Source organism: Chlorocebus sabaeus, chromosome 10 (assembly GCF_047675955.1).
Source record: "Chlorocebus sabaeus isolate Y175 chromosome 10, mChlSab1.0.hap1, whole genome shotgun sequence".
In the NCBI taxonomy this organism is placed as follows: domain Eukaryota; kingdom Metazoa; phylum Chordata; class Mammalia; order Primates; family Cercopithecidae; genus Chlorocebus; species Chlorocebus sabaeus.
The window spans coordinates 55,246,562-56,399,994 of NC_132913.1; the positions used below are offsets into that span (position 1 = coordinate 55,246,562).

General features: G+C 39.4%; 7 protein-coding genes, 3 long non-coding RNA genes and 1 other non-coding gene across 26 annotated transcripts in view; 5 read left to right on the forward strand and 6 right to left on the reverse strand.

Annotated features, from left to right (window-relative positions):
- Positions 1 to 3,165: 3,165 nt before the first annotated feature.
- On the reverse strand, positions 3,166 to 297,346 carry STK39 (serine/threonine kinase 39). Its single transcript, XM_007965255.3, has 18 exons — positions 296,974 to 297,346; positions 232,538 to 232,650; positions 216,073 to 216,181; positions 212,502 to 212,643; positions 210,653 to 210,708; positions 189,357 to 189,466; positions 188,995 to 189,096; positions 186,793 to 186,926; positions 177,647 to 177,695; positions 177,482 to 177,547; positions 123,456 to 123,578; positions 123,330 to 123,359; positions 113,936 to 113,998; positions 112,123 to 112,193; positions 66,352 to 66,404; positions 61,992 to 62,060; positions 13,954 to 14,018; positions 3,166 to 4,714 (listed from the first exon to the last, which is right to left on the reverse strand). The coding sequence occupies exons 1-18, from the start codon at positions 297,200 to 297,202 to the stop codon at positions 4,640 to 4,642; spliced, it is 1,659 nt and encodes a 552-aa protein (XP_007963446.2). The 5' UTR covers positions 297,203 to 297,346; the 3' UTR covers positions 3,166 to 4,639.
- An 89,664-nt stretch (positions 297,347 to 387,010) lies between these two features.
- LOC119625348 (uncharacterized) lies at positions 387,011 to 519,901 on the reverse strand. Of its 6 annotated transcripts, XR_005241532.2 has the most exons (9): positions 519,670 to 519,901; positions 511,660 to 511,777; positions 510,478 to 510,519; positions 491,684 to 491,865; positions 490,239 to 490,415; positions 404,610 to 404,696; positions 398,801 to 398,961; positions 392,469 to 392,562; positions 387,011 to 391,796 (listed from the first exon to the last, which is right to left on the reverse strand). It is a non-coding gene; the product is annotated as an uncharacterized lncRNA (long non-coding RNA). The 6 variants fall into 6 exon arrangements; XR_005241531.2 differs by lacking the exon at positions 398,801 to 398,961; XR_012094215.1 differs by lacking the exons at positions 398,801 to 398,961; positions 511,660 to 511,777 and adding an exon at positions 516,171 to 516,318.
- CERS6 (ceramide synthase 6) lies at positions 519,892 to 837,649 on the forward strand. Of its 3 annotated transcripts, XM_007965259.3 has the most exons (11): positions 519,892 to 520,392; positions 612,682 to 612,787; positions 626,073 to 626,203; positions 695,840 to 695,897; positions 755,118 to 755,168; positions 759,013 to 759,105; positions 779,338 to 779,466; positions 782,220 to 782,326; positions 828,192 to 828,348; positions 828,937 to 828,960; positions 832,004 to 837,649. In XM_007965259.3, exons 1-11 carry the CDS (start codon positions 520,223 to 520,225, stop codon positions 832,154 to 832,156), a joined length of 1,179 nt encoding a protein of 392 aa, XP_007963450.1. In that variant the 5' UTR covers positions 519,892 to 520,222; the 3' UTR covers positions 832,157 to 837,649. The 3 variants fall into 3 exon arrangements, with proteins under 3 accessions (XP_007963450.1, XP_007963451.1, XP_072875885.1); XM_007965260.3 differs by lacking the exon at positions 828,937 to 828,960; XM_073019784.1 differs by lacking the exons at positions 828,937 to 828,960; positions 832,004 to 837,649 and adding an exon at positions 830,814 to 831,990 and having other exon boundaries at positions 828,192 to 828,362.
- Positions 671,028 to 671,133, reverse strand: LOC119625471 (U6 spliceosomal RNA). Its single transcript, XR_005241664.1, has one exon. It is a non-coding gene; the product is annotated as a U6 spliceosomal RNA (small nuclear RNA).
- An 852-nt stretch (positions 837,650 to 838,501) lies between the features above and the next one.
- LOC119625349 (uncharacterized) lies at positions 838,502 to 849,281 on the reverse strand. The gene is made up of 2 exons (XR_005241533.2): positions 848,968 to 849,281; positions 838,502 to 838,669 (listed from the first exon to the last, which is right to left on the reverse strand). It is a non-coding gene; the product is annotated as an uncharacterized lncRNA (long non-coding RNA).
- Positions 847,847 to 861,321, forward strand: LOC119625350 (uncharacterized). Its single transcript, XR_005241534.2, has 3 exons — positions 847,847 to 848,535; positions 849,314 to 849,501; positions 861,022 to 861,321. It is a non-coding gene; the product is annotated as an uncharacterized lncRNA (long non-coding RNA).
- Positions 861,322 to 862,130: 809 nt separating this feature from the next.
- Positions 862,131 to 925,731, forward strand: NOSTRIN (nitric oxide synthase trafficking). Of its 3 annotated transcripts, XM_007965261.3 has the most exons (16): positions 862,133 to 862,640; positions 871,784 to 871,869; positions 886,754 to 886,837; positions 890,317 to 890,379; positions 890,581 to 890,662; positions 893,665 to 893,727; positions 896,412 to 896,510; positions 904,116 to 904,241; positions 911,835 to 911,933; positions 912,030 to 912,155; positions 916,113 to 916,221; positions 917,440 to 917,528; positions 920,299 to 920,424; positions 921,942 to 922,056; positions 923,089 to 923,178; positions 925,510 to 925,731. In XM_007965261.3, exons 1-16 carry the CDS (start codon positions 862,614 to 862,616, stop codon positions 925,644 to 925,646), a joined length of 1,521 nt encoding a protein of 506 aa, XP_007963452.3. In that variant the 5' UTR covers positions 862,133 to 862,613; the 3' UTR covers positions 925,647 to 925,731. The 3 variants fall into 3 exon arrangements, with proteins under 3 accessions (XP_007963454.3, XP_007963453.3, XP_007963452.3); XM_007965263.3 differs by lacking the exon at positions 923,089 to 923,178 and having other exon boundaries at positions 862,131 to 862,640; XM_007965262.3 differs by lacking the exon at positions 893,665 to 893,727 and having other exon boundaries at positions 862,132 to 862,640.
- SPC25 (SPC25 component of NDC80 kinetochore complex) lies at positions 918,899 to 955,812 on the reverse strand. 7 transcript variants are annotated; one of them, XM_073019786.1, is made up of 8 exons: positions 955,688 to 955,812; positions 954,757 to 954,903; positions 954,596 to 954,661; positions 943,280 to 943,426; positions 941,773 to 941,877; positions 939,283 to 939,381; positions 937,107 to 937,232; positions 918,899 to 919,140 (listed from the first exon to the last, which is right to left on the reverse strand). In XM_073019786.1, exons 2-7 carry the CDS (start codon positions 954,887 to 954,889, stop codon positions 937,108 to 937,110), a joined length of 675 nt encoding a protein of 224 aa, XP_072875887.1. In that variant the 5' UTR covers positions 954,890 to 954,903; positions 955,688 to 955,812; the 3' UTR covers positions 918,899 to 919,140; position 937,107. The 7 variants fall into 7 exon arrangements, with proteins under 7 accessions (XP_072875887.1, XP_072875892.1, XP_072875891.1 ...); XM_073019790.1 differs by lacking the exons at positions 918,899 to 919,140; positions 937,107 to 937,232 and adding exons at positions 922,608 to 926,072; positions 931,866 to 931,974; XM_073019789.1 differs by lacking the exons at positions 918,899 to 919,140; positions 937,107 to 937,232 and adding exons at positions 931,482 to 931,630; positions 931,866 to 931,974.
- An 11,211-nt stretch (positions 955,813 to 967,023) lies between these two features.
- On the forward strand, positions 967,024 to 973,920 carry G6PC2 (glucose-6-phosphatase catalytic subunit 2). Its single transcript, XM_038001965.2, is given in 5 exon segments — positions 967,024 to 967,347; positions 968,233 to 968,342; positions 970,326 to 970,437; positions 972,507 to 972,622; positions 973,409 to 973,920. Coding segments are annotated over 5 exon segments (1,164 nt in total). The 5' UTR covers positions 967,024 to 967,033.
- Positions 973,921 to 985,927: 12,007 nt separating this feature from the next.
- ABCB11 (ATP binding cassette subfamily B member 11) lies at positions 985,928 to 1,086,053 on the reverse strand. Its single transcript, XM_073019793.1, has 27 exons — positions 1,085,978 to 1,086,053; positions 1,084,672 to 1,084,693; positions 1,082,191 to 1,082,242; positions 1,081,160 to 1,081,398; positions 1,063,046 to 1,063,133; positions 1,061,768 to 1,061,901; positions 1,060,151 to 1,060,322; positions 1,057,229 to 1,057,353; positions 1,052,768 to 1,052,942; positions 1,046,727 to 1,046,840; positions 1,043,502 to 1,043,612; positions 1,041,238 to 1,041,363; positions 1,039,369 to 1,039,572; positions 1,037,562 to 1,037,732; positions 1,036,868 to 1,037,069; positions 1,035,931 to 1,035,994; positions 1,031,707 to 1,031,809; positions 1,025,157 to 1,025,321; positions 1,011,876 to 1,011,980; positions 1,011,625 to 1,011,786; positions 1,003,272 to 1,003,475; positions 1,000,851 to 1,001,092; positions 998,384 to 998,540; positions 996,670 to 996,867; positions 993,189 to 993,395; positions 990,710 to 990,856; positions 985,928 to 989,872 (listed from the first exon to the last, which is right to left on the reverse strand). Exons 1-27 carry the CDS (start codon positions 1,086,051 to 1,086,053, stop codon positions 989,672 to 989,674), a joined length of 3,966 nt encoding a protein of 1,321 aa, XP_072875894.1. The 3' UTR covers positions 985,928 to 989,671.
- A 59,200-nt stretch (positions 1,086,054 to 1,145,253) lies between these two features.
- DHRS9 (dehydrogenase/reductase 9) overlaps positions 1,145,254 to 1,153,433 on the forward strand; it is a 26,731-nt gene continuing 18,551 nt past the window's right edge. Inside the window, exon 1 of the mRNA XM_007965274.3 lies at positions 1,145,254 to 1,145,518. The gene's annotated coding sequence lies outside the window, so the exon portion shown is untranslated. The remainder of the gene's footprint in view (positions 1,145,519 to 1,153,433) is intronic.

The following is a 1,153,433-nucleotide window of genomic DNA, read 5'->3' on the forward strand; positions in this document are numbered from 1 at the left end:
CATCTACTCATTCCTTTATAAACTTTTGATGATTGTATCTTTCTAGACCAAAAGAGAGAGTGACTCCTTGGACCATGCTCCTTCAGCTCCTTGCTGACCTGCATTTCTCACCATACAGTTTAACTCTAGGCCCCTATTGAAAGTTCCATAAAAGGAAATTGTTCACAACTTGCTGTATATGTATTGTATGAAGGTTTTGAGAATTTTATAATTTCTGAAAACATAACTTCTACTTCCTAGAAGAGTTTTTAAGCATTTATGCCAGAAAAAGTGTTTCTCCTTTTTTACTTTTTAAAATAAAAATTGCTTATTTTTAAGGTATACAAATGGATGCTTTGATACAGTGAACTGCAGTCAAGCTAATTAACCTATATATTTCTTCAGTCACCATTATGTGTATGGTGAGAACATTACAATTTATTCTCTTAGTAAATTTCAAGTATACATTATTAACTATAGTACCCATGCTGTACATTGGATCTTTAGAACTTATTCATCCTGTATTACTGAAACTTCATACCCTTTGATAAACACCTCCCCATTTCTCCTGTCCTCTTGCCCCTCATAACTACCATTTTCTTAGATTCTACATATGAGATTAGGCAGAAATTTTCTTCTGTATCTGCTTATTTCACTTAGCCTAATGTCCTGCAAGTTCGTCCATGCCATTGCAAGTGATGTTATTTTCTTCTTTCTAAAGGCTGAAGAGTGTATATGTGTGTGTATAAAACAATTTCTTGGCCAGCCTCAGCACTTTGGGAGGCTTAGGTGGGAGGATCGCTTGAGCCCAAGAGTTGAAGACCAGCCTGGGCAACATAGTGAAACCTCGTCTCCACCAAAAAAGAAAAAAAAAAAAAAATTAAAAATTAGCTGGGCCTGGTGACACATACCTGTAGTCCCAACTACTTGGGACGCTGGGGTGGGAGTATTGCTTGATCCTGAGAGGTCAAGGCTGCAGTGAGCTGTGATCATGCCATTGCACTCCAGCCTGGACAACAGAGCGAGACTCTGTCTCTAAACAAAACAACACAATTTCTTTATCCATTCATACATTCATGGACACTTTGGTTGTTTCCACTACCTTGGCTATTGGGCATAATGCTGCAATGAACATGACTGTACAGATATCTCTTCAAGATACTGCTTTTATTTTCTTTGGCTATACACCCAGAAGTGGGAGTGCTGAATTATATGTTCGTTCAATTTTTAATGTTTGAGGAACCTCCATACTGTATTCCATATGGCTGTACCAATTTATATTCCCCCAATAGGCACATAAGTGCTCCCTTTTCTCCCCATCCTTGCCAGCACTTATCTTCAGATGTGAGATGATACCTCACTGTGGTTTTGATTTGCATTTCCCTGATGATTAATGATGTTGAGTACATTTTCACGTGCTTATTGGCCATCTATATGTCTTCTTTGGGAAAATACCTATTCAAGTCCTTTGACTATTTTTAATGTTTTGTTGTTGTTTGCTCTTGAGTTATATGAGTTCTTTACACATTTTGGATATTAGCCCCTTATCAGATACATGGTTTACAAATATTTCCTAAGTCCATAGATTGCTTTTGCACTTTGTCTACTATTTCTTTTGCTGTGCAGAAGCTTTTTAGTGTCATATAATCCCACTTTATTTTTGCTTTTGTTGCCTGTGCCTTTGGTGTCATATCCAAAAAAGTCATTGATAAGACCAATGTCAAGGAGATTTATTCCTGTTTTCTTCTAGAAGTTTTATAGTTTCATGTCTTATAATGTCTTTAATCCATTTTGAGCTGATTTGTGTGTCTGTTGTAAGATAAGGGTCCAATTTCATTGTTTTGCAAGTGGATATACAGTTTTCCCAACAAAATTTGCTGAAGAGACTGTCCTTTTCCCATTGTATATTTTTGGCACTCATGTCAAAAATTGCCATACATGTGTGGGTTTATTTCTGGACTCTATTCTGTTCTACTGGTCTGTTTTCATACCAGTACCATGCTGTTTTTATTACTATAACTTTATAATGTAATTTGAAATCAGGAAGTGTGATGCTTCTAGTTTTGCTCTTTTTCCTCAAGATTGCTTTGGTTATTCAGGGTATTTTGTGGTTCCATACAAATGTTAGGATTATTTTTCATATTTCTGTGGGTAATACAATTTTAAAATTTTGATAAGGATTATACTGAATTCATAGATTGCTCTGTATAGTTGGGAATTAAGGTAGTATGGTGGGTAGGAAGCTCTAGTCCACATTTGTGTATTCTAGCAATTATGTAGGCCCTCGTGGTGATTTTTACGTACTAACTTTATCCTTGCATTCATCTTGTAAGCCAGTTCTTATTGTCCCTTCATCCTAATTTCTTTATGCATTTTTACATCTCTATCCTATTGTATGAATGTATGCAAACTATCTCAAATGCCATTAGGATGGATACGAAAATACGGGTGGAAATTTAATAGACATTAAATGATATTTGTAACCATGTTTAAATACAGATATTAAATGATATAACAATTATGACAAGGCAGTTATAAATAACTTTTCCTTAGTAATATATATTTACTTTTTAAAGTACACTAAAGAGCTACCATATCTAGGGTTAGCTAGGAAAGAGCAACGGCACCATCCCGGGAGTCCACCCCCTTGAAAGATTAGACTCCAATTTTGATTTTTGACTAGTCTCCATGTTGCAAAGTCCTTCAGTTATTCATGTACATTTTATCCTCTTAGAAGATGAGAGTCTTTTCACCCACAAGTTGTACAGAAGAGTGTAAAGAACATGCTCTGAAACCAGGATCCTGGGAAGTTTACCTCTGCAAGTAGTCCTGTGAAGGGCCTTGGACAAGTCATTCAACCACTCTGAGCCTCAGGGACTAACAGCACTAAAATGAATGAAGTGGCTGGAAGGAATTACTCTCTCTTGTCCCCTATAGCCCTATAGGGGTTTTAATTCCAAGACCATCTGTCTACATGGAGTAGAAATGTTTGCCTTTCATTCTCTCCTCATGCTAATTCAAGTTACTTGTCAACCCAATTCTGTACTGGATACATGACGCCTCCTTACTCTGCCTCTAGGGTGCTTTCACTAGTTAACTTTTACTGGGCATTTTATGGAAGTGCTAGATGCCAATGCAGTAATGCAGATTATATCTAAAGGAGGAATGAAACAATGCAAAACAATCTCGTTGTGCAATACACTTTTATTTTCCTTTTACCTTTGCAGTCATCTTTGAGTAATCGTTGTGTAAACAATAGAATGGAATGAAATTACATTAAATTGTATGCAAATGGCTCTAGAACACCTTAACAATTATGACAAGGCAATTATAAATAACTTTTTTTCCTTAGTAATATATATTTGCTTTTTAAAGTACATTAAAGAGCTGCCATATCTAGGGTTAGCTAGGAAAGAGCAATGGTACCATCCTGGGAGCTCACCTCCCTGAAAGATTAGACTCCAATTTTCAAAATCCTAAGGTTTACTAGTTCCATAATATATAGTCAAGCAGAGGCTACTTGGGTTGAAAGTATTTATTCTTGAACCTTAACAGCGTTTTACCTTTTAGTCATTGCACAAAACCCTTTCAATTTTCACTCCAGCTGGGTATTCTGCAAAATTTCAAGTAAAACTCAGATCCTGATATTTTCAAGTTTATCACCTTTAGAATAACAAATCCTATCACTTAAGGAGAGCCAAATCAGAGATGGGTATATAGTTAGCAATCTAACAGAATGGCAACATTTTACATAGGATTCTAAACGGTCCAATGAAGCAAAACGTAACATATGCCACCTTATATAGAGGAAATTTTAGATCTGAGACTATTCCAGAGTAAAGCAGCCTCAGGCACATTCTTAATGTGAAAGTTTGCAAGGCACCTCCCTCTCCCAAGAGACAGTCAGATTGTAAATTGGCTTTTAGGCAAACAAACTAAAAGAATAAGCATCCAAATTCCTAATTCAGTCATTTCAAAATTTAGAAGTTACAAATACTCCAAAGATAGACCCAAAACTTTTTGTTTAAATAACGAGATTAACTGCAAGAAGCATATATTCAAAACCCTTTTTTTCTTATAGCTAAGGTGTGTAATGCATAAATATATGAAAAATAAAATTCACAGTCAGTTTTAAAACTAGAATTCAAGTTTGGCTAATAAATCTTAATTTTATAAGTATATTAATTTCTAAATACAACATAAAAGAGGCAGTATTGTCAGATGTACAATTAAAGTATTATAACAGAAATAACGACAATGAAAGGAGAAATAGGCTTCTGGATAGAAAATTCCTTTTGTTGCCAATAAATAAGACCACCTGAGTGTATTTCAGATTCTTTTCACTTAAGAGATATCCAAATTGATTGCTAAGAATATTAAATAGCCTTTGGAAAAATTAGCAACAGTCGTGCAGCTGTGGCATTTGCTTGTTCTTGTACTGTGGATTGCTAGAGAATAAAGCAGAACTCGGAGTGTTGTAAGTTTTAAAAAATTATTTTTTTATCCAATTTCGTTGAAGCTGGCCTCTTCACAATCTTCTGATTTTGCTGGGAAATGGGAGTGAGGGGGTGGGAAGAAATGGGCAGAAAGAGGGAAGGTTGAAGGGAGTGTGGGGGAGGGGTGGGACATGACAGATCAGGGTGACATCAAGGGACATACATCAGCTGACACTCAACTGAGCAAACCCAATCAGCTTCACTTCATCAGGAATCTCCGACCCATCACAGCCAGACGCCTGGAAAGGGAAAAAGAAAGCCTCAGTGCTGGTTTGCTGCTGCTGCTGCCGGTTGTTAACGTCTTGTTCCTATGACGGCAGATCTAAGCAAAGGCACAGTTGGTATGGGACCATGTGTCCCATTTCTTCCAGAAGAGAGACACCAGCCACTCTCTTGAATGGCTCCTGGAAGCTAAGTGCTGTCAGCATTGTGGCCATATCGTGCTATGAAGTACAGAACAGAGGTGGGAAGGGATTTGTTATCCATTAAAATACCATGCCCAGGCTGGAAGTTTTGGAACAGTCAATGAAACACCACTGCTAAGAAACAAAAAACAAATTTTTCAACAACTAGGTAAAATTATTTTAAATATACTTTCTAACTAAATCACCTTAGTAATCATTCTGAAAACAACATGAAAATAAGCAGAACAGATCTAACAGGTCACTCAGGAGTAATTTAGTTTTTACCAAACTCATCTCTTCTATAAAACTTGCCAGAAAAAAGTCATCACCAAGTACTGGGATGGGCTCATTAGAGAGAACTGCTATATAAATACCAGTGAATAAATTTTACAGGGAAAGGTATTATAACAATTCTTTTCTATAAAAGAATTTTGTTTGTAATATTTTCAGACATATTAATTGCCTAAAATTGGCCAAAATTATGGTGTGTCAAATACTTTATTTTTCTTACTTCAAAATCAGAAAGAACTGGAAAGAAGCCATTGCCCTGGCTGCGCGCGGTGGCTCATGCCTGTAACCCCAGTACTCTGGGAGGCCGAGGCAGGCGGATCATGAGGTCAGGAGATTGAGACCATCCTGGCCAACATGGTGAAACCCCGTCTCTACTAAAATATAAAAAATTAGGCAGGTTTGGTGGCACACGCCTATAGTGCCAGCTACTCGGGAGGCTGAGGGCTGAGGCAGGGGAATCACTTGAATCCAGGAGGCAGAGCTTGCAGTGAGCCGAGATCGCGCCACTGCACTCCAGCCTGGCGACAGAGCGAGACTCCGTCTCAAAAAGAAAGAAGCCATTGCCCTTCAAACCTCTCACTGGTCCTAATTAATAAGTTATTTTCATTTCTTTCTGACCTCTCCCCCTTGCTTTTAGAGAGACACTCTCTCTCCCTCTTTCTCTCTCTCTCTCTCCCCTCAGATCACCATTCTAAGCTGCCTCTCATCCTACAGTACATAAATCAGAATTGGACATTACATAAGAACAACAAGGAGGGGAGAAAAAAGTATGATGAATGACTGGGAATGGGCAATTAATTACCAAAGGATCATACAATCCTTTTCAGAGCCTAATTCCAGCTAAATTATTGTCACAACAATTAGTTTCCCATAGAAAAGTGCGCTTTCCAATCACCACAATTAACCTGCTTAGCGCTGCTTGTATACATTTAGATTACGTACTGTATTGTTTTGTGAACTGTACTGTTCACAGTGTACCAGCATCAACTCTAGCATTTTCTATTAAATAAGCAGCTAACTATAATGTTTGTACCTTGAATATTTTCAAATGATTGTCTTTAAAATAACATTCTATCTATGTAAGTAGTTATGCTTATGTAAAAAAGTCACTAGCCTAAAGGATAAAAATATTAATCAGTATTTAAAGAAAGGAATTTACTTTGTACCTATCCAGTGATATCTCTGGTTTCATTTGACAGATAAGATATTCAGTGAAGTAAAATTGTCATTGTTTGTGTTGACAGTGGCAATGAGGTCTGAAATGCTCTTCTTATCACCTTCAATAAAGTAGTACAGGCATAAAGGGCATTTTGGCTGAGGTATTTCTGGTGGTGTCACACTGACACTGTAATATTCACCTTCCCTATCCATTTTCTCCCTGTGTTATCATTGTTTCTTTATCTACCTTCCTAAATCTTCCCTTCTCTCATGTGTAGCTCTTGTTAACATCATTTACTCAACCCACTGAATAATGGCAGACAACTGTGTAATTAACAGGCAACTGACAAACATCCAAAGACAAATTACGGCTGCTGGTGGCGACAAGAAGGTCAGATTGCCAAATGTGAAATACACCAATATACTTCAAAGCTTCATCAGAAATTTGGCAATGTGAATATCAGGAGGTTAAAATGACTAGAATAAAACTACAGTATCCAATAGTGGTTGAACTGACTAGAAATGAGAATATTAAATCCTTTCTTGTGAAGAGTAATGGAAATGAGAACTTACTAGGGTAGGTGATAAACCAGTGGTTATGGTGAGAACATCACAGAAGGAGTCTCCACAAAGTCCCTATCCACCCTGGGTCCTCAGTGCCTCCCATAGCTACACTGAAATGTCTGTCTCCTGGCCAAGACCTTTGGCTGTTTGCTTCAAGGCGCTCAGCCCTCCTTCCTCTGCTACCTGGGCTCTCACTGCTGAGTCCAGGGCTCTCTCAGCCTGCAAAGCACAAATGAGGGTGATATGCAAACGACTCTGAAATTCAGAGAAAGGAACCAACGACCCTTCAAAACAGCAATGTTCAAACTTTGGGTTCTCAGGCTCTCTTGATACTCTTAAGAATTATTGAGGAGTCCAAAAAGTGTCTGCTTATGTGGGTTATACTCGTTAGACTGACTGGTCTTAGAAATTAAAACTGAGAGATTTAAAAAGTATTTTAAACATATTATTTGAAACTATGTCGATATTAAAGTAATAATATAAACAGTATATTTAAAAACATAAAATAGGTCTACATAGGTTAATTATACTATCTTAAAACTAAAACATTTAAAAAATATTCTTTTACTAATTCATTAAACTTAACAATAATAAACTGATTACATACAAAAATAAATAAAATCTTTATGAAAAATAACCATAGTCCCCCTACCCACTGCAAGAAAACTCAAAGAGTGGCATGACTTTTACATTTCCTTTTTAATGTCTTGCTTAATAAAAGACAGCTGGATTCTCATACCTACTTCTGTATTCAATCTACTGTTTTATGCTGTTTACCTGGAAGTACACGAAAAAAAAAAAAAAAATTCAGCCTGATACAAATATGTATGAAAGAGGGAAGATTATTTTGATAGCTTTTCCAAATAGTTGTGGATATCATTTGTTACTGCACTAGAACTTGCCAAGTGACAGTTTCTTTAATGTAAGTTGCAATGTACACTCTGAAACCACAGTATTTTCATACCCTGTTACCTTAAAATCTATTGGTCTACCTTGCACTTTGAGTGTATCTTTTACCCATGCATGACTTTAAGCATCACTGACTTATGCAGATCTTCTAAATGGTTGACATGTTTCATTATACAATATGAACAATTCATTACACAATGTCAACAAATCATATTCATTAATCACACCCATCACCAATCTCATCAGAAAAGTCTAAATACTGGATTACTGTCAAGCTTACAGTAGCAATACAAGTTTTCCAAAATCCTATTTTTGCTTGAAAGCTTGAATTTATTATCAACAACAAATATTGTCAGATTTGTTTATTTATTTATTTATATTTTTTGAGACAGAGTCTCGCTCTGTCACCCAGGCTGGAGTGCAGTAGTGCGATCTCAACTTACTGCAATGTCTGCCTCCTGGGTTCAAGTGATTCTCCTGCCTCAGCCTCCCGAGCAGCTGGGACTACAGTTGCCCGCCCCCACGCCCAGCTAATTTCTTTTTTTTTTTTTTTAATTTTTAGTAGAGATGAGGTTTCACCATGTTAGCCAGGATGATCTCGATCTCCTGACCTCGTGATCCACCTGCCTCGGCCTCCCAAAGTGCTGGGATAACGTAAAGGCGTGAGCAACCGTGCCCGGCCATCAGTTTTTTTTTTTTTTTTTAAGTGTCAGTCTTACTTTATTCATTTTGAAAAAAAGTCTGCCAAATATCTGAGTCTGAATAACCACAGTTTGTCAGCTATTCTTTCAAGTAAAAATGATGTTTCATGACGAAAGAAAAAGTATGTAGGTAAGCTCAAACCAAACAATCTCACAAGTGCTTTTCCTGGAGACTGTCAATGTACACCCGGATAATGAAGGAGTGATTCCCACTTCATCACGCTGAACGCTGAAAAGATGTGTCCTGTAGCTGAAATTCAATGAAGTCAGTAATGTTTCCTGCCTTGTTAGGAAAATTCTCAAGTGAAACTGGCTTTGCTTTTTCACAGTGAGTGACAGTGCCTGGCTTTGAGGAACACAATGACTATTAGTGCAGTCTGATGTTGCTGCATGTGTGCTGACATTACCAGTTTTACCCACCATGGCTTTACACCAACATCAACACAGGGGAAAAGGCAAGTCACAAAGAGTTTTGACATCCAGGGTCACCTAGAAGGGGCTCAGGGAAACTCAGAAGTTTGAGGCCCATGCTTCAGAACGTGCTATCCCAAAATATGCCACTCTTCTATTTCATTGTCTTGAGTTAAAGACACTTTAAACAACAACAGCGACAGATGCAGGAAGGGCCCTCTGACTTTCCTAAAAGCAGGAGTTAAAACTCCCATGTGGGCCGGGCGCGGTGGCTCAAGCCTGTAATCCCAGCACTTTGGGAGGCCGAGACGGGCGGATCACGAGGTCAGGAGATCGAGACCATCCTGGCTAACCCGGTGAAACCCCGTCTCTACTAAAAAAATACAAAAAACTAGCCGGGCGAGGTGGCGGGTGCCTGTAGTCCCAGCTACTTAGGAGGCTGAGGCAGGAGAATGGCGTGAACCCGGGAGGCGGAGCTTGCAGTGAGCCGAGATCCGGCCACTGCACTCCAGCCTGGGCGACAGAGCGAGACTCCGTCTCAAAAAAAAAAAAAAAAAAAAAAAAAAAACTCCCATGTGGAAGGTTTCCTCCCTGCACCTGGAACGAAGAAAGATATTCTGATCACCAGAGGTGGGGAGCTGAAGTCTCGGACAGACATCTACACAAACCTTGTTAAACTCATCCTCGTGTTCCTAGTCACTTCTTCACAATGAACCCTCACCCCAGACCCCACTGCCTTGCCCCTTTCATCATTTACTGCTTTGTCCAACTCAGTATATGTGCTCAATTCTAACAGGGTCTTCATTTCTTTATGAGGCTTCTCAGGTCATATAAAACTTAGATTAAATAAATATGTATGCTTTTCTCCTGTTAATCTGTTTTATGTCAGTTTACTTCCAGGCTCAGCCAAAAATCCCTAAGGCGGCAGCGGTAACAGTTTGCCCCCCCTACCAAAGGAAAATGTATACATTATCAGGGACCTCGTGTGACAGTGTATGACACCATGCACGCTCTCACTCAGGGTGTATTCTGATTCCTGAACACCCACCTCCTCACCCCTCCTGCCATGACAGCAGGTGTGGCCTGCACCCCACAGAGGAGCTGAAGTTATGGTTGCCTGGCGTCACTGACAAGGAATGCCTCCACCCCAAATGCGGGTGCACTGTGGAATCACCAGAAGAGTCTGAGATGGCCCCCACCATAGAGTCTGAGAACCACTGGTCTATACCAGTGCTTCCCAGTGCGAAACTACAAGTTTCCTTTAAAGCACTGGTTCTCAAACTTCAGCCTGCATCAGAATCACCTGGAGGGCTTGTTAAAACGGATTCCAGTGTCCCACCCCACAAGAGATTCTCATTCCTTAGTCCTGAGATGGGATCCTAGAATTTACGTTGTAATCCAGTTCCCAAGGGAAGCTGACACTGTCAGTCTGGCGGCCACATGTGGACAGCCACTCTTTTAGGCTGGGAGTAGGAGGCACAGAGCTGCCACGTGGATCTTCTGGAACTGGAAGTTTCCTTGAAGATCTTTGTCTCACTTTTCTACCCCTTCAGTAGGAGGAGAAAGTTAAAACTCTTAGGGAGGTTTTACCCCATTTCAGGCTTGACTTTACCTGCACTTTGCAAAATGTTGCCTTAGTCATGCAGCCTCCAATTATGCAGAAGCTGAGAACCTCTAAAAAGAAGTCCCTTTAGTCACTGTGAAAATGCTTATGAAATTTCTATCTGCAATACATATAATACTATTAAACTTCAGTAACTAAAATCTAGAATGCTCATGTTAATGTGTACCAATTAGATGTTAATTACATGTTCTCAAAATTTGTATTCTGTCTTCAAGGGCAAATTAAATGTATCTTATTTCATGTTTTTTCTAATGCAATTTCAAAAATTCCACATTGAAAGCAGGAAGATTCACCTACTTACAAAACTGCCCATTCAAAATGGCTTAAAAATAAAGACCTGTCTGAAGGCTTACAACAATAAAACAGTACTAATACATCAAACTCAAAGCACATAATAGTTGAGCTGAAATGCCCTCTATGCCCAAACCACTTTGTTAAAAGTGAAGAGAAGAATCTGATCTCCCAGCCCCTGGCCATACCAACAATGGAAATCCTACTTATTAATCTCCCTGTGGAATGCTTCTCAGGGTTTGCTGAACACTGGAACCACCATGAAGTCCTTTTAATATTCCCACAGCCCAGACTGCACCAAGAGCAATTAAATCAGAATATCTGTTGTAGGACCCAGACACTAGGTCCTACAACAGGACCCATTTCACATCTTGGGAACGCCAGGCTCTCTGGGGTTAATTTGCCCAGGATCACACAGTGGAAGCTGCAGACTCACCGCTGGTCTAGACTCAAAGCCCATGCTCTCAACAACCATTCATTCCCGGAGGCAGACCCCTGCGGCCTTAGGCATTTAATGTTTAAAGTGTCCCAGCGCTCCCGAGTGAAACCACTGTGCAGGGAGGTAAAGAACCACAGTATCATGACACTGCTGTTCTTTAGACAATTTTCAGGCCCCTGACATTTTCCTTTAAAAAGTAATGAAAGGCACTGAGATTAAAATAATGATAAACAGCTGAGAGATAAAGGGACCATGCGCAGCAGCAGCTTATGAGGAAAAACGCTGCTAAAATGCTTTGATCTTTTATTCCTGAATAAAATAACCAAGTTGATGAATGAGGGTAAATGCATTTGAATCTCTGCAGTTTATCGAGATGTTAGCGTCCTACGCAAGATCAGGCCAAAAACCAGTTCAAATTAGCTCTGTCAAGTCGATCTCAAACCGGCTGGCAGCTGATAGCTACAAAGAAACCCTCCTGGGGCTTAACAAGGGCTGGACAGAAAGTTAAGTGACAGAAATAAGGTCCCTCGTGAGTTTGGTTTTCTTTAACATCTTCATCTTTGGCGAGAATAAACTATCAATTTCCATTTACTGTGAATACCACACTACTACATTTTCAAGCTGTAATGGGAAGGAAAACATATATGGAATTGTTTCTAAAACTCTCCTGTGCCTGACAGGCCACTATTACTCAATCTGCTGAAGGTACAAAGGAGATTCAGTCTCAGCCAATGTAGATTCAGTCCCAGCCAATGTAAATGTACCCAGTCATCCACAAGGAGGAATCTACAAAATGACAGAAAACTGTACAACCCTAAGGCCGCAGGGGTCTACCTCCAAGAATGAATGGCTATTGACAGCATGGGCTTTGAGGCTAGAGCAGGGGTGAGTCTGCAGCTTCCAGACTCAGGATCTGTGTGATCACTGTGTGATTCTGGGCAAATCAACCCCAGAGAGCCTGGGGTTCCTGAGATGTGAAATGGGCCTGCTACCAGAAATAATGGGAAAGCAGGAGAGCTGGAGGGGTGGGGGCAGACCAGGTTTCATTAGCCATGTCCCAGGTATGTGGTTTACAATAGGGCAGAGGACACACTGTGTCTACTACATTTTGGGATTGTAGGAGGATTACTCTGGCTACAGCCACAGGGTGGTAAACAGAGCCAAAAGCTGGCAAATTGGTGGCAGGAAGATCAGTTTCTGAAGATGACAGAATCCTGCTTGGGTGCAGGAAATGGAGATGCAGGGAAGAGGACAGAATCCAGAGAGAATTTAAGAAACATACAAGCCGATTAGGAGATGAGGGAGAGTTTTACATTATTCTTATGGTTTACCTAGAGACTGTACAGCGGCTGTTTTCACAAAATCTTTGGTAGTAGGAAAGGGCCAGGATTACTGTTCCTCTTTCATAACAAAATGAGAAAAGTCCTGCATGAGAGTTTCAGACTCTTATCTCTGTTTGCATATAAGAAATAGGAAAATGTTCTGGAGGTGGTATTAAAAAAATGAATAAAGGGACATACATTGGCTTGAAATACTGACACAGGATGCCATTTTCTTATCAATATACTCTCATATTAAAAAAAAAAAACAAAACACACACACACATTAAGAGGCGACAGTGTCATCCCAGACCAGAAGAGGGATTTTCCCATTTGTTAACCTAGCACTCTACATCTGAATAAAATGTTACTTTCTTATCAAAGCCAAAAGAATTCCTTCAGATATATCTTTTCCGTGAAAATCTTTGTGTTTTTCTTTTATCACACAGCCTAGTTATCTAAAATTAGACGGGAAGCAAGACCCAGAAAGTTAATTACCACTAGGCTCACATTTACTGTAACTAATCATTTAGCATTTTTGGTTACCCACATTTTCCATTTAATTTCACAAATATAAAAAAGATCATCAATATATGTTGTGCACAGCAAAGTGTTGGCCATCTAGATCTAAAATTGCTTCTGGGATTCTGACCAGCCTTTGATAAAATTAACTTGTGATTTTTAAAATGTGCCTTAATGTACTGTTTGCTAAAACTTTTTGGAAAATGGTCACTTTGGACTATCTGGACTTCTCTCCATTTCTGACCACCCAGGATGTCCAGTACTCTGTATCTCTGTGGCCACCTAGTACTTAAGTTTAAAATGTACTAGTGCAGAATAACTGTTGAAATATCTCCTTTCTACAAAAATCTGCTACTGTGATTTGAAATGTGGAAGTAAAATGTTGTGTCTTTGCTCGCCAGCCTTAAGTTGTTCTACAATTGCTTCCAATTACCTAAACCATTTCTACAACAATCAGCCTCTATTTTTAAAAGTTAGAACCACTTGGCTTTTGTCTTAGGAAAGCTTTATTAAGAGTGTTCCTTTGAATTCAGTGTAATTTTGTCTTAATGGTCAAGTTGCGATACAAACTGTAAGCAAAATGATCTAGGCTTCTCACATGGCCACTCTTAGTCAAAGGTGTGATGATAAAAGAAAAAGCTATGCTCATAGAAGAGGAAATTTCCAGTTACAGTCAGAAAACGTTCCTAATGTTGTAGAGTCAAATGTTTCCAAATGCAAACATTGATTCTAAAAGAAAACAACAGCAGCAAAATTACAGAGTAGGTTATTAAACTAGATTATTATTCCCTGCTGGCACAGCATGGCAAAATATTACCTCCTTCTTTCCATAACTTTCCACTTACCAACTTAAATGTCAATGTTTTTAAAGCTTTGGGATCATCTACAATCTTCTGTAAATTAGCAGCCACTGTAAAATACAAACATAGAGAGAAAGTGTTCAAATTATTTCTAGTAACACTGGATTTTCACATCAGTGACTCAGAAAATTTGACTAATGATGCAATAAATTGCAAAATCATTTCTTTCATAAACATTGCAAAGTCCATATAAATGACCAAATTACTCTTACAGATATTTTCTACAACAACTGATATTATTTCAGCAATCTTGTATCTATGCACATCTGAATTAATCACTATATGTCAACTCCGCATTTCATATAATAAAATCCGAAATTACTTTCTAATGGAAAGTAGAAATGATAGCAACCCCCAGTGTTTCTGCCACTTGGCTTCTCTAAATATTCATTACTAAGAAATGTATTAGCCAGGAGAGGGCAGTACAAAACGAAGAGGAGAGGTAGTGGGGAGAAAAAACAAAAAACAAAAAACAAAAAAAACACAAACCTTTCTCTGGAAATAGAAGGTCAGCACATTTGAAGCCCTGTCCTATAAATTCACTCAATTCTCTGAACCCATTTTTATCAAGGCAACAAAATACCGTGGATAACCTCTACAACTAAAGCGCATGTTTTAAGGCTTTCAGAGCACAATGATCTGTCAAACCAGGGAAGTGCCACCTTGAATAATAGCCAAGTTCGCTGAACAGGGTCAAGCACTAGACTAGAGGCTGTCAGGTTGGAGCTCAGTGCTGTAGATATGTTTTCAGTATTAGCTGGATTCACTGGAGATCTGTCCTTGTTCTCCACGATGTAATGATCTATCTGATACCCCAGTAGAGAAGTCAGCTTTTCTTGCTTACTCCACTGGCTCAGGGCACTGCTAATGAACAGAATTATCAAAAGGTAATGTAGATGGAAACTTAAAACTTACTTTTTCCATATCCACACCTGAAGTATAAAGTCCTGAAAGTCAAATAAGGGCTACTGCTTAGGGAAGGAGAAGTTACTGCTGAAGAAATTATGGGAGAATATCCTGTTTGTCATTTTTATTTTTTTTATGAGTAAAATTATCTGCTGCTTCAGTAGTTAGATATTGGAAAGTTATCTGAATTTTTTAAGATAAAAAAATTTAAGATAAAATAGTAAACATATAAGTATTTTGAGAAAAGGGTTTCAAGTAGAAAATTTATAAGTAGAAAGTAGTAAGAAATCTGTGCAAATTTTAATTTTCTCTAAGGTCGACTGACAACAACCTAGATACATGGATTTTCTGCAGATTAGTTTATTTCATTTAATCCATCAGCTGCAGAGGAGAAAAAAGAAAAATTATGTACTCAATATGGCCTATTTCTCTGTATAAACCATAATTGCAAGTATCATTTTATCTTCATTTGTTGCCCTTTTAATACTTCCATTCTGAGTGATCTGCAGTTTCATTTTTACTAACACTCCTCCAACCCGCCTCCTCTTTCTCTCCTCTTTCTTTTGCCCACAAACACAAGCACACACATATCAGGTATACCCCAGGGCACCAATTCCAGAATAGTTATCATGGCAAAGCTTCCTGTGGCTTTTCAACCGTTTTCTGAACATATTTTAGACACTAAAATCATCAAGGGGCATTTATGCAAGAAACATTGGCTCATGGAGTGCAAAGTTCTGCCGTAAAATCCTGTCCACCAAAGCCAGTATTTATCATGTCAGGGCATTCTGACTATATGCAAATCACAGCAAATGAACACAGTACCCATTTTCTTAAAACATAAAAGTGTTCTAATAGTTCCTCTGATTTGGGCTGATTTCATGAGTGGTCATAAATTCTTCGCATAAATTTCAGTCCTTTCATTAGAGTTTCTCGGTTAATGTGGATGATTTACTGCCTTGTTCTGGGTCATCTGTTTCCAGTCCGCTCTCTAATGTTCAGTCAAAAGCAGAGGTCTAGCCTACACTAATTCACAACCCTCTCTCCGGTGTACACGTATATATATGAGGGCCAATTTCCAGGGAATGTGGCAAGCAAGTTGGAGACTGAAGGGCAAGATGGAGCTGCCTGCATCTTAAACAATCATCCCAGAAACCACGCTCCCCAATTGTGAGTCTCACACCTTTGGGACATTAAAAATTCAAATTCTGTCTTCAGCTCAAAGCAAAAATAGCAAAACTGGCCACTTACCTGATTACTTATCCCAGCTGCTAGGCTTATTTTCAATTTGGTTGATTCTAATTTGTTGTAAAGTGCTATAAAACACCTTCATTTAACTGACATCACATAAAATTCAGGGTGATGCTAATTTTTTTTCCAGTAGCAACGCTCATTAAAAAGATGGGTGTCACTGTTTCCTCCCATCTCCTGACTGTGCACCTGGATTTTGAAAATAAAAATACTCCTTACCTGGAACGTGAGCTGAGAAGGAAGGGCTGGGTAGGGCTGGCTGTTGCTTTAGAGCTGCCTGAGCCTGTGCTGAGAACACTGACCTTCGTGTTGTAAGGCACTCGAGTTTCTAGAAAATATGGGGTGTCTGAACCCTGCTTGCTCAGTAGCCACTGACTCATTTCAAATCCCTCTTGGTTTTCCCAAATAAAACTCATGCCCTTTGGTTTCTGCTGCAGACACTGTGCTATCTTCTTTGAACTAGTCCCTCCCTTCCCAGCCCACACTCTTTCTCTGTTATTTGGGCAAACAGGGACACCAACAATATGCACTGAGGCCCTCAGGGACTGTGGCCCTCAAGCCCTGTCACTATGGCTTTACCAACACTCCTCCCACCCACCTGTCACTACAGGGTATCTTTGTGGGAACAATGAATTTTTTTTCTATTTTTTCGTTTCTCTGTATCACACTTTAGGCTTGAATACCTGTCAGGGCTAGAAGTTTCTATTTATTTATTTATTTTTTTTGGAGAACATTTGGCCTAAGGTATGATAAGTATTGTTGTTTATGAAACTGTAACGGTATCATTAACAGCCACATGGAAAAGACGCTGATGCTCAGTACTTCCCTGAATCTAAACAGAGAAGGAAATAAGATCATCCTGGGGGTAATCCACTGGAGGCAAGGCAGCAGAGCCGACACTTTTTTGGCAAACTAAGCCAGGCATTCTCCAGACACTGTTTTCTGTATACATTCCTTGCACTATTCAAATTCTCCACATTTTTAAAATGTAATTTCAATTTTTGTTTCAGCTTCAGGGGTTCATGTGCGGGCTTATTACCTAGGTGTATCGTGTGATGCTGAGGTTTGGGGTATGACTGATCCTGTTACCCAAGTACTGAGCATAGTACCCAGTACTTTTTCAACCCTTGCCTCCCTCTCTCCTTCCCCCTCAAGTAGGCCCTGGTGTCTGTTCCCTTCTTTGTATCCATGTGTACTCAATGTTTAGCTCTCACAAGTGAGAACATGAGGGATTTGGTTTTCTGTCCCTGTGTTAATTCACTTAGGATAATGGCCTCCAGCTGCATCCATGTCGCTGCAAATGTTAAGATTTCATTCTGTTTCATGGGTGTGTGGTATTCTGTGCTGTATATGTACCACATTTTCTTTACCCAATCCACTGCTGATAGGCACCTGGGTTGATTCTATGTCTTTGCTATTGTGAATAGTGCTGTGATGCACATACGCATGTGTGTGTCTTTTTGGTAGAACAATTTATTTTCTTTTGGATACACACCAAGTCATGGGATTGCTGGGTTAAATACTAGTTCCGTTTTAAGTTATTTGAGAAATTATTCACATTTTGACAGTTGGAAAAATAAGTTATATATGACATTTACAGTCTACATCTATATTCTGAGTAATTAGTCAAAAGATACACTTTTTCCTGAGGTACCAGCTTATTTCACACCAACCCCATGTTCTGGTGACAGTGAGTTAATTCACTTAATTTTAGCTGTTTCCAAACACAAGCTATGGGGAAAAGAGAACCAATGAACACGGAGTCTAATGTACTACTTCCAACAGTAAAAAATTTCTAACATTAGACAAAAGCATGGTCTTGGGTTACCTGACAAGGTGATGACTTCAAAATATTGTTTTATCCAAAGAGACACCCTGAATAGATTGATGCAGAAAGGCAGCATGAGATTGCAAAGAAAGAGACAATCCAAGCTCTAAGTAAGGAGAAAAGGAGATGGTATGAGGGTAGGTTTCTTACGGATACTGCTAGAACAGTAATATAAAATTAACATTTTATTTTAATTAGATTTCTTTGAAATACAGCCACACATACAGAAAACTTACTAACTCAGTTTGGGACAAAATAAAAGATTCACCCCATTATTTTCCCTACACCTCCAGGCTCTCATCTTCATGGGATGCACTGTAGCACAGTGTATAAGAACCTGAATTCCTGAGCCAGGGTGCCGGGGTTCAAATCCTCCTCCTGCTCACAGCTGTGTGACCTTCCTGAACAAAGTTCACTCAGCCTCCTCTTTGTGCTCAAGGCCATGCATTGGTCATTGTTGAAATGAAGATATTAATGGTGCCTACCTGATAGGGTTTGTTTTGAGGATTAATTAACACACGTAAAGTGCTTAGAATAATGCTTGATGTATAGCAAGCGGTTAATAAATTATTCCCCTCTGCCCTGGACAATGGCAGTATCTTATCTGGTTTCCTTGCCTTCTGTCTTACCTGCTGAGAGCCCTCTTTCTCACACTCACCAGAGTTACCGGAGAACCTAGATTGAGAACTGGAGTGTGTTACCTCCTTGAGCAATGCTGTTTAACTGTTTCCATCAACTTCAGGATAAAGTCCAAATTTTTAACATGGTCAATGAGAGCCTCCATGGTCTGGCCGTTGCTAACCACTCCAGCTTATCTTTTGCCATTTCCTACCCTGAATCTTCCCAGGAAAGGCTCTATAACTCCATTATCCTCCAGCTCTCTATCCCTGCTCTTATCATCATGTACTGAAATAATCTGTCACAGATCTGATTTCCTCACTAGATTCAAACTCTGAAAACCCAGAAAAAATTGTATTCATCTTTGTAAAACATTCATCTTTGAAATATATCCACATATGCAGAAACCGATGACTTCTTACAACCTCCATTGCTGCTCCCCAAGTGAGACTACCACCAACTTGCCACTAGACTCATCCAGTAGCCTGTGGTCTCACTGCTTCCACCCTGGTTCCTCAATGGCCTAGGCTTCACCCAGAGGGCAGGGGAGGCTTCTAACATGTAGACAAACCATGTTACTTTTCTATTCAAAACCCTCTGTTGCCCTTCCAGCTCTGAGTAAAGCCATGGTCTCTACAATGGTCTATCAAACCCACCTGATCAGGCCTCCTGCTCCATCTCTCCTCTTATCCCTCACCACTCTCTCCCTCCCTGCTCCTGCTCCAGCCACAGAGCCTCCATGCTGACCCTGGAGCATTTAGGGCAGGGGCTCGCCTAGAACCTCTGTACCTGCCATTCCCTCTCCCGGAAATGTTCCTCCTCCACAACTCCATGACTGCCTCCCTCCCTTCCTTTCAGTTTCTCCTCAAATGTCTGTGGCTACCCTATTACCACACCCCACCCCACCCCCCTCACTCTCTCTTTACCTAGAATTTTTCTTTCTCACAGCACTTATCACCTCCTGATATGCTATATATTTATGCATTATTTTTGGATGTGGCCCTTTACCTATTCCACATACCCAGAAAATGAGCTCCAATGAATACAGGAACTGTTTTGTTCACTACTATGTTCCCAGTGCCTGACACAGACGGATATCAATCTGTGTTGAATACATGAATAAATGGAAAAATGAATCTTTGTGACATCAGTGCCCAGTACAATGTCTAGTACACTGTATTTGGTAAATATCCTCAAGGCCTTCTCCCCAGACACAAGCTCACAAAAGTATGTATACAATTTAGAGGATTCTAAGACACTAAGAATCCCACATTGAGACTCTCTGAAAGAAGAATTATTCCTGTTTTGGAAAGTTTCTACAAACATTTGTCTCCTAAGCAATAATCCGATTCATTTGCCCTGTTACGGAAAAGTAAATATGGCCTGAGAAAGACTCTGTACTTCTATATTTGAGTCCTTGTGGATGAACTGCAACCTAACTTACTAAGTAGACAAGATTGAAAACCTAACTTAGGAGTATGAGCCTGTAACAATCGCTGAGTCCTGGCCAATCTCAGCAGCCATACTTCAACGAGTCATACACTGCTGGGTGTTCAAACTGTGTTCCAATAAGGCTAATGCCAAGCTGTAGCCAATCCAGTTGTTTCTGTACCTCACTTCTGATTTCTGTATGTTACTTTACGTTTTTTGTCCATAAATTTGTCTGACCATAAGGCACCCCTGGAGTCTGAATCTGCTATGATTCTAGGGGCTGCCCAATTTGCGAATCATTCATTGCTCAATTAAACTCCTTTAAATTTAATTTGGCTGAAGTTTTTAACAGATGGTGTCAGAAGTGGGATCCGAAAAAGAGCTTCTAATGACCCCAGGAGCAATGAGTGAACATGCAAGGTAACTGCAGGACCCACTTGTATCCACTGATCTTTCGGAGCAGCTGGAGATTGTGGGTAAGTTCTCTCTTAGATTTTGGAGCTCCAATGGATTTGTGTTTTGAGCTCTCTGAGTTTCTTTGAGCAAATTTCTGATCCAAACTGGGTTTGGAAGTCATGACAGAAACTGGACTGGGTCTAGGAATGGATTTAATCTGGTAACTAACTGGCCTGGATCCAGTTAGAAGCCTCTTACATCAGACTAGGTCAGAAAGAAAACTGGTAGCAAATGATAATATTGTAGGGGTGTAAAATTTGTTTCTTAAAAATTTGTGGGGATTTTTGTGTTCTACTGCTTTGTTTCATTTTTCTTGTGCACGTAGGTAGGAAAAAAACTATTGGTTAAGTTTATCAAGGGAACCCTAGAGGAAAGTCAATATTTTAGGTAAAAATGAGATTCTTAATTTCTGAAAAACTGACTTCCTTCACGCTTACACATTAGGCACAGAAAGCAGTGGAGTCTTACAGAAATGGCTCTTACTAAAGTTAACTTACTGTGGAATGTTCCGAATAAACAATGCATGGAAGTGCATTTAAAAATGAAAAGTTAAATCTGCTAATCTTTCAGCTTAGTTACTATCCCAATACAAAGGAAAAAGACTGCAGCACCAATCGGCTGCCTTTGGATAAGTAATGGGGTACATTTTACCTGAGTAAAGGATAGGATTGAGTTGGAGGCCCTCCCCTCAGTAAAGTCCCTCTCGGTTAAAAATGGATTAAAGATGACAGGGCCCCATCAGGGGCAAGTTTGAGCCTTGTCAGTTCAATGTTGAGTGGCTGATGTCTGTGTTTTGTCTCACGTATTTCACTGTGGCCAGAACAAAAAATGTTAATTGGGTTACCCCATGCAACCCCTTGGGCAGCAACTTGCAAAACTGAGAGGCTTTTGCCTGTGGAAACAAACAAACAAAAAAAGACGATTTTCCTTTATGATGTGGCTTAGCCCCAGGGCTACATTGTGGCAAGCAAGGTCAGTAAGGCTGCTCAGGGAAGGGGAACCCAGAACCTGGCATGTTAGCAAAAGGGTGAGAATTTCTTACCAGTCAGACTCTGGCCTCTCTCTGTGCAAACTGGTTAAATGAGTGGTAAAAGTCACCGTTTATCTCTCTGCAAAGTTTTACTTACTACAAAAAAAAAAAAAAAAAAATTCTGAGGTTGACCTTGAGCTATAGTAAATCTGGTGTGTTCTGTGTGTGTTTCTGCCTTGTTCTGCCATAAAGAGGGGTATCTTAGGATAAAATGTGTGCCTAGGACCCCACAAGCCTGCTGTTGTAGACGGCAGAGCAAACTGGTCAGTTAGGTCCTTGGGAGCTTGACCTTGTAACCATGTGGCTTTGCATTCTCTTTTCACAATGGTGGCCTGGGTGCAGGGTTCAATTCCTGGCTTTGGGAATGAGTACTTTCTGGTATGATAACTGGGTGGGCTTTACCATTTGTTTATTCTCTTCCCCTCCATGAACCATCTTAAATTTTCCTTTTCCTGAACACATTGGCCATTTGGCTAGCCAGGGTTGGGTAATACAAGATTTAAAAGGACTTTTTTGTAAAAAAGTGCTATAGTTCAAAGTTAGCTTAATAAAAAGTAGATATTCAAGCTCTAACAGCCTGGGACTCCTTGGGAAAAACAGGAGGTGTCAGAGACCCTATTTGAAAAAAATCTGTTTTCCTCATGGAACCCCAGCAATTAGATATGGATAAATCTCCCTCAAAATCTAAGGGTCTGGTCTTTTTGGGATCCAGGATCTGGTGTAAAAATAGGATCGTTAATTTTTGGGCAGCTGTTTTGCCTTCCAGCTGTGCCAGGTTATTAGGGCCTAGAAACTGCACACTTTCCTAGCCCTGTTCTTCCAAGGACTCTACCCTAAAGCCAGTAATCCAATTTAAAAAATTTAAAACTGGCAAATAAAACATTTATCTGTGTAGTTATATATGTGTTGTGTGTGTAATGTTTATATAAAAGAGCTCTAATTAATTGGCTTTAAGAAAAATAAGTGCTTAAATATTTTGTCAGAAAAGTAAAAACTGTAATGTCTTAGTTCATGTAACTTTAGTAATCTTTGGGAAATAAAAATGGCTTTAAAGATTATTGGTAAAATAAAGACATTTGGACTAAATTAGGCAGGTCAGATACTAGGTTTGCTAAATGCTTTAAGGTCATAAACTGCTTCTTACGCTTTTGAAATTGTTCAGTTTTCCTATTTTGGAGCATTAGATTCTAAATAAGGCCTGGGGACATGCGGAATTAACCACGCCCCCTAGCTATGCAAAGAAGGTTATAAAGAAAATGGATTTTACACAAGAAAGGATCTTGTATGGTAAATTCTTGTCCTAAAGTAAAATAACTGGCTGTTTAAAAAGAGGGATGTTCAGGACAAGTCAAAAAGTCCAAAACATGGTTTGTGTAAGTCGTGAAAAGATTTGTGAAAGAAAATTTATACATCAAAAGTTGCTGAGTTACCATTATAACACGTGATTGAGACTACTGAAAAAACAGTTTTACACGCAAGGTGTGTGAGGAGAATGAAATTAGTTTTTGGTAAAAGATTGTAAGATGGCATAGGAATGTAAATTTTGCCTAATTTAGAGGGTTAAAGGATTGTTTTAAATTAAGTAAGAATAAGCTAAAGGTTTGAACAGTTGTGGAAGGTCTGTAAAAATTAATCATTTTTACAAAATTCTGTGTGTGAACATACTGACTAAATGTAAAGGTGTATTTTCTGTAAATTGAACATTGAAATAAAAGCACAAACAGGATTTTCTTAAAGCACTAATCTGCTCTTTAACAAAAATTTGTAAAGGGTTATAAAAGGTTTATGAGAAACTCACCTTACGGTTAAACTGATGAAGATTGGGAAGGTTTGTCCATAAGGTTTTATTAAAAATTGGGGTGGACATTAATAGTACACTAATGCAAGGGTGAAATCTGGCTTTCTCTCTTAAACAAATTTTCATGTAATAGTAAAAGATGATAAAAGATTTTTGTTTGCCTTTTGAATAACCTACTGGGAAAAAAAGAAGACAAAGACAAGAGACAGACTGTTTGAAAAGCTAAGTCTTCCCTCTATCAACAAGTAAAGGTTTTTGCCTTTAAAATTTTTTTAAGTCATCATTTTGGCTAAATGAATGACTTATGGTAACCTGGAATTCTATTTCATAATACCAAGTGTTTTAAAACTTTAATATATTTGATAACCTTTCCAAAATCAAAATTCAGCTTCAAAATGGTCTTTTCTGACCTCTAACTTTGAGATGCTACAGAGGGCCCCCAAAGCATCTAAAAGAAAGGCGAGCAATTATTTAACATGTTTAGTTACACAGGTAGCATTGTCAAAAATAATAAAAAAGTTTAATCTTCTTCAGCTTATATTTTAGTGAATGATATTAATATATGTTCCAAAATTGTATGGGATTTCTAAAATTTGAATATGTCTGAGTATATGCTATCAATCATAATTTTGGTTATTATGTTGTTATTGTAGACCACAGAAATAACTACATTTGTCAATTGTGTTTTTAACTATAACTGTTTAAAGTCATTTCCATGGTTAAGTGCTTAATGCTGATGCAGTTTCTGAAAACTTCATAAGCATGCAAAATGCTAGAGTATAGTGTCTCTTAGGAGGTTCACAAAAGAATGGAAAGGACCTTAAAAGCACTCTTGAATACAGGTTTCTAATAACTTTACAATCACATCATTCAAACTGGGTAAGAATTCCTGGAATTTTAATGAAAAGACTGGGTTATAAAACTGCTAACTCAAGTAGAACAAAAATTTATTTTCATACTAAATCAGCTGATATTGAAATTGTTTAGATATAAAATTTGAAGGAACTCCATGGTCTAAGTCAAATTACTTACGATAACCCATTAGTTATCAGTACTATTCACCTAATTTGGAGAAACAACTAGTATTCAAAAGTTAGAATGTCTAATGTTAATTAAGCATGGTCTCATGCAGAACCATCATGGCCACCTTCCTGAGTCTTTAAAGCTTTTGTTATTAAAAGTTGTGCACTTCATGACTCATCATGGAAAAGATAAAATGCAAATAAATTACTCTTGGTTCACCTCAATTGAGTATTTGGTATCATATCCTAGGCAAACATGATTTCAAAGGCTGACTATTTTCATTCAGTTTTTTTCAGAGATGACAGTCTAGGCCACCCCAACCACATAAACCACTGAGACTAGCAGAGGAAATCTACAACAGAATGTAGATGATGGGGATAAGGAGTATCAGAGAGGCCTCAAGACCAGGTGTAAGGACTGTAACTCACACTACTAACCTTCCCTCTTACAATTTCCCCCCAGGAAAAGAGATCAACCAATCCAGAAGAACCATTCCCAGGTGGATTCAAGTAGTGCAAAAGGTGGACAGTAGTGGATACTGTGGTGTGCTGCCCAGATCTTCTCTTCAGGAATGAGGCAACTATTCTGCCATCTGCTGGCATTATTGGTGGTTGGTAACCATCCAGTTTAGTTCTTCTTTGGGAATTCTCCATGGCCACAGAAAGCTGTCTCAGCCAAGGTCATGCCCTCTCTTCAAAGGCAGCCTGCATTCATGAATGACTGGTCATGATAGTAAAAAGACCCCAAGGCAGGACAATAGTAAAAATACTAAAAAGTCCAACAGTAAAAAGGCCTCAAGGCAGGACAATGCTAAGGGTCATCTCAGCTTCATTCCTCCCTTTGCTGAAGGAGGCATTTGCTGCAGTTCAAACGCAATTACTCTATCTGCCAAATTCTACTTCCTTTATTCCCTCACAGATGCTGATCTTGAAAGCACTCCTCAAGAACCTACCTGCATACAAATCTATGCCTCTCAGTCTTTTTTCTGGGAACCCTAAAGACTCTGCCTATAGGGAAGGACACAGTATAGTCACCTTAGAAGGTATTTCTCATGATCAAATTTATGGAAGTGCAAATAATAATTAAAAGTAGTGAGTATACTACATGCAGTTTTTCCTGGGATTTCACTTACTAGAATTCTGGATAGTGAGAAAAAACAGTGGTTAGAAAAAATTCTAAAACTGCCTTTCCAAAAATTATTAAGAGGGAGATCTAATCTAGTCAATCTCTCCTCTTGCCTTTAGCTTTCGAGCTGCCTTAATTTTTTCTGGGCTTAGGCCAGCTAACTTTGGAAGATAGTTAGGTTATGTTAATAGTTTAAATGGTAACAGGCCTTCCCAGAAGCTCAACCACCTTTGTAAAGCTAATGAGAGACCACCAGGCTAGGGGGAGGAGAAGAGCCTGAATTCTGGTAAGGTGCAGAAATAAATAATTGCCAGCCATGCCTGTAGATAACATCACTACTGTAGATTGGCCTTTTGAGATTTTCAGGTTTTTTGCATGTCTGACGTCCATGACGCCACCTGGACCCGCCAAACTCTGCTCCTATGGCCCCACTCAGAAGCAAGTGAGCTCAAGAGGACAGCTTTGATCCCCCTATGATTTTATCTCTGCCCCAACCAATCAGTAGCAAGCACCCATTTCTACCCACCTACATCCCTTCCTCCAAACGGCCTTCGAAAAACCCCCTAGCCTACAAGCCTTCAGAGAGACTGGTTTGAGGAACAATTCCTCCCATGTGGCATGGCCAGCCTCATGTCAATTAAACTATTTTTATTATTTTTTTTTTTTTTACTGCAATGCTGTGGTCTTTATTTGTGCAGTGGGCAGGAAGAACCCATTGGGGTGGTTACAATTCTAGGAATGTTACAGGTACTATGGATATGCAGACTTTAAGACTAAAATGTCAAACAGACTTGAGTATTAGTATTATTTACATATAGAAGGGATATATGAGAAATAAAGAAAACATAGAAATACACCTGCCATTCTCCTTACAGTTCAGGTAAGTTCCAGTTTATTAGTATTATTCGGTCATAGTGCAAATGTCTGATTCAGTTTGGCAAAACAAAACTGGCTGATACTGAATCTGTTCTTTAAAACATTACCATAAAATTGGTATTGTGATCCTGAATTTCCTTTAATGTGTTTAAGGTACAGTTTTATGAACTAGCTGACAGCGTGGTAATGGGAAGTGTCCAATAATCATTATGTTATAGGAAGTGTCCAATAATCATTATGTTATTATTGCTCATTTTGAAAGCAATGAAAAGGTGTAATCAATAAAAATGTATCCTAATGTAGCTTACAGAGGTGATGTACTGGTAAGCTTATAGTTTAATTCCTCTTCAGGATAAAGATGAAGAAAGTAGAAATAAAAATACTGTATGAAAAATGGCTAAACTTGAAGTAAAGTCATGTTTACCAAGAATACTCAAAATTCATCTCAGTTGAAGGTAAGAATTAATTTACTTGCTTTGGAAAGAAAAAAGTGAGGGGGGGGGGGAATGTTGACTGGCAGCCACAGCTGTTGAAAAGTACTTTGTTTCTTTGAAAACGATTAAGAATTCTATAGGTGTCTTAACCAGGGGTTTTCAGTCTTGGAACCCTCTGAATTGTAGGCAAAACTTTGTGTGCACATTTCTGGGTAGAGGGTGTGTGGCTCTAACTGCCCAGTGGGTTCACCTTGGCCACTGCCCAGACAAAGCCAATTTATCAAGACCAGGGGAACTGCAGTAGAGAAAAAGTAATTCACAGAGTTGGCTGTGTGGGAGACTGGAGTTTTATTGTTACTCAAACCAGTCTCCTACAAGCATTTCAGGTTGGGGTTTTCAAGGAAAATTCTGAGGAAGGGGCTTGGGAAGTGGGGAGTACTGACTGGTTGGTGTGGAGATGGAATCACTGGGGGTTGAAGTGAGGTTGCTGTCTTCTGTCCCTGGGTGGGATCACAGAACTCATTGAGCCAGATTACTAGTCTGGGTGCTGCCAGCTGCTGCACTGAGTGCAGGGGCTGCAAAATCTCTCAAGCGCTGATCTTAGGTTTTACAATAGTGATGTTATTCCCAGGAGGAATTTGGGGTGGTTCAGACTCTTGGCAGCCAGAGGCTGCAGGGCCCCTAAACCATTAATTTCTAATCTTGTAGCTAATGTGTTAATCCTATAAAGGCAGACTGTTTCCTAGGCAAGAGGTGGTTTTTTGGGAGGTGCGGGGGAGAGGGCTTTAACTCTTAAACAAAATTTTCAGAGTTAAACTATAAACTAAACTCCTCCCAAGGTTAATGGCCTACTCCCAGGAATGAACAAGGACAGCTTAAAGGTTAGAAGCAAGATGGAGTCAAGTCTGATCTCTTCCACGGTCATAATTTCCACAAAAGTGGTTTCAGGGCATTTACTAGATTATCAGTGGGGCCATGTCCTTTGAAATCTTAACAATTACTTTCCTAAATACTTCCTAACATCTTTTCTTATACTAATGTAAGCAGCTTAGGGGTGAGGCTTTTTGTCTGTTTGCTTAATAGCCTTAACTGAAGTATAACTAACCTATCTAGAGCTACATGTTTTTCCAGTGTGAGTTTGAACATGTGTACACACTCATGAAACCATCACCACAATCAAGATAATGAATACGTCCATCAGTTTTCCTGTGTCCCTTTGTAATTCCTCCCACCTTCCTCTTCCTGATCCTCTGCCGTCTCCAGGAAACTACTGATCTGTTTTCTGTCACTATAGATTAGTTTACGTTTTCTAAATGTTACACAAGCAGAATCATCTAGTACCTACTCATTTTATCTAGCTTCTCTCACATAATTATTTTACTTAGCAATAAAAAGGAATGAATTATTGATCATGATTATTTTTTATTCATCAATAAAAAATATGATCATGATCCATGATGGAACATGATCAATAATTCATTCCTTTTTATTGCTAAGTAGTATTCCACTGTATGCTATACCAGTTTGTTTACATAGTCACCTCTTGATGAATATCTGGGTATTTCTGAGTTCTGCTTTTACAAACACAGCTGTTATTAACAATCATGTACAAATCTTTGTATAGATACACATTTTCTTTTTGCTTGGGTAGATACCTAGGAGTAAAATGGCTGGATCACATGAGAGAAGTATTTTTAATTTTTTAAGAAACTACCAAAATATTTTCCAGAGTGATTGTACCATTTTTACATTCCCACCAGCAGTGTATGAGAGTTCTAGACATTAGAACTTACACACTTGCTAACACTTGGTATGGTCAGTCTTTAATTTTAGCCATTCTAATAACTCTGTCGTGGTATCCTGTAATAATTTTACTCTGCATTTCTCTATCTTTTCATGTGCATATTTGGTGAAGTCTTTTTAGGGCTACTTTCTGACAATAAAGGTCTTAAACATTCCCATAAATACAAGTATAGTTTTGCGGAATTAGGCAGAAGGCTCTTTCTAAAAAGAAACAGAAGTCTTTATTAGGAAAACATAGGTGTTTCTTAATCCGAGAGGTAAAACGTTCTAAGAGTGCCTATCAGGCATTCTTGCAGGTCATCCAGTAGATGAATAAAACATACATAGAGGCATCAGGCATAGCTCAAGCAGCATCATTCTGCATCTTGCAAAGTGTGCTAGAGCTTCTTGTACAGTTCAGAAACCTGGACTCTCTTCTACGGATTTTAAAAGTATTGGTCATGAGTTTGAATATAATTAAACAAAGGAGAAGAGGAAATGATCACATCATGGAGGGAAGAAGTGATATGACACAGGGAATCCATTTAACTTTGATTTCTAGAGGCACAAAGCAAAGTCTTCCCAGGTCTCTTGTAGCAAGAAGGTTTTATTTACTTATGCTACTACATGTCTGGATGCCAAGAGTCTTATATCCAGCAGCACATTCTGGAAATATTAACAAGACGATACGCATATAAGTCAAAATACTCTAGGACTCTAATGACAATCTCACAACCACTGTTGAGGGGAAGGTTCACATGTAGCTAGTACTACAAATTAAAACAGTGAAACAGTGGGCCAAATGTTCTGCAATATAGTCTATGTATAAGACCAGAAATAATTTATGTCTCTTTCAATGCATATAATCACTTGATTAAAAAACAAACGCTTACAGAAATAAGCTTCAAGTTCTCTTTATGATCTTGTCACATGAACCATGTGAATTCCAGAAAAGTTCTAATCAGTCACAAGAAATATGCCAAAGGAAAAGAAAAGGCAACACATAACTTCACAGGATCAACTTCTTTGTACAGTCACTCTCACTTTACTTTGATCTGTTTTATAGAGAGGTGCTTTGATAGTCACCTATTAATAGGACACACACAGCTTGAGTAGTGGCTTCTGGACTGGGAAGAGCTTTGGAAAAGTTAAAATTAATGAGATAGTAAATCTACGGATATCAGGAACACTACCTAAATTACGGGCCAACGCAGCCAACTGAGGCAGAGCCATCTGGTGTAAGCACAAAGCCCAGGGAGACCGCAAGGACTCTGAGCCCAGCACGTGGTGGCAGTCTTCCAAGCAGAGGCTCTCTCACACATGTGGCCAGTCATGTGGAGGAGGAGGGAGCTAAGCCTCTGTTTATATTATGCGGCACTGCTCTGGGGAAGGACATCCACTTCATTTCTTGTTTTTTTTTTTTTTTATGTGTAGTAATTTCCAAAACCTTTAAAGTAAAGGTTTTATCTTCATTACTTCTTTTTCTTCTTCTTTTAATGTGTAGTAATTTCCAAAACCTTTAAAGGTTTTATCTTCATTACTACTACTACTTCTTTTTTTAATGTGTAGTAATTTCCAAAATCTTTAAAGTAAAGGTTTAACAGCTAGTCAAAGGTGCAGAGTAACAGAGAATAATTCACTTCTTGAATAATAAGAAATCAAATCAATTCATGGATGTGAACTAAGACCTCACTCTAGGTTAGGCCACAGAGTTTAAAAAAAAAAAAAAAAAAAAAAAAAGGAAAGACTTGAAATCTAATCCTGTTCATAGTATTTAATATGAGACTTTAGAAAATCACCTTCTTTGTGCCTTAGATCAGTGAAAACTCAAAGTAGCCAGTTGCCAAAACATTCGTTGCAGGTCCACATGAGGTATGGAGTGTGCACCAGAACGTAAGTCAACCATTGCTTCCTTCATTGAGAAAGTCTTGCTACCAAGAAAAAAAGTCAGCTGAATTGTACAACGTGCTTAATAATGTAGCTGGTTGACAGTGTGGCTCAAGCCAGTACATGGATCACACTGTTTAAGTGGCACTGCTCTAGACTTTTCCCCAAGTAATATTATCCTGCTCTTCTTCCTTCTACCATTCTTAATGGATTGGTTTGGATCAAGTATAAGAAAACTGACTGAATATTTTATATAGTTTCTCTAACAAAGTAAAATGTTTAAAGGGAACTTTTTGCAGAAACTTCACAATCAGTGGTAGAAGAAGAGAAGAATTCTAGGAAAGTGAAAAGAACTTACGGAATACAAAAAAATCAAATGCTTCATTAAAAAGTTTCTTGTCCCAGTGTCATATTCAATTTAACATTTGTTTTATATTTTAAATTTTGCAACAAATTATTATTAACTGCTGCAAGAAAATAAGCTGGGATGGGTTTGGCTGACTTTTACTTTGTACGTCCAGCTTCAAATCTTATTTCCCCGTGCAAAGGTCTCATTTTAACACATGATTAAATCTGAAAGATCATCCCAATAACCTTCTCCTTCCTCCACCCCTCCTACAGCCACTGCCATCATCCTTCTCCTCTGATCCAAGGTAAGTCACACCTCTCCTTGAAAGACAACATACAGAGATCTTGCAGATGACATAAGGGGTGGCATGGGCAGCTAACTGTTTCTAGTTAGGGTGCTGGTGGCAGAAATATTCAGTGCTGATGTCCTTGCCAGAAAGTTGAGGTACTGGCTAGTAGAGCTGAGACCCACTGGGCAGCCTGCAAGATACAGTTGGTGAAGTCATTGTGAATTGAGAGGTTAGTCAACATGAAATCTGTATACTAAGTTTAAAGCCTAACAGTCCTGCCACAGGACACAGAGAAGTTGGCTTGCACATTCTTGTTATAGGCATCCCAATATTTGTTGTATGGTGTAAGTCTACAACTATTTATTTATTTTTTTTAATTAGTCATCCTTTTAGTTTGCATTAAACCCTTGTGACACCCATGAGCTTTCAAAAAGTGCATTCAAATAAAAAAAAATTAAGTGCTGAATTTATTTTCTCCAGAAAGGCATGTAACTCACATAAAATGTCTGTCAATATTTTCCACCCATCTTGGAGGCTACAGTTATAGCACTGATCCCTCCAAAAACAAGAGACACAAGTTGGCAGACGAAGCATCAGAATCTCCTTCAAGAGGCAGCACTACTTTTGATAGGTTATTCCTTAAGAAGGCGATGTAACAGGCACAGCTGCAGGAGGTATGTTTATATCACTCTGCAAGAGGTGCCTTTTTTATTCTACACTCTCAGAAATGCCCTAGTTTGGATGATAAATTGATGTGGTCACTCTCCTTACAAGGGAGCTGGACTGAGGCTCCTTCACAGTAGACTCATCTGTCACCTCTAGATTCTCAGTCATTACCCAACACCGAGCTGCCATCTAATAGGCACTAATGAATTAACAAATGAAAGACCTGGGAGTAGCTGGTAGCCAAGAATAGGAAGTACTTCTTCAGAAGCTGCTATTTTCCCCCCACAAAGATGAAGATAGGTAGAGCTGATCAGGGTGAAGTTATAAAAGCTTGTCTTCAGATCTCCAGCTTTCACTTTATGTTACCCCATCTCACAGAAGTAATCTTCCTAACTTTATTAGATGCTTAAAAAATTCTTTCCCTTCTTAAACTAGTAAAGGCCAACGTAGCACGAGGACAGACACGATCCATTTGACTCACTGCTGTACACCCGATATTGAGCACAGTATCTAGCTCTTAGGAGGTGTACATAAATAATTATGGAATGGATGAATGAAAATAACCTAGCAGCATATTTTTGTTGAGGATAATATGTTAACTCTTCCAGGCATCTGCAATTAAACTTAAGCCTTAAACTTTCATTATGGATAGAAGAATGTATTCCATAGCATAGAAATGATAGGAAATAGGCCAGGTGCAGCGGCTCGTGACTGTAATTTCAGCACTTTGGGAGGCTGAGGCGGGTGGATCACCTGAGGTCAGGAGCTTGAGACTAGCCTGACCAACATGGTGAAACCCCGTCTCTACTAAAAATATGAAATTAGCTGGGTGTGGTGGTGCATGTCCATAATCCCAGCTACCTGGGAGGCTGAGGCAGGAGAATCGTTTGAACCCAGGAGGCAGAGGTTGCAGAGAGCCGAGATTGCGTCATTGCACTCCAGCCTGGGCGACAAGAGTGAAACTCCATCAAAAAAGAAAAACAAAAAAGTTAAAAGAAAAAGAAAAGGAAGAAAGGAAAGAAAGAAATTATAGGACATAGATAATAGTGGTGATGAAATTATTCTCCTTTATTGGGGAAAGGAGGGATGGAGCCTCTCTCAGTTCCTAAAATTTGACTATTAAGAGTTTAGGCATGCTAGTGTGCCTTCTGATCCAGGTGCACTGAACTGGAGACATCCTCACCCCTCCCTTCTGCAGTCTGTCTCTCTGACACTGGACGCTGGGGATGTAGCAGCACTCTCTGTAATAGATCACTCCTATCCTGACAGCAGGCCCCGGTCTTTCCCCCTAAACTGAAACACGGATTTAAGGTAGGTCATCCTACCTTTCTGTGCCTGCTCCCATTCCAACTTGAATACACAAAGCCTTCTGGATCCTAATTCCTGCTATTTCCAACTCTCCAACGGAGGCAGGCAGTAGTACTTATTCAGGATCTTCAGATTATACATTTTATCATGAGAAAGCTTGTGAGGAAACGACAGAGAACGTGGCCCCTCTGTGCTGGGGGTTAATGCTGGGGAGGTGAGCAGGATGGCATGGTGAGCGGTTGCATAGGAGAAAATTCAAGCTGTTGCCTATTAAGATCCACGACTTACTTTTTAAGCAGGTGTGTGTTCTAATATGTGGACTATGGTTATTCATTTATTAAATGAATTCCTATAAGTATATGCCATAAACTGGTGTTCCTGTTAGATGCTGGGGAGATATAAGCAGAAGTAATGCAAATCTTGCCTTGCATCTCATACAGGCAGATTCATACACAAATGATTACAACACATTCTCATGAGTGCTGTTGAAGGGGAAGGAACAAGGTGCAACATCAGCACAGAGGCAAACCACCTGAGAGTTCTGGGTAGAATTCTAGGAGGAGGCAACACTTGATCTATGTCTTAAACGAGGAATGGGAGCTTGCTGGGCGAGTGGGAGCATTCCACACAGCCAAAGAGCACGTAAGACACAGAGCAAGTCTGAGAGCTGCACTGAAGCAGTCCAGCGTACAGGAGCGAGGCTGAAGCTCAGGATCAGGGACAGAGATGAGGATGCTGGTGGAGGCCAATCATCTAGCCCTTGTCCACCTAAAAGCACAGACATTCTATCATAGAAAAGGAGTTTTAATAGGACACTAGTTAGTAATGACGTTTATACGTGCTAAAAAATGTTAGTGTTTATATCAAAGTTTGGGGAGGAAAATATAAAATTTTGGTATGGCTTTGTAAAAACATAAAATATTTTTAACAGTTGTGTGATTTGCTGATTGGGACTGAACATATTAATAAGTCAAATTAACTTTAAAAAATACATTTAAAACAATAAAGTTTTGTATTATATCATTTAGAATGTTAAATAATATTATAATAGGTCAAATTAACTTTTAAAACACATTTTCAAATGAAAAGCTTTATGCACATACAGCCAGTCTTCATGAACACCAACCATAAAAAATGATGTTCTCACATAGAATGTAAAAAAATTAATGAAGTACATTGACAGGATTAAGACAAATTAAAGTGGACATTACAGTACCTGGCTTTAGTACTCTCATGTAGGCAGCTCTGCCACATATATTCTAAGACAGTTGCCTGCATGGGGTATGGGTTTGAATGCAACTAACCATATGTAGAGCTTTTTCTCTAGATGATTCATTAATTGAGAAATCACCATATCTCACTACATTAGTTGTGCTAATTGAACAGATAAGAAATACTCTATCATGGAATTCATTTTTCTTCCCTGATATTGTTCTCTTACCACCAGGGTAATGAAGAAGGAAGAGCTATTATTGCAAAGAAGATCAACAAACAACACTGGAAAAAACCTTTCTTCAGGGGAAGAACTTCTGAATTTGTTGTTTGTGCACCTGTTTGTTTCACACAACACTGCATGAATAAAATTGGCAGTGGAAAAGCAGCTTGTAATGTGTCCTGATGTTAGAAGGGTCATGCTAGGGTTCCGAACTCCATCCTTTCTTCACCAAGCAGGATATATACACATCATCTGAGATCAAGAGGAAGTTGTTCATCCTACATTTGAGACTGTCTACAGAAGGAAGTTCCAATCTTCCTTTACCACCTATTTCCATAGTACACTGGCTACAGCTTCATTACCTGGCAGTGCATCTTAATGAAACCACTAGCTTTACTGAATTTGGTGGACACATGACATTATTTTAGGGGAAAGGTGGTTATTTATACAGTAAGACACAGCCTCAAAGACTCAACATATCCATTACTATTACTAATATTAAATAACAAATTAATATTAATTTGCATGCATTAGGAAATCAAAACATTGATTCAACACCTACCACAAGTCGTAAGAAGGCATTTTAAGGAAATAAATATCCTAAAAGTTCAATAGCTTTAACAACAACCTTATACTTAAAACTCTTAGCAGCCCAAGACTGGCTGTTGTAATGGGCCTGCATGTCTATCTTATTCATTAAACAAAACACGGTATTTTGGGAAGAAAGGAAATTCCGAATATGCCAAATATTTGTATCATAGTGTCCATAGTCACAGTTTTTCTAAGTCTCTGCTAATATTTCTCTAGGTTGGAATTCACCTGTTATATGTACATGGCCAGCACCACCAACTTGTACAACACAGTGATTTATCAGAAATTCTAATCTTACTTGGGGTGGGGGAAGCAGAGACAATCTTAAACATACACTCAGGAATACTGACTGCCCTTAATGCCAATTGCAATTGTGATGATTTTCAAAAAGTTTTTTTGGTTGCTGTTATCAGAAATTATTGGAAAGAATGACAGGAGAAATAAGACAACCTGCAGTGAGGATGTACTGGGCTCTAAGGACTGGAGGGGAATTAAATCATGCTGAAAATTTTTGATCCAAAGCAATCCAGGGAATGGCTACTACGATTTTTGCTGGTCCTTTTGCAATGATAGTAAAACTTCTAAACTTACAGATTACCAAACTCTCAGGAATATTATATATTTATAAAAGGGTCACATACCACAAGTTCCTCACGTGCATATGAAACATAAAAAAACTGTTTGACTTTCAGATTTCCATTCCTTCCCTCTTAGATAAAGAGAGAGGATACCAATTTACTGTCCTTCAGCCTTAGATACCCGAGCACCAGAAATGGATTTAGACTTTTAAGATAGGTAACAGGTAAAAATGAGTGAAATCGATGTCAGGTTGATTTGGGAAATAAAAAACAGAAGGAGACAAACCAAACACTTCTGGTAAGAAAGCAGACAAGAAAGGAACACCGTGAGGTCATTATGAGCTGCAGGTAGCTTCCCACCCACGTAAATAAAGCTGTTGGTTATCTTAGGGAAGGGAGCCATTTGTAGGAGGATGTGGAGAAGGCCTCATGCAGTGTCCTGTAATGAGGCTGAGTACGAAGACGAGTTACAAGCAATCAAAAGACAGAAGAGGAGCCAGAAAAGAGTGCTGACTTAGGGATGATCATCAATAATGCACTAAGGAGTAAAAATCAGAAGAATGTTTGACAGCGATGAAAAGGGCCAACAAGACTGGGCTGTGTGTGTAGTCTCCAAGAGAGCAAGTCAGCACTGCTTATTCCAATGTTATTTAAGGCAGCAAGATCTCATTAACTGTGGGCAGGTCTGGCTTTTCCCTCCCATTGGAAGAAATCGAATGAAAAGCTGTGATTTCTAACTACAGTCAATTTATAGTCAAAAGACTGGGCACGAGCAAAGACAAGGCAGTGCCAGCCCCACTGTAGTTTCCCTACAAAACTGCCGCCTCCCTTCCCCTTCCCCTTTTCTCTGGCTTATCATAATCCTATACTTTTAGAGTGTTAAGAAGAGGATTTACAGATTTAGGTTAGCCAACTGTAAGAAAAGCGAGGATGCATATACTCAGAAGCTTTTTAAAACTCTGTGATAGCATCACCCCTCTTCGTAGAAACCTCTATGGCAGCAGAGTATACTTAGAAAAGTCAACTATGGAAGGCTGTAGAGTCTTCATGAAAAAATAGGATATACTAATGCTGGGACAAAAAAAAAGTAATACTCTCCTTCTCACTGATGTATTCTGTTCATGGCTGTCCAATCATTTAATAAGACAGATCATTAAGGAGATGATCCTTGAAATTCTAATCAGATCCTAGGAAGGGCATGGAAGAGGAAACCCCAGCTGGCAAAACCCTAATGTTTTAACAAAGACCATACTGTGCTAAGTTCAAAGACCAGTCCTGTACTAAGCCACCCAAGGAAGAGCAAAACCTCCAAATAACCCCAAAATAACCCCGTCTTTCTGTGCTTCTTTTAATGAGATTTTAATTTCACTATTGAGCAAGTCCCTGAGTTGATAGTTCCTCATTTTGACTTTGAGAAATCCTACAAACTAGAGTAATAAAGCAGTTCAGAATAAATAAAACTATTATTAATGATGAATGGTAACATATTTACTGAGATTTATTACGCAATTTATGTATCAAATTTTAATCCTTACAGCCACTCTGAGGTTGGAACTAGTATTTGCTCCATTTTGCAGAGGAAATGGAGGCACAGAGAGATGAAGCAACTTGTTCAAGCTCACACAGCTTGGGAGGGACTGAGGCAAGATTTGAATGCAGGAAGTTTGGCTCTCTGGTGCTTGTATACACAACTACAGTGCCTTCTACCTCTCAGATAGCATTTACCTCCTTAAAATAGATTATTACTGCTTTTAAGGCAGGTGCTTAAAATAAGAATTAGGACTAGAGAGGCACTGCTGGTGCCCCTTATGTATAGAACCTCCTCCCCTATATCAGACAGCAGGGGCCAGTGTGACTTCTATCGCAGGGGCCAGTGTGACTTCTATCGCAGGGGCCAGTGTGACTTCTATCTCATGTAAAAGCTGATTTTTTCCCTGCAAAGAAGTCACAGGCATATATGAAGATCTCTTTGGGGACCCAAATAGTGAACCGAGAGAGAATGAAACCCACATCAAAAAGCTCTCCATGTTTTCCAGCATGACCATTTTAGAAAGAACTGGGACTAATGCTTCCCAACATGAAATCCCATCATCTTTCTGATCTTAGTGCCTTTCAGCCAAGGTTTTTCAAACACCTCAACAGTCAAGAATTTCACAGCTGGTCCCAGTTAAAGCCGTAGAAAAGTAAAGCTGTTTTGAGGATTATTTTGTTGTGGATGCTTCCATGTCTTTTATCCTGCTTTAAGAAAAAAAAAAAAATCCTTCTTCCATAGGTGAAGGCTTTATCTTGTTAACATGAGAAAAAAAAAAGTGTTTCTGGAATAAAAGGTGGTGACAGAGCTTATTTAGTTTACATTATATGTTCAGTTTAGAAATTAACATGTAAAATTCCTGAGATCATTACCACAGTTAAACCACCTTTTAAAAATGACTATATTTGAGTATATTCAGAAACATGCCTCTAGAAGGCATATGGAACAAAGAGGACTGAGAAGACTGGCAGCTTATCTGCCTGCTCAGAGTCATGCTTTATGGGAAGGGCAGCAACAATGACAGATCGGCAGCAATCAGTGACTGAGAGCTTCAACCAAGAGAGGTGTTGAAGGCATCCTCAAGCCCCAGACCAGAGTGCTCAGCCCCCACAGAACAAGGGTGAGCGGCATTCCCAGCTTACATCTCTTGCTGTTATTTTTCTTTCTCCATATAGATGGCCATTTGTTGGTACAGATAAAAGATTAGGCCAGGGTAGGGATGAGGTGGGTGATCAATGTTCCATCATTTATCAGCTGCTTCAGGGCTTTAAACCCATTTCCAGTGGTCTGTAGGATGACCACCTGAGGCATCGTTTAAGCAATAATGCTAGTCATTCCCCAAAACAAAGAATAATAAACTGTGGTGAATGGGGGACCACACGTGGTGGCTTCTAAAAGTCCAGCACTTAGTAAGAACATCACAAAGTAGATCCTTAGGATGAACTGTCATGAAAATTCACTAAATAGCTATTCTCAGATGGAGTCCATTGTCTCCAAAGACCCAGCTGTACCTGGTTCAGGAATTTCATTTCATTTGTATGCAAGAACAAGATAAATGAAATCAAGATTTTAAATATTCAACCAGGACTGGAAGAGAGCTGGTAAATTTGGCACCTGAGGGTTCCCAGGTGAGGACAGCCAGACAGCAGTGGTGATGGAGTTAGCCGGGCCAAGCTGATGACTTAGACTCTAAGTGCAGAATAACCGGGAAATTTAATAAGAACATTAGGTTTGTAAGTCTTCATCCCTATTTACATATCCAGAAAACAGGGCTGTTTTTCCTAGAAAAGTAAAAATGAAATATCACTTAGTCCAATTAAGTGCTATTTATGTTATACACATTATAGACAGGAAATTTTTTAAATTGCAGGAAATTCTGAACTAAAAAAAGAAAACACATCAATCACCCAGTAGAAGCATAGCGAAGCCAACAGTGATAAGCAGTAAAAAAAATCATGATTAAAGTTGTCTACCCATATGTAAAAGTGAACGTATTTTTAAGCTTAGTAATGATAGATTAAAATTTGGCATCAAATTTTAATGCCAAAAATTAAAACGGCATCAGAAGAGAACTTAATGTAAGCTATAACACAGGGGCTAAAACAACCAATAGGTTAGAATCTTAGAAATACAGTTAAACACCAATCAAATGGTTATTAGAAACTAAATTGTTAAAAAAAAAAAAAAAAACAAAAAACAAAAAACTTCCTGACTCAACAGATAATTCAATAAGGTGAGAATGAAGTTCATGACACAGGTAAGGAAGACAATGATATTTTTTCACAAATCCACATTATCAAAGATGCAGCTGCCTGGAAGAACAAAAGAACAGCAGAAATGCCTGCAGTGGCCTGGCACCTGATACACAGGCTCTCCTATGACAAATGAAGGGCCCTGTTCGCAACCAAATGACATTTTGGCAAGATTATGCAGAGGATTTATTTCTGGTTGGCTGGAGGTCAGTCAAATATATATATTTTCTATTTCCGAAGAGTCAATCTGCCATAGGTCCACAGTGTGCTGTTCAAACAGACATCCAATTCTTCGTTTAGCAGAAGCTGAAATTTGGCACTGTTCTGTACAAGATATTGGCATTAGGCTTTTAACGAGAAATGGTGAAATAAAAATGATGAATTAATTCTTACCTGGGTAATGTAGTAAAAAATGATTGCACATCCAGCTTCTGGTTTCTGAGACATAACTCTAGAAGACAGAAACCTCTGGAATGCCCATCCTGCTTAATCTATAAATCTGAACAGTGCAAATGCAAAACCCCAATTTTTGCTGCTAATAAAGGCCAGCAATTTGATTAAAACCCAATAGGAAAAAGAACCCCATATATCTTTATAATATGTACAACGGTGTGTTTTAAGTGGTCAACAATTCATTCACTCAATAATATTTATTGGATGTCTACTAGGTGCTAGTCATTATTCTAGTGCTCTAGGATTCACTGGTCAACAAAGCAGGCAAAAACCCCTTCGTACATGGAGCTTAGTCCTGTGATAAGTGAACTCTGTCTCAGCAAAGTCACTGAATGACCAGTATTTTCCCAAAGTTACATTTCACCAGGCATTACTAGCCACAGTGCTCAAACAGAGCCCAAAGTGACAAAGACACACTAGGAACCTGGACTTCAATGGCATGTCACCGTAAAATGGTGTAAATAGCTTCAATTTTAGGGACAATACAGATTACCCAGTTAGGCAAAATAACGAACACCCAATACATCGGAATATTTGGCAAATACAAACACTTTTCAAAGCTTGCTAGTCTGCAAAATCCTATTCATCACAAAAATGTTATAATGGCCAACCAAGTCACTATTGAAAGCACACATGTGTTTTCTTTCAATTACACCCTTCCCCAGTGATAGGACTGGTCATGATAAACATCTAAATCACACTGGAAAAACCAAGCCAAGAAGAGAACATTAAGTTGTATGCCTGTGATTGCCATTAACACTGGAATACCAGCCCTGGCCAGCACCCTGGTATTTAAAGGGGGATGGAAGGTGACCTCAGGAGTCTGCCCAAATTGAAGAGTAAAGGCACATGAGTTAGAGCTGTAAAATGAGTTTGTCTGATGGGGGTGGAAGAGGTCCTAGAGTTGGGTTAATGGGAATATTCAAGAGCAATAAGGGGACATTAAGATGACACTATAATTATCTTTGAGCAAGAACACCCTGTGATGTTGCTGCTGTTTTATTATCCAGTCCTATGAATACAGTATGTAAGTTAATGCTGCAATTGTACATTTTAGGAAGGGAGCACATACTGACTGAGTTTAGTATTAATAAGGACTATCAGTAAAGTCTTAACAAATGACCAGGGAATCCACATTAGAGACTGAATACCAGCAGGAATGACCCTCACAGTGGGCATGGAGTCAATCCTTCTGGATATATGACTTCCCCTCCCTCAGAGGAAATGGGTTAGGACTTTATACCCTAATGGTCTTATATTAAACCTTTACCAAAACTGGACAATTAGGCGCACAATGAATTCTTCTGCTGGTCCAAGTTCTTGTCTAAGGATGCTGGTGATTCCAATGAATTATCAGGAAGACAGAAATCTTTAAAAAGTTGTAGAGCCTTACATCTACAGCCTGATAGGCTCAAACAATCATATTTGTCTTTTTGCTTACAGAAATATTCTTAAACTGCTTTAATCTAGGTCTGTGCAGATGACATGCTCTGTTTACAGGAAGAAGAGAGGATGACACCAGTTAGCACTAATGCACTCTACAGGAGTCTGAAGTTCAAAAGTCTTCAGGGGCCTGGGAGATAACACAACTCAGTTGGAGAAGAGGGGACAGAATTTCTGCCATTCAGGATTTTATGCCAAAAATTGTTTTCAGATCTTTGGATTTTTCCAAGACAAGCCAGAACTGGATTCTTATGTCAACTCTCCCACTTTTCAACTGTTGTCAGCTAAACTACAAATTTTGTTCAGAACACCCCCCTCCTAAAAAAAAAAAGAAGAAAAAAAAAAAGAAAAACAAAAACCATTTGCAGGCAAGATGAGAGCTGTAGGCCACCAGGTTGTAAGCTCTGCACTATAGCAAAAACCTGAAGAAACTGTCTGGAACTGGGGTCAGAGCAGGAAGAAGGATGTGGGATGAATTATTGACTAATGCGTTTCAGAGGCTTTGTGGTAAAACTTGAAGCTCAACAAACTTCAATTTTGGTATGCCAAGAGAGAAAAAGAATTCCACAGGCAAAGGGGCACTCAATTACAAGTGCCTAGGTTCATTCCTTAAGAACTGTGTTAAATTAAGACTCGAGATAGACAACATGGGCTGAAGTAATTTTAAAACTCAGTTTTTCACAATTTGAGATTTATCTTAACATATTCAAACAAAAGGAGTCATGGTTTAGTCAAAGAAAAACCTATAATATAAAATTAAGGTTGAATTTCTGCATACCAAATAGAGTTAAGAAAATGGAACAAAACAACATCATCAGTAATGACGCACCAAGGGTACACCAACTATCAAAGACCATTTGTCTATTAAAAATAAGCACATATAGCATACATAAGCCAAAGGAAAACCCATAAACAATCTAGATTTTGCTTTCCTGTTAAGTATGAGACACTCACCAATGACATGCACGCACCAATGAAAGCAAACTTTGGTTTCTTCTCCTCTTTAATATTCCTAGCTCTTGAAAATGGGCTGCAAATAGCACATCTCAACAGCACATTTGGAAGATATGCTACACTGCAGTGACGTAATATAAAAGAAACATAATAAGTTTTCTGAAGAATCATCTGTACCCAGAATGAGTGATTTATGTGAGACATTTAAAAAGTTCTAAGACTATTTAATGAGGGTATTATAGAGCTGGCAGTGTGCATTACAGCTGAAGCCCCACAATGGGCTCATGGAGACTCAACTTTCCACCCCAGTGTGCCTGTTTAGCGATGGGCATAAGCCAGTACGGACCAATCACAGGGGAGGGGAAGATTGTTGGATACTTCCGAGACAGAAACTTTCTTGCTCCTTATTAAGAATCACTAAAGCCAAATGTGAATTAGGAAACAAGCAGTTGGCTGGGTGGGGTGGCTCGTGCCTGTAATCCCAGCGATTTGGGAAGCCTAAAGGGGAGGATCGCTTGAGGCCAGGAGTTCAAGGAAACATGCAGCACTGTTAAGACTATGAAGGGAATGAGCCTCAGGATAAAATCAACACTGTGGAGAGCTAGGCTAAGAGAAGAAAGGTTTTGGCTGATACCACTGAGATGCTAAACAACCCTGAAACCTTCCTTTCCTTTGGATATCCAGTACCTGAGCTAAAGTCCTTGTTTAAACCATTTTGAACAGAGTTTTCTGTTACTTGTAGCTTAAACTACTCTAATTGAAAGTACAGTTTCTCCTGGAGAATCATTCAAATTCTTCAAAATGTTAAGGGTCAAGTTTTACACAGTATGGTTTTCTGGTAGGCATTGATTGCATTCATATAAAAACATACAGAATTGAAAGAAAAGATTCTCTTTGTCTTCTTAAGTTTCATAAAATACTGTCACATACTAGCAATGATATATTCCATTTTGAAAGGGATGTTAATAGGCTAACTGCAAACGGAGCAATTTTTACAACTGGGTCCAAGAGACATGGAGTCTCCTTAAAGGAAAACTTTCTGGGTTTGCTCCAACCACTTTCATATGTCATTCTGGAATACAGTTTTATACCAACCAGTGAGCAGTTTAAGTAATGGAAAGGAAGTACATATCGGTACCCAAGACACTACTACTGAGTTACAGAATTTTTCATTGTTATGAGTAAATGAAACCACCGTCTCAAATATAATAGAAACTGGATTGGCTCTTAATACAAAATTTATCTATAAGGATTGTTCCACCATTAATTACCATCTTCCTGGCTTCAAAGAAGTAGTAGTACTTCAAACTGAGTATACAGAAAATAATACTCATGATGAAATACCAGTGAAAAAGAAAAAAAATCAATAATACTGATTTCAATATGTATACACAACCCTACAATGCACACATTTAAATATCATTTCATAGAATTTGTTTTTTTTGTGGAGAAGAAATTCATATAACATAATTCATATAATATAAAATTTGTAAAACATAAAATTAACTCTTTTAAGTGAACAATTTAGTAACATTTAGCATATTCAAAATGTTGTGCAACCACTACCTCTAGTTAGTTCTAAAAGATTTTCATCACCTAAAAGGAAAACTCTGTACCCAGTAAGCAGTCACTCCCTGACTCCCACCTCCTCCCAGCTCCCAGCAACCACAAATCTACTTTCTGTCTCTACGGATTTAACCATTGTGGATATTTCATGTAAATGGAATCATATAATACGTGACCTTTTGTGTCTGGCTTCTTTCGCTTAGCATAATGCTTTCGAGGTTCATTTCATAGAATTTTAATAAACTTAAAAATTATGCCAGAAAGAGTGGGTTTTAGTTTTAGGGCTCCCTGGAGAGAAGTCTCTAGTACAGCTACAGAGACTCTGGATGGGCCCAAACAAAGTTAAATCCTTCAGGTCACGAAAATCAACTATATAAATACAGAATAACAGTAAATCGAGTGATGGAAAAATATTTTCAGAGGAGTTGCAAAGACAATGGGAGAGGTATTAAGCAACAATGAAATCTCAATGATAAGTGCATGAAGTCTACAGTATTTTACACTTTTCTATATATCTGATTTCATCATTAAAACATTTAAAATATATATAATAGTATATTATATATATAATAGTGCATATATATACATAGTTTTGTTTTGTTTTTCGTTTTTGAGACGGAGTCTTACTCAGAGTCAGGCTGGAGTGCAGTGGTGCGATCTCGGCTCACTGCAACCTCTGCCTCCCAGGTTCAAGCGATTCTCCTGCCTCAGCCTGCCAAGTAGCCAGGACTACAGGTGCACCACCACGCCCAGCTAATTTTTGTATTTTTAGTAGAGACGGGGTTTCACCATGTGGGCCAGGATGGTCTCCATCTCTTGACCTCATGATCCACCTGCCTCAGCCTCCCAAAGTGCTGGGATTATAGGCATGAGCCACTGCGCCCCACCAAAACATTTAAAATATTTTAAACAGAGTAAGTGATTTTAAGTTCAGAACAAAACAGTGTATCTAAAATTCCAATATAGTATTTTCATGAGGAGTCCCCAAGCTTTCAAACTCCCATACCACATTAGGAATTTGGAATTTATACATAATAATGTGAGGCACTGCCTATCAGAAGGATACAGAAAAAACAGAGTGTCACGAGAGAGAAGATGGAGATGGTTTTAGAAACTATACTACCACCCAAAAAAGTACCTTAAGAAGAAGAGATTAAGTGAAGCTTTGGGATTAGGTATGTTCTACATCAGAGAGCAGAAATTAAAGAAGAATGGATTCAGGCTCAGTATAAAGCCCCTCCAAGCAGTAATTCAACAATGAGCAGGGGTCTCTTACAAGGGGAAACTCTTTGGCACCAGAAATTATCAGAGAGCTGGGTGACATGTGAAACTACCTTTCCTTCCCAGTCCTTTTGTCTGTTGCTGGTGCCAGCTTCATGGCCTGCAGCCCGTGCAGACACATGGGGCCCAGGCTCAGAGGTGCTGGGCTTGCTTTAATGCTCTGTTGTTACCGTATTGAAATTCTTAATTTTTGAAGAAAGGAATCTGTATTTTCATCTTGCACTGGGCCCTGCAAATTATGTAGCTGGTCCTGTAAATATGTACAGAAGAAATACTCTTATCTGATGAAGTAGGAGTGGCATTTGCTTGGGTAAAAGACACAGGCAGTTTAAGCAGGGAAACATAAAACTGTGATACAAATAAAGCTTAAATTTAATGTTTTAAATTTACTGTCCACTCTTGTGATGTTGGGCCAAGAACATTTAAAAAATCCTAGATTTAAAAAATGTCTCTATTTTCTCACAGTATCCTTCCAATATCTTAGCAACAGTTTTTAACAATTTGCCTTTATCAAGATTTTCTAAAGCATCCCACTTGTTTTTTGCAGACACAACTCACTTTCTGAACTCATATTTTATCAGTTTATTAAATGACACCATTATAATAAGTCTGTACAAACGAGTTCATTAAACTTAGAACCTACCTGGCAGGGGCAGCCATGGGGCCATGAAGGAGTATGCAGTAACATGTCATCTCTCACAGCTCAGCGTCCAGCCCGCCCCCAGCACCACGGGTGCATTCTACACAGGTCATTTAGAACATCACCTAATTCAGTGGGTCAAGTTCATGGTGGTTGGCTAGTCCTCTGAAGAAATAGCAGGCTTATTGCATTGTCTCCTGTCTGGGTTGTCCTGTTGAGGCCTATAAGCGCGGCTGCCCTCCCATGGGAAAGAAGTGTGAGTTTACTTGAGGTAGTGTAGACTCCCCCTGAAACTGGTGGAGATAGTTGTTATCAAGTATCAAAGAGGTAAGTGTTTGGCAAAGAAACTGGAACTCAAAGAGGCAGACCACTGACTAAGGAACTCAGTGCAAAGGGAGGCCCTGAGGAGGACAAGGGGATTTGCATTTCTCTCTCAGACTCTCCCCTTAGGTCTAGACTTTGAGGCTGGACGGTCCTCCCAGGCAGTAAGAAAGGGTCACTTCAGTTACAGGGAAGCAGACAGAAAACTAAACCAGGAGGTATCCCTAGAGTTACCTCCAGGCTCACTACAAGTGAACTATTTGGTTAGACCAATTTATCTAGTTGCCTACTCCCTTCTGAGTGTCTGTATTCATTTTGTTATTATCACACCACTTTCCAGCTCTCTTTGGGCCAGAGGAGTAATGGGAGAAGGTTTTCCCACTGCTAGAGTGGAGGTGGCAGAGGTAAACACAGTGAGTCTTGTGGACTATAAGTAGGACAGCAGTGGTTCAGTCGTTCTTCCCTACGTGGAATTTCTACCCCATTCCCTGCCAGGAGTCTGGGTCTCACTGTATTTGAGGAAACTGCAGGGTTGCTTTGTATTCTCTGACTGATATGGTATTTTGCAAAAGAAGCTTGATGTTCGATAGGAGGCCAGGTGACTTGACTTCAAAATGGAAAGAGGGAAGAACTGCCACCTACTGAGTGCCTCCTGGAGGCCAGGCATCCCACTAACCCCTTCATGTAATCCAGTAATTCTCATATGCATTCCATGAGTTAAGTGGGTCACTCTAGGGTAAGGAGGAAACTGAAGGCCTAGAGAGATGAACTAACTTCCCAAACTCACATATCTTCACTGACAGAGCTGGGAGTTGAACCTGCAGCCATCTGATTTTAAAACCTGTGTTCCTTCCCTACACCACATGAGCTCTACAGCAGTTTCAGATCCTAAAAATCTAAGAAATAAGATGGGGATATTTTAAAAAGTTAATCACAAAAAGGAGTATGCAATATGGAGAGTCATACAGCACCTCAAAAGAGACATAGAAAAACTGATTTTACTAACATTCATCCATAACCAACCAATCTGAAACCAGAGATTTAAAGAATTGTGGGGGGAGGTATTTAATCGAGACTGCAATGCTGTATGATAATTTCTATGCCATGAGACATAGAAAAACTGATTTTACTAAAATTCAACCATAACAAACCAATCTGAAACCAACAATTTAAAGAATTGTGGGGATGGTATTTAACGGAGGCTGCAGTGCTGTATAATAATTTCTACACCATTCTGTTTTTGTTACCTCTATTCCTCAGAAGATTGCAAAACTCTTTCCCTTAAAAGAAAGTATGACATAGAGGATAAACCCAATTAAAGGGAGGGCTAAAAAAAAATGAAGGAATGACCAGAACTACCAGATGGCTTTACCAATGCATAAACACTCCCACTCCAGAAATCACCACTGTGGGAGACACTGTTCCAGACCTGTATCCGGTTCACCAGGACAAAGGTTAGCTAAACAAGAACTTACTTTACTGCACCTGCATTCTCAACTTGAAGCCCCTTGAATGTTCACTTTAATTTAGATAATTAGAATGTTAGTCCCTGAAAAAATATTCACTAATTCGACTGCAATTAATGGACTTGAAATGGCAGGTTTGCTTTAGTCCAATGAACATGAATATTTTATGTATTCTGTACTCTATTATAATGATAATAGTTCTACTGTGTGTGTAGTGCTACGTTAGCCCACACCATAATTTGTGTGAGAATAAGGCAATATTATGAAATAGAAATATATTTCATCTGTTTTGGGAATATACATGAAGTGAAGGCCCTTTGGTTACCGATTAATATAAACAAGATGCCTGTGATTAATGCCTAAGTTGTTTTTTTGTTTTTTTCCTTTTCTAGGAATCCTAATTTCCTTTTGATAAAATAATTGGATTCAGAATTACTGGAAGGTATCTCTGCAGTCCTCCTGGTCCCCAAACATTAAATTACAAATCACTTTTCAATGTCCTTGCACATAAATGAACCCAGAACACTGGGACATCATCTCAGCTTTTATTTCTCAAGTCCTCCAGGACTATTTTCTTGTCTCTCTGTGGTTCCTACTCACCTCAGTCAAAGGAAAATCAAATTCAGGCAGCAAAGTAGTCTAATGAAATGTGTCTGAAGGAAAGCATTTATTTACCCTCTTGGAGAGGAAAAAGGCTAGCGGCACAAGATTTATACTTTATCTACAAAGGGACCCAATCAAGTTGAAAGACTAGGATTCAGTTTGTGCAAGTCATTATGGCTAATGGCTCTTTACAAGGTCCTTTGTGATCTGGCCCCTGCCCCCTCCCCATCCTTATGCCCAATCCCCCCTCCTCATTCACCTGTTCTAGCCATACTGGTCAGCTTTTACAAAATCCATTGTTTCTGCACATGCCCAGCATGGATACACCTATCTACAACTTCATTCAAATGTCTCCCTCAGAGGGGCTTCCCTTGCTCTTGAATTAGATGAAGATCCCATGTTTTCTCATTATTGTCTTTCTTTACAGCACACCATTTTTCCTTCAGAATGCTTCTCATAATTTGTAATTTCACTGACACCTGTATACTGACTTGTCTAAGGTCTGCCTTTAGAGTTGGACTGCAAGCTTCCTGAGGGCAAGGACCCCGTTTTGTTAATCAGGTGTACACAGCACGCAGTAGATGAGATGCTTTATTTATTTTATTTTATTTTTATTTTTTTTTGAGATGGAGTCTCGCTCTGTGGCCCAGGCTGGGGTGCAGTTGTGCGATCTCGGCTCACTGCAAGCTCCGCCTCCTGGGTTCACATCATTCTCCTGCCTCAGCCACCCGAGTAGTTGGGACTACAGGCGCCTGCCACCACGCCTGGCTAATTTTTTTGTATTTTTAGTAGAGACAGGGTTTCACGGTGTTCGCCAGGATGGTCTCAATCTCCTGACCTCGAGATCCACCCACCTCGGCCTCCCAAAGTGCTGGGATTACAGGCGTGAACCACTGTGCCCGGCCTGAGATGCTTTATTTATTGAATGAATGAATGAAGTACAGTTGCTTAAGGGCCTGGATGACAAACAGTGGTAGAAGGCTCCTCCCCCTACTTCTGCATGGAAGCAGGTACCACTCTGGCGCCACACAGGTAGTGCCCTGTGACCTTCTGGAAGCAGCACTCCCCTTGCGGGCACTGGTGTCCTCACACTGGCTGGTGATACAGGTCAGCCTTCTTCAAGTAGTCTTTTGGGCAAGGAGCTAGTGAGACCACCACATAGTAACCAGCACTGACAAAGTCATTTAAGGACCCCTGGGACATCCCTTGGAGGACTCTTAATAATATCCCAGGGGAATACGTGTTATTACTGGCTAGTAACTATTTAGCCTGCAAACGGTTGAATTGTATGGATATTTCAGATTTTGCCTATAAGATTAAACTTACATTTAATTATTGCTAATTGAACACCTAAAGCCACTGTTCAGAGTTACTCTAAGTGCAGAGTTCTCTATTTTGACATAAAAAGTTCATTGTGAAAAAATATCAAAAATTAATTTCTCATCATTCCTTATCTAATAAAAATTTTCATGAGCACTAAAGAAAAGAGCCAACTTTTCTTTTTCTTTTTAAAAGAAATCTTGAGAGCTCCAGCAAGTGTACAGTGCCAGAGGCTGAGAAGCCCATTAGTCAGAATAACCAATAGCATTTTTATGCTTCCCTGGAGTAATGCTGTCCAAATCATGTCTTCTAACCTGTATACTACCTTTCTATTAGACACTGAATTCCCACTGTATGCCACTCTCATCTTATTACTCAATACCATGAACAAATACAAGAATTAGAGGCAAAATAGTTAGAACGATATGTGAGGAATTGATAGTCAACCCTGGAAAAGTCAGGGCAGTGGTTAAGCAATTCAGATGTCCTTTCTTGTCCTTTTGACCCTACATATCACAGAAAGACAAGAAAGTACAGAGCTCTGACAGCACAATCTTGACCCCAGATCTATTCATCCAATGAAGAAATGAGCCATGAGCATACTGACTTTCTAAAAATCCAGTCAACAATCACAAACTGGTAAGGAGTCTCAGAAACTGTAATAAATTAGCCCTCCAAGGGGTATATTACTGAAAAGATGCTTTGAATCTGATGGTCTGATTTTGAGTAACAAACCTCTCATCACTGACCAAATTCTACAAGAATAAAAATTAAGGCATTAAATATATTTCTCAAGTTTAATGGACAGCTCCTTCTTTACTTGTGTCAGAAGGGTACACTGGCCAGGCCCATGCGTTTGCACCTATAGCTGTTCAGATGGTTTCCTGACTAAGAATTCCTGCTATCTGGTTCTATAGCTCAGCAGACACAGAATCTGGCAAGAAAATTTTCTTTTGTGGAATGGTTACCGTGGGTTATGCAGTATAGTGGTTGATTCTGAAAAACATAGCCCCAGAACAAAACTGGAAAGTATCACATGTATCCCTCAAATATGTGCAACTATGATATATCCATTTGAAAAGACACCAAAAAAAAAAAAAAAAAAAAGACAGCGAGAACAAAATTGGGCACAAATGTTGACAATACAATGGGGACGGTATAAACCTGATGACAAAGACAAGTTTCTAAATCTATCAGCAGGTGACCAGTCAAGATCTCTCCTTGTTTTAAAATGAATCTGGGGTAAACGTATTTTTACACAACCTTTTGGATGCTAAACTTAAGCAGTGCAAGATTAAGAACTAGGCTTTCTTGGGATTGGCAAGAAAGTCCTCTTTTTTTTTTAAAAAAAATAAATAACCAAATATAAGATGCAGGATCAAATTTAAGATTATAACTAGACATGGAGCCAAAATAGTTATTATAAGCCCACAATAATTAAAAAAATATTGATTTAGTTTTTTTCCTTAGCTTTCACATTTTTTTGATTGGGCAAACAAGAGCGGTATTACCTGTTATATAAGAAATCAAGAGGCAGTGACTTCTCTTTTATTTTAACCAATGAAGTAAAAAAACAGCAGAGAGATTTCATCTGGGACTGGGAGACTTGTCTGTCAGGCTATTAACAAGTAGACTGTTCAACAAAAGAGCCATTTAATTTAAATCCTACACACTTGGTAATGTTAGAAAAATGTAAGTCATCACAAAGACTAGGTTTCCTGCACCAAAGTAAGCCTACTTTACTTCCACTAGATATATATTTCTGTCATAAGTAGGGACTGATCAGAAAGTGTGGCGAGACTGAGTGTAATCTTCAAGCATATTTGATTCCGGAGTTAAAGGACAGATTAACATAAATTAAAACAGGGCAATCTAAAGTAATTGAAAAAAGCAAGACTCTACTGACTTAGTAGATATCTACGACTAATCCACTGGCAAGCTCTTGTTTCACCAAGTGAAGTTAAGTACAGGTCTTAATTGGATTCTATCTCTGTACTAGTGGTTTTAAAGAGGATATACAACTCCTAACTAAACACAAAGCAACAAAGTTAATTAGAAAATCAGGGCTTACAGAGTGGTTTACTGCTGCAATGAATCATAATCATGTGACACAGAAACTGAGAACGTCTTTGGGGAAATTACAGATGTCATTTTATGCTAGAACTTCTTGGAAATAACATTTGCCCACATTTTGAAAGGGACTTTTCAATCCCTCCTTTCCCCTATCCCCAAATCAGAAGTTCTTTACAAATGACAGGTCTTTCCTGGATAGCTGGTCATTCTGTGTTAGAATCTGCAGATAGATAAGCACAGGGAGTGGCTGGGCTGGCAGAGGATTCAATCCTATGAGTGGACATCACAGCTTAAGCTTCTGATTTAGTTTTCTAGGAATTCTTTCTTCCACTTAATTCTTTTGAATTTGGCGCAGAGAAGGATGGGCACTTTCTTGTGCTTTTATCAGATTTAAAAAAATGATATTCTGTCAAAGCAAGAATTCTATGCATTTTTACTTTAGTCTGTCTTTCTCTTGTTCTTAAACTTCAAAAAATACATAGTAACCCATAGGTATGTGATCAAACTAGTGCTGAATCTGTGTGCTCAGTCTGTGCTTATGTTTGTGTTTGTGTGTGTGTGCACATGTGTTCTCACTGCACATTGATTCGCGCCTGGTTCCCAGCATTTTGCAGAGCAAACAGCTCTTTGGATGTTTAAAGCAACACTGTGATTCTACCACCTCTCAAGAGTTCAATTCCTGAATATCTTTTTTTTTTTTTTTTTTTTTTTGAGACGGAGTCTCACTCTGTCGCCCAGGCTGGAGTGCAGTGGCACAATCTTGGCTCACTGCAACCTCCGCCTCCCGGGTTCAAGTGATTCTGCTGCCTCAGTCTCCTGAGTAGCTGGGATTACAGGCATGCACCACCAGCTAATTTTTGTATTTTTAGTAGAGACGGGGTTTCACCATGTTGGTCAGGCTGGTCTTGAACTCCTGTGCAACTATGATATGTTAATATATATCATAGTTGATCCACCTGCCACGGGCTCCCAAAGTGCTGGGATTACAGGCTTGAGCCACCACGTCTGGCCCAACTGCTGAATATCTTATCTCATCTAGAAATGGTAGTTATTCATCTGAATGGAATTAAAATTATTATACAACATGGATGATACTTTTATATTAGATAGTCCAGCCTATCATTTGTGAATATTCAAAATATAATTTTGCCAGTTTTTAATATTAATGTCCAATTTTTCTATTTGGGAATAAATATTATACCTCAATAAAGATTTCTTTTTAAAGAAAGGAAAGATAACTGCGAAACCAAGAGCAATGAGCTACAATCAAACAGGCAGTGGTGCCTTTTTGAAAACAGAAACCTTACATCATATCTAACGGGTCAACATTTATGTCTGGTAAAAATATATAAGAAAAGTAATCAGCACAGCACCCCCAAAGTACTCATAGTCTTCATTCCCTAAGATATTAAACTTAACACATAGACAACTTTCAATCAGGAATCACTCAGCTGTATTTATTCACATCATTCAACTAACCACAAGCCTGTCTAAATCCAGAAAGGGCTTAAGGAGTTTTCTTCCTTTATTACCTGTCACCATTTCTAAATCATAGTACAGTTGTGTAATAAAGACACTATTTTAATAATGAATGTTTTTCTTCACTGAAAGTCAGTATCAGTGAATATCACAGCATAATCACTGAAATGAATATGAGATGAAATATGTTCACTGTTTTCCAAGACTGTTGTCGTGAAAGTGAACTGCTGCTCAGTAAATTGTGGATCACTCATAACAGACTTAAATATCCCTGACTATAGCAGGAAGAACAGAGCACTTCGCACATCTAACCATATGCTCATGACTGAGCAGAGAGATTCTGTTGCTCCCATACTTGAGAGCCTAAGCATACTTTGCCATTTTGTAGAGAAATAAAAGCTGAAGGCCATCTGGAGGATCCACTGCCTCCTGAGCAGCAATGTTAGTTTTAATCAAAACTGTAACTACTCATTTTGGTAAAAATTTATACCAATGCCATATATGTGGCATCTACACCATTCATACACATAAACACGATTTTTGAAAGTTAACTGGCACAGTTTTAAAACAGACTCCTAAAGACAGCAGAGAATCAAATAAGGCAGAAAAGCAAAGGAGATTAGTGAGACTGGGAAAAAGGTATAGATGATGAAATGAGCTAAAGGTATCTCCAAAGATTACTATAAGCATAAAATAAAGTGACTATGGGCCGGGCGCGGTGACTCACGCCTGTAATTCCAGCACTTTGGGAGGCCGAGGCGGGTGGATCACGAAATCAGGAGATCGAGACCATCCTGGCTAACACGGTGAAACCCCGTCTCTACTAAAAATACAAAAAAATTAGCTGGGCGTGGTGGCGGGCATCTGTAGTCCCAGCTACTAAGGAGGTTGAGGCAGGAGAAAGGTGTGAACCCGGGAGGTGGAGCTTGCAGTGAGGTGAGATTGCGCCACTGTACTCCAGCCTGGGCGACAGAGTGAGACTCCGTCTCAAAAATAAAAAAATAAATAAAGTGACTATGAAATTCCAGTGTGTATGAGAATCACTTGGGATACCTGCTGAAAACAGATTTTTTTTCCACACTCTGCCCAAAGACAGCTGATGCTGTATCTCTGGGCTGGAACTCAGAAACGTGCATTTTTAGTAAGCATCCCAGATAAGACAGGCAACTTACAGCTCATACTTTGAGAGACACTCAGAATACTTAACCTTAGCAAGCACTAGGGGACAGAAGGCCCTGTCTCTCTCTCTCTCTCTATATATTTTTTTGAGACAGAGACTCGCTCTGTCACCCAGGCTGGAGTGCAGTGGCGCAATCTCAGCTCACTGCAATCTCTGCCTCCCGGGTTCAAGCAATTATCCTGCCTCAGCCTCCTACGTAGCTGGGTTTACAGGTGTGCCCTGCCACATCCAGCTAATTTTTGTATTTTCAGTAGAGACAAAGTTTCTCCATGTTGGCCTGGCTGGTCTCAAACTCCTGACATCAAGTGATCCACTTGCCTCAGCCTCACAAAGTGCTAGGATTACAGGTGTGAGCTACCATGCCTGACCAGAAGGCTGTCGAGACAAAACATATTCTTTTCCCAAGAGACCAGACTCAAAAGTCATGTGACAAGTCAATTTCTAAGAGAAAGGAAAGGAACATGGGAAAAAGCAGGGAGGGAAAAAAATCAATCACAGTGAATTACTATTTCTTTTTTGGAAGATACAACAATATTTACATTATCCAAATCATCAATTCATGCAATAATCCAGTACTGAATTTGCAAATGGTATACAATGCATTCATTTATCCGGCATATTTATTAAATGCCTATGTGTGTCAACAATGCTAGTGATGCAATAACATAGAAGACAAGCGTTGCCCTAAAGGTGTCTTCAGCCTCCACACAACGGAAGGCAAGCATGCTGCAGTACAGCAGGATGAAAGCCATATGTCTTGAGTTGGTAAAAATATGGTTCTCTGGCATTCTAGACAAGGAAAAGCTGTCCTCCAAACTGTGCAAGGAGTGGGGTGTCAGGCAGCAGAGAGGCTTCATGATGGTGACATGTATGGTAAGTCTTGCAGGCAGACAGGTTTTAAACATGATTCTTCATGTGCAGGAAAAGAGCATCCCATGGGGCATGAACAATAGGTCTAAGTCTACTGAGAGGGCTTTGGGAACATCTATCACTAAAGTAAGTTTTCCTTCCAGTGACAACTAGTCAGTGATGCTCAAAATCCGTCAAAGGAAAACTGTAGAAGTGAATGCAGGCAGACAGCTCCCTTCTCAGGAAACAGAAATTCCAACATCTGGTTCTAAACTTCACTTAAAGAAATAGACATATGTTGCTACAAGGCTAGAAAAAGGATGGTATAAAAACGCAGCAAAGGGCAGTCAGTGGGCACCTTTCTGGAAGGCATCTGACAAGCACCTTCTCTTCCTGTGTATACACACAGTCAAACCCTGGCCTCTGTACTGAGCCGTGCAGATTGGAGTTCAGCAGCTTTGTAGGAGTTGGTAAGCAGGACACATAACTGCTTAGCCTAACATACCCACTGGTGTTCCTTCTTCCATAGCTGAGGGTTAAAACTTACTAAACTAATTCCTCAAAAATTTATATCACAAAGTCTGGAGAGAACTTAGAGCTTCTGTTTTCTTTTGTGCATATGAATTTTGTGTTTTGCATTTTTCCCCCTGTGCTTCCATTTCAGAGAAAACTTACTTCTGGCCGGCTGTTTTTTTCACCAGGAAGCAAAGGAAACAATGAGTTTCTCTGCTGTCTCATTATCACTCATCCTTGGGAATCCTCTGAAACAACTAGAATAGGCACTCAGATTTGGTCTCTTTCCATTTGTCAGCCAACCCAGCCAGGCAAGATAAGCAAATTTATGCATGCATGTCCTCTAGTTTTTCATCTTGAAAACGATTTTAAACCAACACCCACCCAGGAGGCCTTGCCAATCTTATCAACGGCTATTTACCCAGCCAGGCAAGATAAGCAAATTTATGCATGCATGTCCTCTAGTTTTTCATCTTGAAAACGATTTTAAACCAACACCCACCCAGGAGGCCTTGCCAATCTTATCAACGGCTATTTACACAAAGCCTAAGAATGTTTCCTGTTTCTTGCCTAAGGTAGTGCTGAGTTTAAGCACAAGTGAAGTGGGTTTATGATTTCAGTCTACAAACAGCACATTTAATTTCTGCACTGCTTTGCTTCTGCTCGAAAGCAATCACTTCATGTCACTATACTGGCCCTTCTTCAATCCAGACTCTGCTTTGCAAAGGCTGGCACACTAAAGGCAGGCTACCCTGAAGCTAGGTATTCAAGACTTTTTGTAACCTGTGTTTGCCATATTCTAGTAAAACTCATAACATTCACTGCTCCATAACATATGCTACTGCTTTTTCAGCCTTTTCACAATGTTGTAAGCATTTACTCCAATTCGAAAGAATATGCCGATAAGAAAGAAACAGATTTTTAATCTATTTAAATGTTGGTTATTTTATATTATAGAAGCTGAAAAAATACACATGTAAGAAATCATTCAAACCTCAATGTAAACTGGACACAGCTTTACACAGCTTTCTTTACACAGCTTTCCTGAGGTGAAGTTATTTCATATTTGCAAATACTTTGAATTTTGCAACCTTGAAAGCAAAATTCTTAAAACACTAGAATCCTATAACTCAAAGTATCCTTTGTTTCTGAAGTAAATGTTATGATATATCTGTATATATCAAAATGGGATTTGTTTATCTCTAACAAATGTTTATGAAGGGCCTACTATGTGAAATGCAGTTTGGGGCACTGGGAATGTGGCAGTTAACAAGAGAGATTAAAATTCTGGCCTTAAAAAACTGATGCTCAAGGGGAAGTCCTATATAGCTGACAAAATAAATAAATGAAACATACAGGCTATTGAATAGGGAGAGATTAGGTAGAATAACGAAATAAGAAAGAGGGTAGAGAGTTGGGGATGGTGTGTGATTTTAATAAGGCTGCTCAGGGACACCCTTTTGTGAGGCAATATTTAAGCACCGGGGGGTGGGCATATAAGGCCCTAAAGAAGGAGTGTACTGGAAGAAAAGCAAGTTCAACAGCTGGGGTGGCTGGGGTGGGCTGAGCAAGGGGAAGAGCAGGAGAGGAGACATCCGAGAAGTGAGAGGGGACATAGTGCAGAGGACTGGAGGCCGTGGCGATTGTGGGTGGAGAGCCACTGCAGAGTTCTGATTGAACTCTGAACGCAATCTGGCTTACTTTTTAAAAATTGAACTAAAAGTCACATATTATAAAGTTCGCCCCTTTAAAATGCACGATTCAGTGGTTTTTAGTAAAGTCACAAGGTTGTGTAGCCATTACTACTCCTAATTCCAGAACATTTTCACCACCCCAAAAAGAAATGCCACACTTAGTAGTCACTCCCCTGCCCCACTCATTACCGGCCCCTGGCAACCACTCTTCTGCTTTCTGACTCTATGGATTTGCCCACTCTGGACATTTCATATAAATGGAATCACACCATATGTGGCCTTTTGCATGTGATTACTTTACCTGGATTTCTGGCTGCTGAGATGAGAGCAGGCTGAAGGGAGGCAAGGACAGAAGCTGGGATGGCGGCAAAGGGATGAATACAAGAACTCAAGTGGGAGCTGAGAGGGGCTTGAAACAGGATGGGATGTGAGATGGTAAGCAAAGGGAAGATCCTGGGCACATTCGGATGGGTTGGATGTGAAGTACGAGAGAAAGAAAAGTCAAGGACAATGCCCAGGGTTTTGGCCTAAGCACCTGGAAAGTTGGAGATGATGCCTATGAAGAGTCTAAGATTCCTGGAGGGGCCGGCTGGGAAGAAATACCAGGGGCTGGATTTTGAAACTGTGGACTAAATCTTGGATGTCTATTACCTTACCAAGTGAAGATGCTAAAAGGGGAGCTGAATATCAGTCTGGAATTCAAAAGAAAAGTCTGGATCAAAGATATAAATTTGGGAGTTGAAGAGTGGAAGGTATTTAATACCATGAAACCTGATAAGATCAGCAAAGGAGCAAGTAGAGAAAGAGAAGAGATCTAAGGAAAGGGTCCTTGGACACATCAAGATTTATAGGTTAGAGAGATGAGGAGGAACCAACAAAAAAGACAGAAGGAAATACCAGTAAGACGGGAGAACTAGGAGAGGGTGGAGTCTTAACACCAAGTGAAAAAGCTTATCATGGAGAAGGGCATTGTCAACTATGCCCAGTACTGCCAACAGGTCAAGCATGATAAGGACTGAGGATGAGCCTCAGGTTTAGGAACATGGCAGCCATTCACAGAACACGTGTCCTTTACCATCCTTCTTTCTCCCCTCACTCCAGCCACGCCTACCTGTGCATCTGCCACTCCTTTTTTGCAGGTGTGTTTTCCCCAGGTGCAGCTTTGAAAAGAACAGTTTGAGTGGAGTAGGGGGGTCAAAAGTCTGACTGAGGTGAATTTAAGAGACAGTGATAAGAAAGGAATCAAAGCCAGGGCAATTGTCTTTGATAAGTTTAGCTGCAAGAGAGAAATAGCTGTAATGGGAGGTGGGGTAAAGACAGGGCTTTCTGAAGATAAGAGAAATAAAAACATATTCATACGCTCGTGGGACATACCCAGTAAAGAGGGAAATAGATGATGAGGGAGGGAGTACAGATTTGCTAGCATTGGTTAGAGGGAACAAGATCAAATAAATTAGTTTGTCAAATAATCAGCAATTAAAACAGAAAACATCCACTGGTCCGTGGAAAAACAAATAAGGAAAAGCTATTTTTCTCCCAGGAGACACAAGAACCACCATCATTTAAAATTACCTGGATCCACTTTTTAAGGGTGAAGGTATAAATTATATGCAAAGTGTCAACACTGGGGAGTCAACAAGACCCAAGCTCAAGGACCATTACCAGTTGCAACAGTCTAGACACTTCTTTGGACTTCAGTTTTCAGTCTGCAACGTAGTGATTAAAACAACCTGTCCTCTTTACCTTATAGAATTGATGTGATGATCAAATGAAATACATAAACCTTGTCTGTAAACACTTAAGTGTGATGTACATGTAAGGCATTTTTAAGTGCTACTATATCAAAAAGAGTTAGATATGCCTGTTCTTACTCCAACACTTTCTACATAGAAATAATTTAGCTCCAAGAAGTGGAAAAAAGGCAAGCTGAAGAGTTTTTAGAAGAATAATTAACTAAGGCATAGAAAAAGAGAAGCTTTCTGGTTATATATTGTATTGAAAACACACTTAATAAGTTGTACATGAACTCTGCCTTAATTTCCTAATTTCCTCCTTTTAAAAATTCAACAACAACAATAAAACCTTAACTTTAGCTGAGCCTGGGGCAAAAAAAAGAAGTACATTAAACTTGACTGCAGGTCTGAAGCAAGGACCATGCTTAAAAGAAGACGTGACCTAACGCCTTTCCATGAAGCTCTCTTATTTTCTGTGTTCCTAGCCACCTGCCAGGATCAACTCCAGTAAAAGAACAATCTGATCCTCGGCTTCTTGCCCAATAGGAAACATTAGTAGGTGTTTCAAAGAAGTTTCTGATTATCAATTTTCACTTGATTAATTTTCTATTCTGGATGCTTAGCATATGGACCATAGCCCTCTTCAAGGAAAATATATTTTGCAGGGTCTCCTGATCTAGCCATTAACTGTTCTATTTCTTCTGGTAAACTAAGACACAAAAGTGTGTACTTATGTTTTCTAATGAAAGAGAGTATTCATCTTCATCAAGGAATTGGTAGGTTAACATAATGAATTCTTAGACGGAATTTAAAGTAGACACCAAAGTTGAATCAATCTTTTTTCTCAGCTTCCCTCTCACATTTGATTAGAAAACTTAGGTGAGAACTTAGCTGGCCTTAAACCTCACAAGATTGTAAAGGAAAATGTGAAAGACAAGATATATAAGGGAATACACACTCACACCACATAAATGCATGTTAAGTCCACTTTCCTTTAAAATATATCTGTGTCCCCTCATGTATGGAGCCACTTGGCAAAGGAGTTACAGCTTCATTGTGAAATCAATGTGAACACTTGATGTAAAATCAATAGGGAAAAAACTTATTTTTTACATTTTTTTCTAATTATAAAGGTATCTTTGTATCTGCATTTATGACATATCAATTGTATATAAAGAACATATTGGATATTGTGTCTTTAGTCAGAATTCTAATCTCCCACTATAAACTCAATTCTTCTTATTTACATAAAATGATTCACTTTATAATGATTTACATTCTAAAGTTACTAGGAACAAATTATTCTGATAGGTGAGTGTATCTACCTTAAACTCCCCCTCAGTCACATACTCCAGCATTATTGGGGAAGGACTTACTTTGAATAAGTTATTTTTTTAAATTAAAACATATCATTTAAGGGGCTGGGAGCGGTGGCTCACACCTGTAATCCCAGCACTCTGGGAGGCCAAGGCAGGTGGATCACTTGAGGTCAGGAGTTCAAAACCAGCCCGGCCAACATGGCGAAACCCTGTCTCTACTAAAAATACAAAAATCAGCCGGGAATGGTGGTACGTGCCTGTAGTCCCAAGCTACTCGGGAGGCTGAGGCATGAGAATTGCCTGGACCTGGAGGCGGAGGTTGCAGTGGGCCGAGAATACACCACTGCATTCCAGCCTGGGTGACAGAGTGAGACCCTGTTTCAAAAGAACAAAAACAAAAACAAACATAAACCATATCATTTCAGGGGAGCATGTCATTTCAAACATCAGTTTTGAGTTGAATATTTTTTAATAAGGCATTATCATAATACATAGTCCCCTAAATAATGTTATTAGAGTTAATAATATAATATATTAACATAATTATTAATATGCTAACTAACCTTGATTAGTTAGGGATCATAAAATCTCTACAAAGTCAGAATTTGCTGAAGAGCATGGAGCACTCACCCTCACTCTAGGTGGAACCAGGCTACACATTTTCTCAGATGGCTGTCTGCCTCTTAGAACTTTCCCGCCTCCTTTGCTTTGTCAGGAGGTCTATGGGTGGCTGCTTGCTCCTATCAGCAGTCTATGTTGAGCAGGCTCTCCTATCTCTGTACAGCTATCTTATGATTCTAAAGGAGGCAGAAAGACCCACAAAGTGAAATCGTTCTGCCACGTCCCAGCTGCATGGTTCTGGACACACCACGGAACCTCTTTAGGAATTCATTTCCTTATCTATACAGTGAAAGAACTGGCCTGAATGATCTTTAAGTTCCCATCCAAACCTGAGATTTTACAATGAATATTGCTGAGAGCTAAAAAAACAAATTCTAAGTTTATTAGAACTGTGTCCAAAGAAAGAATATAGAAACTCTGAGTAAGGGTTTCAAAGGTTCCTATGCTTTAGTGAACAGAATTTATAGCATCTTATTTTTGTTACATCATGGACTTTTGGGTCTTCTGAGTTCTTTGGTATATTTCCAATAAATGAGGCTCCTCATTGGATAAATCATGTCTAGATACATGAGACAGGATTACATTAAGAGCTTTTGAAAAAAAGAAAATTAAATATGATCCTTTTTTTTTTTTTTTTTTGAGACGGAGTTTCACTTTTGTTGTGCAATGGTACGATCTCAGCTCACTGCAACTTCCGCCTCCCAGGTTCAAGAGATTCTCCTGCCCCAGCTTCCCGAGTAGCTGAGACTACGGACATGCACCACCCATGCCCAGCTAATTTTGTATTTTCAGTAGAGGCGGGGTTTCACCAAATAGGTCAGGCTGGTCTCTAACTCCTGACCTCAGGTGATCCACCTACCTTGGCCTCCCAGAGTGCTGGGATTATAGGCATGAGCCATGGCACCCGTCCAAACAAGATTCTTAAATATACTTCTACATAAAAGATAAGAATTCAAGAAGAATTCTTCAAGTATTCAGAGTGAATTATTCCTTAATGAACACTTTTGCTTCCAAACACATTTCCATTTTATATACCAACAAAATGACAGTGCATACTAAAAAACAATTTACCTATAACTACATCGTGACCATCCACCAAGCCAGCAGAGAAGAGCTCCTGAGATACACCATCTGCTGTATCTGTCCAAATGTGAAATGAATATGTATTAGTAACTATAACATAAAAATCAACAACCCAGTACAATGTAAAATATATATATTTCATTTACGAAAATCATCCATGAGTTTTAATTCAACAATTCAGACTCTTATCAAGAGAAAATCAGAAGCAACATGAAATACATTTTGCCACGTGCCATCTGCATCTTGCTATTTATTCAACAGAAGTTACACAAAATTATGTTTTCCATTTTTGGTGAAATAAAACACTTGTGCCCTCTGGCTACTATCTGAATTAATCTTCAAATGTGCCTCCGGAAGTTATAACTGTTCCCTATCACACTGTTTCTCTTTCCTGCCAAGGTTAATCCCACCCACCATTATCAATCCTTTTCTATCATTAGTAGCTATGCAGTGAATTTACAGCAAAGGTTGAATGGGTAGCATCTGATATAACCTTGCATGTTGTACAAACAGCCTATGAGCTTGCTGGACTATTAAGACGAGTTATTTAAATGTATGCTATTAAGAAACTCCTTTAACACGACATTGATCATTTGATAGCAACAGATACACTGTCTTAGAAAAATGTGGCTGAATAAAATACCGTACTTTCTCAATGATAAGTGACAGGAGTTCGCAATCTCCTAAGGATGGGACTAAAGAGGCCGTGGCAAGTGAATACAGCTGGAATTACTTAATTGAAAGGTTACGAATGAACATGATAACACTGTAACCTTCTATTTGAAGGCTTTGTAAAGAGAAACTGATAAATTGCAATGTGCTCAGGAGAACTGTTAGAAACCCCCACGTTTTCACAAGGGAGCTCACTTGGTTCAAGGGAGCTGACTTGGTCCCCAGGGATTTCAGATATTCTCACAAATATTTAGAACTGTAGCTTGATAAGAAGAAACTGGCTCAGCAGGCTGTAACACTCTCGATGGGGGTTTGACAGAAATGTCTTCCAAAGTCAGGGGGCACCTGAAAGTACAGCTGCTAAATCAGATGAGCATCTAAACAGAATTGCGGTTTGTGACACCAAAAGCTGCCCTAAACATAAACCGCGTTTCATTACTTCATCTGTGCTTCAGATGTGGTGACTATGTAACTGGGCCGGTGTGTGCGTGTGTGTTTGTGTGTATCTGTGTTTGCATGTGTGCATATACATGTGAGTGTGCAGCTGGAGGTACATTTGTGTTTCACAATTCTCGGGGTTTAAAGAGCTTGCCCAGTGTCTGACACATAGTAAATACTCAATAAACGGTAACTATGATGATGATGCAGCAGCCAAAGATCATTTGAAACACACCTTACACTTTATACCTCCAGAGAAAATGCGGTATTCTGCCATTTTACTGATTCCATTTCATAATGAAGTCATAATGAAATGGAATAAAATGAAGTAAATGGCAAAGAAATATATAGGAATCTTACTAAACTATAAAGTTCCATATAAGATGAGCTTGTCTTAGGCTTTGTCCTTTTTGCTAGCAGTACAAAAAAACACTTTGGCCCAGTGCAACAGCTCATATCTGTAATTCCAGCACTTTAGGAGGCCAAGGCGAGATGATTGCTTGAGACCAGGAGTTACAGACCAGTCTGGGCAACATAGGGAGACCCCGTCTCTACAAAGCATAAAAAATTAGCTGGGCATGGTGGCATGTACCTGTGGTCCCAGCTACTTGGGAGGCTGACTGGAAGGATCACTTGAGCCTGGGAGGTCAAGGCTGCAGTGAGCTCCAGCCAGGGTGACAGAGTGAAACCCTGTCTATTTTTAAAAAGGAAAAGAAAAAAAATAAACACCTTATAAAGTCTCTTCATGATAAAATGATCCCATAATCATGGAAGTTAGGGTAGCATAATGAGAGGCGCTACTCTGAACATGATGTAGCTTTCTGAAGCTGCTAGAACATTCAGCCTCATAACTGGCATCTTCTTGGATGTTACCCAAATCTTTATGGAAATAAGTGAACTGAATTAAAGAACCTAACACCTAGTAGGCATTGGGCAGATAGCAGGCAGTCATTCATTATATTTCTACTGAATGGTCATCTGCTGAAGCATTTGGATGTGTTACCCATCATTTCTAAAGTATCAGTAAGATCTTACACTTAAGTAAAGAGCTATAATCACAGAAGGTAGCCAAAAATGAAATAATCAAAGCTGCATTGAGGGATAGCACTAAAACAGTACCAAAATGACTGACATTCCCAAATGATTAAAGCATACGGCATGTTCTACTGTTTTCAGGACTCCTGGGCACCAGATGAGTCATGCCAAAATGGCAAACAGGTACCGCTGGCTGATCCAAATGGGAAATATTCCATATCTGCATGTGTGCCATTAGGCATTTTGTATGCATGGAAGTAAGATACCAGTAATAGTTCAGAACAGAAATGTGAAATAACTTATTTCATGTTTCATTAGCAATGTATTTTTCTTTAAGCTGTTTAACATCCCTGGTGCCTAAACAGGATAAATATTCATGTATTAATTTCTGGTTTCCAGAGCACATGGGACACACTACACAAAGGGCTTGTCCTCAAGTGAGGAAAGAGCATATTTTATGCGTTTACGTTATACATTTTGTGCCATATATACTTACGTGTATATACAGCACAAGCATAATGCATGTGGACTGCACACAGATTTACTGCAAGCAAAGTCTGAAATACAGACAGCATCAATAGTCACAGAAGTGCAGTGATATATGCATAGCGCTTCCTTCAATAATGGGCCTGTGCTCTGCCGCCCAGTGAAGGCTGGCTGTCATTAGGCAGACAATGCTATGGGTTCTGTCTGTGCAACAGAAGCAGGGACTGTTAATCTAAATGTGGCAAAGGCAGCTGCCAAAGCCAGTGCCAATGGCCCAATATTGCTGACAGGGCCATGTTACCCACAAAAGTCCTGAGCTCATATTCACTTCTTTGTTACCTCTTAAAATTAAAATTGATTTTCATTGCCATAGTCAATTTTAAACAATCAGATGTAAAGAAACAACCTAAAAATAAGAATCTGTTCTTTCTACTTGCTGTACTTGAAACATTTATTATATAATTACTAGATTTTATCACAGCATGGCCTGGTCAATATTTTTATATTATGACAAAATAGATAGCTTTTTGATAATACTACCTGGTGCTGTACAATTTCATAAACCAACTCTAAATTGTCAAAGATGGATATCTCCGGAAAGATCAATTAGCAAATCCACTACGGCCTTATGTCCATTTATTCATTGAGACAGAGTCTTGCTCTGTCGCCCGGGCTGGAGTGCAGTGGCACAATCTTGGCTCACTGCACCCTCTGCCTCCCAGGTTCAAGTGATTCTCTTGCCTCAGCCTCCCAAGTAGCTGAGACTAGAGCTGTGCACCATCACACCCAGCTGGTTTTTGTATTTTCAGTATATAGGGGGTTTCACCATGTTGGCCAGGCTGGTCTCACACTCCTAGCCTCAACTGATCCCCCGCCTCAGCCTCCCAAAGTGCTGAGATTACAGGTGTGAGCCACCATGCCTGGCCTGTACATTTATTTTAAAAAGATACTTCATATTTTAGTTTAATTCAAATATACCAGGAATCCTGAAATCTTTGCATGTATAGAAGACTAGCAATCAGGGACCAGTAAGCCTATGGCCAAGCATTGCCCAGGAATATTTTGTTTAGCTAGTGGCGTTTGTAAAAAAAAAAAAACAACTACTGAACATGAGTGAAATTAGATAGGAGATCCTCCAGTTTCCTGAAGTGCACACTATTCACTTTGGTTTCTGTGGACATCTGAGTTTGTGTCTTCCTGTAGATAATAACCACAGGGTGTCAAAGAGTTTACTGATGGACCACCTAATAAGCTAGAAAGTTCTTGTACTTTGGAGTTTTCAAAATTTTAGTAAACACTCCCCAACGGAGGCTTCATGTAATCTGAACTGAGATCACAGAAGCAAAGTATGTTACCTTTTTGTATGACCCCACTGTTTGCTGCTCATCCCTCATTAGGATTATGGTATGCTTCTCATTACATTCATCTTTAGGGCCTGCATTACCATAGTAATACTTATTTTCACGGTTGAGCTAATATATCTAACTTATATTTGTATGTATACTGTGCCGCATGTGTCACTGAGATTCAAGTAGTCAGTCATGATTTGGTTTGGAATCCTTAGAAGTATCAAAAGTCCTTCCTTCCATCTATCTCTCCTTCCTTCCTTCATTATTAAACAAAGCAGTTTTAAATAGCAAATTATAACCACATGCTTGTAATCAATTTCTGTAATGCTCTTTGAGGCAATAAAATAATAACTTCAATTAAAACTTACCTCTTCCTGGAGTAAACTCAAATCGTATGTCATTAAGTTCCTTTCTGGAGTTTCTGAAATACATAACATATAATACATTAAAGTCTAGCGAAGCAGAGTTTAGTCGAACTTACATGTATTCAGATTTTCACAAGATGCTACTAACATGTGGATAACATTTTACAGTTTGAGGTTACCCCCAAGTATTTTGTTAACTGGGAAAGATAGTTATGACAATAATAATGAAGAGATTTGTTTAATTTGAATGAATTTACCTTATATAAACATGCTTATATCACAAAATTCCAAAAACAAAATGTTCATCTTATAAAATCTGCACTAAACAGGAAACCTTGAATATAATTTCTTTTTTTTTTTTTTTTTTTTGAGACAGAGTTTCACTCTTGTTGCCCAGGCTGGAGTGCAATGGTGCAATCTCACTGCAACCTCTGTCTCCCAGGTTCAGCCTCCCGAGTAGCTGGAATTACAGGCATGTGCCAACACGCCCGGCTAATTTTTTGTATTTTTAGTAGAGATGGGGTTTTTCCATGTTGGTCAGGCTGGTCTCAAACTCCTGACCTCAGGTGATCCCCCCAGCCTCGGCCTCCCAAAGTGCTGGGATCACAGGCATGAGCCACCACACCCGGCCAATATAATTTCATTAAAATTTTCAGAAGCCTTTAGTCTAAAATAAATGGTATGCACTGCATTTTTCATATTTTTTCTTGAAAAATAATATTTTATTAAATCATTTTTAAAAGTGAAACAAACAGGCAAGATGGTCTCAGTGACAGAATTCAAGAAGCACTACACATTAAATCATGTAGCACAACACCAAGAAAAAGGTACACACTTAGTAGTTTAAAATTTTATCTAAATTTAAAATTTTATATATTCAGTAGGCAATTTTGCCAAGTTTTGCCCCAGGAATATATAAAACTTTAAGTAACTGTAAAGGCTTACATAAAACTGAAAAATATATATGTATATGCAATTTAAACATTAAATGGCACAGGGAGATATGAAATACATAAATATCTGAGACACAAGTTTTCCATTCAAATTAATTTTAAGAAATGATAATAAGGGGCAGTGAGCTATAATTAGAATAGTTTCAAATTCTTGTAAGAACACTAAAATATTATAAGTATCAACAGATGCTGTAAGTAAGGTTAACAAAAACATCTTAAGAAATTGCAGTAGAAGCCGGGCACGGTGGCTCACGCCTGTAATCCCAGCACTTTGAGAGGCTGAGGCGGACGGATCACTTGAGGTTAGGAGTTTGAGACCAGCCTGGCCTACATGGTGAAACCCCATTTCTACTAAAAATACAAAAATTAGCTGGGAGTGGTGGCACATCCCTATAATCCCAGCTACTCAGGAAGCTGCGGCAGGAGAACTGAAACCCTGGAGGTGGAAGTTGCAGTTAGCCGAGATCACACCACTGCACTATGGGCGACAGAGCAAGAGTTTGTCTCATTAAGAAAGAAAGGAGAGAGAGAGACAGAGAGAGAGTGAGAGAGAGAAAGTTGCAGTAGGAAACACGAACTAGTATTAGCTCAGCCTCTGAAAATGTCTAAGACAGAGTCAGAGACAGCCTGAATACCCATCCCGGAACATCGGGAAATTGAGCATTTGCACTCTCAAGCTCTGTGTGAAACCTCCCGGTCTCTGTGAACCATGCCCAAACCACAGCGAAGTTTGTCTCTGGGCCCTTTTTGGTCCACAGCCTGATTTTGGTTCTTTATGTCTTACCACATCCAACCACACTAAGAGTGAGGGAGCCCACAATGATGCACAGGGCATGGCACTCGCTGAAAGAATGCCCTTTTCCTCAGTGTCTAGAAAGTCAGCCTGTCTCCCACTTTTCCATAAACAAAACAGGGAGAAGTAAAGGGCCAAGAACTCAAGACATGTCCAAGCCCACACCCAGATATGAGAGCCTTGAACCTTGAACTTTGCATCTCCCCTCAGGTTTCCCCAACCTTGACTTTATCACTACTCCCCTCAGGGCTAAAATGGGACCAGGGATATAACTGTGCTTCTTTTAGGACCTATGGAAATCTGAAAACTGTAAAAATTGTGGATCCTCACCCTAAAAGAAAGTAGATACAGCAGTCCCCCTTTATCTTTGGTTTCATGTTCCATGGTTTCGGTTACCCATGTCAGCACAGTAAAATATTCTGAGAGAGAGACCACATTCACATATCCTTTATGACACTATATTGTTGTAATTGTTCTATTTTATTATTATTTCTTGCTGTTAATCTCTTACTGTGCCTAATTAAGCTTTATCATAAGTAAGTATGTATAGGGAAAAACATACTGCATAGATGGTTCAGTACTACCTTTGGCTTCAGTTATCCACAGCAGTTTTGAAACATACCCTTGCAAAGATACAGAGGGACTACCACACATAACTTAATGCGTAAAATTTTAGATAACTACAGAGGATTCAGAAATCATCTTGGACCCCAGACTAAAGAACCCTGCCTTGGAGGTGGAGTGTACCACTCACAACAGTGCCTACAGTGGGAGGATGGTTTGCGTGCTGCATTGTTTAAACAGCTTAAACTTTCTTTTCATTTATTTATTTTTTTGAGATGGAGTTTTGCTCTGTCGCCTGTCACCCAGGCTGGAATGCAGTGGCAAGATCTTTGCTCACTGCAACCTCTGCCTCCCAGGTTCTAGCTAGCAATTTTCCTGCCTCAGCCTCCCAAGCAGCTGGGAATACAGGAGTGTGCCACCAAGCCCAGCTAATTTTTTGTATTTTCAGTAGAGATGGGGTTTCACCATGTTGGTCAGGCTGGTCTTGAACTCCTGACCTCAAGTGATCCGCCTGCCTTGGCCTCCCAAAGTGCTGGGATTACAGGCATAAGCCACTGCGCCTGGCAAAGTTTCTTAATAAACCACCAATGTCACCACTGCACATTTACTTAGTGCTTTCATATATATCAGCAGTTCTCAAACTTTTTGGTCTTAGAACACTTTTATGTTCTTAAAAAGTACTGAGGACCCCTAAAGAGATTTTGTTTATATGGACTATATCTATCAAAGTTTACTGTATTAGAAATTAAAATTGATAATTAAAAAATATTAATTTATTTGAAAATGACAATAACCCATTATATATTAACGTAAATTTTATACGAAAAATTACTTTCCTTTTCAAAATGAAAACAAGTCAGTGAAAAAGAGCCCATTGTTTCACATTTTTGTAAACCTCTATAATATCGGGCTTAGGATAGCTCGAATCTTACAATTGTTTCTGCAATCTGTTGCAATGTCGAATGTTATAGAGACAGGAATTGAAAAATTCCACTGAACATGTGTGAAAGAGTGAAAAAGGCAAGTAATTTCTTGCTATCATTATAAAAATTGTTTTGACCTCATGGGCTCCCTGAAAGGGTCTCAAGGACTCCCAGGGTCACTGGACTACATTTTAAGTAACACTAATATATAAATGTATACACATACATATGTATGTACACTATAATTAAATGAGATATGATATATAATATATATCATACATAATCTCATTTAATTTCAATAATTAACCTTTGAGATATGCAAAGAGGTATTATTTGTTTTCCATTTTTTCCATGATTGTGTTCAACAGCTTCTCCAAGTTTACAAATTTAATGAATGGCAGAGTGAAGGCCAATAATTCCATACTGAGGGTACCAAATACAAACAGAAATGCTCAATTCCTTTAAGATAAAGCAATATTATTCTCCAAGATTTTGCATGTTCCCATAAAACAATTACCAAGCATTCATTTCCTTAATAGTCTTGGTTTTGTGTGCTGTATATGAGCAATGATTCACTTCAAACTAAAGTAGTCCAATAAGAAAACAACCATGAGGAAAGCAAGCATTTATAATGTATTTAATAATAAAATGACAGGAAAAAAATGATGAATTTGATTGGACATTAATTTGTGTCATTGTTCATTTCCTCTCTTCTTTTCCATCGGTCTTATTTAAAGAAATTTATTCTAGTAAGGTCATGAGAGGTGTAAGAACTGTACCCAGAATATCATTATGCATATCCTGATGCTTCAAATATTAATAACACAAAAAGTAATATCCAACACTCATAATTTCTGTCTATATCAACTGTGGTTCAAGTTATGGAGGCTGCATAGTCAAGTCATTCTTTTATGACTCTGAACCTAAAATACTCGCCTTTGAAAAGATCACAGTGATTGATTATGAGTAGTAGACTTGTCCCATCAAGATGAAATATAGTTGGAAAAATGCCTAATTGGAGCGAACTACTGAAGGTCATCCTTTTATAAAGAATTAATCTTTTCAGACTCATACTTAACACCTTTAATTGAAAGTACATTTACTTTAATTGATATGGCACAGGACACTCTTGATTTCAGGGAAGCTGAAAATAGGTATGATTTAAGGCCAGAAACTAAGTCTGTGCAACTTTATAGAGGAAATGATAAAAACTTGAGAGTAACAGTTTCAACACTCAGGCTGCCTTTGATAATTTTTATTAAAAATCCTTTTAACCCTAAAATAAAAACTCTTAAATTTGGTAAGGTACAGCCCCTTATAGCTCATTGCACTGAAAATGCAAATGTATACAGAACTCAGACAGGACATTTACTTTTTTTTTAAGTAGCTGATACAATTATATGGCTTAAAAATTAAAAGGTACAATAGGGCATTAAATATTCTGTGAAAATTGGCCCTCTCACTCCTGTCACCCAACTACCTGGTTGCCCTTCCAGGGGCAATCAGTGTTTTACGAATTTGGTGTATACTTCTTGATGTTTTATGCACGTACTAGCAAATATACACACATACTGAATACAAATGATAGCACAGTATATCCACTGTTTTATATCTTGCCTCTCTTTTAACATAATACCATCTTGGAATTTCTCCATATTAGTTTGTAGAGAGTTTTCTCATTCTTTTCTTTATAACTACATAGTCTTCTCTGGGATGCTACAGCCTTTTTCCACCAGTTCCCATTCTATGAACAGATTGTTTCCAATCTTTCACTATTATAAAGAGTGCTTCAATAAATAACCTTATTCTTATGTCATTTTGCATAAGTAGGAATATAAAAATAAATGTCTAGAGGTGAATTGTTTGGTCAAAGGATATATGCATTCGTAATTTGACACATACTATGAAATTCCCCTTCATTTAAGTTGTGCCCATTTATGCTCTTACCCACCAGTTGTAAGCACTATTGCAGAACTTTGAATAAATCAGAATGTATTAATAACTAGGGAGATGTGGGGACTGTGCCAGCTGGAAAGTTTCTTCCCCATCTAAAAGGGACAACCACTATTCAGTGCCTGCAGGTTATGGCCAGACAGGATTGGACTCAATGTTGCTCAATATTCAGATTTGTCAGAGAAGAAAGAAATTTGAAATTTTACATGACATTCCATAGTTTTAATTGTTGATACTAACTTTAAAATGCTCACACTAATGTGTGGGCCAGATTCAGTCTATTACCATTCATTAGTGAGGTCAAATATAACTTCTGCTGATAGTAATACACAAACCGATTTCTGGGGATGAAGCTTTCTGAAATGGTAAACTTCAAAGTTCTTTTTAAGGATCTACTAAAAAGAGTCATATAAATGATTACACTGACCCACAGACTGAACGCATGGGAGAAATTAATCATGGGAAAGAAAAATAAAGCCACAGAAACCTAACCAAAAGAAAATAATAATTCATAAACTTATAAAACTGAAATTCATTTTCTTCATTGCTTGGATTCTTTCAGAGACAAGGTCTCACTCGGTTGCCCAGGTAGTACAGTGGCACACTTGTTGCTCACTGCAGCCTTGAACTCTCGGGCTCAAGCAATTCTCCTTCCTCAGCCTCCTGCGCAGCTTGAACTATGGGCATGTGCCACCATGCCTGGTTAATTTTTAAATTTTTTGTAGAGAAAAGTGTCTTGCTATTTTGCTGAGGCTGGTGTTGAACTCTGGACTCATGTGATCTCCCTACCTCGGGATCCCAAAGTGCCGGGACTACAGGTGTGAGCCACGATGCCCAGTCTGATTTTTTAAAAATGTTTAGTAATTGATGTTCAGTGCTGACAAACTTTTTTTTTTTCTATGTCTACTTAATGTGAGAAGTTCAGAGATACAGATTGGCATGCATAAAGTTTTTCTTCTTCTTCTTTCAATTCATCTTCAAGTGACACAATGAACAATCAAATGAGGCAGCTGGCTAAGAGGCTGGTAACGCAGAACACGAGTGAACACCCATCCCTTCCCGGTGGTGGAGGTGCAGAAGGCAGGTGCGATTGAAGTATATATTTTACAGGATGTAGCTTTTATCTGCACCTCTTAATGTACCGTGTCAGGACAATCTGACAGAGTTATTGCTCCTGGAGGGCTCCAAAGTCAAAATGCCAGCTCAGAACTATTTGCATCCTTCAGCCTCACATTACTGTCTCTTAGCCCATGCCAGCAGCAGTATGAGGGCACTCACACTCTAAGACCCAGAAGTGATTAAAGCGGTAGAAATCCAAAGACCACTCATTGTCAAAGAGCATCAGAAACAGTAACTGTCACTGGCATTGTGTACCCTCCACCACAGGGATGCTCTCAAATGAGGATGAAAGGCAACTATTTCCCCGAGCTTTGAGGTTGGCAACACCACTAAGGGTATCTGTAAGAGTGCCAGGGATAGTGCTTCCCAGGGACCCAGGAGCAGTCGCTCCCTCTTAAGCAGCAGAGGATTTCTCAGACAATAGCCCTCTTCTTCCTTACTTTTGCCTGAAATTCCAGGTGAAGGTGTAGCTGTTAGTGTCCGGGGAATTTCAAAAGGATTCCCACATACTCTATTCCTAGACTATCTCCCTGCTATCAGGAGTAGGATGGGGGCCTTTTAAACAGGCTGAGCCAGGAATTGGTCAGGACATCATTTTCAGTTCAGTCTGCCTCTTGTCCTACTCTGGGCACTGAACCAAAGTCCATCCCCGCAGTCTCAGGAGGAGAAATGGACTGTGGCTCCCAGTGACCTGGGCAGATACTTCTGCTTCAGACAAGGAGGCCGCCTGGGGCAGGATGAGGAGATAATGTGACTTGTGCAGATGGGGATCTGAGTTCAAAACCACAAACTACTTATTTGGCCCTTCTGTAACTTGTTTCCTCAACTGTGAGAGGGGGAAATAATAATTCATAGCTGCTATGGTTTGAATGTCTCCCCGAAAAGGGATGTGTTGGAAACTTCATCCCTGATGTGACTATGTTGAGAGGCAGGGCCTAATGAGAGCTGTTTAGGTCATGAGAGCGCCACCCTCACAAATGGATTAATGCCAATTCTAAAAGCGCTTGAGGCTGTGAGTTTAATCTTTTGCTCTCTCTCACACCCTCTCTTTGCCCTTCTGCCATGGGATGACACAGCAAGAAGACCTTAAGATGGCGCACCCCTCAACCTTAGACTTCCCAGCCTCCAGAACCAAGAGCCAATATATTTCTGGTCATTATAAATTACCCAGTCTATGGTATTTTGTTATATCAGCACAGAATGGACTAAGACGACAGCATTTCCCATCTGCTGGGACATGCTTGATGTTTTACATATGTTATCTCATTCCAAACTCAAAGCAACTCTTAAAGCAGGAACTGCTCTTATCCTTTATTATTTCAGAGACAAGGAAACTGAGGCTTAGAAAGGATAAAGAATAGATCCAACATTACAGTCTGAACAACAGAGCTGAACTAAAGCTGGAACTTTAAAAAAGTCACCCATTATCTTCACCAGTGCACATCCCTTCCCCGCCTACTGGGTACACAGATAGTATTTGTTGAATAGATGAATGAATGCAGAGTTTACAAGTCTGGCTTTTATAAAGTGCCTCTCCCTGGCTTCTGTAACACCACCTCCTTCTGGTCTCCTCCAGTTCCCCAGCTGCCCTTTCTCTCTGTGCCCCAAACACTCCTCTACCTCTGTATGGCTGTCTCTTCAATGTTAATGTTCCATCCTTCACCATTTCCCCTTCTCATTCTCTCCCTTGATGATTAATTCCAAATTCGTAACTCAATCTCAGGTACCGCCCCAGAGCTGAAAATTGCTTATCAATTACCTATATGGTATCTCTCAATGCAATGTCCAAAAAGACATCAAAAGGCACAGCATCTCCAAAACAGAATGTATCACTTTTCCTCTCAGATACACTTCCCTTTCCTAGCTCCTTCCGGCAGGAAGTGATGGTGATGGCCCACTATCGAGACCTGTGGGCTATACCTCCATAAGAGTTGTCATATCATCCCTTTCTCTCAAACTTCACTGCTACTGACCAAGGTCAGGCCACCATCATCTGCCACAGATGAGAAGAAATGATTGAATAAGTAAAGAGTATTTCACATGCACTCACATATATGCATGTATACATGGCTGTCGCTATGGCTAAATCATACAACAGAAGGAAAAAGGGCTGTAAAAGGTTGAGGGAGCTGCTGTTCAGGGAATAATCCTTGGCAGATGAATGTGTAGCCCTGAGGGAAAACTGTTGTATTTAATGAGGCATGAAAAGATTAGGCAATATGAGGATACACTGAAGGAACCTACAACCGAAGGCCAGAAATAAAAGAGCCACAAAGTGAAAGGGGCAGCTTCCTGTGGTCAAGCTGACGGCTGCTCTGAAGCAGCGTTCCTGCTCATCCCAGGGCCTTCCTACAGCAGAGTCTTTACGTCAGAACTAGAGACTCCACTGGGAATAGAAGACTAGTCAGGTGAGCCCAATTTGGAGTTGATCCACTTACCAGCAACGATGCTCAGTAAGCCACTTCACCTCTGCAACATTCAGTTTCCTCTGCAGTAAAAAGGGGAAAGAACGCTTCCCTCGCAGATTTAACAAGCTGTGTGAAAACACTGTATGAACTCTGAGCTACTGCTATAAGCCATTATTAGGCCTTATATTTTGAGGCACATAGAAATAGGGAAAAAAAGTCATAGTTCCGGTCCTTAACAAGTTTATGATCTTTGCAGAAAATGATGGTCAGTCTATGCAAACTACAGGGAAAAACAACGTAAGTAAGTGCTTAAAAAATACTAGTAGCAAAGGAAATCTTGAACTAATTCAGAGAAAGGTGTATTCCCCTCTCTTGGCTCTCACTCTGATCCATCCTTCACACTCCTGTCAAATTAATCTTCCTCTGAGGTAAAGGTCCAATCACAGAATCATATAATTTTACAACCGAAAGAGGCCTTAGAGGTCACCTAATCCATTTTTCTGATTCTTTAGGTGAAGAAACTGAAGCCAAGGAGATTAAGTGGCTTGCCTAAGATAGCACAGCTGGTTAATTCATGCCATTCTCCATAAATCATTACTGTTCACCTACTAGGTGTCAGGTTTGTGCCAGGAGCCATTTAATGGCAGAAATGACAACAGAACCTGGGACTCAGGACCTCTAGACCACTGCTCTTTACTCTAGACTGCTGGCTCTCAAACTGCAGGCAGGGTGAGAGGAGCTGCAATCTCTGAAAGGAAGGCTTTCTCCCAGTTATATCCCTGCCTTCAGTTAAGAATTGCTGCATGCAGTGAGAGGCACTATAGATGGGAAAGTGTTTTCCATGATTGATATGATGGCAGAAATTAAAATTTATATAATCAGATCTGTAGTCAATATGACAGAATGTTACCATTTAAAATATTCTAGGTCAGACCCAGTGGCTCATGCCTGTAACCCAAGCACTTTGAGAAGCTGAGGATGGAAGATCACTTGGGCCCAGGACACCAGCCTGGGACACACAGTGAGTTCTGATCTCTGCATACACATACAAAATTCTAGATGGTAGACACATGTGTATTGATTACTCTTTGCACATTCCTGTATGTTGAAATGTGTTTTATAATTTTTGAAAGTACTATATACTAGAGGAGAAAAGAACCACTAAGTTTGCTGAGGCTGGAGGGTGGGTAAGGTAGGGGAAAAGAAACAGTTTGTGCCCTCTACCTGTGGCTCTAAAGGTTGAGAACCACTGCTGAACCTATCAGCACTGCGGCCCACAGCCTTGCCTGAAATCGAAGCTCTCCTGGATGTGTGGATCTCCAGCTACCATGGGCCATATGCTCCAAGGCTGTGAGAATAATAACTAAACCACATACTCTCCCCTCCTCTCCAAACTATTGCCCTTACATGTGACTTGCTGCAAAGGTGTCTTTTGGATCAGTGAGTCTTCTAAAAAGTGAAAATTCCTTTCAGCGTGCACCTCCAAACACGCAGAAATATGCCCTTGGCCTGGAAAATGTAGTCAGTAGCATCTGGAATTCTAGTCTACATCAAGCCATGCAGCATCACACAGCCCCAAATCAATGTCAAATAGATCAGAAAGTCACACTGTTCCCTTTAACAACAAAAGCAGTGACTAAGTGATATACATACATGCATGTACACATACACATATATGCACACACACGTACATGTACACATATGTGCATGAGCACACACATACACAAACATGCACAAGCTTTTCTTCAAATAAGATATCTCTACATATTTTAAAGAATTTGGCCTCACACACTGGTTGTCTGCAGGTTTCTTCTGCAACTGGAACCTCAGGCTTGGGACTCTGACAGTTCCCACTGGCTACCTGACAGCCTGAAGGACCCTTTTAGGTTTGCAGTCTCCAGAGAGAAAGCAGTCTGGCTGCACAGGGTTTCACATGGCTGACCCCGACATTAGTGGTGCACACGCAAGCCTTTCATGGAGAGATTTCTGATCCTCAGTCCAGGGCTGAAACATGCATACGTCGCATGCAGAAATATAAATAACAGACTTCTTCCCCGGCTACGAAAAAGAGTTTTCAGCTAGAAGCAATCCAAACTAAGTTAAGGTGATTTTCTTTGACAGAATCCTCTGGAAAATCTCCATGCCCGCCAGGTGAAGGGCATGGCTGTTTCCTCTCCCTAACCTTACCCGCTCTTCAACCCAAACCACCAGGGTGGACTCTTTTTTCCTCTATTATATACTAGTTTCAAAAATTATGGAAAACATTTCAACATACAGGAACACGCAAAGAGTAATACAATGAATACACATGTGCCTACCATCCAGAATTTTTAAAATGGTAATATTTTGTCATATTTACTTCAGAGCTGAATACATAAAATTTTAATAATGTTTCACCTACACAGCACAAAGTCACTTGTGTTACATCCCAGCTGTGGTAAATCAGGAGAGAACAGGGCATTACATAAGGGTGCTGCTTCCTGCCAAGATTATGGAACTATATTGTCACGTGTAGCAAGCAGTCCTTTTCAGCATTTAGGATGTCCAGTGAATATATTTATTCAACTTATTTCCACCTATGGGGCAAAAGGGAAAAGGAGTAATCATATAAAAACTAGACTCATGTTAATGGCAGCTAGGAGCAGAAACATGATAGTCTGGTCAAAGTTCAAACTTTTCTTGTAGCAGGAAAAAATGTTAATCACGCTTACTATGTAAGGGTCTCTGTAGATCACTGTTCTTTTCAATCAACTGATACAGAACCAGTCTTCATTAACATCATTTGTGCCTTTAAGTTTAGGGTGTGGTGGGTTTTACTGCAGAGAACTCACAGACTCACCATTGTTTCCATGATGGATACCTCTCTCCCATGCATGAGGCTCCCAAACCAACATGCTAAGTCCTTTACAACAGGAATGTAAAGGCATCTATAAGACATGAACCTAATATGTGTCCATTTGGGACCTAGATATCATGTCTTAGTAGGTGTATTTATACAAACTGAACAGTATATGGTGAGGTGGGTGGAGCTGCACACATTGGTACATTCTGAGATAAATACATTTTTAAGACAATAGAAGTTTATATCTTTAAGGCACAAACTGTTACAAACTCCTAAGTATTAAGGACAATTATGGTTTTTTGCCAACTAGTTATTTGGTTTAATTCTTGCAAGAAGGATGTTAAATAGTTTCAAAATTAAACTAAATATATAACTGAACATTTTGTTATTAAAAATAACAGAAATTAATTAAAGGGAATACAGAAAGAGACATTAGTACATACTTAAGATGTCAGTTACTCCAACTGAGCACTGGACTTAGCTTTATTTGCCTGCAACTAAGGCAGAAAAGGGAAACTGTTCATAGTATAGTTCTCACTTCATCAAAAAAGAAACATGGAAGGCAGATTTTGTTTATCTTGGCATTAATTTCAAGGAGAATTTTATTATGGAAGACCCTTTATAAGGGACACCAAGTAATGTCTTCAACTTATGTTACAAAAGACAGAAACTCTTTTCATATCAATGTCTTCAACCATATGGTGCAAAGGATGAAAGTTTTTTTCTCCCAGGTGCTGAAGGCACAATATTAAATCTTGCCTGAGTGATGGCATTTCTGCTGGGAGCTGAAATAATACATCGGAAGTACATTGTTTACTGATGATTTACCTCAACAGAGGGAGCTCAAAGAACCTGGAGAAATGGATGGTCTATACACACTTCTTCCTGAGGCCCCAAAAGTGTCTTGTCAAGTGCTACAAAGGGCGATTTCATGACTGCTTTCTCCGACGGGTATTTGAAGGGGTCTGAAAGTCAATGTACTGATTAGACATAGATCTCTCCCCTTAGCTAAACCATCTGTAGGAAGCAGAAGTAACATTTTGCCATGAACATGTAGGAGACTGGCTTATGTCCTCTCTTGGAAAGCTGGTGGCTAACACCTAAGAGATTGGGTTGCAGGGTGTAGCAACTTCCAAAGGAAGCTCTGTGTCTGGCCAACACCTTGGGCATGTACTCAGCTAAACCTCCCAATTCTGTTGCTTCAGAATAGGGAAGAAATAACTTTTTTTGCTTAAAAGTTTTAAAGAGTGTGTGTGACTAATCAAGTGAGTTAGCCATAGAGAACCAGCATAAATCACAAAAAATATAAAGTGAGCAGCCAATGCATTCTTTAAACTTTAGCCAGGAAATCACAGAAATAGAAGCATACTTTAATTTTCCTATTACTGTAATTTTGCTATTAATGTATATGTGTAATCGAATCCAGGGGAAATTATATCAAAGATTAGCAAATTCAAAAGGAAAATGATCACTCATCAAAGGAAAAAACTGTGAAGAACTAATTAATAAGAAGTGTTAATGCCAGTGTCCTGCAGGGCAGAAATGTAAGCAGAATCCCCCTGACTTTTCCACAGGTGGTGTTTCAAGATAATTAAATTTAATGATGAATGAGATGGAGCAAGTATTTCCCCTTTTGATCCACTTCAGGTAAAAGGCCTGTAAGTAACTGCATTTACAGTCTAGGATGAATGACCCTTGGGCAAAGCCACTATAAATCCTCAAGTTTGAGTTTTCTGAAATTACTTCAGCAAATGATTATTTATAAAATATATAGTTGCACAGAAAGTAACATTGCTCCTAGGCATTTGCTAGGTTGTTAATGTATATCAGAAGGAAACATCCACACACGAGAATACATCAGGGCACACTTGCCAAGAGACTGGATGAGGACAGGACTTTTCAGGTAGAATGTCTAAACAAACCAAAAATCCAAAGATTCTCTCAAGGCAAAAAGAAAAAATGCATCTGCTTGTTTCTGGAGGTTGGGGTTATGTGGTTCTCCAATGACTAACATTCAAAGGACTGAAACTCCTCTGGCCTGCCCTGGAGAAGAGCGGGTGGGTGCCTGAGAGCTGAGAGTGGAGCTTGGAAAGCCCCTTTTAGGGTAACATCTCCCAGAAGGGCAAGGATACCAGAAGGGGTATGATTTGCATGATAGCATTTAAAGAGAAGACAAATACCTGACACCATTTCCAGCTCAGTTTTTACAAAATCTATTTTCTTTTTAAATCTGAAGATTCCCTCAAGTGAGAGAAGGGAAATCTGAAGCTCAGCCTGATCTGCTTTCCAGGGATGCCCCTTCTTAAGCCCCACTGCTGTTCTGCCTGCACAACTCTTATTAACACAGAGTGGCCTGAAAAGTGGCCACCACATGAAGCCTTCTCCCTTCTCATTTGTTATGGGCTGAACACACAGTTCAGATTCATGTTGAAAGCCTAACAGCCAGTACCTCAGAATGTGACTGTATTTGGGGACAGGGTCTTCAAAGAGGTAATTAAAGTTAAGTGAGATCATTAGGGTAGGCCCTAATCCAACAGGACAGGTGTCATTATAAGAAGAGATTAGGACACAGACATGTGCCCGCACAGAGGAAAGATCATGTAAGAACAGCAAGAAGGCCTTCTACAAGCCACAGAGAGAGACTTCAGGAGAAACTAAACCTTTGGGCACCTTCATCTTAGACTTCCAGGAGCCAGAACTATGAGAAAATAAACTCCTATTGTTTAATAGACCCAGTTTGTGGTTCTTTGTTAAGGCAGCCCTAGCAAACTAATATACTATCTGATTCTGACAAATATTTAAAAGTCAACATTTGTCCCTTTGGTAAAAAACCAAATTTGTTCTCCGCCTCTGGAGCACTAACTTATAACACTCCTTATTACAATGATTTGGAAAGAAATCATCCCTTCAACAGCTCCAAATAAAGTAAATAAAATGACATCAATCACTTGGCATAGATACCAGCCACCCTAATTGGAAATTTCCAAGCACCTGAAGTTTGCCAAAAGTAGAAAAATGCTTGAGCTTATTCATGAAATATAGTCTTCAATGGTGCAATGTCAACACCACCATGAAAGACATATCCAAGGACAAGACTTCAAAGCAGATGGGTATAATATGTAATCTTATTTCAAACGCTCAAAACATTTTCCTCAGTGTTTTAACACATGCTGTGTGATTGTCAAATAATAAAGCTGATTTTTGTGTATGAGTCACGGAATCCGTATGATTAGAGCCGTAACTCACATTTGGATGATTTGAAAAACTTGTTTTTTGAGAATGTTGAATAAGCAACTCCCAGGGGTGCAACTGTACCACCAAGTTAAGGATTTACCAAGACTGTGGGAGTAACGTGTTTTCCATACCTAAGAATAACTAACGAAAAAGACACACCCAACAATTTCCTTCATCATGGTTTCTTCAATGACTGCCCTTTACCTAAACTGTTGACTTCTGACAATTTTTTAAGACTAACTTATCTTTCCTGACCTCTTGACTGAAGTAAAAATTTAATAAAGGATGTCAGGCTGGATAAAGAAGAGTTCTCACTCTTCAAAAGTGTATATACAGTGCATCCTGCAAACAACCTGCTATTTGCCTCTTCATAGTAAAGTGACAGATGTGCTTTTCAGAAAGGAGGTACAAAAAAACAAAAAATAAAAAACAAAAAACAAAAAACAAAAAAAAAAAACAAAGCAAAACAAAAGGCTAAAAAACAGTGCCCCTGGGACTGGAGAGAGGAAAGAAGCTCTGAAGGAAAAGATAAGAGGGCCCTTTCCCAGATGGGTAACATACAGGAGCGCTTTCCTCTATGTCTGAGGCAAAATAAAATAACCGTTGATTCTCTGTCAACTTTAAAAGAATTATTTGGTTTAAGAAAAAGTGAGTTGCTGAATGTTCATCTGAAAAATAAAGGGCTGGTAAAGGTGAACAATTATAAGCCTTTTGGTAAATACACAGAATTCAAGAGATGGGTCAGAGGAGCTAAGATGTTGGGTAGTCTCTCTCCCCTAAAGAGCCTGGCACAGGGTCTGCCAACTAAGTACATTTCCAATAAATACTCATGAAGTTGAACTGAATCAAGGGATAGAATAGTCCTCCTTACCTGCTGCATGACAGTATATTAAATGTAAGTATACTTGACAACATTTCTAGGTATGGAAGTCAGCAACCCTTAATAAATACCCAAATACCACCATCAAAAAGAAAAAAAAAAGGTTCTGGGCTGAGAGCATTTAAGGTGCTTGGCAGATCAGAGCTACGCTCAACAGAGGAAATTTCGCATTAGGACGAAATCTAAGAAAGGCAAAGGGTTCCGTTACATTGAAGAGACTTCCAGCTAAGAAACTATTCCTCCTGAGCAGTGAGCCAGCAGTCAACATTTGGGATGGCGGGTTCAGCTCAGACAAGACTCAATATGCAGAAGCTGTGGCCTAGTCTGGCCTTGGTATATGTAGCAGAGCTCTGGGTGGCTACAAAAGCTTTACATTTATGGCTCTAAAACACTGTTCCTGAGCCAACTGTGCACTGAGCTTCAGGCTGTTCTAACGTGCACGATACACTTATTTTATTTGAACAGAGAAGGCAGGGGAGCATAACTCCCTATAATAGCCTCTTCTCTGCCTCCTTTCCTATCCTTTCATCAAGAGGGGTCAAAGGAGAGCACAAAGTACTTGGTTGCTTAGGCCGACTCTGCCTGTCCTACTTTGGTTTCTAGAGATAACATTCTGGAGTTTAAATAGGGATTGTAACACTGATGAGCTATGAGACCTTGGGGCAATTTACTTAACTTTCCAAGTCTTTCTCTCTTCATCTATAAAATAAGGTAGTGACACGAACTACTTCATGGCATAACTAAGAGGAGAAGGCATGGATAGTGCCTTCTGCAAGCACTCAGTATTAAGGAAAAAACATCAACAACAATACATATAATCTTTAGGTGTTGTGTTCTACAAGTCCAATCTGAGTCCCTGCCCTGAGATCTTTCTGTCTCATCCCTTCACGTATCCTAAACAAAAGTGTAAGTATCAAATCCTCCACTGATTCCTATAGCAGCTTCTAACCATAAGCCCAACATATATAACAAGATTTGGGGGAGGCAGGCCCCTGCATGTCCTCAAGTGGCCCAGCATTGCTTGAGTAAACAGGCCCTGACCACGTGGGGGTGGAGACTGACATTCTGGCTCGGGGTTTGAAACAAAGAGACTGATCACTGGGATTGACTTACCTTGATAATTGTCAGGGAGTGAAATAAGCCCATGAGAACCTGAGAACTTTTCTGATAATCCATCTTATAACTGTTGCCCTTATAAAAAAAATTTAAAGTAATGGCTTTGTTTGGTGAAATCAAACAGCTTAGTTTATGTGAAGTTAGAAGATACAGCAGAAGACTGAAACATGCTTAAGGTGTGTGATCCTGTCAAATTAGAGGAAGTCTCTGAGGAAAAAAGGGATGGAAAAAAAGCACCCATTTCGCCAGTGGCTGGTCAGCATTTCTGGTAACTCTCTTCCTCTGCACCAGAAGACAGAGCACACATGGCACTGATGTTACACACTCTCCACCATTCAGGAACTCACTGGACTAACGGATACCTGAAGGAACAGTGCTCTAAACACAGGGTGCTATTTAATTGTGGCTCTCATCATCGCTGTTATTACGGATCGGTCACTCAGAAACGCTCCTGGCGACCAGTGACAGCACAGAGCATTATGAAGATGATCCTGCCATGTTTTGTATTCTGAACATTAAAAATCAGTTTGGCTCAACAAATGAGCAGCGGGTGCCATGCTAATTATGTAACTTCTTAGAGCACTAATAGGATTTCCCACTGAGCCAACTGGGAGAAAAAAAAAAACCACAATACTCATTTTTATCTGCATCTCAGCATAGTGACCTCCTTCAGCCTGTTGATGTGATCATTAATAAAACATTTAAAAATGACCTGAACAGAGAAATGAAAAGGCTTTTTACAAAATAGAGTTTGTATCTGGCTGCCAAACAGTCACGTATTTGAAAGACTTGGAACCAGTATCAAAGTTGGTCGTTAATGATTTGAGGTTGGCCTGGGGACCTCCTGTATCCAGAAGAGTTGTTCATGCTTTTGACTGGTTATGAATGAAAAAAGATTTCTGCCTTTGAGGGGTTTTACAAGATGGAAATAATGATGCCTGTGATGGTGCTCTTGCTTTGCTTGGGACATAAAAGATGATTCAATTTCACTTCAGCACCTGACAAGTCACCACCAACAGGCTTGCTTACAAGTTCGTTTCAATTTTAGAATAATAATTGAAACCAAATATATAGCTACTATTTCAATTCTAAAATATCCCAAAGGGTAGTTATTAAAAGCAAATCAAAGAATTTTATCTTCTTTTAGTTTTTCCTTCCCTTTCTCTAACGAAAATAACATAAGTAAAAATATACACAAACTATACCTTTTTTAACTTCAGCAGAATGTCTAACAGGACATTTAACTAGGTAGACGTGATCACGTCCATCTAGAAAGTAAGATGTGTTACACTGATGGGTGAGTTAAAAATGAAAGAAGAAGAAAAACCATTCGGCTCAGATAGATACAGGGCAAATACTTAGCACAAGGCAATGTGTTAAGACTCCAAAAGAGAAACCATGTAGAAATGAAGTACTATACTGACTGTGCTCAGTAAACTTATGAGCAATCGCGGCATTGAGAGCTGGAAAGAAACTTTGTGGGTGAGCAGGATAAGGTGAGCAAAGGTGTCTAATGGGCTGTCCTTAAGATAATTCTCATCTCGGTGTTGAAACCATGAATGCCTCTTTATTTACCTACAAAATCCCTACACCATCACACCCTGCCACTCTCCTTCAATTCAGCACCCTCTCCTCGAACATAACACACTGTAAGCACAAAGGAACAACTTATACTATAAAGCGAGCAAGAAGAGAACCACTTCCCAGCCTTCACATTTCCTAAAATTAACGGGCAAATAAATGTGTAACACAGCGAATATGTGAGTCTGTCAAAGATGGAGGGGAGAGGAATGACTGAGGAATTTCAATGTTACTTTGCAGATTTCTTACATTAAGTCAGACATAGCCAGATTTACCAAAGAACAATGCATAACTCAAAATATTTTTCTCTGGGATTAGCCCAAATCGGTGTAGCTACTTTGCCAATACCAACACCACAGTACTGTGAGTTCATACAGCGAAAAAAAAAAAACCTTGCTGCCATTGTTGAAAGATGAGAACACTGGTGAAGGCGGCTCAGGCAGTGGGCTCCTGATCCCCACTCATTCTATTCATTTTTAACCTTTGGGAGGTTATACTACAATGACTCCATCAGAGTCAGAAACATGTCATGATGTGCCTTTGGAGGAAAACAGGTGCCACATTACTGACTGCTGCCTGGCATAAAATAAACCTAACTTATCTTCATTCTGGCCCTAGGGATGAGAAAACGGTAGTAGTTCAACTGCTCTTGTAAGCTCTCTCTAGAAATGGGCTTACTTTTCCTGGGTAAGATTAAAAATGTGTGTCCATATAATTAGACAATAGGTTCAGGAGTCGAGATTTTAGAGGGAGAAGGCAACAGAGAGCTTCAGACTTGCCTAGATATCTCTGCCTGGAAGAGGTTCAGAGGAGCAGGACCCATTGTATGCTCAGAAGTCAAGGGCTTCACTCAGACACCTGCTTCTGCTTTCTAAAAGCCAGCAAGGAAACTTAGCAACAGGATTGCTAGAGCTTCATGACAGAGCAAGGGTGAGGGTAGGAGCATGCTCCAAGTCTTTCCAGGGAGAGGCTGGGAAAGGAGAAGAGACAGAGAGACTTGTCTGAAGAGGCTGCTCCTCAGTGTTTCATTATAAAGGGATAATTTGAGAGTTACTTGAAAAATGAAATAATCACCACTGGACTTCAGCAGGTAATCATTAAGAACAAATACATTCAGAATAACCTAATTTATTTCTTTGCTATTATAATAAATATTTTCATTTCCAGGGAAAGCCTTAGGCTTGCTTTGTTAAGACTAATGAACATTTTGGGATATGGTGTGAATTCTTTTAGAGTAAAAATAGAAAAATCAGTGTCTTTTTAGATAAGAGTGAGTTATTTTATTGGGCATGGAAACCCTGCAACTACCAAAAGGTCTTTCTGTGCTCTCCTTCACTTTGTCTACCTGGGTATTTTGAGATTTGGCTCTGCAAAGATGCAAAATACAAAATTCAATCACTACTTTCTAATCTACCAATTTAAATTAGCAAAGATTACAAAATGATAAGAGGAAACCAAACGATAGCAAGAATTCAGTCTGTTAGAGCTTCCTTCACTGCCATCAAGAGTATAAATTGACACTAGCTTTTGAGAGAGTTGTTTGGAAATGTTTCCAAATTTTTAAGAGGGTTATACCTACCCATTGACCTAACAATTCAACATCAATGATCTATCATGTGAAATAAATTAGAAATCTGACAGTTTTCTGTATAAGACCAGTTTTTAGAGCATTGTTTATGGTGGCAAAAATCTGGAACCAAATCAAATCTCCAGTGATAGGAAGACACATAAATAAACTACAGTAAAATAACCACAAGATGCAATCCTAAGTATAAAAATAACCACAAGATACAATCATCTTAAGTAAAATAACCATAAGATGCAATCTTAAGTGTAAAAATTATGGCACAAAACTGCATATATAGTATAATGGGAACAATAAAAAATATATGCAAAGCAAAAGAAATGGAAGGAAATATGCCAAAATGTTAATTATGCTTATTCCTGAGTGATGGTCTGATGGGTAATCATTTTCTTCTTTATAACTTTCTGTATTTTCAAATTTCCTCTAATGAACATATATTACTTTTATAATGAGGGGGAGAGAGTTCCTTTAATAAGATCCACTAATATTTGAAAGAGAAGCTGTGCTGTAATGACTCATCATCATTTGCGCAAAAGACTTAAAAGAAAAGGCAGAGAATTGAACTAAAAGTTACACCATGTAAATGTGTTTTGTCAGTGATTCAGACAAACAAAGGCACAGAAGGAAATAGGTGTGGTTTAGTTGAAAAGCTGAAACATTTGGAGAAAAGTTACCTATTGTTAGACTAGGATACAAAGCCGAGTCTACAGTATAATTAAAAACACACAGGTAAACTTGGAGAAAGTGCTTGGAAGAAAGAACAAAATGTTAATACATGTATTGCTTAGGTGGGAGACTACCTCTGCGTTTATTTTTTGCATCCCCACAAGTCCAAGAAAAAGTGTTTCTTTATTATGACAATCAAACTTATTACAAATGTGGGGTTGGCAAAAGTATGTATTTGGAAGGAAACAAAAAAACACTGACCTTTGCCTTACACTACTGCACAAAAAGTACTTAAAATATCCATAGACCTAAATGTAAAGGCTAAAATGATTAAAAAGAAAAACTCTCAGAAGAAAACATAGGAAAAAAAACAAAGAAAATCTTCGCAACCTAGAGATAGGTAAACATTTCTTAAATAGTATACAAGAAAATACAAATCATAAAAAGATACTTTAAATTTTTTATCAATATTGAAAACTTTTATTCTTTAAAAGATACCATTAAGAAATCAAAATGCAAGCCACAGAGTGAGAAAAAATATTTCTTATCCATATGTATCTGGCAAAGGACTTACATTCAGATTATATGAAGAATTCATGCCATTCAGTAATAAGACAATCCAGTAAAATAGTGACACAAAATCTGAACAGAAGACATACATGGCTAAGAAACACATGAGAAAGGGTCAGTGTTACTAATCAGAGAAATGAAAGTTAAAACTATAATAAGAGACCACTACACACCTATTTAAATGGCTAAAATTAAAGAGACTGACCATATCAAGTACTAACAAGGATGTAGAGGAACTAGAATTCTCATACACTGCTGGTGGGGCTGTAAAATGGAAAATCCACTTTGCAAAACTCCTTAAAAAGTTAAACCCACACCTACCACCTCACCCAGCCATTGTACTAGAAATTTTTCTAAAAGAAATCAAAATATAGATCACTTAAAGACTATACATGAATGTTCATAGCAGCATTATTCGTAACAGTAAAAACTGAAAAAAAAAAAAAAAACCAAATGTCTATCAACAGGTAAGTAAACAAAATGTGGTATATCCATATTCCTCATTAATCAAAGGAAATGCAACAACACAGATCTCAAAACAGTTGAGTGAAAGAAGACCGACACAAATGAATACATATAAAAGTCTATAAAATTCAAGCTGATGTACAGCTTGAAAAAAGCAGATCAGTGACTGCCTTTGCCAGGGGTGGAGGGAAAAATGGATTGCAAAAGGGACACAAGGAAACTTCTCAGGGAGAAGGAAATGTTCTGTATCTTGATGACTGTGATAGCTTCATGGGTGTACACCGCTGTCAAAATTCATCAAACGTACTGTACTAAGTGGATGCAATTTATTATATATAAATTATACTGCAATTAAGTTTATTTTAAAAATCAGAAGGCTGAAAGAAAGGTAAGAAATCTATTATTCACCACCCAGAAATTTATTTTTAGATAAAAGTATTACTGATACATTATACAACCAAATAAGAAATGTCCCATTCAGGCATCGCCTCCCTTGGGAAGCCTCCCCGAGCCTCTCTATCCCTACCTCAGACTCCCTACCCTTTTCTAGGTAGAGCTCAGTACCATCCTTGTGCTCTGGCCCTCAATCATCGCGTATATTACAATGCCTGTCACACTGCACTGTGACCTACAAATTACTTAATGACCTTCTCACAGTGAGCTCATTGTGTGCCGTGGTTTTTGCCTTGTTCATCTTTAGATTACTAATATCGATAATAAAACTGTTGCTCAATATATATATATATATATAGGATAAATGTACAGGTGGACAAATAGAATAAATAAAGGAAGAAAAAACTAACCAAAAAAGGGCTGAAAGAATCAACAAGGATGCCAAAAAAATTTTAATAGGTTCCAAGTATTTCTTTGTACATAAAAAAGGAAAATATAAACCCTTAAGTTGAAAAGGGTCATAGTAGATAAATCACAAAAATTAGGTAGCTCTTGCCCTGAATAATGGGCTCCAACAAATGCTTTTCGCTAAGTTCTCAAGTGTAATCTTCTTCGTGTGGATGAAAAATGTAATATATACCTTCTTCAAAATGGGATAACTTTAGGAACTCCCTACTGAAGAAAATTACTGCCATATAACCTCACTGGACAAAACATAAAATCCTTCCCAATAAATTTTTTATCCAGATTTCTTCACCTAGAATTTTAAGTGAAATACAGACTTTAAGTAATAATTATACAGTTTTTCATAAGAAAGTAATACAAGCATATGGCATCTTCATACCTTTAACTGACAAAATGTTTATATTTTTGAAACCCTAGGATTATCAAGGACTTAGCCCATCACATTGAAACTATCTCTGTATATGTTTAGCTTCTCTCCAAAGCTAAGGGTTATTTTCCCTTGGCACTTAATACAGCACTGCCTTGTTATAGAGTAAGCACTTAAAAAAATAGTCACTGTATTACATAACTTGACGTTGCTCTCTTGTTTAGTACATGGAACTGTTAACCCATAAAGTTACACAGGTCCCATACTCATGCCTCTTAAAATTTTATGCACTATGGGAATCGAGGGTAGTGTGCGAGGCATGGAGCATAGAGAAGTAAACAAAATAGACCTGGTCCTTGCCCACTTGGAGCTTACCGCCTAGGGAGAAGATCACGGGCTCTGAACTCAGTAGGTGTGTCCACGAGAAGCTGTGTTTTGAACAAGTTTAATATTAATATGCTAAAACTAATATTATTGCTGGTGAGAAATATTTGCTATAATTAAAAAATATGGAATCCTTCTAACTCCTAAAGTCCAACTCTTGGAGAGGTATTAATAATATTCTATTTATTATTATAAAATATTATATTATTTAAAATAGTAAAAGTTCCAAAGGAAACACCAGGTTTACGGGAAAGGAAGCCATTGATCACACCTACTTGAAAAGTAATTTGCCCAGGCTAATATCACTTCTTCTATACTGTATGGTTTAGAAGTGTGCTGTCCACTGTATATCTGGGGAAATAATTATTGGCTCTTTAAAAAAAAAAATGCATGATCTATCCCCACAGTTCCTTGTCTACAGTATGTCTGCAAATGGAGGTTCATCTGTCAAGGTGACATCAAAATCAGATTTCTGAATTTTCCAATGAGAATGGTAACGCTAGTTATTCATCTGATCTCTAAACCTAAGAATTCCCTTCAGTCGACATACAGCAAATGTGTACTCTAGATGGTGGTCAGAACTCCTAACTTGGATTAACTGCTATCCTTTCCCTGCTAAAAGCATTTCCTTAACTTTAAGCTCAAGATCTTCTCTCAGAATTGATCAGTGGAAAGAAAACAGACCTGAACTTGGTTTAGGCTCTGAAGAAATAACTTTATGTTGTATGCTGTAATTCAATGATGACAAGCCCTTGACTTCTAAGGAGTGTCAATCTAAGAAAGAATAACTCAAGAACATTTTTGCAACAGTAGGTCAGGCTCTGTGCCATGTTATCCAAGGTTCTTTATAGAAAGAACCAAGAGATAAATTCCACTTGAATTTGGTTTCAAGCAAAAGGTTGCCTCTCTCTATAGTCTTTTAATCCTGTAGGTCTACTTTTGTCAGGAGAGGAGGACTATATAGACAACTATAATTTCCTGGTTGCTAACAAGCTGAAGGCTAAATTTACTTCTCAGTGATTGTAATTATATCACTCTGAGTTCCTGGCCCAATTCTCTTTCCACTCTCAAGACATTTTTAAAATCTCATTTTAGCTTCATTTTACTTCACCTACTTTATGCTTTCATACTGTAAGTCACCTTAAATCTTCTCTGGAACAAGGCAAGGTAAAAATAAATCATTCATTTATATCACGTGGTTACATCAATGCTTACTCAACTTTCAGTTCCTCTAAATATTTCTAGGATATCTCTATGTCTATCTATGGAAAAGCCCTCCCTTTAAAAATCATCTTCACACTTAACCTAAATTTCTACTGTTACTTTTGTATATTAAAAACAACAAAGAGATAGGTTATGGCATAATTCCTATTTGAGTCGGGTTAGCCCAGTTCAAAGGTAGGGGTCACAATGGAGTCTGGGCATTCCTGGAAAAACAATAACAACAGGTTTGAAGGATCTTAATTCTATCTCCCTTCCTTCTTTTTTTTTTTCTTGAGATGGAGTCTCACTCTGTTGCCCAGGCTAGATTGAAGGGGTGTGATCTTGGCTTACTACAACCTTTGCCTCTCGAGTGCAAGTAATTCTCTGCCTCAGCCTCCCGAGCAGCTGGGATTACAGGTGCCCACCACCATGCTTGGCTAATTTTTGTATTTTTAGTAGAGACGGGGTTTCACCATCTTGGCCAGGCTGGTCTTGAACTCCTGACCTTGTGATCAGTGGGTTTCACACATCTTGGCCTCCCAAAGTACTGGGATTACAGGCATGAGCCACTGCACCCGGCCACTTTCCTTAGAATTTAGGAGCTCTGCAGGGTTTTGGGGATCAGTACACCTATCTAAACCACTTGCAAAATACTATGTAAATGTTAAATATGTATTTGGTGGGGGCAGGAGGGGGAAGCTACAGCCTTAATCTGAGTTTTTAGGTCCCTAACACCCACGGTTAAGAACCATTATCTACCTGGCCCCTCCGTCCCCACTGCCCAACTTTACCCAGTCAGTCTTCAACTACCTGACTGATGGCTATGAATACAAAATACAGTTCAAAGCCCACCTTTACTCAGAAACCAGATTATGTTTTCCTTTATCATTTAACTTGGTTTATTCATTTTATACCCCCAGAACAGTGTATGACATAACGGTGGGCACCAAAAAAAGGTCAATTGACCAAATAGAATTAATCAATCTGAGGCATTCTATTTATTAGTCATTGATGGCAAAAAAAAAAATCACTCATCAATAACTAATAGAGGCAACTAATCTGGAGGGTGATGATTCCTAATTTTTAAATTGAAAATAAATACAAACCCCAGTAACAGAATCAATTAAGTGTGTATATACAGCAAAAAGGCAAACAATCAACCCCCCAAATGTAGTTAAACGATATTTCCCTACTTGATTAAATCATGTTGCAGCTGCTTCTAAATTTTAAAACACAGAAGCAATGCAAATATGAATTTTCTCTGCAGATTCTCCTTGCAGGAGTGACACAGCAAAAAGGAATATAATAGCTTACAACTAAGTCAAAAGTACAACAGAGGCACAATTTCTGACCACCAACAAAGGTGTAGGCTGCTGCTAACACAACCACAGCCCTTTCTCAATTCTTATGGTTTCTGACCCAAACTTTGTCATTGGCACATATTATTCTGTGAAGATTTTGATCGTCTCACAATTTCTGACTTCGTACTTGCAGCAGCCTTATTATGTATGCTTTAAAGCTAGAGGATTTTAATTTCCATTTTTTATTTGCACTCAGGAGGCTTCAGATTATCCAGTATAGAAATTCCCTAGAGTGAGAATCTCTTTATATAAAATGATTCCCTACACTCGCAATTCTTTGTAGCAGAACAATAATAGATGTAGGCATTATTATTGAGGATTTAGCTAGTGGAAAGCAACCTCTCAAATAGAACAGCACTTCATCAAAATAATTATTATTCCTTTCTCTGGGGAGGTTGTGTGAAAGCTCTTGTTCAACTCTGCAACATGCTAAAATGTATCATTTTTACATGGCTCCTTTTTTTCATGAAGTAGGCAGGAGCACAAGTAAATAACAATAGCTGACTTTTGAGAGAAAGGGGAAAGATCCTTGCAATACTGTTGAGTATATCACGGGTACTGTCACTTTAACAGCAGAGATAACCTCCCTTTAAGGTAACCTTAGACTTAATGGACCTTTCTACAGTTTCAACACCAATAACATAGTAGAGATTAGGATGGAAAAATATATATATATATGTCCTTTCCTTATCACTCAGTATGCAACTTGAAGTCCAAGGCCACTATGATAACTTTGGGGTCCTTAAACACGGTGATTTACTGAACATCATAAAGTCAATTCTAGCCTAAGAGAAGTTACTGGGCATCAGCTTGATTTGTCCTTAAAGTAAGCTTGATAAAATACTGAAATACGACCCAAAGGCTGTTTATAAGAAAGATGCTAACACTGAAGAGATCGGCCTCTAAGAATTCTCTAAGAAAAAGGAAGGAAAGTATAAAAGGACTAGGAGTTTAGAAAAAGAGAAGAAAGAAGAAGATTAAAATATACACTGCACCAAATCTTCAAATACCCGAATTCATACACTTTGTTGCACTGTGGTGAGGCAAACCCAAGGGAACCAGTGACAGCTATTTGGGAAGGTGAGTGAAGGCCTGTCTGCCTGCAGTGGAAGGAGAGGCCAACTGCACACTGGGCACGGGTCACAGAAGACAAATAAGATCGGGGAAGGAGACGGAGAATGCAAACCAACAAACCATGTCTATGGGCCAAACAGGTAATAATTCCAACAGACCCACTGCCAAGGTTAATTACATTCTCCTTTCAGGTAAGTACAGGAAAAAGTGAGTAACTACACTGAAGAGGAATCAACCTGCTAACAGAGAAGAGAAAGAAAAGCATTCAGTGAACAGCAAGCTCCTTACAACTTCTGCTGAAAGGCACAAGTAAAAAACAAACACACAAAAAAACATTGCTCATTTGCATCTTACGAGTGACCAAAAAAAAGTTATAAACAAGAATAGAATGATGTTATTTCAAAATTCAATCTGGTTAAAAAAAAAAAATCAAGTTAGTCCTAAACCTGTGTGTTGGCACCTTTTCATATTTCTCCTTCCATTCCTCCCACATCCTGGGTGTTTCCTCTCCTTTTAATCTGCAGAGCACAGCTAGAAGCTACACAGCAGAGCTGGAAGGCAGCCTCTAGAACAGAAACACTCAGGCCCCCTGCCTCACCCACCTGCACATCCCCCACAGCAGGCCAGAGGCAGTCTTAGCTGTCTACCCCAGTTGACACTGATATTTGAAAAACGACACCATTATTCTCAATTTATTTGAACAATTCTTCACATGTTGCCTTATATGGTTATTCAATATTTTCTCTGTTTATATCCTTATTTTCTTAAACCAAAATATAAGATCTTTCAAGGACGAGGTTTATGTTTTAGAATATTCCCATGGTAACTTGCCTAGCAGGAGTTCAAGAGATGTATAGATGAATGACTGCGACAGTGGATATTAGGTGAATCTTTTCCTGTCACCCTAGCACTGTTTCTAGGATGCTAAGCTAAAAATAACCAGGCATCAGCTACCCCATATTCTAAAGACTGATGCAAATATCATACTACTCCTTTAAGGCTTATTAACAATTGGCCAAAATGGCTATGCTAGCCCCAACCACGACCTCTGACTCCTCCAACCCCTACCTTTATAAAGAAAATATGGGGAAGGGGTTAAGAATGACAGGGAACCCTCTATTGGTCTAGGGTATGTGCTGAGCTCCCCACTACCAATACAACTGCAGGAGTCCCCCAGAGAGGCACTCCACAGGTCAAGGGAGTGGGCAAGGAGGGAAGGCTGGCATCTCATTCCCCAGATCAATACCTGCTTAGGGAGCAGACATATCCATCAACCCTACCCCTAGTTCCTGAGCAAGGAAAAGAAAACTAGCAAGATGGCTGGGCGTGGAGGCTCACACCTGTAATCCCAGCACTTTGGGAGGCTGAGGCAGGTGGATCAGATCTGAGGTCAGGAGATCGAGACCAGCCTGGCCAACATGGTGAAACCCCATCTCTACTAAAATACAAAAAATTAGCCGGGCATGGTGGCATGCGCCTGTAGTTCCAGCTACATGGGAGGCTGAGGAAGGGGAATTGCTTGAACCTGAGAGGTGGAGGCTGCAGTAAGCCAAGGTCATGCCACGGCACTCCAGCATGGCGACGGAGGGATATTCCTCTGTCTCAAAAACAAAACAAACAAATAAAAGAAAACCAGTGAGACACAGCAGAGTACAGAGAAGGAGCAGCCATTCAGCATGCACACACACCTACCCGTGTGTCTGGGTGTGGCGAGGGGGTCACCTAGAAGGTAGGCCACATCAAGCCATCTTGCCATCACCCCACGCCTCCCAAGTGGAGGTGAGCGGAAGCAGAGCTGGCTTTCATCTCTTCAGAGAGTCCCACCAGGGTCATCACTGAAGAGCTGGCCTTTGGACACCTGCCTCAGAAGATACTGGCAGCCAGTTAGTTTTAGAGAAGCAGTGGCAACCAAGAGGAAAAAGCAGCCCAAAAAGGGAGGAAAGGGCTAACTCTGTTCCCTCCTCAGGGAGAGGTGTCAGGTGGATGATGGGAGGAGATAAAGGTGAAATTGCATACAAAAATGGAAGTTTAAACTAAATTTTTTTATATTCCAAGTAACAGGAAAATTATGGCCTAACGCCAAAGATGCCATTAAAAGATGGGAAGGGAAGATCTGACAACTCTTTAAAGGCAGTGACTAAAGAAACATAAAACTTTTGTTTTTTTACCCAGCGAGTATAGATTGTACAATAAACTGATTACAAAAGAATGAAGAAAAAACAACTAAAAAAAAAAAGGAAAAAAAAGAATGAAGCATTTTTTAAGTTCCCCATTTTCTTTTAGATGTTGGAGAAAAGAGGTAAAAGAGACAGAATGTTTTTAAGAAATAAAAGAAAAGATTCTTCTTAGCTACTTGGATATTGCTAAAAATACTCTATAAGCAAACAATACACTTCCTGCAGCAGAACAGTTAGGCTAATGCAGTTAAAAGGCCAATCTGATGAGCATCCTTGGTGTGATTTACAATGTTAGAGTTTAAAAGGGTATAGCCATGCTGTGGTAATAAACATTCATTTTAAGTGCTTTAGAGGCCTAATAATTCATCTGAACATTCTCAGAGAAAGCCTTCTCTTTCGGGGGAGGGGGCAAAATGGTGCAATCAAACCATAAAAAGAGAATGGATCAAAAGACAAAAACCCCATCAGCTTTTTGACTGAGCTGACCTTCTATCTGCTCCACAGCAAGAAACTCTAGAACCAGTTCCAGACAAATGTACAAAGTTTGGTTTTACAAAATCCCCAGAGCTTCTCCATTAAGACAACAAAGGCCATCGGTGGGCATGCTGGCAAATTCCCCATGTAGGGATTGAAAAGTCATCTTCAAGTAGCCACTGCAGCATGCTCCGAGGTACAGGATTAGTGTAAACTTATGGGGACGGGAGACCAAACCTTCTCCCCGGGGCCCTCTGTGTCAGAAAGGTGGTTTGCCTTCTTACCTAGGGCAGAAGCCCTCCAATGCTTTTTTGAAACAAGACGCATCTCTGCAAATAAAAATGAGTCAAAGAGTTTTAAAAGAGGACTTACATAAATACTTTGTGGCCAGGCATGCTTGATAGCATCTTCCATATCCAAATTCATTAAAAACTCAACCAAAACTCATATTTTCTTTCGGAGATTAAAGTTACTTAACTACTTACCTCACTGGGGAAACTCACTGAGCTAAGCAGATTACCAGAGGACAGCGTGGAGTTTTATTTTCTGAAAAATTTTTAAAAGAGTAGTTCTTATATTTGATAGTCCCATTTCTACGTGGTCCAGAGGCTGAAAGCTCAGGAGATAATCTCTAGTTACTCCATGCAGCCAAATTCTGATTAAACTAAGATCCTTATCAAGTGATGAGTTTTATTTTGCCATAGTTCCCTAAAATACAGTTATTTTCTACCTCCTTCTTGGCCTATGTTTTTTTTTTTTTAAATTTTGAGATGGAGTCTCACTCTGTCGCCCAGGCTGGAGTACAATGGCACAATCTGGGCTCACTGCAACCTCCGCCTCCAGGGTTCATGCCATTCTCCTGCCTCAGCCTCCCGAGTAGCTGGGACTACAGGCGACCACTGCCACGCCCTGCTGATTTTTTGTATTTTTAGTACAGACGGGGTTTCACCATGTTAGCCAGGATGGTCTCGATCTCCTGACCTTGTGATCTGCCAGCCTTGGCCTTGGCCTCCCAAAGTGCTGGGAGCCACCATTACAGGCATGAGCCACCTCACCGGCCCAGCCTATACTTTTTAAGTTCAGGTAAATTCATGTCCTTGTCTCTCATGAACATTGGGCCAAACTGGGCCACTTCTAAGAGGTCATCTGCAGGCCCCAGGCACAGTACAGGACCTGTGTAAATGACACCTCCTAGAAAACACTACCAGAACCACTCAAGCCTCCAGTAATTGGTTCTTGCTTTATACTTTCCACCTCCTTTGTTGTTGACTCTTCAGGTTCTCTAGCTACCTTCTGTAATTAGCACTCCCACCACCTGACTACCAGCTACTGGCATCTAAGCTAGGCGCCATATCCAGATGCTCATATCGTCTCTTTCCCCTAGCTCTGCAATGCCTCTGATGTGACCCCAGACCTTCCTTTACCCATGTAATACCCTCAACAGCATCACACAGACTAAATGTGGTCAGCTCTGGCAAATGCCTAATGCATCATGTTATTGACAACACGGTTTTCATCACCGTTTGCAAAAGGAACAAGTGATAGCCCTGATAACCAGCGGCCACTGAGTCCCTTGTAAAACCACCAGCCCTTTGCCCAGATGCTCTGGATTGTCAGTTGATGTAACAGCCAAAGAAAAACAGTGTGAAATAAGCACTACACAAGACTCAGGATCTCTGAGAGTGAAATGAAGAAGATGAAGACTCCCCTGAGTTAATCAATTCTCTCCCAGCTACCACCTAACATCCGGAACACACGGCTAATGCTGGATAATGACAAGAATGGAAGCAGAGAGATAGATAAGCTCCAATTTCTGAGTGAACAGAAGTCCTGGTAATTTTCTTACCATGTTGCCTCCTGTCACCCAAAAGATATTTTTATTACTTTCCATTGCCTACCAAACAAAATCCCAATTCCCTAACACAAAATCCTTAACTAAGTACCTGCCAATCTATATTTCTGGCCTTTTCTTTCATTGGCAGCTATCTAGGGCAGCATTTAAATGAGGGCCCACCAGGATCAGATAACACAAGTTAGAATTCCTGCTCAGGTACTAAACAGGAGTGTTTAACTCTCTAGGCAAGTAAATTAACTTTTGTGCTTCGGTTGTTTTTCATCTGTAAATGAGAATAATACTAGTATCTATTTCACAGTGTTGTCAGAAGTAAAAGAAACAAGGCAGGGGGCATTTAACACATTGCCTTGCATATGAGTAGCAAGCAGTAAATGCTATCCATAATAGTAACTATGACTCCAGTCACCAACTGAGAACTAGCAGTTCTCCTTGCCCGTGACCTACGCTTGGCTGACTTGTGTCTGTGTTCACACTCTTCCTTGGGAAATAACCAGATGTGTGTAAGGTGGCATTGTTTGTAATAGTGAAGCGTTGGAAACACACTACTCATGTACATCAGGAGAGAACTGGGTGTCTGATTCTAAAGGAGGGGACTACATGGGAACTACAGATTCCAGATCTCTACTTGAAAGATTTCATAGGAGGGCACACCTTCCAAATTACCTTGTACTTTTAAGCAATCCCTCTCATCAGCTGAAAGGGATAATATGCAATTTCATACTTCCATATGATTGTCTCAAAACACAGAAGAAAGTAAGTTCACACACACGTATATCTTCTTTGTGGCATTTGGCATACACTGGGCACTTCAAAGGTGCTCCATAATGATAATCCAAGCTCATGAAAGTTCAGTGCCTTTTCTCAGGGAAACCTGAATGTTAGGAATGTGGCAGGCACTGCATCAGGCCCTGTAATACCAAGAAATGTGGGACCAGGAAGAAAGCATAATAAAAATTAGAAATTATATACCACGAATAAAGAGAGATACTTAAAATCTTTCTTTAGTTTCAGAATAATAGCTCCCAAATATGTCCACAGCCAAATCTCAGGAACCTGTGAATAAGTTACTCTTCATGGTAAAAAGGGATTTGGTAGATGTAATTAAATTAAGGACCTTGTGATGAAAGATTATTTTGGATTATCCTGGTGAGACCATTCTAATCACAAGGGTCCTTAAAAGCAGAGAACCCTCCTGGTGGTCAGAGAAAGAGATCTTGCTTCTGTGTTAACAGAAGCAAGGACAGAGAGATGTTAAGCTGCTGGCTTTGCAGATGGCAGAGGGAGGCGAGGGATGCAGGCTACCTCTACAAGCTGGAAAAAGTAAGGAAACAGACTTTCCCCAGGAGCGTCCAGAAAGGAATGCAGCCCTGTAGACACCTTGAGTTTACTCCACTGAGACTCATGTTGAACTTCTGAACTTCAGACTGGAATACAATACACCTGTGCTGCTTTAAGCCAATAAGTATATGGTAATCTGTTATAGCAGTGATAGAAAACTAATACAAAGGCCAACCAATGAAATTCACTGGACAGGAGAGATTTCCCACAATACCATCAGTTAACAACAGCATGAATTTTACCAAGGAGAACAAAGTTTTCTAGCACTTTGGGGATTGCAAAATAAAGTTTAAATTACATTCCAAGAAGTCTGGTTTCAACAGGGAAAGAAAAGTTAATGCAAAGAAAGCCCCCAAACTGAAATATACTTGTTACCTTTCCAAGACTCAGCATCTCAAGGAAGAAATCTTACCACTCATTATCTCCAGGGATATGGTAACGGAGAACTGAAATAACTCTGCAAACAGTCTCCAGAATTATTCATCTCTGATCAAGAGGACAAGTCCTAAGAGACAACCTTCCCTGATAAAACTGGAGAGGAGAATTTTTAGAATGCTAAGAGCAGCAGGTTACCTCAGCAGCAGCCAGGAAAGGTGGAATATAAAAAAGGATGAGGGAGACAGGCTCTGCACAGCGATAGGAAGGATAACATAAAATACAAAGTCATGTGTTAAAATTTCAGGCTACTACCAGGCAAGGTATCAGGTAATTAACATTGGCTTAAATGCCACCAAACAAAGCTGTTTAAGGCACTATTTTTAAGACATTTTCTCTTCATGCCTATCTGTGCAATAACATTAAAAGGCTCATGAGAAAGAAACAATAGTTCACAGAAGACACGAGAGTCCCCAAAACATGACCAAGCAATTGGTCTACCCTGTAAGACTGCCTCCTGGTCATGGGGCTGTGGAACTTAGGATGAGAGGAGAGCAAGGACGCCCTCCACTCTACTCTTTTTTAATTTTTTGAGGCTGGTCTCAAATGCCTAGGCTCAAGCGATCCTCCTGCCTTGGTCTCCCAAAGTGCTGCCATTACAGGCACAAGCCACAGCGCCCGGCCCCCTCTGCTCTAGTCTTAAGGTTGACATTGGCGTCTGACTCCTGGGGCTGACATTGACTGGTCACGTGACATGGCACAATTCACCCCACTTCTCTGAGCTGAGAGCTCCCCTGAAAATGCCCTGCCTCAGAGAGACAGCCATGGCAAGCTCCACGGAGGCATGCCAACTTCCATCCTCTAGCTGCCAACAGGTGTTTGGTTTCACTCTTTTTTTAGTGGGGAAAAAAAAAAGAAAGAGGAAGACTTTTTTCTTCTTTAACTAGGAAACTTTCTACCAAAGAAGGCTCTGTGGGAAGAAACACAGCACATCCACACTTTCAAATGTGAGCGATGAGAGTTGGTCCTGAGACCTAGAGATGGGAACTGCCAGTAGATACTGTGCTAAGCTGATGGGAGGTAACACAGCTGGGTCTCAATGGAGGGCAGGGAATGCTCACGCAAGGTCCTTGTTTAGCATCCCTTCTTTTATTCTCTGACACACAACCTGCCTTGCAGTTCTTGCCTGCTGGACTAATCATTTGGGTTATATTTCCAGGACTCTCCACACCTTCTATGAACTTTTGTTCCATTCTCATCAATCTTTTCATGTCTTTATATAGATAAGCATGCAGAGAAAATGTCTTTAAAATAGTAGGTACCTTAAAAAGTCCATTTTTGTCTCAACATAAAAGTATTTAAAAGAACAAAATATAGGAGATTATGTCAAAAGGAATAATTTGCCTTGGAATTTTTGTAGATGAAATCTAGCAGGCTGGTGCAGTGACTCACGCCTGTAATCCCAACATTTTGGGAGGCCAAGGTGGGTGGATCACCTGAGGTCAGGAATTCGAGACCAGCCTGACCAACATGGAGAAACCCCATCTCTACTAAAAACAGAAAAATCAGCTGGGCATGGTGGCACATGTCTGTCATCCCAGCTACTTGGGAGGCTGAGGCAGGAGAATCGGCTTGAACCTGGGAAGTGGAGGTTGCAGTGAGCTGACTGCACTTCAGCCTCCAGCCAAGGTGACAAGAGTGAGATTCAGTCTCAAAAAAAAAAAAAAGCAATCTAGCAAAGGAGTATTTTCTGTTTACATTTCCACTATAATGTCAAAAATAAAGAGCTGCAAATAGCATCTTGATATTATTATTTGTAAAATATGCCTTTCACTAAAAAACATTCAGTAGGCACCTGCGAAGTACCTATTTATTCAGAATCTGTAACATGCTAGCCATTGTGTAAGGCTCGCAGAGCATAAAGGTGATCTCGTCTCCTCCAACTGTTATGTCCAACACAGGCTACTTCCTCTAACTCCTGGGTGCTCACAGCAAGCAGCTAAGGGAGGATTCTTTAAAGAATAAGCTTTCGAAGGAAGTATCCAAAAGAACCGCTTCAAAATGGAACCCTGTTACATTAAGAAATCATTCAGTTTTGCAGCTTCTCAGTCCAGGGACCTTGTTAAAACCCTGCTGTAAAAACTCAGCACCAACACAGAGTGAGGAAGCGCTGTCTGCCGCTACACAGATGATGACAACCTCTGCTGACCCAAGAGCCAGAACCAGCTCCTAAGTAATCCCCATGTGCTTTGATACTGGGCTTACTCAGTTCTGTGTCTTCAGGCTTCTCAAAGTCTAAGAGCATTTCACTAAGGTCAAAATTCAAAGCTAAAAGAGATTTTCCTACTGGGCAGTTTTCAAACATCATTCTTGTACATTTAACCTTTTATATGCTACAATACTGAAAGACTGGGAACTCCCTCAATATCAAATAATACTTTTTCAGTAATGTAAGTTTTGGTGCATTCAATCCAAATACAAGGAAGCCATTAAAAAGGATTCTATAGATTTGTATTCATCGATGTGAAAGGGTATCCAGGACATACTACCAAAATAAACAAAGCAGATTAGAAAACAACATGTGTTGTTTTATAATAAAATAGAAAGTTCATACAACATTTTAAAAATTAAAAATCTACGTTAACATGTATGTAGAAAAAAGTCTAGAAGAATATTTACCAAGAGGCTAATAATTATTTCTGGGTGGTGAGATTATGGATGATGTTATTTCTTTGATTTTTGACTTTCTGAATTTCTAAGATGACCATTTATGGCTTGAAAATAAAGAATAACTATCATTAAAGAATTCTATGCATCCTCTATTGCTGAAAGTATTTGTACTCACAATGTCCTCTTGCTCAATTGTCAAGGAAAAAAACAATATTATCACAGAATGAATCGTTTTTCATTCTTCTATTTTGCTTCCCTTATACCAATTTTTTCCGAATATAAACCTTCTTTCCTTTAGCATGTTTACCAGCAGAAGGATTTTGTATATGCCAAAGGTAACACCTCACACGACCCTCTATCACCTATATGTATACTATTTCCCTATACCATATCATCAATAACATTGAATTAGTGTCAGAAGACCCAGATGCCAGCCAGCTGAAGAATTACAGCTGTGACTGCAGGAAAGCCACTTAACATCTCCAATCTTTCTGTTTCATCTGTCAGCAGCAAATGTAGGATGAAAGGAAAAACTAAATCAAGCAAGTGACGTGACAGTGCTTGAAAAATTATTAAAACACAATAAATGCCAGTTGCTATTTGCAGCAGCATCTTTAGTATCTCCTCCAAGAAAAATATTTTCTGATATTCCTGTCATAACATTTAATGATGAGCTTTTTTGGAAAACATTGTTAAAAGAATCTTTACGTGAAATGTTAATGGGAAGATAGGTAAATGTAACAATCCCTAAAGTACAGGAGTTTCTTACCACATTCAAAACAGGACTGAATAGAGCAAGGCCACAGGGTCCGGGAAGAAGAACAAGGACCAATATGTTAAACTGACCTAGGTTCAAGACCCATCTCTGCTTCTAGTGAGCTTTACGGTGTTACAAATTATTTCATGACTTTAAACCTTAATCTCTTACATGTGAAATGCTGGTAACAACAGGATGGATGCTATGGTGGTTTTATGATGATTAAACAAGACAAAGCAAATAATGTGCTTATCACCATGCCTAGCACATAGTAGGCATTTCATCTTTTTGAAGGATACCACCAATAAAGCCAAGCTATACATCAGGGACTCAAATTCTCAAAGGAAAGAAAATAACCAAAAAATGAAGTAAAATGCCAGATACTTTTTGGATCAAAGCACTGTATTTCTATTAATTTGGTACCTACGTAATAACATATACCGCTCTACTGAAAAATAAATGTGGTCTTCTCAGAAATAAGTTAAGATGGGTAAACCCCTTACCAAAGACCACAGCCTGATACTGCCCCTGGATTCGTCCTATCCATTACTCTTCTCAAAATCTGATTGTCGAAAAAAACAAAACAAAACAAAAACAAAAAACAAAACCACTGGTTACTATGGGAACAAGCACACCAAAGATAACATCTAAACAAAAGGGCTTTCACCTTCCTCTAACTACCCATAGCTCTTAGTTTTATGTCTCTTCTTACTGCATTTATCACCTTCTACCTTATATTATGGTCACTTGTGCGGGATCTGATCTCTCCGCCTACATGGTAAGCTCTCTGAGTGCAGAAACCTTGCTTTATTCATTTTTGAATTTTCTACAAAGCCTTGCACAAAGAAAGCAGTAAATAAGTAGTTTGCTGTGGAGGGAAAAAAGAACATGTACTAAAAAAGCATTGCATAACTGAACACTATGCCTACACTATTTGACCTCTCAGGGAAAAAATTAATCAAACCTCCCAGCCACTTGACTGGTAAGAATTATACAATTAACCCTATTTTACAGGCTGGAGAACAGTTTAAGAATTCTAATTCCTGCTGAATAATGATGGAGTTAGAATTCTGGCATACTCATGCTAAAATAATGGTCAACAAAGTTTCTAACAGATTTAGCTTTCTTTATGAAATCATAATTTACTAAGTCTATTCTTTACAAATAGCTAAGTGCATCTTTTAATAATGAAACTAAAACAATAAATTGAATTAGGCAATAATTGTCATGCTGAATTAAAATAAGTATCCCATGCTACAGATCATTTTTCCCTACCAGCAGGAAGCCACTGTGCTGATCCGGGGTCTTTACCTGGTCCCTCAAGGTCCAATGATACTGCTGCATAATAACAAGGTAAATTCATGATGAGCAAGTTGATGGGACATACCATACCAGCGTATCTATGTATAGCAATTGGCAGGGCTGCCTTCAGCAAAACTGTAAACCCCATCCATAGGGCTGAGCTGTCAAAGTACGAACAGCATCTAATACAAAGGAATTAATAATTTAATTGATAGATTTATCATTTTCCAAGTCACTGAGCTTGATTCTAATAAACATGTTTTGTGTCAAATGCACAACTATTTTATTTGATGAAAGATAGACTAACGGAAAAATATTTGTATAATGTTTGACTCAAATCAGAAACCGTATTACCATCTACTGACAGTATATAAATTACAAAGTGGTCCACTTGGTATTTTTCTCCTGAGATTAGCATTTAGGAGGATTTCCTTATCTTGTACTGGCTTTAAGATAAATCAATTTTTTTTTTATATCATAGATGACAATATTTTTTGATATCATAGATGCAAATATTGAAAACACATAAAAGAAAAAGACAAATCTGCATTTTAACTATCTCCAGCATCTAACGTTGAGCCTTAAGGTCTAATCCTATTCTCCAATATTGCATATAACAGCAAATTAAAGCAACAATATATTTTTTTCGAGGAAGAAACTACCCTTTTGTCTCCTCAGACTTTTGTCTATGATCTCCAGGAATAAATAAATAGTGGAGAAATACACTACCTGTAGCCACAATGTATTTGTCTTTTCTCCTGGAGTGTGACATTTTGAAAAGGAAAATATTTCCCAGTTTCCTACTTACAGAATAAAGGTGAGCTTCCGGGGGGAGGGGTGTGCAATGAGGAAGGAAGCCACGTTCCCAGCAGGTAGGGCTGTAAAATGCTATGTCAAAAAGAAAGTCACAGTGACCTTTCCAAGAGGTGGAGAGGGCAGCCACCCACACAGCATTAGTTAAGGACTGATGACGGGCTGGCCTGAACTAAAGTCTCTTACCCACTAGCCTGTGGAGCATAACACACATAAATGTCAAGCTCAGATAGGCTCAGGGGATAAGAAACACAAGCGTACTGCTTCCCAATACCCAACAGCCATGCATCACATTGAGGAGTGATTCACAAAGAGAGTGAGGGCATATACAAATATATGTGCATGTGTACATATGCAGGCATATATGTATGTGTGTGTACATGGAGATATGTATATGTACAAATACACTCACAAGTATCAGAGCCTTGAATGGAGACGGAAACAAATGAGGAAGGTGCAAAAGAGGGCATGGATTTTTAAAAATCTGATCAACACCAGCCAAGAGCAGCCTTCCAGCTCCCTATCACACAGGATGGTTTAGGGAATAGCTTGTTCAGGCCCAGAGATGATGCAAATGATCTAAAGTAGATTTCAAATGGGGAATGGGTATGAACAAATTGTGTGGCAGGGAACAACAATGGATAGTGGGTTTTTGATACTCAAAGAACTTATAACTTCGAAGGCTATAAAAGAAGGAAGTCAGACCTCTGAGGGGTGCTGGGGTGAGAGAAGAGGGCAGGGGACTGCCACCTTGCACACAAGAGATCAGCTTGACAGCAATTCTATGATTCATATTTACTTATGACTTAAACAGTGTTTTTAAGATGGGGGCCCATGGCTATGCTCACAGAATCCTCTACGAATGTTTTATTTATTTACTTACTTTTTTGAGACAGAGTCTTGCTCTGTCACCCAGGCTAGAGTGCAGTGGCATAATTTCTGCTCACTGCAACCTCCACCTCCTGGGTTCTAGCAATTCTCATGCCTCAGACTCCTGAGTAGCTGGGATTACAGGCATGCGCCACCAGATTCAACTAATTTTTGTATTTTTGGTAGAGACAGAGTTTCATCATGTTGGCCAGGCTGATCTCAACCTCCTGGCCTCAAGTGATCTGCCTGCCTTGGCCTCCCAAAGTGCTGCAATTACAGGCATGAGCCACCTCACCTGGCCCTCTATGAATGTTTTTAAATGTTGTGTTTCCTTAATTATAATCACACGTGCATACACACACACACACACACACACACACACACAGACACTTACATGCTGGGTCATTATTAGCCTCCAGCCTCTTAATCCTTCCGCATTTCCCTAGAAAATGGACTCTCCTGCTCTCCTACACAATTATTCGCCTCTCTTCTAAAACCTCCATCACCTTCTTTTCCTTCCTCACTCTCAACTAATGACATTTCCTGTTTTACTGAGAAAATAGAAACAGAAGACTTCCACGCAAGGTACAGTGTCCTTGCACCTCTACCTGCCTCTGCTGTCTGCCTTCCCCTGATGGTAGCAGCACCATCCATGAGGTGACCTCTCCTTTCTCCTATCTAACAGATGTCTGGGGATCATCCCTGTTAACCCATTTGAGGACATCAGTCTGGCACTGTCCCCTCCCTCATTCACTTTTCCCTTCTCTATTGAATCTTTCCCATTCACCTGTAAACATGCTTTTTTAAAAAAATCCTTTACCCAACATTCTCATTGAGCTATCACTCCACAGTTTTGATCCCTTGTGTTGGGAATTTCTCTCAAGAGTTATCTTTACTAACAAGTTATATATCCTTGTTATCTCCTGTTCTCTCCTGCCAATCTCTTGAACCCAGTTGGACCAGGCTTTTGTCTCCATCACTCCACTGAAAACATTCTTGCCAAGGTCAAGCATGTGCTTCATTTTGCAAATATGCTTGATCTATTGATAGCATTTGATGCAGCTTTTCACTCCTCCTTTCTTCAAACACTTCCTCTATTTGTTTTTTAGGAACTTCTCTCTTCTACCTCATCAGCCTCTTCTTCTCAATCAGTGGATGCTTATCTATACAACACCTGTGACAGTACCAGCCCTTCTCTTCTCTACCTTCACTTACTCCCTAGATGATTCCACTCATTTCATAACTTTAAATGCCATGGGCACCAACTGTTCCCAAATTTACATCTCTAGCTCAGACATCTTTGAAATCTTGTATCCAAATCCCTACCTGATACGTCCTCACAGACAACACAAGCTTAACATGTACAAAACTGAGTTCTTTATTCCATCCCAACCTGCAACTCAAACTCTCTTTTCCACCTCAGAAAATAGTAACTCCATTCCTCCATACTTTCAGGCCAAAACCTTGAGTAATCAAGTTCTTTCTCCCAAACCCGGAATTCAATAACCGCTTACCACTTCCACTAGTCCTCACTCTGGTCCAAGTCACATCACCTTCACTATGTCATGGCAGTAGCCTGCCAAGGGACTCTCACAGCCATCTTATAAGCTCTCTATATGGTCTGTTCTCTACAGATCAATTGCAGTTCTCTGTTTAAAATTTTATTCAGATCATATCACTCTTCTGCTCACAGGCCTCCTGGTTTTCTGCCCTCTAACAGTAAAACCCAAAGTCTTCACCACAGGCTACGCAGCCCTATGTGATTTGGCCCCTGCTAACTCTCTGTGCCCATGACCTTGGCTCTGCCTGCACTGGTTTCCTGGCTGTTTTTCCAATTGCTTATAACACGCTTCCTGCTTCAAACATTTGCAAGTGCTGTTTGCTTTGGTCTGTTCAAATATTACTTAATTTGGAGAGCCTTCTGTGGTAGACAGAATTCTAAGATGACCCCAATAAACCCATTCCCTAGTGAACCTGCGCTGCATCATCCTCTCCCTTTGAGTATGAACAGGACCTGTAACTACGATGGGACGTCACTCCTGCGATTAAGTTACGTCGCATGGCAAAGGTGAAGATGTAATTAAAGTTCCAGATCAGTTGATTCTGAGTTCATCAAAAGAGAGATTATCCTAAGTGAGGCCTGCTTAATCAGGTAAAAAACCTTGAACAGAAAGACTGAGGCCTCGGGGGTGAGGGTGGAGTAGGGGAGATGGTCCACAGCTGCTCCTGAAAGGGCAACAGTCATGTTGTAAACTGTTCGTGGCCTATAGGAGCTCAGGGTCTCAATCCACAACTGCAAGGAGCTAAATTCTGCCAGCAGCCCAGAAAGGCTTGGGAGAGGACCATGAGCTCCGAAGTGCATGCCTTAATTTCAGCCAGAGAGACACTGAGCAAACTACCCCGCTCAACTGTACCCGGACTTCCAACCTACAGAAACTGAGATAATTAATGGGTGCTGTTCTAAGTTGCTAAGTTTGTGGTAGCTTTTCACACAGCAACAGAAATCTAATATACCTTCTATAATATAGAATACCATCCCCCTTACTTTCTATCCTCCTGACATACATTTTCCTTCAGACAACTTGGTATATCATACTTGCAATTTGAATATTTGAATTTTTCCTCTCCCCGGCTCTAGGAAGTAAGCTCCTTTAGGGCAAGAAGTATGCCTTTTCTTTTTTCTACTGATACATTACAGCACCTGGAACAATGCCATGCACATAGTAAGTGCTCAATAAATATTTATAGAATGAATGAATGTATTTACCGTTTTCATTTACTTTAGAACACAGAGATCTCAAAAAAGTTTAATACTGTTTAACTTACAACTTCCAAAGGCTATTTCTCAAACTGAAGTACAAGGACATCCCCCCGCTTTCCACCCCACTCCAACAATTTCTGAGAGATTCATGAGTTCACAAATATGAAAAGTAATAGTCTACATAACTAGCTTGTAAATATTTAGTGAAAACAAACGTATACCAACTGCTATGTACTGAATCGTGGCCCACCCTGAAAAAAAATTCATATGCTGAAGTCCTAACCCTCCATGTGATGGTATTTAGAGATGGAGCCTTTGGGAGGTAATTATGTTTAGGTGAGCTCATGAGAGTGGAACCCAAGAGACACCAGAGAGCTTGCCCTCACTCCCTCTCCACCACGTGGGGACTCAGTAAGCAGATAGATAGCTGCAAGCCAAGAAGACAGCCCTCACCAGAAACTAGCCACGCTGACATCCTGATCTCCACAACTATGAGAAAATACATTTCTGTTGTTTCAGCCACCTAGTCTATGGTATTTTTTTTTTATGGCAACCTAAGTAGACAAATGTACCAACAATTAGGTATCAACAAGTGTTCACTGAAAATAAGTCATACTAAAATACATTTCTATTATTAGAAAGTGTTTCTATGTCATTAGATTCAGGAAAATGTCATTAATGTGGTACGTGTTAACTTCAGCAACATATATAATAGATCCCTTTATGATATCCGTCTGAATAATTGGGTTAGATGTCCACTAAAAGGCACTGCATTTGTTACTGGTTGAACAACTGTACCAAAGAACACTAGTCCATTATTGAAAGTCACTCCAACAGTGAATGGTTTCTAACAGATGTCAGGAGACTCTTCTCCCTCAAACTTCTAAACACCTTAATCAATGTTTCAGATAAAGATTAAAATGCAGGTTAATCAGATTGGCAATGGACATACATCTAAACACTGGAATATGACACACTGATGATCATGACTGAAGTATACAGTGGACAAGAAACAAATCAAAACTATCAGGTTGATTATTAGTGATAAATGATAAGTTGTATCTAGAGTTGCAGTTCAGAATTAGGCTTGTAGCCCTTTAAAAAAAAAATCAGCTGTTTTGCTTGGCTGCTGAGTCATGCTGAACATGTCACCAATGTGCATGGACATTTCAAAAGGCAATGAAAACCCGGGCTGAGAAATATAAAGTGTGGATAAAAAAAAAAAAACACATGTTCTTAATACTGTATTCCAGCCTGCTCAGACCACACCTGGAATCCTGTATTTAAATATGGGCACTACATACAAGAGGAACACAAAATAGCCACATAAAAAGAGTTATAAGGTCAAACAGGTTTTAGATTAAAGAAAGTTCAACAAATTCCCTTCTTATAGAACTTCTTAAAATATTTAATATGTTAATATTCGTTGTGATTTCCAAAAAAAAAAAAAAAGTGTATGTGCATGTGCACAGACTGATGAATAGTGTACGTTGTTTTTTAACTTATTTGAACATAGAACCCTTTCTTGCTGGAGCATCATGTAGGACTAGTGATCTAAGCTACAAACTTATGAAAACAACCTACACCCACATGAGAAAATATAAGAAAGGCAGATGTAGACTAAATATTAATAAAGGTGAGCAACTAGGATTGCAAGAGCAATATACAAACTGTATCATGAGAAAAAGGCTAAAGATTCCTACAGTATTTTGTCTAAGAAAAGAGAAGAACATTCCTTGCAAATTTACAAATGGCTCTCAGAAAAATAAGGGAATACATTTGTCTTATATTGCTCTAGTACCCAGGACGAAATAATATCTAAAGTTAAGGCTCAGCGGTACGTGTTTTAACACATTTTCCAGGAGACTTTTATCCAGACAGTCTGATATTTGCACTAACGGGGATTACAGCCCACAGGAGCCCAGAAAAGAAAAGTCAGTTTAATCTTCAGAAGGAGGAAGAACCATCCAACAATTAAGGTTTTTGTTAGTATTAAAGGGGCCATCATGAAGAAAATGTGAGTTTTAGTATGCACAGAAGCTAGGTAAACATCCAGCAGGGACACTCAAAAAAAGATTCCCGCATATATAAAGTGGGCAACTGGACTGTTGGATTCTAAAGGTCACTTCCAACACTGCAGTGTGCTAGACTAAAACCTTGGTAGTCTTGCTCACCATTGCACCTCAATGACAAACATGAGCCTGGCACAGAGCTCCTGGTGCAGTGGGCTCCTCGTAAATATGGGCTGAATTAATGAATAACTGAACAAGTAAAATATAAATGAAAGAAGTACCTCGTTCGAAAGTCAGACAAAAAGGAAATGGACTATCTCATTCTTTAGTGACTGCTAAATTCATGAACTGTGAATAATAATCAACGCTACTGTCAAATATAAGGACAACAGCCTTGTAATAATTTCACTTCTTGACTGGGAAATTAACTCTGAATTGAATCACACCAAGGGTTACTGTCAGGTTCCCTTGATAAATATGTGAAAATGCAGACTATAAATGACCATCAGAAGTGGGGGTGATTATGGTGCCAACGGTCTACTTAGATGGACTATGATAACTCAGAGGGGTGGAAACTAACCTTGAGGATGAACCCACTTTTTGTAGCTACAACTCTGAAAATCCCTAGTGGCCAGAAATGAAACTTGATGATGAACCCGCTTTTTGTAGCTACAACTCTGAAAATGCCTAGTATATGCACGTGCTTTATTTGTTTAATGGTCAGAAGAACATACGTATAACTTCTTTTAAAACATCTTCAAAGATGTGACACTATTCTGATGGAACTGGTAAACTAAGCTGTTTATAATTCAGTTTAAACTGTTCTGTCTTGAGATATTAAATTCTTAGCAACGAATATCACAAGGAAGAACCTTTAAAAAATAAAAAAATAAAAAATAAAATCCTTAAAACGGAAAACGCTTTCATTCACTCGACTGCAGACAAAGACCGTACTGTCAGGCACCATATTTGTATTCATTTCCTAGAAGACTGAGATTTCTTTCAAAATATATCTGTCATTTTTCCACAGTGGCTGATCAAACTTGCCACTGAAAAATGTTCTGAACAGGCAACCTGTAGTACAAGCATGGTTTATTTCTGTCAGAGACCGACTGCTGAAGTGTGAAAGAAACTCATTAAAAATCTCTTACTGTGATCTTACATTGTAAAAAAAAAAAAGAAAAAGAAAAAAAAAAAAACCTAAGAAAGAAAAGGCAAGGAAAAAAAACATAATGAAAGGTACACTGAGCCTGCAGACACACTCATACGGTGCTTTTCTTTCTTACTCTTCTTTAGCAAGCAATTAGAAGAGCACAATTAGCCCTGGGAATACAGCATACACGCGTGGTTCGGGGAAATCAAATAAGCTAACGATTTTATTTTATGCTAATATTATGAAAAGTTAACGAAGGAGATTTAAAAAATTGTACTATGCGAAAAACAATGCAGAATAAACAACAGCATTATTTACCTTAATCTCAAAACGAGGTTCACAGCGCAAGAAGCAGCTTCTCTGTAGTCTTCATTAGCATTGGGTGGACTCTTTAAAAGGAAAACAGCCAACAGCGTTATAAACTGCATCAGGAAAGGAATGAATAAAATCACAATATCGCTCGATTCATAGAGCCACTTCTTTCTGGAAATTTCAAAACTAGATCTTTACACACGCAGGCCTTGTTTGACATTGTAACACCTCCATGTAAAGGTTGTCATGGTGCCTAATTCCCATCACAAATGTGGATATGAATGTTTCCTATGGAAAGCCTCAGTCATAGGAATGGCATCATGAACAACTTGTATAAGCTGTGGTAAGTCCAGCTACCTAAAATGGCACCTCACAAGCCACGCCATGGACGGTTACCATTGAAACTTGGGGACCACGAAGGCTGGGCACCTTAAACCCTGCAATGCAGAGGAAGGAGGGGCCCAGAAGATTCAGCCACTGTTTATCTTTCCTGCCTTTCTCACCTAGAGCCCATTTTCCTGAATACTGATTATTAACCACGAATGTCTCCAACACACAGCCTCTCCCTGTTCTCAGGGAATCCTGGGACATGAGTAGACCTTACTGTTGGAGTAGAAAAAATAAGGCATTTCAGGTCAAGACTTGGCTCTGCCACTGACCTGAAATGCAACCATGAGCAAGCCATTCTCTGAATACTGCCCACCGTAAAAGGCTGCAGGGAGAATAAAATGATATATATGAAAGTGAGTCATAAAATGCTCTACAGTACTAGTTATCCTAATCTCTGTTCCTGTTTCCTTTACTCTCTTTGCCCTCTGATCCATTATTATTCTTAACTTGCCTTTTATCATTCAACCAATCCCTACAGTTTATCTCAAAGTCTCTTACTGAGTTGCCTGATACAGTGCAAAGACCTAAACCAAATCCTGACTTGGCCTCTAACCAGTGGTGTGACTGTGGGGGAGCCACTTCACCTCTGTAAGTCTTCACTCCCTCAGCTATAAAATAAGGGCCCAGCATTAGCTATCTGACCTCAAACAGGCTTCCTGAAGCCAACAAAATCACTCTAATTATCCCCCCAACATATGGTTAATTTTATAAAACACAGACCAAGTAAAACAGAAATGAATTTAAATTGAATACGCAGAGTTTGAAAGAAAGAAAATTATGATCCTGACAGTGGTAATGCTTTATAGTACAACCACTATGAGAACAAAAGGGCTTGCCTGTTAATTATACAGTAGAACCAGAATGCAGGCCTGGGCTCTGGTTCTATGCCCCTAGGTCTTTCCCTGGATTGCTCAGCATCCCTCATCATCTCCCACCATGACTCACAGCACACATCTTCTGTCCCATAATTTTAATAAATATGCATTATAAATGTATGTCACAGTTACTGGACTATTATTTTTACAAGGCAAGTTGTAGAGATGAATTGGCCCATAAAATTCAATGATAACAGAATTATGAAAACAGGTTACAGAAATCCAACCAGGAGCAAAAAATAAAAGTATCAATTAACCACAATGTTCTGTGGCTGGAATATAACAGAATGGTGTCATTTTCTTTCCTTTTCTTCTTTTCCACAGTACCAGCAATTTGAGGAGCAGTCTGGTAATCAATTCTCACTCCTGAGCCTATCATTTAAAGGTTGGAGGTCCCACAAAGCACAGTCAATAGCAACCTATTTAAAAAGAGAGCTTATAAGCCCTTAATTTGGAGGCACTACCTTGAAATTGTCCATCTTTCTAAAACGCTGGTTTTTTAAAAGATCTGTCTACAAAGCATCTCAAACGGAATGACTGGCAGAGAAACATACCTGAGAGTCGTGCACAGACAGGGACTGTATTTGTTCAGAGATGGTGCTGGCGTTCACTGCAATCTGTTATGAGAGCCATCGTTACAGCATTCAAGAAAGCCAAAAGGAGACACAGTGAGCGTGGTTACGTTAAGTCCCAATTATCACACCCAATAATTTCCAAACGATCATAAAGCAATGTTTACCAAACTATGGCTCTTTGACTACCTGTGTTGGAATCACCTAGGACAAGTGTTAAAGACCCCTAGGACGCTCCCGGCCTATGACTCAGAATTCCACAGAGATGGAAGAGAAACTGTGTCTTTACCAAGTTCCCCAAACAACCCTCATTATACTGTTAAAGAACCACTAAGCTAAAGTGAAAAGGCATCAATTATTTGATATTTTAAACTTGATAACCAAAAGATGTCGTAGGATAATTTTTTCTCATTGGACAATTTCATCTAAGCTTAACAGACTCTCAATGAAAGAATGTTAGGGTTAATAAAACCTACCCCTTTAATTGTAACTAGGAGCAATTATTCACTGTATTTCAAAAATATATAAGGATAGTTGCATTTTTAAAAGACATTTACCCAAGAGAAATGCTAAAGTGATTGACAGGTTATACTCTTCTCTCAAAGTTAGAAACCCAACTCTAAGGTTACACCCAAATTATTTTTGCCTGGAGCTCTACTTTTGTGAACTCTGCCCTAGAGCAAAACTTGAAAGACAAAAAAGAAAAAGAAAAAGAAAAAACTCAAAGAGAAACAGCAATGAAAATGAACAAAAAGGATCTCCTATTTCTAACTTTACTATCAATTCTAAATCAGAAATCATCAAAAATTATTTGTGGGAAGAGCCTTCTAAAGTTTAAAAGCATAAAATTCTTACTCTCCATGCTTCTTCCAAAATAACTATGGTGGTAGTGAAGTAATAAGGAGAAGTATATTGATGTCTGCAATTTACTTTGAAACGCATCAAAAAGTTAAGATGGACTGAAGGATGAATAGATGGATATATATGTGACAGAGCAAATACAGTAATGATGATACCTAGATTATAGGTATATGGGGTTCACTATACAATGTTTTAATGTTGCTATATTTATTTTTACAATAAGATGTTAGGGGAAAATGACTATGTTAGAAGAACAAACTACCTGTATTCATTAACCAGCCAGAGGATCTGGGCCTACTTCAAATGGTTTCTTGTAAAGAACCTTTCAGGGTGATTCCACAATCTTAACTTAAATTTGTGGTACAACCAAAGGCCACATCAGTACTTATAAACAGCACTGTGACTTCCTTTAGTCAAAGAACTACTGTAACCTGAAAAACCTTAGTGGCATTTACTAAGAGGTAAAAACTTCTCCTTCCCCTGGGGAGACCCATCTTCTGCCCTGCACAATCATCAGGATGGAGGGCTAATCAACTAAGTGGGGGGCTGGAACCCCACACACACCCTGCAACCTCACTGTGTAGGTGTAACCCTGAATACAATGAGGGGACCAGCCTCCACTCTGATGTACAAGCAATATGGTAATTCCTCAGAAAATGTGCAGAGATGCACAGGAGAGCTGGACAGGGAGGTAATATAGTTTGGGTATTTGTTCCCACCCAAATCTCATGTTCGTGGTGGCTCATGCTTCTAATCTCAGCACTTTGAGAGGATGAGATGGGTGGATCACTTGAGGCCATGAGTTCGAGGCTAGCCTGGGCAACATGGCGAAACCCCTTCTCTACTAAATATACAAAAATTAGCCAGGTGTGGTGCTTTGCGCCTGTAGTCCCAGCTACTTGAGAGGCTGAGGCACGAGAATCACTGGAACCCAGGAGGCGGAGATTGCAGTGAGCTGTGATCGTGCCACTGCACTCTAGCCTGAGTGACAAAGTGAGACTCTGTCTCAAAAACAAAGAAAAAAAAATGTCATCTCCAATGTTGGAGGTGGGGCCTGATGGCAGGTGTTTGGATCATGGGAGTGGACCCCTCATGAATAGCTTGGGCCATTCCCTTGGTGATAAGTGAGTTCTCACTCTGAGTTCACACGAGATTTGGTCATTTAAAAGTGTATGGCACCTCCTCCCCACTCTCTATGTTGCTCCTGCTTTCACCAAATTATGTGCCTGTTCTCACTTCGCCTTCCGCCATGAGCAAAAGCTCCCTGAGGCTTTCCCAGAAGCTGAGCAGATGCCAGCATCAATGCTTATACAGCCTGCAGAACCGTGAGTCAATTAAATCTTTTCTTTCTAAATAATACACTCTCAGGTAGCAATGCAAGGATGGCCTAATACAGGAAGCCTCTGTACAAAACATCTTCCTTGACAACAAACTGTATTCCTCCAGATGTCACTACTACAGATCCATTCTATGGGATTAGGGCACGGTCTTTTGGGTATACTCTTCTAAGTGTAAAAACTTGTAAGAAAGCTAACACATTATGCAGCTGTCAATTTATCAGGGTTTTTCTTTTCCTTTTAAACAATTTGCTATAGGATGGACATTTGAGAGAATGAGTGTTTTGATGGGAAGGTGTATTAGTCCGCTTTCATATTGCTATGAATAAATACCCGAGACTGGATAATTTATAAAGAAAAAGGGGGTTAATGGACTCGCAGGTCCACATGGCTGGGAAGGCCTCACAATCACGGCAGAATGTGCAGGAGGAGCAAAGGCACATCTTACATGGTAGTAGGCAAGAGAGTGTGTGCAGTAGAACTACCCTTTATAAAACCCTCAGATCTCATGAGACTTATACACCATCATGAGAACAGCATGGGAAAACCTGCCGCCATGATTCAATTACCTCTCACCGGGTCCCTCCCATGACATGTAGGGATTATGAAAGTTACAATTCAAGATGAGATTTGGGTGGGGACACAGTCAAACCATATCAGAGGAGGAGGCAAAAACAATGAATTAATGTTGAACATCACCATGGCAATAGACTTTGATGGGGATTTAGAACAGGATAAGAGAGGAAAAGATCTCACGATGGAAACAAGAAAGAGACAACATCTGCTTTCCAATTTTTCATAGAGCTCTGCCTAACGAACTCCTTTTCTGCTTTTGCAAATATTATAGCTAAATGCAATGTGCTATCCTGGATAGGATCCTGGCAAAAACGAGGGGCATTAGTAGGCAAACTAGTGACATTGGAATAAATTCTGGGGCTTAGTTAACAGTCACACAGCAGTGCTGGTTTCTGAGTTGTAACAAATTTGTCAGGATTACATAAGAAATCAACAGTGGGGGAGACTGTATTAAGAGTATATGGGAACTCTGCATTGTCTCGGCAACGTTTCACACGAAAATTATTCCAAAATCGGAAGTTCACTTTCAGATATACTGCAGATTTCTGGATTTCTGGTAACATATCTACCTTTCCTCACAACTACTCAGAAGGGCAGTCACCTGCAATAACCACATCTTTTAGAAAGTGGTATCATGAAAATATCAGGTTAAAGCAGTCTGTGATGACTAAGGATAACCATAATAAAAGTGGAGGGAGAAATCAAATCTCTCTGTCCATCTCCATATGGGTATAGAACAAACATGTTTGACAGCATACGGGCATTTGGAAAACATGTTTTCATAGAAATAATACACACACACACACACACACACACACATATATATATATATATATATATTTTTTTTTTTTTTTTTTTTTCCTGAGACAGAGTTTCATTCAGTCGCCTAGGCTGGAATGCAGTGGCGTGTATCAGCTCACTGCAACTTCCGCCTCCTGGGTTCAAGGGATTCCCCTGCCTCAGCCTGCTGAGTAGCTAGGATTACAGGTACATGCCACCGCGCCCAGATAATTTTTTGTATTTTTAGTAGAGACAGCGTTTCACCATGTTGGCCAGGCTGGTCTCGAACTCCTGGCCTTGGGTGATCCACCCGCGTCAGACTCCAAGTGCTGGGATTACAGGCATGAGCCACCACGCCTGGCCCATAAAAATAATTTTTAAAAGCTAACAGCAGTCTTAAATAAAATGTGACAGTAGCAATAAGTAATATAAGGGAAAAATTAGTTTTCACATTGCAACTCATTTCTAATAAAATTAACTCAATTTAAATACCAAATGTATTTTCTCCTCAGAGCAAACTCCCAGAGTTAGGAAACAGAAACATTTCCATAATTAGCCAAGTCTAGAGTCTTGATAACAAAACTTTTCAATGTACCTTTTGTGAACCCTACTGGGCTTCAGCCAGAAACCTTTCCCACCTGCTTCATTACCCTTGATTAAATGAAGACAACTTTTCCAAGGGATTTCTGAAACATTTTCTTTTTTCTTATTTTTATTTTGGAAATTTCTGACAGACATTTAAAACAAATCTTCAGGAATTTTGAGCACACCAGTTTCCTGGATTCCAGTCTGGACTTCCAGATTCCGAGGGATTTGTGCAGTTTTCCTAGCCAGTCCTTGATCCTAGCTGTGAATCAGAATCCTGTGAGCAGCTTTTTAAAAACCAAGAGTTGCCTGGACATCACCCCAAATTACCAAATCAGAATCTGTGGGTTGAGTCTAGACACTGCATTTTTAAAGGTTTCCAGTCAGGGTTGTGAATTGTTTATTTTCATGTCACCTAACTGAGATGCTACTATAAAAAAGAATGCAACTTTAATGGAAGCCTTAGCAAATGCCCTCCTCAGTTAAATGAACCCAAATGAAACTACAAATTTAAAAATAAAGTCAATTTCACTTTTTATGTGGAAAATAAGGATATAATGCAAAATTGACAAAAAGTCATAAAACATGTACTTATTATTTTTGACAAAAACATAATGGGATAATAGTTGAAAAGTTTTATGTAACTAAGAAACACTACCTAAGGAAACTGTCCTTGCAAATACCACCCCTTCCCCTGACCCCCAAAGAGATGAAAAGTGTCCAGCTAGTGGGCTCCCTTTGCTTTTATGAAATTCCCACATTGCCTAACACAGTTCCACGTGGAAATCAGGCACAGATTAAACATCTGTTTAATTAATTGTTAATAATATTAGCATTATTATTAACCTTTAGTCTTCACTGGCTTCCATCAACCAAGTAGAATATGATGATAAATAAATGAAATGAGGATGAGCTATCTACTTACTATAAATTATTAAGTACTAGTGGTTGACTAATACTTTGATATTTCTTTTTTTATTATTATTATACTTTAAGTTCTAGGGTACATGTGCATAACACGCAGGTTTGTTACATAGGTATATATGTGCTATGTTGGTTTGCTGCACCCATTAACTCGTCATTTACATTAGGTATATCTCCTAATGCTATCCCTCCCCCTGCCCCCCACCCCACGACAGGCCCCGGTGTGTGACGTTCCCCTCCCTGTGTCCAAGTGATCTCATTGTTAATTTCCACCTATGAGTGAGAACATGTGGTGTTTGGTTTTCTGTCCTTGCAGTAGTTTGCTCAGAACAATGGTTTCCAGCCTCATCTATGTCCCTACAAACGACACGAACTCACCTTTTTTAAACACTCTGATATTTCTAAAGTATCAGTATAAAGTGTTAGGAACACAGGGCCAATTTTTCAACGTGGATGGCTATGAATCTCAAGCCAGATCTGAATCCCAAGATAAGTACTGCAACTCTAAAATCTTACAGATTATACTAGAAATTCTCTCGGTAAACTTAGGAGGATCTCCAAATATGGCCCAGGATAAGGTGGATCTTCTCAATGTCCCTCTGACTGACAAACATCCCACTCTGGCCTTCTCAGTCTTCTCCGATTAATACTGTAATACTTGGACATTCTACCTCACACTTACTGGGAGGACAAACAGCCCCTCACTCATTAAGCATTCCTAAAATATCCCTAGTTCATTGTAGCACCTTACTCTGTCTAAACATGGTACTAACAAAGCTACTTTTCTGAACTTCACCTCAATCATATGTCTTCTGATCCCTCGGGTCACTTCTGACCTACTCATAAATACTACATGCCTACTCATGCACCTGTTTAATAATTGACTTGCAGTGCATACCCAATTCATGCCATCAGTGAACATGTATAGAGTCTACCAGACGCAAAAGAAACACAAACTTTCATGTTTTTCATTTTTTTCATAAAATACTATCTCAATCTTCTGGTGGCGTATAGTCGAAAAACAACTGAATTGCAATGTAATGACAAACATGAAAAAGCTTATTAAAATGTAAATACTCTGGCATTTAAATGTGTTATTTGGCACAGATAAGCACTTTCGCTCTCAAATATGTTGACAGGTATAAGGGGCTCTGTCAGAAGCCGTATATATCGATTGGTACAGCTATTGATAGCAACTACACAAATTCAAAATCAGCAGACACAGAAACAAAGCAATCACAATCGAAGTACCTATGATTTACTTATCTATGTGCCCCCTGAAATACATACACAAAAAAGTTAAGGGAATGATGTTTGTAATAGCAGCCTAAGTGCTCACCAAGAAGGAAATGGTTAAATAAACAATTTTCATTCATCTAATACAATACTGTGTGTCAGTAAATAAAAAGAGGCAGATCGATAGTTCCTAAGGTGGAAAGATTGCCAAAACAATCAAACAAGTTGCAAAAATATTTTCTAGTTTTTATAATTCCATTCGTGTTTTTAAAATGACATGCTAGATTTTTTTAATGAACATATTAGTACGGAAAGAAACAGAAAAGGTCTGGAAGAAAACTGTTCAAACGGATGACTTCTGTGGAACGAAGTGACAGTCACAGGAGTGAAAAGGGGAGCAGTATAAAAGTAGTCTTTCAGTTTTTATTCTATGTCATTCTCCTATGATTTTCAAATAATTATTCTTTGTCTCTTCTCAGTAAGGCCTATCCTGACCAAGTCATCTAAAATTGTAACCTCCCACCACACTCCCTGAAGCCGCCATCCCATTGTTTCTTTCTATCACTCCTATTCCATTGTAATAAACCACATAATTTACTTCCTTATTAAGGCTACTATATAGTTTACCTACTCCCAATAAGAATGTGAGCTCCACAAGGACAGGGATTTTGCTCTGTATTTCTCACTGATGTATCCCTTAAACCTACTAAGACAGGGCACATAGTAGGGACATAATACATATTTGCTGAGTATTTACATATTTAACACTTTTTAATTTCCTTTATAATAGATAAATACTTCATGCTTTGCTTACAGAAAGCAGTTTGGGGTAGTTGGCAAAGGGATACTTTAATTAAAAGCTGAAAGGACACAGGAAGCATCACTGTAGTATCTCTTAATACAGCTCAAGATAATCAAATGTCAAGGCTGTCAAAGGAACAGGTATCGAAAATCTAGCCTGAGAAGCTGTACAATAACAGGTAGGGCTTGTTATTCCTAAAATTTGGTGGAAGTGTTTACATGCAAACACATGTATCCTTTCAATGAAATAAGAGGTCTATTCATATGCTTCTTTAATTATAAATCAATACATTAAGAGACATATGGCGCTGAGAAATCAAATGAGTCTAGATGCAGTAAACCACCTATGACTTTCACATCCCACTTAAGAAGGTCAGAACTGATGCCTGAAGATCAACTCACAGCATGCTACATAGTCTTTCCCTTCCTGTCTGTGCAGAAAATATTCTTGCCAAAAAGATACTGCTATTCTCCAAATAACAAATCAGCTTTCAGAGCAATTTCAACAAGCACACAGTGAGAGATTATCTTAAATCCTTATGACCTGTACCCACCAGCCTTACTAGCAAGGCAGGATCCAATGGATATCGTCCAATGAAGATTTCTTGCAGTGAATAACACATGCTTTGTGAGTCGATGATGCTACTTTAACCATGTTATTTTGTTCTATTTCTCAGCAGAACTGACACTTTTAGTAAGAGATACTCTTAGAAACAGCAGAAAAGCCTAGACTCTGTACCTTAGATAAAATGAGAGAAAGGAAGGAGAAACACAGTTCATGATACGTGGTTAAGATCATTCTGAAAATAGCACAACATCGGTGTAGCCAATGTGTTCTATGTGGGGCTCATCACCACTGCTCCTAACAAATGGCGATGAGGTCTCTGATCAAAGCTTTTATATATATATATATATATATATATATATATATATATACTTTTTCTGAAACGGAGTCTGGCTCTGTCACCCAGGTTGGATTGCAGTGGCACAATTTCAGCTCACTGCAACCTCCACCCCCCAGGTTCGAGCGATTCTCATAATCCCAAGTAGCTGGGATTACAGGCGCCTGCCACCATGCCCAGCTAATTTTTGTATTTTTAGTAGAGACAGGATTTCGCCATGTTAGCCAGGCTGGTCTCGAATTCCTGACCTCAAGTGATCCGCCCGACTGGGCCTCCCAAAGTGCTGGGATTACAGGAGTGAGCCACCGCACCTTGCCAAAGTTTTTATTTTATGTATGAAATGGAGAGGTGAATTAAATGATAAACAGAAGAGAAAACAAAATCTGAAGGAGAGCTACCATGGGGAGGCAGGCAAGCTGGAAAATGCCTAGGAAAGACCTATCCATATGGCATGAAAGATGGAGACAGAAGGGTGAGAGGAAAGAAAAGGAGAAGAAAGGGTGGCCTGTGGCTCTGCTGCCCTCTTCCTTACAAGACCCAGCTGGCCACTGCCACTTCAAACTCAATGATGAGAGGTACTACATTTAATCAAAAGGAAATGTCTGCTAATTAAAAAAAATTGGGATGGATATCATTTATAGCCCAAAGTTTTTTTTGTTTTCTTAATGAGAATTTATTAAGGTATGCATTAATTACTAGGTCTGTAAAATATTTGGAGCTATTTAAATATGCTCAAATTTCCTCTAGAAGAATTAGCAAGTTTTGTGAACTACAGTTATCATTAGTCATTAGGCATTAGGATAATTAACCAGATGGAGGAAGTAAATCAAATATGATCTCTTAATCAAAAGATGACCAGGCCTCAAAGGGAAGCTGTTAAAATTTTCTGAGTGCTCCTTAACCTACTAAGGTATCATTCAGAAGATTTAAAAACCAAGACCAACAGATTCAACCAAGAGTTTCTAACCATTTTAATATCTACTTCATTGCAAACAAAAACCATGGAAGACATTTTGCCCGTATGCTTACTATGTTTTCTAAAGGCAGTAATCCTAAGAGTTAAAATTAATTGATTACCTAGTCTGTGTCAAGGATTCCAGGGAGGGTTTTGTGTACGTGATTGCTAATCCTCATGGCAACTGGGATCATCCTCATCTGACAGATGAGGAAACAGGCTCAGAAAGCAAAGTAATTTGCCCGGATTTATTCAGCCCAAAGTAAGTCAGACAGAATCAAGAGCTGCAAAGTCCACGTGCCTTTCCTCTTTCTTTCTACTCTGTGAGATTTTGAAGCATCTCCCCTAAATGGATCAGACTCTGATACCCCAAGAAAGAAATTAAATGGCAAAATAATAGATAAATAGCCACAGCTCACCTCTGGATTTTCTTCTTTTACTCTTCGTGACTGTAAAACAATTACGTATCCATTAATATATATAACATACACGATCACAAAAATAAAATTTACACAGATGAGCTCATCATCAACAATGTCATTTACCTTTTCCTGAGAAAAAGCTGCTTTCCCTTCTTCGCTCTTCTCATCCATCTCATCGTCACTCCACTCCCAGTCCCCATCTTCGGTTTTATGAAGGTGACCACTTGACCCAGGAACTCTTCTTACCTGAACCAAAACAAGCCCACACAATTCTTCACTAGTCGAATGTGAACCATTTCACTGGTGCTGCAACTTGGGTTATACAGCATACACACCAACCTGAAAATAACCTGAGTGGCTGTGAATCCAGGGATAGCTAGAGGTCAAGATCCAAAAAGACTACACAGCCTCCGACTCCCCAACTCATCCTCTTTCCAAAAATGCTGTGTTTTTTGAAATGCATTACTATATACATGAAAAACAAAATATTTTGGAAGAACATTGCACACATAAGCAATTAAGGATCAAGCTTATTTTTCACGTTTACTTCAGTTAACACTGTATTAGTTGCCATATATAAAATGCCATGTGGTAGGCTTCGAATTGCCTAAGGAAGTGCATGCAAGCAATGTCCTGCTGACTGAGCAAAGGCAGAGAAATCAGGAAGCCTAATGAAGCGTACTAGACTACGGGTATGGGCGATCTAAAAACCTAAGACAACAAAGCAAACACCCTCCTATTGCCACCTCACTCTCTTGCAGAACCTGACATTATGCTTATTTCCCCAGGATTCTGCTCAACCTATTTGAACAAAACAAAACAGCACCAGACCATTCTTAACACACTTTGTAGCACTTATGAGACTTGTGAGATTGCTAGGAACACAGCTTGATAATCAGCAGCCATGCTAGTGTCTAGATTATAATCAGTCTTCTCCATTATTTCAAATTGTTTTGAGCTAGGGTAGAGATGTAATCCATAGGGCAAGCTTTCCAAATGTCTTTGTGGTTGGAAAAGCAAAACTTTTAAAACGACAGGATGACTGAGAATGAGCCTGTGAGACCAAAGTAATTTGCTTAAAAAATGTACTGAGATGTAATTAAACAAAGCACTGTAGCAGATGAACATGATGTGAACGTTAACAGCCGTGGTCCAAGGATTCAGAGAAACTTCAAGTGGAAAGGGAGCTTCCAGACAATCGAGAGCAATCTCTTCATTTTACAGATGAGAAGATGAAGGCCCAGAATGTGACCCCAGATCACGCAGTAATGAAGGCAAAGCAAGGCGAGAAACAAAGCCTCAGACTCCCACTCAAATGTGACTCTCCTTATGCCACTGAATGATAACCGCCAGCAAGAAGTTATCGAAAAATGCCCTTTGAAGACTGAAAGACTACGATGTGAAGAAAGTCTACTTTTTATAATAGACACTATTTAGTTGTATCACAGGAGCTTCAGTGAAACCAAGGGAAACAGCACAGAACTTACATTTAAATATTTAAGTTTAGTATACACGTCAGACCAGCGTGAAGTCATAAAAAATGCATGCTGGGGTTGGCTTTGATTTGAGGGCCTTACCATCTAGAACCTGTAAAAGTAATCCCGACCAGTTGGTCTAGAAGATTTGAGCTCCAACACAGAAAGCCAGAAAGAAAGTGCAAAGTACTTTTTCGTAATTGCAAATAGTTATGCTATTTTTTTTAAAAAAAGCTTTTTTTTCCCACCCCCCAAAATTTTTTTTAACTAATTTATCTTTGAAATAGTACTTAGTAAAACCCCTTCTGGTCTTGGCATCAGATATTTCTTCCACTTGCATTTTGAGTTGTTCTAAAAGTCTTTTCTAATGATGGTGATTTTAATGGTGCTTATAGATGTTGGCAAAGTACTATAGAAAAAATGCCAAAATGCACTTCAGGATTTGCAGAACAGATTGCTCATTTTAATGCCTGCAGAAATCGCTAAAGAAAAATAATTTTCTGTTGACATATACAATAAAATGAATTATTTTCTTAGCAACGCTGATCATGGTGGTAGCAACATAGAGAAACATATGTTAATGACTACATTTAAAAGGAAGAATTTAAAGCCACGTCTATTACAGAACATACTGTCAACTAAGAAGTGAAAAGTAAAATTATCTATCAGACACAGAATAAAACTCTATCTTTACTAAAATTAGAACCCAAGGATAGTTGGTGAATTAGTATTCTTTAAGTACTCACCCAAGAGATTATACTAAGGAAATACTCTTTTCCAGAGAGAGTCCAGATTAACATCCTAAAATTTAGTTTACGTCCTTTCCCCCTCTGGCTCTATGTTTATAAGCTCTGTCAGTTTCATTTCCACAAGCAGAATCCAACTATAAACAATAAAATGCCCATCCGCTTCCATTTTTATTTTAGTTTAGAGCCCTGGCTGTCCCTCTGTTTGTTTTATTTGCTGGAAGAGAGAAAGATAAAACAAAATGTCTAGGACGATAGCTCTAGACATTGAAATAAATGGCGGGATGTGCCTTTAAGCAATAAACATTGGTTGAACAAATAAATATACAAATGTTGACCAAATTAAGAGAAAGAACATTCAAAAACCGATGTATGGAATAGTATTGGTAAAATTGTCACTAGAATAAGAATACTAACTTGCCTTTGAGAATGTCCCCTCAGCTTACTCCTAGGAATAAACTTGCAGCATAATTTGAAACCCAGGTTTCATGGTGGATTTATGTGACATTGATGTCTACCAAAGAGACCAGAAATCAATTTTACAAAGTTACATCCTTGTAGGGAATTTGTAGGGATGATGAGAAACAAGTTTTATCTTTTAGAGCCAACTAAGTTTCACACAGTTTAGCAAATGGTCTTATTCGGGAACTGAATAATACCTTGCAAAGTTAAAACTTCAAAAAAAAAGAAAAGTGTAGAAAAGCTTCCATCTTCCCCTCACCCACTACAATGACGAGAATGGAGATTATTTGCCCTTGGAATTCTAATTTCATTGGTTATTATACTGCTCTTGTTCCACTAAATGATTTGCTCATTTAGTAAAGCCAAGAGGTGGTAGAATGAATTTATTCTCTATTTTCTCTGACAGGGATTTTTAAAAATCCATTGCTTCTCAGAGAAACAAGCTCAATTTAAGTGATACCTACAGGAATTCATAATCTCACAAATTCTTCAGGTCACAGTTGGCAGTAGTGAGGTTAGAAAACGTTTTATATTTTCTTCTCTTTATCTAAATGTGATTTTTAATGACAACCCATTAAATAAATGCACTCAAGTTCTGATTCCCACAAGAAAAGAAGGCAGGCTCAGCCAGATGAACAAAGGAGAAGCATGGTTCCTGGCCACTGCTGGTGGCCAACAGGCAAGATGTAGGTGGCCACTGGGCAGGGTTAGGACGAGCAGCCACAGAGAGGAGATGGCAGGAATGTAGACAACAGTCTCTAAAGCGGTCTGACCCGTCACTCCAGTGCTGCACCTCTAAACGAGAGCTGTCTGTAAATACAGTTGTACCATTCCCATGCAACTCAAAGGAGGCACCTGGCCCCGACACAGGAATTGGGAGGAAGGATATGAAGAACCAGCAGGTAAAGTTTCTATAAGAGCATGCTAAATATGTCAGAAATGCAGGCGTGTGACTCTAACACTCTACTGAACAAAGGAGGAATGTGACCCAAAGAAATACTGACCAAAACTTAGTAGAATTTGTCTCAATCTGGCATGTCCATCTGTCCAAAAAAAAAAAAAAAAAAAAAGCACCCACTAGCCTCTCCCACTGCCACATTAACTTCTCCCTGGAAATGGGACTTGGGAATCTCCTTGGAGTGATTTTTACCCCTTCGGTGGGAATCCTGCACTCACAGCCTCTCCTCCACCTGCTGAACATACGACACGCTGACTACAGTTGAAACTCAAGTGATCCAGGGAGCCCACTAGCCTCAGGTCCACCTATCAAGAACCTACTGCACCAGCAGAAAGCAACACATAGTGACATTCCTGTTACCAGGCATACTACTGATGAAAAGTATAAAAAATGTTTCTAATTAATTGCTGTTTATCATGTACTTGAGGCACTGCCAAGAAAACAAAAAGCCTTCTAAGTCATGAAACATTAACAAAATGTGACTCAGTAAGACTTTAGCAGTAAGTATTTTACTGTCTCCATAGTTTATACACTGACACTGCTCCTCTCTGGCCATCACCTCTCTCGGCATCTCCATCCTATACCTACTGCCTGGCCTCACTGTCTTCTCCTGCCCTTCCACCAGCCCCCTCCTGGCTCCTACTCCTCAGCATGCAAGGCCTGGCACCCACAGCTGACTCCAGATGCTGCAACTGCTAGTACTCAATGTCTCCATGTCTCCTGGCCAGATGAACCTTCCTATCCAATCCACACTTGAGAAGCAAACCCTGGGGTCAGCCCCAACATGTACTCTCTAGTCCTGAACTACAGCCAAGAAGAACACCAGTCAAGTGTGCGTGATGCCATTACAGATGACCACCAGGCACTCCCAGATGGGCCATCAGTGCTGCTACAACCCTGCTCCTCCAAGTGAAGCCCATAGATGGGGCAACAGCAGCACCGGGGAGGGAGCTTGTTAGAAATGCAGAATCTTGGGCCCCACCTAGACCCACAAAATCAGAATCTTCCTTTTTAGCAAGATCCCCCAGGGGTCATATTCTCATTCACTGTGCGTTTGAGAAGCACTTTCATATTCTCATTCACTGTGCGTTTGAGAAGCACTGTGCATTTGAGAAGCACTTTCCCTCATTGCCAGCCTAGCCTCTTGCTCCTAGTTGGTATTTATACCATGTTAGGTACTATGTTCTACAGATTTTACATGTATTAACTAATTTAATCTTCACAGTAGCTTGTGAGCTCAGAATCATTGTACTGCCCCATTTTTCAGAGGTAAAACTGTGATACAGGGAAAGTTAAACCACGGCCCAAGCTCATACAGCTGGGAGGTGACAATAGTAGGAGATACAAGAGCAGGAGTCAGACCCCCAACTCTCCTTTCCTCTCTCTGCTACTGCAGCTTACAGTAGGGCCTCCAATCATTTAAAATAACTTCCTCTGCTACCCTGAGAGCATCAAGTCCATCCACTGGAGCACAGGTGACTCGTTATGTTTCAGTAAAGAGACTGGTGGCATTTTGGCCCTAGAGATTTGTGGAACTTTGAACTTGAGAGAGATGATTTACGGTATTTGGTGGAAGAAATTTCTAAGCAGCAAAGCATTCAAGAGGTGACCTGGGTACTGTTAAAGGCATTCAGTTTTAAAAGGGAAATACAGCATAAAAGTTCAGAAAATTTGCAGCCTGACAATGTGATAGAAAAGAAAATCCTGGCTGGGAACAGTGGCTCACACCTGTAATCCCAGCACTTTGGGAGGCTGAGGCAGGCAGATCACAAGGTCAGGAGATGGAGACCATCCTGGCTAACACGGTGAAACCCCATCTCTACTAAAAATACAAAAAGTTAGCCAGGCGTGGTGGTGGCCTGTAGTCCCAGCTACTCGGAAGGCTGAGGGAGGAGAATGGCGTGAACCTGGGAGGCAGAGCTTGCAGTGAGCCAAGATGGCGCCACTGCACTCTGGCCTGGGTGACAGAATGAGATTCTGTCCCCAGAAAAAAAATTAATCACCAAGACAATGGGGAAAACATCTCCAGGGCATGACAGAGAACTTTGTGGCAGCCCTTCCCCTCACAGGGCTGGAAGTTTAGGAGGAAAAAAATGGTTTCATGGGCTGGGCCCAGGGTCCCTCTGCTATATGCAGTCTAGGGACTTGGTGCCTGGCATCCCAGCTGCTCTAGCCATGACTAAAAGGAGCCAAGGTACACCTCAGGCCATAGCTTCAGAGGGTGCAAGTCCCAAGCCTTGGCAGCTTCCACATGATGTTGAGCCTATAGGTGCACAGAAGTCAAGAACTGGGAACCTCTGCCTAGATTTAGAAGGATATATGGAAACACCTGGATATCAAGGCAGCAATTTGCTGCAGGGGTAGAGCTCTCATGAAGAACCTCTGCTTGGCCAGTGCAGAAGGGAAATGTGGGGTCAGAGGCCCCACACAGAGTCCCTATTGGGGCACTGCCTAGTGGAGCTATGATAAGAGGGCTGATGTCCTCCAGACCTCAGAATGGTAGATCCACCTACAGCTTGCTCCGTGGGCCTGGAAAAGCCACAGACACTCAACGCCAGCCCATGAAAGCATCTGGGAGGGAGGCTGTACCCTACAAAGTCACAGGGACAGAGGTGCACAAGACCATGGGAAACCACCTCTTGCACCAGTGTGACCTGGATGTGAGACATGGAGTCACAGGAGATCATTTTGGAGCTTTAAGATTTGACTGCCTCACTGGATTTCAGATTTGCATGGGGCCTGTAGGCCCCTTTGTTTTGGCCAATTTCTCCCATTTAGAACAGCTGTATTTACCCAATTCCTGTACCCTCACTGTATCTAGGAAGTAACTAACTTGCTTTTGATTTTACAGGATCATAGATGGAAGGGACTTGCCTTGTCTCAGATGAGACATTGGACTGTGGACTTTTGAGTTAATGCTGAAATGAGTTCTGACTTTTGGGAAGGCATGGTTGATTCTGAAATGTGAGGACATGACATCTGGGAGGGGCCGGGGGCAGAATTATATGGTTTGGCTGTGTCCGCACCCAAATCTCATCTTGAATTGTAACTCCCACAGTTCCCACATGTCATGGGAGGAACCCGGTGGGAGGTAACTGAATTATGGGGACAAGTCTTTCCTGCACTGTTCTCATAATAGTGAATAGATCTCACAAGATCTGATGGTTTTAAAAAGTGGAGTTCCCCTGCACAAGCTCTCTCTTTGCCTGCTGACATCCATGTAAGATGTGACTTGCTCCTCCTTGCCTTCAGACATGATTGTGAGGCCTCCCTAGCCACATGGAACTTATATAAGCCCATTAAACCTCTCTTTCTTTTGTAAATTGCCTAGTCTCGGGTATGTCTTTATCAGCAGCACAAAAACATACTAATACATACTCACAGCCTCTATCTTCCTAATAAACTTCACACTCTCACCCTCTTTTCCTGTGGTGTACAAAGACAGCAGAGTCCTTCTCTTCACAAGACCAATGCCTCTGGGAGCACTCCTCATGTATCTACTCACTTATTCCTTCCTTCAAGACACTTACAGCCAGGCCCTGACTCCTCTACATCCATCTGTAAATATGCTTAAGTCTCTCTTATACTTCTACTAAAAGAACCCCAGGGACCCCACTGATTTTCATTCTTCCTTAAGAATTACTCCATCACTCTTCTCTTTCACTGTCAACGTTTTGCTAAAGATAGTCTCCAATAATGGCCCTCACTTCCTATCTTATCCTCACACTTTAATACTGTGCAAAATGATATCTGTCCCCACTAGGCCACCAAAACTACTCTCTCTCCCTTTGAGATTTAATGACTTCCTAATAGTGTAATTCAATGCTCTTCCCTGTGGCCATAACACTATCTTGTAGACATTGCTGAACTCCATTCTTCCCCTTTAAGCTCTTTCCAAATCTGTGTTCATAATGTTTCTCCTCCTACCTCTCTTGTCCTTCTGTGTCTCCAACTGTTCTTTGTTCTGTCTCCACGATGAATGTGACTGCTCCCAGCCCAGTACACGTTCTCAGCTCACTAGACGCTGTTGCCCTTAGTGAACACACACCTTCTCCATGGGCTCCCTGCCCTCATCTAAGTTGATATCCTTGGAAACTGCATTTCTTAGTCTTGTTTTCCAAGTGTTCTGTTGGATATAAACACCTTATCAACTTTTCAAAGCTGAGTTTGCCACCCCTGACCCATTTGTTAATCCTCCATCTCCAGCCTCATTCTGACAATTCACCAGTGTTGTCTTAGTTAATGCCTTTGAATCTCAGCCTAATCCCCATTGCCATCATGTTCACCAGGGGCATGGTCATATAAAGCTCCTAATATGATGCCTGCCACATAATAAACACTCAAGACATGACAGGTGCTATTATCATGAATATCCTCAATGCTTCTCCCAACCCAAATCTATTCATCTATTTATAATCCAGCCCAAAATTGTTTGTTTATATATTTTCTACCACATCCCTTTAGATACCCTACAATCCAGTTATGTACAAGTTACATATTTTTGTGACTCTACCATTTCCCGTATGTATTAGCTATATCCTTGGCCTGATCTGCCCTTCCACATTCTCCTTTTTTTTTTTTTAAGCTAAGAAGCTTTTGTCAATCCTCCCAATTGAAATTTTGCCTGTACCTTTATGTCATTCTACTTTCGTGTTACATTGGACAGATAACATATCAAACCATATACTCCTTCAGGGCAGAGAGCTTGCTTTAGCCATTTTTTAAAAACCACTTCTTAATTCATTTGGTCAACAAAGTTTTATTGACTAACTACCTTCGTCTACCAAGTTCTAAACCAAAGATGAATAAAACAAAAGCTTACACCTTGGAGTAGTTCACAGTCCAGACAGGTGCACACACATTTAAGCTAGAAATGTTTTAAAAAAGACATGAATACTATAAAAAAGATATAAATCATGGGAATCTGCAGAAGAGAGGATGACTATCTATATCAAGGGACAGTATGGAAGGGTAGCTGCTACAGCATTAGCCCAGCATGCAGAGAAAGCAAAAACTTAGCACGTTCTACTGATTCATGTAATGTGGCAAGCAAAAAATGCAAAGGAAAAGCTGGCCAAGTGAGGACTGGGGTGACCTGAGGAGCACCTGTCCCACCATAAGAAGGCACCCAGCATTGACTGACGGCTGCCACAGGGAGACAGCCCCAGCATATCCAGATCTTCTGATTCTTCTAGAGAAGTGTATAATTTGGATTTTTATGTGATGCTCTTGACTTATTTTAATGTTAACATATCAAGTTAAAAAAAAAAACTTTCTCTAGACAGTCTAAAAATTAATGTCTTTGGGACAAATTCGGCCTGTGAGTTCACATCCCTGTTTTACACCAGTCAGAGGGTTAGAAATCAGACAATGGGAAAACATGGAAAGCTTTCATGTGGGCACGGTGGGGGGAAGGGAGAATGAGCAAATCTGGATTTCTGAAAGCAGAGCAGAGGATGTGCTAGGACTTGAGGATAACAAAAGCCAGAAAGAAATCAGCATGTTAATCACTCCAGTCACTACTGACATGTAACTAATCACCCCAAAACTGAGTGACTTCAAACAACAACAATTAGCCCTATGACAATCAGACTTGCTTCCAACATGGCTGACAGAAAGCATGAGAGACCCCAAGTCAGGACAAGCCCTTTCTGAATTCCTGACACATAGTAACAGTGCGAGATAATGAAATGACTGTTGTTGTTTTAAGAAGGTTGTCAGTGAGGGCTTAAAGAAAAGTGAGGGAAATGTTCCTGGAAGCTAGAGGAAAGGAGGACCCTGTTGTGCAGTGACAGAGAGTTTAGCAACACTGACATCTACGGTAAAGTGGGAAGTGGAAATTCACCTAATGAACTCAATGATCTAGCTAAAGAGATTTCCAGGCAGCCACTTCAAGTGACACCTGGGTTCTGCTCACTACCTATGATAAGATGTGAGCAGAGAGAGATGAGCTAAAGAATAAACTGTTAAATATAAACCTGTTTCTCATTCCCAATCTCTCCAGACATCAAACAATTCTCAAGCCAAGAAATGGTTTCAGAGCAAAAATCAAACCCAGGGTGAAACTGTACAACCTTTTAAGAATTCAGAAAGATCTAAGGTGGTGCCTTGCAGACACCTTCAAACATCCATAACGCCTTCTGAGGATCTTAAGAGCTTGCGTTGCAGAACCTCTGCATTAAATAACAGGGATTCCAAGAATCACAGAGTACTGCCCCTTAGGCGTCTCACAGGGAGCCCATGGTAGACAAAGCATCTTGTGGTCATGGATCTTCTCTAATGGAGTGAACCCAACAAGATTCACAGAAAACCCACTACCTTTTTTGACATTGTACTACAAAATACTGCCAGGTTAGACAAAAAGAAACAGAATACAAAATAAAAAGAGGCCTTCAGATCCTAAACTTTTGCTGGCAGGAAGCAGTCTGAGACGGCTCCTTAGCTGCAAATGCTGATTCTTTCTTGTGTAAAAAGAAGGATGATTTAAAAATCAGAACTTGAGAGGGGAGCCAAGAGCCTCAGAAAACAGCAAAACTGGACAGAGCCCTGATCAAGGAGCTGGCCCCACATGCCTGGCTTGACTCCAGAACTGCCATGGACCTGTGTGCTCCCGTTTCCCCCCTTTTGGGCAAATCTTTAAGATGTGTATCTTCCTGCCGCATCCTGAGTGTGAGTCCAACGGATATTTGTCTCTTTAGTTCACAGGCCTTAAGACTGAAAAATCAAGGAGCTGTACCCATGGCACCAGTCCTGAGGAGCCTCCTCTGTACCCAGATCTGATTCAGAGGACAAGGTCATGATTTTGAGCCTGAGCCTGAGCCTGAGCCTGAGCCTGAGGCTGAGCCTGGAGCTGCCACAGGATGAAACTTTTGGAGAGTCTTAAAAGCTCAAAAGCATATTTTAGACATGGAAGAGATATAAGTTGTTGTGGTCAGAGGGTAGAGAGAGAGAGCAAATTGTTTTTTCCAAATATGCGTGTGACAATATCTCCTGCCCCACGTGTTCAAGAATCTTGCTACTTCACTACCAACAGAGAGAGTCCAATGCTCTCTCCTTGAATCTGGGTGGATTTGTGTCTTACCTATAACCAACAGAAACGAGGCAGAAGTGAGGCCAGGTCGGAAAAGGTGATGTAACGTCTATCTTGCTCACTGGAATACTCATTGGAAGTCTTTAGGTGTCATGAAGCATTCCAACTGCCTTCAGATCCCTATGCTGTGAGGTAGCCCAGGCTAGTCCCCAGATGGCCTGACCATCTGATGCAGTGTCATGACATGAGAAGCTGAACAGTCTGAATCCCAGACCCACAGAAACTGGGAGACTTACTGAAGGACTGCTGGGGTCTTCAGCCATTTAGTCTAGGGCGATTTGTTACACAGAAATGGATGATCAAGGTAACGATGGCGATACGGGATTTACTGAATTTGTTTTCACTTTGTACACCTAGTGATGCTTTGAAAATTAGAAGGTCATATTTGACAGCCCTTGTCATACCAGATAACAGACCCTACCACACACTTTAGGTCATGTTTTCTAATTGTGTATACTCCAGGCCTCTGAACATTCAGATTTTAATTTATACTTACAAAATATCCCATCTGACTATGTTATTATACACTAAAGTATACCAAGAGGAAAAATGCCCGTTTCTATTAATCACAGGCAAATGGCAAGAGCTAAATCTTGGACCTTTTAGTCAGTGATTCCCATTAACTTTTTTTTTCTTGGCTTCTTGGAATTTAAAGCTCTACTAGTTCTGCTAACATTTGGCATACCCTTTTTCTATAATATAAACGGGTAGAACAAAGGAAGAGGATATGAAAAAGTTAATTAGAAAAAAATTCTAGAGAAACAAAGACTTTATAATTTAATAATAATAATGAAAAACACTTGGCTAGCTTGGTGAAAGACACACTTATAGCAACTTCCTTATCATGCCTGAATATTTTCTAATGGGAAGAGAAGCAAATTTGACAAACGTTGCTCTTCAGATAATGAGAATGGAATATTGTAACTTTGGAAATCCAACATGAAAGGGCAGTGTCTTGAAAGAGAATGTTCTGGAAGTTGGAAAGGAACTATTCTGAGGAGGCAGCACAAAGCACAGAGAAGCAATTCGATTTCTTATTCTGCGTCAGTCCTATCAAACCTCCAATATGGCATTTCCCCAAGCGAGGGCAACAAAGAACAATGGCAACAGCTAAGAGCCACGAAAGCAGAGTCCGATTTTGCAACTATTGTCTTTGAAAACTAAAGCTCCTGCTGGAAAGGGTGCCAAGCTGATCTGTAACTTTAGCTAATAAAGAAAACAATAGGAACACTCTGTCCTGGTAAGACAAATAGCACAGAAGAGAAAACACACATCATGTAAGACCAAAGGAAAATGCAGAAACCAAATGTTTGGCTCCACAGCAGAGTCGAGGTTGCTTTGGATACAGCAGTAAGTTAAGAGTTAGCTTACTTGTAGGAGAAAGAAGGGTGGCGAAGAGAAACAGAAGCACACAGCCAACTAAATATGGCTCCAGGCAGGGCTGGAACCAGAAGATTTCTGACAAGCAACAGAGAAGCACACTGCGATGGTCAGTTTTAGTTGTCAGCTTGGCTGTGCTACTGTCCACAGTTACTCCCTCCAACACTAAGCTAGGCATTGCTGTGAAGGCATTCAGTAGATGTGATTAAGTCCATAATTGACTTTAAGCAAAGGGAAATTATCCTTGATAATCTGGGTGGGCCTGATTCAATACGTGGAAAAGCTTTCAGAGCTGAGCTAAGGCTTCTCTGAAGAAATTCCATCTAGGGACAACAGCTTTAGCTGTGCCCTAGAGTTCCAGCTTGCCCTTCCTGACAGCCTACCCTGCGAATGTTAGGCTTGCCTAGACCGCCCCCATAATCAAACAAGCCAAGTCCTTGCAATATATCTCTTTATAGGTCTCTCCTACTGGTTCTGCTTCTCCTGTTGAAGCCTGACTGATACACTAAAATCCAGCAGGCTAGCTATTGGTATTTATAAACAAAAGGCAAATTAGCTAGCAGAAGAGCAGTACTAATAATAGCATCCACTGGTTTTTGATCATGGAATATGTTAATGTCTCTAAGTGAAATACTAAGAGAAACTGAACTAAAAGGACAACAAAATGAAAACTAAGATGATATGAATTACCATAACTTAACAGAGAGTAAATTCTTACCCTACAAAGACACCTGAAATAAAGATCAGGGGTTAGTTACTGGTTAAACATCATTTATGTTAAATCTAAGAAATGTAATCACCACCACCACCTTGGAAAACCTCCTGTCAAGAACTACATCTGCTTAGGGATTAATGACCTGAGAAAAAACCTGGAAAGACACTCAAATGCATTGATTTTTGTGGAATGGAAACTCCATTCAGACTCACAAGATATAATACAGAAATATTCCTAATATTCTAATTTCACTAAGATATCTGATTTTTTTTCAACATACAAATGTATGCAAACATTTCAGAATAACTTTTAAATGTCACTACCAAGGGGGTTTCTTCATAAAAATGATTACTAACTGCCCTAAAGATACATTTGGTCTATTACTCAGCTTACAGTTTCTGGATAAATGGCAGCAACAGGCTTTCTGAAAAAGTAGGTCAATACATAGTCAATTTTCAGTGTGGTCTCCATTATCAAGGACCAACTCAAGTCTACCACCTGCATAGAGAGAGAGATATATGATATGCCTCTTCCATGTGAAAAAGAAGGTACAGAAATCAGTTGCCATCCTGTCCCCCAGCAGCAGAACTTCACAGTTCCTCACTGTTTATCAGAGTGTGAGTTTCAAATAGAAGCATGTTTTTATTCTTCCTGGTTATAAAATTAATTCAAATCCCTATTATGGAATAGTATGCAGCCAGTAACAAGCATCAGAGACCATCAAAATATAGTAAGTAGAAAAGGCTAATAGAGAACAGCATCCACCACTGTGTAAAAGAAAATGAGGAGAGGCACACATACACATTTCTAGATACGTTTGTACATGCACAGAGCATTTCGGGAAGCATTTACAGGATGTGGTAATGCCTACTGGGTTGAAAGTGGGACTTTTTCACTATGTTGTACACTTCAAGGAGGCCCAATAAATAACCCTCTCTCCTCCTCCCTATCGCTAAAATAATTTAGAAATAAGATCAATAAGCATAAAAGGACCAAAAATCACCCTTATTACTTATAAAGGTGACATCTGAGATTGTGGCTTAAGTCTTTCTTTCTCAGTTGAGGAACTGATCTCTAGATTTTGAAGAGACTTCCCTAGAGCTCCCAGCAATGTTAATCAGCACATTCCTCCCTCACACAGGCGGTCCTCAGTGACCAAGGGCACCTCCCTGGGTGAGCAGGCCAGCTCCAGGAGAAAGTGAGGAAGAAGGGGTGGGCCACACTTTTGTGCCTGATGTTTCCCTCCAAATTCATTAATCAGATAAGTCCCTAGGCAAAGAGTGTCCAAGAATGTTTTGCTAAAGGAATATCAGGAGTGTAAAAGCAACATTCTCCCTGCCTTCTTCGTCTAGTAAAGGTTTTGCATCATTTGAATTTTTATCATTATGAGTTACACTGTCAGTCAAAACAGAAGTATCTAAAAATTAAAAACATACTTCTTTTAAAAAATGTAAACAACATAAAAGTATATACAACAGAAAGTATAAGTAACAACTTCCTGTTTCTAAACAAGGTACAAAGATGTGACTTTCAATGGAAAGGTAAGTTGCCTAAGAACTTTTTAAGAACTAAAAAATGAAAAATATTTCTAAAACCTTAACATGACAATACGGTCAAATCAAGAACATCAACTTATTTTCACCTGCGTTTATTGCAATACATGTAACAACTTAGGATTTCTAACATTTTTAATATATGTATTTTTTGAGACAGAGTTTCGCTCTTGTTGCCCAGGCTGGAGGGCAATAGTGCAATCTCAGCTCACCACAACCTTCGCCTCCCAGGTTCTAGCAATTCTCCTGCCTCAGCCTCCCGAGTAGCTGGGATTACAGGCGCCCGCCACCACACCCAGCTAATTTTGTATTTTTAGCAGAGACAGGGTTTTTCCATGTTGGTCAGGCTGGTCTCAAACTCCTGACCTCACGTGATACACCTGCCTCGGCCTCCCAAAGTGCTGGGATTATAGGCATGAGCCACCACGCCTGGCCTAATATTTTATTTTTATGCAACAAATTCTGGAATGGAGACTCACTTTTATAACAAGCTATTTGGTTCAGTCAACGAAACCGTCCTCAAGGTTTTGAATGCATAGTAACGTAAAGATATGAGTTCACATTTATTAATACTCTGCTTTTCCATTCCTCTAAGAGGTAGCTGAGTTTGTGTTCTTCTGCATTCTATCCACAGAATAATAGATACTGTTGTTTTTGTTAAGGTGGCATTTGCTACAAATTTCCAAAGATATTGAGAAAATGTTCTAGCATATAAGAAAATTAAGAAGTGGGAAAGCATGTGCCCTGAAAGTAAGATACAGTTACATTTAGAGAGAGATGTCAGGAGCTAGTGACACCATATCCTAGAACCGTTGAAGGGATATGAAGAAAACAAAAAGTAAAGAGGACTCCATTAGTTTCCGAAACCTTTGGTTCCCCAGATCCAATATAACTGAAACTCAGGGCAGTCAACAGAAAACCTTGCTCTGAAACCGTTCACCTCTGCAAACCAGCACTCAACACAGACACTACTAGTGCACAACAGATACTGTAGAAATATTAGTTGAACAAGTCAATGAATAAATACCCTAGGCTAAAACATAACACACAGGAACACTGTGGGCCAAGAGTCTCACCCTGAGACTCAAAGGCATTTTACCATGTCCTCAGAAAACAACCATCTTTTGCCATCATTGGCCTTTTCGCTGTGGGGATGTGGTTAACAGTGATGAGTACAGGGAGGCTGAGGGGCTTAATTTATTCCATCTGCTTAAGCAAAGCAGCAGCCGGTGCCAAGAAAACTCTGGGCCTTCCTCTAAGTATCTTGAAGATCCTGTGAGGCAAGGCATGGTTCTGAACGCCAAATAATGACAGAGCTGATGATCAAAATAGATGCGCCCATCTGCCTCTGAGATGACATATTAACATCTTATCGTGCTGGGAATAATTCAAAGAAGCAAACAGACCCATGTTGGTTCACTAAAATCATTTTCCCCTTGTAATCAACTCATTTCACTATCATGCTGTCTGCAAAGGGCAGAGACTTCAGATGTGAGGTTAGAAACACACACACAACACACACACACACACACACACACAATACAGCACAGACTTACACTTTGGTTTGAAAGACTGAAGAGTCTGATTCCAGCACAAGTTTAAACTGATAGGAAAGAGCCAATGGCTGCCATCACAAGGTCTCTATGCAGAAACATGCCCCACATTTAAACCTCTACCCTCTCCAACTCCATCTCTAAAGCTCACTCCACCCAAGTTATCTTCTCATGTTTCTCATATTCAAAAATCACAAAAATATAAGGAGACAAGGAATCCCCTGAATTCCCATTTCCACTGAAGGCTAGAGCCTCTGAGGCAGATGAGACAGGCACGGCCAGAAAGCTGCCCCAAGTCCTGGTGGGACAGTGTTGTCATCACACAAACTGTTTAGCTGTGGTGTCAGATTCCTCAGTTATTGGGTCAGAAAGGCAGAACAATTTTCACCCTATGTACAGAAAGACTTGACAGGCGTGCCACAGGAAGTGTCAAAATGAGAGAGAAATGGGCCTTCAACTTTCTCTTCTTCGTGGCTACTATATTCATTTTTGTTACCTTGTTTTAATGGAAGTGTTCATAAATGCATAAGGTGAAAATAGTGTAACAAACCTCTTTTACTCACCTTCAACATTATCAACATTCTGCCAATCTGATTTTATCTATACATTCCAACTCTTTTGCTTCAGTATTTTTAAACTAAATCCCAAACATCGTATCATTTTACCTGCAACTACTTCGGTATGCTTCTCTGATAAGGACATTTAAAAACATGATCACAATATCATTTTCCCAAAGAACAAAATTACCTATAATTCCTTAGAATCTAATATCAGTGTATGTTCAATTTTGTCCTACTGTCTCAAAAATGACTTTTTCAGTTTACTTTTATTCAAAACAGGATACCCCTAAAATCCACATGTGGTCCACACTCTGAAATCTATAACCATTCTTGTCAGGGTCTCTCTTAGAGCCATCATATCCACTTAAACAAGCTCTGATTTAGATGCTGCTGTTTCAGCCAAAAGGACAGAGTAGGAACGTCTATGTTTTCCTATTGCTAACAGAAAACACCATCTTCACAGGGATCAGACACCTGTTCCTTACATCACCAGGACAATTCTCAGTCCTCAAGGAAAGCAATGTTGGAAGCTCCACTGTAAAAATGCTCCAGACAGGAGTTTTATTTCAGGGGCAATGTCTCAACTGTGATCCAATTCAATATTGAAAAGGGCCATAAATTCTATCTTGTTAATTCACTTCATATTAACAGGAGACTGCCAGAGCAGCAAAATAAATAACATAGATTTACCTGTAAATGGCTCTGAAAGACCATGTATTCTAATTCATATATTTTCCTAATAAGGGCCAGCCACCGATTTTAAAAACAAACAAGAAATGACATAGTTGTATATTCTCACATGGTGAATAAAGATAAAATACAGTTTAAAAAATTCAAGCTTCAGAATCCATGGTAAGATAGAGGAGAACAGGTTTTGACAGAAACTAAGTGTCACAAGTAACCCAGGTCACACTGCAGGACCCAAGCTTCTTTATCTAAGGATCCAATCCTCTTATCATATCTGCTCATCATTAGTAAAACTAAGTATATTTGAGTACCATCATTTTTTTTTTTCTTTCCCTGCCTAATCCCAATAAGAGTCCAATGGCCGCATTGTAGATGGCTAAAAGCAGAAGGGCAAAAAGGCACTCAGAAAATTCAGAGTATGGAGGAGAATCTGTTCTTGAGTCAAGAGGCTGTGTGCAGGCTACAGACTCCCAGGGTACAGAATCTCTTGCACACAATGTTCTCAGCTGTCCCTCCCGTGGTTGGACACACATATTTCTCTCTCCAGATCATACTCTCCCGTGATTTGCAGACATGCATATTGGTCTCCTGTGCATCTCCCCTTGGAAGCCCTGCAAGCATCTCCAGCTCAACACATTCAGAATGTTCAGCATCTTTCCCAGGAAATGTTTCTCCCACCTTTCAAACAGTCTCTAAGTCAGAAAGCAGGGAGTCAACACCGAGCTTTTCCATAAAGCTCTCCTTATCCTTCACCATCTTCTCAAACTCCCATTCCCATGAAAATCTTTCAAGACCTAAGTTGTACTAGTCCATTCTCATACTGCCATGAAGAAATACCCGAGACTGGGTAATTTATAAAGAAAAGGAGGTTTAATGGACTCCCAGTTTCACATGGCTAGGGAGCCCTCACAATCATGGCAGAAGGCGTGGGAGAAGCTAAAGCAACATCTTACATGGCAGCAGGCAAAAGAGCATGTGCAAGGGAACTGCCCTTTATAAAACCATCAGATCTCATAAGACTTAATCACTGTCACAAGAACAGCATGGGAAAACCCGCCCCCATGATTCAGCTACCTCCCACTAGGTCCCTCCCACGACATGTGGGGATTATGGGAGCTACAATTCAAGATAAGATTTGGGTGGGGACACAGCCAAACATAAGTCATGTCAACCCCGCCTCGTAAATCTCTCTTCTACCTATTCTTTGCCTGCTCTGCCTTTGTTCCCATCTATCCTCACTTGCACAGCAAAGTCTGCCAACTACTAGTCCACCGACCCGATCCCTGCTTCCAGTCTTGTCCCTCTAAACCACAACACACTGCCACACTGCTGTCTCGGAGCTCTTTCTAAAGGCAAACTGGTCGCTGCATATCTCTGCTGAAATTCTTATCACAGTTCCTGATTTGTAGGTGGTGGGGGAAAGCTCAAGCTCCTCATCAAGACAGAGACACTTTTTGCTCTGGCTCCTGCCCACCTCTGCATATCTTCCCTCTATTTAAATCACACAAACAATTACTCTCCAACACATTTGCAAGTACTTGCCCATGCCGGTCCCTCCACCTGAGATGAGCCTCCTTGCCTATAGGGAAGGAAGACCACCACCTATCTTACACAGGACAACTACAGGACCAAGTCCTTCACAGGGTCCTCCCCAGCCCTCCCCAGATGCTGTGTGCCATTCCAATCCAGCATTCATCCTGATGCTCAGGGGTTGTTTCCAGGCCAAGTCCTCCCTGATCTGTGGGGGCCACTACCCTCCCAGTCATCCAGGCTCAAATCCACACTGTCAACTTTCATTCTTCTCTTGCGTTACTTACAGATTAAGAGTGAGTCTTATCTCTGTAGCCTCGACACAGTCCTGATACTTGATATATGAACAATAAATGTGCACCAAATGAAAAGCTGTCTTTGTGAACCACTGCCCTCAGAATCCTTCATGACTCATATCCTCCTTGTGCATTTTCAATATTTTTCTCCCCCTCCACACTAAGCTTTTGAATAGACACAGGACTCCACTGACCTCAGAAGCCTCTGCACATCCCAAGCTATGTGTGTCCTCCTGCCCTTTACAACCAAACTTTGAAAAATCACCCACTTGCACTTCTTCATCACCCCTTCACTCATTAATTCTAACTGTCCAGCTTTTTCTCTTACTGTGAAAACCAAGCTAGACCCAATGTCTTTTTGTAAGTCCTTATTTTCCTTCACCTCTCTGCAGCATTCAGAACTGCTGACCACCTCCACCTTCCTGGTTCCTGGGACAGCACTTTCTTTTCCTCCTCTCACAGTTCTCTGCATCCTCCACTTGTTCCTGTAACTGCTCCCCCAGGATTCCCCAGGGCTCCTTTGTTCTCTCTGTCACGTCCTCCGTCCTCCGTGGCAATCTCATCTTATCACACAGCTTCCACAATCACCTCCATTGAGAAGACACCTTCAAACAGAAATTCCAATGGAACTTCAAACCCACATGCATCCTAATGAACTCCTGATCTTCCCTCCACAACAGGCCCCTTCCAGTTCCCACCAGTTTCCGTAAAGGTACTACCATCCTTCTGTCCACACAGCCTCCAACCCTTCCAGCTGTCTTTCCCCCTTCTGTTTTCCCTCCCATGTCCCATCACTTACTAGGTTCTGCCAAGTCTAGCACTTCAATGTCACTTGTCCCCTGCCCTATGCCTCTGTCACAGTTCTAGTTCAGATCCCCATCACCCCAGGCCTAGATGTCTTTAACAGCTTCTGCCAGCCTGACCTCCTCCTTCAGACTGTCTTCTACTGCCCACTCCTGAGCCAACTTCTACAGTTGCTTCTCTGCTTACAGGGCACCTGTCATGGCTCCTTACGGCTCACAGCACCACACCCCAACCCCATGGCTTAAGATCTAAGCTTCCACATTCTGGACTCGATCCAGCTTTACAACCTCACTTCCTACTGCATTTTTTCATGTAAGCTTTATTCTAGCCCAGTTCTCAAATATGCCTGATCATAAAATTCACTTAGGTCATGTGTTAAAAATACAGATTTCTGAGTTCTACTCAACACTCACTAAGGCAAGACCTCTAAAGAGGTCTAAAGAACAATCTTCAATTCGCTGATTCAATGATCTACAATTAGTCTCCCAGAACACTTTTTTCCCCTTCAATCACAAATAAAATTGTGTCATTGAAGGGGAAAAGAACACTCAAATCCCCACTATCATCAAAAGCCTGTGCTGAATCTGCTAGCCACTCGTGTATCTCTTTCTTTAATCACCGAACTTCCTAAAAAATCACCCATGACCTTCCTATATACATAAATGTCTACCAAGATGAAGACTATGCTTTGCTTTGCTTTTGTTAAAAGACAAATCCCTAATTATGTTGACAATGAAATAAGAAAATCAATTTAGAATCTGGGACTAAGGAAGTTAAATCAATAGGTGTTATTTTCCCAAGAAAAATAACTGAAGCAGAAACCTTAATATCTATATGTCTATTGCATTTTAAAAAGCATGGATTATAGTATCTATTTAATTGCTAAACATAGGGTTACAGTGTTCAGGTTCATGTAGTTTTATATTTTCATACCACACACACAAATACATGTTTTTGTAATCTAACTGCATTACCCATTTTAAGTTATATTGGCTGAGATTTTTTTCAATTTAAAACTGATTCGTGTTTATTATAGAGAATTTAGAAAATAAAGACGAGAACAAGGATGTGATTAGAATCCTTCTACTGGGTGACAGTATGGCACAGTGGTTACCAGCAAAAGGCCCCTGCATCAGACTTTGACACTAAGTTCCAAACTGACCGCTTGCTAGTCATCATGACTTAACCACGAAGTCTCAGTCTCTTCACCTGTAACGCAGAGTGACAATACCTACCTCATCAGGTTATTATGCAGATAAATGAGATCATGTGGGTGAAACAGTTAGTTCAGTATCCACAACTGCTGATTTGTACTGAATTCTACCCTGGAAAACAAAACCTGGGTGTGTCCTCAGCTTCCAAAACTCTCAGGGAATGAATCCCTGTGTCCTACATCCAAGTATGCAGAATTTAAAAACCTGCTGTGGATATATCTATTTTCTTAGAAATATGCAGCTGAATATAACCATTTTTGGATATTTGAGATCATTATGTACACTGATGACAAGTGAATGGATGAAGACATCAGACCACAATTTTTCTCTAAGCTCTCCATACAGGAAGAAAAATGTAGCATTCAGGTTATAATGGTATAATGAGATTTAAAGTATTAATGATATAATGTCTGAGTTAAAGATAAACTTCCTTATGAGACTTGTTCTATATTTATATTCTGAATTATACTTATAAATAGATAGGCTAAATCAATAAGCATAGAACAACCACCACCACCACCACCACCACCACCACCACCACCACCACCCTGCAATAGGTATAAATGTGCCCAAAATACTCTAGGGGAGAGAGAAGGAAACACTATTAACTTACTGTTCTATGGCCCTTTCTTAACACATACTACTACGGGTCCTTGTCCTACTAAACTTCATTTCCTAGCACAACCCAGGGTTAAAGTTGGCAAGTACCACCAAGTGCACCACTTTTACCAACTCTCTGAAACAACTCAGGCAATACATCACACTTGGAGATGACTTATTTGAAAATGCCAGAGTTCTACTATATCACGGCTGGTTTTAGTCACTCAAATCCTTTACTACTTCAGACAGATGTGGTATGCAAAGTGACCCTTCTGAAAATGCACAGTTGATTGTATTTGTTCATGTATCCAATGTACCGTTTTACCAAGTCTTAGGCATTGCCACACCTTTTTCATGGAGGAGTCCACCTCACGTCGGTTCTACAGGGCAGGACTTTATTGACTTGCTCATCCCTGAATCCCCAGCACCTGGCTCACTAACTGGCACATTCCAAGTGTTCAATTGAGACTAGTGGAATGGCTGGGCATGGTGGTTCACACCTGTAATCCCAGTACTTTGGGAGGATGAGGCAGGAGAATCACTTGAGGCCAGGAGATCGAGACACGCCTGGGCAACACAGTCAGACCTCATCTTCCCCCAGTCCTCTCCCCTACACACATAATTAGCCATGCATGATGGCGCATGCCTGTAGTCCCAGCTACTCAGGAGGCTCAGGTGGGAGGATCCCTTGAGGCTAGGAGCGCAAGCTTCAGTGCGCTATGATCATGCCACTGCATTCCAGCTTGGGTGACAGAGCAAAATCCTGTCTCCAAAAAAAAAAAAAAAAAAAAAAAAAGACGACGACGACGACGACTAGTGGAATAAATGGATACAACTATTACATGCTTGAATTTACCCAAGTATGTCATGTGATTCTGTTATAGAACATTTGACTGAATCACAGTCTTTAAAGGAACTAAAGGTAAAAATATTTAGCACTTATTAAATACTTTCTGTGTGCTATTAATTTTACAAGAGCCATGCCACTAACCCTTTCTTAGAAATCATATGGGGTAAGTGAAACAACTGTGTAAAACAATACTAAGTAATCACTAGGTTTACTCTTCTTTATTATTCTTTAGACAAATATGCAACCTGGAATAGTGCCTAGCTAGTGCCTAGCATATTTTAGGCACCCAATAAATACTTGAGGATTTTTAAAAATCAAGTGCACGTGTACTTTTACTAATCAAGTATCTGTTGCATGGGAAGGGGGTGACAGAAGACAACTGCAAGGGCCCATTTTCTCCTTCAAGGTCAGCACAATCATTTTGTACTAGCATCCTTTACTTCCCTCTAAAGGAAGATTAGAAATCCGTATCACAAGGTGGTTTTATACCTATTGCACTTTACCATACGCTACCCTGGCCAGCTTCTTACAGCAACTAAAGAGTAGCCCCACTGCCTCCCAGATGCTGAACATGATCAGTTAATGCACCACATATGCCTGACTGGGATACTGTCAAAGGCACAATGTTAAGTGCAGCCCAATAAGCATCAGGGATACCCTACTGACAGGGGCTGCTTATCCTGCCTCTCCCACACCCCCAACTGAACTGTGCTCTCCCCTGCTTTTATTTTCTGCTCCCATTTTTGCCATCTGCAGCTGGCTGCTGTCACTCCACTACCAAACCCTGGGTCTCCCTTCCTCCTTTCTTTTCTTGTCTCCTATTCCTAATGTTACCTTTAAGTCAAAAAGTGACTGCATAAGATTGTGTTTTTAAAACTAATAATAAAAAAAAAAGATATCCCATCTCACAGACTCTTCCAACAATGTATGAATATCAGTGACACTCTACTACGGATACGCAGAATCTACTGTTCCCTCCCCGCCAATCTGGGGAAGCCTGTAATGACACCAGAAGTGGAGCTACATGGCTTCCAAGACTCTGTCATACCAGGCCATAGAGCACTGCCTGGACTCCTTGGGAAGCTCACTCTTGGAATCCAGTGACTACACTGTGAGGAGGAGAGATCACGTGGAGAGGTCAGGTGTAGGTGTCCAGCTGACATCTCAGTTGAGGTCCCAGCAAATGGCTGTCTACAATTGCCTCCAGCCATGTGACCGGGAAGCCACCAGTCGCTCGCAGGTGCAACGCCATGAGAGGGCCCATGGAAAGGCTGCCCAGCTCAGCCCAGTCAAGCCCCGGAACCAAGAGAGACAATAATAAAATGGCTGTTGCTGAGCTAAGCCACAAAGTGATGGGGTGATTCGTTATATAGCAATAGATAACGATCATCAATAGTGATCTAATACATCAGAGTGTTTCTTAACTAGAAACTAGATGTAGAGAGCGAAATCACCAATCCAAACACCAAAGGGGTTGTTAGCTTGAAGAGTTAACATCTTTGTTAGTTTTTTGTTAATGTTTATTACCAAGTGGCTACTTTTATGGTCCCAAGAAGAGTCCTATCACTTCATTCCCTAACTACTTCTAAGAAGAGAAAGCTATTCTGGAAACCTGGGTATTCCTGATACCTAATTATCAGAAGGTTTAAATTTTACCATAGTATTTGTCAATAACCTCAGCTGTACCTGTAGGGGACTAAGGTTTTGACAAGGAAAATTAAACATACATGTTTTTCAGGTTGTGACAATTCATACGTTTCTTAACATCAGTCTATAGAAAATTAATATAATTCAAGTTACACAAAATCTTGTCAGTTTCACTGAATTGAGAATACCAGGTTGACACTGACCTTCATAATTTCTTCATGTCACAATAACTTGGCAATGCCCATGTGCAGTGAACAAAAAAGCATGTTTTTAGCAGCGTAACAAAAACATACCAGGAAAAAAACATAATAGGAGACCCAAATTTCACTTCATAGCAACAATGCAATTTCAAAAAGTTATGCCAGGCTTGCTACTGAGAAAACTCAAGAGACAAGACTCTCCATTGCTTTTGAAATGGAGACCCACCTGTCCAGCCTATTTCAATTGGAAAAATTTGAAAGTCACAGGGCCAAAGACAGGCCACATGGGAAAAAAAGGAAAAAAGCAAAATGCCTGGGTAACTCTTAGACAGGCTAATAAGTATCAGAAAAGTCAATAGCAGGCAGGGCCACGAATCAATTTTTCGTACAGTTTATCATGGCTAATTACAAGTTTTGCAGACTATTTCAAGGTTTATATTGCACTCACAATTGAAACTTGAAAATCATTACAGCAGAAAGACTCAAGACCAAAGGAAGGCCAATCAAAGTCAAAACGACTGAGGGTCACATTAGAAAAAAAAGCAGGCGCCCTGCCAGCCTTTGTAACCGTGCTGCTGGGGGAGAGCACGCAGATTCAGACTGTAGGGGAACTGGGTTCTAGTGTAGCCAAAGGTAATCACATGATCAGGATATGTCATTTTACCTCTCTGAGCCTCGGTTTCTTCATTTATTTATTTAGTTAGTTAGTTTTAAAGATGAGGCCTGGGCTATGTTACCCAGGCTGGTCTCGAACTCCTGGGCTCAAGTGATCCTCCCGCCATGGCCTCCCAAGTGTGGGGGTTACAGGTGTGAGTCACCTCACTCAGGCTCTTCATTTGTCTAACGAAACTAAAGAGCTTCTGCGTGGCAAAAGAAACTAGCATCAGAGTGAACAGGCAATCTACAGAACAGGAGAAAACTTTTGTAATCTATCCATCTGACAAAGGGCCAATATTCAGAATCTACAAAAAACTTAATGCTGGAGAGGATATGGAGAAATAGGAACGCTTTTACACTGTTGGTGGGAGTATAAATTAGTTCAACCATTGTGGAAGACAGTGTGTCAATTCCTCAAGGATCTAGAACCAGAAATACTATTTGACCCAGCAATCCCATTACTGGGTATATACCCAAAGTATTATAAATCATACTACTATAAAGACACATGCACACGTATGTTTATTGCAGCACTATTCACAATAGTAAAGACTTGGAACCAACCCAAAGGCCCATCAATGATAGACTGGATAAAGAAAATGTGCCACATATACACCATGGAATACTATGCAGCCATAAAAAGGAATGAGTTCATGTCCTTTGCAGGGACATGGATGAAGTTGGAAACCATCATTCTCAGCAAACTAACACAGGAACAGAAAACCGAACACCATAGGTTCTCACTCATAGGTGGTAGCTGAACAATGAGAACACACGGACACAGGGAGGGGAACGTCACACACCACAGCTTGTCGGGGGCTTGGGGGCAGGGGAGGGAGAGCATTAGGAGAAATACCTAATGTAGATGATGGGTTGATGGGTGCAGCAAACCACCATGGCACATGCATACCTATGTAACAAATATGCACGCTCTGCACATGTATCCCAGAACTTAAAGCGTAATAAAAAGAAAAACAAAAAGCCTACATTTGAGAGCTTACCTGGTACACTACTTACTGCACTACACTAAGAATTGTGCTATGTTTTTAAAAAATATATACATTGGCCAGGCGCCTTGGCTCACGCCTGTAATCCCAGCACTTTGGGAGGCCGAGGCAAGTGGATCACTTGAGGCCAGGAGTTCGAGACCAGACTGGCCAACATGGTGAAACCCCATCTCTACTAAACATACAAAAATCAGCCAGGCATGTTGGCATGCACCTATAGTCCCAGCCACTCTGGAGGCTGAGACACAATAATTGCTTGAACCTGGGAGGCAGAGGCTGCAGGGAGCCAAGATCATGCCACTGCACTCCAGCCTGGGCAACCGAGCAAGACTCTGTCTCAAAAAAAAAAAAAAAAAAAAAAATTAAAAATTAAAATTATATACATTTTTGTTGAGATATAATCCGCCATAAAACTCAACTATGTAAAATGTGAATGTCAATTATTAGTATATTCACAGAACTGTGCAACCATCACCACAATCAATTTTAGAACATTGTTGTCACCCAAAAAAGAAACTCCTATCTCCATTAGCAGTTATTCCCTAATTTCCCCCTACGCACCAGCCATAGGCAACCACTAATCTACTTCTGTCTCTATGGATTTGCCTGTTTTGAATATTTCATATAAACGGAATCATCCAAAATGGATCTTTCCACGTTGATGACAGTTGGATTATGTCCACTTTGGGTTACTATGGATAATACTGCCATGAACATTCATGTACACTTTTTTTTTTTAAATGAACATACCTTCTCATTTCTCTTCCATTTGTACCTAGAAGTGGAATTTCTGGGCCATATGCTAACCTTCTGAGGAAATGCCAGACTAATTTCCAAAGCGGCTGTACCATTTTATACTCCCACTAGCACGGGAGGGCTCCAGTTCCTCCACATCCTTGGCAACACTTGCTATTGTCTATCTTTTTTATTAGTGCCATCCTACTGGGTATGAGGTAGTATCCTGTTGCGATTTTCATTTGCATTTCCTCCCTTGCATTATCTTATGAAGTAAAAACCAATCCATATTCCTGTTTGGTATACAAGGAAACTGGATTGGAAAGGTTCAGTGACTGATTAAAGATAAAAGTCATGCAGATTCTGTACTCCCCAGAGCCCATTTCAACGCACAACTATAAGGTCTCACACAATTCTGAGAAGGCTGTACAAGCCAGCCCTTCGAGATTCTTCTAGCTATGATATTCTGGGACCATGAATTTATACTGTTTAAAAATCTCTTCTCGGCCTGGCGCAGTGGCTCACGCCTGTAATCCCAGCACTTTGGGAGGCCAAGGTGGGCAGATCACGAGGTCAGGAGATCGAGACCATCCTGGCTAACATGGTGAAACCCTGTCTCTACTAAAAATACAAAAAATTAGCCGGGTGTGGTGGTGGGCACTTGTAGTCTCAGCTACTTGGGAGGCTGAGGCAGGAGAATGGCGTGAAACTGGGAGGCGGAGTTTGCAGTGAGCCAAGATCACACCACTGCACTCCAGCCTGGGCAACAGAGCAAGACTCTGTCTCAAAAAAAAAAATCTCTTCTCTGGGTGAATTTTCTCTTTAACTTCAATATGAGGACTATCTGGACTCCTTCTGTGTAGGAGGTTTGTGTTCCAATCACAGCAATGATGAGGCTACATCCCTGTCACACTGGCTCAGGGTCAAATCTGAGGTCTACCTTCAGCAGGCACACTGAACTTAATATTTTGGCTGCACCAGACAAAATCACCCATATTCAACCATTCTGGACTGCTGCTGCTGATGATTTCATGTTTCATGTGTATTTTGTAAACTAATCTCACTCCTGGCTATTTACTTTCTTATTGTTATGTTCCTTTACCTTCTTTTTTGCATTTATCGTATAAATTTTACCCAGCTACACTGTTTGCATCTTTGTAAGACATCTCAAATCTTTTCTGAAATAGAGTAGTAAAGAAATAAACACATCAAAATGTTTTCAAGTAGGCTTCAAAATAGCCCACAGCTGCGGGCCCTTTCATTAGACTGTGTACTTTCCTAAGCAAACTATTCTCCAAGAAACGGGAAACACCGCCCTTCTTTGTACCTTAGTAGGAGGGAAAATGCTTTTATGATATTCTAAATTACACAAGCGTTTCAAAATAATTTGGGGAGAGAGAAAGATAGTTAGGGCCCAGCAGGATAAAGGAAGAAAGCAATGATTCTTTGCACCTTCATGATACATGGAAAGGCTATTTCTCTCAGACTATCTCTTTAATATTTTTTTTCTTTTATATATGCCTAAGATTTCTCAACACTTTTTGATGGCTGAGTGGTGGTACCGGAGGCCATGAATACCAATTTGAATTTGACAGCTTCCTAAGAAAAAGGCCCAACATTTCTGTAAACTTTCTTCTCTTTCACAATTACTTATTTAGATCTCACAATCTGTGTATCCACACTTTAAAACAGTTCTTTCATTTCTAAGACTTTAACTTACCTAAAGAGTTAGGCACTAATGCCAAAAGTTGTACTCACCCAGACAGAAAACTCTAAACCACAAATGTCAACCAGTTCAGCACTGGTTGAACTATGGTATGTGCATAGAAACAGCTACCATATAGCCATTAAGAATTATATAAAACCACACCAGCTGACATGCAGAAAGGTCTAAGAAAAGCAAGGTACCCGATAGTCACAATAGTATAAGGTCACGTGTAAAACTGTGCACACCTATCTGGGGATAGATACGTACATATATTCAAAAAGAGATGGCTGAAAGGATGTGTAATGAAACACTAAGAGTAATTATTCCTGGATGGCAGTATTTGAGGGAAGGTTTACATATCTGAGCACTTTTATTTACCAATTGATTTTTTTCTCATAATAAGTATTATTTTTACCAGAAGAATAAATCTATTTTCCTATAATCATTAGGAAAAAAAAATCCCACAACATGCAAAGCACTGGCCTAGTCATCAAGCAGGAACTTAAAATGGGAAAAAGACACTGCCAAAGAAACCACTATTGCAAGTAGTATAAGACTGTCAAAGTGAGTACAGTGTGAACACATCACAAAAATTCAGAAAAGCAACAGGAACTATGAAGGTGTGAGCCCACAGTGGGAGTGACATGTGTGTATGTATGAGTGTGTGTTCACCTGCACATGCTTAGGGGTGGGTAGGACAGAAGGTATAGAATGGAATGGAAGGAAGTAATATTTTCAGAAAATGAGTGTAGGGGTAAAAATCTACATCATGTTTTCCAAGGCCACTAATTAGGGTTTCATTGTAGCTGAAGCTTAGCATTCTGATTGCTGAGTAGTAAGAGACGAGGGTTTTAAAAACCATGACATTCTGGAAGACAGTTTGCCAGTATCTACCCAAATTACAAACGTATATACCCTTTGACCTTGAATTTCCAGCTTGAAAAAACTAAAGACATGCAAAATCACACACACACAAGAACAATTAATGAAGTAATGTTTGTAATTGCAAACATTTGGGAACACCTAGATGTCCAACAAGGGACAGATTAAATAAATTATAGTATATCCTACCCAGGAGTATGTTAGGTAGTAATACAAAGGAATGAGGAAATCATGTACAGATGTGGAAATACAATCAGTGGGGAAAAAAAAAACAAGACAAAGAACTGCATAACACATTACCCTTTGGAGTTAAAATGAATAAACACTAACACTGTGTGTTCATATTTGAGCAGATAAATAACATGTGAAGAACAATTTCAAAAAGGTGATCCTGACAGCAGTTAGGCAGGTTGAATTCTCAAAGCACTTCTTTTTTTATAACCTCTAGTTTTTGCCTGAAAGTTTGTTAGTATGAGAATGAAAGAGAACTCAGTCCACCCTACTCAGTCTGATGAACTTCACAGCTTCTCCACACTCTCCTCCAACCTAATCTTCATTGGGAACAAAAGGACCGTGCTCTCTTATGGACGAAATAACTCTGATCAACAAACAGAACCAGCTCCAGACCATGCAGGTAACTGGAAGTCATTTGATAAAACAACAAAGTCTGTAGATCAGACACAATCTGAAAGGCAGGCTTCCTTGTTTCAGGGGGCCCACTTTAGAAAATGCCCACAGTGTGATGTTATCTAATTGGCATAGGAAGAAAGGGTCTTGTGAAAGGGAACCTGGGCTTGAAAGCCAATTTCAAATGCAAGCTCAGGCAGACAAGGTGCAGCTGTAAACCCTGGAAAATTAAAGGGAAAATGTTAAATAAGCAAACACCATTTCTTAAAGAAGCTTCTATCCACAGGAAATACCAATCGTGTCTTTTAGAAGGATTGCATGCACATTTAATTGAGATTTTTAAAGCCAGAGTTTCAGGATTAATAACCAAAAGGGCAAGACCTTGTGTGAGAAATGACTCCAGTTCTGGCAGAATTGAAATTGGCTGTGCCCTACTGAAGGGCTATATTTATTCCAGAGCTTCACTTTAGCACTGAAATTCAAGATAAGAACTCGGTGTTCCTTAAAGAACAATGAGGGTTTCATTTAAGGCAGGGTTACCTTGCAGTCCTAGTGTACAAACCCTGAGAACAGGAATACATCATGACTCCTATATACATATTTTGAGATGGAGTCTCACTCTGTTGCCAGGCTGGAGTGCAGTGGTGCAATCTCGGCTCACTGCAACCTCCGCCTCCTGGGTTCAAGCCATTCTCCTGCCTCAGCCTCCTGAGTAGCTGGGACTAAGGTATATACCACCACCCCCAGTTAATTGACTCCAAAATGTTTTTAAAGTAACGATACTCAGTCAGGAGGCAAGACTGCATAATACTTAAAAACACTAGCTTTGGAGTCAGACTGCCTCTGTACAAATCTCTGCTCTAACACTTACCAGATGTGAGCCTCTGCATAAATTACTTACATTTTATGCACCTCAGTTTTCTCATCTGCAATTTTGAGATGTAACAGTACCTGCCTCATAAGGATTCTGTGATGATTCAATGAGAACATGTCAATCAAGCACTTAGCACAATTTTTGACTTAAACTCAATAATTATTGTTATTTCTTGTGTTACTGTTATGGTTATTATTAATACTTCTTGGCTATATATACACATATTAAAACTAAAATTTAAAAGAACAGACTATATACTAGATTAGTTACATGTGGGGTAAAACTTAAAATACAGTCCAGGTTAGGCACAGTGGCTCATGCCTATAATCCCAGCACTTTGGGAGGCCGAGGCAGGAGGATCACTCGAGCTCAGTAGTTGGCGACCAGACTGGGCAACAGAGAGAAACCCCATCTCTACAAAATGTACCGAAAAATTAGCTTGGCATGGTGATGTGCATCTGTAGTCTCAGCTACTCTGGAGGCTGAGGTGGAAGGATGGTTTGAGTCCAGGAAGTCAAGGCTGCATGAGCCATGTTTACACCATTACACTCCAGCCTGGGTTACAAAGTGAGACCCTGTCTCAAAGAAAAAACATTTATGCATACATACATATATGTATCCATACATATGTAATACATGATAATACATGTATAATATAATATATTACATAATATAAAATGTATAATACATGATATTATATATAATATAAATGATATTTATATTTACATAATATAATATAATATAATATTGATGCATGGTACATGATAATATAATGATACATGATAATATAAAACTCAAGCAAAACTTGTTAATCAAAAAATGTTTTGAATTAACTATTTTTATAGCAGATTAGTCACCTGGAGAAGGGTGGTTGCTCCATATCACATAATTTCAAATTTAAAAATCATCTCAGTTGGTTACTTTACTACAAACGTCTATTTAGCATTAATGGCACTGCTTACAAAATACTTCCTGCTTTTAAAATCATTAGTTAACTTCATAGCTATTAAACTGAAAGTCAGAGGGTGACTGCGATTTTTATCCTCAGGTGTTATTCTCAAATATTCTCAACTTCGCTTTCTTCTGACTCTAATTCCCATATGAATAACTTCACAACATGATGAATGGGTCTTATAAAAACCCTGTAGTCTTGAATTAGAGGGCTTTTCTGTAACACACCTTGATGTAGGGAAATACTTTGAAAGGTTTGGGAATCTGGAGTTTCCCAGAAGGATGTCTAACCTCACTTGTCATGTGCCTTCTTGAAAGAAGAAAATATCCGTCCTAAAAGACATTAGGGTAATTATATTTAGCGCATGACAAGCACCATTTCTGTTTGTCATCCTCTGTAAAGCACTTAAATATGGAATTAGCTCAAGTACCTCTTATCAGGGAATTGCCATCAAATAAAGGAAGTCTGGACTGACCTACTACTTGACCTTAAAAATATCATTTCACACCTATTTAACTTTGTAAGATACAGACCACCCCATAAATAGCCAGCCTTTTCTCTGCTTCACAGGTACACTGAAGAGTAAAATGAAAATGCATGGGAATATAACCCAAACTCTAGGACATTATTGGAAAATTTACTCATTTTCACATTTCCTATTAATTCACCAAGTGGTAATAGCTACTGTAACACTGTTCATAGTGACTGTGTCCTCTGACAACACATATGAAAAACGTTAATATTGTCCTAAACTTTGGGTAAAAAGCTCAAGAATCACTCACTTTATAGAGACACCTGCTTTCGCATCACTAATGGCATTATCGAGGAATCCAGTTAGTGATTCTCAACATGTACGGTCAAATCATTTCCAAGCCAACCAAATTTTAAATGTTCTCACCCTAATTCCAAAACAACTGTTTAAAAAACCCTGGCATAATCCCATTTACTAAAGAATTCATATGACATTTTAAATTATACACTGGAACAACAAGTTTTCTAAAATGTTTTCTGGGGTTATTAAGCCTAAATTATAACTGCTGTAATTGTGATTAACTCTATGTCAAGAGCAGAGTTTGGGAGATGTCTTGACCCGATGGTATAACAACTTGTGACAAACTTCTGAAAAACTGCCTTTCTCCAGTGTTCTCTCACTGCAGGCAAGAAACAACATAGGCTGGGTGCAGTGACTGATGCCTGTAATTCCAGCACTTGGAGTGGGAAGATCGCTAGAGCTCAGGAGTTCAAGACCAGCCTGGGCAACACGGCAAAACCCTGTTTCTACAAAAAATACAAAAATTAGCCAGGCGTGGTGGCACGCACCTGTAGTCCTAGCTACTTGGGAGGCTGAGTTGGCAGGATCACTTGAGACTGGGAGGTCAAGAGTGCAGTGAGCCATGACTGCACCACTGCACTCCAGCCTGAGTGACAGAGTGAGACCCTGTCTCAAAATTAAAAAAAGAAAAGAAAGGAAAAAAAGAAAAGAAAAGAAAAGAAAAAAAAAGAAACGATGGGGTACTTTTGCTAATGCTCCAGAATTTCACAGACTTAGAGTCCATAAAGGTTATTTCTCCCTTCAGCAGGCCCCTTCTTTGGTCTGTCATAGGTAACAAATCTGTACTAAACTCATTAACCCTTCTCAATGAATCGATAAGCAATATTCACGCGTATTTCAATTCATCTTGCCAACACCTCATTTCTATTGTATCATCAGTTTAGAAGTGTATTTTGCACAGGAGCACTATATACTTTAATTCTAAGGGAAGTACAAACCATCACACACCATGCTTTAGGAAAAAGATAAAAGCTAAATTTGCTGCACTGTAAATGTAGTGTATTAGGCACTAACTTAATTCCTGTGGAGTGTCCCATTTAATAGTCATAACAACTCAATGTGTAGGCACTGTTACCATACTACTTTTCAGTTGAGGAAACTGAGCTTTGAAGAGGTTAGGTACCTTGCCCTTTGTTGAACCTCTATTGAACAGAGTGCCATGACTGGAACCTTGGAAGTCTGACTCTTCATGTTGTTGCGATGTAAAATTCAATATATACAAACAACATACATTTATATATGTAAATAATGAACTGGAACAATAACACTGCTACATGGCACGTACCCTCGCCTCAGTCATTACCATGAATTTTGTGTTTAACATTTACCTGCTTTTAAAAAATATTATCTCAAGTGTATATCCTAAAATATGACATCACTTAGTGTTGCTTATATTTTAGCTTTACAAAATGGTATCACTCTGGTTCTTTTTCATTCAGTATTACATTTCTGAAACTCATCTATGCTGTTCATTTTCACTGCTGTATGATACTCTAATGTGTGGATAGACAGCATTTACTCATTCTCATCTGGGCTATTTTCTTGAGTTTATACATTATTGTTTTGAAAATCCTTGCAAATATCTGCTGGCATGGTGTGCAAAAGTTTCTCTGGGTATGGAATTCTCAAAGTGTAAAATATGGGGGCTACAGGATATAGAAATACCTTTTACAGGAAGGTGCCACATTCTTGTCCAAATTGGTTGTGCCAGTTTTGCCAGTTTTCACTGCTACTAGCTGTTATAAGAGATGTGACAAGTCTACACCCCGACTAAAATATGGTATTACCAGGTCTCTTAACTTCTGCTGATCAATTAGGGGTAAAATGGAACCTCATGTTTTCTGATATATTTTCTTAAATACTAATGATGCTGCACATCCTTTGATATAATCCTGAGCCATTCGTATTTCTTCCTCAGGGAGGTACCTGTTTTTTGTGTGTTTATGTTCATTTTTCTACTGATTTGAAGAAGTTCTTTGTTTTAGATGCCAATCTTTTGCTGGCTGTATGTCTTAAAAATGTCTTTTCCCAGTTTGAGGTTTGTCTTTCTATTACATTAACGGCATGCTCTGATGAACAGTTGTCCTTCATTTCAATGCAGGTCACTTTAACAGTCTTCTCTTTTATAGATAGACTCTTTGACTCTTATTTTAAAAAACCTGAGCTCCAAAGCAATAGGTTTTCTTTATCTAAAAGATTTAAAGTTTTGCCTGTTACATTGAGTTTCTAATTTGTTAGGAATGAAGTTATATGTATGCATGGTGTGAGACTAAAATATTTATTTATTTTTATTTATTTTTGAAAGACAGCTCTTGCTCTGTTACCTAGGCTGCAGTGTAGTGGTGCGATCAGATCTTACCACAACCTAAAACTCCTGGGCTCAAGCGATCCTCCTGCCTCAGCCTTCCCAGCAGCTAGGACATAAGGACATGCCACCATGCCCAGCTAATTTTTTATTTTTATTTTTTGTAGACAGGGGTCTCGCAATGTTGCCCAGGGTAGTTTTGAACTCCTGGCCTCAAGAGATCCTCCTGCCTCAGCCTCCCAAAGTGCTAGGACTACAGGCATGAGTCACTGTGCCTTACTTTTCATAGAGATGTATATAATTTTTCATACAGATGTATATCTCATCCCAGAACTATTACTTAATAGAATAGTCCCTCCTTTCCACACAGATCTATAATACATCCCTGTCATACATCAAGTTTTCCTTATACCTGAGGGTCTACTTCTGGGTTCTTTATTTTATTCCCTTTATCATTTGTCTATCCCTAATATCTCAATGTTTCATTGAGTTACATTTTATACTCTTGAGCCTAAAAATCTTCAAATAAATTTTAGAATCAGCTTGTCAAGTTTCTCAAAAATCTTTGTGGAAAGTCTAATTTGGAACAGTAGTGACTCTATCAATCAATTTGGGGATAAAGTCTTCCTATCCATGAGCACAGTTTTTCTGTTATTTATTAGGTTTTCTTCAGTGTCTTCCAATAAATTTTATACTTTTTCAACCTAAAATTCTTATATACCTTTTGTTAGATTTATTTAATACAAACTACAAACAATAAAAACCTGGTCTTATAGGACTACTCATCTTTCTATTTTTTCACTTATCAGTTTTGGTAAGTTATATTTTTCTTAAAATTTATCCATCCTGTCTAGATATTTGGCATACAGTAATTCATAGTTTATTACAGGGTTCTAAAAATCTCTGTTGAAGCTATAATTTATTTGTAATATCCTTTTGGTTGTTGTTTAAAATTTCACTAATTTTTGTTCATACCTTTATCAATTTCCTTCCACTTTCTTCAGATTAACATCGTTCTTTTCTAATTCAAGTTAGATGTTCAGCTTGTTAATTTTCATTTGCCATCTTCCTGAAAGTTGTTTTAATACAGGCCCATTAAATATAAATTTTCTCAGTTTTATTAATCTGAAAATGTCTTTTCACTATCCTCATGCTTGAAAATTTTATTTTTTTCCCAATACTTTGAGGATATCAAGTTATTGCTCTGTTTTCAGTCACTGGTTGTTGCTACTGAGATACCTGCTGTCAGTCTAGTTATTATTACCCGATAGGTGATCTGTTTTACTTCTCTAGCTGATTTTAGCATCTTCTCTTTATTCCTGTGCTGTTGATAAAATAACCCAACTTATTTTACTTCTCACATGTATAGAGTGAGGGAAAAAATATTCTAAAACAAGCAAAATTCATTACAAATACAGCAATTTTCTCCTTATAAATTCAAAGAGAAGTTTTCAATATCAATTTGCATACCACTTTTCAATTCCTCTGTACTTCCTAAGACTCTTGGAAGCTTAAATGTGATATGCAATGTAAGAGCTTTTGCTATTCTCAATTTCAACAAAAAAACCTGCCCACCCTCCATCCAAATACTGATAAACACAAAAACCTCACTGGAATTTTATTGGAGTAAGCTTGAAACACATCTGGCCCAACCTCCCAGTATGGACAAAATAAGTCCCATCACAGTCATTTTACCTGACCTACAACTACTCAGCAACTATTTTGGCATACACCATTCTAAGCACTGAGGAGAGAGGCCCAATTGGGATGGTCCCCGCTCTTTGATTAACTTACAATCCATTAATTCTTATTTTTATCATCTAGTTTCAGCTTAAGCAACATTTTAAGAAATAACACAAACAAACAAACAAAAAAAAAACACTGAACAAGGAGCCAAAAGTGGAAATCCAGATATTAGTCCCCTACTAAGAATCCATTCAATCTCCACAGAACTCAGTGTCTCCTCTTTACTCCAAGAGGACAGGTTCAGAGCAGTGGTCTCCACACTGGACTCTTGCGACTCTTAAAGTTCTTCAAAAACCCCTGATGTGGTTTGGCTCTGTGGCCCCCTCAAATTTCATCTTGAATTGTAATCCCCTGGGTCAGGGGAGGGGCCTGGTCTAGGGGTGATTGGATCATGAGGGAGGTTCCCCCATGCTGTTCTCAGGATAGAGTTCTCACAAGATCTAGTTGTTTGATGAAGTGTGTAGCTCTTCCCCTTTCTCTCTCTCTCTCCTGCTGCCACGTAAGACACGTCTTGCTTCCCCTTCACCTTTCACACAATTTTAAGTTTCCTGAGGCCTCCCCAGCCATGCAGAACTGTGAGTCGATTAAACCTCTTTTCTTTATAAATTACCCAGTCTCAGGTAGTTCTTTACAGCAGTATGAAAACAAACTAATACAACCCCTATATTCAAAATGTTGAACTTCCAGTAAGATTTTTTTCATGGTTCACAGAATTTTAGTACCAGTGGTTTGGACCACTGTTTTACAACCTTTGTCTATCTCACGGCACACACAGAAAATGATGATATCTTTACAGCATCCTAGAATCAAATGATGAAGTGATTCACAGCAACTGGCCCCAGAATGTCATTCATCCTAGGCCTCATCCAGCTGCCCTGAAGGATGAGGGGATTACTCTCCTGGCTCACTATACCTACTTACCGTCCACCAGTGTGCTCTGGCCACTGGGTGGGAAGCTCTGGTTGAAAGGACAAATAGGGTATCTTCCAGTTGTAGAGATCCTTTATGACTGTAATTCCAGTTTATTTCATCTTTGCCCAGCTTCCATGACTAGAAACTCTCCTATAAAATGAGCCCTACACTGCTTCCCAGCCCTCTTCTTCATTGTCTAAATAGAAACTCTCCACACCATTCCATGTCCATACCAGGATATGTCAAAGGCTCATTCATCCATTTTGTTTCCTCCACAAGCTAGAATGTCCCCGCATTATACATCAAAGAAAGGAGCATGATGTCGACGGTAAATGAGTGCCTACATTAATAATGCTAGTAAAGTCAGGGCACTCTGGAGACAGATATGCCCACTTTAATAATGAATACAAGAGCTATCAAACAATACCAAAAGAGGCCATGGTTTAAGGAGATATTGCAGCTCTGTTTCACATGGTGTAACCCAGCGAAGACACATAGAATTTTACCAGATAAGATACATATTACATGCAACAACTAGGAAGGGCTGCTCCAGTGACATTCAGAGTGAAAAAGGAGAATTATAAATGACAGTGAGGTGGGCCAGTGGGCAAAGAGAGGAAAGTAGCTTGTGAAATATAGGCATTTTTGTTAAAGCTATATAATTACATGGCAGGAATACCAACTTTTTATTTTGTAAAGTGAACTTAGCAATATGGCTTCCTCTCCAACCAGAAGACAAAATAAAGAGGCTGCCTCAGTCACTCACCACTCTCACTGGCTTGCTTATTAAAAATGCAGAGTCCTGGATCCTGTCCCCAGACCTACAGAATGTGAATCTCTGGTTACAGGGCCCAGGTATCTCACGCTTAGTTTCAGAACCACTGAACTAGGTATGACGCTTCTGTCAGAAAAAGGGGGACAGGCAAATATCTCTTGAGAAGGTAAAGAGAAAAGCAGGAGAGACCCCACAGAAATAACATCACATCACAGAAAACTTCAGAGGAAGAGGAGTTGATTCAGATGTCATTCGTTACCCAATAGGTTTACTTTGTTCAAACAGATGCATTCATTGTAACTTTTTAAAAAATACACTCAACAGTGAAACTTTCTAATTACAACTTAAAAATTCATCAGTAAATTAAGAAATTAGAAATCATATAATTAAAGCAAAAATAAATGGTAGAGTTCCAAGTAAGCTTCAGTAATTCAGAGTCCTTAAAGAAACTTCTAGGACTGCGTATGTTGGCAAAAGAGCAAGAACAATTTTATCTAAAGCACAAGCTTGTAGCTGTTGGGTTATTGTGCTCTACAGAGACAGGAAGGAAGAATGAAAGAGCAGAATGAAATTCACTAACCTTAGACAATAATTTCCTTAAGAAAATAAAAGACAATTCTCACATGACATTTAAATACTTCCTTATGCTCACTTGTATAATACACAACTCCTTCCTTGCAAAACATTCCCTGACGCACAATGAGGGAAGGGAGAAGGCGGCAAAAAAGCATTTCTGGAATCTCTGTTATAATCTGCATAAGTGTTTTATATAAACTGTCACATTTCAGCGTCATAAAAACCACTGGAGGTTGAGAAGGTGGGGAAATTGAGGCTCAGAGACGCCATGTAATTACATGAGGTTCAAAATCAGCCCAGGGCCAGTGAGGCTGTAATCTCAAGGTTACATGTTCTTTTTAAAAATAATGCAATGATTCAGGAAAAAAGAAAAATAGGGTTCTCAACTCTAAAAGTTATGAATGGTTAAAATCATGGGATTATGGAAACTGCAGTGCTGTCCTTGAGCGTAGGCACTGGTCATGACCAACACCTGGCACCGCATGAATGGCTGACATCGGACCTCATAACAAGCATCTACAACCAGAAGCCAGGGGATGATGAAAATGGCTTGGTCTTACTTTCAGGCAAGCAGCTGGTTTATCATTTGTTTGTTCTGGACAGAAGTGATTACAGTGACAGAGTAATGGGCAAAACACCTTGTAACACTGCACACTCGGTCTGTGTCCAAGAACAGACTGCAGGAACAAAAGGACTTCCATAGGTTTTACTACCAATGGCTCTCTCCTAACTAACTTTAATGGCCCCAAGAGTTCAGGACCCTAAGCTGGGACCTACATAATAGGCTCTATGCCAATTAGCTTGAAGTACCTGGTATAGTCTAATCTCTCCTAAAGTACTGAAAGTCTCAAGGTTGCAGAACCGCCAGAAGATCTGGAATCCTCTCTACAAAACAGCTAACTGCAGATCTAGGAAAAAAATGAAATAAAATAAGTGTTCATGGATAACATTTTGATGCCAAAAATATAATATTAAATACCATACGCTAGGTACTGAATTAACCATATATACACGTGCACCCATATGCCTGGGTGTATACGTAAGTAATATATTATTCTACAGATGAGGGACCTGAGACTTAGGCTGGGATTTGAAAAATAATACTTCCCACTTTAAACATCTATAAGGTGGTATGTGTCAATAATTATAAACCGTATACTCTGACCAAGAATCCTGTTCCTAGGTAATGTACTAACAAAATAGGTAACATTTATGTAATAATGCAAGTACAGGGCTGTTCATCCCAGCGTGGTTAATAATTTTAGAATTGGCAACAATTCAGTATTTATCAAGAAAAAAATTGATTCTTAATTATAGTCATTCTTGCAGAATTTCATGCAGCCATTAAAAGTGATTATGCTAATCTGTTTGTTGACACAAAAAGATGTCCAAAGATATTATATCTTAAATGAAATCACAGGTAGATTGCAGGACAATAAATACGGCATGATTCCAATTTTGTTTTCTGGAGAAATGACTCTTTGAGCTGAAACTGAGGTCTGCTCAGGATGAGAAGAGATGACACTTCCAGGGGGAAGAGCAGCGTGGACAAGGGCTATGGGCAAGAGGACAACAGAGAACTGAGGGTGGAGAATGCAAGACAAAGCTGAAGAGCGAGGCAGGGACTAGACCATGCCAAGCACTGGAACTCCGGTTAAAGATTTTAGTTTTCACCCAAGAAGTATGAGAAGCCACTGAACAGTCTCCATGTCACAGACAAGGCACTGGGGAGCTCAGCTGCCATTCAAGGTTACCCCATGGGTGGGTGGTAGAGCCAGGGCTGGCTGGAGTCTGTCTCAAGAGCCAAAGCTTGGTCTTAACCTTCAAGCATAGATTTTATGGTCCTAGCTTCCTGACCAAGAGCTACTCCTGAGCCTTTCTCTCCTTCATCTGCCTCTTACAGCTTTCCACTAAGTCACAGAGAAGGCCCACCCCTCACCCAAAACAACTTCAACTGGCCTTTTCAATCTGGGTTAAATTAAAGGCCACTGTTTGCATTTCCTAGTTCTATGATTGCTGTGAAAGTTGTACAAGGGTGCCTTTATTTTGTATATGTCTATATGTGAAGAAAAAATTAAAAGTCATTAGACACTGGGTATCTGAATGTGTCAGAAGTAATTTAATGGAAAGCTTAGAAAATCCTGTATCAAACTGCAACCTTATTCCAGTCCCTTGAATTTTAATTTGTTTTAAAACTACTGGATTTCAAAGTTAAAAAAAAAAAAATTATTAAAAAGATATTTGTGGCCTTTTAAAATAGAGCCCTGAATCTTGGTTAAGTCAATCAAGTTAGATTAGCCTAAAACAAGCAGACTCCCAACCCCCAACAATGACATCTCACACATATGGACCGCCTGCTGGCTTCTCCACATTCCCTGTGATTGAACGGCCACAACCTCAGAGGCCAGGGCAGACGGGCAAACATGTGCCTTCCTCCCACAGATGACAGGCCCCTTCCTTTCGCCATGATGCATGAAAGTTCCATTACTTTCCATTTCCTTCACCTTCCCTACTCCAAAACATCTTACTCATTTTAAGGACTTACAGGATCATGACATAAAAAGTTTAAGTTATTTCTCCTAAGCGAGGAGATAAGTAACAGGTAATCCAAAAGTGGAGCGTACTAAAACCTAATTTAAAGCTAGTTTTGGAATATCTTCCTAATTAAATGCAGCCTCATTTAACAGGAAAACGTATGTGCATCCTGGCTCAGAGAAGAAAATGAAAATAGACAATATATGCTAAGTGGTAGGGACTACATTTTTGTTGTCAAATAATGCAAAGTGCATAATTCACAATTATTACATAATAAAATCTAACCATTCTATTCTATGATCATGTGGCAAAGGTGAATCAAGTTAATGGCTCACCCAAGACCCTCAATGAGTTGGTGCTAACAAAGTTGATTTTAAATTTAGGGTTGGCTAAACCCCGAGTCCTAGACTTCAAATACAAGAATACAGCACCAGCTGAAAAATATCTTAACTATTCTTCTTTAAAACTAAAAGCACATTTCCTCTACCTCCCCTTGCACTCTCACACCAGCTCCCATGAAGGCGATCCTCATCACCATCTTGCTTGCTAAACTGCAATTTGAAAAATAGTTACTAATTGACCAGAATACTATGTTGGGTACTGAGAACGCAGAGAGTAAAAGGACACCATTCATGCTCCACAATAATTGATAGTAGGCTACAGAAGGCAAAAGTATCAGGAAATATGCTATAAATGATACCAAGCACAACTACAGAATTAAGCTCAAGGTAAGGAGTAGTACAGAGAACAGACTGATGAACCTCCTGGGGTGTGGAGACGGTAGTATCAGAAAGCTTCACAGAAATGGTGCTAGGCTGGGAGAGATACAAGTGTAGGGAGAGGCCTTCAAAACAGAAGGACTGTACATGCCCTTTCATGGTGCATGTGGGGATTTCAGGAGTGTATCGGCAGAAAAGTACAATGACCGAACATACCTAATTTGGTAAAGGTGTGTCGAAGGCCGAGTGGCCCATGGCTGAGAGAAAGCCTGGAGGCGCAGATCATGGGACCCTGGAGTGATCCCTTACCTCCAAGTGGTGTGGACCTCATCTTATAAGTGGTGGGAACTAGTATCTTATCCTATCAACAACAAGAAGCCATTGAGTTTTCAATCAGGGAGAAACGACAGTACAACCATAGCAGAGTTTTGACAAGATCAAAAGGGCATTTGCTGACAACATTTTATACTAGTTTTTCTGCAACTCTAGGCAAATTCTTTTCCTTTCGGAAGAAAAGGAAATAAACAGTACGCTAGGATTAGAGGTAGCTGAGAGGCTGAATAAAGGCCACCTACCGTAGGGGCAGTCAGCACCCAGTAGGTTACAGGATGCTCCGGGAGCACTGCATGGACAAGTGGAGGAGGAGGAGGCAGTCGGGAGCTTCTCTTAGCACATAATATGCCATTTCAGTTCCAGAAAAGCTAGCTCACGCACACAAGCTTTTGGGAAAAGTTAGCAAATTTCCCAAAGGCAAAAAGGAAGCACATAATATATCTGAAGACTATGCAGACCTCACAAATCTAACTGGACGTGATTTCCAGTAACAATTAGTTTTCCACAAACTAAAATTTGTAGAGACAGTATCTGTAATTTCAGAGTATGTGTCATTATTTCTAAATATCCAAAACTGGACCTCCAAGTCTATAAAAGCTTACACAGCTCACTGTCTTTTAAGATCCATCTAAAAGTAAAGACATTCTCCCTAAATGGGGATCAGCAAATTACAATTTCCAGAGGGGATCCTCTCAGCTCCCAGTCAAAGGCAACCAGAAAGGGGTCACTTTCCCAGAACATAGGCTTTTAAAAAACAAAACAACAACAACAAAAAACCTCAGTTCATCAAATGCATTGAAAGTAATTCTGTATGATGCTTTTCCCCCTTGCTCTTTCCTCTACCCTCACCTCTGCCTAATTCACCCCCAGCAAAAACACCAGTCAAGCCACAGACAGAGAGCAAAAGGAAGAAATCTACGGCTTCCTGTCCAGATTCTTCGTCAATGAACTGTTCTAATAGCACCCCCTAGTGACCAAAAGCACTTTTCTGACCAAAGGAACTCTCAGTTCTCAAATGACTAAAAAGCAATGCATTTAAAATAAAAAAGCAGTGAAAACATCAAAAAGCTCACACTCCGCGAACGCCTGTCCCTTTAACAGCCCCAGTGAAATCAGTAACTTCAACCTCTCTGGCCTACAGTTCTCTCAGCTCTGAAATAGGAAAAATAACATCCTCAACCACCCTTGTCCTCCTCCCTGTGAGCATGTGAGTTCCTCAGTGAGATTTATTCCCAAGGCACATAGTCGGTTTTAAGCAAGAGGATGGGAAAAGGGAAACACAAAGTGGGGAGAGGACATGCACTCAGGCCTACGTGGATCACCGGGAGTATTTTATATCAAACCCACAATATGCACGGGAACTGCAGGAGTTGGTCCACTTCTCCTTCATTGTTGTTATTGTACACGTTGACTCTTCTCTACCCGTATTTACCAAGCTCTAAGGAGAACCGCAGAAACCAAAGAATTTTCTAAAAATAGCTTGAGACCACAAAATACTGGAGGCTCTCCAAACCCATCTTCAAAATTGAGATGTTTGTTTCTGACATGAATTACATAAAATGCAAATGTCAGGTTGCTTTGATTTGCTAATAGAAAATGTAACTTAAAAACAGTGACAGTGAAAAGTCATTAAATCTCCTTCAGTCTCCTGCCTAGTAAAATAACAACCCAACTGACTAAGGTGTCTCGTGTTCATGGCTCAGCAGGGACGTAAACACCGCTTTGACCCCTCAACTCCAAGTCTGAGACCTTCGGCAAAGCCAAAACTTGTGCTGTTAGCTTTACACGGCACAGACTTAAAACCCATTGCTGCCCTCTACCGGGGAAACTTGGAACAAAACTAACATCAGCCCATCGAGCATTTGAAATCACCCTTCTCCGCTTTAATGATAATGCATAACTTTCGATATTTTGTAAGTTAATTGTAAGATTCTAGGATGGGAAGAAAGCAATTCTGTAGAAACTCAGAGTAATTTTCCCTCTTTATCGACTAAAAGAAGAAACTAAATGGTAGAAAACTGGGATACTGGCTTCGGACTCTGTGAGGACATGATGCAGTTGTGGTTAAGGCTCAACCTTAGGCTTTAATTTTCAGGCTTGTACACAGAAGCATGGCAAACCAGGAGATATTTATGGTTCTTCTCAATTTTAAAATCCTGTAACCCTTTAGGGATAGCTTAACTCACTTTTAATAGTTGGTTTTTCCTTTTCTGCTGATATTTCAAAATATTTATAGCTTTTTAAAAATCGTTCTTAATAGTCTTAACATATCTTATCCTCTGGCCTATCCTATTTAACATATCTTATACTCAGGACTTTCCTGATTGTTGTATGGCTAAAGTAATGGAGATCAATATGAAGGAAGCATCTAGCCAGATGCATAAAGGTGCACAATAAATACTATTTTTCTCTCTTCCCCCTTCGCATGTCCCCCATCTACCAGCTTCATGACCTTTCCCATAGCTGTAGCACAGATGCTATGCCCACACACTAAAGCACTTATTCTCTATCACTCTTTGAATTTTGCGTGTCTTGTGACGTTTGTGCGTTCTTCACAGAAAGGTGAGTTTCATGGTGTATGTTATGTCCTTGTATCACGTGCACTTGAGTGCCCACTGCTGGTAGCAGTGGTTGTAATGGAAGCAGCTGTTCTAGCAGCAGCAGAAATGGGAACAGCAGCAGTGGTGCCCACAGCTGTGGCAACAATCATAAATGTTACAAAAACAATACTGACTATAACAATTATAGTAATAAAAGCAATATATGTGATTATAAAACATTTTGCTATAACCTGTGCCATTTATTTTGTCCCAACCACTATATTATGTATTACCTAATTTAGTCCTCCCAAACATAGCTATTATTACCTTTGCCACTTTATGAGTGAGAAGCTGAGCTTCTGACAGCATCTAACAACTGTCAATGCTAACCAAACTTTCACCAGCCATCTCTCTCTCCAACAGAATCTCCAAAGCCTTTTTGTCACCTCCTTCCCTCTACACTTGCTAGAACCCTGGCAAACCTCCCAGATTCCTGCAACGATGCCTGCAGCATCTCCTAGTGCCTGTGAATAGCACAGACATCCTCCTCGTACTAATGGTGGCCGGCTCACTCTGAGAATGACAAATGCGCTCCCATTTGCCTGCATATGCCATTTAACTCTGTCTACCCTCTCCACCTACATTTCCTTCCTGTCCTTTCCCTTCTCTTCTTCTTCGTTCTGAGGTACGATTTGGTGGAAAGAGCACAGATTGAGAATAAGAACTGGAGTTCACTCCTGCTTATTGGCCATGTGACTTTGGGCAGGTCCTTTTTCACCTCTCACACTTCCATCTGTAAAGTGTGACAGTAACTCCTGCTCTACCTGTCTTCAAGAACAACTGTTTGGAACAAATATGGAAGCATATATGAAAGTGATCTGAAAGCTGTGAAAGAATATTGGCTGTGTTTGTATTTAATTCCTGCTACTCTTAGGCTCTCCACACACACACACACACACACACCCCTCCTCAGGGCAGGGAGGGTTTGCTGTAGCGAAAGAAAGCCCTGGTTCTCACCCACTGCCAGCACCTTGATGGATCAGAAAAGAAAACATGGAGACAGGTGAACAGGCAATGGCAATGAACTAACTACTGTAATTCTTTTCCTTCTTTCTGTAGGCATCCATAGGTTTTTCCTCCATTTCATCCAAAGCAACAGCAATGCAGAAACCACCTTCAATACCCATCTGCACCCCACCCCACCTACAGGACGCTCTCTTCACTCCCGATTTCACTACATACTTCTAAATCGTCCAGTCTTCTGTAGCCACAATAATCATTCTCCTTATTTACATGACAATCACCCTGCCACTGTTGAATGAGCACCCACTACGTGTCAAACACAGCCCCAGACATCCTGCACAGACCATCTCTCATCCTCACGGCAACACAATGTAAGGATTGTCAGCTCTGCCTTATAGGTTAGGCTCAGAGAGATTAGGCAGCTCACCCAGTAAAAGATATAGATACAGCTCTTGCTGCTTCCAGACCAGGGGCAGCAGGTGCACCTCCACTTCCTGCCTACATCTGCTAGCAAAGTGGTTTGTATTGTTTTGGTTTTCGTAAAACTTTTATTTTAGTTTTAGGGGCACAAGTGCAGGTTTGTTATACAGGTAGATTACATGTTGTGGGGGTTTGGTGTACAGATTATTTCATCACCCAGATAATAAGTGTGGTGCCCAGTAAGTTGTTTTTCGATTTCACCCTCCTGCTATCCTCCACCCTTAAGTAGGCCCTCATGTCTATTGTTCCCTTCTTTGTGTCCATGTTTACTCAGTGCTTAGTTCCTACTTACAAGTGAGAACACATGGCATTTGGGTTTTCTGTTCCTGTGTTAGTTTGCTTACGATAATGGTCTCCAACTCCATCCATGTTGCTGCAAAGGACATGATCTTGTTCTTTTTTATGGCTGTGTAGTATTCCACAGTGTATATGTACCACATTTTCTTTATCCAGTCTACTGTCATTTGGGGTTTGATTTTGTTTGAGATAGGGTCTTGCTCTGTTACCCAGGCTGGAGTACAGTGGTGTGATCATGGCTTACTGCAATTTCAACTTCCCGGGCTCAATCAATCCTCCCACCTCAGCCTCCTGTGTAACTGGGACCACAGGTACACACCACCATGCCCAGCTAAATACTTTTTTTTGTAGACACAGAATCGTGCTATGTTGCACAGGCTGGTGTTAAACTCCTGGGCTCTAGCAATCCTCCCATCTTGGCCTCCCTAAGTGCTGGGATTACAAGTGTGAGCCACCACACCCAGCCAACAAGGTGTTTTTATACACAAGATTTCTATCATTCCATCTATTAATAAAATTCCTCATTAATAGCCTATGAATGTACAGCCATAACGACATAAAGTATAAATGTTTCCTTGAAAAAAGATTAATGATTCAATACAGTAAATATATTCACTTTATCTCTTAATGTTTAATGTAATCAATGAATGTAAATAAATCCATCCTATTAAGAAGTAGCACTTGTGTTTACAATAAAGAAACTGGCAGGTCCCACCTTATGCATATAATCAAAGGGAATATCACCAGTAAAAGAATAAATCAATACCATGTGCCTCTTAATATGATACACTGAGAAGAATCCAACATCACTTCTGAGGTATGTCTATCAGAGTGCATAAACTGAATCTGATCATTCAGAAATATCACACAGACCCAAACTGAGGGACATTCTATAAAATAACTGGCCTATACTCTTCAAAGGAGTCCCAGTTGGGAAAAGAAACACTGTTCTAGATTAAAAGACACTACAGGAGATGTAACAACTCAGTAATTCTGAACTGAATCCTGGACCAGATAAATGACATGAATGGGAAAATTGGCAAATGTAGCAAAATTCAAATAAGATCTTAAAAATAATAGCATTACATCGATGTTCTTTTTTCTAATGTTGAAAACTGTATTGTTGTTGGGTAAGAGAGTGTCCTTGATTTTAGGAAACATACAGTGAAGTATATTTAGAGGTAAAGGGCATTCTGTCTGCAACCTACTGTGGAATGTTTCAAAATAGAGAGTAAGAGAAAACATATATGAAAATTCTTGGCACAATTTTTCTAACTTTTTTGTAAGTCCGAAATTATTTCATAATAAAAAGTAAAAACAGGCCAGGCACCAATGGCTCGTGCCTGTAATCCCAGCACTTTTAGAGGCCCAGATCAGAGGATCACTTAAGGTCAGGAGTTCAAGACCAGCCTGGCCAACATGGTGAAACCTCGTCTCTTCTAAAACAACAAAAATTAGCCGGGCATGGTGGTGGGCACCTGTAATCCCAGCTACTCAGGAAGCTGAGGCAGGAGAACTGCTTGAACCTGGGAGGTGGAGGTTGCAGTGAGCGGAGATCGCACCATTGCACTTCATCCAGCCTGGGCAAAAAAGCGAGACCCCATCTCAAAAAAAAAAGGTAAAAACAAACAGGACAAGTTCTCAACACTTGTAAGTATTAAATAAATGTGAATTGAAATATTCCTACCCACTGATACCTAAGCAAATCGGTGGATCCAATGGGGCCAAGGGCCTTGGGTCCTTGGCATGAAACCCATCTTATAGCCTGATATTAGAAATTCTGGGACCTGCAAACAACATCCCAGTCTTCCTACTTCACAGTGGTTCTACCCAGAGACAGCAGTGATGTGATACCCTTTACCTCTTTCTGATAATGATTAAACATTGTACTGTTTAGTTAATTGCTTACTTAATTTCATGATTAAGAAAGTACAAGCAATAATCTTCCAGTAAATCTACATCCAGTGAAAACACAGGCAACCATAGGGAAAGAACTGCCTATTACATTTTTCCTCCTCATTCCCTCCTATGGCCAGTATGTTTTTTGGCTGAGCAGTAAGCATTCAGACATTTGCATACAAGCCCCTTGCCCTCTGTCCTGCCATATGTGGGTTTTATTTTTTATTTTTATTTTTTTGAGATGGAGTCTCAATCTGTCGCCCAGGCTGGAGTGCAGTGGCACGATCCTGGCTCTCTGCAACCTCTGCCTCCCGGGTTCAGGTGATTCTCCTGCTCAGCCTCCCGAGTAGCTGGGATTACAGACAAGTGTCACCACGTCTGGCTAATTTTGTATTTTTAGCAAATAAAGGGTTTCACCATGTTGGCCAGGCTGGTCTTGAACTCCTGACCTCAAAGGATCCTTCCGCCTCGGCTTCCCAAAGTGCTGGGATTATAGGTGTGAGCCACTGCATCCAACCCATATGTTGGTTTTAGAAAGCCACAGAAAGCACATGAATATGAGTTTGAGTGTGGTGCCTCAAGTATGTTATCACTAACGTAAAACTTAGACATCAGCCAACTCTGAGGGTTAAATGTTCCTGTAGAAGATGCACACAGATTATGAGACCATCATTCTCAGCAAACTGACACAGGAACAAAAAACCAAACACCGCATGTTCTCACTCATGAGTGGGAGTTGAACAATGAGAACACCTGGACACAGGGAGGGTAACATCACATAGTGGGGGTCTGTAGGTGGATGGGGAACTAGGGAAGGGATAGCGTTAGAAGAAATACCTAATGCAGACGATGGGTTGATGGGTGCAGTAAACCATCATGGCACGTGTATACCTATGTGACAAACCTGCACATTCTGCACATGTATCCCAGAACTTAAAGTATAATAATAAAAAAAAAGAGTTGATGTGAAACACGGGTAAAAATAGCAAGATACTGTCTTTAGTACAAAGAAAAGGATATAATAATAACTCATTTTGATAATCAAAAAAAAAAAAAGAAGATGCACACAGCCCTAAATATCTACATTCAATTTTAAACAAGCCATTGACTCCCTTCCTCACCTAGTGAACTCAGCACAATAAAAGATGGAACACTACATGGTTAAGCTTTCAAACTCCAAAATATGGCTGGAGACAGGCCCCTCAGAAAGTCATAGGAGAGGCAGTGATGGCTACGAAGCCTTTTCTTCTCATGCACGAAGACAGTGAAAAGTTTAAAAAAAAAAAGTTATACAGCTGCACTTAGCTCTGTTCTCACGGGTCATTATTAGCATGTTCTCATTTAGAATATATAGAGTGTCTTGAGGTCCAGGAACATCCAATCTTATATTACCCTCTACCACACGCCTGCAGTCAGACAGAATTGCTGTTTCATGGACAGAAAAATTAGAGCCAAAGAAAATCAAGATGATCCCCAAATAACAATCAGCAAAAGAACCCAGAATGGACCAAATATTCTGCCTGTAGGAAGAAAATAAATATCCTCAGTTTCTACAATTACCACACACACCAAAAAAATTGTTTTGCATAATAAATTACCAAAGAAGCCATATCGAACTTTTTCCATTTTCTATTTTTTCATAATTTAGAGGAGTCAATCCGGATGAAGAAAAGATCACCTACCCTCGTGGAATTATGTAGATCGCAACAAAAACATCACATTTTGACCAAACATGAGTGTGATGGGCCTATGCTTCTCTCCTGCTAAAGCATGGCACTGGTGGGCTCCATGGGGCTTTCTACGAACAGCCAGCCACAATACCAGCCCCTCTTCTCCTTTAAATATGAAAATTGTTCATATTAAAGAAAAATGCACCCTGAAAATTATCTCTTAACGTTGGTGACCAGAAGAGAGGAGAAGAGAATGCTGTTTATGACAGCAAATTTCTAATCAACATGGTTGCCTCTGTGCCCAAGAGCCCTGCCCACAGGCCCAGGTGTCATTTAAACACTCATGTATCAATGGACTGTCTGTTTCTCTTCGAAAAACAGCAAACTGATAAGACAAAAATCAATGGATCAACATCAACGAGTAGCCTCTGAGGAGCAATCTCTACCACAGAAACCAGAGCAAGATCAACTGGGAGGCGCCATAGTGAACAGGAGAATGGCTGAGATCTCAATCAAGACAGTCTAAGAACAAATAAACTAACAATTCCCCTGAACCAAGTTTTAAACATAAGTTACGTAAACACTGGAACAACCTAAGACAAGCAGAGAATCCTACAATAAAGGTTTTCATTTCAGTGCAAAGGGTGATTCAAATAACATTTGCTTTCTAGCAGCCATGTCTGCACGAAGTTTCCCATAAGGACGATCATGGTTGTTTACCAGAATCACAAGCCAGAGCAGGGGCTGCTGGGAGACTGCCCACTATTAAAAGGAATCCTAGGAATACATGTATGCCAAGCATTCTAGGGGTTCAAATGAGTGGAAAACAGTTTCAAAGGGCTTTTCCTTGGCACGTGATCATTCGGTCAGTAAACATTTGTGGGCACTTACTATGAATGAGAAATGCACCATGATCTATGCTGTCCTGGGCAGTGTATGCCCAAGAACCCACAGGTGAGGGGTGGAGGGTAGATGATAACCCAATTGCTCATTAAAATTAGAATTATGATGGGAAAACAGCCAATATTATGAAACTAGAGAGCTAGGATAACATCAAAACAGGCCACTCTCTTTTCTCTAGGATGCTTACAGAACTGATTTGCATTCTCCCTTTACTCCTGTGTGACACTGAGCTGTGCGGCCACCTTGCATTTGAAGGGATGGATGATGGAACAAGACCTGAGGTTCATCTAAAAGCAAAGAGCAAGTAAACAGCAGAAGACATGGTTGAAAAATCACATCTCATAGAACTCTAGTTGCTTATTAAGATAGATGCAAACTGGGGTTCAGAACGCACAGCACACTAATATGTAATAAGTTTTTGTTGTTGTTTTTTGTGGTTGTTTTGAGACAGAGTCTTGCTCTGTCACCAGGCTGGAGTGCAACAGCGCAATCTCGGCTCACTGCAAGCTCCGACTCCCTGGTTCAATGATTCTCCTGCCTCAGCCTCCAAAGTAGCTGGGACTACAGGCGCCAGCAACCACGCCCAGCTAATTTTTGCATTTTTAGTAGAGATAGGGTTTCACCATGTTAGCCGGGATGGTCTCGATCTCCCGACCTTGTGATTCGCCTGCCTCAGCCTCCTAAAGTGCTAGGATTACAGGTGGGAGCCACCATGACTGGCGAAGTAAGTTTTTTTGTTTTTGATTTTGTTTTTTTAAAAAAAGAAAGAAATGAAGGTTACAGCCTGAACAGATTCGTCATTTTTTTCAAATTTCAAAAACCTCCAAAGGAAAGTATGGGTTACACAGTGGGAACCACAGATGGCTCAGTTTGGCTGGAGGTTAGAATGTAAGACTGGAAGTTGAAATAGTGCCATAAATTTAAGGCTAAGGATCTTGGTCTTTATTAGACAGGAACTATTTTTTAAATTTCTATTTTTTCATTTATTTGCTCTTCTGGTTGTTTTTGTTTAATTTTGGAAACCACTTTTGAGCAATTAAGTGATGTGACCAGAAAGTTAATCTTGTAGAAATGCCTAAGAAAGAACAGAAAGGAAGAATGGAACAGTTAGAAATTTATTTCAATTGTCCAGTTAAAAATAGTGGAGAAAAAGGTTTCAACCAAAATTGCAGAGGAATCGTAGAGAAGATGTGGAGAGCGGTTAGATGGGGAAGACAGGGTAGGGGAAGAGGGCTCACATACAGTCCCAGGGTTCTGAGGCTGGGGGGCCTGGAAAGAAATACAGAGCACAGGAAGATTAGGCTTGGGAGGGAAGGTGGGCCCTGTGGAGTCACCGCGATAGGGAGGCTGGCAGGCCACTCAGCAAGGAGCTGGAGTGTGAGGCCAAAGCTGCAGAGAGAAAGGGGCCTGGAAAACACCTCTCAGGGACCAGCTAACAGGATAGGATCACATGACACTTCCAGCAAAAGAAGTGTGGACCCAAAAATAAGAAAAAAGTCCTTTGAGGACATGTACTATATAAGCTAATGGCTTTCAAATGGCGTTTTCAACTCTGGCTGACATTTTAAATACTTGATCAAAAGACCCCATGCTAGACTCCAACACTCCTGGGAATCTCCCCAGGCATCTCCTCCAGACTTCTGATAGGAGTCCTCAAACTCCGGTGGCCTCAAACGAAAGCTTTAGGTTTTCTGTCCTTCCCCTTCAGATATTCCACTCTGATGGACCACCTGCTCAGCACTCCCTGTCCCCTCAGAGACCAACTGGGCTCTTATCTCCAAAGTCAACACATCAGTCCTCCCCAACCACAGTCCAGAAACCAGCCCACCCCACAGAATTCTTCTGGTCCAGGAAAGAAGTTCAGATACCTTCACAGAGTGGGACATTTCTTAAAATCCACTTGAAAATCCGTTTAAAACAATTCTAAAGCATCAGCTAATGCATTTTCTACAGAATATTTTAGAAAAGGCAATATCTGGAATTTAACATTCAGTTATGTATACCTTGGCAAGATGATATAAAATCCCTAAAGCACATTTCTTTCCCATTTTTATTTACAGCACAGACAACACAGATTCATGTCAGCTTTCTCTGTAACTGTAAATGGGGGAAAAGAACCTCCTTTTTAAAATATGTTACTATATACATATTTTTAATTATAAATATCTAATATAATTTAAAAACCAAACTAAACCAAACCAAAGGTTAAATTGTATTAGGTTTCAATCACGATGAAATCTGTAATTACAAGTAAGTAAGTTTCTGGAAAACTACATAAATACATACATACATACATACATACATACATACATGCCATTCTAAAAATCTAAAACCTAGAATGCAAAATGTTTCAGCTAATCATTACCATAATTTAGTTAACATAAAGTAAACTAAAAAAGGGACCATAGGTCTTTTATGAGGAAAGAATGCCATCTCACAGCTATTCAAACCATGAAAACTTGTGCTTTTTATCTTCATCGTTACAAACTGTATCTAAAAAGTGATCATGCCTCTTCTGTAAAACCCAAAGGAAAGACATTCAAGGATATTTTACCTCTCCGGTATTTAAACCTCATCACATCCCCTCCTTTCTGACCTTCTTTAAGCAAAGCTGATAAAGGGAAAAATGAAATTATTTGAGATTCAAATTGTTTCCACACCCAAATGTACAACAACTAGCTGAGATAACCAAAAGGCAAATACAGCTATCTGAGTAATCACTAATGAGTTAGCCTCTGAATAGCATATCCTGCATATGTGGAAATCTTTTTCCAATTTTTCTATGGGTTTCATTTCCCTGGGGACTGGTTCCCACAGGGTCATGAAGGCTAATGGCACTTACCTTTTTGGCTCTTTGGGCTATGTCTGGTGTTCTTGTAAGCAGCTTCTCAATCAGGTACTCTCTGTTCTGCAAAACAAATATTCCCAACAGTTTAACATCAAATACGATACATATAAATTCACAGTGATTTCAAAATAGCTTTACTTGGGTTTTTAAGCATGTTACCTTGGCCTTCTGGAAGAATTTGCATTTTAAAAGTTCTGCTGCTGTGGGCCTGAAAGATCAATAATAAATTAGAGTTGAAACAATGACCACTTAATAAATGCACTGCCTTGATGAAACAACTTAACCTTAAGAGTATTTCTGGAAGACCAATTTCAGGAATAGCAAAACTCGGAACCAAATTCATCATAGGCTGGCACCAAATTAAATTGTGCCAATTTTCTAGTTCTTTCCAAATACCTCTACTGCCAAACAGATAAACTTCTGTATGTAAAGTGCTTGGGGCAGAATCAATTTTCCATCCTTCATCCTTACACTTAACTAAGTGAATTCAGTGTTTCTAAAAGGTGGCAGACTGACACATCTGTGAGCTAAATTTCTACATTTATTAAGAAACCATACAAGCTACAATATGACCCTGTCAAAGAAAGCATACTCTACTGTGCTCTGTGCTTCCCCAAGAGCAGCAGGTACTGCAAGCGGTTCACACATCATGTCCACGCTCTGTTTGCCTGCTCAATAAACCTGTCTCATGTGTCTGAAAAAATGCTCATCATCACTGGCCATCAGAGAAATGCAAATCAAAACCACAATGAGATACCATCTCACACCAGTTAGAATGGCGATCATTCAAAAGTCAGGAAACAACAGGTGCTGGAGAGGATGTGGAGAAATAGGAACACTTTTACACTGTTGGTGGGATTGTAAACTAGTTCAACCATTATGGAAAACAGTATGGCAATTCCTCAAGGATCTAGAACTAGATGTACCATATGACCCAGCCATCCCATTACTGGGTATATACCCAAAGAATTATAAATCATGCTGCTATAAAGACACATGCACACGTATGTTTATTGCGGCACTATTCACAATAGCAAAGACTTGGAATCAACCCAAATGTCCATCAGTGACAGACTGGATTAAGAAAATGTGGCACATATACACCATGGAATACTATGCAGCCATAAAAAAGGATGAGTTTGTGTCCTTTGTAGGGACATGGATGCAGCTGGAAACCATCATTCTTAGCAAACTATCACAAGAACAGAAAACCAAACACCGCATGTTCTCACTCATAGGTGGGAACTGAACAATAAGACCACTTGGACTCGGGAAGGGGAACATCACACACCGGGACCTATCATGGGGAGGGGGGAGGGGGGAGGGATTGCATTGGGAGTTATACCTTATGTAAATGACGAGTTGATGGGTGCAGCACACCAACATAGCACAAGTATACATATGTAACAAACCTGCACGTTATGCACATGTACCCTAGAACTCAAACTATAATAATAAAAATAAATAAATAAACCTGTCTCAAGTACATATGGACTGCTGCTTGCCAGGTGAAGGTAAATGTGATCGTGATTAATAAAATGCAAATTCATTTAGAAGCATTACTAGATGGTGTGATTATTTCCTCATGGTGTCATTCAAGTTGCTTCTCTAGCCCGTATTTCCTGTAAACTCTAAGTTAGGTCTGAAGGCTTGAAGAGATTTAATTAAGCATTCGGGGCAAGAATACTTCACAGATGATGGCACACACTTCTTACAGCAGCACCTCAGAGGCAGGTCCTGTTAGGTCACTCCACTGTTAGTGATGCTAAATTTAACCATCAGTCCCCCCAGGCACCTAATCTCTCCATTGCAAAGGTCATGTTTTCCCCCACTGCAATTAGCAAGTGTTCTGTTGGGTAATACTTTGACATTTTATGAATATCCTGTTCCTGAAAACCTTTCTGCTAATTGTGTTCATATCTTTGCCTTCAATAATTATTTCATAGGAAGTAGTAGAATACTGAGTTCCTACTTCTATCTTCCTTGTTTACTGACTGACATTCTTACACAAAGAATAGCTTCCTTCATCAATAGATCCTTCCAAAAACGCAGCCATGAGAAAGAATCAAATAACCAGAGAGTAGGGTGCTGAGCAAGACGACTGGTCTGATTTCTTTCAGGGAGATTGAAGGAACTGTTCTAGACTCAACAGACTTTACAAAACATTAAAACCGAATGCAACACACAGCCCTGGAATGGATTCTGGGCTTGAGAAAGAAGATGCAGAAGCTACAAAGGACATTTGGGAATAATTAGAGATGTGTGAATATGCTAAATATTAGATAATTTTAGGAACGTACTCTTCATTTCCTTAGGTGTGGAAAAGTACTGTGGTTGTGTAGGAACATGTCCTTGTTTATAAGAAATCCAAGCCAAAGTATTAAGTCTCTTACTTTCAGAGTTCAGCAAATAAAACATAAATATCACAATTATAGAAAATGTTAATAATTGTTTAATCTAGGTGATGGTATAGAAGTAAACAATGCACTACTTTTTCATCTTTTCCATATGTTTTAAGTGTTTCATAATAAGATAATGGGAGAGAAAGGAGGAGGGATGCATTATTGAATATTACTAGGTATTATCTTAGGCAACAATTACCAAACGCACAAAGAATATTGTAGCGGGGGTGGGGTGGGGCAAGTTTAAAAGGAATCCTCATGCTTGAAACAATTGGAAACTGCTGCTTTGAAATCAGGAAGCTCCACTAAAATATTCCCAGGGATCAAACTCAAGCATAGAAAGAATTAGAAAACGTCATCAAGTGCATCAGTACACAAACTGTGTAAGTCTACAGGGGCCCCAGAAACTATTTCTGTGCCAAGAAATTTTCTGTTTAAATCCTTACTGCTTTTTTCCTCGGATTTCAAGTGGAGCACTCGTTGCAGGTAGGCACCTGACAAAGAACTCTGGATCTCCATATCTACCAGCTAATTGCTTTGAGTAACTAAGGGTCTAAACAACAGGTAGGCCATGAATCTGCACCTGTTAAACAGGTCTTAGAACTAAACACTATAGCATAACTCTTTCACATGATTCAACTTTGGTTGTTATTTTAATGTATACTTTTCCTGATCACCAGCAGATGTTTTTGCCTCTAGCTACTCCAAATTCATCCTTTCATTCTCTCAGTAAATATTTACTAAGCACCCACAGTTTGTCAGGCATTATGCTAGGTGGTAGGCCTACTATAGTGAAGATGGCAGACATAAATAATACCTCCAACAAGTCACAATCTAGCAGGTAAGAGCAGAGTGTGCTGCTCGACGGCAAGAGGGGCAGCAGCACATTCAAACACCTTGGAGGAAGGAGAAGGGCTCCTGAGGGAACATGTAGTAGAACTACTTTACAGTGGACTCCGAAATGGACCAAAATATCATGTTTGGGAACCTCACAACATCAAACAACATTTTAAAAACTAAGAAGCATACAAAATAACTTGGATTTAATTTTTTAAATGTGAAAAGAACCCTATGAAAATCACAATGATGAAAAAAACTCAAGGCCACTGTTCTGTTCAAAGCCCTCATCACCTCTGACTAATATAGTTAAATAAAATAGAGCCCCCAGCTAGTGGCTCACTACTTCTCCCTTGCTACTTCCAACCCATCATCCATCATCCCCACTGCTTCCCAAATTAGCATCTTTTAAAAAAAAAAAAAAAATCTGATCCTCTTTTACCTATCCTGATGCATTTCAGTGGCCTGAGACAGAAGCAAGTCTTCTAGGCCCTGACTTCTCCATCCTCATCACCCCACAACCCCAAGAGATGCCACCCTTCAACTGCAACGATGTTCTCACTCATCTCTTGCTCTTTCATGACAAAGCACACACTGCTTTTCTTGCTTCCAAATTTTTCATAACCAACTGGCACACCCTCGCTCATCAGTCAAGAGCCAATTTAAATGTCATCTTCAAAGACACCTCTCCTAGCTCCTGCAAGCAGAAGGCACTGCTCCCTAACTGGCACTCATGCTCCATGCTACCCACATTCCCATCATGTATTTATCAGTTCTTATGTCTCCCCGCTTCACTCCACTAGGATACGAGTCCTTCCAAGGCAGGGACCTCATAGGATTCCTTTGTATGTTTCCAATACCTAGCACAGAACAGAAATTGCTAAAGCTCAATTTGATACTATAATCAAATATGGGGGAAAGTGATGCTGCTACACATTTGGACGCAGCACTACAACTCCTGGAGCTAGATTCAGTTAGCACCAAAATCTAAGCATCTGTTCAATACAGTGGGGAACAGGAGAAAGACTTAATAAAAATGAGACCCGCGTTAGCAAAAAAAGAGGACAGAGGAAATGCCAACGTAAGGAAGCAAAGTGCCTCCCTGTCTCCTCTGCACCATACCCCCACCAAAAATCCTCCTCCCCACACACGAAGGGTCAAGTGTAGGATGATACAGAGAGAAAGCTGGGAAGTACCAGGGATACCTTGAGATACAGGGCTGGGAAAATACTTTGCCTTCTCCAGCAAGGTCATTGCCATGGTAACCAACAATGTAAAAGGGAAAAGCATGCTACAAAGGAAACTCCTTTCTCTGCACTCCACTCCACTCTTAGCCTTCATCAGTAAGTACAAAAACACAATCAGGTAACAAAACAGAATAGGTTTAAACAAGCTGCCTTCTTTTTTTATAGGCTTGTTAAGTAATAGGTAATTCCAACTTTATATAGAGAATAACTAAATAGCAGATCAGAGGTTTCTCTTTGCTCAAATCAGCTGAAGTGTTTATCACTTTGGGATAAACTGGAAGAAATTAAGAAAATGACAGAGGGGCCAGGCACGGTGGCTCACACCTGTAATCCCAGCACTTTGGGAGGCCGGATCACTCGAGGTCAGGAGTTCAAGACCAGCCTGGCCAACATGGTGAAACCCCATCTCTATTAAAAATACAAAAATAAGCCGGGTGTGATGGTGGGTGCATGTAATCCCAGATACTCAGGAGGCTGAGGCAGGAGAATCACTAGAACCCAGGAGACAGAGGTTGCAGTGAGCCGAGATCATCACAACATTCCATTCTAGCCTGGGTGACAAAGCAAGACTCTGTCTCAAAAAAAAAAAAAAGAAAATGACAGAGGGAAGACAGTGAAAGAAAGTGTGAGAAAAGCAGAGGTGCCTGCTGCCCATTTGATTTCAGGGTTTTTTGTTTTTTATTTTCCTCATTTATCTATTTTTATTTTATGCCATAGTGACTACCAATGCCTGGCTAATGTGGAACCACCAGTGCCACCTACCTTTTAGCTGAGTACTACAGGAGAAAATTCTGCAAGCACAGTCACATCTTACATGGCCACTAGCAAACATCAAACAATTCAGCACAATGTAAGTACCAACAGTTTTATGAGAAATGCTAAAATGTTACCAGTAACCAAAACAATGGTCCAGCCTTTGAATGATGATTCAATTTTAAATCCTTAAAAACAATGCAGCAGTCTGCAAGTAACAACATTCTCAGAAGAAAATCTCTTAAAGGATTCAGCTAATACATATGGATGAACCAAAGTCCACTGAGACTTAAAATAATTTTCAAAAGACTCTAGATGAATATGATATAGTTTAAATAGTTCTAACAATTTGCATTAATAAGTTCCAACAGCCCTTTGACCTCAAACAGAGCTGCTTTCCTCCCCACACCACTCCCCACAAAAGAAATATTCAAGTCATATTCCTTTCTTAAGGATTTATCAATGCAACATCATCCCCCTTGTTGCTAAAAAAAAAAAAAAAAAAAAAAAGTTGGTTCTTTTTACAGTTGCTAGCCACACAAAGCCTGTAGTCTACAAGATTAAAGTTCTTTTATTTTTAAGAAATAGCAAGATGTTCTGGTATGCAAATATAAGCAACTCTCTGTCTACGCCAATGCAGAACACAGACTCAGACGACCCAAAGGGCTGCAACACCCCAGCTCTCTTTTATGAGGAAAGTCCCATGAGCTCTCAAGGTTGACAAAAAAAAACCACAGCCTATTCTCAGCGGCCTGAGAGTTGATGCATATGAGTGAATCTGTACTGGTCACTGTTTTCTTGCAATATTTTTTCACTCACTGCTCGTAAGGTACTCAGCAACACCAGGGCTTTGGCACAAGTAAATTGCTTTCAGATTACAGGTAGATGATCTACAATTAGGCAACAGAAATAATAAAAACTGGCAAAAATTTTGCATTCACTCTTCAACCTACTCAAATCTGATTTCTGTTTATTAAACACTCTTCAATGGGTCCAAATCACCCCCAAATTGCAAGCTCCCAATCATCTCTAGTTGTTCAAGAAATGGTACTGAGCATGTAATACAGACCAGACACTGGATATAAAGATAAGCAGCACGAGTTCTCCTAAAAAACTTACAAACTTTTGAGGAATTGGGGTGTATAAATCAATAAGAGTACACAGTGTAATAAGTGCTACAAAAGATATATTTTCGATATACTGTAGTTATTGCATAAAAGTTTCAACAACTCCACTTGGTCAGGAAAAAAAAGGCAGATAATGAATGGCAATCTTAACCTCATGAGTACTTAAGAGACTCCCTGGGTACTGTGCTATGTGTTTGAAGTGCATTCTCTCTTCCCATCCTCATAGCGATCCCATGAAGTGGGTATTTTAAGGCCCATTGTACAGACAAGAAAGCTAAGTCATACAGATCTTGATAAAGTAGAGCTACGAATCCCAGGTACCTAACTTTAGGACGATGTAGCATCTGAATCAAGCATAAAAAGAGGGATAGAAAGGGGACAGAGAAACAGCAAGAACTCTTGAATGACAAAAGCAAAGGTAGAAAATATTCCTGGTTTCTTTTATTATTGTGTAGGAATTCAAGGTTTACTTATCAAATTAGTCATGGATTCATATGTTGAAATTGCAACCTATCTAAAAAGAAATTCAACAATGTTGCTTTTTTCCATTCTTACAGGTCACAGATTTTGCCCCCCCCACCCCCCAACTCAACCTATGTATCTTTTCATTGTAAGAAAGGGCTACCTAGGAAGGTGGTGTGCCACTAACAGTCTACAGCTGTTTGGTATAGAGAACAATTGCACAATAGTGAGAACAGATTAAGTTACAGAGAAAATATCTAAAAGAAGACCTTAAACAATTAATGCTTTGTACATCAACAATGTTTTTAAGAGGGTAGTCTCTGAATGAAAGATTTGAAGATTTTGAACATATGATATACGACTCTCCTCTAAAGACTATAGATATATATATTTTTTTTTCTGGTGGAGTAGAAGGAACCTGATATTTAAACTCATATAATGAATAAAATCCAGAAAGACTTTCAAGACTATCAAGAAATAAAAATGGGCTGAGTGCGGTGGCTCACGTCTGTAATCCCAGCACTTTGGGAGGCCGAGGCAGGCAAATCACGAGGTCAGGAGATCGAGGTCATCTTGGCCAACACGGTGAAACCCTGTCTCTACTAAAATACAAAAAAATTAGCCAGGCGTGGAGGCGTGCACCTGTAGTCCCAGCTACTTGGGAGGGTGAGGCAGGGTAATCACTTGAACCTGGGAGACGGAGGCTGCAGTGAGCCAAGATCACGTCACTGCACTCTATCCTGGTGACAGAGCAAGACTCCGTCTCAAAAAAAAAAAAAGAAAAAAAGAAAATAAATAAAAACGTTTTGTTAAATATAATGTATGTCGATCTAATTTGTTTTGACCAAATCACATACAAATCTCCTAAAGAAATATACTATTATATCATTAAGTACACTAACAATTCTACCCTAAAGAACAATTTTCTTAAAAAGCTGGAATTGTATGACATTACAAATCACAACCACTAGGTGGAATCTCAATTACTGTCGTTCAAGAATCAGGAAGACCATCAGTAATAATCTAGTACTAACTGGAAAGACAAGAACTTCGCTTGCTGGGCTATGAAGGATCAAATTCTGTTTTCTTGAAGATGTCAAAAAATTTTACTGAAGATGACACCAGATTCAAGGGGAAGATAAGCAAATGTTGGAAAACAAAATTAGAATCTAAGAGCATTTCACCCAAATGGAGGTTGAAGAAATAATCTCAACGAAAGATCAAAAAATTGTGGAAGAAAAACAAGTCCTACAAATCAAATATAAATGACAAATGAGATGTTTACATAGAAACACTACATAGGTATGACAAAGTAATCATCCCTTTTACAATAAATAATTCAAGATGGCTAATAGCAGTCTTCATTCCTGGCTCCATGAGAAAAGTGACTGATACGGAAAAAATTCAAGGCAAATTCAGTAAATGTAAAGGAATGAAGTGAGCAGCTACAAACAATGGGTACAATTATGGAAACTGTTTAATCTAGAGAAGGCTTGCCTACTCAAACAGTAAGTTACTGTGTAAAGGCTTAACAAGTTTCATAAAAATTTAAGATCAAAATAAAGGAATCACTTCTAACAGCAAAGTCCTTCCCTGAAAAAGAAGTTTCAGAAGAGAAGTCAGTTATTACATTTTAAAATATAAGGAACAAATTGGATCCTCAGGTGGATTAGGATAGACAGGAACTTCTCAGAGGCCTCTCATGGTCTGTGCCACATACAACCAAATACCCGCACAGGGACCTTACCCAGGCAAGGCCGTTCACATAATTAACAATCTCGTCTAGGTGACAAAGAACAGAGGGCTCCATGATCACTAACCAGGATATTTCAAAGTCACAGAAATTAAGAAGGAAGCAAGGAAATCAGAAAGCAGACACAGTACAGTGCAGGGCAATAACCCAAGAATAAATAGGAAACACTAATGTTAATTTAAAGCCATTTGCTTCTGTTTACATGATTAATCTTTTTAAGGTAAAAAAAATCTCCTTAATCTTCTTTACCGATAATCTTTTAAACAGCACCAACAACTTGTTCTGCAACTAACAGGAAGCTCATGCAAAATTCAACAGCTCTGCCTAGTTTAGACTGGAGCTAGCAGGATATTCAAATCCTGAGAGGTCAGCTCAACCTACACAGTGCAGAATATTAGCTCAGCTTCTGAATGCAGCACTGCCAGTTTCTTTTGATTTCTGTTTTACTTCATTTCCTTTGATGACAGAGCCCACACCTAACAAGCACAGTGAATCTTACTAACACCACAATTCTTCCTCTGCCTCTCCTTCATTCTTCACCCACTTCTTTCCCCCTTGGACCCACACTGTCTTCCACTAACAGGTTGGAAATCTGGGGACCAGAGCAGGTTTCCCAGACAAGAAATACCTTTCCAGTGTCCTCACAAAGCCTTTCCCCATCTACAAACAAAGCTTTGTCATGGCTCAAACCAGGTCATTAACTCATCCACTAAGTTTCACTTACCTTTTGGAAGGATCTTTCTGAAGACACAGTGAAAGTAATTTTCTAAAGGACTTGCCGTACTTTTTCATCATTTCTTTATCCTCTACCCCTGTTTCCAACGTGGGTGGATCATTTTGCAAAGTCAACATTAACACCTGCAGCAGAAACACACATGAAGACAGAATCTCAGTACAGCAATTGCTACAATCTAGTTTTGAATTTTTCATAGAAGTGTAAAAAACCATCCTTGATTAGATACAAAGTGCTTTCCCATGATTTTAACTTTGCAGAAACTGTGTATTGAAAGTATCCATTGCCACTGCAAATCTGTTCATGCCCCCTTTAACCTTTTTGCTATTCCATTGACAGAATTTACAAAATTTGCTCTATGTGTTGAGAATGATCCCAGACAGAGCTTCCTGGGAACTGGCTCATGTACCGCCTCGAGGAGCACGTAGCTCCAGCACAGGCTGGTTGGGAAAGCGGGTGGAGGAGAGAGAGCCAGAGAGGCATGATTGTTCATGTGTACAGGTCATTCATAAGTAAGGAACTGCCTGTACTCAAGGCTTCTGTAACACATTACTGGCCCTAAAAATAAAACCGCAACATCCCAGGAGGTAACATGATTTTCTTTAAAAAAAAAAAAAAAAAAAAGAGAGAGAGAGAAAACATACAGAAAATTGCTAAAAGACTTGGCAAAACTGAGAGCAAGACACTGAAGGATAGCCAGAATATAACTGAGTGGCTAAAAACTGTCATCAAATCCAAAGTCCTTGCTGCTTTTGGAGGGGTACAAAACAAAATAAAAATACAACTTTAAATCAAAAAGGTAAAAATTCCACTCTTTCATACTAACTTCAAAATTATTTGCTTTTAAAAAAAAAAAAGTGGAGGGTGTAGAAAACTACTAGCCTGTACGATGAATAAACCTCATTAATGCATAATTCAGCCTTAATTTATGCAAATGCTATACATGTCAAGCCTCTTTTCAAACACTTTCACATGTGTGAATAGATGAAGCGTGAAAGTGACGGCTTATTGTTTGTGGAGGATAATAGCCCACAGGAGAAAGTAGGGGACTGGGAACTCTGAAGAAATTCCTAGAGGACTTCAGGCTAGGAGTGCGACTTTGAATTCAGGTGGGAAACACTAACAAGAGGCGAAAGAAAGAAAATGAAGAAGGAAAAACTGAATGAAAGAAAAAATCCTTCAGCATTACTTCAGTGCTTTTTCTTCAAAAGGTCACTTCAATTGTTTATACTTCAATTTTAAATTTTCTGCTAACTAAATCCGGTATATGTATCCACACACACATTTACACTAAAATCCTAACTATGTTAAACATATATATATAGAGAGAGAGAAAACAATAAAATGAATTACACTAAAACCTTAGTAGAGATTGTCTGTGGTTGATGAGATGACAGATGATTGTTTTTCTTCTTTAGTATGACTTGCACATCCAAACTTTCTACAATATATTACTTCTTTTAATCAGTAAAACTCACTTTTTATTCTTGGGTTTTTAAAATAAATCCTCCCAAATTTTTCCAATAACCATGAAACAATCATAGACCATACTCTATGTAAAACAGCATTATAATTTCACTAAACTATTTCAGCCTCAAAACAAAATCCAGTTGGGTAAATTAGCCCTGATACCACTATCTCAGAACTAAGAACAACAACGAGGTATAAGCCAGTTAAAAGAACGGCAGAAACGGCAGCATCCTAAAAACACTGTGGCTCTCTTATATCAGATGAGTTGCCAACATTACACTAGACAGCAGGGGTAAAAATGTTATAGTCCACTTAAAAAGCAAAAAAAAAAAAAAAAAAAGCCCTGAAAATCTGGGAAATCCATTTGCAGAGATGACATCACCCTAATCTATTTTGAGATTTTCTTTGGGAACCTAGCGTTGTTCTGCTATCAAAAGAGTAATGACCAGCATTTGTCATAGCTATCAACCTCCACTGACCAATCTGATCACATTATTTTCTCAACTCTGTGCTGAGACTATAAAGCAAGCTTCAAAGCTGGGAATTATGCTACTTTTGTCCTGTTCTGTCCACTGAGAAAATCAGACAATGTTCAACTTGGCTGTGTTCCTCCATTAATTCTCCTTGGGTCTAAGAGAAGGATGAAGATGTTGAAGAGAATTAGAAAACTGATTCCATCCAATCACATTTCAACCCCGACATAGTATTTCCAATTGTAATTACTTTCATGGGAGGATATTTGTGATAAGGCGCTGCTCCTGTTGCTAATTCAATGGCAGTTATCCCAAAACTCCACATGTCAGCCTTGAAGTCATAGCCTCTCACCTAAGAAAGAAAGCAGGAAAAAAAAACACAATCATACGGCAGGCATGTTACACATCATCAAGTCCATACCATGTCAGAAATCCACAGCTGTTGATGTATAACTTTTACATTAGTTTGCTAATTAACTAGGAATCAAGAATTAAATCCTAGTTACATGATGCATTCTACTAAAATGCTAGATACAAATGAAATGTTAGGGTATTAATGATCTATATGATTGTACTATGTCCATCAAAAAGTCACTTTATTGTTTTTTTTACCTGTTCCATGACTTCAGGGGCCATCCAACATGGGGTGCCAACGAATGTTTTTCTTACTTTATTTCGGGTAACATCACCCCCTGTTGCTAGGAACGCACTTACCCCAAAATCTGAAAGGGGAAAAAAAATCATCTTTATTTTATGTAAGACATTATTGCTTATAAATTGTGATTTTTTTGAGCATGTCTCTTCTATGTGAACTTTACAGTGGTGATGAACTGTTCCGAACATGTCTACGGCACTCTCTCAGGAAAAAAAAGGCAGGCCTGCCTTCTGTCATCCCCTACACCTTGGGGAACACCATCACTGGTAATGGGCCACAAGCCCGCCAGTCCAAAAGCTCAGTATACCAAATTAAATATAAAGGGTCTTAGCTTTTAGCTGAGGTATATAAAGATAAGATATATAAAACCAACATGCCCGAGTTTGTCTGTATGCAAAAAACCTTAGTCAGCAAAGACTGATTTTCTGGACAATTTTCATAAGTACAGATGAAATGGATTGTAGAAGTAAATAGTATTTTTCTTAACACTCATTATATACTAGAAGTTAATTTTATGAGAAGATGAATTAATTAGGCATACTGTACAGGTTGAGCATCCCGAAATGCCAGCGACCAGAAATGTTTTAGATTTTGGATTTTTTCTCATTTAAAAATACTTGCATTATATACTAAGTTAGTTAAGTGCCCTCATTCAAAAACCAGAAATCTGAAACGTCCCAATGAACATTTCCTTTGAATGTCACCTCACATTCAAAAAGTTTCAGAATTTGGAGCATTTGGGATTTCAAATTTTCTGATTTAGGGATACTCAACTTATATATACATACGGGCACATGTGCAAAAATTCTATTTGTATATACAGTACAGCAGGGAATGCCTGGCAATTATTAATGCACTATTCTTGCTTTCATTTTTACACAATGGTTAAAAGTAGTTAATAAGTTAAAGTACCAATTACTCAAGACTAGTGTACCTATCAATGACAGCCAAGTCAAGGACTGCTTGATAGTGAGCTGGTGGGTAGTAATAAAAACAGGTAGTCAACACCTCAAAATACCACAGCACACTGTGCAGTCTGAGCCTCCGCAAATCGTTCTCATGTACTTTTCCTTCGCTGGTCCCCTTTGTTGGCTGTCAGGGTGACAGCAATTACCAAAAAACAACCTCAAGTACAAACCAAGGTCAAAATGTATTAGCATTTGCTGTAGGCCTATAAGGTTAGCTTATGCAATTGTGACTTAATAACATTGTAACCAGTTTCCTGAGTAGAAATATATTGAATGTTGGATTTTATTTATATTTAAATTTACTAGTACTCCCAACAGGATTTCAATTACAAATAAAAGGAATGAAAATTGACAAATGGAGTCTTTGTTCCAACTGCTACTCTCATGTTCATATTGAATAAAAGTATATATTTTTAAACTGCTATATAATTTAATATGCATATATGTTTCCAATTCTAAAGCCCTTTTAATTCTTATACTGCAGCCAGAACACCGAAGTCTTGTGAAAAGAAATCTCTGTAACCACTCAGTCTCCTGTGGGTGGGAGAAGATACAATTCATTCTCTTAGAGAAGAGTTAGGTGAATTGAAATATGTGTAAGCATCTACTATATCTGCTGGAAAAAATATATATATGATAAAGCTTTTAAAGCTACTCATTTCAACTTAATTTGTATTTCTAAAAAGAAGTTCAACGATGAATCCAACATTTCATTTTTGTTAAAATGATTTTATAATACGATAATATGAAATAAATACATATCATCTATAAATCAAGAATACAGGTAAAAGCTGCTTTAAGGAAAAATTGATTCTTTTAAATGCAATTGAAGCAACTCTGCGCCCTAACGTCTCTTCCTAAAAGATATAATCCAGGTAAAAATCCATAGTTAACATTAGATATATTTTCACTTCCTTAAAAATACTACCTACTTATATTACACATTTTAAAAAGTTAGACAAACAGCTGAAAAAGATGTATAGTAGCAATTTATTACTGACAATACCCTTTCAATATATCTGTCATGATTCATATATTTATTCAGAGCCTCCACTTTGAACACTCACTTTAAAGTCTCAAACAGATGGTTAAATGTCTTTAAAACTCAGAACAAAAATTTCAGGAGCAGAAAACACCAATCCTAACATCTACTCCCTCTATGACTACAGAATAAATACACAGTTTGCTCCTATGTATGGCTGATGTGTATATAGATTATATGCACTCAGTAACAGAACATTTTGAGTAAAGCACATAGCGTGCTTATGTTATATAAACAAAAAATTGGTATATTCTGTTGAGATAGCTTGCATATGACAGTTAGAACGAGGTGGCAGAACAGTAACAGTGAAAAGCCGTCCTTGTTTCCTAAGGGTACATCTATACAGCCAAAGGGAATGCAGCCAGATTCACTTGGGTCCAAAACCATGGACATTTCTCAGGCAACACGGAATCAAAGGCTACACATAAGGTTAGCCAGTCCATCTCCTGACTGCAGGAATAACTGGAGGATATGGGTAAAAGCTACTTTAAGAAAAACAACAACAACAGCAGCAACAAAGAATGCTGTCATCCTAATAACAAAAAGGCTCTAACACCTTCTGAATCCATCCACTTCTTTGCTTCTCCACAGCCACTGCCTTCATTTAATCCACCATTACTTCTTGCCAAGACTTCTGCGACAGCCTCCTAAGTTCCCATCTCCCTTCCTTCCCCAGATCCAGGCTCCAGCGACCAGGCCTTTCTATGTCACAGGACTGAGCCCTCCTTAAAAGTCTTTCAGGCTGGGCGTGGTGGCTCACGCCTGTAACCCCAGCACTTTGGGAGGCCAGGGCAGGTGGATCACGAAGTCAGGAGTTCAAGACTATCCTGGCCAACATGATGAAACCCCATCTCTACTAAAGACACACAAAAAATTAGCTGGGCATGGTAGCTCATGCTTGTAGTCCCGGCAACTCTAGAGGCTGAGGCAGGGGAACCGCCTGAACCCAGGAGGCAGAGGTTGCAGTGAGCTGAGATCATGCCACTGCACTCTAGCCTGGTGACAGAGCAAGACTCTGTCTCGAAAAAAAAAAAAAAAAAAAAATTCTTTCAAGGCTCCCTGTCCCCTCAGGAAAAAGTCAAAATCCTTCAGCATAACAGGTAAACCTGACTGCCCTTTCCTCTTCTACCCTACCTATATCACTACTCTCAGATTCAGATGGTTAAGCTCCCTACTGAATGACTTACTTTTTATTCCCTGATCCCATCACCTCCTTGGCCTCACCAGCACTGCCCTTGCACATGATGCTTTGTCGTCTAGGTACATCAACCCTCCATGCTAAACAGGTGCACCAGCAGAGGGCTTTCTGCATGGCCTTGTTAATGACACAGCATCTCCAGCACCCTGGCTCTTGGTGAGTAGTTTGATGTGCATTCATCACCTTTGCATAATTTGGCACAGGCGATTTCAGTAACATCAGTCATGGTCTTATTTTGAGGTGTGAATGCTACTAAGCCTTGAGGAGGATCTGCAGGTATGGTTATCTGATTTGGAGAGTGGCAGATCTACTAGGAAACATCACAGGACTAATGGGCAAGATCTGAGTGTTAACAGTGATTAGGCCTAAGGCTAGACTATTACCCAACTGTATGACTCCAGAAAGGGACTTAAACTTTCTGGTTGGGCCTTATTGGCCTTCTTATTTAGACCTATTTTTATTTATGTATTTATTTTTTTCCAGATAGAGTCTCGCTCTGTCGCCCAAGGTGGAGCACAGTGGCATGATCATGGCTCACCGCAGCCTCAACCTCCCATGCTCAAGCGATCCTCCTACCTCAGCCTCCCAAGTAGCTATGATTACAGGCATGTGCTACCATGCCCATCTAATCTATTTTTATTTTTTGTAGATACGTGGTCTCTCTATGTTGCCCAAGCTGGTCTCAAACTCTTGGGCTCAAGCAAAGCTCCTGTCTCAGCCTCCCAATGTGCTAGAATTATAAGCATGAGCCACCATGCCCAGCATCTATTTTTATATTACTTTCATATTTATAAAGACTCATATTTTTCACCATGTATGAATATACTTTACAACAACTGTTAGGTAGATCAATAAGCTACTCACTGCCTTTTCATAAGCAAGGCAAGAAGGTTGCAGGGATAAGCATAAACATTTTACAGTGGCAGAGATAAAATAGGAGAAGACATGTTTCTTGACTTTAACAATATTTGTCAGGCATGATGGTTCATTAGGTAGGTGCGGTAGCATGCAACTGTAATTTCACCTACTCAGGAGGATGAAATGGGAGAATCACTTGAGCCCAGGAGGTCGAGGATGCAGTGAGCCATGATTGTACCACTGCACTCCAGTCTGGGCAACAGAATGAAACCGTCTCAAAAAAAAAAAAAAAAAAAAAGAATATTCACACCTAAGTAGGATAACATATGAAAACAATAAACAATAAAACAACATGCAAAATCAAATGCAATGTATAAAATCAAATACCACATTGTCTGTATAAAAGCAGAGGAGCTATAACCATAATGGTCATGGAAGACTATCTCCAAAGTGGGCCTTGGAGCCAGCCTTGAAGATGAGGTGAAGACTTGGATGAGGAAGCCCAACAGGAAACAAATTCTAGACAAAGAAATGGCATGAGCAAAGCACAAGTGTGGAGCCAAGAAGAAAAACTGACAGCTGCAAGGGTCAAAAACTCAAAACACCTACAGCAGCCAGGCAGGAATACAATAAAGAAAAGAGGGTCCTGAAAACCAACAGCTACAGTCTCAGTGACAAGGGCTCTTGATATTCAGTCTCTGTGACAGGAGACTTTAGGAGTGCTGGGCCCTGTGTGAAGCCCTGGAGCCCACTGTCAGCACCCTCCAACCAAGGTCCAAGGCAGGCCCCTGTTGCTTGGCACCAGGAGAAAGTTGCCATAAAGAAATGCAGACCCAGGATTGCTGGATATCCCAGTTTTCCCAGGGAAGCCAAACATTGGAATCTTTATGAAAAAACTCCCTTTCTCACTGTAGTTGGCAACAAATTCATTTCTAAAAAACTGGAAAAGAGATTTCTCCTGCCTAATTTAGTCCGCAAAACTAAAGTCTGCCAACTGTGTGGTTATGATGTCTAAAATTTACCTAAAATACTTCAACATATGCCATGTGATACCACAACTTAGGTGGTCAGCTGGCATTCTAACCAAGAATGTCCAGTGCTAGGGGGTTCAGATAGCACTCGACTCAGCATGCCAGAGGCAGCTGCTGGAAGTATTTCTATTATCCAAATCTAAATATAGATGAGTATAAGCCAGGTGACTGACTGTCGAAAGGAGTTACTATTAAGGAAAACAGTGACCTGTTGAGAGGTATGATACATGTTAGAAATGGACTTTCACTGCTGAAAATAAAGGTTCTTAGCACACAGAGAGTGGCTAAAATATTTCAGATATACTCCTCACTCTTCCATGAACAGAATAAAACAATCCAGTCCAGCCCAACTGTAGACTATACCCCAGCCAGTTCTGTGGATGGTTGGATTCCTAATAGCAAGCATAAGGATAAAACAAAAACTGCATCTGGAATCTTGGCATATCTGACTCTAATGAATTTTTCATTCACCTATGAGGAAAAAGAACTGGGATTTCCTTGAGCTTACAGAACAAATTGTGAGAACTGTTTAGGGGCTCGCTTGCTAACGAAGGGCAAAATTTGGTCTGAAAGTTGATTTCTCTAAAACCTGTAAGGGAGGCTGTGGGTGAGTACCCAAGCCTCACCTACCTCAAACTTCTGCAGTATCTGCTATTCTCTTTGAAAAGGAACCCGAGTTGTGCTTGAACAACATTGACTTAGGTCACTTCAACCTTTGATCACAGAGTAACAGGATCAATGTTTGAGAGTTCAGAGCTTCCTAAAATGTAGCTACAATGAGTTAAAAGAGACATTGATGCTTAAGTGGCTGAGTGGGAGTCTGGAGCAGCAGGAGCCCCCACAGCTTCAGGGGACCCTGAAAGTTCTTTCCTACTAGCAGCTTCTTTTCCATGGAGGCAATGATTTTTAAAAGCAGGGAAGCAATAGGTGAATTGTTGAGGGGCCCAACCAACCACAGAGTCTGAGTACCAGGTAAAGGAACTTATACCTGATTCAATTAACAGCTGTCGTTCCCTCTCTCGTTAGAGAAGAAGAACATTTGGAAAAAGTGACCATGCAGGGATGTTCAGCAAAGGAAAAAGGCTAGAAGCAGGGAAGACCACAACCATAGCCCAGGAGCAAAATCAACAGAGCCTGTATATGAATAGAGAGGTTGGAAATGGAGAGGATTAGACCAATTCTTAAGAAAATATGATGATTTAGTAGATATTGGAATTAAGAAAAGAGGAAGGAATAAAAAAGATTAGATGACTTGCCAAGGAACACAGAGCAAGTTATTGAGGGTCTGAATAAAATTCATAGTCCTTCAGAAACGAGTCAGCTACTTAGCCCTAGTCTCCTTTTCTGGAAAGTTCAATATATTTTTCTTTATTGAGCAGGAAATGCAAAATGCAATAATGGGGTTAAGATTCCACAACTCCTAAGCTCTTTCTCTGAGTAAAGATCAAGTTGTGATTACCCAACACAGAAAAACTGGTTTGAGGTTCACTGGTTAATCCTAAATGTCATATTTATATCAAAACCAATCCCTTTATAATTTGGTTTGAGTCCCAGTTGTTGTTTTTTTCTCATGAGAGACTCTCAAGACTTGACTGACAAAATTGAAATGTTCTTCTAAACACTCAGGAACATTTTCAGGGCTGCCAGCATCCGGCCTTCCCGAGTCCCACAGGTTTCCTTAAAATGTTATACCACCAACGTTGGATGATTAAAGAAGTACATTGTGACTTCAATTATGCAAACTGTATAATAATGAGTAGAAAACAGAAGCAAATATTTTCCTAATTCTGTTGGGAACAGACTAAAGAGAGCTTTTTTTAAAACCATGTAGTTCCTTATTTTCTTATTATTTTTGTACTAGGATGTGTGTCAGTTGTACAGCATCCACTTATGCCCGGTACACATGGCTGTGCACAATTGTGTACATGCACCGTGTGGGTTTGGACACCATGGGCTAACAAAGCTTTGATTTAGACACAATTCTGGCCTTTTAGTGAGAGCTAACATGGGGGAATATATTAACTTAAATAGAATGACTATGACATGACCTAAACAACATAAATACAAGAAACATGCTAATGGGCCCAGTATACTACACTCAGCACTGAAGGCACCATCCTCTGCTGCTAATTCCCAGGGCCCTTTTGCCTGATTTTCTTGGTGAGAGAAGAAAAACACAGACCAGGGAAAGTCAGGGCTTTAGCAGTTAGCAGTTACAGAATCAGAAGCATGCCTCTTCCAACTGCAGTCCAGACTTACTTATTACATCCAGATTAATCTTCCTGAAGTGCAGTTTCTGATCATAGCAGTCTCTGGTCAAAATCTTTCTCCCTCCAGGGCATTTGAGAATAACAGGAAAGTTCATCCTAGGCCATAATTCAGCATTTATATGGAAGCCAACAGGATTCTAGTATTGTTTCCTTCTGATTGCAATGCTTATTCAATTATCGTGTACTTTAGCAAAGTGCTTTCGCTCCTTTAACTGACCAAATCACCACTTCTGCTTTATGTTTATGTATAATTAAATCCAGCCTTTGGATACTAATTCTTCTGTTTGTTTTCTTTTTGTTTATAGAGGAAACGGGCGCAACTTTTCACTTTCCTGGAGCCCGACCATCATCAGAATGTCACCAGACCTCTGGGCACTGAAAGCCAAGTCTGAGTGCAAACTGGGAGGGCCACCCTCTCCCTCCAACCTACACTAGGAAACCCTGCAACCCGGAGCAGGAGAAAGCTTTCTACTGTCCTGACTCAAAGGAGGCAGAAGGATAACTTAAATCTTCCGGGTGGGTGTTGCACTTCTGGGCACCTGCGCTGTGTTCAGCAGAATGCAGCATAGCTCAGGGCAAGAAGCAGAGTAGAAAGCCCAGCGGGCCACGTCAAGATGCAACAAGACCCGGAGCAGCAGCCACCCACACTCACTGAGCTGGCTTCCTTCTTGAAATCATGCCACTTTGCACATAGGTGTAGTTTTCCTTCTATTATTATAGTGGTATTCCAGCACACCCACAGCCAAAAAGGCCAGATAGCAATGTGTGTGATGTAACATATGTGGCCCCTATTCAGAGGCATACTGTGGGATCCTGATTCTAGTAAGTCTGCCATCAACAATCCCTAAAACTAACAGAAAGAAGACAGGCAGCAAGGGAAGACACAGTGCACACAAAGGAGCCATGTTTCCACTCCAAAGAGGTGCTTTAAAATTGAACAGGCCTAGCCTAAATGTTAAGTCCCAATGACACTGCCTGCTCATTTCCTTCTTTGAGCAACAGGTCCTCAAGCTTTACAACGAGAAGCTTAGAATATGATTGGTTCTCAGTATCAGTTCCTGGAGCACACACTGTTGGTTGACTGCCCAACATCCATATCCTGTTCTGTTCTACCAGAATCTTGATTTTGTTTGCCAGGCCTTGGGAGATTCATCTTATTGATCTAAGCCAATAATGGCATATCATTCTTTTTCAGCAGTGAATGGTCAGTGGCTCTGCCCTAGTCCTGACCTATAAGATCCTAAGATAATACAGTACAGATTCTTGCAGGGAAGTTTTTCTCCTGAATAAAAGAACCATCCTACAAGGCTCCTTTGCTCCCCAATCTCCTTCCTGTTTGAGAATGGTCATATGAAGAGGTGATGCTAGTAATGACGACAGCCCATGAAGACAGCCCATGAAGATGTGGCGTAAGGGAGTGATACAACCCATGCCGGCAGGTGCTGCCCAACCCCCACTGGCAGCACAGAAGGGAAAGTAGGAAAGAGTCCATGACCTCTGTGACATCTCTAGGCCCCTGCACCGACTCTGAAACCAAATGCCCAGACTTCTTGCTAAGTGAGATAATTAATGTTTCTGCTGCTTAATCTCCTTTCAGACCAGTGCTCTGTTATTTGTACCCAAAGGCTTCTTAACTCTTACAGTCTCCTGCCTTTCCTCAGTCTAGCCACAATGATTCGTACTTCCTGACTGCTAAGGGTTAACCATTGCATCAGAGGCCAAAGTCACTGCAATCCCCAAAAGGACTTGGTAAACAATTAGCAAGAAAACAGTTTAGCACACAGTGCAATTTTGGATTTTAAAACAGCTCCAGTATCAAGCATGGCTTTTAATGCCAGAAGCACAAATTAAAACAAGTAAATGCAGAGGCATCTCAAGGGGGAAGAAAATACACTGCAAGAAGAATCTAATTCACTTTTTTGCCAATAGTTGCAGTTGGGGCTATACTTACATAAACCTACAACAAAGAAAATAGCACACTTCTAGGAAAATAGGAGACAGAAGTAAGTTTGACATCCTAGTCTAGACCCTTGTCACTCAAAGTGGGGTCCATAAACCAGACCAGCATTACCTGTGAGGCTTTAAATGCAGAATCTTGAGTCCCACTCTAGACCTACTGAATCAGAATCTGGACTGGAGCAAGATTCCCAGCTGACTGAATGCACATCGAAGAAGAGAAGCACTGCTCTAGATTACTGTCTTCCCAGCAGGCACTATGGCATGATTCAGTGGGACTGGAAGATCTCAATGCACAGCCAACTCCACAGGTTCCTCTTTCACCTCTCAGATGAAGAGAACCATGGCAGGGGAGAAAGAGGAGCAGGAAAAAAGTATTTATGTGTGCATATTCATGTATCTTATGACACCGTAAGTTCAAGGGCAATTCTAAAAACATAAATGATATCCCACACAGAACGATCTAACCCAGTGATTCTCAACTGTGTCACATATGTCCAGTAGAATAAATTCATAGACATGGCACACCTCTTTGGGAATACACAGATTTTTTGAAATCTTTTTTAAGTGCATGAAAATAATTTATAATCACAAATCTTACTAATGGTTTATCAGTAACAGCTGCTCACTGCAGGTGTGATGGTACTGGGAGACAGGCTATAGGTAAACATCATTCTTAGCACAGATTTATGTGGCACTACTCCTTTCTCTCTCATTTGTGAAAACCTCTGATGAATTGCGTAAGGGTGATATCAGGTTGGTGCAAAGGTAATTGCAGTTTTAAATTAAAAGCAATGGCAGTAACTGCATTACCTTTGCACCAACCTGATATCATATTATTAGAGTGATAACCCTGAATTGCTTATCTTTTAAGCAAGTCAATAAATATGTTGGCACTTTACTATTAGTAATCAGTTATTCACATACCACTACATATTGGGACACACCACCCATCTTGCTTGGGAGAGAACCTGGTACCCCAAGAGGAACCAGGTAAAATCAAAGAGGTTCTTCTGACACCCTCACTCCCACCCAATCCCTTCCCCTCACCCCACATCAGCCTCCTGGTTTTCATTTCTATTTATTCCTTCTTGAAAGCAAATGGTGTTCAATGGCTTTGTTTGGCTCTATACGCATGGTCCCAACCATGGCATGGTGTCCAAGTCATTCACAGTCAAAAAACATAATCCTACAGTATTTCCTGAGTCTGGGCCCTAGAGAGTCACTTATCAACTGCTCTAGACAAATCCATCTTCCCTGCCTATTAATGAGGGAGCAATAGTCATGACCTTCTTTGAAACATCAGAGAATGACAATTTCACAGCCTTTCCTGACAGCAAAAGAAGAAATCATAAGACAGTCCATAAAGGTAGAGTTTCATCTTTTAAAATAAACACAAAGAAGCAAGCCTTCCCATGACTGGGGTCTCATATGTAGAATCTTGACATTGCCATCAACCAGTTTCCTTCAAATAGGCTACATCCTTTGCACCTTCTACAAGGAAATCAAATCAATTCTCGACAGACAAATTGAAAGAAAAATTCAGGCCAGGCACGGTGGCTCACACCTGTAATTCCAGCACTTTGGGAGGCCAAGGCAGGTGGATCACGAAGTCAGGAGATCAAGACTATCCTGGCTAACATGGTGAAACCCCATCTCTACTAAAAATACAAAAAATTAGCCGGGCGTGGTGGCACACGCCTGTAGTCCCAGCTACAGGAGAATCGCTTGAACCCAGGAGGCAGAGGGTGCAGTGAGCCGAGACCATGCCACTGCACTCCAGCCTGGGTGACAGAGCAAGATTGTCTCAAAAAAAAAAAAAAAAAAAAAAAAAAATTCAACGGGATGATTCTTGGTAAAAACACAGAGGCCGCTACTCCTTCCCCAATTCCTCAGCCATTCTCTCAATCAAGGCAACACAGGCTTAAAAGGGACAAAAAGAATAAGTGGTGGTCAATGCCAATTATATTTGGCTCAAAGTTCAGTTGACGGATACAGTCAATTAGCCACAGCAGTGGAGAGCAACAGTTGAACAAAATGGCAAACCACAGATAATCTGCCCATCTATGTCAGAGCTACACCCTTGCCCCAAAGCAGGTGAGTTTTCAGTAAGAAGTGGAGTCAGTGGTCACACCTGGAGCAGCAACATAAGGGAAGGCTGAAGCAGGAGTCTCAGCCCAGCAGTGCTGAAGGTCCCAGGCCAAGAGACAGCTTTTTCAAGTCCAATGATACACATGACCAAGAGCTCACTAGTGGTCAACTTTCTATTAAATAAGATAATTACACTGAACAAAGGCAAAACACAGATAATTCCCACACCACATAACCATTCTTCCCTGGATCCCCAGTGTGGGGTGGGAGGACTATTTTTAAAGATGCTCTGGTAAAAGCAGCCACAGGACAGAGCCTTGGCTTACTCTCCTCTCTATGTCTAAGATAATCCTCTGATTTGAATTCTTTAAAATAGTACTGAGAATGTCTTTAGTGACTGCAGCTAATGAAGGGTTATTTGAACATTTTATGCAAGATAGGTCCTTGGAGAACATCTTGTCAACTTTCCTTACTTTACAACGGAAGGAACTGAGCCCTGGGGCTGCTGAACTGTCCAAAGGCATAGAGTTAAGAAATATATTGGTGGGGTAGGGGCAAAACCTAATGGCAAGAAGTGAAGTGAAGTCTGAGGAGATCTGAGAGTGAAATGCTTTTATGACTTTCAGAATGACCTTAAACAAGTCCACAATTGCTCAGCAGTCCTCAGATGCTTCATCTGAAGGAACTATTGTGCTGAACCGACAGAGTTGTTGTAAGGAGAGCACCAGGTAAGTATATTATACAGGTATTACTGTTTCCCAAGCCAAAGGCAAGCTTCCCAAGTGAGGGAGGGCTCCTGGCCGGCCATATTCGCAGAGACAGGCACGAACAACTTAGATCAAATATTAATAAGTCTAAATTTCCAATACAATATTCATATACCTGCAGGTGATCTTTTTTATACAAATCTCCACTCAACTAGCCCTACTATCAGAAGCCTCCATTAAGCCACAATAGCCCATCTGTATATGTTAAAGATATGATCCCTATGGGAGATTAAAATAACACAACTCCAGTTGCTACAAGTATTTAAGGAAACAATGCACACCATTTTTTTACAAAGTTTTCAGAAAGATTAGTTGAATCATCAAAGAATCTGCAGATTTCCAAATCTGTGATAAAAGAAAACCTCACACTGAAAAATCCTAACATTGAAGAGTCACTGAACTACTGCTCAATATTCTTTTAATCTAAATTTACTATATAGTCAGATGTTTATTAATTCATTTGACAACTGTTTGCCAAGATCTTACTAAGTGCCACTTCCAGTTCTAAGTACTGGGACTGTAGACCAGAAACCCCTGCTCTCACAGAGCTGACTTTTAAGTTGGGGCAAGGGTAAGGGGGAGAAGTCAATACAGATAAAAGTTAAATTACAAAACATAATACATAGCAGTAGTTCTCAGACTTCAGCTTGTTTCAGAACCCTTAGAGGGCTTCTTAAAACACAGATTGCTGGGCCCTACCTCTAGAATTTCCGATTCAGAAGTCTAGGGTGGAAGAGCCTAAGAGTTTGCATTTTTATCAAGTTTATGCTGCTGCTGCTGCTCTAGGAGCACACCTTAAGAGAGCCACTGATAGAGAGTACGCTGATGTGTACAATAAAAAAAATAGAGAAGGGCAAGGAATACAAAATATGGGGTAGGGGGGTTGCAACATGAGGCCTGGAAGTCTCAATGATGTGACACTTGAGCCAATATCTGAAGGAGGTAAGGAAAAGAGTATTCCGGAAAGAAGGAACAGCCCATGCAAAGATCCTGAGGCAGCAGCATGCAAGGTAAGGAGGCCAGTTTGACTGAAGAGGAAGATGTTAAGAGCTGAGATCAATGACATAATGAGGGGCCAGATCTTATAAGGCCTCACGAGGCACCTTAAGGATTTTGATTTTCACTCTGAAATGAGAAGGGGTTGGACGGTTTTGAGGAAAGGCATAATACAAGTCAACTTAGTAACAGCAGTACTCTGGATGCCGTGTAGAGAACAGACCACAAAGGCAGAAGAAGAGGTCCTTTTAGGAGACTGCCATAATAATCCAAACAAGAACTGATGGGTCTGTGGACCAGGATGACAGCAGGGGGCTGATGAAATATGGTCAACCATAGGATTTACTAACATATTGGACAGGGTGTAGAGTCCAAGAGAAAGACAAGGATCGAGGAACATCAAGATTTCTGGCCTACTCAATAGAAGAATGGGAAAGAATTAAAAGAATTGGGAAAGACTATGAGAAGCGCAGTTCTGCAGCACAGGGGTCACAGAGTTCTCTATTGAAGGTATCCATTTGTTAGAGTTGAAAGGGAATTTGAGAACCTAAGCACATCATTTTACAGCTGATACAAACTATGGCCAGCAAAGGGTAAGGACAGTAAGTTAACCACCACGGGGGGCCTAGATTGGCTACTGTGTCCTCAAGTATACTACATACAATCAAGTGTTAAATCATATTCCATACAACGTAAACACAGGTTAACGTTATTTAAATTTCCTAAAAAATCTATGATCAACATATGATACATGCAATAATTTACAAGATGTTATTGACCAAAACCTATTCCCATTTATAATACATATTTAAGATTTATCCCCATTACAACCTATTCAACTAGTCCTAAAGTGGCTAAAGTTACCCAGATATATGCATTCCCTTCACACTTAACACATTTTTTAAATTTATATAGTTAACTGTTTAATGTCTGTGTCTCCTAAACTATAAACTCCATGACAGTAGACACAATGTCTCCATTGCTTACCACTGTGTCAGCTCAGAGGACTGTGCCTAGAAAATAGCAAATGCTCAATAAATACCTGTCAACTAACCACTGAGGATACACTGAAACCAAACACCTAACGTTTACCTTTTCCCCCACAGAAGGAGCAGGCTATACAAATGGAGGTTCTGGGAAAAAGAAAAATAAACAAAAAAATAAGCAAAGGACTGAAATGCTCGGCTTTCAAGTCTAAAAACTCTTATTTTAGCCAGACCTCTGTAGCTTTTAGTAATAGGTGAAATTTAATTTAATAATGATATTGCAAGCCCTTACACGAAGGAAAAAAGAGAGGGAAGGAGGGAGACTGGGTCCCATCTGCCTCATGCCCCCCTAGACACTCTTCTGTGAAGCTCAACCGTGTCCCCCCTGTAGCTAAACGTGCACAGCTGAGCAAAAATTCCAGCAGGGGAGTAGAGCAAAGTGGTTCTCCTCCATCGGAGGTTCACCCAGTAACATTTCCTTAAGTTGTTGCTCAAACAACTGCTAGCAGCTGTTAAAGCATGAGAAGCTGCTTACAATCTCCTCAAGTATTTCTCACTGATGGTGTACAGCTGGAACGAAAACCTCAGTTTCCAGAACTGACTACATTCTTGGTTCATTCTAGAGTTTTTAACAAATGTTACCATTTGTCGAGACACCAAAAATCAGGGAGCCACATTAACTTACTGTCCTTATTCACTTATGCCAAAAAAAAAAAAAAAAAGTTCATGTATGAGAATTTTGTTGTAATTCATCAAACCATAATTCACATAAACTGTTCCTGAAATGCAAAACAAATATTTTGGCTCACTATAGAACACTTAAACACCCCCCAACAGATTTTAATTTTCATGTGTATTCTGTTTTCTGAGTATAACCAGTGCCTCTTCATTCACGTTCTCTGCTTCACTCTTAACTTTATCATTTCATTGCTTGCTGGCTAGGGCAGTGCTTGTCCAATATCAGAAGTGATATCGCTCATTAAAAACTATTTACAGCCTTTAAAATATGCAGTAGTATACATACCTAAAATACTTAAAATATTTCTGCCTCCCTCCCTGGTAAACTGATATATTCTTACTCATTTGAACTCTCAGCTATGCCTCACATCTGCTCCCTCTGCCACCGACAGGCACATGTACTTGCATGACCTGCCGCTGAGACAGGGTGTCTCGCGTGCCTCGAGGCAGACTGCACTGACCCAAAGTTCAGGCACACCTGCCATGTGTCAGGTACTATCTGGGGATGCTGCGATGAACAACACAGAGTTTCTCCCTCTGGGAAGTATCCAGTCTGAAGGGAAGACAGTAAAGTAGAGGCCCAATTTCAGTGCTGTGTCATAGGCCAGCTAGAGGATGGACAGAACCCTTTCAAACCACCAGGGTAAGGCGCTTAGCCCAGTGCAGGTGGGCATGGTGGAGGAAATGATCAGGAAAGGCTTCTCAAGGAAAGAATTCTTCATGAATGAGTCATGAAAAGAAGTCACTCAAGTAAGAAAGGGGAACCCTGAACAAGAAGCTATAAGCATTTCAAGTCATAGCAGAAAGCACTTGCAGACAAGACTAGAGGCAGGTCCCTCATCTGCCACTATTAGGAAGCTGGAGCTTTATTCCAACAACAATGCTTATAAACTTTATGCAAGAGGAAGATACGGTCAGATCTATACTGCAGATTCTTCACTCTGGTGATACTGAGGAAATTGATGGGACAAAGAGAAGAGAAGAGCAAAACAATATGGCAGGAGGTCAGATGGAGTGCCTAAGGCCTTGCCTCCCTAGCACTGTGAGCTTACCATACCCTAAGTAATTAGAGGACACCATCCCAATTTCAATACAAAAGCAATGAGTTAGCAAATTCTAAAATAAAATGTGTTTTAACTCCTTTAATGCTGTAGTATATTTTCATTACACAAATGTACAAAATGAGGCATAGAGAAGCTAAATAAATTGGTTACACAGCTAGAAGAAGCAATGCCAGGATTGAACCATGGCTGTCTGGTGTCAGAGCCCTTGCTCTGTGCCAAGGTGCTCATAAATGTGATGACATCATTTCCTGACTAGATGCCTCGGGGACTTTCGGAGCTTTCCCATACTAATCAGAAGCTGACTCCAGGGCTGCTCGGATGCCCATATTACCTTGCTCAAAGCAGCAACCTCTCATCCCTACAACACAAAAAAATGACTCTTCAACCCCCACCCTCTGCATCAAAGTGCACTTTATGAGGGCCAAAGAGCACAGAAGGAAAATGAAAGAACCCAGCAGCTATGGGTGTAAAAACTCAACCACCTTGCACACCTTCCTCTGGCTCCTTATGGATAACGTCGAAGTGACAAAAGCAAGTTAAGTTTCGTTGCATGTTTTCCCGGCACTTTTAGTCATGGGGTTTTCAGTGTTCAAGATGCAGACTTACACTGAAGATGCATTCAAGGCTGATAAGGATATAATCTCCCTCCCAGTAAATAAGAGATGCTACCCAAAGTTCTACCAATGTACTTTGGGCAGTGAAAAACCCAGGGCATAAGCTTGATTTGAATGGATGTGCATACTTGAGGCAGTCTGATGGTAACTTTCTAGAGTTCCAGGTTGCTTTTGCTCAGTAGCGATTTTTATTTCTGTTACGTAAAACCAGGAAAGGGAAATTCACATTCACACACATAAGCACTGTCTTTGTGTATTGGGCCTACTGTAACAAAATACCTTAGACTGGGTGACTTAAAAATAACAAAATCTTATTTACCACAGTTCTTCCGGCTGGGAAGTCCAAGATCATAGCACCAGCAGATTCACTATCTGGTAAGGACCCACCCTTCTTGTTTATAGATGGTGCCATCTCTTTGTGTCCTCACATGGTAGAAGGGCACGGCAGCTCTCTGGGGCCTCTTTATAAAGGCACTGGTCCCACTCATGAGGGTTTAACCCTCATGATCTTATCACCTCCCAAAGGTCCCACCTCCTAACACCATCACATTGGTGATCGGGATTTAACATATGCATCTGGAGGGCACACAAAATTCAAACCATAGCACACACACCTCAAAGGCAAAAGTAAGTGAAAATGAGCATGAGATCTAGCTTACATAATGTAGTAGTAAGTGTCTACAAAGCTCTTTATATATCAAATGTGCTCTTTATATATCAAATGTGCTGAAATCAACATTTTTATACAACATTAAGAGGAGCCACTTTTTTTTTTTAAATCTTAGATTAAATAGATTTGCAGAAACCACCCCAAAGTGATCCGTTTCATATGAATTTCTGTTTGCTCAAAATAGTGACTCTCATTAATTCTGTACAAACAGGCTTAGTCATTTGCCAAAGCACTAAGCTCTTCCCGACAATATGACAGGGCATCAAACTGGAAAATAAAATGCTATGCCGTGGGAAGAACATGATTTTCAAGTAGCCACTCCCCCTTCTATCACACAGTGAGCACAGCAAAACCTATTACATTGTCCAAGGCATCCAAGTTGATTATCAGGAAGTTACACACACTGGACCTCTAAGCATAGAAGGTACAGTAAGAAGGAAAGCATTTTCTCTTAAACCCTGAGTAAGCAGTCCTCAGGTTCTAGTTCACTATATCAAACCTGAAGTTTTCCAGTCTGAAAAGTGTGGTGTCACTACTGAGCTTAATTCTATACCAAATGATGCTTAGATGGTTGCTTCTCCTATCCACTGAAACCTTACCAGGGACACCCCTGTGTTTCAACCTGAAGGAGCAAGGAGGAAGGAGGTGCTGAATATGTTCCCTGGTCCAAAGGGGAATCGACTTATGCAGAGACATAGAAGAGATGGTGACCGCTGTGGTATATTCCATCTCAAAGTGAGGCCATTTAAATCCAGATTTAAGGTCCTCCTCCTGGAAATCCCACTGATGTGAGTTGGCAGTTTCTAGAATCAGACTGCCCAAACCCAAAGTGTGGATACGCCGCTTATTCTACGTGTGGCCTGGGCAACTGACTTCCCCACTGTAACTTAGTTGCTCGTAGTAAAATGGATGCAATAGTACCTTCCCCATGGAGTTGTGCTAAGGACTGAACGAGACTCAAAGCATTCAGAACCTAAAACCTGGCCTGACACACAGGAAGCACTCGAGACACGTTAGTTCCTGATTTTATACCCACGTTCAATAGAAATGTACATTCTTCCCAGAGAATTTGGACTGTGTTAAACAGAACCAGGCACATTATCCTATCCACCACACTTCTAGCTGCATAATAAAGTGAGGTTTTCTCATGGTCTAAATCAGGCCCTTTAATCTGTTTTCTGATAAAAAGTTCTGAAAAGGGGAATTTACACATATGTAAAAGTCAGTGTTTCCCCTAAAAAAACAAAATCATTAGGTTTTCTATTAGGATAGCAAAAATGCCCTTTCTGAAAAACAATGCACACAATAATACTCTCAAGGTGGGCAATGCATATTATACTCAAAGAAATAAATACAAACTTAACTTCTCCCCTTCTTAACTTTTATTTCAAACTACAAGTGCCCCACCTCCCCTCCCTCAAACCTTACTTTCCCCTCAGAGACATAAATATACAAGGGAAAAGAGCAAAAACAGTCTGGATAAAAGCAATGTATTATTTGTCCAAGTAGCAACAAAAAGGGACTATCTCACTCCTGCCAGTGATGAGTCTCCACGTTCTACTCTTCCCCGCACCTCCTCTATCTCACCCACCGACAAGGATGCCAGCAAAAGATCCAGAGACTCCTGGTCCTCGTTTTTGTTCAGGCAGTGACCAAGTGCCTGACCAAGAAAGTCAATCCCCTATAAAATGAGGACAGCAGTAACATCTACCTTTCCAAGGACACATTAAAAATGCTTTAAGGCAATAAGCTTATGTTACAGTTAACAATTTAAAAATGTCAAACTTTAAATACTGTGTTAGTTCGATGTTATGATCAGGTCAGAGAATATGGGGGAAATTAAATGTGAATTCCAGAAAGCAATAGTTCCAGAGATGCTAAATCTGTACATTTAGGTGCCTGTCAGGCAGCCCCCATATATCTGGAAAATGGCCATTCCAATTTCTGTTATTACACAAGCATGAAGTTGCATACTCAAAAAGATACCAAGGATGCCCCGGATGACTGGAACACAAAGTCCTCAGCACATGCCAGGCACAGAAAAGGCATAGCCCTCTCTACACTTCAATTCACTCAATTCCCACAACCACCCCGCGCAGGGGCTTCCTGCCTGAGCCCTTCTGAACTCAGCAGCCCCCGCAGTGCAGGCATGTACTGGGTCACAACAGACACCTTGGCAGTGAGGAAAAACCCAAAGGCCTGTGACGGAGGGAAAAAGTCAGGAGATCTTACCTCGGGGATTCCTACTGGGAAAAAGAAAAGGACAGTGTGTTCCAGAAGGCTCAGGAAGAGGCTCAGATCATTAATCTGACAAGAATAATGGGATGAGATGACTGGCAGAGGACCAAGTAACAGAATAAGGCAGGGGTTGACCAGCCTTCACATTTTAAAGGCAGTTCACTATCTTGACCCTTTTTGTGAGAAATCATCATTTCATCATAAAACAGAAAATTAGTTGTACTTCCTTATCAGCTTAGAGCAAGATTAATCGCAAGTTAGCTTCCAAATTCCATAATTAATAAGTATCACCTTTTGATAAGTCATAAACTCTCCTCAGACCTGAAGCTCTTGCAGGACAATTCCAGGTTCACATGATCTCCAGTCAGTGCAAGGGAGTATCAGTGTGATCCTGTTAGTCATAGTAACAGAAGTAACAGTAGTAACAGTAGCAACAGTAGTAGCAACAGCAGCCATGGTAAAACAGTAGTTACTGATATTTGCTGCATGCCTATTATGTGTCAGCCACTGTTGAGATCACTGGACCTTGATTTCACCAAAGAAGATGAAGTAGTTTATATTTTTACCCCTCTTTACGGAAACTGAGTCTTAAGAAGGTTTGGTAACTTGCCCAAGGTGGCAGAGCTACTAAGTGGTGGCCTCAGAATTTTGACCAAGTCAGCTGACACCAGAGCCTGCGCTCTGAACAACTAGTTAGTTTGGAAAGTTTGAAATTTTGGGGACTGGAGAGTTTGACATTTTTGCCCACAGATGTTTTTCAGCTGTTACTTGTTTAACTGAAGTACTTTTTCAAACTGTCCCTAGCCTGTGGGATAAAGTCCACTTGTGAGGACAAGATATGCACACACAAAGCACTAACTCAGATGGCTCAAGAACAAAATCCAGCACCCACGATGAGGAGAGGCACCAGAGTCGGGGCGCTGTGGGGGGCGGAGCAGCAGATGAATCAAGAATTGCCAAAGACTGATCATTAGTGAAACTGGGTGATGGGTACAAGTGGGCTCATCTTACTCTTCTCTGCAATGACAGGCTCAGTCCAGTATAGGGAAGGACTGTCTAGCCAAAAAATGCCAAGAACACCCCCTAAAGAAACCATGAAAGCTAAAAGGATTGCTGAGACAGACTTTCAACAACATGGGTAAAGCAAGAGTTAATATGGACGTGGCTACATTTTATCTCAGGCCTTTAAGGTTACTCTAGGGCCAATAACAAAATAGAGGCTTTGAACACGGAAGGTGCTCACCTGATATTGCGTGTTCATGTAACATTCATTCATTGCATCCCCAGCCTACCAGCTTTGTCAAGAATAGTCATGTTGGGTCAGAGTTAAGAACAAAACATGGCCCAGATTTTTAATGTTCCCAATTCTTTCAGATACCTCTTAAGAAATAAATTAGTTTTTAATTGATGTGTATGATGTTTTAAATTTTCAAACCTATCGAAAAACGTTTTTACAAGTGCATTTCTTGAAGTTATATGAGTATTACCATTATAAAATGTGAAAGGCAGAAAACATAGTAAAATTGAAAGTAAAATTGTTCTTTATCAAAAAGCTATGTACTAAAATGGTATTTTTCACAGGATGATCTAATGACTTATCAAAACAATAAGGAAAACATGTTATCCTTCGGACCCAAACATTCTGTAAATATCATTCTTAAAAGAGATTACATGCATTTATTCATTTCTCAGGAACGATTCGACATGCCTTGAAACTGTAACACTTCTGTAATCAAGTAAAAAAATTTTCTATTTATCAGTTTTACCTGCTATTTGTACTGAACCATCCTCACCCAGAAGAATATTACCAGCTTTCAAATCCCTATTAGGAAAAAAAAAAAAAAATAGAAAATAAATTGTAGGGTACAGACTTTATAGTGTATTGATTCACTCAGGAAGATTTTAAAACATATCATACAATGTAGTTCTTTAACATAATAATTTCATAAACATTAAGATTATATCACAGATTTTAAAAGTTAAAAGGATAGGCTGGGCATAGTGGTTCACACCTGTAATCCCAGCACTTTGGGAGGCCAAGGCGGGTGGAGCACCTAAGGTCAGGAGTTTGAGACCAGCCTGGCCAACATGGTGGAACCCCATCTCTACTAAAAACACAAAAATTAGTTGGGCGTGGTGGCAGGTGGCTGTAATCCCAGCTACTTGGGAGGCTCAGGCAGGAGAATCACTTGAACCCGGGAGGTGGAGGTTGCAGTGAGCCAAGACCATGCCACTGCACTCCAGCCCAGGCAACAAGAGTGAAACTCGGTCTCAAAAAAAAAAAAAAAAAAAAAAAAAAAGGTATAAGGATTCAACTGTCATTTTATAGTTTACTCCTGGGGGAGAGTTAGGATTTTAGAAAGAAATATTTTCTATGAAATAATTATCCAAATTTAATTAAATCATCAGTAAGTAGACTCTCTATTTTATGCTTCAGAGTTAGAGACTGCCCAGAAACTCACACTACTGTCATTCTATCAAGTATTAAAGCCCAGTCTATGTAAAGCTCCTCCACTTCCACTTCAATTTGGGGTGCAATTCCAAGTTAATTCTCTTTCTGAAAAATGAACTTCTCTCCTCTGGTGAGAGACTGATTATAAATACTAATTATTATATAGTATATTTCTTCACCATATAAAACCTGTGTAATCTTAGTACTTTGAAAAACGACAATTTGCAATTTATAAGTTTGATTTCTAAAGTAATTTTTTTCTAATTATTGAAAAATATAGGCCAGCTACAGTGGCTCACGCCTGTAATCCCAGCACTTTGGGAGGCCGAGGCGGGCAGATCACCTGAGGTCAAGAGTGGGAGTCCAGCCTGGCCAACATAGTGAAACCCCATCTCTACTAAAAATATGAAAATTAGCCAAGCATGGTGGCAGGTGCCTGTAATCCCAGCTACTCGGGAGGCTGAGTCAGGAGAATCACTTGAACTCAGGAGGCAGAGGTTGCAGTGAGCCGAGATCATGCCACTGCACTCCAGCCTGGGCAACAGAGCAAGACTTTGTCTCAAAAAAAAAAAAAAAAGAAAAATATAGTAGAAATAATTAAATATAAATTTCAGGGTAGGAGAATTACATTATTAGTATTATGGGTAGATGGCTATTTACTTGCAATAATTCCTAAGAGCCCAAGTAGCACTAACTCACTTGAAACATCAAGTACTCCTATTCTATGTGATTTGACTATATAAAGAATTAACATTTTATGTCACAAAAGATGTGTGCCTCCTCCTTCCCTCTCACCACCACATCAAAAATAATTCACATATTATAATGTTTGGATAGTCTTGCTTGTATTAGAAAGATAGAGGTGCTATCGAGTTCAATTAGTGTAATTCAAGAGTAGTTACCAAGACTAATTTTTTAAAATGAGTCCATGTAGTCCTTTTTATATTCCACTCTTATTTCAGTGAAAGCCACTGAAGCAATCCTTAAGGATACCAATATAATTCATCAAAATGTATTCACTTGTTTCTTTCTTAAGTATTTTAGCCTAAGTTAGCCTAAGTTAATGTCAATACCTGCCTGCAACATGTGTTTCCTTAACATTCTTTACAAACTAGGGCTGAAGATATGAACAGCTCATTTAAACATTTCTGCAGGGGTCATACCTGTGAATCTGACCATTTCTGTGTAGATAGTCTAAGCCTTCCAAAACCTCTTTAAGAATTGTTGCTATTATTGCCTCTTCCAGAACTCCGTTCTTGTGTTCTCCTCGGTTGACAATGTATTTTATGATATCCAACATTGAACCTAAGTAGACAAACAGAAGAATTATCACCTTCATCACCTTTTCAGAACAAGACTCCATTATGTATAAAATGTAATGGAAACATCAAAATATGGGCTTTGTTTATTTAATGCAAATATTCCCAAGGCAAACAAACAATTGAATGACAGCCCCATGACCAAAAACACTAAATCCAAGTTTGTAAGAGCACTTTCAGTGTGAATTTAATGAGAAGGATTCTGGGTCAGGAACCAGAAGGCTGTTCATGGCCATTCCATGGTTGTTTCCTTTTCCCTAGAAATACTGGTTACAGCATTTCTCACAAAAATTCCTAAGAGCAACCCTCCAAAGAGGGTGCAAAAAGTCTGAACTGACAAAGAAAGGAGTATGAGGCCAGGAGAAAAGGCAGAAGCGAACTGCTGAGAGAAAAAACCCCACTCTCTGAGGACCTAAATCATAGTTGGGAGGGGGAAAGAAGGATGTTTTTCTAGACCTCTGCTTATAACTAGAAGGTTCCTTCCTGTGAGACTGCATGATCTTTATTTTCTCTCCTTCTTTTTCTTTTTTCATTTGAGACAGAGTCTGCCTCTGTCATGTAAGCTGGAGTGCAGTGGAGCAATCACAGCTCACTGCAGCCTCAACTTCCCAGGCTCAAGCGATCCTCCCACCTCAGGCTCCCAAGCAGCTGGGACTACAAGTACATGCCACCACGTCTGGCTAATTTTTGTATTTTTTGCAGAGATGGGGTTTCACCATGTTGCCCATGATGGTCTTGAACTTCTGGGCTTGAGAGATCTGCCCACCTCAGCCTCTCAAAGTGCTGGGCTTATAGGCATAAGCCACTGCACCCGGCTGATCTTTATTTCATTTACCTTATATATTTGAGGCACTAACACTTACAGTAAACAAACAAATACCTAGTACTTTGTTACCATATACAGATTAGTATCCTTGGCACTGTGAATTCATGTTTCAACACATATTAATTAGTATTCCAAACCCCTGGGTCAGTTTAAAAGCCAAAATTACCTGGGGGTTTGACATTTCTGAAGAATTAACAAACGGCTTACCTCAGGACCTGAATTTGGCTCTAGGCTCTTTATAATTAACTAAGAGGATTGAGTTTCCCCATCAGATATAGCTGCCTGCCCCTCATTAAGAGATTCAATGTAATGAAATAGAAGAAAACAAATGCATATTTTTCCCCAGAGGGGGGGAAAAAAAACTCTGTTTATTTGTTGACTCTTAGATTTTTGTGTCATTTAAAAAATGATAATTGTAAAAACATTTTCTTTTTATTGTATAACGATATACCATACCAGGCATGCATGCATTTCTGCCCTGCTGAAAGAAAAATGAGTAAGAGTCCACATCTGCCCATATCCTTACCTGTAGAAACCTGTTTAAAACCTGTTCTTACCTAAAGCTCAGAGATGTTAAATTGGACTCTTAAAAAGACAAAGACATTTTCTGTCAGATCCTCCTTAGAAAACAGAAGATTCTCAGCTTCATAAAAGCAAAAGGTAAAATCTTCAGCTTGAGCAGAGCACTTGGGACTATTCAGCATCTCAAGTCACCAGAATTTCTCATTTCGTCAGAGTTGGTAGAACCCCACAAAAAGAGAATGGCTTAAGATCATCTTGTTGGCAAAGCACAAGTCCCTCTGCTGAATGAAGGGGCAGTCCTAGCACTCAACACTGCAGTCCAGCTCTGGCAGGCTTCCTTTTTCTTTTCCTTTTTTTTTTCTTTTTAATTAAAAACTGAAGTAGGCACTCAAGGAAACAATGACTAATAAGATTGAGGAAGACTGAAAACAGAACAGAACTAAGCTCTCCAGGGCTCCCCACCGAGACCTACACAAGCAGACCCAAGCCAATTACAATGCCTTCATCACCTCATTTCTGGGCCTCTGCTTGATCCAAGAGAGTTTCTTTTTAAAAAGAGGAAAACATTAAGACACCTCCTTCGACATCTGCAGATTAAAATGGGCTCTGTCATATAAATTCTGCTATGCTAGTTTTGGGTTGTCCAGGCACAGCAAAATGTTCTCCTCTGATCCTAAACCATACTTCATGTCTCAGAAAGATACACAGGGAATGAAGCCCTCAAAAGAGAACATACCAGAGATGTGGGTATGCTGGGTGTTCCCAAGGAAATCACTTGGGCTTTCTAAGCTTCAGTGTCCATGTGTGCAAAACAAAAGTGTAAATACTTGCAGCACCACATACTAATTTTTAAGTCAACCGATTTTAGAGTCACAAATTCCAGCACCAACATTTACTATGTGTGTGACCTTGGGCAAGTTGCTAAACTCCCTTGAGATTTGGTGTAATTTCTGAAAAACAGGGATGGTGACACGGGCCATTCACAGATATTGTCAAGATTAAATGTGGTAAGGTCAGTAAATTGCCTTGGACAGGATCTAGCCACAGAGTCTAAGTGTTCAAAAAAGGGAACGGTTATCATTATCGTTCCCTCTCTGATAGTGATGTTAGAAGATTAAAAGAAATAAAATACAGGATGTGAAAGCACCTTATAAATTAAATTGTCAATGGCTTGCATCACTGCAGGGATCTGAAGCTAGAGAAAGGAAGTGACTTTCCCTTCCCAAATGCAACAATAGGATGAGAATAGTGCCACTTCTGATCAACACTGCAAGTGAGTATGTAGCACACATTTCTCCCCATGTTAACTGAAACCACATTTAGTGAACACCTACTAGGCGCCAAGTTCAATGAATTCAAAGTGCATTAGACAATCTTCACGAAGTTCACAATCTAAATATGCACTGTCCAATACTGGAGCCGTACAAGGTGATTTAAATGTAAGTTAATTAAAATGGAACACTCAGTCCCGCAGTCACACCAGCCACATGTCAAGTGTGTAAGAGTCACACAGGATTAGTAAAAAGTAGATAGCAGCACCTCAGAACATTTCCATCATCACAGAACATTCTAATAAATGGCACTGAGATAATTCAGCAAACTGCAATGTGTTAAGGACCTGAATAATGTTAAAAAGAAAGGACTCAAGGAGAAAGGACTGGCTAACTTTTAAAAAAAAAAATGAGCGGTGACTGTGGAGAGGATGTGACCTTTTAGGCCTGAGAACATGGAAAAGAAAGGAGAGATGCAAGGCTGAGAAAGAGGACAGGTCAGGGGCAAAGGCATGAGAGCACATAATACATTCCAAGGGCTGCCTCTCAACCTAGAAGGTCGAGCATTTCATAACTGGAGAAGACGACACACATATTCTCGGAAGTTAAGTGAAATTATGAAAAGCTTTGAGGTCAATGCGAAGCAATCTGGATGTTATCCTCTAGGCAATGAGAAATCAAACAAACTTTCAAACACAGGAGAGAAAGGATTCAATCTAAAGTCTTCTCCAATATGCTGGTTCCAACAAAAGGAGAGAAAACAAGCAAACAAATAACAACAACAAAATCCACTTACCTCCGCTTAGTAATTTCATGACCAGCCAAAGTTCATCTTTGACCACAAAAGAGGTGTAATAGGTCACTACGTTGGGATGGCTGCACTGACTCATGGCTTGAATTTCTTTCTACAAAAAGAGCAAAACATGACATAGTACCATGGGGTGAAAGGTGGCAAGCAAACACAAGTGAATCACAGTTGAGTACCTGGGTAACTTTCCTACTCGAAAGCCTACCTGAGGGGCTGCCTAAGCCACTACTTCAAAGAAGGTACATAAGGACCAACTCTCTCACCGCATTATCAACTCAGATTAGAAAGTTCTCTACAGGAGACCACAAAGCCCTGTGGGCCAGCCACTGGACATAGGAACTTCAGATCACTGTTATCACCCAGATGACCCCCCAACTCTGCCAGCAGAGAGCCCTGCCATGTAGGACTAAGAGCCTCATACCTGAACTGAAGGCTTGGCAGGGAGATAAAAGACTGGGGAAGTTACTAGGATACCTGCATCCTGGTGCCAGCCTGAACTCTGGTGGATCTTAGCTCCTCCCTCATCCAAAAAACGACAACAAAACTGTCTCTGTTTCTCAGGACTGCTGTGATGGTAAATGAGAAAATACATTTGAAAATGCTACAGTATTATTTCCCAGCTATCTGCCATAGTAGATATTCCATTAAGTGGAAAAAAAGGAGGTGGCAGGGAAGAGTGCAGCAGACGAAGTAAAATAAGCTTGGGAAATATCAGATACTACATCTCATTCCAAAAAATCACAGGGAGTATTAGTACTGTCAAAGGCTCTGAGAAGTCCTGCAGTACATAAACTGCCACAGTTTAATCCATATTAACAAAGCAGGAAAAGGATGCTTTGTAGGTCACATCTTGGAAACACTGCTACAGAGAATAAAAGTTTTATATAAAGACATAAAACAACAAAGCTGGGAAATAAAACAAATGGAAACTTTCAATAAACCACATTTTTCGGGAATATTCAGTTTCATATTGATTTCAGTTTGTCCTTTTAAGTTATTGTCAGATGACTCCATAAAAGCTTCAGTCTAATGTAACTCTCAATCAAAGGTACCAGACCAGTGTAACTCACTTTCAAGGTACTATCCAAAAAGGACAAGAAGAACCTAAATGATCAAAGAAAACTCATTTTTGCTATTATGTATTAATGATGAAAGAAGAGTACTTTATGCATCCTATGAATATATTCAATAATGAGCTTTGCATTAACTCAAAGTTACCCAAGTAGAACATCTCAATTTGGGCTGTTATCTTTGCATGTCCAGTACTGCCTAATCCTCATACTACTAAAAAGATCCTACATATCCAACAACTTGGCCAAAATTCTGTAACATGTAACACTTACATACGTTCCTTAATATATATGTTTATTTAAAGTGTTTTTGACCGGGAGCAGCAGCTCACACCTGTAATCCCAACACTTTGGGAGGCAGAGGCAGATGGATCACCTGAGGTCAGGAGTTCAAGACCAGCTTGGCCAACATGAGGAAACACTGTCTCTACAAAAAATTAGCTGAGTGTGGTGATGTGCGCCTGTAGTCCCAGTGACTGAGGAAGCTGAGGCACGAGAATCACTCGAACCTGGGAAGTGGAGGTTGCAGTGAGCTGAGATCGTGCCACTGGACTCCAGCCTGAGTGACAAAGCAAGACTCTGTCTCAAAAAAATAAAAAAATAATAAAAATGAAGTGTTTTTAACCAAAGATAATTTTCTATTTTCTTTTAGAATATAACCATGTTTTTCCTTCATCATTCCCCTCATCCATTGGACTGATTACAGGTTTTCTAGATCTGACACTTTTCAATTCAGCAACTCTTTTCCTTTGAATAACATCTGAAACCTGAGGTCCAGTTTCCATCTGTTTCCGGTATTAGGTTCTGATGCCATAAGACACTTCTGAAGGAGAAATGGAACACTGCCCCGGCCACTCCTATTTCAAGTCAATAGCATCTGCTCAGTGGGGGGATGGCCCACATTGAAGGTCTGCAGCATTAGGTAGGGTCCAGTTTAAACAGATGCCTAGTGTTCAAAGAAATGTCTCTTAATGCAGCTGTGCTCTAAATGTAAGTGAACGCCTTTCTAGTGCTGTAACTCCAAACTTTTAAATCATTTATCAAAATGCACAAAACAACTAACGGTCATACAAAAGGAAATTCTTTTGCATTGAAGGCAAGGTTGAGTCAGTCTAGAAAAACCACTTTTTAGTCCTCTGCATTTAGATGGCCAGTATCACTTCCCACCCAGAGTATCAGGTTCTCTGACTTTGAAGTGAGCGTGTGTGTGTGTGTGTGTGTGTGTGTGTGTGTGTGTGTGTAACTCCTTTAGAAAACCTATAGATATAACTTAGCAAATTATATTTCTTCAAAACTCTGAGTCTTAGAGACACCATCTGGACATTAAAAGGTTCCAGAATTTAAATGAGTTGGGGATAAGGGGTCACAGATACCGCCGTACCAACACAACCACAGGAGTAATATAAGGACAGGTAAAAGAAGGGGCAGGGGGCCTGAGGGTGGCTTTGCATCAGTTTGATCACTCAACCTCACATTCTTCTTCCATGCAGCTGAGCCGTCCCTCTTCACTTCTTGGCTAGGGGGTCCATGTCCCCAACTCCTGCACCAACCATTGTCCTGCACAGCAGCTTTGCCACAAGCATCAGTGCTTAAGGACAGGAGAAACTTGCCTTAGGGAGAAACACCTGTCGCTCTGTCCTGGGATATGACCTGTGCTATCGCTGATCCCCAGGATAAGTAATATTTCCACGTAGAAGAAAGTAAAAGCCCCAAAACTAGAAATCTTTCCACAAAACTATCCCCTCCATTTCTTTTCAAAACAATCATGGGTGTTATTTGAATGCTCCCTTGGTAACAATCTATCAGTTAAATTATCTAAGCTTTTCCTAATGCCCTAACCTCATTCATGTGGTTAGGAAAAAATATTTATCCCCAAACATATCTGTTTGTCCCTATCCCTAAAAATGACAAAACTACAGACTAAAGATGAACAATGTGAAAATATAAAAATATTTTAGCTGATTCTTTCGACTGAATGAATGGGTTCTAACATCCTAGTCTCTTAATTAGGTCACAACCCAAAGGAGGAGTATGAGTTAAAGTGGTGCTTCTCTAATTTGGATGGGCATGCAGATCACCTCAGCAATTGGCTAAGATACAGATTCCCATTCGGAAGGGCTGTGGTGCCGCCTGAGAATCTGTATTTCTAGCAGGCTTCCATGTGATGCTGATGCTGTGGGCCCAGAAACCAGACTCCGAGTGGCAAAGCGATAGACTGAGCTTTGAAAGAAGGCAGAGAGGAAGGTTGGGGGATGTGAGAGGAGGGACACAGATGACTGCAATGAAGCCCACAGTGTCAAAAGTGCCCAGCAGGGGGTCTGGCCAACAGCACTGCCTGGCTGAGTCTAACTGGAGGAGAGTCTAACTGGAGGAGAGTCTAACTGGAGGAGAGTCTAACTGGAGGAGAGTCTAACTGGAGGAGAGGGGTAAGAAGCAAAGCTGGAAATAAGGGAGATTGTTGTACTAAAGTGGTGTGAATTTCGCAAGGCCAGAAAAGGGTAAAAACTACATTGAGATTTAAAAAAGAAACGCAAGCAAACAAACAAAAAAACCCATGAGGTCAAAGTTGGGAGAAATTACAGAACTCTGAAATCCAGGCAAAACATTTGCCAAAAATATAGCCAAGGAATCGAACACAGTGGCTCCCTTGGAAAACTAGGAGATGAGACTCAGACATGTCACAAGCACCAAACCAAGCCATGGCACAGTAGTTAATCTTCTCTGAGGCGGACAGAGCTGTTCCTGCAGCTCCATCCGAAATGCATCACAAGTGAAATTTCACAAGAGTGGGAAGACCAACCTTAAAATGGGGTAGCATGGAAGATCCCCTATCCATCTGCTAGAACTGAAGTGGCAGCCACAGCAGTACCCCTCTGCAGGGAGCTATGTGCAAGAAAGACATATCAAAGAAGGACACCCACACACTGCTGTTATGCCAGCCCTGCAAAATTTGCCAAACCAGACATTATGTGTGACATGCTAGGTGTGGTGAGGAATAAAAAATATATAAAGTATCCTACCCTACAAATATGAGGTGTTGGGAGGAAAAAAAACTTCCCCTTCCCCCAAAAAATAACAGAACTAAAAAAAAAAAAAAGGAAAAAAAAACTTAATTTTTTTTTTTAGACAATCTCGTTCTATTGTCCAGGCTGGAGTGCAATGGCGCAATCATAGCTCACAGAAGCTTCGACCTTCCTGGCTCCAGCAATCTTCACACCTCAAGTTTCCTGAGTAGCAGGGGTGATGGGCACATGCTATCACAACCAGCTAATTTTAAAAAATTTTTTGTAGAGACAGGGTCTCACTGTGTTGCCCAGGCTGGTCTCGAGCTCCCCGGCTCAAGCAATCCTCGTCCTTGGTCTCCCAAGGTGCTGAAATGACAGCTGTGAGCCACTGTACCCTGCCATAACTAAATATAATAAGAGATTTTCTCATATTGCTATATGGCCTTTCGTCTCCCCACAAAAAAAAAAAAAAAAAAAAAGATTTCCTCCTACAAATAGTACTGAGGCCAATCAGGAACTGTGATTAGCAAGGATCTGATCCCCCAGGATCTACTACAGAAGGGCTGCACTCTATGTCACAGCTGGCTTGAAAGCCTGGCTTTGCCATTTACTGGCTTGATTACTTAGGCAGGTTATCCAACATCTTTGAGCCTGTTTCCTTTTCTGTAAAAGGAGATTACTACCATCTACATGAGATTATTGTGAGGCAGGGGAAATGAGATGTATAAAACTCCTTGCAGAATGCCTAGGACGTAACACAAATGTTCAAAGTTAATTCAATCTGTTCAATGTCTCATTTTCTTCTTTGCGTGTGAGCATCCCCCTAATTTCAAGTGTCCCAATTCCTGACTTAAGCCTCAAAGGCACAGAGACAGACCATGACAGCAGCCCTCACTTTTTCCAATAGAAATGTCACATGACACATCTGTTGGCCCCACTGGCTCAAGGAGTTTGCTGTAATACATGGATAGGTCATTTGGTAATGAATTTTTAACCTCTACATTGTTCCAATCCATGGTTTTCCTAATTCGCCTTGTATTTAATTTATACCACCTTGTCATACTTCATGTATCCTGGTAAACTGCCTCAAACTCTTTTGGAATAAGGCATCTAAACAGATACTTATGTAAAGGGTTCAGAACAAAGAGAAATAGTACAAGTTTAAATATATAAGAATTAGGAAAAAGTTAAAACCTGATTTCTTTTGTTCCTCAGACCGTAAGATTCATAAAGCACTAAAAGGAAAGAGATTTTGTTACTGAAAGGGAAGAGTTAAATAATTCTGAATTCAAAATATTAAACTATACTTAACCAAATTTGCATATTTTACAACTTACGTAAATCCTAAATAAATTCTTCTTTATCTGATAATGATGGCAAAATATCCTACTCAAGCACTTAGTTAAGAAATCAAACCTACTCAAGCTCCAAAATTGTTTGCAGTTAAATCTGAGGAGATACTTCTAACTTTATTCTAAAGCAATGGATCGCAACCTTGGCTACATATTGAAATCACCTGGGGAGCTTTGAAAAACACCCACGCCTGAGTCCTGGCCCCAGGAGGCTGCTGTAAATTGGTTTATGAGACAGCCTGGGAATGAAATTTTTCAGAAGCTCCCAGGTGGTTCTAATGTGCAGCCGAAGCTTAGAATCCCTACTTGCAAGTTAAGTGCTGAAATGTATTTTTCTTTCAATGAAATGGTGGGAGAAACATCTAGCTCCCAGGCACATTTCCCCACTGCAACATAATCTACAAAGGAAATCTATATATGATGTACAAATACTACCAAATAAAACATCTACTTCCAAATGCAAGAGATGACCAAATACATCTGTAAAATGTATGCAATACCCTCAAAACATTTAAAGAATTCTTTAAATGGTATAGGAGTAATCTTGTTAAATAAAAACACTTTTCAGAAAGTCATTCTCCAGCATGCACTTCTTTTAGCAGCATTATGAAAGGTAACCTAATCAATATTCACAAATAACCAAATACTGTAAGTAGCAGGTTTAACCAAAAACAAATTTCAATGATTTCAAATGTCAACTAAGACATGGAAGAACAGGATTAACAAAGCTCTTAGAAGAGCAATGTATTTTTCTGGACTGTCATTTTCAATCATGAATATGTCATTGCGAATTTATTTATTTATTTTATTTATTTATTTTGAGATGGAGTTTTGCTCGTTGCCCAGGCTAGAGTGCAATGGCGCAATCTTGGCTCACTGCAACCTCTGCTTCCTGGGTTCAAGCAATCCTCCTGCCTCAGCCTCCCAAGTAGCTGGAATTACAGGTGTGCACCACCTAATTTTTGCATTTTTAGTAGAGATGGGGTTTCACCATGTTGGCCAGGCTGGTCTTGAACTCCTGACCTCAGGTGATTCACCTGCCTCAGCCTCCCAAAGTGCTGGGATTACAGACGTGAGCCACCGTGCCCAGTCATGAATTTTTTTAATTGTAAAAAATGATATACCATTTATACAGCAAACTCTTGCCTCCTTTATAAGAAAAGTACCAGCAGAGAAAAACCTATTCAAGGAAGAGTCGGCAAACATTTTGTCTTGTACCATTTACAAATCAAGCAACGAATATCCTTTGCCACTTAACTTTACAATTATTTTCATGTGATTTGGTATCTGAGTTTAACCAAGTATAGTCCAATGGAAGGCAGTTTACAAATGAGAACTAGGTATTTCGAAGAAAGAGAAACACTTTTAAGAAATCAGGAAAAGGGAAGCATAAATTTTGTGATAGCCTTAACTGGTGTTTGTAGAGAAGTTTTTAAAACTAGGGAGGAGCAGTTATAGAAGTGTGAAGTGTCAGGGCAACTGGAGGTCTGGAAAATCTCTCAGAAGTAGCAGAGCAATCCCGATGGGCAAACATCTACTTGCTAACAGAACAGAATGAATATCCCAAGGCCTACTTGCTTCGTTACAGTATCATGAAATTGGGTGCTCTGCAAAAACTGTCTTAAAAAACTAAACAAATTTGCTTGGAAATGTAGAAGTCACACGTATAGTTATTTTTTCAAATGAAACAAGGGGGAGAAAGCAAAAAATACAATAGTGATATTGAAATACTACATGAAAACTCAATAGGAAGGTGCCATTTTCTTTTACAGTTAGCTAAAAAAGTTATTCAACGAACAATAATGATGTTTTTTGGGCTCTAAAAGTGCTGAGGGTGCCACAGTGGAATCAGAATCAGACTCAGGTATGAACAACCCCTTTTTTTTTTTTTTTTTTTTTTTTTTTTGAGACAGAGTCTCGCTCTGTCGCCCAGGCTGGAGGGCAGTGGCGGGATCTCAGCTCACTGCAAGCTCCGCCTCCCGGGTTCACGCCATTCTCCTGCCTCAGCCTCTGGAGTAGCTGGGACTACAGGCGCCCGCCACCTCGCCCGGCTAGTTTTTTGCATTTCCTTTATTATTATTATTATACTTTAAGTTCTAGGGTACATGTGCATAACGTGCAGGTTTGTTACATATGTATACTTGTGCCATGTTGGTGTGCTGCACCCATCAACTCGTCAGCACCCATCAACTCATCATTTACATCAGGTATAACTCCCAATGCAATCCCTCCCCCCTCCCCCTCCCCGTGATAGGCCCCAGTGTGTGATGTTCCCCTTCCCGAGTCCAAGTGATCTCATTGTTCAGTTCCCACCTATGAGTGAGAACACGTGGTGTTTGGTTTTCTGTTCTTGCGATAGTTTGCTGAGAACGATGGTTTCCAGCTGCATCCATGTCCCTACAAAGGACAAAAACTCATCCTTTTTATGGCTGCATAGTATTCCATGGTGTATATGTGCCACATTTTCTTAATCCAGTCTGTCACTGATGAACATTTGGGTTGATTCCAAGTCTTTGCTATTGTGAATAGTGCCGCAATAAACATACGTGTGCATGTGTCTTTATAGCAGCATGATTTATAATCCTTTGGGTATATTACAAGAAAAAAACAAACAACCCCATCAAAAAGTGGGCAAAGGATATGAACAGACATTTCTCAAAAGAGGACATTCATACAGCCGACACATGAAAAAAGGCTCATCATCACTGGCCATCAGAGAAATGCAAATCAAACCCACAATGAGATACCATCTCACACCAGTTAGAATGGCAATCATTAAAAAGTCAGGAAACAACAGGTGCTGGAGAGGATGTGGAGAAATAGGAACACTTTTATACTGTTGGTGGGATTGTAAACTAGTTCAACCATTATGGAAAACAGTATGGCGATTCCTCAAGGATCTACAACTAGAAGTACCATATGACCCAGCCATCCCAGTTTTTTGTATTTCTTAGTAGAGACGGGGTTTCACAGTGTTAGCCAGGATGGTCTCTATCTCCTGACCTCGTGATCCGCCCGTGTCAGCCTCCCAAAGTGCTGGGATTACAGGCTTGAGCCACCACGCCCGGCGAACAATCGCTTTTTGACCATGAAATTGTGACTAGGAATACTGAAAAAATTCAAGTTGAAGATGTCATTAAAAACAGAAATAGATGGTCAGCCTGGCAGCATGCACCTGTAATCACAGCTACTCAACAAGCTGAGGTGCGAGGATCACTTGAGCCCAGGAGTTGGAGGGCAGCCTGGGCAACATAGCCAGATTCTATCTCTTAAAAAACAAACAAACAAACAAATAAATACATAAATAAACAAACAGAAACAGGAACTGGAAGAACTTTTCTTGTCAGTCAAATTGTACTGCTGGAAATCTGGAGGCCAACTTTTACCACTGCTGCTGTATTTGGGTTCACCACCACACAGTGACAACGTAGGGTGTAATGTGTCTTCTTTTTGTGGTATCCTCTGTGGCACCCTGGATACTGTGTGCCATCTGGGGTTCTGCCAGGGAACAACCCTCCTGCAAAAGCGGCACAGACTCCTTTTAATACTCTCCAACCTCCCCCCTGAGGATTCCACAGCCCTCCTTCTTCAGCAACAGCTTAATTAATTATGGAAATAACCAAACCAAAATAAGAACGACGATAACAGAGGAAAGAACTAAAGCATTTGTCTCAACCTAAGCAACATTTTCCTGAAGTCTAGGAGGATGGCAAAGGTGAGATATTCAAAAAGTGAGATGTAACTAAAATTATATTCAATCTGGGCATGTCTTCCCCATTTTCTCCTACTCTGAAAATGAGCATGTGCTAGGTCCCTGTTACTGAAAACATATAAACCCCAAAATGTAAGTGTTTTTGCAATGTAAATTTTTGCTTACTTTTTGAAAAAATAGCATGAGATGTTAGACATTTTAATGAGCTATTTCTAACAAATGTAGAAAACACTTAAAAGTAAATTCAACTAGTATATTTAATTAGTATCTGAATAAGCTACATTATAACTTTTAAACTTGATTTTCCAAAAATAAAACATTTTCTCCAACCAGAATATACGTTCCTAAGCTAATATAACTTTAGTGCTCTAAAAATGTTAGTTTTCATATACAGTATAGTATGTATTCTCTAATTCCTTAAGAATGTTTTTGTGCTTTCAAAATATCTGAAAATTTTCTATTTCCAATCCTGCCCTCATTTGGACTATACTTGGATAAACATAAACAACAAATTATGTGAAAGTAGTTACAAAGCTAAGTTGCAATAGACAGATAACAGTACAAAATTTAATGGCGAAGACTTGAAATGCTCCAAATAGTACTGTAAATTATATTAAAATAATTACAAAACTAAGTGGTAAGAGACAGATGACAGAACAAAACTTAATGATTGAAACCTGAAATGCTCAAAACAATACTATATTCAGTGAAGTAGGCTTGCATGTTAATGCTATATTCTTAATGTAAAAAACTCTACAGCAAATAGCCAAATGCAATTTGTTACCACATATGATGAAGAATGAGCTGGGATATGAATTATTAAATGACTAATTAGAAAATTCTTAACTTCAAAAAGAATGGAAACATACTTTCGTAGATGCAATAAAGAAAACACACACATACAAAATTATACTGTTTCAGGGTCAACTTAAAAAGATGGAAGTTTTTTAATCACTTCTTTCTAGAATAAACAAGATTTGCAAAAGTATTAACATAATTCCATAAATTTGCCAAAAAACACTGCAAACAAGGTTTTGACAGTCAACCCCCCCCCCCCGCCCCGCCCCGCCCCGCTTAAACCTCAATTAAAAGGAAGAGAAAAAAAAAACTTCTCACTGGAGGAACTGCTCAGAGGTCACCAAATCTTTTAATTTAAAAAAACTTCCCACTAGAGGAACTGCTCAGAGGTCACCAAATCTTTTAATTTAAAAAGGATGAGAGCAGCCTGCATCAGATAATGGTTAGGGATAACAGCTCCTCTCAAATGATCATCAAGCCATGAAGATATCTGGAGCTTCATTCTCCAATAACCCACAAATCATTGCTAACTCATTTTTCTAAGGAGAGGGAGGGAAGGAGGGAGGGGAGGAGGGAGGGAGTGAGACAGGGAGGGGAGGAGGGAGGGAGGGAGAGAAGAGTAGATGAAGAGAAAGGAGAAACAATAAAACAACACTACAGCAGAAAGCAAAATGAGGGCAGTGGCTTTGTTCTGAGGGAAAAGTTCTTGATTTTATCTATAAATATTGTCAGTGAGATAGACCAAAATCCCTAGAGAAAGATGATACAGGAAGAAAAAAGCAGATGACAGTTGAAGACTATTGAATGACAGAGAAACTCATTATGTTCATAAGAGAAAAAATGATACACTGTGTACCAAAATCTATGAATTTACAGTAGATTTCTGCTATCATACCGTAATGCTAAAGTGACTTAACTCTATCCTGAATTATCGTGCATGATTTGCTAGTAATTAGTATTTTTAAGTGAATTGAAAAGGGGGTTTTGTTAAAAGAATATACTTTTAAATAAACAGATTCACAGCACTTGGGTAATAAAAACAAAATTTTGCCAGAATTTCTCATCACACAAATAAGGACCAGTGGTGAAACTGATTTTTCCAAAATGAGCAGTTCTGCAGGGGAGTCAAGTAAAGAAAGCAAGTCCCCTGACCCAGGGAGTTCCTTTCCTTCTATCACAAGGATCAACATTCATTACTTTTCTGTAGCCAGTGTTTTCTTGAAATGACTTTGTTCACATATTTTTAATGAGCATTACATAATTTCATAATGTAATCACTTAACTATTTCTTTCCTTTTATTTTTATTTATTTTTTGAGACAGAGTTTCGCTCTTGTTGCCCAACCTGGAGTGCAATGGCACGATCTCGGCTCACTGCAACCTCCGCCTCCTGGGTTCAAGCAATTCTCCTGTATCAGCCTCCCGAGTAGCTGGGATTACAGGCATGCGCCACCACCCTGGCTAATTTTGTATTTTTAGTAGAGACGGCGTTTCTCCATGTTGGTCAGGCTGGTCTTGAACTCCCGACCTCAGGTGATCAGCCCACCTCAGCCTCCCAAAGTGCTGGGATTACAGGCGTGAACCACCCGTGCCCGGCCTCCTTTTATTTTTTTAATGACACAAATGCTTTGCCTGGTCCCTGGGCCATTTCTCCTATGGCTCTCTTGCCCTTGAGAATTAAACTGTCAATTTTGATGGCATTGATATATGTGCAGGAATGAGCAAATAAGGCTGAATTTTCTGTGTATGGGTACCAAAGGCAGACTAGAAATATGAGAACTTGAGGCAATAGGTAAAAATTGAAAGGCATCTATTTAAAGTCAAAAAGTCAAATAAGGTTATGAACCAAAATGTTCATCAATCTCTGGGTAAGGTAGAGTAACCTGAACATCACAAAAAGTAGGGTTAGGGTAAATAGAAGAAAGGACTATTACATTTACGGAGTTCATTTTGTCACACTAGAAGAAAGGACTGTTATATTTATAGAGTTCATTTTTTCACCGGGTGACAGAGGCTGAAAAGACACATGACTTCAAGAAAAAGCACTCATGTAATGGATTTTAAGGGAAGTCAAGAGTGGCCCAGCACAGCATCCCTAGCCTTAGAGGTTGACCACAAACCAGAGAACCAAGCTTTTGCAGGAAACCTCAAGGCCATCTTCACACAGAATATACTAGTCTGCAAGACAATGGGTCAGACCCATTGAGCAAGTCTTAAATTCCTATTGGAAAGCAGGAACTCCCTCAAGGGAATACATATTAGAGAAAAGTAAACTGTCTGGTCATCTGCTAAACCATTTCTGGGCAAATAAAGACAAAAGGTCCAGAAAGACATCCCTTAGTTCAAAAATCTCACCAACCCAAAACAAAAATGAAAAGACTCACTCACTAGTCTATGGTCTCCCCCTAAAATAGGAATCCACTCTGTTTTCCCATCACCTAAGTCAGTGCCTAGCATCTAATGGGGTTTGATAATTCTGGTGTTAACAAGTTCTGCTCTAAAACTGTAAGTATCTCCTAGAGAGCATTAAACTAATTATAATCAGTCATTTACACCACCATGGGCTTGACAAATCTGGAGTTAACCACAAATGTGGGGTTAACAAATTTCAGAAATTATCAAAGCATCTATGTTGGCACAGTAAGGAATACAGAACAAACCAGAACATATCCTTGGCTCCTGGAAAACTAAACACTAAGATAATTATACCTTCAGAGATCAGAATACAGTTAAAGGCCAAACTCCAAAACATACATGAAAATTCAAAAGAATACATAAAAAAGGATTAGATTGATTGCTATTAATATCATACCAAGAAAAACATTTATTTGGGAGTGTTCTTTTTTTTTTTTTTTTTTTTTTTGAGACGGAGTCTCACTCTGTCGCCCAGGTTGGAGTGCAGTGGGGCGATCTTGGCTCACTGAAAGCTCCACATCCTGGGTTCACACCATTCTCCTGCCTCAGCCTCCCGAGTAGCTGGGACTATAGGTGCCCGCTACCACGCCCAGCTAACTTGGGAGTGTTCTAATCTAATTGCTGTTAAACTAAAATTAATTTTTAGTAGGCATAAAGCCTTGTACTCTCATATACACACCCAAAAGCCATCCTTTTGATGGGCTTAAGCATAATACAGAAACTCAGTAAGTATTTACCAAATAAATAAATGCCTATTTGATCTGTAACTAACTTTACAGAATATTACAGTACTCATTTCAACAGTATAAATTTGAAACATCAATTATTTAGCACCAATGATCTCATCTAACACTTCTTTTCCTCTCCTCATTCACAGAGAAGCTGACACCGTAATTAGCACTTCCCTTCAGAAATGATGACCGCTTGACTCCTTCTTCAGCAAACCCTGGATCCAGCTCCATGACCTACGGGAAACTCAACTGACAGACCCTACCACATAAAGAAGTCGAGTTCAGGCCCAGTGGTCTAAAACTGTTGTGTGCCATCGTTTCTGACCTGTGTGTGTAAATCCCACTTTATTATGGGACAAAGGGAGTGGGGACAGGAAGGGGACAGGTAGTAGATGGGGGCTGAGCTGGGAGTGGGGGTCAGGAGGTGATACAGTTTCATCAAGAGAAAAACACGTCCCAGTGGCCAAAACATAGTTGATAATTGTGACTTCTATGACATAACACTCTCACAAGAAAAGATCCCAGTGGCCATTGTTTCTTCTAAGAACAATGGTTTCCAGTTAACACATGGCCAGTCTGTGAGATGATGCAGTGCACTGACCTGTGTATAATACACACTCATGGAATTAAAGGATTATTAGGATACCGGATGTCCAAACACTGCCACAATGTGAGCCCTCTGAAATAATAAAACTGCAAGCAACAGCAGTATTAGACATTGAAAAGATGACAGCAACTCTGCTCCACACAATCTCATGTGCCAATAACTGGGCCACAAAAGCCTGGCAAAATCAGGCAGCCTATACTCTGTAAATTCTACTTATTTTTGTTTGAAAAGAACCTGGGAGTTGTACATCCTAAAGAACTATAGCCATTTCCCCCCCCCCCCCGCAAATATATCAACACACCAAAAGGTCAAAGGTTCAAGGGTAGGAAAGATCAAAGCAATAAATCAATATAAAATGAAAAATAAACAATGCAAATGTATTATATTCTATTGCAACATGGGCATTAAGGAAAGAAAATAAGAATGAGAAAATGAATTAACTGCTAATAAGCAAACTCATAAATCCTAAGACCTCAGACGAATGAAGCAAAGCACAAAGCCACAAAAGCACCAGTCCTTTAGATAGACAGCTCTACCTAAGTTACAAGTAGCTCCAAATGACACTGCTATGCTTATTGGTTCCAGGAAAAAAAAGTAAAGAAATCGGAATGACCAGCCTCCCTGCTGACCTCCACCCAGACGCTTACACAGTTACCATCACTGGACACTGACTATGGAAGAAACGCCAGCAGAGGGAAACGTGAAGGCTATGGGAAACTGAGGGCTTGGTAGAGACCAGAGACCAACCCATCAAACCAGAAGGCAGGCTCCAGGACTGTCAGGCACAAGTACACACAAGCCTTACATATATTCTCTATCAATATTCTGCTAATGGCAAAAAATGGCTGAGATGTCTAATAGAACACCACAATCAAAGTATCAGCCGGGCACGGTGGCTTATATCTGTAATCCCAGCACTTTGGGAGGCCAAGGTGGATGGCTCACCTGAGGTCAGGGGTTCAAGACCAGCCTGGCCAACATGGCGAAACCCTGTCTCTACTAAAAATACAAAAATCAGCCAGGCATGGTGGTGCATGCCTGTAATCCCAGCTACTCGAGAGGCTAAAGCAGGAGAATCACTTGAACCCAGGAGGCGGAGGTTGCAGTGGCCGAAACCGCGTCACTACACTCCAGCCTGGGCAACAGAGTGAGACTCCGTCTCAAAACAAAAACAAAAACAAAAACGTAAGTATCATAGGCAAATTCTTGAGTGATACATCCAAACAGTACATACATTTAAATGTGTACTCCAAAATTTTTTTTAAATGTTAAAGTACACTTATGCATGGTCACAGAATTTCAGGATTCCTAAAGGGATCTTAGAAGAAAACTTCCAATTCAACTCTTTTTAAATCGCACAGAGCTGTTGTGTAACTCTACTAAAGCCAAAACAAGTTTAGTGGCAGAAGCAGGACCCAACTCTCCCCACAGTTTATAAAATGCTTTTTCCAACTCAGAGAAAGTGACCTTGAAAACTGGTTGGGTGACAAAGGCACAATATTACTGGTCACTAAGATAGCAAGCAACAGACAAGTAGCATGCAGTAGGAATTTCAGTAAGAGCAAAGAACAGCTGAAATTTCAAGGCGGGTAAAAGCCTTACATGTATGCAAATTTCAAAAATTAACATTAAATTGTGGTAGCCCTGGTTTTCTTCTGAGTTTTAACGGGCAATCCATTGCTTCAATAAAACCCAACGAAATCTATGCATTGTGTAGCCTAATTTAAAATGTAAGGCCAAACAGATCTGGAAAAGTACAGCTTTATCCTTGAACTTAATTTATACTATAGTGTACCGTAATTAAGCCTAAAATAAAAGCTATATTCTGAGTAAAGACAAAAAGCTCTTGTTAATGACATTCCATTCTCAATGTAGACTGTAACAAAAGGCTTCTTCATTTGCAGCCAACTGTCATTATACTTTGTAGCTTGTATGGAGCTACTGGACTAATATTTGTACTGGGATTAGTGTGGGGATAACCAATCAGTTAACTCCTCCACTGCGGTTTTCTATTATCCTCAAATAAATGGCCAAAAGGGAAAAAAAGAAAATTGGCCGGTAGAACAACAACGATATTTATGAGATTAAACCCTCAAACCCTTCACAGTTTGCCGGGCAACTAATAACCATTTGCCAAGCTGTTCATTTAATAATGAGTCAGCTAAGCCAAAAGCAAATGTTCCTTCAACCAACCATTGCTACTATAGTCATATCCACACTGACAAGCTCCAATTATTTATATGAGGTACTCATTTAGAATAAGTACAAATTGCCGTGTTAAGAAAAACAAACTCCTCTCATTAGCCAAATGCAAGCTACAGAGCATTTTTAAAAAATAACTCAAATTTGTGTGATGCTATAATTTATGAAAGCTAAAATGACCAACAAATAGTTTGGGGGGCAACTTCCATTTGTGTCACACATTCTAGACGGAGGGCCAGAAGCTCGGTAATCCTGACATGGTAGGTTATGCCACAGTGTGTCCCCTTGATACAGCAAGTGGAGTGCCAACGCTGAGGCCATTCTCACCTTGGGATTATTTGAACTGAGCAAAATACTGTTTCTCAAAGCAAAGGAAGGTGTTCATTATCCGACACAATCACAAAGTACAGTCTCATTAATCTGGGGAGCAGGAAGTGGTAGGGGCTGCTTTCCAAGAAATGCATATGTCAAAATAGGAGACTAACACCTTTCTCCAAACCATCTCCATATACCCATAGGTTTAAAAAAGCAACCAGCAGGTATTCCCTGCACTGTTACTTACTAATAGTTCATCCATACTGGTCTGGCATTTTTCCAAGTTGATCCGTTTTATTGCTACACGTTCTTGCCTGGGTTTGCATAGGGCTGCTTGAACCACAGCAGTAGCTCCACTGCCTGCAATGAAATAAAAACATCAGCGATCAAATGGCACATTGTGAGGTTACCATCTGTAACTATTTTCCTAAAGATCAATTTTTTTAAACTCTTCTATTGAGAGTACTCAGAACATTACCATTTGACATCTTTTTTTTTTTTAAAAGAGTTTCTTAAATCCTAAAATAATTATCTGGAGGAGAAAAAAAAAAAAACAAAAAACACTGCATTTTCCAGACAACGTATGTCTGAGGACACAGGGGACAAGGGACATGAGCATCTACATACAACCTTGCATGAAAGCCATTTCCATCCTCAGTTCCTGGTATTTTCTAGCTTGAGTGCCTTTAAAATATCTCAAGCTCTTCTTCCACCTCAGTCCAAACCAAACCACTCTGGTCTGAGCTCCTTCAGGGCTTTCATGAGAAGCTGAGATAATTGATCTGTCTGAACACTCTTTGAGCTTATTTCTTCAGAGATTTCTCCACAATGAGAAAAACAAGAATCAACCCTAGTATTTTCATGTTGAAAGCACAACTTCCAAGGATGCCACGCAAAATGATGCAAATATGTAATTACAAAAGCTCCTGACATTCACATAAATTTTCTATTTCTAAGGTTTAATGATCATTAGCTAATGCACTCAGACTCCTAAGAGACAGTCATGTCATTATCCATATTTTATAAGAGTGAAATGTAGATGTGTAATGATTTGCAGCAGAGCACAAACAGCTCCTAATCGGTTTTATATTCCATAGGGGCAAAAAGGTCTTCAGGTTAAGGCATCTCAATTCTGCAAATAATACCAAAAATGCCATTCTCATCACATAAATCCTCCAGCACTGCAAGACAGCCAACAAGAGAAACAGCCTGCACTCAGGGTTGTGCAAAGGTGGTCAGAGGTGACAATCTTTCTCCCTAAAGTTTTTCTTTGGTAATACTTCTCAAATGATTCATCAAATAGCATTACAAAAGGGAAAGCCGGGGAGTATCTGGCAACAAGAGAGATCAGTATTAGCTTTCCTAATATATGTGATAGAAAGGCATGACATTTCTAGTGCGAATCAGGGCTTTCCCACCCCAAGGAAGGGTCAAAATGGGTGTTTATAGGGCTGGAGCTCTGCCCTATCTTCTGCCCTGTGGCCTCATCATCAGCTCTGGCCCCCTGACTTGGCGACCCCAGCAGATCACCCTACTCCTCCAAACCCAGGTCTCCAACTTAAAGATTACCATTCCAGGGAAGCCCAATTTGTGTTCATTGGGAAAGAAAATCCACACACACATACTGACCACCCACTGCACAGTAGGCACTTGACTCCTTACGAGCCTGTACATTTTTATTACTAGCCTCATTTTACATGTGAGAACACTGGGACTCAGAAAATTTGCCCAAGGTCACATAGAGCTAGTAAGTCCCTGAGCCAGGATCAGCATCAGGTCTGCCAGACTCCGAGATCTGTGCTTTTGTTCTATTTCCCACAAGCCAGAGCACACCCTTCCCTTCCTCACTTGTTCTCGCCTTGCTAGGAAAAAACTTTCTTCCATCCTATATGGTTCAACAGAAGACAAACAACCTAGAGGAGGGTCTGCATGAGCCTCACTTGCTAGAGCTCAGTCTGGGAAGAGAGTGCTATGGACAGGTGGCTTGAAAGGGCCTTCCTCTTCCTAATCTCACTGTTCATCCTACCCCATTGGCTGCTACTCCAGGTCCCACTAGGTTGGCTTCACTGGCCCTGCAGATCACAGCCCACTGGGTTCAATCCAGAATGGTCCAGATGGCAGAACCAAACACCAAAAAAAGTCTGCTGATAGCAAAGTATATTTTTCAGTCTCCAGAACAAGACACTATCACTGAAGGGAGTCACAGAGAAAGTGCTATGCAGCTGGTTAGCACTGGGCCTGGTACCCATCAGAGAAATCAACAAACATCTTTAGCTGCTGATGGGAAACCATCCTCAGCTCTACCTGCAAAAAAATCTCCCCCCAGCTCAACTTCTCCAACCTTAATCCACATTCCAGAACATTCTCACATCAAGGAGTTTCAAAAACAGGAAAGAATAAATTAATTCCCAGAAAGGACAAAACAAGCATATGTAATACAGGGATACCTCTCATAGTCAGTTAAGTCCTTGACAGTGAAAGTCTCCTAACCTCCAAGGAACAAAAAGCAAGAATTCTAAAAACAGGGAGAGGTAGATGGTGAGAAAAATCTTTTATTGAGCTTTACAACTACAGAATTATTACTGCTTTACAACCACAGCTGACTAAGGAACAACTGGCTACTTCTCATCTCTAAACAGAATAATTAGGAAGCTTTGTGACCTGAGATCACTGTCACAACATGAATGGATTTAATCATTCATTAAACCATTTGGGAGATTCTACTCTAAATCCAAAGATTTACCTTCTGTAGAAGAGACCAAGAACAAAGTTAAAGGTGGAAAGTCCAACCCCCTCACCTTATGAATGAGAAAACAGGGTCTTGTGAAGGATAGGGATGCGCTTCCTGCAGCAACTGGAAAACACAGGATTAGGACCCCAGGCATCCTTATTCCTCATCTACCATTCTGTGCACCAGGTTGGTGTTTTTTCCAATTGCCAGTGAGGATCCAGCCCTGGTCCAATAGGATTAGTATCCTTACAAGAAGAGACAACAGAGAGCTTACTTTCCCTCTCTGCCATATGAGGACACAGCGAGATGGCAACCGTTTATAAGCCAGCAAGACAGCCCACCAGAAACTGAATTGTCAGCACATTGATCAGGACTTCCTAGCCTCCAGAACCGTGAGAAATACGTTTCTGTTGTTTAAGCCACTCAGTGTATGGTATTTTGTTACAATAGCCCAAGCAGACTAATACAAAAGCCTTGAAATGTCTGTTCAAAGTCATTCTTCCCACTAACACCTATGGCAGAGAATGCCATACTAATTAGAAGTTCTTAGAAACTGCCTAATGAAGTCAACAGCAAATGGCAAGATTCAACTGAAAGGCCTCTGGTAGCTCATTGTAGTTCCCATCTTAGGTTAGTAGGAGCCTTGAAAAGAAGGTGAAACAGGGATTCTATCCAAGCATAGTATTGATTCCCTCTGTGACGAAATCAACTTACTGGTTGGAGGCCAGCATTGTTTAAAGGAAGCATTAGAATGTACTAGGGGTAAAAACTGCTTTATGAAACTTTTGTTTCACTTATGCCCAAGCTTTAGTATGACATGTTTTACTGTAAGTGATGATCAAAAGTTTGAAGTCTGTTAGTACTAGATGAGGATTCCCAGGATCAGAGTAAATCCGTGCTTTGAAAGGAAAGGAGGTAACCTAACTGCATAATTCTAAAGGACATTTAGAAATAATACCAAGGCTGTCTTGCTTTAAGGGTTTTTATGCACTTTGCTGATTAGTTTAAGAGGAGGCTAAAAAATGTGGGGCTTGTATACACAGGAATTGGACAAGGGTTAGCAACATCAAATAAAATAGGAGCAATGAATATGCTGAACAGCACTTTGTATTTATTTTGAACAATATATGATATTGACACGACTCATTAACATTAGTAGCATATTTTCAGTGAAGTATCATGCACCGCTTTGGGAATAAGAGTTCTTAACATTTCAGGAATTTCTCATTTTATTCCTGACTCCTATTTCAAGTGCAATAAATCATTCTATAGGATTACGGCCTGTATGCACATATGCACAAGTTAAGTGAGCGTGGCTTTACATCTTTTCAGTTCACTCTTTTAAGTCACTCTGTCTCAATTCACTGTTACTAAGTAATTCCCGACTAAGAACAGCTACTTGGAAGTTTTAGATAGTGATTATGTCAATGGCAATCAGAGGTAAGAGATTCCTCACGTTCACTACCATGACGCAGATTTTTCCTTTAGTTGACACCTCTTCTCATTTTCCCCTCCATACTGCTGCTGGTATTAAGGTAAATAACCAGAACACTACATACCTGCATTTTATACTTTCAGCTATCCAAAAAAATATTTCATGGAAATATAATTTAGTATTATATCTCTGCATTTCACTAAGGTCTATATGAAATTAACATGAAAAACTTCGGTGTTTCTTTTGCAAAAATCACTACTATTGCCAAATGCAGTCTCAACAGTATGTTCAAAGTCCCTGCTCCTATGACTCACACAATAACTTCCTCTTTGCATTTAGTGCTAGGGTAAAAATGTCTTCCTCCCAAGTAACTTAACAGATAATAATAAATATGTCACATCATATTTTCCTTTTTTGTCCTGTCAGAAAGCTCAAACCTAAATTTTCTGTTAAAACAGCAACTCTCCTTAACCCAGGTTTCCTGTGACTTCTTCTCCTTGCCCTCTCCATTACATGGCACCTATTCCTTTACGCTTAATTTAGTGGTACCTCCAACACATGACACAACGTTCCTAGAGTCTACCAAAGCAAAACCTCCTTGAAACATCACTACCTGATCACCAAATGTGAAAGAATGTGCTTAACAGCTCCAAGAAAACTTTAGGCACAAAAAAAAAAGCTGCAAAAAGATATTTGCTTATATTAATTCATCAACAAACAGCAATTAAATCCCTACTATGTAGCAGGCAGTTCACTGGATAATAAAGTGCCAAAGGTGACCATTCCTGTTTCAAGTGGAATAAATCCTTCTATAGGATGACTTCCTCTGCAGAGGTTAACAGGGATGACTGAAATGCTGTTGTGGACTGAATGTGTGTTCCCGTAAAATGTCTATGTTGAAGCCCTAATCCCCAATGTGACTATATTTAGAGATACAGCTACAGATAATTACCACCTTTATGGAGGTAATTAAAGGTTAAATGAGGTCATCAGGACACAGCCCTGGTCCAATAGGATTAGTATCCTTACAAGAAGAGACAACAGAGAGCTTACTTTCCCTCTCTGCCACATGAGGACACAGCGAGAAGGTTACCGTTTACAAGCCAGCAAGACAGCCCACCAGAAACTGAATTGTCAGCACATTGATCAGGACTTCCTAGCCTCCAGAACCGTGAGAAATACGTTTCTGTTGTTTAAGCCACTCAGTGTATGGTATTTTGTTACAACAGCCCAAGCAGACTAAATACAAAAGCCTTGAAATGTCTGTTCAAAGTCATTCTTCCACTAACACCTATGGCAGAGAATGCCATACTAATTAGAAGTTCTTAGAAACTGCCTAATGAAGTCAACAGCAAATGGCAAGATTCAACTGAAAGGCCTCTGGTAGCTCACTGTAGTTCCCATCTTAGGTTAGTAGGAGCCTTGAAAAGAAGGTGAAACAGGGATTCTATCCAAGCATAGTATTGATTCCCTCTGTGACTTTAGACCTAACTGCTGTATCTAGACTTCAGCTTCCTTAATGGGCATAATAAAATACACCTCTAAGGCTCATAACATGTTTTACATCCCTGAAAACATCAACTCAATAAATGTTTGGCTCTCTCTCTGGGACTCATTTCTCCATCTGTGACATGAAGGAGGTAAACTATATCTACTGTTTATATGGCACCCAAGGGAAAAGAGGGCAAAGTGGCTCAGGGTCAGAACTGAGTTTCATTGTGCTTAGCACCAGGAAGATTCAATTGGTTTAAAAGAGAGGATAGGAGAGCTAAATTTGGAAACCAAAGAACCAAATGATTTCTAAAGTCTGATACAGCACGATGAGCATAAGAGTTTAAAATATAAGAGATAATACAATTCAGAAACAGCTGTGAATTAATATTCCATAGCAAAGATTGTCATGTATAACGCATGATATATCTAACCTTAAAAAGTTATTTTAAGGCCAGGCACGGTGGCTCATGCCTGTAATCCTAGCACTTTGGGAGGCTGAGGCAGGCGGATCACAAGGTCAGGAGTTTGAGACCAGCCTGACCAGCATGGTGAAACCCCGTCTCTACTAAAAATACAATTAGCTGGGCATGGTGGCGCGCACCTGTAATCCCAGCTACTCAGGAGGCTGAGGCGAGAGAATCAGTTGAACCCGGGAGGTGGAGGCTGCAGTGAGCCAAGATCGTGCCACTGCATTCCAGCTTGGGCGACAGAGTAAGACTTCATCTCAAAAAAAAAAAAAAAGTTATTTTAAAATATCTGTGTCAATCCAGTTGCATGGGTTCACATCCTAGCCCTGCCACATACTAACTGCTTATGCTTGGATGACTTGCCTAACTTCTTCATGCCTCAGTTTCCTCATTGGTAAGTTGGCCATAATGCTACCTCACTCATAGAGTGGTTGTGAGGATTAAATGCGTTAACACACAAAAAGCCTTTGAAACTGTGTCTAGCACATAGTAAGCACTAATTAAATCTGAGCTAGCGTTGCTCCTTAGGGAAATCCCTCCAGGTCAGTTGGTGTCCTGTCAATCTGTCATTTTAACACCACATAATATTTCATAGTATTAATGTACCATAATTTATTCAGCCCCCCTCCTGTTGATGAGTATCCCCTTTATTTCTAGTTTTCATCTCCATATGAACAATGTAGCAATAAACATCTAGTACTTTAAAAAAAAATTAGTCCATAAGAACTTTTCTTTTTTTTTTTTTTGAGACGGAGTCTTGCTCTGTAGCCCGGGCTGGAGTGCAGTGGCCGGATCTCAGCTCACTGCAAGCTCTGCCTCCTGGGTTTACGCCATTCTCCTGCCTCAGCCTCCGGAGTAGCTGGGACTACAGGCGCCCGCCACCTCGCCCGGCTAGTTTTTTGTATTTTTAGTAGAGACGGGGTTTCACCGTGTTAGCCAGGATGGTCTCGATCTCCTGACCTCGTGATCCGCCCGTCTCGGCCTCCCAAAGTGCTGGGATTACAGGCTTGAGCCACCACGCCCGGCCAAGAACTTTTCTTTATGTTAAAGTTAAGATGTCAATTGTCCAGTAACCCCTTCCCATAAATGGCAAGATTTTTTTCAAGGCATCACATTAGCTTCTAACATTAGTTATGGTCCCTGGAAGGAAGTTCTAATCACCATATTATACTTAAATGAGAAGCACAAAGTCCAAACTTTAATAAGAGTTTGACCATCTCTTAGCATGTGCAAGGACTCCTTAATTACGCTTAGCTGTCCTTTACCAGTGAACAGAGTCAAGAGTGGGCTCAGGCTTTCTTTTTAGAGGTGCTAGCTGGTGATGGATAGTAAACAAAACAAATGGCTTTGGTTCAGCTGATTTATTCTAATCCTGCCTTTCCCCAGCTTACTCTTTGAGCTCTATTTATATCATGTGTCCAACCTCAAAGCCCACAGGTCAGTCAGTCACATGAGGACCAGAAGCTGGCCAGGGGAGGACTTGAACGAATGGACACTCATGTGAGCTCTACAGGGGCACAACTGCCACTCTGCCTCAGTTAACTGCCACCATCTGAGATCGTGGACCTAGCATAGCAAGACAGTCAGAATTTTCCAGAAAGGCTGAAAATCCAGAATTCTGCGTAACATCTCCTAATATAATAAGGTTGACGATAAATTTTTTTAATATAAAAGCATTGTAAGTCTAATAAAAGTTCACCACAGGCTGTTATTTTGCCTGGGTGTGTTACTGCTACTCGCCTTCAAAGGTACACCCTTCCTTACCTGATGCTCCGAATTTTAAATTATTAGATTGCACCTGTGAAACTGCCATTTTTCTAGATCAAAAATGGTCACGTCATACAGTTCAACATAGTATGAGCATGTACTCGGGACACTGACCCAAACTGATCTACTACATGTCACCATCCTCCTCGTCTTACTATTTCACACAGAAAGAAAACCTTATCACAGCGACTCTTCTGTCATCTGGTGCATTCTATGTGGCAGGAACATGTGCACAGCGCAATCTCAAGTCAAAGACAAACAACAGTCATGGTGAGATACACACAACTTGCCCTACACATTAATTTAGAAAACAGACACTCTTGCTGGCCTGTCTGGGTAACAGTGCACAAACCGCTCGCCTCCACTGAGCCCAGCGCAGCACGACTATGTTTCTCAAGGCAGCTACAAACTGGTGACCCTCCTAAATGACCTGGTTTGTGTCACCACCACGCTGACTAGTTTTGTCCTTCTGCCTCCATCAAAAGAACAAGTTAGTAGAACCTCCTTCCAGGGTTGCTGGAAAAGATTTAGAGCTTACCAAAAATAAAAAATAAAATAAAACATAAAAAGCAAAGAGTAGGATTAGGTGGATTAATGGCCACTCAGTGAAATGTACTTAACTTACATTTCACCACAGACCTGGATAAAGTACCTTGCCTGGGAAAGCCTGTTAAAACATTTAGAGATCACAGACCTCACTGAAGAAAAGCAGCCCTTGTATATAACTCATCAAGAACCATCTGATAATACCACAGAAAAATAAATAGTAGTCCTCGGTTCTGATTTTAAGAGAGATAGAGGAATCAAACCAGAAGAAATGTAAATAAACTCACCTTGGACCACAAGTTACATCTCAGGCAACAACTAAAAAAAAAAACAAAAAACAAAAAACTCTATAGTGAGTACAATTACTGAACACACAGAAAGTATATGGATTGGGATACCTAATATAAAGAAATTCAATAATTTACTAATTTTAATAATTTTCAAAGATAATGAAAATTATTATTAGGGAGTCTAGGTAAATTCAAGCCAGCCACCAGATGAGTCGTATGTGTGAGATAAGGAGCTAAAAAAGAACAGACTCTAATTTCCATCTAATTCAATGTGATTAATACTGGAATTCACTTCTAGGCATTTTTGTTTTCTTAATGAAACACAGTAGATTTTTTAAAAGTCACTCTGGGAATATGATTGCTTCCTGGTTTAAAAAAAAAAAAAAAAAAAAAAAAACAACACTTAACATTAGTCTCAAGAGCACTTACTCAGAGGTTCAGCCCCTCAAAGCAGAAACTCTACTGTAGGATTTTCGTCCTAATATTGATACTGACAAACATGCAACCTGGAGTAAAACACATAACCTTTCTGCCACTGAAGCTGTTTACCTTTTAAGATTACTTCATTTTGATGGGGAGTATAGGGAGAAGAGCCCGCCCAAGCTACGAATGAATCACTTGAGATGTTACCTTCTTGAACAACCCCAAGGAGAATTAGTCACTTCCTCACAGTTCCCAGACAGGGACTCTCTGCATACCTCATCCTAGCACTTCCATGCTTGTGAAGTGGTCTCCTCCAGTCTTATTATTCCTAGAATCAGCCCTTCCACCTAGACCACTGCCTGGAACACAGGAGGCCTCCGTAAGTGTTGGCTGAGTGAATGGAATGCACATCAGCCGATCACTGGGGAGGACACCTGCAGACAAGGGAGGTGAAGCTGTGCTCCAAGCCGGGTCTACACAGAAGACAGCAGGCACTGGTGGGCTATATAACCTAAAGCAAAGGGAAGAGCACTTTTACTGGATTTGTCATCTCTGGACTGCTTACCATGTGTGTGTTTTTAAGTAGGTCACTGGGGGGGATGTGGCACTTAACTTCAAGGCACAAGCCTAGGGAGGCTCTCTGCCTTCAGGCATTTCTGATTTGCAGAACATCCAGTTCAATTCTAAAGTCAGGTCTCATAAGAGAGCTCATTCTGAAGAGGAATGTTCCATCTGAATTTCAATTTTTAAAAACTGAATCCACTGGCCCCTGTTCAGCATGTAGAAGCCACACAAAACATGGCAGGCTACTATAAACTAGGGCCTTCAATAATTCTATGTGAGCATACAGAGATGATATAAAACACTGAACAACAACATGAAGAACAGACAAGAGCCCACAACAGCCCTCGAAATCCATGTCAGGGAACACTGCATCAGGCACTAGACTGTAGGCAGGACACATTCCTACAGAGAAAATCTGACTTTTATATTCAGTAAAAGGTCACTTTGAAGTCCTTGCCCCCTGCAAATTCAAAGTCCAATGATCTGGCAATACTGAAAAACTTCCTGTTCTGCTTGGAGGGGATAATCCAACTCCTCCCAGCAAAACCCACTTGTTTTACTGATTAAATCAACAAAATGGAAGCCAACATTCCACAAAGAAATGTCTATTGCTATTCACCAGATACACCCACTGGCAAGGCCAAAAGGCACAAGTGTCCTGGTTTGAATATGTATGGTGTGGTGGTGGCTTCTGATTCCTTACTGCTCCAACCTCAAGCCACCTGTAAATGGGACGGGCTCTAAATGCAAAAAGAAGAGCCAGTCCCTACTTCCAGGTCAGTACCACTCCATTCCCTCTCTGCAGCTATAGGCATGTTGGCTTTGCATAAATAAGAAAAAGGAATCCCTCTGACTGAACACAACGGGGTGCAGGGCCTGACATGTGGACAATACTCAGTAAGGGGGAAAAGCTCTTTTCTCCCAGCTAATTGCATCAGAGCTTGTGGGCTAAACAAGGGTTGGATTTTCAGCCTCCAGGCGCAACATACAAAGTTGGTGGCCTTCGATCAAAGGTTATTAGCATATCCACCGCCCATGCCCTCTTAAAAAAAAAAACAAAAATTAAAGTTGGTGTCTAAGCCCCAGTACAACAACTCCAGAGCCAAGAAGTAACCCCATGGGAAGGCCCTGGATTTGGGCAGATTTTTTCGAAGCCTCAGGAAGAGGATAACTACATCAGCCACACCTAAGATGTCTGTTTAAAAAGCAGATTCTTAACCCTATATCCAATCTATTGAATCGCAATTATTGCAACTGGAGGCCTGAAATCTGCATATTTAATTAGTTTCTCTAGCAATTCACCCACATCCTTAGATTTGAGAACCATGGCTCCCTCCTGGGTATCAGCTTCTCTCACCACACCTCTGCCAGGATTCTAGGGTTTGGGGAAATTAATCAGTCAGGGGCTATTAGGAAAATAGAAGCACTACTATGTAACACAACAGATATTATTTAATACGAAGATCTCATTCAACAGGTGCTAGAGAATGGAAAAGACTGAGTGACATAGAGTTACTCAGGAAGCAGTAGGAAGCAGCTACCACTCCTGGGGTAGGACTGCAGGAAACAAAGGGAGGAGGTGGGGGTTATTAGAATCCACACATTTAGGAGGAAACCGGCAGGGCTGGGACCCTGATCTCTGAAGAGGAGCCCTTTCTGAAGGTCCACATGGGACTGGGATAGCATCTCAGGGGGTGCCAGGAGGCTGGCTCCAAGAGGTAGAAGGAAACTGGAAATGGAAACCAACTACTGCTGGCAGAGGGAAAGACCCTTTCCGAAGCTAAGCTGACAAGAACAGTAACAGGATGAAGTGTGTCCCTTCTCCCTCCTGCAGTCTTCCAGAATTCCCCTGGTGCCCCCACTAGCAGAGCTTAACAGGGAAACAGCAGGCAAAGAAGGAACGTGGAAAGTGGTCTGCTGACGACCAACCCAACACCCCAAGCAGATTCTAGGAAGGTCTGTCTGGGGCTTAGAGGAAATCGCTTAATAAGGAGTCAAGGGAGTGTGACCTCCGCCAGCTCCAAAAAGAGGCTGGGGCTTTTCTAAGCTCCATTAACAATGGCCAGGCTTTTGTAAAAATTCTCATTTCACTCTATTTTTCAACACAATTACTAAAATGATCCTTTTTAACATCTAACACTTTCCAAATGTTTATTCTGTACTTCTAAACCCTGCCCCATTCCACCCCAATCTACTTCCTCTGGATCCAGTGGTGGTTATGACTGAGGGTCTGGGGTCACACACCCCAAGTTATGTGACCTTGGACAAACTGCCTGTGTGCTTTGTGCGCACATTCCCCAATCATAAAAAGCTAATGAAAATAGCATCTACCTCACAGGAGGGCTCTAACTATTAAATGAGACTATACATGTAAACATAATAATATAAATGTACCTGTCTGGCACTGAAGTGTTTAATAATGTTTTGACTGTTGGGGTTAACAGTATCCACATGATTATCCCAGATACCTGGATAGAAACTAGAACTAGGTCCACTACACCTTTTGAGAAAATGCCTGCTCATCCCCACCTCCCTATGATCAGCTCTGCTCCCACTCAGCCCCAGTTCCTACCAGCTACCTATCAACTCCCCCTCTTCAAATCCCACTCCTGAGGGCCAGCACTGACAACTTTTATATGGTAATGATTGGGCGCAGAGAAAATTATGCCAGGAAAGTGATTCATTGTTCAAGATACAATTAGCCCCACTTCTCAGGTAATTAAACAGCAGCTACCACATCCATGATGCAGCAAGTAACTAAAACATTTCTCCTACTCAAGGACACAGGAAAATAAAGTCCACTCACTTTAATGCCACCTCTCCATCTGATCTGATTGCACTTATAATCCAACTCCTGCTTATCCTGTCTCCTCTGACAACCTGAGGTCCTCCCCTACGTTACAATTGCGGAACAGGAAGTTAAGATCACCCTCTGCATGGTAGAAGCCTTCCTTCCCCTTCTCTTGACATACTTTCACCCAGAAGCAGGGGCATGATGCCACAGTCTGAAATGATGGCAGAAAATAAGAGCCACGAAGGAAGAGGATATCAACTGCAGGAACACAAATGTCCAGTGCAGTGAAAAGCAGTGTCTTGGCAACCCAGGAGGCCCTGAGAGCATCATTGAGTGAGAAGGAAAATTAAAAGACACATCCTCATGAAGGGCATGGAACACCTGCTAAGCCCCAGTGGAAGCAGCGGCATGCTGCAGTCTCTGCCTCCAGCAGCCCCAACCCAGAGTTCCTCCTAAGCGAGGCCACCTGCAGATCCTACACTACCATGAGTCGGAGCCTGGCAGGACATCAGGAGAATGTTCCCTCCTTTAGTCTTGGGGCTGGGGGCTAAAGTGTTAGGACCGTGTCATATTGAAAGATGTGGAGACAACTGGGTGTGCTGCGAAAACGTCGCTGCTCCTAGTTAGTATGGGATGGGGGTGAGTTCTACATTTCTCAAGCTCCCAGGTGATGTGATGCTGCTGGTCCATGGGCCACATTTTCAGTTGCTACCATGTAGGTGGCATAGCTTCCCTAAATTATCCCCAAAGGGGCCAGGTACCCACCTCTTAACAAGGGAATAGAGTTTAGGCCCCTATGGAAGGAACTGGAAAGGAGTCCTGAGGCATGGAAAAGCAGATGCCTCAGCATCAGGGACAAGAGGTGCCAGTCTGGGAAGGGTCTCGCCTGCCTACAAGCATCCAGAAGGAGCAGATCCACTCCAAAGAATCATAATTAAGGAATTTATGTGTATTGAGCTATTCAAAAATGAATATTCAGTTGAGCATGGTGGCTCATGCCTGTAATCCCAACATTTTGAGAGGCTGAGGTAGGCAGATCACTTGAGGTCAGGCGTTCAAGGCCAGCCTGGCCAATACGGCGAAACCCCTTCTCTATTTAAAAAAATAAAAAAACAAAAATAAAAATTAGCTGGGCATGGAGGTACAGGCCTGTAGTCTCAGCTACTCGGAAGGCAGAGGTGGGAGAATAGCTTGAACTTGGCTGGCAGAGGTTGCAGTGAGCCAAGGTCACGCAACTGCACTCCAGCCTGGGCAACAGAGCGAGACTCTGTCTCAAAATAAATTAATTAATTAAAGTAAAATAAAAACAAAAATGAAGATTCAACATTCCCTCCATCCCATAACATGTAAGTTTACTATTTTATTGTTTGGGTGCGTTTTTCAGAAATTCACTACAAATGAAAGATGACGACAACTCCTGCCATAGTAGAAATTAGTGGAAAAGGCATAATTAAATTTCAGAATTATTTCCAGCACGTATGGTTGAAATTAAGTTGGACTTTATCTGGAAATTAATTTTATTAATCCAGAAAACATGATACCTCAAACATTATGGGTAAAGATATAAACAAAACTAAACAGTCAGCTGATTGCATCTGTTTTTATTCAACTTATGTTGAGCCTCCAGTCACACTCACATTAAATAAATTTGATAACACTACGTCTAAATTCAACCTATACAAGTTACTGAGTATGATATTACAAGAAAGAAAATCATTACAAGTATTGATTTTTTTTTTTTTTTTTAATTGAAACTACTTTCTTACAGCCTGAGGCCCAGGTCCCCGGATGTATGACACATCTCTAACTAGAAGCAGATGGAGAGCTGCTTAGGATAGCCTGAGTTTCAATATGACTTACAGTCACACATTTACTTTTTTTTTTTTTTTTTTTTTTACAGCTAGGCCGATTAGATTGATAAGTACTTGTTAAACTGACATTTTCACAGATGAACTTTATTTCCTCTCTCTTTCATTTACTCAAATGATAGGAAGTATTTAGTTTTACATCCTCATTGTCAAGTTTTTGTAACTAACATTTCTACCTTGAACTCTAAGCTCTCAGAAAACATAACCTGGGCAACATAATGAGACCCAGTCCCTACAAAAATTTTTTTAAAAATTAGCCAGACATGCTGGCACATACCTGTAGTCCTAGCTAGGGAGGCTGTGGTGGGAGGATCGCTTGAGCAGAGGAAGTTGAGGTTGCAGTGAGCCACGATGGCACCACTGCACTCCAGCCTGGGCAACAGAGCAAGACCGTGTCTCAAAACAAAACTGCCAAAAGAGAGTTACCCACCACTGATTTGCCTCATTTGCTGCCAAGATAACTCTTCTGCACATAATTTAATAAAGTCCAGTCAGTGGCCATGCTCTTCAGTTTGGACTCCAAGCTGTAGCCTACTAGCTACAGTATGTGAACAAAAATCCTGTAAAAGCCCAAAATTCAGATTCAATCTCTGTAGAAGTCCAAGATTCAGATTCAATCTCCTGATGTGTCAATTAGTTGCCCTTTGTTAGCTGCCAAAAATAATACTTAAGTCCATCCAGTAAGAGTAACAAGAACAAAATGAATGGATGAGTGTAAGAATTCCACCACTACGGGCTGGGCACAGTGGCTTACGCCTGTAATCCCAGCACTTTGGGAGGCCTAGGTGGGTAGATCACCTGAGGTCAAGAGTTCAAGACCAGCCTGGCCAACATGGTAAAACCCCATCTCTACTAAAAATCCAAAAATTAGCTGGGCATGGTGGTGGGCACCTGTAACCCCAGCTGCTCAGGAGGCTGAGGCAGGAGAATCACTTGAACCTGGGAGGTGGAGGCTGCAGTGGGCCAAGATCGTGCCATTGCACTCCAGCCTGGGTTACAAGAGCGAAACTCCGTTTCAAAGGGAAAAGAAAAGAATTCCACCACTATAAATGGGAATGGGGTGGGAAGAAGTTATCAAATACATATGATCTACTCATTATGCATAATAATTATAATAATGCCTTCTTCACACTAAGAATAATAGCATCTTGGAGTTACAAAGAACCTCAATTTATGGTTTATATGATCACCTCCAACTTACATATTATACAATAATGAAGAATATGTACTTGTTTATTCATCCAACATATTTCACTGAGCTTCTAGTATGTGCCACATCCTATTTAGGGTGGTAGAAAGGAAGCTCAGAGCAAAAAGTATCTGTCTTCCTAGAGTTTACATTTTATGTGAGAGGGGATGTGGATTTAAAAGCATCATAAACGGCTGGGTGTGGTGGCTCACGCCTGCAATCCCAACACTTTGGGAGGCCAAGGAAGGTAGATCACCTGAGGTCAGGAGTTCAAGACCAGGCTGGCCAACATAGTGAAACGTCATCTCTACTAAAAATACAAAAAATTAGCTGGGCAGGCACCTGTAATCCCAGCCACTCAGGAGGCTGAGGCAGGAGAATTGCTTGAACCTGGGAGGCGGAGGTTGCAGTGAGTTGTGATCATGCCACTGCACTCCAGAGCAAGACTCTGTCTCAAAAAAAAAAAAAAAAAGTATAATATAAATAAGATAATTTCAGATTGCAATAAGTGCTATGACAAAAATAAAATTGGTGGGGACAATACTTGGGCTATGGTGGTTAGAGAAGCCTCTCTCAGGTGGTGACATCTGGGCTGATGAGAAGGGGCTGGCCATGCAAAGATCTGAGCATTCTAAGACGAAGGGCAGCATGGGCAAAAGGCCTCAGATAGGGATCAGTTTGGAGAGGTTGAGGGACAAAGACAGAGGCAGTGTGGCTGGTGCTTGTCAACTAAGAGGCAGGTGGAAAAGAGGTGGTAGGACAGGTTGGCAGGAGACTAAACACAGGGAGAGAGTCCTTAGACCAAGGTGAGTACTTTAAAGGATTTTGAAAAAAAGAATTACAGAATCTGGCTTACATTGTACAAAGGTCACTCTGGCTGCTATGTGTAGATAAGATTGTATGTAGGGCAAGAGGAGGCACAGAATGGTTGTTTAGGGTGTTACTGTAGATGTGCGGGCATGAGTCAACAACAGCAAGTGCTAGGATAGACAAAGTAGAGAAGAAGAAAAGTAAAGTGGTTGGATTTGAGAATATATTTGGACATAGAGCCACAGGACTTGCTGATAGATTGGAAGTTAAATGCAGAGGAGGAGACGTTTAGGTACTAAAACTAAATATGTAATCACCTCTACTATAATCATCACTCCATTTTATAAAGAATGGCCTTGATTCTCTCTTCACCCATCCCAAAACCCTGCCAACGCTGGCCCATCCACCGGAATATGTTCTGCATGCTCCAGATGTCAATTTGAAAGGCTTAGGCTGCCACTATTGTTCAATGAACCTCCAACATCAAGAACAAGGAAGAGTGAGGATGCAGGAGAAGGAACAATAAAAACCGAGAAGGGGATGTGCTTCCCATGTTCAAGAGATATTTCGGGGGAAAGAACCGTCCAATCACATCTTACAAATGGGTATTCATGTGTACTGCTCTCCTATAAAGAAATGCTACACAAAACCAAAAAATATGTATGTAAATATCCAGCATTTGTAGGTATTTTTTCCATCCAACTCTTTTTCTTGTAAAGGCTTAAAAGAAACAGTTAACTTGTTCATTAAAATTAAACCATATTGGCCGGGTACAGTGGCTCACGTCTGTAATCCCAGCACTTTGGGAGGCCGAGGTGGCCAGATCACCTGAGGTCAGGAGTTCGAGACCACCCTGGCCAAGATGGTAAAATCCTGTCTCTACTGAAAATACAAAAAAATTAGCCGGGCGTGGTGTAATCCCAGCTACTTGGGAGGCTGAGGCAGGAGAATCGCTTGAACCCGAGAGGCAGAGGTTGCAGTGAGCCTGGACTACGCCATTGCACTCCAGCCTGGGCAAAAAGAACAAAACTCAGCCTCAAAAAAAAAAAGTAAAAATAAAACCATACTAACAATGACAACGAGTGCATTAAAAAGCCCATTGCCCAAACACAACTATTTTCGTGATTGCATATTCCACTGCAATCTTTACTCACACACACACGCACATGATGTACTCACATTTATAGCCACAATAATTATGACTTTCAATTGTGCTATTGTCATTGAGAATTAGATCCCAAACACTTTTCATGTTTCTAAAACCTACTAATAATTATATTAATTGTGGTACAACATCCCAACATGTTATTGAACCATAAACTATTGCCTGTAGCCCTAAGACTAAGCACTTGAATTCTCCTTTATCTCAGTGTTGTGTAATAATTTCAAAGGGATAACCCACCTTTGGTACAAATAAAAGCTAAAACGATGTCAAGTTTGTAAGCTTCAAGTCTCTTGAAAAGTTGCTGTATTTGGTAATTCATTACATTGCTTATAGAATCATTCACCTGTCAATGACTTCCCAAACCAAGTAAGTAAAAAGAAATAGATTTCAGTTAGGAATTATTTACTGATGATACTAGAATAACTCACAAAGCACAACAGGAAATTGTCTGAATCTGATCTAAACTAGAGTGTGTGCATTTCTCCTCACTGGCGAATCAAATATGGACTTGGCACATCGTACTCACCAGCACTGTAACTTCACGAAGTCTCAGCGTTCACTAGGTGACTAAGTGCTATTGGCAAGAGTCCACAGATGAAACGCTTCAAGAGACACTCTCTGAATGTTTTAAGGATAGTTTTACATTAAAATAGTTTACTATATTTAAACATGTTTGAGTAAATTTAGAACTGTATATATAACATACAGATAAATGTTACAGAGAGAAATTACTATACTGTATTCTAAAGGTGTCTTTCATTTAAGGCTTGCTAACTCCTCAATGCACATCTTAAAAAGTTTCACATGCTTATGCAATTGCTAGTTTCCCAGCTGTCCCCAGATTCTTTGCTGTAGCATCATATTTTGGGCAATGCTAAAAGTAGCAGGGGGCAGGGGAAACTTCAGGGACTTTAGGCTTCAGGCAATGTTTAAAAGAAAAATCCTATATTCCTTATACCCTGATACTTAGGGGGTTATACCATTCAGTGGACATGAGTTAATAAAACCACTGAAGTTTGTTCTCAGCTTCAAAAGAAAGCCAGCAGCAGCCTCTCTATGAAAACTCTCAAACAGCCCTGGAGACCAGCATGTCACCTCTTCCCTGTTTTTATTTGTTAACCTTAACTTGGGAGTCCCACCCTTTTAGGAGAACATCTGAAGAAGAAAAAGAAGTGGCTATCTACAGATAAGACACCATCACAGGAGAAACTGGACCCCATCCTGGAAAACTGGGAAAATTGTTCCATTTTACAAAATTGTATTATATGTCAAAGCCACAGATGAAGAAGTGCCACTTCAAGGAATTCCATGATAATTTACTTTGTAAAAGGAAATGGTAATCCTGTATTTTAACTTTTTTTTTTTTTTTTTAAGACAGTGTCTCACTCTGTCGCTGAGGCTGGATTGCAGTGGTGTGATCTCGGCTCACTGTGACTTCTGCCTCCCAGATTCACACGATTCTCCTGCCTCAGCCTCCTGAGTAGCTGGGATTACATGTACAAGCCACCATGCGCAGCTAATTTTTGTGTTTTTGGTAGAGACGGGGTTTCATCATGTTGGTCAGGCTGGTCTCGAACTCCTAACCTTGTGATTCACCCGCCTCAGCCTCCCAAAGTGCTGAGATTACAGGCATGAGCCACCATGCCTGGCCATATTTTAACATTTATATTAATGCAGATTTTCACAATTTCTGGCAAGGCTTACACTGAAAAAAGAGCCCAAAAGGACATCCAAATTCTTTGGACAACGCGTATTCAGCCATATCAAATATTGCTTGAAATAATTAAGCTGTCAGCAAAGCCTTGGAAATATTTGGGCTATAAGAGTATCTGGAACTCATATTTGATTTCACGATAGTATCTGACCTGAATCACAATCTCTCACATTCTCCAGCAACAACCGAAATGACCCAACAGGGCCAACAAAATAACGTTTCATTTTCCATTCACCTTCACTTCTCTATTGAATGTTAAAGTAACATTTTCGTGAACTTTTAAAATCTATGCATGAAAAACTATACATCAAAACACATGAGAAGTGGGAAAGGCTATGAGTGATTAGACAAAAACATCCATGGAAATATTAAATGCCATGGAATTAGCCTTAGGGATCAGCACACGTTAAACTTACAAGACACATACATGCCAAACTACTATCTTACTTCATTCTCAACCCTAAAACAAGCATATTCCAAGGAAACCACCAGTTAAAATGGAAACTTAGGCTGAGCATGGTGACTCACAACTCTAATCCCAGCACTTTGGGAGGCTGAGGCAGGTGGATTGCTTGAAGCCAGGAGTTCAAGACCAGCCTAGTCAACATGGTGAAACCCCATCTCTACTAAAAATACAAAAAAAAAAAAATTAGCCAGGTATGGTGGCATGCGCCTGTAATCCCAGCTACTTGGGAGGCTGAGGCACCAGAATCATCTGAATCCGGGAGGCAGAGGTTGCAGTGAGCCAAGATCATACCACTGTACTGCAGTCTGGAAAACAGAGAAGACTCTGTCTCAAACCATAAAAATAAATAAAATAAAATGGAACTTAAAAATCTATTCTGTTAAACACATTCTCATTTTTCACTACCATTTAACCATTACATGTTTACCTTTTATTTTTGTATCAGTTTGTAAATAATTTTATAGACTTTAGTTTTATTTTTATGAAATCCACAGAAATGTCTACCTGCCAACGGGCTCAGGGGCCCATCATCATCAGACAAAACTCAGGTAAATTAAGACTTATTTGACAGACATCTTAAATGCGGCAGTGGAAAAATTAGCAACCCAGAACAACCTAGCTCCTGGGTTCAAATTTTTCATCTAAGATTCACATTCACAGCTTTGAACTCAATAAATTCAACCGCCAGGACCTGAAAGGGAGTTCTCGTGGCAGAAAATTACCAACAAGGAGTTCAAACTTTTTAAGGTATATCTCATATAGTTTACATTTTCCAACTGCACTCCCCAGTGGACTTTTAATTTCTACCTCACACTTTCATTTATTAAATATATGATGAGAAATTCCTTCCGAGGTTTTCTTTTTAACTATTTTGGATTCACAGCCCACGCTGCAGAGGCCAAACCATAGCTGGCAGCGAGACACTATGTCCAGCAGAAAGGTGTGGGTGGAGCATGGCCCACAGAAAGAGACCTCTGAGAACACATGCAAACCCCGCATTCCAGCACACAGAAGCACTGATGCATATTTATGGGCAGGCCGGGGCCATTTATTTTGTCCCTATGTCAGGAAATTACAAACATTCGTTTCAGGAGCTAGCAAGCTCTGGCCATCATGAGTCCACTCAGTGAGCTGGCCTCACACCCCTCAAACCACAGCTGCCAAAAGAAACTCCTTAAAATCACAAAGCAGTCAATATTATAGATTGCCAGGCATAATTCAATGAAAGAAGAGATAAACTAGACACAAATAATTTACAAGTAGAAGGAATGTGGTCACGTTTCATCCCATTCCTAAAGGAATTCAGTTTAGAGCTAGGAGGAATCCCGTCCATGTTTCACTTCTGGTTCCCAAACCCTTCCAAGAGTCACTGAGAATCAAAACCACCCCCCTTCTAATCTGCCCTTCCTCAGCCCAAGTCACAATTCCCTCAGCCAATGAACAAGGAGATTTCTCTACCCTGAGTTCCTAAGCTGGTTCCCAAAAGACTTCTTAGGACACTGAGTCAAAATAATGTTCAAGGAGACAATCCAATAAAAAGATATCTCTAGCTGTCATTAGAAGCAAGAACAAAGAACAGCTTTGTCCTGCTTGAAAGAGCTCTGAAAGATTATTCTCTGTCAGTGAGCCCAGAGAAACAGAAAACAACTAGCCAGAGATGGAGCTTCCTGAGAAGTTTGGGGCCCCCTACATGGTCACCTGGTTGCCATAAAGGCCAGGATTTCTCCTAATGTTATCTGTGGACCACCTGCATCAGAAACAACTGCATTACTGCGACAAAGACAAATTCCCAGACTCAGCCAAACTTCCTAAACAGAATGTCCAGGGATGCAACCTGAGGACCAACATGTATAACAAGCTCCCAGGAACTCTTCTGCACAGTAACATTTGAAAAACCATCATCAAATTCAAACTATACTTTTATATTTCCCAGAGTTCTCACTATTTTCTCCAACAGAAATCATGGCTACAGTACAGTAAAACACAAAGTCCCTTCTTACAAGTGCTACTTATCATTAGTACAGACACATTTACTTATACTACTGACAACCCTATGAAGTATTTTAAGCCCATTTTATGTCTGAGAAAACTGAGGCCCCAGTCACACTTTTCTTAAGTGGCAGAAGAAAGATCTGTACCCAGGTCTCTCTGACATGAAAAAGTTTTACTCCCACATGACTCCCTCTAACAAGCAGGAGACATAACTGCTTCTTGCTTTCCTAGTGGTCATTTACACATGGTTGGCCATGACGTTCTGTCCAACCCCAGCCCAAAGGTAACTACTTCCATCATTTGCATCAGCGACCAAACTGCTAGAATGCCGCATCTGGATCAGGTCACTACAACTTCAGAAACATAATATGTGAAGCATCTGGGAAATATCTAGAGAGATTTAAAAAAAAAAAAAAAAGAGTAAACAGGCTGTAAAACAATAAATTTTAAAAGTGAACTGAGACGAAGCTGGGCAAGTATGATCATATGCAGAGTATGGTGAGCGTGCATTTCCACTTCCCCTTAAGAGCAACAAACTGAAGCATGCAGGACTCAAGTCAGATATACTGACGAGTACAATAGTGGCATGGAGGTTATAGGATGCTATTGACGGGAAGATTTTCAACAGAGGACCTCTATCAGTAGAACAGCGTTTCTCCACCTTGGCAATATGGACATTTTGAGCAGGATAATGCTTTGTTGTGGGGTACTGTCCTGTGTCCTGCAGATATTTAGCAGCATCCCTGGCCACAGCATTTCCCCACCTCTCCCCAGGTGCAATAACCAAAAATATATCCAGACACTGGCTCAGGGGAGAGAGGGCACAATCTCCCTCAGCTGAGGACCATTAGAGGGGTTCTTCCTGAAAGAAGAAAGAGAAAAGGGAGTGGGGAAAAGGAAGAACCAGACATCCTTTCAACACATTAAGGTCCTAGCTAGCTCAGTTGTGGAGAACTAAAACTTCCTGAAGGAAACATGGAGGAACTATGGATTATCCAAAAACAGAATAATCTGCCTGAGATGTCCAAGAATAAACTGCCCTCAGGAAAAGAACAAAAAGAAAAGATGAAGACAAAAGAAAAGAAACAGGATCATTTTGCCTTGGTCATATAAAGTTGGGGCTCCACAGACACCCACTCCTGGGAAGGTGCTTTATCCAACGTAGAGTTTACGAGAAAGAACATATCAGAGCTGTCACCAGTGTCAGAGTTCAGTCTTCTCTGTTTTTTTTGAGATGGAGTCTCACTCTGTCACCCAGGCTGGAGTACAGCAGTACGATCTTGGCTCTCTGCAACCTCCAACTCCTGGGTTCAAGCAATTCTCCTGTCTCAGCCTCCCAAGTAGCTGGGACTACAGGAGCCCACCACCATGCCCAGCTAATTTTTGTATTTTTAATAGAGAGGGGGTTTCGCCATATTAATCAGGCTGGTCTTGAACTCTTGACCTCAGGTGATCCACCAACCTCAGCCTCCCAAAGTGCTGGAATTAACAGGCATGAGCCACCGTGCCCAGCCAGAGTTGAGTCGTCTTACCACTTAAAATGGTGTTGACGTGATAGTGAGACTAAACATCCTGGAATGTGAAACATGGGAAAAGAAAGGGGGAAAAACACAGAGGCTGCTCTATCTCAAGGGCCCAGCCACTCGAAAACACAGTAAGATTATAAGGTTTGTTAAGAATGGATATGTGTTCTTGAAATGTTTGTGAAAGGCACCAGGTGCTAGCTGGCAAAGTAGAACAACTAGGAATTCTGAAGGTTTAACAGGGTCTACATGTCAAGGGACATGTCAAGGTCTACATGTCAAGGGACATTTACTAAATGCCTAAATACACAAGGTGCTATGCTGGGAATTGTACATAAAGCGAGGTCACCATACCTTGCCTCACCCCTTGAGATAGGCACCTTAAGGCAACTTTAAAAGGAGGCAGTAGAGAGATACAAGCAGGAGTTTCCTCAGCCCACCAAGGATATCCCACCACCTCGCTCCCCATCCTCCACCAACCATTGCCAATACAAAGCAAACAACCTATCGTTCAAATAGGAAGATCTAGCGGGAAACCTAGCCACATCAGAAACAACAGTCAAGTTACAGAAGAGACCAACAGTCCCTCAACCCCCTGCCCAGGGAAGACAAGACCTGGATCCACAGCACATTTAGGACTCAACTGTCCCACTGGTAGGCTGGAGGAAACCATTCTGAAGTGCTTTTCCTGCCAACAAGTCAATCCAGGTTCACAACCTACTAAGCATTGATGTCTCTAACAGTGAGAAAAGCTACAGAAAGTATCAGCCTCTCTAAAGATTGTCCTTGTTCCCATGCTACAGTCTGAATTAGGCAAAACAGCAGGTAAAAAGGAGATGATCGTTTTTAATGGTTATTTTGTGTTACCTCAAATGCTAATAATGCATACAATAAACTCTATTCCAAGGCAAATTTTTAAATCCCTGGAAGTCCTTTTTCACTACACCCAACAAAATTATCTCACAAGTTCCCTGGGCTTTCAGTTGTATATGCTCAGAGAATACGAATTCCTTTGTATACTGGTGTAAACCAAAAACAATTAAGAAGGCAAACCAGCTTGGTTAAATGTAATAAACTGCATTAAAATTTACTTTGAAATGTATGGAAAAAGAAACAAGATGGATCAATGGATGAATAAAGGGGGTGGAGAGATGAACAGATAAGTGATAAAGCAAGTATGGTAAATATGAATGGGAGAATATAGGTATGGAGAGATGGGTATTCAGTATCAATTTTAACTTTGTTGCATGTTTGAAAATTTGTAATGAAAATATTGAAAGCAATTTTTCAATAACACTGCATTTATTTTAGAATAGAAGGGGAAAATGAATAATATATTAAATAAAAACCAGTTATAAAACATTATATACAACTTAATTGCAAATTTGTGAGTATATAGAAAACACCAAAATATTAATTGTGATTATCTTTTGAAGATACCATTATGAGTGACTTTTCCTTTCTTCTTGGTCCTTTTCTGTATTTTCCAATTTTTCTTCAATGAGCATATACTGAATTGCAATAAAAAATTACTTTACAAAATTAAATCTTAAAAAAATAAAATTTCTGAAGCCAAATCTAAATTACTTGCTATGGAAAATTATTTTATATATGGGCTGGGCATGGTGGCTCATATCCATAATCCTTTCAGAGGCTGAGGAAAGGGGAGCGGGGAGGGACGGGGATTGCTTGAGGGCAGGAGTTCAAGACCAGCCTAGTCAGTATAGCAAGACCCCAACTCTACAAAAACTAAAATTAGCCGGGTGTGGTGGCACATCCCTGTAATCTCAGGTACTCGAGATGCTAAGGTGGCAGAATAGCTTGAGCCCAAGAGTTCAAGGCTGCAGTAAGCCATGATGGTACACTCCAACCCGGGCAAGATGGCAAGACCCTGTCTCAACAAAATAAAAAATAATTTAAAAATAAAGAAAATTATGTCAATTATAATACATTTTCTTATAACAAATTTTTTGTATATGCATTCAACTCCCTTAGCGGCAAATTTTTGAAAAAGTGTCTCAGTAGAACACAATCCTATAATCCCTTATCTTGCCAATTAAGGCAACAAAAACAAGGAAATGTGTTTTAGCAATCAGTTCCCTTTAAAGAGATTTTCAAATCAAAGCCCCCAATTCACATAACTCTACTAGTCCCATAATATTCATCTGGTCTACCACCAAGGCACAGCATACTCTCTGTAGTTACCACAATCACTGACAGCAATGTCCTCATGGGGGCCTCCTTTTGCCTCCACATAGGCCCACAGCTGGCATATCTATCCACATCCAGTGCATACAGCCCAACTCCTACCTTTCTGGCACAAGCACAAAAAAACACCTGATGAGTCAAGTGTTGCAGCAGAAACGAGATGTGGACTCTTTTTTTTTTTTTTTTTTTTGCTTTTCTTTTCTTTTCTTTTTTTTTTTTTTTTTTTTTGAGACGGAGTCTGGCTCTGTCACCCAGGCTGGAGTACAGTGGCCGGATCTCTGCTCACCGCAAGCTCCTCCTCCCGGGTTTACGCCATTCTCCTGCCTCAGCCTCCGGAGTAGCTGGGACTACAGGCGCCCGCCACCTCGCCCGGCTAGTTTTTTGTACTTTTTAGTAGAGACGGGGTTTCACCGTGTTAGCCAGGATGGTCTCGATCTCCTGACCTCATGATCCGCCCGTCTCGGCCTCCCAAAGTGCTGGGATTACAGGCTTGAGCCACCGCGCCCGGCCTTTTTTTTTTTTTTTTTTTTTGAGATGGAGTTTCGCTCTTGCTGCCCAGGCTGGAATGCAATGGCATGATCTCCACTCATCGCAACCTCCGCCTCCCGGGTTCAAGTGATTCTCCTGCCTCAGCCTCCCAAGTCACTGGGATTACAGGCATCCACCACCACGCTCAGCTAATTTTCATTATTTTTAGTAGAGATAGGGTTTTGCCATGTTGGCCGGGCTGGTCTCCAACTCCCGAGCTCAGGTGATCCACCCACCTCAACCTCCCAAAGTGCTGGGATTACAGGCATGAGCCACTGTGCTCGGCCGAAATCTAGACTCTTGATTCCCTGTGTGACTTTGGGCAGATCACATAATCCCTAAATATAAAATGAAACATTTTATGGTGTTACGGATCTACAAAACAGACACCCAATATTCCACTCATTTCTGGCACAGAATTAAAGAAATGAAAAAATAAGGACTTCTTAAAAGGGTATCTTTAAGGGTCCAGTATTCAAAGACAGTGATCAATCTCAAGTGATTAAGAAAGAGAAAGCTCACACACATCTTCATGCTTCTTATAGTATCCTGAGAACAGAGGCAGGAAGACTAATGGAAACCTCCATTAAGACAAGCTGGGTCTACAATATGAGCACAACTCCAGGTAAACCCATTCACGGTACAAGACTCCAATTTCAGGGGAGATTCATTTACACCCCTCTTTTGCCTTACCAGGCATAGCTTTACATATGCAGAAACAATCCTAAAGTTGTGAACCTTGGAAGCAGCTGAGCATAAAGATATGAAAGCCACCTTCTCAGCTGTATAAATGACCAAGATCACACTAAGGTCTCCTCTGAGTTCTGGTACACTGCTACCCTATGATAGCGATCGTCTTTTACACCATTTGCATTATTTTTATCATTTCTTTAAATCTCCTTTTATGTTGTTGCATTACAGTTTCAATTACATAAACATTGAGAAACATACACACACCCTAACTAGGGAAGTAACTGAATACTATTCCAAGGGTAGTTATATTTCCAGCTTATGAGAATTCACTCAACCAGGTGGACTGCCTCATAAATATAGAATAGGCCTCTCGCCTTATGTCTCATTTTGACTCCATTCGACCTTACGTACCTATCATCTGCACCACCTAAATGAAGGCAATGCAGAAGATACGGCAATGAGGAAAGGATACCCACTGCCCTAAGGGATGTACGCAAGTATATTCACACACAAAGAATACGAAATGTCAGAGGAGATATAAAATGCTTTCTGAGCTCCATGGAGTAAATCATCTCCATAGGCCTGGTGAAATATAAAAAAATTTTTAAAGCTATCATGAAAAAATTATTTGAGATGAGCCTTGAAATGAATATGACAACGATACTATTGGTTAATTAAAACCTACTGAGCAATAAAAACATACCAGGTACCGTGTCTGGTGTTTTTGCATAAATTACAAATATTTAGCCTCATGTTACAGGTAAGGACACTGAGGTTTGGACAGTGATTTGTCCAATGTCAAAAAGCTGGTCACAGGAATGAGATCCCAACTGAGGCTGGCCTACTCCCAAAGTCCACACCTTAAACCTTAACAAACGACAGTGGAGGGAAGAGTAAACTGAGAAGGAAGAACAGTAGTGCAAAAGGCAAGATCAGAGAGGAAGAACCAGGGCAGTAAAACCGACAGAAACTGGCTCATCATTTGACCCAGCTGCCTCCTTCTCAGGAGACATTCTGGGGATAGGAGCAGAAATATGGTCATACATTCCAATGTCAAAGTCAAGTAATGAACACTCTTGAGAAAAAACGTAATAGAAAGCCAGTGTCCTCATAATGTTTAATATGTATAAGAAGATATACAAACTCTCTCCTAATTCCATTGAGATTTAAAAATTAGGCATTTTCACCAGCTTACCACCTAAGCTCTGGCCAATACAACCTGTCACCAACAAGATTTAAGGATCTGCTAACCTATTGGCCTGTATAATCCTAAAATGATCAAGTGAAAGTACACTTTTGGAAGCAGACAACATCCACATAGCACACAAATCAACAACAGAACCAACAGAAACTTTCTGACTTTTCTGACAGTGGCTACAACTATCCTTATATTTTTAGTCTAGGGTAGCATATTGCTTGGGTTGTGAATAAAGATACATGTAGAGACACCATCATGGAAAACTGTACCCTCTGTAATTATGAGCTTTCCCTTATGAATCCACTCCACCCATTTTCTTTCCTGTATATGACATCTTTCACATTCTCATTTCTAGTTCCAATTTCTTCTCCAAGATCCCAATTCTCATTTAGACACATGTGATAGACATTAATAGGACTTACAAATGTCTCCTTCTTGAGTACAAAAGCACTGCACTACTCTGCAATAGGCAGGACCACGTGACTCGTTCTGACCAATGAAATGTGTGCAATGATGAGCACCTCTCCGTCACTGAGGCGGGAAAGCCCCTGAGCAGTGCTCCCATGACTCTTCCCCTCCTGCTGCTAGAGGTAACAGAGGATGGAGCCACAAGATTGAAGCTGACTGAGTTGCTGCAGGAAGGACAGCTGACCTAACGTATCTCCCAGGGACATACAGGGAACTGCAAGAGCAAGAAATATACTTGTGTTGTGCTAATCTCTGCTGATGTGGGGTTGTTTGCTACCATACCACAGCGCAGCCCAGCCTGACTGGTAGAACAAGCTCAGTGGCTACCCCGAGGATAGCACAATACCACTCAGAATCACATTCTCCACCTTCTTCCAACTAAATTCAGAGAAGCCTACAAACCTTCGATTTTGGTTAACCCCAGAATCTTAGATTCTACCCCTTTCCTTTGCACCCCTAGGCCCGTAGGAAGCAAATGCACAGAAGCAGTCTCATAAATTTTTACTGATGATGATGAAAGTCTTCAGCAAAAGTCAAATTACTTTTAATAAGTTAGATTTTTTTTAAGTGATGGAAATACAGAGACCACCAGAAAAACACGTATTTTTGGGGAAAAACTCACCTATCAAGGTAGATGTATTCTTAGATATATATAACTTTGAAACCTTTTTCTTACTATAAGAAACTAATGTAAGGCCTGGCATGGTGGCTCATGCCTGTAATCCTAGCACTTTGGGAGGCCAAGGCGGGTGGATCACCTGAGGTCAGGAGTTTGAGACCAGCCCGACAAACATGGAGAAACCCCGACTCTACTAAAAATACAAAATTAGCTGGGCGTGGTGGTACACGCCTGTAATCTCAGCTACTCACTTGGTTGGCTGAGGCAGAAGAATCACTTGAACCCAGGAGGCAGAGGTTGGAGTGAGCCAAGATCGCGCCACTGCACTCCAGCCTGGGCAACAAGAGCGAAACTCCGTCTCAAAAACAAAAGACGAGAAAGAAACTAATGTAATTAGGCTGGGCGTGGAGGCTCACGCCTGTAATCCCAACAGTTTGGGAGGTCAAGACGGGCAGATTACTTGAGGTCAGGAGTTGGAGACCTGCCTGGCCAACATGATGAAATCCAGTCTCTACTAAAAATACAAAAACTAATCAGGTATGGTGGCAGGCACCTGTAATCCCAGCTACCCAGGAGGCTGAAGCAAGAGATCTTCCTTGAGCCTGGGAGGCAGAGGTTGCAACGAGCCAAGATCACCATTACATTCCAGCCTGGGTGACAAAGCGAGACTATATCTCAAAAAAAAAAAAAAAAGAAAAGAAAAGAAAGAAAAAAGAAAAGAAAAGAAAAGCTCATGTAATTAGAAAACTCTCAATTCTCACCCATGCTGCAAAAATGGCATACCAACTCTGAAGACATCAGTTGATAAAATGGGCAAATATATGCACTTACTTCTTTTAAGGGTCATACTACCACTACTGTGAACATACTGGAAACTGACACTTTTCACAAGTATCACCTGCAATTTTAAAAATTAAAAGTGTAAACCCAAAGAATTGCAATGCAAATATCAAAAGTTCACCTCAAAGGTCATTTATCACCATTTTTTTCCCAGCCCTTCTTGAAATGCTGGCTCAGAGAATTGCTATGAAAGGAAATATGTTGTGGTTTCATTAAAATTTCTAGCTTAGAGATGTTGCAAACTTATCAGTTCCTGGATCATACAAGCTACACACACATCAAGGCACACTACTCCCACTGGTTAAGCAAACTATCAAACTTTGTGGTTTTGTTTTGTTTTGAGACGGAGTCTTGCTCTACTATCCAGGCAAGAGTGCAGTGGCATCATCTCGGCTCACTGCAACCTCTGCCTCCAGCGTTCAAGGAATTCTCCTGCCTTAGCCTCCCGAGGAACTGGGACCACAGGCACCTGCCACCACACCTGGCTAATTTTTATATTTTAGTAGAGATGTGGTTTTGCCAAGTCAGCCAGGCTGGTCTCAAACTCCTGAACTTAAATGATCCTCTCAGCCTCCCTAACTGCTAAGATCACAGATATGAGCCACCACACCCAGCCGCAAACTTTGAATAACGGATAAAAAATCTGAACTTGTGAAAATCTTTAATCTCCTCTTTGTTTTCAGCAGGAACACTACAGAAAAGACAATCTACACAAAATAATATACAATTTAATTATAATTTCACTTGTCTTTCTCTGAAATAAAGCAAAAAAATGCTCATCAAAATTTCAGCGGTGAGTAGTCATTATACAGTTAAAAAGAGAAAGTACAATGTATTCGCCCATTTTCTCTATTTACCTAATCACAATGAACAAACAGAAAGTTCAGTTCCTCTAAATCCAACTTTTAAATCTTGCACCCTCAATATTCTAGGGCAAAAAAATTATTAACTAGCTATAAATCTAGACGATAAAAATATTTTAACTTAGATTCACCCAAAAGGCAAAGAATGACTGTTATCTCTCCCACCTCATCTATCTCAAGAGTGTTACTAAATATGGGTGTATTGCCCAACTTCCCTGCTCCACACAAGTATAGACTGCAATTAGAGTGACTGTCCTTCATTTCAAACACATGAGTCAAGAGGAAGTAGTATTAATTATTTATTGGTCAGCACACATTCATCAGGTACTCACCACATATGTGCACCTGTTATAAGGGTCAGAAAATTTCTATTCTAGAGTTTACCAGAGTTCACCAACCTTGTGAGGAGACAAGCCAGGAGTTCAGCCTTCTCAACCATGCTTTGTGCCTTCAACCTCCAAACCAGTGAGTTCTGGGTAATATTTGATGGTAGGAAGTATTCCTGCCTTAAAGATGGGACTTTATATCTGCATCTGCCTTCCAATTTATTCTTATATTTTAATTTTTCTTGGTTGTGAGTAGCAAACATATCATCTACTTGATAAAGCATCATCAACACCCTGTCCTACATCTCTGAGGAGCTCATGAGAGAAATCTGTACCAGTCACTGTGAAAGAGTGGAAAATAACCTATCGGTGTAGCTGTGTGCAAACACCACCTCTTTCTGCACAGGGCGTTCATGTATAAATTCCTATGCCTGGTTCTGAAAGTAAAATTCTGACACAAACACTCACTGGTTCTCTTATCAACTAAGTCTATACCATAATCAGGGTGTGGGTAAGGTGCTGGGAACTCTTGGAGAGGTGGTAGCTAACTGCCCCACGCTGTCACAGTTACTTTCAAAAATGACTTATTGATCATTATCCATTTTAGTTTCAGAGAAAGAATGAGACATCTCAGTTGGAACTAATATCCAAAAGGAACCTGAATGGCACCTTTAAAAAATATCACACCCAGTCATCCAGAACCTTTGCTTCTCTCACTTTAGAAGAGGTGAAAGAAGAAAGCTTGAGTCGTAAATTGAAGGCCTTCCTGTTACCTTCCTTTACAGAAACAAAAGCAGCTTGTCAGGCAAAGACTATCTGAATACCTCATGCTTAGTAAACAGACCAGATGGGGATTCAGTGGAGTGTTTGCATAAGGAAGCTATGGAAGCTTACTGTTCTTAAGAGTGTTTCCTCCCCATCTCACCTGCAGGGAAAAAGCACCGACTTCCTCCCCAACCTTAAGTACAGATCAACAAGCCCTCCTGAATGAAGCTGCCTGTTCTGACCCACCTCTCCACATTGCCGTGGCCAACCCTCCTGACCCTGTGCTCCTGGGAAAATTACTCAACCTCTCTGAGCCATCTGAGATGTGAGAAACGTCAGTTAAATGTCTGAAGAGGGCTCACTGGTGTAACCTGGTAACTGTTTAGAGCATGCCTCAAAGAGCACTAAGCTGCAAAGAACTCATTCCATGCTCCATGACTAACCTTAACCCAGGCATTCACAATTTGAAATGTGTTCATAGCATAGCCCTGTAAACTTCAGGTAAAGGTCACATTTCAGACCTTTTCTTTAAAACAGTAAATTATGTAATAGTAAGTTACACGTGAAGACACTGCTTACAACACATCCATATCATGACCAATACAGCCTAAGGGTCCTCCGATCATCCTCTCCCTCTTGGGTTCCTTGTAAATGTTCCCACTGTTACTGGTTTGGTATATCTCTTTCTAGTCCTTTTTCCTAGCCATTTATACATATATCCTTGAAACAACAAAAAAGATAAAGCATAAGAGTGTAGACTCCAGGACAGTCATTTTGGAGGAGAATCCGCCTCTGCCAATATTTAGTCATATTAAATACATAAATACCCCATGATCCATTCATCCTGTTGCGTGAAGTGTCTCCCAGTGACTCGGCCCACAGATCCATGAGGGCATGTTCACAGATGTTCCCTGCAACACTGTGTGTGGAAACTGGGAGTTGCAAGAAGAGATAAGGAAACCCATGGTGACAGCAAATGTCTAGATACACACAGCAAGGTAGATGCATGGATTAATCACAAGAATATAGCGCTGAATTTAAAAAGTGAGAAATACTAAGTGCTAGAGCACAAAACTATTTGCATAGATTTTAAAATACACAAATCTCATCTGCCATAATAACCACATACCTCAAATGATTGCCATGAAATAGGGTAAAACATGAAAACAGTCCCTGTCATGTGTTAAGCACTTAGTAAATATTCACTATTATTAGATAAAAATATGTTCACAGTATACTATAAACTTTCTATTACAAAACTTCATTTATCACATCATCCTTTCTCCTCAAGCGCTTTCTTCCTATTAAAAAAAATACAGAGAACCAGCCTGGGCAAAATGGCAAAACCCTGTCTCTACAAAACACACAAAAATTAGCCGGTAATGGTGATGTGTGCCTGTAGTCCCAGCCACTCGGGAGGCTGAGGTGGGAGGATCACCTGAGCCCAGGTGGTGGAGGTTGCAGTGAGCCAAGATCACACCTCTGCACTCCAGCCTGGCCTGGGTGACAGAGCCAGACCCTATCTCAAAAAAAAAAAAAAGTATAAGACAAATTGGAACACCATGTGAAAAACTGCATAGAGCAGTTAACTTTGGGGGGAATGTTTATATGTTTTTAGCTTATTTTCCTTGCTTGCTCATATTTCTATAAAGAATATATATGACTTTAGAATTTTCTTTAATCCTTAAATTTCCTTTCAATATGGTTCATGACTGAAAATTAGAAACATCCTAAAAATCCATCAATGGCTAAGCAGTTCAATGTGGTATATACAAATAGTAGAATATTCTATAGCCACTTTTTGTCAACCTGATAAATAGTATAATGTTGTATGGGAAAAGGCAGGCTCTGAAATCACCCACGTGAAGACCTGAGGGGCCAGTGGACAACAGTGGTGGAGCAGCATGGACTCTAGAGCCAGCGTGCCCACCTCCACATCCTACCCTGCCACGCAATCCCAGGCAAGTCACTTGGTGTCCCTGAGCCTCAAGCCTCATCTGCAGAACAGGGTGATGACAGTATCTGTCTCATGGGGTTGCTGTAAGCAAATGTGAAAGATGTCATAAATAACAACCGCAACAACAAAAACACAAGGTCCACTAAAAAGTGGGTCCATTTTATCTACATAAATTAAATCTCAACAAAGACTGATTTGAAAATGCACGCACGCATGCAAAAGATCACAGATTGTTTAATTCCATTTATACTCTGGATAGTATCTGGAAAGATCACATATTGTTTAATTCCATTTATATTCTGGATAGTATATCCAGAATAGGTAAATCTTAGAAACAGGTGGCTGCCAGGGGTTGGGAGAAGGGAAAATGGAGAGTAACTGTTTCATGGTATGGGGAACGGTGGAAATGTTTTGGAACTAGACACAGGTGGTGGCTAAACAACATTGTGAATGTACTAAATGCCACTGAATTGTTCATCTTAAAGGGATAATTTTATGTTATGTGGATTTCACCTCAGAAAAAGAAGCATGTAAAACAGTAACATGTTTTACAAGATATATACAAAGGATATACATAAATATTCAAAAGGTTGACTACAGGGGAAAGGAATGAGTAAGGGAATAAGGATAAAAGAAAGTCAAGAAATAATGTTACACAGGGTAATTCTGAAAAATGTCCTGCCCAGACCACTAAAAACTGTGTGCCGCGAACTGAGGTAAGATTTTCCTCTACACTGGAAATCCAAAAGACTGTATTGGTTTGCTGCCCCTTTTTGGCAGCCACTCCATTCTTCTTTTCATCATTTGCTGTTTTTACCCAGTAGTATATATCTTGGAGCTCTCTTCATATTAGTACATACCATCTTTTATCAGTCTCTTTTACAGCTCTAAGGATGTACCATGATCCACATGTTTTCAACACAGTATTTGCACTGACCTTATATAATATGCCAATGAATGAAGGTGTCACAATGAAGGATCAAAAATGGCTTGCAACGGTGTGTGCCCAAAACAAAAGCCCTATTCTGAAATAAGTTAAAATTGTAGAGTTATTTTTTATGCATCCTTCATAGTCAGACTGCTCCCACAAACCACTGGCATTACCAAACGGCCAAGACTCCAATCATACCCTCCCCCCATTTCCACATCCTCCAAACTGAGGTTGATTTAATTTGATTTTACAGGGGAGAAAAAAAAAGTTAGCTGGATAAGAGTTCATTGTATGGTTCTTTGCTCCAAGATGACCCTTCCATAAGCCCCGTGACCACCTGGCCTGGCTGTTTGGTATTAAGTTTAAAGGCCTGGAATTAGTTCAGAGAATACACAGGGCGTTAGTAATATATAAGTTCAGGAAGCTCACCTTGGACCTTCCGACTCCTCCAACTACCATGCTAAAAACTCTACTTTTGCTGGATCTGTTTCCCAAATCCCAAACATCAACATGTCACCTGCTCAAATAGAGTGTATCTAACAGAGTTCTCTGAGACTTTGTTTTCATCAAAATAAACTAAAAGGCTGCCCTTTTTAATAATTAGTCACGAATGTCAGTTGCCTCAAGGTGACACAGGAGAAACAAACCTGACATTTGTAAAGGAACAGCAGCTGGAAAGAATCAGACAAGAGGAAAGGGGGAAAATGGAAACATTCCTGCCTGGGGTAGGTAAGGAATTGTATTTTAGAAAACCTAAAATAGCCTTTTATCAGAGGTGGGATAAAGGTTATCACCATGGACTATGGTACTGGGGTAGAGGACAAAGCCACCTCTGAAGTGCACCTCACCCTGCTCTCTAGGGACCGGCCAGAGAGTGGGGTCTGTGAAGGTGCCAAGGGTGATCTAGCATCTCTAAGGACTGGGCAGTTATGCAATACAATTATGTTTTTACACAGCATCCCTCCCACAGGGCATTCCAATAAGCTTGACAAAGGAAATCATTCACGCATTGGGTAAAAGCAATGTGAGGAGAAACCTCATACTGGTGGAAGAGAGACAGGAAACAGAGTTCAGATATGGACAGGTCTCCCAGGCGCTTCCTCCTTAGGCCTGCAAATCCCAACCCAATATAAGGGGCAATGGGAGAAATGGGCAAGGTGACTTGACCAGAGGTACATGGAAGGTAAGGACTGAGTTAAATCAGAGGGAGACAGACGAAGGCTTCCTGTCTCCCAGAGAAGGTATGTCTTCACTCTTGGCAAAGACAGAATCATCTTCTGTCAATCGACTTGAGGTCGGTTTGGGATTTTTTGTTTTGTTTGAGGCCAGCTATTTACTCTACTTGTTAAATAAGAAACACAAGTAGCAAAATATTTTCCTAATTTACGACTTAGCAGCCTAATTTATTTTGACAGAAAGAGAAGCATGCCTGCACACCAAGGCAAAAGTTGTGTTTGGCTGTTTGAAGATCTCCTTGGCATTCCTGCAAGAAATTCCTAGGTTTGGACAGTCCAGGAGAAGGGACTAAATGTCTTTTTTTAGTGACGTGAGTCATCTAATGAAGTGGCAAATCGCCATCCTCAGCTTGAGCAAACCTGACAGAAATACGAGTTTTTAGGCAGAGAAACGTTGTTATAAGCCACCTTCAAAAGAAGACATTATTCGTGTGCTTTCAACTTTCTAAAGCCAAGGCTAATGCCACCGCCACACCTCTTAGGCACGGATGATCTCATGAACAGCAGCGGACTTTCATCTCCTGAGAGGTCTTGGTTACTGGCTCTGCGCCAGGCACTCCCCAGCTTGGTGACGACCTGCATACCTGCCCCTTTCCCATACCAGGAAGCTTTACCCAACCAACCTGCTAGGACCAAGGCTTTTTTAAAAGTCAGCCCAGGAGCCCAGAGAGGTGCTGGTTGGAATATGGTGAGCTCTAGTCCTAGGTTCTCAGCAGAAGCAGACACGTTCTGTTGGGAAAAGGAGACTTTCCTCAGACCTGTCAGGGTTGTATTTCCACAAGCCAGTATCTTATGGACACGAATAAACTAACAAAACCAAAATCAGTGATTATGTGTTTCCCTGCAGCTCTACCTGTGTCTTCAAAAGCATCCCACTCTCCCATGTTATTGAAGAACCTTCTACAAAGGGTGCCTAGAAAGTAATGAGTCTGAATTCCTTAAGTCACACAGGGAACGTGTTCCATTACAGCTCCTATGGACCTTCATTATTGGAAGAAGAGATTCATATTCAGCATGAATTAGAAAACCCCAATTTCTATCAATCAGAAAAAGGCCAGTCTCTGGATGCAGGAAGGGGAATACTCTGTTTACTTATCATAACCTTTATTACCTTCCTATACCACAGAAATATAGATCTGGAAAAATCAAAGCATCATATAAACTGATATTTCAGAATATTTTTATTATGTGAGGATCACAGATTTTCCTATCCTTGGCCCCACTTCCCACAAAAGAAAAAATATATACAGTTGCCCCTCAGTATCCGTACGGGATTGGTACCAAAATCCATGGATGCTCAAGAACCTTGTATAAAATGATGTAGTATTTGCATATGGCCTATGCATATCTTCATGTATACTTTAATCATGTCTAGAGTAATACCTAAGACAATGTAAATGCTATGTAAATAGTTGTTACACTATAACGTTTAGGAAATAACGGCAAGAAAAAAAGTGTGTACATGTTCAGTACAGATGCAATCATCCATTTTTTTCCCAAATATTTTCAATCTACAGTTAACTGAATCCACAAATGCAGAAGCCATGGACATGGAGGACTGACTGTATATGTATTTAATAGTCAAAGCCAGCCCTAGAAACATAATGTCCTATGGAGGGAAGGAAGAAAAAAGCATAACTACTAATTCTAAGATCACATCCATGTTATCATGATTTAGACAGAAATAGCCTCCTAGCAGTAAATCACTAAAAGTCTCTATTTTGAAAGTACTAAGATATGTAGGAATCATATAAACTTCTTTTAATACCATGTCACCATTAAGGAGGCAATAAATGGAAATTACTGGCATGACTTTTGCTAACAGGAATTGTAATGGAGAAAGAATTTAAACAGAACTAAACCACATAAATTGGAAGAGTGTTCCCAGATAACCCTGTGCTCTAACAAAGCTTCTCTACTCTGAAACATTGGCACTGCAGCTGTCACTTGCCAAGGCCCATGGGACAGCAGAGGAGAATGTACAAATTAGACAAGTAAGTTGTAAAGAACCACAAAAGCTCAGAAAATTCCCCAAAAGAATATGTTGGGAAAGTTCACTTTCGCAGTGTTCAACATGTATCATCTTTTCCGCAAAGCTGACTGGACAAAGTCCTACCATCAAAAATAGTGACCATGGGGCACAGCACCACGCATACGAGAGTCATGTCATAGGACAGCGGTATTTGCGTCAATTACTCTCCCACTTCTCCAAGCCAAACACTCAACCAAGGCGGGTTTGCTACAGCAAAGGCACCTAAAGAACATGACTGTACTGAGAGAAACTCCTGTGATTTTGCCTCTGAGTAGAAAGGCTCAGAGAGAAAATCGAAACAGTGTCACATCTTTCCAAAAGTAATTCCAGCCATAGAGACCAAAGAGAAGAACACAGAATACACTCCTCCCTCACCCCCCAAAAAATCAAGTGTAAGAAATAAAAGTAGATTCCAAAAGGTCTAAACTCTGAAAAAGGCATGGGGAAGCCTGAATTAAACACAGAGAAAGCTATTAGGAGAGTCAAAAGATTGACAGAAGTTCATGCAGCCATTCAACAGATTAACAACCAGCTCCTAACAAGTGGTATGAACCGTGTTAAATCTTACTCATGACATAAAACTCAGGACAGGAATGCTTCTTATTCTTCAGGAACTTAAAAAGCTACCACAGGAAACAAGCTATAATTATGCGCAAGCTGCTGCATTACACAGCTACAGGTGATTTTCCCTAAGAATCATATGAATCAAGAATTTGGGGTGGGCATTTAGATTGAACCTTGAAAGAGTCACATAATTTGTACATTAAGGAAGAAAAAGTGAGACGATAGCACTCTAAAAAAGTAGGCAGGGGGCCGGGCACGGTGGCTCACACCTATAATCTCAGCACTTTGGGAGGCCAAGGCGGGTGGATCTCAAGGTCAGGAGTTCAAGACCAGCCTGGCCAGCATGTGAAACCCCATCTCTACTAAAAATACAAAAATTAGCCAGGTGTGGTGGTGGGCACCTGTAATCCCAGCTACTCGGGAGGCTGAGGCAGGAGAATCGCCTGAACTCAGGAGGTGGAGGTTGCAGTGAGCCAAGATCGCGCCACTGCATTCCAGCCTGGGTGACAGAGTGAGACTATGTTTCAAAAAAAAAAAAAAAATCTTTAGATATTTTTGGTGTGTTCAGATACTTCCCACATACACTTAACTCTCGATTTGTTGCTCAAAAACCTAGCAGAATACAGATAAGTCAGGTACTATGGGGACTTTCTACCCTGGACAGAAGAGGTCTCTCTCTCTGTCCACTTCCTCAGGGAAAGGGAGGCTTTTCTGTGACTTCTTTTACTTCCTTCCCTCCTACTAAATCACAAAGAGTTGTGTGTAGGTCTCCTCTATCCCTCTATTGTCCAAACCTAATGCCAGTCAGACAGATGCCCTTAGCTAAAGAAAGAGAAAACATATCTAACCCATTTCTGACCTTCTCTCCAAGTGGTCTGGGGCAAGCAAGCACACCTCTCAATGCAACAAAACTCTGGTCTCACAACTGCTCTCCTACCAATCTCAGTGTTGCCTGATGGTCCAGGTTTAGGAACTTAAAAAGCAAATGAACATTTAAACAGATGAGACTGTGTTCACAACTTCATAGATGCCTTCCAGGCCCTCACAAGTTACCTCGATATTAAAAAGGAGACATCAAATTCCTTTCACCTACTTTTCTTGCTTTCATCTATTTTTTTTTTTTTTTTTTGCAAATTTTGATTTACAAGTTTACTTTAAACTTTATCATCCAAGCATTATTTGCTCATCTTACTATAGAATGCACCTTGAAACATAATGGCAAGTTGTGAGGTATTGTACAACGAAAGAGATGAAGAGCCTTCCTTTGCTTGAGTATTTGAATAACGATGATAATCAAAGTTGTTCTTTGTTAATAAATTTTAATGTGAATAATATATACATTTATAAATAGAGACAAGGGTCTCACTATGCTGCCTAGGCTGGTCTCAAACAGCTGACCTCAAGCGATTCTCCTGCCTCAGCCTCCAAAGTGCTGAGATCACCAGCATGTGCCAATAATGAAAGGAAACTAAACAACACAGTTAGCAACAGCAACAAATGCCCACCAAAGCTGGGAACTTCTCTGCTGAGAAGTGACACACATGTACTGAATATGCTGTTGGTTTATCTGTTGAGAGTTCTCCTGGGGCAAAGAGAAAACCACTCTAAGCAGCACAGCATAATGGTTAAGAGCGGACTTAGGGACTCCGGAGAGAGAGGATCTCGATTTGACCCTAGCAAATATTTTAAATCTTCAGCTTCATTTTCTTCATTGGCTTGATATCAGTATTAAATGAAATGTGCATGTAAAAAGTACTTGGCAGAGCAGCGATTAATACAGCACTGATAGGTGGAAGAGATGACTAACAACATGGATACAGCTCCCTTCTCCCAAAGAGATACGTATAGTCAACTCCAAAAGAGATGTCAAAATCAAAGGCAAGTCATTTCAATTGCATCAAGAAAAATATTCCATAAAATCAAAGGCAATATTTCCAGGGAAATTTTGGTTCCTAACAGTTCTCCATTAAATGCTTGCTTAGTTTCTTCTAGATGAAATAAAAAACTTTTTGTCAAAGAAAATATAATTGAACATGTGTCCAAATGAGGAGATTAAGATTATACACACTGCCCTCACTTTCAGTTAAATACCACTTTCAATTAAATCTAGACTGCATTGCAGGGGTCACTTTTTAAAGGTGAGTCACTTCATTTAGTATTTTTCCAGTAAAAGGTAGAAATCTTTGGCTTCAAATGCTGATCTAGGAGACACAGTCAGAAATAATGGTGATTCCTTTTGTTTCCTGGGTCAGTTTATTTTGCATTGCCGTAATTCATTTACTTGGTAAGTCATACTGAACTGCTGGTGATTTCAGAACAGGAAGGCAAGTGAACACATGAGCAGGATGATGGGAAGTAAAAAATTCCACTATAACCAGGATACCTTTGTTCAAAGGCACAATTCGATTAAATTCACATCCTGTGGTCATTTGTTAAGTTCTTAGAACAATGGTAAATTTAGTTACTGGATACAACAAAAAAACCATTGTTTCTTTTCGTTCTCTTCCTTGTTGAAAGTTTAAACATTGTCTCAGAGTCCAGAGTTTACATACAAGCTAGAACATGATGTTAATACATGCATATCAAAAAACAAATACACACACACTTACATGTATATTCAGTTAGTGTTAGCATTTAACCCATGTTTGTATAGGCAGCACTAAACTTCAAAAACTTTTTATGAACAAAATTGTGAAGTTTCAGGAAAACATTAGTCCTGTCTCTCACTACTAGTCTATCTTGGAACAAGACAACTAGTCTGCAAGACAGAGTGGATGGCTAGAATTTCCAAGTTGGAAGTGAAATCCCTTCTTTTAGGATCAACAGTACAGCTATATAACATGCTATTGATGAAAGACAGAAGGACTTTGGAGATGGAACGATGAGTTACACACCTCCACCAGAGGACTGCCTCACAGGGGATAATCATTTCCCTGTCTGTTTCTCTCCTGCAGACTTTCCAAGTTCCTCAAGGTGAGACCACAAAGGGCGCTGCTTCTTTGGATCACCAAGATGTAGTGATGCCGGCACTCACCGGAGCGCAAGAAAGACCAAATAAAGAGATAGAGGATAATTAACTCATCATCTAGTTAAGAAAAAGCAGGGAGATTCAAATTCTGACCTTCAGCCAGCTCACAGTTGCTCAGGTCTTTCTAAAGAAAAGACTCTCCACTCTTTCGACCCTGTTTCACGATTTAACAAGTATGGATCCGCTTTCTCTAACATGGAAGGAAGAACTTTCCTAACCCACACAGCGCCTTGCACTACCAGCCAGGAGATGACAGGCATGTTTACAGAGTAGTGTATTTGCATCGTTTTTCCTTCTTTTAAATGTCTAACAGTCTGCTGTTTTGGCTGAATATTCTAGTCTGGTTTCAATGGTGGGAAGCACATGAGCGAAACCCTATGGTGTTTTCACTTGGTGTAGGAATCTCTCTCCCCACTATAATGAACTGTGAGTCCACTGCCAGAATGCTTCTGTGCTCTTTTCAGCTGTCAGCACTTTAGCATTAATGCTAATAACTTTTCTAAACCTCCCAATGTCCCCAGCATTGCTCGGGAGAGACGACAGGCCATGAGGATTGCTGCTTTATGCAACTTATTTTATCAATTGCATTTGTAGGTACTTTGTGTGATAGAAGAAAGAATGAGAGGAGTAGCAGAGGGTATTTTTAGAAGATACCTCATCTCCTCATATCTTCTGAGCCTTTTTACCAATGTAGTAGCATTAATTATTTTGAAGAGACATAAAAAGTGGTTTGGAATGTAAGCATTTCCGTTCATGATTTCCCTGTATGTGAAATGTTTAAGTGCTTAAGCTACCATAAGATTAATCCTTTTTTAAACCACAAAACCAGTTAGAGGATAAATATGTAAAAAGTAATCATTAAAATATAAGGTTTGAAAAGAGAACTTTTATCTATCTTAATTATCCTATAGGAGGTGCTTAATTAATGTTTATTGCATGACAGTGAATTCTCTAGTCAGTGAATTCTCAATTAGCCATACCAATGGAAGGGTACACTGATGTGGAAAATATAAATAACAAGAGCCTTCACACACTGAGTACTTTCCACGTAAAACAGGGACAATAACACCTGTCCATTGGGTTGTTGTATGGACTACATGAGCTAACTGTGAAATGCATTTAGCCTAGGAGCTGACAAGTAATAACAACTCCTCAGTGCTAACCACTATTATCATAATCATCATTGTCATTTTCTATGTATTACACATTCATGATCTTTAATCCTTAAAACAACTCTGCAAGGCCAATATGATGATCCAGATTTGGTCCTGAAACACCACAAAGCACAATGAGGCCACTAAGTAACTGATCTCAGTCACAAATCTAGCAAATGATGCCACTGGGTTCTGAACCAGGGTCTGACTAGAGTTGCCTCCAATTGCCAGGTGATGCTACTTTAAAAATAGGGACCTTTTTTCTAGAAATTCACTTCTTGGCCAGGTGTGGTGGCTCACACCTGTAATCTCAACACTTTGGGGGGCCGAGGGAGGCAGATCACTTGAGGTCGGGAGTTCAAGACCAGCCTGGCCAACATGGTGAAACCCCGTCTCTACTAAAGATACTAAAAAATTAGCCAGGTGTGGTGGTGTGCACCTGTAATCCCAGCTAATCAGGAGGCTGAGGCAGGAGAATCACTTGAACCCAGGAGGCGGAAGTTGCAGTGAGCCGAGATTGCACCACTGCACTCCAGCCTGGGTGACAGAGTGAGACTCTGTCACAAAAAAAAAAAAAAAAAGAGAAAAGAAATTCACTTCTTGTCCTGAAGTTTGAGAATTGTAAACCTAGGTCAGACAGCAAAAGCAGAGGAGGCAAAGAGGACCATGGTGAGGGCTTTGCCAACAGCCACGACTAGGTTCAGATCCAGCTACATGACCTTCAACAGACTGTGATCATCCAAGTCTCTGCCTCCTGATTTGTAAAAATGAGATAATCACACCAACCCTCGCAGGAATGATGAAAGGATCATGCGTAAAGTATGCTGAGTAATTGGTCCAGTCCTTGGCACACAGCAGGTGCTCCGTAAGTGTTTGTATCAGAATTATCTGGTCGACCTGAATTGCTTTTAAAAGTCATCGTGGTATGGAGGAAAAAACCCCTCCCAGAATTTTGACTTTGAATATTTTTTCTAAAGCTTACTCTACCTCAAAATATAAAGTAAAATTCTCCCCCAGACTCAAATAACTTCTATTACACATAATTTTTCTTTTGTCATGTATTACTTTACACACATAAACACAGAAAAATATATTTTGCCTCTGTAAACACAAAGAAAAAAATTATAAATAGTCATATGTTCTATATAGAATCATATTCACATAAACTTTGGCACTTACAAGGGGAGAAAGAAAAGAGTATAATGAAAATTAAACCAAAATATAAAAGAATAGGAAATTCTTTAAAAAAATCGCTCTCTCGGAGCACTGTTATGCTACAAGATAACTGATGAAGAGGCTCTATACATACATATGTACTGATAATGATGCTGATAATAATGCCGATAAAGACCTATCAGCATTAAAAAAAAAAAAAAGGATAAACAAGGGGACACAGTCAAAGGGAATACGGTTCAACTGATTATTTAAATCTGGTAATCAGACAAACCATCAAATCTATAATAACATAACAGTAGGAAAATTCACTTCATTATTGCATGAAATGAAAAGTAAAAGAAAGCGCATTTACAAACGCACACTAAGCCAGGCTTTAGGTGATTTTCAACTCTCCACCAAAGCAATCAAATAGAGATTAACATGCCTGTCAGCTGAAACCAGGCTGTCAAAATGAAAGCCTTAAATTACACATGTCCTTACCAAAAAGGATTTAAAAGATTTTTCTCCTAAATAATAAGGAGCACTCCATAGTTTTTAATAAAATAATAATGTTTAATTTTGCATATGTACTAAAAAGGCATTTTTAAGGAGATTAAAATGCAGATTCAAGACCACCAGAAGAAACTTGCCAACACGAAATCAGACCATTTGGTCATCTCTTCCAAATATGTTGTTCATTTGTCTTTTACCCAGCAACAATTCCTGCAAAATGATAATCAAAACCGCCTTTTGGTAAACAGGAGCTTAAACACTGCCTCTCAAATCAGATTGCATTTCAAGTGATCTGAAACCAAACTAAGAAAGCACTTTGTGAACATCGTTTTCATTTTAAAAAGTCACAGGGAAACTGCCCTTTGAGGTTCTGAGGGACACAGACACCAAAGTTTAGGACTCAGCAGTTCATGATCACTGACACATCCAACCCTCTAGCCATCATTTTGAAAGTGAAGCAGAACAGGTTCAGGAGGAAGAGAACAAGGGAAAAAGGGATACTTAATAGTGACTCTCAAGAGGAAAACAAAGCAACCGTGAGAAATCTTCCAGAGGATATTAACAAACTTTCATCTCTGAAACACTGGATCACCAAATACATCATAAAATTTGGGAGGATCAGATTCTCTTCTCCATATCCATGGAGAAGATACTGCTGATAAAACTATTGACATAGGAAAATTAGTTCCTCAAAGAGTATGAGGTTCCAAGTATATTTTTCAGAATTTTTTCACCATTACATAAACAGGATGAGCTACTTCATAGTACTCAAAATCCAGCAGAAAAGGCAAGAACAGACCATATCTCAGGATTCAGGTATCATTATTTCAGAATTTAAGACAATTTACAACTGAAACTGGGCATAAGATTTCCCGATTTACAATCCATAAGGAAAAAGGGAGGTTCTTCCTAGGGAAGAAAGTTATTTATTGACTCAAAATAATAAACTGCTCTTTAAACACATTGTAAGTATATATTTTAACAAAGAAAGTACATTAGATCAGGATTACATTTTGCTGATTGGGGTGATATGTCGTCTCTGTCTCTTTCTTTCCTTTTAAAGTCAAGTGTCATCTTAGGTGACCAGTTACTTACCTAAGAGTAACATTACATAAAACACTCACTAGTGGTGCCTGCCACACTTGTGATTCCTTCCCAGACAGGAACTTCAGGCTACACCCTTATCCAAAGAGGGTGCCTGAGTTTAGGGCAGTCAGGAGTTCTATGAAGGGACTCGCTAAAAACTAGATTCTCAATCTTTGGGGTTAAGATTGGGAAATAAAGACAGAATCCAACAATTAGCAGCCACAGTTGTGGCTAACAGGGAAAGAAGAGAGAGGGAGCTATGAATGAGCCAAAATTCTGACTAAGTAGAAACGACATGACAGAGAAGACATGCACAGAGAGTAGATAAGAAAGCCAAGTAAAAACAGCCAGAGAAGCAGGTAGGCATGAACAAAGCAAACACACGCTGACTGGCTGGTTACACTAAGGTTAGAGGATCCAGAATAGTGAGGACCCAAAATTTCCTGCTGCTGAGGCCTTATCCACTTCCCAGTCCATACATAGACATTTCACTGCAATTCCCAAGACCGAGATCCTCAACTTTTCCAGGGATGCTAGAAAACCCAGGATTAGGGATGAGATTCCTGTCCCCCTATTCCCACATCTATCTTTATAAAGAATGCCTCATTATTTGGGTTATTTTAGTGAGTCCCTGTCCCTTATAACCTAAAGGGTAGATTAACCAATTTTGTTATATTCTATGATCCAGACTTCTCATCAATTCAAAAATATTTTCCATAAATTTGCTCATATGAATAAACTTCATCACACCTCATTTTTTAGACCATAAGTGATGCAACTTTCGTTCCCTAAACTGAGGCGATAATTTTTTTCTTTTCCAATTCACAATTACCCAACCATCCCACCCCACCCACCATTTTCTCCTAACCTTAGATATTTTAGGTCTGGGTCAAATCGGGAATAAGACAAGATACCTTCTCACTCTAACTCCCTGTTACCTTTAAGGTCAGTAATGGGAGCAACTAAGCTAGCATTTAATTAGTACAACTGGAAGAAATTTTCACAGTATCTATCAAAAGTATAAATGCAATACCACTGGCCCTAGCCATCTGAAATTCTGGACATCTATCCCACAGAAATAATAAAAACTTGGAAATAATCAATAAGTTCATCAAGAAAGGAATTAGTTAAGTAAATTAAGCTGTACTCATACAACAGAAATGGATCCAGAATAGGTATTTTTAAAGGAGGTGGATCTATGAGAAATGGCCTGGAATGATAGCTGTGAATATTTATAATGTATACACTTTACTAAAAATATTTACAGAAAATATACAGAAGTAAAATACCCAAGTAATATATATATTACTTTGAAGAAGTAAAATTTACAGGTTGCAGAACATTATGTATAGTTTCCACATTACATGTAAAATTATTACATTTTGGAAAAATCTTTATATAGATGTATACATAGAAAAACATCTGCAAGGATACACACTAAACTGGCTATACAGCCCATCTCTGGGCAATGAAAGTTGGGAGCTATTTTCATCTACTTCATTCACAAATATTACACATTTATAACTTAAAAAACTTTTTAAATAAAGACTAGTCATGCCAAAAGCTATTTTGTCCTTTTGTTCTAAATACTATAAAATCATTAAAATTTAGAAGACCACAAAATTCAACATTCATATCATCAAATTAAATTCCTATTCATTTCTCCCACACCCGTATGAAATCATTTAGCTAGTTCTACAAAAAGATACCACATATTTAACTCATCTAGAAAATCCTCACACTGCCAGCTCTAGGTTTGATACGAAGTCACTATGAAATCCAAAAGTCACTACTCTGTTCAAACATATCCACAAACAGTAAGAAAGTTACTGACTCTTAACTTCTCTGTGGCAGAACTTTTTGTAAAACAATTTTTTTTTTTGAGATGATGTAACAGTACATCTCCCTTCCTTCTATTATTTCTAAACTAAAAAAAAAAAAAAAAAAAAAAAAAAAACTAAAACAGTCTGCTGTGTCGCCCAGACTGGAGTGCAGTGGCGCGATCTTGGCTCACTGCAAGCTCCGCCTCCCGGGTTCACACCATTCTCCTGCCTCAGCCTCCTGAGTAGCTGTGACCACAGTTGCCTGCCACCATGTCTGGCTAATTTTTTGTATTTTTAGTAGAGATGGGGTTTCACCGTGTTAGCCAGGATGGTCTCAATCTCCTGACCTCGTGATCTGCCTGCCTTGGCCTCCCAAACTGCTGGGATTACAGGTGTGAGCCACCGCGCCTGGCCAAAACAATTTTTCTACCAATCGACGTGCCAAATATCAGAATAAGGTGATCCAATAGTATCTGGAAGACAAAAGGCAAAGTATAATAGATACTCCTAAAAAATCTAAATTATAACACAGACATTAAGATTAGATTGTATTAGATATATTCTGTGATTCTGAAAACATTTAAGTATGAGAAAAAATACACTTATACACTTTGCAGTAATCATAAGGCATGCTTGCCTATCAGTGTATGCCAAAATCTAAAGAAACAAAATCACTTTTGCCAAGCAAGTATTAATCTAAGACTAGTTTATTTTACTTGCTCTGACAAATTAAATGTGAAAGTACTGGGAATACAAAAAAAGTAGACATTTCCAAAAACATCAATTTACGCTTTTTTTTTTTAAAGTCCTATGCTAAGTAAATATATACTCCTACATCAAAATTCAAACAGTATCTAGCCTTGGGTGATGAGGTTACTTTTCCTGCTTTTCACTTATCAGTGTTATATAAATTTTCTACAATGACCATATATTATTGTTTGTATAATATTTGAGAAGTTTAAAATAGGGCCAGGCTCAGCGGCTCACACCTGTAATCCCAGTACTTTGGGAGGCTGAGGTGAATAGATCACCTGAGGTCAGGGGTTTGAGACCAGCCTGACCAACATGGTGAAACCCCATCTCTATTAAAAATACAAAATTAGCCTAGTGTGGTGACACATGCCTGTAGTCTCAGCTACTTGGGAGGCTGAGGCAGGAGAATCGCTTGAACCAGGAGGCAGAAGTTGCAGTGAGCCAAGATCGCGCCATTGCACTCCAGCCTGGACAAGAGCGAAACTCCATCTCAAATAAATAAATTAATTAATTTAATTTAATTTAATAAGCTTGGAATTTTTAATAACCTCAGAGATCCAGATACCATCTTTTTCTCAGTGCTTCTTCCTTACATGAGAAAGGAACCCAGGTCAGCCACAGGAAGGACACGCTACAATTCTAATTCCACGTCCAGACCTGTCTTCCAATGTAATAAACAGGTCACTAAGCCTTTAAATCTCTAACTTTATAAAGATAACACTTAGCCCTCTTCCCACATCTAAAAGCGTATAACATTTTATGATAAGGGCTTTTACCAGAAAGACTTTACAACTTAATAAAAGGTAAAATAGGCCAGGCGCGGTGGCTCACACCTGCAAACCAACACTTTGGGAGGCCAAGGTGGGTGGATCACGAGGTCAGGAGTTTGAGACCAGCCTGGCCAAGACACCAGCCTGGCCAAAATGGTGAAACCCCGTGTCTACTAAAAATACAAAAATTAGCTAGGCGTAGTGGCAGGCGCCTTATAATCCCAGCTACTCCACAGGCTGAGGCAGGAGAATTGCTTGAACCCAGGAGGCGGAGGTTGCAGTGAGCTGAGATCACACCACTGCATTCCAGCCTGGGCGACAGAGCAAGACTCCAACTCAAAAAATAAATAAATAAAAGGTAAACAGTACATCTCCCTTCCATTATTTCTAAACTAAAAAAAAAAAAAAAAAAATGAAAAGGAGCAAACTCTGTAATTCTGTCAATAACTGTTATTAAGCTTCTAATATTTCTATCCTAATAGGACAGCAATTCTTCTTGAAAAACTGTGAAACATGGAATAAAATATTGCTGGACTGACTTCAAAGTAAAGAAAGTTCCTTAATTATCTAAGCAACAATCTACCTTTACATTGAGTGATACACAGACAATGTGTTATTTTTCCGGCTGTGACAAATCTAGCTCATGACTTGTAGGTGGCAGGAGAAACAAATACATATGCATGCAAACAATCTATATTTTTAATGTGGTGTTGAGTTTTAAGAAACTCAGTCTGGAATAAAACACCTCAAGGCTAAAAAAGGATCAGCATTACACACACACACCCTCCCTCACCCTTCAAATATCACATTGGAATCAACATTTTTAGATTGTTTAGCAAGCGACACACTCCCGAAGTCACTTCCATAGCAAAAATCACTCTGATGCTTAGTTCATACAGCAATGAAACCTATAGTCCATGAAACCTATAAACCATGGCACTATAACAATGAGAGTATAGACAAGGTTGTTGGGTAATAATTTCCCCTAACACATGTGAAAAACAAAAGTTAGATGAATGACAAACATTGTATATTCATCTTCCTTGCGCTAAATTAAGCTGCTGTGGCAAGGAATCTGCAAAATGGCAATAAGAATTCCTACCATCCTTGTATACACATCCCTCTGCCATGTGATTTTACCACTCCTCCCAAAAAGTAGAAAAATCTATTTCCTTTCCCTTTGAATTTGAGCTGGCCTTGTGATGTGCTTTAACCCACAGAATGTGGCAGAGTGGCATTGTGTGACTTTCCAAGACTAGGCCTCAAGAGTCCTTGCAGCTTCCATTCTCACTCTCTTAGAACACTGCTGCAGTCAAGAAACAAAGTTCAGGCAAGTTTCTTTCAGGATGAGAAATCAGTGAAAAGTGAGGGCCAGTCAACAGCCACCACCAACCACCCCACACACAAGTGAGACCATTTGAAAACAGAGCCCCAGCCAAGCTGACCATGGGTCTGACCCCAAACTGAAGAATTGCCCAGCCCAGCCAAACCCAAATTGCTAACTTGTATTATAAGCAAGTAAAATGGTCCTTACTTTAAGCCACTAAGTTTTGGGGTGGTTTGTTATACAGCTATAGATAGCTGATACAGTGAATTTCAGAATCCCATGATGAGAGAACCGAGCCTTTCAGTCTGTCAGAGGCACCCTTGATGGCAAAACTTCAAAAGAGGTTTACCTACCTCGACAAGAGGCTGCTGCTGAATCATCCTTGGAAAAATTACACTCTCCCTGCCAATTTCCTTGCCTTGACCCCTTGTCAAGTCCTGCAAATTGTAAACTTGGAAATGCCCCCAAGCTTTTATTCTCCCCCTTTCTCAGACCTGCTCAGGTCTGAGGTCTCTTGAGGTCTCTTGAGGTCTCTTGCTGCTGTGTACTAGTCTTTGCCTCGGAATGAGTCCATCCATTTTCTCCCTGGCTTCGCAGACCTGACTGTAGAATCCAATCCACCACCCTACCAAACTCCTCTCAGCCACCATCAGCTTTTACTTTTGCAATCCCTACCTCTGTGCCAACAGCTCACTGTAATCTCCAACCAAGTCCTAGTCTTATCACTTCTGTGAAATAGTGATCCAGAATTTATTACAAATAATAGTAAACAAAACTGACAGTAAACAACTAACAGCACTGTCATGCTAAAGAGTCATTCTGTAAGGTTACATACTTATTCCAATACAAATACCACTGCTTAAAACATTTTTGGAAGTATTTTAAAAGCAAATTAATGTTACCTTAGAAAATTAGTCTCATTTCTTCATAGGAGGACTGATAGAAATGGCTAATTTTGTTGTGTTGTTGTTGTTGTTTACCAGAAAATAAACACCACCTTTATCAAAATAACAACAACAGAAAGGATTTTCCATTTCTCAGAAGGAAAATAACATGACACCAGCACAAGTGTTAAAAGAGTAAATGGCTACATTTCTTATTCTGATAGCTTCCCACCACACACCAAAGGTTCCTCAAGGACAGCTGCCACCAGAGCTGCTGCAAGAACATACTTTTCACTGGGCGTAGCTTCACAGTCAACTCCTCAAGCAAAGACTAAAATATTATTTCTTTTTAGAAGATCTTGGTTGAGGGAGAACATATCAATATGGAGAACAGATCTTTGCTTCTCGAATTCAAGAAAAACCATTAACTAATCTATCAATTTTTCTCCAATACAGTGTGCCAGAGTGCTCTGTGAAGAATCCTTTTCCATCCCTACCATGTGTCTAGGTGAAGGGAGAGGAGGGGGTGGCAAAGTGCCAGTACACTAGCAGACACTCCTGGTGATGCTCTGGGCTCCGCTCCCTTTCTGCTGGTAGTAGTAGGCATCTTTTCTGGCAGCTGTAGCAGCTTGATGTGGGGGGAGGAAGGGGCCACCCACCAATCACCTCTTCTTGAAGTCCTATTTTTTGCGTTCATAGAAGAGATCTTAGAGCTCCTCAAATTGACAATCTTTGGGCAGCCATCTCCTGGATGGTGCACTCCTTACAATAATAGGCACCAGAGACTCCAAGACCTCCACGGATCACACGGTGCGCCTGGTAAGATCCACAGTTACACTCATCACATCATCAGAGTGCAGGGACACACACAGGAGTCACAAATCACACACTCGCCATCACATTTTTCACCCAGTCTTCCGATGGCAACATCAGCCAGCTTGTGGCAAAAGATCTAAGTTTTCATTTAAAAAAATGTAGCTATAAAGTAAAAATGGACACCCTCCCACACATCCCCCTGAAGGAAAGAACACTTTCTGTATATAACAATTCTGATATGATTAATTTAAAGTCAGTCATACCTCATAAAGATCATCTTTCCTATTTTTGTCACTCCCTTTCTTCCAGGTAGCTCCAAAAGACAAGGAAATATTTAGTTTTAAACAACTACATATGGCTAAAAATAATTTCATTTTTTAACATGATAGATGAACAAAACGAGCATCCAACTGTAAGTTTTACCTGTCCTAGTCACTGGAACTTCAACTATCCCCCTTTTCCATAAAGGCTGTTTAAGCAAAAATATAAGTTACAAAGCTGCCTATATTATCTATTTCCAATGGGCTTTAAAGAACAGGACATGAAGGCCAGGTGCAGTGGCTCACGCCTGTAGTCCCAGCACTTTGGGAGGCTGAGGTGGGCAAATCACGAGGTCAAGAGTTTCAGACCAGCCTGTCCAACATGGTGAAACCCTGTCTCTACTAAAAGTACAAAAAAATATTAGCTAGACGTAGTTGCAGGTGCCTATAATCCCAGCTACTCGGGAGGTTAAGGCAGGAGAATCGCTTGAAGCCGGGAGGCGGAGGTTGCAGTGAGCCGAGATCGTGCCACTGCACTCCAGCCCAGGCAACAGAGTAAGACTCCGTCTCAAAAAAAAGAAAAAAGAAAAAAGAAAAAAGAACAGGATATGAAATTATAGCCTTCAGAAAGTCTTGTAGCATTTATGAAGACAATCAGAAAAATGGCTACAGATGAACTGAGAGGCTCAGCACCTCCTGGCCCTAGAGATCAGAGATCGTCACTTGTTAAACAACTGGTGGGTATTTACTTTATTAAAGACAAACACTCTAGCCCCGATCTTGACTTATGCCAAAAATATTACTATTCTTAAGTTCATCCTAATGATCACAATTTGAAACTACACAGAAACACTTTCCCTAGTCCTATTTCAGCCACCCCCGACTACCCAGGAAAGGTGCCATATTAAAAATGTTTCCACAACAACTCGTGTTTAAGGTCAGGCACTGGGTTTAAGACTTCAGAAACTTGAAAGGGCATACACAAGGAAAAATTTTAAAGGGATTACATAGTAAAACATTCTCCGCTACAGCTCCGGTCACTCAAGGGACACTAAATGTGAGAAAGCACACACTGTTCCTGAATTGCCCAAAATTAAACCCACTTAATCCCCTTATACAGATTTTTTTCCCACCCCTCAGTCATTAATTCCTTCTCCCAAAAGAGCAGGTACCCTACCCAAATAGTGCTTGCTGAGTTTGAATTTCTATTAAGGTACTGGCTTAAATGATGTTTTACTTGCTTTGTAAGGATAAACTATTAATCCTTGAATCACTCAAATACCAAAATGTTTCTAACTCAAAGGAAAAGAAGGGACTACGATTCAAATGCACCGTTTAAGTGACTAAAATTAATTTTGGTATTATTTTTCCTAATTAGGGTTAATTTCAGAATTTCTCTGTAATTTCATTTTTTAAACCTATATAATCAGTCCCTTCTTCATAACATAAGACAAACCGAAGTGATTTCTGACTACGATATCCAACCCAAAGACTCTAAAATGATCTTTTAAAAGAAATGTAACATTTAGATATTTCTGAAAGTATTGGGTTTCATTTGGACAGAATCTGTGTTTAGCCATCACAAGAACATTTCCAAAATGATGTAAGTCAGTAAGATAAAAACTTATACTTCAAAACTATCCTCCTGAGTCAACAGGGGTATCTGTTTCACCACACACAAGAATACTCTTCCTCTGAAAAGATGAATTGACTAGCTTGCAAATAGGCAGAGTGAAAACAAAAGATTTTTTAAAAATCAGGTGATGCATGTCTCCTTTTTGTACTAAGTCAGTGGCAATACCTTTGCATGTTATAAAAAGGTGGCCTCATACTACTTACAGCCATTATAGTAGTATTTGGCCAGTCTTTGAACACTTCCAAGAAATTACCATTCAGCACCATCCCATACAACTTTCTGTGAGGAGGGAAACAGTCTGTATCTGCACTATCCAAAAAGGCAGTCGTAGCCACAGTTCATTAGTGAGCACTTGAAATGTGGCTAGTGCAACCAAAGGACTATATCCTATTTCTTTAATTTTACTTAATTAATTTCAATGTAAATAGCCACATGTGGTTAGTGGCTACCAAGCTGGACAGTGTGGTGCTAGCCCCTTTCTTCTGGGAACACTGCTGCTGCTCTGTTACAAAATACCAGCCCCGCCTAAGGGACCACCTCCCTCCAACTAATGATCCGTCATGCAGTATGTCTATTTCATGTACTTTTTGTCAACCCTCAACTTCCTGCTCCTCAGCCTTACCTTACAACACACACCCACCTCCACCTCACTGACAGATGATCACCCAAGATTAAAAATACAATCTACTGTAATAGGCCAGGCAAAAGGTGATGGCTGAAATGAAGACACTGTATGTTTACATATAACCTGGTTACATGTTAAATAAACATGCCCTGATGAATAAATATAGGTAAATAAAAATCATTTTAATGCCCCTAAGAAGGCATAGATTTTTACTGATTCCTACATGATAAATATGTTCTCAGATATATTTTTACTCTATTAAAATTGAGTCATAGGCCAGGTGCAGTGGCTCATGCCTGTAGTCCCAGCACTTTGGGGAGGCCAAGGCAGGAGAATCACTTGAGGTCAGGAGTTTGAGAACAGTCTGGGCAACATAGTAAGATTCCATCTCTACCAAAAAAAAAAAAAAAGTTTTAATAGTTTAAAATTTATTGAGTCAATAATCTTTTTTTTTTTTTTTTTTTTTTTGAGACGGAGTCTCGCTCTGTCGTTGCCCAGGTTGGAGTGTAGTGGCGCGATCTCGGCTCACTGCAACCTCCGCCTACCAGGTTCAGGCAATTCTTCTGTTTCAGCCTCCCAAGTAGCTGGGATTACAGGCATGTGCCACCACACCCAGCTAATGATTTTGTATTTTTAGTAGAGACGGAGTTTCACCATATTGGCCAGGCTGGTCTTGAACTCCTGACCTTGTGATCTGCCTGTCTTGGCCTCCCGAAGTGCTAGGACTACAGGCATGAGCCACCGCAGCTGGCCCAAGTCAATAACATTTCTAACATCTGTCTTTACACCAACAAGGAAACAATGTGATATAAGTGGAAGAAAATATTGAATTAGGGCAGAATCATGAGTCTGGGATCCTAAGGACTTTGTGGCCATAGGCAAGTTTCTTCAACTTTGGCCATTAGAGAGTTTTCAGTTACAAGACAAAGCAGCTGGGATGGATTTTTTTTTCCTTTGGTCTCTTCTAAAATTAAATTCCCTAATTCTCTCTATATTCTTGTGCCACTTCTCACCTAGGAACTTACTTATAAAAGCCAGCAATGACCTGCCATTCTTTCCCCAGGAACCCCCATCTGCTGCTCCTCTTCCTCTGCTTTCTTGAGTCACCCCATAATTAAACAAAGAGAGATAGTGACATTGCCAGAGAGAAAGAAACAGAACCAGATGATTCAAATTAAAATCTAAGCTACACAGGATAGGTCAATAGGCACCAACCCCCCAAAATATAACTCTTTTTCAATCCCCAGACTAAACAGAGTAGGAAATAAGCAGTTGGAATACCCTTAGTACAAACTATGGTTCAAATTGATGCAACCAGTTCAAAACAAAATCATTGATTCTTCTAAGAATTAATCCACAGAATGATTATGAGAAGTCTCACAACTATCACAGGTCACTGGCTTCCAAAATACTCCCTGAATGAAGATCTATCATAGAGGTCATCCACCTCTACTTTCCATCTAGTTTTTCTGACAAATAGCTCCAGTGGTAACTAAAGGTTAGAAACCTAAACCCATAAATGTCAATAAAATGTGTATTTTTACCTAAGGGAAGAATTGCACGAGCACCCCCAATACTAGGCTTCTGAGAATTATACTAAATGCCACTTACCTGGAAGAGGTTTCAAAATAAAATCAGGGATAATAGGTAGAGGTCTCCACCATTTCTATCTTAAAATGTTTTCCCATATATCGAAATACACAATCAGTTTAAAAGGTCAATTCATCTCAATCCTCAATGTCCAAGAAGTTTCTTAAAGCTAAGCCAGAGTTTATTCTCAAATGACTGTTTGGCAAGTGAGAAGAAATTTGAAATATATCATTTACTCACAACAGATTCCAAAGTATTTATCTAAATCAACTCTAGAAATAAAGTACTGCCAATCCATTCTCTAAAGGATTTTTATTTCTCTTCTGCTTTTCAGTTAAGCCAAGTCTGAAATGCCTTTTTAATTAATATATTGAATTCTTGTCTAGTATCAAAAACTTGGCCAATTAATGGCAGATAGGGAAAAGAGAAACACTTGAATCACTTCGACTAAGAGCTGTTTTGGTATAATCTAAACAAAACTATCCTAGAGGAGAATGTATGACTTCACACGATTACATGGGGAATTATATTTAAATAGGAAAAAAAATTTTCCCAAAAAGTACACTGTAAAGGAATTATAATATCTATTAGATCGGTTTTGACTTAAAAAGAATGGCCTGGTTCTATGGTCTTAGCAGGTACCACACCCACCCTATCCTGTCAGTCCCTTATAATTTATAAAAATAGAACTCCTGCCATCATAACAACCTTTGAAAGCCACTTGTTCTGCAATTCTGCTCCTGTGTTTCACCTATATCCCTGATGGTCTCCAGCAGTCCTGATTCCTACACAGGAAGACATTCCACAGAACTTCAAGGTGAGTGTTATATATAAATACATGAACAGCAAGAGACAGAGATCACTGGTATACTCAAGAAAAGAAAGCTCTAGAGCTTTTGAAGGGCAGAGCGGGACTTCCCCACTCCACCCTACAATGTCTACGGATGCCAGAACTGTGGCAGGGAGCTCTGGGTCCTTTCATCCAGCCAGAAAGGCCACCTCTCAGTCCTATGACCTCAGGAGAGCCAGGCCTCTGCATGCCCACCTCCACAACACATGCAGGTGGATGCACTCAAAGTGCTTACTCTTCATCTATGAGGATTAATGAGCTAATTTCTACAGAGTCCTTTAAGCTGATTGGCCCAAACACAACTAAATAAGCACCATCATTAACCACAGGCAAGATCAAATCCTCAGGATCCAGCGAGGCAAATTTTTAGATGTCAGGCAACGTTCCTCTTCCACAAGGTGGGGAGGGAGTATTTATCCCCAAAACTCAGACCTTCATCCAGAAAACATTTATTAAATATCTATTATGACATGCGGGGTATGGAGATGAGAGACCCTGTCCTCAAAGAAGACTTAACAGTCTACAGCCAGGCTGGCAAGGAAGAAACAATTTGCAGACAGTATGAGAACTGCCAGGGAGCGAAAGACCCAACAGAGCCTGAAGGGCAAGTGGGGAGGGGGGCTCTAGAGGCAGAGATTATTTGTGTGACAAGAAACCACCTGTTCAAGGTATGAGAAGGGAGGCCCAGTCAGGGTGCTGGTTACATGGTGTGTTCGATTCATAAACATGCACCAAGATATACATTTTTCATATGTATACTTTTCCACATGCATATTATACTTCAATAAGGGCAATATTTAAAAGAAGAGACAGAGCTCTTTGCTACATAGATGAAAATGGAAGGAAGGATCTTGGAATAAGGGTCTTGGAATGGTGTTCCAAGCAGAGGGAAATCTTGCCTAGAAGAGGCATTTCAGCAACTGCAAAACATTCCCATTGGCTGGAGAGTCTGTCCTGAGACTGGAAATGACAAGATGTGGCTGAAAAGGGAGGCAAGAGACAATTCCCAAAAGACCTTAAGCACTGCGCTTCAAATTAGTCTTGAGGATGATGGGAGAGTTACTAAAGGCGTTTCAGCCTGGGAGAAACGTGATAAAGAATTTTGATATAGCAGTATCATTCTGGTAGCAATGCACACTACAGCCAGAAACAAGAATGGAAAAAAGGAACCTGATTAGGAAATTATTACAATCATCCAAATAAGAATCGATAAGGGCCTGAACTAAACCAGTGGTGGCCGACATGAAGAGTCAGAGTCAAACCAAAGAAGATTTCAAGGAGGTGGAGTATTTAGGACTGGGTGACCAAACAGATGTGAGAGATGGACGAAGACAGGAAAGTACAGGATGGCCAGCCTCTCAAGAAGATGAATATAGAAGGAACCAGATTAGGACTGAGGCAAGGGTGGAGAGACAATGAGTTTAACTGCATGAAGTCGCTGTGAAACATTCAAACGAAGACATTCAAAAGGTAGTCCAAACCCTGGTCTATAGTCAGGAAGATCCTCGGCATTTGAGGTGGTAGTTGAAGCCTCAAACAGATAGAGATGTGGATCCTGCATCCGAGGCAGGCAGCGGAGTACAGGAAGTCCAGAAGGAAGGCATGGCATGGAAGCTCAAGCAAATGCCTTTCCAAAAGGAGAATGAAAGATGGCACCTAACCCTGCAGAGAGCAGAGAGAAGGACTGCAGTGTCCACTGGCTCTACCCACAGAAGAGTCACAGTGATTTCAGAGAGAGTAACTTGGGTTTCTCAGGGAAAGGGCAGAAGCCAGACTGCAGTGGGCAGAGAGGGAATGGGAGGTTCCTTGAAACAGTTTAGCAGTGAAAGGAAGAAATGAGATAAGGGAGTAGCCAGAGGAGAAAGAAACAGGGAGAGTGTTTTTGTTTTGTTCTCTTTTGTCATTTAAAGATAAGAGACAGGCTTGAGAATATTTATAAACTGAGGGAAAAGCAGAGAGGGAAAGAAGGAGACAGGGAAGCAATGGTGATGACTTTACCTGAAAATGAAGGCCTCTGTCCTCACACTGGCTGGGACACACAGGGAGCGTTTCTTTTAGTCAGCAGCATTTCCTGCCAGCATGGCAGCCTCCAGGCAAACTCAGAGGTGGAGGAAAGTGCAGTCTTAGCAGGTTGTTCTCGGAGCCCTCTCATAATGGGCTGCTCCTCTTCAGCAACCTTCCCGCAGGATGCTCTCATCACTTGTCAGAGGGCCATTTGGCACCTAAACCCCTGAGCTGTCCAAATCGCCAGGAGCTCCACAGGTCTCTTCAGTTTCCTCCCACAGCAGTGGAGGTGCAAGGAGAAGCCAGATCCCCAGGGGCCTCTCCCCTTATAAGCCCCTTCCAGCAGCCCAGCAGAAGAGTGGGACTAGGGAACAACCTCTCCTTCCTACTTCCTCCCTGCTAGAAGCATAGCAGAGAAACTCTTCAAGCCACTCCAGAATCTTGCCAAAGATAGGACTGTGTTCTCTCCTGATAACTTGCATCTGATTAGCAAATGAAGTCTATAGAAGTTATGGCTAAGACTAATTGAAAGCATGCTGTGTGCCAGGCACGATTCTCAGTGCTTTACATTCTCTCATTCCTCACAACCCTATTTTTATCATCTCTATGTTACCAATGAGGAAACTGAGTGCAGGCACATCTAAGTCATTTGCTCAAGGTCGCAGCGTCAGTGACTGCCATTGCAGGACATGAAACAGACCAGGCTGTCAGACTCCAGGGCTGGCACCGCTGCAACTTATTTTCAAACACCGTCAGTAAACGTAATATACAATAAACCATAAAAGTCAGGGAAGAATTCATAATATCATTAGTTAAAAATCAAATGCATATATAAAGGATTGCAGTCACTTTACCATAGTTTCTTTTTACCTTGAGATCTCCACCCAGCCCCATGACAGCACATTTAAAAGAGTATTTATCTTGTAAATATAATTAACTCTACTGAATTGCACACTTTAAGAATGGTTAAAATGGTACAATTTTTGTTGTGTATATTTTACCACAATAAAAACAATACAAAAGAGGCCGGGCACAGTGACTCACACCTATAATCCTAGCAATTTGGGAGGCTGAGGCACGCGGGTTACTTGAGGCCAAGACTTCGTGACCAGCCTGGCCAACATGGTGAAACCCCGTTTCTAACAAAAAATACAAAAATTAGCCGGGCCTGTAATACTAGCTACTTGGGAGGCTGAGGCAGGACAACTGTTTGAACCTAGGAGGCGGAGGTTGCAGTAAGCTGAGATGGTGCCACTGCAGTCCAGCCCAGGCAACAGAGCAAGGCTCTGTCTTACCAAAAAAAAAAGGAAAGAAAAATTATATATATAAAGAGGCCAGGCACACACTTGTAATCCCAACACATTGGGAAGCCACGGCAGGAGTATCGCTTAGCTCAGGAGTTCAAGACCAGCTTGGGCAACATAGTGAGACCCCCAACACTTTAAAAAAAAAATAGGCAGGCATGATGGTTTGCATCTGTAGTGCCAGCTACTCATGAGGCTCACGTGGGAAGATCACTTGAGTCCAAGAGTTCCAGGCTACAGTGAGGTATGATTGCACCACTGCACTCTACCCTGGGTGACAGAGTGAGACCCTGTATCAAAAAAAATAATAAAAAATACAAAAGAACATTTCTATATACATTTTTCTACTTATAAAAAATAAGTGAAATGAAATTAAGATCAAAGCCCTGTCTTCTTTGAGACAAAGCATCTCAGGCATCATTTAGTATTTTAAAAACAACAACAAACTAACCAAGGTCAAAGAACGCACTGCAGCACCAAGGCAGCCTAGTGTAAAGGTCTGGGAGATCAGAACACACACTCAGTGCTCCGGTTCCCTTACCCCAGTGCCAGCGAAGTTACCACTGTCCTCAGACTGCCTCTAGGATATCTATAAAAACCAGTTCTAATCCCCAAACCATTTAAATCCACAGAAACTCTGAGAGCACAGAGCGAAGTGGGAATGCCCGAGGCTATTTACAATCTCATTTTACGAGAGGCTTAAAGACCTGGCCATATGCACTATTACCTGGACCTGAGGAAAACACACCTCAATGGATAAACAAAGCCTCATAGGAGAGAAATAAAGCATTCAAAGGAACCCTCTGTCAAACCACGTCCAGGATTCTAGAACTCAAACTCTTCGTGTTGACTAAGATGGCAATTTGTTACTTTTAGGTCATTCTAAATGACCACCCAGGACAAAAGTGAAGCAATACTGAGAAATCTAGTATAAAACTACATAAAGAAAGGTGCATCCTGCAAAAAAAAAAAAAAAAAAAAAAAAAAAAAACCTAAGAAAATCAAACATATACGTTGAAGCAGGAGTCTAGTGTTTCTCAGAAGAAATTCAGCAAAGATAACAACACTGCTGGAATCATCTGATTCAAATACAGAAACTGGTACTTCAGTGACTACAACTCTTTGAATGAGAAGCTCCATTCCATTACACACGGCCAAGTAAACACTTATATGATTCACTTTCATTCCCTGTTTAGCAGATCTAGGTAATATTATTAATACCACCAACAAATAAACTAAGTTTTCAACTGGCATAGCTTTAAGTGCCCCTTATACTTCTAAAGGTAGGGGTACCTACCTTTGGGGGCTCAACTCACCCCCAAATTCCTTCTTTAGAGAGGTACGGAACAAAGATTAACAAGGCTGAAGAGTATAAACAGATCGGAAAGCCTCCAAAAAGACAGAAATATTTGAAATCTACTAAGACAAGGATATCAATGGCTAGAAGAAGGAATTTAATAATTTCCAACATTTTTAACCCCTCTGTAAATACAAAACTCCCTCCAATCGATTTTACATCATTTCCAGGTCATGAATAAACTTCTGAACCAGAATACTCCTAAGAGCATTACAGTTTCTCCACCGACCTTTTAAAACACAAGAACAACAATACAATAAAGAGAAAACTTTATTTTTAGGCTTGCAAAATCCTGTGTTTATTTTTCTAAAACAGAAGTCAAACAACTGAACGTGCTTTGTTTGGATTTTAGGAAACTTATTCTCTCCTAATCCTGGGGGCCCCAAACTCTGCCCAGAAGGAAATAAAGAAAAAGTCCTCCGTGCCCGTGCCGTGCTGGAAAGTTAAAACACGGTGCCTCCTTTGGCTTTCTGCTCAGGCGCATCTGAGCCTCCTGCTGCTGGTCATGGTTCACACTGCTGGAGTCATATCATATGACACCTGCCGTATGGCGGGTGGAAGCAAAGGCTGTCAACTGGCATTCATGTTGAAACTGGTTCAGTGTTTGAACTGCTAACTTCTGCATGTAATGTTTAAGCAAAAGTGCTTAACCACAAGTTCAGTCTTAATCGCTCAACTAGCATTAAACCCTAAATGGAAACAGGTTTGTAATTCCCTATAAACATGAAGCCCTTGCGAAAAACCTATTCCAGCAATTTGATTTTTCAATAACAGGGCCCCCACACAGGCCATCTCTTTCTCTTTTAGTTGGGAAAATATGAGATAAACTTCATATTTTTCATAGAAAAGCCCTTCCCACAATGCAAATGTGCAAAAGTCAGGGTAGAATAAGCAGGTGTTTTTGTTCTCAAACTCTGTTTGAGAGGAGTTTGAGAACAACAAAAAAAAAAAATTTCTTTTTTTCCACTAAATTGACCACCATAATTAACACCGCTGGGACTGCAAACTGAAAGAAGTTCTGCCATTAATCCCACTCAACTTAAACTCAGATTTTATTAGTTCACCAAAAAAATACTATTTTCAAAAGGCAACGTCTGTATTTTAACCCTAATAATTAACCAAGTAGGTATATAAATTGATTATAAGTTCTACCAATCCTGTGAACTCTATGGAAAATTATGTGGCAGATACCATTATTCAACTTTTATGCCCCACCTCTTCCTATGAGAAACAAAGTTCACAGCTGGTTACTGAAGGTAACAGTGGAAATAATTAAGCACCTTACAAACTCAGACCTAAAACCTAGCTCAAATATGACCTCTACTAAGAAATACTCTGCTTCCTTCTCTCTCCTGGCAGTCACTCCCTCCTTTGGGCTCTCCCAGCACTTACTCATCACATCCTATAGGATCCTTTCCCTATGTCTCCTAACAACTTAGGGCAGGGATCTTTTGTTAATTTCTATATTGCTAGCAACTGGGACATAGCAGGCCTTCAGATCTTGTTGCACAAATAACAACTATGAGGTTACATGCTATAAAGTCTGTAAAAAGAGGGGCAGAAGAAACCACAGCATTTTGCCTTGAAAGCAGAGGGCCTCTCAAAGAATATTCACACTCACCTTGGAAGCAGAGTGAGATTTAGTACACAAAGATGGGCACTCACAGAAGGGAAGAGCCTCTGCAAGGCAGCAAAGAATGGAAGACCAGATGTGCGGAAGACAGCGGTGTATTCAGGAAGCAATCAGTGAGAGGAGACAATGGGAAGAGGCAGGCAGGTTGAGGGTACAGGGCTTATATGCCAGGTTAAAGAGGTTTCCATGGAATATTCCAGGCTTTGAGAAGCCCCTGAAGCTATTTATTTCAGGCAGTGACATGAAGACTCACCCCATGAGAGTCTTTGGTCAAAAATTATGGAAGATCTGGGTTTTCAAAGAATTTTGTCTACAGATGCCTATTATAGGTTATCTGAAGCTTGTATATATCCTAGGTTACTGACCTGCCCAACATTTTCTCACGTATTTCTACCCATATACTGATATATATATTTCCATCTATGCTATGTTTTATTCCACAACAGCAGGTGATAAAGGCTCATTTAAACACCTAATGAAATTTTTGTAGCTGTTTTGTTTTAAAGGGAGGTGACGAATTTTTTTAAGTGAAAGTTAGAAAAAATACTTAAGATAAATATCCTGAACTCCTTTTTCATCGCTGTACTTACATACCAAGATTCTGGGAAGGCAACATCCCATGCCTGCGTCAGTAAGGTTAGACGCTGAGGGCCCACTTTACCTGGAGGCTTCCCTAAGTGACAAGACTCTCAAACTGGATGATCCAATAGGTGAAGGGACAAAACAAATCTCCTGGCCCTTCATGTGCTTGGCCCAAGAAAAAGTAACGCCGAGCCCTGCGACTCTGCCAGGTATTTAAAAATGTAAGATAAGGTGGTATTTGTGAGCCGGCCAGAAGGCATCGAAAGGCAGGGAGCAGATCACCGGCAGCCTCGGGTTTCACTTTTGTAGCTCGGCCTGGACCAGAGGGAAGCATCGGCCCGGTGCAGGGCAGGAGGCCAGGGCACCCGCTTTTCCCGGGGGGCCGGACTGGGCGGCAGGCGGCGCACCCTGGCACGGAGGGAGGCGGGTACCCGGGCGCTTCGAGTGGCCCAGAGAGCCGGGCTGCAAGGCGGGCGTGGAGTGGCGGCTGTCAGGGAGAGAGGCCAGCATCCTCCCCGGCCTCGAGAAAGCACTGGGGCCTCCGCGGCTTCTACGTGGCCCCGTTACCCACGGCGAGAGGGTAACGACGTGAGGCAGAGGAGCGGCTGCGCCCGCAGAGTCCCCCAGGACGCGGCCCCCGGGGCACTGGAAGTCCAGGGCGGCGTCCCCGCAACCCCACCCCACCCGTGGCTGCCTGTCCGCGTGGCCATGGGCCACGGGCTGCGGCCCCGGCACGCGGGGGGAGGGAGATGCGGCGGCGCCGCCGGGTCCCCCGCTCCACCGCCCCGGCGATCCGGGAGATAAAAGTTTGCAGCATGCGGCTCGTCTGCAGTGCGAGTCACATCCGCCGCGCCGCCTCCTGCAGCACCAGCGCTCAGAGAACGAACAAATACATTTAAAAAATAAAAAAACTGTTGAAGCCGGTAGGCCTGAAGCTGGCCGCTCTGCCTCCAGGGCGTGCATACAGACGAGCCCAGCATCCCGCGCCTCCCCTCCGCCCGCGGCCGCGCCTCCCGCCCGGCCTCGGCGCCCGGCCTGTGCCGGCCCCGCCGCGCCCGCAGCACTGACCGATAACCTCCTGCAGCTCGTACGCGTCCCTGCAGATGGGCCAGCCGACAGCCTGTGCCGCCGGGGCTGGGGCTGGGGCCGGGGCCGGGGCCGGGGCCGGGGCCGGGGCCGCGGGAGCTGCCGGGGCCGGCGCTGCTGTCGCGGCCGCTGGGGCCGCCGCCGCTGCTGTCACCGGGGCCGCCTGCTGGGGAAGCTGGACGTGCACGGGCGAGCCGCTCGGCTCCGCCATGATGCTGCGGAGGAGAGCAGGAGGACGCGCCGGCGGGTGGACGACCTTCCACTTGAAACTTCCTTTGCCTCGCCGCCGACACCTCTCGGCCGGCGCACGCCCTCCCCGTCCGCCGCCGCCGAAGCCAGCCAGGAGGGGAGGGAGTAAGAGAGGCCGAGCCGCGCGGAGGGAGGAGGCAGCGCCGGCGGAGGCGGGGAAGGGAGGAGGCGGCGGCCGCTGCGCTCGCCGCGCGCCCCGAGCCTAGCGCGCGCTGTTCTCCGCCTCGGCGAAGGGAACCGCCGCCCCGCCGCCCCCTCCCGTTCCCGCTCCGCTGGCGGCCGGGGAAGTTCCCACCAAAGGAGAGTCAGGCCGCTTTGTGTGTGTTTTCGGGGCCGGCGGCCCTGGTTCTCCTCCTCCCTCGCTGCTAGCCCTGTGCCTTCGCCCCAGACAATCAGGCTCGCCAGAGGACGCCCCCTGGGGACCCCGAGGGCGGGGTCGTTGAACGGCCGCCAGGTTCTCACATTCAGAATTCTCCTGCCACCAAAGAGAACGTGAAGTTCATTTACAAGTTAGCGAGCGGGATACCTACACGGTGTCCCTTTGCAAGACGCCGGTTAGAAAATAACCCAAGTTGTAACTTTCTGGCGCTTTACCTGCCAGTATCCCTTTCCCACCTTGCCTAATCTAATCGCAGTCCTTCTAGTTTTTCTTAGTAAATGAAACTTGATTCCTTAGGTCCCTGGCTGTTCAGACTTTCTTCATTTTTTCCAAGCCGCTTGGATCCCAGGGAGGCGATTTAAGGGGCTGTGGAATTAGAGTAAGACATGCAGGAGAGGTTTAGAAAGTTTGCTCAAATTCTACACGCTTAATAATTGCCACATTAGCCCGTGAGGACACTGAGGCCAGACATTAGGTGTTTCTTTAGAGTATACTTGGTAGGGAAATAATTTATTGAGGCATGAATAAACTGTGTTGGAACTTTTAATTGCTGCTTTTTCAACACCCCAAAAATAACCTCATCTGTAAAACTGCTATGGTAAAACCATAGGTTTTCCTGATTATAGGTATCATATTTTAACAGTGAATGTTCTCTGTGTTCCCTCCGTGGAGGTGACGAGGATCCACCATTCTTGTCTCCAACTGAAACGGGGCAGTAAACCAATAGCATTGGTCGTTTGGCCAAGATGATCTTGTCTGGTGCTCATTGCCAGGACTACTGAAGAAATAGGTAAGAATAATGAGGATGTAATAAAAACTCCAGGGAAATCATGATTTTGTCTCCCGAGTGTATGTACAGAAATCTCCCTAAAATTTTTGAAAGATTATTCAGAAGAAGCCCAGAAATTTATTAGAAAAGTTAGTTGTCTAATCAAAACTTTGATGTCCACTGAAGATGAGGGCACTTAATCTCTTGGAGCATTACGAAAGTTGGAGTAAAGCAGCTACCTCGCTCTGGTCTGGAAGCAGAAGTTCATGCTGAAGTAAGTGTACACTCTTCGATGCAGAGGAGTTCAAAAACTGTGTCTTGTCATGTCTGTCAAGAAACAGAGCGCTTCATAAACAAATTCCAGGCCTCTGAGGAACAGGGGAGCTCTTTATACCAAGCCATGGCTGCTGACCTCTTCAAGTGCTGCCTCCACCCTACCCCAAAGAACTTTTAAGGACTGTTTTTAAAGGAAAAGAAAAATGATCAAATGAATGTGACTTCCATTTTGTCATATGAATTTCTATTTTTGACTTTCAAACCATGAGGTGGGATTATGAAGGCCAGGAATGTTCTTGGGACTTAGTAGGAAAACATGATGCTCTCGAGATCAGTATCACAGAATTGAATCAAACACAGATCAGTCAGTCTCCCAGAAAAAGCAACTGTTCCACAGTCACAGACTACATGTCGGTCTCTAGTCAACTGCTTTCCAAAGGGCTACCAGGATGAAGACTTGCTTGAGTGGATGACTCAGTGCAGATCCATCACTTCTATAGTCAATCAGTTTAGAGAAGAACATCCCCTGGCATTGCTCTTTGGCATCATTTTTATAAACGAAGAACAGAATATGAATAATATTTTAAAATTATACAAAAGCATTAGAGTTAATATTTCTGTAAACAGTTGGGTAAAATGGTACTTAAAACTTAGAAATATATGTTTTGTAAAAGTGTTCAACTGATATGCACTTTTCCCGGAAAATCCATTACTAAATTTAAGTTGAAATGTGGGGATGGAGGCGGGTGCCTTTAAAATATAAACAAGGTTTATTTCAATGCATAAAGAGTACATTCAGCGAGCGATGTTAAAAATAGAAAGGAAAAATAAGGGTCTAAATGTTTTTAAAATGTATCCAACTGCCTCATGATGTGTCAGGGTTTCTCAATCTCAGTGCTGTTTTGTGCCAGATAGTTCCCTTCGTTGTAGAGGTCTGTTTTCCTGTGGTGTGGTCTGAATGTTTCTGTCCTCCCAAAATTCATATGTTGACACTTAATCAGCAGTGTAATAGTATTAAAAGCCTTTAGCAGGAGATGGGGTCATGAGGACAGAGCCCTCCTGAGTTAGATTAGTAGTGCCCTTATCAATGAGACTGGAAGGAGCTTGATGACTCCTTCCACCGAATGAGGATGCAGCTAGAGACACTAGCAATGAAGTACAGTGCAAGTCCTCAGTAAATATCTAATTTGCTGGCACCTTGATCTTGGACTTTCAGCCTCCAGAACTGTAAAAATGAATTTCTGTTGTTTGTCAGCTACCCACTCTAAGGTATTTTGTTATACCAGTCATAGCAGATGAAGGCACGCTGGCCTCTACGCACTAGATGCCAGTAGCACCACTGCTGCTGACATCGTGACTATCAACAGTGCCTCCAGACGTTGCCAAATGTCCCCTGGAGGGCAAACCGTGCTTTAGGTGAAGTAAGTATATCACATTTTCATTTTATAAACAGATTATTGCAGTGGTTATTTGTATTACAAAGAGCTTCCATAGAGTTCCATTATTTATTCATAAACCCTTTGAACATCTAAGACAGGATGTGTAGTGAAGTGGCCAATGTCTTGAAGAAAGAAAGTGCTGGATTCAAATCTTGCCTTCGATGTTTTGTTTTGTTTTGTTTTTTGAAACAGAGTCTTGCTCTTATCACCCATGCTGGAATACAGTGGCACAGTCTTTGGCTCACTGCAACCTCCGCCTCCCTGGTTCAAGCAATTCTCTTGCCTCAGCTTCCTCAGTAGCTGCGACTACAGGCGTCTGCCACCACGCCCAGCTAATTTTTGTGTTTTTAGTAGAGACAGGGTTTTGTGTTGTATTTCTTTGAGACAGAGTCTTACTCTTGTCACCCAGGCTGGAGTGCAATGGCACGATCTCGGCCCACTGCAACCTCTGCCTCCAGGGTTCAAGGGATTCTCCTGCCTCAGCCTCCTGAATAGCTGAGATTACAGGCATGTGCCACCACACCAGCTAATTTTGTGTGTTTAGTAAAGACTGGGTTTCACCATGTTGGCCAGGTTGGTCTCAGACTCCTGATGTCAGGTGATCCACCCAACTTGGCTTCCCAAAGTGCTTGGATTACAGGCGTGAGCCACTGTGCCCAGCTCAACAGTTTTTCTAGAGACAAAGTCTTGCTCTGTCACCCAAGCTGGAGTGCAGTGGCATGATCATGGCTCACCGCAGCCTCTAGCTCCTGGGCACAAGCAATCCACCTTCCTCAGCCTCCCAAGTACCTAGAATTACAGGTGTGCGCCACCATGCCCAGCTAATTTTTATTTAATTTTGGAGAAGTAGGGTTTTGCTATGTTGCCCAGGATGGTCTTGAACTTCCTGGTCTCAAGTGATCCACCTCAGCCTTCCAAGGTGCCGAGATTATAGTGTGAGCCACCATTCCTAGCCTCATTTTTTTAAGTCTCTGCCTTTGGACTTACTTCACTGTCTGAGTCTCAGTTTTCTCCTGTGAAAAAAATCACTACAATAATAGCTACCACATGGGTTGTTATAATGGCTTAGGATAATGGATGACACATAATAGAAGTTTAACAAAATGGAAACCACCACCACCATCATCATCATTATTCCTGTCTGCTAAGATTTGTAGCAAAATATGTAGTGCAAAGATATATAATTACAAGAATGAACTTTGCAGAATATAAGCTCCCCGAGGGCAGGATTTTTTGTTCCTTTGGGTTACTGCTGTATCCCAGTACCTAGAAAAACACCTGGCACAGAGTACACTCCGTAAATATTTGTTAAATGTTAATATAACACTTTTTAAATACATAAAACATGCTTTTAACATGGTGGATTGTATGGGAGGAAACTGGAGGCAGAGAGACCTATTGGAAGCCATTGCAATAGTCAAGTTAGAGAAATGTAAATATTAGCTATTATATTGAGGATAATGATGAGGAAAGTGACTTTAAAAATTATTTAAGGAGCAGAGAAATAGAACTTGACAACAGATAAGATTCTTTTAAAAGTCAAATTGCCCCAATGCATTAAAAAACTGGATATGCACAAATGCAATTTATAAAATGTTTTAGAAATGCATCCATGGGAGAAGTGAGAGGTTCTCTTGACAGATGATCATTTTCCTATGGCTAAAATGTAATCTAACACAAAAGTACCATCATTGCATGGTGGAAAATAGTCAGATATTCTAAGGTCTGGAGAAAATTGATCACCAGTATTTGTCCTGGCCAAGTCTCTCATAACCACTCTTTTGGTAACTCTGTTTGAGTGAAAAGTTGTGAAAGAGCTGGACTTGGGTTATAATAATTGCTTCCAAAGCCAAAGGTCAAACTTTTTTTGAATGAGGTTAATGGTAGGGCATGGTGGAAAGGGCATGGCTGAATTGAAATCCTTGTTCTACACTTTCTAGCTGGCAGTCTAAATTTTCTGAGCCTCTGTTTTCTTAAAATTGGGACAATTAGCCCAGGACTATAGGAGCTATGTAAGAATTAAATGAGCTGGTACGTGCAACATGCCTGACCCACACACACACGGTAGTGGTATAGTGGATGGCTCTGGAATTTCTGACTGGGAGGGCCCAGAGGTAGCAGTCTCAGGGGAAGGTAGGTATTAAGGTTGAGTCATGTCCCCTAGAAGGGTTGAAGTCCTAAGCCCAGGTAGTTGGGCATGTGAACTTATTTGGAAACAGAGCCTTTGCAGAGGCAATCAAGTTAAGATGAGGTCATACTGGATTAGTCTGGGCCCTAATACAGTGACTGGTATCCTTATAATAAAAGAAGAAATTTAGACACAGAGACAAATAGACAGAAACACACACACACACACACACAGGGAGAATGCCATGTGATGATGGAGGCAAAGATTGGAGTGATGTGTCTACAAGTCAAGAATGCCAAAAATAGCAGGCAATCACCAGAAGCTAGGAAAGAAGCAAGGAACAGATTTTCCCTCAGAGCCTCCCATAGAAAATCAACCCTGCCAAAGGGTTGATTTTGGACAGCTAGCCTCCAGATTGTGAAAGAATAAACTTCTGTTGTTTTAAGCCCTCCAATATGTGTATTGGTTACAGCAGCCTGTCAACCTAAACAACAAACAGAGAAGGAGACTCTGAAAGAAAATGGTGCTTATTTTGGAATAGGTGTTCATGTACATAGTAAACTCTGTGGGTATTCAGGGAGATAAAGGAAGACAAAGGTTTTTTGTTTGTTTGTTTGTTTTAAAATGAGGATTCAATAATTGTTTTCAGATCCTTGGCTACAAGGATCAATAACAGGAGTAATACCAGTCTGAGGTTGGACAGGCAGTTGTTGGACAGATGTCCTCACAGAAGTATTGTGTGCCTATATGTGTGTGTATAAAGTTGCAATGGCCTTTTTGCAAGATTGTGGTTTTTGCAGCCTTTTGTGCATGAGAGCCCTCCCTTCCTGTCCTCCTCAGTTCTGCTTGTCAGGGTTTTTGCCACAACCCCATTTTGATTCTGACAACTTTCAGAAGCCCTAGGAAACTAGACAGTGGAATTATGGGATTTGCTCTTTAGCCAGTTGCATTTTATTTGGACTGGCTTTAGCAGTGAGCACTAATGAAAATTAGCCACTGCTGCCTGGGTGAAGTGGCTCATGCCTATAATCCCAGTACTTTGGGAGGCCGAGGCGGGCGGATCACCTGAGGTCAGGAGTTTCAGACCAGCCTGGCCAACATGGCGAAAACCCATCTCTACTAAAAATTAAAAAATTAGCCGGGCATGGTGGCGGGCACCTATAGTCTAGCTACTCGAGAGGCTGAGGCAGGAGAATCACTTGAACCCAGGAGGTGGAGGTTGCAGTGAGCCGAAATCATGCCACTGCACTCCAGCCTGGGCAACAGAGTGAGACTATCTCAAAAAAAAAGAAAGAAAGAAAAGAAAATCAGCCACTTTTTACCAAAGCCCTAGACTTTACAGCTCGCTTTTAATATTATTGTAAATGAGAAGAAAACTGCAGACATAGTAACTATCTGAATGAATTCTCAGCAGTGACAGCAAATGTCCATCTGAAAAATGCATTTGAGAATGTATGACCCTTTCCAACTTTGAAGACCAAACCATCTCACACTGAACATAATGACAGAAGTGTCATGTGCCTTCCACTGACACAACTAATGCTATTACCCAAAGTCCAGAGCTGGTGTAACTCAAGTTTATTAGGATTAGCACAATTTAGTGTTCAGGTGTCATTACTACCTATTTCCAAACAATAAACAGAAAGAGGATTTATTTTAGATTGAATTATTGCAGAGACATTGCATTGTAAATTCATCACGTGTGATTTAATGGGTTAAATTTATAAGAATTATAACTTCCAGACGTGTTTTCATTTATTTCCTAACCAGCTATTGAAACTGACTTTCTATTGCATTTTATATTACACACAAAATAGCTCTGGTGATAGTTAATGTGTTTTTATTAATTCAGAAGTTTCTGACCCTGATGTGGGTACTGATAGAGTACTCACTAGAAGCCCTACTATCTCTACCCATAGGGGAAGACTTCCATATTTAGCAAGGATTGCCCTTGGCTAAAACACCAGAAGGCATTATAGTCATCTGTATGGCATACATATTTCTTTCATGCTGTCATCTGTCTAAAGCTTGATAGTCCCGACCTAGGCAGAATGACATAAAAATGTAATTTAAAGCAATTGATTTTTTAGTGCAATCTCTGTTGAAGAACCACTTCAAGAGGAATCCATTCATTACACATGAAACAGCACTTTCTGAAAATATTTTGTTTATCCCTCTCACCTTCAGATTCTTACAAATACCGAGGATATCTGAAAGCCTTTTACTTCTTTTCTATTCAAAAAACTTCCCATCAAAACCACCATAAGCCCTAAACACTCTTCTGTCTCTGCTCTGTGCCTCCCCTGCCAGGCTCAGATCTTTATCTGGAGAGACATCTTGGGTTACATGTATTCTGAAAAATAAAGGAGGGCCAGGGACTGGCCTGGCTTATTAAAAAGGATGTATGTAATAAAACACAATTTAACTCATCAATATTCATTCATTCTGTAAATACATTCTTAAGGATTAAGTGTGTGGCACTTTGCCAACTGCTGTGGGTAAAATAGATAGAAGAATCTCAGCCCTTAAGAACTGTATAACCTAGTGAAAGTCCACTTTATCCAGTGTCCAGCCTTCTGGAGCTCCAAAACGTGAACAACACTTAAACTAGCGAGAATGGGCCAGGTGAGGTGGCTCACGCCTGTAATCTTAGCACTTTGGGAGGCCGAAGCAGGCGGATCACTTGAGGTCAGGAGTTCGAGACCAGCCTGGCCAACATGGCGAAACTCCATCTCTACTAAAAATACAAAAATTAGCCAGAAATCTCTTGAACCTGGGAGGCGGAAGTTGCAGTGAGCTGAGATCATGTCATTGCACTCCAGCCTGGGCAACAGAATGAGACTCCGTCTCAAAAAAAAGAAAAAAAAAAGAAAGAAAAGAAAACAAAAATAAAAATAAAAACAAAACTAGAGAGAATGGTCCAAACTAGAGGTCACAGATGTATTAAGATGGGTCAGGTTTACTGGTCAAAATAACTTCTTTTACTATGGATGGACAAAGTCTTTAAAACAAACCCAGGTCCTTCTGGTACTAAAGTCAAGAAAAGAAATGGCAGGGCATGGCAAGAAAATAAAAATGAAAACCAGAGAAAAGAGAGAGCAGAAGGAGAGGCAGCGAGAGATACAGTGAGAGGCAGACACCTTTGGCATTCAGCACTTAGGAGAGGACAGCAGAAATGGCCTTGAGGAGAGAAAAGAATTGGAATGGAAGGAAGTTCAGTATCAGGGGCCAGATCCGCATCAAAGGAGACACAGTCCAGGTGCGTGTGCATATGTCTACACAGTGTGACTAGTGGGACCATGTCACACCAAAGAGCCTTGGCGCAGTAAGGCACGTTGTCCTGCCAGAAAGCTAGTCCCGCATTGCCAGACCTTCCTATTGTTTCAAGAGAAGCCAACAAATCGGATTTCATGTGAAATGTCTCACTTTTAAAATATTGGCCCAACTTTATAAAATACTGTACAGAATCTGTACCGTATACTTAATGCTAAAAACAAGAGAACACTAAATACAGTCTTTGAATACATATTTAGTGAAAAATGATTGGAACGATAAATTCCAAATCCAGTTGTTACCCCTGGAGAGGGAGGGAGAGAAGGAATGAAGGGAAAAGGTACACGAAGGGCTTCTATTACATCTATGAAGTTTTATTACTTTAATAAAAATATGTAATAAATAGAGCAAAATAATAAGATTTGTTAGACTGGACAGTAGGTGTGTGAGTTTTTATCACATTATTATCCCTACTGTTCTGTAGGTTTGAAATATTTCACATTTTAAAAACAATAATACTTTGCAGGACAAACAAAACATGTGTAGTCCACATCAGACCTGTGGAGCACTATTTGCAGACTTTGCACAGCATGTTTTAATGGGCATAGAGCCCATGCTTACATCAGACCAGGAAGAACAGCCTTTTGCTTATCCCCAGAGTAAGGCACAGGTGATCCAGGTGTTCTTCAGTCTGGCTGAGTATCAAAGTCACCTGTGCAACTTGTCAACAATTCTCATTCCTATGTCTCACCTGCATTCTACTAAATCACAGTCTGCAGGTAGAAGTCAGGCATCCAGATAACTCAAAAGTGTAGCCACAGTTGAAAATATCTATGGTAGCCCTGAGAACATCATTGTGACACAAGAAAGCCACACCAACTAGGAAAGCACAGGGGTCAAACAGCTCCCAACAGGGTGACAACTTTAAAAAGCTCAGTGGTCATGGTGACTTTCCTGAATCAGACATGACAAACGACAATTAAAGCAACATGACAAAAAGAAGTAAACCTGTGATGGTTAATACTGAGTGTCAACTTGACTGGATTGAAGGATACAAAGTGTTGATCCTGGGTTTGTCTGTGAGGGTGTTGCCAAAGGAGATTAACATTTAAGTCAATGGGCTAGGAAGGGCAGACCCACCCTTAATCTAGGTGGGCACAATCTAACCAGCTGCCAGTGAGGCTAAAATATAACAGGCAGAAAAATGTGAAATGAGAGACTGGCCTAGCCTCCCAGCCCACATCTTTCTCCCATGCTGCATGCTTCCTGCCCGCGAACATCGGACTCCAAGTTCTTAAATTTTCGGACTTAGATTGGCTCTCCTTGGTCCTCAGCCTGCAGATGGCCTATTGTGGAACCTTGTGATCATGTGAATTAATACTTAATAAACTCCCCTTTATATATATACATACACACACACACTATATGTATGTATGTATGTGTGTGTGTGTGTGTATATATATATATCTCATTGGCTCTGTCCCTCTAGAGAACCCTAATACAGATGTTGATACCAGGAGTGGTTCTAGAGGAAGAGAATATTGACGATGGAGTTCTTTCATTGGATTTTGGGTTTCTGGAGTTGGCTGCTTAATATGATTAGACCCCAAAATGCTAAGGACTCTACTTCTTATAGTATGGAGAACACTGATAGTCCTTGGTGTGAACTGTTTAGAGAGTTATGCAAAATAAATGCATTTGACACTCCTGTTCATGGGCTCATGAGAGGCAAGGAGTCTAATGACTCTTTATGTAATACCTTTGACCATATGTGGTGAACCAAGGAACATAATGAAGCTGGTTGGTTGCTTCTAAGTCAGTGGACAAAGTGAATGATGAAAGAAAATGATGAACTCATGGATTCTATCTCCCAGCTTCAGAAGCAGATACTGAGCCTCAAATCTGCTAAGATCACCCTGAGTGAGAGTCTTATCTTCTCTAGAGAAAGAGCTGAAATTGTGGAAAAACAGACATAAGAGCCCTTATCATGCAAGTAGCTAACTTGGAATGAAAGTTGCATGCACAGCCTCACTTGGTGTCTACTGTTAAAGTGAGGGCATTGATCAGAAAATAATGGGACCCTACAACTTGGAATGGGAACATGTGGGAAGATCCTGATGAAGCTGGGGATGCTGACTTTGAGTTTGAACCTTTTAATTTTTTTTTTTTTTTTTTTTTGAGACCGAGTCTTACTCTGTCACCCAGGCTGGAGTGCAATGCCATGATCTTGGCTCACTGCAACCTCTGCCTCCCAGGTTCATGTGATTCTCCTGCCTCAGCCTCCTGGGTAGCTGGGATCATAGGCGCCCACCACCATGCCTGGCTAATTTTTGTATTGTTAGTAGAGACAGGGTTTCACCATGTTGTCCAGGCTGGTCTTGAACTCCTGACCTCAAATGATCCACCTGCCTCGGCCCCCCAAAGTGCTGGGATTACAGGCATGAGCCACCGCACCTGGCCTGATGAACCTTTTTTTGCCAGAAGGAAGAGCTTCCCTATCCCCAGTAGTGGCAGCATCCCCTTCGCCACCCATTCTGCCATCAGCCTTTCCACCTTTCTCTGAGGAGACAAACCCTGCACTGCCTGAGGCAACAGTGATGGCCTCCCCTGAGGCAGTTGCCAGGCAAGATAATGTTGATTCTTCTCAGGAGCCACCCCCAACACTCCTGTTTGCTTCTAGACCTATAACCAGACTAAAGCCCTGGTGGGCCCCTAGAGGTGAGGTTGAGAGTGTGACCCATGAGGAGGTGTGCTACACTCAAAAAGAAAGGCTTAAATTTTCTAATTTATATAAACAGAAATCTGGAGAACAGGCATGGGACTGGATATTAAGGGTGTGGTATAATGGTGGAAGGAACGTAGAGTTGGATCAGGCTGAATTTATTGATTTGGGCCCACTAAGTAGAGACTACATTTAATGTTGCAGCTTGGGGAGTTAAAAAAGGTTCTAACAGTTTATTTGCTTGGCTAGCTAAAATATGGATTAAAAGATGGCCCACTGTGAGCGAGCTGGAAATGCATGACCTCCCTTGGTTTGATGTAGAGGAAGGGATCCAAAGGCTTAGGGAGATTGGCATGGTGGAGTGGATTAGTCACTTTAGACCTACTCATCCCAGCTGGGAGGGTCCAGAAGATATACTCATGACCAATACCTTGTGAAATAGAATTGTGAGGGCAGCACCTGCATCTCTGAAGAGCCCTGTAATTGCTCTTCTCTGTATGATAGATCTAACAGTGGGAACCACAGTCACTCAAATACAAAATTTAAATACAATGAGAACGATTGGATCCAGAGGTGGCAGGGGCCAAGTGGAGACACTCAACCATCAAAGGCAAGGTGGGCATAGCTACCAAAATGGACAGCAGAGGCAAAGCAGCCATCAGAATAGTCTGAGTTGTGTAGAGCTCTGGCATTGGCTAATTAATCACAGTATACCTATAAGTGAAATTGATAGGAAGCGTACTTCATTCCTACTAAATTTATGTAAGCAGAAAACTTCTAGGTTGAATGGACAAAAGACTAATTTGAATTTTAAAAACAGAGAATGATGGCCCCTCAATCAATTTCCAGACTTGAGCCAGTTTACAGACCCAGAACCTCTTGACTGAAGGGGAGGCTGGGCCCCCTTGAGGAAGGACCCCACTATATTACCAACAATTTATGCAGTGAATCTTTCTCCCATCCTCCCACAGGTAGACCTCTGGCCTTTTACCAGGGTAACTGTGCACTGGGGAAAGGGAAATGATCAGACATTTCGGAGGCTACTAGACACTGGCTCTGAACTAACATTGATTCCAGGGGACCCAAAATGTCACTGTGGTCCTACAGTTAAAGTAGGGGCTTGTGGAGGTCAGGTAATTAATGGAGTTTTAGCTCAGGTCCGACTTACAGTGTGTCCATTGGGTCCCTGCACTCATCCTGTGGTCATTTCCCCAGTGCCAGAATACATAATTGACAGAGACATACAAAGCAGCTGGCAGAACCCCCACATTGGCTCCATGACTGGTAGGGCAAGGGCTATTATGGTGGGCTGCTTCCCTGGAGAGATTGCAGAGATTAGTGTCACCAGCAAGGACTTGAAAGATGCAGGGGTGGTGATTCCCACCACATCCCCATTCAACTGTCCCATTTGGCCTGTGCAGAAGACAGATGGATCTTGGAGAATGATAGTGGCTTATCATAAGCTTAACCAAGAGGTTACTCCAATTGCAGCTGCTGTACCAGATGTGGTTTCATTGCTTGAGTAAATTAACACATCTCCTGGTACCTGGTATGCAGCCATTGACTTGGAAAATGCCTTTTTCTCTATTCCTCTCCAGAAGGCCCACCAGAAGCAATTTGCCTTCAGCTGGCAAGGCCAGCAATATACCTTTACTACCCTACCTCAGGGGTTTATCAACTCTCCAACTTTGTGTCATAATCTTATTTGGAGAGACATTGACCACTTTTCGCTTCTGCAAGATATCACACTGGTCCATTACATGGATGATATTATGCTGATTGGATCCAGTGAGCAAGAAGTAGCAAACACACTGGACTTATTGGTGAGACATTTGCATGCAAGAGGATGGGAAATAAATCCAACTAGAATTCAGGGAACTTCTACCTCAGTAAAATTCCTAGGGGTCCAGTGGTGGGGGGCCAGTTGAGACATTCCTTCTAAGGTGAAGGATAAGTTGCTGCATCTGGCCCCTCCTACAACCAAGAAAGAGGCACAATGCCTAGTGGGCCTGTTTGGATTTTGGAGGCAACACATTCCTCATTTGAGTGTGTTACTCTGGCCCATTTATTGAGTGACCTGAAAGGCTGCTAGTTTTCAGTGGGGTCCAGAACAGGAGGATGCTCTACTACAGGTCCAGGCTACCGTGCAATCTGCTCTGCCACTTGGGCCATATGACCCACCAGATCCAGTGGTGCTTGAGGTGTCAGTGGCAGATAGGAATGCTGTTTGGAGCCTTTGGCAAGCTCCCATAGGTGAATCACAGCAGAGGCCTCTAGGATTTTAGAGCAAGACCCTGCCATCTTCTGCAGATAACTACTCTCCTTTTGAGAGACAGCTCTGCCTGTTACTGGGCTTTGGTGGACACGGAATGTTTGACTACGAGTCATCAAGTCACCATTGGTCCTGAACTGCTTATCATGAAATGGGTGCTTTTCGACCCATCTAGCCATAAAGTGGGTCACACACTTTATGTGTGTGCAGCATTCCATCATCAAATGGAAGTGGTGTATACGTGATCAGGCTCGAGCAGGTCCTGAAGGCACAAGTAAGTTACATGAGGAAGTGACTCAAATGCCTATGGTCTCTACTCCTGCCACCCTGCCTTCTCTCCCCCAGCCTGCACAGATGGCCTCATGAGGAGTTCCCTATGATCAATTGACAGAGGAAGAGAAGACTAAGGCCTGGTTCACAGATGGTTCTGCACAATACGTAGGCACCACCCAAAAGTGGACAGCTGCAGCATTACAGCCCCTTTCTAGGACATTCCTGAAGGACAGTGGTAAAGGGAACTCCTCCCAGTGGGCAGAACTTCAAGCAGTACACCTGGCTGTGCACTTTGTATGGAAGGAGAAATGGCCAGATGTGCGATTACATACTGATTCATGGGCTGTAGCCAATGGTTTGACTGGATGGTCAGGGACTTGGAAGAAGCATGATTGGAATATTAGTGACAAAGAAATTCGGGGAAAAGTTATGTGGATGGACCTCTCTGAGTGGTCAAAAACTGTGAAGATATTGTATCGCATGTGAGTACTCACCAAAGGGTGACCTCAGCAGAGGAGAATTTTAATAATCAAGTGGATAGGATGACCTATTTGGTGGACACCTCTCAGCCTCTTTTCCCAGCCACCCCTGTCATCTCTCAGTGGGCCCATGAACAGAATGGCCATGGTGGCAGGGATGGAGGTTACACATGAGCTCAGCAACATGGACTTCCACTCACCAAGGCTGAGCTGGCTATGGCCACTGCTGAGTGCCCAATTTGCCAGCAGCAGAGACCAACACCGAGCCCTCCACATGGCACCATTCCTCAAGGTGATCAGCCAACTACCTGGTTGGAAAGGGCAGAGTTTTGTCCTCACTGGAATAGACACTTACTCTGGATATGAGTTTGCCTATCCTGCACACAAAGCTTCTGCCAAGACCACCACCCCTGGACTCACGGAATGCCTTATCCACCATCATGGTATTCCACAAAGCATTGCCTCTGACCAAGGCACTCACTTTACGGCTAAAGAAGTGAGGCAGTGAGCTCATGCTCATGGAATTGACTGGTCTTACCATGTTCCCCATAATCCTGAACCCACTGGATTGACCTTTTGAAGTCACAATTACAATGCCAACTAGGTGACACTACTTTGCAGGGCTGGGGCAAAGTTCTCCAGAAGGTCAGTATGCTCTGAATCAGCGTCCAGTATATGGTACTGTTTCTCCCATAGCCAGGATTCACAGGTCCAGGAATCAAGGGGTGGAAGTGGAAGTGGCACCAACTCACCGTCACCCCTAGTGACCCACTAGCAACATTTTTGCTTTCTGTTCCCATGACACTACATTCTGCTGGCTTAGAGGTCTTTGTTCCAGAGGGAGGAATACTGCCACCAGCAGACGCAACAATAATTCCATTAAACTGGAAATTAAGATTGCCACCTGGACACTTTGGGCTCCTCCTACCTTAAAGTCAACAGGCTAAGAAGGGAGTTACAGCATTGGCTGGGGTGATTGACCTAGACAATCAAGATGAAATCAGTCTACTACTCTATAACAAAGGTAAGGAAGAGTATGCATGGAATACAGGAGATCCATTAGAGCATCTCTTGGTATTACCATTCCCTGCGATTAAGGTCAATGGGAAACTATAACAGCCCAATCCAGGCAGGACTACAAATGTCCCTGACCCTTCAGGAATGAAGGTTTGGGTCACTCCACTAGGAGAAAAACCACGACCTGCTGAGGTGCTTGCTGAGGGCAAAGGGAATACAGAATGGTTAGTAGAAGAAAGTAGTCATCAGTACCAGCTATGACCACGTGACAAGCTACAGAACAAAGGACTGTAATTGTCATGAGTATTTCCTCCTTCTTTTTTTAAAAACATGTTTGTGCGTGTATACACTTGTACCAAAAAAAAAAAAGTTCATTTTATTTCCTTTTTCCTTTATCATGTGACACAAGATTTATTGACTTCATGTCAGCATTTAAGTACTGTTAACTTCATGTAATAGTATTTGGGTTGGGGACTGGTGCGTTGTACGAAGCATAATTGTATTATGTTAGCCATAATTATGACCTTATTATTGTCTTTATTTGAAGATTATGTATGATCTCAGGAGATGTGTATGGGTTCAGTTGACATGGGGTAGACTTGTGTTGGTTAATACTGAGTGTCAACTTGGTTGGATCGAAGGATACAAAGTATTGATCCTGGGTGTGTCTGTGAGGGTGTTGCCAAAAGAGATTAACATCTGAGTTTGTGGGCTGGGAAAGGCAGACCCACCCTTAACCTGGTGGGCACAATCTAAGCAGCTGCCAGCATGGCTAGGATACAAGCAGACAGAAAAATGTGAAATGAGAGACTAGCCTAGCCTCCCAGCCTGCATCTTTCTGCCATGCTGGATGCTTCCTGCCCTCGAGCATCAGACTCTAAGTCTTGAACATCAGACTCTAAGTCTTCAGTTTTGGAACTCGGACTGGTTCTCCTTGGTCCTCAGCCTGCAGATGGCCTATTGTGGGACATTGTGATCATGGGAGTTAATAAACTCCCCTTTATATATATACATACACATATATATCCCATTAGTTCTGTCCCTCTAGAGAACCCTGACTAATACAAAGCCTTTTTGAAATAATGTGAAATAACCATTTGTTTAAAAGACTTTCCTTTTTTTAGAGCAGTCTCAGTTTCACAGCAAAATTGAGAGGAGGGCACAGAGAGAACCCGTATCTCCCCTGCCCTGAAACATGTACAACCTCCCCCATTATCAACATTTCCCACCTGAGTGGTAGGTTTGTTACAATCAATGAACTTACATCACATTGTTATCATCCAAAGTGAAAATTCTGCATATGAGACTATAATGGTGGCTACATTTCATTATACATTTATTTAAACTCATAGAATGTACAATACCAAGAGGAAACCCTAATGTAAACTATTTTTTATTTTTATTAAATTAGATTTTTGTTTTTTTGAGACAGAGTCTGGCTCTGTTGCCCAGGCTGGAGTGCAGTGGTGCGCTCTCGGCTCACTGCAACCTCCGCCTCCTGGGTTCAAACAATTCTCCTGCCTCAGCCTCCCAAGTAGCTGGGATTACAGGCACCAGCCACCATGCCTGGTTAATTTTTTGTATTTTTAATAGAGATAGGTTTCACTATGTTGGCCAGGGTGGTCTCGAACTCCTGACCTCGTGATCTGCCCACTTCAGCCTCCCAAAGTGCTGGAGTCACAGGCATGAGCCACCGTGCCTGGCCTAATGTAAACTAATTTTTTCATCAAAATGGTTAGGATGAAATAATATTTAGTGCATTATATCAGAGAAACAAACTCTTCACCTACCAACTACCATGTGTAAGCTTTCTGCATGGGAGTGGAAAATGATGGAAAAATGAATGAGACAGTGTCCCTACCCTCAAAGGAGCTTAACGTCTAATGGGGAAAACAGTCATGTATACAAATGATTTGTGTCCTGGGGATAAGAAAAAAATTGTGATGTGCAAAAGATTATCGTTTTGTTTTGAAGACTCCAACACTAGAAATTCAAGTTATTTGGCCAAAAGGTCCTATTTCAACCATTCTCTGATGGCCTGGGCTGGGTAAAAAGACCACTGAAGCCAGCAGAGAAGACCAGACTGGGATGGAAGAGCCACTGAAAACAGTTTAGACTTCATACAGTGTTAATCTAAGAAGGATTCTAAAATGATGCATTTTTGGGAGAATGTTCTTGCCTTAATCAGCTTTATCCACAAAAATTAAGCTTTTTTTTATGTTTAAAGATTTTGTTTTCTTTTAAAGGAGCCATCAATGTGACTTTGTCTTTGGGAACCCCACAGGTGAATGAATCACCGAATGAATGAATGAAATTTTAATCCTCATAACAAAGATAAGGTTGGATCCTAATATATTGCTTTAGGGTGATTTTCAGGAAGCTCTGTAATTCCAAGCATTTCCTCTACAATAATTTAATAAAAATAGCTAGAGTTTATGGAGACATTATGGTAAGTATTTTAGATATGTTGTCTCACTGGATACTCACCTACAACCAGACGATGTAGATTACATGATGTGTATTTTTAACAGACGGAGAAAATGAATTTCACAATCGGTTAAGTTATTTAAACAGAACCTTAATGTTGGTTCACCTGTAGCAGAGCCAGGATTCAAATCTGCTCTAACTCTGCACAGCACTTCTCTTCACAAAGGCATTGCATTTGTTATTTTAAATTAAAAATTTTTAACCAAATTGTATTAATTTAATTAAATTATTAAAATGACTACTGATGCACTATGCAGTTCAATGCCATCAAAAGCCAGGAAGTAAGGCTACAGATAGCCAGAAAACAATCTCCAAGAATGAAGTATTCTTTCTTAAAACAACAATTTGTTGGTGATTGTCAGTTTAGAGATAAATGTTCCATATGTGCCTCTGTTTCTCCATCCAAATGTTTTAAAAGTTAGCTACAAAATTACCTTTATACACCCTTAACAATACTCTGTGAACCATAGTCACTGTTAATCTGTGCTTGAAAAGTGCTAAAGTAACTGTTAATTTGAATAATCAATATAAATAATGTATTAGTTTGCCCCCCAAATCAAGAACAAGCTACATGACAGTATTTCATGGTTCATTAGCTCAATGGAACAGTTACTTCAGTCAAATAGTGAATAATTTTTAAATCAAGTATTCTTCAAATACAAAGGATAGTGGTGTATGTAAGCATTCAAGAAAACGGAAAAGGCCAGGTAATACTATAGAACTTTGAGATAGATTTCAATAGATAACCCAACAATTTTTTCGTATTTATTAACTTAGATTTTAAAAAATTACATAAAAACATGAAAGTAAATTTTGAAAAAAGTTTTTCTGTGTCATTTTTCTGTTATTTTTAAGTCATGAATGCACACATTATTTGCATATTGACAATCATAGCAGGCTTACCATTTTGTGTTCCTATGGCAGGGCAGTTAAAGCAGACCAGTCACTGCCTTATCTAGCTGTATGCATAAAGAAAGAACATTATTTAGTCATCTCTCATGAAAATTTTTGGCCCATCTTCTATTTCTCATGGATGTTGTATGAATTTAACTCTGCATGTGAAATATTTGCTGTACTCAAAGAAAGACTTACGGAGGTAAACTCATGTGAACAAAAAGAAATTTTGGGCACAATTTTTTATTGTTGTTTTGTTTGGTTTTTGAGGCAGGGTCTCACTCTGTCACCCCAGCTGGAGTGTAGTAGTGCAATCACAGCTCACTGCAGCCTCAACATCCAAGGATCAAGTGATCCTCCCACCTCAGCCTCCCAAGTAGCTGGGTCTACAGCTGAATGTCACCATGCCTGGCTAATTTATTTTATTTATTTATTTCTTTTGAGATGGAGTCTTGCTCTGTCACCAGTCTGAAGTGCAGTGACACAATCACTGCAACCTCTGACTCCCTGGTTCAAGCAATTCTCCTGCCTCAGCCTCCCGAGTAGCTGGGATTACAGGCATGCGCCACCACGCATGCCTGTGATTTTTATATTTTTATATTTTTAGTAGAGATGGGGTTTCACTATGTTGGTCAGGTTGGTCTCAACCTCCTCACCTCATGATCTGCCTGCCTCAGCCTCCCAAAGTCCTAGGATTACAGGCGTGAGCCACCGTACCCTGCCCATTTATTTTATTTTTTGTAGAGAGAGGGTCTCACCATGTTAGCCAGTCTGGTCTCCAACCCCTCAGCTCAATTTATCCTCTTGCCTTGGCCTCCCAAAGTGCTGGGATTATAGGCATGACCCACTGTGCCTGGACTATCTTTTAAAATATAGAAAGAACATTTACTATGAGGTGGAAGGCAGTAGGCCAGTAGTCCAAAGGATTGATAATCTACTGAAAGAATTAGAGATTTGTTTTTTCAAATAACCCATTAACCATGGGAATACTGGCTAATGACAAATTTAGAATAAGAGTTTTGTGGGGTTTTTTTTGTTGTTTTTGTTTTTTGAGACAGAGTCTCACTCTGTTGCCAGGCTGGAGTACAGTGGTGTGATCTTGGCTCACTGCAACCTCTGCCTCCTGGTTTCAAGCGATTCTCCTGCCTCAGTCTCCCAAGCAGCTGGGACCACAGGCGCGCGCCACCACACCCAGTTAATTTTTTGTATTTTTAGTAGAGACGGGGTTTCTCCGTGTTACCCAGGATGGTATCAATCTCCTGACCTTGTGATCTGCCCACCTCAGCCTCCCAAAGTGCTGGGATTAGAGACCTGAGCCACCGTGCTCAGCCAAGTTTCATTTTTAAAAATTACTTTGCTTTTAAGTATTTATTACATGTACTGTAATAAAAATTAAAGGTAGAAAAGAATATAGGGTAAAAATTAATAATCTCTCCTCATCCCTTATCTTCCAGCCTCCTGGTTCTTTTTCCTGGAAGTAACTACTATTACGCTGTTCTGGCATCCTTCAAGAGATATTCTATGAATATATGATTATGTTCATATTTTTTTCTATACTAATAGTAATATATTATACATACTGATATATAGCCCATTTTTTTTTACATGATTATTGTCTTTAAAAAGGTTTCATGGAGTCTATGTTTTTTAACCCAATTCTACACTGTCTATGTTTCATTTTTTTTAAAACTGAGGTATGATTTGCTTTCACTAGCATCCCAGATCCAGTTTGATATAGTTTGACAAGTGAATACACAGGTGTAACCAATGTCTAAAGCAAGATATAGAACATTTCAGAACTTTCTATTATTTTAAGAGCTAATTAATATTCCATTTATTTAGCCAGATCTCTTTTAATGGACTCTTGCTGTTACAAACAGGGTTGCAATGAATACGTACACATATGATATTGAGAATGTCTAAGTATACCTATGGGAAAATTCCTAGTGGCAGGATTGCTGGATCAAAGAGCATGTGCATTTTTAATTTAGAAGGATAGTGGCAAATGTCTTACTATAGGGGTTGTACTAATTTACACTCCTATCAATTTACAAAGGTTTCTTTTACAGCATACCACAGTTTTTAATCTTCTTGACTGTTGCCCATTTGGGAGGAGGAAAAAAATGTGTAGCTTGATTTTTGTTTGTCTCATTCAGAGGGAAGCTGAGAATCTTTTCTTGTGTTTAAAAGCCATGAAGCAACTTCATTTTGAAAGAAAATTTGAGCAAAAGCAAAGGTATTATGAAGACTGTGAGGTGCATGTGGAGCAATGAGCAGAAAGAGAGATGACTTGACATTTATTCTAAACTTTCAAGAGAAACTGGACAAAGTAATATGGTTTTGAGTACAATAGAAACCCGGGGAAACTTGATATTTTCAGCATGACCTGAAAAGATTCCAAAATCTTGAATAAAAATTTCCTCCAAGAACCTAAAGATCTCAGGAAGTATGCCTATCCAAATCTCAAGGGAAGGCAATATTAATTTGTTTCTTCAACATAAATGGTATTGTCCATGCTAAATTAATCCATAAGGTCAAATCGTCAGGCTCATTATGCAGGAATTCCAAAAACATTTGTGGGATTGTGTGCATCACAAATGATTACTTGATTATTCATTTTATTCACTGCAGACCTTTTAGCCCTCTCCAAAATCTGAAAGTCCTTTAATCTCCTGTAATAATAAATACGTCCCCTTTTAACTAGCCAGAATAGATCCTGTTCTTTGCAAAACTCCAACAATATATTTTATACACTTTTTCCTTGAGTATTAAATTTCAGATTTTGCTTTTTATCATGGGTATTGGTAAAACAAAATGCTTCCCAATGTAAAACATACATCTTCCCAATGTAAAACATACATCTTTCTTAACCAGTAATTCTGAAAACAGTTTTGTTTCCAGTTGCTACTTCTGGGTCTATCAACAAAGCCCTAATTAGACATAGCTGTGGGGAAGAGAGCTAACAGTTATTGAAAAACTACTATATATAATTAGATATAGCTGGGGGAAGAGAGCTACTATTTATTGAAAAACTATATGTCTGTGACTTTATTAATTAGGGAAGTACAACATGTTATCTGCATTTAACAGGTTAGAAAGCTGAGGCCCAGAAAAGAGGGATAACTTTAGCAATATTTTGTAGCTAATAAGTGAGAGTCTAATCAGTTTAACAGTAATGTTCTTTCCATTGTTCTATTGTTCCATGAAATACTCTATTGGAGTGGGAGAGGGTAGTTGAAAGATTTTAAGTATCCCTGATTGACAGATTAACATGGTATAAATGATGTAATTATCCAGCAATGAAACTCAATTTAAAATAAAAACTTCAAAATCTAAGGGAGTATTGTTCTATTTAAGTAAGTCACATTGGGAGCTAGGTAGTTATTTTAAGTATTGCCCCAAGTATTTTGAATCTTTTCTGTCAGAATTGCCCTTAGAACTGGAGTCACACTCTTGAATATCCTCAATGGTGAGTTTTCTTTTCTTTTCCAGTTGCTTTTTTTCTTTTAGAAAATCAGAATGGCTCTGATTTTAAGGACCAGTCCAAAGTCGTTCACAGCAAAGTGTAGTGAATAAAATGGGTAATCAAGCAATTATTTATGCTGCACCCAATCTCAGAAATGTTTTAGAATTTTTGCGTAGTTGGGGGTGGGGGGTGAGGGGAGGGAACTCAGAGGACAGGTCAATAGGTGCAGAAAACTACCATGGCACACGTATACCTATGTAACAAACCTGCACATTCTGCACATGTATCCCTTTTTTTTTTTTTTGAAGAAAAAAAGAAATAAAAAATTTTGCATAATAAGTTGGACTGTTTGACCTTGTGGATTAATTCAGCACGAACAACATATGATTTCTGTTGAGAAGATGAATTGGTTAATCTTAAATCACATCCAGAACCCTAGCTGTAAGACAGCCTGGGAAGTGTAGTTGTTAGTTACTAGTTTTCCAGCCTTGTCAGGTTCATGATTATGCCAAATGTCATGTCCAGGGTCAGGTTCCAGCCCATGCTGAGGTTCAAGGGAGTGGGTAGATGAGCAGAAAGAACACTCGGGGTCGTGGGCAGGTGAAAGATGATTTATTCGGCAGCAACTCTCATCAACAGATTTATCACACTGTCCGCCCTGTCTCGGCTACTTAGTCCAGTGGCCCCCACACATAGCTGCACAGCTGGCTCTCCCTGGCCTTTAGGGTCAGCAGCTTAACTCTTTCTCTGGGTACAAGTGACCTGAGCTTGTCCTGGCTACCCTCTGTCCATCTGCAAAGATGGACAGCTTTGGTTCTCTCTCTCTCTCTCTCTCTCTCCGGGCACCAGTGTACCTGCACAGTATCGAGAGGGCAATTATACCTTTTACAGACAATAGTGGCTTAGGCCAAGTGGTAGCCTTCCCATGTATGGCAACATGGCTGTGTTAACAAGTGGAGTTATATGCCTGCATTTCAAACTCGCTGAGTCATGCAGGATGTAAACATCCTACCTTGGTCTATCCTTGACCAAAGCACGACCATGTTCCTTACAAGCCTCCACAGTACAGGAAGATGGGATAGATAGGAAGCACGAATCTACCGTATCTACTATAGATTGTTCTTGAAATTCTTCCTTTTATTCAGAAATTACCATTTTAGATTTATTAAATCTCTTAATTTCCTCAACCCCAGGTGTCACATCTGTATAAAACTATGATTGTATGTGATCTCCAAGATACACTCTAGATTTAAAATTCTGGATTTTTCAATCATTTTAACCATGTATAAACCTGTACAATCATATTTTTCTACATAGATGTATCCACATAGTTTTCTAGGCATTCTCGAGAAAGGATACTAGTTTAGAATTCTACAGCATTTCTATGCTAACATTTTCAATTGGCTAGAGTTTAAAGATGTGCATAGAGTATATTAACTCTTTGGAAGGGGAGAATTTGTGTAGAGATGTGTGGTGTGTGTGTATATATGCCCATGTGTGTAAATGTATTGTGCATGTAAATCATTCAGTCAGCTAAATTTTCTAATGACCAGAATTCCACATGACTAGGGAAAAATAAACTGGCAGAAATTCAATACAAATATTAGAGACTGACAATGAATTGGACTATACTTGAAGTTTTTGTTTGGTTTTGAATTCTTACATTTGCTTCCTACATTTCTTTTTTTCTAAAATGAATCAGGCCCATTAAACTTCACATGACTAAGGTTTTCCAGATCTAAAAATGAAATACTAAGTTGTGCCTTGCCGTGTTGAATAACTATTATAAAAGTATGCATTTGTGGGCTGGGCGCAGTGGTTCATGGGAGGCTGAGGCAGGCAGGTCACGAGGTCAAGAGATCGAGACCATCTGGCCAACATGGTGAAGCCTTGTCTTTACTAAAAATTTAAAAAATTAGCTGGGTGTGGTGGCATGTGCCTGTAGTCCCAGCTACTTAGGAGGCTGAGGCAGCAGAATCGCTTGAACCCGGCAGGCGGAGGTTGCAGTGAGCCAAGATCGCACCACTGCACTCTAGCCTGGCAACAAGAGTGAGACTCCGTCTCAAAAAAAAAAATGTACATTTGTATTATTAGCTTTATAAGTAATTATATATAAATTGGTTGATTACTTATAATTTTACCACTAGTTTTATTTTTATACCAGGCAGGGATCTTTGCATACAATTCATTTCCTTAATATTTGGCATATTATCTGTCTATAAAATAAGAACTAGTGTTCGATGTAATGGATTTGCAAAAATGGCCACAAATTTTTCCATACTCCATATCCAACTCTTTTCATGATGTAACTTTTCATCTCCTCCCATTAATAGGTGGAGTTTCTTTTCTTGCTACTGGAATCTAGACTAGTCCTGTGACTTGCTTTGGCTAATGGAATGTTACAGAAACAATTCCTGCCAGTTTCAAGTCTGAACTTCAAGAGTCCTTGCACATGTCCCCTAGCTCTTTCGTAAACTTGATGAGTGACAATGTGCACAGACCAGGGCTAGCCTGCTAGAGATCAGAAACAACATAGAAGAGTGCCAAGACACTTTAGCCAACAATGAGCCATTCCTACTCAACCTAGAAGCTGATCACAGTCATGTACATTAGCCCAGCTGAGACCAGAAGAACCACCCAGCTCAGCCTGGGCCATATTACTGACCCCTAGAATCATGAATTAAATAAATGGCTATTATTTTAAAGACTATGTATTGGGGTAACTTGTTATACAGCTAACTACTATTCTCAGTTAACTTTCTCTAAATTTTCCGACTCCTTCAAAAATTTGAGTTATTTACTTTCAAGAATAGCACTCTATTTTCTATTCAAAATTAACATATGTTAATTATAGAAAATTTGAATAGTACTGAAATGCAAGAAGAGGAATAAAAATAGTATATGATATAGGACTATAAAATAACCTTAATAAAATTTTAGTTTATCTCTTACCAGTACATTTTCTAAATATAGAAACATTTTCATACCATTTGATATATTTGCTTGCTTTCTTTTTTTTATTATTATTTCTTTTCTTTTCTTTTCTTTTTTTTTTTTTTTTTGAGACAGCTTCTTACTCTAGCACCCAGGCTGGAGTGAAGTGGCATGATCTCTGTTCACTGCAACCTCTGCCTCCCAGGCTGAAGCGACTCTCATGCCTCAGCCTCCCCAGTAGCTGGGATTCCAGGCGCATGCCACTGCACCTGGCTAATTTAAAATTTTTTTTAAGTAGAGACAGGGTTTCAGCATGTTGACCAGGCTGGTCTCAAACTCCTGGCCTCAAGTGATCTGTCTGCCACCATGACCTCCCAAAGTGCTGGGATTATAGGTGTGAGCCACTGTGCCGGGTCAATTTGAGGTATTCACTTTCTAAATAAATTTTTATTTTTTAAAACATCCCTGAACACATTTCCTTGCAATTGATGTTCTACAATTTTAAAAATGTTTGCTTCGTATTCCATCTTACATTAATTAACTTTAAAATACTGTCAATTTAAAAAATCAATTCCAATTAATTGATATTATGAATGACATAATAAACATATTTGCACATTAACATTCCCATTAATAAGTGTGTAACAGTGCCCATTTCACTGAGTCCTAGCCACTACTATATATTTACATTGAAAACAAACCAACTTTCCTGCCCTGATAGGTTAAAAAAAGTTAACTGTGCATGCATATAATTAATTAAGTTCAATATTTAAGATTTTTAAGGTGAAATTTACAATGAATGCCCAAATCTTAAGTGTATCATTCCATAAGTTTTTAACATGTAAACCCAAACCTCTATTAATGTATAAAACATTACCATGAACCCCAGAAAATGCCTTCCTTCCCTTCTCAGTCAACACTAACCCTGCCTTTCAGAAGCAACCACTCTTCTACTTTTCTCCATCACGGATTTTACCTGTTCTAGAAATTTATGAAAATGGAATTATATGTAGTCTTTTGTTAAAAATGTCTTTCACTCGGCATAGTGTTTTTGAAATTTATCCATACTGTTGCATCTATGAGTAGCTTCTTTCATTTTTTTACCAAGTAGTTTCCATTGTATGAATATACCACAGTAGGTTCAGCCATTCTTTTGCTGATGAACACCTGGACTGTTTCTAGTTTTTGGCTATTGCAAATAAAGCTGTTATGAATGTTCTTGTACAATTGTCTTTTTTTGTTGACATATACTTTCATTTCTCTTAGGTAAACACCTAGGAGTAAAATTATTAGGCGCTTGGGTGGGTATATGTTTAGTTTCATAGAAAATTGCCAGGACTTTTTAAAGTGGTTGTACAATTTTACAGTCCCACCAAGAGTACCTGAGAATTATGGTTACTCCACATCTTAGCCAGCATTTGACACTGTCAGTCTTTTTAATTTTAGCCATTGTGGAGATGCATAGCCAGTCTACTTTTTAATTAATGAATATTGGGAATGGTTAACATAATAATTTGTATATAGCTCAAAATTTGAAAAGTGCTAAAGACTATACAAGTAAAATGTAAGTCTCTGTCTTAGCCATTACTTTACCACCCAGTTCTTGTGTATAGTTCTAGAGATAGTCTACGCATGTTAAAGAACGTACAAGTATGAATTCCTTTTAAAGATATTTTCACACAAAACCGTATCTTGTTTTTTAACGTAAAAATATTTCAGTTATTATTTCATCTCAGTATACCAGTATTCAACCAGCTCTGTTTCCCTACACTTAGATTGTTCCTAGTCTTTTGTTATCATAAAAAATGCTGCAAATGATTTTCCATATGTGTGTGTAAATACAACATTTTACATGTGCAGGTATATCTTTAGTGTAAACTCTTAAAAATGAAGATTGGCAAGTGTGATAGTTTTGTATGTCACTTGGCTGGGCTATGGTATCTGGTTATTTAATCAAATCTAGGTATTGCTATCAAGATATTACAGTTAATATTTACAATCAGTTGACTTTAAGCAAAGATTACCGTAAAAAATATGGACGGTTCTCATCTAATCAGTTGAAGGCCTTAATAGCAAACACTAAGGTTTTCAGAAAAAGGATGACTTCTTCCCTAACACTGCAGCATTAACTCCTGCCTGAGTTCTCAGCCTGCTGGCCTGCCCTACATATTTTAGATTTGCCAGCCCCCACAATCATCTGCACCAATCCCTTAAAATGACACTCTTTATACATGTATTCCATTGAGTCTGTGGGAGAATGCTGACTGATAGCAGTGAATTGAAGAGGATGAGTGTTTTAAATTTTTATGGATATTGCCATATAGTCTTATGGAGGACTATTTATACATTACAAACAATATTTAAAAGTTTCTGTTCCTTCTACACATTCACAAGCATAGTGTGATACCAAACTTTCTCTCATCTGATAAGTTTAAGACAGTATCTTATTTTAACTTTAATTTACATTTTCATCCATTAAATAATTGAATTAGTTTTAGTTTTTTATTTTGTATGATAGGAGACAGGAACATAATTTTATTTCTCACATAATAGATAATATAATCCATTATCCCTGTGCCATGGAGTCAGTGAATGATATTTTTTCTCACTCTAAAATGCCACCATTGTCACGTACTTAAAATATATGTATGACTATTTGGGATATCCCTTTATACACATATTCCTGGGTCAAAGCATATGAAGAGTGTCAAGGTATGAACCCCATTTATTGACTAGGCTGTTCATTCCCTACTAGTTTGAAATGCTTCTTTTTTCATCCATTAAATTATATATATGTATATATCTGATTCCATATATTTGTATATACACTATTGTATGTTAAATATTGTATTCTATATACTGTATATATTTTCCATTTTGTTCTATTGTTTTGCCCTCCTATTCTGGTTTGATTACTGCAATGTTTTATTTTCCTTCTCTTTTTTTGTGCATATATGGTAAACCAAGATCTCAGTTTTCTCCCCAAAATTTTCATAGCTATTTTTGCTCATAGATGAACTTTAAGATAGTTTTGTTTTATGTAGTTTTTTTAATTAAGTTTTAGTTCAATGTCACTAATTACCTAGATTGGGCTTTGGAAAACTGGCATATATGTATAACATGTATGCATGTTAACATAGCACATATGTATGCTATGTTAGTGCTAGGTTTCTACCGTTTTCACATTTTTTTTTTTTTTTTCTGTTTGAGACAAGGTCTCATTCTGTCACCCAGGCTTGAGTACAGTGGCATATTCACAGATCACTGCAGCCTCGACCTCCCAGGCTCAAGTGATCCTCCCACCACAGCCTACTAAGTAGTTCAGACTTCAGGCGTCTGCCACTACACATGGCTAATTTTTGTGTTTTCTTTGTTGTTGTTTGTTTGTTTGTTGTTTTGTGTTTCATAGAAACAGGATTTCCTCATGTTGCTCAGACTGGTCTTGAACTCCTGAGCTCAAGAGATCTGCCCACCTCAGCCTCCTTTGGGACAGGATTACAGGTGTGAGCCATCGTGTCCAGCCTTACATGATTCTTTAAGCAAGTTTATTTCTCTAAAAATTAGACAATCAGGCTGGGCGTGGTGGCTCACGCCTGTAATCCCAGCACTTTGGGAGGCCGAGACGGGTGGATCACGAGGTCAGGAGATCGAGACCATCCTGACTAACACGGTGAAACCCCGTCTCTACTAAAAATACAAAAATTAGCCGGGCGCGGTGGCGGGCGCCTGTAGTCCCAGCCACACGGGAGGCTGAGGCAGGAGAATGGCATGAACCCGGGAGGCGGAGCTTGCAGTGAGTGGAGATCGGGCCACCGCACTCCAGCCTGGGCGACAGAGTGAGACTCCGTCTCAAAAAAAAAAAAAAAAAAAAAAAAAAAAAAAATTAGACAATCATATCATTTATAAATAATGATAAATTTATACCATCCTTTCTAGTATTTATCATATTTATTTTGATTTGGAGACAAATTGCGTTGGCTAACTCTGAAAAGACAATAGTAAAAAATAACAATTGCGTTGATATCTTGCTTGTGATTTAATGAGAATGTGTCTAATTTTTCCATATCAAGCATAATGTCAGTTGGTAGTTATGAATAAACAAATACTTCTATGTATGGGGATATAGGAAAGAATTTATTCTTAAATATGTAAGAAAGTTTTAATTTCATAAATATATAAATATTCCATTTTATTTTACTAATTCTGACTTCTGTATTCAGCTCTAATGTTTTCTTATATACAAGGATTATGAGGGAAGCAACATGGATTTTTAAAACTTAGTTTATTTACATTGTTCAAGCCCATCTACTACAATGATGCTTCTTTTAGCACTTAAAAATCACGCAGAGTGCTTATTAGAACATAGAGTCCTGTCCCCTCACCTCCTGAAATTCTTGTTCGTTAGGTCTGGCTCAAGTGTTGCATTTCAGACAAACTTTCAGGTGATGGTGCTGCTACTGGTCTATAGACAAACTTAAAATAGCACTGTACTAATTAACAGGTGACTCACTCAACATGCTCTTGAGCAAGCAGGCCCAGAATGTCTGTATGACTTGCCGTCTAAGCCTTCCTCATCTCATTTCACCTGCTGCTGTATTCAAAAGCCTCCTACATTTCACTAAAATCCTCTGTCTCAGTGAATCCTTCCATATGACACATAATTAGCACTTATATCATGCACATATACTTTTTTTCATTTTAATGTGTTACATGGATAAAACCCTCCTTGATCAGCAGTAGTAGGATCTTCTTGGTTGTTCTAATCACTGGTATTCAGGCAGCAAGTATCAGTGCCCTAGGGGTACCTCAACATGCCTTCTCTTTTTCTTTCACAATAATAAAATATTTGGCTGAGTCCATGGAAGTCAGAAATAAATAGAACATTTTTGAGCCTCCATTGCAGCCAAGATTAGTTCTGTCATCAATGGGATTTAGGAGGAGGTAGAGTATGGCACTTTCCGGGAACCTTCCTTACCAGACAGCTCCCAAACACCCATTTCTCCCATTCTCCCTTTCCTCCATTTGGTGGCCTGGCATGAGTTAGCATACCTGGCACCATAAAGTTAAGGCCACACACAAGAAGCAAGTAGAAGGAGTCCAGGTCCCTGTCACCATGGAAAGCCGTGCCCTGGACCACCTGTCTAGAGCTCTACAAGAAAGAAGTACTCATTTCTCTCCTGTTTAGGTGATTGTTAGTTTGGGTTTTCTGTCATTTGCAGCTGAACCTAATCTTTTGTTTGTTTGTTTTGTTTTGTTTGTTTGAGGCTGGAAAGCAGTGGCTCAATCGATCTCAGCTCACTGCAACCTCCGCCTTCCAGATACCAGCGATTCTCCTGCCTCAGCCTCCCGAGTAGTTGGAACTACAGGCATGCATCACCATGCCTGGCTAATTTTTTTTGTATCTTTAGTAGGGACAGGGTTTCCCCATGTTGGTCAGGCTGGTCTCCAACTCCTGACCTCAAATGATCCACCCGCCTCAGCCTTCTAAAGTACTGGGATTACAGGCGTGAGCTGCCTCGCCCAGCCAGCTGAACCTAATCTTAACTAAATCACTGGGGCAATTAGAAGAGGTATCTAAAAACTTAAGTCTTAGCAAAGGAACCCTTTGTTCTAACCTGACGAACTCCACCTGTCTCGTTTTTGTGGTTACAGGATTGTAAACATTCAGATCCTGTCAATGCCTTCAAACATCTAATTGACCAAGACATGCTCTCATAAATACACTAATTTAGTACATTCTGTTTCTGCTGCCACATGGTACCTAATATGCTTGTGTACATAATTACATAATTATATGCTTATAAACCCTCTAAGCAAATACATTTATGTACTTATCATTAACCTAAAACATTTCTCTCCTGATAGGTATTACTCATCATTTCCACATCTGTTACATGATTCTTTTTAAATTTCTTCTCCTACCATATGCCTTCTCCACCAAAAACTAAAACAATCATGTAGACATTGATAGCCATATTTCTATATATTTAAGTTCAATCTCATCATGTCCTCTCTCAATTTTTTCACAATTTGTGATTATTAAGTAACATATTAACCAAGAATTCATGTTCAAAGGAAATGAATCCTCATTAAAGTATAATTGCGTGTGTGTGTGTGTGTGAATAAAAAAATGATAGACTTCAGGTTACAATTTGATCAGAAGCTTTGATAAGGGAATAATCTGTAGATATAAGTACTTAAGTGATAAGTTGAAATTGTTCTTTTTTTTTTTTCCATTTTGGTGACCACGGAGATACTACAAGCAAAAGAACACCATCAGAGATTAGCTAGGGGTAGCAGTGATATTATTTGGTCTTAAATCTACATATTCTCTATTTTTTCTTAGCATTATAATCAATTTCTGTTTTTATGTTTCATGATAAAGGCAAGTGGATTTTTGTAATATTTAACTATTTATAATAAAGTTTTTGCTGTGTCTCCTGAGACTGGACCATTCATCCATGAAGCTTGAGTGACTAGAAGATTTGTTAGACTTGTTCATTATAGGAACATGTGCTTGCTCACTTGTCATTAAATGTGTTAGTTGTGTGCCAAAGCCTACTCACACCAGCCTGCAAAAGTCAGTGAGGAATATATCTTCCCAACCCTGCTTTCAGTGACGTCATGTTATTAGCTTGAAATCAGCCAGAGTAGGAATATTATTGACACCACCAAAATAGGCAAATGCTAAAAATCACAGCTCTTTTCTTACCCTAGAGAGCTGGTTGTAAAATATTTACCAGTACACTACTAAAATATTTGTTTTAAGAAATTTAATTTGCCACTTAAGCTGTAAATGAACTCCCTAAATTTGTGTTAATTAATTTACTGTTCTACCTACTATGTATTTCTTATTAAGCATGGAACATTTTGATTCACTCTTATACATATGGAAAAATTGAACTCTGGCAGAGTTTATTCAAAAATTTGTCTTTGTACTTGCTTTTTCAGTTTCCCTATTTCCTTAATTTAATTTTTGTCCACTTGATATATAAAAACAGATGGACGTATGTTTAAATATTCCCACTAATGGTTTTGTCAGTTTCGTGTTTTAAAGGTATATCATTTAGCTTATAGAAATTATTAATACTATATTTCTGTTGTGTATTCTACCCTTAATCAATATAAAATGATTCTTCCATTTAATGATTTTTCTTCTCAATTTCTACTTTGATACTAATAATGCCACTTTTCCTTTGTTTTACTCTCACACATAACTTTTTTTTCACCTTTTTATTAACAAGTTGTATTTGGACGTGATTTTTTGACTCAATATGAAGATCTTTATCATTTAAATTCAAGTTACTTGTATGTATTAAGGAATGGATATACATGGTTTTCCTTTTTTTGTATATATTTTATGCTTTCTTGCTGTTTTTTAAAAAATTATTTACTATGTTGTGTTAGAATCCTTGCTTTTTTCCCCTTTTGGTGATTTGACATTTTTTATTTTGTTAATGGTTAAACTACACTGTCCATATTTTAATTTTTTGTATTATGGACCAATCTTTGATTGCCTAGAATAATTTTAAGAAGTATACGTGATAAACTAGAAAATTTTTTGCAGCTAACACTCCAAAATATGATTCCCTCTCCATTATAGGGTTGCCAGCAATTAGGAAGCAAAACACTCACAGCCCAATTAATAAACAGGCATAGGGTATGAACAGAAAGAAATACAAATGATCTTTAAACACATGAAAACATATTTACCTTTCTTTTTTTGCTTTTTGAGACAGGGTCTTGCTATGTTGCCTAGGCTGGAGTGCCATGGATATTCACAGGTGTGATCATAGCGCACTATCACCTCCAACTCCTGGCTTTAAGTGATCCTCTCACCTTACCTTCCTGAGTAGCTAGGACTACAAGCAGGTGCAACTGCTCCGGTGTCTAACCATTTTTGTTTGTTTTTTTCTTCATCATTTTGAATTTCTTTGTCTTTTTAAGTTCTGGGAAAATTTCTTGAACATGTTTCCTAATTCCCTGAATCAATGTTTTATCATATTTCATTTGCTTTTATTATTTCTTCTTATTGTTTATAATTTAGCAGCTGTGATTTGCATTTCCAAGAACTCTTTCCTACTCTCAATTATTTTCCTTTTCATGGTTATGTGTCATAGTTTTATCAATGTATTGTCTTTATCAATCTTGTTGAAAGCATACATTAGAATTTTCCAAACTTCTTATTTCTTCAGGAACAACTTATTGTGATGATTCAGATTGGCTGCAGCTGTTCAAAATGTTATATCTGCTTCTATATCTGATTTTCTCTGATCATCCTAAAGAAGAGGTCCTAGTTATACTGCTAATAATAATAGCTAGTGTTTATTGTGCATTTATTATAAGACAAGATTTGTGCTAAAGGATTCACACATGCCATTTAAGTAATCTTCACAACAGCTGAATGCTAAATATTACTATCCTCATGTCCTATGACTACTACAAGTTCTCCACCCTTTCACGAGAATAAGGTTACTTCACAGAGTATTCTGGGCACATCCCAATCTACCTCCCTGCAAGAAACGAGCTACTGAACTGAAAGGAGAGTGCTTCATTCCTTGCACGTGGGTAGACTGTTATGTGCATTTCCCCCACCTGTGTAGAAGATCTATTTTCCCAGCTACTACCTCCAAGTCAAAAGTGTTCTGGTATCCACAGCTATACTCCAGTTAGCTTTAGTTTTGCTGACAATTAGCTTGGTAGTTCTACTTTGGTCTTCCAGATAATCCCAGCCACAGTAAGTAACTTTTACATGTCCTTCATAGACTTATGTTTAAAAGGCAATACTACATGTTTACCAAAATTAAGCTGTAAATGAACTCCCTAAATTTGTGTTAATTAATTTACCGTTCTATCTGCTATGTATTTCTTATTAAGCATGGAACATTTTGATTCACTCTTACACATGTTTACCAAACTTATATGAGCTCTATAAATAATTCACATCACTCAAGTGTTGGAACCAATTCTCCCTTGCCTCTCTACGTGGATTTCTGTTGCAAAGTCTTAGATCTAGAACAAGTAATGTTACAGTCATTGTGTTTTTCACATGGCTTAGAGGTCCAAATTCCCTGGAAATATAGTGATACAGAGGGAGCTATGGCAGGATATTTGTATACTATGTCCCTGTAGCAGCATGAAGGTAGCTGGGCCATTATCCCATTTCTTTGCCTCACACAGTTGCCCTCATTAGCAGTAAGCCATAGTGGGGTCCCTACTCTTTTCCTGACACTGCTGTCCTTACCATGTGTAAACCTAAATGTAAGCCAGATTGGGGGATGAACCAGCTGGGCAGGTGTTTGAGCTACCAATATATAAGCGGGTTATATTAGTTACCCACCACTGCATAACAGATCACCCCAAAACTTAGTGGCTAAAAATCATAGTTATTTACGATTATTTATGTGCCTTCTGGGTAATGGGGATGGCATCTACGTGGGGTTAGATGGCTGGCTCTGTTCATCTTGGCTGGGTTTGCCTTAAGTCTGTGGATCAGCTGACGGGGCAACTCTGCTCCACTTGTTTTTTATTCTCTTAGGCCCAGTGGGCTAGCAGGGTGAAGGCAGAAATGCAAAAGGAAATGCAGAAAGATTCATGGTCTCCTATGGCCTAAGCTCAGAACAGGCACACTGTACTCTGCCCAAGTATCACTGGCCACGAGTCCTATAATTAGTTCAAAATCAAGGGAAGGGAAGACAGTCCACTAACATCGAGGGCTTGAAAAGAATGTAGTTGCAGGAAGTGATAAGGAATTCGGATCAATAATACAACCTAATCCAGGAAATGTATTACCAAGACCTCCTTTAAAAGGAGTACTGTATGTGTTTGGAAGGAATTCTTTGTTAAGAAACTTAAAGTTTGAGATAAAACCCCCAAAGGATTTGTATGCTTAAAACCAGTTGATCACGGGCAGAACGCGGTGGCTCATGCCTATAATCCAGCACTTTGGGAGGCCGAGGCAGGTGGATTACGAGGTCAGGAGTTCAAGACCAGCCTGGCCAAGATGGTGAAACCCCATCTCTACTGAAAATACAAAAAAAAAAAAAAAAATTAGCCGGGCGTGGTGGCAGGCACCTGTAATCCCAGCTACTTGGTAGGTTGAGGCAGGAGAATCCCTTCAACCCAGGCAGAAGAGGTTGCAGTGAGCTGAGATCTCGCCACTGCACTCCAGCCTGGGCGACAGAGTGAGACTCTGTCTCAAACAACAACAACAACAAAAACTAATTGATCACCAAACTACTGTTCAAGAAATAATGTTAGGTTAACCAAGGCACTTTGTTTTAGAGCAGGATATGTGAGTTTGGACCAGAGCCAAATGCTTGGAAGGAGAGAAAAGAGACTGTGCTGCTACCATTCTCTGTCTTTTATTCATGGGGTGTTTACTCTCTTCTATAAATAGATGCTTAATAGAAATTCAGTTTAATGGGGCAGAATATTTCCGCACAGTCAAGGGCACCTGCATATTCTGTTCCAGCCCTAGCTAGAGGAAGCCTCCCTGTAGAAAGTGCTGGACTCATCTGGGCCCACATAGACTTCCTGGAACCCGTCTTGCCTCCAGCCCTTCCTGCGTGAAGGGGAGAATATCAGTGTTGTTCTTGAAGGATACACTCTTATTTACTTTCAAGTTAAACTTGTTTTTCACATGTGGTGTGCGTTAAGTTGGGATAGCCCTCCCCACAATTGTGTGGCACCTGCAGTCTATTTTTGGAAATTTCTCAAAGTTTGTACAACAGATAGGTTTTTTGTTTTGCTCTATAATCCATGTGGCAACCGATGTTTCAGCCAATGTTTAACCTGGAAAGAGAAACCTCCTGAATATGTAGACTAGGGCATCTTTAATGCAGAGAATTGGCTACCCACAGAAATAAAAAAGCTAAGACGTCAAAATGTGGCCATTAAAGCAACCTAAATATTAGCAACATCAGGAAGCCTCTACCATGCTCAAGCTGGAGGGACCGAAGGAGGAGAAGGTAGCATAAGGGCACAAGGTCACCAGAGGGTGCCTGCTGTCACGCTGTGCCTGATTACCTGGATCCCTCCTTCCCCTCCCGCTGCAGCTGCTGGAAGAACACTTCCCAAGCAGAGGGAGCCTGGCTTCTCTAGCGCCCCCGACTGGCTGAACCCAGCTGTCAACAGCAGCCATGGAGCCTGGGAAATTGGATTTATAGCCAGCCCCAGTCAGTACCCAAAAAGAGTAGGAAGAGGTTAAAGGAAGGACTGGCAGGCAAACAGGCCCACAGCTGGCAAGCTCCTTCTCCCCATCTGAAGCACTTTTAAAAGCCTAGTGCTCTCCCCAAGATTTATATGAATGAGGAGACTGGTTTGGCTCCAAACTCCCTTCCACTGAATATGTCAGGTTTAAGGATCATCTCAGCATCATAAAGGTGCTATTCTTATTAACCCAGATAAAAACTTTTCTTAATTTTCACTAAACAAAACAAAAAAGAAAAGTTACAAGACATTCATGAACCTATCTGACTCTATGAAGGTATACAGGAACAAAGAGATTTGCATTAAGAGTAATACAAAAACTTTTCAAATGCCATCAGACAATCTTGTGCTTAAAAAAAAAAAAGTCCCACTGTCATTTCTGCAGATTGGGCTCTTATTTTCTTCCATCTCATTCAACCTTCATCTCTATTCTCGTTCTCTCTCTTTTTCTTCATCTTCACTTTGCTGCATTCCTCACAACGTCAAAAAATTAAAAAACAAAACAACAGCCATACTTACTGCCTCCCCTGACCCCTGGTCTTTGTGTGTTTGTGTGTGTGTTTTAGCTCTCTTAAATCTCTCTTCCCAACTGAGTCCCCAGACTTACCTTTGCACATCCAAGGTCTTGGGCTGAAGTTTTGAATATGATATTGGAAGGTTCTCATAAGGGCAGAATGGATAGGGGGTTCCTCTGTCCCCACTTGCCCTGGAGAGCCGTATCCTGCCTGATTTAACATTTATCTCTGATTTTTCATTTTAAACGAAGCATTTTTACTAAAGTTGCATGATAATAAGCCAGGACAGGGTTGGTAGATGCTTATCATGCACATCCAACTTCTACATGAGAGTTACATGTACAGTAAGCAGAGTTCTCACTTCACTGTGTGGTTAAATCTGAAAGATGACTAGTAATAATCTTCCAGACCCTTCCCGCAGGCAGTGTAACAACCACCTCCTTTAAACAACAACATGCTGTGTGCTTGCTGATACAATGAAGCTTATCCTGACATAAGTGGCTAGTACAAGAAGCTAATTGCTCCTTTCCTCTAGTGGACATGAGAGAACTGTCCAAAACTGCAATCAGTTACCTGGTGTTACAACTGGTTGCACTGTCTGCCACTTGCCAGATGCATAAGCTATGAGGAGATTAGCTGGTGGGACTGGTAGGAAATAGAGGAAATTATGATTTAGGTGTACATGAAATATTTGTGGGAAATCGAGGCTGAGCATTCTTACTGTAGATGTCGTAGGTAATCTGAACACTCTTTCTCTAGTATAACCCTTTGTTTTATTGTTTCATAATCCTTTTTATTTTGCAATAAAAGCTTTCAGGCTGGGCATGGTGGCTCACACCTGTAATCCCAGCATTTTGGAAGGCCAAGGTGGGCGTATCACCTGAGGTCAGGAGTTCAAGACCAGCCTGGCCAACATGGTGAAACCATGTCTCTACTAAAAATACAAAAATTAGCCAGGTGTGGTGGTGCATGCTTGTAATCCCAGCTATTCAGGAGACTGAGGCAGGAGAATCGTTGAACCCTGGAGGGGGAGGTTGCAGTGAGCCGAGATCACACCACTGCTCTCCAGCCTGGGTGACAAGAGCAAAACTCTGTCTCAAAAAAAAAAAAAAGCTTTCAATAGCAATGACATTTTAAAAATGAATATGTATGTTTTGGATAATTTTACTTAACATTTCTCCTCTCTTTCTTTTTTTTTTTTTTTTTTCTTTGAGACAGAGTCTCACTCTGTCACCCAGGCTAGAGCGCAATGGAGCAATCTCTGCTCACTGCAACCTCTGCCTCCCGGGTTCAAGCGATTCTCCTGCCTCAGCATCCTGAGTAGCTGGGACTACAGGCGCCCATCACCACGCCTGGCTAAGTTTTATATTTTTGGTAGAGAAGAGGTTTCACCATATTGGCTGGTCTTGAATTCCTGACTTTGTGATCTGCCTGCCTTGGCCTCCCCAGTTCCTGGGATTAGAGACGTGAGCCACTGCGCCTGGCCTCCTCCCTTTCTTTACATTCTCCCTTTCTTCACAAATTATCTCCAAAAATAATTTTTTTTTTTTTTAAGTCTATCTAGTTGTGTTTTGGCTTTATTATTTAGCTACAGGCAGTGAGGAGTGTTAATTAATCAAAAGAGCCTCCTCCCTTGAGTTTGCTCAGCAAATCTAGAGCCATACAGTGTTAAGCAACTACAACTATGTGACGCCAGCAAATTTCTGCCAGACATTTTTGCAAGTCATTATAGATTTGTAAAGGCCTGTATTATTTGCTTTTCTATTCTAAGGCTAGAAAACCAAGTTCGTGAAACTCTCCAATGCACCCAAACTATAGTTTGGGTGAATTCCTCTTTGCTCAAGAACCCCCAAATTTGACAGCTCCTGGCCTGCTAAGGAGTAAGCTTGCTTACTACCTGAGGCTGGGATTTTGAAAGCCATAGAATAAGACCAAGCCAGTTTTCCTGTAAGGGCTTTTTCAGCATTGATTCTACATGAAAGTACAACTCTGGTTCCTTAATAGTGAACTTGTTATGCTTGAATGCAGAGAATTAGTCACAAGTATGGTACATCAGGTTTAGCCTTAGTTGCACAAATAATGTTCCATTTTTTCTCTAGTAAAGGCAAGAGATATTCTCGCTGAACATATGCAAATAATCATATCACCATGAAAAATAAGAACACTCAGTAAAAGTATTTGCCTCTTTTGAATATGCTTTCTTATTTAGACAAGCAGAAAGTTACAGATAAAATAAAAAGAAAGAAAAGGGGCTTCCATGTATACATATGAGCAGAATATAGAATATACATATAATGCCAATAACATTTCCAATAAACCCAGTACAAGTAAACATCTCTTATCAGTTCGTGTTATTCTAGGTAATTAATTCTTAGACCCCTGGATTTTGAATCATTAGTCTGTCACCTGTTTCTGAGCTAAAAAGAGTCCTGAAAATCTCAGTTCAGTCCTAGGGTATAGTCTGAAAGTTGTCTGTGTTGTCAGCTCAAAAGCCAGCAGCCACAGGCTCATCGTTAAAGGGTGTGGCCCTTCACATGAGGTTCGACACTGCTTTATGGAAGTCGCAATTTTCATCTCATAGCTTATAACAGAACCTTCAGGAAAGCATTAGAGGACAAGAGAACTACTTGTAATGACACAACTAATTGGCTGTTGTTAATTTATTACAATAACCAATACAATTAGAGTGAAGGAGAATTATGTCCTTTATTGTGGTTACTGTTACTATTTCATAAGGAAGTGATCACTATGTCTCCTGAAGATAAAAATATATCATAGACAGTGAAGGTATTGATAATTTTCCAGGGCTTTCTTTTCCATTCTGGAAAGTGCACAATCTCTGAAACATTGGTATTAAATACGTTTTACCAATATTAAGTATCCTCTGATTTGACAACTCTTTTCATGAAATTCTTAGGGCAATTTTGAGCTAATTAAGAAACACGGCCAGGCATGGTGGTGCACACCTATAGTCTCAGCTATTTAGGAGGATGGAAGGATCATTTGAACCTAGGAATCTGAATCCAGCTTTGGCAACATAGCGAGACCCCATCTCTTGCGGGGTGGGGAGAGAAATAAAAGCAACAGAAGAGAAATATGGAGTATAAAATGAGCCTAAATATTGACAATATTCTTCTTTTCATAAGATGAAAACACAAATCTTTGTGATTTTCCACAGTCCCTTCTTTGGAAGATCTCAAAGATAGTTTTATATGAAAAAAAATGTGCAGTTTCTTGATTTGACGACTCTTTTTTGACAACTTGATTTGACAACAAAAGCCATGTTTTTGTTTTCTGAGGTTTTTTTATTTTATTTTTCAATTTTCTTTGAGACAGAGTCTCTCTGTTGCCCAGGCTGGAGAGCAGTGGCACGATCTCAGCTCACTGCAACCTCTGCTTCGTGGGTTCAAGTGATTCCTGTGCCTCAGCCTCCCAAGTGGCTGGGACTAGAGGTGTGTGCTACCATGCCCAGCTAAATTTTTTGTACTTCTGGTAGAAATGGGGTTTCACCATGTTGGCCGGGCTGGTCTTGAACTCCTGGCCTCAAGCGATCTGCCAGCCTCAGCCTCCCAAAGTGCTGAGATTATAGGTGTGAGCCACTATACCCAGCCTGTTTTCTGAGTTTAGAGTCTGATCTTGGGAAGACAAAAATCAAAAGAGTTATAAACTTGGTCACTTGACTTACCTAAGATCATGGGAGCCTGAGAACAATAGCTTGAAACTGCAGCCCACCCCAGGAGTCCCACTCTGTCGCCCAGGCTGGAGTGCAGTGGTGGGATCTTGGCTCACCGCAACCTCTACCTCCCGGGTTCAAGTGATTTTTCTGCCTCAGCCTCCCGAGTAGCTGGAATTACAGGCACCCACCACCACGTCTGGCTCAGTTTTTTTGTACTTTTCGTAGAAACGGGGTTTCACCATGTTGGCCAGGCTGGTCTCGAACTCCTGATCTCAGGTAATTCACCTGCCTTGGCCTCCCAAACTGCTAGGATTACAGGAGTGAGCCACCACACCTGGCTAAAAGCACAGTTTTTAACTACTAAAGTACAAAATAGAGCTTTTAAAAAATTCATCAGCACACTTCACATGAACATGCGTATAAGGATCTTGAAAGAAAATTGACAAGAATTGAGGAAAAGTGGATGGATAGTGGAAGGCAATGAAGAGGAATGTCCCTGGGATTGAGTGAGTGTGACGAGTATCTGTTACATTTATGTAGCACTCCCCCCAGTCCCCTAAATAATTGCAAGTCTCCAGTCATGTGAGTTTTCTAATTTTCTACATTTAATCATTTCTAAAACAAGGTGCTATTCTTATACGATGCTACCTTCCTGGTCAAGTTTGGTCTGGAGTAGGCACCTGGTCAAAGCTGCCTCAATTATAATATCCTGTCCATTTGGGCACAGGTAACTGGACCAGGTCCCAAAGTCCTCAAGAATTTCCAGTTAAAACTCAGAGAGCTTTAAGATTGTATTTCCATGGTGGAAGACACAAGATATAATATTAGGGAAACTGCGAGGCACTTTTCCTCTAATGGAGAGAAAGTCAGTGCTTACATCAGAGAATAAAACCAACACTCAGAGAAGCAGAAATGGATGACAAAGTGTCTTGGTGGGGGGACTTCCTTGTACATTTGTTCCTGAGGCCCAGCTACATCAGTGAATATCATGTGTTTGTGCTGGTTTAAACCTCCTTTAGGTTTCATGAACCAATAATTTCCCCTTTGAGCTTAAACTAGGTTTTTGTCACTTGCAAAGAACTACAAAAGGCACACTCCCTATTTGACAGATTACGTAGGATCACCTTGTTTAAAAATTTCAGTTTCAGGCCACACACAGTGGCTCACGTCTATAATCCCAGCACTTTGGGAGGCCGAGGTGTGTGGGTCGATCACCTGAGGTCAGGAGTTTGAGGCCAGCCTGGCCAACATAATGAAACCTCGTCTCTACTAAAAATACAAAAATTAGCCAGGTGTGGTGGCCTGCGCCTGTAGTCCCAGCTACTCGGGAGGCTGAGGCAGGAGAATCACTTGAACCTAGGAGGCAGGGGTTGCAGTGAGCCAAGATCACGCCACTGCATTCCAGCCTGGGTGATAGAGCAAGACTCCATCTCAAAAGAAAAAAAAAAAAATTGAGTTTCAATTATTGTTACACAATTTAGGCATCTCAGCTCCTCTTTATGACCTGCATGTTTCTAAAAGTCATACCTTTTAATTAGAATGCTATTGCTGTTAAATGGCTATCATGTTTGTGAAAAAGCTTATTTAAAAATTCATTGGAAATTTAAAAATCAAATAGTGAAGTGGCTTATGGCATTCTTGCTCCCTCACATGAAAGATTCAGAGAATGTGTGTCATCACACAACTACCATAAAAACGGGCTATGCTGGGTTATAAAACAATGTTGTCAACACTTTAAGTCAGGTTTTCATGTCAGAGTGTCTGTCAGTGGAAAATCCTATACATATTTTTCATAGGTAATTACTTCTAAGGACATCTCTGTTAAAATATTTTTCTTCTTGTTTATTCACTTGATTTTCTTTATCATCACGATTCCTTATTTAAGGATAGGTGACAGGACTTCATGAAGACTTGTTAAGAGAATATTATCTCGGTAGGTGGGGAAGAATATATGATATTTGGAATAGAGGGTGTCTGTGAAGGGCAACTTTAGAATTTGGCTTAAAGAGTTTAAGGAGATGCACCCTTTTGAATTTCTAAATTTGAATTCCTCAGGCTCTTGGGTACTCTGTGAAGCTAATTTATTATGAATGATGGACAGAGCTCCCATTTCCAGTTGCTCTCTTCACGGCAGTGACCAGGGAAGAACATAAATGGTCAGACAGTGCTGCTAAGATGAGGTTGCAGCACAAAAAGGCCCATTCCTCAGGCTGGCTCTGAGTCAACTCCAGCAATAGAGATGAGTTCTAAGGGTTCCTGCATGGTCCCCAGCCAGTAAGCTTTTGCCAGGACTTTCCTAAAGATGCTGTGAGTTTTTTGGACACTGAGTAAATAATAAAGAGTAAAGAAATAACTTATTAAATAAGGATGATTGCATTCCTATTACAGGCCTAATGTTAAATCGGAATTGGAGAAAATCATGTTGGCAGATAGAAAACTTTAAAATCTATTTCATTCCTGTTTTCCCTTTTTCTTTTTCTTTCTTTTTTTTTCTTTTTTTCTGCTCACTGCAAACTCCACCTCCTGGGTTCATGCCATTCTCCTGCCAGCCTCCCAAGTAGCTGGGACTACAGGCTTCTGCCACTACGCTGGCTAATTTTTTGTATTTTTAGTAGAGACGGGGTTTCACCGTGTCAGCCAGGATGGTCTCCATCTCCTGACCTCGTGATCCGCCTACCTCAGCCTCCCAAAGTGCTGGGATTACAGGTGTCAGCCACCACGCCTGGCCCCCTTTTTCTTTGTCCTAACTAAAGATTTGCAGAATCCCTGACAGACTGTAACTACCTATAGCTCTTCTCCCCCTATTAATATTTTTTTAATCTAAAACCAGGGAACCATGGGATATTTGAAGTGGTTGGAGTGACCTCATTGACAGAACTGTGCATCCCTGAGTTCCATAAAAATGCTTAGGGTCCCCAGAAAATCAGTCATCACCAGCTTTCCCCTCCCTCTATTATTCATGATGAGATTTAGGGTGATAAGCTGACTGGTTTCGGAAGGAGCCTGAAGAAAATATGGTGCTATTTGGTAGGCACTCATCTATAACATTGTTATAGAAGCATTCACTTTTGAGTCAGGCTTGGTATGCTCTTTGGGTCAGTAACATTTCAACAACCTTGTATGAGTACGAGAAATGCCCAACATCTCTCTCTTCGGTTTCCAGGGTCTCTGAAAGATCATGACCTCAGGGCAAGGGACCATGATGTTGGTAATATCTTTAGTGCCTAAACCGAAACTTGTATATTTAATCTTTAATAGTTGGGACCCTATGTGTTCTTACACATTCGATGAAATGTCTTATTATTAAGAAATATCTGTCATATTTGTTCCAAATAGAAGCAATCTAAATGTAAAATATGATAAATATTAGCTTTCATAACTAAACTTCCATAAGTAAAACTTACTGTTGTTTTGGAGGTAAGAATTACCGTATTGGCATATTGGTAGCTTTTAAATCAGGATTTTAGTGTTTGTCACTGTTTTTATTATTATTATTATTATACTTTAAGTTCTGGGATACATGTGCAGAACATGCAGGTTTGTTACATAGGTATACATGTGCCATGGTGGTTTGCTGCACCCATCAACCCGTCATATACATTAGGTATTTCTCCTAATGCTATCCCTCCCCAGTCCCCCATCCCCCTACAGGCCCTGGTGTGTGATGTTCCCCTCCCTATGTCCACGTGTTCTCATTGTTCAACTCCCACTTATGAGTGAGAACATGTAGTGTTTGGTTTTCTGTTCCTGTTTTAGTTTGCTGAGAATGATGGTTTCCAGCTTCATCCATGTCCCTGCAAAGGACATGATCTCATTCTTTTTTATGGCTGCATAGTATTCCATGGTATATATGTGCCACATTTTCTTTATCCAGTCTATCACTGATGTCATTTGGGTTGGTTTCAAGTCTTTGCTATTGTGAATAGTGCTGCAATAAACATACGTGTGCATGTGTCTTTATAGCAGAATGACTATAATCCTTTGGGTATATACCCAGTAATGGGTTTGCTGGGTCAAATGGTATTTCTGGTTCTAGATCCTTGATGAATCGCCACACTGTCTTCCACAATGGTTGAACAAATTTACACTCCCACCAACATGTCACTGTTATTTTTAATCAACTCAATACTACAATTATGCATTGTATCCCTTCTACATTTAAGACAGTTTGTTTCATGGTGAGATTATTGTTTTGATCCTTAGTATTATCCTTAACCCAAACAGAAGTGACTTCTGAGTGTTCTGTTGTTTTCAATTTTCTGATTAACAGAAAAATACCATACAAGTATTATCTTTTGGCTTTCACTTCTATGCATTCATGTGTTTAGTTAACTTGTTATGCTTTAATGGCAGGACATCAGAGGGTTTCACATGTGCGTTGATATAAGGGTTGCATTTCACATTAAGAAGCCAAGTTCAATAAATACAAATTAAGTTTCAGTGGATTCAACGTCATTTTCGGATTGAAAAATAAACAAATGAATAGTCTGTAAGAAAAGAGGTAACTACAGTTCAAAAGATTAGAAAAAATATGTTCTATGTTAAAACATTTCTGGAGATGATTTTAATTATCTCTGTGGGTTCCTTTTGACCCCCAGAATCTTGTCTTCAGGGACATCAACATTTCCTGCCAATGTGCAGTACTATGGATGTGGAAAGTATAGCTGGCTTTTTAGGTCTTTGTTGTTTCTCAGTTAATTAGAAATAATTTTCTTGTATCTTTCACCTAAAATGAAGGTTCTAAAAAGCTGTCACAGTGAAAAGGCCTGAGATGTCCTGATTTTTTTCAATAAAATGATATCAGCTTATTTGTTGTTTCTTTTTCATAAAATTAGAAGAAATAAGATATAGACAACTTACAATCTGCTATTTAGCCTTTTAGATGTTAGAATTTTGGGTGTATAGATGTTTCATTTAATTGTGTGTTATATTAAAACATTTTACTAAATTTTCTCTTTTCCTTTTCAATTCACTCTGCTTATAAATCCAAGGTATTTATTATAGAAGGCCTCAAATATCCCGAAAGCAAATAAAAATATAAGAAAACATGTGGTATCACTTTATTATCATTTCTTATAGGATTATTTGCCTGTAATCATTATTAAGAAATATGAGTTATTTCTTTAAGTAATTACATCATTCATTCTAAAATGGCATCCCCTTTGTTTGCATAACAAACTATCTCAAAATTTTATGGCTTAAAACAAAAACTTTCATTACATCTTATGATTTTGGGGGTCACAAACTTCAGCAGTTTGGCTGGGTGATTCTTCTGTTCCACATGGCGTCAATGAAGGTCACTCAGTGGTGTTGAGTTGATGGTCTGAGGGTCCTTGACTGCTTCACTTATATAACTGGTGTCTTGGCTCACCTGGAACTGTTGACCAGAGTACCTATGTGTAGCCTTGCCAACGCAGTGGCCTCAGCATAGTTGGTCTTTACTCATGGCTGCTCTGAGAGCAAGTGTTCCATTGATCAAGACAGAAGCTCTGAGACTTCATGACTTGGCATTGGAAGTCACACAGCCTCACATCTGACTTGTATTGGTTGAAGTAGTTACAAGCTCATTCAGATTCAAGTGGAAGGGACACAGATGCCATTACTCCATGGAAGGGGTGTCCAATAATTTGCAGTCATGTTTTGAAATGGCCAAACCCTTCCCTCTAATGTCTAAAATATTTTTTCTCTTTCCATGTAGACTCCTAGAAATGGTGCAGTTCTCTGAAATCATTTGGCTTTAAATTCACTTATGGTGGAGTTTATAATTTCATGACATATATATTTTCCCCTAGTATTTCTTGCCTGAAATAAGAGTGCCAGTATCTGTGTTTATAATATATAAAGCTGGAAATAATAAGAACTGTCTTCAGAGGGAAATAACTCATCCAATAGTGGACTTTATGTTCTATTTCCATGATAAAATACAGATTTCCTTTAAAAGCCAAAACATATAAAAATATAATTCCCGCTTATTAAATGTAATAGCCTAAGAAAAACATAGAAGTAGAATATCCTCACAGTCCTGGTTTTTAATTTTATTGCAAATATAAATATTTTCTACTCGAAAACATTTCCTCTCAGCATCTCTCTACAAATAACCAAGCAAGCATTGATTGACAGATTAGGCTTACTAATATTGCCTTCCCTTTTCCTAAGTGAGCTGTTCTTCTTACGTTTTTGACAGTTGAAAATGACTGCTTGCCAACATTGTCAATGATAATGTTGAGTAAGAAATTGTGTTCTTCTCTATCATTTTCTAACCTCCCATTTTTCTTCTTTTCTTTTTCTCTTCACATCCATCATTCTTACTGAGATGAAATGATCAAAAATGATTAGAAATTGTTTTCCCTCGATCAGGTCCATTTATCCTGCGCTTAGTTTTTCTCAATTTATTTTTTTAAGAATATAAAAGATGGTATGACTCTGCTTGCCAATTCCCACCATGACACTGTACTTTCCAATCTAATCAACTCTGCCAGTGACAATCCCACCCATTCCACAGGGCCTGAGTCCCATTCACCCTTACTCTATTTGGAAGAAGAGCCATAGAACATCATCACGACATTCTGGCAACAGAGAACTAGGTGGCCCTCTGGGACATGACACAGGATTCCAAATGCTGAATTATAGCAGAGTATTGTGGTAGAGTGAACCCTGGACTGGAATCCAAGATGCTTGGCTTATCATCCTGAGAAAATACCTGAAGATAACATTACTCCTATGTCTCAATCCCTGTGGTTCAGGGGGGACTGGAGTCATTCATCTCTTAGATCCAGAGCTAGGCACTTGGCCCTGGCTTGGCTAAGCAGCATATCTCATGCCCCTAGCACAGTTCAAGGGTGAGCATATCCCCAGTAAATATAATAAAAATTAGACTTTGGACTTTCGCTACAGCTACATGAAAAGAAGTAATTTCTCTCTACTGAGATTGTTAAACAAAACAAATCTTGAGCTTCTGGTGGCCATATTTGCCATCACTAAAGAAAACCTGCTGTGAATTAAGTCAGTTAGAAGAAGGCAGAGGTAACAAAAAGATATATTCTTCATTCAATTGAGCACTGCCTGAATTCAGAACTACTCCCCTGACTTTTCAGTTGTAATCTATACTTGTACCCTTTGATTCCATTTGTAAGTAATTCTTAAACAGGCAAAACTCACTCATAGTGATAGGAATTAGATCAGTGTTTGCCAGAAATAGTGAGAGGTTATTGACAGAAAAGATGTACAGCACGATTTTATTAAAAAAACCAGTTGACTGCACACATGTAGGTCTGATTCTGGACTCTCTATTCCATCCAAAGGATCTATATATCTATCCTTACCTCAATACTATACTACCTTGATTATTGTAGCTCTAAAATGTCTTGAAATTATTTTGGCAATTCTAGGTGCTTTGGATTTCTGTAAAAATTTTAGAATTAGCTTGTCAATTTGGACAGAATTGACTTCTTCTTTTTTTTTTTTTTTTCCCAGATGGAGTCTTGCTCTGTTACCCAGGCCAGGCTGGAGTGCAGTGGCATGATCTCGGCTCACTGAAACCTCTGCCTCCCAGATTCAAGCAATTCTTGTGCCTCTTCTTCCCTAGTAGCTGGGATTACAGGCATATGCCACCACACCTGGCTAATTTTTGTGATTTTAATAGAGACAGGGTTTCCCCATGTTGGCCAGGCTGGTCTTGAACTCCTGGCCTCAAGTGATCCGCCTGCCTTGGCTTCCCAAGGTGCTGGGATTATAGACTTGAGCCACCCTGCCTAGCCTGAAGAGAACTGATATCCTAGCAATATTGAGTCTTCCAATCCATAACCCATAGTATTACCTCTCCATTTATTTAGTCTTTAATTTCTTTTGGCAATATTTTATAGTTTTCAGTACACTGATCTTGAACATATTTTTAGTAAATGCACTCCAAGTATTTTAGGGTTTTGATGCTACTGTAAATGATACCTCGTAAAATTTCTTTTTTTTTTTTTTTTTGTTGAGACAGAGTCTCGCTTTGTCACCCAGGCTGGAGTGCAGTGGCCGGATCTCAGCTCACTGCAAGCTCCGCCTCCCGGGTTCACGCCATTCTCCTGCCTCAGCCTCCCGAGTAGCTGGGACTACAGGTGCCCACCACCTCGCCCGGCTAGTTTTTTGTATTTTTTAGTAGAGACGGAGTTTCACCATGTTAGCCAGGATGGTCTCCATCTCCTGACCTTGTGATCCGCCCGTCTCGGCCTCCCAAAGTGCTGGGATTACAGGCTTGAGCCACCGCGCCCGACCGATACCTTGTAAAATTTCAAATTTCAGGTGTTTGTTGCCAGTATATAGAAACACAGTTGATTTTCTTATATTCATATTGTCCTACAACAAGGCTGATTTCATTTATTAATGCTATCTGTGATAAAGATACTCTTCTTTATTTTAATATGTATGTTTTTAAATTTTTCTTGACTTCAGTACAACACTGAATACAAATAGTAAGGACAGACATATTTGCCTTGTTCTTGATCCTAGGAGGAAAGTGTTCAGTATTTCACCATTAATTATGTCGTTAGCTGTAGAGTTTTCAGATACCTTTTATTAAATTGAGGAAAATTCCTCTTATTCCTGGTTTGCAAAGAATTTTTGGGTTTTGTTGTTGTTGTTTTATCATGTTTTGTTTTATTTTATCATAAGTGGGTATTGAATTTTATCAAGTACCTTTCCTGGATATGTTGAGATAAACATATAGTTTTTCTTCTTTATGTGTCAATATGGTGGCTTACATTGGTTTTTTAAAATGTCTAAATACTAAATTATACATTTTATTACATATTTAATAATTCTACATTATATATTTTCTTAAAACAAGGACATTATAACTATAGTACAGTTAGCAAAATTAGGAAACTAATATCGATAATACATCTAATTTACATGCCTTTTTGTATTTAAATGTTTGTGTTGTCCTTTTCTGTGTCTGGGATTCAATCCAAGATTACATTTTTGTGTTGACCATTATATCTCTTTAGTCTCCTTTAACCTCTAATAGTTCTATAGTCTTTTTTTTTTTTTTGTCTTTGATACTTTCAAAGAGTATTGAGCATTATTAGTCAGTTATTTTTAAAAATGTCCCTCAATTTGGATTTGTCTGATGTTTTCTCTTGATTTGCTCAGTAAGCATTTTTGGCAGAATGTCAAAAAAGGAATGTTATGTCTGTCTCAGTCATTGTTTCAGGAGGTACATGTCAATTTGTCCTATTAATGGCGATACCCCTGATCACTGCTAGGTTTCTCCACTCTAAAGTTATGGCTTCCCCTATGTGATTAATTTGTGTCTTATAGGGAAGGTAATCTGAGACTCTGTAAATATCCTGTTTCTCACCATGCTTTTGCCCACAAATTTTATCATCCATTGATAATTTTTGCCTGAAAAAATTATTACTGTGATGGCTGCCAATTGATTATTTTCTAATTTACACGATTCCTTCTACATTTATTGCAGTGTTTGGTATTCTACCATAAGAGAGAGCTTTCCCTTCTCTCCTGTTTTTATTTTTTAATTCATACATACATATATCAAATATAATATCTTATTTGGATAGTTTCCATTGCCCTGTCTTCAAGTTTACTTATTCTTTTCTTTTTCTGCAGCATCCAATATATAATAGTAAATCCATCTGGTGAGTTTTTCATTTTGGATATTTTAACCTTCAACTTTAGAAATTTGACCAGGCTAATTTTTATAGTGTCCATGTCTTTCCTTATCCTATAGATGCACTTCTTAAATTTTGAATTATGATAATTAGAGCTGATTTGAAGTCACTTTCTATTCATTTCATTGTCTCTGTTATATCTGGGTCTGATTCTATTAACTGATTATCTCCTGATTATGGGCCACATTTTCCTGCTTCCTTACAGTTCCTAATAAATTTTTATCTTATACCTTCTACTATGAATGTCATCTTATTGAGTGTAAGAATTTTCTCTTTGTTTGAGGAAGGTTAGGTTTTCATCCTTATGAATAGTTAATTTATTGCAGAGTCTCTTGATCTTTTATTTTATTTTTTTTTTAAGAGACAGAGTCTCACTATGTTGCCCACACTAGACTTGAACTCCTGAGCTCAAGTGGTCATCCTACCACAGCCTCCTGATCCCTTGATCCTTTTTTGTGTGTTTCTGCTTTTGTTTTTGTTTTGAGATGGAGTCTCACTCTGTAGCCCAGGCTGGAGTGCAGTGGCGTGATCTCGGCTCACTGCAACCTCCACCTCCCGGGTTAAAGCAGTTCTCCCTGCCTCAGCCTCCCGAGTAGCTGTGATTACAGGCACCTGCCAACACAACCGGCTAATTTTTTTGTATTATTTAGTAGAGACAGGGTTTTACCATGTTGGCCAAGACCACCATGTTGGTCTTGAACTCCTGACCTCAGGTGATCCGCCCGCCTTGGCCTCCCAAAGTACTGGAATTATAGGCATCAGCCACTGTGCCCTGCCTCTCTTGATCCTTTTGAGGTCTGTTTTAAAGCTTTGGTAGGGCAAGTGTACAGTAACCTATACTGTAGTGGTTATTTCCTCCGGTCTTAAAGCAAGGCCTTTCTGGAGTCTCTACTAAATGCCCAGTTGTTCAAGGAGGTCTCTTCAGTCTGGCTCAAGCACAGATCTTGAATGTCTTTCAGTTCTGTGGAAAGTTTAGTGGTTTTTCAGTTTAAAGTTCCCTGGTAGTTCTCTTTGCCTGGCCTCAGTGAGTCTCATTGTATGCATGGACACATTAATGTTCAACCAAGATTCAAAGGGACTGCTCTGAAGCTGGAGTTTTTATTCAGTGTAGTTGCATGCCACAAATTCCAGCCACTTCAGCCTCCCTGTCCTTTTAGCTCAGTGAGACGCTGTGCTTTGCTTGGGTTTGCACTCTCTGTAAGAGGGCCTGGAGGGTGCCTCTATGTGACAAATCTAGGTAATGTAGGGTTTACCTTGCTTATTTACCTTCTTTCAGGGATACTGGTCCTGTACTGCCTGTAGTCCAGTATCTGAAGACAGTTGTTTCAGATCCTTTCCCCAGTTTTCTAGTGTTTTACCACAGGAGAACTAGTCCAGTACCGATACTCCATCATGGCAAAAGCATAAATTCTAAGGTTTTTAATTTTTAAAACAGGAATAATTTTTCCAAGAGATGTCTTCTAACTTAAAAGAGTATTTTAAAATGATTTTTAGATTACCAAAGGGATATTGAGGTAAACAAAAAATATATGTTAGAAATCTCCAAGGTATTTAAGTGCGGCTACCTTCATGCAGGTCAATGAAAAACAAAACTAAGACCCGAGTAGTAATTATGAGCTCATATCAACATTTTTCATTGTATGTCTCTTCATTTTTTTTTTTTTTTTTTTTTGAGACGGAGTCTAGCTCTGTCGCCCAGGCTGGAGTGCAGTGGCCGGATCTCAGCTCACTGTAAGCTCCACCTCCCGGGTTTACGCCATTCTCCTGCCTCAGCCTCCCGAGTAGCTGGGACTACAGGCGCCCGCCACCACGCCCGGCTAGTTTTTTTGTATTTTTTAGTAGAGACGGGGTTTCACCGTGTTAGCCAGGATGGTCTTGATCTCCTGACCTCGTGATCCGCCCGTCTCGGCCTCCCAAAGTGCTGGGATTACAGGCTTGAGCCACCGCGCCCAGCCCATTTTTTTTTTTTTTAAGATGGAGTCTTGCCCTGTCACCCATGCAATCTCAGTTCACAGCCACCTTCGCCTCCCGGGTTCAAGCAATTCTCCTGCCTCAGCCTCCTGAGTAGCTGAGATTATAGGCACCCACCACCATCCCCAGCTAATTTTTTTTGTATTTTTAGTGGAGAGGGGGTTTCGCCATGTTGGCCAGGCTAGTCTCGAAGTCCTGACCTCAGGTGATCCACCCACCTTGGCCTCCCAAAGCGCTGGGATTACAGGCGTGGGCCGCCGAGCCCAGCCTGTCTCTCCCATTTTTAGGTCTACCTTCATCCTCCAAAGATAAGACATTCATCTGCAAAATATTTTTCTTCTAAAAATAAATTATTCCTTGAAGGGGTTTATATTTGATTAGTTATTTGGAAAATGTTTAAATATACAAAATATGTCTTTCAAAATTCCTTAAGTGGAAATTGTATTAGCTAGATTATCACGTGAGTTCAAATAAATGTAAAATCTTTTCATCTTCACTCTATCAATCTAATAATACTAGCAATAGTAATCATAATAATACCTAATACTTATATAGACTCTACCTGTGCCAGGGAGCCAAAATGCCTTACAAATGTTAACTTGTTTAGTAAATGATATCATTTGGCTCTGTGTCCCCACCCAAATCTCATCTCAAATCGTAATTCCCGCTTGTGGAGGGAGGCACCTGGTGGGAAGTGATTGTACCATGGGGGCAATTTCTCCCATGCTGTTCTGATAGTAAGGGAGATCTGATGGTTTAAAAGTGGCAGATTCCCCTGTGTACTTCCGCTCTCCTGCCGCTATGTAACACGTGCCTTGCTTCCCCTTTGCCTTGCACCATGATTGTAAGTTTCCTGAGGCCTCCCCAGACATGTGGAACTGTGAGTCAGTTAAACCTTCCTTTCTTTGTAAATTACCTAGTCTCAGGTGGTATCTTGATTGCAGTGTGAGAACAGACTAACACAATACACCCATGAGGTAGATATTATAATTTATTCACTCTACAGATAAAGAAACAGAGCTGCAGAAAGATTAAGTAATTTTCCCAAGGTCACACAGCTAGAATGACTCTAATGTATTCGGAATAAATTTTGAAGAAGGTGCCTCTGTCCTAGCCAAAAATAAGACTTTATTAGATGATGTAATCATTTAAATTTACAATCCCTTTTGATTGCTGGCTCAAGTCCCAAACTCATAATCATATGTAAGGAAAATCTTGCCAGATAAAGTCAACTGAATCATTGCCTGCATTCATTGTATAAGACTCATAGCATAAATATCTTGTAACCGAGACCAGAATTTAGGAGGAAAGTGGCCATTCACATCCCTGGTGTTACTTGGATTGAAAAACTCTTTGTCTCTCTTGCCAGCATCACAATAGTTTCATTTAAGACCTTGTTCTTGTCTATTTAAATAAAACCAACAGTCTGGGTTGTTTTGCTAAAAGAGATTTTATGTATTTTTTATAGGGTTGAAGGTTGAGAGACTTGGAAAGTGACTATGTTTTGAACTCTTGGTGGAAGACAGAACTTTCTTTCAGCACATAAAATCAATCATAGAATTTGATGTATGTGGCCAGGCGCGGTGGCTCACGCCTGTAATCCCAGCACTTTGGGAAGCCGAGGCAGGTGGATCACGAGATCAGGAGTTCGACATCAGCCTGGTCAATATGGTCAAACCCCGTCTCTACTAAAAATACAAAAATCAGCCAGGCGTGGCGGCGCGCGCCTGTAGTCGCAGCTACTCAGGAGACTGAGGCAGAAGAATTGCTTGAACCTGGGAGGCAGAGGTTGCAGTGAGCCAAGATCATGCCATTGCACTCCAGCCTGGGTGACAGAGCAAGACTCTGTCTCAAAAAAAGAAAAAAAAAGAATTTGATGTGTGTTAAAAGTCCACAGAGGACAATTGCTCATTTTATTTGGTTGAGAATCTACTGATGAAGATAGAAAGTAGCAACTAACAGAGGAGAAGAAAGTGTCCATTGAAACACAGGCATGCTAGTTGGAAAAAAGGGTGACCCAGTGTACTCACACCTTCCTCAGTTGGTGCAGCCTGAGTGGGTGAAATCCCTTAGGAGCCGAGCTGTGGTACATTAGAAAGATCTATGAATTCTTCCAGCAACAGCAGAGATACTACAGACCTGATTTGTTAGGAATACCTAAGGGCATCTCTATAGTGGCCTGAAACCCAGGGGTATGTATGGGTTAGTCAGCACTACTTCCTCAGGAATTCTCTTTCCTCTGAGTCCCTGGCTGGCATGGCTCACAACATACATTGATTACATCAGAACTGAAATGCACTATTGCCTGAGCAACATGGCCTAAAATGATGGCACAATTATATCTCCTCTGGGTGGGATGATCTCCACTAAGCTCGTCTCTTTTAGAACCTCTAAGCATTGAAAACAAATTGGTACCCTTTTTCCAACACATATGTCTAAAAATAAAAACGATATTAAGCCAGAACATACAAATTTTACATTTAGGGGAAAATAAATGATTTCTTTCTGGATTTTAAGATGGCAATGTTCTGATAAATTCATTGAAGTGGAACCTAGCTTCCACTCTCTCTCTCTCTCTCTCTGACGCCCCATGCATGCATTTAGTCTGCCCATTCAGTGATCCAGCAAACTCAACAGCCAGTTCAAGTATGCAAAGTTTCTTCATATCTCATCTTTATTTTAGTTTTGAATTTACTTACCAGAGATTCTCAACAGTACACAAAATTGAATTGTTGTATGAATATGTAGATATAGCTGAGATAATAACATTTACTTTTGTAAATTCTAGGGGAAAAACTTAAGATTTAAAAGAATTTCTGTAGCTGTTTTAGCTTTTATCTTCATCAATGTCCTGTGACCGAAACCAGGATTTAGATGTCAGAGCAATAACAGGGTGGGGTTGAGTGAGGCTTAGCACACCTGACCTGAAAACATATTTTGATAAGCATTTCTTCTGGGAAACCAGAGAATTGAACAGTTCAAATTTTTGATATGGCAATGGGGAGGAAAATATCTAGTAGTGACTCATAATAGGTAGGTTACAGAGAACTGGAAAACATTACAGTAGAAGAGTGAGGAAGTAGTAAAACATTATTCATATTATATAAATCTGATGCATTTGTAAATTGTGACATGATTTATCTCTATGCAGAAATGAACATAATTTTATAATTATAAAATAAAGGAGTTACATTTCTAAGAAGAGCAAGCAAATTGAAATGAGTCAAATATTTCAGAACACTATCATTTAAGAAGTCATTTTGTGACAATAATGAAAATATTTTAAATTAACAGTACTATTTCCAAAAATCTAAGTCAAGAAAAAAAATTCTCTTTGCAATTTTGAAGGTGGGTTAACTCATTTGAAAGTGGAACTATTTTTTGCCATGAATGTTAACACATATACCAAGTCTGTTACGCATAGAACCATGTAGAGAAATCAGTTATTTGCAATGCAAATCAAACCTACCTAAATGAACTGAAAAACCTCATTTAGAATTTGGTAAACAAAAAAGTCAATATTTACAAATGTGCTGTTTATGTTAAGATCTTATAGGTGTGAAAATTGCTAATAAAAAGTATGACTTACTGGAATTTAAATATATCTTTAAAATTTTACTGCTTACTCAAAGTGTTTTAAAGTTACCTGGACTCTTTTAATCCCTGAATAAAATTTTCTTTCCTGGGCGTAGTGGCTCACGCCTGTAATACCAGCACTTTGGGAGGCCGAGGTGTGTGGATCACTTGAGGTCAGGAGTTTGAGACCAGCCTGGCCGACACAGTGAAACCCCACCTCTACCAAAAATACAAAAATTACTGGGCAACGGAGCAAGACTCCATCTCAAAAAAAAAAAAATTATCTGGGTGTGGTGGTGGGCACCTGTAATCCCAGCTACTTGGGAGGCTGAGGTAGGAGAATCACCTGAACCTGGGAGGCAGAGGTTGCCGTGAGCCGAGATTGTGCCACTGCACTCCAGCTTGGGTGACAGAGCGAGACTCTGTCTCAAAAAAAAAAAAAAAATTTCTTGGCAGGTGGACAGGTCCCATCTGCTAATTTACCAGTTAATTGGGTGTCTTGCCAATTGGAGTATTTTTTTTAAATTTTTAATTTTAGTGGATACATAGTAGATGCATATATTTATGGGGTACATAAAATATTTTGATATGGGCAAGCAGTGTGTAATAATCACAGCATGAAAAATGGTTAACCCATCCCCTCAAGCATTTATCCTTTGTGTTACAAACAATCCAATTATACCCTTTTAGTTATTTTTAAATTTACACTTAAATCATATTGACTACTCACCCCACTGTGCTATTGAATACTAGGTCTTATTCATTCTTTCTAATTATTATATATATATTTTACCCATTAGCCATCCCCGTCTCCTTTTCACTTCCCCACTTCCCTCCCCAGCCTCTGGTAACCATCCTTCTACTCTCTAGCTCCATGAGTTCAACTGTTTTGATTTTTAGCTCTCCCGAATAAATGAGAATGTGTGATATTTATCTTTCTGTGTTTGGCTCATTTCACTTAACATAACGACCTTGAGTTCAACCCATGTTGTTGCAAATGACAGGATCTCATTCTTTTTATGGCTGAATATTACTCCATTGTGTATATTACCACACTTAAAAATCCTCTCATCTGTTGATGAACACTTAGGTTGCTTCCAAATGTTGTCTGTTGTGAACAGTGCTGTAGCAAACATGGGAGTGCAGATATCTCTTCGATATGCTCATTTCCCTCATTTGGGGGTATACCCAGCAGCAGGATTGCTAGATCATGTGATAGCTCTATTTTTAGTTTTTGGAGGAACCTCCAAACTCTTCTCCATAGTGGTTGTGCTAATTTATGTCACCACAGTGTATGAAGATTCCCTTTTCTCCACATCCTCGCCAGCCTTTGTTATTGTCTGTCTTTTGGATACAAGCTATTTTATTTGGGGTGAGATGATATCTCACTGTAGTTTTGATTTGCATTTCTCTGATCATGTTGAGCACCTTTTCATATGTTTGTCATTTGTATGTCTTCTTTTGAGAGATGTCTATTCAAATCTTTGGCCCATTTTAAAAATCAGATTATTATACTTTTTCCTATAGAGTTGTTTTAGCTCCTTATATATTCTGGTTGTTAATCCCTTGTGAAATGCGTGGTTTGCAAATATTTTCTCGCATTCTGTGGGTTGTCTCTTTACTTCGTTGATTGTTTCCTTCGCTGTGCAGAAGTTTTTTAACTTGATGTGATCCCATTTGTCCATTTTGCTTTGGTTGCCTGTGCATGTTGGGAATTACTTCAGCATTTTTTTCCTAGTCCAATGTCCTGGAGAGTTTCTGAAATGTTTTCTTGTAGCAGTTTCATAGTTTGAGGTATTAGAGTTAAGTCTTTGTGATGGTTAATATTGAGTGTCAACTTGATTGGATTGAAAGATGCAAAGTATTATTACTGGGTGTGTCTGTCAGGGTGTTGCCACAGGAAATTAACATTTGAGTTAGTGGACTGGGAGAGGCAGACTCACCCTCAGTATGGGTGGACATCATCTAATCAGCTGCCAGAGCAGCTAGAATAAAGCAGGCAGGAGAAGATGGAAGAGCAGGCTTGCTCAGTTTTCTGGCCTTCACATTTCTCTCATGCTGGATGGTTCCTGCCCTCAAACATCAGACTCCAAGTTCTTCAGCTTTTGGACTCTTAGACTTACACCAGTGATTTGTTAGTGGCTTTCGGGCCTTCGGCCACAGTCTGAAGGCTGGACTGTCAGCTTTCCTACTTGTGAGGTTTTGGAACTTGGACTGATCCACCACTGGCTTCCTTGCTCCTCAACTCACAGACAGCCTATTTATTGTGAGACTTTACCTTGTGATCGTGTGAGTCGATTCTCCTTAATAAACTCCCTTTCACATATGCATGTATCCTATTCTGTCTCTCTAGAGAACCCTAATACAGTTATTAATCCACTTTGATTTGATTTTTGTATATTTTGAGAGATAGGGGCCTAGTGTTTTCATACTTTTTCATATGGATGTCCAGTTTTCCCAGCACCATTTATTGAAGAGATTGTCCTTTTCCCAGTGTATGTTCTTGGCACCTTTATTGAAAATGAGTTCACCGTAGGGGTGTGGATTTTTTATCCAGATTCAGCATTCTGTTCCATTGGTCCATGTGTCTGTTTTATGCCAATACCATGCTGTTTTGTTTACTATATAGCTCTGTAGTATAATCTGAAGTCAGGTAATGTGATTCCCCCAGTTTGTTCTTTGTGCTTAGGGTAACTTTGGCTATCCGGGGTCTTTTGTGGTTCCACATAAATTTTAGGATTTTTTTTTTTTCTATTTCTTTGAAGAATGTCTTTGGTATTTTGCTAGGGATTGCATTGAATCTGTAGATTGCTTTGCGTAGTATGAACATTTAACAATAGTCATACTTCTAATTCATCGACATGGAATATCTTTTCAAGGTCCTCTTCAATTTATTTCATCAGAGTTTTATAGGTTTCATTGTGGAGAACTTTCACTTCTTTGGTTAATTCCTAAGTATTGTATTTTATTTGTAGCTATTATAAATGGGATTACCATCTTGATTTCTTTTTCAGATTGTTCACTATTGGCATATAGAAATGCTATGGATTTTTGTATGTTGATTTTGTATTCTTCAACTTTATTGAATTTGATGATCAGTTCTAAGAGATTTTTGGTAGAGTCTTCAGGTTTTTCCAAATATGAGATTATATCATCTGCAAACAAAGATAATTTGACTTCTTCCTTTCCAATTTGAATGCTTTTTTTTTTTTTTTTTGCTCTGTCACCCAGGTGATCTCCATTCATTGCAACCTCTGCCTCCTGGGTTCAAGTGATTCTCCTGCCTCAGCCTTCTCAGTAGCTGGGATTACAGGCATGTGCCACCACACCTGGCTAATTTTTGTACTTGGATGCTCTTTATTTCTTTTTCTTGTCTAATTTCTCTAGCTAGGACTTCCAGTACTATGTTGAATAACACTGGTAAAAGTGGGCAACCTTGCTGTATTCCTGATTTTAGAAGAGAAGCTTTCAGTTTTTCCTCATTCAATGTGATACTAGCTGTGGGTTTGTTGTATATGGTTTCTGTTATGTTGAGGTATGTTCCATCTATACTCAGATTTTTGAGGGGTTTTATCATGAAGGGGTGTTGAATTTTATCAAACGCTTTTTCAGCATGAATTGAGATGATTATATTGATTTGTCCTTCATTCTGTTGATATGATGTATCACACTGATTGCTTTGCATATGTTGAACCAATTTTATCTCTGGGATAAATCCCACTTGGTCATGATGAATGATGTTTTCAATGTATTATTGAATTTGGTTGCGGTATTTTGTTGAAGATTTCTGCATCAATATTCATCAAATGTATTGGCCTGTAGTTTTCTTTTCTTGATGTGGTATCAGGGTAATACTGTCTTCATAGAATGAGCTTGGAAGTATTCTCTTCTCTATTTTTCAGAAAAGTTTGAATAGGATTGATATGAGTTCTTCATTAAATGTTTGGTAGAATTCAGTAGTGAAGCCATCAGGTCTTGGGGCTTTTCTTTACTGGAACACTTTTAATTATGGCTTTGATCTTGTTACTTGTTATTGGTCTGTTTGGGTTTTGGATTTCTTCATGGTTCAATCTCAGTAGGTTGTATGCATCTAGGAATTTATCCATTTCCTCTAGATTTTCCAATTTATTGGCATATAGTTCCTCATAGTAGCCACTAATGATACTTTAAATTTCTACAGTATCAGTTGTAATGTCTCCCTTTTCATCTCTGATTTTATTTATTTGAGACTTCTGTGTGTTTTTTTTTCTTTGTTAGTCTGGCTAAAGATTTGTCAATTTTATCTTTTCAAAAAAATTGCTTTTTGTTTCATTAATCTTTTATATTGTTTCTTCATTTCAAATTCATTTATTTCTACTCTGATCTTTATTATTTTTTACATAATTTTTGGTTTTGTTTGCTCTTGCTTTTCTAGTTCTTTAATATGCACCATTAGGTTGTTTATTTAAATTTCTTCTTCTTTTTTGATGTAGGTGCTTAGAACTGTAAATGTTTCTCTTAGCACTGCTTTTGCTGTATCCCATAGGTTTTAGTATGTTGTGTTTCCATTATTATTTGTTTCAAGAAATTTTTCCACTTCCTTCTTAATTTCTTCAGGAGCATATTGTTTAATTTCCATGTGTTTACATAGTTTCAAAAATTCCTGTTGTTGTTGATTTCCAGTTTCATTCCATTGTGGCCAGCAAAGAGGCTTGACATTATTTCAATTTTTTGAATGTTTTACGACTTGTTTTGTGACCTAATATATGGTCTGTTCTTGAGACTAATCCATGTGCTGAGGAGAAGAATGTGTATTCTCCAACTATTGGCTGAAATATTCTGTAAATATCTATTAGGTCTATTTGTTCTATAGTGCATATTAAGTCTGATGTTTCTTTGTTGATTTTTCTGTCTTAAAGAGCTGTCTAATGCTGAAAGTGGGGTGTTAAAGTCTCCAGCTTTTATTGTATTGAGGTCTATTTCTTTAGCTGTAATAATATTTGCTTTATGTATCTGGGAACTCCAGTGCTGAGTGCATGCATATTTAACAATTGTTATCTCCTCTTGCTGGATCGACCCTTTTATCATTATATAATGACATTCTTTGTCTCTTCTTACTGTTTTGGTTTTGAAATCTATTTTATCTGATATAAGTATAGCTACTGCTGCCTCTTTTTTTGGTTTCTATTGACATGGACTTTTTTTTCATCCATTTATTTTCAGTCTATGTGTATCTTTATAGATGAAGTGTGTTTCTTGTAGGCAACAGATCATAGGGTCTTTTTCTCATTCAGTCATTCTGTGTCTTTTAGTTGGACAGTTTAGTCCATTTACATTCAATGTTATTATTGATAAGTAGGGACCTACTTCTGTCATTTTGTTATTTGTTTTCTGATTGTTTTGTGGTCTTTTCTTTCTTCTTCCCTTCCTTCTTGTCTTCCTTTTAGTGAAGGTGATATTCTCTAGTGACAGGATTTAACTTCTTGCTTTTTTATGTGTGTATCCATTGTACAGTTTTCAGCCTTAGGTTGCCATGAGACTTGCAAATACTATCTTATAACCCATTATTTTAAACTGATGGCAACTTAACATTCATTGTATAAACAAATAAGAAAAAATCAAAACAAAACAAAAGAGAAACTCTGTACTTTAACTTCATCCCCCCACCTTTTAGTTCTTTCCTGTTTCTCTTTAGGTCTTCTTACATCTTGAAAACTTGTCATAGTTATTATTTTTTATTGGTTCATCATTTAGTCTTTCTACTTAGGAGTAGTTTATACACAATTACAGTGTTATAATATTCTGTATTTTTCTTTTTTCTTTTTTTTTTCTTTTTTTTTTTTTTTTTTTTTGAGACAGAGACTTGCTCTGTCACAGAGGCTGGAGTGCAGTGGTGTGATCTCAGCTCACTGCAACCTCCACCTCCTGGGTTCAAGCAATTCTCCTGCTTCAGCCTCTTGAGTAGCTGGGACTAGAGGCGTGTGCCACCACACCCAGCTAATTTTTTTGGTTTTTTAGTAGACACAGGGTTTCACCATTTTAGCCAGGGTAGTCTCGATCTCCTGACCTTGTGATCTGCCTGCCTTGGCCTGCCAAAGTGTTGGGATTACAGGCATGAGCTACCACGCTTGGTCTGTATTTTTCTTTAAGCTTAATATTACCAGTACGTTTTGTACCTTCAGATTTTGTTTGTTTGTTTGTTTGCTTGTTTTGAGACAGGGTCTCACTCTGTCACCCAGGCTTGAGTGCAGTGGTGTGATTACAGTTCACTGCAGCCTTGCCCTGCTAGGCTTGAGTGATCTTCCCACCTCAGCCTCTTGAGTAGCTGGGACCACAGGCACACACCACCACACCCAGCTAATTTTTGTATTTCTTGAAGAGATCGGGTTTTGTCATATTGCCCAGGCTGGTCTCAAACTCCTGTTCTCAAGCAATCCACCCACTTTGGCCTCCCAAAGTGTTGGGACCATAAGTATGAGCCACTGTGCCTTGCCCAGATGATTTCTTATTGCTCATTGACTTTTTTTTTTTTTTTTTTTTCACATTGAAGACCTCCCTTTACCATTTCTTATAGGATAGTTCTGGTGTTGATGAAATCCTTCAGGTTTTGTTTGTCTGGTAAGGTCTTTATTTCTCCTTTATGTTTGAAGGATATTTCCCCCAAATATACTATTCTAAGGTAAAAGGTTTTTTTCTTTAGTGCTTTAAGTATGTTATGCCACTCTTTCCTGGCCTATAAAGTTTTCACTGGAAAGTCTGATGCCAGATGTATTGGAGCCCCATTGTATATTGATTCTTTTCTCTTGCTGCTTTTAGGATCCTTTCTTTATTCTTGACTTTGGGCGTTTGATTATTAAATGCCTCAAAGTAGTCTTCTTTGGGTCAGATCTACTTGGTGTTTTATAACCTTCTTATATTTGAATGTTGGTATGTTTCTCTAGGTTTAGGAAGTTCTTATTCCTTTGAATAAATTTTCTATCCCTTCCTCTTTCTCTACCTCCTCTTTAAGCCCAATAACTCTTAGATTTATCCTTTTGAGGCTATTTTCTAGATCTTGTAGGCATGCTTCATTCTTTTTTATTCTTTTTTTCTTTTGTCTCCTCTGACTATGTATTTTCAAGTGATCTGCCTTCAAGTTCACTAATTCTTTCTTCTTCTTGATCAATTCTGCTATTAAAAGACCTGATGCATCCTTCAGTATGTCAATTGCATTTTTCAGCTCCAGAATTTCTGCTTGATTCTTTTTAATCTCTTTGTTAAATTTATCTGATAGAATTCTGAATTCCTTCTCTGTTATCTTGAATATCATTGCATTTCTCCAAAATAGAAATTTTGAACTATCTGAAAGGCCACATATCTTTGATTCTCCAGAATTGGTTCCTGGTGCCTTATTTAGTTTGTTTGGTGAGGTCCTATTTTCCTGGACGGTCTTGATGCTTGTGGATGTTTGTCAGTGTCAGTTAGGTATTTACTGTAGTCTTCACAGTCTGGGCTTGTTTGTGTCTGTCTTCTTGGCAAGGCTTTCCAGGTACTCCAAGCAAGTTAGGCCCCAACCCCAATAACACTATGGTTCCTGCAGACTCACAGAGGTACCACCTTGGTGACTTTGGATAAAATTCAGAAGAATAATCTGGATTACCATGCAGAGACTTTTGTTTTCTTCCCTGACTCTTTCCCAAACAAATGGAGTCTCTCTCTCTCTCTCTGTGCTGAGCCACTTGAAACTGCGGGTGTGGTGATATAAGCACCCCTGTTGCTACCACTGCTGGGACTGTACTTCATCAGACCTGAAGCCAGCACAGCACTGAGTCTTGCCCAAGGCCCACTGTAACCACTGCCTGGCTACCACCTACGTTCACTCAAGGCCCCAGGGCTCTGTAATCAGCAGGTGGTAAAGCCAGCCAGGTTTGTGCCCTTCCCTTAAAGGCAACAAGTTCCCTAAGGCCCTGGGCAGGTCCAGAGATGCTGTCTGAGAGCCAGAGATTGGAGTCAAGAACCTTAGGATTTTGCCTGATGTTCTTTTGTACTGCAGCTAAGCTGACACTCAAACCAGAAAAAATCCTTCTTGCTCTTCCTTCCCCTTTCCACAGGCAGAGGAGCATCTCCCTGTGGCCACTGCCACCATGGGTCCAGAGGTGGGGAGTGTATTCTGCCACACCACTGCACATGTTCACTTAAAGCCCAAGGGCTCTTCAGTTAGTTTGTAGTGAATGCTACAAGGGCCAGGACTCACCCTTCAGGGTGATAGGCTACCCTCATGCCCTGGGCAGGCCCTGAAATGCTGTCCAAGAGCCTAAACCTGGACTCGAGGACTGCAAGAGCCTGCTTGTTTCTCTATCCAGCTCTGGCTGTGCTGGTACCCAAGGTACAAGACAAAGTTCCCTTTACTTTCCCTCTGCTTTTCTCAAATGGAAGGAGTCTAAAGGAGTTTTTTACTGTAGCTACCACACCTGGAAATGTGCCAGGCCACACCTGAACTCAGCACATTTTCAAGAAAGCCCAAGGCCCACAGCGTGCTACTCCAGTGTTGTTGCTGGTTATTCAGGACCCAAGGGCTCTTTAGTCAGCAGGTGATGAATCCTTCCGGGACTGAGTCCTTCCCTTCAAGGCAATGGGTTCCCATTTTTCCAGTGGGTTCCCAGAGTGTGTCTATAAATGCCACAATCTAGGGTCTGGAATCGGGGGGTGCCTCACAACTCTGCCCAGTGCTCTATCCTACTGTGGCTGAGCTGGTATCCAAGACACAAGATGAAGTCCTGTTTACTCTTTTATTTCCTCCCCTTAAGCAAAAGGAAGGAGTTACTTTCATTGCTGTGAGCTGCACTGCTTAGGGTTGAAGAAAGAGTGGCACAAGCACTCTTTTAGCTGTTCCAGCTGGTGATGTGCCAGGTCACCCTAGTCCTCTGCTCTGAGCCCAGCTCAACAGTAGGAGTTGCTTAGGAATTGCAGGCCTCGTGTCCTAGACTGTCTTTCAAGTTTACCTAAGACCCAGGAGCACTTTGGCCTATGGTGGCAAGGCTTGTCAAGAAACTCAAGTTCTGACCATCATGATGGGCAGTTCCCCTCTGGCTAGGTCTGGTCCAAATGTCCTATCCTTGAACTGGTGCTGGCTGAACCCAGCATGGACTTTTTTCCTTCTATGACAGGGCAGCAGTGAGTTCAATGTAAAGTCCTCCAGTTGCTGCGCTCTCCCTTCTCCAAGTGCACAGACTGTCCCCCCTGCACAGCTGCTGCCCGGGGATGGGGGAGGGGTGGTATTGGTGATTCAAGACTGTCTCTCCAACTCTCTTTAATGCCTCTTTTAGTGATATGAAATTAAAACCAGGTACTATGATTCCTCACCTTATTTTTGGCTCTTGTGATGGTGCTTTTCTGTGTGCAGATAGCTGTTAAAATTTGGTGTTCCTGCAGAGGAGACAAAGGGCATAGGCTTCTATTCTGCCAGCTTGTTCTGCCTCCTGGAGTATTTCTAAATGTGAGCTATTTATACAAAAGCTCAAGGGTGAGCTATTAGACTGTAGCTGCCTATGTTCTTTATCTGTGCTGTTTAATATGGTAGCCACTAGCCACATGTGTTGAACACTTGAAATGTGGCACATGCAACTGAGAAACTGAAAATTTAATTTTACTTAATTTTAAGTAATTTTAATTCTAGTTAATTTTAAATAATTTAAATTTAAATAGCACATGTGACTAGTAGCTACTGTATTGGGGCGATACAGCATTGGTCTTAATTATTCCTTATGAAATAAATTAACCAAACTTCATTTCTAGAGTGAATATTTTTTCCTGAACTCTGAGTTTAAATGTCAATTTAATAGATTCCTCTTTAAAAAAAAAAAAAAAAAAAAGCAAAACACTCCATCTGGCATTTTTTAAAAAAAAACCTAAAAAGATGTGTTTTTGTTCTTTTATCAAAACAAAAGCTTGCTATAAACTTGAGAACCAGATATTTTTGCTGGATGAGCCTAACCCTTCAGCCATTCCCTCTTCCACAGTGTGGCTTTTATAAGTTAAACATTTGCAGTGGTAACATAAATAATTTCTCTCCAAAATTAACACACACTGAATTTTGAGTGCAGAGAGACAGTCTCCACACTCTACCCCTCCTCAACCCATCTTTCTGTCAACATGACCTGTCTCACAGAGCTGTTCTATGAATTGATTCATTTATGAAATGTGCTTTTCTGCTCTTAAAAAGACCTTACTGTGTAGAGAAATTGAAAATTAAAAATAAATGTGAACTCATATGATTTCTTTAGACTATCTCTTTGATAACTTGCCTTCAACTAAAACAGGACTGAGTTTGGTTAATAGTCTTATCCAACAGACTCCAGTTTTTGTCTCATCCCAAAAGCTAAATATATATATAAAGCTCAATCATCTTTATAGGAGATATTTTAATTTACCGCAGAGCCGCAGTTTTACCCACAGTTATTTTTAGCAGCACGTTCATATTGGGCAATTGTATTCTCTGCCACAAGAACTAAAGTTAGGTGCCAAAGATTCATTTCTCTTCTCTGACACTCACTGGGCACCCATTCTCTAAAATTAGTTTTTGAATGTCTGACCACTCAGAAATAAATCCAATGGCCAAATATAATTTTGAGGTAATTGAAGTGAATCTGCAAAGAAAAATGATTCATTTTTGATTCTGTGATAAAAAGGCTAAGATATTTCATTTGGAAAATACCATATTTAGAAAGTCTAATTTGTACAACTTGTGATCAAAAGGTCTTTTAATAAACTATTGACATACCTGGGTTTTAGTAAACATACTTTAAAAACTGAGTCTGGAAGAACGTGTTTGAGAAGAATTACAATTCAAATTTAGTTAGTGGTTTGTACAATGAAGTATTTTCCACTCCGATGAAAACTTGGCTGCTAGCTTAAAAAAGAATATGATATTTTCCCCCAAACTCTCTAATACAGTAGTTTGAGAGATGTGCCATGACTATAATAATAATTTATTCAAGAATACAAAGCTATGCAAGTCTATATACAGTCTAGAAAAGTATCATGCAAAATCATGTTTAATTTAAAATGCCTGCTACTGAAGAAGGAAAGTCATATATCAGAAATGTACCAAGGGGATATGTGAGTAAACAAACGCTATGAAATTCAGGCTGATGCCTTAGGAGTTTTCTCCAGTGGGTTTGAATATTAAAAAGAATTATGCACTGAAGGAAGTATATTTGTTCCAAAAGTTAATAACAGTGCATCACTGGCTTGGTTTCTAAGTCCAAAATGAGATTGATTAAATCTTTCATCCATACAATATGGTAAGGACAAGTGCATGAGAAACACATAGATATACATTATTTATTTCTATTGTACTTAGCACAGTGGGATCTGTGCCCTTTAAAAATTAACTACTTAGACACTGAGATGGGTAATTTGAAGTCAGTGATGGATTTCTTATACAGTATGTTTCCTGTCTTCACCAAAGAAGTGATAGGAATAAAGGGACTCAAATAATAGCAAGAATTTTGCCTTAGGGGTAAAATAAGCTTCCTAAATGAAGGAATGAGGTGTGAAAACAATTCCCTGATAATTAGTACAATCTCTGTTCCTAAAATATTTTTAAAATAGGATATTCCTCATTTATCTGGTAGTGGTGCCTTAAATGTAGCTTCTTTGGAAATAGGGTCCGTACCTCAACTAAGGCTGTGAGTTGCGTGCATGTGCCCGTAAGTCTGGGATGCAGCTGTTTCTTTCTATCCATGCATATTAGTACTGTGTACCTTGCTTTGCAACTGAGCCAAAAGAGCTCCATATTCATTCGTTGGATCAAATGAATGAATGCAGAAACAAAGAAGTTAGTTTTTATTGCTACATAACAAAAATACCCCATATTTAGCAGCTTAAAACACAGACATTTACTATCTCATAGTTTGTCCGGGTCAGTAATTCAGGAGTGGCTTAGCTGGGTGGTTCTAGCTGAAGGTACATCATGACATTGTAGTCAAGGTGTTGGGCTGTGGTCATCTGAAGGCTTGACTGGGGCTCTAGGATCAGCTTCAAGATGGCACACTCATGTGGCTCTAGGCAGGAGGCCTCAGTCTCTTCTGGTAATTGGCAGGAAATTTCATTCACGAGCATCCTCACCACATGTATCAAGCTTCCTCTAGAACAAGTGATCCACAAAAGCAACTTAGAAGACATAATGTGTTTTATGACCTAGTCTTGGAAGTCATGCTCTGTCATTATGTAACATTCTTTTGGTTATGCAAGTAAGCCCTGTTCATTGTGGGAGTAGACTGACTACACAACGGGCATGAATACCAGGAGGCGGGGATCTTTAGTTTTATTGGAGTCTGGCTGCCATAGAAGGGTTATTGGAACAACCAATAAAGTTATATGTTATAGGTCTATAGTGAATCTCAGCTTGAAAGTGAGTTATAAGTTGTGTGCTTATCTGTTAGATGAATCCTTTCCCACCCACTATCCTGGCTGCCCTTCCTTTTCCATTCTGGATGTGGCTCTAGGCAAATTTGTGAGGTTGCTACTCAGTATCTTCCTTTACATACTTTAATTTGGCATACACATCCCTTTCTCCCCCATCACTGAAGGCATTCCATGGCAACGCTCCTCTTATAGATTATTTCTACCAAAATGTACTTGTTCTTTCATTTTTCAAGGCAGCTAATCAAATCTCAATTTCTGATTAATGGGTACCAATAAGCTAATGTGCTACACCATTCAGTAACAGAAGAGCCATTTTAAGGAATGTCATGAGGATGGACTGTGAAATTAGGCTATCTGAGTTCAAATGACCTCTCTAGCTGTATAGTTGCTATGTCCTTCATGCAAGTTTCTTAAATTATTTTTGCCTTGTCTGTAAAATAGAGGTGACCATAGAAGCTATATGGTAGGCTCTGACCAAGCCTATTGCATTGAAACCTCAAGTAAACCCAGTGATATAGTAAGAAACAGAACACAGGAGTGTGTAAATGTGGCCCAATAAGAATTTTCTCCAATAGTGATGAAGTGGGCCCTGGAGAGCTGATAGGGCCACAGCTGAAATGGTATGAAGGTAGTGAGCCTATAATTCTGGGTCTCTCTGACCTTGTGGAGTTTTTACATTGTTCAAACTGAATGTACTTCTTTATTCTAGAAACAAACAAAAAAAAATGTACCACAAAGCCAAGTCCACTTATGTCCTCTGCATGCCTTTTTGGTGGGTTGATTCCTATTTTATCTTTGTGGATAGAGCCTTGTTTCTAGTCCTTGATAATTCCATGGGCTGAGCAATGCTCATAAATGTCATAACACACATGGAGTGATGAAGGTCATAGTTGTAGAGGGGGTAGAGCAATGTCCAGAGATTTATCTTGGGAGCATGCAAATCTCTAAAGAATCTCAGTGGAGCAAGACCCCCTGTGCATGACTGGCTATGAAAAGGGCCTCAAGAGGCATTGAGGTAGTTGGAAGCATAGACTAAGGCCTTTCAACTGTAGGAGTGTGGGAACCACAGGGACACTTATTAAGGAGCAGGAGGTAAACACAATGAAGAAAGAGGTGGAGATCTCAAAATGAGATGTACCTGGAATTAAGCCAGAGGAAGTGGAACTGTGTGAGGAAAAAATGAGAGGGAGTCAGAATGCCAGAGTAGAGGAGTAAAGGGTGAGCCCAGAAGCAAATGGATCATGCTTAGAACATGAACTTGTCCTTAGAACAAGGAAGGCAGGAGGGCAGATCACGGGGTGAGGAAAGAAACCATGTTGCCAAGTGCCAGCCAGAGTAGCCAAATGTGGACTTTCTGCTGCTCAAAGTGACTGTCCTTGCTCAAGCCAGGTAATAAGGAGGGTGTAACAGATGGGATAGGTGGAGGAGTTGTAGGAGGAAGTTTAGAAGAGGAGGATCTTTTTTACCCTGAAGGCAGCCCTCTGTAGATAGTTGACTACTCATCCTGGTATAGTTTTGGCCCTGTTTCTTCCTTGCATTTCCATTAAGCATTACTTCAGTCCAGCTACTGCCCTTGCCAGAGTCTCAGATATGACATCATGTTACTGCTTCTGTCACCATGGGATTCTGAAAATATTTATTTGCAGCCCTCAGAGATGGAACATAAAATCAATAAACATTAGGCTCCATTACAGCCTCTGAAATATGTCACCATAAGAAATATGTGAAGAATTTGCTTTTTATTAAAGACAATGGAGAAAGTTAGACTACAGACTGGGTATTCGATAATATTAAGTAATAATTATTCATCTTTTTAGGTATGACAACGATATTGTGGTTACCTTGGAAAATATTATTTGTGCTAAAGTTCTAGAGGCCTAGTCTAGTGTCTGGATGCAATTTCACTAGAAGATCCCCATTTTGTAATTGTATTAGTCTGAAAACAGTCTGCTACTATAATTGAATAGCACAGACTGGGTAATTTATAAAGAAAAGAAGCTTATTAGACTCCCAGTTCTGGCAGATAGGAAGTCCAAGATGAAGGGTCTCCATCCAGTGAGGGCTTTCTTGCTGCCTCGTAACATGGTGGAAAGGCAAGCAAGCACATCGAAGACAGGGAGTGTGAGCGGGGGCTGCACTGATCCTTTCATCACGAGCCCATTTCTATGATACGTAACCCACTCCTGCAATAATAGCATTAACCCTTTCACGAGGGCAGAATCCTCCTGACCTAATCACCTCTCAAAGGCCTCACCTCTCACTACTGTTACAATGCCAATCACATTTCAACTGGAGTTTTGGTGGGGACAAGAAAACCATAGCATAATGATCTTTGTCTGCAAATTCTTTCCCATGGAGGTGACACCGTATGTTTGACACCCTCATACCAGCATCGCCCTCATCCGTATCCACTTATCTTGTCCTGCCTCACCCTCTAACTATCAAGATCTTGCCAATCTTCTAACTTCTGATGCTATTATCTGATGATGGCCTTGTTTCACTCCTTAGACCTGAAATTGGGCACTATATTTCTGGCTTCAACAATTTTCTTCCTTCCTCAACGATAATATAAACTCCCCTTCTGCCTAAATGACATGTTTTACTAACACATTATCTTTGGATCTCATATCTTGGTTGTGTGTGTGTGTGGTGTCCTTGATGGATTTGTCACTAACATGAGATTAGATCTTCATGTTGATTACCATATTGCCTTCCCTGAAATCTGTCTGAAACTTATTAGCTTCTTTTTTCTTATTTCAAAGTCCATGTCTCTCTTTGGACCATTCACTATGTTTGTTTTCTGTCCGAAGGATGCTTCCTATACTTATTGGTTGAGTAGAAATGACTGACGTGCACTGAATCCAGTGAATGACCAAACTTATGCTGGCTTGGAAGGTCAGCCCCATTCCTATCTCTTAAACAACTTGTCAGTCACGTTACCTCAGATTCCCACTTGTATATTCTGGCTTTGTATATTATCAAATTATGCCATAACTCCTGCCAAATGTTTGTTATAGTTTACTGTCTAATAGAGTGTACTTCATGGAGTACCTGGTTTGGTAAACTTTTGATCCTTATAAATCCATGACTTAAACTTCCAAATTCCAACATAAAATTCAAGGAGTTATCTAAATCAATCACTTACATCAAATGTAGCAAATCCTTCATCTTGTTATTAAACAGCGTCAGGGCTCAAGCATGATACCCCCCCAAAGTGTGGCACCTTAGTATGCTGAGTACTTTGAACTGAAGGATGCTGGAAGGACCTCAGAAACAAGGTCTGTTTGACCTTCTGCCATCCTCCTGTTTTCCACCCTTCTTTCTCCCTGGAAGCGAGACATAGAAACCAGATTCCTCTTCCCCAGTGTAGGTCATGGAAACTAGAATTCTCCTTCCCCAAAGCAAGCCATAAAGCTTAGAAAGGTCACTCTCTCCCTTCTCCTTTCTCTTTCTCTCTCTCTCTTTTTTTTTTTTTTTTTTTTTTTGAGACAGAGTCTTGCTCTATCACTCAGGCTGGAGTGCAGTGGCACTATCTCCGCTCACTGCAACCTCCACCTTCTGGTCTCAAGCAATTCTCCTGCCTCGGCATCCTGAGTAGCTGGGATTACAGGCACACGCCACCGTGTCTGGCTAGTTTTTATATTTTTAGTAGAGACAGGGTTTCACTATGTTTTCCTGGCTTGTCTTGAACTCCTGACCTCAAGTGATCTGCCCGTCTGGGCCTCCCAAAGTGCTGGGATTACATGCATGAGCTACAGCACCCAGCCCCTTCCTTCTCTCTGGAAGACCCTCATTCCAGAGGGCTTCTGCCCCATTCCCAGGAGGAAGGAATGCTACACAGAGAGGCCAAGATGAATTTGGACAGGTCTTGCTGGGTTTACCCTCTCAGTCTGTTACCATTAGATCACATCCTTCTCTCCAACCACATTTCTACAAGGCTGTCCATCCTTCATCATCAAACCTATGCATAAAAACAGACAGTTTTTCCTGGGTCTTTGGGTCTTCATTTTGGAAGTTTCCCATGTCATATAAAACATTAATGAAATAAGTTTGTTATGCTTTTCTCTTGTTAACCTGTGTTTTCTTATAGGAGTGTCGGCCTTGACCCTTACGATGGGTGAGGAAGGTATCACACCTTTCTACCTCTACAGTAGAAAACTCAGAAAACACAACAGCATTTTGGAGTAAGTAGTGACATTTCTAGGAGTCGATATAATTTATATTGACAACTTGCATTTGTTCTTCATTTGGCCAGATCTCAAGCAGTACCTGTGGTTTCATTCAATTCCAGGCTCACCCTTATGTTGTATCCTGGGTCTTCGTGGTTCAGTGAATAGTGATCTTTGGAGTAACACAAATAGAGGCCCAGGGAAAAAGAAAACTCGTACTCATTGTTAGGAACCCAGGAAATGGCTTATATTTGACCCTAATTGAATTCAATTACAAATATTTACCAAGTTTATTTGGTCCGTAACTCACTTTACTAGATGCTGGAATACTGGAAGATATTTTTTTAAATATGAGAAACCGTCTTTATCCTCAGAGAGCTTTCACTTAATAAAAACTTACACATATAATTATAGCACAACAGAGAAAGGTAAGAGGTCTAAAAGAGCCCAAAAAGGCCCCAAGGGGTTTGAAGACAGGAGACATTTAGGCAGCTGAGTAGGAGAAGGATGGTGTGAAGCTGTGTTTTTAGCATAGGCCTACAATAGTAAATGCAATTTTAATGGCAGCACCAGGAGAGGGAAGCGTGTTTTCTAGGCCAGGTATTGGCAAACTTTTTCTGTAAAGAGCCAGATAATAAATATTTTAAGGTCTATGGCTCACATTCAGTCTCTGTTGCATATTCTTATTTTGCTGCTCTTCTACCTCTTCCACTTTTTCATCTTTTAAACAGGTAAAAACCATTCATAGCCTATGGGTTGTACAAGAACAGTCTGCAGATCAAATCCACTGGACATAGTTTGCTAACCCCTGTTTTAGGCAGTATGAGCAAAAATGAGGATGTGGAAAGCTCTAGTGTGTTTCCTTTGGCTGAAGGTAGTGAAAGTTTTGGGGGAGTGTGCTGGGGATAAGACTGGAAAAAATGGCTAAAGCTCAATTATGCAGATACCAGTGTAAGTATATCAGGCAAGAGAAAGTAGTTGAAGATTTCTAAGCAAGAAAATATGACAGCTTCAATTTAGGAAGATTAATTTGATGAGCATATGTAAGATGGAATATATGGGACATGCTGGTGGGGGCAGTACACAGGGAAAAACAAAAATGGTCTGAAGGCTAGGCACAGTGGCTTATGCTTATAATCCCAGGACTTTGTGAGACCAAGGTGGGTGGATCACTTGAGGTCAGGAGTTCAATACCAGACTGGCCAACATCGTGAAGCCCTGTCTCTACTAAAACTACAATTATTAGCTGGGTGTGGTGGCATGCGCCTGTATTCCCAGCTACTCGGGAGGCAGAGGCAGGAGAATCGCTTGAACCTGGGAGATGGAAGTTGCCATGAATGGAGACCGTGCCACTGTACTCCAGCCTGGGCAACAGAGCAAGACTCCATCTCAAAAAAAAAAAAAAAAAAAAATGGTCTAAGTTAGAATGATTGTTATGGTAATTGAAAGGTAGAGACAGGGAAAGGGACCAGATGCCTTCTTATTAATATTAAAGAAAGAAGTAAGCATATTGTAATGAAAAGTACATTTGAATTTGCAAAGCAGGGCACATGAATGCAAGGAACCAAATGAATCACTGATATAGTCATTAGTAAAACAAGATTTCACAATGTCACTGTCAAGTTTTAACTTCACAAACTGGAATTACGATTCTCAGGCTACTGAATGCAGCAAGTTGACACCTGGCCCAGTAAGAGTCTCTCTGAATCTTCCTATTTGATGATCAACCCAGGATTTATTACAGGGCTATTTGTCATGAGAGATGGCCGTCTCAAGGAAAAAGCAGATAAGAATGATGTATGAAAAAAGATTTGGAGGGAGAAAGAAATTCAAATTATTTCTTAAATAGGAAAAAGAAAACAATTCAAGTTAACATTATTGGAATTAATTCACAACGTTAACAAACTTATGTTCTCTTTTACAAAACTGCATAGAAAGAATACAAATTGAGAAAGAATACAAATTGTAAGAAGGTCTGATATCTTCAAAGGACAATCTAGCAATCCCAGTGTTCTTGGAGTCATCCGTTTTCCCTTCTAGAAGGAAAAGAAACCAGTGCCAATGCTGTTCTGTTATCACCTGTGTTGGGGTAGAGAGAGCATACCTCAAAGTTTGAAGCTTTGGCATGCTGACTAATTTGAATGAAAAGGAATTGGAAGGCCTTAGAAGCTGCCTTAGAACCAAAAAACTTTTTAATCTTCTCGTTTCCTCCCCTACCCCAAGCACAGGGAGAGGCTCTCTCTGGAATTTTTTTAATCTAAGGAAATTTCTTTCCAAAATAAATGCAATTGTCTTAAGACCCTCTCCCTAGTAACCTTGTCAAATAACCAGGAAAAATTCGCCACCAGAGAAGAGAAGAAACTATTAATAACAGTTGTTTGCACACCCTGGCAGACTTTTCATTAATTTTTCTGAGAGAAGGTTTGAAAGATTATCTGGGAGACTTTATCTATATAATAAGACACCTTTTTCACAGTGCAGTTCTGCCCCCCACCTTCCCATAACTTGCTAGTCTCATTTAGTTTATTAGGAGAATCATTTACAAGATAACATCTGCCTCTTGAGTCCATTCATTCTTTCTAAAAGTTATTTATTACCTTTTAAAATTGCCACATTTCCCCCTTTTCTCTATCTTCTATTGTGATTACCCAATGGGTACTTTTTGCCTGCTGCACAGAGAGATAGAGTCAAATTACTGAAGAAGCAATATTGCTTCAGAGAAAGAGTTTAATGCAGGGTCAGCCATGTGGAAGACGGAAGTTTATTATACAATTCGGCTTCCCTGAAAATTCACAGGCTAGGGTTTTTTAAGGATAGTTTGGTGGGTAGGGGTCTAGGGGGTAGGAAATGATGATTGGTTGCGTTGGGGATGGAATTATAGGAGGCTGAAGCTCTCTTCTTGCACTGAGTCAATTCCTGGGTGGGATCAGAAGACCAAATAAGCAAGTTTCTTGGTATGGGTTATCAGTATGGGTGGCGAAAGCTGGTCCATCAGAATGCAGTGTCTGAAAAATACCTCAAACACCAATTTTAGGTTTTACAATAGTGATGCTATCTACAGGAACAGTTGGGGAGGTTACAAATCTTGTGACTTCTGGCAACAATGGCTGGTTATCCTTTAACTACAACCACATTTTAGCAGAGTTAAGGCCATTCCCATAATCCTAGTCTTGTAGCCTTTCGTTGGTTTTATAAAGTTGGTTTTGGTCCTCAAACAAGGAGGGAGCAGTTTTGGGAAGGGCTATTATCATCCGTGCTTTAAGTTTAAACTAAAGACAAAATCTTTCCCCAAGTTAGCTTGATCTACGCCCCGGAATGAATAAGAACAGCTTGGAGGTTAGAAGCCAGATGGAGTTAGCTATGTCAGATTTCTCTGTCACAATATTGCGAAGGCGGTGACAATACGAGGAGGGTATTTAAGCCTCAATAATCTGGCCCTTCTCTGAGTCTCATATTTGCAAGGCCTCTGTGTCCATGTACATCCACAAATTCGTATTTAAAATTATGCTACACTTTTTTTTCTTTGATACATGACAGGAAGCTGTTTTCACTAAATGAAACTCCAAACTACTCAGTCCAGGTTTTTTTCCTGTTAATCTGCCTGTTTTGAGTTCATTTTCAGTAAACCTTCAGAAGGCAGAGGAGACGCTTTCCCTTGACCCCTACATCTGCAATAAACACCCATGGACCCTCCTTTGTACAACTCCAAACTTGACTTTGAATCAGACAGCTCCCCAGGCAGAATACTCCCCATCAATAGCAGAAAGAACTTCAAGAGAATATTGGGGTGGGTGGGGAGGGTGAAAGAAGAGCCTTAAAGTGATATAAATATAATTATAAAAATAGTTACATTAAAAAGATCAACAGAAACTAGTAAGTGGTCTGAATATTCTAGTGTACACTTGGCACCTTTTTCTAGAAGCTAGAAATTAGTTTTCAGGAACATAAACCAAAGTAGTTTCCTAGAAGGTTCCACATGATTATTGGTGGTTGTGATCACAGTTTGAAAACACTGGGAGATTATCCTCCTCATGAGAATCTTGGCCAGAAGATTTGAAACATTTTCTTAGACTAAAAAGTTCCCTGCCCCCCACCCCCTGCACTTAGTCGTGAATTTCATTTAGTGAACAGCTTCCTTTCATACATCAAAGAAAAACATTGTAGCATAATTTTAAATATGATTGCCTTTTCATTTAGCATACATAGCTAAAAATAGCCAACTTTAAAAAACAAACATGCTTTTCCTATCACTGTTTGCAGCCTTCAAATTTGCAGCAACACTATAAACTCATCCCAAATACAGAGATCTCAAAGAATTATGTCTTTTTAAAAGAATAATAATACTCACTTTCAATACTGAACATATTGGAAATTATATATAATGATTGATGGAGGAAAATTTGTGCTTGTAGCCCAAAGGGTAAAATTTTCCAGAGTCTTCCCAATTCTACTGTTTCCATTCAAAGAAACTCACTGCAAATGTATATTCATTATTCTCTATTGAGTACACTTAGCCACCAATTACATGAAAATGTATTATAAAAAATAATTGCTTTTCATCCTCATTAACCAACTATTAGGAAAAAAAAGGATGGAAAATCATTCAACATTTCATTAATTCTAAACAGTATTTCTAATGAATCATCTTATCGAGTTATGTGTAGAAAAGCATTTCCCTCCCTGTTTGCCAGTGAATTAGGCAGCATTTGAACATAAAGATAGATATTCTCATTACGAACACATTACAGCATTCCCTATGGGATACGGAGACTCTTCAGCATCTGGGGGAAAAATGAAATCTCACTTTCCCACTGTTTCTTCTCACAGGCTTTGTAGCAAGTCTAACTGAACCTAGCCAATCCTCCTACACGAAATCTACTACTTACTCCTTTTTGAGTCATCGCAAGGAAGCTGCACCATCGTTTTAGATTATGTGTCATAAAGCTTGAAAGGAAAGGGAGGTGCTCCCAGACATCTCCATAAACCCACAGGGAATGCGCCAAAGAACAAAAGGCTCGCACCTGTGTTTTTGTTCTCTCCCTTTCCCTCTGGTGGATGCAGAGGCACCACCTTACTCCTTATCTGTTGCTACAGCTGAGCCTCACTCATTTCCTGAAATGAACATTCATCTGGGTGCTACCTAATTGACTTTCACACCATTTCACACTATCCCCCTTTGGTTCGGGGCTGGTAAATCACGGTTGCATTTCTGTCGGAAGTGTCTTGTTATCCTTATCGATAACTTGGGAGTATATTAAAAATATGGAGCTTCAGCAGGTCTGAAGGGACCAGGGCTATAGTTTGAGTTCCTTAGCTGCCTTTTAAATCCAGTAGAGGTAAATCAAATCTACTTAGATCAATAAAGTTTAGTCGTTACCAGTTATGTGCAAGACACAGAGTGCAGGATAAATGGCCAAATGGCTCATAGAAAAGGGACCATCCGGCTGGGCACAGTAGCTCATGTCTGTAATCCCAGCACTTTGGGAGGCTAAGGTGGGAGAATTGCTTGAACTCAGGAGTTTGAGACCAACATAGTATCAGCCTGTCTCTACAAAAATTAAAAAAAAAATAGATGGGTGTGGTGGTACATGCCTGTACTCCCAGCTAGTTGGGAGGCTGAGGTTAGAGGATTGCTAAAGCCCAGGAAGCTGAGGCTACAGTGAGTGTGTCACTGCACCCCAGCCTGGCTGATAGAGTGAGACCTTGTCTCAAAAAAAACGGTAGGGGGACGTATCTGTGTCCAAAGCTGGGAAAAGGATTTCTAACAGGAAATTGTGCAGTGGCTGTATGAGTAAGGTAGCAAATGACTTGGGGCTTGCAAGGTTTCTAATTAAATAGATCCGCTTTTTTTTTTTTTTTTTTTTTTTTTTTTTTTTTTTTTTTTTTTTTTTTTTTTTTGAGACAGAGCCTGGCTCTGTGGCCCAGGCTGGAGTGCAATGGTGTGATCTTGGCTCACTGCAACCTCTGCCTCCCAGGTTCAAGTGATTCTCCTGCCTCAGCCTCCTGAGTAGCTGGGATTACAGGCGCCCACCACCATGTCCAGCTAATTTTTCGTATTTTTAGTAGAGACAGGGTTTCGCCATGTTGGCTGGGCTGGTCTCAAACTCCGGACCTCGTGGTCTTCCTGCCTCAACCTCCCAAAGTCCTGGGATTAGAGGCGTGAGTCACTGTGCCTGGCTGGGTCTGCATTTCTAACAGACCATACTTTGAGAACCCTAGGCAAGAATGTAGCATTTCTAGGAAAATGAGACTGAGAAGATGAATGGAGCCTCATGGTGAATAGCTCTGAAAGTTATGCTAAAGAGTTTTGGTTTTATTGTTTAGGCTGTGAAAACTGCAGAATGGATTTTAAAGAAGGTGGAGTAGATTTGAAAAATGAGAGAGGTGTTTTAGGGAGGGTACTCTGACCCTGGTGCTGAGAATAACCTGGAAAAGGAAAAGATTCATCAAAGGAGATTTTGTAGTGGGCAAAACCCAAGATTTTAGATCCTTAACATGGATGTGGAAAAAGGACTAGCCAAAGGAAAAAAAAAAAGGTGCGAAACCCTACTCATTTTATTCTAAAATAAATTTAAACATATATCTACATATGATTTAATAAAACAATTAACTAGCAAAGCCTCTAAACTAGTGGTTATCAGTATTTAGGGCAAGAAGCTTACTAGAGAAGCTTGTTAAAAATGTGCAATGCCTTCTAGGTTTATACCCCAAATAAATGAAAAGGATGCTAACAGATATTTGTACACTCATGTTCACAGCAGCATTATTCACAATAGCCAACATGTGGAGATAACCTGAATGTCCATTGATGGATGAACGGATAAATACAACGTGGTATATGCATACAATGGAATATTATTCAGCCTTGCAAAGGAAGAAAAATTTGACACATGCTACAATTTGGATGAGCCTTAAAAACATTATGTTAAGTGAAATAAACTAGACATAAAAGAACAAATAGTGTATGAGTGGCATGGTGGCTCATGTCTGCAATCCCAGAACTTTGGGAGGCTGAGGTGGGAGGATCACTTGAGCTTAGGACTTTGAGACCAGCCTGGGCAATATAGTGAGACCTCATCTCTACAAAAAAAATTAAAAATTAGCTGAAGGTGGTGGTGTGCACCTGTAGTCCAGTGACAGGTGACAACATGCTAGCAGCCCTCGCTCTTGGTGCTTCCTTGGCCTCAGCATCCACTCTGGCAGTGCTTGAGGAGCCCTTCAGCCCACCAGGGCACTGTGGGAGCCCCTCTCTGGGCTGGCCTAGGCGGGAGCCGGCTCCCTCTGCTTGCTGGAGGGAGAGGCGTGGGCAGGAACCTGGACTGCGTCCTGCGCTCACGGGCCAGAGCGAGTTCCGGGTGGGCACAGGCTTGACAGATGGTTCACTTGAAGCGGGTGGCCTGTGCTGCCAGTCCCAGGCAGTGAGGGGCTTAGCACTGGGGCCAGCAGCTGCGGGGAGGGTGCACCAGGTCCTCCAGCACTGCCGGCCCACCAAGGCCTTGCTCGAATTCTCATGGGGCCGCCTCCCCTCAGGGCAGGGCTTGGGACCTGCAGCCTGCCATGCCCGAGTCCCCCGACCCCTGCCACTACCCCTTAGTGGCTATCAGTATTTAGGGCCCCCGCCCCCCCACTCCGTGGGCTCCAGTGCAGCCCGGGCCTCCCAGATGGGCAACACCACCTGCTCCATGGCACAGGGTGCCATCAACTGCCCAAGGACTGAGAAGGGCCTGTGCACGGCATGAGACTGATGGGGTGCAGTCCCAGGCAGCTCCCCCTGCGCGGGGTGCGGCATCCACTAGGGAAGCCAGCTAGTCTCCTGAGTTGGGTGGGGACTAGGAGAACTTTTATGTCTAGCTGGAGGATTGTAAATGCACCAGTCAGCACTTTGTGTCTAGCTCAAGGATTGTAAATGCACCAATCACCACCCTGTGTCTAGCTCAAGGTTTGTAAAGGCACCAAGCAGGGCTCTGTGTCTAGCTAATCTACTGGGGACTTGGAGAACTTTTGTGTCTAGCTACACGATTGTAAATGCACCAATCAGCACTCTGTGTCTAGCTCAGGGATTGTAAACGCACCTCTCAGCACTCTGTCAAAATGGACCAATCAGCAGGGTGTGGTTGAGGTCAGATACCGGTAGAAAAGCAGGCTGCTGGAGCCAGCAGTGGCAACCCGCTGGGGTTTCCCTCCACGCTGTGGAAGCTCTGTTTGTTTGCTCTTTACAATAAATCTTGCTGCCGCTCACTCTTTGGGTCCATGCTGCCTTTATGAGCTGTAACACTCACCGCAAAGGTCTGCAGCTTCACTCCTGAAGCCAGCGAGACCACAAACCTACCAGGAAGAATGAACAGCTCCAGACACACCACCTTTAAGAGCTGTAACACTCACGGGGAAGGTCTGCAGCTTCAGTCCTGAAGTCAGCGAGACCAGGAAACCACCAGAAGGAAGAAACTGCGGACACATCTGAACTTCTGAAGGAAAAAATTCCGGACACACCATCTTTAAGAACTGTAACACTCACTGCGAGGGTCCACGGCTTCATTCTTGAAGTCAGCAACACCAAGAACCCATCAATTCTGGAAACACCAGCTACTAGGGAGGCTGAGGTGGGAGGATCCCTTGAGCCTAGTGGATGGAGATAGCAGTGAGATGAGATCACGCCACTGCCACTCTAGCCTGGGTGACAGAGTGAGACTCCATCTCAAGAAAAAAAAAATGGTAAATTTTATGTTATGTATACTTTACCACAATAAAAAGAAAAGCAAATTCTTGAAGCAGCCCTCCAGCTAGAGAATGCAATTCAGTTGGTCTAGGTGGGGTCCAGGGATCTGCACTTTAATATCTAGCCCAGGGCATTCCAAAGAAGATGTTAGAGGACAAACAACTCTATCTCAGCTCTAGGGAAAAATAGCCCTCTGAAGTAGAGTCTTTTGTGAGAGAGGAAATAAGATTTTGCTTAATAGGAGAGTTTTCCAGGTACCACTTAGATCAGTACCTACCTAAGACCATATGTTCATGACATTGCTGTAACTGCAAGAAGGCCTAACAGAAGCCTTCATCTACATGAGAGAGTCTACTCTCCTGCAATTCTTGCATTGGATGTTTTCTGTAATAATTACTAGAAGCAGAAGTAGAAAGAGCAACTTAAACACAGAAAATGAACTTTGCGTTCTTGAAGCAGAATGCCTGAATTTTATGGCTTGAACTTTGTGCAGTTATTGACTGACTAAGAGCTCTCTACAGTAAGTATTAATTAATGTGAAGCAGGAAATAGTCCTGCAGAAAACAAAAGGGAATAGAGATGAGGATAATGGGGGTTGAAGAGGTGGAAACAGGATAACAAATGTGAACAAGGGTCTGCATTAGGACCCTAACTGGAGATATCATGTCAACTGCTCTCTGATGGTTTAACCTTGGAGACCATAGAGGTTATTCCTCCAGAGCCTAAACTTGTGTATTACATAATTCTAGTATATTTATTTCTGTGAACTCTTTTGGAACTGAGAATTATAGGATCAAGTATATGTGACTCTCTAGTCCCTCCAAGTAGGAATTTAGGGAGAATGCTCCAACCTCTAATGAAACCAGAAAGGTAGGAATAAAAACAAAAAAGCACTTAGTATGCAAATTATTAATACATGGCAATAAAATAAAATGAGTTTTAAGGTATTTTTAAAACTAGGAATGTGATATAGAGGTAGTGGGATAGTAAATTTTATGTGTCAACAGGGCTGGACCATGGGGAACCCAGATATTTGGTCAAACATTCTTCTGAGTATTTCTGTGAGGGTTTTTGGATGAAATTAACATTTACATTGCTGGACTTTGATTGTAATAGGTTGTGGGTGGGCTTTATCCAGTAAGTTGAAGTCCTGAGTGGAACCAAAAAATGGCCTTCCTGAGCAAGACTCTTCCTTTGGACTTCATGTACTTCCTGGTTCTACAGGAAGTAGATTGGACTTCATCTACATCAGCTCTTTCTTGGTTCTACAGCAGCTTACTGTCCTTTGCATTTGAACTGAATACAGGTTCTCCTGGATCTCCAACCTGCCAACCACTTTGCCGATATTGAACTTGCCAGTCTCCATAACCACATGACCCAATTCCTTATAATAAATCCCTTTCTCTCTCTCTCTCTCTCTCTATATATATATATATGTGTATATATATATATATATAGACACATGCTATTGGCTTTGTTTTTCTTGAGCATCCTGACTAATATAGGTGGTAGATGAGAGCTTTAAATGTTTAAGTAGGGGGAGGAAAAACATATGATCATAGTGATTTTCAAACAGGTTACAGATTTGTTGACATTCTTCTTATCAAAAGGTGACAAGTATGTCACCACCTATTGAATCTTGGTGGGCTTGTGACTGCTTGGATCAAAAAGTATGACAGAAGTGGGACTATGAAACTTCTGAGGCTATATCATAAAAGTCATATAGCTTTCACCTTGTTCAATGAACACAGGTTCAATGAACAGGGCTCTTGGAGCCCTTAGGGGCCATGTATAAATTCTGAATACAGTGCTCTTTCTGGAGGGGCCATGTATAAATTCTGAATACAGTGCTCTTTCTGGAGGGGCTCAAAGATGGCTGACTAGAGACATTTTATACTAACCTCTTCTAAGAAGAACCAAAATTTTGAGATAATTACACTTGGAATAGATCATCCAAGAGAGAACACTAGAATTCAATGGAAAAGTGACAGGAACTACCTAAAGCAAGAAAGATGAAAGTGAAGCAATCTGCTGGACTGGAATTGGCTAGAAGCTGAGAGAGACTCCTTAATGTAGGGAAGGGTTAAGTGAAAGATTCTCAGTGGTCTACATTTCTGCTGTGAACTTTTGCAATCCTAGCCATGGGAAATCCCCTAGACTCTTGTGAGTCCTGAAAATAACATAGGGAGCTGCCAGGAGACTGTATGATGGCATTGCTCCTGGCTCCTGAATCAGGGTGGGGGTGCTTGCATTGGGTCCCACACACTCTCTGAGACATAAGCAGCTCCAGCAAGGTGTCATTTTAGAGCCCAACCTCCAGTGGGCTGTGTACTATCCTGGGGCCCAACAGCGCTAGTCTGAGGAACAAGTGAAGCATGGGCTGCTGCCCTCGAGGCCTAGGCATAAGCAACTGCAAGCTACAACACCCACAACTGAGGTGTGAGTGAGGCGCTGGCTTCTGCAGCAGTGTCGAGATGCAGGCACTCCTGGCATGAATTGTGTGTGCATTCTCCACCTGCTGGCCTACGCTACTTGCTACTGAAGGTAGCACCACCCTCCCCAGTGGCAGGGCAGCAGTGCAGTCACTTGTGGTCCATACCAGAGCATTCCACCAGTGGCCTGGACATTGCCCTGCCCCAGCCTACCATGGCTGGTGCCTGCACACACCATCAGAGAGCCTGAGGAAAAGCCCATCTGGCTCAGCTTAGACCCCCCAACCCATTGTGCCAGAGCACACAGTCCAGGGGCCAGGGTATTGTCCATGCCAGTCCACACCACTGGAACAAGAACACTCCTCACCAAACCCTGAGTTTGGACCTACTCACTGAGCCACTAACACCATAGCTGGCACCTACCTGCATGTGCTAACTGTGGGCCCAAAGACTGGTCTACCCAGCCCATCTCAGCCACTGACAACACTATCACACACAGCTTGGGACCCAGTGGTCATCATACCACTGCCACTGCCATTGTCACACCATGCTGGCTGCCAAAGGGCTGAAGAACCACCCCCACCTGCCTGGTCCACTACTACCACTACCAGCATCAAAATAAGCCACCTGGAGGCCAAAAATTGGGCTGCCTTGGTCCACTAATATCAGTGCTGGTATATGCAGCCCTGGAATCCAGGCACAGGTGAACTCAGCCCACCACTGCCACCCCTGGGGCTCAAAGACTGGCCTACCTGTTGTCCCAGGCCCCAGCAAAACTTTACCACAGCCTCCAGTAATAACTGCACCTGAAGCCATGGAGGAAATTACAGATACTACTAACATTGTTTACAGCTGAAGAAATCATACAGTGACTAAACTACTGCACACACCAAGAATCAAAGACAGTGTCTTACCCAACCAACATCATGGATACATCTTCAGGAAAAAGTCCTCCCCCATGAAAGCAAATTCAAAAAAATTGGAAGAAGCAATTGTTACACCAAATGTGCAGATATCAATATAAGGATACAGGAACCAAAAAGCAAGAAAATATGACACTTCCAAAGGAACACAATAATTCTTCAGCAACAGATCCCAATCAAAAAGAAATTAATGAATCCCAGAAAAAGAATTTAAATTATTGATTCTAAAGAAGGTCAGTGAGATACAAGAGAATGCTGAAAAACAATACAAAAAAATCAGAAAAAGAATTCAGGATATAAATGAGAAATTAACCAAAGAGATCATAAAAAAAGAACCAAACAGAAATTCTTGGCCACTCATCGTGGCTCACACCTATAATCCCAGTACTTTTGGAGGCTGAGGTAGGCAGATCTGTTGAGCCCAAGAGTTTGAGACCAGTCTGGGCAACATAGTGAAACCACATCTCTATAAAAAATACAAAAATTAGCTGGGCATGGTGGCACACACCTGTGGTCCCAGGTGCGCTACTTGGGAGACTGAGGTGGGTGGATCACTGGAGCCTGGGATGTTGAAGCTGTAGTGAGCTGTGACCATGCCACTGCACTCCAGCTAGGGCAACAGAGCGAGACCTTGTTTCGAAAAATGAAAATAAAAAATAAAAAACCTAATTTTGTAACTGCGAAATTCATTGAATAAAATACAAAATATGTTTGAAAGTTTTGACAATAGACCAGATCAAGCAGAATAAAGAATCTCAGAACTTAAAGACAAGTCTTTTGAAATGACCCAGTCATACACACACACACAAATAAAAAAATAAACAAAACCTCATGACATATCGGACACAATAAAGCAACCAAATATTCTAATCATCAGGGTTCCAGAATTTGAAGAGAGAATTAAAGACTAGAAAACCTACTTAATTAAGTGAAAAGTTCCTAAGCCTAGCAAAAGATTTAGATATCCAGATACAGAAGGCTCTGAGATCCCTAAACAGATGCAATGCAAAAAGTAATCTCCACAGCACATTATAGTCAAACTGTTTAAAGTCAATGACAAAGAGAACATTTTAAAAAATGGCAGGAGAAAAAAGCATCTGGTCACCCATAAAGGAACCCCCATCAGACTAACAGTGAATTTCTCGGCAGAAACTATACAGGCCAGGAGAGAATAGGATAATACATTCAAAGTACTGAAAGAAAAAAACTGCCAGCCAAAGATACTATATCCAGCAAATTTATCCTTCATAAATGAAGGAAAAATACAGTCTTTCTCAGACAAGCAAAAGCTAAGGGAATTCGTTGCCACCAGCCTGGCCCTAAAAGAAATGTTCAAAGACAGTGCTAAACCTGTGAGTGAAAGACTGATATTTACCATCATGAAAAAATATGAAAGTATAAAACTCACTGGTAAAGCAAACACACATATAAGGAAGATAACGGACTCAAATGGTGTACCACTACAGAAAACCACTAAATCACAATGGCAATAAGAGAAAAAGAAAGTTAACACAGAATATATAAAGCAACCAGAAAATAATTAACAATATGATAGGAACAAAACCTCATATCTCAATAATAACCATAAGTATAAATGGATTAAATTCCTCACTTAAAAGATATAGACAGCTGAGTGGATTTTTTTTTAAAGATGTGACTACATGCTGCCTACAAGAAACACACTTTACTTGTAAAGAGACATACAGACTGAAAGTAAAGGGATGGAAAAACAGATTCTGTGCAAATGGAAACTAAAAGCGAGCAGGAGTAGCTATACTTATACCAAAGAAAACAGACTTTAAGTCAAGAAGGTTTAAAAAAACAAAGAAGCTTATTGTATAATGATCAAGGGATCAATACGGAGGATATAACAATTCTAAATAAATACATATCCAACACTGGAGTACCCAGATTCATACCCTACTCTCAGCAATAAACGGATCATCTAGACAGAAAACAAAGAAATACTGAATTTAAAATAGACTTGAGGCAAAATGGACCTAACAGACATTTACAGAACATCCTATTTAGCAACCACAGAATATATATTCTTTTCATCAGCACATTAAATATTCATCAGGATAGACTATATGTTAGGCCCAAAAATACGTCTCCACAAATTTTTAAAAATTGAAATCATATCAAGTGTCTTTTCAGACCACAACAGAATAAAAGCAAAACTTAGCTGGCTGCAGTGGCTCACGCCTGTAATCCCAGCACTTTGGGAGGCCGAGGCAGGCAGATCACGAAGTCAGGAGATCAAGACCATCCTGGCTAACACGGTGAAACCCCGTCTCTACTAAAAAAAATACAAAAAGTTAGCCGGGTGTGGTGGCGGGCACCTGTAGTCCCAGGTACTTGGGAGACTGAGGCAGGAGAATGGCGTGAACCCAGGAGGCGGAGCTTGCAGTGAGCCAAGATTGTGGAGACATAGCCAGACTCTGTCTCAAAAACAAAACAAAACAAAAACTATAATACCACGAGGAACTCTAGAAATTTTACAAACACATGGAAATTAAATAACATGTTGCTGAATGACCATCGGGTTGATGAAGATACTAAGATGGAAATTAAAAAATTTATTGAAACAAATGCAAATGTTTGGTATGAAACACTACATACCCAAATCTATGGGATGCAGTAAAAGCAGTACTTAGAAGGAAGTTTAGGCCAGGCACGGTGGCTCACACCTGTAATCCCAGCACTTTGGGAGGCCAAGGCAGGCAGATCACGAGGTCAAGCACTCAAGACAAGCCTGGCCAATATGGTGAAGCCCCGACTCTACTAAAAATACAAAAATTAGCTGGGTATGGTGGCGCTTGCCTGTAGTCCCAGCTACTCGGGAGGCTGAGGCAGGAGAATCACTTGAACCCAGGAGGCAGAGGTTGCAGTGAGCCAAGATTGCACCGTTGCACTCCAGCCTGTGCCATAGAGCCAGACTCTGTCTCAAAAAAAAAAAAAAAAGTTATAGCATAAACACCTACATCAAAAAAGTAGAAAGATCACAAGTTAATAACCTGATAATACAGCTTAAGGAACTAGAAAAGAAAGAACAAACCAAACTCTAAATTAGCAGAAGAAAGGAAATAATAAAGATAATAAAGATCACAGCAAAACCAAATAAAATAGAGACTGAAAAAAAAAAATCAAATGATCAATGAAATGAAAAGGTGGTCCTTCGAAAAGATAAAATTGATAAACCAGTAGCTTAACCAAAAAAAGAAGAAAGAAGATCCAAATAAACAAAATCAGTAATGAAACAGGAGACATTACGACAGATATCACAAGGATACAAAGGATCATCAGAGACAATTATGAACATCTATATGCTAACAAACGGGAAAACCTAGAGGAAATTGATAAATTCCTGGAAACATGCAAGTTACTAAGACTGAATCAGGAAGAAATAGAAAACCGGAACATACCAATAATGAGTAGTGAGCTTGAATCAGTAATAAAAAGTCTCCCAACAAAGAAAAGCCCAGGACCAAATGGATTCATAGTTGAATTCTATCAAACATATAAATAACTAATACTACTAATCCTGATACTATTCCAAAAAATTAAAGCAGAGGGAATTCTCTCTAACTTATTCTATGAGGTCAGTATCACTGTGATGCCAAAATGAGACAAGGACACAACAAAAAAAGAAAACTACAAACCAATATCCCTGATGAACATAGATTCAAAAATCCTCAAAAAAATGCTAGCAAACTAAATCTTAAAATAGACCAGGTGTTGTAGCTCACACCATAATTCTAACCCTTTGGGAGGGTTGGCTTGCAATCAGGAGTTCATCCTGGCTGAGATGCCATATGTGAGAGTGAACAGGCTTGTGGATGATTCCAGCTCCCCGTTATAAGAGTCTTTTTAGCCGACGCAACAGACATTGCAAAGAGGGAAAAGTTATCCTTGCTGAACGCTTTTTGAATTTCTAATCTGCAGAATTCCTGAACTTCACAAAATCGCTTAAAACTTTAAAATCAAATTCTTTCTTATTTGCAGTGACTTTTCTACCTTAGGAATATAAGGATATAATCATTGCAGAGGAGGAGAGAAACTTAATCTCTAATATATATTTGTTAGTTTTTAGTAAATTCTATATAGTTAATTTCAAAGAATGCATTTTTGTTTTTCCTCAACTTTTGCTTTTGTTGTATTTATAAAACACAGAATTTTAAGAATTCATGCAATTACTACCAAGGAGAACTAGCTGAACTATTGTGGACCTTAACTGTATTTGAAAGTATGATCAAATACTATTGCTTATTTATCTGACTGGGTGGAAGAAGTGAGCATATATTTTTAGTGGGGTTTTATAAACCCCAATGATCGAAGTACTACTCTCAGCTAACAAGAAAAATCATTAATATTGTTCAGTGCAAGAATTATTAAATCACATTTTATGCAGTTATGTGGCTCAAAATAAGAGAAAAAAATACTCTTTAAAAGCATATTTTAGAGGCTGGGTGCGGTGGCTCACGCCTGTATTCTAGCACTTTGGGAGGCCAAGGTGGACAGATTGCCTGAGCTTAGGAATTCAAGACCAGCCTGGGCAACACTGCAAAACCACGTCTCTACTAAAACACAAAAAATTAGCCAGAGGTGGCAGCGTGCGCCTGTGGTCCCAGCTACTTGGGAGGCTGAGGCAGGAGAATTGCTTGAACCCGGCATGCAGAGGTTGCAGTGAGCTAAGATCACACCACTGCACTCCAGCCTGGGTGACAAGCAAGACTCTGTCTCAAAATAAATAAAAATAAATAAGTTTTTAAAAATCATATTTTAGCTACTGTAATAAAGTATAGTTACATAACAATCAGTGATTTATAAAGGATTTCCTTGAAATTTAGTCAATTCAACCATATTAATGAAGTTTTCATAGTGTCTTTTACTCTACTAGGTCATGTGATGAACATCTAAAAAGTTAATGTATATACAGCCTGACTTTGTGAATCGTCTAGTCTCATAAACATAGTAATATTTGCTCACTTGAAATAACTAGGTAGTAGTACTTGGTGGGAAAGGTACATTCACATGAGAATCCAGGAGAATTACCCCTAAGTCTCCAGAGTCTTTAGGCTGGAAATAAATAATTCCCTAAGGGTGAGATATGCATGATTTCGTTTCTTTTTCTAAGGAGTTCTAATGCTTTAAATTTGGCAAGCTCTTTGCTCTATTTTCAACTTGGTTTGTAACAAAACAAAGCGAAACAAAACAAAAACCAGATTCTTCACAGAACTGGCATGTATTGGATCTGGAATCTTGGACTGGCTAATTTTGTATTACTTTTAAATATTATTAAACTTGTGTCTTGCTATAATTAAACATTTTATGAAAACGACTATAGCAGATTAGTAAACAAAATAATCTAGGCTGGCTGCACAAAAACTTTTATTTTTTCTTAGTTCCATTTAATACCGTGAACTAAACTAGTCTTTCTCCCTTCTCGCTCTTCGTATAAATAACTTGATCCCTTGAGACCTCAGTGGCCTGCAGTTCTCTGTTTCATGTCTCACACACTGCTGAGACTTTCATAAGCAAGGGGATGCTCAGAGAGGACAAAAGAAATTTGGATTTTGGTAACAAAACCACATTAAACTTTGTAACATATGAACTCTACCTTGTGAAGGATATAAAAAGACTAAGTATAACTGTTGCCTTCAATACACTAGTAATTTAAAAGAATTAGTAGTAATATATAAATATTCCAAGTCTAATAAAGATAAATTATTTATTTATTTATTTATTTATTTTGAGACAGAGTCTTGCTCTGTCCCCCAAACTGGAGTGCAATGGCATGATCTTGGCTCACTGCAACCTCCACCTCCTGGGTTCAAGCGATTCTCCTGCCTCAGCCTACTGAGTAGCTGGGATTACAGGTGCCCCCCACCCGCCTCACTACTCCTGGCTAATTTATTTTAATAAGCTTATTGGAACTCACAACTCTTAATATTGTTCCCCTAATCTTTATACAATGCCTCATGCCTATACGCTCTTGTGCTCGCTCGTGTTCTCTCTCTGCCTCCCTCCTCCTACCCACTCCATGCTGGCATCCTGATTGGTTCTACCTTGAGCTGAGCTCAGTCTCTAACAGTTCCTCACCTGCACAGCCAGGAAGTGCAGCAACTGGCTTAGCCCTACCTTCTGGCGGGCTTGTGTTAACTGCATATCCAGAGTCTGGGGAAATGCCAGTGCCAAGTAACCCTGAGTCATCTTTTTAGCTTTTTCCTCCTTAGTGGACAGCCTGATAATTTACCTAAAAGACCAATCTCCATTTAGGTCTATAGCACTTCCTGAACCTCACCAGCCTTATCAAAGCAGGATTGGGCTTGGATTCCTCTCTCTTGCCAGTTAACTACTGTTTTAATTATCTATTGCTGCATAACCTATTACCCCCAAATGCAGTGGTTTCATATAACTATGGTTTCTTCACTTGCATATATATCCATTACCTTGGTGTCCCTTGGCTCCTCTCCTTCTTACTCTCTCAACCTAGGTTCATCTTTCAGGGCCTAGTCACAGCATTGTGGCTTGGTCTCATGCATGAAGGTCTCAGAGTAGGTGGATTTCTTACATGGACCCTGGCTTCTTCAGGGGATGTTCTAAGAGACAGAATTTGGAAGTTGTGAGTCTTGTAAGGCCTGGGCTCAGAAACTGACAACAACACTCCTGAAAAATTCTATTGGTCACAGAGTCTGCCACAGTTTCAAGGGGAGGGGACAAAGACTCCATCTCTTCATGGGAAGATTGTCAGAGTTTGAGGCCATCTCTAATGTGCAGTTACTCCTTTTCCTAAAGTCCCTGTGAGTTCAACCACTGGTGAGACTTCAACCACACATCCTGCTGTGGTTGACTGAAACACTAGGAGCAACTTGATGTAACTGAACCTGATCCATTTGTGTTCATGCTGCAGCATCTACCAGATCATACACCAGTGCCGACGACTGCTGAAACCTTTCTCATGAGCTTCTGCTTTTGGGCACTGAGCTTGACCTTCACAAATGCTGGGAGTAGCATCTGTAACCAGCTGTAGTAGTCAGGGTTCTCCAGAGAAAAAAAACCAATTTTGTGTGTGTGTGTGTGTGTGTGTGTGTGTATTTGTATGTATATTATGATAATTTATAAAGATTTGGCTCATGTGATTATGGTGGCAGTCAAGTCTCAAGATCTGCATGGCGGGTCAGCTAGAAGTCCAGGAGAGCTGGTAGTCTAGTTCCAGTCCACATCTGAAGGCCTGAGAATCAGGACAGCACATAGTGGACTTTCTGTCAAAGGCCAGCAGGCTTGAGAGTCAAGAGGAGCCAATGCTTCTGTTCAAGTCCAAAGGCAGGACTTGTTGAAAGGGACTCAGGCAGGAGGATTTCTGTCTTACTCAGGACAGGGTCAGTCTTCTGTTCTATTCAAGCCATCACCTGATTGTAAGAAGCCATCTTAGGGAAGGCAACCTGCTTTATTCTCTCTACTGATTTAATCTCATCTCAAAACACCCTCACAGAAATACTTAGAATTGTATTTGACAAAATATCTGGGCACACTGTGGCCCAGTCACATTGACACATAAAATTAACCATCTCCAGTTCAGTTTCCCCAGCCCTGCATCCTTTCAAGAATTTCAAGAATTCTTTGCTTGCCTCACTCTCTCGTGACAAGGCCTACTCCGTAACAAGAGCTGCAGTGTCTGAGTTCTAAGAGAGCCATTTCCTTAAAATGTGTCACTTCTTCAAACGGTGGTGTTATTGCTGTATGGCTTGTAATTTGTTTATGAGGACAATTAATAGGTAAACCAGGCACATAACAGGTGACAGAAGCACGGGTGTCTCCAAGTGTAGATATGCGTTAGATGGCTGTGCAGGGAACCACTGTGGTGTTTGCAGGAAAAAGAACTATGAGATTTCAATGACCACAAAATGCAAACATGTGTCTAGTGTTTTATAATCTACAAACAACTTTCGTATACTTTACCCCTATAGTCCTTGTGATCCTTATAGTTGGTATTATTATTATAAATGCTGCTTTGGAAAAGATAATATTAATAATACAGTGCTAATGATTGGCCTGCACAGTCTCCTTTATTTGTACAACTATTATTCATTTATTTATGTTCATGTATTCCACAAATATCTATTGAGTGCTGTGTGCTGGATATAAACTGGTGAGAGAAAACAGATGTGTCTGCTCTCATGGAACACATGGTCTATTATAGAAGAATGCTGTTAATTAAATAATCTCACAAATCAACATAAATTTGGAACTGTGATCAGTGCCCTGAAAGTGAAGTACGTAGTGGCATGAAAGGGACATTTGGCCTCATCACTGAGGAAGTGTCAACTTAATTGATCAAGGGCATTCACCAGAGCAGAGGATGGAGGAAGGGCCCCATGTTCCATGGGGAGGGAACAGCTCTTTTGCAAGAGCCCTGTGGTAGGAGAGGACGCTTCTAAGAACTGAAAGAAGGCCGGTGTGCCTGCAGCACAAGCCCAATGGGGTAGGCTCTGTTATTTGCACGCATCTAATTTTGCAGATGAAGAAAATGAAGAGTAGGTTTCTGGTCTTTGCTTGTCTGGTAATACAGCCAGGCAGCAGCTAACCAGACCTTGAACAGATTCCTCCTCATTCCTCAGCTCCTGTTCCTCCCTAGATGGTTTGCTGTTGGAGACGGATCATTTTTAGCATTGTTTTCAAGGAGGATAAAAATGGAGCATGACCAGGGGAGGAAAAATATATCTAGGCAAAGGGTATCACTGTTGCAGTAGTCATAAAAAGACATGAGCTGGGAATGTTAAGTAAGGGAGCTGAACTCCTGTGGAGAGTTTGAAGAAGGGGTGGCTAAGATCAAAGCAGCCAAAAATAAGGGAGGTGGTTGTATTCTGTGATTAGGATTCCGGGTTTGAAATAATTGTGGGTCAATCAGTTAATTAATACAACCACAGCAAAAGATGATGCTAGTGTTTGAGCAGTCTCGTTGTCACCCTTTTCTTCCCTAGTGGTCTTTAGAAATAAGATCAATGTTCACCTGAATAAAGCAGTTTCACTTTTATCCTCTCTGGAGGGTAGGGTTGAATGGACTCAGTGACTTCTCGAATTCCTAGTGATTCATAAAGGAGTAGGTCTCCTAAGTGTGTGGTGAAATACAGTGCTGGGCAGAGTGAGACTAAACTCGAAGGTTCTTTGCCTCTCAGATGGAAGAGAATGTTTTGCACCAAACACTTTCCAGAAATCCCTACAGGCTAAGGAATGGCTTTGGTCAGGGGGAAGTACTAGTGTGTGCAAGAAGGATGTGAAATGAAGAATGCTGATATTTTAAGGCGAAAGACAAATCTCAGGAAATGAATATATTTGGAAGCTTTATATTAGGATTTTATTACATAAATGTGCCCAGTAGACACAAAACCCAGGTCACGCTTATACTCAGGTAAAACTAGGGAGACACGTTGTGCCCCTAGCAGAAAATCTGAAATGTCAAAGCAGATGCTCTGGACACTTTCGTAAAAAGAATGTGGAATGAATGACTGAGAGAAGTCTTATCGCTGCTACTATTTGAAGACCTAGCTCAGAGCATCAGAACAATGGTGTGTGCCCAGTATAGAGGAGAAACAGGCACTTCAATGAGCAGAATCTACAAAGTGTCATCTGTAAAAGGAAACAGGTGGTTTCCTGGGGAGTCATTCTGACTTGAGCTGAGTTTTAGACCTATTAAGTCTACAAAGAGACTGACTTTCATTCTCTAGGTTCTTAAGGATTTAGGAAATGGGAAGAACTAACAAGAGGAATACAGCTCCTAAAAGTGCTGCTTAAGCTGCATATCTCCAGACTCTATTCCAATCCCACTGGATGGAGTCCCTGGAAACAGAGACAGCCTGAAAATATGAATTCTTTTTTTTTTTTGAGATGGAGTCTCGCTCTGTCACCCAGGCTGGAGTGCAGTGGCCGGATCTCAGCTCACTACAAGCTCCGCCTCCCAGGTTCATGCCATTCTCCTGAGTTGCTGGGACTACAGGCCTGCCACCCCGCTCCGCTAATTTTTTGTATTTTTAGTAGAGACGGGATTTCACCGTGTTAGCCAGGATGGTCTCGATCTCCTGATCTCGTGATCCACCCGCTTCGGCCTCCCAAAGTGCTGGGATTACAGGCGTGAGCCACTGCGCCTGGCCAAAAATATGAATTTTTAATAATGTATTTCCCAGGGGCCAGTAAAGGATCTAGGCAGTGAATAAAAATTAAAAGAAAAATGCCCACATCTGACTGCAATCATATATCACCCCAAGTGAGATCCACCCTGCTAAACCCAGTCAATTCACAGAATTTATAGGGATTATAATAAATTATTGTTTTAATCCACTAAATTTGGAGTTGTTTGTTATGCAGGAATATGAGAATTAAAACACATCCTCAAAGTTCAAAAAGGGTGTTCCTGATTGGCAGGCAGCTCTTTTAAAACTGGATCCAGGTGCCTTCCATCTGTGGCTTCACTATCTTCAATACACGGTTTCCAAGATCACTGTGGAAAAGAAAAGAACATAAAGGATAATGCATGGGAGGTCTGTGTGTATCAGGTCAGGAAATGGGATCTACCACTTCTATTCACATTTTATTGGTCAGAATCCATTCACATGGTTACACCTAACTGCAAGGAAGGCTGGAAAATGTAGTCCAGCTGTGAGTTTAATGAACAGCCAGTTAGTCTCATGAACTAATGTTCCTCTTAGGACTCTTTCTTACTGGGTGTCGGGTAGAAACAATGAAACTGGACAAATATCAATATGTCAGTCTCTTCTGATTCAAACAGTCCTTTCACATTCTATTCCCTTTCCTTTCTCCTGTTCCTAACCAAAATGGTATCTGGGTGTTCGGAGCAAGGGAATAGATAACACTGTGGCTTGAGAATAACGGTGTCTTGGATAAGCACATGTGGGTTCTAGGGAGACTTCCTGTTTTACACCTGATTTTCTGATTCTTATTCCCTGCAATGTCCTGTTTGGCATTTAGGGATGCCATGTCTCAACCTCAGCTGAAGTAGATGGCTTGGCCCGTCTCTGCCTTTGGCAGCCTCATAGTACCTGGTATCTCTTGGTACCTGGCAGTTCAGTGACCCTTTTGGGACTTCTGTGTCCCCTCAGTGGGGACACAATGGAACTTCTTCCTCCCCACACCACACCAGCATTCTGCTTACAGGCTTTGGAGAATATGGAGTCCTTTGGTTTGGATCCATTAGCTTGAACCTGATATATGAAGAACAGTGCAGACCAGTATGGCTTAGGAGGAAACTGAAAAGAAATAAAAGCATAAGCCATTAGATCTCAGTCCTTTTCCTTCAAGCAGCCAGCATGGTTAAGTCACCGAGGAGAGTGTCTCCTTTCCTATGGATCCTATCACACTACTTGGAACTAGTATGTAATATTTACATAATCAGAATACATTTTTTGAGATTGGGTTTTACATTTTTTGAAAATTTAAATTTAAATTTTTTGACAAAGCACATAAGACATTTTGTCAAAAATTTAAATTTTTTGACAAATCACACAAGACATAGCTAAAGAAAAGTACAAATTTACACTGAATAACTTAAAAATTATAAATATGACTAACATTTAAAAGAAAGAGGTAGAGATAGCATAAGTATGATAAACTTGGCCAGGCGTGGTGGCTCACGCCTGTAATCCCAGCAATTTGGTAGGCTGAGGCGGGTGGATCACCTGAGGTCAGGAGTTTGAGATCAGCCTGGCCAACATGGTGAAACGCTGTCTCTACTAAAAATACAAAAACTAGCTGGACATGGTGGTGGGCGCCTATAATATCAGCTACTTGGGAGGCTGAGGCAGGAGAATCGCTTGAACCTGGGAGGCGGAGGGTGCAGTGAGCTGGGATCATGGCACTGCACTCCAGCCTGGGTAACAGAGAGAGACTCCCTCTCAAAAAAAAAAAAAAAAAAAAAAAAGTATAGTAAACTCAGTTGTCATTGAGGCAAGACAACAGATACTTTCTAAAACAGATAAATCAAGAACTATAGTATTTAAAGTTAAAATGTTAAGTACTAGAAGAAAAACACAAAACAACAGCAACAGCACAACTCTGGGGAATGGAGGTTGGAATGGAGGGTGAGAGAAAAGGATACTTAAACTTCCATTTCAGAATTCCTGTGCTTTGCATTTGAGTAAATTTTAAAACTCAGATACAGATAATACTTTAGTATTAAATACTGCACTAATATTAAACCTTAAAACAAAACAGAGACATCCTCATCAATAAGAAAATACTTACATAATATATATTTATGAAATTTCATATAGATCTTAGAAAAATGAAGTAAATGTAAAGATGTGGACATTATGGAAGAATATCCATGATGTAGCATTAGGTGACAGAAGTGATTTATAGAGCAATATGGTTAGAATGCCCTTTTATGTCAAAATTTTCATGTTCACATATACAGTTATATGTCACATATGTAGGTACACATTTGTGTATGCAAGGGAAAACTGCATAGGGATGTGCCCCCAAACACTTTGGAATGTAGAGAAGGAAAGACTTTTGTTTCACACTTACGTACTTTTTTTTTTAACTTTCAAAAAAAGCAGCATGCATGTTCGTTATTAATGATATAATTTAGAATGTGAGTTTGCATTATGGCACTTTGTCTTATCAGCTGTGTAATAAGGGGAGAGTCATGCTACCTACCCTTTTGTACCTCAGTTTCCCCATCGTTACACAAAAGAACTCCCACCCATTGCACAGTGGTATGTGTAGATGAAACGTTCCAATCGAAATGTACGAATGTATCCTAGCAGCTTGTAGGGATTTGATACAAATTATATCCTTTCCTCTTTCTCCTTTCAGGGTGAGAAATGGCAGTCAGGGTGACTCAGGAAGAGGGTTGGGTGGAGGGTGGAAAGTGAAGGGTGGAGGGCGGAGGAGTGATTCAGACAGACACTATTTAAAAACAGCCCTCAGATGCACAAGGATGAAGCCATCTCTAGCTCCAGGATAACAACCCTCCCCTTTCCTACAATTTTCTTCCAGCTCCCACCCCCATCCTTTCTCTCCTAGATCCTAGACACCTCTTAATATTTGTTTTAACCCAGCTTTATCCATATAAAATGTTTGGAGGTTATTAAAATGTTCCAAGATAGAAATAGCCTCCTTTTTTCCTGCCCCTAAGTCATCACACTTAGTTGTGATGCACTTAATGTTGAGTACCCGATGCACTAAGTTCCTGAAGAGTAGAGTTCTGGCCAGGTGTGGTGGCTCACACCTGTAATCCCAGCAGTTTGGGAGGCCAAGGCGGGCGGATTACCTGAGGTCAGGAGTTCGAGACCACACTGACCAAAATGGCAAAACCCTGTCTTTACTAAAAATACAGAAACACCTGTAGTCCCAGCTACTTGGAAGGCTGGGGCAGGAGAATCGCTTGAATCCAGTAGGCAGAGGTTGTGGTGAGCTGGGATGGCACTACTGCACTCCAGCCTGGGCAACAGGGTGAGACTGCATCTCAAAAAAAGAAAAAAAAAAAAAAAGTAGAGGTCTGTTTTGTGATTTTTTTCCTCCAGGGCCTAACACAATGACTGACACATGGTACTTACTCAATGTGTACTGAATAACTCCAGAAAAACCTTTCTTGGTTCTTTCCGTGACATTCCCATTGCTCTTATGCCAGGATCATAGCTAATTAATTAATTAGATTAATTTATCCCCACACCAAAAAAAAAAAACAAAACACATTTTCAGGGAAGTAATACATGTAAAATAGCTGATATTTATTTGCTTACTAACACAAATGCACCCCTGATTGGTGAAAGTTCAGATTGAGGTACTGGTTTAGTGGAAGGAGGAAAACAAAATACTTCCAGTCACTGAATTTTTCTTTCTCTAAGTATGGGCTACTTTAGGTCAAACTACTCAGATGTCTAGGATCTGGCTTTTGTTGACTGTTCTGAGGGGTCTTTGTTAGTTGTACATCAGTGGAAAAGAGACTGAGATGATAGTATTTAGTTGGGATGCAGCAGTCTCAACAACCCAATCCAGTGCTACCTCAACCACGTGTCACACTCCCAGCCGCAGCTGCCCATGGAACAGAGAGCAAAGCCACGCCATTGCATGCATTTTATTGCCATGAGGATTTCATCGCCATCCTCAACACAGATCCCGGCTGAGCTATTCTGGACCATGTTGATGACGCTTTGTGCCAAGGGTAGACACAGACTGAAGGAGGCATGCACCATGGAAAGTAAGCTGGCAACTTCTTCCTAAAACAGTTTCCAATTCTCTGTGCTCCAGATTTCACCAATCTAGTGTTGAGGAACAGACAGCCTTTCAAGCAAACGCAGCCCTTCCGCCACAACCCACCATCCTCAGGACTCCTCCTCTTTGGAGAAGCAGCGAGGGAAGAGGCAGGGCAAGGAGAGTGGTCAGGAGTAGCTAGAGGCTCACAGCTTCTTAGCTGGGACCTCCGGAGTCCTCCTGGACGATGGTTGCTAGAGAAGTGAGCGGCAAGGGGAGGACTTAGTCTCCTGGTTTTTAAATCCCAGGTCCTTCCGAGGAACCCCAGAACAATTTCCTGCTGTCTCTAATTCCTCCTGCCTACAGCTGACTTTGGAATTGCTTGGCTTGGCTTTGTTGACATGATAATAATTATAGTCATTTTCATTAATTGCTCCCTATTTGAGCCTAATTGCTATGGAGTACAATAAAATTATGCACATCATTCAATGTGCCATATTAACTTCAGATTTTATACCATTGTAACAGTAGATTTGGTTCACTTTTACATATTATTGCTCACACGACTTAGTGTTATACCCCCCCTTTTTTTTTTTTGATAGACAAAAACAAACCTATTTCAAGTAGCCAAATCAGCGTAACCAGCAGGGGAGCCTCAGGAGGGACTGGGACTAAGAAAAGGGAAGTTGTCTTTTTGGCTTTTTCCTATGCTTCCCCTTTGTTCTTTTCTCTTTCTCCTGGGTGTCTTTTTCTGCTTCTCCATGGCAGCAGATGCTCTTCCACAGTAGGCTCCTGATGTTCGATGACCTCCATTCAAGTGACCAGCCTAGACTGATGGCTATTTTCATTCTGCTTCCAAATTCCCAGGAGAAAGTATCCAAGTAACTCAGCTTGGTCGATTATTTCTGATTCAGTCGAGTGTGGTCAATAGATGGCATGACAGTTCAAGAATTTCAGGGGCTCCCAACCTATGGGTGGTTGGGTGTGTGAGGGTGGTGGTAGAGAAGCTCTCCAGTTTGCAGGGGTCCCCGTGGCCGCGGACCTGTACCAGTCCGTGGCCTGTTAGGAACGGGATCATACAGCAGTAGGTGAGTGGCTGGTGAGAGTCAGCATTACTGCCTGAGCTCCGCCTCCTGTCAGATCAGCAAGTGACATTAGGTTCTTATAGGAGCGTGAACCCTATTGTGAACTGTGCATGCGAGGGATCTAGGTTGCACACTCCTTATAAGAATCTAATGCCTAATGATCTGAGATGGAACAGTTTCATCCTGAAACCACCCCCGCCCAATCCCCCACCTGGTCCGTGGAAAAATTGTCTTCCACAAAGATAGTCCTTGGTGCCAAAAAAAGTTGGGGACTGCTGCTTCAAGGCTTTCTGTAAGGTGGGGGTAATAATGCAGAGAACCTGTCTCTTGGGGTGGTGGTGAGTGCTGCAATTGGCATTGTTCACAGGGTACTTTGCACAGTCCTGGCACATAGAAATCACTGAATATAATGTTTATCATTATTGCTGTTATTATTATCTCTTTGGGTCCTTAAAACATTTTTTCAGGATTTTTAGGTGGGTATGATTTCAAAATCCATAAAATCCACCTAAAGATTTATATGAGAATAATCCAAAAATCTCAGGGAAATCATATGAAAAAGATTATTTATTTATTTTCCTCAAATCTCTGAATAACAGTTTAAACGTTTTCACACACTAGATCTCATTTTGGAGAGCTTGGAGACGTGGCCTGTAAGGTTTCACTAATCCAGGAGGGGGCAGGCTTCCCAAACACAAATGCCCTCAGCTGCGGAGCCGCGGCTCCGGGAGAAACAGGCGCGTCAGTGAGAGCCGTTTCAGAAATCTAGTATTACGTTCAAAAAAATGTAAGAAATCAAAAGCAACTGAAAATTTGCATGGCCTAGAAGAATCCCTGGCTGTGTCATCCATAGGCACCTTGTCACTTGCCAGAGCGGGTCGGCTGTAAGCTTGTGAAGTAAGCAAAATAAATTTCCCGTGTCCCCACCCGGTCCTATCTTTGCCTTTGTTTCTGGTCCTCTGCCCCCTTCCTGCCTGTACCATCCTCCTTCGTCTTTGTTCCCCTCTCCCATGGCAATCTATCTTTGGGAAAAATAACTGTGATTTAAATGTTTAAAGAAATAAGGATCCTAGGGATATTAGGTCGCTTCAAACACTTTCAAGAGCGTGATAGTCACTAACAAGGGAACTTGCGTGTGGATGCCCTACCAGGTAAGAGAGGTGGAGGATTCGTGACTTAAAGCAAGGGCATTGAAGGTAGATAGGGCTGGTTTAAATCCTGGCTTTGGTGATAACACATTGCCACTCTGTGACCACTTCCCAGCTCCATTACCCCGAGTAAGTTACTAAGCCTCTCTCTCCTCATCTGTAGAAGGAGGGTAGTGTTAGAACCCATCCCAGGGTTTCCTGAAGATTAAAAAGGACAGTGCATGTCTAGTACATAGTATTTGGCACATAAGACATACTCAACTGTAGCTGTTATTATGATAAAAGTTTTATTATAGGGATATGACGTTAATAAATTATAGTAATATAATTTTTTATTACTTTGTTTTTTTTTTTTTAATCATGGTCCTATTTTATACCACACATTAGACAATTTCTGGTGTATTACCTATAGGTCTGAACTGGAGGAAAAGGATACATTTTAAATGAAACATGACATATTAGAGACAACACAGAAAAAAATGAGCAGGATGAAGTTTCTGGAAACTCCTATAAAAATCTGTTGAAAGAGTTGTGGTCATTGGAACTGAAAAGTATGAGAATAAGAGCTTAAGAGCAATGCATCTTCAAATGCAGGAATGGCTGGAGGGAATCCCAAGGGGCCTGGACAACCCTAATCCTCTAGATCAGGAAGGTTTTGCCCTTGTTTCTGTTAGCTGCCCAAGGGGAATTACCGCCTGCATCTCAGTTTATGTTAATTTCTCAGTTTGGAGGTTCTCAGAACCAATGGAATGACAGACCCATGGTTACAAACTCTCAAGGGAAACTTGTCCCCTAGAACCCAGACTACTGAGATAGAATATCACCTTTATTGTCTCCCTGAGCCCACGGGTGCATTTCCTGATTCATTCCCTCACTCTGAGTATAGCCCTTCTGAGGACCAGGATTTCTACAGGGGTTGCAGTTCCAACACCCAGCATTCTGCATCTCCAGGCCTCACATTCTGCCCTGGCCTGAGCATACTAATCCAAGCCTCTAGGTGCCTGAGCCCGGCAACTCCCACCCTGAGTGGCTCTAGCATACATGCACGTACTCACTGCTCTCATTTTTCCTTCTCACTTCATTTTTGACTCCAGGAACTTTTTGTACTTTCTTCCAGCATTCAGCCGTGTCTTAAAGGAGACTTGTTTTACTGGATCCAGAATTTCTGATTATTGTGGAGCTACATGGTTTTTGGATTGTTTAGTTTACCATACACCTAGAGGCAGAAATTAGTTTAAAAAATAATTAAATACTTAAATACAAAATTTAATCACATTTAGAGGGAAGTTGGGAGTTCCCAAGGGGCAGATTTAAGCTCTCTATTAAAGGAAGCTGCTAAAGAGAGTTGTGGAATGGTGAGATCCAGGCAGCGTGGGCATTGGTTGACTCTACGATGCCATCATGACGATTGTCACATTAAATAATTCTGAAGTTGAAAGAATTTAAGGGAATGTTTGACCTGCCCCACAGTACCTGTATTTAAGACTTAATAGGCCATGGGGAAAGTCAGTAAACGTTCAGGAGAGTCTTTTTCTGAAAAAATGTTCCCACCTAAGGGATTAAGGACCTCCTGTAAGGAAAGCTGGGCTCAGTGAACTACTCCACAGCCTTCAATCTGTTTCTTTGTGCTTGTGGGGCAAGAATAAGCTAAGAGCACCAGGGTTGTCAATATACTTATTGTAGGAAATAAAGAGGTTTGTTAAAACAACAACAACAACAACAACTACTACTCATGACTTTGGAAGCAGTCATGTGATAAAGACGTGAATTCCAAGATCTCAGTCATTTTCTCTCAGTGAAACATTTATCAGAGACAAACAGAAAATCAATAAAAGATTTCAGTCTCATAGAGTTTGTGTAAATATTGCAGAAATGACTTTCACAAGGGTGATAAGCACAGCCTTATCACATTTAATTCAGCTGAGAAGTCCAACTAAAACATAAAACTCTACCCCCTCTGATGGCAAGACGTTTTATAACAATGAAAGTAGCTGGATTTATACTGTATAAGCCAGCACTTGAGCACTCATCCATGCAGCCTCGCCACCTCAACAGGTTGCCAGCGCCTGCCTTCCCACTCCTCTGATGCCAAGTAAAATTGTAAAGTTTGCCTGTGATGCTCCCAGATTCCTGAATTCATCCCTATTCTCAAAGAAAACTTTTCCATTCCCATTCAGACACTTCTCAGCTCTCAAAAAAGACAAGGAAACTAATTTCTACTGAAGTATGAAACTAGTGATAGTTTAACATGCACCTCTTTATTTCACATGCACCCCTTTATTTTTCCTATAAGAGTTGCAATTTAACAGGAATCAAGATTCTAACCTACAAGGAAGCAGAACTGTGTTTACTGTGTGCTATCTTTTGGTTAAGGAACTATATACTTGTATTTGCTTATATTTTCAAAAATAAACCATGAAAGGATGAGATCAAATCTGACGAAAACAATTACCTCTCATATAGGGAGGGAGGAAATGGGATAGAAAGCACATGAAAGCAATCCTTTTCTGGATTTACTTTGTTTTGTGGTTTTTACTTTGAAACAGAGGTGTGTGCTAAAGCCAGTTTATACCAGCTAGCAAGAGCCAGTTAAATTTTCAGGAATTTTGTGAGCCAGCTATGAAACAGCTATTATCAAAGATTAAATTATGTAACTTAATATGAAATAAATTGTATTTAAAAAGATAAACACTTAAAACTCATGTTTTAATTATTTTTATACATTTTACAATTATCTGTGCTACTGAGCTTTATATGTGTCATATATGCATGGTACAACTCCTATATAATGGTGTACTACCAAATTCTTCCAAATTCTGCATTAACTGTTATAACATTGATAACTCAAAATCAGTCATGGTGGTAATATGTATACCATAAAAATTGACAAAATCCAGTCTTTTATTTATAAACATTTACCAGCATAATGCTACTTTGGAACTGTGTTAATATTTCACATCATTTAAAAGTTAATATTTTACACAATTTAAAATTCTTAAAGAGTAAATCACTAAAAATAAAAAAAAAAAAACTGAAATAAACAAACATCAAATGTGTATCACTTAGTACTCATAACAATATGAAGACAAATTATTTCAAGTGACTTTAAAGCATAGTATTTTGACTGTAACTTTCTACTACCATATATTCTAGAAGGGGGAAAATGCAAAGAATTCTTAATCTGCATTAAGTAGTATTATTGCTAGTAGTAATAATTATATTGTTACTTTAGAACTATTAATACATACACATATGTGTGTATGCAAATAATTTACTATTAGGAGCCAAGATTTTTTTTCAGTATAAAAAAATACATAAAATATAAACCCCAAAATGTTAAGTAAAACTTAATAATCTGAAATTCAAATTATATTGGTATGAATACATGATTTCTTTTAGGCATGTGATATACTAAGGAATAAAGATAACAGTAATTTTCTCATTGGGCATAGGACAAACAGAAAGACCATGGAGTAATGTCTTTAAAGTATTGAAAGAAAAAAAGTCAACCTAGAATTCTATACCTGGCTAAAATATTTTTTAAAAATGAAGATAAAAACTGAAGACTTCTTAGACAAAAAAAACTAAAAACAATTCATTACCAGCAGGCCCACACTGTAAGAAATGTTAAACTCCTTTAGGCAGAAGGAGTAATTCCAGATGAAAATGTGGATCTTCACAATGGAATGAAAAGCACCGTCAATGGTAACTACATGAATTTCTTTTATCACATTATTCAAATGTATTTATAAAATAATTGACTGGTTAAACAAAACTTATAGCAATATAAGGTAGAGTTTACAGTATGTCAAAGTAAATTATATGAAAACAAAGGCTTGGCCAGGCGCAGTGGCTCATGCCTATAATCCCAGCACTTTGGGAGGCTGAGGCAGTTCACCTGAGCTTGGGATCACCTGAGGTCAGGAGTTCAAGACGAGCCTGATGAACACGGAGAAACCCCATCTCTACTAAAAATACAAAATTAGCAGGGCGTGGTGGCGCATGGCTATAATCCCAGCTACTTGGGAGGCTGAGGTAGGAGAATGGCTTGAACCTGGGAGGTGGAGGTTGCAGTAAGTTGAGATCACGCCACTGCACTCCAGCCTGGGCAACAAAAGTGAAACTCCATCTCAAAAAAAAAAGCTCAAAAGCTAGGAGAAGACAAGTGGAAGTATACTACTGTAAGTTTCTTATGCTATACATGAGGTAGTATAATACCAGTTGAAGGTAGACTATGTAATTTAAAGATGTGTACGATGAATGTTAAAGCAACCACTAAAATAATGAAACATAGAGTTACAGCTAGTAAGCCAACACAAGAGATAAAATGGAATAATATCACCAGGCATAAGAAAGGTAATTTCCTAATAAAAAATTAGACAATTTATCAGGAGGCCTAACAATCTTAAACATTCATACCCCTAACAACAGAGTTCCAAATTATATGAAGCAAAAACTGAGAGAAGTGCAAACAGAAGTATATGTATCCACAATATAGCCAGAAATTTTGATACTGTTCTCCTGATAATTTATAGAGCAAGTAGAGAGAAAATCAATAATAATATAGAAGAGCAACAGTCAACCAACTTGACCTAATTGACACGTATAGAAAACTCCACTTAATGAGAGCAAACGACACCTTCTTTTCAATTGCCCAAAGAATATTTGCAGAGACAGATCATATTCTGGGCCATGAAACCAGTCTCAATACATTTAAAAGGTTCAAATCATACAAAATGTATTAACTGATGTTAATGGAATTAAATGAGAAACAAAAAACAGAAAGACCTCTGGAAAACACCCAAATATATGGAAACTAAATAACATACTTTTAAGTAACCCATGGGTCAAAGAAGAAATCAAAAAGGAAATTAGAAAGCATTTTGATCCCAGTACTTTGGGAGGCTGAGGGGGGCAGATCATGAGGTCAGGAGATCAAGACCATCCTAGCTAACACGATGAAACCTTGTCTCTACTAAACAAAATTAGCTGGGTGTGGTGGTGGGCTCCTGTAGTCCCAGCTACTGGGGAGGCTGAGGCAAGAGAATGGCGTGAACCTGGGAGGTGGAGGTTGCAGTGAGTCGAGACTGCGCCACTGCACTCCAGCCTGGGCGACAGAGCAAGACTCTGTCTCAAAAAAAAAAAAAAAAAAAAAAAAAAAAAAAAAAAAAAAAAGACAGTTTGAATGAATAAAAATAAAAATAAAAATATTTCAAACTTTATGAGATACCACAAAAGCAAAAAGTCCATATTATCAAAGAAGAGAGGTCTAGAATCATTGACTTCAGCTTCTAACTTCAAAAACTAGAAAAGATAAAATCCAAAGTGGACAGAAGAAAGGAAATAATAAAATCTTAGATGAAGTCAATGAAATAGAAAATAGAAAAAAAAATCAATGAAAACAGAAGCTAATTCTTTAAGAAGATCAATAAAATTGCCAAACCTTCAGCAGATTGATAAGAAACAAAAAAGAAAGAAGAAATCAAGTCAGGAGTTAGAGAGGTGACATAACTGCAGATTCTACAGATACTAAAAGGACAATGTGGGAGTATTATTAACAACTTTATGCTAGTATCTTCACCAACTTGAATGAAATGGAAAAACTGCCTAAAATTACAAACTACCAAAACTCTCTCAGGATGGATCAGATAATCTGAATAGCCCTAAATCTATGAATGAAATTGAAGTTTTAGTTAAAAATTTTCCCACGAAGAAAATTCCAGGCCCACGTGGCTTCAGTGGTATATTCTATTAAATATTTAAGGACATAAAAACTACCCATTCTACACAAACATTCTGAGAAAATGGAAGAGGAGGAAATTCATTCTATAACATATGATGATTCTAGAACCTAGGATATTACAAGACAAAAAAATTACAGACTCATAACCCTCATGAACATAGATGCAAAAATCCTAAATAAAACTTTGGGAATCATATGTAATAATTTAGAAAAAGGAGACTACAGCATGACCACATGCTATTTATCTGAGGAATCCAAGAATTTAACATTTGAAAATCAACTTAATGTAATTCACCATATAAACAGACCAAATAGGCACAGAAAAACATTTGACAAAACATGACATCTGTTTCGCATTAAAAATCTCTCAGCAAATTTGGATAAGAAGGGAATGTCTTTAACCTGATAAAGGGAATCTATGAAATAAACTATAGCATACATCATACTTAGTGATGAAATACTGAATACTCTCCCACTAAGGTCAGGACCAACACAAGAATGTCTGCTCTCACCACTTCTATTTAACAGTGTGCTTGAGATTCTAGCTTGGGCAATAATGAAAAAATAAATAAATAAAAGAATAAAAGATGTTCAGATTGGAAAGGAAGAAGTAAAACTCCCTTTATTCCCAGATAATGTGATAGCTTACATAGGAAATCTGAGCAAATCTTGAAAAGCTCCTAAAACTAATAAATGAGCAAGGTTGCTGGATACAGGATCGGCAAGCAAGAATCAGTTGTGTTTCTATGTACTTGCAACCAACTATCAGAAATTTAAATAAAACAGTGCTGCTTACAGTAGCATAAAAATATGATACATAGATGTAAATTTGACAAGATATGTGCAAGACCTATATGCTGAAAGGTACAAAACATTGCCAAAATAAATTAAAGCAGATCTAAATAAATAAAGATATCATGGTATCGAAGACTTGATATTGCTAAGTTAAAGTTCTCCCCAAATTGATCTATAGATTAAACACAATCTCAATCAAAATCTTCACACACTTTTTGGGTACAAATTTACAAGCTGATTCTGACATTTATATGGCTATGCCAAGGACCTAGACTAGTTAAAACAATTTTGAAAAGAAGGAAAAAGTTGAGAACACTAAACATTACCTGATTTCAAAGTGTATAAAGCTGCAGCAAGACACTGTGGTACTGGAGTCAAGTTAGACAAGTAGACCAAGGGAACAGAAGAGAGTCCTGAAACAGACCCAAACATAAATGAAAACTTGGTTGTTGACAAAGTTTAAAGCCCAGTTCTTGGACAAAAATGTAGCCTTTCAACAAATGGTTCTGGAAAAAGGGAATATCCATGTGCAAAATAAATGAACTTTGATCCACATGTTGTACCATATACAAAAATTAACTTAAAGTGAACAGTGGACCTAAGTGTAAAATCCCAAAACTATAATACTTCTAGAAGAAAACATAGGATAAAATTTTTGCAGCCTTGGGTTAAGCAAAGATTTCTTGCACAAAATACCAAAAGCACATACTGGGTGAAAATATTTGCAAATCATGTATCTGATAAATAACTCATATCAAAAATATCTAAAAACTCTCAAAATTCGACAATAAGAGAAAAAACAACCAAATAAAAAAAGGAAAAAAAATTAAATAGACACTTCACCAAAGAAAATATATTGGTAGCAAATAAGCACAGGAAAAGATGCTCAACATCTGTAGTTATTATGGAAATGCAAATTCAAACTGTCACGGATATCACCACATATCTATTAAATTGACAAAATTAGAAAGACCACACCAAATACTGAGGAGGATGTGGAGAAACCCAAACTCTCATATACTGCAAGTACTTAAAATGTAAAATTTGCTTTTTATTCACTGACTAGTATTCACTTTTTTACAACTTGTATCAAAACAAATGATCTTTGTTTTTGTCACAGGCAAAAACAGGTTGACACTGGTGGGTTGGCTTTATTAATTTTTTTCTATTAGGTTTTCTTTAATAATGTTACATTTCTAAATTATAGCATATGTTTTAGTTAATTATGAAATCAGTTACTTCATTTGTTAATTTATCCCTTGTATCATGAATATTGTTTTTTAAATGTTCTATACAAATTTGCATCACTTTTTTTCTTACAGCTTTTGCAGTTAATATATTCTAAACTTGAAAATGTGGTATCAATCAGTAGCATGTCTAAGTCACGGAAAAGGTCCCCCCAACTAGTAAGATGCCAAATAGGGTAGTGACTCCCTAGCCTAAGTGACAACAAAGGTCTAAACATTTACAAGTAAGTTTTCCTATTAAAACATAACTTTTATGCAACCAGCACATTACTGAGATTAAATCCATCTAATTTAAATTGCCACAGAGGTCATTTAAAGCAATCACAATCATCTGTGAAAATATTCAAGAAGAGTTCTTCCTTTTCTCCAAGAAAAGGCTAAAACATTAGTCATCTCTACTTTCCAAGCTACTGGAAACAGAATAACATACATTAAAAAATACAAAGGAAAACTCCCTCCAATAAAGATCTGCTAGAGGTAGAAATTTAAAGCAGCATATACTGTTTAAGCTCCATCCATCAGGGAACAAAATTGGCATTAATCTGAAATTACATGATGGCTGCTGCTTACAATATTGAAGACACAGACCATGGGCAGTAATTTATCCCTGAATTTCATAATCAAAATTCCCCACATTAATACTATTATGACAGTTTTTCCTAGTATATAATTGTTTTAATGAAAAAAGTGCTTGCTTTCATAATCCAGATAATCTAAAGAAAAGACATTATTGTAAACATCACACTGTCAAACTCTGTATTCATTTAGAGTCTGAAAATCATATATTTCAAATGGGTAAATTTTATTCTTATTTTCTCTGTTTCCTAGCACTACTTTTAATAAAGGCTTTTTATTTCTCACTTTGAAAAAAAAAACGTAAAATTTGAAAAATTTTGACTTATGCATACACTCACAAAATTGTCACAACAATCAAGATGGTGAACACATCTGTCATTCCCAAAAGTTTACTCATAACCCCATTTGTGATTCTCCCCTCCCACCATTTCCTGTTGCCCCCTTTCCCTTAGTCCCCAGGCAACCATAGAAGCCACAGATCCTTTCTCTGTTACTATAGTTTAGTTTTTTATACCTTTACAGAAATAAAATGGTATAGTATGTATGCTTTTTGTCTTGCCTATTTCACTGGTGATACATTTTTGAGATTCATCCAAGTTGTTGTGTGTATGACTAGTTCAGTTCTTTTCATTGCTGAGTAATATTCCATTGTATGGATATACCACAATTTGTTTATTCATTCCATGTTGATGAACATTTGAGTAATTTCTACCTTTGGCTATTACAAATAAAGCTACCATGAACATTCTTATATGACTTATGCCTGTCTTTCTTTGAATAAACACCTGGGAGTAGAAAGTCTTCATCATTATGGTAGGGATATATTTAATGTTTTGTGGAACTTGAAGCTACTTGAAAACCTTATCAAAGACCTTTTGAGGTAAGGATTATTTATCTTAGAGATGAGGAAATTTGAGTCTCAGAAAAGTCATATTGATTTACCCAGTGTGTCTCTGCTAGTAAGTAGTACAACCAAGTGCAACTAAGTTTGGAATAAACTTAATTCTTCTGATTCTACACCCAGGAGATGCTTCCATCAGCCCATAGACATTCCTAAAAACCTAGTCTCACCACTAATATTGCCAGCATTTATACACTGTTACTACAGAAATAGGAACTTGGAGACCTCCTGTTTAAAGAGTGCTTCAAAAACTAATTCTATGAAACATTAATCTTACAAGATGATGTGTGACACAAGTGTTTGATGGTCAAGGAAACCTGGGAGGGCTACACCCATTAGCCCCCTTGTATAAGTACATCATGTTAAAATATGACAGATATGAGAAATTCCATAGCAACAAATTCACTTATATTTGTCTAATCAAGTACATCCTAACCATATTTGAACTTAGAACTTGTTTTTTCACCTACAACTTTTTACTAGATACTATAAACTTTATAATAAAAATGTGTTAAGTGTGTAGTAAACTTTAATGAAATTTGAATTAAGACTTGTCAGGTCAGGATAACAGCACAGCCTCCTTTTACTTTGCTTTCTCAGCATCATGAAAGATACAAATAGAACGACAAGTATTTAAAAAGTAAAACTTTGCACCAGGCATCAAACTGTGACTCTTTATAGATTGTCTATATATCAGAATAAAATCATTTAATTCTTATATTGAAGCAAAACCTACTGGGGCTTATTCATTTCAAGCTGAGTTATTCTTTGACATATTGAAATTCACTGCAAGAAAAAACAATCTTTATTCTAAGCCTTTTCAAAGTTGATGAACAAAGAAAGCCACATCCAAGTTGTAAGTACATCTCTTCTCTTCAGCTGTGTAGATAATGCGGCCTCATGCAATTAAGTTAAGTGGAAGTAGTTAAGAACAATTTGTTGATCTTCATGGCCTTTTGTCTGTAGGAAACCGATTCTGTTCAAAACCATATGTCTAGACCACATTTATGCTTTAGAAACAAGGCACCACATTTTGATCCAGACTGCCTAGGTTACCTCTTGAACCTACTGATATCTTTATTTTGAGTGTAAATTTTTCCCCTTTAGTAGAGCAGTGTGCCGCAAATCAAAATGGTGAGTGTTGCAAATTCTAGAAAGCATAGGTTGCCAAGTCTTCCTTTCCACTCACACTGTCAATGACTGTTCAGCATGATGAAGAGGCAGGAATAAGAATGGGAGAAGGCAATGCAGAAACTCCCTAAGCAGGTTATTCTCCATCTTCAAATACATTCTCTGTATTTGAATGGCCCTCCATCTCTTCAGGGCCTATGGAGGCTCCATCACTCTGGTTCTCTTTCCCTCTGGCTTCTGATTGGGATTAGCCAGTGGTGAGCACCATGAGGTCCTGAATCTTGCCCCTCTTCCACTACCCCTTGCACCCTCTTTGCCTGTCCGTTCTTGGCTAGGGCTGCCTTCCTCTGCTCTCAGCCGTGGCTCCAGTCAGGCAACCCCTCCCTCCCACAGCTCTGCAGCTGTGCTCAAGATCTGCTCAATTCTCCTCCCCTGCTCCCTTGAGGTCTCATGATGGTGATGGCTGCCCAGTGCTGCCAATCCAGGGTGCTTCACTCCCCTTGTTTTCCTCTTGACTCTGTTCCCACCTCTGTGAATAGTCCCTTTGTTAAACGTCTACTCATTACCCCTTTGAGTGTGCCAGCTGTTCCCTGCCAATATCGTCACATGTACCCGTGTTCTAATGTTAAAATTCCTACCAAATCACTTAATTTATATTACAGTTAAAAGTTGTGATATGAGTTTTTCAAATTAGATGTCTTGCTTTGAAAGGGGAAATTTTTAGAAAATGTATTTTAAAATGAGTGAGGGTATTTTATACTAAAATGGTGAATCCTAACTTTTTTCTCAGTAGGTTGAGGAAAGCATTTTAGCTACTTAAGACTGGCTGACAAAAGTGTGTCTTCTCTCCTTTTTCCTTTTCACACTCACAAGAAGTTCTAGGACATGCTGGCCCCAACTGAGGCCATCTCCTCACCCCACACCCAGACTGGTGACTCCTCTGGATAAAGGACAAAGTTGATTTGCTTTCCTTGTTTTTAAACCATAGCTGCTAAATTGAGGGAAGTCAAATGATCTGGTATTCTAACATTCCACATCTCCTTCCAAATTCTTTTTCTTTTTTACCCCCTATTTTCTTCCCCACCTTGTTCCATTTCCTACAAAATGGCTTTTGTTTCTTTCCCCCTTCTTTCCCATTGTTATGTGATGGCCCATGTCCCAAGACTGACCCTCAGCCACTTGTGAGGTGTGTCACAGTGACGTATAACTGATAGGAGCCAGAGTTCTTAAGCTTGCAAATATTTTACTTAAAAAAATAGATGCAAATGGATTCAAGGTTACTCTGCAGAATAACATAACTCTCAATAATCTAAAATCCATAGTGCTTGGCCGGGTGTGGTGGTTCACTCTTGTAATCCCAGCACTTTGGGAAGCTGAGGTGGGAAGATTGCTTGAGCCCAGGAGTTTGAGACCAGCCTGGGCAACATGGGGAGGCCCCGTCTCTACAAAAAAATTAAAAAAAAAAAAAAAAGCTGGATATGGTGGCATGTGCCTGTAGTCCCAGCTGCTTGTGGGATTGAGGTGGGAAGATCGCTTGAGTTGGGGAGGTCAAGACTGCAGTGAACTGTGATCCCACCACTGAACCCCAGCCTAGGCAACAGACTGACCCTATGTCAAATAATAATAACAATAATAATAATAATAAAACCCATAACACTTTCTTGAGTGGGAGAAAAAAATGTGGAATGATCGCTAATGTATCAGAAATCACACATAGCTGATAGTCTTGCCTTTCTATTACTGATCTACATTTAATAGCTCCGGCCATTAAAAATCATTGTAGCACTTTATTTCTGCACACACAAATTGTTTTTGACTCATTAAAATCTGGACATGCCTGTGGGAGTGTTGCAGATTTAAATATCATTCATCAAGTAAGCTGTCATACAAAAAAAGTCTAGCACAGCTGCTTCAGGGAAAAACTAAAAGAAACCGCATTACTGTGGGGAAATCCCCAATGGAAGTCCTATATGGCTTGAGAAAGAAACCCTCAATTGTAATAATTACATTATTATATTTGTGGATCTTGAATGAGTCTTTTCTGTTAAAAGATTGCTTCCCCCTTCAGCATCATTTTTTATTAAAAATTTTTCCCAGCATCTTCTTTTTTTTTTTTGAGACAGGGTCTCGCTTTGTTGCCCAGGCTAGAGTGCCATAGTGCAATCATGGCTTACTGCAGCCTTGAACTTCTGGGATCAAGAGGTCTTCCCGCCTCAGCCTCCTGAATATTTGGGATTACAGGCATGAGCCACCACGCCCAGCCCAATTTGTCTTTTAACAACAAATTTAGAGAATATTAAAAATGTCTTTTTCACAGGCAGAACTATTCTCAATGTGTTCAAGCAGAACTCTAAGTCCTAAGTTAAAGACAGTCACATAACTGGGTTCCAAACTGCAGCATATGATTCTGTTTTCAGCACAAGATGACACCAGGTGTTGCAGTTTTGAAAAGAGATTTGTCAGGGCCTGGCTTGACCGGCTGCAGCAGGGGCCTGGGAGGAGTTGGCTCTGCAAGGAAGGGCCTTACTGGGGAGAGTCAGCAGGGTCAGCTCCATTGAGCAGCAGACTCTGGGAAGGGGTCTCCTGTGGCAGGCAGAATCCCGTGTCCAGTGGGCCACATTACAGATTGGAGGGCGTTGTTGAGAACAGCAATTTACATCAGAGAGGACCAGCAGAGTACATCCCCACAGGAGCACTGCTATGGGAAATTGGAAACAGGCTGCTGGGAAGCTAATGGCAGCTGGCAGTACAGGGCATACTGTCTTCCAGCAGCTGAGCCTCAGGTACAAATGCCACATCTGGGAGCATCTGGTAAGGAAAAGGCAGGGCCGGTCCTAAAGGTACTGACACCAGGCAAGTCAATCAGGTGCAAGAATGGGAAGATACTCATTTGCAGAACTGGGTGAAAAATGAGAATCAAGGCTCAGAAAATGACCCTTTATTGAGGCATTAACCAAAAAAAAATAAAAAAAATTTTTTAGTAGAAATGAAGTCTCATTATGTTGCCGAGGCCAGTGTCAAACTCCTGAGCTCAAGAGATCCTGCCTTGGCCTCACACAGTGCTGGGATTACAGGCATGGGCCACCACACCTAGCTTGAACCCTTTTGTGAAAGTGAAACGTGAGTGCAGAGTCAGAGAAGCAGTAGAGCTGGCAATGCAAGATCCAGAGTTTTAGAATAGAGTTTGTTAATCCCTTATACTTAAACACTTACCTGACTTTTTTAAAATGTGGGCTGGATCTTCAGCTTACAGAAACCTCTCTCTCAGCACTCAAAAGAGAGAGAGAGAGAAAGTAAAAAAAAATATATACACATATATATATATATATATAGGTTCCCTGAACTTGTCTATGACACATAGTGTTAGTCAAGATTCTTGGGGGCAAATGGCAGAAATCCAATTAAAATTAGTTTTAAGAAACTACAGTGAAAGGAATTTACTTGCTCATGTAACTGGAAAGTACAAGGGTGGAGCTGCCAATTACAAAAAGGGCTCAAATGCTGTTCCCTGGGCTCTTTACTCATCTTTCTCTTTACTGTTTTCTACTTTTGTTGGGTTGGTAAGTGTTTAACAACTAAGTCTCTGGGGAAAAAATGTATGTGCGTACATACATACACAAAGTTATTATAAATTTTACTAATATAAGGAATGTATAGCACAATTTACAAAGAATAATATCTAATATTCTTTTTTTTTTTTTTTTTTTTTTTTGAGACGGAGTCTCGCTCTGTCGCCCAGGCTGGAGCGCAGTGGCCGAATCTCATCTCACTGCAAGCTCCGCCTCCCGGGTTTATGCCATTCTCCTGCCTCAGCCTCCCAAGTAGCTAGGACTACAGGCGCCCACCACCTCGCCCGGCTAGTTTTTGGTATTTTTAGTAGAGACGGGGTTTCACCGTGTTAGCCAGGATGGTCTCAATCTCCTGACCTCGTGATCCGCCCGTCTCAGCCTCCCAAAGTGTTGGGATTACAGGCTTGAGTCACCGTGCCCGGCCTAATATTCTTTATGTAAATTTGATACAGCTAACTTATTCTCATAGGATACGTTTGTTTATTTTTGTTAAACTCTTGTATCTGTAAACAAATATGGTTGTTTTTGAAGAACCAGTATAATTCTGACTTGAATGCTAGTGGATATTTTCATTTACAAGAAAGACAATGCTATGTACTAAACTGTGTCCTCCTCGAATTTATTTGTTGAAGCCCTAACCCCTAAGGAGACTGTATTTGTAGATAGGGCCTATAAGGAGGTAATTAAGTTAAAGGAAGTCATGAAAATGGGGCCCTAATCTGATAGAACTGGTGGCCTTAAAAGAAGAGGAAGAGGGAGAGAATTCTCAGACTCGAAGAAGTCATCTAAGCACACAGTGAGATGGAGACCACCTCCAATCCAAGACAGAAGACCTTAGAATGAAACCTACCTTTCTGCACCGTGATCTTGGACTTCTAGGCTCCAGAACCATGAGAAATAAATTTCTGTGGTTTAGGCCATCCGGTCTATGGTATTTTGTTATGGCCCACAGAGACTCACACAGATAAAAAAGAAAGTGAAACAATAAAGACATATATGGGAACTTTACGTTTTTTGCAAAGACTAACAACTTTGCTCAACCAGATAATAGTTTTTGGATAATAGAATATTTTATTTCTTTTTTGTTCTGTTTATGTAGCGTCTTTAGAGATGACACATTTTAAAGTTTAATCTGCATTACTAACAATTTTTCCATCACTGTTAACTTTAGATAGGGGATTGGCAAAATGCCCTGTGGTCCTAATCTGGCCTGCTGTCTGTTTGTTGTAAATGAAGTTTTTTGGAACACAGCCACACTGACTTTGTTTACATATTGTCTATAGCTGCCTTTGCACTGCAATGGCACAGTTGAGGAGTTCTGACAGAGACTGTATGACCTGCAAACCCTGAAATGTTTATTGTCTGGTCTTTTACAAAAAAAAAACTTTTGAACTTTGGTTTAGAAAACCAACAAAATAATAAGTTAAGCCTTGTAGGGTTTGAAATTTTTCATGGTATAAATATTCCCACTATGGGTAATTTCAAGCTGCCAATGTAAATGTCACTGAACACAGAATTGAAAAAAAATGTGCAGTAAAACACCATTATGTAGCATTTCCACCAAAATACTATATAAGTTCCAAAAAAACCTTATTTTTTTTGTTTTATAACAAAAGGCATAACTAACCCCAGGAACATAGATAATAATAAAATGCAGTCAAATAGTTAGGAAATGAGTTTTGAATATGTACTATCTTTGCTTTTACTATAATTTATTTAATTGTAAGTTTATATAATTTGCTTTTTAATCATGACTGTCTTTAATGACTGGCTCACAAAATCTCCTGAAAATTTAACAGTTGATGCTTATGAGCCAATATGAGCTGACTCCAGCATACCACCATCTTGGCTTCTCCAGGCATGTTGACCTAACTCTCCTCTGCTGGCAACAGGCTCCTTATGGCCAGAAAGTTTGTGGCTGGCTGCCCCAAGCCTATATCTTATAGCCTCTGATAACAATGATGAAAAACTCTGGAGCCTTTAATATCCATAAGTCACATTCAGTGCCTGGAGCAATCATTCTGGCTAGAGTGAGTACAATGACAGATAATCTCACCAGGACTACATTGAATGGGAGAGGGGCTGTTCCTTTCTTATAGAGTGACTGTGGGTATATAAAAATTGCCTAAATTAGTTCCTAGCAATCCTACTTGCCCAACTCTAAATGCTTGTCAATGTTGAAATGAGGTACAAAGAATTCAATACAACACCCCAATGAGTTGTGATCATGGTAAAGCACAGTTGAGACAAGTACTTCCCTGGATGTGGATATCAGGTATGCCATTAATGTACTTTTCAAGTGCATTGATCCCCTCTCACTGCAAATAAAATGTATTGATCTTTTTAATCTCATCCATGTTGACATTCTAGCCAATGTAAACACCTAGCATTTTTTCATGAGATCTGCTCTTAAGACATTTTTACATGATCTAGATTTGAAAAAAATGTATTTTTTTTCTAGCCTCAATGTGAGAATTTGTTTTTTTCTCAGTTGTTTTTTATTTCAGCCCACTTTACCAATCAGTTGAGACATTTTAATATTTTGATTCTACTGTCTGCAATATTGTCTATTCCCACCAGCTTTATTTTGCTTGTATATTACAGTTATTTATGATTTCCATGTTTTTATCCCAGTCATTGTTAAACTTAAAAAAAAAAGAATAAATTCCTTTGAGATACCACTAGAAGATTCTTTTCACATTGGCATCCAACCATTAAGTGGCATCCAACCATTAAGTGATTGCACAGTGAAACTGGTGCAAATCCAGCCCATGTGTAATTATTGCACATGAGCTCTGTTTTCTGTGTGAAGGAAGGATCAATGTCTTCCGCCAATTATACTTCATTCTTTGAACAATACTCTAGAGAAACTATTATGCAATTAATATGATTAGGGTTTTATTTTTTGGGAAAAGCAAATAACATCAATTTATGATGTTAACTATTGTTCTAAAGTAGGTCATAGTAAGATCTGTAAACCCCTTTTCCAGAAGATAAACATCCATCTCTTGCAAAAATAGAAGAGATTGTGTAATGATTGCCACATTTCTGTGAGACATTCCTTTGTCTAGAATTTATGCTGATTTGTGGTTTAATAAAGCACAGTGAGGGACCTTCCCATTGAAACTATCTAAAATGAGTTGTGATATCTCTATAGCCCATCATTTCTGCCCTCTGCCTCTTAATAGAAGAGTTCAAACACCTTGATTTCTTGCACAGTCACTTCACCATGGCCATGGAGTTCTTGTGTGTTTGTGTGTGGTGGGGGAGGAGTTGGGAGTGGAGATGCAATCTGGAAGACCACTCCCTACCCATTTCCAACTCTCCCCCTCACCACACACAGGAATTTCTCACAGAAATATGGCAATCAGTATATAGGGTCTGAGGGTATCTCTCATCTTGACCAAGCTCTAAAACAATGTAGGCCCCAGGCTAGGACTAATTTTTCTCCTGGTTGTATGCTGTGTTCAATGTTGAGATGGCAGGTGCCTTGTGTCTAGCTTGCTGTTAAGGGAGGAGTACAAGACAACAATTATGGGGATTGGGGGGTTGAGGTGGGGAGACACCAGAGTTAAAGTATTGAATTGGTATCTTGCCCCATCAGATCGTAGGCTGATTCTTGCTTCCCTATCAAGATTGTGTCACTTTTTGGTGTCCTTCGTTTTGTGTCCCTCCTTGCATTTTTTTTCAGATAGCTTGTCAAAAACAGAACTCCTCAGAGTACCTATGTACCTGCATCGGTCTCTATATTGGCTTTCCATTTTCTTTCTACTTGAGATCATTTATGATGATCTTGTCAATATTTTGCTTTGTAGAACCTCCAATTTTTCTTTAGCCATATTCCTTCTTAGTCTCAGACAATGGATCATGCCTCCATTTCTTTTAAACATCCTTTGAGCTACTTCCTCAGGGAAGTCCAGGGAAATATCTACCCACTCAAAATTCCTCCCCCTTCCTCAACACTATGTGACAGGGTCATTTTTCCTCATGACTGCTGTCTCTTCCATACCCCCAGCCAGTCTTTTAGGTTGATCAGAACCATGTTTGGCATAGCTGTTTTTCTCATTGTTTTCCTTACTTTAATGGAGGATGAATTGTCAATAAACCAAGCCAAGGATTTACTAGATACTCCCCTGGGAAGAATGGCACTTCTAGCAGAAGTATGAATTGCCAACCCTCCATTACTAAATATAACCTTGCCACAATGTCCTTCTGAATTTCACACAGGGTTTTATACCTTCTTGACATAAGTCTTCCATTAGATTGACTTTCTGACCTAGATTTGCCTTCTAATGGCCCATTCCACTTGACAGTTCTATCCTTTGGGGACTCCGTAACACCAATAGTATCATACATACTTTTCTCCATGGAAAGGTCAAGCTCATTTTCCTTGTTTATCCAGGTGGATTCTATGAAGCTTATTTATTTCTACATGTCCAGCATTAACGAAGTACCTAGCACATGATAAATAGTCAATAAACACAGGTTGAATAAAAATAAGCTGGTATAAATGCATATGAAAACCTAAATATTTTTGAAAACTCTTCCCCTAGCTGTATTTTCTTGAGAATAATTGGGCTCCTTTTTTGCTATTGTTCTTTTCTCTGTATGTCACAGACTTATGTTTAATGGGTTTTAGATCCTAGAACTTGAGTTTACAGGCTGAATATGTGCTATGGGCTTACTAGGGTAAGCCCTTCTTGCTCTCTCTCAAAGAGCAATATAGAATCATCTTCTTGCTCTCTCTCAAAGAGCAATATAGCATTGAGACTTGGTAAGCCATAAATAGAAAGCAAAGGGTGAAATTTCATTGTAAAACAGCAAAAAGGATCAGAATTCCCTTTATTCTTTTAGGGCAAAAGATCACTTCTTGCATTATTTGAAGGTGTCACATGAGAGACTTGCCTGCTTTTCAGAGGGCAGTATTGCATATTTGGGGCTGAAAGAAACAGGAGAGCAGAGGGGAAAGATAAGTTTTGAAAGCTCAGAGGTTTTATTCTAAGGTATAAGCAAGCCACTGTGGACAGTGTTCCTAAGAGAAACCCTCAAATAGCTTTTATAGGCAAACCAAGAAAAACTTAATTGAACATCCTAGAGAGTTGATTTTCCCTACCTACAGAGATAAAAATGATATTGCAATGCAGAGGGTAGGGCAACTCTTGGTATAGGTTACAAAGGAGTAGTTAAGTCTTAAGAGAAAGGTCATATTTTAAAATAGGTTGAAGAATAAAAGAAAGACTGAAAAAAATAATGGAAATATGGCAAGCACTTGGGCAGATGAACATGTTAAGAATACAGTCTGTGGAGGGGGCACACTACTTCTTTCTTGCTCCTCATTAGCAAATGGTGGGATCAGGTGTCCTGGAGAGTGACATAGTTTTGCAGACCAATTTTCCAGGAAAGCATTTGGTTTCAGTGCAAATAAATTAGTGAATAAACTACCGGAAATACTGAAAAGGAAATCTCATGTGATTCAGAGTGAACTTAGGGATTCCTAAATGAAGAAACATCACCATTGTGCCCATGCCAAAAGGGTGATAAGGATTATTCCTCTTTCTTCACCAATTTCTCTTTCACTTCCTGATTTCAGTGGGCATTGGCAGGGCGCAGTCTTTGCTTGTTGCTCTTCTCTCTTAACACACTTTATTTATTTATTTGATTTTTGATTTTTTTTTGTAAAGACAGGATCTCACTATGTTCCCAGTGATGGTCTCAAACTCCTGGCCTCAAGTGATCCTCCCACCTCGGCCTCCCAAAGCACTGGGATTAGAGGCATGAGTCACCATGCCCAGATAACACTTAATTTTAGAAGGCTCATTGTTGCCCATAAACTTCAGCACCCCCCTCTCTCTGTATAGATGACACCCAAGTCATTAACTCTAGTCAAGACTCACTCTCACCACTTCCATCCCCATCACTGGATAATTCCACTTCAACATTGTGCCATGATGTCAGACTCCTCCACCAAAGTCACCATGTGCTCAGAGCACATCCTGCCATATGAGCTTGCTCTCTGGCGGGTAGGGGAGACATCTAGAAGTAAATTGGCACATGAGGGACAGAGAGAAGACTTTGCCAGTTGCAGGCAGGGATGTGTGTGACACATGCAAGAATCTTCCTTTCTGCCTGGGAACAACTGCCTGTTCTGGCCTCTAATCCTGAGCCTTGGTGCAATTTCACCTTCCTGACTCTGACCTACTGGTTTCCCTCCTTACTTTGAGGACTGAATTCTGCCCTGTGTCCCTAGAATTAGTCCATTAGTCTGGCTCCTAATCCACATTTCGCTCATAAATCAGTAAGCTACCATTTGTATGAAAAAAAGAGTATACATGACTATAATTATAGGACACTTGTAGAAGGAGACACAAGACATTAGTAAAAGTTGTTGCTTCTGAAGAAATAAATTAGGTAGCTGGGGGCAAGGGGAGAGAGACTTACCTGTCAAGCAAATCTTACTACATGTATGTGTATATATAGATGTATATACACACACACACATATATATACACACACACATATATAAATTTTAAATTTTCATTTAAAAATTAAATTAAAAAGTATATGCCCTATGGTCAGCTGATCATCCTATGTTCTGTCAAAAAATATTTATTGATTGTCTACATGCCAAACACTGTTTTTTTGTTTTTTTTTTTTTTTTTTTTTGAGACGGAGTCTCGCTCTGTCGCCCAGGCTGGAGTGCAGTGGCCAGATCTCAGCTCACTGCAAGCTCCGCCTCCCGGGTTTACGCCATTCTCCTGCCTCAGCCTCCCGAGTAGCTGGGACTACAGGCGCCAGCAACCTCGCCCGGCTAGTTTTTTGTATTTTTTAGTAGAGACGGGGTTTCACCGGGTTAGCCAGGATGGTCTCGATCTCCTGACCTTGTGATCCACCCGTCTCGGCCTCCCAAAGTGCTGGGATTACAGGCTTGAGCCACCGCGCCCGGCCGCCAAACACTGTTGAATAAATAATGCTCTGCTAGTTTTTATTCTAGTAAATAGAAATAGTTGATAAACAAATAGATGAGAAGCTAATTTCACCACCTCACACTCATCAGGATGGCTATTAATAAAAAAAAAATACAGAACAAAATAAATGTTGGGAAGGATGTGGAGAAACCAAAACCGTAATGCACTGATGGGAATGTAAAATGTTGCAGTAGTGTGAAGTTTCCTCAAAACATTAAAAATAGAATTACCATATGATCCAACAATTCAACATCTGAGTATTACTCAAAAGAATTGAAAGTAGAGACTCAAAGGGATATTTGTACACCCATGTTTATGGCAGCATTATTCACAATAGCCAAAGGTGAAAGCAGCCCAAATGTTTATTGGCGGGTGAATGGACAAACAAAACGTGGTCCATACATACAACGGAACACAATCCAGTCTTGAAGGGAATTCTGGCACATGCTGCAACATGGTGCACCTCAAGGACATCATGCTAAGTGAAGTAAGCCAGTCACAAAAAGAAAAATATCACATGATTCCACATATATAAGGTACCTAGAGCAGCCAAATCCATAAAAACAAAAAGCATAGGAGTGGTTGCTAGGGGCTAGAAGGATTGGGAAATGGGGAGTTTTTGTTTAACGGGCACACAATTTTGCAAGATGAAGAGTTCTAGAGAGGGATGGTGGTGATGGATGCATAATGATGTGAATGTACTTATTGCCACTGAACTGTACACTCATTTTTTCTTTCAGAGACAGGGTCTCGCTCTGTTGCTCAGACTGGGATGCAGAGGCACAATCATGACTGACTGCAGCCTCGACCTCCTACGCGCAAGCCATCCTCCTACCTCAGCTACCTCAGCCTCCTGAACAGCTGGGCTCACAGGTGCATGCCACTGTGCTTGGCTAATATAAAAAACAAGTTTTTTTTTTTTTGTATAGATGGCCTCTTGCCGTGTTACTCAGGCTGGTCTTGAACTCTTGGGCTCAAGCAGTCCACCTGCTTCGACCTCCCAAAGTGCTGGGATTACAGGTGTGAGCTACCGCTGGCTTGAACTGTACTCTTAAAAATGGTTAAGATGGTATATTCTAAAAAAAGGAATAAGCTAATTTTAAAGACAGTAAGTAGTTTGAGGAGAATAAATGAAGGGGACAGGACAGAGTATAATGGTCTGGGCTCTACAGAGTGGACAGAAGAGGCATCCTGAGGAGCTGGCATCTGAATGGGACCAGGAATAATGGGAATGAGCTGGCAAGGAGAAGGTTCCAGGATCCAGAGGGCACGGCCATGTGAAGACCCCCTAGGTGGGAAAGAGCTTTCATGTGCTGCAGGGACAAAAGAAGATCCATGCAGCTGACATGTGCTGAAGGAGGCAGGGGAGGCAGAGCGTGTCCTTGTACGGGGGCAGAAAGCAGCAGTGCCACTCTACAGTTCAAGTCAGCCAGCCATTGGTGTGAGCAGACCACACTGTCTTTACTCTTTCTTATGACAGAATTCTAATTACTCTTCTAATTATTCTTATTACCCTACCCTCTCTTTTAAGAGCCAAGATTGAAGTTTCTTTCAGATGAGATTTCTCAAGAGTGTCAAAGTAGGAAAAATGGATGCCTGAGGCCTGGGATGATCCCAAATGTCCAGAAATGCAGGCATGGACACCAATCCAACTCGGTTCTGATATCAGAAAACCAGCTTTGGAGTTTAGGCCCAGTCAGATCTGACTTTGAAGATCCTTCACATCTTTGAAGCTCAGTTTCTCCATCTGTCAGATGGGAATCATGAGAATATATTCCTCACCATGTCACTGTGAAAATCAAGTTAGTCGTGGATAACTAACTGTAAACTAGTGTTATTTACACATTAGTTGTTACTGTGACACTGATTTTCTGGCTCTGTGGTGCTGCACTTTCCCGTGGTTCTAGCTATCTCGGGGATTACCAAAATAAAATTCAGGGCCTGGCATGGGTCTCACACCTGTAATCTCAGGACTTTGGGAAGCCAACGCAGGCAGATTGCTTGAGCCCAGGAATACAAGACCAGTCTGGGCAACATGGTAAAAGCCTGTTTCTACACAGAACACAAAAATTAGCCAGGGATGGTGGCACATACTTGTAGTTCCAACTACTCAGGAGGCTGAGTTAGGAGGATCACCTAAGCCTGGGAAGTCAAGGCTGGAGTGAGCCATGATTGCACTACCACACTCCAGCCTGGGTGGCAGAGTGAGGCCTTGTCTCAAAAAAGAAAAGAAAAATTAAGGAACATTTTTGAAACAAAAGATGCAATGTGTGGGTTTGGAGAGTCCATGGAGAGGAGGAATGGCATGACGTAAAATACTGACTCTGAAAACTCTAGAAAGATGCAGTGCTTGGACCTTCCTAGAGCAGGAGAGTCTCCCTGGAGCAGACCCTGGGAGCACACACAGCAGCTATGATGAAAGCCAGTGTGCCTGCCTGGTACAGCATCCTGAGATCATAGTGTATGAAAATCTGGGTCTCCACTTTTCTATTATTGTTGGTGACAGAGAAGACAAAGGCTTAAAAGAAAACAGCTGTTGAGGTGGCTTGAGTTCATTCAGAGAATAAATTTTAAATGTCCCAAAGAACCTCACAGATGAACTGAACTGAGAAATATTAAGTAGGATGAATAGAAAACTCCCTTTACTCATGAACATTTTGACCATAGAATCATAATGTCCTTTGAGATTGGGCCATGCTTTGGCAATCTTTCAAATGATGTTCTCGAATGCTGTCTTTTCCCCTACTTAGGTAGTTGTTTGAACTTTGTACAGCATGAGCAAGTTATCATAAGACACATCTAAAATATTATCTGTGGAAAAATTTTCTTTGAGTAAAGTGTGGTTGGATACAGGGAGAACTTGTGCAAAGGATCCTTTCAAACAATGTGTGTGGCTGCACATAGCTGATTCCTAATTAGAATGTAAATTCTACGAGGCAGGGACCATGTCTAGTTGGTCACATTGTATCTCCAGGGCTTGTCAAGTGTCTGGCGTATAGCAAGTTATCAATATTTTTGAAATAATACATGAGTGAATAAATTAATGTTGTGGGTCTATCAGCAATTTCTCATCTTTGCCAACTTTAACGAAGAGTGATTTTTCTTTCCAAAATGGTAGTTCCAATCATTAATCTATTGAATACACTGAATCATTTCAAAGGATGTTTGTTACTTTAATAACCCTTCATCAGGAAGCCGCCTCAGGGATTGTTGGGATGCAAGGGAGAGGCCGAGTGCTGTGGGGAGGAGTAATAATCTGATATTCCAACCCTCTTCCATCGGAAGAGCTGTTTTCAACTGCTTTGCACACTGGGAATCTCTTCAACTTTTAACTTAAAAGATTTTGACCACTAAAATAAAAATGTGAAAAACTGCTTTAGGTCACTGACACCAAATGATTTAATAGGACCATAAGCATATAAATACTTAATAAGAGCCCTTGTAAGATGATGCATACATATATTTATATGGGAAACTGTGCAGCATTTTCTAAAACTTTCCAGCATCCCCGTTTTTTAAAAGGAACTTCGAACCACCAAATACCTGATTGCACTCTGCTGACCCCAGGGAATTTTCTGGACTTTCCTCTATCACTTCCCCCAATAGGTCCTTTCCATCAAAAAATAACCTGTCATGAGTTCTCATTCCCTTACGAGCTACTCTTTATCTGGTAACCATGAATAGTAATAGGTTTAACTAGTCCCACTAAATGTGCTAGTGGTCCAAAAACAACATCTTTACCAGAAAGCCTGTAAGAAGCAGTTCTTTTAAACCTGAGTCAGAGAAATATTTGGGGCCAGTAGCTTTTCAGAGCTCTGAAATCATTCCAGTTGGTCAGTTGCTCAGAGTACACAGGGATAGCCTAAACTATGAACCAATAATCTTCAAGAAATTACACTTCTATACATACCTGACCCCTCTAACTACTCTACCATTAGAAGGAAAATGTTCTAATTGGAAATCTTTTGTACAAGTACATTCTTTCCTGTGGATTAAACCATTCCCTACATTTCTTTCTAAGATAAGCAGACCCACCTGCTAACATGATGATTATTTCTGCCAAGATTATATAGTTCAGAAAAGGGTCTTCATAAAGTTTCCCAGGAAACTAGAATGTTGGCGAGATATCATTGGGAACAACGTGAAAATGGTAGGCGGTGGGAGGAGGTGGAGAGAGAATTTTTAACAGGTTTTCAATGTACTCAAAATAATACCCACTATGCAGCTAAGGTTTTGTGAAGGCTGAAAAATAATCCACACCAGATAAAAGGTTACAAACACACAAGGTGAAGGCAAATGCAAAATACTGCCAAGCAAAGGAGGCTGGCTGAGCCCAGAAAACAGTAACACACAGACTCTAAGATATGAACCAGTGGAGCTAAATAGTAATTAGTGACTGGATATTGTGCAAAGACTTAATTAATATTCCCATATTACAAAAGAGCACCTGCAAGGCATTGCACACTCAACCCACTAATGAGCATGAATTCATGTTTGCCTAGTAAAGGAGTAAGAGAAATTGCTTCTGTCATTTGCTTTTAAGGTGGGTTGACAAATGAATGCTATGTTGTCTTTTTTTTTTTCTAGCTGGGTGATTTCCCAGGCCTGTTAATCACAGTCAGCCTTGTAGGTAGCATCTCTGACTCTAGAGGTTATCATCAGTATTTTTCTGTGAAGTATTTTACAAATCAGGGCAAGTAGATTTAATATTATTTCATACAACAAAAAAAACCTGAGGATCCTTTTACAGTGCAGGAAAAATTTCCTGACAATTAACATTTATAGGTAGTTGAACAAAAATGCATTGATCATGAATTTCTGTTTTCAAATAAAAGACACTTGAACTAGAAATCATCCTTTTATTTATCAATGGTTTCAAGGTTTAAAGGCATCAAAAGCCATGTATATTTAATGCAAACATTAATTTTTTAAAAATTAGACTACAGAGTTGATTCAGATTTTACTACTTTTTCCATCTATGTCTGTTCCAGGATCCCATCCAGGTTACCACATTGCATTTAGTCATCATGCCTCCTTTGAATCCTCCAATCTGCTATAGTTTCTCAGCTTTTTCTTATTTTTATTTAATGCACATACTAAAATATTTTGGTAAATTATCATTAAAAAGTGATCACCTTTGTTATTTTTAATGGGCTTTGTTGGCATATGTTTAGCTACACTTAGCATAGTGTCTATTTTTAACAAGTGAGAGAATGGGTTAAATGTCAACTATAACTGTATCAAACAACATTTTGTCAAATAAAAAAAAAAAAGTAACTATTGTAGAAAAAGGCCATGATGGTGAAAAGAAAGGAGATACAGAGGACTATAAATCCCCTTATTCTAAAAATTAGCTAGGATTTGAAATAAACATTGTTTTTGTTAAAAAAAAAAAAAAAGGCAACAAAAAATAATCATCTAATGTACTTGGCTTAAACATTGCACTCTGAACCTTTGTGGGAATTATTTTGCCTATAAATAAGCTATTAAACCATTAAGAACAAGGACTTCAGCCGGGCATGGTGGCTCATGCCTGTAATCCCAGCGCTTTGAGAGGTTGAGGTGGGCTGATCACGAGGTCAGGAGTTTGAGACCAGCCTGGTCAACACGGTGAAACCCTGTCTCTACTAAAAACACAAAAAATTAACCAGGTGTGGTGGCAGGCACCTGTAGTCCCAACTACTCGGGAGACTGAGGCAGGAGAATCGCTTGAACCTGGGAGGCAGAGGTTGTAGTGAACCAAGACCACACCACTGCACTCCAGGCTGGGCAACAGAGCAAGACTCCATCTCAAAAATTAAAAAAAAAAAGAACAAGGAGTTCTAGTAGTAAAACTATATTCTTAATAATGTTGTTTTTCAGATAGTGTGGCAGACAGAACAATGGCCTTCCAAAGATGGCTATGTGCTAATCTCTAGAATCTGTGACTATGTCACCTTTCATGGAAAAAGGGACTTTGGAGATATTATTTAATTAAGAGTCATGAGATGGGGAGGTTATCCTCCATCATCCAGGTGAGCCCAGTGCAATCTCAAGGGTTACTGAAATAGAGAGGCAAGAAGATCCCAGTCAGAAAAAGGGAGGTGATGACAGAAGCAGAGGTTAGAGTCACGCATTCTGAAGAGGGAGTAAGGGGTCATGATCCTAGGATTGCAGGTGGCCTCTAGAGGCTGGACAAGGCAAGGAAGCAGAGTTTCCCCTGCAGCTTCTAGGAGAAACACAACCCTGACCTTGATTTTAACCCAGTAAGACTCGTTTTGGACTTCTGAACTCCAGAATCATAAGAGAATATGTTTGTATTGTTTTAAGGCACTAAATTTGTGGCAAATTTTACAGCAGCATTAGGAAACACACAGCTTATGAGAAACAAAAGTTATCTCCTGAGAGAGGGGTAGAGCAAGATGGCAGAATAGATGGCTTCACCGATCATGCCCCCGCTGCAAGGACACCAACTTAACAATGATCTACACAAAAAACTACCTTCATAAGAACCAAAAATCAGGTACCAGGTGAGTCACAGTGGGACAGAGCACCAAACAGTTCCTTGGGGTTCCCCAGTTCCAGGCCTTGGCTCTTGGACAGCATTTCTGGATCTGCTCTGGTACAGAGGGGAGCCCACTGCCCCAAAGGGTGAGTCCCAGGCAGCATTCAACATAAATTGACTGAAGAGCCCTTGGGCCTTAAAGGACCATCTGCAGTAGCCTGGCAGTACTCTCGTGGGCCTGTGGTGGTGATGGCCATGGGGTGAGGCACCTCTGCCTGTGAAAAGCAGAAGGAAGAACAAAAAGGACTGCATCTCATGGTTTGAGTGCCAGCTTAGCCATAGTACAATAGAACACCAGGTAGACTTCTAAGTCTTTTGACTCCAGTCCCTGGCTCTCTGACAGCACGTCTGGACCTACCCGGGGCCTAAGGGAATTTGCCACTCTGAAGAGAGAGAGCTGGTTGGCTTGTTACTTGTTACTTGCTAATTGTAGAGCCCTAGGGCCTTGAGAGAAAATGGGCAGTAGCCAGGTAGTGGTTACAGTGCACCTTGGGTAAGACCTAGTACTGTGCTGGCTTCGGGTCTAACCCAGCACAGTCCCAGTGGTAGTGACCACAAGTGTGCTTGTGTCACCCCACCCCAGCTCCAGAACAGAGAAAGAGAGACTGTTTGTTTGGGAGAAAGTAACGGAAGAGAACAAAAGTCTCTGCCTGGTAATTCAGAGCATTTTTCTGTTTTTTGTCCAAGATGATCAAGGTAGTACCTTAATGAGTCTGCAAGAACCACAGCATTTTTGAGCTTGGGGTGCCCTCAAGTGCAGATATGGCTTCGATCATAACACCGTTTGAGCTGTGGAAAGCCTTCTCAGGAAAGACAGGCCCAAACAAGCCCAGACTGTGAAGACTATAATAAATATCTAACTCTTCAATGCCCAGGCACAGACAAACATCTATAAGGATCAAGACAATCCAGGAAATCATGACCTTACCAAATGAACTAAATAAGACACCAGGGACTAATCCTGGAGAAACAGAGATATGTGACCTTTCAGGCAGATAATTCAAAATAATTGTTTTGAGGAAACTCAAATTCAAGGTAACACAGACAAGGAAATTCAGAATTCTATGAGATAAACTTAACAAAGAGCTTGACATAATTTAAAAGAATTATTCAGAAGTTATGGAGTTGAAGAATGCAATTGACATACTGAAGAATGCATAGAGTCTTTTAATAGCAGAATTGATCAAGCAGAAGAAAGAATTAGTGAACTTGAAGACAGGCTATTTGAAAATACACAACCAGAGGAGACAAAAGAAAAAAGAGTGAAAAATAATAAAGCATGCCTACAAGATCTAGAAAACAGCTTCAAAAGGGCAAATCTAAGAGTTATTGACTTTGAAGAGGAGATAGAGAGATGGGTAGAAAGTTTATTCAAAGAGGTAATATCAGAGAACATCCCAAATCTAGAGAAAAATATCAATATCAAAGTACAAATAGGTTATAGAATACCAAGCAGATTTAACCCAGAAAAGATTACCTTAAGGTATTTAATAATCAAACTCCCAAAGGTAAAAGATAAATAAAGGATGCTAAAAGCAGCAAAAGAAAAGACATAACATACAATGGAGCTCTAACACATCTGGCCCCAGACTTTTCAGTGGAAACTTTACAGGACAGGAGAGAGTGGCATAACATATTTAAAGTGCTGAAGGAAAAAAAACTTTTACCCTGTAATAGTATATTTGGTGAAAATATCCTTCAAATATGAAGGAGAGATAAAGACCTTACCACACAAACAAAAGCTGAGGGATTTTATCAACATCAGAGCTATCATACAGGAAATGCCAAAGGGAGTACTTGAATCAGAAAGAAAAGGACATTAATGAGCAATAAGAAATCATCTGAAGGTGCAAAACTCACTGGTAATAGTAAGCGCACAGAACATCACAGAATATTATAACACTGTAACTGTGGTGTGTAAGCTTATCTTAAGTAGAAAGACTAAATGATGATATAATCAAAAATAGTAACTACAACTACTTATCAACACATGGATAGTACAATAAGATATCAATAGAAATAACAAAAAGTTTAATAAAAGTGGGAGGACAAAGTTAAGGTGTAGAGTTTTTATTAGATTTCTTTTTACTTGTTTGTTTATGCACAGTGTTAAGTTGTTATATCAGCTTATAATGGGTTATAAGAGTATCTGCAAGCCTTGTGGTAACCTCAAATCAAAAAACATAAAATGGGTACAAAAAAATAAAAAGCAACATATTAAATCACACCAAGAGAGAAAATCATTTTCACTGAAAAGAAGACAGGAAGAAAGGAAAGAAGGAAGAGAAGACCACAAAACAACAAGAAAACTAATAAAAAATGGCAGGAACAAGTTCTTACCTATCAATGATAACACTGAATGTAAATGGACTAATTTCTCCAATCAAAAGACACAGAAGGATTGAATGGATTAAAAAACAAGACCCAGTGATCTGTTCCCTACAAGAAACACACTTCACCTATAAAGACACATATAGACTGAAAATAAAAGCATATAAAAAAATATATTCCATGCCAATGGAAACAAAAAAAGATAGAGGAAGCTATAATTAGACAAAATAGCTGTCAAGACAAAAACTATAGGAGACAAAGAAGGTCATTATATAATGATAAAGGGGTCAATTTAACAAGAGGCTATAACAGTTGTAAACATATATGCACTAAATACAGAAGCACACAGTTATATAAAGCAAATATTGTTAGAGCTAAAGAGAGACCTTAAGACAATAATAGCTGGAGATATCAACACCCCACTTTCAGTGTTGGACAGATCTGCTAGACAGAATAGCAACAAAGAAACATCTGATTTAATGTGTGCTAGGGACCAAATGGACCTACTACATATTTACAGACATTTCACCCAACAGCTGCAGAATACACCTCCTCCTCAGCAAATGGATTACTCTCAAGGATAGACGATATGTTAGGTCACAAAACAAGTCTTAAAACATTTTAAAAATTAAATTAGTTCAACCATTGTGGAAGACAGTTGTTGTGATTACTCAATGATCTAGAACTAGAAATAGCATTTGACCCAGTGATCCCATTACTGGGTATATACCCAAAGGATTATAAATCATGCTACTATAAAGACACACGCACATGTATGTATATTGTGGCACTATTCACAATAGCAAAGACTTGGAACCAACCCAAATGTCCATCAATGATAGAGTGGATTAAGAAAATGTGGCACATATATACCATGGAATACTATGCAGCCATAAAAAAGGATGAGTTCATGTCCTTTGCAGGGACATAGATGAAGGTGGGAAACATCGTTCTCAGTAAACTATCACAAGGACAGAAAACCAAACACTGCATGTTTTCATTAATAGGTGGGAGTTGAACAATGAGAACACATGGACACAGGGCGGGGAACATCACACACTGGGGCCTATCAGGGGATGGTGGGTTGGGGGAGGGATAGCATTAGGAGAAATACCTAATGTAAATGACGAGTTGAGGGGTGCAGCAAACCAACATAGCACACGTATACCTATGTAACAAACCTGCATGTCGTGCACATGTACCCTAGAACTTAAAGTATTAAAAAATGTTTTAATTGAAATAATATCAATTATCTTCTCTGGCCACAATGGAATGAAACTAGAAATCAAGAGGAATTTTGGAAACTGTACAAACACACGGAAATTAAACAATATACTCCTGAATGACCAGTGGGATAATAAAGAAATTAAGAAGGAAATTGAAAAATTTCTTGGAAAAAAAATGATAATGGAAACACAACATATTAAAAGATAAATTTATAACTATAGGCACCTACATCAAAAAAGAAGAACTTCAAATAAACAACCTAACAATGCATATTAAGGAACTAGAAAAGCAAGGGCAAACAAAACCAAGAATTAGTAGAAGAAAAGAAATAATAAAGATCAAAGTAGAAATAAATGAATTTGAAATGAAGAAACAACACAAAAGGTCAGTGAAAAAAAAAACCTGGGTTTTTGAAAAGATAAACAAAATCGACAAACATTTAGCCAGAATAACAAAGAAAAAAAAAAAACAGAGAAGACTCAAATAAACAAAATCAGAGATGAAAAAGGAGACATTACAACCAATACTGCAGAAATTCAAAGGACCATTAGAGGCTACTACTATGAGCAACTATATGCCAATAAATTGGAAAATCTAGATGAAATGGTTAAGTTCCTAGACACATACAACCTACCAAGATTGAACCATGAAGATATCCAAAACCTGAAAAGACCAATAACAAGTAATAAGATTGAAGCCATGATAAAAATTCTCCCATAAAGAAAATCCCAAGATCCAGTGACTTCACTATTGAATTCTACCAAACATTTAAAGAACTAATACCAATCCTACTCACACTATTTGAAAAGTAGAAGAAGAGAGAATACTTTCAAACTCATTTATGAAGATAGTATTAGCCTGATACCAAAACCAGACAGAGACACACCAAAAAAGAAATCAATAAGCCAATATCACTGATTAATACTGACACAAAAATCCTCACTAAAATGCTATCAAATTGAATTCAACAACACGTTGAAAAGATCATTCACCATAACCAAGTGTGATTTATCCCTGGGATGCAAGGATTATTTAATACATGCAAATCAGTCAATGTGATACACCATAGCAACAGAATGAAGGGAAAAAACCATTTGATTATTTTAATTTATGCTGAAAAAGCATTTGATAAAATTCAACATTCCTTCGTGATAAAAACCCTCAAAAAACTGGTTATAGATGGAACATGTCTCAACATAATAAAAGCCATATACAACACACCCATAGCTAGTAGCATACTGAAGTGGGGAAGAGGGACTGAAAGTCTTTCCTCTAAGATTGAAAACATGACAAGAATCCCCACTTTCACCACTGTGACTCAACATAGTACTGGAAATCTTAGCTAGACAATAAAGAGCATTGAAACTGGAAAAGAAGAAGTCAAATTATCCTTGTTTTCAGATAATATGACATATTTGGAAAAACCTAAAAGCTCCACCACAAAATTGTTAGAACTGATAAACAAATACAAAATAAACATACAAAAATCTATAGCATTTCTATATACTAACAGTGAACAACCTGAAAAAGAAATCAAGAAAGCAATCCCATTTAAAATAGCCGCAAATAAAATACAATACCTAGAGATTAACCAAAGAAATAAAAGATATCTACAATGAAAACTATAAAATGCTGGTGCAAGAAATTGAAGAACACACACACAAAATGGAAAGATACTTCATATTCATGGATTAGAAGAATCAATATTGATAAAATGTCCATACTACCCAAAGCAATCTGCAGATTCAATGCAATCCCTATCAAAATACTAATGACACTCTTCACAGAAGTAGAAAAAGAAATCCTAAAATTTATATGGAACCAGAAAAGACCCAGAATAGGCAAAGCTATCCTAAGTAAAAAGAATAAAACTGGAGGAATCACATTACCTCACTTCAAATTATACTACAGAGCGACAACAGCCAAAACAGCATGGCACTGGCATAAAAACAAACACATGGACCAGTGGAACAGAATAAAGAACCCAATAAATTCATTCATCTACAGTTAACTCAGTTTTTACAAAGTTGCTAAGAATATACATTAGGGAAAGGACAGTTTCTTCAACAAATGGTGCTGGTGCTGGGAAAACAGGATATCCATATATAAAAGAATGAAATGAGGCTCCTGTCTCTCAACGTATACAAAAAATCAAATCAAAATCAGTTAAAGGTTTAACTCTAATACCTGAAATTATAAAACTACTATAAGAAAACACTGAAGAAACTCTCCAGGACATTGAACTGGGCAAAGATTTCTTGAGTAATACCCCATAAGCACAGGCAACCAAAGCAAAAATGGACAAATGAGATTACATCAAATTAAAGCTTCTGCACAGCAAAGGAAATGATCAACAAAGGGAAGAGAGAAAATATTTGCAAACTACCTATCTGACAAGGGCTAAGTAACCAGGCTATACAAGGAGCTCAAATAACTCTACAAGAGAAAATCTAATAATCCAATTGCAAAAGATCTGAATAGATATTTCTCAAAAGAAGACATACAAATGCCAATAGGTATATGAAAAGGTGCTCAACATTTTTGATCATCAGAGAAATACAAATCAAAACTACAATGAGATATTATCTCATCCCAGTTAAAATGACTTTTACCTAAAAGTCAGGCAATAACGAAAGCTAGCGAGAATGTGGAGAAAAGGGAACCTTTGTACACTGCTGGTATGAATGTAAATTGGTACAATCACCATGGAGAACAGGTTGGAGGTTCCTCAAGAAACTAAAAATAGAGCTACCATATGATCCAGCAATCCTACTCCTAGGTATATACCCAAAAAAAGGGAAATCAATATATCAAAGAGATATCTGCACTCCCATATTTGTTGCAGCACTATTCACAAGAGTTAAGTTTTTGAAGCAACTTAACTGTCTACCAGTAGATAAACGGATAAAGAATGTGTGGTGCATATACACAATGGAGTACCATTCAGCTATTAAAAAATGAGATCCTGTCATTTGCAAAAACATGGATGGAACTGGAGGTCACTATGTTAAGTGAAATAAGCCAGGCATAGAAAGACAAACATTGCATGTTCTCACTTTTTTGTGGGAGCTAAAAATTAAAGTAATTGAACTCCTGGAGATAGAGACTAGAAGGATGGTTACCAGAGGCTGGGAAAGGTAGTGGAGTTTTGTTGGGAAAGACCAGAGGGGATGATTGATGGATACGAAAAACAAAGAATGAATAAGATGTAATATTTGCTAGAACAATAGGGTTACTATAGTCAACAATAATCTAATTGTACATTTCAAATAACTAAAAGATTATAATTGGATTGTTTGTAACACAAGGAAAAAATATTTGATGTGATGGATACCTATTTACCCTGATGTGATTATTACACATTGCATGCCCATATCAAAATATCTCATGTATAAATATATTGTATTTATCATTCTATAAATATATATACGTACTAAGTAACCACAAAAATTAAAAAATGAAAAAACAAAACCAAACAAATTATCTCCTTATTCTCACCACCGCCCCCGCCACTGAGAGTCAACAGCAAATTCTGCTGTGTTCTTATTTATATACATATTCGCAAAAACACAACTTGCAGCAATGGGGCTACCTTTTGGACTACTGTTCTCTCTAACTTGATTTTTTTTTTTTTTTTTTTTTTTACTTAACATTATGTCGTTGACAATTTTCTAAAGACTGAATATGAATTTTCACCTTTAACTTTTGTGGCGATGAGGACAGGTATTGTTGCATAGTTTGTTTTAATGTAGTCAATCCAACTGGTGATATTTAAGGTGACCTTTTCCCCATTTTTTAAACTATGTAGTCAATGTTTGATGAACATCCTTACACATCAACAATGCCATGAACCAAAAAATTCAAGTGAAATGTAGTGGAAAAACCTTATGGCCTCGTTAAAAATGTTCTGTGACTATTCAGACTGCTACTGTGATGTGTTTGTACTGACTTTTTGTTGGTGACCTTTGAGTAATTTTTGGCCTTCTCTTTATTTATTCTTTAATATGTTTTAGGGTGCCTTTGAGATGATGCCTTAAAATTTTGCATAAACTCCCAAGTGTATCTGTTAGGATTCTTGATAGAAAAAACATAAACTTACTGGTTATATGGAAAATAATTTAGTCACAGGATACTGGATAGCTTAAAGAATGGCCAGCTGAGCTGAAAAGCCTACTGGGAAACCACTCAGCTAGCACCCAGCCATAATCAAAACTGGTCCCTCATTGACTTCATTGCTGAGCACTCATCACTAGTCTATACACTGACATCGAACTCACACCATTGCCACTTTCTGCCCCCAAGTCTTCCTCTCTGCTTTCTCCAGTCCCACCTCCAAGAAATGGGCAAAGTTGCCAGAGCCACTGCCTCCACAGCAAGCCTTCTCTGTTTCCACTTTTTTGGGTCACCCACTCCCCTTTTAAAATCTAGGGGAGGGTTGGGGGAAGTGGCCCATGCCCATTGCATTAGTCCATTCTCACACTTCTATACAGATACTACCTGAGACTGGGTAACTTATAAAGAAAGGAAGTTTAATTGGCTCACAGTTCCACATGGCTGGGGAGGCCTCAGAAAACTTACAATCATGGCAGAAGGTGAAGGGGAAGCAAAGCACATTTTACATGGCAGCAAGTGAGAGAGAGAGTGTGAAGGGGAAAAGTCACACACTTATCAAACAATCAGATCTTGTGAAAATCCTTTTTCTTTTTCTTTTTTCAGATGGGGATTCACTCTTTCGCCCAGGCTGGAATGAAGTGGCACAATCTCAGCCCACTGCAACCTCTGCCTACCAGGTTCAAGCGATTCTCCTGCCTCAGCCTCCCAAGTAGCTGGGATTATAGGAGCCTGACACCACTCCTGGCTAATTTTATTATTTTTTTTTTTTTGGTAGTTTTAGTAGAGATGGGGTTTTGCCATGTTGGCCAGGCTGGTCTGGAGCTCCTGGCCTCAGGTGATCCACCCGCCTCAGCCTCCCAAAGTTGTGAGATTACAGACATGAGCAACCACACCTGGCTGAGGTCTCATGAAAGTTTTATCACAAGAACAGCAAAGGGGAAGTCTACCCCATTATTCAAACATGTCCCACCAGGCCAGTCCCCCAATATGTGGGGATTACGATTCAAGATGAGATTTGGGTGGGGACTCAGAGCCCAACCACATCACCTGTTAATCTCAGCACTTTGTGGGAGGCTGAGCTGTGAGGATTGCTTGAGCCCAGGAGTTTGAGACCAGGCTGTGCAACGTTGTGAGATCCCATCTGTAAAAAAGATTAAAAAGAAAAAATTAGCCAGGCATAGTGGTGGATGCCTGTAGTCCCAGCTACACATGAGGCTGAAATGGGAGGATCACTCGAGTTTAGGTGATCTAGGCTGCAGTGAGCCATGATCACACCACTGAACTCCAACCTGGGTGGCAGAGTGAGACTCTTTCTCAAAAAATAAAATAAATATAAAAATAAAATCTGGAGCAGGTGTGTCTCAGTGGTTAACCCTCAATTATGGCCATGGCCCTACATACAAGGGAGCTGGGAACAAGAGTCTTCTGCATTTTCAGCTCCTACAGTAGGAAACAGACTCTGTCTTCCATGGACCCTCAAAAGGAAGAAGTCTCCAATGACAGAAACGGGTATTCATATGACAGGCAAACAAAAATAATTATATATGTCCACTACATCGGATAGTGAATTTTTAGTTTTTTAACTTTTTCTCCAATAAACTACTGGGTAGGCTTGGTTGAAACTGTCCTTATTTTTCTTGGACTAACATTAGAAGCTATGGTGAGTCAAGGGATCCAGGAAACACATTTAAATACAAAAGAGACCACCAGTACTTTTAAAAATGTTAGTTTACGCATGTTTCAGATGACAACTCTAAATTTAAGAAAAAATTGTGTATTCACAGATGAGATGAAATGCTGTCTTAAGTTGGATTCACAATTATATGGAAGGGTATTAAGAAGGTGAGGTATAAATAAAACAAGATTGGCCATGCATTGATAGTGGTTGAAGCTGGACAATGAGTTCTGAGGGTTAAAGTACTCTCTCTAATTTTGAATTTATTTGAAAATTTCCATAAGAGAATGAAGAAGAAATTGTATAAAGTCATATTTATTCAGGAATATCTCTCAATAATTTCATACCTTTAGGAAAGCAAAGAAATTTCAAATGGTTTCCAATGAAGAGTTCAGCCAGATCATCTCCATAGGCATCTTGCCTGTCATGACTAAGGAACCATTTTGCTTCCACTTAGCAAATGATTCAATGAGCTTGGTTACTCCCTGTGCCTGGTTTTCTATATAATTAAAAAAGAAAATGTACCTTCAGCTTCTGAAGGAAACAAATACCACAGATAAACTTTCTGTCATTTATATCATCAATCTCAAAAATTTGGTCAACGTAGTTAAGTCTTTTCAGTTTTGTTTTAAAGTAAAATTTCCTTCAAAAACTGTACTCACAATACAACAAAGACTATTCTAAAAGGGAAGTCTGTAGCAACAAATGCTTACATCATAGCAGAAGGAAGTCCTCAAATAAAAAAAATCTAACATTGCACCTCAAGGAACAAGAAAAACAAATGAAAAATAAACTCAAAATGAATAGAAGGAAGGAAATAATGAAGATAAGTGAGGAAATAAATGAAATAGAGATTAAAAAATACAAAAGAGCAATGAAATGAAGAATTTTTTAATATAAAATCTACAAATATTTAGCTAGATTTGTAGGGGAAAAGTGAGAAGACTCAAATCAATAAATCAGAGATGAAAATGGAGATGTTATAACTCTTGCCACAGAAACACAAAGGATCATAAGAGAGTAAAACGAACAATTACATGCCAACAAATAGGATAACCTACAAAAAATGGGTAAGTTTCTGAACACATACAACCTACAAAGATTAAACCATGAAGAAGTAAAAAATCTGAACAGGCCAATAACAAGTAATAATATTGAATCAGTAATAGTCTCTCATCAAAGAAAAGCCCAGGAGCTGATGGCTTCACTGCTGAATTTTACCAAACATTTAAAGAACTAATACCAATTCTACTCAAACTATTCCAAAAAATTAAAGCAGAAGAAATACTTCCAAACTCATTCTGTGGGCCAGCATTACCCTGATAACAAAACCAGATAAGGATACAACAAGAAAGTAAAACTATAGGTTAATATTCCCGATGAATATAGATGTGAAAATCCTCAACAAAATACTAGCAAACCAAATTCAATAGCATGTTTAAAAGATTATTCACCATGATCAAGTGGGATTCATCCCAGGGATGCAATGATAGTTCAACATGTGAAAATCAATAAATACGACACATCACATTAACAGAATGAAAGACAAAAACCAAAAAATAAAATATAAAATAAAAACCATATAAAATAAAAACCATATGATCATTTCAATAGATGCAGAAAAAGCATCTAACAAAATTCGACATCACTCCATGATGAAAATGCTCAACAAATTAGGTATGGGAGGAATGTATCTCAACACAATAAAAGTCATACATGACAAACACACAACTAATATACTGAATGGAGGAAAGTTGAAAGGTTTTCCTCAAAGATCTGTAGCAAGACAAGGATGTCCACTTGTGCCACTTCTATTCAACGTAGTCCTGGATGTCCTGGTCAGAGCAATCAGGCAAGAGAAAGAAATATAAGGCATCCAAATTGAAAAGGAAGAAGTTAAATTGTCCCTGTTTGCAGACAACATAATATTATACACCGAAAACCCTAAAGCCCCATTAAAATCTATTAGAAATAATCAATTTAGTAGAGTTGTTGGATACAAAGTCAACATAAAAAATCAGTACCATTTCTATACTCTAATAGTGAACTCTCTGAAAAAGAAATCAAGAAAGCAATCCCACTTACAATAGCCAAAAAAGTAAAATACTTAGGAATAAATTTACCCAAGGAGGTAAAATATCTACACACTGAAAACTGTAAACTATTGATGAAATAAATTGAAAAAGACACAAGTAAATGGAAAAGTATTTTATCTTCATGGAAGAATTACTATCATTAAAATGTTCACACTACTCAAAGCAATCTACAGTTTCAAGGCAATCCCTATCAAAATAGCAATAATATTCTTCACAGAAATAGAATGAAAAATCCCAAAATTCCTACAGAACCACAAAAATCCTGTAATAAGCAAGGCAATCTTAAGCAAAAAGAACAAACCTGGATGCCTTACACTACCTGACTTCAAGATATACTACAAAGCTATCATAACCAAAAATAGCATGGTACTAGCAAAAAAACAAAACAAAACAAAACAAAACAAAAAACAGTCACATTGACCAATGGAATGAATAGAGTGCCCAGAAATAAATCTGTGCATCTACATCCAACTCATCTTTGACAAATGTGCCAAGAACACACAATGAAGAAAAGGACACTCTTTTCAATAGGGTTGGGAAAACTGGATATTTACATGCAGAAGAATGTTACTTCTCACCATATGCAAAAATCAACTCAAAATGAACTACAGACTTAAATTTAAGACACAAACCTATGAAACTTCTAGAAGAAAATGTAGGGGAGAATCTCCATGACATAGGTCTGGGCAAAGACTTTTTGGTTAAGACCTCAAAAGTACAAGCAAGATGTGCAGCTCTGACTCGGCTGGACAGAGTAGCGTGTGGAGGCTCGCATCATGGTTTTTCTCTCAAACGACTGCAGGAATAAATCAGGAAATGTGACAGGACCCACAGACCCTCTGAAAGAAGTGGATTGCTCTTGAAGGACCCGGGAGACACCCCAAACATTGTACTGGTATCCATGGCTGAGAGACCTACGGACAGTTCACATCACAGGATTCTGCAGACAATCCCCAGTACCAGAACAGAGCCTGGTAGACTTGCTGGGTGGCTAGATCCAGAAGAGAGATAACAATCACTATAGCTCAGCTCTCAGGAAGCCACATCCATAGTAAAAGGGGGAGAGTACTACGCCAAGGGAGCACCCCATGGGACAAAATAATCTGAACAACAGCCTTCAACCTTAGACCTTCCCTCTGACAGAGCCTACCCAAATGAGAAGGAACCAGAAAACCAACTCTAGTAATATGACAAAACAAGGTACTTAAACAGCCCCCCAAAATCACACTAGCTCACCAGCAGTGGACCCAAACCAAGAAGTCCCTGACTGACCTGAAAAGAATTCAGGAGGTTAGTTATTAAACTAATCATGGAAGCTCCAGAGAAAAGTGAAGCCCAGTGTAAGGAAATTTAAAAAAGATACAAGAAATGAAGGAATAAATATTCAAGGAAATAGACAGCATAAATAAGAAACAATCAAAACTTCAGGGAACAATGGACACACTTATAGAAATGCAAAATGCTTTGGAAAGTCTCAGCAATAAAATCGAACAATTAGAAGAAAGAATAAAAGAGCTTGAAGACAAGGCCCTTGAGTTATCCCAGTCCAACAAAGACAAAGAAAAAAGAATAAGAAAGTATGAACAAAGCCTCCAAGAATTCTGGGGTTATGTTAAACAACCAAACCTAAGAATAATCAGTGTTCTAAGGAAGAAGAGAAATCTAAAAGTTTGGAAAACATATTTAGGGGAATAATTGAGGAAAACTTCCCCAGCCTTGCTAGAGACCTAGTCATCCAAATACAAAAAGCACAAAGAACACCTGGGAAATGCATAGCAAAAAGATCATCACCTAGGCACACTGTCATCAGGTTATTCAAACTTAAGACAAAGGAAAGAATCTTAAGAGCTGTAAGACACAAGCACCAGGTAACCTATAAAGGAAAACCTATCAGATTAACAGCAGATGTCTCAGTAGAAACCCTAAAAGCTAGAAGGAATTTGGGCCCTATCTTCAGCCTCCTCAAACAAAACAATTATCAGCCAAGAATTTTGTATCCAGTGAAACTAAGCATCATATATGAAGGAAAGATACAACTTTTTTCAGACAAACAATGATGAGAAAATTCTCCACTATTAAGCTACCACTACAAGAACTGCTAAAAGGAGCTCTGAATCTTGAAACAAATCCTAGAAACACATCAAAACAGAACCTCTTTAAAGCATAAATCTCACAGGAGTTATAAAATGAAAATACAATTAAAAAACAGAAAAAGAAAAACCAAGGTATACAGGCAACAAATTGCATGATGAATGGAATGGTACCTCACATCTCAATACTAACATTGAATGTAAATGGCCTTATGCTCCACTTAAAATATACAGAATTGCAGAATGGATAAGAATTCACCAACCAACTAAATGCTGCATTCAACAGACTCACGTAACACAAAAGGACTCATATAAACTTAAGGTAAAGGAGTGAAAAAAGACATTTCACACAAAGGGGCACCAAAAGTGCATCAGGAGTAGCAATTCTTATATCAGACAAAACAAACTTTAAAGCAACAGCAGTTAAAAAAGACAAAGAAGGACATTATATAATGATAAAAGGCCTTGTCCAACAGGAAAATATCACAATCCCAAACACACATGCATCTTACACTGGAGCTCCCAAATTTATAAAACAATTACTAACAGAACGAAGAAATGAGACAGACAGCAACACAATAATAGTGGGAGACTTCAGTACTCCACTGATAGCACTAGACAGATCATCAAGACAGAATGTCAATAAAGAAACAATGGATTTAAAATATTTCCAGGAACAAATGGATTTAACAGATACATATGGAACATTCCATCAAAGAACCACAGAGTATACATTCTGTTCAACAGCACATGGAATTTTATCCAAGATAGACCATATGATAGGCCACACAACAAGCCTCAATAAGTTTAAGAAAATTGAAATTATATCAAGTATTCTCTCAGACCACAGTGGAATAAAACTGGAAATCAACTCCAAAGGGAACCTTCGAAACCGTACAAATACATGGAAATTAAATAACCTGCTCCTGAATGATCATTGGGTCAAAAATGAAATCAAGATGGGAATTTAAAAATTATTCAAACTGAATGACAATGGTGACTCAACCTATCAAAACCTCTGGGATACAGCAAAGGCCATACTAAGAGGAAAGTTCATAGCCCTAAATGCCTACATCAAAAAGTCTGAAAGAGCACAAACAGACAAACTAAGGTCACACCCCAAGGAACTGGAGGAACAAGAATGAACAAAATTCAAATCCAGCAGAAGAAAAGAAATAACCAAGACTGGAGCATAAATACATGAAATTGAAACAAAAAAAAGATAAATGAAATAAAAAGCTGGTTGTTTGAAAAGATTAATAAAATTGATAGACCATTAGCAAGATTAACTAAGAAAAGAAGAGAGAAAATCCAAATAAGCTCAATTAGAAACAAAACGGGAGATATTACAACTGACATCACAGAAAAACAAAAGATCATTCAAGGCTACTATGAACACCTTTATGCGCATAAGCTAGAAAATCTAGAAGAGATGGATAAATTCCTGGAAAGATACAACCCTTCTAGCTTAAATCAGGAAGAATTAAATAACCTGAACAGACCAGCAGTGAGATTGAAATGGTAATTTTAAAATTACCAACAAAAAAAGTCCAGGACCAGGTGGATTCACAGTGGAATTCTACCACACATTAAAAAAAGAATTGGTACCAATCCTATTGACACTATCCACAAGATAAAGAAGAGGGATCCCTCCCGAAATCATTGTGTGAAGCCAGTATTACCCTCCTAATACCTAAACCAGGAAAGGGCATAACCAAAAAAGAAAACTACAGAGCAATATCCCTGATGAATGCAGACGCTAAAATCCTTAACAAAATACGAGTTAACTGAATCCAACAACATATTAAAAAGATAATCCACCATGATCAAGTGGGTTTCATACCAGGGATGCAGGGATGGTTTAACATATGCAAGTCTATAAAAGTGATACACCACATAAACAGAATTAAAAACAAAAGTTACATGGTCATATCAATAGATGCAGAAAAAGCATTCAATAAAATCCAGCATCCCTTTATGATTAAAACTCACAGCAAAATCGGCCATACAAGGGACATAACCTCAGTGCAATAAAAGCCATCTATGACAAACCCACAGCCAACATAATACTGAATGGGGAAATGTTGAAAGCATTCCCTCTGAGAACTGGAACAAGACAAGGATGTCCACTCTCATGACTCCTCTTCAACACAGTTCTGGAAGTCCTAGCCAGAGCAATCAGACAAGAGAAATAAATAAAGGGCATCCAAATCAGTAAAGAGGAAGTCAGACTGTCGCTGTTTGCTGAAAATGTGATTGTTTGCCTAGAAAACCCTGAAGATTCCTCCAGAAAGATCATAGATCTGATACAAGAATTCAGCAAAGTTTCTGGATACAAAATTAATGCATACAAATCCGTAGCTCTTCTATACACCAATAGCGACCAAGCTGAGAATCAAATCAAGAACTCCACCCCTTTTACAATAGCTGCAAAATAATAATAATAATAATAATAATAATAATAATAATCAATACTTAGGAGTATACCTAACCAAGGAGGGAAAGGAAAACTACAAAACACTGCTGAAAGAAATCATAGATGATGCAAACAAATGGAAACACATCCTATGCTCATGGATGGGTAGAATCAGTATTGTAAAAATGACCATACTGCCAAAAGCAATCTACATCTTCAACACAATCCCCATCAAAATACCACCATCATTCTTCACAGAGTTAGAAAAAACAATCCTAAAATTCATATGGAACCAAAAAAGGGCCTGCATAGCCAAGTAAGACTCAGCAAAAAGAACAAATCTGGAGGCATCACATTACCTGATTTCATACTATACTATAAGGCCATAGTCACCAAAACAGCATCATAGTGGTACAAAAATAGGCACATAGACCAATGGAACAGAATAGAGAACCCAGAAATAAACTCAAATACTTACAGCCAACTGATCTTCGACAAAGCAAACAAAAACATGAAGTAGGGAAAGGACACCCTTTTCAACAAATGGTGCTGGGATAATTGGCTAGTCACATGTAGGGGAAAGAAAGTTGATCCTCCTCCCTCACCTTATAAAAAAATCAACTCAAGATGGATTAAAGACTTAAATCTAAGACCTGAAACTATAAAAATTCTAGAAGATAACATTGGAAAAACCCTTTTAGACATTGGCTTAGGCAAGGATTTCATGACCAAGAACCCAAAAGTAAATGCAATAAAAACAAAGATAAATAGTTGGGGCTTAATTCAACTAAAAAGCTTTCATCTGGCAAAAGGAACAGTCAACAAAGTAAACAGACGACCCACAGAGCGGGAGAAAATCTTCACAATCTATACATCTGACAAAGGACTAATATCCAGAATCTACGACAAACTCAAATGAATCAGCAAGAAAAAAGCAAACAATTCCATCAAAGCGTGAGCCAAGGACATGAATAGACAATTCTTAAAAGAAGATATCTAAATGGCCAACAAACATATGAAAAAATGCTCAACATCACTAATAATCAGAGAAATCTAAATCAAAACCAAAAAACTGTAGAGATTCCTTAAAGAACTAAAAGTAGAACTACCATTTGATCCAGCAATCCCACTACTGGGTATCTACCCAGAGGAAAAAAAGTCATTATATGGAAAAGATACTTGCACACACATGTTTATAGCAGCACAATTCGCAATTGCAAAAACATGGAACTAGCCCAAATTCCCATCAATCAATAGGTGGATAAAGAAACCATGGTGTGTGTGTGTGTGTGTGTGTGTGTATGATGGAATACTACTCAGCCATAAAAGGAATGAATGAATGGCATTAAAGAGACATAGATGAGATCGGAGACCATTATTCTAAGTGAAGTAACTCAGGAATGGAAAACAAAACATCATATGTTCTCACTCACAGTGGGAGCTAAGCCATAAGGATGTATGCAAAGGCATAAGAATGACACAATGGACTCTGGGGACTCAGGGGGAAAGGGTGAGAAGGGGGTGAGGGATAAAAGATTACAAATGGGGTTCAGTGTGTACTGCTCGAGTGATAGGTGCACCAAAATCTCACAAATCACCACTAAAGAATTTACTCATGTAACCAAACAATACCTGTTCCCCAATAACCTATGGAAATATATTTTTTAAGTAGGGGTAATAAAAGCAAAAATAGACAAATGGGATTACATTGGACTACAAAGCTCCTGCATGGCAAAGGAATGATCAACAGAGTGAAGAGACAACCCATGATTGGGAGAATATATTTGTAAATCCTACATCTAATAAGAGGCTCATATCCAAAATATATAAGGAACTCAAGTTACTCAACAAGAAGAAGACAAATAATCCTATTTAAAAAATAGGCAAAGAACTTGAAGAGATGTCTTTCAAAATAAGACACACAAATGGCCAATAGACAAATAAAAAATGCTCAACATCCCTAATTATGAGAGAAGTGAAAATTGGGACTACAATGAGCTAATACCTCACACCTGTTAGACTGGCTATCATCAAAAAGAGGAAAGATAGCACGTGTTGCCAAGAATATGGAGAAACGGGAACCTTTGTACACTGTTGGTCAGAATTAAATTAGTACATCCATTTTGGAAAACAGTAGGAAAGCTCCTTAAGGAACTAAAAATAAAATTACCATATGATCCAGCAACTCCACCACTGAGTATATATTCAAAAGAACTGAAATTAGTATGCCATAGTGATGTCTGCACTCCCATGTTTATTGTGGCACTATTCACAATAGCCAAGATATGGAAACAACCTAAGTGTATATCAACGGATGAATGAATTTTAGAAATGTGGCATACATACAAAATAGAAGATTATTCATCCATAAAATAACCAGGAAATTCTATCATTTGTAGACAACATAGATGAAACTAGAGGCCATTAAGTGAAATAAACTAGGCACTGAAAGACAAATACCATGTTATCTCTTATGGTATGAGTTCACACTCGTATTATGTGAACTCTAACAAAAGCTAAACTCATGGAAGTCAAGATTAGAACAGTGGTTACCAGAGGCTAGGAGGGAGGGTTAAAAAAATGAAATAGGAGATGTTGGTCAAGGGGTACAAAGTTTCTACTACACAGGAGGAATAAGACATGGTGTTCTATTGCACAGTACAGTGACTATAGGTAATAACAATGTATTATGTATTTCAAAATAGCTAGAAGATAGGATTTTGAATATTTTCACTAGAAAGAAGTGATAAATCTTAGGCTGCGTGCAGGGGCTCATGCCTTTAATCCCACAATTTGGGAGACCAAGGTGGGCGGATCACCTGAGGTCAGGAGTTGGAGACCACCTGACCAACTTGGAAAAGTCTCTACTAAAAATACAAAATTGACCAGGCATGGTGGTGCACACCTGTAATCCCAGCTACTCAGGAGGCTGAAGCAGGAGAATCACTTGAACCTGGGGGGCGGAGGTTGTGGTGAGCCGAGATCAACCATTACACTCCAGCCTGGGCAACAAGAGTGAAACTCCGTCTCGAAAAAAAAAAAAAAAGATAAATCTTTGGGATGATAAATATACTAATTACCTAATTTGATCATTACAAAATGTATATATGTATCAAAACATCACATGGTAGCCCATAAATACGTACAATTATTATTTATCAATTAATTAAAAATAAAATTAAACTTAAAAAAACAGTATTCCTGAAACACAGTTTTCTCTACTCTTATCTATTTCAATGCCCATTCCAACAATACCTGTACCTGGATAACTACTAATTTTAAGTATTCTTTATGGAGAAAATATCCAAGTTTTCTACTCTTTTCTCTGTTTCAGTTCAGATACGATTGCAAAAGAATTAATTTATTTCTTGTAATGATTCTTATCTTTCTAGTTCAGAGATTCTATAACCTGCTAGAGAAATGAACATTCTGTCTTTCTGGTTTTGGTTTGAAATTTGACATACACTTTTGCCAGAAGAAAATCTTTTATACATGTCAAAGGAGGAAAAGAAGTAGATCAATCCTCCTGTGTTTTATTTGAAGAGAGAAGGAAATGGTTTAATGTGGACAGGTATGATGCTCATAGAAATTCTGATAAAAGAATTCCTCAGTGGAGAGAAAGTGAACACACTTTTAAAATTACAGTACTGTTTCTTGGCTTCATTATTAATAGACTTTGCATTTGGTTAAGAAGAGGATACGCAGAGTTAAGAATGTAAAATTTTTGATGTAACACTGTGAAAGGGTGAAGTGAATCCTCAAAACTGCATTTTGTTAAAGGAGGAAGGAAAAGGAATATACCAAAATAACTTACAAAAATGATGTCTCCATGTATGGTTGTCCAAAAATGTCCTATATTATAAATATTTCAAAAGGCTCCAGCTTACATCAGTTGTTCTGGAGGAAGAAGGCTAGAAATTTGGTTGTTCTCTGGTATGTAGATTTTCCCTTGAGTACAAAGATTGATTTGTACTCAAAGGCAGAGCTGGTAAAATAATGGGAAATTAAAATGGGAAAGAAGAGGAGAGAATCCAGAAATGTTGCAAGGTGGTAAAGGGGACATGGAAAACCCCTGCCAATATTTTAAGCTCCGAATTTAGTTTAAAATGAATCTAAAGGTATTTTTAAAATTAAAAGAAGTCACAACAAAAAAATAAGCAGTTTGGACAGATGGGAAACAGAATTGAGCTAATCCCATTTTGACCTCCACGACAGCAAAGATATAGTGACAAAGAGATAAGCCCTAGAATCAGACATATCTGACTCCAACAGTTGCTGGCTGTGTAATCTTGTGCAAATTATTCAACCATTTAAAATTTTTGATTTACTTACCTATAAAATGGAGAGAATAACTTTGCCTATGTTATGTGACTTTTTTGAAGATTATATGTAATAATGCTTAGGTTTGTTAAAGTGCTTAGAAGAATGCTCAGAGTAAAGGCTCAAGAGAGATTAGCTACTTCATTTATATATAATTATTCTTTCTAGCCTGTGCACTGATTTCTTATTGTTCCTTGCACAAGCCAGATATACTTCTGCCTTGGTATTTGTACAGTATGTTCCCTCTGTAATTTTTCCCCCCCACCAGATGTTCCTGTGGTTCACTCTCTCAGAACCCTCACATTCTTATTCAAATGTCACCTGACTATCCTATTTAAAAATGCAAACATACTATTCTCTTTTCTCACTCTACTTTCTCCTCACTAGAAGTATGTCCACCAGGGCAAGGATTTTTATCTGATTAAATTTGTTGATGTATGCCTAGCATCTGAAACAAAGCCTAGCACATAGAAGGTGTTTGATAAATTATTATTAATAGAGTGGTCAACTTTGTCAAATAATGCTATCATCAAAATGAAATACTGCTTCACTGGCTTTTCCCATTCCATTGGCTTTTGGAGACTTAATATTCCTCCAAGTTTGCTTTTTTTTTTTTTTTTTTTGAGATGGAGTCTCACTCTGTCACCAGGCTGGAGTGCAGTGGTGCCATCTTGAGAGGTGAAGCCAGCTGGGCTTCTGGGTCAGGTGGGGACTTGGAGAATTTTTCTGTCTAGCTAAAGGATTGTAAATGTACCAATCAACCCTCTGTGTCTAGTTAAAGGTTTGTAAACGCACCAATCAGTATTCTGTCAAAACGGACCAATCAGCACTCTGCAAAATGGACCAATCATCTCTCTGTAAAATGGACCAATCAGCAAGATGTGGGTGGGGCCAAATAAGGGAATAAAAGCAGGCCACCCAGAGCCAGCAGTGGCAATACGTTGGAGTTCCCTTCCACGCTGTGGAAGGTTTGTTCTTTTGCTCTTCTAATAAATCCTGCTGCTGCTCACTCTTTGGGTCCACGCTACCTTTATGAGCTGTAACACTCACTGTGAACATCTGCAGCTTCACTCTTGAAGTCAGCGAGACCACAAACCCACCAGAAGGAAGAAACTCCAGACACGTCCGAACATCAGAAGGAACAAACTCCAGACACACCATCTTTAAGAACTGTAACACTCACCACAAAGGTCTGTGGGTACATTCTTGAAGTCAGCGAGACCAAGAACCCACCAATTCTGGACACATTTTGGCGACCACGAAGGGACTATTGCCATGGTACTCACAAGCAGTGAGTACCATCAGACCCCTTTTGCTTGCTATTCTGTCCTATTTTTCCTTAGAATTGCTTAGAATTCAGGGGTTAACTACCAGGCACCTGCTGGTGACTAGTGTGACCGCTGGACTAAAGACGTGGGTGTCAGGCTTTCTGAGAAAGAGCTCTCTAACAACCCCCGACTCTTCAGAGTTGGGAGTGTTTGTTTGCCTAGAACCAGCTTCCGCTTTTCCTGTATTTTTGGGCTGAGCCAAGGGTCGACAGAGAGGAAAGCCATTCAGCTCCAGGGTCCTGATAACAAGTTGGTTGACCCTGTGGCCATGAGTGGAACTCTCAAAGTCATGTTGCCCAAGTGAGACTCACCCATCTATTCTATCTACCCTGACCCTTGCCTCCTGGGTCCTAATGCCTGTCAGACAAACTTCCTTTTGCCTCTCTTCTCCAAGGCTAGTCCCACTTCTATAAACCACTCCCTGTCTCTGGTGCTTTTCTAGTTTCTCCTATAAAAATGATTTCTAGTATAAACTTCAGGACTCTGTTGCCTTCTTTAGGCACCTGGGCTCACCAATCAGAAAGACATAATTTTTGCCCAAAACCCTGTCGTAGGGGAGACTATCTGGAATTTTAGGATCCCTCCTCAAACCAGCAGGCCTAACAAAAGCTATTCCTGAAGCTAGGATATGGGGAGCCACAGAAATTGTATCTTTCCAATTCATATAAATGAGGACAAAAGATGTCACTCTTCCAACCCTGAAGATCCCTTCCCTCCCTCAGGGTAAGGCCCTCCACTTCATTTTTGGGGCATAACATCTTTATAGGACATGGGTTAAGTCCCAATACTAACAGGAGAATGCTTAGGACTCTAACAGGTTTTTGAGAATGCGTCAGTAAGGGCCACTAACTCTGATTTTTCTCAGTCCTCTTTGTGGTCTAGGAGGACAGGAAAGGGTGCAGGTTTTTGAGAATGTGTCAGTAAGGGCCACTAAATCTGACCTTCCTCGGTCCTCCTTGTGGTCTGGGAGGAAGACTATTGTTTCTGCTGCTGCGTTGGTGAGTGCAACTATTCCGATCAGCAGGATCCAGGGACCGTTGTGGGTTCTTGGGCAGGGGTTATTTCTGCTGCTGCATTGGTGAGCGCAACTATTCTGATCAGCAGGGTCCAGGGACCATTGTGGGTTCTTGGGCAGGAGGAGAAACAAAACAAACCAAAACCATGGGTGGTTTTGTTTTTCAGATGGGAAACACTCAGGCATCAACAGGCTCACCCTTGAAATACATCCTAAGTCATTGGGGCCAATTTGACCCGCAAACCCTGAAAAAGAGGCAGCTCATTTTTTTCTGCACTATAGCCTGGCCCCAATACTCTCTCTCTCTGGTGGGGAGAAATGGCCACATGAGGGAAGTACAAATTACAATACTATCCTGCATCTTGACCTTTTCTGTAAGAGGGAAAGCAAATGGAGTGAAATACCTTATGTCCAAGCTTTCTTTTCTTTGAAGGAGAATACACAACCATGCAAAGCTTGCAATTTACATCCCACAGGAGGATCTCTCAGTTTACTCCCATATTCTAGCCTCCCTACAGCTCCCCTTCCTATTAATGACAAGCCTCCTCTAATCTCCCCTGCCCAGAAGGAAATAAGCAAAGAAATCTCCAAAGGACCACAAACCTCCCTGGGCTATTGGTTATGTTCCCTTCAAGCTGTAGGGGGAGGAGAATTTGGCCCAACCCCACTACATGTCCCCTTCACCCTCTCTGATTTAAAGCAGATCAAGGCAGACCTGGAGAAGTTTTCAGATGATCCTGATAGGTACACAGATGTCCTACAGGGTCTAGGGCAAACCTTCGGTCTCACTTGGAGAGATGTCATGCTATTGTTAGATCAAACCCTGGCCTTTAATGAAAAGAATGCAACTTTAGCTGCAGCCCGAGAGTTTGGAGATACCTGGTATCTTAGTCAAGTACATGATAGAATGAGAGCTGAAGAAAGTGATAAATTCCCTACCAGTCAGCAAGCTGTCCCCAGGATGGATCCCCACTGGGACCTTGACTCAGATCATGGGGACTGGAGTCGTAAACATCTGTTGACCTGTGTTCTAGAAGGACTAAGGAGAATTAGGAAAAAGCGCATGAATTATTCAATGATGTCTACCATAACTCAGGGAAAGGAAGAAAATCTTTCTGCCTTCCTCAGCGGCTATGGGAGGCTTTAAGAAAATATACTCTCCCGTCACCCGACTCACTTGAGGGTCAATTGATACTAAAAGATAAGCTGCGGATATCAGGAGAAAGCTCTAAAAGTGTTCAGGAGCCTTGGGTCCTGAAGAAAATCTGGAGGCATTATTAAACCTGTCAACTTTGGTGTTCTATAATAGGAACCAAAAGGAACAAGCCCAAAAGGAAAAGTGAAATCAGAGAAAGGCCGCAGCCTTAGTCACGGCTCTCAGACAAACCAACCTTGGTGGTTCAGAGAGCACAGAAAATGGAGCAGGACAATCACCCGGTAGGGCTTGTTACCAGTGCAGTCTGCAAGGACACTTTAAAAAAGATTGTCCAATGAGAAACAAGCCACCCTCTCGTCCATGCCCGCTATGCCAAGGCAATCACTGGACGGTGCACTGCCCCAGATGACAAAGGCTCTCTGGGTCAGAAGCCCCCAACCAGATGATTCAACAACAGGACTGAGGGTGCCCGGGGCAAGTGCCAGCTCATGTCATCACCCTCAGTGAGCCCCGGGTACCTTTAACTCTTGAGGGCCAGGAAATTGACTTCCTCCTGGACACTGCTGCAGCTTTCTCAGTATTAATCTCCAGTCCTAGATGACTGTCCTCAAGGTCCGTTACCATCTGGGGAATCCTGGGACAGCCTGTAACCAGGTATTTCTCCTACCGCCTCAGTTGTAATCTGAGAGACTTTGCTCTTTTCACATGCCTTTCTTGTTATGCCTGAAAGTCCCATACCCTTATTAGGGAGGGATATATTAGCCAAAGCTGGAGCCATTATCTACATGAATATGGGGAACAAGTTACCCATTTGTTGTCCCCTACTTGAGGAGGGAATCAACCCTGAAGTCTGGGCATTGGAAGGACAATTTGGAAAGGCAAAAAATGTCCGCCAAGTTCAAATCAGGGTAAAAGATCCCACCACTTTTCCTTATCAAAGGCAATTTCCCTTAAGACCTGAAGCTCATAAAAGATTACAGGATATTGTTAAACATTTAAAAGCTCAAGGCTTAGTAAGGAAATGCAGCAGTCCCTGCAACACCCCAATTCTAGGAGTATGAAAACCAGATTGTCAGTGGAAACTAGTGCAAGATCTTAGACTCATCAATGAGGCAGTAATTCCTCTATATCCAGTTGTACCAAACCCCTATACCCTGCTTTCTCAAATAACAGAGGAAGCAGAATGATTCATTGTTCTGCACCTCAAGGATGCCTTCTTCTGTATTCCCCTGCACTCTGACTCCCAGTTTCTCTTTGTCTTTGAGAATCCCACAGACCACACGTCCCAACTTATATGGATGGTCTTGCCACAAGGGTTTAGGGATAGCCCTCACCTGTTTGGTCAGGCACTGGCCCAAGATCTAGGCCACTTCTCAAGTCTAGGCACTCTGGTCCTTCAGTATGTGGATAATTTATTTTTGGCTACCAGTTTGGAAGCCTTGTGCCAGCAGGCTACTCTAGATCTCTTGAACTTTCTAGCTAATCAAGGGTACAAGGCATCTATGTTGAAGGCCCAGCTTTGCCTACAGCAGTTCAAATATCTAGGCCTAATCTTAGTCAGAGGGACCAGGGCCTTCAGTGAGGAATGAATACAGACTATACTGGCTTATCATCACCCTCAGACATTAAAACAGTTGCAGGGGTTCCTTGGAATCACTGGCTTTTGCTAACTATGGATCCCCGGATACAGTGAGATAGTCAGGCCCCTCTATACTCTAATCAAGGAGACCCAGAGGGCAAATACTCATCTAGTAGAATGGGAACCAGGGGCAGAAACAGCCTTCAAAACCTTATAGCAGGCCCTAGTACAAGCTCCAGCTTTAAGCCTTCCCACAGGACAAAACTTCTCTTTATAAATCACAGAGAGAAAAGGGATAGCCCTTGGAGTCCTTGCTCAGACTTGTGGGACAACCCCACAACCAGTGGCATACCTAACTAAGGAAATTGATGTAGTAGCAAAAGGCTGGCCTCACTGGCCTCACAAGGGTAGTTGTGGCGGTGGCTATCTTAGTGTCAGAGGCTATCAAACTAATGCAAGGAAAGGATCTCACTGTCTGGACTACTCATGATGTAAATGGCATACTAGGTGCCAAAGGAAGTTTATGGCTATCAGACAACTGTCTGCTTAGATACCAGGCACTACTCCTTGAGGGACTGGTGCTTCAAGTGTGTACGTGTGCAGCCCTCAGCCCTGCCACTTTTCTCCTAGAGGATGGGGAGCCGGTTGAGCATGGCTGCCAACAGGTTGTAGTCCAGACTTATGCCACCCGAGATGATCTCTTAGAAGTCCCCTTAGCTAATCCTGACCTTAACCTATATACCAATGGAAGTTCATTTGTGGAAAATAGGATACGAAGGGCAGGTTATGCCAGTTAGTGATGTAACCGTACTTGAAAGTACGCCTCTTTCCCCAGGGGCCAGCACCCAGTTAGCAGAACTAGTGGCACTTACCCGAGCCTTAGAACTGGGAAAGGGAAGAAGAATAAATGTGTATACAGAGAGTAAATATGCTTATCTAATCCTACATGCCCATGCTGTAATATGGAAAGAAAGAGAGTTCATAACCTCTGGGGGAACCCCCATTAAATAGCACAAGGAAATCAAGGAGTTACTGCATGCAGTGCAAAAACCCAAGGAGGTGGCAGTCTTACACTGCCCAAGCCATCAAAAAGCGGGAGGAAAGGGGAGAACAGCAGGACAAATGGCTGGCAGAGGCAGGGAAAGACCAGCAGAAAGGAAAGAGAGAAAGAGAAAGTCAGAGAGAGAGAAAGGAAGAGACAGACAGACAAAGAGAGAAAGAAACAAAGAGAAAGACAGGAAGTCAAAGAAAAGGAGACAGAAAGAGACAGAGACAAAGAGGGAGTCAGAAAGAAAGAGAGGAAGAGACAAAGGAGTCAAAGAGAAAAAAAGAGAGATGGAAGTAGTAAAGAAAAAACAGTGTACCCTATTCCTTTAAAAGCCAGGGTAAATTTAAAACCTATAATTGATAATTGAAGGTCTTTCTGTAACCCTATAACACTCCAATACCACCTTATTGTCCATGTAGACAAGGGCATAGCCCGAAAGCACTGAGGCCACTGACAACCCATAGCCTTCCTATCAAAAATCCTTAACCCAGCAGGTTTTCTAACAGGGGATCTAAATCTTAATTGATTAGCATACAAAGGTCCCACCAGATCAGGGAGGAACTCCCTTCAGGACAGGATGATACATGTTCCCTCCTGGGCAATCAAGGGAAAAAGACACAATGTGTATTCACTAAGTGATAAGGAAACTCTTGTAGAAGCAGAGTTAGGAAAATTGCCCAATAATTGGTCTGCTCAAACATGCAAGCCGTTTGCACTCAGCCAAACCTTAAAATACTTACAGAATCAGGAAGGAGCCATCTATATCAATTTTAGGTTAATATGGACTGAACGAGGTCTTATTAATAGCGAAGAACACTTGAAATCCCAAACTTACAAGGTTTTCAACAAAAGTAAAGTTTGCTAAAATTTAACAGTGTAAACATATATTATCCTAACTTCTAATGTTATGGAAATCAGACCCTATCAGTACTCCTCAAAGCTTAAGTCCATCAGTGCAAAGCCATACAACTAATACCCCTACTTATAGGGTTAGGAATGGCTACTGCTACAGGAACTGGAATAGCCAGTTTATCTACTTCATTATCCTACTACCACAAACACTCAAAGGATTTCTCAGACAGTTTGCAAGAAATAACAAAATCTATCCTTACTCTACAATCCCAAATAGACTCTTTAGCAACAGTGCCTCTCTAAAACCGCCGAGGCCTAGACCTCCTCACTGCTGAGAAAGGAGGACTCTGTGCCTTCATAGGGGAAGAGTGTTGTTTTTACACTAACCAGTCAGCGGTAGTATGAGATGCCACCCGGCATTTACAAGAAAAGGCTTCTAAAATCAGACAATGCCTTTCAAAACTCTTATACTAACCTCTAGAGTTGGGCAACATGGCTTCTCCCCTTTCTAGGTCCCATGGCAGCTATCTTGCTGTTACTTGCCTTTGGGCCCTATATTTTTAACCTTCTTATCAAATTTGTTTCCTCTAGAATTGAGGATATTAAGCTACAGATGGTCTTACAAATGGAACCCCAAATGAGTTAACAACTTCTACCGAAGTTGTTAGTTGACATTGACCGACCCACTGGCCCTTCCAGTGGCCTAAAGAGTTCCCCTCTGGAGGACACTACAACTGCAGGGCCCCTTCTTCGCCCCATCCAGCAGGAAGTAGCTAGAGTGGTCATCTGCCAAATTTCCAACAGCAGTTGGGGTGTCCTGTTTAGAGGGGAGATTGAGAGGTGAAGCCAGCTGGGCTTCTGGGTCAGGTGGGGACATGGAGAACTTTTCTGTCTAGCTAAAGGATTGTAAATGCACCAATCAGTACTCTGTGTCTAGCTAAAGCTTTGTAAATGCACCAATCAGCATTCTGTCAAAACGGACCAATCAGCACTCTGTAAAACCGACCAGTCAGCTCTCTGTAAAATGGACCAATCAGCAGGATGTGGGTGGGGCCAAATAAGGGAATAAAAGCAGGCCCACCCAAGCCAGCAGTGGCAACCCATTCAGGTCCCCTTCTACACTATGGAAGATTTGTTATTTTGCTCTTCGCAATAAATCTTGCTGCTGCTTACTCTTTGAGTCCACGCTACCTTTATGAGCTGTAACACTCACCATGAATGTCTGCAGCTTCACTCCTGAAGTCAGCGAGATCACGAACCCACTGGGAGGAACGAACAACTCCAGATGTGCCACCTTTATGAGCTGTGACACTGACTATGTAGGTCTGCAGCTTCACTCCTGAAGTCAGCAAGACCACGAACCCACCAGAAGAAAGAAACTCTGGACACGTCTGAACATCAGAAGGAACAAACTCCGGACACACCATCTTTAAGAACTGTAACACTCACCACGAGGGTCCACGCTTTCATTCTTGAAGTCAGCGAGACCAAGAACCCACCAATTCCAGACACAATCTGGGCTCACTGCCACCTCAACCTCCAGTGTTCAAGCAATTCCCCTGCCTCAGCCTCCCAAGTAGCTGGAACTACAGGCACGTGCCACCACGCCCAGCGAATTTTTTTTTTTTTTTGTATTTTAGTAGAGACAGGGTTTCACCATGTTGGTCAGGATGGTCTCGATCTCCTGACCTCGTGATCTGCCCACCTCGGCCTCCCAAAGTGCTGGGATTACAGACATAAGCCATCGTGCCCGGCCTCAAGTTTGCTTTTAATGTTTATTTTAGCTTTGTTGTATTGGTATTTTCTCACAAATTAGTGCAAAATATGCTATTCATCTTCTTAAGTCATCGTACCTCATTCATCCCCTAGTAGGCTGCCATTTTTCAATAACCATTCATTAACTTTGTTGAGCTTCTTAATTGATTACTAAGCAAAAACAGTTGTTGCTTTTCTATGGCAAGAGAATTAAGATAAGCCAAATCAGGCCAGGCATGGTGGTTTATACCTGTAATCTCAGCTTTTTGGGAGGCTGAGACAGGAGGATTACTTGAAGCTAGGAGTTCAAGACCAGCCTGGGCAACATAGTGAGTCCCCACCTCTACAAAAACGTCAAAAAATTAGCCAGGCATGGTTGTATGCATGTGTAGTTCTAGCTACCTGGGTGGTTGAGGTGAAAGGATAGCTTAAGCCCAGGAGTTCAGGACTGCATGAGCTATGATTACGTCACTGCTCTCCAGCCTAAACAACACAGTAAGACCCTGTCAATTAAAAAAAAAAAGAAAAAAAAGATAAGCAAGTCAACGGGAATCTTTCTGTCCATTGCCACCCTCTCTTTGCTGCCAAGAGAAACCCAACTTTCTAATTGTACAATTCAAGAAACAGGCAACATAGAGAAAACACATCCATTAAAAAAACTGGATTAGAGAAAAGGGCGAAAAGGATGGGGGAAGGGGACAAGGTGTAATTATAATAGGACAATCACAATTGTCAACCATATTCTGATTATTTATGTCCCAGAAATCATACCTAACACTTAAAATACATTACATTATTTTATTTAAAAATCTTCACAACAGTACATTTTAAAATAAAGACTGTAATTGTATTGTTTGTAACTCAAAGCATAAATGCTTGAAGGAATGGATACCCCATTCTCCATGATGTGTTTATTTTACATTGCATGCCTTTATCAAAACATCTCATGTACCCCAAAATATATACACCTACTGTGTATCCACAAAAATTAAAAATAAAAAAGTAAAAAAAAATCACAACACTATGATAGGGTACTATTATTACCATTTGATGGATAAAGTGGTGAAGCCTGGAAAATTTGAGGAACTTGTTTAAGGTCATATGGCTGGCAAGATGGAGAATCAGGATGCAAACCCTAAGCTCTCTAACCCCTGAACCCATGGCCAACCACCATGCTATCCTAATGCCTTGCAAGATGGAAATGGAAAGGTGAGAATGAGCTATCCTGAAGGGGAGAGCTAGGAGAAGGTATTACTCCACCTCAGACAATTTTATTTCAGCAAAAGCGCTAGTAGTTTTACAATCCGTCCATCATTAAGTGTTTTATGGAGATTCTACAAAGTATAAGGCAGTGAGAAGGGCTCTGAATGGGCACAAAAGCATATTAGACATGGTTCTTGTCCTCAAATTGGAGAAATAAAACACAGACAATAAACGATGACGATTGAAAAGAAATATTAACAGTTTAATTCATTAGAGCAAGAGTTGGGGAACTTTTTCTATAAGCAGCCAGATAGTAAATATTTTTGGCTTTGTGGTCATATAGTCTGTGTCACAATGACTCACCTCTGCCATTGAAGCACAAATGCAGCTATAGACAAAACATAAAGAATGTGGCTGTGTTCCAAGAAAACTTTATTTATAAAAACAGTTAATAGGCTGCATGCCATGGTTTGCCAACCCTTTTTTTAAGTAAAAACTCTGAGACAATATATGGTGTATTTCTGAATTAGATTTTGGGATATTAGGTGCACTGGGAAGTTAAGAGGTAGGAGAAGAAAGTGGAGTCAAGGAAGAAGTAAAGAGGAGGGGACAAGGAAGGAGAAGGAGAAGCAGAAGAAAGTAGCGTCATGGAAACCTAAGAAAAGGGATGGTGTGATTATGAAGGTTCCAAGGATGGTGAAGACTTCAGGTGGGCCTCAAAGGACAAGTAGGATTTTTGGAAACTGGGAAAATTATAAGAAAGACACCACTTAGGTTTAGGACCCATCGGGGATCAAGGTTTTTTTGATGAATCTGGAAAATAAAGATTTATGGAGAGGCGGATGGTTTTGTGTGGAAGCAAAGCTGGCACTAGAAATTCTGCATTTGAAAGCGATTAGGGCAAATACTTGCAGCTACAATGCCTCTTCCTCCAAGATGGCACAAGATCTTTCCTATTGCTCCAACTCAGGCATGCCTGACTCTTTTCTCCACCCCATCTAACCTTGTGTGCAGCTTTCTTCGCCCTGCTTCCTTAGATTAAGTGACAAACATTCCTCTCTCTTCATTTTCCATATCTTAGAGCAGTCAACTTTACTTAGGCTATATTTTAGACAAATTCATGTTTCTTACTAGCCAGTGGATTTTTTTGCCCCCAGTTTTTTTATTCCTTTGATTTTTCAATTTCTCTGAAGGAAAACACAGCCAAAATAAATTATACTCTTCAGTTTCTGCTTTTTGTGGTTATTTCATTCACAAGCAATAATTTGATACAATTACAGAATGTTAGCCCATGGAAGGTTTCTAAGATCATTTAGTTTAACTCATTCATCTTACAGTAAAAATTAAAAATGAGGCTCAGAGCAGAAGAAGGGACTTTCCAAAGCCTCATAATTCTTACCATTTACAACAGTCTTTTAAGAAACTTTTTAATTAACTTTTTTTATTGGAAAATGTAACACAATTACATATTCTAATAAAACAAAGGTAAGCATAATAATTACTGACCAGACTGAACATCACTAGAGCAAAAATAGAGTAAAGCTAGGCCCTTTCCAAATTACTCCCAACTTCCTGAAGCAAACATGGGCTTGACTTTTTTAAACTGTGGTAAAATATATATAACATCAACTTTACCATTTTAACCACTTTTAAGTGTACAATTCAGTAGCATTAAGTGTATTCACGTGGTTGTGCAGGCATCACCCATTCACCTCCAGGGCTTTTTCATCATCCCAAACTGAAGCTTTGCACCCATTAAACTCTAACTCTTCAGATATTCTTGATTAAGAACTTCCCAGATGTTTTAGATTTCTGGTCTTTCCAAAGATTAAAAAAAAATGTTTAAAGCAAGGTAGTGATTTGTGCATGTATTAGTTGAAGGGAAAAGGGTGAGAATAGAAAGAAGCTACTTGATAATGCTTTATAATTGCAAAAACCGCAATTACTTTTGCACCAACCTAATAATATTTAGAGGCTTTTGAACAGCTATGGCAGCCTTACAAGAGAATTAGGGCTGAAACTGATAACCATTTTCATGTTAAAAGACAAAGAAAATAACCTAAATGCCTAGCATTTGGAAGTGCCAATAAAGTCCCTTGTCAGGAACTCTCTAGAATCAGAGCATGTGCTACAGAACACATTCTATCAGACCCTAAGGCTTCCTCTCTGGGACCCAAAGTCAAGAGCCATAATCCCTCGGTAACTGATTCCAAACAAACTACAGAATAATATATTTTACAATTTAAAAACATGACTTGTAGCCCTAGCCTTTCAATATTTTATTACTCTTAGTAATGGAATGTTCACAGCTCCCTCATCTGAGTAGCTTCTCATCACAGATAATAATTGCTATTTTTCTCTTGCCAACTACATAAATAATGGAATTTTTTTTTCTACTTACAGAGTTCAGGAGCAGAGAAGGGCCCAGACATGTTAAGGAGAATTTCAGGAGGTGCAAGGTGGGAGAGGAAGTAGGTAGAGGCTGGCAGCAAATACCATCCTTCTCTCACCCCGTTCCTCCTCCAGAACATGTGCCTTCAGGGGAAACCAAATTATAAAGGAATACTCTGAGCAGAGAGAATACCCAAGTGCATGATCATATTCGTATACTACTATTTGTCTTAGACATAATTGCATGTGTGCTCAAGTGAATACGAAGATTCAAAGTACCAGTGATGCTATTATCAAGACAACTCCATTCTGAGTTGCATTAATTAAACCAGGGCCACAAGCATGACAAAAAAATGAAAAGTCAAAGCCAATTAAAAGCCACTCCTATCCTGCCTTAAGGGACTATGTCCCTGTGTTTCCTCTATTCTGAAAAATACAGCCTTCTCCTTCTCAGGTATCTGAGGTTTCAGTAATTCTCCAGGCTGCAGTTTGACTGCATTTGAATGCCTAAGAAAATAGAAATTAGCTATATTTTTAAAGGAGTCTCCATTCTTTTGTTGACCTCCAGAAAACACTTGGAGTTAGCACCTTCTTTATTAGTAACATTACATTTGAAATTGTTTTGAAATAAAAAACATCTCTTCCATTCTCCTCAGTTTCACCCTTATCATCATCCCTGAGACATATTCCTCCTATACTGCTCATGTTCTGTCAGACTTCAAGTCATATTGCCTTTACTTCTTTTTTTTTTCTCTCTCAACTTTGATTTTAGGTTTAGGGATTACATGTGCAGGTTTGTTACATGCAGATTTCATGTCAATGAGATTTGGTGTATGAATAATCCTGTCACCTGAGTAGTGAGCATAGCAGTCAAGAGGTAGTTTTTCAACCCATGCCCTTCTCCTATTCTTCTACCTCAAGTATTCCCCAGTGTCCCTATTGTTGTCATCTTTGTGTCCATGTGTATTCATTGTGCACCTTCTGTTTATAAGTGAGAACATGTAGTATTTGGTTTTCTCTTCCTGCATTAGTTTACTTAGGATAATGGCCTCCAGCTGCATCCACGTTGCTGCAGGGACATGATTTCGTTTTTATAATTGCATAGGATTCCATTGTACATATGTATCACATATGCTTTATCCAGTCCACTGTTGATGGGCATCTAGGTTGATTCCATGTCTTTGCTATTGTGAATAGTGCTGCAATGAATATACGGGTGCATGTGTCTTTTTAGTAGAACAACTTATATTCCTTTGGGTATATACCCAGTAGTGGGATTGCTGGGTCAAATGGTAGTTCTAAGTTCTTTGAGGAATCTCAATACTGCTTTCCACAGTACCTGAACAAATTGACTTTCCCACCAACAATGTGTAAGTGTTCCTTTTCTCCACAAGCTTGCCAACATCTGTTGTTTTCTGACTTTTTAATCATAGCCATTCTGACTCATCTGAGATGGTATCTCATTATGGTTTTGATTTGTATTTTTCTAATGATTAGTGGTAATGAGTATATTTTCATATGTATTTAGTTCCATGTATATCTTTTGAGAAGTGACTGTTCATGTCCTTTGCCCATTTTAAAATTGGATTATTTGCTTTTTGTTTGTTGAATTGAGTCCCTTCTAGATTTTGGATATTAGACCTTTGTCAGATGTATAGTTTGTGACTATTTTCTCCCATTCTGTACGTTGTCTGTTTACTCTGTTGATAGTTTCTTTTGCTGTGCCAAAGTTCTTTGGTTTAATTAGGGCCTCCTTGTCAATTTCTGTTTTTGTTACAATTGCTTTTGGCATCTTCATCATGAAACCTTTGCCAGGACCTATGTCCAGATGGTATTTCCTAGGTTTTCTTTTAGGGCTTTTGTAGTTGAAAAGGTCTTACATTTGAATCTTTAATCTATCTTAATTTTTATACATGATAAAAAGAATGGGTCCAGTTTCAGTCTTCTGTATATGACTAACCAGTTATCCCAGCAGCATTTATTGAATAGGGAATCATTTCCCCAGTGCTTGTTATTGTCAACTTTGTCGAAGATCAGGTGGTTATAGGTGTGTGTTTCCAGGTTCTCTATTCTGTTCCATTGGTCTATGTGTCTGTTTTTGTGCCAGTATACTGCTGTTTTGATTAATGTATAGTTCTAAGTCAGGTAGTATGATGCCTCTTAGCCTTTTTTTTTTTTTTTTTTTTTTGCTTAGGATTGCTTTGGTGATTCAGGCTCTTTTTTGGTTTACATGAATTTTAGAATAGTTTTTTCTAAATCTATGAAAAATGACATTAGTAGCTTGTTAGGAATAGCATTAAATCTGTAAATTTCCTTGAGCAGTATGTCCATTTCAACAATATTGATTTTTCCTATCCATGAGCATGGAATGATTCTCTATTTTGTGTTATCGTTGATTTATTTTGTATGTTATTTCAGTCATTTCAGCCCTGATTTTGGACATTTATTTTCTTCTGCTAGCTTTGGGGTTTGTTTTCTCTTGTTTTTGTAGTTCCTCTAGGTGTAATGTTAGGTCGTTAATTTTAGATCTTTCTAAATTCTTGATGTGGGTGCTTAGTGCTATAAATTTTCCAATTAACATTGTTTTAGCCATGTCCCAAAAATTCCAGCATGTTTTATCTCCGTTTTCATTAAAGAATTTTTTGATTTCTGCCTTAATTTTGTTCCTTACCCAAAAGTCATTGAGAAGCAGGTTGTTTAACTTCCATGTGATCGTGTGGTTTTGAGAACTCTTCTTGGTATTGATTTCTATTTTTATTCACCTATGTTTCCAGAAAGTGGTTGGCATGATTTCAATTTTTTTAAATTTATTAAGATGTACTTTATGGCTGAGCATGTGGTCAACCTTAGAGTATGTGCCATGTGCAGATAAGAAAAATCTTTATTCTATTGTTGGATGGAGTGTTCTGTAGATGTTTATTATGTTCAATTGGTCAAGTGTCAAGTTTAAGTCCAGGGTATCTTTGTTAGATTTTTGCCTCAATGATCTAATACTATCAGTGGGGTATTGAAGTATCCCACTATTCTTGTGCAGTTATCTAAATCTCTTAGTAGATATCTATGACATTATTTTATGAATCTGGGTGTTCCAGTGTTGGATGCATATATATTTAGGTTAATTAAGTGTTCTTGTTGAACATTTTATAATAATGTCATGCCTTTTTTGGGGTCCTTTTTTGACCACTGTTGGTTTAAAGTCTATTTTATCTGATAGAATGGCAACTCCTGCTCCTTTTGGTTATCCATTTGCCAGATAAATCTTTCTTCATTGCTTTACTTTGAGTCTCTGGATGTTGTTACTTGTGAGATGGGTCTCTTGGAGACAGCAGATAGTTAGGTCTTGCTTCCTTCTCCATTTTGCCACTCTATGCTTTTTAAGTAGGGCATGTGGCCCATTTACATTCAAGGTCAATATTTATATGTGAGGATTTGATCCTGTCATTGTGTTGTTAACTGGTTGTTATGTAGACTTGATTGTATAATTGTTTTACAGTAACAATGGGCTATGTATTTAGTTGTGTTTTCACGGTAGCAGGTATCATTCTTTCATTTCCATGTTTAACATTCCCTTTAGGACCTCTTCTAAGGCAGGTCTAGTGATCACGAATTCCCATAGCATTTGCTTGTCTGAAAAGGATTTTACTTCTTCTCTTATAAAGGTTAGTTTGGTGGGATATGTAATTCTTTATTGGGATTTCTTTTCTTTAAAAATGCTGAAAATAGGCCCCCAATCTCTTCTGGATTGTAAGGTTTCTGCTGAAAGCTTCATTGTTAGCCCTGATAGAGTTCCCTTAAGTGACCTGCCTCTTCTCTCTAACTGCCTTTAGGATTTTTTTTTTCTTTCATGTTAACTTTGGAGAATCTGATGACTATGTGTCTCACAGGGGTTCTCTGAATTTCTTGAATTTGCATGTTGACTTGTCTAGCAAGATTGGGGAAAATTTTGTGGATTATATCCTCAAATATGTTTACCAAGTGGCTTGGTCTTCTTTTTCAGGAATGCCAATGAGTCATAGATTTGGTCTCTACATAATCCCATATTTCTTGGATGTTTTGTTCATTTTTAAAAATTATTTTTCTTTGTTTTTGTCTGCCTGAGTTGCTTCAAAGGAGCAGTTTTTAAGCTCTGAGATTCCTTCCTCTGCTTGGTATATTCTATTGTTAATGCTTCCAGTTGTATTATAAAATTTCTATAGTGAAGTTTTCATGTCCAGAAGCTCAGTTTGGTTCTTTATTAAAATGGCTATGTTGTCTTTCAACTCTTGAATCATTTACTGTTTTCCTTGGATTGGCTTTCAACTTTCTCTTCTATCTCATTAGGCTTCCTTGCCATCCATATTCTGAATTCTATGTCTGACATTTTAATCTGCTTAAGAACCATTTCTGGGGAGCTAGTGTGATCATTTGGAGGTAAGAAGAAACTCTGGCTTTTAGAGTTTCTGGAGTTCTCACACTAGTTCTTTCTCCTCTGTGAGGGTTGATGTTCCTTTATCCTTTGAAGTTGTTATCATTTGGATGGTGCTTTCTATTTTTGTGATCTTTATTACCCTTGAGGGTGAAAATGGTGCAAGTCAGGTATAGTGAAAAGGCTTCATTTCTGGATGCCTTTAGAGACCCAAAGCTCAGCTTTGCATTCCTGGTCTGTGTAGTTTAACACAATGGGGCTGGAACTGAGCCTATGGCTTTGTCTTTTGGCTCCTTGAGGTCAAGCACTAGCTGTGCTGGAGTGGGCTAAGGTACTCCCAGACTGCTGGCAACAGTGCTCTGTTGGGGACTGCAGTCAGATGCACTCCCGTGGGACAGTGTGGGGGTTATGAGTGAACATACTCTGGCAGGGGGTTGTCAGCAAAAGTGCTGTGGAAGGGCAGCAGGGGCTGCTGGCAACAGTGCTCAGCACGATGACTGAATCTATGCTGTGAGCTAGCACAGCCTGGCAGGCACTCTAGGAGTGACCAGCAGACAGGGGGGCATGCAAATCAGACTCAGCCCATTCCCACAGGAAAGACAGCCCTGCTCTCTTCAGGTCTAGCACATAATAAAGGCCAAGGCCACTCAGAGGAGTTTGGAGAACCGTGGGGGATGGGAATCTATGGCCATGTTCTACTGCAGCTGTCCCTGCACCAAACCACCTGGGCTTCATGTAGATTCAAGCTCAGTCTCTGCTTACTCTCCAGGCAGTGCCCCCTGCCAACTCAAATGTCCACTGGGGTCATGGGATATCCTGTAGCTAGGATCCCAGAGGTCTGTGGAGTCAGGGGGATGCCCCACATTTATTTCACTTGCCCCTTCTTTGGGAGTTGCTGAGGGTCAGGAACAAGTCCTGGTGCTCAGCAACCCCATGCAGAATTCCCAGCTTCCTCCGGCTTCAACCCTGGTGTCTGTGTCATTTCTCTCTCCACTCTTAGTATGTTGTCTCTGAAGATCTATTTGGAGTATGTCAGTCGGCTTGATATTCTGATCTCTCTCAATGGGAGAAGTTCTTCCTGGCTGTGTCTAGATGGCCACCTTGTCCCAAGTGTCACCTTTACTTCTTAAAAGACTCTTGCATTTTCTCTACTTTTTATTTCCAGTGCCACAACTCTTTTACTCATTTGTCCCACTGTAATAACCTCCTGCTTCTTATCTCTTTATTTTTCCGTCCTTATCAGACTTTATTATCAGTTTTCTTCCCTTGGGAAAACCAAATAATCTAAACTCATAATCGTGTTTCCTTTAAGCCTTTCCACTTGTGAAACTTGTTCTTAAGCCAGTCTTTTCTTACCAATTCCAGATTCTATCATTATCATTATTATCATCATCATCATCACCACCCTTGTTAATTTTTCTTTGTGTGACTCAGTTTTTGGCCACTTAAACTAGCAAAGAATCAATTTGTAATATAGTTTTCAAACTTGATACTGATAAATTATGGCCCCAAACCCCTTTCTGAGACGGAAAAACACATATAAGAAAAATCTAAAGTGCAATAGAGGTTATGAAAAGCATCTACATTGTGAGAATCAGATTTATTTTTCTTGCAGGCACAATAATCAGCATGTGGCTAACTCAAGATCTGATGGAAAGAGACAGATCCAGTGATACTTGAAAAGAGGTCTGTTAGAATGAGATTCCCATTTTTTTTTTTTTTTAACATGGGTTCAGATAACCTTCTCCTTTTAATTCATTGTTGTAGTCAGAATCTTGAAATTGTAGTTTGCCTTCCTTGTTTCAAAATCTCCGACTTTGCCAGAAGAGTGAAAGTGAAAGGCATCTATGATATGACAATATGATTCATCAAGAATCACAACTAAGCCACCATCCTTCACACATTTGGTGATCAGACTTGGAGTATTCTGGGGCTGGGTCTTTATTTTCCTGCATGTTGTGAGCTTTTGACATGTATGTAATTTTTATTTCAAGAGGCAGAGAAATGCTGAATTTTACAGAAAATTCATTAATTCTCAATGAATTTTCTTTTTCATTATAGAAAATGCTTAATTCTCAATGGTCTTAAATTTCAAATATATGTGATTATTTTCTCTATACAGCAAGAGTAATCTTTTAAAAACAGAAACCTGTTCCTGTCAAATCCTGTCAAATCCCCTTTGATTGAAGCCTCAAGACCTAGAACTACAGGAACCCAGTGGCCTGGGCCTTCTTTAATACATGCTGCCTTCTTCTCCTTACCCTAGCTACTGTGATACTCTTTTACTTCCCCCAAAGGGGCAGCCCCAGAGCTCTTGCACACACCATTCCTCCTGTATAACTCATGACTTAGCTAATGTCTACTTAAACTCAGCTAAAATATTACTCCTTCAAAGTGTCTTCCCTGACACGCTCTTTCCAAATCTAAATTAAAGCACTATATCCATATTGTCTCATTTTAGCTTATACTCTTTCTTCAAATCCCTTAACAAACTTGGTAATTGTATAGTACACTGTATGATTCTTCGATCAAGTCTATCTCCTTGTATCAGATTTGATCAGAGAGGTAGAACCACCCTACTCTCTTGATCTATATCTAGAGATTATAGGGATTAAACCTTATACCACTGTGTGTGCTGGTGAAGAAATCTATGGAAGGCTGTTGCCTTGCCTCTGGTGGTAAGCCTGAGGTATCCATGGGTCAGCAGAACTGGCAGTCAGGAGGAAATTTAGGCATGAAGTTGGGGAAACCAAGGGCAAGCAGGAACCCAGGAGGAGACTGAAACCCACACCTATCTCTCACTACCTGCAACCTTGACGGGAAAAATCTGCAGAAGATTCAGGTAGCCTTCACCATGGAAATGCATATATGTCTACCCTGGGACTAAGAGAAGCTGAAGGAGGAAATCAGGCAGAAACTGAAGGGGATGCTGGCCAGCTTCCCCACTACCGAGGTGAGCCAGCAGCTCAGTGACAACGTGTATGAGCTGCAGCAGCCCCTGGTACCCATGACTGACTTTCAGAGCTGTTGCTTCCCTTCCCTTTACCTTCCAAATCTCAAACTGATGTATCTTGTGATCAACACAAAACCAAAATTATACGTGAAAGTTCTGAGAAACATGGTTTCATCTTAGCTAAGATAACACAGTACAAAACTATCCCTTTCCTTCTTAGTCTCTCAATTCCATGATGGCAGGGAATATATTGTCTTTATGTTTTTATATGCCCAGCACCTAGAATAGTTTTCAACACATTGTAAGTCCTCTACAAGTTGTAACTCAAAGGACGAATTTTTTAATAAACAAATTCTCTTTTTTTTAAGAGACAGTCTCACTCTGTTCCCCAGGCTGGAGTGCAGTGTTGTAATAATAGCTTACTACAGCCTCAAACTCACGGGTTCAAGGGATCCTCCTGTCTCAGACTCCTGAATAGCTGCATTTAAAGGCATGAGCCACTGTGCCCAGTTCACATTCTATTTTTGCCTGTGAACAAAGTTAATTTATTCATTAAAAATTATCCTTTGAATGAAAACTTACTGAACACTTGATTATAAATTCTAAATTGTAAAATTGACAAACTTTGAATATGATACTATATTATCAGTGCATTTTATAGATTTAACCACTGTTGGTTAAATCTTATAATAAAGCCTTATTATAAAGCCTTATAATAATTGGTGTAAACAATTTTGCAAGTACCTTATTTTTGAATATAAATACAGTAAAGTAAAATTAATTAATTTTAAAATGTCACTATAGGCAAAATGTAATTGTTCCTTTTCTTGATTATGAGATATATATTTTTAAGAAATCAGAAAAATATGTCTTGAAAATTCCTTGGAAACTTTTTTAAAACGATGTAATTGATGGCAAATAATGAGATTACCTTTAGTCACCTGTTAAACACTGGAATTTGCCTAAGCTTCAGCAACTGTGTTGAAAGTTAAGAACCTTTGGTGGGAAAGGAGAATCAGAAAAACAGGAATTGTTCACTCCTGTTCATAGAGTTTCTTGGCCCTTCCAAAGAGCTGGGATGTGAAAAGTCAACTGCCTTCCTATAATTGATTATGGAAATCCCCAGGGAACTGGAGTTCCCCACCCAGAACTGACCTTCAGCATGTCTTATCTTTGGTTTTGAAAAGTTGGCATTTGGCAGCTCTCGGGTAACAAACTGTTGCCTCACAGGGCAAATAAATCAGCAGATTACAAATGAATCAAAAGATTACAAATGAATACTTTTAAGAAGTGATAAGATGATGTTGAAGATAAAGTGCACGATGGCAGACTATCCACATCAATCTACAAAAAAAAGATCTTGTCCATGACCTAGGTGAAGAGAGCCAACAATTATTAGAAACAATAGCCAACATTATAGGCATCTCAACTTGTTCAGCTTACACAATTCTGACTGAAAAATTAGAGTTGAGCCAACTTTCCACCTGATGAGTGCCAAAATCATTGCATCCAGATTAGCTGCAGACAAGAGTAAAACTTTCAAAGGAAATTTTAGACAAGTGGGATCAATATCTTGAAGCATTTATTTGAAGAATTGTAATGGGATGGAACATGGCTTTACCAGTATAATCCTGAAGAAAAAGCACAATCAGAGCAATGGCTACTAAGCGGTAGAAGTGGTTCAGTCAAAGCAAAAGTGGACCAGTTAAGATTAAAGGTCATGGCAAAAGTTTTTTTAATGTTCAAGGCATTTTGCTTATTGACTTTCTAAAGTGCTAATGAACAACAACATCTGCTAATTATGAGAGTGTTTTGAGAAAGTTAGCCATACTTTAGCAGAAAAATGCCTGGAAAGTTTCACTGTAGAGTCCTTGCCCACTACAATAATGCTCCTACTTACTCCTCTCATTAAACATACACAATTTTAACATAGCTTCAATGGGAAATCATTAGGCATCCACCTTACAGTCCTGATTTGGCTCCTTCAAACTTCATTTTATTATCAAGTCTTTAAAAGGCCCATTTCTCTTCAGTTAATAATGTATTAAACTTGATGAAACTTATGTTGACAAATGAAGTTTATATTTTTAATTTAATTTAATTTATTTATTTTATTTTATTTTGAGATAAGATCTCACTCTGTCACCCAGGCTGGAGTGCAGTGATGCAAACATGGCCCACTGTAATCTCAACCACTTGAATTTAAGTGATCCTCCTACCTTAGCCTCCTAAATAGCTGGGACCACAAGCATGCACCATCACATTTGGCTAATTTTTTTTTTAATTATACTTTAAGTTCCGGGATACATGTGCAGAACATGCAGATTTGTTACATAGGTATACAAGTGCCATGGTGGTTTGCTGCACCCATCAACCTATCATCTACGTTAGGTATTTCTCCTAATGCTATCCTTCCTCTACCTCCCACCCCCTGACAGACCCCAGTGTGTGATGTTCCCCTCCCTGTGTCCATGTGTTTTCATTGTTCAACTCCCACTTATGAGTGAGAACATGCAGTGTTTGGTTTTCTGTTCCTGTGTTAGTTTGCTGAGAATGATGGTTTCCAGCTTCATCCATGTCCCTGCAAAAGATATGAAGTCATCCTTTTTTATGGCTGCATGGTATTCTATAGTGTATATGTGCCAGATTTTCTTTATACAGTTTATCACTGATGGTCATTTGGGTTGTTCCAACTCTTTTCTATTGTAAATAGTACTGCAATAAACATACGTGTGCATGTGTCTTTATAGTAGAATGATTTATAATCCTTTGCGTATATATCCAGAAATGGGATTGCTGGGTCAAATGGTATTTCTAGTTCTAGATCCTTGAGGAATCACCATACTGTCTTCTACAATGGTTGAACTAATTTACATTCCCACCAACAGTGTAAAAGCGTTCCTATTTCTCCATATCCTCTCCAGCATGTGTTGTTTCCTGACTTTTTTTCTTTTGTGGAGACGGAGTTTTGCTCTGTTGCCCAGGCTGGAGTGCAGTGGCACGATCTTGGCTCATTGCAACTTCTGCCTCCCAGGTTCAAGTGATTCTCCTGCCTCAGCCTCCTGAGTAGCTAGGACTACAAATGCATGCTGCCATGCCCAGGTAATTTTTTGTAATTTAGTAGAGATGAGGTTTCACCATGTTTCCCAGGCTGGTCTCAAGCTCATGAGCTCAGGCAATCCACCTGTCTCGGTCTCCTAACATGCTAGGTTTACAGGTGTGAGACACCATGCCTGGCCTGTTTCCTGACATTTTAATGATGGCCATTCTAAGTGGTGTGAGATGGTATCTCATTGTGGTTTTGATTTGCATGTCTCTAATGACCAGTGATGATGAGCTTTTTTTCATATGTTTGTTGACCTCATAAATGTCTTCTTTTGAAAAGTGTCTGTTCATATACTTTGCCCACTTTTTGATGGGGTTGTTTATTTCTTGTAAATTTAAGTTTCTTGTAGATTCTGGATATTAGCCCTTTGTCAGATGGACAGATTGTAAAAATTTTCTCCCATTCTGTAGGTTGCCTGTTCACTATGATGATAGTGTCTTTTGTTGTGCAGAAGCTCTTTAGTTTAATTAGATCCCATTTGTCACTTTTAGTTTTTGTTGCCATTGCTTTTGGTGTTTTAGTCATGAAGTCTTTGGACATGCCTGTGTACTGAAGGTATTGCCTGTTTTCTTCTAGGGTGTTTATGGTTTTAGGTTTTATGCCTAAGTCTTTAAACCAACTTCAGTTCATTTTTGTATAAGGTATAAGGAAGGGGTCCAGTTTTAGTGTTATGCCTATGGTTAGCCAGTTTTCCCCACAACATTTATTAAATAGAGAATCATTTCCCCATTGCTTGTTTTTGTCAGGTTTGTCAAAGATCAGATGGTTGTATATGTGTGGTGTTATTTCTGAGGCCTCTGTTCTGTTCCATTGGTCTATATATCTGTTTTGGTATCAATACCATGCTGTTTTGGTTACTGTAGCCTTGTAGTATAGTTTGAAGTCAGGTAGCATGATATCTCCAGCATTGTACTTTTTGCTTAGGACTGTCTTGGCTATGTGGGCTCCTTTTTGGTTCCATATGAACTTTAATGTAGTTTTTCTAATTCTGTGAAGAAAGTAAATGGGAGCTTGATGAGGATAGCATTGAATCTGTAAATTACTTTGGGCAGTGTCCATTTTCACAATATTGATCCTTCCTAACCATGAGTATGGAATATTTTTCCATTTGCTTGTGTCCTCTCTTATTTCCTTGAGCAGTGGTTTGTAGTTCTCCTCGAAGAGGTCCTTCCACATCCCTTTTAAGTTGGATTCCTAGGTATTTTATTCTCTTTGTAGCATTTGTGAATGGGAGTTCACTCATGATTTGGCTTTCTGTCTATTATTGGTGTATAGGAATGCTTGTGATTTATGCACATTGATTTTGTATCCTGAGACTTTGCTGAAAGTGCTTATCAGCTTAAAGATTTTGGGCTGAGACGATAGGGTTTTCTAAATATACAATCATGTCTTCTGCAAACAGACAATTTGACTTCCTCTGTTCCTATTTGAATACCCTTTATTTCTTTCTCTTGCCTGATTGCCCTGGCCAGAATTTCCAATACTATGTTGAATGGGAGTGGTGAGACAGGGCATCCTTGTCTTGTGCCAGTTTTCAAAGAGAATGCTTCCAGCTTTTGCCCATTCTGTATGATATTGGCTGTGGGTTTGTTATAAATAGCTCTGAATATTTTGAGATATGTTCCATCCATACCTAGTTTATTGAGAGTTCTTATCATGAAGGGGTGTTGAATTTTATTGAAGGCCTTTTCTGCATCTAGTAAGACAATCTTGTGGTTTTCGTTATTGGTTCTGTTTATGTGATGGATTACATTTATTGATTTGCATATGTTAAACCAGCCTTGCACCCCAAGGATGAAGCTGACTTGATCGTGGTGGATAAGCTTTTTGATGTGCTGCAGGATTAGGTTTGCCAGTATTTTATTGAGGATTTTCACATCGATGTTCATCAGGGATATTGGCCTGAAATTTTCTTTTGTTGTGTCTCTGCCAGGTATTGGTATCAAGATGATGCTGGCCTCATAAAATGAGTTAGGGAGGAGTCCCTCTTTTTCTATTGTTTGGAATAGTTTCAGAAGGAATGGTACCAGCTCCTCTTTGTACCTCTGGTGGAATTTGGCTGTGAATCTGTCTGATCCTGGGCCTTTTTTGGTTGGTAGGCTATTAATTACTGTCTCAATTTCAGAACTTGTTATTGATCTATTCAGGGATTTGACTTCTTCCTGGTTTAGTCTTGGAGGGTCTATGTGTCTGAGAATTTATCAATTTCTTCTAGATTTTCTAGTTTTATTTTGCATAGAGGTATTCATAGTATTCTCTGTAGTATTCTTTGTAGTTTGTATTACTGTGGGATCAGTGGTGATATCCCCTCTATCAGTTTTTATTGTGCCTATTTGATTCTTCTCTCTTTTCTTCTTTATTAGTCTGGCTAGCAATCTATCCATTTTGTTATTCTTTTCAAAAAATCAGCTCCTGGATTCATTGATTTTTTGAAGGGTTTTTCGTGTCTCTATCTCCTTCAGTTCTGCTCTGATCTTAGTTATTTCTTGTCTTCTGCTAGCTTTTTAATTTGTTTGCTCTTCTCTAGTTCTTTTAAATTATTTTTTAATAATTTTAAAATTATATTTAAAAAATATTTTAAATTACTTTCAATTATGTGGTCAATTTTAGAATAAGTGTGATGTGGTGTTAAGAAGAAAGTATATTCTGTTGATTTGGGGTGTTCCGTAGATGTCCATTAGGTCCACTTGATCCAGAGCTGAGTTCATGTCCTGAATACCCTTGTTAATTTTCTTTGATGTGTCTAATATTGACAGTGGGGTGTTAAAGTTGCCCACTATTATCGTGTGAGAGTCTAAATCTCTTTGTAGGTCTCTAAGAACTTGCTTTATGAATTTGGGTGCTCCTGTATTAGGTGCATATATTTAGGATAGTTAGCTCTTCTTGTTGAATTGATCCCTTTACCATTATGTAATGCCCTTTTTTGTGTTTTTTGATCTTTGTTGGTTTAAAATCTGTTTTATGAGAGACTAGGATTGCAACCCCTGCTTTTTTTTTTTTTTTTTTCCCATTTTCTTGGTAAATATTCCTTCATCCCTTTATTCTGATCCTATGTATGTCTTTGCACATGAGATGGGTTTTCTGAAAACAGCACACCGATGGGTCTTGGCTCTTTATCCAAGTTGACAATCTCTGGCATTTAGCCCATTTACATTTAAGGTTAATTTTATTATGTGTTAATTTGATCCTGTCATTATGATGCTAGCTAATTATTTTGCCCATTAGTTGATGTAGTTTCTTCATACTGTCGATGGTCTTTACAATTTTGTATGTTTTTGCAGTGGCTGGTACCAGTTTTCACTTTCCATGTTTAGTGCTTCCTTCAGGAGCTCTTGTAAGGCAGGCTTGGTAGTGACAAAATCTCTCAGCATTTGCTTGTCTATACAGGATTTTATTTCTCCTTCACTTGTGAAGCTTAATTTGGCTGGATATGAAATTCTGGGTTGAAAATTCTTTTAAGAATGTTGAATATTAGCCCCCACTCTCTTCTCACTTGTAGGGTTTCTGTAGATAGACCCACTGTTAGTCTGATGGGCTTCCCTTTGTGAGTAACCTGACCTTTCTCTCTGGCTGCCCTTAACATTTTTTCCTTTATTTCAATCCTGGTGAATCTGATGATTATGTGTCTTGGAGTTGCTCTTCTTGACGAGTATCTTTGGTGTTCTCTGTATTTCCTGAATTTGAATGTTGGCCTGTCTTGCTAGGTTGGGGATGTTCTCCTGGATAATATCCTGAAGAGTGTTTTCCAACTTGGTTCCATTTGCCCCATCACTTTCTGGTACACTAATCAAATGTAGGTTTGGTCTTTTCACATACTACCATATTTCTTGGAGGCTTTGTTTGTTCCTTTTCATTCGTTTTTCTCTAATCTTGTCTTCATGCTTTATTTCATTAATTTGATCTTCAAACTCTGATATCCTTTCTTCCACTTGATCGATTCAGCTATAATACTTGTGTATGCTTCACGAAGTTCTCGTGCTTTTTTTTTCCAGCTCCATCAGGTCATTTATGTTATTCTCTAAACTGGTTATTCTAGTTAGCAATTCCTCTAACCTTTTTTCAATGTTCTTAGCTTGCTTGCATTGTATTAGAATATGCTCCTTTTGCTTGGAGTTTGTTATTACACACCTTCTGAAGTCTACTTCTGTCAATTTGTCAAACTCATTCTCAGTTCAGTTTTGTTCCCTTGCTGGTAAGGAGTTGTGATTCTTTGGAGGAGAAGAGGCATTTTGGTTTTTGGAATTTTCTGCCTTTTTGCACTGGTTTTTCCCCATCTTTGTGGATTTACCTACCTTTGGTCTTTGACATTAGTGATGTGCAGATGGGGTTTTTGTTTGGATGTCCTTTTTGTGGATGTTGATGCTATTCTTTTCTGTTTGTTAGTTTTCCTTCTAACTGTCAGGCCCCTCTGCTGCAGGTCAGCTGGAGTTTGCTGGAGGTCCACTCCAGACCATGTTTGCCTGGGTATCACCAGTGGAGGTTGCAGAACAGCAAAGATTGCTGCCCATTCCTTCCTCTGGAAGCTTTGTCCCAGAGGGGCACCCACCAGATGCCAGCCAGAGTGCTCCTGAATGAGCTTTCTGTCGACCCCTGCTGGGAGGTGTCTCCCAGTCAGGATGCACGGGGGTCAGGGACCCACTTGAAGAGGCAGTCTGTCCCTTAGCAGCGCTTGAGCACTTTGCTGGGAGATTTGTTGCTCTCTTCAGAGCCAGCAGGCAGGAACGTTTAAGTCTGCTGAAGCTGTGCCCACAGCTGCCCCTTCCCCCTAGGTGCTCTGTCCCAGGGAGATAGGAGTTTTATTTATTAGCCCCTGACCGGGGCTTCTGACTTTCTTTCAGAGATGCCCTGCCCAGAGAGGAGGAATCTAGAGAGGCAGTCCGGCTACAGTGGCTTTGCTGAGCTGTGGTGGGCTGTTCCCAGTTCAAATTTCCCAGTGACTTTGTTTACACTGTAGTGGGGAAACCACCTTCTCAAGCCTCAGTAATGGCAGGCGCCCCTCCCCCAACTAAGCTCAAGTATCCCAGGTTGACTTCAGATTGCTGTGCTGGCAGTGAGAATTTCAACCCCATGGATCTTAGTTGCTGGGCTTTGTTGGGGTGGGATCTGCAAAACTAGAACAGTTGGCTCCCTGGCTTCAGCCCCCTTTCCAGTGGAGTGAACGGTTCTGTCTCACTGGTTCTGTCTCATAACCCAGAAGCAGTGCCACTGGGTTATGAAAAAAAACTCCTGCAGCTAGCTCAGTGTCTGCCTAAATGGCCACCCAGTTTTGTGGTTGAAACTCAGGGCCCTGGTGGTGTAGGCACCTGAGGGAATCTCCTGGTCTACAGGCTGTGAAAACTGTGGGAAAAGCATAGTATCTGGGCTAGAATGCACTGTTCCTCACAGCACAGTCCCTCACGACTTCCCTTGGCTAGAGGAGGAAGTTCCCCAACTCCTTGCACTTCCTGTGTGAGGCAATGCCCCACCCTGCTTCTGCTCACCCTCCATGGGCTACAACCACTGTCTAATCAGTCCCAGTGAGATGAACTGGATACCTCAGTTGAAAATGGTGAAATCACCCACCTTCTGTGTTGATCTTGCTGGGAGCTGCAGACTGGAGCTGTTCCTATTTGGCCATTTTGCCCAGATCTACTTTTAATTCAATTTTTCTAGAAATTTCAATTTGAAATTTCCTCATACTGTTAACAGGTTAGGCACTAAGATTATAGCAGTGAATTAAACAGATGGAATCCCCTACTGTTATGAAACTTAAAGCTTAGTTGATAACTCAGCCAATAAACAACTTTCCAGATAACTGTATAATTACAATACAGGGTGCTATGACAGGGCTAAAAAGGGATCTAATTTAGGCTGGAGTTTGGGGAAGTTCTCCTTGAAGAAATGATATTTTATTTGTTTTCTTAGATCCTTAATAAGTCAAAGTAGCAAAATTAAAGGCAAATATTTAAATGGAACACAGACAAGCACTGCTTTTAATTCTGTAATAAACAAACAAATAAGACCAATGCAAACTTTCTAAATAAATCATAAGCAAATTGAATCTAATATGTACTAATGATAAAGTAGTATATATTCCAGAAATAAAATGATCAGTAGCAGAAATCTATGTCTTATCAATATTGTTCAGGAAATTAGTCAATTTTTCAAATGACATTTCAATGGCTACAGAAAAAACATTTTATGAAGCACACTATATTAGTCTGTTCTGATGCTGCTAATAAAGATGTATCAGAGACTGGGTAATTTATAAAGCAAAAGAGGTTTAATGTACTCACAGTTCCACATGGCTAGGGAGGCCTCATAATCATGGCAGAAGGCAAAGTAGGAGCAAAGGCACATCTTACATGGTGGCAGGCAAGAGAGCATGTGCAGGGGAACTGCCCTTTTTAAAACCATCAGATCTCATGAGACTCATTTACTATCATGAGAATAGCTCAGGAAAAACCTGTCCCCATGATTAAATTACCTCTTGCTGGGTCCCTGCCACAGCACATGGGGATTATGGGAGCTATTTTTAAAGATGAGATTTGGGTGGGGATACAGCCAAACCATATCATTTTGCCCCTGATCCCTCCCAAATCTCGTATGCTTACATTTCAAAACCAACCATGCCTTCACAACAGTACCCCAAAGTCTTAACTCATTTCAGATTAACTCATAAGTCCAAGTCCAAAGTCTCATCTAAGACAAGGCAAGTCCTTTTTACTTGTGAGCCTGTAAAATCAAAAGCAAGTTAATTACTTCCTAGATACAATGGGGGTTTAAGCACTGGGCAAATATACCTGCTCCAAATGGGATAAACTGGCCAAAACAAAGGGGCCACAGGCCCCATGCAAGTCCAAAACCCAATAGGGCAGTCATTAAACCTTAAAGTTCCAAAATGATCTAATGTCCTTTGACTCCATGTCTCACATCCAGGTCACACTGATGCAAGAGGTGGGCTCCAATGGCCTTGGGCATCTCTGCCCTTGTGGCTTTGCCACAGACCCCCCTCCCAGCTGCTTTCAGGGACTGGTGTTGAGTGTCTGTAGCTTTTCCAGGCATACAGTGCAAGCTGTTGGTGGATCTACCATTTTGGGGTCTGAGGATGGTGGCCCTCTTTTCACAGGTCCACTAGGTAGTGCTCCAGTAGGGACTCTGTGTGGAGGCTCTGACGCCACATTTTCCTTCCACACTGCCCTAGCAGAGGTTCTCCATGAGGGCTCCACTCCTGCAGCACACCTCTGCCTGGACATCCAGGCATTTCCATACACTTTCTGAAATTAAGGCAGAGATTCCCAAACCTCAATTCTTGGATTCTTTATACTTGCAGGCTCAACACCATGTGGAAGCTACCAAGACCTGGGGCTTACATCCTCTGAACCCATGGCCTGAGCTGTGCCTTGGCCCCTTTTAGCCAGAGCTGGAGTGGCTAGGATTCAGGGCATCAAGTCCCAAGGCTGCACATAGCAAGGGGGCCCTGGACTTGGCCCAAGTAACCATTTTTTCCTCCTAAACCTCTGGGCCTGTGATGAGAGGGGTTGCTGCAAAGTTCTTTGACATGTGCTGGACCTTTATTCCACTTCCCAACAATTTCCTCATCTCTATCTGAGAGCACCTTAGCCTGGACTTTATTGTTTGTATCCCTATCAGTACTTTGGTCAAAGCCATTCAACAAGGCCTCTAGGAAGTTCCAAACTTTTTCACATCTTCCTGTCTTCTGAGCCCTCCAAGTATCTAAGAAGTTATAAACTTTCCCACATTTTCCTATCTTCTTCTGAGCCCTCCAAATTGTTCCAACCTCTGCCTGTAACCCAGTTCCAAAGTCACTTCCACATTTTTGGGTATCTTTACAGCAGCACCCCACTCTACTGGTACCAATTTACTGTATTAGTCTGTTCTCACACTGCTAATAAATACATAGCAGAGTCTAGGTAATTTATAAAGGGAACAGGCTTAATGGACTCACCATTTCACATGGCTGGGGAGGCCTCATAATTGTGACAGAAGGTAAAAGTAGAGCAAAGGCATGTCTTACATGGCTGCAGGCAAAAGAGCATGTCCCCTTTATAAAACCATCAGATCTTGTGAGACTTATTCACTATCATGAGAACTGCTGGGGAAAAACCTGTCCCCATGAATTAAGTACTTCCCACCTGGTCCCTCCCAGGACATGTGGGGATTATGGGAGCTAAAATTTAAGATAAGATTTGGGTGGACATAGCCAAACCATATCACAGACTTACTCATGAAAAGATTTTTCTTTTTTTAGTAGATTAAGAAAATAAGAAAATCCCTTAACCTAATAAGAAAAGAATACTTTTTAAAAATCCTTCAGCAAATAGATTAAATGATAAAACTTTTAAAATATTTCCATTAGAGTCAGGAGACCATAACTTTTCAATAGTGTCCTAGAAGTCCTAGTCAATACAGAAAATAAGCAGTAAAAAATATTAGAGAATGTATCAATTAGACTAAGCATTATTCAATTTATTGTGGTTTAGAAATTTAAAAGTTAACCACATTGTTCATTTCTGAAAGAGACAAAGTTGTCATTATGTGCAAATGATATAATCTTATCAAGATTCAGGACAAGAAGTGGAAAAACTATTTTAATGAATAAGATAATTCAGCAAAATTTTCTCAGTGAGGCCAGATGTGGTGACTCATGCCTATAATCTCAGCACTTTGGAAGGCCAAAGTGGGAGGATCACTTGAGCTCAGAACTTCAAGACCAACCTGGGCAACATAGTAAGATCCCATCTCTAAAAAAAAAAAAAAAAAGAAAGAAAGAAATTTTAATTAGCCAGGCACGTTGGTAAGCACCAGAGGTCCCAGCTACTTGGAAGGCTGAAGTGGGAGGATCCTTTAAGCCCAGAAGGTTGAGGCTGCTGTGAGCCATAATTTTGCCACTGTACTCCAGCCTGGGTGAGAGAGTGAGACCCTGACTCAAAACTTAAAACATAAAAAATAAATTTTTTTAAAAAATAGTATTTTTATACCAATTTCTTTACACCAAATCATTCTCAAGAGCAGTACAAAGTATAAAATGCCAAGAAATTAATTTTTCAAAAGTTGGATTTTTATAGGATAATTATAAACTTTTTAAAGGACATATTAAGACAATTTGAATAAATAAAAATGCAAGAACATATTATTATTAAAAATATCTTCTCAATTTAATCAATATATTCAATAAGCTCCAATAAAAATTACAAAATAATTTTTCAGAAATTTTGATAAGCGAATTCCAGAATTCATAAAGAAGAGTCAAAGTACATGAATAGTGAAGGCAATTTTTGAAAAAGAAATATAACAGCTACGTATTTCTTAAATAAAACAAAAACCATCAATCAAAAGGAAAAATATATGATAAATTGGACTATGTTAAAGTTAAAACATCCACATAGTCAGACACTATGAAAAAAGTTGAAAGAAAAGCAAATGACTGGAAAAGTTTTTAGCACAATAATTAGCAAAGGATTAATATTCACGTCATGTATATAGAAATCTGACAGATTAATTTTAAAAGGACAACTCAATAGAAACTGGAGCAGAAACTGGTATGACACTCTGGAAAATGACATGGTAGCATCTAGTAAATGCTTTGGAAAATGACATGGTAGCATCTAGTAAACTTGAAAATATACATATCCTATAATCCATTAATTCTATGTCTCAGTACACTCTCTAGAAAAACACAGATATTACAAAAAGGAGAAACATCAAGGATATTCATGGAAGCACTGTTAACAGTAAATAAGTGGAAAACCTTAATGCCCATCAACAAGGGAATGAAGGGATGAAATGTATGATATCCATGCAATTTAATACTCAGTGGTAGTTTAAAAATCTTTATAAACATTAATATGAATAGACATCAAAAGCCATGCTGAAAAAGAAAGGCAAGATAGAGACTGATACATAGAAGATGATGCTGCTTATGTATATTAACCATATATAAAAGAAAATAAGACCGGGCATGGTGGCTCACACCTGTAATCCCAGCACTTTGAGGCCGAGGCAGTTGGATCACTTGAGGTCAGGAGTTAGAGACCAGCCTGGCCAACATGGCGAAACCCTGTCTCTACTAAAAATACAAAAATTAGTCAGGCATGGTGGCAGGCCCCTGTAATCCCAGCTACCTGGGGGGCTGAGGCAGGAGAACTGTTTGAATCTGGGGGGCGGATGTTGCAGTGAGCCAAGACTGCATCACTGCACTCCAGCCTGGCTACACAGCAAGACTCCATCTCAAAAAAAGAAAAAAAAAGAAAATATTACATGTATTTTTATCTTTTACATATGCATAGCATTAAAATGCAGACATAGTATATATGTGTACATAAGTATAGGTACACACATCTATATTTAGATATATGTAAAACTACATGGAGATTAATGTAATTCTCTTCCAGAATAGACTGGAAGAAAACAGACAACACTTCAAACACACCAGAAGAGGAGGGTGTGGCAAGTGGGGAGGGAGTAATCCTGGGGATAGGGTTTAAAGAACACTGATCTATATCTGTAGTGTGTTATTTCTTAAATAAATAAAAGATTAAGAGCCAATGAGACAACATATTGATTGATTGGTTTATAGAGACAGGGTCTTGCTTCATTACCCAGGCTGGAGTACAGTGGTGCAATCATAGCTCACTGCAGTCTTATACTCCTGTATTCAAGTAATCCTCCAACTTCAGCCTCCCAAAGTGCTGGGATTATAGGCGTGAGGTACCACGCCAGGTCCCAAGACAAAATATTTAAAATGTGTAATTCAAAATAGCCAAATAAGACATCTGTTGTACTGCTCTTTGTAACTTTTTCCCTTTGAATCTCTCACAGTTAAGCACTTTTAAAAAGGGACTTATAAATTGCTTTCATACAATGTAAATATGCAGATCAAATGCCCAAAGTGTCTTTAGAATTTTCTTTTCAAAAATGTCTCTGATTAGAATAATCAGATCATTTTTCTGAACAGGACTGGTTAGGTATGGAAAGAAAAACAGAAGAGAGGGTCCGAAAGCCAAGTTCGTTGTGGGGAATTCTTTGAGTTCTTTTAGCAAGACTTGATTCTGGTTGTGGTGGGGGTGCAAGGGTGGGTAGGAGAGAGGATAGAGAAAATTTACCCCGAGACTCCTTCCTGCAACTCCTCAGACTCTTCCAGCTAACAGAACATGGGCATGATACATTAATGAGCCGAGAGTAAATAACAAATGAAGCAGAGGTGCCAGTTCCCTTGAGGCTTAGGTAAGATGTCAGTGGTAAGAAAATACTACATTCTTTTTGTGTAAGAGGCCAAAAAGGTGAAAATCTCTGGTAAGGCATAATAACAGTAGAAGAGAGAAAGACTAAAGTCTACCCCTCCTGAAATTTATCTTGTTATGCCAGTCCAAGCTAACTTCAAATTCTGAGTAGCAACAGAACTCATCATATACTGTCATATTATTATAGAGCCTCTTAGAAGACAAGAGAAATTTGGGCTGCTTCTTTTTTTTTTTTTTTTTTCTGAGGCTCTAGCATATTAAAAATGATGAAATACCAAAAAAAGACCTACAATGATTATATATTGTTTACAATTAACAATAGGCCTTTGATACAAATTGTAATAAAAGTAAGTATGCTAGTCATCACAGCTACAAATCATGAAAGATACAAAATCAGAGTATACATATGAAAGACAAAAATGTAAATTTCTATGATGAATATGTTGGTCTTTTAATCCTGTCATTATCTTTGTGGTTGTATGTAATGCCACAATAAAAAATCAGGCTAAAAATCTATAATGAGTCCATTTGTGAATAAGAAGTCAGGGCCAAATTGTCTTCGTTTGCCATCTCCCCTGCCCTCCTTGTTTTAAGTTCTGCTCATGGGGGTTTCCAAGCAGACTGTAGCCCAGTTTAAAGGAATGACTGTGTCTTATGAGTTGTGGGGCAAGAGGTTGAGGGGAACAAGAGTGGGACTTTGACTGGATCTGTAGTGGAATGGCACATACTACAAGTCAACAGGATGGAAGAGGCAAGTTCAGAGAGGATGACATAAAGCAGGGAAGGGTAGAAAGATGCCATAAGTTCAGGCAGATGCTCAGAGCAGACCCTTGTACCTGGTCTATCCACCCTGGAGTGAGCCTGGCAGCCCACAGAACTGAGATAGGAATTGGCAGTCATAGTCTCCAAGACAACAGGCCACATGACCCCACCGATAACACAGGAGATAGTAAACAACAGGTCACAAGTTCCTGCTGCTAAGAGGATAACAATAAAGAAACCAGGCTGGGGGCAGTGGCTCATGCCTGTAATCTCAGCACATTGGGAGGCTGAGGTAGGCAGATCACGAGGTCAGGAGTTCAAGACCAGCCTGACCAACACGGTGAAACCTCATCTCTATTAAAAATACAAAAATTAGCCAGGTGTGGTGGTGCACACCTGCAGTCCCAGCTATTCGGGATGTTGAGGCAGGAGAATCACTTGAACCTGGGAGGCGGAGGTTGCAATGAGTCAAGATCTCACCACTGCACTCCAGCCTGGGTGACAGAGCGAGACTCTGTCTCAAAGTAAATAAATAAATAAATAAATAAACAAAACCATCTAGAACCAAGGTGGAATGAAAGTGACCTTCACTATTCATTAGCATGCTAAAAAACATGTCAGGGCCATGACAGTGTACAATTGCCATGGCCACTCTCAGAAGTTACCCTGAATGGTCTAAACCGAGAGAAAACCCCAGTTCTGGGAGTTCTCTGCCCCTTTTTACAAAAAACTTATGCATAATCCATCCCTTATTCAGCATATAATCAAGAAACAACCACAAATATAACCAGTGAGCAGCCCACAGCGCTATTCTGCCTATGGGGTAGCCCTACGTTGCTTATGGAGCAGTCTTCCCTTTGTTCCTTTATTTCATTCATCTTCCTCTTACTTTTTTCTATCAGATCGCTTTTGACTTCTTTCTTGTGTGAAGCCAAGCACACAAGGTCCCCCAGACTGAACCCCACTTTTGGATGTGCAGAAGGGATGGGTTGGCTGAACTTTTCTACTCCCTTCTCTATGCAATTCATGATCTCATCGCCAAGTTTCATTCTCGTATTTCACTTTTTTTAAGGGCTTTTCTACTAAGTCTTAACAATCATTATGTTTTTGAATTTTTTTTTAGATTATTGTACTTTAAGTTCTAGGGTACATGTGCACAACATGCAGGTTTGTTACATATGTATACATGTGCCATGTTGGTGTGCTGCACCCATTAACTCGTCATTTACATTAGGTATATCTCCTAATGCTATCCCTCCCCCCTCCCCCCTCCCCCCTCCCCACAATAGGCCCTGGTGTGTGATGTTCCCCTTCCTGTGTCCAAGTGATCTCATTGTTCAATTCCCACCTATGAGTGAGAACATGTGGTGTTTGGTTTTCTGTTCTTGCGATAGTTTGCTGAGAATGATGGTTTCCAGATGCATCCATGTCCCTACAAAGGACACGAACTCATCCTTTTTTATGGCTGCATATATTCCATGGTGTATATGTGCCACATTTTCTTAATCCAGTCTGTCACTGATGGACATTTGGGTTGATTCCAAGTCTTTGCTATTGTGAATAGTTCTGCAATAAACATATGTGTGTATGTGTCTTTATAGCAGCATGGCTTATAATCCTTTGGGTATATCCCCAGTAATGGGATGGCTGGGTCAAATGGTATTTCTAGTTCTAGATCCTTGATTAATTTAAAATGGATTAGAGACTTAATGTTGGACCTAAAACCATAAAAACTCTAGAAGAAAACCTAGGTAATACCATTCAGGACATAGGCATGGGCAAGGACTTCATGTCTAAAACACCAAAAGCAACAGCAACAAAAGCCAAAATTGACAAATGGGATCTCATTAAACTAAAGAGATTCTGCACAGCAAAAGAAACTACCATCAGAGTGAACAGGCAACCTACAGAATGGGAGAAAATTTTTGCAATCTACTCATCTGACAAAGGGCTAATATCTAGAATCTATAAAGAACTCAAACAAATTTACAAGAAAACAAACAAACCACCCCATCAAAAAGTGGGCAAAGGATATGAACAGACACTTCTCAAAAGAAGACATTTATACAGCCAATAGACACATGAAAAAATGCCCATCATCACTCGCCATCAGAGAAATGCAAATCAAAACCACAATGAGATACCATCTCATACCAGTTAGAATGGCAATCATTAAAAAGTCAGGAAACAACAGGTGCTGGAGAGGATGTGGAGAAATAGGAACACTTTTACACTGTTGGTGGGACTGTAAACTAGTCCAACTGTTGTGGAAAACAATCATTATGTTAACATATACTTTGAGAAACTGTTGGAGTAAGTGCCATTTGGGGGGAATATGTTCAGAGAGAGTGGTGGCTTCCCCCATGACCCTTCCACCCCTGGAAACACACACCCTGCCATCAAACTGAGCTTCTGACTTAAAGTCTGGGGAAGGCAGGTGACAGGGATCTGGTACTTAAATTGATAGAGGAGGACCTAGAATGTGGGAAGAGTGAAGGAATTTGGAGTTCTGGACAAGTAGAGACAAAATCCCAAGCCATAGAATTCTGTGAACAACGGAATGAGGGTCTAGGCAAGGGCACCAGCAGGGGAGGGTGCAGCTTGACACTTAGCAGGGTTTCCCTGCATCCCTACAGCTCAGTCCAGAGGTGATCTGGATGTGATGCAGGTGGAACAATCATATAATTCCCATAATATATACATGTCTTATGAACTCATCCCAATCAGAAAATACTCCACCTGCCTGATTGTAGGTGCTCTATAAAGGAAAAAAAGTGTCATTAAAAGTATTACAAAACTCTAAAAGGTCAGAGCCTACAGTCTCTGTGCATAAGCAAAACCATTAGATAATCTGGGTGAGAGATCTTTATGGCCATTTGTCATTTGATGATATTTTCTTCACCTGTAAACCCAGAATGATACACTGTTACTAAGAGAGGATGAAACAGAAAGGCCTGGAACATTCCATTCCCAAGAGATAATTTATCTAAGTTAAAACAAAGAGAAAGAAAATCAAAGCTTAAAATGTTCTCCAGTTTTGGTCTTTTGCACAGTCAACAGAAGCGTTACATACTCACTACTTTGTTATTAAAAATAGAGGCTACTCTCCTCCCAGTGTCCCAAGTGAGAAGAGGAAAGTTGTAACTGGATGTCATCAACAGGTTGAGAGACCAGTCACATCAAGGAAGAGAAGAGGGACCAATTTATGTTGACAACATTTAACTTTGATGAACCTCTTTTTATCAGCCTTTTCTAACTTGGGGAGGTGGGAGAAGGGAAGAGAGAAAGAAGTGAAGTGGGGGAAGGTCGTCTAGAAATCTAGAAGAGAAAAAGTTTACCTGTAAAAAGAAAGCCAATGTGGATTATAATTTAACATAATCTTAAAAAGAAAATAAAGAGACTTCGACAAAAGTCAAAGCAAACCATTTTAATCACTTTGAACCCCAGGAGGAAGAGGGTAGTTTCCCTTGACCTTTGGCTAAAAAGCCCACTTAAAAAGCTGGTAGTCCACGGGTGCCTGTAATCCCAGCTACTCAGGAGGCTGAGGCAGGAGAATCATTTGAGCCCGGGAGGCAGAGGTTGCAGTGAGCTGAGATCACGCTATTGCACTCCAGCCTGGGCGAAAGGGCGAGACTCTGTCTCAAAAAAAAAAAAAAAGCTGGTAGTCCAAAAGGAAGGCTATGTTAGCAGGGAACACTGCTGCACAATCAGAGGAGTTAGTTTTTAGTCAGAGTTTACCAGAAAATCCCCAGGAAGTTTGAAGTTTCTTCCTCTGTGTCATTTTGAGTTGCTGTTGTCTGTCCCTAACCCCATTCAGATTAGTCAGTGTGAAAGTATTTGAAGGTATTTCTGCCATTAATTTTAATTCATTTCTAATTTTTTTTAAAAATTAATAAACTAAAAATAATAGCAAGTCCAATGATATTAAAAGCTTAATTTTTTTTCTCATATGATGATTCCTTATAATAGGAAAAATTCCTTAAAGAGCTATGTTTAAGAATTCATGAGATCTGCTGATCTTTTATCAAGTCACACATTTGTTTCTATCAAGCCATTAAGACCATGTGTAATATCAAAATCATTGAATTATTGTGGAAACTCTTCTCCACATTATTTTATTATTTATTATTATTTCTACAAATTATTGTGTAAACTGTCCATCCAAAGTGACTATGGACAAAAAGGAAGTGGATGTGATAAAATATCAATGTATTGATACATTGAATTTAAAGTCAGAGAGGGTTCTAGATGGAAAGGACTGCATAAATCAATGAGACCTGTGGTTCTCAACTCTGGTTGCATAATAGAATCACCTCTATAAAGGTATTCCAGTCTTATGTTTCAACTCAGTGTTTTAAGGATATATTCTTGATTATTTATTCTATTTCAAATCTTCTCATCTACACCTCCCATTTTACCACCATTGCCAAATTTAGCCATGGGACACCTATACTTCTTATGAGTGATTTTTATTCTCCCTCTTGTTTGAGATCAATTTTTCTCCAATCTCTTTATCTTTCCATTTGAACACCTACAGAATTTTTCAAGACTCTTCTCGACTTCATGAATTTGAATGCTATAATATTCATGGTTTCTAATGCAGAATGTAATTAAAAACAGTCTACATTTGTCTTCTTTTTAAAGGTTAATATGTTTGTTATAAAATAATTTAAAATATTAAAACATGATAAGTATAAAAACCATAATAATACACAGAATAGGAAATATATTTATCACACATATAAGAAAATGTTGAAGAAAGTGCAAAATTATTTAAATATATTCTTGTGTATCAAGGTTTAAGGACTTTTAAATGTATCATACCTAATGAAATGAAATAAACATTTTCAAGACTTTTGGGAAGGACTGTAGATTATTATCACACTTTGAAATATAATTTGATAATGTATATCAAAGCCTTAAATATTTTCATTTCTAAAACCTGGCATTAAGAAAAAAGTCAGCCATCTCTATGTGTCTCTGTCTTTCCTTTATGAATTTCTGCTCCTTTGTCCTAACACCAATGACTTTGGGTATCTGTATTAGTCTGTTCTCATGCTGCTAGTAAAGACATATCCAAGACTGGGTAATTTACAAAGGAAAGAGATTTAATTGACTTGCAGTTCAGCATGGCTGAGGAGGCCTCAGGAAACTGACAGTCACGGAGGAAGGGGAAGAAAACACATCCTTCTTCATACGGCAGCAGCAAGGAGAAGTGCTGAGCAAAAGGGAGAAAGTCCCTTATAAAACCATCAGATCTCATGAGAACTCACTATCATGAGAATAGTATGGGGAAAACCACCCCTATAATTCAGTTATCTCCACCTGGTCCTGCCCTTGACACGCGGGGATTATTACAATTCAAGGTGAGACTTTTGTGGGGACACAGAGCCAAACCTTAGCAGAATCCTATTTAGGATTCCATTATATGTTTTATAATATTTTTTGAGTTTCCATATTAAATCACTTTTGAAAGTACATATATCTTCCGACTTTTCATCAAAGACGAATCCCTACTTCCATAGGCTTCAAAGTGAGGATCATAACAATACCTTCTTCACAGTATTATGTAAATTAAATACATTTTCATGTGAAGGCTGGGATTGACTAAGTGTTGGAAGATCTCTGGAGTTCTTTCTGTAATTGAAGCCAAGCTCTTGATTGCCTGTGAGGCTGGTAGGATGTGGGTGATCACATTACATTTCTGGTCTGTTTCTCAAATTTCATCACATTGCTGTGAAAAGTTATCATGGATATGTCAGGTTTTGAGCATGCTGTGATGCTGGGAGCTTGGTGGAGACCTTCTGGAGAAGAGAAAATGGAGGAAGGTCAAAGTGAAAAGCTAATTTCCCCATTTCCGGCCATTTTTGCTAGGAATGGATGCCAGCCTCACAAGGTAGCCAACTGAACTGGAGCAGTTACTCACTCTTCCATTTGGGGGCTGGTGTTGTGAAGATCATCCTAGGCAAGAAGGAACTGCTGAACTGTGAACTTCACTATCTTCTACAAATCATCAAAATGTTTAGGTCTTATTTGCCTTACCCCATGCCTTGCTAGTGTTCTAGGTCAAGACGGATTTGTTTCATCACAAAGAACCTATAGAGACATAATGTTTCTTTTCATCTATGCCAGGTTAGCACGTTTTAACTTACTTCAGTTGACATAGAGTTATTTTTAAGAAGAAACTTCAATTGGCAACTAGGAGGGAAAAAAATAAAAACAGAACAGACTGGTTTACAGTTTCTTTTAAGATACATTCCCTCCTTTCCTAACTTTCTTCCTTCCTCTTTTTCTTCCTTTAATTTTTTTTTCTGATTCTTTCTTTATTTAATAAATTTCTTGAGCACTGTGCTGGTCAGTGGGGAGTCAAGGATAAATAAAATGCATGATTTTCTTCCTCTAATTTAGCTATAATTGAGCCAAGCAGCAGTTTAGCTGCTGCAGCTCATAGAACACCAAATCCTAGATGCATTTTCCAGCTTCAATACTAGGTATGCCAATTCCCATTTGAGCTCATTTTAGTCTAAGCCTCTGTTTGAGGTTCTCAGAATCTGATATTCTACGTACCTTACTTTTCTGTGGCACTTGTGTTGTTGCAAGGCAATGGACTTGCATTATTCTTAACTGCCATCAGATGGTGCCTAATGCTGGTGCCCATAATTTACAAATATTATTTATTTTAAATAAATTTCTGATGAAGTTAATTTTGCTTTCACTATAAAAACATATCCCTAAAATATAATCATGCACTGCATATTTCAGTCAACGATGGATCACGTATATGACAGTGGTCCCATAAGATTGTAATACTCTATCTTTACCTTTTCTATGTTCAGATACGTTGAGATGCACAAATACTTACCATTGTATTCTAATTGCCTACAGTATTCAGTAAAGTAACATGCTATACAAGTTTTTTTGTTTTGTTTTATTTTGTTTTGTTTTGTTTTGTTTGAGACAAAGTCTTGCTCTGTCGCCCAGACTGGAGTGCAGTGGTGCGATCTCGGCTCACTGCAACCTCTGCCTCCCAGTTCATGCCATTCTCCTGCCTCAGCCTCCTGATTAGCTGGGACTACAGGCCCCTGCCACCACGCCCAGCTAAGTTTTTGTATTTTTAGTAGAGACAGGGTTTCACCGTGTTAGCCAGGATGGTCTTGATCTCCTGACCTCGTGATCCGCCTGCCTCGGCCTCCCAAAGTGCTGGGATTACAGGCGTGAGCCACTGCGCCCGGCCACATGCTATACAAGTTTGTAGCCTAGGAGTAATAGGGTAGACCATATAGCCTCCATTTACACTGGGTTATACCATCTAGCTTTGTGTAGGTATACTCTATGATGTTCATACAATGACAAAAATCACCTAAGGATGCAGTGCAGTTCTTATAATGTATTCCAGTCGTTAAGTAATAAGTGACTGTATAAAGCATTTAACCATTTGCTAATCACTAAATTTTGCATACTCACAACCAATATTTGCATTCTGCTTTATAATTTGCTATTAAATATGTTCACATTATTAAAATATTTCTTTTGAGTTCCCCATAGGTCTTTGAGGTTAGTAGGGCAAGTGTCTTTATTTGCCTCATTTTACAGATGACAGAAAGGTCATCTGTAAAATGATATGGCCAAGGTCACCCAAGTACTAAGCAGTAGCATAGGGATATAAGGCCCAGTCCTCTGATTTTATATTTAAGCAAACTGTTTAATACCATGCCGTAACAACACAAATAAAGAAGAAATACCAAGTTACAAGTCCAGTAAAAGTTGATCTAAAGACCCTGTATTATAAATCTTTACTCAACTAGTTTTCTCCTTGTTGCTTTCAGAAAACTGTTGAAGTTATGTTCCACATTTGATATCCACATTTTCCAGGTATTGAATGACTGAGACCCACATAGCACTCACTTGTCTACTATGAAGTGTTAATTGCCATCGTAACCTTCACTTTCTCTCTGAGATCAATACTTTTCCTTTTTTGTTTTATATTATACAATGAGAGACGTCCCCTCTTACTTTATATTCCTTGAACAATAAGGACCCCTTAACATTACACATCTAAAATGATATATTAACACAGGATTTTTTTTAGTAAAGAAAAAAAACAATTTCCCTAGTAACTAGGTTGCTATAGTCTCTTAGGAAGTTCAGCTATTATTGCTGAATGCTCAAATCTGTCTTATTCTTCTTAAAGTATCCAAGCCATTTTTTTCAGTATGAGCAATTTAATGATGCTCTAAAAATAATTTTTAAAAATAGCTAACCAGCAGGGCATGGTGGTGTGTGCCTGTAGTCCCAACAACACAGGAGGCTGAGGTGGGAGAATCTCTTGAGCCCAGGAGCTGGAGGTCAGCCCGAGCAACATAGTAAGCCTCAAACTCCTAGAAGCCTCAAACTCCTGGGCTCAATCAATCCTCCCACCTCAGCCTCCTGAGTAGCTGGTACTACAGTTGTGTGCCACCACGCCAGGCTAATTTTTAAATATTTTGTAGAGACAGAATTTCACTGTTTAATGGTTTTTCTTTTTAAAGTCTTGGTGCCACCAGGCCTGGGGCACTCCATGCTCCAGCAATCCTAGGTTGGTAAGAAATTAATCTATTGGTTACACTTGCCTCAGTGTATTGTTCTGTCAAGCCTCCAGCCTGCTCACCGCCACAAGCTTTATCAGCAGTTGACTGGGTCTCTGCCTCCTCTTTGGGCATCAGGTTTCAGGTGTATGGCTTGAAATGATTCTTAATAAATCACCCTTCTTCTCATTGACACCTCACCCTAGCTCCAGAACTTGCTCTCCCCTGTGACCTGCCCCACTACTGATAAGCTCTTTGCTGGCACTAACTTTAGGTCATTCTCCAGGCCATATGGACATGGCATTCCAGGAAAAGGGGAGGTGTGAACTGGGGGCACGTGAATGTGGACTAGCACAGTGTGTCTGGGTAATGGCAGTGATTAGTGTGATTGGAGCTAAGGTCTGTGCAGGGGGCATAGGAGGACACCAGGCTAAGAAGGGAAGTTTGGCCTAGATTGAATAGGGCCTTCTCATTACATTAGACTTGATCCAGTACTCAGTGCAGAGCCGCTAACAGTTTTGGGGCAGGAGAGTGAGTTAATCCTATTCCTGTTTTAGGAAGAGGACTTCAGTGTCAGCATGGAGGGGGACTGGAGGATGAGACTGCAGGAGACAGGGAAGCTCTTTACAGGAGGTTTGCCTTGATCCAACATAAAATAGTAAAGGGTGGATTCTGAGATCTGGCAGTGGAATGAAGAGATAAAGAAGATGGGATAGATTGTTTCAGAAATAAAACTGATACAACATTTTGATTAATTGAATATAAGTTAGAAGGAGCAGGGAAAGTCAAAGGAGTGGTCTTCTTAAACATATATGTAGAAGTTTGTGCCAGTAACTGAGTGAGAAATAGAAAAGGTAAAGCAGGTTGGGGAGAAGAAGACAGGTTCTGTTCTAAATATGCTGTTTGAGGCCTGAAAGGAGAAGCTAAATGTGTATCAGATAGACAGGGGACACTCTGGGAGTCAGTCATAGAATTTACAGGAAACATCAAGAGTTGTTGCAGATTGGTCCAAGTCAAACCAAAGAGGAAACTGAACTCAGAGATTGAGTGACAGGTAGCAGGACTTAAGGATATGTGATAAATAACTGGCTTTCAACATTCACTGAACATTTAAGGCACTTGGGAGGCTTTAGAGTATTAGTAATTTCATTGAGATACAATTTACATAGCATAGAATTCATCTGTTTAAACTTTAGAATTCACTAGTTTTTAGTATATTCAATATTGTGCAACCACCACCACCACTTAATTTTAGAACATTTTGTCACCCCAAAAAGAAACCCTATGTCCATTAGCCATCACTCCCTACTCCCTGCAATGAACTTAAAAAAGAAGGTTGCTACTGGAAGGGTATGGTAAAGCTCACAGTCTCACAAAGGGCTGAATTACCAGACCTTAGGAAGAGCAGAAAATACTCCAGCTCTTGGATTCCCAGGAGAAGAAACTGAGAGGCTTTTTCTTCCCAGGGATGCTGACTGATGACTCAGCATTCACATCTTCTCTCCTATGTGTCTCTGCTCAGTGGCCAAATTTCAGAGAAGGAAATTCAAAACGACCTCTGGTCAGGGAAGCTAGTCAGAGAAATCAAACAACAACAATGAAAAACCAGATGTCTAACCACATCGTTGGTCTGGAGAAAGCTGCATGTACGAAGACTCTATATTGCCTCCAGTTGAGAGTGAATGTGAGGTGAGGAAACAGTACATGAAACTTTACTCTTCAACAAGTCTATACCAAGGGAAAAAGAAATAAAGCGATTGTGCACAGTGACCTCCTGGGCTGAAATATTTCTCCCACCCCAGCCTTCTGAGTAGTTAGAACTACAGGTACACACCACCACACCTGGCTAATTTTTAAAAATATATATTTTTTGTAGAGATAGGGTCTCCCTATGTTTCCCAGGCTGGTCTTGAACACCTGGATTCAAGTGATCCTCCTGCCTTGACCTCTCAAAGTGCTGGGATTAGAGGTGTGAGCCATTGTGCCTGGTCTTTGTTTAAGATATGATGTCCTCGAATATGTTTATAGGCTGGGAGACTTGGGGGAGAGGGGAGGTAATTAATGAAGCAAGTTACAGAAGAAGGCAGGTAGGGCTGATATTAGGGGCACAGGAGGAGGGATTAGCTTTGGAATGTAGGAGGCACACTTTTCCAAATAGATGGAGATTTGCAGGGTAAGGGGAAAGGAGAGATCTGCAAACTGATGGCCTATATTTCTCAGGGAAACAAAAGACAAAGTGATGTGTAGATTGAGGGTCTAGGGAGTGAGGACTTGAGGTGAGTGGTGGGTCTGTGACTCCTGCTGCGGGGTCAGGTTCACTAAGGGCAGCAGAGCAGGGGAGACGTCCAGTCAAGTTTGACACCATGGATTGCTTTTTGTTCCTTTTTCCTTCCAATACTGCTTTTTTTTTTTTTTTTTTTTTAACATTTTAATGTTTATTTACCCCTCTCTCAGAGTGAACTTGAAATGTTAAAGGTTAGACTGAATGGACCACATCATAAAGTTTCTGCTCAAGTTTTGGTGGTGTGAGGATGAAGTGGGCACAAAAGTAGCTTGTTATTATTGGACTTCACTTACCCTTGTTTCTCCATCATAACCCCTGGCCCACAGATGTTGGTTTGTCTTACTATTCTTGAGGACTTGGAGCCCTTGGTTCAGAAGATGAGGCAAGAGTGCGGTGGATCCCCTCAGGTGTAACTTTATTGCGCAAGGGTGCACTAAATAGGCAGCACCTGAGTACCAAGTACCACCAAGGTTGTTTTGAGGAAGGTAGTTTATATCACTTCAAGGTAGGGTTGTTGGGACAACCAAGCAAAAGTGGCATAAAGACTATACTTACCTTCCATAACTGCAAGAGGCATCAGTGGCGAACAAAAAGATCTCTCAATTGAAGACCAGGTGACCCCAGATGAGATGTCAATCAAGATCTGCCCCCTCTGAGTTCTTTAAAAATGGAAGCTCCATTCTTGACTTCATAATGGCTTGATTGCAAACATCACAGGCCTTCCTGTTAGCACAGCCCTAAAAAAGAACATCATTTCAGACTGCATTCTGATTGGGAGAAACAATCAGGAATGAGATTGGCGGACCTGAGTTAGAACCCCTATCCCACCACTTCCTAACTGTGTGCCATTGGGCAAATTACTTACTCTCTCAGATCCTATGTCTTTACATATAAAAAGATAATTTTAAGATGATATTAAATATCCTGGTGAAAGCATTAAATAAGGAGTCTGGCACATGTTAGGTGGGCAACAAGTACCGGAAATGATGGATCATGATATTTAATTTAAAGTTGTAGGTTTGGGGGTCTTTGTTAAAATAATGTAAAAGATACTTGTGAAATTTCTCTGTGGATACAATGTAATACAAATTCAAAGTGAAAAGGAGTTAGTCCCATTACCAGAAAGAATACAAAAACAAGCAGCAACAAAAGCAACAAACAAAAAACAAAAAGACTCCTGGTAATCATAAACACAGATGTGTTCTCTTAAAGACTGAGATTCAAATTGCCAAGGACATTATTTTTTGATAAAGCAGTGCAAGTGCAAAGATATATAAGTACCCCTGTCAAGCAGCTCACGGCTACCTCCTAGCACTGTTGTCAAACCCTCAGTAACTCCCCAGTGCTGTTCCTGTCCTTTCCAGTCTCGTCTTTCGCCGACTCCCTTGACCTTTCAGCGCTGGTGAACTTGGATTCCTAGCCCTGCATTTGTTTTCCCCAGTTCAGCATTCTTACTGTTGTCATTCCATTTGTGTCTCTCGAAATCCTTCTCCTATCCCTACCCATAACCCTACGAATTTTCTCATCCTTCAAAACTTGATCAAATCTCCCCTCCTCTAAAGCCTCCTCAGAATCATCACTTTCTGCTCCAAAATCCCATGGTACTTCTCTTCTGTAGAACTAATTTGGCCAGCTAATTAGAGTGGGCATGTGTCATTCTTTTAGGCTGCTCCGCATCTGAAGCCCTTTCCTAAGTTTGAGGGAAGTAGCGCCTGCCTATGGAAGTTGAAGATGCTTGAACATTTTCCTAGCCTCCCTTGCAGTTAAGACAAGGGCACGTGACAGAGGCTGAGCCAATCAGATGCATTCACTCCACTTGGCTGAGGAAGCCAGGGATGTGGAGAAGCAGAGACCCTGCAGTTCTGAAGCAGTTGAGGGTGATGCCTGTGGAGACAGCTGCGTTTGGTTTCCTGAGTCAATGATGGCAGAAAGTCTAGCAGTAGTGGCAAATAGGCACACTGATTGGTCTGTACTCTGTGGTAGGAGTGGCAAAGTCTTCACCAAACCTCATGGCATGATATGGGCATTGCTTTTGGCTACTTATCTCCAAGACTGATTCTCCAGCTTTGCTGAAGGTTTAGGGCCAAAAACAGGAGATTTCAGCATAGTAACTGCTTAAAGTGCAATACAAGGCCACTCTGGGAATTTCTTACTGCTTGTCTTTTTAGAAACTTGCCTCCAGCCGTGGTTAGTGGGCCTTCTTTCTTCTTAGGCCGTGCCCACAGAGGAATTTATAGCAATATTTTTGGATGTTGCAATGTTTTGGGGTCAATGCTGACATTTGGGAGAGGGCAGAGATGCTAGTTTTCCTGCAATGTGCAGGAGAGTCACACACAATGAAAAAGTATCTGTCATCTCCTGTCCTTTTCAAATGTCCCCAGGTTAAAAAAAAAAAAAAACACTGTTTATAATTATCTGAGTCTAGAATCTGACTCTGTTTTACATACAAAAACAAAATATTTGGGACTTTTTGAGGGAAGACTGCATTTGGTTTGGAACTTCCCCAAGGGTCTTTGCTATTTAGAGATGTCACATCTTTAAAGATGGCAACAGTGCATGTGGTGTTGTCAAGGCGACACCTGAGGTTCAGAGCTCGAGCATCACCCCCTGCACTTCCTAGATTCTGTGGGTCCCACTAGCATCTTACTCCTTCATTGTGTATTTTGTAGTGTCCTCCTGGCCAAGCACTTGTATATTGTAGACATATTTTTATGTATTCCTTAAATTGCTTCCCTTTATTTCTCCTTTATATTACCATTAGGAAAGTATATTCAATTTTTTAAGTTCATTTAAATTTTATTTCAAGATAGTCATGGTGGCATTCTAAATTACTTGTTATAAAAATGAACAAGTACCATGACCATGACCCTAAAGCCCTCTCTTATTTTCCCACAGTCTTTCAGCCTATCCCCTCCCAAACATGTTTGTTACTAAAGATCCATCAGGGTGGAATTTTCAACGTTATTCAATTTTTTTTAAGATAACATACTTTCCTTCCTGTTAGTTATATATATAAATGCCCTCAGAAAATGACTCTATTCTTACAACCATAACATCTTGGGTTAAGATTGATTGAAGATTCAATGGCACATTTCAAATGCTGATGGGAGGGGGCTTTAAAACATCAACTCTCAGGCTCCTAGGAGCTCAGTTTCTCTCTAAGCTTTATTGGGTATAAAAAGCACATAGTGACCCAATCCACACTCTGCTTTTAATGGCCATGTGAGGGAAGAAAGCTTTGCTTTATCTCTCTGAATGCTTAGAAAGATTTAAATATAAATTAGCACAAGCTTTGAAAAACAGAAAAGAAGTACCATCATATTCTATTTTTCAGTCACCAATCATCAAATTACAGTTGGTGAACTTTTGGGCAGACTGAGCTACTTGGCCTCATGGTGAGAACACAAAAAGTCTCCCCAGGACAAGGTGTCCTCAGCCAGCTCAAGTGCAGGTTGCAGATGGAGCCTCAGTGCCCAGACAACAGTGCCCAAAGGCTTTCTTACCGGTTTCAAGTCTCCTCTTGAATGACAATCATTCTGAGGATGACATTTTGGGGTTAGAATGCTCCTTGACTTTAAAAAACAAACAAACAAACAAACTGAACCTTATCATATTTTACTAGTGGTCATTGGCTGTTGACAACCTGTGTACAATATGTTTTTGCTGGAAATCAAAGTGTGTTCGTCAAATGCCCTTTCAGAACCCTATTATCTCAGCATGCAAAGCCAGCATCTGAGGATTTTCCACATAGAATCGACCGGTGTGTACTAAAAGACGTATGTATAGAAAAGGGGAGCTATGGTTTTAAAGAAGACTGAGTTTTCATCATTTTGAAACTGTATAAATTAACATGAGTTTCAAATCAACAGTCTGCAATTTTGATTTTATCAACTCAAGAAGCCTTGATCCATGGGAGTGACATAAAATGTTCTGGAGATTTTAATCAAGATGAGATAATGCATATAAAAGTGAACAGTGAGGTCCCACACAAAGTATTTTAGGATATGCTACTAATTTTCGTAGTCTCCAGGGTAATGTTTAATACAAATTTGCAAACAATGCAATAAATATACTCTGAAGTTGGATTCTTGTAGTTTAACAGCTACTCATTGCAAAAAAGAAAAAACTGAAAATAATGAGCAACTTTTTAGAACATTCATTAATGACTTTTCTTTTAAAAAATGGATTTTACCTGTTTTATTTTGTGTCAACCAGATATAACCTGAATGACCAAAAAGAATAGTATGTTTTTTTCAAATATGTCACCTTTATATGCTGGAAATATTTGCTCAAGATGTGATTCAACTGTGTCTGCCACACTGGAGAGCTTTAAAGAATCCTTTTACATTGAAGTGTCAATTATTTCTCTATTCTTTTCAGGCAGGTGAGTACCCTCTCATCATTGTCAGTTCATCTCATTTTCATTTTCAAAGTGCTAACCTAGAAAGTGGCCAGGTGCTTTGTCTCTGTCTCCTTGTTTTCACAGCCCCCAGCGCAGTCTTTCTTTTTTGTCCTTGTCAGTTTCATAACTTTGACCTCAAGGATGTTTTTCAGCCCACAGAGTAACTTGCAGCTTCCCAGGCTCTGCTGTGCAAAGATGCTTTTCATTTTGTGAGAACTACCTGTGCCTTGATGTGGTAGAGATACTTCCCTTCTACAAATTCAGCAAGGCACGATAACTTGTTTTCTTGATTTTCACACTGACTCAAACATTTATTAGGCATAGTACTCTAGCAATGTTGGGAAATACATAGAAGAGTCCCCCCATTTCTTGACCTTAAGAACCATACATAAAATAAGATGGAAATAACATGTGCTGAATGCAATAGAACTGCTCCATCCAATAGAATAATTGCCAGTTAATTGGTTACTGAGCATTTGAAATGTGGTCTGAATTGAGATGCACCATTAATTGTAAAATACACATTGGATTTCAAAGATTTACTGAAAAAATGCAAAGCATCTCAATTTTTAAATACTGATTACATGTTAATGTGATAATATTTTGGATATGTTGGGTTAAGTAAAACATATATTAAAATTAATTTAACCTGTTTCATTTTACCTTTTTTCACGTGGCTACTAGAAAACTCAAAATTGCATCTTTGGCTCACATTATTTCTATTCAGCAGTGTTGTTATAGAAGTTTACAGAGGAGTAGGGGAGTATGTCCTATATATGTGGTAGGGTAGACACAGAGAGCCATGGTGAACAGAAAGCTATCTGAGAGGAGGTGACACTGGAGCTAAGTCTTGAATGGTGGCAGACTCTAGACACACAGAGTGGAGAAGGGATCTCAGCCAGCAGCAGAGAGGCAATGCTGTGTAATGGGCAAGGCAGGCTTTGGATGACATCTCAACTCCCTCTTATGATAAATTAGTACAGTGCCTAGAACAAGAAAAAGCACTTAATAAGCGGTATCTAATTTTACCAGGATGTGAATGTTAGCAAGGTTAAAGGATGATTTAAAGGATGTTAAAATGACTTCTAACCTAAAAGTCATTTCCTTCGCTACCATGCCAGAGACACCACCACTAAAGCCTTGCCTCTCCTTTCACATCGCTGCTTATAAAATAATGGCTTATAATCTGAATGAATCCCAAATTCTACACAGTACATATTCATGAACAGAGGAAAAAAGCGATACTTCCCAATTGACTTTCATTGTCCTTCTTCCATAAGTGACTTTCTAACATTTGATAACCTTTTTTTATTTTTTGCATGTGGAAATAAAAGGTTAGAAGTAAAAATGGACCATTATCTTTCCTTTTCTGATTGAAATCCTTAATCATTGTGAACCTCCCCAAAATATTAAATGGTCCACATGTATCCACATCAAAATTATGGATGGCTCTGGAAACTAGACCAAACTCTGAGGATGACAGAGTGGCAATTACCAAGTGACACAAGACAAGCTTGGCATATGGCCAAGTTCCCTGGCATTTGGCCAATTTCCCGTTAACGCCATATGGATTTACAGAAGGGCTTTATGGCATGCTGATATCTTACTGAAATATTCCAAGAAACTAATATTAGATCAGCACCTGATAGGTTACTTGGAGGATAATTGACTGGAGAGATCATTATAATTTCATACAGAAGTGAGCTTCTGTTAAGGACTGGTGCTTGCCACCGGATGGTGGGCTAAGAGTTGTGAGGTCCTCAGATATGACAGTGGCCCCAAACAAATATATTCTGTCTTCTATCCCGAGGTTCTGGCTGCAGCAGCTTTAAGAGGACCTTTTCTAGAGGAATGAAAACAAAGTCTACACATGACTGTTGATTCAAGCACAAACCCCACAGGCAACTATCTTCTAACTTGGTTCCCCTTGCATTTCAACTTCTCTTTCCCCCAGTTATCTGTTAAGAGAGCCAGAAAAGGGTGTATATTGAGAGCCCCCATTCACTTCCAAGTTTTACCTCTAGTAGCTGCCTTTATGATAATAATAATAATAATAATAATATCTAACATTACTGAGCACTTACTGTAGTATACTATTTGTTCAATCCTCATAATACCACCACACATTAGATATGGTTTAATTTATTAAATTATTTACTAAATATAAATTTATTTATTAATTTATTAGCTCTTACGGTTTCTGTGAGTCAGGAATTCAGACGAAACATAATAAGTATAATTTATCTCTGCCCCATGAGGTCTGGCTCAGCTGGGGGACTTGGAGACTGCAAAGTTCTAAAGGCTCATTCACTCGCGTCTGGTGGTTGACGCTGGCTGTCAGCTATGGGTCTAGGTGGGGATATCAGTTGGAACACCCACATGTGGCCTCTCCATGTGGCTTGGGCTTCCTCATATCATAGTGACTGGGTTTCAATGACAAGTGTATATGAGTGTGTGTGGGTGTGTGAGAGAGAGAGAGAAAGAGAAAGAGAGAGAGCAAGAGAGAGAGAGAGAAAGTGCCAGGCAGAGGCCCTGGCTGAAGTCACATCACTTCTGCCACATTCTTTTATTGAGCCAGTTTCAAAGTTCAGCCCAGATTCAAGGGAAAGGAATACAGACCCCATCTCTTGATGAAGGAATATCAACATCACTTCACGAGACTAGCATGTGGGATGAAATATATATTGGTGCAGCTGTCTTTTGGAAAATATAAACTGCCACACACTTGTGTTTTATAGATGATACACCAGAGGTTTAAAGAGGATAAATAAATTGCTTGTGATTATACAACTGGTAAAAAGAAAAGCCAAGATAGAAATCTACTGGTTTCCAGAATCCATGCTTAAAAAAAAATCAGTGTTACACTATATCCCAACCCAAATTCTTTCCAGCTTTAAATTTTTAAAGAAACAATAAATTTAAAATAATGGATTTCAATTTCTATTATAAAAAGTATGCCACAGACTTCATAAACCTGGAGTCAGGGTGGTAATACAAGATCACAATTATTTTAACGTCCAAATTATAAGAGCTGAAGCCTCTAATAATTCAAGTCCTTGATCTTACTGTTTTCCCTAAAATTTCTTTCTCGCTATTTCTATAGCTCCTAAAGAGGTATGTCTTATGTGCCTACAAACCTGTCTGTCCTCCGCGAGACAGATACCCTGACTTTGTTTCCTCTGCCAACAGTGGGACTTCTGAGAACATCGGTGACAAGGGAGCTGGGTCTTCTCTCTACAGGAGCAGCTGGGGGAGCCAGAGGAGAACTGGTTTTGCACAAAGGTAGGAACAAAGACACACATACCAACTCCGAGCCACATTTTGTCTTGTCACCTAGGCAAAGAAGTAGCATAGCCTTTCCCAGAGACTGACAGGGTCCATGAAAGCTGATCCTTCCATTTCATTTCCACATCATTCTCATTCCCTTTCACTGATGCTAATCCTTCCTTCCTTCCTTCCTTCCTTCCTTCCTTCCTTCCTTCCTTCCTTCCTTCCTTCCTTCCTTCCTTCCTTCCTTCTTTCCTTCCTTCCTTTTTTTTTTTTAAAAAAAAAAAAAGCAGCTGCAGGATGCCTGTAATCCCAGCACTTTGGGAGGCCGAGGCGGGCAGATCACGAGGTCAGAAGATGGAGACCATCCTGGTTAACACAGTGAAACCCTGTCTCTACTAAAAATACAAAAAACTAGCTGGGCATGGTGGCTGGCGCCTGTAGTCAGGCGAATGGCCTGAACCCGGGAGGCGGAGCTTGCAGTGAGCTGAGATCCTGCCACTGCACTCCTGCCTGGGTGACAGAGCGAGACTCTGTTTCAAAAAAAATAAAAGCAAAAGAATCCACCCCATCCTATCCTTATGCTATCTAGGGCAGGCCGTAATTCAGCCTGGGTGTCCAAACTTACTTCTACAAGGGTTAGGAAGACTTACGTTTTTCCTTTCCACCAAAAAACTGCAACAAAGTCTACTGGAAAAGCTCAGCTCATAACAAAAGAACTTATGTACCAAACATAACCTCTGACTTCTAGGGCTAAACATGAATCTTCTGGTTATAGGTGACCTCACGTGGCTGCCAAAACAATGGGTGCATGTTTCCTTTTCATTTGGATGTCTCAAAGAACAGTGAGGTAGTTTTCCCTAAACAAAAGAGGAGTTAACTCAAAAACAAATTCTCTTTTTGTACACTGCTCAAAGCTGTGAAAAAAAGTTTTCCCAGGCTTCTTTCTACTTTAGCAAGATATCAAGGCCACAGCTTTAGAACTCTTTGCAAGAAGAAAAATTCCTGCTAAGATGTAGCTCAAATATGGGAGCCCAGCTGTGGGGCAGGTAGCAGAAGGCTCTATATTCCACAGCGGGCCTTTCCCTCATGGGATTAGGATACTACTAGTAATAGTAGTGGTAGTAATAATGAGGAGGAGGAGAAGAAGGAGGGGAAAAGGGAGAAGGAGAAGGTGCAGGAGGAGAGAAGTAACATGCTTTGAATTCTTTCTAAGTGCTGAACACAGTGCTAAATGCTTTCATTTAGTTGAAACAGCTAGATGAGGTAGACACTGTTAGGTATGTGTATGAAAAGATGCCATTTTTTTTCAGATGAGGAAACTCAGGTTTAAAGATGTTCAGAGTTGAGAGTTGTCCAAGTCCACACAGCTTCTAAGAGGTGAAGCTGGGATTTATTAATAGACCCAAGTATTTTTACTCCTTAACTTGTCCATAGTTTACGTCAACAGCTAACTAGCTGTTAGGTGTTGTTTTCCTAAGAAATCCAGTTAGTCCAAATTTTATTAAACACTCACTGTGTGCACAAATCCATGCTAGGTCCTGGGATGACAGACATGGAATAAGATCCTGTTCCTGCCTGAGGAAGCCAGGGGTTCAATAGGGAAGACAACATGCACAGTAGGAAAGGCTCTTAGGGTCCTCTGGGATCACCAAGTAGGGAGGGATTAGTTTTAACCCTGATGTGATCTAGAGAAAATTCTAGAATGTGGTTTTTGCAATGGAAATTAGCTTATAAATACAATTTTGATAGGTAGAAAAGAAAGAAAGGGAAAGACATTCTAAACGAGGAAATCATATTAAGAAAAAAGAAGATAAATGGTCTGTTAAAATGCATGGTGTGGAGAAAGGAAGGTTGAATTGTCAGGAGATGGATAGAAAGTTAGGTGGTTTGGGTGAGAGCCTCAAAAGATGGATCAGGAAAGAGAGAAGGGAAGTCAGTTGTGGTAGGCCTTGCTTGTCCACAAAGGAGTTTGGAATTGTCCTGTGGACAGGGAGAGCCATTCAGAGGCTTTTGTGCAGAGGAGTGGCAAAATTATCTAGGTGTTTTCAATACTAGGTAGCTTCTGTAACTCCTCTAATGGACAGAATTTTTGGATCCACCTTGCATACTTTCAAGCTGGTTGGGGTATTCCGAAGGGAGAGCCAGACTCATCTTTCATCTCCAGGGCTCTATTTTGTTTCCTTGGGTTGGATTTTTAGTGGCATTGCCTTTCATGTGGCTTTCAAGTTACTTAGATGCATTCCAACAGTGGGGGGAAAGGCTGGGATTTGTGCTTAAATTCTCAACCAGAGGCCAATGACTGGCAGTCATTCCCAGGGAGGGCAAAGGTTTGCAAGAGGGGAGAATGTGTGTAGGAGAAAAGCAAATCCACTACAGTCCTGAAAGTGAACTGGGAGAGGGAAGGGCAGGAGGAAGGGTTACTTCACAGTTACAGCCTTTTCCTGGGCCTCTGCAATTACATGTGTTCATCTTTGCATTTTTAGCCTTGCACAATTAAAATAATTTCTCTTTATGGAAAGCCTAAGACATGACAATTTTCGAAATGATTTGTTATTCCTTTTTGATACCGTAGAGGTCTTCTTCACTGAGATCTATGAGGAGACTCATCCTTGTTAAGTAGCCTTTGTGAGAATGATCTGGAGTCCACAAAAGTAATTGCTACAATGCCCATATAATCTCTACCTTGACTAACCTTGTAAAGCCTGAGCAGACACCTCTGTCTGTGCTGCTGGCTAGATTAGAGTAGGTGGAATCAGATATTGTGAGAAAATAAAGCAGGCTTTCTGCCTCAGTGAAAATTTCTCTTTTCAAACTGACAACAGCTTATAAACTGTCTAATTCCATGTGGGCTGCCATGCTTACCCTCAGGCACTGAGTAGCTCTGGTGTTCAGCTTAAAAGTTAGTCCACCGGTCAAAACAGTTATTGGTTGGCCACTGAATTAGGAGTGGTATAGAAGGCACAGAAACCATATCCTCATGTTTAAGTAAAGAGATAATACCCACATGCAAACTTATGCAAACTGTTCACCAGGCCTGTAGAAGAAACTCTTTGACATTGTTTGGAAGAATGGAGTAACTGAGTGCAGCTATGACTTCTGTACGTTAGGAGTCAGGTCAGCCCAGAGGCCAGGGTGGGGGCCTGCACAGGGCATTTGGCCTAGACTTCCTAAGCTTATCATGTGCCTCAGATGTAGACATTTGACCGTACCAATGTAGGTCAAAATGGGATGAGTCCTAGAACTCGCGAGAGTCACTGACAGCTCTAGAGGGAGAGGACATTCCTCATCAGCCTGAAGTGTATGTGCTAGTCTATACTACCCATTGTGCTCTATAATTCAAGTGTTTTAAATAGATTTCATAATTGTCTGATGACGGCACAATTATATTGCATTGTGTTTGTGCGTGTTAATGTTAATTAGGAAGTTTCTAAAATGGCCAGTCTTGTAAGTCTGTAGAGCCATTTTGTTATTATTTATTTTAACATACCAGGAGCCTCAAAGAATTGAAGTATGTTACCACCAGCGAATCCGTACAGGTCTGCAGCAACCTCTATTCTTGCCTCCTCAGAAGAAAGAATTTAACTGAAGGGCATAAGGCAGAAGGAGTGAACAAGGCAAGTTAGGCCGAGCGCGGTGGCTCACGCCTGTAATCCCGACACTTTGGCAGGCCAAGGCAGGCGGATCACGAGGTCAGGAGATTGAGACCATCCTGGCTAACATGGTGAAAACCCGTCTCCACTAAAAACACAAAAAATTCTCCGGGTGTAGTGGCAGGCGCCTGTAGTCCCAGCTACTCGGGAGGCTGAGGCAGGAGAATGGCGTGAACCTGGGAGGCGGAGGTTGCAGTGAGCGGAGATCAGGCCACTGCACTCCAGCCTGGGCCACAGCGCGAGACTCCGTCTCAAAAAAATAAAACAAAAAACAAGGCAAGTTTTAGACCAGGATTGAAAATTTATTTTAAAAATTAGAGCAGGAATGAGAGGAAGTAAAGCACATTTGGAAGAGGGCCAAACCGGTGACTGGAGAGATCAAGTGTGTACTTTGACCTTTGACTCGGGGTTTTATATGTTGGCATGCTTCCGGGGTCTTGCATTCCTTTTCCTGTGATTCTTCCCTTGAGGTGGGCTGTCTGCGTGTGCAGTGGCCTGCTAGCACTTAGGAGAGGAGCATGTGCAGTGTTGGGGTTGTACACATGTCCACTTGAGGTGTTCTTCCCCTGCCAGCCAAATGTCCCTAGGAGATCAAATGCCAGCTAAACTCTACCATTTTGCCTCTTAATGAGCATGCTTCAGCCCTCTGGCCCAACTCCGGAGATCTTACTGGGAAGCTGCTGATCATCAGTTTCAGGTTTTTTCTACCTATTAGGAGATTGCCTTTCCCTGGTACTGGCTGCAACCAATTATTATTTTAGAGAAACAGTGTAACCACCACCTGACCATAACCTGATGGCTGCCTGGCATTCCTGGTGGTAGTAGGGAGCCTTCTCTTGCCCTGCTCATGCCTGACTAGGTACCTACAAATGGAGCCTCACTTGACCTCCCTGCACTCTGAATATGGGGAAGTTATGGAGCTTTGTCACTTGTCTCCTGAGTCTCAGCCATAGAGGAAAACAGCTCCAGGTTTGGAAAACTGGTGTGCATTAACATGAATTATATGTGTGTCAGTACTTAAGCTTGCCCATTTTAGGTCCTGCTGACTGAGCTGTCCATCTTCCCTGAAGCAGTCTATAGCATTTTTTCTTTTTTTTTATAATAAAAATTTAAAATATTTATTAAAGAGACAGGTCTTGCTATGTTGTCCAGGATGTAGTGCAGTAGCTATTCACAGGCACAATCCCACTGCTGATCAGCCCGTGTATTAGTCCATTCCTGCACTGCTACAAAGACATACCTGAGACTGGGTAATTTATAAAGAAAACAGGTTAATTGGCTCATGGTTCTGCAGGTTGTACAGGTTTCTCCTTCTGGGAGGGCCTCAGGAAACTTACAATCATGGTGCAAGGTGAAGGGGAAGCAAGCACATCTTACATGGCAGGAGCAGGAGGAAGATAGACAGTGAGAGGTGCTACATGGTTTTAAACAACCAGATTTTATGATAACTCCATCACAAGACAGCACTAGGGGGATGATGCTAAACCATTAGAAACCGCCCCCATGATTCAATCACCTCCCACCAGGCCCCACCTCCGACACTGGGGATTACAATTTGACATGAGATTTGGGTGGGAATTCAGAGCCAAACCATATCAGCAGAGGAGTTTTGACCTGCTGTATTTCCAGCCTGGGCCAGTTCACCCCTCCTTTGGGTACCTGGTGGTCCCCCAGTCCAGGGAGTTTACCATATTGGAAGCAAGCTTAATGCAGACAACTGATCAGCATAGCACCCTACATCCCAGGACTCCTGGGCTCAACTAATCCTCCTGCCTCGGCCTCCTGAGTAGCTGGGGCTACAGTTGCATACCACCAAGCCCAGCTTTGTAGCATTTTCTTGTTCTCAAAGCATTTAAGGGGTAGTCTATGAGGACTTGTTAAATCTACCAAAAATGAGAACCTGGAGATTCTGTGTGGAGACAGCACACGTGAGGGTTGAGCTGAGAAGATTCCAGCCTAGGAAAATGAGTAACACTGCAAATGTTGTTAGCTAACCCTGCCACGTGCTCAACTTGAACTACACTTTGACTGATTTTGGCCAAACTCACCTAAGATGGCCAGTTTTAGTGTGAAGGTTTGCGTCCACACACAGTTATTCTGATTAAATACCTGGGGCCCGTGTTGCCTACACAGGATATCCAGCCACTGTCCTAGCTCAGCTTCCAGAATAAATCTTTATTGATTGTTAGAAAAAAGTAAGTTTGACGTACAAAAACCCTCAATAACCCTGCATTTCACTCGTTTAACAATGATTTACTGAACAGCCCCAGCTGCCAAGGGCTGCCCAAGGCATGGGGTAGAACAGTGACCAGGACAGGCCCTGCTGTCCCCAAGCCCACATGCTGTGGTGGGAAGACAAGAACAAACAAGTAAATAACTAAACCCACAAGAAGATTTCTCATAGCATGTGAAGAAAATAACATGGGGTGATTTGATAGATTAGGTAGCAACTTTAGATTATATGGTCAGACTTCACTGCCAGAGGAAGTGATGTTTGAGCCCATAACTTGTACCTACATTTAGAGCTGAACATTTAGAGCTTTTTATTGTGCCCCGTAACTATATAGAGCTCCCTGATGCAAGAATTCCACAAGAAACAATAGTTACCTGGATAACACTCAAGTCTCTTACTTAAGGTAGTCTCATATATGCTTAATTATCTCTGAGTCCAACCAATATCCTCTGAGAACGTTTGATTTTTACTTTTGTGGACAGGGCAGGCTACTTGCTTGTGGGGAAGTGTCAGAGTTGGTTGGCTGCTCCTGCTGGTTGGAGATTAGTTAGAATTGCCTGGTGTTATTTACAACTTTTTCCTTCCCTTCATTTTTATTGCTATAAAGATTTTTTTTTTCTGGAAGGTTCTTTTATTTGAGGTATGATGATATCAATGAAACGAATTTTGCAAACCACCAATGGAGATTTGTCTTACTGTTTTATTGTAACATCTAAAGTCTTTTTCTCTTTTGCCACTGCCCTATAGTCAATGAGCGGAAGAAATACTTTCGAAGTGGCTGCTGACTCAGTATCAATGTGTGGTCCACTGGTACTTAAAGATGCAGGGCATTTCCAAGCTTTCCATAAGGGAATAATTAAACCACCGCAGGTAACAAAGAATTAATTTTGAAGGATATTAAGCACCCTTAATTAGCACATTTGAGTTTCGTTTCCCCACAGGGAAAATATTCTCATGGCAACTTGCCATGTCAGAGCTTCTAAAACTTCTCCCTAAACTTATAGCTGAAGCCAGTTTTACTATGCAAATGAGGACTGCAAAAGTCTTTTAAGCCAACTCATTCATAAGCATTTAAGAAGCTCCAGGGCCTCTGGATTTTGTTAATAATTCTGTGGCAATCACTGGGGAAGTCTTCTGAATATATAGCTGGTAAATTCAGAGTGCCTAAACCTAATAACCCACATCTGTGCAGATTTTTGAAAGCTTGTTTTTCCCCTAAATCCTGATTATGCTGTATTTTAACTGCATTTTAAAGTTTAAGTGAAATCAGAGATCATAAAAATGCCAGACAAATAGATACATCTCAGCTTAGACACATCCATCACAAGGAGTTGATCGTTTACAACATCACATGCAATTAGGGCAGCACAAGGTATCACAGTTTATGGGTCTCAGATTCAATTAAATGAGATCAATTAATTCTCTGGCATATTTACGATATGATTCTCCTATTAAAGTATCTATGCCACATTGAATTTAACAATGAAAGTGGGCTAATCTGTTTGGCTATTATGTAGATTAATACATTTTTTAATTTTAGGGGAAGACTTTAAAAATTATATGTCTTTTCAAATATGACCACGTAGAGATTACTTTCATATATGTTAATGATTGCCAAGTAATGATTAGTTTAGACTTAGATATGAACATCTACCCAAGATGTACTTCTGAAGGCAACATTAATGATGAACAATTACTGCAAGGGAAGGTTACCTTTGAGATTCTACTCTCTTGGATCCACACATGAGAATGACCTTGAACTCTATCAGCCATTGAGGGAAAGGAAGAATATAGTCTTTTGATTTAGCATCATTGATTCTCAGATTGTGCAGAGTGATTTCTGATGTTGAACTTCTTACAATTAAAAACAGCACAGAAATGTTCAAAGTGCAAGGAAGGGAAGCTGGCAAGTAACAGGTACTGCCAATACAACTATATGGCCTGAACCCTTTGCTTTTTTCTTCCCCACTGAGATCCTGTAGGCAGCTGGGAACATATTATGATATGGTCTTTTGGATGCTTTTAGGACTTGATGTAGGATGAAGAAAAAAGTGATTTATTTCTTTGGCTTTTAAAATTTCTCTAACTTTTGAGCATGCTTCTGTCTGACAGTAACTGCCTCCTGCTTTGTCTTTTCTTTCTCCATTTCGTTTCATTCCTTGTTTCATCTGCCCTCTGAGAGAGGAGAAATACAGGACAGAAGATGTCCTAAAGTATTAGCGCATTGCCCAGTTTGTGTTATTGGAGATTTGTGTTATTGGATATTTTTGGATAGCAGCAGAACAAGGTAGAACAGGGCAGGAGGCTAAGACATGTGTGCAAAGCCAAGAAGTGTGATGCTATGGGGATCTAGGCTTATAAGCAAACCTCCCACTAGGTAGAGTCAGTAGGCAGTAAAGGCTCTGGAATGCCAGGGTAAGCCTTTGGTATGATTATATAAGCAATCAGAGTGCCAGAGGCAGACATATGTAAGGCAAGATGGTTTAAGCATGAAACAGTAGACAGTGCCCTGATGAAGACACCTTAGAAATGGGGATACTTTTGCCTCAGCTACGTATCTTTCTATAGAATTTCGGTTGGACTGTACAATCTAAAACAGCAGACACTGTGTCTCTTTTGCTCAGTATTATATGTTTAACTCTTGGCATTGAGCTTCGTAAATATTTGTTGAATGAATGAATGAATTCTGAGACTGAAGTCCATCCTAGTACTGCAGCCCAGGATCTGTAGGTGAAACACAACTCCTCCTCCTCTTCCTCTGCATCTTCCTTTTTCCTCCTCCTTCTCATCATCAAAATGACTGAAGCCACTTTTTACTGAACACTGACCACGTGCCAGGTGTTACACTGTGTGCTTTACATTCATTATCTTATTTGAAACTTACAACAATTCTATGGGGTAGGTGCTGTTTTCTTTGAACCTCTTTAAAAGGGATTGAGGCATAGAGATTTTTACCTACCAATGGTCACATAACTAGTGACTAGAGGCCCTTACTCCAAACACAGGCATTTGATTTGAGAACCCATGCTTTCAACTGTTAAATTATACTGTGTTCTCTGTTAGCCACAGCATCAAGTTATGAATCCATTTAAATTGAGGTTTCTCAGTAGCTGTTTTGAACATCCATGTCGCACTTTGAAGTTAGACCTGGCCATGTTAATTGCTTTCGCCAATAAAATGTGAACAGGAGAAGCAACGTCACTTACGGGTAGAAGCTTTAAGCACCAGTACATGATTTATCATGCTTCTTGTTCCTACAATGGTAATCATGAAAGTGCATCTTGAGATGATAGAGTTTTTGGTACCCCAAATCTCTGATTAAAATGAGACCCCTGATGATCCACATTGGACACATAGTATGAATGAGAAACAACCTTTTCATGCATCAAGCCAGAGAAAGTTTATTTTTTTCAATTCTGTGGCACAGCAGTGCTTATTCTGATATAGATGTTCCTCATTTTTGCCCCATTCAAATAATCTAAATTTGTTCCAGAGTTGCCTACTCAAGGATATTAGTCATTCTCTAAGGATATACATGTGTGTTGAAAGAATTTGTTTAAAATTACTCAAAGATCCCATATGAACATGTGAATTAAGGCACTATATGATGCTATCACATAAAGGTATAAAATAATCTTAAAAATATAATTTTAATGTCATTAAAATAATCCATTTTGGTTACCTTCAAATGATAGATCAATAATAGTTTAAAAGTATTTCTTTGTACTGCTTCCTGTATCTCCCTTTTTTTTTATTTGCTCCATTGTTTATTAGAGACCTAACATTCATTCTAAAACAGAGGTATTTTAGTGAAACGCAGTCAGCCTTAATTATACTGGCACTCCTCGGAGATAGACGGAAGTACTGGTGAATTTTTCTGAGTTGTAATTCTATACTTGAAAGCATATCTTAATTTTAGACATCCTTTTTTTTTTTTTTAAATTATACTTTAAGTTCTAGGGTACATGTGGATAATGTGTAGGTTTGTTACATATGTATACTTGTGCCATGTTGGCGTGCTGCACCCATCAACTCGTCATTTACATCAGGTATAACTCCCAATGCAATCCCTCCCCCCGCCCCATGATAGGCCCCGGTGTGTGATGTTCCCCTTCCCGAGTCCAAGTGATCTCATTGTTCAGTTCCCACCTATGAGTGAGAACATGCGGTGTTTGATTTTCTGTTCTTGCGATAGTTTGCTGAGAATGATGGTTTCCAGCTGCATCCATGTCCCTACAAAGGACACAAATTCATCCTTTTTTACGGCTGCATAGTATTCCATGGTGTATATGTGCCACATTTTCTTAATCCAATCTGTCACTGATGGACATTTGGGTTGATTCCAAGTCTTTGCTATTGTGAATAGTGCCGCAATAAACATACGTGTGCATGTGTCTTTATAGCAGCACGATTCATGTATCTCCCTTTTTATTGTACTTTCTTGCATACTTTTATTTTTCTTTTAGGCTTTTAATCTCCTCCCTTTCGAGATGGTTAATGAAAAGTCTCTGAGGATGAGAAAAATATCCCTAGAATAAAACTGCTGAACAGGATCAACTTCAAAAGCATGCAGATTAAAATTTCCACATCATGGGCACATGAAAAAGGAAATTATTAGGGTCCATGTCTTCCTCCCAACAGAAGTACTTCCAGATTCTGTTTTGTATTCCTGCCATCCTTTCCATGGTGGTTTTTTTTTTTTTTTTTTTTTTTTTTTTTGAGATGGAATCTTGCTCTGTCGCCCAGGCTGGAGTGCAATGGCACAATCTTGGCTCACTGCAAACTCCGCCTCCTGGGTTCACACCATTCTCCTGCCTCAGCCTCCCGAGTAGCTGGGACTACAGGCACGTGCCACCACGCCCGGCTAATTTTTTGTATTTTTAGTAGAGACAGGGTTTCACTGTGTTAGCCAGGACGGTCTCAATCTCTTGATCTCGTGATTTGCCTGCCTCGTCCTCCCAAAGTGCTGGGATTATAGGCGTGAGCCACCACGTCTGGTCTCCATGGTGTTTTACATTAACTCCAAAATATTAAAGAGCACTTAGATGACTTCTATTTCCAAGTCACACTTACACAGGAATACCTCTTCCCCCACATGTCTAACAGTTAAACCTCTACCTCAACACTTCACATGACAGGACATTTACTGGTTGATGTAGCTGCTGACTAATTTTTGGCCAGTTGTGTGCATTTCTTCTGTGAAGACACAGTTAGCCTCTTAGTTACATCAGCAAATTGTCCTAAAGTCTGCCCTCTCCACCTATAGAGACCAAGTAAAATCGCACCCTTGACAGCCCTTCCAATATTGGAACACACATATCAGGTCTCCCAACAATCTTTTATTCTCTAGTTTCTTCCATGGTTCCCAGGATAACTGGAACACAGCTGTCCCTGTGGATCCCACCTGTTCCTTACACATGGCTCAAATTCAGTTTCTTGGTCCCCTGAGATTCAAAATCCAACTCTATAATTTTTCTAATTTTCTTCAGGTTACATTCTCTAATTTGCTTGTTTGTATAAACTGCCAATATCAAAACCCAGTCTCTTTACAGGTTTCCACAAAATGACACTGGATCTAAGCAGTTTGTGTTTAAGATGTTTATAATAGCTTTGTGGCAAAAACATCCTGAGGAATCGCACAGTAGATGCATTGGGCTTCTGAATCCTCCCTCCCTCCCTTTATCGCTCCCTTCCTTGCTTCGTTCCTCATTTTCTCTGCCCAGCAAAAGCTAATTCTTCTATTCATCTCAGAAATAGCAGTCACTCATTCACAGATTTAAAAGGCTCAGCCTACCTTAAAGGTAGATTACTTCAACAAAGTCCGGGTCTTCTTTTCCTAAAACAATGAAATGTTCACCAACTTGTTACAATACACAATAACAACAACTTCCTCCTTTTAAATGTTAAACATGTTACATTATCTCATTTAAATCTTACTTTAAGCCTAGGTGGTAGACAATATGATTCCCTTTGTACATGTAAAGAAACAGGTTTCAAGAGCTCGAGTCGTTTTTATAAGGAAAAATACATTACTGCTGGCAAAATCCAGCCCTTAAACGCACATTTGCTTTTTAACTCCAAAGTTGGTACTCTTAACATGGTTACTAAACATCTCCTCAGGATTTCCATATCCCTCACTATTGTGATTGTTATTCGTTGGATAAATTCCATTTAAAAAAAAGTGTTCCTTTAAAAATATGGCCTCCTAAATGAATACAGTCCTTTAGGCATGAAGACAAGGAAGTAACTGAAGATTGCAAACACTGGCCAATAGATAAAAAGAAGGAAGAAGAAAGGAGAATTTGAATCCCTGTAAAGTCTTCAGTTCACTAATATTTTCTTTTACCTGGCCTGTTTGGTTAATTTTGTGTCCTGTCTGGCTCCTGAAGTCATCTGAGTTTTAATCCCTACTTTTAAATAACATGGCACATTCTTGGCTTCCAAGGATTTGATAGTTACAGCTGTAATCCTTCCTAAGCAACTCAGTAGGTCTATGACTTCTGGTAACTTCTAACCTTGCTGTGGAATGAATATGAATTGCCTGTCCTCTAAAACTACTGTTTGGCAGAAAGTAATTCAGCAAATGAGTGCACCTAGAAAACTACCCAGCTTCTACATATGACAGGACCTTTCTATTCTCTATTTGTCTTTACATTTTTTATTCTATACAGAAAACTATACGCTATAAGGTCATTCATGTTCTGTAGAATTCGTGAAGATCTTAGACTTTAAACCTCAGAAGTTTCCATTTTTCTCTGAATCAACACTGCTGATTGATGATTTCTATGATGCCTATCTGTTAAAAAATTTTTCAAGGCTGGGAGCAGTGGCTCACACCTGTAATTCCAGCACTTTGGGAAGCCAAGGCAGGCATATTACCTGAGATCAGGAGTTTGAGACCAGGCTGGTCAACATGGTAAAACCCCATCTCTACTAAAAATGCAAAAATTAGCTGGGCATGGTGGCAGGCACCTACCTGTAACCGCAGCTAGTTGGGAGGCTGAGGCAGGAGAACTGCTTGAACCTGGGAGGCAGAGGTTGCAGTGAGCCGAAATTCCATCACTGCACTCCAGCTTGGGCAACAGAGCAAGACTCTGTCTCAAAAAAAAAAAAAAAAAAAAAAAAAATTCAAGTATAACCAACCTAAAATAGCACAAAATTCATCTGAACTCACTAGGCAAATGGTTGATAATCCTGCAGGCAAGTTAGACTTTTGTTGTTGTTGCTGTTGTTCAGAGGCAAGGAATCCCTGGGTGACATGGAGTATAACTCAGAGATACTCCTAATGTCTTCGTGTAGAAGTGATTAGTCAAATACATAGTGCTGTGATTTGTTCAAGGTGATGATACTAGACGTGAATCCTGTCCTTGAATTCTAGATCCATCTATCCAACACAAAAATACGATTCCTATTTTAGAAGTGTGAAAACTAAGATGATTTTTCTGGGCTTCACAAGATCATGTCTTTATTAACGGATTTTCTCAGAGTCACAGGTGTGTCAAAATAGAATGGGTCATTCTGTGAGGTAGTGAGCTTCTTGCCATCAGAGATGTTTAGTCATAGCTCAGATGATCACAAAAGATGAATTGTGCTCATTGGTATATAAGGTCCCTTCCAGTCCTGAAATTCTGTTTCTATATAAAGTCAATAATTTCAAGCAATATTTCAGGTTATTTACTCCTCCCACAAATTGGCCAGATAATTGCTTGATTTTCTGTTTCTCTTTGATTATAAAACCCTTTGCACAATGGAAAGTAGAACTTAGCTATTCTGGCTCATAAATCTAAATGTGTCCCCAAAAGTTTGTGTGTTGGAAATTTCATTACCATTGTGACAGTATTAACAGCTGGAGCTTTAAGAGATGAACAGGCCATGAGGGCTCTGCCCTCAATTGGATTAATGCTGTTATCTTGGGCGTGGATTAGTTATTGCCAAAAGTGGATTCCTGATTTTAAAAAGAGATAAGTTCAGCCCCATTCATCTCTCTCTGTCTTCATGTGTGCTTGTCATGTGATCCCTTCTGCCATGGGATGACCTTCACCAGATGCCAGTGTCATGCTCTTGGATTTCCTAGCTTCCAGAACCATGAGCCAAATAAACTTCTTTTCTTGATAAATTACCCAGTCTTTGGTATTATGTTACAGCAGCAGAAAACAGAAAAAGACACCTGCTCCCTAAATGCTAATTACCTATATGTATATGCAGAAAATGCCATAATTGCTGATTATGTCTAGCAGGTGGTTGAATGTATGCATAAAGTTACAGATATGTAACTAGGTGAATTCAATCTCTAACTGGACAGCCCACAGTCAGATCAACCTAGCTGTTTCTCACTTTTCTTTGGTAGTGTTGCAACACATTTGGCCTGGTTAAAATTTTAATGGGATTCTAACACAACATTAGTAGGCTGAAGAAAGTTGCAAGGGGAACATTAACATTTAAATAGATTTTGATTATTAGAGAGAAGTCAGAAAATCTAGCTAGTGATTTGGTTTAGCTAGGAATACCAGAGTAATTGATGGTTGTCAATATTAGAAAAGATTTTCCAGAGGTAGAAACCGTCAAGACAAAGGAGGGAGGAGAAAGATCTTCAACATCTGACATGGTTGTATGAAAGAATGCGAGCATAGGAGGGAGCCAGTCCTGCTGGACAACTTCCAGCAATAACGTGTACTCAATTCCCGTCTGGGTTACAGACCTTAACTCAACCTAACTCCAATGCTGTGAGTTAAATACTCATTTCCTTATCTTAAAATGGCAGGAGATGCTGCGTTTTCTGCACTGCTATGGGGGATCTTCATATTGTGAGGCTAAATCCTGCTTATTTCTTGCCTAAACTCATCCTCCCCATCTCCCATTCAATATTGTATAAATGAAAACTCAAGAGATTAGTACATGGACCACAAAAAATGTGTAGATTTAAGACAGTTTTGCCAACCACAGCAAGGAGGTTTTACATTTATGAAAAACAACTGTACAAATAAAATTTAGCAATATTTCCATATTATTCTCAGTGAAAACCAGGCTCCTTTAAAATCAATGAATTGTGTGTTTAAACTGAGCGCCTACCTTTAGTACTCTCCTGTGTTTTAAGCAACAAATAACTTTTATTTGTTTATATTTTTAAAACCTACAATAGTTGGGTGTGTATTGTGTACCAGGCATCATGGTTATTGCTATGATCTGAGATAAAACACAGTTCTCACTAAATAAACAGAAGTATTCCTTTGCCTCATCCTAAAGGCCATTTGGAATCTGGAGTGCCAGCAATGTTTTGTTTATTGTCCCTCAGCAAATCTTCCTCACTTTCTATCTTTGATCACGCCTTTTCAAATCTTACTCATTCTTTAAAGTCTGATTCCATTTTTGTGTCTTCCTTGAAGTTCCCTTGATCTCTTCAAAACAGAATGTCTTCCTCCTTTGAGCAGGAAGCGCTTGTTGTCTGCAGTACTTGCACACTTGTCACATACTGTTGAGGGCCATCTTCAGTGGTGTTGGCATGTATTGTTATCTAGCTTTTCATGTGAGCACATCCTGCTCCCCAAATAGCTTTCATGTTCTTTTTGTAGAACAAGTACTATATAAATTCATGTTATGTAACCCATAGTGGAAGTTCATCTAAACTTCTGGCTGTTCTCCTGCATCTAAAAAGTGGAGATTGCAGCTGGGCGCGGTGGCTCACGCCTGTAATCTTGGCACTTTGGGAGGCCAAGGTGGGCAGATCACGAGGTCAGGAGTTTGAGACCAGCCTGACCAACATGGTGAAACCCTGTCTCTACTAAATATGCAAAAATTAGCCAGGTGTGGTGGCATGCGCCTGTAATTCCAGCTATTTGGGAGGCTGAGGCAGGAGAAGCACTTGAACCGGGGAGGTGGAGGTTGCAGTGAGCCAAGATCGCACCACTGCACTCCAGCCTGGGCGACAGAGCCAGACTGTGTCTCAAAACAAAACAAAACAAAACAAAACAAGTGGAAATTGCTTACAATGTGAACTCAAATTAAGACCTGGGTATGGACCTGAGAATGAGAGAGAAAGCTCAGCCTTGTTGATATTTTCCAGTTGCTTGGAAATCAGGGTGTATTCTCAGTTGATGTTTTCTATTCAGAAAACAAAGCATGCTTTCCTAATATGCATTGTAACTGTGTCACTTCCCCTGAACACATTTTTTTCTCCCCTTTCCTCTTGCCTTGTCCCTTCTATTTACCAACCAGCTACTTACTTTCTCACTGGGCTACATATTAGTCTGATGCATAAATTGTATTTTGGTTTCCTGGGGCAACAATTAGAAGTCTTTCTTGTATATTTACAACGTAGCTTTCTTGGGAGGTATGCTGTGCTATCCCCCTCCTGTGACTAACTTCCCTAAGGCCTCAGCTGGGCTCAGGATAGTGTTAAAGACGTGTACTCTCGCTGTGCACACTGGTATGCACCTGTGGTCAAGCTGTTTGGGAAGGAGGCTGAGGCAGGATGACTGCCTGAGCCCAGGAGGACTGCCTGAGCCCAGGAGTTCTGGGCTACAGTGCACTATGCCAAACGGGTGTCTGCACTAAGTTCAGAATCAATATGGTGACCTCCCAGGAGCAGGGGATTACCAGGTTGCCTAAGGAGGGGTGAACTGGCCCAGATTGGAAACTGATCAGGTCAAAACTCCCATGCTGATCAGTAGTGGGACTGCACTCCAGCCTGGGCAACATAGTGAGACCCCATCATTTAAAAAAAAAAAAAAGACATGTGCTCTTAATGTCTTGGATAGTGGGTCTTTTGCGAATTGAAATAGCAGCAACTCAACCCAAAAGTGGAATTATCGAGATATGAGGCTGTTTCACAGAACTTAAGGATGAGAAGACAGTTGGCCCCTAGGTATTAAATGGAACCTGGAGCTCCAATGCCAACAGGACTCCCTGTGTGTCTCTTACCTTTAACTCTACAGGTCTTAACTCTACAGGTCTGCTTTATTTTTTTCTCTTGTTATAGACTAGCTTCTGCTTTTTCTAGCTGTGTAATGAAGCAAGGGGGCCAAGAGCTTCTGAGTTTGAATCCTTGAATCTAAGCGTCCAGAGAAAGACTGTCTTGACCCGACTCACAACACCTGAAAAAGGACTTTTATTGCCATGTTGGGCCAACTGTCCATCCCTGGACCAATAAAATATGATCATATTTGGAATGATATTTTACTCTATTATGTTTCTGGGTTAACCATTTAGATGCAGAGTGGTAGGAAGGAGCCATTGGCTGGAGGAGTTCTACTAGACAGATAAGGAGTAGGTGTTTGTTGAACCGTACATGGATATAGAGAGGAATAGTTTACAAGCCCTTTCTCACATGTTATCTCATATGAGCCTAATGACAGTCAGTGACAGTCAAGACAGGTACTGTTGATGCACAAATCACACAGGAGGGTATTGACATGTTCTTAGAAACAAAGGAACTTATGGAAGATTCATAGAAAGTACTAAATCCTCTTTTTACTGTCCAACGAAACTCACCCTTCAAAATGTTCCTGAAATCCCACCACCTCCTCAGAGTTGACGAATGGGAGAGCCACATTATCTTTTCCTCTCCTATTAGTTTAGCTTCTAAGTTTCAGGGAAGTGTAGTTTCAGGGAAGCAGGAATGAGAGAAAAGGAGAGTGAGCTGAGAAAGAGGAGACAACATATAAGGGAGTGAATAACCAAGTGGGTCACAACCTTGAAATAAAATGATGAGTTTGTATCAGGGGGTGAGTTACTGAGTGGGTCACAACCTTGCAATAAAATGACGGGGATATTTTCAGAGAGGCTGTTTGAAGCCATTGGGTGTGTCCAAGGGGTGAGGAGGAAAGGAATTAAAATGTACTCACTGTCTTCATTGCCCATGATCAAAGTCAGATCTCAGGGCATTAACTCACCAACACTATTATACATGCTTGGGGACATAGAAGGAGCTGCCGGAGAGCACATAAGCCATGGAGTAGGAGGCAAGGTACTATCAGGTCATACAGACGGGAGTGATATGAGAAACCTGGGGTAGTCACAGAGGAAGTCTGACTGGCCCACAAGGCTAGGCTCCACCATGACATGACTTTTGGACACAAAGACGGTGAGAGGTCTTAACAAACCTCTGCCTATGGCCTACGAGAATGCAGTTGGTGCCAGCGCATATTCCAGTGTTACTAAGAAGCTGGCCGCATGGTCTGGAGTGGTGATGGCAACTTCTACTCCTGAATGAAGACTCACTTCAATGACACCTCACCTCCCTCACCCCTGGATTGACCAATCCCTTCTTTATGCCCACACTATTCTTCACACGAGTCTAACATGGATATATACACATTTAACACAATTATTCAGATTTTTTTCTTCTCATTGAGAAGACTTTTTGGGGTTAGAGTAATGTTGATTCATTTATTCAATAGTTTATTGAGTATCTACCATGTGCCAGGCAGTTTTTTTTAAGTGCTAGGAATAGAACACTTGATAACATAAATGCAAATCTTTTAACTTTCTGAAGCTTACATTTTAGTGCATGTGTGTGTGGGTGATTGATGAAGATATAGGTACAGTGTATCTTGTGTTGATGGTGGTAAGTGCCTTGGAGGAAAACAAAGCAGGATAGGAGGAGGGGTGGTGGGGAGTGAGGGATGTAGATTAACTAGGGTGGCCAGGGAAGGCTTCAGGGAGAAAATGACATCAGGAGAAAACAAACATGCATATTTGTGTGAAAAGAGTTCCAGGGACAGAGAAAAGCAAGCACAAAGGCTCTAAGGCATGGCTGGTGTGTCCCAGGAAGGGCAGGGTGACCAGAGTGGACTCAGGCAGAGTGAGGGAGAGGGAAGAGTAAATAAGTCAGAGTTAATATGGAGCCAAATATCACAGGCCATTGGAATAATTTGGCTTTCACTTGGGAGGGATGGGGAAGAAGCAGGGTTTTCACCCAGGGGTGATCTGACAAATTTCCATAGGACCACACTGGCTGAGAATAGACTGTAGAGGGGCAAAGGGTGAAACTGGGAGTTGGGAGGTTACTGGAGTAACGTGGATTAGAACTATTGGTTGTTTGGACCAAGATGCTAGCAGGGGAGGTGGTGAAAGATGGTGAGATTATGGTTTTAAAATGGTGCTGACAGGATTTGGGATGGACTAGAAAGGAGGTATGAGAGAAAGAGAGAAGGGGAAAAAATGACTCCACATTTTTGGCTTGAGCCAAGACTACAGGAGGAAGAGATTTTAAGGGGAAGATTAATAGTTTGGCCATGAGATGGCTTTTAGACATCTGAGTGGTGTTGTTGAATTGACAGTGGATTTAAGAGTCAGAAGGTCAGGAAAAAGTTCATGGCTAGACATATAAATACAGGTGCTATTGGCATGACATTGGAGGTCATACAGATGTCATTAAAAGCCACAAGACTGGATAAAATCACCAAATGAATACATTCAGATAGAAAAGTGAAGAGGACAAAAGACTGACTCCTAGGCCACTCGAACTTCTAAGGGTTAGAAAAGTGAGGAGTAACCAGGAAGGAGACTGAGAAGAAATGGCCATGAGGGAGGAAGAAATCCAGAAAAGTGTGTTTCTGGAAGCCAAATCAAGAATGTTTCAATATACAGGACCTGACATCTGGGCCAAATACTACTGACAGAGGTGTTGTGAACTGCTATGAACTGAATGTCTGTGTCCCCCAAAATTCATATGCTGAAATCCTAGTTCCCAATGTGATAGAATTCAGAGATAGAGCCTTTGGGAGGTAATTAGCTAATGAGGGTAGAACCTTCATGAATGGGATTAGTGCCCTTATAAGAAGATAAGTCACTGATCTGTGCTTCCTCTTTCTGTGCTCTCTGCCATGTGAGAATACACAAGAAAACAGCTGTTTTCAAACTAGGAAGAGGATCCTTGCCAGACACTGGATCTGCCTGCACGTTGATCTTGGACTTCCCTGCCTCCAGAACCGTGAGGAATAAATTCTGCTGTTTAAGCCACCTAGTCTAAGCAGAATGAACTAAGATAAGAACTGACCTTTGTGTTTAGCAGCATAAAGATCACAGGTGACCTTGAGCAGTTTCAGTGCAGCAGAGGAGACACATGTCCAAATGGAAGTCCAAAAGAAAATGAGGGCAGAGAAATTGGAAGTACCAGTATAGGCCATTCTTCAGTTTCACTTTCAAGAGATAGAGTGGAAAGAGGAGTAAATCTCTCTCTCTCTCTCTCTCTCTCTCTCTCTCTCTCTCTCTGTGTGTGTGTGTGTGTGTGTATGCAGTTATATGCCCATTGGAAAGGTTCAGTATAGCTTACTGGCAGCACCAGGCAGAAAATGAATGTGAGAAAAATGAACAAAAATGTCCCAGAACCAGGAATACATGGGCCATGGAACAAATTCACACATGGCTCCTGTACCAATGGGGAAATGCATTGCGGGAGGGAAGGTGCCTGCGTTAGGCCTCACAGGCCTAATGCCTTAAAGGTTTCAGATTCAAAAGGCAGAAATAACGAGCCTGCCAAGTAGCACAGTGGAGGTTCTCATGATCTGTGAGGTCAAAATGTGGTCTAGCAGCCTTTTCAGAGAGGTTAGTTGAAAGGGGTGGTTTTACAGAACGCTGCAGTTGCTATCACCATCATCATCATCATCGTCATCAAGTAGCAATAATCAAATAGCAATTAAGTGCCTAATTTTTTGTACCACCTCATAAATCCATGTAGGGGGGCTTGTTCCCTGGGGGAGCTACTTTGATGAGAAGCAGCAGTATAAGAGGCCGGAAAGTCAAAGACTGGGGAAAGGCAGGCGTGGGGCAGAGGCAGAAGGCTCTTGCCAAACCATTCTGCCTCAGTTCCTGATTTTTCACCCTGCCTCTCCAAGCGCGGGAGTGGAGGATCCTTTCCCTCCTACTTCCTCCTTTGCTCTTTGCTCCCCCCCCCCGTCCCCCACACCCCTCCCTCCCCCCGCCCTCGTTCTCCTTTTGCTTTCCTCCTGGAGCAGGGCTGATTCTGAAGCTTGGCCGCAGCCCCTACCTGCCGACCCACCGCCTCCGGGTGCACTGGAAGAGGACTGAGAGCCCTGAAACCCCAGCGGGGCAGGAGCCAGCGTTCTGAGCATGTGCGAGCAAGCCAGGGGGCTAGGGCGGATTTGGGGGGCTGACTTCAGGTCGTCGCCCTAAGCACAAAGCGAGAGAGCGGTGAGAACAGGGGCGGGCGACACTGCCCGGAGAGGTGCCCCTGCGCCCAGGGCGCAGCGACTGCGCCCTGCCCTCCGGGCGTGGGCGAGTTGGCCGCGTGTGTGCCTCGCTGTTTGACGCGAAGACTAGCCAATCAGGGCGGGCGGCCCAAGCTGCCATGTGACGGGCGAGGCGGCCCCTTTCCCCAGCGCGGCCAGAGGGAGGAGAGAACCGGGGCTCGCCGCGAGCCTTCGAGAGCAGCGGCCGCGGAGGAGGCGGCGGCGGCGGCAGGCGAGAGCGGCGGCGGCGGCACAGGCTCGGGGCCAGCTGGGCGCGCATCCCCGGGCGCCCTGCGCGGTGGAGAGCTTGGCGGGCTGCGGGTGCCGCAGGACAGGAGTGGACAAAGCAAGATGGCAGGGATCTTAGCCTGGTTCTGGAACGAGAGGTTTTGGCTCCCGCACAATGTCACCTGGGCGGACCTGAAGAACACGGAGGAGGCCACCTTCCCGCAGGCTGAGGACCTCTATCTCGCTTTTCCCCTGGCCTTCTGCATCTTCATGGTGCGGCTCATCTTCGAGAGGTAAGAAGGGCTGAAGCCCCTCCTCCCCTCCCCCTGCACACACACACACGCGCGCACACGCACACTCGCGTGCTCTCTGGCGCACGCCCCCGCGCCCCCAACGCTCGCGTTCACGCTTCCCAACCTTTGTGTTTGGGGAGGGGTTGCTGACCCCCCTGCCCAGCTGGCTTTCTGGGAGCCAGAAAGGGTCTGGCTTGCCACGGATTTCCTCCCGGGCGCCGGGGAGGAGCCGCGGATCGTTAGGGTCGCCCCCTGTCCTCCTGGGCCCTGCTGTGTCCTCCTCCCGGCGAGGGCAGGCGAACAAAGGTGAGCGGTGGTCTGGCTGGGGACTCGCGGCACTCCGCGGGGCTCGCTCCTGTCCGCCGGCGCGCCACGCAAGGCTGCCAGGCAGGGCTTCCCGCCGGGGCCCCCGCCACCCACCTGACAACCAGGAACGTTCCGGACAAGCGGCCCGGAGGGAGGAGGAACCGCGCACACTTCAATCTTTACGCTCCGGCACATGGATTGTAGGGGTTGTGCTTCAAAAGAATTCGCTAGGGACTTCTTGGCTTCTGGTCGCTGTTTGGTTTTTATCCGTGACACTATCAGGCCCACAGTCCTGGCAAATAGGGGATAATAGCATTTCAGGTCATTAGCGGTTTCTTTAAAATAGGATATGACAGGACGGGTGCACATCCTGCAAATGGTCATTTTAAACTGATAACCCTGTCCTATGAATAATTATAAACTTCTTTTTTGGCATTCGAAGGCACTTAAAATTTTGAGGAATTGTCATACAATTGTATAGTTTCTCGGTTTGGTTGGATATCTCCATTGTGTCACATACAAACTTGTGTTATTCTCATGGAATCCGTTTTCATCACGAAACGAGATTGTGCCTGCCATGCATTCTCTGGGTGCTGCTACTGAAAGAAAACCGGGACAGCAGCACACTTTTTTTTTTCTTCGTAACAGAAAATACTGTCTTCCCCTTTCTTGTACCCTCCCCTTCCTCTGCCCAATTCATCAGTAAAGGCTGAATTTCTTAGATCACAAAGTAGAGTTTAGATTGCATTTCTCGCTTCCACTCCGCCTTTCTTCCCCGCCTTCAACTCACCTTGGTTTTGTTCCTTAAGCTTTTGCTGGTACCTCATTTGCTGTTCCTCTTTGCCTGAAAACCGCTATTGAGGATGGCAGAACACGTCTTTTGAGTCATTTGCTGCTAGAAGAGGCAACAAAGCTTCATGAGGACAAAAAGTATCTTTTGTTTCAGAAAGGTGTATTTTTCACTGGACAATATTGCTGCTTGAAAACGAAGCCAGCTGTTCGCCTGCAGAAATTGACATGCACAAAGCAACAGACTTAAAGACCTATGTTTAAATTGTTGGAATCTAATACACGTGTGTCATTGATCCTATTAAAAAAAAGAATCAAGAAAGTCACAGCAGTGCTGTGACTTACTTTAAAAAAGTGGGTGTGTTTGCAGGTGTAGAGTTACTTCTAGAGCAAATGTTTGGTTACAGAAAATATGGACTCTATACAGTTCTGCAGTCTCTCCAAAAACAAGCAGACTCAGGGATAGCAGGTTGCTCTATGTTGGCACATAGTAGGGGATCTACACACAATTGCTGAATTCTGATAAATTGTGTCTGATAAATTCTGGCTGGGCTCACTTTTAGATAGCTAATGCATTTGAAAGAGATGTGCAGTCTTATGTGTTGGAGAACGAAAGCATGATCTGTGCACAAAAAGCTGAATTTTCCTGACATCCTCCTTCTCTATGCTGATTCCAGGCTGTTCACTGTGTTTAAAAAAATTAATTTGTTAGAATGGAGATGGCTTGGTACTTAGATTGTCTCTACTTTTAAAAAGATAAACACTAATGTAATAGTTGAAAATCGGAAGTACATTTTTCCTCTTTCTAAACATTTTTTATTTTCTTTCTTTTTTTCCATAATCCTATGACTCGACTTACAGTTTACATAGAGGGGTGAGCTGCTTTCAATTGTCAGTCACAGCAAATGTCCTCATATTGATATAAAGTGAGTTGGTCAGTTTCCTTCAGGCCATTGATCTAAGTAGAAGAGATTTAATGGCCTGTATGGAAAGTGAAAGTTTATGGTTAATGTTCAGAATAATAATCAAATATGGCACATATGTCACAGAATGCTACTGACTTTTGGAAGACTGTCTACTTTGTTTCTTCCTATGACAGCTCTGTCTTTAACCCTTCAGACCTTTTCAATTCTCTGAAAATCCACAATTTAGTTGTATCTACAGTTAGAAGTTCTGCATGTTTCTCCTTTTCTCAAACCTAAATGACATATTGTGGGATCCAACCTGTGACCTTCATCTCAGTAGCAACCATCAAGGGCCTGAATCAATAAAACAGAACCATTCAATATTATCACTGCTACAACTCACTTTCAATAGCCTTCTAGCATATTGAATATACATCCTTTTCTTTTGCAGCATTCTGTAATGTATATGATAATTTTAAAAGCCTGTTGTGAATCCCTTTGTAGAATGAAATGCTTTTGTAATAGGAATAATTCTTTCAAGATTCTTCTCCTTTTATGCTTTGTCATTTATTTCAAAGCTGAGACCATACCTAAGAAATACCTGTTTATCCAAGTTTTTATTTTACATTAAGTGAAGTCAGTAATGTCCTTGTTGAGGCTAAAATCATGAATTTGAATGCCTTCTTCTCAGTCTTAGGTATTTCTCTCTATGAAGAGAAATATCAAAGAATTGACTGAATTGGACTTTGCCCAGTTAAACAGTCCTGTCTTTTTTTTTCATCCTGGCTGTTGGGGTGTTGATAGTGGAGGCATTGGTAGCTAGAACATGTCGCTTTATGACAGCATATGGACAGCAATATGGAAGCCCAGCATGGTTGGTAAAAAATGGGGCAGCCTAAGGTCAATGACTTTTGGCTGAGTCTGTGAAGATCTCAAAGCTTGGTGGTTTTTAGCATAGCCTTTACATCATACTTAACTCTGGCTAAGGACCAGAAGGACCACTGTAGCAACCAGTTGATTGACAGAGTAAAGTATGTGTGTGTGTGTGTGTTTTTTTTTTTTTTTTTTTCCCCAACTGGGCTGTTTCTCTTAGAATAAAAATTGTATACTGTTATATTATGTTGTTAATTTGATCACAAAGAACAAAATGTTATTTATTAATAATATACCATTGTCATCTGTTTGATTTATTTTTGATTTAATGCTTGTTTAGATTCAGTAAGCCATCCTCAGGAACTATAATAAATGCTTCTTCCAACTTCACTTTTTCAAAAATGTGTTTTGCTATGGTATTTATAAATGTGGAAATCGTGCTGATTCTCTGTTTAGAAATAAAAATTTTTTGAGTTGTTGTTACAAATGTTAACTTTAATGCTGTGGATTTAGGAGAGATGCAGAAAGTGTAGATGGGGAATCAGAACACTCAAATTCTAGTCAAAACTTACACTGGGGCAGCCTCCTAATTTATCTCTGTTTATTTTCTCATTTATGTGTAGAGGCAAATGGCCTTTGTAACTTGTTGTTTTCACCCTTCTGATTCTTTGATTCCTGTGGATCTTCTGTGCTTGAAGATTACTAATTATTATCTGATGAAACTTTGAAGTGGCTGAATGTCTTTTTTTTTTTTTTGAGACGTGTTCTCCCTTCATCAACAAGGTTGGAGTGCAGTGGCATGATCACGGCTCACTGCAACCTCCACCTCCTGGGCTCAAGCAATCCTCTCACCTCAGCCTTTTGAGTAGCTAGGACCACAGGTGCATGCCACCATGCCTAGCTAATTTTTTGTTATTTTTTGTAGAGATGGGGTCTCCCTATGTTTCCCAGGCTTGTCTCAAACTCCTGGGCTCAAGCAACTTGCCCACCTCGGCCTCCCAAAGTGCTGGGATTATAGGTGTGAGCCCCTGCACCTGGCCAAGAGATTTTTTTTTTTTTCCCACAGAAATATTGTAGTCAATGGTTTTGTTTCTTGTATTTTTCAGTTGTATTTTGAGTCAAAAGAATAATTTGGGCTGTTATCATTTATGCTCCAAAAAGCTACAGTATTTCAGAATAACCAACAAAGATTCTACAGAGAAAGCAATTGTTGGTTTCCTTAGACCTTTTTTAGGTAGAACCCAGAGTAGGCCTGGCACCTCTTGTGGTGACTGGGTAAGAAGGAGAAGCTAATTCCTGCCAGATTGGCTCTCAAAATGCTGGGCTATTTGAGGAGTGTCATCCTTCGCGAGGCTGACAGCAAAGTCTGGCTTCACTCACTCAGCCCAAGAATGATCTGCTGTCCGAAACCTTCAAGAAACGACAGGGTCTCAGTTGTGTCTGAGGGAATGTCTGGCCAGCAGGCTTTTTCTTTTAGATTTATTGTCCACTAGCCTTGGGTGAGGCCTTTGAGGATAGTTGCAAGAGAGAGAGAGAATGAATGAGAATGTGTATGTGTGTGTCTATGAGAGAGAGAGAGAGAGAGAATGAATGAGAATGTGTATGTGTGTGTCTATGAGAGAGAGAGAGAGAGAATGAATGAATGAATGAGAATGTGTGAGAGCATGTTCTTGGCTGCTGATACTTAGGGGGAAAGGAAGGGCGTGTGTGAATGACTGCCAGGAAACAGTGGGGTATCAGGTGAGGTTCATTACTGAAGGAATTTGTTCCTCAGTGTTCCTATAGTGTACCTTGTAATGAAGAGACTGATCTGATATATTTTTAAAGAGTGTTTGAGAACAACTTGTATACAACCATGGTTTTCTCATGCAATCAGTGCTGGATATTCAACCCTATGAGTGTTCCTTATTTAGCTTGTTAAGTTATATGGCATGATTCACATTGAAACTATGGATACCTGCTTTGCCAGAGACTAGTGTGTGAGGCAAGAGTGGGCTTCAGGCCGGGTGCGGTGGCCTGAGGCTGCAGTGAGCTGTGATTGTGCTACTACACGCTCCAACCTGGGCAACAGAGTGAGACTCTGTCTCAAAAAAACAAAACCAAAAAAAGTGGGCTGCAGACATACATAGCTTCTCATACTTTCTGAGTGGGATAGGAAGGTTGAATGACAGTGGATGTTTTGTTGGAAAACAACCTGAAATCAGAGGGTTGGCATTCTTTGCAGAACTTAGTACAGTTTTCTCATCTAGTAAAATAAAAAGTTTTGAATTTACACAGTGCAGTAGTTTGGCTATTTGTTATAGGTTAATTTGTGGATAAAAGGCATAACGTTACTGTCAAGGGGCAGTGCCTTAGAGTGGTGGAGGAGGTAGGTGAGATAATTTTAAATTACCGCAATGATCTAATGTCATCTAGGATTATGAAATTAATACCCTGCGTTCACTTATGACTTCTCTGTTGCAAATATTTGAATTCTCTATGGACAGGGCTAATTTTCTCTTGGATTCCTAGTTGTAAAGTGTTTCAGAAGTGGTTGCTCTTCTGTGATGGGGAAGGACAGGTGGCAGCAGAGGGAAAATGGGGTTTCAGGTGAGTTTCTTCCATCAGCATACCAGTCAGACATTGCTGCACTGCACTATCCTCAGGCTGCCCTCTTGTATTTTACTAACCTGATTGAACCTTGGTGCTGAACACCAGAACCGAGGCCCGTGTTGTATATTAAAAGTTTCAAATGTTATTGCATCCACTTACATTTCTTCCTCTTATCACCAGGTGAAACCAGATTTTTTATTTATTTCTTACATAGTCGGGACTCTCAAAATTTTAGTTTTTTCCTCGCTCATCTTCTTTTGATTACTTTCTTAAACACCCTTGAGTCAGAATACTGGGGTTCCAGATTGTATGTCTAGTTGTGTCACTTAATTTTTCTTAGAAACCATTTTTCATTTCTTTTTTTTTTTTTTTTTAAGGTAAACAGGATTGCCTCGTATAGCACAGTGATCCTTTCATATTAGCAATGCCTTGAGAATCTTTATTCTTAAGATTTTATTCTTTGGTTTCTTCCTCCTGGCCACCTTTTAAAAATGATTTCATAAGCTTTTTTTGGTCTCTCTTTCCTGACACCATAATCTTTATTGACACCTATACTGTGGCATGATTGAACGCAAAAGGGTGATTATTTATTTACTTGTTTTTTGGGACAGGGCCTCACTCTGTTGTCCAGGCTTGAGCGCAGTGCCATAATCTTAGCTCACTATAGCCTTGAGGCTCAAACAACTCTCCTACCTCATCCTCCCCGTAGCTAGGACTACAGGTGGGCACCACCATGCCTGACTAATTTTTAATTTGTTTTCGGTAGAGATGGTGTCTTGCTTTGTTGTCCAGGCTAGTCTCCTGGCCTCAAGTGATCCTCCCATTTCGACCTCCCAAAGCACTGGGATTGCTGGTGTGAGTCACTGCAGCGGGTCAGGGGGATTCTTACAATGTCTTTTTGGGGTTTCTTGTTACTAATGCTGTGGATATTTGGGTGCATGGTCTGAAGCTATGACTTGGTGCTTACCATTTATTTTGTTTGATGTTTGACTATTTTGAATGACTGCCATTTTTAATGAACAACTTTTAAAGTTTTGGAAACAATAGTAACAACTAATATTTATTCCTTAATGAGTTTATTACTTTACATGGTTTACTTTATTTAATCCCCTGTCAGGCCCTGTAAGGTGGATACTAATTTTTCCCCATTTTATGGATGAAATTTAGGATTGAGAATTTAGGAAATACACTTAACTTTATATAACTTAAAATAGCAATGTAGGAATTTGGAACTAGGTTTCTTGATCTAACAATTTTGGTGATCTCCTATTTTAAAGTAAATATCATGAAATCATGCTGTATATATATGTTTTTATATGTAGCCTTTTGCCATTTAATGATATAATCTGAATACTTTCCATGTAATTGAACTTGCTTAAAAATATTTTTAATGACTATATACTATTGTATACTATAGTTATACCAGAATTTACTTAAGCAGTGTTCATATTTTTGTTGGGTATTTAGTCCATTTCCAGTTTATTTGTATGTCTTTTAATTCTTGATGATATCCTAAGGGATGTTTCCTAGAGGTGGCATTTCTGAGCCCAAAAGGATAAATATTTTAGTGTTCTTGATGGATACAAATTGCCAAATTGTTGTCCAGAAAGATTATACCCATTCGTATTTCCTTATCAGAATATAGGTTATTATCATTGGAAAAAAATCTGGGGGCTGAGTACCGTGTCTCATGCCTGTAATCCCAGCACTTTGGGAGGCTGAGGAGTTTGGATTGCTTGAGTCCAGGAGTTTGAGACCAGCTCGGGCAACATGGCAAAACCCCGTCTCTACAAAAAAAAATACAAAAATTTACTAGATGTGGTGTTGCTCACCTGTAGTCCTAGCTACTTGGGAGGCTGAGGTGGGAGGATCACTTGAGCTTGGGAAGTGGAGGTTGTAGTGAGCCGAGATCACGCCACTGCACTCCAATCTGGGCGCCAGACCGTGATCCTGTCTCAAAACAAAAAAATTTTTTTTGCTTTGAATTGAAAACAATGTTACTGTTATAATGTGTGTTCTTATATTGCTGATGATAAACTTATTTCAAATATTTATTAATAATTGGTATTTCATTTTCTGTGAATTCAGGTATGTTTTCCTATGGGGATGAGGAGATGTAGTTTTTATCTTTTTTCTGTAAGAAATTGATGGCCTTCAGGTTTTTTCTTTCTTTTTAATGCAGAGTGGTCTTATCTCAGTCTATTTCTCTGATCACATATTTATACTTTTTTTTTTTTTTTTTTTTTTTTTTGTGACAAGGGTCTCACTCTGTTCCCCAGGCTGGAGTACAGTGGTGAGATCTCAGCTGCTGCAACCTTTGCCTCCCAGGTTCAAGAGATTCTCATGCCTCAGCCCCTCAAGTAGCTGGGATTACATATTTTTAATAGAGATGGGGCTTCACCATGTTGGCCAGGCTAGTTTCCAACTCTTGATCTCAACTGACCTGCTTACCTTGGCCTCCCAAAGTGCTGGGATTACAGGCATAAGGCACTGCGTCTGGCCTTATACTCTTTTATTTATTTCTTCCTCCCGACTCTTCCCCACATGCTAAGTCACCATCATCAGGAAGGGAGCTTCTCAGATTTTAGATAGTGGAAGGAATACACTCAAGAGGATGATGAAGTAACTGGTAGTGATACTTCATTATGGAGAGTGAGGCAGAGAAAAAGGGCTGGGAGGAAGACTGAGGCATCAAGAATGAACGGGTCTTTATGAGGGAAAGAGGGATAGAGCCTAAATTAAAAAAAAAAAAAAACAAAAACTCCTGTAATAGATTATCTAAATTCTGTGTGAGTGAGACCCCATGTCAAAATAAACAAACAAACAAACAAAAAAAGACTTACTATTATTAGACTAATCACTAGGGAACTACAAATCAAAACCACTATGAGATAACGATTAGGAAGGCTGCTATCAAAACAAAAAAAACAAACAGTAACAAGTGTTGGCTAGGGTAAGGACAAATTGGATCTGTTGTGCACTGTTGGTGGGAATGTAAAATGGTGCAACTGCTATGGAGGTTCCTCAAAAAATTAAAAATAGAATTGCCATATGATACAGCAATGCTATCTCTAGGGATATACACCCAAAAGATTTGAAGTCAGGGTCCCAAAGATATATTTGTATACCCGTGTTCATCATTCACAATAACCAAAAGGCAGAAGCAACCCAAGTGTCTACTGATGTATGAACAGCGAAACAAAATGTGGCATATACATATGTCTCAATTTGTTTGGGCTGGTGCAACAAAATACTGTAGACTGGATAATTCATAAGCAAGAGAAATTTATTGCTCACAGTTTTGGAGGCTGGGGAGTCTAAGACCAAGGTGTGAGCAGATTTACCATCTGGTTAGGGCCCACTTTCTGGGTCACAGATGGCACCTTCTCACTGTATTCTCACATCACAGAAGGGGCAAGGTGGCTCTGGGGCCACTTCTCTAAGGTCACCCATCCCATTCATGAGGGTTCAACCCTTGTGACCTAATCACCTCCCATAGGCCCCACCTCCTAACACCATCACACTTAGTTATTAGGTTTCAACATGAATTTTGGGGGGACACAAACATTCAGACCATAGCAACATACAATAGAATATTATTCATCTTTAAAAATGAAGGAAATTCTACTACAGCATGAATGAGCTTTGAAGACATTATGCTTAGTGAAATAAAGTAGTCACAAAAAGACAAATACTGTAGGATCCTACTTATCTAAAGTACCTAGAGTAGTCAGACTCGTAGACACAGGTAGTGGAGTGATGGTTGCCAGGTGCTGGAGGGCAGTGCAGAGTTTCAGTTTTGCAAGATGGAAAGAGTTCTGGATGGTGGTCTTGGTTGCACAACAATCTGAATGTACTTAATGACATAGAACATGCACTTAAAAATGGTTAAGATGGTAAGTGTTAATGCTATGTGTATTTTACCACAATTAAAAAAAAAAATCGAAGATTTGCTGACTTTAAAGGTCACTAGAAATTACTGCCTTCATTTTCTTAGCTTGACATTTTTCTAGTTAGGAACAAACATCCCAGTTCTGTTGATCTCAGTTCATCAAGCACTGCTTTTTTTTTTTTTTTTAATACTGCTTAATTCCCTTCAAATCTAGGAGAGCGCCTCTTCTTTCCAGAATTGTCTGGCATGGGTGGGTGGGAGGTGAGGGCTGATAGAAGGAAGGTTTTAAACCCAGAGAGCTCTTAAGTATCCTGTTTTTTTTAGAAGGCACTTGAACTGAACATATCATTTCAAGTCCATTTGTTAATATGACAACTTAATAATAGTAAACTGGCTGCATGTATAGAAGAGGAGAGCAAAGTGTCTTTAGAAAAGCACATTGCATAGTTTCAGAGGAGCCTAGGATTAAAGCCAAGTCACCTGGTAAGTACACAATCCATTTAAAGCAAACCAGGATAATGAGATAAAACTCTCCTTAGCAGCCTAGGCCACAGGTATATCCTATGGAAGCTCTGGGTGAGTGAAGATCAGATTTCATCTTCCTCCCTAGCTTTCAGTTTAATTTTCCATGCATTTTACAAGCAAATGATTCAAACACTTGAATACTTAAATGTGATGTTTCTCAAATGCTGCGTGTTATAAAAACAATCTGATTGGAAGCAGTCAGGTACATGTTATTGAACAGTAGTTTTTGAAGTTTATTCTAATGTTTGATCATTGTACAAAATACCGCTTTCCGTAATTCATCTGTAAGAATGTTTTGGGCAGTGCTGTTTTTCTTTTCTCTTCTTTTAAAGGAGAACTTCCTTTATCTCTCTACTGGTCTTCAAAGTGGACTTCTCTTGGACCACTTGTGCCTTCTATTCCTACTTTTGCTTTTATTACTATAATTTAGAATTGGATTGTGGGGCTTGTTTTTGACAAGCCTGAGGTTAGAGATACACAAATGGTTTTTAATTGCAGGAGAGATGCATTCCTTTACTAGGTAACCTTTTTCACACAGTGACCTAAGAATAATATTTGTTTGTGACTTGCCATTGTCTACATAAATGTCACATCTTATCTTTGAGATTTTCAGATTACAAAGCTACTGTTGCTCTCCTGAAGCTGTGACTAAGATTGTATTTTCTTTCTTTCTTTTCCTGGATTCCTCCCCCACCCTCCTTCCCTCTCTTCTTTCTTTGTCACTTCCTCTCTTCTTTCTTGTTATTACTGGTACAGACCCTTTATTAAAGACACAGGGAAGTCTTTGAGAGAAGAGGAGCAGCGTAGAGTTAAGAGTGGGGGAGGGTGTTTAGAAAACTATCTAAAATCTTGTCCAGGGACAGTTTGGCAAGTATCAGAGTAAAAGCTGCCAGCTGGTCTAAGTGGCCCTGTAGATCTTGTTTTAATAGCTCACCATTTCAAAGCAGTATAAAGTAACTTGGTGGTTTAAGCAGAGTGGCAGTTTTGGACACAATAGCTTGAGTGAAGAAAAACTGAGAATAAGGCAATCGGTCATTTGAGCTTTATGGAAAATGGGAGACGAAAAGGGCTTTGTATGTCAGAGGGTGTGTGTACATCTTTGACTGCATGGATAGACTTGATAATAGTATATTTCAATTATGTTGCTATTTTGTTTATCTATTGCAATTAATAGACATGTATATTTCTAGCTATAATTGAAAGGAAAATGGGTGGGATATCAGAAAGATTACGGAATTCAGGTTTAAATTCAAACAGTGCTGTTTATCACCTGTGCAGTAATAGACAACGTATTCTCTCTAATTTGGTGTCCTCTTGTAAAATGGAGAGTATGCCCCTTTGCAGTATTGAGCACTCTCTGCAAAAGTGTACATAAGGGGATTCAGTGAAACCTGGTTCTTAAAAATACACACTGTGTAGAAAATAATTGATACCAGAGTACAGTATTTAATATCTGCTTGAGAAATACTGCTCTGTAATTTGATTTTCTAAAACAAAATAAATGGGTACATGTGTGGGGGCCCAAGGACATGGGGTCAGGGTACAGCTTGTGGAAGCAGTAGGGCCTGTTTACATTTTTGATGCTGGACCTGGAGGATTTACTTGTTCTATTGAAGAGTAAATATTTAGAGTTTTAGACAGTCCGTGAAACCCCAATCTTTTCAGCACTGTACCAGTTTAGGGAGGAGGATGCTTTTAAGCCTTTTCTTAACAGTTAATGATGTGGATTGTATACTGGGAACCTGTGGAAAACCATTTCTAATGGTGGAGTATTAAACAAGTGGGGGGCCTCTGTGTGCCACTGAGAGCCTAGCCTCTGCTCTGGCTTCTGTGCCTTTGGAGAGAGACCCCCATTCCCAAAGATGGTCTCCCTCTGGGTGGAGTTTTCTCTGGAAGCTGCCTTTCAGTGATATGCAGATATCTCCACCTACTTACTGCCCCTGGTCTAGCCCCGATGATAGTTGTTTATTGCACACAGTCTCAAGGGAAAATTGATTGGGTATTTGACCACTAGTAATGGCGCACATCAAGTTTGGCATTTATATTGACTTAAGACCTAGGCTGTGTTTTGGTCCTGCCACTTGCTAGCTGCTGGTCTAGGGACAAATTCATCTCTGCAAGCTCAGTTTTCATCTGAAACTCATAGGGTTGCTGTGAGGATTAAATGAGATAATACATGCATTGTGTTTAGGGCAGTGCCTAGCTCAGTGAAGCAGTGCTTACTTGTTCTTCAGGTTTATTCACACACATACAGAATCACTTTCTGAGTGTTTGTTGGAACTCTTATTTCCAGAAATGGGACTTCACTGGCCTTATCTTTACATCGTAGACGTTTACCATAGACCTCATTTCTGTATAGATCCCCATTTTCCCCAGTTAGGGCTGTCTGTGTACAGAGTTTTACTTTCCCTATTCTCTGTTCCCTTCTCTCTCTTTTTTTCCTGAGGAAGATTTTATTTCTTCTTCTTGTAGCTGGCAGAAAACACCCCTAGCAGTTTAGTGAAGAATGGGGCTGTGTCCACTTCACACTCATGTAATGCACTTTGCTGAGGGTGTACATTACTATTTAGACAGCTCAGAAACATTTTTCCTAATAAGAGCCTCCCAGAAATAGGATAGCCTCAAGACAGACTTTTATTGATTTATTTCAGAATTTTAAGCCTAGTGGATTATCTTATTTTGATCCTTAAGAAAAGAAAAAAAGAAATTTAGTCTACTGACATTGGGATCAAATTTATGAAAATAGAAACATTCAAAATTAGCTGAAAGTAATATATGTATGTATTTTTTTTTGTTTGTTTAAGAGAAATAAACCCACACCCCCAAATTGGAACTTCCATTGGCGTGAATGTGGCGAACCTAGCCTGACTAAATTAGTTCAGAAGGAATTTGCACCTGCTTTCAACTATAGGCACTTTTCCAGCTCTGCATAGTTTAAATATAATTTGTAAGTAGTTAGCCATGTAAATAATTTAACAAACCTGCTCATTTCTTAAGGCTTTGTTAGAGACATCTTAGGGTGATGAAAGAGGACATTTGTGGTGGGTTGTCTATTAAATGAGGAAGTAAGGCAAAGATGAAACCACAATGCTGTATAACGACAAATTACTAAAAATTGCCCGTTTTAATTCAGTCATCATTTAGGGTCGTAGACTTTCTACTGAAAATGGAAATTGAAACTTACTCGTTCAGAGATCTATAAGTCCATTGTGGGTTAGACAACAGTGGTGTCCTGAAGTGGGGAATGGTGGGTTTGATCTGCTTTGGGTACATGCAGTAAGCGATGTATTAGCTGTAGAGAATTTTTAAAAATTGGTTGACAGTTAGTCTTTTTATTGGCACCATGTGAAGCCAATTATAAACACAGAATTGATAGAAGTGATAAAATACTCCTCCCCACCAGGGCACACTGTTCCTACCCGCCCCCACAATTGCAATACTGCTGTCAGACACTGTTTTATGGCACAGGTGACCAGAAGACCACACTTTGAGAAATACTGGCAGAGATAAAAATACTACTCCACCTCCCACTTTAGATATGAAGATACCCAGCCTGAAGAGATGAATGAAGTGACTTGTGCTCTGCCACTCACTCAGGTCCTGGCAGAGCCTGGCTGACGTGGAACCCTGGCAGTGCCGTTATAGAGTTACCATCTCATTCTGATTTGTTTGAGACTGTCTCAGGAAATGCCAGTCCAGGGAAAATTGAAACAGCTGGTCACTCTACCTGACTGCTCAGCCTATTAAACCCATCCTGAGGTCAGGGCAGTAACTCATGCCTGTAATCCCAGCACTTTGGGAGGATCGCTTGAGCCTGGGAGTTTGAGACCAGCCTGAGCAACCTGGTGAGACCCTGCCAACTCTACTGAAAAAAAAAAATTAGCTGGGCATGGTGGTATGCACTTGGAGCCCCAGCTACCCCAGTGGCTGAGATGGGAGGATCGCTTGAGCTCAGGAGGTCCAGGCTGCAGTGAACTATGATTGCACCATAAGAAATGACTTCTCTGTCTTGCCCTAAGGGTGACTTAGAGTGTTTGTGGAAAGAAGCTTCGTTGGTGACTGAGGGGTGTTGCCTGCCCCCACTGTCCCTGTGCCACATTTTGTGGCTTTTTAAAAAGGTGACTAAAAGGCTCCCCATTAAGTATGGGTTGGAGCTCCTGAGGGCAGAACTGTCTACAGATAGCCAGGGTCAGTTCTTGGTGTGCTAATTCCTCCTTTGCATGCCTGTGTTACCGAGACCATAAACTTTTTTGTTTTCCTTCTACTTTCACCCAGTGTGTGTTAAGTCTTGCTTGTTAAGCTCCCACACTTAAATGGCTGCTTGCAGAATTGTAAAGGGACCAGGGAGAGAACAAAAACATATGCAGGTGGTGGTTGTTAACCAGACAGGATTTCTAAGGAGGGTTCAGGCAGTCAAGTGGTTTTGTGTATGTGTTTTATGTTCATAGTTTTGAGTTTTACAACGTGTGAAGCTTACTTTTGGCTAGCATTAGGTAGAGTTTATTTGAAGGAATGAGGCTCCTGAAATAAACATGCAGTAAACTATAACTTAAGAGTTTAATGAGAACAGTGCCAGGAAATTCCAGCTCCTCCCCAGGTTGCCTCCCTCAGAGGCAGGCGTTAGCTATGGGTCTCTAAGCAAGCAAACAGGCTTACCAGTGTCAATACCTGTGGTGTCCCTAGGGGCCCCAGGCTGTCCACACCTGGTGTAGTGTCAAGCCATATAAGATTGGGCAGAGGGCAAGTAGTAACCAATTTAGGACCATGGCTTACCACTTATTTGACTGCTGGATCCTATTTGCCTAGTGTCTTCACATCTTCTTACCTTCCAGTCTTTCCCAGAACCTGCTCTGTCTTAAAAGTGTCCTGGGTAAAAGGAATCTCCTCATTGGGAAGGGGATCCCTTTTACCTTTTGGCCCTGAGCCCTAGTTACCAGATGGTCTGTTGTTCTCACATTTCCCAGGGTAATAATGAGTTTGGGGCAAATCCACTTGAATAGTTAATAAGAGCTTTCACCTCAACTTTTGTGAAACTTTTAATGTTATTTGTGACATACTACTTTTTAGTTTTTTGGCATTTAAAACTGTAATAAATAGCATAAAATAAATGTTCTTTCTGTTCTCAAAGATAACGTCATGGTTTTAGGCTGTTTCTCTGATTTCTAAAAAGGAAATAAATTTGAGTTATTGTGTTCTACAACTTTAAAACAACTGTTTATTTTTTGGTAAGCTGTTTCCCCCCTTTTCAGAGTTAAAGATGAGACAAAAATATTGCATTTAAAGCAGAACCAGACCTGGGTAGCCGCTCTTCGCATCAACTGCCATTCCACTTTCCAGCCAATAACTAATCCTTTACTCAGGGATCAAATATAAGGAATTTCTGTCCTTTCAGATTGTCTAAAGCTTTTCTAAATTGAATGCACTTAGCTGCTAGAAACTTCCTACCACCTTACTTTAAAAGCCAATCTAAAAGAGTCCGGCTGCTGCTCTGAATGAGAACTACTAAAGTAAATAGTGTATGATTATATATTTTGGATGTTGAGAACAGGTTATACTTACTTTTGCAGGTAAAGTTGAACACAGTCTTTTTGTTTCTGAGGTCCAGTTCAAATCTGTGGAGAGAGGAAGTGGTGAAGATGAGAGTGTGAGTGCAGATCCTGACTGACCCTCTGCCATGTGTGCACAATGAAAGGGAGCATAGATTCCTGAGTTGGGCTTAAAATTCCATCTTGGAGAAACGCTGATTCAGTCACCGTTATACCCTAGTGGGTGTTAGCTCTAAACCCCAACACTCAAATGTGTAATCACTTGCTTAGCAAATGTTCATATGGCATTGTTAGAAAAATGCTATGTTTTTTTCTAAAGTAGACTTTTTATTCTCCCTGTATAGCATTCATACTGAAACATGAACAAAAGTATACTTTCTTGTACAGCTCATTGAATTATCACAACAAAGTGGATACACCATGTGTTCGTTAATCAGAACCGAGATCAAGGATCAGAACATTACTAGTACCCCAGAAGCTAGTACCCCATTTGCAGTATGAAAATGAAAGGCCTAATTTATGCAGCAAAACTCACTATTCCACTTAAGGAATAGTAGGTTCCTTATGGAGGAAAACATGAGCTCTGGTACTTGCCTTTACCAATAGAACTTTCTTTTTTCTCTTTGTGTTAAGTCTGTGCACATGCTTGGATATGTGTGTGTGTGTATGTATACACAATCTGATTAGTATTTAGCCATCAAATTTAATAAATTACGGAAAAAGGAATGGGAAGAGGATGTGAGAATGTGAGAAAGAGAAAGGCCATAGTCAGAACATCCATTTTCTTTTCCACCTTATTTGATTAATGATACTGTTTTATAAGGATATATGCTGGTAACGAGACAAAAATACAGTATCTTTACATCTTTTTTAAAAAAAACAAATTAAGGATGTTAAATGGGATAGGTGTATAAGTTTGTTGACAAACGTCTGGATCTTGTTCCTTGAATATAGATGGTCTTACTCATTTGTCAATTGAGACAATGGAATCAAAACTATCCGATATTTTGGATTTGAAAAAGCCGGATATTTTGAACACAAAGTATTGGTTTGTGATATTGGAATACTTTGTTTTGAAAATAATGTCTTTAAAACTTGCAGTGCTTGCATCTGAAAAATTATGCTCACCTTAAAAACATGTATCTTTTCATCTCGATTTTTCTAATTTAAGCTTTTTATTCTGTCTTTGGATCTATCTTTAGTTCCTTTTATCCTCTTCTTCAGGAATATCAGTTATACATATGTTAGATTTCCTTTATCTGCCTTTAGTGTCTATCATCTTGTCTATAATCATTTTAATATTATTAGTTTTTTATGGGATTTTATTAATTTTTTTCACACATGCCTGCCATGTATCTTTTCACTCATGTTTGTGTTTTCTTTTGTTCTTAATGTTTCTATAATCTTAAAAAAATTTACCCTTTTATTGTGCTGCCATCTCTGCATTTTTTTCAATTTCATAATCACTTTACTAAGTCCTAGTATTTGTGCAAAGAGGGCACAACAACGTTCTTCCAAATTATTCATGTTTGAGATGATTGTTTTTTCGGGCTAGTTTTCAATGGAACTTCTGAATTCTTTTCAGTTTTCTTAGAAATGTAATGACACAATATATATAATAAATTTTAGTGCATTATTGTGTCAGCAGTAATCATTTGTTAGTTTCTAGGGCATTACTTTTAATTTGTGGATTAAAAATGTTTCAATATCTAACATGATTAATAATGCTACAAAATTGTATTTGAAATATTTAGAATATGATACCTCTTGACTTAACAGTTATTTTAAAAATTACTAATGATGTGTATGTACTCTCATTGGGAAACTCCCAATACAGAAAACAAAACAAAAAAACACAAAAAAAACCACACAGCCAATTCTCCATTTTCACTGTTTCTTCTATCTCACTTTCTTCCCTGATGTGTCCAGTATTAGTAGTTGATATATATGTCCTTTTGGACCTTTTTCAATTATTTACCTACATATATATGTATATGGAAAGATAAAGTTAGTTTAAAACATGAATGATTCCAGATGTGGTGGCACACACCTGTAGTCCCAGCTACTCTGGAGGCTGAGGCGGGAGGACTGTTTGAGGCCAGGAGTTGAAAGCTGCAGTAAGCTATGATTGCACCTGTGAATCTGTACTCCAGCTTAATCAACATAGCGAGATCTTGTCTTTCAAAAAGCAAAAGAAAATATGAATAGTATACTCTGAGTCTTGCTCTGAAACTTACTTGTCTTTTTTTAATTTAAGGCCATGTCTTGGGAATTTTCCAATGTTGGTGAATGTAGAGCCATTTTCTTTTTAATGTGATGGCACAGCATCCCATTATGTGGGTGTTTCCTAGTTGATTTAACTGCTTCTCCATAAATGCTATAGGAAACAATGCAGTAACTTCATTCTTATGCAGACTTCTTTGTATTTAGGTATTTTTGTCTAAACTTACATAAAGAAGTAGAATTGCTGGATCAGAGGATGTGCAGAGTTAAAATTTTGATAAATGCGTTGAAAATCTTTCAAGAAAAATTATACCAATTGACATCCCTACCAATGCAGTATGAGGAAACCCATTCCTCGTGTCCTCCCAACCATGACTTATCCTGCAGCAAACATAATGTAATTTTGGTAAACTTAATCTATAAAGATTAAGTTCATGTTAAAACAACTATTTTAACATGATGACTTTTCCAAAGAACAGAAGGTTGGGATGCTGGTTAGGAAGGCAATTTAATAATATCGTAACAAGACATTTTGCCACTCTTTCTTTAAAGAAATGGGAATGATAATCATAAAATACAATGAGAAATTCAAGTTTATGCTTTTGAACTTGGTGACATCTATTGCAAACATTTAACAAACATATTTCACCCTTCCCAATTCATTGTCTTAGGGTTACTTAGCTGACAGGAATGGTGAGTGTTGTGTTATATTCTTTTACAACAAATGAAAGTCAACCGTAAGTTACCTTGAACAAGAAATCACGAATGAAGAATATCTGTGCTGGTATGGGGCTTCCTAATAATTTATTATCAGAAGAGTTACCTTATGATTAAGCTATTCTGATGGTAGAAACATTTTCATTCAGCAAGTAAACAAGCAACAAGTAACCAAGATTCAACAACTAAGAATTAAGAACTCAAAAACACTTTAAATCTAGAACTAGGTTGTTCTTCAGTACAGTTGATTGCCTGTCCCACCCTACCTTTTAGTCATCGTATTATCTCATCGTGCTTGTCTACTTGGGAAAAGTTTTTTTTTATACCAATAGGATGGCATGTATTAACATTTTTTGACTTTTATGAAAATGTTCAAATATAGAGAAAAGCTAAAAAAAGTGCCATGAACACTCATATTCTTGCCACCAGAATTCAATGATTATTAACATTTTATCATATTTTTTCTGTAGCATGCAAAGTAAATCGCAGCTATGACACATCGCCAGTGAGTAGCTGAGCATGGATCTTTAAAAAGCCATCCTAGAATGTCTCTGAGAAGAAAGACATTCTAGGATGGCTTTTTAAAAGTAACTTTTTTAAAAGCAATTTTATATCATGGGATTTTTTTTTTCTCTTAAAAATGTATAGCTTCAAAGAACTTACTGTGTATGGATTTGGTAAAATGACAAGGTAGAGGAAGACCATAAATGTAGAATCAATGATTAAATTTAATGGATGTATAAACAGTAAGGCTAGCAGCAATATTTTAGTGAAAAATGAGTGATTATATATAATATTTTGATGAGTATTTTATGGAAGTTGTATCCAAGGGTTTGAATTGGGAAACCAAAAGTTTACTAGAAGTAGCTAACTAGTTTCTTAATGATATTTTTGGTTTTAGAAAATTGATATAAAGCACATTGGCTCATAGATCAGGCTGTTAGACTTAGTTACAGCAGGCAAACTTTCTCAAGATTATTGGTTCCTGCCCCAATGTGGTAGTGTTTGTGCTTCTGTGGGTCGTGTTTGGTCTTGCAACATGGTGGTTTCGAGGCTTAGAATCAGACATTTGTTAATGTTGAATACAACTACCCTCTGACATGCAAGTCTGGACTCACTATTTTGGTTAGCTAGGTAAGCCTAAGGCACTAAGTTGGAAAAGGTTCAAATATATGACATATGTTTATGAAATAAATGATCACAATTGATGTAGGGTTCAAAATTATAAAGTAAAATAAACTTGTGTGTTATTACTGTTGTTTCTATTTCTGAGGTACAGAGAAAGAGTTGCAAAAGAAGTTAGCCTATCTCCTCAAACCAATTTTTGGACAGAACAAGGAATGGCAGCATCCAGCCAGTGCATTAATTATGCTCCTCTCTGGCATCTTCTGTTCTTTTGTTTTTTTTTTTTTTAAATCATCATTGTATCACCTTGCTCTTTGTAATTCTCGGAGAAGGAAGCTAATAAAGAAAAAAATCAATGCATGCATATTGCAAAAAAGTGTTAAACAATAAAATAGGGTATACCATGAAAAATAAAACTCTCTCCTCAGAGACAACCATTTGTAACTGCCTTCTGGAATGTTTTCTATGCATGTTCAAGTATATATGTCTTAGGGCTGTGTCTCCAGAGAAACTGATAGGATGGATGGATGGATAGATAGATGATAGACAGATAAATATGTTACTTAGATAGATTAGATAGGAGATTTATTGGGGGAATTGGCTCACATGACCTTAGTGGCTGAGATGTCCCACAATAGGCTATCTGTAAGCTGGAGTCCCTGCAGCATCAGTACCTTGGCTCAGTCCAAGTGAAAAGGCCTGAGAACTTAGCGGGGACTGCTGATGTAAGTCCTGGAGCCCCAAGGCTGGAGAACGTGGGGTCCTGATGTCCAGAGGTGGGAGGAAAAGAGTGTGTCCTGGCTCTGGGAGAGACAGGAAATCCTTTTTCTCTGTTTTTTTCTTTTTTCTATCCAAGTCCCCAGGCAATTGGATAGTGTCTGCCCACATTGAGGGCAGATCTTCCCCATTTAATTTACTCAGAGTCACGTGCTAATCTATGGAAACACACTCATATACATACCCCAAAATAATGCTTTACCAATTCTCTAGGTATACCTTAATCCAGTGAAGTTGACACCCAAAATTAACCATCGCAGGTTGCTATGACAAAATACCATAGACTGGTGGCTTAAACAACAGAAATTTATTTTTCATGGTTCTGGAGACAAACCTAAGATCAAGGCACCAGCAGATGCAGTGTCTGGTGAGGCACCTCTTCCTGTTTGCAGAGGCTCTTTGTCTTTTTTCTGTATACTCATATGGTAGAGCAAGGGAGGAAAGGAATGAGAGAGAGAGAGTCTCAAAGGGCACTAATTCCATTCATGGTGGTTCCACCTTCGTAATTGCTTCTCAAGGCCCCACACCCTAGTTCCATCACATTGGGGTTGTAGACCTCAACATACAAATTTTGGGAGACATAAACATTCAGTCCATAGCAATGTATCTCTCTACATTTTAACGCAACTATATATGCTCATTTGCACTTTGTTTTTCACTTACTATATCTTGAACATCTTTTTATGGAAATGTTGAAAAGTCAACTTTTTTCTAGTAAATGTTTGTGTAGTTTTTTTTTTTTTTTTTTTTTTTTTTAGACAGAGTCTTGCTCTGTGGCCCAGGCTGGAGTGCCTGGGCCACAGAGGCACCTGGGCCACAGTGGAACAATCTCCGCTCACTGCAAGCTCTGCCTCCCAGGTTCACACCATTCTCCTGCCTCAGCCTCCCAAGTAGCTGAGACTACAGGTGCCCACCACCAAGCCTGGCTAATTTTTTTGTGTATCTTTAGTAGAGACGGGGTTTCACCATGTTAGCCAGGATGATCCTGATCTCCTGACCTTGTGATACACCTGCCTCAGCCTCCCAAAGTGCTGGGATTACAGGCGTGAGCCACTGCGCCCGGCTATGGTTGTATAGAATTTCTAACGTTTTATATAGCATACATAATGCATATATTTATTATAATTTAACCACTCCCGTATCAGTGCTTCTTGAGATCATTTCCAATCGTACGCTATTAAAAGCAATGTCACAGTGGCAACTTTTGTACATCTTTCTTTCTTTCCATGTGAATTACCTTAAATTTCTATTAGTGTGAAGTGGCTGGGTCTGTTTGAATTTTGATAGATATTGGAGAATTGTCCCCTTAGGGGATTGCACTTGTTTATATATTTCTGCTAACTGAAGGAAAGTTTCTAACAGTATGATTGAACTTGCAAATGCTTGCCAATGGACTGTGTGAAAAATGGTATTATTTTAACTTGCCCTTTTAAAAGTGAAGTTAAGCACATTTTTATGTGTTTTAAAGCCACTTGTATTTAGTTTTCCATGAATTACTTAATGTTTTTGTCTTTTTTGGGAATGTTTATTGTTTTATAAAGGCTTTCTATACAAACCGAAAGAAATTTGCTCTTTTTCATGTGTACTGAGAATATTTGCTTATGTGCTTTATTTGTCTTTTGACTTTATGATATTTTTCCTTGGCTGAAGATTTCAAGTTTTATGTAATCTGATCATTCAGGGTTTTGTTTGCTTGTTTGTTTTGTTTTTTCCTTAGAGTACTTTCTTTTGAACTAGTCAGTTTCCCCAGAGAACAGCTTTTCTCTAGCCTGCTTGATGGTTATAAGCCTGCCGCCACTGTTCTGAGAGCTGAGCAGTGAGATGAAGATTTATCTTAGTCCTGTTTTGGTCACTGTACTCAGTGTCCCAAAAGCCAGGTCCTTTGTGATTCAACCTCCCCAGGAGTAAACCACCCCTTTCTGCTGGGCCTGGGGAGAGCAGTCACCTGGTTTCGGGGACCCGATCTGGAGGTGTTCATGTTCCTTATGCAGACTTTGGACCAGTACCCTTTTCCAGCTGAACTTTGCACCCTGACCTCCAGAGGTATCTGGTGCCTACAGTTGTCAAACATTTCTGGCATTCTCTAGTCTAAAGCCTCTCTACTCAAAGTGTGAACCCTAGACCATCAGCCTCTACCCCATCACTAGGGAGCTTGTTAGAAATGCAGCACTTGAGGTTCCACCCTAGATCTGTTGACTTGGAATCTGGGCATCACCAGGTGATTCTTGTGCGTATGAAAGTGTAAGACGTCTTTCTTTGATTTCCATCCCTGGAGACTTTTATCACTGGAGCTGGTTAGGCTTCAGCTGTCTCCACTTGGCTTAATCAGCTACCCTGGCCCTTCTGCCTTGGGTAACATCTCTTATTTGTTATCATCATCATTAGTCCTTTTAGAATTTTACCCTGTTTAATTTAATCTTTAGTGATTTTATTGGGTCTCAAGAGGTCTTGGAGATAAAAACATTTACTTTATTTGTTATGTTTAACAAAAATTCTCTCTTTGAATATTTCATTGTGTTTTTTGTTTAAATTTTTGAGCCATCTTGAATTAATTTTGGTGTGAGAGACAAGAATTTCGTTAATTTTGGTGTCAGAAATGGGAACTCCAGATTTAGTTTTCTTCCGCCAGTTGGCCGGCAAATAGTCCTAACATGATTTATTAAATAATCCGTATTTTTTCCTCTGATTTGCAGTACTACCTCGATCATATTCTAAATTTCTACCGTATGATGACAATTTTAATTATTGTAACTTTAGAATTTATCTTACTAGTTAGTACTAATTTCTATTCATTTTTAGAGACAGTTTAAAACTCTGAGTTAAAATAAATGACTTCTGTATTTCCCATTTATTTTCATCTGTATTTTTATTTATTCCATTTTGTGTTTACTTATTCAAAATGATAGTCATTAACATATCTTCATTTCTAACTCTATTTTTAAATATAGCAAGTAGATATGCATGTGTGTGTGTATATATAATGTTTAAATTATAGACTTTATTTTCTTTTTTCACATATGACAAATTTGAAGCCATTCCTGGGAGAATCTGTTTCTATCTTTTGGGAAGGGCACAATGTAAGTACTGTTAAATGCAATAGAAAGTTTAATGCATGCTTATGGTATGGCAGGCAGGTTGAGTGTTGCGATCACTTGTGCCCAAGCCTGAGATGTTAAATACCCTTTCTTTTTTGTTTTGTTTTGTTTTTTGAGACAGAGTTTCGCTCTTGTTGCCCAGGCACTGCAACTTCCTCCTCCTGTGTTTAAGCAATTCTCTTGCCTCAGCCTCCCGAGTAGCTGGGATTACAGGCATGCACCACTATGCCCAGCTAATTTTGTATTTTTAGTAGAGATAGGGTCTCTCCATGTTGGTCAGGCTGGTCTTGAACTTCCGACCTAAGGTGATCCGCTTGCCTCGGCCTCCCAAAGTTCTGAGATTACAGGCATGAGCCACCAATCCTGGCCTTAATATCTTTTCTGATCTTTACTAGTATGCCTGTCCTAAGCAGAGGTCTTACATTTGAATTCTCCCACCACCATTTATTAGAGCTGTGATGCTGAGTAAGCTAAAGAACCACTCTGATCCTGTGAAATGGTGATCATTTTTTTCCTTTCAAATAGTGAAGATTGGAATTGATGCAGTAAAGTGCTTAACTGGATGCCTGGCCCATATTAGATAGCAGTCAATGGGTTTTGCTTCTTTAAACTTGTGAGAGAAAAGGATGTGGATGAGTCTTCGAGTCTTTTAATGAGCGGGGCACTAAGTTGTTCATCCAGATATGCCAGTGGAGTAAAAGTATAGGGAATCTTCTCCAGTGTCTTTGCCTTAGCATACATAATTGACTTTCAATCGTCCACACTAATGGAGAGGAGAAATGACAGAGTAAATAACAATAGATAATGTGTTAAACCTTTAAATATATGTCTAGGAATTAATCTGACAATTACTTTTGCAGAATATAATAATAAAATTTCATAGCTGGAAGAGAACTTTGAAATTATAAAATCTTTTAATGTTAGAGATGAAAAAAACAGACTCATCCAAGATAATACAGTGGTGTGATCTTAGTGACAGAGCTAGCAGCAGAAACACATATGTTAATTCCAAGTTCCGGGTTCTTTATTTACCCTTTAAGGTTATATTTGCTTTAAGTGCATATCTAGGGCCACTAATGTGTCTGAGAACTGACATCTGGGACCTCAGCCTAGTGTAGGATAAAGGACATATGAGCTTGGAGGAATAGAAATGCTTTTGAACTTCTGCTGAGTTTTTTTGAAGCCAGATATTAGAGTTTGAGCCATTAAATTTAGGGTGAAAAGCTAGAACTGGGGAAAATTATGTGTAATAGAGTAGACATGTATCTAAGTCAGAATAAAAAGGAAATGTTGGAACCCTCAGACAAGCCAGAGTCTGTTGAGGACATAAATTGTGGATAGAAGTCCTCAGTAGGGTGTGGAGTTCATGTTAGAAAGGTAGCCGAGAATTAGGGGCATGCTTCTATCATGGGCAAGAGCAAGTGGCTAGAAGTCCAGGCTTACTGGTGCTATGTAGAAAAAGCATGCAGGAAATGAAACGTTACTCTGCAAGTTGGGCTTGACTCAACAGAGAGGCACCTGCACTGAGGATCCTTGAGGAGCTTGTGGTTTGAAAGAGGGATAGTTGGCCGGGTGCAGTGGCTCACACCTGTAATTCCCACACTTTGGGAGGCCGAGGTGGGTGGATCACAAGGTCAGGAGATGGAGACCATCCTGTCTAACACGGTGAAACCCCGTCTCTACTAAAAATACAAAAAATTAGCCAGGCGTGGTAGCGAGTGCCTGTAGTCCCAGCTACTCGGGAGGCTGAGGCAGGAGAATGGCATGAACCTGGGAGGTGGAACTTGCAGTGAGCCAAGATTGTGTCACTGCACTCCAGCCTGGGCGACAGAGGAAGACTCCGTCTCAAAAAAAAAAAAAAAAAAAAAAAAAAAAGGACAGTTGCAAGTAATCAGAAGCAAGCTGACTTTGCAGCTGAGCAACCTTTTTTTACCTGTGCTCAGAAAGTTTTTGATTTCATGGTCAAGTCGGATCAATTGCAGCTGATTGAGCCTTCTAGGTGTAAACACTGAATAGAGTGAATAAAGTAGTTCCTGGGTAATTCCTGACCCATCTTCGTTAGCTCCAGATCTGAAGCTGGCCTTTAGAATATCATAAAGCTCTTCAATGCCCCATGTTTCTTTTGACTTTCATATTGAGAAATAAATGCGTAATCTGTTATGTAAGTAGGAATAACACTGAAATCATGGCTTAGCTGAAAGACCAGTTGTTTCTCCCAAATGTGGGTTTACTTATTGAGCTAAGAAATCATTCCTATGTAGATACGAACATCTATTATCCTCTTGTGTCTTTATTAACTTGAAATAGTACCAGCATGAATACATTTAATTTAGGAATAGTTTTGGTTTAGAAGTTATTTCCCTTTAGAAAACAGCAATTTAAGCTTAGGTTGAGTTTTTGAATAACTTCAGAGGAAATCTTTAAAAACATTTTTCAAAGACTTTCAGAAATTCTGTTATGGAAGCCTTAGAAATCCAGTCAATATGAACAATTTTGATTTGTAGAATTTGTAGTGAGAGCACAAGTGCTGAAATAATAAAGTATGGCATTTAAACTTGAATCATAGGCCTTTAGGGAAAAAATTAAATGAGGTTTTAAATTTGAACTTGGACGAATCTTGAATGATGATGGTTAGTGGACCTTAGAAACTAAAATAGCTTTTCTAGAGTTTATCTTGATTTAATTGAAATGAATTTAAATGCATGCTAATTTCCCATTTACTAACTGGATTAAAATCAGTTATGGTGGACTAGATCAATGGACTTGGACCTTAGTGGAACAAAGCCACTGAAAGACAAGTGAGTGAGTCTGTGCAGTTGTTGAAGCCATTAGCTCTTGTGGGTTTTGTAGCCACAGAAGCTAAAGTAACCTCTCACCATGTGCCTCTCACCTAGTTCAGGAATGTTGGCTTCCCAGAAAATGCACAGTACAAGTTGTGCCTTCAGCTTTCTCACACAATGAGTCATATTATGAGTGGTCTTGCTTCTGTTCTGCTGTAGTGCATAATTCATGCAAAAAATTTGATTTCAACTGCGTCAACTTCAAAAAGGCTGCAATCAGGCATCTATCTGGAAGGATTTGCTAAGAGAAAAGTTTCTGTTTTTTGTTTATACAACTGGGGACTCTCACTACTTTTGATCAATGCGTGGCACAGAGCTGAAGGCAGTTTTTCAGTTTGCAGGCTTATTTTTAAGCCTTTTGTTTTCCTTGCATTTCCAGAAGCTCTCCAGGATGAAGGCTGTGTACATTTGACAGAATTATTGGGTTTATCTTTGCAAGAGCTCATCTCTAAATCGAAATAAAAAGTAAGTGTCTAATGATTGAAATAGCTGCTAATAAAATAGCCATCTCTTAAGTATTGGTGGTTTAATCTCTTGTAAATTCCAGCATAGCCCAAAAGATGATGAGTTCATGTCTCTTGCATGTGATAGTCTGGACAGTATAAAAAGTCTAAAGGCAGGAGTAAAGAGAAACAGTAGTAGGTTTAAAAATGCCCAGTTCATAATTGCAGTAGTGTTTTAATAGCTGTAGTGGTGGTGGTGTCAGTATCAAAGATTATGGTTAACATTTATTGTAGCTGTGCTACTATCACTCACTATTCTTAGAGCCTTACATAGATTATCTCATTTAATCCTCACATAAAGTCTGTGAAGTAGGTACTATGTTTACTTCTTTTTTTATAGATGTGGAGATTAGGCTCTTGGGGGTATAATAACTCGTCCAAGATTACATAGCTAATTTTTTTCTGAAGACGCTTACACCACTTTGCTTGCAGTGTAGAGTGGAAGCTCTCTGTGCTTATTGGTTGACTCATCTTGGACTGGATACTGTTTACTGATTACTCAAATTTCCCTGTGTTTCAGCTTTCTTCTGTGCAAAATGGGAGGTTGAGGGAGGGCCAATCTCTTTCTAGAGGGAGTCTTTGATTTTTTTTTTTTTTTTTTTACCGAGAAAGCAGAGTTGGTTCTGAGTCCGCATCAAATATGTGTCTTTCTCCTGACTTAAAGGAACACTTGAATGTCCTACCTTTGCGTGGTAGGGAAGCAGGGATTAAGAGATGAGATACTTAACCAGCTATTCTAATATCATGAGCATGAGGAACTCCCTGGAGCCAGACTTCACCAAAGATTGAGTCCAGTCAACTTTGAATCCCTGGGGATTGAAGTAACGCTTCATATTCTCTCACAGTGGAATAGAATGCACCTTCTTTGTGAAAATAAATGAATAATTAGGCATATTGGAAGTTAATGAGAAAATATGAACATCTAGAACAGTGGCTGTTAAATTTCACTGGGCGTCAGAGTCACCTGGAGAGCTCACGAGAACAGAAGGCTGGGTCCCACCTCCAGAATTTCTGAATCAGTCGATCTGGATTTGAATTGCATTTTTAACAAGTTCCCTGTTTATGCTGATGTTGCTAGTCCAGGGACCACACTTTGAGAACTACTGGTATAGAATATCTCTATATATTCAAAATATTGTACCAGTATGTTCAAAGCTAAAAGGCAGTCTGTGCTTATTTTATAAAAGCACAATCAGGAGAAAGTTCTACATGCCACTGAGTACAACAAAAATGCTGTTTTTAGTACCTATTTCTTTTTATTTATTTTTTTTTAAGATGGAGCTTCAATCTTATTGCCTAGGCTGGAGTGCAGTGGCGTGATTTCAGCTCAGCATAGCCTCTGCCTCCTGGGTTCAAGTAATTCTCCTGCCCCAGCCTCCCAAGTAGCTGGGATTACAGGCATGTGCCACCACGCCCGGCTAATTTTGTATTTTTAGTAGAGACGAGGTTTCTCCATGTTGGTCAGGCTGGTCTTGAACCCCCGACCTCAGGTGATCCACTTGCTTTGGCCTCCCAAAGTACTGGGATTACAGGCGTTGAGCCACTGCACCTGGCTTTCTTTTTTTTTTTTTTTTTTTTTTTTCCTTCCAGATCTTGAGGAGGGAAGAAAGTAACTGTCCACTGTAACCACACTGGTAAGGTGACATGTACCTTCATAGACACATAATCATTTAGTGTCCTGAGCTGAGTGCTCTTCCTCTTTAATAGCTGGAAATGCTGAACTACTTGTTGATGGTGTTTTGTGGGGAGAATTTATGCTCACTTGTGTTTTAATATAAGTATGCGTGGTTTTTTCCCCTTCAGATTAGAACAGAGGCTTTAGTGTCTTTTCATTCCAAATTTTTCTCATTAGAGGCATTTAGCATTTAAGTCCTGATCCTGATATGTTGGTATTTTCAGCCTTGTGAATACTCATTGGAAACTGCCCTAGGTCCAGCTTTAAGGGGATGTGAAGCGGGCTGTTTCCACAGATAAATCCCTGGGGACTGAAATAATGCTTCATATTCTCTCATAGTGGAATAGAATGTACCTTCTTTATGAAAATAAACAAATGAATAACTAGGCATATTGGAAGTTAATGAGAAAAGAAGGCGTAGAAAATGTAGGCAGGCTCTCATTAGGTGGTTTTCTATTTCAGCTGTTTGCCTCATAATACAGTTCAGGCTTATGAAATTGGAGAAGATGAAAATGTCATTTGGTGCCATTTAAAAATCTTAACTCTTAAGTAAAACACGAAAACACAAAAGATGACACACTGCCTTGCTTTTTTTTTTTTTTTTTAAAGAATTAATAGACTATTGTTTTAATCAGTTGTAGGTTTATAGGAATATGAATGGCAAGTACAGAGTTTCCACATTACTCCCCTACACTCACATTTTCTGTATTATTAACGTCTTTTATTAGTGTGGTACTTTTGTTGCAGTTGATGAGCCAAGTGGATACATTATTATTAACTAAAGTTCATAGTTTACATTAGTATTCACTCTTTGTGTTGTACATTCTATGAGTTTTGCAAATGTATAGTGAGGTATATCCATCATTACACTATGAGAATAGTTCTACTGCCCTAAAAACCTTCTGTTCTCCATCTGTTTATCCCTTTCTGACTCCCTCCGCACTGAACTTTTGGAACTACTGATCTTTTTACTGTGTCTATGATTTTGTCTTTTCCAGAATTTCATTTACTTGGAATCATACAGTGTGTAACCTTTTCAGATTTGCTTCTTTCACTTAGCAATATATATTTAAGGTTCTCCCATGTTTTTTCATCCATTGATAATTCATTTTCTATGGCTGAGTAATATTCTACCTTATGGATAAACAAATCACAGTTTATTCACCTGTTGAAGGACATCTTGGTTGTGTCCAAGTTTTGGCAATTATGAATGAAGCTGCTATAAATATTTGTGTGTAGGTTTTTGTGAACGTAAGTTTTCAACCCATTTGGGTTAATATCTAGCATGATTTGGCAGTCATGCAACTTGATTGCCAGATCATATGATAAGAGTGTGTTTAGTCTCATAAGAAACTGCAAAACTGTTTTCCAAACTGGTTATACCATTTTGTATTTCCACCAACAATGCGTGTTTCCATTGCTCATCATTGTCATCAGCTTTTTTTGTTTTTGTGTTTTAGATCTTAGCTTATTAGGTGTGCAGTGGTGTCTCATCAATTTAATTTGCATTTTCTTAATGACATATGATATTGAACATCTTTTCATATGCTTACCATTTGTATGTCCTTTTTGGTAAGGTGTCTGTTTAGAGTTTTTGCCCATTCTTTCTTTAATTAGGTTGTTTTCTTATTGTTAAGAGTTCTTTGAATATTTTGGATACCAGGTAGTCTTTTATCAGGTACATGTTTTGCAAAGATTTTCTCTCTTGTCCTTTTATTCTCTTTTGCATAACAAAGGTTTTAAATTTTAATGAAGATCAGCTTACTGATTTTTTTTCTTTCTTGGATTATGCTTTTGGTCTTGTATATTTTAAATAGTCAAAGCCAAACTCTGGGTCATGTAGATTTTCTATGTTATTTTCCAGGAGTTTTATAGTTTTTGCATTGTATGTTTGCATCTGTGATCCATTTTGAGCTAATTTTTGTTAAAGGTGTCTAGATTATTATTATTATTTTTTTTTGTATATGGCTGTTTAATTGTTGCAGAACCATTTGTTGAAAAGACAGTCGTTTTTCCACTGAATTGCCTTTGCTCTTTGGTCAAAGATCAGTTGACTGTATTTGTGTGAGTCTGTTTCTAGACTCTCTACTGCCTTACTTTTTAACTGCAAATTTGTAGCACTTGCTTTGGGTTCCTCCTGTGTTGATCCCGCTTATCTTAATAATATAGGTCAGTGCTTATACCCATGATTACAGAAGGTCTCTGCTTGTTTGTGTAGTCATTTCACTCCTCCAAACATTCCTTGTGACACAGTGAAAGGAAGGACCAGCATTTCTCATCTCCTTCCAGCATTTCACATCTTCTTGTCCTCATCCACTTATTCATTGCTGGCTTTCGCTGCTAATGTCAAACCTATTTTAGTAAATGAATTTACTGAATTCCATATAGTCCACTTAAAGATTTTTTTTTCCAGTGTGATTTCCAAGAATGAACTGCATCATAAAAGTGAGGGGTGCTATATTGATAGAGCACTTTTTGTTTGTCTGTTGCCTCATTTGTAAAATAGAAATAATATTCCTCTTACCTACAGCAGAGTGATACTGTTTTTGTTTTTAAATCACAACACAACATGTATGTTAAAACACAGAAGGTGAGAAAGGGTATTGATTATTCACTTGTACTACAGGGTTCAGTTCCTTTCTTTGTCTTCATTTTATTCTTCTTATTTATCTATTCCTCTAGTTTTAACTATAACTGCGGTTTTCATTGAAGACTCTGATCCATGGGTCTTAGGCAACTGATGAATTTCCATTGTAGAATTTTCCTTCCGTTGCCTAATCTCCTTCGGTCTCTCTCCTCTACTATTTTAAAGAAATGACTGGCAGAGAGGTGGAGTGCCTCCAAGGCTGCAATTTCATAGAGAGAATATTTGGGTCAAAATATTAATTGGAAGGACATCTGTCAGGTATAACCCCCAAAACATTATTTTCATCAAGGTGTAAGATGCAGTGATTCATTTAATGCTATTGCTAATCTTTATAAGTCTCATACAATTTTAAGAGGCTTATCTGTATACTATATAACCTTATGCTTACTTTAGGCATGCTTACTCAAAATCTACATTTAATTGCTTCTGAAAATATATTTTTTCTTAAGCTACTTTTATGTGTTTTCCTTAGTATTCTCTAAACCACATAAGCTATAACTTTTAATTTTTTAATTTTAATTTTTATTAAGGGTCAGGGTCTCCTTCTGTCACCCAGGCTGGAGCACAATCATAGCTCAGCCAATCCTCCTACCTCAAACTCCTGGGTTAAACCAATCCTCCTGCCTCAGCCTCCAGGTAGCTGGGACGACATGTGTGTGCCATGACATCCAGTTAATTTTTTAATTTTTTTTTTTTTTGTAGAGACAGGGGCTTGCCGTGTTGCCCAGGCTGGTCTTGAACTCCTGGCCTCAAGTGATCTTCCCACCTTGGCCTCCCAAAGTGCTGGGATTACAGGCATTAACCACCGCCCTGGCCCAGTTGAAACTGTTAGTGAGGATGTCATGCCATTCCTAGAGCTTATATAATCCTGTGTATATAGGAACTCAGCACCTCTGTCAGACATGCAGTCTTTTAGATCTATTTGCTGTATTTTGCTTTCATTTTTAAAATAACTGTTGCATTAATATTGTCTTAGATGGTAAGTTCATAAAGTGAAGGGATATGTTGATATATTTTATAAATTGTTGATGAACACAGCTTAATACTCTGGTAATGCTTTTCTGAGTAAAGAGGGAATACTCACTATGTATGAATTTGTTAGCATAGAGGAATTAAAAATTGGGAGAAACAAGAATAGGATTTTGGATGAAATTAATATAGCCAATCTATATGTTAATATATTAATAGATTTTGATTATTATATGACAATTTACTTCATCCTTTACTTTTAATCTATGTAGGACTCGTAGTTAAAATGGGTTTCTTGTAGTTAGCATATAGTTGATTCTTGTTATTTAGAAACATCTTTTTTCATGGGTGTGTTTAGATCATTTTCGTTTAATATAGTGAGTGACATGATTGGATTTAGACACACCATTTTGTTGTTTGTTTTCCGTGTATTCCCTCAGTTATTTGTTTCTTCCCCCTTTTTCTGTCTTTTGGGTTATTTGAATCTTTTTAGTATTCCATCTTAATATTCCATATTAGCTGTTTTGCTATCTTTAAAAAAATTTTTTTGGTGGATGCTCTAGGAATTACAATATAACACACCAAAACTGTCACAGCCTACTCAAGAGTTAATGTTGTTTTCTTTAAGTAACATGTAGAATCCTTATGATAGTTTCCTTTATCCTTTCCCACTCACCTGTAGGTTATTGAAAACCTCACCACTGTTACACATTTTGCTTTCAATAAAGAACTTAAGGGAAAGTAGTCTTCTATATTTACTGAGGTATTTATTATTTCTGTTTTTTGTGAAGATTCTGATTTCTTTCTGGGCTTATTTCCCTTAAGCCTAAAGCTTGCTCTTTAGCTTTTTGTAGAGCAAGTCTGCTGAAAATATTTTTAATTTTCCTCCGTCTAAAAATACCATTATTTAGCTTTCTTTCCTGAAGGATGTTATTGATGGATATGGAATTTTGGTTGGTGGATTTTTTTCCTTGAGCATTTTAAAGATGTTTTTCTATTGATTTCTTGCCTGCTTGGTTTCAGATGAGAAGTTTTCAGTAATTCAAACCATTCTTCTTCTGTAATAATGTGTAACTTTAGCCATTGTGAATACTTTCTTTTTGCTTTTAAGCAGTTGACTAAGTGTGACTTTTTTCGAGCTTATTCTGTTTGGGGTTTGTGAACTTCTTGCATTTGTAAATTTGTGTCTTTTAATAATTGGGAAGTTTTGGGCTATTATTTCTTCCAATAGTTTCTCTACCAATTGTTTTTTTCTAGATAATCAGTGACATGAATGCTAGAACTTTTTGATATTTTCCTGCAGGTCTTTGAGGCTCAGCTCATTTGTCTCAACAATTTTGTTTTTATTGTTCTTCATATTGGATCATTTCACTGACTCTTCAAGTTCACTTACTCTTTCTTCTGCTATATATATGTATTTTGACTTGAGCTATCCCATGAATATATTTCAGATATTTTTATTTCCACAATATGCACTTGCTTTTCTAGTTTTAATTTTTCTTTTTTTTTAATTTTAATTTTTATTTTTTTGAGACGGAGTCTCGCTCTGTCACCCAGGCTGGAGATGGAGTGCAGTGGCGCGATCTCGGCTCACTGCAAGCTCCGCCTCCCGGGTTCACGGTATTCTCCTGCCCTAGCCTCCCGAGTAGCTGGGACTACAGGTGCCCACCACCACGCCCGGCTAATTTTGTTTTGTATTTTTTAGTAGAGACGGGGTTTCACAGTGTTAGCCAGGATGGCCTGAATCTCCTGACCTCGTGATCCGCCCGCCTCAGCCTCTCAAAGTGCTGGGATTACAGGCGGGAGCCACTGCGCCGGGCCTAGTTTTAATTTTTCTGTTGAGAACTTCTGTCTTTCCATTCATTCCATATCACCATGGAGGATATTTATAATATTTGTCCTTTAGGTTTCTCAGAGTTGGAATCTGATTGCTTTTTTCCCTAAGAACTGATCATATTTTCCTAGTTCTTTGTATGTGGAATGATGTTGGATTGTATCCTGGACATTGTGTATGTTGTGTGGTATAGATTCTGGGTCCTGTTCTAATCTTCTGAATAATGTTGATCTTTTAAAATGTCTTTTAGCAGGGAGTAAACCCAGCTAGATTCAGGCTGCATTTCTGTCTCACCTTTTTGTGGCTAGCGGTACTATTCTCAGTTCAGGTTTCAAAGTCTTTGTGATGCGACTCTAGGTCTGTCTCATGTGTGCCTCTCAGGGGCAGTGGTTTCTAGACTTAGTTCACTTCTTACAGCTGTTGCTATACTGTTCTAGATCTGTGTCATGCATGCACAGCTTAGGGTGAAGCCAGGAATTGTGCTGATTCATGTTCAGAATTAGGGGATTCCCTTCTCCATTTTCTTTCTCTCCGTGATTCCCCCATCCTCTTTGGCCTGTGAGGGCTTCTTTTCCAGATTCCTGTGGTCATAAAGACTGGGTTTCCTGGAGCACGAGTGGCTCAGGCTGCTGCCCTGCTGTTCTCCTGTATAGTGGAGCTCTGTGACTGGGTCCTGCTCCAAGTCATAGCTGTCAGAATAAAAGAAAAAACAAAACAAAACTGGAAACTTACCTCCTTGTAGATCATTTCTTTAAATTTGTCTCCTCCAGAATTCACCTTGTTAACATTTCAGTCCTCAGTTGTTGCTCTTTGTATTATTTTGGTAACTGTTGAGTAGCACATGCTTCTGCTAAGTTTACAGGACATGACTTTTCTTACTCAGGTCACAACCCATATTTCCCTTTGTTGCTCATCTCTGTCCCAGGCCCTCAGCTATTTTTGTGTCCAGAGCTTTTAGTTGTAAAAAGCAAGAGAGAGAGAGAGAGAGAGAGAGAGAGAGGCTCTAGTGGGCTTACTATCAGAGAGAAACCGGGGCTCCCTACTGTTCTTTTGTTTCTGCTTTACAAAGGACATCTATACCTCAAAGGAGAGAATACATGATGATAGTGTGTGTGATGTCAACAGACCTTCCCACAGAGTTTGCAAAGAAGATCCATATTTTGCTACCAGGTGACACTTTGACATCAGGCTAACTTAGAACAGCAATTTTCTTTCTTTCACTGTTTTGTGAGATGCAGTTTGTATTCATGCTTTGGGGAGGCAGGTAACATTTTCTGAGGGGAAAAACAAAAGTCCCAAAAGAACTGGGAAGCCTAGAAGCAAGGAGGGCCAAAGAGGTGAGGGAAGAGCCTCATTGTCTGTAGGCAGTTGACAGTCATGCTGAGGATGGAGTCTGTGACCTGGCTCCAGCAAATTGCCATTGTCAGCTTCTCTTTCCAAATGACTGTTTGAAAGAAAACAGGGTTACCACATCTGAAAAAGAAGAATATGAGGAAGGAAAGAGAATTAGGTTAAAAATACTTAAAACTCGGGAGTGCTTCTTCCTTTGTTCATATAGGGCTTTGTGCGCACGTTTGGCTGTTTTTCATTAAAAGCAGAATTATAGGTTTTACTTTGAACTTAATCATTTCCAAGTGCCAATTGTGGCTTCTTTATATTTGACTTCATATTTAGGTGTTGGCAAAACAACTATAATCCTACCACTTATCGTATTAGTATATTTTCTCTACTATTTGTTCTTTTCTAATCTTTGGTTTTTTCCAGTAATGAAAGTGATCAATGCTTATTATAAATACTTTAAACAATAGGAAAGTAGACAAAGAAAGAAAGTAGAAACTGACTCCTTAGGGTTAACTATGGAACTATGGTTAATAGTGTTCAAGTTTTCTAGTTTCTGTTTTTTAAAAAAATTATACTTTAAGTTCTGGGATACATGTGCAGAACATGCAGGTTTGTTACATAGGTATACACGTGCCATGGTGGTTTGCTGCACCCATCAACCTGTCATCTACATTAGGTATTTCTCCTAATGCTGTCCCTTCCCTAGTCCCTCACCCACCAACAGGCCCAGTGTGTGATGTTCCCTTTCCTGTGTCCATGTGTTCTCATTGTTCAACTGCCACTTATGAGTGAGAACACGTGGTGTTCGGTTTTCTGTTCCTGTGTTAGTTAGCTGAGAATGATGGTTTCCAGCTTCATCCATGTCCCTACAAAGGACATGAACTTATCCTTCTTTATGGCTGCATAGTATTCCATGGTGTATATGTGCCACATTTTCTTTATCCATTCTATCATTGATGAGCATTTGGGTTGGTTCCAAGTCTTTGCTATTGTGAACAGTGCTGCAGTAAACATATGTGTGTGTGTGTGTCTTGATCGTAGAATGATTTGTAATCTTTTGGGTATATACCAACTAATGGGACTGCTGGGTCAAATGGTATTTCTAGTTCTAGATCCTTGAGGAATCGCCACACTGTCTTCCACAATGGTTGAGCTAGTTTGTATTCCCACCAACAGTGTAAAAGCTTTCCTGTTTGTCCACATCCTCTCCAGCATCTGTTGTTTCCTGACTTTTTAATGATTGCCATTCTAACTGGCATGAGATGGTATCTATCTCATTGCGGTTTTGATTTGCATTTCTCTGATGACAGTGATGATGAGCTTTTTTTCAAGTTTGTTGGCCACATAAATGTCTTCTTTTGAGAAGTATCTGTTCGTATCCTTTGCCCACTTTTTGATGGTTTTTTTTTTTTTTTTTTTTTTTTTTTTTTTGTATATTTGTTTAAGTTTTTTTTTGTAGATTCTGGATGTTAGCTGTTTGTCAGCTGAATAGATTACAAACATTTTCTCCCATTCTGTAGGTTGCCTGTTTACTCTGATGATAGTTTATTTTGCAGTGCAGAAGCTCTTTAGTTTAATTAGATCCCATTTGTCAATTTTGGCTTTTGTTTCCATTGGTTTTGGTGTTTTAGTCATGAAGTCTTTGGCCATGCCTGTGTCCTGAATGGTATTGCCTAGGTTTTCTAGGATTTTTGTGGTTTTTGGTCTTACGTTTAAGTTTTCTAGTTTCTTTTATTGGGAGAGGAATATGTAGTTAAAATTATTTTGTATTAAAAAATTTGTCCTGTCACAGTAACTTTATAGTTTAAGCATTTTTGCCATTTTTATACATAAAGACACTAAATGTAATTTTGTTTTAATTTTTTAAAAACTATGTATAGGAAACAATTGAGTGATATACAATGTGTGTTAAAATTTCCTCTTAATCATCTTATTTTTACTTCGTAATGGGATCCATTAGTACTATTACTTGTTTGTAGAATGTATACTTCTGCCATTCTTTACTCTTTCTCTGAATATGTGAAGATTATTAGAATATCAGTTTTTCTCCATTTGTTACAAACTCCTTGCAAACATAATTTTTTATGCTAGATTTCTGTTCTTTTGAAACTGGATGTTTTGTTTGCATTCCATTTTCCTTATTGTACTTTTAAAATGAAAAAAAAAATTTTTTTCTTTGAAATCAGCCCCAGTAGCCTCTCAGATCCATCTTATCTGAAACATCTGATCTCTCCTAGCCACTTAAATAAAGTAACTTGTGAAAACACCTGACAGCCTCTTGGAATGAAGTCATAAGATGTATGTTTATTCTTCTGCCTCCTGTCTCCTCACTCTTTTAACTCCTCAGCTACCAAGATAGGGCAGCTTCAGATCAACAATGATAGGAGTCAATTTTAGATGAACACCAGTAACCCATATATATTACAGTCTTATTGTGGGCAGAGTACTTGGTATTAGGTGGTTATTGTCAAAGTGATAAGACCAGGCTTCTGCATTTGGTTAGACACCCAAATAATACAAATACCTAAACTTTTCATAATGTAACATACAGATTAACATAATATATTGATATAATATACATTAATATATCAATATATTACATATAACATATATAATGCAATAAGGTGACAATGACAGCAGGTGGAAGTGATCTAGGAGAAAGTTTTTTCTAACTGGTGTCAAGACTGCACAGACTGAGGATGAATTCTGCCACTGTCTTTCACCTCTTCTTACTAAGCCAGAATAGCCTCCTTTCTACAATGAGAATATTATTCGTTATTTTCCAGTGTTGTAGGAGGAATCGTCGGGGGCTCAGGGAATGTTTTTCTCGTCCTTCACCCTTCTGTTTGTGCAGCTGCCCCATCACTTTTCCACTGTGGCATTCTGGCAGTTGTAATTACATTTTTAATATGACTTGCTCTTTACCAGTCCTTCCTGGCTAGCAGGTGAGGTCCAGAGAGGACAGAGATGGGGTCTGTCTTGCTCCCTGGCAGATTCCCAGTGCTTAGCTCTGTGCCTTTTATAGAGCGCCGTGGTTAAGAACCTGAACTCTGGACTCAGACTGCCTCAGCTTCCGTGTTTATTAGCTCTTCGACCCTGGTCTAGTTAACCTTTCTATGCTTCAGTTTCCTCGTCCGTGAAATGAGGATAAAAATGGTGTGTATCTCTTTGGGTTATAATGAGGATCAAATAAATTAGTATTTAAATTAAAACATGTGCCTAACACTTTGTAAATGCTTGTTAAATAAAATAACAGTTTCTCAATATCTGTCAAAGGAAAAAATAAATGGGTCTTTGTCAGCCCTTTCCAGTGAGCTGAGTGTGTCCTGCTGGCCCCCTATCGACTTCAATAGGGATGGCATCATGTTCAAGAGACCCAAGAAGAGACCCAGAGCCAGCGAACGAGTCATAGGGTTTATTGAGGGGACTTACATACAGGGTGTTCTGGTGGTGGCAGGCTAGATGGGAGAACCAGTACCCTTTGTAAAAAGCATGGAGTATTGGTAACTTTTTCACTTAGCATTCTCCCCGTAGTGACCTCCACCTGGCAACCTTCATTTAACCCAACACAAAGGGCTTTGATTCCCTGTATGGCTTGCATTCTGTGGGGTGGGCCAGGGGTTCAGATGTTCCTTATAGATAAGGAAGGAATCTCTGGGTTGGCTACTCCTGGATTCCTTACTTTGGAACTCTGAACACACATTATTTTTAGACCATAGGGTCATTCTGAGGGTGTATTTAAGTTATTGCTGTCAGGTGCATCTGCCGTGCAGGGTAGAATATTGCAGTCCTTTGCTTAGATTTGGCTGCTGCTGTGACATATAATTTGGCCCATGGGATGGCTGAACTCCCGTAAACAAAATTGTCCTCATTGGGAACATATTAACCAAGAAACATAGCCTTATACTTGTGGTAGTCTGACTCTCATGTACATTACACCAAGCAGGGTGGCCAGGGATACATATTCAGCAGGTTATTGGGGAGCTATGAATATTCACGAGACGGCGGCATGCACATGCGCAGTAGGCTAATGTGTATGCAGCATGCATCCCATGTTCACCTGGGGGTGGAGACTTAACATGTAAATGTGTTTCAGTTAGGGTCTTTGTATCAAAAGATAAAACAGAGGACACAATAGCCATTTGTGTGCATCCTCCATAGACTGGCCAGAACCACGCCATGACTGGTGGTCTCTTACCAGGAAGGAGTGCTGGTCAGTCCTTGCGCTAAAACTGCAGAAGGGATGGGCAGTGTCAGGTGGTTGGTCCATATCAGTGGGTGTGTCTTTTGAAAGGGCTGGTTTCTATTTAGCCCTTAGGGAGGGAAGAAGGCCTAATTGTGGTTAGTGGTTAGTGAAAGAAGGGGTATAATGAGGTGTGTCTGACCTGCCCCCACATCTCGTTATGACCATGAACTCAGTTTTCAAGGTTACTCTGGGGTCCCCTTGGCCAAGTGGAGGTCCATTCAGTAGGGTGGTGGCTTAGAATTTTATCTTAGGTTTACGTTCTCCCCCTTTTGGCTGAGATTTGTCAGAGGTAACAGTGATAGCCAAACTTATTTTGTCCCATAACATTGCCAGAGTGATGCGACTACCTGCCCCAGGTCCTGTCCCTTGATGGGACCCCTGTGATCAAGGGACTTAGAGCCAAGAGACCTACACCCAATTAAGTATTCTAGGCCAGACTGGAATGGAGGTGGGCAGGCACTCAGTAACCCTTAAAGCCTTTTGAGCAATATAAGAGCTGAAACCAAAGCCAAAGGCAAGGTTACAAAATGGACTTATTTATATGTTTTTCATGTTGAGCCACCATAAACTTGGTTTTAGGTACAGACTTGCAATAATTAGTTACATAGAACACGAGCATTGTGATAATCAGAAAAAGGAACAAAGTAGTGAGTTACGACACTACCACATAACCCTGTTATGACAAGAGTTTGCAAGGTGGATCCAAACCAATCTCCAAATCTGTAGTGAGCCAGCTGTAAGATCATTGAAGGGGTCCATAGTCTGTAGTTTGTACTTCTTGTAACCATTTGGTTTGTTGGGAAATTTTTTCTGGACGGGTTTATACCTCACCTGGTGTTGATGTCAGTACAACAGGTGGTTTGAGCCACTGCACAGACTCCTTGTTTGGCTAGAAGAAAATCTCATGCAGCTTGATGATCTAAAACCACTTGAGTTAAATTTCTTGACTCAATTTTTGTGGTGCTGCAATACGTTTTGTGGTTTCGTTGGCAATTTTTCCTAGGGTGGCCAATAGATTTTTTATCATGTCTCTATTTGCATAAACCCCATAACTGGGAACTGTTGTACCCAAAGAGGCTCTGCCCCCAAGTGTTTTGATATCCTCCTGGTAACTCAGTTTTTAGTCTGTGGAAAGCAGGATACCTCTCATCATTGGACTGGATGGAGAAGGGGGCTATTCAGTGTCTCAACAAACAAGAACCTTGTGCAGGCTGTCAGAGCAGCAGTGTGCTACCCTAGTGTGGGTGGGTCAGATCCTATGCCACTTATAAACACATAACCTGGGGGAACACAAGTGATACCCCCAAGAGTATGTTCTTTGATGGACTCATCAAAGAGCAGACGATACTAAATTGAAAAATGGGTCACTTCTCTCAAAAGCTTTCCAAAATCCATTCATATGACGTTTTAAATATAAGTATTGTTGGCATAATAGAGATGAAGTTTTACATTATTTCCTTGATCTAGACTGCATTTGTCTACCCAGTACTTCATAGATTGAGAGAGTCTCACGGTATAGAATGAATGTACACCATTAGTAACAGGAGACAAATTAAAACAAGGGGTGGTCATATTTGGCTGTGCAAGCAATTGTACCCAGAAAGTTGACAAGGAATGGAATTGGTCCAGGTAACTGGTGACATCGGGGAAACTGGAAATGGATATTATTAATGGCAGATGTTTATTGTGAATGGATTTAGGAAGCTGTGGACACATCCAACAATCTGATGTTTCCTCTGGTGGCAACACTTTGGGACAATTTTACCAGAGAATTATCATGCTATTTCATATATTGGGATAGGAGGACAATTACAAGGAGGAGGGAGAAGGCTGTTAATGCCATAAGAGCAAAGGAAGAAAGGGAAACAAACGTTAAAACTATTTAAAGTATTTAAACTAAGGGAGAAACCACAGGTTCCATACAATCTCAAGGGAACTGTCGGACAAGCTTTGGGGAATTATCTTTGAAGTAAAAGAGCACCTGACTTACAAAAATGAAATAACAGTGTCCTCAGAGAAAAGGGTCATGAGTCCTGTCTAATTTTGACATTGTGTGTGTTGGGGGGAGTTTATAAATATTTTAACTAACTATGGGTATCTAAATGTTGGAATTTATGGGGTTGCCACAATGTGGCCTAGCATATATAGAATTCCTTTATAACAATTAAAGCGATTATAATGTAGGTGTATGGCTAGGCATTTAGAAGATGGTGGTGGGTATTTCCCCATTTACATAAGGCAACAGGAATTGTGAAAATTCCTAAACCTAAAACACCAAGTGTGATAGCCAATAGAAGGTGAGTATAAGTGTTTATCTGAATATAGGCCTGGCCACAGTCTGTGAAGGCAGTTCACTGTGGTTGTTGCCTTTTCTTTGAGCCCAAGGATGAGGCTTTGGTTAACTTGAGTTTGGTGTTAGATACCAGCATCAATATCCATGATTCAGCAGGGATAGGTGCCATTTTCAGATTAGATATGTTTACCCAGGAGTCAACTCCCTTTAAATTAACAGCACAAGGATTAGTCAAGAATATTTGATAAGGCTGTTTCCAGTGGGGCTGGGGGGAGTCTTTTAACTGATGTCTTTTCAAGTATACATAGTCAATAGGTTGGAGGTGGTGATGCTGCAGTTTTTGACCTGAATGGAAGCTGGAAGAAGATTCTACCACCTTGTGGTGGTTGATTCTTATAGCTTTTATGAGCCCCTGGCAATAAGCCAGGAGTTCCCCCTATAATTGGGTTGAAGAAATATTCCTTGGTCACAGGGAATGGACCAACCAGTAACAATTTCAAAAGAAGAAAGTCATTGTTCTCTGGTAGGAGTGGACTGCAAAATCAGTAGTACCAGTGAAACGGCTTTAGGCCAGGACAAAATTAAAAGTTTTTGTGACTTTTGCCAGACCAGCTGTTTTTTAATGATTTCATCAGTCCGCTCAACTAGCCCGGAGGATTGGGAGTGTGAAAATGCTGTAGAATGGGCCAGATTTTTCAAACTCTTTCCAGTACCTGGCTGGTTAAATAAGTTCCCCTATCACTGCGAAGTTCAAACACACCAGATAGGAATGATTTTCTCAGGTGGTATTTTGACCACCCCCAGAACTGTGACTTATTTGCAATGGAAAGCTGCAACCCAATGAAAATACATGTCAACAATTGCAAGCACATATTTGTTTTCATACCACTGTGGGATGATGGTAGCTGAATGAAATCAAGTTGCCAGATAGCAAATGTCCCATTGGGGAGTGAGAATTGGCCTGGAGTGGGCTTTAGGGACTTACCTGGGTTGTACTGGGGCAACACATTGCAAAGTTTGTATACCTGAGACATGACACTTGGGCAAAGTCTCCAATAGTATTGTCTACGCCGTTGGATCATTTTGTCTGGATTCCAATGGGTCAGATTAAAATCTGTCTTTGCAGAGTGCTGGCTAAAATTGGATGTTCGTTTGGACCTTCCCATAATTTTATTTTGGGAGTTGAAAGAATTGTTTTGTTTTATTCACCTCCCTCTTTCAGACTCTGAAACTGTCTTTCGTGAGACAGAGTATGGAAAGGAGATCTTCAGATAAGGAAGAGAATAAGGGAGAGGAGGAATAGAGGTAAAAGGAGAGGTAAAGGGTCAAGCAGCCACAAGGGGAGAAGAAGTCACTTGCAGGGTGATAGCTTTGGCTGCTTCATCTGCAGCGTGGTTGTCTTTGTTGTCCTTTGTCTTGTCAAGGGAATGTCCCTAGACTTTGATAATGGCTAGGGCTCAAGGAGTCTGAATGGCATCCAAGAAGGCCAAAACAAAATCTTTGTTTCTAATAGACTGTCCAGAGGAAGTTAAAAATCGTCTGTCTCCAGAGCATGCCAAAATCATGGGCAACTCCAAAGGCACATCTCCTGTCTATATAAATATTAGCCATTTTATCATTGGCCAGTAGGCAGGCCCAAGTGAGGGCATATAGTTCCCCCTGTTGGGCAGATCTGGCCCCTGGTATGGGGCCTAATTCAGTGGTCTTTATCACAGAGACCACCACATAGCCTGCCCAGTAGGAACCAGCACAGTTTCTCAGAAAAAAGATCCATCAGTGTACCAGATAAAATCTGGATTGCATAAGGGAGTCTTTTAAGAGTCCACGCAGGGTGCCGGGCGCGGTGGCTCACGCCTGTAATCCCAGCACTCTGGGAGGCCGAGGTGGGCAGATCACAAGGTCAAGGCATCGAGACCATCCTGGCTAACATGGTGAAACCCCATCTCTACTAAAAATACAAAAAAAATAGCCAGGCGTGGTGGCGGGCACCTGTGGTCGCAGCTACTGGGGAGGCTGAGGTGGGAGAATGATGTGAAACCAGGAGGTGGAGCTTGCAGTGAACTGAGATCACGCCACTACACTCCAGTCTGGGTGACAGAGTGAGACTCTGTCTCAAAAATAAATAAATAAATAATAAATAAATACAATGAAATAAAAGTTCACACAGGGTGAGAGAAGGGTGTCTTATATGGTTTGGCTCTGTGTCCCCACCCAAATCTCATCTTGAATTGTAATCCCCATAATCTCCACATGTTGAGGGAGTGACCTGGTGGGAGGGGATTGGATCATGAGAGTGATTTCCCGCATGCTTTTCTCATGGTAGTGAGTGAGTTCTCATGAGATCTAATGGTTTTATAAGAGGCTCTTTCTCCTTTGCTCTTGCTTCTCTCTCTCGCCTGCCACCATATAAGACATGCCTACTTACCCTTCCACCATGATTGTAAATTTCCTGAGGCCTCCCCAGCCACTGTGGAACTATGAGTGAATTAAACCTCTTTCTTTATAAATTACCCAGCCTCAGGGAAGTTCTTTATCACAGTGTGAAAATGGACTAATACAGTGTCTGTGAAAGCAGAAGAGTCATGGGAGATACCCTCTTCAGGTAAAGGCAAGAGGATGGGAGGGTTAAGGAGGCTGCAACAAACTGTGGTTGGGTTATAAGAGGCGGAGAAGAAAAGTATCTCCTAGGAGGTTAGTTGACTGGCTGAAAGATGCTGAGTGTGGTGAGAGGTAGGAATGTGGAACATACAGTGAGAGGGGATTCCGTTATTAATGTTTTGATAGCTTTAGTGAGGGTGGAAATGGCAGCAATTGCCCTCAAACAGTTGGCAGTCCTTGAGCTATGGAGTCTGCTTGTTGACTGTAATACCCACTTGGCCACTTGCTGTTCCCATGGGACTGAGTTAGGACTCCCATGGTGTTTCCTTCTGGATTATGGACAGGAAGGGAAAAGAGGAGATCATAATTTGGCTGTCCTAGAGTGGGAGGTGAGGTGAGTTGACCTTTTAGGTCTTTGAAGGCCTTTTTAGTTTTTGGGGTCCAAATAAGGGAGTCAGGGGAGGAAACTTTAAACAAAGGATATAGATGTTGTGCCATCAAAGACAAGTTGGGGACCCAAGTTCTGCAGTATCCTGCAAGTCCGAGAAACCCTCTAAGCTGTTTCTTAGGGGTCCGGAGAGGAAAGGAAAAGAGAAGGATCGGTACTTAAGCCTAAAGGGGTTAATGGGTGTCCAAGAAACTTAATTGAATCCAGACAAAACTGCAGTTTGTCTTTAGAGACTTGTGTCCCTTAAGGGCTAGCTGGTAGATCAAGTGAAGTATGTCAGTAAGACGAGTGTCTTGTGAGGCATAAAAGTAAATTATCAGGCTGGGCATGGTGGCTCATGCCTGTAATCCCAGCACTTTGGGAGGCCAGGGCAGGCGGATTGCTCAAGCTCAAGAGTTGAAGACCAGCCTGGGAAACACAGGGAGACCCCATCTCTACAAAAATTTGCTGGGTCTTATGGTGTGCACCTATCGTCCCAGCTACTTGGGAGGCTGAGACTGCAGTGAGCCAAGATTGCACCACTGCACTTCAGCCTGGGTGACAGAGTGAGATCCCATTTAAACAAAAAAAGGAAATCATCAATGCATTGTAACAGGGTAGAGTTGTGGGGGAAGATCATGTCCTTTAAATCAGCTTGTAAAATGTGAGAAAAACAAGTGAGGCACTCTATCGCTGGAAAAGGACTGTGCAAGTGAACTGTTGGCCTTTCCATGTGAAAGCAAAGAGAAACTGACTTCCTGGGTTGACAGGGATGCTGAAAGAGGTACCACCAAGATCAATAGCTGAGAAACATCGAGTGTCAAAAGGTGTGTTAGGATTGTATGTGGGTCTGGCATAGTGGGGTGCTGAGGTATAACAGTATTGTTGATGACCCTCAGGTCTTGAGCAGACCTCCATCCCTTTCCATATGGTTTCTGGACAGCAGTATGGGCATGCTGCAGGGGCTAGTGCAAGGGACTGAGACCCTTGAAGAGGATGTCATTAATAATAGGCTCTCTACCAGCCAAAGCTTCAGGATCAAGGAGACATTGCCTTACATTAGGCAGAGGTTTGTTGGGGTCTAAATGTATGGTAATAGACTCACATCAGTGTTAGATTTAGCCAAGTGTATCAGGCAGTTCTCTTAAAGCCAGGTGCTCAGTGGCAACTGAGTAATTAGCGACAGACAAGGGAAAGACATGAGTAAGGTCAATTGACAAGGTTTCTGAAGGAGAGACCTGCAGAATGGTGTCTCCCTAATGAGAAAAAGAAACATGAGCCTGGTCAGATGCGGTGGCTCACACCTGTAATCCCAGCACTTTGGGAGGCCAAACGGGCTGTTCTCTTGAGCCCAGGATTTAGGAGAGAGAAGCCTGGGCAACATGGCAAAACTCTGTCTCTACAAAAAATGCAAAAAAATTAACTGGGCATAGTGTCATGTACCTGTAGTCCCAGTTATTTGGGAGGCTGAGGTGGGAGGATTGATTGAGCCTGGGATTTCAAGGCTGCAGTGAGCTGTGACTGTGTCACTGCACTGCAACTTGGGCAGCAAAGCGAGACCCTGTCTCCAAAAAAAAAAAAAAAAAAGGAACTATGAGCCTGATGCTTCTCAAGGAAATCTCTCCCTATCAGATAGATAAAAGCAGAGAGAACAAGCCAAGCAAGATATTGTGATGCTTGTAAGAGGACCCAGCAGATCAGTGATCAGTGCTGACTTCAAAGCGGTCATAGGTTGATGAGTGACCCTGACTGTTTATATGGTTTGGTTACTCCTGGGTGGCGATTTCTAAAAGAGTTGGAGTTAAGTACTGAAAGCATGGCCCCCAGTATCTATTAGGGCTTGAACTGTTCAATTATTAAAGATCAATTTCTCCCAATTAAATTAATTTGTTAGGAGAGGGAAAATTCCCCCTGTCTCCCCACGGTACCCCTGTTCTTGTAATGAAGGAAGGAACTGCTCTGGTGTCAGTCTGCTTTGGGGAAATAATTGGTTTCTTCTAGCTCAATCAGGATTATTCTTTAGGAGCTGTTTTTTGTATTTATTACAATCCCATTTGAAGTGACCAACTTCCTTGCAAAAATAATAAAGAGCATTCTTTTGTATCAGGCACTGTTGTGTCTTTTGCCCCTTAGATTGGGCCTGCTATTTGGCAGAAGGCCCCTGAGCTGCTTAACATGTAGGGCCATGAGTTTTGCAAGTTCTTCCTGACATTTGAATGTCCTCGCTGCCTGAGTATCTTTCTCTTTTTCTATTCTTTTTCAGAGGCGGTCAGATACAGGTGCCAAATTCATGAGGCCTTCTAGAGGTCCAGTCAGCATCTTGTTGAACTAGAGTTCTAAGGGTCTCTTTGAGCCTTGAAAGAAAAAGCAAATGGAAACGCTTGGCTATGATTGTTTAAATCCTTGATGCCTGAATTCTGTCTGACAGTTTTTTTCAAATCAATTGCCAAAATCAAAGACTGGCTCATCCCTTTTCTGAATACATCTTTGAATAGACTTCCAGTTGACCTGATGTGGCAAAATTAACTGGGATAGTCTTAATCAGCTCTGTAATCACTTCCTCAGCCTTTTTAGGAGCCTCTTCTGTAAACACAAGATCAGTGTCCAGGTGTGTCTGACCCACCTGATTCATCCATTCTTTAGCTCAAATGTTTCCCACCAGCAGTAAAATGAGCCAGTAAACATTGGGAAGGTCTGGCTGATAGACATTTATAATTAAACTAAAATATTGTTCAGATTCAAGTGAGTTTGTCTTGGAGTTTGGGAAGTTTTTGCTAATAGATAAGAGATCAGTTTTAGACCGAGGATGAAGGGAATAGGTCTCCCCTTTCCCCCAGCTTTGGTATTTTGTGCAGCTTGAAAGGGAGCAATAACAAATTTCAAGGGAGGGTAAAAGGAATGGGCTGCTCGGGGATAGAAGATGAAAGAAAGGAAGTTCAGAAAGGGTGGAAGACAGCAGAGCAGGAGAGAATGTGGCCAGCCTAGAAGGGGCAGTAGCAGGGGAAGATAGGAGATGAGACATCTTTCTGTCTCATGGTTAGAATCTAACTCTCTCAAGTTTTTGAATACACTGGTCAGGTTTCAGATTGGATTCTTTGAGCTTTCAGTTTGTCTCCTTGAAGGAGGCTATCAGAGTCCTGACTTCCTTTAGAGCTCTTGTAATACCAATTTAAAAAGGCCTTCCACTGCTTCTGAGAGGTTTAGAACTCTCTCTGTTCTGATTGTGCTCACAAATAAACTATCTTAGGCATGTCAGACTTTCCCCACTGTGACCAACAAAGATTTAAATCCTCCTCTCTCCCTCCTTTCCTTCTCTTCCTCCATCCCTCCCTTCTTTCCTTCCTCTCTCCCTCCCTCCCTCCCTTACTTTCTTCCCTAAAGGCTAAACAGAAACCAGCCCTTTCAAAAGACTCTACCACTGAATGTCAACCAACCACTGAGAACTCAGTTTTCAAGGTTACTCTGGGGTCCCTTTGGCCGTCAGTAGGTTCACTCAGTGGTTAGGGGCTTAGAATTTTATCTTAGGTTCACAGTGTTCACCCAGATTATGCCCACCACCCTTTGCCCTTCTTTTTAAGCACATCTTCTTTTGGTGAATTTGTTACTCCTTTGGTTTAAACCATCCTTTGGTGTGGGTCACAGATCCTTACCTCTAGCTTGACGTGCCTATTCTATGTTGGTTTATATTTTCTTAAAACTAGCTCCCTGTCCCTATTTATCTTATTAGTGCTCTCATTCTTCTTGTCTCAAAATAAAATCCATCCTGACACATTTTTCTGTTTCATTTTTTTCCCAACCTGTTTCAAAATTCTTATAGATCCTTTTTTGGAAGGCATCTTTTAGGTTGGTACTTTCTTCTCTCTTATAACAGATATTCTACATCCTCAGCGCTGCTGTCTTGTTCTTGGATTCTAGCCATAGCCTAAGATTGGCTAACTCTGGTTCCAGCCTCTCTGAACTCCAGTCCTTCTGGCATAACAGAAATCTATGCAGCATATGTTTACTGAATGCTTATTATATGCCAGGCACTGTAGTAGGCACTGGGGAGTCAAACAGGCAGCTGCCTGCCTCCTCGGGAGCTTACGTTCTAGGAAAGCGGACAGCGAACTAAATAAGTATAGAGAAATATCTATGTTTGGTGTTAGCGAAAAAAAAAATGCAGAGGAGGAATAATGGTAAGAAGTGCTAGATTGGAAAGAAGTTAGGGAGAAAGTCTGCAATTTAAAATGAAGTAGTTAGGAAGAGCTCATAAAAAGGTGACATCTTTTAACTTTTTTTAATTGAGGTAAGAATACATAACATAAACTTACCATTTTAACCAGTTTTGAGTGTAAAATTAGGTGATATTAAGTACATTGAAAATGTTGTGTGGCTGGATGCAGTGACTTACACCTGTAATCCTAGCATTTAGGGAGGCTGAGGCTGGTAAATCACTTGAGGTCAGGAGTTTGCGACCAGCCTGGCCAACATGGTGAAACCCTATCTCTACTAAAAATACAAAAAAATTCCAGGGTGTGGTGGCATGTGCCTGTAATCCCAGCTACTCCGGCGGCTGAGGCAGGAGAATCGCTTGAACCCAGGAGGCAGAGGTTGCAGTGAGCCAAGAATATGCCACTGCACTCCAGCCTGGGTGACAGAGCAAGAATCTGTCACAGAAAAAAACAAAATCAATACAAACTGTGGAACCACATCATCACTGTCCCCACTCCAGAACCTTTTCAGCATCCCAAACTTGAACCCTGTACCCATTAAACAATGATTCCCCATTTCTCCCACCCAGCAGCTCCTGATAAGCACCATTCTGCTTTCTTCATCTATGAATTTGGCTATTCTAGATAGCTCATATAAGTGGAATCTTACAATATTTGTCTTTCTGTGATTGGTTTATGTCATTTAGCATACTGTCCTTAATGTTCATCTGTGTTATATCATATATCCAGAATTTTTTTCCTTTTTTAGATGGAATAATATTCCATTGTATGTATGTGCCACATTTTGTTTATCCATTCGTTTTGTTGGACATGTGAGTTGCTTCCAGTGTTAGTCTATTGAGAAGAATGCTGCTATAAACATGGATGTGCAAGCATCTGTTCTTTTGGGTATATAACTGGAATTGGAATTGCTGGATTACATAGTAATTCTATGACTTTGATTTTACCCTCAGTGATGTGGTGAGCCCTTAGAAAGTTGTATTATCCTACTTTCCTACTATCATCAGGTCAAACCCTATCTTCAAGTCAAACCCCATCTTAAAAACCAAAGACTTACCATATGCTTAGCATTTGGTCCAAACTCTATAGTTCTGCCTGTCCAACCATGTATCCCATCGTGTCCCATAAACTTGCTTGTGTGTATCAGGCTCAACTTCTGTCTTCTATCACTTGTATTCATTTCTGCCTCTGTATATGGCTTCTATGCTTTGTGCTATCTGGAATTTCCTCATTGTCTTCTCTGCCAGTTTTCTCTCATCTATGTTTCCACTATGAACTTTTTCTTTACTTAATTGCTGGTTGCCCTTATAATCACTGTTGTCACTTAGCACACAATTATTTTTATGTGTTTTTAATCTCTCCAAGTAAGTGAAGTATTAGTCTGCTTTGTGGTGTTAAAACAGAATACCTGAGACTGGGTAATTTATAATGAACAGAAATTTATTGGCTCACAGTTCTAGAGGCTGGGAATTCTAATATCAAGGTGCTGGCATCTGGGAAGGGCCTTCTTGCTGTGTTATCACATGGCAGAAGGCAGAAGGACAATAGAGAGAGCAAGTGGGGTGGTCAAACTTGCCTTTTTTAAATAGCACCAATCCCACCCCTGAGGGTGGAGCCCTCATGACCTATTTACTTCTCAATGGTTCCCACCTGTTAATACTTATACAGTGGCAATAAAATTTCAACATCAGTTTTGGAGAGGACAAACATTCAAGCCATAGCAGGTGATAAGATCCTAGGTCAAGGATCATTTATTATAGTGCTTTAAGTCCCCTGTAGTAATAAGATAGTGATAGGTGATTATTTATATAAACCTGTGCCTTCCAATAAAGGATAAGCTGGGGTGGCCACATAGCACTTGCACCATACGTGCTTATGGATAGGTTGATTCTGTACTTGGTGAGTGTAGTGTGGTAGTTTATGTAGGTAATAAAATTAAGTAGGTGCCAATCATGCCTCTGGAGTGTCTAAATTAGCATTTTAAGGCTAAAATCTAGAGGGCTGTCTTTATGTTTGCTGGACAGTTTTAACAATTAGCTTGCCATTGTGGAGACCGAAGCATGCCAATTACTTATTCAATATTTTTCAGAAAAAAGCAGTGGATGAGTAATGTTTCATTTTAATTTTATAAATTACTTTGAAAAAGTTAACAGTTTGCAAAGTTTCAGATCATTTAATAGAATTACATTCATTAAAAAGTCTCACATCAGACACTGCAGGAACTGAATTCTCAAGGTGAAGTTTCTGCTAGCTCATGTCAGTTCACAGTTTTTAACTCTACAGTCAGGACTAACTTTAGACCCTAGGCATGTACCATTATTTTTTGTTAAATCACATAGCCTGGAAACAATTCAGTAGGTTCTTGTTATGAGTAAGCCCCTTTGTAACAACATAATTACATAACAAGCATCTTGTACCCCATCCAGAGTAAAAAATCACTAATATTTTGCTACTTTAGGTCTGTTTATTTGTTTATTTATTTAGGAAATGAAACATTACAGATCAAATTTACTTGGTCCATTTCCAGTGTGATTCCCCACTTCTGTTCTACATTCAAATACTCATAATGGATTCAGTGCCTTTCCTTCTAGTCTATTTCTTATACTTCTGCCTATTATTCTATTCATGAATTAAATATAGTATTGTTTTATTAGCATTTTTAACATTCACATAAATGATGTATATTGTATCATTGTGTAGCTTGCTTTTCTCATCCTTTGATATGGGTGAAAGTTATTTGTTTTAACTGCTATAGAGTAGTTCTGTTTTATGATTATGATGTTTTATTTGTTCATTTACTTATTGTTAAATGAATATTTTGTACATCTTTTTGAACATGTATTAAGGACTTTCTATAAGGAATAGTAGCCCCCTTTGGTATTTGACTATTGGTAGCATTCTATTTACAGAGTACTTTACAATTGAGTAAGACACATCAGGATATAACAGCACAGAGACTGGGAACAACTTCCTGCCCTTGCAAAGCTCTGAATCCCATTGGTGAGAGACTCACAGGTTTTTAGAATAGACTTCATAGGGACTCTATGATAACCTGTTCCCACTTTTGCTGCTTCTGATGCTATTAATCAAATGACTCTTTTTGTCTTCATTCAAACTTCTCAAGAAAGAGAATCTGGCAGGCCAGAGATATAGTAACTTTCACAAGGAGTAAAGCATTGTGTCGTTTAAAACAGATTTGTAGCAAGTAGATTGCTAACTTTCCATATTATTAAATGTTCGTAGCTTAAAAAATTTGGCCAGTTTTCATATTGACATCCTTCTCTTCAATTAAATATATGGCATAGGTTATAATAACATATATTTTCCCAGTGGATTAATTTTTTAAATAATTTCAAAATGATTTCAAACACGGAAAAGTTGTCAAGTTGAACAAAGTATTCCTGTATTCCCAGGTTCCCGGTTGTCAATATTTTACTGTATTTGTCCCATGTGTGCACTGTGTGTGTGTGTATGCGTGTGTGTGTGTGTGTGTGTGATCTTTAGTCTGCTCCTTAACCCTATGAGAGCAAGCTGCAGACATCATGTCCCATCACTTCTAAGTGGTTCAGTATGCTTTTTTCCCCTAACAAGGATATTCTTCTATATAACCAGTATATACAACACTCCAAATCAGGAAACAAGCATTGGTACATCGCTGCCATTCAGTTTATAATGTCATCATTGTGAACTCAACAATAGGCCTTTTTCCTGTCTTGTCCAAGATCTTGCCCAAGAATATATATTGCATTTAATTTTTGTGTCTTTTTGAACTTCTTCATTCTGGAAAAGTTCCTTAGTCTTTCCCTGTCTTTTGTATCCTTGACAATTTTGAAGTGCCTTGATAGGCTTTAATTGAAGTAGGATGTGGGATCTTTCTGGTGTTTCCTCATGACTGGGCTCAGTTAATGCATTCTTCATGGAATGCACAAAAATGATGCTGTGTTCCTCTCAGAGCATTGCATTGAAGGCACAAGATGCTGACTCGTCCTGCCAATTGGTGGTGATAATCTGGATCACCTGGTCATGTTCGTGTATGCCAGGTTTACACATGTTAGATTTACTATTTCCCTCTTTGTAATTGATTAGTATTTTGGGGGGAGGTTTTTCAAGATTTTGCCAACATCTTGTTCCTTATCAAATCTCTCTCCACCGACATCCAATGACAACTTCCACCTGAATCAACTACCTCTATGATGATAGCAAAATGATGCTTTCTACTATTTTCATCATTCTTTTTACATTTATTACTTGACATTCTTTTCTGAGAAAGATGTTTTTTTCCTTTTCTCTCCCTCCCTTCCTCATTCTGTTTCTTCTCTGGGAAAGTTTTAAAGATTTATAGCTGTTAGATATTTCAGGTTGCTCACTGTGCCTTAAACATAGGTAATAGTATATTGAACACATACATTAAAAATGAGCTGATATGGGAGGCGTGCCGTCTATTCTTAGACAGTTACCTATTTAAAGTTGTATTGCTGAGCATAAAGGGAGTTCGTCATTTTTTATTTGCTTTTGTCTGTCCATAGTCTATGGTTGATCCTGATTCACTGTGTTCTGATTGTACAGTGGAAAAGGACAATGCTGTAAGCTGGTAAATCCTTTCTCAGTAACTGATGGCCAGAGTTTGGAAAACATTGATTTACAATAGGATTGTCTGCCTCGGTGTTTGAATAAATTTATAACTTCAGGGCACTTACTGTTGCTTCCCTGAAACAATCAGCAAAATCTGGATGAAATAGCAAAGCCTGCTGCGTTGAAACAGTTGGGTTGGGTTAAGTTAAAAATTGATGAATGATCTGTAAAAAGTTGGGTTAATTGCATCCTTAGGCCAACATATTCTCTTAAGTCAAGTTCACTTTCTCCCTAGATAAGGCTTGAGTGAACACTTTTAACTCTGCCTTGGAGCCACTGCCTCTCCTTTTAGTCTTCCATCCTTTGTTAAGCACCTTCAGTGCACCCCTTCTTAAAATATTTTAGTGTCTAAAAAACGGTGAATTCATGTCCTTTACAGGGACATGGATGAAGCTGGAAACCATCATTCTCAGCAAACTAACACAGGAACAGAAAACCAAACACTGCATGTTCTTACTCATAAGTGGCAGTTGAACAATGAGAACACATGGGCACAGGGAGGGGAACATCACACACTGGGGCCTGTCGGGGGGTGGGGGATGGGGGAGGGATAGCATTAGGAGAAATATCTAATGTAGATGACAGGTTGATGGGTGCAGCAAACCACCATGGCACGTGTATACCTATGTAACAAACCCGCACGTTCTGCACATGTATCCCAGAACTTAAAGTAATAAAAATAAATAAATAAAACTAAATTTTAAAAAGTATCTTAGTGTCTGAAATCAGATTACTGTTAAGTGTTTCTAGATTTGGGGGCCAATTTGTCCTTTAGGTGACATTTTATGTCTCTTACCTATCTTGAGTTAATTGTGGGAATTTTACTTTTTAGATGGTAATTTAAGTGGTAATTCCATTTTCTCTATTGCCATTGTTTTTGTGCACTCATACTGGCTACAGAAGAGTTCAGACTAATTCATTCTTGGCAGAGTCTCTCTTCTTCTTTAAGGATTGATTCTATACCCGCAGTTGGCTTCTTGCTGATTTGACCAAATGCTCCATTTATTGGACACAAATTCAAACATTCTTAACAGTGTCACCCCAAGTGATGTATCCTGAATTACTTTTCATAAGATGACAACAGCAGTAAAACCCATGAAGAGCAATAACCATTTTCTTCCTTTTTATTGTAAAATTACCTAAGCTACAAATCACCTTGAAGTTAATGCCATCAAGACAACCAGTTTCATTGTTGAGCACATTGTGAATATTTACAGCTCTAATTTTAAATTTCCACACATTTATTCCAGTTTTTATGGTGAAAAGCAATGGGTCTATGAACCAGGTGACATTTAGGAAAGATAGTGGTGGACAGACCTGCATTCTGACCCTGCCTCCATCATTCAGTAGCTCTGGCACTGGGAGAAACTTGTGTTCTAGTTCTCAGTCTTCATCAATGAATGGGAATGTCGGGTTAATCATGTCTGAGGTCTAGCTCTTGTGGTCTGTATATTCTAAATAATGGATGAAATTATATAATAGATGGTGAATCTCAGTATTTGTAGAGTACTTGGTGTACTGATACAGTTTAACATAAAGAAAGAACTACATTGAGGCCAGACCAGCAGCTTTCTTTCAGAAGACAACACTAGGGTCAGATGCAGTGGCTCACGCCTGTGATCCCAGCACTGGGATGTTGAGGTAGGAGGATCACTTGAGGCTAGGAGTTTGAGATGACCCTGATCAACACAGTCAGACTCTGTCTCTACAAACAAACAAACAAACACAGAAGACAGCTATGTTTAGATTTGTGTTGTTTTAGTTTCCAAACTGTTTATCTCTTTATTTCCTTATATATAAAAAGTGGGTAACAATAACATGCCCAAAAAATATAATCACAAGAAAAATTTTAAAAATCAGTAATAGGTATAGTACTCAATATTTTATAATAATTGGTAACAAAACAAAACACAAGTTATCTGATACATAGGATTAGATTCTGGCAAAGCCTAGAGTCCGATCCCATGTAGTTTTTTAAAAAAGCATTATTTTTATTCCTCCATAAGGATTAAGTGGTTTAGACAGTAGTTTTAGTCCATACATTTCAGTTAACAGAATCCAGAGGCTTATTAGAAGATGATTTGCTGATAAAACAGCAGAGCAACTTGCAGTCCTGCAAGCTCCATTCATGGTAAGTGCCCTATAAACAGATGTACCATCTTTTATGTTTTATAAACAGATATTTTACCATACATGTTCTATATTCAGATGTGTTTAGATGCACAGATACCATTGTGTTCCAGTTTCCTGCAGTATTCAGTACAGTAATGTGCTGTGCAGGTTTTGTGTTCTAGGAGTAATAGGGCAGACCACATAGCCTAGACATGTAGTGGTCGATACCTTCCAGGTTTGTGTGAGTACACCCTGTGATGTTTGCACGACAACATTGCCTAACAGTGCATTTCTCAGAGCATGCCCTGATCGTTAAGTGAAGTGTGACTGTATTGTCATCAATAAGTACTTGTTCTATAAAACCAAGAGCTATGATTACATTTCCTTTCTTGTTCAGTGTTTTTTTATTTTTCCTGGAGTCTGTGAGTTTTTAAAATTTATATTGTTTGCTTTCTGCAGCATTATCATTACTATCATCTTGGCCAACTTTTATTAAGGGCCCAGTGTGCTGGGTAATTTCTAACTGTTTTACATGCATTAACTAACTTACAACAAAATAAAGATAAAATAAAATTTTATAAAAGGTAAAACAAAATAAAATTTTATAAAAGGTAAAACAAAATAAAATAAGGCCTTACAATAACCTTAGATGAGAAGATTGAGAAATAGAGACAAGCTAAGCAAATTGTCCATGGCTATACAAACACTAAGTGGTAGAGCTGGGATTTGAACCTGTGTTGTGTGGATATAGCGCCCATGCTGTTTACCAGTTTGCCATAGTATCACTCTCCACAGATTCAGAATGCTAAATTTCTCAAATCTCCTTTATTCTTGCTGCCTCTTTCCATCCTCCTGTCCCAATCTAGAGTAATTGATTTTCTGCATATGCTACACAGCCATCTTCTTAAGTCTCCATTTCTCCTTGGTTGGATCCATTGTTTCCTCCATCCTGTACCTTCTCCTTTCATGGTTTAATTCTACTGTTAGAGCACATCTTTAAATAACTTCCTGGAAAAGAAAGTTTAAACAATAAATGTTCTGGGTTTTTATATTTTTTCTTTTTATTTACTTTTCTTATCCATCATCTCCCATTAAATTGACAGTTTGGCTAATTGGAAGATTCTGGGCTGAAAATTATCCTCCTTCCTTTGAAACTTTAAAGCCATTGCTGTATTGTCTTTTTGCTTCCTCTGTGGCTGAGGAGAAGTTTTCTTGCCTGTGTGATTCTCTTTCCTGTGTGTCTTATTGGTGTTCTGAAGTTTCACAGTGTTGGACAAGAGTTGGTTTTGTTTTCCATTGTGCTGAGTGTTTGTGGGCCTTTTCAGGCTGAGGACTTAGAAACCTCAGCTTTGGGCTCTATTCTGGTGTTACTTCTTTGAAAATGTCTTGATAATCTCTGTTCTTTTTTCTGCAAATGGACTCTCTCTAGTTTATTGGAACTTCTCAATTAATCCTAGTTTTCTTAGTTTTCCTTCTATATTTAAAGTTTTAAAAATTTGGAGTATAATTTACATACAGTTATTCATTTTAGTGTACAGTTTTATAAGTTTTGACAAATGCATTTAGTAGTGTAACCACCACTATAATTAAGATAAAGGATTCACAGTAGCGAAAAGGTAGAAGCAACCCACGTTATCTATCAGTGGATGGATGGGTATACAAAATGTGAGATATACATAACCATATGCGCATGCGTGCACGCGCGTGCACACACACACACACACAGTGAAATATCATTCAACCATAAAAAGGAAGGGGATTGGAATACATGCTACAACAAGGGTTGAACCCTTAGGACGTTAGGCTAAGTGAAATAAGTCAGTCATAAAAGAAAAACTGCTGTATGATTCCACTCATATAAGGTACCTAGAAGAGTCAGATTCATAGAGACAGAGAGCAGAATGCTGGGTGCCAGGAGCTAGGAGGAGAGGAAAATGGTCAGTTTCTATTTACAGAGTAAATAGTAACAGAGTTTTCAGTTTTGCAAGGTGAAAAGAGTTTGGAGATGGATGGTGGTGATGGTTGCTCAATAGTGTCAATATTCTTAATACCACGGAACTGTATAATTAAAAATGGTTAATACAGTAAATTTTTTGTTGTATATATTTTACCACAGTTAAAAAAAAAAAAGGACAGTCTCATCACATATACCCCTAAATTATTTTCCTTTCATATTTTTAAAACCACTTCATCATCTTTTTGTATATCCTGAGATTTTTCTTTATTTTCCAAACCTATTGGTTTCTTGTAACATGTCAATCATCATAATCTTTTTTAAAACTTCAAAGTGTTCTAATGTATTCTGATTGTTCCTTTTTCAAAGATCCTTGCTCATCTGTCATGGATACAGTATCTTCTTGAGTCTCTATGAGAGTACCAATTAATGATTTTTTTCCTACAGCTATTTTCTTTTCTTTCTTGTCTTTTTTTTTGTTTGTTTGTTTGACAGAGTCTTCTTGCTCTGTCACCCAGGCTGGAGTGCAATAGTGTGGTCTTGGCTCACTGCAACCTCCGCCTCCCGGGTTCAAGTGATTCTCTTGCCTCAGCCTCCAAGGTAGCTGGGACTACAGATGCCTGCCACCATGCCCAGCTAATTTTTGTATTTTTAGTAGAGATGGGGTTTCACCATGTTGACCAGGCTGGTCTTGAACTGCTGACCTCATGGTCCTCCCACCTCGGCCTCCCAGAATGCTGGGATTACAGGCATGAGCCACCGTACCCGGCCTCTACAGTTATTTTCTTCTGGAGGTCATTTTATTGTTGGTTTATACTTTTCTGTCATTTTTAATTCTGCAGTCTCTCCTCAAATGTGTAGTTCTCCTTGGTTACCCCATATATTTGGGATTGGGGCACTAAAATGTTCATTGTAAGCTATATGTACAAGAATGAGGTCTGTTGAGTTTTTTTAGAAAACTTAGTTTTAGAATAGTTTTAGATTTATAGAAAATTTGTAACATTAGCACAGAGTTCCCATTTATCCTTCTAATTATTTCCTGTATTGTTAACATCTTACGTTAGTATAGCCCATGTTACAATTTATGAACCAATATTGATGCACTGTTATTAAATAACTTTCATACTTCATTCAGAATTTCTTAGTTTTTACCAGATGTCTTTTTTTCTGTTCCAGGGTCCCATTCAGGATACTACATTACATTTAGTCACATCTTCTTAGGCTCCTCTTGGCTGTGACAGTGTCTCAAACTTTTCTTGTTTATGACTTGAGCAGTTTTGAAGAGTACTGGTCAGGTATTTTGTAGAATGTCCCTAAATTGGGGTTTGTCTGATGTTTTCCCCATGATTGGAGTCAGGTCATGGGTTTGGGGAGGAAGACCACAGAGGTGACATGCCATTATCACCCCATCATGTCAAGGGCATATACCACGGTGGATGTTGACCCCGCTCACCTGGCTGATGTGGTGTTTGCCAGGTTTCTCTGCGCTAAAGTTAGCACCCCTGCTTTCTATACTACAGTCTTTGGGAAGAAATCACTACAGCAGCTGACACTTAAGGAATGGTTTCTCTTCCTTACCGTCCTTTGTCTCCTGCTCTTTCTGTCTGTTTTCCCTTTTATCGTTGTTCCTGAGGCCATTGGAACTGGTTGGAGGTGGAGCCGGACCAGAGCTAGGGAGAGAGAGAAGCACTTATTCTTCCAGATCTCGCCACCTCCCCTCAGCTTTGCCTTCTCTTCGTCCCTGTTCTGCGGCTGTCTAAGAAGTGTTATGCCCAAAATACAAAGTGAAAAAAACCCTGTGCTTGACACTACCTTGTTATGCTCAAGTGCGATTTCTAAAAGTTATGGAGAAAAGGGAAGTGATAGAATTTACAGTGTTGTTATTTGCCATTTTCATTCTTGACCACTTCATTTGAGGAGTCTGGAAAAAATTAAATGTTTTTCTGAAAGCTTTTTGACAGTTTAGTTACGAACAGTCAGAGTCTGTCAGGCCAAATTTTAAACCCTTCTTTGCTCCCCCTTGCCTTAAAAATTACCCAAAGAAGTATAGTCATTTGAGTACTGCTGGAAAGATAGATCTGTCCCCTCATGCCAACTCCTTTCCTTAGTGTGTCTCTGTTCCTTCTACATTGCTGTCAGCTTCACCTCTAATATGACTTGTTTTTCCTGGATTTAACTGGATCCAACCATCTATAATAGCCATTTATCAATTACAAGTAGTTCAGGATAGGGCCAAGAAAAAGGCACAGGTGAGATACATGCTCTTCAGTCCTAGGAGACCCCCCCCCCACACACCCCAAAACGTTCCCTTTTTAAACCTTAGAATATGGGTTTAAATATGATTAAAATATGATTACAAATTCAAGTGGCTTTAGGGAAGATTTACTTATTATCAAGAGTTGATTGCTTGCCAAATGTGCTCCTCCAAACCACTAAATCAGATGTTATAGATGGAGGAGAAGAACCTGCCTCCCTTGGGTTAGACATACTTCTTTGGGGTGTTTTTTCTCTAGAAAACAACTGCTCAGATAAAGAGGAGCAATGAGCAGTAGAAAGTGAAAATGAGTCCATTGCTAGTAGAAATTAATTTCTTTGGTGAAGATAGAGAACTTTCAAGAATGACTATAGAATTAGAAGGGACCTGTGAGATCATCCAGTACCTTATTTTCACAGTTGAAGAAGTTGAATCATATAGTTCACTCAGCCAGCATAACAAGACTGACTTTGCAGCACCATCTGAAACAGAGCTCACCTGAGTCTTAGTTCTGAGCTACTTCCACCATGATAAGTGGATGCCAGTAATGTATGTGTCCACACACGCATATGTGTGTAATGAGAAAATAATTTCTTTGTAATTGGTTTCTGATATTGGAAGCTAGATAATAGGAATAAAATGAAATTTTAGTATTTTAGACTTTCTCCTTAAATAGCCTTTAAAATTGTTATTGCCATGAACATGGACTCATGTAATTATTTTACTGAATAGTTCAGTTGTCTAAGAATTGCAGGAGAATATATTCCACAATTTAATAGTTAAGAATGAACAATTACGTATTTTTTGCCAGTTACATTTTAATACACAGAAACATAACTGGATTGCTCAAATTAATCCCCCATGTCCAAGCCCAGCATATAAATTAAGAAAGTAACTTTTGACCTTTTTCTTAAGTGTAATTTTTGATAATTTAACCATGTAGTCACTGTGGGAAAAAACTTTATAAAACAAAAATTCTTTAAACTTTAAAGATGGTCCTGGTCCAGAATCTTTGACAACATTCGAATTCTCATCACAAAGTCGGGAGGGGAGTTGATGTGGAAAGTGGGGGCCACTTTAAGTTCATTGCTAAACATGCCAGCAAGATCATGATCCATTCATTTTCCTAGGCTTCTGGTTCTCAGGCTTTTGTCTCAGGAGAAAAGTAATTGGCCCTGTTAAAAGGAGACTTTGACAAGTAATTTTAAGAGACATATTTTGAGCATTACTAGCAACAGAAGGAATGCGGTATTTTAGAAGTCAGGATCAGTGGGTTCCAACTTGCTTGTGAAATTGGGCTACTATTTTTGAAAGTACATGTTGTGCCAAGAAGAGAATCTGTAACAAGGCAATTCTGTTGGAGAAATTATCTGTACTGTAGCTGACACTACTCTCTAGCTTTCTGGGATCCTATCCCTGGTGACTTTTTTGAGAAGCATCGGCTCATAGAGATGTCTGTCCCTTGCAGTATAAAAGAATGGAAAAGAAAGAACTCAAACCCCTTCTGTTGGACATTCTCCAAATGGAGGTGGAACCTCAGAATTCAGCAAATGTTTGTATTGACAGCTTAAGCTGCATCTTGAAATTTGGAACAATGGACCAAGGCTTCCATTTTCAATAGTTTGGTCTCCTTCTTGCAGGTAGTTTCCAGAATGTTCAAAACCACCTGCATTTTCCTTGGGTAAAGGTTTGCCACGTGGTAATGGGATTGATGGGGCCTCGCTTGAAGAACGTAGAGCTAAGATGTCATAACATCTTCCTTTGCAGTTCCAAGAACCAGACTGACCCACCATGGAACCCAGTCATAGAGTAGAAAAGAACCCTAGAGATCGCTCAGGGGAGTTTCCAACTTCTGCTGGAACATGGCCAGCATCAGGCAGCTTAATAACGATTTAATTTTGTATACTATATAATATCATATAATAAATAATAATATTGTTATTTTATGTCAGTAATAATAAATTACAATAGCAGCGGCAATTTTTTGAGTGACTGTGTAATGATTAAGGGAACACATTCTAGAGCCAGACTGAATGAATATCAGTGCCATATTTCTTTGCCATACGACTTTGAAATCAAGTTGTTCAGTCTCTCTCTGCCACAGTGCCCTCATTGATAAAATGAGAAATGTTGTCATCAGTACCTGCCTTTTAGAGTTATTTTGGGGATTAAATGAGTTTTGCTAGGTGTAAGTTTCTTGGCAGAGTGGCTGGCCCGGAGCTGTTATGGTGAATATTCCCATATTAGAAATAAAGCAAGCTAAGCATTGTTATTTGATATGTGACTTTAGGCCTGGAAAGAGCTGGAACTGAAAGCCAAACCCACCCATGTGTGAAGCCTCTAGCTTTTCTTTTGCTTTCAACATGTTGCCTCTTTGTATCACAGCAGCCCATTTTGTTTCTGAACAATTCTTGTGGAAGTCTCTTTTTCTATTCAGTTGAATTCTGGCATCTTTTAGTTTTGCACTCTTGATCACAAGTCTGTCCAAATATAGGGCCTTGTCATAAAATGGACAATAAAAAGTATACATTGAAACTTTCTCCTCCCCTCGTTAATGTTAGGATAATGAGTCAAATGTTTAATAGGTGTTGTTTGGACTCTGTAAATCTTATGGTTTGGAGAAAAGAGGAACACCTGGTTTGGAAGGGTCTCATAGGAACCCAAATGGACCAGAACTGGGTCTCTTGTTGAAACAGTTTATTTTCTCAGGGAAGGTTACTCTCAGGAGGATGGACTCTTGGGGTCAGGAGGATGATTATAAAAACAAGCGGAGGCCGGGCACAGTGGCTCATGCCTGTAATCCCAAAACTTTGGGAGGCAGAGTTGGGCTGATCACCTGAGGTCAGAAGTTCGACACCAGCCTGACCAACATGGAGAAACCCCATCTCTACTAAAAATACAAAAAATTAACTGGGCATGATGGTGCGTGCCTGTAATCCCAGCTACTTGGGAGGCTGAGGCAGAAGAATCGCTTGAACCCAGGAGGTAGAGGTTGCAGTGAGCCGAAATTGCACCACTGCACTCCAGCCTGGGCGATAGAGCAAGACTCTGTCTCAAAAATAAATAAATAAATAAATAATAAAAAAAAAAAAGTAAAAACAAGTGGATGGTGTAGTTGTGGAACTAAAGCTGTCTCTACTGTTTTAAAAGGGCTGTCGAGGCCTTTAATGCCTCTTGGTTTTGGCTAGTGGGGCAAAAGTAGCCTCAACTTCCATGGAAAAAAAGAGACATAGGCATCCTGTCTTTTTTAACTTAAAAATCCTGCAAAATTTTTTCTTGGAACTGGAATTAATTTTAAAAAACCATAAAAATAAACTGCAGGGATCCTGAGAGTGTAAGAGATTACCCCCTTTTTGATTATTTGTTGCAAGATAACCTCTAAAATTTTGGAGGGGAAAGTATTCCTTTCATATTTTATTTGGCAGATACATACAGATGGCACATTCCTTTTAGACTGGAGAAAAAATTAAGATGCATGCCCTTAATCATTGAAATGGCACAATAGTGTACGATGGTGATGTAGCAGAGTTTTTTCTCATGACTAATTCTGCAGTGAGTGACTATTGGTGCTTTGCGTTAAAGGACATTAAAGGATGTATCATGGTTTAGTCATTGTTGTTTATGTTGTTATCTTTCACTTATTCTTCATTGGGAATCTAGTTTAGGGCCCAAATCTGAAAGTAAGTTTTATTTTTCTTTCTCTGTGCTGTAAAACCAAACTGGCTCCATCACACAACCTAACATTTGATTATAAATTGTCTTTTGGTTGTTTTGACTTGGAACTCTATAAATTCCTGGAAGGTGGGGAATACTTTTTTGTTCCCCTCTTAACAATAACATAGGCTCAGTATCTTCTGAAATTGTATTTGAACTACTTATATAGGAAGATAGTCATTAAAGAGACTTCACCCAAGCATAGGAAAATAGCTTTGCCTATGTGTAAGAAATGATTCTTGAAATCTATGGGATTTCTGAATATTTCATAGCTAATGCTTAAATGACTTACTTCATACTTTGCTAGAAATCTCTATGTATATGTTTGTCTTGTTCTCTTCCTGCCTCCTGCCTCTCCTTCCTCCCACTCGCTAAATTTTCCTGCCCTTATATGACTGGCGTCTCCCCAGGCTCAGTTCTGGGTACTCATACAGAGCTCTCCAAGCTCTCTGATATAATCCCTTGGTTTCAACCAATACTCCTCTGCCTAGTGTTCCTACAGTTATGTCTCTAGGACCTTTGACCACTTAGTCTTTTTGCAGCCACCACAGTTCCAGCTATCACTAATACTGACGCGTTGAAAACCGATCTGTTTCTCTCCCTGCAAAGCTGATGTCTTTCTAAGTTGCATTTCTCTGTCAACAGATGGGTGCATCTCTGAGGCTGACCATTGGTATTCTCTTCCTCCTTCATGCATCTCTACCAAGTATCTTTGTTCCCCATGGCCCTTCTCCCACCCACCTTCTTAGCATTTTGTACAGTCAGCGTTCCCAACCTGGCTGCACACTAGAATTGCCCAGGGAGTGCCTGACAAAGTCAGTGCCCTGGTCCCACTCGAATTGAGTCATAGTATGTTTCAAAATGCTCCTGGAGATTGTGTTGTGGAGCAGCGTTGAGGATCACTGCTGTAGATATGCAATAAGGATTTTTAACTAATTGAACAGTAATTTTATGTACATCATAAATATGGGTTAATGTTTTGGTGCTAGTTGATATTCCTTAGAATGCTGGCCTTGGTAGCATTTTTCAAATAGTTTTCCTGACCATGTATCATCAATTATATTGGTTCTTGGCAATATTCTGCCATATATAGAAAAATATACTGGGAAGTAGGAGATTCCTTTTTCAAGGGATATGGTCTTAAATAAAAAAGCAATAGACATTTATGATATAATTTTCTTTTTAAAATTTTTTTAAAATCTTAGATTCAAGGGGTACATGTGCAGGTTTGTTGCATGGGTCTGTTGTGTGATGCTGCGGTTTGGGCTTCTAATGATTTGTCACCCAAGTAGTGAACATAGTACTTGATAAGTCATTTTTCAACCCTTGCCCTCCTCCCCGCTTTCCCCTTTTGGAATTCCCAGTGTTTATGGTTCCCATCTTTGTGTTTGCGTGTACCCAATGTTTAACTCTCACTTGCAATATTTGGGTTTCTGAGAACATGCAGTATTTGGTTTTCTTAGTTCACTTAGGATAATGCCCTCCAGTTGCATCCATGTTGCTGCAAAGGACATAATTTCATTCTTTTTTATGGCTGTGTAGTATTCCATGGTGTATATGTATTAGGTTGGTGCAAAAGTAATTGTAGATTTTGCCGTTACTTTTAATGCCATATTTTCTTTTTCCAATCCACTGTTGATGGGCATCTGGGTTGATTTGTCTTTGCTATTTGACTAGTGCTGTGATGAACATACAAGTGCAGTTGTCTTTTTGGTAGATGATTTATTTTCTTTTGGGTATCTACCCAGTTATAGAATTGCTGGGTCAAATGATAATTCTGTTTTTAGTTCTTTGAGAAATTTTCCACAGGGACTTTTCACATGGACTAAGCTAATTTGCATCCCCAGCAATAGTGTATAAGCATTCTATTTGCTCTGCAACCTCACTAACGTCTGTTAGTTTTTGACTTTTTAATGGTAGCCATTGTATCTGGTGTGAGATCTTATCTCACTGTGGTTTTTGACTTGCATTTCTCTGATGATTAGTGATGTTGAACGTTTTTCATATGTTTGTTGTTGCCCATTTGTATGTCTTTTGAGAAATGTCTGTTTACGTCCTTTGCCCACTTTTTAATAGGGTTGTTGTATTTTCTTGATTCGTTGAAGTTCCTTATAGATTCTGGATATTACTCCTTTGTTGGGTGCATAGTTTGCAAATGCTTTCTCCCATTCTGTAGGTTGTCTGTTTACTCTATTGATAGTTTCTTTTGCTGTGCAGAAGCTCTTTAGTTTAATTAGATCCCACTTGTCAATTTTTATTTTTGTTGTGTTTGCTTTTGAAGACTTAGTTGTAAATTATTTGCCTAGACCAATGCCTTGGAAGACTTTTTCCTAGGTTTTCTTCTAGGATTTTTATAGTTTAAATTCTTACATTTAAGTCTTTAACATTTACAATATACTGGTTTTTTTTTTTTTTTTTTTGAGAAACAGTTTCACTTTGTTGCCTAGCCTAGAGTGCAGTGGTGCACCCTTAGCTCCCTGCAACCTCCGCCTCCTGGGCTCAAGCAATTCTTGTGCCTCAGCCTCGCTAGTAGCTGGGATTATAGGCGTGCACCAACACACCCAGCTAATTTTTGTATTATTAATAGAGAAGGTGTTTCACCATGTTGGCCAGGCTGGTCTCGAACTCCTGACCTCATGTGATCTGCCCGCCTCAGCCTCCCAAAGTGCTGGGATTACAGTCATGAGCCACCCTGCCCAACTGGTATACTTTGAATTAAATCTGTAAGTAAATTTTGGAAAGACTTCTATACTCTTCTTTTCCTGCAGCATTATTTATTTGCTGATGTTTATGAAAGCATGAAAATGCTGTATTCTATCTCTTATAGATATATAGATTTCTATTTTTGATAGATTACTAAGTCAAGTTTGGTAGAATTGGTTTAATGATTCTACCTTCAGAGAATAAATCTGAACTGATAGAATTTGAGACTGACAACGCCGTACAGTGATAATACTGGAAAGTAACAGAAGGTACTCCAGATGGTTTCCAAAGCTGGGGTCAGGACCAGCCTAATAAAGCCTGATAGAGTTATGCTCTGTAAGCAAAACGTTACAGTTTAATGGTCAATATGGGGCAATGGGGAAACCAGATCCCTTTTTTTGTTCCTGTTGATCTGACTTTTCAAATTTGGACTGCATTTTTCTCCTCTCTAACAGAGAGATAACGCCTACCCTGTGAGCTTGATAGATTTGTCATGAAGATCCCATGCGATAAAGGGTGTGTCCCTGGCTTTGAAGAACTGGCCGAGTTCCAGGTGGAAGAAGAAGTGGAGGAGGAGGAGGAGGAGGAGGGGAGGGAGGGGGCGGAGCAGGAGATGATGATAGTAACAGAGCTGTGCCAGGCAGTTCAGTGAGTTCCTAATGCAGCTTCTAGGGTGCATTTGAAATGAAGCCCTTCCAGACAGATGTCTTGGGTTCTTCTCACTGAGTCAGAGGTGAAAGATGAGAAGTTGTCACGTTAAACTAATAAGTGACATTAGTAAGGCCAGAAGTTGAAAATAATCCTGCCAGTAGCTTGGGAGCTTCCCCTGCAAAGATTTCCAAGGTCTGCGAGCCAAGAGAGATCCTTCATTTCTGACAGGAACAGTGGAAAGATCTAAATTAAAAAATGGAATAGCCTTTAGAAACCTTTAGGCCCTGAGGGGCTTCACTGAGCATAATTTTCTTTGAATGGAAATATAAGTTTATATATAATTTGTCAGAAGCAATTGTTCAAAAGTAAAATAGAGGCATGTAGAGGTTTTTATTGCCTTTCCACCTCCATCATTGAAAGCCTATTTTTGTAAATGTGTTATCTTTAAGGTTCCTGTTCCTGGATAGTGATTGACTTGAGAACACAGTTGGAAAATGTATTGTGCAAATGATATGTTTTTGCAACTTTGTTTGGTTTTGATTCCTGGAAAATTTTGCCAAACTATATGTCTGGATATAGTTTTATAGCATTGGCCTTGAATATGGAAAATGAGTCACAAACCTATGGAAATTATAATTTACACAGATTTGGGGATCTGTGTAGTAGGCACAGGTGGTAGAGAACTGGGTGGATACAGGTAGAGAACTGAAGAACTACAGGTTTTTATGTGGTTTCTGATATAGCCCAGCTACTTCATTTAGGATGAACTATTGGCTATTTTGTAATACATAAACTACCTTTTAAAGCAGGGCTCACGTAGTACTGAATATTAAAATTTTTTTTTCTCTTTGTTACTGCAAGTGTAATTTCTTCTGAACAAACATTTCCCTGCTATTTAAAAAATAATAATTTAGTTAGTATGCTAAAAGTGTTAGCATTCATTGAAGTTAGAAATTGGCTCTTCCCTGTAACTTAGGTGATTTTTTTTTTTTAGACAGGGTCTTGCTCTGTTGTGCAGGCTAGAGTGCAGTGGTGCGATCGAGGCTGCAGTGATCCTCCAATTTCATTCCCCTCCCCGAGTAGCTGCGACTGCTGGTGTGTACCACCACAACTGGCTAATTTTTAAATAATTGTTACTTTTTTGTAGAAACGGGGTCTCACTATGTTGCCCAGGCTGGACTCGGTGGTCCTCATGCCTTGCCTCCCAAAGTGCTGGGATTACAGGTGCGAACCACTGTGCCTGGCCCCTGAAATGTTGAATAAAGGGGGAGAAAATGGCGGCAATGAGATACCAAGAACTTTTGTGTGTTTTCTAGCTATTCAAATAGATGAAACTCAATTAGATAGTTATATCTGAATAAATATTCAAGCATTTGTTACGTGCCAGCAGTGATACTATTGATAGCTGTATTAGTAATGCTTTTGGCTGAAAGTAACAATACCTGATGGATATTGGCTAGATGAAAACTGATGATCTCGCATAACAAGAAGCGTGTAGGTCAGTTGTTCTGGTTTTGCTGCACTAGCTGCTTTACAACGCCATAGAGACCTAGAGCCTTTCTGCCTCTCTGCTCTACCATTTTGGATTTTGTCCTTTAGCTTGTCACCTCTTGATCCCATTATGGCTGTCCCTGCTTCAAACAACTTTTATAGCAAGGGAGGAAGCAGAAGTTAAAGGCTGAGTGGAAAAATGAACAGTTGTTCTCTTATCAGGGAAGAAGGTTTTTTTCAGTCCTTTCTAGAACCCCTAGTAAACTTCTCCATAGCTGCTAGGGAAACAGAGAAAACAGATATTTAGAGAGTAAGAATCTGATTTTCATGATTGTCTGAGATGAATCGTAATTCGTAATTACCCTTTCCAAATAAAAGGGGTGTTTTGTTTGTATGAATGAAGGAGGGGTGGTCGTTGGGTGGAAGAAGCATACTGTGTACCACAGTGGCATGTTTCTCACTTTTAGAGTAGAAAGAGCAAGCCCTGGCCATCAGGGACCGCACTACCTGCTGGTGGAGAGAAGGCCAATAACCAAATGACTGTAGTGATCTGTGGAATAACGACAGTGTCAAGGAGGTAACAAATAAAACACTATTACAGGAAGATTTGGAGAGAGGTGTAGAGGTTCAAGAAAATCTTGGAGAAGATATTATTTGTGATATTCACTGGCATTTTCAATAGGTGTCGATGGACAGACAGTGGCCTTTAGACCTCTGCAAAGACTAAAGCCCTGGGTTTGTATAGCAGGTGTCCTAGGAGAGTAATCAGTGGGCATATTGGGAAGTATTTGCAGCCCACACATGCCATGGTGGTTGCTGCAATGCTGCATTAGACAGCAATAGATGGATGAAATATAACTTAGTGTCCTCTGCAGGCATGTCTGTTCTGTACCAGTTGCAGTGCTGGATGCTCCTGCAAATAGACTTACCTTCCCCAGTAGACATGCTAATGTTTTCCCCCTTCATGTTCCACCCATTCAAGGGCCACCCCGGACTGCATTTCAAGTTGAATGTTGAGTTCGTGTGTGTGTCTGACGTCTGCTGTTTGTAACCTATAGAAGCAGGTAGCATGTTTTATGCAAATGGAAGTCTCAAAGGACCTTGAGTCACAGCTCCAACTTTCTTAGTGTGATGTGATAATATCATGCAGTTTAATGAACTGTGGTAGGCTTAGAATGCTCATAACTTACATTAGTTTCATTTTGAATGATGTTTGATAAGCCATGCCAAGTTATTTTCCATACAATTGGAGAAGTCATTGAGCTAATTTTGCTATATGGGAAGAAATTAAGGAAAAAGACGTGGTGATTGTGAAAGGAATGGAGCTAAGTCTCAGTCTTCTCTGAAGTCTCTATCCAGATAGCTCAGTGCTGCTCCATGCTGGGGTCAAGCTGAAATGAGAATGGAGACTCAGACAGAGGCAGAACCGAGACACCCAGTCACCTTTCAAAGAGTGGAAAGAAAAAAAAAAATCCATGTAACAAAATGATAAACAATAATATTATTGTTGCTGTAGTGCTCAGGGGGTTGGGATGAGATAAGCCCAGTGAATGATGTGGCTGCTAAAAACTTAGTGTCTGTAGCTCTGGTTGTTGATATTTGACTTCTAAAATGAGATAGATGATCATTTTACTCTTCTTTTAGTAAATATGGGGTTTTATGTATGTGGTATGTACTTACACGTGTCTCTTTAAAGACGATTTGTTTCACACAGTGACTATGCCATTATAATACTAATAAAATTAATTGTAGTATATGTTAATATAATGTTAATGTATATTTTAACTATATTCCTTGTGTATTATGTATCTAAACTATATATCTGTGTCTATGTCTGTATCTCTAGCTATGTGGACATTTTGCCTGAAGAGAAAAAGATGCATAATATCATAGCTATTTTTGGATGTTGTAGGATTGTCATGTGGAAGAAAGTTTGTCTTTATTCCTCTTGGTAGGAAAGGCCCAGTTGGCAGAGTTATGGAGAGACATTTAGGTTCAGTTCTAGGGAAGAATTTCCTTAGGGTGCTGCCCACAGGTGCAGTGTGGGCTGCTTTAGAGAATTCCTTCATTCCTTAAGACCAGTCTGCTCAAGTCCAGGCCAATGCCGTGGTTCTCAAGCGTCAGGACGCTTCCGGATTACCTGGAGGGCTTGTTAAACCGAGGTTCCTAGGCCCCACGCCCAGAATTGTTGATTTAGTAGGGCTGGGACATGTCCCTAGAATTTGTATTTTTATCTACTTCTCAGGTGAGGCTGAGGCTGTTGGTCTGGAGACCATACCTTAAGAAACACTGGACGAAGTACAACATACTTCTCAAACTACATTGTGCATGGCAGTTATTTGAGGATTTTTGTTAAAACACAGAATCTGATTTGAGTTGGCCTAGAATTGGGCCTGAGAGTCTGCATTTTAAATATCTCCCAGATAATGCCAATGCTCATGGTTCTTGGGCCACACTTCGTGTAACAGGGGGTAAAGAACCCCTCGTCAGTGATGATGAGGCTTGAGGAAATTTAAACATTCAATGGGCTGTTGGGCCAGAGGATATTCAAAGTCCTATACAATGCTGAGCCCCTGTGAAATGATTCTATTTTGGTAAGTCCCTAATGGGGACAAAGAAAAAGTTGACTTTTGCCTTTCAAAAAAATTTTTGTGGTAAAATGCCCTTTTCTTACAATTACCACACCATCATTACTAGCATTTTATGACTCTTCTCTGCAGGTCTTTAAATAAGAACTCATTTAAGTCACTCTATGAGCTGTTGCCCCTTAGGAAAATGCCTCATTGATTGAGTCTACCACTGAGCTTTAAATGGAAATGACCTTCATTTTTTAAGTTTAATTGAGCTCTGATATTTACTTGCACATTTGGTTATTTCTCATAAATGCTCCTATCAAAGAATTTTGAGAGTTTAATACCATTATGTCCACTCAGTGTGCTTTCTAATGATACCCCTAGGGTTGTGGCCATGGAAGGATTACAATAAATCAAGAGAATACTAATTTTTTAAAAAATAATGTGGACCTGTATCCATTGTTTGGGTAATGCAAGTTTACATTAGGAAAACAAAATGTCCCCCAAGAGGAAATGCATGTTTCCTTATTAAGAGCCAAGTGAATATTTCATTCTGTTTTCTCCTATTTGCTCCTTATGAGTAAGCTGTGTTTTGCCTTTGTTAGCTTCAGAGTTTGCTCTCTAAGACTTCTTATTTGAGCTTCTCTTTGATTTTAATCCTGTGAGTTTCCATTGCTGTTTAGGTTTTCTGGCACTGAGGGGATATTCTCCTAGAAGCACAAGCAGTTCATAGACCAACTGGAAATACAAGATGAAGAGCTCAAAAAAGAAAAGCTGATTATTAATAGCTCTTACTAACTTATTATTGATATGTTACTTTTCTCATACAAAGAGAAGAAAACCAGCATGTGCCTGTATATATGCCAGGCACTTTACACCAGTGTATCATTTAATTATTTAAAAAGCCATATAGTCCAGGTGATATAACTGTATTACAGAAAAACTGACTCAGGGAAGTAAACTAACCTAATATCTCACAGCTAGTAAGTGATCAAATCAGGATTTGAACCTATGACAGCTTGCCTTTAAAGCTGTTTAGCTGCTTTTTATACAGTGAGGTTTCTTAATGCAAATAGTAAATTGTTTGGAAGGCAGATGTTTCCACACCCTGTGCGAGTGGCCTGACAGCAGAAGGTTTTGAATGGGAGAGGGAGAAAATAAATGTCCTGGTCAGTTAGTATCTCTTTAGTTTCTTATCCAGCAGCCATCAACACATTCTGTATTAGCCTGTGCTATAAAAAGCAAGTGAAGATAGATGCCCAGTTGGCAGGAGCATCCCCAGATTGAAGAATTTGAATACGTGAAGAACACTCTGTGCTGGTTATTAAGCCATCATCTCCTAGCTCCAAATCCACCCTTCATATTTTGTTTCTGACATTGGGGCTGAGGCTCTAAAACCATGTTTCTCCTTTGCCAGCTTTTTCCCTATAGTCTCTGTCAACAGGAGGTTCTAGAGGGAGGCTGCTTGGCTAGAAGAAGAAGACTGGACATGCTTATCCTGTTTGCCTCCTTTCCTGAAAGTGGCCCCTTAGCATCAGTGGATTTTTCTTCTTTATTTAAAAATAGTCTTTATTTCTAAGAGCAGTTTTAGGTTCACATCAGGATTGAATTAGAAAGTACAGAGATTTCCCATATCCCTGTCCCTACACATGCATAGACTCTCTTGATATTAACATCTCCCAGCAGTGAGTACATTTGTTGCAATCGATTAACCTATGTCGTATTATTATCACCCAAAGTCCATGGTTTACTTTAGGGTTCCTTCTTGGTGTTGTACATTCTGTAGGTTTATACAAATTTATAATGCCATGTGTCCTAGTCCATTTTATGCTGCTGTAATAAAATACTTCACACTGGGTAATTTGCAAAGAATTAAAATTTATTTCTCACAGTTCTAGAAGCTGGGAAGTCTAAGATCAGGCACTGGCAGGTTTGGTGGCTAGTAAGGGCCAAGTCTCTGCTTCCAAGATGGCACCTTGAAGGCTGCATCCTTTGGAGTGGAAGAATGCCATTCTCCATGACAGAAGAACAGAAGAGCAAGAGGGAGTGAACTCATTTCCTTGAGGGCCCCCTGCCATCCATTTTTTTGGATTTAGAGTTTGGCTCTATTGCCCAGGCTAGAGTTAAGTAGCATGATCTCAGCTCACTGTACCCTCTGCCGCCCAGGCTCAAGCGATCCTCCCACCTCAGCCTCCCAGGTAGCTGGGACTACAGGTGTGCACCACCACACCTGGCTAATTTTTGCATTTTTTATAGAGACAGGATTTTGCCATGTTGCCCAGCCTGGTCTCGAACTCCTGAGCTCAAGTGATCTGCCCACCTAGATCTTCCAAAAATGCTGGGATTGCAGGTGTGAGCCATCATGCCCAGCCTCCATGAGCCCTTTTTACATGACATTAACCCATTCATGAAGGTGGTGCCCTTATGACCTAAACACCTCCTGTTAGTCCCCACCTTCGAACACTGTTGCATTGGGGATTCTGTTTTCAGCACATTAATTTTGAGGGATACATTCAAACCATAGCACCATGTTATTTACCATTATAGTATTACAGAAGGTGATTTCACTGCCCTAAAAGTTCATCAGCATCTGTTTTACACCCAGCAGGAGTGTTTTGTTTTCAGTGGTTGATTCTGGTTTCTGCCTTTTCCCTAGCATTCCCTCTTAAAGGCATCTCCAGTTGAGGGCTGCCCCCTCATCAGGGGTCTCATTCTTCCCCAATCTCTACTCTTCCTCCCAGCCCTAGGGCTGGTGGCTGTTCCTACCTCCTCTGTGACATCTCAGGGTTTCCTTTGTGTCTTTTAGTACTCTAATATCAATTTAACTATTTCTTATTTTAAATTCTGTCTGTTAAAATAATTCATGGTTTCTGTTTTCCTGACTAGATCCTGAGCAATACTCTTTGGGAGAGTAACCTCTAAGCTACATTGAAGCATGAACTGTGAACACATATTGCCCAGTGCTGACATAAGGGAGTTAGGCAGAAGTTGTAGAACTAGAGGAATTTGCAAACAAATTTGTTAGGTTCTTAGTTTTACAGCATGAGTCACTGCTGGGATAGCATGTCAAATATGAGGAAAACAAACAAAAACCAGGAGAAAGCAGCCAAATGACAGAAGCTATGTGTTCTAGCATCAGCTTTTCTTATACGTTTGGGAGTGCTACTTTCTCTGGACCTCAGTTTCCTCACCTTTAAATCTTAGGTACTACTGATTGTGAAGTTAAATGAAATTAAGAGAATTGAAAGTACTTGTAAAAAGTATATGGCCTTGAATTCAAATAAACAATTGTGACAATGAAATAACATTGTAATGCCATCATCAGACTTGATCTCTGTCTATATAAAGGAGTTTGCTGGGACTATAGGGGTCGTTAAGTGATAATAGGGTGAGGGGTTATGGAGACCAAGTCATCATGAGGGCCACTCTGTCCTGGTATTCATTGTGCCAGCAGCATGTGCTGTCTCATTAAACTTTACCATTTTATAGTGGACAAAACTAGTTTGTTGACGTTGAGAATCAGCTTTCTTAATTATTCTCCATTTCTGTCAGTGTGAAGGGTTCTACCTTCATTGTCTCATTCTTTCTGTTGTTCTCAGTCATCCTCGATTGTGAAACAGGCACATGGCAAGTAGTGGTGTTAGGCTGTCAGATTCTTCTGGGGGGAATTTAGCATACCAAGAGACCATGAGTTTTAATGAATACCTTTATGAAATTGCTGACTCTGTTTCTTGAAAGTCTATAAAGTCATTGTGTTATCAGTAATCTACCAGAAACATAAAGGTCATCATCCTCATTAAACCCTACATAAAACCGTAAGTCTTCTGTAGTAGATCAGGAGTAAAACCAGGCACCGATCATTGATAACCAAATTTTGTGGGCTTTAAGGCACCAATGGATAATCCCTTGTAGTATTAATATCTAGGCCAAAAGGAATGTTCACAGACTCATAAACGTGTGTCACCAATTCAACAAAGTCAGAAATGTTAGAGGGCTCAGTCCTTGGAGCAAAATGACAGGAATCTCTATTGGCATTCACCTCTTCAGTTTTTAGTTCAAGTTACTGAAACACTAGAGTCTTTTCCTCGTTTGTGAAGCGGTGATAATATTTATTTGCTTATTCCTCAGGGACATTTTGACAGTTGACTGAGATCAAGTGTGAAGGGGTTTGGTGGATTGTAAGGCACCTCGAAAATGTAATGGAATTAAAGGATGAATGCATTACAGGAAGGCTTGGGAATCCCACCCCCACCCCCAAGACCTGACATTTAGTTTCAGGGGCAATTTGGGGATTTCTGGACAAATCCACCAGTCACTGGGACCTGCAAGACAGTCTGTGTACAGGTGCTGAAGGCCTGCTTCTCGCAGCTATGTATTGGTCATCCGAGGAAGATGAATGATAAGGGAGGCCCAGGCCCCCACACAGGGTGAGCTGCCTGAGGGCAGTGACAGGGAAGTGTCTGTAAGAGTGCCGAGGGGTATGGTTAAAGGGAATTTTGAGGCACTCTGGCAGAGCTCTCGATTTCTGTGACATGTCAAAAGCTGACAGGCTGTGCTGGAAGCAGCAGTTAGAGATAGAGTTGCCAAATCGCATTCAGTGAGGTACAGTGGCATGGCTGACAGTAACATTCTGTGAGGGTACAGTTATATCCCTCCATGAGAGGGGCAGACAGCATCATTCTCCATGTGCAGAGAAGATACTGCTTTACTCATACATTATAGATTCCCAAAAGATTCATTGACAATTACTGTAATTTTATAAGCACCACAATACTGTGCAAACACTGGCTAACACATAATGGTAATGTCTTAAAGACTTTCTCGAGAAGGGTATTTTCATATATAAATACATACCGTGAAATTGTTGTCTACTATTTGATGTTTTTTATATCTGGTTTTATGCAAAATACAAACGTGTTTCATTGTTTAAGATGAAGACATAATTTGTTTGAATTTTAGGAGCTTCATCCTTTAACAGCTAGAGTCTGTGTTTCTTTAATAGTTGAAGTGAACTCATGATGAAATATCTTAAGTTTAGGGTACTTTTTCCTAGAATCCTGGAAATGTGTAGCAAGGAGCAGCAGTTTTGACATTTCTCACATTACCTTGGACTTTCCAAGGATCCCAGCTCTTAGGTTTTGAACACGATGGCCTTTCGGTCTCTGATCTGAAGTGGTCAACTCCTCAAATGAGGTTGGTATGGACTAGACTGACGGATCGGTTTATTACTGCTATTTAAGATTGAGCTATAATTTTGAAAAAGTTTCTTGTGAATCGTTTTTAACTACTACCACAAAAAGCCTTTGCCAATGGTTATTTTAAAAAGCAACCACTGTCTAAGGGGCTTTTCCACTTTTTAAAAATGTTAAAATGAAGATAGATTCAGAAAACAATCCTTAATGAAAATAAATTAAAGTTAGAAAAGAAAAAGATGGATGAGGAAAGGTTTCTAGGATTCAGGCTGTTTATTCTGGAAGAGAGAAGAATGCAAGATGATTTAATCTGTGTTTTGAAGTATTTGAGGAGGTTATAGACTGCACCATCTCTCTAGAGGACTGAGAAAAGAGGAAATGGGTTTACATTTCAGCAAGAAGGAATGACACAGGAAGAATATTTTGAGTATGATGAAAAACTAAAATAGGACACTTAGGGAAGATTAAAAAACAACTTTTTATTTTGAAATAATTATAGATTTCACAGGAAATTGCAAAGAAACATAAAGGGAGAGTTCATGCCTAAAGGAAGTTTTTGAATGCTCTCTCTAGAGACAAATCTGGCTTGGAGAAAGGTGGCTGGACCAAATGACATAGCAAGCTGGAAGTTTTCTGGCTCTTTCACAAATCTGTGCATCTTACGCTCTTCCCATAATATGTTTCCCATTAAAAGTCACTGAACAGCTGGGCGCGGTGGATCACGCCTGTAATCCCAGCACTGTGGGAGGCTGAGGCGGGTGGATCACCTGAGGTCGGGAGTTTGAGACCAGCGTGACCAATATGGTGAAACCCCGTCTCTACTAAAAATACAAAAGTTAGCCAAGCCTGGTGGCGGGCACCTATAATTCCAGTTACTTGGGAGGCTGAGGCAGGAAAATCGCTTGAACCTGGGAAGTGGAGGTTGCAGTGAGCCAGGATCGCTCCACTGCACTCCAGCCTGGGCAACAGAGCGAGACTCTGTCTCAAAAAACAAACAAACAAACAAAAAAAGTCACTGACCACCACAGATGAGGGCACCTTCTGATATGTGAAAGTATTCTTCTTGTCATCAAAATTTAAGGAGAACCAGCACTTGCTGAATATTTTCCAAATTTGGGCTCTGTTGTGAGAGGTTTATATTCACGTTGTCAGTGCTTAGACAAAATTTGCCAGGTAGATTTTATTGTCTTCATTTTGTAAACATAGTAACTAGGGTTCAGAAATATTAAACTGCTTTCCAACAATCTAGGCTCAGTAGGTGCACCTGGGATATGAGTTTGCACTAAAGGAATTGTTCGTTCTACTATATGATGCTACTAGAGAACAATTGATATTTTTCCTGAGAAGAAAATTGTCTTCTTACTGCACACTACTCTTCACGCCATCCTCCCCTATCTCTGTCCCCAGTTGCTCCCAAGGTGCCAGTGACTTAGAAAATCCCAACATGAAACAGAGTGTAATTATGATTTTTGTTATGTAGATGAGAAAATAGAGAAGTTCTGTGGTATCTCCAGGCACCGGAAGAAGCAGTTTCTTTTCTGGTGGCATCAGAGATTCTCTTAACTATATTTATTTAGTGCTGATAACACTTTTTTTGGAGTAATTTCATCCAGTTGCATAGTTTCATGTCTTTTGGTGTTCTCATTGCCTTGAATGCCATCTTTTTTTTCTATCTGAACAGGTACTAAAATGGCCTTTTAGTTTTATTCCATTTGTGTTCTCCTTTGTCTCAGTCACAGTGGAGCCCTTTGCTAGAAGAGCCCTGTGGAATTAGCTAAATTGTAGCTGTCTCAGGGCTTTCCATGTTAGATTTTTGTATCATTGAGTTTTGAGTCTTACCTGGGATACAGACCATCTTGTTCATCTCTATTTTTAACAATACTTACTTTTAATTTTTGGCATTAAAAATTTGAATTCTCATTTTAAGATGTTGAAAAATATAGAAAAACATTTTTTAAAGAATATTAAAGTAAGCCATAATCCCATTGTTTGGCAATAAATACAGGTAACCTTTTAATATATTTTCAATTTCTTTTATATGGCAGAAATTTATATGTAAACAGTGACCAGATAGTCATTGTTTTCTCTTGTTTCTGAGCATTTTTTTATGTTACTAAATATTCATTGAAAGCATTTATTTATCTTTAAATATAAAGTGGACATAAGCACAAATGTAAAACAGTACAGAAAAGTATGAAATACATATTGTCTTAACCCTAAAGGGTTATTGCCATTAACAATTTCTCACTACTCTTCCTGATAACAAATTTTAAAAGTAACAACACAAGTGGAATATTATATTTGTTGTATATCTTGCATTTTATACTTGTTGTATATCTTGCATCGATTTTTGCATTGATGTTCATCAGGGATATTGGCCTGAAATTTTCTTTTTTTGTTGTGTCTCTGCCAGGTTTTGGTATCAGGATTATGCTGGCCTCATAAAATGTGTTAGGGAGGAGTCCCTCTTTTTCTGTTGTTTGGAACAGATTGGAATAGTTTGGAATAGATTGGAATAGTTTGGAATCGTTTGGAATAGGTTGGAATCGTTTGGAATAGATTGGAATTGTTTGACTTCCTCTTTTCCTATTTGAATACCCTTTCTTTCTTTCTTTTGCCTAATTGCCCTGGCCAGAATTTCTAATATTATGTTGAATAGGAGTGGTGAGAGAGGGCATCCTTGTCTTGTGCCCAAAGGGAATGCTTCCAGCTTTTGCCCATTCAGTATGATGAGTTTCTGCTGAAAACTCTGCTGTTAATCGGGTGAGCTTCCTTTTATAGGTGACCTGGCCTTTCTCATTTGACTGCCCTTAACATTTTTTCCTTCATTTTGACCTTGGAGAGTCTGACAATTATGTGTCTTGGGGTTGATCTTCTCGTGAAGTATCTTAGTGGTGTTCTGTTTATTTCCTGAATTTGCATGTTGGACTGTCTTGCTAGGTTGGGGAAGTTCTCCTGGATAATATCCAGAAGTGTGTTTTCCAGCTTGTTTCCATTCTCCCCATGTCCTTCAGGTACCCCAGTCAATCATTGGTTCGGTCTTTTTACGAAATCCCATATTTCTTAGAGGCTTTGTTAATTCCTTTTCATTCTTTTTTTCTCGAGTCTTGTCTGCATGCCTTATTTCAGTAAGGCAGTCTTCAGACTCTGATATGCTTTCTCCCGCTTGGTTGATTTGGCTATTGATACTTGTGTATGCTTCACGAAGTTCTCGTGCTGTTTTTTTCAGCTCCATCAGGTCATTTATGTTCCTCTCTAAACTGGTTATTCTAGGTAGCAGCTCCTCTCACCTTTTATCAAAGTTCTTAGCTTCTTTCCACTGGGTTAGAACACGCTCCTTCAGCTCAGTGTAGTTTTTTATTACCCATCTTCTGAAGCCTACTTCTGTCAATTTGTCCATCTCATCCTCCATCTAGTTCTGCACCCTTGCTGGGGCGACATTGTGATCATTTGGAGGAGAAGAGTCATTCTGGCTTTTTGGGTTGTCACAGTTTTTTCGTTGATTCTTTTTCATCTTATGAATTTGTCTAGTTTTGATCTTTGAACCTGCTAACCCTGGGATGGGGTTTTTATGGGGCTTTTTTTGTTGTTGTTTTTTTAAATTGTTGATGCTGTTGTCGTTGCTTTCTGTTTATTTTTCTTTCAATGGTCAGGTCCATTTTCTGTAGGGCTGCTGCTGTTCTCTGGGGGTTCACTTCAGGCCCTGTTCATCTGGTTCGCTTCCGCATCTGGAGATGTCACTCAAGGAGGCTGGAGAACGGCAAAGATGGGTGCCTGCTCCTTCTTCTGGTATCTCTGACCTCGAGGGGCACCAACCTCACGCCAGTAGGATCACTCCTGAATTGGGTGTCTGACAACCCCTGTTGGAGGATTTCACCCAGTTGGGTGGCATGGGGAACAACAGGACCCGTTTAAGAAAGCACTTTGACTGTCACTTGGTGGGGGAGGGGGTGCGCCTCACTGTGGGGAAACACACTTATCTGGGCTGCCCAGATTCCTCAGAACTACCAGGAGGAAAGGCTAAGTCTGCTGGTCCACAGAGACTGCGACCACCCCTCCCGCTAGGGGATCGGGTCCAGGGAGATCCCTGTTCTGTCCCTGAGCCTCTGGCTAGAGTTACTGGAGTTCCTACAGGGAAGCCCCGCCCAGTGAGGATCAGGCCTGAAGAGGCACTCTGGCTGCGTCTGCCACAGCCGGTGTGTTGGGCTGTCAGGGACACGTCTTGGGACCAAGCTGTCCAGCCTCCCTGGCTCCAGCAGGGGAAAAGCATGTCCTGGAGCTGTAGTGTTAGACGCTGCCTTTCTCCCGCCCAGGGAGCTTAGCATGTTAAGCAGTGTGAGTCCCGGTGCTGGCTGCTGCCCCTCCCCTAAGGAACTCATATGACTTAGACAGCAGGCAGCCGCAGCTGTGGTGTTGGTCACCCTTCCTCCTGGGAACTCAGTAGTTTTAAGGAGATGCCAGCTGAAAGGCTGTTGAGAATCCGTGTGGCTCTGGGGTTGGGACGCTAGGCCCCGGTGGAGTGCCTTCGCGAGTAGGATCTTCTGATCCATGGGTTGCACCATTCCGTGGAAAAAGCACAGATTTCCTGGCTGGGTAGCATGTTCACTTACTGCTTCCCTTGCTTCGGGGGAGAGGGTTCTCCTGCCACGTGTGGCTCTCAGGTGGGCCTCCATACCACACTGCTCTTCCTTCCTCTCCGTGGATCATGCCAGCCTCTTAGTAAGTTCTGATGAGAGAAGCTGGATACCTTGGTTACCGGTGAAGGATCCACACGCTTACTATCATTCTTTTTGATTGGCGCCTCAGATCGCCACTGTTTCTAGTCGGCCATCTTGGCCCCACCCAACAATGTTTAGATACCAATTTTTATTTTTTTTGGGTGAGGATGACCATCTTTTCATATGTCTATTGGTCATTTGTTACTTATTTCTGTATACTACCTTTTTATATCTCATGTGCATTTTTAATTAAACTTCCACATTAGAAATTTATTTTTATTTCTCCAAATCCTTGGCTGTATTTCACATTATAAAACTCAGCCTGATGGGCATGAAGTGGTCTTGGTCCATTTTCCTGATGTGGCTGAATATCTTGTTGTATGTTTATTGATATTTCCATTTGTTCTTTTGAAAATTGCCTATTTAACATCTTTTGCCCATTTTTCTATGGATCATCAAAAATCTTTAAAAATGTGAAAATCTAGGATATAGAAGAGTCTGGAAATTTTCATCTTCAAAACTTTATGGTTGATTTCTTGAAGCTTTAGCTAGCAAAAGTGATCCTAAATTCAAGTGGCAGAGATAATGCAGATGGAAGAATGGATAGTTATCCTATGATGACAGAGTATTTTAGTGGTCAACCTAAATAATTTAATTCTTCAAATTCACTTTTGCTTGTATCTTTGATATCATAACAACATGGTGGGACTTTGATCAGAGTTCTGTACTGTCAGAAAGGGCCCAGTGGCTATTTTCTTAGAGAATATTCCCAGCAGCAAGAAGTAAGAACAACAGTATAGTATGAACACACCTAGAGATCTAATGTGCAATGAGGCCTGAGTTAACAACATTGTATTGTTTTAGAGATTTTTTTAATAAAATAAATAAACCTATTTATTTTAAATAAGTAGATACTAGCTGCTTTGGTCGCACACACACAAGTAACTGATGTGAGATGATAGATATATTAATTTGCTTCACTATAGTAGCCATTTTACTATATAGGTATCCTATAATGTGTTGCACACCTCAAATATACACAACAAAATTTGTAAAACAAAAAAGAACAACAGTATAAGTCTTTGTAACCATTAAATACCATGCCCTACAAGGATATGTAATTTTCTGAGGGAAATATTCACAGTAGGAAAGTAAAGCAAATTATAAACACATAATTTATATGTATTTGCAATACATATAATTGCAATACATAAATAATTGCAAAGTGATGCAATTTTGTTTAATAAAAACATGGTAAGCAAAGTATAAAGAAAGAGCAAAGTGTAAAGCAAAGTATAAAGAGCAGGGCTGATACATAATAGATGCTCACTGAGTTATTTTGTAGTTACTCATTAAGCTATTTAGCGTTTTCCCTATGCAGATAATTGTGCGTGAAAATCTTTACATCTGTGGCCTTTCTTCTTTGTCTGACTGTCTTAGATAAATACCTAAAAGTGGGATTACTGAGCAGAGTGTATGACCATATCACAAATATTTTAACACTGCCTCTTTAATTTACTTTTCTTATTTTAGGGAGAGTGGCTAATTTCCTCCGGTACAGCAAGTGTTGTTTTTCAGATTTTATTCTATCACATACTTTATTTTATAGTTTTTATAAAATAGCCTGCTTTAAAGAAATCAATGTATTATAGATTTTCATGTTTTGCATATTTTATGTAAATATCCTTTTTAGTAGCTACATAATATTTCAGGGGTTTCTTTGTACTCGGATATTAAACACTGGAGTCACCTTAGGGTTTATTTCTTGAATCTCCTCCTGTATTTATTTATACTCATTTCCCAGGTGATTTCCTTGTTCTTGTGGCTTTATATGTCATCTGTATGTTGATGAAAATAAATTTGTATCCCTTGCCCAAGCCTAAACTTCATACTAGCATATCCAGCTGCCTACTGGACATCTCCGTTTGTAAGCCTGGTAGCCTGATAAGCATTACCTCAGTCTTACCAGGCCTCACGCTGAAGTCATGAACTTCAGCCCAACCCCCATGCCAGGACAAAACCTTGTTGTTACCTGTTATTCCTCTCTTGCCTCATCCCATCCATGTTCAGTCTGTCAGTGGATCCTGTGAGCCCAGTCTTCAGGATACTTCCAGGATCTGATCACTTCTCACTGCCTCTTTTGCTGCCATCACCTCTGACCTGGATAATTGCAGCACCCTTCCGGTTAGCCTTGCTGTCTCCATCCTTGTTCCCCTTCTGTCTGCTCTCAACAGAGGAGCTAGTGATCCTCTTAGGACAGAATAAATCATTTAGGTTTTCTTCACATGGTCCCGAAGAAGCTTCCTACCTTACTGTGTGTAAAAACAAAAACAAAAAGTCCCAAAATGGCCTAGAAGGCACTGTGTGTGGCTGCCTGCTGCTCTCTAACCCCTCTTCATTCCTCCTGTGCTTACTAACTCTGTCCTAGTCTCTCTAGCCTTCTGGATATGCCTTCAGCATCTCAGTCAGACTCCTTCTCAGAGCCTTCAGCCTTGGCTGCTGTTCCTTCTAGAATGTCCTTCCGCCACTTATCTTTCTAGTTTCTTTCCTTACTTCCTTCAGGATTCTGTGTACCTTCTCAATGGGGTCTTCCCTGGCCAATCTGTTTTAAATGACAGCCCCACCTGGGTAGCCCTGTCTTTATTAGCACGCTTTATTTTTCTCTCTAGCACTTCTCACCATCTGGCATAGCATACACTGCTTGGTTTATTTTTAATCTCCCTCTGCTAGAATGTAAGCTCCGTAAAAATGGGATTTTGTTCACTGCAGCATCCCCAACACCTGTAACAGGGCTGATACATAATAGATGCTCACCGAGTCATTTTGTAGTGACTCATTAAGCTATTTACCATTTCCCCTCTGCAGATAATTGTGTGTGAAAATCTTTACATCTTTGCCTTTCTTCTTTGTCTGACAGATTGTTTTAGATAAATACCTAAAAGTGGGATTACTGAGCAGAGTGTATGACCATATCACAAATATTTTAACAATGCCTCTTTAATTTACTTTTCTTATTTTAGGGAGAGTGGAAAACATTGTTTTTATTAATAGATTATGTTATGATTGATTGGGTCTAAATTTTGTCTAAGGTGTTTAACTACCTTTAAGACCTTGGGCACCCTCATTAACTCCTTTGAGCTTTAGTTTATATTTCTGTTAAATGAAATAAATATTTAATTCAAAGAGTTATTGTTGATCTAAAAAAGAATTAAACATTCAGAGCTTTTGGCATATAGTATCTGTCAATAAATAGCAGTCCCCTTTCTCCATCCTGGCCTTCATTCCACTAGATATTTGTTTTCCTGAAACAGTTTTGTCTTATGTAGGATTTAACAATATACAGTCATGCACATATGCCTGCTCACTCAGGCACATGCACGTGTGTTTGTCTAAATATGCACCTTCATATTAGCTTTCAAAGTCTAGTTTATATTGTTCTGGTCAGTTTTAAACTGATAATACTTACTCGGATAGTAGCCACAGCACACCATTCCTGACAAATATTGCTATCCAAGGAAGTGTTAGTAGTTAAGCAATGCATTGACTCAATTACCTCTCCTCACTTCTCCTTTATTGAATTTTTACTTATATATAGGTTTCTTTCTGGCACAGTTTGGGGTGGAATATGTTATTTCTCCTAACTGGATTTAACTATTTCATCTGTTATTAGTTGGTTGTGATTAATTTCAAAGACCTTGCAAGCACTTTTGTATTTACCAATATATTTGTCATTTCTGATGCCCTGTTCATTTGTAAAGATCTAAGTTTCCATCTGGTTGTGTTGCCTTTCAACCTAAAGAAGAACTTCCTTTAGCATATTTGAAATGGGAATCTGGAGGCCACAAATACCCTTAGTTTCCTTTTCACTTTCATTCTTTGAAGGATATTTTGCTGAACATGGAATTTCCAGCTGACAGTTTTTTTTTTTTCTTTTCCTGCTTCCAGTATTGTCATGAGCTGCATGACAACATTTCAGTTAATTATGGGGGGTGGAGGGTTGGAGGGGACTCCATATATACAATAGTGGTCCTATAAGATTCTGATTACTGTACTTTTTCTATGTTTATTTATTTATAAAGGAAATAGGTTTAATTGACTCACAGTTTTGCATTGCTGGGGAGGCCTCAGGAAACTTAACAATCATGGCTGAAGGCAAAGAAGAAGCAGGCACCTTCTTCACAGGACAACAGGACAGATGAAGTCCTTTTCTGTGTTTAAATATGTTTAGATACACAAATACCATTCTGTTTTAATTGCCCATTCACTACAGTAATGGTAATGTCCTGTACAGGTTTGTAGCCTTGGAGCAATAGGCAATACTATATATCTTAGGTGTGTAGTAGGCTATACCATCTAGGTTTGTGTAAGGACACTATGATACTCACACAAAGACAAAACCACCTAATGATGTAATTCTCAGAATGTATCCCTATTGTTAAGTGATGCATAACCGTACTTTAAAGATGTTTTTGCGCTGTCATTGAGCCTTCATAATTTCCGACGAGAAGAGCGTTGCATTTCAAATTATTTTCCCCTGTATATAGTGAGCCATTTTTGTCTGGTAAATTACAGTAGTTTCTTTTTGTCTTTGATTTTCATCTATTTGACTGTATTTTGTGTAGGTTTTCTTCTTTTCCAATTTACCTCTCTGTAGGGTTCTTGAGCTCCTTGAATCTGTATGTCTTAGCCTGTTTTGTGTTTCTCCAAAGGAATATCTGAAAGGACTGGGCAGTTTATAAAGAAACTGTTTATTTAGTGCATGATTCCGATGACTGAAAAGTTCAAGATTAGGCATCTGTATCTAGTGAGGGCCTCAGGCTGCTTCCACTCATGATGGAAGGTGAAGGGGAGCCGGCATGTGCAGAGATCACATGGCAAGAGAGGAAGCAAGAGAGGCAGGGAGAGGTGCCAGGCTCTTTTTATTAAACCAGCTCTTGTGGAAACTAGTAGAGCTAGAGCTCATCTGCCCCCATGACCCAAACACCTTCCAGTAGGCCCCACCTTTCACATTGGTGATCAAATTTCAACGTGAGGTTTGGTGGGGACAGAACACCCAAAGTATAACAGCATGTTTATATCTTTTACCAGATTTTGGAAGTTACAGGCTATTATTTCTTCTAATATTGTTCCCCCTAATTTGTCTCCTTTTCCCCTGTGACTCTAATTACCCACATGTTAGACTCTGAAAAATTGTTCTACAGGTCTTTAAAATCTGTTTATTTCTCCATTTTTTCTTTCTTTCTTTTTTTTTTTTTCCAGATTGTATGTTTCAGGTTCACTGAATTTTTCCTTTGCATGTCTTTTCCCCTTAGAGTGGAACATATTTTACTTGCTCTTCATCTACCTATTAGATTGTGTATCCTGGGCATGGTGAAAGTTATTTTGTGGAGATTGTGGATTTTTTTACATTGCTTTAAAAAATGTTGATGTTTTGTTAATAGGCAGTTTACTTAGACTCAAATTGTAGCCTCTCATGCTTGCAGTGGACAGTGGGTTTAATCTCAGATAAATTCTTTAAACCTTAGCTCCTGTCTATATTCAGTTTACCTTGTATATTCATGGTTCAGAAGTCAGCTAGAATCATGCTTAGTTTATATACAGAATTAGGATTTGCTTCTTTGGCATTGTCTCTTCTGTGGTTCTCTAGTCATTCGCTGATTTCCCCAGGCTTTTCCCCCTGGTTCCTGCAGCTATGAAGGGGATGTGTTTTTCTATCAAAATTTTGCTTGCTGCTGTGACTGTGTCTGATCGCAGGGTAGAGCTGCAGAATAAATATATAAATGAAGAGACAGAGAGGTCACTCTTTACTGGTTGCTTGTCCAACTTTGACACTTCCCCAAAGTCAGTTTCCTTTTTTTCAGTCTCCAGAGCCCTCAGGTGGTGTTTGTTTGTTTTTGTTTGGGAGGGAGAGTGTGGTGGTCATAAGTTGTGAAATCCATTTACTCATTCCTCCACAACAAAAAGAGAATGTCCCTTTCAATTATTTTTAATTGAAATCCTTACTGAGATAGTTGTAGATTCAAATACAGTTCTAAGAAATAATACAATGAGATCTCATGAACTCTTTACCCAGTTACCTACAATGGTAACATTTTATAAATCTCTAGTATGGTATCAGAACCAGCCTTTTGACCTTGATACCATCTTCCAATCTTAATCAGATTTCCCCAGTTTTATTAACACTTGTACTCATTTATGTGTGTGTGAGGTTTAATTCTATACAATTTTATCACATGTGTAGGCTTGTATAGCCACCATCACAGCATCCCAACTATTTTTGGAAAGTATAAGAAGTGCTACAGTTTGAAAGAAATAAAAGTCTCTGGCCATGCTACCCACTGGAGATGATTAAGTATTTTAAAGTAATTAGAACAATGACATATACCCTGTAAATGTTTATTTTTTTATAACCTCCTTTTGCAGATTGTGAACTTCATTGAGTGCAAGGTTCATTTCATGGTTTTCTTTTTTGGGGGGGGGGGTGTTATTTTTTTTCTTTTGAGATGAAGTCGTACTATTGGCAAGGCTAGAGTGCAGTGGCACAATATTGGCCCACTGCAGCCTCTGCCTCCCGGGTTCAAGCGATTCTCCTGCCTCAGCCTCCAGAGTAGCTGGGATTACAGGCACGCACCACCACACCTGGCTAATTTTGGTATTTTTAGTAAAGATGGGGTTTCACCATGTTGGCCAGGCTGGTCTTGAACTCCTGGCCTCATGTGATCTGCCTGCCTCAGCCTCCCAAAGTGCTGGGATTACAGGCATGAGCCACTGCATCTGGCCCATTTTGCGTTTTGACTATATCTCTCACCACAACACAGCCCCGTGCTTTCTTCAGTACTTTGTGCGGAGATGTTTACCTCATGTTTAAAATACAAATACATGTTGCCAAATAGAATTGAAAAGTAGCAATGTCTTAGATATTTTCTCTGCTTTTTAACAGAGCCTAGTATTTTTCAAAGTTTACATCCTTATTATATTTACTTTCAAATATAGTACATGAAAGTACTTTATAGATGTTTGATCTTTTGAAGGTGGTGGTGCACCTTTGATAAAAGAAGTAATTAGGTGAGCATTTCCTTATAGAGGTAATCATCAAAGCTTGAAAGCACATATTTCCTTTCAACTATTACATTTGTCGATGTGTTACCCCCATCCCCCATCAATCTGCTTCTCTTTCTGACTCTATCTCTTTCTCTCAAAATGTTATGAAAGACGGCTTTTGTGAACTTATTTATGTTAGAGCCAGCATTAAAAAAAAAAAATCCAGCTTTTTACATGGTGTAATGGGCCATGATAGTCAGTGACAAAATTATAGTAGTTGTGTAATGGATCTTGTTTGGTATCCAAATAGGCTCTCTGAAAAAAAAAAATATGATTCACACATTTTTTTTGGAGAATAAACACAAAATTTCTATATTTTCATATAATCAGTAATACCTGTTTGATAATAATTATATGCTCTTCTTTTTTCTTCTTTCATTTGAGGTTCACTTTTTCTGCCTATCTTATACAATTTTTTAAAAATCTTGGAAATTAAGTGTTTGGATCTCAGTATGAGTTATGTTGAAAAGAGCGTTCCTAGTGAGGTGTTGGTAGAGCCTGCACAAGCTCTTTCTAGGCAGCTTTCACATCCTAGGGACAATGAATATTAAAGAAGTGGCTTCTTGAGTTGGAGTGGTCAGTCTCCTACCTTCTGGGTCCCAGATGACCCTGAGTAGATGTGGATATTCAAGGAAATTAAAATGCACAGCCCCTTTGGAAAAGATAGTAAGGATACCTGCCATTGTATTTTACTTGATTGTTTTATTCATTCATTCATCCATCAAATACTCATTGAGTGCCCACAGTGTGCCAGGCATATAAATAAAAAGATCCTGTGACGTTGTTCAAAGAACGATGATTTATGCACATGCCTACCATGGGTCATTTAAACTTTAATGGACTTCAACATTTAAATTGAGTTAAATTCTATTAAGTTTGTCTGTTGTTCTCTCTCTCTCTCACTGTCTATCTGTCTCTACATCCTCAGATTTGGGAGCTTAGCCTGTCCAGTGAATCAGAATGGGGAGCTGATTATAACAGTGACCCTTCTGGGAAAGAAATATACTGTCTTCTGCTTCCATTTCCCTGGAAGTGGAGGCCACTGACGTCTCTGGTCCTCTCTGCAAAGTGGGGATGATGGTAATCCCGCTTCATCTGGTTGAGGGAGGATTAAATGAGATTGTGAACAGGGCTCTGGAGATGTGGACTTCACTGAGGCCTGGTCCTGCTCTCTTGGGGGCCCCACACACAGGATAGGGATGCACATGTTATATACAGGAGAGTTATACCAACACTTAACTCTCCTGTGGGAAGTGTGGCCACAGCACCCTGGAGGGCCATTGGATTGAATAGGGGAGCTGGAAAGGTTTGGGCCCTTAGAGAAGGCCAGGTGTGGATGAGCTCAGACCCCGATCGCACTGCTGGTGTGGACTCACTGTGGACCTGCACCAGGCCTGGGGTTTGAGGATAAGAGTCACCACAATTTAATGTCCATATGGGACCCTATGCTTTTCCTTTTAACTATGGCAAAATACCACATGGGGACACTTCTGTCAGTGCACGTGGTGCTGAGAACACTTGGACAGAGGGTAAACTGGGGCAAGTGGTTACTCGACCAGATGTCCCTGGTTTCTTTCAGTGCCTATCCTGACATCTGGTCTCTTTTTTCTGCTTCTGCTTGGTATAATACTTTTACAACTTGAATACACATGGCTTGGTTCAGTGTAGCTGAGGCTGGTGACCCGCTGGGCCCAGGAAAGGCATGGTTTGTAAATGCTATTATGTGAAACCTTACCCATGGCTCCTGTCAAACATTTTAGGCAAAGAAACTCTATGATATGATTTGTAATACATACATGTATTTGTAGAAACACATACGTGTACATATATAATTATAATAATTTTTTCACATATAAGGAGATTGAGGCAGAGAGAGATTAATTTCTGTAGCTAAGTCTCCATAGCCAGATAGCAGCAGAAATAATTCCCACCCTATCCTTCGGACATTGCTTTAAAAATATGTTAACAGCATCATATTTATTTGATAATTTTGATTATTGAAATTTGATAAGTTGTTGATTAAGTGGTACACTGTTGCCTTCATTCTTGGAATTTAAAGAAAATAGAGTTTTTAAAGTGGTTTGAAACTTAAGAGAAGGAGAAATTTATACATTATGTTGTATAACAAATACTAAAATTTTTTTTTTTTTTTTTTTTTTTTGGGCGGATAACGGAGGTGAGGAAGTTGCTATTGAAGAGATGGTGTTGAGTAAATTTCTTGACTCCCCTACTGCCTGCCCATGCATTGTTACAGGGCACACAGAGAATGTCAACTTGTCAGCAGCACTCAACACCATGGTAGCAACAACAAAACATATTTACTGAAGATAACCAGTTGATTAAATGTCTTGACCCCCTCCTGTGTATGCACAGGCATTGTCACAGGGCATACAAAGAGGAAATGATCAGCTTCTGCATTGAGACTCTGTGCTAGTTAGATGAAGAAAGAAGACTGTTCTGGAACAGCAGACTGCTACAAAGATGATAATGACAAAGTCCGAAGGGAATTTGAACACAGTTTGTCAGAGGTGTGGGAAGGGGAGGCTGAGGGAGGGCGGGGGAGGAGTCCAACTGGAAAGACTAGAAGGAAACCATTGGAATAGTTGTGTCCTTCACACCAAATGCATTTTGTGGTCTTACCTTATCATTTGCTTTTGCTGGACCACATGTCTTTTCACCCCGCTCTTTGTACCTTATGATGAGGGGCGAATAACCACAAAGCAGGAAACCTTGTCAAGGAAACAAGTTCTAGACTCTTTCTTGTGGTCATTGCCTACTAAGTTCCTTCTTTCATCACTACAGCCATAGCCCCATGATTATCATTTATAAAAAGGGGCCAGAGTCGTTAGGAAAAGGTTATACTTATTGCCAAGAAGGTAGGGATGTAGGTAATACCGCTCAGAAAATTTTACATTAAACAGAATTGAGAATGTAGAAATTTGGGGAAAACTCCATTATCTAGAGGATTTGTATATCGGGAAAGGGTGATTCTTCTTCCTTCCCAACTTTGTCCCAGAGAGCCCAGTGTACCAAGTATTACGGTGCATTTTCTGTGTCTGTCTTTCCTGGTTTAGGCTTGTACATGTACAGTGTTCTATTTTCCTGTTTAAATAAATTTCTTCACTTTTACTTGTAATAGGACCCAGTAGGATATTATGTGGTACTTTGTATATAAGTTTCATTGGCCCTGCTTTAAAAACAAAAACCTTTGTCTACTGTTCTTTAATCTCATCAACTGTCATTAAGGAAGCTTCATCTAAGATTTACTCCTGGTCTGTTTTGCATATTTATCAATTGTTGCCTTTGACCAACAGTGAATTAATTTGGGTAATACTTTCACATGATATAAAATTGTTCTGTATTTGTAGAAAATGTTCAATGTTACTACTGAAAATGAGTATTTACAGAGTTTTATTTCTTGAGCATTTAGTCTAAAACAACTTTTAATTTTTTTAACACAGTTTTATTAGCGATGTCCCCACATCTTTGGGGCCCCATGCACTTCACCTGCTCCCTTTCAGCACCTCATTCACATAGAAAATGAGACCAGAAAGAAGGCTCAGTCCTCTCATTCCTCTTGACATAGGCATTGGCTTAGGATAAAAACAGTTTTGTGGATGTTCATACATAAACACTTACGACTTTTCATCTTGTCTGGGACATCATGCCTTTTGACATCCTTCATTACTCTTTATGAGAAAAAAGCAAATAACCACAAAGCAGAGAATTTTAAGAAGCCATAAGGGATTGGGGCTGAATTTAGCACACTTTGATTATAGAGACAAAAATTGCCAAGTTTATGACTAGGGGTGATCAAAGCGCTTTCTCTGCATGCATAATTAGATGCTTAGTAAACGTTTTCTCACAGTGAAAATATAGCATGACTATTGCTCTGTGTAAGAACAGTATAAGTTATCTCGTTTTGAAATCATTGTTTTATTTCTATCTTATACACTTATATTTTCATCTGATAGTCTTTCTAGCTTTGTCTCATTAGAAGTTGAGGATTGGAGGGTTTAAATGTTTTAAAAGGATTTCTTTTTTAATGGTACTGCTGGGGGCCAATGGAGAGAAAAATGGTTAAGTCGGCCTTACAGTTACTGACGGGAGTGTTGACAATGTACACCCATGAAATCCTACCAACACTTTATTGGGATAATTGAGTTATGTGTAACTGGTGGCATTAAGAATCACATAGAAAGAATAAATTCTGACCATCTACTTTTTTCTTTTTGTAATTTTTAGATTTGTAGCCAAACCATGTGCCATAGCCCTCAACATTCAGGCCAGTGGACCACAGATTGCTCCTCCCAATGCCATTCTGGAAAAGGTCTTCACTGCAATTACGAAGGTATGATTTTCCTTTCCTGGGGTATGAATTGTCCCCGGTCACCATTCTCAGCCTGCTGTCATTCAGTTCCTCCCCTTCTGGGTTTGGAGAATCAACTTTTGCCTAACCTCATGCTGGAGAACATGTTGTCAGAAGGAATGTAAGCGTAGTAGAAGTAGAATGAAGATGGGCTTGTCTTAGACCTGGTAGTTTACGCTCAGGTTGATTTTTAGTAGCTTGCCTCAGAAGAGTCTTGATTAAATAACAATTAGTCTAATTCTGTGACTCTTTTAATCACATGTGACCTGAAGCAAGATTTGACTTGAAGCAAGATGAGGGCTGGGAGGGACTTTGTGGAGGTGACTGGGTAGAGCTGAAGAGTGTGATTTATGTGTGTGTGAAAAAAAGGACCTCTTGGCTTGTAGCATTGTCCATAGATTCTAGGAGCTGTGATAAGTAGACAAATGTAAACAAAAACAAGAAGAAGGCATAATTGCAGGATAAAAGATTGTACCATAAATGTATGAAGAAGGAGGGTCAGGAGAGTCTTAAGTGAAGAGATAGGTTCACTGTGGAGAATAAAAGGGAGGAGATACACAGGTGGGAGATGAAGCCCAAACTAGGAGTGGGAAAGAGGGAGCAGAAAAGAAGCGGGGAGAAGAGACCATGTCTCCTGCCTCCACCCCATCCCAAGTTCAGATCTCCTTCAGAACAAAGAGGGAGGAGAATGCCGAAGTCAGAAACCCTCAGTTGAGGCCATAGGAAAATAAAGCAAATTACAGAGTTTTTATATATCTTACCTTATTCTTGTCTGGACAAGAAAAAGGAAAAGATCAGGAGAAATACAGTGTTCTATGAGAAGTATTGTGTGTTCATATATTAAATGGCTCATTTTCTCTCTTTCGTTTTTCTGGGAGAATTACCCAGGCTTCCAAGATGTGATTTGATAGAATTAAGCAAATTCTATTTCTTTTCTTGATATTTGTGTTTCTAGCCATTTGTACTAGCTATCTCGTCTTACAACTATTAATTCAGATATCCAAATACTTTCGCCTATTTTATGGTCTTCATTTCTTCCAAAATTCTCTAGAATTTTTCCCTCTGTCCTTTAAAAAAATTTTTTTTCCTCAAAAAATTAAGAAACTACCAGGTGTTTTTCATATCCCTGCTAGGAAGAAGAGAAGAATGAATGGAATTTTAGGAAAAGCTCTTTTGGTGGTTTTTATGGGGTAATTTCAGATTGCCAAGTTCCTGTCTGAAGGGACACATATCTTATGGTATTTAAAAGAAGAAAATATATTTTTTAAAAAAAGCTTGCATTTTCATTTAGTGTATCAAATTACTTGAGTGAAACAACTTTTTCCCTCTTAAAAAAACAGGTGTGTAGGGACATCTCAGGTTCATTTGTGAGTGTGATTATAACGTATTTGGAGTCTCTTTGTGAACTACTCTAAGTACATTAAACATATAGTATTCTAAATGAATAATAAAATGAGAGTTTTTTGTTTTTTAAATTTTCCCCAAATTTGATGCCTCTCCTTAGAAATCCTGCAGTGGATGTTTCACTTCCCTTGCCTTATGTTTTTTACAGTTAGTGGAGAAATTTCCTCCATAAAGGTAATAAAAAGATTTTGCAGCCAGATTGGCTGCTCTAAAGAATACTTGCTTGGCTAGGCATGGTGGCTCACGCTTAGAATCCCAGCACTTTGGGAGACCGAGGAGGGCGGATCATGAGGTCAAGAGATTGAGACCACCCTGGCCAACATGGTGAGACCCCATCTCTACTAAAAATACAAAAATTAGCTGGACATAGTGGCGTGCACCTGTAGTCCCAACTACTTGGGAGGCTGAGGCAGAAGAATGGCTTGAACCCAAGAGGCGGAGGTTGCAGTGAACCGAGATTGCGCCACTGCATTCCAGCCTGGCGATGGATCAAGACTCCGTCTCAAAACAAACATACAAAAAAAAAAAAAAAAAAAAGAATACTTCCTTCTACTTAATTTGAATGAGCATATCTTTTAGTTTCCAAGGTGATTCCTTTGGAGGTTTTTACATGATTAAAACAGAAGCGTCATGTGTGAAATATAAATGCAGCAAAAGTTGGAACCATTTTCCCTTGTATTCTTTGTAGTTCTCCGATCTTATTTGTGATATGAAATATAACCAGTCAGTTGACTGGAATAGGAGGGGCAGGACTTGGGACAGCTGGAACCAAGTGTGCATTTGTATATGTGTGTGAATGATCATCCAGTATCCTGGCCTCACTACAGTTCAGCTGCCTTTTTGTAGAAGGGCATGATTATAATCCTTCAAGTGTGAGAGATGAACCCTTAAAATTTCTGTATATGACCGGCTACATAGTTTGTGGGGCCCAGTACAGAATGAAAATGTGGGACCCCTTGTTCAGAAAGCACGAAAAAAAGTGCCATTAAGAGTACAAAAATATAAAACTTTTTTCTTCCTCCCTTAGTCTCTCTCTACTTGTCAAGGTGTTTTTTTGTTTGTTGTTTTTGGTTTTGAGACAAGGTCTCACTCTGTTCCCAAGGCTGGAGTCTAGTGGCATAATCGTAGCACACTGCAGCCTCAAACTCTGGGCTCAAATGATCCTCTTGCTTCAGCTTCTCAAGTAGCTGGAACTACAGGTGTGGGCCACCACACCTGGCTAATTAAAAAAATTTTTTTGTACAGATAGTGTCTCACTATGTTGCCCAGGCTGGTCTTGAACTCCTGGCTTTAAGCAATCCTCTTGCCTCAGCCTCCCAAAGTATTGGGATTATAGCTGTGAGCCACCATACCTGGTCAAAGTGTTTTTTATTTGCTGTGTAATATCGTGTTCCCTAATGGCATGGGGAGACTCTTGGGGAAAGTATAGACCCTCACAGGTACCTGGGGGGTACACCCTGTGACTTAGTGTGCACATGACCCACCAGCTGCCAGGTTTCCCTTTTTTCCAGCAACTGGCTGACACACTGTACCTTGGTTCAGGGGAGCAGAGAAATAGAGTCAGGCCTCTCTCCAGGCCCACTGCCCCAACCCATGGGTGATGAGTGACCTTCAAGTGCATTGCAACCTCTATGCCCAGATCCAGGGGTACACAAGAGGCTTAGCCATAGCGAGTCACCAACCACATGCACTGGGGTAGCTGCCTCCATCCTCTCTGAAACTCGACCCCCGACTCTCTGTGCTTGCACTCGTCCTTCTACTGGGGGCTGAAGGCAGCAGCAGTCACTAGGAGGTGGGAAGACAGGGAGGCTGGTGGGTGCTACAAGCCAGGGGATGAGGAACTGGGCGACCACACACACATCTGGCGGAAGTGGTGGGACTGTGTATGAGCCAAAAATCCAAGCTTCTGGCACCTGCTCCTTTGCCCCATTGGGCTTCATTTATAAAGCACAAATTCCATGATAGAACTGTTAAGAATTTCAAGATGGTGACTACAGGGTTTCCAACCCCAAATGTGGACCTTTCTGAATGTGTTTTTTCCTGTGTGACAGCACAGGTCACATGCCCTGACTATCTGGTTCTCCTTTGTGAAATTATTAATAGCTGAAAAATTTGAACCCTTATATATTCTCTAGCAGTCTTTCCTTTTGAAGTAACACCTGTCTGCCTGTTGCCTATCTCTCTCTCCTCCCCCATCCCCTATCTAACATTTTGTAAACATTTTATAGAAACTACTCCTATTGTAAAATAATTAGAAGCCTTGGTGTTTGAGCCAGCCACACCTGGATATTTGTGTTGGAACCTCAGCTCTGCTGTGTCTGTCATTGTGGCCTTAGGTGAGTTTCTTAACCTCCCTAGGCTGCAGATAAGCTCATTTGTAAAAATCTTTGACTAAGCATCTCACAGGCATTCATGAGGGTTAAATAATCTTGTAAATCATTCAGTAAATGATATGGCATCTTTTGTCCCATTGGTTCCCATATTTTGATTTGCATTTAGGATCACCTGAGGGTTAAAATGCAGAGTGTTGCATCATGTTTCTAGAGATTCTCATCAATAGTATTGGAATGGGACCAGAACATCTACAATTGTGCATTGTCAGACCCATTCAAATGAACAGAATGATTATTTGTTTAGTGAATATTTTTGAGCTCCTGTTTCTTAACTGGTTTTGTTGTTTCTTAACTGGTTATATTCAGAATTTTCTGGATAAATATGCTTTTAACTTTTGGGGATTCTCCTACCATATTATTTGTACATACCTGTGATGCTAACTACCTCACTTTTCTAATCAAATCAGTGCTTAAGCCATGGGGGTGAGAATATATGTCAGGTATAAAGCCAGGTTTTATGATCCAGGGAAATAATAAAATTTGCTTTTGGTATGTTAGACTAAATTTTAAAGTGAAAGGCAGATTTCCTATAATTTGTTTTTCCTAATTCTCCTCAATAACCTATTTCCTTTCATTTTATTTTATACTTTCCTTCTTCCCCTCCTAGTACTGGTTAAGATTAATGTTTTTAAGATTAACCTAGGTGTTTGTAATATATAAATGTTTATGTGAGTCACCATTATTCATTTCTTTGCCTGTAAATCTTTCAAAAAAACTTATGGAGAATAATAAGGAAAGAACAATAAGAAACCCCCACCCCACATACAGTGTATACACACACACACACACACACACACACACACACACACACACAAACACACAGAAAGAAAGAAAAAAATGAAAGAAAATCTCACAGATGTTTTATTTGGCAAATTAGGAGAGGCATATCTCTAGATTTCAAAACATATATAAAGGCTAACTAGATTGGGCAGAAACCAAGTATGAGGAAGTGAAAAGCGTGAAGTGTGTCTGGAGGGCCCTGTGGGGGTGGATTACAGGAAAACCAGCACAAAGGCAGTTCTCAAGAGTTGAGCAGACAAAAGCCCCACCCACTATTTGCAACAGTAGGTGCAGGAACAGGTGAGCCAGGCTGGCAGGAGTGGAGGAGGGACACATAAAGCCACCTGAAGGGTATGTTTTCAGGAGGCCATCTCCCTTCTTGGCAGCCAGACTGGAAGAGCATCCTTCCTGCTCCGCATACTGGAAGTAGCAGGTCAAGAAAATTCAACTAATTTAAAGATGATTAGTAAAGAAGCAACTCACACAACATCAAAGACAATGAAAGGAAAGTATAGCAACTCCTGTTAACAAAGTTTTCACTAGAATAAAGAGGCTAAAGAGGCAAATGAAAATTGTGATTAAATATTTTACCATAAATTTAAAAAAATGAAGCAGTAACTCTGTGAAGGAAGATCACAAAGAAGAACTATAAGAACTAAAGAAAGAAATAGTTGGTCAACAAGAGGAGGTGGAATGTGAGCTGGTAGAGTTCAGAGAAAAGTACCAAATCCATCACAGGAAAAAAGTCAAAATTGAGAAGAAGGCAGGAAACACTAGTCACTGCAGGAAACTCAGCAAAGACTATGGAAGATAGAAAGAATAAAACTGAATTAAATGAAACAAACCAAAAAGAGCTAAAAAATGGACATATAGGCAAATAGATCGAGCATTTCTGTAATAGGAATCCCTTAAGGAAAAGCAAAATAAAACAATGAATTAAAACAACTTCTGAGATATAATTCAAGATTTTTTCCTGAAATAAATGGAGGTTTGTTTTAATATGTTAACAAAAATGTAGTGAAAATGGACCCAGAAAGTTCAACACTAAGACTTACATTATTAAAGTAGCTGGACTTGATAAGTAAAGAAATACTTCACTGAGCAGCTGGGTAAAAAATCAGATCTCATTTTTTAGGGAAAATGTTATGTGATTGTAGGCTTTTCTCTAGTAACATTTTCAATATTCCCAAGGAAAATGTGAACTAAGAATTTTATATCTAGCCAAATTGTTTTTACTCTGTAAAGGTTATAGACATCATGTTAGACATCTTTGAACATGAAAAAATTTAGGGATATTATTACATGAGTCTTTCTTGAAGAGACTTTATTAAATCATTAATTTTCGCTGACCAAGAGATCACTGGGAATGTTTGTAAGTTTTGAATATATTTAAACTGTAGTACTAAAAAAGAAATATGAGGAATGGTGACAGACAGAATGTTAATGTTCTAGGTTCTCACAGTGTAGAAATGATACAGCAGTAACTGAGTAGAGGGGAAGAAGGTGGGAGGCAGAATCAGTTCACTGATTGCATGATCTCTAAGAGTTGGGAGTCAAAGCATATCAGTTAAAGCTGGCAAATCATTAGAGGTATATGCATATTTAATAGTACAAGAGTAAACACTAAGAAAGATAATATTATTGACTATTGTAGTATTGGGTGGTGGAGGAGAAGGAAATAAGGCTACTTTAATAAGGTGAAGGAAATAAGGTTACTTTAAATATTGCTCGTTTGACTTATTAGAGATGGAAAAGAGAGTCATATGGATAACCATCAGAACAGAAATTACTCCCAAAAGGAAAAAAAAAAAAAAGCCATGTAGTAAAATATTTTTAAAAATCATCAAAATGGAAAATAGAACATAATTAAAGTAGAGAGCTATAAACAAACTTATAATCATATTAACACATAAATGGACTTAATTTATATATTAAAAACTAATTCAGGCTTTGGTTATTGGTGTGGGTCGAAATATTTTCCTCCCCAAAATGTATACATTGAAATCTTGACCCCTAGTACCTCGTAATGTAACCTTATTTGGAGATAGGATCTTTACAAAGGTAAATTAGTTAAAGTGGGATTATTATGGTGGGTCCTAATCCAATATGCCGACTGTCCTTATACAAAGGGGATAGCTGGACACAGAGATAGGCATGAGGGAAGATGCTGTGAAGAAACACAGGGAAAAGACAGCCATCTACAAGCCAAGGAGAGAGGCCTGCTACAGATTTTTCCCTTACATCCTTCAGAAGGAGCAAACGATTCAACACCTTCATCTGGGACTTAACAGCCTCCGGAACCAGGAGGCTATACACTTCTGTTGTTTAGGGAGCTTTGTTAACAGCAGCCGTAGAAAGATAATGCAGTCAAGGAAAAAAAAGTATATATGTGAGGGGCACCTTAAGACAAAGTAGTAACAAATGTTGAAAAGAAGAGCATAGGTGAAGGTATCTAGGCACATATAAATAACAAAGTAGGATTTCTAAAAGCATTCAACGAAAGGAAGAATTGACTTTTTATTGTCAGGGGTTACAATTCACGGTGAAGATCAAATAGTTATGAATCATATATGTATTAAATATTAGTGTGTCTATATATTCATAAAAAGGAATTGAAGAAAAGATAGAAACACAACAGAAAGAAATTCTGATTTACCTCTGAGGCATGATAGAGTCAGTGAGAAAATATGAAATAGAATGTAGAAATTCTAAGGAACATAATTAGGAAGATCTAAGGGGGGGGTACATTTACAATCCTATATTCTGAATGTAGAGACTGTACTTTCTGTTCAAGTAGCTATTAAATACTTATAAAATTGATGCTGTGTTATGTTTTAAAAAACTGATTTTAAAAAATTAGGCATGATTTAATACTAGAAATTAGAAAACAGAAAAATCAGAAAAGAAAACCTCTTCATCCTAAAAATTTATAAATACTGTCTTATTAACTCTTGGGTAAAATTGAAATTTCAGAATATTTGGAAAACATTGGTAATGAAAGCACTACCTTTATGTGCTATGCTGCAGCAGTGCTCATTGAAAACTCATACAGATATCAAAAAAATAGCCATTTGGTTAAACATTAGAACAAGAACAACAAAATGAATGGAGATAAGCAGAAGGAAGAAAGTAATAATGATAACACTAAAATCAATGAGTTAGCAAAACTATAGAATTTAAAAAAAAATCCCCAAATCCTTTATTTATTTATGTATTTGTTTATTTTTGTTTTACCAAAAGGCTGCTAACTCGACTAAGAAAAAAAGCAAGCACAAATAATGTTAAGGTCGATAACCACAGAAACAGGAGAATTAAGAGAATGGGGCAAATGTAATAGAAAAACTTGAATACAAAATTTATTCTAGCAATATAATTTACTCTGTCTCTGTGTGTGTGTGGTTGTGTGTGCGCATGCGTGTGTGTGTGTGTGTGTGTGTGTGTGTGTGTGTATGTAAAGATCAAATTAAAGGAACTAAACTACAAAAAAGTACCAGGCTCAGATGCTCTCACAAAAGATTTTGTTTTTCATTAACCCAAAGCATTTATTGAACATGTAGGCATATTTTATTTCCTTTGCTCAGGTGATTAGCATTTTAAAGATATGAAGGCCTAAACTCATACCTATAATATCAAAAATTATATGTCCTCTGTCTCCTTGTTTATTGTGAATATTTAAGATGTGCACTATAATGTTTCAGTATACTTACACATGGTGACATGGTTACTGTAGTCAAGCGAATCAATACATCCATCTCACAGAAAATTCTAACATACCCTTAACAGGAGATAATTCTCTTAAACTGTATCATAGAAAATTAAGAAAGCCATCCAGCTCTCTTTTAATATAACAATAAGACATTAACATCAATGCCTGACAAAAATTTCACTAAAAAACAAAAGCAAGACTAGAGACCAAATTTTATTGTTAATATTGATAAGGAAATCCTAAATAAAAAATTAGTGAACTGAACCTAGTAACACATTAAAAGAATTATTTATAATTTGATATAAAAATCTATATAATTCAGTTTATGAGTAAATCTAATGAGAAAAATACATCACACTCCATGGATGCTGAAACCTGACATCTTTTTGATTAAAATAAATTGTTTAAGTGGGGATAGGTGGTTTCTGCTACATGACAAATATATTTGTATCATAGTCCTAAACCTGGCCCCTTATTTTCTATATCTATATTTCTATATTGTGCCAAATTTTACATTAAACTAGCAAGTAAGAGAAAGAAAATAAAGTCATAAAAATTGGAAAGTAGTTGACAAAACTATGGCTATTGTGAAGAATTATTCATACATAAAGAAGTATTTATTGAGTCTTGTTATAATCTTGCTCTCTCTCTATATAAAAGCAAACAATAAGCATTAAAAGATCTAAGAGGTTGGGCATGGTGGTTCACACCTGTAATCTCAGCACTTCCGGAGACTGAGGTGGGAAGACTGCTTGAGCCGAGGAGTTTGAGACCAGCCCGGGCAACATGGTGAAACCTTGTCTCTACAAAAAATAAACATAAAAATAGGCGTGTTGGTGCACACCTGTAGTTCCAGCTACCTGGAAGGCTAAGATGGGAGGATCACCTGAGCATGGGGATATCCTGGCTGCAGTGAGCCGTGATGGCGCCACTGCACCCCAACCTGGGCAAGAGAGTTAGACCCTATCTCAAAAAATAAAATAAATAATAAAAGATTAAGAAAGTACCTTATTCTCAGTAGAAACCTAAAAGAATAATATAGCTAGGAATAAGCATAGCAAGGTATGTGCAAGATCTGAATGAGGAAAATTTTCAAACACTGTTGAAGGACACAAAAGACAAATAAAGATGTGAATTCACCCTATATTATGATTTTATTGAAATAGTATGATCTTATTGAAAATACTAACAGGGTTCCTTGTGTGACCATTTGTTTATTTTGAAAATAGATAAGCTAATTCTGAAATTCACATAGAAAATGTATAAAGATTTCTGAGAAAAGTAACTGTGTAGTACTGGTACTGGCACATGAATAAATAGACCAATGGAAGAAAAGATTTGGATTTTTGATGGGGGAAAAGATGAATGGTATATAAGTAGCCATCTGGAAACAAACAAAGTTAGATTCGTTCCTCATACTGAATACCAATGTGTATTCCAAATGTACTAAAGATTTGAATAGAAAAATCAAAACCCTACATTTATTGAAAGGAAACCTGGGAGAATCTTTTGAACGTGGGGAATGAAGGAGGCTTTGCTAATTATGACTCCAAATGTAAAAACTATAACAGAAAAGACTGATAAATTCAAATATATTTTTATCAAATTTCTTGAAGTAAAACAAGCAAAAAACATCATAAGCAAATTCTAAAATGCAAATGACATACTGGAAAAAAGTATGCAGCTTCTGGTACAGAGAAGGGTTTAATCACCCTAACAAATGAAGATGCCTTACAAATCAACAAGGAGAATACCAAGGAATCATGAAAAAATAGGCAATAGACATGAATATGCTCTTCATAAAAAATAGAAATACAGTCGATTTTTGAAACGCATGATAAAATGCTTCTCATAAAAAGGAAACTGAAACTGAGATCCTGTTTTATGTATTAGACTGGAAACAATGAATATGTCTGATATCATAGTCTATCGAAGAGGCTTTGGAAAATGGGCACTCTTGCTTGTGAGAGTATAAATTGGTAAAATCACTAGTGAGAATAACTTTTCAATTTCAAAATTAATTACGAATGCATAGACCCCTTTGATTTACAACTTTCACTTTCAGGAACTTATCTCAGAGAGAAACATATATAAAATGGCCCAAGTAAGGTTATTTATTGTAGCATTGTCTGTAGAACAAGCTCAGAAGCTACTAAATGTCCATTAATAGTAGAATGGATAAGTAAATTATGGTATATCTCTACTGTTCTACAAAAGAGTGAGAGTGTTCTATATATAGTGAAAAGGAAATATTTCAATATACGTTGTAAGGTAAAAAACCCAAAGCCCAGAAAAATGTCTGTAGTATGCAACTATTTTTGTGACAAGGGGAGATATAATAATATATATTCAAGTTTGCTTATATTTGCATAAATATTGGAAAGAAACTGATTTACTCCGGGCGCCATGGCTCACGCCTGTAATCCCTGCACTTTGGGAGGCCGAGGTGGGCGGGTCACAAGGTCAGGAGATCGAGACCATCCTGACTAAGATGGTGAAACTCCGGCTCTACCAAAATACAAAAAATCAGCAGGGCATGGTGGCGGGTGCCTGTGGTCCAGCTACTCGGGAGGCTGAGGCAGGAGAATGGCGTGAACCCAGGAGGCGGAGCTTACAGTGAGCTGAGATTGTACCACTGTACTCCAGCCTGGGCAACAGAGCAAGACTCTGTCTCAAAAAGAAAAAAGAAACTGATTTAATAATAACTGTGGTTATCTGATAAGAAGGGGAGAATAGGAATTGAAAGAGAACAAAGTTGGAAGGTGAAACTTTGGATAATTTTAAATTTTTGCACCGTATGAATTTTTTCTTTATTAATAAACTTAGAAAATAAATTGAAATTAAAAATGAATTCCATTAGGATAATGATATAGCCAAGGTATATTGTAGGCAATGATTTTTCTTCTTTCCGTATTGTTGATTAAGAGACATCAAAGGTGAGTGTAGATGGTGTCATTACTACTACTAAAAAAAACAAAAAAACAAAAACCCAAAAATCCTCAAAATACATACTTAACCGAAAGTTGGCAAATAACATTTATAGGCACAAGGTCAGCACATTTTGTACCCTAAAGCGATTTTGACTATGTTTTCTGGGTGTGTGTCTGTTCTAGTCAGTTCTGATTGCTATAACAGAATACCATCAACTGGGTGGCTTAAACAACAAGTATTTATTTCTCACAGTTCTGGAGACTAGAAGTCTGAAATCAGCATGCAGATGTGGCTGAGCCCTTGGTGAAGGTCCTCTTCCTGGTTGGCACATGGCCGTCTTCTCTTGTATCCTCACATTGAACACATTGAGAGAGAGAACATGCAAGCATGGGCAAGCTCTCTAGTGTCTCTTCTAATAACTTCTAATCTAATCCAAGAGCTCCCCCCTCATGATCTCATCGCTTCTCAAAGGCTCCACCTTCTAATACCATCACAATGGGCACGGGGTTTCAACATACAATATTTTGGGAGGCACAGGCATTCCCTCCATAGCACTGACCCCTAGAGCTGCTTGAGCTGCTTTTAGAAAGGTATTGTGTGTATATGTATATATGTTTCACCCTTATAACTTGAAGGCTGGCCAGTGTGCCTTCTCCTTACCCCTTTTTTGGTTATTTTTCCCCATCACTTGCATTAAAGCGTTAATATCAAATCAAAGAAAGATTAAATAAACATAGTTAATATTAAGCAAAGATATAATAAAGGAATGGAGCTCACATGGCTTGGTATTGTTGTGTAGTATGTCACCCTCATGTGATTGTTGGCTAGACATTCTCCAACACATTGAAGAGAGGGGAGGGATAGTGTATTAGTCCATTTTCACACTGCTGAGAAAGACATACCTGAGAGTGGACAATTTACAACAAGAAGGAAATGGACTTACAGTTCCACGTGGCTGGCGAGACTTTACAATCATAGTGGAAGGTGAAAGGCACATCCCATATGGTGGCAGACAAAAGAGAACTTGTGCAGGGAAGTTGCACTTTTTAAAACCATCAGATCTTATGAGACTTATTCACAATCACAAGAACAGCACAGGAAAGACCTGCCCCCATGATTCAGTACCTCCCCCGCTGGGTCCCGTGGGAATTCAAGATGAGATTTGGGTGGGGACATAGCCAAACCATATCAGATGGGAAAGAGGAAAATTAACATTTGCTGAGTTTTACATACAGTTTCATATTTGGTTCTTGTTGCAGTATAATTTAGGTTGGTAAACAACCTTTTCTTTTTTACAGATGAGGAAACTGAGGCTCAGAGAGGTCAGTGGAGTGAGGAATTGAACAAGTGCCTATCATTTCAGGGCTATCTCTTGCCGCTTCACCAAGTTTACTTTTTTCAAGTAATGCATAGTCTTAGTAAAAGACTTGATGTGGGATACAGTTACAAAGGGAAGACCAAGAAAAGGAATAGAGAGGAATGTGTCAAAAATGGGAACAAAGGGTATGAGAAGGGAAAGAAAGATAAACTGTGTTTGGTAGAAATGGTACCTTAGGCTTAAGTGAGGCATTTTGGGATTTTTTTCCATGCTTTTTGTCTCTACTACATTATCTTGATATGTGATCATTGGGTATAGCATTTTTGTTGTTGTTGTTGAGAAAGTGAGATATTTGAATGATACCTCTTTACAAAGTTACCTTCAATGGACTCCCTTCCTTTGAAGGTTGATGGGGTTGACTCAGCTAGTTGGATGTTCCACTGAGTCTTTGTTGCCCTTTGGGAAGCACATTGCTGATGAGGAGAACTGCAAGCATTAGAGCAAGATTCATGTTTTTAAATGTTGTTTCATGAGTAACTACTTTTGTCCTAGTGGTTATTTTTGTTCATGCTGCTGGTGGAAGGCCTCGGTCCTCAGTGGTAAATAGAAATCTCAGTAGCAGATAGTAAACAATAGGGGGAAGAAAAAACCCCTCAGATATAGACAAGGGCAGACCTGTTTATGGTGAAAATGAAAATGGATTGAAAATTATTTTTCTGGTACCTTGTTTCCTAGCATCCTGATGAAAAGAGATTGGAAGGCCTCTCCAAGCAACTGGACTGGGATGTTCGAAGCATTCAGCGCTGGTTTCGACAGAGACGCAATCAGGAGAAGCCAAGCACGCTGACGAGGTTCTGTGAGAGCATGTAAGCTGCTGTTTCTCTTTTTGAAAGAAAAGACCTAAGTACTCATGCCAACCCTGAGGTGAAAAATACAGATCTGTGCAGGCTTCAGCAGCCCTTAAAAAGCTGCAGTCAGGTGGGAAAATAGTTCAGGAAAAACACAGGAAGCAGTAGTTGCTAAGAATTTGTGATTTCTACTTTGGATACAGTAAATAAAGTTCACTTCTTAATGGAGTTTCTACAAAGTAAGCATATTATAAAAGGATCTACAATGGTCTTTTCAGTCAGTCATCTTTGAAATATAGCATTAAAAGTCGTTAGTTTTATAGATGTGGATAGTTTGAATTTTAATAAAGGCAACTTAGGTTCTTCCTACTAATAAAAACTGAGATATTAGGATATATTATCAGAGGGTCGTGGCAATCTTCTGTATTCCTGGAGATTTAAGAAATGGCTATATTATATTTCTGGGTGAGTTTAATGAAGCATTGCTTGAAAGTGGGGGATGGAATGGAAGTCTCTTCCATCTCTGAAATGTGAACTTTATATAGTGTATAAATTATATATCAATAAAGCTGTTAAAAATATTAAAAGACCCACAGAGAGCTCTTCCAGCACAGTGATATTTTGAAGTGGCGATACTTCATGCACTTACCTATAGGAAAAAAAGGAAAATACATTGAAACATTGAGAACATCCCCAACAAAGGGAAGAGCTGCCCAGAGAGGCATTACCCTATGTGGTCTTCCATCTTTAGGGTGTTACTGTTCCTGTGTCTTCTAATAGTTTCTCCATTTCTTCTTTCGGGAGCTTTTTCCTGACACCTGGTCATTTAAACAATAGTGCTTTCAGCGTAGCTCTCTTAGTTGCAGGCCCTTTCTGTTTGGGGTTGAAGTTGCATTTTCAGCTTTGGCTTTCAATTATGTCCAAAAAGTATTTCAGTAATTGTATCCTTAGAGGGAAACCTAATGTTATAGGAGAAATGAATGGAAGACAGAAAAATATCACAAATTCCTAGGGATGGGGAAATATGGAGAACATGAACAGGGTCTTTCGGAGGTTAGAATATTTATAAAGTCGGGAAAAACAACCTGGTAGATACAGTCAGCAAAGCCCTCTCAGTAAATGAACTTAGTGGCAGTCTGTGAGAGAAGGATTTATGTATCTGGGCTCCTGGTCAAAAGCCAAAATTGCTTCCCAGCTTGGCCCTGCCATACATCCAAAGGGCCTGGGCTCTGTCTTTGAGCCACAAGTCCGAGTAAGGGTGAAGTTGGGTCTCAGCACATGTCTGCGTGCTGAACATCATGTGCCATCTTTCCCTCCTCTGACTAACTTCTTTGGTAACTTGGTGCCAGCCCCTACTATGCTGAGTCTACACCAGTTTCTCTCAAATACCAGTGTATTTGAGATTTTAAGATAAGCATCAGTCACCTGAGGATCATGTTAAAATGCAGAATCTGATTTACTTGGTCTGGGATGGCAGCATTTTTAACAAGTTTCCACGGGATGCTGGTGCCATTGGTCTAGAGATCACACTTTGTGTAGCAAGTACTAACTCTAGACCAGTGTCTATGTCTTCTCCATGAATTGCGCAGGTCATTATGTGCATACCACAATAAATAAGACAGTCATAGTTATAATCAATTAAAAATGCTTCTAAATGATTGCTAGTGGTATGGTAATGTGGAAGCACCATGATGGGGAAGAGATGGTGCATAAAATAACATCATTTCTTCCATCAAGAAACTTGTAATAGTGTTGTGGAAGTAAGACATAATATCTTAGTATGTGTAGGTCGAAGATAGATATTAGAAAATAAGCAGATATGGGGCCAGGTGCAGTGGCTCACGCCTGTAATCCCAGCACTTTGGGAGGCCAAGGCGGGCAGATTACGAGGTCAGGAGATCGAGACCATCCTGGCTAACATGGTGAAACCCCGTCTCTACTAAAAATACAAAAAGTTAGCCAGACCTGGTGGCGGGCGCCTGTAGTCTCAGCTACTCGGGAGGCTGAGGCAGGAGAATGGCGTAAACCTGGGAGGCGGAGTTTGCAGTGAGCTGAGATTGCACCACTGCACTCCTGCCTGGGCAACAGAGCGAGACTCCATCTCAAAAAAAAAAAATAACCAGATATGTGTGTTATAGGATTGATATGGATAGTCAGTAAAGATTAAAGGGAAAAGATCAACTGTAGGTTGGGGTACACAGGGGGTTTGCCGGGATTAGAACTGGGTCAGTGTCAGTGGCCTTTCATCTTTCTGTTGTATGATATAGTATTGATGAAGTTTTGTTTTGAAACTCTCTTCTTCCTTGGTTTGTGAGTTGCCACTAGATTCTCTTGCCTTTCCAAGGTCTTTTGTTTGCATCATTTATTCTGTGTTTGCTCCGTGGTCTTTAATGTGTTAATGACACTCCAGATTTAGTCTTCAATCTCATATTTTCCTTACCCTACCTTCCATTCTATGTGTTAAAATCATTTCCTCTCACCAGCTTCTTCCAAAGCCATGTGTACAGTGCAGATGTTTCTTCTAAGGCATCATTCTGCCAGCTCCAGCTAGCAATTCTAATTTGCTTCCACTCCTGACTTTACTTTTCCTATTGTTTTTATGCTTCCGTTTTGTCATAGGCTGGAAACTCAAGTCGATCAGCCGCTGAGTTCTATTAACTCTTTGTAAATTCACCGTTATAGCCTAAAATGCTTTCATATGTCTCCTTATTTTTTTTTTTTATCTTGCATACACATAGACATTTTGTTTGCTACCAAAAAATCCCAAATTATTTTTCTAAAATACTACTGTCCCTATGTTCTGATGCTTTAAAACTTTGATGATTTTAAGACAACTATAGGATAAATATTAGGTCCCTGAGCCTGATAACTAGAGTCTATCTTTTGCTTGTTTAATGTCCGTCACCCAAATGACATCTTCCTTCTAGAGGGTTGTGTTTTCACTGTCTGTGCCTTTTTCCTTCCTGCCTTGTATATGGTGTTCCAGGCCAGGAACTTCCTCTGCCTTACCTACTTATCCCCTCACCATTCTTCAAATCCTAGGCCCTCTGTGAAGGGTGGCCTGACTATTGGGACTGGAGTGAGCACAGCTTCCCCTACATCCTTAGAGTACTAGGAATTTAACCCTGAATCACATACTGCCTTATATGGTTACTTAACTTGTTTAACTATTTCAGTTCCAGTTCTGTGTTGCTTGAAGACCACAGGGTCACATCTTGTTCTTTCATTCCTCTCAGTCTTTACCCTAACAGACAGACTCTGCCAAATAAATAATTTGTTATGACTGTGTGTTAAAATGGCGTTGTTTTGGAAAGAGTTGCTGACCTCATTTGTCACTTTGCTCCTATAAATGAGTGCCTAATATATACTGCCTTAACATAAAATTTGTCTAGGAAAATTACCTGACTATGGAAAGCTCCATGACAATTTTGAAGGCAGAAATTCAGAGGAAAGAATGGAATGGCAAAGGAGAACATTTAGAGAACACCATGAGGGATAAAGTAGAATTATAGTGGTCTCTGTATGCAAATGTGTGTGTCATACTTACTTACCTATATAAAAAAAGATCTAGAATAGTTGTTCTTAACTAAGGATGCATTTCACAGTCACCTAGTGATGTTTTCAAAATACACGTGCCCGAGCCCCGTCCCAGGGTATCAGGATGATGACTCAGGTACAGTCTGAACATGTATATCATGGAAAAAAATGCCCCAAGTGCTTATAACACACATCCCTGGTTAAGAAGAAAGATAATTGCTGCTCAGAAATACTAAAAATCAAATGAGAAAACAAGAGAACACAAATTTGGAGCTTGTCACCTGAGGGTCAAAATGTAAAGAATCTATAATTTTTCTGTTATATAAGTTTCTATTTTCCAAAATATAGAATTCCTTCAGGATAATTGTATTTCATCTTTCAGCAGTGTGGAATAGCACCAACATGCAAGCCAAACTGTGCTTGTAAGCATATGCAGGCATGTCCAATTTCTGGCACATCCATTACATGTAGATGGACTGAGTAGAAGCTGTTCAGCGAGTAAAATGCTAATACATTGACGTGATTTCTTTTTCTCTTGCTTTATGTCAGTCATTCACAGTCATGTTAGTTTTGACAAATACTTCTTGCAAAAGCGTTGAAATTCTTATTGGCAACTTAAATAGAGAATTTCAAGAGAGAGTGAAGAATTTATAAAAATGAGATGTCATTTGAGACGTTTTAGAAGCAACTGGTTCCTAATGGAAGCAGGCGCCGGTTGGGATTATGCCTTTGGGCTGGTGAAGCTGTATCATCCTTCTCTGACAGTTGCATCCAAGTGGGTTTTTATCACTCAGGATAATATAAAATAAATAATGTATTAAAATATTTGCTGGATATAACAGGAAGAAGCGGAGATAAGATATCAGAATAAATGGCATGCCTTTCATTTGGACCCTACCTGTGCTCATCATTTTTGAGTATCGTGCAGTACATTTCATAGCACAGGTCTGGGAGGACATATAATATAGGGCTTTTATTTAAGCAGTCTCAAAGATTGGAAAGATGAATCTCCCATATGTAATCTGAAAATCTATGGCAAGGAATATTCACACTAATACTCAGCGATTTGAATTGGAGCTTACTCCATATGCTGCTGAAGTTACGGAGTTTGTTGAGTAAGGTGACAGCTCAAGATTCCCTTTTCTTTAGGAATTCCATTTTAGAATTGATACTGATTAAAACTATCCCCCAATCCTTCCATATTTGTATGTTTCTGTATAGTGGCAGCAGACTCATCAAAACCTGGGATCCTTTCGAAATTGTGACTATTTCTGCAAAGAAGCCCTGTGATTTTTCTTAGTTTATGATTCCATTGAACGTGAGCTAATTCATCATTGAAAAATGAATGGGTTAACCAATTGCCTACATGCTTCTAACGTGGTCACCTTGAATCTAAATAGCAGTTTTTACAGCTGTTTATAAATTATCAGCGCTATCTTGTGACCTTCATAGAAAGTGGAGCCTAATAATTGATGACAGGGGAAGGGAAGTGAGGTCGTATCGGAAACAAGTAGTTGAGTCTCTCATATTCCTTTATTTCAGATCAGTCTTTTATCTGAGGAAATAGTATGGAGAATATGTTCAACATGTTTTCATAAACAGCCACCTACTTGCAAAAAAATAAAATAAATAAAACCCTGAATGTTTGTAAACCATTTCCATATATTTCATACTCTGGCGATGGACAAAGTTTTGCCAGAGAGAAAATTCCATTTTGATTATTTTCTCTCTTAGACCATGACAGGAGCGTCAATTACAAAATTTACTGCCAAAATTCTCCTCATAATGAATGCAATTTTGAAGGGGGAAATAAGAAACTATTATCTTCTAGAGAAACGGTATCTTTGTTTTTTCAGTCCTGGGATACATGATCAGCAATGTGTAGATGCTGATTATAAGTCTGGGAGAAAAATCATAAAATTGCTGGACAGTCTCTAGTTCTTGAAAAGTACAGGGTTGAGCTGTTTTGTTTATGTTATGGTGATAGTTGTGGTTATTTTCCATTAATACAAAACAGTCCCTGGTTTGGAGAGCAACTTCTGTCATCCAGAGTACATTGTTGTAGTCCGAGTTATTGCTCAGTGAATGTCTTGGTGTGCAAGACTATTACCTTAAACAGTTTTATATCTGCGCGTTGTATTCAGGTCAGTTTTAGCTTTGGGACAGAGGTCAGCAAACTTTTCTTACAAATGGTCCCAAAATAAATATTTTAGATCATATGGACCTTGTTGTAGTTACAATTCTGCTGCAGCATAAAAGCAGCCAGAGACGATGCAAATGTGCATGGCTGTGTTCCAGTGAAAGTGTATTTATGGATACTGAAATTTGAATATGTCATTTTCATGTGTCGTAAAGTATTATTCTTTAAAAAATACATTACAAAAAATAAAAGCTATTCTTAACCCATGGGCCATACAAAAACAGATGGCAGGCTGGATTTGGCCCTCTAGCCATAGTTTGCAGAACCCTGCTTTAGGGTTATGATACTATTTGTAGTTCTTTCAGAGTTTCAAGGAAGAGAATATAGTCTCCTAGTGCTAGGCACAGTCATCTATTTCTCAGAGTTTTGCCATTTAATAGAAAAATTTGAATAGTTCTGTAATTGGTATGCCTATCTCCAGTATTCCTGGGATATGGTGCCTTGATGGAGTGCAGTTTCATTTAGCCTAGCCAGGCACTCCTCAAATCTGTTAGTATCCTCAAGGCAGCATTGCTTTCATTACAGAAATTCTGAAGATCGATGAACTGTACTATGGACAGTCTGCTCTTTTGCCTGGAATAAGCCTAAACCTTGCCCCCCTCGTTCTATTCTAGACTTACCATCTGTGGCCGGTGAACTCAGGTTTTCCATTTAGAACAAGCCTCACACATTCCTTGATGGCATATGGCTAGGCCTCTAATGCATGTGTGTTGGCTAATTAAGGAAAAGAGATTTTTGCTAAAAATATAAGACAGGCCATACCTTGGTCAGGCTGGCTGCATATTAACTACTGCTGTGCCCTGCCTACATTTGAGTGGTCAGTTTTCATTTAAGGCCTAAATTTCTAAAGGCTTTTTAAATAATTTTTTTTTCAATAATTTTTGTTCAACATGGAATTGGATGGTAATAAAGAGGACACAATGTAGAGGAATAACTGAATTTATTAAGGCCTCATATTATTATTTAACCCTGTTATTTTTGAACCTATGTGCTATTTTTTGTTGTTGTGTAATGTATTTTAAAAGTTGTTATTTGTTTCTGATTTAGAGCAGAATCATGCAAATCCTTATAATTGATTTTGATTGTAGAGGATTTATAAAAGTCTACATAATATTCATACAGAACTGTAGGGGGAAAGACTTCAAAGCATACCATCCAGAAATAAATCCTTTTTCATTTACTGCTTATACAGTGTCATATTTTATACATGTGCCCACACCAATGTTTATACATCATGTGTGTCTGTACTTGGCACCTACCCTTCTTGAAATGTTTTTAATAGAACCAGTCTCATCAGAGTGCCTGAAGACGACTGTAGAAAGGTTATGTTTTATGCTTCATCTTCAGGATCTGTAAGTCATTGACCTGTGGGCAGTAGTATAGTCACTTGTGCTGTCATAGGACATATGCATTCCTAAAAATGGCCACACCATGCAAAATCGCACAACAAAACAAAATAACTTAGGGTTTGTGAGAAGAATGGGTTAGGGACACAACGCTGGGAAATTTCATCAGTGACACTTTGAAAATAAGCTAGGAACCTAATAAAAACAGGAGCAGTTTTATACACATTAAATGGTTAAGAAATACATAGCTACTACAATAAATATGGCACTTGACCTTGAAATAGACCTAACATTTGCTTGTAGTGGCTGTTGCTGTGTTATCTCAGACTGTCATAACAAAATACCACAGACTGTGTGGCTTAACAGAAATGTATTTTCTCACAGTTCTGGAGGCTGAAAGTCCCAGGTGACATAGGTTTGGTTTTTCCAGGGGCTTCTTTCCCTGGCCTTTCCACTGTGTGTGCACATCCCTGGTGTCTCTTCCTCTTCTTATAAGGACACCAATAATATTGGAGTAGAATCCTACCCTTATGACCTGATTTAACCTGAATTACCTTATTAACAGCCTCATCTCCCAAGACAGTCACATTGGGAGGTAGGGCTTCAACGTATGTATTATGGGGGCACACAGTTCAGTCCATAACAATGTCAGAAGGGTGGCAGTAAGTTATTGTGAAGTGCTGGAAGGAGGAAGACCTGAAATCAGAGGGAAAGTTGCAATACCAGATGGGTGTGGCTCATAGCTAGTGTGACTAAGGTAGCTTGAACATATTTGAAGAAAGTGTGTGTGTGTGCATATACGCTCCTAGGCCATTCAGTTCAGCCTGGTTCAGTTTTCTGTGTTCACCTAGTGTGTCTGGCAGACAAAATCAGATATAAGCAAATATGAGATCCGTGTTAGGCTCACATTAGAAGATATGCACGCTTTTACCACAAGCCTGGCAGCAGGAGCAGTGGGTCGGTGTGGTGGTGAAGGCAGTGGGCTGTGGAGCTCGGGAGTCTACATTTGAGTCTTCTTTCTGATAAACACCTCTGGGGTATTTGGGAGGGTTACTGGCCACCCTCTTTGTAAAATGGGCACATTAAGAGTGTTCTTCATAGGGTTGTTGTGAATACTGGATGAATTAATATATATAAATGAGGTGTTTAGAAAGGTGTCTTGCACATGGTACGGGGGTAGTGAGTCTCAGCTGCCTGAAGGTCGTCCGTTTCTGTTGTTACTCAAGTTGGGGTACCAGGAGCCACAGCAAACAGCTATTAGTCTGTCACAGCCATGCCCTGGCCACATGGCTTCCTCAGAGCCACAAGCATGCTACCTAAGAGCGGTGGCTCTGATGTCATCATTTTGAGGAGAAGAGATCCAAGAAGATGCAAGGAGAGCAGATTCTCCATTTAGGATGAAGCTCTTTCATTCTGTGGAACCCCAAGGAGGCAGAATCCATGTGGATTCACAGGACTATCGACTTGGGCATTACTCACGCACAAGAAAAAGATGAAACACCAATGCGAGTGTGGAGCCTCGGCACCTTTGGCTTGCTGTTGTGTAGCAATGTGACAGAAGTGGATGAAGAAAGGTGTCCTATTTCACTAGGGAGTGATGCCCACTGTGCCTCCAGAAGCCAAGGCTTTTGAGGCACCACATGAGAAATGTCAGAGTACACAGTGAATGTCTTTGAACTTCAGAGATTTTAAATTTACCCAGGTGATTCTGAAGAGGACACAGCTTGCCTCTACCAGGAGGGATAGAGGAACAAAGCCTGGTCCTCTGTGGTGCTGGCTTTAGTAAAGCCGCCTCTGCTGGGGCCTGGACAGTCTGATCAGCCTTAGGAGGTCAGCGTGACTTCTGGGTACAGGAGCTTGCTCTTAAATGTAATATTTATTGGTTACCTCCTGTGTGCAGGAGAAGTACAAGAGGCAACTGATCTTGAAGAAATCTGAGAGTGGGAATCGAATCTACCTGGATCATGGTCTGGCTCAAGCTCTGTTCCCCCTAGCAAGTCCTTTAATGTTACCAAGCCCCAGATTTTTCTTCTGTGAAAAGAGAATAATAACTACTATTTATAAAGTCATTTGGGATTAAGTGAGGGGGTGTTTGTCTAATGTGCATCTCTCAGTGCTTGGTTCCCTTTCAAATGTGGTTGCAAAGTTGAGTAAGCAACAATTTCTGACCTTGCAGAACTCACAGGGACAATTGATTCTGTGCATTGGTAAAGTTATTTAAGACCTTACAGGGAGCCATCAGTTGTAATACTCAAGCAAAGTGGTTCCCTTCTAGGGCCCCTTCCTTATGGCTCCAGTTATGGGTTATTCTGGGCCTTGTATCTTACTTTGCTATCAAGAGAATGACATTTTAGGTTGTCGAAAAAGAAGCACTCTGTTGCTTCCTCTTGGAAATCCCATCTGGCTTGCCCTCTCTTGCTCTCCTTCTCTTTCATGCTTCCTTCCTCCCTCCTTTGCAGTCACTTCCCGTTGTCATAGGCGTAGGTGCCTTCTGCTTGGAGCCGGAGTGTTTGATTTCCTCCTGGCTATTCGCCTTGCCGTTATTAGCTCATGGTAACCACATCCTGGCAAGGATTAAAAGAATCTTCAACCATTACTAATTTGTCTGTTTGTCCTAAAAGTTGGCACATTGCATATGGCTCCTGATATTTGAATATAACACCTAGGAATGTAAGGGTGAAGGAGTTTGTGCATAAGATGGTGGTGGTTGAGGATGGGCATTTGGACTAAGTAACAGGGCATCAAGCTGCTTCTCAAGTTGGAATGATTTGAGCAGATTCCAAATGACTATTGGAAGTAGGTTTGTGAGGTTTATTTATAGGCCTTCTCACATCCAAATTCATAATAAGCCCTACCCATGATAGGAAACTTAACTAAAAGCAATTGGAGCCAACTATTTTTATTCTATTTGATTTTTAAAATTTTTGTAGATACATAAATGGGTATATGTATTTATGGGGTATGTGAGATATTTTGGGGTATGTATTTATGGGGTATGTGAGATATTTTGGGGTATGTATTTATGGGGTATGTGAGATATTTTGACATAGGCATGCAGCATGTAATAATCACATCACAGAGTAAATGGGGTATCCATCACCTCAAGCATTTATCCTTTGTGTTACAAACAATCCAATTATACTCTTTTAATTATTTTTAAATTTACAATTCAGTTATTATTGACTGCAAGGTGAGCTGCTGGCAGATTACTGTAGATTTCGGCACTATTTCTTATATTGGCCATTTACAGTGTCCTAGCAGTGGACAAGGGAGGCTGTTTACTGCTTTTAAGGTTCAACTGTGTAGAAAAGCTGGTGTACTGTTCCATGGAAGATATACTGTGAGGGAATGTTGCAGCATTAAACACTTGGTGCACCGGCCAAGGTTAACAGCAGAATTGGCATTAGAGGCCCAAGTCTTGGCCATATTCCATAATTCTGCAAAGTTCTCTAACTCCTGTACTGCCTTTAGCCACAGTTGTAATAAAATTGCATATTTTCAGCTTACATATTAGTATATAATAGGTTTTCTTGCAGATGTAGTGGGCATTAATGCTGGCAGGAGACTTAGACCCTGACAAGAGAGGGGAAAGAGGTATTTCTTGAGGTATTTATACAGTTCAGATGCTGTGACGGAGCCTTTACATTTAAACAACAATCTTTTGTAATATGTTAGATATTAAAAGTTCTTCTCACCCACGAATAAAGAGAAGTAAAGAGAGGTGGAATAACTGACCCAACACCATACAGCTACTAAGCATCAGAGTTGGGATTTGTACCCAGCTGAAGAGAAATGTTAGAGAAATTCAGTTATATATTATTTTACTGCCTGCAAAGCAAACATAGAAAGGGGGCAGTTTGGTCTTTTATTTACACATGACAGCCTCCTTTCTCTTTCCTTTCCACCTCTAACTTATGAAGGGCTGCAGTTAAATTTGTTGCTTTTTCCTTGCCGCCCATATTACGCTTTTAGTTGTTCTCTACTAGAGCACTTGGAGACTTGCCGTGTTCACTGTTTGCATCTATCTTTGCTGTTTGGCCATCAATACCTTGAGTTCTGGGACTGTGTCTTATTTATCTTTTCACCCCCACCACTCAGCACAATGTCTGGTGCTTTGTAAGGCCCCCAGAAATGTCCAGTGAATGAGTCAATTAACTGAACTTCAGGGATTGGAGTGAATCTCTAGGGACTAGAGGCCTGACTGTAATTAGAGAAAACTTGAGTTTATTCTTTCAAATAGTCCTAGGGAAGACTGAAAAGGGGAAGGAGGGGGCAGGAAAGGGTTTCTGGAGGAGGTGACACTGCTGAATTTTCAAGGATGGTTACATGGACCAAATGGAGAAAAAGAAAAGGAGTGACTAGAGCCCCAAAATCTCACAGATCACCACTAAAGAACATAGTCATGTACCCAAACACCACCTGTACTCTAATAACCTGTGGGGGAAAAAGGATAAAATCACTGTTTTCTGGTGCTTAGAGTTTAAAGGGGAATCAGGCACAATAATTTAGCAGACAGACAGCAACAGGAGCATCTAGTTCTCCCTGGGGACAGGGCTAAGTCATCATATTGTAAATGAGTGAGTACTTGTTGGGTAGCAAACCAGATTTGAAATCAACAAATCTAAGAATTGGTCAATATAGAGAGCTTCTTGTGAATAAATTTTATGATAGATTTGGGGGACAGAATTACTATTGAAGTATATAGGCTAAGTGGGTTATATCACAATTTATATTATTTTTATTTTTCAAAGGAAAAGTATTTATCTAGTGATACCCATGGAACAACAAGTGACCATCCTGTAGTAGGATTCTGCCAGACATTCCAACTTTGGCACATATACCATTAAGCCTCGCCGTGTTTATCATTGTTCTAGGTGCTGGGAGTCACTGAGATTGGAAATGCTTTATTTAGGACCTTTGGTGCTCCTTGTCAGTGGAACCCAGCTTTCTTGCAGATCCGTCATGGAACTTTCTCTCAGTTCTCCTTTCCTTTTCTGTGGGTGAGTGGGGGTGGAGCAGGAGTAGGTGAGGGGTTGGAACAGGCCCAAATAGTAGGAGCGGTTTTGGCTTGTATCAGGTCCCACTAAGTGATCTGAAGCCTGGGATACGGTTTGCAGAAAAATGGAAACTGAGTGAGACATTCTCAGTGTTTGAGGAATGTAGGCCATGTAGTATTTTACGAGAAGGTAGGAAGGGATTAAAACTGCACCTGTATCTCTAGTTGATAGGCCCAAACAGATCTCCAGAAGAAGCCAAATGCAGAATTTCTTCTAACGTTGTCCTTTAGATGTACTTTTCAGTGGACACTCGTATTTCCCTTCCATTATTCGTTGAGATAATATTGCTCTACTGTTTTCTCTCCCATTTTAGTCAGGGAAGTGTGTCCAACTTGAACTGATTTCAGTTCTTATTGATTCCAGTTCTGAAATAAGACTTGAACTTGTGTGCATCACTTCCATTGAATTGATTTAAAAATAAAATACTGTCTTATCTGGAACTATGAAGCGTTTACATGAATCCCTGGCTAAATCTTTGGTGTATTAAAACCTAAAAGCTTCTCTCACTCCATGACAGTTAAGTTGTCCTTTCTGGTTCTTTCCAATACTTATGTGGCTCAATAAGCTTTGTATTTTTGTTTGTTTGTTTTTGTTTTTGTTTTTTGTAAAGCATTTACTATCTTCTGGGTTCTGTATTTGCTGCTAGATGAAAAAACAGGATCTCTTCCCTTGATACATAAATGGTAATATCTCTTTATTTTATCATCATCCTTAGGATGAACAAACAATCCTTCATTTCGTTATCCATAAAACAAGGCAATAACCTTAAAAACCTGATAAAGTTGTTATTTAATATAGTGATTAAATAAAATGATTCATATAAAGCACCTACAATATTGCCAAACACATAGAGCTCAAGAAAACTGATTAATTTTGATCAATTCAATTAGTATTAAGGGCTGCCAAAATGAATTGAATTCACCTACCTAATCAAATAATACCATTCTAAGCTTGCTTAATGCTTTTGGGTATACATTAGTACCATGCACCTTTTATCTGGGCTTTGTTTCTATTAAATCCTCAAATGTTTGAAGGTATAATTATTTGGCAGATTTGATATGATGTTTTTTTTGGAGAAGTTAAATCTCATGGTTTTATTTTCTTGTTTTCCTTCTTCAAAGAAAAGCTGCTTGTTGAGAACATGATTTTCTGGCTTTCTGACTTTTAAAGTGGCATGTAATTTGAAACCATGGTTCCTTACTTGTCTAAACAGTAGGGTGAGGTCCTTGTGGTAGAACTGGGAGGTTTCTATCTTAGGCCAAGAGGACAGCTCTGACTGCCAGTGCTACCTGCCTGTCTCTAGCACTGACCAGCTTCCTCAGCCTCGATTTCTTGAAACTTAACCTGAGTCAAAATAGTACCTTGAATTTAAAATGGGGCCATTAGAATTGTTCAAAACACATAGAGCACTGGTGCCTTATGTGTTAGTCCGTTTCCAGACTGCTATAAAGGTACTACCAGAGACTAGGAGGTTTAATTGACTTACAGTTTCTCATGGCTGGGGAGGCCTTAGGAAACTTACAATCATGGCAGAAGACAAGGGGAAGCAAGGCAGGCACGTCTTACATGGTGGCAGGGGAGAGTGAGAGTGAGGAAGTACCACTTCCTCACTCTCTATAAAACTATCAGCTTTCGTGAGAACTCACTCACTATCAAGGAACTGCCCCCATGGTCCAATCATCTCCCACCAGGTCCCTCCCTTAACATGTGGGGATTATATTTCAAGATGAGATGTAGATGGGGACACAGAACCAAACCATATCACTTTGTAAGCGCATAATAAATGTTAGCTAGTATACTAATGATAGCACTATAGTAGCACTGTGATTGCCTCTGAAGCAAAGAAGGGCCTTCTCTGTATGGACTCCCTTCTTGAACAAGTTTTTTATTCTTTTCCTAAGAATTTTATGAGAATTTTAACAATCCGTTTCTCTCTGGCTTGTGCTATGAGGTGAGGGTGCCATGCTTCTTCCCACCCGTTGGCCTTTGCTCAAGTTCTGCCCACCTGCCCCAACCTAGGATGCCCTTCCCCTGCTGTGACAAATACCTGCTCCTCCATTAAGACTCAGTTCACCTTCATTTAGGAAACCATGGATATTTACTGGGTGATGACTCAATGCCAGGAACGGTACTTAGTGTCTAGTGAAGTTGCCTTAGAGAGGAGCACAGATCGTTCATTTGTGGTAACAGGAGGGAAGTCTAGGCAGGGACATAGGGAGGTAGAGTCAGGTAAGTCTCTTCTGGCTGTCTCCATCATCCCAGTGAAATAGGAAACGGGCATCAGAGGAGAGTGAAGAAGGAGGAGGAAGTATTGGCATTTTGAGGAGTGGGGAGAAAGTGTGAAACAATTTTCTGAAGATGTGTTGATTAATTTCTTTGTTTGGCATGTCTGTCTGCATGTGGGTGGCAGATAGTGAGGGCGAGGGATACGAGTACATTGTCGTTTCTAGGGAGTAAGAGGTGTAGGTGCCAGTAGGGTGCAGTCACTCACAAGTCACTGTGTCCCAGTTCAAAAAGCCCAGGAGTGGGGTGGAACCTTCACAGGATAATGAATCACTATGGAATGGGAAACTAGGTTGAAAGCAGGGTTGGGAGGTTTGGAGCCCTCGCTCAGATATTTGGTGCAGATTAGCTCTAGGCATTTATCAGGCCCGACTGTGGAACCAGTAAACATTTATTTTTTATCATTTTCACATTGTTTACAAGAAGAGAGAGGGCAAGTCTCTTATGTCCCTCAGTCAGTCTGTAGCTTTTGAAGATACTGAGGATATAAAACCAACCTATGGAGCCTACTTTGCATTTTATTACCTTGAAGGAAAACGTTACCATGTTCGTAAAGTACTTTTGTGTCTTTTAGTTCATTATCCAGTAAGCTGCTGAGGTAGTAAATTTTTGTTAAATTGGATGATGTTCCATTCTAAACTCCCTTCTCTCCTAAGAAATTCTGTGCCACATACTGAAGATGCTTAAGCTGCCACATGGATTTCTCTTGAGTTTTAGATGATTTGATACATTAGACGTTTTTGTTTAATTTATGCTTTTAATTTCAGGAAACACATCCAGATATGCCTGCAGCCAACCAGACAGTTTTCTAAAGCTGTATAAAAATAAGAGAGAAAGGAGAGAAAAGAAAAAAAGCAGCATGTTTTTATTTCTTTTCTAGTTTTTTCTCTTTATACTTTCCATATTATATCCTCATTAGGTGTTTTAGATCAAGGTTTCTTGCTTTTAAAAAAAGGTTTTTACTTGGAAGACAACCAAATAGCAAATAAAGAACCATAAGGGATGCATTGTAAAATCCTATGGGTGTAAATTTTCTTGGTGCTTAAAAAGTAATCCTCGGCCTTTGATAATTATCTCAAAATTTTTCTCCTAACATTATTAAATGTCTCTGTTTTTACAAGATATGATTTCATGGCTGAACTCAAATCAGAGATTTATATGTAAATATAATAACGTTTTAATCTGAACAGGAACAAAATAACAGTTCCTTTGGTTAAATATAATAAAGTTTTAATCTGAACAGGAACAAAATAACAATTCCTTTGGTTATTTTTATTATGAAAATTTTGATATGCCCAAGAGGAGAGAGAATAGTATAATGAATTCCCATGTATCCATCATACAGCTTTGACAGTGGTACACATTCTGCCATCTTCTTACGATATTAATTCTTAAAGGGAAAGTTGTAAAAATTATTTTAAAGACTTTGGTATAGTGTATATTTCTTTGGAGGAAAAGTGGTGGTGTGATTGTCAAGGAGCCCATGGAGTTGGCGGGGGGGCACTGGAGAACAACCCTCACTTTTTTTAATAGATAAAACATTAATACGGGATGTAGATTCAAGGTAATGTATTTAATATGGGTTGGGGCTTCCAAATTAGAGACCTAGAGCTTGCAAATGTGTTTTTTAAAAAATCCTTCTCTTAGTTCTCCATGGCCTCAAGTCCACCAGAGTCACCAATACTTCTCTAATTCCTTCCTTGCGTGCCATGCTCTAATAAGAATGAACTGCTCAGAGTTCTCTGTGCATTCCGTCCCAGGGACCTCCACACCCCCTTTTCTTCTACGTTTGATTCTTATTCATTTCCTTGAAGTCTAGCTTAGGCACCCTTTCTCCTCTGAGATTTCTACGCATCACCCCAACCCTTGCCTGGCACAGGTATACCCACCTGGTGCTCCCATGAGAGCCCTCCCCATCTCTGCTGTGCTCTGGATTAAGATCTAAACTGGGAACCCTGCAGGACCTGCAGGGCTCTGCATGGTCCAGATCTGGGCTGTGGACCTCCCTGACTTCATCTCTCCCAGCTCCTCTCGCTGCGCTTCAGTGATGTCGAGGTGCTCTCTGCTTGCTGGGCTCGTTCCTGCCTCTTGGCCTTTGCGCTTGCTTTCCCATCGTCCTGGAACGTTCTGCTCCACATTTTCGACTTTCTTCAGCTCCCTAGTGCCCCCCAATCCATAGGACCCTTGATAATCACAATACCACTTTTCCGCCCAAGAAATATACTCTATACCAACTTCTGCGCTAATCATTGTCTTAGTTTGACTCACATCCTTGCCATTTAACAAGTATTCCCAAACACCATAATTTAGTTTTGCCTATTTAAAAACCTAATACAAGTGGAATGTGCTTAGATGTGTTTCTTATAGATAACATATGGTGGGATTTTGTTTTATTCAGTCCGGACACATTTGTTCTTTTTCCCACCAGAGCTTATTTCATATGTGCTTAATATAATCATTTTTACATGCTTTTACAGCTTCATCTTGTTTTGTGCTTTCTATTTTTGCCTATTTTATGTTTCTTTTTCTCCCTTTTCTTGACTTGATTCCATTTTCCCTTTTAGTTTTGAAATTATGCACTCAATTTTTAGTTATTTTGGGGGTTATCCTACAAATTACAATGGGTATACCTAAGTTATCAAAATGCAATGTTGACCCCTCTTTTACCCTCCTAGAAAATCCAAGGTGTTTAGAATATTTTATTTCCGTGTTCCCTCTTCTGACTTGAGTTACTTTTGTCATGGCTTTTATTCCATGTTTTTAATCTTAGAGACATTATTAACCTTAAACAACAGAGACTTTTTTTTTTTTTAAGATTTGCACACATATTTACCACTTTCTTTGTTTTTAATTCCTTTGTATACCCAGACCTTCCATTTGGAATCACTGAATTTTTGTCTGAAGATCCTTGAGGCCTGCTACAGATGAAATCTCTTGTTTTTTTGTTGTTTGAAAATGAGTTTATGTCTCCCTCATTCTTGAAGGTTTTTCTCTCAGTATAGAATTCTAGTCTAGCAGTTATTTCCTTTCAGTATAATGATTATATCATTGCACTTTCTTCTTGCTTACATGCTTGCCACAGAGAAGATGATAGTCACCCTGTCATTCCTTTGAAGATAGTGCCCTTTTTCTCTCTATAGGCTTGAAGATTTTCCCGTTAGTCTTGTCTTTCTGTATTGCAATTAGAATATATATATATATTCCTCTCAAGATTCTCTGGGCTTTCTTAAATCTATGAATCTATGGATTGCTATCTTTTTTTTTTTTGAGAGGGACAGGCTGGAGTGCAGTGGTACAATCTTGGCTCACTGCAACCTCTGCCTCCCAGGCTCAAGCAGTTCTCCTGCCTGAGCTTCCCAAGTAGCTGGGATTACAGATGAGTGCCACCACACCTGGCTAACTTTTATATTTTTAGTAGAGATAGTGTTTCACCATGTTGGCCATGCTGGTTTTGAACTGCTGACCTGTGGTGATCACCTGCTTCAGCCTCCTGAAGTGCTGGGATTATAGGCGTGAGCCACCATGCCTGGCCCAAATGCTATCTTTATCAGTTCTGGAAATTTCTCAGTCATTACTTCTTTAAATATTGCTGCTTCTCTACTCTCACTATTTTCTTCTTCTGTAATTATAGTTAAATGTATTTTAGATACTCTCACTACCCTCATGAGTTCTAACTTCCTTCTATGTTGTTCATTGTTTCTGTTTCTCTGGCCATATGTTAGATGTCATCTGACATATCTTTCAAATTACAAATTCCCTTTTAACTATTTCTGTTTATCTTCTCCTTCTAGTTTTTAATTTGGTTAGTATATATTTTTATTTATAAAAGTTATATTTAATCTTTTAAAAACCTGCTTGGTTGGTTTTCATAGATTCCTGTTCTTTTCAGATACTTTTTTTGTGGTCTTTTATTTTTTTTTACATAGGGAAGCATAGTTGTTTTACAATCTGTATTTAACAGTTCCAATATTTGTGGGTGTGTTTCTGATTCTAATTCATGGAACCTGTTTTTCCTTGTGTGCTTAGTTGTGTACTACTCTTTGTTCTTAGGAAATATTAAGGAGGGAGAATCTTGAGGCCTAGGAAGTTGATGATTCTCTCAGAGAGTTTACGCTTATGCTCCTGTCCGGCGTGGACGATACCCCAGCCCAGGATCACCCCAGACCAAGCACATGACTTACCATGACTCCCAGGTCCACCTGGGCTAACTCCCCATGACCGTAACCACCTTGGTCATGGTCACAGTGTGGGTCTGTTACTACAACTTCTCATTGTGTTATTTTCCTTTCCCTTTTTCCCTTCTGCTTAGAGCCGAGGTGACCATCTCTGAAGTTTCCCAGAATTCAGGGTAGAGGTGGGGTTTATGTATGGCACACACTCATCCTATGAATGTTATATCTTGGGGTCCCAGCTTAATATGTCCAGTGGCAGTATCTTCTATAATATCCTCCACATTAGGTGGGCACTGGGCCTAGATTCTTCCCCCTTTCCTCCAGGGGCTGCCAAAACAGAAACCCAGATTAACTCATGGTAGAGATGCCTTTGGGCCAGAAAGAACTATGGTGTTCTACTTAGGTCTCTGGGTTCCTAGTTTCCCTTAGATTTTTATTCTGAGAGCTTCTTACTATCTTGTCACCTCTGATACTTTTAAGGATATTTTTTAAATTGAGAATTTAGTTGTTTTTAATAGAGAGCAAGGGGTTTGTCTGACTAGCCTAGACTGCTGTGTCTGGGAAAGGAAGTATTAATAAGACCTTAAATCATTTAATAACTATTATCTAGTACTGAAAAAAAAATGTGTACTATGCAATCATAAGGTTTCAAATGTGGTCAGTCAGGATTTGAAAACTAGAATTTTCATACACCTTTATTTTATGTGATGCATTATTTTAATATTGATGTGAAGTTAAACAAGGTCAGTTTGGCCTTGTGTCCAGTGCAATTCCCAACTTTGACTGCAACAGTTTCCTGAAATTGCATGTATACCACAGCTTTAGATGCTTGAATTCACAGTGAGCTAGTGAAATAGCTGGTGATTTCTTAGTGAGCCAGTGAAATAGCCATCCTTTCCAAGCACCCACAGTGTACAGTTATGGTATAGAGGGGCCTTGATAGGCATGGCCTTTGAAAGACATGAAAGCTATAGATTAGCCTATATTGTTGTCTGGTATGTAGTAGGTAATAACTGACAAACAGATGATTGCCTAACGTGCCAGAAAGCAACGCAGGCAAGGCTTGCGGTTACAAAATATGCATAGACAAATGTACATTTAATCAGATTTGGCTGGCTTGAGGGAATGGTGGATATACACAGCACAGACTGATCAATTTGGTAGTGTTAAGCAGAAAATTGCTCTTATAGGACAAGCATCTTGTAAAATTTTGAACCTTAGAAATATGCACTAATGATAGTGTAGTGTAGGAATAGATAGAGATGGGGGCAGCGTCGAGACAGGTACAAATAAGTAGTGTGTGTGGATTGACGGGCATGTCCTTTTGGCAGAGAGACACTCCACCAAGAAAGTGATTGGGAAATGAACCAGTTAAGAAAAGTGTGAGAGAAGAAAACACTTTAGTTCTGACATTCAAGAAACAGCCCCACTCCGATTTGGATAGGGGCAAAGCCTAACTGCAGATGGTTTTTCAGCCAACTACAGAATCTTTTTAGTTTTCCTTGCTTCGTTTTCATTTGCTTTCTCTTTCGAATTTGAGGAGTAGGTTGCAGTTTAACCACATGGCAATGAGTTGAGGCCTCTTGGGTGGCCTCCCTGGGTCTTAGACCAAACCAGTCATTAGGCTTTTAGAGAATAATTTTAAAATGCCATCCCTTAATATTATCAGGGTTGTTTGAACTATGAGAAGAAGATAATGAGCGTGAAGCAGGACCTTTAGAGGACTAGGTTGTCTGGAGTTTGTAGTTAGTTGAAAGGCTACAGGGTCCATTTATTCCTGTAATTTTATTTGCCTTCCTGCTCTCATGTATCATTATTTGTCATCCATGGATATGGAATTCATTCTATCATTCAATAAAATGAATGCTGACTCTGTGCTGGCTGCTTTTCGAGGCCTTGTGAATATTCTCTGTTTGGTGATTATCGTAATGGCCTTTTGCCATCATGACCTGGCCTTTTGCCATCATGACAGCATCTGACACGTACTGAATACTTAGAATGTACCAAGATCGCTTCCTTAGTCATCTTATTTAATCCTTCCAACACTCTCATTGGGTAGATGGTTTTACCCTAATTTTAAAAAGGTTAAGCAGTTTACCCATGATATGTAATGAAGAGTCAGGATCTGTTTGTGACTGGCCCTAATGCCTACGCTTCCTAAGTAATTTCCTAAGTAATCAAAGCTGCTTTTAAGATTAGCTTTCTCCAGAGATGCAGGTACTGCTCATTCCTTTTTTATGGCTGAGTCACAGACATAATGAATACTGCCAGTGAGCTGCAGTGAAACTGTATCTTTACAAGAAAAATGTTTTTTAGGTTTCTCAACTCCCATGTTTTTGCTGTTTGCCTGATACCCTTCTGTGGAAATTAATAAACCTTTTCCAGTTGGTTTTTCAGTAATATCTATCTATATAGAAAAACTTCACAGTGGAATCTGTATGTGTAATATGTGTGAGAGAGAAAGACATAATGCTGTCATGATTATTAAGCCATGACCAAACTGTACCTGCACATACACACAGCTTCTGTGGGTCTCACTGAGACTAAATTTGGCCACACATTCCCTAATTTCTTTTTACACAATTTCCCCATTTCACTAGACCTTTTCCCTAACATGGGTTTATCCCAACAACTCTTTCAAAACAGGTAATGGTGGGGCACTAATCACTTGGAGTTTAGATAACACTGTTTGAATTAAAGTCTGTTCACATACTTCAGAATATTCTTCCACTGAAATTGAGAAGTGCTCATTGGCAACTTGATATGGAGAATTTGCCATAAAAGTTTTGCCATAAAAAAGGGCAAATCCCTTTTTTAACTCTAGACACCAACAAACAAAAATGGCTGCAAGAAATTGTGGGTTTTTTGTTTGATTTTTGTTTTATGACACAGAGTAATTAAGAGCAATGCTTGGATTATTTTCCTGTGAAATGGTTGGAGGAAGTATCAAATATGTAAGTCAATATTATCTCTAGATTTATGGCTGCACTCAGTGTCAGTTTTGGAGCTCTCAGTGAAAGAGATGGCAGAAAGAGTTAGCAGGATTTCATGTCCTGTCTTAAGAATTTAACAAAAAGAAATGCCAACTCCATATTTGCTGAGCAATAAGAGGTAGTTGAAGTGGTACTGAGTGTGCAAATGGTTTGTGTTCCTTGACCCATGTCAGGAAACACATGACTCACTGATTCTCTGGGGCCCAGCCATTAATAGCAATGGAGATTCATGCTTACAGGACGCTGAATGAACAGCGCCTGTCTGTGTCCAGATAGAAGGCATTTAAGACCAGATTCTTGGTCACTCTCCTTCCTTCACTCATTCATCTAACAGTATTTATCAAGCACATATATGCTGAGCAATAGGTGCAGGAGACAGTGATGGACAAGGCGTGGTGTCATTCCCCAAGGAGCTCATGTTCTACGTTCTTCTGCTATCCTTGTCTCTCCCCTGAAAAGTATGGTCTAATGGTTAAATGCTCAGGCTACGAAGTCAGACAGATCTGAACTAAAGCCTTCTGCTTACCAGATGTGTGATGTTGGCCAAGCCAATTCTGCCTCAGTAAGACTCCCTTTCTTCATGTACAACATAGGTGGAAGGAAGGCAGATCGTATAGGGAAAGGTCTTTTCACCATGCCTGTGGTGTGGCAGATGCTCCATGGATGTCACCTAGCATCACTGAAGTTTTCTAATTGTTATAATTACATTCTGGCCCTAGGGTTTGAGGAAAAAAGAAAAGTGTTTGAAATAAATGGGAAGAATGTGGATCATGGATATACCAGAAGGAAGAACCAGAGGCTCATAAAGACAGAGTAGAAGCCCATCAGGAAAATATGTGGGCTGGTCCTTCACAAATCTGGGGCCACATGTCTCCCTATGTGACATCTTTCCCCTTCCAGGCATCATTTCAACCTGATTTAAGTTCAAATGTTACACAACTAGGGAGGGAAATGTTGTGCAACTAGGGCATTTAGATTCTACAATATAAGTTATCTTGAGTGCCATCCTTGCTAATGGCAGGTTAAGATACTTTATTTTTTTGAGACAGGGTCTTACTCTGTCACCCCAGCTGGAGTACAGTGGCATGATCACGGCTCACTGCACCCTTGACTTCCTGGGCTCAGGTGATCCTCCCATCTCAGCCTCCCAGTTAGTTAGGACTACAGGCTTCCACCACCACACCTGGCTAATTTTTGTATTTTTTTGTAGAGATGGAGTTTTGTGATGTTGCCCAGGCTGTTAAGATACCATTAAAAAAAAAAAAAAAAAAAAAAAAGGAAAAAGGAACCTTACCATGTGTAGAGCTATCTTTTAGATAGTCAAAGATGACACTTTGACTTGGAACTAAAGAAAATCAGGACTAAAACAACATTTCTTTCCTTTGCCCATTATAAAACACCCTTTGAAAGCATTTGTGTAAAATAGCCCTCATTTATTTATTAGGTGGAAGATATTTTATTTTCAGTGGAAATGAAGATAATTGCAAATTAGATTTTGCCCAAGTATATAGAAGAGGTGTACATTTTATTGTTTTTCCTTCTTTACTTGTGTACCTCAAGGGAAGGTTCAAAGGGCTGTTCGATCTTCAAAAATAGCCAAGATTGTGTTTATTGGAAATATTTTAACTGTGGAGTTACCCAACACTAGACACATAGATAAAACGATTGTTTGGGTCCATTTCATTTTTTTTATTATTATTATTATTATACTTTAAGTTCGAGGGTACACGTACACAACGTGCAGGTTTGTTACATATGTATACATGTGCCATGTTGGTGTGCTGCACCCATTAACTCGTCATTTACATTAGGTATATCTCCTAATGTTATCCCTCCCCCCTCCCCACAATAGGACCCGGTGTGTGATGATCCACTTCCTGTGTCCAAGTGATCTCATTGTTCAGTTCCCACCTATGATTGAGAACATGTGGTATTTGGTTTTCTGTTCTTGAGATAGTTTGCTGAGAATGGTGGTTTCCAGCTGCATCCATGTCCCTACAAAGGACACGAACTCATCCTTTTTTATGGCTGCATAGTATTCCATGGTGTATATGTGCCATATTTTCTTAATCCAGTCTGTCACTGATGGACATTTGGGTTGATTCCAAGTCTTTACTGTTGTGAATAGTGCCACAATAAACATACGTGTGCATGTGTCTTTATAGCAGCATGACTTATAATCCTTTGGGTATATCCCCAGTAATGGGATGGCTGGGTCAAATGGTATTTCTAGTTCTAGATCCTTGAGGAATCGCCACACTATTTTCCACAATGGTTGAACTAGTTTACAGTCCCACCAACAGTATAAAAGTGTTCCTATTTCTCCACATCCTCTCCAGCACCTGTTGTTTCCTGATTTTTTAATGATTACCATTCTAACTGGTGTGAGATGTTATCTCATTGTGGTTTTGATTTGCATTTCTCTGATGGCGAGTGATGATGAGCATTTTTTCATGTGTCTTTTGGCTGTATGAATGTCTTCTTTTGAGAAGTGTCTGTTCATATCCTTTGCCCACTTTTTGATGGGGTTGTTTTTTTCTTGTAAATTTGATTGAGTTCTTTATAGGTTCTGGATATTAGCCCTTTGTCAGATGAGTAGATTGCAAAAATTTTCTCCCATTCTGCAGGTTGCCTGTTCACTCTGATGGTAGTTTCTTTTGCTGTGCAGAAGCTCTTTAGTTTAATTAGATCCCATTTGTCAATTTTGACTTTCATTGCCGTTGCTTTTGGTGTTTTAGACATGAAGTCCTTGCCCATGCCTATGTCCTGAATGGTATTACCTAGGTTTTCTTCTAGGGTTTTTATGGTTTTAGGTCTAACATTTAAGTCTCTAATTCATCTTGAATTAATTTTCATATAAGGAGTAAGGAAAGGATCCAGTTTCAGCTTTCTACTTATGGCTAGCCAATTTTCCCAGCACCATTTATTAAATAGAGAATCCTTTCCCTATTTCTTGTTTTTGTCAGATTTGTCAAAGATCAGATGACTGTAGATGTGTGGTATTATTTCTGAGGGCTCTGTTCTGTTCCATTGTTCTATATATCTGTTTTGGTACCAGTACCATAACTATACTACAAGGCTACAGTAACCATTTCATTTTTTCATTTTCTTGTCCATAAGTTTCACACGTCATTGGTTTTATGGTTCTGAAATTCAGGTTTGAATTCTGCCTGTACCCCTGATAAGCACAAGTCCCCAGGAAATCCCTTAATTTTTGAGCATATTTCCTATCTTGAAAAATGAGAAGAATGTTACATATTTCAGAGGGCCATTGTAAGATTTAAATAATATAAAGTGTTAAATTTCTTGGCACATTCCTTGATATACTAGGGGTTCTTAATAAATGTTTATTGAGGCCGCGCACGGTGACTCACGCCTGTAATTCCAGCACTTTGGGATGCTGAGGTAGGCGGATTACCTGAGGTCGGGAGTTTGAGACCAGCCTGGCCAACATGGTGAAACCCTGTTTCTTCTAAAAATACAAAAATTAGCTGGGCATGTTGGTGTGCTGTGCGCCTATAGTCCCAGCTATGCAGTGGGCAAGGGAGCTGAGGCACAAGAATCACTTGAAGCCAGGAGGCGGAGATTACAATGAGCCGAGATCCTGCCAGTACACTCTAACCTGAGCGATAGAGCAAGACTCTGTCTCAAAACTAAATAAATATAAAATATAATATAAAATAAAATAGAAGTTTATTGAAACTGAATCATTATGTCTGGTTTCTTCATTCTCAGATGCGTATTACACTTCGAGATGCGCCCCTCTGTGAGTTTCTTGAAATTGTGTTACAAATGACCAGGGCTGACCTGAGGAGGTTATATCCTATGGTAGTTTCTGAATAGGGTGGCATACCACGTGGTATGACATGATTATTTTGATGATGTATTGGTCACACCAATTCAGGAGCCAGAGATGGAGTTGAAAATAAGCGCAGAGCAGTGCTGCTCCTTGCCAAGGGCCTTTGTGTAATGAAGGTTTTCTTGGCCTCTGCCTCAATGTCAAGTCATGATTGTGTTAAATGCTTTTTCTTCTCTGTTTCCTTTGGCCAGAGGTAGTTGCTAAGTGTCAGCTCCTGGCTGTGAAAAACCCTCTTTGCCTTTCTGGAAGGAGTAGTTTGAGAAAAAAATGCTTCAGTGAAGGCATATAGTATACAGGCAAAGTTAGTGTGATTAATATATAATATGATTAACATATAAATATTAATATATAATATGATATAATATAAGTTTTTAAAGAAGTTGAGGGCTTTTCATTTTAATGTATGGTTTTCTTAAATTGCATTTTAACAAGTTGGACATCATAATGATATAGTAGTATAACATTATTATTCTTGCCAAAATTTATTGAGCTCCTACTTGGGCAAGTACTGCTCTAGGTGCTTTATTACTTTATTATATTTTAGAGACAGTGTCTCACTCTTGTTGCCCAGGCTGGAGTGCAGTGGCGCAGTTACAGCTCACTGCAGCCTTGACCTTCTGGGCTCAGTGATCCTTGGCCTCAGCTCAAACTGAAGATGTATGCCCCCATGCCTGGCTAATTTTAATTTTTTTTTGGTCGAGGTGGGATCTCTATATGTTGCCCAGGCTGGTATTGACCTCCTGGCCTTAAGTGTTCCTTCTGTCTCAGCCTTGCAAAATGTTGGGATTACAGGCATGAGCCACCGCACCTGGCCTATTTTATTTTTAATTGTGGCAAAATAGACATAGCATAAAACTTACCATCTTAACCATTTTTAAGTGTACAATTCAGTGGCTTCTAAGTACATTCACAGTGTTGTACAATGCAACCATCACCACCATCCATCTCTGTAACTTTGTCTTGCAAAACTGAAATTTTATACCCATTAAACACTTACTTTCCCATTTTTTCCCTCTCCCAGATCCCTCACAACCCCCATTCTACTTTGTTTCTATGAATTTAATGACCATAAGTACTTGAGATAAGTGGAATCACACAGTTTTTGTCCTTTTGTAACTGCCTTACTTCACTTAGCATAATGTCCTCAAGGTTCACCCATGTTTTGGTGTCAGAATTTCCTTCTTATAGGCTGAATAATATTCCGTTGTATGTGTATACCACATTTTGTTTATCCATTTATTTGTTGATGGGCACTTGGGTTGCTTCCACCTCTTGGCTACTGTGAATAATCCTCTTATGAACCTGGATGTACGAATATTTGTTCAAGTTTTTGAGACAGAGTCTTGCTCTGTTGTGAAATGGTGGGATCTCACTTACTGCAACCTCCACCTCCTGGTTTCAAGCAATTCTTGTGCCTCAGCCTCCTGAGGAGCTGGGACTATAGGCATGTGCCACCACGTCTGGCCTATTTTTTCTATCTTTAGTAGAGACAGGGTTTTGCCATGTTGCCCAGGCTGGTCTCCAACTCCTGAGCTCAGGCAGTCTGCCTGCCTTGGCCTCCCAAAGTGCTAGGACTACAGGTATGAGCCACCACGCACAGCCCCTGCTTTCAGTTCTTTTGGGTATATACCGAGAAGTGGGATTGCTGCATTATATGGAAATTCTATTTAACTTTTTCAGGAACCACCATATTTTTCATAGAAGCTGCACCATTTTGCATTCGCAGCAACAGTAAACAAGGGTTCCAATTTCTTTACATTCTTGCCCATACCTTTTACTTTGTTTTTTTTTCCTTCCTTCCTTCTCTCTTTCTTTTATAATAGACATCCTAATAGGTATGAGTTTCGGGCTTTATTTTAAATGTACTCGTTTATTTAATCTGTTAAAATATTAGAGGCAGGTAGGTCATGTTATCTCCATTTGAAAGAAGAGGAAACAGGTATAAAGGTGTTGGCTGCTAAGAATTGGAGCTGGTATGTGAGTCAGGTAGCATGGTTCTGGGATCTGAACTCCTAGTACCCTGCTCTGACTGCCTCCCTCATTATATAACGATGCAGCAAGTTCAAACAATAAAGAAATGTTTGTGAAAGCACGTGATCTTTTTTACCCAGTTCCAATACCGTGCATGCCTTCTAATTAATCTCTGAAAATGGTGTCTTTCCTTCCAAATATTGGGTGTATTTCTATGTTTTTACGTGTATTTTTTAATATATTTTTAAAGTGTTCGTGCTTTACATTTTTTTCTAATACTACTTTTTCTACTCTGCTTAATTTATTAAAGACGTCATTCTAGTCCACTACATACAGATGTACCTCATTCTAACTTATGATGGCATTTGACAGAAATTTAACTTGCTAATTATTGCTTTATTGGTATAACCGTTAGAAAGAGGGCTTCAAGGAACATTCTTATGTGCATATTTTATAGTTCCTTTTTCAGAATAAATTCCAAGAAATGGAATTCCTGGGTAAAAAGGCAATAAACTTCTTTTATGTTTGAGCCTAGACTGAAAAGCTGACTCACACAGACCATGAGTTAATGAAGACCTAGCTAGACAAAAGTCCTTGGCTGCCTCAAATTTGTTAAACAAGTACAGTACCTGGGAGAAGATTCCAGAACTGCTCAGTTGACTGATAAGAGAGGTTTCAGCTGGGCATAGCCTGCTTCAGGGAACCCAACATATCAGCTAGATGTTTGACCCACTGCATTTGTCCAAATTACCAAGTGTATTCTTGCTGTGAAATTCCTTTCACCTGGGCAACTAGAAGAGGATATGGTCGTAGCTAAAAGAAATAGAAGAGTGAAGCCTGTCCTTTGGTTTGAAGGCTATGCTTTAATTTGATCTTTTGGCCATTTTAAACTTAGGTTCAGTAACAAATTTAAATTAGGCTATAATATAAACAATGTTATCAGAGAAAAATTACTACTGAATAAAAACGATATTTGAAATAAACTGTCACACTTATATACACATATGTATGTATGTATGTATGTATGCATATACATTGTGGGTAATTCTAGTGTATAGCAGGGATATGATATTCCTATTAAAGTAAGCCACTTGGAAGTGAAGTTTCAAAGTAAAATTGCTTTTTTACCACCATTATGTAAGAGTATATAAAAGAGAATTTTAGAAAATAAAGTTAAATAAGACTATTTTAATATAATTAGTGAAAACATTTTTCAGTGTATAATTTTGTATTTTTTAATATCGTTGTGGGATCATGTTACGTATACAATTTTCTCTCCTGTAAAGCACTATACTTAAATGTATACTATTAGTGGTGGACATTGGATTAAGCATCCTATTAATACATTGATTAACTTGTGTGATCTTTACAATGCCCATCTGTGGTAGGTTCTGTTTTTGTTCTCATTTTATAGGCAAGGAAACTCAGACATAGAGAACTGGAATAACTTGCCCAAAGCCCATAACTAGGAAGGTCAATTACCACAAACACTGAATCCAGATAATTTGTCATGTTATCTACTTATGGAGAGACAGGTGGGATTTGCATCTTGCTGCCTCATGTGGCATTAACAGCCCATGTTACTGCCATCTTTTTATTATATATGCTTGCTTCAATAGCTATATAATATTGCAGCTATTGGATGGTCCCAAGGTTTATTTAACTATTATAATATTATCTAGGACTAGTCTTAATATGTCTTTTATTATTATAAATGTCATAGGGCCGTAAACACCTCTGTGTATATTTTTCCCCTGTATTCTGGACTACCCTTGTAATAGAGTCCAAGTAATTTAATTACTGGATTAAAATAACTGCTTAAAAAGATAAAGATGACTTTTAAATTATTCAAAATTCTCTACATAGTATTGTTAGTGCTATTTCTCTTTGTCTCTAGAAGATATCCCAAATGGCTTCACCATCCACATCATGAAATTTCATGTTGTCACTAGACGGTTAGCTGCAGAAAATGACTGACAGAATGAGAATTTGATACCCAAATTGAGATTACTGGCATTTAAATCAAATCATACTTTTAAATAACTTGGGTTAATAGTGCTATCTAGTATACAATGTGTGTCTCATCCTTGAAATACTGAGTGACTTAATGTTTACACAGTCATTAGTTTTAACATTAGACTTAATTTTCAAGTCAACATTATTCACTAAAAACTTCATTGAATAAAATTTATTTTTTTCATAGTAGAGCTTCCTTTTTCTCTGACATTTAAATTTTATCATTTTAACTATTCGTTCTTGCAGTGCCCTAGCAAAAGACTTTCTTTCCCCTTCAGCATGTTCCTTGGTTTAATTTGATTGTTATAAAGATGCATAAAAACAGATTCTAGAAATATTTTAAAGTACAGAATGCTTGATTTCTGAGGAGTATAATTCAAAAGGAAGAGTAACCTGGACCTTCTCAAACTTCCTTAGATTTTAGAGAAGGGGACTGTGGAGGGAGAAGTACAAGCCCTTTCTAATGGAATAGAGTGAATCTCCGCATGGACCCCCAATGCTGGAATACCAAATAGATCAGAGCAGGAATACCAGGATTGAGGCATTCTTTTAATAATTGGGCTGCAGGGTGCCCAACTCTTCACTTTGTTGTGTTGCCAACTTTCAACGGAGTGTCAAAGAATTGCATATAAGACAATTCTGATGGAACTTTGGATTTAGGAGCGGGGATGAGATGAGAAGAAAATAAATGCCCCAAATGGGAGGAATGTGTATTATTACATGTACTTGACTCACCAAAAGCCATAGGGCTTCAAATGAGGTAAGTGAAAAATGTTTTTAAGGATATGTGAGCTTAGTGGAGGAGGTGGTGGTTCAGAAAGACTGGAGAGAATGGACTGCATTTTGAGTAGCAGAAAATGGAGAATGGAAAGCCTATTCCAGCTGTGGGCAGAGGCACAGCCCAGGAAAGCACTGGAGAGCCTGAGCTGCCCCACTGGCTGGAGCTCAGGCCGTGGGAAAGGGAGGTGAGGCTGGAGAAGCAGATGGGGCCGAGGTGGGAGGACTCTGGAAGCCAGCAGCAGAACCTTAACCAGGGCAGCAATGGCAGTCATTGAGGGGTTTGAGCAGGAATGGTATTTGATAGGAGATTAAATCAAGCAGGTTAACCAGCAGCATGCAGCGTGGGGTGAAGGCAGGCTGTTGGTGTGTGAAGGCAGTGGGTAGGAGCGATCTCAGGAACAGTGGAAACTCACTGTGCCCAGTAACTAGTTGGCATTTACCTCTGTGCAGCAGGGTGGAGGGATGGGTTTTCCTCAGCTGTTATGCTGCTGTGAGTTGGAAGAACTAGGAGACCATCAATATTATGACAAAAAATACCCATTCCTCTAACAACAGCTTCAGAAAAGTGAAGCTGTTATTTTCGGGTGTTATTATGTATATTAGTTCCTACTGCTGTAACAACAAATGACTACAAACGTAGTGGCTTAAAATAACACAAATATATTATCTTACCATTCTAGGAGCCAGGAGTCCAAGTGGTTTCACTGGGATAAACTCAGGGTGTCAACATAGCTGTGTTACTTCCGCAGAAGCTGTATTACTTTAGAGGAGAATTTGTTCCCTGGCCTCTTCTAGTTTAATCTAGAGTCCACCTGGACTTTTTGACCCTTCCTCCACTTTGAAAGCTAGCAGCATAACATCTTCCAATCTTTTTCTCTCTCTGACACTCCTATTTCCTCTAACCCTGTTGCCTCCTTTTTTCCCTTATAAGAACTTCTGTGATTACATTGGGTTCACCCGGAACACCGTGATAATATCGCATCTCAAAATTTTAAATTTAATCACACCAGCAAAGCCTCTTTGACCGTGTGAGGTAATATGCTTACAGGTTCTGGAGATTAGGATGTGGATATATTGGGGCCATTACTCTGCCTGCCACATCATTTGACCACAGCTTTTTTGTCATGAATACCTGGTGGGAATTAAAATGTCCAGTCTGCAAGTACTCTCAATTTGGAACCCCCAAAAAACCCTCCGGAGGATTAAGAGGCAAGGCTCAAGCAATCCTCCGGCTTCAGCCTCTCCAGAGTAGCCGGGACTACAGGCAGGCGCCATCACGCACAGCCAATTTTTTTTTTTTTTTTAACATTTTTAGAGAAAGAGATCTTGCTGTGTTGCCCAGGCTGGTCTGGAACTCCCTGGGTTCAATTGATCCTGCTGCCTTGGCCTCCTGAGTAGCTGGGATCACAAGCAGGAGCCACCGTGCCCAGCTCCTCCAGCTCTCTCTTGATGGAGGTGTCTTCCCCTCTGCCGTCCAATGTGTTTGGACCATCTGCATCCTTAAAGCAGACAGACCTTCACTTGTACTTGCCAGATCAAGTACCCCCAGTTTTCTTAATGAATCCCATAAGTGGCAAAATGACTTAAATAAGGGGATAAAAGAGGCATCATGTACCTGCTCTCATGAACATCATTTGCCTCTTTCCAACTTTTGAGTTTCTGTGTATTTCGTTTGTTTCGTTTTCTCCCTGTTAAGGTAGTAGTCTTTCTTTGCACATAATAGAAGGTATTAGCCCATTCTCTGTCACTTGTTATAAGCCGTTTAACTGTGAAGAATTTATGACAGGTCAGGAGATTCTGGAAATGTCTTCCCCCTTTTTTAATAGTATAAAACTTTATAAAACATCTTAACTTTTTCAAAGGTTCTATTTCCCTTTTGGAACCTAATAAAACATTTTTCCTAGGATAATCTGTATTTCTCTCCTAAGTTTGCATAAAGTTTCTAGTGTTTCGTAGGAACCCTAAACGAAGTCTCCTTTGTCTTGGTACAGTAATGCCTGTTGCCAGGCAAACTTGAACCAGCCTTAACCATGACCATGAATACCCTGTTACTCTATTTTGTGTGACAACAAGCACCAAGAATGGTATTGCTACATTGGTTTTGGTTGTACTTTCAACTTTTACCAACTATGTGATGTTTTTGTTTTATTTAAAAACTTTCAAAATTGTTTCAGATCTTGTATCTTTGGGCTTATGTTAATATTCGTGATGATTTCATTTCATATACAGATAACATTGTGAATACTTTCCCATTAACAGTAAGTATGCTTTGTGAAAATACTATTATTATACTTATAAGAGTTATTTCTAAAGCAGAGTTTATAAAATTTCCCGAGTCCTTTGTTATTAGTATCTTGTGTAAATTACTCGGTGCCTGCTTGCTTTGTTGAGTAACACATTCATCAAATGAAGATACTTGTTATAATAGTTAAATTCATTCATGGCAGGTGCAGTGGTTTATGCCTGTAATCCCAGCACTTTGGGAGGCTAAGGCAGGAGGATTGCTTGAGCCCAGCAGTTTCAGGCTAGCCTGTGAAACATAGGGAGACTACTGTCTCTATGAAAAACAAATAAATTAGCTGGGCGTGGTGGCTTCTGTCTGTGGTCACAGTTACTTGGGAGACTGAGGCAGGAGGATTGGTTGAGCCTGGGAGGTTGAGGTTGCGGTGAGCTGTGATCATGCCACTGCACTTCAGCCTCAGTGACAGAGTGAGACCCTGTCTCAAAAAAAACCTTCATTTAAAAAATATTTACTACATGCCTGCCTGCCCCAAGCATTGTCTAGTCTCTGGGATGCCTCCTTTCCACCCCAATGTAAGTCCTACTTACCCTTCAAAGCCCAACTCAAGTCATGTTATTACCATGAGCCCTTTCTACTATTCTTTCTCACGTGAATCTCTCCAGAGGTTCTTTCCTGAGCCCCTGTGGAACTAATAATGAGCACTGCTAATTTTAGCCATTAGCCAGTCTTTAGAATTATTCTCTACTTGTTTCATGTATCTTAGTGTTTGTTTTCGCCCCAGCTGGATTGCCTGTGTATTCAGGCTATGTTCAGTGAATATATGGTGGTTTGCTGATTGATTCAAAGTGAATCTGAGGAATACACTTCCTTTTTTTGAGATTAAGAGAATTGCCAGTGCTGTTTTGGGGCTGTTAGGATGCAGGTGCAATAGCTTGCAGCTGACTCTCAGGTTCAGCAAGGCATCATGAAGGAAAGTGACCATTGCCCTCTATTGGAGTTTAGCCCTCTGGCTTGCAGAGACAGAAGCACCCTAACACTCAAAGCATTTCATCGTTGTTTTTTAAAAAGTTTGCAGGGCCCAATTTCTGTGGCTTTTACTGGGGGAAGCATTACATAAGAGGACAAGGAGCACATGTATCCTATGCATTGTTTTGGAGTAATTCCACTCCCAGCTCCTGACTTGTCAGATGGTGAGATGTTTGGGAGAATATTTTCAGTCTGAAGAAGATAATTATTTATTGTTTAGTCTGAGCTTTTAGCCCACACTTCCCTTTCATGTGGTTTTTGCTTGAGAGTTCTTGGACCAAGGTTAGATTGAATGTTGAGACACTATGGGGAGTGTAAAAATCAATGGATGAAAGAAAAGGTATAAATACCACAATTGCATTCATTCCTTTCTCTCTTTACTCTCTTTTTTTAATCCTGAATCTCCCTACATTGGATTATGTATAATACCAATTTTAATTGACCGATTTTAGTGACAGCATTAAAATGTAAACTTAAATGTAAGGCTGATGGTACTTATGAAGAGTATCTCTCATTGAACATTTCATTATAGATTCAGATATATTGCAGCAAATGAATTGTAATGGTTTAAATTGATACCATCTTTACCTTGTCTTTATACAGGCATCAAATAACATATAATGTTTGACTCACATGAATATTACCTTATAATTGAAAAAAAGTTATATTGCTGCTTACATAGTTATTTAAGATTTGTGGAGATCAAAAAGAAGAATTGTATGTTTTTTTCTTTTTGGCAGACCTTTTTGTTCAGTGTAAGTAGACTTAAGTGGACTTCATGTTTTCTTCCAGATGTAAAGGAAAGGTGCCCAAATTGGCAAGACGTTAAAAATTATCATTAGGCCAGGCGTGGTGACTCACACCTGTAATTCCTACACTTTGGGAGGCCAAGGCAGGAGGATCATGTGAGCCTGGGAGTTCAAGACCAGCCTGGGCAACAAAGCAAGACCCTGTCTCAAAAAAAAAAAAAAAAAAGATAAAAATTATCATTAAGCTGCCAAAATTCAACATTTGTTTGTAAATGTTTATGCATCTAGCTAGTAGACTTGGATCCTAGTCATGAGCCACAAAGAGAAGAGGTTCTGTGGTTATAAGATGAGTGGCTTTGGTTTTGGATCTTACTGAGGGTACCAAGTTTGTTGCTGATCACAGGGTCATGTGAAATGGGACCTCAATAGTATGGAGACCAGATTATGTGTGTGGGTGGGGGGTTGGGGGGAGGGGTTGTCATCTTGTTGGTGCAGTTTTTACTGGACTTCCAGCCTCCTTCCAGAAATTGTTCAGGGAAATGTAGATGAATGACTTTGGCAGAACGTAACATGAGTGGGAAAATGTAAGATGAAAGGAAAAGCTTATTTTCAGTACAGTGGCTTTTTTACTTGCCTTCATTCATTAAATCATTGTTTCAGGGCCCCATCCCTTTTTTTTTGAGACAGAGTCTCACTCTGTCATCCAGAATGGAGTACAGTCATGCAATCTCGGCTCACTACAACCTCCACCTCCCTGGTTCAAGTGATTCTCCTGCCTCAGCTTCCCGAGTAGCTGGGATTATAGGTGTGTGCCACCACGCCCGGCAAATTTTTTGGTATTTTTAATAGAGACAGGGTTTCACCGTGTTGGCCAGGCTGGTCGTGAACACTTGGCCTCAAGTGATGCACCCACCTTGGCCTCCCAAAGTGCTGGAATTATAGGTATGAACCACCATGCCCGGCCCCCATCCCTTTGTCGATGCACAAAAGTTAGAGTTAAGAGCAAATGCTCTTAGAGTTTGTGCAACTTTTTGTTTGCTCTAATATAAACTGAGTGCAAGAATTCTTTTACTGTAGCAAACGTTCATATACTCCACCTATTCTCTCTAAAATACAATGCTCTGTTCGTGGCGTCTTTCCTGCTTCTTGAACTCCAGTTGGTGAACATGGAAGTCAATATTCTGACTGATCTCTGACTCACTTTCACACTGCTGTGAGTTTAGCTTTGTCGCGCCAGGCCCTATTGACTTCAGTAGGGATGGCGCCAGGTTTGAGAGGCTGAAGAAGAGACCTGGAGCCAGTGAACAAGACACAGGTTTTTATTGGAGGGAACTGACATACAGGGACAGTCTAGTGGCAGCAGGCTTGACAGTAGAGCATTATTTATTATATAAATTGCATGCTTGTAAAAAGTATACAATTTATATAATATTTATGGCTACTCTCTCTAACAACCTCTGCCTGGCAACCTTCACTTAATTCAAAACAAAGAGTATCTTTCCCCTGCATAACTGCATTCCATGGACAGGCCAGGGGATCAGATGTTCCACATAAATAAGTAATGAATCTGTCGGATGGCCACTCCCGGATTCCTTAGCTCAGAACGCTGAAGACACATTCAGGTGTGTCTGCCTTACAGGGTCATTCTCAGGGTATACTTAAGATGTTGCCGTCAGGTGCATCTGCCATACAAACTTCTACTTTTTTCAATTCCCAGATGCCATAGATGGTTGAAGGTAGGATGCCCTTAGCTATAAGACACGTCTCCAGTTTCCCGATGATACAAAATATTCTGGGGCCACCTTGAATATGTAAAGTTTTAGAGATGAAACAATTGATATGTACATTCATAACATTAATATGTTTATTTAGATATAATGCTTTTCCTATTCACTTTCATGAAATAATTTATTCAGAGCCTGTATTTGCATCTTTGACATCATGTGTTTGTCAGCGAAGCTACTTCAGAGTCATCTAGGACAATGTGCCAGAGTGCCTTCTCTTCCCTTCCATCTAAATTGCATAGACTTCAATGTGTTTGGAATCCATGTAAGAAGTTTTTTCTATAAATGTTAACCCAGGCCTTAGCACTCTTTCAGACATTTTTTTGTCCTTTATCTGTAGGTGTATATTGAGGATCTCCCACATGTAACTCTCTTCTGTCCTCCCTTTACGAGGGATCTTTGAAAGGTTTGTTAACAGTGACATCTAATACAAACAGTTATGAAGTCACCACCTTAGAGATAATGACTTAAGTATTTGTTAAATTTCTTTGCTCTCTTAGAATAGCTGTTTCCATCAGCTGACCTTCTTGAGCATCTCAGACTGGCTTTGATTGAAGTTGTTTCAGATTTGAGTGTCTTCAAAGAATACTTCTTTGTTCTAAATAAAGCGCTTGAGACAGTAGTCTATAAATAAGAGACTGTAATGGCTTGAATATATGACAGCCTCTTTTTGGGGGGGAAGAGAAAACATATCTTCAGTTTGTACGTGGCATAGTAATTAACCAGAGGGTTTTCTTTTTTTTTTTTCCTTTTCCACATCTACTGGCCACATTGTTTATTTCCTTGTTTTACATTCCTATGTATTTTTGATGGTTAAAAAAAAAATAATGGCAAGGGGCAAAAAAAAAGTGGTTTACTGGAATATGGGAAATTTAAATAGGCTAATGATTATCACATGGTACTCGTAAACCCTAAATAATTAATGTGTGGCAATCTAAGAATATAATGCTATCATAGCAAATAAAACTACAGAATTAATGAAAAAAAGGTCCCAATTCCCCAACCAGTACAGAAAGAAAATTGAATAACCTAGCTTGTAAGATTGTCTTCAATCTTCACTTCTGCAATATAGAACTATCCCTTAATCTTTTTTTAATCTTAATTTCTGTTTAAAGTGGTGTCACATATTGCAGTGATACAACATAGAACAAGTAATATGAACATTTTCTTTTTAGAATCTGGTAAGTCTGGGAAGAGCAGGTATAGAAGAATCTTACTGGAACATGGTCACAACTAATTCACCTCTCTCGAGATCTTTACCGCCTCTCTAGCAAGAGAAACACATGTCAGAAGAGGCTCGGGAGAGGAAGCAGGCTGTGGTAATAACACCACTTGACAGTTTTCTAGCTCTGTGATTTTCAAGGAACTTTGTGAGCATTGTTTAATTCCATCTTCACAAGAACTCTGAGATGTAGACTAGGGCATTAGAGGCATACCCTACTCTTCTGCCTCCTCTGTTTTCTTTTCAACATTTAAGGAAATGTTGCTTTGAAAGGTTAAGCAAATTGACTCAGGTTACCTTGTAGAGCGTGGGAAAACAGGCTGCTTCTCTGGGTGGAGGAAAAATCTTGGTACAGTTGTGCTCTCTGTGGTTCTTTTCTCCCCCCAATCCTCTCAAATCTTATTTCTCACTCCTGTTCCTTCCAGGGACGTGTAAAACATAGTTATGAATGTGTTTTTGAAGTGATTATCCTAGAAGTGCTTCAACCATGTCTTGTTTCTTTTTGAAGAAGGGCAGTAAATTCTTATCCTTTCTATATTTTTCTCTTTGCATTTTTTCTCTTGCCCAAAATAAGAATGCAGGTACACTTAACAAACAAAGGAAATATCAGTTCATTTTAAAACGAACGTTGTCAGACTAAATTCAACTGTGAGTGCTAGGGTTTATTATCTTGTCCTGAAAGACTTCTGAATTTAAGTAGGTTAGTAATCCCTGCCTCCCACTAAATCTTTTTAGATTAGAAAACATTGTTCTTGAGAGATAACTTCAGGAAAGAGATCATTTACTGACATTCATTTGAGATCTGTGTAACGTTTATTTGAGACCTTTATGTTGGTTTTATATATGCTTGAGGTTGTATATATAGTTTGAGGACCATGTATCAACGCTTCCAGGTTATAAAGTATCTAATTTATTAAGAATATTGTCTTGAGCCTCACATGTGGACATTTAAATGTCACAAATATTTATGGAATTCTGAATATAAAGAGGAAGTAGGGCTGGTGATGTAGAGATGAACTCTTTTCCTTCAAGGAGGTTGATACACTAGTAGTAAGCATAAGACCAGAATGGGTTTTGAAGTCAGAATCACCTGGGGGTAAAATCTGACTTCCCCTTGATAAACCTAAAAATCATTAGACTGATGATGTGGTTACAGTGATACAGTGATGCTTCCCTCCTTGGGTTCTTACAGCATTTGTAGCTTGCATACTGAAGGCTTTAATACATCCTGGTTTCCCTCCCCCTTCCTCCTCTCCTTTCTCTCCATAAACATTATAGGTGACAGTAGTATCTGCTTAGTTATGGGTAAACTATCCAACTTATTCTGCAATAAACTACCATAGTTCTCTGTCTCTCTCTCTTTTTTTTTTTTTTTGGGTTTTTTTTTTTTTTTTTTTTTTTTTTTTTTGAGGCAGAGTCTGGCTCTGTCGCCCAGGCTGGGGTGCAGTGGCGCGATCTTGGCTCACTGCAAGCTCCCGCTCCTGGGTTCATGCCATTCTCCAGCCTCAGCCTCCTGAGTAGCTGTGACTACAGGTGCCCACCATCACACCTGGCTAATTTTTTGTATTTTTTAGTAGAGACAGGGTTTCACCGTGTTAGCCAGGATGGTCTCAATCTCCTGACCTCGTGATCTGCCCTCCATGGCCTCCCAAAGTGCTGGCATTACAGGCGTGAGCCACCGCCCCCGACCTACCATACTTATCTTAAAGCAAGAAGAAAATCCCTGAAAATCTATGTCCTTGCCCCAGGCCCTTTTCATATATCCCCTCAACCTAGAAGTGTTTCTGCAGTTCAACCCCTTGGCATCTCACTCACTCTGAAACCTAAAGGCATCTTGATAATATTTACCTTGTGTGTTTTCCTGAGTTGTGGTTATTTGTATATTTATTCCATCTCATTTCTTGACTGGAGGTTCTAGACTGTAAACATTCCTTAAAGGCATCTTTCCATTTCCTATGGTACCTAATGCAATGACTTGTACTCATTAAATCTTAGGATTGAATTAAATTGATCTAATAGTGCCTTGGTAATGGTCACATGTAAGTGGTAGCCAAGTCTAGTTCCTACTTTTCTGTGGTATTGAGCAAAGTTAACCATCACCTGATTTCTATTTACCAATAAACTACAAAATATTTTCGGTGTATCTAGAAGTATTAGATCCTAACAGATCTCATGGGTTGATGTCCACTACCCTCTAGAGCCAATGCAAAATGATTGCCATAGAATCCAAGGCTTCTCTATCAGTTTCCTCACACTCCCCACCTCTCAGTACTTATTACACTTCAGCCTACGCCCTGTGATTCAACCAGGCAAATTGGATAGATGTACACCCTTTCACAAAAGTAGATAAAAATATACATCGTCAGCTGACATAACAGGTGGCTTTCTTTTACCACCTAGAGTTCCATTAAAAATGTTGACACAGTCTCCCACATAAGGTCACGGCCTAATCTGGGAAACAATTTTGAACCTATCTCTGTATAATTGTGACTCTCAGTACAACAGATCTGTTTCACTCCATGATGTTAACTTGTGATTTAAATTAAACTTAATTTGCATTTATCAATAGTATTGTATACTCATCTGCTGGTTGCTTGTGGACCTCTGCTTTCTGAAGACAAAGACCAATGATGAATTCTGATTGAACAGTTTCTAGCAGTATTGGTCTCATAGTCCAGCCATCTCATTTCATAGAGGAGAATGTTGAACATTCTCAGGTGGACGCCAGTTTCTTGGCCTTATCTTTCTTTATTTTTATTTTTATTTTTTGAGACAGTCTCGCTCTGTCGCCCAGGCTGGAGTGCAGTGGTGTGATCTTGGTTCACTGCAACATCCACCTCTCGGGTTCAAGCAATTTTTCTGCCTCAGTCTCTCAGTCTCCCTGGGACTACAGGCGTGTGCCACCATGCCCGGCTAATTTTTGTATTTTTAGTAGAGATAGGGTTTCGCCATGTTGGCCATGTTGTTCTTGAACTCCTGACCTCAGGTGATCCGCCCACCCCAGCCTCCCATAGTGCTGAGATTACAGGCATGAGTCACCTCACTCAGCCCTCTTGGCCTTATCTTGATACCCTTAAAAAACAAATTTTATTCATAGATCTTATATTTGCATGCAATGTTGAGCTTGAAAATACAGAAGTAGAATATTTTTAAATGACTTCTAGAAAAGGAAGCACAGATGAAGTAAAATTTACTGCCGTTTGAAACCACAAAAATCATAATAAACACCTTAAATGAAACGCCAAGTCAATAAAGTTAATTTAGACAGGGTTCTGAGACGCAGTCACTGTGGTATACACATATTTCAGCAGTAACAGAAGAAGTGGGAGTTGCAGATAGCAAGGGTATTGCACAGTATAAGCATTGGCCGATTCTTTTTTCTATTTCTCTCATTTAGAAAATATAAGGGAATTGATTTTCAGCATTTTTTTCAGATCAAGTGATATTAAAAATCAGTTTAGCCAAAATTAAGGAACATAGAAGTATTTAAAAAATATATCTGAGTACAACTAAGATAAAGATACATGAATTATTTGCCTGGTGTAAGACTTTCTCTATAATTTTAGTGCTTTTGCTAAATGTATAAGTACTTAAATGATGTTGGCCCATTGATAGAAGCAATAGCTTTAATTTGATCCAAGTCTTTATAGCCTTAATAAATTTTAAAAAATCACCCAGATCTTCCTACCTATGTGGATGGACTTTTTACAAAGGAACATGTAGCTAAATAACATTTTTGATCACCCAGAGTTATGCAGTATTAGTATTCAGAGAGTTTAAATTAGTAATGTAGATATGTAGTTTACTCCCAGGGAAAAAGAAGAATAAGTATCTATGCATGCAGAGTGGTCAGTGGGTATAAATGAACTTGAATTCATTAACCTCATGATTTGACATCAAAAATGGAAAAATCTGATCAAGTGAAGTTCAGGGTGGTGGTTATTTGTGTGTGCATAAAGGAATGGGGTTTGGGGTTTGACCTGGGTAGCCACTCTTTGGTTCTTGGACAGTATTTTATTCCCAGCCCCAGCCTCTCAGTCCTGAACAGGTCACCATTCAAAAATACAGGTTCCTGTAGTGCCATCATTTCAGGAGAATTCTTTGGGGGCACTGATGAGTCTCCAAACCAGCATGAAATATGTTGCAGCTAATTTATTCCGTGAACTTAGCATTTTGTGAAATGTATACATTATCTACCTCTACATAGTTCAATTCATCCCGTCCTCCACTTGAGTATCTCCATGTAGTGAGCCTGTAACAATGATCTTTCATTCTATAGAAGGAGAAACAGAAGCTCAGAGTTCTTGATTTCCTTATTACTCAGTTGCTGCTCCTTGGGTTTGCCCCTTAAATGTCAGTTGATGTTTGTAGCACCATGATATTTTTACTGAGTATCTCATTTTGAAAAAAGAGAAGTAGTATGTGCCCCAAGGCCTCATTGGGGATGGGAAGAAATGGGGCTCTCCTTTCATATTCGAACATTTCCCTTTCCAGCAGCCCCATGGAATCACCCTGAGTGACTTGGATGGCTACTTGTGTAGTGAGGGAGGTACGTGAGGGATCTGAAAGAGCTGCTAGATAACCCAATGAATATTTGCAGCCTTTATGGGAAATAACTACAGAGAATGAATATCAATCGGTATGTAGATAGATGAACATCTGGGCATTGATTCTGAAACAATTGAAAAATCAAAGGATGATTTAGCTTAATAGTGCCTTGATTTTACAAGAGATTTTAATGTTCATGATTAAACTGGCTGTACCGGATTTTACCGAAGCCCATTTATTGTGCATTGGCTGTAGCCTTCCCAGCAGGCATTCCAATGCTCTTGTAACATCTTTCAGATGTGGCTACAGGTGTAGCTCAGCCTCCTGGAAGGTCCTGTTCTCTCACAGCTGCCAATGGGAGACCTGATTGTAATTATAGCTTCCGTGATGGAATGTCTTTAAAACCTAAATCTAGGTTACAGTTGTTGGCCTGATGCCTGAAGAACCGTGGCTGTTAGGAGCTTGAAGAGTCTCATGAGGAGCCCCTTAGTCCTAAAGCCACGTTTGTGTAAGAAATGGAGTTAGGCAGTTGAGCCTAGTTTGTGGGCTGATTATGTTCTCTCGAGTCCGTGGTCTATATCCAAGTCTATCTCTAGCTCTGAATCTCTGCATCTTATTGACCTAGAGCCTGAGATCAGTAGTGAAACAATAAAAATTTTTGGTTTACTTCTGCAGTGGAATTATGAAGAACTGTTACTAGATATGATTTGATATTAAAATGAAAACGCGTTAGAAGTAAAAATGTGTTTGAGGGAGTCATTCTGAATCTGTCAGAGAAGACGAAACAAAGATTTAAATATTTTTACATTCCTTGAAGCTATCCTTAATTAAGATATACTTGATTTTAGTCCTTTTCCCTTAACCCTATTTCCTGGCTGACTTGAAAATTATAAGCAATTTCCGCTGTAGGTTTTGGCTACTTGAAAGGTTATGCTTTTCAAAAACACAACTTTTGCAAGGGTTTAATTCCACATTGCCACAGGAAAGTGTGTTCAAACATATTTGTAGGGTGGGGTATGTGTGTGACAGAGACAGATTGAAGTTGAGCAGTTGTATACGTGTGTGTGTTTGAAGTGCGTGTAGGTCAGGGGTTGGTAAACCAGGGTCAGTCGACCACATCTGGCCTGCTGCCAGTTTTTGTATGACTTGTGAAATAAGAAGGGCGATGTGGTTTGGATCTATGTCCCCAGCCACATCTCTTGTTGAAATGCAATTCTCAATGCTGGAGGTGGGGCCTGGAGAGGTGACTGAATCCTGGGGAGTTTCTTATGGTTTAACATCATCCCTCCTTGGTACCTCATTGCAACATTGAGTTCTCATGAGATCTGGTTGTTTAAAAGTATATGGCACCTCCCTTTTCTCTCTCTTGCTCCTGCTTTGGCCATGTAAGATGTGCCTGCTTCCCCTTCGCCTTCTGCCCTGATAGTATGTTTTTTGAGGTCTCCCCAGAAGCAGCAGCCACTGTGCTTCCTGTACAGCCTGTAGAACCATGAGTCAATTAAACCTCTTTTCTTTATAAATTACTCAGTCTCAGGTATTTCTTTATAGCAATGTGAGAACAGACTAATACAGAAAATTGGTACTGAGAGTGGGGTATTGATATAAAAATTACCTGAAAATGTGGAAGCAGCTTTGGAATTGGGTAATGGGCTTCTCAGAAGAAGCCCTCCAAACTGTTCCAATGTCTGCCCATTACCCAGTTCAACAAGTCACAGGAAGAAGAGGGAAAGTTTGGAATTTCCTAGAGTTTTGTTGAATGGTTGTGATCCAAATGCTGATAGTGATATGGACAGAGATGGCCAAACTGATGAGGTCTCAGATGGATATGAGGAACTTATTGGGAACTGGAGCAAAGGTCACTTTCGTTATGCTTTAGCAAAGAACTTTGAGGCATTGTGACCCTGCCCTGGGCATCTGTGGAACTTTGAACTTGAGAATGATGATTTAGGGTATGTGGTGGAAGAAATTTCTAAGCAGCAAAACATTCAAGATGTAGCCTGGCTGCTTCTAACATCCTATGCTCGTATGTGTGAGCAAAGAAATGATATCCAACTGGAACTTGCATAATATTATTTAAAAGGGGAGCAGAGGATAGAAGTTTGGAAAATTTGCAGCCTGGCCATGTGGCAGAAAAGAAAAGCCTGTATTCAGGGAAGGGATTCAAGCAAGCTGCAGAAATTTGCATAGATGAAGAGGAGCCAAGTGCTAACAGCCAAGACAATGGGGAGAAGGCCTCAAAGGCATTCATAGCACCCCGTGCCATCACAGACCAAGAGTCCTAGGAGGGAAGAATGGTCTCCTGGGCTAGGCCCAGGACCCTGCTGCCCTGCCTTGGGACACTGCTCGCTACATCCCAGCTGCTCCAACTCCAGCCATGGCTCAAAGGGACCCAGGTACAGCTTGAGATGCTGCTTCAGGACTGCCAGTCATAAGCCTTGGTGGCTTCCTCATGGTGTTAAGCCTGCAGGTGCACAGAGTATACGAATTGAGGCTTGGAGCCTCCACCTAGATTTCAGAGGATGTAAGGAAAAGCCTGTAAGTCCAGGCAGAAGCCTGCTGCAGGGACAGAGCCCTCATGGAGAACCTGTACTAGGGCAGTGCAGAGGGGAAATGTGGGATTAGAGCCACCACATAGAGTCCCACTGGGGCACTGCCTAGCATTGCTGAGAAGAGGGCCACTGTCCTCCAGACCCCAAAATGGTAGATCCACCAGCAGCTTGGACACTGCACCTGGAAAAGCTGCAGGTGCTCATTGCTAGTCCTTGAGATCAACTATGGGAACTGAGCCCTGCAAAGCCACAGGGGTGGAGCTGTCCAAGGAAGGCCTGGGGAACCACCACCTTGCAGCAGTATGCCCTGGATGTGAGACATGGAGTCAAAGGAGATTATTTTGGAGCTTCAGGATTTAGTGACTGCCCTGCTGGGTTTCAGACTTGCATGGGGCCTGTAGCCCCTTTCTTTTGGCTAATTTTTCCCTTTTGGAATGGGAGTATTTATCCAATGCATATACCCCATTGTATCTTAGAAGTAACTAACTTATTGTTGTTGTTGTTGGTTTTAAATATGGAATGGTTCAAGAATTTGTGTCTCATCCTTGTGCCAGAGCCATGCTAATGTTCTTTGGATCCTCCTGTTTTAGTGTATGTGCTGCCAAAGTGAGCATACTAGGTTGTTTTTTATTTTACAGGCTCATAGGGAGAAGGAACTAGGCTTGTCTCAGATGAGACTTTGTACTGTGGTCTTGAGTTAATGATGAAATGAATTAAGACTTTGAGGGACTGTTGGGAAGGTATGATTTTATTTTGAAATGTGAGGAAAACATGAGATTTGGGAGGGGGCCGGGGCAGATTGATATGGTTTGGATCTGTGTACCCACCCAAATCTCATACTGATATGTAATCCCCATGCTGGAGGTGGGACATGGTAGAAGGTGATTGGAAAATCATGAGGTTTGTTTCTCTTGGTTTAACATCATCCCCCTTGGTGCTGTCATCACGATAGTGAGTTCTTATGAGATCTGGTTGTTTAAAAGTGTGTGGCACCTTCCCTGTCTCTCTCTTGCTCCTCCTCTGGCCATGAAAGACGTGCCTGCATCCCCTTTGCCTTCTGGCATGATTGTAAGTTTCCTGAGGCCTCTCTAGAAGCAGATGCTGCTGTGGTTCCTGTACAGCCTGTAGAACCATGAGCCAATTAAACCTCTTCTCTTTATAAATTACCCAGCCTCAGTCATTTCTTTATAGCAATGCAAGAATGGACTAATACAAAGGGTTTTTACATTTTTAAATGGTTATATTTTACATTTTAAATGGTTTTTACATTTTTAAATGGTTATATAAATACTTACACAATATCCTTAGTTTTTCTTCTTAGTGCACAAATCCTAAAACATTTACTAACTGGCCTTCCAGAAAAAATGTACTAACTCTTGGTCTAGGGAATGATGTTGTAACATCTTTCCTTATTTTGATTATAAGAGATAATTCATTACTTTTTTAAAAAACTCTTTTAAATTACTCTTTCCAGTAATCAAAACTAGTATATCTTTTTTTTTTTTTTCTTGAGATGGAGTTGCTGTGTTGCCAGGCTGGAGTGCAGTGGCATGATCTCGGTTCATTGCAACCTCCAACTCCCTGGTTCAAGCGATTCTCCTGCCTCAGCCTCCCAAGTAGCTGGGATTACAGGCATATGCCACTATGCCCAGCTAAGTTTTGTATTTTTAATTGAGACGGGGTTTCACCATGTTGGCCAGGATGGTCTCAATCTTTCCTGATACCATGATCTGCCTGCCTCGGCCTTCCAAAGTGCTGGGATTACAGATGTGAGCCACTGCACCAGGTCAAAACTAGTATATCTTAATAGAAATGTCTTATGTTTTTGCAGTCTTTTCAGGGGTTAATGCAAAAAGTAGAAAAGGTTTGCTGCAAAATTTTAAATCCATCAGTAGTCATTATAATATATTTTGGAAGCATACAAAGAGAAGAGAATTATAGAATGCCCCCCTCCCCATATGAAGGAGTTGGCTCTGGGCTCACATGGAATGGAACATTATTACCTCAGTGTTTGCTTCCGTCATGAAATACCTTGGGTACCAGTTATCTCTTCCTTAATGTATGTTTCATCCTTCTGAATGCATCAGAGAGAGAACCTCTGTTGTGAGCTGACTTCCCTGTGGAGCAAGCAGAGCAACTGTGGATAGCCTGTTTGCTTTCACTCCTTTGTACTCCCAGCCCCAGGCAACCACCACTAATCTATTTTCTGTGGCAATAGATTTGCCTTTTCAGAACATTTCATATAAATGGAATCACCCAATATGTGGTATTTGTGGCTAACTTCTTCCACTTGGCATAATGCTTTTGAGTTTCATACAGCTTAGAGAATATATCAATACTTCATTTGAATGGATATACCTCACTTTGTTTATCCATTCACCATTGAGTGGGTATTTAATTGTCTTTGCCTTTTGGCTACTATGAATAATGCTGCTGTGAACATTCAGATAGAAGCCTTTGCCTGGACATGTCTTCATTTCTCTTGGGTAGCTACCTAAAAGAGAAATTGCTTACTGAGTTATATGATAAATTCACATTTAGAGATATGAAATGTGAACATGAATATCTAAGAAATTATGAAACTTTCTAAGATGCACCATTTCGTCTTCCCACCAGCAGTGTGTTCAGGTTCCAGTTCCGCTACATCCTCAAAAACATTGCTATTATCTCTTCAATTATAGCCATTCTAGTGGCGTGTGAAGTGATCTCTCACTTTAACTTTTGTTTCCCTTGTGAATAATGATGTGGCATTATGTGATTATTGGTCATTTATGTATTGGTAGATATCTGTTTAGATCTTTTGCACATTTTAAAGTTGTGGTTTTTTTTTTTTACTATTGAGTTTTAAGAGTTCTTTATACAAATCCTTTGTGGCCTTAATGACTTGCAAACATTTTCTCCTAGTCTATGGCTTGTCTTTTATTTATGGTTATCTTTTGAAGGGCAGTGCATTTTGAAACATGAGTTAAGAATTCATAACAGAGAAGAGATTTCCAATATTTTTTTCTCATGTTGATTATTTTATTCCAAAGCTGAGATTTGTAGGAGTTTGTGGAACTCCTCCAAAGAGTCAGTGCCAGGGTTGGTCACCTCTTTAGGTAGTTTGAATATTTTGGATACCCACACAATGCTAGAGCTCTAGGCAGCACCGGGTTTACCTACAGCCTATATCTGTTGAATTCATTTTCCATTTAGGGTGCATCTGTCAAAGGTGACTTCAAGGACATCAGTAGGGAGAGGTTATCTTGGATGGTTGGTTCTATCTCAAGTCTAGCCTGAGGGTTTCATCCTGTCTGGACCACCAAGGCCAAGAAGTGGGAGTGCTCCTTTTTCATTTCTGTTTCCCCTACTCTCCATACATACCACTCATCCCTTTAAATGACTTCCTTTTATAATGCAAAAAGGATGATAAGGAATATAGGGGGAGAAGTTGAACAGAAGAGCTAGTATAAAAATCTGAAAACAGCTAGGCAGCACTATCAGAAGATACTGTATACTGCTTAAGGGCACATACTCTGCCACTTACAAGACATGGAGTTCAGGCAAATTGCTTGATCTTTCTGTGTCTCCTTCCATAGCTCTAAAATGAGAGTAATAACAGTATTAACCTTGCAAAGTTTTTGTGAGGATTAATGAATTAGAACATGTCAGGTGTTTAGAAGCATATCTGCTGGTAATTATTTGGTAGATTTTAACTATTATTTTTGTTGTTGTTAAACGATAGGTAGAGTGCTGCTGTACAAAAAGCACAGGCTTTCATATCAGACATCCCTGGTGTCATCTTGAGTTTGGGTCCCCACTCCTGTATTTACTAGCTGTTGACTTCAGACAAGCCATGTTGACGTGTTGCTGTGATGGATGAAACAGAATTACATATTTGATTGCACTTAACAGTGGCTGGAAGATAGTAGGTAGTCAATAGATGTATTTTTGTTGTTGATTGTTTGGTTTTGATGTTAAGGAGGCATGATTGGCAATGCAAAAGAATCCTGTGACCCCTTTCTGAGGGAGAGCACCACAGAAGTTGAAGGAAGAGGGAAGTCTTGCAGAAGAAATGATGGGTGGGGGCCCTCTCTGGGAGATTTGTTTTTGACAGATGATGAAGGTTGGTCAAGGCAGCAGCAGGCCCAGAGCTGATGTTTCAGGAGACACACACATTGGGCTAGTAGAGACCAAGACCCAGAGTCTAAAGGTGGGATTTAATTATTGAAAGCCTTGAGGCTCAGTTTCTAAGTGTCTTCAGAATTGTTCTTTTAGGAACCTCAATCTGGCTATAAATGGACAAAGTCCTGGAGTCAGAAACCACGTTCAGGAACACTGCAGGTGTTAATTATTGACCCCGTTAGAAAGCAGTCCTAATCTCTAGGCTTGGTTCTGAGAATATCTGCATGCTGTTCCTTCATTGAAGTCAATTTGCTCTCTACCTATGTCTTTTCTTGTCAGTGCTTTCCTGGTTACCCTGAGGTTCTACATGAAAGAGGTTTTATAGCACTAGGAATAATGTTACTCTAAAGCATGCAATGGAACAAAGAATGTGTGTTTGTTACCTTAGCCAGTATATTCCAAATATGTACAGGTGATTACAAGAACCACTTGAGAATCAATTTTCTATATGATAGTCTATCTCTGCCTTGAATTACCTAGTATATTCTAGGAAAAGTGTAAATAATTTTATTTTTGTAATTTGAAATGTTCATTTTGTAATTTAAGTTGTTATCATTCATGAGATGCTTGGAATGACCTATTTACTGTAGTAACTCTAGCTGGAAATTTCTTACTGATTGCCTTCCCACCTACCCACTACAGTCTTAAACTCTTGGACTTAAGGGATCCTCCCACCTCAGCCTCCCAAGTAGCTGGGACTGTGAGTAGTCACCACCCCGGCCTCCCTTCTTTTGTACATTTTCAAACTTTAAAAAAATCTTATGATGAAATCTTTGACAGTGGGGTGGATTACATTTCCTTTTTGTTGTTTCTTGAAGTATGAACATTGATTTGCCTTTATTGTGCTTTTTACTAGAAGAGGAAAGATAAATATAAGAATATAGTTCATTCTTGATAAATGTTTCATAATGTCAAGAATCTTTTCGCTCCAAGTCCTTTTTAGGCTCAGAACAATACCAGAAAGGACCTGGCCACCCTCAGCTCCTATGAGCTCCTCCTCCACTACCATGGAGTAGGGACCTTCATAGCTTTAATGACAGCCCCCTGTTGAGAGCCACTGAAGCCTTGTCCATTTTTCCCTGCTCTATGTGACCCTAAAGTCTTGAGAGGATTTGGACATTGGGAAAACTACTTAGCTCACAGGAACTTTCTTTGAGGTTTCTATTCTGCCTTGTCTTCTGCCTCTCTACTCAACCACTCTTTCCTTGCCACTTACCCAGAGAAGGGATGAGAAGGGACACCATCTCTATTTTAACCGGGCTTAACCGGTTTGATGTGGAAAGACTGAGTTCTCCAGGCATTTTTTCCCAGTGACACTAGGGCAGGATGACCCTGAGAATAGAGGTAACTCTCCAAATATTGTCACAAGCTGGGAGTGAAGACAAAAATGCGACTGATTATTTTAGAATAGGTAAGGCTTCCTTAGATTTACAGCTGTTGCCTGTCCGTCAGGAAGCAGCTTTGGAGATTAGCTTGTCAGCCCCTGAGGGAAGGACTTTGACTTAATTCATATTTATATTCCCAGCACCTAGTTGTATGTCTTGGTATTTAGTAAATCCTTGATATATCTTATGAATGGCCATATCTGGTTGTTAGCATAATAACAAATAGAGTTTATTTGATTCGATTTCATTTTTACTTGGTAGACATTTTCCAAGAACTGAGCAAAAGTTCATTAGATTAGTATTTAGTAATCTAATGCAAGAGGGAACTTTCCCTATGAAAATTCTATGCTTCAGGAAAGCAGACTTTCATTCTATATGGAATATAGTTTAGAGTGTAAGAAGAGTAGATCATCCCACCCATCTCTGCCACATACTATAGTTATACTATTAAAGAGTTTAAAGCACAGGTTGTGAACTGGTAGCCCCAAGTTGAATCTAGCCTGCACGATTTGGCCTGTATGATTTTTATTATTTATTTATTTATTTATTTTTTGAGACAGAGTCACCCTCTGTCACCTAGGCTGGAGTGCAGTGGCTCACTGCAACCTCCGCCTCCCAGGTTCAAGCAATTCTCATGCTTCAGCCTCCAGAGTAACTGGGACTATAGGCTCATACCACCATGCCTGGCTACTTTTTTGTATTTTTAGTAGCGCCGAGGTTTCACCATGTTGGCCAGGCTGGTCTCGATCTCCTGACCTCAGATGATATGCCTGCCTCAGCCTCTCAAAGTGCTGGGATTACAGACATGAGTCCCTGCGCCTGGCCTGATTTTTATTTTTAATAGAATTAATCACCAGCATTTACAAAGTCTGACATCTTATAAAATATCAGATTTTCAGCTTTCTATGAAAAAATGGGGAAAATCTGACAACACTTGAGTTTGCATTCTTTCTTGACATTTGACCGGCCCTTATTTCAGTGGGGTATTGAAATAGCCACATTACCCAGCATTGCCAGCATAGAAACTGTGTGCCAATAACTATTCATCTCAGTACTCTGAGAGCTAAGTTTAACCAGCTCCTCAATTGCCTTAACCTGCCTAGTCCCTGTAGAGATTTAAGTTTGCAACTTTTTGTTTAGAGACTTAGTTTAAAGGTCTTACCTGATGACCTTGAAGGTTAGATTATTTAATTTTGTGGCTAAAAATACCAGAATACAAAAGGATTTTAAAACCCATGAATAAACATACTTATTTTGTTCATCTGTACATCTTCATTGGTCGATTTATCCATGTATCATGTCTTATTTATAACACCACATTGCCATGGAAATTCACTGCTGTACTTTTCACTTTCCAACCCTACTAAATTTTACACTTAACATTTTCAGAGCTGCTTGTACAAAGTACAGATTTAGGGTAGTAGCAATCTCAAGTGGTTTTATAACATTAAATATTAAATAACCTTAAAAATGCAAACAAGGGAAAAGTAAGAAGTCAGCCAAATCCTGACACATAAATTTAACAAAAAAGCAACACAGAGTCTCTTATTTACATGTCCTACTGCTTAACCACTTTGTAAGAATGAAGCCCTCCTTCATTCTACACTTGTGTCTTCTTCAAATCTAGTAGACGATGTCTGTCCTAAAGTCATATTGTAGTTGATAGTTTGTCTAGCCATTGGCACTGGCCCATACTCATGAAACTTGAAGTCATTTATTGGGTGCACGTCATATACCAGCTATATAAAAATAGTAATAATAGTTAAGAGTTACAGAGCCCTTGCCATGTGTTGAATGCTATTCTCTATACAAGTATTGCCTCATTTAATCCTCATTCTAACCCTTTGAAGTAGGTGGTTTTATTTTCATTTTGTGGATGAGAAAGAGGCATAGGGAGTGCCCAGGATCAAACAGACTGTGTGAAAATTGTGGAGGAAGTCTTCATGCCCAGGCTGAGTGAACATAGCTTCCTGAGAGCTAGTCCTGCATAGAAGATTTAAGACAGATCTTTCACTCAGAGTTGAAAATATCCAAATGATTGTAGGTCACTTAAAGGATGACTAATGACATACGTTATTTAATGTTAGAATAGTATCTTATGGGGATAAACACTTCCTGGGAGGTGGAGACCAGAGAAAACTGCAGGAGGATCATGAAAGGTTGATTTGGACGAAGAAGAAAACTCAGGGTTAAGGCTTTTTTGTGTTGTTTTGTTTAATTCACATGTGGTGAAACAAGAATGAAATTTGTCTAGACTCCCTAAAGAAGTTATCCCAGGCTAGGCCAGAGCAACAGTTGATTAGCTTTACCCAACTAAGAAAACGGTGGAGGCACAGAGACATCATATGGATTGCCTATTGCAGAGATTTTGATATTCAGGTTGGCTGAGAATATTAAAGCACTGGGGGATTAGGAGTGTTGGCCGCGGGATATGTAAGACTTGCTCTTTGGTGACGGTACCTTAAGCTGTCTGTCTGAGCAGCACTTCTTAAGATCTCAAACTCCTCTTGTTCTTTTTCTGTGTTTTGCAAGCAACCTCCTGTGTAGATATTTCTGCAGGGGGAGTAACTCTCATTCATATCAAAGAAAATATTCTGGACTTTGTGACTGTTCTCTTTGTCATGATTAATCAGTTGACAGCCTGGCTTGCGCGTCTGGCTGTGGCACTCAGCTAATGCCAGCCTACCTCTTGAAGAAAGATGAAGACTAAGTGTGTTGGGCTAGGGAAGAGACTGAGGGAATGGAGCAAAGGAAGTAAATGAAAGGGATATTTCCAATGCAGAACTTTGAGGGTTGATGCCTGGGATAAAGGGGGTTGAAGGCGAAGGAGGACTCAAGGACCTGGGACATTGGGTGGAGAATAGTGTCCTTGACAGAAATGGAAGGAAGACACAGTGGATTCCTGGGAGAAAGATAATATGTTTTGTTTGTTTGTTTTTGGATTTTGAACCTCAGGTGCCGATGTTTGTGTGTCCAAATGACATTGGGTGTCCAGGGATATAGAGATGGTTAGGGACAGTGATTGCCCAGCATACAGGGAGTGGGTGAGTTCACCTAGCAGGAGCACATGGTGTGAAAAGAAGGCTGAGGATGGAACCCCATGTGTCACTGGCATTGACAGACCAAGGGTAGTCTGTGCCTGTGCACAAGGCAAGAGAAGCAGAGGATTGGACAAAAAGGGAATGAACAGAGCAGTACTGATTCAAACAAGTTGGAATGGCCAGTTGTGCCAAATATTGCAGGATCAGGATACAAGACTTAACTAATATAGGACTTGGACTCAAAATATAAGAGTTCAAGAGAACTTAACGGTCTGATTGTTTCTCCAGAAGAGACATTTAAACTTGCCCAGGATCAGCCTATGAGTATCATAGGTGTAAACACTGTTACTACAGTGTTTCCTGCTTGGCAACCTCATGATCTCATGTTCACCCATTGTTTCATGCTGCTCATTTCTAAGTATAGCTTTACAGTCAATATATAATACCTTGTAATAGCTGCTAGGACCAGAAATCACGATGCTTGGTTCAAGTGGGCAGCTCAGTCTCACATGCTCCTAGTGAAAAAAGGGCCCTTGTTATTTAGAACATAAAGTGCTGCAGTATGAATATAGCTGATGTGTAACTCATAACTCTTCCAATCAGCATGCAGCTCATATGGCATCAGCAGTCAGCTAAGAACTTCATTTTGTACGTTGTAACGGAGTTGGGTTTTGTGAAATGGCTTATTTTCTTCTGCGGGAGTGCAAATTCACTGGCATTTATTGGAAAAATCTAAGACAGATTGTTAGGCTGATTATGGTCCCTTCTCTGAGTGAGGAAGGAGCAAGAGCATCTTCTCGAATAGAAAATATAAATTATTAGTCAGAAGTCTGTGCACCTACATTTGTTTTCAGTTGGATGGGAGATCCTTGACATACATGAATTTAACTTTCATACATATGTGCATACAAACGTAGGTGTACATACACATATTTTCATAATATACATATGCATATGTGTGAACATATACAATACATAAACATCTGTGTCTACACATACAGGTATTTTCTTTACAAACAACTTAAAACTCCAGGAGATGAGGCATGATTTCTAAATGTCTGCATCGTGTGACTGGTATGTCAGGGCAATGAAAAGAGCCCAGCTTGCTTTCACAGTTGGGAGCCTGGTAGCCTGGGGCAAATTCTCAGTCCTGCTTGCCCACTGCCTGGAAACAAACTTGGTGCTGTTGCTGGGGTGCATGGTGGGAGTGACAGCGGCCTTTTGGGTTGTGTGGAAGCTGAGTGATGCCTATAATTGCTGGCTTTCCCCAGTTCCCTGACCAACCTGCATGACACAGCAGAGGCAGCCATAATCTTCCTGGGAACATAACTCCATTGACCTGGGAACCACATCCCCATCCCCCACAGCAGCTGCAGCAACTCCTGCCTAAGGAGAGTCTGAGCTCAGACATGCCTAGCCTTGCCCCCACCTGATGGTCCTTCCTGGCTCACTCTAATAGCTGAAGACAAGAGGCATATACTGTTGGTAGTTCTAGGTCCTCCCCTCCCACTGCCTGATCCTCCCTATACTACCATAGTTGATGCTGTCTTCAAAGCGCCACCTCCTGGTAGGAGGCCAGTCAGCACAAAAGTAGTTCATTAACCAAAACTAAGGAACCTCACAGAGTCCATTTCACCCCCTTGCCACCTCCTCTGGCACTGGTATCCATAGCTGAGAGGTCTGCAGACGGTTCACATCATAGGACCCAGTGTAGACAACTCCCATCACCAGCCCAGAGCCTGGTAGACCTGCTGGTTGGCTAGATCCACAAGAGAGAGGACAATCACTACAACTCGGCTCTCCGGAAGCCACATCCCTAGGAAAAGAGGGAGAGTACTACATCAAGGGAACACCTCATGGGACAAAAGAATCTGAACAGCAGCCTTGAACCCCAGACCTTCCCTCTGACATAGCCCACTCAAATGAGAAGGAACCAGAAAATCAATTCTGGTAATATGACGAAACAAGTTTCTTCAACAGCCCCCAAAAATCACACCAGCTCATCAGCAATGGATCCAAACCAAGAAGAAATCCCTGATTGACCTGAAAAAGAATCCAGAAGGTCAGTTATTAAGCTAATCAAGGAGGCACCCAAGAAAGGTGAAGTCCAATTTAACGAAATAAAAAAAAAAAATAATAGAAGAAAGGAGGGAAGAAATCTTTAGTGAATAAACAGCATAAATAAAATACAGTCAAAACTTTAGGAAATACTGGATGCACTAAGAGAAATGCAAAATGCTCTGAAAAGTCTCAGCAATAGAATCGAACAAGCAGAAGAAAGAGCTTCAGAGCTTGAAGACAAGGTTTTTGAATTAACACAATCCAACAGAGACAAAGAAAAAAGAATAAGAAGAAATGAGCAAAGCCTCCAAGAAGTCTGGAATTACATTAAATGACCAAACCAAAGAATAATTGGTGTTCCTGAGGAAGAAGAGAAATCTAAAAGCTTGGAAAACATATTGGGGGGAATAATCGAGGAAGACTTCCTTGGCCTTGCCAGAGCCCTAGACATCCAAATACAAGAAGCACAAAGAACATCTGGGAAAAATAAACAGAATAAAAACAAAAATCACATGATCATCTCAATAGACCCAGAAAAGCATTTGACAAAATCCAACATGCCTTTATGTTTAAAACCCTTAGCAAAATTGGAATTCAACAGGCATACCTCAATGTAAGAAAAGCCATCTATGATAAACCCACAGCCAAAATAATACTGAATGGGGAAAAGTTGAAAGCATTCCCTCTGAAAACTGGAACAAGACAAGGATGCCCACTTCACCACTTATCTTCAAACATAGTACTGGAATCCTAGCCAGAGCCATCAGACAAGAGAAAGAAATAAAAGGCATCCAAATCAGTAACAAGGAAGTCAAACTGTTGCTGTTTGCTGCTGATATGATTATATACCTGGAAAACCCTAAAGACTCCTCCAAAAAGCTCCTAGAACTGATAAAAAAAAATTCAGCAAAGCTTCTGGATACAAAATTAATGTACACAAATCAGTAACTCTCCTATACACCAACGGCGACCAAGCGGAGAATCAAATGAAGGACTCAACGCCTTTTACAATAGCTACAAAAAGAATAAAATACTTAGGAATATATCTAACCAAGAATGTGAAAGACCTCTACAAGGAGAACTGCAAAACATTGCTGAAATAAATCATAGATGACACAAACAAATGGAAACACATTTCATGCTCATGGATGGGTAGAATCAATATTGTGAAAATGGCCATACTGCCAAAAGCAATCTACAAATTCAGTGCAATTTCCATTAAAATACTATAATAATTCTTCACAGAACTAGATAAGTAATCCTAAAATGTATATGGAACCAAAAAAGAGCCCACATAGCCAAAGCAAGACTATGCAAAAGAACGAATCTGGAGACTTCAAACTATACTATAAGGCTATAGTCACCAAAACAGCATGATACTGGTATAAAAATAGACACATAGACCAGTGGAACAGAATAAAGAACCAGAAATAAAGCCTGGTTTATACTTACAGCCAACTTATCTTCAACAAAGGAAACAACAATGTAAAATGGGGAAAGGACACCCTGTTCAACAAATAGTGCTGGAATAATTGGGAAGCCACATGTAGGAGAATGAAACTGGATCCTCATCTCTCATCTATAAAACTCAATTCAAAATGGATGAAGGACTTAAATTTAAGACCTGAAACTATAAAAATTCCAGAAGATAACATTGGAAAAACCCTTCTAGACATTGGCTTAAGCAAGGATTTCATGACCAAGAACCTAAAAGAACCAAAAACCTAAATGCAGAAAAAACAAGGAGAAATAGCTGGGACTTAACTAAACTAAAGAGCTTTTGCATGGCAAAAGGAACAGTCAGCAGAGTAAATAGAGCACCCACAGAGTGGGAGAAAATCTTTGCAATCTATACATCTGACAAAGGACTAATATTGAGAATCTAAAAAGAACTCAAATCAGCAAGAAAAAAAAATCAATCATTAATAGACAATTCTCAAAAGAAGATATACAAATGGCCAACAAACAGGAAAAAAAGCTCAACATCACTAATGATCAGGGAAACACAAATCAAAACCACAATGTGATACCACCTTACTCCTGCAAGAATGGCCATAATAAAATCAAAAAGTAATAGATGTTGAGATGGATGCAGTGAACAGGAAACACCTCTACACTGCTAGTGGAAATGTAAACTATTACAACCACTATGGTAAAGAACTAAAAGTAGAACCATTTGATCCAGCAATCCCACTACTGGGTATCTACCCAGAGGAAAAGAAGTCCTTATATGTAAAAGATACTTGCACACACGTTTATAGCTGCACAATTCACAATTGTGAAAATGTGGAACTAGCCCAAATGCCCATCAATCATCAAGTGGACAGTTTCTTTATCCGCTCGTTGATTGATGGGCATTTGGACTGGCTCCACATTCCATATATATAATACATATATACACACACATACACACATCTATTTACATATATGATAGAATACTACTCAGCCATAAAAAGAAATGAAGTAATGACATTCACAGCAACCTGGATGAGATTGGAGACTATTATTCTAAGTGAAGTAACTCAGGAATGGAAAACCAAACATCGTATGTTCTCACTCATAAGTGGAAACTATGAGGATACAAAGGCATAAGAATGGCACAATAGATTTTGGGGATTCAGAGAAAGAATGGGAAGGGGGTGAGGGATAAAAGACTACAAATTGGGTTCAGTGTCTACTGCTTGGGTGATGGGTGCAGCAAAGTCTCACAGATTACCACTAAAGAACTTGCACATGTAACCACATAACACCTATTCCCCCAAAAACCTATGGAAACAAAAATTAAAAAAAAAAAAAAAAAGGTAGAATGAGCCTCCTCAGCCAACTAGGATCCATTCCTGTTCGTCTTAATTTAATTTTTCCCTTCTCATCCCTAACAACCTTAATAATTAGGTATTTTAGTCCCCATTTTCAGATAAAGAAACTAAAGACATTTTACTCTATTGTTAATAGGTATGGATTTAGTAATAAGTGATGGATTTCCACCTTATCCCTGTGAAAGTTCTATTACTCAGTCTCGTGTTTTGTTATGAGACGTGTAGTAGAGCCTGCAGCAGAAAACCGACACCAAACACAGTAATAGAGAAGGGCAAATTCACTTTTTTTTTTTTTTTTTTTTAAAAGACAGGGCCTTGCTCTCTTGCCCAGGCTGGATTGCAGTGGTGTTGAGAGGTGACAATGTGCTAGCAGCCCTCACTCTCAGCACCTCCTCAGCCTCCGGCCTCGGCGTCCACTCTGGCGGCGCTTGAGGAGCCCTTCAGCCCGCCAAGGCACCGTGGGAGCCCCTCTCTAGGCTGGCTGAGGCTGGCGCCTCCTCCCTCTGCTTGCCAGGAGGTGTTGTGGGGAGAGGCGCCAGCGGGAACCGGGGCTGCGCCCTGCGCTGGCAGGCCAGTGCGACTTCTGGCAGGCGCGGGCTTGGGGGGCCCCGCACACGGAGCAGCCAGTGGCACCGCCAGCCCAGGGCAGTGAGGGGCTTAGCACCCAGGCCAGCAGCTGGGGAGGTTGTACCGGGTCCCTCAGCAGTGCCGGCCTGCAGGGGTTGCACTCAAATTCTCGCCAGGCCCTAGCTGCCTCCTTGCGGGGCAGGGCTGGGGATCTGCAGCCCGCCATGTCTGAGCTCCTCCTCCTGCTGCGGGCTCCCCAGCGGCCTGAGCCTCCCCGACGGGAGCCGCCCCCTGCTCCGTGGTGCCCAGTCCCATCCACAGCCCAAGGGCTGAGGCGTGCAGGCGCGGCTGGGGATTGTTGGGCAGCTGGGGACTGGCGGGCAGCTGGGCCTGCAGCCCTGGTGCAGGATCCACTGGGTGAAGCCAGCTGGGCTCCTGACCTCGATGGGGACTTGGAGAACTTTTATATCTAGCGGGAGGATCGTATGTGCACCAATCAGCACTCTGTGTCTAGCTCTGGGTTTGTAAATACACCAATCAGCACTCTGTGTCTAGCTCAGGGTTTGTGAATACACCAGTGGGTACTCTGTATCTAGCTAACCTAGTGGGAACTGGGGCTGTGCCCCATGCTCGAGGGCCAGTGTGAGTTCCAGCGGGCATGGGCTTGGGGGGACCCGGCACATGGAGTGGCTGGCCGGCACTGCTGGCCCAGGGCAGTGAGGGACTTAGCACCTGGGCCAGCAGCTGTGGAGGTTGTGCCGGGTACACCAGCAGTGGAGACTTAGAGGACTAGCACTCTGTGACTCTGTGTCTAGCTCAAGGATTGTAAATGCACCAATCAGCACTCTCTGTCTAGCTCAAGGTTTGTGAACACACCAATTGGTACTCTGTATCTAGCTAACTTTGTATCTAGCTAACTAGCACTCTGTGACTCTGTGTCTAGCTCAAGGATTGTAAACACACCAGTCAGCACTCTGTCAAAACGGACCAATCAGCTCTCTGTAAAATGGACCAATCAGCTCTCTGTAAAATGGACCAATGAGCAGGGCCAGATAAGGAAATAAAAGCAGGCTGCCCGAGCCCGCAGTAATAACCTGCTTGGGTCGCCTTCCACACGGTGGAAGCTTTGTTTTTTGCTCTTTGTAGTGAATTTTACTGCTGCTTGCTTGGGCCACGCTGGTGTTGGTGTTGTGAATTGTTAACATTCACCGTGAAGGTCTACGACTTCACTCCTCAAGCCAACGGGAGTATGAACCCACCGGGAAGAACGAACAACTCCAGACGCACTGCCTTTAAAAGCTGTAATACTCACCACGAAGGTCTGCAGCTTCACTCCTGACAGCGAGACCACAAACCCACCAGAAGGAAGAAGTTCCAGACACATCTGAACATCTGAAGGAACAAACTCCAGACACACCATCTTTAAGAACTGTTAACACTCAGCGCGAGGGTCCATAGCTTCATTCTTGAAGTCAGTGACACCAAGAACCCACTAATTCTAGACACAGTGTGATCACAGCTCACTGCAGCCTTGACCAGCTGTACTCAAGTGATCCACCCACCGCAGCCTCCCCAGTAGCTGGGAATACAAGCTCGTGTCACCAAGCCCGGCTAATTTTTCTATTTTTTGCAGAGATGGTGTCTCAGTATGTTGCCCAGGCTAGTCTTGAACTCCTGGGCTCAAGCCATCTGCCCAGCTGGGGAAATTCACTTCTTAAAATCAAAGGTACATGCATTTTGAAAACTTGAGAATTTTGGCTTTAGTTTTCTCTTTTCCTTAGCAATCCGCAGTATCAGTGCTGAAGAAGTGACTTTTTGTCTTCAATATGCTTTCAGACAAGAAAAAAATTACATAGAGGCTTGATGTTCAAGGGATACATGACATTAGTTTGACTCTAAATAATAATAAACCTTTGGCTACTTTTGTTTGAACCACACACTAAAGAATTGTGACCTTTGCCAGTGCATGCTCCAAAGTCATATTGACTGAATTTAATTTTGGCCACAAGAGATCAATATTTTATTCCCTTTTTTATCCTTACACTAGACAATGGTTAGTTGGAAAATTCTTGCTTGTTTTGATTCCCACAAATTATGGTCATTCAAATGAGTGTAAATAGACTTTAAGCTGACAATTATAAGATTAGTGTATATTCAGGGGAATTCTAGAAGTAATGAGAGGTATTTTATAGGTAGAATTTCACCTAATAGAATGACATTGAATTTTTTGCAGATGTATTTCGAATAGATTGTAGGGACTAGGACTGATGTTGGGAAGACTAATGGGAAAGGACAGATACCAGTGGTGCTGAATTCTACCTTGATGGGTGCTTGACAAGGGTACTCAACTTCGAGAGAAAAGAATGGGTCCCAATAAAGAACAATATGGGCTAGCTGTTAATGGAGCCTATGACCAAATCACTAAAAAACGAAATCAAAGTTAAATGTGTGAAATAGAACATAGTGGATTTAGAATTATATATGCATACAATAGCTGATACACTTCCAATTGCAATTTTAGCCCTGAAAACATGAATACAATGACAGGAAAACAGAAAAAGTAATTACGATGCTTAGAAAAGGATGGTTGAATGATGGCATAAAGAACAAGTCATATGACATTTCTAAGTGTGAGAAGGAAAAGACATAGTCATTTAATACTTTCTGAGCGTAATTCTTGTGTACAGAATCTTTTAATAATGAAATATAATACAGAGAAAATGTAACAAGCACAGAGACTAATATAATAAAAACCCACCCAGTTATATTTGATGCTGTTTTGAAGGATGGAAATATTACAGAATCAGCTAAAGCTCCCCTTATGCCCCAGGAATGTCCAGTCTTTTGGCTTCCCTGGGCCACACTGAGAGAAGAATTGTCTTGAGCCACACATAAAATACACTAACAATAAGGATGGTCATTGAGCTAACAAAAAATCACGAAAAATCTAATACTGTTTTAAGAATGTTTACAAATTTGTGTTGGGCCACATTCAAAGCCGTCCTGGGCTGCATGTGGCCTACAGGCTGTGGTTTGGACCAGCTTGCTGTATACCTTCTGTGTTCTTTACTCTTCAAAAGTACTGTCTATCCTGAATTTGATGTTTATATTTTCTTTTGTTTTTACTACATATATGTGTGTTTTTATATATGCATATATATGAGAGACATATAGCATTCCTTTGCAAATCATCAGACTTTCCATAAGTGCCTAATATATTTTTTGAATCAATGATTTAATGACTCTTCTGCCCAAATTAAGTTCACCTTTGACTGGAGAATGAAAAGTGAATAGGTGAATGGGTTTGACTTACCTCCAACCTCAAGGACTTTGCAGTGATAATTCTGTTCCTTTTCAAACAGAAAGAGCTGAGCCTTAAGCAAACGAAGAAAACTATTTAGAGTTACAGTTAATTATTGATGGAGGTGAAAATAGTTTCAGGAAATGTTTGTCTTAAAGCAAGAACTGAAGTCTGCATAACCTGTCCATCGGATGAGTAACATCTTTTCCCCTAGCTATCATATTTCTTTGGACGTTAGTTTCTTTAAACTAATGAAAGCTTGAAAGCTACTCTAGAAATTTAGATTTTATGTCAGAGGAATCTTTCATCTCACCTTTATTTTATTGTTTAAGACATATGGGATGTTTTTCAGACTACAATTTGCTTCCTCCCTAGTTGATGAACATCTCCATTGAACTCAAGTAATAAAGTCAGTGTCTCAGTAACAGCTTGAAAAGGAGACTACTGACCTAAAAATCATGTGACAACTTTTTAACGATGTTTACAGATGAAACCAATCAGTTAACCAAGAGTTCAAACCAATTCCTCAACTTCAGAATATGGTGTCAGTTGAACTCATGGAAACAGTAGAATAGTGACTACCAGGGATAGGGTTGGGGGAAAGAGGGAGATGTTGGTTGAAAGATAACAAACTTTCAGTTGTAAGATAAATACATTCCAGGGATCTAATATATAGCATGGTAAGGTGACCCAGCTTTAAAACTAACTAGATTATGGGAATCATTTCGCAAAGTATCTGTGTATGAATTATCATGTTGTACACCTTCACGTCATACAATTTTCTCTTTCAGTTATACCTCAGTAAAGCAGGAAAAAAATGCCGTGTTTAGACACTTTGGCTAAAAGCCCATGGGACAAGAAAGAATTTTGTATCTGAATCATTAGCGTGCTTGAATATGTCTGATGGCTTTGTTTGACTTATTAAATGCAAAATAATTGAAGGACCTTATTTTGTTCCACAAATCAAAAATTTACCAATCTACCCAAACAAAGGCTGATGCTGGTGACTTTTAAGAACTTTAGATGTCAGTTTAATCTGTAAAATGTGATGTTTATACACTAAAGAGCACTATACTACCTTCTCAGAAAATAGGCAGTATATCAGGTATCTGAGTCTTTTTCTGACACTTGTGGCATAGTTATCCATTTCTAGTCTTGACTTTAAGGTCACAGGACCCCAAAATGTTGATGGAGACCTGGTGTGAAAAATGGGGACACTTGTTTTCTTTCACAAAGTTAAATTGTTAAATGTAGAAAAGTTTACAATTCCATGGGTCCTCCATCTGTAGAATAAGGTCATAGATGGGCTCTTAGGGACCCTGCCTAGCTGTTAAAAACAATGTCTGCTTCAAGAAAATTTAAGAATGCAGGATTAGATGCCTCTGATTTATGTGGACAAAAATGTACTGATGTTCCTATAAAACACCTGTAAGACCGAATTGTTGCATTCAGTGAACTGTTTTTCTGCTAGTATACATTCATGACACCAACTCTGAATAGGATTTTAGCTAAGTCATTTCACATTGAGTGTGTGCTTCATAATAGAGAAGTGAAGAGTAGACAAAGTCTTATTTGCCCTCCTACCTTAGAATAGAAAAGGAGCTGAAACAGAGATGGTAGCAGCAGAGTAATGGTATTTATAGTAAAAATAAGATTTTAATGTATGTGCTAAAATTTTCAATATTTCATAGTAAAAATCATGATCTCTGGAGTCAAATTGCTTGGATTTGAATCCCAAATTTACCATGTACTTTGGCAAGTAATTTAAACTTGCCATCCATCTTATAGTACGATGGGAATGATAGTGACACAGTGTATCTATCCCATAGGGTTCTTACAAAATGTAGGTGAGTTAATATATGTAAGACTCTTGTGATGGTATCAGGTATAAAGTAAGTACCCATGCAATGCCAGCTTTTACTGTTTTGTAAAAATAGGTGACCCCCCTGCCAAGAGAACCTTCTATAAGTAAAAGGACTTCACAAAGATGACTATTTCTATCAAACTTGAATCCACAATTACTTCATGTCAAAACTTTGTGGAAGTGAATGTGTCACATATAATACAGAAACCTTATTGGAAGGTTTTTATAATTCCATTGTACTTGACAGGAAAACTGATAAAAATGAGTGCAATATCGTATCTCATGAAAGTTATCAGCTGTGAGTTTTGAGTGGAAAAATAGACAATCTACTTTGTTCTTAGAGGTAAAGTGATTTATGTATTTTAAAGTAACACTAGATTGAAGTCTATATTTGTTCCTAAATATATTCTGCTCATTTATCCAACTATATAAGTTCACTTCATTTGTAGTAATTTGTAAGATACAGCACAATGATTTATATTATGTTAAATTTTATGAAAGAAAAATTTTAATGTCATAGGTATAAGCTATACTTCACCTCTCTTCATGGATTTGATAATAAATGAGTTAATCTTTTTATTTAGATGATGGAAAAGCTGAAATGAGAAATGTCTCAATAAAATCAATTTCAGAATCAAAAGAACCATATACTGATTTTTTGGTGCTCTAGCAATGTATCTTAGTTTTACATACAATAACAGTATTTTTCATTAGCTAGACCATTCCAGAGTTGACTACCATTTTATTCCAAATTTTTATCAGATTGATCACTTTAAAAATTGGATTGGCAATATATGTCATCTCTCTCCCCTTTTTTATTCATACTTGCACCGTTCCTGGAAATAGTTGATAAATTATTTGACCTATTGTGGTTTAAATATACTTAAAAGTCAGTAAATGAAAGGAGCACTGATACCCTTAATAAAAATTCAGTTGTCAATTTAGGAACTGTTCTTTGCAAGCCACTGTTTGTGGTCAGAAATGCAAAGATAAATAAAACTCAGTCTTACTCTACTTGGAACTCACAAGCAATTCAAAGGCTTGTGGCTATAATCAAAGAGAAGGAAAGGAGGTAAAGAACAAGTCAGAATTACAGTGTTTTCCATGTTGCAGCATCCAGAAAAGGTGGCTTTATGGAACAACTAGAATTTGACATAAATCCTGAAGGAGCCACAGTGGCTCAGCAGGTAGAGAGAGATGAGTGAGTAGGACAAAGAAAAACTCTCTGGGTAATAATTGTCAATAAGCTTAATATTATTTTAGCTACCCTGGTATTGAAAAGAAGCGTCTTTTCAGTCCTCTTCTATCCCCAGATTTGCAAGCAGTCAGTTGCCGTTCCTCAGGATAGAGACTATTCTCAATTATACAGCACCCACTAATATCCACTAGGTTAGAAACATCATTTTAGCTGAATACATTGTCTTCAATTTTTAGGTATAAAATGAGGAAGAAGTAGCATAGCTTAATGGTTAAGAGTTTGGATGCTGGAACCAAACAGCCTAATTTCCAATCCCGACTTTCTTACTAGCTATGTGGCCTTCAGCAAGTAATTAAACCCACTCTGTGCTCATTTCCTCATCAGTGGAAAAAAAAAAAATAAAGATGTTGATAATAGTGCCTACCTTGTTGTGTGGAACAGTTTCATTAAATGACTTCCTATTTGTAAAGTGCTTAGAAGAACTCAGGGGATAGAGGAAGTACTATGTTACAGTTGTAAATCAAATGGCCCTCGTATGCGGGCCCTGGTCTTCCTAGAACATGTGCTGAGTTGCGAAGGGTGGTGGGGGGTGGTGGCTGCTCCGGATGATTCCCCTGCTTCTCCTGCCTCTGTAGTTTACAATCCCTTGCCTTTTGGGTGACGCCTGGTAACAAGACCTGGGACCTCAATGCTCTAGTTTCCTGCTTCAAATGCACATTTTAGTAGTCTTGATTTTAACAAAGAGCCCTGTTCAACCTTGTTGTGTAAGGACAATAAACCAGATTCAGTGGGTGGTAGTTTTTACTAGCTTCCTATTCTAATTTTCAGGTTTGAAAGATATAAAAGGCTTCCATATCCAAGCAAATGTAGTGGAACACATTGACGTCTCTAGGCAAAGCAGTATGCTTTAATTCTGTAGAATTTGAGACAGGGCTTTAGAGTCACTGCTAGGTTTGTGTCCCAGTTTTTCCACTTACCAAGTGTCTGGCTTTGGACAGGCTAATCCTTAGGCTTCTTTTTCCAATACTGGTCTTACAAAGTTGTTTCCTTATTTGGAGTCTTTCTGGAAATTGGTGGTCCTTCCGAGCATCCTCCACAGATAGTTTAGAATTCAACTTCTGGTTCCACTAGCTAAGCTAACATTCCTGCCCTGCAGCTTTCCAGGCCCTGAAACAGGGTGGTTGTCCTCACTCCAGTTTTGTGTCCCTGGGAGTTTATGCTTTACTAAACATAATCCCTCTTTTGCCCGTTTAGTGCATTCACAAAGACACAGAGGTAAATTTATGTGTTTAATTTACCTTGTTTAACCAAGAGTAATCTTTAAATTTTTAAAGAAATAGGCTTAGTCTATTTCTGTCATCAAAAGAAGTCTTTTGAAATGTTCCTGTAAGAATGAATTTAATGCTTCATTTCCTTGTTTTCATTAATCGAAGAATTCATCCCTTGATTATTGTTGCTAAATATTTTGTATTAAACTATCCCTTAAAAACAGCATTTAATTTGGCGATGAAGTTTAGGGCAATGGTTTATGTTGCTAACCATAGTCTTTTCATGCTGGAATTCTACTTTTTGAAATCTTATTTTTTATTTGTATATTGCTGGGTCAGAATAGGCTGAAGTAATTTTTTCATAAAGGTTAATGAATAATGTATTTTCAGAGCCTCTGAATATATGAGAATACTTTTCATATATTCCTCTGCAAATGAGAGGCAGTTTGCCTGGCAATAGCTTTCTTTGATTGAGTCTTCCCTTTCTTTTGGCACTTAGTAATACAGCAGAGTTGTAAGACCAACTGGGTATTTGTTCCTTTGATGGTGATTTGTTTTCCTTTGATTTATGTGTGTCAACTTGTTGTTTTTATGCTTGAACACTGAAATTTTTTTTTTTTAATTTTAAACCTAGGATTCAACATTTTTGTCAGAAATTGCTTTGAATTGATATTGTTTGGAATGCAATTTAGTTGTCTGTCTTTTTTTTCAGTTCATATTTTTTTAGTCTTTTTGCCTTTGAGTATTACTTCTATTTCAGTTCTTGTATTTCCTCAGAAACAACTGTAATTAGATTTATTTTCTAGTCTTCCAGATCTAGGATCTTTTTTCATCTTTGGTTCTTTGCTCTGACCTTACAGGGGTATTTACCCTCTATGTAAATGACTTAATTTTATACCATATGTATCTATGTTCCTCCCCTCCAGTGGATAATAATGCTGCACTTCGTTTTTCAGACTCTGTACAATGCTTCTTTATTCCACCTATAACTTACCCAGCAGTCTTTTATTGACTTACAACTTTCTGTTTTGTTTCAAGGGATCATATCTTGTGTTATATTGGCAATGCCTAAAACTTTCCTAAAAATTACTAATGATTCCTCTAGGAAGTCATTTTTAGGAGACTGTTCTTCCTTTGAATCTTTAACATGCCCTTTTCTTTCCACATTTATTACTACTTAGTAGAACTATGCTGACATCAAGCTGTTATTTTCATTCCCAAATTTAGAGATATTCATCTAGACCTGCTAACAGAGGGGATGTATGGATTGCCCTCAGCCCCACTCTCTCTCCTCCTGTTTTGTTAGTCAAAGTCCTCTTTTAGATCTCTGACCTTGTAGCAGGTTGACGTCTATAGAGTCGGACCCATTTTCAGTGAAAGTTTCATATAAAGCAGCTATCTCCAATGCCTTGTTCTTTGTTGCTTTATATATGGATTATGTAAGAACGCCAACTTCCAGAATGCAATACCTTCATAGGTCATCTTGTCCCTAAATCTGCCTTTCTGTCGCTGAAACTGCCAGGTTTCACAGTGCATCTCCTTCTTCCAGTTGGCTTTTGAAAGTAACTATCACTAACATATGGGGTAGGGGATTCTCTTGCTGCCTCAAGAAACGTACATAATCACTTGTGGCAAAGGGCAACGTTTCCGACTGACACAGATTTTTGCATTTCTATACAATATGGCAGAAAGTGGAGACAGGGTGATATGCAGATGAAGATTTCCCTGCTTCCTTCAAGGCTTGTGACTTTTCACTGCTAATCACATTGTTTACAACTAATTTCATTCTTTTTCCGTTATAAGAATTCTTCACTGCTTCTAGCAGTAGGTTGAAGGTCACATCTTCCTTTTCATCGTTGCATGAAGTTTGTTATTTATCTCTTTTACAGGTATCTTAGTAGAAGATTGGGGGGGACTATATCAGGGACTGGTAGCTAGCATTTAAAACTATAACATATGAAACTCTACAACTTAAAGAAGTACTTTTTCAAGTTGCAAGATGCTTGGAAATTTTGCTTTCTGCAGATATTTTGTGGAAATAAACTCTGCCTTGTAAATATTCATCACAAGTTGCTATTCAAATGATGGAGGCATCAGTGCTCCTATAATAGAATCTATGTGTTATGAAAACTGGGTCATTTTAGTGATGAAATAAAATGTAGATACATAAGTGATGGTAGGAATTCCAATGACTTCTGTAAAACTTTTTTATACATAAAAACTGCCTGATCACTACCTACTAACAAGGGTCTTAGACTTGAAACAGCTGTTATAAATAATTTAATCTCAGAGTTGCAAATTAATTTGCCTCCAGGGGCCAGACAAGGCAAATGCATGAAGTAGGCTAGTTCCATACAAGAAGGATTTGGAGGGACAAGAGAGAAGTAGAGATAATACTTGTGCTACCAAATCCTTACGGCATCCTTATAGCACAAACCCACTCGCCCATTATAGAGATGGAACTGAGATCAAAGGATATTAACAAATTTGCCCAAAATTAGTTGAGTCTGTCTTGACCAGAACTGGGTACATAATTTGCAGAATCCAATGGGAAATAAGATGCTGGGTCCCTTGTTCAACAACTGTTAAGAATTTCAAGATGGTAACACCAAAGCATTAAATCAAGCATGAAGTCTTATATGACTGCCTAAATCACACACCCGTGAAGACAGCGCTGGTTTTAATTTTTGATCTAGAATTTGTACAACCAACAGAAACTTGTTATCACTCTCACCCACAACCACTGAGAGATTGTTAATGGAGATGGAGTTAAATTAAGTTCTTGACTTTTATACTGCAATCAGTTAATTGTCTTCACTTACAAGATAACTTTTTTTAATGACATCAGGAATGCCATTTAGTGACATCCAGCCAGCTTTTAAAGGCATAGCTATTCATACTCAGAAGTACAAGAAATAAAATTGGGAATTTAGTACTAGAGTAAGAGTTTTTTGTAATAAGTATATATATATACACACACACACGTATATATATACACACACACACGTATATATCTTATATTTTAAAAGACTTAAAACATTTCCATCATTTAAAATCAAAAGAAAACTTAAAAATTTTTCTTCATTAAAAGTGAAAGTCATAACTAGACCATAAGTTTGGCATGGTATACGATTGTCATTTATAGTTGTAATTTGATTTTTTTAGATTCTATATGCCTTCCTTTAGCAACATCCACAAAGATGTTGATATAGTTGTTAAAAGACAAAGTGAAATTCTTACCTGATTTTAAAATATTCAGTCTTTTAAAACAAATATGAACTTCATTTAACTCAAGTTGTTGGTTTTGAATTATTTGTCTGATTGAGATATTATACCTTCATGTTACTGAATCATATCCCTTCATGAGTGATAAACAAGAAGTTCATATGTTAGAGAGTGCGAAGATGAGCAGTTGGGCAAATATTGCAGTTAACAATGAAAAAATTAAGTTATCAATATAATACTCAAAATATTTTCTGTAAGCCATGTATACCAGTGTATGGCTTCAGCTAGCACTGAAATTGCTCATTAAGTTTAATCCCTAGTTGAGGGAGGGGGACAAATTTAATGAACTCTTTTCCCTCCTTTACTTGTTTCAGTATATGCTGCGAATATATAAACTGAATGTCACAAAATTTTTTTTAACCTTCTACAGGTGGAGATTTTCATTTTACCTTTATGTATTTACCTACGGAGTGAGATTCCTGAAAAAGGTAGGAGCTCTCAAAATATTTTACATAATTCTTATGTAAGTGTATGTCTATATCTCAGTGTTTTTTAAAGTATGACTGTAATAATATTTTAGATAATCATAACAGGCTTCCTAAGAATTATTTGTGCATTTTCATTTGACTTACAAAAATATTTTGGATGTTGCTAAGTCGCATATTCACTCCAGTGGGTTATTCATTACTTTTCAGGCATTAGGAAGCTTATAAAATCCATCTGATGTTTTGAAAGAAGTTAGAGTTTCTACATCACACAATTTGAAAACATGAATTGTTGCAGCATGTATTACCACTGTACTCTTCACCAGTAGAAATAACTATATATAATATAGTATGTACATTATATATACTATATAATTATTGTAATACATACTATATAATATATATTATATTATATAATTATATGATATAGTATAAATGTTATATAATTATAATTATATATTGTAATGTATCATAATTATATGAATATTATAATATATATTATAAGATATAATATGTAATCTCTCTCTCTCTCTCTGTCTCTCTTGCATAGTTACTAACAGGGCAGCACTAACTGCTGGTGAAAAATTTCATTTCTTTCATAGATTGTTTCCCCTGCTATTGATTTTACTATAATCCTGCATGAACTGAGGGACCGAAATCTATGAAAGTAATGCCTTGTGGCTGCTATAGTCTTTTTCCAGGTTATTTCAGTTCTTACTGGAACTACTATCGGGTTAGACTCGTTAAATAAAACCCTGTGAAGACCTATCTTCTCATAGTCATTCACATGTTAACAATAGTGGTTTGGCATAACGTGGGGAATTATTTTTAAAAGTTCTCTATAGTATTAGCCTTCAAAGTGATATCAGTATTATCTTTATTAATTACAGAATTTTTGTTAAAATTGGGAATGCATCAAATGTCATGCCTTATTAATCTTGTAAATATTGACATGGAAATTTTAAATACATTTAAGATTTTAAAATCTGGGTTATCAAATATTGTCTGCCTGCGGTGAATTCTATATTAAATAGTGGTTGTTTCCCATTATCATATTTTTTAGAGGATTATTTTTTACTTGTAGTCTTCTCTTTTGGTAACTGCACTTATTTTCACTTAATAAGACCATATGGCCCAGAGGCCGTTTGAATCGATTTAAAAGGATGAGTTTTACTCTGTGGGGTTTCTGTGTATGAAGAAATTCTCAACTGGAGTAAATTAACATGGTTTAAATGGCTTATTTTGGAATTCTGTTCTAGTTTTCAGATTTACTTATCTAGAAAAAATAGAATGGCTGTAGAGCTTTTGTGCTTATAACTTTACTACCTTGGAAGAGGAAATAGATTTGGATGGAATTTCAGCTGATGTGGAGGAGGTGTGCTTCATGGGAAGGTCAAGTTGTTAACTAAGGTCAAGGTTTGGAATTCATGCCTGGTTCTGTTGGTGAGGGGCTTTGTTGGTGAGAAAGGAAAGAGAGTATGAGCACGTTTTTGCCCTTTTCTTTTAGGCCTGCTGGATATAACCTCTTTAGCTCTCATATGGCAACGTGGTTATCTGTCATCAGAACAGGAAACACTTTGACACTTCGCTCTGGTTCACTCTGTCCCTAAACAAACGGAATGGAATGAGAATAATTTTTATCCACCAGTCCTCAGTGAGTCTGCACAAGGCAGTAAGAGGAACTGTCAGTAGATTGTTACCTTGGAAATTATTTTTTCTTAAACTAGATCAGTTTTATGCCAGTTTCCTTTCAACTGCCTCTGGTTATAACAAATGCTTTTTTTTTTTTTTAAAGTAAAAAGGAAAGGAAAGAAGAACTAGACGTTGTTCTTCTTGTTGAATTAATTTGTGTGGGAATTTCTTTCTTTAATTCCATCCAAGCAGCACTCAATTTTTGATGAGCTGTGTGGTTTAGTCTTAATCATAATGTGAAGTAGAAATGCATACATAGAATTCATCTGACTGAAATAGCTTTGGAGGACTTCATAAGCCATCTTGTCCAACCCTCTCATTTCACAGCTGAGGAAGCAGAAATCCAGAAGAGGGTAGGTGGCATTCGGAAGGTCACACAGTTTATTAAAGGCTGAACCTGACAAGAAACACATGCTCCTCCTTCTTATTCCAGAGCTCTCTCCGGTTGGTGAGCCCGCCCTAACCGCCCTGACCTCAGCATGATTTCCAAGTGACTTCCTTCTTTGGGTAGTAGACTTGACCTAGCCGAATCATTTTTGCTTATTTATAGAACTTTAAATACTTCTTTTGATGCACGTTTTAAAAATATTTGTATTAACTTTCTTGGCATGGACAATATATTTGCCCATCTAAACTGAGAGAAAAAAATTAGGGATGCAGCGTCAGAAATAATCAAAACATGGTAATTCAAATTTGTATAATGCCTTAAATTTTAGAAAATAAGCACAAAGTTCTATCCATACAGCATAAATTTGTCTTTGTGTTCAGATTCTTCCAAAAAGTACAGTAGGAAAATCCTCATAATACCAGCATAGTGGATCCATTTTAAGAGGTGAGAGGCTACTTACTTCTAGAATCAAAAATGTGAATTATTACATGTGCTGTTTGTTAGAAAAATCCCTGACATCTTGCACTGGTCGATTTTCTTCTGTCTTTAGGTCAGATGAGCCTGTTGTATCTCATTTTCTACGGTGGTTTAGTAAGCACCCATTCTACCCTAAAAAGTAGGGAAGTAGATACTACAGAACAACCTTACAGACATGTTAGTGAACTATTCAGTAAAGTTACTGCTGTGTTGGTAGGAAATACTTAAGCAGTTGAAAGTAAGCCTGACTTAATATAGTCTGCTTCTATAATTGCTGTATATAAGAGAGTCTGCTCATAATTATAACTGCCAGAGTCAAATACTTTTGTTAAAGAAGACCTAGAAATACTTCAAGTGTTCTGAAGTCCTAGCAGACAATGTAGGCATACAAATTAACACATTTTCCTAGGTTCTATTTTTTCTTATAAACTACATGTCTGACCATGTGGAGTTTTTTGTTGTTTGTTTGTTTGTTTGAGATGGAGTCTCACTCTGCCGCCCAGGCTGGAGTGCAGTGGTGCGATCTTGGCCCACTGCAACCTCCCCTTCCTGGGTTCAAGCGATTCTTGTGCCTCAACCTCCCAAGTAGCTGGGATTACATGTGTGTGCCACCATGACAGGCTAATTTTTGTATTTTTAGTAGAGTTGGGGTTTCACCATGTTGGCCAGGCTATTCTCGAACTCCTGACCTCAGGTGATCCACCTGCCTCAGCCTCCCAAAGTGCTGGGATTATGGGTGTGAGCCACTGCGCCCAACCCATGTGGTACATTTTGTACACAATTCATGTTGCACACATGCATGTATGTAAAAGAAAAGTTACTCAAGATATACCTAAGTCTAATTTCAATATCAGTCAGGGGTCCATTGGAGATAGAAACCACAGAAGTTAATTTTAGGAGTGACTGTAATATAAAGAATCATTAACATAAAGAATCATTAACCAGAGGGAACCATCAAGACTGTGTTGCTCAAAGTAAATTGGTCTGCTGTTTACTTCCAGTCTGCAGTGAGATAAGAAGCTTGCACCTGAATGTAAAGCAGCTCCTCCTGATTTTTGAAAAAGTCTCTCTATGAAGAAAAGTTAGCTGAAAACAGTGTGCTTAGTGATCTAGTTAATTTACCTCTGGTGTAAGCTCCTTATGTTGTTGTGGACCTGTAACAGACATTTCAAGGACTGGCCTTCACCCATTGGCGCCGCATTGAGATATAGTGAAGGTAGTAATAGCAGGAAGGCTCTGCCACTGTGAGGACAAGGGGATTCCAGAACATAGAGGCTCAAAGGAAGAGCCATGGAGCCAGAGAAGACTTCTGACAAGGGGACACTGACCAGCTGGTGTCCCTGAGGGAACAGGATGGGCTTGACTCTGGGAATATGGAGAAACTACAAACTGGAACCAGCTGCTGCCACTGGAATGAACTGCCACTGCTGGAGTGAAGACGCACTGCTGAGTGGGTGTGGAGGCAGGGGACGAATGTGATGACAAGAACTAGAAGCAAAACAGAAAGGAGCAAGTCCCATCTTCCTCTTGCAGCCTTCCAGCCTTCCTCAAGTGCTTCTAAGAAGCTAAACTTGGCGAGGCACCAACTCCTTAAAGCCAATAGAAGTGTGGCTTGCACAGTCTCCGCTCTGAGACCGGCAGCAGTATCTCAATAACTAGCCCAATTGTCTCATATTGCTGCATTCTGAAATGTACTCTGATAAATCTTATTATAACTTACTTTATTACATTTTTAAAACATGAAGGTTGCCCCCGTTACATTGACTTCACGACTAACTGCTGGGTGAAAACTTGCGGTTGAGAGTGCCCTGTCAGACTGAGTCCTTTGCCCACTCCCTTAGACTTTCTGAATCCAACCTGAACTAAGGTGCAGCCTTTCATTGTTCATGCGGTGTTCTCGAATTCAACACACAAAGCCATGAAGTGTTCCCTGGTTTCATATTTTGAGACGTTCTCTTTTGCTTATTGCTTAGTTTGGAATCTTTCTGACATGGAAACAAGACTGTAATTGTTTTGCCTATTTTGAGACTGAAAATAGAATTTGTCTAGCCATTAGAATATGAGTCCATTTAAGATTTTGTTCTTTGTGTCGTTTAAAAAATCTTAAAATTGCTTGGACTATGTTGCTGTTTAAGGAGGCTTTAAATTTGGTTTTAATGAAAATGACCCCCATAAAATACTTCTATAAGAAGTGTACATGATATATAATACTAACATTGGGAAGGGACCCTAAAGATCACCTATCCCAAGTTTCCCATTTCAGAAAACAAAAACCAATTTCAGAAAGATGAATTGACTCGTCCGAAGCCAAACCGGAAGCCTGTTTTGCTGTCTTTAGACTGTCTAGGTTAAAAACAATAACAACAACAACTTAGATAAGTTTTAAAAAGCTAGCAGTTTAACTTTTTTTAGTAAATTTACCTTACTAATGAAAGCTAAAAGTCACATCAGTATAGAATGATAAATTGGAAGTCAAGATTGAGATTTCAGTCTTGACCCTGCTCATTATACTTAATGGAACCTTTGCTCTCTGGAACCTCGTTTCTCTCATCTGTAAGATGGGAAAAGAGAGGTGGTCTCTGCTGGGAATTATTTGTGTAAGTCCATTGTCATCCCTTCACCTGAAAAATACTGTACTGTTGCTACCTCCTACTTGGTAAGACCTGTTGTCCTGGCTATGCTTTGATGCTTGCAAATAGGTAAACATCTGCAACAAAAACAATCTTGAATAACCAAAGGAAATTCTTCAGTGCTGCTTGCTGCTTATTGCATTTTCCTTTCCCTCTTCTACCTACATCTACCCTCTTGCATATGTTCTGATTCTCCTCATCCCTTTCATTTACCCTACCTCATTTTCCTTCTGTGTTGGCTTGTGGCTGGCATTCTGTCTGAGGAGGGCATGCCAAGGCCAGTGAGAAACCAAGGATAATGTGACTGTGAGGCCCTGCAGAGGCAGTCAGAACGCCTGGGTTTGTTATTGAATTCTGCCATTAATCAGCTTTATGACCTTTACGCAAGCCTCTTAATCTCTCTTGGATTTTATTGCTTCATCTCTAAAATCAGTAATGTAGACTATCCTGACTAACAGCTTTCAGCTCATATCCCATAATTGAGTAAAGAATTTGAAGTTGCTGATAAGTATGGTGAGCAGGTTCCACCTCCTTGAAGGTGGCATGATGATGCATAATAATCTTAAATATCTTCCCATATTTTGACCTGGCAATCCAACTCCGATTAACTTATCCTTAAGAAAAAATTGCCGGGCACGGTGGCTCATGCCTGTAATCCCAGCACTTTGGGAGGCCGAGACAGGTAGATCACGAAGTCAGGAGTTCAAGACCAGCCTGGCCAACATGGTGAAACCCTGTCACTACTAAAAATACAAAAAAAAAAAAAAAAAATTAGCCCGGTGTGGTGGCACACGCCTGTAGTCCCAGCTACTCAGGAGACTGAGGCAGGAGAATTGCTTGAGCCCAGTAGGCGGAGGTTGCAGTGAGCTGAGATCGTGCCACTGCACTCCAGCCTGGGGCAACAGAGTGAGACTCCATCTGAAAAAAAAAAAAAGAGAGAAAAAATTACACAGGAACACAAAATATGGATGTGTGAATGTGGGAAGTTGCTTATTACAACTTGGGATAATGTGGAGGTGATGGATATTCACTAAATGTATATGAATATATACACATATATAAAATAGCAAATCTAAAGCAGAACTTAATGTCTCATATTAGAAGAATATTTTAATTAAATTATCGAAGTGACAAAATGGCATGCAATTTTTTTTTTTTTTTTTTTTTTTTTTGAGACGGAGTCTCGCTCTGTCGCCCAGGCTGGAGTGCGGTGGCCAGATCTTGGCTCACTGCAAGCTCCGCCTCCCGGGTTCACGCCATTCTCCTGCCTCAGCCTCCCGAGTAGCTGGGACTGCAGGCGCCCGCCACCTCGCCCGGCTAGTTTTGTTTTGTTTTGTTTTTTTTTTTTTTTGTATTTTTTTAGTAGAGACAGGATTTCACCGTGTTAGCCAGGATGGTCTCGATCTCCTGACCTTGTGATCCACCCGCCTCAGCCTCCCAAAGTGCTGGGATTACAGGCTTGAGCCACCAGGCATGCAATCTTTTTAAGAAAAACTATAAAGAAACTATTCTTAAAATGTTTACTAGAATGTTACATGAAAGTAACAATCTCATGTATATGTTTTACTGTGGCAGTCATGTAGTGGATAAATCACAACAGTAGGTAAAAATGAAGACTCCTTTTAGAGGTAGAAATTTGGAGGGTGTTTTTCAATATATCTTTAATACTTTATTTTCTATTAAATAAAATTAACTCTGAAATGTAGGAATTGGAATGGAAGAGACTATGCGTAGGATTAGGTATACCTGGGTCATAAAAGAATATGAGGTTGTGAATTTTAAAGAGGACGAAATAAAAATTAAAAGTTGAATTGCATTTAAATGGCGAAGAAATAGAAATGTGTGGTCCAAAACAAAACAAAAATTCAGCTGTTTATGTTTGCCTAGTTCTCACTGTTTTGCTTTATTTATCTACTACTTTCAGCTGAACTCATACTAGCAAAGCTGAGAATCTGCAGTTGCTGCATTCTTGATAGTTTGGATCTCATCAGAAATCATCTCCTAATTTTCAGACTGGGTATAGAAAATCCTTTTTATACAAGTTGATATCATTCCACAGAACAATTTTTTCTCTCCTTCTATGTTATGAATTTATTTTCTACAGTGTAACTAGCAGACCATCTATATACTATTCATATTAAGAAACTGGTTGCACTAAGAAAAATGTTTGAGGTGATGAATATCCCAGGTACCCTGATTTGAACATTACACCTCGTATACAGGTATCAAAAAAAAAAACACACAGACATTACCCCCAAAATAAGTACCACTACTACATATCAATTAAAATATGTAAACAAAAATTCACTTCAGGGATTTTTTTAAAAGCTAGTTTGACCAACGTCGTATTTTGACGTTTCGGGAAATATACTTTGAAATTGTCCACTGCCTAGGATAAATTAAAAACTTTTTCAGATGATAAAGGTATTTCATCAGCACTGAGATTATAGCTTATAGCTTCTTGTTTAATGGTATGCAGTACTTTGATTTTGGTTTTATAAAATTTTCTGTCAAGAGCGTTGAGAAGCCTTTCTTCATGTTGTCTCTGCATTGTGTTCAGGCTGTGTCTGGATGTAATGGCGTTTCAGACTGGCAGCTTTCTTCAGGCTGTGAGATATACAGACTTTAGAACTTAATACCGCTGAAATATAGATTTGTGGGGGAGATTTTGGGGATTCCTTGAACTCCAAGAGCAAATGGTGGCTGCTGCCTTCTGAGTACTTGCTCTTCTGGAGTTATACAAGAGTTTCTGGATTTGGTGTTTTATAAAACCATACATCTTATTATTTCAGCTCACTTGATAACATAGCAACTTTGCAGAAACTTTAGAAATAAAAAAAAAAAAAGCACATGTCAAAGTCTACCAACACTCACTTAAATATGATTTTCATTATTAGACAGTCCCCTAAAGGCATAGACTTCTACTCAAAAGTTTAGAGTTGAACTTGACTATGGAAAACATTGGTCTAATTTATATGCTATGACAAAACTAGCTTTACAGGCTTCCTTTGGCTGGAGGCAGTGCCTGAGAAGGGAATTGCATTAGTATTCATCTCCTGTTTCTACCATGGGAAATAGAAAACTAGTAACTCCCAGAAGATTCAGGTAATTTGATATGAAGTATCGATCCATGTATCAAAATCTGTACCGGCACATTCACTCTGCATTAGCTAAAAGAAAGAAAAATCATTTACTGAATTCAGCAAGGAAAGCATTACTCAAGTGTGTTTTTTATAAAATCTGAGAGCTAATGGCGTTCACATACAATGATCACCATAATAGAACATTTTCCTCATCAACAACAATAATGAAACAAACCAGATGTTCTTTGCTTAAGAACAGCTTTCTGGGGGAAGTAATGAGATGTTCTACTTCTGCTTGTGAAACCGATGTTCTTTCTCAGCAGGGAAGGGCCTCATCTTGTCTGGGTGTGTTTGGGACGGGGGTGGGTTGCTTAGGACAAGTACTTGATGTGGAGCAGAGCAGCAGGAATTCCGATCGGACCAGCTCATGCTCTGATTATAGCTCTGTGTGTGGTTCCAGGGGAACTCTAGTTCAGGGAGTATCTGGTACTGGGTCTGCTGTCAGGTGGGACAAATGGCTTAGTGTTTGTGCTTTCTTTTGTTTATGTTTGTCTCTCTTCTCATTTATTAATGCACATGAGAATAGGCCTGCCTGACAGGGGCCATTGCTGTCATTGCTTAGGATTTATTAATCAAAAATCTGTTGATACTAGACACCTTGGGATGACTATTCCAAAGCACAGAGAAGATGACCATTTTGTGCCCAAGAAATGTAGGCTTCCACAAGGAAGTGAAGAGTGAAAAGGATAAAATAACTTTTTCTCTGATAGAAATTAATCTATATTGATAGAGGTAGTTTTACCTGAGTGGGGGTAGGGGGGCCCAAGAGCACCTGCTGGAGTGAGTGCTGGCAATGTTCTCGATATGGATAGTGATGTCAGTATTTACATATCTAGACATGCATCAAGTTTCTGTGCCCTTAGGACCGTGTACTTTACCTTGACAACTTAATAGCTTCTGTTAATCCTACAGCTGCCGGACAAAGCAGTCCCTGCATGTTGCTGAGTGGAAATGTGGGCATAAAGCATTCAAGTAGAAAAAGCTGGGATTTAAAGGGTGTTCCATTCATGGCTACTTTCAAAGAGCTTCTGTTCATACTGGTGGGAGATACTGATCTCTGTTCATTTGTTCATTCTTTCTTTAAGTATCTATTGAGCACCCATCCTATGACAGCAGTGATTGTGGGCACCATGCATGAAACGGTCTGAGACACTCACCTTGTGGTGCCAAGGCTATTATCACTCTTCTTTTCCCTGGTGTCATCAGTAACATGGGAGCCTAATTCAATTTAGGTGACATTTATTAAGCATCTATGCACAAGGCATGGTGTCAGATGCAGGAAGGTATGGCTCCTGCCTTCAGGGATTTTGTAATCTAGCAGAGAAGTTAAGCTTTGTCTAAAAATACTTACACAACATGAGGCTTTTTGATAAGTGGAATGTTGCATTAAGGAGATGGGACTTTTTAGCCAAAGAAGGCTTAGTTTTCCTGCTTGTTCTCATTGTAAAAGATACCTGGTGTTTGTGTGGAAAGGGCTTCCTCACTTTCCTTCTCCCTGACCTTAATCTATAGTCTCTCATCTTATTAACTCGTTCTCTACCACTAACCCATGTCTCCTCTGTATTCTCTTCCCATCTTCCTCCATATACCCAGAGTGGTGACTGAGTGGAGTTGGAAACTAAAGATGACGGTGGAGAGTCATTTCAGAGCTTTCCTCCATCCCTCGGCCCAATCCACGCATAGATTGCTGTAAAATTACATCCTTAATCCTGGCCAGAAGAGCTTAACCACCAGATGTTGATGTCACTATTCCTTCATTACCATTTAACCCTTTCACAGGCGACATGCTTGCTCAGACCACTTGTCCTTCCCTAGCCGCCCCATTTCACCCTTCTCTGCACCATTTGCCTTGCTTTCAAATACCAGATGAGTATTACTGTGCTGGAAATGTCATTTTCTTTTAGACATGTCTTTCATTGTAATCAGTTTAACTGATTTGTTCTTGAGATTTCTTCCCTGGCTTCCCATAGAAACTGCACTGAACAAAGTCTCCAGCTTTTCCTCTGGACATTAGCAACTTTGACAAAGGCAAATGAAGCATAAAACTGTCACCTAGTCTTTAGACTTTCCACTGCCCCACACATTCCTGTCCCAGGCAGATGGATGCATGGCTTCCTCAGGGTTTGCTTATGTACATAGAATGACCATCCTCACCTTTACCTAAAACCTACCAGCCCAGGTTCTTTGTGGATCCCCTCACCATTGAACACCTATAATGTTAAGCCCTTTAAAGCTCTAGTGTATAGGTTGGAAGGTTGTATTGCATATATGTAAAGCACCTTGTTTCATCCCTGAGCCATAAGAGGTGTTCATTCATAAATTCGTAAATAGGAATTATCATTATTATACAATATCATTCAGTACTTAAGTTTGAAGTATCATGTCTGAGTGCTTTCATCTCAAATTTATTTCCATCCAGTTTTGTAAGCTGCTCGCAGCAGGGCCTCATACCCGACATGAATCTCCTATAGCGCTTGATATCCAGCCAGGTAGATGGTTCATAGAAACTTGAGTAACAAAATTTTTTTAAAATGCCACTTTGCTATTTTGTAATAATTTTGTTAAAAATTTTTTGGGGAAAAGAACTTTAATGACTAAAATCAAGTATGCTATAGTAATTAGGTGAGAATTCTCATTAACTCTTGTTACCCTATTTCCCATTAGTAATGTGCGTGGAATTAGCAGTAAAAATGATCGACCGTAGGCCAGGGCAGTGGCACACACCTATAATCCCAGGACTTTGGGAGGCCGAGGCAGGCATATCACTTGAGCCCAGGAATTCGAGACCAACCTGGGCAATGTGACAAAACCCCGTCTCTACAAAAAAATATAAAAATTAGCCAAGCATTGTGGCTGAGGCGAGCAGGTCTGTTGAGCCCAGAAGGTTGAGGCAGCAGTGAGCACTAATCGTGCCACGACACTCCAGCCTGGGAGACAGAATGAGACCCTGTCTCAAAAACACAAAAAAGATCTACACTTAGAATGTTAGTTCTGAATAGTTGGTCGGTTGGCAGTTTTCCAGTAGTTTTGTCTTGTGTTTAAAGGAGAGTGTGTGTGTCCACACACACATGCATGTGTGATCTGGTTAGTGATGCTATGGTGGCTGATAGCCAGGGTCCCACCACTAAGAAGTGACTGAAGGATGCTTCATGATGTCTCTGTTACTACAGTTTTAACAGAGTAATCAGGGAGCATCAAACTGACTCTTGGGTCCTCAAAATGGAAGATCAGGTATTCTTGCCTCTCCCTGGCACAGTACGAGGTTTCCTGGTAGTCTAATGAAAAAGTTGCAGAATGGAATATAACCATTTTAGCATTTCACTTGCCCTCTCTTTCCAGAGTACAGGAAAGGCCCATATTGCTTAGGAGCACTAATTGATAATATTCTAGGAATTGTGCCTATAATGACTTGCATACTGAGGACACTTAGTAACCACAGCATAAGTAAACATACTCTGTTTCCACAACTAATAGCCTTGTTGTGAATTGTCAGGATCTCCTTTGTGGATGAATGTTCTTCTCCATAGCAGACCCTTGATTAGGGGGTTAAGAGTAAATGATGTGCTATCATAACATAGTTTCTTAACAGGATGCATGTTGTTCAGTATTGGCAGAAGAGTTATATTTTGGCACTAGCTATTTGATCCCAATGGGCAGAGGTAATAACTATACCGCATTGTTCTGCCCACGTGTGTGTATGTGCACGCATCATTGCTATCAGAAGCATGAAGCAAGAACTAGCTCTGTTTACTTTGTTCCTAATCACAGCCCCTTCCATCCTCACCTCAATTTTTACTTAAGCTAGTACTTGAAGCTGTAAAGAAATTGATAAAGTGATACTTTGCTAATTAGTTTGATTTCATGTGAATTATTTAAAAAACTGTAAAGACAAAATTACCAAATGCTATGGGATACAACTTGAGTGAGGCCCTATAGACCTAATTTATAATATTTCCTGTTGTTGTTGGGTGGGGCTAGGCAGGAAATGATTCACCACTTACCTTTTCTTATTAGCCAGTTGTTTGACTTTAGAGAATGGACTCCTCTAGTTGATTTCTATGTAGTACAAGAAGTATTGATAGCGTGATGTTTTGTCAAAGACTAGCAAGATTCTGATTACTGAATGCTACCACCAAAAATGCACCATTCTATGCATCATTTATTATAACTACTGTAGCCCTTTAGATGGGAGTGTAGAAACTAAAAATAGAGTTTAGGTCTTGATACCAGTTGATCATTATTGTCATCTCCCTCAGGAGGGGGAATTCCTTGCCTTGCCTTTTTTGGCTCACAGTGGCTGCCTGTATTCCTTGGCTCATGGCAGCTTCTTCCATCTTCAAAATCCATCACTATAATCTCTGCTTCTGTCATCAGATCACCTTCTCTTTTGTAGTCAAACCTCCCTCTGTCTCCTTTCTATACACCAGGATAATTTCTTCATCTCAAGGTCCATAATCACATCTGCAGTTTCTTTTGCCATATAAAGTGACATTCACAAGTTCCAGGATTTAAGATGTGGATATCTTTGGGTGCCATTATTCAGCCTATCATACCATGCCGGTTCCCTACTGGTGTCTCCTGATCTCTGAGAAGGCATTCACTAGTATATCCAGAGGGAAATGCCATTTTGTGAAGAACTGATATAGCATAAAAATCTTTCTGTGGAAAGGTCACATATTCTTTATCCTTAAACAGCTTACAGGCTAATAGATATGACTTGCTTGCAAGTATTTTAAAATGACATCAGGCAGCACATGATAAGTAGTATAGTGATGATGAAAACAGATGTCTAGGATTACAGAAGGGGAGGGAGGATTTCAGATAGGGTGCTCAGAGAAGTCTGAACTGAGCATGTGACAGTGAGGATGAAGGAAGCTTCCGCTCAGGAAGATGAAGAAAGGAGGTGAAGGGGAAGAATAGAGAGTGGTAAGTCTGGAATGTGGGAAGGGTTGTGTTTGGGGATGGGGAAGAGAGGAGGCAGCAGGTATGGCAATGATGAGAGGCAGAAGAACAAAGGTTGGGTCAAGCATTCAGCTTCTGTTTATTAGTGAAAGCATAAAGAAGTGACAGATGATTGAGCTGGAGAAAGGAAAGCTGGTCACGGTGTGCAGAATGAATTAAAACTCACAAAGACTGGAGGCAAGGAGACCTGTGTGAGCCACTGCAGCAGTTGTGTTCCTTGTTTTCCCTGGCATTGGTCCACATGCAGGGGAAACAGCCTCTTGGGTATCACTTGCGGATTTTGTTAGGCATACCCAAGAAAACTCAACTGACAGCCAATTTCAGGCAAGTAAACTGTTTCCTGCTTGTTAGGAAGACTTACCAGGCACTGAAGAGGTAAGACTGAACTTAGAAAGAAGAGATAAGCAGAATGTTCTCAACATATTAAAAGTAACTTCTAGGCTGGGCACGGTGACTCATGCCTGTAATCCTAGCACTTTGGGAGGCCGAGACAGGCGGATCACGAAGTCAGGAGTTCAAGACCAGCCTGACCACCATGGTGAAACCCTGTCTCTACTAAAAATACAAAAATTAGCCAGGCATGGTGGTGCACACTTGTAATCCCAGGTACTCAGGAGGCTGAGGCAGGAGAATTGCTTGAACCCGGGGGTGGAGGTTGCAGTGAACCGAGATCATACCACTGCACTCCAGCCTGGGTGACAGAGTGAGACTACATCTCAAAAAAAAAAAAAAAATATATATATATATATATATAGTAACTTCTAAAAGGGGAGAAAAGACAGAGGGAGTTTTTTTAAAGATTTATTCTATTCTCCCCCCATCCCACCTTACCCAAGAGAATGATTACTCACTAACTGGCAAAACTGTGGGTTTTTTTGTGATTTCCTTTTTCCACAGAGATGAGAAAGCACTTTTTCACTTAGAGTCTCTAGCTTAGCAGGAGAGGGGCAAAAAAAGGTACGTCCATATTTCAGTGAAGATAATATAATTTTTTGAGTTTGTTTTTGGAGAAGGGGAAAAAACCCTGTTCCTTATTTTGCCTTTTTAAAAAAGTTATGCTTAGTATAAAATACAAATAATTTTATTTTAAAAAATCTTTTAACTTGTATTTTAGGTTCGGGGGTACATGTGAAGTTTTGTTACATAAGTAAACTCATATCACAGGGATTTGTTTTACAGATTATTTCATCACCCAGGTATTAAGCCCAGTACCCAATAGTTATCTTTTCTGCTCCTCTCCCTCCTCCCACCCTCCTCCTTCAAGGAGGCCCCAGTGTCTGTTGTTTCCTTCCTTGTGTTCATAAGTTGTCATCACTTAGCTTCCACTTGTAAGTGAGAAGATGTGGTATTTGGTTTTCTGTTTCTGTGTTAGTTTGCTAAAGATAATGGTATCCAGGTCCATCCATGTTCACACAAAAGATGTGCTCTTATTCTTTTTTCTGGCTGCATTATATTCCATGGTGTGTACAAACCACATTTTCTTTATCCAGTCTGTCATTGATGGCCATTTTGGTTGGTTCCATGTCTTTGCTATTGTGAATAGTGCTGCAATGAACATTCACATGCATGTGTCTTTATGGTGGAATGATTTATATTCCTCTGGTTATATACCCAGTAATGGGATTGCTGGGCTAAATGGTAGTTCTTCTTCTAGCTCTTTGAGGTATTGCCATACTGCTTTCCACAACGGTTTAACTAATTTGCACTCCCATCAACAGTGTGTAAGTGTTCCCTTTTCTCTGAAATTCTGCCAACATCTGTTACTTGTTGACTTTTTAATAATAGCTATTCTGATGGGTGTGAGGTGGTACCTCATCATGGTTTTTATTTGCATTTCTCTAACCATCAGCAATATTGAGCTTTTTTTCATATGCTCTTTGGCCACATGTATGTCTTCTTTTGAAAGGTGTCTGTTGATTTCCTTTGCCCACTTTTTAATGGGGTTGCTTTTCTCTTGTAAATTTGTTTAGTTCCTTATAGATCCTGCATATTAGACCTTTGTCAGATGCATAGTTTGCAAATATTTTCTCCCATTCTATAGGTTGTTTACTCTGCTAATATTTTCTTTTGCTGTGCAGAAGCTCTTAAGTTAGTTAGATCCCACTTGTCAAGTTTTGCTTTTGTTGCGACTGCTTTTGGTATCTTTGTCATGAAATCTTTGTGTGTTCCTGTGTCCAGGATGGTGTCATCTATGTTGTTTTCCAGGGTTTTTATAGTTTTGTGTTTTACATTTAAGTCTTTAATCTATCTTCAGTTGATTTTTGTATATGATGTAAGGAAGGGGTCCAGCTTCAGGCTTGTCTGCATATGGCTAGCCAGTTATCCCAGCACCATTTATTGAATAGGGAATCTTTTCCCCATTGCTTGTTTTTGTCAAAGATCAGATGGTTGTAGGTGTGTGGCCTTATTTCCGGGCTCTCTATTCTGTTCCACTGGTCTATGTACCTGTTTTTGTACCAGTGCCATGATATTTTGGTTACTGTAGCCTTGTAGTATAGTTTGAAATCAGGTAACATGATGTCTCCTGCTTTGTTCTTTTTGCTTAGGACTGCCTTAGGACTATTCAGGCTCTTTTTTAGTTCCATATGAATTTTAAAATAACTTTTTCTAGTTCTGTGAAGAATGTCATTGGTAGTTTGATAGGAATGGTATTGAATCGGTAAATTGATTTGGGCAGTGCAACCATTTTAATTATATTGATTCTTCCTATCCATGAGCATAGGGTGTTTTGTTATTTGTTTGTGTCTTTGCTGACTTCTTTGAGCAGTGTTTTCTAGTTATCATTGTAGAGATCTTTTACCTTCCTGGTTAACTGTATTCCTCGGTGTTTTATTCTTTTTATAGCAGTTGTGAATAGTATTGCTTTTTTGATTTGGCTCTGGGCTTGACTGTTGTTGGTGTATAGGAATAGTAGTGATTTTTGTCATTGATTTTGTATTGTGAAACTTCGCTGAAGTTATCAGCTGAAAGAGCTTTTGGGCCAAGCTTTTGGGTTTTCTAGATACAGAATCATGTTGTCTGCAAACAGAGATACTTTGATGTCCTCTCTTCCTATTTGGATGCCTTTTATTTCTTTGTCTGATTGCTCTTGCTAGGAATTCTAATACTGTGTTGAATAGGAGTGGTGAGAGAGATCCTTGTCTTTTGCCAGTTTTCAAGGGGAATGCTTCCAGCTTTTGCCCATTCAGTATAATGTTGGCTGTGGGTTTGTCATAGATGGCTCTTATTATTTTTAGGTATGTTCCTTCAACACCTAGTTTACTGAGAATTTTTAACATGAAGGGTGTTGAATATTATCAGAAGCCTTTTCTGCTTCTATTTACATAATCATGTTGCTTTTGTCTTTAGTTCTGTTTATGTGATGGATCACATTTATTGATTCAGGTATGTTGAACCAACTTTGCATCCCTGGGATGAAGCCTACTTGATGATGATGGATTAGCGTTTTGAGGTGCTGCTGGTTTTGATTTGCAAGTATTTTGTTGAGGATTTTTGTGTTGATGTTTATAAAGAATATTGGCCTGAAATTTTCTTTTGTTGTTGTGTCTCTGCCAGGTTTTGGTATCAGGGTGATTTCAGGCCTCACAGAATGACTTGGGGAAGAGTTTCTCCTCCTCATTTTTTGGAATGGTTTCTGTAGGAATGGTACCAACTCTTCTTTGTAATCTGGTAGAATTCGGCTGTGAATCCATCAGGTCCTGGGCTTTTTGTTGTTGTTGGTAGGCTATTTATTACTGATTCCACTTCAGAGCTCATTATTGGTCTGTTCAGGAAATGTGTTTCTTTCTAGTTCAGTCTTAGAGGGTGTATGTGTCCAGGAATTTATCCATATCTTCTCGGTTTTCTAGTTTGTGTGCATAGAGGTGTTCCTAGTAGTTTCTGATGGTTATTTTTATTTCTGCGGGTGTCAGTGGTAACATCCCCTTTGTCATTTCCAATTGCGTTTATTTGGATTTTCTCTTTTTTTCTCTCTCTTTTTTTTTTTTGTGGAGGAGGAAGGACAGAGAGGAGGGGAAGAGGGAGAGAGAGAGTGAGTGAGAGAGACAGAGAGAAAGAAGAGAGAGAGAGAGAGTACAGAGAGAGAGAGACGTGGGGGCTCTTCTCTTTTTGTTCTTTATTAGTCTAGCTGGTGGCCTGTGTATCTTATGAATTTTTTCCAAAAAAAACAACTCTGGATTTGTTGATCTTTTGAATCATTTTTCATGTCTTGATTTCCTTTAGTTCAGCTCTGATTTTGGTTATCTCTTGTCTTCTGCTACCTTTGGGGTTCATTTGTTCTTGTTCCTTTAATTCTTTCAGTTATGATGTTAGGTTGTTCATTTTAGATCTTTCCAACTTTTTGATGTGGGCATTTAGTGCTATGAATTTCTCTCTTAACAGTGCCTTAGCAGTGTCTCAGAGATTCTGGTATGTTTTATCTTTGTTCTCATTCATTTCAAATAACTTCCTGATTTCTGCCTTAATTTCTTTATTTCTGTGTAATTGCATGTTTTTGAGCACTTTTCTTAGTCTTGACTTCTATTTTTATTGCACTGTGATCCAAGAGTGTGTTTGGTATGATTTCAGTTCTTTTGCATTTAGTGAGGATTGTTTTATGACCAATTATATGGTCAATTTTAGAGTATGTGCTATGTGATGATGAGGAGAATGTATATTCTGTTGTTTTGGGGTGAAGAGTTCTGTAGAACTCTGTCAGATTCATTTGGTCCAATGTTGAGTTTAAGCCCTGAATATCCTAATACAAATAATTTTAAATGTACTTTAGTTGTATGGTACTTAGGGGAGAGAAGGAAACTGATTTTAGAGAAAGATGAGTCGTTCGCTGCAGCAGCCATGGGCTTCCTCAGCCTACTGCCTCAAGCTGTACTGTGCTACATCCTCAAGTGTGGTGTTTCGTTGATCCTCTCCCTGGCCCTCCGACATCTGTGTTATTACTCCACTTAAAACAGAAGGAAACAGTCTCAGAGAGGTGAAGTAACTTTAAGTGACAGATCTGGCATCAGCCCCAGGTCGTGGGCTTCCTTCTCCACGTTCATCACTGTTACATGGCCTCTCTTGGTAAAAATACTCCATCTCAGTGTGAAGTCAGCCCCTAAAAAACAAACCAATTCCGTGATATTGTATTATGTCTTAATATGGATAATTTATGGCAGGAAATGGGAAAGAAATTATTTTAAAAATATTTTTAGCCTTTAAAGTATTTAATTTCTACTAAAATTATGTAGTATGCAGTGTCCAGAAATTCTATTTCTGTATTTTTTTAACCAAGAAAAGCTTTGGCTGTACCAGAAAGAATAATATTTCACTTTGTTATGGGAAAGGTTTGCTTTATTCCCCGGTAGCAGTTCTGTTTTGCCACTGGTAGACCTAAGTGCTATCACCCCTTCCTACCTTGGCTTACCCCTCTGATTACACAAGTCTTTGTTCACATTCCATCCTCCTTTCCCTTCCCTTCCCTCCTCCCTCTGGGCTATCCCAAGTCCCTGCCCTCCCCGACCCCATCACACTCTTTCACCCCATGAAGAGTATGTGACTGTCCTTGTCACAGTGCTCCCTGTTTGCTTCCCCAAACTTACTGTAAGCCCCTCAAGGATGGTTCCTGGACATGAATACTCTATAAATAGTTGAACTAGATTCGCTTTTTGTCCAGGAGGTATATGAGATTAAACCGATGGCATGTTAAATAAGGTATATTGAGAATTGAGACAAATTTAACAGAGAAGGGGGAAAAAGAAATAGGTAAGTGAGACTTAAACACACACACACACACACACACACACACACAAAGGAGGAGCTGCGGTTCCACGTAGCAGTGCTTTACCTGTAGCTGCTCACTTGCTCCAGGTTTAATTCTGACATCAGGAGAATAGACAGCTGAAGCCAAAGAAACCTCTGTTTTGGTAGGGTCCGGTATATCCTGTTTTTTCTGTTTGCTTTCTTGTAGACATTGGAGTTGGTGTCTCATGAGAGGAGGGGAAGGACAGGAATCACAAATGCCAGAATGTCCAACAGTCCCAATAGGGAGCTGGAGGGAAAGGTGGCTCCACTCTATTACTGTCTGTCCATTCACCAGCACATCATTGACAGAGCTTGGGAATTTATTACTACAGCCTTCCCTCCTGCTCTGAACACTGAGAGTGACTCATCAATTGTTAAATCCTTTACATTTCTTTGGCCCTACCAACCAATACTGAATCCTTCTTTGAATGAAATAGCCCAACTCCTGAAGCCTCTAAATCACAACCAAATTAATTCATAGTGAGATCTTGGTGCAACCTGAAGTACTCTCCCAGTACTTTGTCTATTTATTACACTCCAGAGGCAGTATCTGAATGCTTTTATCTATCTTATCTGACTTCTGGTGAATTTTTTTTTAATGAAATTTGCCAGAAGTCTGCTAGATCTGTGCTGGTGGCAGCTACATGGTGCATTCGTATACCCCTTCAATTATTATTAAAATGTTTCACAGTATTTCTCTGCAATTTTGAATATGCATTTTGTTTTTCCTACTGTCATATAATATTGCCTTTATAAAAGCATCAACAATTATTTGTTGTCTCATATCTCATTTTTATCAGCATCACTCTTCTTGAACAATATAGAAGTAAAAAATTTTCCTTCTGCTTTTAGGATTGTGGAAATTCTGTCACTTGGAGAGTGGGCAGGAGTGTGAGAGGTAGCTTTGAGGAGACTGGGTGGTGAGAAAAAGGGAAGTCAGGAGAGCAAGTTTCTAGTTGTAAATGAATGAAGAGGTTTTCTTGAGACAAACAGTAAATCTGTGTTGAAATTTTTCTTAAATGGTGATAGTTAGATTTTCTAACTTTTTATATATAGGAACACTTGAGATTACAAAGGGATGTGCAGTAACGCATGCTACAGTGGGCAGTTTGGCATAGCAATCCTAGCTCCGCTTTTACCTAGGTTTTCATGTCTTGTGAAGGTCGCAGTTCCTACTCCTTTTCTCATTTAGTCACTAAAGAAGGATGAACTATTAGAACCAAGCCATATGTTTATTTTCCAAAGTAGTCATTTATGTTCATATTAACTGTATCCTCTGTAGCCTTTGGGACAATTATATTACACATTTATTCTGTGAATTAAAGCAAAGGGGAAATAGAAGATTTTTTAAGTGACTCTATTAGTCTGTTTTCATATTTGCTGTAAAGAACTACATGAGACTGGGTAATTTATGAAGAAAAGATGTTTAATTGACTCACGGTTCCACATGGATGGGGAGGCCTCAGGAAACATACAATTATGGTTGAAGGCAAAGGGGAAGTAAGGCACATTTTACATGGTTCAGGAGAGGTGTCAGGGGGAACCGCCAGACACTTTGAAAGCTTAAGATCTCATGAGAATTCACTCACTATCATGAGAACAGCATGGGAGAAACTGCCCCCATGATCCAATCACTTCCCACTATTCCCTCCTTTGACATATGGGGATTACAATTTGAGATGAGATTTGGGTGGGGACGCAGAACCAAACCATATCAGTAACTTTAATCTGAGCCAGGCCTACCATATCTAAGTCTTCGTCCCTTTTTCCAACTATGTATCTTTTGAAAGCGTGGCTAATACCTCAGTTGCCAGGCAGTTCATAAGACTGTTACAGTAGTGATTGATAATTTATTAGCTGGTAAAGCACATCTGTGCTGTGTGGTGTTGTTTACAAATCTCTTTTTCATACGTTATCGCTTTCTGTCACTGCCCCCTAACCCCCTTTTTTTGGCAGCTTCACAACAACCCTTACATAATTAGACCTTAAGAATTAAAAAAAAAAAAAAAAAAAAAAAAAAAAAAAAAAAACTTGTCAGTATTATAAATTGCAGTCACATTTGCTCATGGGCTGTGATGACTCTAATCAAATAAGCGAACTTAGTTCAAGGAAATCAATCGTTAGGGTCACTAGTGGGTCTGTGGCCAGAAGCTTCACTAATTTCATAATTTTCCCTCCCTGCAGCCAGTTGACCTCCGAATTTTTGCCTCTGTTCAAGTTGGTAATCAAAACATTGCCTCTAAAAATGGAATACCAGCTAATGATGGGAACAAGTTTATGAATAACTCTGAGTTTAATTTGAAGAGCTAAATGTTAGTTCAGTTACTAATTTATTGCTTGATCTTAGGGGTTAAGCCACATAGCCAACACCTGAGCTGTGTTCCTTTGTTTTCAATCTGGAAGCGCAAACATAAACCACATAATTCATTAATGGTTTCTAAGTCCAAGCCCTTAGCTGCTAAATAAATAGGTAGTTCTTTTTAAAACCAAGGGGAAAAAGTATTAAAAAAGAAAAAATTAATGAATTGTTGTTTTTTTAACCTTTTCTTATATTACTTGTATTTAAAGCTTAATCTGATTTGATCGTTTGCAAGTAGGAAAAATAAGAGACAAGAATAAACCAATTTATTGCTACATAGTAACAACAAAAACATCCTGGGAAATCTGGCCCTTTCCCCACTAAGGAGCCTCTTGCTTCTGTCTTAAAAAAAAAATCACGTTCTTCCTCATGCACATCTGGAAGCCTCACCAATGCACAGACACATGCTCTTTCACATTCATTCAGTTTCATTCCTTGTAAAAGTAAATGAAGAGTCATGTTGAAGAGATAACTAGGACACCCATTTTAATTCTATGGCAAGTTGTTGACTGTATTCTTTTTCCATAGATATATTTGCCCAACAATCAGCCTTTATACATGTCATGTATTCAGGTACGTGAAGTGAATAATATGCACTTAAAGTCTGGCTTCTCTAAAGGTAGCTGGGCAATACTCTTATCAGGTCATTGGGAGTACAGTAAATATGAAGCAAAAGTTTCTGTTGTTGTTTTTACCAGTATTGTCATGAGTATTAAAATCACTGAAAGGTCTGCAAGTCCCTCAGAAGAAAAATAGAATGTGCTGACACTGTGTTTGTAAATGACTGTTTTTCCAATTGAAACCCTGAAGGGAAGAGATTTAAACTCAGGCTGCACCCCAGTGGGCTCTCCACAGCTACCATTTCCAATGGCTGCTCCACTTTTCATGATGGGAGTCATTTTTCAACTAGATGGCTCTGACACTGATAATGGCCATCTTGATTGCATCAGGGAACTATTCATAAAACAAGGACATTCAGGCGTACCTAGAATTCTTTTTTTCCTGCAACACAATGAAGGATTCTAGTTCTCCTTTGAAAGATATTTAAGATTTAAATACCTTATGTTAAAATTATATGACCTGAGGACATTTTCTGGTGTGCTATGTCTGTTTAATTATCTTAGATATGTGTGTTATTGTTTTCAATTATCTCTTCCATCCTTAGGTTTATCAGCTCCACATGACTGCCTTTAAATCTTCATTTCTATTATTTGGCTCCCTCCATTTTTATTGCTAATCTAGGACATCTCTTCTATGGACTGCTGCAGCAGAGAAATGGTATCTGCTGCCAGCAACGCTAACAACTGTGACAGTAAAATTCTGCCAAAACCAATAATGAATTGGAACTTACTAATACCTGTCTTAGCAATGTGCCCTGGGACATGGAAAATATTTCTCTTTAATAAATAGTTAGAAAATCATCTGCTTGAAAGTGCTAGTCAGATGGCCCTTTTTGGCACCATATTAATATTGGAAAGAAAGGACCTTGGGCTGAGATGATGCTGATTATCAGCCATTCTGTAATGCGTCTCCCTCAATATATAATCTTCCTAATGAATTTCAAAGTTGAAACTTTTGGTTTTAGATTACTAAGCACTTAAACTGATAAACTCAGATTCCTCATGCATCTCAGGAATCAAAAGACATCAGCACTTAGGAAAAGAAATAATAAGTTGATATGGTGATATCCTATAAAATATTTGGTAAAATGACTTAGATTTTGTTTTTAGTTATTAAAAATAGGTGTTGCTGAAGTCAAGGCTATAGGTAGTGTCTGTCATGAGGTCCTGTGAACCACCTGTACATTTTTTTTTAATGTGTACTGTAGGCCTGGAGTGGTGGCTGATGCCTGTAATCCCAACAATTTGGGAGGCCAAGGTGGGTGGATCACCTCAGGAGTTTGAGAGCAGCCTAGCCAACATGGTGAAACCCCATCTCTACTAAAAATGCAATTTTAACTGGGTGTGGTGGTGTGCACCTGTGATCCCAACTACTTGGGAGGCTGAGGCATGAGAATCACTTGAACCAGGGAGGTGGAGGATGAAGTGAGCCAAGATCACACCACTGCACTCCAGCCTGGGTGACAAGAATGAAACTCTGTCTCAAGAAAACAAAACAAAAAAACCAAAAACCCAAAAATGTATGCTGTAATTCACAAGGTAAGACCTACAGAAGCATACAGGATCTTGTTGGCCGTGTTGAATCACGTTGGCCACACTAGTGCAAAACCTGCTCTAAATATTCTCTGGCCATCAGTTAATTAGTAGAATTCTGTACAAAAGTAATATATCATTACTATTCAAGTCCTGTTACTTGAAGATAAATGATGATCCCAATGCTTATCTCATGGTTTTATAGAACACTTAACTTTTACAACGAGGCAATATTGTCTTATTGATAATCTCAAGAACACTATAGTAGATTTAGTACCTGAAGACCAGGAAGTTTGTTTTGACCAAGGTCTCTTCTTTATACATCTCATGTACAACCAGGACTTTAACCTAAGCCTTCTTATCCTAAGTTAGTTGCTATAGGCCAGTAGAGTACAGTCATGCAAAAAGGCTTTATAAATAAGGACAGTACTTACAACTCAACAGCAAGAAAACAAATAGCCTGATTTTTAAAAGTGGGCAAAGGACCCAAACAGACATTTATCCAAAGAAGACATAAAAATGGCCAACCGACATATGAAAAGGTGCTCAATATCACTAATCAGGGAAATACAAATTAAAAGCACTGTGAGATACCACCTCATACCTCTTATGATGGCTTTTATCAAAAAGAAGAGAGATAAATGTTGGTGAGGGTATGGAGAAAAGGGAGTTCTAATACACTGGTTTGGGAATGTAGATTGGTACAGCCGTTGTAGAAAATAGTATGAAGTTTCCTAAAGAAATTAAAAATTTAAAAAAAAAAAAGAAATTAAAAATTAAACTTCCCTATGACCCAGCAATCCCTCTTCTAGGTATATATCCAAAGTAGATGAAATCACCACCTCATAAAGATACCTGCACTCCCATGCTCCTTGCAGCATTATTTACGGTAGCCAAGATATGAAAACAACCTCAGTGTCCATCAGTGGATAGATAAGGAAATGTGTATGTATACACAGTGGAATATTATTCAGCTTTAAAAAGGTGATCCTGCAATTTGCCACAGCATGACTGGACCTGGAGGGCATTATCCTAAATGAAATAAGCCAAACACAGAAAGAAAAATATTGCATGATCTCACTTATGTGAAATTTTAAAATAGCTCAAATATGCAAATATAGAGAATAAAAGAGCAGGGGGTAGGTGAGTAGGAGGAGGAAAATAGGGAGAGGTAAGTCAAAGGATACAAAATAGCAGATATGTAGAATGAACCAGTCTAGAGACCTAATGTACAGCATGAGGACTATAGTTATTAATAGTGTATTAGGGATTTTTGTTAAATAAGTAGATCTTAGCTGCTTTTATGCACAAAGAAGGAACTGTGTGAGATGATAAATATGTTAATCTGTTTCATTGTAGTAACTATTTTACTGTCTATATGTATCCCATAACATCATGTTGTAAACCTCAAATATTACATGATAAAATTTATGAAAAATAAATACGGATAGTATGCATTTTGACCTTCAGGAGGAAAGCCCACATCTTTCTTTGTGGGCTTGTTGCTCTTTAGTCTTCTCAAGGCTTTCCTCCTAAATAGGTCCTAGAGGGTTAAGAAGAGATTCTGCCTGGATGGTGGCAGCCACTTATTCCAAAGAAGTCATTGATCCAATGATGTGGAACAGGCATTCTTTTATAGGAGGTTAATATGTTATTATCTAGAAGGGGCTTAAACTAAACCTTGTCAGAAAGCAAGGCTGTTCTGTAGTAAGCTTTATAAATTTTTTGGTGAAAGTTTTGTAACTTTTAACTGATGTGGTATGTGATGTAATACAATATAGTAATTAAGATAGTGAGCCAAGCCAGTGTGCTGGACTTGAGTCTTGGTTCTGTCGTTTACTAGATGTGTGACATGTTGCAAATTACCTAAACTTCTCTGTGCCTCAGTTTCCTTATCTGTAAAATTAGATAGTAATTGGATCTACCTAAGAGCTTTATTGTTCAAAATTCAGTGAGCAATGCCTAGTCCTAGTTTATACGCAATATAAATAATAATGTAAACATAATATCAGTAACTTTATACAACAGGTTTTCGCTTTTACAGTCCTTGACGCAATCCCAAGGAAGTAGATTTTGGCTCCCCTGCCTGGTCAAACTTTGAGGCCTCTGTTGCCTTTGCATTGTTATTATAGAACACATTCAGAGCACTAGTCTGAAATACTCTGGCTTTGTCGTGATTACTCCATTATTCTCTTTAGATTGTAGGAGATCCTCTAGTCTCTGCTCTCTGCTAGGCTCCTGAGCCTCCACAGAAGAGGGAACTCTTTGCAGAGGCATGGGAGTCTGCACCTAGCCAGCAAAGACCATAGTCATCCACAGTATCAGGCGTGCTTAATGCCCGAGTAAAGCCTCAGATGACAGAAAAGTCAAGCATAATTGTGTAAATAGCTATCATGGATTGAGTGTTTGCCTCTTTGGCAGTGTGCTAAAATTTGTGTATGTATTAATTCATTTATTTCTCACCAAACCCTAAGGCACAGATAAGGAAACTGAGACAGAAAAAAAGTCAAGTAATTTGCCTAAGTTCTTACAACACATTATGTGGTGGGGCCATCATTTGAACTCAGGTGGTCTGGTTCCAGAGCCATGCTATTAAACAGGATGTCTCAGTCTTTTACATTAGACGGGCCCCCTCAGAAATGCTTCTGTGAGTTACATTTGGCATGGTGCCATCAGCTTCTGTTGGGAGTAATTATGGGAAGAAGTCTTGTGAAACCTGTCACTGGATATCGTGAGACTATCAGGATACCCTGTATCACACAGTATCCTCTTTGTGAGTACTTCTAGAAGAAATTTTTCTCAGCTCTGAATGACAAGAGTAGGTAAATTCCCTGAGCAAATTGCTCTGCTTTTATTTCCTAGACGTTATGAATTTTCTTCTTTACAGTTGACCACTAGAAAGCTAATAATCATTGTATCCCACCCTTGGTTTGTAACTTTATACAACAGGTTTTCTCTTTTAGGGTCCTTGACGCAATCCCAAGGAAGTAGATTTTGCCTCCCCTGCCTAGTCAAGCTTTGAGGCCTCTGTTGCCTTTGCGTTGTTGTGATAGCACACATTCAGAGCACTAGTCTGAAATACCCTGGCTTTGTCGTGATTACTCCATTATTCTCTTTAGATTGTAGGTGATACTGTAGTCACCTACTTGGTTTGTTATGGTTTTATCAGCCTTGCCTTCAGTTTGTCACTACCTTCACTTTTCTTTTGATTTAATTCCATATTTTAAAAGTCATTTTTAAGTTAAAGTTATTAATGCATGTGGGAAAATGTTAAAATAGTTCAAAAGAGCATAAAAATAACAAAAATCTCCTTTTCTTTCCCTCACACCATTTCCTACACCTAGTATTTTCTCTCTAGAAATCTAAGTACTTCTTAGGTGTATAGAAATGTTTTATGCATAAACAAATATATGTATGTTATTTTAAATAATGGAATCATGCTATTACACATTGTTCATCAGATTACTTTTTTATTTTTAAATTTCTACTTTAGCTAGGTAAATTATCACAAGATGTAGAAAGAAAAGAAAGGTTAAGACTAATCCCCAACCATCATTTCCCGTCTCTTCAGTGTATTCAATGTTAACACTTCCCTTGTATATTTCCATGGTACCTTATCTTAGTTGTAATGCCTGTTTGATCATATTGTCTGGGTTTTTTTTTTTAATCGTCTAAGCTATGAACTCTTTGTAAAGCTGGATGGTGGCTTGGTCATTACAGTGACCCTGGTGCCTGACACACTGACTAGCACACAGCAGGCATTCAGTATAAAATTAAGACAATCACCCAGATGGAAGAACACATAGATAAAGAAATTAATGCCATTTTCTTTGTAGGAAATATTTCATTAAAAAGCTAAAATTTATCCTGAGTATTTCACTATGATGCAAAATCAAGAAAACAGATTATTTTATACTAAAGAGAGGAGAAAATTCAAATGGAATACAAACGTGGAAATGTGCCTGGAGTAAGTGTATGCTTTCTGTTGCCAGTATAACAGCAAGGGACATGGATCCTTAAGTGACTGTGGAATGTAATTGAAAATTCTCTACATGTTTACATGGCTGGCTGAGAAATTTACTCAGCACAACATTCAACAGATATCTATTGAGAGGCCTCTATGTAGGGGCACTGGGTTGAGCTCTATGGGCACTGCCATCAAGTTATGCTTTCTGCCCTTAACCTTTCAAATATAAGAGAATCTGAAACCTAGCTTTACCCATAATCCTCTGCCCTTTCCACCTCTCCAAATAAAGGAGATTCTAGAGAAACTTCTAACCTTGTTTACTATGCCATGCCTAGCTAATTATTACCTAATGAGGCTTTGTTTTTTCCTGCTTTCTAACAGTCTCTCTTTTTTTATAAGGGCCCTGGTAATGTTTTCACCTAGAAGTTGTAATGCTTTGTCACGTGATGCTTTGCTTTTTCCCAAGGGCTGAAGTAGAAAAATGTTTTCACACTCTTCTAAACTCTGTAAGAAATATAAAACAAACATTATAGTAAGAAAAAATTTGTTCCAGATATATTTTGACCACTACGTGTGACTTTTTAAATATGTTCACTGGAATTAAAAGAAAAAATCTTGAATAACATGTCTTCTTCATGAGAAAAGCAATAGCAGTGCCGTCATTATCTTTGGATATCCATTTTTCTCTAAAAATTTTACACTTTTTTTTTGCTATCACATAGTCTATTATTTTCTTTTGGCTTCAGTTTGGTTTTGAATCCTTTTGAAAGGAAAATTTGTGTCTCTTGTTTTAAAGGTAAATTTGTTGCACGATGGAAAGAAAATGTTTGCCCCAGAAGCAATTTCCAAATTGACCATCTCTTTCCTAGAGTATACTTCGGATACATTGAAATGTGATGTTTAAACATAGAGGCATGATAATGAGAAATGCCTCCTGGTTTTAATGTAACAGAACAAAGAAGTGTGCATTTTATGTGCAGACAACAAATCCGTAGGATTATTCAGACAGCAAATCTGTAGAGATTATTATCTGGAGTGGCAGCCGGGAGCAGAGGGGCGGGAGGGGATGGGGCGGTTCATACACAGCCTGGATTATCTGAGTTGCTTCTTAGCATCAGAGTGTAGCAGTATCTGTGTCCCAGGAGGATGTACATGTGACTCAAGAAAAGGGAAAAAGAGAAGCCAAACGAAATCCGAGTATAGTTGTATCCTAAGAATGAACATGTTAGGAAAAGGCTTATTTAAACTCACTATCATTAATGTTCCTAATTATATTTTTAAATGGTATGAAGATTAGGAAATCATTTCAATTAGGCATGTAAGATTACCTGCTAGACTAGCAGTTAGAGAATTATGAGGCCTATTAATTATAAAGAATTTCCCAAGTACCAAATGTACCATTCGTAGACAGGCTGTAATTTATGAGTTATAGGCAATAAGTGGAAAGGAGCACAGTGATTCACATAATCACGTTTTTCATCTCCGACAAAACCTTTCTCCCCATTTAAGGTTATGGGAAGACACTTTACATTTCTTATCTTCTGCTTGTATTTCCTCCAGTGGCTCATTAGAGGGATATTGTTTTCCTAGAGCAAATTTAATCCCTGACATTTTCGCTCAAGATTGAGAATTAGATTTTTGTCTTTCTCTCATGCATTCAGGGTAAGCAATGTAAAGTTGACAGGGGTATTTAGCTAAGAATCACTAGCACCTTTGAAAACTAGGATCCCTGGGGAGAGTCAGATACACAAAGTGACAAGATACAGAAGCATTAAAGCTGCCTGGCTGCCGGGCTCCCCACTGGGATGCAGTGCAAATGTCTGCCAGGAATGCTGCTTGCAGCTGTACTGGATGGAAATGATACATGGGTAGTGCATTTTGATAGTCAGAAAAGATTCTTTCTTGTATTGTATTGCTAAGAATCAAAGGATAGTTTTTAGACAATTTATACCAAAAGATTTATGAAAATAGATTGGCTTACAGACATATTGTAGTCTCTTTTAAATAAGAATATTCTGTGCTCTAATAGATGGTCGACAGCATCAGGACAGACTATTACAATACTGAGTGTTCGGTCATAATTATCTTCAACTGAGACCTTTGAGCCCTGGTATACCATTCAAGGCTGTCTCTCTCTCTCTCTCTCTTTTTTTTTTTTTTTTCCAAATTTTGTAGTTTCCCATTCCTATAAACCTAGTATTTGATTTGATTTTTGCTAATTGGAATATACTTTTTCTAACCAACTTAAACACCATTTTGGAGGAAATACATTTCACATACTTTGTTATATTTTATATTAAACAATTTCTGGATTCCATACAGTGGTCTTTTTTGCCTAGTACAATTGCAGAGTCAAAATGGAGAGAGTAGGGATCGCTGTAAAAGGAAGAGTATCACTGGTGAGAGCTGGAGACAGGCAGTATCTGAAGGGAACAGCTGTACCTACAAAGACCCTGGAAAGGGCTAGGCGCAGTGGCTCACACCTATAATCCCAGCACTTTGGGAGGCTAAGGTGGGTGGATCACCTGAGGTCAGGAGTTCAAGACCAGCCTGGCCAACATGGTGAAACCCCATCTCAACTAAAAATACAAAAAAAATTAGCTGGGCATGGTGGCGGGCGGCTGTAATCCCAGCTACTTTGGGAGACTGAGGCAGGAAAATCACTTGAACCCGGGAGGCAGAGGTTGCAGTGAGTTAAGATTGCGCCATTGCACTGAAGCCTGGGCAACAAGAGCGAAACTCTGTCTCAAAAAAAAAAAAAAAAAGACCTTGGAAAGAAAGCTAGACCCAGAGAGCTGGGGTCCCACAGCCCAGCTTCCCACAGCGTACAGTACGTGGTATAAAGTCTTTGTAGCTTCCTGCCAAACATCTTGCTGGCATGTAGTAAATACTTAGTAGCTATTAAAATGATTCATCTTTGCCATGAAGAGAAGTCAGGCATAACCAAAAATATCAAAACAAGGCTGAAGATTTTTCTTTTTATCTTATCCCAGTCATAAATGAAAGCCTGGAATCCAGTGTGAATGGAGCCTATTGTTCGACCTTTAGTATCTTGGTAATGCTAGGACCCACTTGAGTTCAGATCTTTAGGAGGTTTATGTTGTTTTGTATTCTTTTAGCACCATGTGGTTCGCTTCCTTTGAGAACCTGATGCTTTTGAGTTACTGATTTTTCATTCTTGTTTCCAAATCACCATCCAGTTAAACACAGTGTGTGTATTTTTTTCTTTTTCCAAACTTAAAAATGATAGTACTTTAAAAATGCATTATTAGTTCAGTTGATGATTCATGCCTTTTACACTTTTGAAATTATATATGATTAAAGATTATAAATTTAAAATACACCAAAGATCATAGGAAAATATAAAGGCAGTCAAGCAGTTCAGAACTACTACTGGAATTCAGAATTTTAAAAAACAATTATAATTTTATTTTTTATTTTTTGTAAAGAGGGGTCTCACTATGTTGCCCAGGTTGGTCTTGAACTCTTGGCCTCAAGTGATCCTCTGGCCTCAGCCTCCCAAAGTTATAGGCATGAGCCACAGAGCCCAGCCCCTATAATTTTAAATTCACATTTTCTATATAGAGATTTGGAAAACTAAAATTAGGTTGATTTCTTTACTATCATTCATATACGTATGTTGTGTAGTTCACATTATATTGTACCTTGCCTTTTCACTTATTATATAGTATTTGAAAATATTTTTCAACAGTTACATTAAAAAAATTATGTAGATTCACCATAGGCATTCTTGTAGTGTTATATATAATATATGCTTTTTTAAAAATCTCTAAATTTTTCTTCAGTCTTAAAATCTATTGGAATTGGTTATGGGTGGTTTGTTTTTGTCTGTTTTTTGCTTTGTTTTTTGGTCTTTGGTAGAATTTGGATCCGTTAAAAAAAAAAAAAAAAAAAAAAAGGCTGCTCTTCACTGATTTTCAGTAATATTTCAGCAACTACCATCAATTCCCTTTTCTCCCAGCAACTATATAAAAATCTTGCAAACAGAAAGTCTCCTTCTGCATTTCCATTGGAGTCCTGGGTGCTCCATTCAGCCAGATAAGTGGGATGGCCGTGTGTTTCACCCTTCTGAACAGCTGCTGTTACCCCTCAGAGCCCATTCTCCTTGTTTCTTAGCTGCACACACAGCTGCCAACTCAACAACCCCTGCCTTACTTGCAGCCAAGGGCTAGGATATTTTGGTGGTTAATAACATACATGAAAAGCATTGTGGGGAAGGCCTTCTGGGTAGTCTCCTCAGAGGCAAGCAGGAGGCCCTTCCTTATCTCTTCCTGTGCCTTCCACACAGTTGTGATGGCACCAGCAGCTTCCTTGGATGTTAGGGACTAAGTCTACACCTTAAGAGTGGCAGAGCAGTGAGCTAGCAGTGTTAACAAAAAAGGGATCCCATTCGAGACCCCAAGAGAGTATTCTTGGATCTTGTGCAAGAAAGAATTCAGGGTGAGTTCACAGTGTAATGTGAAAGCAAGTTTATTAAGAATGTAAAGGAATAAAAGAATGGCTACTCGGCTGCTGGTTGCCCATTTTTATGGTTATTTCTTGGTGATATGCTAAACAAGAGGTGGATTATTCGTGGTTCCCCCTTTTAGACCATATAGGGTAACCTCCTGATGTTGCCATGGCATTTGTAAACTGTCATGGTGTTGGTGGGAGTGTAACAGTGAAGATGACCAGAGGTCACTCTCATCACCATTTTGGTTTTGGGGGGATTTGACCAGCTCCTTTACTGCAAACTGTTTTATCAGCAACGTCTTTATGACCTATATCTTGTGCTGACCTCCTATCTCATCCTGTGACCTAGAATGCCTTAACCATCTGGGAATGCAGCCCAGTAGGTTTCAGCCTCATTTTACCCAGCTCCTATTTAAGATGGAGTTACTCTGGTTCACATGCCTCTGACGGGGAACCCAGGTCCCTGATGATATCATGGTACCATGATGCCCTGGATCACCGTCTCCAGACATTTTACAAAACAAACGAATGCCTATCTTGTCTTAAGCCTCTGTTTCTTTGAGTTTTTGTGTTCTTTGCAGCCAAACATAACCTACACAAACACAGTTGCCACATCTTTTCTATGATCAACAATCATATATGAGATTTCTTGGCAGAAGTGAATAGAAAGGTAAATGAAAAGATGGTTTTTACTGGTAAACAGCCACAAATTCTACAAGTGTTCATTTTTCCTGAAGTGTATGAGTCTCTTAAGGTGTTTAAATTTTACACTTCCCATGATACTAGCTTCTGCTCTGGCATTTTATGGGAAAAAAAAAAATAGGGAATTGAAATACGGTAGGTATAACATAAGTTATTTAAACATTTGCTACCAATTACTTAAGTTTTTTCTTAGCAATAATTGTAGTAAGAGGCCACCTTTGCTGACTGAGCCAGGTAAGTGTTATTTGTGGAAGCTCGTCCCATGGAAGATCTCATGGAACACAGCACCCTCAGATGGTGGAAACTATTGTATCTCTCATTAATAGATGAGGAAATACTCCCCAGCCCTCCCTCGTAACCTAATCTCCCCCTTAACCTGCTCTCCGTTTTCATTTTTCCAACATGCTCATCACCTTCTCTCTTACTGTATTTACTTTATCTGTTGATTTATTTTTGCCTGTCTCTGCACAGTAAAATATAAGCTCTGTGAGGCCAAGGATCTTTACGTGTTCACTGCTGTATACCACATACCTACAACAGTGTCTGACATACAGTAGTCAGTAAATTCTCACTGAAATAAAACAAGATTATGCAAATTATGCAACTAGTAAGTGAACGAACAACAATTTGAGCCCAGGAGGTCTAACTCAAGAAGTTACATACTCTGAATTATTATGGCATATTATCTTCCAAGCTGCTTGCATTTTCTGTTGACAAAGTGATGTCATTAAATAACTTGGAGGTTTTAAGAATTTTTTTAAAAAATTAGTAGACTGTGTATTTGTGTGTGTGTGTGTGTGTGTGTGTGTGTGTGTGTATAGTTTTAGGTTTAGAGAAAAATTAAATGGAAAATACAGAGTATTCCCATATACCCTTCACCCTGCCATCATCACCCCCCGACCCCCACACTTCCCAGTTTTCCCTTTTATTAACATCTTGCATTATTAGTGGTACTGTTGTTACAGTTGGTGAGCCAATATTACAACACTATTGTTGGCTAAAGTCCATAGTTTACATTAAGGTTCACTCTTAGTGTTGTATATTCTATGGATCTGGACCAATATATAATGACATGCATCCACCATTACACTGTCATAGAGAGTAGCATCGTTGCCTTAAAAATTTTCTTCTCTGCTTGTTCATCCCTTCCTACCTCCCTAGACCTGGCAACCACTGATCTTACTTTCTCCAAAGTTTTGCCTTTTACAGAATGTCATGTAGTTGGAATCATACAATATGTAGCCTTTTCAGATTGGCCTCTTTCACTTAGCAGTACGCATTTCAGCTTATTCCATGTCTGTTTTGTGGCTTGATGGCTCACTTCTTTTCTTTTTATCTCTGAATAATATTCCGTTGTGCGGATATACCACAGTGTATTCATCTGACAGACATCTTGGTTGCTTCCATGTTTTGGTATAAACATTTGTGTGAATGTTTTCATGTGGGTCTAAGTCTTCAGCTTATTTGAATAAATACCAAGGAAGGTGATTGCTAGGTCAAACAATATTCATTTTCATTGTGTCTTTATAAAGGGCCTGCACTGAGAACCCACAATGAGAAGCAGTTAAAATTTGAGTGAGGCATACGTGAGTGGTGCCACGTTTCCTTTTTCAGGTTCTCCTCTCTTGGAGTCTTCTAAAACCATATTCCAATGCTGTGTATAAAAGGCCTGAGATATACATAAACTAAGAAGACACTGTTTCTCAAGGGTTCAAACAAGTTCTCATGCTGTCAGCACTTCATAATATTATAATGCATATCTTGTGTTATATTGTACTGTATCATGCCAATTAAAAGGTAATCTACATACATTTGATCATCTTTGTTAATTCTCACCAAAAATAAGATACATGTCACAAAAAGCTGGCAAAAGTTTTCACATATAACATGGATAAGGCTCCTCTTTTTTCTACACTATAGCTTGTCATTATTTTATTTTTTCTTTTCATTATAAATTAGAGAAGCTAAGCAATGTATTTCGGATTGGGATTTTCTGTGTTTTTAACAAGTGGATGATCCATGCTAACCTAGTGACATTTAGAAAACTTTTAAGCAGGAAAACCCCAGATCTTATCGGCCCGTGCACTTTGTCAGTTTCTTGCACAGGCGAGGGTGAGCAGGTAGCACAGCATCTCAGTTCTGTTTTATAGGTAAAGTGGCCATTGTGTTCTGGGGGCTTGGAGAGGTTTCCTGTAGTGCTTTTCTTTATCCACCCCAGCCCAGCCCTGCCTCTTGACCCTTCTTCCATGTCACGCTCTCCTGCCTGCCTTTACTGAATGTGAGCTATCAGTTCTGCACTCGATGTGTTTTGTCACAGGAAATAGAAGTTATCAGAGACTTGAGTGTGTGTGTTCCTCTTTTCTTGTATAAAGCTCTCTGCTTCTGTTAGCTATTTGGCAGTTTTTTTCTATCTTTTTTTTAATATATTCTCTCTAATGGATGACACTACTGCATTATTCCCCCAGCCCTGACATCCAGAGTCATCACTGATTCCTTTCTGTGTTCCAGATAAATGAGGAAGCAAAAATACAGGCATCAGGTGTGAGCCTCTGTTAACTAAGTATTGGTGTGCTTATCAGTTTTAATGTACTACATCCAAGATAATAGGCTAGGCCTTCAAATAGTTCTGTCTAGTATGGGAGGCAGACAGGTAAACAGATATCTCAAGTAAAATGGATACGTGTTGTGAAAGAAATATGCATGGAGGGACCTTCTGTGAAGCTTGTTTGGGGGAACCTCTGAAGAGTCATCTGTGACTTAAGCATAATATTTGTATTTGGTGGGGCCTTGTAGGCAGACAGCGATGTTAACGACAGATCTGAAAAAGTAGGTGGAGGGCAGATTTTAAGTTGTAAATTGATTTCAGGTTGAAATCATGATAAGCAGCCCAGGCTTTATTGAGTAATTGGTGTGGAATCATCAGATGTTTTTAAAATGCAGAACAAGTAAACCTGAATTACCAGCCTCTTTTCTAACGTTCTTCTTTGCATTGTATCCCATAGATAATGTGAAATGTTCTTCAAGGGCAAAAACAAACTCATTCTCTTTCCTTCCCCATTATTCCTACTTTGATTTTCCTCGTCTTATTTATGGGTCTCGCCATCTGCAGCAGTCACCCAAGCTAGAGGCCTTGGGATCATATCTACCTCCTCTTTATCCATTATTCCATGGTCAACAAGAGTGCATGTCCTAAGGAGTCCTTCTGTGGAGCTTTAGTTCATTGCTTACACTCCATTTCCAACTCAATCTTTTTTTTTTTTTGGAGACAGAGTCTGATTCTGTCACCCAGGCTGGAGTTCAGTGGCACGGTCTGGTCTCACTGCAGCCTCTGCCTCGTGAGATCAAGTGATTCTCCTGCCTCAGTCTCATGTGTAGCTGAGATTACAGGTGCCCGCCACCATGCCCAGCTAGTTCTTTTCCTTAATTTTTCTTAGTAGAGATGGGGTTTCGCCATGTTGGCCAGGCTGGTCCCAAACTCCTGACTTCAGGTGACCTGCTCACCTCGGCCTCCCAAAGTGCTGGGATTACAGCTGTGAGCCACTGCACCAGGCTGCAACTCTAATCTTTTATCAATTTAGAACTATTAAACTATGCTAATTATTCTTTAGTATACAGAACTCAGGTGAATTATTTTACTTTATTGCTTCAGCATATGGGGCTGAAATGCTATTAGATCTTTTTATATGCTTAGACTTATACATATGCATGACTTGAGATATTGGGGGAAAATGTCAGTACATTAGAAATTCACAGGATGGGTACTGTAAACCATTGAAATCTTTCTCCGACTTTGTGTGTCCCTTGCTGTTCCTCTCTAGTATATTAGTTAGGATTAGGTTTGGAACATGTAATAGTCAATCAGTCATAGTGGCTTAAACAAGAAAAAAGTTTATTTCTCATGTCAAAGAAGTCTGAAGTCTGATATGATGGTTCCATTATGTTATTAAGGATATGGGGACTTTCTGTCTTTATGCTCTACCATACCGGTACACGGCTTCTATCTTCCCGATTATTCCCTGGTGCAAGATGGCTGCTGGAACTCCAGCCATCACATCAATGAAACAATTCCCCAAAAGAAGGAAAAGGTAGATAGCTAAAAAGTTGTTCTCCAGCTAAGTCATCTCTTATTAAACAGCCTTTATAGACATTCCACACACCATTTTCACTTCATAGATCAGAACTGAGTCACAGGGCCCTACCTAACTGCAAGAAAGCTAAGAATTGTCATCTTTGCTTTTTCGGGAGACAGTATGTTCACCTTAATGTTGGGGTTCTATAATTACGGAAGAGAAGGGAGAATGATGTTGGTGTAGGCAATTAGAGGAGGAGGACAAGCAGCTCTGCTCAAGATAGATAAAGCCACCCTCTTCATACTGAGCAAAATAAACCTGTTATTACTGGTATTATTGGGTGTCTCATGTCTCTGATACCCAGGAACTTGTAAGTTAAAAAAAGTAAAAATGATCTTCATATGACACCTTAGTTGAAAATCGTTGCCCTTGTGAATTTATAGCATTTGATCAAATGTTTTCCAGAAATAACAACCACTGCATAAAGTTATATACTCGTGGGTTACTCTGAGACATAAATTAGGAGATTGTCATAAGAACTCATATATCTTAACATACACGACAGTGTCAGAAGAATGTGTTGTATAAGAACAGCAGATTTTCTTGAAAGACTAGAATGATTAGACACACTGGTCAAACGTGTTGAAGAATTAGGTGTTTATCATATGGGTCTTGGATGTAAAAACAGCTTCAGAATCCTGATTATATTATCAGTATAATCCATCAGATTCATTTTTATATTACTTACTTTGTGGTCTTTTGTTATCAAAACATGTTGCAATTGGGATCATCTAAGGAACAAAATCAATGACATCTATTCCTACAGTGTTTTTACTTTTAAAATTCTTGCTCTTTTTGACTTCATAAAACTTCATGGATAATCACCTTGGCTATCTTATAGAGCAGAGAATTGAAACAGAAAATCACACTATTTTTAAGCCGATATGATGTCAGTTTAAATAAAGGAGCAGTTAAGGGGTTCATGCAGAAAAACAGTCAATTTGTCTGCATTTTTTCCCTTTCATTTTCCAACTTGCTAGAGAATACCAGCCTCCTGAGAAATCTGAATTCTAGTCACATTCCCTTCCCCCACCACCTAGGTCTAATTATCCCCATCTCAGAGCTCTTTCCAGGACCCATCAATTAGCAAAGACTGCACCTGAGGATGTAACGTAGCACTCACAAGGTGACACACAAACTTAGAAATGAAGAAAGCAGTGGTGAACTTTTTGCCAGTTAAAAGCCAAGTTTACCTTTTTTATTCATGCCTTCTTTCCTCTGTGTGGATGGCTTATTTCTATATAAATAAAGGTAGAAACTAGAAAACGACATAGTCAAAACAGAAAAGTGAAAGTTACAATGACAGTGATTTCCTTCAGGCTTTTGCTCTAAGGTCACTACTTCAGTGATGCTTTCCTGGCTGTGCTATCAATATCATCTTCCCTGCACACCCTCTGACATTTCATATGCCCCTTTCCTGCTACCTGCTCTCCTCCTTCGCCTTCATTGTGTTGTAAAATACTGTGTATTTTCGCTTATTTCTCTTGTTTACCAGCAGTTTCCTCCACTAGAAGATAAGTTCTGGGAGAACAATGATTTTCTGTCTGGTTTTGTTCACTCCTAAATAAACAGTAAATAAGGATGTGCTGTTTATTTGAAGGACATAGTTTGACCAGTTGTCTTATTAGTATTGAGTAATGATAAGCCAAATTATGATTTCCTTCTGAAATTTAGCACCTGTAAAGCTGGCACAGAGCAGGTACTTGATACATGCTTTTTTTTTTTTTTTTTTTTTTCCAGACGGAATCTCTCTCTGTTGCCAGGCTGGAGTGCAGTGGCACAATCTCAGTTTACCACAACCTCCGCCTCCTGGGTTCAAGCGATTCTCCTGTCTCAGCCTCCCAAGTAGCTGGGACTACAGGTGCATGCCACCATGCCTAGCTAATTTTTTTTTTTTTTTTTTTTTAGTAGAGACAGGGTTTCACCATGTTGGCCAGGATGGTCTCCATCTCCTGACCTCGTGATCCACCTGCCTCGGCCTCCCAAAGTGCTGAGATTACAGGCATGAGCCACCGCGCCCAGCCACATGCATATTCTTGAATGAATAAGTGAGGATACATTAGGGACTTAATTGTCCCAGCGTTCAGTTTGATTATTTTTATAGCACTTGTTAAAGTGGCATCATTTAAATAAATATAATCTGAAGCTTAAGGAAATCCGTGGTACAGCTAGTTACATCTTGTTACTATTGGAGCTTGTTATAGATGCCAATTTTCCCTATATTTAGACAGTTTTTGATTACTTCCTGTTTAGACTAATTGTAATTTTCCTCTTCTTGGGTGTCCTCTTAGTTTTTCCAGGCACAAAATTACAGTGAATTGTGAGTCTCATTATAAAACACTTTAATATTACAATGAGTGGATTTATTTCTATCTTTGATTAAAATTTGTTTGCTGGCACAGTAGCTACTTATAATACAATCCTATTACACTGTTATATAAAAGATATCTGTTATTTCTATTTGCAACTCATGATATATGAAAATGGGGTCATTCTTTCAGGATATATGTCCTAGACTCAGAAGCTAAATTGATACATTTTCACCCAGTTTACATTATAAAATATGTATTTATTGAATTGGTGACTAGTAATATTTAAGCACTCCAAACTGGGCTATTTCTATACAGTTGAAAATATTTTTATGGTGGCAAAACCCCTTCAATTAGAGTATCTTAGAAATGCTAGTTGAAGGTCTAAAACAGCATTGTCATTTAACTCAATGATGCATCTATTAAGTGAAATTACACCTTAGCTTCATGTAAGTTTTCTAGATAATACTTCTCAAAGTTGATGGAACAGTGTGTCTTCTCAGCTCAATTACTAAAGTTATTTCAGTTGGAGTACAGTGTCATTGTCTCTTGCCTGTTTCCCATTTTAATGGTTGCCTCATGGATACATTCTGAGTCATAGCCCTTGGAAGTATAGATTGGAGTTTTGAAGTCATTTGTATACCTTGGCCTAAAGGCTGATGCCTCCAGCTTGTTTCAACTTCACGTCCTTTTCCAACATTGCCAGTTTCTAGTACAGTAATAATCTTGTTTTTCAGTTGTTTGCACAGGCAGATTCTGAAAAGGATAGTACATATACCTGAAGAATCGGGTATTTGGCAAGTAATAAGTGAAACCCCATGAGAGTATGAGCCTAACTACAAGAAGGTACACATTGATGGGCTAATATTGTAAACATCAGTGAAGTTAGAAGTTTATTAGGTGTTGGGGTAAACAAAACAAAAAAGCATTCCAAAAATACAACAGAAGATAAAGAAAGGCCTAGTTCTACTTAGTGTATTCTACTTGCATAGATACAGGTTGGTCAGTGGTGGACTGTGGCTACTTGGCCATCTAGTTTTTGTTTCCAAGTAAATGGAGAGATAACTTGAGATCACATTTTCAATATCCTAGTTTCATTAATCACCAAGGCTTTCTGTCTCGTTGTTTTTAAGAGCTCTCTTGATTCATTCAGAGAGAAGCTTTATCTTATATTCAGCAGATCTCTTCTGTATTGCTGGTTCAGCCTCTTGACATAGTTCAATTGCATTAATCTATCCTACTTGTATCTTGCAACTCCTCCCCCCAAAAATGATTACACAATTTTGGAAGATGAGAAGCTGGGAAAACAGCAAAACAAGCTTGATTAAAATCAGAAACTGATTATCAAAGCATAACTGCCTAGAGATCAATTCCTTCCTTGTAATTAACTGAGCAACTCAAAGGATAACTTCTCTATCCTAAATCAGGAGATAAACAATAAATAAGGATGTGCTGTTTATTTGAAGGACATAGATTGACCAGTTATCTTATTAGTATTGAGTAATGATAAGCCAAATTATTATTTCCTTCTGAATTCTAATGTATGAAAGTAGCTATGAAGAAAAGAGGGTGAGTGTTAATTTCCTAAATCATTACCATCAAATTTTCATCAGTGTTTAATTTAGAAAATTTTAATTTTTAATACCAAGCATAATATAAAACTTGAGCCTCACAGAGGACACATTGAGAAGCAATTACTCACTTTATGAGTTTTACTCAAACATTATAAAATTGCACAAAATGAGCTTTTTATTGTCCTGATTACTAATAATTCCCTGATTATGTTTAATAAAAGTGGCTTAATATTATCAGCGATTCAAAAAGTCTAAATTACACTGGATAAATTGGGTCATTACGAAAAGAAGGAAAAGGGAGGACTCCCTATGATGTCAAGTTTCCATTCGCGGGGTCGGTCAGCACCATGGTCAGCATGACACACTAGGATTTGTCTTTGGGAGAAAAAAGGTGGTGGTGAAATTTAGGGCTTGAAGTAATTCTAGAAATTATTTGGTCCAGCCTCTAATTTTATACATGAGCAGCCAGATGGGAGAATTGGCTTGCTCAGTGTCACCCAGCTGGCCGATGGCAGAGTAAGGCCTGAGAGTGGGGCTCCTGGGTCCTTTCTAGTTTGCTCCTTTGTATTCCCTGCTTTTTCAGAATTTGCAGGGATTGGGAAATTAAGGAGCTTTTGTCTCTCTACTCTGGATTCCCCTGCCATTCATACAAGAGGTGTTCACTGCTTAAATAATTTAATGTTACCAGTATTTGGCTGCTTTGCAAGTGTCTGAATTTTGTATTTTCCTGCGGCATTCTCAAATAATGACAGCACAACATTTTTTCTTTTAATATATTCACTCATGTAAAATATGTCTTCCATGGCCATATGCAATCATTTCTAGACAGAAGATGACTGGGAGTTTCTCCTAAGGTATGAGTTTGGGAAATAGAGAACTTTTTATACTTAATATGTTTGGAGTCATGATTCATATACTGTGACCTGTTACGTGTAGGTTTTCAGATGTAGTAACCAGGCATGATGACAAAATAACATTTTAAAAAGCAAGTCAATTTTCATATGCAAGAAAAGTCAAGCTGAGAGTGTCTAATATGTTTAAGAGAGAGAGTGTGTTGGCTTTTCAACCTTTTCTTATATAATTGCTTCGAAGTGTCCTCAGGAGGATGATTTTTTAAAATAGCTAGACCTTAACTCAACATAAATTCATTTTTAGAAATAGATGACTTGTGAAAATCCTGAAGGTTGATTAGGCTGTATTATCTCAAAGGCCATCCCTTTTCCTCTTCCACAGCTAAGGATTGTCTAATTAAACTTCTATATTGCTAACCTTAACAAAAAGAGTCTTCCCACACTCAACTTGATTTGACTGGTTTTTGGCTTCTTGATACTAATTTTGGCTTTCGGCTAGGAAGTTTGAGGGAGGGTGTACATTAATTGGATATCAGATACTATTGATGTGACATTGCATATTCTGAATATTATTTATTTGGCAAATGTATTTGAAGGAACTTACATCTTGAGAACTGGAGTTCTTGCTATATGTACCTTGAATTGGTCAGGATGAAGCAGTAATGTAGCAAAGAAACTTAGCGGCACAGTGGCTTAAAGGACAGAGAAGTTCATTTCTGCTTCACGTCACAACCCCGCACTGAATGGCCTAGCCCAGCAGAGCAGCTCTGCTCCACGTGATATTCAGAGACGGGTCTTTTTCTTTTGTTGATTTGCCATCGTTGGGGCAGTGGTTCTCAGACTTTTTGGTATCAGGACCTTTACTCTTGTAACAATTATATAGGATCTTAAACAGCTTTTGTTTATGTTATTGATATTAGCTATTTGTCATATCTATTGGTATTTATTGTATAAACAATTAAAATTGAGGAATTTACATTACTTTATTTATTTATTTATTTATTTATTTATTTATTTATTTATTTATTTTGAGATGGAGTCTCGCACTGTCACCAGGCTGGAGTGCAGTGGCGTGATCTTGGCTCACTACAACCTCCACCTCCTGGGTTCAAGCTATTCCGCTGCCTCAGCCTCCCAAGTAGTTGGGACTATAGTCACACACCACCACACCCAGCTAATTTTTTGTATTTTAGTAGAGACGGGGTTTCACCAGGTTGGCCAAGATGGTCTTGATCTCCTGACCTCATGATCCACCCACCTCGGCCTCCCAAAGTACTGGGATTACAGGTGTGAGCCCCCGCACGTGGCTTACGTTACCTTATTGAAAAATAACAATAGGCCAGGCACGGTGACTCGTGCCTGTAATCCCAGCACTTTGGGAGGCCGAGGCAGTTAAATTACTTGAGCTCACAAGTTCAAGACCAGACTGAGCAACATGATGAAACCCTGCCTCTACAAAAAAACACAAAAAATTAGCTGGGCATGGTGGCATGCACCTGTAGTTCCAGCTACTTGGGGGGCTGAGGCAGGAGGATGGCTTGAGCCCAGGAGGCCGAGACTGCAGTCAGCCAAGATCATGCACTGCATTGCAGCCTGGGTGACAGAGCGAGACCCTGTCTCAAAACAAAACAAAAAACAAGAACAACAACAACAACAAAATAATAATAATAAATGCTTTACAAGGTAACATAAATGACATTTGGAAAAAATAACTATTTTCTTTTTCTTTTTTTTGGAGAGAAACAAAGTCTCTCTCTGTTGCCAGGCTGGAGTGCAGTGGCATGATCTTGGCTCACTGCCAACCTCCACCTCCTGGGTTCAAGCAATTCTCTTGCCTCAGCCTCCCAAGTAGCGGGGAATACAGACACATGCCACCATGCCCAGCTAACTTTTGTATTTTTAGTAGAGACAGGGTTTCACCATGTTGGCCAGGATCATCTCGATCTCTTGACCTTGTGATCTGCCCGCCTCAGCCTCCTAAAGTGCTGGGATTACAGGCGTGAGCCACTGCACTCGGCCAAAATAACCATAAAAAAACAAAAAATTAGAAATTTTTGCAGTTCTCCTTAATATATGGTTTAGTAGAAGACAGCTGGATTCTCATTCCTATTTCTGCATTCAATCTGTTGTGATGTGTTGTTTTGGTTGAAGTATGTGAAGAAAACCTGAACTTAAAGATATGTAGTTGGGAAAGTTAGGTATATCTTAATGTGTTTTCCAGAAAACTGTAAATATTCTTATTTGATCCTATAGCAAAACTCAACAAATAGTCTTTTTTTAATGTTAGTGGACTTTTTATACACAGTTAATGTTAACATCTATTAATCTATCTTTCCTTTGAATGGCTGTTTCACCCATACATGGTTTTTTAGCATGCATTGGTCATTTGGAAATTACTGGTCCACTGAGGTATGGCGATCTTACAAGTGTTTACACATGTCATTATGGAATATTAAAAACTCACATTTGTTAATGTTTTTATTGATCCCCTCAGAAAAATTTTTAGCTATTGGGAAGATTTAAGGTTCATAGTGGACTATACATGTTTTCCAAAATACTAACAATATTCACTTAAAAGCTTGAATTTTATCATTGGCAGCACATACTGTCATTTGATTTTGTTTAAGTGACAGGCTCTCTTTGTCCATTTTTGAGAAAATGTCTACAAGTACTTAATTCAGAATAACTACACCTTGTCAGTCATACTTTTGTATCAAAATGGCCCTCTATGAAAAAGTGCCTAGTTCAGCCTGCAACTCATATAAGAATCACACAAGTTTCTTCCCTGTTTTTTGCCCCAGAAGTGCTTCATGTGTACTTCTCGTTCCAACATCTGGATGTTTACTCGAGAGTAGAGGTTTAATGAAGTTAATGACTTTTATGCTTCATCAAAGATAGTCTTTAGTGAAACTGTTTCCTTCTAATCCCAGCTGTCTACTAGTGAAGAAGACAGTATCCACTAGTAGAGTTTGGTGCTACTGTCTTGTTTCCTGCTAAGCCTCCGGCAGTTTTACGCATCATTGCTTTGTTTTTTGGGGGGATTTTTTGGAGATTTTTTTTTTTTTTTTAATTATACTTTAAATTCTGGGATACATGTGCAGAATGTGCAGGTTTCTTACATAGGTATATATGTGCATGGTGGTTTGCTGCACCCATCAACCCGTCATCTACATTAGGTATTTCTCCTAATGCTGTCCCTCCCCTTGTCCCTCCACCTCCCGATAGGCCCTGGTGTGTGATGTTCCCCTCCCTGTGCCCATATGTTCTCATTGTTCAACTCCCACTTATGAGTGAGAACATGCAGTGTTTGGTTTTCTGTTCCTGTGTTAGTTTGCTGAGAATGATGGTTTCCAGCTTCATCCATGTCCCTGCAAAGGACATGAACTCACTCTTTTATACTGCATAGTATTCCATGGTATATATGTGCCAGATTTTCTTTATCCAGTCTAACATTGATGGGCATTAGGGTTAGCTCCAAGGCTTTGCTATTGTGAATAGTGCTGCAGTAAACATATGTGTGCATATGTCTTTATTTATTTATTTTTATTTTTATTTTTTTTTAACAAGAGTTTCGCTCTTGTTGCCCAGGCTGGAGTGCAGTGGTGCGATCTCGGCTCACCGCAACCTCCGCCTCCCAGGTTCAAGTGATTCTCCTACCTCAGCCTCCCAAGTAGCTGAGATTATAGGCATGCACCACCATGGCTGGCTAATTTTTGTATTTTTAGTAGAGACAGGGTTTCTCTGTGTTGGTCAGGCTAGTATCAAACTCCTGACCTCAGGTGTTCACCCATCTTGGCCTCCCAAAGTGCTGGGATTACAGGCATGAGCAACCACGCCCGGCCATGTGTCTTTATAGTGGAATGATGTATAATCCTTTGGGTATATTTACAAGAAAAAAACAAACAACCCCATCTATGAACAGACACTTTTCAAAAGAAGACATTTATGCAGCCAACAAACATATGAAAAAAAGCTCATCATCACTAATCATCAGAGAAGTACAAATCAAAACCACAATGAGATACCATCTCACGTCAGTTAGGATGGCAATCATTGAAAAGTGAGGAAACAACAGATGCTGGAGAGGATGTGGAGAAATAGGAATGCTTTTACACTGTTGGTGGGAGTGTAAATTAGTTCAACCATTGTGGAAGACAGTGTGACGGCACCATTGCTTTTTTACCATCAGTACAAAGATCAACACAGTGACAAAGGCAAATGTCTTACTATTGTTATGAAGAGAGTTTTGACTTCATACTATCCTAAATTGGATTCAGAGAGCCTCAAAAATCTGCAGATGGCCCTTCGTGAATCGCTGCCTGAGGTACTGTCAGGCCTACTGGGAGCAAGATTCCTGCCTCATCTGAGCTCCCACTGGTTGGAAAGGGAAATGTGGAGGAAGCAAGCCTGCTTCCTAGTGCAAGGGGGCTGAGAAGCACTGTCTGGCTGGATCGTCAGACTTCCAGCTGAAAAACCCATTACCTTGGAACAAGGGAAGAGCAAGATTTTGGTTTATTGTTTTAAGTCCATTGTCTTATTTTCACATGTCCTCTACCTTCATAATATGTTACTTTCCCCCCTGAGTAGTTGTTCATATGGGAATGAGAAGACCTGTCTGTACATGGTAATTACACTTTTATTACCAGCTCTTCATCCTTGGTGGGAGTTGGGAGCCTTGAGGAGGTGGCATGGCTCCAGAAGCCCTCGTAAATCCCTGGGAGGAACACATAGGCTCTTTAGACAGACGTTTGTATTAGTCACTAATTGGAATGACAATATGCATCAACTCCTTGGAATAACAGATGTTTTCATAGGATTAAAAGTAAAGAGATCCTATGATCCAGCAATCCCACTACTGGGTATATATTCAAAGGGAAGGAAATCAGTATGTCAAAGAGATATCTGCACTCCCATGTTTATTGCAACAACATTCAAAATAGCCAAAACATGGAATTAACCTCAGTGTCCATTGAATGAACGGATAAAAGAAAATGTGGCATATATACACAATGGAATACTATTTGGCCGTGAAAAAGAATAAAATCCTGTCATTTGTAGCAAGGTGGATGAACCTGGAGGACATCATGTTAAGTGAAATACACCAAATACAGAAAGACAAATTCTGTATGATCTTATTCGTGTGGCATCGATTTTAAAAAGTTATCATAGGAGCAGAGATTACAACAGTAGTTACCAGAGACTGGGGAGGGAGGGTGGGGAGATGTTTGTCAACAGGTATAAAGTTACAGTTAGATGGGGGAATAAGGTCTGGGGCTTTATTGCAAAGTAGAGCAACTATACTTAACAGTATGATATTGTATATTACAAAATAGGAGAGAGGCTTTTGAATGGTTTCACCACAAAGAAATGATTACATGCATGAGGTAATGGATATGTGAACTACCCTAATTTGGTCATTATCCAATATCTACATGTGTTAAAACATCAAATTGTATTCCGTAAGTATGTACAATTACAATGTGTCAATTAAAAACTAAAGACACTGAATGTATATCCAGATGTGTCTATTAGGGGATGTTAAAATAGAAATCCCCATCTTTTCTCTCTTTCTCATCTATGACTTCCACTCGTAATCTCTTTTTCTGTTTGACAAAACTGTATCTTAGTCATGAAAAACAGTTTATTTGAAAATATTGGGCCGGGCGCGGTGGCTGAAGCCTGTAATCCCAGCACTTTGGGAGGCCGAGACGGGCGGATCATGAGGTCAGGAGATCGAGACCATCCTGGCTAACATGGTGAAACCCCGTCTCCACTAAAAACTACAAAAAACTAGTCGGGCGAGGGGGCGGGTGCCTGTAGTCCCAGCTACTCGGGAGGCTGAGGCAGGAGAATGGCGTAAACCTGTGAGGCGGAGCTTGCAGTGAGCTGAGATCCGGCCACTGCACTCCAGCCTGGGCAACAGAGCAAGACTCCGTCTCAAAAAAAAAAAAAGAAAATACTGTTTAGGGGGATTAGTACCTCACTCATACACAGATAGGACATGGTTCAGAGAGGCTTGGATTCAGGTCGTTGGCCATTGCTGTCAATTCTCTATTTTATAGTGTTTATGAGGTTCACAATGAGCATCTCATACAGCAATGCCTGAAACTACAAGTGGGACTTATGTTGTGCCTGATATCAGGAAAGGGGCCAATGAATATTAGTTTACTCTTTCATTACTTGCCTCTTTCCACTGATCCACGTTGTTCTTATTTATGAGCAATATCCGATAGCCTGCAGCCTTCTATGTGCTTAGAAGTCTTTTTAAATGTGGATGATTGATTCAGAAATCAATACCTAAGAGGATGAAACCACAGGGAAACATGATAGGCACTTCTTAAACATTGAAAGTAATTTATGAACTACGGCATTTTCAAAGAGTCTGGAGTTCTATGCAGAGAAAGACTCACTAATGCTTAAAAACATTTTTGGAAGCAGAAAGCCAGCAAACTAGAGCCTGGAAGATTGGGCAGCAGGCAGAAAGACAGAGGGGTCCGAGTAGTTCTGGCGAGGAGATAGGAATGAATAGAACACAAGGAAGTTGGCCTGGGGAGGGCAGGGGTTGCTGGCTGAGAAGAGTGGACTTAGTCATGCATGGTCACAGTGGTCTGCCAAGCAGGCAGGAGCCTGGAAAACCAGGCACAGTCATCTCACCTTCTAAGCTGGAAATGGGGAGGAGGCATTTGAACTTTTTTCATCTGGAGAATAATGCAAGGAAAGGGATGATAAGGAAAAATGGTGATGTTGGAGATACGACTTGGTCCATAAGCTATAAGAAAGCACAGGTTCTTCCCTCCATCTTGCAGTTCCCTTCCTCCATCTGCTCACTGACTACATTCTGTGTGTCCTCTGTCTATAACTACCGGGCCCCTCCTCATGGAGCCTTCCCCTCCGACCCACCCTCCAAGGCTGCTGTGATTTGAATGTGTCCCCTCCAGAGTTCAGGTGGTGCCACATGATAATATTAAGAGGTGGGACCTGCAAGAAGAGATTAGACCATGAGGGCTCCTTCCTCCTTAATGGGATTTAGGTCCTTATAAAAGAGGCTTCCCACAGCCTTTGGGTAGCTTGCCCATCAGCATTCTGTCATGTGAGGATACTGCAAGAAGGCCCTCACAAGACCAAATCCCAATTAAGGGATCTTGGACAACAGCCTCCAGAACTATGAGGAATAAATTTCTGTTCTTTATAATTTAGTCTGTGGTATTCTGTTATAGTAGCACAAAGTGGACCAAGTGTCTTTTTATGTACTATGTCCTTACCACTTCTGTTTATTCCTGCTGTAACACGTAATGTAATTGTTTTGGTTACCCAGGAGATGGTAAGTTCCCTGAGAATGGAGAGCTTGTCCATTGCATCTTCATGCCCAGCCCAGTGCCTGATGCATGGCAGGCACTCAGTTAATACTTGAAACAATGTGTGAATGAGAAGCGTGCAGTAATAGCACAAACAGATTAAGGCCTAGGCAAATGGGTTGAGAAGTAGTAAGGAAGGGACTGATGGGGATCTTGGAAGGTGAGAGCAAGTTGGGTGGGTGGCAGAATGGTTGATTATCACTGTAATGAGTGCAAGGTTTTATTCTATGCTATTTGCTCGTCTTATTTATCTCATTCTACTTTCTCTTAATTGGGAATTTAGAATTATTAATGACTTGTTTGTACTTGAAATATCACTGTGAACATATAAATACTCTAAAGGCAGCTATATCCTGTACTAGCTATTAAAATTAATTAGAATTATTGAATAATTTGAGGGTGGTAATGTATTATTAATACTATTAATGTTGTTTATAAATATAGAGCAAAGTTGGGTTTTTTAAACTATGTTCATTCTCGCTTTTATTATTTTTAATTGACATATATTTTTACATATTTTTGGGGTACGGTGTGATAGTTCAGTACATGTGTACAATGCATAAAGATGAAACTAGGGTAATTAGCACATGTGTCACCTCAGACATGCATTATTTATTTGTGTTGGGAGCATTCAAAACCCACTCTTCCAGCTATTTGAAAATACACAATAAATTGTTAGCTATAGGTGCCTGACCATGCTGTAGAGCACTAGGACTGTCCTTCCTTTCTAGCTATATTTTGTTATAGCTAACAAGCTTCTGGCTAACCCCCTCCCCCTACCCTGCCCATCCCCTAGTATCATTATTCTACTCTCTACTTCTATGAAATCAACTTGTTTAGCTTCTACATATGAGTGAGAACCTGAGGTACTTGTCTTTCTGTGCCTGGCTTATTTCACTTAAAAGTAATGTCCTCCAAATTCATTCATATTGCTACAAATGGCAAGATTTCATTCCTTTATATGGCTGAATAGTATTTCATTGTGTATACAAACCATTTTTAAAATCTATTCATCTGTTGAATTCCATATCTTGGCTATTGTGAATAGTGCTGCAATAAACATGGGAAGGCAGATATCTCTTTAACATACTGATTTTCTCTCCTTTGGATGCATACCCAGTAGTTGGGTTGCTGGATCATATGGTAGTTCTGTTTTTAGTTTGCCAGTGTGTTTTTTGAAATAAGACTTGTTAAAACTACATAAACTTGGCTTTTTATTATCCAGATAAGACTTGGTCATTGTAGAAAAATCATAACTATGACAATATGTAATTTAATAGTAATATATGAACATAAGAAAAAAATTAAAAGCCCCTGAAATAATTATTACTCAATAATTATTAAGCAATTTTGGGTAAATATATTGCCAGGCATTTTTAGTGGGTGTGTCTAAATATATATCTACTTTAAACGTAAAGTACACTCTATACCTTCTTGTAACTGGATCTTAACTTAAAACATGAAAGTGCCTGTTAACATTTCCGTAGCTCATCTGGTTTTAGCACAGCAGTAGTGAGCAGTGACATGCACCCTTGACAGTATGCCACATGACATACAAGCTGGACCATATTTCTGCTCTTTCTCCAGAGCTGCGAAGGTCACTGAGACACAGGAAGATACAACCTAGAAAAATAGGGGAGTTAATACTACAACTCTCACAATGAGGGGTGGGAGTTGGTGGATAATGCCGCAGCATCCCTGTCCCATGTTGAGACAGTTACAAGATCCATGCTGAGTGGTTCTGCAGGGGCTCCCTATGCAGTTGCCTGCAGCAGTAACCAGCTCATTCCTGAAATTTGTATTGGTTTTTCAGCTTTGTCTTACTTTCTCCAAAGCAGCTTGCATCCGGGTCTTTATCTCTGCCTCTTTCCAGAGAATCCCAAAGTAAAAAAATGTCAACCCTGTATTATTGAACAATCCGATCTATTTTAATTTTTGTTATAAAAAGAATTATAATGGATATCTATGTATAAATGCCTTTACATATGGGTCTAGTTAATTATTTTTTAAATAATAAGTGCTAGGTCAAGGATATGTTTTAAATTTTTATTGTAAATAGAATTACAATAGATATCTATCAATACCTTTGCATATGGGTCTGGTTGATTTGTTACAATAAATGCTGGGTCAAAGATATGTACTTTTTAAAGACTCTTGATATATGTTACCGAATAACTTTAGAAAGGTTATTCCAGTTTGCAGAGTATTGGTTTTCTATAAGTATATAAGTGACCTTTGGGTATGAACCTTTTTAAATATTTGCCAGACTCTCAGATAAAAAATTCTGTCTAGTTTTAATCTGTAATTTTTACATGTGCTTTTGGTCACATGTTTTTGTTTGATGTATTGCCTGTTTGTATCCATTTTTCTCATTGGATATTTAAATGTTTTAATCACTTTTTATGAGCTCTTTACATATTAGAAATAGTAATCCTTTGTCTCATGTTATCAACCATTTCTCTAAAATATCCTTTGACTAATTTTGTGCTTCTTAATAGCCACTTTCACTGGCTTTGCTCTCAAATTCTACATTGGCCTGCACATCTCTCTCCCCGTGTGTTGACATTCTCACCATTTCCCTCCCTCTAGGTCTTTCTATCTCATTTTCATTCATCTTCTCTTTTCTATAACTGGTCTCTTTCTCCCTAATTCCTGTTCTAAACATGGAATTGATTGGTCTTTTCTACTTGGCAGTGATTCTTGCTGGGTGAAGAAGAGAGTCCACATCAGAACAAATGGGAGAGGTGGTCTTTCAAGTGCCATATACCCAGACTCTTGAGAACCATGGCGTTCTTACCCTGAGCTGTAGTGTGCATAGTGTGCCGTGGTGACTGTTAGATGTGTGTGGAGCCCCTCAGCTGAACAGAAGCAGAAGTTGAGAACTGTTGGCTGAAAGGCTAAAGAAGCCATGGAAATGCCACTCACATTTTCCATCTACTTGTTTCTATGATAGAACTCTCTTGGAAATCCTGTGACCTCAGTGCTTATCTCCAAAAACCTCTTTCTACCTGTATGTACTTCACAGATCTGAAAGTTACTTACTAAATTGATTGCAGAATGTGGTAAAGGCACATGCTAGACCGGGTCTAGAGGACTAGCATCCTTTTTAAAGTCTGATCAATATGAAAGGCTATCTTTATGTAATGCCATGGGGTCAAGTCCAAATTACATTTCCACATCAGGAGAGCTTTCAAGGCTAATGCAGATGCCACAGGCCTCTAGGGAGGAGTTACTGCTGTGCTTGGTAGATTTATAGTAACACGTCTACTGTCCTAGGAAAGGAGGAAAGGGCACCTCTTGCATTCTGGGAGTACTCTCGGCTGCTCACCACTAATCAGGAATTTCTTCAGGCTGAGAGACTTCTGGCTTCATTCTTTTCATCCCAAACACAATTTATTTATATCTTTGTAAACTCACAAAATGTGAAATATTTCTTTGTATTCTGAGTTATTTTATAATGTGTATTCAATTAAAATTGTAGATTATCATCTCAAATTGATTTGATTTACATTCATTTAAATTAATTACACAGTTGTTTCTTAAAAGAATCTTCAATATTTAGGTAACAAATTATCAATATAGATATTGAACATTTAAAATTACACATGAAAAGAGAAATAAGCAAGGATGTTGAGAGGCAATCACAGGTCATACTTGCTATGACTGAGCTTTAGAATTAGATCTCAGCTTTTCAAAACCAGGGTGGAAAGGTATTAATAACAATGGGGAAACATAATTATCACTTGGCACAAAGGAACATGCTAAGCATTAACAGAAAGGAAGTATTTCATCTTGCCTTGGACTAAATTTTGAAGCAAAAATGTCCTGTGGAACTTACACATTGGACTTAGGGTGAATGTTTCCAGTATAAATTCATGGAAGCATTTTTCTTTTGTTTGTTTCTTACAGTAAATCCTCAATGTAAGCAAAAGCTGTAAGGTTTGAATATAACTCAGTAAGTGTTTTCTCAGAGTAGTTTTAGTGAAAGTAGTGTCCAAGTAGTTTAAGAATCTAGATTTTTGGTAGTTTTAAACATAATCCAACTACATAGAGAACAAATGTCTCTTAGACTATGTTCCTTGACTCCTAGTTGCATCAGCTGGGCTTTGTGAAAGCTAGGTAAGAGTTTTTATGGAAAGAGCAAAAGATGAAATTTGCCTCAATGTGCTGACTTCGAGTAAATACCCACACACCTTTTACGTTTTTGTTGAGGCAACAAAATGTTTTTAATATGTTTTATGATTCATATTCTTTTGTTAAATCAAAATAGTTATTAATTCAAAGAAACTACTGTTTCTTCAGCTGCAGATACCTACTGATTCTTGGAGGGAAAAAAGCATATATATATGTATATATGTGTATTTATGTTTCTGTTTAACCACTGACCACTTGCCTGGTTAATCAGTTATCCTTTTCTCTGGTCCTTGCTTCAAAATCTTTATTTCTTTAGGCTTGCACTAACGTGATAATTGCAGATGGTAAAGTAAAGTTTCAGACCTTACCTGTTTTTCTGGCTTCTATTCACAATGAAACTTCTGTAGTGCAGCCAGTAAAAGGAGAAACTGGATGAAAGAGCAGATTTACTGACCCTTAAAGATGCTTCTTTACCCTTCTCTTTAAAAAAATCACAGAATAAATGGCACTCAATTCTTGTGTGTATGCTCAAAATGTCGATGAAGGCTTGACCTGCACCAGTGCTTCTGACTCCTATCCTGGTGCCAGGATCAGGTTTGCTCAGGGTAAGAACAGCCACAGATGCCTCCCAAGGGAATCTGTTATTGATGGATATGCTTGCTGCTGAGTTATGTCTCAATTGATGCGTCTGGGAGAAGAGGCACATTTTAATCTAATGAAAAATCCCATTATACATTGTGGCTTAGATTGAGAGAGTTAGAGGTAATTTCTCTTCCACTATGATATGGCCTGTCTTAGCCTTATTCAGACATTTTATAAGTCTTCTTAAATTGAAATTAGTTGACGTGTAATTTAATGGCTAGTAAGCACATTTATGAGGACTTCTGTTATGATGCTATGTTAGCTCAGACTACTGTAACAAAATACCATATACTAGATGGCTTGAACAACAGAAATTTATTTCTCATAGTTCTGGAGACTGGAAGTTCCAGATAAGGTCTGGTAAGGATTGGTGTCTAGTGAGTGCACTCTTCTTAGTATGCAGAGAGCAACCTTCTCACTGCGGTTTTCACATGGTCTTGTTTCTGAGCACACGTGTGGATAGGGAGAAATCTCTCTTCCTCTTCCTCTCCTTGTAACGCCACCAACCCTATTGGTTTAAGACTCTAACCTTATGACCTCATTTTATGTTAATTACCTTCCAAAGACCTTATCTTCAAATACAGTCATGTTAGTGATTAGGGCAGATGCAATAAGTAAATAAATAAATGCAATTTCTGTTGACCAAGGCAAAAAAAAAAAAAAAGCAGGAAAGAAGGAAGCCTAAGGGATCTTGTCAGTGAGATAACCATTGAGTTATTCAATAGTAAGAAGAACTCGTTACCCATCTGGACCTGTGGATTGTTCTGTAGATTACAGGACTTGGAGGTCCTTTCTAAACCTAAAATTCAGTGTTTCTAGGTAATAGCTCATTTGGGGGAATCTATTCCAAATGCCTGTGATGTTTTTCTTTCATTATTCATACTTCGTCACCCAGAGTACCCAGCAGAAGGCACAGTGGAAGAGCCCAGCTGGCCTAGGTTTGATTTCCACTTTCTCTACTTAGCAGCTGTGTAGCCTTTAATTAATTACTGTTCCTCTCTGAGACTGTTTCTTTGTCTACAAAATAATTGATACTTGCCTTGATGCAGATATTAATATTAGAATACAGGCTATGCTACTGTATATAAAAGTAAGCAAAACACACTAGCTTAGATATGAGAGAAATGATAGGAATTTATTTATCTCATACATACAATCCAGAGGGAAGCAGATCAGGGCTGGTGGGAGACTTCTGATACCGGACTCCATAGAAACTTCCATTTCAGGGCCAGTGGTGACTGCTTCAGTTTTCATTATCTCCCTTCAGTGGGAATGGAGAAAGGCTGAGAGGAACTCATTCACACTGACCTTTTAGGGGCACCATCCCCAAGTGGCACACACAAACTTTGCTTCCACCAGAGCTTCCACCAGAATTGTGCCAGCCAAGGAGGCTGGATGAGAAGCATATCCTTAGCTATTGCTTTAGTAGCGGTGGGTCTTCGGCTTCAAATGATTCTCGCAAAGATTAGAAATAATTCATTAATTCATTTATCTATATTGAATTGTGAAATATCATAACAAAGTGTTTAGCAAGGTGCCTCACACATGGTAAATACCAAAAAGATGGAATCACCCTTCTTACTTTTCCCTAGTACCTTACTATTGGCAAAATGTGGTCCATGGCCTAAAAGCATCATCATCAACGGAGAGCTTTAGAAATGCAGAATTTCATCCCCAAGCCCAGACCTCAGTCTGCATTTTAACAGTTGGTGAAGCTCTGAGCTGGCATGTTCTTTGTAAATCTTTAATGGTATCTGCTGGCCTCTACTGGTGATGTTATCTTGATTGCTTACAATGTTGTTGTCAGAATTAAATGAGATGACACGTATAAAATACTTTAAATCTGTGAAATGTTTTATAACATGATTTAAGTGTACATAAGTGAGAAGGAATAATGTGAACCATAGGTTATTGTAACAACATTTATTTTCTGAGACAGGATCTCATTCTGTTGCCCAGGCTCCAATGCCTGGCACAATCATGGCTTATTGCAGCCTTGGCCCCCACCAGGCTCAAGCAATCCTCCTACCTCAGCCTTCTGAGTAGCTGGGACTATAGGCACATGCTACTAGGCCCAACTAATTTTCATATTATTTGTAGAGATGAGGTCCCACTGTGTTGCCCAGGCCAGTCTTGAGCTCCTGGGCTCAAGCAGTTCTCCCACCTCATCCTCCCAAAGTGTTGGAATTACAGGTGTGAGCCACCACGACTGACCCAAAATTTGATTTCAGATTTTCCAACCTTGATAACCTTCCTTGATGTTGTAACATCATGTGAAAAAGGCATTCTGTTTCTGGAAAATGTGCTTAACTTGCCATGCAACCTCCTAGGTACAGAGTTTTTATTATTAGTTAGGGAGATGCTAGGCCTAACTTTCTAAATTGAGGGTTTTAGTGTATTTTTAATCACCATTCCTCTATGATGTCTAAATATTTCATCTTTTTAAGTTCTTAATTACATTACTGTCCTACAATTTGTGTGATAGAATATATGGATTTTGACATCAAATGAATGTGGAAATGATTCTAAAAAACTGGAAAATTTTTATCAATGGAGAAAGTAGATAAATGTCAACTTTATAGTATCAACTTAAAGAAGTTATGCCTAAATTGGGTCCAGGTGCAGTGGCTCACGCCTGTAATCCCAGCACTTTGGGAGGCCGAGGCAGGTGGATCACCTGAGATCAGGGGTATGAGACCAGCCTGGCCAACATGGTAAAACCTATCACTACTAAAAATACAAAAATTAGCTGGGCATGGTGGTGCACACCTGTTGTCCCAGCCACTCGGGAGGCTGAGGCAGGAGAATCATTTGAACACAGGAGGTAGAGGTTGCAGTGAGCTGAGATCGCACCACTGTACTCCAGCCTGGTGACAGAATGAGACTCCATCAAAAAAAAAAGAAGGAGAAGTTATGCCTAAATTATAAACAGCCAATCCAGATTCATACACCAGTGTTGAGCTATAAGAAATCAGGAGAATCAACTCATAGAGTTCAGTTTTCTTATCTATAAATTGGGAAAGGTGTTTGTTCTACTGGCTCACCGTGTTTGGGGGGTATAACTTAAGATCCTAGAAAAATGTACTGTGCATATAGAAGGTGATATTAATACCTGATGTTGTCAGAGTGAGGGGTGTATGTGAACATGCATTCGTGTGAAAGAGTATATTCTTAAATGATTGGCCAGAAAACTTATGAGCTGACCTTGGGCCCTGGTAGCTTCATCAGATTCATGGTATCCAGGCCTGTGCCCCTGCCTCCAGTGCATAGGAGCCCGAAGAGAGGCAGACACTTATTCGCTGTTTCTGCAGTTCGGTCAGGCGTTGGGCATGCAGTGAAAACAGGTCTAGGGGATGCACATCTGATTCACACAGAGAAAAGCCTGGGTTTTAGAAGACTGATCAGCCAAGAAGCTCACAAAGGAAGGGAAGTTCTGAACGACAGATTTTTCTGGATCATTGTGAGTTATACCTTGCCCTCCTGCCTGTCACTAGAAAGGATGGCCACAGTGGCAGAGATGACTGCTGCATCCTTAGGGGCAAGCACACACATGCCCAGTGGTCTTGGGACTGATAAATTTAGATGAACATGAGGCCTTGCCTTTCCATTCTGTATTCCTTTTCATTAGCATTCAGTAGATGAGTGCTGAACTGTGAACTTGGAAGTCTATGGTGAGAGGATAAACATGCATATGACATAACTTTCCTTCAAGGACTTTCAGTTGAGGAGATAACTTTATCAGAGAGAATGGCAATAACTAATATTTGTACTTTAAAATAGATGTTGCTGTGTTGTACCCACATTTTTTAAAACCTGCATGTATATGGGTATTTAAAAGTAAATTGATCTGTATCATGTTTATAACTATATTACACAGGAACAAAAGATCAAAAATGGGTCATACATCAAAATGTTAATGGTGATGAAAATTTAAATTATTTTTACTTTTTATTCTTTACTTTTTACATGTTCCTAAATGGGTACATATTGCTGACTTAACAACACAGTAAGCCTTCCAGGTAGTTTTATGCACACTACCTCGTTTGATCTTCACAATCACTCTGTGAGGTCAATAATGAACATCGATGTTATAGATGAGAGAAATGGAGGAGACAGGCAGACAACTCAGACACTCAGGAAGTTAAGTGCAGTGAGATTACATGATACAGTGTTGAACAGGGAGCAAAAGGCAAAATCAGGAGCCGAGTTAAGATCTCGGAAAGAAAATGAATAGTGCTTGAATGAAAGGGAAATGTAAAGATTCTGAAACGTAGTTAGGTTTAGGGCAGTGCATGGCTTTGTATAGGAATCTGGTTCCCTCCTTTGAGATCGGGTTTAGTTTGATCAGACTCAGAGACAGGGTGCACAGTGTTATGTTTGGGTTTGGGATCAGAGAGTCTGAGTTTGATTTTCACCTTTGGCACTGCCTAGCTATTGAACCTAGGTAGTTATTCACAGACTTGGGGCCTCCATTTACCTATCTATAAAATAAGAAAAATACTAGTAGCCACTATAAGGATTAAATGAGTTAATATGTGTAGGAGCCTTTAAAAGTATATAGGACATAAGGAGGACTCAGCAGATATTAGCCACCTGAAGCTAATTGTCCTCATTCCTATGACACAGGGCTGATGAAGATGTTAGCAGATTAATTGTAAGAAACAGATAGATGTATATCAAATGTATATAGATGTATATCAGAAAGTGCTGACAGCGGTGGATAAGGGATGTAAAAGAATTATAACGTTAATACTTTTTTTGAAATTATTTTGAAACCCTGAGAAAGTTTGTGCTGGTCTTATTGGATAATTCAGCTGTCTGTCTGAATTCCTACCAACCCCTCCTTGATTATTACAAATGTTTGGAATCTGTGTGTACACTTAGATTTTCCTAATTATACTGTGTCATAAGGCAAGTAATTGCCCTCAAATTAAGAATGATTATTTTGTCATAAAAAGACCTGGATCACAGGTCTGGAGTTGGCATGGGTGTGAGGGTTAGTATTAAGTGTCCTTCTGAAATAAGAAGTATACCTGCATGTCACTGAACCCTGGTCAAGGCATGAATAATGTCGCTTGGTAAACATTGAGTCTGAGGAGTTTCGGGGCAGTTTATGCTAACTGTCATCAATGTTTATAGAATAAGAGTGAGATGGAGGATTTACATCTGGTTTCTGTGAGACCCTGCAGGGCCCTGCTGTTGAGGCTGGTTATGTAGCAGGAATATGTCTTAAGTGACCAGCAAAATAGAAAAAAATACCAGCTGAGACTGCATCCCAGAAGCAGCCTAAAATACTACCAGTTGAGTTTAGATTACCAAGAGAGAATATATTGTATACTAATTGCTTTAATATCCTATGCCTAGCTGCTTTAAAGTTCTTCAATTCCCACACAGGTAAATTATTGAAATCCAAAAATATTAGAGCAAGAGCCTATTGTAAACCTTTTTTATGCTCTTATCCGTGTTCTAAAATATGTAAAATATTTTTTGTCATTTTTTTTCAGACCCCCTGGTTGTGGAATACGAGGCACTGCTGGTACAACTACCCCTATCAGGTAAGGAGGCATTATTGTCTGGGTTTTTACACACATAAAGTATCTACCTTAGGTCAATTTCATGGTCTCAGGCAGGCCCCAACAGGTTGGGCAACCCCCTTCATTCTTGGCCCCACTGCCGCTGATCAGTGCTGGACATAATCTAGTGAGGATAGTAATTTGTGCACTATTCTTAGTGAAGTTCAGAATCAAGGCCCGATTGCCCTAGCAGATGGAGTCAGCTTGGAAAGTACATTTACAAAGGAATAGGATCAATCAGTTCAACAGGTGGAAAATTCCTGCTCCTAACAGCTATCTGCTTCTAATCACTGAGGTAAGTCTGGAGTCCTGTTGACATAGCACAGACCTGCCTCAACAGCAAGTGGGAAAGATCAAGTGTGAGGCTGGAGCAGGTACACTGAGTTCAGTTCACTTTGTGGCTTAGAAGCAGCCTCCAAATATGTAAATCAAGCACCGTTTCCCTGAATGCAGAAAAATGGGCTTGTACTATGACGTGTGGAAGGATTATTTCTGAAACTGAAAACAGCATCATTGAAAGTGAGATTAAAATCATATTCCAGAAAGGAAGCATTTTAGATCTCTGCCCACTGGCACACTTTTGCATCTTTCCATGAATTCAGTGATATAAGCATGTGTTGTTGTGGTCCCTAGATCAGTTAACAAAGCTGGGACTTGTGTAAAAGTTTCTAGCTGGGAAATTTCTATAACTCCGTGTTCAGTTGGGATGTTATGTAAGAGAAGCAAATGCAGCTAGGTATTTTGAAGAGACATATTATACATTATAATGAGCAACTTCAGGTTTTTTGTTTGGAGTTTCTTTGGGTTGTCTGTTGAGGTATTTGGTCTTTGGGGCATGCACAGGCTTATGGGGAGCAGGCCTGCCCTGTGTCTGTGTCTTCTTTGTTACACACAGTGTCACGGCAGAGGGTGGGGACTGGCACTGGATACTCCTTGAGCTAGTTCAACGTTAAGGACACATTGAAATTGAATTCCAGTTGGCATTTTCATCTCTTTCGAGTGGTTTATTCACATTAGAAAACACTATAAATAAACAATAGAACATGGCAAGAAAGCTGAACATTCAGAGGATATTTGATAGAGACTAAAGCAATGGTGAAACCAATAGCTTATTTTACACAATTGTAATTCTAAGGCCCAACTGCTGTTTACCGTACTTGGAACATTGTCACATAAGGCTCTTTGTGTCCTGTAATGGTATAGTGAGTGGCAAAATCCATGTATGTCTACATTTCTGTTTATAAAAGTACATACAAATGCCAAATGAAATGTAATCCCTACTCTTCTTTCTAACTATAATTTAGTCCAGAATAACTGTCATGTTCATGGCTGGAGCTGAGAAATTGCTTATTTCTGAGAAATGAGTTGCTAGAGCTATGGCCTATACTGTGGCTGCAGAGGGTTTCACAGCACTGTAGATTCAACATGAAAGTTTGAGGGTCTGGGAGATAGTAATTTTTTAAAAAACAGGAAACACCACTAGTATGGAAGGCAAGATGCCATGTGTGAGGACTCAGATCAAGATTGTTTTCTGTATGATTCAGCATATAGTCCCCAGAATGCAGGACAAATTCACGGTCTCTCATGGGAATGGTACATCTTTGAAAATGCCATATAGTAATAAAGAATATTAGCTGATTTCTTTGTGTGTGGTGGGGGTGGAATTAAACAACATACAATTATTATGTATGCAATTATAGTACTTTGTGTGTAAGCATGTCTATGTAAATATATAGATTGGTGTTCCAAGTCAGTCGCTATCCTTAAGGGCACTTTTAAAGACATACTTATGAAACGTATTTATTATATCTTTAGCATATATGTTAAATAGATAATTGAACAGACATTTAGGTGAAAAAGTAGTGGTCTACTTCAGTTTTATTAAGGATACACTTACTTTATATAAGTACGCATGTTATTTGTTACATATTAAATAATTTCATATACATGTGTATATTATAAGTTTAAAATAATGTGAAGCTGCATTCAGTTGAACCTTGTCCAGCTTGGCATAAGAAGCACAAGTTGGACATGAGATACCCTAGTTTGTGGTCATGGGGCCTCACTAGCTATGAGACCTAGCCTTAGCCTCTTAACCTGAATTAACTGACAGCAATTTCCTGTCAACTATATAATCTAGGTCTAGAATTATAGTACTAATTTTATAGGATTTTTATGAGAACCAAAGAAATTAACATGTGAGTGAGCACTGTCAACTGCAAAGCACTCCTTGGACATAGTAATTATTACAATGGGACGCTCTCTGTGAACTCCGGTTTCCAGATGCTCTCTGACTTGCCCTTATAATTCCTCTAGGCCTTTCCCCAGGTGGTGGAAGTAAGAGAATCTCATTAAAACTAAAATTTACCCTTGGCTCAAAGGGTCCTGAACCAGAGTCCGATTTTCTAAACTTTATTGCAGCCATCCATCTGCCCTGAATATCCATCCTTCATCATTAATGCCTTCAAGTTTTACAAGGACAGTTCAGTGGGAAATGGATTCTCTTCAGGGAGATGCTGAATTGATGCTTGTCTCCGTTCAGGCTGCTAGAAGAGAATACGCTAAGAGATCATGTCCCTTCTTATAAGGGCATTAACCCTATTCGTGAGGGATCCACTCTGATGACCTAATTACCTCCCAAAGGCCCTGCCTCCAAATACTGTCACACTGGGATTAGGCTTCATCATATGAATGTTAGGGGGAACACAAACTTTCAGCCCACAGCAGGGCTCATTGTCATTTAGACTTTAGGATTGCTGGTTGGAGTATCCTGTCCCATTGTGTATTTTGTTGTCAAAGACCTATGCAGGACAACTTTTCCGTGATTCCCGTGCATAGAGTGGGTGAGTGCCAGCTTCTGATTGTCATTCATTATGCTACTATTGGTGTACAAAACATTTACCTTTCAATTATATTTACCATATATGGTATCGTCTTGTGTATGGGGGTATGGACTTGTTTGTGTGATGGATTTTAAATGTTTTTCATTCATTTTGATAAAGCAAGACATATCATTATAACTCAATATAGCAATTAAAAACAACTCATCAAAAATGTTTTTTGAAAACTCTCTTGTTTTTAGTGGGATTGTGTGCAAAATAAATATTCCTGAATTCCATTGCCTCTCTGAGCCTCCCCCCAACCCTGAGCCTCTGAGCAGTTAAAGCAGGTATCACTAAACTAAGACCCAAGTTTTATACCTGCTAAGCTGTGGAGCTGAGACGTGATCAGATATCCCGGCTGGGTGCCTAGTCTGGTATCTGCTGGCAGCCTTCCTGTCCCTCTGATCTTTCAGTAAATATTTTTGAATAATTCTTTTTGATATTTGAAATGTACTGAACATTTTCTAATAACAAAAAAAAAAAACAAGACTTTCTGATTAATGCGAAACTTAAATCTACGCCTCAGTGACCTGTATAGTATTCCAGTTCCTATCACCTACTGTCTTGTCCCTATACTCGCAGCAGTTGTCCAGGGTTATTCTTTGTCTATATTAGAATTTTTTTTCAGGTTGCTTAAGGAATATTGCAGATACTTGTGACAAAGAATCATAAATACTATTGTTAAGCTGAATAATGAATGGAGTCCCAAATGTTCATACTAATTAATGCTTTTCGAGTCGGAGATGAAATGAGAGTAATATCATCAAGCTGTGGATGAAAGTTATCCTCAAAGCTCCATCATCTACAAAGAGAACAGGGCAGAAACTGCCTTTGTGCAGGTGCAAGACCATGTTACTTTTGAGCAGTGAACTTGAGATGTCTGGGATACAAATTGGGTTCCCTATTAACTATTAATCATTCCTTTTTTTTTCTTTCACCTTCAGCCACTCACAACTGACCTTCACTACTATTACATCCTGGAGCTCTCATTTTATTGGTCTTTAATGTTTTCGCAGTTCACTGATATCAAAAGAAAGGTAAGAGCAGTTATGTCGTAAAGTGCTTGCAAACATGCATCTTTAATGGCCCTTAGCAGGTGGGTGTAGACTCTCAAAGGCACTCACACCTGTTCTCCTGGCAGCCCTAGGTTAGTATGACCTGCTGCATTATTACAGGAAGTTCTCTATTTTTGCTTGTGCTGTTTTGTATTTTGTTTCTATTATTTCTTCACTCATCCCCTAAAACTCAGCCTTCTTTTCTCCATGTAGTAATGTAGCAGTGAATCCCCATAGAAATAATTTTCTCTCAGTCTAATTCCCAAGTCCTCTGTTCTCCAAATTAAATAAAAAGCAAAAATTCTATTTGTAGCTCCTGGGAGAGAGTAAAGTCTCAGTGTTTCAACCCTACGGAATTAATTCCCCAATTGCAGGGTTATCCAGTGTCAAAATATATCTCGGAAATGCAGCATTCCTCAGTGAACTGTGATCTGGTTTCCACCTATTCCCTCCACTGGAATTGCTTTTGTGTGACCCCCTAAGTGTTAAATCCACTTATTCTGGCTTTCATCCTACCAGCTTCTGGGCAAAATTGGCACTTCTAGCTCTTTACTACTTATTTTTCTGTGACACCATATTTGGATCAATCCTTCAAAGTCATCTTGCTGTCCTTTGTCTTAATGCCCCGTGCCCTACATATTTGGGTGCACCAGAGTTCTGGACCTTAATTACAGGATGCCATCTCCCTGGATGATTGAGTTTATACTTCCTGACACTTCCAACCATAACCTACATCCCACTAATTCTGAAATGTTTCTCTTCTGCCCCACATTATCTCTGGGTCCATACTTCGACATCTGTAGTCACAGATGATAGTACTGGTTGAACAACCCTAAATCTGAAAATCCAAAAGGCTCTGAAATTTGATACTTTTTGAGTGTTAACATGATGCTTAAAGTAAATAAATGCTCATTGGAGCATTTTGCATTTCAGATTTTTATATTAGGGATGCAAATCTGTAAGTATAATGCAAACATTCCAAAATCCAAAGAAATCCAAAGTTCAAAACACTTCTAATCCCAAGCGTTTGGGGTAAGGGATACACAACGTACATTGTGTTATTTTTGTACATTTTATCATTTAGTCCTGGTAACAAATCAAAGGTCTAGTTTGATTATTTTATTATTTATGCTTATTTTATGAATGAGGAAATTAAGCCTTACATGCACAGTGCTCCTGACTGAAAACATGGTCTTCTAGTCTTGTTCTTCCTCCAGTAACCCTTAGAACCAACAGTCATGTCAGCCAGGACGTTTTCCTTTGCTCTTGTTTTTGCCACTCCGTGTACCTTCTTCCTTAATATCACTGACAAACGTACAGTTCCCTCTCCTTTTGCCCACTCTGTTATGTAGTCTCTTAAACAGTCTTCCTATCTAAGTAGTCATTCTTGTTTATCTGCTGCCTAAGAATTATATTTCTAAAACCTTCAAAGTTCAAATACTTGGAGGATAAAACGCAATGTCTTAATCCAATTGAGCTAATATAACAAAATGCCAGATTGACTGAGTAGCTTATAAAATCTATTTCTCACAGTTCTGGAAGGTGAGATGCCCAAGATCAAAGCACCAGCAGATTCAGTGTCTAGCAACAACCCACTTTCTCATAGATGGCAACCTTCTCACGCTGTCCTCTCATGGTGGAAGGGGCAAGACAGCTCTTTGAGGCCTCCTTGATAAGGGCATGAGTCCCATTCACAAGGGCTTCTGCCAAAAGGCCCCATGTCCTAATACTATCACTTTGGGGGTTAGCGTTTCAATATATATATATTTGAGGAGGACACAAGCATTTAGTCCCCAGCAAGCAAGATATGTTCACCTTTGCACCCCCACGACTATCAGTGTAGCTGCTCATCGTGGGGATCAGTAAGTTGAGGGTAAATGAATAAGCGAAATCAGTTCCTTTACGTTATGATGGAGCACAGTACTACAATGTGTCATTTCTTGGTTAAATCAGTAATCTGCTAAGTTGCAAACTGGTATCCAAGTGGCAGCTGAAAAGCGTTTTAAGAGTCTATGGGCCTACTACCCAAGTCCCCTTCCCCACATATGCTCCTTCCGCCATCCTACAGCAGTGGCTTACTTGGCTGGCAAAAAGCTGTCTTTTCTGAGTGTATGGCTACAAGGCCCTTAATATGGTATATACCAACTGATTCTCAGAAGAAGTAGGTGGCCCCTGTCAAGGTGAGCTTGAGCATAACAGATGACTCTTTGACACCCATAATTTGTGGTTCCTTTACTCATTGTACCCAATACTCCGAGTTGGTTTCTGAAATCATTTACAGACTCTTTAGTGATGGTATGTCAAGTGAGTCTCTTCTGTCCTACATGAGGGAGTCTTCTTTGGTCACGTAGTGCCAATACATGTAGACTGATTATTTTCTATGTGCCAGGTACTATGCAAGGCTCATGTTGCATTTTATTTTCTTTTTTGAGGAGACCTTTTGTCCAGGTAGTCACATAAAACACTTATATAACAGAGAGCTAGAACGTTCTTCTTCTTCTTCTTTTTTTTTTTCGGGAAAATTGATGCACAGAGTGAGTTTATGTACGTTTCTCAGGGCCATGTAATATGGGAATGAATTGCAGGCTAGGCTTACCAAGCAGAGCCTTGTGATTCACTCTTGGATTAGACACGTGCATAATCCTTGCCTTGCCATGCTCCTGACGTTACAGGTAGTAAGCCTTTCACAGCTCTTTGCCATTTTATCGGTCCTTCTCTTGCTTAGTGAGAACTAGAGGTGCCATCCAGAGTCAAAAAGCAGGAATAGCTGTCCTTGGCTTCCAGAAGCCTAGTCCTAGTAAGACATTGCTGTACCAAAAGTTACCAAGTCCCTCCACTAGCTTGAGCTTTCTCATCACATGGGGAACATGGCTTTGCAATGAGCCAGCAGGGCTCAAGAAGCCTTTATTGCTGTATTAGTTTGTTTTCACACTGCTGTGAAGAAGTACCTGTGGCTGGGCATGGTGGCTCATGCCTATAATCCCAGCACATCAGGAGGCCAAGATGGATGGGTGGATCACTTGAGCTGACGAGTTCAAGACCAGCCTGAGCAACATGGCGAAACCCTATCTCTACAAAAAATACAAAATTTAGCCAGACGTGGTGTTGTGCACCAAGTGAGCCAACATGGCACCACTGCACTCCAGCCTGCGTGATAGAGCCAGACCTTGTCTCAAAGGAAAAAAAAAAAAGAAAGAAACACCTGAGACTGGGTAAATTATAAAGAAAAGTTTAAGAGATTTAATTGGCTCGCGGTTCCATAGGCTGTGCAGGAAGCATGATACTGGGATTTGCTCGGCTTCTGGGGAGGCCACAGGAAACTTACAATCATGGCAGAAGGTGAAGGAGAAGCAAGGCATGTCTTACATGGTGGAGCAAAAGAGAGGGAGAGGTGCCACACACTTTTGAACAACTAGATCTTATGAGAACTCTCAATCCCGATGACAGCACCAATGGGGGATGGTATTAAATGTTGAGAAACCACACCCAGGATCCAATCATATTTGGGGATTACATTTCAACATGAGATTTGGGAAGGGACACAGATCCAAACCGTATAAATTACTTTAAGCCAAATGACTGTTATCTCAATACTTTTCATAGGTAAATTATTTTGGGGGATTGAAATGTATCATTTTGTATTACTTTAACATATATAGCATCAGTGGAAAACACCTGTAAAAGGGATAATTTTGTAGTAAAGTTTGTGGAATTGATCCTAGGCCTGTATATATTGTCAGTGTTTAGAAATCGAGTGTATATTTTTTGCTAGTCAACACCAATAGCTTGTTTTAGATAGGTAGCGCCTCTGTCTTCTCCTGGTCAGATTACATTTGTACATTCCTGATGCAGCTGGTTTATTCTTGTTTCTTGCACAAAAATGGGAATTTGGCCACTACCAGACGTGCTTATTCCCTGGCACAGGTTTTAATTAGGAAGGCCTTTTCCTCTGCTGCCATCTCTCATTAGGGAGCCTCAGTGCTTGCTTTTCCCCTTTGCATCTTGCTGAATGGCCCCATGGGTCCTTGGCAGTTTCATCCTTATTACGCCCCCACTTGGAGGACCTGCTGTTCTAGCCATCAGTGAAGATTTATGGCACGTTCTGTCTGCCAGATGCACTCTCCATATTCTGTATTGGAACTATTAACTGAAGCCTCTAAAAGCAGCCTGCTTCTTTATGATGGGATAGGGATGTTTGAAGACACCCATTGGCAATACAGTATGGAAATCAACTTCAGAAGACTGTTCATGACTTTGTTAACAGAAGGGTTATCACAATGTTTCTTTGGCTCCCATATTAAATGACAAAGAGTGTCAATGGCCATTTTCAAACAGGGACCAGGATTTATAAACACTGGCTCCAAATGCATGCTTCAAACTTTTAGAATCAGTACTTTAAATAGGTTTAACAATCACTTATTTTGATTTATTGGGTTCACGAATTTTTCTAAAATGGCTTTTGTACTCATAAACTCTTCTTTTTTGGCATCTTTTTTTTTTTAATTGCTCTATTTCCACATAGAATCTGAAGTTTAAAAATGAGGGGAGAACTTTTCATCTTCATGGTGACAGAACACATTGCCTCACTTTTAATCATTTCCAGAGTTGGTACTTATTTGGTCAGTGATGAGAAATACTATTATCTTCCCAAAGGGAAGATTAGATGAAAAATAAAAGATGTTTAAATTATCTTCTATTTCCCAAGGCTTAATTTTTATCAAAATTTTATCCTTTAGCACCTGTTCACAATGAACATTTCTCCTGCCATCTAAAATATCCAAAGGAAGCTCATAAATATTTTCGCGTTGGAGCTCAGAACAGCTTGCTTATGTCTAAATCCTATGTCCCTTTTAACTAAGCTGCTGTTTGGCTTGAAGGCTTGGGCCTTCGGCCAATGAGTTCTGCTCGTGTTCAGAGTCCTTCTCAGGAAAGCATCCCTGGCAGAGTTCCAGGGCCCAGCTGGTGAAATCAACTTGTTGCTCTTTTGGTCTTGAAACCGAGAGAAACACTACATCTTGTAAAAGATTCCTGACAGAGAGGTATGATTAAGTCTAGCAAGAAACTTATTGATGAGCTTGTGTAAGCTCTCTACTAACATTTTGTGGAGAATAACTGGAGCCCATTATTGTAAGTGCTTTAGATGCCTTTGGAGGTCGTATCATGCTCCAGATCTTGCCTGCTGCAGTTAGTTTTAGGGGAAAGGAAAATGCATGTTTTAATCTTCTTACAAGGAAGCAGCATGGAATAGAATGACATAAAGTAATGTATGTAAAACTATGTAGTACAGTACTTGACAAATAGAGCTTAGACAGTACCTGGAACATAATAACCCAGTAAGGAAAGTCAAAAAGCACCTACCATTAACACCATTGATTCATAAAGGAAAGGGCATTTTAACATAAAAGAAAGGAAGAAAGGACATATTGTAATAAAGGACAATCCTTTAAATTTATCATTAAGTAAAAGTCCTTATTTTTCTCATTTTGTCCTAGACTGGGGAAAACATTGTTATGGGTACAATATGGCTTAGAGGTTAAAGGCGTGGGCTCTGGAATTTGTCTACCTGCCCAGCACCACTCCTAATTCGATGTGACCTTGAGCAAGTTACTTTACCTTTCTGTACGTTAGTTTTCTGATCCAAAGAATGGAGTTCACATAACCTACCTCATGGGTGTGTTGTAAATGTAAATAAGTTAGTAAGTAGTACATGTACTTAGAACAGTGCCTGGCACATCATAAATGCTCAATAAATGTAGCCTTTCCTTGTAGTCATTAAGGCACTTGCCAGATACTGCCAGCTTTTCACCCTCAGGCACACCCAGGATTGTGCTTCTCAGCCAGCCTCCCATTTTGTGATTGGGTGGGGCCCTATGACTAGTGGGCTGTGAACAGTATTGATTGGAGCCGCTTCTGAGCTAGAGTATTATAGTTGCTGGCATGAGACTCTCTAGAACTCCCACTTCTAGCACAGTGATTAGTAACACTGGAGATAGGGGCTGCTCCGTCAGCCTGCGTTTCTTAGTGCCTCAGGCAAGCAGAGTCCCCTGGCCCCCAACAAATGATAACATGTAATGAGTAAGAAATAAGGCTTTTTTTTAAACCCCTGAGGTTTTAAGGTCTTTGTAATCGCTGCATATCTTAGCTTATCCTGACTGGCGCAGATGTTAATAATAATATGGCTAGTTATCATTTCCTAGGACAGTATTTGGAAATAATTTGTCGAAATCAGTACCTCTCGAAATGTGCTGTTTGAATCCCTGACGATCCCTGAGACCCTTTCAGGAGGCCTGCAAGGGCAAAACTGTTTGTATGATAGTGCTAAGATGTCATTTGCCTTTCTCACGGTGTTGACATTTTCACTGAGAATTCAAAAGTAATCATGGGCAAAATTGCTGGTGGTGGCACCAAACTGCTACTAATAGTAGTCATTGTACCCTTCATGCCACACTCTTGCAGAAAGAAAAACAAATGTCAGTTTCACCTGAGAATGCTCTTGATGAAGCAGTAAAAACTATAGTTGTCCCTCAGTATCCATGGGGAATTGGTTCCAGGACCACCACCCCCCACCCCCGAGGATACCAGAATTCATGGATGCTCAAGTCTTTTATATAAAATGGTGTAGTATTTGGCCAGTTGCGGTAGCTCACACCTGTAATCGCAGCCCTTTGGGAGGCTGAGGTGGGCAGATTGCTTAAGCCCAGGAGTTTAAGACCAGCCTGGGCAACATAGCAAGACCCTATTGCTAAAAAATAAAATAAAAATAATTAAAAATAAAATAAAATTGTATATTTGTGTACAACCTATGCACATCCTCCCATATACTTTAAATCATCTCTAGATTACATAATACCTAATGTCATGTAAATGCGATGTTAATAGTTATACTGTATTTCTTAGGGAATAATGACAAGAAAAAAAGTCTATACATTCTATACATGTGCACAACTATCCACTTTTCTTATTCAGACACAACCATCTGTTTTTTTATATAGATACAACCGTCCATTTTTTTTTAAGTTTTCAATTCATGGTTGAATCCATGAATGCAGGACCTATGGGTAATGGAGGGCCAACAGTATTAATTTTATTAAACCTCTCTCCTTGAGTATATATTGAAAAAGAGTATTGTGTGTGATGAAATTGGAAATAGGTATGCAATGGTGTCTGTCTTAAGAAAAATGCAGTTATTTTACTTTTGAACTGAACTTTTTTTCGTAGAACCCCATTTTTACTTAATGATAAACTGTAGTTATTCCAACTTGTGTATTTGACAGACATTGTCTTGAAAATGCACAAAATGAGCTTGTCGCGTTGTTTCAAAGAAAGCAACTGACATTATTTGTGGTCAGTGATAAAACTCAAGCTTTCAAGCAAAAATTAGATTTTTGGAAAGCTTATGTGTACCCGCAAAAACTTGACAGCCTGTCAATCCTTGACATTTCTGATGAGATTGGTAGTGATATTAACAAATGTGATTTTCAAAAATATTTTACTTAAAAAATCACTACTCAGCGAATCAATATTTTCCAGATAACTAATGCATGATGTTATAAAATCATGCATGAGTAAAAGATCCATTCACAGACCAATGGATTTTAATGTAACAGAATATAAAAAGTTTATTGATATGGTTTTAGATTCCATATTACAACCAACTTTTAAGAGTATCTGACTTGACAAATTTTAGTACAGTGCCAAAGAAGAATATCCATAACTATCTGAAAGTACTGTTAAGGTACTTCTTCCTTTTCCAGCTATCTATCTTCGTGATACTGGGTTTTCACCAAATACTTCAACCCAAACAACATCTGGCAACAGATTAAATGTATACACACTTACGAGAATCCAACTCTCTAGTATTAAACAGATATTAAAGAGATTTGCAATAATGGAAAACAAAGCCATTCTTCACCAATTTTTTTTTGAAAAAGTAATTTTTAGTAAAAATTTGTTAAAATGTAATAGAGTTTGTTTAAAATAAATTAATAAATGTGTTTTAAATATTTTTTTAAATGTCTCAGTTCTAACAGTGGGTATGTTAAATACTGATAGATATAGCCCTCATAAACAAATACTCTTTGGTGTTCTCAATAATTTTTAAGACTATGAAGGGGAGACCGAAATGTGTGAGAACGGCTGGTCTGGAATATTCTTAAGTCTTTCCTAAAAATATGACTTCCAGATCAGTTTGTGTGGCTCATGCCTGTAATCCCAGCACTTTGGGAGGACGAGGCAGGTGGATCACTTGAGGTCAGGAGTTCAAGACCAGCCTGGCCAACATGGTGAAAGCCCATCTCTACTAAAAGTACAAAAAATTAGCTGGGCATGGTGGTGCGCACCTGTTCTCCCAGCTACTCAGGAGGCTGAGGCAGGAGAATCACTTGAACCCGAGAGGCAGAGGTTACAATGAGCCAAGATCACGCCACTGCACTCCAGCCTAGGAGACAAAGCCAGACTCCATCTCAAAAAAAAAAAAAAAAAAAAGTGACTCCTAGGTAGTGCCTCACATTGCATCAGCATGTTCTTTCTTTTCTTGAAAAGCTAAAATCATACCAGATGACATCAGATCACCCTAGCAGGGATGGGGATTGATGTAGACTTCTCTCCTTGTAACCTCACTCCTGCTACCTGTAGACACAATCAGGAGGGCCGCTTCACCTCTCTTTCACAAAGGTGGGAAGTTGCTCTTTTATGCAACTTCTCATGATTGGAATTGCAGTATTCTGCCCTTGAAGTTCAGTTTCCTCTGAGACAGATATTCCCAAGTCTTAGGCCTGTGTTCTGTTTCTTTCTCACTGCTGTGTCTTCAGAATGTAAGCAGGGAAAAGGAGCAGCTCATTTTAATAAACTACCATTTGTGATCAAAGCATTGCAACCCAGCACCATGTGCAGACTGGTGGAAGAACAATAGAACTATTGTCTGGAAAAGAAGTGTTTCATGGGGCAGTTTTTATGGGATTTTATTCAAAGGCTGCCTTCAGTAGTGGCTTACGCTGGCAATCAAGCATCGAAGTGCCTTGTCAAAGGAGAGGCTCTTAGACATCTTTAGGTCTCATGGTCAGATAACCAGCCACTGGTTCTCATAGACTCAGGCACATACTGCAATTCAGGGTGCAGGAGGGTGATGACCAGGAGCCTCTTCTTCCAGTGTGCTGCAGAGGGCTGCAGCATTACAGAGAGCCACACAGTGCTACTGGTCTCGGGCTCTGGGCTCATAAGTTCGGGTCCTCAGGAGTCCCACCTCTCTCAGGAGGTCTTGCTGGCTCTTGGGATGTTTGGTCATTCAGCTTCTTCTGGGGAGTTTCTCTCAAGTCAATTTTAGGGGCCTTGGGAAAACACCCACTTTGGCTGCTTATGGCTCTGTCTCTCTCCCTGAAGTCATGAACACCTTCACTTTCCATCCCCATAAATATAAACAAACCCATTCATCTGTCTTTCCCTTTGGCCTCCTGAGAAGAGGTACACCTTCCACTCAAGGCTTGCCTTTGCACCTTTGTTCTTTTTGTTTGTTTGTTTTTGGAGACAAGTCTCGCTTTGTCACCCAGGCTGGAGTGCAGTGGTGTGATCTTGGCTCCCTGCAACCTCCACCTCCCAAGTTCAAGCAATTCTTCTGCCTCAGCCTCCCAGTAGCTGGGACTGTAGGCGCCCGCCACCACACCCAGCTAATTTCTTGCATTTTTAGTAGAGACAGGCAATTTCACCATGTTAACGAGGATGGTCTCGATCTCCTGACCTCGTGATCCACCTCTTCAGCCTCCCAAACTGCTGAGATTACAGGCATGAGCCACTGTGCTCGGCCGCATCTTTGTTCTTGATCCCCATCTCTTCCTGTCTTCTAGGAGTAGACCTTGTTCTGTTTGTTAGTCTCTCACTTATATGTGTTTTCCAGAGTGTCCTCTCTTTCCTGCCTCCTTCCTCAGAGACATTTTCCTCACACATCCATTTCTGAGAAGCAACCTGCTATGGTAGTTAGATACCTGAGCTCTGGAGTCACACAGAACTGGATTCAGAGCTGGCTTAGCCCGTCCTCACTGTGTGACAAGGGAAAATGATGTGGCATTCTCGTGCCTCAGTTTCTATGTAAAATAGAGTTTCAAAGTCACACTTGCTTTATGGGGTTGTTGTTAAGAATAAATGACAATATCAGACAGAAGAGCCTTTGGCACATGAGAATTAGGCAAATCAGAGGGTAAGTAGGAATTCACCAGGTAGTCAAGGTGGGATGGGGCCAGGAGCCAAAAGAGGAGAAAACACAAGCATCACAGCCAGAAGAAAAAAAAAAAAAAAAACCTGTGTGGCCAGAGGTCTGCATAGAGAGAAGCAGCAGCTTCCAGGAAATTCTGCAGCTAGAATTCTGTATGTTTGTGAGGAGTCAGGAGTGGGTAGCTCAGGCAGCTGAAGAAAGAGGAGTTAGAATGTGGAGGATAAGGTTGAGGATGATGAGAGTTCCCCAAACCCCTCCTGACAATTTACATGCCATCCCAACCTGGTTGACCTGAGGGAGACTTTTTCCATCTTCTGTCTAAAGCACAAAATTGAGTCCCTGGTTACCCATTGTCAATTTAGGCCTCAAGACCTTTATAGTAAATGGACGATGGCTTTTGAGTCCTGGGATGTTTCTGATTTTAGTAGAACACAATCTGCCCCCTACTGATCATTCTGGATGTTTTCAGCCCAAATGGGTTTGTTTGATATCATAAAGGGTTACCATTATCTCTGTTCCAGGGATTATTGCAAAAAAAAAAAAAGAGTTAATTCTGTTAACCCTTGTATTACTTAAGACTGTTAGGTTGAGTATGTTTTAAATGTCTCAGAAGTGACCTTTCCCCCATTAAAAGCTGTGCAAACTAGTGTGACTGAGCCAAGGGTAATTTAAACAGAACCCAGAAGGTGTAGTACAAGACCTTCATCTCCAGGCACTTGTGATTTAGCAAGGCTCATAGTAATAGAGAGCTTCTGAGGATCTAAAGTTCAATGAATAAAAAGACATGTATAATTAAGAAAACTATCTACATCACTTGAAAGCAGAGTGCATTTGGAGAGTGTGCTTTTGATCAGGAGAGGAAGGAAGGCGTGAAGGAGGACTCCAAGGCATTGGAAATCAAGCTCCATGCTCTGGCCAGGCCCATCAGAAGCTAATCAACAGCACTATCTTACTGTTTTCTATTGTGCAAATAAAATTTTATTGTGTCCTTTTCCATGGTGATAAAATCAATTAAAGATTAAATATTAACTAAATAATTCACAGTAGACAAGATTATGAGTTCTTGATCTTGAAATGGGACCATAAATGTTGCACGGGAGAAAGATTGGGTAAACTCTGCTTATACAATGGTTATTTCATTTATATATGTTTCTAGAAGCCATAAAGTAACGGCACATCTAGCAGTAGAGAAAACAATACTGAATCCAAACAAGCATCTTACTTTTGAAAGCTTGTGAAGTCTCCTTGGTTTTCAAATTGTTTAAAAGCTGTGGTTATACTTGATCATGAGAATCTTTTTGGTTCTCTTTCTTTATAGTTTATCTGAATGTTAAGAGTAATATTTAATGGATTACATCAGGACAGCTATGAAAATTAAATCTCTTACACATTTTTTGGTCTGACAAAAATGTGGTGAAGTTAGCCATGAGCCTATGCAGTTGCCACATCTTAGATAATATGACTTTTCCAATATGATGCTTTCCCGTATGTCCTTTGATGTGACTCTAAGGCAAGTCACAAAGCTTTTCTGTGAAGAACCAGGTAATATTTTAATTTGGGGGGACATGTAATCTCTGTTGCAACTTCTCAACTCTGCCACTATAGCAAGACAACTGCCATAGACAGTAAGTAAACAAATGGGCATGGCTGTGTTCCAATAAAACCTTATTTACAAACCCAAATCTGGCCATCTGGCCCTTTGCCTGTCTTTGCTGTAAAGTAGAATAACCTGTTGTGTATATTTGATGGACAGTGGGGATATCAGATTTGAGAATGGTTAGTGGAGATATTTAAATCACATCAGTATACATTATAAAAACATTTTGATAGTAACCATAGTAAATTCAACATCTTTAAACCAATTAATTTCATGGCACTTGGTGTTTTTAAAATGAAGTCTGTGTGTTACAGTTATCCCCCTCAAGGACCTAAATGTATATACATTTAGTCCAAAAGGAGAAAAATCTATAATCTATTGGGAAAAAAGTGTTGAAATAGATTCAACTCTAGATCTAATGTGAATGAAATTTTATTCACAGACTGAATTTTGGAGAAGGGAATAATTGATTCATTCCTGCCAGGACTCCTCCACTTTATAATGGAACAAACGTTTCCCAAATAAGTCACAGTTCTTCATTCCTTTCCACATTTTCCTGGAGATATTTACCTTAGGGTGCATAGGCTATACATAAGAAAAAAGTGAGTTCTAGTTGGAGTTTTGAAGAGCCTTATGTGAAATATCTTTCTTTAAATGGTCCATTTAACCAACTCTCTTATTTAGAGTGAGCCAAAATTCAAAGCCAGTCGAAACAGAACAACCAAATAAATTGTGGGAGATTACGTGAACTCTTCACATCATGAGTTGGTAAAAGAAGGTTATGATTCTCCTCAAATTATCTAATGGGGAGAGACCCAGAATCAACTGATTTCTATAAATCACCCCAAATATATTTTTACTATTTAGCCATTGTCTAAAAATCCTACACAATTTTTTAGTCTTTTATTTCTTTGTTTTGTTTTTTAACCAAATTATTAAAGCTTTAGAAGTTGTACTGCTATTTATTCTGGAACCCACCGTAAGACAGGACAAAGCAGCTAATTATTCTGATGTGAATTTCTGGTACTGTGTTTCATTTTTGCCTTAAGGACGTATTTTGTGATTTATTTGCACACATTAGCTTTAATATTAAGATTTGTTAGTATACTATTTGGGGGTTTTGGTATTCTTTAAGAGGTTTTTTATATATTCATCCTGATCATCAGGACTTTACCCATCTCCAAAGGCTGAAAAGCTATTATATCTTTATATTCCCTTAATGGAAAAGCTGCTTATGATTATTCTTGATGTGTGTAAATTTTGTCTGAAATCCTCACCGTCTCCATCTGTTTATTCATTCTAAAATGGAGATGAAGACTGAGTAGCTGCTCTCTTTAGCACGTTGCCAAGTTACATGCTTAAAGTCCACTTCTACCCCCAGCATTCTGAGTTTTATGCCAAGGCAGGAAAATCATAAGAGAGAAAGGAAAACTGTTTATTATTATCCCTAAAAAGAAAAACATGTTACTTTGTAAAAAGTCATATAAATTTCTATGTGCCTTGGAGTTTCAAATAAGAGAACTATTTTTTGTTTGTTTGTTTGTTTGTTTGTTTTTTAATGAGGGGTTTCTATTATTACTGTAGTTGCCATAAAATGAAATCAGCTTTAAACTATGCTGCTGTTCTTCTGTTTCCTAGAGAGTCTGAAAATCGGTTCATTGAGTAACCTGGTGCTATTACCTGACTTCAATTCATATTAGTTAGATTACAGATTTATTAATTTTATTAAATTCAGGAAAGCTCATATGCGTCATTTGCATCTGAGGGAGAAGAGCCTTTTTCTTGCACTTCAGAAGTATTTCATATTCCTCATGTCTGTGCACATCTAAATCAGCCTTTAATCAAAATCTTGATCTTCTAAATTCCCTTTATAAAGAGGTTCACTAATATTTTTTCTTAATCAGTTGCAGAAATTATTCCCAAAAGAGATTGCATAAAATTAACATATTATCCAGCCAATGAGAATTTAGGGAACAGTTCCTGTTTATAGTATGTGTATGTATTATTTTTAATGAAAAATGGGTGAATTTTGTTTTTGTAAAGGCATGTACATCAAGATGAATTTGTAGTGCCTCCTGAAAACAATATTATTTCAGAGATTCTCTACAGCTTGATCATTGTGAAGGGAGCTGCGTTATATAAACTTTCAGATCTGTGTCTCAATGAGAGGTAGATCCCTCTGGATGTTTGGTGCTAATATTTTACTGTACATAAAATTCCCCTAGAGAACTGAATTAAAGATGCTGATTTTCATTCTAACAGTTGGGGATGGAGCCCAGGTAGCTGGAATTTTACCTGTACCCAGGAATTTCTGATGTGAAAGCTACACAGAACAGACTAGGAAAGTTTTCTAGGTTCCCTAAATGCTATTTGAAAATGTAATGAGGAAAAAACAGCATTATCTTACCAGCTTTTAATACTAAAATGGATGACTCTTCCTTGAATTCTTTTATTTCAGACTTCTAATTAAGTTTGAGTGACGACCATGTTTGATTTTCTCCCCCTTGTCTCTGATAATTAACATAGGCAAAGCTACTGAAGTAAAGGTCAACATTAGGGTAAATATCAAGCAGGGAACATAGAAGGAGCCCTTGATAATGGCTGTGAAAATGTCAAGAAACAATATGGCCGAATAGCAGGAGATTGAGGACACAAGTAAAGCATGTGTCCAGGCCAGTCTGTTTTGAATAAAGGCTTTGGCATCAGTCTTCAGTCTGAAGACCAGTAAGAAATCACAGTCTCTCTCCTTAATTGCAGTTATGAAAAATGCAGGAAAACATTTCAACCTAAAATGCTAATGTTCTTTCGGCCATGACTGTGTCTGTGTGTGCACTAATCACTTTCAGCAGTTGCAAATATAAGGATGGAAGTTTTCCACCCTGCATTGATAAAATCCAAATTGGCAATTTGTTTAAAATGGTTATTTGGACCAGATTCAGTGCCTGCTCAAAAAAATGTGTTGGGTCAGGAGGACGTGAGTAACACATAAAATAATGATTGCATGGCCTTTATTAAGGGTATTTTATTATGTATAATGCATTCTGAAGCAGAAATGTAAAAGAAGACAAATCCATTATTCATTCTTTTTTCATATTCATACAGATAAGACTGTAATGAAAATTGGTCTTCTGCCATGGGCATACTGTGAATCCTTCAGTAATAAAACAAATGTTTTCTAGGACCAGGTGATTTGTATGCAAAAAACATCTTTACAAAGCAAATTTTGTCTAAAAAACAAGGCTCTTATTTTTAAAGGAGCTGTGCTGTATTGGCAAGGCCATTGGGTTGTTTATTGACGTTATATTAGATACATCTCAGGAAACTTCATTATAAAATGGTACTAATCCTCCATAAGTATTTTAATCAATTTATATTTATTCATTTTTTAAATTAAATAGAGAAAATCCCTTGTTCTCTTTCAGTGAGCCAAGAGCAATCATTTGGAGCTGAACAATAGAAAATGTGGAAAGTAGTGTTCTTTTTAGGTATTCAGCTGGTTAAACTTTGAAATCTGTGTATTAAGCATAGCAAATATAAACTCATTGAATTTCTGAATTAAGCAGTGTGTGTTTTCATTTGATTATGTTTAGCAAACAGTTTAAAATATTAGTTGATAGGTAAGCTCTACTTTAATGGATCCATTGTTTTGAAGTAGTTATTATCTGGTAGAATACTATACTCCACATGATGGAATGTAGTAAGTAACAGCTTGGAGAGAACAGATTTTATCTTTCAGTGGAAAATGTTATCAGTGCAATTTTTATTGTATGTCTAAGGCATTTTGGTATTGTCTAACTTTAATGATTTAAGAAAACCTTAGGTACTAACTGCAAAGACAGCAGAATTTCAGAAGGAGGTAAAACTGGTAAGTTGCACCTGTACATAATCACTTGTTAAACTCAGAGTATGGTCATCATTTCTCTTCTGCCTGAGCTGAGAACTAGATGTAAATGTGAGTCTAGATGAAGGAATATAGTGGTAGGTCAGCCACTGCATTCTCAATGCTCAGTTCTGTCGTGGGCAGTTAGAATTAACTGTTGGAAGACGCATGATTCTCCTGACAGTGGAATCTACCATCCATGTGTCATGCTGTTTGGAGACTAGGTTAATTGAAAATAAGAGAAATTGTTGCACTTCATTTCTTAAATTATCTGACCTCATTTAACAAACTAATATACTGTTCATCCTAGTAATAAATCAATATGTATGGTTGTCCATAAATGTTAGGCACTTTCCAGGGAAGAAAATAACCTCTGGACATGTTCACTAAACTGTAGACAGAATCATTTAAGCAATTAAAGTTGTTGAAGTTGACTTTTCAGACCCTAACCTGTAGTGACATCAACAGCTACTCAGCTGCTAAATAAAGAGGGTGCATGTGTGAGCTCTCCCACACTCTCTCCCCGCCACATATACACAAATATGAAATTAGTAAAGACTTCAAATATTATGTAATCACCATAACTATGAAGCCTAGAATTATAGAATTGACAGCATAAAAATAACCTGATCCAGTCTCTTAATTGTATAGATAGCCAGACTCAGTGGCTCACACCTGTAATCCTAGCACTTTGGGAGGCTGAGGCAGGTGGATCACTTGAGGTCAGGTGTTCGAGACCAGACTGGCCAACATGGTGAAACCCATCTTTACTAAAAATACAAAAATTAGCTGGACGTGGTGGCGCACACCTGTAATCCCAGCTACTTGGGTGGCTGAGGCATGAGAATGGCTTGAACCTAGGAGGCGGAGGTTGCAGTGAGCTGAGATTGCACCATTGTACTCCAGCCTGAGTGACAGAGCAAGACTCTGTCTCAAAAAAAAAAAGAAAAAAAAGAAAAAAAAATTATATAGATAGGCAATTACCCTACCAACAATTACAAAAGTGATGAGTTGGATTACAAATTGGCTCTTATGAAATAGGTGCTCCATAATTGTTCAAGACACCTACATTTTTCAGGAGTCTGGTCCTGTCGATAAGACCCTGGTTTTAACTTTCTTGCACTTATGTTTAACTTAGAAGTTGCCTTAACCACAGAAAAATCAAACAATAATAACTGAACTGAATTGGAGAATATAAGTTAGAGACAGAGGCCTCTCTGAGTTGTGGAAAGGTGGATAGGTAAGTGAGGGTCCAGGATAGGTAAGTGGGGGTCCAGAAGAAAGTGGCTCTGTCACCCAGTGAATCAGGAACCAGGGCAGAAGCCATGAGAGCTAAAGGGTCACAGAGGAAAAGTACAAGGCAATTTAGAAAAAGAGACAGCACTAGGGCCTCCTCTTTCCCCTTGGGTAGAAGATTAAGTGGAATTCACGAGGAACCGAGGAGTCTACCTAATCTAGTTGCTGTTGCCTTTGTAAACCAGATGTTCAGCTTGGCAGAACATCCACCAACCTTAGCACTGTCGCCCACACTGATTCTCAGAACAAACGAGAATACTCACAAGGGAATGTTGTAGGAAGGAGTTTATGAAAACATCTGTAAGAATAAAAACCTAGTCCTGTTTCGTGTTCATGACGAGTAGTATTAGAGAGTATTTATAAGTGCTTTGTACCTATTCCAATGTGATAGATAAAATTAAGTCCTTACAACCTCAGAAATAATTTTATTCTTGACCCTTAACCTCCCAATTTAGATCTGAATACAAATGATACGTAGAACAGTTACATATCAGGGATTAAATAGTAGAGTGATTACTTTCTATTCAACAAAGTTAAAATATCTTTTTAAAATAGTGGTAATAGACAAAAAGAAGCTACTAATTTTTAAAATCTATAATCTATAATGTTGCTGCTCTGGCTTCTACACGTCTCTCCTTCTTACTTGACTCCAGCCACACTCACCTCCTCACTATTCCTTGAACACATCAGGATAGAAAGACCGTGATGGATAATGCCTTTGCCTTGGTTGTTTTCTCTGGCTTGAATATTTTCTCCCCATCTATCTATAAGACTAGCTTCCTCATCATCTTTAAGTCACCTTCTTAGAGAGACCTGCCCTGGCCTGGCCCCTCTGGGTACTATTATAATGTATCTCCCCCAGCAACCAGGACTCCTCACCCTTCTTATCATGATTGCTTCTTTTCCCCCATACCACAATTTTACCTTCTACTATAAGAGATCATTTACTTATATTTTTTGTCTGTTCTCCCTTACTAGAATATACAAGTTCCACAAGGGCAAAAGTATTTGTCTAGTTTTCTTACTTATTTTTCCTCAAAGCCTAGAACTGTCTAGAGCATAGTAAATGCTCAGTCACTATTTTTAATGAATAAATGACCATATGAATATTGACTTTTCAAGATAAAAATTTGGGTTTATTCCCGTAGATTTAACCTACATGCTGTGCTTTTTCATAATCAGGATCTACTCATACGTCAGTTTTCAGATATGCTTTTCATTTTCATGCTCTCTCCCTTAGAGAGAGAGATTCAAATAAATCTACCCTAGATGAGTGGTCTATGGGGAATAGTCCTCTTCCTCCAGAGGCTTCAAATAGAGCAACATTAGGGTCAGTCTTGGCATTTAAGTCTCAAAGAAATTCAGACTTACTCTGAGAGAGGTATATAGATTAGATAAAAGTATGAATAAAAGACTATATTTCTAAGCAACAGAAATTCCATTTCACAACAAACCATGTCCAGATAGTCAAGAGATAATATCAGAAAAAAAAAATCTTCACTGAGGCCAAGATGAGGTTCCCTTGAAGCTGACCAAAATAAGGATGGTCAATTTACTATTATTGCTGCAAGATATATTTTTTTCTAATGTCTATGGACAGATAATGATTAAAATTCAGGGCATCAATCCCCACGAGTATGCAGTATACCTAAGTAACAAGCATGCATATGTACCCCCCTGAATCTAACATAAAACAATTTTTAAAAATTCAGGGCTTGTTTGTGTAGGTCCTATCAGAAAAGCCAACATGGTAGGATTCTTATTTTAGTATCCCAACAGGCATATTCTGGGAGAAGGATGCTAACACTGAGATGCACATTCCAAGAAATCTGAGATAACAGAAAACCATCACCCCCGTCTTAATCCATTTGAGCTGCTGTGGCAAAATACTGTAGATTGGGAGTCCTGTAAACAATAGACATTGATTTCTTATACTTCCAGAGGCTGGGAAGTCCAAGATCAAGGCTCTGGCAGATTTGGTGTCTGATGAGGGCCCATTTCCTGGTTCATAGATGGTGCCTTCTAACTGTGTCTTCATCTGGTGAAAGGGACAAAGCAGCTCTCTGGGGTCCCTTTTACAAGGACACTAATCCTATTCATGAGGGTTCTGGTCTCATGCCCTAATTACCTCCCAAATGCCCCATCTCCTAACATTATCACCTTGGGCATTACGATTTTAACATGAATTTGGTGGGCACACAAATATTTAGACCACAGCACCACCGTTAACCTTACTATGTGGCCCTTCTGTAGGCAGTGGGCCGTCCGGGCTGGGAGCCATACAATGCCCTTTTCCTCTGACCTTAACCTGCTGTCCCTTCATAGATGCCACACACTGTTCAAAGGCACAACCAGTACCTTCTGAAGCCCCAACCATTTAGTAGTCAGAGAAGTGGTCCAGTTAAACCTGTACAGTTGCCCAAAAGATCTTCCTAAAGTTCAAATGCACCAGGCGCAGTGGCTCATCACGCCTGTTATCTCAGCACTTTGGGAGGCCGAGGCGGGCAGATCACAAGGTTAGGAGATCAAGACTATCCTGGCTAACACAGTGAAACCCTGTCTCTACTAAAAATAACAAAAAAAAATTTTTAACCGGGCGTGGTGGCGGGCGCCTGTAGTCCCAGCTACTCGGGAGGCTGAGGCAGGAGAATGGCGTGAACCTGGGAGGTGGAGCTTGCAGTGAGCTGAGATCATGCCACTGCACTCCAGCCTGGGCGACAGAGCAAAAATAAAATAAAATAAAATAAAAAATTTTAAAAAGGTTCAAATGCAAGTAGGACCCTTCTTTTCTTGAAATTCTGTAGTGATTTCTCCCAAAACTTCAAATTATTTGGCTTGCTACAGAGCATTCTTTATGATATGGTCTTTGTCCTGGCTTGATCGCATTCTTGGTAATCACTGATTTCCTCCTATCTCCTGTGGCCCTAAATAAGTGCTTTGCCCCTTTTGCCATATGATGACACAGCTAGAAGTCACCATCTATGAACAAGGAAGTGGGCCCTCTCCAGATACCAAATCTGCCAGAGCCTTGATCTTGGGCTTCCACCGATCTCCTATGTGTCTCTCCCAATACGTGATGGACTCCCACAGGATAAGAGTTATACCTTATTCATACCTTATTCATCCTCAGTGCTAGGCTTGTGGAGGTTCTCAGTAAGTACTGGTTCAGTGGCTGAATGGCTAAATGGAAATGTGATGTTGCTAAACTCTAATATGGTTGTTTTTTCTTTCCTCAAGGACTTTGGCATTATGTTCCTGCACCACCTTGTATGTATTTTCTTGATTACCTTTTCATATGTCAACAATATGGCCCGAGTAGGAACGCTGGTCCTTTGTCTTCATGATTCGGCTGATGCTCTTCTGGAGGTAAAAGTTTTCTTTCATCTTTAAGAATACAAAATCCAGAATTTAGGAAGTCCCTAATCTCATTAGCTCTTCAGTGTTATGCTAGATGGTGCTTGGGTACAATAGTAAACAACTGCTTGAAACTGCAGTGTTTCTTTGTGGGTTAAACTGGTGAAAATGAGATTTTAAATTAGTATGTAAACTTTTATACAAAAAAATTGTTAATAAAATGCTGAAAACCTTTACTAATCCATACTTAAGAAATGAATGATTTTACAAAGGAAAATCATTATTTGATTAGGTTTTGTTTGGTGTGTTGTAACTTTTACCCTGATTTATTGGGAAATTTTGTAAAACTCAGTTTGGGTACTGATGGAAGCTATACATCCCCGTAAAATTAAATAGGGATCATCATTTTTATTGCCAATACACATTTTCCTAATGTTTTTACAGTGAAAAGTGCATACGAATTGCAAATTTTATGTAGAAACTATGTTTTCTATATATGAAAGTTAAAGAATATCTGTGGAAATATTGGTTATATATGAATTGGTTACTATTAGTTAGAATTGTTAAAGTGGTAAAATAAATGAAAATGTTCTAGCATATTTCAAAAGGTAAAATCCCAAGGAAAATTGTGATGTGATATTTACTTTTAACTATGGCTCCTGTGAAGAGTCATACTCAATAATGTTAATCATTAAAGTCTTTGCATTTTATATTAAGAAATTAATATAACTGGTCAGAATTACCTTATAAGAGTACAAAGCCTATGTAGAAATGGTTCTTACAATCTGATCTGAATTCTGATTTTTTTTTCCTTTAGGCCCACCATTTTGCTTTAAGTGCTTTGTTTTGCCACCTTTGAAGCAATTATTGTACTGTGAATGTAGACTAGACATACCCTCAAATAATGACCTGTCATTGCAATATAAGCAGAATTCTATGCTATAAAATTTGAATCTATTATAAAGGCAATTAAGGTTTGAGGTATATACAGCACTTTGTTAAAAAAAAAAACTCTGGTCCTTTCATGTTATGAAATAGAAAAATAGACCTAATGGGCTAGATAAGTCAAATGATAATTTGTTGCTATGATTTTTAAGTGATTCAGGCTAACCTCTATTCAACATATTTTTAATAGGAGAAATATAATTAGTATAAAGAAATACAAGTATAATCAATAATATAGATTGCTTATATTGCAATCCCCTGGAAATGAGTTACAATTTGGTTAAATCTTAAGTTTGCTTGAATGTAGAAATTTATGCTGCAACCTAAGGCTGTACAATCAGTCCTGTACAATTAGCCAACTGCATTGCCTGTGGAAATGGCTGGCATGATGCTTGGTAGTGCCATGGGGTAGATTCAGAAAATTTCTAATCAAGTTCCACTTGTATCCAGAAAAAAAAATCCAGAAATCTCAGTCATGTGGCTTAAAAACAAATGTTCTTCATCACCTAGATTCTCTTTAACATTATACAAATAAATAACACTTAGAGTATTCAATTAATGAGATAGGTCACCTGTCAGCTCCTCAACATGTTATCTTATGGCCTAGACATTTCTGAAAAGTTTGTGTTTAAAGCTTATTTATTGAATACTGGTGAAAAAATATAAAAGAAAAATTTCATGATTTACCTAGCCAGAAGAAGGTAAAAGGTACCTTTTAACATAATTTATGGTGTTACCCGTAAAGTGTTCATGAAATTAAAAGCTTATAATCCTAACTTCCACCCAGTTAATAGATATTTCCCCTTAGGAATACATTCCTCTCATAGCTTTGTGCTTTATTTAAATCTTTTAAATTATAGCTTCTGTGGATGATGTCAACAATCTTTTCAAATCTGACTCAGTTAATTTAAGTTTCCAAGAAGTAGAAAATAACGTTATAAATTCAGAAGACATCATCACTTTATAACCCTGTGTGTAGGTGCTGTGAATTCTGTGTAAAAATGTAAAAAGAGATGATTAAGCAAAATTATGTTTTCAGTCTCACCTGTTTTTAGAATCATTTGTAAAAAAGTCGATGGTAGAGAAAGGGATGTGATTTTTTCCCTGATTTATAATATAAAAAGTCTTCACTTAAATCACTGTCATAAATTATGAGAATACTTTTCACAGACCCTTTGAGCATTAGTGGCTTTCATCTAAAAATGACCCATTCATGTAACTTTGAAAATTCTGCCTAAATGGATTAGTTGAAATGACATGATCTTGACACTTTCTTCATTTCTAAGTTTGTGAGAATAAGCCAGAAAAGCATCTCCCAGAGTATTCCTTGTGCCTGTTTAGAAAAAACCTATAATTTTAAGGAGAAAGGAGGAAAAACGCAGAAGGCTCCACATATTCTATATAAAGTTTGTGGCCTCAGTATTTGAGATTCATAAAAAGCTTTAAAGGATTATCCAGCACTTCTGTTTGAACTGTTATACCAGATTTCTGTTTTGGTGTCTCTGGCTTGCTAGTATCATCCATGATGTAAGAATTTCTTATTTTTCTCCCTGTTTTTCTGAAATCAACCATACAATTGAATTTTTCAGGTTGCTGAATATTTTATTAAATCTGTAACAGTCAGGAATTCTACTTACGGCTAATGCTGCCTCTCACTCAGCTTGTGGGTAATTTATAAATACTGATGCATGATGTCTGACATTTCAGTTGCAGGCAATTTTATGCATCTGGTAAAGTATATCTTAGACTCATGCATATGGAAAGAAACTTTTTATTATCAGTTTAACTACATTAATGTGTCACATTCCTTTCTTTCATAGGCTGCCAAAATGGCAAATTATGCCAAGTTTCAGAAAATGTGTGATCTCCTGTTTGTTATGTTTGCCGTGGTTTTTATCACCACACGACTGGGTATATTTCCTCTCTGGTGAGTATGCCAGTCTTCTTCCTGATAGAGCCACCCTTTCCAAATAAGCTTTCTGAACCATTTTCCTTTTGAATTTTACCATAAGTATTTAGAGGTTTAAATATATTGGGGGAGGGGAATACCTCAAGAAACTGCTTGATTTCTTCTTCCAGAAGAGGGTGGCACTCTTTACTAATGATTTCCACAGAATAGTTGGAAAAGGATGTGGCTTGCATGGGTTCTGAAGTCACAGAAAGCCATCAGTCATAGAAGGCACTAGTCTAGAATATGACTCAGGAACCTCAGCCATGAAGGTTGGAATTAAGAAAGAAACTGTAGTGTTGCAAACAAGTATATAACAGGAATCTCCTGTACCACGGGTTCACAAAGGGTTGTCCCTGGATTAGTAGCAACAGCATCACCTGAGAACCTGTTAGAAATGCACATTCTTGACCCCACCCAAGACCCACTGAGTGAGAAACTCTGGAGATGAGTCCTGGCAATGTGTTTTAATAAGCCTTCCTGATGATTCTACTGCATGTTAAAGTTTGAAAACCACTATCCTAGATAATTTTCATTAGCTATATACCATTCTAACCAAATAGTCTTTGAATTCTATCCAAAGTCTCTTCCAGCTTTGTGTTACTTGGCAAATATGCCTTTCATGTTTCTTCCAACTTACTGAAGAAAAATATTGACCAAGAGGGATTCCTGGTCCACCCCCGAAGAATTTCTTTAGCTTGACCTCAGTCACCCAAACACCAGTCTTCCTGTATGATTTTTCTACTCATTACTAAGCCTTCTAACTGTTAGATTGTCATGCCTGCTATTTCCCCACCTTGGTTAAGGTATATAAAAGAGTTTTGTCAAAGGTCTTAAGGAATTCAGGATTTATTCTCTTGAGTCACTCCCTGCACAGATAGAGGCAGAGTCAGGAAAAGAATGTGAAGTTGGATTTTAGAAAACCTTTGCTGACTCCTGGGTCTTCATTCTAAGTACTTGCCCCCATCTGTGTGATTAGCCATCTACAACAGTAAGCTTACCAGTCTAGAATATCCATTCTTTGTGTTTTCCATATTGTTTAGGCGTGGACTTTAAACTTCCAAGAACTACCATTTTCTGTGTATTTAGTGAAAATTTACTGGGCATTTGCTGCGTTATCAACACTGGGATGGTACTGGTAATGCTGATAATTCGGTCAGACATAGGGCTGCCTTAGGGTACTTGCAGTTGAATTCCTAGAGGTCCTTTTAATATTCTGGTTTATAATTTGAGGTATGGAGTGGGGGAGGCCAGAGATTATAAATTTTTTTTCCAAGCCTTCACTGGACATAGGTAACATCGATGGATTATCAATATTTAAATAGTTTTGTTACATTTACTGAGCAACTCTGTTGGCTAAATTATACATTTTAGCAAATAGAGTATTTGTGTGAAATAGTGACTCACCTTTGGAGGGTAAGGTGTAATGGAGGTAGATTAGGCTTTAGTTTTAAGAAGCATTTCATAGACCTATTTCTCCTTCAAAGACTGTGCTTTAGGTAGAAGAAACAAAATTATTTCCCCTGCCCTATATTCGTTTTTGTTTTCAACCCATTTCTTTGTATTCACCAACAATATCTTCCAGGTTTCTCTTGACTATATTTGAATTCATCATGAGTCATCAGAATATTGGTAGTTGATGGGTTTAGTAACAGTTGGCTTATTGTCTGTTGTATAATCAATCCATGGTCCTCAAAGACAGCATACACCATGATTAGCCTTTTAAGAACCATGCACTGCTCCTCTAGACTTCTCTTCCAGTCACAATATATCCTTCTAGAGCAACCCTGTCCAACACAAATATAATGCAGGCTTTATAGTAACACAGTATTTTCTAGTAGCCATACTAAAAGTTTTTTTTTAAAGATGAAAGGTGATATTCCCTTAAATAACATATTTAACTCGGTATATTCAAAATAGTATTTTTTTTTAAGACAGAGTCTTAAAAAAACGTGCCCTATCACCCAGATTGGAGTGCAGTGGCACAATCTCGGCTCACTGCAATCTCTGCCTCCCAGGTTCAGGTGGTTCTTCGGCCTCAAGTAGCTGAGACTATAGCACGTGCCACCACGCCCGGTTTAATTTTTTTTTTTTTTTTTTTTAGAGAAACAGGGTTTCACCATGTTGGCCAGGCTGGTCTCAAACTCCTGACCTCAAGTGATCCACCCGCCTTGGCCTCCCAAAGTGTTGGGATTACAGGCATAAGCCACCATACCTGGCCCAAAATACTATTTAACATTATCAACACATTAATATTAAAATGTTTTAAGTATCTACATTCTTTTAATTTATATTAAATCTTTGAAATTCAGTGTATATTTCACATTACCACACATCTAGATTTAGTTTAACTACATTTCAATTGCTCAGGAGCCACATGTGGCTCGCTTATTGGACAGTGCAGTTCCAGAAAAGAACACCTACAGTGACCAGATTGTACACATTTTCTGGGGTCTGAGTATCTTGGTTGACATTCTTAAGTTTGCTGTTTGCTACATCTGTACGAGTCAGGAGAGTATACTGGTTAGCTGGGACATGTGGACCAGTGTGTGTAGGTTCAAATCCTGCCTCCACTGCTTAACACCTTTGTGCTGAAGTTTCCTCATCTCTTAAATAGAAATGATGATGATGCCCAATCACAGCATTGTTGTAAATATTAAGTGATTTTATGTCTCTATAGAGCTAAGAAACATGTCAGGTTCATAGTAATTGTTATGTAAGTATTGGCTTGTTAAGTGAGATTATTTATTTAACATGAAAAGAGAGATTTCTTAGGAAATGAGTAAAAAAAAAAAAAAAGAACAATAACTCAATAGAAGTATTTGGAGTGGCTCTGAACTGGCACAGTTCAGAAAAATAAAAATGACAAAATTATAGAAAGATTTAACCTCATCATAAGTAAAGAAAGCGAATTGTAGCTTCTGGAAATACAGTCATATACCATATAGCTACGCTTCATGGCCAATGATGGACCACATATATGACAGTGATCCTACAAGATTATAATGGACCTAAAAAGTTTCTATGACAACATCATAGCGCAGTGCATTCATTACTGATGTATTTGTGTTGATGCTGCTGTAAACAAACCTATTGCACTGCCAGTCACTCCTCATTTTTCCCTCCTACAATCCCCTGGCTATCACTAACCTGCTTTCTGTCTCTGTGAACTTACATTTTGTGGTCATTTTATATAAATGGTTTCATGCAATATGTGATCTTTTGTAACTGAGTTCTTTCCGTTTCCTGATGTTTTCACGGTTTATCCATGTTGTAGCATTTATCAGTACTTCATTCTTTCTTATTGGTGAATAATATTTTATTGTATGGATATACCACATTTTATTTATCTGTTTATCAGGTGACAGACTTCAGGATTGTTTCCACTGTTTGGCTATTGTTAATAATGCTGCTATTAATGTTTGCATACAAGATGTTGTGTGAGCACACATTTTCAGTTTTCATAGGCATATGCTTAGGAATGGAATTGCTGGATTACATTGTAACTCTTTTTGAAGAACTACCAAATGTTCTTTTTCTTTAGAACTAGAACAAAAAGTTTTTAAAAAAAAAAAAACAGGGTCTTGCTCTGTTGGCCTGGCTGGGCTGCAATGGTGCCATCATAGCTCATTGCAGCCTTGAACTCCTAAGCTCAAGTGATTCTCCTGCCTCAGATTCTCGAGTATCTAGGACTACAGGTACGTGCCACAATACCTAGCTGATTTATTTATTTGTAGAGACAGGGTCTCACTACATTGCCTAGGCTAGACTTGAACTCCTGGCCTCAAGCAATCCTCCAGCCTAGGCTTCCTAAAGTGCTGGTATTACAGGTATGAGCCACTGCACCCCGCCCACCAAACTCTTTTACAAAGTTACAGCACCATTTGACATCTGACCAGCAATGTATGAAAGTTCTACTTTCTCCACTTCCTTGCCAACACTTATTATTTTTTGTATTGTATTCATTTTAGTGAGTAGTAAATGGTATCTTATTGTAGTTTTAATTTGCATTTCAAATTATTTACCCATTTGTAATTTGGTTATTTGTCTTTTTATTGTTGTCAAAGTTTATGTATGATTATATATCTGAATGATGAATATAATAATGTATATGATATATAAAGGACTTACCCAATATATGATTTGCAAATGCTTTCTCCCTTACTGAGGGTTGTCTTTCACTTCCTTGGTGATGTCCTTTGAAGCACAAAAGGTTTTAGGTTTAATAAAGTTTATCTGTTTTTTTCTTTTGTCACCCATGTTTTTGACGTCATAAGAAACCATTGTCAAATCCAAGGTCATGAAGATTTACTCCTATTTTTTTTTCCTAGGAGTTTTCTAGTTTTAACTCTTCCATTTAGGCCTATGCTCTGTTTTGGGGTGATTTTTGTGTATGGTGGAAGGTAGGTATCCAAGTTCATTCTTGTGTATGTGGATATTCAGTCATCCCCACACCATTTCTCAATTGACTATTGATTTTATTATGATCATCTTCAGCACATAACTCTAACGAAGCGAACTTGTGTTTGTCACATTCCTCATTTACTGCCCTTTACTGGCTTTAATTCATTTCCACCTCTTAGCGTCACACTATATTTTATCTGTGGCCTGCTTCCTAGGTTGACTCATTCGTCCTGCCTGGGAACTCTTCATCCTGTCTAATAAGCCAAGAGGTGAGACACATTTGCACAGCCCTTTCCTCTTCTCTCCAAGCTGGGATGCTATCCAAGGGAGTGTTGATTATTTCTGTCCAGAGGACATCTGGGATGCAACCCTCCCACACACAGGCCACCAAAACTGATCTCTCCACTGTTCCTTCCTGATGATATCACTGTCCTCTGTGGTCTCCCTGTGTAGATGGTTCCAGCCAATGCCTGGCCTTGCTGTTCCTAGGACATGACTTACCCCAGAAAGTGCAATTTTTATATCCACTCTGTGCTGCTGTTGGCCCTGCTGATCTGTTTAATGACCCTATTTTGGAGGGGAGGATAAAGAAAGTAGCAACTCCTCCTCTAGCCCATCACTACACTGCCCACAGCCTCACTACAGAATCCCTTGCTTTGCTTTTTCTTGTTCACAGTCTTTCCTGGATTGTGAGATAAGTAGAATATGATGTGGGAAGAGACCTTTATTGTCAGATAATTCAGCCACCACATGAATAATTTCAGTGGAAGGAAACCCTGCACCTCTAAAGACAGTCCCTTCCAGTTGCACAGTGGCCATTATTAGAGAGTTCTGCCCCAGGCTGTCACAGTTTATCTCCCAATACTTTCTGCATGTTTTTGTCCTAGTTCTGACCCTGGACCTATATACAGTGTCTAATTCCTGTTCTGTACCTCAGCCCAGCAAATATTTGAAAAAAAAAAAAAAATTCTTACTCCCCCCTTTCCTGTTATCTTCATCAAGATAAACATTGTAAATTCCTTCAGTCACCTTTTTCTCTGGCTTTCATGCTGGTCTTTTCTGATTCTGAATTTTATTGTATCAAATCATCTGGGAACATTACATCAGTTCTTCAAAATGTAGTTTTCTCCACTATTTGTCTTAATAATACCTTGTTATTTTGAATCACTATTTGTATGATTATATCATATAATGACTGTGAAATAATCTTGCTAATACTGTTATGGGTTTCCTCCAGGTACATGTGATGATAATCTTTGTAGAAGCGTCATCTTCTCACATTTTGCTAACATATGAAACTCTGAAATTGTAACTTCATAATATGACCATCCTGGAAGCCAAGATAATGTGTCTTTATTTCCTGTTCTCGGTAACAACATTCTTCTTCCATAATTACATACCTTTTTGCTAAAACCTGAACAAACATATGAATAGGTTTACTGTATCAAGAGTTTTACTGCTTTACCAGTTTTATCAAATAATCAAATATTTAGTGGGTCGCTCAGAATTTATCTGGTAGGAATTCTTTCCTAACACATCCTTAGATAATTTGATTGTTCTTTTATTAAATGACATCTGAGGAATCAGGTAGTTTCATTGTTGATATAATTAACAGCAGACTTTCTTATCAGTATCTCCTTCAAATACATACTTATTTTTCCCAGATGGTGCTGTATATAGTCAAGATCAAATTTTAGCCAAGTCTTTATTTATCATATGTTTTTAAAGATTTGGGTTTGCAGTCAGTATTTAAAAGCCTCAATAATATATATTGGATACTTGTTGCACTACTATTACCAAACAAGCAATCACTGGTGCCCCACCTACTTGCCATCACTCAAAGTGTTAAAAGTTTAAATATTTTCTCTTGTATTTAAATTTCTGGAAAGTCGTGTCTAGTTAGCTCCCCTCAAGTCAAAAATCTATGCATTTTAGCCTTCACTTTGTAGTCACACAGTCAATGATCTGATCCTTTTTGAGAGTAAATCTACGCATCATTGTAAGCTGTTACAATTTTCATTGATCTGCAACTCTCTCTTGTAGTCCACTTATATGTATTCTCTACGTTCCTAACAATTTCCCGTAAAAGCTGTGGTTTTAATATGGCATAGATTGTACTCAAACTCATAACATCCATCAACAGTGCCTTACAGTGCCCACTCAGTAAGTATTTGTTGAGTGAATTAGGTACTCTTTAATTATAAACGGTCTCATGTCCATTTTCTTAGTTGATTTCCTTAAATCTTTGTTAAGTAAGATAGGTGCGATTTCTCCCTTAATACACAGAGAAAGCAGATTCATCTAGTCAATGATTCACGGGGCTCTCTGGACTCTGGTCTCCTAATATCAGTTCAATTCAGCAAGTACTTAGTATGTTCCATTTGTTCTTTCTACAATGCAATATTCTCTTCTTTAAGGCCATAAAGCGTTTGATAAGATACATATTTGGTGGTAGTTCAATAAAAAAAAGAGTCATTTAAAAATGATTGCCTCTGTCATTCTGCCCCAGTCAAGATAACATATTGCAAACATCGTCATCTATCAGCGATATGTTAGAATCCAGTAAAGAAAGGAGCAAATTCGCAAAGATGCTGAAAGAGAAGTGGCATGGTACAGTGGCTAGAAAGGCTGCTTGTTTTGAGTCAGATTTCTCCTCCCACACTGTCTGAAGACCAGATGTGTGATTTCTCTGCACCTATGTCCTCATCGGTAAAATAATGGTAAATAGTCTACCTACCCTATGTCCTCATCGGTAAAATAATGGTAAATAGTCTACCTACCTTACCAGAAATATTAAGGATCAAGTGTAATAGTATTTTACGAACTATAAAATACTTCATAAATATTAGGCATTTTTCAAAATATGCTGTTACTGTTAAATATGTAAATTCCCATTATAGCCAAGTGGTCAGAAGGTTTTATTACATTTTATAGCTTCCCACTAGTCTGTATTAAGGAATCATGACCATAGATACATCTGAAATAAAATTCTAAAATGGTTTATCCAATTATGAGACTTAAACTGTCTCTGTTTAGTGGCTTCTGTTCTCAGTAGTCAGTGAGCATGTAATATTGAAACTGTACTAGTTTACCGTATTCTCACAAATCCCAAGTGAATGGGCATACCACTATCTCCAGCACCTCTTTCCGTGGCCAGATAATGATTTTCCACATCTCCAGTCATGTCCCATGAAGTGCCAGGGCCTTGGCTACAGGAGGGTTAGAGTCAAATATGTACCTTTACTGGTCAGCTACTGTTCGGACAGAAGCATCTGCCTTCTCAGAATGTTGCTTTCTGTTGATCGCTTCACTGAAAAGTAGGGGAATTATGTGTGAATTTGTTCTCTCCGAAGATTTCTCCTAAAAAAAAAAAAAAAAAAAAAAAAGTTGACCAGGCCTGGTGACTCACGCCTATAATCCCAGGACTTTGGGAGGCCAAGGTGGGCGGATCACGAGGTCAGGAGTTCGAGACCAGCCTGACCAACATGGTGAAACCCCATCTCTACTAAAAATACAAAAATTAGCCGGGTGTGATTAGCCGGGTGTGGTGGCATGCACCTTGTAATCCCAGCTACTCAGGAGGCTGAGGCAGGAGAATCGCTTGAACCTGGGAGGTGGAGGTTGCAGTGAGCCGAGATCGTGCCATTGCACTCTAGCCTGGCAACAGAGTGAGACTGTCTCAAAAAAAACAAAAAAACAAAACAAAAAAGTTACAGAGGAGACTCAATCATCCTTTTACCATTTTCCATGATAAGATTTGAAATTCATATAGACATGTAGGAGAAGATTTTTTTTTATCTGATTTATTTTTCAAGATGTATTTTACCAAAGTGGCATGGCTTATATGCTTTTCTGAATTGTTGATAAGGAACAGATTAGTCGCAGACTTCACACATTTGAAAAACCTGACTTTTTTTTCATGCAATCCCTCAACAAATTTGCTCTGAAATTTGCCTTGGTGCTGGTCTATGTTAAATATATTAGAAAGATTTGAAGGATGAAACCTGGTATCTTTTGGACATAAGGTATTTTGGTGTGTTTTTCGTAATTCTTACATCTATCAGCATTGGTTAACACCTTTACAGGATGTGGAAGAGTTAGATGGAAATAATGTGTGTTGAGATGTCTCTTTCAGATGAACATAAAAATTTTAATGTAATTTTAGGATTGAAAGTCTGGACCAGAGGTCAACAAAGTATGGCCTGTAGGACAAAGCAGCCCACTGCCTGTTTGTATCAGTAAAGTTTTACTGGAACACAGCCTTGCCATCTATTAATATTGTCTTTGGCTGCTTTCTGCTACAGTGGCATGGCTGAGTAGTTGTGACAGGGTTATGGCACATAAAGCCTAAAGTATTTGCTCTCTGGTCCTTTGCAGAAGAGACTTGCCAACTTTCTGGCTAGGCCATTAAAAATTAGTCTCGTGAGTAATAATAAGGCAGTGGGTGGAGTGAAGTACTAAATGCATTCAGCCTTGGAATAGTCTTTAAAACTGTTGTCCACTTTAGGCAAAAAAAACAAAAACAAAAAAAAAAAACATGCAATTACTCTTTTTGTTTTCTTTTTTTTTAGATGGAGTCTTGCTCTGTCACCCAGGCTGGAGTGCAATGGCGCAATCTCGGCTCACTGCAACCTCCGCCTCCTGAGTTCAAGTGATTCTCCTGCATCAGCCTCTCGAGTAGCTGGGATTACAGGCACCCGCCACCACACCCAGCTAATTGTTGTATTTTTAGTAGAGATGGGATTTCACCAGGTTGACCAGGCTGGTCTTGAACTCCTGACCTCAGGCAATTACTCCTAATATTGGGAAGGGAGAACAGAATATGCTCTTGATTAAGTAGGCTTTTTCCTTTTGTGACTTGAATTAACAAAAAAATGCATTGTCACCGGCCAGGCGTGGTGGCTCATGTCTGTAATCCCAGCACTTTGGGAGGCTGAGGAGGGCAGATTACCTGAGGTCAGGAGTTCGAGACTGGCCTGGCCAACATGGTGAAACCCCATCTCTACTAAAATTACAAAAATAAGCTGGGTGTGGTGGCACATGCCTATAATCCCAGCTACTCTAGAGGCTGAGGCAGGATAATTGCCAGAACCCGGGAGGCAGAGGTTGCAGTGAGCCAAGATCGTGCCACTGCATTCCAGCCTGGCCAACAGAGCAAGATGCTGTCTCAAAAAAAAAAAAAAAAAAAAAAAAAAAGGTGCATTGTCCTAGTAATGCTTTCTGTAGAGAATTAATATATTAAGTGTTCCTTCCCTCCTTCCCAATCCCTGCAGAGAAGCCTTTACTGGGGGAAGAGAAAAAAATAAAAAGATTGTTTGCTCAAGGTATTATAAGATGTGTTTATCATCTAGGGAGAAAATTCAGTATGACCATTTGCTCTGTTTTAAAAATATCTGAGTGTTGTAATAAAGTCTCATGCTAGGACCAGAGATTTGAAAATTGTGTATTTGACCAGGCATCTCACTTACTTGAGAGAACTGATGCTTTATGGAAAATCCTAGAGCAGATGAAGAACCATCGTCAACTATGTTTCTATTTGCTTAGGCTGTTATATAGCACAGTTATGTACAGGGCTAGTGCTCTCCATCCTCACTTCCCATCACCTCCCTGACTTTAGTCTTGGGTCTCTCCTGCCAACTTTCCACTCCCATCCATGCTGAGCTCCTTCTCAACTGTCCTAAGCTCAGCCTTGGACTGCCGTGTGCCTGCCCTTTGCCTTCTTGCCTGTGTGGTGGACCAGTACCATAACCATCCCAGAAACCTTCCCTGCAGAATCCCAGAGCGCAGGGCTCTGTGGTGCTGTCAGAGCAGGCCACCCTGGCCGTGTCCTTGCATTGGCAGAACCTCTTCCATGCCTCTGGTGGCAGTGTTGCCAAGGAGACAGAACCACAGGATCATTGGCATCCCTAGAATCCTTCTGTTCCTTGTGAGGCTGTGTCTTATCATGTGTTACCATTTAACTTTTCATGTCTTTGTGTCTTGTTTCCCAGATAAGAGAGCAAACACTTCACAAATTCCTCATAGACAAAGAATCATTTCTTCTTTATCGATCTGTTTATCGCACGTGACTGTGAGCCTGCTGTGCATCAGGCACAGTGTGGGTGTTGGGGATGTAGATATAGATTAGGTTATGTGCCCAGGAACAGCTAGCACTAAAAAACCATCAATAAATATTTGTTTAATGGAGAATGAAATTTTAGAGTTTCCCCTGCAGTTTGGCATAATCACGACTGAGATGTTGCAGCCCACGTGCAGCTTTCCTTATGATGCGGAATCGGCCCAGCCGAAGAAGACGAAGACAACAGTGACTTAGTAGCTTTCAAAAGCAGAAGCATCCCAGCCACTGAATTGCTTTGATCAGATAGAAACAGATCAGATGGAGACAGTACTGCTTTTAGTAAGTTTAGTAAGTCCTGCCTTTATCCACAACTGGTCATAAAACGGAAATGCTCAGTTGATAAAGTGGATTGTCAGTGAATTGGAAATACATTTGTCAAATGTATGTAAAGAAAAGCACAAAACTCTAAGTAGGTCTACTAAAATGCAAACTCCGACTAGCTGTGACCAGCAGCCAGGTCTGAGGTTTTGATGATGGTGTGTTGTATGTTGGCTCCTGAGTGAAGCAAAGAGAGAGGGCAGCATGGAAAGGGAAGGACAAAGGAGAAGTAGCAGGGGATGGGAAATTATCTTGCCCCTTCCATGCAGTCATCCGAGGAAGAATTCTGGCATAACGATTTTAAATTCTGTATGAGGGACCTGGTGAGTCGTCCCCAGCCACCCTTGGGGATTTCTCATCAAGCTTGTTGTCAATTAGGTGCCCAACCTCAAATTCGTAACAAACTCCATGTCTCTCAGGGCAAGTTGCAGCCACCAAATATAACTATCTTAAGTCCTTTTTTGAATGGACAACGTGTAAACCCACATATAATTTTCACAAACAGTTGTGTCTTAGACTACTTTGTATTCTGTGTAGTCTGAGGCCAAGCATTAAAGAGACTTGTTGCAAAATAAATATTTAGTTTGATTTGTTTGCTGACTAATACATTGTGTTACGATCTATGAGTTATTCCGAAGTTATGAAGAAATGTAGAATCCAGGACTCATGAAAATATTTATTAAAATTGTTCAAAAAGGCCATTGGAAACATGTTCAAAGACATGATTCTGCGTACATTCCGTTTAAGAATGACCAGACTGGGCCGGGCGCGGTGGCTCAAGCCTGTAATCCCAGCACTTTGGAAGGCCGAGACAGGTGGATCACGAGGTCAGGAGATCGAGACCATCCTGGCTAACCCGGTGAAACCCCATCTCTACTAAAAAATACAAAAAAAAAAACTAGCCAGGAGAGGTGGCGGGCGCCTGTAGTCCCAGCTGCTGGGGAGGCTGAGGCAGGAGAATGGCGTAAACCCGGGAGGTGGAGCTTGCAGTGAGCTGAGATCCGGCCACTGCACTCCAGCCTAGGCGACAGAGCGAGACTCCGTCTCAAGAAAAAAAAAAAAGAATGACCAGACTGAAACAATTCCAAATGCTTTTAAATTCTGAGCGATACAGAAGTACTGTTTTAATCACTTAATATTTTAGATGGTCTTTATAATTGAAATATAAATATAGCAAAATGCATCTAATGAAATGGAATTGTCTATTAGCTGTAATTCTACTACCCAGTAGTGCATGCTAATTAAGTAGGGAAGTATTTGGCATTGTTTCCCAAAATAACATCCAGAAAGTGCCCTGAGTCACTTCTGTTCCAAACAAGCCTCCTACCTGCTAATTCTTTCATGATCTGCAGTCATAACTGATGTTAATCTGAAGCAGCACAAGATTGTGAACCATCAAATAACAGTAAAATATTTTCAGTGGCTTTTTATTATACCTTTTAACTAACAATAAATGAACAAAACAAAATAAGGAAAAATGTCTAGTTATCACTAAGTTAACCAGAGTATTTCCATTAATCAAGACTTTAGTACACCAAATTTCCTAGTTTTTATCCTGTGGAAATATAAGGGTATTTTATCTTTTGTATGCTACTGAAGGACAAACATCATCATACAGCAATGAATACTTTAAAGTGATGTTCAAGTATCATTTGACCATGGGAAGGGAAGGGCAAAGGAGAAATAGCAGGGGGTGGGAAATTATCTTGCCCCTTCCATGCAGTCATCCAAAGAAGAGTTCTGGCGTAACGATTTTAAATTCTGTATGAGGGACCTGGTGAGTTGTCCCCGCCAGCCACCCTTAAGGATTTCTCATCAGGCTTACTGTGTTGTCAACTAGGTGCCCGGTCTCAAATACGTAACAAACTCCATGTCTCTTAGTGAATTCAGAAGATATGTGAAGCACTGAAGGAATTTTTCTTTGTGTACAAGTTCCTTAAATTACGTCCCTTTCCTAGAATACTACATTATGTTAGGAGCACAATTTGCCAAGTCAGCATGTCATGAAAAATGGTCAGAACCCTTTCTTATACACTGTCTACAATATATTGGAGAAATAAGTCAGTTGCTTCACAAAATAGGTTAAAGCTGCCGTGAAGAGGTAGGGAAGAAACAGAACTTGAATGTCTGTCTGAGCAATGAATTATTCATGGAACTTGACCCCCTTCTTCTTTCCTAGCCATATGATTGCATTTATTTCAAATTGTATCTCCCCCATCCCATTAAAAAATTGAAGTAGATGTTAAATTCCCTACTCTCAGTAGCAGTCACATGGCATTTTCCTGAAGCACTGTTATAATGGAATTGTTTGGTAATCATTCTTTCCTTGTCACTTTTCTCCACTCAAGAGTGAGTTCCAACAGGGCTAGGACCACATCTCATTCTCCCTTTATGTGCTCAGTCCCTTGCACCTGGTGCTGGTGCATCTTGCAGTTCATCTCTGTGATTTATTCTGCATCTTAATTTGGAATTCACCTTCATAAATGGCCCTCCCCAGACCGGTAGCTTGTTTACTTAATTCAGTGTAATATAATATAAACCTTTTTACTTTTTTCTCCCCAAATCAAGGAAAAATATTCTGAATGCCATAATAATACTTATTTAACTTCTCTCTCCTCCTTAGCATACATATTCTACCTAATTCTCCATTCTATTATTTTCTCACCCCACATGCTGTCCCTGACAGCTGTTGTCTGGGTTGAACTCTCTTTCTGGCGTAGTATGTAGGGGACTGGCCATTGGGCAGCCCACACCAGACATAACTGACTTGTGGCTTTTCTCACTCTTTCTCTCTCCCTTTTTTAAAAACTTGCTCTCTATCCATCCTTCAAAGATTTGGGGAAGATGATGAAAGGTTGCTTTATTTTGAAAATAACTACATACACAAGTAGGGTCATTGTTTATTTTTATCTTTGACCTGCTTTTTTTCCAGAAAGAAATCAAGTAAAGTGATACTTGGCTGTGTGTTTACAATACAAAGAGATAGATAAATATATATATCAAATAGGTAGATTTACATATGTAAATAAAAATATGCGGTGATGCTGAGTTGTGCTTATTATGATCTACATCAGATAAGTATCACACCAGTGGCTTCCATGAGTTCATGGGGCTCCTTTTCGTAATTACATTTGGAGAGACTATCACTTGCTTCCTGCTGCAAAACAATAAAAGGAATAAAAGGGAATATGTTTATCACATAAATGAGGGCCTTAATGGTTTTGAGATTTCAGACAAAACAACTTCATTGCATTTACATGAAAACCCAACGGTTTCATTGAAACTATATTTTGCTGGTACTTTTTGTGCTTATACAGTCTTGGTACAACAAATGGGCCTTAAAACTCTCATGTTATCATTTATAACTAGAATCAGGATACGCTTCTCTGGACTATTATCTTGAGAACCTTGAAAAACAGCTAAGTAGATTTCCACATCACCTGAGAACAGATGGAGATTGTTTTCCCCTTAGCGAAGAGGAACGAGAGTTAATTTTCCTTCATGTTAACACTGTTCCCAGTAACCTGTGACAACTTGCCGCTCCTTATTGCTTCTGCATCTGAAAACTTCTTGGCAGTACAAAGTAATGCACTTTTGTTGGAGAAAAGGGAGAAAAATTTGACAGTAAGGTATGTCAGTTACTAGAACCGTCATTTAACCAAATGCATATCTTACAGTAGAAGAATATATAAAGTTAAGAGACAAGCAGCTCAACTCCAGCATAGGAGGAAGACTGAATACACTTCTAGGGAGTTTTTCCAGTTGTAACAAAAGCCTCTGACAATCCTGGAAACATGATGGTGGTGGAGGAGCAGGTAAAGGTTGACAAGGGTCTCGCCCAAGAATCTGAATTGCAGTGGACACATGTTCTAGTAATCATTTCCCATGCCTAATGTAGCTTATCGTCAGGAAAGTTTCGCAGGCCTTCTCTTGAACCCATTAGGGGGAAAAATCAGATTGCCGATACTTTATTTTAAAATGGAGGGGTTAGCAGTATCAAATACTGCAGGGCAGATCAAGGCAAATGAAATTACCAGTCACTGTGAAATTGTACACGTTCTCTTCTTCATCCATAAAATGGGAGAATTGGAATAAATCTCAGTTGCTAAAAGTTTTAGAGCTAAAAGCTCTGAAAGTTTTATGACGTTATGCTTTGGCAATGATGAGGGGGTTGGTGACCTTCTAGTTAAAAAAAAATGTGTAGAATTATGCATGCAAGGGTTTCTGGTATAGGAGGTGTGGGCGGTAAGCAAGAAGAGACAGTGGACATAGACTACTTGTTTAAAAAGTCTGCAGTGTATAGAAAGAGAACAAAATAAGCTGACCATCAGTTATTGACTGGGATATGCCCACGAAAAACATGCCTTGGCTCACACCCTGGGGCAGATTCTGAGGGCACTGCTGCTGGAGGCTGTCAGCTAACTGTGCCCCTCACAGCTGAGTGATAAAATGTCTTGCAGGGAGATCTGAGTGGCACACGTCCTTGGTATAATTTATGCCACTATAAATAGGAAGCTAACACTGAACCATTATGCCACTATAAATAGGAAGCTACCACTGAACCTGATGAACGAATCCATCAGGAACAAAAGATAGACAGACACACACACGCACACACACATCAGCATGGCTGTGTTTGGCCATCTATCAGTAGTCAACAGGGTTTATCAGACTGTATATTGGGAATATACATTACTTTGTTTCCTTACAGACTTAAATTTGAAGAACAGTGATGATGAACTCATTCTATATCACTTTGGTTTAAAAGTTGCTTAGCGATGGGACAAAAACAAAAGCAAGTAGGTTTATATTTAGTGCTGTATCTATATGCATCTGGAGCACATTTCGGAAATAATTCAAAAAGGCCAATTCATTTCATGCCTTCTGCTACGAAATGAATGTGGGAGTCAAGCTGCTATTTTCACAGTGCAAGACATTTATTGTTGACTTAAAAAAACTCTCCCACTTGCACATAATCACTATCCTGACAAATGACACTGCAGAGTTTCAGCTCCTTAAGCATAAGGTAGAACAATCTTTAAGAAATAAATACTAGGCCACAGGAGTTAAAAAATAAAGTATCATCCAACCACAGAGTCAAAGCATTTAAACACATACATTGTTCTCAAGTGGACCAGTTCTTCACTGAGTGTATGTTCTTTAGGGTTACAAGACTGATCTTATGCCTCCTCAGTTGAACAGTACGGCACTTTGATTCTTCAGTCAGTGTAGGACCTTTTAACTCCGTGCCAGGCTCATTTGCAGCTATCAGTGCTGGTACAACTTCATGCCATGTAATACTTTTAACAGATTACTTCCACACCCCTGCAAAAAAAAAAAAAAAAAAGTTAATAAGGAACTGATCAATTAAGGTTAATGGTAGATTTAGGCCTATAAATTGTACCCATCTTAGTCATTTCTGCTTCCTAAAAATTTATACAAGGACAGTTTTTTTCTGGGGTAAGAGGGCGTGATTGACACCCTAATTCTGTTTAGATTGTGGTAATATAATCAGACTGTTTCAGGGCTCCATGAGTGTGATCCTTGGACATGAAACAGTTTCTGAGTACAGAGTATGAAATGCTGGTGAGATTTTGTCACCAACAGCACAGTATTTTGGCCAGGTGCAGTGGCTCATGCCTATGATCCCAGCACTTTGGGAGGCTGAAGAGGCAGGATGATTGCTTGAACTCAGGAGTTCAAGACCAGCCTGGGCAACATAATGAGGCCCCGTCTCTACTAAAAATTAAAAAAAAAAAAATCAGCCAGGCATGATGCCACATACCTGTAGTCCCTGCTACTTGGGAGGCTAAGGCAGGAGGATCACTTGAGCCTGGATGATTGAGGCTGCAGTGAGCTGTGATTGTACCACTGCACTCCAGCCTAGGAGACGGAAGGAGACCCTGTCTCAAAAAAAAAAAAAAAAGAAAAGAAAAGAAAAAAAGAAAGAAAAATATTTTTCTAGGCAACTGGGTGAGGCGGCTGACACCTGTAATCCCAGCACTTTGGGAGGCCGAGGCGAAAGGATTGCTTGAGGCCCGGAGTTTAAGAGTAGCTGGGTAATAATGCGAGACCCCATGACCCCATCTCTATGAAAAATTGTAAAAATTAACCAGGCATGGTGGTGGTTTGATTTTGACATCAATTTACTCTTAGTAAACTTGATCAAATCAGCACTCTTCTCCTACTTTTGTTACCATCACCGTAAGTAAGTGTAATAAGGCCTTCCTTGGTAAAGAGTTTTTGTGTATATTAAGTAAAAATGCACATGAAAGCATCTCAAGGTTTAAAGCACTGTATAGTGCTATGTCTATTTCATTTGAAAACGATGGTTGATATATGGACACAATGAGGACCTTATCAGACCCAAGTGGGCTTTTTTTTTTTAAGAGACAGAGCCTTGCTCTGTTGCCCAGGCTGGAGTACAATGGCACAATCATAGCTCACTGCAGCCTCAAACTCCTGGACTCCTGCCTCTGCCTCCCAAGCACGGGCACTACAGGCGTGTCCACCGTGCCCAGCGAATTAAAAAAACAAATGTTTTGTAGCAACAGGATCTCACCATGATGTCCAGCCTGGTCTCGGATTTGCAGCCTCAAGGATCCTCCCGCCTCAGCCTCCTGTGCCTGGCCATAGGTGGGCCTTAGATGAGGGTACCTAGGTAGAGGAAGATTCTTGGAGGGAAAAAGGCTTAAATTGAGAAACGTCTGACTGTTCAAATTAGAACAGGGAAAGTGAAGAATAATCCAGCTGCAACATTTAGTCAGAGAGAATCGTGTGGTGGTTAGCATTTTCCTTCCAGGTTCTCAGATGGAACTGACGCATGTGTAGGGACAGCCCTGGCATGGCAGGCAGTGCACGACAGGCTTGCTGGCAGCACGTCTCTCATGACTGCCCTTCCCCTTTACTCTCGCCCTTCCTCGCCCTCACAGACTATGACGAAAGTCTCTTATGCTCTCTCACCTCTGGTCCCTGTCTGATAAATGTGTGGATCTGACTCTATATTTCGGTGGATTTGCCTAGAATTTGTGCTAAGGGGATCCGTTGGTGGCTGTACCACCTCTTTCTGCCCACTACTTTTTATCCGTTCCTGTGAAGAGCTATTGCTTCCTGCTTCTGTCTACCTTGACCTCTTCCTGATAGCATGCCAGCCTTTTAAGAGGCACAAGCAATTGTGACAGAGGCCAGACTGAGGAATAGGATGACAGCATCTTCCATTAGAGCTGTACTCACTACAGTTGAATCTGTAATACATAAGAGGGTCTCAGGAAAAACACAATGAAAACCTTTCAAGACTGATTCAATTAAGTGCCTCCCAAGAGAGACTGAGCCACCAACAATGGAAAATCCAATATTGGCTCGCAGAAAGACACTTTGTCACATAAATGTCCTTTTCCTCTAACGTGTAAGGAAAAAATTTTGCAACACCCTTTTGTAAATCTGACATTTGCTTTTTTTAAAAAGTGCTACCTCTTTCAAATTCTTTAATACCAGTATTCATAGGAAATTCATTAAGGGTGGTGTGAAATTATAAAATGAAGGGCTGCAGTGTCTAAAACCTTTTGTTCCGATACACATTTTAAATCCTGCATGAAATTATCCATGTTTATGACTCTAGGCAGCGACCAAAAAGAATAGTGGCTGTTGAGCTTGAAATGAGAGTGTGGATGCAAAGGATTTTACTCTATGTCTTGTATGTGAATAAAGAAATATAATGTGCATCTTCTTTTCAAAAACTGAATTCAATATCAAGCAGCATTCAGGGAATGAGCAGTTTTCTTTTGTCCTAAAAGTGCCGTTGTAATAGTTGAACTTCATATGAACAGTTTATAAACAGCTTTTGAGCTATTTATTGGGAAATATTTAGTGACAGCCATTTCTGCAGCAGGTTCACGATGGCATCAACAGGTGAATGTGAATTATTGTTACCGTCTTTAGGTGTGATAATAGCATTATGGTGAGCATTTTTTAAGAGTTTGAGATACGTATAGATTAGATAATGTGTCAAAGATTCGTTTCCAAATAATCCAAGGTAGGCAGGGGGAGAGAGGTCAGTGTTGACCATGAGTTGATTATTATTAAAGCTGCTGAAGAATGTGTATTCAATGGGTTGATTGTTATTCTATTTTCTATTTGTGGATATATTTGAAATTTTCAATTATGAAAGTTACGTACTTAAATGAAATATAGTTTTATTTTATATACAGGGTAAGAGACTCAAATTATGAGTTAGGATTCCCTCTGTGACAAATGACGCTGGGCATGGTAGTCCAGGCCTTGCTTTCTGCTTGCATCTATCACCACAGAGCTTGTTACATGTGACCGACAGGAAGAGGTGTGAATCAGCTTTGCTCTGCCATTCAATGTTGGTGGATGGTGTGAAGATTTTAAATGACAGATGATGGTGACTATTAAATGATAAATAATGGCAACTTATCAGGAACCAAACAGAAAATAGTCACTTTATGCTTCCAGTATGCATCTAATTGTTCTTATTACATAATGACTTTTTTAACACTGTTGTAGATGAATAGTGCTTAAGACTATGGAAGTTTAGAACTTTAGAGAATTTAAAACTCTTTCGTTTTGTTACCTCTCATTCCTCTGATTAGAATTTAAATAAATTAAGTAAATAGTCTGTTGAGGGATGGACTTCAAAATAAGCATAAAATGGAACGTTATAACTTGGAGTTTGCATCACAGATTTTTTATAAGTTATTGGTCGAAGAAAATGTCATGATTTTTTGAAGTACCAAATGTAAATCATAAAAAGCTTAGGCACAGGGCTAACCACCAGGGATACAAAATGAATGTGGTACCCTTGCTCCAGGAGCTTGCAATTCAGTTGTAACATTGGGCAGCCAACTGTAACCCACAGCAGACAGCCAGAAGTGGTAAACAGCGGTAGAAAATTTTACAGTAGAAGTTTTTTGTTTGTTTGTTTGTTTGTTTGGAGGGGGGAGTTTTGAGATAGAGTCTCACTCTGTCGCCAGGCTGGCATACAGTGGCACTATCTTGGCTCACTACAACCTCCGCCTCCTGGGTTCAAGCAATTCTCCTGCCTCAGCCTCCCGAGTAGCTGGGACTACAGGCACACGCTGCCACGCCCGGCTCATTTTTTTTATTTTTATTTTTATTTTTTTGTATTTTAGTAGAGACGGGGTTTCACCATGTTGCCCAGGCTGGTCTTGAACTCCTGAGCTCGGGTAATCCACCCGCCTCGGCCTCCCAAAGTGCTAGGATTACAGGCGTGAGCCACTGCACCCAGCCTACACTAGAAGTTTTGATGAATTCAGTGATGATGGTCTAACTGAGAAAATGATATTTGACCTGGGCCTTGAAGAATGAATAAGTAGTAAATGGAAGGAAGGACTTCTACCTTAAGCTCACACCATAAGCAAAAGCAGAGAGGGAAGAACAGCATACAGTGTAGAACAAATTCTTACTCAGGGAATAGAGTCTAAGGTTCGTCATGTGGTAAAAATGAGTATATTAAAATTTCCATGAAAATTCCTAAATTTACCATGTGTGCAACTAGGTGGTCTCACTAAGAAAGGTAAGCAGGTCAGAACTGGGAAGGGCCAACGGTGCGGAAGATTCATGGCCCCTATTTCAAGGGAATTAAGAGGAGCAGCAGATGGTGTCTCCCGCATTACATTTATTTTTTATTTACTCTTGTTGTTTTATGCTATTATTTTATTCCATTTTATTTTTTGCTAAGCATAAATAGTGGAATCCTCAATAATGACATGATGCAACTGACTCCACTGTCTTCTGTGGTATAAAGAAGAAAGGAACTTTTTTTTTTTTTTGAGACAGAGTCTCACTCTGTTACTCAGGCTGGAGTACAATGGCACCATCTCAGCTCACTGCAACCTCTGCCTCCCAAGTTCAAGTGATTCTCCTGCCTCAGCCCCCCCAAGTAGCTGGGATTACAGGTGCCCGCCTAATTTTTGTATTTTTAGTAGAGACAGGGTTTCACCAGGTTGGCGAGGCTGGTCTTGAACTACTGACCTCAGGTGATCCACCCGCCTCAGTCTCCCAAGTGCTGGGATTACAAGCATGAGCCACTGCACCCGACCTGGAAAGGAACATTTAAGGGGATGTTCCTTGAGCTCTCCAGGTCCAATTAGGAGCTGATGTTGTCAAGTTCAGTATGGCAAAAAAAAAAAAAAAAGAGCAAGGGAAACATTAGTGCTGAGTCTTTTCCAGAATTGATGCATATTTGGTGCATAATGAGAGAAAATTCCACGGATTTTTTTCTTTAGATACATGTTGTTTAACAGCACTTCACATAAAGTTGTTACACAGCAGGTGAAGATAAATATTCACCAAGCACAATATGAAAAAAAAATAGGAAAGAGATGACTTTACTTTCTTAACTTTTTCTGTATAACTACATGCTATGTATTATCTTCGGAGTTAGAAAATATTAAGGCCATTTGAATTATAGAAAAGTTTCATTTATCCTACAAATATTTGAAAACTCACTATTTGCCAAACACTACTGGGTAATTGAGACCAGGATGGGAAAGGCACACATTTCAGTCCTTGCCCTGATGAAGCTTTCTATCTAGGAGGGCAGAGACATGAATGACATGGCTACAGTGTGGTGAGCATTATGCAAACATATCAACTGCTGTTAACATCCAGCCTTTTCTGAGGTTCAGGCAATGCTTCTTCCCTGATGAATGACTTTGGAGCTGCCATCTGAAGAATGAGCCTGGGTTAACTCAGCCTCTGGGGCATCGCAGATCTTCAGGAATTAAGAAAGGATTCTGAAATTGTTCACAGTAGTAGTCTAATTTCTTTAAATACACATATTCTAGATTATCTGGATGACCACCTTCTGACAAAATACTGCCACATGATTTCATTGCTCATGTTGTCATTTTGTTTATGATCACTTTGAAACAAGGTCTAAGTGGGGACTAGAAGCCTATGGCAGTTACTGCCTAAGTAGGAGTTGGTCATTATTTAGAGGAGAGTGGTGGTAGTGGTGGTAGACAGAAGTAAATGGCTTCCAGAGGAATTCAGGAGATGGACAGGGCATGTAGCCACATTGGTTATGGAGGGGATGGGTAAAGGAGATAGAGGTAGAAAGAGTGATGCCACAGTTTTGACTTAAGTAACTCAGTGAGGGCTGAAGCCATGGACTGTGGTAAGGAGATGGTGGTTGACAACATGGACTCTGGATAAACCCTGTATGTGTTCAAATTCTGGTTCTATCACTCCATCTATATATTGGATGAATTATCTACTCTAACCTCTTACTGAGCTGCAAAATTGAGGAATAAAAGCAACAGTGTATCTCTGGAGCTATGATGATTAATAAAAGCAGTGATAGTGGTGTTATATTGAATAGGGTTGATGGGAAATTGAGTTTGATTTTGGAGTTCCCTCATAAATATCCAAGAGGAGGCACCAAGCGGGCAGTTATATGTATGGATTTGGAGAATTAAAAAAAAAAAAAAAAAAAGACCAACTGAGCTAGAAAACCAGTTAGACCAGGGGTGTCCAATCTTTTGGCTTCCCTCGGCCGCTTTGAAAGAAGAGTTGTCTTGGGCCACACAAGAAATAGACTAACACTAACAATAGCTGATGAGCTTTTAAAAAAAGAATCTCGCAATGTTTTAAGAAAGTTTACGAATTTGTGTTGGGCTGCATTCAGAGCAGCCCATGGGCGACAGGTTGGACAAGCTTGAGTTAGAGAATCATGAGCATGATGTTGACTGTGTGATTAAGCATGCTGGTAATGAGACCAGAGTTCATATATTTAATAAATAAGGAAAATGTTCATTTCAGAGCCACAGGGCCTAGCTCAGGCAGGCATGCTGTAAAGATGTGTTGCTATTCACATGGAAAGACCATAGATGTTACTGTCCACATGTGGAGAGCAGCAACAATAGTATTGTGAGCATTGATTCCTTGGTGCAAGAAGCATGGAAATAACAGAAGTCCCAAGGTTATGCAGGTGGCATCTGAAAACATCAGTTTCAGTATAGTATTCATTTCAAGAAATGAGCATGTCACTGGCAGCTCTACGGTCACTGAGGGCCCAGCCAACTTCAGTCAGAGTATTCAGGGGAAAAGGTTTGAGCTTTGACGTGACTGGCGTTTGTCTTACTCTGCAGAGAAAAAACAAGTCACAGTGAATGATGATAAAAACACATAGTGTTAACATTTCACTGGTGTTGGAGTTCGCTTCAATTCTGCATGTTATGTTGTTCACTTTAAATGGCTTCTAAAGTCACTTTGTATAAGTCTCAATGTGATGTTTCATCCCCTTTTTTGCCTTTCTAATAACTTTATTTTCAGGAGCCTAATGTCCTCCTTCTTTTTTTCTGTTGCATGTCTAAGGTTTTTGCTAAAACTAAAGTCTTGGTAGTGAACAGGCCAAATAAAATTATCATAGAACGGTGTACTGAAAAATTATGCCTATGGGTATAAATATTACAAGAGAAATGTGAGGAGTAGCCCTGTTTGGTCTATACTTGTCAATTGGTATGGCCACCAGGGACACTCTGGGCTGCTGAAGTGGGCTCCGCCGGCTGTCCGTTTGCTTGGAATGGGAATCCTCCATTATCAGCACCTATTATTTGATAAAGAGTACATAAGTGCCTTGGCAGATCCAAAGCAGGTCAAATGCATGTGATCATTGTACTTATGCTTTAAAGTGGGAGGCAGTAAGATTGTGCGCAAGTATCTAAAATGAAATAGACACACAATAAAGGACAATAAAGAGGCCAGGCAGAGGGAACCACTAATACCAACACCCACAGGTGGGAATGGCCTTGGTCTAGCCCTAGAACAGAAAGATCGATAGACAGGAGGGGCATTGAGACTGGGGAAGTAGAAGAGGGAGCAGATTAGGGACTGTGTTGTGGGTCTTTGTGTAACGTATTTAGGTTTTTATTCTAATTGCAGTGGGTGGTCATTAGAAGACTTAAGTTAGAAGAATTGATTCTAATGATTAGGAGTGTCCCTGAAATTTTTCAGCATCGCTAAACAGTAGAACCACTCCCTGCTGTCTTTCGATATTTATCTCCTTGGGATGATTGCTTATTTGGAATTTTGGTTGCCTTTCCACATGGACTGATTTTTCACTTGAGTCGATATCTTAGGGAAGGAAGGTATAGTTTGCTCCAGAGCCTCACACTACTTGGGGCCAGCCCTAATGCTCCCAGTTAAAGAGTGATTAAGATGGGAGATTACTGTCTATATTCATACATATATACACACACCTGTTGGAAGAGGCAGCTTGAGGCAAAGTGACAATGAATTAGTAGTTGGAGCTTTATATGAGAGTTGTTTGGCTGGGCGCAGTGCTCATGCTTGTAATCCCACCACTTTGGGAGGCTGAAGCAGGCTGATCACTTGAGCCTAGGCATTCAAGACCAGCCTGAGCAACATGGTGAAACCCTATCTCTACAAAAAATATGAAAAATTAGCCAGGTGTGTGGCACATGCCTGTAGTCCCAGCTACTTGGGAAGCTGAGGCGAGACTCCATCTCAAAATAATAAGAAAGGGTTGCTTTTTAAACACTTGACATGAAAATATTTTATATAACCTTCTCTAGTGTTTTAAATATAATAAGCCTGATGCTACATCTTAGGAAACTTGATGGTATTGACTGAATCTAAAGGGGAATATTTTTGTTAAGTAAAAGTCTGTAATGAACATTGCTCTCTCTTTAACAACATGGATGTTAAATGACCCAAATCATTGTAACTGAATTATGAATCACATTCACTCACTCGGTATCCAGCGCAGGATCTTACTGAGTGTGCGCTTAGAACATACAGTGGGCCACAAAATTTTTTAAATATTTTTACATTTGAATAGAAATTTACTTGATTGCCCACATTCTGCCCCTCCCCTCCCCCCACCACCAAAAAAAGAGAATTTTTAGAAAGTGTCTTGTCTTGTTATTGTTTTCTGGTTAGGAATCATTCTTTATATGAACTACATGTGAACTACATGTAGGAATCATTCTTTACATGAAAGAATGATTAGGAATCATTCTTTAGATGAAAGAATGATTAGGAATCATTCTTTATATGAACTACAAAAAAAAAAGGACACCTTTTTTTTTTTTTCAGGCTATCAGATCCTCCGAGCACACTGCCTCCATTTTATTGGGCTTTACTTACTGTCTGAAGGAGTTTACAAATGCATGCTTCAGACCCTCGCTTCAAAAGACAATGTCTGCAAAATCCTGGGAGGATAAGCATAAGCTTTGAGCAGCTCTCAGTAAAGGAGGGTGCGGAAAGAGTGGTCCCTGAAGTATCTATGAGTTCGGACAGTTTGGCAACCTCAAAAGTTGGGGATTCTAAAGCTCGAGGCTGTGCTGTCCTCAATAAAGTGGTTAGGGGAGGAGGACAAAATTTCAAACATTGGATTTTGCCTGGTAAATATCATTCAGGCACACACAATCATAAATGACCCATAGTCATCATGTCTGTCCTGAGAGCAGGAATGGATCAATAGAAAGTTCCTCAGAATTGTTATTCAAAGTTAGGGATTTTTTTTAAAAATGAGTACTGATGGAAAATAGAGAACAAAAGGGGGAAAAGCTTACAGAAGTGGTTCCCCAACTTGTTTACCACTGAAATCATCTGGGGATTGTTTAAAAATTCCAATGCCCAGGCTCCACCCCAGAATAATTAAATTCTAATCTGTGGAGATATGCAGCAAGCGGCATTGCTTTTGAAGCTCCCCAGTTGATTTAAGTGAGCAGGCAGGTTGGGAACCATCAGCCTATTGAACAGGCTCTTTGAAGCATATGGGACACAGGTGGGAAGTGGAGAAGCCAGATTTCTGAATTATTCAGATAAAGGGAAATGAGTTTTGCAATGGAAAGCACCATTATGAATAAAAGTTGATTTTTTAATCATCTCAGTAGGCATGTCTTATGTATGTACATGTTCCAAAATCTCATGTATGTTTATCAGTTTAAAAATATTTTTTAAAATGTCAAACACCAGCTTACATGCTTCACTGCAGACCTTCAACCCTAGCATTGGAGGTCCAGGATAAGAGAACAAATGGAAACCCACAGACTGCATGTCTAAATGTTTGTGTTACAATTCAAACTTAACAACTATTAAATCAAGTATATTCAGACCTGGACAAATGTACCTATATAATGATCCAGAAGTCTGGGTTCAGTGTAGAATGTCCATCTCCCCAGAGTCCTCCCCAGAATGTGGCGCGTCAGGGAGAGTGGGCGTCCAGCCCCTGGCAGGCAGCCTCTCCCTTTCTCCTCCTGCCTTTGACGTCATCAAGCGCTGTGAGGGGCTGATACTCACCTGTGGGGATGCCACATTCCCCTCTTAGATCAGCTGGCCTCTGGATCACCTCCCAGCCCCATCAGTGTAAAAAATGAACCAGATGTTGTGCATACCCGCATCTGGTCCTCAGAGAAGAGGCAAATGCAAACCCAGAAAGTGGGCTCAGGAATCCCCAGATTCCCATCGCCAGAGCCTGGTAGAAGGGTTGAGTGGGCTCCCAGTGGCACCTCCTCTTGACCTCACATGCCCCTCACCGCATGGGAGCTATGTGCCCTGAGAAAGTCCAGAGCTGCTCCCTCTCGCCTCGGCCCATGGAGGCCCCACCCAGCACCTTGCAGAAACACATAGAAGTAGGTTTTAGCAACCTGACTTATAGCCAGAGACTGGAGCAGGCATGAGGTTTAGAATAATAGAATCTAAAGAATTTGGGTTCTTTATGAAAGGGGTTTTCTTTTAGAACTTTATTGCTACTTATCATCAACTACTTATTTGATAAGTTTATTATTTTACTTTATTGCCCTTGATCATACAAGAAGATGTGTAGTCTCCACTAATAGACCTTCAGAAAAGCACACATCCCACCCCTCTGCCATCAAGTTCCAAGTGTGGTCTCCTCATCTAAGGAAGACTGGGGCGAAGGGATATGATGAGTCTCTTCTGATGTCTGGTGTTTCTCTGCTTGACTTTGTTTCTTTGTTACTATCTGAGTGCCACACTAAGGATACTTACACATAGGAATGTTAACACCAAAACTAACAACAGGCTCAAATTCTGTTTTATCCCCTCGGTACACCTTGTGCAATCCTAAAGATGTTCAGCCCTGGCACTGAAGCAGCTTCACCTCTTCTGCACCTGAGAGTTGAACACAAATAGCTATTTTCAAACTGATTTAAAAGGGTAAAGGGTTCTATATATATATATATATAAAATCATCTTTGAAAAAATGATTATATGCATTTATATACATTTAAAGTATGTTATTTTCTCTAATTATAAGAATACATACTCATTAGAGAACATTTGGAAAGTGTAGAAAACATTTTAAATCCCTGAAATAAGAAGTACCTAGTGTTAATTACCATTTTGGCATATGTTCATTTAATTACTCTTTAAATCATATTTTATACATATGTGTGTAAAATGTCTAAAGGAAAATTAGAGATTATACTGTATGTAATTTTTAATCTAGCCTAGGCAACATAGCAAGACCTCGTCTCTTTTTTAAAAAAAAAAATTTTTTTTAATTTTTAAAAAAATTAACCGGGCATGATGGCACATGCCTTTGCTCCCAGCTACTCAGGAGGCTGAGGCTGGATGATCTCTTGAGCCCAGGAGGTAGAGGATTCAGTGAGCGATGATTGCACCACTACACTCCAGCCTGGGCAATGGAGTGAGACCCTGTCTCAAAAAAATTTTTTTTTAATCTTTTGTCACTTTTCATTAAGTCGTGAGAATATTCTTATGTCACTAGATAAAAGACATGATTTTAATGTATGAATAATGTTCTACCATTATAGATACGGATTTTTAATCATTTTTTAAAAACATTAGAAATAGTATGGAGAAAGCATTCTTGAACTTAAATCTTTGTTGGTAACCTTTATTTCTTAAAAGATAGATAACTGTAAAAATGACTTTGAAGGTAGAGAATTATTCTAAGATATTCTGGATATGTATAACCAAATTATTTTCTATGAAGATTTCACCTACTTGTACCCTGACAAACTATGTACTTGAGTGGTTTTACTTTATTTTTTGATAACATAATGTTTTCTTTTTTCTATATACATTTGATCATATAGTTTAAATATTTTAATTATTAGTTTCAACATTTTCAAACCCACAGAAATTTTGAAAAAATACAGTAAATATGCATATACCCCCAGTTGCTCTCACCAACTGTTAGCCCTTATACCAATAGCGCTTCCTACACATGCTCGCACATACACACACACACGCACACACACATTTGCCAAATTATCTGAAATTAGGCTGCAGATACCATGATAGTTCAGCCCAAAGGCTGAAATACATGTATCCTGTTTTACTTTGTATTTATTGGATTATTAATACGGCAGAACATTTTGTTCATGTTTTCTTGGCCATTATATTTTCTTGGCCATTGTATTTCTTCTGTGAACTGTGTTCATATTCTTTGCCCACTTTTCTCTTTGAATTTGTTGCGATTTTCTCATCAACATCCATGATATCTGTGAGTGAAAGCTGCATCAGATGCTACCCAGATGCCACGTAACCTTCTGACAAGGAGCTAGGCCCTGTACACTCAGATGGCCAATGGTGTGTAGGATAAATTTCCTCTCTGCTTTAAGGTATGGATTCGGCTATTGCTCTTTCTGTAGTGAGAGTAGAAGTCTGACCTTCAGCTTGTTGACTGTAACCATTTTATTTGTGATCAGAGACTACGGAAATAAGTAATTAACATTGAATGGATAAGCACAGTTAAACTCAGTATAACTGGTGGAAACACAAGAGTGCCTTGTCGTGTTAGTTAAATAATTTTTTAAAATTTATTTTTAGATGAAACCTCCTGAGACTCTGTATACTGTCTTTTGAGTATTGGAAAAATATTTTTTGCTAAATAAAACCACCATCTCTAAAGCCACGACTTGGAAGTGTTTGCAGTGATTTCTGCAAAAGAACTCATTGTGGTCCTACTCCTGAACCTGCACTCCCCCGCTGAATGACTGACCTGGGGACTGCTTCAGTCAAATTGTGTTTGTATTTCTCTCTTCCTCAGTAAAGTGTTGTCTGTGCCTGTGCAAAGCTTGCCAGCAAATTGATCACATCAGGCAGATTTCCAGCCTGGCAGTTACAAGTGGAAAAGGCTTTCAGATCTCAGGCTCTGAGTTTTGCACAGAGACTTCCCTCTCCTAAGGTCTACGGCACAACTATTTGTCTTTTTATTAGTATAATGTTTAATCCCAGAAATTGGGGGGCAGGTATTAAATGCCACCCTGAGTTTGTGCAAGGCCTGCTCTTGATTCACAGTATAGGCACCTGCAGTGCCCCAGGGAAGCAGATCTCTTGGGTCCTTTCTGTCTGCCCTTTTCCTACCCCCGATTCCTGCCTCCCCCATCTTTTCCTCCCCCTCTCTCTTACCATTTCCTCCTTCCCCAAAAGGCAAGATTTGAGGGATTGTACCCATCGTTTCCAGAAGCACTCCCTCTCCTGTATCTTCCAAAATCATGACATGAGAAAGTAACAGAAAAGTGCAGAACCCAGGCAGGTTTCACAGTCCCTAGGCAGCTATTAAGCTCTAAATATTAGGCACCTTGACAAAGACAGCTCCAAGCCTGCCAACAAACCCACATTCCAGGGGCAAAGGATATCAAATGTGCAACTATTTGTTTAAGTTGATCCCTCTTCACTATCTGAATCCCTACACTCATAACCTGGATGAATCTGAGTACTGCTTCTTTTGTTCAGATGGAATTTAAAAATCTGTTTTAGAGTGAGAAATGCACAAGCCCATCCCAGATAGGCAGGTCCTTTTTCCCCACAGGTACGCCCTCCTTTTCCCTGGCCTCCTCTCTTCTCAGCACTCCCAGGGAGCCAAATGCTTGCTGAGAACTGTCTCCACCCTGTATTCAATGCACATAAAACTTGACAGTCTGAGCAGAGGGGGAAAGTGGAGTTTTTCCGGCAACTGTCTCCTTTTCTGGAGCAGGAAGCTGGGACTCTGGCTAGAGTGAGGCTGCCCTCCTGCAGCTCTGAGACAGGAGAGGTGGCTGTCTGGAAACTCATCTGATGCAGGGCAGGTGAGCCCCAAACTGGTGCTTAGTCCACAAGGCTTCTTGGCTTTGCCCAAGAAAAAATTCAAGGGCAAGCCGGAGGCAGAAGAAAACAGCTTTATTGAAGAGGCAGTGCTGTAGCTCTGTGTGTGCTCCTGCAGAGCAGGGTTACCCACTAGGCAGAGAGTAGCAGCTCAGGGCAGTTTTGCAGTCATATTTACACCCACTTTCAATTACATTCAGATTAAGGGGCAGTTAATGCAGAAATTTCTAGGGAAGGCATAGTAACTTGGGTCTTCAGGTCATGGAGAGGGGCAATTAACTCCCAGGTGCTGGCTTGGCAATGGCAATGGCGAACTGACATGGCACACTGGTGGGCGTGTCCTATGGAAAGCTGCTTCTGACCTTGCCCTGTTTTAGCTAGTTCTCAGTGTTCTCTGGTGTCTGAGCTCCACCTTCTACCTTACATCCAGCCCTGTGAAAATCTGTTGCACTCTTTGTCCCAGTTAAGACCTCTATTGGCTTTTGTTAATGCTTGGCTGTATATTATCATTCTCATGTGGCTTCCTCAAATTTTAATTTAAGCAAATATTTATATGACTACATACATGTTAATTATAGTTAAATACTCATTGTAGAAATTTTGTAGAAAAATTGAAACCACAAAGAAGAAGAAAAAATTTCAATCCTATAGCTCTGAGATAACCACTGTTCATTGTTTGATACCTTTGTTTCTAACATTTTATGTGTTTAAAATTACATATTTTTTCTTTACCAAAGTAAGATCATCCTGCACATACTGCTTTTATGGCTTTGCTTTTCTAATTTAACATTGTATTCTGAGCATTTTTCCATTTCATTTAATGTTCTTCTATAATATAATTTCATTGGCTACAGAGTATCTGCCATATGAAAAAGTCATTATTTGGTGCACTATTTTAGGGCATTAATTAGGATGTTTCCAGTGGCTTGCTATTATAAATAATATTGAAATAAACATCTTCATGGACAAATCTTCTCACGGATTCCTGATTACTTCCTTAGGACAGATGTTTGCAGAGAGGATCACGGCTCATTAGATGTGCACATTTTGACACATATTGTAACATTATCAGCCAAATAGTATGCCAATTTTTATTCCAACCCCAGTTCCTCAAATAGAGAGTAAGTTCTTTGAGGTTCACTAGTATATATCCTCCATAGTTCCTGGCAGTGTTGGGCATACAGTACAAACTTAATAAAAATAAAGTTAATTCCACTTAACTTTCTTGATTACCAGATATTTAACCAATCTCCCTTTTGCTACCTTCACTTGCTTTCATGCTATAGATGCAAAAGATAAGTGTGGTCACTGAGCTAAATATTGATGATAGCAGTGACTTTGATCAAAAGCCATGTTACCTCAAAACTGATCCTAAACACAAGTAAGAGGTTATAGCAGGAAGTGTCAGGTTAAAAGAATCTGGGGGCTAGAATATGGCTGGAAACTTATTTACTGCAGTACTAACAACCGGTTGTGCGAATGAGTTGATACCTTTTCTAAAGAGAAAAGAGATTGAGGATGTGGTTTGGGGTGTGGGGTGCATCAGGTACTTTGTTATGACCCAAATATGGTACCAGAAGATAGAGCACTACTGGATGAGGGGGAGGTGGGTGCATACTCTGCTATGGGAGCCCGTGCCACTTCAGTAAATAAATCAAGCTTTCTTCTCTCTTGAGGAATCTCATTCTTCCTGTTAATACTTCTCTCTCACTGCTCCACACTTCTGTGGAGTACTTGTTTCCATGAAGTATAATAATCACTGAGCAGTATTTTTTTGTTTAAGAGCAGCTGTGTTTCTCAAGCCTTGCTCTTGTTTTTAGGATCCTCATGTCCTCTTGCCAAGATATGTGCAGTGGCCTCTATGCAGCATCCTCGCGCCTCCACTCTCCCCTGATGGAAACCATCTCACAGTTTCCATAATATTCTTCCTAAATCAAGGCCTTAATCTAGTTCCCCCACCCCCATTCCCAAATTTTCCAGGATTTCCCTGTTTTCCACTGTAAGTTCAAACTTTTCTTCCCAGCAAGAAAGACCTTCCACAAAATTATGCCAACACTTCTCCTTTATTGCCTTGCAGGTACCCAGTGTGTCCCTTGTGTATACCCTTTGCTTTCCAGCCTATACGTGCCTTTGCTCAAAACTCTCCCTTTGCTTGGAACACCTATTATATTTAATAATTCTACCTTAGTAATCAATGTATTTGTCTGATTCTCCTACACTTATTTGTAAACTCTTTGAGTGTAGGTACCTAGTCTTATCCATCTTAAAATCTCTCTCAGGGATACAGTTTCATTGTTTAGGGAGGGTGTACCCAAATATCTTGCTCATTTTAGATGTCATTTTTATGTTTAATATTCTGGTCACAGGAAGAAAATATCTTAAGCATATGGATTATGCCAGATGTAGTGGTGGCACAGCTGTAATTCCAGCTACTTGGGAGGCTAAGGCAGTAGGATCATTTGAGCCCAGGAGTCTGAGGCTGACCTTGGCAACAGACCCCATCTTTTACAAAAATAATAATTAATAAATATATATATATATGTGTGTGTATGTGTGTATATATATGTATGTGTGTGTGTATATATATATATATAGAGAGAGAGAGACTGAGTTTGACACTGGAATGTGTCCAGTGACACCAAGTTGTATAGTCCATGCCTCAGGCCTTGCATGCAAGTTGGAAATTAAAGACAGCAACGTGGCAAAATGTGTTGCTGATAGCTTTCAGCTTTGCTGGATTGAACAGGCACATAAGGTGAGGTGTCTGCTGCCAGGTCACACCCAGCCAGTCCTTGTGTATTCATATGCCTGGTTGCCTGGTTCCCTGTGGAAGCTGGTGATGGGGTGCGAACAAGGAGCTCCACACGTAGCTGCCAGCTACAGTATGCCTACACTGAGGGCTTGCTAAGCAACTTCTGTTGCCATTGCTATCCAACTTAAATGTCCTGCTGCTGAAAGCTGAGGTTCTGCACAGTGTTCCGTGTGCTCAGGAGGCAGTGATTTGATCTCATAAATATAACATTTGCTCAGGGCCTTATATCCTTCATAGATTCCTTCCCAAAGATGGGATCTTGTACCTTTTTTTCTTGTTTTCTGCATTCTTGCTTTTTCCCATACATCTAGGTGTAAAACCAAAACAAAACCTTTCCTTTGGTTTTGCTTGTTAGGTTAAAATCAGAGAAACAATGAAGACTCACCAGAGAAGATTGCATCTATACAAATGGGGTATTTTATCCATGGAGAAAACAATCAGAACAAGTGAAATTTTAAGTAAATCTGAAAACATAAAAATTCATAAGGTTGTTTATGTTAGAGTTTAAGAAACCTTTAGTTTAGGCTTTTATTTTGTAGATCTTGTCTTAGGCTTTTATTTTGTAGATCTTGTCTTAGGCTTTTATTTTGTAGATGAGGAAACAGGCTTGGAGAAATAAGATAAGTCACATCACAGAGCTAGGGAATGCACGAACTGAGCCTAGCAGCAGGTGTTTTTGACTTCCAGTTCAAATGTAGTACTGAAATCTGTCAATTCTTCTCTGAGGAAGCTCACTTCCCACCCATATTCCCAGGCACAGCCATCGTATTCTATAGCAATGATTCTAGTAGTTAACATTATTTCAGTTGTTGATTAAACAGAATGATACATTTATGTTTGGCTTGATCACTTATTCAGTGCATATAGTTTCATGTGTGTGATTCTTCTGTCATACTTGTGAAGCCTGCAAGAGCAAAATTTTTTCTAAATCTGTGCATTCACTTTCCTAAGGCTTTTTGTTGTTGTTTATTTGGGTCCTTTTCCCCCTTGATTTTGAGCATCTTACAATTCAGTTTCCACAACTGTTTCTTACTTGTGGGGCGCACAGGGCGCAATTCTTTGTTAAAAGCATGTTCACTGCATCTCTCTTTTGCCAACCTAGAGATAATATGGTGCAGAATCTCTCTCAAGGCTGCAGGCCTAGGATACTTTTTTCTCTTTTTAGCAGCACTTCCAAAATTTTCAGGGATATTTTTGCAGGATAAAAGTGAAGAATTAATCTTGTAAATAATGAAATAAAAACAGACCTTTATTTTAAAGTATTGTAACACTTCCAGTAGAATCTATACCTGTTTAGAATTCCATGCCAAATCACATCCTCACACACACAGCTAGCTAGAGGAGAAATTTCTTACACTCTAGGTAAGGGTAAAACACTGTCCTCTTATCCCCTGCTTTCCTGCCACCCACCCCAGGCCCAACTGCTCCCATCCTCCCTCTCCACCTGTGTGCAAATGAAGGAGTTGGTGTGGCTTGATGGGGCTGGGGGTGGAATTTGGGGGACAGTGTCAGGACGGGGACCCCCTAGAGCAGACAGCATCAGGGAAGTCAGGGCTTTCCAGGGGGGTGAGAAGCCAGGCATCAAATACCACTCCCCATGTAAGTATCAGAGTACAGAGACCAGGAGGCACTATGGGTCCGTGTCTCAGAGATAAGACATGAGAGATGAGAAGAAGGAAGTTGGAAAGAAGGAGGATCTGTGTCTCAGGAACAGTAGCGTACTCCTTAGCATAACTCTTGGACCCACCAACCAGTTGGTGTGTTCAAGTGCCTAGGCCTGGATTTCTTCAAGGGCCAAAGGACAAAATGCAAGTGAGTACATATACTTTACATAATAATACATAATATTCAGTTTTCAGAAATTTTTTCGTGATCACAGATGAACCTATTAGTTAATACATTGCTTTAGGAAAACGGTTGCCTCCTGGATGTGGTAGAGAAGTCTCACAACCAGGCCTGCAGTGCAGACATGGTTAGGTCTACCTGAAGTTCTGATACCCAGAGTACACACACAATGCCTAAGGTGATGTTGACTCCCTTCAAGCTAAATAAGATGGGTGGAATTTGATCCCTAAAGAGTTAAATACTGAGATTCTCCCAGAGCCAAGACCCTACCAGAACCTTCTCGAGAGATTTCTAGGCAGCAGAGGGAAGCATTCTTCCTGTCTTGCCAGCCTGAACATGATCACTTCTAAACCTCCCTTTTAGCTCTTATTTGCTAAAAATTGTTTCAAGACTATACATTCTGCCGGGCGCGGTGGCTCAAGCCTGTAATCCCAGCACTTTGGGAGGCTGAGACGGGTGGATCACGAGTTCAGGAGATCAAGACCATCCTGGCTAACACGGTGAAACCCCGTCTCTATTTAAAAAATACAAAAAAACTAGCCGGGCGAGGTGGCGGGTGCCTGTAGTCCCAGCTACTCAGGAGGCTGAGGCAGGAGAATGGCGGGAACCCAGGAGGCGGAGCTTGCAGTGAACCGAGATCGTGCCACTGCACTCCAGCCTGGGAGACAGAGCGAGACTCCGTCTCAAAAAAAAAAAAAAAAAAAGACTATACATTCTGTGTGTGTTTTTTTCGAGACAGGCCTTTGCTTCTGTTACCCAGATGGAAGTACAGTGCATGCTTATAGCTCACTGTAGCCTTGAACTCCTGGGCTCAAGCGAGCCTTCTGCCTCAGCCCCGCCCCCCCCCCCCCCAGTAGCTGGGACTACAGGCATGTGCTGCCACACCTGGCTAATTTTTATTTTTGTAGAGAAAAGGGCCCACTGTGCTGCCCAGGGTGTTCCTGAACTCCTAGGCTCGAGTGATCCCACCTCAGCCTCCCAAAGCTCTGGGATTACAGGCGTGAGCCACCACGCCCAGCCCGCATTCTCTTTTTTAATGTAAGTTTTAAAAGAAGGAGAGAAGGATTCCTAAAGATTATATGTTTTGGTTAGAAACAACAAAACCTCTCTCTTGTGACCTTGGATAATTAAATACTATTTTAGGATCTTGATCTCCTGACCAAAAAGTTGGCATTGTATCCGATCTGCTGACTTTACAGTTAATAACGAGACTGAATCTAATAAACATGAAGTCTTTGAACATCTTCCAAACAGAAGGAAATATTACTATGGCTCTAGCTCTCTTAAATCCTTCAGTGGACTAGTTAGGGACGTATTTTACTCATGCTTTCTAGTCATCTCTAGGGATCCTCATTTTAAATATCCATGTGTGACTCTCAGCATGGAGGCATAAAGATGGATACTGTGTGCCTCATTTCCTTCTCTAGGGAATGTACAAAACCACATCACTCCCGTGGGCTGTGATCAGTGCAATAACCATGCTCCCACCCCACTGCAGGCCCCTCTGGCTTAAGAACCTATCCCACCCATAGATGGATATTCAAGTTGTTAAAATGAGAAAATACAAATTGTCCCAGCCTCAGCAACTGCCCAAATAGGAAGCCAAAATGGAAGCTATTCCCAAGAAGCAAGTAACTAGAGCAGCCTCTCTGTGTTTCTGCTGTAAATAGCCACCCTGTAAACAGGCTCCTTCTGCCAGGCAGCTAGAAATTCCCTGTCTACTTCCTTGTCATTGGAGTCCATCAGAGGTGAGTTATCAGAATGACCAAGATTTTCTACTTTAACTGAGTTAATTGATTAGACCCAGAAACTTTGAAGCTGAAACAAATAATCTCACAACCAGAGTCTCAAATTGGTATGTGTTTGGTCTTTGTTTTCTCTCACCTCTACAAAACATACCATTGAAATCTTCAAGGGAAGGGGAAAAGGGAAAAAAGGTAAGGAAGCCCATGGTAATCTGACAGCATTCCCCACCTAGACCCAAGAGTGCTTGGCCTGCCATTGGCCTTGCTCAGAATGATCCTACAATGGAAATGAGCAAACGTAGCCCTTCAGGGAGGAGCACACAAGTGTAGGGAGGTTTCAGAGCCACTTCTGCCATCCTGCCTCTATGAGGATGGGAGGCTGGTTTTATACTCTTTTAGAAAACTGGAAGAGTAAGTCCCTGGAATCACAGTCTTTCTTAGGCTTCTACCTGCCTAGCAGGAGTCAGTCTTATCTATCCTTTTCTTAATGTAAGGGATATTTACAGATATACATCCGCCTCAGTCCTTTCAAAGAGAAAAGCAAAGAAAAGGGCACAGGGCTGGCACTCCTATTTCCTTGTTGAATTTACAAAGATCTTTGGTTTTGTGTCTTGAATATTTTGTGTACATGACAAAGTAGTAATGAAAGGAATTATATAATTTTCAGTAATGGAGACAATTATATTGGGATTTAAGGGTCAAGTGGGGTGGGCCAAAGTGGGGAAACCACATAAATAAAACCAAATGGGTCACTGAAGCAGCAGGGCCTGGCTTATGGCTACCAGAAACTAGCTTATGAGCCCAAGGGACAACACATTACAGGGAATTACAGGCCAATGGCAAATATCTGCAGAAATGCTGAACAGAGATATTGATGTTCATCCTCCATCATAATGTGGGGACGGATCAGCTCTGAGTGTAAGCCTGGGTGAAGAACAGAGAAAGGGATGGGAGAACCTGATGGCCTAGACCAGCAGACAGGTAGCTTCAAGTCTCAGTGTCCCCCACTAATGTGATCTGACTTGGGGAATGTTATTTACATTTCTCTGCTTCCATGTCCTCATATGAAAAATAGGGATAATTACAGGACACAGTGTGGAAAAAAAGAAATAGAAGTTATCCCATAGGCTTTATTTCCTGAGAATTAAATGAGTTAACATATAAAGCCTAAGCCCGGTTCGTAACATATAATGTTCAATAAGTATTAACTAGTATTAGCGTTGCTATTTGAGGATCTTATAGAGACGTTGAATGGGCAAAAATGAAGCAATGTATGTAACATATTTGGCACAGTGCTTAACACATGGTAATTACTCCAGGAAGAGAAGTTATAGAGAACCAAGCAAAAGTCTGTCTTATGCACACATAGGCAACAAAGAGCTAACTAGAGGGCTGAAAACAAGCATGTTGGAATCGGGATACATCCCGAAGGACACAGCCTTGGCTGGAAGGACTCAGGTTGGGAGCTCAGGAGCGTGGGTAAGTAGACCAGGCAGTGGCAGAGTTAGGAATTCAGGCAGGCAGACAGCAAATAGGGCAGCAAGTACTTTTGGAAAATAATAATAATAATAATAACATCTACCCCAACCAGGAAGTCACCAGTTACAAACTTCTTGGAATAAGAGACCAATTCTTGCCGGGCGCGGTGGCTCAAGCCTGAAATCCCAGTACTTTGGGAGGCCGAGACGGGCGGATCACAAGGTCAGGAGATCAAGACCATCCTGGCTAACCCGGTGAAACCCCATCTCTACTAAAAAAATACAAAAATCTAGCCGGGCGAGGTGGCGGGCGCCTGTAGTCCCAGCTACTCGGGAGTCTCGAGGCAGGAGAATGGCGTGAACCCGGGAGGCGGAGCTTGCAGTGAGCTGAGATCCGGCCACTGCACTCCAGCCTGGGCGAGAGAGCGAAACTCCGCCTCAAAAAAAAAAAAAAAAAAAAAAAAAAGAAAATAAGTAACTTCCATGTTTGCTACAGATTAATAGATTAGTGACTTTTTTATTCAAGATAATTAGGCACCCATGCTGGAGGCTACCCAGAAGCTGTCCTCCCAAAACTGGGAACTTGATATCAACACCAGTGTTGTGGAGAATGCAAGCTGCAGCAGGGGCAGTCTTGTTAAAAAGGAAGGAAATTGCAAACATCGTTCTCAGCCTTGTAATAGTCTTGATGTTGACTAATGATGTTGATGTTATTTAAGCCTGGAACTTCTATTACCTTAAGAAAACCTGCACAACGAGGGCTGCTTGTAATCATGACTTAATTACCTGACTTTCAGGTTTTAAATGCCCACGTTTTTTGTTCAGAGTGAATTTTAAATGCATTTCTATCAGCATCTACTTTAAAATGGACAAAACATGCTAGCAGATTAGTCATCTGAGGTAGAGTCTGCTTTCTTTTATGTTTTATGTAGGTCAAATGAACATATATGCCAGAGAAACGCACATCATGAAATACACTGAGGTCTGTTTGGGAAAGCAAAGTTAAGACCATTCAAAAGCTATGAAGTAAACCACACCCTAATTTTGACCACAGAGTTCATTTTACTTTTCAAGGTATCCTCACTGACATTATGTAGCACTCCTTAAAGTGAGGCCCTGACTCTGTTCCTTAGAGAAGAAATCTTGGCTCTCTGGATATTTGACTTGGGTCTAATTATTATTGTGGTTTTTTTAGAGATCATTCCAAAAACATACAACCCAAGGCTCAGATAGAACTCTTTAGTTAAAGTAGGGGAGGAGCGGTGGAGGTAAACTTGCGGTTACTTGCCATGGCCAAAGGCCATGGTGTCATCAAAAACATGTACCTGTAACCCATTCATACAATAAGATCACCTGGGCCATTGTTAACGTCTTGATTACCATTATGTGCTCCTGCCTGTATGTCACTGGAGTATTTAAAAGTAAGATGGACAGGGCTGAAAGAATGTTCATCTAATTTTACATATTACAGAGAATGGATTTAAACTCTTACTTGGAAGTTGCAATGAGAATGGGGAAGTTGAGCATTGGAGATAGTTTTTGGAGTAAGATGCCAGTGAAGGTCTTTTTACACTGCACTCTGTGACATTATGAGACCTCAGTCCTCAGGTTTCAGGGGAAAGCATAATGCTTTAAGTTACAGTGATGCTTAGAATTCAAATGGGTATGGCCTTAACTGTCTTCTTTAAGACTCCCTTGTGTTTGCCTCACAAAAAAAAAAGTTATAAACTGTTCTGCATGAATGTATGCATCCCACACACACATATCCCTTATGTCTATGATAATCAAAGTTAAGATGAAGAACCCATAAAGGGTAAGAATGAGCTAAAGTAACTACAGGGCATGGCCAAATCAAATTTTATGATTCATTAAAATCACCCACCAAGGCTAAGATATTGGGGTGGTCACAGGTGTATCAGGGCATCAGTAGTGAAATGCATGGAGCCCAGCTTTGCCCTGTAGGCACATTTCTGTCAAATGCAGGACGAAAACAGCTCAGACTGACGCCTCTTCATGCATTTGATGGGATGTCCATTCATTTGATGGCATGCCCATTCACTTGATGGGATTTTTAGAATGGGGGGTATAACATGGAGATCAAGTGTTTTCTGTACTGGGACTCACCCTTAGCAAAAGGTTTGGGTAGAACAAACCTGCCTGAGTATGCACTGTGCATGCATGATATGCCATCTAGTGGTTAAGTGAGCCTAACATGAATGAAAAGAAAAATGATCTCAGGTCCCTTCTGCCTCTGTACTCATTAGGCAACAGTAGAGGTTCGCTGCTATTATTTGGAAAAGAAAAGAATTTATTTTCTTAGAAGCCATATGTTGAATACAAATTCATCTGTGACCACCCCAAAAGCTTAGCCTTGGTGGGTGATTTTAATGAATCATAAAAGTTAATTTGGCCATGCCCTGTAGTTACTTCAGCTCATGCTTAACTTTTATGGGTTCTTTATCTTAACTTTGATTATCATAGAACTATTATACAGTTCTTTATTATGTGTGTGGGGGATGAACACATTTATGCACAACAGTTTACAACCGTTTTTGTGAAGCAAACACAAAGTGTCTTAAATAAGATACTTAAGGCCATACCCCTTTGCATCTAAGCATCTAAGGAAAATACTGATGTTAGAGTAATTCTTAAAGCCGAAAGCTGTACATTGTGTGTGTTTTTTTGTATATATGTGTTTTGTTTGGCCCACAGGGTACTGTCTTCCATTTTATTTTATTGGCATATAATTCCTATATGCAATATAGTGCAAAAAATCTTCAGTATATGGCTCAATAAATTTGTATGTATGTATAACCCATGTGATCATCACCCAGATCAAGATATAGAAGTGTCCAGCCTCCCTTAGATCCCCCCACCCCCGGTCAGTCCTCCCTCAAAGACAACCGCTGTATTAGGGTTCCCTAGAGGGATAGAACTAATAGGAGAGACATATAGGAGTTTATTAAGTATTAACTTACACGATCACAGGGTCCCACAGTAGGCTGGCTGCGAGCTTGAGGAGCAAGGAGAGCCAGTCTGAGTCTCAAAACTGAAGAACTCGGAGTCCGATGTTTGAGGGTAGGAAGCATCCAGCACAGGAGAAAGATGTAGGCTGGGAGGCTGGACCCGTCTCACCTTTCTCGTGTTTCTGCCTGCTTTATATTTGCTGGCAGCTGGTTAGATTGTGCCCACCAGATTAAGGGTGGATCGGCCTTCCTCAACCCACTGACTCAAATGTTAATCTCCTTTGGCAACACCCTCACAGACCCAGGATCAATACTTTGCATCCTTCAATCCAATCAAGTTGACACTCAGTATTAACTGTCACAACCACTATCCTGAACTCTGTCACCATAGGTTCGTGATGGCATCATTAAAGTACATACTCCTAAAGTACCTCCCAGAAATAAGATTCTATAATCACCATTTTAATAGTTTGTCCAAAAAAAAAAAACCAGTTTCCTCAATTGTAACATTCTTGGGCCAAACAAAGGCTCTTTCCTAAGTTTACTGTTTATTAGAGTCCGGGTGTCACATGTTCTCTCTCCCCCAGTATAAATTCCTAATATATTGTTTTTCTTACCATGCTTCTCACTGAGAGATATGTCCGTTTGGTGCACTGATTGTATTTTGTCAAGTGTCTCTACAGGAAGCCAAGTTGATTTTCAACGAAATCCCATTACTTTTGAGCAGCATCTCATAAGTAATCAGAGGTGCCACTGATTGTCATGGCAAAGCCTATAAATCCTGATGCAGTGTTTCAGAAATTAATGTGAATGCCATGTTGCCAACGGCTGCTCTGACATCCTGTTCAAATTAAGCCAAGCAGTAGCATCAGTCCTAGCGTCACAATGGCGAGAAAGCTTCTCGGTCTATAATCCAGCAAAGGTTAACTTATAATGAATAGCATAATGCAGTCATTGTTGCTATTTACACAGAACTTCTTTCTGTTCAAAGGGAACTAAAGTTTCTCTGAATATCAACATGTGTAGTATGTCAAGAAGCAGAGCTAGTTTTGAAATAAAATTATTTTTATTATTTCAGAGCTTTCTTCTTCATATTTATTGAATTGTTGGATTAGCAAACACATGGTCAATCAACGAACGTGTCTAGCAAGCATGTTACTTCCAGGTGTTTTGCAGGGTGCTGGAGATAGAAGAGTGTAAGGTGTGCGAGTCCTCCCACACTGCCACGGAGTTGAGCCTTGTTGTCCCCCTGGCCTGCAAACTGATGTTTAAAGAGATAACTGCTTCTTCAGATAATAAACAAGGCAGGAATGTAGGCATTATCCTAATTTAATCATTTTTACAAAGTAATTGTATTTGTTAATAAGTATTAATTATTTATTATTAATAATTTCTCAAAACCCAAACACCACATGTTCTCACTCATAAGTGGGAGTTGAACAGTGAGAACACAAGGACACAGAGAGGGGAACATCACACACTGGGACCTGTCTGAGACTGGGGGGTGAAGGAAGGAGAGCATTAGGACAAATACCTAGTGCATGTGGGACTTAAAACCTAGATGACAGGTGGATGAGTGCAGCAAACCACCATGGCACATGTATACCTATGTAACAAACCTGCACGTTCTGCACATGTATCCCAGAACTTAAATTATAAAAATTAAATTTTTAAAATGTAAAAAAAAAATAATTTCTGGAATAAGAATGAAAACTAAATTTTTAATTTTTTTTTTTTTTTTTTTTTTTTTTTTTGAGACGGAGTCTTGCTCTGTAGCCCGGGCTGGACTGCAGTGGCCGGATCTCAGCTCACTGCAAGCTCCGCCTCCCGGGTTTACGCCATTCTCCTGCCTCAGCCTCCGGAGTAGCTGGGACTACAGGCGCCTGCCACCTCGCCCGGCTAGTTTTTTGTATTTTTAGTAGAGACGGGGTTTCACCGTGTTAGCCAGGATGGTCTCGATCTCCTGACCTCGTGATCCGCCCGTCTCGGCCTCCCAAAGTGCTGGGATTACAGGCTTGAGCCACCGCGCCCGGCCCTAAATTTTTAATTTTTAGTGTTTCCTGTTATGGGACATTTTGGTTGTTTGCTGTTTTTAAAATATTTATAGATATTTTATGTCTATGTATTTGAAATTCAGTCTCTGACTCCCTGCCATACTCAATGGCCAGAGCTTCCGGAATAGTGTTAAATAATAATGGTTATACTTTTTGTCCATGGTTTTCCTGATTTTAAAGGAAATGATTCTGGTGTTTATTAATATGCTGATTTGAAAGGGTTACAAAAATCATAGTAAGTCCTTTGTATTCTAATTGTTAAACATCAACAATGAGGAATTAAACATTACCAAGTGTCTTTGATGCTGTTGAAATCATTACATTTATACCAATTTGGCCTATGTTTGTAATATGTTAACAGATTTCCTAATATTATCCCCCTTCCCCAGAGTGAATACAACTATTTCATGAGGTATTATTCTTTTAATGACTTGTAAAATTCAAATCATTAAATTTCTATCATTTTTAGAATTTTAACATGTTTATTGTGTATTACACTTTAAAGACAACTAGTATGGCAGGGTTGGAGACAAACTGTTAGTCTCATTCTAGTCTGTAAATAGGAGTGGCAGAAATTGGGGGATGGGGAAGAATCTATTTGTCTATTTTATTTTTCATTCTCCTTTTTCCTTTATTTTTTTGAGACAAGGTCTCACTCTGTTACCGAGGCTGGGGTGCGGTGGCACAATCATAGCTTCACTGTAACCTGCAACTCCTGCTCAAGTGATCCTCCTGCCTCAGCCTTTTGAGTAGCTGGAACTGCAGGCGTCTGCCACCATACATGGTTAATTTTTATTTTATTTGTATAGAGATAGGGTCTCGCTCTGTTGCCCGGGCTGGTTTCAAACTCCTGGACTCAAACAATCCTCCTACCTCAGCCCCCCAAAGTGCTGGGATTCCAGGAGTGAGGCACAGTGCCTAGCCTCTCCTTTTTTCTTTTTTCTTTACCTCTTATTCCAACTGCAATAATTGTTTTTCTCTCTCTCTCTTTTTTTTTTTTTTTTTTTGAGATGGAGTCTTGCTATATCACCCAGGCTGGACTGCAGTGGTATGATCTCGGCTCACCGCAACCTCCGCCTACTGGGTTCAAGCAATTCTGCTGTAGCCTCCTGAGTAGCTGGGACTACAGGCACACACCACCACACTCAGCTAATTTTTTTTTTTTTTTTTTTTTTTTTTTTTGTATTTTTAGTAGAGACAGGGTTTCACCATCTTGGCCAGGCTGGTCTTGAACTCCTGACCTCAGGTGATCTGCCCACCTCGGCTTCCCAAGGTGCAGGGATTACAGGCATGAGCCACCGTGCCTGGCCTGTTTTTTTCTTTTCTAATTCACAAAGTTCTTTTCTAACCTCTCTCAAAGCTTTCATCACAGTTTCTTTTGTTTAAATTATCTATTTGTCTTATGTTCTTATATGAGTGATCTGTGTCTTAAATTCGAGAGTTTTCTCTCCCTTCCCTTTAGCCACTAAGTGTTGTCCACCCAGCCTGTCCTCTAGAATCAGATTGTCCCAGCAAAGTGATGCAGTGGCAGTCAGTAGAAATGCACTTAGGTGAGTTTTCTTGTGGGTCTCCAAACCATCCCTGGGGTAAGCTGAGGAGGAGAGCCGAGAATAAGAATGATTCCAAAATTATGCAGGTGCTGTGCTTCTCTGTGGCAGCAATATGGGTCCAGATGACATGAGTCCATTTCCAAGTGCTTAGGAGCAGACACAGGCAGGGACCAGAGCAAAGCACTAAAACCAGCCTTTGAGGTATCTGCTCCAGGTGGCTGTTGCGTTCTAGTTCTGATGGTAGATTACAGAGAGAACCAGTTACCTCAAATAATTTTTCCTAATTCAAATACATACTCTTACATACTCTTAAAACTAAATACATTCATTGTTCTCTAATCATTTTTGTCAAAATCCTTCCAATACTCATTTCAAGATATCACTTCAAAATGATGTCTTTCAATTGTCAGTGCTTTCCCAGGGGAAGCCTTACACAATTAAGGACCCTCTAATGACTCTCCTACTAGATATGAGCCTACGTCTCACTCATATTCTCACTTCCACTGTGTTTTTCCCTGTGCTAGGTGTATGGCTTATGCTTAAGTAATGTTTAGGAGTTAATCTCTTTTTTTTACAGTGTATTGGCATTGAATGGCATTCTTCTCACTTATTTAAAGCCCAAAAGCAACTTCAAAGATCATACAGGCCTTTTAACAAGTAGATACAGCATCCCAACCAAAAAAATGAATGAAAATTAATGAAAGAAATGATGGCAAAAGTGAAGGGGGAAACATATGATCCAACAATTCCACTTCTGGATATATGCCTGAAAGATATATACTCAGAGTGATATTTGTAGACCCGTGTTCTTAGTAGCATTATTTGCAATGGCCAAAAGGTAGAAGCAACCCAAGTTCCATTTCAGTGGATGAGTGGATAAAACATGATATATACGTATAATTCAGCCTTAAAAAGGAAGGAAGTTCTGACACATGCCACAACATGGATGAACCTTGAAGATGAAACAAGCCTGTCACAAAAGGACAAATACTATGATTCTACTTTGATGCTGTAGCTAAGGTAGTCAAATTCACAGAGACAGGAAGGAGAATGGTGGTTGATGCAGGCTGGTAGAATGGGTAGAGAATCTTGGTTTTGAAAGATGGAAAGTGTGCTGACCATGAATGGCGGTGATGGTTGCACAACAATATGAATTTACCTAATGCCAATGAACCATACACTTAAAAAAGTCAAGATGGTCAATTTTACGTTATATTTATTTTATCATTTTCGAAGAAGCGACTAGGGAAAAAATATTCAACCTAAAACGAAATGAAAGTCATACCACCAGGGCAATTCTTCAGGAAATGACATTTCTAAGTACCTGGCAAACTTTCATACCATCCTGCCAGAGAGGGGGTAGTTGGGAGACACTGTTGACCTTCTGCTTTAAAGGAGTGACGAGAGTTCCTTGGAAAGCAAAGGAAAATGCCACATTCACTAATCACTTGCTTCTTTTGCTTAGGGTGTTAAATACCACATTATTTGAAAGCTGGGAGATCGTTGGACCTTACCCTTCCTGGTGGGTTTTTAACCTACTGCTGTTGCTAATACAAGGGTTGAACTGCTTCTGGTCTTACTTGATTGTGAAAATAGCTTGCAAAGCTGTTTCAAGAGGCAAGGTAAGCTGTAACTCACTTTTTCCAATATGTCTTAGAAAATTTTGTTTCTGTAATTTCTCTGGATCAACTACTATTTCATATTTCATCAAAATTGGTATTATTTCTTCAGAATTGAACAAAACTACCTAGAAACATAAACGAAAATGTCATTTCCTTCTCTAGTTCATTTTTTAAGTCTTCAGTGTTCCTTTGCTGGCGATGGCACCCAATGATATGCATTTGTAATTTTAGACTTAATAATATATTATTTGTTGTGTTCGCTCTCGCTCCTCCTGTCAACCATGGACCTCTTCTGATTATATTTATACTGAACAGAAATTTAATCACTTCTTTCCTTTTATGACAAGGATCACTTAGTGCAGTATGCCTGTTTAAACAAACCTTTCTTTCAAACTGAAAAACAAATCTGTTCATGACTTCCAACAAGATTTAGTTAAATCTTTTTGGTTAAAAGTGGACTTGAGGTTGATTTTAATAAAGCTTCCTAAGCCTCAGCTCCCACCATGTGTGTAGAGCAGAGACTTTTCCAGATCGTTCTCTGTGACATTTTCTTACTTGTTTGTTCTCTTCCTTCTGCTACCCTGGAAGGCTGGGAAGTGGAACCCTTTACATGTAAGTTTCTCCTCCTCTCTCTCTATCCTTGTCCTGAGTGCCTCTTGCCTGTTGGAGGGGCACTCAGATGCTTTTGTTTCCGTGCATATTGTTCTGTCTAACCTATTGACACTGGCTAGAGGCTTCATGTGAGCTGCAGTTCCATGAGCTGCAAGGGACACTAGAGACAGCTCTATTAGGGCCCCTTGGTGTGAGCTTGTGTTCTGCTAAATGTTGCATGATCCAACAGAGAAGAAGAATTTCTTTCACTGGTGTTTAATATGTTGGCTAAAAGACAGAAATAGACCAAAGTAAAGTAGGAGAAACAGAACTAGTTGGAGGGGGAGAGGATCAACACATTGTGGAATGGAGGCCTGAGCATCAGCTGTGTGCCTGACCTGCCCAGGGCCATATGGTAGCACCTGACCATTCTGATTCATCAAGGTCAACAGAGCTGGCCTCTTCTGCAGGGGAAGTCGGGGCATCTAGTCATGTAGTATGAAACCATTTCTCAGCACCATCTCTAGTAGAAATCCCAATTATTTTGATCAATTAATTGTTCAGAAGCTAAAGTTCATTTTTCTCTGTGACCTCTCACTCTTTAAAATGATCATGTATTTCTATTTTAAAGTCTCTTTGTCCTCATTTGGATACAAATTTAGTCAACATGCACAAAACTGTCAATATGATAACAATAACTAAATATGCAAGAATGCTGCTTAGATTACTTGTGTCCTAAATTGCATTGCTATTTCTACCAGACACGTTGCCTGCTCTTCAACTTATTCCTTCTACTTTATGAAGAGATGATGATTAATTTTATTCTAGATCTCAGGCTTCACAATATCTTAGCTGCCCTTGCGGCTCTCACCTGGGACAGTAAGATTCATCTTGGCCATGAGTTATTTTCCTCTGGGCTATTTTGAGATATTCTAAATTGTCCTTTCTTTGAAGGTAACGTAAGTATAGATTTTTCTAAGTGCAATTTAAAAAATCTGACTGAGCATGCAAATGTAAATTAATCACTTTGTAAAACTGGAGATTTCTACTTAAGACTAATGGACTTATCAACATAGTGGAGCTTTACTATAATGCTGGCTTTGTGACTCACAATGTTTAAGTTCAATTACCTTTAGCCATTTTGGAGTCTGAGTATCTAAATCTGTTTGGAGATGGCCTGTGTGAGTTCAGTCCCATCTCAAAGGGTATTGGAGTGAGGTTCACTTTTACGATATTTACCTCATCACCACTGGTTGGCATAAAGCAGTAGTTCTGAGCTTTCGCTTTCTCCTGACCCCACCCACCTGAGAGAGAGGACGTTCTCCCACAGGAACTGTTAGTTTCTCAAGTTGGGCAGAGTGGAGGGAGTCCAGGATTCTCATGTTAGAGTGTAATGGTAGCACAGACGGGATGTGATGTGGGAAAGCCCCCAGTTAATTCTGCCATACCTCCCAGAGGACTTTGCCAACCTCCCCAGCCCACCCCTAGAGAATCACAGGAGGACCAGATTGGGAACGTTCCTATGAAGGAAGGCTACCAGGTCTCTTTTGTCACACTACTGAAAAATATAAGTAAGCAGTGATGAGTTACTCAAAAATCTTAAGGCCTTCTGGGTAAGAATGCTTACCATAATTTAGACTTACAGAGTAGGAGGTTCAAACTATTTTTATCTTAAAAGCAGTATTTTCTTAATTTCCCACAAAAATTACTTCCTTGTTAGACAGTAGGATTTTTCTCATCCTTTATGGTAATGTATAGATTTACATCTTCTCACCTTATTTTGACCTCCATGTGACTTAGGGAGATTGAATGGAGCATTGAAGAGACTTGGCAGGATGGGAGCCAGTTGTTTCTTTTTATGACAGTTTTGATCTTATTGCCCAGGCTGGAGTGCAATGGCACGATCTCGGCTCACCGCAGCCTCCGCCCCCTGGGTTCAAGCGATTCTTCTGCCTCAGCCTCCGGAGTAGCTGGGATTACAGGCATGTGCCACCACACCTGGCTTTTTTTTTAGTAGAGACTGAGTTTCTCCATGTTGGTCAGGCTGTCCTTGAACTCCCGACCTCAGGTGATCCACCCACCTCAGGCTCCCAGAGTGCTGGGATTACAGGCATGAGCCATCTCGCCTGGCAGGGAGCCAGTTCTTGATGATCTGGTCAGTGGATTTTCCTCAGGAAATATTTCAAGCTCCACCCCACTCAGCAGGTTCTTAAGATGCCTCCTGGCCAGGCACGGTGGCCCACACCTGTAATCCCAACACTTTGGGAGGTCGAGGTGGGTGGATCACCTGAGGTCAGGAGTTCCAGACCAGCCTGGCCAACATACTGAAACCGTGTCTCTACTAAAAATACAAAAATTAGCTGGGCATGGTGGTGCATGCCTGTAATCCTAGCTACTCGGGAGGCTAAGGCAGGAGAATCCTGAACCCAGGAGGCAGAGGTTGTGGTGAACTGGATCACACCACTGCACTCCAGCCTAGGCAACAGAGCAAGACTCTGACTCAAAAAAAAAAAAAAAAAAAAAGATGCCTCCTGCTGCCATTTGTTGTGTGACATACGAAACAAAATTCCTAATTAATTATAGCATACACAAAATAAAAATGTAATCATTAAAAAGCCAAATAGGAATTTTTTTCAATGTTCTGAGCTAGTGACTATCTCCATTGGTATGGTTAATTGAGAGCTGACTTTAAATTATTCTCAAGGAGAATGTGATCATCAATGAGTAAATTGATCCATTTGTACTAAATTCCTGTGATGCCGTTCCAGTGGCACAGTATGCTGCTTTTTGATTAAAAGCGGGATTCATGGTCTAGTACGTTCTGAATATGGAAAGATACCTTCAAGAGGTCAGGAAGTCTAGCCCTCCGTGATACTTACCTTTGTCGCCTACATTTTCTCTCTCCAATGAAGGGGAACTTATTGCTATGGCAATGTTCTCATCCTCTTCAATTTTTTAACATTGGGATCTGTTTCCCTTTGTGTATGACTGCATGTGCTTCTAGCATGCCATACCTTGATGATTTCTTAGGTGCTGGTTATACTCACCTGCTTCTACTCCACAGGTGTCCAAGGATGATCGAAGTGATATTGAGTCTAGCTCAGATGAGGAGGACTCAGAACCTCCAGGGAAGAATCCCCACACTGCGACAACCACCAATGGGACCAGTGGTACCAACGGGTATCTCCTGACCGGCTCCTGCTCCATGGATGATTAATTACTGAAAACTACAAGTCCCAAGCAAAGTGAACTATTTGTTCCTGGAAGTATTTAATAAGTTGCAAATGCAGTTCCTTTCATAATATCTCAGCACCAGAAACAAAAATTAAGATTATCAAAGCATTTTGAATAGTGCACTGCCATGTGTCCTGTCTGTGAATGAAGAAGAATTACCATTCTCTCTATGTAGGCATGCTGTATGTAATTGACACAAGGGAACAGTATTTGCATTTGTACTGTCTTAGAATATTATTTATTTTTTGTATTTGTAAATCTGTGGACAAAAGAGGGTTTCCTCACTCCTTTTACTCACTGGGCTCATGACAGTGAAGGAGATGCTCCATCTGCTTCTCCCCCTTTCTCTTGCTGTAGTCCAATGTGCTATGAGCATCAGCTTACTTTATCACTTAGAGCAAGCAAAATCCAGTGCAAGATTCACGTTCAGCTCTAAATAGGTTTGCTATCTTTTTGTTACAGTGCCCATTTTGAAATTGCTTATACAGTCTCAGTGACCATTTAAACCGGACGAACCAAGTGTTTAATATTCACTCTTCATGGTCAATTTGCAGTTCAAATTAAAGAAGATGGTTGTTGGAGAACTTTTTGAATGGTTTTGTATTAAATTGCTTTGAAATAGATTTCATTTCTTGTGCACACAGCCAAGATTTCCTCAACGGGTGTGATAGCTAGTTGAGGGTTAACCTTGTAGGTTACAGAGTGTGTTTGTTTGTTTGTTTGTTTGTTTTTCTCTGTGATGAGGTCAGTGCTCTGATTCTGAAGGAGGATATTCACTGAAGCTCGTAGTTGTAAACAAGGAAATCACTGTTAAGAATGGGAATTTGTCCTGTGTTCTAGGAATAACATAAAGAGAGCAGCTGATTTCAGCCAGGTTTTGCCACTACCCTATAATTAGTGCAGTCTTCTGTCACATTATAAAAGAAAGAAGTATATTTGGGGACAAAAAAAATCTTTCAAGAGTTGATAAAAATTACATGTGCAGTGCAAAGCACTTTAATGCAACCAGCTTTCAAGAAAAAGCCCTATCTAGTACTTGATGTTGATGTTTTTATTTTGCTGAGCAAAATAAAGCCAATGGGAGAGAGACTGTTTTACCCTTTGCTTTTCTCCTTAAACGTAATCCAGATGACTTTCCTGTTACTAGACACTGAGCAGCATTACACTACAATGCCTCTTTGGTTTCCAGAAATTTTTTTCAAGTGGGGCTGTTTCTGGAAAAAATGAAAAATTCTATTGGACAATGGCAATATCAACAATGAGGAAAAGTACTGAAGAATAAGTTTCCATAAGTCTTCTACACAGCAGTGTTATTTATGTACAGATAAGAAAACTATATGTTGGCCAAAGATTTTATCTCTTCTTCTAACTTCTAGTAAGAGGAACAAGGGATTATAAAACCCTTCATAAATCAAGAAGGCCATCACTTAAAACACGAACCCCAAACAAAAATGCCGTAGTATAAATGTGTGAATCAGGGCCATGAAGACAATAGCAGAAATAGTAACGAGTGTGCAGAAATACCAGAGAGTGCATATCCTGCTCAGAACCATTCACATTTAATTCAGTTCTTTGAAACAATTAAAGCTTTGTGCCCACAATTTGCAATCTGTGGGTTAATAGTTAAAAGAATGCTCCCAACCAAAAAATTCTTACTGTAATATTATATCTTTCCCTACTTATTTACAAAATAATATGTTTCTGTTATGGTCCATAGTAATAATTGAAGAGAGGCTTAGAAGTAAGTACATCTGGTTGTTTATTGGGAAAACGATGCAAATAATTCTGCTTTTAGAGCCTTGTTACTTTATTTCACAAAACAGGCCTGTGTCTAGGAGTGTAATTTGTGGATGGTTGAGTTTGTAAGAACAATCATAAAAGGACTTGTTAGTCATCAGAACATCTACTAAAATGCAGGTATATGTATAAAAGGTAATAGCATAGCTGAAAATTTTGAGAAGGTAAAGGTTTCTTAATTAAAATATGAACATATTTAGCTTACTTTAGTGTCTGGAGCAAGTCCTCTCAATGCGTAAAATTAACTTTAGAGATCCATAATGTGTTCAGGTTTAGATCATATGACACCCGAGCACAGAAGAATAATTTCAAGGAGGTCAGCTTGTAAATTAAAGGTTTAGAAGAATTGCATAAAATGAAGTAAATTGGGTCTGTCATTAGCAAAGACAAATCTAAGTAATCATTTTTCCCCCCAGAAGTTACTTAGAAGGAGGACTGGCAACACTCGGGGCCTCTCTCAGTGATGGCATTCACTTCACACAGTCCTCTGTGTTATCCAGAGAGTTTTATTTCATTTTACATTTCAGGGCAGAGTTCTTTGGGGCTAATTAAAATAGGGTTTGCAGGCTTTTTATAATGTAGAATAATATATCTCTGTCTGTAGCTTTCCCGTGGTAGCCTGATAAGGCTGAGAGAGAAAAATATGTGCAGTATCTCATCCTCCCCCTGTGCTGGGCCATAGCTTTGAAGTGTATTTTGTAAATTCAACTATAGGTTAGTCAGAGTGCTGTTTCTCATTAATTAACTTAGCCTGTGTTGACATCGCCTCCTTCCTGGTCACATTCAGAGCTTCCCAGGGTAAAAAGGGGTATGTAGAAAGGATTCTAGAAGAAGGAATACTTTATTCTCTAATGTTAATAGCTTTTCTGGATCTGTTAGTAGGGGGAAAGTAGAAAATCAAATAGAATTTGGCCTCAGGTCAATAAATTATATAAAAACGTGTGTTCTATTTATGTATATGTATGTTTCTCCAAAAAGTGATAAAACCAAAATATCACTGACTCATCCTTACCCATATTCCTTTCATAAAACCCACTCACCAGGTACAACAGAAACTTCCCTCCTTGTTTGTCAGCCTCCTGTTCATGTTCTCCACACACCTGAAGGTGGTAGAATCTTTTCAGCCTCTTATCTAGAGAGCTAAATATGGCTAAGTGCAGGTCATCTAAGACCATCGTATAAGCCAACTACAGTTCACCTTTCCAAATTTGGTCCTATGGATGTTGAGCATAGGGAAGCAACTCTCAGTATTTTGGATTATTCAAGTATATGTGATAAAAATGCAAATGATTGCCGCTTTACCCCAGGGTTTTATTAGCATCCTACTTCTGCTGGGCTGCCACACAGATGGTGCCCTGAGGTCTTATTATATAATGCCACAGGCATCTGGTCAAGGTAAACAAGGCAGAAAGGGTAGGCAAGAAGCGAGATAAAATCAGACCACCTTTGATCAAAATGGTTGGTGAACCTCCACATGTCCAGTTCTGTTGCCAAACTTTCCATTCTGAGTATTTGGTGGAGTTTGAATTTGAGCAAACTGAATGCCTTCATCTTGGGTAGAAAGGGCCTGAATCTTCCACTTTATATTCAAACCTCATTGTTATTTGGCCTAAGTAAAAAGTCAGATTTCATTTCCGTTTACCCGAGTTCGCTTTAAAGAGCTTTTCAAAGAGAGCTTTATAGACACCCACAATTGTCCCCAATCTCTTCATGATTTTGCATTAATAGTTGTTTTTGTCCCTTTCTTGGAAATGTTAATGCCAAAGTTGCCTGAACATTTGAGCGTTTTTCTTAATTTGAAGTATAAAAATTGTAAGATTCCAAAGGTATTAAAAGATTGTTTATCAGTATGTCTGGTGATGTCATTATCTCCAGAGAGGGAGGCTTCAAGAAATCCTTTGGAAATAAAAAGTTAAATGTTTACATTTCATGTGGTATTTGAGGTCTTCAGGTTCTTATTAGCTTACTTTTTTCCTTTGTCCTTGGCTGATTTCTGCTTTGTAGATAAATAATAATAGCCCTGAGGTGTTTCTAACATTTAAATAAGAAAAAAATCACATCGAAGTCAGCCTGCTGGAAAAGTGATCACATGGCAGTTTCAGTAACTTGTATGGAAAGAGAAAATGCAATGAGCCAGTTACTGCACTTGCCACTACCATGCTGTCCATGGAAGGAATAATCAACAGTTCAATTGTCACAAGCCGCCCTTGAAGAAAACGCAGCAAAATATTTTTAAATGAAGATATTGAAGTCCCCAGAGCCAGTGAAGGTTTCTTTTGGTAAAATGAAATTGTGCCATTCTCAAATTACCCCGTAGTGTTGAGCACTGACTGGTTCACTGGCCACATTTTAGTTCTTCATCATAATAGGCCAGAAGAGGGCTCTGTGGTTTACCTCTGTGTGCACTGTCCCCTCCCCACCCCTAGGGGGCACTCAGTAGCTGCTGAGAAGGCCTGTCCACGAGGCTGTTGGAACCCCTCCAATAAATACTTAGAGGTAGTGTATCTGATGCTTGTTTTCATGGAGAAAATTGTATTGGAGATCATAAAGCATCATGAATATTTTTAATAGGATCAGCAGACACCCAAAGGAGAAGCTTAGTCTTTTCCAGGTATTTCCCACTTGAGTTCAACCCAAAGCCTTTGAAAGGAATGCATTACCACATGGCCACATGCTAAGACCCCACAGGGTCTAACACGGGGTCTAAGAAAGTCTCTGCAGCCAGATAGTACATGGTGTCTCCACAAAACTAGGCATTCTGGAGATTGCCCAGAAAGGGATGGGAGGGGACCATTAAGATCTGTCTCGCTTATCTCATGCACTCACATTACTTTCAGCCTCCTGGAGTTCCTGATAAAAGGAAGCCAGGGTGTTGACATTTTTTAGCTATTGATTTCCCAATAGCTTGTGGATCAGTTGTACACCCACACTTCCTTCTCTGCCTAATTCCGTTTTTCTGAAAAAAAAGTAGTATGCCTATATATGTGTGTTTTTCTTAACACAGGTCCATGAAAGTTTGGCTTCCTAGTTTGATGTCTGTTGTATGGCGTAGAAACCAAGGGGCAACAACTGTTGAGATGGTTTCTGTATTCAGTGAAAAATTCTATTTCATTGAGACCATTTTTTCTTTATCCACAGTAATTTTTTAAAACTGTCATTGTGAAACTACCCTTAAAAAAATAAGATTACCTGCAAAAAAAGAAATGAGCTATGGAATAGGAACAGTTATGTGATGATTCTGGAACTTTAACTTAGAGCTTCATTACTTTAAGAATGGAAACAACCTCTGAGTTTGATTTTCCAAAGTTTCATAAAGCCCCTAAGCTCATAATTTTCATCAACTCTTTGCCCACATAGTCATTTACCTCCAGAGCCATTTGTTGTCATAGAAGGGGTGGTGGTGGTTGGATTTGATTTTTTTCAACTTGCAGTGAGAAATAGGATAGGTGACAAAACCTTACTTGTTTTCTTAAGACAATTCAGTGCTTGAGCATCTCTGTCAGAAATGGAATGAAATACTGTTAGCCAATTAGAATTATTTTATGTATTGTTATTGTGTTTTGCTGATTTTTATATGAAAATATAATTATTCATTCTTGATCTCTGGAAGCAATCATTATTATGAGGATCATTTTACTTTGGAAACACTTTCATAATAAAGATAAGTATTAAGAGTGCAGTGTAAGTGCCCTTTACTGTAAATGCTAACCAGCTCATGTGGGTAAAACATCACATCTCACTGGATGAGGTTAATAAGGGCTCACATCATCCCAGTAGGTTGTTACAAGCCTCGTCAAATCCCAGTATCACTGTGATCATTGAGAAACTAATGTTACATTAACTTGGATAGACTATAGTGTTTCTTTGAAAATTAAGATTAAAACCTCAATGTTAAATGTTATGTAGCACTTTATTCTGGAAAAAAAATATGGTTTATAGAGTTCATCTGAAATATATCAGGTTATGCTTATTTTAAAGCAATTTTAAAAGAGGCACTTAGGATAAACAACCCAAAGCACAACATAAAATTTCCCTTCTCTGTGTATGTACCCCTCATCGGAGTTTGGCCCACATCATCTTCTCTTGGTTTGTACCTCACTTTGTTAGAACTTCTCTCCATCTTTCTCTGTCTTTCCTGTGAAATACTGTCTCTCTCACTCTGCTCTTCTGCTCTAAGGTTAGGTCATCTAGGACTCAAAAGCCATAAAAATAGCACTAAAATTCAACCAGACACCCTACCACTATCAGAAGTATTACAAAAAATAAAGCAGATACCCTATTAAAATCTTATAAACATTATAACCACCCCAACAATAGAGTAACTCATGCTGATTTCAAGCATGAGTTATTTTAATAAGTTAAACCACCAACATTCCTCTGAGACACAAAAATACAGACTATGAAAAATAGTCTGATTTTTCATATTTGGAATTCATGAATTCTTCAGTTCTATAAACATAGCATAATCTAATGCTATAAGCATCTGTCTTAGTCTGTTTTCTGCTGCTGTAACAGAATACCACACACTGGGTAATGTATAAAGAATAGAAGTTTATTGGGCTCATGGTTCTGGAGGCTGGGAAGTTCAAGAGAATGGTGCTGGAAACTGGTGAAGGTCATTGCATGGTGGAAGGTGCCACATGGGAAAGCAAGTGTGCTAGACAGAGGAAACCAGGCCAAACTCATCCTCTCATCACTCCTGAAATAAAAGCATTAATTCATGCATCAGGACAAGGTCCTACTTAATACTTGAGTTTTGCAGAGAACATTCAAACTATAGCAGTATCTCCCCCAAGTAGCCAAAATGCAACTCATCTTTTCTCTAGGCCCCATTGCTTACTACTGGGGCTGCCATATTCAACCTAAGCATCTGTTATTCCTGCCTAATTCTGTTTCCACCAGCCGTGCACTTGCTTCAGTGAGAACAGTGGCAACAATGCTAACAACATTGAGAGATGATAGGACAACAAAGGAGGAGAGCTGTGTACCAAGATCGGCTGGGACACTGGGTGGTCCCTCAGAACCAATCAGCACGGTAACTGGATCCTGGGACCCACACCCTTGATTATTCCCAAAGTGCTAGAGCACGAAGAAACAAAAGTTATATTATTCCTAGACATTAACATTTAAAAATTTTTAATTAAAAAAAAATTTTAAGGACAGAGTTTCTCTCAGTTGCCCAGGCTGGAGTGCAGTGTTGCAATCATAGCTTACTACAGCCACAAACTCCTGGGCTCAAGCATTTCCCCACACCTCAGCCTCCCAAGTCGCTGGGACTACAGGCACACACCACCAAATCCAGTTAATTTTTTAAATTTTTCATAGTAGTGAAGTCTTGCTATGTTGCCCAGGCTGATCTCAAACTCCTGACCTCAAGCAATCCTCTCACCTTGGCCTCAATGTGCTGGGATTACAGGCATGAGCTATTGCACCCAGCCTGAAATTTAAAAATTATATATAGCCTGCCTTAGCCAAGGTCCAGGCGGGAAACAGAGTCACTGTGAGATGGTTAAGTTGAAGAAACGTTAACAAAGGGATGACTTTACAGAGGCATGGGCTGGATTACAACATCAAACAAAGGAGAATGAGGCATCCAGAGGCTAGCAAGTATGGGAAGCCTTTACCACTCCTGGGTTGTAACCAGAGGCCAGTGAGAGGGGCTAGGGTGGAAAAGAGGCGACTCTTTGCGGGCTATAAACCTGGGTGGAAAGAAAATACCCCAATGTCTCTGTCATCCTGCCTTGTACCACCCGTTGGCTGGACTCAGCAAAAAGTACCACCCACTGGCTGGACTCATCAGAAAGCTGACAGTGTGGAGCCCGGGGAAAATAGACTACAGGGTTCAGCCTCGCAGCAGACAATAGATGTGGGAGAGCAAACAAAATAAGCAGCATAAAGCCAGTATTCCTAGAGCCTCCCATGGAGTCTGGCATGTAATAGGGCACAAGAAATATTTGCCGAAGAAACAAAAGAACCCAGTTACAAGAGAACTAGTAAGAGTTGTTAGCAATTAATGTTCCATCTGTTAGGAAACAAGCAGGAGACACCACTTTGTCTCTAACTCTTTCTGAACTCGGGGTTTCCCTGTGTGGGTTCTCTCTTCCAAAGTGTGTGAACCATTTGCATTTCCACCAGCAATCAACAGAGTTCCCCTACATGCTTGCCAACATTTGGTGGTGTCAGTGTTCTGGAATTTGGCCACTGTGTGACATTTGTAGTGGTAGCCCATTGATGTTTTAATTTGCATTTCCCTGATGATATATGATGTGCAGCTCCTTGTTTATTTGTTTTTTCCTTCTCTTTATTGTAAGTTCCATAGAAGCAGGAACCATACCTGTCAATTTTGCAGTGAACCTAAAACTGCTCTAAGATAATAAAGTCTATTTTTTAAAAAGAAACAAGGAATATTGGTTTGCTAGGGCTGCCGTTACAAAATACCACAGACTGGGTGGCTCAGAACCATAAGAAAATAAATTCAGTAACAGAGTGTATTTTCTCACAGTTCTAGAGGCTAGAAGTCCAAGATCAAGGTGCCATCAGGACTGATTTCTCCTGAGGTCTCTCTTCCTGGTTTATGGATGGCTCCTTCTCACTGTGTCTTCACGTGATCTTTCCTCTGCGTATGTCTGTATCCTAATCTCCTCTTCTTCTAAGGAATCCAGTCATACTGGATTGGGGCCTACCCATATGACCTCATTTTACCTTAATCACCTCTTTAAAAAGCACTGCATCCAAATATTGTCACCTCCTGAGGCAATAGAGGTTAAGGTTTCAAAAAGAATTTGGAGGAAGACACAATTCAGCCCTTAAAGCAATTTCACATAGTGACAAAGTGATATGGCACAGCTGAGCTCCCCGCTAAACCCCCCCACCCTTAAGCCTGGAACCTCAGCCCTAAGTGAAAACAGCTGGCCCCACTTTTTGCCCCAATTTCCGGCCCCCGCCCCCCCGCCTGCCACGCCCTTATCCTGTGCCCATAAAAGGACTCAGCTGGCAGAGCAACACAAGTGGCTGAGCGTTGGGGATACAAGCTGCTGAGTGTCAGGGATACAGGTGGCTGAGTGGTAAGCAGAGAAGCAGCAACCAAGTGTTGGAGACTACAGACAGATGCGGCTAACTTCAGACAGTGCCGCTTCAAGGAAAGATCACCTTTCTGTACCATCCCCTTTCCAATTCCCCATCCCACTGAGAGCCACTTTTATAGCCGGATGAGATCCTCCACATACACCACCCTTCAATCCATTTATGTGACCTGATTCTTCCTGGATGCCAGACAAGAACCAGGGTACTGAGGGGACAGGGGCTTGGATGCCACCTCAGGGCCCACACAGAGCCTACTTTTGCTAGAGAGGAGCAACCAGCTAATTCCACCGTTCAGCAGGCTGAGTGAAACAAGCCACTCCAGTTCCTGCCCAAAAAGGGGGTCAATGTCAAGGGAACAATCCCATCTCAAAAGGACAAAGTAATGAAGAAATAAGGTGATTGCATGGTGATTGCCAGGGCTCTTCAGATTGGGTGGTTAAAGGTACCTTTTGGACAGGTAATCTGAGCTAAAACCTTACTCACAGGAGCAGCCAGTGGGGGGATCTTGTGTAGGAGCAATGCAGGCAGAGGCAGTGGGAACCTGCAAGACAAAGGCTGCAAGGTGGGAGTATGCTTCTAAATTCAAGGAATAACAAGAAGGCCAGTGTGAATGAAGCATAATGAACAAAAGGAAAGCTCAGGGCATGAGACTGAAAAGTTAGCAAGGGACAGATCATACAGGGCCCATATCCTATCCCCGTGGTAAAGAGGGCAAGTTTTAGGCTAAGAGTAGTGGGAAATACTTCAGGGATTTGAGAAGGGAGTAGCATAATCTTATTGGTTGTCATCTTTAATAAGAGAAAGAACATGAGCTAAGCAATGGAACAAATACAAATTTGTATTTATAACTGGAAAAAGCCTTCTCAAACTCCTAGTGTGTCCGTAGTGTTTGCATTGCATGACAAGGCAGGAAGATGGGCACATGGCCATGAGAGGATATAAAGGATTATATATTACTGAAGATTTAACCCTCAAGCAACAAAGTCAAAGTCCTGATGGAGAGTGAGAGGTGGAAGGTTTTGCCATAAGTATGCTGAGATCTGGGACAGGAAATGCCTCCAGGTCACTTCAAGGAAAGCAACTTGAAAAAAATATGAGAAATTGGCAATCATCAGCCAGAGGATTGATCCTTAGGTAGGAAGGATCCTTAGGTAGGAAGGCAAACTTCCTGACTAAAGGCAGTTCTTTTCCATTGTTTCGTTACCACCTTTCTGTGTGTAGTTCAAAGGCACCTACTGGACTGTGAATTGATGGATGAGAGCGATTTCCAAAGCACCTCTCTGGAGGAGGAGAGAAGCCAAAAGTGACAATATTTGCTGTTTGTAGATTTCACAACTGCTAGTTGCATATGAATGAACCTACCTAGTTTAGCATCACACCACCACCCAGGGAGGTTACACAGAGAAGAGAATCAACCTTGTTTTCCTACTGTGTGTCAGGCATAATGCTGGGCGCAATACTACCTCAGTCAAGCCACTTATCCCCTCAAAGGTAGATAAATTTTATTCTCATTATTCATGATAGTTATGTTCTAAAAAGTCACTGCAAGCACTGAATTAGCCAGTACTGAATCATTACTCCTAGGATAAATACAGGGTTAGTTTTCCGGGACCTTCTGGTCACATTTCATCAACTGATTAATACATAACCTTGCTTTATGTGTATTTGTTTAAAGACTTCCTATTTAATCTGTATTTTTGGTTAATTACCATTGACTCACCGTCAACTGCACTATAACTCATTTCTGAATGAAGCTTATCAACACATGCATTTTTGTAACTGCCCAATGGGTTCTCCTTGCCGGCTGCCCGGATAGAGCTGATTTGTCAAGATAAAGGAATTTAATTCTGTGTGACTTTAATTCACGCAAAGCTGGCTGATTAGAAGACTGGAGTATTATCATGCAAATCAGTCTCCCTGAAAATTAGGAGGCTAGGGTTTTTTCAAGGATGCAATCATAGAGGTATGGAAAATGGTCCTTGTGAGCGCTCAGTTCACTTCTGGATAGGGCCACCACCTGGGTGGGGCCACAGGGAGGTCCAGGTGGAGACACTGGTCATCAGAAATGCAAAAACCTGAAAAGGCATCACAAAAGGCCAATCAGACATCACAAAAGGCCAATCTTAGGTTCTGCAAGACAGATGTTATCTGCAAGAGTAATTGGGGAAGTTGCAAATCTTGTAACCTCCAGAATAATGGTTGATAATCCTTTATGTCTACACCTTAGCAGAATTTAGGCTCCTGTCATCCTCCTAAGCTGGTGATCTTTCATTAGCTTTACAAAGGGTGGTTTAGTTTTGGGGAATGGCTATTGTTTAAACTATAAACTAAATGTCTCCCAAGGTTAGCTTGTCCCAAGCCCAGGGAATGATTAAGGGCAGTTTGGAGGTTAAAGGCAAGATGAGGGTTAGTTAGATCAGACTTCTTTCACTGTTAAAATTTTCTTGCTGTTATTTTGCAAAGGTGGTTTTCATTTTCCCCATAAGGCATATCACAGCTTTCTTACACTTAAGCTCCCTAGACAGCACTTTAGCACTACACTTGGGGGCCATTTTAAACAGCAAAATCACCAACAAAAAGCACAAAGATGCAAAAGTTGTGTCACTAGACAAACTACAAAAAGGATGTTTGTTTACAGCATGAGTTGAAAGAAGAAGGCAGAGTGGTGCCTTGTTCAGCCCCAGCTTAGAATATGTGCATCAAGTGACTCAAAATTTTCACCACAGATGACTATAAAAGATGCATGTATTCATCAGGGTTCTCCAGAGAAGCAGAACTGTTACAGTAGGTAGCTAGTCAGGCATAAGCAGGGCAGAAGAGGGCCACCCACGAACCAGGAATGTCAGGTGACTATCAGGTAATTGTCAGGTGGTTGTTACACTATTTCTCTAGAATAATAATTTGTCAAAGTGGTGTTAAGGAAAGGCAGTCTCCCAATAGATAGAAAAAATCTGAAACTAGTTATCAGCAGCTCCCTGATAAGATCTCAGGAGTTGGGAGAGTGGGCTCAGGCATGCTTATTAAGAGACAAAATGGTGAAGTTTAACTGTTATATGACCTTCTAGGAGCATTCAACTGGTAAGGGAGGAAGGCCCCAAGTAAGCATGCATACAACTCCAATAAACACACTGAGTCAGCCCCTCCCAAGTGCTAGCAGGCACTACGCATGCAGACATTCCACTGCAAGGGAAGAATCGGGAGAAGGGATGCAAGACCTGGGTAGTATGCCAACATACAAAACCTCAAGTCAAAGGTCAAACCAGGCACTTGATCTCTCAAGTTGCCCACTTGGCCATCTTCCAAGTAACTTTACTTCCTTTCATTCTTGCACTAAAACTTTTAAATAAACTTCACTCCTGCTCTAAAACACTTGCCTTGGTCTTTCACTCTGCCTTATGCCTCCGCAGTTAACTTCTTTCTTTTGAGGATGCAAGAATTGACGTTGCCTCAGGCCTGTACAGATTTGCCGACAGTAACAGAACCAATAAAACATATGTGTGTGTGTGTGTGTGTGTGTGTGTGTGTGTGTGTGTGTGTGTGTGTACAGAGAGAGGGAGAGAAAGGGAGGGAAGGAGGGAAAGATTTATTATGCGGAATTGGTTCACACCAAGATGATGGAGCCTGAGAAGTCCCAAGATCTTCGGTCACAAGTTGTAGACCCAGGAGAGTTGACAGTACAGTTCCAGTCTAAGTCCAAAGACCTGAGAAGTAGGAGAGCTGTTGGTGTAAGTTCCAGTCCCAGTTGGTTCTAGGGGCAGGAGAAGACCAATGTCCCAGCTCAAAGACAGTCAAGCAGAGAGAGACCAAATTCTTCCTTTCTCAGAGTTTTTGTTCAGTTCAAGCCTTTAGGAATTAAATGAGGCCCTCTCACACCGGGAAGGACAATCTACTTTACTCAGCCTATAGATTCAAATGTTAATCTCATTCAAAGACACCTTCACAGATACACCAAGAATATAGCTTAACTAAATATCTAAGCATCCTGTAGCCCAGTTAAATTGACACAGAAAATTAACCATCACATGCTTTGAGTATTGATTTTTGGTTTGCAAATAAATTTTAGAGGGCAGGTGAATTCACAAATATGGAATCCAGCAATCATAAGGATCAAGTGTATCATCATTCATCAGTGGTGTGATGGAGGCAGCTCATACCAGCTTGTACAGGCTGATTGTTATATTTTCTGAAATTTTGCAAGCTGATCATTAAACAGCCATTTAAAAAAATTGTATAAACTTACAAATTAAAATTATATTTTAAAATATAGGTAATAAGGCCAGGCATAGTGGCTCTCACCTGTAATCCCAGCACTTTGGGAGGTTGAGGCAGGAGGATTGCTTGAGCCCAGGGGTTGGAGACCAGCCTGTACAATATGGTGAAACCCTGTCTCTACCAAAAAAACAAAAAAAAAAAACAAAAAACAAAAATCAGCAGTCATGGTGGCACATACCTGTAGTCCTAGTTACTTGAGAAGCTGAGGTGGGAGGATTGCTTGAGCCTGGGAATTCAAGACTGTAGTGAGGTGTGATCACACCACTGCACTCCAGCTTGGGCACAGAGCAAGACCCTGCCTCAAAAAAATACATATTTACAGGTAATAAATACCCAAAAACATCACTTTTAATGATTTACCTATCTTCAACTATCATCTATGCTCTTGAGGTTATTTACATCTATTGTATTTGTATGAAGGATATGAATACAAATTTGTGTTTGTATTTGTGTGTGCTGTTGTGCATTTCTTCACAAATCTCTGTTCAGTGCAGCAAAAGCTGCAAATTAGGGCTTGCTTTCTTGTTTATTCATTCATTTATGATGAGCCAGTTAAACACTCCCCAGCACAGTAAAGATTTGACCCTAGACCTGAGTGATTCCAAAACTTATGCGTACTCTTTCTGGTTCATTACACAGATTCCATTTTTTCATTTCCATTCCAAATGTTTGCATTTGTTTCTGAAGATGTGGGCTGCCAAGATTTTTACTGCATTTCGAATTCTCCATTGGCTTTTTTTCTTATCTACCTCTGTTAATTTTTCTTACAGATCTAATTTTTCCTCCTGTAGTTTTCATCTGTATCTTCCCTCTTTTTGGAATCATATTGTTTAGTCCTTTCAACAGTATCAGAAGCTTTTCTTGGGAAAGACCCCCAATAAATCAAATACATCAATAACTGAACTCAATTTTTCAAGTTCACTCTATCAGTCTAATTCACTAAGGGGACATCTTCCTCAATCTAACCCTGGGAACTTGCAAGGTCAAACCTAACCCAGAACACCGGTTCACAAAGAACCAGGGGAAGCAGTTCAGTCATTCAAGACATTGCAGACTGAAGAATGGAAGGGATCCGCATAGTAAAGTTGTTTTTTAGGGATCTGGCTTTTAAGAATGGGCTGAAAGACTCATAGGGAAATAGTCCTAGGGGTGGGTAGTAGGTAAGGGATGAAATGCTACAAAGTGAGTTTATATCCTGTAACTTGAATTATAGGAAATAAAAGAGCAGTTACCAGCCCTCCTCTTTCTGAGTCATAGCTATTAATTTGATTAATCAGGATTGAACTCTTGGCTCTAGCCTAAGTTCCTGACCCAGAGTGCTAGTTACTGTCTGGCAAGCCATCAAGCAAGACTATGTTAGATTTCAGACTAATTGGAGCCATGTCACCAAAGATGAGTTCAAAAGGATCCCTAGAGTTCTTAAGAGCAATGCGTATTGTTTTTCTCTTAGCTGAGGGTACTAGATGGTACACAGAACAGAGCCCTGACATACCACACTTCTAGTGCTGCCATTTCTTAGTTGTATCACTTACAAGTCATTTCTGAGGAGTTATAAAATAGTTTGCACTATGGTAACCAGTAGTTTACACTATGCTACATGTACCAAATTGTTTACCCACAGAACCAGAATGCTAATGAAAGCAGTAAAATGCACATCAAAATCAAGTCAATAAATATATTGAGCACCAATCATTTGAGACATTATGTTAGGCTTTGTGAGGAGTATAAGGAAGTCAGGGGCAAAGCTGCTGCATTGAAGGGGGTCTCAATACAGTTAGGGAGGCAGGCCACAGGCAGAAGTTATTAGCTCTGAAGAAATAATTGTTCTATGTGTAGATCAAACTTAATGATCAAGGCAAAAACTTTTTTTTTTTTTAGACAGAGTCTCACTCTACTGCCCAGGCTGGAGTACAGTGGCACAGTGTCTCAGCTCACTGCAACCTCTGCCTCCCAGATTCAAGTGATTCTCGTGCCTCAGCCTCCCAAGTAGCTGGAATTACAGGTGCACGCCACCACACCTGGCTAATTTTTTTTTTTATTTTTAGTAGAGATGGGGTTTCACCATATTGGCCAGGCTGGTCTTGAACTCCTGACCTCAAGTGATCCACCTGCCTCAGCCTCCCAAAGTGCTAGGATTACAGGCATAAGCCACTGCCCCTGGCCAGCAAAAGACTTTTAAAAATAAAAATAAAATCTATAGATAGAAGACATCGGTATCATCGTTATATCAAATATGTTGTGAGAATAGTAATTGCCAGAAAAGTTCAGAGGAGAGAGAGGTTGTGTTATAGTAGGCAGACATCAGCAGGCCAGGAGAGGGCTGCCCGCCCAATCCGGAACATCAGACGACCATCAAGTGATGGTCAGGTGGTTGTTACACTGTTACAGTCATTATTTCTCTAAAACAATTAGTCACAGCCAGCACCAGGGAAAGCAGTCTCCCGACAGATAGAAAAAACCTGAAACTGGTTATCAGCAGCTTCCCAATAAGATCTCAGGAGTTAGGTAAGTGGGCTCAAGCATGCGCACTATGAGGCAAAATGGGGGAGTTTAACTGGTATATGACTTTCCTCTAGGAACGTTATACTGGTAAAGGAAGAACGTCTCAAGTGAGCATGCGTATAACTCCCGTAAACACATTGCGCAGGCAGCCCTCCCCAAGCACTGGTAGGGCACTGGGCATGCAGACAGCCCACCAGAAGGGAAGAATCAGGGGAAAAGGGATGCAAGACCCCAGAGGTATGCCAATGTATAAAACCCTAAGTCAAAGGTCAAGCCAGGCACTTGATCTCTCAAGTTGCCCGCTTGGCCCTCTTCGAAGTGTACTTTACTTCATTTTGTTCTTGGCCTAAAACCTTTTAGTAAACTTTCACTCTTGCTCTAAAACTTGCCTTAGTCTCTCTGCCTTATTTTTCCTCGGTCAAATTCTTCCCTGCCCCCGCTCCAGGGTGGCTGGCACTACCGGTGCCCGCCATCACACCTGGCTAATTTTTTGTATTTTTAGTAGAGACAGGGTTTCACCATGTTGGCCAGGCTGATGTCAAATGCCTGACCTCAAGTGATCCGCCTGCCTTGACCTTCCAAAGTGCTGGGATTACAGGCATAAGCCACCGCACCCAGCCCCAACTTCTTTCTTCTGAGGAGCTAAGAATTGAGGTTGCTGCAGACCCATAAGGATTCGCTGCTGGTAACAGCTGCTTCTGGGATCAGGTAAGAAAACGTTTCAAGGAGAAAGCTAGGAAGAATGGATAGGATTTGAATGAGTCAAGTGGAAAGAGGAAAGGCATTTAAGACAAAGGATATAGCATGAAGCAGTGAGGCAGCCTGCATCCCACTCCCTACCACCTGTTCTTCCCCTTAGTGGCCTGACCTTGGCCTTCCAGTGCATCCTCATCCCTCCCCATCGGCACTGTCTATCTCAGAATGTGCCATGCCTGTGACAGCTCCGGGACGCTGGCCATGCTGCTTACACTGCCACGGAGACCTTTTTCCTCTTCTTCTTCATGTAGCTAACTCTTACTTGGCCTTGAAGACTAATTTATATTAGAAGTTAGTCTTCCCAGAAAGCCTTCGTCTTTGGGAATTTGGTGCTCTTCCTTGAGAAGAAAAGGTACAACCATTTAACTCCGTCAGAACACTTACCACAGGGCCTTCCCCACTGGACTCACTGGAAACGTCTTGAGGGCAAAGGCCTTGCCTTTGATAGCTGATCCATATCAGCCACCGTGTCCACTACACAGTAGGTGCCCGTTATCAGCCACTGTGTCCACTACACAGCAGGTGCCCAATAAATTCTTGTAGAGTGAATATATATTTACAGAAAGAGGAGCTGTGAGAAAATGCCTCAGTTTTGGAAAGGAAAAATGGGTTGATTTTTACATTTTGAATTTAAGCTGATGAGAGTCCTTTCATGTGGAAATGTCTAACAAAAATTGGAAATAGAAGACTGACACTGGAGGCTGTTATGATTTTCATTTGTTTTTTTCAGATAAACTGAAGCACAAGAAGGTAAAAACCTTGTCCTTGGTCTTACAACCAGAAAGTGGTGATGCAAAGAACTTAGTCCAAGCTTTGATCTTTTCTGCACTGCCTGCCAAAGCAGAACCTTGAGAAATACCCATGTTTGAGGGATGAGAGGAAGAAGATAAATCAGCAAAGAAAATAGTGATAAGAAAGGTAAGTGATAAGAAAAAAATGATGTAAATGATGTAAATAATAAAGATGACAGCCAGGGTTGGTGGCTTACACCTATAATTTAAGCACATTGGGAGGCCAAGGCAGGAGAATTGCTTGAGCCCAGGAGTTCAAGGCTGCAGTGAGCTATGATGGTGCCGCTGCACTCCAGCCTGAGTGACAGAGTGAGCTCCTACCTCAAAAAGAAAAAAAAAAATGATGATAATGATGAGTTTCTCTTCTTCCTTTTTCTTTTTCTGTTCCTTTCCCTTCTCTTCCTGAACTATTCAGTCCCAAAACCTCAAATAGGACAGAGCAGAGCAGTATCTCTGCCAGGTGAGGGAATCACTGTGGCCCAGAGTGGAATGTTGGGGGCCAAACTGGGCATGGAGGTGTCTGCCCAGGAGGACAGTGCAGCTGGCAGAATCATAGTCCAAGATGGGGGTGAAGAGGAATCCACACAAGGTGGGAGTGAGGAGTTGGAGGAGGAAGCACGAAGAATCAAAGCCCAAGCAGGATGGTGAGGCCATCCCTGCAGAGGGGCAGCCTGGCATGAGAAGCCAGAGCATGAAAAGCCAGAGTGGAAGCAGTGGGAGATGGGTTACATTGGGGAGGATTGATCAAAGATGTAAATATATTAACAATAAGGGGAACCAGTTTCTCACTGCTGGAAAAGGGAACTGTAAATATGGAGGAGGAGAAAACCGAATGAACTTAGTAGTATTGGATTAAAATTGTAGGTATCCATGTATGGTTTTTAATAGGTAGATATCAAAATGAACAGAGATGTAAGCATATGTCTGCATTTACATGTGAGTATGTGTGTGTATACCCACACACAGATTAGATATAGATAGATAGATAGATAGATAGATAGATAGGTAGATAGATAGATGATAGATATTTCATAACTGTCCACCTCAGGGCCTAGAGTCAATGCCTCCTCAATAGCTCCTCCTTAGCACACCTAGTGACCCAGGTCTTGGTTTCTAAATCCATCCTAAATCCATTCTCCACGAAAAGGAACCAGGGCTCCTTGAAGTAGCTGAACCCAGACCTGGGCAGGGAAATCTAAGACTGGGTGTGGAACATTGTTGGGCCAGAAAGCAAAGAAGTACGTAAAGAATGATGGGAAAATGTTATGAGGACATAGAACCAACTAAAATCTAGAATATTTTGTGCCTCAAAATTAATAAGCTGGTGTATTAGTTTGTTCTCACACTACTAAGGAAGACATACCCAGGACTGGGTAGTGTATAAAGGAAAGAGGTTTAACAGACTCACAGTTCCACATGGATGGGGAGGCCTCATAACCATGGCAGAAGGCGAAAGGCAGATCTTACATGACTGCAGTCAAGAGGGCTTGTATAGGGGAACTCCCCTTCATAAAACCATCAGATCTCATGAGACTTATTCACTGTCATGAGAACAGCACAAGAAGCACCTGCCCCCATGACTCAATTACCTCCCACCGAGTCCCTCCCACAACATGTGGGGATTATTACAATTCAAGGTGAGATTTGAGTGGGGACAGAGATCCAAACCATATCAGCTGGAGTGTGCCTCCTATTGATTAAAGAAGTCACGAGCCCAGCCCAGATTCAAAAAGAGGGATGAAGTGGAGGTACAGTTAATTGGGAGGCTACTAGTCTAACAGACTATCACAACCAATGCCATGGAAAACCAAATATATTAGGAAAAGTAGAAGTTGCTAGTAACTTTGGGAAGCTGAAGCTGCTTAAAGTAGCTGGTACAAACTGAAAGTCAGACCAAGAAACAAAGGGCCTTCAAGAAGCTTTCTGAACCATTTCTGCCAACTCTGAGCAGATTTTCTGAACCAGCACTGGGGAAAACTGGTCTCATAAAAGAGCTTATGAGAGCAGAGCCACCTCATTGGGATACCCACAGGCCGTGGGAAACGTGACACTTGCTTAATGCCGCTGGTTTTTAGTCAGGCCACAGTGAGAAGGAACAGTCCTAACAGGCCCCCAGCCAGATTGAGTTAGCTCATTTTTGGTTTAGTCAAGCAGTAAAATTTGCTAATGTTCTACTTTAAGTGCCTTCTCCAAAGACATCCCTCTTTGCCTCATGTGTTGAACCATCATTCAGTGAGTATATTTCATTGAAAATATGATTGATTGTCTTTTGTAGCAATAATAAAATGCTACAGCAACTTTGCCATAAAAGTAATAATCGTAATAAATTATAATGCATTGAATAAAATGGGAAACTATGAGTTCATATGATATAAATTAATATGTAATAAACTGAAAATGTGATGAGGAGCAAAGTGTTTGCTTAGTTTTAAGGTACGTCGCCACAAAATATTTACTCACTTCAAAGGTTAAAATAGTGACTCTACAGCAAAGCAGCCTGGCAGACACCTTCGTAATCAGGTGAACACCATCATTAATGGGGCAAATGAAATGAGTCACGTGAATGAATGCAATAAGATCACAGCATCACTTCTGTGATATTCCTGCCAAAGATACGAAACCTGAATCTGATCATGAGCAAACATCAGATAAGCCCAAATTGAAGGATGTTACACAAAATAATTAACTGGTCATCTTCAAGTCTGTCAATGGCAGGAAAGCCAAGGAAGGGCTAAGAACTGTTCCAGAGTGGAGACTAAAGAAACATAGTGCCTGAATGCCAGGCACGATACTGAACTAGATCCTGTTGCTATGGGAAACTTAGGCAGGACAATTGGTGGAACTGAGGGTTAGATAGTAGTGATGAATCCATTTCAATTTCCTGCTTTTGATGGTTGTATTGTGGTTTTGTTGTAGAACATCCTTGTTTGAAGGAAATGCACACTAAAATATTAGAATATGATGGAGCATTAGATCGGCAACTTATTCAGGAAAAAAGGAAAAAAAAATCCTTGTAGTGAACTTGCAATTTGTTTGTAACTTTGAGAGTATTTTTAACCAATATATTTGTTTTCAAAATCTTAATGTCCTAAGTAAAATTTTCAGATCTCTAGATGCAAAATGTTTATTTTTTAAAATAAGGATGCTATCTGTGACTTTCAAGAGTCGTAAAGTAATACAAGTGCCTCATGTTATCAAAGGAAAAATTTAGTGAAATAAAAAATGCATTAAGTAAAACTTCTTGAGAATTCTAAATTGTTTGGTGAGTAGTCATGTGAGTTTTATAAATTTTTGAATTAGGATAGTTATATTTTTTAGTGTTTTGTATGTATAATATAAAATTATCTTTATTTTATTTTCTTTTTTGAGACGTAGTCTCCACTCTGTCACCCAGGCTGGAGTGCAGTGGCGCGATCTTGGCTCACTGCAACTTCTGCCTCCCAGGTTCAAGTAATTCTCCTGCTTCAGCCTCCTGAGTAGCTGGGACTACAGGTGCTTACCACCACACCCAGCTAATTTTTTGTTTGTTTGTTTTGTTTAGTTTTTTGTATTTTTAGTTGAGACAGGGTTTTTGCCATGTTGCTCAAGCTAGTCTGAACTCCTGACCTCAGGTGATCCACCTGCCTCAGCCTCCCGAAGTGCTGGGATTATAGTCAGGAGTCAGCATACCTGGCCATAAAATTATCTTTAACATCTTTATTCTGCAAAAAATAAAGTGATCCTGATGACAGTAATAATAGTAAATGTTTATTGAACAGTCGTTATGTATACTTTGCTATGAAATATATGGTATTACTGCCATTTACATAACAGGAAACTGAAACTCAAAGGGGCTAAGAAATTTCTCCCAAAGTTAGCATACTCATTTGTAGTGTAGCTAGCTTTTGAATTCTCCACACTCCAAAGCCTATATCATTAACTCCTGTTCTTTAGTTCCTCCCATGGAGGCCATACAGAAGGGAATTTTGAGGAAGATACCAGAAGCTTGGGCTTCGTTCTAGATTCCTCCCACTCCCTCATTACTTACCCTTAAACCAGTCTATCACCAAGTCTTGCTGGTTCCATTTTAAAACTCTACCACTGCCTCCTGGGTTAGTTAAGGCCTCACTATTTTTCTCCTGGTTCCTGGCAACAGTCTCCTCACTCTTCCTAATCCTTATCTCAGTTCGCTTTAGAGTTTCTACACTACCATCAGAATGAACAGCCTAAACCTAAAATCTAAATATTGGCCAGGCACTGTGGCTCACACCTGTAATCCCAGAACTTTGAAAGACTGAGGTGGGTGGATTGCTTGAGCCCAGGAGCTTGGAAACCAGCCTGGGCAATATGGTGAAACCTCATCTCTACAAAAAATAAAAAATAAATTAGCTGGGCCTGGTGGCACACACGTTTAGCTCTAACTACTTGGGAAGCTGAGGCGGGAAGATTGCTTGAGTTTGGGAGGCAGAGGTTGCAGTGAGCCAAGATCGTGTCACTGCACTCCAGCCTAAGTGACAGAGTGAGACCCTGTCTAGGCCGGGCGCGGTGGCTCAAGCCTGTAATCCCAGCACCTTGGGAGGCCGAGACGGGCGGATCACGAGGTCAGGAGTTCGAGACCATCCTGGCTAACACGGTGAAACCCCGTCTCTACTAAAAAATACAAAAAACTAGCCGGGCGAGGTGGCGGGCGCCTGTAGTCCCAGCTACTCAGGAGGCTGAGGCAGGAGAATGGCGTAAAAACCCGGCGTAAAAAAAAATTGGCGTAAAAATGGCGTAAAAAAAATTAAAGAACTCGTGTTTTTCAGTAGAACCATTTCAGAAGAGTTGGGAGAGGAGTTGACTTAGAGGTTAAATAATTTGAGTGAGAAGACAACAGGGGATGAATTTTTTTTTTTTTTTTTTTTTTTTTGAGACGGAGTCTTGCTGTGTCACCCAGGCTGGCGTGCAGTGGCCGGATCTCGGCTCACTGCAAGCTCCGCCTCCCGGGTTTTTACGCCATTCTCCTGCCTCAGCCTCCCGAGTAGCCGGGCCTACAGGCGCCCGCCACCTCGCCCGGCTAGTTTTTTTCTATTTTTTTAGTAGAGACGGAGTTTCACCATGTTAACCAGGATGGTCTCGATCTCCTGACCTCGTGATCCGCCTGTCTCGGCCTCCCAAGGTGCTGGGATTACAGGCTTGAGCCACCGCGCCCGGCCTAAGGGGATGATTTTTAACAAGCACTCAGAGGGCTGTCTGACTGAACCTAAGTTTGAGTGGATAGGGTGCCCTCAGTCTCAGGGCTGTACAATGGCTTTAAAAAATTAATATACACTTTTTAAAAAATTCATATGGAATCTCACCATGTTGCCTAGGCTGGTCTCAAACTCCTGGGCTCAAGGGATCCTCCTGCCTCAGCCTCCTATGTAGTTGGGATTGCAGGTGTGCCACAGCATCTGGCTCGTAGTAAATAGTTTTGAAAAGGTAATGCAAGCACAGCATATAAAATTTCAAAAGTGCAAAAGGAAGTCCAGTAAAGAGTAAAGCTCTACCACTTCCCACGCCCATCCTCTAGCCTCTCAGTTGCTGCCACAGGAAAAGATCACAATAAATAACCATTTGGCATGCTTTTGTTTCTTCCCTAAGACTCCATCTCCATAACTTGGCAATGATTTATAGGAAATCACTATAAATCCATTACTTATAAAGTGTAGAGGGGACCAAGATGGAAAATGTGAATAAGTCCCACTGTTGGCACTTTATTTACATATGCAAAAATGCCCAACTCATAATGTGCCTTGGAGACTAAAACAACTCTATACTGGATATTCCAGTGTACATTTAAATTGAGATTTGTAAGACTGATCATAGATGAGCTTAGAAAAAAATGTAAGTAATGAGACATAAATATTAACACAGGTGATTAAATGAAGATATAATGTAATTTGGGCAAATCTGCATTTGTAAAATGTCCTTGTTCTCATGCTTTCTTTTGGAAGCTAAAGCCATAGATCACAGCTATAGGATGACTTGACTGTTAATTAGTTGTCCATTAGTCTTCATTTCCTAGGGCTTATTGTGGAAAAGTAAATTTATACTAATTTGTTTTATGCAAATTAATCTATTTGGTTTCATCTTCTTTCTCCATTAACACCTGGAGTTTTAAAATTAATATATATGACACTTGGACATGCATAATAAAAATTAAACCCTAGCACACTGAATATAAGACTGGTTTGCATGTATATAGTAAGTTAATTATGACCGTTTGGGCTCAGATTTAAAAATTAAGTAATTTCAATGAGGTGTTAAGAGGCAAAAAGCTTATTTTGTGTAATTTTTACAACCACAATGTAATTAGTACAAGCAGAGCATAAAAGTTACCTTAGATGCTACAAATTAGGCTGGCTATTAACAATAACAGCATCAGTGTTTACCCCCACTGCTTCTGCCACCGTTTAACGTACTCATTAGTGCTTCTAAATTGGATAGTTTTCTTTTTTCCATCTGAGGCTTTGGGCAAAGCTCAAAACCCTTAAAAACTTTTTAAAAAAATATGTGCATTAAGGCAAGTCTTCAGAAATGTATCTTTTAGCTTTGGAGAGATATGAAAATCAGGGAAACTTATCACTGCAATGATCCCAGACTGAAAATAAGAGTGACTTAATCAGAATGAAATTGCTTCTACACTTCCCTCTGAGGGTGATTGGTGGAAGTGATGTCAGGTATGGTAAACACTGACCATGGTGCGCATGTGCATGCTGTGGCAACAGGGAAAGCTGCTGCTCCTCTGTCAGCTCCAACAGGTCAAGGACTAGGCGTCATCCAGGACTCAGAACCGGGAGCTGGCCTTGGGAAGACATGTTAATGTGTATCAAGACGTGTCACCTATGTCATAACTAGTCCTACAAAGAAAGCACTCTTGAAGATATGGCCTGCTGACAGCTAGCTGCTCCCACCTGACCCCTTAACCCCTGGACCCCAGCAGCCTGGCTAAGTACTCCTGCCCACTGGGCCTTTAATACCAGCAGGCCAGCTGCCCCAATCTTACTGTGAATATGGCAAAAATTCTCTTAGATGTTCTTGGCAAACTTGTCCGACCCCTGCCCATTTTAGACTCCAGCTCTTCCAAACTTATTCTTAACATTAGGGAACTCTTCGGTTTTATTCTCAATCCCAAGACTCTCCTTACCTCATCTGTTTATATCTTTTAACCAACAAACCTCCAAGAAAATTCTCTAAGTGGCCCCTTGGGATTCTTGCCGAGTCCTACTTTGTTTCCTGCTTGTCAAGGCCATTTTAATCAGTGTCAGAGCCTCCCAAGTGCATTGGAACCATTTCCCATTTTAGAGTTCCTGCCCAGAAGGTCACACTTATCTTCTGTCTCAGTGTTTTGAACTCTGCTTCCTGATAGCTGAGGATATGGGCCTACCCGTAAACAATATCCCCTGCCTTGCCAAAAAAGAGAAACTTGCTAATGGAGTCACTCTCTCGGTATTTAATTCAAAGGAAAGCAATTATTTATTGAACATTTACTTTGTTCCAAATACTTGGCTATGAGGAGCTCATTGAGTACTGTGGGAGGCAGACCATTAAACTCATACTTTTCTTTTTTTTTTCTTTTTTTTGAGGCAAGGTCCCTCTCTGTCACCCAGGCTGGATGGAGTGTGGTGACATGAACACGGCTCACTGCAGCCTCAGTTTCCCTGGGCTCGGGTGATCCTCCCACCTCAGCCTCCTGAATAGCTGGGACTACAGGTACACACCACCATGCCTGGCTAGTTTTTTTACTTTTTATTTTTGGTAGAGATGGGGATTTGCCATGTTGCCCAGGCTGGTCTCGACCTCCTGGCCTCAAGCTACACTTCTGCTATGGCCTCCCAAAGTGTTGAGATAACAGGCATGAGCCACTGCACCCAGCCTAAACGAATACTTTCAACACAATAAGATAAATGAAGTAAAAGAGGTGTGTGCAATGGATGCAGTAGTATAAAGGCAAGAGTTCACTCTCTCTGGAGAAAACAACACAAGCTAGACTTTGGAGATAAGTAAAAATCAACTGGGTCAATATAAAACTAGAAGGACTTCCCACTGGAAGGCTCAGCATAAGCAAAATCCTAGAGATACGAAAATAACAAGGCACGCTGTCATCATCTCAACTATCAGTTCTTTTTTAAAAATTAAAGTTAGCATAAGTGTTATCCTTTAAATTTGTGTGTGTGTGTGTGTGTTGCTGGGTGCGGTGGCTCACTTCTGCAATCCCAGCACTTTGGGAGGCCAAGAGAGATGGATCGCTGGAGCTCAGGAGTTTGAGACAAGCTTGGGTAACATGGTGAGACCTCGTCTCTACCTTGTGCCTCTGTTGCCCTGTGGGTATTATAAGGATCAAAATAATACATATCTACCTCAAATGATAACTGTGATGATTAAATAAGTTAATAAGTCATCCCTCAGTGTACATGGGGTATTGGTTTCAGGATACCCCGTCATACCAAAATCCAAAGATATTCAAGTCCCTTATATAAAATAGTGTCACATTTGCACATAACCTACACACATCCTCCCATGTACTTTAAATCATCTCTAGGTAACTCATAACACCTAATGCTATGTAAATGTTATATAAGTAGTCATAAATACTTATTTGTATTTTTATTGTTACTTTAAAAATGATTATTTTCAATCCACAAATGCAGAGCCCAGGGATATGGAGGGCCAATTGTATTTGTAAAACACTTAGAATGGCGCCTGACATGTGGTAAGTCCTTTAAATGTGAGCTTATATTACCATAAAGTATTTAACTAGGTCTCAATTGATGATGTTTATGCCGTTGCCAGTTCTTTGCATGTTTTGGCTACGAAAGAAATTTCCAAGGCAAGTTTTGAATTGCCATTAGCTCCTATTACATTTGGGCTCCTTTTTCTTACTAGCTTACCAACACCCAGTATTTGTTTGTGAATACTTAATACATGTGTACTATTGTTGTTAACTCCCCTTAGAGGCAGCACAAAATGTGAAAGTTGGAGTCCAGCAGAGCAGCTTCCAGGCCAGACTCTGGAAGGGAATCCATTGCAGGTTTTCTTTCTGCAGAGAGGCCCCACCAGGAAGGCACATGCTGAGCGGAGACTGAGAAAGAAAGCAGGAAGATTAGGACAGGAGAGGTCAGACAGTAAATCTAACTGGAGTCTAGGCTGGAAAGCAGCCAGAGTATGAGTGCAGGTCAGAAATGTAGGACCAGAGACAAATCTGAGAACAGAGAACTCAAAAGAATTCTTTGCACATTAAAATTTTCAGAAAGTGTGAATGGTATACCTTCTTGGAAGAGATGCTTCGATCGATTGATCGATAGATAGACAGAGATAGATAGAGAGAGAGAGATAAATAGATGGATAGACAGAGATAGATAGACAGACATAGATAGACCTAGATAGATAGATAGATAGATAGATAGATAGATAGATAGATAGATAGATAGATAGATAGGAGATAGTTCTTGAGAAAAGAAAAATGGCTTAGAGCAGTCTGAGCTATATGAGGTATGCCAAATTCATCAGGCCCAGAGAGGGGAGCATGGGGCTCCAGTCTTGCTCTGCCTCCTTGAACCCATGCCTGGAAGCAATCATTTAAAGGCATTTTGTTCCTGACTAGCCGCCTCATCTACTATCTTTATGTTCCTGGAATTTGTGATACACAGAACGGTGTATAGCCAATCAATAGCTTACGTTATTTTCATGGAAATTCTTGGCAAACAACTCAGGAACTTCTTCCTCTTCTTTTCCTTTAAAAACCTACTTGTACCTGCTGCTAACCAGAGCACATACTAAGGGCAACTTCAAACTATGCTCTTGGGTTGCAGTCCTCAAGCTTGGCCCAAGTAAGTGCTCTACTTATATTAAGTTGGCCTCAGTTGTTTTTTCCTTTAGGTTCACATTCTCATCAAACTGTAGGAACAAATGAGGTTGTTAATATTAATTCCAAAACTACAAGGTTCTTTGCTCCTCTTACTCACATAGGAACTCAGTCTTCTCCTCCCAAAGTCCCCTTGGGCCATTTTTCGGGACTGGAAGAATTCTCACATGCCCGGGCACAAATGTGCTCACTGTGGCCTGCTCTATCTTCCTTATCAAGATGCCTCACCTACCTGAGCCTCAGTGGCTGCAGACACCTTAGCAGGTTCTCCCCGCTGCTGCGCCCTCCCAACCCATACCCAGCAGAGGTGCTTTTTGCTATGCTCCTTAGCAGAGTATGTTTAGGGTGGAATGTGAGGTCAGAGGAGAGAACAGCCCTTATCCGTCTAGAGTCTTTTATGATTTAGGTCCTCTTATTTCTCTTCCTAACCTGAGTCTGCTGAGGTTCAAAACATGTCACCCCAGGCTGGGTTGGGGAGAGGGAGAGGAAGATACATAACCAGCTACCTGCTCCTTGTCCTTGATGCTTTATCTCTAGTCACTCAAGAACAAATATTAACCAGTCATTGTGGTAAATGGAATGGAAAACTAACTCCAATTGTCTGCCCCTCTCTGTCTCTAACCCTTTACAATGGGACACTGAGCTCCTCCTATTAAGAAGTAGAAGCTCTCCTTGCCCCTTTAATCTGGGCTGGGCCATGACTGGCTTTGATCAGCTGGATGTGGCTGAAATGATGGGATGCCCATTTTAAGCTGTACCTCCAGAGGCCTTGAGCTGTTCCACTCACTCTTGTGGCTCCTCTGCCATACCCTGAGAAGAGCCTGGTTAGACTACCAGCTGATGAAGTATGGCCTCAACCAACAGCTAGCCCCCAGCCATCCCCCGGCCCAGAAAAGCCCAGATGCATGGCTCTGCCAAGCCCTGTGTAGATGACCTGCTTTTACATGAGTGAGGTCAGGGGACACCTGAAGATCCACCCAGCTAAACTATAGATTTTTGAACCAAGTAAAGTCTGTGTCATCTGAAGCCGCTGGGTTTTCTGTTTGTTACACAGTATTATTGTGACAAAGGATAAATGATACCAACCTATTTCTGACCTGCAAAATCAAGGCTTTTTGCACATTCAAACACTCCTCTGAGAAGCTCAACAAATAGCCAAATTCTAATTCTCAGTCTGGATTCAGCCAGGATCCCCTGCTGCACTTACAACAGCCCTGCAGCAGACGGGAGCAAGATGGAAGGATTTTAATTCAGCAGATGTCCAGGAGGTCTGAGGGAAAGCTAGTCAGCCCACTGGGAATGGCACACATGAAGAGTTTGGGGATAGGATTGCCCTACCAATCTATAATTCATATACAAAGATCACAGTAGGCTTTGTGTGACAGCATTTCTTGTGGAAACTGGCAAGGGAGGCCAATTTCCCCAGTTTGGACTCAGCTGGGACTGAAATGAAACAAAGAGCAGCAAGAAAAATGGGGCAGGAATCACAGAGAAGACATTGAGCTACCCCAAGTCCTGGAACTGTGGCTCTGGACAAGTTTATCTAAAATCTCTGAGGGCAGAGAAGCCCCCGCAAGTGGGCATTTGAGTCACATATTATTAACCTCAGTCTATATCTTGTCTCTAAATTTCTTTAAAAAAAATAGAGATGGGGTCTTGCTATGTTGACAAGGCTGGTCTCGAACTCCTGGCCAAAAGCAATCTTCCCGTCTCAGCCTCCCAGAGTGCTGAGATTACAGGTGTGTGCCACTGTGCCTGACTTAAATTTCTTTTATTATACAGAGTTGCCTTGTCTAATTCCAGCCCTGAGATAGCTACCCAAGATTGTTGTAACCTCCAGTGATCAAGTTCTTTGGATAAGCAAAGAGGGAGGACATTAAGTGTGTGGAAAAGACCCCTCCTCTCCCCTCTTGTTGCAAGGCAAGTTCTTTTCCTTAATTGTCCTGACTCTTCTATGTTGTTTCTAGAAGCTTTTTTCTTTTTCTTTCTTCTTTTTTTTTAGAAACAGAGTCTCACTCTGTTGCCCAGCTTTGACCCCCTAGACCCAAGCAATTCTCTGCCTCAACCTCTTGAGTAGCTGGGACTACAGCACATACCACTACACCCTAATTAGAAAAGAAAAAATTGTAGAGATAGGAGTCTTTTGCTATTTTGCCCAGGCTGCTCTCAAACTCCTGGCCTCAAGTGACCTTGTAGACTCCACCTCCCAAAGTGCTTGGATTATAGGCATGAGCCACTGCAACTCGCTTATTTCTAGGGACATTGAATGGAGCCTGCACACCAGGGCAGATGAATGGAGGCTGAGCCAGCCAGGCAGGTGAAAACTGAATGCTTCTAAACTCTGAAATGTTCCACTGGACTGTGTTGATGGAGCTCCTTTCAAACTGGGGCCTGCCCTTGCCTGCCAGTCAAACAGAACCGCCCACAGCCTAGCAAATGGCTGTCATACGTCAATAGCCCATTCATTGGAAATCTAATGATTAGCAACTGGGACCACAGGTGCAGAGAAAGCAACAGAACTCAAGCTGTGGTTGAGTTCTTATTCTGTCTATCCTTTTGAGTGATGAAAAATGAGGCCAAATCTAGGCAATTTTTTTTCTTTACATTGAAAGCTTAGCCTCTTGATCCTGTTGGGGCTGGAGGGAGAGTGGAGTTAGGCTCGGAGAAGTGGTTAGTGTACACTTTACTCCTGATAGCTGTTTCTGAACATTCTATAGTTATAGTTCTACAGGAGTAGGTTCCTAGTTGTTTGGTATCTGGCCCTGTGGGATTTTAGGGGGTGGGGGAATATGGGCTTGGTATTTGAGAGCTGGATAAAGGAGGTGGGTGGGGCAGTTGGGCTCTAGATTTGTTGGTTTGCATATTAAAGGCATGCTCACAAGCCAGTTGTTTGCTCTCTCTAGGAATTAGCTAACCCTCAGACAGGCAGTCTCTCTCCAAGTCCACGAGGTCCCAAAAAGTCAAAGCATCATACAATATAGAAAATAACAAGCATGATTAATACTACAGGCTGAGAGGATATGTGTTCCTGCACTGTCAGACCGAGCGCTAGAATTATTGGAGACACATTGCAGCTTCTGTGCCTTATCTCAATGTTACGCTGTTCAGGACTCAGGATCCTGCCCTCTGAGGGTTTAGAGAAGTCATTCTCACTGTCTCACCCTGGCTCTCTTGATCCAGAGCAGTTCTTTACTTTCTCAGGAAACAAACGGGATGAAAGTCCAGAGCTGGGACTTCCTCCTTGGTGTGTTTGACAAGGACTGACGTACTCTAGGCCCTTTGAATCCCGGAAGTCCAGTACACACCCAACCTTGATTACAGTGTCTAGAATGCTGGAGCGTAGGTGAAAGGACAAAAGCCAGACACATTTCGACATGAGGGATCCACTGACAGATTGTCCGGTGAGTAGCTCGGTGTGGGTTGTGTGCCTGCGTGTGAGGAGGGTGGAGGGTGGGTTTATATATTAATGGATTTTAACTTAAGAAATTTGAGACACTCAGAAACCAAACACATTTAGATATTGGCTGTGGTACAAAAGTTTGTGGTTTTTCTTTGTTTCAGTTTAAAAACAGAACTTTTTCTAGGAAACGACAGGGCAGGTAATTGTCATCTTTCCTTCTCATATTCTTGGAAAAAGTTTTGAGTGAGTGAAGCATCATATTTGGATCCAGATGGTGACTGTTTGGAAAACATTCTTAAGACAGACACCCATGGTGCCAACATCACGTGTGGAGTGGTTACAAAAACACACAGAATGTCTGCAGCCAATTTTTGGCTCTGAGAATAAAGTGAGGGAGGAGAGTTTTTGTGCTTTTTTGCCCTCATTTGTTTGAGTCAAGGATCACAAGTCCTGCAGGAGGAAGGATAGACTCTCTGCTCTGCTTGGCCTGCAGTAGTTCTCAGACTGGTTTAGCAGCATGTTTGTTCCATGTTTGCTTGTTTTGGTAATATTCGGAGCACTACGAAAAATATAAGTTTGGTCAGAAGTCCAAAGACATTGTGAGGTCACTGCTGGCAATAGCAGAGACGTAATTTAGGAAATAAGAAGCAACTAAAATAAAGGGGGATACGTTTACTTTGAAAATAAAGTAATTAAGGAGGGTCAGTGTTTTATCCCAACACATGGGGCTGAAAAGCTAAGATTGGTGACATCATAAGCAAGAGGTTTCATCATCCTTCATGTATTAATAACACAAACTGTGGAGCAGCAGATAAATGGGCACTGAGATAGAGCCATGAAGAAGAAGACCAGCAGAGGATTATTGATTTCCTTTTTGTTTATTCAGTGGATAAGAAAAGCACATGGTTGGAAAAGATGGAACTATGGCTACTGTTGCAGAAAATCAGATGAGCTAAATGAGATGAACTCATAAATGACTAGTAATTTTACTAATGACAAGATAGTAGCCAATTCTGCCTAATTTTACTTTCTTTAAACACAAAAATAATTTGTGCTTAATGTAGAAACAAATTCCAATGATATGGTTATATATAGATTTTTAAGAGTGAAACTTCCCCCTTTAATTACTTCAATCTCAGTCTTCTCTCTATTGGTAATTATGAATAATTTTTAAGTAGTCTTTTATCATTTATTTGTCTCTCCTTGAGGTTGCTCCCCTACTAAACTGTAAAATCCTCTCCTGTCTCAACACTCCTACCTCGATGATTTTGTATAGGGGTGGCAGGCCAGGACAGGCATGGGATAAGTGGCAGCAAAATCTTGGCACTAATAGTAACCAAAGAAAACAATTAACACCAGGGGACGGGTTCAATGGACAGAAGAGAGGGAAATGGAGGCCAGATGTAATTAAGTTTAAAACGAGAAGAATAAATAAATACATAAAAAGGAAACTGAAGGCCTAACATCGTTTTTGCAGGCAGCAAAGTCAGTCTTCAGATGTGGAGAAATGTTTTCTTTCAGCAGCCCCCAAGGCAACCCATAACCACACTTCTGTGTCCGCTTGAAGCTCCACTCCCTGACATACTGAATAGTTCCTTGTGCTCTGCTGGGCCAAGGACTCCTGTCCTTGTCTAAAACTCTGAAGGTCATCTGTATGGGCTCATTGCCACCAAAAGTATCCGGGAGTCATGGGGAGGCGGATATCCCTTCAGCCCGGGTTTCCAAACCCTCTAAAGTCACAGAACATTTATTTATTTGCAATTGTTTCATCTTAATCAAGTGTTCAGGTTGATTTCCTGGTACATTCTTAGCTTGTACTTGGGAAACAATGCTATGTGAAGATGAATCTGCAGTTTGGGAACAAAATAAGATAAGGAAATGGATTGCAAATGAGTGCCTCATGAAACACTTAGGTAGTTTTATAAAATAACCCAAAGCTTTAACCACCTGCAAAATGTCCCCTTCCATGAGTCCCTAGAGTTGCACAGAGCACAATTCATAAAGTCTTAGCTACAGTTCTTAACCGGGCCCTTACCAATATACCCATGTATGGAACTCAGTGGGTTGCATGAACTTCATTGAAAACAAATCTCTATTTGTACTGATTTCTAACTGAGATTTAGAATTTTATTCAATCCAGAATATAGGCAACAAGCCCCAATACTACTAGTAATATCTATATCTGTGTAGTGTCTGTGACTTTGTAACCAATAAAAATCAGAAATTTTATAACGACATGACAGTTGTTGCACATATCTAGAAATATTTACATTCAACCTGACTTCAAAATGTAGGTAATACTTAAGATACGTAATTTAGCATGTTAATTAAAAAGTATATAATATCATAATTTAAAAAATACACTCTAAAAATATATAATTCATTTCCTTTGTAACCCTATGCTACTTAAAAATGATATTCTGAATCAAATAGGTTTCATGAGAGTACAAAAAGGGCTCATGGTATGAAAAAATTTAAAAATCTCTTTTAGATCAAGTTTTAATGGGCAAAATAGGCTGATAGCTGGGCCCATCAACCTCAAAGAGCCAGGTCAGTGAGTTCAAATTATTGTCACCAGGTTGGCATAAGATTGCCTAAATGCTGTGTAGGACTAATCTTGAGAGTGTCAGAACTTATTTGAAGAAGATATCTTTAAGATATCTTTAAAGTTCTGTTTTTGACAAGGAGAAGAATTGGCTCTGGGCCTTGATGCTCCATTTCCTGTGAAGGTTTAGGTTTAGCTCTTAAACCTAAAAATATGTCTAGGGAACTCATCTTCAAATCCATGTGCAAGAAAGGTGAGGAAGTAGAATCCAATTATCTCCAAAGGAAAGAATTCGATCACAAGAAAGTATTAATAGCACCTTCCTATCAAACAATCACATAGAAATCAAGGACAAGTAACAAGCTGTAGCCAAATTTTTACTTTTTACACACTCATTCAGTATCCAGGAAGGGGTCTGTCAAAGCAAGTCTTCTGGGCTCCACACAGTCGGCCACCCCCCTTATGTCATCGGCCATTGAAATGGCACCAGGTTGCTCCTCAGGTTGGTAACCTGGCTCAGATGCCAACCTGATCTTCCCATCTTGGTGGCTTAGCCTGGACACCAGACAATGACTGTCACTAACTCAGATGGTGCCGGTGCCATGGTCCATAGCACCTGGGAGAATCTGACTTACTGCAAAAATACAGAAGGAGGCTGCATCTGGCATGGGTGTCATGTGGCCCACAGCCTCTCCAGTGTGCATCAATGAGATGTGTAACATGCCGTTCTTGGACCTCTGTTTCCTCATGTGTAAAGTAAAAGAAGGAGAGGTTGGAGTAGACTATGCTTTTTAATCTTTCGTATCCCATAATCTGCGGCAGTCTGCCACAGGGATCCCAAATACTACGCAGCTGGTGAACACGTACATGGATTCCCTTCATAGAGGGGCAGTGCTTTGAAACATCGCCCCCAGTGAATCAGAACTCACATGATATCAGTAGCACAGTGCCTGGCATCCAGTGTTAAATTTAAGTGGAATATCTTGGTTTCTTTAACACTGTGAGGATCATCATTATTCAAAAAAAATTATTCCATACTAGCATCAATACAAATAAATTTTTCTATAATTCTTTCTAGAACTAAATTTAACTCTCTTAATCATTCAACCAGAAAGAGCAGGTAGGCCAAGCTTGATGTAGGCACTTTATAATCTTTACAAGTCATCTGTCTAACCATTTCATGTGCTGATTGGCTGGATTACTGAATGTTTTCTGCAATGGCTATAATTATCAACAGGATTTGCTTACAAATTCTGGTAAGAAACATTTTCCTAATGGCTGAATGGGAAATGTCTGTGTAGACCAGTTGTCTATTTGTGAAGGGGTTATTATTTTTTAGGGGCTTAGGAAGATCCCAGATATTCCACTACCAGACTGAAATCCCTTTATCCGGGGAGAAAAGCCTCGTAATGTTTTTTGTTTTTCCTAATAATTAATGATCCCCAGGAGAAGCAGCATATTAATATGAATTCATATGGAGATGTAGAATCAATAGTAGATTATTCTCTGAAATGAGTATTTGGTAGGGGGTTAGGATATTTAAAAGCTCAGTGGGTAGGAAAAGAACACCAAAATTGCCTTCCACCTCCCTGCGACCACAGCAAGCCCTTCTTCTTCTGCTGGTTGATGACATTAAGAAGCCAGCTGTGTTGCACATGACACTTAAAGGTTACTATAACTTGGAGTAAACTTAGTGTGATTAAAAAGATCAGCCATTTATAAATGTATTTGATTCTAATAGATTCTCTAATTGATTTTCATACCTAATATTTCTAATCACAACTCTGTCTCTAACTAATTAGATTATCGTTATCTCTTTGGGCCTTAACTGTAAATAAAGGAATTAGACTTCAGTGGCTTCCAAACTGTGCTCCATGGAACCCTTTCAGAGTCCTCTCTAGTGGGTGGGAGTGTGGTGAGGTAGGAGTAAGACAACCAAAACTAAAGTCAAGTGATTTCACCCCAACAAAGCAGGTATGTTCCAAGATTTTCTGAACACACACACACACACACACACACACACACACACACACACAGAGAGAGAATTATATGGTCTCTGGAGGTCTGCTTTGGCATTTAAGTGGATCTGCTTTTCACAGTTTTTATCTCCAAGTCTGAGTAGATGGTACATGATGAAAAGTACAGAATCATTGATTCTAAATAAGGATTTATGCTGGGATAATGAAAATATTCTTAGCAACTCTTTTATTTATTGATGTCACCTTTATCTCAATCTGGATCAGGGTTTGTTGGGGAATTTCTGGTGCATAGTATATAGGATCAGAGGTAAAGATTCTCTCCATTGCTCTCATAACCTCATCTCTTATCTGATCACTAAATTAACAATTATGAAGACCTTCTCAACTTGCATGTGCCTGGGCATACTGGAGTTTGACGTTAGAGGATGGTTACAGGTGTGCCTGAGACACAAGTCCTCTGCACCCTTGAATTGACAGAGTATGGCTGGGAGTGAGGTAGGAGGCAAAGCCATGGGCCAGTTCCCTCTTCCTGGAACAACTTTGTCTATTTACCACACTCTTCCAGTACAAATATTTTCTATGTGTGCCATTTTGGGGAAAAAGTTAGAAAGTACTAGTCTACGAAATGATGGAAAATCATCTTCCAAATTCTAGAGCTGGCAGCCTAGGGTCAATGGAAGCCATAGACTGTGCTTTGTTCCAGCAGCCCCTGACTTTAAGAGGTTGAATGTGAATGCCTTTGCCACAGGCTTCACCACTGCCACTAAAGGCAATTGAGTTTTCAATCACTGGCTTATAAACTTTCAGCATGGCCTAGCCTCCTAAAACTAGTTCCCTTGAGACAGTATTTAAAAATGTGTCTTAGGGAGTTTTGATGGCTTGATCAGTTTAGGAAATGCAGCAGCCCCTGTAACACAAGCACATAGAAAAATTCTCAACTGGTTCTACTCATTTTTACATTGGTTATGGGCAGAGTTCTCTCTTTTTTTTTTTTTTTTTTTTTGAGATGGAGTCTCACTCTGTCACCCAGGCTGGAGTGCGGTGGCGCGATCTCGGCTCACTGCAAGCTCCACCTCTCGGGTTCACGCCATTCTCCTGCCTCAGCCTCCCGAGTAGCTGGGACTACAGACGCCCAGCTAGTTTTTTTTTTTTTGTATTTTTTAGTAGAGACAGGGGTTTCACCGTGTTAGCCAGGACGGTCTCGATCTCCTGACCTCGTGATCCGCCCATCTCGGCCTCCCAAAGTGCTGGGATTACAGGCTTGAGCCACCGTGCCCGGCCGAGTTTTCTCTACATGCCCCATCCCACACTTGATGTCCAAGGTCCCTTAATTCTCTCCCATAGGTAACTTCTATGTGCAGACTATCCTCTGGTGATGGTGGACTGGTAAGGGCCTTTCCCTTAGGACATTTCATCTTGGAGTCCCTTCCTTCCACTCCTGCTTCCCCTAATGGAAGGTTCTTTTTCCCCTTCCTACTCTAAATCCCTCCAATCCATCTCTCTGCTTTCTTTTCTCCCATCCTCAGCCCCAGCTTTATAGTGGTTGAGAGTAGAAGATTTACTTCATAAGCATATGCATCCAGGTCTTTCTCTCTTGCACACAGCCCCATGGCTTTTTGTTGAGTCTGTTTCTGCTTTGCTGTGAGCTGGAGAGAGAAGTCAGTAAGACAATACATAAAAATCCACAGCTTAATACTGTGAGACAGTTCTAAATAAATCAAATAAGAAAGCCACAGGACCTATAAAGAAAATAATAAAATTTTATTGAACATAAAATAAAATTTGAACAAATGCAAAAACTTACTATGTCCTTGGATAGAAAGTCTAAACACCGTTAAAAAGTCAGTTTTCCCAAATTGATGTATGTATGTAATACAATTCCAATCAGGATCCCAACGGGGATTTAAAAAGATATGTAATTAGACAAATGTTCATATGTTACAATAAATGCCTCAGAATAGCCAAATAAATTATGAAAAGAAAAAAAAAAGTTGTTTAAAGAGAGAGAAGAAGCAAAGTGTTACTATCTCTGTAACTTAGGTAGTGAGTATCTAATGTGCATTATTATTATTTTCTGTATCATTATGTTATGAAACATAAAAACATTTCATAATTCAAAGCAAAAAGACCCTGTATGAGTTAGAACTATGTTCAGCTGCATATTAGAAAAACCCCAAATACATATGTCTTTAAAAAAAATTGTATTTTTCTCACACATAAAATAAGTCCAAAAGTAGAGAGTTGAGGGCTCCTGTGGTGTCCTTTACAGCCATCAGGGACCCAGGCTCTTTTTCTCTTTCCACTCTATGTTCTTAATGCATTATGTCCAATCTCAATACCACTTTATGGCTTTGGCCTGCATTTTCAAGTCCAGAAGGAAGACAAGAGTGCAAACAAGCCTTTACTGAAACCTCATACAAAACCTTCCCTCACATCTCCTTGGATAGCTTTTAGTCACATGGTTAACACCTAAGGTTGAGGGAGGCTGAGAAATGACCTTATTCCAGGAGCATGTACCCTGCTAAACATTTATGCATTTTCTTCTCATGACACTGAGGTGTGTTTCATGGGATGCTATTAGGTGTTGCAGAAGAAAACAAAAGGCTTAGGGAGAAATCTAGTGAACATGTTTAGGTAACATAGGAGCAAACAAAGAGGCTAAACAAGGTTCTTTACTGCAGGTCTTCTCACAATTTCAAAATACTCCCCTAAACTTCCCCAGTGTGCCTGTAAGGGGAAGAAGGAGGCCTTAATAGTATCATACCATTCATATATGGCAAGTTAGTTTTATTGGAAATAAAAATTAGAAAGCTTGATTGCCAAACAGTGATTTTACTTTCATGACTCTGACAGGAGGATTATTTCTCCTTCATGAGAGGGGCTACAAATTGGAACCTCACTACAAGTGTGTTTTGTTTACACTGCAGAGTTTTTTCAATTTGTGAATTGTTTGCTACCATTAAAAAAAAAATCATGTTTCGGATGCAAATCCTGATTTCAGTTTTTTTGGACAAAGTGGGAGATCTGGCTTTCCTGGGCCACATTCCAGGTGGCAGTGATGGGCCAGAATGGTTCTAACAGCTGCCTCTCCAGCTCACAGTCCCCACCCTGTTCCTCACTCATTCAGGGGCCTGACTGGTGCCAGCAGCCACAGGATTGCAAACTCTGCTTTAGAAATTAACAATTTTCTCATTAAAGCTTTGCACCCTCACCACTTTCCTTGTGTCCCAGGCAGTTCCAAGGAAGTGGTTTGCTAATATTAATATACATCTATGAAGTCCTATCACAGCTTTCTGTGTTAAATTCACAGGAAAGTTAAACTACTGCATAAAGGTAAATGGATATGGTAAGAATGTTCCTGCATCCTAGGTGTTGGTTTGTTCCATCACCAAAGGTAGGGACCTGGATCAGCTCATTTCTTTAGGTCTTTCCTCCTCTGTCACCCTATGTCCTTAGTTTGATACTCTGCTAGCACCACATACCAAGTGCTTTGTTGACTGAATGGCTTTCTGGGCCCTGAGGGCGTGTGGGTTTGTGAATGTGCCCGCTGCAATAGGAGGCACTCAGTAAATGTGAATTTCCTTCCTTTTTCCCTTCTCAATATGGTGCCCAACTGAATGCTGGCGATATCTGAACACTGGAATAGGCTGGCTCATTGTATGAGCAAAGAACAGCACAGCTCTCAATCCATACTGAATTTGGGTCCTCTTATGTAAAATCTCATTTTGAAAAATGCAATGTGCTGTTGCACCTCCCAGATGGAAACTATGAGAGAGTGTGTCTGGGATGTTCCATCATCTAATTCACTTGCTCTGTGTCAGAAAAAGCTGCAGAATCAATTGACATTTAGCTTCTCTGTTTAGGCACTTAAAATCTATTGTCATCAATGTCTACATTTATAGTTTCCAGGAAGACATTGTGGAGTTCTAAATCAAATGACAAAAACTTTTACTGGAAATTCTTGTGTCCGCAGGCTAAATTCAAATATACATGAATTTATAAAGGGTAATTAATAAATTTATAATGGTTTGGTTTAGCCAAAATGTTCAACTCATTATGATAACATTTTCTTACTGGAATTAAATGAGACAGAGAGAGGACTAGGACAAAGTTTTCTTACCAGGTTATTTACTCAATTTCCTATCTCAGATAAGAAAGACTCAGCTCACTCTAATGGCTCACGGTTTGTCATGAGCCCCAGAAATATAATTTTGAAGTTTGTGTGTGCAGGAGGGGACATAAAAAGTTATGTGGCATCCTTCAGAATATAATTTTTTGTCCTTCCTGGGAACAATAGGGGTGATATTCCTGTGACATTCCAGGCATCAAATGCACCCCACTGCTGAATTGTTTGCATTTGACCAAGGAGAGAAACAGATCAGCTTTATTTTTCAAAAGTTCTCCAGGGTCTTTCATATCCAGGCAGAAGAGACCTCATCTTGATTTTAAGAACTCATCCAAAAGGTATGCATGCCTGTAGCTGCACGATCATTGATAATGACAGTATAAATCATATATCATGGTTATAGTAGTTTTCTGAATTTATAGGTGCTCTATCTTCAGAGTTGCTTGTAATCTTCCTGTTCATTGTTTTTTGTTGTTGTTGTTCTTGTTTTTCAGTATAATAAAGTATACAAGAACCTAAAGGAGTTTTCTCAAAATGGAGAGAATTTCTGCAAACAGGTCACATCTGTTCTTCAGCAAAGGTACAAAATGCACATTTGCAATAAATGGTTCTTCCTCTTTAGTTGCAGCAAGTGATATGACTGGAGGAGTGATTACAAGCTGTCCTACTTTCCAGAATGTGGTGTTATATTTTGGTACTCGAGAGATTGCTTGAAGAATGATTCTCCCCTATTGCACATTTGTCAACTGGATGCCATAAAAATCAAGAAACAACAGGAAGTAATTCTGCTTAGGAAGGCTCAGTCAAGTCTCTTCTGATTCCTCAGACTGGGTTTATTACCCTCTCCTGGGGCCCACTGTTGGATCTGATGCATACTCTCATTATTGTACTTTTCACACCAGCAGCAATTATTAGTTTACATTTTTCTCTCCTCTAGAAAGGCAGAGGCTGTCTTACTCATCATTGCATGCTGACCTCTAAGAGCCTGGCCTTTTGATTTCCTTAGTCACTGTCAGGTGGATGAAGGAAAAGTCACCATTTTCAGCATTGTCTTCTTAATACTGGGTGTGATCATGTGTAAAACTGTTCACTGTGCTGAAATGAGGACATTTAACTCAGTCAAGAAAGTTACAAAAGCCCTGCTTAAAATGAGAAAACCCAAGGACTGAATTTGGTCATAAGGGACTTTTTAGACCTTTTCCCTACTGCTAGATAGCTCTGTAATAAGCAACTCTAAAGAGACCTTCAGAAGAGACTGTTTAAACCATTTCACATTTTAAATATTGAATGTGTGCCATAAGACCAAAGACGCCATGGACTGATTGCATCCTGAATTAGTAGGTTGTAGGGGACAAAACATAATTTCTTTTCTCTCCCTTTTCAAGCTCTTAGTTGAGATACTCTTCTGAAAAAAAGTTAGATTAACAAAAAACAAGCAGAAATTTATGAACACATGCTATACCCATCACATGGGAGAGGCCTCAGTTCAAAAGCATTTCTCTCTCAAGGCAGTGGCTTAGGGGTCATGCTTAAATAGTATCTCACCAAAGAGCCAGAAATCCTAATAGGGACAAGACAAAGAAGATAGCATCTTCGGGCTTCCAAAAGGCAGGAAAATGTGGGAAGGTAAATATATGGGAAGATTAAAGTCTGCTCCTAGATCCTCTGGCACCACTATCTCTGAGCAGATAAGCAAGTGTTGGACTGTCTTTAGGTGGGAAAGGCAGAGAGGGGCAGAGTTTTTTAAACTCAACAAGCCCCAGCATTTTTGACAGGAATGTTTTGGTTTCCTTCAAGGTCAAGACAAAAGGAAAACATTAGCTTCATCAGCACCAAATGAATGAGGCCAAAGAAAGATATGAGAGAGCTCAAACAGACTTTTATAAAGAACAAAACCAGATTTGTCAAAAGGAGTCAAAAAGAGAAACATTTTAAATATGAAGTAACTTCTATCCTAACAGCCAAATTTTTTTCATATTTTTTATTTTAGTAAGATACACATAACATAAATATGCTATTTTAACCATTTTTAAATGTACAGTTCAGTGTATTAAGTTCATTCATGATTTTTTTTTTATACTTTAAGTTCTAGGGTACATGTGCACAACGTGCAGGTTTGTTACATATGTATACATGTGCCTTGTTGGTGTGCTGCACCCATTAACTCGTCATTTACATTAGGTATATCTCCTAATGCTATCCCTCCCCGCTACCCCCTCCCCACAATAGGACCTGGTGTGTGATGCTCCCCTTCCTATGTCCAAGTGATCTCATTGTTCAATTCCCACCTATGAGTGAGAACATGCGGTATTTGGTTTTCCGTTCTTGCGATAGTTTCCTGAGAATGATGGTTTCCAGCTGCATCCATGTCCCTGCAAAGGACATGAACTCATCCTTTTTTATGGCTGCATGGTATTCCATGGTGTATATGTGCCACATTTTCTTAATCCAGTCTGTCACTGATGGACATTTGGGTTGATTCTAAGTCTTTGCTATTGTGAATAGTGCCGCAATAAACATACGTGTGCATGTGTCTTTATAGCAGCATGAGTTATAATCCTTTGGGTATATCCCCAGTAATGGGATGGCTGGGTCAAATGGTATTTCCAGTTCTAAATCCTTGAGGAATCGCCACACTGTTTTCCACAATGGTTGAACTAGTTTACAGTCCCACCAACAGTGTAAAAGTGTTCCTATTTCTCCATATCCTCTCCAGCACCTGTTGTTTCCTGATTTTTTAATGATCGCCATTCTAACTGGTGTGAAATGGTATCTCGTTGTGGTTTTGATTTGCATTTCTCTGATGGCGAGTGATGATGAGCATTTTTTCATGTGTCTGTTGGCTGTATGAATGTCTTCTTTTGAGAAGTGTCTGTTCATATCCTTTGTCCACTTTTTGATGGGGTTGTTTGTTTTTTTCTTGTAAATTTGATTGAGTTCTTTATAGGTTCTGGATATTAGCCCTTTGTCAGATGAGTAGATTGCAAAAAATTTCTCCCATTCTGTAGGTTACCTGTTTACTCTGATGGTAGTTTCTTTTGCTGTGCAGAAGCTCTTTAGTTTAATTAGATCCCATTTGTCAGTTTTGGCTTTCGTTGCCATTGCTTTTGGTGTTTTAGACATGAAGTCCTTGCCCATGCCTATGTCCTCAATGGTATTACCTAGGTTTTCTTCTAGGGTTTTTATGGTTTTAGGTCTAATATTTAAGTCTCTAATCCATCTTGAATTAATTTCCGTATAAGGAGTAAGGAAAGGATCCAGTTTCAGCTTTCTACTTATGGCTAGCCAATTTTTCCAGCACCATTTATTAAATAGGGAATCCTTTCCCCATTTCTTGTTTTTGTCAGGTTTGTCAAAGATCAGATGGCTGTAGATGTGTGGTATTATTTCTGAGGGCTCTGTTCTGTTCCATTGGTCTATATCTCTGTTTTGGTACCAGTACCATGCTGTTTTGGTTACTGTAGTCTTGTAGTATAGTTTGAAGTCAAGTAGTGTGATGCCTCCAGCTTTGTTCTTTTGGCTTTTGTAGGATTATCTTGGCAAGGTGGGCTCTTTTTTGGTTCCATATGAACTTTAAAGCAGTTTTTTCCAATTCTGTGAAGAAAGTCACTGGTAGCTTAATGGGGATGGCATTGAATCTATAAATTACCTTGGGCAGTATGGCCATTTTCACAATATTGATTCTTTGCATCCATGAGCATGGTATGTTCTTCCATTTGTTTGTGTCCTCTTTGATTTCACTGAGCAGTGGTTTGTAGTTCTCCTTGAAGAGGTCCTTTACATCCCTTGTAAGTTGGATTCCTAGGTATTTTATTCTCTTTGAAGCTATTGTGAATGGGAGTTCATTCATGATTTGGCTCTCTGTTTGTCCCTAACAGCCAAATTGCTCTGGTTCCATGACAGAGAAAGCGGAAGGGGCCATCTGAGAGGGCATTTCTTCTATAAGAAAATATTGTTATCAGTCCCAAAGGAAATTATTTTAAATAAGACCAGTTATTTGTATGAATCCTACAAATTCAGCTCATTACCTAGATTAGAAAGCCACCTTCTGCCTGCAGACCAGGAAGAATCTATGCATGTATCAGCCAGGCATATAACCTTGGTTGTAGTCATCTAGGCATTAATTATTTGGTATCTGAGAGATCAAAATTAGTGCCTGGTAGAGAGCTGTGAAGGTAGAAGACAGGCAATAGATGATGCCTGCTGGTAAACAGACTCAATAGTGAACTGAAAAACTCTGGCGGGGGGGTCACAGCTTGAAATCTGTCTCACTGTTTTTCCTTTTTCTAGATCACTCCACATCCCCACCTTGCCACCGACATCCACTTTCTTCATACAGTCAGAGCCTTCATTTCTTATTTTTGTTTTCTTGAAGTCTCTTCCTACGGCTGCCGTCTGCCCTGAAACTATTAATGTGTGAAACCCTCCAATCACTTATTCTAGAGTGACAAATATGTCCAGTGGGGAAGAAACACTTGGGTAGCTGAAGATATCTCCCCTCACAGCTTTACCTCCTTATAGAGTTTAGAATTTGAACATCTCAAGAGTCTACTGGTTAGCAAAATTACAAGCACATTCCTGGATAAAGACTGTATAGTATGAGTACAAAGAACAGATCTAATGTTTTACCTAGATCAAAAAATATTATGCTACATATTAGGTCATTTATGTAATAAATGCTTTTCTGAACATTTTCTAAAGCTAAACTTGTACAATTAAATTATTTCCCCTTAGCAAGAAGCCATTTTTAAAGTTGTTTTGTATTGATTCCTGGTAAATATACATTTGCAGTGTCTCCTCATCTTGAGCTTTCAAGTTTCCTCCCCTTGCTCAGCTTTTAGATCATGTAGTTAACCTGAAGGATGCTTGTCCGCACTAAAAGAGATGGCATTTGGGAAGAACTGTTTTCTAATGGACACAAATATTCTATTAATCTATGAATATGTGGCACATTATATACTTTTAGACAGCATTCCTGTGTATTAGCAGGCAAAGACATAGGCCACTTCACTTCTCAGGGCTGGATCATTTCTCTCCCACACAGTGACGTGATTCTGAGGTCACTCCCTCTTCCTAGTGTGTTTGAACTGAGTCAAAAATTATGTTGGTTATGGTTATTAAACCATATCAACAAGGATGGATGGTCACAGCATGGCTGGGATTACATTTGCCTCGACTCTCCCCATTTTGTGAAGTCAGAAATTCCTCCTCTAGATATACATTGGATAGAAGGCTGATTCCCACCAGCTATCTAGAAATGAGCCTTGGCCTTATTTTCCTCTTAAAGGTGGGCTTATTACATGTGAAACAATGGTAAGCTTCCCTTGTATTAGAAAAATACCTGGAAAGCCATTACTCTTCAAAAGAAACTGTCTTGTTACTTACGGTTACAGACAAGTAATGGGAAACCCAATAAGAAAGTAAAATGGTAGTCTTGGAATATATTCAGTAGGCATTTCCATTGAGGGTTATGACAGACAACAATGAAGGCAAATCCGTGACCAGCAGAATGCAAGATACAGTAAAGGAGGACATGGGGTTTTGAAAGAGGGTTACCTGCCACCTAAAATGCATTCAGTAAATACTTGCAGACTGAATAAATAAATAAATGGGCTGGGTGCAGTGGCTCATGCCTGCAATCCTAGCACTTTGGGAGGCCGAGATTGGAGGATTGCTTGAGGCCAGGAGTTTGAGCCTGGTCAACATAGTACAACCCATCTCTATTTTCATAAGAATTTTTTTTAAATAAATGAAAGATAGTTAAGAGTTTTTAAAAATTATTATACCTACATTATTAGAACAAGGCCTTTACTGTCCTTGGAGGTGTGCATTTCCAGACCCCTTACTTAAGAGCTCCTGGAATGTGGTTCTGCTTGACAGAGTTCTGCATTAGCACTTGGATACCAGAGGCAGCACCACAGTCAAGCTGCCAGGCCAGAGAATGTTTCCTTTCCAAACTCAGCTGCTCTCTTGCACTTATTCTGATTGAGTGGTGATAGAAAAGTGCAGTTGTTACTAAAACACCCTTTTGCCTGGATATTCTGCAATTCATGGTCATGCTTAGCTTCTTTTATCCAATTAGCTACTTCAGCTTCTTTTTTCGCAGTAGCGAACAGATTTAGCCAGAGAAACACAGCAGCTCCTTCAATGCCTAATGCCAAAGTTATCAGATTCACTTTAATACAATTACAGATCAGATTTAAAGAGACAAAGGTACATTCTCAGAAACACTTTGTGAATGTTTGGCTTCCTGCATCCTCACAGCTAATGTTTAAACAGGCTTTGACTGGAAAATCAGTTGTTCCTCTGTACGGGAGTTTAAGATCAGGTTTTCAAATGCCAAGATCTGCTGCTCTGAACTTTAAAAAGAAAAGAATAAAAGAAGGAGGTATAGTTGGCCACTTGTTCAATCCATGATTCATTGCAGACACTGTCAACAAAGCAATAACAAATTGAAATTAAATATTTGAAAAATCATCTTCCACTCTACCGTTATCCTGGGTGACCTTAACTCCCACAGTTTTAGCTCTCTTGCATATTGATGATTTACAAATGTGCAGTACTAGGAGCATGTCTAAACCGTACTTCAAACCATATATTTCACAGTATATTGGACATTTCCACCTAGAAGTCCCATGGAACCACAAAGTCAGTATGTCCAAAACAGGGTTTATCTGCTCCTCTCCAAAGCTGGTCCTCCTTCTGGGAACCACTGCCCAGTCAATCAAGCTCAATGCCTGAGACCATCCATATCCATGATTCTGTCCATCTCAACTCCTGACTAAGACCGTATTTCTCTCTTTGAAACCCCTTTGATATCCATAGCTTTCTTTTTATTTTATGGCCTCTTCCACTGTTCTGGCAAAACTCTCTCAAACTATTCTGTCTAGGAGTGCTGCCTTATAGCCATGGAGTTTGTATGCTGCACAAAGGCACACGGCTGAGTGGGAGGAATGGAGGCAGAAATCCAATCCACTCTTACCCCTTAAGCCTTTTACTCTGACAGAGCTGTGCCCCTTTAGAGGACGCCTGTTTCCAATCCAAGCAAAGTTACCTGAATCTGTGGGCTAGCTGAGGCCCTGTGCCTATCTTTAATGCACCTTTCACTCTGTAGCCATGACCCTGTTTAAGACCCTTCAAAGACTCCCATGACCTTTAGGATAAAATTTAGCCCTCATCATTTTATAAAAGGGCCTTTGAGATCTGAACTCTGCCTTCCTGTTTACTTTGTCTCTCTCCATCTCCGCATGATCCCTGCCTCTCTCCTTACTGAGCCACTTGCAATCCCACCCCACTTGTATCCCACTCACACTCCTGCCATCACCACCATTGCCACCACACGTGGGTCCCTGCATTTGCACAGGCTATATCGCCTGCCTGGTAGATATTTCATCACCTTCATTGCCTGGCTCCATTCAACACATTCTTTAAGATCTAGTCATCCCACCATGGCAGGCCTTCCTTAACTCCAGTCTCTAGTCTCCAAACAATGTTCCTCAGTTCTATGTGCAGAATTAGTGCTTGCATCTGTCGTAGCTCTTACAGCCTGCACTGTTATTCTCTGTTCACTTGTCTGTCTCCTTCCCTAGAGGCTGAACTCCTTGAGGGTCTTTGTGTCCCACGTGACTAGCATGGGCCTCACGCAGAGTAGGCATTCAATAGATGCTTACTGAGTAAATGGAGACACTAATGTATGAGTGACTCTGTGCCTTCCAGGCACTCACAACGTTAAAGAAGATCAAGTTAGGCTATTTCTGAGGAGTCATAAGTGGGTATGTCAAAGACACTTACTGGCATAATATGTAGCATATTATTTTGAACAAAAGCTAGAAAAAATAATAAAATCACAGGAGAGATCATTTATTCAGCACAACCCATAGACCAGCCACTGTGTTAAATGTGTCTTATACTTGATCTATTTAATTATCTCACAACCCACAGCATACATACTTCTCTCCATTTCTGATTTACAGATGGGGATATGGAAAATATGATACATTTGGATTCCTACCCAGCTCAACCCAGGCTCAGTGCCAGGGTATCCCCAAGTGGATAGGCAGTTTTGGGCACTGCTTTGGGGGACCCATCATGCTCAGGGGGTCCTGGTTCAGCCCCCTTTGCAGAGTCTTAGGGTCCTCTATGGAAAGGGACAGCAGCAGTCATGAAGCCCAGTGGCTTTCAAACCTTATAGCTCAAGGGGTTTGTGGGGAGCCCTCAGGGGGTGAGGAGGAGGTTACGTGGGCAGGGCTCTGCTTCCTCCTCACTCTTTCTCCCTTTTAATCAGATCAACTTGACTGGTATTTATAAGATACAGTGGGATTCTGTATAAAATTTTGTTTCCCTGCTAAAAAGTTTTGAAAACTGCCTTTCTCATCCACTTTATCTGAATTCCCTCACCACAATACACCCTGTCCGCCCTTACCCCACACACTAATGCACTAAGCTTGGGAATGAACGCACACTTTAGGCTCTGAAGTTCTACAGCTGCCATCGCTCACGTTTACCCTGGGCCAGAGTGAGCCGGGTCTCAGTGAGACTCACAGACTAGACACTCAAGAAGGGCATCATTCAGGTCTTATCCTCCTGTTTCAGCATTTTTTATACTGTTCTCAGGAAGCAAAATTAAGACAATTAGTAATGCTGCACTGGGCTAGCAAGTGAGCCAGCCACTCCAACAACAGAGGGTCCATATGAAAATGTGTTTCAAGCTGCCGGTAATGAACTTTACAACCTGTTTGTAAGAGGAGTTTGTGATGGTCTTTCAAAAGACATACCAATGAAGTTTGGATGGAAAATATCAGCACATCCACCCGCAAACCGGAAGCTGGTGCTGGTCCAAAGAAGGAACTTAAAAGATGTGTGATACCCCGACAGAAGAATTTGAGGTTACTAAAATTCCTTCTCAATTTATAATGAAGGGAGGACTCTGTCACCTGCTTCTTTCAAGCATGAGAAGGGCTTAGCCCTGTTTTATGTTTTTTAGAGATGGGGTTCTCATTCTGCTGCTCAGGCTGGAGTGCAGTGGTGCAATTACAGCTCACTGCAGCCTCAAACTCCTGTGCTCAGGAACTCCTCTCGCCTCAGCCTCTCAAGTAGCTAGGACTGCAAGTGTGTGCCTCCACTCTGGGCTAATTTTAAACAATTTTGTAGAAATGGGATCTTGATATGTTGCCTAGGCTGGTCTCAAACCCTTGGTCTCAATGATTCTCCCTCCTCGTCCTCTGGAGTAGATGGGATTACAGGCTCAAGTCACTGCTCCTGGCCTTAACTCCATTTTAATTAATTCCTCATAGACATAGGGGGCCAACTACAGTTTGTTTTTTAAACTACTTTTCATTATCTTAATTTTACAAAAGCAGGATAGTCTAAAATTGATTACATGGTCACATATTCTTACAGTTTAATTTGTACTTTATCTAAAATACTGAATCTGTAACCAGATATTTTCCATCTCTCTTTTCTTTCAAAAATATAATTTACTTTAAATTCTAAGTCAAACAGTCAAACATTGCTCTTTGACTTATCAACTGGCCTTCATTATTACTAATGAAATAATATTGACCAGCCTTCCATGCTGAGAGAAAATTAGAATATAAATGGATTAAAAGTCAGTGCATGTCATTTCCTTGGTCCAGAATCTTTTTTAGTGTATTAAAAATTTTTTTAATTTTTAATTTTTGTGGGTATATAGTAGGTGTATATATTTACAGGGCAGGGTCCAGAATCTTTAAAACCACTGGAATATTCTGAGATTCGTTGCCTATCAAAATATATATGCATCACCAATGCAACAGGCCAAGACAATTGCTTGGAGAAGGCATTTTAACTTGTATTAGCTATGGTGGCAGTAGAATGGAAAGAAAAAAATGGGAAAGGGCTAGAGAATTAAGCACAATGTCTTTACAAGCTTGTTTCTGACTATTTTAATGAGGGAATGAAAATTTCACATCTCAATGTGAGATTAGCTCTGCTCTCTCTACTCCCTTTGCATGTGGTACTTTTTCAGCTTGAACCGAGATAAAGCACCTTCTTTTGAGAGATGAGAAGAAATCATTCTAAGTGGGATATGCCTTGCTGCCTCTGCCTTGGGAAAACACCTAGGTCATTTTATTTCTATTTAGCAGGCATCCTGAAAGGATACATATATTGCCTCATTAGACCGGAAGCATGGAAGAGCCGTGGAAGTGTGCACGGAAGAGCATGGAAGTGTTTGTTTCCATTTACAAACGTTCTGACTTACAAAAATAACAGCTTTCTTCACGCTTGCCACTTGGAACATGGCTTCGTATAAAAGAGCGATTCTCTCAGGGGAAGAATTTAACCGTTAACATCTGTTGAGATAAAAGCCATTCAGGGCTAGAGGCCTGGGAGAGGTTTCGTTATATCTATGCAGAAAGAGTGCACAGTGACACTGTCCCACACCCATCCTCCCCACCGCATTTCATTTCCTTCTGTCTTGCAGAGTAATTTGCTCAGGTTCCCAAACTGGTCATTAGGATTTAAAATGCAAGAGTAGATGATTGCAGCCTGCTTTGCTTGGTTGATTTGAATGCTAGTTCTAAACCCTTTGGGGTCATCAGTAAGTTACAGGCAGAGAGGAAGGGTACACTCGTGCTGTACGGAGAGGCAGTGTCCAACTCACTCCAGCCCAAAGTGTTAGCTCGGTGACATTTGCTGTCAGAGCCCCCATCCTTCCCACTTTGCCAGACCCTCAACATCCCCACTTCCTATTCCCCAAATGCCTTGCAAATGCACAGATGCCTTTGGAATAGGCCCGGAAGCTCATTAGGTCTGCACCGAGGCTGCTGTGAATTGGGACTCCAGCTACACAGCCTCCAGGAGCTGTGCTGATTCAGAACACTGCAATTAAAGGTGAAGTGAGAGGCGGTATCAATTTTTGAAAGCACTTTTGTTCCACTTCTCCCACAATTCTCCATCTGCAATCTCTTCCCCAAAACTTCAGAGGTAGGAAAGAGGTGTGGTTAAGCAGGCAGGTTCCCCAGCCAGATTGCCCAGGGCTGGAATCTAAGTCTGTCACCATCACTTCCTCCCGGTGTGCCCTCAGGCTAGTGACTGACCCAACTCTCTGTGCCTTGGTGTTCCCTTCCATGAAATGGGTAGACAGAGTATACCTGCCTCACGGGTTATCAGGGATTAAATGAGGAAATACACCTAAAGCACTTAGAATGATGCCTAGCACATTGTAAGTGCCCAGTAAGTGTTGGAGGTTCCTGTTTCTTGCCTAGGGAGAACACAGGTCAAGCATCAGCATATCACAAAGGTGATGCAACACCTTTGTCAGGAGACCACTGTTTGGACACTCTCTTTATGTGCAATATAGAGGAATTTTTAACCTGTATACCATTCTATAAACCCACAAATCTGCCCTGCTGAAGATTTCTAAGGTACTTGTCTGTAAAGAGAAGACTCCCAACACAAGAAATGCTGTGTGGTAGTTGAACCTCTTTAGGCTGGTTTCCTATTATGCTCAAGAGAAAGCCGGCAGAAACACCGGGGCACAGGAGAAAAGCTGGCCAAACTTAAAAAAAAAAAAAAAAAAGCCCCAAATCACCTTAAAGTGAACAAGCACCCCTTTTTCATACCACCAAAGCCCAACTTTTTTTTCCCCAAGTGGAATAAACTTAACAACATAAAGGAAAGCAACACTTCTTTCTGGTGTCCTTTTTAGGTCTGCTTAGCCTCAGAAACACCTTTGTACAGCCTGCAAGAACATTCTGAAAGTAGAATGGAATTCTGAGGAAGAGGCTGTGACTGACAGCATTACCTTTCCTGTTAGAGACCATTCAGGATTGTTCTAGAGCCAAAGGACAAGAAATCTGGGGATTCTTCCTCCCACACCATCCCCACCTCTGTGTATTCCTTCTGAATACACAATGATCACATTAGAAGAATTAATATTTAGTAAGAATGATTTTTGTGCCCTGCACTGAGCTGAACATTATAAAAAGCATTATCCTATTTAATGCTCTTTGTGCTGCTTCCAAGAAAGAATGCAATGCTGGAAAGAAAAGACCTAAACAGCCCTCTGGTTAGCTTTCCTGGACTCAGAAAGGGTTTATGTGTCTAGCTATTTCAAGTGCTAGACAGCAGTGTGCTCTAACATCAGGGCTGAGCACAGCTCAAACTACAGAGACTGCATCTCAACAGCTTGTTAATTTACAGTTCTCAAAAGTGGTGAGGTAAGAACAAGTCTATGGCAGAGACCAGTAAGAATTCCAACCAGGACCTGGTGGGAAGTCCATTCACTTATTCATTCATTCATTTGTGACATACATGCTGAGTGCCTGTTATGTGCCAAGCACTCTTCTAGGCCTAGGGATACGGCAACGAACAAAGCCATTCTTGATCCTTATGGAACTGTTCACATCCTAGGGGTGTTCACCAGAGTAAACTAAAAAATTATAATGTGATACAAGATACAATAAGACACAAATAAAACTGTAAGGGGAGAGTGGCGAGGATCCTTTTTTAGATGGGGCAAACCTCTGAGGTGGTGATGTTCGAGCATCTCCTGTTGGGGATGACACAAAGGAGAATACCATGCGGCTATGTAGCAGAAGCACTCGGCAGAGCCACAGCAAGTGCAAAGGCCCTGAGGCAGGATGGCAGTTGGCCACTGAGTAGGAGTAGAATCAGCCAAGTTGTGACTGGCAGGAAGGGAAATCAGAGAGGCTGCCAGAGTCACGTGATGCAGAGCTTTACAGGTCAGCAGCAATCGTTCCAGACACTGAGCCCCTAGTAGACTTGGGCTCTTAACACATTTTATTTTTCATAAAACCCCCTTTAAGTAGGTCATATAACTTCTTTTTAACAGTACCTGAAGCCACTCCCACTGAATGATAGAGATCTCCTGGGGTTCCAGAGCATCTGAGTTCATCAAGGGTGATGGTCTCTCCCAGCTGGCTGTTAACCAGCACTCTCTTTTTCTCTCTTTCCATCAACTGGGACATATTCCTAGAGCAGAGAAATCTATTTTTAAGTGCAATGAGATATTTATTGACTGGCTTCATTGTCTCAAAATACTGGCCTCAGCCTTTCCTTATGTTTGGGCAAATTCTGACACAAATGGTGGTTTTCTGCAGCTAGGCCTTAACATACATCCTATAATGACTTTCTTACAAAAAGTGATAAAATCAACTTAAAGCACAGCTGTACTAACAGAAAAAAAAAAAAAAGAATAGTAATTTAGCAATAGATCAATAGCCCATCATCTCTGGATTTCATTTTATAGAAGAGGGCTGTCTTTCTTTCCTCAGTCTATGACATGGAGTTAATTTGTGTGAAAACATGCAGGTATTAGACTAGTTGTTAGAGAGCTCTGGGATTGTCTCCCAAATGAAATAACATCATAAATAATTCTAAAAATACAATAAAATAGATTAACAGACTGAAAAATGCAGTGAAAACTCTTAGGGTCCATATTAAAAGGGAAAACATAATATAAATTGAACTTAATTCCTTACATTTTTATTCTCTGTAGTCAAAAGTGATATGAAGATGCCCTCATTTTAGCTATAGATGGTCCTATAAATAGGACATGGTAAAATAGGTTTAAGATGAGAGTGATTCAATCTATCCAAAAGAACCAAGGGGTTTGCTTTTGGAGGGCATGCCTGGACTTCCTACTGAGCCTTGTCCTGCATAGAAAGTAATAGAAATTCATTTTCTAAATCTGATGTTGGCTACCACTGCAGATTCCCATTAGAAAGTTACTGCTTGGTTAATCCAATCAAAATTTATTTTATTGCCAATGATTATAATCTAGAGCTAATCTGATTAGTGCTAATATCCTGAGATCAGTAGGACAGTTTTCTGTTCCTTACTAGTTGTATTTGTTTTGTTTTTATTTTTGTTTAAGGTGGAGTCTCGCTCTGTCACCCAGGCTAGAGTGCAGTGGCACAATCTCGGCTCACTGCAACCTCCGCCTCCTGGGTTCAAGCAATTCTCCTGCCTCAGCCTCCTGAATAGCTGAGACTACAGGCGCCCGCCACTATGCCCGGCTAATTTTTTGTATTTTTAGTAGAGATGGGGTTTCAATATGTTAGCCAGGATGATCTCGATCTCCTGACCTTGTGATCTGCCCGCCTCGGCGTCCCAAAGTGCTAGGATTACAGGCGTGAGCCACCACGCCTGGCCAATTGCATTAGTTTTTAGGGCCGTCATAACAAAGTACCACAGACTTAGTGGCTTAAACAACAGAAGTGTATTGGCTCACAGTTCTGGAGGCTAGCAGTCGGAAGTGCGTTCTGAGGGCTGTGAGGGAGAATTTGTACCGTGCCTCTGTCCTGGCTTCTGATGATTTGCTGGTAATCTTTGGCATTCCTTGGCTTGTAGATGCACCACTCAGATCTATGCCTTCATGTTCACATGGCGTTTTCTCTGTGTATATGTCTGTTTATGTCCACATTTTCCCTTTATATAAGAACACATCCATATAGGGTTTGGGCCCATCCTAGTGACCTCATCTTAACTTGATCATCATCTGCAAAGACCCTATTCCCATATGAGGTCACATTCACAGGCACTGGGGAGCAGGACTTCACCTTCTTCTTGGGAGACACAATTCAACCCATTAATGTGATGTCAAAGGAGCTTAGTTAAAAACTCTTCCTTTGGGCCCGGCACAGTGGCTCATGCCTGTAATCCCAGCACTTTGGGAGGCCTAGACGGGTGGATCACCTGAGGTCAAGAGTTTGAGACCAGCCTGACCAGCATGCTGAAACCCCATTTCTACTAAAAATACAAAATTAGCTGGCCGTAGTGGTGCGTGCCTATAATCCTAGCTACTTGAGAGGCTGAGGCAAGAGAATCGCTTGAACCTGGGAGGTGGAAGTTGCAGTGAGGCAAGATTGTGCCACTGCACTCCAGCCTGGGCAACAAGAGGGAAACTCCATCTCAAAACAAAAACAAAAACAAACCTCTGTCTTTTTAGGAACCTGTTGAATACCCTTCAGGATTATGCTTAAGGACAAGAGGATCCTTGTAGTAAACAAATCATCTCTTTATGTAGGCATTACATTTTCAGCCTGACCCCTCCTTTGTGCATATATGTGTGCATGTGTGCATCTGTGTGTGTGTTTGCTTGATTTCTAGCCAGCGCATCCTATTTTTTTTTTTTTTTTTTTTTGAGATGGAGTCTTGCTTTGTCGCCCAGGCTGCAGTGCAGTGGCATAATCTCAGCTCACTGCAACATCTGCCTCTCATGTTCAAGTGATTCTTGCACCTCAGCCTCCCAAGTAGCTGGGATTACAGGCTTCCACCACCACAACTGGCTAATTTTTGTATTTTTAGTAGAGATGGGGTTTCACCATGTTGGCCAGGCTGGTCTTGAAGTCCTGGCCTCAAGTGATCTGCCTGCCTTGGCCTCCCAAAGTGTGGGATTATAGGTGTGAGCCATTGCGCCCAGCCCAGCACATCCCATTTAACTAGTCTTTTTCTAACAGGGCAAACCTGGAAATTAGCTATGCCAAAGGACTTCAGAAACTGGCAAGCAAGCTGAGCAAAGCATTACAGAACACGAGAAAAAGGTAAGTATTGTGGCAGAGGTAAGGCAAAATCATCCCTTTTTTTTCATTTGTTTTGTTTTCTTTCGAGACAGGGTCTTGCTCTGTTACCTGGGTTAGAATACAGTGGCACAATCACAGTTTATTGCACCCTTAATCCCCCAGGCTCAAGCGATCCTCCCACCCAGCCTCCCATATAGAGTAGCTGGGACCATGCCCTGCTAAATTTGTTTTTTGTTGAGACAAGGGCTTACTATGTTGCCCAGGTTGGTCTTGAACTCCTGGGCTCAAGTAATCCTCCTGCTTTGGCCTTCCAAAGTGCTGGGATTACATGTGAGAGCCACCACGCCCAGCAAAATCATTCTTAAAAATAGTAAAAAGTGACATATATTCCACTCCAGCTTCCTCTTCTAAACATGGCAAGTAAATCACACCAAGCATGGCTTCTAGTTCTTGGGCACTTACTGTGTGCATGCACTGTGTTAATGCTTTACTGATACCCCCATTTGATCCTCATCAGAACCCTTGAGAGGTCTTGTTATCCCTGTTTACAGATAAGGACTTGAGACTTGGAAAGTTCAAGATACTTCCCCCAGTCACCCAGATCATGAGTTGCATAGCTGGGTTCTTCCTCAGTGTTTATGACTCCTAAGGCCACATTCATAATAGGCCTTGGTAATGACATTTAACTTGGGAAGTGGTGTTGTAAAGTCAGATTGTCTTGGAGTCAGGAAGTATGAATCCTATGTTTTCTGTATTCTATGACCTTTGACAAGTAACCTGGCCTCTGTGTGCCTTTACTTCTTCCTCTGTTGGAGAGAGTAATAATATTTGCTCTATTGTGTGTGTGTAGGCATATTAAATGAGATCATGTGTGTGACGAGCTTAGCACATTATGTGCTGAAAGGTGTTGGTTCACATTCTTTTCAATATATTGCAGCACTAAGAATGAAGTAGTTTCCTTTATTGGGAGAGAGAAGAAAGATAGTGGTATACCAAAAATAGTTCATTCGTGGTAATTTGCTACAAAGATTCTTGATTAATGCATGCAGACGTGCCCTTGAACTGGCAGTGCCATTGTAGAGGTCTCTTTTGATGATGAAAGAGATAAAGAGGGGAAAGTAAAAAAAGAAACCTTCTGGAGCTCATATTTCCATTCTTCTTTAGACATCAGCCATAATAACAAATGGTGACTTTGAAAGTGCTCTAGCTTTATTTTTATTTTTAGGACAGTCTTTTAGTAGACTACAGTAAACCAGTATAGCACAGTGGTTGAGTATAGATAGACTGCCCAGGTTTAAATTCTAACTCTACCACTTACCAGGCGAGTGACCTAGGACAATTTTTCTTATTTCTCAAGATCTCTTTAAAATAAAAGTAAAGCCTATCTCTTATGGTTGCTGTGAGAATTAAATGTGGTAATAGAAGAAGTGTGCTTAGCAGAGTACCTGGCAGGGAACGAAAGCTCTGTGAATGTCCATTATGTTTTTGATTCGAATTGCCTCCTGAGGAATGAGAGGTATAGGGGTGTAGGGGCGTGTGTATTGTGCTGCAGCTGCGGCATCCAGCAGAATACTACCAAAGAGTTGGCAGGTCCAGAATGTTAGGCCAATTGGGATTAGTACAGTATTTAACAGTAAACATTAGTGAATTTTTATCCATACTCAAATCTGTGTTAGGTACTACAGATATCTTATTACTTCATTACTTCTAATTCTCTTTCTTTCTTTCCTTTCTTCCCCCTCCCTCCCTCCCTCCCTCCCTCCCTCCCTTCCTTCCTTCCTTCCTTCCTTCCTTCCTTCCTTCCTTCCTTCCTTCCTTCCTTCTCTTTCAGTTTTTACCCCGTCTTTTCCCAGGTGTTGACCAAGTTACTTCTACTTTAAAAGATCAGTTAAGTGAGGGCCAGAGATTCTTCCAAGGTCATGCAGAAAACAAAGGGGGAGCATCTCCATTCAGACACAGGCCCTTCTGAGGCCACATGCTTGGTCCTGTCCTGATACCCAGCTCCTCCAAGGGGCAAATGTCAGATACTCTACCCTAAAATGTGCCTGACTTCATTTTTTAAAAATCAGCTATATTGAGTTTTAATTTACATGCAATAATAAGCACCCGTTTTAAGCATATGATCTGATCAGTTTTCACATATGTAAATACCCTGTGTAGCCACCACTAAAATCAAAATGTGGACATTTCCATCACACCAAAAGATTTATCATGCCTGTTTGCACTCCTTCCCACCCAATCCCAAGCAATCACTGATCTGCTTCCTGTCAATATAGATTCATTTAGTGTTTTCTGGAATCTCCTATAATTGTAAGTACATAGCAGGTATGCTCTTGTGCCTAAGCTCGTATCTGGCTTTGGATGCGTAGAAAATCTGGCATCTTTTGGTCTAGTTCTCTTATTCTTAGACTGCAGGATGCAAACTAAGGCATTTTGGGGCAAAACCTCTGCACCATTCTGATTAAGGCAAGGATGCAGATCCACCCCCTTCCTCTTCATCAGAATCTACACAGGCCTCTGTACTTGGGGTTTCTTGATGTGACTGGACTTACTATCCTGACTGTTGAAGGCAGACTAGATGGGGCCACTGTGGGAGAAAAATGACATCACACTTCCTAATCCTCCCACTATGCCATGAGGGACTGGGTAGCATTATCCTTTGTGTTAAAGTGAGATACTGCTTATAGGACCATAAACTATCTGAGCTGTTGTCTTCAAACCCAGCAGGGAACAGGAGCCGGACTCCAACCCCAAGGACAGCAGCAGGACGTGAGCAGGGCTCTCAAGCCCTTTATCACTTAACTTTTCTGAGTCTCAGTTTTTTCATACCTATGTGTATCCTATGACCAACCTGTTCTCACCCTTGGCTATTTTATTTCCCCTATTTTATTTTATTTTTATTTCTTATTTTTTTCTTTTTGGTGGGGAGAGGGGCTCAGGGGAAGGGGCTCTGTTGCCCAGGCTGCAGTACAGTGGCATGATCATAGCTCACTGTAGCTTCCTGGGCTCAAGCAATCCTCCTACCTTGGCCTCCATAGTAGCTAGGACTATGGGCATGCATCACCACACCTGGCTAATTTTCAAATTTTTTTTGTAGAGAAAAGTTCTCGCTGTGTGTGTTGCGCAGGCTAGTTTCGAACCTGTGGCCTCAAGTGATCCTCCCACCTCAGCCTCCTAAATTGCTGGGATTTATAGGCACTTTAGGAGACTGAGGCAGTGCCACCACACCTGGCCATTTCCACTATTTTATACAGATATGAAATAGGAAATGAAAATCTAAATGAAAAATGACTGGAAAAAAAAGCAGTATATATAATGAGTATAGTGCAAATAAATGTATTGGCAGAATTTAATCTCACAGAGAAATTGAAATAAGGTTAGGGAAGTGAATGCAATTGTTGAATGTGGTGAATCAGATGTGATGCTGTATTTCTAGCCAGCACATCCTATTTCCTAGGAAAATGACACTCACCTTTGTTCCCCACTGTTTTTGCCTTTAGCTGTATCAGCAGTGCCTGGGCCTGGGCCTCAGAGGGAATGAAATCCACAGCGGACCTGCATCAGTGAGTTCTCCCACCCTGGCCTTTCTCCAACTCTAAAGCGAGTCATAAATATTTAAAGTGGGTATGCTACAAATATTCCACTTCCAACTTGCACTGAATTGATGTGCCAGAACACACTACTTTGTTTCCCCAGAAAGTAATTTGGAAAGTAGATATAAACCCTGATACTATGCTTCTGTGTCTTTTATGTTTTATTTCCAGAAAACTTGGCAAAGCAATTGAATTGGAAGCAATAAAACCGACTTATCAAGTCCTAAATGTACAAGAGAAGAAGAGAAAATCAGTGAGTCCAAACCTTTCTTTACTTTTCCTGTTTAAAGCAAGATTCCTGTGTTTAGCCCAGAAAGGAAAAGGTGATTTGAACGTGGTACCAGGTTTCAGGAATTTATCCTAAAAATAAAATAAATACTTGTATTTATTTTAAAATAAATGAATAATAAAAAACACAAATCCAAGATTTATGTACAAGGATGTTTGTTAGAGCATTGCTTATAATAGTGAAAAACTGGAAACTACTGAATCATTCAAAATAAATTGTGATAAATTCAAGCAATAGAATAATTTGCAACCATTCAAAACCTTACTGTAGAAGAATTTAATCACATGGGGATTGTTTTTCACAGTATACTGTTAAATAAAGCAGAACAAAAAAGTCTAATTTATACAATCTCAACTTCATAAAATGAATATGTATATATTATATATGTATAGAGAAAACTGGCAGAAGCTTCTCAAAATGTTAATGAGTGATCTTTAGATGGTGAAATTGGAGGTTTTATTTCATTTTTATACTTTTTTTTGTATTTTAAAAACAATTTTATCATTCTGTTTGTAAATAAGAGAATGGTAAGCACTATTTTTACGAAGATGTTTTCTAGCTTATTAGCTTGGTATTATGTAAAGGTAATAATGGGTACAATCCTCAAATATCCTAAAAATTACGGAAAAATAATTCAACAATCCTTTCAGGGGCATCTGGTCCTCTGATAGCAGATCCTCTACTCTTTCTCTGTGCCTTTCCTTCTAGAACAGTTTTTCTTTCTTTCCCTCCCTCCCCCCCTCCCTCCCTTCCTTCCTTCCTTCCTACCTTCCTTCCTTCCTTCCTTCTTTCCTTCCTTCTCTTTCTTTTTTTTCTCTCTCTCTCCCGTTCTTTCTTTTCCTTTCTTTTTTTGACGGAGTTTTGCTCTTGTTGCCCAGGCTGGAGTGCAATGGCATCATCTTGGCTCACTGCAACCTCCACCTCCCGGGTTCAAGCGATTTGCCTGCCTCAACCTCCCGAGTAGCTGACATTACAGGCGTCTGCCATCATGCCTGGCTAATTTTTGTATTTTTAGTAGAGACCAGGTATCACCATGTTCGTCAGGCTTGTCTACAACTCCAGACCTCAGGTGATCTGCCCATCTCGACCTCCCAAAGTGCTGGCATTACAGGCGTCAGCCACTGCCCTTGGCCTAGAACAGTTACATTTGTGTTCCTTTTTCTTTTTCTTTGTGTATTATTCAGTAGTTAAGCACTTTATACTCTACTCCTAGGCAACATAATTGGGTGTTTAATAAACACTGCTTGGCTCTCATAGGGGTAGGGTTATGGTCACTGTTTGTTTCAGGACCAGGTGCAGGTAAGATGTTTGTAAGCTGTGGTAGGTGGTCCCTGTGAAGGGAAGGGGTGGTGGTTAAGGGAGAGTTTCAAGGAAATACAGTCAGATAAAGCACATCCTCAGGGGCAAGTCAGAAGGATGAGGAGAGGTATGAAAGTTCTGATGGAAGAGAAATGATTTTTAAAAATTTTATTCAAACTCATTAAGCTGAGTCAGGAAGTGGAATTGATATTTGTATGTACATAGGTATATTTTACCAGAAAGGATGCTCTATTCAGTTTCGGGTGATGGACAGAACTTGATGGGAATTACTAGCAAGCAATATAACCTGCCTTAGCAAGCCAGCTTAATAAAAACCAATTACTAGTCTATATTTCATTGATTACAAAATATTTTTCACACTGCATAATATAAGTCATTAGCATTTCTTTAATATTTACCATAAATGAGGCATAGTCCTGTGATAATTGATCACAGTGCTTTAGTTAATGGATGTCATGAGCACCCCCAAACTACTGGTCCTGTTTTTCTTCTTTTCTGCATTGCCCCTCTCCACTGCACTCCACCATCCCACTCTACTCTCACAAAAGATTAGATTTGATTTTCTAAAGTGAACTTGTTCCACATTCCAGCCACATACATGAAATCAAAAGTAGCATAGTACATAAAATATTTTCATTGTGTCTATTACAATGAACCATATACTCTAAATTGAACCAACTGGAAAAAAATAAAAGTGTAGCATTCGCTAGATCTCAGAGTGGTTGAATAATGGCTGATTGCAGGGTCTGTGTTCCGGGGAAAAATGTTCTGCTGTAACTTCCATCAGATCTCCCTGGGAAGTTGTCAGGATCATTTTCATCATTATTATTACTGTCTCTTTGGCTATTTAAAAGCAAGGAAAAAAGTTAATTATGATTAAGAGTTCAATATCTTTGAAATTAAAGCAATATTCACTTCAGGGGCAATGGAGACACATAGTAAAATTGGCACTGTTAGGACTGTTACCAGTTTTCACGGTGTTGAGGTTTTTGCTGCATGGATTGACATGGAAGATGATGTGATGGGACTAGCAACAATATCAGCTCATGCAAGGGCCTCTTGCACATGACTGCACATCTTTGCATGCTTTTTACATTCTTATAGATTAGAAATAATTATTTTACTAAGTCCTGTTACTTGACACAGGGATAAGATAATTTGTCTAATATGTCCATTGTAGGATCTTGAAATTCCCATGAATTGTAATAGTGATTGATAAGCTAGTACTGTGACTGTCTTAGTTCAGGCTGCTCTAACAAAATACCATAAACTGGATAGCTTATAAATAATAGGAATTTGTTTCTTACAGTTCTGGAGGCTGGGAAGTCCAAGATCAAGGCACCTGCACATTAGCTGTCTGATGAGGGCCCACTTCCTGGTTCATCAGTGGCTATTTACTCACTGTAACATCAGATGGCAGAAGTGGCTAGGCAGCTCTTGGAGTCTCTTTTATAAGGGCACCAATCTCATTCATGGGGGCTCCACCTTCATGACCTAATCATCTCTCAAAGACTCCACCTCCAAACACCATCACTTTGAGGGAATAGGTTTCAATCTATAAATTTTAGGGGCACAAACATTTAGTCTATTGCAGTGACTAAAGAAGAAGAAAGCAAAGCTTTGTTTCCTTTTTCCTTCTTCAATAGCTTGACAATGAAGTTGAAAAGACAGCAAATCTTGTCATTAGCAACTGGAATCAGCAAATTAAGGCAAGTATCCACAGATATCATTTGTGTAAACTCAGGTTTTAGAATTGAAGTGTTTTGCTTTCATACAAATGTGATGACGTTCTAGCATTAGTACTTCTAAGTGCTAACTGAAGAGAAAAATGTTTCCTTACCTGAGTTGTTACATAGATATATTTTTCATCAAACCAATGGAAGTGCATGGCTCTAAATATGATTATTTAGAACTTATTATGTGCTAAGTGCTCTACATTTATGTATTTAATCATCACAATAACCCAATGTCATATGTCATTGTGCATTGCCCCATTTTACAGATTGGGCAATGGAGATAGAGAGAGTTGAAGTAATTTTCCCAAGGTTACAGAGCTGGTTAATGGTTGAATCAATGGTTATCATAAGTTGGGTTCCAGAGTCACCACTCTTAATCATTACATTATGCTGACTGCCATTCTGTATAATTTGTAACTTACAGCAAATGATAAACACTACCTGGGTTTTGTTTTTTTTCATTTGTAGAAAGGTGTTAGTGATATGTACATCACTAGTAAGAGTGGCCCAGTGAGGGGTGGGTAGTGATATGTAAAAGGGGATGCATATATCAATTGCATGAGTATGTGGGGTCCACTTTTTGTGCACAGCACTATTCTAAGACATAACTTTTTTTCAAGTAATTTAAAATTTAGTTGGCTAGATGACATATGTGCAGGAAATAGGGAGTACATTCTAAGGAGAGGAATTACGATCTGATGTGGGAAGCTAGAGCATATCAGTATGAGTTCTGAAGCAGAGAAAATAACAGATGGGATCCATATGCACAGAAGATTATTCTAGAACAATGTAGTATAGGAGGAATTCATTTCAGGTAGAAAGGACTAGCAGTAAATCTGCTAACAAGACTCAATGAACCCCTCTGAGAAGACTTGTTCTGTAAGTGTTGAAATCCTTTTTCATCTCCAAAGCGTTAGTGCCCACAGAGAACCTTTACAAGTAAACAGCCACTGATGCCAAATAACTAGAGATAAACGCCCTCAGAAACAGGCAAACTTGGTGTTACTTCCAAAGCTTCTGCCAAAACTGAGGACTGACTCCATAAGACTGAAGACATTAATAAAAAGTGTTTGATGTAAGTGAATTTCTATGTCCACAGTAGTTACAATGGTAAAAGGATGCTCATGAAAATCACTTTTATAATAAGTCCCAGCAACAGTGTCCAGTCATTTGTTTTTAGTTTTGCCATGGATTTTATGAGTTTTCTTTAAAAGGAATTGTTTTTTATTTTTTTAAAGAAATAGAGACAGGGTCTTGCTATGTTGCCAAGGCAGATCCCAAACTCCTGGGCACAAGGGATCTGCCCACCTTGGCTTCCCAAAGTGTAGGGATTACAGGCATGAGCCACTACACCTGGCCTTTAAAAGGATTTGTTTTTAAAAATCCATTTTCTTTAAATATTCAGCTTTCACAGGAATTCAGTACAATGAATCAAAAGCCAGAAATAATGCTGAGAGGCTGCAATTGCTCCCAAGAAAAAATATCCTTTATCATTTCCCAGTTTCTATCAAGTCATTTTTCTAAATAAAAGATTTCATTTTTTTTTTATGAAGAGTGACAGAGAAATTAGAGAACATAAAATTCTTGGGCTATAATAAATTTCTCCCTTGAAGTTACAATTCAAGGGATTCAGCATGTCAGTAATGAAGTACAGTCTATTTAGGAGACTCTAATGAAAAGCCTTAAAGGACCAAATATTCATGCCTCACAATCTTATTTCCCAGCAGGCAGGTGGCTGACAGGAGGTGGAGAAAGAGGGCCATGAGCTTATTTCTTTAATTTTCCTTTGCTGAGGTTTCTCACATTTAGAGGGAGGCAGAAGGCGTTGCCTCTGATTCCCAAGCTAAAAAGCCAAGGAAGAGAGACCTCCCCTTTACTATCTGGTTTGACAGTCCTTGCAACCTCGAGGCAAAAAGCCAAAGTCTTTCAATCAGCCTACTTCCTGAACAGGCTAAATCCAACTTAAACCAAATTCTGTTTGCATAATTTATCTCTGGAGCATCATCTTCAGCTAAATTCAACTAGGTAGACTAGGAAATTATCCCCTAAATCCTAACCTGCTCCAAGGGGTCAGCATGAACAGGGTAGGGAGACTCTGAGTGCTCCTTCCTTCCCCACTTCTTTCTACTTCTCCAACTCCAGCAAGTGCAGGGCGTTTCACAAGATGCCAGGCAAATGCCCAGCTCTCAGGCTTGGCCATCAGGAAGCAAATTGCAACCCTTGCCACACGTTTTAAGATAACATCTTAAAACAATCTCAATTGTAGCCTAGGTTGATGTAAAGAATGATGCAGGCAGTCTTCCGTGTTTGTTGTGATTTCTTCTGTGGTAAAGCAATTATGCTCACTAGAACATTATTTTGGAAGTTTGCAGGTCTTCGATGATTTAGCAAAATTCAAAACCCTCTTGAGGGTACCCAATATAATGAAAAAATATGCAGGAGTTCTCAGGACAAAGTGTTAGCTGCTCTGATGTTTTAGGTACATTTTGAAGTAGGGATGGGAATGAGTATGCATTTTTGTTTCAGCCTTTGGAGGATTCTAGGATACATAATTGTTAAAGCTAGCACATGAATGTGCTTTGTTCCAAAAGAGAAGAGTTTTCTCTTGGCATCAGCCTCTGCTCCTTTTTTTGTTGTTTGTATGTTTCTCACTGTAGGCCAAGAAGAAATTAATGGTTAGTACCAAGAAACATGAAGCACTTTTCCAGCTTGTAGAAAGCTCCAAGCAATCTACGACTGAGAAGGAGAGGCGGAAGGTAAGCTGTCATGGCTGGCTGAGTGCATGTGCCATAGAGATGGATGGGCTTGCTGCCCTTAGCTACAAACACAAGAGAATGGGTTGATTCTTCTTTCTCTGTGGGATCCCTGCAGAGATGTAGCTTGACAGAGCATAAAAGGGGATTCCAAATCATTCCTTGTGCGCACGCGCACACACGCACACACACAACACACACACACATTTTAAACTTTATTTTCATTTTCTTAAATAGAAGGGATCTCACTGTGCTGCCCAGGCTGGCATGAAAGTCCTAGGCTCAAGGGATTCTCCTACCTCAGCCTCTCAAGTAGCTGGGACTACAGAAGCATGCTACTTTGCCTGGACCACATGTATTCTTTAAAAATATTATTGACAGATGACAAATGAGACCAATGATGCCCAAATTTTTTGAAAGGAAACTCTATTAATATTATCTTAAAAAAACCTCTCAGCTAATACCCCAAATAAGTTAAAAAAATACTTTATATATGTTGTTTGTTACATATAGTACTTTATGTATTATGTTAATATGTTATGAACATTATGAAGCATAAAAGTAGAAATGTTTCCAGGATGAGAGAAAGATGAAATAATATTTGAAATGATTAGCAACCATGATGTCTTTAGATAATCTTTAAGTAATGTTTTCAGGAAAAATATATACTTGGAGCAAGGTTCAGCCTTAACCATAGTAAATTTAAATGCATATTTCTAATAGTCTTCTTGATAATTTTTTTTTTTTTTTTCTTGAGACAGAGTCTCACTCTGTGGCCCAGGCTGGAGGGCAGTGGTGCAGTCTTGGCTCACTGCATCCTCCGACTCCAAGCTTCAAGAGATTGTCCCACCCCAACCTCTGGAGTAGCTGGGACTATAGGTGCGCACCACCAGGCTTGGCTAATTTTTTTTTCTTTTTCTTTTTCTTTTTTTGCATTTTTAGCTTAGACAAGGTGTCACCATGTTGGCCAGGCTGGTCTCAAGTTCCTGACCTCAAGTGATCTGCCTGCCTCAGCCTCTCAAAGTGCTGGGATTATAGGCATGAGCCACCACCCCTGGCCAGCCTTCTCGATAATTTTTTATTTGTTCATCAAAATTTTTGTCAGATCTCATTTCACTGTTTGCCCTTTCACGTGGGTAGTAACACACAACCAGGAGAGGTGGCAGCGTCAGCTCGGACATTTTGCTGTGGATTCTTTGTGATTAAATTGTTAGTGGAACATCAATCTACAGGTTCTTGGAAGAAATCTTCTAAGATATTTGTGCATTTTGTTTATGCTAACCTAACTGAAGCCAGATATTGTCTGTAAAACTACATGGCCCAGGTATATGTCAATGGCCACATGTCCCAGATGCTGGAAGGGAAAACACAGTGAGGGCCTACGGCAGCTTTTCAGGTTGTAGAATCCCCACCCTCCCGCCAGGCCATTTCAGAATCCACAACTGTCCATGTGTGAGCATCAGTGTAGACTCATATATTAAGTAAGAGTAAGCTTGACCACTAAGTTTTCAGGCAAAATGAACACAAATAATATTGGGGTACAGGAATAAAATAAAGATTTTCTGCTTACACCCCCATAGATTATCTTGCATACCTCTTGTGGTATGGGCCCCAGATTGAAAAACTTTGAAATAGTCAATATCTTCTACAAAAGATGAGTCCCTACTAAGGAAATGCAACCAGCACCCCTGCAAACCCCTTAAAAGGAAGAGAAAATTGTCATCGCAAGTAGCTCTTTAATCTGAAGAAATATCCATTGAATAACTTAAATTCATTGTTAGCAAGATTTCACAAGAGTCTTATTTCTTTCCATGTCAGTCTTCACAGTTGGAAATGATCATAATAAGTATTGAATAATGAGGCAGCTTCCGAGGAGGCGAACCCACAGTCTGTTAAAATACTCAGTGCCAGGACCTGCCTAGGCATTCTGAGTGCTCATTAGAAGCTATTCTTTATTGATGTCATGCAATAATAAAGAAAAAAGCATGGCAGCTAAGTGGTGAATTTCCTCTTCCTACCCTCATCAGCAGCTTCCTGGGAAGTAAAGGTCCACAGTGCTCTCTCCCTTCCTCCAGCTGGTAACCATAACTTTGGTTGTTACTCTGTCACACACCCATGCCATCTTCCTTGCTTAATCAGGCAGCTTTTGTTAATCCTGAAGCTGAACACCCAAGAGGGAGGCATTCATTTTCTCATCTCACATAGAAGCGCTCATGATCACCTGAGCTGATGCTCTGTGCTGCTCAGCAAATTCTTCCTTGTTTCCTGCCCAGGAGTCTTGATTCTCTCACCAGAAGCTGATCTAAACCTCCGTTCTCCTCACACCTTCATCCACGCACTCCTGGCACAGTATCTTGCCTCCTACCTCACAGAGTAAATAGAAGTCAGCACAGCCACCTGCCTACTGAAGTAATAGCATTTACATATCTGCAATGGAGAGGCCAGTTCTCCATCCTGTGCTCTAATCTCATCCCATCCTGCCTCCCAGAGGCCCTCTCTTGATTATCCCATATTTCCCATATCTTGGACAGCCCTCTCCCTAATGATTCCTCCCCACCAGTCTTCTATGACTCCCCCTGACTTATAGTCTGTTCAGGCTGCTATAACCAAATTCCATAGATGGGGGTGGCTTCAACAACAGACATTCTGGAAGTGTAGGTGGAACCCTCATGACCTAATTTGGTGGGAAGGCACAAATAGTCTGTTGCACCTTCTCCCCATCTTACAAGAGTAAAGAAAGTTGCAGGGACACTTATTTATGGGGTCTTCCGTTCCTCTCCAGATATTGTCATGTCTCCTTTTTACAGTACATCTTAGTGAAAGGGGTGTCTGCTCTGTCTCCACTTCCTCATCTTCTGTTCGCTCTACAAATCACCCTAATCAGGCTTTCCCCATCTTTCCACTAAGAGTGTTCTTGCCATTGAAAACAATGTCTTCTCATTGCTAAAGCTAACAGGTACTTTCCAAGTCTTACCTTAGTTCACTTCTCAGAAGTATTAAGCATTGTTTACTTCCCCTTTGTAGAAACATTCTCCTCTTTTGACTTTAGTAACAACCCATGCTTTTGTTTTCCTCCTCCTTTCTGTAAATTTTAAATTAGATTCTTTATGGGCTGCCTTTTTTGGCCTGATCTTTATATATTGCAGTTTCTGAAGATTTCTCTTCTGGGCCTCACTCTGTTCTCTTCACCATTGTCTCTCCAGTGTCTGATACAGTACACTTGATATCAGGTACTCAATAAATAATACATACTCAATAAGTATATTCTCAAGACTTCAACTACAGTATCTATGCTGGCAATACCCAAAGCTGTATCTCTAGACCAAACCAGTCTGTAAACTGCTTTCTGACACCTCAAACTCAATATCCAAAATCCAACCATCACTTCTTTCTACCCAAGATAATCTTTATTTCTGTGTTTTCTGTGTCTTTGAATATCATCACCCACCATATCCTCCCGATTCTAACTCAAACCAGATACTTCAGTGGCACAGTCTTGGCTCACTGCCACCTCCACCTTCAGTTTCAAGCAATCCTCTTGCCTCAGCCTCCCAAATAGCTGGGAGTACAGGTGCACACCATCATATCTGGCTAATTTTTGTATTTTTAGTAGAGATGGGGTTTTGCCATGTTGGCCAGGCTGTTCTCAAACTCCTGACCGCAAATGATCTGCCCACCTCGGCCTCCCAAAGTGCTGGGATTACAGGCGTGAGCCACCGCACTCAGCCAAGGAAAACTCTTTCACGTGGCCTGTAAGACCGTTCCTGACTTGAACCTTGCCAATCTCTTCAACATCACCTCTCCCCATTCTCCATCGTAAACTGTGTGATCCAACTTCACCAAAAAATGTTCTTCTGTATCCTGCCATGCTATTTTACCTCACCAACTCCTACTTTCATTTTAGTTTTATTCATATGGAGATCAATTTTTTGAGCACCTACTATGCACCAAGTTATAGCTGAAATGTCATTTTAATTTCAAGGCTAGTTTAGATGCCTCTCTTGATGTCCTTCCCGGTAGTACCTATATAATTCTATCAGCACACCAGATGGTAATGGTCTGTGGGTCCCTGACTAGAGAGGGAGCCTGTCTTGTTCCGTTTTCTATTCCCAAAGCCTTGCACATGACACATAGAAGGCCCTCAATGTCTGGTGAACAAATGAATGTGATGTTTGTTCCAAGAGCAAAAAAAAGGAAGGAAAGGAAAAGAAGTCAATCTTTGACAAATTTTAGTAAAGATTTCTGAGAAGTTCCTTAAGTAAGAATACAGGAGTCTATAGCTGGGCACAGTGGCTCAGGCCTACAATGCCAGCACTTTGGGAGGCTGAGGTGGACAGATTATCTGAGGTCAGGAATTCAAGACCAGCCTGGCCAAGATGGTGAAACCCTGGGCACAGTGGCACATGCCTGTAATCCCAGCTACTCGGGAGGCTGAGGCAGGTGAATCACTTAAACCTGGGAGGTGGAGGTTGTAGTGAGCTGAGATCGCACCACTGCACTCCAGTCTGGCCAACCGAGACTCCATCTTAAAAAAAAAATATATATATATACACACACACACACACACATATATATATATGAGTATACATTCTTCTTTCATATATATACTTGGAACTATCTGCTATAAATTTGCTGAGCAGAAAATTCTAGTCCACAGCTCTATAGTGCAGGCTATATTAATTTTAATATTCATTAATATTAATCAATATTAATGGTGATCTCAAAAGCAACTCAGTTTCATTCCTGGAGTGCTGAGCATTCTCAGTAAGAATCTGAGGACAATGATTTAGCAGAGTATAACGATGACTCTCTGAGTCCTTGCATTGAACTGTTGCTAGGTTAATGTTCACAAGCTTGCATTTCTACAGACAGATGTGGTTCATTCAACTTGATACAAAACCAGATACGTCTTGTGTAGGTCATACATCAGAGCTGGGGGACAGTTGTATAGCCCACATATCAATTGGAATAAAAAAAGTAAACAGTATTAATATTCAACATTTTGGATGAATGTTTTTTCATGATTGTAAGGTTAGTCAACATGTCCCTAAATAGAGAGGGTCCTTTTTTTTTTTTTTTTTTTTTTTTGAGACGGAGTCTCGCTCTGTCGCCCAGGCTGGAGTGCAGTGGCCGGATCTCAGCTCACTGCAAGCTCCGCCTCCCGGGTTCATGCCATTCTCCTGCCTCAGCCTCCCGAGTAGCTGGGACTACAGGCGCCCGCCACCTCGCCCGGCTAGTTTTTTTGTAGTTTTAGTAGAGACGGGGTTTCACCGTGTTAGCCAGGATGGTCTTGATCTTCTGACCTCGTGATCCGCCCGTCTCGGCCTCCCAAAGTGCTGGGATTACAGGCTTGAGCCACCGCGCCCGGCCATGAGAGGGTCTATTTTAACAGCCTTTGTCTCTGTCCTTGAAACTCCTAAACTACTAAATCAGGGGAGTCTTTGATGTTTTTTAAAGAAGGATTTGAAGACCATTTGCATCAGAACCATCAGAGGAGATACAGTCAAAATTCAGATTTTCTAATCCCACTACAGTATGAAATAAGTATTGCTATTTGTAGAATTCTGGAATTTGCAGTTTTTACAAGCATTTCAGGTCATTTCTAAATAGAGTAAAATTGGAGAATTGGCTGGGTGCGATGGCCCACACTCATAATCCTAAAACTTTGGGAGGCTGAAGTAGACAGATTGCTTGAGCAGAGGAGTTGGAGACCAGACTGGGCAACATGGTGAAACCCCACCACTGCAAAAAAAATACAAAACTTAGCCAGGTGTGGTGGCACATGCCTGTGGTCCCAGCTACTTGGGAGGCTGAGATGGGAGCATTGGTTGAACCCAGGACAGGGAGGTTGCAGTGAGCCAGTGAGCCATGATTGTACCACTGAACTCCAGCCTGGGTGACAGAGCCAGACCCTGTCTCCAAAAAAAAAAAAAAAGGAAAAAGAAAGATATTGAATGCTTTAAAAATATATCTATAAAGTTGGAGAATAATTCATGAAATCCAACTTCTTTGTTTCTCAGAAACATGAAATTACTTGTCTGGGTATTTTCAGAATCAGTTTCAGCTACCCTGGCCCAGGGAGTTTTGTATTACTGTACACTGATTTTCCAGAAGATTTAGTAATGAGAATGACAAATTTTGGTGATAGGCAAGAGGGGGCTCTTTGTAAGGGAGCAGATCATTGGGCAGCAGTATGAGAGGAAACCATCTATCAAGCTGTCCATAACTTGCAGTGAACATTGGGCATGTATCTCAGGCTTTTCACTGGCAATAATTATACTGGCTAAATTTTGAGTGCTATGCCAGGTGCCATCTGCCTCATCTGTGTTACCTATGTCAGAGCCAAGGGAAATCTTCCCTTTTGCCCTGTGACGTTAGGCTAAAAATCACTGACAAGAGGCAGATGAATAGGAGAAAAGGCATACTGATGTATTTGATCATAGTTTTATGTGACATGGGAGCCTTCAGAAAAAAGATGCAAAGATACAGGGGAACTTGTCTGTGTTTATGCTTAGGTTTAACAAAATGTAGAAATATTATGTACAAAAGGGGTGCAATCTAATGCTAATAGGCTGCATGGGGAAACCCAGTAAGGCCCTCTTTCTAGACTCTTCTTGGCCTCTCTGTGCAGCCTTCCTTCCTGCTGGGGATGGGGCAAGACCCTCTCTGGAAAAGGGGTCTTGTGACCTACAGTCAAACCAAGTAAGTCAGATAATTTCTTTATGGCCAGTTTTTACACAGAAAGGCAGTGGAAAAGTGAGAGTAATATTTTTAGATATTTACGGCTGGCTTTGGAGAAAAGGGGTTCTGGTTTCTGTGACCTTCCTTGGGGAAGAGGGATTCTGGTTTCTACCAATAGCCTCCGGGGAGAACGGGAGTGAGAGATAGGAGGCCAGAAGGTCAGAGAGCAACTTTTACTTCTGAGGCTGCTTCTGAGACCTTCATTTTTGTGGTATTGTTTTCTGAGTCCCAAGATGTGCCCGAATTCTCAAAGCAACCCAGTATGAGAAAACTGTGGCTCAGGAAGGTTAAGTAACTTGTTTGCAGCTGGGACCAGGACTCTTATCCTGGAAGTTTGATTCCAAACCTCTACTTCTGGGTTTATATAGTCAAAGTAAAACAATATTGCTAGATAGAACAGTAGCCAGACTCATTCTAAAAATTAGTTCTAAAAATTGTGTGATTCCACAAGTAAGTCTGTACCTAACCTAGTAAGAAATACAGGAGCCTGAAGGATTTACCAGACAAGACTATGGGATTCATCGGCCAATTGCAGTCTTGACCTGTACTGTCAATTCTCAAAAGCTGTGTTGTTTGACCTTCTCTGTGATTGTGTGAGTGTAGACAAATCACTTCCTATGTAAGGGTCTCAAGCCCATCAATGTGTAAGATTGGGGGAACCATACTGGAAGGCCCTTGGGTTTCCTTCAGGTTTGGCCATGCATTTTTTTCTGATAAAGATCTTTGGTTTTGTCAACTATAGTCACTGTTTATGACTGTACGTGAGAGGTGAGAAACATATTGAGCCACATACAATTTTTTCTATGGAATTACAAAGGGCTTTCAAAAATGTGTTAGTGAATGTGTGACATTGATGTTTTACATTAGCTCCTCAATAAACTGACAAAATCAACTGAGAAGTTGGAAAAGGAAGATGAAAATTACTACCAAAAAAACATGGTGGGTTATTCTACCAGACTGAAATGGGAAAACACACTAGAGAACTGCTACCAGGTAAGTTATATATTCACATTTTTTTCTTCTTCTGTGGAGTTTTGTGTGACCTTGAAGATGGAGGTCAGATCTACAGTGACAAGACTTGCCCTCTGTCATAGCTATGAGCATCACACATATTGTGACTCTAGACAAACCACCTCTCCTCTCATTGTTTCAATTTCTCCATGGATACAATTACTAGTGAAAATTTATTGAATTTCATTGGCCAGAGTTTCTGTTCCTAATTCTTAGTGAACAGGATAGCACCCAGCTAACTTCAAAAAGTGCTGTCAAAGTGAAGTGTAAATTAAGGCTTAAGTGTTAGGTGGTTGGAAATTAGTTTTAGTCATGAGCGATGACTCATACAGTGATCGCTTATGGAGGTCAGGCATTGTGTTAGGCACTGGAGATACAGAGCATTGAATAAAGTAACATCTCAATGCTTGAGATGTGTACATCTCAGTGGCAAAAGTAGACACATAAAGAAGGAATTGTGGCAAATTATCTGATAACAATAGGCAAAAGATGTCAGCAAGCACATCACAAAAGGAGAAATCAAAATAATCAATAAACCTATGAAACAATGCTAGATTATTTGGCAAAAATTAGAACTTGACAATATCAAGTGTTGGTAAGGATGTTAGGAAACAAGAATTACTGTACCTTGTAGGGGGAATAATTTAATGATATTTGGTGAAACTAAAATAAGCATGTACTTACCACACAGCAGTTCCCTAAAGCAGTTTTTAGGCATATATCCTACAGAAAAATGCCCACTTTTAGTCCAAGAGTGATGCACAAGAATGTTTATTGCAGAATTGTTTATAATTGCATGTGAGGAAAAACTGTACGCAATCTTCATACCCATCGACAGAAGAATTACTCTTCAAATATGCTCGCATTTGGAAAGCGAACTAATATCCATCGATGAAGTTAATTAAGACTATATTTAAACATGAGTTAACCTCAAAAAACATGATGTTGAAGAAAAGAAACATACCACTTACACAATCTGTGTAAATTAAAATTCTTTTAAACTCGTGTGCAAACTATACTGAGTTTATATGTGTGTGTTTGTAAACTTATACATATAGACTGTCCGTGTATTCAGTGGCAGAAATGGAGCCCATGGTGGGAATACAACAGAACTGCCAGAAACAGCCACACAGCTTATGCACGGCCCCTGGTGAAGCAGTACAACCCGAGGCTCAACATAAATATGACCAAATTAAATAACTATCAATTCTGGAGAGTAAGAACTTGCATATTTTGGTTTTATTTTTCCCCACCTGTTTTAAATTAAAAAAAAAAAAAGTGTTTAAAGCAGATATGATTGGAGAAAGCCATGATCTAATGGCTAGCATGGAACAAGTGCTTGGTGCTCAGTGTTCCTCTTTTAGGCTGTGCTAAGCACATTCATGTGCTTCTGTTTTGTATTAATCACGACATTATGAGGACATCGAGGCTGGAAAGATGAAGCAATGAGCCTGAGATGGTTTCAAGATTCAGCCTGGACCTCAGTGCTATGCTCCTGCTCCAGTGAAAACTGGGAGAGCAAAGGCTATGTGGCAGGTGGAAACCCAAGGGCTGCATTTACCTCTCTTGCAATTCAACCACTCAGAGCAGGATAGATGCAGAATTAGAGAAGAAAGGGGATATTAAAGGAGATGAAAACTTGGGTCAAAAATAGGAACAAATGAGAAAAAATTCCTTAATTTACACCTTTAAACATAAGCTTCTGGTACTCTCCTTGCTTATGCTAGATAGATTTTAGATGAAGGTGATAAGAAAAGGTCAGGGATTTAAATTCTAACTTCATTCATTTGAAATTTGGCTCTGCAACCTGGGCTCTGATCTTGCCTCACCTCACCTCATCACTTCCTGATGAAGCTGTGGTCTTTCCACTGAGGACAGCTTCTTTGGATGGCCCTGTTAGGAGATGGGAGAGACATTTCTGCTCCCACTCCATCTTCCAGGTACCCACCCTTCAAGGGCTGTGAGAAAAATATTTCACCTCAGTGTCTCTATCCTCCTCACCCTTCTACCTACATCGCAGCAATGGGAGATAAATGGGTCCTACCTGGTGTAGCTGATAACCAGCTTGCCTTCAATATATGTTAGGGAAGGCTATGATTATCTTCATTATCAGAAGCTCTTACTACTCAGTTTCCTTTCCTCCTGTTAAGATCCTCTACATCTTTCCCCTCCAACCACTACTCCCCTCTCTCAGCATTCTTAGTGTTTATATTGAAGCATCATGGAAATTATCTCTTTTCTTACAGTCTTCTTGTTACCAGATGGTAACAAGGTATACATTCATTTACATTTCAAAAGGCATCTTTCAACTTCAGCTCTCAAAATATTTAAGACCTAGTTTAGTTTCCTTCTTTCTTTCCTTCCTTCTTTCTTTCTTTCTTCTTCTTTTTTCTTTTTTTATCCAAGTCACATGGAATATCTACCCATCATAATGTCCTTGAGAAAGAGCATTTTCTTTCTCCCCTTTGTATCCTGGATTTTTGCTACCGCTATGCTGGAGGCCACCAGTGTTTCAGTCCTTCTCCTTTTTAGCTCATACAGCTTCTCTTACCCCACCTTCCTCTGAGTTCTCTCCTGCCACCTGAGAGCCAGCTCAAGCCCATTAGACAAAACGTGTGATGACTTCTGTCAAGTCACTCTTGCTTCACTTGAACCCTCAATAATGATGCCCTTAGTTGGTATTTCCTGGGCTTGTGTATACTCAGTCTATACCAGCAGGTCATTGACTCACATATTACTCTATGTATGCCATATTTTGCGTATGTTTATGACATTCAAGAGTCAAATGTTAGATTCATGAATCATATAACAAGAACAGGCTGAATTGACTCAAAGAGAAATTTTATTATAAGTGTGAGCAATGGAAATGGGACAGTTAGGGTCTCTCAGTTTCATTTTTTCTCCATTTTCATCATTCTTCTATAAAAATTGAATGTAAGAATTCATTTTAGGGTCCTACGAAGTCTTCTTCTTTCTTTTTACTCTACAGGTTGGATTTACAAATTCTTTCAGAAAATGTTCATTGAACTACATTCAAGGCAGTGTACTAGATACTATGAGAAATATTGTAAAGCCTCAACGGTGACCATAAGTAATGAAACCAGTTCCACAAACCACATGTCAAAATTAGTCTTATTACTTCACAATCATACTATGTTCTAGCCACATCCTACCCTCCAAGAAGAAACAATTCAGATGATAGAAATAATCTATACTTTTCACAATAATAGCCATACTACCAAGAATTACAAAGAATCAAATGCTTGGAACTGAAGTACTCACTCAAGGAAGTATTTTAAAAAGCCATTTGCGATATGTGTCAAGAGCCTTAAAAATATTCCCTTTCTCAACCAGTGTTCCTCCTCTAAATCCCAGAACACAGAAAATGATTCGAGTGGCTGTTTTCTCAGTTCTCCCAAGGATGGCACTTGAGTAGTCCCACTCTAGATGAGAGGAATAACAACTCGTTACATACAATGGACGCCTCAGGACAGTAGGGCTTCATTCTTTCCTAGGACTCTGTTGAAAAAGGTAATTTCCTTTCTATAAATCTGTCTTGAGGAAGTAGCTGACAAACCAGACACAGATTTCTATTTGAAACAAAAGTAAAAGTCAGGAAACATTGCAAATGTCCAACATTAAAGGGATGACTGAATGAATCACCACACGGCTGCAAAATGGACAATTATGAAATAATTAAAGTGGTATTTTCAGAGACTAATGACACGGGAAACTGTTCACATGTATGGTTAAGTGGAAAAACCAGAATTTCAAATTTGAATAATTTGATAGATAACTGGAAGATAAAATCGTACATATACACATACCTAGACTGAAATATATCAATATGTTAATAACAGTCACCTCTGGGTGGAAGAATTATGATTTTAAAATGTATTTTTTGTGGGCCTTTGTGGCCCTAGGACAATGTCTCAGAGCACCTGGGGTGCTTGTTAGAAGTCAGATTCCTGAGCACTTCCCTAGACCTGGGAGCCTCTAAATCAATCAGAGCCTCTGAATGATTATAAAGAGGGGTCTAGGTATTCTAAACTTTGAGAGATCCTGCTCTAGAAAGAGCATATTTCTTTTATCTGTTCTATGACAGCCATTTAAATGAATACAAAATCCCTTTGACCTCTTCCTGTAGTACCAGCCCAAAGGCTAGGACAGCGAGAACTGGAAGGAACGGATGAAGAACATAAATTGTCATGATGCTTGGGTCTCAGACAGGCTCTAAATCTGCTGAAATCTGAATCTTTCTGGATAACTCCTTGACCACACTTTCTTCATATGTACTATTGTGGAACTTCAAGAGGACAGTTTGAGGTCCTCCAGAGTATCTTGCTTCTCTACCACTTATTTTATGTAAAAAGAACAAGATAATAGAAAGCAACAAATCATTAAATGAGATATTGATCTCTCCTTTGCACAGTGGAATTTATTTCCTCCTCTTTTTATGAACAAACATAGATCATTTTAATGATTTCCCTGAAATGTAATTAGAATTTGTTAAGCATTACCATGTCACTAAGGGACACTGGTTATTCTAGTCTCAGATTGATGCTAGTGGTTCAGCACTTGTCAAAGTAAAGAAACACCTGTCCACTAGGGATGCAATATGTTCTAAAACGTGGCTTTTACTTTCTCTTGTCTTTGCACATAGGCTAAAACAGAAGAGCTGCTTTCTAGATCTTTTTCTATAGGGTAAGGACTTCTTTTTGAAGATTGTCACATAGGAGATCCAAACAACTGACCAGAATTTGTTTTACATATTTCTTATGAGGCATATCTATTCTGCCCTTTAAGAAGCAAAACATTTGATAGGCTGGTCTGTGTCTTTAATCCTTTGTCTGGGAGGCAGAAGGGCAGACAGCCACATTCAAATGACTGGTGCCTCCAATTTTGTGAAAGCCTCAGGGGACTGCCAGCATAAACAAATCCATTTGACTCCCATTGACGTATGAAAATTGGGCAGCTTCAGAGGCAACTAAGAAGACTGCCATGGGGGCAAGGTTCCAGGCTTCCAATCCAAATGTCAGGACACTTGGTACAAAATCTAAAGTTGCATGTGATTGGCACAGATGTTCATAGTTACTGCCTGAACCTGTTACTACTTTCATTTACAAGCAGTGTTCAAATGACTATATACCAAAAATCAAAATGTGGTATATACATACCATGGAATATTATTCAGCCAAAAAGGAAGGGAATTCTGGCACATCCTACAACATGGATGAACCTTGCAGACATTATGCTAAGTGAAATAGCCAGATGCAAAAGAACAAGTAGTGTATGATTCCTCTTGTAAGAGGTACCAAGAGAAGTTAAATTCATAGAGACAGAAGGTAGAATGGTGGTTGCCAGAGTAGGCAAAGTGTAGGAAATAAGAAGTTGTTTCATGGGTACAGTTTACTTTTGCAAGATGAAAAAAGTTCTAGAGATGAATTATGGTGATGGTTGCACAATAATGTGAATGCACTTAATGACACTGAAATAGATGCCTAAGGTGGATAAAATGGCATGTCATATTATGTAAATTTTACCATAATTAAAAGTATAAAGAAATTTAAAATAATTTTAATCACCATATACCATAAATGAATTAACAACACAGGGATATAGAAGAATACCATACTGGATCAGGCCAGTGGGCTCCTGTAGGAATGCCAAAAGGTGAGCAAGGAGAACCCAGTGATCTTTGTGACTCTCCATTCTCACCTCTTGCACTGCCAAGGGCCTTGAGACATACCCATCTTTCTTCTTCCCTATGGTCGTGTTACCCACCAATTTGCCTAACGCCTTGTTCATGAAAGATGATTGCTGGTGATCTCTGTGGGATGGAGTTGGGATGGTGGTTATGAGAGCAACCGAGCTGGCCTTCTCTGGATGAAAGGATGAATGTCCAGGCCTTGTTTGTTTTTTCTCTTTCTTTTCTTTTCTTTTTTTTTTTTTTTTTTTTTGAGATGGAGTCTCACTTTGTTGCCCAGGCTGGAGTGCAGTGGCATGATCTCAGCTCACTGCAACCTCCACCTCCCAGGTCCAAGGGATTTTCCTGCCTCAGCCTCCCGAGTAGCTGGGACGACAAGCATGTGCCACTACACATGGCTAATTTTTGTATTTTTAGTAGAGATGGGGTTTCGCCATGTTGGGCAGGCTGGCCTTGAACTCCTGACCTCGGGTGGTCCATCCGCCTCGGCCTCCCAAAGTACTGAGATTACAGGCATGCGCTACTGCGCCTAGCCAGGCCTTGTTTTTACACATGCATACACACACAAAGATGGGAAGAATTTTGTCTTGGACACCTGCCATCGCCATTAAAACCCAGACTCCCCTGGGCACATACCCAGCAGCCTTATGCTGCCCCCACATGGCCTTGGAATCTCCCTTGGTACTCTGCCTGACCCGGTCTTCTATAACAATGCTTAGTTGCTAAACCTTTCTGCCCTCTCTAAAAACCACCAGTCAGCAACTCAATTGGCAGGGATCTAATAAGTAACATTTTAAAATGTGTGTGTGTGTATATATATATATATATATTTTTTTTTTTTTTTTTTTTAAATTTAATTTAATTTTTTTTGAGACAGAGTTTCACTCTTCTCGCCCAGGCTGGAGTGCGATGGCGTGATCTCGGCTCACTGCAATCTCCACCTCCTGGGTTCAAGCGATTCTCCTGCCTCAGCCTCCTGAGTAGCTAGGATTATAGGCGCACGCCACCACACCTGGCTAATTTTTATATTTTTAGTAGAGATAAGGTTTCACCATGTTGGCTGGGCTGGTCTCAAACTCCTGACCTCAGGTGATCCTCCCACCTTGGTGTCCCAAAATGCTGGAATTACAGGCGTGAGCCACTGCGCCCGGCCTCTAAAATGTTAATAGCTAACAAGGCAAATGTGATTCCCCTCACTTTGTTATTTACCCTTCCTACCTAAAAGTTGTAAGTCTAATAATGAAACTTCTATCATCTCACACAAAATAAAGAGGCTATGTGCCTACCTGCAAACAGTGGACTCTGACTCCCAGGCCTAATTTTAGATAGAATTATGAATTGGTCAGACTTTGGGATTATTCTCTTGTCAAATAATCTCTTTATACAGAGAATTTGTGACTTATTCTCTTCCCTGCAGAGACTAACAGAATGCCTGGAATGTACTATAAACAATTCTAAAACTATTGAGTGTCTCAATGCATTTCCAAGACATGGATATGGGCTTTCCGGGGCTTCTCCTCTGGAATTCTCCTCTGGAATTCATAGATGTGTGTCAAATGCTTCCATTTCTTCTTTTCTCCCTCTTCCTTGTAAACTTAGGTAACCCACAGCATCTGCCTATATCCCTTTTGGGTCAAAAGAGCCTGGGGAAAGTGTGTGGGTTAAATCACTCTTAAAGGAGTAATTTAAGATACCAAGACACAGTTCTCTCCTGGAAATCTCCCTCCACTGTGGTTTGGATATGACATAGTCAAGAGGCTAATCATGAGACTTTGTTCAGTCTGTCTTCAGGTGTGTCAGTATTTGATAAGTGGCTTCCGTTTTACGTAACAACCGGCTGATCTTACCCCAATTTTCATTCTTTTCAGAGCATTCTGGAGCTGGAGAAGGAAAGAATTCAACTTTTATGCAATAACTTAAACCAGTACAGCCAACATATTTCTCTTTTTGGCCAAACCCTGACCACAGTGAGTAGAGATGATCTCTCCATTTCTGGTATGCCTGGTAAGAAGGGGCAGAAACCTTTCTTCGACAACCTTATTCTGCTCCCCTTGGCATTGCAGTGCCACACGCAGATTCACTGTGCCATCAGCAAGATTGACATTGAAAAAGATATCCAGGCTCTAATGGAAGAAACTGCAATTTTATCTACAGAAAACAAATCTGAGTTCCTGTTAACAGATTACTTTGTAAGTATGAAATGGAAAAAAATAAGTTACATTAATGAAGAATCTTAGGTACTGAGGGAATTATATGGAAAAAATTGAAAGCAAATATCATGTTTTATAAATGAAAATGATTTCTCATAGCCCATATAAATAAAAACACCCAGCGTTCTAGTTTACAAACTGGGCAATGGAAACATGTCTTTGGTATTTTCTAGAAGGAAAGAAAGTCAAGCAGGGTTTTAAACAGAATCTTCATATTCGGTCTTCTATAAAAGTATCGCCAGGTAGATATGTTTCAATGACCTATAATTAATCACTGTATATCACGTGGTGCTTAAATTCATTGTCTGCACAAATTGCTGTGCGACAAATCACCACCCCCCCCACCACCTCCCCCTGCCAAAATAATGGCTTAAAACAAACATGTATTATCTCATAGTTTGTGGGTCAAGAATTCAGTTGTCTTAGCCAGGTGTCTCTGAGCCTCTCCCAAGGCTGCAATCAAGGTGTCAGGCTGGGCTGCAGACACCTCCAGGCTCTTCCTGCAGAAGACTCACTTCCAAGCTGACTCACAGGGCTGTTGGCAGGCCTCCGGTGCTCACTGCTGTTGGTTGGAGATACCATTTTCTTGCCACGTGGGTCTCTCCATGTCTCAGCCTGCTCCCCGCAGAATAAGTGATAGAGCCAGAGTGCCCAATAAATTATAATCTTTTGTGAGCTAATCTCAGAAGTGACATCTCATAATATTCTATTTGCTAGAAGCAAGTCAATAAGTGCAGCCCATACTCAAAGGTGAGTGTGAGCGGAGATCACCCAAAAGCATGGGTTCTAGGAAGTGGGAGTCACTGTCAGTATTTTTCATGGTCCCTTCCCTTGAAAACCTTGGACCGGATTACCGGAGGCTTATTTTGAAGGCATTTGAGTGATTCTACTGCGGGTGTTTTGGCTGAAAACTGGTCAGCGTCCCTCGTGAGAGCCTAAGCGTGTTGCCTCTTTGCAATCTTGGGCAAATTATTTGTCCTTCTGGGTCAAGCCTCAAAGATTTTGGCCTCTGCTCCCCTCTTGATATTCTTAATTGTAGTGTTCTAGGAACTGATTATTAATTACCAAAATCTGCAGAAAGAATTCCTGATAGCGTTTCCCTGGGTCCTCTGCCATATTTTGTTCAGGATTTCATGCTCCAGATTAGGGGTGTCACTCTTCTCTGATACGGAGAACAAGCCCACTGATTATGTTCTCCATAGGGTTAGAAGTACAGCCAAAGCTGACCTTCCTAGACCTCTGATCAGGCAACAAGAGATGAGGGTAGAAGGGAGAGGCGGTTTAGATCAGGCACAGCAGTAAATCCTGACTGCCTTTCCCTTTCCCCACCCTTCAGAGAGCAGCAAATGACCAGCTACTTTTTATTGAGTCTTTTTTTTCCTACCCTGGCAAAGGAGAAATATATTAGCAATATCAATGTCTGTTCAATGCAGAAACAAGGTAGAAATGGAAGTGGAAATGATTTGATTACATTGGGAAAGCTCTTTTTTCTTCCAAATAATGTAGGCAGGGCCTGAGATGGAAAAATGTACAATAAAATAAATCTACTATTTTCTTACAAAGAATAATAAAAATGCCCCTATCAAATAACTTGTCAGTAAAATGAAGATTATTCTCCTTGAAAATTTGACTAGGGTTCTACCAAAGTGTAAGGAGGCAGCCATGATGACTTCTCATTTATTGGCATGTTCAGAGAAATTTTTGGTTTCTATAAAACTTCACTGTATCAGAACTCACAACCATGTATCTGTCGTCCAAGAGAAAGGACTGTGTCTCAAAATGAGTGAATAGTATTTTCTTGACATCTTTAAGGCAAAGTACCCCAGTGTCTGACTTTATAGTCATTGTAAGTGTAGGTTGGTTTTTATCCAGTGTTACGAAATTTACATGGACCAGGGACAACAAAGAGACCAATCTGAGTGCAACACTTGGAGGGCTGGTGACCTGGTGAAAATACTTGTAAGGTTACCATAAATGCCGTTCAAAAGATTGTATCTGTAATTTTATATGCCTCCTCCAGTACTGACCTTCTTCCTAACAAATCTTTAGAAGAGAAGGACAAATGTGAGAGTTAAACGATGGCAATATACCCCATCCTGAAACTGACCCAGGAACAATCTATCCCTGGAAATACATGTTTAAGCAAAAGATGTCCCCAAACAAACCAAGGGAAGCCTTGGACTGGTACGGGAGCTATGTGATGACTAACATTCCTTCAACAGGGAAGGACTAATGGTTTTAGTTAGGCATCTTAGCAGTTCAGTAAGAGTTTACTAGGGGATGTGATGTCAGCTTGCGCCTCAGCTGTAGGCTGATATGTGAAAGGGTGGTAGAGAATTTGGGGTCAGCTTGGGCCTTCTTTTATTTATCTGTGTCACGGGTAAAATGAGGAAAATAAAACCAACCATTGAGTTGTAGGAGTTGCATATAATAAATAAATAAAGACACTTTTATTTATTTCTTTATTTATTTTGAGATGGAGTCTCGCTCTGTGGCCCAGGTTGGAGTGCAGTGGCACAATGTCAGTTCACTGCAACCTCTGCTCCTGGGTTCAAGTGATTCTCCGGCCCCAGCCTCCCAAGTAGCTGTGATTACAGGTGCATACCACCACACCCAGCTAATTTTTTGTATTTTTAGTAGACACAGGGTTTCACCATGTGTTGGCCAGGCTGGTCTCGAACTCCTGACCTCAAGCAATCCACCCACCTTGGCCTCCCAAAGTGCTGGGATTACGGGTGGGAACCACCGCACCTGGCCTAGAATATAAAGAAACTTTTGTAATGTGCAATGCAAAATATGTAAATAAAATATTTTTATCTGTATATGTTTTTATAGAGGCTATTCCCTTTGCTCTAAATCCTCACACTTCTTGTTTGTGAAGCTCCATCTAAAGGTAATCTCTCAGCCGGGATCCTAATTTTTCTCCTTCCTTGTCAGAGAAGCCCGGCATCCTCCCCTCCCACCTTGAGTCATTAGTTTCCCCTCTTTCTCCATGGGTTTCTGTCCCTCTGCCACTCATGTTTAGCAACCTCCTCACTCCAACCCTACCATCCTATTCTTTTTATTCAATCCTTGAAATAATGCACGTGAAAGCTCAGATATCATGAATGATTCCTCATAGCCTATGTGATAAAATTCCTACATCAGCCTTAAAATCTAGTCTTAACTCCCTGAACAATTTTTTCTTCCACTATTTTTTTGCTCATGCAACAGGTGTCTTTATTGTTCCTGACACATTTCCCACAGTCCTCCCTCAGCCCTTTGCTCCCGCCATTTCTCCTGTCTGGAGTGCCCTTTGCCATCTTTCCTTGACTAGACAGTTAACGTCTTCTTGCCTCCTTGAAGCCATCAGCTGCCTCCACTTGTGGTGTCTGTACCATTCGTGAGTGCATGTGGTCTTGTATTGCTAGTTTCTTTCATGTTATGCTTCAAGGCCTAACTAAATCATAAACCCATTCTGGGCAGAGCATATGTGTTTTAGCTCACATCTTCCCAGTACTGAGCCAACACAGAACTCAGTCAAAATGTCTTCCACTCCTGAGGCAGTCATAGCCCGAAGCACATACATGATATTACATTTGGGCCATTAAAGGACTCTAACTTGAACAAAGGTAAATAAGGAAGCAGTAAGTATACAACAAATAGATTTATCAAGAAAATGAAATAACTGTAGCAAGGGTCCATCCTCAAAGAATAATTTGCTGTATTAAAAAGTGCTCGGCCATGTGACTTACAAGTTGTGAACAAGGAGGTATTTTCTTATTCATCAGGTCTAGAACAGGTAGAACGATGTATGTAAAACTAAAGATTATCCTGCTTAAAAAAATTTTTTTTGTAAAGTTAAAATTAAATGCAGCCAGTGGAAGTCTCAGTATGGACAGGGAATAGCAACTCTTACTTCTTCCCCTTGTTAGACATCCTTCTTTTTTCCTAAAGGAAGAAGATCCTAACAGTGCAATGGATAAAGAGAGACGAAAGTCTTTAATAAAACCAAAATTATTGAGACTGCAGAGAGACATTGAAAAAGCCTCAAAAGACAAGGAAGGTGTGTAACCATCTCTTCGAATGGCCAGAAAAGGGACCATATTATGCTCAGAGGTTTCATTCAGAGTTAGGATTAATCTGCTTTTGCTATTTGGCAGGGGTCATCTCATTTAAAGAACCATATATCAAACCTAAATTGTGTGAATAAAAAAAAAAAAAAGAAGAAAGCAGAAAAAAAAAAAAAGGAAAATCACATTTTGGTCTATTTATGAAACCTATATAAGTATTATACTACTATTTTCAGAAATGTAGCATTTTAACTGTGTTTCTGAAGTTGGCTAGAATGAGAAATAATGTTTGGTTTAGAACATGGTAAACCAACTGTGCACAAGAGTTTTGGAGGATTTTTTTGGTTTGTGTCTTTTGACTTTTGAAACAATGTAAAAATCATTCAAATTAAATTCTGTACGTAGAAGTATTAGAATGTGAAGCAGCTCTAAAGCAACATGGATGACAAAAATGACTCCACATTCGTGGATCTGATGTCTACACAGTAGCTTGTTTTATATGGATCACAATTACTCATTGCAATGGAATACTAGAGAGCAAATTCAAGATAGAAAATATTTAGTGATGTGAATACCATAATGAGGAAGAAGCCAACATTGTGTAAATGTTAGCAATCGCTAGAATGGGTCAACTGAAAGAAATTCAAAATCTCATCTGGAAACATAACAATCAAGATGCTTTAAGCACCAGCATTTCTCAAATTTCATTAAGTGAAGAGAAAGGTAAACGAACAGTTCATTTATCATTCAGTCAGATTTATTAAGAACTACCTGCAGAGACTCCCTCAGCCATTTAAGAAATCCTACTGGTGGCTGGGTGCTGTGGCTCATGCCTATAATCCTAACACTTTGGGAAGCCAAGGCGGGTGGATCACAAGGTCAGGTGTTGGAGACCAGCTTGGCCAACATGATGAAACTGTGTCTCTACTAAAAGAACAAAAATTAGCTGGATGTGGTGGCACACACCTGTAATTCCAGCTACTCAAGAGGCTGAGGGAGGAGAACTGCTTGAACCTGGGAGGTAGAGGTTGCAGTGAGCCAAGATCATGCCACTGCACTCTAGCTTGGGTGACAGAGCAAGACTCCGTCTTAAAAAAAAAAAAAAAAAATCACTGGTATCACTTCTAGGCTCCCTTTGAGAGTGACTGACTCCCAGCTGTGTCCCACTGAGACAGTGTGAAAGGTGACTGAGAACATTATTTCATTTTCAGGCCTGGAACGAATGCTTAAAACATACTCCAGCAACTCCTCCTTCTCTGATGCAAAGAGCCAGAAAGACACAGCAGCGTTAATGGATGAGGTAAATGTTTGCAGAGTGCAGTTTCCTAGATTTAGTGATGAAAGGGTTATTTTTAGAATACTTGTTTCTGGTCCGCTTGGCCTTGTTTGCCTTTCTTTCCTTTCTCATGACATAGAACAATCTAGTGGGAGAGCTTATAGGGTCAGCTTCATAAGTCATTTGAGGGATCTGGAAAAATCCAACTACCTAGAAATGTTTGCTTTGGTGTCCTAGGAAAAGAAGTGTGTCTAAAATAGTACTCTCCAAAACAGTCATTCTTTAAGGGCCTAGAAAACATGTGCACTTTAACCCAGTTAAGAAAAGTGACAGGAAATACAGGATCTGCATTCAGAAAGGCCTGTATTTAGATTTAGCTCTGCTGTTTACAGGGACCTGGGGCAACTTTAGTGTTCTCATCTGCAAAATGGGGATATTGGTACTAACCTCATGGGGTTTTTATGAGGGTGAAATATTATTTAGTAAATGCTAGCACAATGCTCACAGGAGGAGCTCAAAAACTAGTAATTTTTATTAAGATGGTATTTTCCATTCATCCCTCTGCTGATCTGTTATCGGAGAATAACAGGAGAAAGGAAAGGCGTGGCTGCACAGAGGGAAGAGGGCTGTCTGGGGTGTGAGGCAAAATCTTGGGAAACCAGGAGCAACTTTGGAGGCGAAGTTCTTTGAGGGTGGAAATTGGGGTGGGGAGATGGTAGAAGAGGCAGGGAGGTGGGCCTCCTGGCCTTTGTGCTGAGTGTGTGAACTCTAGCCCCAAAGACATTTGTGGGGACTGATGGACATTTTGGCCACTTCAGAGGAACCCACATGAAAGGGGTAGTTAACAAAAAGCTGATGAATTTTACATAGGAATAAAAATGAACAGATATATAGCACCAGTGTGCAACATATGGGTTTCTGCTGTGATTAGAGATCAGGAGTGGACTGGGGTTAATCTGAGAATCATTTAAGGAGATAAATTTTTTAGCAATGTTTTGAAGGATACAGGAATCTGGGTGTTTTCTTTTTCTTGCTTATAGCCTAACTTTCTTGTGAATGTAGGTACCTGATAATTGTACCCAGATTGGCAATTTCAATAGTTCTTTGGTGAAAGAAGACAGATGCAGTGAGGTATCGCTGACCTAGTGTTTAGATAGGCTTTCTTGAGTAGGGTGCTGTTGCAGAGACAAGCCTGACACTTCTTAGGAAAAGAAAGGCCTGCATTGTGTGCACTTGGGAACAGAGGTCTAACATACCTGCAATGACCTGTGGCTACAATTTTTATGAAATTATAAAACAGACTGTAGGACATTTTCTGTGACCGCACAAACTGTTAACTATTCAATGCAAATAACATGTGCCAAAATAAAGTCATAAAGAGCATTTCATGATGCCATTTGGTTATACATTTATTCCTTTGGCTGTCCTTGCACAGAATGTTGTCATTGTCATTACCAGCATACGTGTATTAGGGTCATCTGGGTCCTCTTGCCTGAAGCACACAGTGGAGGACAAAAGGAGGGAGAGGATCTGACCCCGGAACTTCTGGTGTTTATGATCTGGTGAAGGAGCAACTGTGAACCTTTAAGTGATGACTGCCAAATATCTGCATGATTTCATTACGCATGCTCTGCATCTGGGTAGACAGAAACCAGTGATACTGGTAGATTTTGTGTCACGCAGGGAAGGTTTCTAGGATGAGGAAACTTTTATTTAAATTCTTCCTTATTTCATTGTATCTTGGTCCTTGAAGTACCATATTTGAATCCAGAATGTTCACAAGCAATGTCATAGGAGAAATTGTTGAGAAAATTGGAGGCATTTAGATTAAATACTGTCTTTAGATACCAGAAAGAGGGCCACATACAGGAGGAACTAGATGTGCTCTATGAGACTATCAAGTGAAGGTCTAAATAGAAGGCCTGGGGGAGCTTTTAGTTTTGTCTTGGGTAAACCTGCCCCACAATGCAGTAGATTCCTCCAACACTTAGAGACTTTCTCCATCAATTGGATGTCTTCTGTCCATGGCTGTGACACCCTGGCAGGGATATTAGGGTTAAGGAATTCCCATGCTGGAGGTGTGAGGGAGAGAGGGATAATGGTGATGAGGAGGCTGGATAAGCAGAACCCTTCCAATGCTTAGATGCTGTTATTTAATTCACCTTGGCTGGACCCAGCCTGACAAGGTAATTATAAAGTTTCTAGATCAAGGTCAAATCAAGAACAGACAGAGACTAGGAGTGTATCTTTAGCTTGACTTAGTATTTTTATACTCAAATACCCTAGAATATTGTTCCCAGTTTCCAGAAGTATTCCTGTAAACTTTGTGGGTAATATGAGACTTCACCTTCTTGAAGAACAAACGAAGCTCACATTCAATTTCATTTGATTCTATTGATGTTAACTCAATTCTGTTCACAAGATTGAGCACTGATGGCTCACTTTCTTCACAGACCACCAAAAATCTACCTTCTCTAATCAACACTTATTCCCTTTCTCATCCCTCAGCAGAAAATTGAGTAAAAGCTCTTCATTGCCATCAAATACTATTACCAAGGTTTCCTGTTTACCCCAGAGTACAGAGTGAGACACACTCAACAACTAAAACCACCCTCTATACTGCTTAAAGAGTTTATTCCCCCATTTTTTTTCCTTCGGCATTTTCTATGAATATCTGTATGAGTTAAATGCATACTTTTCTAACCTGTTATTTTGAAAGTTATTCTGACATTCCTGTACAGTTGTGCCTCATTTACTAGAAATTTGCTCACATGGCCAAATGACGTATCCACAGAACAATTTGAAACTAGACCTTTTGGAAGCGAACTCCTACAAACTGTCATCAGTGTTAGCAGAACTTGAGCAAAGACCTCAACCCAGCCATCCTTGCAGTAACTCCATCTTCAGGTGGAGGGAAAAGGTAACATTCAAGGAGACTGGTTGTAATTTCTTGATTGGGCCTGCTGGGTGGAGTGGCTTAAAGTAGCATCAGGGCAAAAAAGGTGTTAGGAATTCTTTTTTTTTTTTTTTTTTTTTTTTTTGAGATGGAGTCTCGCTCTGTCACCCAGGCTGGAGTGCAGTGGCGCGATCTCGGCTCACTGCAAGCTCCGCCTCCCGGGTTCACGCCATTCTCCTGCCTCAGTCTCCGAGTAGCTGGGACTACAGGCGCCCGCCACCTCGCCCGGCTAATTTTTTGTATTTTTAGTAGAGACGGGGTTTCACTGTGTTAGCCAGGATGGTCTCGATCTCCCGACCTCGTGATCCACCCGCCTCGGCCTCCCAAAGTGCTGGGATTACAGGCGTGAGCCACCGCACCCGGCCAGGTGTTAGGAATTCTATGTGATATTAATATTCATACACTTAATAAGATAAATGTTTTTATTTCTTTTGAGCACAACAAGAGCTAGACACAACCGAATATACTGTGTACACCAAACTTCTATGAGGAGCTAAAAAACACTTTCAATGTCTTCTGGCTCATCAAACCTGAATTTTATCCTTTGGATGTGCTTTTACAGTAAAATTTCTATTAAATTTAAATTTTAATATTCATACAGACCTAAATTATAAGATTTTGTGGTATGTATTAGTCTCATCTGTTTAACATGGTGCCTAATGCAGATAATGCATCAGTACAGCTCTGAAATTCACATACACCTATTTTCCTAGTGCTGCACTCCAGGAGTGGATGAGCAGGTGAACGTACATGGTAGCTATTGCTTGTGGTTACTGATCAGAAGGGGGAGCCGTAATCATCTTGTGAAGGGACGGTTTTCTAAGAGGCTCAAGAGCTCAAAAACAATCTCAGTCATTTAGAGGGTTGTGATCATTTCACTTGCATTAAGCCAACTAAAGTTGTATTTGTAAAAGTAATGTTATAAATGTTACTATTTGACCTAGACACACAGGTTAGAATTGGAAACACAGGCTATAAAGTACAGTAATTGTTTAATTTTGAAAATATTAAGGCTTCAACTCAAAACTGAAACACAGTAGGGCTTAGAAATCTATTGAATTATTTATACTCCTCAGTTTAAAAACTTCCAGTCCAGGCGCAGTGGCTCATGCCTATAATCCCAGAATTTTAGGAGGCCGAGGTAGGCAGATCACCTGAGGTCAGGAGTTCCAGACCAGCCTGGCTGACATGGTGAAACCTGTCTCTGTTAAAAATACAAAAATTAGTCAGGCATGGTGGTGGGCACATGTAATCCCAGCTACCAGGGAGGCTGAGGCAGGAGAATCACTTGAACCCAGGTGGTGGAGGTTGTAGTGAGCTGAGATCATGCCACTGCACTCCAGCCTGGGTGACAGGGCAAGACTCTGTCTAAAAAAAAAAAAAAAAAAAAACTTGAGGAAAACAGCTACAGAAGAGTTAATTTTCATGAATGTTTATGATAATCGTGTTATAAAATATGACTTTTTATACCATTTGAACAGGAGCATACTCATAGCTATGTGAAAATATCTCGGCCTTTTTTAATGAAGAGATTAGAGAATATTGTGAGCAAAGCATCTTCTGGTGGGCAGAGCAATCCAAGTTCTTCAACTCCAGGTAATCCCATGCCCACAGTCTTTTTGGCCTGGGTCCTACTGGCAGGGCACATTGCTACATTTAAACTTTATTTTCAGAGCCACTTTGACCTGTATCTGTTTAAGGAAATTTATATTTCCATCAGGACTGATTAATTTGTTAGACTCTGTAGCTTTATGTAAAAATGGGAGAAGTTAAGAAGAGTAGAGGGTTGGGAAAGTATTTTATAATATGAGAAGTTGCCTCAGATAGCAGATGGCTGGCATCCACCTTATTCAAATGGCCTGTTATTTGCCATCCACATAATCACACTTAAACCATTGTGAGGAGCTTTGTTACTCTGTCTCCCTAGCCTCCTCCAAACTCCCATCAGAAGCCTGTCCTCTCTGCGAGACACATAGTGATCCAGGTGGTTTGCCAGGGCTTGGTCTCATGGCCTACAAACCCCCGTTAGCAGTCATCTGACTTCAGTCATTCGTGCACCCACACACCACACTGCTCTTCATCTTTCAGCATACACACACACGTCACTGTCCCTGCATGTTCAAGTATAATTACCATAATCTTGACTATCTAGTTTTTTAAATTAGAAATTGGTTAAAAAAAAAAAAAAAAAGAACTTCAGTAAAACCAGGACATTATGGTTCACACGATGTATTAAGGAGTCACCGCTGCATTGTTTGAGAAACAGTTCCATACACAGCTAGGGATGATAACATGCACATGCCCCAAATATCCCCTATTTATACCTGAATGGCAAAACTGGTGAATGTTTTCCAAAACATGCATGCAATGTTTTTCTCTAGACTTACTATTTCATGTATTATAATATGGTTTTTGATTATATAACATATGCAGTCCATACATATAGAAAGTGCATCATAAATAGTTTTTGAATCAAGGAATGAAATTATGTAAAATCACAAACTTTCCCTTTGAGAAAAATTTAATATATTGAAACTCTGCACCACACTGTTAAATAACCAAAGAGCTTCAGCTCATATTCATTTGCCTGCTAACACAGCATAGTAATTACAGCTTAATCTATTTCAGTCCCTGGTGCAGCCCAGCTCAGCAGCAGACTTTGCAAGGCCTTATATTCTTTTCAAGCCAGGCAAGATGATGAGTTGAATTTGGAAAAGGGTAAGAATCATTCTCAAATATTTTAATTGCCTTCCCATATTGAGATTCTTAGCATGAATAAAACCCTGTCTTAGTGTGGCAGCCTTAAGAGTTACTACCATGTCAAATCAGTTCACCCTTCTTGAAAGATAAGCACATCTAAAACAAAAGCTCGCATAATGATAATAGCTAACACTTATTCTGTTTTCTATGTGCCAGACATTGTTGCAGGCATATTGTCCAATTTAATATTAATGAAACCCTTGGAGGGTTTTATTGGTTATTCCCATTTCATAGCAGAGGAGACTGACACTCAGAAAGGTTAGGTGCTTTGGCTAATGCCACAGGCTGTGGCAGCGCAGGATTTGAACTTGGAAACACAGCCATACTCCTAATCACAATGCACACTGGGGTAGAATGTCAGTAATGGAAAGTGATTAGAGATGTACCCCACCTTTTTATTTTTTAGAAGCTAGACATGCAGGAATGTGAAGTGACTTCCTCTCTCAACTTAGTGAAAGTGCAAATTCTAGAACCTGGGTCAGTTGACTCCCAGCTTAGTGCTGGTCTCACTTCTCAGAAAAGCTTTTTATGTCCAGTCTAAAGAGTAAGACCCCCTTCTTTGTGTCACAGAGTTTTACTTAACATGGAAAGGTGTTATATAGTGGCTTTATAATATAAACCACAACATTATTAAAGAAAAAAGTCTCCAGCCTCAACCTTCATTATGTGTCCAGTTAGAAACCACGTTTGGATGTTAGTGCTAAGACAGAGATCTGGAAACGGAAGGGTTAGTGAGAAAGAGTAACGTTGTGGGAGAAAGTATATTATCCAAAATAAGAACACAGCTCCCAGAGCCAGTGGAAAATCAAGATACATTTTGTAGCCAAATGACAAGGACACTGCACATTTGCTATTTATTGGGTATTTCCTTTGCAGCATTTGCCAGTCATCTCTCCCCAGGCAAAAACTTTTCTTCCTATGTGAATAAAAGACATACTTCCCAGATGCCACCTAGAACCCATGGATGCTGCATTTGAGTTACATCATTCACAATAAATTGATTATCTTGTTTTCAGTTCTCTGCTGGTGGCAAAGCCTGCTTACACTTTATATTCTAAGTAGTTTCTTTCAATGAAACACGACATTGGAGGCTTAGGAAAGCTGGCAATACAATTTGAAATCATTTGTTGGAATTCTTGTTAATAGATTATGTCAATTTACTGACCTGAGAGAACCCATTAAAGGCAGAACTTAGAGACTGAGAATGATCTCCTTTAAGAATAGTGGTTTATGACTAAGAAAAGACAGAAAAGGAGTTAATAGTCTCCTTTGTCTTAGAAAGAGAATTGCTGAGTAAGAGTGAAGGGAAGACTGAAAAATCACCTCAGAATGACGCTAAAGAAAAAGAAGCTCTTGGATCCTGAAGGGGGCAGATCTTTCTACTTTTATGACAAGAGCCATGTTTCTTGTCCAATTTGCTATGGAATTCTCTTTATTTGAATCACTGCTTTAAAAAATATTGTCTCCAAATTGATGTTGTATTAAAGTTGGCTAAGTTGTTGAACGGGGAGTTACATTTCTATGCAAAGTTGTGAGTTAAGCTTTTGGACTATGAAATCAGGTATAATGCAGAGGCATTGTCTTGATCTTAGGAAAACACTGTTGGTGAGACATACTTATAGCAGCCAACATGCCAAAGTATCATAAACACCAGCATGTGAAACCCTCAAAGTATGGACACCAAGAAAGACTTTGGTGACAATCCATCAGCTACATAGAACGTGAGCCAGGCAGCATAAGGATATATGACCCACGGTGAGTTTTTTTTTTGAGACAGAGTCTCACTGTGTCACCCAGGCTGCAGTACAGTGGTGTGATATTGGCTCACTGCAACCTCCACTTCCCGGGTTCAAGTGGTTCTCCTGCCTCAGCCTCCTGGGTAGCTGGGACTACAGGCGTGTGCCACCACATCCAGCTAATTTTTGTATTTTTAGTAGAGATGGGGTTTCACCATGTTGGTCAGGCTGGTCTCGAACTCCTGACCTTGTGATCTGCCCGCCTTGCCCTCCAAAGTGCTGGGATTACAGGTGTGAGCCACCACACCTGGCCAATCCTGTTTTTAAGCAATTATTTTATCTCAGTTGTTCATTATCTTACTCTTTTTAGTATCCTCTGGATTATGCCTGCTTTATACACAGGTGTTTGATACATTTGGCTTCATCTGAATCAAGTGCAGAAAATGACACTACCAAGTAACTCCTTGAAGCAGAACCTCCTTAAAACTCTTATCAATCGGGCTGAGACATGTGTTCATATTGCAGAGACCCATTTGTCTGTGTATTTTCCCAGGTGACATTGTGATTATACACGAGAAAAAAGAAGAAGGATGGTGGTTTGGATCTTTGAATGGGAAAAAAGGCCATTTTCCTGCCGCTTATGTGGAGGAGTTACCTTCAAATGCTGGCAACACAGCTACAAAGGCATAAAACAAGACTCTGAACATACTACCGTCACACTCTGTAACCAACAATACAATGTGGTTCAAATAAGAATAAAGTGCTATTATCTTTACAGGTTTTTCTTTTGAAATGGATGGAGTTTTACCTGCATGTCACAGCACTTTGCATTCATGATTATTAGCTTGAAACAGTCAGCTAAAAGATGGATGGGTGGAGAGAGACAAGGAAGAGGCTCCTTGGTTCCTAGAGTTTCCGAATTCTAGGAGACCCTAGAGATGATCCAGTATAACCCCTGGTGTCACAGGAAGAGACTGAGTCCAAGGTGGGTTCAGCTGCTTGCCTGAAGTCACAGAGTTATCTGGTAGACAACAGCAGTGAGGACTTAGATGTCTTTTTCCTCTGGATTTGGGTGGCAACAGAGCACAGCAGGCCTATGAGGGGGTCAAGCAGAGCCTGGGAAATGAGGAATACAGATCAATTCCAAGCAGAGAGACAGGCAATCAAAACACCAATGAGATCAACCCAAATTAGGGGATGGTAGGATAAAAGATCCAAAGAAAGGGTGGTAGACAAAGGTCCAGCTCCCAGGCTGAGGGCCTCCGGGCAGAATGCAGTTTCATCCTAAGCCAATGATCTTCTGAGGCAGTTGCTTCATATATACCCCCTGCCCACCACCACAGCTGCTCTTAGAGTGAGGTCAAGTGTGAGCCAGAGATGGCTAGAGATGTGAGAACAAGAGCAAATTGGACAGGAAAGGGCTAGGAGGGAGATAGTGCCCCAAATTTCATGCCTTCTTGCCCATCTGGAAACCTCATTTACCAATTCAGAAATAAGGAATTCTGTACTTCCCAACTAAGTCATTATGGAAGGAATATCCTAAGCAGCTTCCTAATGGAAGGACTTTAAATGATAGTGGATTTCTAGTTTGAATGGAAAGTTCAGGAAACCAATCTTCACTATCAAAATGGAATACTTAGGGTGAAGAAAATTTATGGTACTTCCTCAAATGACCCATCATGGGCAAAGGTTGGGAATGAGAGAGGCTAGGCCCCGAAACTACTTCCAAGGGGAACAGTTGAGAGTGAAGAGAAATGTTACAGCAGCTTCTTTCAGAAAATGACGTAAGTTGGCCTGGAGATCACACACTCCATTGATTGGAAGCTCATGGTCTTCATGAAACTGCTGGGTATGTTTTTACTCTTGTGCCAAATAGGCTATCCTTTAGAACTTCAATACAGGCATTAAAGGAGTAATTAAAATCCATCCCATTACTCTCCTGCCCCTGACCTCTTTTTTTAAAAAATTCGTCAAATTTTATACTTTCAAGAAGAAATTTTTCAAACTGAGGACTATATTTTGCAAGTCTGTACCATTACACTCCTATAGCGGAATATAAGTAACACAATAGATATTTAGATACAGATATTAGAGCGGAAGGAGCACAAGTAAAATTTGTTATGTGAGACGTAACTTACAGCCCAGAACAGCTCAGAAGTTTTAATGCCATCCTTAATGGTGTCTTAATGAAGGCTTTCTGCAAGTAGAAAGTTGGCTAGATAATAGGCCATTAGACCATGAGCAGAGATTTTAAATTTCTATTTCCTTTTCATCTTACTTCTTTCTATTAAGCCTTGATGGATAAAAAATTATGTAGCAATTGACTGCAGCCTACACCAGACCATTTTCTGTGGAGAAAATCATCATAATTGTAGTTGGACCCTAAAACTCTTTGAAAGTAATTTTCAAAGAAAGACATCTTTTTTTCTTCATAAATCAGTTGTGTTTTATGAAAACATAAATGGTTCCCCTGTTTTGGAATGTTGCTGCAAATTATTTTTGCATCTGACATATAACTTTTAAGCTTCAAAGAAATACTATAAACTAGATGAAATACAAATATAATTGGATATAGCAGACTTGTTGAGTATCTTTTTAGTAAAGCAAGAACTTTCTGATTAGCTAGATGGGGATGATACTCCAGAAAGATTTAGTGCATATTGTGGTGAACATTAATTATGGGCTGAAGTCTCCTATATAGAATAACTTTAATGTTAGTGCTTTAAAACTATTAAATGGACTTTCATAATTACACTCCACTAAGTTTTGTATGTCAGGAAGTTTTTAGTACCATTGACAACCTGAGATATAGGCCGCAGAGGCCGATATTGAGCACATTGATGTTACTCTATTTTATCTCCTTTCTGGTAGAGGAAAAGCTGACATATCCATCATGCTATCAACCAGAAAGATTTACTAATTTCATTTTTCTGCATTTTCACTTACCCATAATAATTAATATTCCTAATGACAAGGCATTTTAATCACTTAAAGTGCCTTATGATTCATCAAAAATGTAATATTCCGTTTGGGGGTAAATGTTATTGTATAGTATTATAAAACTTTAACTGATCAATAATTTGAACACAGTTTAATTTTGTTCTCCCCCAAGATAAAACCCGTCCCCTCCCAAAGCCTTGACGGCCTTGAGGGGTAATCAGCCTGGCTGGGAGAAAGAGAAGTGGGTTAGATCAAATAGCGGCACACCCTAGTGTCCTCTGCAATCTCATACAGGAAGATGGGCTTAGGGTTGCGGGGCATGAAAAGGTGGGATTCGGACTGGGCATGAGAAGGCAGGACTCAGACTTGGGTCAGAGAGTGGGGACACAACAGAGACGAGCAGAAACCTTTTGCAGAGAGAATGCAGCTACCTGGATAGAGCTGAAGATGATGGATGAGGGGAATGTCAAAGGTCCCAGGATGCTGTGATCCAGCATGGAGGATCTGGATCCCTGGACATTCAGCTGAGCAGCAATGGAGACAGGAGTGAGAAAACCAGTGAGCTAGAGAATCCAGGTTGTGTTTATACAAATAGGAGGTCAGTTCCGGGAAAGTAATGGGAAGTATGGGTGCTTGAGATCAGGGAAATCCTGCTGAAGGGGCAGAGCCCTAGGGATACTAACTGGGTCAGGGGGTCAGAGGAATAGGAGGAAAGCAGCTTTGCTCTGTGGTTGGAGTAAATGGACCTACAGAGAATTAGGGTGAAAACCTCTTTCTCAAAGGAACTATGGAATTGGAGAAGCAGACCTAGGAGGGGAAGCAAACTGAACTGGTTGGAGACAAACTTTGGTTTTAAAGCTCAGGACTAACAGAGGGCTCTGGGTCAACAAAGGGAATCATATCAAGGAGCACCTAGAAGCATGCCACGTATATGGGGAAACTGAGCTTTCCTCACATGGGGCAAATGGGAATTGCTTTGTTCAGTGATTCTTCCAGTGTGGTGCCTGGACCAGCATACTCCTCACACCAGAAGTAGTCTTGGCCAGGCATGGTGGCTCACGCCTGTAATCCCACCACTTTGGGAGGGCAAGGTGGGTGGATCACTTGAGGTTAGTAGTTCAACACCAGCCTGGGCAACGTGGCAAAAACCTATCCCTACTAAAAATACAAAACTAGCCAGGTGTGGTGGTGCATGCCTGTAGTCCCAGCTACTCAGGAGGCTGAAGCACAAGAATGGCTTGAACCCGGCAGGCAGAGGTTGCAGTGAGCTGGGATTGCACCACTGCACTCCAGCCTGGGTGACAGCAAGACTCCATCTCAAAAAAAAAAAAAAAAAAAAAAAAATCATCTTTGAACTGGATTTTGAAGGATGAATAGAAGTTACCATGTGGAGAGGTTAACAAACAAAAGATCTGTCACTTAAATACTAGGTCTAAAGACAATGAGTCCTCTTTCTCAAAAGAGTCCCCAGTCTCTATTCTTGTAAGGAAGACAGAGCAGTAAATAAATACAAGACCCCATGATAAATGCTGTAACAGGAGTATGACAAGAGGTAATGAGGACATTTAGGAGTGAGAGGTTTCAATCAGGATTGAGGAGATCAGGGGAAGTCCAAGCTGCCTGGGAGTTAAGCAAGTGAGACGGGTTGGGTGAGTGCTATAGGCAGATGAGGAAGAGGCACTGCACCTAAGCACTGGAAAGTACACGTTTGTAACAACTGACCAGGCACCAGTCCACAAAGTATCTGGAAATTATCTGACCATAATATAATGTAGAAATCATTAAGAAAATGGTAACTGAAAAAAACTTTGTGCATTTGGAGAACGTGTATGTGTGCCCACACCCATATATGCACATGCACGTATGCACATACACATATACTTCTAAATAATCCATGGTCCAAGAAGAAATCTTAATGGAAACTAGAAAATGTTAGAAATAAAAAATGAAAAAGACACTATTTATCAAAATCTGTAGTTTCAGGAAAGCAGCTATAAAAAAGTCCCACAAGGAAAGGAGAAATGCTAAAATTAATAAATGAAGCATCCTAATTATGTTTATCAAAATAACAGCAGAATCGACCCAAAGTAAAGAACACCGAGAAGAGGAGGAGGAGGAGGAGGAGGACGAGGAGGAGGAGGAGAAGGAGGAGAAATAGGTTGGGCACGGTGGCTCAGGCCTATAATCCCAGCACTTTGGGAGATGGAGGCAGGTAGATCAGGAGGTCAGAAGTTCGAGACCAGCCTGAGCAACATGGTGAAACCTCGTCTCTACTAAAAATACTAGAATTAGCCAGGCATGGTGCCACGTGCCTGTAATCATAGTTACTCAGGAGGCTGAGGCAGGAGAATCGCTTGAACCTGGGAGGTGGAGTTTGCAGTGAGCTGAGATCACACCACTGCATTCCAGCCTGGGCAACAGAGCGAGACTCTGTCTCAAAAAAAAAAAAAAAAAAAAAAAAAAAAAAAAAAGGAAGAAAGAAAGGAAAGAAAGAGAGAGAGAAAGAAAGGAGAGATGAAGCAAAATAGAGGAGTATGAACAAGGCTATCCACTGGTTCTTTGAAAGGATTAATAAAATGAGCAAATCTTGGTGAGAATGAAAAAAGGTATGAATAAACATTATAAGAAAAAAGTAGGCTGGGTGCGGTGGCTCATGCCTGTGATTTCAGCACTTTGAGAGGCCAAGGCTGGCAGATCACTTAAGCCCAGGAGTTCGAGACCAGCCTTGGCAACACAGGGAGACCCTGCCTCTAAAAACAAATAAATAAATACATAAAAAATGTAAGTAGATGCTATAGATGTAGCAGTTATCTAAAAGATAAAATTATATACTATGAATCTTTACACCAATTAATTTGAAAGCCAAGAAAAAGAGACAAATTTCTCAAAAAATATGAATGATCTAAACTTAGAAGAAATACAATAACTGAATGATTTAATAACTGTTAAAGAAATATAATGAGTACCTTTTTAAAACTCTTCCTACAAAAAAATCCCCACAAAACCAGATAGTTTTATAAGTGAGTTCAAAAACAATAATCTTATTCAAACTTTTTCAGGAAATAGAAAAATATACATGGGAAAATTATAACCCAATGTCACTCATGACTATAGATGTAAAAATTCAAAACAAAATATTCATAAACTGAAGCCAACACTGTATTAAAAAAAAGACTGCACATGACTAAAGTGGATTTATTCCAACAAGGCAAAGTTAATTCAACATTTTTTTTCAAAAGCCTGTTAATGTAAATCACATTAATAGGTTAAAGATGAAAATTTATATAAGTACAGAAAAACATAAAATTCAACAAATATTCATAATTACTTTTAGTTAATTGAGAATAAAAGAAAATCTTCTTCATTTCCCCCAAGTCTGGGAAACCACACACATAGTAGAGTATGGCCAGATGAGAAAAGTGACCTCAAAAAGGGTAAATAACTTGCGCAAGGTCATGTATCAGCTTCAATAGTAGAGCAAAGACTGGCCTGCGTCTTAATTCTCAACGTTTTCCCCCCACAATACCATGTTGGTGCCGGAATATAGAGCCTTTTGCAAGACAAGTTAAAATATTCAACAGTTGCCATTATATAGATAACATTTATTTGAATCTCAAACATTGCCTCTTTCCAAAATTCTCATAAACATTAAGTTGAGTAAAATAACTTCTCCCTTGAAGTTTTTCCATTTGCTAGACCTTATTCTCAGCTGCTACTTCCAGCGTGCCTAGTTGCTAAGGAAAAAGGAAAACGTGTGTCTAAACTTGAAACATTCTTCACACCATATCATACACTTTTCATATTTCACACCACGATATACTAACAATACTAAGAAAGGGCTGATTTTATATAGCATATAGATCCTCCCGTTAACTGATAGACTCTTTTTCTATTTAGATGAAACTCCTATCTTTATTCAGAAAGGAACTTGTTCTCTGTCAGCTTGTTACTGAGTCAAGAAGTGCTCACCTGGTTCAGTGGCTCATGCCTGAAATCCCAGCACTTTGGGAGACTGAAGTGGGTGGATGCCTTGGGCCCAAGAGTTTGACCAGCCTGGCAACACGGCAAAACCCCGTCTCTACAAAAAATACAAAAATTAGCCGGGTGTGGTGGTGCATGCCTGTAGTCCTAACTACTCGGGACTCCAGCCTGGGCGACAGAGTGAGACCCTGTCTCAAAAAACAGCAAAGCCATCTTTAACTTCCAAAAATGTCCAAACACCTTAGCAACATGTCTGCAGATATTGTTGAACAAGCCACCTCTTTTACGAAGTGCAATTTTGATTCCTCGTCAAATAATTTTTTGTTGAGTCTTGATAATGTGTTCAACATTAATACGTATTTATTAAGCTTCTACTATATCCCAGACACTGTTAGGTAAGAGAACTAAATGCCGCCATGGTACACAAATTCAAACGTAACTAGTTATGTCTGTACAGGATTTTCTGAATTGAAAAATAACCAACACTTTCTAATTCTCATTAGCTTGGAAATTGAAACTTTAGATATATTAGTAGAACATTGTAGTAATTTTGTGCTTTTTTTTTTTAACTTAATTTGTTACTGAGTTTAATTTTAGAGACCTGTACCATTTTATTACAAAATATAGAATAGATGAGTGACCCCATTTGGATTCCATTTCAAGCAGTGTTACTTACATTTGTGCCTATATTTTCCTACTTAAGAAAGTATCTTATCTGTGTATCTTGTGCTTTATTTCCACATTAGGAAGATTTTAAATGTTTAAAAATTATTTCATTGTTATGACACATCATCTTAAACATAATGCATAAAAAAGCAAGTATACTAAGGTAGCTCAGTTTGCCTTTTATATGTATTATTAATCAGCTCAAGTGGAATTTTCATAATGCATCAACTTTAAAATGTGAGCTAATATATTAGTATCAGCTCCAAAATATCCCTAGGTGGGTATATAGTAAACTTCAAAAATTAAGTTTCATTTTTGTTTTGCTTTAAAGAGATAGGATCTTTGTCACCTAGGGCTGGAGCTCACTGCTGAGCTCAAGCGATTCTTCCACCTCTGTCTTGCAAGTAGTTGGGACTATAGGCACGTACCACCATGCCTGGCAAATTAAATTCTTTTTAGAGATGGGGTCTGGCTTTGTTGCCCAGGTTGGTCTTGAACTCTGGCCTCCTCAGTCTTCCAAAGTGCTAGGATTACAGGCATTAAGTCACCATGCTCAGCCTACGGCTTTTATATTTGCTCAAACAGATTAAAAACTTAGGCACAAATTAATAGCCCTCTCACACACCATTCCAAAAAGACCTGGGTTGATGACTGCAGTCTACATCCCTAGTGACTGTTCTCAACGAGCCACTGGGGTTCTAAACACCTCATACTCTGCTCACTGTTTCCCTGGGATCTGCAGCTCTTTTGCCATTTTAGTGAGGCTATTTCCTAAGGATCCAGACAAAGCATAGTCCTCCTCTGCTTTCAAGACAATATAGTTCTTTTTCTTAATCATTATACTTCTATAGAAACACAAAACCCAAATTATAGAAATTCAAATTTGTTGAGAATCTTTAAGAACTTTGTTTTTGCATACGTTCCCTGTAATGTAGTATAGAAAGGCAATAAGGCATCGTCTAGATCTAGGTGAAACTCGTGGATTCAGTTGCCAGCTTGTCATCTGGGTTTGAATCCTAACTCTAAAACTCAGCAGCAGTGTGACTTTAAGTCATTTAAACTCTGTACCTTGTATTCCTTATCTGTAGAACAAAAATTTCAATAGTATCTACCTCACAGGTTGTTGTGAGAACGTAAATGAGTAGATGGAGGTAAAGGGCTTAGGGCTTAGAACAGTGCTGGGCATGTAGGAAGTGCAAAAAAGAAAAAAAAAAAAAGGTATTAACCATTATTTTAAGATGGCCAGCTGACCAGGCTTGTTAGAATAATCCCCAATCTTGGAATGAATCAACTTCCCTGTTGAGAAAACAAATCAGTCTAATTATCTAATGTTCTATGTCCCAAGGCCCTCTGCCTTCTGTTCATAATAATGTATTTTTCTTTGTATATTTGACTTTGGATTCCAGTAGCAAAGTTGGTTCCTAGGTTTTGTTTTGAGACGGAGTCTTGCTTTGTCATCCAGGCTGGGGTGCAGCGGCACGATCTTGGCTCACTGCAACCTCCACCTCCTGGGTTCAAGTGATTATCCTGCCTCAGCCTCCTGAGTAGCTGGGATCACAGGCACGTGCCACCATGCCCAGCTAATTCTTATATTTTTAGTAGAGACGGGGTTTCACCATGTTGGTCAGGCTGGTCTCGAACTCCTGATCTCGTGATCCGCCCGCCTCGGCCTCCCAAAGTGCTGAGATTACAGCTGTGAGCCACTGTGTCTGGTCATTCCTGTTATCCTCTTGGGAATTTCCTGCTATGGAATCTCATTCTCAGATCTTGACCCCCTTCCACCCACCAGTTAGAAGTGAAGAATGGCTGTTCCTTGAGGAAACACGGGCCCTATGTGGGGATCTACCCATTTGTTCTCTCATCCCCAATTCTCATTTCTCCAACGTGCTGGTGAAAGAGATCTTTCAGAATTTCTTCTTGCTTAGGCAACCTGGGTCAATGCCTAGTGCCTTCTTACTGTATGTATGGTTCAAAACATTATGTCATCGAGTTTGCAGTATGAGATATGATCTTTCTTTAGTCTTCTTTGAGACAAGACCTTCCCTCAAGTTTTGTTACATTTGTTCACTGTAGATATATTTCAAGTGGAGAAATTCAGTCAACACATACTCACTGCAGATAGTCATCTAATGTTTCTAATGCCAAACATCTAAGCTGTCTTTCCCTTTGTAGAACTATAACATCCCCATTCTTAGCCCAATTATTGAGGTTAATCTGCCTCTATAGCTGGGTTTCAGGGGGAATCTAGTATAACCCAACACATGTATTTTAGCCCCTTGATCACCTGTACTAACTTACAGGAACCAGATGAGTTTGAAATTGCTGTGGTCTACCACATAGAGGCTCAATCCAGCATTCATTTAAATAAGTATATAAAAAATAAGGCCAAATGTGAAAGTCTGCCTAGGAAAAACTGGAGTCTGCTTATTGTACTCTCTCTCTTAAAATACTCCCTTCAGATAAGCCCATGCTGAAATAGGATAGGTCTATTGCTAGTAGCACCCATTCCAATCACCAGGACAGTTTATTAGCCTTTTATCTCTAGAGAAAATACCAATCAATGGTCCCTAAAAGCTGACACACTGGCATGTGTCAGTGATAACATCTCCACCAGGCCATAGCATTCTTCTCAGGTAAGTTCTACTACTATATGCCAATGAGCAAAGTCTTGAGCCAAGTCCTAGGTATGAGTGGTGTTAGGGCTCAGAACATGATACCCCAAACTATGGTGCTTTAGCATGGTAAGTACTTTAAACTAAGAGAGATTAGAAGGCCTTAGAAGCAGCATCAGAACCAAGGTCTCTGACCTTTTCCTGCCTTCCTGCTTCTTGCTCCTCTCTTCTCTGAAGTAAGCTGTAAAACCTAGAAATATTATTCCAACCTTCCCCCACCTTACTATGTCCTAAGACCCTCCTTCGATAAGGGTCCTGCCCCATGCCCAGGAAGAAGGAAAGCTACACAGAAAGACCCCAAGAAAGACCTGAACAGACAGGCCTTGCAGGTTTCTTCAGTTTATTACCACTAGATCACACCTGTTCATCCAATCACGTTTCTACATGGCTGTCCATTCTTCCATTCTTCATCAAATATAAGCATAAAAATAGACAGTTTTACCTGCCTATTTGAGTCTTCATTTCCGAAGGCTCCCATGTCACGTAAAACTTGGATTAAATACGTTTGTTGTGTTTTTCTCTTGTTAACCTGTCTTTTGCTATAGGAGTGTTGGTTGTGACCCTTATGATGGATGAGGAAAGGTATCACATCTTTCTGCCCCTACAGAGGCCACTGAGAGAGGCTGCTCTGAAACTTCCTTCCTCCTCTCACTAACTGGGCAACAAGTATGAATTTTCCCCCAGATTATTCAGGGAGAAGGCAAGAGAAGTAACTGAAGGCATGGAAGGCATTGTTCTATGGCTTTTAGGTGTGCTCACAATATAATGGAACAGTATTATGTAGCTTTCACTATAGCTAGCATACTTAAATGTCATCAAATTTACACAGAAAGGATGAGGACAAAAAAAAAAGTCCTAGAATAAGTTGACGTTTGAACTCTAATCTGTGGTGAACAGACTCCCAAGATGACAAACTTATATCCAGACCACAATTAAATGGCAAACATTACAGAATGGAAACTGTTTATAAATTTCTACATTTAGATTTTCAAAACTATATCCTAGTAAAATGCTGCCAACTTTCTTCTGATGTGAAGGATTGTCCTTTATTCTAATTATAGATCTCTCTTGGTGTAAGGTAAAAATATTCTTTCTTTTCTGACATTAGGTTGAGAGTAAGATAGTAGAGTTTATTTTGCCCAGTACATGTTAAAAACTGTCAAACTTAGGTTGGACCTGTCCTTTTAATTTTTTAATATTGAGAGTCCATATTAAGTGGTACAAAAGCTTGGAGACCACTGAAACACAGTGCAGGCTGAACAAATTTCCATTCCCAGTGCTAGCCATAAGTTACTCATGCCTGACATTTACAGGAAAAAAAAAAAAAAAAAAAAATAGTAAACTAATTATCTTTCATTAATTAAAAGAACATATTTTACTTTATATGTTTCCTTAAGATTTTAATTAAAATACAGTAGTTCTCCCTTACCCGTGGAGGATGTTAAAAGACTCCCAGTAGATGTCTGAAACCTTAGGTAGTGCTAAATCCGATATAGACTGCTTTTTCCCAATACATAAATATCTATGATAAAGCTTTATTTACAAATTAGGCACAGTAAGAGGTTAACAGCAATAAGTAATAAAATAGAACAATTATAACAACATACAGTAATAAAAGTTATGTATATGAAATCTTTCTTTCTCTCAAAATGTCTTGTACTGCATTCTACCCATTTAATATTTTTGGACCACAGTTGACTGTGGGTAACTAGAACTGTAAAAAGCAAAACTGCAGATAAGGATGGACTACTGTGATTGAAAGAAGTATGCCACACAGAATGTTACAAAAATACCAAAGAATTATAGGCAGACAGCAGATAATGAGAATTCTTTTAAAAAGAGACACAAAATAGACAAGAAAAAAAACCATTTTTATATACACTATTTGTACCTTAATTATAAACCGTGGCAGTAAAAGCTTTCCGAACATTGGCAAGAAAAGCTGAAAAATTGTTGGTCTTCCTTACATTCTCTTGAAATTCTGCTAGGCCCTCAAGATGAGGGGCACTATCTGACACTAGGGGAAAAAAAAAAAAAAAAATCAAAGACAATTAGAATGAGATTTTTTATGGCAGAGAAGTGTTTCTAATTTAGATGCTCTCATCTGGTTTGAATGTCAATTCCATCTTAATGAAATTCTTTGAGCAAAAAAAGATACACTTGATTTTCACATGCCAACTATCTTTTGGACTTTTCCTTCATTTCATCTCTAAATATTCAAATCTGAAGTACTATAATCTTGCTTTAAATTTAAACAGATGGCACTCAAGGATTGAGAGTTTAGTGATGCAGAATGACCCTGCCCATCATCTTAAACCTATATATTTTATTTTAACTATTTAAACTTTTTAAAAAACTGTTAAGTCATTTTTATCTGCAAAACTTTGGTCTGACTGACTTTTCATTTCTGACCACTGGATTTGAGGAAAAAAAAAAAAAAAGAACAATGTTTTTTTTTTTTTTTTTTTGAGACAGAGTCTTGATTTGTCACCAAGCCTGGAAGTGCAGTAGTGCGATCTCAGCTCACTGCAACCTCCACCTCCTGGGTTCAAGCAATTTTCTTGCCTCAGCTTTCTGAGTAGCTGGGATTACAGGTAACACGCATGTGCAGCTAACTTATATATTTTTAGTAGAGACAGGGTTTCGTCATGCTGCCCAGGCTGGTCTTGAACTCCTGACCTCAAGTGATCCGCCCTCCTCTGCCTCCCAAAGTGCTGGAATTACAGGCATGAGCCACCATGCCCAGCCTGAAAAAAGAACAATTTTCAGTGCCCAGCATTAATAATTTACAATTATGAAAGAAATATCTAGAATTTTCCAAGTGAAATGGCAGGCATTAGAAAATGTGGTTGCTATTCCAAGAGTGGTATTTACAGGGGCTATTAATCAAATGAGACTCAAAGTCACAAATAACAGTATTATTCTTGTATGTAGTTGTACCAGCTGGTACACTGGGACAAGTCTCCAGTGAAAGTGGTCAAAGGAAAAGAAATTCACCCATTATCATATTTCCAGCTCTCGGGTACAGACTGCTTAGAAACAAGGTCCATGACCACAGCAGAGAAACAACAGCAAAGGGCATCCATTCCAAAATGTATCCCGTATATTCTATTTTAATATACTATCATGTACTATCAGATTATACCATAAGAGAATATCCAATTTAGAGAAAATTGAAAAGCTAGATAAGAGGTTTTTGGGGCTTGCTTTTTAAAATCTAGCACTAATTAGATTGGAAGATATTTATCTAGAGAGAAAAAAACTCAAACATCTGTATATGAATCAGATTCTCAAAATATAAATTCCCTAGGAATAGGAACTGAGCCACCAGGGCACAGGGCTGTGCCAGCTCAGCAGTTCATCTGAGTGTCTGTCAGCTACAAAGGCTTTAAGATGATAGCACAGGTGTAATGAGCTGAGAACCATTTTTATGAATTCCAGTAAATTAAGGATTACTCGTACAGGGGCATTAGAAGAATAAACAAGAGATAAACATATTTCTATTCCCTTCTTGTTCACATTATTATCAAAGATATATATTCCTTATAAATCAAAGGCCTTTTGGCCAGCTGCAGAATCGGTAACTAACCTTTATTATCAATGGGTGAGATCTGCAGGATGAAATAGTTTTTCAAAAATGTATTTTTGGGAAAATAAATTGTTAAATTCTGGTGATTTTACATTTGACTTTAAAATTATCTACTTGGATAAGTTCTAATATTCACATTTAAGCAGTCATATTCTTTCAAGCTTCAGTTTTTTAAAAAGTTATCTAAAAGGAAAATTCATATTTGCACATGAATGCAGTGATTTTGTTTTTAGATTTTTCAGACACTCTGGCACTGTGCCATCCTGAACAGATGCTACTTATTAAGGATCCTAGACAATATCTATAAATCAAGACTATATTCACTTCCTTTAGAAGACTATAACCCAAGAAGCAAGACTGAAAAAGGAAGCAATAGAGTCTGGAGCTATTGCTTTCCTCCATATTACTTTATATTCCGATTGAAATAACATTTTGGAATGCCAATCTTAAATACCAGTTAGGAGATATTAGTACATACCTTCATAGTCCCTTGCTTCATTTAGATGCAGGGAAAACATAAATGGGCTCTCAGGATTCTTAGGGTCAATATTAGTGAATATAAACTGCAATTTCTCACCTGAAAAGAGATTGAACTATTTAGTGTGTCAAAGCTTTCAATAGCGATACCCTTTCTTACTCCATCTTGGATCAATATCTGCACTGCTAAGTATGTACAGTCACGTAACCAACATTTCCAAATGTAGAAGTTACAAATTCGTTTTAAAATAGATTATAGTTTCAATATGACATCAAAAATACAGTCAACAAAAGAAAAGCTAGATAAATTGGACTTTGTTAAAATTAAAAACTTTTGTCCTTCAAAGAACACTATCAAGAGAAGGAAAAGACAACCTAAAGAATGGGAGAAAATATTTGCAAATCATTTATCTGACAAAGGTTGAATACATAGAATGTATTTAAAACTCCTACAACTAAAAACCACCCAATTCAACAATGGGCAAAACACCTGAAAGAACATTTCTCCAAAGAATATATAAAAATGCCCATTAAGTACCTGAAAAGATGTTCAACATCATTAGTCGTTATGTAAATGCAAGCCGAAACTACAATGAGATACCATTTCATACCCAGTAGGATGGCAAATAAATAAATGGAAAATAACAGTGTTGGTGAGGATGTGGAGAAACTGGAACCCTAGTACATTGCTGGTAGAAATGTAAAATGGTAGAGCCACTGTGAAAAACACTTTGGCAGATCCTCAAAAAGTTTAAATATAGAATTACAGTATGACTCAGCAATTCCACTTCTAAGTATATATCCAAAAGAATTGAAAACAGAGACTCAAGTAGATGACTGTATGCCAATGTTCATAGCAGCATTATTCATAGTAGCCAAAAAGTGGAAGTAACCCACTGTCCACCAACAGATGAATGGATATAGTATATACATACAATGGAACATTGTTCAGCCATAAAATGGAATGAACTTGGCAGCTGTGGTCTTTTTTATGATTCACTAGGAGAACTCATAGGATTCACTCAGCAGCAAATGGCCATACTCAGGGCTATGGTTTATTACAGCAAAAGGATATAACAAAATCAGCAAAGGGAAATGGTACATGGGGTACAGTCCAAGGAGAACCAGGTACAAGCTTCCAGAGCCTCTAATGAGCTTCCTGGTAGACAACACTTCACGTGTGTTGCCACAATTTGATGCTGAAGGAATTCGCACATCCTGTTTGACTGTACTGGGTTAGGACTCTTGAAAGCTTGTGCCAGGTTTCCTGTAGACTTTGCTCCATGTGCTATTGTTTCTTTGCTGATTCTGTTCTGTATCCTTTTGCTGCAGTAAATCTTAGCCATGAATATGACTATATGCTAATTCCTTCTAGTGAATCACTAAAGCTAAGAGTGATCTTGGGAAGCCCAGACATAACAGACATTGGCATACATTAGCGATGTACATGTGATATACATGCAACAGGCATCAAAATATTCATGTGTTTTGCCTAGCAATTCCTCTCTGGGAAACAATACTATGAAAAACCATACAAAGAAAACAGGAAAGTCAATGCTCACTGGTTTACAATAGTCCCCCTTTATCCACCAGGGAGAAATACATTCCAAGACCCTCAACAGATGCCTGAAACCACAGATAGTACCAAACCCTATGTAAACAGATGCTCCTTGACTTACAGTGGCATTATGTGCCAATAAACACATCAAAAGTCAAAAACCTTGTACGGCAAAAATGCACTTACCACCCTGATACACTGATTATAAAGTCAAAAAATTGTAAGTTGAACTATCGTAAGTCAGGAACTGTCCATACTATGTTTTTTCCTATACATATGTACCTATGATAAAGTTTAAGTTGTAAATTAGGCACAGGAAGAGATTAATAACAACTAATAATAAAATAGAACAATTAGAACAACATACTGTAATAAAAGTTATAGTTATCTGAATGTGGCTTCTCTCTCTCTCAAAATATCTTATCGTACTATACTCATCCATTTAATATTGTCAGACCGTGGTTGAACATAGGTAACAGAAACCGTGAATAAGGGGGGATACCTGTATTTCTAAAACTGAAAAAACTGGCAGATTCCAAATGTTGGTAGAAGCAAAATATGTGTTAAACAATAGATAAATGGTTGAATAAATTACGCTACATTAATAGAATGAATTATTATAGCACTATTTAAAAATTACCATTATGAAGGCTATAGCAACTGAGGAAATGCTCATAATACAATGTTGATAGGAACAACAAAAATTATTTGCATGTTGACAATCCTGCCAAAAATACATTTATTAAAATACTGAATGATAAATAACTAGAGCATCAGTAACTATGTTAGAATAATTTAAAAACTGTAATTTTTTCCTATTTTCTAAAAAGTTAATGTCATTATTTTAGTTGAAAATATTTTTTAAATTCTCCTTTATTTAAGAAAAGACATACTTTGTAATCTCCTGTGTTTTATTTATATTAATGAACTTACCATAAATTTTTCGAATTTCTAGTCCAAGTCGATCTTTATACAAGTCTGCAGATTTCTGCAGCCTTTTCAACCTCTCTGCATTCGCTTTATTAGCAGTAGAAATAGCTGTGATTAAAAAACACACACATACTAAACCTTTTAAATAGTAAATTAATGCTCACTGAGTTAATTTTTTAAACTTAAAATCAACTATAAAATGATGCCAAGCCTATAAATCTGCTTTCATTTATTGTTTCTATGTTTACCAGTTAGCTAAAAGAAGTTTTTGTTCATTCAAGTTGGAAGGAAAAACTGCCCAAGAAAATATATACAGATAGTGAGAAGAATAAGCCTTGTCGTGCTTTATTATGTAGTAGCACAAATAAATAGGCCGGGGATTCGTATGGCTGGCATAGAAATAAACAGACTTCATTTACACTATTGTGCTTTTTCTAGATAACCAATTGCTTCATGGGAAAATGTTCTATTCCTTTAAGTGTAACTATTTCTAGAGGTCAGCCTTATTTCATGAAAAAAAAAAGTTTTTTGTTTTTCTTTTTTTTTAAGTTAGTACAATAGTCCCTAAGTATACTTTAAAGTAGCACAATAGTCCCTAAGTAATGAGAAAAACAATTTCACAATTTAGACTTGGTTAAGAACTCCACATGAAAAAGCATTAACAAAACAAACTTTGCTATTTTCAGGAGATTTGAAGAACAGATTGCCTAGTTTGTGAGCAAACAAGGCTCCTCTCCTTTCTAAAAGATGCATTCATCTGAATATGAAAGTTCTTTATACAAAAGAGATTTTGCAGCATAAAAAGAGCACTTAATATTACCTAGCAGAGAATGTATGGTCAATAAATATTTGTTGCGTAAAGTACACTATGGCTTGTCCAAAGCAAATTTTATTTAGGGACACCACTTCTCACTCTGCTTAATTAAAACCTTTTATCAGCCAGGTATGGTGGCTCACGCCTGTAATCCCAGCACTTTGGGAGGCTGAGGCAGGTGGATCACCTGAGGTCAGGAGTTCGAGACCAACCTGGCCAACATGGTGAAAACCCTGTCTCTACTAAAAATACAAAAATTAGCCAGGCGTGGTGGCAGGTGCCTGTAATCCCAGCTACTTGGGAGGCTGAGGCAGGAGAATTGCTTGAACCTGGAAGGTGGAGGTTGCACTGAGTCAAGATCGTGCCATTGTGCTCCAGCCTGGGCAACAAGAGTGAAACTCTGTCTCAGGAAAAATAAATAAATAAATAAATAAATAAATAAATAAATAAAACCTCATATCAATTTCATTATTACTGATTACATTAAAAAATCACAAGAGAAGGCCCTTTAAGTTAAGGAAATAAAACCCAGTTAGCTAACTTTAATGACATCTTGCAGAGATGAGTGGCTGGTTATGCCCTGAGGTACTGTAATCCATTTTTAGCAATGAACTTGAACAGGCAAGATGTACTTAATAATGGTGAACCGTCACCACTTTCCATTTTAGATCAGTATGTTTACAACAGGAAACTTACTTTCCTTCTTCCTAGAATATTCTTCCTTAAGATCCTGGATATTTGCAGTCAGTACTTCCAATTCCTGCTTTTTGCCTTTTACTTCAGCAATCAATTTTAACAAGTTATCCTTTTTTTCTTGAATGAGCTTATTTTGCCTCCTGATCTCTGTAAGAAGCACAAGGTATTAGCTAGAATATGCTTTGCTCTCTGACATGTATCTAAGAAAAAGCCAAAGTTTACTTTCATAAAGATTAATAAAGAACGTTTCGACTGCTAAGCATTTTCTAATGATTCAAAATTTATAAAGACAAAAAAGAAAAAAAATCCTAATCTATTTTTTCCTACTCGTCTTTAAAAAAGTGAGACAGAAAAGCTTCTTAAAATGAGAATACCAAATTAAACCAAGAAACAGAAAATCAAAAGATCATGACTTTTGCAGCTCCCCACTCCCAATAAGTACAGAAATAAAAACTACCAACAAAGATAACCAAACTCTATTTTTTATTTTTATATTTTTTTGAAACAGGGTCTCGCTGTTGCCCAGGTTGGAATGCAGTGGCACAATCACTACTCCTTGCAGCCTCCCACCTTAGCCTCCTGAGTACCTGGGACTACAGGCACATGCCACATCACGCCTGGCTGATTTTTAAACTGTTTTGTCTCACTATGTTGCCCAGGCTAGTCTCAAACTCTTAGGCTCAAGCAATCCTCCTACCTCAGCCTCTCAAAGTGCTGGGATTACCAGGGCTAGCCACCACGCCTGGCCAACAACCAAACTCTAGAAGATGGCTTTACACAGTGCTTTGAGGAAAAGGCTCACTCTAATGCTATATACATTATTCTGGAACATACCAAAAGACAGAAATAAGTGAAGGAAGACAGGTGGGCAGGCAAAGCTTACAATGTAAGCATAATTCTAAAGCTAAAACAAAAAATTAAAGATAGCACTGGCCCTCTACCCACAACTATATAAACTAATCTCACTTAAAAACATAGGTGCAAAGATGCTCAACAAAATATTAACTTACATTAAAAATAGTCCACCAAGAGCAAATATAGTTTATTCTAAGGATTTTATATAGTGAAGGTGTAATATTAGGAAAATCTATCACATGAATAAAAATTGAAGGAACATTTCATGTGAATTCAGCATCCACTCCTGACACTGATTCTTAAACTATAAATGGAAGGACATTTAACATGATAGAAACAAATCAAAAAACCTTTCAAATCTCATAATATATATTTGGCATTTCCAAAAGGAATAAAATAGATGCCAGTTAGCACAGTTATTTAATATTTCCCTAGAAGTTTCTGGCCAAGAAGAAAAAAAAAGAACGATTTTTCATTATATGTAGACAATATACATCTATCTAGAATACTCAGAAAAATCTGCTGAAAACCTATCAGAATTTGTGGTACTACACACCAAAAAAATCAATAGTTTTTGTACATAACACCAGTGATTAATACATAGGTAAGAATAGATGTTTATACTAATATTAATAGCTGTAATATTCGTTTTTGCGCTTTGTTTTTATTGGTTTTATTAGTTTTTGCTATTCTGTGCTATTTTTAAGTACTGGCATACCCTGGCGATATTGCAAGTTCTATTCCAGATCACTGTGATAAAACGAATATTGCAAAAAAGCAAGTCACACAAATGTTTTGGTTTCCCAGTACATAGAAAAGTTATTTTACACTATATTGTAGTCTATTAGGCGTGCAATAGCATTATGGCTAAAAAACCAATGTACATATCTTAATTAAAAATATTTTATTGCAGGCCAGGCGCGGTGGCTCAAGCCTGTAATCCCAGCACTTTGGGAGGCCGAGACGGGCGGATCACGAGGTCAGGAGATCGAGACCATCCTGGCTAACATGGTGAAACCCCGTCTCTACTAAAAATACAAAAAACTAGCCGGGCGAGGTGGCAGGCGCCTGTGGTCCCAGCTACTCGGGAGGCTGAGGCAGGAGAATGGCGTGAACCTGGGAGGCGGAGCTTGCAGTGAGCTGAGATCCGGCCACTGCACTCCAGCCTGGGCGACAGAGCGAGACTCCGTCTCAAAAAAAAAAAAAAAAAAAAAAAAAATATTTTATTGCAAAAAAATGTTAATAATCATCTGAGCCTTCAGTAGGTCCTAAACTTTTGCAGGGGGAGGGTCTTGCCTTGATGTTGATGGCTGCTGACTGATCAGGGTGGTAGGTGCTGAAGGCTGAGGTGGCTGTGGCAATTTATTACAATAGGATAACAACAAAGTTTGCTGCATCAATCAACTCTTTCATGAAAGATTTCTCTGCAGCATACAATGGTGTTTGACAGCATTTACCCCTGGTAGAACTTCTTTCAAAATGGGAGTCAGTCTTCTCAAACCTTGCTGCTACTTTATCAACTAAGTTTACGTAATAGTCTAAATCCTTCGTTGTCAGTTAAACAATGTTCACAGCATCTTCACCAGGAGTGGATTCCATTCCATAATACCACTTTCTTTGCTCATCCATAAGAAGCAACTCCTTATCCACTCAAGTTTTATCATGAGATGGCAGCAATTCGGTCACATCTTCAGGCTCCACTTCTAAATCTAGATCTCTTGTGATTTCCACCACATCTGTAGTTACTTTCTCCATTGAAGTCTTGAACCTCTCAAAGTCATCCATGAGGGTTAAAATCAACTTCTTCCAAGTCATTGTTCATGTTGATATTTTGACCTCTTCCTGTGAATCATGAATGTTTTATGGCATCTAGAATGGTGAATCCTTTCTCTGGAAGGTTTTCAATTTATTTGGCCCAGATCCATCAGAGGAAATCACTATTTGTGGTAGCTATAGCCTTATTTCTTAAGTAATGAGACAAGAAAGTCAAAATTACCCCTTGATCCATGGGCTGCAGAACGGATGTTGTCTTAGCAGGCATGAAAACAACATTAATTTCCATCAGCACTCTCGGGTGATCAGATGCATTGTTAATAAGCAGGAATATTTTGAAAGGCATCTTTTTTCCTGAGCAGAAGTTCTCAACAGTGGGCCTAAAATATTCAGTAAACTATGCTATATACACATGTGCTGTCATCCAGGCTTTGCTGTTCCATTTATAGAACATAGGCAGAGTAGATTTAGTACAATTCTTAAGGGCCCTAGGATTTGGGGAATGGCAAGTGAGCACTGGCTTCAACTTACAGTCACCAGTTGCATTAGTCCCTAAAAACAGTCAGCCTGTCCTTTGAAGCTTCAAAGCCAGGTGTTGACTTCTCTCTAGCTATGAAAGTCTTAGATGGCATCTTCTTCCAATAGAAAACTGTTTCATCTACATCAAGAATCTGTTCTTTAATGATCTGTTCATTCAATGATCTTAGCTAGATAATTTGCTGTAGCTTCTACATTAGCACTGCTGCTTTCATCTTGTACTTTTATGTTATGGAGGCAGCTGCTTTCCTTAAATCTCATGAACCAACTTCTGCTAGCTTCAAACTTTTCTTCTGAAACTTCCTCATCTTTCTCAAGTCTTCACAGAATTGAAGAGGGCTAGAGTCTCACCCTGGATTAGGCTTTTGCTTAAGTAAATGTTGTGGTTGGTTTGCTCTTATATTCAGGCCACTAAAACTTTCTCTACATTAACAATAAGGCTGTCTCTCTCTTATCATTCATGTGTTCACTGAATTAGCACTTTTGTTAACTGGCGCAAGAGGCCAAGCTTTCGGCCTTTCTCAGCTTCTAACACACTTTCCCACTAAGCTTAATCATTTCTAGCTTTTGCTTTAAAGTGAGAGACCTATGACTCCTTCTCTCAGTTGAACACTTAGAGGTCACTATAGGGTTATTAATTGGCCTAATTTCAATACTGCTGTGTCTCAGGGACTAGGGAGGCCCAAGGAGAGGAAGAATGACAGGAATGGCTGGTCGGTGGAGCAGTCAGAAGTCACTCAACATTTATCCATTAAGTTCGTCATCTTATATGGGTGTCATTCATGGCACTTAAAACAATTACAACAGTAATGTAAAAGATCACTGATTATAGAGCACCACAAGAAATATAATAATGATAAGTTTGAAATCTTGTGAGAATTACCAATATGTGACAGACATGAAGTCAGCACATGCTGATGGAAAAACGGTGCCCATAGACTTGCTTGACACATGGTTGCCATTAACCTTTAATTTGTAAAAATTGCAATATCTGTAACGTGCAATAAGGGAAGTGCAATTCAACAAGGTATCCATGTACCAAAATACTGGCCTTTTACATCTGTCTCACATATTGGCCAGCACCTCATTACTCCTTCTTGGCTTTAATCCCTCTACCCTCCCTGCCTTCCCCATGTCCCTGTCATTATCTGTACAAGTTCTTCTTGCCCTAGCCCTCTTAAACACTCAGCTTCTGCAACTACCCACCCCTTTCTCCTGCACATGCTCAAAATAAAAACAATAATGCCTGTGCATAAACCTGGCCAGACCTCTCTGCTGGGAGAATAACCCTGGCACGGCCACTTCTTCCTCTGTTTGTCAGAAGAAAGATACAACTGCTGCTACTTGGGGCCCACTGCCCAGAGACAGTGTCCCCAAAGTGTCCATCAGGGGACTAAACAAGGCAGGAAGGCACAAAAAGCCTAAGAGCTCTAGAGCAGAAGTTACCAAGGTCAAATAACCAGCGGCAGTAGAGCCCAAGGGTGCTTTATAATGTGCTTTTGAATTTTTGAGTTAAAGATTTAGTTTTACTAATACTTAAATGAAATCTAAACACTTTAAAATCAAATGTCAGTTAGTAATACCAGTAGTCTAGAATTGTATCAAATAAACTAAACTATCTACACTATCATTTAATTCCAGTATTTTAATTACAAGTAAATATGTGCTCCACAGTTGAGTAATTTTGTTCTCAAAGTTAAACAAGTTAGTCCACCACCAAATTTATGAAGACTTTAAATACCATAAATCTTCAAAAGAGAAATACACTATGATCTGTTTCTCAAATCGAAGTGAGCATGGAATTCTCAGTGCTTGAACAACATCTCTCAAGACAAGCATTCCTCAGGCAACAGGGAATTCTCGTTTACAGAGGTAACAAACAGAAAATTCAGAATCAACCTAGATCAAGAAATATGTAGCCTCTGTTTGAAAAAAACTGCAAAGCTTGTCTGAGACACATATTTGATCTGGATATATGAAGAGATATTTTATGCTTCTAAATATTATAAAAGACATGCCAAACAAATGTTGGCATTTTTAGGAAGTTAATATGATAAATGAAATATCAAATCAATGTTCAAGAGGTAGATTATTCTCTAAACAGTGCTGAAATCCAAAGTAAATTCTTTAGTCTTTTACTAGCTTTTTAAAAGAAGAGGAAAAAGACTCAGCAGTTCAGTAACTTGCCCAAAGCTGTATTTGTTAGGATGAAATAATAAGGGCCAGGCATGGTGGCTCACGCCTGTAATCCCAGCACTTTGGGAGGCCGAGGCGGGGAGATCACGAGGTCAGGAGATCGAGACCATCCTGGCCAACGTGGTGAAACCCCGTCTCTGCTAAATATATAAAAATTAGCTGGCTGTGGTGATGTGTGCCTGTAATCCCAGTTACTCAGGAGGCTGAGGTAGGAGAATAGCTTGAACCAGGGAGTCAGAGGTTGCAGTGAGCTGAGATCGCGCCACTGCTCCAGCCTGGTGACAGGGCGAGACTCCGTCTCAAAAATAAATAGACTGCATTCAAACTCAGGTGTTGACTTCAAAGACAATGCTTTGCTCATTAAACTATCCTCTCCCAACAATGGGCTACCATTTTAATCTCAAGAGGAAGACACAAATACAAATTCCTAAGAAAAAAAAACAGACAAAGGGATAAACAGATGAAACACAGAATGCAGATGGTTACTAAATATGGAAGATAATTTAACTCAGATTAATCACAGAAATGCAAGTAAAGCAGTAAGATTTCAATTTTCATTTATTACAACAATGTTTACAAAAATAACAACTAATGTTGAGAGGAATGCAAAATGCTAAGGTCCTTCTAGAAAATATTTTTGACATTGTAAAATAAAAGAGCCTTAAGAGTATTCACCTCCTTTGACCCAGCAATTTCATTTTTACAAAGTTACCCTAGGAAAATAGGCTATATGCAAATATTTATATAAAAAATTCTTTTTCAGTATTTATAATGAAAAACTGAAAACATCTTCAATGGCTAACAAGTAAATGATTTTTAAAACATGGTATATCAATAAAATGGAATGTATTTTCAAAAAAATAGGAATGTGGGAAAATACTCTCAAAGTTGGGAAAAAAAGATAGTTATATAGATACCATGAATATAATTATGTTAAAAATCTACATAGCTCATGAAAAATAAAAGCTAGAAAGTCATTTTGTTAAATGTGGTTCTCAACATTATAGCTGATATTTTTGTTTACTTTTCTAAGAATGTTCTAAGAATATGAACATGATCATATATTATGTCAAGTATAATTTAAAAATAAACATCTTACTAGAAAGAAAAATGCTACTCTTTAAAGATAAGAATTAAGTAGAATTGTACTATACAAGAAATCCAGATTGAAAGTCAAAGTTCTCAACTCTGATCCAGCTCATCAGTTGTTACTCAAGGACCTCCGTCAAAATCACAACTTCTGAAACTCTTTTCCTCAATTGTAAAATAGGGATAACAGTGGCTACCCCATTCCCTGGGGTTAGAGTATCCAGTAATAATAACACAAAAACTTTTAAAGTAGTGACACATAAATACTACATACGAGAGTGTTTTCATTATAACATTTCAAGAACTGTGTGAATTTGGCGCCCTTGATGCTGTGTGACAATTTTTTTTGAGACAGAGTCTCACTTTGTCTCCAGGCTGCAGTGTAGTGCCATGATCTTGGCTCACTGCAACCTCCGCCTCCCAGGTTCAAGCTATTCTCCTGCCTAAGCCTCCCGAGTAGCTGGAACTACAGGCGCGCGCCACTATGCCTAATCTTTGTATTTTTAGTAGACGGGGTTTCACCATGTTGGCCAGGATGGTCCTGATATTTTGACCTCGTGATTCACCCGCTTTGGCCTCCCATAGTGCCGGGATTACAGGCGTGAGCTACCGTGCCCGGCCTGCTGTGTGACTATTATTGCATGTGTACACACTTGGTTGTCTTATTCCCAGGACCAACATTTCAAACTTTCACTCCTACTCGCCAGAAGAACCCTTCCTGGCGTTTTCACTCCGATGCAGGTCATTATGGTACAATGGAAAGAGCACAGACACTATGGTTGCAATCTTAGATCCTCTATCTACCCCCAGACCTTAGGCAAGTTTCTTAACCTCAGTGAGCTTCAATTTCCTCATCTGTAAAACACGGATAATCTCTGTCTTAGACAGACTTCAGGGTTTATAATAACTTAAAAGCCAACCCATAGTAAATGACTCTCACCTTCAACAGATGATCTTCCTTCTTGTGATAATTAGAATTTATGGCTCCAGAACTTTAGGCTATTTTGTTCTCTGCAGTATCTTCCTAGAAGATTACCTGGTATAGAGCAGTAGCTCAACAAGTATTTAGCCAGTGAACGGATTCCCTCTACCTTTCTTATTCCCAAAATAATATCTATCTCAGTCTTTACCTTACTGTATCTACGTGTGACTTCCAGTGTTGACAACACCCTTTCTTGCTTCTCTCCTCTTTTAGTTTCAGTGACCTTCTCTCTTACTTCCTCTGTTCTCCAATTACTAAGTCTGTCTTTCCTGGTCCCTTCCATTTACCCCTCTCTCAAACTGTAGAGAAAACGTAATGCTTTCAAGATGAGTGAGGCTTCTGGAGTTAATCTGATGATCAAATCATAATCTCTCTGGGACTGTAATATCAGTACAGTAGGAATAATAATAATAAATAATACCAACCCTGGACAACTGTCATGAGGACTGAAGGAGATGGTCAATGTAAGACATTTAGCACAGTATCTGGCATACAGTAATGAGTAAATAAATATTATTACTAACCAAGGCTACCTTCTTCCACTCTACATATTCTTCCATAGCTTAAACTCCCCAAATTCATTAAAGACTCACAAATCCCATCTTCAGCAAAGACCACTTTCCTGGCTGGCTTCCAGATGAATATACCCATTGCCTACCAGATATCACCACCTGAAGACTTGCTGCACAATAAACTCAACATATTCACCCAACACATTTAAAATTGAACCCATGTATGTTTCCTTCCCACCTATAAAAACATGCTCCTCCTCTCTTTCAACCCCTCACTTAGTAAATGCATCACCACTGATTCATACTCCATGTCAGAAGGAATCATCCTAGACCACAACATACTCTCACCTTCAGGCCAACAGTCTTGAGTCTAAGTCCTCAGACCTGTCACTGGTCCAAGCCATACTCATTATGTGCCTGTACTATTACGCTAGGTTTTTCCTTTTACTGGTCTCTTTATGGACAACAATCTCACTCCCCTCCTGTTTATTGTGCATGATTACTAGATTGCTTCTTCTGAAATAAAAATCCAATATCATTTTCCAGGTTGAAATCCTGTAGCCACTCTTTATCTCCTGAAAAACAGTCTAAACCCCTTTGCCCAACATGGAATGTCCATCATCTGGCCAACCAGTTCTTCCAACCACTTCTCCGCCATTCCCCATCCACAGTGTATTCTAGCCATCCCAGAACATAACAAGCTCTCGTGTTCCTGCCACATTTCATGTGCTGTTTCCTCTTCCTAGAATGTAGTGTTGACTCTGTTAAACATCCCTAACCCTTCTTTATGTGATCTCCTCCAAAGTAGCGTGGTATAATCAGACTGTAGGTTCAAATCATATTTCTCTTCATTATCAGCTATCTAACCTTGAGCAAGCTGCTTAACCTCTCTGTGCTTATTTTGTCATAAAAGTCTAACATGTAAGACTACAAGCAGTATCTATACCTCTTAGGGTTGTTGTGAGGATCCATGAGTCAATATATGCAAAGAGCTTAGAACAGAGCCTGGCACGTGGTATACAAGATAATGGTTAGCTATTAAATATCCTGCAATCCTCACTGGAAGAATCAAACCCTCCAGATTCCATGCTCATCCTCACACAGCATCTATTACATTATTATAACGACAATTACATTTTTTTTTTTTTTTGGAGACAGGGTCTCACTCTGTCGCCCAGGCTGGAATGTAGTGGCATGATCACAGCTCACTGCAACCTTGACCTCCTGGGCTCAAGTGATCCTCCTGCCTCAGCCTCCTGAGTAGCTGGGACTACAGGCACCGGCCACCACACTAGGCTAATTTTTTGTATTTTTAGTAGAGATGGGGTTTCACCATGTTAGCCAGGATGGTCTCGATCTCCTGACCTTGTGATCCGCCCGCCTCAGCCTCCCAAAGTGCTGGGATTACAGGCCACGTATAAACTGATTTTTAAAAGAAAAATATTAATAACGCTTTTAGATTTTAGACTATATAGAGCATAACTTCACACTATAGATAATCTTTAAGAGTACACTTTGAGACTCACAGTAGTAAAACTGACAGTTCCAAACTTAATTTTCTAATGCCTAGGGATCCTACAAAGAGGTAAGAACCCAAACTCAATATCACTCTTTCACACACATGCAAACAAAAGTGGTTTTCCTTTTTGCTTACGGTTACAGAGGGAATGAGAGAAGCAGTGAAGGGCATGGAAGCTTCAGGGCAGATTAGAAAGTAAACATGGGTACGCTGGGTGCGGTGGCTCATGCCTGTAATCCCAGCACTTTGGGAGGCTGAGGTGGGCGGATCACCTGAGGTCAGGAGATTGAGACCGTCCTGGCTAACACGGTGAAATCCCATCTCTACTAAAAATACAAAAAAGTCGCGCATGGTGGTGTGCGCCTGTAGTCCCAGCTACTTGGGAGGCTGAGGCAGGAGAATCAGTTGAACCCAGGAGGCAGAGGTTGCAGTGAGCTGAGATCGTGCCACTGCACTCCAGCCTGGGCAACAGAGTGGGACTCCATCTCAAAAAAAAAAAAAAAGTAAATATGAGTAAAGTAAAAGTCTAGCAAATAATCTACTGGGGTAACAAAGTCAAATACTTTCATGGGTCACATAGCAAGTGAAGTGGGTAAGTCAAGGCTACCCATTTTGCAAATGAAAGAACATATGCCCTATGTAAGGATATTCTAGTCTAATATTGTTTAAAACATGATGCCTTTAAATGAAGTATCTCTAGTGGAATTTGAACTGTGGACACAAGTTTGTGTCCTGTGTGTAAGAACTCAGTAAAAACTGCCAGGTCTCAGTAAAAGCTACTGATTCACTCTGGACAACCTGGAGAGTGGTAGAAATAAGATGGCAAGAATAGGAGTAAAAACATGGAGAGAAACACTGTCAGAGTACTAACAGAGCTGAGAGAACTCCAGCTTTTCAATCTCCAGGCTGGGATTTCCAATGTGAAAACTCATCTTTTATAAAATACTGGCATTTATACCTCGGCACTGACAAATCCCACAAGTCTAGTGCTGAGTGAAAAAATGGACAGAAGACATACAAGAGAATGCCATTTATATAACATTCAAAAACACAATACTAGAGGCCAGGCACAGTGGCTCACACCTGAAATCCCAGCACTTTGGGACGCCAAGGTGGGCAGACCGCTTGAGCCCAGGAGTTTAAGACCAGCCCACACAACATGGTGAAACCCCATCTCTACAAAAAATACAAAATTAGCCAGGCATGGTGGCATGCACCGGTGGTCCCAGCAATTTAGCAACCACTCAAGTGGGAGTGTCACTTGAACCCAGGAGGTCAAGGCTGAAGTGAGCCCAGATCATGCCACTGCACTCCAGCCTGGGTGACAAAGTGAGACGCTGTCTCAAAAAACAAAAAATCTCCATAATACTAAACAATATATTGATAGGTTAGTTGTGGAAGGTGGGAGAAGAAGGTGTAACGTAGGATGTTCTTTCTTAAGCTGTATTGTATGTCAATATTTATTCCTATATATAAGCACATGTATATGTGTTAATGTGTACGTATTTTGTGTGTGTATGTGTATGTGTCTCTCTCTTTTTATATATATATATATATATATTTTTTTTTTTTTTTTTTTTTTTTTAATTTTTTGTAGAGATGGGGTTTCACCATGTTGCTTGGGCTGGTCTTGAACTCCTGGGCTCAAGGGATCCACCCACCTTGGCCTCTCAAAGTGCTGGGATTACAGGCGTGAGCCACCACATGTATGTGTGTGTGTGTATATATACATATACACACACACACAACATATACGCACTTGTGCACACAAAATACATTGTCTTACTTGTATGAGATTTCATGATAAAGACGTATTATCTAAAAAAACCCATGATTTATACTTTTTCACATACGATTTTGATATTCCAGAAACATCTCAACCATTCGTTCTTCTTCCTTTAATTTCACAGACAGCTTTTCTGAAAGAGAAATTGAACTTTCAATTCAGCTGAAATAACACTAAAAAATAAACTAGAACAGCAAAAACAGCATGATACAAGTTAACATTAGGTACCTGCAAATGCTTTGATGGAGTCCTTGTAGGTATCTCTTAGTCCCGCCATTTGACAGGAGGTGTCCGTACTTTTGAATTTATTCCAAAATTCATTTATGCTTTTATCGAACAGTGCCAGTTCATCCTCTACCATTATGTAGGACAATGCTAAAAACAGAATACACATTGCATTTTTTAAGTTATTGAAATCAAATCAGCCACATATTCCAATCAGGTATACAGTATTTTGGCAATTTGTCCTCTGCTACAAAATAGCAACTTATCTTTAATTCTAGGTATTCAAGGGTAGATCAAGCAACCTAGGCTTAACTGTTGTTAAGGTGCAGCAAGAATTCAGGATACCTTTACCTTCTAGCAGCTTGTTAGTAGGTAAGTGTAACTGCACAGGACACTTAAACACGCTATGACCTTGGGTCCATTTTCTCACAAGTAAAACCGTTGACTTCTAAAACACCTTTTCCAACGCCAACCCTTTCTGATCAGAGATCATCAGTATCGCCAGGTGGCCGGCACCCTCCCACAGAATAAGACCCCACACCTCTACCCTATTTCTCTCCTCCACCTCAGAACAGTAAAAGTTAACAGTAAAATAGGGACTAAGGTGGGAGTTGAGCGGGTTCTGTCCAGGATGTGTGCAAGTCACCTCGGGCCTCAGTATCCTCTGTAAAAGGAGGTCCTGGGAGAATCCTGGACCCGCCAGTACTCTGCGACGCTAAAACCTTCCCAGGAGGACCAAAGATATCTCCTGCAGTGAAACCCAGAACGCTTTGGGTTCGCAGCTGCCCATTCCACCAGGCTGTGAGATCCAAACAGCAACAAGATGCGCATTTCACAAACGCCGCCGCAAATACACACATTCCGCCTCCAAATTCAGTTTCCCCTATCGCGACAGGCGAGCCGAGGAGCCCAGCTCGGCGCCCACCTCCCTCACCTTCGCAGGCAGGCCTGAGTCCCGCCGCCTTCCCCACACCAGATAAGCGCCCACTCCAGCCAACAGCCGAGCTCCAGACGCAGCTCCCACAGCCCCGCCAACTTTCCAATTTCAAACCTAGTGCACTTCCCGCCACCCGCCTCCAGGCGCACGTTCGCCTTCTGATTGGCCGATAGCACAGGCTCTTCATGACAGGATTGGTTGAACTCACCCTTGGATTCTCGCGGGGAAAATGAGGGGAAAAGGGCATTCTGGGATTCGTAGTTCTTTTCTGAACAACAGCCAGCGTCTCCGCTGTGACCCGAAAGTATTAATAGCACCCGAAGAGCTCGCCCACAACAAGTCATTCATCGGCTTCAAATAAAGGTTTCTGGAACAAATATATATATTGACCTTTAATCGTATCTTTTGCAAGAAATACATCCTCTTCTTTGTATTCACCTTGTAAAGTGGACTTCAGTTATGAGTGGCCAGAAACATTAAGATGGTCCTCAGAATAGGTTTTTACTGCTTACAAAAATATTCCTTCTTTTCTACACCCCCAGCTTCTCTAACAATGTTTTTAAGGCCTAATAGAACACTATGTTACTATCCTGCAGAAGTGGAAGAAACTAGAGCACTATCAAAATCACCTGCTGTGTTCCTTGAGGACAGGAATGAGGCACAAGATATTCAACTAGGATTTGCCAGAGTAGACAAGCTGCAGGGAGTCTGCGTTGTTCAGAAACTCTGAAAGGTGACATGGATTCGGTATTTGAATCCTTCTTGGTAAAGCTGAGGAAGAAAGAAACTAGGGAAAGAACCTAGAGAACACGCTTTCTGAAGAATGGAAAATAAAGCTGGCTAAAATAATGAGGTCAAAGTTATTATTTCCATCTTAGACTATGGTATGTTTGTGAAAATAAAGTCTCTTATTATACACCAAAAGATCGTTACTATACTAGTTTCTTTTCATTTTCATCAACAATACAAACACCAACAAGAAATAAATATGTAAACAACATGCTCAGAGGACCAGATATTAGCCATTCTTTATCCAAGAACTAAATTAAGACCTGTGAAGCCAGGACAAGTTATTATGAATATTTAACACTTCACAGTATGCCCAAAAGTCACCTTGCAGCCTAGAGACTGCTCTTAATACAGTTAAACATACAGTTTACTGCGATAAATCTCCTTTCATTTCCAAGTATTTTCCCAAGAACTTCTGATTTTGTATATCTGATACTATTTACCTTAAAGCAAAATTTTATGAATCGAGCCTCTCAGAACTTCAGCTGATTGAGTGCTGGTACTCATTTTTAGGGTTTCCACAGTACCGCATTAGTGAAGGTAGTACTTAAGAAGATTCACGGAAGGGGGCTGACTTGGTATCATGTTGATGAATTCCTCACGAAGTTTTTACACTGGTCTTTATCAGACTGTTTAGTGAAGATTCTTGCTCTCTTTGGGTCTTCAGCTAAGAGGGGTGATTGCCCTACCAATGTGTGGTTATTAGGGCAGCCTCAGGGTGTCTATTGTTTTTTATTCTTTGAGTGCTCCTCCCCAGTCAGGATGTGAGGAAGAAGTTTCTTTGTCATTTGTCAAAATTTTCATTTCTGAAAGACTGGCTGAATAATTTCTCTCGTATCCCCAAGGATAGCTAGAGACAACCAGGTCTTCTTTCTGCTCAGTGCACAGAATAGGGCCTCCAGCTTTCTCAGCATTAAGGAGGGGAAAACAGACCCACCGACCCATTATTATTCACACAACTCCACCATCACCACCACCACCATACTTACGTGCCTTTCATTTCAACCCAACCAGGGTTTATTGAGTTTCTATTTTGTGCCATGTACTGAGCTGAGCACTGCCTTCTCTGGGATATACGGTCTGTGACCCAGGGTTAGGTTTCTGCAGGTTGGGGAATAGAAAGATGCCACATGTTCCCAGGCTGGAGGTGTTTCTAGAAGGTGGTTATAGTCTTGCTCGGACTGAAAGCTCTATTGCTCCTCCCCTGAAAACTTAATTCTTTCTATGATGAGTGAAGGATAATGGGGTATAAGGATAAAAGATCATTGTCCTCTATTGCACATATGCTTGCTGGGTAGATACTTCGCATTTTTGGGACAGAGCTAAGGATAGAAATGATCATGAGTAATGCCATGGTTGAGACTATAAGTTCCCCACCTTTAAGTATAAGTTTCTCTTTATGACATTCACATTTATGCTGACATTCACATTTACACTTTCAACATCCATTCACTAGGAAAATCAGAAATGACAAAAGTTACTATGAATTCAAAAGAGGAGTCTCTTCTTGCAGATTCCAGTTTGAGGACCTACAATATTGAAAATGAAAAGATTCTCGAACAGAAACTTTCAATCTTCTAGATTTCTGAATGGCCTATGTCAAACATTGCAATAGATGATTTAAGAAAGTAAGTTTTCTGACAATTGCTATAAAGTACAGTATCCAAAGTGGAGTCAATGCCAGGTTACACCCGGACTCTTTCATCTCCTTCCCAAAATTAAAAAAACAAAATAAAATGAAGGAAGGAAGGGCTGGGACCTTGTATCAGTCTGTTCTCACATTACTATAAAGAAATACCTGAGACTGGGTAATTTATAAGGAAAAGAGGTTTAATTGGCTCATGGTTCTGCAAGCTGTACAGGAAGAAGAGCAGCTCTGCTTCTAGGGAGGTTTCAGGAAGCTTCCAATCACGGCAGAAGGCGAATGGGGAGAAGGTACTTCATGTGCCAAAGCAGGAGCAAGAAAGATCAGGGGGAGGGGGAGGTGCCACACACTTTTAAATGACCAGATCTCATCAGAGCTCACTCACTGTTGCAAGGACAGTACCAAGAGGATGGTACTAAACCATTCATAAGAAATCCACCCTCATGATCCAATCACCTCCCACCACTATGCCGGAGGTCTGATATGGTTTGGATCTGTGTGGTAGAAGGAAGTCACCAAGTTTTATCCCCCAAAAAGAAACTATAAAACTGGACCAAATCATCAAAAACAACCATTTAAGTGACCTGGAAATTGACTAACAGATTACAGCAAACTAAGAAGCATTTATTCATGAAAAACGATTCAAAAACATCATGCTAAGTGAAAGAAGCCAGGTACAAAAAACTACATATACTATGATTTAATTTACATAAAATAACCAGAAAAGGCAGATTCCCAGACACAGAAAGCAGTTCAGTTTTTGCATGGGGCTGGGAGCAGACCCAGGCACTGACTGCCAAAGTGCATGAAGAAACTTTCTGGGGTACTGGAGATGTTCTGAAACTGGTTTGTGTCAATTACTGGCAACTCTATAAATATATTAAAAATCATGGAATTATACATTTAGAATGAGGAAGTTCATGGTATATAACTTGTAACTCAATAAAAGTGTTAAAATTAAAAATAAAAGATGAAGGACATCAGAGCTTCAGAAGAAAAAAAGACTACGTCTCCCAAGCACTCAGAAAACATTCAATATAGAAAGAAAAACATCCAGGTTATTTTTATTATGGTAAGACACTCATAACATAAAATTTACCATCTTAACCAATTTTAAGTGTACAGTAAAGGGATGTTAAGTGTATTCACAGCGTTATGGCACCATCACCACTATTCATCTCCAGAACTCTTTTTATTAAAAACTTTGTCCATCAAATAACGAATCTGTCTTTCCTCCCCTCACACCCTGGCAACCACCATTCTACTTTCTGTCTCTATGAATCTGACTACGCTAGGTACAATTTTTAAATTGTCTCATAAATATCAAAAATGAGGATTTCTTTTACAGCTTTTAAATACATTCATCAATGAATGTTAATGTTTTTAGGTGTGATAATGGTATTATCTCATTTATATTCTTGAACATTTTTTCCCTTTCATCCTACAGTTCGCATTTCTAAATTCTACTCATATCTCAAGGCCCAGCCACTTGCCATTTCCACCACAAAAGCTCCCTAATCTCACGGACTGAAAGCTATGTCTGCCTTTCCTTTTTTCCATTTACCCTATCTGTTCACCTCTAAGGACACAATGGTATGTGACATATGTAAATATCATATCTTCCCTACTAGACCACAAGATTCTTGAGGTCTGATCTATCTCTGTCCTGTGTGGTACAGTGTCTTAGACTCTGTCAGTGTCGTAGACTCATGCTTCTCAAAAGTGAGAGGTTCTCCTCCTAACAACATCATCATTATCTGGGAACTTAGAAATACAAAGTCTCAGACCCCATTCTATTCTTAGCGAATCAAAGATTCGGAGTCCCTGTAATCTGTGTTTTAACAAGCCCTTCAGGGGAATTGGATGAATATTAAAGTTTGAGAGTCACTGCTTTACACAATCTCTCTATACAGTACTCTTTAAGTCATCTATAAAAATGAACACAGCTATACAATACATTAACTACTTGGAAGAAAGTTAATAGTACTGCTCAATGGGCAACTCTGTTGAGTCCTTCGGTAACCAAAGAAAAAGTATATAGATGTATAGGTCATGATCATTTCCAGAGAAAACTACCTAAAGAGACTAATGGAGGGGGTTACTTAGAACAGCTGTAGCAGGGCCATTTATAATAGTGTCATTATGGAATACCAATATTCCTGGGATGCTAGCCAGAATGAAGGTAATGATTTTCTGAAGGTCACTGGGGTCTAAATTCCATCTTAAATAAATACATTTTACATTGCAAGGTGACCCTGGAGAGATCTCAAATACAGTTTATTTTAGAGAAAGCAGATAAGTTTGTGGTAAAAGGATAATGACCATGCAGAGACATTAAAGGTCAATGCCTCCAAAATACATTTTTGTTTACTGCCACCTTATAAGTAACATAAGCTAAAGTCAAATATCTCTGAATGGTGTAGAATTGCCGTGAGCACTATAACTCAGTGATGAATGGTTCATTTTATGATAAGAAATATCTTGTGGTTATATAATATTTGATGTGGTGAAACATACTGGAGAAAGTCTATCCTCTGTCCCACTAAGTAACACAGGCAGGGATTTACTGTCAATCAAAATCTCAGAAAACTTTAAATGAATCAGAATGAGAACATTCTAGAAAGAAATGGAAGTATTCAACTACAGAGATGAACTAAAAAACAAGGCAGCAGTATAAGGTTTGGGGACCAACTATAGTAGTAAAATATTTTTTGTAAAAAGTCATTAAGAGGAAGGATGTCATTAAGACAAGCAACTCATGCTAGGGTGGTTGGAGTTATGAAGATATCTCTGAGGAAACTGGGGAAAAGGAAGGATCCTGGGTATAGGCCCCATGGATAGTGCATGGGATTCCAGTGAACCTCATGCTGTACTTAATTTGCTTGGGTCAGGGATTCTATTGAGAATCCGGTGAAAATCGTGGCTTCTTCCAAGAGATACGTACAAGCACAAACATTTTGCATGCAATTTTAGGAAGTTCACTGACCCCTAAATAAATCAATTCACGTTATGCACTGCCTGGTGACTGAAAAGATTTGGTTAAGGTTAGACCCAAAAGCACAGACACATAAAGATTTCTTCCACTCCAAAAGTGCTTTTTCTTTTCTTTTTTTTTTTTTTTTTGAGACGGAGTTTCGCTGTTTTTGCCCAGGCTGGAGTGCAACGGCGCAATCTCAGCTCACCGCAACCTCCGCCTCCCGGGTTCAAGCAATTATCCTGCCTCAGCCTCTCGAGCTGGGATTACAGGCATGCACCACCATGCCTGGCTAATTTTTGTATTTTTAGTGGAGATGGGGTTTCTCCACGTTAGTCAGGCTGGTCTTGAACTCCCGACCTCAGGTGATCCACCCACCTCGGCCTCCCAAAGTGCTGGGATTACAAGCATGAGCCACTGTGCCCGGCCCAAAAGTGCTTTTTCTAACACTACAGAGTTCTGGTCCTTGAACACTTGGAGGGATCAAATGGAGAGTTCTACTATAACAGGAAGAAAAGGAGGTGATCCCATAGGGAACGGTGGCTGGCTATATAATTTCTGAAAACCATCTCCTAATGTGTAGGACATTTGGCTTGATTCCCAGATGCAATAGTGAACAATTCAGACTTGTCTCTGCTCTGTTGGAATTGACAGTGACCAATTAAAACACTTAGATAACTAAATATTTAGTATGAAAAAAGTGGGGGGCAGGATAGAGGAAAAAAGAGAGTGAGAGGTGGGGGGGAAGAAGAAAAGAGAGGAGAGAACAGAGAGAGTGGGGAAGAGGCAGAGATGTCAGAACACAAAAGAGAAGCAACGTAAGAATTGTGTATAAGAGCAAAATTGTATCTCTTTACCCTACTTCTACTCTGATCGAGAGTGTCAGAGCTTGAATTCAATTCCACATTTACAAACTATTTGGCAAAATAAGAATAACTAATATTAATTATAGCTAATATTTTTTGAGTATTTACCATGTGTCTTAAAAAAAGATAATAAAAAGGAGATCTAAAAGGAAGAATATGGAAACAGACCAGGCCTGTGTCCATGGGAAAGAGTGGAATAATAACAGACCCCCAAATAAAGCAAATGAAAAAAAAATGGCTTAAGGCAGAAGTTGAGAAAGTGGTACAAGGAGAGACCAACTCCACATAGGAGGTACAGGAGGAGTATAGAAACTTTGTTTCAAGGGAATGATGAATGAAGACAATGCTTCTAAAAATTGATGTGTATAGAAACCATGTGGAAAGCTTACTAGAACACTTTCTGGATTTTATTTCCAAAATATCTCATTCTGTGATCTGGAGTGGGCCTGGAAATTGCATGCAGGTGGTAGGAGGTAGGTGGTCCACAGGTCACACTTCAGGAAAGACAACTTCAAAAAGAGGATGAGTACAGGTGGATCTACCCTTTTTTGGATCTTGGTCTGGGTAGGTTGAATGTGACTTTGTTCCATCATTTGGTGAACTGATTTTGCACAGACCTTAAACTCTAACAACCTTGGCTTTGAAATGACCCAGCTTGTCAGGCAGCCTCTGTCATTGGAGAGAAGAGCTCCAACGGAAGATGATTAGTGTCAGAAAGAACCAACCTCCTGTATCTCCCTATTGCTGGGGCCCACCTAGGATAGAGGAGCATCCCCATCCTAAGCCGTGGCAACTCGAGAGGCAGATGGCAGATGGAGGAGGACTAAAGAAATGTGTAGAAAGAGATTTCCCACAGGAACAAATCATAAAATACATGTAAGTGCTGAGAAGCTGGAAGCGAATAGCTCACCAGTATAATGGATCAAGTGGTATTTTCACTTCTTTCATTTTTTAAATTTTGTATGAATCACATCTTAATTTTAATTTTGCTGTATAGTTATGTAAAATATTTACATGGTTTTAAAGTCAAATCTATAAAATAAGTATATTCAAAGAAGTCTGCTTTTTATCCCTGTTCCCTTCACTCTATTCTCTTCTTTCCTTTATAGAATTTTAAAATATATTTCTTTTATATACAATAAATATATATAAAACAAATATATACTAAATAGAGGTGGGGTATTGCTTCGTTTTCCAAGCTGGTCTCAAGCTCCTGCCTTCAAGTGATTCTCCCACCACGGCTTCCCAAAGTGCTGGGATTACAGATGTGAGGTACCAAGCCTGGCCAAATTTTTTTTTAATTGTTGAATCTTCTATTCTATTTAATCTTAAGCAGATGTGTATGTTTGTGTGTGTGTGCATATATGTTATATACATATATGTGTATATATATAACAAATATATGTTATATAATATGCACACACACACAAAGCGCTAATATATGTATATATACACATACACATATTTTGCATACATATTTCTATATGTATGTATACACATGCAGACACACACACACATATATATACACACACAAATATATTAGCCCTTTCTAGAATACACATTATGTTTTCTCCACCTTAAATACACTTTCTTGACATTGCCACTGTATAACATGATCTCTGTGGAGAAGTGCATTTTGAGTTTGCACTAACCAAGTAAGATAGTTATAAAACACAGGCTCTTGGCCGGGCGCGGTGGCTCAAGCCTGTAATCCCAGCACTTTGGGAGGCCGAGACGGGTGGATCACGAGGTCAGGAGATCGAGACCATCCTGGCTAACACGGTGAAACCCCGTCTCTACTAAAAAAAAAATACAAAAAGCTAGCCGGGCGAGGTGGCGGGCGCCTGTAGTCCCAGCTACACGGGAGGCTGAGGCAGGAGAATGGCGTAAACCCGGGAGGCGGAGCTTGCAGTGAGCTGAGATCCGGCCACTGCACTCCAGCCTGGGCGACAGAGCGAGACTCCATCTCAAAAAAAATAAAATAAAATAAAATAAATAAAACACAGGCTCTTTATAATTTAGTACTCATATCAAGTTTGTTCAATAATTCATTCACTCAATAAATATTTACTAAATAACTATGATGGGCCCAGGGGCAATTCTAGGTTTTGTGAAATCTAAAGCCCCTGTTATATGACTTTATATAGGCCCCTCTATAAAGCCCCTGTTATATAGGCCCTCTCTTTAATAAAAAGAAAGTAAACTTGTGAATACACTCTAAACTATCAGTAACAACTTGCCTTTTGTTTTTTTTGGATGGAGTCTCACTCTGTTGCTCAGGCTGGAGGGCAGTGGCATGATCTCAGCTCACTGCAACCTCCACCTCCCGGGTTTCACGTGAATCTCCTGCCTCAGCCTCTCGAGTAGCTGGGACTACAGGAGCCCACCACAATGCCTGGCTAATTTTTGTATTTTTTTTTTTTTTTTTTTGGTGGAGATGGGGTTTCACCATGTTGGCCAGGCTGGTCTTGAACTCCTGACCTCAGGTGATCCGCCCACCTCGGCCTCCCAAAGTGCTGGGATTACAGGCGTGAGCCACTGTGCCTGGCCCAACCTACCATCTTAGGGTCCCATGCGAGCTTTTCCAGCTTCATGGGCAATTGGCTTCTACATGGGCCTGTTACAGGAACTGTGCTTGTGACTGCTGCACAAAGTGGACAGGACCCCTTGTTTTATGGAGCTTATACAGTAGTGCAGGAGACAGATACTAAATATATACGCTCATCACAAATACATTATTATAAATTGTGTTTAAATCCCGGTTATGAGTTGAACTGTGTTCCCTCAAATTCATGTTGAAATCCTAAGCCCCAGTACCTCCCAAAACGACTGTGTTTGGAGATAGGATCCTTAAAGGGGCGATTAAGTTAAAACGAGGTCATTAGTATCTTCCTTAATCCAATAAGACTGGTATCCTTGTAAAAAGAGGAGATTAGAACACACCCATATAGCAAGAAGACCATGTGAAGACATAAAGAGTAGACAGTTACCTGCAAGCCAAGGACACAGGCTCAGAAGAAACCAATGCTACCAACGCCTTGATTTCAGACTCCTAGTTTCCTGGATTTCTGTTGTGTAAGTCACCCAGTCTGGTACTTTGTTATGGCAGCCCTAGCAGACTCATACAACTCCCTAGGAGAAAAGAGTGTTTGAGAGAAGCCATTGTCAGAGGAGTGGTGAGGATGCTGGTTAGAGAAGGCATCACTGACAGATGCATAGAAGCTAAGATGTGAAAAGACTAAAAATGATGAACCATGAGGAATAAGCAGATTAGTAGGTGCTGTTAAAGGGTGAAAGAAATCAAGGTGCTTTTCCTTCATTTAATTATCCCACAGTCTACAGAACCAGATAGTTCTCGGGAGACAATCTTTCTAAATTAACTACCATAGATGAAAGGCTAATCACAGACTCTGAGGTGTTGAAGAGCAGGAAGTTTAATTTTTAATTGGAAGACAAAATGTATTTGATATCATTCACATCCTGATTTAAGGATAAGACATTTCTGAAGAAAATGAATATTATGAATTATGTAGATCAAACACTTTTTAGAAAAAGAATAAAGGGAAGTTATGCTCTTCTTCATGGCTCGTTAAAGAAATTATGGAAATTATAGAACCTGAATATGCAAAACAAAAAAAACTCGAAGCATAGACTCTAATTAGTCAAGGCTAATTCCTTATATGGATTGCCTTAGCGCAATGATCTGAAGCCCCTTATACCACATTGGGACCACTTGAGAAGTATTTTAATAATACCAATGCCCAAATTCCATCACCAGAAATATAAATGATCTCAGGTGGGACACAGTTATGGCAATTTAAAAAGCACCCCAAAAGATGTTAATGGTCAGTCAATGCATTTATTCCAGGCAAGGTACCAATAGACACTGAAGCCCAGTAACAATGGTGCTGTTAAATGATGGGACACAAAATTCGAAGAGAAGTTCAAAGTGGTAGTCATAGCCTGTGAAGGCCTCTACTGAAGTCTTTTGTCTTTACTTAGGCCATGGTAAGCCAAGACAAAAATCCGAATGATAAAATAACAAGGTTACCTAGATCCATCACTGGTCCCCTTGTGAGGCTTAGTTGCTTTCCCAGGAAGACACAATCCAGTTCTCTAAACCCAACATCTCTCTGATTTAGATCCATAGCCTCTTTGTGCTACCCTTCTGTTCATTCTCAGTCTACCCTGGTCCACAGTCCATGGTCCAGTCATAGTCCATAGTCCAGGACCATGGCCCTGGTCCATAGTCTAGTCATAGTCCACAGCCGTAGATTGTGGACCTGTGACTTAGATCCACAGTCTCTTTGTGCTACCCCTCTGTTCATTCTTAGCACTTGTTTGGTGCTTTCCACTTCTGCTTAACACTGTTCTCAACAAACCATTTTCCTGACCGGTCAAAAGCCCTTTGAAGTCTATTCCTATCTTTGTCCCATGAATCATTCCCCATTCCTCTCAAGTGTATTCTCTAGTTAATAAAAGATACAATTTGATCCTAACACATTTCTATTAGCCAAATGACTTTCATTTCTGCTTTCTTGTCTTATAGTCAAAAAGCAACACATTTCTTTCCCTGTTCCATATATAGTCTATCATTCTCTTGGATAAAGAAAATTGAAGATTCTTATTTTAAATCAGTGATCAGAAAATAATCTGTCATATCATATATTTTTCATACCCAGGTATTTATTCAACCATTTTCCTCAAAGACCCAATAAAGTAGAGAGACACAGCCTATCTTAAATTAAAATGCAGCACTTTATGGGCTATTCGACATGCAATAATTATTTGCAAAGTCTTTTCACCAAATATAGAAATTGCTAATGTCTGACTTTGGAGGAAATGAACTGTACAAAAAATTTCAAACAAACAAGATTCAACTGTTTATACAAAAGGGAGGTTGCATAAGAAATCCATTGTGTTTCTATCTGAATTTCCCCCTCAAATTGCCACAGATTAGCATGTACTTCACTCTTTGCCACCAATTAAAATCATAAATAGATAAGCTTTTCAGCAGAGGAGGGCCGGTGTGCTCTCTCCACAGATGGTCAGCATCACATGTTGCAGTAATGGTTCAATACGCCACAAAGGCACAGTATAAAAACGGTGGGAATCAGAGCACTTCAGCTCCAAGTGCTCTATGTTTAGAATTGCCTCTTTTTCAAGATGGATTTCCTCACAGGAATGGAGTGCTCATAATTCAGCATTTGCAGAAAGACTACCGAGCTTACTACAATTTTCTAAATTTTATGACCAATATTGGAGACCCCCAGAATATCTTTTTCATTTATTTTCCACTTTGGTTTCAGCTTAATCAGACAGTTGGAACCAAGATGATATGGGTAGCAGTCATTGGGGATTGGTTCAATCTTATATTTAAATGGTAAGATTTCTGTTTTATTTCATTTTTCCTAAGATTTATCCTTATATTTGTGGCTTTGGCATAATGATCACATTTCAGATGTATATTGTTTCTCTTGCGAAATCTTTCAAACATACCAGTTAACTTGAAACACCAGATTCATAAGTAGAACTTTTAAAAAGCACAGAAATGTATACTTTTTTTTTTTTTTTTTTTGAGACGGGGTTTCACTCTTGTTGCTCAGGCTAGAGTACAATGGCGCGATCTCAGCTCACCGCAACCTTTGCCTCCCAGGTTCAAGCAATTCTCCTGCCTCAGCCTCCTAAGTAGCTGGGATTACAGGCATGCGCCACCACATCAGGCTAATTTTGTCTTTTCAGTAGAGACAGGGTTTCTCCATGTTGGTCAGGCTGGTCTGTAGCTCCTGACCTCAAGTAATCCACTGGCTTTGGCCTCCCAAAGTGCTGGGATTACAGGTGTGAGCCACTGCGCTGGGAAAGAAATGTATTCTTTAATGACTTATAAGTAATTCCCATGCCCCTGTAACACATATTCTGTTATTAAGAATTACTTAAATGAGCAGCATGATAATGAACACATTGATAATTCCAGAGACCATTTTGATATCTCCAGTCTAAGTATCCAAAGCACCCATAAGACATTCCCTGCAAGGGAAAAAAGCCCCCATGTTAATGGGAAACCAGGGTGCCAAAATCCCAAATGACTACCACGTTTAATAATGTGTGAGAGACCAGGACCTAAGTATTTTCAAAGTCTCTTAATCATGAACTTTCACAATTAACCCTGTGCTTGAGTCATGTTTTATAGGAAAGAATTGCTAATCTCCAATTAAATAATAGCTGTGTATTTAAATATATATGTATGTTTATAATTCTTTAAATACAGGATATTATTTGGTCATCGACCTTACTGGTGGGTCCAAGAAACTCAGATTTACCCAAATCACTCAAGTCCATGCCTTGAACAGTTCCCTACTACATGCGAAACAGGTCCAGGTAAGCTATTGTGGCAGCCTCCAGTTACTGAAGGTCTTCCAATAGAGAATCATTACACAGGGTTATCATCTAGTAACTGATATTATATATGGTAGTAAAGAAAATCTCATGAGTGAGGATACTAAAACTTCATAACAATCAAAATTACTAATGAGAAAGCAAAGCAAAAAAAAAAAAAAAAAAAAGAGAGACACCTCAAATTCTATTTTGTTATTTATGAAAGGGTAGATTGGGAGAAAACTCCCCAAATGATTAAATATTTGGTGTTTACTTTTCAGAAGAATGTAATGGCTTGATACTAAAACAAGAAACAGTTAACTAGAACAAATTATCAAACTAGACTAAGATCTTAGAAATGTTGGCTTATCTGCTGCTAAGCAACTTTCAAAGTTATTATAGGTCTTCTGAGAATCTCATGAATGAGGGAGGAATAGTCAAGTCTTCTGTAAGAAAGGTAAGGACTTCTCAATGTTACTATGGCCAGTAAAGACTATTTCTAACCCTAGAACAATCTCTTTAAAACGTATTTTTTTTCTCTGTACACAAGTAGGCTTCTTGGGCCACTTCTTTTTTATTCTAATTAAGATTCTATATGAATATAAAGCCTTTATTGTGATAGTTGATTATAAGCCTGTTTTAAAAAGTTTTTTGAAACATATATTTAAAAAGTACATGTTTTAATTTACAGCAATATGCTATATTGTACCTCATCATTTTACATAGCATAACATTCTTGCCAATTGACATCCTTCGAAACTAACTCTGAGTAGAGTTAAGGGTAGTAGAGAATGTGTAAATTCCTAATGAGTTTTCTGAATATGTCTTTTTTGTTCCCATAAAAGTATACATACATCTGTCATATCGCTTATTACACTAAATGATATAACTAATTATTTATATATCTGATTGCCTAGACTGGGCATTCCATCAGGGGAGGGATGATGCATATTTTATCTTTGTGAAACCAAACTGTGATAAATGGATGAATGGTTGGCTGGATAACATTTGAGACCACTGAAATGTTATCGTGGTCAATTCCAGCCCTTTCTGGCATGTGTTCCACCTTATAAGACATTTTCTGGAAAGAGAGAGAGGAAAGAAAGACTGCATCTCTCTGGGAGATGTCCAATTCATTTAGGCATAGTTTTTAAAAGGCTCTGAAATTTTCTGCAGATAAGATATAGGTCTGTCTTTGTTTAACAAATAAGAGACAGGTATTTAATTTGAATGAACTACTAGGTGAAAAATTGGGGAGGACATTTAAGTAAAGTGATTAATAAAAAATTCAGTAGCATGGAAAAGACATTCTGGAAGTAGAAAGGCTACTGTCTGCAGGCTTTTTCTGCTAGGATTAATGCCCTCTTTACAGCTTCTCCTCATCTTCTGTTTTAAAACAAAGATTCTCACTGCAGTGGCCACAAGATAGGCATAGAAGTAACTGCTAGTACACAGCAGTCATTTATAAATCAATCAGCAAATCACAGGCATAGCAATGATATCCTTTGGAGTTTGACTTCTCAGCCCAAGGAAAATAAGCCAATTGAAGATCGAATACAAGCATTAGGGTGGTGCAAAAGTAATTGCGGTTTTGCCATTACTTTCGATGGTAAAAACTGCAGTTACTTTCGCATTAACCTAATACTTTTTCTTGTCAATTAAAAACAATTAAATATTGAAGAATTAGTAGGGCTGTGGCAGATTTTGGTGCAACAGACTGAGTTCTTAATGAGCCTTGAGTATATGATTTCTGGAATTGAATGAACCTGAAAATCTGGGAAAATTTTTTTTAGACAGTGTTTCTCAGGCTCAATTTAACTCAATTTTTCTTATTTCTACCCACTTCTAAACATTATATTTAGCCTATGTCTTGTGATTTTTTCCTGAGTTACTCATAATTTTCATGGTGAATATGCCATTCTATTATTCATTTCTTATCTTGATAGTTAACCACTTTTCAAATGGACGGACATTTTGTTGTTGCAGGAAGTCCATCTGGCCATGCAATGGGTTCGTCCTGTGTCTGGTATGTCATGGTAACCGCTGCCCTGAGCCACACTGTCTGTGGGATGGATAAGTTCTTTATCACTCTGCACAGGTCAGCCTTGCTGCAGTTTCTGTAACACTGGAATACAACAGTTTTTAATACAGAAAGTCTCATCTAAAAATTAATTTTAGTGCAGTTTTAGTCAATGAATAAAATGTGCTTATTCTATTCTTTCATAGACAAAATAACAAAATGAATAGAAAACTAATATTTTCCTTTAAGATAATAGCCTAATTAGCTCATAGCTATTTCCGCTTTTCAAGTTGGAAATGTTTAACTGATGAAAGACTTACTAAATGTGCCTCTGGGTTTCCAAAATGCAATAATTATCTTGATAACTCATAAATACGTCATCTAAAATTATACAGCGTGAGGAAACATTTTTGCATGCACATTCCCTTGCTTTAAAATTAACAGGAAGTTTTGAGAATCATCATTCTCCTTGACTGCATCAGTTTATTTAGTAAAATTATGCTTCCTTCTTTGAATAGCCGATGCTTTTGATTTCAGTAACATATATTCCAGCTTTAAAGAGTACACAAACTTTTTAATTAAAAACATTCTAGAAGCAAACTTAAATTTGAATGTTAGTAGGTTTAATGTTAGTAGGTTTCTTAACGTTTAGAAAGGTCTAGAACTTGAAGGTTACTCACAGTTGTTTAGAAATTGGGTTGTTTCCTTCTCTTCTTTCCTGAAATACTTTGTCATTAAAACAATCGTGAGTACCAATTTAGCCATAAGTTAGGCAACTTGAAATTAGATTTGCAAGTTAACCTTAAAAAAATACTATAACATGTACCATGATTAAAAAGTTTTCTAAAATAAAAAAATTTCAAGATCTATCACATATTCCACTTTTTAGATTAGTATTGGATAATATAAAAAACGAACAACCAAAGGAATTTTGGTATCTTAAAAGTTTATTCTAATGAGACTGTGACCTGTATGCCTTAATGTATTTATTACCCAACCCAAAACAACAATAGTAAAAAGGTGTTATAATGTAAAAAAGTTAGCATTTTCTATTCACAGGCAGTTTTCAAAGTAGGAATCTAGGTCAGTTTCACCTTTTATCTATACTGTATTCCTGCCTCCAATGACCAAACCTGAAAAAATATGTTTCTTCTAAGAAAAAAATTCTCAATTTTTTTTTTAATTTTTATAACTGCAGTATTTTCTTTTTTTAAAATTTTTTTTTAATTTTTATAACTGCAGTATTTTCTTCATCTATAAAATTTTACTGAGTGTGTGCTTCTTATTTTTACATTACCAAATTCTTATTTATTCTTCTTCCACACTGATATCCTGCTTACTTCTTTCAAAGCCTCATTTCTCTGTGTTCCTTAGCATTTATATAACCAAATTTAAGTCTGATTATCAGGAACAAACCATTCAAGGATTCCTGGAACTCAATGCTGCTAACACTTTTTTTTTTTTTCAATGACATGCATTGCTTGGATTTTAATATTTTTTATGTTTTTTGTGCATTGCTGTTTCTAATCCAAAGTATATAACCTATAGATCAATTCCCCGGTTCTCTATTTTCTGTGTCTCAAAAACAAAACAAAATAAAAAAACAAAAAACAAGAGACAAGGAGTTTTGAAAATCCGCGAAATTAAACCTCATGAAAATTAGCCTCAGATGGAATGCTCATGTGCTTTTCATCTGGATGGTAGCTGCTTTTCTACTGAGTTTTCCTCAAGCAAAGAAAGGTTGAGAGAGAAGGCACATAGGGCAGGGCGTGAAAATATATATGGTTCATCCTTGATCAATCTGGATATTAGTAATTCCCCCAAACTTGAATTTATCCTATTCCATTAAAACAGTTATTCTTATTTCATAGAGGTCAAATTGACTTCCTTTTTAACATTTATTAAATCTCAGCATATAGCACTGGTTAAATTTAATGCATTGAGAAATGTAGAAATCTCTGTTAAAACTTTTCACATCCTATGGAGTATGTGGAAACAACGTTTTGAAAAAAAAGATTCTAGAATCATGATGCTATGTCACAGTTAGAAGATTCTTCTGAGAAGGATCATCTGATGTCATCCCCTCTAATTTTAGGAGTGATACAGTTTCTTTGCTTTTTACACTTGTATCTATTCTTCCATCATAGACTGACCTGGTCATTTCTTTGGAGTGTTTTTTGGTTGATTCAAATCAGTGTCTGCATCTCCAGAGTATTCATAGCAACACATTTTCCTCATCAAGTTATTCCTGGAGTAATTGGTGGTAAATATGATCACTTACCCTTAGTTGTGCCCTTTGAAAGCTTTAGCTTCATTTGTTTAAGGGTATCAGATTCTCCTCGGTAATCAACTTTCCAATTTCAGAGGTAATTCTGTGAAGTCACTGATACTAAATGCTACCCTGGGAGTTGACGTGGTGCAACACACCTCTCATAGCCTCCGTGTACAAAGTGGCACAGTCTCAGTGGCGTAAATGCACAAATTGCTTCATGATATGGGCTTTTCTGAAGTGAAATTAGAGCTAAGTCTAACTCCCAAACCATCACTTCAGACAGTGTGCTTGAGTCTTGCGTCGGGGAACTTAATGACTCAGAGACCTGCACACTGTGCTATTCTCTCTGAAACATGTGAAGTGACTATCACATGATTACGGACTTCATTTAGTAGCTGCTTTGTATTCCTGAAGCAGTGTTCACCATGACTCAGTTTCCACTGTTCAGCACCATGTTACCTTTCAAAGGCTAATTGGCTATGGCAATTGAAATGTTAATTGCAAGTACCTAGATCAGTGCTGTCTAAAAAGTGGGTTGTCAGTCAGTGCCACCAACTCCAGAACGATCCTTCTGGACTAGCATGAATAATGAAAATACCGTGGGCAAACTTGCATTTTTAGTTACTGCCTAAAAAAGGCTTTAGGAAATTGATAGAACCTCTGTGTCTAAAGCCCTTTGTCATTGAAAACGTGGCAAATTCTTTAACGCAGAGAGGAATGATCCTCGAGGGGCTCAAGGGCACACAGTCATCGTCAGTGTCTCTTTCCAATCCTCAGGCATGCTGGTGGCAGAGGCCTTTGAACACACTCCAGACATCCAAACGGCCAGCCTGGGCACATACCTGAAGACCAATCTCTTCCTCTTCCTGTTTGCACTTGGCTTTTACCTGCTTCTTAGACTGCTCAACATTGACCTACTGTGGTCCGTGCCCATAGCCAAAAAGTGGTGTGCCAACCCCGACTGGATCCACATTGACACCGCGCCTTTTGCTGGACTCGTGAGAAACCTCGGGGTCCTCTTTGGCTTGGGCTTTGCAGTCAACTCGGAGATGTTCCTCCCGAGCTGCCGAGGTGGAAATAGCTACACGCTGAGCTTCCGGTTGCTCTGTGTCTTGACCTCATTGACCACACTGTAGCTCTACCATTTCCTCCAGATCCTGACTCAGGAGGAGCATTTATTTTATGTGCTGTCTTTTTGTAAAAGTGCATCCATTCCCCTAACTGTGGTTACTTTCATTCCCTACTGTGTTCATATGTTAATGAAACAAAACAGAAAGAAGATTCAGTAGAGTGGTGCCTAGAGTTAGTGCTCCGTGTCACAGATCACCCTTTTCCATTCACCACTAGAGCCACAGAGTAGGCACAGACCAGAAGCTTGTAATCCGACGTCACAGAATAGCAGCAGAGGCCCCATTCCCCATAGAGATGTTTAGTTTGGCCTTTGCACTGGTCTTTTTTTTTTTTTTTTTTTTTTTAATTCTTCAGTTACCAATATTTAAAAACAAGAATATTTGACATGAAAATCAGAAGTTGTGTAGTTTTTTGAAAAATCTGATAGTATAACAACACAGAGCCTGCATTCCCAGCTGGAGACAACTGACCAAAGCCGCATACAAACAGTCCCCAGTAGGAGGCAAGGATTCTCCATTTTCTCACAGTCTTCAGCATCCCAGCAAGAACCCCAGTATGATTCCTTTATCGTCTTAAGCCCAGGCTGCATCTGATTCCTGTTGGCATTTTAGTGGGGAACACAGCCGTATCCAATCTCAGTTGTCAGTTGAGGAAGTGGAAGCCTATTTAGGTAAAAGAACTTGCTGGAGTCACGTCACCTGCGGAGCAGGAATTAGAAGCCAAGGCTTCTGACATATATCCCTATTGCACTGTGTGTTTGAGTGTGCGCACATGCACATGCTTTTTTTGTTGTTGTTGTTTTTCCTTTGTAGAGCCAGGGACTTGCTCTGTTGCCCAGGCTGGAGTGCAGTGGTGGATAATGGCTCACTGCAGCCTCACATTCCTGGCTCAAGTGATCCTCCCTCCTCAGTCTCCCAATTAGCTAAGACTACAGGTGTGCACCACCATGCCTGGCTAATTTTTGAGTATTTTTTTTAGAACCAGAGTCTAAATATTTGCCCAGCGTCTAAATATTTGCCCAGGCTGGTCTTGAACTCCTGGCCTCAAGTGATCTACCTATCTCACTCCTCACAATGCTGGGAGTGCAGGCTTGAGCCATTGTATTAGTAGTTGGCCTACACTGTCTTTTGTTTCTTTATTTACAAAAGGTAAAAATCAGTAAGAATGAATGCTTTCATTTAGATTCTATGATGACTGCCATGTAAATCAGATACCTTTTCAGAAATGACATTGAAAGACTGCATCCTCTGTGACTTATACCCCACACATACATGCAGGGTCTAGGTGGGGCCAACGATGGCTCCAGATATATATACACATGGGTCCAGGGGTGACAGAACAGGCCAGGCTACTGTAAGGATTTGAACCTCTACTTCACTTCTGGTTTCTGTTTTATAGTAGTGCTCACCAATACTTCAATAAATTCTGCTGAACTTACTCTAATAGAACATTATTCAACCCCCAAAGACTTATCTCTTCACTATGACATCTCCATACTTTATTTTTAGGAGCCAGTCTTTCAAAACCGGAGAAATTAGGTGCCTTCCTCAAAGCCGTGCTCCAACCCAGGCCAACTATTAAATGCTTGCATCTGTTAACTGGATTAGTCTGTATGTATACTGAACTGTGATGAAAATCTATAGCTTTGTTTTAGAAAATTGTTATTGATGGACTATTAATATTATATTAACAATTTCTCAGTAAGGGTGTTTTTTCCTCATTGAATCTAGGAATGCTGGACTTTAAGTTGATAATTGTGTCATTTCAATCAAGTACAAGGATTTTGAGGCAGATTTCACTAGATATCTTAGTAATCCCCCACAATGTTTTATGTAACTCTTCTCAGAATATCAATATATTAATTATTTTAGATGACATATTAAATATTCTATGAATATTAATGAAAATAAGACAGTTGAAGTGACTGTTGTTTAACAAGATAGTAGCTGACTATAACAAACCTCAAAAAATCAAAGTATTAATTACCCCTTTCCAAGTATATGTATAGAGTATATGTCATTGCTTTTACAAAACACACTTAATAGCTTTCTTTATAAAAGGCAACTGAACTTTCTAAAAGGTAACTGAACTGAACTTGATATTAGTGGTTCGGTGATTCTAAAGCAAAAAGCTAAGGGATTAAGAAAGAATAGCTTAAGAATGAAATTTGTCTCATGTTGCTGGGACACTTGGGATGAAAGAAGTAGAGAAGAATGATTCTTCAGGTGATGACCCTTGTTCATTGGTTCAGTCCCACACTATACCCCACCACGTTGTGCCTTTAGATGCCTTCACATTTCATGATGCATTTGTGTCATTACATCTTCCACACGTCAGAGATCTCATTCCTGTTTAAAAGCCCTTTGTCAAATTTCACATAAAATAATGTTAGTCTTGAAGGATTCTGGTACATCCCCTCCATCCTAGTACAATCTCAGCCTGCTTTCACCAAGGCCTGGGGAAACTGTGGCATTCATAGCCTGGGAATTCTGCTGCAATGATTGACTCTACCATAAATCCCTTCTCTATTTCCATGGAGAAGCTATCTTCAGCCACCCCACGGTGCTGTCCATTGGGCAACACATTATCCTCAGAGGGGGACTGGGATGAGGTGTGGGCTTGTTTTCTATAATTAATCCCCAAGAACTCTGCCCCTATCTTCCATAAAGCCCCAGAGTCCCCATGTGAGTAGATTTCCCTCTTTATTCTAGTTGAAGTCTCCTGGAGGGATCCATATGGTGGTAAATTGCTTTTGCAATTGAAACTGCTTAGGCAGCAAGAGGAACCGTTTTTCATAGCCTTGGAGAAAATGCCTGCCCTTAATAATGATGGAAAAGGCTCTTCTGTTTCCAATTTATTTGTCAGAAGTAAGCGGAATTGAGTTCATTAAACACTGTTATTATAACCATATATTCAAAATGTCTACATATCTACATATTCAGGAGAAACATGTCAATACCATGAGCTTTTAGGATGAGAAAATCTAGACAAGTGATTCAAGAAACTGTCCAATCAAACCTACATTTGGAAAGAAATGCAAAATAATTTATTATTGCTGAAACTAGCTATCAGGAAGAATATTAGTGCCTTTCCTTTGACAACCTATTGATCGGACATCTGCCTAAGAAGGTTAAGTTGGTGCCTTCTTTAGACATATTTCATTACAAAACAGATGGTGATTAAAATAATTGTTATAAGATATCCTTGATACTAAAAGTCATATCTCGAAATGCTTTACATTTTTTCAAATTTTTTAAATAAATTCAAGATCAAATTGGTACACACATACAAAAATCTTGGTGTAAGAGAAAGTCAAAAGACTTGGTTCTAAAAATGATATTCTTTTCTTAAGTATTTTAAAATTGTATATTCCAGCACTCTTCAGTTGAACTTTTTACAGTGCTGGAGATGTTCTCTGTGCTGTCCAATATAGTAGCCACTGGCCATAGATGTTTATTGAGCTCTTGAAATGTAGCTGATGCAACTGAGGAAATGCATTTCTTTTTTTGAGACGGAGTCTTGCTCTGTCGCCCAGGCTGGAGTTCAGTGGCGCCATCTCAGCTCACTGCAAGCTCTGACTCTGGGTTCACGCCATTCTCCTGCCTCAGCCTCCCGAGTAGCTGGGACTACAGGCGCCTGCCACCACGCCCAGCTAAACTTTTTGTATTTTTAGTAGAGACGGGGTTTCTCCGTGTTTGCCAGGATAGTCTCGATCTCCTGACCTTGTGATCCACCCGCCTCGGCCTCCCAAAGTGCTGGGATTACAGGCGTGAGCCACCGCGAAATGAAAAATGAAATGCATTTTTAACCTTCATTTACTTTTAATTAATTTACATTTAAGTGGACATGTGTGTTTAGTGGCTACTGAATTGGACAGCACAAATCAAGTCTCACAGTGCTTTTCCTTGAAAATAAAACCGAAGTATTTTGTATATTGTCACTTGTGCCGTGTTCCTGTGAGACAACATGAATCAGCCTTAACGACTCTAAGAAGTTAACAGATATTGCTGCATTTTCCAAAGGGATCCTCTGCAGACCTGGATTCTCTCTCTGCAGCTTCCTTCTCTCTCACTCTGTCCTGTGAGCTCTAGCCGCCTTGGTGTCCCTGAACTCTCAGCTCTGCTGCCTGGAATCAGAGAGTCTGGGTTTGCCCTCCCTGAACCATGTTTCGGGAACCCTCTAAGGGCCACAATACTGGGGGGGAGCTTTACCCAGTCCATGACCACATTCTGGATGGCTGGATGGCTTTCTGACGAAGCCTGCCTGCTTTTCTGGGTCCAGCATACATGAATGCCCAACACCTGTACGTCTGTGGCTATTTAGAAACTCTTCCAAAAAGGAACACTTGTGTCCAGTTGCCCCTGAGGATTTTGCCCTCATTGATGGGCTGTCGTAGCCACTTTGGAAATCGCAAATAGCTTCTAGGATGAATTCCTAGATCTCAATATTACCAGGAAACTAAAATGGGAGTCTAGCTTTTCCCCTCCCCTTACTTCGAATGCTTTCAGATGGTGTTTCACTCTGAAGGTAATGTGGTGCCATTTGCCAATTGTTAAAAGTCTGTTTTTTTTTTAAGTTAACAGTAGAAAAGATCTATAAGAAGCAACGACTCCAGAAACTTCTGCCAAATGACAGAAATTCATGAGAAGATTCTAAGACTTAGAAGTGCTTCCTTTTCAACTCTGTAAAGTACAAATGCAGTTTATGTCAAATTTGAGCAGGTTTGGTGTGGAGTACTAATTACTGTCTGCTGTCCTTTGAGGGAGAGCACAGTAATGACTCAGATGAAATCACTTCTCATTTCTTTTGGCAGCATAGAAGTAATTGCTCTAAAGGAGGGAAGAAGCTTCAAAGATTAAGGTTATAAAGGTTAGCATAAAACCGATTGTCTTCTGTTTTGAAATTTTTTAATTTCTTAGAGTTTTTCTTTTTTCTAATGTTTTGCCGTTTGATTTCTGAAGAGAATCTGTCCTCAGTTCAAAAACCATGGTATTTCCCCAAAGAACAATATGTTCTGAAGGAGCTGCCAGGACCGGGGCAGGTAATGAGTGAAGGCAGCAGCTGCGGTCCCGCCGAGCGGGACTCCTGGCACACGCGGGAAGCGCGGGGAGGGAGGGAGGCGCTCGCAGCACAGCCGCCCGTTTCCGGCACTGGCCAAGTGGAAACTGAAGCGGCTTCCATGGGAGGATCTGGGTGCGCTGCAGGGGGAGCAGGTCATATGTGTGCCTGGAAAAGAAACCCAGCGCTACCAAGATAAAGAAGAGCTTCTCTCCTCTCGCACTCACCTAACCCTGTGCATCAACTAAGCCGATCACACTCTAATTCCTGTTCAAAGAGTTGGCTTTTTCCAGGATTCAGGCTTTGTCTGACTAACAGCATGGACCGGATTGTCCTCTGTGCTCATACATACATCCTGCTGCTAATGGAAGATGGGCATTATCTTCCACCCGCCCCCGCCCCTTGCCTCCAGGCTCAGTAATTCTGCATCAAAAACATTTCTATATAATCATTCCTTTCTTAACAGTTGTTCAAATAAAAAAAAAATGGTAGAGCTCTTGCTATATTTCTAGATGAAAACTGCATTGACTTAACAAAGGAAAAATAATGTTTCTGTCTGAGTTTTGGAGGGGTGTGTGTGTGTGGGTGTGTGTGTATCTTATTCTCTTAGCTTTGGAATGCTGATACCCTGCCCAACCTGGCCAAGCAAGAGGCTGCGCCACAGGTCCACATGTGGATCCCAGAGGAAGTCTGAATGCAGGTAGGCAGGTGCCAGGAAATTCAAAGGCAGATGGATGTACAAAGACCTGCGTGGAGTTTAGCAAGCAGCATCCTGGACTGGAATAATCAGAACTACATTCTAGTCTGGCCCTGCGTCTAACCACTAAAACTTCAGAAGGCCGTTTAGTGTTGGTGGCCTTAGTTTACCAAGTTCTCAACTGAGAAGTTTATTATGGGGTTAAAATGGAAGGTTCATTCAGGGTGTGATATTCTGCAACTCTGAGGTTCTCATTCAGTCCAACATACTGTACTTTGGCTCTCCAACCAGCTCCTCTATTTTGTTTGCTTTTTGTGAAGCACTATTTCTGTGGAAGACTTTCAGATGTATTGTTAATTTTTCTGTGAAGTGGAGCAAGAAGGTGATAAAGAAGACCCTGGCTAATGTGTTTTGATACTGTTTTAATTTTAGTTACATGCAATGAACAAGGCTATAAATTCTACAAGGCACTCCGTTTTTAAATGTGCTACTTTATTAAACAATTTTGGATTGATCAGTCTTTTAAATATATGATTCCAATTATAATCTGAATTTTATAGCAATAAAAAAGTACATGGAGATATAATTTAACTGATGTTATGGGGCAAAATTATTAACATGAGAATAGCCATAGACTTCCTGCTACCCTGTCTTGCAAGAGACATCCCATAATTAAATTCCAACTCCAGTTCTCCTTTCTCAACATCCTAAAGAAGAAATTCTTGCTGGAAGAGGTACTAAGCAGATCACATAATAATGAGCTGAGTGAGAAGGAAGGAAGGAGAGGGAAATTTGGCTTTGTGGGAGGTAAAGTTGGAGAGCTTACATGACTGAGCTGAGTGAGGAAAGTGACTAGGGTTTTGACATAGCATTTTAGTAAGTTTGTTGTGAGTAATTACGGATCTCTCAAAGACATAAAGATAAAATTTACTTTTTAATTTTTTTATGGCTGTTGAAATGTGCTTCCTGAATGAAACGCAACTCTGACACCAAGTTATATGACACCGAGCTTTTTGAGGATGAACAAAATTAGAAATCCAGATCCAAAAAGCTTCTAAAATCTTCTTGGGCTTAACTAGGGCCCTTTCTGTCCATGCTTGTCTTTTAACTCGCCCACCCACCAGACCAGAATGTATTAAATGCCTTCAGCTACTGGAGATGCAAGGGTGAGTTCAATATAGGCTCTTCCCTGGGGGAGGCCTCCATTGATTTTGGGCTCGCTTGCAACAGCTCTGGGTGAACTTGAGAGATACCTCTGGCCTGTGGGCTTGAATAATTGGTTTGTGACTATTTCCAGCTATAAATTAACTGGTAACTTTACTCCCCATTTCTTCTAACCCATCCTTTTCCAAATTCATCCTCCTCTTGAACCACTTTTTTTCCCACCTCTGGCATATCCTGTCAATGGGGTCTAGATTGTTCCCAGTCTAACATCAATTTTATTCCGTGAAAGGATGAGAAAGCATACTCAAAAAACACTAAGTGCCTAAGTGAAAGCTTCCTTCATTTAAAGCAGGGCATGTGCAATGTTCCAGGAAAGAATGAGCTGCCAGGACACCCATCCAGTCATATCATCTTTCCATGGCAGTGATACTAGGTAAAAAAGACTGATTAATTCCTTCTTTCACTGAATATTTTTGGAATATCTCTAGATATAATGATCATATTTGAAGATCATTTAAGCATGTGTTAATACTTCAACACTGCATTATTTTCTTTATACTTACATTTCAGGATTTTTATTAATAAAGATCTAACTATCGACTAAGATTGTATTTTTAATTAACAGCAACGACAACAACAAACACAATTACAAAAAACTACTTCAGTGGCTTAAACATGTGAGAGGTGTCTTTTTCTCCTGTAACAAGATGGATGAAGGCAGGCAACCCAGGCTGGAGTAGCTGCACAAAGGATGTTCAGGAATCAGGCTGAGTATCTTCCTGCTCTGCCATCTGTGGTGTGTGGCTTTTGTTCAAGTGATCACAGCGTGGCTGCTGTGCATTCAGGAAAGAAGAAAGGGGAAAGAGACTCAGGTTTTCTTTTACCCAGGCTTTATTCAGAAAGGGACAGCCTGCATAGGGCCTTGTGCCTATATTTCATTGACAAGACAATGTCACCTGGCCTTCATCTAGCTGCAAGGGAGTCTAGGAAGGTAACTATTTTGCTTTCCAGCCTCTGTAATAGAGGAAAGCAAAAGAAAAGGGTGTCGGATTGGGTGTCAAGAGAGACAACACCTGCCATAGTGACTTATCACATACATAACAATGAATGCAACACACAGCTGCATCTCTCCCTACAGCCTGCCAAATTATTTTGCAGTAACATGCTAAAACCATGAAGGCAAAATGCTTTATGAACATTATCAGGAGATGTATTTCAATGACTAAATTTTCTCCTTCCAAGAAATGTTATTGAAACACTGCTCATTTCTTACTTTGATTCTATACTTGAGATATGAAAAAGAAACCAAATACCACAAAGGTTTTATCTTTTTTGGTAATCTTTTATAATAATCATAGGCACTTGTTCTCTGTCACCCTTAGCAAACATTTCCATTTCTATCTCCAGCTCTTCTGTTCTCACATTTATTTTGTATTTGAGAGCAGGAGCTGTACCTGAATTACAGGAAGGAGGAAATTGCCAATTCACCAGCTGGCTCTGTATTTTTTCTTTTTATATAACACATTTTGTCCTAACTCCGATTTATTGGGTTGAGTAGTTGCATTCGGATAGCTGCATGCCAATCATGTGTATCCTGATTACTCATTATGAGCCTTAGGATACCATACAACTCGCTAATGAGCACATTATAATGCTGGCCAGTGCTAATTAGATGATAATCATGTGCATTGCTTTATTTACAGTCTGCTATTTAAATTAATTGGGTATTTAATTGAACACAGTGTGAGAGAAATTGGAAATGGGTTTAGAGGGTCACTGAAGTTACTTTCACCTGCCGTCTCATATGCAGGTGAGATTATTTACTTAATCTGTAAATTTAGAGCAAATCCAAGTGGACATAGTGCTCATTTTATGATGGTACACATGCATATGTAAATTTCTCTCAAAGTGTGTTTGAAAACAACCAAATTCTTAATTTTGTATATCCTCTAACATCCTTTTGTGCCTTGATTACAGGGAGATTTTGCATGCATAAGAAATATTTAATAAATCAAACCCTTAGTTGGAAATATGAGGTGGGATCCTAAACCAGCATGATGAAAATGTTCTGATATTTTCTTAGGATAGGAAACTTATATTTAATTATTGAATAAATATATGGTAAACTATTCCTAATTATAATCCTATGTATTTTACACTTTCAGGATATAGTATCAAAATATTCCAAGACCTATGTTTTAAAATGAGTGTATAATTGCCAAAAATTATAGGCATGGGGGCAGCACCAAATTCAGAGCATCTTTTCATTGAAATAATTTCCTAAGGGCACATGTAGAGTAGATCTAGAGTAACTACATAAAAAAGAGTTTTTGGACAAAAAAACTAGAGGCCAATTTTTCTACTTTTTTTCTCAAACAGTAGCATTTCTAATATATGGGCATCTCGTTCATGTTATTTTGAAATGGACCAAAATTAACTGAGAGTCTCTTTTCAAAATAAGTTGGAAAAATGTGCTGCTTCAACTTTTCCTAAGAATTGTTCATAGAAAAAAAAAATCATAGATGGTTCTTATAGACCAATTGGAAGAAAACTTGTTTTGGGAAAAGGTCCTCAGGAAGCTTAGCTAATATGACCGTTTTTAATGTCACACTGTATTTTGTTACACTAAATCATCTTAGTTATTTCACTTTTGTCAACTCACACTGGTGAATCAAATAAAATGTATGATGTAAAGAATTTTAACCACTTCTGATACAGGCCAGTGTAGCTCTATGACTTCTGACATCAAAATTACTTGTTTGATTCCCCAAAGGTCTTTCTTTCATCCAAACTGACATCCTGCAAAACTGAAGTTTTGCAAAGTTTCTGAGTACAGTGTAAGGACACATTCCAATGGAGAAGCTGGACTCATGTTTTTATAAGACTAGAATTACAGATACAACTGAGATTCATTCAGACTAGAAAATTCGTGCACCTGATATTCTAATTCTGTGTTGTCCGACATAGTAGCCACTAGTGGCTCTTGAGAACGGAAGTTGATAGAAGGTTGATTTGAGCTAAGATGTGCTGTAAATGTAAATGCACCTCAGATTCTGAATATTTAGTATGATAATGTAAAACTCTCAGGATATTTTTATTGATTACATGTTGTGATAGCAATATTTTGGATATATTGGGTTGAATAAAATATACTATTAGCATAGATTTCACCTTTTTTTTTTTATTTATGTGACTCGAAAATTTTAAATTTCCTATGTGGCTCACATTAGTGGCCCATATTATATTTCTGTTGAAAGGCACTGCTCTGACCCATGGAAAGAATGGGTGTTTCCCACTTTTATTCCTTATGTGGTAGCTGACAAGTTATAAGCTACCTGTGTGACTTCGAGAAGACTATTCAACATGATGTATTGAGGTAGCGTTTTATGCCAAGTACCTAGTAAAGCACTGGGGACATTAAGATGAACTAGGCAGTCTCTGCCCTCAAAGACCATCGATAGACATTTTAGTATATGCAGGGAGCTCTGGTCACACAGAGGACAAATGGCTGGAAATAAAAGTTACCAAAATTTGGAAGAAATTCTTCCAGACATCTTTTTACACATTCAAGTACGTACAAGCACATGCCAAACACACATAACGCATGTGTGTATGTATGAGTGTGTGTGCATAGATGATTAGATAGATAGATAGCATACCATCTTTGATGATCAGAAATGGTTTTTTTTCTGCACAATATATCATGGGCATTGTTCCATAAAAAACAAATGCAAGTCAACATCATTATTTTGGCTTCATGATAAATGTCATTGTATATATGTACCAAAACTTATTTGACCTTTACCCCATTGTCTTATTTATAGATTTGAGATTTTTTTCCAAATGATTGTGAACAATGCAGGAAGAGAAAATTGTGCTCACTTTTTGTGATTAGAAGTTTAAAATAAACTCTGATAAATGGGATCTCTGGTGAATCTATTTCTGGACTCCCTTCTCTTCTGGTGATGTATCTTTCAAATCTATAATAGTTTCAGTATCTATTTTTCTAATTTTTGTGACTGTACTGCATTTCTATCCCCTTTTCATTTTAAACTTTAGTTTTTTCAACGAAAGATACACATGTACATAAATCTTTTAGAAATTTCTTTCAGTATTCCCTTTCATCTTTTACAATAAGATGTTTTTATTGCTATTTGTTTAAATGTTTAACTGTTCAGTTTCCATTATGATACATGAGGACCACAAGGATCCAGTTCTTTTTTTACCCATGTCCTATCCCATCCCCAGCCTACCCCACACATTTTTCTTGTTCCTTTCATAGTCTATCCATAATTCTGGTTTAGATCAGTATTAAGCTTTTACACTGATGTGACTTTGTAAATAACATACTCAGTGTAATAAAATATATTTCCTTTTTGTGTAACTTTTCTTTCCCCCTAGAGCTAATAGCTAAAAATCTCCAATCTCACTCTGTCTTCTATTATGCATTGCTAATTTACCCTCAGACTCTAGCAGGGGGTTCTGTCTTCTCTCAGCGTTCAAACCCATCAGGCAGTCCAGCAGCTCCATGTTTTTCTGGGGGCATTCCTCTCAGAACCCATGTCCCTGCCTCAATCTGGCTCCTTCTTATGGGAAAAGCACACCTGTAATCCTGTGAGGTCCTTCCTAATCCTCCTGGACATTCCCAGCACCTCATTCTTCAGTTAGGTCATCTGTTCTTACATCCCATATCTTCCTATTTCTTAGTCTGTGCCCGTATTTTTAAAAAGAGCCCCCTTTTGTGGCTTCCTGAGAAAAGATGGGGAGTAGAGGTGTTGAGACCTGCATGACTGAGAATATCTTTAGGCCTCTCTCATTCTTGAGAATAGCTTTGCTACATATAGAATGATTTCCCCTTAGAATTTTGAAGGCAAATATTTATGAATTTTAGTTTCATTGTCAAAAGGTCCTATGTCATTAGAGCTCTTTTTTTGTTTGTTTTGTTTTGTTTTTTTGAGACAAGGTCTTGCTCTGTTGCCCAGGCTGGAGGGCAGTGGCGCGATGTTGGGTCACCAAAGCCTCAACCACCTGGACTCAAGCATTGCCCCACCTCAGCTTCCCGAGTGGCTCATGCCACCATGCCTGGCTAATTTTTGCTTTTCCTTTTTTGTTAGAAATGGGGTTTTGCCAGGTTGCCCAGGCTGGTCTTGTACTCCTGGGCTCAAGTAATCCTCTTGCCTCAGCCTCCTAAAGTGCTGGGATTACAGGCATGAGCCACTGTGCCCGGTCACATCATTATAATTCTTTATCGATTATATGTCACACATTCCCCCTTCTCTCCTGGAAAATATTCTCCTTTTCCCTCGTTTTCTAAAATTTCATAATGTGCCCAAATAGGATTTTTATTTAATATATTCAGTGTTAGGTGAACTCTTTCAGCTTGGAAATTCATATTCCTCAATTATAGGAAATGTTCTTAGACTATTTTTAAAAATAATTTCTGCCCCTCAGTTTTCTCTGAACTCTCTGGAACTAGACTACTGACTAATTATTGCACCACCTGAATTGTTACCCTCAATTTTTTCTTTTCTTTTTTTTTCCCTACTTTTCATCTCTATCTTTCTGTTTTACTTTCAGAGAAATTTCCCCAACTTTATCTTCCAATCCTTCTATTTTTTTTTTCCTGTTAACTTTTATTAACTGGGGTTATGAGGAGAGTCTGATCACAACACCAACACATTATGAAAACATTAGGAAATTACAGAAATACTTGCAATAAGTTTAAACAGAGCAAAGTAAGCCAACCCCTTGGTCTTCTGAGAAACAATGAGGTAAAATTGCAGAGACCAAATCTTTGTCAGCGATAGAGGATGCAGGTTAAAAATGTAGACATCATCGCCCCCTGGTATTGTAAAATAACATGAAATGCTATCTATTTATTCATTTTTGAAGCTGTAATCTTCTACCTTGTCACTGAGCCGCGATTATTTCCTCAATTTCAAGCCCTCTTTAGTCAATCTTTTCCCTCTCATCAATAACTTTCAAGTATCTTATTTGAAAATATAATTTGCCGGGTGCGGTGGCTCACACCTGTAATCCCAGCACTTTGGGAGGCCGAGACGGGCGGATCACGAGGTCAGGAGATCGAGACCATCCTGGCTAACACGGTGAAACCCCGTCTCTACTATAAATACAAAAAAATTAGCCGGGTGTGGTGGTGGGCGCCTGTAGTCCCAGCTACTTGGGAGGCTGAGGCAGGAGAATGGCGTAAACCCAGGAGGCAGAGCTTGCAGTGAGCCAAGATCGCACCACTGCACTCCAGCCTGGGGGACAGAGCAAGACTCCGTCTCCAAAAAAAAAAAAAAAAAAAAGAAAAAAGAAAATATAATTTGTATTAATTCCTCTTTCAGACTCCATAAATTCCTTTTCAGGATACTGGCCACCTCCCAGCACAAGAGTCTATGCTCTTGCTCTTTTAAATGCAAGCCAAAACAATAACTTTAGTCTTTTTAAATCAAAATTAGAGGATTAGCATGTATTTATTGCAAACTTTAATTTCCTCTAAAAGGCATCTTTACTCTGCAACTTGTCATTGCCATTTTTCATAATCAGAATGCATTCCTTCACCATCTGCCTCCTGACTTGGCAACCATCAAGAATTCTGGCCTGACTAGTTAACTTGCTAAACCATCTTTGCTGTTAGCTGTTATATACCAGGAAACACTGGAAAAGAGACATAAATAATAAACCTCCATATCCTAATGTCCCAGCTTAATTTATAGGCAGAATTTAATTTGTTGGCTAAGGGAAGAAAAACCATCTATGTAGAGTGAGCTTGGGAGGAAACTGGAGTAGGGAGAAAACATGATGGCAGGATAGGTCTGTGGGAACTGTGGGTGCAGTGCTGCTCTCAAGGTTTTCATTTCTGTGACAAGAGCTCTTTTTCATATGTTCATTTTTATTGATTCCTGTTTTTATTTAAATAGATGGAAATATCTTATCTTGACTCATTGAATACACTTATTACCATGTTTTGAGTGTTTTCCTAATCACTGCATTGGCTTTGTTAGTTCTACTTTCCTTTGTCCAGCTGTCCTATTGTTGCTTTTGCTTTATATGTTAAAATACTTCCTCAGTGTCTGGTGGTCCTTGGAAGTCAATTTCCATGCAAGAGGGAGACATCGAAAAGCCTGGGGAAGCTGATTGAGTGGGTGCTTGCTGACTGACAGGTGGGCTTCATAGGAGGGTAATATGCCTGGAAAATTTTCTTAGGATTCCAAGGATGGGGTCCTTGACTTCTTTTCTTTTTTCTTTTTTTTTTTTTCGCTGTGTCGCCCAGGCTGGAGTGCAGTGGCGTGATCTAGGCTCACTGCAAGCTCTGACTCCTGGGTTCATGCCATTCTCCTGCCTCAGTCTCCCGAGTAGCTGGAACTACAGGCGCCTGCCACTATGCCCGGCTAATTTTTTTATGTTTTTAGTAGAAACAGGGTTTCACCGTATTAGCCAGGATGGTCTCGATCTCCTGACCTTGTGATCTGCCCTCCTCGGCCTCCCAAAGTGTTGGGATTACAGGCGTGAGTCACAGCGCCTGGCCCAACCTCTTTTCTTAGATTGGCCAGTTTCCCCAGAAAATCATTCTTCAATCTCCTGCCAGAGGAGAGGGGCTGGAAGTTCTTTTGTTCATACACAGCTTTACACTCAGTCCCCCTGTCCCCCTTCAACTGCACCTTGTGTCTCTCAGTGCATACCTCCCTGTGAGCCTCCTCAGAGGGGGAGTATTCAGTCTCTCGCTGGAACTGGGGAAAGGCAGCCATCCTGCTGCAGACAGGGCTCTGCAATTCTGTTTCCATACAGGCTTTTGGCCCATTCCTCTGTCTTCAGTCCCTCTGTGCCCTTGCCTCCTCCTTCCAGAAGGACTCAGTGTTTTTACATCTTGAACCTTTCTAAGGGTCTGTGGTACAAAACAGGACGTTTCTAGGCTCTCCGACTAACAGGCTACATTTTTGTTTTCTCTCATCTTGTAACTCTATTATCAGTTGTCCATTTGCTTTGTGGCTCCCAAGATTTTGCAGGTGGCATCACTGTGTTTTCTTCATTCTTCTAGATTCCTGCCTCCTTTAGTTCTATGTCATTATGTGGTGTTTTGAAGAAGCAGGGGCAAACGAGTGCTTTTCTGCCATATTTACTTGCTTTTTTGTATAACACCTTATGAAACTACAGCGAAGTAAAGTGCACTATTTTCATTTCATGAATAGAATTTTGCAGAAACTAAAAACAACCATCAGTATGCAGGGAGGTGCTGAGGAGTACAAGGCCTGGGAGAAAGTCCCCTGCTCCAGTCACACTGGCAGGTTCTCACAGTAATGGTAGCTTCGCCGCCCCTACACCCACTCTGAAGCTGAAGCATAAATCAGTAGCCCTAATTGGAAGGCCCGTGCCAATGCTTTCCCTTTCTGCCCCCTCAGCCTGAGAGCATCCACCCCTTCCCTATCCTCAGCCTTAGAGATAAAGGAAACTGGTTTGACGTAAAAGACAACTTTAGTCAGGAAACACAGTTGGTCTTCAGTCTTTCTGTTCTTTTCAAATTTGACCTTGGTCAAGCTCAAGAAATGTTTGTTGAGTGCCTGTTATAGACCCGCCTCTGTGTGCACTGAGGTTTCAAAAATGCAAGACAGTTCTCTGCCCTTGAGGAGTTCAAAGTCTCACTTACTCCCTGATGTCTCACTAAGTCCCACATATTAATCAGGACTGGCTCTTGCACAGAGAAGCACTGAGTGGTGGCTGAGCCGCCACTTGACATTGGGTTTTCCCTCACATGGACCCTAGTTTCTTTCATTTTCTGTATACACATCTAAAGCAGAATTGTTATGGAAGGTCATTAGAAATTAGGTTGGATTCTGATGTATGACCATGACTGTAAAAGTAAAATATTAACATTCTTCTTTAAAGAAAAAACGATCCCAGCAGTCCCCTCCTGCTGGGATCGTTTTTTCTTTAAAAACAACCCCTGTAACTGGTGCGTCATGTGTGTCTGAGGTTCTTACATTGGGTCAACTGATGGGGGATCCTGTGGTGACTAGTTTGTAGTAGGCTCCTTTTTGGGCCATCAGTTCTTCGTGGGTTCCCTTTTCAATCACCACCCCCTGTGCCATGACAGCAATGATATCCGCGTTCTGGATGGTAGACAAGCGATGGGCAATGACAATGCAGGTCCGACCCTCTCTGGCTTTGTCTAGAGCAACCTGCACCGTCTGCAAAGAGAAGATGGAAAGTTGATGCAAAGATGCATGATTGCTCCCCAGCCCACCATCATGAGAGTTCAGTTAACATGACCTGAATAACAATTCTATACTTGAGGGCAAACCCAAAGGTTTGACATGAGAGAGGATTAAGTAAGTATTCTCTGAACACAATGCATCAGTGATTTCAATGGCAGTGCACAGGCTGAGAAATTTCAGTGGAGCAAGAAGGAAGCAAACTATGAAGTCCCTATGTAATTTTACAATATTTGATGGTCTAGCTTCCTGAAATGAAACCAAGAAAACAATGGAGGGTGGCAGTTAAGTGGCCATTCCTGATACTGCTCTTCATTGAAGACATTTTAGCTCTCTCCAAAATGGAATCCCAATTGTTATGGCATTAATTATAGATTTTAAATTTCATAATTGTGTTCTGCTCAATTGCATGTTCTTTCATGCAAACCATACATCAGATATTACCTCTTTCTTTGTGTTGTATGTGGCCTACCTTCTCTGTCACATACCTTTAGAACTATAAAATATTTATAACAGATAATCTAGATTATTTCACTTTATTCAAGAAAGGTGATCATTTGCCTTTGGAAAAAAATGTCACTTAGCCTAAAGAATCTTAAAAACAATTCTTATTTTAAAGGTAAAATATTTTATTTGAAGCAATCTTATATTAAATCACTTGCTCTAGATAATTGTCTTTTGGTTCCATAAAGTATTGCCAAATTCTACTGTTAATAAATCAGAAAATTGAAAATAATGCCATTTTATAAGGACAAATTTTACAGCCAGAGACTCGTTTGTAATGATATAAGACTTTAGAAAATCAGTACTCACCTTTTCACTTTCTGTATCTAAGGCAGAAGTGGCTTCATCTAGTAGCAAGATTTTAGGATCTCGTACAATGGCCCGAGCAATAGCAATGCGTTGTTTCTCCCCTCGAGAGAGTTGAGACCCCTGGGACCCAACGTTAGTTTCATATTTCTGAAAAAAGTATGGTAAGTTTGAGAAATAGAAATAGTTATTGCTCCTGTGCTGTACAGAACTCATGTCAAGTTCTCCTCTGTAATTTAAATTATTTATTTGTTGAACTAGGGAATAGTGAGTGAATCCTCCTATAGGATGAAAGATGTCAAATCCACTTAGGAATATAAGAAAAACATGGAATTTGTGACCTTTGATGTGGGAAGCAAGGGGACTTTATTCCTCATGTCTGCATTTCTTTTAGGTTTATATTTTCAATCTCCTCCCTGTGTCCAGGTAGGAACCCATATATGAGATCCTCCTTGATTTGAGACTGTCTGATTCTACACTCTTATCTGGAAAAATCCTTCCAAGATGGACTAATCTCAAGAATGGAAATGTCTTTGTGAGATCTTCCGGTCCATATCTGTATTAGGGAGGCGACAACCTGGAACACAGGCCTTGGTTAGAAGCTCCACTCTGCTGCTTACTAGCTTGTGTTCATGAACAAATTATTCACATTGTTTTGAGCTGGCTAGTCATCTGAGGTGCAGTATTAACACTCACTTCACATATTTATTGTGAGTGTTAGATAAAATTAGGAAGAAAAATCACTCATGCCTGGGATGGCTACATAAAAATTAGTTAACATTCACAGAGCGTTTACCATAGAGGTATTGTGCTAACTATTCTAGCTAGGTTATCATTTAATACACACAGAAACCATACCCACCCTATTTTTTTTAGATTACAAAACTTAGGCACAGGGAGGTAAGAAAATGGTGCGAGGACAAGTAACAAGCAGTGAAAGTGAAATCTGAATCCAGGTGAAAGTGGAATCTGTCTCTCCTTTGAGTCCCTTGACTACTGCTCTTCCTGCCTTCCACAACACGAGCTGTTTCCTTCCCCGGCTTCCCTTGCCTCCTGGTGAAAGCTCCATCAAGCCAGGTGAGACCCATGAAAATCTGCTTTGTCCTTGTGGAGACAAAGCGCTCAGAGAAGGGTACCATGGGCAAGTCTGTATGAGGACAATGTAGTAAACCAGCTCCATGCCAGCGCCTCGCCCCAAATAAGTAGGTATTCAATAAGGGTTTGTGGGATAAATGAGTCTCCCAGGAGACACACAAGCTTTGCTTCTGAACTCTGGATTCAGCAAATCATAATTGCCACGTGCTTATAGATTGGGCTAACAGGTAAGAACCAGGCCAAGAGCTTAACACTTAGGAGACTGTGAAAAGAGCAAACAAAAAGCCCTCCACAAACACCACAAAATTTATAAACATAATCACTTATAAAGAAAAACAATTTTCCCAGGGATATTTTTAAAAAGTAAGTAGAGAAGGTAAAAGGTAAAATTTGGCCCTATAATTTGGTTTCCATGTTTTAATTTTTCTTGTGATCAAAACTAAGAGGGACTTTTGGTGGATGGGAAAATGCAGAGACAATATTGTGTGAAATCTGGACTTGGCTCTGGCAAAGTAAGAGACACCAAGGCAGGTGCAACTTACCCACCACACATGGTACACACTGCCAAGTAATGAAATAATGATGATGGCAGTAATACCAGCGGCAGCTTTCTTTATGTGGCTATTAAGTGTGTTTTCTTCATTTTAACGTCATTTTCTTGCATTTGCAGATGGAATAGACAATCTCAGAAAGGATAATTGTCCCAAAGCTGCGAAGCTACTAAGTGGCAAAGCTTGGATGCAAGCCCAGGTCAGCTCCAAATCTCAGGCTTTTCTCCACTATGCTAAACTAAAGCCAGTGTACAAAAAAATTCAACAAAAATAGCATTGGGCAATACAATACTTTCCGAAATTAAAGAGTATGTTGATGAAGGATATTTCTTTTGCTTAAAAAACTAAGACAGTCTGGGGCCACTGTGAGATAAATTGTGTACCCTTTGACCTTCTAGAGCCACAATCATAATACAGATTGAATATTTCTTATCAGAAATGCTTGGGACCAGAAGTGTTTCAGATTTTGGACTTTTTCAGATTTTGGAATATCTGCATATAATGAGATATCTTGGGGATAGGACTCAAGTCTAACCACAAAATTCATGTTTCTTATCTGCTTTATACACATAGCCCAGAAGTAAATTCCTACAATATTTTTAATAATTTTGTGCATGAAACAAAGTTTTGACTGCATTTTGACTGTGGCCCATTATATGAGGTCAAGTATGAAATTTTCCACTTGTGGGATCATGTTGGCACTCAAACAGTTTTGAATTTTGGAAAATTTTGGATTTGGGATTTTCAGATTAGGGATGCTCAACCTGTACACTTTGGTCATTCTACTTCTCCCTATCCTTGTCTCCCACAGGGAATGGCTCTGACTTCATACTCACCTCTGGGAGTGACATGACAAAATCATGCAGCTGAGCCTGTTTTGCAGCTGCTATGACTCTTTCCACGGGAATTTCTTTGGTGTTGTCTCCATACTTGATATTGTCCATTATGCTACAGGCAAACAACACTGGCTCCTGGGAAACAATTCCAATGTTTGAGCGGAGGAACTGGATGTTTACTTTTTTGCTGTCATGCCCATCTATCATCTGCCAATAGAGGAGATGACAAGTCATTAAGTTTTCAGAATTTCAGCAGCGAGGAAAGTTCATATGCTAGCGTTAGGTGTTATGCAGGACATTTGGCTTGCTTAACAGACAGCAATCCCAAGGCTAAAATTACGGAATAAATGATGCTGCCTTTGACCTCTGGATGTAATGTCTATCAGGAGTGGCATCCATGTTAACACTAATCAGACTATAGTCCTATTTATTTCCTGAACTCTGGCTCTACAGGTGAAACAAATGACAAAGACGCTCAGGTATTCAGGTAAGAAACAACTTCCCCTTACTTTGCTGCAGCACACTCTCTACAAATATACAGGGTTGCTCTATTTTGAGACTCATGAGTTACGGAAAGGATTTTTCTCTGGGAAGCTTTTGGGCAATATAAGGGTCAAACCTGTTTTCTTGATTTTACTAACGGCATTCTCTGAATAACTGAGATAATAAAACCAAGTAAAAAAGGAATACATTTATTCACTTAGTCAATCAACAAACATATTTGAATCACCTGCCACAAAGCACCATCCTAAGCAGTCTATGTCTGCTACGTAAAGAAAATATTATCTCTGTTTCCTAGGAACTCACAGTCTAGTTAGGCAGTGAAGTCCAGGGACTTGAATATCTACCACATAAGCTGGTTCACAAAAAAGTCCTAGAATATTAAAGGCACAGTGTGCCTAATGTACTACTGTAAAGTATTTGGCCCTATTATTTCAGAGAAAATGGTGATAAATGGTATGAACAGATTATATTTAAGATAATTTCTAAGTAATGGAAAAAGCAAACACTATTAGAAAAAATATAAAGCATTTCTCAATAACAATTAGCCCTGGCTTATCTTGCTCTACTCATTTTCCATAGCACTGAAGTCTGCAAAACACAATTTAATAATTAAACACTGGGGCTGTTTGCTCATTCTTCTAAATGTGCTACATTGTAAGCTCCTAGAAGACAGATGACATGTTTCATGGTCCTTAGAATCTCCCACAGGGCCTCATGCAGTAACAGGCACATCATAGGCATCCAAATAAATGTTGAAAATATTGAATGCCTGCATTTGGTAGCTTAAGAGCAAAGAGGACTTTGAAAAAAATGTTTAAAAAGTAGTAGGTTTTCTGCTTAAAATGTATGTAGAAAAGTTTTATGATGATATAACAAAATATACTGAGCCTATGAAATGCAAGAAGTCATAATGATTTTCCTTATTGGCCTTGCTTTCTACCTGTCACCAGAACATTCACTGGGCATATTCAGATAAATATACTTAATATACATGTTAATGTTGGAAAAGTAAATATGAGGGATTCAGTTTCCTGTATCTTGCATAGTTCACAATCTATGTTGGCTGGAGGCATGACAGAACTGACATTTTGGAAAATTGCACCCTCTGACTTATTGGAATTATACCTCTGGTTACAATGGGCTTTCTAGGTTCATCAGTTACCAAATACCTTCAAACAAATTAAAATCTTTACACCTCAACTTAATAACAGAAGTGATTATAAACTATAGGAAATCAACACTTAGTCCTTATTTTTATAACTTCCTGGATTCTGCCAATTTCTGTTTGCTTGTTTCCTTGCTTTGCTTTATGCAAGGAAATCTTTAGTTGCCTCTTTCAAGTTTTTCTCAGCTTGTCTTTTCATAATGTTATCTGTCCTCATTACACTAAAGATTATACTATTCAGGGAAGTCAGAAAGGCCACTTTCAAAATATTAGCATTCAACAGTGAATCAAGTATGGAGCAAAATAAAACATTTTCAGACCTATATCTATGAACGATTTCTTAGAAAATTGCTTGTGGATGAGCTCCAACAAAGAGGGGTGAAAACTATGAAAAGGGAATTTATGGGTACTATGAAATAATGGATCTAATCCAAGGAAATATCACAGGGAACTCACAGGACAACAACTGTTCAACAGGCAAAGGTTGCAAGTGACAGAAATGAGAGAATAGATGGCCGGAGAGGGACATTGGAAGAACACAAAGGTTTTCATAAAGACAAAGAATACAAGAAAAAAAGAAACCTTTCAGAAAAACAATCAAGAAAAAATATAATACAAATGTAACTCACTATTTGACTAAGGGATGAACAATATTTACATAATCATTTAAAAAGCTGTCAATTGGTTTTCAACTTTTAGAATCAACTTAGAGTGAAAGCAGGAAAGATAATGTTATAAACAGAATGTGTTCTGAATTCTTGATAATAGTGCAGTTAGAACTTAAGAGGTAAAAGAAGGGAGTAAGAGGTGAAAATAAAGGTAGGATTGCTAACATTTTTATTTTAGAAAGCGAGAATTCAAGAGGAACTATCTACAGGTGGTGGAAGAGCAACGGAAGCAGATCAGAAGTTTACAAATTTATAAATAGAAGGTCTAAAAAATGATATAACTATATTGGGAGGAGGTAGGAAAAAGGAGGAGGTGGTGAGGGTAAGTAGATTTTTATCTCTTGAGAATAAATCACAGAGAGTCTAAATTTGTTAAATCATGAAACAGCAGGAGCACATTATTTAAAGACATAAAAGTAATCATCGGCAGATCAAAAAACATCAAGTGGTCAAAGATAGTTGACTTTGGGCAGAGAAATGTGGAGTGGGAGTGTAAGCATAAAGCAAGGGAGCAACTTTTCATTATAAATGTTTATTATTTGATTTTGTGACCTTCTGTATATATTACTTTTAAAGAAAGAAAAAAAGGACAGAAAAGAGAAATAAATGTTATGAAAAATAAATAACAAAGCTATTCACCAAAATTTCAAATATCCTTGCCAAAGATTTACGGTACATGGCTCTCAATCTGAGTTCCTTGCCTTATTTAGATTTCACCTTCTTGAACACGGATTGTCTTAGATCTTTTCATGCTAAATCTCCTTTCTTGCTCATTTATCATTATTTCCCTTATCACTCTACTTTTTTCATTCCTGGTCATTAGTTTCCTGATTAGTCTGCACTTTCTGCTCCATTTACGGGTAAATGAATGCTTCTATTAAATACACTCATCTCCAGCTTTGCAGTGTGCCCAGTTTTCTTTGCCTAACTGGTCAGCAGGCCATCTGGAACTGGGGAAAATCTGACATTAGAAATTGTGAGGGAGAATAAGGTGAAGCAGCAAATGACTGGGACTGGAAAATATGCATGGGGTAATGCCTAAGGCAAGCATTTTAAAGTGAGTCTGGCAAAGCAAAAACTTGAAGCCAAAAACTTGGAAATAGTCTGCAGAAGGCAAAATTCTCAAAAAGGTTGCGTGGCTTACCACTTTTCCTTGATCAGGATCATAGAAACGTTCCAACAGCTGAATGCTGGTGCTTTTGCCACATCCACTGCTCCCAACAAATGCCAGTGTCTGCCCTGGACTAATCGACACTGAGAGACCATTCAGAACTTGCGTGTCAGGTCGAGAAGGATATGTAAATTTACAATCAACAAAATCAATCTTCCCCTGGAAGTTGTTCTGTGGATGGGAGGATCAAAATTAGAGATGCTCTTACTGGAGCCTAGAATATTGAAAACACACCTAAATCTTGAGTTTAAAATCCTTACTTGAGATACCTTCAAACCATGCTGCCAAAATGCAAAGTATAGAGACAGTAACTTAATAAAAGGACATTCCATTTTCTATTCTGAAAGATGTAGTATAAAGAAAGGCTTGGGCAACAAAATTAAAGACATTTGACTCCCCCATTCCCAGTCTAACCTAAGGGAATTTTCTTGCCATCCATTCCTGACATTCTGAATAGAAGAGAACAGCTAGAAGATATTACATCACAGAAGCCAGTAACTGCCCAAACCCTATAGCTTTGTTCCCCCAAAGACTAAAAATAATGTTACACTTAAAACGACCTAGAAAGAAAGTTACCTGAGGTCTGTACTGCAAAGGTGAATATTTTCTATTGTACTTTGGTGTGCTTAAAACTCTCTAACCTATAAACTCTAGAAATGGATAGACATTTAACAGACCACACAGAAACTTTACATTTACTGAACTGAAGGAGAAATTTTACAAATTTAGAAAGATAACGAATTTAGCTTAGCTTTACTAGTGTTTAGGTTTGCTTTGCTTTCTGGAACATACTAAAATTTTCAAAAATACGTAGAGAAGATTTAAAAATACATATCTATCAAGTAGAAGAAGATATTTTGTCGAGATTGAATTAATTTTCTGGACATCCACATAAGCTAAAACTTGAATCAAGATGAACATGAATTAAATCAATGTTATTGGATAGGAAGAATTGATTTTTCTACATTCCGTATCAGAACATCAATAGAAAACACAGTGGTTAGGTAGATCTCAGAGGACAACTGGCTTCATTCATTCAAGAACTAAGCGTATTTTATATTACACAGAATTTAGCATTCATTGAAAGTCATCGCCTTGTTCAAATGCCAGCTTTAGGAATAATTGTTGATGCTAATTTACTTTATTCCTTTGTAGTTATAGATCTACTTTGTGTCCACTCCGAGTACGTATGAATGAACCCATACACAGCAGGAATTTAGAAGCCAAGTGGTATTGTATGGCCATCCCTAATGGCTGTCCTGCACACACACACACACACACACACACGCACAACCTTACCCCTCATCAATACTTACACATTTTATTTATGTATTTTATTAGACTTTAACTTCTGGGGTAGATGTGCAGAATGTGCAGGTTTGTTACATAGGTATACATGTGCCATGGTGGTTTGCTGCACCCATCAACCTGTCATGTACATTAGGTATTTCTCCTAATGCTATCCCTCCCCTACCCCCAGCCATCCCCTGACAGGCCCCAGTGTGTGATGTTCCCTGCTCTGTGTCCATGTGTTCTCATTGTTCAACTCCCACTTATGAGTGAGAACATGCGGTGTTTGGTTTTCTGTTCTTGTGTTAGTTTGCTGAGAATTATGGTTTCCAGCTTCATCCCTATCCCTGCAAAGGACAAATCCCTTTTTATGGCTGCATAGTATTCCAACACTTACCCATTTTTCTCCTGCACTACTGTATACACTGATTGGGGGTTGTCGGTCCAGCAGTTCAAAAAAGCGTGCAGCTGATATTTTAGCTTTTGCATAACTTGGGGTGTAAGAGAAAGTTCTTCCAAGAGCTGTCGCACTCAGTACAACTGCAGAGATCACCCTGTAACCAGACAGACAAAGAGCAGGGAGGAATAGTTGGTGTGATGACCTGAGGGCAGAAGTTTGGGGATCTAGCCCTGGTTCTGCTAGGAAAGGACCAAATATCCTTAAGCAAGTCACTTTAGATTTGTCTGGGAATGAAGAGGGTGGTGTTTAAGAGATTAGCAGTTTTCAAACTGTGTTCTATGAAAAAGGGGTAAGAAGAGGACTGAACAAGCATGAAGGGGAGAGCTCAGACCTCCAAACCTTTATTTGACCACACTAGCTTCTTTTAAGAAAATTGTTGGAGGGGGAAAAAGACTTCTGAAGGTTTTTTTTTTTTTTTTTAAAGAAAAAGCAGGCTTGAAAGATCACCAGATTGAGTTGATTTTTCTAGAATTGTAACAGTTTTTTGAACCTATAATAGATATATAAAAGATAATGATTGATGATGTAAGCTTCAATTCTGTACCAGGTATGTATATAATTTATGCTTCAGAGAGCAAGACAGATGAAATTGCCTGTCTCCTTCTTCTTGTGTTAGCCTCTAACTCTGTTCAACATGTACTTAATTAATGAGAGTGAGTGAATGAATGAACGAATGATAAATATAATGAGAGATAACTTTGTTGCTGTACAGACTGTGATGTGAGTAGTAGCCCCCAAAGCTGTTCACCTGCACTGTCATGCACAGAGGGTCTGCCTGGGATGGGGATAGGGATAAGGGATGTGTCTTTGTGTGTCACACTGCTCAGTTCATAAGCAGGAATTGTTTTAGGCCAGAATTGCAAATCCAAACATCTCCAGGAGCCCAATTTAAAGCCTAAGGGAATGAAAAGCACTTGAAATGAAATGGAAAATGGTGGAAGATGACCTTCCGATTTTTAAAGTGAAGCCTGAAACTCAGAGTTTTCCGTAGTCCCAGAATTTTTTTTTTTTTTTTTTTTTTTGAGATGGAGTCTCACCCTGTCACCCTGGCTGGAGTGCAGTGGCATGATCTCAGCTCACTGCAGCCTCCGCCTCCTGGGTTCAAGCGATTCTCCTGCCTCAGCCTCCCGAGTAGCTGGGATTACAGGTACACACCACGACACCCGGCTATTTTTTTGTATTTTTTGTAGAGACGGGATTTCGCCATGTTGGCCAGGCAAGTCTCAAACTCCTGACCTCAAGTGATCCACCCACCTTGGCCTCCCAAAGTGCTGAGATTACAGGCGTGAGCCACCGCGCCCACCCTGTAGCCCCAGATTTTTACATGTTGGCAAAAAATTATCCTAAAACCTTAATATAAACTAAATAAAAATAAGCCAATGGTTTGCGTTTTTTTCTAATTTAGATTAGTAGCTTTAAATATCAAAGATTTAGAAAAGAGAAATTTTCCTGGCTGGGTGGGTGTAGTGGAGTGGGAGAGAAGTGCTAAAAGAGATACTAGGTGAGAAGGCGGGACTCATGGCTAGAGAAGGAAACCCAAGAACAGATTCCTATAGGACCACTTTTCCTAATGCCCTCCAAACTTTTCTCAGACCATCTCCACCCTTACACCCGGCCCTCTCCCCGACCCATATACATGTGTACCTCATTGTCCAGTACGCTGGCTCCCTTAGGCTTTCACCTCTGGAAATGTGAGAAATTGGACTCAAAGCTAATCTTATTAGAAAAGCAGGCTTTGGCTATACGAATGGAACATCATTTACCTGTATGGCCTATGCTGTCTCTGCCTAGGAGCAGTCAGCTGGGAACATGCCCTCTTTGCAAGAGAGGAGTTCAAATAAAACAGTTCTTTATGAACCATCTTAGCCAAGGCCTCTAGATTTTCTCAGTATTAACATCTGTGGCAGATTGTTTATAAACAATGATCATATTAATTCACACTATCATGCATCCCTTTGCAACACGACTTTTTTACTCCTCTCATCAAAAAGTGGATTCTATTTTTTTCTATTCCTTAAACCTGGGCTTGATGGTATGGCTTTCTTTGGCCAAACAGAAAATTAGAAAGTCTCTTTGCATGGAGAGACTTGAAAAGTACTTGCACAGTGGGGCTTGCCCTCTTTTGTGGCACTTGGAACTCTGAGGCCATAATATGAAGAAAAGAAGCTCATCTGCTTGACAGGCCATGTGGAGACAGAAGAATACACAGAAGCCTGACTGAATCAGCCCAGGTCAGAAGAACCACCCTGACGACCCACAGAATCTTGAAAAATAATTAATCCCACCTATTGTAAGACCCCAAGCTTGGGACTGTTTGTTAAGCAGCAAAAAAGCTAACTGACAGAACCAGGCTATTCCTTCCTTGTGTGTTGATCTTTTCTCACCTTGGCTGGATATTCCTCACCTGAACACGTAGCTGAAATGGAGCCCCTCATTAGGGATTAAGTAACCTCCATATCTGTAGGAAGCAGAATTCGCAACAAACAGGATGCACTGGGAAAAGGCAAAGCAGAATCCATAAACGTTGGCTTTCTGAATGGCTGTCTTGAGGGGCTTCTCTAGCTCAGTCTCAAGTGTTTCAATGAACCGCCTCTCCTTTCCAATTCCAGCCACAGTGCGGATGTTACTGAGGGCTTCATTTGTAATCTGAAGATCGAGAAAGAGTCTTAGGAATACAAGGGCGGAAATAACTCCTTTCATGACATTTCAATGGCTGCGTGGATTAGATGGTGCAAATGGCAGAATGTGGTACAAATCAGAGAATGCATCATCTGGGAATACAAAGAAGTGGCTGGAGATCAACCCAACTGGACCACGAGACAATTTTTCAGTTAAATTCAAGTTTCCCTTAATTCTAACATGGCATGGCTTTGTTGCCTCCACTTGTGGTGGAAGAGAGAGGGAAAAATAAAGGTACACAGTTATCCTTGAAAGCTTTTTAGCTTCTTCGTTAATTCATTTGAAATGTATAAAATGGTATCTTTAAACATCTTCTGAGACAAAAGATTAATAATATACATTTAAAATATTAGATTATATTTTCATAAAAAATCAATCTGGCCAAATATTATATAACTTAAATTAGTTTTAGCAGTAAACAAAATTAATTAAATTTATTTGCAAATAATGTTTTAGGAAAAATGAGTATTTATACCTCTAGTGGTAAAACAATACTTTTTTTTCCATAGCATTAAAAAATGTTTAAGTTGTATATATTTAGGGGGTATGAGTGCAGATTTCTTGCAGGCATATATTGTATAGTGGTGATATCTGGGGTTTTAGTGTACCCATCACCTGAATAATTAATTTCATATACAATAGGTCATTTTTCAACCCTCACTCCCTCCCGCCCTCCCTCCTTTTGTGGTCTTTAATGTCCACATTAAAGATGTAGACATCTTCCACATCTTTATGTCCATCCATACCCACTAACATAACTTGAAATGAGTAGGAAATGTATCTTTTAGTCTATACTATGAATTTGTATTTGTTTTAACCCACACTCGAGGGCAAGTAATCAGTTTCTGAATTAGGGTCTTACCCTAAAAAGGCAAAAAGGTAGGCCCCTTTGTTCCATTAACATATGAAGTCCTTTTGGCTTCTGCCTACTTGAGCAGAGTTCGCGTTCCCTTTTTTAAAACAGACAGAACCTAAGTTATTGTGAATTTGTTAAAAGAGTGTGTATATGTATGTGTGATTTCTTTCTTTTTTCTTTTCTTCCTTCTTCACTCCCTTCCTTCCTTCCTTCTTTCCTTTCCTTTGCTCTTTTTTCTTTCTTTTCATTTCTTTTCTTTTTCTGGTTCTTTCATTCTTTTGTTCTTTCCCTTCCTCCCTTCCTTCCTTTCTTTTTTTTTTTTTTTTTTTTGATGGAGTTTTGTTCTTGTCACCTAGGCTGGAGTACAGTGGTATGATCTTGGCTCACTGCAGCCTCCGTCTCCTGGGTTCAAGTGATTCTCCTGCCTCAGCCTCCCGAGTAGCTGGGATTACAGGCACCTGCCACTATGCCCAGATAATTTTTGTCTTTTTAGTAGAGATGGGGTTTCACCATGTGGGCCAGACTGGTCTTGAACACCTGACCTCAGGTGATCTGCCTACCTCGGCCTCCCAAAGTGTTGTAATTACAGGCGTGAGCCACTGGCCTCCCAAAGTGTTGGGATTACAGGCGTAAGCCGCTGGTCTCCCAAAGTGTTGGGATTATAGGCATGAGCCACCGCCCCCGGCCTGTGTGATTTCTTATACTTGAGAAGTGTTTATGCCACCATCCCTCATTTACCCCAAGGACAAGATATTAATTAGAACACACTTTAAAATGTGTAGCTAAAACCTAAGTGTATCCAAAACCTAAACTGCAGCTCATAATTCTAGTTGGGAAAGACACTTGCCCCAAGCCTGGGGGACACTACAGTGTGAAGAGAAAAGGCGTGTGCCATTAAAACCATCATAGCTCCTCTGTGTATGGAAAGCATGGCTCAGGGAAACCATTAGATTGCAAAAGCCTCACAGCCAGAAAACTGAACTATCTACCCCTGCAAGTGAGAGTATACCAAATTGGAATGTGGAACGAATCACTATGCGAGAGGAAATTGAACAGCCAATCCTCTGTTCACCCCACTATTTCTCCACGCCGGCTCAAACTCAGAGCCTTGGAGCCTTATTGCCTCAGTCTTTGGGCCAAATATGCATGGAAAGGGTGGTGGAAGGTTCTTAAGTGTGCCTGTCTGTGGGCTGACAGCTTCCTTAAGTCTCTTCCTACTATTTGTTTTTAACAATTTGTCTGATAGCCACTCAGCCATGAGGAATGGGAAAATTAGATGTGCAAGATTACCTGTCCCACCATCTCCAGGGCCCGCTTATCTCGAGAGGCAAATCCTGTCAACATCCTGGTCTGTGTGGCTCCTGATAAAGCCAAGAAGGGGAAGAAGCACAAGATGACCAGGCTCAGCTTCCAGCTAAAGTAGAAGGCAATGATCATGGCCACAGTGACGTTAGTGAAGGAATTGACCATCATCCCGATCTGAGAGCCGGCAGCCTGCAAACCAAAAAGCAATCAACCCATCTCAGACACACAGTCTCTTTTACCAACTACCATTATACAAAAAGGTCCGATCCTTTATAAAATTGCTATAAAATATACATAACAATATATATCATTTTAATCATTCTTAAGTGTACAATTCAGTGGCATTTCACAATGTTGTGTAACCATCACACATCTATACCTAAAGCTTTAAAAATCATGCCCAACAAAACTCTGTATCCATTAAACAATAACCTCCCTTTCTTCTCTCTCCCTCAAGCTCTTGGTGACTTCTATTCTAACTCTCTGTCTGTACAAATTTGCCTACCCTAGGTACTTCTAGAAGTAGAATTATACAATAGTTTTCCTTCTGTGTCTGGCTTATTTTGCTAAGCATAATGTTTTCAAGCTTCAGCCATGTTGTAGCAGGTATAAAAATTTCATTCCTTTTTATTTTTATTTTTTGTTTATTTTATTTATTTTGGGACAAGGTCTCTGTCACCTAGGCTGGAGGACAGCGTCATATTATGGCTCACTGTAGCCTTGACTTCCTGGGCTCAAGCAGCCCTCCTGTCCCAGCATCCTAAGGAGCTGGGACCACAGATGCATGCCACTACACCTGCTAATTTTTTAATCTTAGTAGAGATGAGGCCTCACTATGTTGCCCAGGCTGGTCTTAAACTCCTAAGCTCAAGTGATCCTCCCACCTTCGCCTCCCATAGTGCTGGGATTGCAGGCATGAGCCACCACACCTAGCTTCATTCCCTTTTAAAACTGAATATTCCATTGTATGCATATATCACATTTTGTTTATCCATTCATCCATTGATGGACACTGGGGTTATTTCCAACTTTTGGCTATTGTGAATAATGCTGCTATGAACATTGGTGTATAAGCACCTTTCAAGTCCCTGCTTTCAATTCTTTTGGATATAGACCTAGGAGTGGAATTGCTGGGTCATATGGTAGTCCTCTGTTCAAAAAAGTTTATTTCTTTTAAATGATTAAGTTCTTTTAAATGATGAGCTCCCATAAGGTATCTGAAGGCTGAATTAATTAAAAGGTTCTTTATTAATAGCTTATCCAAAGTTCAATACTGACTAATCTCATTTTATGAGTGTCAGTGCAAGAGCAGTGTGTCTGAGATTAATGCAGCCCTAAACACAGGCTACACATGTGTCAGGTACTGATGCATTTGGCTTGTTTGACGATATCCAGTCATTGGGCTTGAGGTAATATTACTTATTCAATGAAGATTAATGCTTGCTCTATAATTATGTTTTTGAAGTTGATACAAGACTGTTGCAAGATACCACTTTGATTCTCATTGAACTTAGCCTGCTCATTGGTACAAAGTTACATGCTGCTGTAATACACAGCTATGTAGTCAATGCAGATGGACAAAATGGATTCAGTCCCAATGTAGATGGATAATGGACCACTGTGGTAATTATATCTTACTAATCAGAGTATCCAGTGGTTCCAAATCTTCGTTTCAGTTGCAGCTAGGCAGGTATGACCAAAGCGTGGTACACTCTGCAGAAAATACTAGGGTGAGGACAATTACATCACTTCTTTTTAAAATTGTAGAAACACGTTATTATTTAAGACAAAAAAATGTCAAACAACCAAAGGTAAGGTTTTAGTCACCATTAGATGCTAAGGCAGTGTTATTCAGGAATAATTTGCATCTTTATATTGAATTGAAGACACAAATGGAATATAAAATTGTGTCCCAAAGCATTCTCATGTATTAGTGCTAACTTCCTTGGAGGCAAACAGGCTAAATCAAGAATTTCTCATTTGTACACCTATGTTCATAGCAGCACTATTCACAATAGCCGAACAACCTGAATGTCCACTGACAGATGAATGAATAAAGAAAACATGATATATCCATAAAATAAACATCCAGAAAAATGTAGCTCTGATACATACTATAGCATAAACTTCGAAAACATCATGTTACATGAAATAAACCAGACATAAAAGGATAAATTCATATGATTCCACTTAGATGAGGAACATATAGTCGTCAGATTCATAGACACAGAAAGTAGAATGGTGGTTGCCAGGGCTGAGGGGAGGGAGAGCAGAACGGGGAGTTACTGCTTCAAGGGTACAGAATTTCTGTTTGGAACGGTAAAACATTTCTAGAGATGAATAGTGGTGATGCTTGCACAACAATGTAAATGTACTTAATGCCGCTCAGCTGTACACTTAAAGATCGTTAAAGTAGTAAATTTTATGTTACAAATGTTTTACTGCAATTTTTTTTAAAAAAGAATTTTTGGTTGGCAAGGACTGTCAGGCATTACAGAGTACTTGAAAAGCAACTTTGCAGTTCTTTGGGATGTCCTTGCTTCCTTTTACATTTTATTCAATTGGTATTTTTTTAAAAATTAAAAATAATACAGCCTAAGACACAAACAAAACATACATATTTAACAATATATGCATATATATTTATTTTTTTCTTTACAAAAAGGACTCATACTCTACATATTACTTTGTACTTTGACTTTTTTTCACTTATCAATGTTACTTAACTATCCTTCCAGATCAATATACAGGAACACTTTAAAAAATAGCTGTGTAATATTCCTCAGTATAAATGTATCCTAATTGATTCAGCTATTTTCCTGTTGCTGGATATTTGGGTAGTTTCCAGGGAATTTTATTAATTTTTTGGTTAATATAAAAATGATAAATATCCTTGAACACACATTCTTACACAACAGGAGGGAATTCACTCATGAGAATTCTGGTCAAAGAGTATACAATTTAAAAAAAAAAGAATTTCTGGTTGGCAAGGACTGTCAGGCATTACAGAATACTTGAAAAGCAACTCTAAAGTTTTGGGGGGGATATCAATATTTACTATTATTCTCCAAAACATTTGCTTACTATTATTTACTATTACTCTCCAAAAAACATTGAAAAAGTTTGTACATTGTAGGAGAGTGTCAGTTATTCCCCATTCTCACGAGTATCATTCATGATGGTTTTAGGAACACTACACATAATATGGTTATATGAGGGATATTACTATTCATTATAAATGTTTTTCTAGTTTATCATTTGTTTATATAAAACTTTTGAGTTTTTGAAGTCCAACATGTCTACTTTGTAGTTTTGAGTTTTTATCTTGTTTGAGAGAATCCCCTCTACTACCACTCTTATTTCTCAATGAGCTCTAGCTAATATAATAAGAAAATAAAATAATATGAGTATAAACATGAAAAAAGAAAAAAGCGATAAAATGATCTTTTTTGCATTTTTTGCTTTGTGGTTATTGTGACTTTTACTAATTGAAGCCTTGTGGCAACCCTGCATATGCAGAGCAATTCTATTGGTGCCGTTTTTCCAATGGTATGTGCTTGCTTTATGTTTCTGCATCACATTTTGGTAATTGTCACAATATTCAAACTTTTTCATTATCATATCTGTTATGGTGACCTGTAATCAGTGGCCTTTGGCATTATCGTTGTATTTGTTTTAGAGCACCACGAACCATGCCCAAATAAGACTGAAAACTTATTCAATAAATGTGTTTGTTGACTGCTCCACTGACTGGCCATTCTCTGTCTCTCTCTCTCTCTCTCTCCTCAGACCTCCCTATTATCTGAGACACAATAATATTGAAATTAGGCCAATTAATAACACTACCTTGGCCTCTAAGTGTTCAAGTGAAATAAAGAGTCACACATCTCTCACTTTAAATCAAAAGCTAGAAATGACTAAGCTCAGTGAGGAAGGTGTGTCGAAGGCTGAGACGGGCTAAAAGTTAGGCCTCATGCGCTGAACAGGTAGTCAAGCTGTGAATGCAAAAAAAAAAAAAAGAAAAAAAAAAGTTCTTGAAGGAAATTAAAAGTGCTATTCCAGCGAACACACAAATAATAAGCAAGTGAAGTGAACCAGATTTATTGCTGATATGAAGAAAGTTTGAGTGGTTTGGAGACAAGATCAAACCCACTACAACATTGCCTTAAGCCAAACCTAATTGAGAACAAGGTCCTAATTCTCTTCAATTTTAGTAAGGTTAAGAGAAGTGAGGAAGCTTTGGGACAAAAGTTGGTTCATGAGGTTTAAGAAAAAAAGCATCTCTACAATGTAAAAGTGCAAGGTGAAGCAGCAGTGCTAATGTAGAAGCTGCCACAAGTTCTCCAGAAGATCTAGCTAAGGTCATTGATGAAGGTGGCTATACCAAATAACAGATTTTCCATGTTGACAGAACAGCTTTCTATTGGAGGAAGATGCCATCTAGGACATTCATATCTAGAAAGGAAAAGTCAATGCCTGACTTCAAACTTACAAAAAACAGGCTGACTCTCTTGTTAGGGGTTAATGCAGCAGATGACTTTAAGTTGAAACTTACCATTCCAAAAATTCTAGGCCCCTAAGAGGTATGCTAAATCTACTCTGCCTATGCTCTATAAATAGAATAATAAAGGCTGGATGACAGCACATCTGTTGAAAACACAGTTTTTTGAATATTTTAAGCCATTGTTGACACCTACTGCTCAGGAAAATATATAGTTTTCAAAAATATTAGTGCTCATTGACAATGCACCCAGTCACCCAAGTGCTCTGATGGAGACGTACAAGGAGATGAATATTGTTATGCCTGTTAACCCAACATGAATTGTGCAGCCCATGGGTCAGTGAGTAATTTTCACTTTGAAGACTTTTTATTTAAGAAGTAACATTTTACAAGGCTACATCTGCCATAGTGATTCCTCTGAGGGAACTGGGCAAAGTAAATTGAAAACCTTCTAGAAAGGATTCACCATTCTAGATGCCATTAAGAACATTTGTGATTCATGGGAGGAGGTCGGAATATCCACATAAAGAGTTGCTCGAAAGAAGTTGATTCCAACCCTCACGGATGACTTTGAGGGTTCAAGACTTCAGAGGGAGTAACTGCAGATGTCATGAAAATAGCAAGATAACTAGAATTAGAAATGGGGTCTGAAGATGTGCTGCATTAAATTGCTGCAATCTCATGATAAAATTGGAATGGATAAGCAGTTGCTTCTTATGGATGAGCAAAGTGGTTTCTTGAGATGAAATCCACTCCTGGTGAAAATGCTATGAACATTATTGAAATGATTATAAAGGAGTTAGAATATTACATAAACTTAGTTGATAAAGTAGCAGCAGGGTTTAAGAGAACTCAATCCAATTTCAAAAGACATTCTACTGTGGGTAAAATACTATCAATCAGCATTACATGCTACAAATAAATCTTTCATGAAAGGAAGAGTCAATTGATGAGGCGAACTTCACAGTTGTCTTATAAGATATCGCCACTCCAACCTTCAGCAACCACCACCGTGATCAGTCAGTTGCTGTTAATAAATTAAGATATGTATATTGTTTATTTTTAGACATAATGCTATTGCATAGTTAGTAGAATATGGTATAGTGTAAAACACAACTTTTATATGCACTAGGAAGCCAAAAAATTAGTGTGACATGCTTTATTGCAATATTCTCTTTATTGTGGTGGTCTGAAACCAAACCTGTAATATCTCAGAACTATATCTGGCATTTTATTATATATCTAGAAAACCCAGTAGACTATATTCAATTTCTAAAATTATAACTTACAAGAGAGCTTGGAAAGTCCTTAAGATAAGTATACAAAAACTAATAGCTTTCATCTCAACTCATTTACAGATATAATTGAGAAAAACATCTCATTCAAAATAGTGGAAAAAATACATGAGAAAAAGCGAGCAAGATAGTGGGACATATTAATGTAACTATGAATCTTGCTAAAAACTAAAGTCTTGTTTGTATGTCTCTCAGGAAAATTTAGTATTCCCACAATAGCAATCCTACTGTGTATGTATGTGTGTATATGAATTTGACCAGAATAAAAACAAATTTTTAAGAAGAAATTAAAATGAGTGTAAAGTACATTAAAGTAATTAACATCCAGGAATAGATAAGAGAATTTTGAAGAGGAAAAATTAGTGTGCAGGGATTTGCCTTACCAGATACTAAAATGTATCAAGTTATAAGAATTAAAACAATGGTTGCAAAAAAAATAGAAATAATGAATAAGACATACTATTTGATAGCACAATAGAATGACTATAGTAAATGATTTAACTATACATTAAAAAATAACTAAGAGTAATTGGATTGTTTGTAACACAAAGGTTAAGTGCTTGAGGGAATGGATACCCCATTCTTCATAATGCACTTGTTTCATGTTGCATGCTTGTATCAAAACCTCTCAGGTACCCCACAAATATATACACCTACTTGGTATCTATCTACAAAAATTCAAAAAAAATTATGAATTAAAACAATAAGTTTTTAAATAGAATAAGTCAAATTGATCAATTCAGACTAGAGTATCTCCAAATATTTCTAAGTATATATGGGAAATTAATATTCACAACGGGAGGAAACATTTCAAAACAGTGGAAAACGTAATCTATATTTAAAAAATATTTTTGGAATATTTTCTATCCAGCTTCAAGAAAACAAAGCCAAATCTACCTCACACCAATCTTAAGATAAATTTGACTTGGGCTAGCAATCTTATTTTTTAGAAAACAACAAAAGTATTAGAAAAATTCTGAGAAAAATCGTCTTTTTAAAAAGATAAGTGTTTGTAAGATAATTAGATGCTACTCTCTGAATTCTAGTGATAGTAAATAACCTTCAAAAGCTCCTTGCAGATTGAAGGACACGAAAATAGAAGAGATAAGATTATGACTTATTTATTTAGCCTAAATTTAAGAGTAAGGGGAGTAGACTACAACACTCCAATGATGAGAGTGAAATTGGAACAAACCTTCTTTAAGCAGTTATGCAATGCATATCAAAATCTTCCAAAATGATTATACATCGATTCAGTGATTATATTTTGAGAACTAAGAAAATAATCAAGGATGTGACAAGCTCAATGTAAAATGATAAGTATACAAAAATTGTATACTTATCCTATAAATTGCTTATAGGCAGGAAAAAACCTGGGGGAAAAACGTAACTAGAGAATCCTTTAAGACATGACAGTAGATGAAAATGAAGTATTGTGCATTAATTAAAATTTATTGTAGAAGAATACATAATGATGAAAATATGTTCACCTTAGATTATTTTACGGGAAAAAAGAAAGACTGCAACACATATGTAGAGTGTAACCCTAAGTCTATGGGAAACACACGTGCTTACAGAAAAAGCCTAGATGAACTGAAAGTGAACTATTTATAGGGATTTCCCCCTGAGTAAAGGATTCCATGATCCACTGAAATTGTCCCATATCATTTTTGGTATTTTTGGTTAAACTGTCTAGGAGTTGAGACATGCTACAGTACTATCAATCCAGTGAGTTTTTTTCTTCCAAGAGCCTCACAGACCATAGTTCAGTTTCAAAATTGTACTTAAAAATTTTTTTCCTTTGTTTTTGTTTTAAAAAAAATTTATTAACATATTATTTCTTTTTTAAAAATAATTTTAAGTTCCAGGTTTTAAAAAAAATTTCATAGAAAGTGGGTAGAGATGTTGGAAGGGAAATTTGGCTCTCTTCATTTTAATCCAAACACCTGGTTTTATAAAAGTCTAGCCTCATCATGTGTGTAAGCCCTTTGAACAAAGCTGTGGGTTTTGGGGTTTACACACCACAGCTCTCCTTAATCAGAAAGTCAGCTCTTTGATACCTTCAAGATTCTAGATAAAAATCATTTCTTTCCCTCAGTTTCCTGACTGGGCTCCTGCTGAGGCTGCCCAGGACAGCTTCTCTGTTCATAAGGCTAAACCACACTCTGGGGTTCTGTGTGAGTAAGGAGACTTTTGCCCTGTTCCCCCACCCTCTTGGGGGTGGTATTGAATTTTGTTGAAGCTGAGCCTCTGGGCCTGAAAACAATCTCAGAAATGAGTCTCAGGAAAGCTAGACTCAGAGGAAATCCAAAACCCTGACAGATTTTGGTGCATGCCACACACTGATTCTGGGCACTGCCTAGGAGACACTGTGCTTTAGCTGCTGTTTGTCAGTGTTAGGAGCAGTGGAAAATGTGACTTTAGGATATCCCCATCCCACTAGTCCCTATTCCATAGGAAACATGCAGGTGATTGTCAGAATGCTCTAACGAAAAAATGCCAATGCAGTTAATACATTTCTGCTTCCCCTCCCATAGCTCACCCCTTGAACTTGGGAAGCATCTGTAGCAAGTCTTGTTGTCAACGCTCCAGGGCTATTTCTGAGGTCATCAAACCAGCCAATGTCTTGCCCCAACATTGCCCTGAAACCAAATTTACGTAGCCTTTTTGTTAGGAGCTCCCCGGATTTAGCGAAGGCATATCCCTAAAACATGAAGAAGGAGATTTTAGAGACATTTTAATGAGAAAAAGGAAAAATAACTACATCACTTACTGAAAAATAACATTTCTTACCTGTAGAAATTGGGTAAAAAGAGATACACAGCCCATTGCTACGAAAAGTAGGCACACACCATTGATCTGTGACCTTTGTTCATCTTTATCAGGAAGTGAAAAAGTCTAGGAAAGATAGTAAGCAAGGTAACTTTGTTATTATAAACAATAGAAAAATAAATATATTTACATGTTTAAAATGAATTTTTCTTACCATGTCATTATACATCTGTCCAAATTCATAAAATATACAACACCAAGAGTGAACCCTAACGTAAGCTGTGGATCTGTGATAATGATGTGTCAATGTATGCTCATTAATTGTAGCAGACATATCATTCTGGTGGGAGATGTTGATAAAGGGGGAGGTTATGCGTGTAGGGGGGTAGGGGGTATATGGGAAATCTCTGTATCTTCCTCTAATTTTGCTGTAAACCTAAAAGTGCTCTAAAAAATAAAGTCTTTTAAATCATAGTTCCACTTTAAACATGCGAGTAATTAAACGAAAGTTAACTATGAATATGATGATGATGTACTACAGGAAAATCTGGTGAATGAAAACCAATGGTGATGACTTATAGAATTTTGGTCTTGTTATTTTGCCTTTTTAGGCAATCGTGTTGGTTTTTCATTGACACAGATGAAAAGGATGATGAAATGACTTAAATCATTTAAGTAATAAAGCTGAGAAAGAATGAAGAAAGGAAGGAAGGAAAGGAAGGAGAGTGAGAAGAAGGAAGAGAGGAAGGAACGGAAGAAAGAAGAAAGGAAGCAAACAGGGAGGGAATGAGAGAGGTAGTCATGAAGGAAAAAGGGAAGGGAGGGAGGGAGGGAGGGAGGGAGGGAGGGAATTGAGATCTGGAAACGTTATCTGTGACAAAACTCAAAGTAGTATTAATATTTTGACCTATGTCTTTCTCAATTACTAAATGAAACAAAATATGACTTTCAGGTAATTTGCTGGTTAATTAGTTTTATAGAATATACATCATTTAAAAAGAAACTATCAAAGCATTGACTGGAATTACCTTAAGAGAGAAAAATAATTTTATTCATCTGATATTGAGGTTGTTGCCTCTAACTCACCAGAAACTGAAACATTCTCCACCCCCCAAAAAACTATGGCCATTGTGAGTGGGAGTTTTTAGTGTATAATGCTTAGTAAACTACACTCAAACATATTCTGAATTTACAGACATTTGTTCAAGTAACTGAGGATCTTGTTGCAATAAGAAAAATGAAAGAACACAATCCAGTGACATTGCCTTGTTGTGAAATGGATTTTGTGCATACAGAACCTTTTTAATTCAGGCCAGGTAAAGGAACTGGGAAGGTCAGAAGAAGTATGCATTAGAGAGCTATACAATAGATCTTTATTCATTTTCCTGAATTAATTTGAGTCATTAAAACAGTGTCAACAAACAGTTGCTCAAAGGAAACCATTTATTCAAAAATATGTACTAAGTACCTACTATTTGCCAAATAAATCTCCTTGGGAACAATATGTACTACTCCATTAACAAATCCTTTTTTTGTAAAGCAAAAGTAACCCGTTCAAATTATGGCAAATTACAAAGTGGGTAGGAGGGGGTTCTAAATTAATGAAATTTTACTGTTAGTAGGATAAAGTTTCTAGGGCCTTCATGGTGCTCAATACTGGTAAAAGCGGGTTCAGAAAATAGCACAGTAATTCTTCCCAGCATAGCATGACTCGTTAAGTTTACAGAGTCTAAAAATTCAAGAATTTAAAGATAAAGATTTTTAAAATCACTACCCTGAAACCCCAAACTACGATGCCACAATTCCCATTCCTCCGTAAGGTCACCTTTTATAATGATGATCTATAGAACCACAGATTTTCCCATTTAACTCTTATAGATGGAAAATAAAGCCCCAAACATCAAGTTGTTTGTTCAAGTTCATTAAGCTAGTGGTTGTTACTGGATAAGAATATGCCTGTTTTTTGGTTTCTGGTGCAGTGGTTTTCTTCTGGGTATGCTCATTTAGCTTTTTGCATTACTTACCTTCTCAGTGTTTAAAAAAAGAGCATTTAGCTAATGTTAAAATTCATACAACTATCCAATTCAAGATTGGACATCTCTCTATCCATAATCTTTTTTCACAAAATTCTGCTCCATGAGTTCTTTGTATATACTTGTTGTTGAAATGCAACTCCATAGGGCTATCCATCCGTAGATTCCTCTGTTCCTTGACTAGCTGTAGTTTGGGCACACATGTTTGCTATTTTTGTAATGGTAAGTTTGTTTAAGGAGAAAACTAACATTCATCAACCTTTTGCTATGTACCACATGTCAAATGTGTGGAGTAACCTGCTCTAACTTAAATTAGGAATTATGATTCTCAAAACAACGCAGTGAGGTAGATTTTCTTGCTCCTTATACAGATGAGGAAATTAACCAAGGATAAGTCACTCACCCAAATATATACAGATAGTACAGAGTAGCGACCTGCTACAAATCCAGAGCTGGCTGACTCTCACGTTCATTCTTTTTTTCCCTAGCATGCTACATCCCAATTGCTGTGCTTGGAACATTGGCACATTTTCCAAGTCAAATAGACACAGGGAAAGTGAAACAGATAAATTATGCCTTACATATATATTGAGGCTTAGGTAGATTGGCAACTGGGCGCCTAATAAGGCCCAATCATTTGCTGGGTTCATTCCCACAGTGTGGTCTCAATATACCAAATGTGCATATTGTACCCTTTAGGTATGTCAGAAGGAAAATAGAGCAATTATAAACAGACTCACAATTATACGCTGTGAGAAGAAAACATCATGAGTTTACTAATGAACACATGATAATTATGCAAAGAGACAATCTACTTTACCAGAGAGGAAAAATAGCGGTTTGTTCAGCATCATTCTCTTAGCAAATATAACCCTGTGAGAACAAGAACGATGAGCAGACTTTGGATTTCATCAACTAGATGCTGCCTACTCTGGTCCTACAGCCCTTAAGTCTCTAAGTCCGTCTTAAGGTTTCTGGTTGTCACCAGAAGAAACACAGAGAACATTGTCACCACCAATGACCAAGCAGGTGCTCAAGAAGGACAGCAATTATAGTTGAATCTTCTTTTTTTTTTAACTTAGCCATTTCATGGACCACTGGAGCTGGAAGATATCTTAGAGATCATCTTTATAAATCCTTCATTTTATAGGAAATGGAGACTGGGAGAAGAGGTATGACATGATCCCAGCGCACACAGGATGTGGTAAGTAACTAGAAGAGCCAGTTTCAGAAGAAACATCTCCTGACAGGACAGTCAGAACTCTCCACAGCAGCTCATATGCACAGTTTGGGTGGAGTTGGATGAGTATATTCTTTACTCTGCTTTTATAAGAGAAAAAGAAATAATCAGCAAAGAAGCTGACATTTTGGATTTCTTTTAAAAAACAGACATCCAGGACATAGGCTTGGATTCTTTCCAATCCAATCCTATTCCCTACACCTTCTACACTAACATCATTGCTCAGCCCCTACACCTTTCCGATCCAACCCTATTCCCTACACCTTCTACACTAACATTATTGCCCAGTGAAATGCATTTCCCCAGCCTCTCCCTACTAGAATGCCAGCTTTGTGCAAGCAACACACAAACACACAAAGATTTTCTTGTCCTCCACTCCAGCTTTGTGCAAGCAACACACAAACACACAAAGATTTTCTTGTCCTCCACTCTATGCCCAACATTAGCTACAATGCCTGGAAAACTATAGGTGGTAAATATTTGCTGAATGATGGGTGGGGTTTTTTGTTGTTGAATATTGTCTTCCTCACAGACTGAAAACTCCACTAGGGAAAGCATCATAACTGATATGCATTCCCCAGTCCCCAGCACCAAGTCTGGGGAAGAAAATCAATGCAGATCTGTTGAGGGAATAAAAGATGATTCATTTTATATTTGGATATTGCACCTACTAGGAAATCAAGTAATATAAGTTATTTCAAAGATGTTCAGCATAAAAGGTTATGGCACCATATAACTAGAAATTCAGTTAACCAAAGTTGGGTGTTTTCGAGTCTCTCTCTTTCTGAAATTAATGTGATTTCTTCTTTTACCACAAGGGGGCAATGTGAAAACCACAGTGGTGGCTGGGGCCCTCCTTACCCAATGGACTTGATTTTGTCTGTGGATTTATCCAGGTTTTTCTGTACAACTCATGCTTGGGGGGGTCATTTTTATGGTCAGGAGAGGTGACGTGAGAGAAAGAAATGGAGGAGGGAACTAAAATGTAAGCTTTTATCATGTACTAAGCTCTGACAATGTGATATGTTGCCAAATTCTATAGACTAGGATTCGGTAAACCTGGACTCTAGTCCTGGCCCCATCACCTAATGGCAGTGTCATCTTGAACGAGTTAACAGTTCTAGGTTTCCTTCCTTGTGGACCTCAAAGGATTTATGTGTGTATGTGTGTGTGAATTTCAGCTAAGAAAACGTGATCACATTTTTTTAAACTGCTTCTTTGAACTTTTAAAAATTTTTGTCTATTTAGGGGGTACAAGCACAGATTTCTTACATGCGTATTGAAGTCTGGGTTTTTAGTACACCCATCACCTGAATAGTGAACATTGTATCCAATAGGCAATTTTTCAACCTTCATCTCCCTCCCATCCTCCCACCTTTTGGAGTCTTTAGTGTCTATTATTCCACCCTGTATGTCCATGTTTACCCATTGTTTCTCTCACTTATAAGTGGGAACATGTGGCATTTCTTTTTCTGTTTCTGAATTATTTCACTTAGGGTAATGTCCTCCAGTTCTGTCCGTGTTGCTGCAAAAGACATGATTTTATCCTTTTAATGGCTGACTAGTATTCCATAGTATACCATATTTTCTTTATCCAATCCTCTTTTGATAAAAATTTAGATTGATTCTGTGTCTTTGCTATTGTGAATAGTGTGACAATAAACATATGAGTGCAGGTATATTTTTGAAATAATGACTTCTTTCCCTTTGTATATGCCTATGTGATGGTTAATACTGAGTGACAACTTCATTGAAGAATACAAAGTATTGATCCCCTGGGTGTGTCTGTGAGGGCGTTGGCAAAGGAGATTAACATTTGAATCAGCAGACTGGAGAAAGCAGACCTACCCTTAATCTGGTGGGCACAATTTAATCAGCTCTCAGCGAATACAAAGCAAGCAGAAAAAAAAAAATGTAAAGGAGGAGACTGGCCTAGCCTCCCAGCCTACATCTTTCTCTCCTGCTGGATTCTTCCTGCTCTCAAACATCGAACTCCCAAGTTCTTCAGTTTTGAGACTCAGACTGGCTCTCCTTGCTCCTCAAGCTTGCAGACAGCCTGTTATGGGACCTTGTGATCATATAAGTTAATACTTAATAAACTCCTATATATATATAAAACGATATATATCCTATTACTCCCACATATATAAAAAATAGGATACATATCCTATAAATGCCTATATAGCTAAACTGCTATATATGTATATATGTATGTATGTGTGTACACACACACACATATATATATATAAAATAGGATATATATACTATTAGATCTGTCCCTCTAGAGAACGCTGTCCCTAATACAGCCCAGTAGTGGGATTACTGGATGAAATGGTAGTTCTATTTTTAGTTCTTTGAGAAATCTCCATTCTGTTTTCCATAAAGGTTGTACTAATTTACATTCCCACCAGCAGTGTATAAGCATTCTTTTTTCTCCACATCTTTGCTAACATCTGTTGTTTTTATACTTTTTAATGATAGCTGTTCTGATTGGTGTAAAATGGTATCTCTTTGTGGTTGTAATTTACATGTCTATGATGATTAGTGATGTAGAGCATTTTTTTCATGTTTGTTGGCTGCTTGTATGTCTTCTTTTGAAAAATATCTGCTCACATCCTTCACCCACCTTTTAATGAAATTATTTGGTTGTTGCTTGAGTTGAGTTCCTTATAGATTCTGAATATTAGCCATGTGTTGGATATAATGTTTGTAAATATTTTCTCCAATTGTGTAAGTTGTTTATTCTGTTGATTGCTTCTTTTGCTGTGCAAAAGCTTTTTGGTTTAATTTAGTTCCATTTGTCTGTTTTTGTTTTAGTTGTGTTTGCTTTTGAGGACTTTGTCATAAATTGTTTGCAAATGTCCAGAAGAGTTTTTCCTAGGTTTTCTTCTAGTATTTTTATAGTTTCAAGTCTATGTTTAGGTGTTCTATCTATCTTGTGTTAATTTTGTAAATGATGAGAGGTATGGGTCTAGTTTCTTTCTTCTGCATACTGCTATCCAATTTTTCCAGCACCTTTTATTGAGTAGGGTGTCACTTCTCCAATGAATATTTTTGTTGACTTTTTCAAAGATAACTTGGTTTTAGGTATGTGGCTTTGTTTCTGGGTTCTCTATTCTGTTCCATTGATCTATGTGTCTATTTGCAAAGCTTGGTAGTATAATTTAGTCAGTCAAATAATATGATACCTTTAGCTTTGTTCTTTTTGCTTAGGATTGCTTTGGCTATTAGGGCTTTTTTTTGGTTCAATGTGAATTTTAAAATTGTTTTTTTCTAATTCTGTGAAAAATGACATTAGTAATTTGATAGAGATTGCATTGAATCAGTCATTGCTTTGGGAAGTATGGTCATTTTAATGTTATTAATTCTTCCAATCCATGAGCATGGGATGTTTTTCCATTTGTTTGTGGCATCTATGATTTCTTTTATCAGTGTTTTGTGGTTCTCCTTAGAGAGATCTTTCACCTCCTTGATTAAATATATTCCTAAGTATTTTTTTGTAGTTATTGTAAGTGGGATTATCTTCATGATTTGGTCCTCAACTACATCAATATTGGTGTATAGAAACACTACTGATTTCTGTAAATTAATTTTGTATCCTGAAAGTTTACTGAATTCACTTACTAAATTTAAGAGTTTTTGGTGAAGTCTTTAGGGCATTCTAGAAATAATATCATATCATCAGTAAACAGGGATAATTTGGCTTCCTCTTTTCTAATTTACATGCCTTTTATTTTTTTTCTCTTCCCTGATTGCTCTGGCAAGGACTTCCAGTACTATGTTAAATAAGAGCGGTGAAAATTGGCATCCTTGTCTTGTCCCAGTTCTTAGAATTTTTTCAACTTTTCCCCATTAAGTATGATGCTTGCTGTTGGTTTTTATGGCTTTTATTATGTCGAAGTATGTTCCTTCTACGCCTAGTTTATTGAGAATATTTATTAAGATGGGATGATGAATTTTGTTGAATGTTTTTTCTACATCTATCGAAATGATCTTTTTTTCCCTTAATATTGTTTATGTGATATATCATGTTTATTGCTTTGCATATGTTGAACCATCCTTGCATGCATGGTATAAATCCCACCTGATCATGGTGTGTTATCTTTTTGATGTGCTCTTGGATTCAGTTATTCTGTTAAGGATTTTTACATCTATGTTCATCAGAGATATTAGTCAGTAGTTTTCTGTTTTTGTGATGTCCTAGTCTGGTTTTGGTATCAGGTGATATTGGCCTTGTAGAATGAGTTAGGGAGAATTCCCTCCTCTTTGATTTCTAAAATAGTTTCAGGAGGATTGGTATTAGCTTTCTGCATGTTTGTAGAATTCAGCTGTGGATCCTTCTGGTCCTGAGCTTTTATTTTTTGTTACAAAATTTTTTATTACTGACTCAGTCTTGCTGTTCATTATTAGTCTGTTCAGGTTTTCTATTCCTGATTTAATCTTGGTAGGTTGCATGTTTCCAGGAATTTATCTATTTCCTCTAAGTTTACCAGTGTAGTGTTCATAATGGTCTGTGATAATCTTTTGCATTTCTGTGGTATCTGTTATAATGTCTTCTTTTTCATTTTTGATTGTGTGTATTTGGATTTTCTTTATTCTTGATTAGCTAGCAGTTTATCAGTTTTATCTTTTCAAAGAAACAAATTTTTGTTTCATTGGTCCTTTATATTTTTTTGTTTCTATTTTGATTAGTTCTGCTTTGGTCTTTGTTATTTCTTTTCTTTTGCTAACTTTGGGTTTGATTTGTTCTTTTTCTGGTTTCTTGAAGTGCAATGCTAGATTGCTAATTTGTGACCTTTCTACTTTTTTATGTAGGCATTTAATGCTATCAATCTCCCTCTTAGCACTGCCTTTGCTGTATCCCACAGGTTTGGGTATGTTTTGTTTTCATTTTCATTCATTTCAAAAAGTTTCCATCTTAATTTCTTCATTGACCCAGTGATTGTTCAAGAGCATGCTGTTTAGTTTCCATGTATTTGCATAGTTTCCAAAGTTCTTCTTGGTATTGATTTCTAGTTTTATTTCACTGTGGACTGAGAAGATACTTGATATGGCTTCAGTTTTTAAAAAATTTATTAAGACTTGTTTTGTGGCCTAATATCTGATCTATCTTGCAAAGTGTTCCATATGCTGATGAAAAGAATGTACATTCTGTAGTTGTTGGGTAGAATGTTCTGTAAATGTCTGTTAAGTTTGGTATAAAGTCCAGTTTATGTCCAATGTTTGCTAATTTTCTGACATGATGATCTGTCTAGTGTGTGAGTATTTTCTGACATGATGATCTGTCTAGTGTGTGATTGGGGTGTTAAATTCCCCCCGTATTATTGTATTGCCCTATCTTTCTTTAGTTTTGCTTATATTTGTTTTGTGAATTTGGGTGCTCTAATGCTGGGTTCATATATATTCAGAATTGTTACAATGTTTTGTTGAATTTTCATTATATAATTACCTTGTCTTTTGTTTTGTTTTGTTTTTTACTATTTTTGATTTAAAGTCTGTTTTATCTGAGATAAGTATGGTTATTTTTGCTCAACTTTGGTTTCCATTTGCATGTATCTTTTTACGCTCCATTACTCTCCGTCTATATATGTCTATATGAGTAAGGTGAGTTTCTTATAGTCAGCATTTAGTTGGGTTATATTTTTTTATCCATTCTTCTAATATGTATTTAAAAGTAGACATTTAATCCATTTACATTTGTAGAATGAAAATATGGGCCCCCAAAATCACTAAGCTAAAGAGAAATGTCAAGCCGGGAATTGCTTAGGGTAAACCTGCCTCCCCCATTCCATTCAAAGTCACCTCTCTGCTCACTGAGATAAATGGATACCTGATTGCCTCCTTTGGAGAGGCTAATCAGAGGCTCAAAAGAATGCAACCATTTGCCTCTTATCTACCTATGACCTGGAAGACCCCTCCCTGCTTTGGCTTGTCCTGCCTTTCCAGACCAAACCAATGTTCACCTTACATATGTTGATTGATGTCTCATGTCTCCCTAAAATACATACAACCAAACTGCTCTGACTGCCTTAGGCACATGTCGTCAGGACCTTCAGAGACTGTGTCATGGGTGCACATCTTCAACCTTGGCAAAATAAACTTTCTAAATTAACTGGGACCTGTCTCAGATTTTCGGGAGTCACATATTCAAGGTTAATATTGATATGTGAGGCTTTGTTCATGTCATATTGCTGATTGTTTCAAGTTGTTTTATAAATTATTTGTTTCCCTCTTTTTCTGCTTTTTTTTTTTTTTGTCTTTGTGGTTTGATGAAATTCTGTTACACCATTTTATTTTTTTCTCTTTTTCCTTGTGTGATTATTTTATATGAACTGTGAGTTTTATATTTCAATATGTTGTTGTGATGGTGAATAATGACCTTTCGTTTCCATGTTTAAGACCCCTTTGAGCATTTTCTGTAGGTCCAATCTAGTGGTGATAATTTTTCTAAGTGTTTGCTCGTCTGGGAAGAACTTTATCTCTCCTTCACTTATGAAGCTTATTCTGGCAGGATACAAAATTCTTGGCTGACAGTTTTTTTTGTTTGTTTGTTTTGTTTTGTTTTTCTTTTCAGCACTTTGAAAATGCCATCTCATTCTCTTCTGGCTTGTAAGGTTTCTGCCGAAAAGTCTGCTATTAGTCTGATGGAGTTTCCTTTATAGATGAGTAGATGCTTTACTCTTGCTAATTTAAAAATTCTTTCTTTTACTTTGATTTTACACATTCTGAACATAATATATAATGGTGAATTCCTTTCTGTAATGTGTTTGCCTGGGGAATCAATGGACTTCCTGAACTGGGTGTCTAACAGTCTTGACAGACTTGGGAGGTTGTTACTGATAATTTCTTTAAATATGTTTTCTAAACTTTTTGATCTCTCTTCTCTTTCAGGAATACTGATAATTCATAAGTTCAGTTTCTTTATTTAGCCCAAGTTCAGTCAGTTTACTCAGTCCAAGACATCTCAAAGGTTTTGTTCATTCTTTTTATTCTTTTTTCCTTATTTTTGTCTGACTGGATTATTTCAAAAGACATGTGTTCAAGTTCTGAAATTCTTATCTCTGCTTGGTCTAGTGTATGATTTAAGCTTTAAAGTGTATTTTGTATTTCCTTCAATGAAATTTTTCGTTCCAGAATTTCTGCTTATTTTTAAAAAATGATATTTATCTCCCTGGTAAATTCCTTATTCATATCTTGAATTGATTTTCTGATTTCTTTGTATTGGTTTTCAGATTTCTCTTGCATTTTATTATCTTTAAATATCAAGATTTTAAATTATTTGCCAGGCATTTCAAGAAATTTTTTGATTGGTTCTGTATTAAACTGTTCTCACACTGTTATTCCTGAGACTGGATAATTTATGAAGAAAAGAGGTTTAACTGACTCACAGTTCCACATGCCTGGGGAGATCTCGAAAAACTTACAATCATGGTGGAAAGAAAAGAGGAAGCAAGCACATCTTCATATGGCCAAAGCAGGAGGAAGAAAGAGTGAAGGGGTAAGTGCTACACACTTTTATCAAATTTTGTGAGAACTTACTCACTATTATGAGAACAGCAAGGGGGAAGTCTCCTCTATGATCTGGTCACCTTCCACCAGTTCCCTTCTTCAACATGTGGGGATTACAATTTGACATGAGATTTGGGTGGGGACACAGAACCAAACCATATCATTCTGCCCTGACCTCTCCAAAAGCTCATGTCCTTCTTACATTTCAAAACACAATCATGCCTTCTCAATAGTCCCCCAAGTCTTAACTCATTTAAGTTTTAACTCAAAAGTCTAAGTCCAAAGTCTCATATGAGACAAGGCAAGTCCCTTATACCTATGAGCCTGTAAAATCAAAAATAAGTTAGTTACTTCCAAGATACTATGGGGGTACAAGCATTGGGTAAATGTTTCTGTTCCAAAAGGGAGAAATTGGCCAAAACAAAGGTGTTCCAGGCCTCATGCAAGTCCAAAACCCAGCATGGCAGTCATTAAATCTTAAAGCTCCAAAATGATCTTTTTTGTCTCCATGTCTCACATCCAGGCCACGCTGGTGCTGAGATTGAGTAATTTATGAATAAAAGAGGTTTAATTGGTTCAAAGTTCCACATGGCTGAGGAGGTCTCAGGAAACTTACAATCAGGGCAGAAGGTGAAGGGGAAGCAAGGCATGTTTTCACATGACCAAATCAGGAGGAAGAGAGAGCGAAGGGGGAAGACTACAAAGTTTTAAACACCCGATCTCATGAGAACTCACTCACTATCACGAGAACAGCAAGGGGGAAATCCACCCACCCATGATCCAATTACCTCCCACCAGGTTCCTCCTTCAACATGTGGGGATTACAATTTGGCATGAGATTTGGGTGGGGACACAAAGCCAAACCATTATCGGTTGCTGGACACTTGTTGTGGTTCTTTGGTGGTGTCATATTTCCAGGCTTTTTCATGTTTCCTATGTCCTTCCATTGATATCTGTGTATTGGATGTATCAGTTGCTTGTTTCAATTTTTGAATTTGCTTTTGTAGGGGAGATTTTTAAAAAATACTTTGGCTTTGATTTTGGGTTCATGCCATAGTGTGATCTTTGTATGATACTACTCTAAGTCTGTTTATGACTCAGTCTCAACAGTAGACCACAGCAGGGTGGCAGGGATCCTCCCAGAGGTGATAGGAGTATCTAGTCTCCTCTCTCTCTCCTTGGAGCAGTGCAGAGGCAGTGCGTGTTTGTATGTTCCTGGTATCTAGGCCCTCAAAATGATGCCTGACTGAGGCTTCTCCAGGACTGCATGTCTGTGTGATTCCATGTGGGTTTCCCTTTTGGAGCAACATCTCTGTGGAATCTTTAGGCAGTTCTTCATGTCAGGGACAAGGCCCTAGTGAGTCAAGAATTTGTCCCGTAGCCAAGATTTTGGAACCCTGGGGGGTTTTTCTCTTACTGTTTGCCCATATCCAAAAGCCTCTTGTGGCTCTCAGGCAGTCCCCAACTGGGTAAGCTGCCTCAGATCCTCTCCTTTCTTATTCCTGGTGCTTCTCCATCCCTTGTTTGGTGAATCCTAACGTTCTAGCCCAGGTAATCTGTTCTAAATGTAAGTATCTACTTACTATTCTGATTCCTCTTCATGGTGAAGGCACATACTACCTGCATCTAGTCAGCCATCTTTCAGTACTGTTTCCATGATCAAATTTTGATAACTAATCTTGCAATGACAAGATTTTACTAGAACCTGGCTCTACAGTTACACTGGCTGGATTTGAATCCCAACTCCACTTGCTAGCCTAAGCTCTCTGTGCCTTGGTTTGCTCCTTTGTAAAATAGAAATAATAAGAATACCTACCTTAGATGGTTGTTAGTAAACTTAAATGAACTATTGTACATAAAGTGCTTAGATATTGCCTAATACATGTTCATAGTTATTATTATCATGATTACAGCAATAAAGTCAGATACAGAATATAAGAAATTCTAGGAAGTAAAAAATTGGAATAAATTTAGTTTTCAACCATGCCTTATTTTACCTTTTTCTTTTTCTGCTTCCTATCCATATTCCTATTTCAATAGTGCAATCAATGGAGAATTATACATCAAACACTAACACCTGCTATATAAGTCAAACTTTGTACCTCTTCTGTTCAGTAAGATCAAAATTTACCTAAAATCCTTTTGTATTATTCAGTGAATCCACTTTGCATTTTGATTAGGCTTGATATATATTACTAGAAAAATTGCCCTCTTCTAACACAAAATTTTCAGTGGCAGTACCTTTATATATATATATACACGTATATATATACACACACATACGTGTGTGTATATATATATATATAGGCGCGATGACTCTGTAAGTGCCCTGCCAGCCCAAATGAGAGTTCTTAGCTTTGCCTTTTTACCTTCTGTGTGATGGAGGCTCAGGAAATTTTTCATTCTTTAGACATGAGAAAAATGAACTAACAGTAAAGAGCTAAATACATGAAAACAAAGAGTGGACTTATCAAAACAATAAAAGGTATGAGAAGAAAGCTAGTCCAGCTGTATACTTACCCCAAGAATCTGGCTGAATAAAAAGGCATACAAGGGTGTGACTGTCCCGTTCACAGCTGCACCCACAGACCCTGCCAGCATGTAGGGCCATTCTGGAGCATTGAATTTCAGAATCCTCCTAACTGGGGCAGGTTCAACTTCTTCCCGCACAGGAATGTCCTCGTCCTTGAGCAGAGAGAGGGTTATATTAATCATCTAAATGTACTCACGACATTTTGCATGTGCTCAAGACATGTTGCAGCAGATCCTTTGGCATTCACAGATTTGAGGGTCATAGTTTAATGAGTTATGAGTGACCTCAAATGTCTATGGGATGTGGCGGTTTGTTATTTTTTGAGGAATAGTTTTGAACAAAACTATTGCTGTGGCTGAATAAAAACTGAACTGAGCGAATACTCATTTGAAGGTGAGTTTATAGTTCTCATTTCATTATTACATGTGTATTAACTCTCAGAGAGTAATAAATATGTTGGATCTTGGAGAAAAATAACTCCCATTAAAAAAAGAAAACCTTTGCTATAGTTATATTTACACCTGTGAGGACTTGTGAAATTTTCAATTTTTAAAATAAATGTCAAGGTTCTATAATGTAGTAACTGGTTAAAGCTCTAAGGCAGGTCAGTATATCTGAAGTAAGAAAGACAAAATAATTTTAAAAATATATTAAGTGGTATCAACAGTTATCATTGAGATGTTTTCAGTAAGGTTTTCCTTAATTAGTACCCAGAGGTAAGTAGTACTCCATTTGGATTTCTAAATTGCACATTTCTTCACACAGAGTGAACATTAATTAGCATTTCTCTTTAGTTGCCATTGAAGTCAGAGCTAGCAAATTTTTATCTTCTCGAAGACAAATATTATACATGGACCTCCGTTGTCTTTTTTGGCCATAATTTTTCCTTACTATGGATACTACTCATGTTTAGTCTTAAGGGTAATTAATTCATTAATTTGATAAATTTATTACCCACTTTGAAAAAGGATTTTAGGCAGCTTATATAGATTTGTATTGATTTTTAAAAGCTTTTCTATTAACATTTACTAAAAATATCTATAGCAAATTGACTATAAAGCTTAATTAGTGCTCTCTTTCATTAACACAGTAATTTATCTTTTAGGGAGCTGAATGGCAGGGATAGACAACAGCAAGGATCCTCAAAAATTTTCCCTTTGCTTACAAAGTCAAAGACCACATTCAATTTAAATGAAAGTCTGGTGTCATATCCATTTCATTACAGTTGCAAGTCAAATAAAATGAAGGAAGGCAACTTGGGCTGTTGATGAATTTGGTACTGCCTCCACTTCAAGTTCTCTCTTGGCCTGCTCTCACCATTTGTACTTTGTCATTACTGCTCACTTATGCAACAGGTCCTTCTGTTCAATTATTTCACCTGTGACAGCTTACTAGCTCTAGGCAACCTATGCCAGAAAGGCAGAAGGGTACCGGGGAAAGTGTGAGTGTAATAGGCATAGAAAAAATGGAGCTCTTGGACAAGCCGCACGTGGCTACCAATAAAGTATATCACCAAGTGCTCTAGCTCTCTGGACCTCAGTTATTTCATCCTTAAAAGGAGAGACCTGGACTAAGTTATTCTGGGGAAACAATCTCTCTGAGTCTCCCATGTTTTTGCACATCTTGTGAACAGAGGCATTGATTGTCTTCATTCACATTATTTTTTCAAGGGTATTTGTATAGCAAACAGTTTTGGACGACAAAGAAGGTGTCTTCATCCCAAGTGCAGTGCAAACCTTACTGTCCCCATCTGCCCATTATGAAAGATTCAAGCTCCTCAAGCCCGGGCTTCCTCTCATTTAAAACACTCACTTCATTTGTTGGTATCATCTGGCCCTCTTTGCATTGCCTTGTGGGAACTAGGGGTTGGGTTGGGGAGCCAGTGCAAATGCTGAACACTGGCTACTGCTATTGCTATGATCAATAAAGTCCTTTGTCTCTGGTTCAGGCTGCTCGTGTGACAGAGCAAGACTGCATCTCCAAAAAAAAGAATATGAACACTGTGATTCAGGATGCTCGTGTATACTGCCAGCATTATGAAACTGTGTGAGACTAACTGAATAGCTTGCAATTGAGCAAAATATTTCAACCCTTCACTGTTTTGGACAGTGGTTGGTATCCAGATCTGGATGCTCTCAGATTCATGTGGTTTGGTGATTAAAAAACCAGATTCCTGTATCCTGTCACCAGAATTCCAATTTAGTAGGCCTAACTGTGAATCTCTGTCTTAAAAAATACTCCTCAGGTAATTCTGGTAACCAAAGTTCAGTTTGTGAGAACTCCAAGGCTCCTCTTACCACTAAATGGCAAGGATTCAAATGTATGTTTGAGATGTGTCAGCTGTGCTGTATGTACCATCAGAGGGTACACTTTGAAGCTTGTGAAGACTGTTAGCACTCACTAAATTCTGCCAGCTTCCTTGTGACATTAAATACCAGCATTTCCTGGAACCACTGCCCCACAGGATGGTCCACCCACAGTTGGACATGATAGAAATTTTCCCAACTTTCTGATACCTGAAGGTATCCTTATCCCTAAACAACACCACTCAGGACATGTCAAAGCAATATAAAGTAATTCCTGTCTAGTGGTTTTCATTCCAAGAGACACTAACAAGAAATACAAATTAATTAATTTGAATACTTTTCTTTGGTTCCTCTATACTAAAAGTTTGACTTTAAAGTTTGACCCCCCACCCCGCTGAAAAAATGCAGCTGTCCAGCTTGAATGCTGCAAAAACTAGAAAATCTGTCCCTAAATATTGGACTTTTGATTGCATTTTATTTGATATCTCTACTAAAAGAACAGGAGAGGAACAAAAGAAAACAATACAAAATATAATTAAAGTCATTCTGTAAAGAAATAATTTTCTCTCTGATTTTGCAAAATTAAACATACAGAGGAGATTAATACATTAACAACAAATTGTAACTCACAGGCAAAACTATAAAATTTATATGTGTTTCCTTGTACCTCAATTGTAGCAGTGGCAGGTTGCATAGCACTTTTTAAAAATTATATACAGCCGGGTGCGGTGGCTCACGCCTGTAATCCCAGCACTTTGGGAGGCCGAGGTGGGCGGATCACAAGGTCAGGAGATTGAGACCACCGTGAAACCCGTCTCTACTAAAAATACAAAAAATTAGCCGGGCGTGGTGGCAGGCACCTGTAGTCCCATTTAGTCAGGAGGCTGAGGCAGGAGAATGGCGTGAACCCGCTAGGCGGAGCTTGCAGTGAGTGGAGATCGCACCACTGCACTCCAGCCTGGGGACAGAGCGAGACTCCGTCTCAAAAAAAAAAAAAAAAAAAAAAAAAAAAAAAAAATTATATATAAAGAATTGCCTGTCAGCAGCTGCATAGCAGGGAGAGTAACAAAGCTCTTATTCATCTTTGCATCCCCAGTGGGATACCTGGCACTTCATAGTGTACAATCAATGTTTATGGGATAAAAGAATGAAATTTTTATGTCCATGCTGCATACATGCAACAAGAGATTTATTTTAAATTGCTCATCTACTATGATGGATTCATAGTTCAATGCTAGACACTGGGCTTTTCTCATTTTCCTTTCTTACATCTTCTGTGTAGGCCAGAGGAAAAAATAACCTCTGACTTAAATCTTAGGTCCTGCTTTCTATACTTTGTTACACTAATTTCTGCAATCCATTCAATAGAGGTCTCCTGCCCTAATAATAACTTTAAGATTTGATGGTAAAAAGTGGTAACTATGACAAAGGAGCAGAGATTTTTCAAATGAACTAATACTGATAGCCATTTTTATGGGTCCCATCTCTGTCTTATCTTAACCAATGCCCAAATCCTATCTTATAAGTTATCTGTGATGCAGTTATGGGTGTCTAATATTTGATCCTGACTTGATCTCATACATATTCTGCCTTGTGTTTTAGTTTCACTGAAAGAGATGCCTAAATATTAGAGACTAAAACCTTTAGCCTGCGGGTTTCCCTAATCCTAAACTTAATGTTGTCAACATTGTAACTAACATCTGACCCCATTTACAGCTAAGAGTACTGCTTGGAGAGCAAGGATAAATGGGTATAGTCTCATTTCTGTCACCAACTAACCATGAGACCTTGGGTGAAAGCACAGACTTCTCAGGAAACGATTCTAAGTTTTAGAGTCAATACTCCACACGACCACAAGGTGGAGATAACTCCTTTGTGTAAATTGACCTTTAACACCGTAAGAGAGTATTTTCCAATGTACAGAAGGTAAGGCTAGGTCTTTTCCATCAACATGAGAAACAGAAAGGATTTTGCCAATGCTTGGGCTTGTGGAATTTAGTTAAGTATTAAAATACTTTAAAATACCAAAACAGAGCAACATTTTACCCTATAATGTTACTTGAGATTAGAAATTTCATGTCACATTTTATTAACCCCTTTCCATTATTTTCTTTTCAAAAATCATTAATTTTTTAAGGAAGTACTAATAAAATTATTGTACAAACCAGCGGTATTAATATGAGACCTTTTCCCATTGGAGCTTTAGTATAATCACACTGGCTCCCCTATCATTTTTCTCTCTCTTCTTCCTTTCTATCTCCCTTAACTAGAGAGAAAATAAAGTCACATCTTTTAAAACGTATGCTGGTCTACATATAATTGAGTTTAATTGTTCTATTCTAAATATATAATGCTGACTAGTAGAACATAATATGAAACATTTTAATCACTGTAAAACTAGCCCATATATTTGATTTAGATTTCCTTTTAGTTAAATAGTTCCCTCCTGAATTGTTCCTGCATCAAGAGAACTCTATGGGAATCTGATCTCCAGATGTCCAGGGAATCTGATGATCCCCTACACCTATGCTAGGTCCTCTACCAGCTTGAAAAACAACAATGAAAAAGTCAGATTTTCCTTCCCTCCCTCCCTTCTTTCCATCCTTTTACTTTTACTTTTATTGTCAAGTATTTACCCAGAAACTAGAAAAAATTAAAAGGCAAAAATTAAATATGATTGGTATTGCTGTGGTTCAATAGAAATGTCAACGTAGTGGTTGGTTCTTTCTCCCCTGAAGCTCTATTAAACTCCTGTTCTTATATAATACATCTTATAGTTATTTGGGGCAGCATCATGGACTCAATGAAGTAGCTATTTCTAGAACTGGAAGAGCAGTTGAGTCTTTAGTGGCAGGATGCAGTAAGAAACTATGCTTGCTAAATGTGTGTTCTCTCACTGTGATTCATCCTGCTGCTCCTGAGAAAACGTGTTCTATGGAATTTATTTAAAGCGTCTCTTAGAAATTGAGACCCCTGTTTATTCAATATTAATACATTAAAAACAAAAGAGAACCCCATCACTCCCTTGTCATTTTCATAAGGTCATAAAGAGTATGCTACTTTATTCCAAATTTGTCCATTGTGAACCAATGTTTGTAATTACTGCCTAGCGGATTCATGTGTTGGAATTTTATTTAAGACAATTTGAAATTACATCATGCATAATGGATGTGCTTGTAATTAAAAAATTCTCTGACTTATTTGCTTTGATAAGTCTTGCAGTTGGGGTTTTATTTTACTGTGGACAATTTTTCATTCTAGTTTTTAAAATCTCCTGATGCCTTACTAAGTGTAAGGCACTGGGTTAGGTGACCAAGTTGATTCAGACACAAATAAGATGTATCACTAACTTTAAGAGGCTTATAATTTAGAAAGAGGATAAGTCAACATGACTTTGATTAAGGCTCAATAAGAAAATTGCCATGAAAATTTTCTAATGAAGGGTGGTAGGGGAATGAATGTGAGAGTATCAGGGCTGAAACATAACGTGCAGTAATGAAGAAAGGCTTGGAGGAGAATAGGTGGGCTCTTTATGTGAAAATTAGACAATGTCTACAAGAGCAGAACACTTGTATCCTTAGGAAGAAATTGTATATTGCTATACATGTTGTTTCCCCTCCTAGATCTTTAATTTTATGGTACTTTGAATTATGTTAAAATTGATAGCATTAATTTAAATGTATCTTAAAACCATTATAAAATTGTATGAAATCAACAAATGTCTGTGAAACCTAATTGGCCTCCATTAATTCAAATATTTTGATAACTTGTAATAAGGGCTAGCCTATTCAATTACCTTTGTTGATCAAGATATTTTTGCCAAAATTGTTGTAATTTAAGAAAGAAATTTTAAAATTTGAGAAAAAAAAGTTTTCAGGTATTCTTAACTTTTATAAAAGGATTTCTACATATGAGCAAATAATCTGCTAAGTACCCATAATTCACACATTCTGTGTTTGTTAGAATAGTTTGTCTAAGACTCTTAATTAACCCTTAGAAGTCCAGTTTTCATTACCTTGTATTCTTAAAAGTAATCAATTAACTAATCTGCACTAAAAATATTGTCTAAAATTTAGAGTTTTCATTAGGTCTTAATGTTCCGTCTTTTAGTCTGACTTGAAACACTGCTAGGTATATACCTAGAAAACTCATATTCTAAGGCTTAAAGGGCACCCAACAGTCCCCAGGAGAGACTTTTTCCATTTCCCCCCATGAGCAGTTGGTGCCTGACCTTTCTGTCTTCTTCATAAGTAGACTTATGATCTACAACAGCTAACGGAGGTTCGTGCACCAGGTAAGAAAGCTGAGACTTGGAGCGTTGCCTGATGGAAGCTCTGTAAACAAACAGAAAGATGAAACAGTGTAGACTGTGGCCATATTGGAGCAGAATCAACTGGTGTCCAAGTTTACATCTCATATGTCAAATAAATAGAAATGTTTGGTAGGTCACATGGTAACCAGGAAAGGGAGCCTGCAGGTTAGGTTTGACAGAGCTATTCTTATGGTAGAGCTAATCAGGTTGATTGCTCTGGGCCCTAATATCTTGCAAGCATTGGACCCAGATTCAGAGTGCAGGCAGGGAGGGAGAAAGAGAAACGGAGCAAAGTTGTCCTACCAGTTCATCAAAAACCACCTAAGGCTCAAATACTTTCTAAACCCTGGTTCTGCTAATTGCTGCCTTTGCAACAGTCCATTTCCTTTACCTTCCTTCTGGCTTAGATTGTGGTCTTGATCTCTCTCTCATACCTGATGTGTTCAATTTAGCATGGTTACAAATGATATGAGGAAATAAGGCCTCTGAAGAGATTTTCTCCAGGCTATGTACTACCCCTAGAGATGCATGAATGAGTATCTTGTTGAAATATAATTTAGCTCAATGTGTTCATTCATATATTCATTAATTCAACAGAAGCTTATTGGGCATCTACAACACACAGACCAAGGCCAGGTGATGTCGGGGACACGAAGACTAGCCAATAACAGATTTCTCCTTCAAAAAGTTTAAATCTTATAGAAGAGGCCTGTACCACACCCTGATGTAAAGAAGAATGTAGTAAGTGCTATTAGGCAGGTTTGAATAAAGAGTATGGAAAGTCAAATGAAAAAGAAATGTATGGCAGGTGTTACCAAGGCAAGATTCATGGATGAGATGGCTAAGGTAGGATTTGGTGATTTGTAGACTATAGAAAAGAGCATTTCTGATTGAGAGAACAGTATAAACAGAATCATGGAGACAGGGGAGGACAGGCTTGCTTGCTGAATATACTGAGTACATGATAAACATGGGAAGTGATTGGTTCAGGCTCCACCCTTCTCTTCCCTCCCCCAGACTCCTGGGAAGGAGGCCCCCATTCTCCTCTAGGTTAACCTTAAAGTATTTAATGCTGGGAGTTGTTGACAATTATGTTGAGACCTTCAAAAAAAGAAGTTTCCTGAAAACTGAAGCCAATGGTGAAATAGTAGAGCTGAGAAAGGAAGAGAGAGAAACTGGTATCTATCTTGGACGTATCACTGAAGCTCTAGCCTTGCCTGAAGCCAAAGCATCTTTGGAATATTTAGTTATGTGAGCTGATTCTTTCTCTCTAAAGGTAAAGCCAGGTTGGGTTAGGTTTTCAGTCATTTGTAAACAGTCTTAATGGTTAAGAGGCAATGCTGAAGACCGTCTTTTAGAAAGAATCACTTGAAGTAAATGGTGTAAAGAGAGAGATGTGAGTGATGAGGAGACCTGCATCAACTGTTTTAGTGCCATGTAGATGAATCCATTCACATATCTTCCTCTATCATTTTGCATCCAAGTGATATTAGACCGAAACAAATACCAAGGTGGTGCCTGCCTACTATATGCTCACCCAGCCTTCTAGAGAAGGCAGTAATACATCAACTGAGTTACTCCAATTTGTTCCCATTTCATGTTAACAGCACTGCCATCTTCTTAGTCACCCAGGTTCAACACCATGCAATTACCTCAAGCCCTCCCTCTTCCTTGCTCTTGCACATTCAGACTCTTGCCAAGTCTCATGATGACCAGGCATTAAACACTCCTCAACGTTACTTCCTGCCACCAAACTGGCTTCTGGGACACCTCCAGAGACTCCCTCCCACCTAGCCTGAAACTCCACAGCAATGAAGTTATTTCTTCCAGGTAGGTAACAGAGGTCAGGATGTCTTCCTCAGAAGGTATGCAGAATAGGCTTACGTCAGCAGGTGAGAACAATGTGCATGATAGGAGGAGACTTAAGGTCAAGGACCTAAAAAGCAAACGCACAGCAATGGACTCCAAGGTAGGAGTTTGTGGAGGAGGAGAGGCCATCAACATATGACTGACTACCTTCCAGTTCTGAGTATGGGAAGACCTATATCCTTTACCCCTTGGATATCTACTTTATATTTTTTAAGTCTCTCTCTTTTACCATTCTCCAGATCATTTGTGCTGTCTAGCCTAGGCTGTCACGAGGCCATGGGCAGTGCATGTGCTAGGCAGGTTTAGCTCTCTCATCTACCAGAAACACCATCCCTTTTGAGAAACTGACAACATCTGTCCCTCCCCTTCTCTGAAGCTGTGTACCACTTCTCACTGCAAATAAAAACAACTAACTTGGGGGAATACTCTTTCTCAACATTATTATTTAGGAAATTTGTGGCTGTTTTCTATTAAATTGTTCTTGAATCTAAAATATATTGCTGAAAAGGAACTTAGCCATCAGATAAAACTGGAACCAAAGAAACAAGATACATACTAGCACTTCATTTAGTCATCTTTTAACGACGACAAAAGAAATCTGTCAGCATATACAATGAGATATTTTAACAGACTTTCATACTCAAATATACAAATCTTTCTCTGCAGAAGGTTAACAGCTACTTTCTGTGTGTACATTGTATTTCTGGATTTCTCATCCTAATCACCAAAATGTAGCATTTGTGAGAAATTATAGTCAAATTAATGCTCATATTTAAATGGTTATCTAGTGCTAATAATAAACTGCAAATAAACTACTTAGCATGGGTAGAATTTTGTTCATCTGAAGAGTTAAGAAAATATTTATTTTCTTGTTGGCCTGATCATAAGAAACATCTCCACTTTGCAACCTTTAACCTACCGACCGAAAGAGATGCCTAGTCATTCTCTGTGTTTAAGAAGTTAGTTGATATTTTCGGGTTGTGATTATAATGACTTAAATGATTTAAATTTAGTATTCCAAACAGAAAAGCATGACTAAACTTACTATCAGGTGCCTATAACATTGTTTTATACCTTTTACATGACAGAGTAATGTGAAGCTATTGCTTTGTTGTTTGCCAAATTCAATAAATTCAATCAAACTAACATTTCTTAAAATTTGTTTGAATAAACTTGTTCTCAAGAAGAAAGGAAAACCCAAGTCTGAAAATTCAAATTGAGAAGGAAAAGATACACGAGGGCCTGAAGTATTTATCTACATCTGAAAATAAATACACTACTTTTTGTGAGTTATTCTTTGAATATTTAAATGAATAAATCTGTGTTTAAACTACTTGGAATTGTTAGCTGAATGTTTTATTTTAAGGCTTTTTAATGACTTTTCAATAAATAATTATCCATCTTTAATGTGCAAGTCCTATCTCTGAGACTTTGCACAGCCTTGCATTAAATGTCCTAGAAATGGAAAGGGCAACTGTAGAGAGATTGCTGCCATCTCATTGCCTATTAAAAATCTTCTGACTTAAGAAAAAAAAACAAAAAACCTTGAGTAACGGTTATAAATATAGACAAACACTCCTGGGCAGAATTCTTCTTAATACAGACTTTTAACATTAGAGGAACAGTTTTATTGAAACTCTTAAACCTGGATGAAAGACTAAAGTGTATAGCCTCACTAATAGCATACTCCAAAAATATATTTTGAAAGTAAACAGCTTTATATTGATCCAGAGAAAAATAAATAGCTCTTATTTAGGAAAATTCTTTTTGAATGCTAAAAAATTACATTTCTTGTTTCATCTTGTTAAGGAATGATTTGACTTCAGATGGGTTACTCTGGGAGCAGAAGTGTTTGTAATTGAATTGTCCCTCAGTAGATTAAAGAATGGAGCTAAAGGTATGAATTTGACCTTCATATAAGACAGTGTTTCATACCACAGTTAGCTTGGAGCAGAGAAAGACTAAACACAGATTTTTTCTTTTAAAAAAGAAGTCCCCTTTCTAAGCTAAATACACAACATTTTAACCGTAAAGCATCTCCATTGTAACCCTTATCCCCAACAAGATGAGAAGTTAAACAAAAAAAACCATGAACTGGTGACAGAAATGTCAATAGAGCAGCCAAGGATCATTTGCATGTTTATATTTGACAAGACCTGGCAGTCTACTCAGAGTTTCCTTGTTGTACCTGAGATATTCTCTGAGGATTATGACTACAGAGGACTCCTAAGAATATTTGGAAACCTTGAAATCTGCCCCGTGACTTGAACTTACCTTAAACTATCCTGGTAGCTCCCTCTGCTAAAGGTCCTCGCAAGCATGTCATCTTCAGTTGCATCTTTTCCTACTCAACACAGCATGAGCAATTCTTTAGTACATATAATGAACAGAACCATATCTAAGTCGAATTCTTTACTATGTTTGCTTAGAATATAATTACTATGTCTAATGCCAAAACATTCTGTTAACTTTTCGGCAATAAATAAAACTTGGGACTTGTCCTGCAGATTCTAACATAAAATTTCAAAATACTCAGCAAGACTGAGTCATTTAAGCCATACAATAGCTTGTTACCTCTACAGAAATAGGTATTTTTTAGCATAAATCATAAAAAGTTTAAGAGAAGTTCATCAGAAGTAGCAAAAAAAAAAAAAAAAAAAAAAAAAGATAGAAACACTGAACTTTTCAAAAGTCTGTTCAGAATAATCCTCCTATGTTAAATGTATATAGTGTTACACCTAATGGAGTGAAATTGTAGAGAAAGTTTAGAGTGGTTGGTTAATTTAGACTGCGGTAACCACCAAGTCTGAAAATTCAGACTGATAAAAAAGAACATGCACTAGAACCTGAAGTATCTATCTACATTTGAAAATAAGTATTACACTTTCTTGTCATTGATTAATTCACTCAGCCAATAAGCATGAAGCTTCTACTGTGTGCAGAACACACTCTAGGAAGCCTCTTCCATTTGCACAGGCTAAACAACAAAAAAAGAGGGGATAAAATTGAAAGTTAGAAGACCTTGGTTTTAGTGCTATAACTTGATTAGATAGCTTAGCTTCCTGAGCTTCAGTTGTTTCCTTTACCATCTGTATAATGCCTGCCAGTGTTGTTGGGAGAACAGTGTGTATTGAAATACATAGAAAACCATAAAGCACTATAGACATTAACTATTTAATATAACGTACAAGTATAGGGAAAAAGCACTTGCCCTTTATGTCCTCTTCATTAAGGGCTTGATTTCCCTGACTTTGCAAAGTCACTAGAGTGAAGTAAACACCTTTCCTTTCCAATAATTCTTCATGGGTGCCTCTTTCCACTGCAGCGCCATGTTCAAAACCAATGATAGTATCTGCAGCTTTGACCGTAGACAAGCGATGAGCCACTGAAATAATTGTGTGCCCATGCTGAATCTGTAAGAATGTGCAGTGCACCATTAAACAAAACTGTAAGACAGAGCTGACACTGACCTTCGGATCATTTCAGAATCTATAGGAAAGTTATATCATTTGTTCCTGGGAATATTCTTAAACAGGCTGTGCAGACATTAGAAAAGGCCAGCACATTTTCTTGCAGCCATAAACCCCAATACACACTGGCCCTGTTGCTGCCATTAATCAACAGCTAAAATTTTTTTTTAGGTAATTTAAAAAATATCATAAGCTAATCTTCGTAAGATTTAAACTTTTACATGTGTAGCTTTTGGAAACAAATTATAACTTTCTTCTGTTCAACTGTAAGGAAGATTGTAGTCAGCTAATATTTTCTAAACAATCAGACTAGATGCATGAACCCATGTAGTATCAACTACTCCCATCCCTCCCACCCCACAAGGAGCTGCCTTTCCTGCAGCAGCACAAGCATTTCCACATGGACCTGTCAAATGGACTGAGACTTCCACAAACCTTACTCAGTGCTTCTTGCACCATGGCTTCACTCTCATTGTCCAGAGCTGAGGTGGCCATGTCCAATAGCAGAATCTTGGGATTTCGGATGAGGGCTCTGGCGATGGCTACCCTTTGTTTCTGGCCGCCACTCATCTGGCCTCCTCCTTCTCCAACAAGGGTGTCAAATTGCTAGGTGGAAGGTGACACCAGTCATGAAGGGAAAAGAATTTGATGGCTTCTGACAGTGATCCACTACAATGTCCTTTCTATTATAGATTTCTTCTCAAGCATGAATTTTCACTGCTGCGACTTCCACTGAAAGAAATTTCCCTTCCCCAGACAGGTTATTGTCTAATCAATATTTATGTGTGAAATAAAAACATTGATTTATGCTTTTATTGCAGGGTTTACTGGGCTATGTAAATGTTCCTCTTTAGTTCAACTTCAAATAAGATTTTTCAACCGAAATAAAAATTGGTCACGGTCCTAAATATCTATCTTAGAGGATTAAAGCACAGAGCAAATCCTTGTCTCTTTTCTCCTGTTAGATGACACAGCAAAACATAATGCAAAGGCTGTTTTTGTATTATGAATAAAAGGTCAAACTAGCTTTATAAGGATTATCATTGACAGAAGATGGTTACTGATTATCTCACAGGTCTAGCACAACATTGGAATCTAATAATTAGGTATTAACGGACAGACACTTATCTTGCTTATTACTAACCAACACGAATTGAGTCCCTACCGTGAATAAAGCATGGTGCTGAGATTTTTACACATAACATCTCTTTTAGTTCTCATAGATACCTTATGAGGCAGGTGCTGCTATTTGCAACTGATGAATAAGGAAACACTGGGCCCAAAGAATTAAAGTAACTTCAGAAAGTTCATAAAGTCTATAAATAGAGAAGCTGGGATTTGTATCAAGGCAGTCTGATTCTAAAGCTTTATACTTTTCAACTACTGGGTTGTATCATAGCCACAGCTGCAATCCTATTCATAAAGAGAATTTAGAAGGCTGAAAGGGAAGTGTTCAAGATCACTGACTCTGAAGGCAGACCACCTCAGTATGAACCTTGTCTTTCCACTTACATGCTGTATAATCTTGAGCAAGCTCTTTGACCTCTTAGAACCTCAGTTTTCCATCTGTAGATGGAGATAATAATATTAGCTGCTTAACAGGGCTGTTGTGAGGATTTAATGAGTTAATAGATGTGAAGTGCTTAGAACAGTGCCTGGTGTGTAGTAAGAACCGTACACATGTTAACTCTTTACAATAACTCTTCTTTGACTTAGCAGACCATCGGTGGTGAAATCCATTTAAGTATAATGCTGAGGAGTTGGCTTTTGCAGTTGTTGTTGCTTAGAATGGAGATAGACAAATAATAATTTTTGACACAATATTAGCTGCCTAAGCACAAGAAAATTATAAGAGTAGACATCATGAGATTATTGTGCAAGTTATTGCCACGTGACGTTTAGCATCTGCTTAGACAAATGCTTAATAAAAGGAATAAGGACACTGTATCTATGTCAAAGGAGTTTTAAAAAAGATAGTTCCCCATTTTGGTAGATGTTTAATATATTACCAACAAAGGGAGCTTTTCAAAAGAAAACTTCCTTTTTTGATAGATTTGAACATATAAACAGTGTATTTTCAGATGAAAGGAAAAACTCATGGTACTTTTTCAGACATGAAGCTAAAACATGGCTTAAGAATTTAATTACTTGGGAAGCATATGAAAATAAATGTGTATAATTGTGCTACTTTTTTTCCTTCTATGACATCTTGGTTTCTCCCAGGAATGTACGGCTAGGGTACCTGTGGCAGGTCCATGATGAAGTTGTAGGCATTGGCCTCCTTGGCAGCTTGGACTATGTCTTCCATTGTTGCATCTTCTCTGCCGTAGCGAATATTTTCTGCAATGGTGGTAGAAAACAGAACTGGCTCTTGCTCTACGATCCCAATCTGATCTCTAAGCCACTGAATGTTAAGAGAGCGAATGTCATGGCCATCCACGGTCACCTAGAGAGCATGGGCACAACATCACAACTTTTGGAACCTTTCAGGGTTCTGAATCATAATATTATGTCATACTTGACCAATGGGCAGAAAAAATAGAGGCCAATAAGATTCTAATGGAAACAATTCCTCTTGAAATGTGGTTCTTTATGTAAGGATGATAATATATAATTGAAATCAAGTATAGCTGCAGAACAATTCATTGTAGAAACATAAATGATGTAAATAAAGGTCAGTTAATTTAACACCACTGGCCCAGGAATGGACAAATTTTTGATTCCAGTAAAGAGTAGAGTCAGTTATTCACTACATTTTAAATATTTTTATATCTTTTGAGTTTTGATGAAAATGGACTCAAAAGATACAGTAAAGATAAACAATGATCCCTATCTTGTATATATGGATTATAGTAAGTCTTATTTCTGGCCAGATTCATCAAATAACAGTTTGCTGTTAAAAAGCAAGTGAAACTATCAGTGGGAGCAAATAAAAATCACTATTAGTAAAAATGTAAAAATCTTACATCAAGAAACTATGATTTCTATATATCCAGAGTGCAGTTATGGTAGTATGTAGTGAAGACTACCCAATCAGAGATGAGATGTCTGTGAAAAACGAAAACTCTGTTATATTTGCCATGCCTGTATAATATTATATGCATGATAGAGAATTCATTTTGTTGAAGCCATTAAATACACAGTTAAACGATTCCGTCTCAAGGCATCAAGGAGATGCTGACAAGAATGATTTTGAGACAGAGTGAAAAGAGCATGGGCTTTGGAACCAAATACACCTGGATTCAATCCTGACTTGGTCATTTACCTGCTGAATGACCCTAGACAAGTCTCCATCTCTCTGACTCTCTGCTTCCTTGTTTGTCAAATGGGCCTATATACCTTTGGGGGTCATTGTGACAGTAAGTAATTATTTTAATAAGTATCTGACACATAATATGTGATAAATAAATGGCAATTACTAATACTCATTTTTCTTAGTTTCTTAGGACTGCTATCTCTTAATTTCAAGTCCTGTTATTATTCCTATATTTAGTGTTTGGAGAACTTATGGACACAATAACATTTTTGCTATAATACAAAGACAAAAGTGGAATAGATAGTTCACTGAAGAGGCATCGATAGCATTTTAAATGTACAGTTATTTATAGTCCAGCGATGGGGATACATTCTGAGAAATGAGTCCTCAGGCGGTTTCATCATTGGCGAACATCACAGTGTAGTTACACAAATTTAGATGGTATATATATATATATTTCCAAATGTCCTAGCACCATTACTAAAATCAATCATTTCTCTTAACTTGATCTGCAATGCCATGAAGTGACATATGTCAGATTTCTATATATGGTCCATCACAATCTTATGGAACCACCATCATATATGAAATCCATCACTGATTGAAATGTTGTTATGCCACACCTGACTGTATCTGCACATTCGGTTACATTACACAGTGAATGGAATTGACTGGTTATTCATTGAACACAGTTACCATGTAGGGAGCGTGTCCCATCAATTCAGTAACAAATCATTAAGCTAACTATGCATGCCAGCACAGTCTCAATGTATGCCACGCCTTTCTGTTTGATCAATATGCTACCATTTTCCCTTTACTGTCCCATGTATTGAGGAGTTTCTGGAAGACACTCACCATTCCTTCACAGGGATCATAGAGTCGCTGAATGAGCTGTAGTGCTGTACTTTTTCCAGCTCCACTGGGTCCTACCAGAGCTGTCATTTCCCCTGGTTTAATGACCACGTTGAGGTTATTTAGAATCTGGAGAAGAAAGAAAACAGCAAAGTTCAGATTGTCACCGTTTACCAAATCAAACAATTGGGCTACAAGTGCAGATGCTTTTTGTGGCTACTCGGTGTCTGCGTGTGTGTTTACGTATGCCCCCAAAGCAATGTCCACTGATATCCATCAATAACCAGCAAAAGAAAACATTGGCAAGGATGAGGTTTTGGCATTTAGCACATTACTTATTTATTTCACTGAGAGCCATGACCAAGAAATGAAATGATGTACATTAACACAGGTGAAGTAAATAAGACATGTTAACTTTTGAAATTATGTTTCAAAATCTAATTTAAAATATTCCTGACATACTAGGATAAGGAGACTATGCCAATTAGTTAAAGAAAAAAACCATTAAGTTAGAAATATAGTACTAATTTACTGATCATGGATTAACAGTAAGGTAATTTGCAGATTTTAAGCCGCCCTTCCTGTGTATGGTGTATGAACATACCATTTGAATAAACTGACTTAATAAATATTCATAGTGTGTCTGCTAGGTAGAGACTGAATGCTGGCTAGTAGGTCTTGCGAGGAAAGAATGAGAAGCTAATTCATAACTATCTGTCAAATATTTTCACCAATTAAGAGGTGATTTTTGTACTGATTATGGAAAATGTGGCTTGGGGTCCTCTGTGTCACAAAATTTCACACCTTTCATTTCACACTAGGAGTCAAACTTGCAAATACATTTTCACTTATGAGTCTGTATTGGACTGTAAGCTCCCAGGGCAAGCAGGCATCAAATGTGCTTGTTTATTATTACAGGCCAGTACAATCTGGCACACAGAGGGTTAAAAACATACTTGTACTATGAATAAATACATATAGGTTTAAGTAAGGAGATTTTATTTTGCTATTAAAAGTAATGGCAAAAACCATAATTACTTTCCACCAACTTAATGTAAGTTTTAGCTATCCGTTCAAAAATATTTACTGAGTGTGTACTACTTTGTAATTTATAGCTTACAAAGCACCTTTACACACGTTATAACATTTGATATTTAGGTAGATATGTAATAGATAATAAAAATATACTTTAAGTATGGAATCAGAATATATATTTACTTATGTTTTATATATTTACGTATATAATGTAGGTAAATAGAGATATACACTTATATTTGTACATTTGTCATATATATTTATAGATATATTTATATTTACCTACATACCGATAATGTAGGTATATATATAGATATAAAACATAGGTAAATATATATTTACATATCATATATTTATGTATTATATACTATAAATATTATATAAATATTTACCTGCATTTTATGTATATGTTTACCTTCTTTCTATATATATTCATATATTAAAAGAGAGAATTTTATATATATATATATATGATAGGTATGTAGTGTCAGAGTGAAGTTACGCTAACAAAATGGGATTTAGTTCTGTGCAGATAACAGAAATATTATTAAGAGAGAGTAGCTAGAGATACTCTGTTGAAAATGAGGAATAAGTCTAATTTCAAAGCCAATTTATTCAGGGGTAGTAGATCCTAATTTCCCTGTAGAGCAAATTGCCTTTAAAGATAATTTAAAGGTAGGAAATTAATTTTTTTTCACCATGTGCCCTGAACAAGACACGAGAGCATAATATCACAAGGATACCTTCCTATAAGGGCTGATGCAGTGGCCCTAGTGAATTTACAGATGGGAAGTAAAAAACTACATAATGGCAGCTTTCCTTTGCCTCTTCACACCGTATACTCAGTGTCCTCCACTTTCTGCAGTCTCTACGAAGGTTGGGAGGAACCTGTGCTTCTTGATTGTTCTAACTGCCTTGTCATTTATCTAGCATGTGCATAGAAAGACAGGACCTGCCACTCATTTCAACAGAGCATCCTATGGTTCTTTTAGCCTGAATGTGCTGCCAGACTGTGTCCCAACCAGGGGATTTGCACATTATAGTTACCACAAAGGAATGTGGTGTGTTGCCTGAGATGAGCCAACACTGGAGGATACTTCCAGAGAAATACACCTCTATTCCCTATTCCTGGGAACTGAGTCAGGCTTCAGAAAATGAGCAATTTGTGGTTATGCAAATAAATCATCAAAGAAGAAAACATCTATTGTTCTGGGGAAAAGACCAGCACTCACCTTCACCTCTGGTCTGGAAGGATAGTGGAAGGTCACATTATGGAATTCAATTTCACCCTTGATTCGATCCAACTTGTAACCATCTTCTGACATGCAGTCAATGATGGGTTTCTGGAGTGAAATACAAAAAGGACACAGTGTAAATTCAAACTAAGATGCACAACTCAATTCAAATTGTAAATTCAAACTAAGAAACATCTTGGGCATATCTCTGCAATGTTTTATCTGGTTGTTGCTCTGCTTTATGAGTAAATTCAAATGAAGATGTATATATTTATTGTGCCTCTTAGTTTGCATGTATCTTAATTTGAATTTACTTAGAGCAACAACCAGATAAAACATTGCAGAGATATGCCAAAGATATTTATACATTAAACATTTATTAATAATAGTGAGAACAATCACTTATTGAGATATTATATATTAACATAATACATATTTAATTAATTTATTTAATTGCTATTATTTATTGACTTATTACTGAGATATTATATGTGTACTATTATATAATAATACATATGTTGTATTAATATTATAAATGTATATGTTAACAATAATATATTTTATATTACTATATTACTAAGATAATACAGGAGGCAATGTACAAGGTGTTTTCATACTTTTATTTACATAATTGTCACCATGACCAAACTAGACAGGTGATATGCCCATTTTTCAGTTGAAGAAGCAGAGAAATTGCAGAGAGATTAAGTTTCTAGGACCATGCAACTAATCAACCAATCTGGGGTCCAAGGGTATTCTTTCAAGTATCCATGGTAGATGATGATTAAAACTGAGTGTTCCTAAATGATGTCTTCAAATGCTACCAACTTTCAATTCTTGTCCTAAATTTCACCTCTTTTGCTAAGCAACAAGCCCAATCTAGAATTTAACCACTCTGGTTAATCAGAGCAAAGTGAGGGCCTCCTCCTGCTACCAGAACACTCCAGCATCATCTTCTTCCCTTGTCCATAACTAGTGATGGAAATTCATCACTGTATTAGTCCATTTTCACACTGCTATAAAGAATACCTGAGACTGGGTAATTTAGAAAGAAAAGAGTTTTAATTGATTCACAGTTCCAAATGGCTGGGGAGGCCTCAGGAAACTTACAACCACAGTTGAAGGCAAAGGGGAAGCAAAGCACGTATTACATGGTGGCAGGAGACAAAGCACATAGGGGAAACTGCCACTTTTAAACCGTCAGATCTCATGAGAACTCCCTCACTATCACAAGAACAGCGTAGGGGAAAATGCTCCTATGATCCAATGACTTCCCACCAGGTCTGTCCCTCGACACATGGGGATTACAGTTCCAGAGAAGATATGGGTGGGGACATAAAGCCAAACCATATCAGTCACTTTAGCTCTATTTAGGAGTATAATGTAATCTGCCTTCTTATTGGGTTGCTAATAAAGATAATAATTTTTAAATGCCTTCATTTTTTAGTTTCAGGGCACTTTTAGAGTCATCATCTTATTTGAGCATATAACAACCTTAAGAAAGAGGTAGAATTTGAATACATTGACATCAACTTTTTTTCTTTTTCAGAGACAGGGTTTCATTCTGTCACCCAGGCCAGAATGCAGTGGTATGATCATAGCTCACTGCATCTTCAAACTCCTGGGCTTAGGCCATCCTCCCATGTCAACCTCCTGACTAGTTGGGACTATAGGCATGTGCCATGACACCCAGCTACTTTTAAAATTTTTTGTAGAGACAGGGTTGCCCAGGCTTGTCTCAAACTCCTGGACTCAAGCCATCCTCCTGACTTGGCCTCCCAAAGTGCTGGGATTACAGGTGTGAGTCACCATGCCTGGCCATCAATGAACATTTTTATGTGGTTTTCAACAATCTTTTTGTATATGAAACCCCAAATTATAAAAACAGATAAAGCAATGAGTCAGTTCCTTAGTAGGTTACAACTTCACTGGTTGGCGAAAAAGTATCAAACAGGGGACAGGGAACCAAACAGGTTCAGTGAACCCACAAATCACCTCTGGGTTTCCAGGGCTTGCTTTGGACTCAGCTCAGGGCATTTTTTTTTTTTTTAAGAGAGAAAGAACAACAAATTGCCAACTTCCCCTTCTGTTCTTTGCTTTCTGTTTGTTTGTTTTTTGAGATAGGTTCTCACTCTGTTGCCCAGGCTGGAGTGCAGTGGCGCAATCATGGCTTACTGTAGCCTCGGCCACCCTGGGCTCAGGTAATCCTCCCACCTCAACCTCTTAAATAACTGGGACTACAGACACATGCCACTGTGGCTGACTAATTTTTGTGTTCTTAGTACAGACAGGTTTTCACCATGTTTCCCAGGCTGGTCTTGAACTCCTGGGCTCAGGCGACCCGCAAACCTTGGCCTCCCAAAGTATTGGGATTACAGGCAAGAGCCACCATGCCTGGCGCGTTCTTGGATTTTGACTCCCTAGCTTGGCCTCCAGTGTGCTTCTATAGACTAACCAATAAAATCCCTTTTTGCCATATTTAGAAGATAAGCAAATTTTATGGACATGGCCTTGAAGTCCTGCATGGTATGGCCCTTCCCATGCCTCTAGCCTCTGCCCCTTGTTCACTCTATTCAGTTGCACTGGGTTTGTTTCAGCTTCTTTAAATCAGCAACCTTTCCCAACCTGGGGGCCTCTCTTCCATGAATGCCCTCCCTGTTCTTACTTCCCGTACCCACCCCCTCGAATCCCCCTTTGTATGGCTGACTCTTCAGTTATCTGCTCAAATGCTGCCTCCTTAGAGATAGCATTGGCTGTCACCACCAACCAATTTAAAGACTCCTTCTCCCACCCCAGTCGCTGTCACATTGCCCTATTTCATTTCCTTCCTTTACTTACCACTCTCTGCTGTTGTCTTATCTTTGAATGTGCATACTTCTTTACTGCCTGTCCTCTCCCAGCATGAGTAAAGAACAGGGTTCTTACTTGTTCTCTTGTTGCATTCACTCCCTTGAGGCAGGAGAATCGCTTGAACCCAGGAGGCGGAGGTTGCAGTGAGCTGAGATTGTGCCACTGCACTCCAGCCTGGGCAACAAGAGCGAAATTCCATCTCGGAAAAAAAAAAGAATTGGCACCAGCACATGGTAGCATTTAATATAATAAGTGTTGCTGAATTAAGGGCCTTGTGATAGCTTCTATTTTTAACAATAAGGTAAATTCTTAACGGGTGCTCTCTCCCCAGCTCCCACCCGTTAATGGACTTTACTTTTGGCTTTTACATACTCTGTCTATTGTCTCAAAAATACTGGTGGCTGCTGCACGTCCAGTTGCAAAGGCTTCCAAACAAGGAGAGGCATTGCCAAGATTTAAAGCTCCTACTATGACACTGAGGAAAATCTGAAATGAAAAGAGAGAGAGATTTTTCATGTGTTTTTGTTAATGTGTAAATTGTAATTACTATCATTTGGGTCATCCATGTTAACTCAGAGAGTTATCAGAAATTCTCTTCTGTGGGCTCGAAAGCTAGCTCTTTGGCTGTTTGGAAATACCCAAAATAGTTTTTGTTCTGTAAAGCATCTCCAATTTTTCCACTGTTATGATTTAGAAGACCACTTTATTTTTTACTGAATATTACTCTTCTACAAAGCAGAACTGTTTTGAAATGAGTAAGAAGTCTAACCTAGGCAGCATGTAGACCCAAAGTGGACTTGAATAGTGATTTGATCATTGAATTCATTATATAATCAACCTTATAGTGGTTTTCTGGTTAAAGGGTTGCCAAAAACAATACAGACACTAAGATCAGCCTGACTATTCTAGAGGCTGGTACATGCAAAACCAACGTGCTACTGCTGTTACCGCTATACTAATGCTGCTATTATAGTAGTCACTGGGATAACTACTGCAACTACTATGAATAACAGCAATAATAACAATAATAACAGGTATGTTTCTAAGTGTTCTATCTGTATTATTTCATTTTACCCTTACAACAGAAGAGTGAACAGACAGGTACGGAGGCTCCTAATTTGCATTAGGTTACAACACATCCTAAGTAGTAGAGCAGAATTTGAATCCAGGCTTTTGACTGCCATTCTACCTAGCTCCCAGACTCATCTGTTGCTGGCTACATGCAGGAGGAGTGATCAGGTTCCTGTGCAGACTTGAGGCAGCTGTTCTTTGACTTACCAATGCAGTCATCTCATTACCTTAGGGGAAGGCTACCTGATCATGCCCAGATGTTCCTACCAAATAGCACTCTGTTTTATTTATATCAGCACTGTTTATAAAGGTGAGGAAGAGGCAATGAGGCAAATCCTCAAGTTGGCCTCCAGAAGGAATACCAGTCTCCTCTCTACCCTGTCAGCCAAGAACGGTCCTATTCTTGTGACTCGCATAGAGGATGTTTCATTGGTTACAGTCTACTGCCAAGCCAAAGAGTGGCCCTACATGAATGTAGTCTTTTTCAGGTAATCAAATGATCCTGGTCTGTGATGGTTTCCATAGGCCAGACCCTTCTCATTTGTTCTATCACACTGGGGCAAATTGCCCGAGTCTCTCCTGCTTCTCTTTCTTCCTTGTGGCTGGAGTGACTGAACCATGGAAAGTCTCAGAGCCTCTCAGCCATGTCTCTCCCTCTTCAGTAACCTCTTCATTCCACACATTAGGATGATTAACAGGGCCAGGGTTGCCCTGCGTGGGTGGTGGGTTAGCCCACTCACGCTTTCTCCCTAGAGTCCTAGCCTATGCATAGGGACAAAGATTATCTCTTCATCTCCTTTTCCTCAATTATGGCATGTGATTCCTTCCATAGGCAGATTATGTAATCTTTCAAGCCCCCATTTCTTCATCTGCAACACAGGGATAATGATAGCATATATTTCATAGGATTATTACAAGGATCAAATGAGATAATGTGTGTAAGGATGATTAATCCAGTGCTAGTCACTTCAATGGTAGTAATGATGTTGGTGATGATGATGCTGACAGTGAAGAAAGTACTGAGGTCCCACACTTAGGAGGTGGTAAAGGGACAGACAGAACACTTCTTATGGTCTAATTTAGTTTAAGACCACACGCATCAGAGGTTTTCCTACCTCAGCAAAGAAACCTTTCATTTGCCCTAGATCCAGGGCCAGCAAACATTTTCTGCAAAAGGGCCAAATAAGTGTTTTAGGCTTTTCAGGTCATATGGACTCTGAAGTAATTACTCAACTCTGCCATGTAGTATAAAAGCAGCCATAGACATATGTAAATAAATGACTGTGGCTCTGTCCCAGTAAAATGTTATTTATAAAAACAGGCGGTGAGCTGGATTTGGCCTGTTAGCCATAGTTTGCTGACTCCTGGCTGAGTGGAGGCCTAAATTGAAGTTTGGGGTCCAGCTCTTTAAACAGCTCTCTGGAGCGGGAGGAGTGAGTGAGACGGGACAAAAGCACATTCCCAAACCATCACAGTAGCTAGCAACATCCCAATAAGCCATCACTTGTCACTCTGAACATCATATTCTTTAGCCCTGTGAACAGCAGAAGTAGTGTAGACAGAGAGATGGGAAGAGAGACTGCTGTGGAACGATCAAGCTATGGGTGTGCTGGAGAGAAACAGGTCCATAGCCCCTGGGAAGACAGAGTCAGAGGCAGGAAAACAGTAGTTAATAGGTAGGTGCCAAAGTCTGGGAGACCTGAGTTCAAATCCCTCTCAATGTCACTTGGCCCATATTTCTTGACCTCATGGCCTCAGTTTCATTTTTAAGTGGTGGTATAATGACACCAATTACAGAATGAGATTGAGAGCATTATATGCAGTAATTTTGTTACATAATACATCACTCAGTGCTTGACACTTTATATATACTGAATGAATATCACTCTCCATTATGTGATTATTTTTATTAATGGATTCTGAAACTCAAGAGGGTCATGAAAGAACAACCTTCTGCACCATTCAGGTCCCCTTCATCTTTCCCTACCAGACTACAGAGTGTATTTTTTCTCTGTGTACAAGTGATACTATTTACAGTCACTTATGTGAAGTACTTACCATTTATGCCCAATTACCATGCAGCCAGTGATGATTTTGTGCATCACAAAATGTACTAGATTAATCAAATCGTTAATTAGTTTTGTGGATTAAAACACTCAACTCAGCCCATGCACACTCAGCCTTCATAGTTTGCTGCTCAGAAGTTTGGCCAAGACCTCACTGAAAGAGAGAGAGACAGAGAGAGAGAGACAGAGAGAGAGTGAGAGAGAGAGAGAGAGAGAGAGAGAGAGAGAGAGAGAGAGAACAAGGAGTATAGTGTTAAAGAATGCATTTCATCTTCCCAAAGGAAGATGGGCAGAAAATTTAAAGATGAGAGCCATAAAATTGGATTCCTACTACAGACAGTTACCAAAGGGCTTTTTATTCAAGTGCTTCCAGTTGGAATTGTGTATCATTTGATTTTCAATTTACCAATTCACTTTTCCCTCTGAACCATTATTATTGTATACCTCTATCCTCTCATTGTAGGCATGGAACAAAGGGAAAAATAAGTTTTCCCAATGCTTGTCTTCTTGCATAGTAAGTATATATAAGCAGCTAGGACTAAGGCCAACTACTGATATCTCTAGTTTGGTAAATGTCAAAGTTCTTAGAAGGAATTGGATTAATAAGGACAAGGGACTATAGTTACAATTTGGACCTACAATACTTCACTGGCTTTTCCAATCTGCAAAAAATGTATCTAAGTTGATAAGAAGTGGTTGAATTATAAAATTGGTAACACTTCCCATCCATACTATCTCTTTAAAGTTTACAAAACACATTAACCTGTATTATCATATTTATTTCCTTTAGCAAAGTTCAAAAAATGTCAGCCATTCATGTTGCAAAGATAAACTGAATTGAAAAAGTTGTTCTTTGTGTATTATCATGTTTAATGAAATAAAGTCTGTGGCTTGGAATGATTATGGTTTGACCTCTGATAATCACTTCCATTTGCAAATCAAAATCCTACTCAATTTTCCCAGGCAATGTATTTATCCTAAAGCAGTAGATTATGAATTTTAAGCTTTCAACTAGCAAATTTCTGGTTTACAAGGTTTTGATATTTTTCATTGTTTGCTCTACCCAGAATCTGGAGCTAAAAAAATTTTACTTAAGAATTTGATATAAAACTACTCATCATCTACTTGCAGGCCAAATGAAACAAATATTTCATTTTTTGTTTCCCTGACCTCATAGATCTTACTGTCTGAGGGTGGAAAGGGATGAGCACAAGTGTAAATAAATGCAAATATTCAATGTCACACAAGTGCTTTGAAAAAAAAGTACAGCAAATCACAAAAGATAATAAAAAATGGGTGAGCATAAAAGGCCTGACTGGGAAAGTGGCATTTAGCTGAGAATTCAAACAATGATCAGAGTCCAACTGCAACAAGAGAGAGCCATAAGCTAAGGAGGAAAGGCCTTGGGAGAGGGAGCAGGATAAGAAGCCTTCCTTGACCCCAGTCACACCTGGTTATCCTGCTACTCACTGTCAAGGTTCTCTGTCCTTGTCTCTATTTGTCTGTATTCATTTACATGGTTACTTATTTACTGCTTGTCTTCTCCATTAAACTGTAAATTCCATCAAGGCAAAAAAGAAAACCCCACATTTCTGTTGCTCACTGTTGAATCCCCTGCATTTTCTAAGTGTCTGGCACATAGTAGATGCTGAATAATTACTTATTGAATGAATAACTGGAAGGACAATGAAAATTAAAGGCATTAGCTACTTTAGCACAAGTGAGCAATAAAGTACATTTGTAATACCTGTTCAGTTAAGGATGTTATTGACCTGGCATTTTAGTAACTCATTATGTTTCACAAATACCTTTATTAGTACGTATCTTGGACTGTCATAAAGCTCAGTTATATGAGCTGTTAATTTTTAGCTGAGAGATCACTGACTTTCCATTTTCCTGGTATATATTTGATTTTGGACTCAGAAAATCATTTCATAGCTATAAAGTCTTCAGTTAATCTGAAATTATTAAATTGTGGGTTTCATCAATTCAAATGTTTAGCATCTCTTTACTATAAAATGTATAAGTATTACTTGTTTCTCTATAAAATTTCTAGAATATAACATTGGAAAAACCCTTCTAGACTTTGGCTTAGGCAAAGATTTCATGACCAAGAACCCAAAAGCAAATGCAATAAAACAAAGATAAATAGGTGAGACTTAAACTAAAGAGCTTTTTCACAGCATAAAGAACAGTCAGCGAGTAAACACACAACCCACATGATGCGAGAAAATCTTCACAATCTACACATCTGACAAAGGACTAATATCCAGAATCTACAACAAACTCAAAAAGTGGGCTAAGGACATGAATAGACAATTCTCAGAAGAAGATATACAACTGGCTAACAAACATATGAAAAAAATGCTCAACATTACTAATGATCAGGGAAATGCAAATCAAAACCACAATGTCTCTTGCAAGAATGGCTGTACTAAAAATATCAAAACATAATAGATGTTGGCACGGATGCGGTGAAAAGGAACACTTCTACACTGCTGGTGGGAATGTAAACTAGTACAACAACTATGGAAAACAGTATGGAAATTCCTTAAATAACTGAATATAGAACTACCATTTGATCCAGCAATCCCACTCCTGGGTATCTACCCAGAGGAATAGAAGTCATTATATAAAAGAGATACTTGCACACACATGTTTATAGCAGCACAATTTACAATTGCAAAACTGTGGAACTAGCCCAAATGCCCATCAATCAACAAGTGGATAAAGAAACTGTGAGATGTGTATATATGATAGAATACTACTCAACCAGAAAAGGAATGAATTAATGGCATTCACAGCAACCTGGATGGGATTGGAGACTGTTATTCTAAGTGAAGTAACTCAGGAATGGAAAACCAAACAGTGTATGTTCTCACTCATAAGTGGAAGCTAAGCTATGAGGATACAAAGGCATAAGAATGATACAATGAACTCTGGGGACTCAGGGGAAAAGGATAGGAAGGCAGTGAAGGATAAAAGACTACAACTTGGGTTCAGTGTATATTGCTTGGGCGATGGGAGAACCAAAATCTCACAAATCACCACTAAAGGATTTACTCATGTAACCAAATACCACCTGTTTCCCAAAAAACTTACGGAAATAAAAAAAAAAAAATTGTTAAGGTATTACTAGTTTCCGCAGACAGACTCCATAAAATCAGTGATACTTTTTTCCTGAAGACACCAAAATAATAAACAAAACATCTAATCCATGGACTTTTCTGAGATACCAGAAGGAAATGTTATGTCTTGGTCAATAAGTCAAGGTACCTGGACGAGGGTTCCTGGCGTATATTCTCCTTCATCCAGGACAAGTGTGGAGCCATACCAGAAGGCCAGTGCATAACACAGAAAGATGAGACACCACACGAATCCCGTAAAGAATCCCATCACTATCCCTTTTCTAATTCCCCAACGCTGGGCAAACACAAGATTTTTCTCATACCTGTGAAGAGAAAACATTCGAGCCAATTTCAGCAGAAACAGCTCAAGTTATAATGTTTAAGACAGGCCAGGATGCAGTGATTTTACAAAATGATCATAAAATCATCCCAAACACAGCAACTTCAGGAAGAAAAATCTCCAACAACCTTTGTGTAGTTTTTTCAAGTTTGTTTTAACCTGACAATGAAACATGTTGAAAGGACGATACTTAACAAAGCTGCCTGATTGCTGCTTGGATTGCATAGTGAGGTAAGCTTGGCCCCAAGAGAAAAAGAATTTTCAACATAAATGTATGAACAAGAGAGATCTAGTATTACTTGTGTTTGAAGTGTTTCCTTGAGTCACATGACATGTCCCTATCAGAAAATAATGCAACTGGTTCCAAATAAGCAGACCAGACTATTTTGTTTCCAGCTCCCCAGGCTTGGAACTAGTGTTTGCACCAACTCATCTATAACTCACCCATCTTCCCTGTGGCTGAGATGCTGTGTTGTGACATACGGGTCAGGTTCACAGCCATGAAACATGGATAACTGAAACTATGTGAAAGTCCAATGCAAGGAATAGGTTTCAGTAATTCTATGATCTAGCCATTAACAATGGGCATTGTCTCATATATAGCTCAGGCATTCTGAAACCACCTTCCTACATCTCAAGAATTGAATTCATGGAGAACTTTTAACCTTTTGCAGGACACAAACTGAAGATCTATCCTATGTTTGTTACCATTTTTAAAACACTACACTGCCTCTTTTATTGACAATAAAAGATAATGTCTTTCATGGTGGAAGAAATATGCTACTGAAATTTTTTACAAGAAATAAAGAACCTCACTCCACAAACCAAAAGAAGTGGGGAAAAGAGGATAATAAGAGGTTGTAAATCCTATTAATCTTTTTTACTTGGTGGATTTGGTAGCAACTAAGAATAACACCATCTTACCAAATCTACAACACATAAAGTAAGATTTACTATTCAGTTGGTAGTTATTTTATAAAAATCAAAGCATGGCACATAGTAAGTACTCAATAAATACCAGATAAATTAAAGAACAAACAAAATTACATTTTAGACAACAGTATTATTTTGACCATTTGGGTTTTTCTTTTCATTGAGAGTTAACCTCTAGTATAGTGATCTATAATTTATCAACACTAATTTGTTTTTTGAGACAGGGTCTCACTCTGTCATCCAGGCTGGAGTGCAGTAGCATGATCACAGCTAACTGCAACCTCAACCTCCCCAGAATCAGGTGATCCTCCCACCTCAGCCTCCAGAGTTGCTGCGACTACAGGTGCACACCACCATGTCTGGTTAATTTTTGTATTTTTTTGTAGAGATGAGGTTTCGCCATGTTGCCCATGCTGGTCTCAAACTCCCGGCCTCAAGCAACCCACCTGCCTTGGCCTTCCAAAGTGCTGGGATTACAGGTGTGAGCCACCGTGCCCAGCCTGTTTGACTAAATTGAAATCTTATCAGACTTTATAAAGAACATGTAGCATGGTACCTGAATAAAAAGTGTTTAATTAAAAAGGTGTTCAATAAAAATGTGTGAAATAGCATTTTGAATCATGCTGGCATTTCTTTATTATTTTTTAATTGACAAAAGTTACATATATTTATGGTATACAACATGATGGCTTGAAGTATGTATAAATTGTGGAATGGCTAAATCAAGATAATTAACATATGCATTACCTCACATACTTATAGTGTATGTGTGTGTGTGTGTGTGTAGTGAGAACACTTACCTCTTACCTGCCCCCTCCCCCTCAAAGCCCCTAGTACTGTTCTGCTCTCTGCTTCTGTGAGTTCAACTCTGTCAGTAATATCATGGGGTATTTTTCTGTGCCTGGATTATTTCACTTAACATAGGGTCCTCCAGGTTCATCATGTTGCTGCGAATAACAGTATTTTCTTCTTTTTCAAGGCTGAATAGTGTTTTATTGAATGTGGCATGTAAATTTACACACACCATATTTTCTTCATTCACTTGTCTGTTGATGGGTGCTTAGGTTGATTCCGTATCTTGGCTATTATGAATAACGTTGCAGTGAACATAAAAGAACAGATATCTCTTGACATACTCATTTCATTTCCTTTGGATATATACCCAATAGTGGGGATACTGGAACATATGGTAGTTCTATTTTCCATTTTTTGAGGAATCCCCATACTGTTTGGCTGTACTGATTTACTTTCTCACCAAAAGCGATCTGTGTAACAGGGTTTCATTTTCCCCATATACTTGCCAACACTTGATATCTTTCTTCTTTTTATAATGGCCATTCTTACAGATACAAGATGATATCTCATTGTGGTTTTGACTTGTGTTTCCTTGATGACTAGTGATGTGTGACATCTTTTCACATATCTGTTGTATGTTTCTTTTTGTATATTTCTATTTGTATGTTTTCTTTTGAGAAATGTCTATTCAAGTCTTTTGACCATTTTTTAATCAGAGTGTTTTCTTGTCATTGAGTTGTTTGTGTTTCTTAAATGTATTGGATATTAACCCTTATCAGATGTATGGTTTACAAATATTTTCTCTCATTCTGTAAATTGCCTCTTCACTCTGTTGATTGTTTCCTTTCTGAAGCTTTTTAGTTTGATGTAATCCCATCTGTCTATTTTTGCTTTTGTTACCTGCCCTTTTGTGGTCGTGCCAAAAAATCATTGCCTAGACCAATGTCATAGAGTTTCTTCCCCATGCTTTCTTCTAGTAGTTTTTCAGTTTTACATCCTACATTGAAGACTTTAATCCATTTTGAGTTGATATTTGTGTATAGTGTGAGATAAGGGTCAAATTTCATTCTTCTGCATGTGGATGTCCAGTTTCCCCAACATTGTTTATTGAAGAGACTGCCCTTTCCTCATGGTGTGTTTTTGGCCTCTATATTGAAAATCAATTGACTATAAATGCATGGACTTCTTTCTGGGCTCTCCATTCTTTTTCACTGGTCTATGTGTCTGTTTCTATGACAGTCCATGCTTTTTTGATTACTATAGTAATCAAACAGTCAAATAATCTAATAATAATCTACTACTTTCTAGTCGATTTTGAGGTCAGGTAACATGATGCCTCCAGTTTTGTTCTTCTTGTTCAGGATTGCTTTGCTATTCAAGGTCTTTTGTGGTTTCATGAGAAATGGCAAGAATGGGTATTTTTGTCTTGTTCCTATCTTAGTAGGAAAAGCTTTCAAATTCTCACCCTTGAGTATGATTTAGCTGTGGGCTTGTCATATTGACCTTTATTGTATTGAGGTACATTATTTTTATACCTAATTTGTTGAGAGTTTCTGTCAGGAAAGGATGTTGAATTTTGTTAAATGCTTTTTCAGCATCTATTGAGATAACCATATGGTTTTTGTCTTTCATTCTGTTAATGTGGTATATTACATTTATTGACATGCCTATGTTGAACCATCCTTATATCCTAGGGATAAATCCTAGGATCATGGTGAATTATTCTTTTCATGTGCTATTCAATTTGGTTTACTAGTATTTTTGTTGAGCATTTTCACATCCATGTTTATCATGGATATTGGCCTTTGATTGTCTTGCAGTATCCTTTTCTGGCTTTGGTATCAAGGTAATATTGGCCTTGTAAAATGAGTGTGAAGTATTCCCCCCTCTTAAATTTTGTGGAAGAATTTGAGGAGGACTGGTACTAGGTTTTCTTTAAATGTCTGGTAAAATTCAGCAGTGAAGCTATCAGGTTCTGGGCTTTTCTTTCATGGAAGACTTTTTATTACTGATTGAATCTCCTTACTCATTATTGGTATGTTCAGATTTATTTCTCTTTATTTTTCCATGATTCAACCTTGGTAGTTTGTATTTTTCTAGGAATGTATCCATTTCTTCTAGGTCATCCAATTTGTTGGCATTTGTTTTTAGTAGTCTCTTATGATCCTTTGTACTTCTGTGTTATCAGTTGCAATGTCTCATGTAGGCTTTTCTTTAATGACAGCAAACAGCATTGTAGACTGATATGAGGTATAATATGTGTACATAAATACCATCAGAGTTTGAAATAAATATCTACTCTAAGTTGGCTTTCTAAAAAATTGCCAACTGCATCATCTTTAAAAACATACTGCTAAAGGCTTGGGACTTCTTATAGTGCTTTGACCAACCTAAATTATTCTGCTTAGCTCCCTTTTGAACAAGTACTTCCTCTGGAGGCCGTAGACCAAGGTTGGTCTGCCACTTTGCACAGACTGAGAGATTCAGGGTACTACACTGATTGATGAAATTAGGGAAACAATAAGATCCCAATTAACCAACCTTTCAACCTCTCTTTTCTCACCACCAAAAGCAGCCACTGTTCTCATTGATGAAATGACTTCATCAGCCACCACCCCTGCTTTGGCATAGGCCTTCAGTTCATAGTCCGTAAACTTGGACACACTCTAAAAATCAAAAAGAAGGAAAGAAAATGTGAAGTCCAAGAAATTAGGTAAGTCAGTCTGTCATTTAGATTCATTTAGCATGTGACATGGTTTAATACAATATCAGGTTTTCGCTGTAACATCACTGACAGGAGGAAGAAATCTGGTCCAGATTTGGTCTATGGTAAGCTTCATCCAGGGTTGTTAGTTGATATATCAAAATGACCCTACTAAAAGTAAGAACCTCCTCACAGAATAAATTCCAAATAGGACATTCTGTGAGACTAAAGTGTTTCTGTCATTATACTAAAAAAGTGTTAAGTTAGACCATGTCATAGTTCATTGCTATTAGCCAATGGCCATTGCATAATTTAGAGACAAACACCAGAGACACATGCAGATATCATGACTGGGTATAATATATGGCATATAACATATAGAGTATAGGCATGATGTTGAGAGATGATTCCAGATGATTCCAGAAAAGAAAGTTCATTTTCACTCAGTTGGAGACGCTCAACTATGTAGTTTTCATTTTTATAAAAGGAAATGAAAAGACATCTGTACTTAACAGTAGACACATTACTTTTTCTAAAATTGACTTGGATTGAGTCCTAGTCAAAACGAACCCCCAAAGAAACCCCTGGCACAGATAAATAAATAAGAAGAGGAAAAAACACATACTGCAGAAGATCAACTAGTTCAGAAATATAAAAAAATATATAACACCCAGATTAAGGGAGTTTATCTTCCAGTAGTTTTTCCAAACTTTTAGCAGCAAAACTCATCAAAATCTTAGATGGAATTCTAAGATGTAAGTTAAGTAAGTATTCATAGTAGTTTTAAAAAACAATATATTTATTTCATCAGTGTACATTTGATAAAACATGTGAATTAAAAATGTAACAGTAAGGAAAGTGAGGCTTTTTTTTTTTTTTTTTTAAGAGCCAGGTTCTTGTTCTGTTGCCCAGGCTGGAGTGCAGCAGCACGATTCTAGCTCACTGCAGCCTCAAACTCCTGGACTCAAGCATTTCACTGGCCTCAGCCTCCTGTGTATCTGAGACTATAGGCACATGCCACCTTGCCTGGCTATTTAAAGTTTTTTTTTTTTTTTTTTTTGTAGATATGGGGTCTCACTGTGTTACCAAGACTTGAGGCTGTTTTTATTAACATTAAAGTTTACATTTGAGCCTAGTGAAGTTGCTCATATAGTTTGCTTTATAGTTGCTTGTAGAAGTTTGTTGTATAAGAACAAGCATACACAGACTTGAAAGCAAGACAAGACATGTGCAGACCTACAACATTCCAAATCAGTGACATGTTTATGAGAAGCTGGAAATGGGTACTGAGATGACTAGAGAAGCTAAGCCTTAGATCTGTTTAAAACCAAGTGAACTGGGCTATGTTTTAACATCCAACATGTTGAAATGTGGCCTATGATCCATGTGAGTGTGTATATTACTTTATCACAGGTTTGAAGAAAGAGATTAGTCTATTTGGAAAAAAAATGAACAAAATGTTTGCAAAACCCCTGAAGCTCTTCTGTGGAAGTTGAGGGTTCCCTGGAGTGTAACTGGAAAGTGGTTAGTAGGAAAGACTGCTTAAAGCTTGAATGATATAGTGGATTGAAAAACATATACATCTGTCTTTAGCAATTGATTCTGTGCCTGACACTGCTTAAATGCATATCGTGGATTATTCCCTGAATCATCATAATGTTTTTGGGAGGTATTATCCCTATTTTAAAGACAAAGAAACTGAAGTTTTCATGGGTTAAATGGATTTTTCCTGAGTCACACAACCTGTTGGTGGTAGAGCCAAGTGATGACCTAGTGAAATGGAGTGAGCTCTTTGCTATTGTCACTTTAAACCATTTTCTATATTATCTGGGAAATGTCTGAGTAATTTAGTCAGTGGACTGTGAGAATATTTTGCTATTGAGCAATAGGAAATTGGTACCTATTGCTCAATGATGTGTGAGTACGTATGTGGTTTTTCAGTTAAATTCTATTCTCATTTATAGCAAATTTTTAGTATGCCTGATCCCATAATGTGCTGTCTAATGTGGCTGATCTAATAATAATTTCTCAGTCCTTGGGAATGTTTTTAGCTGATGTGACCCAAAATTCCTATTCCTATATGTTGTCCAGGCCTCAATACCTGGGGAACCAAGACAGTGACTGGGATAACTCTTGGAATGGGTCAAATCACTTCTCTCTGAAAGAGGTTATCTGAAAGATAAGATGAAATGGATAAGATGAAATGGAGAACACAGTTATGATTGCAGAAATCCTTCTTATGTGCTTGTTAATGCTCTGAGTCTGTTGTGCCATTTCAGGGAAGTGCCTGAGCTTGGCAGGACATGGGGAACAATAGGCATATTGGAGAGTGAGTGGGGTTTGGAGTCAGAACCCCTTAGACTTGAATCCTGCTCTGCCAGCGGTGCAGTCCCAGACAAATCCCCTTACCTCTTTGAGCCTAGTTTCTTATATTTAAAATGATGCTAGTGCTCACTTTCTAAGATTGTTGTAAGGATTAGAGATAATGACTATTAAGCTCCTAATAGTGCCTGGAGAAACAGTGAATGCTCAATAAATGTACTTGCTGTTAATAAAACAATATTTACCTTATTAAAACATCATTAATCCCTATTTGATGAAATGTCATTTGACGTTGGGGAGTAATCTAACAAACTACATGAAAATAGTGATAATTATGTTGCTAACTATACTCAGGAAAATGGACTCAAGCTTCACATTTTTGGTTGTTTATGAGGGCAAATGTCTTCCCATGGAGAGATGCAAAAAGACATTCTTACCAGACCAATGGTGGCTGCTCCAATCCCAATGAGAGGGCTGACAGAAATAATAACCAAGGTCAATTTCCAACCACTGAAAAATCCCAACAGGAACCCACAGATGGTCGAGGTCATGCGCTGAATGAAAAGGGCCATTTGGTCAGCTATGGCATCATTGATTTTATTAATATCACTAGAAACCAGAAAGATTTTGGTCATTAAAACTGAATTTGATCATTCAAATGTCTTACTGAAAGTCTCAGTCTTTCTCTTTTAAACATTCCCATCTCTCCATCCCCATCACCCTTGGGTAGCATTAACAGCCTCTCAAATCTTGGAAAATTTGCTGCACCTTGGGATGTTATCAAGCCTCTTTCCTCATTGCCAACCAACTTTGTCCTTAATCTAGGTCTCACAACGGGTACCAATTGTTGATAAAGGCTTTTGGCAACCATCTTATTTGTCTTTTTCTTTTACATGGCTAATATCCTTGCTCTGTCTTGAAAAGCCTTTCTTCATGTGTGCTGAATCCTTTCAGCCTCAAGGTTCTAGTCACATACCTCCTCGTTCATCAATCTTGTGTAATCCCCCAAGAAGTTACACCTTTCTCCCTGTGTTCCCATAACGCTGTAATTAATGCCTGTGCATGTGTATGTGTGTGGAATTATTGCATTCTGCTTAGAGGCAGTATAGAGTAGCAGTGAAGAGTACAGATTCTGGAGCCAGACTAAGAATTTGAATACAAACTCTTGTTGGGCAAGTTACTTAACCTTTTCTGTGGCTCAATTTTCTTGTCTGTAAAATGAGAACAATAATAGAACCTACCTCAGTGGGTAGTAATGAGGATTGAAGTAGTGAATGTATGTAAAGCCTATAGAACAGCACCTATCATATAATAAACCAGATATGCTAGTTCTGATTATTTGCTTGCACTTCTTATTTCCCCTACTAGACTGTAAGTGCCTTAAGAGCACAAGTACAAGGTAATTGCTACAGAATATTGATTGAATATAATTATATTAAATTCATATTCCTGAGAACATTTCCTTAACCTCTTGTCCAGATGGAGTGAATAGAGCTTGGAACTAAATAGCAAGAAAGAACCTAAGACATCACCCAGATATGAGGCCATTGTTTCCGGCGAGGTTAGATAACTGTTCAAGGTCACAGTAAGGAGCAGAGTAAGTGCTGGAAGCTTGGGGTCCTGACTTTCAGTATGCATTATCTACACTGTAGAGTGACTGTCTTTCAGGGGACCTCAAAATTCAGTTCAGCAGGGTTCAACCAATTCTAATTCCTCTCATTTAGAATTCCTGGGTGGCTGTTAATGACCTAAACCAGGTGTAAACTGGATTTAAATTCAGTTACACCTGGACAGCTAAATAACCTTTTTAACTGTCTTCTATAATACTTCATTTCTAATATTTTAATTGAGGTCTACACACCAAATTGCAGTACCTTGGCTTTCAATTTTTAATGTCCATACTTGACAGTGAAAAAGTTATGCCACCTAGGAAAGCCCAATTTAAGAGATGAAACAGGAAAACTGAAAATACTTTTATATTGTTATTTAATTTAGAAAGAAGAGTTTTATTATCCAAAATCACACACTAACATACTGTTTTACCAGCTACTTACTCAGAGAATCTTGTATTCAGCTCCCCCACTGAATTGCAGTCAAACCATCCTATTTCCATTCTCATTATTCTCCTAAAGTAAAATTTTCTCATTTTCTGTGTCTGACGAGCTGCGGCAATGACCCAAAAGCATATCTGGAAATGGACAAAGGAATGTTTAGCATTACAGTGTCTGAAATTTTGTTAATTTCTTCTTTTTTTCGGAAGAAAGTACTTTCAATACAACAGTTGAGAAAAGGGGGAAAATAATTCAGAAAATGCCTCTTCTTGGGAACTAAGGTGTGAGCTCTGTCATCTGCCTGCTAAAAGTGGAGGTAAACAGAACTTTGGGCCGGGTAGCCTGAGATTTGGGTTTGAATCCAGCTCTGACCCTTAAGCAGGTCCATGTCTTCTGGACTTTACCCTACAGAGCTTCACTTTCCTCATGTGTAAAAGAAGGCTCATAGAACCAAAAATAAGGCATTATTGTTCTTAAATAACTTTTTTTTCATGCTATTTTTGAGTGAATTTCCCTCCTGAAAGACCTGCCTGGAAGCATTCATGCATAGTTTTCAGGCAATAATTTTCAAGAAATGTAAGACAAAAATTATGACATCAGCATAAATCTAATCTGCTGATAGATTTTCCCAAACTATTAAAAAAAAGCCTGTTATTAAAATTCCCAATGCCTAAATGGGAAAAATTGATTCATTTCTCTTTACAAACACCGCTGCCTGGAATTCTTGAATGAATGGGAAGGAATTCATTATTTTTCTACAAAAGAAAGCAAAAGATAAAATATTTTTCTTTCTTAACAAGGGTTAAGTACCTCCAAGCCCTTCCATCACTTAAATCTAAAATATGCTCTAGATTCAGCTTTTCAGAATTTGGGTTGGAATGCAGTTCGGTGAGACTTTAGCAATGCGAGAAAAAGAAAGTAAATTTTGTTTTCCTCTATCTCTCCCTCCCCTACTTTCTTCAAGCTACTCAACTGCCCCCTACAAACACACCTGCAAATGTCCATTTCTGGATATAGAAGAGAGGATGAAGTAGGGAAAGGCAGGGGACGACAGGACATTACAACTATGAGTCTATTATTCATTTCTCTGGACAACCACTTGCATCCTCCTAAGCTGTCCACCTGAGAGAAGAATCCCTACCCATTCTCTCATGTCCTCTGGAAATAGACTGTAGTTCTTAGGGCTTCTGATTAGCCTAAAGGGTGGCAACACGTTGCATCTCATTGTAATGTCTTTGAGGTCAGATATTGATCTATAAATTATATGGAGGAGCTACTAACTTGAATATATCCTGTGATAAGTACTGCAACAGCAATTCCAGCATAGTAACTGGCAAATTTGATCATTTCACTCTCAATGTTCAGCAACCTTTAAAAGAGGGAAAAGAATGTTCATACTTGCAAGTAGGATCAAGCTAAGAGAGATTACATTTGTGGATATAGAGGGATTTAAAAATATATATATATTTTAAAATATATATTATATACTTTAAATATATATTATATATAATATATAATAGATATACTGTATATAGTATATTTCTATTAAACATAAGTAAGACATTTTATCTATGCAAAATATAATAAATTCAACCAAATTTCTAAATAGTACCAATCACAGAAAATATGCATATCACCTTCATTTTTATAGGCAAAGATGCTGGGACCAGGAAATAATTAATTAGCAGTGGTTGGAAGCCAGGATGCCCTAAATGGCAGCCCAGGGCTTGGTCCACTTTAGTCTCTTTCATGCATACTCATTATGCAGTGATACAGCAATCACAGGTAAGAAAGATTTTCAAAAGCCAGATAGGCTGTCTGAAAAGAAACTGATAGAATGATGTGTGCTGTAAATCAGGAGGCTTACTGTTACCTCTTCTAGGAATGCAAGCCAGCTTTTCAACTTCTCTATCTCAGAGTGACACTGAAAAATGTGCCTGTTATCTTCCCATGGGAGAGAAAAGTGTTTTATTAGCCCTGTCTTTTTGCTGACTACAGCCTAAGCTTCATTCACCAGGACAATTTCTAAGGTTGAAACCAGACACTTGTGGGAAATAGCAAGAAGAAAAGTAGCAAAGAAAAATACTTCGGCATTTTTCCCAGCAGCACTACCATGTTGCTGCACAGGGCTTGGGATTGGCAGTGCCAGGGAGGCGAGGAAAAACATTCTGAAGTTGCTTTTAGGAATGAAGGCATTCCATAATTAGAAAATTAACATATTGGTTGATGACAGTTATGATCCTTAAGGACAAGTTACATGGTATAGAGTCTACTTTAGAAAATCAGAAAGCAGCCTGTTTAGCATGGGTTCTTCATCCCACATCCTTTCTGCTCTCTGTCAGGCCTTCATTTTGTGACTTGAGCTTGAATTTTTTTCTCTCTCTATTGAACTCAGATCAAGCATTGCAATATAATTCATTTAATACAGAATAAACTGCACTATTAGTCAATATCTTTATTGACTATATTTATATTGAGTACATTTATGCTTGTCTTGCTAGTAGATTGCAAGCTACTCAAGGTCAAGGGCTGGGCTTACACTGCTTGTTTACTCTTCCTGAAATCAATAAATGTTTCTGGGTTTTGCTCTGACTTTCAAAATACAGATTAGGAAGGGAAATAACTGTTATGGTCAACCCTTCTGACAACCTCAAAAGCAGCTAAGGTCTCTTGTGCTCACCACATTCCCAGTCTTTCATGATGACTAAGAAGAACGCTGAGATGAACAAGAACTAGAAAATCATAGACTTATCTATGAGTATCCACAATCAGAGGCTCCTATAAAAGCTAAATATCTCTGAATAGAAAGTATACTATACTATTATAAGTAAAAGCTTTCTAATGTATACATGAGTTAATTCTCTTCATTTTCAGTTTGTTTTGGGGTGTCTAAAACCAGAAAACTGTAAGTATTTGTCCAAACATTTTACTTAGAGAATAGTAGTTAACAGAGGCTGGGAAGAGCAGTGGAGGGGGACGGATGGGGAGAGGTTGGTCAACAGGTACAAAGTTACTGTTCAGGAATAAGTTCTGGTACTACATTGCATAGTAGGTGACTATAGTTAACAATAATACATTGACTATTTCAAGAGAGCTAGAAGAGAGGATTTTGAATGTTCCAACCACAATGGCATGATAAATGTCTTAGGTGATGGAAATGGTAATTATTTGATTTGATCATTACACATTGTATACATGCATCAAAACATCACACTGTATCCCATAAATATGTATAGTTGTGTGGCAATTAAAATGATAAATAATAAATAACTTTACTTAAATTTCCTGTGGTGTCTTTATTCTATAAGCACTTTAAGCAGAAGTGATGAAGTGACTGTTATTAAAAATGCCAGTTTACAAACATATGTGGATTAAGGGTGTTGGGCACGGGCCCAGCTCTGGGATTTTCTGGTACAAAATTCAGGAGAATTCTATCACTGCTGGATGGTGCAGATAAAGATATTGCAGTTTATCACTCTTTTCAGCCCCGTCACTGAAATGAGTGGTTAACTCATTTTTATTTTATTCTGGGAAGAAGAGGTGATTAAGGCGTTAGAGAACTTGATAATATTTCTGGAACAACAGAACAAACCTATCGGAAAAACTGACAGGAAGGAAAAGAGCAGGCCTGGCTTTGCTCCCTTGACTACACACCAAGGTCTTTATTGTCTGAATGGTGGGAACACTTGTCATCATAAAACCCCAGGAAGGATTCTATAAAGTTTGCAGGTGATTTGGACCACAGAATGGCATTTTTTTTAACAGCAAAAACTGACATGAATCTACTTGAACGAATTAAGATTCCCCATTTGTTGAATACCAAAGACTCATTTGCTGAATAGCAAAGAAGGGAGAGAGATGACAATTAGAGGAAAAGATAAGAGATGTTTTACAAATTATTATGATATGAGGACTTATTTTGCCTTTTTTTTTCTTTTTACCTTGTTTTGGAAACTTTTTATCTCTTCTTTTGTTTTACCTTGTTTTGTCATTCAATTTACACATCAAGCTTACAGATTTACTAAAGCCATATCTTGCAAACATCTTGTAAAACCGTAGGACAATATCACACCCAAGATATTGACACTGACACAATCAAGATCAGGACATTCTCATCATCTCAAGGCTCCCTCATATTGTCCTTTTATACCTCCACATGCTTCTCTCCAATCCCCACATCCTCCTTAGCCCCAGCTACAACCAATCTGTTCTCCTTTGCTGTAATTTTGCCATTTCAAGAATGTTATATAAATGGAATCATACAGTGTAGAACCTTTTGGGGTTGGCTTTTTTCCACTCAGCATAATTCTTTCAAGTTTCATCATTAACAGTTCATTCCCATTTATTAAGGAGGGTTCCATATAATATAGATGTCTCACAGTTTGTTTAACCACTCATCCTTTGGAGGATATCTGGGCTGTTTCCAATTTTTATCTATTACAAATTAAGCAACTATAAACATTTGTGTATAGGTTTTTATGTGAGCATAAGTTTTCATTTCTCTGGAATAAATCCCCAAGAGTAGAAATGCTGGGTCATATGGTAGTTGAGTGTTTAGATTTTTTTTTAATTACCAAACTGTTTTCCAGGATAGCTATAACATGGTTTGAATGGCATGAGTGATTGTATGAGTGATCCAGTTCTTCCACATCCTCATCAACATTTAGGGCTATCACTATTTTTAATTTTAGCCATTCCGATAAGTCTATAGCAACAGCTCATTTTGATTTAATTTGCATTTCTCTATTGATGCTGTTTAACAGATTTCATGTGCTCATTTGCTGTCTTATATCCTTACTCGTGTCTTTTTCCCATCTTTGAACTGAACTTTGCTATTATTTTAACACTGAGTTTTGAGAACTCTTTTTTAAAATTTTTTAATTCCTACAACTTTTATTTTTTCACAATTTGAAAAAGATGCACTTTTTCTTTCTATTTTATATGGCATGCATAAAACAATGAGTAATGTTCATATAATGCCTTAGAGCAAGCTTCCCCACAGGTCCCAAGCCAACTAGGAAGGCCCAAAACAAATTTGTAAACTTTCTTTTTTTTAAAATTATACTTTAAGTTCTAGGGTACATGTGCACAATGTGCAGGTTTGTTACATATGTCTACATGTGCCATGTTGGTGTGCTGCACCCATTAACTCGTCATTTACATTAGGTATATCTCCCAATGCTATCCTTCCCCTGTCCTCTCACTCCACAACAGGTCCCGGTGTGTGATGTTCCCCTTCCTGTGTCCAGGTGATCTCATTGTTCAATTCCCACTTATGAGTGAGAACATGTGGTGTTTGGTTTTCTGTTCTTGTGATAGTTTCCTGAGAATGATGGTTTCCAGCTGCATCCATGTCCCTACAAAGGACACAAACTCATCCTTTTTTATGGCTGCACAGTATTCCATAGTGTATATGTGCCACATTTTCTTAATCCAGTCTGTCATTGATGGACATTTGGGTTGGTTCCAAGTCTTTGCTATTGTGAATAGTGCCGCAATAAACATATGTGTGCATGTGTCTTTATAGCAGCATGATATATCCCAGTAATGGGATGGCTGGGTCAAATGGTATTTCTAGTTCTAAATCCTTGAGGAATTGCCACACTGTCTTCCACAATGGTTGAACTAGTTTACAGTCCCACTAACAGTGTAAAAGTGTTCCTATTTCTCCACATCCTCTCTAGCACCTGTTGTTTCCTGACTTTTTAATGATTGCCATTCTAACTGATGTGAGATGGTATCTCATTGTGGTTTTGATTTGCATTTCTCTGATGGCCAGTGATGATGAGCATTTTTTCATGTGCCTGCTGGTTGCATAAGAGAATTCTTTAAATATTCTGGATCCCAGTCCTTTTCTGGATACATAAGTTGCAAATATGTTCTCCCAGTCAGTAGCTTGTCTTTTCTTTCTCTTAGCAGGATCTTTTACAAAGTTTTTAATTTTATTGAAGTCCAATTTATCACATTTTCCCTTTATGAATTGTGCTTTTGGTGTAATTTACATGCTCTGTCCAACCCTAGAACAAGAAAATGGTCTTTTCCATATTTTTCTAAAAGTTTAGTTTTATTTGTTACATATAAGCCCATGATTCATTTGAGCTAACTTTTGTGTAATTTCATTTTTTTTTTTTTTTTTGCCTATGGATGTCCAATTGCTCCACAAACATTTGATTAAAAGCTTATCTTTCCCCCACTGAATTGTTTTTCCACTTTTGTCAAAAATCAATTGGACATATTTGTGTGGGTCTATTTCTGAGTTCTCCATTGTGTTCCATTGATCTATATATCTAACCCCTGTCAATGCCACACAGCCTTGACTGCATTAGCTATATAATATGTCTCGAAATTGGGTAGATTGATTCTTCTCACTTTATTATTCTTTTTCAAATTTGTTTTAGCTATTCCAGTTTTTTTTTTACATTTTCATAAACATTTTAGGGTAATCTTTTCTATATCTACAAAAAATCTTCCTTAGGTTTTGATGCATTAGGGCTTAAATATGTCATTTTATTTCTTGTTTTCTATTTGTTCTCTCTGTTATTTCTGTGTTTGTTTTCTCTTACCTTCTGATGGGCTGCTTGAGCATTTTCTTAGAATTCAATTTTGATTTATCTATAGTGTTTTTAAGGTCTCTCTTTGTAAAGCTTTTTTAGTGGTTGCTCTAGGAAATACATTATAGATACATCACTTTTCACAGTCTACTAATGTTGTCATTTTACCAATTTAAGTGAAATATATAAAGATTACCTCCCATTACATACCTCTACTCTCCTTTGTTAATAATATAAGTGTCTTAACTATTTCCAAATTAAACACACATCAGACAGTGTCATAATAGGATCATATCAGTGTTAGAGTTTCTACCATAAAACATAATTTAGAAAGCTCAAGAGAAGGAAGGTCTATTGCAGGTATTCATAGTTTTGTTACTACGCACTTCCTTCCTGATGTCTAGGACTTCTTTTATTTTTTCCTTTCTACTTAAAGAACTTTTCTTAGCCATTTTTTTGGGGTAAGTCAGCTGGCAACAAATTCTCTTGATTTATGTCATCTGAAAATGTCTTGGTTTCCCCTTCCATGAGGGTAGTGGTAATGTTTTGACTCTGTCACCCCAATCCCAGCAGGTAAGAGGAGAGGTGCCTTATTATAGTGGGGATGATTCAGGCCTCCCACATATTCTCCATGGACAATGTGGGGGTAGGTGATGGGGTGGCACAAGAGGGGCTCATTACCACCTAGCAAGTGTGGAAAAGTCTATGCTCCCAACTCAACATTTGCTGGCATGGGTAAGAGTGAGGCCACCATTTTCTTCTGTGGTGTTTGGCTGGAGTAGAGCAATTATTGCTTAAAAGTTTTCTACTAGGCTTTCTCTTTCTGACCCACTATCTAGAAAAAGCAGGATTTTGTTGGGTCTTTTTGGTCTGCACTCACTGGGGTTTCCTGTTTGCCAGCTTTTCCAACACTCAATCTAGTACACATTAGGCATAAGATACCCAGGGAATTAATCAACATGTTATTACTTGGTTCCTGAGGCTCTAGCCAGTTGACCTTTTTTCCTCCACTTTTCAGGATGTTATGTTTGTTTTATATGTAATGGATTAAACAATACAATCAAAAGACAGGGATTGTCAGATTGCATAAAAAAAAAAGATCCAACTATGTGCTGTCTACAGGAGACACACTTTAGATCCAAAGATACAAACAGGTTGAAACAAAAAGATAGAAAGAAAAATCATTTCAAAAAGTAACCATAAGAAACCAAGAGTGGCTATACTAATACCAGACAAAATAGACTTTAAAAACTTGTTACTAGAGATACAAATCATTTTATAAAGATAAAAGGGTCAATCCATCATGAAAGATAACAATTATGAAGATATATGTACCGGAAAAAGAGCCCCCAAAACACGTGAAGCAAAGTCTGACAGATTTGAAGGGAGACACAGATATTTCAGCAATAATAGTCAGAAATTTCAATTACACACTTTCAATATTGGAGAGAACAAATAGGCAGAATATCAAGAGGAATAGAAGACTTGAAATCAGTATAAACCAACTAGACCCAACAGAGATCTTTGGAATACTCCATCCAGTAGCACCAGAATACACATTCCTCTCAAGTGCATGTGAAACATTTTCCAAGGCAGACACATGCTAGGTCATAAAATAAACTTCAATAAGTTTAAAAGAATTAAAATCATATAAAATATATTCTCTGGCTATGATGGAGTGAAACTTGAAATTAATAATGAAAATACTTGGGAATTTCACAAACATATGGAACCAAAATAATACACTCAGAAATAACCAATGGGTCAAAAAAATCACAAGAGAAACTACAAAATACTTTCAGATAAATTAAAATGAAAACGCAACATTAAAATACTTACGGGATGCAGCTAAAGCAATTCTTAGAAGGAAATTTGTAGTTTTAATGGTATGTGTTTAACAGAATCTTAAATCAATAACTCAACATCTCACTTTAAGACACTGGAGATAAAAGGACAAACTAAGACTAAAATAAGCAGAAGGAAAGAAATAGTAAAGATTAGAGTGGAAATAAATGAAGTAGAGATTAGAAAAACAATAGAGAAAATACAGAACAACAGAAAAACAATAGAGAAAATAAAAAGGACCAAATCTGGTTCTTCAAAAAGATAAACAAAAACAACAAATCTTTAGCTAGACTGACCAAAAAGAGAGCAGACTCAAATAACTAAAATCAGAAATGAAAAGAAACATCGCTATTGACCTTACAGTAATAAAAAAATAAACAAATACTTTGGACATTTTTATGCCCATCTATTAGATAACTGAGACGAAATGGACAAATTTCTAAAAAGTACAAACTACTGAAACCAACTAAAAAAAAGAAATAGGAAAAAAATGGGCAAAAGACCTAAATAGAGATTTCTCAAAACAAGACATACAAATGGCCAACAGGTATTTTAAAAGATGCTAAACAACACTGATTATCAGGGAAATGCAAATCAAAACCATGAGATATCTCCTCACACCTATTAGAATGGCTATTATCAAAAAAGAAGGACAATATCAAGTGCTGGCAAGAATGTGGAAAAAAGGGAACCCTTGTACACCGTTGGTGGGAATGTAAATTAGTACAACCATTATGCAGAAATGTATGTAGGTTCCTCAAAAAGTTAGAAATAGAACTGCTATATAACCTAGCAATCCTATACCGGGTATATATCCAAGGAAAATGAAACCAATATATCAAAAAGATATCTACACTCCCATGCACACTGCAGCATTATTCACAATAGCCACCTATGTGTCCATCAACAAATGAATGAAGAAAATGTGCTACATATAGACAATAGAATATTATTCAGCCTTTTTAAAAAATCCTGTCTTTTGCAACAGCACAGATGCACCTCGAGTATATCATGTTAAGTGAAGTAAGCCAGGCACAGAAAGACAAATACAATGTAATCTCACTTAAATGTGACATCTGAAAAATTTGAATTCATAGAAGTAGAGAGTAAAATGGTAGTTACCAAGGGCTAAAGGTGGGGAGATTGGGGAGATGGTTAAAAAATACAAAATTTCAATTAGGAGGAATAAGTTCAAGAAATCTACTGGGCTGACTATAGTTAGTAACAACGTTTTGTATGCTTGAAAATTACTGAAAGAGTAGATTTTTATTATTTTTTTGTTTTATAATGTATTTTTTATTATTTTAAAAAATTTTTAATTTTTATTTCAATAGGTTTTTTGGGAACAGGTGGTGTTAGGTTACATGAATAAGTTCTTTGGTGATGATTTCTGAGATTTTAGAATGATGCACCCATCATCCAAGCCGTGTACACTGCACCCAATGTGTAGTCTTTTATTCCTGTCCACCCACCCTTTCCTCCAAGTCCCCAAAGTCCAGTGTATCATTCTCATGCCCTTGTGTCCTCACAGCTTAGCTCCTGCATATGAGTGAGAACATACACTGTTCAGTTTTCCATTTCTGAGTTACTTCACTTAGAATAATAGTCTCGGCCAGGCACAGTGGCTCACACCAGTAATCCCAGCACTTTGGGAGGCCAAGGCTGGTGGATCACAAGGTCAGGAGATCGAGACCATCCTGGCTAACATGGTGAAACCCTGTCTCTACTAAAAATACAAAAAATTAGCTGGGCGTGGTGGCATGTGCCTGTAGTCCCAGCTACTCGGGAGGCTGAGGCAGGAGGATGGCATGAATCTGGGAGGCAGAGCTTGCAGTGAGCCGAAATTGTGCCACTGAGTTCCAGCCTGGGCAACAGAGCAAGACTCTATCTCAAAAAAAAGAATAATAGTTTCCAATTCCATCCAGGCTGCTGTGAATGCCATTATTGCATTCCTTTTTATGGCTGAGTAGTATTCCATGGTGTGTGTGTATATATATGTGTGTGTATGTGTGTGTGTGAGTGTGTATATATATATAAAACATTTTCCTTATCCATTCGTTGATTGATGGGCATTTGGTTGTACTAGTTTACATTCCCAGCAATGGTGTAAAAGTGTTCCTTTTTCACCACATCCATGCCAACATCTATTCTTTTTTGATTTTTTGATTGTAGCCATTGTTACAGGAGTGAGATGATAACACATTGTGGTTTTGATTTGCATTTCCCTGATTTGCTTGGTAGTGGCAAATTCCCTCAGCATTTGTTTGTCTGGAAAAGACTATATCTTTCCTTCATTTATGAAGTTAAGTTTCACTGGATACAAAATTCTTGGCTGATAACTATTTTGTTTAATGAGGCTAAAAATAGGACCCCAATCCCTTCTAGCTTTTAGGGTTTCTGCAGAGAAATCTGTTGTTATTCTGATAGGTTTTCCTTTATAGGTTACCTGGTACTTTTGCCTCACAGCTCTTAAGATTCTTTCCTTCATCTTAACTTTAGATACTCTGATTACTACATGCCTAGGCGATGATCTTTTTGCAGTGAATTTCCCAGGTGTTCTTAGAGCTTCTTATATTTGGATGTCTACATCTCTAGACAAGAGATCTTCCTCCAGCAAGGCCAGGGAAGTTTTCCTTGATTATTCCTTCAGATATATTTTCCAAACTTTTAGATTTCTCTTCTTCCTCGACAACACCAATTATTCTTAGGTTTGGTCATTTAACACAGTCCCAAACTTCTTGGAAGCTTTGTTCATTGTTTAAATTCTTTTTTCTTTGTCTTTGATAGATTGAGATAATTTGAAACCTGTGTCTTCGAACTCTGAAGTTCTTTCTTCTGTTTATTCGATTCTATTGCTGAGACTTTCCAGTACATTTTGCATTTCTCTAAGTGTGTCCTTGACTTCCAGAAGTTGTGGTTGTTTTTTATTTATGCTATCTATTTAACTGGAGAATTTTCCTTTCATATCCTGTATCATGTTTTTTATTTCCTTCAGTTGGACTTAACTTTTCTCTGATGCCTCCTTGGTTAGCTTAATAATCAACCTTCTAAATTCTTTTTTTGGCAATTCAGAGATTTCATCTTGGTTTAGATCCATTGCTGATGAGCTGGTATGATCTTTTGGGGGTGTTACAGAACCTTGTTTTGTCATATTACCAAAATTGCTTTTCTGGTTCTTTCTCATTTGGGTAGACTATGTCAGAGGGAAGATCTGGGATTCATAGGCTCTGTTCAGATTCCTTTGTCTCATGGTGTGCTCCCTTGATGTGGTGTTCTTTCCCTTCCCCTATGAATGGGGCTTCCAGTGAGCCAAACTATAGTGATTGTTTCTGCTCTTCTGGGTCTAGTCACCCAGCAGAGTTACCAGGCTCTGGGCTGGTACTGGCGAGTGTCTGGAAAGAGTCCTGTGATGTGATCTGTCTTCAGTTCTTGGAGCTGTGGATACCAGCACCTGCTCCTGGTGGAGGCAGCAGGGGAGTGAAGTGGGCTCTGTGAGGGTCCTCTGTTGTGTTTTTGTTTAGTGCGTTGGTTTTGTGTTGGTGGCCTCTAGCTAGGAAGTGGCACTTTCAAGAGTGCATCAGCTATAGTCCTATAGGGAGAATGCAAACTTGCCCTCAGGACACCTGGTTAAGTGTTCAGGTTTCCCAAGCAGTGGGCAGGGCCACAGAGTTCCCAAGAGAATTGGGCCTTTGTCTTTGGCTACCAGGGCAGGTAGAGAAAGACCACTAGGTAGGGGCAGGGATAGGCGTGTGTGACCTCAGCCCCTCCTTGGGCGGGGCTTGCTGCCGCTGCTGTGGGGGATGGGGGTGTGGTTCCCAGTTCAATGGAGTTATGTTCCCAGGAGGATTATGGCTGCCTCTGCTAAGTCATACAGGTCACCAGGGAAGTGGGGGAAAGCTGGCAGTCACAGGCCTTACCCTGCTCCCACTCAGCCCCACAGTACTAGAGGCTAGCTAGTCTCATGCCCACCATGCCCCCAACAACAGCACTGAATCTATTTCCAGGCAACCAGTGACCAGGGCTGAAAATTTGCCCCAGACCACAAGCCTCCCCATTGAGAAAGCAAGCAGACTCACAGTTTTTTTGGCATCCCAGGAAGCCTGAACTCAAGAGTAGATTTTTAGTGTCCTTACAACAAAAAAAGATAAGTGTGTGAGGTAGTGAATATGTTAATTAGCTCAATTTAGCCACTCCACAATGTATACGTATTTCAAAACATCATGCGGCACACCATAAATATATATAATTTTTATTTGCCAAATTAAAAAAAAATGTTTTAAAGAAATAGAAAATCTGAGTGGACCTATAACAACTAAAGAGATTGAACGAGCAATCAAAAACTTTCAACAACAAAAAGTCTGAGATGAAACGACTTCACTGAAGAATTCTACAAAACATTTAAAGAACTAATACCAATTCTTCACAAACTCTTCAAAAAATAGAATGGAAGGGAACACTGCCAAACTATCAGGCCAGAATTATCTGATACCAAAAGCAGACAAAGACATTATAAGAAAAGAAAACTCTTATATATTATATATTTTATTAATATAGACACAAAAATCTTCACTAAATACAAACAAGTTGAATCCTGCAGCACAGTAAAATGATTACTCATTATTACCTGGTGGGATTTATTCAAGGAGTGCAAAGGTAATTCAACATATGAAAATACATTGATGTAATATACCATATCAGTATTATAATGGGCAAAACTGCATGATCATCTTAATAGATGTAGATGAAGCACATGACTAAATTCATGACTTAATGGTTAGAATGTTCTACAAACTAGGATTAGAAGGGAACTTCCTCAGCATAATAAAGGACGCTTATGAAAAAGTCATAGCTAATGTCATACTTAATGGTGAAAGACCAAACGCTTTCCCCCTAAGATAGGAATAAGACAGGGATGTGTTCTCTCACCACTTCTACTCAACATTGTACTGGAGGTTTGGGCCAAAATAATTAGGCAATAAAATAAAATTAAAAAGGCAGCTAGATTGGAAAGGAAAATGTATAGTTACTTCTATTTGCAGATGATATGGTCTTGTATAAAAAATCCTAAAAAGCCCACTAAAACCTATTGAACTCATAAGTAGTTCAGCTAGGTTTAGGATAAAAGATCAATATACACACAAAAATATTGTATTTTGCTATAGTAGCAATGGACAAACTGAAAATAAAATTAAGAAAAAAATTCCATTTATGATAACATCAAAAATAATAAAATACCTAGCAATCAGTTTAACAAAAAATTGCAAAATATTCTGAAAACTATAAAACCTTGTTGAAATAAATTAAAACAGACTCAAATAAATGGATCATGAATCAGAAGACTTAATATTGTTAAGACGGCAATATTCCTTAAAATGATCTACAGATTCAATGTAATTCCTAGCATTCTAGCTGACTTCTTTGCAGAAGTTAAACAATTTATATGAAAATCCAAGAGACCCAGAATAGAGAATCCCTAGTAGCAGACTCACACTTCTTGATTTCAAAACTTACTATAAAGCTACAGTAATCAAAACAGTGTGTTACTGGCATATAGATGTGTAGGTCAATGGAATAGCATTGAGAGTTCACAAATAAACCCTCTTAATTACAGTAAATTGATTTTGATAAGGATTCCGAGATTATTCAATAGGGAAAAAATAGTTTTTCCAACAAATGGTGCTGGAACAACTGGCTATTCATGCAGATAGGAATCAATTTGGACCCCTAATTCACCCTAATTTACTCAAAGTAGATCATAGACTAACCATAAGAGTGTATGAGTTTATTCTCACGCTGCTATAAAGAAATACTTGTGACTGGGTAACTTATAAAGAAAAGAGGTTTAATTGGGTCACAATTCTGCAGGCTGTACAGGAAGCATTAGAGCATCTGCTCAGTTTCTGGCAAGGCCTTAGGAAACTTACACTTGTGGTGGAAGATGAAGGGGAAACTGGCACTTCGCATGTCAGAGCCATTAAAAGAAAACAAGTGTAATGTTCATGACCTTGGCTTTGGCAATGGTTTCTTAGATATGACACCAATTCAGAAGCAACAAAAGAACAAACTAGACATCACCAAAATTAAACACCTTAGTGTTTCAAAGATAATTATCAAGAAGTTAGAAAGACAACCCAAAGAATGAGAAAAATTGTTTGCAAATTGTATCTCTGATAAGGAACTTATATCTAGAATATATAAAGAATTCCTACAACTCAATAATCAATAGACATATATCCCAGTTTTAAAAGGGGCTGAATACATATTTTGTTATATTATTTATTTCCAAATAAAAGATCTGAATAGATATTTTTCCAAAGAAGATGTGCAAATGGCCAACAAGCACCTAAAAAGAAGCCAACATCACTAGTCCTCAGAGAAATGCAAATCAAAACCACAAAGAGATTCCACTTCGTGCTCCCTAGGATGGCTATTGTATTGGTTTCCTATGACTGCTGTAACAATTATCACAATTAAAATAAGAGAAATGGATCCCCTCACATGCCCAAAATCAGCTTCACTGGGTGGAAATCAAGGTGCTGACTAGGCTGTGTTCCCTCCTAAGGCTCTAAGGGAGAAATTTCTCCTTGCTTCTTCCAGCTCTTGACAGCTGCTGGCACTCCTCGGCTGTGGCAATGTCATTCCATTAATTTTTTCTGTAGTCACCTTGCCTCTACTCTTCTCTCTATAGGCAAATCCCCCTCTGCCTTCTTCTTAGCAACTGTCCCTTTTAAGAACACACATGACGGCATTTAGGGCCCACCTGGATAATCCAGGATAGTCTCCCCCATCTCGATATCCTTTACTGAATCACATCTGCATAGACCCTTTTCCCATACAAGGTAACATTCACAGATTCTAGGGATAAGGACCTGGATATCTTTGGGGGTCATTATTCTGTCTATGAGAGATATCATGGATACTAAATAACAAGTGCTGGTGAGGATGTGGAGAAATTAGAACCCTCATACACTGTTAGCAAAAATGTAAATGGTGCAGTCACTGTGGAAAATAGTCTGGCAGTTCCTAGAATAGTTAAACATAGAGTTATCATGTGATACAACAATTCCACTCTTAGGCACGTACCCAAGAGAAATGAAAACATGTTCACACAAAAATCTGTATACAAATGTTCATAGCAGAATTATTTGTAATAGCTCAAAAGTGGGAACAATCCAAATGTCCATCAACTGATGAACAGATACATAACATGTATTATATCATATAATTAAATATTATTTAGCAATAAAAAGAAAATATTGATTCATGCTACAAGTGGATGAACTGCAAAAAACATATGCTTAAGTTAAAGAAGCCAATCTCAAAGGATCACATATTATATGATATTATTAATATGACATGTCCAGAATAGGCAAATCTACAGTCAGAAAGCAGATTAGTGGTTGCCTAGGGATAGGGAGGAGGATGAGGTACTAGAAAGTGATGGCCGAGGGGCAAGGGGTTTCTTTTTTTAGTGATGAAAATGTTCTGAAATTGACTGTGGCAGTGAATGCACAACTCTGTAAATATAAATATACTAAAAAACATCTAATTGTACATTTCAAGTGGGTGAATTTTATGGTATGTGAATTGTATCTCAATAAAGCTGTTATAAAATTATATAGCCTAAACTGTCTAGCTTGAAAATAGTGCTTGCTTATACAAACCGAATAAACATTGCTAAGAATATAGACTGAAATCCAAGTGAAAGGACAGGCCTAGATTTCTGCATTGATTTATCTGTATGAGAGGGAGTGAAAACTTGAGCTCCCCAATGCCCACAGTAGTATTCAGCCTCCAAAGGGCCCCTAAAATTCTCATCTGTCAGCATTCACACTTGTTTAGACTCCTCCCAAACTATACCAGGGTTGGTTTCTGTGACTCATAGAATATGGCAGAAATTATGGTATGTCTCTTTCATAATTAAGTTACATGAGACTTTGTGGCTTCCATTTGAGTGTTTACACTTCAATTGGATAAACGAAAATAAAATGAAATTGCAATTGTGGTATTTTAACCTCCTATTCCTTCATCTGCTTTCATTTTTTAAATTTTATTATTTAACTGTTCTGATCAGAAATTCTGATAAGTTAATCAAGAGATGTGATGCTCTGTAATCCTTATCAGCGTAATTCACTGACAACCATCTGGAAGGCTTTAACTTAAAAATTCCATCCAATAGATTACAATTGACATGTGGAAACCAATATAATAAAAGAGTAAAACCAGCTCCTGTCACTACACATACATGCTTTTGTTGCTAAAATTATTGGGTTGTCTTGTATATTCCAAGACTAATATATCTATTGTAATAAAAGGAGAAACTGTACCTTTAATGATACACTTTTTCCACGAAAGAAACTTGCAAATAGTTTGGGTGACTTTGGAGGTATATAAACTACTTACAGGTAGGAAAATGTCCTCTCTTTTCTCCTCTGCCCCACCCAAGTCCATATTCACAGTGATCTTACCACGTAACAGCTAAACAAACATGTTATTCAGAAGTAAGACAAATAGTATTCTTGTCAATGATCATAATAACTCACAATGAAAGTATTTAACTCATCAAGGAGTTCCTAGTAAAGAAATGCCTAGAAAAGTATAGTCCATACAATTTCAGCTATCTGTATAAATTTTTTTTAAAAAAGAAAAGGACAAATGTCGATTCACATTTGGTATCATGTGAATTCAGCCAAAGCCAATGGACTTCGGAAAGCTTCAGTTTGTATTCTTTGCTGGCCTTTGGGTATGTGATCCAGTAACAATGAAGACAGTGAGTAATGAGTGGCCACTAGAGAATTCCTTTTTAATAGATGGCCATAGTGCAAATGTTGAAAGTAGATTCATTCTTTAATTCATTAGACAAATATTCATAGCACCTAGTATCATGTATATGCCTCAAATTTTGACTCCTCCAACATTTATTTCCAAATTTTAAGGCATAATAAGATATACTTGAGGACTTTTTCCTCAAAAACTTATCTTCATAAGTTTGTGTCAATTTACATCACACTAGTCTGAATGCGTTTTTTTCTCAAAGGGGAGAATGATTAATTTTATGTTTTGCAGTCAAACCCCTCTGTAAAAAGCAGTTCACTTCTGTCCTCCAACATAAATGAAGGATTTCAAAGACTTTTCTTGAACTCAGTCTCTCTTTTATACAAATTGCTCCGAGTTTTTCAAATGAAAAGAAACTTCCAATTTTAGAAAAGAAACATACATATTTAGACATTAGGGAACTTATATAGAATGAGTAGACTTGTTGTTTATAAAGAATAATTCACATTGTATATTATCCTGTGTTTTCTATCAGGTACCTCCAAGTCTGTGACTACATATTTTTTAAATGATCATTAACTGAATGATGGCTTACTAAGCTTAAGCTTCACAAAGATAGGGATCATGACTCCTGGTTTTTCTGAGATGGGGTCTCATTCTGTCACCCACGTGATCACAGGCAACTGCAGCCACAAACACCCAGGCCCAAGTGATCTTCCCATCTCAACCTCTCAAGTAGCTGGGATGACAGGTGCATACCACAAAGCCAAGCTATTTTTAAAAACTTTTTTGTAGAGACAGGGTCTCACTATGTCGCCCAGGCTTGTCTCGAACTTCTGGGCTCAAACAATCCTCCTGTCTCACCCTCCCAAAGTGTCACAATTACAGGCATGAGCCACCATGCCTGGCTGGGACCATACTCTTAAGACAACTGTGTCCTTGATGCTTTCATGAGTTCCTGGTATGCAGTTGATGTTTAAAAAAATTTTGGTTGAATGAGTAAATGAATGAAAGACTCTAAGAGAGATAATATTATGGAAGAGTGTCAATGATTTTGAAGGACTCATTCATAGTCTGGAATCAAGCCTATAGAATATTTCAAAAATGAAGATGAAAACTACAAATTCCTTTGAGGGAGCCATTCCTAGTGTATTTCTAGCCAAGATGTGCCCCACCCTTCATTCTTGAACCTGAATATGTGGGTTCGTACGTGCAAATAAGCTTGTTCTGAACTTGAGGCAGCATGAGGCACACTGCAAAGTCCATGCTATGACAATGAGTCAGTCCTGAGTACACGACGGATTCACTGATTACAAGGTGGCCTGTCAAGCTTATCACAAAGAGAACAGTAGCATAGTGACTGTGTCTGTGTGAGTTCTGGCTACTTCTGCATGGTTGCCTCTGATCACAGCACGGCACCAGTTTTCTCACGCCTGTAATCTCAGCACTTTGGGAAGCTGAGGCAGGCAGATCACCTGAAGAGATTGAGACCAGCCTGGCCAAAATGGTGAAACTCTGTCTCTACTAAAAATACAAAACTTAGCTGGGATAGTGGCAGGTGCCTGTAATACCAGCTACTCAGGAGGCTGAGTCATGAGAATTGCTTGAACCCAGGAGGCGGAGGCTGCAGTGAGCCAAGATCACACTACTGTACTCCACCCTGGGTGAAAGAGGAGACTCCATCCAAAAAAAAAAAAAAAAAAAAAGAAGAAAAAGAAAACAAACTCAACTATTGGTTGAGACTAGTATCCCCCTACTCCAAGTAATGCAGCATGTTCATGAAATTCCCATTACAGATGGAAGGGTTAGGATCAAGTGGATCACCAGCCACAGCCACAAAGCTAAGGGGCAGAGGGGAGTTAGTGGGACATTAAAAAAAGAACTCTTGGAGATGATACTCAAGTAAAATTCATGGGTCACCTCCCTAGTGGCGTTAAGCATTGGTGTTGTCAAGCTCAAGCCTATACTCAATGAAGTGGTTACAATTTGCCGACGTATTTGATGAGTGACCTTCAATCCTGTTTCTGTTAAGATTTTAAAACATAGTAAGATAGAAGGAAACTTGAGGCAGTGTAATTTCTGGAAATATGGGTAAACTCATGTTTCTATTCTCTTTGTGTTAGATGCCACTCCAGTTCAGTCAGTAAAATCCCCTCTATATATCTTGAATTACAATTTAAGATATGAGCAAAAAAAAGTAAAAAATAAAGAAAAAACAACCTACCCACAACGTGTTCCGTTTGTCATGGTCTGGTTGAGGGAGCTGTTAGTCCATATGATGGTGTTATTCACACATGCTTTTCCTGGAATCTGGAGTTCTTGTAACTCAATGTCATAGTCAATAAAAACATCTGTCATTGTGCCAAAAATGAGCAGCACGCCTGGCTGGGCTATTCCATGGAGAAACGCACACAAACTTCCCACAAACATCAGCCAAATGTCAGTTGATGAAGAAAACCGAAACTTGAAAAACAAAGGGTTCAGAGATCATCTATGGGTGAAAAGTGGGAGAGGTAGGAGGACTATTTAATTTTAGTTACTAGATTCCAATGAATAGTACTCAACACCAAATTTCATGGGAATCATCTTAATTGAGCAGCAGGTTCGTACTAATTATATTGAAATAAATGGCATGGTACATCAATTATCTAAAACATTAGACTCTTACATTGTTAGATCATGTTATAAATTTCCTGGTCTCTGAATTCATTCTGTTTATTTCAGGAGCTGACTTTAGTTTTTAGCTACTCATCTACAACTCAAGGGGAAAATAATCACTATCGGTGATGCCATTGACAAGTAGATAAACTGTGTGGGGCATTCAGCAACAGTATAAATTGTTTTGTACAACTGATAGTGACAATGAAGAGTGCCGGTTTATGCCTAGAAATGCCTCCATCCTGAGCAAATTTGGGGTAAATACCTATACTATGAAATTTCTAAAGATTTGTCTTAAGAATAAATACATATAATGTGATTGTCATGATGACTTTCCTTACAAATATGATAACCATGGGCTGAGTGATAATTTTCCAAGACATTTTTCTGATCTATTGGACAGGATTTGTATGTTTTATGAGCAACATATTTCTAATAGTTATTCAGCATGTTATCACATAGGCAAAACCTATGACTGAAAAAGTGATCACTGAAGTTAAAAACCTACCAATATGACTAAAGATTTAACACTCCTTTCATGATCTAAACAATTTATAGTTGCACAGTCACTGCCATAAATCAACACAGTTTTATTACCAATTGAAAGAAGCCAACTCGAACGCCATCACCTTTCTTTTCATCTTGTAACCTGAGGAGAAAAACATAGGGATTTAAAGACCATCCTTTCCAATACAATGGGAAATTATCCCTAGGTGGTGATTTTATGAGTTATTCTTTAGTAAGAAAGAAAATCCTCACTGGCTGGGAAATTCTGGCCAAGCCTGATATCTTAAACACAAGCTTTATTCTTCTAGATTTACCTCTTCTAGAGATTTCAGTATAGCTCAGTCTCAGGTTCACTAGCAATTCACAGAGAGGAACACCTGAGAGGTATGCAGAGAAAGTAAAAAGTCCTCTATACTCCCAGTTATACCAACAAATAACTTTTTGCCCTCAGTCATGACCCTCAATCTATTTGTGACTGCATTTCCTCATGGGGAAGCTGAAGTTGTTGGATTAGCTAATTTTAAAGTTTCCTCACACTTAAAAAGTTTACAACTACCTTAAATAATGTTGATATGCTGAAAAATTCAAGAACATGCCCATACTTTTCATAGAATCATATTTCCTTAATATTTCTCATTCATTTCATTTCCCATAAGGCCATGTTTAACCTGTATTTGACCTCTTCAACTTCGGGGATCTTGACTTAACCTGAGTCACCCAGTCCATGAATACACCCTGGACCTTGCTGTCACCAGGAACTACTGTCTGACATGTGTAACTCCTTGGCACTCTGTGACTGCCCATGTATTTCATTTTCTCACTTCTTTCCTCCTTCCACACCTATTCATCAACCTCACTTGAGCCGTGCAGTCCCTTAAATCCTTCATTTCCTTCCATTGCTAAACCCCATTAAGATTTTGCTTCCTTCCCCATGCAGCCAAGGTCCCTCTGCAAGGCATTTGAACCACACTCTCACCATCGTCATCAATTATTATCTCTACATCATCCTTGTAAACTTCATCCTGCATCCATCCAGCTGTTTGCCTTCTTCTCCTTAAGCCAGGCTGCTGGGCCTGATGAACACAACCTTACCACCTTGTGAATGGATACCAACACAGGCAGAGTCTAGTACTCAGCTGCCCTAAGCTTCCCTTCTGGCCCAGAAAAGAATCCCAATTTTTTTCTGAGACTCCCCATGGTCTGGCCCTTAGCTCTCTGACCTCATCTCCTCCAACTATATTCTAGTTCTCAACATCCCACTCTCCTGGTCTCTTGCTGACCTTTGTCCATGCCCAGCTCTTCCCACCTCTGGGTGCGGGCACCTGCTAGTCCCTCTCCCCAGATGCATTTTCTTTAGGTAACCACAGGGACAGCTCCACTACCCCCGCTAGACCTTCCTTCAAAAGTCACCTACTCAACAGAGTCTTCCCTGGCCAAAGTCTTTAAAATTTCAACCCCACCCCCCACATACCATTTCATAGCTCCATTTCCATGTTTATTTTTCCTTCTCAGAAAGAAAGTGACAGATTATCACTAGCTACCATGCTATACATTTGATTTATTTACAGTGTTTATTATATCTCCTTCACTAAAATGTAAATTCCTCAAGGGCAGACACTTTTGCCTATTTTGTTCTTTTCTGTACCTTCTGTACCCTCAGCAGCACCTACAATAGTGTCTGATACCAAATAGACACTCAATTAATATTTGCAAAATGAATGAATTAATGGAGTGAATGTGTGCTCTCCAGCTCAACATGCAATGCACACTTCATTCCTCTACAGATCGCTCCCATTCCTCTCAGCAGCTCTGGCAAACTTTTGCTGTGTTCTTCTCATTCCACGCTCACCTCCTCTAAAAACAAAACAACTTATTCAACTTCCTACTCATCCTCTCCTTGCCATTCATCTACATCCACACCCATTTTTAAAATTTCCCACCCAATAAGAAATATGTGGCTCTCAGAGGCCCAGGCTGACCTGACCACTACCAGCCCAAAGCTAATCTTACCACTCCCACTCACTCCCTCTGCTGTGAATTACTTGAAATTTCTAAAATACCTTTAACCCTTCCCTTTCCACCACCTCCACTTCAGGAACTTACCTGACATCTCACTTCTGTCTTCTAAATTAGACCTCATCTAATCCTGCCTTCATACCAGACTGTAATTAGCTTATATTTGTTCTATATGAGAATTCAAAATCTTTAGCTAAAGAGAAATATGCAATAATAACACTTTAGGTTTCTACTCTTTGCCTGTGGCAAGAATTTGGGGTTTAGGGACCTCCCCAATGCCCATGAAATTATACTTGTTGTTCAACTTTTCCTCTTCCCTCTTAGGTCAGGAGTTCTGTGCCATTCCTGAATACACGAGGGAGATTTGGACTCAATCCAGAAGCGATTTTCCAAAAGGTTTTAAAAATCAAATTATAGTAATGTTTTAAAGAGAAAAAGAATGGATTATATATATTATTTTATATGAAGTGCAATGTGCATGAAAATATTCTCTGCTTTGTGCCGTTGATATGAATATTATGGAGTTATTCTAGAAAAGATGCTGCAGTCACTTACCTTGATTTCTTATCATTATTATCTGTCAGAAAAAAAATCAGTGCAAAAAAGCAGTTAATAATAATGACAAAATGCAATACAGTCATTAAGAAATTTGCTCTGGAAAAATATTCCTATAAATTACCTTGATTCATGGAATATTACCAAATGATTATTGGCCTTTTCTTTTTTCCTGCTCACGTTCTCTCTCTCTCTCTCTCTCTCTCTCTCTCTCTCTCCATGCACACACACGCACACACACACAAAGACACTCATTAGGGTCCAGGAGCGCTGCTACGTTTACTCATTTACAGACTTTTCTTCAGGACATGAAATATTTGCACCATCTGAATATCAAACAGACAGCAACATTTCTAAATTAGCTGAAGAAGATCTGACTTTTTGAACTACAAAATAAAATTGATATTTATTTATTGTTTTATTGTTTGGTTCTTTAAAAGCGTCAGAATTTATCTGTTTAAAATATAGGCCACAAATTAACAATAAGATGTTAATAACAAGATGTCATTGACACTTCTACACTAGTAGAAACCATAGGATTGAGACACATACTGTTTTCCCCAGTGTAGGTCAGAACAGATGCAGGGCAGGAGGTGAAAGTCGGGGGTTATAGCGAGGGGTGTAAGGAAGCCACTCGGGAGTTTTGTCCTCCAACACTATCACGCCTCTTTACTTTAATAAGAGTAAAGAGGCATGATAATGTTGACAGATGGCAATATCCTGGGCTTGGAAATCAAACACAACTGTTTGATTAGAATTATGGTTTCATTAATTTTACTCATGTGACCCTTGCCAAGTTTCAAAAACATATCCGAGTCTCAATTTTGTCATCTGTAAAATATAAAATCATAGGGTTAGAAAACAACAGCTTAGAACCATCTGAGCCCAAGACATCCCAGGTGCTAGTGCTACAGGCCCCTCCACATGATCTCATTCTGGTCTGCAGAGTCTGGGCACAGCTCTTCCTAAGGAGGAGCACTTACTAAATTATGATTAATAATAACAATACAGTAATAAAGTTAGTCATAACAGCCACTGCTGGAACAACCTTATTCTATCTAGGAAAGGGGTTGGTGAGGGATGCTTTCATTTACCCACACTTGGTGTGTTCTTACCGAGTGCTTTTGGATAGTTCGTTATGTGGCTTCTAGGGAGAGCCACAGAGTTGTGTGTAAGGATCACACCCAATGATAGTTCTACCTACTGTTGCTGAATATTTTCTGCTCCTTGAGACTTTGCCAACTTGTCCCACTTTTGTTCTCGCCTCTCCTTGTACAAGATGCAGTGAGAGAAAAAAGTCACTTACATGATTTATCTGACTCAAAACCACCATTCTCCTCTCCAAATTTCTTTACACTTCGAAGAATTACTGGGTCAGACATGGTAATTGCAATCTGCAGGCAACAAACCTATAAACTAAAAGAATCATTGCAATTATTATCTTTTCTTTCTTCTTTAACCAAAGTAGCCAAATGAAAAAAACAATTTGGTTCAAGAAATAATCTTCACTAATCAATCTCAGACAAAAGCAGGTTTTTAAATTGGTTAATAACTCCCTGAAAGAACCTAATTATCAGGAAAGATAAGCTACAGCCATTGATGAAGATTTTCTCTAGTTATTACATGGATGGTTGTTTTCTATAGCTTAATTATAGGAAAGATAAACCAAAACCATTGATCAATTTTCCTCTCATTGTTGGATGGGTGGTTATACTTTATGCTTATCTGTGCTTTATTTATTTTTAATGAGAAAACGTGAAAACCAGGAGAAAGGCAAACCAACTGGTGATATTCTTGAGTTGCTGTAGTTGATGAATAACACCCACATACTGTTGGGTAACCTTCAGTGTTCCTTTGTAAATGCAACCTCAGGATAAGGTGAGTCGAGCTTGGCTCAAAGGAACAGAAAGGAGACATTGTCTAAATAAAATGTAAATGTCAACAGAGTCATGGTTAGTCTTATTCACAGTGGAAAAATCAGTTTATAGAGGGTACAGGCAGAGAATTTGAGGATATAGACACTAGATTCAGCATGAAGTTTATGCTTCACTAACTTCCTCTGCTTCAAATATATAGCAATGATGGATAACATGTTTTTAAAGAGATACAGTCGGACTCAAACAAATAAAAATAAACATCTTCAGGAACCAGAAATGGCAGAGAAGCACCAAAGAGTAAACAGAGCACAGAAGCAGCTGGTATTTCCCCCTCAGGGTCTGGATGCAGACGAGTGTGAGAGTTTAGCTCCTGAGAGGACTGTAAGTGCCCCAAATCAAACAGGGAGTTAGAGACCATCTCTTTGTTTGGAGCCAGAGGAGCTAATGTGGGTCTCTTGCCCTGCTGAGAAGACCTTGAGGAAACTGCTGCCCAGTATTGAAGCAGCTATTCCTTATGATGAAATGCAGACCCATGGAGGTTATAAGAGGAGACAGTGATATATATTATATACATATATACACACATGTACAAATAAGAGAGAGGAAGGGGGAATTATGAAAAACTGAACTCACCTAATTGGAATCCCAGAAGCAGAGAGTGGAGAATGACAGAAGTGTAACAATTAAAGAGATAATTACTAAGAATTTTCCAGAAGCAATAACCTGATTCTTCAAATTAACAGTAGGCTCCAATAATTGATTGGAATAAACATCAGTCAAAACTTAAATACATTATCTAGAAATGTCCTTCAGTATATGCAGGAGATTGGTTCTAGCACTCCCACATATACCAAAATCTGCATATACCAAAATCCAGGTATACAAGAGTCCCGCAGTCGGCTTGCAGAACTTGAGCACAGGAAAAGTTGGCTCTCCATATCCACTAGTTTTGCATCCTGAGAATACTGTATTTTTCATCTGAGATTGGTTGGAAACAATCCCCATATAAGTGGACCTGCACATTCAAACCTGTGTTGTTCAAGAATCAAACTGTAGTAAAGCATCAAGAATAAACAAAATCCACTCTAAACACTGTAAAAGGGGAAAATACATTATCCAAATATAAAGAACAGACTGACAGAAGTTTTCTCATCAGCAATAGAGGCTAGAAAACAGTGGAGTAAAGTCTTCAAAGTGATGAGGGAAAAAGTAATCTTTATCCTAGAATTTTATACTGAGCCAAAAAATCATTCAGCATCTTTCCAAACATTCAAAGTCAAGAGAGTTGCCACTTACAGACCTGCATAAAACAACAACTAGAGGACGTGCCTTAGCCAGAAGGAGTATCCAGAAGGGAGCCATGAAAGAGAGAAACAAGGGTGAGCACAAGAGTTAACAAAATATATCAGGACGGCCAATCAAATATTGATACCAAGTATACCCTTTTATATTTCAAAAGAGCATAATTAAAACTCTACACAATAGTGTAGATACGAGTGTATCTTGAACACAAGTTAAGGTGTTCAATATGCAGACAAAGTATGTTAGGTTCATTGTCATGACAATCTAAGGACATTGTTTTACAATTATAATTAAATATATATTTATACTATTATAATTAAATATATATTTATACTATTATAATTAAATATATATTTAATTAAATGAAATGAAATTGCCAATATTTAACCATTTTTTAATTACAAGGTTCAACTAATATCTGAACAAAGTTCAACCAATATCTGAAAATTTTAAGAAAAAGCAATGAAAAAGTACCAGTAAAATCCATAGCTTCTAAATAAGCAAGGATTAAAAACTGAGTATGTAGAAAACTTTATCAATCCAACAAAAGTTTAAAAAAAAACTAAAGAAACTAAAAAAAGCATAACAAACAGAAAATATAAATGAAGGTTATTGAAAATACTACAAATGGTTCAGCAATTATGGTAAATGTATGTAGATTGAAGTACTGATACATACTACACAGATGAACCTCAAAATCATGCTACATGAAAGAAGACAGTCTCAAAAGATCACATACTGCATGATTCTATTTACATGAAATGTTCAAGATAGGCATATCTGTAGAGGCAGAAAATAAATAAGTAGTTGCCTAATACAGGGGTTGGGGTAGGGGTGGGAGGGAAATGAGGAGTGACTGGTAACAGATTTCTTTAGGGGGTGAAGAAAATGTTTTAAAGTTAGAATATGGTGATGGTCGCACAACTCTGTTAATATACTGAAAACCACTGAATACTTTAAATAGGTGAACTCTATGATACGTAAATTATACCCTCAAAAAGCTGTTTTTTTTAAAAAAAAAAAAAACAGGTCAGTTTATGGAATTTTTTAAAGTCCAAACATATACTTTTTTTTTTTCTTTTTTTTTTTTTCTTTTGGAAACGGAGTCTCACTCTGTTGCCCAGGCTGGAGTACAGTGGCATGATCTCGGCTGACTGCAACTTCCACCTCCTGGGTTCATGTGATTCCCCTGCCTCAGCCTCCCAAGTAGCTGGGATTACAGGTGTGCGTCACCATGCCTGGATAATTTTTGTATTTTTAGTAGAGATGGGGTTTCACCATATTGGCCAGGCTGGTCTCAAACTCCTGGCCTCAGATGATCCATCCGCCTCAGCCTCCCAAAATGCTGAGATTACAGGCGTGAGACACCACACCCAGCCATTCCAGACATATACTTATTATAAAAGAAATAATTTATAAAATCATAAAAATGGTCAAAAATTAAAGGATGAAAAGGATATGTCATACAAATACTGATTTCTCAAAGCTGTTATGTTAATGTCAGAAAAATAGAATCCATGTTCAAAACAATAATGGATATAATAAAGGACATACAATAATTAAAAGTACAATCCAGCTAGAAGACAAATCAATTATTGGACTGTATATACCCAGCAACCTAACACAACATAACCTGCAATTGTAATGAAAAATTTAAACACATCTTTATTAGAAACTGATAAACAGACAAAAATTTAGAAAACGTAAAAGCTTTTAAAATAAAAAATAAGTAATTTTATGTAATTTACTATATGAAATTTGTTTTTCTTAAAATTTGGTTGAATATTGTTCATATATTAAGTAAAAAAAGATTAAATATTGGCAATTTCATTTGATTTAATAAAATATATATTTAATTATAATTGTAACACAATGTCCATAGATTTTCATGACAAATTTCATTACTATGGAACCTGCAACCAAGACATTTTTCAATTACATTTGGCATTTTTAAAAAACTTACCCATTAATAAGCCATCAAAAATTTCTACAAATAAAAAACTATGTATTTCTTTATAGTGTTGTTATTCTTAAGAGTGTATATTCTGACAATGCAATTAAATAAAAACTAAAAAATTAAACACTAGTAAAACACACACACATATACTCAATCAAATTGTGCGTGTGTTACAAACTTTAAAATACATATGCATATAACTATGGGTTAAGGATGAAATCATGACAGAAATAGAAAATATTTAAAACAGTGATAACAAATATATAAAATCTTGTGGGCTACAGCTAAAAAGATACTTCAAGATTTATTCATAAAGATAAACGCATTTTGTTTTTTAAGAGATTAATAAATGAATTATGTTCTAATCAAGAACCTATAAAAATGCAAGATTTATAAGATAGAAAACAAAATAAAATGAAAAACAGTGGAAAGGATATATCAATTCAAAAGTTGTTTTTTGAAATAACTAAAAACATGCAAGTCAATAAGACTGTTGAAGAAAAGAGATATAAATCACAAATACTAATAGAAAATGGGAAAGGTAAAATAAATAAAGTTTTAAATCATAAGCAAATACTATGAGTAATTTTATGGTAGTAAATTTGAAAACCAGGTTAAGATTAATTTTCCAGAAAAATATGAGTTATCAAAATTTGTTGATAAAGGAATAGAAAACTTAAAAAGTAATGGCTATCAAAATATTGGTTCAATATTCAAAAGTCTCCCACCTCAACAAACAATAGGGTTAGATAATGTTACAGGCAAATTTTACTAAAACTTCAAACAGTAGATAATTCTAATCTTATGCAAATGGTTTTAGTGAAAATAAAAACAAGAAAAGCTATCCCAATCATTTTATAAAGCAAGTATAATCTTGACATCAAAACAAAAAAGGATAAAAATAGGCTTATAATTACTTCTGAAAACAGATTTTAAAATGATAAATAAAATATGTTAAATATAATTCAGCAGTTTATGAAAAAAAAAAATGAAATAATGTTGATCCCAGGAATGCAATGACTATTTAAGGTAAAAAAAAAAAAATTAATCATTTTCATAGATGCAAAAAGTGTTCAATAAAAAAATCATTATCCATTCCCAAGTTTTCTATAAACTAAAATCTATAAAATTTTAAAAATCATTATTTTGCAACCCTAATGAATAAATTTGGGATAACGATCAGCAGTGAATACTAAAACTGTTCATTGAAATATTGGCAAAGATGAAATATCCAGTAGTACCAAGTGTTGTGAAGATGTGGAGGACAGAGTCCTTTCATGCACAGCTAATGAGAATAGAAATTGACTGAAAGACTTTGGATAGCAATTTGGAAATATCTAGCAAGGCTAAAACTGTTAATACCCCAGGTCCCAGAATATCCTTCTCTGGTATTTTCCTTAACAATTTAAAAAATAGTTAACACTAATATGGCATTTAATATGTGCCAGGCACTGTTCTAAATGCTTGATACATGCTATGCCATAAAACCTCCCAACAGCCTCCTGAGATGGGTACTAGGACTATCCCCATTTTTCAGATAAGGGCACTAAAGTATGAAGGACTAAGTTAAAAGCTCAAGAGGACAAGTTAGTAAGTGATACAGCCAAGGTTGAAACTCAGAAAATGCATGCAGAGATATATGTAAGCTTGTTTATTGCAGTATTTCTTTGGAAACTAAAAGCTTGGAGAAAATATAAATGAACAAGGGATTGGATTCAATAATTTATAGAATAGACACACAATGGAATATTATCTAGCCATTAAAATCAGTGAATTCGCATGGATAAAGCTCAAGCAACATAAGTTTAAACAAACAAGACAAAGTTTCAGAATGATACTGTATGATGTCATTTATGTAAAATGTGTTACCTGCAAATCGCTATTTGTAATGTTCATAGATATGTAGATACTCAGTAGAAATATAAAGACTTGCCTGAAACTAATAAGTGACTGAATTAATGATAGTGGTTACCTCTGAGGAAAAGAAGTGGAATGAGACTGGGAGGGGCTCAGAGGGCCCCTGAACTGTATCTGCATGTTTTAATTTCTTAAAACAAAAAAAGTTTCAGCAAGTATGGCATAATGTTTAAGATATGATAAAGTTGGAATGAGGTAACTTGGTGTTCATTAAATTTTTCTTTCTCTTTTTTTTTTTTCCTGTGGCTTTAAAATATTTCATGATACGGACACAGGGAGCACAGGGAGGGGAACAACACCTACTGGGGCCTATTGGGGGAGGGCAGTGGGGAGAGCATTAGGAAGAATAGCTAATGGATGCCGGGCTCAATACCTAGGTGATGGATTGATAGGTGCAGCAAACCACCGTGGCACACGTTTACCTAAGTAACAAACCTGCACATCCTGCACATGTACCCTGGAACTTAAAATAAAATAAAATTTAAAGAAGAACAAATGGAAAGCTGGATAATGCCACAAAAGGGTTAATGTTAGCAAGCTTGGGAGGGTAACATCATCATGTATTTTTCCATCTTAAGTAGCATAGCACTCCTAAATAAAACAAAATCTTTTTGTAGAAAATAAAATACTTCATGATAGAAAATAATTTTTTTCCCTAACTCTGGGGAATCCCTTTAATTAAACAAATTAGAGCAGCTTGGATTTTATAGAAAAATTGTGAAGATGGTACAAAATTCCCATGTACCCCACACCCAGTTATTAATGTCTTCCATTAGTATTAATGTACCAATGTACACTGTAAATATCTTACATTAGTATTAATGAACCAATATTGATACATTATTTTTAGCTAGAGTGCATAATTTATTCAAATTCCCTTATTTTTCACCTAATTGCTTTTTTGTTCCAGGATTCCCTCTAGGATACCAAATTTACCATGTTACATTAAGTTGTCATATCTTGTTAAGCAACTCTTGGCTATGACAATTTCTCACACTTTCCTTGTTTTTGATGACCTTGGCAGTTTTGAGGAGCACTCATCACTTATTTTGTAGAATATCCCTTAATAGAATATTAAGAAGTAGAGTGAGAAATGTTATTTAATTAAGTAGTTTCTGAGGCTGGTTTAAAAAATACTAAAAGAACCAGATTCAAAATTCTTTTATTCAAGAACAAAATTTGTTCACTATAGCAGTATTATATTCAGAGACTGTAACATTTGCTGGTTACACAATTTTTGAAGTTTTAACCAAAAACTTTTTTTCAAAAAACAAAGACACTCTTTAATAATGAGAAACTAATAAACAACATTTAACCACAGATGTACTATTGCATTTCCTAATTTTAAAATACAATATTAAAAAAATTTAGTCTCCAATTATTTTTTCCTCTGGCTTAGCTCTCCATTTAAAAAGTATTTCCACTGGTGTGCAAATACTTCACAGTATTTAGAGGGCAGTGGTCTAGTGTCTTGCCCACGAAATTTGGAGTCTCTCAGATCCTGAAACTACCTGTTGCTTCACTCTACGGAGTTGGATTTATTTTTAAATCTCTCTTCACATCCTTATTTCTCCATCTTTCATGTCAGGAAGTGGGGGTGATGGTGGTAAAATCCACCTCGCAGGACTGGTGGGAAGATGAAATGAAACTGTATCTGTACAGCAGCTAGCACAAAGGGAGATAGCTGCTGAAGTTCCCTTTGCCCTTCAAGCTTAAAGACTGAGTCCCCCCTACCTGATCCTCCACCCCACCTGCCCTTCCAGGGTCATTTGTAGTAATCTGTCCCCCATTAAGCACAGGAATACTAATCCACCAACCTATTCTCTTTACTTTCCTTCTGTGTCCCCTTGTCAATTCCATACACTAGGTTTCAATTGCTTACATTTTGCTTCTTTCTGAATACCCCTACAAATCGTTTTTGTGGTTTCTAATTTACTGTTAAAAGTAACATTCTAGGCCGGGCACGGTGGCTCAAGCCTGTAATCCCAGCACTTTGGGAGGCTGAGACGGGCAGATCACGAGGTCAGGAGATCGAGACCATCCTGGCTAACATGGTGAAACCCCGTCTCTACTAAAAAATACCAAAAAAAAGCTAGCCAGGCATGGTGGTGGGTGCCTGTAGTCCCAGCTACTCGGGAGGCTGAGGCAAGAGAATGGTGTAAACCCGGGAGGTGGAGCTTGCAGTGAGCTGAGATCCGGCCACTGCACTCCAGTCCGGGCGACAGAGCGAGACTCCGTCTCAAAAAAAAAAAAAAAAAAAAAAAAAAAAGTAACATTCTAAAAGGCAAAAATTCATCCAAGCATGGATCTCTATGCCCACAGCATTGTCAATGCCCCTCAGTCAGTGAGTGCCAAGAACACACCTGTAGTGAAACAAGCTGTGTTTGCTAGTCATTGCACCGAGGGTGAGCGCACTGTCAGGGGCTGTGGGTACCTCAGTAAAACGGTGTTGAAAGAACCTATTATAGAACTTGGGCTTTAATCAGGTGATTTGGGGAAGGATCTAACGTAGTGGGTATTTGTTCTAGATTGGATGCTGTTAAAAAGCTGGGACTATGTTATGACTAGATAAAGAAATAGTAGTCATTCATTTAGCAAGATGTTTGGTATTTTGTGAGTTGCACAGCGACCTTGATTTTGCCTTTGCTGAGAACAAAGTACGAACTGACCATGCATTGACTCAGGGTGACTTTGCGGTTGGTGTTCTGTGAGATTGTTTATGTCTAATAAGAGAATAACGTGACTTAAGTGTGAGTACCAGGCCAGCTACAAAATGGAACAGGGTGTTCTTTTGTTTGTTTATTTTTCTCAGCATCAAGTGCATCACTCTGAACTTTGGTAGTCCACTGTTCTTTTTTGACATGCCAAGGAGCTATACTTCAAAAGATGTATACTCTGTAGGGCTGAAGGCACGCACTGGTTGTTCAGTCAGAAATGGAAGCTAGTCCCTTTATCTTTGGGCATCTTAGAAATGGCAGTGAAGACTTTTGAAGGCCATTGTGCTGAAAATCTTATTTGCAAGTACCCACAAAAACACTGGGAATTTTATAACAGTAAGTTTGGGAAAGTACACTGAAAAACCAAAATTACTAGAAAGAATAAATGAAAGCCTTGCCTGTGATATTTGCCACAAAAGACAATGTTTTCAGAATTGAATATTAGACAAATTGCCTTGTATCATTATGAATGTAGAATAATATATACCTGACATATATTATTAGACCATGTTTTCTCCCACCGGTGAATTCTTTTTTTTTTTTTTTTTTTTTTTTTATTAGATGAGATGGTGGGAAACTCGTACAGCAGATGCTGGAGGACATGGCTGCCAGTCTCGGAAACTCTGCAAATGCAGTGGGAATCTGGTTTTTGGTGATAAACATATTTGTTTTGCAGGTTCTTGAGAGCGTAGCTCCTCCTCATTCGGTACTTTCTATGATTTAAGAGTACTATAGTATTTTGCCACATTATTTTTCCTCACTGATTACAAGCAGATATAATGTCATCTAAATCTACTCTCTCAGCCATTAGCTGTAACACTTTTTTAGCACCTAACCTAATAACTTGATTTGAGTTTCATACATTGCAGGAGGCTTTAATTAGTGTTTCTTAACAAATTTTCAATAATGAAAGTTTACTTAAACTAACACAAGAAAACTCATAGTTGAAAATAAGATTCAATGTTATTCCATTTTTGCTGTGCAATTTAATATATTAAATTATTTTAACCTCCCCAAAATCTCTTCAGAAACAGACTGAGAATTTTCAAGGCATTCCAGAAAAATGTATCTTCCAATAAACTTAAGGGAATCTAGGAGTAAAAAGTAGGAAATCGAGATGTCTAAGCACTAGTTGGCAGACTTTGGCCACCTAATCATAGAATCCCCCAATAATTCTTAATTGTTCACACCAACTCCAGTGTTCCTCTCTGCTAAGTCTATAACCTGCACACTACATGTGCTTCTGTTTAACTATTCAGGGTTGAAGTTTTCGTGATAAAATGTGTAATCTTATCAACACAGATACACACATTAGAGGACAGTCTCCTGACCATTGCTGGTAAAAATATATCAAAGATTTTTCTACCTTAGACTCTAACAACAGCATTCTGAAAGACCTCACTGCTGGAGAGGAGCAGATGGGGAAGAGACACCATCAGCTAGATGGTCATTTGAGAGAACCTAGTACTTTGACCTTAAAAATGGGCCTGACAATCTACAGGATGGGAGAAAATTTTTACAATCTACTCATCTGACAAAGGGTTAATATCCAGAATCTACAAAGAACTCAAACAAATTTACAAGAAAAAAACAACCGCATCAAAAAGTAGGCGAAGAATATGAACAGACACTTCTCAAAAGAAGACATTTATGCAGCCAACAGACACATGAAAAAATGCTCATCATCACTGGCCATCAGAGAAATGCAAATCAAAACCACAGTGAGATACCATCTCACACCAGTTAGAATGGCAATCATTAAAAAGTCAGGAAACAGCAGGTGCTGGAGAGGATGTGGAGACATAGGAACACTTTAACACTGTTGGTGGGACTGTAAACTAGTTCAACCATTGTGGAAGACAGTGTGGCGATTCCTCAAGGATCTAGAACTAGAAATACCATTTCACCCAGCCATCCCATTACTGGGTATATACCCAAAGGATTACAAATGCTGCTGCTATAAAGACACATGCACACGTATGTTTATTGCGGCACTATTCACAATAGCAAAGACTTGGAACCAACCCAAATGTCCATCAATGACAGACTGGATTAAGAAAATGTGGCACATATACACCATAGAATACTATGCAGCTGTAAAAAAGGATGAGTTCATGTCCTTTGTAGGGACATGGATGAAGCTGGAAACCATCATTCTCAGCAAACTATTGCAAGGACAAAAAAACCCAACACCACATGTTCTCACTCATAGGTGGAAACTGAACAATGAGAACACTTTGACACAGGAAGGGGAACATCACACACCGGGGCCTGTTGTGGGGTGGGGGGAGGGGGAAGGGATAGCATTAGGAGATATACCTAATGTGATGTCGAGTTAATGGGTGCAGCACACCAACATGGCAAATGTATATATATGTAACAAACCTGCACGTTGTGCACATGTACCCTAGAACTTAAGGTACAATAATAAATAAATAAATAAATAAATAAAAATAGGCCCAAATGAGCAGTACCACAAAGGTCCTGAGGCTGCCAAAATTGGAGGAGATACAGGGTTCTACAAGCCATGCCAAGAAGAAATCAAAGATCCTGAGAGCATAAAATATCAGTGCCCACTACTGGACACTACAGCAAGGCTGCTAGTGTGAACTGGTGGGGATGTCAGCCTGGAGCAACAGATGGACAGGCTGAAGTTCACCAGTGGCTGGGATCAATCCTAGCAACTGGCTATTGTTATTGTAGAAGAATTGAAGGAAAAAAAAGGGGGGTCAGGGCTGAGAAAAGGTGTCTCCAGAGCTGAATTCTTCTGGGCTGAAAGATACTATTACCATCCTATTTTGTAAATACAGTTTTATGGGAATACAGTAACACCCATTCATTTTCTATCGTCTTTGGCTGCTTCTGTGCTCCAATGACAGACTGTATGACCCCTTCTGTCTCCCGTACCTAAAATATTCACTATATAGCTCTTTGCAGAAAATGTCAACCCTGTACTGTGAGATCAGTTCAGGGCAGCCTGAGGCTCAGGAAGAAATCTCTGAGGACCTGATTTACCTACCCTAAAAATTGTGTGGAGCACCAGCCCTCCAACCAGCCCTACCCTCATGGAACTTACAATGTGGCAGGGAAGACAGACAATATCTGGGAAATTAGGCATCAAGCAGGATGGCAGTGAGGAAAGGGGAAATACAGGCATCTTCTGGGTCCTCGTGCAGAGGAGTTGCCTTGTCTAGAGAGCTATAGAAGGCTCTGGAGCAAGTGCTTAGCATGAGACATTGAAGATGAGAGCAAGTTTGCCATGGGAAGAGGAGAGGGAAGAGCAGTCCAGGCAGGGAAGGACACATGCAAAGGCCCAGATGCAAGAGACAGGGCAGCCGGGTCCAAGGCTGAAGGAGCCCAGTGAATCTTGGGGAGGCGGATGGGAAACTCAGGAGGATGTGGCTGGTTGATCCTTCGGGGCCTCATGATCCTTACCACTGAGAACTTGGGACCTTATCCAAAAGGCCATGGGAAGCTAATGAAGTCTTTAGGTAAGAAAAGATTATGATCAAACTTATACTTTAAAAAAGTTCCCCTGATAAGGCTTGGGACTTGGAGCCCACACCCAGAGAGGTTAGGAAATCGGTTTGAGAAGAATAGAAATCCCACCAAACCAAGAGGCAGAGGTGGCTCTGTCTGTGTTCTAGGGTTTTTCATTTTCTCTGCAGAGATTTGTTCCACTTTCCATTTAATTTTCACCCAAATGCTATTTTTTGAAACATGTTGACCTTTTCTAGACTTAATTAAGGAGGAAGAGTTTTTTCCACATTCAGATCAAGATGGTAGGAAGAATCTGAATGCTCTCAAAGCCATTGAGGAGCTGAGGACAGTGAGGGGAACCAGGCCAGGCCTGGGAGTGGAGAGCACCTCCCCCCACCATGCCCCACATCACACCGAATAGTCTGATCATGCAAGGGTCCCTCTGTGGCTTTTCTCTTGTGAAGTCTTGCCTTCAGTAAAGCCTTTCAAGACTCCAGCCCCACAAACTCTCCCTTCACAGAGCTGCTCTGAGAGAACAGAATTGCCCCCGCTCCTCTTCAATTTGGATGTCTTTTCTAAGCTACAGTTTTCTTTTCTTTTTTTTTTAAAACCCTTAAAACATCTTTCACTGCTGACATTTAAAAATGTAGGTAGGACACCTTTGTTATTATCAGCTCAGCAAACGATTTCTTTATCTGAAAGATCATTAAAGGAGGAAAGAAACATTAATATACGCTAAGAAACAAGGAAAATAGAAAAGCATTATTTTCCAGATAAGCTCACTGTGGGTTGATGCTGTGTGTCAACACTGTGGGACACCCTGTCTGGGGATAGACTAAAATGAGGCCCTTCCAGCCCTGAGGGCTATGGCTGATAGAGAAGGGAAATAAATACACGTGATCCCATTGGCCACATAAGTCCTTTTTTCGGAGGCACCACTGAGGTAGAGGACTAAAGAATTGCTTAGGAAAAAAATAGAATGTAACAATAAAGTTAAATGACACGGCGATTCTTTGTCTCTAAATGTGCAGTTCTTTCCTCTTGACCAAGCAAAACATAACTCCAGTATTTGATTTCTGCAATGAAACTTGGGCATTTTCTGGCAATTGTAGCATTTTAAAACCACAAAATGGGCATTTTTCCCCCTAAATAGCTTCTTAATCAATTTTTAGGAGTCATCCACTAATATTTGTCACCATTATTCTTGGTACTAGGAAAAGAAAATTATTCAAGGGGCTTGCAATCTAGAGTGGGGAGGAGTGTAAACAGAAGCTCCTAGACAGGGAAACGGAGGCTTCAATCAGAGGCAATCACAGTGTTACAGAGCACAGCAGGGAGAACCAAGGTGAGGGGGTAAGCAGTGAGGGGACGTGGTTGCCCATAGAAAAGAACTTCTGTTAAACAAGAGCTCATAAATAAGTTATTACTTCAAATATTTAATAATAACCACTACTAGATCAAAATATTAAAGTTTTAGGTTATAACCACTATAATTTGTCTCTAACATCTCTAAAAAGCTATTCCCCCTCAAAAATGTTGACAAATACTGTCTTTTATTCTGAGTGTGAAGTGTAAATAATATTTGATCTCTGTGCTCAAGTCATTAGCGATATGTGATTCCCACTGGCTTGGGTAACCTAAAAACTGAAATTAAGTCCTAGAAACCCACTTTCTCCCCTCTAAATATACATCCACAGTTAATTTTTTTTCAATATTTATATTTTTGAAAACCGGGAGAATGAGGAAATGAGTACGGTGTTGGAGAAAAGATAAAGTCGATGTCATTCTGTATCAAACCAGCTTTCAAGGGTAGAATTTGTGATCATTGAATTTGTGATTATCAGAGCAAACAGAATTGTGCTTTCATAACGCCAAGTTAAAAAAGAAGCCCACTGGTATTTTTACTTTGAGCAGATTATTCAATCTATTTGGTCATTTGTACCACACACCCATGTACACCACACACACACTCTCTCACACACACACACTCTCTCTCTCTCAAGAGATTGATGCATGAACTAGCATTACTATAAAGAAGACAGCAACCAAGAGTCATCTGTATTGTGTACAATGTTATGAAATAATTAATGCATCCTGAAAGTTTCTATCCAAGTATTGTAGCGTTATTTACACAGGACAAGAGACCAATCTTTAATAAATCAGAAACACTACACCCCACAAAGTGAGAGTTAAAGGGAAGAGGGAATGAATTTGCAGAGACAAGTATAAGTTACTTACCTGTGAACGTGAATTGGAGGAAGCCAGAGGAAATAATGGACTCCACTGTGGAGAGTCAAAAGGTTTCACAACCTTTTCCAACCTCAGTTTTCATCATTCTAAAGCACTGAACAGAATTCAAGCCTTTTCGAGAACATTATCTATTTGCCTAAGGGTCAATGTCCCTGAGGGCAGCCTAAGCACAGTTCAGTGACATATGAGAAACATACTCAGAGCAATAACCCCAAACACAGAGTGTGCTTGGGAAACCCTCTGAGGGTGTCAACAGGCCTTGGAAAGTGCTGATTCACCTTTGAAGGAGAGGCAAATTGAGCAGATGGGCCCAGCAAGAAGCCTGGAATTCGGGCTATCCCAACCCTTATTTTTTACAGGCCTATAGTTGTGAAAACTTACTTAAAAACATAACAAGACAAAAAAAAAAAAAAATACCTTTAAACTTTCCCCCTCAATATAAAAGATTACTCTTGGAAAAATCCCTGGTTGCAGGCTCCAGATGCTCCTGGCCCAGCCATAGAGTTTTGTGGAGACAAATACCCTAAAAGAACATCTGAAACAGCCTTGCACAAAAGTCTGAGTGCATAGACAACTCTTGCACCCTGGCATGAACGGTCATTAACCTCACGCTTGGCACACCAGACGAAGCTCTGTATAAGCAAAGATGAACGATTTTTTAAAGGTTCAAATGAACAGAATCTCAAGTCAAATAAGCACATGGAGCTCCTCCAATATATTTGTGCTGCCTCTTCCTCTCCCTTCTTGTGAATCTTTCCATTTTTCCTACAATGTTCTTATTTTTCCTCCTTTGCCTGAACTTACTCTTTCCTAAATGTGTCTCACTCCAGCCTTCAGCAATGAATAATAATAGGCAACATTGGTCAAGACTCTTGGTTGGGTGCCTGGCCCACTTCAAAAATGTTATTTGTGTCACCTCATTTTGGTAGCCCTAGGAGTTGGGTGCTATCATGTCATTTCTATTTTATAGTTGGGGAAACTAAAGCACAGAGAGGTTAAATAATCCACCCAAGGTGTAATAACTAGTAGATGTGAAGCCACAAGCCAGTCTATGCTAGCCTTCTTCCACTCTGTGCTCTGAAATGCAATTGATGGACCAGTGCTTCTCAATTAGCAGAAATTAAACTGTAAGATCAAATTTTCTCAATTTTAGGTTTCTCTGTCATAAATTTTTCATTAAAATTCAGCATCCACCATTTTTTTCTCTACTGGAATTTATGTATAAGACGGTTTATGACTTAGCCCACAAAACCCAAAATTATGACATATAATTTTATATGGTATTATATTTATATGTTCAAATCTCAATATATCAAGGTCAGCAAAGAGAAGCAAGATTTCTAGATGTTTCCTATATCCAAACTGGATGGGTTGCCTTCTGAGGTGACGCAAATGTAGTAATATCGGATTTGGCACCAATTAGGACCCAGGAAAAAGAATTTTACTTCACACAAAACCAAAAAGGCAACACAGCTATGTTGCTATAGCTTTGATTGGGAAAAGATTCACGATACACTTTTGCTACCTTTGCTGTGCTGAAGTTATTGACAACAGTCAAAGGGTAAAAATGCCCACAAGAGAAAACTGTCAACTCAGGACCAGAGTTGATCTGCTCACAGGTCCAAGGGTCCTAAGACTTTCCTTCTGGTGGCACGAAGATCCAAGGGAAGACAAAAGCAGAGAGTTTTAGAGCTAGAAACAACATTGTATATATTGATATATCATCCAACAACCTCATCTTCTAGATGAGAAAAGTGAAGACAGAGTGGCCATCTGTCCAGGGCCCTGGAGAGTTTAGGGTGTCTTCCTCTGCACCCTCATGCTGGCCCGTAGACACATCTGGGCAGTGTGAGTACTGAGTTGATCGTGCTTAATTCACTTCAGCTGTAGGCTTGTCTTCTTTATGCTTCATGGTCTGAAAATAGGTAGGGTTGTGGTCCCTACAGTCATCCAATTAAAATACCAGCTCTTTTTGAATGTTTATGTGCCAAACACTGTTCTCAGTTCTGGGATTCAGGAATGAATGAAACAGACGAGAATCTCTGCCTTAGGAATCTTATATTCTGGGGGCGGGGAGGGGGCAGTATAGACAGGAGACAAAGAAGTAACACACACAATACATCAGATAGTGTAAATGGTATGGAGAAAAGCATTGCAGGAACGGGATATGATAGGGAGTGTGTGTGTGTGTGTGTGAGAGAGAGTGTGTGTGTATATGTATATGTGTCAGTAAGAGTGTGAGGGGAGAAGGATGTTGCCATTTTTAACTGGGTGTTATGGAGGCCCACTGAGATGGTGACATATGAGAAATGACCTGAGGGCAGTAAAGGAACAAGTACGTGGGTATCTGGGGAAGCCACATGGGCAAAGCTCTATGCAGGAGCATGCCTGGTGTGTGTAAGGAAGCTGAACCTGGAATGGAGTAAGCAAGACTGAAGTCAGTTGGGGATTATGTCAGAGTGGCGGGAATCAGGGAGTGCCATGAGCTCACAGGGCAGTGGCTCTGAAAGCGTGACGACTGGCCCAGCAGCAGCCTCCTCATTACCCAGTAGGAATGTACATTCTTGGTCCTTTCCTGAGATCTACTGAATCAGAAACTCTGGGAGTGGGGCCCAATGAGCTGAAGCTTGAGAACCACTCCTGTAGAGCCTTGGAGGTCACTATGGACCAATCTGGAACCTGCTTCAAAACCATAGCAAAAATGTCTCAGAGAAAGCTCTAAACCACAATGGTAGAATTCAGCCAATAGCTGTTTAAAAAAATATTGAGGATTGCACTATGGAAGAGATAAAAGAAGTTGCCATCACTTTACTCCTTGAATCATTCAAAAACTAATGATTGAGTATCTTCTTTTTATAAGACACTATGTCAAATGTTATGCTGGCTACCAAGTTGTACACATTACAGTTAGTGTCCTTGAGAAAGTTTAAACCTTAAAAGGAAAATAAAGCTTAGCATATAAAGCAAGTAAGAATAAAAAAGAACAACAGCAACTGTTATAATGTTTGATGCAGACCTTAAGTATTTAAAAAGTGACCCATCAATATGGATTCTCAAAGAAAGAAGGACTTGAGTTATATCTCAAAGTATGAGAGGCACCAGGTCATAAATACAGCATGAGTGCACACAGGCAACATTGAAAGGACCAAGATGGCTGCTGAGAGAAGAGGCAAACAGTGGCTTGTAAATTTGATTAAGTAGGTGAAGAAAGACAAAGAAGGGCTTTCAATGCCAGTAGGATGAGTCGCATGCAGTCTAAGATAAGAACTTCTGTTCACAGCCAGCCAGGGCCAGTGTTTACAAAGCTGAGCCACAAGAAGGATGGGTTAGGCAGGAAGTCTTGCACACCAATCACAGAAGCTGGTTATTACCACCCTGAAAATCAATATAAATTATGTAAAGTCAGCATGAGTCAGTTAACAATATAATTGGCTATTTTTTTTATGGCATAGAGACTAGCAGAGAGAAAAATGTCTAGATTAGAGCTTTCTTAGGTAGCTCATGTGTTTTTAAAGCAAGCTGTGTGGAAGAACACAATTTCTGTAGTTTAGTTGACTGCAGAGGGAGGCAGAATGGTATAGTGAAAAGAGCACAGGCTTATGAAGTCACAAAGAACTGGTTTTAGATCCTGGTTTTGCCACTTGCTTGTTGGGTGATTTGGTTAAGGTAGTGATACTTGCTAATTATTTCTCCTCATGTGAAATCCAGTAGGCCTTGAATAAGGGGAAATTGGTGTTGAGCAAAGGTGCTCTGCTCCATGCAGTCATTCAGAGACCCAGGCTGACAGAAGCTCTACCATCCTCAACATGTGGCTTTTAAGGTCTCCTTGGACATGGACATCTATCCATCACACAGGGAAGAGAAAATATGGAGCATTTTGTATGGACAGTTCCTATGGGCCAATCCTGGAAGTGGCATCCGTTACTTCTACTCAGATTCCACTGGAGAGGACAGTGCCACATAGCCATACCTAACTGTAAGACAGACTGGAAGATAAGGTCAGGCTGTGTGTCTAGGAGGATTAGTTAAAAGTTAACCAATCTTAAGAGATGGTCTTTGAAATCACAAAGGTTTGTGTTCACTTACTAGCTATCTAACTTCGGACAAGTTACTTAATTTCCACTAGCCTCAGTTTCTTCATCTGTAAAATGGGAGTGAGAATACCACCTGCACAGGGTGATGAGGACTGCCTGAACTTCCCTGTGCCATAGATTCCGGGCAAGTATGCTGCTAGTGGAAAAGCGTGTTAGAAGTGGAGGCAATGGAGGTTCTCCTCCAGCATGAATGCCACCGACTGGTTGATCTGACTCCCAGGGATTATGCTGTAAGATTAGAATATTTTAATTTTGAGTCTGAGATTTCCGTCTATCTGGAAGGCATGTGGATGTGCATCCCAGACCTAACATCCCCCAAACACAGATTAGGCCCTCGTTAATCACATCCCACAGTCATGAGTCTGGCTGAATCTGCCCTGAAAACAGAAACATGTTTAAGATTTGTAAAATAAACTGTCTCAATCTCATTCTTTAGGTCAAGGAGTCCCCATGATGCTGGATAAGGCATCAATAGTCCTGAAGTAGAAACCTATCCCAATAAGTCAATCATATTCCAAAAAAAATATTTAGTTCATGGTTGTGCCGGGATGTTCTATATTAGTGTAGTAGGATAACACTGTGAACCAATTACCCACGCATTTTTCCTCTTCTACGTTCTTTTATCCTGGGGCTCCTCCCCCAAGTAGCCATGTAATTCAATTGTGCACATTTTTTTACCTACCAAAATCAGTATATTCGTAATTTTGTCATGTAGACATGTAAAAAAGGACTGGAAGAAGTACAATATAAAAGTGATTATCTGTAGGTTATGCAAATGTGAACGAGGTGGTTTTCATTTTCTTCCTCATGCTTTTCTGCATCTTTTAAATTATATACAATAAGGGTAAACTATTTTTAAAATATATGTTATTCAATAAAAATAATAATGAATATGACAAAGGAAATAATAATACATAATAAAATTTTATTAATGATTTTTAAAAATACATAGAGAGTCTAGCTATGTGGGTGTTCTCCAAATATTAGTTGTGTTCAGTCATTGCTTTTTTTCTGGGAAAACTCTGGCTTCTGCAGAAGGGATGGGGCCCTCATCTGGACATCACAAGCAAAGTTTCTGTGGATTCAAAGCCCATTAAGAACTTGGTTTATCCTAACAGAGACCAGCCCCGTGTCATGGTACCTGAAGCTCCTGTTCAGTGGTGTGCCCTGAATGTCCTGAACCTGGAGGTAGATCTATCCTATCCCAGCTCTCTGCCTCATTTGGCTCTCCCAAAAGCTGGCTCTCACTGATCCCCTTTGGCTCAGTGCCTAGTCTGCCCCACCTCCACATCAAGTCTGGGTGGGGCTCCTGGAATCCCTTCAGGCCTCACTTGTGGGCTATTTAGGGTAAAATACTGGGCACATACAACACTTCATTATGGTCTTCAAACCATGCTTCCTTTAAGATGATCTTAAGGACAAAAGTCAGAAATAGTGAGTTGAGTAAGTCCAATGTATTATTAGATGTTTTATGCTCCCTCTGTAGAATTAATAACACCACATAAGACTGATTACAATCCTAGCAAGTTGTCATTTACAATTATCTAAATGAAATACATTGATCTCCACAGCACTCAGTACTTGGTTAGAATTTATATTTTTGTTTCTTGCTCTAATAAGGAAAACCAGCACAAAAATATGGACTTCATTCATAAGCAAATCTTTTCTGATGTTTTTGAGTGTGGTAGTTCTTGTCTTTCCCTGAAGGCTCATTATTGTGCATAAAGTTATAAAAATTATAAGGGTATATTTGTAACGGCTGAATGAAAAGAAATAGGTGAAATAAACAAAGAAGAGGAATCAGAGAGAATTCTGCTACAGAACAAAAGTCAATTATAAGTAATTGTGCCTGCAGTGTTGAATATTCATTTGAACTGTAGAATTTATCACTGGCAAGGGGCAAGTCTGCCTGGGGGTATGGGTACATTGGGTTTTCATGTCTTGGCTTATCCAGGACACCTCCCTTCTTAAAGTCATGTCTCAGTCTTGGAAGCTATTCCTTTGTTGAGGTGGAAGAGGAGGTGATAAGAAGTGGGTGCTTGTTAATAGTCAAGCATAGATCACAGTGATCTATGCCAAGTGGTTATAAATAAGCTGTGGGTGGTGCCTACTACTCCCTAGCTTAAAGCAAGGCAATTCATACTCAATGCAACATGCTTAGGTAATAAGAAACTAGTTTTACCAAGTTAGTCAACATATCTTTGGACAGCAATCCAGTTGCCTCATGAAATCAAGATTCAGTTCTCTACATTAGCTTTTCAATCTAGAAAAATGTTGTTATAAACGTTGTTAAACTAATATTTTTATCTTTGAAGGGGAAAAAGGAAGGCAGACATACTATTTTTATTGTTATGTTTCATATGGCTGTTCAGAGCTTTCCAGTTCCACCCTTACTGACCCTGGGTGACTCCTTACAACTCCAGGAAACTTAGGTTGTGAAATGCTGCTCTGAAGCCATAAGCTATCTAGAACTGAGTCACTAATTCATTGCTTCTCACTGACTAGACACACATTTGGGGGTCACAATTTTAAAAAGCAATAATTAAGAGCAGTTAACTACAAGGACCCTGAGCTTGGGCACCAAACCTCAAACTGAAGTAGGACAAAATGAAGGACTTGCATCCAAGTCTAACCTGCATCTAACTCTGCTGGAAAGGTTTGACGTGGGTGCCATAACACTAGGGACCCTCTCCCAATTCAGCCCAGGGGTTTCAGCAGACCCTGTGTCAGAGTCCACACTTATCTCTCCCAGGATGCAGCCAGGTATCTTTACCTTTAGACCACAGCCCTCTCCACAGTAGTTAATTTGCCACATACTCTCAGGACTCTTCATTGGATGTGGAAGGGTGGTTGCCTGCATTCTCAGGAATTCATTTCAGCACCCCGCATGTGACTTAGGAACACGTGCTAATGGCAGTCACTAGATTATTTTTCTTCTTGAGTGTTGTACATGTCTTTATTTTGAGTATACCTCGTAGTAGTGTGTGTGTGGATTATAGGTATAGATATAGATAGATATGCCAAGAAAAAGCAAAACTCACAATGTTATCATATTCTAAGTACTAGTAGTTTCCTTCAAGTCAGATCTCAAGGAATTTTATCTGAAACCATGAGCTATCTAGACCTGGGTCACTAATTCATTGCTTGTCACTGACACTTGTTTAGGCAAACATTTGGGGGTCACAATTTTAAAAAACAATGATTAAGAGCAGTTAACTACAGGGACCTTGAGCTTGAGCACCAAACCTCAAACCGACGTAGGACAAAATGGCTCTAGGTTAGTGCTTTATACATAGTAACTTATTTATTCTCTTCAAGATAGTAACTCATCTCTCCAGTTAATGAGAAAACTGAGATTCAGAGGTTAAATAATTTACTTGTCTAAAGATGCACGTGTGATAAGTAGGATTTAAGCCCAAGTGCACAGGGCTCCAAACATATACCAAGTTGTTTGGAGTTGCCAAGTTGCTCCTTAAAGACCTTTGCCAATTGCCTAACTCTATCTTGTCTGGCAGTCACTATTTGATGTTAGTACTTTCTTCCTCACTAACAAAACCCTAAGTTTGGAAAGAAACACATTCAGGGAAGGTGAGCTCCAGGCCTAGCCCCAGCTCCAAAGTCTAAATCAGTCATGGTCATTCTATTTCCCTACTCCTTTGATAGAATGGAGTTAGACATGTGACCCAGTTCTGTTCAGTGAAATATAAGAAGAAAATCTGCTAAGGGCTTTCTGGGAAATTTTTTTTCTGACAAAAAGATGGGAGTTTTAACAAGAGAAGTTATTTTGCCCTTAGATTTTTTTTTTTCTGTTTTCAACACTCATGTATGAAAATGTGATATCAAGAGATGCAGCAGTCATTTGGTGACCATGAGGTGACGTACCAATAATGAAGAGCCACATGCTGAGAATGGCAGGATGGAGAGAAAGAACCTGAGCCTTGGTGGTATGACTGAACCACTGAACAAACCCTCTAACCAAAGACCTCCAGGTTTTATGTAATGCAGAATCATTAAGTCATCATTACTGAGATGCTCTTTTATATGCCAATTGATATCTCTTACATTTCTAGATAGCCTCAGAAATTAAATTGCATCATTACTTTGCAAAGAGTTATAGGCAAACACACATATACACACAATTTCACATATTCTGAAGATTTTATTATAGGGAATTGAGAAAATGACACAAGAAAGAAAAAAAAAAAAAGGAAGTACTGCTAAGAAAACTGAGAAAAGGAAAGAAGAGTACAACTAAGTGATTCTTCAATGACTCATCTCAAATCTTCATTCCAATGACTTCTCAAGGCTTCTCTGAGTGATCCCTCACCCAAGTGATTATTGACTTCCCTCTCCTCCCTCACCCCGGATTTCTCATGTGTCACTGCCAACTCAAATTCATGGCTAAAGCACTAATCTCTTTCCACACCTCTACTTCCTGGAACCCTTTGTTATTATCAGCCTTATATCTATGCCCAATTCAGCCAGCCATTGGAGTGATGAACTTTCCATCCTAGAACCACAGTCCAATTTGCCTGTCACCTCACTGAGAAGGCTCTGGTGCTCTGGTAAACACTGCTGTGAGTTTCCTGAAACCTACTTTGTTTTTTTTTAAACTTTTATTTTAGGCTCAGGAGTACATGTGCAGGCTTGTTATATAGGTAAACTCCTGGCAAAAGGGTTTGATGTACAGATTATTTCATGACCCAGGTACTAAGCCTAGTAACTCAGTTAATTTTTCTGCTCCTCTCCCTCCTCTCATCCTCTACCCTCCAATAGGCCCCCAGTGTCTGTTGTTCCCCTCTTTGTGTACATGCGTTCTCATAATTTAGTTCACACTTATTGGAAACCTCCTTTGGCCACACTTTGACACTGTCAGGATAGGTGGGATCCTCCAATTCCTGCTGAGATCACTCCAGATACTTAGAGCCCGAATAAGATAATCAATAGTGCTTTCAATAGCTTGTAGTTTAAAAAGCTGTGCTGAATGTTTTGCAGGCCACTGAGGTGTGGACATGTTTTATATCAGTGAGATCACAGGTGAGGAAGGTGTTATTGGCTATACTGTTCGAAAATCAGCCTTTAACATCTGATTATATTTGGTTTCTCATTTGAGTGTCCTTGGACCATGTGTGACCAGACTGCTATGGGAGTAAAATACGATAATGTATAATTTTTTTATACCTTCTTCATGCATAAAATCCCATTAGCATTGCTGATTTTTCCCACTATGCCCGAAATTCCCAAACATTCAACTTTAAATTTTTGACTTTAAAATACTGGTAAAATTCACAGCAATATAAGTTTGACATCCTTCCTCATAATTTCCAATGTTGCTTCTTTTTTTCTATTTTTTCTTTTTTTTTTGAGACAAGGGTCTCACTCTGTCACCCAGGCTGGAGTGCAGTGGCCCAATCTCTGCTCACTGCAGCCTTGACCTCCAAGGCTCAACCGATCCTCCCACCTCAGTCTCCCGGGTAGCTGGGACTACAGGCACACACCACCACACCTGGCTAATTTTTATATTTTTTTGTAGAGATGGGGTTTTGCCATGTTGCCCAGGCTGGCCTCAAACTCCTGGGCTCAAGCAATCCACCCACCCTGGCCTTCCAAAGAACTGGGATTACAGGAGTGAGTCACTGTGTCTGACGCAATGTTGGTTCTTAATTATCATCTTTTAAGTCTCTAAGCCCCTAAACTCCTTACAGCTTTCAACTCTTGAGACTCACTTCCTCTTTTCTTTCACACTTCCACTGTCTTGATATTTTTTATTTCTACTTGCAAGGGCCTGCAGCTGTGTTTTTTGATTTTTTAAAAAATCAGTAAGTCTGGTGATAATGAGGAATGGGGAATCAAGGATGACCCCAAAATTCCTACAGAAGCACTGGATGGGTAGAAGTGTTATTTAGTAAGATAGGAAAGAACTAAGAAAAAAAATTGCAAAAGTAAAACTAAGTGTTCAGTTTTAAAATTTGTTTATTTTAAGATAGTATGAGATATCTAAGCAGAAATGTAGTATAGCAATTGGGTCTGAAACTCAACAAGTAACAGTAGACTGGGGATATCAATTTTGGAGTCATTGGGGTATCTACAGTATTTATAGGCTTAGAATATAATATCTCCTAGGAGAGTATAGAATGAGAAGAAATTCTATAATTGATCCCTGAAGGACTCCACCATTTAGGACTGGGCCAAAGAAGGGGGAATCAGTAAAAAAGATTTAAAAATGGGCTTATAGAAAAGTAGAATAAAAACCAGAAGAGCTTCTAGTAATTACTTCTGGAAGGTAAGTTTTTCAGATAGTTCATCTTTTTAGCATATCTAAGAGCCAGACATTGAGCCAGAAAAAAAACCTCACCATTATTCTCTACAATCATCAAAGAAGAAATTATACTAGAAGAAATTAAACTAAATTAGTAGTTTTGGATCGATCTGGTATCCAATTGAAGACACAGAAAAGGGATTCAAACATCACTGAAGTGGCTTGGTAACATCATGAAGATGGCAGAGTAGGGACCTTAAGGGGCCTGTGCCTCCCCAGAAAAACAAAAATACAGGAAAAACTGTCAAGATCATCCTTATTGGAACTGTGGAAGATAGGAAAAAGGTTTACAGCAACCAAGAGAACGTGTAACCAAAGAAAGGCCACTAAGACATAGTAAGAGAGCTTTGTGGCATTTTAACTTACCCTTTCCCCACCCACCTCCTTGGCCTGATGGTAATCTTGAAGATGGCAGCCTGAATCCCCAGTATAAATATCTGGTTCTGGAGGAAGTAGAGAAAACCTTTTTCCCAAGAAATCACATTTGTTTTGATCCAACTTTGGGTTTCCTGAAGAACCGACACAATGGACCTGCCTTTGTATTGCCTAACTTGGAACTCTCTCAGAGTGGAGGACATTCCTCAAAAACACTGAAAGATAAATGAACAAGCAGCTACCACCTGAGACAAAAATCAAGCATTGAGGCAAACAATAGATATGACTAAAGCTGGGTAGGAAAAGCTGGGGAGTGAGACTCTTTGGGGAGCAAGGGATTTGAAATGCTTCTTTGAGCACTAGGCAATCTAGAAAGTCACATGTATACCCGAGGCAGGATGAATGCACAGAAAAGACCATAAGTTTTCACTTCTAGCTGATCTTGTGGTTTAGCATAAGCAAGAAATAAACACTAACTCATAGTTGTAAATAGCCTGGCTAAGTATTCAGGAGTATCCAACACAGCCAATCAGGAAAGATCTGCAGATTAATTTCTTTTTTTTTTTTTTTTGGCTCCAGGCATCTAGGTAAATCTTGGTCAAACAGCTGGCTGACTATTAAGCTGAGAAAAAAACAGAGACTTCAGAGATCAACAAAGAAGACACTGGCAAAATAGCTTAGGAAAGTCACTAAACAAAAAAAACTACTACCCTCAACAAGAAAGACAAAAAAATTCCACACTGAGAAGACAGTATGATTTTCAAAGTTATCAAATTATAATGTTTAAAGTATCCAATTTTCAACTAAAAACTACAAAGTATGCATGTAATAAGAAAATATGATCCAGTCTAAGGAAAAAAGAAATTAACAGAATCTGTCCTTGAGGAAACCCAGACATTGGGTTTACTAGATAAAATCTTTAAATCAACTGTCTGTAAAGTGCTTAAGAGCTAAAGAAAGCCACAAACAAAAAAATAGAAGGAAACCAAAAGAACAATGTCTCAGCAAATGATGATATCAATTAAAAGAAGAAATTATAAAAACAAACCAAATAGAAATTTTGGAGCTGAAAAGCTTAAATAACAGAAATAAAAAGTCATCATGACAGTAATTTGAGCTCTCAGAAGAATCAGCAAACTTGAACATAAGTCAAATTGAAATTATTTACTTAGGCCAGGTGCAGTAGCTCACACCTGCAATCTCAGCATTTTGGGAGGTTGGGGTGGGAGAATTACTTGAAGCCAAGAGTTAAAGACCAGCATGGACAACATAGCAAGACCCTGTCTCTATAGAAAAAGAAAAAGAAAAAAATACACTTTCAGGAGCATAAAAAAAGGGTGAATAGAAATGAACAGAGTCTAAGAGACATGTGAGACACCATCAAATATACCAATATGCACATAAAGGGAGTTTCAGGAGAAAAGAAAAAGGGGCAGAAAGAATATTTGAAAATATAATGGCTGAAAACTTTCCAATTTTGAAGAACAATGTGAATCTACACATCCAAGAAGCTCAACCAACTCTTAGAAAAATAAATGTAAAGAGGTTCCAAACCAAGACACACTATAATCATACAAGCGTTGGAAGACAAAGACGAAGACAGAATCTTTGAAAGTACCAAGAGAGATATGATTCATTGCATACAAGGAATCTCAATCAGATTAACAGCTGACTTCTCAGCAGAAACCATGAAGGCCAGAAGGTAGTGAAATGACATTTAAAGTGCTGATTAAAAAAAAAAAAAAAACTATCAACAAAGAATGCTATACCTAGCAAAACTATCATTCAAAAATGAAGACAAAATTAAGATATGCCATGAGAAATGAAAGCTGATCAAGTTTGTTGCTAGAAGAATTGTCCTACATAAATGCCCAGGACTAAATGGCTTCACTGGTGAATGCTATTAAACATTTAAAGAATTAATAACAATCTTTCTCAGTTTCTTTCCAAAAAGGAAAAGAGAGAAGAGTACTCCCTAATTCATTCTATGAGGTCAGTATTGCCCTGATACCAAAGCCACTTTCCTTAGGAAGATGAAAGCAAAAATTTCCAATAAAAGACAAAAAACTGAAATCAGCAGCATGTTGAAAGGCTTATATATCACGATTAACAGAGTTTTATCCCAGGAATGCAAAGGTGGTTCAATATACAAAAATCAATCAATGTAGTTGATATGGTTTGGCTGTGTCCCCACACAAATCTGAAATTGAATTGTATCTCCCAGAATTCCCACATGTTGTGGGGGGAACCCAGGAGGAGGTAATTGAAACATGGGGCCTACTCTTTCCCATGCTATTCTCATGATAGTGAATAAGTCTCATGAAATCTGATCAGTTTATCAAGGGTTTCCACTTTTGCTTCTTCGTCATTTTTTTCTCTTGCAGTCACCATATAAGAAGTGCCTTTTGCCTCCCACCATGATTCTGAGGCCTCCCCAGCCATGTGGAACTGTAAGTCAAATTAAATCTCTTTTTTTCCCCAGTCTCAGGTATGTCTTTATCAGCAGCATGAAAACAGACCAATACAGCAAATTCATACCAAGAGTGGGGTGTTGCTGAAAAGATACCCAAAAATGTGGAAGCAACTTTGGAATTGGGTAACAGGTAGTGGTTGTAATGGTTTAGAAGGCTCAGAAGAAGACAGGAAAATGTGGCAAAGTTTGGAACTTCGTAGAGACTTGTCGAATGGCTTTTCCCAAAATGGTGACAGTCATATGAACAATAAGGTCCAGGCTGAGGTGATCTCAGATGGAGATGAGGAACTTGTTGGGACTGGAGCAAAGGTGACTCTTGTTATGTTTTAGCAAAGAGACTGGTGGCATTTACCCCTGCCCTAGAAATTTGTGGAACTTTGAACTTGAGAGAGATGATTTAGGGTGGCTGGAAGAAGAAATTTCTAAGCAGCAAAGCATTCAATATGTGAATTGGATGCTGTTAAAGGCATTCAGTTTTATAAGAGAAGCAGAGCATCAAAGTTTGGAAAATTTGCATCCTGACTATGCAATAGATAAGAAAAAACCCATTTTCTGAGGGGAAATTCAAGCCAGCTGCAGAAATTTGCGTAAGTAGCAAGGAGGCTAATGTTAATCCCCAAGACCAGGGGGAAAATGTCTCCAGGCTATGTCAGAGACCTTCACGGCAGCCCCTCCTATTACAGGCCCAAAGGCCCAAAAGGAAAAAGTGGTTTTGTGGGCCAGGCTCAGGTTCCCCATGCTGTATGCAGCCTAGGAACTCTGTGCCCTGTGTCCCAGCTGCTCCAGCTGTGGCTGAAAGGGGCCAATGTACAGCTCAGGCTGTGGCTTCAGAGGGTGGAAACCCCAAGTCTTGGAAGCCTCCATGTGGTGTTGAGCCTGTGGGTGCACAGAAGCCAAGAACTGAGGTTTGGAAACCTCTGTTTAGATTTCAGAAGATATATGGAAATGCCTGGATGCCCAGGCAAAAGTTTGCTGCAGGGATGGGGCCCTCATGGAGAACATCTGCTAGGTCCATGTAGAAGGGAAATGTGGGGTTGAAGCCCCCACACAAAGTCCCTACTGGGGCACTGCCTAGTGGAGCTGTGAGTAGAGGGCCACCATCCTCTAGACCCCAGAATGGCAGGTCCACTGACAGTTTGCACCATGCACCTAAAAATGCCACAGACACTCAACACCAGCCCATGAAAGCAGCCAGGAGGGAGGCTGTACCCTGCAAAGCCATAGGAGTGGAGCTGCTCAAGACCATGTGAACCCACCTCTTGCATCAGCATGACCGGGATGTGAGACCTGGAGTCAAAGGAGATCATTTTGGAGCTTTCAAATTTGGCTGCCCAGCTGGATTTTGGACTTTCATGGGCCCTGCAACCCCTTTGTTTTAGACAATTTCTCCCATTTGGAATGGGTGTATTTAGCCAATATCTGTACCCTGATTGTATCTAGGAATTAACTAACTTGCTTTTGATTTTACAGACTCATAGACAGAAGAGACTTGCCTTGTCTCAGATGAAATTTTGGACTGTGGACTTTTGGGTTAATGCTAGAATGAGTTAAGACTTTAGGGGGCTGTTGGGAAAGAATGACCGGTTTTGAAGTGTGAGGACGTGAGATTTGGAGAGGCCGGGAGTGAAATTATATGGTTTGGCTGTGTCCCCACCCAAATCTCAAATTGAACTGTATCTCCCAGAATTCCCACGTGTTGTGGGAGGGACCCAGGAGGAGGTAACTGAATCATGGGGGCCAGTCTTTCTCTTGCTATTCTCATGATAGTGAATAAGTCTCACAAGATCTGATGGGTTTATCAAGGATTTCCACTTTTGCTTCTTCATCATTTTTTCTCTTGCTGCTGCCATGTAAAAAGTGCCTTTGTCCTCCCACCATGATTCTGAGGCCTCCCCAGCCATGTGGAACTGTAAGTCCAATTAAACCTCTTTTTCTTTCCAGTCTCAGGTATGTCTTTATCAGCAGCACAAAAACAGAGGAATACAGTAGTATACCAGATTAATAAAATGAAGGAGAAAAAAACACACAATCATTTCAATTGATGCAGAAAAAAGCATTTCACAAAATCCAACATCTTTTGATGATTTTTAAAAACACAACAAAATAGGAAAAGAAAAGAGCCTCCTCAACATGATAAAGGGCAGTTATAAAAACCCCACAGCTAACACTACACTCAATGGTGAAAGTTTTTCCCTGTGATCAGGAACACGACAAGCATGCTGTCATTTGCTACTTCTATTCGACATTGTACTAGAAATTCTAGGGCAATTAGATAAGAAAAATAAATAAAATACATCCAAATTGGAAATGAAGAGGTAAAAATATATTTATTTATAGATCTCATGGACTTATATAGAAAATCCAAAGTCAGCCATAAAAAATTGTTATAGTTAAGAAACAAGTTTTGCAAAATTGCAGAATACAAAAGTAACATGCAAAAACAAAAAACAGTTGTATTTCTGTACACTAACAATGATCAATCCAAAATGAAAACTTAAAAACAATTCCATTTATAACAGCATCAAAAAGAAAACACTTAAGAATAAATTTAACATAGGAAGTATAAGACTTGTACACTGAAAACTACAAATAATTGCTGTAAGAAATTAAATAAGACACAAATAAATGGAAAGACATTCTGTGTTCATAGACTGTAAAACTTAATATTATTAAGATGAAAATACCCCTCAAAGTGATCCCCAGATTCAATGCAATCCCTACCAAAATCTCAACAGCCACTTTTTTCCACAAATAGAAAAAGCTGAGCCTAAAATTTATATGAAATCTCAAGATGCCCAGAATAACCAAAGCAATCTTGAAAAAGAATAAAGTTTGAAGACTCACACTTTCTGATTTTAAAACTTCCTACAGAGCTATGACAATCAAAACAGTGTGTTACTGGCACAAGTATGGATATATAGATCAATGGAATAAAATTGAGAGTTCAGAAATAAACTCAGGGCAGACAGCAGATAAAGATGGCCAAATAGAAGACTCCACTGATCATCCTTCCTGCATGGAACACCAAATTGAACAACTATCCACACACACACACACAAAAACTTGATAAAAACTGAAAATCAGGTGAGTGATCACAGCACCATGTTTTAACTTCATATCACTGAAAGATGCACTGAAGAAAGTAGGAAAGAGAGACTTGAATTGCCAATTCCACCCCTCCCCCATCATCTTGGGAGCAGCTGCATGGCACAGAGAGAATCTGAGAATCTGTATGCTTGGGAGAGGGAGAGCACAGTGACTGTGGGACTTTGCATTGAAACTCAGTGCTTCCCTGTCACAGTGGAAAGCAACACTGGGAAAAACTAAGTTTGTGTCCATGGAGAGAGCAGTTAGAGCAGACCTAGAGGGGAATCACCCATCTCAGAGGTTAGAACCTGAATTCCAAAAAGCCTTGCCACTTACAGGCTAAAGTGCTCTAGGGTCCTGTCCAAACTTAAAAGGCAATATAGGCCACAAGGACTGAAATTCCTGGGCAAGTCCTGGTGCTATGCTGGGCTCAGAGCCAGTAGACTTGGAGGGGAGGGGGCACGTGACCCAGTGAGATGACATTTCTAGACACACCCTGGGCCAGAAGGGAACGTGCTTCCTTAAAGGGAAGGACCGAGTCCTGGCAGGATTTATCATCTGATGACTAAAGTGCCCTTGGGACCTGAATAATCAGGAGTGATACCCAGGTAGTACTCACCACGGGCCTTTGGTGAGACTCAGGGATGTGCTGGCTTCGGTTGTGACCCAGCACATTCCCAGTTGTGGTGGCTATGGACAGAGACTCTTTGTGCTTGATAAAAGGGGATAGAAGAGTTAAGGGGACTTTGCTTGCACCTTAGGTACCAGTTCAGCCACCGTGAGGTAGAGCACCAAGTGAGCTCTTGGAGTCCCCAGTTCTAGGACTTGGCTCTTGGACAACATTTCTGGACTGGCCTTGGGTTAGCGGGGAGTCCACTGCTCTGAAGGGAGAGTCCCAGGCCTTACAGCATTCACTACAAGCTGACTTAAGAGCCCTTGGGCTTTGGATGAACATTGGTGGTAGCCAGGCAGTACTCAGCAAGGGCATAGGGTGGTGATGACCATGGGGAGAGACTGTTCTGTTTGTGGAAAAGGGAAGGAAGAATGGGAAGGACTTTGTCATGTGGCTTGCATGACAGCTCAGCTACAGAATACACCACCAGGCAGATTCCTAAGGTTTCTGACTCCAGGCCCTGGCTCCCAGATGGCATCTCTGGACTCACCCAGGATCAGAGGAACTCTCTGCTCTGAAGGAAATAACACAATCTGGCTGGTTTCACCACCTGCTGATTGTATAGCCCTAGGTCCTTGAGAAAACATAGGCAGTAGCCTGACAGTGGTTAACAAGGGCCTTGGAGACCCAGTGCTATGCTGGCTTCAGGTCTGACTCAATGCAGTCCCAGTGGTGGTGGCCTCAGGGGTGCTTGTGTCACCCTTCCTCCAGCTCCAGGTGGCTCAGCACAGAGAGAGGACTCTAGGAGAAAGTAAGGGAAGAGAACAAGAGTCTCTGCCTGGCAATCCAGAAAATTCTTCTGGATCTTATCCAAGACCACCAAGATGGCACTTCTATGAGCCTACAAGAAACACAGCATTACTGAGCTTGGGGTGCCCCCTAATGCCGTTACAGCTGCAGGGACCAGAAGCTTAGGTCACAACACTCAGTATCTGAAAAGCCTTCCCAAGAAGGGCAGGTACGAACAAGCCCAGACTGCGAAGACTACAATAAATACCTAACTCTTTAATGCCCAGACACCAACAAATATCCACAAGCATCAAGACCACCTAGAAAAACATGACCTCAGCAAGTTAACTATATAAGGCACCAGGGACCAATCATGGAGAAACAGGGATATGTGACCTTTAAGACAGAGAATTCAAAATAGCTGTTATGTGGACACTCAATGAAATTTAAGATAACACAGAGAAGGAATTCAGAATCCTATCAGATAAATTCAACAAAGAGACTGAAATAATTAAAAAGAATCAAGCAGAAATCCTGGAAATGCAATTCACACACTGAAGAATGTGTCAGTCTCTTACCAGCAGAATTGATTAAGCAGAATTAGTAAGCTTGAAGAAAGGCTATTTAAAAATACGCAGTAGAGGAGACAAAAGAAAAAATAATAAAAAGGAATGAAGCATGTCCACAAGATCTACAAGGTCTAGAAATAACCTCAAAAGGGCAAATCTAAGAGTTACTGGCTTTTGGGGGGTAGAGAGAGAGAGAGAAATGGGGTAGCAAGTTTATTCAACAGAGAACTTTCCAAACCTAGAAAAAGATACCAATATTCAAGTACAGGAAAGTTAGAGAACACTAAGCAGATTTAACCCAAAGAAGACTACCTCAAGGCATTTATTAATCAAGTTCCCAAAGGTCATGGATAAAGAAAAGATCCAAAAAGCAGCAAGAGAAAAGAACGAATAACATAAAATGGAGCTCCCATACGTCTGTCAGCAGACTTTTCAGGGGTTACTTTACAGGCCAGGAGAGTGTGGCAAGACTTACTTCATGTGCAGAGGCAAGGAACCGTTTATCCTAGAATAGTATATCCCGTGAAAATATCCTTCAAACCTGAAGGAGAAGTAAAGACTTTCCCAGACAAACAAAAGATGAGGGATTTCATCTGCATCAGACCTGTCCTACAAGAAATGCTAAATGGAGTTCTTCAGTCTGAAAGAAAAGGACATTAATGAACAATAAGAAATCATCTGAAGTTGTAAAACTCACCAACAATGAGTACACAGAAAAACACAGAATATTATAACACTGTAATTGTGGGGTGTAAAATACTCATATCTTGAGTAGAAAGAAAGATGAATGGATCAAAAATAATAACTACAACTTTCCAAGACAGCACAATAAGTATAAATAGAAACAACAAAAAGTTTAAAAGCAGAGGAGTGAAGTTAAAATGTAGAATTTGTATGATTTTTCTCTTTGCTTGTTTGTTTACGCAATCACTGTTAAGTTGTCATCAGTTTAAAATAATGGGTTGTAAGATATCATTTGCAAGCTTCATGGTAACCTCAAATCAAAAAAAAAAAAAAAAACAACATACAACAGACACACACAAAAAACAAAAAAGCAAGAAATTAAAACATACCACCAGAGAAAATTAGCTTCACTAAAAGGAAGACAGGAAAGAAGGAAGAGAAGACTACAAATCAACCGGAAAACAGAAAGAAACTCAGACATTTATGGCCAACTGATTTTTGACAAAAGTGCCAAGATCATTCAACAGGGAAATAATAGACTTTCCAACAAAATGGTGCTGGGACAAGTGGATATCCACAAGTTAAAAAAATGAACTTGGACCCCTATCTCATACTATATACAAAAATTAACTCAAGATAGATCAAAGACCTAAATGTAAGAGCTAAAGTGATAAAACTCAGAAGAAAATATATGGGCAAATCTTTATGACCTCAGTTTGGCAGTGGTTCTTAAATAAGACACCAAAAGCACAAGCAACAAAAGAAGGAAGATAAAAATTGGACTTCATCGAAATTTGAAACTTTTTTGCAACAAAGGATACTATCAAGAGAGTAAAAAACAACCTATAGAATAGAAGAAAATACTTGCAAATCAAATATCTGATAAGGCTCTGGTGTCCAGAATATATAAACAGGGTGTTCAGCATTAGGGAAGTGCAAATCAAAACCACAGTGAGATATCACTTTACACCCACTAGGATGGCCAAAGTTAAAAAAAATATATAAGTAATAACAAGGATGTGGAGAAATTGAAACCTTCATGCATTGCTGGTGGGAATTTAAAATGGTACAGCTGTCTCTTATGAAAAACAGTTTGACAGTTCTTCAATAAGTTAAACATATAATTACCATATGACCCAGCAATTTCACTCCTAGAGGATATAACCAAAAGAATTGAAAATAGACATTCAAACAAAAATGAGTACAAGGATCTTCATGGCAACTGTATTCATAATAGTCAAAAGCAAACCAAATGCTCATCAGCGACTGAGTAGTTAACCAAAATGTGGCACACAATGGAACATTATTCAACTATAAAAGAAATCAAGTACTGATATATACTACAACATAAATAAACCTTGAAATCATTATGTTAAGTGAAAAAAGCTAGACAGAAAAGGCCACATATTGCATGGCTCCATTTTTAAATGAAATATTCCGAATGGCATATCCATAGGGAAAGAAGAGATGATTGTTTGACAGAGATGGAGGGGAGAAGAGAATAGAGAGTGACTGCTTAGTGGATGGAGGGTTTTCGTTTGGGATGACGAAAAATTTCTGGGACCAGATAGTGGTAATGGTTGTATAATATTGTGAACACACTTAATATCTTTAAATCATGCACCTTAAAATTTTAAATGGTAAATTTTATGTTATGTGTATTTTGCCACACAAAACAAAGAACAGAAACAACTATACAAATGAACAAAAAGCACTTTCAAGGTAAACTTACATGCTTTATCTAATTGTAAACATTATTTCTAGACTCATCACTTCTACTCATGCAAAGATGACTAAGCAGGAATAAAACAAAAAAACATGATGCATACACACATGATTAATGACAAAAAGGGAATGTCGTACTTACACTTGAGGTACTGTTGTGGGTTAAATTGTCCTCTCCAACCTCAATTCCTATCTAGAAGCTTCAGGATGTGATTGTATTTGGAGATAGTTCCTTTAAAGGCAGTGATTAAGTTAAAATGAGGCTGTTAGAGTAGGCCTTAATCCAATTTGACTGGTATCCTTGTAAGAAGAGGCATCCTGGCTCACAAAAGACAGTAGGGATGTGCGTGCACAGAGGAAAGACCATGTGAGGAGACAGTGAGAAGGCAGTCATCTACAAGGCAAGGTGAGGCCTCAGAAGAAACTACACTAGCCACCACTCTGATCTTGGACCTCCAGCCTCCAGAATGGTGAGAAAATAAATTTGTGTTGTTTAAGCTATCCTGTCTGTAGTCTTTTATCAAGGCAGACCTAACACACTGATAACAAGTACACAGCCCTAAAAGTGACTAAAATTGACACCAAAAAAAAAAAAAAAAAAAAAAAAAATTTAGAAAACTGTTTGGCAAACTGAATATGAAGCAGGGGCATATAAAATAAATGAAATAGGAGTAAAAGACAGGAGAAGAGAAAATAATTATGTGAAAAGATAATAGAAGGAAATAAGGAACCGGAACAGAAAACTAAAAATGCATTACTATAACAGAATTGAAATCTTCATTATAAACAGTAAACCACAAGCAAACATAAGAAATGGAATCTGTGACATGATACATAAATGTGAGAATTCTTCCAAACTGTAGAAGAACATAAAAATTACAAAATGATGTAGAGATTATCAATTTAAATTAAAGAAAACGGAGACCTACAAGAAGTGTGAAGCTTCCTGAAGAAGTAACAAAGCCAATAAAATTGAAGCAATAATCATTTAAAAAATTAACTTTCTGAGTAGAAAAATTTCAAAGTATAAAGATTAAAGGTCAATATAAACAGAACCACCCTTGGTTAGTTTCTGGTAAAAATTTCAAATCATAAAAATAGAGAAAAAAGTTCTGAAAATATTTAAGACAAAAAATGTTCACCTTTGAAATGATCACTTACCATATCTGACAGTTGTTTAAAAAAGTACTGGTGCTGTTCTGTTAAAAGCTTGATAGTCCTGATTAAATAATTTTTCAATTTTTTGTAAATGTAGAACACTGTCTTTGACTAGGGAATCACTAAACGTTTGCTTTTTTATTATTTAAACAAATAAACAGTTGCTTGCTGCAGAAGAAATGAGGGTTTTTAATACCAAGGAAATTGAGAAATGATATTTTTTATCTTTAGAATCCACATTAAATGACCTGTTAATTACAAAAGACTAATAAAACACCCACTGGCAGATATAGTCAGTTACTAAGCACTCTTAGCATCATTTTTCAACTTGGAATTGCAAATGATCCCAAAATAACTATGCATAAACATAAGAATTTGCTATATAAGCTTGTATCAGTTAGCTTTTGCTGTGTAACACACTACCCTAAAGCTTCACTACCTAAAACAACAACCATTTTACTTGCTGATGTAGAGGAGAAGCAATATCTTTTCCTCACCCATCACTAATTTGTATGCCTTTCTCTTATTAACCTGTCTCTTGTTATACAGGAGACCCAAAGAGAGAAAACCTAAAGACCCAGGGAAAACTGTATTTTTATGGGCAGTGGCGCAGAAGTGTGACTGCAGGACAAAAGGGTGTGATCTAATGGTAATCAGCTAGGGGAACTTGACAAGGCCTGTTCAAATTCTTCCTGCACTTCAGGTATAGAACAGGACCCCTTGGAATGAGGGTCTTATAACCTACTTTCAGGGAATGTAGGTCAGAGAATTCTTTTATGATCTGCTTCAAGAGAGAAAGGTTGGAGAAGGACAGAGAGTAACCTGCCTGATTGTGCAGTTTTCTCAGTTCCCTCCAGCTTAACATACTCAGTATGCCAAGGTGCCATATTTTGGGCACCATGCTCTGAGCCACAACACTGACAATTCTGCAGGCTAAGAATTTAAGTGACCCAGGCTGGGTGTGGTGACTCACACCTGTAATCCTAGCACTGTGGGAGGTCAAGGAGGGTGGATTGCCTGAGCTCAAGAGTTCAAGACCTCCCTGGGTGACATGGCGAAACACTGTCTCTACTAAAAATACAAAAACTTAGCTGGGCATAGTGGAGTGTGCCTGTAATGCCAGCTACTCAGGATGCTGAAGCACGAGAACTACTTGAACCCAGGAGGTGGAGGTTGCAGTGAGCCGAAATCATGCCACTGCATTCCAGCCTGGGTGACAGAGGGAGACTCCATCTCCAAAAACAAACAAACAAAAAAAGAATTGAAGTGACCTCAAATGGAAGTCTTACCAAGTACCATATATGTGTCTGCACTCATTGGGCAGCTCAACTGGGCTGAATGGTCTGAAGTGGTTTGGTGTTGGTGTTTGAAGCCACAGGTCTCCAGCAAGCCAGTCCAGACTTCTTTATATGGTGGCAGCATTCCAAGAGGACAAACCCTATTGTGCTTTCTTAAGCCTGTGCTTACATCTCATATGCTGATATCCCATTATCCAAAACAAGTAACATGGCCAAACACAGAGCCAATATGGGAATGAACTACAGATAAGGGCAAGGATATAAAGAGATTTGTGCATTGCAAAAACAATCTACTACAAACTGCATCCATATAAACATGCTTAAATGGTACAAATTTTAGGAATTCATCCTCAGGAAATAATTATACATAAACAAAATGTTCATTCAAAGATATTCTTCAAAGTATTATTCATAATGATGACAAATTAGAAACAATCTAAATGCCCAATTATAGGAGGTTAGCCAAGCAAGCTCATATGATTAACTATGATCAACCATTTTTTAAAAACCACTGCATAAAGGTATACGTATTGATACAAGAAAGTGTTTGGGATAAGCTTATGAACATTTTTAAATTTTTATTTATCTTTTTTTAACTTTTATTTATTTATTAACATTTTATTTTGAGATGGAGTCTCACTGTCTCATCCAAGCTGGAGTGCAGTGGCACAGTCTCAGCTCACTGCAACCTCTGTCTTCTAGGTTCAAGTGATTCTCCTGACTCAATCTCCCAAGTAGCTGGGATTACAGGTGCACGCCACCATGCCCAGCTAATTTTTGTATTTTTAGAAGAGATGGGGTTCCACCATGTTAGCCAGGCTGGTCTTAAACTCCTGACCTCAGGTGATCCATCCACCTTGGCCTCCCAAAGTGCTGAGATTACAGGCGTGAGCCACTACATCCAGCCTGTAATTTTTTTTTTAAAGAAATGAGCCTACAACACATATAATATTTTTGTAAAAAGAAAATATGTTAAGGGCAGCTAGAGAGAAAGGCCAGGTCACCTACAAAGGGAAGCCTATCAGACTAACAGCAGATCTCTCAGCAGATCTCTTAGTGGAAATCCTACAAGTCAGAAGAGATTGGGGACCAATATTCAACATTCTTAAACAAAAGATATTCCAAACCAGAATTTCATATCCAGCTAAAGTAAGCTTCATAAGTGAAGGAGAAATAAGATCCTTTTCAAACAAGCAAATGCTGAGGGAATTTGTTACTACCAGACCTGTCTTATGAAAACTCCTGAAGAAAGCACTAAACATGGAAAGGAAAGAGCATTACCAGCACTATAAAAACATAGTAAGTACACAGACCAGTGACACTGTTAAGCAACCACATAAATAAAGTCTGCAAAATAACTAGCTAGCATCATGATAACAGGATCAAATCCACACATAACAATCCTAGCCTTAAACCTTTAGTCAATGAGCTAAATTCCCCAGTTAAAAGACACAGAGTAGCAATCTAGATTTAAAAAAAAAGAAGACGACCCATTAGTATGCTGTTTTCAAGAGACCTACCTCACGTCCAATGACAAACATAGGCTCAAAATAAAGGGATGGAGGAAAACTTACCAAGCAAATGGAAAGCAGCAAAAAGCAGGGGTGCAATCCTACTTTCTGACAAAACAGACTTTAAACCAGCGAAGATCAAAAAAGACAAAGAAAGGCATTACACAACGGTAAAGAGTTCCATTCAACAAGAAGAACTAACTATCCTAAATATATATGCACCCAACATAGGAGCACCCAGATTCATAAAGCAAGTTCTTAGAGACCTTAAAAAAAAACTAAGACTCCCACACAATAATAGTAGGAGACTTTAACATTTCATTGACAATATTAGACAGATCATCAAGATGGAAAATTAACAAACATATTCAGGACCTGAACTCAGCTCTGGATCAAATGAACCTGATAGATATCTACAGAATTCTTCACCCAAAAACAACAGCATATGTATTCTTCTCCTTGCCACATGGCACTTACTCTAAGATCTATCACATAATCTGAAGTAAAACACTCCTCAGCAAAGGCAAAAGAACTGAAATCATAACAACCATCTCTCAGACCAAGGCACAATCAACTTAGAACTGAAGATTAAGAAACTCACTCAGAAACCACACAACTACATGGAAATTGAACAACCTGCCTCTGAATTACTCCTGGGTAAATAATGAAATTAAGGCAAAAATCAAGAAGTTCTTTAAATCCAATGACAACAAAGAGACAGTGTACTAGAATCTCTGGGATGCAGCTAAAGCAGTGTCAAGAGGGAAATTTATAGCACTGAATGCCCACATCAAAAAGATAGAAAGATCTCAAACTGACACCCTAACATTACAACTAAAAGAACTAGAGAATTAAGAGCTAACAAGTTCGAAAGCTAGCAGAAAAGAAATAACCAAGATGAGAGTGGAACAGAAAGAGATAGAGACACAAAAAATCTGCTCAAAAAATCAATGAATCTAGGGGCTGGTTTTTGAAAAAATTAATAAGATAGATAGACCACTAGCCAGATAAATAAAAAAGAGAGATGAATTAAATAGACACAATAAAAATGATAAAGGGGATATCACCACTGACCCCACAGAAATACAAACAACCATGAGAGAATACTATGAACCCTTCTATGCAAATAAACTGGAAAATCTAGAAGAAATGGATAAATTCCTGGACACATTCACCCTCCCAAGACTAAACCAGGAAGAAGCTGAATCCCTGAATAGACCAATAACAAGTTCTGAAATTGAAGGAGTAATGTATAGACTACCAACCAAAAAGAGCCCAGAACCAGACAGCTAAAGTCTACCAGAGGTACAAAGTGGGGCTGGTACCATTTCTTCTAAAACTATTCCAAACAATTGAAAAGGAGGGATTTCTCTGTAACTCATTTTATAAGGCCAGCATCATCCTGACACCAAAGCCTGGCAGACATACACACACAAAAAACTTAAGGCCAATATCCCTGATGAACATTGATGCAGAAATCCTCAATAAAATACTCAATAAAATACTGGCAAACCAAATCCAGCAGCACATGAAAAAGCTTATCCACCACAATCAAGTAGGTTTCACCCCTAGGATGTAAGGCTGGTTCAATATATGCAAATCAATAAACATAATTCATCACATAAACACAACTAAAGACAAAAAACCCATGATCATCTCAATAGACACAGAAAAGGCCTTTGATAAAATTCAACACCCCTTCATGTTAAAAACTCTCAATAAACTAGGTATTGATGGAACATATCTCAAAATAATGAGTCTTTTATGACAAACCCACAGCCAGTATCATACAGAATGGGCAAAAGCTGGAAGCATTCCCCTTGAAAACCAGCACAAGACAAGAATGCCCTCTCTCACTATGCCTATTCACTATAGTGTTGGAAGTTCTGGCCAGGGCAATCAGGCAGGAGAAAGAAATAAAGCATATTCAAATAGGAAGAGAAAAAGTCAAACTATTTGCAAATGACACAATCCTATATCTAGAAAATCCCATCATCTCAGCCCCCAAAAGCTCCTTAAGCTGATAAGCAAATTCAGCAAAGTCTCAGGATACAAAATCAATGGGCAAAAATCACAAGCATTCCTATACACCAAAAATTGGCAAGCAGAGAGCCAAATCATGAATGACCTCCCATTCATAATTATTACAAAGGGAATGAAGTACCTAGGAAAACAGCTAGGGAAGTAAAGAACCTCTTCAAGGAGAACTACAAATTACAGCTCATGGATATAAGAGAGTACAGAAACAAATAGAAAAATATTCCATGCTCATGGATAGGAAGTATCAATATTTTAAAAATGGCCATACTGTCCAAAGTAATTTATAGATTCAATGTTACTCCCATTAAATTACTATTGATATTCTTCACAGAATTAGAAAAAAATACTTTAAAATTCATACGGAATCCAGAAAGAGCACATACAGCCAAGACAATCCTAAGCAAAAAGAACAAAGCTGGAGGCATCATGTTACAGGGCTTCAAACTATACTATAAGGCTATAGTAAACAAAACAGTATGGTACTGGCACAAAAACAGACACATAGACCAATGGAACAGAATAGAGATCTCAGAAATAAGACTGCACATCTACAACTGTCTGATCTTCAATAACCCAGACAAAAACAAGCAATGAGAAAAGGATTACCTATTTAATAAGTGGTGCTAGGAAAACTGGCTAGCTATACACAGAAAATTGAAACTGGACCCCTTCCTTACACCTTATACAAAAATTAACTCAAGAGGGATAAAAGACTTAAGTGTAAAACCCAAAACTGAAAACCCTAGAAGAAAATCAAGGTAATACCATTCAGGACATGGGCACACACAAAGATTTCATGATGAAAATGTCAAAAGCAATTGCAACAAAAGCAAAAATTGACAAATGGGATTTAAACTAAAGAGCTTCTGCACAGCAAAAGAAACTGTCATCAGAGCAAACAGGCAACCTACAGAATGGGAGAAATATTTTGCAATCTATCCATCTGACAAAGGTCTAATATCCAGAATCTACAAGGAACTTAAACTTATTTACAAGAAAACAACAAAACAACCCCATTAAAAAGTGGACAAAGGACATGAGCAGATACTTCTTAAAAGAAGACATTTATGCAGCCAACAAACATATGAAAAGAAGCTCAATGTCACTGATCATTAGAGAAACGCAAATCAAAACACAATGAGATGCCATCTCACACCAGTCAGAAGGGCGATTATCACAAAGCCAAGAAACAACAGATGCTGGTGAGGCTGTGGAGAAACAAGAGTACTTTTACACTGTTGGTGGGAATGTAAATTAATTCACCCATTGTGGAAGACAGTGTGGCAATTCTTCAAAGACCTATAACCAGAAATACTATTTGACCCAGCAATCCCATTACTGGGTATATACCCAAAGGAATATAAATTATTCTATTATAAAGATACATGCATGTGTATGTTCATTCAGCACTATGTACAATAGCAAAGACATAGAATCAACAGAAATGTCCATCAATGATAGAGTGGATACAGAAAATTTGGTAAATATATACCATGAAATACTATGCAGCCATAAAAAGGAATGAGATAATGTCCTTTGCAGGGACATGGATGGAGCTGGAAGCCATTATCCTCAGCAAACTATCACAGGGACAGAAAACTAAACATCGCACGTTCTCAGTTATAAGTGGGAGTTGAACAATGAGAACAGATGGACCCAGGGAGGGGAACAACATATGATGTGGCCTGTTGGAAGGTTGCAGGGAGGACGAGCATCAGGAAAAATAGCTAATGCATGCAGGGCTTAATATGTAGTTGAAGGGCTGACAGGTGCAGCAAACCACCATGGCACACGTTTACCAGTGAAACAAACCTGCACATCCTGCACATGTATCCTGGAACTTAAAATTAAACTTAATTTAATTAAAAAAAAAAAAAAAAGAAAACTAGCACAGGACAAGGATGCCCTCTCCCATCATGCCTATTCAACATAGTATTGGAAGTTCTGGCCAAGGCAAATAGGCAAGAGAAAGAAATCAAAGGCATTTAAATAGGAAGAGAGAAAACCAAACTATCCCTGTTTGCAGATTACATGGTTCTATATCTGGAAAACTCCATTGTCTCAGCCCAAAAACTTCTTCAGCTGATAGCAACTTCAGCAAAGTCTCAGAATACAAAATCAATGTGCAAAATTTATTAGAATTTCTATACAACCACAACACTCAAGCCAAGAGCCAAATCACAAGTGAACTCCCATTTACAATTGCCACATATGGAATAAAATACCTAGGAATACAGCTAACTAGGGAGGTGAAAGATCTCTATAAAGAGAACTACAAACCACTGCTCAAAGAAATAAGAGATAACAGAAACAAATGGAAAAACATTCCACACTCATGGATAGGAAGCATCAATATCATGAAAATGGCCATATTGCCCAAAGCAATTTATAGATTCAATGCTACTCCCATTAAACTACCATTGACACGCTTCATAGAACTAGAAAAAAACTATTTTAAAATTCAGATGGGACCAAATAAAAGCCCAAGTAGCCCAGGCAATCCTAAGTACAAGGAACAAAGCTAGAGGCATCACACTACCTGACCTCAAACTATACCACAGGGCTACAGTAACCAAAAGAGCATGGTACTGGTACAAGAACAGACACATAGACCAATGGAACAGAATAGAGAACCAAGAAATAAAACCGCACACCTACAACTATCTGATCTTCTACAACCCTGACAAAAAAAAATCAATGAGGAAATTATTCCCTATTCAATAAATAGTGTTGGGATAACTGACTAGCCATATGTAGAAGATTGAAACCCCTTCCTTACCTTGTATACAAAAATTAACTCATGATGAACTAAAGACTTAAATGTAAAACCCAAAACTATAAAAACCCTGGAAGACAACCTAGACACTACCATTCAGGACATAGGCACGGGCAAAGATTTCATGACAAAGACACCAAAAGCAATTACAACAACAAAAAAAATTGACAAATGGGATCTAAATAAACTAAAGAGCTTCTGCACAACAAAAGAAACTATCAACGGAGTAAACAGACAACCTACAGAATGGGAGAAATTTTTTGCAAACTATACATCTGACAAAGGTCTAATATCTAACATCTACAAGGAATTTAGACATATTTAAGTGGGCAAAGGACATGAACAGACACTTCTCAAAAGAAGACATACATGTGACCAACAAACATATGAAAAAAAGCTCAACATCACTGATCATAAAAGGAATGCAAATCAAAACCACAATGAGATGCCATCTCACATCAGTCAGAATGTCTACTATTAAAAAGTCAAAAATATTAATAACAGATGGTGATGAGGTTGTGGAGAAAAAGGAATGCTTATACAATGTTGGTGGGAGTGTAAAATAGTTCAACCATTGTGGAATACAGTGTGGCAATTCCTCAAAGACCTAAAGACAGAAATACCGTTTGAACCAGCAATTCCATTACTGGTTTTATTCCCAAAGGAATATAAGTTATTCTGTTATAAAGATACATGCACGCATATGTTCATTGCAGCACCATTCACAATAGTAAAGACATGGAATCAACCTAAATGCCCATCACTGATAGACTGGATAAAGAAAATATGGTATATATTCACCACAGAGTACTGTGCAGCCATAAAAAGAACGAGATCATCCTCTTTGCAGGAACATGGATAGAGCTGGAGGCCATTATCCTTAGCAAACTAATGCAGAAACAGAAAACCAAATACCACATGTTCTCACTTATAAGTGGGAGCTAAATGATGAGAACACATGAACACATAGAGGGGAACAACACACACTGGGGCCTATCATAGGGTGGAGGATGGGAGGAGGGAGAGAATCAGGAAAAATAACTAATGAATACTAGGCTTAATACCAGGATGACAAAATAATCTGTAAACAAATCCGCATGACACAAGTTTATCTATATAACAAAACCACACACGTACCCTTGAACTTAAAATTAATGTATATTTAAAAAGGAAGGTCATGGTTCCCTTATGACAGAAAAAAAAACCATATATATATATATATATATATATATATATATATATATATATAGAGAGAGAGAGAGAGAGAGAGAGAGAGAGAGAGAGAGAAACAAATATCATAGAGAATAAAAGATTAAATGGATGTATTCTAAATTTTAATAGCGATTGATTATAACAATGTGGATTCTGAAGTAAGACAGATCTAAGTCTGAATAAGTTAATTTGATCAGTTATTTAACCCTTCTGAGTCTGTTTTCTCTACTATAAATTGGAGCCGAAACAACAGCATGGGGTTGTTGTGCTAATTAAATAAGATAATACTTGCAGAGTAGTACTTGGCACAAAAAATTAAAGATTGTTAGTATTACTCTGATTTGATAAATAAGGAGTACTATTTCTTCTTTTTGCTTATCTCCTATTTTTGTTAGATGAGACTGAATCATTTCACTTAATTAAAAAAACTAAGAAGAACAGTACAGAACATTTCCTGGGATTATTGGCCCTGGGGATTTTGTTTAAATAAGCCTCCATACAGATGGACAGAGCCAAAACCACAGTGCTAGAGCTGTGATTCAACAAGGAAAGGCTCTCCTTCCTTTAAGAGGAGTTGAAAAAACAGGTCCCCCTGCACAGGGAAAACTCAGGAGAAACACAGAGTGCCACGGATAGCTGGAAAATCAACCTGTGTTAGGCCAGATCTACTTCACTACAGGCCATTTTCTACAGCCAACCAACTTCAACAGGGTAGTTATAACGATATGTCCTTTATTTTTGGAAGTTTCATGAACATTACCATTCCCAGGATGTGATGTGTAAGGGAAGAAAAATTTCTTTTCTCACTCTTTGCCAGGTTCATGGCTAAAGCCCCATGACAACAAACAAATTAACAAGAGAAAAACATACAAACTTATTTAATAAATGTTTTACATAACACAGGAGCCTTCATAAATAAAGATCTGGAGATCCAGGTAAACCTGTGTGTTTTTATGCAAGGAAGAGTGAATAGTTGTGCAGCTAGAGGGGCTATGAGCTAATGGTAATAAATGGGGAGATTTAGCAAGGCTTATTTGTTCAGATTCTTCTGTCTTTGTGTCTTCAGAGACAGGTGCACTTCTTTCCTCCAGATACAGGGAGGGCACCTCTGGAATGAGGGTTTTATGACCTACTTCAGGGGAAAGTCAGCTACATTTTATGACCTGCTTCAAGAAAGAAGGGGCAAGGGTGAACGTGACATACTGCTTCTGCCATTTCCTCAAACGCTAAGATTCCATATTTTAGGGTAACGTGTCCCAAACCCCATCAATTTTGCACTCGAATTAGTGTATAGGCAGTTTGCCTTCAAACTAATAATTTACATTTTAAAATAAACAACTACCATAAAGTCAAGTTTACGTTCTTGTAGTCGAGCAGGACAGTAACATGATATTCAGAAAAGCACAAAGGGGGATAGTCTTTCACAAATTTCAGTAAACATAATAGTGTCAATGAATCTTGCAAACTAAATGAATCCAGTGTATCTAGAGGATAAAGATATTTAGGTGTAAAACCACCAACTATTCCAGATATTGCAAGCTTTTTGAGGGTCAAGTTAGTGTCCTATATTATTTGTATTTCCAAACACACTTGGCAAAGTATTTTGCACAAGACATACCTGGGACCCGATTATCCTGTATTATTTGTATTTCCAAAAACACCGGGCAAAGTATTTTGCACAAGACATACCTGGGACCCGATTGTCCTGTATTATTTGTATTTCCAAAAACACCGGGCAAAGTATTTTGCACAAGACATACCTGGGACCTGATTGGTTTTGTTGATTACTATCCAAAATACTTGTATTGACATTTGTGAGGTAGTACTGCCTTGCAAATACAGGCTCAACTTCATAACCACAGGGAAAGCATTTGATGCATTTTAAAAAATAGCAATGAGGTATCTACTTTTCTGACACCATATGGCAAAGGAACAGTGAACATTTGAAGGGGTATTCAGAAGTGTAAAATTCTGACAGCAAAACTGTAACTTCCATTGCGTTGGCAGCCCATTCTTAAGAAGATACTCATCCTGGGCACAGGTATCGGACCTGAAGTTAATCTCAGTGTATCCCCCTCCTCCTCTAAAATCTAGTTTTTTAAAATTTAATTTAATTTAATTTTATTTTATTTTATTTTATTTATTTATTTTTTTTAAATTTATTTATTATTATTAAACTTTAAGTTGTAGGGTACATGTGCACAACGTGCAGGTTTGCTACATATGTATACTTGTGCCATGTTGGTGTGCTGCACCCATCAACTCGTCATTTACATCAGGTATAACTCCCAATGCAATCCCTCCCCCCTCCCCCCTCCCCATGATAGGCCCCGGTGTGTGATGTTCCCCTTCCCGAGTCCAAGTGATCTCATTGTTCAGTTCCCGCCTATGAGTGAGAACATGCGGTGTTTGGTTTTCTGTTCTTGTGATAGTTTGCTAACAATGATGGTTTCCAGCTGCATCCATGTCCCTACAAAGGACACAAACTCATCCTTTTTTATGGCTGCATAGTATTCTATGGTGTATATGTGCCACATTTTCTTAATCCAATCTGTCACTGATGGACATTTGGGTTGATTCCAAGTCTTTGCTATTGTGAATAGTGCTGCAATAAACATACGTGTGCATGTGTCTTTATAGCACATAATTTATAATCCTTTGGGTATATACCCAGTAATGGGATGGCTGGGTCATATGGTACATCTAGTTCTAGATCCTTGAGGAATCGCCATACTGTTTTCCATAATGGTTGAACTAGTTTACAATCCCACCGACAGTGTAAAAGTGTTCCTATTTCTCCACATCCTCTCCAGCACCTGTTGTTTCCTGACTTTTGAATGATCGCCATTCTAACTGGTGTGAGATGGTATCTCATTGTGGTTTTGATTTGCATTTCTCTGATGGCCAGTGATGATGAGCATTTTTTCATGTGTCTGTTGGCTGTATGAATGTCTTCTTTTGAGAAATGTCTGTTCATATCCTTTGCCCACTTTTTGATGGGGTTGTTTGTTTTTTTCTTGTAAATTTGTTTGAGTTCTTTGTAGGTTCTGGATATTAGCCCTTTGTCAGATGAGTAGATTGCAAAAATTTTCTCCCATTCTGTAGGTTGCCTGTTCACTCTGATGGTAGTTTCTTTTGCTGTGCAGAAGCTCTTTAGTTTAATGAGATCCCATTTGTCAATTTTGGCTTTTGCTGCCGTTGCTTTTGGTGTTTTAGACATGAAGTCTTTGCCCATGCCTATGTCCTGAATGGTACTACCTAGGTTTTCCTCTAGGATTTTTATGGTATTAGGTCTAATATTTAAGTCTCTAATCCATCTTGAATTAATTTTCGTATAAGGAGTAAGGAAAGGATCCAGTTTCAGCTTTCTACTTATGGCTAGCCAATTTTCCCAGCACCATTTATTAAATAGGGAATCCTTTCCCCATTTCTTGTTTCTCTCAGGTTTGTCAAAGATCAGATGGCTGTAGATGTGTGGTATTATTTCTGAGGACTCTGTTTTGTTCCATTGGTCTATATCTCTGTTTTGGTACCAGTACCATGCTGTTTTGGTTACTGTAGCCTTGTAGTATAGTTTGAAGTCAGGTAGCGTGATGCCTCCAGCTTTGTTCTTTTGACTTAGGATTGTCTTGGAGATGCGGGCTCTTTTTTGGTTCCATATGAACTTTAAAGCAGTTTTTTCCAATTCTGTGAAGAAGCTCATTGGTAGCTTGATGGGGATGGCATTGAATCTATAAATTACCTTGGGCAGTATGGCCATTTTCACGATATTGATTCTTCCTATCCATGAGCATGGTATGTTCTTCCATTTGTTTGTGTCCTCTTTGATTTCACTGAGCAGTGGTTTGTAGTTCTCCTTGAAGAGGTCCTTTACATCCCTTGTAAGTTGGATTCCTAGGTATTTTATTCTCTTTGAAGCAATTGTGAATGGAAGTTCATTCCTGATTTGGCTCTCTGTTTGACTGTCACTGGTGTATAAGAATGCTTGTGATTTTTGCACATTAATTTTGTATCCTGAGACTTTGCTGAAGTTGCTTATCAGCTTATGGAGATTTTGGGTTGAGACAATGGGGTTTTCTAAATATACAATCATGTCATCTGCAAACAGGGACAATTTGACTTCTTCTTTTCCTAACTGAATCCCCTTGATTTCTTTCTCTTGCCTGATTGCTCTAGCCAGAACTTCCAACACTATGTTGAATAGGAGTGGTGAGAGAGGGCATCCCTGTCTTGTGCCAGTTTTCAAAGGGAATTTTTCCAGTTTTTGCCCATTCAGTATGATATTGGCTGTGGGTTTGTCATAAATAGCTCTTATTATTTTGAGGTACGTTCCATCAATACCGAATTTATTGAGCGTTTTTAGCATGAAGGGCTATTGAATTTTGTCAAAAGCCTTTTCTGCATCTATTGAGATAATGATGTGGTTCTTGTCTTTGGTTCTGTTTATATGCTGGATTATGTTTATTGATTTGCGAATGTTGAACCAGCCTTGCATCCCAGGGATGAAGCCCACTTGATCATGGTGGATAAGCTTTTTGATGTGTTGCTGAATCCGGTTTGCCAGTATTTTATTGAGGATTTTTGCATCGATGTTCATCAGGGATATTGGTCTAAAATTCTCTTTTTTTGTTGTGTCTCTGCCAGGCTTTGGTATCAGGATGATGTTGGCCTCATAAAATGAGTTAGGGAGGATTCCCTCTTTTTCTATTGATTGGAATAGTTTCAGAAGGAATGGTACCAGCTCCTCCTTGTACCTCTGGTAGAATTCAGCTGTGAATCCATCTGGTCCTGGACTTTTTTTGGTTGGTAGGCTATTAATTATTGCCTCAATTTCAGAGCCTGCTATTGGTCTATTCAGGGATTCAACTTCTTCCTGGTTTAGTCTTGGGAGAGTGTAAGTGTCCAGGAAATTATCCATTTCTTCTAGATTTTCCAGTTTATTTGCGTAGAGGTGTTTATAGTATTCTCTGATGGTAGTTTGTATTTCTGTGGGGTCGGTGGTGATATCCCCTTTATCATTTTTAATTGCGTCGATTTGATTCTTCTCTCTTTTCTTCTTTATTAGTCTTGCTAGTGGTCTGTCAATTTTGTTGATCTTTTCAAAAAAACCAACTCCTGGATTCATTGATTTTTTGGAGGGTTTTTTGTGTCTCTATCTCCTTCAGTTCTGCTCTGATCTTAGTTATTTCTTGCCTTCTGCTAGCTTTCGAATGTGTTTGCTCTTGCTTCTCTAGTTCTTTTAATTGCGATGTTAGAGTGTCAATTTTAGATCTTTCCTGCTTTCTCTTGTGGGCATTTAGTGCTATAAATTTCCCTCTACACACTGCTTTAAATGTGTCCCAGAGATTCTGGTATGTTGTATCTTTGTTCTTATTGGTTTCAAAGAACATCTTTATTTCTGCCTTCATTTCGTTATGTACCCAGTAGTCATTCAGGAGCAGGTTGTTCAGTTTCCATGTAGTTGAGTGGTTTTGATTGAGTTTCTTAGTCCTGAGTTCTAGTTTGATTGCACTGTGGTCTGAGAGACAGTTTGTTATAATTTCTGTTCTTGTACATTTGCTGAGGAGTGCTTTACTTCCAATTACGTGGTCAATTTTGGAGTAAGTACGATGTGGTGCTGAGAAGAATGTATATTCTGTTGATTTGGGGTGGAGAGTTCTATAGATGTCTATTAGGTCTGCTTGCTGCAGAGATGAGTTCAATTCCTGGATATCCTTGTTAACTTTCTGTCTCGTTGATCTGTCTAATGTTGACAGTGGAGTGTTGAAGTCTCCCATTATTATTGTATGGGAGTCTAAGTCTCTTTGTAAGTCTCTAAGGACTTGCTTTATGAATCTGGGTGCTCCTGTATTGGGTGCATATATATTTAGGATAGTTAGCTCTTTCTGTTGAATTGATCCCTTTACCATTATGTAATGGCCTTCTTTGTCTCTTTTGATCTTTGATGGTTTAAAGTCTGTTTTATCAGAGACTAGGATTGCAACCCCCACTTTTTTTTGTTCTCCATTTGCTTGGTAAATCTTCCTCCATCCCTTTATTTTGAGCCTATGTATGTCTCTGCATGTGAGATGGGTCTCCTGAATACAGCAGACTGATGGGTCTTGACTCTTTATCCAGTTTTCCAGTCTGTGTCTTTTAATTGGAGCATTTAGTCCATTTACATTTAAGGTTAAGATTGTTATGTGTGAACTTGATCCTGCCATTATGATATTAACTGGTTATTTTGCTTGTTAGTTGATGCAGTTTCTTCCTAGCCTTGATGGTCTTTACATTTTGGCATGTTTTTGCAATGGCTGGTACCGGTTGTTCCTTTCCATGTTTAGTGCTTCCTTCAGGGTCTCTTGTAAGGCAGGCCTAGTGGTGACAAAATCTCTAAGCATTTGCTTATCTGTAAAGGATTTTATTTCTCCTTCACTTATGAAACTTAGTTTGGCTGGATATAAAATTCTGGGTTTAAAATTCTTTTCTTTAAGAATGTTGAATATTGGCCCCCACTCTCTTCTGGCTTGAAGAGTTTCTGCCGAGAGATCTGCTGTTAGTCTGATGGGCTTCCCTTTGTGGGTAACCCGACCTTTCTCTCTGGCTGCCCTTAAGATTTTTTCCTTCATTTCAACTTTGGTGAATCTGGCAATTATGTGTCTTGGAGTTGCTCTTCTCGAGGAGTATCTTTGTGGCGTTCTCTGTATTTCCTGGATCTGAATGTTGGCCTGCCCTACTAGGTTGGGGAAGTTCTCCTGGATGATATCCTGAAGAGTGTTTTCCAACTTGGTTCCATTTTCCCCCTCACTTTCAGGCACCCCAATCAGACGTAGATTTGGTCTTTTTACATAATCCCATACTTCTTGCAGGCTTTGTTCATTTCTTTTTCTTCTTTTTTCTTTTGGTTTCTCTTCTCACTTCATTTCATTCATTTGATCCTCAATCACTGACATTCTTTGTTCCAGTTGATCGAGTCGGTTACTGAAGCTTGTGCATTTGTCACGTATTTCTCGTGCCATGGTTTTCGTCTCTTTCATTTCGTTTATGAGCTTCTCTGCATTAATTACTCTAGCCATCAATTCTTCCACTTTTTTTTCAAGATTTTTAGTTTCTTTGCACTGGGTAAGTAATTCCTCCTTTAGCTCTGAGAAATTTGATGGACTGAAGCCTTCTTCTCTCATCTCGTAGAAGTCATTCTCCGTCCAGCTTTGATCCGTTGCTGGCGATGAGCTGCGCTCCTTTGCCGGGGGAGATGCGCTCTTATTTTTTGAATTTCCAGCTTTTCTGCCCTGCTTTTTCCCCATCTTTGTGGTTTTATCTGCCTCTGGTCTTTGATGATGGTGATGTACTGATGGGGTTTTGGTGTAGGTGTCCTTCCTGTTTGATAGTTTTCCTTCTAACAGTCAGGACCCTCAGCTGTAGGTCTGTTGGAGATTGCTTGAGGTCCACTCCAGACCCTGTTTGCCTGGGTATCAGCAGCAGAGGCTGCAGAAGATAGAATATTTCTGAACAGCGAGTGTACCTGTCTGATTCTTGCTTTGGAAGCTTCCTCTCAGGGGTGTACTCCACCCTGTGAGGTGTGGGGTGTCAGACTGCCCCTAGTGGGGGATGTCTCCCAGTTAGGCTACTCAGGGGTCAGGGACCCACTTGAGCAGGGAGTCTGTCCCTTCTCAGATCTCAACCTCCGTATTGGGAGATCCACTGCTCTCTTCAAAGCTGTCAGACAGAGTCGTTTGCGTCTGCAGAGCTGCTGTGTTTGTTATTGTTTACTGTGCCCTGTCCCCAGAGGTGGAGTCTACAGAGACAGGCAGGTTTCCTTGAGCTGCTGTGAGCTCCACCCAGTTCGAGCTTCCCAGCAGCTTTGTTTACCTACTTAAGCCTCAGCAATGGCAGGCGCCCCTCCCCCAGCCTCGCTGCTGCCTTGCCGTTAGATCACAGACTGCTGTGCTAGCAATGAGGGAGGCTCCGTGGGTGTGGGACCCTCCCGGCCAGGTGTGGGATATGATCTCCTGGTGTGCCTGTTTGCTTAAAGCGCAGTATTGGGGTGGGAGTTACCCGATTTTCCAGGTGTTGTGTGTCTCAGTTCCCCTGGCTAGGAAAAGGGATTCCCTTCCCCCTTGCGCTTTCCAGGTGAGGCAATGCCTCGCCCTGCTTCAGCTCTCGCTGGTCGGGCTGCAGCAGCTGACCAGCACCGATCGTCTGGCACTCCCCAGTGAGATGAACCCAGTACCTCAGTTGAAAATGCAGAAATCACCGGTGTTCTGTGTCGCTCGCGCTGGGAGTTGTAGACTGGAGCTGTTCCTATTCGGCCATCTTTCTCCGCCCCCCAGCACAGCAAACTCTTAACGAACGAGAACTTATGAGGATCTAGGAGGCATTGTCATGGAGGCAATTAGCCCAGAAGCCAAGAACTTCACTTGAATGACTGTTAAAGGAAGTTATCAACGATACACAGAAGGGATAAGCGGCACTTTTTCACAAGGCGGCAAGGAGAATTGCTGAGAGAAGGGGGAAGTGCCCCTTATAAAATCATCAGATTGGCCGGGCGTGGTGGCTCACCCCTGTAATCCCAGCACTTTGGGAGGCCGAGGTGGGCGGATCACGAGGTCGGGAGATGGAGACCGTCCTGGCTAACAAGGTGAAACCCCGTCTCTATTAAGAAATACAAAGAAAAAAATTAGCCAGGCGTGGTGCCGGCCCCTATAGTCCCAGCTACTCGGGAGTCTGAGGCATGAGCTAAAATCTAGTTTTTAACTCTAACTCAGGAGAATGTTTAAGTCAGGAGAACTTTTAAAAATATCAAAATCAGTCTTTAATTTCTTTTAAAAATATGTGCATATTTGTAAAATATTCTGTATAAATAACAAAGTGTGGTCATGTTATTTTTTTAAATTTTATTTTATTTTTTTCTGGAGACAGAGTCTCACTCTGTCACCCAGGCTGGAATGCAGTAGCGCGATCTTGGCTCACTGCAAGCTCCATCTCCCAGATTCACGCCATTCTCTTGCCTCAGCCTCCCAAGTAGCTGGGACTACGGGTGACCGCCACCACGCCTGGCTAATTTTTTGTATTTTTAGTAGAGATGGGGTTTCACTGGGTTAGCCAGGATGGTCTCGATCTCCTGACTTGGTGATCTGCCTGCCTCGGCCTCCCAAAGTGCTGGGATTACAGGCATGAGCCACCGCGCCTGGCCCAGTCATGTTGTGTTTTAAGCTTTTTATAATTGAATACTTAAAACATACATAAAAGTAGACAGAATAGTATCATGAATGCCCATGTACATATCACCAGCCCCACCAACAACCCATGGGTCTTCCTGCCCTGTCCACACCTTTATCCATTCCTTACAGTCCTGCATTATTTTGAAATAAATCCCAGATATTATATATATTTCATTCATTAATATTTAGGTTAAATAGGTAAGTAATTGACCTAAAAGATAAAAACTCTTTTATAAATAACCATATTATTGTCATATCTGAAAATTAATAATTCCTTAATTATCAATTACCCATTATTTACATTTATAATTGTGTCATAAACATTGTCATAAATAGATTTGTTGTTTTAAAGCTTGTTCCTTCATTTTCTCTGATCGTTTTGTTTTAGATAAATATTGTCATAAATAGATTTGTTGTTTTAAAGCTTGCTCCTTCATTTTCCCTGATTGTTTTGTTTTAGATTCAGGGGTTACTTATGCTTGTTTGTTACACAGGTATTACATGTGTAATGGGGGATATTGGGCTTCTAGTGTACTCATCACCCAAATACTGAACATTGTCCTCAAAAGGTAATTTTTCAACCCTCATCCTCCTCCAACCTCTCCGCTTTTGCAGTCTCCACTGTCTATTATGTCCACCTGTGTCCATGTGTACCCGTGGCTTAGCTGTCACTCATAGGTGACAGCATGCCGTATTCCCTCTCCATTTTGTGTGTGTGATTTATTTCTGTTGAATAAAACAATTTGTTTGTATTTCAGATTCCCCTGCTGGTTTGATGATTAGAGAATAGTTGCACTTGTTTCCTTTATTCTCTGTTTTTCGTGTGAATTGGTCATTGGATGTAAAGGCCCTATTCAATTCAGGTTTTTTCGTTTTGGGGTTTTTGGTGTTGGGAAGACATTTTTCTTGCTTTCATTGTGTCAGATCCTATCATTTTTAGTGAAGTTTTTAAAAGCTAACTTTTCTTTTTTTCTCTTATCTCATCCTTGCCTTTGTTTTGCCCACACCTTCTATCTGCAAGTAACCCATATTAAAAATAGAGTTCATACCCTTTCATATTTTTCTCCATATTCACATAGGTATCTTTACACGTGCACACACAGAGTTTGCTTTCCAAAAATGAGGTCACAGAAAGCCTTCCAAGTCAAATAGTAGAGCTCGAGTTTGTTCTCTTTAGTGGCTGCAAAATAATATTCCACTGTGCATATGCACCACAATTTATTCAGTTATCTCACTACTAGTGGGCACTTGCTTTGCTCCCAGTTCTTTTTGCCCCTTCCTGTTCATATACATTTATATATATTTATATAGGATAGAATCCTAGGAGTAGGATTTTTGTCTCAAATAGTAGCTTTTTATTTTAACAGATATTTTTTCTGGACAGCTTTCAAAAAAGGCTGTAGCAATTTACATATCCATCAGCAAAGGATGAGATCACCCTTTCCCCCACAATCTTAAATAGTCTCAAGGAGCCAGCAAGGATCAGCAGTTCTTCAAGGAGAGGGGAAACTCTATGAGATTCCCTACTCAGCAATAAATGAGCTAACAGTGAATTATTCCTCAATAGAAAGGCCTCTTTCTGGCATCTTTGGATCTCTTTAGCCAAGTAGGCCTCACACAGAACGAAAGTCCAGAACACCCCAAAACGGGGTCTGAAGACAGTTGTCTCTAACTCGCTCCTCCCCACCTCGTGAATCCCTGTGAGTTCTTTCCTACTGGATAGTACTTGCATATTACACAATCAGCTGCATCTAGCATCTGCTCTTAATTTCATTTGATATTTTAATCATCTCAGTTAAGATTCTGGGAAAAAGAAGTTGCCTGGGATTGAAAGAAACTAGGAAACTTAGCAAGATCATTCTTAAGCCAGGTAAAAAAATTTTTATTGCTCACATGTGCATATGTGATGGTCACACCAAAAGGAGCACCCACCACCCTCCCTCTGTGACAGACACATTTTCTTAGCCTCCACCTTTCCTTCTTTCAAGTCTCCCTGTTGTGGAAAATCCGGTGTTTCTGTTCATTTGTTACTTTCATTCTCAACCATCTTCTCTCTTACTCCATCTACCAGAACAATAACCCCCAATATAATACTTCTCACCTCACTTTTCAACGCAGGACCTCTTGTTGGGTAAGCTAAAAGGATATGTGTTCTGTAAATAAGGAAAGTCTTTGTTCAAAGAATCTATCAAATGTTCCCATGACTCCTTCCCTAACTATTTGTATATCTAAAGATCATATAGTAGAGAGAAACAAAAGATTAGCCCTGCTTCATCTTACAGCTGGGAGAGTCATGAAAGGCCAAATGGGTAACAAAGCTCCTAGTTTTGACCAAGCCTAGCTACAAAGAAGCTACTTAAATGTCAAAGGCATTGTTTGTATAAAAAGGGAACCAATGTACAGGTTCCCTTTATAGTAGAAATAAGAGAACTGCCTGTTGACAAAGGGAGGAGGAAGAAAATACAAAGTACACTTTTAAAACATGAAGGCTTCATAGCAGTTCATAGTCGTTCAGAGAAACATGTTCCACTGAGAGTGACCCAGGAGAGAGGATTACATTATTATGCCAGAAGGAAGAGGCCACTATGCATGCCCCATCACCAGCCTCACCCTCCTGGTCAGCCTTACAAGAGTGACACTAGATATACTCCAGGAGTTGGACCCACCACAGCCTGCACACTGGAGTAAGTGCTTTCCTCCAGTCAAAGCTTGTCTTAGAATTAACTGGGACTTAGACCATCCCCATAACGGTGCAGTTGCAGGAAGCCTAATGTATGTCACCTGAGACAGCCTTGGATCTGAGTTTCCTCCTTACGTTTTGGTATTTGGAAGCGGGTGGAGAAGACACTCTTGGGTAGAAGTATGGGAGGCATACAGATTTAGAAGAAAAAGGATGACTCTATCTTTAGTGTGTTGTCTATGGCAGTATCTAGCCTTCCCACTGTATACTTACATTCCACCTACAAACATTAAAATAAAATCCACAGTGCACTCCTTTGTTTTAAAGAGGAACTAAGAAAAAAACTCAAATTGTCAATTTGGTTCCAGATTTTTTTTTAATGTGATCTTTGATCTGAAGTCAATATAGGAAGAACTCTGAACAAAGTAGCACTTTCAAAGGTTGCATATTAAAGAGGCGAAATGAAAGACAACTTAGCACTTGAGATGTGAATTTGAATGTGTATATGGTTACAGTCTGGATAATACACTGTTAACAAATGATTTCATTAACTCATCGCCTATGCGACCACTGGACAAGGGGAAGGGTGTTCCGGCTGTGGTGCCATATACTGAAACTGAACCCATGAATTGGGCCCACTGGTATTGAGGGACAAGCCAGATAGATGGCAAGAATTCTAATTTCCAGTATGCAAATCAGTCTAAACATTTGACTTTTTAAAAGTCTATTTGGAAAGGTTTTGAAACAGGGCTGCACTAGGCAAGATCATTAAGTAAGCAAAACTTTAACTATTGTTATAACCATTTCTTTGCCCGGGTGCATGAGGCTGTCTTCTTCTCTTAGTGACAATAACATGCTCACAGGAAGGGTTCAATATTAATTATTTACACCTTACTTCATGTGGATTTAAGTCCATGTATTACCCATGAAGTTTTATATTTAAGCCATACTTGTGAAACGTTGAAGAGGAAAAAGTATATTTAGCACATTTGGGGCACCCTAAATGTGTACCTGAGTAAATTTCAGTTTTTTGAGTTATTTGTTTGTGTTTGTTTGTTTGTTTCTTTTTTGAGACGGAGTCTCGCTCTGTCCCCAGGCTGGAGTACAGTGGTGCGATCTCGGCTCACTGCAAGCTCCGCCTCCCGGGATCATGCCATTCTCCTGCCTCAGCCTCCTGAGTAGTTGAGACTACAGGCGCCCGCCACCGCGCCCAGCTAATTTTTTTGTATTTTTAATAGAGACAGGGTTTCACCATGTTAGCCAGGATGGTCTCGATCTCCTGACCTTGTGATCCGCCCACCTCGGCCTCCCAAAGTGCTGGGATTACAGGCGTGAGCCACTGAGCCCGGCCTGTTTGTTTGTTTTGAGACAGAGTCTCACTTTATCACCCAGGCTGGAGTGCAGTGGTACAATCTCGGCTCACTGCAAACTTTGCCTCCCAGATTCAAGCAATTCTCCTGCCTTAGCTTCCAGAGTTGCTGGGATTACAGGTGCCTGCCACCACGCCCAGCTAATTTTTGTATTTTTAGTAGAGATGGGGTTTCACCATGTTGGCCATGCTGGTCTCGAACTTCTGACCTCATGTGATCCACCTGCCTTGGCCTCCCAAAGTGGGTTTGTTGTTCTTTTAAAGAAAAAAGATCCCTACTTATTTTAAAGGGTGATAGCAGTGTCCTGACTCTACCTAGACAGATATGTTCATTCATATGCTCATTCCAGCTGAACCACAATAACTGCAATTTTCAAAGAAGGAATACAGAGCCTGGGAAATTGGAAGAGTATGGCAACAAACTGGTGTACAAGGAAACTGAAAATGAAAAATCAGCAAAGTGGCATTTGTACCTGCCTGAGTGGCTACAGCAGTGAAGGTGAAAGGTGGAAGGCTAGATGGGGGATATTAGCACCATCTCTTCCCCTCCTCACCTGCAGCCTCAATACTTTCCATTGTGGTCCCAGGATACGCCAGGTCAACTGTCATCAACTCTGAAACAGGCAAACTCTGGGAGGGGAGGAGGCATCCTTTCCTATTCTCAATGGTCTCAGCTCCAGAGACCACTTTAGTAAGCTCTCCTTGTCATACCTTAAAACATACATTAAAACCCATAAGCAATTCCAAAACCTCATTTTATTATGTTGTTTTTATCTCCTTGCTCACCAATCTTAAAAAAATGTGGTAACACAAATCTCAGAGACTGATTTCTCCTACTTACTCTCTTAGGAGGGAAGGAGTGTTAAATAAGCAAAGGCATGCTAACAGGAAGGAAAAAAATGGAGATTTTGAATAATAATCATAATTTGAAAATTATTAAAACAATGCACCTGGCAGTTTACAAAATATTTCTTTGTTACATTATTTCTGCTGCTGAATTTGATCAAGAGATTGTACTCATCATAAAATGAATATTATTGATTATTTTAAAGTCTCTTCTAAAAGTGGCTAAATTTATACTGCTGATTCCTCTTGAAACGTGACCTACAGCTTCTTGGCTTTTATGAGCTATTCAAGAGAGCTTTAGTCATCACGTTGTGTCACAATGGGAGTGACTCACAGAGCAAGGAGAGAACCTGAGGATTCCTCACACATGTAGTACTCAGAGCTCTACAGAAACCCAGGCACCTCAACCTCAAGAGGATCAGCCTGGCCAGGGTGGCACAACTCTTCCTTCCCCGTGCACAGCAGGAAAGCTGCCGTCAGCTGAGCAAGTCCACCAACAGTTTCTGTGTCCCACTTCATCTTTAATAAGGTAACTGATGACAGTTTTGTCATTTATTCTTTTATTTATCACGTCAATCTAAACTTTCTTCGATTTTCCTCACTCTTGCAGAATGAATCAGTGGTCTTTCAAGCTGTGGTCAACTGTCGCTACTTCTTTTAATGTAACACATTAGAATGCAGTGATGGGAGCTGGGTCCATATCACCATAGAAGTGACCTCAGTGTGACCTGGGATCTTGCCAAACTCCTCCAGGACTCTCTTTGAATGTCCTTTATGGACACTGGGACACTAGGGTGTCCCAATTCAATTCATATTTTGTTATTTTCTCTGGGCCTTCTTGACACTCTCTGTGAATATATGATTAATTGGAAACTGGAGGGGGAAGTCTCCAAAAAGCACCGGAATCTTAGATGAGTTTCTTATTGAAGCAACAGATTCACTGTCAACTGCAGGTCTGATCTGTTTGTCTGTCTGCTTTATCAATATTATCAGATGTGAGTTTGCATAAACTGAGGGAGAAAATGCCTTGTAGGTCATGAAAAGCAGGGAAATTCCCAACAGTTCATATTTGATCCCTGGATCCTGGGGTGGCAGCAATAAGCCTGCTTCAGATATTTGCTCCCCATTTTATGATGCGATGGTTTGGTTTTTCAAGTGATGATACAGCTCCTTTCTCAATGACTTGATGTTTAGGAGGTGTACTTCAATAATTACATTTTAAAATAAACAATCAAGTTAGAGTTGTACAAATGGCTCTGAAATGTCCCGCTACACTATTAGACCAAGGGCACAGATTGTACTTCTGTACTATTTATCCCAGTACCCTCGGCATATATTAACTGCTCTAAAAATGTCCTTGGCTACATGCTGCATCAAATGAAAGTTAAATGTTAGACCACATTTCTATTCTATTTTTAATATTCAAAGAGGGTGCTCAGATTTTAGAACAAATCTCAATGCTTAAGTACACACAAAAAAATCATTAACTCATACATTTCAAGGATAGGAAATGGGAACTGGTATTAAAACTCTTATAACAAATGTCACTGTCTTAAGGGACAGTGTTTAAAAACTCAGACCTTTCCTTCTGCTGAAAGATCACGGTGGCTGAAATGTGCTGAAGTTTTAAACACACTTTTGGAATCTACACAGATGTTCTATGCTCTAAGCTTTCCTTAAAGCCTTGTGACTACAAATGATAATTGTACACAACATATAATCTTTCCCAGCTAGCAATTTTTACACAGTGACCATAAATAAAGTAATCATAGCTTTAACAATAATTCTTAACCTGCTAATACTGTCAGGAAACATGGTCAAAATAATAAGATCTAGGAGGGACTTGGGATAATTAATGAATAGTTATGGATGTGATGATGAATTATAATTTAAAAGTTTTGAAGGAAGGCAAAAGAAAATCAGAGATGCTTTTATCCTTAGAACTAAAAATGCAAAATGTAAATCCAGCAGATAATCCCTACATGAGGCAGTTGGTACACCTCTGCTAGGAGAGAGGGAAGCTACGTCCTGAGGAGGCTGTCTGGGTGAACCAGTAGTGGAAGTACCCAAAAACTCCAAGCCTCGTTGTCCCACTACCCAAAGCACAGTCTGACTGCCAAGGATTACCTACCATCCTCAGGGAAGCAGGAATCAAGGGCACTGTAACTAACCAGAGGAGGAGCTTCTTCATCCATTGAGTAAGGGAACTTACCCTCCCATGACAGTAAATACCAACTCAATTATATCATCAGCAGCATAATAATTATTATAATTATTATTTCAGTCAGACTCTCAAAAACGCATTTGTTGCTTAATGCAAGTACATTTAACGTAGGGTCCCTTAGCTCTATTAAAAAAATGTTTTTTCAGATTTCTGGGTGGACGATTTGAACATATTTTTCACAGAAATATAATTTTTTAGTTTATGTCAGTAGGTTCCAGTGTTCATTTTTTTAAGTATGGAAGAAATCTCTAAAAGCCACTTGAGTTTTTTAAAAAACAAAGCAAAACAAAAACCAGGTTTTTTTTTGTGTGTGTTTTTTTTTTTTTACTTCAGTGAAAAAGAAAAAATGAAAAAGGAATGTTGTGTAAGTTAACCAGGTTTACAATATTCAAATATACAAGGGGCATGCATGTTCAGTGGCTTTCAGTATTTAGAAAGTCATGCAAGAGATCTCCAAAAAGAGAATACTTTAGAAAATCATTGCTCAACGCTTTCTATTTGATGTATTTTGGTAAACAACATAGTTGTTGATTCAACTTGGGCCACAATTGCAACACATTGGAAGTAAATAAAGATTCTACAAACTCCTGACAGTGTAGTTGACTAGCTTTAGTATCGCTTTCTAAAAGGAAACACTTCATGAAGTTATGCGGAAAAAAAATCAACTGGTCTGGGCGGAACTATCTAGAAAGAACTCTACATTGCTTACAAAAAGTATACTTTACAATAATATTGAGATATTTTCTGTTCTTTTATTTTTTAACTGTGTCATTTATTTTTAAGGAACAGAGGAAGGTGAATAAGAGAAGTGAAATTAATCCTATTTTTAACTTTTTTACTCGGAAAAGAAACTCAGGAAGAAAAAGTTAAGAAAAGCGGAAGTGATCAAGGAGAGCACTCAAGTTGCAATATTTTCCTTTGGCTGCTGACAGGCAGTTACTATAAAGCATTGAGCATGGGGTATGAAAGACAGAACTAGTTCTCCTTTCTTGGTTTCTTTTGAATCTTTGTGGTATGGTAGAGAACTTTTGATAAAGTGTTCTTGTGCCTGCTGTCGACTGATAATGTGTTCATCTCTTTGCAGTTCTGCCTTCTCTTTTCACACAGTTTAGAGTTCAGAGATTGAAGTTTTAGTTCTGGTCACTCTCTGGCAAGTGACCATAGTTATGACCTCTACTCTACACCAGAAATATCTTGACAATTACATGAGATAAATATTACATAAACACTTCCCAAAACTTTGTAATGTTATTGAAATTGGAAGTGTGAATATTATATATTATTATAATTTCTATTATCCTTTTGCTCCAGCGATTCAGAGGTCTCAAAGATTAATCCAATTATCACTAGAACTCTGGAGCTAGAGTGGAGACTTCTTTCTTTCCTTCCTCTTTTCCTTTTTTGCTGTACAACATTTACTAAATATCAACATAATGCCAAGTATCATGCAAGGAACTGCTAATGTAGAGAGGTGTATGCATAGCCCAGAGTTGAGTGGGAATACAGACTGAAGTGGTAGAACAGAATGGTCTGGGTATCAGTCCTGAAATCGCCACTACAACTGTAGCTGGAGTCAATTAAACAGAGTTTCTGGATGTGTTTCCTCCTCTATACAGTGGAGATAATTTTATTGTAAGGTGTAAATAAGATAAATATTTATAGATCCTAGAAAAGGGCCTACAACATGTTAGGCACTCAATGAACCATAGCATTATTATCATTCCTCCCTGACTTGGTCAACCAGGAACTTGAGAACCATAGATTTGCTAGGAGGATATTTTGAATTCTGTAGTGTCAGTTGGCCACCTACCAAATGGTACCCCCAGAGGAGCTGGGGGTCAACAGCATGGGGTAAACCTTGAGGGAGGGAACAGATGGGAGGTGATTAGATAAAGAGATTTGGGTGAAGACACAAAGCCAAACTATATCAGCCTCCTATCCTCCTGATGACAAAAAGACATTTTAAAATATTTATATAGAGAGAAATTAATGCTTGCAGCAGCAGGATATGAGTAATTTTTATAAGTAACCTAACTTTTCCACTGAGGCCATTAAAAAAAGAAACTCATCAATGTGACACTACCAAGGAGCCAATGACTAAGTTTCCAGAAAAGTAGTTCTAGGGCTATGATGTTCTGGACTCCCAAAACTAGGAAGTTCTAGAACAGTGGTTCTCAGCTGGGGGATATTTTGTCCCCAGGGGACATTTGTCATTATCTGGAGACATTTTTGGTTGTCACAACTTGGGGAGGGGTGCTACTGCTCACTAGAGAGTAGAGGCCAGGGATGCCACTAAACATGCTACAATGCATAGGACTAACCCCACAACAAATAATTACCTGGCCCAAAATATCAAAAGTACTCAGGTAGAGGAACCAATGCCTAAATATGAGCAATACCTAGAGCAGACTGCCTCATAAAGTGAAAGCGATTCATCCTGCCATGAAGATAACAAGGTTCTTACTGTAATGGCAGACATTAGGTCATTTTACTTCACCCAGTACTCTCCAAGGCAGATGTTGTATTTCTATTTTACAGGTAGGAAAATGGAGGCTAAGAAAAGTTAGTTTGTCCAAGGGCCCTCTGACGATAGTGAAACTGGGATGGAACCTCTGCCTGCTTGCTTCTGAGGTCTGGGCTCCTAACTACTGCCTCCTGCCTCGAGTCAAGAGATTTATACGCTATTAAGCAATGTGTTGTGCAATAAATTGGAAGACACAGCAGATAAGCAAACAACTCAAGCAACTAGGTCAGTTCCTGGAGTTTCTGAATTGTTGGGACCAACGGGCCATGCAGAGGTAACCACAGCTGGCATAGTGTGGTTGAGGTGGCCCTATTAGCCTTTTAGTTGCTGTTACTCATTTATTTCTCAGTGGTCAATGAACCAATTGCCTATCAATCAGCTTTGTGTATAGGTCACGTTCCCATGGCTCTGACCCAGGTTACTGCTCAGAGGTGACATCTTGGCTAAAATATTGCTAGAGGTCAAAGATATGTGTGTGTTTGTGGTAGATTTAGTCAAGTGGTCTAGAGGAATGTGAACCTTAGAGACTGAAGAAGAACCAGCATTTTTGGACAATAATACTTGGGGTAAGGAGAGTGTTAGCAAAACTCTAGGTTAGCATTGACAGTCCCTAGGATTCAGACTGTAGGCCTGAATGACCCTCAGTCCAGAGCTGTACCAATGAGGACAACACATTTTAATGTGAGTCCATTCTTAACAGCAAAAAAGTTCCTCTTTACTTGTCACCGGGGAAAAATGGGTTTGCATAGAGAAGGTGCAGATTGAGAGGGAAGCAGAATGGATGAGAATTAAAGAGGGAATCCAACTACTTTGGTTTGAGCTTTTGTTCTTCTTTGGTACTTGTAGAGGTGAGCTTACCAAAGCGTAGATGACAGACAATGTGGTATACAAGTTACTATACTCCAAAATTCTGGGGTTCTTACTTATTTTGTGCATGACATCCAAAGCAGCCCAATAAAACCTTTTCACAGAAAAAAAAAAAAAAAATTTACTCTCCTTTGCCAAATTTTTAACTTTTTTATTCAGAAATAATTTCAGAATTATTGAAAAATTTAGAGGCTAGGACAACCCAGATTACTCAAATATTAACATTTTACCACATCTGCCTTCTCATTCCTCTTTATATACACAGGTGCATGTATGGTTTTAATATGTTTATTTATATACATATCATTATTATTTTCTTAACTGTTTGAGAGTAAGTTGAAGACATGATGCTCCTTACTTTAAATACTTCAGTGTGTATTTCCTAAAAAGCAGGCCATGCTCTACATCATCATAGTATAATTATCAAAACTGGGAAATTAATATTAATGCAATACTATTTATCAAATTTTAAGATCTTATTCAAATTTCACTTGCTGGCCTAATAATGTTCTTTCCGAAAAAAGAAAAAAAAATTTTGATCCAGGATCACATGTTGCATTTGGTTGTTGTATCTCGATGGTCTCCTTCGATCTGAAATGGTCCTCAGTCTTTCTTTTCCGTCATGACTTTGATGTTTTTGAAGAGTACAGCCATATATTTAGTAGCACTGGAAGACGTTTCCCCATGCATAATTAGCTTTGGATGCTCCACAGAAGAGCTGTTGTGTCCCTCCCTGTGCGCCATATCAGAGGGCATGGGACTCTGGTTTGCTCCATAACTAGTGATGTGAATCCTTATCACTTGGTTAAGGTGGTATCTATCAGATTTCTCCACTATAAAATTACCATTATTCTCTCTTTAATTTGAAAGCACATGACAAGGAGATTGAGATTCTATAATTACTGCCTGTCATCTGAATTTGACCGACTAGTTTTGGCATCCATTGATCATTCCTGCCTGAAACCATTGTTGCTATGTCAGTTGCCAAATGGTGATATTCTAATTCCAATTCCATCATTCCTCTGACACTTATTAGATGGCATATTAATTCTAAGGAAAACTTCTCCCTTTACCCTTATTTATTGATTGATTTACTGCAGAATGGATTCATGAATTCATATCTTATTCAATGAGTTATTATCCATTATCACTATTGGCTTTGATGTTCAAATTGTCTCATACTTTGCCAGTGGGAGCCCCTTCCAGCTGACACCTATGTACTAGTGATGTATCTCCAGCATTCATTGAGCACTTACTTACTTGTAGCATAAGATGCTCCAGGCTTATTTTGTACATTCCCATCCAAGCTCAGCCCTGATGTCAGCTTTTCCAAAGAACATGAACACAATGTTTAGAAATTGGTATCTGAGCCCTTGGTATGTTCATTGCTATTGGAGTGTCATTATTTCTAGCTCATCAGGTAGATCTAGAAAGTTACCTATCCATTTCTATATTTACTCATATTTAAAACCAGGTGTTCATGCTGATTCTTCCAACTATAATCCCACTCCACAGGGTTCATTCCAGTCTCTCCCTTTTCATATTTGCTACTCCTCTTTCTGACAGTGTGAAGCCTGGCTTCCATCATCCACAACTTAGTTACAGTTGACCCTTAAACAACACAGGGATTAGGGGCGCCAGTGCCCCATTCAGCTGAAAATTCATGTATAACTTTTGACTCCCTCAAAACTTAAGTCACAGTCTACTGTTGACCAGAAGCCTTACCAAAAACATAGTCAATTAACACATATTTTGTACATGTATTATATACTGTACTCTTATAGTAAACTAGAGAAAAGAAAATATTATTAAGAAAAGCATAAGGAAGATAAAATATACTTACTATTTTTAAAGTGGAAGTGGATCATCATAATGGTCTTCATCCTTACCGTCTTCATGTTGAGTAGGATGAAGAGGAAAAAAGAAGAGAGGTTGGTCTTGTTGTTTCAGGGGTAGCAGAGGCTGAAGAAAATAAGCACATACGTGGATCCAGGCAGTCTGGATCCAATATGGGATCCAAACAACCCATGTTGTTCAGATGTCAGCTGTGCTTATTTTCTCAATCAAATAATTGGAAATATTAGGGTTGTCTGTTTTCTAGTTCTGGTGGAGGCATGGATTTTATGTTATTCTATTTGTTCTTCTCTTTGAATTGTACATAGTTTTTGGAGTATGTCCTAGGAAATTTAGATTGACATGACTGTCACTACTACAGCTACCTCAGAAGTGAGAATACTTTTTTAACACTTGAAGTGAAATACATAGTATTACAAAAGAAACCTACGGTATTGAAATACACCCAAATATTTACAAGCTTATTCTATTAACATGGTGGCAGGAACAATAACCACCACAATTTTGAAGTAGTAATCAGCATTAATCATATTTTGAGATAACTCCAACAAATGCAATGTAACATGAAAATATTTGTTATTTCTATAGGTAACAAAATCACAGACAATAAAATACTACTGTGGCTTGTTGTTTCTTTCACAATTGAAGATTGTGCTAAACTTCAGTTACAGTTCAGAAAAAAAAAAAAAAAAAGATGGGATCATTTTCCCATCCAAATGGAGAAACCCCTGAATTCTATCCACAGACTCTCTCAGAGCTCTAATGGCACCTCTTTGCCTGAGAAGCTTTCACAGATGCCCAAATCATCTATCCAACTGAATTCAATCCCTTTGGGGCTGGTAACCCAGTTTCATGCACAGGAACAGAACATACCCTCCTTGTGGTTTCCCTTCTCCCATTCCCTCATCTACTTTCCCCTCTGGGACCTTGTGTCAGTTATTATGCTATAACAGAGGAGGCTATAAGGGGAGATGA

Excerpts from the sequence above, each read along its gene's own strand:
- ABCB11 (XM_073019793.1), bottom strand. The coding sequence starts at position 1,086,053 with ATGTCTGACCCAGTAATTCTTCGAAGTGTAAAGAAATTTGGAGAGGAG. Across the intron at positions 1,082,243-1,084,671 it reads AATAATGATAAGAAATCAAG|GTTACAAGATGAAAAGAAAG; the intron begins GTAAGTGACTGC and ends TTTTCTCCTCAG. Across the intron at positions 1,011,981-1,025,156 it reads TATTCAGCCAGATTCTTGGG|ACTTTTTCACTTCCTGATAA; the intron begins GTAAGTATACAG and ends TATCTTTCCTAG.
- CERS6 (XM_073019784.1), top strand. The coding sequence starts at position 520,223 with ATGGCAGGGATCTTAGCCTGGTTCTGGAACGAGAGGTTTTGGCTCCCG. Across the intron at positions 626,204-695,839 it reads ACGAGGTTCTGTGAGAGCAT|GTGGAGATTTTCATTTTACC; the intron begins GTAAGCTGCTGT and ends AACCTTCTACAG. Across the intron at positions 755,169-759,012 it reads GGTACAACTACCCCTATCAG|CCACTCACAACTGACCTTCA; the intron begins GTAAGGAGGCAT and ends TTTCACCTTCAG.
- SPC25 (XM_073019786.1), bottom strand. The coding sequence starts at position 954,889 with ATGGTAGAGGATGAACTGGCACTGTTCGATAAAAGCATAAATGAATTT. Across the intron at positions 941,878-943,279 it reads ATATTCTAGGAAGAAGGAAA|CTATTTCTACTGCTAATAAA; the intron begins GTAAGTTTCCTG and ends TTTTAATCACAG. Across the intron at positions 937,233-939,282 it reads TGAAGCAAGGGACTATGAAG|TGTCAGATAGTGCCCCTCAT; the intron begins GTATGTACTAAT and ends TTTTTCCCCTAG.
- STK39 (XM_007965255.3), bottom strand. The coding sequence starts at position 297,202 with ATGGCGGAGCCGAGCGGCTCGCCCGTGCACGTCCAGCTTCCCCAGCAG. Across the intron at positions 123,360-123,455 it reads CAGCTTTTTCTCAGGAAAAG|TCACGAAGAGTAAAAGAAGA; the intron begins GTAAATGACATT and ends ATTGTTTTACAG. Across the intron at positions 113,999-123,329 it reads TAAAAGAAGAAAATCCAGAG|ATTGCAGTGAACGCCAGCAC; the intron begins GTGAGCTGTGGC and ends CTCTCATAACAG.
- NOSTRIN (XM_007965261.3), top strand. The coding sequence starts at position 862,614 with ATGAGGGATCCACTGACAGATTGTCCG. Across the intron at positions 890,663-893,664 it reads AAGAGAAGAAGAGAAAATCA|CTTGACAATGAAGTTGAAAA; the intron begins GTGAGTCCAAAC and ends CTTCTTCAATAG. Across the intron at positions 904,242-911,834 it reads CACTAGAGAACTGCTACCAG|AGCATTCTGGAGCTGGAGAA; the intron begins GTAAGTTATATA and ends CATTCTTTTCAG.